Source organism: Carcharhinus amblyrhynchos, chromosome 5 (genome assembly GCF_965287045.1).
Source record: "Carcharhinus amblyrhynchos chromosome 5, sCarAmb.v2.hapA, whole genome shotgun sequence".
NCBI lineage: Eukaryota > Metazoa > Chordata > Chondrichthyes > Carcharhiniformes > Carcharhinidae > Carcharhinus > Carcharhinus amblyrhynchos.
The window spans coordinates 124,921,176-125,842,111 of record NC_137328.1 but is presented as its reverse complement, the minus strand read 5'-3'; the positions used below and the strand labels follow the sequence as shown (position 1 = coordinate 125,842,111).

The following is a 920,936-nucleotide window of genomic DNA, read 5'->3' as shown; positions in this document are numbered from 1 at the left end:
ATGTCAGAATACCAAAGTGCAAAGCACATTGGTGTGGGAGGAGGGAGAGGTACTTTGGATGTAAAACACATATGAGCGCATCTAAGTACATAGTCAACATTTAAGTTCTCAGTTTCAGATGCCTTCCCTAACTAGCACTGGTATGTCAAACTGTGTTGGACTTAATGAAAGGATTCACTGACAAGGCCAAATACTATTGTCACCATCATAGCTCATACTAATTAATGCAATAAATTGTTCAAAAGTCCTTCACAGGAGTATTACAAAAATTGAACTGAAACACTTAAGGACGTGATCTTTCTGGCCCGCTGTGCCAATCGACCAGCACAGTGGCTGGGAAGATAGCGCGGGAAGCTTCCACGCCGGTCTCATGCCAACAGCCATCTCCCGCGCTGGGTGTGTCTTCCCGGCGCCATCAGCTTTGTGACCAGAAAGGTGACTTAAATATTAAAGGATGCATCACACATGAGGACCATTCATGATGGTCTTGCTGGGGTGGGGGGTGTTCCAAACACTCTGCAGCCAACTTCATCAGCAAGCTTAGGCTCCCCCCAATACCCTCCCATGATTAGAGTCATAAAGTTTTACAGCACGGAAACAGCCCATCAGCCCCAGATGTCCATGCTGCCCTTTTCTTACCACTAAGCTAGTCCCAATTGCCCGCATTTGGCCCATATCCCTCGATACCCATCTTACCCACGTAGCTGTCTAAACGCTTTTTAAAAGATAAAATTGTACCCACATCTACTATTACCCTCTGGCAGCTTGTTCCAGACACTCACCACCCTCTGTGTTAAAGAAAAGTGTCCCTCTGGACCCTTTTGTATCAATCCCATCTCACCTTGAACCTATGCCCTCTAGTTTTAGACTCCCCTATCTTTGGGAAAAGATGTTGATTATCTATACCCCTCATTATTTTATGGATCTCGCTAAGATTACCCCTAAGTCTCCTACACTCTAGGGAAAATCCAGTCAATTCAGCCTCCCCGTATAACTCAAACTATCAAGTCCCAGGAGCATTCTAGTAAATCTTTTCTGCACTCTTTCTAGATTAATAACATCGTTTCTATCGTATGGTGACCAGAACTGTACACAGTATTCCAAGTGTGGCCTTACCAATGTCTTGTACAACTTTAACAAGACATCCCAACTCCTGTATTCAATGTTCTGACTAATGAAGCCAAGCATGCTGAATGGCTTCTTCACTACTCTGTCTACCTGTGGCTCCACTTTCAAGGAGCTATGAACATGTACCCCTAGATCTCTTTGTTCTACAGTTCTCCCTCGTGCCCTATCATTAACTGAGTAAGTCCTGTCCTAGTTCGATCTACCAAAATGCATCATCTCACATTTACCTAAATTAAACTCCATCTACCATTCGTCGGTCCACTGGCCCAATTGATCAAGATTCTGTTGCAATCCTAGACAACCTTCGTCACTGTCCACTATGCCATCAATCTTGGTATCATCTGCAAACTTGCTAACTACACCTCCTAAATTCTTATCCAAATCATTCATATAAATGACAAATAACAGTGGACCCAGCACTGATCCCTGAGGCACACCGCTGGTCACAGGCTTCCAGTTTGAAAAACAACCCTCTACAACCACCCTCTGCCTATATCATCAAGCCAATTTTGTGTCCATTTGGTTACCTCACCCAGGATCCCTTGAGATTTAACCTCATGCAACAACCTACCATGCAGTACCTTCTCAAAGGCCTTGCTAAAGTCCATGTAGACAACATCAACTGCATTGCCCTCATCTACCTTTTTGGTTATGCCTTTAAAAAACTCAGTCAAATTTGTGAGACATGATTTTGCACTCACAAAGCCATGCTGACTGTCCCTAATCAGTTTTTATGTCTCTAAATGCCTGAAGATCCTGTCTCTCAAAATACCTTCTAACAACTTACCCACTACAGATATTACGCTCACTGGCCTGTAGTTCCCAGGCTTTTCCCAAAGCTCTTCTTAATCAAAGGTTTGCCACCCTCCAATCTTCAGGCACTTCACCTGAGACTATCGAATTTTCAAATATCTCTGCTAGGGGACCCGCAATTTGCTCCCTAGCCTCCCACAATGTCCTGGGATACACTTCATCGGGTCCCAGGAATTTATCTACCTTGATGCACATTAAGACTTCCAGCACCTCCTTCTCTGTTATATGTATACTCTTCAAGAAATCACTATTTTCCCAAGTTCCCTAACATCTCTGCTTTTCTCAACAGTAAATACTGATGAGTAATGTTCATTTAGGATCTCACCCATCTCTTGTGGATCTGCACATAGATGACTTTGTTGATCCTTAAGAGGCCCTACTCTCTCCCTTTTGCCCTTTATGTATTTGTTGAAACTCTTTAGATTCTCCTTTGCCTTTTTTGTCAAAGCAATTGTGTGTCCCCATTTTGCGTTCCTGATTTCTCTTTTAACTCTACTCCTACACCCTCTATATTCTTCAAGGGATCCACTTGATCCCAACTGCCTATGCATGTCATGTGCCTCCTTCTTCTTGACCAGGGCCTCTATATCCTGAGTCATCCAGTGTGCCCTACTTCTACCAGCTTTGACCTTCATTCTGAAAGGAATGTGCTTTCTTTGTAAGATCACTAATCTTAAAGGAGGAAAGAGAAAAGAGCTGTCGGATGCCCCATCGTGACTTCCGATACACACTACTCCCCCTGCCCCCAACCAGGACCCCTGACACGCCCCTGCATCATGACCCCAACATGATCCACCTCTGCATGGCACCCTGCACAGCCCCCTTGTCATACATGGCCCTCCTGCATAGCACCTCCATCATAGCCTTCACCCAGGCCCTACCACTTTGGCACTGCCCAACTGGCAGTAGAGTGCCCAACTGGTACTACCAGGGTGCCTGATAGACATAAGCAGGTGGGCGCTGCCCGAACATTCTCCAGTCAGCCGAGTGCTTCCATAGCCCCCAGTGCAGCCATCATGCTATGTCTCCGTTATTGGAAACCAATGAGCAATTCGTGCTGATGTGACCTCCCACTGGAGAGGTGGGACCATTCCGGGAGTGGGGAAAGAACGTGCACCAAATTCACCAATGTAACTGCAAACCAGTTAATCTCATACAAATCGACCTCATGCCCTTTGGTGTGTGATCCAGTTTGCGCCATTGGAAAGGGATTGAGGCAATCACAAACTGTTTGGTGCTGATTTTGCAGCCCACACACTATTCTCTGAGATTGGCACGATCTTGCCAGGCACAGAGAGGTTGAAGAATTGCCCCCGGCTTAGCTCTTCCAAATATTTAAGTGGAGGAAATTTCTGCTCATTAGACAAGCATTTTGAAACAGTGTAGGGGTGAAGAGAATGGTGAGGTAGTGCTAGATATCATCAGTTTACATGTGGAAAGTGATGCTGCATTTTGTTATGTTGCCAAGGAGCAAATAGCTGTCTTGGGGTTTCTGTGGAGTTGGGAAAACTGGATGTAATTTCAATACTTCTCCTACAAGCTGGAAAATCTTAATTAACTTCAATTTCTACATTTACTCTCAATGAGTCATGACTTCCTTATACACTTAAAATGAAGCTCATTATTCCCATTATCAGCTACAATACTTTGCATTTTGGGTAGGCATCTTCCAAAGCCCTTTGAATTAAAAGCACACTTCTTCCTAGGTTTGGGAAGAGGTGCTAAACAGAGGAAATAAATAAAAATGTTTCAGTGTCAGGTACAGAGTAGCAGAAGATTACAAGATTGCTTATATGTCTCAGATAGGGAATCCCAAGTGGTACAGAACAGCTTTAAAATTAAGAGGGGAAAAACTACAACAAAATGCAGATCTAATACATTGCCTGCTTTCTTGACTTTAATTTCCTTAAAAATTTGAGTGTGCTTGACAATCAAATCCTGTAAAAGTTAGCACTAATTATCACCATAGCCATGTTTTACACTGGCATAACCTTAAAAGTAGAGATAGTACGTTCAGTGGTGATGTCAGGAACATTTTTCACACCATGAATGATGCAAATCTGGAAAACTCAGTGTAAAGATGGAGCTCAGATACAGATCAGTGTTGATTTAATGGTGAAGCAAGCTTGAGGGGCTGAATGACCTTCTCCTATCTCCTGTGACAGAACGTAAGATTGTTCCACAGCTAGGTTCCAGTTTTAAGAGTTAACAGATAAGCTAACTGTCCAAATTCTCTGGGAAGTTTCAGATTGAATATCAGGCTGTGCTCCAGTAAGGGGTGAGAACTGAGCAGCCCAGATGTAAGACAAGCTGGCTTGTTCCACCCCAAACCAGCACACATTTCAAACCTTTCAACAATAGGCTTGCTTATGTATAAACAATTGAAAACTGTAGAACCATATTCCTGCACTCTGTTACTTACAATGGTCACAGCTGACAGGTACTGCGAGTCAAGACCTTTGTAAAGAAATGTCCTATTGCAGACTCCCAACCTCGAAGGTACAGCAAAGGAGGTTTTCACGATTCAGAGGACAACTGTTCTATGGTAAGATCTTCTACATGTTTCTATTTTTACATGAGCATTTGTAGTTTCTTTTAGATATAGTACTCAAAGAGCAGGTCCAAATGCCCTTAAATGTCTTTATCTGTCCTTGTTTTGCAACACTGATATGAATGGGGTTGAAATCTTTTTATGTATCTAATAACAGCAACACGTTGCTATGATTGCATGGTCCTTCACACACTGATTATATATTTGTAAATGGTCATCTAATTATCCATCAAAGTTAGTTCAGTTAAATATTATTTACTTATATGGTAATTTCTAATGTTTACAGTTTAGGTCATTTCATTAGTCCTGAACTGTCAAAGGTATTAAATAGTCTTTATGTAAATTGTTTTATACTCCCTCCAATTCCTGTTGTTTTACATGAGAATATCGAAAAACAACCTGCTCCTGGACGTTTGACATCATTAAACAAACCACCACCACATGTATGGTGAGCCAACCCCAGCTTTACTTTCCCATGCATAGAATGCATACAACACTATACTCCTCCTCCTCTCTCTGGATTGGAATCACTGTGTGGCTGTGCTGTGCTGAATTCCACCTTATGCTTACTTACAAACATTGCTGGCAAAGGCTTTATCAATCAGATAATTCCCACCCCCAGCTTATTAACACTTGAGGACTAGGTCATGCTAAAGTACATAAGCACATCTTGCACCTGATCAGGTGTTTAAGCTATATGCCTGCTCCCATCCAAGTACTAACCAGACCCAAGTCTGTTTAGCTTCCAAGATCAGATGAGATTGGATGCTTTCAGACTGGTATGGCCATAGGCATAAAGAGAGCGCGACAGGACTCAAACATGGAATCTTGTCAGAGAATAATTTCAAAAATACCGAAATCAAACACCTTATCCATTAGTAAAGGTCACATGACTCAGGGGACCATTTGGGAAGCAGAGCAGGGGACCACCCTGGCAAGCTCAGTTTTCTGTTCCAGAACATTCTCAGGAGGTGACTGGTAGTCATGAGGCTGCAAGCTTCAATACTATAGGGCAAATTTTTACCAAAAAAATGGCAGTGTTGTTTCCAGTGAGAAAGCCAGTGTGTTTCTCTTCAGATCTTATGACATGCTGCCAAGGGGGTGGGGCCTGAACACGCCAGCAAAGCCTGGCTGCAATGAGATTATGCCACCATCTTCACAGGGTACCCCAATTAGACTAGCAATAAACCTTCTGCTCAGCTCACCACCAGGATGGGGGGTTCCCCCCCCCCCCACCTCTACTGGAGCCACATTCAACCCCAATCCCACAAGACAGAGGAGCAGAATTAGGCCACTTGGCCCATCAAGTCTGCTTCACCATTCAATCATGGCTGATATTTTTCTTATCTCCACTCTCCTGCCTTTTCCCCATAATCCCGATCCCCTTATTAATCAAGAACATATCTATCTCTGTCTTAAAGATGCTCAATGACCTGACCTCATACTAGATCCCTATCCCCAATCGTCAGCCCCTCCACCACCGACCCTCCCTTGCAATCATCGGCTCTTTGCCCAAATTCCCACTATCATCAAACCTCTTCAGCTGCCCCCCCCCTCCCCTCGTGATCGTTAGCCCCTTCCTCCAACCCCCCCCAACACAGCGATTATTAACCTATTTTTCCTGGCCCTCCCTGATCATCGATCAGTCCCTTCCGACCCCCTGTAATAATGTTTACTCACCTGATGAAGGAGCAGTGCTCCGAAAGCTTGTGCTACCAAATAAACCTGTTGGACTTTAACCTGGTGTTGTGAGACTACTTACTGAGATAATGTTGCAGTTGTTACTTACCTAACTGGTGAACCAGAATTATTACATTGGCAACAATGATAACATATTTAAAAATGTGGTCTAAGATTGTGACTATGAAGTCACACAGAAGTTCAGTTCAAGTTGAGAAACAGAAGAGTGTTGGAGATAGGTCCCTATTCAGGTGGATAGACTCTTTTGATGCCTCATTGGAGGATTGCCAAAGTGCCAGATGGCACCGTTAAGCCATGCCATGCTCTGACCACCTGGGGGGGTTTCAATGGCCTCTGATCCCCCTGATGCGACATCAGGCCTGGTCTCTGCTGTTGGAGACCAAGCAATGCTTCTCACCAGTGTGAGTTCACACGGGTGAGGTGGGAAGCATCCGGGAGGCCAGAAACAACTGACCCGGACACAGTAATAGGATTGAAATTAAATCAATCCTATGCAAAATCGGTGCCTAGGTCGATGCCAGGGGGTCCACTCGGTAGGCAGTGGTGCAAGGGGTGAAAAGCAAGCCCCAGAAGCTAAAGAACAGATAGATCTAGAAACAAGGGGATGAATGAGAAGTCCCAAGAAGAATGAAGTCAAAGAGACAAGGAATTGAATTCTGAGCAACTTGCTGTTCACTGGAATTAAAGTTTATTTTATTTATTAGTGTCACAAGTGGGACCTGGGTTCAATTCCCGGCTTGGGTGACAGTCTGTGTGGAGTCTGCATGTTCTGCCTGTGTCTCTTGTTTTACAACTACACGTCATATTATGTGCCCCAGGGATCTGTTCTAGGACCCTTGCTGTTTGTCATTTTCATAAATGACCTGGATGAGGAAGAGGAGGGATGGGTAAGTAAGTTTGCTGATGACACGAAGGTCGGTGGTGTTGTGGATGGTCTGGAAGGATGTCAAAAGTTGCAGCAGGACATAAATAGGATGCAGGACTGGGCGGAGAAGTGGCAGATGGACTTCAACGTGGATAAATGCGTAGTCGTCCATTTTGGCAGAACCACCGGGATGAACGAGTACACTATCAAGGGCAGGAGTCTTAGTAGTGTTGAAGAGCAGAAGGATCTTGGGGTCCAGGTCCACAGGACTCTTAAATCGGCCTCGCAGGTGGAAGAGGTGGTCAAGAAGGCGTATGGTGTACTGGCCTTCATTAATCGAGGGATTGAGTTTAGGAGTCGGGAGGTAATGCTGCAACTTTATAAGACCCTTGTCAGGCCTCATTTGGAGTACTGTGCGCAGTTCTGGTCGCCTCACTATAGGAAAGACGTAGAAGCTATTGAAAGGGTACAGAGGAGATTTACAAGGATGTTGCCTGGACTGGGAGGCATGCCTTATGAAGTTAGGTTGAGGGAGCTGGGTCTCTTTTCCCTGGAGAGACGAAGGTTGAGAGGCGACCTGATAGAAGTTTATAAAATGTTGAGAGGAATAGATAGGGTGGATTCTCAGAGGCTATTTCCCCGGGTTGAAATGGTCACTACGAGAGGACACAGATTTAAGGTGCGGGGAGGAAAGTACAGAAGTGATGTTAGGGGTAAGTTTTTCACTCAGAGGGTGGTGAGTGAATGGAATCGGCTGCCGTCGGTGGTGGTGGAGGCGAACTCGCTGGGGTCTTTTAAAAGACTTCTGGATGAGTATATGGGGTTTTATGGGATTGGGGGTTATAGATAGGTCTATAGATTGGTAGGTGTTGATGTGATCGGCGCAACTCGTGGGCCGAAGGGCCTGTTTGTGCTGTAGTGTTCTATGTTCTATGTTCTATTACAATGATTTAGCCAAAATAAAGGCATTAATGGCATTGTTGGATTCATGCCTTATGAAAGCACTTTTTCTTCTGCTTTCCAGTTTTTAACTCGGCAAAGAAAATTTCATTCAAATCTACAGTCCAATTGTCCCTTTCGTTAACTGTCGGCATAGCTCCATTCTCAAGCTCATTTTCTGAATACAGATATGGTAAAACGTTGTTTTGATTTATCAAGGTAAAAATGGCATCTTTGTGCATTAAGATCTAGTTTCTTTTCTTGTCAAACTCTTTTCAGCTGCTTCAAGGGCATTGTTCAGAATGCTTCTTACGTTCATTAAAACTGGTTTTGTATTCTTGCTTAGTTTGTTCTTTGTGATCTTGTTGTTGCTCCCAGTCCAATTTTAACTGAGTTCTTCTCAATTCTGTTTAAACAGTGTCAATCACTTCCTCCTTCTGGAGGTTTATAGTTTGTTCTGACCCTTTTTTGCACTGTTTATGAACTATCTCAGTCCGAACCTTAGCAGGTTTTGAATGATCTTTTGCAAACTATTTACATGCCTGTCTTCCAACTGCTTGTGTAGTATTACTGAAAGCACTTTTAAATCAGTGGCTTTGATCATTGACCTCGAAAGATCATTAGCAATTTCAGTGCTTCTTGTTGATAATTCTTAATTTCCAATTTTGCAAGTACTCCAGTTGTTTTACTATCGTCTGTTACTGATATACCAACCTGAGTAAGGTTACTTCGATCAGTTCTTTGTCCAACTGAATCACAATTCAACAATTAGTTTTTATTCACAGGAACAACTTTGGAATTGTGACATTCAAGACCCCTCATCTCTTTTTCTCCAGTTTGTTTCCAAGTCCAAGAATCTCATTGTTATTTGCATTACAAAGTTCCAACAGTTAGGTAGTTTTGGTTTTTAGTTATGCATTCATCCAATCATTCTGATTTGCCACCAATTCCTTTTCCTGTTCAAAACATTTTCCACGATACGTCACAGAAACTCCTAATGCTTTAAGTTCATCAAGATGAAGATCAACCTTTGTTAAATTTGCTTTTCCAAGTGTATAATTTGGACAGTTCAAGTCCTCAGTCAGGTGTTCCACTTTTCATGACTGATTCTCAATTGTTCTTTTTCAATTAGCAAACTCCTCTTTTCTGCGTGAAAGCTGTTAATCGGTTTTCCTTCAATTGCTTGTCTCATTTATAGCCACAGTAGTTTTCAAAAGTTGCTACGGTCAACAATATCAATGGTCAGTTGCAATATAGATGTCATCACGTTCCTAACCCCACAAGCCAAATCATTACCTAGAAGGGTGGCACGGTAGCACAGTGATTAGTACTGCTGTGTCACAGCTCCAGGGACCTCGGTTCGATTCACAGCTTGGGTCACTGTCTGTATGGAGTTGTACATTCTCCTCATGTCTGCATGGGTTTCCTCCAGGTGCTCCAGTTTCCTCCCACAGTCCAAAGATGTGTGAGTTAGGTTGATTGGCCATGCTAAAAATTGCCCCTTTATTTCGTGAGATGCATAGGTTAGAGGGATTAGCGGGTAAATATGTAGGGGTATGGGGGTAGGGCCTGTGTGGGATTGTGGTCGGTGCAGACTTGATGGGCCAAATGGCCTCCTTCTGCACTGTAGGGATTCTATGAAGAAACCCACCCCCTCATACATGATTTATAAATAATTCAAAGAACAACAACACAACAACACACACAACACAGCACAGGAAACAGGCCCTTCGGCCCAACAAGTCCGCACCGCCATTTTAACACTCGGTGAATGCCTCATCTACCTTCTTCCACCTATGACTTTTCTGTACGCCAGATTTGGGGAGGTCCAATTTAGGGACAATTTGTTAACACCAATCAGCCTAAAAGCACATTTTTGGGGTGTGGGAGGAAACCGGAGCACCGGGGGAAAACCCACACAATCACGGGGAAAATGTGCAAACTCCCACAGACACCGACCCAAGTCGGAGATCCGACCCAGGTCCATGTATCTGCACAGCAAACAGTGATAGTCACTGAGCTGTCGTGTTGCCATCAGTTGGTCCAGTAATTCCCACCGTAGTAACAATTCAATTTACAAAGTCACTTTCTAATTTAACATTACACAAAATCATTTATTAATAATTTTTTCCTTCATAAAACCTTCTGGAATAGAAATTGTATCATTAGCCACCAGCAATGATTGATCGGCCCAACATCTCTCAAAGTTTTAACTTGTTTACTTATTTTGTTGGATGAGTAAGGGAACACATGCCCTTTTGAAATAAAACCTCCAGAGCCTCTAGTAGCCTGGCTTCCTTCGCCAGTACTCAAAGAATTCTCTGAACTTTTGAGCTCCTTTTTCATGGTTTCTGAGGGAGCACATTTCACCCATACCATTGCTACAGTTTTAACAGTCACTTCCTTTTCTGGTGCTACCTTTCCTACTATTGCAATTGGCCTACCAGTTAGTTTTCAGCAAGGGGTGGCATGGTGGCACAATGGTTAGCTCTGCTGCCTCACGGTGCCAGGGACCTGCATTCAATTCCAGCCTTGCACATTCTCCCTATGTCTGCATGGCTTTCCTCCGAGTCCTCTGGTTTCCTCTCACAGTCCAAAGATGTGCATGTTAGGTTGTTTGGCCATGCTAAATTGTCCCTTAGTGTTCCAAGATTTGTAACTTAGGGAATTAGCAGAGTAAATATGTGGGGTTAAGGGGATAGGGGCTGGGTGGAATTATTGTTGGTGCACAATGGGCCGAATGGCCCCCTCTTTCATGGTAGGGATTCTATGATTCTATGAATCTGCCCTGTTATGTCCCACCTTGTTACAATGGAAACATTTATGCCTCCAAATGTCACTTCCATACTCAAGCACTTTTCTTTCTAATCTGAGGTGAAATTTCATGACCATTCCCAATTGTCCCTTCTTGTCCCTGACTACTTGATTTCTTTTCAACTTCTCACCTTCTATCCTTATCAGGTTTATAAGGATAAGAACATAAGAACATAAGAAATAGGAGCAGGAGTAGGTCATCTAGCCCTTCGAGCCTGCGCCGCCATTCAATAAGATCATGGCTGATCTGTCGTGGCTCAGTTCCACCTTCCCGCCCTCTTCCCATAACCCTTAATCCCCTTGCCTATCAAAAACCTATCAACCCGCGTCTTAAATATATTTAGCGAGGCAGCCTCCACCACTTCAACGGGCAGAGAATTCCAGAGATTCACCACCCTTTCAGTGAAGAAGTTCCTCCTCAACTCCGTTCTAAACCGCCCCCCCTTTATCTTGAGACTGTGCCCTCTAGTCCTACTGTCCTTTCTGAGCAGGAAGAGCCTCTCCACCTCTATCCTATCCATCCCATTCATCATCTTATATGTCTCAATGAGATCTCCCCTCATTCTTCTAAACTCTAACGTGTACAAGCCTAGTTTATTCAGCCTCTCCTCATAGTTCAACCCCCTCAACTCCGGTATCAGCCTAGTAAACCTCCTCTGCACTCCCTCCAACGCCAAAATATCCTTGCGTAAATGCGGCGACCAAAACTGCACACAGTACTCCAGCTGCAGCTTCACCAGTGCCCTGTACAGTTGCATGGATGATAAAAAACAAGTTTGATTCAATGGACCAGTTTTTAATCATCTGCTGCCTGCCTAGCAGTTTTAACTTTGCGTTCCTCCACACGAGTTCTTATCACTAAAGGTAATGAATATATAATTTCTTCCAAAAGAATCACTTCTCTAATGGCTTGGTATGTTGTTTTTACTTTCAATGGCCATTTCCAATGGTCAACATTACTTTGTTTTATCCTCTCAAATTCAATACAGGTCCATCCAGGTTATTTTGTGTTCTGAAATTTCTGCCTATATGCCTTAGGAACCAAATCATGTGCATTACAAATAGCTTTCTTTACTGCAACACTCTCTCTACAGATACCTCTTACCTCTTCTGACAAAGTTGCATACACCGCCTGAGCTCTACTTACCAACTTACTCTGTAATAGCAATGCCTAAATTTTCTTTGGCCATTTGCTTTGTTTCCTGAACTGCAAGCCCAGTAACTATGTCTCATACGACTCAGTCAGCTCTGACAGTAGAAGCACTGTTACTTTGACGGGCATTGAATTTTTGATTTGATTTGATTTGATTTATTTTTGTCACATGTATTAACATACAGTGAAAAGTATTGTTTCTTGTGCACTATATGGACAAAATACATCATTCATAGAGAAGGAAACAAAAGATTGAAGAATGTAGTGTTACAGTTATAGCTAGGGTGTAGAGAAAGATCAACTTAATGCAAGGTACGTCCATCAAAAGTCTGACAGCAGCAGGAAAGAAGCTGTTCTTGAGTTGGTTGGTACATGACCTCAGATTTTTGTATCATTTTCCCAATGGAAGAAGGTGGAAGAAAGAATGTCTGGGCTGCGTAGGGTCTTTAATTATGCTGGCTACATAATTAACCAAGGAAGAGGGAAGTGTAGACAGAGTCAACGGATGGGAGACTGTTTTGCATGATGGATTGGGTATATTCATGATCTTTTTAGTTCCTTGCAGTCTTGGGTAGAGCAGGAGCCATACCTAGCTGTGATACAACCAGAAAGAATGCTTTCTATGCTGCACCTGTAAACGTTGGCGAAAGTCGTAGCAGACATGTCAAATTTCCTTAGTCATCTGAGAAAGTAGAGGTGTTGGTGGGCTTTCTCATCCAACCACAGTATATTCTGTGCCCTTGTCGCCTTCTGTTATTTTCCAATTGATGTTCAACATGAGCCCAGCTGATCTCTACTTTGGCAGTAATTTCATATACCTCCTCGGTTACCTGACCCTTAGTACCCTTGTCTAGCAAAAAATAATCAGTCTCACTTTTTAAATTTGAATTGACTGCTACCTCTGCAGCTTGTGAGGAGGAATTCCAGATTTCCACAACTACTTGAGTAAAGTTTCCTGACAGTCCTCAGTCGTCTCATTCTATTTTAGAGTCATGCTCATTTCAAATGGACTGCCCCACCCAAAGGAAATGTAGTCTATCCACCCCTCCAATCCTCTTAAACACCTTGATTAGATCACTCTTTAAGCTTCGATATTCAAATAAAATAAGAGGATATCTTCAAGCTGCACATATTTGCATTACAAGCACAAGTAAGTAGCAAGAAGAGCAAAATGCTCTTTTAAATTCTGCATATTAAATGCAATTTTTCCTCTGTACTTTATATAAATGTAGTTTGCACTCTTCAGTTAGATTCTATTATTCAAACATTTACACAGAGTGGTGGATGCCTGGAACTCGTTGCCGGAGGTGGTAGTGGAAGCAGATATGGTAGTGACTTTTAAGGGGAATAAAGGGATATGATCCCCAGAAGGGTAGGGGGTTTTAGTTAAGTCGGGCATATGGTCAGTGCAGGCTTGGAGGGCCGAACAGCCTGTTCCTGTGCTGTAAATTTCTTTGTTCTTTGTTCAATTAAATGCATTTTTGCAATCTGGCAGATTCCTAAGATTCACAAATTAGTATTGTTTGTGTATCTTTAGATCTTAATCCTTTGATCTATCAAATAGCTGTACTTGCAGTTTCTGTTCCAAGCATTAAATGCTCAGAAATGTCTTTGTTACAGAATCACAGTTACATAACAATGTTTACACCAGAGGAGGGAAGAGAACATGGATGAATATGTTACATTTTGATTATCTTTAGGATTGAAAGAGTATTTTATATTAAATGGGTGGTCACGGTAAAACAAAAGCAGCAGTACAGGACAACGGTTTTGCGCCAAGGTCTCCACAACAGCCACCACCTTAGTTGTGATATCTCGTTGCATTGGAGTTTTGGCAAAATCACCTCAGCCATGAGGTGGACACACTCCGCCATGCAGCCTTTCAATCCAAGAAGTTTACCAGATATCCCTTCCTGGTTTTCCCTTCCTCGCCTTTGGAACTAAGACATGACTGAGGCTCATCATCTGATTGAGACTGATCAGATTCCTAGCCTCCAGTATCCTCTGAGTGCCAGCAGTCTGGGATATTCCTGCCCCTGCCTGATGTGGCTCCTAGAGTGTGATGGGCTCACTAGATTGTGAGCTACTGTAGGACTAGGCCCCACTGAGGTGTGTGCGTCTGCACTGGTGGAGGGTATGGGTTAGCACTGTGACAGTTCTTCTATTTATGAGTCCATGAATCCCTCCTTTGGGCTAGTATTGAGGTTGCAGTAGAGGACCAGACTGGTGGATTCTCACACTACTTCCCAGATGTGTCTGTGAAATAGAGGAGAGTGCATTAGTGCATGGCAGGGGGCTGAGAAACAAAAACCGTGATTCACAGCATTGTTGTCAGATGGATGTTGCAGTGCTGGATCCTCATTTTGCTTATCAGTCAACATCCTCACTAAGCAGCTGAATGATTCTGTCCTCAAAGTCTGTGAGGACCTTTAGTTGTGGAATCTTGCCACTATCCGTGACCTCTCTCTCTCTTGTGAGCCAACTTTTCCTGCATGAAAATAGATGGCGAGAGGGTAAGCAGGATACGTGTCAGGGCAGATGCAAAGGATGCCTGGCATGTGTGGATGGTGAGTGGAAGCAGTGGGATAATGAGGATACAACCCACAGAGAAGATGAGATATGTTTGGGAGAGCAAATTGTGGTGTCCCTTGAGCTGGCTGTACATGAGATCCCAATGGTTGGTGTGATGGGTGTGTGAGTTGAGAGTGAGGAGAAGAGTGACTTGCCCTGGAGGAATAGAGGAGATCATTCATCCTCTTAATAACTGTCTTTTCTGCAGGGCATTAGCACTGACTGCTATTGCCTCCCATGTTGGGTTCATCACATTGCTGGCTGGTTTTCTTCCTGGGTGTGGGTACAGGCCAGCACAACAGGCCTCTAAATATCAAGCACTATTTCCAAGGAGGCATTTGAAAACCTAGGGGTGGATTTCTTGGCAGCTATCACTTCTCAACAATCTGAAAGTTGTAGCAGCTATGCGATGATTGCAGTGATAAGCTGACCTGCCAGCATGAGACCCGTGCATGAACATATTTTTGACTGTTTCACACCACAGGTGTGGGAAAAGCTGCCATTGCTGTTGGTGGTCTCCATTCGCTTTCTCTGTCCACCATCGAACAGAAGGAATTCCAGTGCTTAGAGCTTAGGCAATTGAAGGCACTGCTACTGATGGTAAAGTGATTAATATCAGGATTTTCAAGAGGCCAGAATTAAATGACCACAAGTATACCAGGAATTGTGAGAAGGAAGCTATGTTTTAGTTGCAAGGATTCTATCTGGGGTACTGTGGTCAATTCTTGGCACCGCACTTCAGGAAGGATGTTCTCTGATGACCTTGAAGCACTGCATTCATCAAAATTATAATAGGGCTTAGAGGTTTAAATTATCAGGAAAGGTTGCCTAAATTTGGCTTCCCCGAGTACTGAAGATGATAGTAAAAATATTTGATAGCATGGATGCAGAGAAACTGCTTCCTCTACTGAGGGAATCAAGAATGAAGGAATATAATAAAATTTGAGTTAGGCCATTTAGAAACAAAATCAGAAAACACTCATACACAAAAAGTAGTAGAAACACTCACCCTTTACTGGAAGAAACCACAAAATGGTAACCCTCGTGACAAGAATCCATGAAACTATTAATCCTAATGGAGAAAAGCTTGATAGAAGCAGCACTGAAAGGGAAACTAATTAACACTAACAGAGAGGCATGGATCACAATTGTCTGAATTGAGCTGAGTCCCATTGTTGAAACTGTGACCATTAAAACCTATATGTCTCGAAAAGTTCTAAGACTGTATAATGGAAGAACTTTGTCATAAATAAATGGAACATGAATGAGGCTAAACAGCCAACTGGAAAACAGCCAAGTTCTGAACCTTTGGAATGAAGCAACATCAAAAGATTGTGCCCTAAGCTGAGGACACAACCAGAGAAAGGAAAAAAGACTCTACTTCCAATGCACTGGATCTGGAATGTACGCATGAAAGGATGGTGGAAGCAGATTCAGTCGTTACTTTCAAAAGTAAATTGGTTTCTCACTTAAAAAGAAAATAATTTGTGTCTATGGGAAAAGGTTGGGGCCATGGGATTAATTGGAAAGCACTTTCAAAGAGCCATTAAAGGACAATGTTAAAATGGCCACCTCCTGTGTTTTAAACTTCCATGATTTTATGAAAAGAGAAATTCTCCCAAGGAATGTGAGTATTGTTGGTAAGGCCAGCATTTATCATGCATCTCAAATTGCCTTTGATAGGGTGATAGTGAGCTGTCTTTTTTGACTTGCTGCAGTCAATTTGGTGTAGGTACATCCACAGTGAGGTATATTTTAACCACAAGAATTAAAATCACATTGCACATAAACATTTGACCAGAAAAAGATGAACAAACCTATACAGATGGCCACTAGAACAATATCAGCAGACGAGTCTGATGAAGAAGTATACATAATATAAAAGGTTGGTTCAGTCAAATCTATAGGCAACAGATGGTTTGTGGCTATTACCATATTGACCACAGAGGAAAAATACGAAGAGAAAATAAATGCCAAATAGGCACTGGTGCATCATGCAACATAATTATCTTCACAGATTTGTGCAAAGTGACACAACATGGCAATCTGTAAATGAAGTCCTTGAAAGTAATATTGAGTCTAAATGTTGGCACACACCAAGAAGACAAATTAGTCTCACATCCCAATGCAGTAGCAAGAAAGAGAATCCAGGTCAGAGATGGGATGCATTGCCACTCGTCTCAGCTGGAGGAAATCTGAAGCTTTGGCTTCTAATCCAGAATGTGCTAACAGAGAAAGGAGAACAAAACACCACAGGGAAAGAGCAGAAAAAGACTCCAGAGAGAGGGAAGCAAAATATTTCAGAACATCTCAGAGAGAGGGAGGCAAAATTCAAATAAACCATAAGATGACCATAAGACATCGGAGCAGAAGTAGGATCAATTGAACAATGAGGTCTGTAGAGACCGGGGATGAGCATGGGATCAAGACCATACCAGCTAAGAGAAAGAGCAGGCTGGGTCAGGCTGAACTCAATGGACCTGGAGGTCTGGAGTGCATCTGCTTCAACGCAGGAGTATAACAGGTCAGTCTCATGAACTTAGAGCTCTGATTCATGCGTGGAACTTGGATGTGGTTACGGTAATGGAGACTTGGTCAAAAGAGGGACAGGACTGGCAACTAAATATTCCAAGATACAAATGTTTTAGGCAAGACAGAGGGGAAGGTAAAAGAGCCACCTGGTGGCACAATGGTAAGCACTGCTGCCTCACAACATCAGAGACCATACAGATGCTATGACAATGGATGAATAGACACCGCTTGACAATCATGAGGCAGGAGTGTTCCCTTCCTGTCAGGGAACACTTCAGCAGTCATGGGCATTCAGCCTCTGATCTTCAGATAAGCATTCTCCAAGGCGGCCTTCACGATACACAACAATGCAGAATCGTAGAGCAGAAACTGATAGCCCAGTTTTGCACACACGAGGTCGGCCTCAACTGGGATCTTAGGTTCATGTCACACTATCTGTAACCCCCATGACTTGCATCTGTAAAGACTTGATTACCTGTAAAGACTCGCATTCCAACCATTATCTTATAAATTGAGTCTGTGCCTATATCTGCCCTGTTTGTGAACCCAACTCCCCATACACTTGATGAAGGGGCAGCACTCTGAAAGCTCGTGCTACCAAATAAACCTGTTGGACTTTAACCTGGTGTTGTGAGACTTCTTACTGGGTCTGTAATTGGTAGGCTTATCCTTACAACCTTTTTGAATGCGGCCCTAATGTTTCAAAATATCCCATTCTCTGGTACCTCCCCTGTGTTCTATGGAAGATTGAAGTTTATGGCCAGTTCCCCTGCAATTTCTACTCTCACTTCCTTCAATGTCTTTGGATGCATCTCAACTGGTCCCAATGCCTTGTAACTTTAATATGAACAGTTTATCTACTACCTTCTCCTTATCAATTTTGACCCTGCCATCTTCCACCTCTGCTGATTGTCTTCCTGTTCTGATGCCAATTGAGGACCTTAAGAGGGCAAATTAATGCCATCATCTTGTATTTGCTAGTATTCAACCAGTGTGTGAGTGGGCCAATCATCATGTAAGAAGACTGAAAAGCAAATCTATCAAGGAGAGGGCTTTAAACTTAATACAGGGGGCAAAGGATCAAATTTGGAAAGATGTGTTGCATCAAAAAGTAAAGAAAAGACAAGAGAAAAAGATACTAATATGGGAAATTATAAATACCATGACAAGAAGGGACAGAGAGAACAGGGACTGCAAATCTAACAGTAAATTGGCAGATAATGCTTTATTGAAATAATAAAATCCTGAGGGGTCAATATGGAGAGCATGTCTCATCTTGTGGGAGAATTTAGTTCTAGGAGTCACTGTTTTAAAATAAAAGTCACCCATTTAGGACAGAGAACAGGAGAATTGCTTTTCTCAGAGGGTTATGAGTCTTGGGAACACTCCCCCTCAATAGGCAGTGGAATCAGAATCTGAATATTTTTAAGGCAGAACTAGGTTGATTCCAAGGAAAAGTTATTGGGAGTCAGCAGGAATTTGGAGTTAAGTTTATAGATCAACTATAATCCCATTCAATGGTACAGGCTCGAAGGGCCAATTGGCCTACTCCTACTTCTAATTCATATGTTGGTGTGTAATCATCTTCCTTAGTGCTGGGTATGATTCCAACGAGCGGACAGTTTTTGGTTCTCATTGGGTGAAATAGAATAGAATAGAAACCCTATAGTGCAGAAGGAGGACATTTGACCCATCGAGTCTGCACCAACCACAATCCCACTCTATTCCAATAGCCTCATGTATTTACCCTGCTAGCCCCCCTGACATTAAGGGGCAACTTACCATGGCCAATCAACCTAACCTGCACATTTTTGGACTGTGGTTGGAAACTGGAGCACCCAGAGGAAACCCACGCAGACAGGGGGCGGGGGGCGGTGGGGGGGATGTGGGGTGGGATGTGCAAACTCCACACAGACAATTACCCAAGCTGGGAATCGAACTTGGGCCCTGGCGCTGTGAAGCAGCAGTGCTAACCACTGTGCCACTGTGCTGCCCAATCTTACCAAAAAGGCAGAGTGTTGGTTCCGGTGAGAAATCCAGCATGTTTCTCTAGAGGAAAAGGTCAGTTTTCTCTCCAGATCTTATGACGCTGTGCCAAAAAAAAATCAAGAATGTATGTTTCAGTCTCATGCAGGGGATAGAGCCTCAATATGTTGGCAAAGCTGGCTACACTGAGATCAGGATGCCGTGTTTAAAGGGTGTCCCAATCACAACAGCAATAAACCTCCCTCCCCTCCCCATCCACTACAAAATCTCAGGGATTTCCTCCCACACCAAGGCACCACCAACCACTGCCTTGCCAACTGCCATCGCTGGAGCATCTCTTGATCCGCTGTCTGCTCCAGCTCACCAGCACACACAAATGAATCCTCCCGCACCACCATGAGGCTCCCACCGGGATTCCTCCCTGGCATTTCACTTTGACACAGTTTGACACTGCTAGGTTGGTATGGACATGATGCCAAACTGTGCAATGAGGCATTGCCAGGCCACTCCCTGGTCATATCCCTCTCCCCTGGAGATTATACTCACCTTTTCATCCCGGGGATAATCCCCATGACAGGTTCATGTCCAGGTGAACCTATTGTAAACCATATATAACAGGGAGGTCAATATCTGGGGAGGGGGTGTGGTAATAATATTAAAATACATTTAAATGGAAGTAAATCAGGTTCATGCCTGTTGTGAGTCCCGATTTTGTCCAATGCCTCAAACACCGGAGCATTGGAATTCCCGTCAGCATCTGAGAAGGTCAGACAGTCGCCCTTAGAGCTCAAAATGTTAATCTGTTTCTCCATCCTGATTAAATAGTTTACTAATAACATAGCGGAAGGAAGACTTTACTTATTAAAATATTTATTTTAATATAAAGACAGATGATAAAAGTTTATACTGTGGTTGAAATTATTGATTTAATTTATCAAGGACACTACTTTGTGCTCCTCATTAAGAAAGCAAGCTGAATTGTGGAATGTGATCTTCATAAACTCCAGAATGAAAATCGAACATAGGCTACAACATTCCTTTGCAAATTACAAACATGGTCACTGATTTGCAATTTTCGCAGAAAAAAATGATCCCAACGCATTGGAAAAAATCCCAGAAAATCTCATAACAAAACGGAATTTGATTTATTCGGAAAGTAACAAACCTCCGGTAGTTCTAATTATAGATTGAACAGAACGTGGTTCCTGATGGAAATCTGGAATCCTAGGGCCAACTCCCAACGCTGTAAAGGTCAGAAGTGGGGGTGTTCGCTGATGATTGCACTATGTTCAACATCATTTGCAACTCCTCAGATACTGAAGCAGCCCATGTTCAAATCTGGACAGGCTTAGGCTAACAAGTGGCAAGTAACATTCGCACCACACAAATGCCAGGCAATGACTATCACCAATAAGAGACACTCTAACTACTGTCCCTTAACATTCAATGCTGTTACCATCACTGAATGCCCCACTGTCAACATCCTTGGGGTTACCATTGACTAGTAGCAGGTCAGAGGCTAGGAGTAATATGACAAGTAACTCACCTCCTGGCTCCCAAAGCCTATCCACCATCTACAAGGCATAAGTCAGGAGTGTGATGGAATATTCCTCACTTGCCTGGGTGGGTGCAGCTCCAACAACACTCAAGAAGCTTCACACTATCCAGGACAAAGCAGTTAGCTGGATTGGCATCACATCTACAAACAACCACTCCCTCCACCAACGACGCTCAGTAGCAGCAGTGCGTACTATCTACAAAGTGCGCTGCAGCTATAAGGTTCATGGTGAGAGATATAGGAGGGATGTCCGAGTTGGGTTATTTACTGAGTCGTTGGGGTGTGGAATGGACTACCTGCTGTGATAGTGGAGTTGGACACATTAGGAACATTCAAGCGATTATTGGATAGGCACATGGAGCACACCAGAATGATAGGGAGTGGGATAGCTTGATCCTCGTTTTGGACAAAGCTTAGCAGAACATCGTGGGCCAAAGGACCTGTACTGTGCTGTACTGTGCTGTACTGTTCTATGTTCTATGCAGCAATTCACAAAAGATCCTTAGAGAGCACCTTCCAAACCCATGACCACTTCCATCTAGAAGGACAAGGGCAGCAGATGCATGGGAACACCACCACCTGCAAGTTCCCCTCCAAGCCATTCACTGTTCTGACTTGGAACTATATCGCCATTCCTTTGCAGTCGTGGGGTCAAGATCCTGGAATTCCCTCCCTGACAGCATTATGGATCAACCCACAGCACATGGACCGCAGTGATTCAAGAAGGCAGTTTACCATCACCTTCTCAAGGGCAACTAGGGATGGGCAGCCAGTGAAGTCCATGTCCTGTGAATGAATATAAAAAAAATTAGAAAACAGACCTGCACAAAACCCAGAGAAATAAGCATAGGCCCAAATTCAACTCTCAATTCTGTGCAGCATAACATTTTTCAAATTTTTGAGGCTGTGCTACAAGTGCTTGCCGACTGAATTATCTCATGAAAATTATGTTAATAATTGCAATGGGTTCCATGACAAATTGATTTTGGTCTGCAGCTGAACAGCTTCTCACTCATTGAAAATGTTTTGGAACATTCAAAATGCCAAAATGTTTGACCGAAACTTATATGACAGTGCCTCCCAAACAGTTCTGCACTGTGGCCCATTTTAATGCTTGGAAGTTGGTCTGATTGTAAAATGAGAGTGGGCAGGGATGGTGGGGCATGGGGAGGTGGTGGAGGGTAGGAAAATAATGGGGAAAGCTGTTGAGTGGAGTGGGGGAGGGGGGGCAGTTTATGAGTGCAGAGGAGTTGGTGTTGAATGGAGATCCATCGTTTTGTCCACAATAGTTCTGAAGACGCAGAACTAAGAATCACATGTACACAGGAGTTTTGGTCCAATCATGGGACAGTTCTGACATCCATCTCAGCACATGTTCAAAGTAATAGCAATGCACTAGTGGTAATTTACTAAAATTCGCTGGACTCTGGGGCTGTTCCCACAGATTAGAAAACAGCAAATGTGACACCCCTGTTTAAAAAAGGAGGTAAACATAAGGTGGATGACTAAAGGCTGGTTAGCTTAACTTCTGTAGTAGGGAAAATCCTTGAATCATCAAGGAAGAAATAGTGAAACATCTGGATATAAATTGTCCCATTGGGAAAATGCAGCATGGGTTCATGAAGGGCAGGTCGTGTTTGACTAATTTGGTGGAATTCTTTGAAAACATTACATGCACAATGGACAATGGGGAACCTGTGGATGTGGTGTATCTGGATTTTCAGAAGGCATTTGACAAGGTGCAGTACCAAAGACTGCTGCATTAGATAAAGGTGCTATAGGTAATGTATTAGCATGGATAGAGGATGGTTAACTAACAGAAAGCAAAGAGTGGAGGTAAATGGGTGTTTTTCTGGTTGGCAATCAGTGACTCGTGGTGTGCCTCAGGGATCAGTGTTGGGACCACAATTGTTTACAATTTATATAGATGATTTGGAGTTGGGGACCAAGTGTAGAGTGTTAAAATTTGCAGATGACACTAAGATGAGTGGTAGAGCAAAATGTGCAGAGAACACTGAGGGCCGGATTCCCCCCAAAAAATTCTAAGTGTTGAACTGGTGGGAAAACTGGTGTAAATCACAATTGTTTCTTCAGTGGGAATTCTGACTTGAATCTCCTACACTCTGAGCAACGCAGGGGTCACAATCGTGAATATCATTAAAAATTCAGGGGGCTGAGCTTATTCATGCTGGAGTCTGACAGTTCCGGGCCTCTACATGAGCAGTGGCCCTGATCTGTCAATCTCCAATTTGCGATTGAGCTGGCCAGCCCGGGATCTTTGCAATGCTATCTCCCCAACCCACCCACAGCCTGATTACAGCCCACATGGCGGTCTTCCCGCCGGTTTCCGCGTGATTTTGATTGCGCCTGCTCTCCGGCGGTGGGAGATGCACATGTGTCAGGAACGCATGTGCAAATCCTGTGAAATGGCCAACGTGTGCTTCTTCCAACCTGACATGCCAAAAAACCAATAAATTTTTGAACAGTAAAGGAATTAAGGATTATGATGAACAGGCAAGTAAGTGCAGCTGAGTCCATGAAAAGATCAGTCATGATCTTAGTGAACAACGGGACAGGCTTGAGCGGCCGGATGGCCTACTCCTGCTCCTAGTTCTTATGTTCTTTTACATTCTTAAGTATCTCCTCCTTTATGAGCACATCCAAAGAAATCCTTAATTAGCCATCTGGAGGACTGATCAATCAGAGCACTGATACATTGATTGATCAGGGCAGCAAATTGCTGTTCCTTTGGTTAATCAACATAGAACACTACAGCACAAACAGGCTCTTCAGCCCACAAGTTGCATTTAGGGAAAATTTCATATCCTCGCCACAGTCTTGACTTGACAGTTGCCATTGGTGCCTCAGAACGCAGAACCTCAAGTGATCTAATGGGGCTATGATCCACAGTTTGGGAATCTTTGCTCTATAACATAAAGCTGTGTTGTCTGATTATTGAAATGTGCATTTTTCTGCTGTTATTGACTGAGCAGAAAAGTATGAAGCGATACATTTTGATAGGAAGAACAAGGAATGACAATGAACGGGCGGTAAGATTGCACCCGAGCATTCAAGAGGCATCACAACTTCAGAAAGTATCCAAACTCATGAATTGAACTGAGAGATACTGCTGCAGCAAGGTGAACTGATCGGATTCCCTGCTTCTGGGTCTTGTTTCTGTGCCTCCAAGTCCCTGACTTGGGTTATTGCTTCTACAGTCGTTGATCCCGGGTCACTGCTGCCAATGTTGAAACTTTGGCTCTATTCTCCCTCCATTGATGCTGTCAGACCTGCTGAGATTTTCCAACATTTTCTGTTTTTGTTTCAAATTCCATCATCTGCAGTATTTTGCTTTTATGTTAAACATCACTTCTGATGTCTGAACAGAACAAGTTGTATCCTGCTTTGCAGCTGAGAGCACATCCTTGGTCAATGTCATTCATCCTTTTGAATCTGTCCTGTCACTCAATTAGCTTATTGCTGGATCTGTCTCTCAACCACATCTACACCTCTTGATACCATTACCGAACAAAAATCATTCTTGAAAATTTCACCTTCTTTGAAGACTTTTATGCCAATTATTTTGGGAGAGCCTTCTTCCCGTGTAGGTTGTCTGGTTCCTCTGTGTACTTTTTCACAAACATTATGGGTGCTCTTCTTGTACAAACCAGACCTTATTACCTGAATTCAAGATGGATTCCATCACAAGCAAAAGTGTATTGAGCTGGAGAATGGGTTATACAAAATGCAATGCTTATAAGCGTGAAAAGAAATATTGGCCTCTGTCTGTGAGGTGTTTATCCCGTTAAGGGCAACGCAGCAGAGTAAGAGTCACCTGGCCTGAAGGATCAATCAGAGCTCAGGGTGTGAAATCACCACCCAATGGTGAGGGGGGCTCCTAGGCAGAGACATTTTTGGAGCTGTACTACTAATTATAAATGAATCACAAGGTATTGGAAGTGTTGGCAGCCTTAAAAGTAGAGAAATCTCCAGGTCTGGAGGGAGAAGTGATGGCCTAGTGATATTATTACCAGACTATTAATGCAGAAATTCAGCTAATGTTCTGGGGACCCAGGTTCGAATCCCACCACGACAGATGGTGGAATTTGAATTCAATTAAAATATCAGGAATTAAGAATCTACTGATGACTATAAAACCATTGCCGATTGTCGGAAAAATTCATCTGGTTCACTAATGTCCTTTAGGGAAGGAAATCTGTTGTCCTTACCTGGTCTGGCCCACGTGACACAATAAGAAGTCTCACAACACCATGTTGAAGTCCAACAAGTTTATTTGGTAGCAAAAGCCACTAGCTTTCGTAATGCTTCTCCTTTGTCAGGTAAGTGGGAGTTCTGTTCACAAACAGGCATATAAAGGCACAAACTCAATTTACAAAATAATGGTTGGAATGCGCTCTCAAGACCAACTGCAACGTTGTCATCAAACCAGCAGACAAAGGAAAGGTCATTGTCATACTGAACAGAACGGATTACAGCGAAGAAGTGTACGGACAACTGAACAATAAGGAACACTACAGACAGTTACCTGCAGATCTAACCAAAGAACACACCCGTCAACTCAAAAGACTGATCAAGACCTTTGATTTGGAACTTCAGAGCATCCTCCGTGCTCTCATCGCACGTGCTCTTTGCATTGAAGATCTCTACTGCCTCCCAAAAATACACAAAGCAAACACACCCTGCCATCCCATTGTATCGAGCAATGGGACCCTGTGTGAGAACCTCTCTGGCTATGTCAAGGGCATCCTGAAACCCATTGTACAAAGAACCCCCAGTTTTTGTTGCAACACTACAGTCTTTCTACAGAAACTCAGCACACGTGGAGCAGTTGAACCAGGAGCACTCCTCGTCACAATGGATGTCTCGGCATTCTACATCAGCATCCCCTACGATGATGGTATTGCTGCAATTGCCTCAGTACTCAACACCGACAACTGCCAATCTCCAGATGCAATTTTACAACTCATCCACTTCATCCTGAACCACAGTGTCTCCACCTTCAACAACCAGTTCTTCATCCAGACACACAGAACAGCCATGGGGACCAAATTCGCACATCAATATGCCAACATCTTCATGCACAGGTTCGAACAAGACCTTTTCACTGCACACTAAATACATCGATGACATTTTCTTCTTTTGGACTCATGGTGAACAACCATTGAAATGAAATATGATGACATCAACAAGTTTCATCCCACCATCAGACTCACCATGGACTACTCTCCAGAATCGGTTGCATTCTTGGACACACACATTCCATTAAGGACACTCAGTACTTCACTATACCACAAGCGCATGGATAACCTCACGAAGCTCCACTTCTCCAGCTTCCACTCTAAACATGTTAAAGAAGCCATCCCCTACAGACAAGCCCTCCTTATACACAGGATCTGCTAGATTAGGAGGATTGCAACAGACACCTTCAGACGCTGAAAGATGCCCTCATAAGAACAGGATATGGCGCTCAGCTCATTGATCAACAATTCCGATGCGCCACAGCGAAAAACCGCACCGACCTCCACAGAAGACAAATATGGGACACAGCGGACAGAGTACCCTTTATCGTCCAGTACTTCCCCAGAGCGGAGAAGCAACGATGTCTTCTCCGGAGCCTTCAACATGTCATTGATAAAGATGAACATCTCGCTAAGGCCATCCCCACACCCCCGCTTCTTGCCTTCAAACAACTGCAAAACTTCAGACTATTGTCCGCAGCAAACTACCCAGCCTTCAGGAGAACAGTGACTACAACACCACACAACCCTGCCACAGGAACCTCTGCAAGACGTGCCAGATCATCGACACAGATGCCATCATCTCATGTGAGGACACCATCCACCAGGTACACAGTACAAACTCTTGCAACTTGGCCAACATTGTCTACCTGATACACTGCAGGAAAGGGTGTCCTGAGGCATGGTACATGGGGACACCATGCAGAAGCTACGACAATGGATGAATGAACACCACTCAACAATCACCAGGCAAGAGTGTTCTCTTCCTGTTGGGGAACACTTCAGCGGTCACGGACATTCAGCCTCTGGTCTTCGGGTAAGTGTTCTCCAAGGCAGCCTTCACGACACACGACAATGCAAAGTCGCTGAGCAGAAACTGATAGCCAAGTTCTGCACACATAAGGACGGACTCAACCGGGATCTTGGGTTCATGTCACACTGTCAGTAACCCCCACGACTTGCCCGGGCTTGCAAAATCTCACTAACTGTCCCAGCTGTAGACAATACACATCTTTTTAACCTGTGCTTAACCCTCTCTTCATTCACATTGTCTGTACGTTTAAGACTTGATTATCTGTAAAGACTTGCATTCCAACCATTATTTTGTAAATTGAGTTTGTCTCTTTATATGCCCCGTTTGTGAACATAACTCCCACTTACCTGATGAAGAAGCAGCGCTCCGAAAGCTAGTGACTTTTACTACCAAATAAGCTCGTTGGACTTTAACCTGGTATTGTGAGACTTCTTAATATGTTTACCCAAGTCCAATGCTAGCATCTCCACATCATGACCACATGTGACTCCAGAGCCACAGCAATATAGTTGACTCACAACTGCCCTCTGAAATGGCCTAGCAAGCCACTCAGTTCAAGGGCAATTAGAGAGGGGCAATAATGCTGATGCCCATGTCCCACAAATGAATAAAAAATAGTGCCCTAAGTTGCTGTGGGAGGCAAAGGAGGAGATTGCAAGGGCTCTGACCCGAATTTTCAATTCCTCTCTGGCCACTGGGAGGTGCCAGATGACTGAAGAACAGCAAAAGTGGTTTTTTTATTCATTTGTGGGACATGGGCATCAGCATTTATTGCCCCTCTCTAATTGCCCTTGAACTGAGTGGCTTGCTAGGCCATTTCAGAGGGCAGTTGTGAGTCAACTATATTGAAGAACAGCAAAAGTCGTTCTGCCATTTAAGAAGGGTTGTAGGGATAAGCTAGGGAACTACAGACCAGAGAGTCTCACATCAGTGGTAGGGAAACTATTGGAGAAACTTCTGAAGGAGAGCATCCTTCTGTCTCCACTTGGAGGGGCAAAGCTTGATCAGGGATAGTCAGCATGGCTTCTGCAGAGTGCGGTCATGCCTAACAAATTTGATTGCATTTTTTTGAGGAGGTGACCAGGTGTGTAGATGAGGGTGATGCAGTCGATGTAGTTTATATGAATTTCAGCAAAGCCTCAGACAAGGTTGGATAAGGGAGACTTGTAAAGAAGGTAAATTCACATGGGATACAGGGTAATTTGATAAAATGGATTCAAAATTGGCTTATAGGAGACAGAGGGTGATGACAGAAGGCTGCTTTAGTGACTGGAAGCCAGTGTTCAGCGGCATACACCTGTGTTAGGTCCCTATTATTCATCATTTATATAAATGACATTGATGACTATATGGAGGGTAGGATTAGTAAGTTTGTGGACAACACAAAGATTGGCCAGGTGATTAACAGTGAGGCGAAGTGTCTTGGGCTACAAGAAGAAATAGATGGAATGGTCAAATGGGCAGATGGAATTCAACCTTGAAAATTGTGAAGTGATACACTTTGGAGGGAGTAATTTGACAAGGAAGTATTCAATGAATGGTAGGACACTAGGACATTCTGTGGAACAAAAGGTCATTAATGTGTTTGTCCATAGATCTCTGAAGACAGGGCATGTTAGTCAGGTGGTGAAAAAGGCATATGGGACATTTGCCTTTATCAAGAGGAATGGAGGTGATTTTACCATTGTATTGTGCCTGTTTTTGTGTGTGACACGGTGGTAAAGGGAGCTGTAAAGCGACAGTTTTCACAGTCGGCACCATTTTACAAGTGCTGGATATCTGGTGCGGTCAGCCCTCACCAGAAATGTGCAAGAGGCATGTTAATATATTTAAATTGATTAAAACGGGCATTTGCAACTGTTTACCAAGTTGCGCAGAATTGTCCAGACTCGGGCCCCCCTTTATGACCTCTCCAAGAAAGGTTTGTGCCGGCAAGAAATAGACATTCTCCCCATGAACAGGGAGCAGTCATCTTGGCCTCACTGGTGGAACCAGAGGTCAATGAGGCCCTCCAAGGAGGCCAAAGGCAATGGGGGGGTGTGAACCTTGCACAGTGCCAGACTGGTAGTGCCACCCTCACACCTAGGCAATTCCCATAGGAAATCTGGGTAATGCCCACTGGGTAGTGTGAGGGGGCAGGGCTATTGGGGACGAGTCAGTGGAGGTGGCCAGTGAGGGCAGGGTCATTGGGGGATGGAGTAATGGGGGAAGGGCTAATGGGGGAGGGAGCCTGTTGCCACTCTGCAGCAATTGGTGGGGGGAGGGGGAGAGAGAGAGAGAGAGTCCCATTGCCACTCTGCAGTCATCAGTGGGGGGAGGGCAGCAAGTCTGTGATCAGTGGGAGAGGGGAGGACCGCGATTGGTTTGGACGGTGGGGGGTGAGGGGAGCTGTTTTATGTAACTTGCAGGAGCCTGACAACTCTCTCTCTGTCTGTCAGGTCCCTGCTGTACTAATGTGCATCAGCAGCATCAGAGGCCTGCACATGTGCACTACCTCACTCTGTTGGGTGCATTAAACCTCGCCCACTGGCTTCTGCAGTGCAAAGCTGATACATTCAAAATTTCGTAGGCAGAGTGCGTATGGCCTAAAAGTCTGATCTGAAACTCTCCCAGTTTCAAGTCCACCCAGCACTTAGAAAAAAATGGTAAAATCGCCCCCAGAGATAACAAAAGCAGGGAAATCATGATGGAGTTGTATAGAACTTTGGTGAGGCCACTCAAGGATACTATGTGCAGTTCTGGTTGCCACATTATAGGAAGGATATGATTGCACTGGAGGGGGTGCATATGAGAGTCACCAGGATGCTGCCTGGGATGGAACATTTAGATTATGAAGAGAGGTTGGGTAGGCTTGGGTTATTTTCAATGGAGCGGGGAAGACTGAGGGATGACCTGATTGAGGTGTTCAAAATTATGAGGGGCATGGACAGAATGGATAGGGAGCAGCCATTCTCCTCAGTTGGAGGGTCAGTCACCAGGGAACATAGGTTCAAGGTGAGGGACAGGAGGTTTAAGAGGGCTGTGAGGAAACTCTTTTTTGCCTAGAGGGTGATGATGGTCTGGAATGCTCTGGGAGGGTGGTAGAGGCAGGTTGCCTCACATCCTTTAAAAAGTATCTGAATGAACACATGGCACATCATAACATTCAAGACTGTGGGTCAAGTGCTAGTAAATGGGACTGGGGGGGAGATTCAGATGTTTCTTGCATGTCAGTACAGACTCAATAGGCCAAAGGGCCTCTTTGCTCTGTATGATTCTATGAATAAATACCTTTTGTGTTTACTAATGAAGTCTGTGAACATGCATCTTTACATTTGGCAACAAAGATGAATTATCCTGACACTGCCACTGGCCCAATACCTGTGAGTATCCCATTTTAATCAAGGTATATCATTCTATATGTTCAAGGTAGAAGATGCTTCTGCTAAAATTGCTTCAGAGTACATCAGATTGGCATAGTAGCACAGTGGTTAGCACTGCTGCTTCACAGCTCAAGGGACCTGGGTTCGATTCCCGGCTTGGGTCACTGTGTGGAGTTTGCACATTTTCCTCGTGTCTGAGTGGGATTCCTCCAGGTGCTCCAGTTTCCTCCCACAGGCTAAAGATGTGTGGGTTAGGGTGATTGGCCATGCTAAAATTGCCCCTTAGTGTTCTGAGATGTGTAGGTTAGAGGGATTAGTGGGTAAATATGTAGGGATATGGGGGTAGGAAATTGGTGAGATTGTGGTCAGTGCAGACTCAATGGGCCAAATGGCCTCTTTCAGCACTGTAGGGATTCTGTGATTCAAACTACTTGCTGATGAGCTACATGGTAGTGGTAATTAAGAAAGCCCACGGTATTACAATGAAATTTTGATTGTCAATACTTGATAGTATGTGTGCAGACAAAAGCAATCCCCAGCACTGCATTCTATTTGCTGAAAGTGATGGAATTTCAGTGTGTTGTCCAAAAATTGTCGTTAATGGATGATGGTTTGTCAAATGTGTGAACTTACTTCCATATAAGAATTGGCAGAATCTCTTTGCTTCAAAGCTAATTCCAGAGGCTATTCTTTTGACCTGTATGTAGTTACTTTCAGTTTTCTCAGACTTCATCTTTTTGATTTGATTTATTATTGTCACATGCATTAACGTACAGTGAAAAGTATTGCTTCTTGCACACTATACAGACAAAACATACTGTTCATCGAGAAGGAAAGGAGAGAGTGCAGAATGTAGTGTTACAGTCATAGCTAGGGCGTAGAAAAAGATCAACTTAATGCAAGGTAAGTCTATTCAAAAGTCTGACAGCAGCAGGGAAGAAGCTGTTCTTTAGTGGGTTGGTACGTGACCTCAGACTTTTGTATCTTTTTCCTGACAGAAAAAGGTGGAAGAGAGAATGTCAGGGGTGCATGGGGTCTTTAATTATGCTGGCTGCTTTGTAGATAGAATAAGCGTAGACAGAGTTAGTGGATGGGAGGCTGGTTTGCATGAAGGATTGGGTTACATTCACAATGTTTTGTAGTTCCTTGTGATCTTAGACAGAGCAGGAGCCATACCAAGATGTGATACAACCAGAAAGAATGCTTTCTATGGTGCATCTATAAACTTGGTGAGATTCATAACTGACATGCCACATTTCCTTAGTCTTCTGAGAAAGTAGAAGTGTTCGTGGGCTTTCTTAACAATAGTGTCAGCATGGGGGGAGCAGGCAGGTTGTTGGTGATCTGGACACTTGAAAACTTGTAGCTCTCGACCCTTTCTACTTCGTCCCTATTGATGTAGATGGGGACATATCCTCCTGATGAAGGAGCAGTGCTCCTAAAGCTTGTGATTTCAAGTAAACTTGTTGGACTATAACCTGGTGTCATGTGAACTCTCATCTTGTCCACCCCAGTCCAAAACCAGTATCTTCACATAGTGTTGCTTGAGAATTTTTGTAAGGCCTGATTCTGCATTAGTCATCAGGTTGATTTAAGCCCAATTCAGTCAAAGCCTTTCTACCCATGTTCAACCCATCAATGCCAGATAATTTCCCTTTGCTATATGTAAAGACAAATTTGCTGTCTGTCCATTCAGTGGTATCCACTATATCAATGCGGCCTTTCAATGGAACAACTTCGCCAGTGTTTGGCTTCAACACTGCTTTTGAAGGTTTCAAAGGAATGTGTGAGTTTTTGATTGTATACACTCTCTAGCACCGCTGAGACTGCTACACTGGTGTTAAATTCATCTTTACTGGCTGTCCATCCAACAGTGGAGTGACCCACTATCTCTTTTTCACACCATCAATGACTAGCATATTCAGTGACAATTCACTCTCAGACTGTGAAACCTCTCATTTCTCTCGCCCCCTTGGAACAGCATGTATTCTTTTTACATGCTGCTTTGTTCTGCCCTTCTTATTTTTGTTCAAAGCTTGTTTTTTCTCGATGTGGCCTCTTTTTCCACAGTTTCTGCATAAATATCCTTTGAGAGGGAGAGCTGACTGGTGTTGATTTGACCTGAGGATCACCACACCTCAGGTGAGGGGAAAAGGTTGAAACCAACCTCAGCTAGTACAAGCAGTGAACACATGCTATTGGTGTCACTCTATATTTAAACCAGCTGCCCAGCCAACTGAGCTAACCAACAAACTATGATCCTTCTCTGTCTTCCCAACCAGTAGTCAGCCGCTACAAGACTCTTGGTGTTGCCTGCTTTTAGCATTGTGGGTGCACCTACACCTCACAGGGACTACCGTGGTTCAAGAAGGCAGCTTTCCAAGGGCAATTAGGTATGGGCAATAAAAGCTGGCTTAGCCAATGACATCCATATCCCATAAATTATTTTTTTTTACATGCATCAGCTCTTTTCTATCAGATTTGGATCCTCAAGTTAAATAATATTCCCTATGCAGAAAAGAAAAATGCAAAGAAACATTTAAATTATTTTAATAACTTAATTTCATAAAATTTGATGGGAATCATTCTGAAATACAAAATGCATGACATTGGGAAAATGAGCCCTCGCTTGTAACAAAAAGGTCATTTGAATTATTCATGTACAAATGTATGATGTATTACGAGCTTTGTGTTAGGGACAAAGTTGGGATAGAAAACACCGTTCCCCAGTCACCCAAAAACCAGTTAGCGCAGACCTCAGCTGACCGGTCACAAAATAGTTCTGGTGGAGGTCTTTAAACATAAGCAGTTAGAATGTCCAACGTCCTACATGGAGTAGTTGAGACAAATAGCATGGATGCATTAAGTGAAAGGCTCGAAAAAACACAAGGGAGGAATTCATAGAGAGTGACATGGTAATAGAGTGAAGTGAAATGAGTTGGGATGAGGCTTGTGTGGAGTAGAAACATCAACATAGCCCAGTGGATAGATGTTGTATATTCTCTATCATTCTATTTTGATGTTTGGATCACAAAGAGAACAAAGTACAAAGAACAAAGAACAACCCAACACGGGAAACAGGCCCTTTGGCCCAACGAGCCTGCGCCGCCATCTTAACAAAGCATTTTCCTACACTCGATTCTCTCAGTAGACAGAAAATGAGCACACTAGAGACTCGGCCAACCACCAGGGCAGTGGAAGTAGATCCATTAAGAAGAGAGCACCAGGTTTCTTGTCAGAGTGGGAGGGGAGAGTGCGGGAAATGAGTGTGGGCTGCTGGTAGAGTGCACACGAGGAGATCTCAATAGTCCTCTGACAGTACTGAACTATTGGCGACATGGTGGCACAGTAGTTAGCACTGCTGTCTCACAATGCCAGGAACCCAAGTTTGATTCCGTGCTTGGGCCACTGCTTGTGTGGATTTTGCACGTTCTCCCCATGTCTGCATGAGTTTCCTCCCATAGTCCGAAAGATGTGCTGGATGGGTGCATTGGTCATGCTAAACTCTCCTTCAGTGTACCCAAACAGGCACCAGAGTGTGGTGACTTGGGGATTTTCACAGGAACTTCATTGCAGAGTTAATGTAAGCCTTCTTGTGACTGATAAATAAACTTTCAAAATACATTTTTGTGCTCCAGAACAACTGAGCTATTTCAGTGCAGCTACAACACTGGCATTTACCCAATAATGTGCAGAATTACCCAGGGATATCTTGTTCACAAAAAGCAGGATGAATCCAACCACCTCATCAGTCTACTTTCAATCATTAGCAAAACGAATGTAGGCCCCTTACAGTCAGAAATGGGAGAATTCGTAACAGGGAATAAAGAAATGGCTGAGGAATTAAATTTGTACTTTGCTTCAGTTTTCACAAAGGAAGACATGAATAATGTGCCAGAAGTGCTGAGAGAAACATGTTTTAGTGGAGAGCTGAAGGAAATCAGCATTAGTAGAGAAATTGTTTTGGGGAAATTGATGGGATTGAAGGTGAATAAATCTCTAGGTCCTGATAATCTGCATCCAGAGTACTTAAGGAAGTGGCCCTGGAAATAGTAGATCTATTGGTGGTTATTTTCCAAAATTCTTTGGACTCTGGAAGAGTCACTACAGATTGGAAGGTAGCGAATTTAAGGTCTCTACTCACAAATGGAAGTCAAGAGAAAACAGGGAACTATAGGCCAGTGAGCCTAACACTGGTACTGGGGAAGTTGCGAGAGTCCATTATCAAGGATTTCATAATTCAGCATTTGGAAGGCAGTGGTAAATTCAGATAAAGTCAGCATGGATTTACAAAAGGGAAAGCATGCTTGATGAATCTACTGGAATTTCTTGAGGATGTAATTAGTAGAGTTGACTAAGGTGAACCAGTGAATGTGATTTATTTAGACTTTCAGAAGGCTTTCGATAAGGTCTCACATTGCAGAGTACTATATAAAGTCAAAGCACATTGAATTGCAGGTAATGTCTTGAGATGGATAGAAAGCTGGTAGGCAGATAGGAAGTAAAGAGTTTGCATAAATGGGTCTTTTTCTGGTTGGCAGTCAGTGACTAGTGGGTTTCCGCAGGGGTCTGTGCTCGGATCCCAACTATTCACATTATATATTAATGATTTGGAAGAGGGAATTGCATGTACTTTTCTCCAGATTTGCAAATGATACAAAGTTGGATGGGAGAGTGAGCTGTGAGGAGGATGCAGAGATGCTTCAGCCGTGATTTTGATTGGCTGAGTTTGTAGACGTCTGCATGGCACACGCACTATACTGTGGGTAAATATGAAGTTATCCACTTTGGTAGCAATAATAGGAGGCCAATTGTTACTTGAATGGTTGTAAATTGAGGGAGGTGGATACCCAATGAGACTTTGGAGTCCTCCTGCAGCAGTCGCCGAAAGTAAGTGTGCAGGTACAGCAGGCAGTGAAGTAGGCAAATAGTATTCTGGCCTTCTTAGTGAGAAGATTTGAGTATAGGGATAGGGATGTTTTGCTGCAATTGTATAGGCTGTTGGTGAGGCCACACCTGGAGTATTGTGTGCAATTTTGGTGTCCTTATCTGAGAAAGGATGTTCTTGCTATAGAGGGAGTACAGCTAAGGTTTACCAGGCTGAATCCTGGGATGGCACATCTGTCATATGAGGAGAGACTAAGTCGGTTAGGATTATATTCACTGGAGTTTAGAAGAGTGAGAAGGGATCTTATGGAAACCTGTAAAATTCTAACAGGGTTAAACAGGGTAGATTCAGAAAGAATGTTCCTGATAGTGGGGGAGTCCAGAACTAGGGGTCATAATTTGAGGGAAGGGATAAATCTTTTAGAACTGAGGTGAGAGGAAATTTCTTCACCCAGAGTCTGATGAATGTGTGGAATTCACACCACCGAATGTAGCTGAGGCCAAAACGTTGTCTGATTTCAAGAACAAATTAGATAAAACACTTGGGGCTAAAGGTATCAAGGGATATGGGAAGAAGGGGAGATCTGGATATTGAATTTGATGATCAGCCAAGATCAAGATGAATGGCAGAGCAGGCTTTCTTTTTGATGGAAAAGGTCATCAATAATACTATCAAGCAGAACTTACTCAGAAATAACCTGCTCACTGACACTCAGGGCCACTCGGTCCCTGATCGCATTACAGCCTTGATCCAAACGTAAACAAAAGAGCTAAACTCAAAAAGTGAGGTGAGAATGATTGACATTGACATCAAGGCTGCCTTTGACCAAGTGCGGCATTAGGAAGCCCTAGTAAAACTGGAGTCAATGGGAATCCGGAGAAAACTCTCCATGGATTAGAATCATACCTAGCACAAAGGATGATGGTCATGGTCGTTGAAGGTCAATCATCTCAGTTCCAGGACAAGAGTTCCTCACAGCAGTGTCCTAGGCCCGCCAGCATCTTCATCAATGATCTTTCTTCCACCATAAGATTAAAAGTAGATATTTGTAGATGGTTACAGTGTTTAGTCCCATTTTTATCTTCACGAATCATGAAGTACACCATGCCTGCAAGCAGCTTGACTTAGGCAATGTTCAGTCTGGGACTGATAAACAGCAAGTAACATTTGCACCATACAAATGCCTGGCAAAAAACATCTCCAGCAAGAAAGTATTTAAATAATAATAAAGACAGAAAATGCTGGAAATACCGAGCAGATGAGGCAGATTGATGGATAGAGAAACAGAATTAAGGGCAGGATTTGTGTTAAGACCCTACCCTGGGGTAAAATGGGGATCACAAATCTACACTGTGTGGGAAATGGTCAACAAGCAGCAATTTTCTCCATGTCAGCCAATTAGTGGTCAGCAGACATGTTTGCCATCCAATTAAAGATGGCAGGCAAGTTCTCATCCTGACTTGGAAGTGCATTGTCATCCCTTCACTGTCGCTGGGTCAAAAGTTTGGAACTTCCTTCCTAACAACACCATGGTGTACCTACGTGGACTGCAGCACCTTCTGCAGGGCAATTGGGAATGAGCATCAAATGCTGACCTTGCCAATAATACCCACATCCTGCAAAAAAGAAACTCAAACGGATTGAGGATTGCTATCATTGTGTAAATTTAAAGTTGAGATAGAGCGATTTTTGCTCTCTCAGGGAAATGCGGAGTGGAATTGAAGCCCAAGTTAATAATAATAAATTATAAATAATTAATTGTTGATTTTGTGAAGTGCCTACAGATATGTTGCCATATTAAAAGCCCTAGATAAAAGCAAGTTCTTGTTAATTGAGGACAGGCATATTGAGCTGAACCCCTATATGTACTGCCATCTTCAAAGATTTGTGTCTATGCTCCAGTAGTGTCTGTTCCTCCACCTCCTTTAAAATTGTATAATTTAATTCAGATTGCCAAAATGTATCATCCACATTTCTGAACTAAATTTCATTTGCCATGCGTACGCCCATTTTACCAGCTTAGATCCACTTGAATTCTTTTACCATTCTTCATGTTATTTTCCTATATTTGTATCATTTTCATATTGAGAAATTCTTTCCTCAATAATAGAGTTCAGGGCATTAATATATATTAAGAGCCGAGGTCCTAACACTGACACCTGGAAAGTACAATATTATGGGCAGGATTTTACAGCCTCGCTGGAGTGAGACTGGAAATTCCTGCCCAAGGTCAATGGAGATTTCCATTGTCGGACCCTCGCTTGCTCTGATTCCGTGGCGGGTGAGGTGGTAGAGCCTTTGTCTCTCCAATCTGAAAATCAACCTTTCACCACTTTGCTTCCCTAGCCAATACTGTATTCCTACTGCTACCTCTTTAATCCCATGGGATATAATTTATTAATTGGTCTGCTGTGTGGTACTTGTTAAAGCCCTTTTAAAAGTTCATCTGGACAACAATAACTGGATACCCTCATCAACTCTGCTTCAAAGAACACAATCATGTTAGTTAAACACAATTTGCCTTTAACAAATTCCTGCTGACTTTTATTTATTATGTTATGACTGGGATGGGAAGAGTGTGCAGTTTGACTAGTTCCACTACTCCACAGGTTGCAACATGGATTTAAAAGTTTGACTCAATTGCTAAAATGGCCAACAGTTTACCTTCTCTACTGCTACCCAGAATAAAAGAGACTTTAACCAGATTTCTTTCAATAAACAGCAAACTTATTAGTTTTTTTATGTATAATAACTTCAGGAGTTGGCTGTGAAGGAACCATACTTTTATTTCACAAATGACAATAAACTATAACCACAGTCTGTGATGAACACAATAGGTCCCAACCAGAACTAAAAAGATCATCAACTCATTCAGGGTCTTGCTTTGTACTGGGTTTGGTATATGAGCTCCACCTGATTGGCTAATTATGAATCCCCAGGGAGCACATATTCAACAAGCCCAACTGGGAGGTAAATTAGTGATTTCCCCATGCAGATCACAGGGTTATGAAATTATGAAACCAGTCTTATCAAATAGAAAGGGAGAATTGATTAACATACAGTATGAAATATTTATTTGTAGTAACTATTCTTTTGAGATAACTAAAATCCTACACAAAAAAAAAGGAAATAGAGGAATTCTGCCAAAGGTTACAGACAAGGGTTCCAGGGAAAAGGAAAGACGATGGAATCCTTCAAATGACATTGGGTTAAACGGTTGTTCTCTCAGCACTGATCCATAAAACAATGGCTCTAGCATTGCTTTTCAGGCATTCTCGAGCAAAACTTGCAGCTATTCTATTGCAGTGCGGAGAGCAACTTAGGAGAACTTATATTCACTTCCAGCTTTGGACTGACTCTGGGTTGCAGAAAGGTTGCTATCTTCTGTTCAAAAACAGTGGTCCTTCTACTCAAAGCAAAATCATGTGACCTACTTTGTACATTAGTCCACTATGGTCAAGAAGTTTCCAGCTTCTTCAAAGCTACTTAATTATCCTTTTGAGATTTCATTCCCAGTAATAGCAGTCAGAGTCCTGGCATTATCATTTAAAAGGCTAGTGCCTTTCAAAATCCAAATTCTTTCTTTAAACTTTATTTAAAACTTGAAGATGAACCATTTTCAAAGTGTTCATAAGATAGTCCATGCTTTTACAAGTGCCAATTAATACTGTTCCAGACTAGTGTCTTTAAATGTTTTACCATCTGAAACACCGATTTCCCGGTGTATTTTTATTGGAAATTAATGAGAAACGTTTGCGGAAACAGTGAAAACTCAAGACATCTTTAGTTAAACAACAAATAAAAGTATTTATTAAAGTAGAAGATAATAAATTAAGAACAATCTTAGACATTAGCAAATTAACAGTAAGACTTAGTCCTTCAAAGTCTGAAAAACCTAAAGTATCTTCTTTTCCCATAATCTTAAACCCTGCAGAAATCCCAAACAACAACCACAGCCAGCGATTATCACACCATAAGGATTATGTAACAAGGATTTGGGAATGATCTATGGTTCAGCAAAGAAAACAATCTTTTGCACAGACTGGCTTTTGCATTTAGCATTTCATCTGTAGCTGAGCTGTTTCCTGAGGATGGCTCTTCCCTGCTCTTCTGCTGCCTTCAGCCTGTAATCTCTCCAACACCTGATCTGTGTCTAAACTACTTCCTGGCTCACACCACTCTGACTACTAATTGTATCGATTGCAAAGACACCCTGCTCTCTACTCTTTCCTTTCTTTTAGTTGCTGCCCAGACATGGTTTACAAAATACATGGCAGTTTGGTTTTTGTATTTTTTTTATGTTCATTTTAATAGTATCCTACCATTTTGTGACATCACTGACAATAAGCTAACTGGCCTTCTTGGCCTTTTGGCTTCTCGGCCTCTTCAAGCGTAAGATCAAGCATAGTATCGAAAAGCTGCACTTGGTTGAAGTCATTAGGTTACATTTCAGCTTCATTTGAAGCAATTTTTTAAAGCGGCATTTCGGCCTTTTGGCTAAGATGCAAATGAGAGGAGGAGAAGCTATGCCTACTCCAGTCAGCTTGGATCATGGAGATCAAGCCCAAGACAGGAGAACAAAGAACAAAGAACAACCCAGCACGGGAAACAGGCCCTTTGGCCCAACGAGCCCGCGCCGCCGCATCACCCTACACCTATTCTACCCTGCATGTCTACGAATGGAACCCTACTCAGTCAGATTCAGGGAAGAAATAGTGTCAATTTGGTAAAAACCGATTAGCCTAAGAGCACATCTTTGGGGTGTGGGAGGAAACCGGAAATCATGAATAGGTCACTGAGACAGTGGGACGGCGGCGCGGGCTCGTTGGGCCGAAGGGCCTGTTTCCCGTGCTGTGTTGTTCTTTGTTCTTTGAAACCCACGCAACCACAGGGAGAATGCGCAAACTCCCACAGACACAGGCCCAAATCCATGTGTCTGCACAGCCAGCAGTGCTAGTCACTGAGCTGTTGCGGCGCCCGTCTACCGGTCCAGGATCAAGCACACACACCGACATGAAGTACTAGGCCACTCCTGGAACTTCCAAGAGCAGCCCACGCACGACCCGCCGTGTGCATGCCCCTCGTTTGACACGAGGTGGACCTCCACCTGTGGAATAAAGACAAAAATATTAATCTTACAGCCTGCCTTTCCGGTGTCTCCCGAGGTTTAGCCCTATTTAATAGCCCCTAACATATCCCTCCATTCTCGTTTCACTCATGTGCCTATCTAACTGCATCTTAAACGAGTCCAACGTTCCTGCCTCCACCACCCTACTCGGTAGCGCGTTCCAGACCCCCACAACTCTCTGCGTAAAGAACCTTCTTCTCGCATCCAAATTATACCTCTCCCCCCTCACCCTTAAATGATGACCTCTCGTGTTCGTACCCAGTCTAGGGAGCAGTCTCTCACTATTAACTCTATCTATTCCCTTCAGTATCTTATATACTTCTATCATGTCCCCTCTCAATCTCCGTCTTTCCAAGGAGAATAGTCCCAGTTTCTTCAGCCTCTCCTCGTAACCCAGTCCCCCCATGCCAGGCAACATCCTGGTAAACCTCCTCTGCACCCTTTCCAGAGACTCCACGTCCTTCCGGTAGTAAGGTGACCAGAACTGGACGCAGTACTCCAAATGCGGTCTAACCAATGTTCTGTACAACTGAAGCATTAGATGGCAGCTTTTATACTCTATGCCCCTTCCTATAAAGGCTAACATCCCATAAGCCTTCCTAACAACCTTCTCCACTTGTGACGCAACCTTCATGGATTTGTGAACCTGCACTCCCAGGTCCCTCTGTATGTCTATACTCCTAATCGGCCTACCTTTTATCACATAGCTCCTCTCTGCATTATTCCGTCCAAAATGCATCACCTCGCATTTGTCAGGATTAAATGCCATCTGCCACCTATCTGCCCACTGCACCAACCTATCTATATCCTGTTGTATCACCTGACAATCCAGTTCCGTACCCGCCAACCCTGCCATCTTGGTGTCATCAGCAAACTTGCTGATCACACCACCTACGCCCTCTTCCAAGTCATTTATGTAGACTACAAAGAGGAGAGGTCCCAGTACTGAGCCCTGCGGCACACCACTGGTCACTGGCCTCCAGCCTGACAAGGTCCCCTCCACAACTACCCTCTGTCTCCTATTTCCCAGCCAGTTCTCAATCCACCTAGCTACCTGGCCTCGTATCCCATGCGCCTTAACCTTTTCTACCAGCCTACCGTGAGGGACTTTGTCAAACGCCTTACTGAAATCCATATAGATGACATCAACGGCTCTCCCACCGTCAACCGTTTTTGTCACCTCCTCAAAGAATTCCACCAGATTCGTAAGGCAAGACCTCCCTCTAACAAAGCCATGTTGCGTATCCCTAACCAGATTGCAACGCTCCAAATGCTCATACATCCTACCCCTAAGTATTTTTTCCATTAACTTCCCTACCACCGACGTCAAACTCACCGGTCTATAATTCCCAGGGTTATCCCTACTACCTTTTTTGAACAACGGGACCACATTTGCTACCCTCCAGTCTTCTGGGACCTCACCTGTGTCCAAAGAAGAGGTGAGAGCCCTGTCTTGTCAGCTCGGATCGGGAATGTCCCAACTTGTTGAGACTCTGAATTGGACTTGATTGGATTGAATTGGAATAAAAACAAAACAAAAAAAAATCTGGCCTGTAGGTGCTGGGTTTAACCCTTGGTCCCCTTTCTTATTCAGCTGCCATCCTCCAATCCTTTGGCAGTAAGTCCATTTCCAAGGATTGGAAGATTGTTGGCAGAGCCTCCACAACTCCACATTTTCATCCTTACTTCCCTCAGATATATCCCATTCAGATTGAGTGACATTTTTGCTAAGGGGATGGCTAACCTTTGAAGTACCTCCACTTTATCCATTTTTATCCATATCCAATATTGTTACTGCCTTCTCTTTACTGCTATTTTGGCAGCATCCCCAGAGAAGGCAAATGCAAAGTACTCATTTGGCCATTGGGACTGGGTGGGGAGTGGGGGAGGGAGGAGGGAGGGTGTGGTTGCACTGCTGGGGGGGTTAAGGTTGCTGGTGGGGCGTGTGATTGGGATTGTGGGGGAGAGTTGTAGATCAGGACTGGCAAGGAGAAGGGGAGATTGAAGCAGGCAGGGAAGATTTGAGGATACATCCAGGAGAGGGGGCAGTGATTGGGCCATGGGGGGGGGACGGGGGGAGATGTTGGAGGGGTAGTGATCAAGGGTTGGTGTGCTGGTCAGCTATCAGGAGGCCAGCTATGCGCGCTACTACACATGCGCCAATCTTGGTGCTTAGGTCGGCACATGCACAGTAGCCCGCTCAGCACTATACTACTGGCCTCTCGAATGGGAATAGTCCCTGCCCAGATTTTTCCCAAGATTCACACTAGTACACTCTGCAGTGAACAGAGTGTGGGAGATTCATTTTGAAAATCCTGTGGAGAAAAAACAGCAGGATTTAATTCAGTTTTATGCAAATTTGACACTTAGAATTTTTTGGGGAGAATCGAACCCATGATTTCCCTTTCACAAAACCATGTTGTTCTGTTTGATTGCCTTGGATTTTCCCACGTGTTCTGCTATAACATCTTTAATAATAGCTTCCAATATTTTCCCTATTACAGATGTTAGGCAAACTGGCTTATAGTTTCCTGCTTTCTGTATCCCTCCTTTCTGAATAAATGAGTTGCATTTTCTATCTTCCGATCTGATGATCCTTCCCCGAATCTAGGGAATTTTGGAACATTAAAACCAACTATAACTATCTCATTAGCCACACCTTTCAAATTCTTAGGGTGAATCTATCTGGACTAGGAGTTTGTCAACCCACAGACTGAGGTCAGCAAAGGGATTGTGGAATCAACTAGTTATGAAAAGGAGGATCCTGTTGAATCACAAAACAGGCTGATGTACTAGCATGTTTTACTCCATCCTTAAAGTTACAAAGCAAATGCTCAGAATGGACCAGGCAAACCCAAATCCATTTTTTGCCTGTTCCATGTATCATATTCAAATTGAAACCAATTCAGGTTCCCAACAAGAGAGAGAAACAAGATCCAAGCTGCCAAGAACAGGCACTACACCCTATCTTGGGCTTGATCCACCGCTTGATTTGATTATTGTCACATGAATTAGCATACAGTGAAAAGTATTATTTTTTGCATGCTATAGAAAGTATGCCATACATAGAAAAGGAGAGAGTGCAGAATGTAGTGTTACAGTCAGAGCTAGGGTGTGGAGAAAGATCAGCTTAATGCAGAGTAGGGCCATTCAAAAGTCTGACAGCAGCAGGGAAGAAGCTGTTCTTGAGTTGGTTGCCACATGACCTCACACTGTTGTATCTTTTTCCCAACGGAAGAAGGTGGAAGAGAGAACGTACGGGGTGCGTGGGTTCTTAATTACGCTGGCTGCTTTGCGTAGGCAGTGGAAAGTATAGACAGTCAATAAGGCACTGCACCACCAGAGCAGTGTGGCCTCTCTGTGTTTGTACAACAGTAGTAAGAACTCTCACAATACCAGGTTGAAATCCAGCAGGTTTATTTGGTCGCAAACAACACTAGCTTTCGGAGCACGGGTGCTTCGTCAGGTTTCTGCAAGCGGGCAGTCAGTTGGCCGGTGCCCTCCGGCTGGCCCCACCTCCCTCCCACATGTGCCAGTTTGGCCCCGCCCCTGCTGGCTCCGCCCCCTCCCACGTGCCCGTCTGGCCCCGCCGCCTCCCATTGCGCCCGTCAGCCCAGGCCGCACCCCCACTCGCGAGAGCAGGCGGCGGTTCCGGTGCTGCGTGCGCCGCTGCTCTCTTCCCCCCCCCCTCCCGGGCCGGGATCGCGGGCAGCCAGAGAGGCGAGAGTCCGTGAACATGGCGGTCAGCAGCCGCGGCCGCTCCGTGAGGAGCCTCCGCATCCGAGGTGATGATAACACCCCTCAAAATTGACAAAAACAACCCGCGCTGAACATAAGCGAAGCTAAATCACCCCCCCCCTCCGCAACAACAACAGCGGCGCTCCGATCTTTCCCCGCAAATCTGTTGTTTGTTTATGGAAATAATGAGATGTATGTGGCTTACCCGCACTGACTGACCGTGTTGTTTTCTCTCTCTCTGTCTCTCTCTATGTGGACACATTCACGCAGGGCGGAATGACAGCGGGGAGGAGAACGTGCCGCTCGATCTGTCCCGAGGTAAGAGGCAGGCGGAGGGGAGGGGAGGGGAGCGGGGGGGCTGAAGCTAGCTGCCGGGCCGGGAGGGTGCAGTCATTAATCCCGGGGCAAAGTCATATCGCCCGGGCGGAGTGTGAGAAAAGGAAGGTATAAAGTTTGGAGTTGTTTGGAGAGGAGTTCGGTGGTGGGGGGCGTGGGCAGCAAGAGGAGGGCAGTCTCGCCCCCCCCCCCTTCCCCGATCTCGCTCTTCACTACTCTGCGGGAGGGAGGGCGCCGCGCGCTTGCTTTTCAAACACCAACGGCTCCCGAGCCGCGAGCTCCAGGGGAAGATACTATGGATTCCCGTCCCTGAAGCGGGGGAGGGGGGGAGTATACCATGAACTCCCATTCCGCGGGGGGGGGGGGGGACGACGGAGAGAGCATACCATGGATTCCCATTCTGGAGGGTGGGGGAAGTATACCATGGACTCCCATTCTTGGGGGGGCGGTGGGGGAGTGGAAGGGAGTATACCATGGACTCCCATTCTTGGGGGGAGTGGAAGGGAATGTACCATGGATTCCCATTCCGGGGGGGGGGGAGGTGGAGTATACCATGGATTCCCATTCGGCCGGTGGGGGGGGGAGAGTATACCATGGACTCCCATTCTGTGGGGGCTAATGGGGTTTACACCATGGACTCCTGTTCTTTGGGGGGCGGCGGGAGTTTATACCATGGACTCCCATTCTGCGGGGGTTGGTGGGGGTTTATACCATGGACTCTCATTCTTTGGGGGAGGGTGATGGGGTTTGTACCATGGACTCCCGTTCTTTGGGGGGCGGTGGGAGTTTATACCATGGACTCCCATTCTGCGGGGGTCGGTGGGGGTTTATACCATGGACTCCTACTCTGCGGGGGATGGTGGGAGTGTATACCATGGACTCCCATTCCGAAGGGGAGGCATATACCATAGACTCTCATTGAGAGGGGTATACCTTGGATTCCCATTTGGGGGCCGTATGCCATGGATTCCTGTTCAGGGGGGAGTATACCATGGACTCCCATTTCTGGGTGGAGGGGATACCATGGAAGGGTGGGAACATGGTGATGGGCAACAGGACTGGGGAGAGACAGCCAGCATCAGGGGAGATCGGATGGAGGAGTGGTTTGAGATTGAGAGTTCAAGAACACTAGAAATAGTAGCACATTTGGACATATGACCTTTCAACTCTGCTTTGCAATTCAATAAGACAGTTACGCTGGTAAGATGGGTATAGAGGGATATGGGCCAAACACCCTAGACAATTGAGACTAGCTGAGTGGTTAAAAAAAGGGGCTGCATGGACAAGTTGGGCCAAAGGGCCTTTTTCCATGTTGTAAACCTCTATGGCGTAACTCTATAATTAAATTGTAGCTGATGTTTGGATTCAACTCCATAGAAACAATAGTAGGCCATTTGTACCCTTGAGCCTGCTTTGCCTTTCAAAATAATCATGGATCATCTGACTGGTCTTAAATTCACTTTCCTTTTTGCCCCTTTACCCTTTGACTCCATTGTTGATCAAGAATCTGCCTAACTCGGTTTTGAGTGTATTCAATGTCTCCACTGGTCTGTGGGGAAAGGCATTCTAGTCATTAACAACCCTGAGAAAAATGTTCTAATCACCATCTTATTACTACTTGCACACTATACAGACAGCACTCCATTCAAAGGATATAGGAGAGGAGAGGGGGCAAAATATACTGTTGCAGTTACAGTAGGGTAAAGAGAAAGATCAGCTTAATACATGACAGATCCATTCAAAAGTCTGATGACAGCAGGGAAGAAGCTGTTCTTGAGTCGGTTGGCACGTGTTTTCAGACTCCTTTTTCCGGACAGTAGAAGGCTAGATCGTGTGCCCTAGTTCTCATCTCTCTGCAAAAGGAACTACTGTGCAGTGCGTTCTGGTCCCATTCGCTTATTTCCTCAGAGCAAAGTTCAGTCCATCCCAGCCTTAAATGTATTCAACAATAAAACATCTACAACCCTCTGGAGTAGTGAATTCCAAAGATTCACAACTCTTTGAAGCAATTTCTGCTCTTTTCAGTCTTAAGCGGGTATTTTGACCGTTTTGTGCCACTGATCGAGAGCCACTGCTCTGCTCCTCAATTGTTACCATCTGCAGCAGCATTTCGGGCAAGGGCTATCATTGCTCCACTGGTCTTCTCTTCGCGACCCTCTTTTTTTTTTGTAGTGTTATGTAAGAATATCAGAAATAGGAGCAGAAGTTGGTTCTTTGAGCCTGTGCTGCTATTCTTAAAAAACAAACCTGATCAATTTTGATTTCACCTTTGCGCACAAGAATCTCCATTTCAGTCTTGAGCATACTCATCGACTGAGCATCCACAGCTTTTTGGGTGGAAAACACCAAAGAATCTCAACCCTCTGAATGAAGAAATTTCTAGTTCTAAACATGCAGCCCATTATTCTGAGATGCAGCACCATGCTCTAGATTCTCTAATACCCTTATATCCCCTTCACTGTGTTGTCACATCTCGTGTGTGGTCCCTTCCATCCAGTGTACCCTAAGACCTGTTTTAATAGCCATTCAGAGCTAGAGCCATCCTATCCTTCACAGTTACCCCATTCTATGCAAACTGAGCGAGACCCTCTGTGTACCAAAATCATTTTTTATTTCCCATTAATGGTTATTTCAAACTGGACGAAATTTTCTAAATCACCTGCACTCAAATCATCCTCTGTCTACTTGTCAATTAATCTTCTCATGGTACTACTTTGCCAATAGACTTTGTTTCAGATCTGCTATGATGTCAGTGTGACATGCTGTCTAATGAAAGCCCATGCTAGCCAAGAAAAAAATTTGTGGAACTTCCATTGCCAAAGAGATACCTGTAGGGTGGGTCTCCCGGTGGCAGTGGGATGTTGCAGGGTGGGTCTCCCGGTGGCAGTGGGATGTTGCAGGGTGGGTCTCCCGGTGGCAGTGGCTACATACTCTGCCTCTATACTGGAGCCTGTTCTGTTTATTTGTTCTAAGGTGGAACCTTTGGCCTCTCGTATTAAGTGTCTATATGGACCCTGCTCCTACAACCAGTCACCAGTGCTTCCTTTAATTTTGCTCCATCTCTTGTTTCCCGGAGCCACCCCCGTACCTGCCAGCCTGCTTATGTAGCTTTCAGCGATTTGTTTATTTTTATGTGAAATGTACTTTCAGTTTTGAGGGAAGTGGATGCAGTTTCCATACTTGTCTTAATAAAGTTTATTGCCTTTTTCTCTATGGGTGGAGAGAGGAGGATGATGGGTGGATGTTTTTTTTAAGCGGCCACGTCCTGAGGGGAGGGACCGGCTTCAGTTCCAGCGGCCCCGCTTCTCAGTTGATTTATCTGGGCTGTGCCAGGGACGCGAGGCCGGGGCTCCCTACTCTGACTGTCGGCCTTGAATCAAAAGCGGGGAACCCAGTCCCTCTACCCTTTTTTGGTCATGAGGATGGTCAGTTCGTTGCGGTCTGTCATTTTCCGGCTCAGATGTTATTTTTGATGCTTCCTAGGTTGCAAGTAACAGCCGCTACTCAGTTCCTTCTTACCGCATAACAGGATTGCTATGTTTATGACCGTTTACGAACTGCTAGCAGGTCTGACTGAATGTCACCCATTTTGCAATAACCCCATCGTCCGACTGCTCATTGTTCGTATCTATAGTCACATATAAACGAAAGTTGAGGAAACGGGCTCCAGATCACTGTCATTTAGACATTTCTCCATTGCTATTTTCTGCAGTCTCTTAACTGTTAAACCATGTTTATAACACGGTGCTAGTTTTAAAATAAGGCAGAAGCAAGTATTTTGGAAATGCTGAAGAACATAGTTTTTGTTTACTACTGTACTACCTCTGCAGCAGGAGAATAACGAAAAAGTCGTCTTCCAATAGTTCTCATGCCATATACTGATTTCAGCATCAGGTGAAACAGCATCTGAAGTGCAAAGGCAGTTTCTTGTTTTATAAGAAATAAGAAATAGGAGCAGGAGTAGGCCATCTAGCCCCTCAAGAAACTGCTGGACCACGTAAAGCACTGGCCCTCTTGTTTCCATCTGATAAAACTGCTTATCAGCTTGCTTTTGCAGAAAAGGCAAAGGAGAATCCAAAGAGTTTCCACAAATACATTAAAAAGCAAAAGAGTAACTAGGGAGAGAGTAGGGTCTCTTAAGAGCAAACAAGGTAATCTTTGTGCAGATCCACAAGAGATGGGTGAGACCACAAATGAGTTTTCTCATCAGTATTGGAGCCAAGGAGCAGAACGTGGAATCGTTGTGGGTGGAGATTAGGAACAGCAAAGGGAGGAAGACGCTGGTGGGTGTCGTCTATAGGCCCCCGAATAATGATCTGGAGGTGGGGCGGGCTGTTAACGCGCAAATAAGTGCGGCTTGCAGGAATGGGACGGCCGTAGTTATGGGGGATTTCAATCTGCATGTTGATTGGTCAACCCATGTTGGACACGGTGGGCTCGAGGAGGAGTTCTTGGAATGCTGCCGGGATAATTTCCTTGAACAGTGTGTGTTGGAGCCGACGAGGGAGCGAGCTATCTTGGATCTGGTGCTCTGTAATGAGGCAGGTAGAATTAGGGACCTTGCGGTGAAGGATCCTCTTGGAGAGAGTGATCATTGTATGGTGGAGTTTCTGGTGCAGATGGAGGAGGAGAAAGTGGGTTCCCGGACACGCGTACTTTGTTTGAATAGAGGGGAGTACGGTAGGATGAGAGAAGAATTGGCGAATGTGGACTGGGGGAGTGCATTGGAGGGAGGGTCTGCTGAGGAGCAGTGGAGGATCTTTAAGGAGATCTTTCTTGGTGCTCAGCAGAAATTTATTCCGATGGTCAAAAATGACAGTAGGAGGAGAGGTAATAAGCCGTGGATAACGAAGGAGGTGAAGGAAAGTGTTAAATTAAAAGCGGAGGAATTTAGAGTAGCTAAGAGTAGTGGGCGAGAAGAGGATTGGGAGAGGTTTAAATGTCAACAAAGATTGACAAAGAAGCTGATAAAGGAGGGTAGGAGAAACTATGAAGCTGGGCTAGTGCTTAATATAAAAAAGGATAGCAAGAGTTTTTATAAATATATAAAAAGGAAGAGGCTGGCTAGGGTGAACGTTGGTCCCTTAGAGGATGAGAAGGGGGACCTAGTGGTAGGGGATGGGGATATGGCTAAGGTATTGAATAACTTTTTTGTTCCTGTCTTCACGGAGGAGGACGTGAATAATTTGCCGGGTGGTAGGACTGGAGGGTCTTAATGACATTACTGTTACTAGAGAGGCGGTGCTCGACAGACTGGAGGGGCTGATTGTGGACAAGTCCCCAGGACTGGATGGAATGCATCCGAGGGTTCTGAAAGAAATGGCGGAGGTTATAGTGGATGCATTGGTGGTTATTTTCCAGACGTCGCTGGATTCCGGGGAAGTGCCGGAGGATTGGAAAACGGCTAATGTTACGCCGTTGTTTAAGAAGGGTGCCAGGCAAAAGGCAGGGAATTATAGGCCGGTTAGTTTAACGTCTGTGGTAGGTAAAATGTTAGAATCTGTCATTAAGGAGGAAGTTGCGAGGCATCTTGAAGGGAATTGCTTGATAGAGCAGACGCAGCACGGTTTCATTAAAGGGAAGTCGTGTCTGACAAATTTACTGGAGTTCTATGAGGATGTGTCTAGGGCGGTGGATAGAGGAGAGCCGGTGGATGTGGTCTTTCTAGATTTTCAGAAGGCGTTTGACAAAGTACCTCATAAGAGGTTATTGCAGAAGGTCAGGGGACTTGGAGTTGGGGGTAGGGTGTTAGCGTGGATAGAGGATTGGTTGTCAAATAGGAGGCAGAGAGTGGGGGTCAACGGGTGCTATTCGGATTGGCGGATGGTGACTAGTGGAGTGCCCCAGGGGTCGGTGCTGGGGCCTCAGCTTTTTACCATTTATATAGATGATCTGGAGGAGGGAACCGAGTGTAGGGTGTCAAAATTTGCGGATGACACCAAGATTGGGGGAACGGCAAATTGTGCGGAGGGTGTGGAGAGTCTGCAGAAGGATCTAGATAGGCTGGGCGAATGGGCCAGGAAATGGCAAATGGAACTTAATGTTGGCAAGTGTGAGGTGGTCCACTTTGGTAGGAAGAATGGTAGGAAGGACTATTACTTACGGGGCGAAAAACTGCAGCAGGCGATGGTGCGGAGGGACCTCGGGGTCCTTGTGCATGAGTCGCAAAAACCCAGCTTGCAGGTGCAGCAGGTGGTCAGGAAGGCAAATGGGATGCTGGCCTTCATAGCGAGGGGGATTGAATATAAAAGTAGGGAGGTCTTGCTGCAGCTGTATAGGGCATTGGTGAGGCCGCAGCTGGAGTACTGTGTGCAGTTTTGGGCGCCGCACCTGCGCAAAGATATTTTGGCCTTGGAGGGAGTGCAGAAGAGGTTTACTAGGCTGATACCGGAGTTGAGGGGGTTGAGCTATGAGGAGAGGCTGAATAAACTAGGCTTGTACTCGTTGGAGTTTAGAAGAATGAGGGGAGATCTCATTGAGACGTATAAGATGATGAATGGGATGGATAGGATAGAGGTGGAGAGACTCTCCCCGCTCAGAAAAGACAGTAGGACTAGGGGGCACAGCCTCAAGATAAAGGGGGGGTGTTTTAGAACGGAGTTGAGGAGGAACTTCTTCACTCAAAGGGTGGTGAATCTCTGGAATTCTCTACCCGTTGAAGTGGTGGAGGCTGCCTCGCTAAATATTTTCAAGAAGCAGGTTGATGGGTTTTTGATAAGAGAGGGGATTAAGGGTTATGGGGAGAGGGCGGGAAAGTGGAACTGAGCCACGACAGATCAGCCATGATCTTATTGAATGGCGGGGCAGGCTCGAAGGGCTAGATGGCCTACTCCTGCTCCTATTTCTTATGTTCTTATTTATGTGCAATCCACTGGGATTGCAATGGGATCTTGATCAATTGGGCCAGTGGGCTGATGAATAACAGGTGGAATTTAACTTGGATAAATGCAAGGTGGTGCATTTTGGTAGATTGACTTACTAAGTTAATGGTTGGGCAGAGTTATAGAACAAAAATCTAGGGGGTACAGGTTCATAGCTGCTTGAAAGTGGAGTCACAGTTGGACAGGATAATGAAGAAGGCATACTTGGTTTCATTAGTCAGAACATTGGATACAGGACACCTTGTTGAAGTTGTACAAGACATAGGTAAGGCCACACTTGGAATACTGTGTACAATTCTGATCATCCTATTATAGAAAGGATATTATTAAACTAGAGAGTGCAGAAAAGATTTACTTCGATGCCACTGGGACTTGATGGTTTTGAGGTATGAGAGGAGACTGGACAACATCTCCATGATCGTCCTCAACACCGGTGCTCCACAAGGCTGTGTTCTCAGCCCCCATTTATACTCCCTACAAATCTGACTGTGATGCCAAATTTCCCTCCAATTCGATTTCAAGTTTGCTGACGATACCACTGTAGTAGGTCGGATCTCAAACATAGCACACGAATGAGATAAAGAATCTGGTGAACTGGTGCGGCAACAATAATCTTTCCCTCAATGTCAACAAAATGAAATAGATTGTTATCGACTTCAGGAAGTGTAAAGGAGAACATGCCCCTGTCTACGTCAACAGGGAAGAAATAGAAAAGGTCAAGTTTTTAGCCCACTCCTCTACTTTCTCAGAAGACTAAGAAAACTTGGCATGTCAGTTACTACTCTCCAACATTTACAGATGCACCATAGAAAGCATTCTTTCTTGTATCACAGCTTGGTATGGCTCTTGCTCTGCCCAAGACCGCGAGGAACTACAAAAGATTATGAATGTAACCCAATCCATTACGCAAACCAGCTTCCCATCCATTGACTTTGTGTACACTTGCCACAACTTGGCAAAACAGCCAGCATAATTAAGGATCCCATGCACCCAGGACATTCTCTCTTCCACTTTCTTCCTTTGGGGAAAAGGTACAAAAGTCTGAGGTTAGGTACCAACCGACTCAAGAACAGATTCTTCTCTGCTGCTGTCAGTCTTTTGAATGGATTTACCTTGCATTAAGTTGATCCTTTTCTACACTCTAGCTATGACTACATTTTGCACTCTCTCGTTTCCTTCTCTATGAATGGTATGTTTTGTCTGTATAACACATAAGAAACAATACTTTTCACTACATGCTAATACATGTGATAATAATAAATCAAAGCAGAATGGAACTTTTTTTCCTTAAACTGTAGGAGGCTTCGGGATGATGTTATAGAGATCTATAAAATAATGGGCATAGCTAAGGTAGATAGTCAACATTTTATCCAAGATAGGGAGTCTAAAACTAGAAGTCAGAGATTTGAGGTGAAAAGGAAGAGAAACATAAGAACATAAGAAATAGGAGCAGGAGTAGGCCATCTAGCCCTTCGAGCCTGCCCCGCCATTCAGTAAGATCATGGCTGATCTGTCGTGGCTCAGTTCCACATTCCCGCCCTCTCCCCATAAACCCTTAATCCCCTCTCTTATCAAAAACGCATCAACCCACGTCTTAAAAATATTTAGCGAGGCAGCCTCCACCACTTCAACAGGCAGAGAATTCCAGAGATTCACCACCCTTTGAGTGAAGAAGTTCCTCCTCAACTCCGTTCTAAACCGCCCCCCTTTATCTTGAGGCTGTGCCCCCTAGTCCTACTGTCTTTTTTGAGCGGGAAGAGTCTCTCCACCTCTATCCTATCCATCCCATTCATCATCTTATACGTCTCAGAGATCTCCCCTCATTCTTCTAAACTCCAACGAGTACAAGCCTAGTTTATTCAGCCTCTCCTCATAGCTCAACCCCCTCAACTCCGGTATCAGCCTAGTAAACCTCCTCTGCACTCCCTCCAAGGCCAAAATATCTTTGTGCAGGTGCAGCGCCCAAAACTGCACACAGTACTCCAGCTGCGGCCTCACCAATGCCCTATACAGCTGCAGCAAGACCTCCCTACTTTTATATTCAATCCCCCTCGCTATGAAGGCCAGCATCCCATTCGCCTTCCTGACCACCTGCTGCACCTGCAAGTTGGGTTTTTGTGACTCATGCACAAGGACCCCAAGGTCCCTCTGCACCGTCGCCTGCTGCAGTTTTTCGCCATGTAAGTAATAGTCCTTCCTACCATTCTTCCTACCAAAGTGGACCACCAAACAGAAGGTCCAGTGGGGCATTTTTTTCACCCAAAGGGCAGTAGTAGTGGCGGGTACAATTTTGTCTTTTAAAAAGCATTTAAACAGTTACCTGGGTAAGATGGGTGTGGAGGCATATGGATCAACCACGAGCAATTGGGACTAGCTTAGTGGTAAATAAAGGGTGGCATGAAGTTGGGCCGAAGGGCCTGTTTCCATGCTGTAAACCTCTGACATTTGGAAGGGTTTGTGGAGTTTAGCCTGATTTGAAAAAAATAATGTAATTGCATTTGAAGTAGTTCCATACTTATTCTATTTTAGAACAATGAAAGGTAATCTTCTTGAAAAGGACTGCACCTGCCGCACAGTCTTTTTTAACCCTTAAACGATGGACAAAGAATTGCGCATAGACTTCTTGTTAGTACAATAATATTTATTTATACACAATTATTAATAACCCACCCAATCAACAATAACTTCATCTTACAGAATATTAAAGTTCAAGTCCAAGAGTAGATCTGTTTCCATGCTGTAAACCTCTATGACTGTGACCTTGATTTAACTTTTGCAACTAAACAAGTACTCAGGCAGATATTGGCTTTTATCTATGTGCTGGTCTCTGTAGTCCTTTGGTCTGGTCTGATTCTCTGGCTCTGGCCTTCCTTCTTTCTTCGGTGGGGTGGCTCTTGTGCTGGTTGTTGCTGGCAATAGTCACCATTCATTGGGGAAGACAGAGCAGCACCCTTCATATTTCATAGATTTTCGGGCCATTGCCAATCAATCGATCAGGACTTGATCACCCTGATTGATAGGGTCCAATCAGCTGCTGCCTGATCTCTGAATGTGTACCAAATGGCCATGCCTATGGGTGCTGGAGGCACGTAGGTCACATACCTCCCTCCCAAATAAGGAGTTATGGTGCCCCTATGGTAAACAACCCAGTTTGACCAGAAAATGTCCTTTGTTCTGGAGATGGCCTATATTATGTGTATCCCAGCTTTTGCAGCTGCAGCCAGTTTTTCTCTGTCCAATTCCTTTTGAGGTTGCAGTCTGTCTGTTTCAGGGCTTGTCCAGTTATCCCAGCGTGCTCTTGCAAACCACCATCTTAGATGGCCCGTTAAGCCACAGTACTGAGGGGATTTGGCAAATACATGGAGAATGTTTACACTTATAGGAATGACTAGAACTAGGTGATAGTTTTAAGAATAAGTGGTTTACCATTTAAAACAATGATTAAGAAAATTTCTTTTCTCTGAGCATTGTTAGTATGTGGAATTCTGTTCCCCAGAAAGCAATGGAGATTGTGTCATTGAATTTAATTTAATTTTCACTGTATAGTAATGTGACAATAATAAATGAAAAGTATTGTTTCTTGTGCACTATACAGAGAAAGCATACCATACGTAGAGAAGGAGACGGTGCAGAATGTTGTGTTCCAGTCGTAGCTAGGGTGTAGAAAATGATCAACTTTATTTGACAAGGAGTTGAAGGTTATGGGGAGGGGGTGGAGGAAGTCGTAGACAGCAATGTGCAGGCCACATCTTTTGAATGGCACAGCAAGCTCGAGCAGCTGAATAACATACTCATATATATCCCTATGTAATGGTGGCACTGCTGTCTCACGTCTGTCCAACAGCACTAGGGGCCCAGGTTTGATACCCGTGTTCGATTCCTGGCTTGGGCCACTGTCTGTACAGAGTTTGCACGCTCTCCCTGTGTCTGTGTTCTTCCAGGTGCTCCGGTTCCTCCCACAGTCCGAAAGACGTGCTGGGTAGGTGAATTGGCCATTATAAATTCTCCCTCAGTGTACCTCAACAGGCATTGGAGTGTGGTGACGAGGGGATTTTCACAATAACTTCACTGCGGTGTTAATGTAAGCCTACTTGTGACTAAAATCTTCAAGATTTTAATTCAATTTTAAAGTTATTAATATCATTCTTGATTTCAAATGCTTCAAAACCTCTCTCTCTCTATTTCTACAATTTCCTTTGACGGTACGACTCTCCATTTCTTCAGTGCTTGTCCCTTAAACATCCATGATTAAATCACTCCACTTTAATTGTCAAGACCTTAAGTTCCGGAATTCTCTGCCCTCTCTCCCATTCCGATGAGCTGTGAGGAGGATGCACTGAGTTGATTTGGACAGACATATCCATGGCAGATGCAGTATAATGTGGATAAATGTGAGGTTGTCTACTTCTGTAGCAAAAATAAGCTGGCAAATTATTTGAATGGGTGTAAATTGAGGGAGGTGAATACTCAATGAGAACTTGCTGTCCTCATGCATCAGTTGCTGAAAGTAAGCGCACAGATACAGCAGGCAGGAAAGAAGGCAAATGTATGTTGGCCTTCATAGCGAGAGAATTTGAGTTTAAAGATAGGGATGTTTTACTGCAATGTTTAGGGCATTGGTGAGACCACACCTGGTATGCAATTTTTGTTGCCCTTATCTGAAGGAGGTTGCTCTTGCTGTAGAGGGAGTGCAGCAAAGATTTACCAGGCTGATTTCTGGGATGGCAGGACTGTCATAAGAGAGACTAAGTCAATTCAGATTACATTCATTGGAGATAGAAGACTGAGGGGGAATCTCATAGAAATTTATCACATTCTAACAGGATTAGACATGGTAGATTCAAAATAATGTTTCCGATGGTAGGAGAGTCCAGAACTAGGAGTCATAATTTGAGGATAAGGTGTAAAAGCATTTTAGAACTGAGGTAAGGAAAAATTTCTTCACCCATTGAGTGTGAACGTGTAGCATTCACTACCACGGAAAATAGTTGAGACCAAAATAGAACATAGAACATTACAGCGCAGAACAGGCCCTTCGGCCCACGAGGTTGCGCCGACCAATTAAGAGAAAAGCAATGACCCTCCAGCCTAAACCAATCCCTTTCCATCCATAAACCTATCCATGGACCTCTTAAACGCCCCCAAACTAGGCGCATCTACAACTGCAGCAGGCAGGGCATTCCATTCCCCCACCACCCTCTGGGTAAAGAACCTACCTCTGAACCGAGTGCAGACGGGCATAAGGTTGACAGGATTAAGGAAGTGAATGGGTGGCTCAGGGATTGGTGTGGGAGGAATGGGTTTGAATTTATGGGGCATTGGCACCAGTATTGGGGTAGGTGGGACCTGTTTGGGCGGGATGGGGTTGGTCTGAACCGTGCTGGGACCAGAGTGCTGGCGAATCGAGTAAAGAGGACTGTAGACAGGGCTTTAAACTAATTGGGGGGGGGGGGAGGGTGCGAGGGTAGGTGACGTTACGAGGTCTAAAGTTAAGGATAGGGTACAGGTAAGGGAAGAGGCCAAGGATGTCCCAATAATAGAGGGAGTAGGGGGCGTGAGTATGGTTGGTGGCATTACGGCAAATAGAGTCCAGGTGAAGGCTGGGATGAAAGCGCTTTATCTGAATGCACAAAGCTGTCGGAATAAAGTGGATGAGCTGGTGGCGCAGATCGACACAAATGGATACGATCTGGTGGCCATTACAGAGACGTGGCTGCAAGGTGACAGGGACTGGGAGCTGAATGTACAGGGCTATCAAGTGTTTAGGAAGGATAGGCAGGAGGGAAAAGGGGGGGGGCGTAGCTCTGATGATTAAGGATAGCATCAAGGCGGTAGCAAGGGATGATATTGGAGCCAAGGAGCAGAAAGTGGAATCATTGTGGGTGGAGATTAGGAACAGCAAAGGGAGGAAGACGCTGGTGGGTGTCGTCTATAGGCCCCCGAATAATGATCTGGAGGTGGGGCGGGCTGTTAACGCGCAAATAAGTGCGGCGTGCAGGAATGGGACGGCCGTAGTTATGGGGGATTTCAATCTGCATGTTGATTGGTCGACCCATGTTGGACGCGGTGGGCTCGAGGAGGAGTTCTTGGAATGCTGCTGGGATAGTTTCCTGGAACAGTGCGTGTTGGAGCCGACGAGGGAGAGAGCTATCTTGGATCTCGTGCTATGTAATGAGGCGGGTAGAATTAGGGACCTTGCGGTGAAGGATTCTCTTGGGGAGAGTGATCATTGTATGGTGGAGTTTCTGGTGCAGATGGAGGAGGAGAAAGTGGGTTCCCGGACACGCGTACTTTGTTTGAATAGAGGGGAGTACGGTAGGATGAGAGAAGAATTGGCGAATGTTGACTGGGGGAGCGCGTTGGAGGGAGGGTCTGCTGAGGAGCAGTGGAGGATCTTTAAGGAGATCTTTCTTGGTGCTCAGCAGAAATTTATTCCGATGGTCAAAAAGGACAGTAGGAGGAGAGGTAATAAGCCGTGGATAACGAAGGAGGTGAAGGAAAGTGTTAAATTAAAAGCGGAGGAATTTAGAGTAGCTAAGAGTAGTGGGCGAGAAGAGGATTGGGAGAGGTTTAAATGTCAACAAAGATTGACAAAGAAGTTGATAAAGAAGGGTAGGAGAAACTATGAAGCTGGGCTAGCGCTTAATATAAAAAAGGATAGCAAGAGTTTTTATAAATATATAAAAAGGAAGAGGCTGGCTAGGGTGAACGTTGGTCCTTTAGAGGATGAGAAAGGGGACCTAGTGGTAGGGGATGGGGATATGGCTAAGGTATTGAATAACTTTTTTGTTTCTGTCTTCACGGAGGAGGACGTGAATAATTTGCCGGGTGTTAGTGATGGAAAGGTGGTAGGACTGGAGGGTCTTAATGACATTACTGTTACTAGAGAGGCGGTGCTCGACAGACTGGAGGGGCTGATTGTGGACAAGTCCCCAGGACCGGATGGAATGCATCCGAGGGTTCTGAAAGAAATGGCGGAGGTGATAGTGGATGCATTGGTGGTTATTTTCCAGACGTCGCTGGATTCCAGGGAAGTGCCGGAAGATTGGAAAACGGCTAATGTTACGCCGTTGTTTAAGAAGGGTGCCAGGCAAAAGGCAGGGAATTATAGGCCGGTTAGTTTAACATCTGTGGTAGGTAAAATGTTAGAATCCGTCATTAAGGAGGAAATTGCGAGGCATCTTGAAGGCAATTGCTTGATAGAGCGGACGCAGCACGGTTTCATTAAAGGGAAGTCGTGTCTGACAAATTTACTGGAGTTCTATGAGGATGTGTCTAGGGCGGTGGATAGAGGAGAGCCGGTGGATGTGGTCTTTCTGGATTTTCAGAAGGTGTTTGACAAAGTACCTCACAAGAGGTTATTGCAGAAGGTCGAGGGACATGGAGTTGGGGGTAGGGTGTTAGCGTGGATAGAGGATTGGTTGTCAAATAGGAGGCAGAGAGTGGGGGTCAACGGGTGCTATTCGGATTGGCGGATGGTGACTAGTGGAGTGCCCCAGGGGTCGGTGCTGGGGCCTCAGCTTTTTACCATTTATATAGATGATCTGGAGGAGGGAACCGAGTGTAGGGTGTCGAAATTTGCGGATGACACCAAGATTGGGGGAACGGCAAATTGTGCGGAGGGTGTGGAGAGTCTGCAGAAGGATCTAGATAGGCTGGGCGAATGGGCCAGGAAATGGCAAATGGAATTTAATGTTGGCAAGTGTGAGGTGGTCCACTTTGGTAGGAAGAATGGTAGGAAGGACTATTACTTACGGGGCGAAAAACTGCAGCAGGCGATGGTGCAGAGGGACCTAGGGGTCCTTGTGCATGAGTCGCAAAAACCCAGCTTGCAGGTGCAGCAGGTGGTCAGGAAGGCGAATGGGATGCTGGCCTTCATAGCGAGGGGGATTGAATATAAAAGTAGGGAGGTCTTGCTGCAGCTGTATAGGGCATTGGTGAGGCCGCAGCTGGAGTAGTGTGTGCAGTTTTGGGCGCCGCACCTGCGCAAAGATATTTTGGCCTTGGAGGGAGTGCAGAGGAGGTTTACTAGGCTGATACCGGAGTTGAGGGGGTTGAGCTATGAGGAAAGGCTGAATAAACTGGGCTTGTACTCGGAGTTTAGAAGAATGAGGGGCGATCTCATTGAGACGTATAAGATGATGAATGGGATGGATAGGATAGAGGTGGAGAGACTCTTCCTGCTCAAAAAAGACAGTAGGACTAGGGGGCACAGCCTCAAGATAAAGGGGGGGCGGTTTAGAACGGAGTTGAGGAGGAACTTCTTCACTCAAAGGGTGGTGAATCTCTGGAATTCTCTGCCTGTTGAAGTGGTGGAGGCTGCCTCGCTAAATATTTTTAAGACGCGGGTTGATGGGTTTTTGATAAGAGAGGGGATTAAGGGTTATGGGGAGAGGGCGGGAAGGTGGAACTGAGCCACGACAGATCAGCCATGATCATATTGAATGGCGGGGCAGGCACGAAGGGCTAGATGGCCTACTCCTGCTCCTATTTCTTATGTTCTTATGTTCTCTGACATCCGTCCTATATCTACCACCCCTTAATTTAAAGCTATGTCCCCTCGTGCTAGCTTTCTCCATCCGAGGAAAAAGGCTATCACTGTCCACCCTATCTATACCTCTAATCATCTTGTATGTTTCAATAAGGTCTCCTCTTAGCCGCCTTCTTTCCAACAAAAACAACCTCGAATCCCTCAGTCTCTCCTCATAGGACCTTCCCTCCATACCAGGCAACATGCTGGTAAACCTCCTCTGCACCCTCTCCAATGCCTCCACATCCTTCCTATAATGTGGGGACCAGAACTGTACACAATACTCCAAGTGTGGCCGCACCGGAGTTTTGTACAGTTGCAACATGACATTGCGGCTCCTAAATTCAATCCCCCTACCAATAAACGCCAAGACACCGTATGCCTTCCTAACTACCTTACATAGAACATTACAGCGCAGAACAGGCCCTTCGGCCCACAATGTTGCGCCAACCAGTTAAAAAACAATGACCCACTAACCTAAACCAATCCCTTTTCGTCCATAAACCTATCCACGGATCTCTTAAACGCCCCCAAACTAGGCGCATTTACAACCGCAGCAGGCAGGGCATTCCAATCCCTCACCACCCTCTGGGTAAAGAACCTACCCCTGACATCCGTCCTATAACTACCCCCCCTTAATTTAAAGCCATGCCCCCTCGTGCTAGATTTCTCCATCCGAGGAAAAAGGCTATCACTGTCCACCCTATCTAAACCTCTAATCATCTTGATTTCCAACTTTCAGGGATCTATGCACGTATACACCTAGATCCCTCTGTTCGTCAACACTATTCAGAGTCCTACCGTTAGCCCTATACTCTACACATCTGTTATTCCTGCCAAAGTGAATTACCTCACACTTTTCCGCATTAAACTCCATCCGCCACCTCTCGGCCCAGCTCTGCAACTTGTCCAAGTCTCTCTGTAAACTATGATACCCCTCTTCACTATCTACCACTCCTCCGACTTTGTGTCATCAGCAAATTTACTAATCCATCCTTCTATACCCTCATCCAGATCATTTATAAAATTTACAAACAGCAGTGGCCCCAAAACAGATCCCTGAGGCACACCACTTGTAACCGAACTCCATGACGAATACTTCCCATCAACCACCACCCTCTGTCTTCTATCAGCTAGCCAATTCCTGATCCAATTAACTAAATCACCCTCAATCCCATACATCTGCATTTTCTGCAGAAGCCTTCCATGGTGAACCTTATCAAACGCCTTACTAAAGTCCATATATACCACGTCAACTGCCTTACCCCCATCCACCTCTTTGGTCACTTTTTCAAAAAACTCTAAGGCACGACCAACCTACCCTTCACAAAACCGTGCTGACTATCTCCAATCAATTCATTACTCTCTAAATAACTATAAATCCTATCCCTAATCATTTTTTCTAATACTTTGCCCACAACAGAAGTAAGACTCACTGGTCTATAATTCCTGGGGAAGTCTCTATGCCCCTTCTTAAACAATGGGACAACATTCGCTATCCTCCAGTCTTCTGGCACTATACCTGTGACCAACGATGACCTAAAGATCAGAGCCAGAGGCTCTGCAATCGCCTCTCTTGCCTCCCAGAGAATCCTAGGGTAAATCCCGTCCGGCCCAGGGGACTTATCTATTTTCAAACCCTCAAGAATATCTAGCACATCCTCCTTATCTACTGCAATACTATCCAGTTTACAACCCTGTAACCCAGTGTTCTCCACAACTACATTTACGTCTCCCTGCGTGAATACTGAAGGGAAATATTTGTTCAGTGCCTCTCCAATCTCTTCCGGTTCCACACATAACTTCCCACTGCTGTCTCTAACTGGCCCTAATCTTACCCTAACCAATCTTCTATTCTTAACATAATCTAAAGAAAGCCTTAGGATTCTCCTTAATCCTATCAGCCAGTCTTCTTGTGTCCTCTTTTAGCCCTTCTTAACTCCCTCTTTAACTCCCTTCTGGCTAATCTATAGCTTTCCAGTGCACTACCTGAGCCCTCAAGCCCCATCCTGACATAAGCCTCCTTTTTCCTTTTAACCAGCGAATCAACTTTTTTAGTGCACCATGGTTCCCTCGCTCGACCATTTCCTCCTTGCCTGACAGGGACATACTTATCAAGGACTCGCAGTAGCTGCTCCTTGAATAAACTCCACATTTCGGATGTTTCAAGCCCCTGTAGTTTCCTAGTCCAACCTATGCTCCCTAATTCTCTCCTAATAGCCTCATAATTACCCTTACCCCAGCTATAACTACTGCCCCGAGGTTCATGCCTATCCCTTTCCATCACTAAGGTGAACGTAACCGAATCGTGGTCACTATCACCAAAATGTTCACCAACTTCCAAGTCTAACACCTGGTCTGGCTCATTTCCCAGCACCAAATCCAATATAGCCTCACCTCTAGTTGGTCTATCTACATACTGAGTCAAAAAACCTTCCTGCACGCTTTGTGTAAAAACTGACCCCTCTAACGAGCTAGAGCTATAGCTATTCCAGTCAATATTAGTAATGTTATGTGATTTCAAGAAGGAATTAGATGTAGGTCTTGGGGCTCAAGGGTTATGGGGGGATGATGGGATCAGGTTATTGAATTTGAAGATCAGCTATGATAACAAATGGCAGAGCAGACTCGAAGGGTCAAATGGCCTACTCCTGCTTATGTTTCATATGTACGTTTCTATGTATGTTTTCATAAAACTCATTAAAACTGCCTTCATCTTTGGTTTCAAATTTTGTTAATGTTCTTATGAAGAACCTGAAGTATTTTACTATATTAGAAGGGTTTATGAATATATTGTTTTTGTAGTTTGTAATTGAAAAGTTAGCGAACTTGTTTATTAGAATCATCGAATGCCACAGTGCAGAAGGAGACCACTCGGCCCATTGAGTCTGCACCGATCACAGGCCCATCCCCAAACTCCTCACGTTTACCCTAGCTAGTCTTCCTGATACTAAGCGTTCATTTACCATGGCCAATCCACTTTTGTGGACTGTGGGAGGAAACCGGAGTGCCCGGAGGAAACCCATGCAGACGTAGGGAGAGCGTGCACACTCCACACAGTGACCCAAGCTGGGAATCAAACCCGTGTGCTGTGATGCAACAGTGTTAATCACTGTGCCACCATATTGCCCCTATTTCCAACATATTTTAACATGTTTTGATTTGGATTGCTGAGGTAAAGTAGGTTTGCAGTATAATAAACTGGACTTTTGCAGTAATTTGTTTCTGATATTTTATTAGAATGCTTTTTAGTGTTTAATTTTGTACAGAGTAACTAAATGAGACAAAGGATGGGAGGGTGTATTTATTATAGTGACTATAAACTTGCATTGAGTACACCCCAAATGCATATTGAACTGACGTCTGTGTGTAATAATCTGAATATCTTTCCAAACTTGTACCTGATATTTTATTAACTGTCACCTTTTTGGTTATGTTCTGATATTACTTTAACTTCTATGGATAGACGGAGGGTTTCAATCGTCAGTATTTATTGTTCCAGTTGAGTGTTATTTTTGTTCTTTCATAGATTATAAATGTTATTAGCAAGATCAACATTTATTGCCCTCAAAGGGTAGTGGTGAGCTGCCACCTTGAACTGCTATAATCTACCTGTTGCAGGTACTTTTAGAAAGGCATTTCTAGGATTTTGATTCAGTGACAGAGGAAACGTCCAGTCAGGACAATGTATGGCTTCGAGCGGAACTCTTGGATGCATTAGCTATGAGAAGAGGTTGGAGAATCTTGGTTTGTTCTCACTGGAGCCACGGATGTTGAGGGGAGATCTCATAGAAGTCTGCAAGATTTTGAGAGGCATGAACAGAGCGGATAGTCAGAAGCTTTTTCCCAGGGTGGAAAAGTCAGTTACCAGGGGCATAGGTTTAAGGTGCAAAGGGGCAAGATTTAAAGGAGATAGAACCCTACCGTGTAGGAAGAGGCCCTTCGGCCCATTGAGTCTGCACTGACCACAATCCCACCCTGGCCCTACCCCATTTCCCTAACATATTTTTACCAACTAACCCCTCTAACCTAAGCATTCTAGTACACTAAGGGGCAATTTTAACATGGTCAATCAACCTAACCCACATATCTTTGGACTGTGGGAGGAAACCGGAGGAAACACACAGACACGAGGAGAATGTGCAGACTCCACATAGATAGTGACCCGAGCCGTGCTACCGTGCCGCCCAAAAGATGTATGAGGCAGATTTTTTGCATTGAGAGTAGTGAGTGCCTGGAACTTGTTGCAGGGGAGGCAGTGGAAGCAGATACAGCAGTGGCGTTTAAAGGGCATCTTGACAAGTACGTGAATAGGAGGAGAATGGAGGGATATGGTCCCTGGAAGGGTAGGGGATTTTAGTTAAGTTGGGCAGCATGGTCGGTGCAGGCTTGTAGGACTGAAGGACCTGTTCCTATGCTGTAATTTTCTTTGTTCTTTGGTAATGTTAGCGAGTGTTCTAGATTATTTGAAATCTCTCCCTAACCAAAAATTATTGTTGTTGGGAATCAAAATGTAATGAGGTGCTTTGAAATGTAATGCTTTGAGGTTAATGCTGTTCGAACATTGAAAAAGCTGCACTTTAGCAGGTTTACAACTTACAAGTGACTATCTCCCCTTTTTTCTTTACCAATGTACTGATTGGGCCAGTTGGAAACAAGCTCCCATTTTGTATTATGTACAAAAGCCAATTTTAGCACATACAAGTTGGAGATGTGGAATTTGTCTTTGTATATTGTCCATCTTGGAAAATTATTTAGGAAGTGATGGAAAACTCTTGTTGTTACGCCAGGACCTCATTTACACAGCAGTATCAAGCTACATCCAACTGTGTTGCAAGTGCAATGATTTCTGAAGTGTCGAAATCATTGTTTGTATTCTTGCTACCGCTGAAAATGTGAGAAGACGGACAAAGCTGTTTCATAAGAACATAAGAAATAGGAGCAGGAGTAGGCCATCTAGTCCCTCGAGCCTGCCCCGCCATTCAATAAGATCGTGGCTGATCTGTCATGTCTCAGTTCCACATCCCCGCCCTCTCCCCATAACCCTTAATCCCCTTGCCTATCAAAAACCTATCAACCCGTGTCTTAAAAATATTTAGCGAGGCAGCCTCCACCACTTCAACGGGCAGAGAATTCCAGAGATTCACCACCCTTTCAGTGAAGAAGTTCCTCCTCAACTCCGTTCTAAACCACCCCCCCTTTATCTTGAGGCTGTGCCCTCTAGTCCTACTGTCCTTTCTGAGCGGGAAGAGCCTCTCCACCTCTATCCTATCCATCCCATTCAACATCTTATATGTCTCAATGAGATCCCCCCCTCATTCTTCTAAACTCTAACGAGTACAAGCCCAGTTTATTCAGCCTCTCCTCATAGTTCAACCCCCTCAACTCCGGTACCAGCCTAGTAAACCTCCTCTGCACTCCCTCCAAGGCCAAAATATCCTTGCGTAAGTGCGGTGACCAGAACTGCGCACAGTACTCCAGCTGCGGCCTCACCAATGCCCTATACAGCTGCAGCAAGACCTCCCTACTTTTATATTCAATCCCCCTCGCTATGAAGGCCAGCATCCCATTTGCCTTCCTGACCACCTGCTGCACCTGTAGGCTGGGTTTTTGCGACTCATGCACAAGGACCCCGAGGTCCCTCTGCACCGTCGCATGCTGCAGTTTTTCGCCATGTAAGTAATAGTCCTTCCTACCATTATTCCTACCAAAGTGGACAACCTCACATTTGCCAACATTAAATTCCATTTGCCATTTCCTGGCCCATTCGCCCAGCCTATCTAGATCCTTCTGCAGACTCTCCACACCCTCCGCACAATTTGCCGTTCCACCACTCTTGGTGTCATCAGCAAATTTCGACACCATACGCTCGGTTCCCGCCTCCAGATCATCTATATAAATGGTAAATAGCTGAGGCCCCAGCACCGATCCCTGGGGCACTCCACTAGTCACCAACCGCCAATCCGAATAGCACCCATTGACCCCCACTCTCTGCCTCCTATTTGACAGCCAATCCTCTATCCACGCTAACACCCTACCCCCAACTCCATGCCCCCTCACCTTCTGTAATAACGTCTTGTGAGGCACCTTATCAAACGCCTTCTGAAAATCAAGAAACACCACATCCACCGGCTCTCCTCTATCCACCGCCCTAGACACATCCTCGTAGAACTCCAGTAAATTCGTCAGACACGACTTTCCCTTAACGGAACCGTGCTGCGTCTGCTCTATCAAACAATTCCCCTCAAGATGCCTCGCTATTTTCTCCTTGATCACGGATTCTAACATTTTACCTACAACAGACGTTAAACTAACCGGCCTATAATTCCCCGCCTTTTGCCTGCCACCCTTCTTAAACAACGGCGTAACATTAGCCGTTTTCCAATCTTCCGGCACTTCCCCGGAATCCAGTGACGTTTGGAAAATAATCACCAAGGCATCCACTATCACCTCCGCCATTTCTTTCAGAACCCTTGGATGCATTCCATCTGGTCCTGGGGACTTGTCCACAATCAGTCCCTCCAGTCTGTCGAGCATTTCAGCCCAGGGAAATAGCCTCTGAGAATCCACCCTATCTATTCCTCTCAACATCTTATAAACCTCTATCAGGTCGCCTCTCAACCTTTGTCTCTCCAGGGAGAAGAGTCCCAGCTCCCTCAACCTATCTTAATAAGGCATGCCTCCCAATCCAGGCCACATCCTTGTAAATCTCCTCTGCACCCTTTCAATAGCTTCCACGTCCTTCCTATACTGAGGTGACCAGAACTGCGCACAGTACTCCAAGTGGGGTCTGACAAGGGTCTTATAACGTTGCAGCATTACCTCCCAACTCCTAAACCCAATCCCTTAATTAATGAAGGCCAGTACACCATATGCCTTCTTGACCACATCCTCCACCTGCGAGGCCGATGGTTTTGTCAAGGGCAGATCGTGCCTTACGAGCCTAGTTGAGTTCTTTGAGGATGTGACTGAACACATTGACAAAGGAAGAGCGGTAGACGTGGTTTACATGGACTTCAGCAAGGCGTTTGATAAGGTCTCCCGCGCAAGACTTCTTGAGAAGGTGAGAGGGCATGGGATCCAGGGGGCTTTGGCCTTGTGGATCCAGAACTGGCTTTGCCTGCAGAAGGCAGAGAGTGGTTGTGGGTGGGTCTTTTTCTGCATGGAGGTCGGTCACCAGTGGAGTGCCCCAGGGATCTGTTCTAGGACCCTTGCTGTTTGTCATTTTCATAAATGACCTGGATGAGGAAGTGGAGGGATGGGTTAGTAAGTTTGCAGACGATACGAAGGTTGGTGGTGTTGTGGATCATCTGGAGGGATGTCAGAAGTTGCAGCGGGACATAGATAGGATGCAAGACTGGGCGGAGAAGTGGCAGATGGACTTCAACGCAGATAAGTGTGTACTGGTCCATTTTGGCAGGACCAATGGGATGAAGGAATACAATATCAAGGGTAGGAGTCTTAGCTGTGTTGAAGAGCAGAAGGATCTTGGGGTCTGGGTCCATTGGACTCTTAAAATTCTGATTTGTTCCAAAGTATAGTCCTAGGTGAAATGAGAACCAGTCTTTTTCCCTTCCATACCAACTTGTGTACTTTAAGCATTTGTTGAATTCACTTTGCATTTCAGGAATAAATTAGAAGTTAAGACATCTGTCAAACCCCAGGAGAGTGAAAAAAATGAACAGCAAAAACTAACACGAGTTGGTGCTGCCTCATGCAAGCATATGAAATAGGAGCATGAGTAGGCCAATCAAACTTGCTTCACTATTCAGTAAGATTATGGTTGATCTGATTGTGGCCTTAACTGTCAAACTCAGCAGGACGTCATCCACATTCTAGTGTCATTAGTTTTCCTAGTATTTTTTCTGTAGCTTGATTAAATTACGTTCTCCCCGTTTCACGTGACTTTTCTACTATCCTTGGGATGCATTTTGTCTTCTACACTGAAGGCAGATACAAAATCTGTTGCAGCTTTTGTCCTGCTGGTTCACTTCCAAATCATTAATATATAACGCGAACAGTAAGGGTTCCAACACCCAACCCTGTGGAGCACCACTTGAAACAACTTTCCATTCACAAGGGCATCCATCTACCATTACCCTTTGTTTCCTGTTACTAAGCCAACTTTTTGTACAGTTTGTCACATTACCCAAATCCCGTAGGCTTTTACTTTTTTGACCAATCTACCATGTGGAACCTTGTCAAACATCTTTCTAAAATCCATGTCAACAACATCTACTGCACTACCTTTATCAACACTTCTTGTCACTTCCTCAAAGAATTCAATCAAATTTGTGAGTCGAGACCTTTAACAAATCCATGCTGACAATCCCTGACAAATCCAAGTTGGATATAAGCCAAAACAGCCTATAATTATTTAGCATTTCCTTCAATCCTGTTTTAAACAGTGGAACTATGGTTGCAGTTCTCCAGTCCTCTGGGACCTCCCTAGTGAAGATTGGAAAACCATCTTCAGTGCATCCGCTGTCTCCTCCCTGACCTTCAGCAGCTTCAGTACGTCTGCTGTCTCCTCCCTGACCACCTCCAGCAGCCTCGGAAACAGTCCAATTTCCTGGTGATTTATCAACTTTCAAGGATTCCATCCCTTTAAGTACTTCCTCTCTTTTTAATATTATCCCATCCAATGTCTGTGTTTCTCCTGGACTACTATATCTGCATCATTCCGTGCCTTTGTAAACATGGGGACAAAAGACCCATTTAAACCCTTCTCACTGCCTCTGCATCGACATACACGTTCCCTTTTTCATCTCTGGTGGGTTTTTTTTTCTTAATTAATTTAGAGTACAAAATCTTGTACTTTAACATTCAGGGTTAATGAGATAAATGTGAATTAACAAGTCAAATGCACTGCACTATAAAATAATTGGCTGATGGGACCAAGATAGAGTCCATGAATTTTTTAGCAACCCAACATTAATGCTGAGGTCTCTCACGAGACATTCCAGTCTTCACCATTGTAGAGCTTAGTGTGGAATTTTCTCCAAACTTGGAAGGCTTCAAGAACAACTCACCTTGCAGGGCTTTCAGCCTTGGCCTCCCAGATTCCTTTTCCTCGATTCCCACTTCAGGATGCGGCAGCACGGTGGCATAATGTTTAGCATTGTTGCCTCTCAGCGCCAGGGACCCAGGTTTGATTCCCGGCTTGGGTCACTGTCTGTGTGGAGTCTGCACGTTCTCCCTGGAACTGCATGGGTTTCCTCTGGGTGTTCCGGTTTCCTCCTACAGTCCAAAAGTCACACTGGTTAAGTGTATTAACCTTGCTAAATTCTCCCAGAGTGCACCCGAACAGGGGCCAGAGTGTGGTGACTAGGGAATTTTCACAGTAACTTCATTGCAGTGTTACTGTAAGCCTACTTGTGACACTAATAAATAGACTTTGAACTTATAAGAAATAAGAAATAGGAGCAGGAGTAGGCCATCTGGCCCTTCGAGCCTGCCCCGCCATTCAATAAGATCATGGCTGATCTGTCGTGGCTCAGTTCCACTTTCCCGCCCTCTCCCCATAACCCTTAATCCCCTCTCTTATCAAAAACCCATCAACCCGCTTCTTAAAAATATTTAGCGAGGCAGCCTCCACCACTTCAACGGGCAGAGAATTCCAGAGATTCACCACCCTTTGAGTGAAGAAGTTCCTCCTCAACTCCGTTCTGAACCGCCCCCCCTTTATCTTGAGGCTGTGCCCCCTAGTCCTACTGTCTTTTTTGAGCGGGAAGAGTCTTTCCACCTCTATCCTATCCATCCCATTCATCATCTTATACGTCCCAATGAGATCTCCCCTCATTCTTCTAAACTCTAACGAGTACAAGCCTAGTTTATTCAGCCTCTCCTCATAGCTCAACCCCCTCAACTCCGGTATCAGCCTAGTAAACCTCCTCTGCACTCCCTCCAAGGCCAAAATATCCTTGTGCAGGTGCGGCGCCCAAAACTGCACACAGTACTCCAGCTGCGGCCTCACCAATGCCCTATACAGCTGCAGCAAGACCTCCCTACTTTTATATTCAATCCCCCTTGCTATGAAGGCCAGCATCCCATTCGCCTTCCTGACCACCTGCTGCACCTGCAGGCTGGGTTTTTGCGACTCATGCACAAGGACCCCGAGGTCCCTCTGCACCGTCGCCTGCTGCAGTTTTTCGCCCCGTAAGTAATGGTCCTTCCTACCATTCTTCCTACCAAAGTGGACCACCTCACACTTGCCAACATTAAATTCCATTTGCCATTTCCTGGCCCATTCGCCCAGCCTATCTAGATCCTTCTGCAGACTCTCCACACCCTCCGCACAATTTGCCTTTCCCCCAATCTTGGTGTCATCAGCAAATTTCGACACCCTACACTCGGTTCCCTCCTCCAGATCATCTATATAAATGGTAAATAGCTGAGGCCCCAGCACCGACCCTTGGGGCACCCCACTAGTCACCAACCGCCAATCCGAATAGCACCCATTGACCCCCACTCTCTGCCTCCTATTTGACAACCAATCCTCTATCCACGCTAACACCCTACCCCCAACTCCATGTCCTCTGACCTTCTGCAGTAACCTCTTGTGAGGTACCTTATCAAACGCCTTCTGAAAATCCAGAAAGACCACATCCACCGGCTCTCCTCTATCCACCGCCCTAGACACATCCTCATAGAACTCCAGTAAATTTGTCAGACACGACTTCCCTTTAATGAAACCGTGTTGCGTCTGCCCTATCAAGCAATTCCCTTCAAGATGCCTCGCAATTTCCTCCTTAATGACGGATTCTAACATTTTACCTACCACAGACGTTAAACTAACCGGCCTGTAATTCCCCGCCTTTTGCCTGGCACCCTTCTTAAACAACGGCGTAACATTAGCCGTTTTCCAATCCTCCGGCACTTCCCCGGAATCCAGCGACGTCTGGAAAATAACCACCAAGGCATCCACTATCACCTCCACCATTTCTTTCAGAACCCTCGGATGCATTCCATCCGGTCCTGGGGACTTGTCCACAATCAGCCCCTCCAGTCTGTCGCGCACCACCTCTCTAGTAACAGTAATGTCATTAAGACCCTCCAGTCCTACCACCTTTCCATCGCTAACACCCGGCAAATTATTCACGTCCTCCTCCGTGAAGACAGAAACAAAAAAGTTATTCAAGACCTTAGCCATATCCCCATCCCCTACCACTAGGTCCCCTTTCTCATCCGCTAAGGGACCAACGTTCACCCTAGCCAGCCTCTTCCTTTTTATATATTTATAAAAACTCTTGCTATCCTTTTTTATATTAAGCGCTAGCCCAGCTTCATAGCTTCTTCTACCCTCCTTTATCAACTTTTTTGTCAATCTTTGTTGACATTTAAACCTTTCCCAATCCTCTTCTCGCCCACTGCTCTTAGCTACTCTAAATTCCTCCGCTTTTAATTTAACACTTTCCTTCACCTCCTTCGTTATCCACGGCTTATTACCTCTCTTCCTACTGTCCTTTTTAACCATCGGAATAAATTTCTGCTGAGCACTTCAGCACAAGCTATCAAGCATAATTACAGATCTTTGGCCATGCTGAGCAGAACAATACTGCTCCAAAGGGTTATCTTTTCTGCAATAGCATCGAATCACCAGCCCTGGTTGCCTTCTTGGAGAAGTCCTGTTCGATCACCAGAGCTTCCTTTGAGCTCTCTACACTTAGTCTGTTAGTTGCAGCTCTTTCCCTATTTGGAGACTTTTTTCTCTGCTTCCCTCTTTTTAACTGAATTGGGACCTCTTCCTGTTCCCTCTCTTGGACTATTGAGACCACTTATAAGAACATAAGAAATAGGAGCAGGAGTAGGCCAGCTGGCCCTTCGAGCCTGCCCCGCCATTCAATAAGATCATGGCTGATCTGTCGTGGCTCAGTTCCATATTCCCGCCCTCTCCCCATAACCCTTAACCCCCTCTCTTATCAAAAACCCATCAACCCGCTTCTTAAAAATATTTAGCGAGGTAGCCGCCACCACTTCAATGGTCAGAGAATTCCAGAGATTCACCACCCTTTGAGTGAAGAAGTTCTTCCTCAACTCTGTTCTAAACCACCACCGCCCCCCCCCCCCCCCCCTTTATCTTGAGGCTGTGCCCCCTAGTCCTACTGTCCTTTCTGAGCGGGAAGAGTCTCTCCACCTCTATCCTATCCATCCCATTCATCATCTTATACGTCTCAATGAGATCTCCCCTCATTCTTCTAAACTCTAATGAGTACAAGCCTAGTTTATTCAGCCTCTCCTCATAGCTCAACCCCCTCAACTCCGGCATCAGCCTCCTTGCGTAAGTACGGCACCCAAAACTGCACACAGTACTCCAGCTGCGGCCTCACCAATGCCCTATACAGCCGCAGCAAGACCTCCTCTTCCTATTCCCTCTTCCTTTGGGACCTCACCCTGACCATTGCCTGGGACTCCTCTTCTAGATGGCACTCTACTGGTCACCAGGCCTGAGTTTTTTTGCTTTTTTGATCCTATGTGTAGGCATGGTGTGTCCATAGAACATTAAAATGCTGATCTACGTATGCAGCCACCCACTGTGCGTGTGCTCAGAAGCTCGGAGGCCTGTTGGGAATTAAAGTTCCTGGCCTCTGCTCCCAGTGTAAGTTTGATTTTCATAATTGGCCAATGATACACTGAGAACTAGCACATTTGAGAGTTTCACAATTTTCTAACAGTATGTTAGCTCAAGATTGGATATGCAAGGTGAGTGGTAGTTCAAGGCAAGGGAAGTAAGGATCTCTTACTGTTGGTTGTTCAACAGAGACTGTTGTAGCACACAACTGCAGTAACTTTGGCCTGAAGTTGCTGGCATATTACTATTCCAGAGACATCAGTACAAGATTGTCAATGTTGTTTTTAATATTCTTCATTGGAATGTGACGGGTCAGTAGCAAGTTTAGCCTATCCTTAGCTGTTCCTGATGAGATGAATGTGGGCCACCTTGAACAACTGCAATCTGTGATGTTGGTTCTCCCACAAAACTAACATGTAGGGAGTTTCAGGGTTTTGACACTATAATGATGGAAGAAATAGACTCCCTAGAACCATAGAATTCCTACAGTGCAGAAGGAGGCTATTCGGCCCAACTGCATCAACTCTCTGGATTGGATTGCCATCAAGAACAAACTCGTCAATCAACTCTTGGAATTCCTTGTTGGCATCACTGAGCGCCTCATGATCCTCCGTCTACAACTTGCCAAGAACCACCAGGCAACGGACCTGAGCGCCTACATATAGTCAGAGATTTACCGCCTGGAAGCAGGCCCTTCAGCCAAACTTGTCCATGCCGCCCTTTTTTGTTTTTACCAGTAAACTAGTCTGAATTGCCCACATTTGGCCCATAGCCCTGTATACGCATCTTACCCATGTAACTGTCTAAATGCTTTTTAAAAGACAAAATTGTACCTGCATCTACTACTACCTCTGGCAGCTTGTTCCAGACACTCACCACCCTCTGTGTGAAAAGAAATGACCCTCTGAACTCTTTTTTTTTGTCTCGCCTTAAACCTAAGTCCTTTAGTTTTAGACTCCCCTACCTTTGGGAAAAGATGTCCACACATGAGGTGCCTGAAGATTGGAGGGTGGCAGATGTTGTGCCTTTGTTTGAGAAGGGTTTCAAGGAAAAGCCTGGACATTACAGGCTGGTGAGCCTAGCATTTGTAGTGGGTAAGTTGTTTGAAGGTATTCTGAGAGACTAGATCTACAGGCATTTAGAGAGGCAAAGAATGATTAGGGACAGTCAGCTTGGCTTTGTGAGTGGAAATTCATGTCTCAAATCTGATTGAGTTTTTTGAAGGAGTAACCAAGAAGGTAGATGAGGGCAGTGTGGGTGATGATGTCTACATGGACTTTAGCAAGGCCTTTGACAAGGTATCGCATGGTAGGTTGTTGCATAAAACTAAATCTCTCGGGATCCAGGGTGAAGTAGCCAATTGGATACAAAATTGACTTGATGACAGAAGACAGAGGGTGGTTGTAGAGGGTTGCTTTCCAGACTGGAGGCCTGTGACTAGCAGTGTGCCTCAGGGATTGGTGCTGGGTCCACTGTTATTTGTCATTTATATTAATGATTTGGATGAGAATTTAGGAGGCATGGTTAATCAATTTGCAAATGACACTAAAATTGGTGGCATAGTGGAGGGTGAAGAACGTTTTCAAGGATTGCAACTGGATCTTAATCAATTGGACCAATGGGCTGATGAATGTCAGATGGACTTTAATTTAAATAAATGTGAGGTGATGCATTTTGGTAGATCGAACCAGGACAAGACTTACTCAGCTAATCGTACGGCATTGAGGAGAATTACAGAACAAAAAGTCCTTGGGGTACAGTTTCATAGCTCCTTGAAAGTGCAATCACAGGTGGAGAGAGTGGTCAAGAAGGCATTCGGCATGCTTGGTTTCATTGGTCAGAACATTGAATACAAGAGTGGGACATCTTGTTGAAGTTGTACAAGACATTGGTAAGGCCACACTTGGAATACAGTATATAGTTCTGGTCACCCTATTATAGAAAGAATATTATTAAACTCGAAAGTGTGCAGAAAAGATTTACTAGGATGCTACCGAGACTTGATGATTTGAGTTATAAGGAGAGGTTTGATAGATTAGGACTTTTTTCCTGGGAGCATAGGAGGTTTAGAGGTAATCTTGTAGTGATCTATAAAATAATGAGGGCCATATATCAGCTAGATAGTCAATATTTTTTCCCAAAGGTGGGGGAGTCTAAAACTAAAGGGAATAGGTTTAAGGGGAAAGGTACAGAAGAGTCCAGAGAGGCAATTGTTCCACACACACGGTGATGAGTGTCTGGAACAAACTGTCAGAGGTAGTAGTGGAATCGGGTACAATATTGTCTTTTAAAAAGCATCTAGATAGTTACGTAGATAAGATGGGTGTAGAGAGATATGGGCTAAACGTGGGCAAATTGGGACTAGTTTAGTGATTAAAAAGAAGGGGGGGCATGGACAAATTAAGCTGAAGGCCTGTTTCCATGCTGTAAACCTCTGACTCTGTTGACTATCTACCTTATTTACGCCCCTTATTATCTTATAGACCTCTATAAGATTGCCCTTAAGCCTCCTAAACTCCAGGGAAAGAAGTCCCAGTCTATCTAGCCTCATTATAATGCAAACCATCAAGTCCCATTGGCATCCGAGTAAATCTTTTCTGCACTCCTAGTTTAATAATATCCTTTCAATAATAGGGTGACCAGGATTGTACAGTATTCTAAGTTTGGCCATACCAATGTCTTATACAACTTCAACGAGGCGTCCCAATCTCTGTCTTCAATGTTCTGACCAATGAAGGTATGCTAAATGTCACGTTCACCAGCTGTCCATTTCAAGGAGCTATGAACATGTACCCCTTGATCTCTTTGTTCTACAAGTCTCCCCAACATCTATCATTAACTGAGTAAGTCCTGCCCTACACCCCAACCCTTGATGCCACTGATGAGTCCAAAGAAGGCTTCTAGACCACCTTGGACTAGGGAAGATAAGATCATCCTCCTACGGAACACTCATGTTTAACGAATTCAGGTGATATGTGGACCTTGTCCATGGCAAGCAAGTCAATAGCTTTGCTAAGTTCCTCAACTGTGGGTTTAATATCCAGTTGTGGCATCATATCAGGTTTTCTATGGTATCCAGAACTTCCTTTGGTGTTCTCCCTAGAGTACAACTCAATGTAGTATTCCACCCATCTTTCCAACTGTTTATTGCAGTCAGTAATGACCTCTCCATCTTTATTTTGAATGGAGTTTTTTTTATTTGCCGGTGAATCTGTTGTCCTTTTGATCCCTTCATATACATGTGAAAGCACATTCTGGCAGAATTCTAACCAGTAGTAATTGGCACACTGCCTAGCACTCTGTTAGACTTTACTTTGAGTAACTTACTGCATCTCGCTTGGATCTCTTTTAACTAATAAGTGGACTATTTGGCTTCAATTACTACTCCGTCACAGTGATGTTAGCATTGAAACAGGCAACATATATCTGCTCTTGTTATCCCTAGATTGAGATTGTGGTATTGTAGATGGTGTCTTGAAATAAGGGTTTAGAACGGAGTTGAGGAGGAACTTCTTCACTCAAAGGGTGGTGAATCTCTGGAATTCTCTGCCTGTTGAAGTGGTGGAGGCTACCTCGCTAAATATTTTTAAGAAGAGGGTTGATGGGTTTTTGATAAGAGAGGGGATTAAGGGTTATGGGGAGAGGGCGGGAATGTGGAACTGAGCCACGACAGATCAGCCATGATCTTATTGAATGGCAGGGCAGGCGCGAAGGGCCAGATGGCCTACTCCTGCTCCTATTTCTTATGTTCTTATGTTCTTAAGTTCCATTTCACTCTCTCGTGGGAATTCCGTAGAGTGCCTGTTCAATGAGGTTGAAGAACTGTTGATTTTTATCTGGTTAGACGTTTTGGCTGATATTGATATGAGGATAGCATTTCTGCTTTCAATGAAAAAGTTTTAAGAGTTGCCTGTGCACCCTTTTTTCTGCATCAGAACTGTAGAAGCTACAGTTCAGAGAATCGCGCCTGGTGATCAAATCTGGCTGGTGCCGATAGCCTGATCTTGAATGTCCCCTGGATACCTTGCGACACGTTTTGCTCTGAAAGAGGTGTCAGTTGCACAAATCTAATAGGAGAAAATTCCCAGTAGGAGTCCTCTGTCCGTTGTAAGGAAATATCATCTGTGGTATACTGGTGGCCATCATGTGGAGATGCCAGTGTTGGACTGGGGTAACCACGATAAGAAGTCTCTCAGCACTAGGGCAAAATCCAACAGGTTTATTCGGCAGCACTAGCTTTTGGAGTCTCAGGCTTCTTCAGGTGAGTGAGGAGCTGTGTTCACAACAGGGCATATGCAGACACAAACTCAATTTACAAGATAATGGTTGGAATGTGAGTCTTTACAGGTAATCAAGTCTTTACAAGTGCAGGCAATGTGAGTGGAGAGAGGGTTAAGCACAGATTAAAGAGGTATGAATTGTCTCAAGCCAGGAGATTTTGCAAGCCCAGGAAAGTCGTGGGGGTTACAGATAGTGTGACACAGGTATTGAGTTAATAACTCTGAATCAAAAATTAAGTGATTGAGGGATGGAGATAATAATTCTATCTCCTTCACGATAGCATTGGAAAGAGATAGGATCAGGCAGGCTAGGAAGGTGTTTGTCTGGAGTAAGGGGAAATATGAAGACATCAGGCAGATAATTGGACGGATAAACTGGAAGGAGGTGCTCTTGGGGAACAGTACAGAAGGAAGGTGGCGGATATTCAAAGAATGTTTGGCGCTCTGCACGATAACGTTCCAATGAGACAAGGAGGTTTTGGTAGGGCACGGTAACCGTGGTGCACGAAGGTTGTGGTGAACCTAGTCAGGAAGAAAGGAAAGGTGTATAAAAGGTTCAGAGAGCTAGGAGATGTTAAGGATTTAGAGTATAAGGCTTGTAGAAAGGAGCTTAAAAAGGAAATTAGGAGAGCCAGAAGGGGTCATGAGAAGGCCTTGGCAGGTAAGATTAAGGAGAATCCCAAGGCCTTCTACAAATATGTAGAAAGTAAAAGGATGAGAAGAGAAGGGATAGGACCTATAAAAGGTGAAGGGGGAAAAGTTGTGTGGAACCGGAAGAAATGGCAGAGGTGCTTAAAGAGTACTTTGCCTCGGTATTCACGGTGGAAAGTGATCTGGGAGGTTGAACTACAGGTTTGCGGCAGTCTGAAAAGATTGAGTGTGTGGATGTTAAGGAAGAGGATGTGTTAGAACTTTTAAACTCTATCAAGATAGACAAGTCGCTGGGACCGGATGGGATGTACCCCAGGTTACTGTGGGAGGTGAGGGAAGTGATTGCAGAGCCCCTGGCGATGATCTTTGCGTCGTCGATGGAGACGGGAGAGGTTCCGGAGGATTGTGAATGTGGTTCCTATTTTCAAGAAAGGGAACAGGGATAGTCTGGGAAATTACCGACCGGTGAGTCTGACCTCAGTGGTTGGTAAGTTGATGGAGAGGCTTCTGAGGGACAAGATTTATGAGCATTTGGAGAAGTTTAGAGTGATCAGAAATAGTCAACATGGTTTTGTCAAGGGCAGGTCGTGCCTTACGAGCCTAATTGAGTTCTTTGAGAATGTGACTGAACACACTGACAAAGGAAGAGCGGTAGACGTGGTTTACATGGACTTCAGCAAGGCGTTTGATAAGGTCCCCCATGCAAGACTACTTGAGAAGGTGAGAGGGCATGGGATCCAGGGGGCTTTGGCCTTGTGGATCCAGAACTGGCTTGCCTGCAGAAGGCAGAGAGTGGTTGTGGGTGGGTCTTTTTCTGCATGGAGGTCGGTCACCAGTGGAGTGCCCCAGGGATCTGTTCTAGGACCCTTGCTGTTTGTCATTTTCATGAATGACCTGGATGAGGAAGTGGAGGGTTGGGTTAGTAAGTTCGCAGATATTACAAAGGTTGGTGGTGTTGTGGATCGTCTGGAGGGATGTCAGAAGTTGCATCGGGACATAAATAGGATGCAAGACTGGGCGGAGAAGTGGCAGATGGACTTCAACGCAGATAAATGTGTAGTGGTCCATTTTGGCAGGACCAATGGGATGGAGGTATACAATATCAAGAGTAGGAGTCTTGGCTGTGTTGAAGAGCAGAAGGATCTTGGGGTCTGGATCCATAGGACTCTCAAATCGGCCTCGCAGGTGGAGGATATGGTCAAGAAGGCGTATGGTGTACTGGACTTCATTAATCAAGGGATTGCGTTTAGGAGTTGGGAGGTAATGCTGCAACTTTATAAGACCCTTGTCAGACCCCACTTGGAGTACTGTGCACAGTTCTGGTCGCCTCACTATAGGAAGGACGTGGAAGCTATTGAAAGGGTGCAGAGGAAATTTACAAGGATGTTGCCTGGATTGGGAGGTATGCCTTATGAAGATAGGTTGAGGGAGCTGGGAGTCTTTTCCCTGGAGAGACGAAGGTTGAAAGGTGACCTGATAGAGGTTTATAAGATGTTGGGAGGAATAGATAGGGTGGATTCTCAGAGGCTATTTCCCCGGGCTGAAATGGTTGCTACGAGAGGACACAGATTTAAGGTGCAGGGAAGCAAGTACAGAGGAGATGTTGGGGGTAAGTTTTTCAGTCAGAGGGTGGTGAGTGAATGGAATCGGCTGCCGTTGGTGGTGGTGAAGGCGAACTTGCTGGGGTCTTTTAAAAGACTTCTGGATGAGTATATGGGAACTAATGGGATTGGGCGTTATAGATAGGTCTATGGCTTAGTAGGTATAGAAGTGATCGGCGCAACTTGTGGGCCGAAGGGCCTGTTTGTGCTGTAGTGTTCTACGTTCTATGAATATTTTTGTGGTAGAGGTAGATTAATTATTAGGCAAGGGAATCAACGATACTCGGGTGAATTTTAGCATGGCCAATCAACCTAACCTGCACATCTTTGGACTGGGAGGAAACCAGAGCAGACACGGAGAGAAAGTGCAAACTCCACACAGACCCAAACCGGGATTGAGGCAGCAGTGCTAAACACTGCCACTGTGCTGCCCCAGATGAGAATGTGGAATTAGAAACATAAGCAGTTCAGCCATGATTAGATGAATGGGATGGATAGGATAGAGGTGGAGAGACTCTTCCCGCTCAGAAAGGACAGTAGGACTAGGGGGCACAGCCTCAAGATAAAGGGGGGGCGGTTTAGAACGGAGTTGAGGAAGACCTTCATCACTCAAAGGGTGGTGAATCTCTGGAATTCTCTGCCCGTTGAAGTGGTGGAGGCTACCTCGCTAAATATTTTTAAGACGCGGGTTGATGGGTTTTTGATAAGAGAGGGGATTAAGGGTTATGGGGAGAGGGCGGGAAAGTGGAACTGAGCCACGACAGATCAGCCATGATCTTATTGAATGGCGGGGCAGTCTCGAAGGGCTAGATGGCCTACTCCTGTTTCTTATGTTCTTATTATGATCTTAATGAATGGCAGAGCAGGCTCATGGGGCTGAATGGCTTCCTCCTCCTAGTGTGTACTTTCAGACTGGGTCTTCCATGAGCAAAAGGAGGAGATATCTTTGCATCTGAAGGATTGTAGAAATTTAGAGTGCTCTCCCCTAAAGAGCTGTGGATGGAAAACAGTTGAAATCTTCAAGATAGATTGAGTTTTGTTAGGCTATTGTACAATGGTGAGCAAATGGAATTGTAATATAGATAATTAATGATCTAAGCAAATGGCAGAACTTAGAAATGCCTATAGTGCAGCAAGTGGCCATTCAGCCCATCAGGTCTGTACCGACTCTGACAGAATATCTTATCCAGGCCCTATCACTGTAACCTCACATTTTTTTACCCTGCTGATCACGGTAATCTATACAATTTGGACAATAAGGGGAAATTTACCAAGGCCAATACACCTTGGGAGTTACAGATAGTTCAATGGCTTGGTAGGTATGGATGTGATTGGTGCAACTTGTGGGCCGAAGGGCCTGTTTGTGCTGTAGTGTTCTATGTTCTAATCATATCTTTCGGACTGTGGGAAGAAACCAGAACACCTGGAGGAAACACAGGCAGACAGCGGGAGAACGTACAAACTCCACACACAGTCACCCAAGGCTGGAATCAAACCTGGGTCCCTGGCACTGAGGCAGCAGTGTCAGCCACTGTCCCACCATGCTGCCCAGGCCTGAACAGGCCCAAGAAAGGACCTTAAATTTAAAGGATAGAATGTTGGAGTCCAGCGTGGCAAGATTGGAAGGCACAAGGAAGGTTTCACTAGCAGATGAGTTAAGATCAGCGCAAAGTCAGGTCATGTTAAAAGGACAGAAATAGAGTCATAGAGGTTTACAGCATGGAAACAGGCCCTTCAGTTTAACTTGTCCATGCCGGCCCTTTTTTTAAACCCCAAAGCTAGTCCCAGTTGCCCCCATTTGGTCCATATCCCTCTATTCCCATCTTACCCATGTAACTATCTAAATGCTTTGTAAAAGACAAAATTGTACCTGCCTCTATTGCTACCTCTGGCAGCTCATTCCAGGCACTCACTACCCTCTGAAAAGATTGCCCCTCTGGACACATTTGTATCTCTTCCCTCTCACCTTAAACCTATGCTCTCTACTTTTCCCCCACCTTTGGGAAAATATATTAACTATCTAGCCGATTTATGCCCCTCATTATTTTATACACCTGTATAAGATCACCCCTCAGCCTCCTACGCTCCAGAGAAAAAAATCCCAATCTATCCAGCCTCTCCTTATATCTCAAACCATCAAGTCCCAGTGTCATTCTAGTAAATCTTTTCTGCACTTTCTAGTTTAATCTCCCTTCCCTTTCTATAATAGGGTGACCAGAACTGTACACGATATTCCAAGTGTGGCTGTACCAATGTCTTGTACAACTTCAACAAGACATTCCAACTCCTATATTCAGTGTTCTGCCCAATGAAACCAAGCATGCCAAATGCTGCATTCACCACTCTGTTCACCTGTGACTCCACTTTCAAGGAGCTATGAACATGTAACCTAGATCTCTTTGTTCTGTTACTCTCCCCACTGCCCTACCATTAAGTGAGTCAGTCCTGGCCTGGCTCAGTCTACCAAAAGGCATCACTTCGCACTTACCTAAATTAAATGCCATTCATCAGCCCTCTGGCCCAATTGATCAAGATCCCGTTGTAATCCTAGAAAACTTTCTTCACTGTCCACTATGCCACCAATCTTGGTGTCATCTGCAAACTTTCTAACCATGCCTTCATGTTCTCATCCAAATCATTAATATAAATAACAAATAACAGTGGAAATAGTCTAATGATGGATTGAATGTGAGGTTGGAATCTCATCTCATACTGGACTCCAGCTCAAGTCTTGAAAAAGCACATGAACCCATAACTTTCTAATTTAATTGAATGCTGTCAGACTGAGTAAAGCAGATAGTGTGTATTCATAACTACCATTGCATTTAAGTCTTGTGACAAGGATTTTAATAGAAATGGGCTGCAGCACTATTTACAAACCTAAATTTAGTGGTCATATCTAATTAGTGATTTTAGTTGCATCTAGTACAGCTTGAGGTTAGAGAAAACCCAAATGCAAAATTCTTTGCAGGAACTAAATTTTAATTCAGTCAACCAGATGAGGTTATTTATGTTGAAACACTACTGAAATCGTACAAACATACAAATTAGGAGCAGGTGTAGGCCACTCGGCCTCACAAGCCTTGTCCTCTGACCAGTAAAATCACAACTGATCTGCTTGTAAGTTCTACCCCTGCCTATTCCTGGTAACCTTTCAGCCCCTTGTTAATCAAGAATCTATCTACCTCTGCCTTAAAAATATTGAAGGATTCTGCTTCCAATACCTTTTAAGGAAGAATGTTCCAGAGACGTTCAGCTCTCTGAGGAAAAACATTCTCCTCATCTCCGTCTTAAATGAGCAACCCCTTATTTTTATCAGTGACCCCAGTTCTGGATTCTCCCACAACTTGAAACATCCTCTCCACATCCACCCTGTCAATACCCCTCAGAATCTTAAAGGTCTTGATAAAGTTACCTCTTACTCTTCTAAACTCCAGTGGATACAAATCCAGCCTTTCCTTGTAAGACATCCTGCCCACTCCTGGAATTAATCTAGTAAACCTTCTCTGAACTGCTAACTCATTTACTTGCATCTTTCCTGAAATAAGGAGACCAAACTGCCCTAAACAAATCCATTGGTAAATACCTAATCCACTGCCCTCTTTAAGATATATACAAATAAAGCTACCCAGTAAACCCACTTTTACCTGAAAAGGTTTGGAAATAATCAGTTTGTAATTTTTTTCATATCACTTCAATTATTTGCTGACCTGTATTTACTTTGTTTATTTTTACCTCGTTCATGAAAGTGTTTAGAAACGTAGAAACTAGAAGCAGAAGTACGCCATTCGGCCCTTTGAGCCTGCTCCGCCATATATTTTTATCATGGCTGATCTTCAAATTCAATATCCTGATCCCTCCTCTTTTCCCCTATATCCCTTGAGCCCTTTCGCTCCAAGAGCTACATCTAATTTCTTGAAATCAGACAACGCTTTGGCCTCAACTGCATTCCGTGATAGTGAATTCCACACATTCACCGCCCTCTGGTTGACAATGTTTTTCCTCCCCTCAGTTCTAAAAGGTTTACATGCATATCCGCAAACTATGACCCCTGATTCAGATTCCCCCATCATTGGGAACATTCACTGAATCTACCCTGTCTTACCCTATTAGCATTTTACTATTTTCTATGGTTTCATGGGCTTTATGTACCCTCTAATGCCTTGCCTGAGGAACAATTCAAGGATAGTTGGGGACAGAAAGAGTAAATTTTGGGTAAGGATGTGATGGCAGCAGGATTGAGCTTCAGAAAGATTCACTGGATAGTAATGAAGTGTAGGAGTACAAAACCCAACTGTAACCCTGACCCAGACAGTAACTCAGCACTGAGGGGGAATTAGATTGTTTATTATTATGATAATTTGCAAGTCTTTTTTATGTATGAATGTGGCTGGCATCGATGATTACTGTGAACAGTATTTTTCCCTCTTTAAATGCTAGTTTAAGTTTGTGGAGAGTTGACATGCTATTGTGGAACAATTCCTGCTGTCAGTTACTATATCGTATTTCTTTGTTTTTAATTAGGATTGTACTTTTTTAACAACATTGTTAAAGGTAAACATAATTTATCTTCAATAAACAGTAATTGTGACATCAGAAGCTGTCCAAACAACAACATCACTCTCTAAGTAAAGCTATGACTCCCCACAGTGCAAGAATATACTTGCAGCAATCAGGTGAACACTTGTGTGACATTCACATTGTGCACTTGTTTATTTTTGAAATGACATTTGCAATATAATTATATAATAGTCAAAGCAAAATAGATATTTTTAGATAGGAAAGGACCATTTACTTTAACAAACCTGTGTATTTGATTTCAACCCCACTTTCTCTCGATTTTTCAAATTGCTGCTTTGAATAATTCCCCGCCCCGCTGCTCCCCTTTGTTATTCCATATCTGAGTGAAATAGTTGCATTCTCCATCAGTTTGAGCAATTGGTCTACATGAGATTCATAAATCCTCTTCACAATTTTATAGATTCCATTCATTTTGAAGACATTTTTTCTAATGGTAACAAATCTAACATCCTTAAAGAGAAGGTAAATAATTAGCTTTATGTTAGGTTTTCATTGCACTCACAACAATGACTGATTTCACATTTCAGGACTTCTCAATCTACTGGACAGGCAAAGCATACCAAACCAGTAAAGGGAAGTGCATTTCACTCTGCCAATCTTGTGAAGGTGAAAAAAGTTGATTTGAATCTCGAATAAAAGCCCAATGGTAGTGCATTAACTGTCATAAGCTCATATGATATAGAAGCAGAGTTAGATTATTCAGTCCATTAAAGTCTGCTCTACCATTCAATCTTGACTGATGTGTTCTCACCCCCATTGTCCTGCCTTCTCCCCATAACCCTTCAACTCATTACCAATTAAAAATCTGTCTAACTCCTGAAATTTACTCAGTCACAGCAGTACTTTGGGGTCACGAATCCCACAGATTCACAACTCTTTGGGAGAAGTCTTCTCAACTCTGTTTTAAATTTGATCCCCTTATCCTAAGACTATGACCCCTTGTGTTAGGATGAACCCAGCAGGAAGCATCTGCTCCACGCCTACTTTATCCATACCTTATTATCATCTTGTATACCCCAATTTGATCTCCCCTCGTTCTTCCCAATTCCAGAGAGTATTGGCCTACACTGTTCAATCTCTTCAAACTAGTAAACCCAGATAATTCAAAAAAGACACAAAGCCAAAACATATTTCCTTTGTGTAGAACGGGTCCTTGTGCATGAATGTATGTCGCTTCCAGCAAACACAAATGAGCCATTTTTGTAGCTCAACTGACTGGTATTTTCCACTAGCAGGATTGCTATCAGTCCAAAAGATGTTCTGCCTACCACTCAATTCAAGACTAGTTGCTTGGTAGTTCATAACTTGAAAATTTAGCTCATGAATGATCTGATTTCAGTGTCAGTGTAATGTCACAATAGGCAGACTGTATTGAATTAGTCTGTGCATGCAAAACCCAAAACAAACCTTTTTTTTGATATAATTCCATGATTGGGCAGCACCCGCTGAAGAGCGCTAATATCGATACTAACAGTCAATTTAAGATAATCGATAGAGTTTGTAATGTGATTTATTTATGTTCAAACCTTTTTCAAATTGCCTAGAAATATAGCGTGCTTGTTTGGGATGTTTGCATTGCTGGCATTCCTAATTGTTGCCCATCCCTAATTTCCCTTAATCTCAGTGGCTTGCTAGGGCACATAAGAGTCAATTGTATCTGTGGGACGGGAGGCATATGTAGGCCAGACTAGGCAAGGATTTCATGATGAAAAAGCCAACGATGATGGTAATGGATATAATGAAACAAATTTTGTCCAAATGAAACATGAATGGCTACATAAAAACTAATTGTAACATGAAAGGATAAAGAGACAAGCAAATAAAAGAGGAAAAAAATGTTTCACTGGGACACTAGCAGGTCATGGATAGAATGATCAGTATGGGAGCAAGGTGGATAATTTAAAAGGGCAAGCAACCACAACCTCAGAGTTGTGTTTCACTCAAAATGAAGTTTAACTCAAGCGCAAGGAACTACACCTTATTTTTCAACTCTACACGCTACAGCCTTCTGGACTCAACATTGAGTTCAAAAACTTTAGATAATGTTTCTATCTTCTTTTGTAGCTACTCACGCTACATTTGGACACAACCTTTGTTTCTTTATTGCATGTACTAGATTGCACATCTGAGAACCTTGAGAGTGGAAGTGTTCTAGATTTGGGATTTTATGGATTTTGGGTCCTAGGCCTATCATGTACTTGTGCATAAAATATGAAAAATAAATAATAAAACTTTTATTCAGATTTATAACCAGGGTGCTCGGGCTTGAATGTAGAGGATTTTCAGGTTCGTCTGGATTTTGGGATGCCGAATAAGGGGTGCTTGTGTACCCATTATGACTAGCTTTGGCTGTTACATCTTGAAATCTTTTGTTTAGTCTCTCCTGCCCTCCACTCTATCTGCGACCCCCCCCACCGCCCTTCCACTTCCACACGCATAAAAACTTGCATTCCTTCAGTTATGATCAAAGACCATTAACCTGTTTTTCTCCCAATATACTGCATGGAGTCACTGTTTTTTTCCCAATACACTTCCCAACTTTTTTTATAATTTTAAATTTGAGGTATGGGAGCTGAGAATTCATGTGAATCAGCAACAACGGGATGGTGGATCAGTAGAACTTGGTAAAAGATACAGCAAGAAGAATTTTGAATGAGCGTAAATTCAGTGGGTGAAACTGCCAACCAGAAAGTATATGAAATAACACAGGCAAGAATGAGGTTTTTAGCATATAGGTGAACATGAACAGTTTATTGATTGAAATACTATGGGATCTGAAGCTCAGCTTGGGGTGAAATAGGTTGCTGGGATTGTGAACAATCTGCTTCAGCCTGAATTTGTGGCTAGAGAGTGGGCAACAATCAGTAGCAAGAGATTAGAGTTTGTAGTGGGGCTGAATACAGTGTTCTGTCTTTCTAAATTTTAAATAAACAAAGATGTGCCTCATCCAAGATTGAATATTAATCAAAACAGTCTGACAGCACAGAAGGTTCAAGAGAGTAGGTGGAGGTGGGAATGCTTCTGTTCAGAGGCGCAATCATAGGGATGAGATGCTAAACCATCAGTTGGAGTTTAGAGATTTCATGGCCGTGTTCAGAATGGAACAGGAGTTCTCCTGATATCCCGGTCAAAAATTACTTTAATATCAGCAACAGACTAACTGACCATTCACTCTTTCTCGGGATTGCTGTGTACAAAATGGCTCTAATATTTACATAAACCTAACATTGGGAGCGCATTGAGTTTGCTGCAAATTGATTCACTGTATGTCAAATACTTTGACATGTTTCTAAGAGCCATGAGTAAGGTGCTGTACAAATGAAAATCTGTCCATTCTACTATTTGCTATACAGTCCAAAAGTTTCCACTTCAATTTACATCTGTGCTGAGTTAGTGAATCAGAGCCAGGATAATATTTAAGTGCTGCACTTCTCCTTAACGAAGTGGATTCTGTTCTTGTTCACTATTGTGTAACCCACAATCTGCAAGGAAAATGTGGAGAGAGCTATATGGAAAGACTCCCAGGAAAGAGTGGATTGGGGATAGATACACAAAGGTGGGTAGAAAGATGGCGAAGAATTAAAAAAGAACTAGCAGTAATCCTTGGCTCCTTCTATGTGCAGATTATTACAGGTAAAAAGTTAAGAATGCATTGTCTATATTGGGTAAAATAGCTCAGATGTATTACATGCAATAGGTTCTCAACAATTGACAAACTACTTGAGCTTTCACTGTGTATTAGGTCAATTAATATTTTTGTCCCTTTTTTATTAAATCACATGGCAGATTGTGTATAATTCTGCATTCAAAATAACTCGATGTGTTATCAGCTTGTAAAAAGTTAGAGAGAGTTGAACCATAGAGTCCTACAGTGCAAAAAGAGGCCCATTGAGTCTGCACCGAACACAATCCCACCCAGGCCCTACCCCCATATCCCTAGATATTATACCCACTAATCCCTCTAACCTACACATCCGTGGACGCTAAGGGGCAGTTTCTTAGCATGGCCAATCAACCTAACCCGCACATCTTTGGACTGTGGGAGGAAACCGGAGTACCCGGAGAAGTATATTTTCCCCTCGGAAAATGTCAGTTAGGCATTTTCCACTCTTTCAACACTATCAGTGTAGCCAGGGCATCTCCAAACTTTTCTTGTTCCTTCTACACTTTAAATATGCTGTCTGACAAGCTCTTCCTCCTGTGTTAAATTTGTCTTTTTAACTCATGTTTTTCCAGGGCATTTATCTTTCCCTAGATGCTCAAAAGCGGAGATGGCTATCCTCAGCTTCCTGATTTATATAATCCCTCTTCAACCTGGCGGAGGAGTGTGGTCTTTAAAGAATATGATTGTTTTTGTGATGCATACATGAATTGACTGGAAAAATAGCTTAATGTGCAAAGCAAAACAGAATTTTAATGCTAAATTTAATTGGCCTTTGTTTATTGTAGTGGTGTGAATTACTACTTACCACAGCTTCACCCAACAAGAGACCAATGAAAACCACCGTCTGGTCATCTCAGTGGGAAGCTGTCTTCTTAACGAATCACTGCATTCCAGAGTAATTGGATGGTGCTTCACAATGTTAGCAATGTGATGTACTTTTGGCGGTAGCATGTCTCTGGCAGAGCTAAGCTATTTATTACTTTTGACTTGTCATATATTGCAGCTTTGATATTCAAGTCATTGTTTGGAGCTGTAGTGGATATTTTCTTCAGTACATTGATTCAGCCTGTTTCATAAAAATCACACTGAAAATATTATACCAATTATTGGGAGTTCTCATGTCAAGAACTGGGAGCTTCTACCAATCAGAGCAGAACTCAGATGGTATAGACTGAAAAAATTTATTGCGCAAGTTGTTTACCTTTATGACAGGTAGTAATTCTCTCTCTGACGTGCCTCTCCCCCGCGCGCGCCATCCCGTATTTACCTTGTTTGGCAGACCACTGCCTGCAATACAATGGACCCTGAGGGTGGGGAAGTTGTGCAACTAACCAAATTATGCTTTTATTTGTCTCTTTTTAACCCTCTGTCCCCATTTCTCACAGGGTTGCAATTACTTTAGGGGAAATCTGTAAGCTGTGTTGAATGGTGGGCGGGGTGGTGTGGCGTGGTAGTGGAGGTGAGAAGCCTGATTTAAAGCAGTCCTGCATTTAAATTTGGTTGTGGTTATTCAGTTGGTGAAGCACATTTTAAACATTGCCTCATTGCTTTTTTTTGAAAGAATGTGATGTCTTTAATATGCAGGGTATGATGTAGACCTGAATCTTGAAATGTTTTGGTATACTGCTTGATTATTTCCAGGAGTGAGAACTATATAATGTCCACCTAGGGCACAGTTAAAAGAGGGAAGGTTCCCAGTGCATTCCTTTTGGGGCATTCTGCTAGCAGTCACACTGCTGAAATTTTCTTTCCATGTTGCTCGGATACCTTCATTACACTACTCCCTACTCTTGCTGAGTTTAGCTATGAAAGTATATGCCCAGAAAAAAAAGCAGGCAGTAAAATCAAAGTAAGTTTACATTATTTTTATCTGTAAGGATCTTGAGTTTGAGCACATGTTCTGTGCTAACATTTGAGGATCACTGAGTACTGCATTGTCAAACTTGCAGTCTTTTAGTTGTAGCCTTTAAATGTCTATTTGTTCAGGTGGCTTTAGAAAATCCATGATCTGTATTTGAAGAAGAGCAGGCAGTTCTGCCTAAACAGTACTGCCTGTTATCTGGTTAAAATGATTGCCAATGAACTAGAGGTCATCAAGGTGTGAAAGGTGCTGCTTTATAAATGGAATTTCTTTATCACCATCAAGATAGATTGAATTATCATTCATCTTGGTTTGAGGAACTTGCTATGTGTAAACAATTCAGAGTAAAGATGGATGGGATTATAGTAGACCATTTATGTTAGTATTAAATTTCACGCTTCCAAGTGTGTGTGCTTCCCTGTCCCTGTACTGCATCTGTCTCCCAAGGATCTAACCTTGGCCTCTCGTATTAGGAACAGCAATGGGAGGAAGACGCTGGTGGGTGTCGTCAATAGGCCCCCAAATAATGATCTGGAGGTGGGGCGGGCTATTAACGCGCATATAAATGCTGCGTGCAGGAATGGAACAGCGATAATTGTGAGGGATTTCAATCTACATATTGATTGGTCGACCCATGTTGGACCCGGTGGGCTTGAGGAAGAGTTCTTGGAATGCTGCCGGGGTAGTTTCCTTGAACAGTGTGTGTTGGAGCCGACGAGGGAGCTCTGAGAATGTGTCGAGGGCAGTGGATAGAGGAGAGCCGGTGGATGTGGTCTTTCTTGATTTTCAGAAGGCGTTTGACAAGGTACCTCAAGAGGTTATTGCAGAAGGTCAGGGGGCATGGAGTTGGGGGTAGGGTGTTAGCGTGGATAGAGGACTGGTTGTCAAATAGGAGGCAGAGAGTGGGGGTCAATGGGTGCTATTCGGATTGGCGGATGGTGACTAGTGGAGTGCCCCAGGGGTCGGTGCTGGGGCCTCAGCTATTTACCATTTATATAGATGATCTGGAGGAGGGAACCGAGTGTAGGGTGTCGAAATTTGCTGATGACACCAAAATTGGTGGAAAGGCAAATTGTGCGGCGGGTGGTGAGAGTCGACAGAAGGATCTAGATAGGCTGGGCGAATGGGCCAGGAAATGGCAAATGGAATTTAATGTTGGCAAGTGCGAGGTGGTCCACTTTGGTAGGAATAATGGTAGGAAGGACTATTACTTACGTGGAGAAAGACTGCAGCAGGCGACGGTGCAGAGGGACCTCGGGGTCCTTGTGCATGAGTCGCAAAAACCCAGCTTGCAGGTGCAGCAGGTGGTCAGGAAGGTGAATGGGATGCTGGCCTTCATCGCGAGGGGGATTGAATATAAAAGTAGGGAGGTCTTGCAGCTGTATAGGGCATTGGTGAGGCCGCAGCTGGAGTACTGTGTGCAGTTTTGGGCGCCGTACTTGCGCAAGGATATTTTGGCCTTGGAGGGAGTGCAGAGGAGGTTTACTAGGCTGATGCTGGAGTTGAGGGGGTTGAGCTATGAGGAGAGGCTGAATAAATTAGGCTTGTACTCGTTAGAGTTTAGAAGAATGAGGGGAGATCTCATTGAGACGTATAAGATGATGAAGGGGATGGATAGGATAGAGGTGGAGAGATTCTTCCCGCTCAGAAAGGATAGTAGGACTAGGGGGCACAGCCTCAAGATAAAGGGGGGGGGGGGGGCGGTTTAGAACAGAGTTGAGGAGGAACTTCTTCACTCAAAGGGTGGTGAATCTCTGGAATTCTCTGCCCGTTGAAGTGGTGGAGGCTACCTCGCTAAATATTTTTAAGACGCGGGTTGATGGGTTTTTGATAAGAGAGGGGATTAAGGGTTATGGGGAGAGGGCGGGAATGTGGAACTGAGCCACGACAGATCAGCCATGATCTTATTGAATGGCGGGGCAGGCTCGAAGGGCTAGATGGCCTACTCCTGCTCCTATTTCTTATGTTCTTATGTTCTATCTTGGATCTGGTGTTATGTAATGAGGCAGGTAGAATTAGGGACCTTGTGGTGAAGGATCCTCTTGGGAAGAGTGATCATTGTATGGTGGAGTTTCTGAAGCAGATGGAGGAGGTGAAAGTGGGTTCCCGGACCTGTGTCCTTTGTTTGAACAGAGGGGAGTACGATAGGATGAGAGAAGAATTGGCGAATGTGGACTGGGGGAGCGCGTTGGAAGGTAGGTCTGCTGAGGAGCAGTGGAGGATCTTTAAGGAGATCTTTCTTGGTGCTCAGCAGAAATTTATTCCGATGGTCAAAAAGGACCGTAGGAGGAGAGGTAATAAGCCGTGGATAATGAAGGAGGTGAGAAGGGTAGGAGAAACTATGAAGCTGCGCTAGCGCTTAATATAAAAAAGGATAGCAAGAGTTTTTATAAATATATAAAAAGGAAGAGGCTGGCTAGGGTGAATGTTGGACCCTTAGAGGATGAGAAGGGGGACTTAGTGGTAGAGGATGGGGATATGGCTGAGGTCTTGAGTAACTTTTTTGTTTCGGTCTTCACGGAGGAGGACGTGAAAAATTTGCCGGGTGTTAGCGATGGAAAGGTGGTAGGACTGGAGGGTCTTAATGACATTACTGTTACTAGAGAGGTGGTGCTCGACAGACTGGAGGGGCTGATTGTGGACAAGTCCCCAGGACCGGATGGAATGCATCCGAGGGTTCTGAAAGAAATGGCGGAGGTTATAGTGGATGCCTTGGTGGTTATTTTCCAGACGTCGCTGGATTCCGGGGAAGTGCCGGAAGATTGGAAAACGGCTAATGTTACGCCGTTGTTTAAGAAGGGTGGCAGGCAAAAGGCAGGGAATTATAGGCCGGTTAGTTTAACGTCTGTTGTAGGTAAAATGTTAGAATCCGTCATCAAGGAGGAAATAGCGAGGCATCTTGAGGGGAGTTGCTTGATAGAGCAGACGCAGTACGGTTTCATTAAAGGGAAGTCGTGTCTGACAAATTTACTGGAGTTCTATGAGGATGTGTCTATGGCGGCGGATAGAGGAGAGCCGGTGGATGTGGTCTTATTTGATTTTCAGAAGGCGCTTGACAAGGTACCTCACATGAGGTTATTGCAGAAGGTCAGGGGACATGGAGTTGGGGGTAGGGTGTTAGCGTGGTTAGAGGATTGGTTGTCAAATAGGAGGCAGAGAGTGGGGGTCAATGGGTGCTATTTGGATTGGCGGTTGGTGACTAGTGGAGTGCCCCAGGGGTCGGTGCTGGGGCCTCAGCTATTTACCATTTATATAGATGATTTGGAGGAGGGAACCGAGTGTATGGTGTCAAAATTTGCTGATGACACCAAGATTGGTGGAACGGCAAATTGTGTGGAGGGTGTGGAGAGTCGACAGAAGGATCTAGATAGGCTGGGCGAATGGGCCAGGAAATGGCAAATGGAATTTAATGTTGGCAAGTGCGAGGTGGTCCACTTTGGTAGGAATAATGGTAGGAAGGATTATTACTTAGTGGCGAAAAACTGCAGTAGGCGACGGTGCAGAGGGACCTCGGGGTCCTTGTGCATGAGTCGCAAAAACCCAACTTGCAGGTGCAGCAGGTGGTCAGGAACGCGAATGGGATGCTGGCCTTCATAGCGAGGGGGATTGAATATAAAAGTAGGGAGGTCTTGCTGCGGCTATATAGGGCATTGGTGAGGCCGCAAAACTGTGTGCAGTTTTGGGCGCCGTACTTACACAAGGATATTTTGGCCTTGGAGGGAGTGCAGAGGAGGTTTACTAGGCTGATACCGGAGTTGAGGGGATTGAGCTATGAGGAGAGGCTGTATAAACTAGGCTTGTACTCGTTAGAACATAAGAACATAAGAAATAGGAGCAGGAGTAGGCCATCTAGCCCCTCGAGCCTGCCCCGCCATTCAATAAGATCATGGCTGATCTGTTGCGGCTCAGTTCCACTTTCCCACCCTCTCCCCATAACCCTTAATCCCCTCTCTTATCAAAAACCCATCAACCCGCTTCTTAAAAATATTTAGCGAGGCATCCTCCACCACTTCAACGGGCAGAGAATTCCAGAGATTCACCACCCTTTGAGTGAAGAAGTTCCTCCTCAACTCTGTTCTAAACCGCCTCCCCTTTATCTTGAGGCTGTGCCCCCTAGTCCTACTGTCTTTTTTGAGCAGGAAGAGTCTCTCCACCTCTATCCTATCCATCCCATTCATCATCATATACGTCTCAATGAGATCTCCCCTCATTCTTCTAAACTCTAGCGAGTACAAGCCTAGCTTATTCAGCCTCTCCTCATAGCTCAACCCCCTCAACTCCGGTATCAGCCTAGTAAACCTCCTCTGCACTCCCTCCAGGGCCAAAACATCCTTGCGCAGGTGCGGCGCCCAAAACTGCACACAGTACTCCAGCTGCGGCCTCACCAATGCCCTATACAGCTGCAGCAAGACCTCCCTACTTTTATATTCAATCCCCCTCGCTATGAAGGCCAGCATCCCATTCGCCTTCCTGACCACCTGCTGCACCTGCAAGCTGGGTTTTTGCGACTCATGCACAAGGACCCCGAGGTCCCTCTGCACCGTCGCCTGCTGCAGTTTTTCGCCACGTAAGTAATAGTCCTTCCTACCATTCTTCCTACCAAAGTGGACCACCTCACACTTGCCAACATTAAATTCCATTTGCCATTTCCTGGCCCATTCGCCCAGCCTATCTAGATCCTTCTGCAGACTCTCCACACCCTCTGCACAATTTGCCTTTCCCCCAATCTTGGTGTCATCAGCAAATTTCGACACCCTGCACTCGGTTCCCTCCTCCAGATCATCTATATAAATGGTAAATAGCTGAGGCCCCAGCACCGACCCCTGGGGCACCCCACTAGTCACCAACCGCCAATCCGAATAGCTCCCATTGACCCCCACTCTCTGCCTCCTATTTGACAACCAATCCTCTATCCACGCTAACACCCTACCCCCAACTCCATGTCCCCTGACCTTCTGCAATAACCTCTTGTGAGGTACCTTGTCAAACGCCTTCTGAAAATCCAGAAAGACCACATCCACCGGCTCTTCTCTATCCACTGCCCTAGACACATCCTCATAGAACTCCAGTAAATTTGTCAGACACGACTTCCCTTTAATGAAACCGTGTTGCGTCCGCCCTATCAAGCAATTCCCTTCAAGATGCCTCGCAATTTCCTCCTTAATGACGGATTCTAACATTTTACCTACCACAGACGTTAAACTAACCGGCCTATAATTCCCCGCCTTTTGCCTGGCACCCTTCTTAAACAACGGCGTAACATTAGCCGTTTTCCAATCTTCCGGCACTTCCCCGGAATCCAGCGACGTCTGGAAAATAACCACCAAGGCATCCACTATAACCTCCGCCATTTCTTTCAGAACCCTCGGATGCATTCCATCCGGTCCTGGGGACTTGTCCACAATCAGCCCCTCCAGTCTGTCGAGCACCACCTCTCTAGTAACAGTAATGTCATTAAGACCCTCCAGTCCTACCACCTTTCATCGCTAACACCCGGCAAATTATTCACGTCCTCCTCCGTGAAGACAGAAACAAAAAAGTTATTCAAGACCTTAGCCATATCCCCATCCCCTACCACTAGCTCCCCTTTCTCATCCTCTAAAGGACCAACGTTCACCCTAGCCAGCCTCTTCCTTTTTATATATTTATAAAAACTCTTGCTATCCTTTTTTATATTAAGTGCTAGCCCAGCCTCATAGCTTCTCCTACCCTCCTTTATCAACTTCTTTGTCAATCTTTGACATTTAAACCTTTCCCAATCCTCTTCTCGCCCACTGCTCTTAGCTACTCTAAATTCCTCCGCTTTTAATTTAACACTTTCCTTCACCTCCTTCGTTATCCACGGCTTATTACCTCTCTTCCTACTGTCCTTTTTAACCATCGGAATAAATTTCTGCTGAGTACCAAGAAAGATCTCCTTAAAGATCCTCCACTGCTCCTCAGCAGACCTACCTTCCAACGCACTCCCCCAGTCCACATTCGCCAATTCTTCTCTCATCCTACCATACTCCCCTCTATTCAAACAAAGGACGCGTGTCCGGGAACCCACTTTCTCCTCCTCCATCTGCACCAGAAACTCCACCATACAATGATCACTCTCTCCAAGAGGATCCTTCACCGCAAGGTCCCTAATTCTACCCGCCTCATTACATAGCACCAGATCCAAGATAGCTCGCTCCCTCGTCGGCTCCAACACACACTGTTCAAGGAAATTATCCCGGCAGCATTCCAAGAACTCCTCCTCGAGCCCACCTCGTCCAACATGGGTCGACCAATCAATATGCAGATTGAAATCTCCCATAACTACTGCCGTCCCATTCGTGCACGCCGCACTTATTTGCGTGTTAACAGCCCGCCCCACCTCCAGATCATTATTTGGGGGCCTTAGAGTTTAGAAGAATGAGGGGAGATCTCATTGAGATGTATAAGATGATGAATGGGATGGATAGGAGAGAGGTGGAGAGACTCTTCCTGCTCAGAAAGGACAGTAGGACTAGGGGGCACAGCCTCAAGATAAAGGGGGGGCGGTTTAGAACGGAGTTGAGGAAGAATTTCTTCACTCAAAGGGTGGTGAATCTCTGGAATTCTCTGCCCGTTGAAGTGCTGGCGGCTACCTCGCTAAATATGTTTAAGAAGCGGGTTGATGGATTTTTGATAAGAGAGGGGATTGAAGATTATGGGGAGAGGGCGGGAATGTGGAACTGAGCCACGACAGATCAGCCATGATCTTATTGAATGGCGGGGCAGGCTCGAAGGGCTAGATGGCCTACTCCTACTATTTCTTATGTTCTTATGTTCTGCATGTATTTTAACTCTCACTAAATTCTATTAACCCATCATCCAAATGCTTTATTCCTGATTAAACCACAATTTGATCTTAAAATTTTCACCCTGTTTTCAAATCCCTCTATGGCATTCACCCCTCCTTATGTCTAATCACTTCCAGCCCCAGAACCCTCCAAGACACTGGAACTGATCTAATCTTGAAAAACCCTGATTTTAATCACTCTGATGGTCCTGTCTTCAGTTGCCGAGGTCCTAAGTTCTGGAATTCCCTCAATACCTTTCTACGCCTTACTTTCCCTCTTTTTAACTAAGCTTTTGGTTATTCAACCTAATATTTCCTTATGTGGCTTAGTGTTATATTTTGTTTTGCATCATTTGGGGCATTGCATTTAAAGGAACTAGATAAATTATTTTTACCTTACGAGTTGATGCCGACCCTTTGTCTTTTTTCACATGTTGGTGACTTGTACAAAGATGTCCCTTACAAGAAAGCTATTTTAGGAAATTTGAGCACTGTGAGCAACAGATGCTGCAATACCTAGGAAAATTACTCCCATCTTTTTGTTTATACATGTATAGGGTGTGAGCATTGCTGGCTAGGCCAGAATTTATTGTCCATTCCTAATTTCACTTGAGAAATGAGCTGCCTTCTTGAACTGTTATGTTGTGGTACGCACCAACATTATCAAGAGATCTCGGACTTTGTTCAGAGCAGGAAGGTATTTATTAATAAACAGAAACTTGACACTGGGGTTTTCAGCCCTAGACTGCCTTTCAGTCATGATGTTAACCAACGGGACTTAGTCTCTGGAGGAGCAGGGAGAATGATAACCAACGGGGCTTAGTCTGTGGAGGAGCAGTCTTTATGATGTTAACTGCATGGCTGCTAGATGAGTCTGATCCACACAGGACTCCGCCCTCTGGGGTGATCATTCTCAGTTCCCATTGGTCCCTCAAGTCGGGTGACCCTCATCTGCTATGCTGCCTGAAAGAAAGACACAACTCACTACATTCTTCCTTTTTCAATACAATCTTTCGAATCAATTTACTCAAACCCACACTCTAATAACCATTTTTATTGGTAGGGGGATTGAATTTAGGAGCCGCAGCGTCATGTTGCAACTGTACAAGACTCTGGTGCGGCCGTACTTGGAGTATTGTGTACAGTTCTGGTCCCCACATTATAGGAAGGATGTGGAGGCTTTGGAGAGGGTGCAGAGGAGGTTTACCAGGATGTTGCCTGGAATGGAGGGGAGGTCCTATGAGGAGAGACTGAGGGATTTGAGGTTGTTTTCGTTAGAAAGAAAGCGGCTAAGAGGGGACCTTATTGAAACATATAAGATGATTAGAGGTTTAGATAGGGTGGACAGTGATAGCCTTTTTCCTCGGATGGAGAAAGCTAGCTCGAGGGGGCATAGCTTTAAATTAAGGGGTGGTAGTTATAGGACGGATGTCAGGGGTAGGTTCTTTACCCAGAGGGTGGTGAGGGATTGGAATGCCCTGCCTGCTGCAGTTGTAAATGCGCCTAGTTTGGGGGTGTTTAAGAGATCCGTGGATAGGTTTATGGATGGAAAGGGTTTGGTTTAGGTTAGAGGGTCATTGCTTTCTAACTGGTTGGCGCAACCTCGTGGGCTGAAGGGCCTGTTCTGCGCTGTTATGTTCCATGTTCTATTATGCACACAAGTTAAATATTTGTAAATCAAGGTAGCGATTATTCAATGATGAGCTCATGAAGCTTGCATTTAACATAACACTTCCATTAGTAAGCTATAACTATGCACAATTCCAAATATGGTCTTGCATGGGATTCTCCCATACAGGCTTGCTGCTTTCCAAATTCTGTCCTAGGCTCTGCACTGACAATGAAGTACGTACTTTATTCTGTGGGTGGTAACAAAGAACAACCCAGCACGGGAAACAGGCCCTTCGGCCCAACGAGCCCGCGCCGCCGCATCACCCTACACCTATTCTACCCTGCGTGTCTACGAGTGGAACCCCTAACTTAGCCAGATTCAGGGGAGAACAGTGTCGACGAATCACTCTCCAGTCCTCCTTCGAACCTTATCTGAAGCACCTTACTTTGCAATGAATGCATCTGCCATAATCACAATTGACAAAGGAGGGAAATTCAGGATAATTTGTGCAAAATGCAACAACGCATGCATTGGCACCCAGCAATGACGATGCACCATCGTTTGTGATTGAAACCAGTTTCTTGATTGGAATGTTTTCCTCATTTGCTAGCTTTGCTTTTAGCCACAGGTTTTGAAAAGAGTGATTATAGAGAGCAAGGTGCCAAGGACCCAGGTTCAATTCCCAGCATGGGTCAGTGCTTGTGTGGAGTCTGTACGTTCTCCTCGTGTCTGGGTGGGTTTCCTCCCACAGTCCGAAAGATGTGTTGATTCGGTGCATTGGCCGTGCTAAATTCTCCTTCATACTCAAACAGGTGCCAGAGTGTGGCGACTAGGGGATTTTGACAGTAACTTCATTGCATTGTAACTGTAAACTTGTGGCACTAATAAATAAACTTTAAACTTTGCAACATTCCCTTTAACCCCCCAACTTTCTTTGTCTGAATGGTGGTGTTTAAAGGGAAATTTTTTTTGAAATTTTTCCTGCATTGTCTTGTGATGCCATTCCAAATTACCGCTTTTACTCAAGGCCACACTCTTGACAAATGAGACAAATAATCTTGCCTTTGTTCATGAAAATAAATTCACTTTCCCATTCCTGGTGGACATGGTAGTTTTTTTTGTCCTCTTGTGGCTCCTCGCTCATCATTTTATCTTCACCCAGCTTAGTCCACATATAGGCACCTGCGATTAGGCAGTCAAATAAGCTGATTTGCTCGTCACAAGAAGCCAGAGTCTCGCACATTTTCAGCAGCGGTTCAGCAGCCAGTGACAATTGACTGAGTGTCCAGGCTCGACCTATTGATTGCGATTGACTATATGGAGACCATTGTTGTAGATTGTACATACTGTTGCCGCTGGTGGAGGGAGTTTGTGAATGGGGTGCCAACGCTTTTGTTGAGCTTGAGTGTTACTGGAGCTGCAGTTGTCTAGGTAAGTGGATAGTATTCTATCACACTTCTGATCTTGTGCCCTGTAGATGTTGGACTGTCATTGGGGAGTGAGGAGGTGAGTTACACACGGCAGGATTCCTGGTCTCTGATGAACTCTTGAAGCTGCAGTATTCATATGGCTAGTCCAGCTCAGCTTCTGGTTTCCCGCCATCCCCCAGGATTTCAAAGCTGTATGTCATGGTGACTTAGCTGGTAAATGCACCATTTTTTTGAGGTACCAAATGCTACAAATAGCATACTTTGAGTTTCATTCCCTGATTTGTGCGGATGGCATATTGAGCTTTAGGGAGAAATCAATTATGTTTACTGCTTCTGATCATCCTTTTGGCATTGATGTGCTAAACATGATTTGTGACCATACTGCTGTCCAAATGGGCGGACTGCCAGTGTCATAAATAAGTGTACTGTTTGTTTTTATTAGTTGCTGCCACTGTATATTAGATAGCTGCTATTGAAGGCCATATTTGCAAACGAATCTAAATGTTTTAAGTAATAGAGAAATTACTGCACCTGTTTTTTCATAGAATTCAATGAGATTTCTGAAAATTGTTTGTAGGGACCTAAAATATCTCCTAGTTTTAAATTCCATGATCTGTTTGAAGGTATATGTCATCATCTTCTATATGACTAGATACCCAAAGATCTTCTAAGATCAACTCGCCATTATTTCATGGTCTGATGGGTATCCATAGCTCTGATACAAGGATACCTGCAAGTGAGATATAAAGATGCTGACAACTGGAAGGTGGTCAGTATCAGCCATGATTTCTGGAGGCTGGCTGTTTGGAAGAGCATTGAGAGGAGAGCAGAAATGGAAGTCTCACTTAAGAGAGTAGAGGCTCCAGAGAAAACAGCTCAATGAATCTCAAACTACTGTACTCGTCTGCAACAAATGATGCAGAGCCTGTCATGCCATAATGGGGTTCCTGAGCCACACAGGGCCATCTTTAACACTGTTGACAATGTAAACCATCTTAAGATATGGATGACTTCCTTGAACTGTGCATGATTCATATGCTTTGTGGCATCGGGGCAGTTTTGATTTTTTAGAAGTTCTTCCAACTTTGTCATATTTGTTTACTTTTTGTAGAACATCAGTATTAGTCATTCTCAAACTAAAGGAGTAATATATTTGTGAGTCAGTGAAACTCTTACTTCCCTCATTTTTTGCATTCTCCATTGACCCTTAGCCTTTCAAAACCCAAACTTACTCTTATTTAATCAATACAAAAGCAAAGTATTGCAGATGCTGGAAATAAAAACAGAAAATGCAGTAAATATTCAGCAATCTGGCAGCATCTGAGGAGAGAGAAATGGTTAATGTTTCAGGTCAATGATCTTTACCAGGGGTCTGATAAGTCATTGAACTGAAATTTTAACTTTCTCTTTTTTTACAGGTGCTGTCACACCTAGAATCATAGAAAAACTACAGCACAAACAGGTCCTTCAGCCCACAAGTTGAGCCGATCATATCTCTACCTACTAGGCTTACCTATAACCCTCAATCCTATTAAGTCCCATGTACTCATCCAGAAGTCTCTTAAAAGACCCTATCGATTTTGCCAGCACCACCACCAACAGCAGCCGATTCCACTCACCCATCACCCTCTGAGTGAAAAACTTACCTCTGATATCTCCTCTGTACCTACTCCCCAGCACCTTTAAACCTGTGTCCTCTTGTGGCAGCCATTTCAGCCCTGGGAAAAAGCCTCAGAATCCACCTGATCAATACCTGTCAACATCTTATATATCTCTATCAGGTCCCCTCTCGTTCTTCGTCTCTCCAAAGAGAAAAGAGAGAGCTCTCTCAACCTATCCTCATAAGGCATGCCACCCAATCCACCTACCATCCTTGTAAAACTCCTCTGCACCCTTTCAGTGGCTTCCACATCCTTTCTGGGAAACCTGCTGAGTATTTCCAGCATTTTCTGTTTTCGTCATGAATTTACCTTGTCGACTTTACTATCGTTTTCCTCTTCATTGGTGTTTGTGCTACACTGGGGGCCTTGGTTTCTTTAGGTAGGAAAACAAATTCTGATTGTGTAGTCCCATTGGGAGCCTTGTCTACCTGGAGAATAATGTAAAAGCACTTCTTGTTTTTATCCGAGTGAACTTGCATCTAAGTAATGTGATAAATGTAATAAATGCCATTTGTTTACAAATCAGAAAATGTTTGAGAGATGCTTAATTTGTGCAGACAGTGTCCTTGAAACGTGTTCTCTTCTACTCATTCAATATCTCTTGAAAACTGAAGCACTCTATTGAATGTCCGTCTGCACACTGAAAATTGAAACTATTTTCCCTGAGATAGGAGCTGAGCCTACAGTGCAAGAGCTGTTACATCGCAATAGATAACAAAAGGGAGTGTCTGAGAGGAGTTATTGGATCCAACAGTTGAACACATTGGATTAGCATCAATTATGACACAGGCAGTAAAAATTTAGTTTTTGGAGTAAGCAAGGAGTGGATTTGGGTCTGTCCAGTTGATTCTGAGCATTGGCTTTGTAACTAGAAGAAGGGAGTAAAAAAACTAAAATATAGCTAACTGGAAAAAAAACTACCCTCTCAACGTGAGGGAGCGGGATCATTGTGCACAGTGGATATTCAGCAACTGATATTACACACATGGTCTAAAGTAATCTATCTAGAATACGTTTGGAAATGGAGCGTATGGAGGACAGCACAGTTGCACAGTAGTTAGCATCGCTGCCTCGCAGCTGCAAGGATCTGGGTTTGATTACCTGGCTTGGGTCACTTTCTGAGTGAAGTTTGCACATTCTCCCCTTGACTGCGTTGGTTTCCTCCCACAATCCAATGTGCAGGTTATGTGCATTGGCCGTGCTAAATTGCCCCTCAGTGTCCCAAGCTGTGTAGGTTAGTGGACTAGATATGTGGGGTTGTGGGAATAGGACCTGTGGTGGGATAGTTGTTGGTGCAGACTCGATGGGCAGAATGGCGGCCTCCTGCACAGTAAGATTTCTATGTATTCTAAATATTTCAACATTTGTGTGGGAATATATTCCAGAATCATTCCTACAAGTAGCACCAAATCTTCTCAGCGGTATTCTGAGTAATGAGGCAGAGCTGTCTGGAAACAGCGGAGCCTAATCCGATCCTGGATTTTAGGAGTTGTATCCGCTCACACCGCAGAGACAGATATCAGAAGAACTGGAGCTGAGACCAGGAATGAGCAGAGCATGAAAGATGCTCAAACTTGGATTGAATAGCAAGAGGGTGGTCGCTGCATGGCATTCTATTAGACTAGAATACCAGGCAGGGCAAGAAGGAGTGGTGGCCCAAGGAGACTGGGGGGTTGCATTCAGGTACAATCATTAAAATGCCATGAACAATTGCTAAAAAGTATCTTGGAATGATAGTCTTCATTTCTAGAGAAATAGAACATTACAGCACAGTACAGGCCCTTCGGCCCTCAATGTTGCGCCGACCAGCGGAATGAATCTAATGACCCTCTAACCTAAACTATTCCAATGTTATCCATATGCCTATCCAATGACCATTTGAACACCCTTAAAGTTGTTGAGTCCACAGATAGAATAGAAGGGGTTAGAAGATTTGCTACAGCTGTTCAAAGTTCATTTTAGATCATACCTTGGAGTACTGTAAGCAGTTATGTGCACCATTGCTTAGATAGGAAGAGTGTACTAGCATTGGAGGGAGTGCAACATTGATTTACCAGAGTGGTGATACCTGGATTCCAAGGGTTGACTCACAAGGCAAGATTACACAAATTAGTGTTGTATTTCTGGAATGTAAAAAGTTAAGGAGTGACTAGTTCAGTTTCTTAAGATATTAAGAGTAAAAGACAGGGTAGATAAAAGTGATTTATGTTGGAGTTTAGGCTTAAGGGGTATCGTCAGAAAATTCAAGCTGGATCTTTCAAAAGTGAAATTGGGAAACGTTTCTATGCATAAAAGGTACATAGAACTTTAAAAGCCTACTGCACAAGTGTCAATTGATTTTAGAAAAAATCTGAGATCGATAGATTTCCGTTGGTATTAAGGGATATGATTCAAAGAGGGTGCAGATGAGTCACAGCTCAGCTACGTTGGTATCAAGGAATATGATTCAAAGAGGGTGCAGGTGAGTCACAGCTCAGCTACGATCTCATTGAGCGATGGAATGTGCTCAAAATGCTAAACTGTCTACTCCTGTTCTTATGTTCCTAATTTGTACTATGGATGCACTAAAGTCACAAATGGGCTTGAGATTGCACAGATTAGTTTGGTGTCCAAACAGCTGAGATATTCCTTCCCTGAGGTTAGGTTGGGTTTGCGTCCACAGAGTAGTTACTTCCTACCCATTGGAACCCCCAAACTGTGAAAAATCTAATCATTGAATATACTTAGAATGCATAGAGCCTGTAATTCGTTGCAACATTTTTTTATTCAGGCTATTTTTTTTCCTTGTCCTGGAAAGCATAAGCGCTATAAAGACTTTATAGTGTGGTAACGAGCCTATCAGTGATATTAGTCCAGATGAAACTAAGGTAGCAACAAGCTAGCCAAAGGAAGAGCGAAATCATGCTGCAGTGGAAACTGGAGTTGTTATCTGCACAGGCACACCTTCAAAAGTCAAGGGTCAGCCCATTGAGGCTGAAACCAAAGTTACCTTTACTGCTGAAGCACCAACTAATGCATTGCAACGCTCTTAGAGGCCCAGGAGGTCACGGACTGATTTATAAAGAACAATACAGCACAGGAATAGGCCCTCCGAGCCTGCACCGCTCATGCGCCCAGCTAGACTATTCATTTGTATCCCTCTATTCCCAGTCTGTTCATGTGGCTATGTAGATAAGTCTGAAACGATCCCAGCGTGTCCGCCTCAACCACCTTGCTTGGCAGTGCATTCCAGGCTCCCACCACCCTCTGTGTAAAATACGTCCCCCTGACATCTGTGTTGAATCTTGCCCCCCTCAGCCTGTGACCCCTTTTGTTCATCACCTCCGACCTGGGAAAAATCTTCCCACTGTTCACCCTATCTATGCCCTTCATAATTTTATACACCTCTATTAAGTTGCCTCTCATCTTGTGCCTTTCCATGGAGAACAACCCCAGTTTACCCAACCTCTCCTCATAGCTAAGACCCTCCATACTAGGCAACATCCTGGTAAACCTTTTCTGTACTCTCTCCAAAGCCTCCATGTCCTTCTGGTAGTGTGGCGACCAGAACTGGATGCAGTATTCCAAATGTGGCCTAACCGATGTTCTATATAGCTGCAACATCATATGCCAACTTTTATACTCTATGCCCTGTCCAATAAAGGTAAGCATGCCATATGCCTTCTTTACCACCCTCTCCACCTGTGCTGCCACCTTTAAGGATCTGTGAACTTGCCCACCCAGGTCTCTGTGTGTCTATACTCCTGGTGGTTCTGCCATTTATTGGATAGGTCCCCCCTGCATTAGATCTACCAAAACGCATCACTTCGCATTTATCTGGATTAAATTCCACCTGCCATTTCTCCACCCACTTATCCAGCCTATCTATATCCTGCTGTATTCTCTGACAATGTTCATCACTATTCGCAACTCCAGCAATCTTTGCGTCGTCTGCAAACTTACTGATCACACCAGCTACATCTTCTTCCAAATCATTTATGTATATCACAAACATCAGAGGCCCCAGTACAGAGCCCTGCGGAACACCACTAGTCACAGACCTCCAACAGGAAAAAGACCCCTCCACTGCTACCCTCTGTCTTCTATGGCCAAGCCAGTTCTCCACCCATCTAGCTAGCTCACCTTTTATCCTGTGAGATTTTACCTTTTGCACCAGCCTGCAATGAGGGACCTTGTCAAACACTTTACTAAAATCCATATAGACAACATCCACGGCCCTTCCCTCATCAATCGTTTTTGTCACCTCCTCAAAAATGTCAACCAAATTTGTGAGGCATGACCTCCCTCGTACAAAACCATGCTGTCTATCACTAATGAGATTATTCAGTTCTAAATGTGCACATATCCTATCTCTAAGAATCTTCTCCAACAATTTCCCTACCGCAGATGTCAAGGTCACCGGACTATAATTACCTGGGTTATCCTTGCTACCCTTCTGAAATAACAGGACTACATTCGCTATCCTCCAATCCTCTGGGACCTCGCCTATGTCCAGTGAAGAGACAAAGATTTCTGTCAGAGGCCCAGCAATTTCATCTCTTGTTTCCCTGAGCAGTTTAGGATAGGTGCCATTAGGCCCTGGGGATTTATCAGTCTTAATGTTCCCTAAAAAACCTAACACTTCCTCCCTTGTAATGGAGATTTTTTTGAACGGGTCAACACATCCCTCTGAGACACCACCAGTCAACATGTCCCTCCTTTGTGAATACTGATGCAAAGTATTTGTTTAGGATCTCACCTACTTCCTTGGGTTGTAAGCATAATTCCCCTCCTTTTGTCCCTGAGAGGTCCGATTCTTTCCCTGGCAACCCTCTTGTTCCTAACGTATGTATAAAATGCCTTGGGATTCTCCTTAATCCTGTCTGCCAAGGACATTTTGTGACCCCTTTTTGCCCTTCATACGCCTCTTTTTTTTCTTTTTGATTAGACCCACAATTTCACTGGTTATCCACGGCTCTTAATCCTACCTTTCCTATCCTTCCTTTTTACAGGCATGTGCCTGTCCTGCAGCCCTATCAACTGCTCCTTAAAAGACTCCCACATGCCAGATGTGGATTTACCCTCGAATAGCCTCTCCCAATCAACAGCCACCAAATCCTGCCTAGTCCGGCTGTAGTTAGCCTTCCCCCAGTTCAGCACCTTACCCATAGGACAACACTCATCTGTTTCAATTACTATCCTAAAGTTTACAGAATTGTGGTCACTATTTGCCGCATGTTCCCCTACAGAAACTTTGATCTGACCGTGCTCATTCCCCAGTACTCGGTCCAGTATAGCCTCCTCTCCAGTTGGATTATCAAGATATTGTTCCAAAGAACCTTCCTGTCTGCATTTTATAAATTCCTCCCCGTCCAGACCCCCAGCCTTAAGCGCTTCCCAGTCTGTACAAGGGAAATTAAAGTCTCCCACTACAACAACCCATTATTCTATAAAATAATTATAGGACCTATAAAAGGTGAAGGGGGAAAAGTTTGTGCAGAACCAGTATAAATGGCAGAGGTGCTTAATGAATACTTTACCTCAGTATTCACGGTAGAAAATGATTAGGGTGGTTGTACTACAGGTTTGAGGCGGACTGTAAAGATAGAATTTGTGGACGTTAAAAAAGAGGATGTGTTAGAACTTTTGAATAGCATCAAGATAGATAAGTCGCCGGGACCGGATGGGATGTACCCCAGGTTACTGTGGGAGGTGAGGGAAGAGATTGCAGAGCCTCTGGCGATGATCTTTGCGTCGTCAGTGGAGACGGGAGAGGTTCCGGAGGATTGCAGATGTGGTCCCTATATTCAAGAAAGGGAAGAGGGATAGCCCAGGGAATTACTGAGTCTAACCTCAGTGGTTGGTAAGTTGACGGAGAGAATCCTGAGGGACAGGATTTATGAACATTTAGAGAAGTTTAATATGATCATAAGTAGTCAGCACGGCTTTGTCAAGGGCAGGTTGTGCCTTACGAGTCTGGTTGAGTTCTTTGAAAATGAGACTAAACACAATGATAAGAACATAAGAAATAGGAGCAGGAGTAGGCCATCTAGCTCTTCGAGCCTGCCCCGCCATTCAATAAGATCATGGCTGATCTGTCGTGGCTCAGTTCCACCTTCCCGCCCTCTCCCCATAACCCTTAATCCCCTCTCTCATCAAAAACCCATCAACCCGCGTCTTAAAAATATTGAGCGAGGCAGCCTCCACCACTTCAACGGGCAGAGAATTCCAGAGATTCACCACCGTTTGAGTGAAGAAGTTCCTCCTCAACTCCGGTCTAAACCGCCCCCCCTTTATCTTGAGGCTGTGCCCCCTAGTCCTACTGTCTTTTTTGAGCGGGAAGAGTCTCTCCACCTCTATCCTATCCATCCCATTCATCATCTTATACATCTTAATGAGATCTCCCCTCATTCTTCTAAACTCCAACGAGTACAAGCCTAGTTTATTCAGCCTCTCCTCATAGCTCAACCCCCTCAACTCCGGTATCAGCCTAGTAAACCTCCTCTGCACTCCCTCCAAGGCCAAAATATCTTTGCGCAGGTGCGGCGCCCAAAACTGCACACAGTACTCCAGCTGCGGCCTCACCAATGCCCTATACAGCTGCAGCAAGACCTCCCTACTTTTATATTCAATCCCCCTCGCTATGAAGGCCAGCATCCCATTCGCCTTCCTGACCATCTGCTGCACCTGCAAGCTGGGTTTTTGCGACTCATGCACAAGGACCCCAAGGTCCCTCTGCACCGTCGCCTGCTGCAGTTTTTCGCGACGTAAGTAATAGTCCTTCCTACCAAAGTGGACCACCTCACACTTGCCAACATTAAATTCCATTTGCCATTTCCTGGCCCACTCGCCCAGCCTATCTAGATCCTTCTGCAGACTCTCCACACCCTCCGCACAATTTGCCGTTCCCCCAATCTTGGTGTCATCAGCAAATTTCGACACCCTACACTCGGTTCCCTCCTCCAGATCATCTATATAAATGGTAAAAAGCTGAGGCCCCAGCACCGACCCCTGGGGCATTCCACTAGTCACCATCCGCCAATCTGATTAGCACCCGTTGTCCCCCACTCTCTGCCTCCTATTTGACAACCAATCCTCTATCCACGCTAACACCCTACCCCCAACTCCATGTCCCTCGACCTTCTGCAATAACCTCTTGTGAGGTACTTTGTCAAACGCCTTCTGAAAATCCAGAAAGACCACATCCACCGGCTCTCCTCTATCCACCGCCCTAGACACATCCTCATAGAACTCCAGTAAATTTGTCAGACACGACTTCCCTTTAATGAAACCATGCTGCGTCCGCTCTATCAAGCAATTCCCTTCAAGATGCCTCGCAATTTCCTCCTTAATGACGGATTCTAACATTTTACTTACCACAGACGTTAAACTAACCGGCCCATAATTCCCCGCCTTTTGCCTGGCACCCTTCTTAAACAACGGCGTAACATTAGCCGTTTTCCAATCTTCCGGCACTTCCCCGGAATCCAGCGACGTCTGGAAAATAACCACCAAGGCATCCACTATCACCTCCGCCATTTCTTTCAGAACCCTCGGATGCATTCCATCCGGTCCTGGGGACTTGTCCACAATCAGCCCCTCCAGTCTGTCGAGCACCACCTCTCTAGTAACAGTAATGTCATTAAGACCCTCCAGTCCTACCACCCAGCAAATTATTCACGTCCTCCTCCGTGAAGACAGTAACAAAAAAGTTATTCAATACCTTAGCCATATCCCCATCCCCTACCACTAGGTCCCCTTTCTCATCCTCTAAAGGACCAACGTTCACCCTAGCCAGCCTCTTCCTTTTTATATATTTATAAAAACTCTTGCTATCCTTTTTTATATTAAGCTATCCTTTTTTATATTATATGATGAAGGAAGAGCAGTGGATGTGGTTTATATGGACTTCAGCACGGCGTTTGATTAAGGTCCCCCATGCAAGACTTCTTGAGAAAGTGAGAGGGCGTAGGGTCTGAGGGGTTGTTGCCTTGTGGTTCCAGAACTGGCTTGCCTGCAGAAGGCAGAGAGTGGTTGTGGGTGGGTCTTTTTCTGCATCGAGGTCGGTCACCACTGGAGTGCCCCTTGCCGTTTATGATTTTCATAAATGACCTGGATGAGGAAGTGGAGGGATAGGTTGGTAAGTTTGTCGATGACACGAAAGGTTGGTAGTGTTGTGGATAGTCTGGAGGGATGTCAGAAGTTGTAGCGTGACATTGATAGGATGCAAGACTGGGCAGAGAAGTGGCAGATGGACTTCAACCTGGGTAAATGTGTAGTGGTCCATTTTGGCAGGTCAATGGGATGAAGGAGCATAATATCAAGAGTAAGAGTCTTAGCAGAGTAGAGGATCAGAAGGACATTGGAGTCCAGGTTCATAGGACTCTTAAATCGGCCTCGCAGGTAGAGGATGTGGTCAAGAAGGCGTATGGTGTACTAGCCTTCATCAGTTGAGGGATTGAGTTTAGGAGTTAGGAGATAATGCTGCAGCTTTATAAGACCCTTGTCAGACCCCACTTGGAGTACTGTGTGCAGTTCTGGTCGCCTCATTACAAGAAAGATGTGGAAGCTATTGAAAGGGTGCAGAGGAGATTTACAAGGATGTTGCCTGGATTGGGTGGCATGCCTTATGAGGATAGGTTGAGGGAGCTCGGTCTTTTCTCCCTGGAGAGACGAAGGATGAGAGGTGACCTGATAGAGGTTTATAAGATGTTGAGAGGTATAGATTGGGTGGATTCTCAGAGGCTATTTCCCAGGGCTGAAATGGTGGCTATGAGAGGACACAGTTTTAAGGTGTTGGGGGGTAGGTACAGAGGGGATGTCGGGGTAAGTTTCTTACTGAGGATGGTGGGTGAGTGGAATTGGCTGCTGTCGGTGGTGGAGGTGAACTCGTTGGGGTCTTTTAAGAGAATTCTGGATGAGTACTTGGGATTTAATGGGATTGTGGGTTATAGGTAAGCCTAGTAGCTATGGATATGATCAGCGCAACTTGTGGGCCGAAGGACGTGTTTGTGCTGTAGGTTTTCTATGTTCTATAGTGTGTTTGAGATCCTTCAGTGTATAATATTGTAAACAGTTTAATGGGGATGTGTTAATTAGGAATTTAAAGGGGGAGGAATGTGGTAGTGTGTCCCTTTAAGAGCTGAGTTCTTGGTGGATCACACGACCCGTTTGGCCATTCAGAGTCTGAGTGTGAGGGGGGATGTTGTGTGTCTCTCTCTCTCCTCAACCACCACCCCCCCCCCCCCCCCCCCCCACAAAAAATTTGGGAGTCTGAATTTGTGGAGTATGGTAAATAGGTTTTTCTAATAAATTGTTGTTGTTTAACTTATTGATTGTCACCTGTTTTTGAGGATACTGCAAATTGCACATCCTACAGCAAAGAGATGTTGACAGCTGGAAGACCTCACGCCTTTATCTTGAGGCTGTGCCCTCTAGTCCTACTGTCCTTTCTGAGCAGGAAGAGCCTCTCCACCTCTATCCTATCCATCCCATTCATCATCTTATATGTCTCAATGAGATCTCCCCTCGTTCTTCTATTATCATTCTTCATTATCACAGCAGGCAGTGTATTCCACACTCCAACCACTGAGTGAAGAATCTACCTCGGACATCCCTCCTATATCTTCCACCATGAACCTTATAATTATGCCCCCTAAAAACAGCTACATCCACCTGAGGAAATAGTCTCTGCATGTCCACTCTATCTATCCGCCTCATCATTTTATAAACCTCCACTAAGTTGCCTCTCATCCTCCTCCCCTCTAAAGCGAAAAGCCCCAGCTCCCTTAACCTTTCCTCATAAGACTTACCCTTCAAACCAGGCAGCATGCTGGTAAATCTCCCCTTCACTCTCTCCAATACTTCCACATTCTCCTCATAGATGTGTTGGAATGACAGTGGAGCCTTACAAGAATGAGAGAAGATGAAGGAAATGGGTAGAAAAGTCATGAGCTATTCTTTTGTCTAAGCTTTACTGAATAGACTCTCACTGCAGTATTACCAAGTGTGGCTCTTGCAGTGTTTTCTGTTGCCCCAGTACACTAACTAACCACTGCTGAACATGCTTTCCATTTTCCTTCTAGCATCAAGGAACCACCAGTATCCACTGTCCCTTGAGATGTAATCTTTGGCTCTGTGTTCTTCTGAGCTTTTGGATATATAATTTCAAATCACGTACTGTGGAGCCTCTCAGATGTAGATCAGCTTGGCTCATCTTGGCTGATTTGGTAATATCCTTGCTTCTGAGTTAGAAATGTAGAGGTTTAAGACATGTCTGGGATGTGAACAATTAATCTAGGTTGACATTTGAGTACAGTACTGAGGGAGTAGTTAATTGTCAGAGGTTCCATTCATCAGATGAGGAATTATATCAAAGCTCCATCTGTCTGCTGTCATGGTTCAGGAGGATGTTTGAAGTTCCATAGCTTTATTAGAAAAAGTGACTTTTCCTGGTATCCTAACCAACAAATCATCACTCAACTAACAGAAGATATTAATGGGACTTGTTGTATGGAAAATGGTGCTGTGTTTATTTAATCAGTGACTGCAGTTTAAATAAATCACCGAAAGTGAAACTCTGGTGTCAGAGATGTGATGGTTAGTTTATAATATCCAATCTACTCAGGTTTGATTCAACACCCCTTCATTTTTTGAATGTTGATAATACAGCAAATTTTCAGATTTTGTTTTGTATTTACGCAAGTAGGTATGGAGCTTAACAGCAGTAATAGTATCCAAATCAGCACATCGGCATTGGTTCTGTTGCACATATATACTTAAAAGTCATTTGGTGTTGCCAGTACTGTGAGACATACCTCTTATTCCAAACTGAAGCAAAAGCATGCATTTTGTCAGTTAGCCAGTGGTGACTTAAATGTGATCTGGAAGTCCAAATTACTTAATTCTTCATGGGAAATGAGCATCAGTGGCAAGGCCAACATGTGTTGCTCATCCCTAATTACCTTTGAGAAGGTGGTGAATTGCCACTGCCTTGAAATGCTATAAGCTATGCCTTGTAGCTACACGAGTGTTGTTTGGAAGGGAATTCCACATTTATGATCAATGACAGTAGAAAAACAACAATATACTTCCAAGTCAGGATAGTGTGTGAACTTGCAGATGGTAGTATTCCAGTGTACCCTTGTTCTTCCAGGTGGTAGAAGTTTATAAAGTACCTTCAAAACAGCTTTGATGAATTGGGAAGATTTTCCTCTGCACCCTTCTAGTTGGCAATTTTCATAGGAGGTGCATAATGAGTGCAGTCAGTGGGAGGTGGGGTAGAAAAATGAATTAGCAGGCAGCACGTAAGAGTGGATGTATTTGGAATTATTGGTTATGACCTCTTAACGCTTGGTCTCTTGGGCTTAATGTACGACTTAAAATTTTGAATGAACAATCACGTGATTCTTTGGTGGCTGCTTCTATAAACCGCTGGGCTTTGCTTTGGTTCTGGAGATTATCCCAGCCTAACGACATGACCCATGGAAGACAGTTAGTATCTCGAGTAATTTGTAACAAAACAAGCTGTCCAGTGTTGAACTTTTTTTCAAGGAGGGTAATGTTTTTAGCGGTAAGTAGGTTCCAATGGCTACACCATATCCCGTTGGTTCAACGAATGACAGGTACAGCATTTCTTTTACTACAGTTGAAGACTAATAGAAATTCTGTTTCACAAATTTGAGCATTTAGGATCCCTTAAAGACTGCATATTGTCTTTGTACGTTCCACTTTAAATGATTTTGCTTGCTGATTCCTAATTAAAGGCACCCTTTAGTAATTTCAAAGAGAGAAATTGTGCATCATGTAGTTGATTGCTGATGGACACTGAGTATTGCTGATTCACATGATTTGCATTTCTCTGTTGAATATCGTTCCCTGTAATTGCCCTATTTGACGTGATTGGTTAGATCTTCCTGAAGGTTAACATCTTCAGTAATGGCTCTGTAAACTAAGCAATCATTTACAAAAGAGTCTGATCTGGCTTGATTTTCCATCGTCTGATTTACAAAGAGGAGAAACAAATGTGGGCCCAGGGTAGTACCTTGGGGCACATCGCTTAAAGTTAGTTTCCAGGTTCACTATGACTCTTTGTTGTTTAGTAAAAAATGTTTCAGACTCCCTAATGTCTAGTTTGTCCAATAACTTTGCGTGTGGAATATGGGCAAAGCTGTGGGAAAATCAAATAACTAGATCTGGGATGATGAAATTGTCAAGGTTATAGGTTGGATCATGGATGGGAAGGATGAATTGTGATTCTGTTGACCTGGCTTCACAATGGCATGCTGTTCTTAGGATATTCTGCCCTTCATGGTGTCTCATTAGCTGACTACCACTGATACATTGTTGTAATTTACAGCAAACAGTAAGCAAAATAGTAGTTTGCTTGATCAGTGGTGGGTCCTTTCTAGAATGTTGGAGCAACGATAACTCTCAGCCTTTGATGGGTTAGTAATGTCATTAAGACCCTCCAGTCCTACCACCTTTCCATCGCTAACACCCGGCAAATTATTCACGTCCTCCTCCGTGAAGACAGTAACAAAAAAGTTATTCAATACCTTAGCCATATTCTCATCCCCTACCACTAGGTCCCCTTTCTCATCCTCTAAAGGACCAACATTCACCCTAGCCAGCCTCTTCCTTTTTATATATTTATAAAAACTCTTGCTATCCTTTTTTATATTAAGCGCTAGCCCAGCTTCATAGTTTCTCCTACCCTTCTTTATCAACTTCTTTGTCCATCTTTGTTGACATTTAAACCTCTCCCAATCCTCATCTCGCCCACTACTCTTAGCTACTCTAAATTCCTCAGCATTTAATTTAACACTTTCCTTCACCTCCTTCGTTATCCACGGCTTACAAGTCCCCAGGACCGGATGGAATGCATCCGAGGGTTCTGAAAGAAATGGCGGAGGTGATAGTGGATGCCTTGGTGGTTATTTTCCAGACGTCGCTGGATTCCGGGGAAGTGCCGGATGATTGGAAAACGGCTAATGTTACGCCGTTGTTTAAGAAGGGTGCCAGGCAAAAGGCGGGGAATTATAGGCCGGTTAGTTTAACGTCTGTGGTGGGTAAAATGTTAGAATCTGTCATTAAGGAGGAAATTGCGAGGCATCTTGAAGGGAATTGCTTGATAGAGCAGACGCAGCATGGTTTCATTAAAGGGAAGTCGTGTCTGACAAATTTGCTGGAGTTCTATGAGGATGTGTCTAGGGCGGTGGATAGAGGAGAGCCGGTGGATGTGGTCTTTCTAGATTTTCAGAAGGCGTTTGACAAAGTACCTCACAAGAGGTTATTGCAGAAGGTCGAGGGACATGGAGTTGGGGGTAGGGTGTTAGCGTGGATAGAGGATTGGTTGTCAAATAGGAGGCAGAGAGTGGGGGTCAATGGGTGCTATTCGGATTGGTGGATGGTGACTAGTGGAGTGCCCCAGGGGTCGGTGCTGGGGCCTCAGCTTTTTACCATTTATATAGATGATCTGGAGGAGGGAACCGAGTGCAGGGTGTCGAAATTTGCTGATGACACCAAGATAGGGGGAACGGCAAATTGTGCGGAGGGTGTGGAGAGTCTGCAGAAGGATCTAGATAGGCTGGGCGAATGGGCCAGGAAATGGCAAATGGAATTTAATGTTGGCAAGTGTGAGGTGGTCCACTTTGGTAGGAAGAATGGTAGGAAGGACTATTACTTACGGGGCAAAAAACTGCAGCAGGCGACGGTGCAGAGGGACCTCGGGGTCCTTGTGCATGAGTCGCAAAAACCCAGCTTGCAGGTGCAGCAGGTGGTCAGGAAGGCGAATGGGATGCTGGCCTTCATAGCGAGGGGGATTGAATATAAAAGTAGGGAGGTCTTGCTGCAGCTGTATAGGGCATTGGTGAGGCCGCAGCTGGAGTAGTGTGTGCAGTTTTGGGCACCGCACCTGCGCAAAGATATTTTGGCCTTGGAGGGAGTGCAGAGGAGGTTTACTAGGCTGATACCGGAGTTGAGGGGGTTGAGCTATGAGGAGAGGCTGAATAAACTGGGCTTGTACTCGTTAGAGTTTAGAAGAATGAGGGGAGATCTCATTGAGACGTATAAGATGATGAATGGGATGGATAGGATAGAGGTGGAGAGACTCTTCCTGCTCAAAAAAGACAATAGGACTAGGGGGCACAGCCTCAAGATAAAAGGGGGGCGGTTTAGAACGGAGTTGAGGAGGAACTTCTTCACTCAAAGGGTGGTGAATCTCTGGAATTCTCTGCCTGTTGAAGTGGCGGAGGCTGCCTCGCTAAATATTTTTAAGACGCGGGTTGATGGGTTTTTGATAAGAGAGGGGATTAAGGGTTATGGGGAGAAAGCGGGAAAGTGGAACTGAGCAGCGACAGATCAGCCATGATCTTATTGAATGGCGGGGCAGGCTCGAAGGGCTGGATGGCCTACTCCTCCTATTTCTTATGTTCTTATTGTGTGTTTATGGATTGTTGAAAGGTATATTGTAAAATTGGGGGAAGACTCACTTGCTGCAGTTTTAAATGCATGGTTTGGGAACTCATTAGAACAACATGATTTAGATGGTTCAGTGTTATGGAGGAATTTCTCACACCTTTTGTTGCAATGATGACATCAAGCATAATGTTATGGTCTATGGCTTAGTAGGTATACGAGTGATCGGCACAACTAGTGGGCCGAAGGGCCTGTTTGTGCTGTAGTGTTCTATGTTCTATGTAAGCATGTTTTTGTAAGGCTGTCCTTGTACTAAAGATGTGGAGATGCTGTCGTTGGACTGGGGTAAACACAGTAAGAAGTCTGACAACACCGGGTTTAAGTCCAACCGATTTGTTTGATAGTAAACTCTCAAGCTTTCGAGGTTTCCCTCTTCGTCAGGTGAATGGAGAGTTCTGGCCTTAGACAGTACATATAACAGCACAGACAGTTTACAGGTTACTGATTAGAATGTGAATCTTTACACCTAACCTGCTATTCAAGTCTTAAAGTGGCTAACAATGTGAGCGGAAGAAGCACTGAGCACAAGTTAAAGAGATGTGTATTGTCTCCAGACAGTACAGTAAGTGAGGTTTTGCAAACCCAGGCAAGTCATGGGGGTTACAGATAGTGCAACATGAACCCATTGTTAGCCCCTTTAAGACTTGAATGGCAGGTTAGGTGTAAAGATTTACATTCTAATCAGTAATCTGTAAACTGTCTGTGCTGTTATATGTACTGTCTGAGGCCAGAACTCTCCATTCACCTGACGAAGAGGGAAACCTCAAAAGCTTGTGAGTTTACTATCAAATAAATCGGTTGGACTTAAACCTGGTGTTGTCAGACTTGTACTAAAGATGCATATGTAAATACTGTGGTTCCTTCCTTGCTTTGAAGCTGAGAGTTTAAAACTTCAGGGTTTTCCTTGTTATTCAATAGTATTTACCCCTACATGCAGAATTGGTTTTCTAGTATTATTCTTTCTTCTTGATTTATTATACTTCCAAATTTCCTGTCCTGGCCAATTCAATTTCCTATTTTTACTTGGCATATCAAATCAGTGTCAACCACAGTTTGGTGCTGTTCAAACTTGATCCAAACTTTCCCCTTGAAGGATTGTTATTCCACAAGAATGCTTAGCACAGGTTTACAGTTTGTCCTTGCTGTAGTGTGTCTTGTAGGTGATACAACTGCAGTCACTGTGCACAGGTGGCGCTTTTCAGTGCATTGACAATTTTACTTGGAGCTGGTGTACTTGCTCACTGCCTTTGTCCTCTCCGATGTGGGTATGCCGGCGTTGGACTGGCGTAAACACAGTAAAAAGTCTGACAACACCAGGTTTTAGTCCAACCTATTTATTTGATAATATACTCACAAGCTTTCGAGGGGACTGCCTCTTCGTCAGGTGAATGGAGAGTTCTCCATTCACTCTCCATTCACCTGACGAAGAGGCAGTCCCCTCGAAAGCTTGTGAGTATATTATCAAATAAATAGGTTGGACTAAAACCTGGTGTTGTCAGACTTTTTACTTTGTCCTCTCCAACATGGCATGCTTGGCCAGTTTCCTGGGCAGCAAGTTGCATGGCAGTCTAGATCTCCCAAGGAGCTGATGATGCTGTGCCCGTTGTAACGGGCCACGCAGGAAGCCTCGCTCATGGTGTACTCAAATGTCATTGTCGAAGGAGTTCATTATCCTCATGGCTTTAGAGAAGATGCCAGGGTGAACTTGCTTCATCATTTTGTAGATGTAGGTGACATTGCACACTCTTCCTGCTGCTTTTTGTTTCAGGATTTCCTCAGCATCCTTCTTGGGTACAAGGACTTGCTTGTCGTCAGGCATGGTGAATGCAGACTGCAGACACGGAATTAGGGAGTGAATGTTTCAGATGATAGCTGTTAAACAAGTGAACTACTTCATTCTGAATGATGTTGTGCTTGCATGGTTGGAGCTGCACTCCTTGGGGCAGGTGGGCAGTATTCTATTACATCTTAATAGAATACCAGGGTAAACCCACACAGACATGGGGAGAGCATGCAGACTCTGCACAGACAATGACCCAAGCAGGAATTGAACCTGAGTCCTTGGCACTGAGGGAGCAGTGCTAGCCACCATGCTGCCCTTCTGGGCCTGGTGGACACTCTTCTGGTAGTTTCTCAACCAATGCATCAAAGAAAGGGAGTTGACTTAACTGCTCCATCTCGAAGGTTAATTTGAGTCTAAGACATGGAAGGAAATGTTACAGACTGGAGGGAGATCAAAAACTGCCTTGAATATTGCATATCTACACATCTGTAAACAGAATTTTTAAAACTGATTTCTTCCTCATAAATAGTGGCATATTTCTCCCAACCCTTAAATTTGGAAATGTTCCAATCGCTATTAATAACTTACACAACAAACACAAGGCAAAATGAAAATAAAAGGGTTGGTTTATTTTCATTTATGCATATGAGGGGGGTTTTGCAACATCTACCTCTTTTTGCACTTGTACAATAAATAGGGTAAGTAAAAAGGTTCAGACGTGACCACAAGAAAAATACAAATATTGGATTTACACGTGCCCAGGGTCCAGAATCATGGGTCAGTTGGAATCTCCTGCCAAGGGGAGGTGGGCTGATTGTAGAATGCCTCTGTCATTTGCAAAGCAGGGCTTGCATGACAGGAGTAGACTTGTAGAATGAGTCAATTGAGAGGAATGAGTTCCAAGTTCCAGCTGTTGGCAGTTTTGATGAGGGTCTGACTTCTTTCTGCTGCCAGCAGCTTCCATTTGTGTTTCATAAAGGGTGCACAAAAGCAGAGTCCACCCAGCCTTGCTCAGAATTTCACAAATCAGCAACCCTTCTGAACATTCAGATAATGCTGAGTTTACTTAGCCAACTTCCTAGCCTCTTTCTCACAATAATGAAATCCTGATTTGACTCACCTAGTTTACTTGTAGTCAGAAGACAAGAGAGACACTCACTCCATCAGCTGCAACTGAAATTTAGACCCAGATTGCAAAGCAGAAAGTCTAGTACCTAGCTTAATGCAGCACCCAATCTCTCTCCATTAACATAAATGTAACATTTCCTTTGGTACACTGAGGGAGAATTTAGCATGGCCTGACCATGTCTTCTGGACTGTGGGAGGAAATCTTTTAAAGGCAATGCCCTACCTCCCCCCCCCCCCCCCCAACCGTCCCCCCCACACACAGTAGAACCTTCCAGACTGTCAGCACCCTTTCAGTAAAAAGAGGTTTTCCTCAAATCCCCCCTAAACCTGCCAGTTGCACAGTGGTTAGCACTGCTGCCTCAGTGCCAGGGACCCGGGTTCAGTTCCCAGTTTGGGTCACTCTGTGGAGCCTGCATATTCTCTCCGTGTCAGTGTGGGTTTCCTCCAGGTGCTCTGGTTTCCTCCCATAGTCCAGAAGACATGCTGGTTAGGCCATGCTAAGTTCTCCCTGTGTACATGGACAAACATTGCAATGGGGCGACGAGGGGATTTTCACAGTAACTTCATTGCAGTGTTAATGTAAGCCTACTTATGACATTAATAAATAAACTTTAACTGTCCTTCACCTTGAACCTATATCCCTCATGACTAACCCTACAACTAAGGGGAGCAGCTGCTGCTTGTTGTGACCAGATGATTTGATGGGTTTAGCAATGACAGTTTTTGTTTGCAATTGGCAAAAGAATAATTTTGGTTGGACTGCACTTATTATTGTCGGAACAAAATTTTAAAAATAACGTTGGAGTTAAGCCTTGTGGAATTTCATAGGTTATTCTGAGTCATAGCCCGTGACAACCAAATGTAATTTTAAGCAACACTCAAAAAAAAATGTATGTTTATTGGCACTCTCAATGCTGCTGCATCTTTTCTGACCCATCACAATGAATTGGGAAGGAACTGGAATCAAGAGTTTTATTGTGTAATTGTGTGACTCATCCTCCTTCACTATTCCAGACTCAGGAATATTCCTACTGGTAATTCCCTTTGGCAATCTAGAGAAATCTTTTCCAATAAAGGAAGGCAGTATGTTTTTAGCAGTGGTGAACATTTTGTATTGAGTGCATTCTATAATCTTTGAGGAGGAGGAGCCGGCCTACATTTTTATACTTGTCTGGATCCTGAAAATGGACAATTATTTTAAATTCGCACAGTGGTGGGAAATGATAAACTGGTGAATATTCTTACAACTCTGTTGTCCATCTTAATGATTGATAATGTTCAGGGAGTATTGGATGTACCTTAAACATTTTGCAGCATCCTATCAAATACCTTTTGGAAGTCCTAATATACTACGTGTACAGAATCCTCATTAATCACTAGTCACATCTTCAATGAACTCCAGTAAATTAATCAAACATGATGTACTCTTCATGAAACCATGCATGGTGACACAGTGGTTAGCACTACTGCCTCACAGCACTAGGGACCCAGGTTCGACTCCCAGCTTGGGTCACTATCTGTGCAGAGTCTGCACGCTCTCCCCATGTCTGCATGGGTTTCCTCCGGGTGCTCTGGTTTCCTCCCACAGTCCAAAAGAAATACTGGTTAGGTGAATTGGCCATGCTAAATTCTCCCTCATAGTACCCGAACAAGGGCCGGAGTGTGGTGAATAGGGAATTTTAACAGTAACTTAATTGCAATGTTAATGTAAGCCTACTAGTGACACTAATAAGTAAACTTTAAATGCTGATGAATTACGTTTTGACTTTCCAAATGTCCTGTTATTACTTTGTCAATAATGGACTCTACCAATTTCGCAACAACAGATGTTAAACTAGCTGCTCTATAATTTCTACTTTCTGCCTTTTTGTTTTTTTTCCAATCAGTGAAACATTTCCCACATTGAGGGAATTTTGGAATAATATAATCAATAGTTACACTATCTCAGCTGCCATTTCCTTTAAGACCTTAGGAAGTAGGCCATCAGGCCGTGGGGACTTGCCTTCAATCCCAGCAGTTTGCTCAGTACATTTTCCAGAGTGATGATGCTTGTTCCAAGTTCCCTCCTCTCTGTTAACTTTTCATTATCTGTTACTATTGGGTGGTATTCGTGTCCTCCACTATGAAAACTGAGGCAAAATACTGATTAGTTGGGAGGAATTGACCATCTTAAACATCTGCCACAGCTCATCAACTGTCCTGTCTTTCTAGTCTTCCTGCCCAGTTCACTGGGACCAAATCTGTCCTCGCGTCTATATACTTACCTTTGTTTAGCTCCAGAATGACAACGTGGGATTCTAGTTTATCGCCCTCAATCTGAATTTGAAATTCTGACATGCTACAATCACTCTTCCCTAGAGGATCCTTAACTATGAGGTCATGTATTGATGCCTTCTCATTACACAAAATCAAATCCTAAATAGCTTGCTCCCTGGTTGGTTCCACAACATATTGCTCCAAAAAAAAATCCCTAATACATTTAGCTCTCCCTTGACGCTACCTTTGCCAATGTGATTAATAAGGTTAAATGCATATTAAAATCACCCATGCTTATTGCCATACCTTTTATGACAAGCTCCCCACCTCCATAAAGTCAGATTTACAGTCATTGTTACGCGATTTGCTAGGACTCTGGTCCCAGCATTATTCAGGTGGAGCCCGAACAGAACAGCTCCTCCTTTCTCCAGTGCTGGTGCCAATGTCCCATGAATTTGAACCAATTTCTTCAACATTGATCTTTGAACCATGCATGCATTTACTTCTTTCATCTTATTGACCTTGTGCCAATTAGCTAATGGCTCAGGTACTCATCCAGATCTTATTTCCATTTTGGTTCTGCTTTCTAATTTAGCCCCTAGCTGCTCATATTCTCTCAGTAGAACCTCCTTCCTTGATCCACCTAATATCATTGGTACCTACATGCACCATGACAACTGGATCTTCCCCCTCCCAGGTGAAATATCCTGAACCCTGGCACAAAGTAATTAACATAGCCTGTCTCTGACAACTGGCTGAATTTGTGCTAGTTAACCCAAGGGGTGTGACTGTCTCCTGAAACATAGGGTCCAGATAGTTCTCCCCGTCCCCGAAGTGCTGCAGTGTATGGAGCTCATACTTAAGTTCATAAGATATAGGAGCAGAATTAGGCCATTCGGCCCATCAAATTCATGCCGCCATTTGATCATGGCTGATATATTCCTCATTCCTGTTTTCCTGCCTTCTCCCCATTACCAATTAAAAATCTGTCCGACTCCTTAAATTTTCTCACTGTCCCAGCATTCACAACACTTTGGGGTAGCGAATTCGACAGATTCACAACCCCTTGGGAGAAGTAGTTTTTCCTCAACTCTGTTTCAAATTTGCTACCCCTTATCCTAAGACTATGACCTCTCATCGGAGAATGCCCCACCAGCGGAAGCATCCGCTCTACGTTTATTTTATCTATACTTACTATCATCTTGAATACCTCAATCTGATTTCCCCTCATTCTTCTAAATTCCAGAAGGTATAGGTCTAAACTGTTCAATCTGTCTTCATACGACAAACTCCTCATCTTTGGAATCAATCTAATGAGCCTCCTCTGAACTGCCTTCAATGCCTCTACATCTTTATCTACGTCTAGGGACCCGGATTCAATTCCCAGCTTGGGTCACTGTCTGTGTGGAATTTGCACATTCTCCCTGTGTCTGCATGGGTTTCCTCTGGATGCTCTGGTTTCCCCCCACAGTCCAAAGATGTGCAGGTTAGGTGAATTGGCCATACTAAATTCTCCCTCCGTGTACCTGAACAGACGCCAGAGTGTGGCAACTGGGGGATTTCTTCATTGCAGTGTGAATGTAAGCCTAATAAGACTAATAAATAAATTTTAAATCTTTCCTCAAATATGGAGGTCAAAACTGCACAATACTCCAGGTGTGGCCTCACCAATGCCTTGTATAGTCACAACAATACTTCGTTACCTTTATATTCTATTCATTTAGCTATAAAAGCCAACATTCCATTCACCTTTATTATCTGCTGTGTCTGCATGTTAATTTTCTGCAACTCATGAATAAGAATACCCAGATCCCTTTGCACCAGAGCACCCCAAAGTCTTTCCCTATTTAGATAAGTCGCCTTCCAATTTTTGCGCCCAAAATGCATGACCTCATGACCACATTAAACTCCATGTGCCACATTTTGGCCACTCTCCTAACCTAGCTATGTCCATTTGTAAGTTACTGTCCCACCTAGTTTTGTGTCATCTGCAAATTTGGCTGTAGAGCCTTCTATCCCTGTGTCTAAGTCATTAATGTAGATTATAAATAGCTGAGGCCCAAGGACCGAACACTGTGGCACCCCACTAATTACTACTTGCCATCCAGAAAAGAAACATTTATCCTGACCCTGTCTTCTGTCCATCAGCCAGTTACCTATCCAAGCTAATAAATTACCCCTAATGCCTTGTGAATTAACCTTCTGTGCAACACCATATCAAACGCCTTCCGGAAGTCCAGATATACTACATCTACTCTTATCTACCTCTATTACCCGGTTTGCTTGTTACATCCTCAAAGAACGCTAACAAATTAGTTAAACATGATTTGCTTTTCAAAAAACTATGCTGACTCTGATGGATAGCGTTTTGACTTTCCAAATGTCCTGATATTGCTTCCTTGGTAATTGATTCTAATATTTTCCCAACAACAGATGTTAAACTAACTGTTCTGTAATTTCCCACATTTTGCCTCCCTCCCTTTTTGAATAAGGATGTTACGTTAGCATTTTTCCAATCCATTGGAATCTTTTCTGTGTCCATGAGTTTTGGAATACTATAACCGATGAATCCACTAGCTCTGCCACCATTTCTTTTAATGCCCTAGAATGTAGCCCATCAGGCCTAGGGGACTTGACTGCCCTCAATCCCAGTAGTTTGAGTATCTTTTCCCTATTGATGTTGATTGTTCTAAGTTCCACCCTTTCTATTCCCTCTGACTTGCCCATTCCTATAGGAATGGTACTAGTGATTTAGCATCTCTGCCATTTCTGTGTTCCCTACTATTAACTCTCTGGTTTCATCTTCCAAGGGACCAACATTCACCCTAGCAACTTTCTTCCCCTTTATATACGTACAGAAGCTTTTACTATCCTTCTTGATATTTTGTGCTAGTTTTCTTTTGTAATTTACCTTAGCTCTTTTTATTACTTTTTTAGTATTCCTTTGTTTATGTTTGAAAGTTTTGAATTTTCCAGCTTGCCACTGGCCTTTGCAATGTGATGTACTTTCATTATTGTCTTTATGTTGTCCTTGACTTCCTTGTTTAGCCTTTTTACCCTCCATCATCTTTCTTCCTCACTAGGATATATTTTAGTTGTGAGGACTTGAGCATCTCCTTAAAACAACTGCACTGCTCACCCACTGTCCTATCTTTTAGTCTTCCTGCCTACTCTACTCAGGCCCCATCTGCCCTCATGCCTATGTAATTTCCTTTGCTTAATTCCAGAACATTAGTGTAGGACTCCACTTTCTCACCCCCAGACTGAATTTTGAATTCTGTCATACTGTGGTCACTGCTCCCTAGAGGACTCTTAACTATGAGGTCATCAATTAATTTCTCCTCACTACACAGTACCAAATCCAGAGTAGCCTGCTCCCTGGCTGGTTCCACAAAATACTGTTCCTAGAAACAATCTCTATTCAATAAACTCTGCGTGCAGGGTGCCCTTGCCAATTTGATTCTTCTGATCTATGTGCATATTAAAATCACGGACGATTATTGCTGTGCTTTTCTGGCAAGCCCCCCCATGGTATTTCTTCATTTATACTGTGCCCCACTGTGGAACTACTGCTTGGGGACCTACCAAGTACCAAGGACTCCTACCAAGTACTTCTTTCCTTTGCTATTTCTTCTTTCTACCCAGACTGATTCCACATCATGATTGTAGGTAAAATGTTAGAATCCGTCATCAAGGAGGAAATAGCGAGGCATCTTGAGAGGAATTGCTTGATAGAGCAGGCGCAGCACAGTTTCATTAAAGGGAAGCCGTGTCTGACAAATTTACTGGAGTTCTATGAGGATGTGTCTAGGGCGGTGGATAGAGGAGAGCTGGTGGATGTGGTCTGACTTGATTTTCAGAAGGCGTTTGACAAGGTACCTCACAAGAGGTTATTGCAGAAGGTCAGGGGACATGGAGTTGGGAGTTGGGGGTAGGGTGTTAGCGTGGATAGAGGATTGGTTGTCAAATAGGAGGCAGAGTGGGGGTCAATGGGTGCTATTCAGATTGGCGGATGGTGACTAGTGGAGTGCCCCAGGGGTCGGTGCTGGGGCCTCAGCTTTTTACCATTTATATAGAACATAGAACATTACAGCGCAGAACAGGCCCTTCGGCCCACGATGTTGCGCCGACCAGTTACAAAAACAATGACCCACTAGCCTATATCAATCCCTTTTCGTCCATAAACCTATCCACAGATCTCTTAAACACCCCCAAACTAGGCGCATTTACAACTGCAGCAGGCAGGGCATTCCAATCCCTCACCACCCGCTGGGTAAAGAACCTACCCCTGACATCCGTCCTGTAGCTACCCCCCCCTTAATTTAAAGCCATGCCCCCTCGTGCTAGCTTTCTCCATCCGAGGAAAAAGGCTATCACTATCCACCCTATCTAAACCTCTAATCATCTTATATGTTTCAATAAGATCCCCTCTTAGCCGCCTTCTTTCCAACGAAAACAACCCTAAATCCCTCAGTCTCTCCTCATAGGACCTCCCCACCATACCAGGCAACATCCTAGTAAACCTCCTCTGCACCCTCTCCAAAGCCTCCACATCCTTCTTGTAATGTGGGGACCAGAACTGCACACAGTACTCCAAGTGCGGCCGCACCAGAGTAGTGTACAGTTGCAACATAACGCTGCGACTCCTAAATTCAATCCCCCTACCAATAAACGCCAAGACACCGTACGCCTTCTTAACAACCTTATCTACTTGATTCCCAACTTTCAGGGATCTATGTACACATACACCTAGATCCCTCTGTTCATCCACACTATTCAAAGTCCTCCCGTTAGCCCTATACTCGACACATCTGTTGCTCCTACCAAAGTGAATTACCTCACACTTCTCTGCATTAAATTCCATCCGCCACCTCTCGGCCCAGCTCTGCAACCTATCTAAGTCTCCCTGCAGACTATGACACCCTTCCTCACAATCTACCACACCTCCGACTTTGGTGTCATCAGCAAATTTACTAATCCACCCAACTATACCCTCATCCAGATCATTAATAAAGATTACAAACAACAGTGGCCCCAAAACAGATCCCTGAGGCACACCACTCGTAACCGAACTCCATGATGAATATTTACCATCAACCACCACCCTCTGTCTCCTATCTGATAGCCAATTCCTGATCCAACTTCTTAGATTACCCACAATCCCATACATCTGCATTTTCTGCAGAAGCCTACCATGGTGAACCTTATCGAACGCCTTACTAAAATCCATATATAACACGTCAACTGCCTTGCCCCCATCCACCTCTTTGGTCACCTTCTCAAAAAACTCAATAAGGTTAGTAAGGCACGACCTACCCGCTACAAAACCATGCTGACTATTTCTAATCAATTCATTACACTCCAAATAACTATAAATCCTATCCCTAATAATTTTTTCTAAAACCTTGCCCACAACAGAAGTAAGACTCACCGGTCTATAATTCCCGGCAAAGTCTCTGTCCCCCTTCTTAAACAATGGGACAACATTCGCTATCCTCCAATCCTCCGGGACTACACCAGAGACCAATGATGACCTGAAGATCAGAGCCAGAGGCTCTGCAATCACCTCTCTAGCCTCCCAGAGAATCCTAGGGTAGATCCCATCCGGACCAGGGGACTTATCTATTTTCAGCCCCTCAAGAATATCCAGCACATCCCCCTTATCAACCGTAATACTGTCTATTTTACACGCCTGCAACCCAGTGTCCTCCTCAGCTATATTCATGTCCCCCTGCGTGAACACCGAAGAGAAATATTGGTTCAATGCTTCCCCAATCTCCTCCGGTTCCACACACAACTTCCCTCTGCTGTCTGTAACTGGCCCTAATCTTGCCCTGACCAACCTTCTGTTCCTGACATACCTATAGAATGCCTTAGGATTCTCCTTAATCCTATCAGCCAAGATCTTCTCATGTCCTCTTTTAGCCCTTCTTAACTCCCTCTTCAACTCCCTCCTAGCCAATCCAAAACTATAGATGATCTGGAGGAGGGAACCGAGTGTAGGGTGTCAAAATTTGCTGATGACACCAAGATTGGTGGAACGGCAAATAGTGTGGAGAGTCTACAGAAGGATCTAGATAGGCTGGGCGAATGGGCCAAGAAATGGCAAATGGAATTTAATGTTGGCAAGTGTGAGGTGGTCCACTTTGGTAGGAATAATGGTAGGAAGGATTATTACTTACGTGGCGAAAAACTGCAGCAGGCGATGGTACAGAGGGACCTTGGGGTCCTTGTGCATCAGTTGCAAAAACCCAGCTTGCAGGTGCAGCAGGTGGTCAGGAAGGCGAATGGGATGCTGGCCTTCATAGCGAGGGGGATTGAATATAAAAGTAGGGAGGTCTTGCTGCGGCTGTATAGAGCATTGGTGAGGCCGCAGCTGGAGTACTGTGTGCAGTTTTGGTCGCCGTACTTACGCAAGGATATTTTGGCCTTGGAGGGAGTGCAGAGGAGGTTTACTAGGCTGATACCGGAGTTGAGGGGGTTGAGCTATGAGGAGAGGCTGAATAAACTAGGCTTGTACTCGTTAGAGTTTAGAAGAATGAGGGGAGATCTCATTGAGACGTATAAGATGATGAATGGGATGGCTAGGATAGAGGTGGAGAGACTCTTCCCGCTCAGAAAGGATAGTAGGACTAGGGGGCACACCCTCAAGATAAAGGGGGGACGGTTTAGAATGGAGTTGAGGAGGAACTTCTTCACTCAAAGGGTGGTGAATCTCTGGAATTCTCTGCCTGTTGAAGTGGTGGAGGCTGCCTCGCTAAATATTTTTAAGACGCGGGTTGATGGGTTTTTGATGAGAGAGGGGATTAAGGGTTATGGGGAGAGGGCGGGAATGTGGAACTGAGCCACGACAGATCAGCCATGATCTTATTGAATGGCGGGGCAGGCTCGAAGGGCTAGATGGCCTACTCCTGCTCCTATTTCTTATGTTATGATCTCCTGTGCTTATGTCATTTCCCATTACAGCACTAGTCCCTTTCTTCTTTTTATTTATAGTTTTAAAGTCGCGAGATTCGGCGGTTTTTTTTTTAAATTAGTTAGAAACCGGAAATCGGCACTAGGACGCTTGCCAGGAGTTGTAGTTTTTTTCTTCTTGGGCCCCTAACCTAATTAGTGTAGAGAGGATACCCGATCCTCTACACTGGTAGAGAATCCCACCCTCCCACCTCCTCTAACCTAATTATAAGAGTGGGGGAAGTTTGTTGTTTGTTTTTTAATTTATTTTTCTGCTGGTAATTGCTTCAGGGATGGCAGTTCAGGCAGTAAGCTGCATCTCCTGTGGGATGTATGTGGTGAGGGAATCTAGTAGTGTTTCAGGGGAGTTTACTTGTAGGAAGTGTGTTAGATTGCAGCTTCTGGAGGAGCGTGTAAAGGAGCTGGAGGTGGAGTTAGAGGAACTCCGCATAATTCGGGAGGCAGAGGTGGAAATCGATAGGAGTTATAAGGAAATAGTCACTCCTAAAAATGAGTCTTGGGTCACTGCCAGGAAGAGGGGAAAGAAGCAATCGGGGGGACAATCCCCTGGGGCGGTTCCCCTCAAATAGGTTTTCGGTCCTGGAAGCTACAGTTGAGGAGGAAACAACTGGGGATAGTCAAAGGGACCAGGTCACTGGGGATGAGCCTAGTGTGAAAGCTCAGGTGGTTAGGGGCTGTAAACGATTGGGCCTTGTGATTGGGGACTCCACGGTTAAGGGGACAGATAGGAGGGTCGGAAGTAAAGGTAGGGACTCAGGGCTGGTGTGTTGCCTACCAGGGGCTGGGGTCCGGGATGTATCTGAAAAGGTATTCAGGACTCTTAGAGGAGAGGGAGATCAACCCCAAGTTATTGTTCATGTGGGGACACATGACATAGGGAGGTTAAGGGAAGGGGATATTAAGCAGAGATTTATGGAGTTGGGGTGGAAACTAAAGGCCAAGACTGATAGAGTGGTTATCTCCGGACTCTTGCCTGTGCCACGAGATAGTTTAGAGAGGAATAGAGAAAGGGAAAGTTTGAACTTGTGGCTGAGAGGATGGTGCAGGAGGGAGGGGTTCAGGTACTTAAGCAATTGGGGCTCGTTCTGGGGAAGGTGGGACCTCTATAAGAGGGATGGTCTACACCTGAATCAGAAGGGGACCAATATCCTGGGGGGGTAAGTTTGCTAGGGCTATGCAGGGAAGTTTAAACTGATTCGGAGGGGGGGAGGGATCCTGAGTAGAGGGGTTGAAAGTGAGGGGTGCATGGATGGGGACTGCAATGCATGGCATTGCAGGGGTGGGGTGGAGCAGGGTTTGAAATGTGTATACTTCAATGCGAGGAGTATTCGCAATAAAGTGGGTGAACTTGCAGCGTGGATCAGTACCTGGGACTTCGATGTTGTGGCCATTTCAGAGACATGGATAGAGCAGGGGCAGGAATGGATGCTGCAGGTCCCGGGGTTTAAATGTTTTAGTCAAAGTAGAGAAGGAGGTAGAAGGGGGGGAGGGGTAGCATTATTGGTCAGGGATTGTATCACAGTGTCAGAGAGGAGGTTTGATGAGGACTTGTCTGTTGAGGTAGTATGGGCAGAGATTAGAAATAGGAGAGGAGAGGTCACCCTGTTGGGAGTCTTTTATAGACCTCCTAAAAGTTCTAGAGAGGTTGAGGAAAGGATTGCGGAGACGATTCTGGTTAGGAGTGAAAGTAATAGGGTAATTGTTATGGGGGATTTTAACTTTACTAATATTGATTGGAATTGTTATAGCTCTAGCTCGTTAGAGGGGTCAGTTTTTGTGCAAAGTGTGCAGGAAGGTTTTTTGACTCAGTATGTAGATAGGCCAACTAGAGGTGAGGCTATATTGGATTTGGTGCTGGGAAATGAGCCAGATCAGGTGTTGGATTTGGAAGTTGGTGTGCATTTTGGTGATAGTGACCGCAATTCGGTTACGTTCACCTTAGTGATGGAAAGGGATAGGCATGAACCTCGGGCCAGTGGTTTTAGCTGGGGGAAGGGTAATTATGAGGCTATTAGGAGAGAATTAGGAAACATAGGTTGGACTAGGAGATTACAGGGATTGGGAACGTCCGAAATGTGGAGTTTTTTCAAGGAGCAGCTACTGCGAGTCTGTGATAGGTATGTCCCTGTCAGGCAAGGTGGAATTGGTAAGGCTAGGGAACCGTGGTGCACCAAAAAAGTTGATTCGTTGGTTAAAAAGAAAAAGGAGGCTTATGTTCGGATGAGACGTGAGCACTCGGATAGTGCACTAGAGAGCTTTAGATTGGCTAGGAGGGAGTTGAAGAGCGAGCTAAGAAGGGCTAAAAGAGGACATGAGAAGACTTTGGCTGATAGGGTTAAGGAGAATCCTAAGGCGTTCTATAGGTATGTCAAGAACAGAAGGTTGGTTAGGGCAAGGTTAGGGCCAGTTATAGACGGCAGAGGGAAGTTATGTGTGGAACCGGAGGAGATTGGTGAAGCATTGAACCAATATTTCTCTTCGGTGTTCACGCAGGGGGACATGGATATAGCTGAGGAGGACACTGGGTTGCAGGGGAGTAGAATTGACAGTGTTACAGTTGATAAGGAGGATGTGCTGGATATTCTGGAGGGTCTGAAAATAGATAAGTCCCCTGGTCCGGATGGGATTTACCCCAGGATTCTCTGGGAGGCAAGAGAAGTGATTGCAGAGCCTCTGGCTCTGATCTTCAGGTCGTCGTTGGCCTCTGGTATAGTACCAGATGATTGGAGGTTAGCGAATGTTGTCCCATTGTTTAAGAAGGGGAACAGAGACTTCCCCGGGAATTATAGACCGGTGAGTCTCACTTCTGTTGTGGGCAAGGTTTTGGAAAAAATTATTAGGGATAGGATTTATAGTTATTTGGAGAGTAATGAGTTGATTGGAGATAGTCAGCATGGTTTTGTGGCGGGTAGGTCGTGCCTTACTAACCTTATTGAGTTTTTTGAGAAAGTGACCAAAGAGGTGGATGGGGGTAAGGCAGTGGACGTGGTGTATATGGATTTTAGTAAGGCGTTTGATAAGGTTCACCATGGTAGGCTTCTGCACAAAATGCAGATGTATGGGATTGGGGGTGATCTAGGGAACTGGATTAGGAATTGGCTAGAGGATAGGAGACAGAGGGTAGTGGTTGACGGTAAATATTCATCATGGAGTTCGGTTACAAGTGGTGTGCCTCAGGGATCTGTGTTGGGGCCACTGCTGTTTGTGATTTTTATTAATGATCTGGATGAGGGTATAGTTGGGTGGATCAGTAAATTTGCTGATGACACCAAAGTCGGAGGTGTGGTAGATAGTGAGGAAGGGTGTCATAGTTTGCAGGAAGACTTAGACAGGTTGCAGAGCTGGGCCGAGAGGTGGCGAATGGAATTTAATGCAGAGAAATGTGTGGTAATTCACTTTGGTAGGAATAACAGATGTGTTGAGTATAGGGCTAACGGGAAGACTTTGAATAGTGTGGAGGAGCAGAGGCATCTAGGTGTATGTGTACATAGATCCCTGAAAGTTGGGAATCAAGTAGATAAGGTTGTTAAGAAGGCATACAGTGTCTTGGCGTTTATTGGTAGGGGGATTGAATTTAGGAGTCGTAGCGTTATGTTGCAACTGTACACAACTCTGGTGCGGCCGCACTTGGAGTACTGTGTGCAGTTCTGGTCCCCACATTACAGGAAGGATGTGGAGGCTTTGGAGAGGGTGCAGAGGAGGTTTACCAGGATGTTGCCTGGTATGGAGGGGAGATCCTATGAGGAGAGGCTGAGGGATTTGGGGTTGTTTTCGCTGGAAAGGCGGCAGCTAAGAGGGGATCTTATTGAAACATATAAGATGATTGGAGGTTTAGATAGGGTGGATAGTGATAGCCTTTTTCCTCTGATGGAAAAATCTAGCACGAGGGGGCATGGCTTTAAACTAAGGGGGGGTAGTTATAGGACAGATGTCAGGGGTAGGTTCTTTACCCAGAGGGTGGTGAGGGATTGGAATGCCCTGCCTGCTGCAGTTGTAAATGCGCCTAGTTTGGGGGCGTTTAAGAGGTCTGTGGACAGGTTTATGGACGAAAAGGGATTGGTTTAGGTTAGTGGGTCATTGTTTTTTTTTAACTGGTCGGCGCAACATCGTGGGCCGAAGGGCCTGTTCTGCGCTGTAATGTTCTATGTTCTATGTTCACTAGCAAAACTACACAACCTCCTTTTTCTTTCAATCTGTCTTTCTGAAATGCTGAGTACCCTTGGATATTCAGTTCCCAGATCTGGTCTCCTTGTAACCATGTCTCACTACTTGCCACCAAATCATACCCATCTGTTTCTACTTGCACTGTTGATTCATTAATTTTGCTTTGGATACTTCGTGTATTTAGATATAAAGCTTTTAAATTTGTTCTACTAGTAAATTTCCCTACTGTTTTATAATTCCTTGGTGCATAAAGACTTTCATCCATTCTGTCCCTCTCTTTTATTGTCTGGTAACCATCCGCCACATCGCTAACCTGCACTTTGACCGCCTCCTTCAATTTGGGTTTTCTAATTCCCCCTACAACTGCAGTTTAAAGCCCTATCTACAGCCCTTGTTAAGCGATTCGCTAGGACTCTGGTCCAAGCATGATTCAGATGAAGACCATCCCATTGGAACATGTCCCTTCAATTCATCAATTCCGAGCCAGAGTTCTTCAAGCAACCAATACTTGCTACAGACTTGTTCACTAGGAACTGCAATAGATTTCACCAGCTTCCACATCATGCAGGTACAACACATTGCTTGGCCTGCATCTCCATATTATTTACTTTGCCTTTAAATTGCCGACTGATCTTTTTCTAAGCTGGAAAATATTTTTCCTATTTATCTTTAGTCTGAAAACACCTTAGGCCTGTCAAAACCTCCAATACCTCATCATTCCATGTCACCAAAATCAGACATGAATGGAGGTAGCTACTGATCTATATGGAAAGCTGACTCTCTGAAACATGCATGCACATATCCCATCCTGGCCTGTCATTGTGTGAATGATCTGATCTGCCGCTATGAAGATGCAGGCCATAGTATTCTCCTTAGTCTGCTGCCTTATCTCCCTTCGGCATGGAGTGTAATTGTAAGCCTTGCATTTTTCTCCCAGTGCGATGCACTGTTTGCTGTTCAGGAGAACACAGACAGCCAGCCCCCTCTACCTACAGAGCCATTGATTCAAGATCACAATAAATCTCTATTAAACCCATTTGCCAGCACTTGATCCATGGCCTTGAATGTTATGACATTTCAAGTGCTCACCCATACACTTATAAATGTTGTGAGCCTCTACTACACTCCCATGCAGTGCATTTCAGATTCCCACCTCCTGAGTGAAAATTTTTTTCCTCAAATCCCCTCTAAACCTCATGCCCCTCACCTTAAAATTATACCGTCTTGTTATTGATATGTTCAAATAAGGGAAACTTAGCTGCTTCCTATCCACCCTGTCCTAACCCGTCATAATCTCATTTACCTCAATCAGATCCCACCTCAGCCTTTTCTGTCCCAAAGAAAACAACCCAAGCCTATCCAGCCTCACTTCATAGCTCAGATACTCCATCCAGGAAACATCCAGGTGAATCTCCTCTGCATCCTCTCCAATGCAATCATGTCCTTCCTATAGTGAGGCAACCAGAACTGCAAAAATACTCCAGCTTTGGCCTAACCAAAGTTTTGTACAGCTCCAAAATAACCTCCCTGCTCTCTTAATATATGCCAACACTGATGATGACAAGTGTGCTAGGTGCCACCTTAACTATCCTGCCACTCCTGGAATCTGTGGAAAAGCACCTCAAGACTCCTCTGTTCCTCTGAGTTGCCTTGTGTCTTGCCATTTATTGAGTATTCACTTGCTTGTTACTCCTCACCCTTTTCAGGGCTAAATTGAATGGGATGGATAGGATAGAGGTGGAGAGGCTCTTCCCACTCAGAAAGGACAGTAGGACTAGAGGGCACAGCCTCAGGATAAAGGGGGGGCGGTTTAGAACGGAGTTGAGGAGGAACTTCTTCACTCAAAGGGTGGTGAATCTCTGGAATTCTCTGCCCATTGAAGTGGTGGAGGCTGCCTCGCTCAATATTTTTAAGACGCGGGTTGATAGGTTTTTGATAGGCAAGGGGATTAAGGGTTATGGGGAGAGGGCGGGAATGTGGAACTGAGCCACGACAGATCAGCCATGATCTTATTGAATGGCGGGGCAGGCTCGAAGGGCTAGACTGCCTACTCCTGCTCCTATTTCTTATGTTCTTATTCCATTTGCCACTGATCTACCCATCTGACCAACCCGTCAAAATCTTCCTGCAACCTAAAGGCCTTCTTAACAAAACAGTGCAGCACAGGAGCAGGCCCTTCGGCCCTCCAAGCATGCGCCACTCATGCACCCAACTGGACCATTCGTTTGTATCCTCTATTTCAGCCTGTTCATGTGGCTATCTAGATAAGTCTTAAACAATCCCAGCGTGTCCGCCTCAATCACCATGCTTGGCAGTGCGTTCCAGGCCCCCACCACCCTCTGTAAAATATGTCCCCCTGACACCTGTGTTCTTCCTCACTTTTAACCGTCCTGCTAATCTTCTTGTCATCTGCAAACTTATTTATCACACCTGTCATCCCACACTCTCATCTATATCATTTATATATGTGTATATAGCATTGATCCTTCTGGTACACTACTGGATACTTGCCTCTAATCACAAAACAGCCTTTTACCACCACCCACTGTCTCCTATCATTAAATCAGTTTTGGATCCAACTTGCCCAATTACCCCGTGTCTCATGTGCTTTTTCCTTATTTATCAGTCTTCCATGTGGGACCTTGTCGAAGGCTTTACTGAAATCCATACAAACTACATCAACTGAACTACCCTCAACTATACATGAAAAATGTAGTCAAATCCCTCTGACAAAGTGATGCTGATTTTCCCTGATCCCTTGCCTCTCTGAATGGAGATTAATTCTCTCCTTCAGAATTTTCCCCAATAGTTTCTCTGTTACACACTCATCTGTAATTTCCTGGGCGGCACAGTGGTTAGCACTGCTGGGTTGAGTTCCTGGCTTGGAGGTTGCACATTTTCCCTGAGTCTGCGTGGGTTTCCTCCAGGTGCTCCGGTTTCCTCCCACAGTCCAAAGAAGTGCAGGTTAGGTTGATTGGCCATAATAAATTGGCCACAAGCTTTTGAAGCACTGCCCCTTCATCAGGTGAGTGGGAGTTGTGTTCACAAACAGCATATAAAGACACAAACTCAATTTACAAAATAATGGTTGGAATGTGAGTCTTTACAGATAATCAAATCTTAAAGGTACAGATGATGCGAGTGGCGAGAGGGTTAAGCACAGATTAAAGAGATGCGTCTTGTCTCCAGCCAGGACAGTTAGTGAGATTTTGCAAGCCCAGGCAAGTCGGTTACCCGCAGATCCGACCAAAGAACACACCTGTCAACTCAACAGACTGATCAAGATCTTTGATCCGGACCTTCAGAGCACCCTCCGTGCTCTCATCCCACGTACTCTCCGTGTTGGAGATCTCTACTGCTACCCAAAGATACACAAGGCCAACACACCCAGCCGTCCCATCATATCAGGTAATGGGACCGTGTGTGAGAACGTCTCCAGCTATATCGAGGGCATTCTGAAACCCATTGTACAAAGAACCCCCACCTTTCTCCGTGATACTATGGACTTCCCACAGAAACTCAGCACACATGGAGTAGTTGAACCAGATGCACTCATCGTCACAATGGATGTCTCAGCACACTACACCAGCATCCCCCACGACGATGGCATTGCTGCAATTGCCTCAGTACTCGATGCCGACAACTGCCAATCTCCAGATGCAATTTTACAACTCATCTGCTTCATCCTGGACCACAACGACTTCACCTTCAACAACCAGACACGGTCTGGAAGACACGGAACAGCCATGGGGACCAAATTCGCACCTCAATATGCCAACATCTTCATGCATTGGTTCAAACAAGACCTGTTCATCGCACAGGACCTTCACCAATGCTATACGCTGGATACATCAATGATATTTTCTTCCTTTTGGATTCATGCCAAACAATCACTGAATCAACTATATGATGACAACAAGTTCCATCCCGCCATCAGACTTAACACGGACTACTCTCCGGAATCAGTTACATTCTTGGATACATGCATCTCCATCAAGGAGGGTCAACTCAGTACTTTGCTGTACCGTAAGCCCACGGATAACCTCAAGATGCTCCACTTCTCCAGCTTCCACCCTGAACACTTTAAAGAAGCTATCCCTCCGAGCAAGCCCTCTGTATACACAAGATCTGCTCAGATGAGGAGGATCACAACAGACACCTACAGACGCTGAAAGATGCCCTCATATGAATAGGATATGGCACTCGACTCGCACCACCGCGAAAAACCACACCAACCTCCTCAGAAGATAAGCACGGGACACGGCGGACTGAGTTCCCTTTGTCGTCCAATACTTCCCTGGAACAGAAAATCTATGACATCATCTCTGGAGCCTTCAACGTGTCTTCAATGAAGACGAGCATCTTGTCAAGGCCATCCCCACACTCCCACTTCTTGCCTTCAAACAACCGCACAACCTCAAACAGACCATTGTCCACAGCAAACAACACAGCCTTCAGGCAATCAGTGACCACGACACTACACAACCCTGCCACAGCAACCTCTGCAAGACGTGCCGGATCATTGACACGGATGCTATCATCTCACGAGAACACCATCCACCAGGTACACGGTACATACTCTTGCAACTCGGCCAACGTTGTCTACCTGATATGCTGCAGGAAAGGATGTCCCAAGGCATGATACATTGGGGAGACCATGCAGACGCCACGACAACTGATAAATGAACATCGCTCGACAATCACCAGCCAGGAATATTCTTTTCCTGTTGGGAAAACTTCAGTCACGGACATTCAGCCTCTAATTTTCGGGTAAGCGTTCCCCAAGGTGGCCTTCACAGCACATGACAGCGCAGAATCGCTGAGCCGAAACTGATAACCAAGTTCCACACACACGAGGATGGCCTCAACCGGGATCTTGGGTTCATGACACACTATCTGTAACCCCCCACAACTTGCCTGGGCTTTCAAAATCTCACTAACTGTTCTGGCTGGAGACTACTCATCTTTTTAACTTGTGTTTAACCCCCTCTCCACTCACATTGTCTGTACCTTTTAAGACTTGATTACCTGTAAAAACTCACATTCCAACCATTATCTTGTAATTGAGTTTGTGTCTGTATGTGTCCTGTTTGTGAACACAACTCCCATTCACCAGATGAAGGGACAGTGCTCCGAAAGCTTGCGGCTTCTGCTACCAAATAAACTTGTTGGACTTTAATCTGGTGTTGTGAAACTTCTTACTGTCTTAACCCAGTCCAAAGCTGACATTTCCACATCATGATAAATTGCTGATAGTGTCCCAGGGTGTGCAGGTTAAAATTAAAGTAAAAATTTATTTATTAGTCACAAGTAGACTTACATTCACACTGCAATGAAAATCCCCTAAGTGCTACATTCAGGTGCCTGTTCTGGTACACTGAGGGAGAATTTAGCATGGCCAATTCACCTATTAGTGGGGTAAATGCATGTGGTTGTGGGGATGGGGTCTGGTGTGGGATCATTGTTGGTGCAGATATGATGGGCCAAATGGCCTCCTTTTGCACTGTAGGGTTTCTATCATTCTACCTCTATTGCCCTTTTTGAAAAGTGGAACCACATTATCTGTCCTGCAATCTTCTGGCACCTCCCCTATGATGTGGAGATGCTGCTGTTGGACTGGGGTAAACACAGTAAGATGTCTCTCAACACCAGGTTAAAGTCCAACAAGCTTGTGGCTGTCCTACCAAATAAACATGTTGGATTTTAATCTGGTGTTGTGAGACTTCTTACTGTGTGTACCTCCCCTTTGGCCAGAGAGTAATTAAAAAGTTTGGTCAGAGCCCCAATAATTTTCTCCCTTGTCTCCCATGGCAATCTAGGATACAACTCATCCAGATCTGAGTACTAAGCACTTTTAAGACTGCCAAAACCTTCAATACCACCTCACTCCGTATGTCAAACTGCTGAAAAACTTCTCTGTTCATCTCCCTGAATTCTGTACTTATATCCTCCTGAATGAAGATAGATGTGAAGTACTTGTTTAAAAACTTACTGCCCTTTGACTGCAAGCACAGATTACCCCCTTAGTCCCTCAGGAGCCTGCCTCTTTCCCAGGCGAATCTCTTCTCTTTAACAGCCATGTGGTGGAGATGCTGGCGTTGGATTGGGGCAGGCACGGTAACAAGTCCCACAGGTTTATTTGGAGTCACAAGCTTTTGGAGTGCTGCTGCTCCATCAGGTGATCATCATATATAACTGTTTGTTATATAATTGCACTGTTTGTTTCTAGGTCCTAGTTCTTCATGTACTTCAGTTCATATTTGTATTTTAATATGACTGCATAGTGATTATGTTACTGGACAAGCAATCCCACAAATTTGAATTCAGCGTAAAAGGAACTAATTAATTTGGAACAAAAATTGACAAATTTTCAATGCTATAAAAACCCATCTCGTTCACTAATGCCCTTCTTAGAGGGGGAAACCTGACGTCCTTACCCAGTTTGTCCTCTAGCTGCAGTTCCACGTTGATGAGATTGACTGCTCTGTAAAGTTACCTAGCAAGCCACTCCACTGTATCAAACTGTTACCAAAGAGCAATGTCAACAAAGATTCCAATACTCTCTCTGGCACAGATCAAGGAGTCTAGCGCAAAGGTCAGCATGCCTTATCCATGGTGTTTTCAATTTTTCCAGATAGCATTAGGAGTCTCTCAATTAGTAGGCTTGAATTTGCTGTGTAAGATGTGTATGTAGTATGGAACATTGTCATTCATTTCCTCAATGTAAACAGCTAATGATATTCTTTTATATTTTGTTATAGACCCTTCAGACAACCTTCGAGAGATCCTGCAGAACGTGGCTAAGCTTCAGGGAGTCTCTAACATGCGAAAGTTGGGTCACCTGAATAACTTTATCAAGGTAAGTGAAAGATGGTAGGAGGTAGCACTGGTACACGTTCACTGGCAGTTGAGGACAAATCAGAGTGGTTAATTCAATGGGTTCAAAGCAATGTTGACTGTTTCAAACAAAAACTGTTATCGCGCAGATAGAAAAGATGTTGCAAGCTGTGTAAAATCTCAAGGCTGATGTCTACTTGTTACACCTGGTAGCTTCAGTGTATAACAATAAATGTTAGATCCAGGCAGGTAGAAGAGTCCTGTCTTTCTACTCCCTCATTAATATATATTCAAGTTCCAGGTTACTGCAGAAAGCAGGTTCAGACAATGGACTGTACTGAAATTTGCAGGGTTAATTAGCAAATATGCCTACCGTGCAATCAATTCATTCATTCAAGTCATTCGTATAGATGGTAAATAGTTGAGGCCCGAGCATTCATCCCTGTAGGTCTCCACCAGTAACAGTTTGTCAATCTAAAAATGACTCATTTACCCCAACTTTGTTTCCTGTTAGTTAGTCAATCCTCTAACCATGCTAACATAGCAACTCCAACATATTGAGGTCTTGTGTTGTATAGTTACCTTTGATGCGGTGCTTGTGATGTCACAAGAGGCTGCATGCTGGAGAGGCAGTATTTTCAACACTCACCCCTCCATTTTCTGCATCATATCCATCCCAAATTCGATGTGGCTGCTGAATGCAGCCATGTTTACCAAGGTGACCACAGGAAGTCACATGACAGACTGATGACAAATCAGAGCAAGTAAGGAGCAGCTGTATCAGACTATATAATCCAAGTGCTGTGTCCTGCTAAAAGAGGGAGTTTTCGGGTGAAATCTGGGAAGCTGTAGGACCTCTGTGTGGGCTATTTGCTGTGTGCAAGTTCACTAGATATCTTGTGGACAACAAACCCGATTTGGAATTTGACTAAGAATTGGATGGGAACCCCTCAGCAACTAGAACCCCTTATGTTCTTGAACTTGGCTGCCTTCACATTGGTTAATTAATAAATTGTTTATTAGTTGGACTTGAACTTCTGGGTATCTACATTGTGTCTTGGAACCCACTTATATTGTTGTCCGACCCCATGCAACATCACACGCTTTATCGAATTCCTTCTGGAAATCTAAATCTGCCGATTTCCCCTTTTATCCACCCTACTTGTTACATCCTCAAAGAACTAATAAATTTGCCAAACACAATAGCCTTTTCACATAACCATGTTGACTCTGCTTGATAATATTATGATTTTCTACCTAGCAGTTTTCCAATGGTTGATGTTAGGCCAACTGGACTATAGTTTTTTGTTTAAGAAGGGGAACAGAGACTTTGCCGGGAATTATAGACCGGTGAGTCTTACTTCTGTTGTGGGCAAGGTTTTAGAAAAAATTATTAGGGATAGGATTTATAGTTATTTGGAGTGTAATGAATTGATTAGAAATAGTCAGCATGGTTTTGTAGCGGGTAGGTCGTGCCTTACTAACCTTATTGAGTTTTTTGAGAAGGTGACCAAAGAGGTGGATGGGGGCAAGGCAGTTGACGTGGTATACATGGATTTTAGTAAGGCGTTCGATAAGGTTCACCATGGTAGGCTTCTGCAGAAAATGCAGATGTATGGGATTGTGGGTAATCTAGGAAGTTGGATCAGGAATTGGCTATCAGATAGGAGACAGAGGGTGGTGGTGGATGGTAAATATTCATCATGGAGTACAGTTACGAGTGGTGTGCCTCAGGGATCTGTTTTGGGGCCACTGTTGTTTGTAATTTTTATTAATGATCTGGATGAGGGTATAGTTGGGTGGATTAGTAAATTTGCTGATGACACCAAAATTGGAGGTGTGGTAGATTGTGAGGAAGGGTGTCATAGTCTGCAGGGAGACTTAGATAGGTTGCAGAGCTGGGCCGAGAGGTGGCGGATGGAATTTAATGCGGAGAAGTGTGAGGTAATTCACTTTGGTAGGAGCAACAGATGTGTCGAGTATAGGGCTAACGGGAGGACTTTGAATAGTGTGGATGAACAGAGGGATCTAGGTGTGTGTGTACATAGATCCCTGAAAGTTGGGAATCAAGTAGATAAGGTTGTTAAGAAGGCGTACGGTGTCTTGGCGTTTATTGGTAGGGGGATTGAATTTAGGAGTCGCAGTGTAATGTTGCAACTGTACACTACTCTAGTGCGGCCGCACTTGGAGTACTGTGTGCAGTTCTGGTCCCCGCATTACAAGAAGGATGTGGAGGCGTTGGAGAGGGTGCAGAGGAGGTTTACTAGGATGTTGCCTGGTATGGTGGGGAGGTCCTATGAGGAGAGACTGAGGGATTTAGGGTTGTTTTCGTTGGAAAGAAGGCGGCTAAGAGGGGATCTTATTGAAACATATAAGATGATTAGAGGTTTAGATAGGGTGGATAGTGATAGCCTTTTTCCTCGGATGGAGAAAGCTAGCACGAGGGGGCATGGCTTTAAATTAAGGGGGGGTAGCTACAGGACGGATGTCAGGGGTAGGTTCTTTACCCAGCGGGTGGTGAGGGATTGGAATGCCCTGCCTGCTGCGGTTGTAAATGCATCTAGTTTGGGGGCGTTTAAGAGATCTCTGGATAGGTTTATGGACGAAAAGGGATTGGTATAGGCTAGTGGGTCATTGTTTTTGTAACTGGTCGGCGCAACATCGTGGGCCGAAGGGCCTGTTCTGCGCTGTAATGTTCTATGTTCTATAGTTTCCTGCTTTCTGTCGTCCTCCTTTCTTGAATACTGCTGTTACATTTGGGATTTTCCAATCTGTTGTGAGATTGCCAGAATCTAGGAAATTTTGGAAAATTACTAATGCAGCCACTGTCTTTACAGCCATTTCCTTTCAGACCATAGGATCCAGGCCATTAGGTCCAGGGGTTTTACCAGCCTTAGTGCCATTAGATTTCGTTGTAATTTTTCATTAATGATAGTGATTGCTGTAACTTCCTGTCTGCCTCGTGCTTTATTTACTGTTCTTGGAGATATGTTTTTTGTTTTCTACTCTGAACAAGCATTTTGTATGTCTTCAAACTCTCTGCCATTTCCTTGTTTCCCAATATTAATGCCCCAGTCTCAATTTCTCAGGGACCAATGCTCACTGTTCTAATTTTCAATTTCATATATTTGTGGAAGCTTTTACTGTATTTTTGTGTTGCCAGTTTTCTCTCATACACCAATGTCTCCCTCTTTATCATTTCAGTCAACTTTTGTAGTTTCCTAAAATTTTCCCACTCTTTGCTACTACTACTTTGTAGCATTCTATGCCTTTCAATTGATATCTTCCTTAACTTCCTTAGTTAGCCACAAATACTTAGAGTATTTCTTTGTGGAATATACTTTTGTTGAGATTTATGAAATATTTTCTTAAAATCTGCTGCTGCTTCTCTACTGTCTTGTCTGTTAACCTATTTTTCCAGTCCATTTTAGTTAACTCTATCGTCAAACCCTTGTAATTGCCTTTATTTATGTTTAAGATTCTAATTTCAGACCAAATTTCTTGCCCTCAAACTGAATGTGGAGTTCATCATGTTGCAATCACACTTATCTGGAGGGTAGTTTACTGAGGTAAATCTTTCCAGGTTACCAGGTTAAAATAGTCTTTTTCTGGTTAGTTCCAAAGCATATTTTACAAAGAAACTGGGCCAAGCACACTTCATGAATTTATTCTCCAGGTTGCTTTTGTCAACTTGATTTGTAAAATCTACATGAAAATTAAAATCTTGATTTATGCTTTGTTTGACCATGTATCTACTGTCAGGGGGCCTACAAATCATTCCAACTAGTGACTTATTTTCTGTATTATTTCCTTACCGCCATCCAAAACTGATTCTACTTTTTGATCCTTTGAACCAAAATTATTTTGTACTACTATACTCATCTTGTGCTTTATTAACAGGGCAAAGCAACCTCCTTTTCCTTTCTTCCCGTCCTTCCAAAACAAACAGGCCAATATAATGTCAAAATGCTGGAAATACTCAGGTCAGAAACCATCTATAGTGAGAGAGTTAACATTTCGGGTTATGATGTCTTTTCATCGGAACTAAGCCAGAATATTATGACCAGGATGGGAAGAATGTGCAGTTTGACTAGCTCCTCTACGCCACAGATTGCACCATTAGTTTAAAGATTCAATTCACTTGCCAAAATGGCCAGTTATTCATATTCACTACTGTTAAACAGAATAAAAGAAGTTTTGACTAAGCTTCTTGCACTAAACAATAACTGTAGCTTATTGTAAAACCATTCTTGTCAAATACAAAAGCAAAGCTTATTAGCATAGAGTATAAAATATGGAAGTTGTAATAGTGCAGCGGACAAGAGTTGAGAAAGCCAATGCCTCCCTTCACATGTTTCATTTTCTCCCAGCAAGAACTACTTGGCACGTCACGCACTACGTTTCCAAGAAGGCATCACACTAAAACAGGAAGTAGAGGTAGTTTAAAAGCAAGAGGGGCCTTGAACAAAGGGGAGTTGACTTTGAGTGCTTGCAGAAGAATACTAATTGAGGCTGTTTGAGAGAATGCAGAGGTGAACTGATGTAGTGTTTGACTACCTGGTGAGCAACCTGAGAGAACATAAGAACATAAGAAATAGGAGCAGGAGTAGGCCATCCAGCCCTTTGAGCCTGCCCCGCCATTCAATAAGATCATGGCTGATCTGTCGCTGCTCAGTTCCACTTTCCCGCTTTCTCCCCATAACCCTTAATCCCCTCTCTTATCAAAAACCCATCAGCCCGCGTCTTAAAAATATTTAGCGAGGCAGCCTCCACCACTTCAACGGGCAGAGAATTCCAGAGATTCACCACCCTTTGAGTGAAGAAGTTCCTCCTCAACTCCGTTCTAAACCGCCCCCCTTTTGTCTTGAGGCTGTGCCCCCTAGTCCTACTGTCTTTTTTGAGCGGGAAGAGTCTCTCCACCTCTATCCTATCCATCCCATTCATCATCTTATAAGTCTCAATGAGATCTCCCCTCATTCTTCTAAACTCTAACGAGTACAAGCCCAGTTTATTCAGCCTCTCCTCATAGCTCAACCCCCTCAACTCCGGTATCAGCCTAGTAAACCTCCTCTGCACTCCCTCCAAGGCCAAAATATCTTTGCGCAGGTGCGGTGCCCAGAACTGCACACAGTACTCCAGCTGCGGCCTCACCAATGCCCTATACAGCTGCAGCAAGACCTTCCTACTTTTATATTCAATCCCCCTCGCTATGAAGGCCAGCATCCCATTCGCCTTCCTGACCACCTGCTGCACCTGCAAGCTGGGTTTTTGCGACTCATGCACAAGGACCCCGAGGTCCCTCTGCACCGTCGCCTGCTGCAGTTTTTTGCCCCGTAAGTAATAGTCCTTCCTACCATTCTTCCTACCAAAGTGGACCACCTCACACTTGCCAACATTAAATTCCATTTGCCATTTCCTGGCCCATTCGCCCAGCCTATCTAGATCCTTCTGCAGACTCTCCACACCCTCCGCACAATTTGCCGTTCCCCCTATCTTGGTGTCATCAGCAAATTTCGACACCCTACACTCGGTGATTGTCCTTGGTAGGGCCTTAATGAGAGAGAATTTTTGTTTACCCAGCTTACCTGGTGCAACCTCAGATTGGCATATGAACTGGCTGAGAACCCAACCCTGGTAGGGCTTTAACTTTGCATGCAGTGTCTGAGATTTTGTGTTTTCATTTGACTACACTGATAAATAGCTAACCAATCAAATCATAGTATTCCTACAGTACAGAAGGAAGCCATTTGGCCCATCACGTCTGTACTGACAACAATCCCACTCAAGCGCTATTCCCATAACCCCATACATTGACCCTATTAATCTCACTGACGCTAGGGTCAATTTAGCATGGCCAGTAAACCTAACCCGCACGTCTTTGAACTGTGGGAGGAAACTGGAGCACTCGGAGGAAATCTACGCAGACACAGGGAGGAAGTGCAAACTCCATGTAGACAGTGACTCCAAGACGGAATAGGACCTGGGTCCTGGCATTGTGAAGCAGCAGCACTAACCACTGTGCTGCCCTAATATATATAGGGAAGATAAAATCCCAGCGTGTTGAGCAACTTGGATTCACTGTGGACTGGCTCAAACCTGCAAAAAGCTGTCATTGTCTTTTCACAAGCAGTTGGTCATCCTTCTACTCAAAGCAAAACCAACTTTTAAATAGTTTGTTTTTACAAACTTTTATTCCATCCAAAACACCAAAATTCAATTGAATTCAATTCAGGGTCCCCACGTGAGGGACAGACAAGATCCAAGCTAATCAGATGAGAGATTGCTGGGCTTGATTTGATGTTTCTTCTTAGCTAAAGGCCAAGATGGATTTGAAAGGAATTTCATTAGGTAAAGCCTTGGTTTGACCTCATTGGCTACCTTCTTCATAGAAACTAGAAGCAGGAGCTGGCCATTTGAGCCTGCTCTGCCATTTGTTTTGATCATAGCTGATCATCAAATTCAATATCTTGATTCCCCCATATGCCTTGATCCTTTTTAGCCCCAAGAGCTATATCTAATTTCTTCTTAAAATCTCACAAAGTTTTGGCCTCTTTTACCCTAACCTGGGCAAACAACAATCGCAATTGACAGCACACGCCCAAGTTGTTTTAGTGCACTCGTCAACCAGTGTCAGCTTTGAGAAATATTTCACTATGCCGTAGTTGTTAACTGTTATGTCAGAGATGTATATAAAAAAGACCAGTAACTAAGCAACAGGAACGCTCTTGGAGTAATGTTAACTTTCTCCAGATAGTTATAAAATTTTAAGTATGTTGCCTTATTGGTACAAGTGCGGTATCAATACTTTTTTTGTATGGCAGCTTAAGAGCAGCTGTTTCTCTATTCTGGTTTCCTTTGTCTGTGTAAACCCATATCCCTGACAGATGCAAGAATCTACATTTTCATTTTAAAAAATAGTGAACAAAGTAAAAGCTAGACCATGGTTTGATGTTTATAGTCTTATCAAGCCAGTCGTTAGTGCCCTTATTAGGATTAAGCAGTAAACAAGTTACTTGGAGTGATGGTCAGGATGAACTAGCTTAAAGCTAAAGGTACAGCTGCTAATTCTATCAGAACAGTTTCTAAATATTCATATTGTTACCTGCTGGCTACAGCTGAATATTTTGGTATAACATCTTTATCAATACCCATGTTTGGTTCTATCTACATTTTAAGGGCGTTTTGGAGGGGTGCAATGTCTCATCCTGTCAGCTTGAATCTTTGGACCCTGTCAGCTTGGATCTTGTTTGATCATGCCCAAAATGGGATGCAGAGTCTTGTCTTGACAGCTGGTATCTTGTTTGTCCCTCATGTGGTCCATAATTGGACTTAATTTGAATAGGCTTTTTTGATTAAAATAAAGTTCTGGAAAAAAAACCTGCTCTCTGTTCATATTGAATTGAAATGCTGTGGGAACTCAGCTCACAATCTCATTGCAGCCTTGGTCAAAACATTGACTAAAGAACTGAATTTTGGAAAGTGAGAGTAACTGCCAATTATATGAAGGCAGTATTTGACCAAGTCTGGCATCAATAAGCCCTCTAAAAATTGAAGTGAATAAGATGAAAACCACTACTGGCTGGAGTCAAACCTGGCATAAAGATTGTAGTTGTTCAAGGCCAATCATCTCAACCTCTAGATATTGTTGCAGAATTCCTCAGAGCTTCTGTTTCTTCAGTGACCTTTCTTCGATTATAAGGTCAGGAGTTTGTTGATGGTTGCAGCGTTCGGATTCATTTACAGCTCCTCAGATACTGAAGCAGCTTGTGCCAGTATGCAACAAGACCTGGACAAGTAACATTTGTGCCACTCATGTCCCAGGAAATTACTGTCTCCAACAAGACAACAGGCTATTTTAAATCTAATATTGTGCTATGAAAAAGAGCTAATTAATCTTGTTGTAAAGGAGCCTTTAGGAAAGTGTAATCATAATATGATAGGATTTTGCATTATATTTGAAAGTTATGTAGTTACAATCAGAAATAACGGTCTTAAATTTAAACAAGGTAAACTATGAAGATATACTTTGGGCTAAATTGGGTTTTGGCAGATGAGGAAGCTACATTAAAAATTATGGTAGTCAAGCGATGTCTAACATTTAAAGAACCAGTACATAGTTTACAGCAAAAATACATTCCTTTAATACATAAAAACTCAGCAAGAAAAGTGTTCCACCCATGACTAATGAAAGAAACCAACAAAATTGCCAAAAAAAAAGCCTGAGGATTGGGAGCATTTTAAAATTCTGAAAAGGAGAAAAAAAGATTAAGAAAGGGAAAATGGAATGAGAGTTAATGAGCAAAAGACATAACTGACTGTAAAAGGTTCCAAAGATGTATAAAAAGGAAAAGATTGGCAAAAACATTTCCATTACAAGCAGTCAGAAGGGTGAAGGGTCATCCAGACTCAAAACATTGGCTGTATTCTCTTTCCACAGATGCTGTCAGACCTGCAGTGTTGCTCCAACATTATCTATTTTTGTATCAGATTCCAGCATCCACAGTATTTTGCCTTTCTCAGGAGAGTTTATAGTGGCGGAAATAAGGAGCTGACCAAGAAACTCGACAAGTACTTTGTGTTGGTCTTCATTCAAAAATACTCAATCTCCCAGGAATAATGGAGAATTAAGGGACTAGTGGAACTGAGGATAATATTTGTTTAAAAAACTGCTAAAGAAACTACTATGACTTCAAAGTAGATAAATCCACTGGACCTGATTATCTACATTCCAGAATGTTGTAAGAGTTGGTTGCAGAGATCATCGATATATTGGTGATCTGTTTTCAAGACTCAATTACAGTCTGGAATGGTTCCTGCAGGTTGGAAAGTTACAAATGTAACCCCAGGGAATGAGAAAGTGGGGAACCACAGACATACTAGTTTGACATCGGTAATAGGGAAAATAATTAGAATTTGTAATAAAGAATGCGACAACAGGACACTTAAAAAAAAATCTAGGATAGGACAGAGTTAATGTGGATTTGCAAAAGGGACCTCATGTTTAACAAACCTGTTGGAATATTTTAGGATGTAACTAACAGAATAATTAAGGAAGAAATGTTGGATATTAGTACATTTAGATTTGGAAAGCTTTTGCTAAAATCCCACATGGAGTTAGTAAACATCAGATTGGGGAATATGCAGAAATAGATTGAGAACTGGTTAAAGGACAACAAAAAGTGTGGAAATAAGGGGGTCATTTTGAAGTCGGCAGGCTCTGACTAGAGGTCAGTGCTTTGGGCTCCAGCTATTCACAATATATATCAATGATTTAGATGTGGGAATTAAAGGTAATATTTCCAAGTTTGCAGATAACCCAAAACCAGATGGAAGTGTGTATTGTGAGGATGCAAAGATGCTGCAAGAGGTTTTGGATACCCAAGTGGGCAAGGATTTGGCAGATGGAATATAATGTGGAGAAATGTGAAGTTATACACTTGAAAAACAGACATGTAGACTAACTAGTGAGAGATTGAAGTGTTGAACTTCAAAGGATCTTAGGTGTAGGCATAGGAAATGGGAGCAGGAACAGCCATTCAACTCCTTGAGTTTGCCCTGCCATTCAATGAGATCATGGCTGATCAGCTACTTCAACAACATTTTTCCTCCAGTATTCCAGTCTCCCTTGATGTTTTTAAATGTTTTTAGCTTATCAATTTCAGTCTAGAGCATACTCAATGACTGAACCTTCACAGCCCTCTGGGGTAGAGAGTTTCAAAGATTCACCAAACTCTCTAAGTGAATAATTTCCTCCTCACTTCAGTTCTAAATGGCCTGAGACTGTGTCCCTTGATTCTAGACACGTTCCCCTGCTAAGGAAAATATCCTTCCTGCATCTACCCTGTTGAATATTAAGAATAATGTATGTTTCAGTAAAATCATTTCTTATGCGTCTAAATGCCAGAGAATAAAGGCCTAGTCTATTTAGTTATTTCTCATAAGACAATCCCTTATCCCAGGGTTTACTTTGGTGATTCTTTGTTACGTTCGCTATTTGGCAAGTATATATTTCCTTGGTAAGGAAACCAAAACTGTGCACGCTACTTCAGATGCAGTCCTCCCAAGATTCCATATAATTGCTGTAAGACATCTTTATTCTGAATACTCAAATCCTTGAAGGCCAACATACAGTTTGCCTTATTAATTACTTCCTATAGCTACGTGCTACCTTTCAGTGTTCACGAACAATAAGAACATAAGAAATAGGAGCAGGAGTAGGCCATCTAGCCCTTTGAGCCTGCCCTGCCATTCAGTAAGATCATGGCTGATCTGAAGTGGATCAGTTCCACTTTCCTGCTTTCTCCCCATAACCCTTAATTCCCTTGTTTATCAAAAACCTATCTACCCATGACTTGAACATATTTAGCGAGGTAGCCTCCACCACTTCAATGGGCAGAGAATTCCAGAGATTCACCACCCTTTGAGTGAAGAAGTTCCTCCTCAACTCTGATCTAAACTATTCCCCCCCTTATCTTGAGGCTGTGCCTTCTAGTCCTGCTATCCTTTCTAAGTGGGAAGAATCTCTGTACCTCTACCCTATCCATCCCTTTCATTATCTTATACATCTCTAAGATCCTCCCTCATCCTTCTAAACTCCGAGTACAGACCCAGTCTATTCAGCGTCTCTTCATAGTCCAACCCCCTCATCTCCGGTATCAGCCTAGTGAACCTTCTCTGCACTCCCTCCAAGGCCAATACATCCTTCCGCAAGTGCGGCGACCAAAATTGCACACAGTACTCCAGCTGCGGCCTCACCAGTGCTCTGTACGGTTGCAGCAAGACCTCCCTACTTTTATATTCTATCTCCCTCGCTATAAAGGCCAACATTCCATTCGCCTTCTTGATCACCTGTTGCACCTGAGAATGGGTTTTTGCGACTCGTGCACAAGGATCCCCAGGTCCCTCTGCACCGTAGCATGCTGCAGCTTTTTGCCCTTTAAATAATAATCCCTCCCACTATTATTCCTGCCAAAGTGGATAACCTCACACTTGCTAACATTATACTCCATCTGCCAGGTCCTCGCCCACTCGCTCAGCCTATCCAGATCTCTCTGCAGACTTTCCACACCCTCCACGCAATTTGCTTTTCCACTCATCTTTGTGTCATCAGCAAATTTCGTCACCCTACACTCAGCCCCCTCCTCCAGATCGTCTATATGAATGGTAAACAGCTGAGGCCCCAGCACCGATCCCTGCGGCACTCCAGTAGTCACCAACTGCCAACCAGAATAGCACCCATTGATACCAACTCTCTGCTTCCTATTAGACAGCCAATCCTCTATCCACGCTAACACCTTACCCCCAACTCCATGCACCCTAACCTTCTGCAGCAACCTTTTGTGAGGCACCTTTGAAATTTAACACTCCCCAGTCTTTCCCCATTTAAGAAATGCTCTATTTGTTTTTCCTACCAAAGTGGATAGCCTCTTATTTCTCCACATGATTATTCCATTAGCCAAATTTTTGCCCACTCACCTAGCTCTCTGTCTCCTTGAAGTGTCTAGCTCCTCCTCACAATTCACTTTCACTCAATTTTGTGAAATCTGGAAACTTGGAAATATTATCTTTAATCTCCACATTCAAATCATTGATTTGTATCATGAATAGCCAGGGCCCAAACAGTGATCCTTTTGGTACTTCACTAGCTCTTGTTCATAAGTCACTGAAAGCTAACGTGCAGGGACAGCAAGCATTTAAGATGGCAAATGTTAAGTTGATCTTCTACCCTGGGAGTGGTAACGTCTCAGCATTCTGCCTTCATGGTTTTTTTGCAGCCTTTGTTATACTCAAGTTAGAAAGTGGTAGATTCCTATTGCTCTGTTCCTCACAGTTAAAGATGAGCAAGCCAGACAGAGTCCCCGACCGAGCCTGTAATATAAAATTGAAGTACCTTGTTATACTACAGTTTAATCTTTTATCTCGACTTGCCCTGAGACAAAAGAATTACAACTTGGTAAGCATTAGAAAAGGTCCAAAATTTGTGACATTTGATGCATCGTATTGCGGCATGGTGCGCAGTGGTTAGCACTGCTGCCTCTCAGCACCAGAGGTCAGAGGGGTTTGATTCCCAGCTTGGGTCATTGTCTGTGTGGAGTCTGCACGTTTTCCCTACGTCTGCGCGGGTTTTCTCTGGGTGCTCCAGTTTCCTCCCATAGTCTGAAAGATGTGGAGATTAGGTGCAGTGACCATGCTAAATTCTCCCTTTGTACCCGAACAGGTGCCAAAGTGTGGTGACTAGGGGATTTTCACAGTAACTTTATTGCAGTGTTAATGTAAGCTTACTTGTAATAATTAATCTAATCTAATCTAATCCTGTTGTCAAAGGAATCAGCCTTTTGTGCCCAAGTGTGCTGCATGATTCTATCTAAATGTTATTTATTCCCCCCTCGTAAAGTAAGTATATAAATTGTAAATTAGACAGTTAGCATCAAGGTGTTTTGGTGTCTTCCAGTATTGCATTTGCTGAGATTATTGTGGATCAAATACACAAGTGGAAACTTGTTCACAGCAAATAGGTAACCTTGTTGATAACACACAAATTGAGGAAATACCTGAAACAGTTTATGCTAGTTATGAGGAATTACTGAAGGGATACTCTAAAATAGTTGGGACACTGGGTGTTTACATTTATTTTTGTTTTTCTTTCTCTGCAGTAGTCGAGTTTCCGCAGTTGGCATTCCATAGAAGTGTTTGTATATCCAATCCTCTCGGGCCAGTGAGTGAGGACAGTGTCTTTACTTCTTTCTCTCTTCCCCGCCCCCCCGCCAACCTCATCCCACACCCATCTCTCTCTCTTTTTCCCTCTCTCCCTCTTTTCTTTCTTTCTTTCTTTCTCTCTCTCTCTCTCTCTTTCTTTCTTTCTTTCTTTCTTTCTTTCTTTCTTTCTTTCCCCCTCTCTCTTTTTTCTCTCTTTTTCTTTCTCTCTTTATTTCTCTCTTTTTCTCTCTCTCTCTTTTTCTCTCTCTTTTTCTCTCTCTCTCTTTTTCTCTCTCTCTCTTTTTCTCTCTCTCTCTTTTTCTCTCTCTTTTTCTCTCTCTTTTTCTCTCTCTTTTTCTCTCTCTTTTTCTCTCTCTTTTTCTCTCTCTCTCTTTTTCTCTCTCTCTCTTTTTCTCTCTCTCTCTTTTTCTCTCTCTCTTTTTCTCTCTCTCTCTTTTTCTCTCTCTCTCTTTTTCTCTCTCTCTCTTTTTCTCTCTCGTTTTCTCTCTCGTTTTCTCTCTCGTTTTCTCTCTCGTTTTCTCTCTCGTTTTCTCTCTCGTTTTCTCTCTCTCTCGTTTTCTCTCTCTCTCGTTTTCTCTCTCTCTCGTTTTCTCTCTCTCTCGTTTTCTCTCTCGTTTTCTCTCTCTCTCGTTTTCTCTCTCTCTCGTTTTCTCTCTCTCTCGTTTTCTCTCTCTCTCGTTTTCTCTCTCTCTCGTTTTCTCTCTCTCTCGTTTTCTCTCTCTCTCTCGTTTTCTCTCTCGTTTTCTCTCTCGTTTTCTCTCTCTCTCGTTTTCTCTCTCTCTCGTTTTCTCTCTCTCTCGTTTTCTCTCTCTCTCGTTTTCTCTCTCTCTCGTTTTCTCTCTCTCTCGTTTTCTCTCTCTCTCGTTTTCTCTCTCTCTCGTTTTCTCTCTCTCTCGTTTTCTCTCTCTCTCGTTTTCTCTCTCTCTCGTTTTCTCTCTCTCTCGTTTTCTCTCTCTCTCGTTTTCTCTCTCTCTCGTTTTCTCTCTCTCTCGTTTTCTCTCTCTCTCGTTTTCTCTCTCTCTCGTTTTCTCTCTCTCTCGTTTTCTCTCTCTCTCGTTTTCTCTCTCTCTCGTTTTCTCTCTCTCTCGTTTTCTCTCTCTCTCGTTTTCTCTCTCTCTCGTTTTCTCTCTCTCTCGTTTTCTCTCTCTCTCTCTCGTTTTCTCTCTCTCTCTCTCGTTTTCTCTCTCGTTTTCTCTCTCGTTTTCTCTCTCGTTTTCTCTCTCGTTTTCTCTCTCGTTTTCTCTCTCGTTTTCTCTCTCGTTTTCTCTCTCGTTTTCTCTCTCTCTCGTTTTCTCTCTCTCTCTCTCTCGTTTTCTCTCTCTCTCTCTCTCGTTTTCTCTCTTTTTCTCTCTCTCTCGTTTTCTCTCTCTCTCGTTTTCTCTCTCTCTCGTTTTCTCTCTCTCTCTCTCTCTCTTTTTCTCTCTCTCTCTCTCTCTTTTTCTCTCTCTCTCTCTCTTTTTCTCTCTCTCTCTTTTTCTCTCTCTCTCGTTTTCTCTCTCTCTCCTTGACTCCTCTCTAAGATTCGTAGTGTGAGGGCAAGCAGGCCAGGCTGGTGATCTGATCTCTAAACCGTGTGAGTGTCATACACTGATATTTTCCTCCTGATGTCACTCTGGAGATAAATATTATGGCAGCTTCCTTCAGCAAAGAAGATGTTTGTAATTTCTCTTTCAGAGCACAGATAGTAGCTGTGCTGTGTTTCCACACGTGGTGAGCAGCTTCCAGTACTTTGCCACCCTGCCTAATACATTGTGTGTGAATTTGAGTAATCAGCCCTCCTGCATTATGCTGAGATCTTCAAGAATTAATCTCCTAGCCATTGCTGCAAACAACCAAAGAAAAACATGGAAGTGGAGTTGATTGGCAGTGTCAATCCCAGTGAATTGAAGCAGAATTTTAAAGGGCAGACAGAGGGGCCAAAGGGGTGGATTTCTGCTCAGAGTTTTGTCTCAGCTGGAGCCTTTGAGCCTTCTGTGGCAGTTAAATTCCTAATAATAATTGTTTATGTTCTGATTGCAGCATTTGTCATTGTCGGTGAGTATTTGTAGTAACTTTTCTATTCCAATTGGTTTCTTTGACCATTTGCCTTCCTCCACCCTTGCCCCTAACACTCCCCTCCCCAATCTTATCATGTTATAGCCCATTCAGTGAGGGAACTATTGGGGATTTTGGGAATGAGGTGCTATGAATGAATAAACAACTGCCAGGTTGTTCCCCCCTGCACAAATGTTTTCCCCTTCTTTCGTATTGAAGTGGATTTTAAAATGAGGTTAAATTCCCATCCTGTAACTCCCTACTTAACTGTGTATAAAATGGTAAAAGTGCAATACAACCTCTTGATGGTAATCCACCCTTTGCCCCGTTGGCCTTTTGTACCCATCCATCAAACTTCTGCTTCCCTCACTCGTGCTCAGGCACTGTCCATTGCACTCTGTCATTATTTTCCCTTCTGTATATGTGTGTGTGCAACCAGGGTTGTGAAGAGTGTGTGTATGTGCACACACACCTCAAGTTCTCTGTTTTATGCTCTCTAGCACATTCGCGCATCCTCTCTCGTCTTCTCTTGCGCGTTCTCTCTTGCGCACACATACGCTGTCACGCTTTCCTGCTAGCACGTGGACATAAATCTCTGCCACACCTCTCTTTCATGCTGGTAATCCCTGTTTTCCCTTGTCATGCTCTTACTCCCAATATCTTCATGATCCCTGGCGGCCTCCCTTAGAGCCTAGTTTGGGGAACCTTGGTATTAAGCATGACACTTAATTATAGCAGAACAGTCTACACTTGCTGCAAATTGTTTCAATTCGCCTACCTAACCAACAAAACAAAAACAGGAAATTAAAGAGGAAATGGTCTCTTTACACTGATCTTGTTGCTTCACACAGGAGATGTGTATTTTCACGTATTGAATTGCCTAATTTGTGATTTATATTTTAGAGGAGGCAGATAGGCGGGAAGAGCGAGCTGGCACTTAGCATGAGGACAGAATTCCAATTCAGAACTTGTTTAATCTGTTGATGCCAATTAATTTGAGGGAAAATAACCGATTTAAGTAACAGTGCCAGTATACATAGTCCTTAATGCTTTTTGATTATTCATGTATGTTATTTACTATCAGCACCAGTAGGCGACATATAAGCACTAGTACTTTATTCTACTGATATATAGCTTAAAATATTCACAAAGACGTGAGAGTTTATGGAAATCTCTGTGCTTTAGTATTTTCAACTTAGATGTAATAGGCTTTACTGAAATAATTAGCTTTAACACTGCCACCAGTAAGTTGAGGGAACCTGCTGTTGGGTAAAGTTGGTGGGAGTGAACCTGCTTTTGGATGATGCTGTGTTGATGGGTGGGAGTAGGCCTGTTGTTAGATGGTTAGGGTGGGTTGATTGGGTGTTAATGCAGAAGCAGGAAGACAACAGGGGAGTATTTATCATGCAACACCTGCTTCAAACCAATCTGTTGTTATAGGTTGGCTGTGGCTACGTAGCAAGCGACTTGTCTGTACCACCTGCAGAAACAGCCCAATAGATGACACATCTTTTTGAACTCCAGTAACATTTTTATTATGACAATTGTATTGAATGGGACCCTTCATACTGGAAATGTTCACTTATCTGACCCTGCTGGGTACTGATTGATCTGCTCTACTTTTAATAGCATTCTCTTTTTTACCGGACAAACTTTTAGTGAGCTATATTAAAAATGTCTCATTTCCTCAATTTGTTTTGAGTGATTTCACTGCATTTTAACATTTTAAACATTTAGATGAGCTTGATCTAAGCCCTGATGAAGAGTCATCCAGGCTTGAAAGATTAGCTCTGTTCTCTCTTCATAGATGCTGCCAGACCTGCTGAGATTTTCCAGCATTGTGTTTTTGTTGAATTAAACTTGGTTTTCTTGCAATTTCTCAACTTAGCACGTCAAATTTAAAACATTCAGAACTTCACTGAACATGTATCAATATTCGTTTACATTTACTGATTATTATAAGTATTAATAATTTGCTCACATCCGATGACAAGAGTCTGTAAACAATAGTTGGGTTGTCTGAAATCACTCATTTTTATATGACTTGTTTTTTAAAATATTCATTCGTAGGATGTGGGTATCGCTGACTGGGCCTACATTTATTGCTCAGTCCTAATTGCCCTCAAATTATTGGCTTACTAGGCTGTATCAGAGGACATTTAAGAGTCAACCACATTGCTGTGAGTCTGGAGTCACTTAGAAGCGCATGGATTGAGGAGGGGTAGTCAGCATGGTTTTGTTAGGGCAATATCTATCAACTTAATAGAATTTTCAGAGGGAGTAGCGAGGAGGATTAATGAGGGTAATGCAGCAACAATTGGACTGTATAAAACACTGGTTAGGCTACAGCTGGAGTTTCATGAGTTCTGGTCACAATGCAGGGAGGACATAATTGCTCTGGAGAGAGGTCAGAGGAGATTTACAAGAATGTTGCCAGAGTTTCAAAATTGCCAAACTTGCCAACCAGTCTTGGAGCAGTAGGTGACCCATAGTATCCAATTCAAAAGCATAACAGATCAGGAGCTCTGATCTGTTCACAGCTCAATTCCACACCCTTATGTTTGTTAAATTGGTCATTATCGTCACTGAAACAGGCTAATAATTTGTGAATCATATTCAAGCCCTAGCTTTGCTTTACCATTTAGACTTTTAGATTAGCGGTATATCTGAAGACAGCTTTGGGCATTCACTTTCCCATCTACTCCAGGTCTCTGTTCAAAGGCTGCCTTATTAAAATACTGCTAGAACTTAAATTTAATGTTGCTACGTCCTTTTTACATTCTAAGAAAATAAATGAGGCAGTATTATCCCAGGTTTCATAAAACAAGTGAAACTACTTCAGAATGAAAATGATTGGAAGATGTAGATGGGGAGAGACTAAGGACTTCAGATGCATAATTTCCTGAAAGTGTAAGTGCAGGTAGATAAAGCCATTAAAAGGCCTGTAGTGTTTTGGGATTCGTCATTGGGGCCGTTTGTACAATGCAGTTGTTAAAGTGAAGTTAATGAGTATGCAGTTTGACCACTCCATTATAAAAGCAATACTAAAACTGCCGTGAGCATACAGTGTAGATTCAGTTTAGGATTAAGCCAGGGATTGAAAACTATAATTAATCATGAGAGACTGAATATCAGTTCTATTTTCAAGAGATGGAGTTTTTTGAAAATGATGAGTTTTGATAGAGTGAATAGAGAAAAATTATTTCCTCTCATTGGGATTATCATTAATCATGGAGAAGAAGTCAAGAATTTTTTTACAGCAAGAATTTACTATAGAAGAGAATGTTTTGCCGTAACTTAGTTGAAACAGCCGGACATATTTGAGAAAATTTGATAAATATTGAAAGCATAGGAAAGCAGTGGTGTGGAGAGAAAATAGACAATGGGATTTGTTCAGCATTGCAACAACACTGCTGCATTAGGCGTTTTGGCTGCCTCATTGGTGTAAACTTCAATGATTCAGTTAAGTGAAATGGTTGTAATATTACTATAAGACCATTCTGTTTTTCTGTTTCTCTTCGTGCTATGTATTTGGCCTCTACTTGGCAATTGCCCAATGTAGCGTGACTGAAATCAGGAGCTCATTGTGGGAAGCCACAGTGTAGACTTGTCTCATTATTGCCATGTTGCAGTATTCATGTATTTGGCCCTGAAGCATTATTCTGTTTTGGACAGTAGAAACAAAGTTAGTAACACTGTTTAGACTTGATGTTTTAATTAAACGGCATTTTAAATGGTCTATCTCTGTTCCTCCACAGTTACTCTGTAATGTTGGCCACTGTGAAGAGAACCTAGGCTTTACTTATGAAGAAATTATTATATGGTAAGTTCAGTAAATGTATTATTTGCCATTGATATGTAAAAATACGTTTTGTCATTACTGAGGGCTTTTAGCATTGTCCAAGTTCAAAGGTTTCTTCTCCAGAGTGAAGTGGATCTTTCAACTTGAAGGACCTTTTAGAGTGAAGGGCAAGGCTTGTAGAAGTAGGGAACCCTGGGTGACTTGGGATGTTGAGACCCTGGTTAAGAAGAAGGAGGTGGCGGCATGCATAGGCCGCTGGGATCAAGTGGATCCCTTGAGTGTAGAGTGTAGGAGTAGAGTGAAGAGAGAAATCAGGAGGGTAAAAAGGGACACAAAATTACTTCGATAGCGAAGACGAAGGAGAATCCAAAGAGCTTCTACGAATACATAAAGAGCAAAAGAGTAACAAAGGAGAGAGTAGGGCCTCTTAAGGATCAACAAGGTCATCTATGTGTGCATCCACAAGAGATGGGTGAGATCCTAAATGAACATTTCTCATCAGTATTTATTGTTGAGAAAGGCACGGTTGTTAGGGGACTTGGGAAAATAAATAGTGGTGTCTTGAGGTGTGTACATATTAGAGGAGGAGGTGCTGGAATTCTTACTGCACATCAAGATAGATAAATCCCTGGGACCTGATGAAGTGTATCCCGTGACATTGTGAGAGGCTACGGAGGAAATTGCTGGGGCCCATTTTTTATTTGTCATTTATATTAATGATTTGGTGAGAATTTAGGAGGCATGGTTAGTAAATTTGCAGATGACACCAAGATTGGTAGCATAGTGGACAGTGAAGAAGGTTATGTTGGACTGCTAAGGGATCTTGATCATTTGGGTCAGTGGGCTGATGAATGGCAGATGGATTTTAATTTAGATAAATGCAAGTGATGCATTTTAGTAGATCCATGGCAGGACTTAGTTGATGGTAGAACGTTGGGGAGAGTTATAGAGAGTTATAAAGAGATCTAGAGGTACAGGTTCTTAGCTCCTTGAAGTCACAGATGAACAGAGTGGTGAAGAAAGCATTTGGCGTGCTTGGTTTCATTGGTCAGAACATTGAATACAGGAGTTGGGATGTCTTGTTGAAGTTGTACAAGACAGTAAGGCCACACTTGGAATACTAGGTACAGCTCTGGTCACCCTATTATATAGAAAGGATATTATTAAACTAGAAAGAGTGCAGAAAAGATTTACTAGCATGCTACCGGGACTTGGTTTACATTAAAAGGAGGGGCTGGATAGACTGAACATTTTTCCCTGCAGTGTCGGAGGCTTAATGGATGATCTTATAGAGGTCTATAAAATAATGAGTGGTACAGATTAGCTAGATAGTCAATATCATTTCCCAAAGATAGGGGAGTCTAAAACTAGAAGGCATAGGTTTAAGGTGAGAGGGGAGAGAAGCAAAAGGGTCCAGAGGGGCAATTTTTTTCACACACAGCGTGGTGAATGTCTGGAACAAGTTGCCAGAGGTAGCAGTAGAGGCGGGTACAATTTTGCCTTTTAAAAAATGTATGGACAGTTACATGGGTAAAATGGTTATAGAGGGATATGGCCCAAACATGGGCAATTGGGACAAGCTTAGGAGTTAAAAAAGAGCAGCATGGACAAGTTGGGCTGAAGAGCCTGTTTCCATGCTGTAAACCTCTGATTCTAAAATCTTTTGTCTTCTAAATAATGATCACTGCTAGCCAGCTAGTCATTGGGTTTAAACCCTGCTCCATGATTTAAACACAGTAAAAAGTCTGACAACACCAGGTTTAAGTCCAACCAATTTATTTGATAGTACACTCACTAGTACTATCAAATAAATCGGTTGGACTTAAACCTGGTGTTGTCAGACTTTTTACTGTGTTTACTCCAGTCCAACACCAGCACATCCACACCATGATTTAAATACGTAATGTAAATTGACATTTCACTGTGGTGCTGAGGCACCCTGAATTGCTTGGGTAAGATATTAAACTATGACCCTATCTATGTCTGAAGTGTATGTTTAAAGAGGACATGGGGCATTCTCTTCGTACTGCAACCAATATTCTTCAGTCACCACAGCCAAAACCATTAATAACAATTGCAACTTGTATAACATCTTTGACATAATAAAACATTTCAAGGCAGAATATTGGGTACCTGTTGGAATCGAGGTTACATCGTCACAGATAATGGTTTCAGCAGCAACTGAGCTGATATGGACAAAGTTAGGCAATGTTAGAGAGGTTGAACTAGATGGTGTTTGGTGATTGCGCTGATAGATGATCTGAAGCTCATCTTGGGTTCGCATGCAGCGGCCGAGGTTGCAAACAGTCTGATTTGGTCTCATATTTGTCAGTAAGAGGGATGGAGCTGGTTGCTAGGGAGCAGAGGTTGGAGTAGATAGCAAAGCTAATAGTTTCAGTCTATCTATTATTTAATTGGACAAACATCTCATCCAGTACTGGATGTCGGGCAAATTGTCTTATAATTTGGCAACAGTGGAGGGGTTGAGAGAAGTGGTGGTGAGGTAGAGCTGGGTGTCATGACCATATATGTGAAAACTAATGCTGTGCTTTTGGATGATGTTGCTGAGGGAGTGGGCAGAGAAGAATTAGGGGAGCAAGAATAGAAGATCCTTGAGGGCACTAGAGGAAATTGTCTGAGAGCAGCAAAGGCAGCACAATGGCACAGTGAATCGTCCTGCTGCCTCATACACCAGGGACATGGGTTCAATTCTAGAAACATAAAAAAATTACAGCATGAACAGGCCCTTCAGCCCACAAGTTGCGCCAAACATGTCCCTACCTACTAGGCTTACCTATAATCCTCTATCTTACTAAGTTCCATGTACTTATCCAAAAGTTTCTTAGAAGACCCTATGGAATCCACCTCCAGTTTCATTACCAGCAGCCGATTCCACGCACCCACCACCCTCTGAGTGAAAAACTTACCCCTGACATCTCCTCTGTACCTAATCCCCAGTACTCTAAACCTGTGTCTTCTTGTGGCAACCATTTCAGCCCTGGGAAAAAGCCTCTGAGAATCCACTCAATCAATATCTTACATCATCTTATACATCTCTATCAGGTCACCCCTCATCCTTCATCTCCAAGAAAAAACCGAGCTCGCTCAGCTTAGCCTCATTAGTCATGCCACCCAATCCAGGCAACATCCTTGTAAATCTCCTCTGCACACTTTCTATGGTTTCCACATCCTTTCTGTAATGAGGTGACCAGACCTGAGTACAGGACTCAAAATGGTGTCTGACCAGGGTCTTATACAGCTACAGCATTATCTTCCGACTCCTAAACTCAATTCCTTGATTGATGAATGCCAATACACCGTACGCCGCCTTAACCACAGCCTCTACCTGCGAAGCTGCTTTAAGCGTCCTATGAACCCGGACCCCAAGATCCTTCTGATTTTCCACACTTCCAAGAGTCTTACCCTTAATATTATATTCTGCCATCCTATTTGACCTGCCAAAATGAATCACCATACACTTACCTGGGTTGAAGTCCATCTGCCACTTCTCCGACCAGTCTTGCATCCTATTAATGTCTCGTTGCAACTTCTGACATCCTTCACAGTATCCACAACACCTCCAACCGTTGTGTCATCAGCAAACTTACCAACACATCCCTCCACTTCCTCATCCAGGTAATTTATAAAAATCACAGAGTACGGGTCCCAGAACAGACCCCTGGGGCACTCCACTGGTGACTGACCTCCATGCAGAAAAAGACCCATCTACAACGACTCTTTGCCTCCTGAGGGCAAGCCAGTTCTGGATCCACAAAGCGATGTCCCCTTGGATCCCATGTCCCCTCACTTTTTCAATAAGCCTTGCATGGGGCACCTTATCAAATGCCTTGCTGAAGTCCATATAAAATACATCTACTGCTCTTCCTTCATCAATGTGTTTAGACACATTCGCAAAAAATTCAATCAGGCTCGTAAGGCTTGATCTGCCTTTGACAAAGCCGTGCTGACTATTCTTGATCATACTATACCACTCCAAATGTTCATAAATCCTGCCTCTCAGGATCTTCTCCATCAACTTACTAACCACTGAGGTTAGACTCACTGATCTATAATTTCCTGGGCTACCTCTCCTCCCTTTCTTGAATAAAGGAGCCACATCCGCAATCCTCCAGAACCCCTCCTGTCTCCAGTGTTGACGCAAAGATCATCGCCAGAGGCTCTGCAATCTCTTCCCTCGCCTCCCACAGTAACCTGGAGTACACCCTATCCGGTCCCGGCAACTTATCTAACTTGATGCTTTCCAAAAGCTCCAACACATCCTCTTTCTTAATGTCTATGTGTTCAAGCTTTTCAGTCTGCTACAAGTCTGCACTACAACCACCAAGATCCTTTTCCACCATGAATACTGAAGTATTCATTGAATTCCTTTGCTACTTCTACCAGTTCCATACAAATTTTCCCACCGTCACACTTGATAGATCCTATTCCTTCACGTCTTATCCTCTTGCTCTTCACATACTTGTAGAATGCTTTGGGGTTTTCCTTAATGTTGTCTGCCAAGGCCTTCTCATGACCCCTTCTGGCTCTCCTAATTTCCTCTTTAAGTCCCTCCCTACTAGCCATATACTCTTCTAGATCTCTAACATTACCTAGCTCCCTGAACCTTTTGTAAGCTTTCCTTCTTGACTAAATTCATTACAGCTTTCATACAGCACAGTTCCATAATGTCCCTGTCTCATTGGAACGTTGCTGTGCAGAACTCCAGACAAATATTCCTTGAAAATTTGCCATATTTCCCTGAGAAAACCTCTTTCCAATTTATGCCTCTAATTTCCTGCCTGATAACCTCATAATTCCCTTTACTCCAATTAAACACTTTCCTAACCTGTCTGATCCTATCTCTCTCCAATGCTAATGTAGAGGAGATAGAGTTATGATCACTATCCCCAAAATGCTCTCCCACTAAGAGATCTGACACCTGTTCAGGTTCATTTCCCAATACCAAATCAAGTACAGCCTCTCCTCTTGTAAGCTTATCCACATACTGTGTCAGGAAACCCTCCTGGACACACCTAACAAACTCCTCCCCATCTAAACCCCGTACCCTAGGGAGATTCCAATTGATATTTGGGAAATTAAAATCTCCCATCATGACAACTATTATTATTACAGCTATCCAGGATCTGTTTCCCTATCTGCTGCTCAACATCCCTGTTTGTATTGGGCGGCCCAAGAAAAACACCCAGTAAAGTTAATGACCCCTTCCTGTTCCGAACCTCCACCCACAGAGACTCCGTAGACAATCCCTCCATGGTGTCCATCTTTTCTACAGCTGTGACACTATCTCTGATCAACAGTGCCACTCCCCCACCTCTTTTTTTCTCCCTCTCTGTCCCTTCTGAAACATTTGAAACCAGGCACTTGAAGTATCCAGTCCTGTCCTTCAGTCATCCAAGTCTCTGTAATGGCCACCACATCACATTTCTAAGTAGTGATCCACGCTCTAAGCTCATCCACTTTGTTCACAATACTCCTTGCGTTAAAATAGACATCTCTCAAACCTTCGGTCTGAGCACTCCCCTTCTCCATCACCTGCCTATCCTCCCCCTCACACTGTCGACGAGCTCTTCTATTTGTGAGCTGACCTCCTCTCTCCCAGTCACTTCATTTTGCTTCCCACCCTCCGACCATTCTAGTTTAAACTCTCCCAGGTAGCCTTAGCAAACCTCCCCGCCAGGATATTGATCCCCCTGGGATTCAAGTGCAACCTGTCCTTTTTGTACAGGTGACGTCTGCCCCTAAAGAGGTCCCAATGATCCAGGAACCTGAATCCCTGCCCCCTGCTCCAGTCGCTCAGTCACACATTTATCCTCCAGGCTCCCCCTGCAACAGTACTCAGATAGGAGTACTTATTGTTAAGGGGCATATCCACCGGGGTACACTCTAGCACCTGACCTTTCCCCTTCCTAACTGTGACCCACTTGCCTGCCTCCCGTAGCCCCCGTGTGACCACCTGCTTGTAACTCCTATCTATCATTTCCTCGTTCTCCCTGACCAGACGAAGTTCATCGAGCTACAGCTCGATGCAGCTAGCACAGATATGGACGCTTGGGAGGCCAGGAGACTCCAGGACTTCCCATATCTGACACTGAGAACAACAAACTGGCCTCACGCTCATAATTCCCCTTTTCTTCAAATTCCACAGGAAAAGAAACTAAGAATTAAACCTACCTTGCCTCGCCCTTTTTGCCCAAGCCTATTGAATCAAAGCCCTTTAGCTCTCACTGTGCTACCTGCTCATTCCGCTGCCTGCTGGATAGTGCGGCCTGCTTTTTAAACCTCGTGCGCTAACAAACCCTTTCCAGGTCACCCTGCAGCCTACTTCCGCTTTACCCTTAAGAAACTTGGGGGGGAAAAAAGAGAAACCCTGCCAAAAAACTAAGAAAAAGAGTCAATTGCTTACCCTTCACACTCCTGCCACAAGTCGCTCCTCTCTGCTTGCTCCGATGAACTATTCTGGCCTTGGGTAACTGTGTAGAGTTTGCATGTTCTCCCTGTGTCTGCATGGGTTTCCTCCAGATGCCCCGGTTTCCTTGCACAGTCCAAAGATGTTCAGGTTAGGTGGATTGGCCATGCTAACATGTCCTTTAATAGCCCAAGATGTGTAAGTTAGGGTGATTAGATAAATCCAAGGGCCTCGGCAGAGCCTGGGTGGGAGTGCTCTGGTGGAGAGTCTGTGCATACCTTCTGCACTGGAGAGATTCTATGATTCTTGAGTGCGAAAAACAACTGTTACAAGTGGCACTCTATCTACGATAGATAAAGATGGAACCACGCACGTGCAGACCCACAGAGTTGGAAAACTGCAGCAAAGTGGGAGAGGAGGATGGTGTGGTCAACTGTGTCAAAGACTGTAGACCAGTCTCAAAGAATGAAAATAGTTTGTCTTTTTTCAAAGCCACATAGGATAATTGCTGTTTCAGTACTGTGGCGGGTGCAGAAACCTAATTGGAGATCTGGTCAATTGTCCCATTTGCTGTTCATGCCAGCATGCTGTGCATTGTTTAATTACTGCATTACCCTTCAAAATAGTAGCGAACACATTCAAGAGAAATTTATTGATGGATGTGCTTTGAGATACGCTGAATGTACTGTATAGATGCTTATTCTTCCTTAATAAACATTTTGTCCTGTTACACAGTTTGCGATTAGCATTGTTAAATGAAGCTAAAGAGGTGCGTGCAGCTGGTCTCCGTGCCCTCCGATATCTCATCCGAGACTCCAGTATTCTGCAGAAGGTGCTGAGACTGCGTGTGGATTATTTAATAGCTAGGTTAGTATGTGCTCTTGGCTATGATTTGATCATTTCAGTTTGATTTGATTTATTATTGTCACATGTATTAGCTAACAGTGAAAAGTATTGTTTCTTGCACGGTATACAGACAAAACACACCATTCATAAAGAAGGAAACGAGAGTGGAAAATGCAGAGTTAGTCATAGCTAGGGTGTAGAGAAAGATCAACTTGAAGTAAGTCCATTCAAAAGTCTGACAGCAGCAGGGAAGAAGCTGTTATTGAGTTGGTTGGTATGTGTTTTTGATAAGAGAGGGGATTAAGGGTTATGGGGAGAGGGCGGGAACGTGGAACTGAGCCACGACAGATCAGCCATGATCTTACTGAATGGTGGGGCAGGTTCGAAGGGCCAGATGGCCTACTCCTGCTCCTATTTCTTATGTGATCTCAGACTTTTGTATTTTTTCCCCGACGGAAGAAGATGGAAGAGAGAATGTTTGGGGTCATGGGGCCCTTAATTATGCTGGCTGCTTTGCTGAGGCAGCGGGAAGTATAGACAGTCAATGGATGGGAGGCTGGTATGATGTTTCATTGAAAATTTGTAATAGATTGTCCAATTGCTACATGCACTGATGAGGTGGAATTGCGTAAACGTGTACAGTTTGTTGTGAATTTGAACCTCTAAGGACCTGGGCTAAGACTGTTGCAGACTCAATTCACTTGCACCTTTACTGCTGACAGTGAGATTTCCACCCTGTCATTCTAAAGTTGTTTCTCTAGTTTTTAAGTTTGTTTATTAGTGTCACAAGTAGGCTTACATTAACACTGCATTGAAGTTACTGTGAAAATCCCCTAGTCACCACACCCCGGTGCCTGTTCAGGTACACAGTAACTTATCATCCCCAATGTACCTAACCAGCATGTCTTTTCAAACTGGGAGGAAACCAGAGCAGCTGAAGGAAACCCATGCAGACACTGGGAAAACATGCAAACTCACACAGATAGTGACCAAAGCTGGGAATCGAACCCAGGACACTGGCGCTGTGAGGCAGCAGTACTAACCAGTGTACCACCACGCTGCACCATCTGAAAGGCTGGAAGATCTATTGATCTAGTGCAGCGCAAGTGTTCTGCTACAGAGGTTTCATTAATTTGGCTGGTATAAAATGATCAGAATGTCCAATACACGCATGGTTATACCCAGTTTCTCCACAAAACTCCATCAGGGCAATAAATTAAATATCAGATAATATGGAGGGTGTTCACTTTGAAAGGTCAGTGCAGCTGTAGTACACTATTACTTTAAAGTAATTTATGCACATGTGAAACCAATTTTGCTGTTTATTGATCTCCCAGCCTTTCAGGCTTGGCTGCAATGATTGTGGTCAATTCTTGAAAGAATCTGATTGTTTGATGTTGACATTGATAGGATACAACATGAGATAAATTGTGGACTTAATGGATGGACACTGTCGCCAGGCTTTTAATAAATATATTATTTGGGAGAAATTGATTTGCACAATGCCAGACTATGTCAGTTCCCCAGGAGCAGTGGGGTATTGACAGTGTAGCAGGACATTACTGAAAAAATCCTGTAGGCTGTACAGGTAATGTTATTGAGGAAACTTGCACCACTGCGTGTTCCCAGGGAATTGGCATATGTCAATGCAGTGTCACTTGAATAGGGGCTGCAGGGATATGTTTTTCCACCTATATGTAGATTTCCTCCTCCACCCCCAATGGTATTGGCAGAATTGGAAATCAGGTGTATTGTGGCAGTAAACTGCACTTGTTCCTCTGCAAGTGCTGCAGAAAATCATCAAATTAGAACGTTTATCGTTGCGCTATGATAGTTAATGGTGCTGAGCGCTCTCAGTAGAAGCACATAACACAAGGTCAGAGTGACTGTCCTTAACATCAGGGTAGCACTTGACCGAGTGTTGTATCAGGGAATCTGAGTTCAATGGGAATAAAGGGATAACTCCACTCTTTGGAGTCATACTGTGCACAAAGGAAAAATGTTGCAATTAGAGGCCAATCATTTCAATCCGAGGACATTGCTGCAGGAGTTCCTTTTGGTGGTATCCTAGGCCCAAGCATCTTCAAATACTTCATCAATGCAACACAGATGGTAATGTTTGCTCGCTATTTCACTGTGCTCAGTACCATTAATGAGTCCTCAGGTACAGGAGCAGTCTTTGTCCATAAGCAACAAGACCTAGACAACACCCGGGTTTGGGCTGATAAATGACAAGTAATATTCCAGCCACAGAAGTGTCTCCAACAAGAGAGAATCCAACCATCTCCCCATGACAATCCCTGTGCCATTGCCATTACTGAATCCCCCATTATCAACATCCTGGGGGTACAGTTGACTAGAAACTGAACAGAACGAGCCAAGTAAGTACTGTGGCTACAAGAGCAACTGGGCTGAGTAACTTGCCTCCTGTTTCCCCAAAGCCTGAGTATCAAGTCAGGTGTATGATTGCCTGGATGATTGCTGCTCCAAAAAGACTCAAAGCTCTACATCATCTAGGACAAAGTAGTCTGCTTGGTTTCTTCATCCACCACCTTTAAATACTGTTTCTCCATCACCAAAGCACAGTAGCAGCAGTGTGTGCCATTTGCAATATGCACTGCAGCAGCTCACCAAACTCCTTCAACAGCATCTTCCAATGGGTAGTAGAGTGGTTAGCACTGCTGCCTCAGCGCCAGAGACCCAGGTTCAATTCCCAGCTTGGGCTGGGTCACTCTGTAAGCAGCCTGCATGTTTTCCTACTCATGTGCATGTTGCCACTCCGGTGCTGTTATGCAGTGACAGTTTACTGTGCAAGTCACCACTCTAGTACAATAATGCAGTAACAATTTTCTGTGGGCTACTGCTCCAGTGCAATAATACCATCACAATTTTCTATGGTCCTATTGTTACTGATGCGGTATACAATTTCAGCAATGGAGTGAATGAGGCAGTATCTGAGAGAACTACTGATCATTACAGTTGATATGAACACAGTGGCCAAACTTAAGAAACGTTGATGCTAAAAATTCAGTTTTAGCTCTTGTGCTTTTGAGGCACCATCACAGTGCCATAAGAATGGCTTGGAAAATTAGACCTCGTGCATCTGAGCATTGAGCTTCTCATTGTCAGAAGGTTTTTTCGGTTTTAGAGAGGATGCAATGCAGACTTCCTTGGATGTTACTTCCGTTATAATCAGGTCAGAATCTCAAGTGTTTTGTAAAGTCTGCCTGGATCATAAGTTTTGCAGTTTGAATTTGGCTGGGGTCAGCATGAGATATTTCACTTCGGGTAAGATTCAAATGACCTACTGAGGAGCTTTAATCAATCAAAAGTATACAGTTCACATGTATACAAAAAATTAGCGATAACTTTTACCAATTGCAAACAAAAAAAAACTGATATTGTATAAATCTTAATGAATATAGGAAATATTGCAATCAAACAAATTCCGTTAATAAAACCTTTTCCACAGGGTTAGCACAGCAAAGACCAATGCTCACGTGATACTAAAATTTAGCCAGTTGGTTGAATGCTGCAGTTCTCTAGAGGCACACACAAATAAGTTTGGAGTCAGAACAACTTGCCAAAACACAAGGGAGACTCTAGTCAAGCTAACAACCAGCAGCAAGTTTTCTGCTTGAGGAAGGCTGGGAACTTTGTTTCTAGTTAATAGCAGAATTTCCCAAACCTGGGTTGGGGGGTGGTTGGTGCAGTGGTTGCTGAAACCAGAGCACCTGGAGGAAACCCTTGCAGATATGAGGAATGTGCAAATTCCACACACAGTGACCCAAGCTGGGAATCAAACCCAGTGTGAAGCAGCAGTGCTAACCACTGTGCTACTATGCCATCCATTGCTGACTGACTTGCCAATCAGTCTTCCTCCTCACAATGCAAGGTCACAAAGGTCCCAGAGAAAAAAATAAACAAAACTCCATTTAAACCATTGAAGTCGCAATAAAAGGACTTCTGGCAGACAGCCCGGCAATAGGGGGGAAAAAACTGAAAAGGTCTTCTCACGACTGCAGAGAACATGATTGGAAATAAACATTTCTTGAAAATGCACTAACATCACATCTAGAGTCATTGAGGTTTACAGCTTGGAAACAGGACCTTCAGTCCAACTTGTCCATGCTGCCCTTATTTTTTTTAAATGCCTAAGCTAATCCCAATTGCCTGCATTTGATCCATATCTCTGTATACCCATCATACCCTTGTACCTGTCTAAATGCTTTTCAAAAGACAAAATTGTACCCTCCTCTACTAATACCTTTAGCAGCTTGTTCTAGGCACTCACCACCCTCTGTGAAAAGATTGCCCCTCTGGATACTTTTGTATCTCTCCCCTCACTTTAAACCTATGCCCTCTAATTTTAGACTCCCCCTACCATTGGGAAAAGATATTGATTATCTACCTTGTCTATGCCCCTCATTATTTTATAGACCTCTATAAGGTCACCTTCAGCCTCCTATGCTCCAGAGAGAAAAGTCCCAGTCTATTCAGCCTCTCCTTATAACTCAATCCACCAAGTCCCGATAGCATCCTAGTAAATCTTTTCTGCACTCTTTCAAGTTTAATAATATCCTTTCTCTAGGGTGACCAGAATTGCGCACTGTATTCCAAGTGTGCCCTTACCAATATCTTGTACAACTTCAACGAGATGTCCTAACTCCTGTATTCAGTGTACTGACTGATGATACCAAGCATGCCAAGTGCAGCCTTCCCCACTCTGTCCGCCCTGAGACTCCACTTTCAAGGAGCTACGAACATGTACCTAATATATGTACCTATATGAATACCTAATATAAAGAAATACAAAATTGAAGCAATTGAGTCATTTTGGTTACAACAATACTGATTTTGGGTCAACGTTAGAAGTCTTTAAAAGTATGAAAAGTTGGAGCAGGATAGGTGGAAACAAACCATTTTCAGCAGTTGAGGGGTCGAGCGAGGGGCTATTCTTAGAAGAGAGTATGTAAACTATTATGAGGGAAGGTTGGACAGGTTGGGCCTGTGTATTTATTGCAGCTTAGAAGAATGTGAGGTGGTCTTATTGAAACATCAGATTCCAAGGGGACTTGACAGAGTGGATGTTGCTCCTTGTGGCACATGGGACACAAGTTGAAAATAAGGAGTATCCCATTTCAGATGGAGATGAAAAGAATATTTTTCTCTGCAGTCATTGGTCTGTGGAATTCTCTTCTCCAGAAAGCAGTACAGTTGGGTCATTGAATATTTGCAAGGTTGAGTTGGATCGATTCATTCTTGACAAAAGAATCAAATGGTGTGGAGGATAGATAGCAAAATAGAGTTGAGACCACAATCAGATCAGCCATGATCTTTCGAGGAGCCGAACAAGCTGCTCCAACTCCTAATTCTGATGTTCAGGAGAGTCACTTCTCCAGTGTAGTATACAGTGGCATGAATAAACACTATCTTTGCAATCTTCTTTTTCCAGATGTATAGACATACAACAGAGTAACGAGGTGGAGCGAACACAAGCTCTTCGATTAGTTCGAAAGGTAAAAACAAAATGTTATGATTCAATACAGGATTTGCAAATATCATATTCTTTGAAATCTCCTTATAGCAAACTGGATGGAGAGTTGTTTGAATGATAGACTATGCCGATATAAATACTACAGGCTGGGAATTTCATGTTTCCTTTTCCTCCATTGACCATGATACAGAAGAAACCAGCCACTTAGTAAGCAGAGAAGGTGCTTTTCCTCTGTGTTACCTTTCAGATTTGTTTTTGTTTAATCATTTTCCTCTGGTTAGATTCAGAATTAGATGCTATTGTGTAGAAGAACTTTTACTCTGTATCTAACCTGCATTGTACCTGTCTTGGGAATGTTTGGTGGGGCGGTGAAGAGGGTGTTCTATTTTGTAAACTGTGGTACACCTGCCTGGAGTTTGTTGGATGGGACAGTATAGAGGGATCTTCGCTCTGTATCTAACCTTGTGCTGTACCTGACCTAGGAGTCTTTGATGGGACAGTGTATAGCGAGCTTTACCTGTACCTAACTGCATGCTGTACCTGACCTGGGAATGTAGAGGGATGCTTTATTCTCTATCTGTGTATCTAAACCACATGCTCCTCCTGCATTGTGAATATTGATTTAATGGTGTAGAAGATTATTTACTCTGTATTTAACCTGCTATGTCTGATCAGATGGGGCCATGGAACAAAGTTTAAGAACATAACATAAGAACATAAGAAACAGGAGTAGGCCATTTAGCCCTTCAAGCCTGCCCTGCTATTCAATAAGATCATGGCTGATCTGAAATGGATCAGTTCCACTTTCCTGCTTTCTCCCTATAACCCTTAATCCCCTTGTCTATCAGAAATCTACCAACCATGACTTAAACATATTCAACGATTCAACGGGGTAGCCTCCACCACTTCAATGGGCAGAGAATTCCAGAGATTCACCATCCTCTAAGTGAAGAAGTTCCTAAGTTCCTCCTGAACTCTGTTTTGAACTGTGCCCTCTGGTTCTGGTTTCCTTTCTAAGTGGAAACAATCTCTCTACCCTATCTAGCCCCTTCATTATCTTGTAAGTCTCTATAAGATCCCCCCCCTCAGCCTTCTAAACTCCGAGTACAGGCCCAGTCTATTCAATCTCTCCTCATAAGTGAACTCCCTCATCTCTGGTATCAGCCTGGTGAACCTTCTCTGTACTCCCTCCAAGGCCAATATATTCTTTCGCAAATAAGGTGACCAAAACTGCACACAGTACTCCAGTTGTGGCCTCACCAGTGCCTTGTACAGTTATAGCAAGACCTCGCTGCTTTTATATTCTATCCCCCTCGCTATAAAGGCCAACATTCCGTTCGCCGCCTTGATCACCTGCAGACTGAATTTTTGCGATTCGTGCAAAAGGACCCCCCAGGTCCCTCTGCACAGTAGCATGCTGCAACTTTTCACCATTTAAATAATATTCCATCCTACTATTATTTCTTCCAAAGTGGATAACCTCACCTTTGCTAACGTTATACTCCATCTGCCAGGTCCTCGCCTACTCACTCAGCCTATCCAGATTTCTGTGCAGACTTTCCACCACCTGCACGCAATTCGCTTTTCCACTCATCTTCATGTTATCAGCTAATTTTGTTACCCTACGCTCAGCCCCCTCCTCCAGATCGTCTATGTATATGGTAAACAGTTGAGGCCCCAGCACCGATCCCTGCAGCACGCCACTAGTCACCAACTGCCAACCAGAAAAGCACCCATTTACTCCAACTTTCTGCTTCCTGTTAGATAACCAATCCTCAATCCACGCTAACACTTTACCCCCAACTCCATGTACCTTAACCTTCTGCAGCAACCTTTTGTGAGGCATTTTATCGAACGCCTTCTGGAAATCTAAAAGCACCACATCCACCAGTTCCCCTCTGACTACCACACTAGTCACATCTTCATAAAAATCCAGTAAATTCGTCAAACACGACTTCACCTTCATGAATCCATGCTGCGTCTGCTTGATCGAACCGTTCTTTTCTAGGTGTCCTGCTATTTCTTTTTTAATGATGGATTCTAGCTTTTTCCTAACTACGGACATTAAGCGAACGGGCCTGTAGTTACCCGCCTTTTGTCTGCTACCTTTCTTAAACAGCAGCATAACAGTAGTTGTTTTCCGATCCGCCAGCACTTCCCCAGAGTCCAGCGAATTTTGATAAATAATTACTAAGGCACCTGCTATTATTTCTGCCATTTCTTTGAGAACCCTGGGATGCATTCCGTCCGGTCCCGGGGACTTGTCTACCTTCAGTCCCATTAGTCTACCAAGCACTACCTCTCTGTACTCGCTGGAGTTTAGAAGGATGAGGGGGGATCTTATAGAGACGTATAAGATAATGAAAGGGATGGATAGGGTAGAGGTAGAGAGATTCTTCCCGCTTAGAAAGGACAGCAGGACTAGAGGGCACAGCTTCAAGATAAAGGGGGGGGGGGGCGCAGTTTAGAACGGGGTTGAGGAGGAACTTCTTCACTCAAAGGGTGGTGAATCTCTGGAATTCTGAAGTGGTGGAGGCTACCTCGCTAAATATATTTAAGTCACAGGTAGATAGGTTTTTGACAGATAAGGAAATTAAGGGTTGTGGGGAGAAAGCGGGAAAGTGGAACTGATCCACTTCAGATCAGCCATGATCTTATTGAATGGCGGGGCAGGCTCAAAGGGCTAGATGGCCTACTCCTGCTCCTATTTCTTATGTTCTTATAACTGTAATTGTATTTAGAATCTCATCTCCTACCAACCCTCTATCTTTAGTATTCGGTAAGCTATTTGTGTTCTCCTCCGTGAAAACTGACACAAAGAATTTAAAGTCTGAGCCATTTTGTCGTTAAACATGCACAAAAATATTAGAACAAAAGAACGAGTAAGAACAAGGGAAAAGGCACAGAGATAAACAAACCCAATCTTTTTATCTGATATCTGAAACCACTTACGAGCCTTTTCCCATCTCTGTTGCTTTATTCTCCAAAATACCTTTTATTGCATCTTTGATGTTTTGATACTGTTCATTTCATTGTTGTTCCCTGGTAACATATTGAACACTTGAATAACCTTTGGGTGGAAAACTCTCTTACTCTGAATTTCTGACATTTTTAACTTGTGTCCCAGGTGCCTCAGCCCTTCATGGCATTGAACAATTTTGTTTCAATTGTCAATTCCTGTCATCTCTTCGAAGTTTTCAAGAATATAAGTTTGTACTTCCTCAAATCTGAAATGTCTAATAATAGAAATAATTAAAGTCATTTTTGCTCAGTCTGTTTGGTAAGAAGCCAGTACGGCAACTCTGAGTTTGGAGACAGGAGATGAAAGAGGAAAAGAGTAGATTCATTCTGTTATTTTAGTCAAGTATGTGGGCAAGCAAATAATTTCCCCTTTCTGGTGAATTACTGATTTGTGAATGATTAAAATGCATGTATAGATATTGTAATTGTGGTATTCTCCCACAGTGCTTGCTGTATCTCTCACTTACACCACTTAAATTTCATCAACTGTCAGAGATTTGGAATATACATTTTTTTAAAGTGAGATGGGGCAGTTTGTAAGTAGTTCTGATCCACTCTTGTGTTGTGTTCTTTCTGTCCACTATTACTCTGGTTGGCATTTGGCCTGTACAATGATTCTGTCCAATCAGAATTTGGAATTTCATTGTATGCTGTTTCTGATCCTCATTTAAATTGAATAACATTTGAATGTTCCTTCCCTTCACCTCTCCTTGAGTGCGCATGTTGAGTGCTTATACATCCACCCAATAACGTTGCTATCAACATTGCAATCTTCAGGGATATTTCGCTCAACTGCCAGTGAATCACCATGTCCCCAGTTTCCCAAATTCTAAGCCCTGGATTTTGTCTCAATGCATCATTCTGCATAACTACCAGATGTAGGCTGGGCAGTTTCCCATTAAGTTCCAGACCAACTAAAAGGCTTTTGGTTCCTATAAAGCACCTTCGTTAACTTAATTGATTTGACAAAGCCTAGACACAGTCATCTGGACTGAAATGTCAGCTCTTTTCTCTCCTTACAGATACTGTCAGATCTGCTGAAATTTTCTCTTTTGGTTTCAGATTCCAGCATCTGCAGTAATTTGCTTTTAATTTAATTGATGTTTTACCAGCCCCATTTTACCCATGGCATTTTTTGGGCAAGAGAGATAAAGTTCTGTCAAAAAATCAGGTCAATATGATTCAGTGCACTTAAAACTCCATCTATTGTGCCTGGGATTCTGAATCGGATGTTTACAACAGTTACAAGAATTACAACAGTTCTTCGGATCTGTGTCAGGTCTTTACTGGGACATTTCAAAATTAATTCTTGTGCCCTCCTGTCTCTCCCTAATGCTGCTTCTTCCTCTGTTGTAAGCATTTATCTACTTTCAGAATATACAATGTTCTCTGATTTCATGCAGGTTCTCTAAACCTCTTCACCCAATAACCACCCTGTACAGCAGGAATCTAATGCAACATTTCTCCTACAAGCTTTTCTTATGCATTTCTTTGCCAAATGTGGAACTACTGGTGGATTGAGGTTAATCTATAAATCTGCATGCACTCAGTTGTTTTGAAGTTGGCTTAATGATGCTGTGTCGAGGCGGTGTACCTCCTCCAACTTGTATGTGATGAGGCAAGAAAAGGGAAACAAGTATTAATTTTCTAATTTTTACAACTTCACCCTCAATAAACACAAAAACAATAAAAATAGAAAATAGTACAACTACTCAGTAGGGTCATGTAACTGCAGTGTTAACTTTTCATACCACATGTGCTACAAGACCTGTTGAGTATTGCCAAAGTCCCAATGAGGAGGTGGTAGCCTAGTGTTTAAGTCACTGGACTACTCATCCAGGGGCCCAGGCTAATACTCTGGGGACACAACAGCTGGTGGAATTTAAATTCAGCTAATAAATCTGAAATTAAAAGACTAGTCTCAATAAGAGCGACCATGTTGATTATTGAAAGAAAGCATCTGGTTCACTTATGCCCTTCAGTGAAGAAAATCTGCCTTACCTGGCCTACATGTGACTCCACACTCACATCAATGTGGTTGACTCTTACCTTCGTTCTGAAACGCTGTAGCAAGCCACTTAGTTGAACCAAACTTCTACACGGTCTACAAGAAGGAAGTAAACCTAGGCACCAGAAAGGGAAATGGCAGACCCTTCAAGGGAAGGAAATCTGCCGTTCTTACCTGGTCTGGCCTACATGTGATTCTAGATCCTCAGAATTGTCAACCCTGCAAGTTAGAACATAGAACATAGAACATTACAGCGCAGAACAGGCCCTTCGGCCCACGATGTTGCGCCGACCAGTTACAAAAACAATGACCCACTAGCCTATACCAATCCCTTTTCGTCCATAAACCTATCCAGAGATCTCTTAAACGCCCCCAAACTAGACGCATCTACAACTGCAGCAGGCAGGGCATTCCAATCCCTCACCACCCGCTGGGTAAAGAACCTACCCCTGACATCCGTCCTGTAGCTACCCCCCCTTAATTTAAAGTCATGCCCCCTCGTGCTAGCTTTCTCCATCCGAGGAAAAAGGCTATCACTATCCACCCTATCTAAACCTCTAATCATCTTATATGTTTCAATAAGATCCCCTCTTAGCCGCCTTCTTCCCAACGAAAACAACCCTAGATCCCTCAGTCTCTCCTCATAGGACCTCCCCACCATACCAGGCAACATCCTAGTAAACCTCCTCTGCACCCTCTCCAACGCCTCCACATCCTTCTTGTAATGCGGGGACCAGAACTGCACACAGTACTCCAAGTGCGGCCGCACTAGAGTAGTGTACAGTTGCAACATTACACTGCGACTCCTAAATTCAATCCCCCTACCAATAAACGCCAAGACACCGTACGCCTTCTTGACAACCTTATCTACTTGATTCCCAACTTTCAGGGATCTATGTACACACACACCTAGATCCCTCTGTTCATCCACACTATTCAAAGTCCTCCCGTTAGCCCTATACTCGACACATCTGTTGCTCCTACCAAAGTGAATTACCTCACACTTCTCCGCATTAAATTCCATCCGCCACCTCTCGGCCCAGCTCTGCAACCTATCTAAGTCTCCCTGCAGACTATGACACCCTTCCTCACAATCCCCAATTAACAAACATAAGAACATAAGAAATAGGAGCAGGAGTAGGCCATCTAGCCCTTCGAGCCTGCCCCGCCATTCAATAAGATCATGGCTGCTCTGTCGTGGCTCAGTTCCACATTCCCACCCTCTCCCCATAACCCTTAATCCCCTTGCCTATCAAAAACCTATCAACCCGCGTCTTAAAAATATTGAGCGAGGCAGCCTCCACCACTTCAATGGGCAGAGAATTCGAGAGATTCAACACCCTTTGAGTGAAGAAGTTCCTCCTCAACTCCATTCTAAACCGCACCCCCCCCTCCCTTTATCCTGAGGCTGTGCCCTCTAGTCCTACTGTCCTTTCTGAGCGAGAAGAGCCTCTCCACCTCTATCCTATCCATCCCATTCAACATCTTATACGTCTCAAAGAGATCTCCCCTCATTCTTCTAAACTCTAACAATTACAAGCCTAGTTTATTCAGCCTCTCCTCATAGTTCAACCCCCTCAACTCCGGAATCAACCTAGTAAACCTCCTCTGCACTCCCTCCAAGGCCAAAATATCCTTGCGTAAGTGCGGCGACCAAAACTGCACACAGTACTCCAGCTGCGGCCTCATCAGTGCCCTATACAGCTGCAGCAAGACCTCCCTACTTTTATATTCAGTCCCCCTCGCTATGAAGGCCAGCATCCCATTCGCCTTCCTGACCACCTGCTGCACCTGCAGGCTGGGTTTTTGCGACTCAGTCTTTCTGGATTTTCAGAAGGCGTTTGACAAGGTACCTCACAGGAGGTTATTGCAGAAGGTCAGGGGACAGGGAGTTGGGGGTAGGGTGTTAGCATGGATAGAGGATTGGTTGTCAAATAGGAGGCAGAGAGTGGGGGTCAATGGGTGCTGTTCGGATTGGCGGATGGTGACTAGTGGAGTGCCTCAGGGGTCGGTGCTGGGGCCTCAGCTATTTACCATTTATATAGATGATCTGGAGGAGGGGACTGAGTGTAGGATGTCAAAATTTGCTGATGACACCAAGATCGGAGGAAAGGCAAATTGTGCGGAGGGTGTGGAGAGTCTACAGAAGGATCTAGATAGGCTGGGTGAATGGGCCAGGAAATGGCAAATGGAATTTAATGTTGGCAAGTGCGAGGTGGTCCACTTTGGTAGGAATAATGGTAGGAAGGATTATCACTTACGTGGCGAAAAACTGCAGCAGGCGACGGTGCAGAGGGACCTTGGGCTCCTTGTGCATGAGTCGCAAAAACCCAGCTTGCAGGTGCAGCAGGTGATCAGGAAGGCGAATGGGATGCTGGCCTTCATAGCGAGGGGGATTGAATATAAAAGTAGGGAGGTCTTGCTGCGGCTGTATAGAGCATTGGTGAGGCCGCAGCTGGAGTACTGTGTGCAGTTTTGGGCACCGTACTTACGCAAGGATATTTTGGCCTTGGAGGGAGTGCAGACGAGGTTTACTGGGCTGATACCGGAGTTGAGGGGGTTGAGCTATGAGGAGAGGCTGAATAAACTAGGCTTATACTCGTTAGAGTTTAGAAGAATAAGGGGAGATCTCATTGAGACATATAAGATGATGAATGGGATGGATAGGATAGAGGTGGAGAGACTTCCCGCTCAGAAAGGATAATAGGACTAGGGGGCACAGCCTCAAGATAAAGGGGGGGCGGTTTAGAACGGAGTTGAGGAGGAACTTCTTCACTCAAAGGGTGGTGAATCTCTGGAATTCTCTGCCTGTTGAAGTGTGGAGGCTACCTCGCTAAATATTTTTAAGACGCGGGTTGATGGGTTTTTGATAAGAGAGGGGATTAAGGGTTATGGGGAGAGGGCAGGAATGTGGAACTGAGCCACGACAGATCAGCCATGATCTTATTGAATGGCGGGGCAGGCTCGAAGGGCTAGATGGCCTACTCCTGCTCCTATTTCTTATGTTCTTAAGGACCCCGAGGTCCCTCTGCACCGTCGCATGCTGCAGTTTTTTGCCACGTAAGTAATAGTCCTTCCTACCATTATTCCTACCAAAGTGGACAACCTCACATTTGCCAACATTAAATTCCATTTGCCATTTCCTGGCCCATTCACCCAGCCTATCTAGATCCTTCTGCAGACTCTCCACACCCTCCGCACAATTTGCTGTTCCACCAATCTTGGTGTCATCAGCAAATTTCGACACCAAACACTCGGTTCCCTCCTCCAGATCATCTATATAAATGGTGAATAGCTGAGGCCGCAACACCGACCCCTGGGGCACTCCACTAGTCACCAACCGCCAATCCGAATAGCACCCATTGACCCCCACTCTCTGCCTCCTATTCGAGAGCTAATCCTCTATCCACGCTAACACCCTACCCCCAACTCCGTGCCCCCTGACCTTCTGCAATAACCTCTTGTGAGGCACCTTGTCAAACGCCTTCTGAAAATCAAGAAAGACCACATCCACCGGCTCTCCCCTATCCACCGCCCTAGACACATCCTCATAGAACTCCAATAAATTCGTCAGACACGACTTCCCCTTAACGAAACCGTGCTGCGTCTGCTCTACCAAACAATTCTCCTGAAGATGCCTCGCTATTTTCTCCAAACATCTGGGACTTGTGCCAAATTTGGAGAGCTGTCCCATAGACCGGTCAAGCAATAGCCTGACTAGTGGAATCGTACCTTGCTGATATTGTCCCAAATATCACTATCTCTGGTCTGTCTGTCCCACTGATAGGTATAACCAAGATGGGAAAAGTGCACTTCTCTAGTTACGCTACACATGTCTCAACATGTTTAAGTGATTTCTTCAGCTTGCTTTATGGCCAAATACGTCCTGGCTACTGTTTCTTCAATTAACTTTGTTGTTTATAGTTCATCATTAAACCAAACTTGCCAAATCGGGAAAAAAAAGCTTCTTTGCATGCAGTATGAAATATGAAAGTATAATTACTCTTTCCAAATACCCTAACACACACATGCGCTTATACACATCAAAATATAAATAAGCAAAATAGAGGAATTCTGCCAAAAAGTTAAAAGTCAATAGTTCATTGAAAGGGATAGCTGATGGAGTCCTTGAAATGGTGTCCAGGTTTTACAGTTGGGATCTTAGCACCCATCTGCAAATCGGTCGATAGTTCTTGCACTACCTTTCAGGCAGACTTTGTGGAAAACTTGCAGTCAGTTGATACAAAACTGTGGAGTGAATTTAGAGCAACTTCTATTTGCCTTTTTGCTTTCTAGTTGGTCTGAATCTAAATTATTGGGATATGGGTCTCGCTGGCAATGCTAGCATTTTTCGGGTCATCGTAATTACCTTTCAACTGAGTAGTTTGCTTGGCCATTTCAAAGGGCAGTTGAGTCTCAACTACATTCCTGAGGATCTGGAATCACATGCAGGCCAGACCAGGTAAGGATGGCAGATTTCCTTCCCTAAAGGACATTAATGAACCAGCTGGGTCTTTTAACAACAATCAACATCCATGGTCACCAGTGAGCTTTTTTCAATTCCAGATTTATTTACTGACTTCAAATTCCACCAGCTGTCCTGTGTCCCCATCCAGACCATTAATCTGAGTTCTTCTCTAGTCAAATTATCACTGCGCCAGTGACTGTCTGGGAGTGTTGCCTTTTATTACACAGGCAGTTAATCCTCCTTGTTTTCTCCCCAAAGCAAAACCTGCCTGCTAGATTTTCAACAGTTTTCCAGGCTTGTATTTTTTCAAAGCCGTGTACCACCAATTGAGCCTTTTATAAACAGTCAACTGGGGTCAAGAGGCTTCCAGCCCCCCTCTCTGAGATTTCTTAGTTACTTTTCTATAAAACGCTGTTTTTCCAGGAACAGTAGCAACCAGCTTCCTACCATTAATCCTTTCAGGGACAGTGTCTGTTCAAAAACACAAATTCTTCCAGCATCTTCTTAGTCTTTGAAGATGAGCCATTTTTTGTGATTGAAGCATTAATGGTTTGGGAAAGACCTACCAGAGGTTGCAGCGGCACAGTCTGTCAGGAAGAGTTGCCCTTGGAGCTCCCAGTATTCATTCTAGACCCCATGAAATCTCATGGCATCAGGTCAAAACAGGGCAAGGAAACCTCGTAGTCATCTGCTGCCCCTGCCGCTCATCTGAGGAATCTGTACTCTTCCACATTGAAAACCACTCAGAGGAAGCACTGGAGGAAGATGGGTAGGGCACACAATGTACTCTGGGTAGAAGCTCATCAAGAAGAGTGGCTCAGTGGCACCACTACTGACCAAGTTGACCGTGTCCTAATGAACAAGGCTGGGTTTGCAGCAGGCGATGAGGGAACCAACAAGAGAGAAAATCCCACTTGACCTCTACCTCACCAATTTACCTGTCTTAGATGCATCTGTCCGTGATAGTATTGGTAGTCCCTCTGGAGAAGTAGTCACATCTTCATAGGATATGCTGAATGATAGGGCCACCGTGCTGAATGGGATAGCATTCTAACAGACCTAGCAACTTAAAACTGGGCATACATAAGATGCTGTGAGCCATTAGCAGCAGAGGTACGTACAACCACAATTTCTCATCTCATGGCCAGGTGGAACTGAGCCACTTCAGATCAGCCATAATCTTATTGAATGGCGGGGCAGGCTCGAAGGGCTAGATGGCCTACTCCTGCTCCTACTTCTTATGTTCTTATGTTATGTATTCCCTACTCTACCAACACCATCAAATCAGAATATCAACCCTGATTCAGTAACAAGTGCAGGAGGGTATGCCAAGAGCAGCACTGAAAAATGGTGAATTTACAATGCAGGACTACTTGCATGCTGAATAGTGAAAGCAGCATGCGATAGGCAGGGCTAAGCAGTCCTATGTGTCAATCCTCGGTGATGGTGGATCTCCGCACATCTCCTGCGAAATATCAGCAGAGTGATGGAAAACATTGACAATCAATTCACTTAATATCCAGCGCACTGACTCTCAGTTTGGGTTCCTTGACCTCGTTTCAGTCTTCGTTCAAATGTGGACATACTTGAATCAAGGCAGCATTTGACCAAATGTGACATCAAGGAGCCCTAGCAAAACTGGAGTTAATGGGAATCGGGGGAAATCCCTACAGGTTGAAGTCATACCTAGCACACAGGAAAGTGGTTATGGTTGTGATCCAACTTCCGAGTTTCAGTATTTAACTGCATGAGTTCGTCAGGGTCGTGTCCTGGACCCAACCATCTTGGGTCCTTGAACAATGACCCAAGGTCAAAAGTGGGGAAGTTCAGCACCATTTACAAGTCAGATAATGAACAACCCCTGCCCGAATTTACAATACCTGCAGTGCTGAAGAGGGTCATTTGGCCTATTAAGCCTGCACCAATTCTCTGACAGAGCATATTACCCAGACCCACCACCCCAACATATCCCTGTAACCCCACACATTTACCATAGTTAATCCATTTAATCTACACATCTTGGGGAAAATAAAGGACAATTTACCATGGCCAATCCACCTAACCTGCACATCTTTGGACTGGAAGGCCTGGAAAACATTTGCGATTTGACCAATAAGTGACAAGTAACATTGTGCCATGCAAGTGCCCAGCAATGACCATCTCCAGAAAGAGAGAATCAAATCATATCTCCTTGACATTTAGTGACATTAGCATCACTGAACCTCCTATTATCCACATCCTCGGATTTGCCATTGGCAAAAAACTGAACTGGACCAGCTATTTAAATACTGTGGTTAGTGGCTGGGAACTTTGTAGAAAGTAACTTATAACTCATCTGACATGCACGTGCATGCACATACACACTACCCTCCAAAAGCTTGTCCATCATCTACACTGTGCAAGTCAGGAGTGGGATGAAATACTTTCCACTTGTCTGGATGGTGCAGCTTCAACAATGCTTGTGAAGTTGAGCGCAAAGCCAGCTTGATTCACATCTCATCGACCATCCACTCCTTGCACTGCCAACACACGCTAGCAGTATGTACCATCTACAAAATGTACTGCAGCAACTCAACAAGGCCCCTTCAACAGCACCTTCCAAGCCCATGGCAATCTAAGATGGCACCGAAACGAGGCAACCTCTTGTGAGCTGTGCCCCTCTAATTCTTTCTTTTACTCTTGTTCAATGCTTCTAAAACTGTATTCTATAAACTCTCTAACACTGTTTTATTACGATCTCTTCTATGACTGTAACACTATATTCTGCATCCTCTCTTTTCATAGAAACATAGAAATTAGAAGCAGGAGTAGGCCATTTGGTCCTTTGAACTTGCGCCGCCATTCATTTTGATCATGGCTGATCATATTCTATATCCTGATCCCAATTCCTCCATATCCATTGATTCCTTTAGCCCCAAGAGCTACATCTAATTTCTTCTTGAAATCGGACAACGTTTTGGCCTCAGCTATATTCTGTGGTAGTGAATTCCACACATTCACCATCCTGAGTGAAGAAATTTCTCCTCACCTCAGTTCTAAAAGGTTTACCCCTTATTCACAAACTATGACCCCTAGTTCTGGACTCCCACACCATTAGGAACATTCTGAATCTGCCCTGTCTAATTCTTGTTAGAATTTTATAAGTTTCTATGAAATCCCCTCTCACTCTTCTAAAATCCAGTGAATCTAATCCTAACCAACTCTGTCTCTCCTTGTATGACAGACCTGTCATCCCAGGAATCAACCTGATACGCCTTTGCTATACTCCCTCTATAGCAAGGACATGCTTCCCCAGGTAAGGACACCAAAACTACACACAATACTTTAGGTGTGGCCTCACCAACACCCTAAACAATTGCAGCAAATCATCCCTATCCCTACACTCAAATCCTCGCGCAATGAAGGTCAATGTACTATTTGCTTTGTTTGCTGCCTGTTGTGTCTGCATGCTTACTTTCAGTAACTGAAAGTACACAGACTCCAAGGTCTCATTGAGCATCCACGTCTTTCAATTTGCACCCATTCAAGTAATAATCGGTCTTCCTATTATTGCTACCAAAGTGGATAACCTCACATTTATCCACATTTCCTTCTCTATGTACGCTTTGTCTGCGTAGCGTGCTAGAAACACTTTTCACTGTATACTAATACGTGTGACAATAATAAATCAAATCCACCAGCTTAAAGGTTTAGGGCAGCAGATGTATGGGATAACCACCACCTGCAAGTTTTCCCCCAGCTGCACATCATTCTGCCTTGAAACTATATTGCCATTCCTTCACTGTAGCTAGGCTAAAACCTGGAATTTTCTCCCTAACAGCACTGTGGGTGAACCAAGTCCTAGACCACGTGACTGCAGCAGTTCAAGGTAGTGGGTCACCACCACCACCACCTCCAGGGCAATTTGGGATGGACATTGAAAATGATGGCCTACCCTGCAACATCCACATGACAGTTTTTTTTTAGTTCTCTTTCAAATTTAGTTAATTTCATTTTGTAAAATGTAATGGGAGAGATGTGTGCCTTGAGTTCAGCTATCCGAGCTGAACATACAATATGTGAACCTGCGTCATCAATCAGCTCTTGATTTTTTTTCCTGTTAATGAGTTGTTTATGTAACTGCATAATCTTTTGTTTGGAATGTCCAACAGGACCTGAGAAGGTTTTCTTTTAAAATCTTAACACTTCATTCCTCCTCAGTGAAAATGCTATGTATCTCCCCTTCACCATCCACGAATATATACAGCGCAGTATAATTAACCTTTTCAAGGCAGTTCCAAATTTTCAGTAGCATAATAGGTTTGAATTCTTCAGCCCATTTGCTCACATCTTGTTTGAATAATACTAATGTCCTTGTCTCAGCCAGATTTTTGGTAATCTGTTCAGGCTTCAATAGTTTCCCTACCACTGACGTGAAATTCATTGGTCTGTAGTTCCCCGGTTTATCTCTACAACCCTTCTTGAATAGCAGACCACATTAGTTGTTCTCCAGTCATCTGCCACCTCCCCGTGGCCAGAGAGGAATTGAAAATTTGGGTCAGAACTCCTGCAATCTCCTCCCTTGCCTCCCTCAGCAGCCTAGGGTGCAATTCATTTGGACTAGGAGATTTATCAATTTTTATGGCTGCCAACAGTACTTTTCCTTCACAGTGAAGGAAATCAAGAGTTGATTGAGAAGGCTCAAGAACCTCAGCGCCTCTCCCTGAATTCTATACCATTGTCCTCATTCTCTTGGTGTGAAGTATTCATTCAACACTCCATCAGGGTCCTCTGGCTTCACCCACAGCTTGTCCCCATGGTCCTTAATGGACCCTACTCTTTCCCTGATTATCCTCTTCCCATTGGGGAAATCCCAAGATATTCTATACCAACTTATACCAGCCAGAACTTCCTTGTATCCCCTTTTTGCTTTCCTGATTATTTTAAGCTGCACTCTGCACTTTCAATGCTTCACTAATGCCTCCACTGATTTGCTCCCCTTGTACTTTGTAAAGCCTTTCTTTTCCTTCCCATTGAATCCTGAATATTTCTGGTCATCTGGCTTGTTACTCCTTCCCATCACTCTGGAAGGAATATGTCAGGCTTGCACCCTCTCCATTGCTTTTTTGAATCCCCCCCCCCCCCGCTGTAGATTTCCCCATTAGTAGCTGTTCCCAGTCTACCTTGGCTAGATCCTGTCTTATTTTACAAAAATCTGCTCTTCCCCATCCAAAACTCTTTTTTTTCACAGCTTGTTTATATCCTTGTCCACAACGAGCTTCAATTGTGCCACCGCTACCACTAAAATGCTCCCCCAACCACCTCCACCTATCTGGCTCATTTGCTAGAATTTGGTCCAGCAGAGCTCCCTCCCTTGTTGGACCCTCTACATGTTGATCCTAAAAGTTCTGTATATATTTCAAGAAAACTACTCCATCCAAGCTGTTAACACCATGTATATCCCAGTTAATATTCAGAAAGTTGAAATCACCTAATATTATAATGCTGTTGTTATTGTTTTTACACATCTCCGCAAATTGTGCACATATTTTCTCCTCAATATTCCTTTGACTATCTGGGGGTCTATAATAAACAGCAAACGATGTGGCTGCCCCATTTTTTATTCCTAAGTTCTACCCACAAAGCTTCATTTGATGCCCCTTCCAAGATACTTTTTTTATTCATTCATGGGCCGTGGGCATTGCTGGCTGGCCTGCATTTATTGCCCATCCTTAGTTGCCCTTGAGAAAGTGGTGGTGAGTTGCCTTCTTCAATCCATGCAGCCCATGTCCTGTGGGTTGACCCACAATGCACTTAGAGAGGGAATTCCAGAATTTTGAGCCAGCGACTGCGACATCCCTCCTCACTGCAGTAACTGACTCCTTAACCAATAATGCAATGCCGCCTCCTCTTTTACCTCCTATTGATCATCCTTTGTGTCCAGAAATGCTTCCTGACATCTGAGGACAGTTTTACTCAGTGGTCATACTCCTGCTGTAAAAGGTGTGAATTCAAAGTCTATTCCTGAATTTTAATACTTAAGGGGGGGCTACTGAAAACAGTCTGCACTGTTTTAATGTCATCTTTGTCATGATGGTAAACTGAGGCCTTGCTTATCAGTGCAATAAGCAGTAAAGCTTCCTTGCCTCGACTGGAAGTAGTGCTGAGAGTTTTTCCAGAGTCCTCCCTCCAGCAGGGTAGTCTTTCAGTCATTTTAAAGTTTGGAAATCTTAAACTAAAGCAGAAAAAAACTGGAGACATTCAGCAACTGTGGAGAAAATGACCATGTTATTATTCCAAATCTAACTTTTATTTGCTTTTTGAGATCTTGTTATGCACAATTTGACTACCATGTTTGCTTGTTGGGCAGTGACCACACTTGAAAACTAATATATTGTGCTGTGGTTGCCTATCACAGTTTTGACCTTGTGCCCCCTTGTCCTTTTGTACTATATTAGGGTCAAATTAATCTTGATGCTTCTCCCTTCTGCCCCAATTTAGATTGCAGCACATAATGGTCTATTTTTAAATTGACTGAACTTGTTGATCAGTGCTGAAACTACTTTTGTTGGCAGCTTTATTTGTGAAGTCTTGAAATGTGGTGACCATAGAGGTTTGAGCCTTGCTTTTAGCAGAGTTCTAATCTACTCATACTTTATTGAGACAAAAAAAATGCAGGCTGCGGTTGGTGAGAGGATCTTGTTTTGTGTGAAGAGGGAGTCCTGATTTGACTGGACTTCCTGTTGTGTGGTTATCAGCTGAACAATGTGGCTGGGAACATCAGCAGACTTCTCGCAAGAATAGAGACCTCAAGGCGGGGTGGGTGGGGGGTGGTGTCAGGGACAAGAGTAGTAGGTGGAGTGTGTTAAAGCACACTGATGGTGAAATCCTGTTATTTGCATATCCCAGCTGGTAAACAGAACCAAGTGGGTGGTGATAACCCGATAGAGATGTTGCTGGGTGCACCAGGAATTTCCCTGCTTAGCTGAGCATGGGCTATGACTCAACTGGTATGTAAATTGTCTCAATAGGTTTTACAAGTGTGTGGGTGTGTTAAATCCTTATGCAGTGTTTATTGTGTTGACTGCTTTTGAGTAGTTATTTAAGCGTTTACCCTCAGTAGTAAACATTTCCAGTCAGTTGCAGCACTAGTTAGATGTAGAGTAAAACTGCCTCTATATTGCTCCATCAATACTTACAGCAGGTATAAAGAGAATTAACTGGAGAGTAAAGCAGGCTCTGCACTGTCCCACCAAAAACTCCGAGGGCAGGTTTCACTAGAGTTAAAGACAATAAAGTTTTCTCTACACTGTCCTGACATACTGTCCTTGCAAACTGCAAAGAAGGAAATAGAGCTTTAAACTAAATAGATGGGTGTATGCTTCTGGAGAGGAGGTCCTCATCACAAAATTACAAAAAGCTAGAATGCAAGCTTGGCATGTAATAGGGAAGACAAATGAAATATTGGCCTTAATTTCAAAGGGAATGGAGAATAAAATAGGGAAGTCTTGCTGAAACCACATCATTGCTGAAATTACGTAAGGCACTAGTTAGACCATACCTGGGATACTATAAACAATTTTCGTCCCCATATATAAGGAAAGATATACTGGCATTGGGGGCAGTCCAAAGTTCCGTAGGTTGATCCAGGGTATGGAGGGATTTTCCGCTGAGAAGCTGTTGAGTAGGTGGGTATTATAGTTCAGAAGAATGAGAGGTGACCTTATTGAGTCACATTGGATTCTCAGGGGATTTGACAGGAGAGGTGTTGAGAGGGTGTTTCCTCTTGTGGGAGAGGCTAGGACCAGAGGGCATAATTTCAGAGTAGGGTCTTCCATTTAAGACAGATTCCTAAAGGTTTACAACATGGAAACAGGCCCTTCAGCCCAACTTGTCCACGCCGCCCAGTTCTCAGAGATGAGAAATTTCTCCTCTTGGAGGGTAGTGAATCTGTGGAAATCTTAACTGCTAAGTAAGTATGTTCAAGGCTGAGATGGTCAGATTTTTAATCAGTAAGGGAATCAAAGGTTATGGGGATAATGGGGGAGAGTGGAATTGACGTCCTCTGGAAGAGGACGAGGCAGGTGAGGTTGGTGAGCAAACTGCACGCGGTACAGTGATGCAGCAGGACATAGGCAAAGAGAAGGGGGAAAAGGAACGTAGTAGTGATTGGGGATAGTGGGGTGAAGGGTATTGACACTGTCCTTTGTCGCAATGACAAAATGCACAGACGGGTGTGTTGTCTGCCTGGTGCTCAGGTCCGGGATGTCGCAGCTGGGCTGCAGAGGAACCTGGAGTGGGAGGGTGAGAATCCGGTCGTTGTGGTACATGTGGGTGCCGGCGACGTAAGCAAAATGCGGACTGAGGATCTGGGGAGGGAGTATGAAAAGCTGGGAATGGAATTAAAAAGTAGAACCGAAAAGGTGGTCATCTCTGGGCTACTGCCTGAACCGAGTGCAGACGGGCGTAAGGTTGACAGGATTAAGGAAGTGAATGGGTGGCTCAGGGATTGGTGTGGGAGGAATGGGTTTGAATTTATGGGGCATTGGCACCAGTATTGGGGTAGGTGGGACCTGGTCGGGCGGGATGGGGTTGGTCTGAACCGTGCTGGGACCAGAGTGCTGGCGAATCGAGTAAAGAGGACTGTAGACAGGGCTTTAAACTAATTAGAGGGGGGGAGGGTGTGAGGGTAGGTGACGTTACAAGGTCTAAAGTTAAGGATAGGGTACAGGTAAGGGAAGAGGCCGAGGATGTCCCAATAATAGAGGGAGTAGGGGGCATGAGTATGGTTGGTGGCGTTACGGCAAATAGGGTCCAGGTGAAGGCTGGGATGAAAGCGCTTTATCTGAATGCACAAAGCATTCGGAATAAAGTGGATGAGCTGGTGGCGCAGATCGACACAAATGGATACGATCTGGTGGCCATTACAGAGACGTGGCTGCAAGGTGACAGGGACTGGGAGCTGAATGTACAGGGCTATCAAGTGTTTAGGAAGGATAGGCAGGAGGCAAAAGGGGGGGGCGTGGCTCTGCTGATTGAGGATAGCATCAAGGTGGTAGCAAGGGATGATATTGGAGCCAAGGAGCAGAGGGTGGAATCGTTGTGGGTGGAGATTAGGAACAGCAAAGGGAGGAAGACGCTGGTGGGTGTCGTCTATAGGCCCCCGAATAATGATCTGGAGGTGGGGCAGGCTGTTAACGCGCAAATAAGTGTGGCGTGCAGGAATGGGACAGCCGTAGTTATGGGGGATTTCAATCTGCATATTGATTGGTCGACCCATGTTGGACGCGGTGGGCTCGAGGAGGAGTTCTTGGAATGCTGCCGGGATAGCTTCCTGGAACAGTGCGTGTTGGAGCCGACGAGGGAGAGAGCTATCTTGGATCTCGTGCTATGTAATGAGGCGGGTAGAATTAGGGACCTTGCGGTGAAGGATTCTCTTGGAGAGAGTGATCATTGTATGGTGGAGTTTCTGGTGCAGATGGAGGAGGAGAAAGTGGGTTCCCGGACACACGTACTTTGTTTGAATAGAGGGGAGTACGGTAGGATGAGAGAAGAATTGGCGAATGTTGACTGGGGGAGCGCGTTGGAGGGAGGGTCTGCTGAGGAGCAGTGGAGGATCTTTAAGGAGATCTTTCTTGGTGCTCAGCGGAAATTTATTCCGATGGTCAAAAAGGACAGTAGGAGGAGAGGTAATAAGCCGTGGATAACGAAGGAGGTGAAGGAAAGTGTTAAATTAAAAGCGGAGGAATTTAGAGTAGCTAAGAGTAGTGGGCGAGAAGAGGATTGGGAGAGGTTTAAATGTCAACAAAGATTGACAAAGAAGTTGATAAAGAAGGGTAGGAGAAACTATGAAGCTGGGCTAGCGCTTAATATAAAAAAGGATAGCAAGAGTTTTTATAAATATATAAAAAGGAAGAGGCTGGCTAGGGTGAACGTTGGTCCTTTAGAGGATGAGAAAGGGGACCTAGTGGTAGGGGATGGGGATATGGCTAAGGTATTGAATAACTTTTTTGTTACTGTCTTCACGGAGGAGGACGTGAATAATTTGCCGGGTGTTAGTGATGGAAAGGTGGTAGGACTGGAGGGTCTTAATGACATTACTGTTACTAGAGAGGCGGTGCTCGACAGACTGGAGGGGCTGATTGTGGACAAGTCCCCAGGACCGGATGGAATGCATCCGAGGGTTCTGAAAGAAATGGCGGAGGTGATAGTGGATGCCTTGGTGGTTATTTTCCAGACGTTGCTGGATTCCGGGGAAGTGCCGGAAGATTGGAAAACGGCTAATGTTACGCCGTTGTTTAAGAAGGGTGCCAGGCAAAAGGCAGGGAATTATAGGCCGGTTAGTTTAACGTCTGTGGTAGGTAAAATGTTAGAATCTGTCATTAAGGAGGAAGTTGCGAGGCATCTTGAAGGGAATTGCTTGATAGAGCAGACGCAGCACGGTTTCATTAAAGGGAAGTCGTGTCTGACAAATTTACTGGAGTTCTATGAGGATGTGTCTAGGGCGGTGGATAGAGGAGAGCCGGTGGATGTGGTCTTTCTAGATTTTCAGAAGGCGTTTGACAAAGTACCTCATAAGAGGTTATTGCAGAAGGTCAGGGGACTTGGAGTTGGGGGTAGGGTGTTAGCGTGGATAGAGGATTGGTTGTCAAATAGGAGGCAGAGAGTGGGGGTCAACAGGTGCTATTCGGATTGGCGGATGGTGACTAGTGGAGTGCCCCAGGGGTCGGTGCTGGGGCCTCAGCTTTTTACCATTTATATAGATGATCTGGAGGAGGGAACCGAGTGTAGGGTGTCGAAATTTGCTGATGACACCAAGATTGGGGGAACGGCAAATTGTGCGGAGGGTGTGGAGAGTCTGCAGAGGATCTAGATAGGCTGGGCGAATGGGCCAGGAAATGGCAAATGGAATTTACTGTTGGCAAGTGTGAGGTGGTCCACTTTGGTAGGAATAATGGTAGGAAGGACTATTACTTACGGGGCGAAAAACTGCAGCAGGCGACGGTGCAGAGGGACCTCGGGGTCCTTGTGCATGAGTCGCAAAAACCCAGCTTGCAGGTGCAGCAGGTGGTCAGGAAGGCGAATGGGATGCTGGCCTTCATAGCGAGGGGGATTGAATATAAAAGTAGGGAGGTCTTGCTGCAGCTGTATAGGGCATTGGTGAGGCCGCAGCTGGAGTAGTGTGTGCAGTTTTGGGCGCCGCACCTGCGCAAAGATATTTTGGCCTTGGAGGGAGTGCAGAGGAGGTTTACTGGGCTGTTGAGGGGGTTGAGCTATGAGGAGAGGCTGAATGAACTGGGCTTGTACTCGTTAGAGTTTAGAAGAATGAGGCGTATAAGATGATGAATGGGATGGATAGGATAGAGGTGGAGAGACTCTTCCCGCTCAAAAAGACAGTAGGACTAGGGGGCACAGCCTCAAGATAAAGGGGGGGGGCGGTTTAGAACGGAGTTGAGGAGGAACTTCTTCACTCAAAGGGTGGTGAATCTCTGGAATTCTCTGCCCGTTGAAGTGGTGGAGGCTACCTCGCTAAATATTTTTAAGACACGGGTTGATGGGTTTTTGATAAGCGAGGGGATTAAGGGTTATGGGGAGAGGGCGGGAATGTGGAACTGAGCCACGACAGATCAGCCACGATCTTATTGAATGGCGGCGCAGGCTCGAAGGGCTAGATGGCCTACTCCTGCTCCTATTTCTTATGTTCTTATGTATTATGTTCTTATTGAGACTTGTGGGGCTTACATGTTTTTCTCTTTTGTACAGATGATCACTGTGAATGCTGCACTGTTCCCAAGCTCAATCACCAATTCTCTGATTGCTGTTGGAAATGATGGACTCCAAGAGCGTGATCGAATGGTCCGAGCATGTCTTGCCATTCTCTGCGAACTAGGTATTTCTGCTTTCTGACGCTTAGTCAATATAAAAGTGCATGCATATGTCCTTGGAATTGGCCAGTTGTTTGCACTGTTGCTTTTGGGCTCAAAGTTTGTGGTTTAAAACCTTCTATAGATGAGTGCATTACCTTATCTCATGTTATAGCATGTGTTGAGGGAGTGCTGTTATTTAAGTGAAATGTTAGATCAAAGCTCCATTTCCATGTCCTAATGGGTATTAAAAATTTGATGACAGTTTAAGTGAAATTCAGGACACCTCAACCACTTAAAAAAAAGTGCATCTATTTATTCTGTTTCCCTGCATGTAAACGCACTGTCAGTTACTCAGTTGATTGCTCTTTGTTTAAAAAAAACCACTGTCCAGTGAAATGGATTAAGCATTTTTAATAAAACGCCTGAACTTGCTTTATTGTGCAATTTCAAGTTGAATTAACAATTCAAATTAATTGGAATAGATTATTATGCAATTAGTCTTTTTTTCATTAAAATACTTGGCCTAAAAATACATGATGACCCTAAATGCCCATCAGTCACTGAATTTAATATATCGTGTCTGCATGAACGCTTCCAAGGCAGTGTAATCTAACCAAAACAAGCCTAGCTGATTTTATTTTTAATGGGGGTCTTAGGATCCCTACAGAGCTGAAAGAAGCCATTTGGCCCATTGAGTCTGCACCAACTGTCTGACAAAACATCATACCCAGGCCCCACACCTCTATAACCCCATATATTTACCCTGATAATCCCCCTAATTTACACATCTTAGGACACTAAGGGGCAATTTATCATGGCCAATCCACCTAACCTGCACTTCTTTGGAGTGTGGGAGGAAACCAGAGCACCTGGAAGAAACCCACACAGACACAGAGAACATGCAAACTCCACACACAGTCACCCAAGGAATTGAACCTGGATCCTGGTGCTGTGAGGCAGAAGTGCTAACCTCTGTGCCAACTGATGTTTGATACTGCTTCATATTCAACACTTCCTGCTTCAATTTCAATATGATCGTGTGATCAAATACCTTCTGTTCTATGATACTCCCAACTAAAATATGCTATGTACATATACTATTCACAAACATGGAGAATGCTAAATTAGACCAGATGCAAGAAGATCCTCAATTTCTGTGAAACAGTAGCCCAGCACGAGTCACTGTCAAGTACGGAAGAAACTTACGTTGGGGAAATCTTCATTCTAGGTTTTGAGGGAGCTGGATTAACGTCAGTATAGTCATAGTCTCTAAAGGCACTGAGTGACAGTGTGAAGATTAACCAGTAGAGACACATGGCTTTAATACAAGGCATTAAGAAAGGCCTTACTCGGTGATTATTTAAGCAGTCTGGATTAACACCAGTAGAGTTGGTATTGAACGCAAGGAATTGAAAAAGAAGTCACTAAGTAATGAGAATCTTGATTATTATTAATCGAGATTCTATGCACAGGGTGTTTGAGCATGTTCCTTCCAGCATGTGGTTTCTATCCTATTGGTTTCAATCTCCACAATGCTTAGAATCTGGCTCTTTTTCCCCCCAACCTTTTGGTATCATCAGCACTACCTGTTTAAGAAATCGCAACAAGAACAAACTTGTATTTAGAAATGGTCTTTAACATCTATACATCTTAAACTGCTTCACAAGCAGTCAATTAACTTTGAAATCTACACAGTTGTTTTGTCAGCAAACACAGTACCCAATTTGTGCATGATGTCCCACAAACAGCCATGAAATAAGCGATCAGTTAATGGGGATAATTTTTGCTTTCTTGCATGAGTGGTTATAACTGATTGCCAGTTTATCATTCAAGGGCTGATTGTGAGAGTAGTGCCCAGTCTATTTTCTTGATGTTGAGTGATGAGGTGGATGATAGTTGAAATATCAGGAGATTTCCTGTGCTTTACAAAGTGCTGTTGGATCGTTTACATGGATAGGAAGATTAAGGCTTCAACTTAATATCCAATCCAGAAGATGATGCTTCTGACTGAGTTAATGTAGTGACTGTGTTAACTGAGGTTATACACTCAAATCCTTGACTCAGACTTGAACCCACAATTCAACTGAAAAGTCAAATGAATGTTAAATATTAATTTTGTCTGATTACAATTTCCTATTTATAGAGATCTCAGGCTTTCCCATTTCCTGTTATGTTAATATGGGATTTTCTTTTACTTTCTCAGCACTTCAGAATGCGGAGGTGGTTGCCCTCCGTGGAGGTCTTAGCACCATTCTGAAGAATGTAATTGATTGCCAACTGAATCGCATAAACGAGGCACTCATTACAACCATTCTGCACTTGCTAAATCACCCAAAGACGCGGAAATATGTAAGAGCTGATGTGGAGTTGGAGGTAGGCTACTTGTTGCTTTTGATTACAGTAGAAATGGCTAATTTACTATGTAACCTGTAATACAGTAATCTGGTTTATACAAATCCTGCCCTGGACGGTTCAACTAGTAAATGTATTGAAGAAATTGAAACAGTTCCCCTCAGCTGAACCAGCAACCAACTCAACAGCATAGTCAGCATAGATACCCAACAGTGAAGCACTGAGACCAGAAGGGCCAAGGTGTAGTTTGCAGACTCTGATGGTACACAATATTTACATGCTAGGGCAAGATGCTTGGATGCAAGCTTGGACAACAAAAGGTGAATAAAGCAAAGATATAAGGATAAATTCTGCATTTCCAGTATGGATTAGGGCTTTTGGGAAATGTGTGGTTAGATATTGCTGTGTAGCATGATAACCCACACTTCTCTCATTTTGAAGTGTGGGTTCAACCGTATTTTCATCTGGTTAGAGGTGTATATGTGAAGCAGTCAGCTCATTGGGACTGCTTTTATTTCGTTCCGCTTTTACCTTTGAAAGGCAGAACAAACATCTTCACCTTGGGAGTTCTGTTGTTGGGCAGATTCTATTTTCAGGTGTGCGATGGTGTGTTTGTGAGCTTTGCTGCTGTATAGGTTGGAATGGGATTGTAAATACTTTTGGTGGGTGTTGCATAAGGAGCATTTAACAATATGTATCTCGATTGTGAGTGAATTGATATTCTGAAAGATGAGCTGAAATTTTAGGAACTATGTTGTTTTCTTTGTTGCAGCAAATTTTAGCACCCTACACTGATTTTCACTACAGGCATAATCCAGACACTGCAGAGGGACAGCTCAAGTAAGTTCCATTTTTCATATTCTTTCAAATACAATAAGCTGTATTATCCTGAAGAGGTTTATTGTGAAGACCGCAGGCAGAATAATCAGTTTCAGAACCCACTGAGTAAAGGAAGCTTTTTCCTGAACGCTTAATAGATAAGGCTAGTCCTATTCTGAAGAAGAGTCATATTTGACTTGAAATGTTAACTCTGTTTCCTTCTCCGTCAGTGCTTCCAGACCTGCTGAATATTTCTAGCCTTTTCTGTTTTTATTTCAGATTTCCAGAATCTGCTGTATTTTGCTTTCATATTGTCATGGAATAATACTCATAACTGGTGTGGTGGGGGCCAGTTAGGCCCCAAGCTTTCACACTCAGTCTGTGTGCTGAATTAATTTACTTCTAGGAGCATCAAGGGAACTGGGAATGTTACAACTGGCTTTAATGCCCCTGACCTAGAGAGGAAATATAAGGCAGGATTTCTGCTCCTGCTCTTGGTTACAGTCTAGTCATTCACACTTGGCATGTACGGATTTTAGACAAGAACAGTTTAGTTTGTTTATTTATTAGTCACAAGTAAGGCTTACATTAACTCTGCAAAGAAGTGACTGTGAAATTTCCCTATTCGCTACATTCCGGCACCTGTTTGGGTCAATGCCCATCTTTCAGATTGTGCGAGGAAATTGGAGCACCTGGAGGAAACTCTCACAGACACGGGGAGAACATGCAAACTCCACACAGACAGTGACCCAAACCAGGAATCGAACCTGGGTCCCTGACGCTATGAGGTAGCTGTACCACTATGCCACCTACCAGGGTGCAGATGTGGAATCTACTGGCACTTTTTTCTGGTGCATATTAGAAATATAACAGCATGGTGCAGTGGCTGCTGATGGTGGATCCATACCACAGCAAGGAATATACCTTAAGGGGTGAAAAAGCTGAATGTTGCTGCTTTTAATGGTGTAACTTGTATATTTCTTGATCTCATGCAGAGAAGACAGAGAAGCACGATTATTAGCCAGCAAAATGGCAATAGTAGCAGCCTTCCGATCTTGGGCAGGTAAGACTCAGCAAGGTGCATAAGCCAAATTAACTGTTTTATCAATATTTGTTTTTAGGCGTGGCTACTGCTGGCAAGGCAGTATATATTACCCATCCTCAGTTATCCTGAAGGCATTGAATCCACAATGCGGTAAAGGACCGGAGCCAAAGCAGTAAAGTCACAAGTTAAATAAAAATAGTTTGATTAGTGATGACTATGAATGAACTGGCTCAGCTCACGGGAAATGGTAGCATAGTGGTAATAGCACTGCATTTGTAATCCAGAGGCCTGGGCTAATGTTCTATGGTCACAGGTTCAAACCCCATCACTGGTGGTGTTTAAATTCAGTTAACAAATCTAGAATTAAAAAGTTACCCTCAGTAATAGTGACCCAGAAGTAATTGTGAATTGTAACAAAAACCCATCTGGTTCACAAATGTCCTTAGACCATCAGGCATGGGAGCAGAAGTAGGCCAATTAGCCCATCAACTTTGCTCCACAATTCATTGAGATCATGACTGACCTGATATGATAATCCTCAATTATACTTTCTCGCTTTATTCCCATAGCCTTGAACTCTCCTACTGATTAAAAAGTATGCCCATCTCAGCTTTGAACACACATAACATCTCATGGCATCAGGTCAAATATGGACAAGCAAACTTACTTGCTGGCTGCCACCTACACTGCTCCACTGCCACTACCACCCCACCTCCCCTTCAACTGCACTTCCCCTTCAGCTGATGTAGCAATACTCCTCCATGTTGAACACCATTTGGAAGCAGCAGAGAGCGTGGGAAGGGCAGAGAATGTACTCTAATGATCTATCTTAGCCTCCTGCTGAGGTCTCCAGCATTGTCAATGCCAGTCTCCAGTTTAGTTTAGTTCAGTTTATATGATATCAGATAACGGCTGAAGATTCTGGATACTGCAAAGGCAATATTCTGACAATAGTACTGAAGGCAGGTGCACCAGAATTAGCCGCACCTGTAGTTATGCTGTTCCAGTACAGTTATGACACTGACCTGTACCCGACAATGTGTTATGTTGCCCAGTTATGCCCTGTACACAGAACAGGGCATATCTAATCTGGCCAGTTATCATCCAGTCTACTCGGAATCATCCCAACAGTGATGGAAGATGTCGCTGACAGTGCTAGCAAGCAATACTTAATGTGAAGTAATCTGCTTACCGACGTTCTGTTTGGGTTCCACCAAGGCCACTCAGTGCCTGACCTCGTTACAGCCTTGGTTCAAACATGGATAAAAGAGCTGGATGCAAGGGATGAGATGAGTGTGACTGTTCTTGGCATGAAGGCATCATTTATTGGAATGTAGCAAAACTGGAGTCGATGGGAATCGGGGTTGGGGGGGAATTTTCCACTCGTTGGAGTAATATCCAGCACAAAGGGAAATAGTTGTAATTGCTGAAGGTCAATTTTCTCTGTCCCAGGATATCAATGAAAGAGTTCTTCAAGGTCATACCCGAAGCCCAAACATCATCAGCTGCGTCATCAGTAACCTTCGCTGCTGATTGCATAATGTTCAAAACTATTCATGATTCCTCAGATACTGTAGCTATCCATCACCATATGCAGCAAGATCTGGACAATAAGTGGCAAGTAACACTCATAAGGCAGTGCCCATCTCCAACAGGAGACATTCAATGGCATTACCACTGCTAAATCGCCCATCATCAACATAGGAGTTACCATTGACCAGAAACTGAATTAAATTAGAACATAGAACACTACAGCACAAACAGGCCCTTCGGCCCACGAGTTGCGCCGATCACATCAACACCTATCTATAACCCCCAATCCCATAAAACCCCATATACTCATCCAGAAGTCTTTTAAAAGACCCCAGCGCGTTCGCCTCCACCACCACTGACGGCAGCCGATTCCATTCACTCACCACCCTCTGAGTGAAAAACTTACCCCTAACATCACTTCTGTACTTTCCTCCCCGCACCTTAAACCTGTGTCCTCTCGTAGCGACCATTTCAACCCGGGGAAATAGCCTCTGAGAATCCACCCTATCTATTCCTCTCAACATTTTATAAACCTCTATCAGGTCGCCTCTCAACCTACGTCTCTCCAGGGAAAAGAGACCCAGTTCCCTCAACCTAACTTCATAAGGCATGCCTCCCAGTCCAGGCAACATCCTTGTAAATCTCCTCTGTACCCTTTCAATAGCAATATACTGTGGCCACAACTCACCTGATGAAGGAGCAGCGCTCCAAAAGCTCGTGCTATCAAATAAACCTGTTGGACTTCAACCTGGTGTTGTGAGACTTTTATTGTACTTAACCGAGTCCAATGCCGGCATCTCCACATCATGGCTACAAGAGAGGGCCAGAAGCTGGAAATTCTGCATTGAGTAACTCTCTTTGTGACGACTTTAAACTGGTTCACCAACTTTTAGGCGCATGTCAGGGATTTGATGGAATACTCGCCAGTTGCTTGGATGAGTACAACTTCTATAGCACTGCCAGAGGTGGTAGTAGAGGCGGGTACAGTTTTGTCTTTTAAAAAGCATTTAGACAGTTACATCAATAAGATGGGTATAGAGGGATATGGGCTAAACATGGGTAACTGGGACTCGCTTAGGGGTCAAAAAAGGGGCAGCATGGACAAGTTAGGCCGAAGAGCCTGTTTTCTGATTCACTCATGAAGCTTGACGCTTTTCAGGACAAACTATCTTCCTTGATTAACGTTCCATCTATCACCTTAATCATTCACTCCCTCCACCACCAGCGCATACTGGCAGCAATGTGCGTCAGTTATAAGATGCGCTGCCACAACTCTCCAAATCTCCTGAGGCAGCACCTTCCAAGCCCACAGTCTCTACCATCTCAAGGGGCAAGGACAGTAGAACAGCACCATCTGCAAGTTCCCCTCAATATAACTCACCATTCTGACTTAGAATTATTTCCATTCCTTCACTGTTTCTGGGGCAAAATCCTGGCACTCCCTTCCTCATGACACTATTGGTGTACCTGCACCACATTGATTGTAATGGTTCAAGAAGACAGCTCACTACCAGCTGCCTTGAATTCAATTTGGAAGGGGGAGTAAATGCTGGCCTAGTTACGCCAGTCCAACGCCGGCATACCCACATCATGACTAGTCAACAATGCCCACAATTTGTGAGATAATAAATAAAAAGCTCCCAAAGAGGCTACCCAGTATCCGAAACCCCACATTCTAAAACTCCAACATACCCTGAGACATCAATGGAATAAAGTAAAACTTGTCACTTATGATTATGTGTAAGATTTATGAGGAGCTGTCAACATGATCTCCTCAGATTCTTTACTCCATGAATGCCAGTGATGTGAAAACCAGTGTGGTGTAATTTAAAACTCTTTCATATTAAGGAGATAACGTAGTCACCACTCAGTGCGACACTGTCTGAAAATATCAGTTTCTTTGATATGATCCTGACCTATAGATAGTGAATGGCAGACTAAAAATGGAGCATTTTGTGTGGTCGCTTTTGGCATAAGACCTCCAAGGCCACCGATATAGCAGTAGTTTCATACATTGTTTGGATATATATTTCTTGGAGAGCCTGCTCTGCAAATTTACCATAATCCATTTACCTTAATGGATAGAAACTAGAAACAGGAGGAGGCCATTCAGCCCTTTGAGCCTGCTCTGCCATTCATTTTGATCATGGCTGGTCATCGAATTCAATATCCTGATCTCCCCCCTACCGCGTTCCCCCCCCCCCCTGCAAATCCTCCCTCATCTCTTGATCTCTTTAGCCCCAAGAGCTATATCTAATTTCTCTTTAAATCAAGCAGCGTTTTGGCTTCAGCTACATTTTGTGGTAGTGAATTCCACATACTCACCACACTCGAAGAAATTTCTCGTCTAAAATGTTTTACCCGTTATCCTCAAACTATGGCCTCTAGTTCTGGACTCCCCCACCATGGGGAGCATTCTATGAGATCACCACTCACTCTTCTAAACTCCAGTGAATATAATCCTAACCAACTTAGTCTCTCCTCATATGATAGACATGCCATCTCAGGAATCTCCCTGGTAAACCTTCACTGCACGTCCTCTATAGCAAGGACATCCTTCCTCAGATAAGAACATAAGAAATAGGAGCAGGAGTAGGCCATCTAGCCCTTCGAGCCTGCCCCGCCATTCAATAAGATCATGGCTGATCTGTCGTGGCTCAGTTCCACTTTCCCGCCCTCTCCCCATAACCCTTAATCCCCTCTCTTATCAAAAACCCATCAACCGCGTCTTAAAAATATTTAGCGAGGCAGCCTCCACCACTTCAACGGGCAGAGAATTCCAGAGATTCACCACCCTTTGAGTGAAGAAGTTCCTCCTCAACTCCGTTCTAAAACGCCCCCCCCTTTATCTTGAGGCTGTGCCCCCTAGTCCTACTGTCTTTTTTGAGCGGGAAGAGTCTCTCCACCTCTATCCTATCCATCCCATTCATCATCTTATATGTCTCAATGAGATCTCCCCTCATCTAAACTCTAACGAGTACAAGCCTAGTTTATTCAGCCTCTGCTCATAGCTCAACCCCCTCAACTCTGGTATCAGCCTAGTAAACCTCCTCTGCACTCCCTCCAAGGCCAAATTATCTTTGCGCAGGTGCGGCACCCAAAACTGCACACACTACTCCAGCTGCGGCCTCACCAATGCCCTATACAGCTGCAGCAAGACCTCCCTACTTTTGTATTCAATCCCCCTCGCTATGAAGGCCATTCGTCTTCCTGACCACCTGCTGCACCTGCAGGTTGGGTTTTTGCGACTCATGCACAAGGACCCCGAGGTCCCTCTGCACCGTCGCCTGCTGCAGTTTTTCGCCACGTAAGTAATAGTCCTTCCTACCATTCTTCCTACCAAAGTGGACCACCTCACACTTGCCAACATTAAATTCCATTTGCCATTTCCTGGCCCATTCGCCCAGCCTATCTAGATCCTTCTGCAGACTCTCCACACCCTCCGCAGAATTTGCCATTCCCCCAATCTTGGTGTCATCAGCAAATTTCGACACCCTACACTCGGTTCCCTCCTCCAGATCATCTGTATAAGTGGTAAAAAGCTGAGGCCCCAGCACCGACCCCTGGGGCACTCCACTAGTCACCACCCGCCAATCCGAATAGCACCCGTTGACCCCCACTCTCTGCCTCCTATTTGACAACCAATCCTCTATCCACGCTAACACCCTACCCCCAACTCCATGTCCCTCGACCTTCTGCAATAACCTCTTGTGAGGTACTTTGTCAAACGCCTTCTGAAAATCCAGAAAGACCACATCCACCGGCTCTCCTCTATCCACCGCCCTAGACACATCCTCATAGAACTCCAGTAAATTTGTCAGACACGACTTCCCTTTAATGAAACCGTGCTGCGTCTGCTCTATCAAGCAATTCCCTTCAAGATGCCTCGCTATTTCCTCCTTAATGACGGATTCTAACATTTTACCTACCACAGACGTTAAACTAACCGGCCTATAATTCCCCGCCTTTTGCCTGGCACCCTTCTTAAACAACGGCGTAACATTAGCCGTTTTCCAATCCTCCAGCACTTCCCCGGAATCCAGCGACGTCTGGAAAATAACCACCAAGGCATCCACTATCACCTCCGCCATTTCTTTCAGAACCCTAGGATGCATTCCATCCGGTCCTGGGGACTTGTCCACAATCAGCCCCTCCAGTCTGTCGAGCACCGCCTCTCTAGTAACAGTAATGTCATTAAGACCCTCCAGTCCTACCATCTTTCCATCACTAACACCCGGCAAATTATTCACGTCCTCCTTCGTGAAGACAGTAACAAAAAAGTTATTCAATACCTTAGCCATATCCCCATCCCCTACCACTAGGTCCCCTTTCTCATCCTCTAAAGGACCAACGTTCACCCTAGCCAGCCTCTTCCTTTTTATATATTTATAAAAACTCTTGCAATCCATTTTTATATTAAGCGCTAGCCCAGCTTCATAGTTTCTCCTACCCTTCTTTATCAACTTCTTTGTCAATCTTTGTTGACATTTAAACCTCTCCCAATCCTCTTCTCGCCCACTACTCTTAGCTACTCTAAACTCCTCCGCTTTTAATTTAACACTTTCTTTCGCCTCCTTCGTTATCCACGGCTTATTACCTCTCCTCCTACTGTCATTTTTGACCATCGGAATAAATTTCCGCTGAGCACCAAGAAAGATCTCCTTAAAGATCCTCCACTGCTCCTCAGCAGACCCTCCCTCCAACGCACTCCCCCAGTCAACATTCGCCAATTCTTCTCTCATCCTACCGTACTCCCCTCTATTCAAACAAAGTACGCGTGTCTGGGAACCCACTTTCTCCTCCTCCATCTGCACCAGAAACTCCACCATACAATGATCACTCTCTCCAAGAGGATCCTTCACCGCAAGGTCCCTAATTCTACCCGCCTCATTACATAGCACGAGATCCAAGCTAGCTCTCTCCCTCGTCGGCTCCAACACGCACTGTTCCAGGAAACTATCCCGGCAGCATTCCAGGAACATCAAGGACATAAGAACCAAGGACCAAGAACATAAGGACATCAAAACTGCACACTACTCCAGGTGTGGCCTCACCAATGCCCTATACAATTTCAGCAAAATAGAAATGTGGAGGTGAGTCAGGACCTCATGAAGCCACAAACCCTTCAATTAAACCAGAGACCCAATAAGGCATCTCAGTGACCAAAAAGATCTAATGATATAAAGCCAAAAATTAAACTCTGTGCTATTGGTGAGTGCTTCATGTAGCAAAATTAATTTTGCCTACTACTATACATGGGTTAACACCACAGTTGAGATACCAGGTAGGATTACTTCATACAAATATGTTCAATGTTTGCACACTGTGCATATAGTATAATTTCTATATCTAAATATGTATTGTATATATAAAAATAAAAATATGTATATATCTCTCCAGTGAAATAATTAATGGAGAACAGATAACAGCCAAGTATAAACTATAGTCTAATTCAGGTGATTGAAACAAAATAATGGATATCTGAGACTGAGTTACATTCTGGAATCTAATAGAGGCTTGATGACTCATAGAATAACATATCCGCAGTGAATTTTTCTCTTGAAGCTATTTACATATTTTATAATATGTTGCAGAACTTGACTGTGCTCCTGGCTGAGTTAATCAGGATTGTTCAGGTCCTGTGCTCCTAGCTGTTCAGCCGATCTCCTTTCCCAGTATACTGAGGTTGCAGCATTGTATAAATTGGTGTTGTACAACTCTGTGCTAGATCTTGTCTTACCTGCCATTACAGTACAGAACTGGCCAGCTATTAACCTACTATTTTTTCCAGTCACTGGTGGAGCAATTTAAGCATGCCTGAAATTCAGGGTATTCAGTGCTATAGACTGACTAATTTAGCTAATCCAATTATATAGGGAACAACAAGTCTCGAAGCTTTTTCCTCCAAGCTAGTCAAATTAATTTTCAACCTGGAATACACTATGCTATTATGAGGCATCAAGCCTGTATTAGATTCCAGCCTATAACTTATTCTCAGGTATTCGTTATTTAATGCATGAATCAGCTGAATTAGACTATAGTTTATATTTTGCTGCTATCTGTTCTATATTAATTATTTCACTGTTTTATTTATTCATATATATATTTCATATTCAGATGTAGAGATTACACTGAATACACTGTAAATATTTAATATTTTTGTATGAAATAACTCCATCTGGTATCTCAACTGTAGTGTTAACCCATATATAGTAGTAGGCAGAAGAAATTAATTTTGCTACATGAAACATTCACCATTAGCACAGAGTTTAATTTTTGGCTTTCTTTTACTTGATGGTGACCATAATTTATGCTCATTAAAGTTAACTTAATACTGAGGAAGACTGCAGTTTAGCAAGGCCATAAAAAGCAAACTAAACACCAAACTTTACTTCTGGAAGGATGAATTAAAAAGTGGGGAAGTAATGCCTAACCTGTATCAAATCTTGGTTGGACCACTGTTCCGAACCCGGTTGATCTTCCAACTGGATGGTAAGATCCCGATTCATGGAGTGCTGGCTCAAAAGATCGTATCTTTTATTTTTTTCATCAAACATGGACTAACAGAGCCACAGGACCACTAATTAGTTTTTACAAGGCGAAGAAACATTATCTATTTAACATAGAAAAGTTGGATTAAAACATAATACTCCTCTAAACCCCTTAGTTTAACAAATGCACACAGGTTTTAAGATTAACATGGATAATACAGTACATTTCAAACTAGAGTGGTCTCATTAATACACAAGTTAATGTCTGTGGAATTCTCCTTATCGTCCCCTCCAAATGATTGCCTTGTGAAAGTTTACAAATTCTACTCCTAAAGTGCACTTCAAGATGTTAACAACTTTCCTTAATCTGGCGCACACATAATTCTCTAAATTTGCACTCCTTTGTTGTGGAGTCCAGGAGGCGTAGACAAAAGTCGTAGGTAGAAGAAGGATTGGAATGAGGCACTCACTGAGTGTTAAAATGGGCGGCATGGGCTTGTGGGGCCGAAGGGCCTGTTTCTTGCGCTGTGTTGTTCTTTGTTCTTTGAATCTCTTTCGCTTAGCAGTTTGCATTCTGGAATCTACTCCAGATTTTATAAATAGCACTTCTAAATAAAGCTTTTGCTCCACAATGAATCCATTCCAGGTTTTACAACAAAGCCTGTAGAATTTCTTTATCTTGACTCCTTTTACACATTTGAGGTCCAGTCACTGATTCCCAGATATTTTGATTCACATTTTGCAGGCTAGAGTAAAATCTCAAATCAGAAAGTAATTTCAGATATCTTTCTGGCAATTCAGCCTTTGAGTCCTGTCTGTCTTTACTGAACATTTCTCTTTTTTTTAACCTTTCCTCGGACAGCCTGGTTTCCTTAACTAGTTCCTTTTTAGATTACTATTACTTCATTGTATGGTTTTTCTTGTCGCAAAACTGAGAGAGCTGACCCCTCTCTAATTTTCTAAACCTAGTGCTTGTGGCAGAGCTGTGGGAAATGTTCCCCCTCCGTTCTCCTGTCTGCAACTCCCTAACTTCTAGCTTTAAGCTAAAGGACAAAGAAGAACCTTTTGTCTTAAGGGCCTCCAGTTGCCAAGCAGCTATATTTACTGTTCACATTGTGGCACAATAGAATCCTATTTGAAATTGAAACCAACCCCCAACACACAAACAACTTTTGTCGTGCATAAATCTAACTATAAGTCCCTCCAAACACAAACATTAAAATAAGCCCACCTAAAACTATACTTTTTTCAAATGTTTACCTATACCAATATAACTCCCTTAAAACTAGCTTCTGTTTTTCTAACACCACACTTGGAGTATTGTGTGCAGTTCTGGTTGCCATCTTATAAAAAAGATATAGAGGCACTGAACACAATGCAGGAGAGGCCTACGAGGATGATCCAGAAATATACATCAGGAAAGGATTGACAACTGGATCTCTTTTCTCTTGGACGAAAGAAAAGGCTGAGGGATAACATAATAAAAGTTTAAAATTTGATGGACTGGATATAGAGAATTCCCTCTAGCAGGAGAGTGTATAACTAGAGCCTATCATTATAAGATAGTCACCAAAAAATCCAATAGTAGATTCACAGAAACTTCACCCAGAGAGTGGTGAGAGTGTAGACTTCACTATCAGATGGAACAGTAGAAGTGAATATTATCAATTAATTTAAAGGGGAAGCTAGACAAGCATATAAGGGAGTAGGGAGTTACGATGATAAATTTAGATGAGGAACAGTGGAAAAAGCCTCGAATGGAACATAAACACCAGAATGGACTGGTTTGGCCAGATGGCCCCTGTTTCTGTGCTGTATATTTTTAGTCTTTTAAAAGCCCTATCTGAATCTGAAGCTATGGTATTTGAAGCTTAAGTTTGAATCTGTAATCTTATTTGACAATGTCTGCCTTGATTGTGTTTGGTTTCAGGAATTATAAATCTGTGCCGGCCTGGAAACTCCGGTATCCAGTCTTTAATAGGAATACTTTGTATACCAAATATGGAAGTACGGGTAGGTAGTACTTGCACATGTTCTGGCTGTCAAATATAGTGTTTGCTGCACATGATGTTTTATTTTAAATGGTTAATTGATGTTGACATTGTGAGAATATTGCGTATTCTGTTACTCCATAACTATAATTTCATGTCCCCACTCCGCCCTGTCTTTCTTGCTTTATTGGAAAAAATTCAGTTTATTTCAGATCATATTGTCTGTGATTGTGCCATATCAGGGGAGATTGTCTAATAATCCAGAAGATGAGGTTAGCACTTGGGAGACGCTTATTGAGTATATTTGTCTAGTTTGATTAGCCCTACACTTGCAGCTCAGGTAAAATCTGAGCTGTAATTAGCTAACTGAAAATGTTAAACTGACTGTGGAGCTTTGTGGAGACTACTCAATTGTTCATAAAACTCCCATGCAGCTTTGGCCTTGTCATGGCTTAATGGGTTACAGGGCAATTTGCACCAGCACCTCAAAATTGCTCAAACATTTAAAAGTAAATGGCTTTGATGGGGCAAATATTGTCATAGCTCATGGAATATTTGTCAATCTTTGCTAAATCATGGAGGCTGAGGGAAATAGGAGGTGAAAGACTGAGTTTTATGCCTCCACATTGCACTTAATGCAAGTGACTAATGGTACAGCACTTTTGGCTGGCAAAATGAGCGTGCTGCCAAAAGGCGAGTCACTTTCCTCCTCCCTCACCAATGACTAAAATTTCTTGGCTATCAGAAGGTGATGAATAAGCCACATTGACTTGCACACTATGTGGATACTCTAAAAAGCTTTCCAGCAGGAAATAGTTCTATAATCTGGAGAAAGAGCAGGGGGTGTGGCTAATTAGATAGCTCTTTCAAAGAGCTGGCATAGACACAATGGGCTAAATAGTCTCATTATGTGCTCAATCATGCTAAGATTCAAGTTGATGCAATCCTTTTCACAAGAAAGAAAATTTCCTGTTGCAAACAAATTCTTTGTAATTTGCTTGATGTGCCTATTGACAGCTGCTGATTCATGGCATAGGTTGCACGATTGAAAAAATTGTTAAAATTAATAAAATGGCTCTTGTGGGAGATCTTGGCTCATTGTTGGCATACTCATTTATGAGTCAGAATATTTTGGATTCAAGTCCCATTTGATCATATAATATGGTTAGCCATACAATATGACAGATTTACTGGAGTTCTATGAGGATGTGTCTCGGGCGGTGGATAGAGGAGAGCCGGTGGATGTGGTCTTGATTTTCAGAAGGCGTTTGACAAGGTACCTCACGAGGTTATTGCAGAAGGTCAGGGGACATGGAGTTGGGGGTAGGGTGTTAGCGTGGATAGAGGATTGGTTGTCAAATAGGAGGCAGAGAGTGGGGGTGAACGGGTGCTATTCGGATTGGCGGATGGTGACTAGTGGAGTGCCCCAGGGGTCGGTGCTGGGGCCTCAGCTTTTTACCATTTATATAGATGATCTGGAGGAAGGAACCGAGTGTAGGGTGTCGAAATTTGCTGATGACACCAAGATTGGTGGAACGGCAAATTCTGCGGAGGGTGTGGAGAGTCTGCAGAAGGATCTAGATAGGCTGGGCGAATGGGCCAGGAAATGGCAAATGGAATTTAATGTTGGCAAGTGTGAGGTGGTCCACTTTGGTAGGAATAATGGTAGGAAGGATTATTACTTACGTGGCGAAAAACTGCAGCAGGCGACGGTGCAGAGGGACCTTGGGGTCCTTGTGCATGAGTCGCAAAAACCCAGCTTGCAGGTGCAGCAGGTGGTCAGGAAGGCGAATGGGATGCTGGCCTTCATAACGAGGGGGATTGAATATAAAAGTAGGGAGGTCTTGCTGCAGCTGTATAGGGCATTGGTGAGGCCGCAGCTGGAGTACTGTGTGCAGTTTTGGGCGCCGTACTTACGCAAGGATATTTTGGCCTTGGAGGGAGTGCAGAGGAGGTTTACTAGGCTGATACCGGAGTTGAGGGGGTTGAGCTATGAGGAGAGGCTGAATAAACTAGGCTTGTACTCGTTAGAGTTTAGAAGAATGAGGGGAGATCTCATTGAGACGTATAAGATGATGAATGGGATGGATAGGATAGAGGTGGAGAGACTCTTCCCGCTCAGAAAGGATAGTAGGACTAGAGGGCACAGCCTCAAGATAAAGGGGGGAGCGGTTTAGAACAGAGTTGAGGAGGAACTTCTTCACTCAAAGGGTGGTGAATCTCTGGAATTCTCTGCCCGTTGAAGTGGTGGAGGCTACCTCACTAAATATTTTTAAGACGCGGGTTGATGGGTTTTTGATAAGAGAGGGGATTAAGGGTTATGGGGAGAGGGTGGGAATGTGGAACTGAGCCACGACAGATCAGCCATGATCTTATTGAATGGCAGGGCAGGCTCGAAGGGCTAGATGGCCTACTCCTATTTCTTATGTTCTTATGTTCAATACTTTCACTGCATGTTTTTTTACTGAGGGAGTAGTACACTTTTGAAGGTTCCATCGTTTAGGTTAAAGGTTCTGCCTTGTCAGGAGGAATGTATAAAATCCAATGGCACAACAGCAGCTAAGGTTTATAAGGCACCATTAGTGTAGTAATGGTGAAACAATTAAAATTGGGAATACTCAAAACCAGAATTAGAGGATTGCAGATATCTTGGAAGGTTATAGAACATAGAAAAACTACAGCACAAACAGGCCCTTCAGCCCACAAGTTGCGCCAAACATATCTCTACTTACTAGGCTTACCTCAATCCTACTAAGTCCCATGTACTCATCCAGAAGTCTCTTAAAAGACCCTATCGAATCTGCCATCACCACCACCACCACTGGCAGCCGATTCCACGTACCCACCACCCTCTGAGTGAAAAACTTACCCCTGACATCTCCGGTGTACCTACTCCCCAGCACCCTAAACCTGTGTCCTCTTGTGGTAGCCATTTCAGCCCTGGGAAAAAGCCTCTGAGAATCCATCCTATCAATACCTCTGAACATCTTATACACTTCTATCAGGTTACCGCTCATCCTTCTGTCTCCAAGGAGAAAAGACCAAGCTCTCTCAACCTATCCTCATAGGCATGCCATCCAGTCCAGGCAATATACTTGTAAATCTCCTCTGCACCCTTTCTATGGTTTCCACATCTTTCCTGTAATGAGGCGTCCAGAACTGAGCACAGTCCTCCAAGTGGGGTCTGACCAGAGTGTTACACAGCTGCAGCATTATCTCTCAACTCCTAAACTCAATTCCTCAAATTGATCTTTGGCTAAGATCAAGTGTAGTATTGACATGCTGTGCTTGGTTGAAGTCATTAGGTTACATTTTAGTTTCATTTGAAGCAATTTTTAAAAGTGGCATCTTAGCCTTTTAGCTAAGATGCAGATGAGATCGAGCCTTGGAAGAGGTGCAATGCCTAATCCAATCAGCTTGGATCATGTAGATCAAGCCCAAGACAGGAGGTGAGAGCCCTGTCTTGTCAGCTTGGATCGGGAATGTCTCAACTTGTTGAGACTCTGAATTGGACTTGATTTGATTGAATTGGAATAAAAAAAGGCCAAGAAGCGATTTTATTTTTAATCTGGGCGAACAGAAGCAGCAAAGCGTTCCCAGCCGAGGTGCAAGTTGCAACTCTTCTCCCTCACTTTCATTCACCCTTGGTTGGGTGAAAAAAAGAAATAGCACAGTGTCCCCAGGTTATCTGACAGTTGCAGTTTTTATGACACAGGAGTTCTCCCTTGGGCTGCCCCCTACCCTTGACTGAATGAAAAAATTACAAGATGGTTCCAGGCTGAACTGCAAGTCCCAACATGACCCTCAGAGTTCTAGCTGCAAAAAAAAGCAATCCAAAAATAGAAATAGCAGCTTGCAACTTGCTGTACAATCTCAGTGGCTCCTGCTTCCCACTTTAATTCAACCTTTCTTGGGTGAAAAAAAAACAATTTGCAGACATAGCTGAGATCCACAGCCCCTCCCCCCGACACAGTAAATTCCAACTGGCAGGAAGGAATCTAAAAAAATCTAAAATCTTTCCAGCTAGATTTTTGAAGTTTTTTCTTTGCAATTGTAGTCCAGGTATGTTTAAAGCTTGCTTGATGTACATTAATCCCTTTCCAGACCTCAACAAACAACCGAATTTCAAGAAGGATCTTGTCACTTGTGGATCATGCTTCCTCTCGCAACAACACCATTTTCAATTCCTAAAAAAGCATAATTTTTTTTAAGAACCAATATCTTTCATTGTTCAGATTGTGCATTCTTTATTTTTAAAATTTGAAATATATCTGCATTAGATATGGGTTTGATCCATCTCCCAAACATTTGCCCTCATTCCTTCCCTTCTCTCCCAGAATCATGATAGAATACCCTTCGAACTAGTTTTCACCCCTTAGCCTTCACAGTCAAAGGATCAGAGAACACTACAGCACAAACAGGCCCTTCGGCCCACAAGTTGCGCTGATCATATCCATACCTACTAGGCCTATCTATAACCCTCAATCCCATTAAATCCCACGTACTCATCCAGAAGTCTCTTAAAAGACCCCAACGAGTTCGCCTCCACCACCACCGAAGGCAGCCGATTCCACTCGCCCGCCATCCTCTGAGTGAAAAACTTACCCCTGACGTCTCCCCTATACCTACTCCCCAGCACCTTAAACCTGTGTCCTCTCGTAGTGACCATTTCAGCCCTGGGAAATAGCCTCTGAAAATCCGCCCAATCTATACCTCTCAACATTTTATAAACCTCTATCAGGTCACCTCTCATACCTCGTCTCTCCAGGGAGAAAAGACCAAGCTCCCTCAACCTATCCTCATAAGGCATGCCACTCAATCCAGGCAACATCCTTGTAAATGTCCTCTGCACCCTTTCAATAGCTTCCGCGTCTTTCTTGTAATGAGGTGACCAGAACTGCGCAGAGTACTCCAAGTAGGGTCTGACAAGGGTCTTATAAAGTTGTAGCATTACTTCCTGACTCCTAAACTCAGTCCCTCGATTAATGAAGGCCAGTACACCATACACCTTCTTGACCACCACCTCCACCTGCGAGGCCGATTTAAGACTCCTACAGATCCGGACCCCAAGGTCCTTCTGATCCTCTATACTGCTAAGAGTCTTTACCCTTGATATTATACTCCTTCACCCCATTGGACCTACCAAAATGGACCACTACACATTTATCCGGGTTGAAGTCCATCTGCCACTTCTCCGCCCAGTCTTGCATCCTATCTATGTCTTGCTGCAGCTTCTGACATCCCTCCAAACTACCCACAACACCACCAACCTTCGTGTCGTCAGCAAACTTACCAACCCATCCGTCCACTTCCTCATCCCGGTCATTTATGAAAATTACAAACAGCAGGGGTCCCAGAACAGATCCCTGGGGCACTCCGCTGGTGACCGACCTCCATGCAGAAAAAGACCCATCCACAACCACTCTCTGCCTTCTGCGGGCAAGCAGTTCTGGATCCACAAGGCAACAGCCTCTTGGATCCCATGCCCTGTCACTTTCTCAAGAAGTCTTGCGTGGGGGACTTTATCGAATGCCTTGCTGAAGTCCATATAAACCACATTCACTGCTCTTTCTTCATCAATGTGTTTAGTCACATTTTCAAAGAACTCAGCCAGGCTCGTAAGGCACGATCTGCCCTTGACAAAGGCATGCTGACTACTTTTGATCATAGTAAACTTCTCTAAACGTTCATAAATCCTGTCCCTCAGAATCCTCTCCATCAGCTTACCAACCACTGAGGTTAGACTCATCGGTCGGTAATGTCCTGGGCTGTCCCTGTTCCCTTTCTTGAATATAGGAACCTTTCTTGAATATAGGAATCATCCTCCACCATTTCTGCCAGCTCCAGCATGATGCTACCACAAATAGATCCTCCCACACCCTGGTCAGCATTCTGCAGGGATCGTTCCCTCAGTGATGGCCTGGTTGTCAATTCTATCACACCCAACTCCCCTTCTCACAGCATCTTCCCTTGCAATTGCTGACGTGCAGCACCTGTTCCTTTACCTCTGCAGTCCTCACTATTCAAGGCCTCAAACACTACTGTCAAATTCAGCAGTGTTTCATTCCCAATGAGTGACTGCTTTGCAAGGCACATCCACTCAGCCCACAAGCAAAATCCCAACTTTCCCGTCGGGTGCCATTTTAACTCAGCATCTTGGTGTCTGTCCGTGGCCTGCTGTGATGCTCCATTGAAGCCTGCCACCAACCGGAAGAGCAGCACTTCATCTTCCAGTTTAGCATATTGCAATCCTCGAAACTCAGCATAGAGTTTGGCAATTTTAGATTTTGACCTTTTCCTTCATCTTAAGCCCCCAATTTGAAAAAAAATTCCAAAATTGTATTGCCTCAATGCAAAACAACCCCTCCTCTTCTCACACCAGACCATTTGTCTTTTGGTCTTAAAGTTGCTACTTTTTATTGCAATTTCTATATTTTTCCCCTCAGTGCTGATGAAGAGTCTATGGATTCAAGATGTTAGCTGTTTCTCTCCTGATAAATGCTAGTTCATCTGCTGAGTTTTTCCAGCGTCCTCTGTTCTCATTTCAGATTCCAGCATCCACAGTATTTTGCTTAAGATCAATCTTGTATCCTGAGGAATGTATCTCCTTGTAACAAACATTTTACTTCATCAGCACCAACCAATCAGTGAGCTTGCTAGAGAGCAAACATTTTACAGTTGATAGGTTAAGTAAGTGAGAAAAGACTTGGCAGGTAGAATATAATGTTGAAAATATAAGGTTATCCATTATAATAAGAATAGAAAGTAAAATAATTAAATAGGAAGAGAGAGAATCCTGCAGTACAGAGGGATCTGGGTATCCTTGTATATTAATTACGAAAGAATAGGATGTAGGTACAGCAAATAATTAAGGCAAATGGAATTTAGGATAGACTATGAAAGGAGGGAAGTCTTGCTGGAACTGTATAATCATAAATATAAATACTATACACATACTAATGAAGATAGATACTCACTAAAACATTCAACAGAAATTATGTTGAGGTTGTCAATGAATTGACAACCTAATCCAGGCAGATTATTGGCTGGTGACAGGTTTATTTATAGGGGTCACATTAATTGGAAATAAAAGCCCAGGGTTGGAGGATCCAAGGTGGGGAAAATGTTTCACTCAGTGATGATCATTGTGGAATAAAGAAATTGGGTAAAGATATTAAAAAAGGCATTGTAAGTGGGTTCATGAGGTGATTATGTTTATGGAGTGAGAACATGGGTAGGTGATGATAAGATTTTGCTCTGTCAGAAAAAGGTAAGACTATTCGTTCTTTTCTTTCTTGTACTTTTTGGTAGACCTCAGGTTTGCCTGGCTACATTAAATTTATTTTTCAGTACCTCTATTGCTGGCATATGTTGCTAGGTGTTTCTCTTGACAATGAACCTATTGAAAATTGATAAGTTTCGTTCTCCTCTTTCTCACTTTAACAGCGTGGTCTGCTAGAGGTGTTGTACGATATCTTCCGACTCCCTATCCCTGTGACAACACAAGATTTTTCTGAAGCTCTGCTCAGCGTAGGTGGGTGAGCATTTTCATCGCCACGTTGTCATACCCGAAAGGAACATGAGGTGCTCAAGTCAGCTCTGAGCCCATTATTTAAACATTGAACATTCTTCTTTGCTGCTTTTATAATGTTTGTACAGAATGAAAACTTCTTCCAGCTGGAAATGGGCAAAATGTTTAAAGTTTATTAGTGTCTCAAGTAATCATGAGGAGGATAATTTGCATCTACATCCACAGAATGTGTTAAATACTCTTTTTTTCCCAACCACAATTGCACAGGTCCCTTTTGTTCCTCCCATGTATTGTTTCTAATTCTGGCAAGTAACATGCATCAAATCCCAAAAATATTTAATGCAAGGGAAAATACTTGAGAGAGAACATATAAGAAATGGGGACAAATCTGTTCCATTCCTGAATTCCTGCTATGCTGCTACCCTCTGCTGGATATGTGCATCAGCTGCACTCACTGCTGAAGACCTGAGCTTATATTGTCAAGCATGGATGAAAGGTCAAAACCCATTGTGTATGTTAGCATAATTGTCATGAATAGAAGGCAAGATAAATTGAGAATAACAGCTTGCTGGCCATGGGGAATCCTGTTTTAAAGCTTACAGATTATAAGTGGAAGAGAAATATGAGGGATCATAAAATGATCCAACACAGAAGGGGTCACTTGGCCTACCATGTCCGAATTGACTTTTTGGTGGAACTATCCAGTTAGTACCACTGCCTTGCATTTGAGTGGTTTTTCATAATTTTCTTGCTTTAGAGCATTTTTTATTCATTTGTGAGACATGGGCATTGCTGGCTGACCAGCATTTATTGCCCATCCCTAGTTGCCTGAGGGCAGTTGGGATTCAACCACATTGCTGGGGCTTGGAGTCACATGTAGGCCAGACAAGGTAAGGATGGCAGATTTCCTTCCCTAAAGGGCATTAGTGAACCAGATGGGTTTTTCTGATGATCAACAGTGGTTTCATGGCCATCCATAAGTTCTTAATTCCAATTTTTTTTATTGAATTCAAATTTGACTCAAACTCAGGTCCCCAGAACCTTAGCTTAGTTTCTGAATTTATAATCTAACAATAATGCCACTAGGCCATTGTCTCCCCTATATCTGTGCCTCTGTTAGTAAGGCAAAGCATCCTATATGCTTTTCAAACAACATTCTCAACTTGTTCTGTCACCTTCAAGCAGTTGTGTAACACCTAGTACCATTTAGTTTATGTTGCCTTTCTTCATGCCTCCCACCAGAATGTGTCACTTCATACTTCAGTTAAATTTCATTTGTCATGTATCTGTCCATTTCATTGCTCTGTCTCTCCTCCTGAAATTTGTTGCAGCCCTTGTTGGCTACTGCATCTGAGTTTCTTGTTACATGCTACCTTTGAAATTATGCCCTTGTACACCCAAGTGGAGTGTCCATAGATTTCGGAAGAAGCGTACTTGTTGAGCTGAATAGACCCTTTCTAACTACGTGATTTCTTACTTTGTATTTTGTTCTTTTTCTCCCCCTCCTCCTCGTTCTGACAGATCCCAGCCGATTTCAAGACGCCTGGCGTCTTTCAGATGGATTTGTAGCAGCTGAAGCTAAAACAATTCTCCCACATCGAGCAAGATCCAGGTACATGACTCCCTGATGAAAGGAGTTGTTTGGACGCACAAGTCAAGCAACTGCAGTCTACATACATGCAAAATGGTAGCCATGTTTACCCACTAAATGTCAACATACTTAAAAGCAATTCATTCTGTGTGAAACTCTGAGATTTTGGAGCTGTGTGATAAAGTAACAAATAAATACAAGTATTCTCTTTATAACTAATTTTTACTACTCTGCTTTAACAACTCTGTAACTGTAAGCAGCACAGCACAATCTTGTCTCTCCCCTTCCACTATTCAAATAAAATTCTTGTCATTTCAATTCTTTAATTTTGTAATTTAAGCTTTAACAATGTTTGAAATCACTGACCAATTCATGGTATTTTTTGAATAATGGAGCACAAGCAAATTATGAAGCACGTTTTGGTGTATTAAATGTTTTTTAAACATCTGTAAAATATAATTTTACAACCAAATCTGAGAGATTAGAAGACCACAAGTGCAATAGGATTGTGTCAATCTTAGCCAATTAAGCATTCCATAGCAAATACAGCTATTAAACCAGTAGTCCCACTAGTGTGGGAAGTGGGAAAATATAATTGTTGTGGTGTAGTTAGATGTGCTGTTTAAGACCAATTAGCAGGACTATTGCTCTACATGCAGCCCAGGACAGAATGGAGGGAGCTTTACTCTATGTCTAACCAGTGCTTTGCTTTGCTAGGAGTGTTTGATGGGACAGTGTAGAGGGAGTTGTCATTCACATGTGGAAACCCTGGGACCTGCTATGTGAAGGTGTGTAGGACCCACCGAAATATTGAGGACATGATGTGGAATGAGAGTCTCTAGGATTACACATATTTTTGGGAGTAAAAATACAGAGTGCATTCTGTATTGTTTGCTCCCAAGGAACTCCCAATAATATGTGTAATCCTAGAGATTCCCACGCTGTAATAGGTGTTTGTGGTCTGCTGAACCGTAGAAATGTTACAGTACAGAATGAGGCCATTCAACTTATTGCACCTGCACTGAGAAAAGCAAAACTAGCCATTCTCCCCATTTTCCAGCACCTGATCCGCAGCCTTGTAGCTGGAAGCACTTCAGATCCAGGCACCTTTTTAAATGAGTTGAGCATTTCAGCATCAATTTAGGCAGTAAATTCCACACACCCACCATCCTGAGTGAAAAAAAATTGCCCCTCTGGACCCTTTTGTATCTCTCCCCTTTTATCTTAAACCTATGCTCTTGAGTTTTAGACTCCCCTACCTTTGGAAAAGATATTGACTATCTAGCTGATCTATGGCCCTCATAATTTCATAGACCTTTATAAGATTACCCTAAGCCTCCTACATGCCACAGAAAAGAGACACAATCTATCCAACTTCTCCTTATAACTCAACCATCAAGTCCCAGTGGTACCCTAGTAAATCTTTTGTGTACTCTTTCTCGTTTAATAATATCCTTTCTATAATATGACCAGAATTGCACACAGTATCCCAAGTGCGGCTTCACCAATGTTTTATATAACTTCAACAAGACATCCCAACTCCTGTATTCAACGTTCTGACTAATGAAACCAAGCATGCCGCCTACATCAATCTGTCCATCTGTGACTCCACTTTCAAAGAGCTATGAACCTGTACCCCTAGATCTTCTATAATTCTCCCCAACACCTACTGTTAAGTGTGTAAGTCCTGCCCTGATTTGATCTACCAAAATGCATCACCTTGCATTTATCTAAATTAAACTCCATTTGCCATTCATCAGCCCAGTGGTCCAATTGATCCCATTGCAATCCTAGATAACTTTCTTCACTGTCTGCTATGCCACCTTTTATGTGTACCCAAACTTAGCCCCTCGTAATTTTATATCTCTTAACAGGTCACCCTAATCTTTCCTCAATTTTGTTTTCAAGCCCTGGCCACATTCTTGTGAGTCTCTTCTGCACTCTTTCCTGAGCAAGTGTGTCCTTCCTGATGGACAGAACTGTACACAATCCCTACTGTAGCCTAACAATGATTTCTGCAATTCCATCATCCCGTTTTTATATTCTCACCCCGATAAAGGAAAGCATTCCATATACCACCTTGATCACCTTGTCCGCCTGTCCTGCCACCTTAAGGACCTGTGGGGGGACACTCTGAGGTCTCTCACTTTCTCAACTCTGCTCAGTATTTTCCAATTTATTGAGTGTTCCCTTGCTTTGTTTGCCTTTCCCAAGTGTGTCACCTCACACTTTTCCAGATTTAATTCCATTTGCCACTGTTCCATCCACTCAACCAAATTATTGATATCATTCTGCAGTTGACAGTTATCTGCATATGAAGGCAGAGACAAAGTACTCTGCCTTCTCAATCTTGCCCCTTGCCTGAGGTGTGACGCTCCTTCGGTTAGCACTGTCCCTCAAAGGGGAGAGCAGCCTACGGTCATCTGGGACTATGGCGACTTCACACATTGAGACTCCTGCCCAGATCTTCTGAATCAATCCATGTATGTCTCTGATAGGCCCTATATTTTCCTTAATTATTCTGTTACTCTTAATATTATGCAAAAAAACTGAGGATCATCTTTGTTTTACCTGCCAGTATTTTTTCTTATCCTAATTTCTATCTGCAAATTTCCCATTCCTGCTTCCCAAATTTAAGTCTGAATCATTAATGAATACAACAAGCAGCAAACTCTGTGGAGCACTATTGGAAACCATTTCTATTCACAAAATCACCCATCAATCATATTATTTGTTTCCTGTCATTGAGTCAGTTCTGCAGCCAACCTGCTGAGAGCTCATTTTCCTGACCAGGCTGCCATGTGGGATCTTGCCATGTGCCTTACAGAAATCCATGTAGGTAACATTCATTGCACTACCTTCATCAATCCTCCTTGTTACTTCCTCAAAAAATATTAGTTTGGTAAGACACAATCTTCTAATAAAACCATGCTGACTGTCCCTGATTAGTCCGTGTCTTTTTAAATGAGAGTTTTTTCCTGTCTCTCAGAATTGTTTCCAGTAATTTGATCACCATCAAAGTCAGACTGACCAGCCTGTAATTTTCTGGCCTATCCTTTGCACCTTTCTTAAATAACAATACAACTTTTGCAGATCTCTGATCCTGTGGGACCTCGCCTGGAATTAGTGAGGATTAGAAAATGATCCTCAGAGCATCCATGATTTCCTCCCTGGCTTCTATCTATCCCTGGTGATTTATCCCACCCTAAAGGATACCAATCCTCCCAGTACTTCCTCTTATGTTTATTCCATCTAATATTTCATACACCTTTTTAACTCGAATGTCTGAATCATCCCTCTTCTTGGTGAAGACAAAGTACTCATTGAGATTCCTGCCCATATCTTCTCAATTAATCCACAAGTTACCATGTACGTCTGATAGGCCCTGCCTTTTCCTGATCTTTTCTGTGTTTCTTAATGCATTGCAAAGTATGTTAAGATTTTCTTTGATTTTTGCATGTCCAATATTTGTTTTATCCTCTTTGTTTTGCTCATTTCCATTTTTACTTCACCCTTGAACTTTCTGAACTCTCGGCTTTCTGCAGTATTAAGGCCTTTGTGACTAACATCTTTTTCTGCTTTATTTTGGCCTGTGGGGCTCTGGATAACCAGTATAATGCGAGTGAGGCATTCAGAGGGGGGGTGGGATCCTGAGTAGCAGGGATGAAAGTGAGGGGGGCATAGATGGGGACTGCAATGCACGGCATCGTGGGGGTGGAGCAGAGCATGATTTGAAATGCATATACTTTAATGCGAGGAGTATTCGCAATAAGGTGGATGAACTTGCAGCGTGGATCAGTACCTGGAACTTTGATGTTGTGGCCATTTCAGAGACATGGATAGAGCAGGGGCAGGAATGGTTGTTGCAGGTTTCGGGGTTCAAATGCTTCAGTCGGAGTAGAGAAGGAGGTAGAAGGGGGGGAGGGGTAGCATTATTAGTCAAGGATTGTATCACAGTGTCAGAGAAGAAGTTTGATGAGGACTTGTCTGTTGAGATAGTATGGGCTGAGATTAGAAATAGGAGTGGAGAGGTCACCCTGTTGGGAGTCTTTTGTAGACCTCCTAAAAGCTGTAGAGTGGTTGAGGAAAGGATTGCGGAGACAATCCTGGATAGAAGTGAAAGTAATAGGGTAATTGTTATGGGGGACTTTAACTTTACTAATATTGATTGGAATAGCTATAGCTCTAGCTCATTAGAGGGGTCAGTTTTTGCACAAAGCGTGCAGGAAGGTTTTTTGACTCAGTATGTAGATAGGCCAACTAGAGGTGAGGCTATATTGGATTTGGTGCTGGGAAATGAGCCAGACCAGGTGTTTAGACTTGGAAGTTGCTGTGCATTTTGGTGATAGTGACCACAATTCGGTTACGTTCACCTTAGTGATGGAAAGGGATAGGTATGAACCTCGGGTCAGTAGTTTTAGCTGGGGGAAGGGTAATTATGAGGCTATTAGGAGAGAATTAGGAAGCATAGGTTGGACTAGGAGACTACAGGGGCTGGGAACGTCCGAAATGTGGAGTTTTTTCAAGGAGCAGCTACTGCAAGTCCTTGATATGTATGTCCCTGTTAGGCAAGGAGGAAATGGTTGAGCAAGGGAACCATGGTGCACTAAAAAAGTTGTTTCGCTGGTTAAAAGGAGGCTTATGTCAGGATGAGACTTGAGGCCTCAGGTAGTGCACTGGAAAGCTATAGATTAGCCAGAAGGGAGTTAAAGAGGGAGTTAAGAAGGGCTAAAAGAGGACACGAGAAGACTTTGGCTGATAGGATTAAAGAGAATCCTAAGGCGTTCTGTAGATATGTTAAGAACAGAAGAGTGGTTAGGGCAAGATTAGGGCCAGTTAGAGACAGCAGTGGGAAGTTATGTGTGGAACCGGAAGAGATTGGAGAGGCATTGAACCAATATTTCTCTTCGGTATTCACGCAGGGAGACATAAATGTAGCTGTGGAGAACACTGGGTTACAGGGTTGTAAACTGGATAGTATTGCAGTAGATAAGGAGGATGTGCTAGATATTCTTGAGGGTTTGAAAATAGATAAGTCCCCTGGGCCGGTCGGGATTTACCCTAGGATTCTCTGGGAGGCAAGAGAGGCGATTGCAGAGCCTCTGGCTCTGATCTTTGGGTCGTCGTTGGTCACAGGTATAGTCATGATGTGGGTATGCCGGCGTTGGACTGGCGTAAACACAGTAAAAAGTCTGACAACACCAGGTTTTAGTCCAACCTATTTATTTGATAATATACTCACAAGCTTTCAAGGGACACCCTCTTCGTCAGGTGAATGGAGAGTTCTGGCCTCAGATAGAGCATATAAAGCACAGACAGTTTAGAGATTCCTGATTAGAATGCGAATCTTTACACCTAACCTGCTGTTCAAGACCTGAAGTGGCCGATAATGTGAGTGGAAGGAGCACTGATCACAGTTTAAAGAGATGTGTATTGTCTCCAGACAGTACAGTAAGTGAGGTTTTGCAAACCCAGGCAAGTCACAGGGGTTACAGAGTGCGACATGAACCCAAGATCCCTGTTGAGACCGTCCTCATGTGTGCGGAACTTGGCTATCAGTCTCTGTTCAGCGACTCTGCGCTGTCGTGTGTCATGAAGGCCGCCTTGGAGAATGCTTACCCGAAGGTCAGAGGCTGAATGCCCGTGACCACTGAAGTGTTCGCCAACAGGAAGGGAACAGTCTTGCCTGGTGACTGTCGAGCGATGTTCATTCATCCGTTGTCGTAGCGTCTGCATGGTCTCCCCAATGTACCATGCTTCGGGACATCCTTTCTTGCAACGTATCAGGTAGACAATGTTGGCCGAGTTGCAAGAGTATTTACCATGTACCTGGTGGACGGTATTCTCACGTGTGATGATGGTATCCATGTCGATGATCCGGCATGTCTTGCAGAGGTTGCTGTGGCAGGGTTGTGTGGTATTGTGGTCACTGTTCTCCTGAAGGCTGGGTAGTTTGCTGCGAACAATGGTCTGTTTGAGGTTGTGTGGTTGTCTGAAAGCAAGAAGTGGGGGTGTGGGGATAGCCCTGGCGAGATGTTCGTCTTCATCAATGATATGTTGAAGACTCCGGAGAAGATGTCGTAGCTTCTCCGCTCCGGGGAAGTACTGGACGACGAAGGGTACTCTGTCCACTGTGTCCTGTGTTTGCCTTCTGAGGAGATCGGTGCGGTTTTTCGCCGTGGCGCATCGGAACTGTCGATCTATGAGTCGAGCACCATATCCTGTTCTTATGAGGGCATCTTTCAGGGTCTGGAGGTGTCTGTCACGATCCTCCTCATCTGAGCAAATCCTGTGTATACGGAGGGCTTGTCCATAGGGAATAGCTTCTTTAACATGTTTAGGGTGGAAACTGGAGAAGTGGAGCATTGTGAGATTGTCTGTGGGCTTGTGGTACAGTGAGGTGCTGAGGTGACCGTCCTTAATGGAGATGCGTGTGTCCAAGAATGCAACTGATTCTGGGGAATAGTCCATGGTGAGTCTGATGGTGGGGTGGAATTTGTTGATATCATCATATAGTTGTTTCAGTGATTGTTCACCATGAGGCCAAAGGAAGAAAATGTCATCGATGTATCTAGTGTACAGCATCGGTTGAAGATTCTGTGCAGTGAAGAAGTCTTGTTCGAACCTGTGCATGAAGATGTTGGCATATTGAGGTGCAAATTTGGTCCCCATGGCTGTTCCATGTGTCTGGATGAAAAACTGGTTGTTGAAGGTGAAGACATTGTGGTCCAGGATAAAGCGGATGAGTTGTAAAATTGCATCTGGAAACTGGCAGTTGTCAGCATTGAGTACTGAGGCAGTCGCAGCAATGCCATCGTTGTGGGGGATGTTGGTGTAGAGCGCTGAGACATCCATTGTGACGAGGAGTGTCCCTGGTTCAACTGCTCCGTGTGTGCTGAGTTTCAGTAGGAAGTCCGTAGTGTCGCGACAAAAGCTGGGGGTTCTTTGTACAATGGATTTCAGGATGCCCTCGACGTAGCCGGAGAGGTTCTCACACAGAGTTCCATTGCCCGATATGATGGGACGGCCAGGTGTGTTTGCCTTGTGTATCTTTGGGAGGCAGTAGAGATCTCCAATGCGGGGAGTACGTGGAATGAGAGCACGGAGGGTGCTCTGAAGGTCCGGATCAAAGGTCTTGATCAGATTGTTGAGTTGACGAGTGTGTTCTTTGGTCGGATCTGTGGGTAATTGTCTGTAGTGTTCCTCATTGTTTAGTTGTCGGTACACTTCTTTACAGTAATCCGTTCTGTTCAGTATGACGATGGCCCCTCCTTTGTCTGCTGGTTTGATGACAATGTTGCGGTTTGTCTTGAGAGCGTGGATGGCGTTGCGTTGTGCTTGGGTGATGTTCGGGGCTGTCTTGTGAGTGCGGCTGATGAATCTGGTGTTAACGCACCTCCTGATGGTTTGGGCATACAAGTCCAGTCGAGGGCAGCGGCCTTCCGGAGGAGTCCAATTGGATTCCTTCCTCTTAAGCTGTTGCACTGCGGATCTCTCTGTCGGCTGTTCTGGTTCATCGACTGTCTCATTGTGTTCGTTGCTGGCCTCTTGGGGTTTGTGGAAAAACTCCCGAGGCCTCATTCGCCTGATGAATTCCTCTGTGTCCGCTGCGAGACTGATGGGGTCCATTTTGGTGGTGGGGCAGAAATTGAGCCCTCGGCTGAGAACTTCGATTTCATCTGGTTGAAGTGTGTAGTCCGACAAGTTGACAATAGACCTCCCTGCGGTAGTGCTGTTTTCTACTGTGGTGCCGGGGGAGGCTTGGTTGTTGCTGGCGGCGATGCCGAGTTTCTCAAGTTTCCTATTCTTGGTGTGCATGTAGGTGGTGTAGTTTCTCTGCCAAGCAGATGAGACAAAGAAACTACACCACCTACATGTATGTGTACATAGATCCCTGAAAGTTGGGAATCAAGTAGATAAGGTAGTTAGGAAGGCATATGGTGTCTTGGCGTTTATTGGTAGGGGGATTGAATTTAGGAGCCGCAACGTCATGTTGCAACTGTACAAAACTCTGGTGCATCCGCACTTGGAGTGTTGTGCGCAGTTCTGGCCCCCACATTACAGGAAGGATGCGGAGGCATTGGAGAGGGTGCAGAGGAGGTTTACCAGGATGTTGCCTGATATGGAGGGAAGGTCCTATGAGGAGAGACTGAGGGATTTGAGGTTGTTTTCGTTAGAAAGAAGGCGGCTAAGAGGGGACCTTATTGAAACATATAAGATGATTAGAGGTTTAGATAGGGTGGACAGTGATAGCCTTTTTCCTCGGATGGAGAAAGCTAGCACGAGGGGGCATAGCTTTAAATTAAGGGGTGGTAGATATAGGATGGATGTCAGAGGTAGGTTCTTTACCCATATGGTGGTGAGGGATTGGAATGCCCTGCCTTCTGCAGTTGTAGATGCGCCTAGTTTGGGGGCGTTTAAGAGATCCGTGGATAGGTTTATGGATGGAAAGGGATTGGTTTAGGTTAGAGGGTCATTGCTTTTTTAATTGGTCGGCGCAACATCGTGGGCCGAAGGGCCTGTTCTGCGCTGTAATGTCCTATGTTCTAATAGGATGTTATAGCATGCATCTCATTTTCTGGTGCTAAGGTTGGTATATGAGTAGTTATGGGTCAGTCTTGTTCACAGTTTTAATTCACATGAAGTGATGTGCCTCTGAATCCTCTTTTCCAGGACTGACCTGATGGATAATTATTTGGCACTTGTGCTGTCTGCATTCATCAACAATGGACTCTTGGAGGTAATGGTTTAATGTAGCCTAAAACCATAAACATTTATTTTTAATGTGGCTTATAGGACAGTAAGACCCCTACACATGACATAACTTCCATTGGCACATTATAACTATTACAGTCCTGTCAGAATTGCAGAGAATGATGAGAGTAATCATTTGATTAACAGATACAAATGGTTTATTCAGCATAATGACTATCTGGGACTGATTAAGAGGCTGGAACCTAATCCCAAAGGATGTTAATAGCTTATAGCATTGTAGATATTGGAGAGTGAGTTTCAGACTATATTCTAATAGAAGGGTTTGTGTGATTCATGTATAAAGAAAGATTTGCGTTTATATCATGCTTTCACAACCAATTTGAAGTGTAGTCATTGTTGTAGGTGGAATTTAACATGAGCAAATGTGAGGGGATGCAATTTGGAAAGTCTAGTGCAGAAGGAAAGTGTGTAGTAAATGGTAACGCCCTTAGAAATACTAAGATACAGAGGAATCTAGGCATGCGGATTCGCAGTTCTTTGAAGGTGGCAACTCAGACGGACAAAGTGGTCAAGAAGGTGCGTGACATACTGGCCTTCATCGGTCGGGGCATTGAATATAGGAATTAGAAAATCATGTTGCAACTGTATGAGACTTTGATTAGGCCGCATTTGGAGTATTGTGTACAGTTCTGGTCACCACACTACTGGAAGGATGTTGATGCATTGAAAAGGGAGTATGAGAGATTTACCAGGATGTTGTTTGGTTTTAAGGATATGATGTGGAGATGCTGGTGTTGGACTAGGGTGAACACAGTAAGACGTCTCTCAACACCAGGTTAAAGTCCAACAGGTTTATTTGTAGCACAAGCCACTAGTTTTCAGAGCACTGCTCCTTCATCAAGTGATGAATCCTAACCTGGCCTCCAACATCCAGCATCTTCACCTGATGAAGGAGCAGTGTTCTGAAAGCTAGTGGCTTGTACTACCAAATATACGTGTTGGACTTTAACCTGGTGTTGTAAGATTTCTTACTGTGTTTGGGGATATGGACAATGAAGAAAGGTTGAACAAACTTGGATTGTCTTCATTGGAGCATCGGGGGATGAGGGGGGACCTGATATGGGTTTACAAGTTTATGATAGAATGGATAGTCAGAGTCTTTTTCCCAGGATCGAAGGGCCAATTACTCAGGGGCATAGGTTGAGAGTGAGAGAGGGAAAGTTTAAAACAAACACAAGGGGCATGTTTTTCTCACATGGTGGTGAATGCCTGAAATGCGCTGCAGGGGGAGGTGGTTGAAGCAGATTCTAAATAATGTTTAAGAAGCATCTAGATAGATAAATGAAAAGGCAGGGAATGGAGGAATATGGACCAGATATAGGCAAGAAAATATTAGATTAGAAAGGCATCTGTGTTGCAGAGACTTGGTGGGCCAAAGGGTTTGTTCCTGAACTGTACTGTTTTTCGTTCTTTGTAAGGAATGCAATAGCCAATTTGTGCGCAGCAAGTTCTTCCATACAGCAAATTGATTATCACCAGATAATCGGCTTTAGTAATGTTGACTGAGTGTTAAATATTGACCAGGACACTGCTGTTCAAAGCAGTGACAGAAGTTCTTTTCCATCTACCTTTATTGAGATGATGGACCTCGGTTTATCATTTAGGGTGGCACCTCTGGTAATACACTCCCTTAGTATTGTACTCGAATGTCAGTCTAGATTCTTCTGCTCCTCCCTGAAGTGGTACTTGAACCATCTGACCGAGGGAATAGTGCTATCAACTGAGCCACAGCTGACTTCTGAATATTCTAGATTCTATATAGAATTACAAACCTGGGGGTGAGTTACAGGCCACAGTCTAACTAAGGGTCTTGAGTAGTTCATATAGAGAATAACCGATATCTATAAGTGAGTTCCAGGCTGGGAAATAATTAACAAACTGAGTTTGCCTCAAGAATGAGTAGCTTATTTGAAGCATTAAAATTGAGTTGGTATGCTTATAGTGTATCTGTAATTTTTGGACATACAATGGTTAACTCACTGTTAATTACCAGAGAAATTAGCACCAACACAGCCCAGTGTGCTGATGTTGACGAATTATCAACAGTATTGTGTTGATTTTGGATTACCGCTATTCTGTAAATAATGCATGTGTTCCAGGGACAAAGGAACATTTTACGATAGAGGGAGACTTTTTTTATTAAGGAGTAACTTTGCAAATGAGCTGATCATCTGAGCTGCGGTAAGGCAACTCCCACTTTGTTTCTGTTTTAATTTTTTATCCTATCTCTTTCCTTAGAGTCTGGTTGATGTGCTAACAAGCAGTGATGACAATGTGTCTGTGCGGGCCACCATCCTGCTCGGCGAACTGTTGCACATGGTAAGGTGACCTGTAATTAGTTTCAAGCTGCCACTATTCCTATCATTAACATCCTATAACCAGCCTGATACTGTTCCTTCTGGTTGTGTAATGTCTCCTGAATCCAGGTTGACATTGCCCCACTGAACACTAAAGACAGTAGCATCTGGTTGCCAAAGAAAGATTAAAAAAAAACTTAAGAATATGATAGAAACACCTGTATTTTTATGGATTCTAAATATCTTAGTAATGTGATGCTGTTCTTTATAGGTACGAATTATTGTGACGTGTCATTATTATAGTTGTATAGGTACAGGGAATAGTCATGAGATGAATGAGTTCTGATTGCTAAGTTTAGCTTCTTGCAGTTTATCTGTTTGTGATATTGGGAGAAAAATTTATGTTGGACAGGACACTTGGTAACCTTCCCTAATCTCCTCAGATAAAATTCTTTATGGATGTCTTCTACATGGATTTCAGTAAGGCATTTGACAAAGTCCCTCATGGTAGGTTGGTGGAAAAGGTTAAGGCTCATGGGATACAAGGACAGGTGTCCAGATGGATTTAGAACTGGCTTGGTAATAGGAGACAGAGTAGTAGTGGAAGGGTCCTTTTTTAGATGGAGGTCTGTAACTAGTGGTGTGCCACAGGGCTCAGTACTGGGACCTTTGTTATTTGTAATATACATAAATGACTTGGAAGAGGGAGTAAGTGGTGTGATCAGCAAGTTTGCAGATGATAAGAACATAAGAAATAGGAGCAGGACTAGGCCATCTAGCCCCTCGAGCCTGCCCCGCCATTCAATAAGATCATGGCTGATCTGTCATGGCTCAGTTCCACTTTCCCGCCCTCTCCGCATAACCCTTAATCCCCTCGCTTATCAAAAACCCATCAACCCGCGTCTTAAAAATATTTAGCGAGGCAGCCTCCACCACTTCAACGGGCAGAGAATTCCAGAGATTCACCACCCTTTCAGTGAAGAAGTTCCTCCTCAACTCCGTTCTAAACCGCCCCCCCTTTATCTTGAGGCTGTGCCCCCTAGTCCTACTGTCTTTTTTGAGCGGGAAGAGTCTCTCCACCTCTATCCTATCCAACCCATTCATCATCATATACGTCTCAATGAGATCTCCCCTCATTCTTCTAAACTCTAACGAGTACAAGCCTAGTTTATTCAGCCTCTCCTCATAGCTCAACCCCCTCAACTCCGATATCAGCCTAATAAACCTCCTCTGCACTCCCTCCAAGGCCAAAATATCTTTGCGCGGGTGCGGCGCCCAAAACTGCACACAGTACTCCAGCTGCGGCCTCACCAATGCCCTATACAGCTGCAGCAAGACCTCCCTACTTTTATATTCAATCCCCCTCGCTATGAAGGCCAGCAGCCCATTCGCCTTCCTGACCACCTGCTGCACCTGCAAGCTGGGTTTTTGCGACTCATGCACAAGGACCCCGAGGTCCCTCTGCACCGTCGCCTGCTGCAGTTTTTCGCCCCGTAAGTAATAGTCCTTCCTACCATTCTTCCTACCAAAGTGGACCACCTCACACTTGCCAACATTAAATTCCATTTGCCATTTCCTGGCCCATTCGCCCAGCCTATCTAGATCCTTCTGCAGACTCTCCACACCCTCCGCAGAATTTGCCGTTCCCCCAATCTTGGTGTCATCAGCAAATTTCGACACCCTACACTCGGTTCCCTCCTCCAGATCATCTATATAAATGGTAAAAAGCTGAGGCCCCAGCACCGACCCCTGGGGCACTCCACTAGTCACCATCCGCCAATCCGAATAGCACCCGTTGACCCCCACTCTCTGCCTCCTATTTGACGACCAATCCTCTATCCACGCTAACACCCTACCCCCAACTCCATGTCCCTCGACCTTCTGCAATAACCTCTTGTGAGGTACTTTGTCAAACGCCTTCTGAAAATCCAGAAAGACCACATCCACCGGCTCTCCTCTATCCACCGCCCTAGACACATCCTCATAGAACTCCAGTAAATTTGTCAGACACGACTTCCCTTTAATGAAACCATGCTGCGTCTGCTCTGTCAAGCAATTCCCTTCAAGATGCCTCGCAATTTCGTCCTTAATGACGGATTCTAACATTTTACCTACCACAGACATTAAACTAACTGGCCTATAATTCCCCGCCTTTTGCCTGGCACCCTTCTTAAACGACGGCGTAACATTAGCCGTTTTCCAATCTTCCGGCACTTCCCCGGAATCCAGCGACGTCTGGAAAATAACCACCAAGGCATCCACTATCACCTCTGCCATTTCTTTCAGCACCCTCGGATGCAATCCATCCGGTCCTGGGGACTTGTCCACAATCAGCCCCTCCAGTCTGTCGAGCACCGCCTCTCTAGTAACAGTAATGTCATTAAGACCCTCCAGTCCTACCACCTTTCCATCGCTAACACCCGGCAAATTATTCACGTCCTCCTCCGTGAAGACAGACACAAAAAAGTTATTCAATACCTTAGCAATATCCCCATCCCCTACCACTAGGTCCTCTTTCTCATCCTCTAAAGGACCAACGTTCACCCTAGTCAGCCTCTTCCTTTTTATATATTTATAAAAACTCTTGCTATCCTTTTTTATATTAAGCGCTAGCCCAGCTTCATAGTTTCTCCTACCCTTCTTTATCAACTTCTTTGTCAATCTTTGTTGACATTTAAACCTCTCCCAATCCTCTTCTCGCCCACTACTCTTAGCTACTCTAAATTCCTCTGCTTTTAATTTAACACTTTCCTTCGCCTCCTTCGTTATCCACGGCTTATTACCTCATGATACGAAGATGGCTGGACTTGCTGATAGTGAGGAGCAGTGTCAGGCAATACAGCGGGATATAGATAGGCTGGTATATTGGGCAGAGAAATGGCAGATGGAATTTAATCCAGATAAATGCGAGGTAATGTATTTTGGAAGAAATAATGGAGGGGGGAGTTACACGATAAATGGTAGGCCTATTAAGAGTATAAAAACGCAGAGGGACCTGGGGTGCAAGTACACAAGTCCTTGAAGGTGACAGTACAGGTGGAGAAGGTGACGAAGAAGGCCTATGGTATTCTTTCAATCCCCTCGCTATAAAGGCCAGCATCCCATTAGCCTTCCTGACCACCTGCTGCACCTGTAGGCTGGTGACTCATGCACAAGGACCCTGAGGTTCCTCTGCACCATCGCCTGCTGCAGTTTTTCGCCACGTAAGTAATAGTCCTTCCTACCATTATTCCTACCAAAGTGGACCACCTCGCACTTGCCAACACTAAATTCCATTTGCCAGTTCCTGGCCCATTCGCCCAGCCTATCTAGATCCTTCTGCAGACTCTCCACACCCTCCGCGCAATTTGCCGTTCCACCAATCTTGGTGTCATCAGCAAATTTCGACACCATACACTCGGTTCCCTCCTCCAGATCATCTATATAAATGGTAAATAGCTGAGGCCCCAGCACCGACCCCTGGGGCACTCCACTAGTCACCAACCGCCAATCCGAATAGCACCCATTAACCCCCACTCTCTGCTTCCTATTTGACAACCAATCCTCTATCCACGCTAACACCCTACCCCCAACTCCATGCCCCCTTACCTTCTGCAATAACCCCTTGTGAGGTACCTTGTCAAACACCTTCTGAAAATCAAGAAAGACCACATCCACCGGCTCTCCTCTATCCACCGCCCTAGACACATCTTCATAGAACTCCAATAAATTTGTCAGACACGATTTCCCCTTAACGAAACCAACTCCATTGCCTCAGCTTCATCATAGCGAGGGGGATTGAATATAAAAATAGGGAGGTCTTGCTGCGGCTATATAGGGCATTGGTGAGGCCGCAGCTGGAGTACTGTGTGCAGTTTTGGGCGCCGTACTTACGCAAGGATATTTTGGCCATGGAGGGAGTGCAGAGGAGGTTTACTAGGCTGATACCGGAGTTGAGGGGGTTGAGCTATGAGGAGAGGCTGAATAAACTAGGCTTGTACTCGTTAGAGTTTAGAAGAATGAGGGGAGATCTCATTGAGACATATAAGATGATGAATGGGATGGATAGGATAGAGGTGGAGAGGCTCTTCCCGCTCAGAAAGGACAGTAGGACTAGAGGGCCCAGCCTCAAGATAAAGGGGGGGCGTTTTAGAACGGAGTTGAGGAGGAACTTCTTCACTGAAAGGGTGGTGAATCTCTGGAATTCTCTGCCCGTTGAAGTGGTGGAGGCTGCCTCGCTAAATATTTTTAAGACGCGGGTTGATGGGTTTTTGATAAGTGAGGGGATTAAGGGTTATGGGGAGAGGGCGGGAATGTGGAACTGAGCCACAACAGATCAGCCATGATTTTATTGAATGGCGGGGCAGGCTCGAAGGGCTGGATGGCCAACTTCTCCTATTTCTTATGTTCTTATGCTTGCCTTTATAGGGAGGGGTATAGAGTATTAAAGCTGGAGTATAATGTTGCAGTTGTATAGAACATTGGTTCGCCTGCATTTGGAGTACTGCGTCCAGTTCTGGTCGCCTTACTACCGGAAGGACGTGGAGACCCTGGAGAGAGTGCAGAGGAGGTTTACCAGGATGTTGCCTGGTATGGAAGGACTGAGCTATGAGGAAAGATTGGGCAAATTGGGGCTGTTCTCCTTAGAAAGGCAGCGAATGAGGGGAGATCTAATAGAGGTGTATAAGATTATGAAGGGTATAGATAAAGTGAACAGTGGTAAGCTTTTTCCTAGGTTGGATACAATAATTACTAGGGGCCACGGGCTTCGGGTGAGGGGGGCGAGATATAACTCGGATGTTAGAGGGAGGTTTTTCGCACAGAGGGTGGTGGGGGCCTGGAGTGCACTGCCAAGTAGGGTGGTGGAGGCAGGCACGCTAGGGTTGTTTAAGGCTTACATAGACAGGCCCATGAGCGGACTAGAGATGGAGGGATACAGGAGACTTTTTAGAACGTCCCTGGGAATCAGTTGATTCCTATGGACCTTCCAACATGTTTCATGGTTCACTTGCTTTATTTCTGCGCTTCTGGGGATTCCATAAATGTCTGTCTAAGCTTTGCATGTTTATTGATGTCTTTTCTTTTACTTCACAGGTGATTCGGTCCGCCTTGTTGACCAACAAGGGGCATACACGTGGTGGGTCGTGCGAGGGCTGCTCTTGGATGTTGCTTCGAGAGTTGCCTAGTGCTTCACGTCGTTAGTGTACGCTTAAACTGGACCATCTGACGGGCAACATGACAGCCCAGTGACTATCACTGTTTGCTGTGCAGATACACGGATTTGGGCTGGTGTCTGCGGGAGTTTGCACATTCTCCCCGTGATTGCGTGGGGTTTCTCCGGGTGCTCCGGTTTCCTCCCACACCTCAAAAACGTGCTCTTAGGCTGACTGGTGTAACAAATTGTCTCTAAATTAGTCTTCCCTCAATCTTCCCCAATAGGTGTAAACAAAGGTCATGGGTAGAGGAGGGCACTCACAATGTTGAAATGGCAGCATGGGCTCATTGGGTCGAAGGGCCTGTTTCCCGTGCTGTGTTGTTCTTTGTTTAATATGATGACAAGGAAGGTGTGCCCTCATTTCAATATCTTGCCACTTTTTCAGCACTGCGCTGAAGTTTTACATAAGCTTATGATCTGATGTAGCTAGCCATAAACACCTGTTTCTCTTATCCAGGCAAATACTATCCTGCCGTATACCTACAGCCACCATTTACACTGTCTACCGACCCTCATGAACATGGCAGCTTCATTCGATATCTCTCAGGAAAAGCGGCTGTAAGTTCATTTCAGCATTCATGCCAAGCAATATGCAGGGTTCAAGGGAATTAATGTTAAAAAAAACTGGGACTGCAGTTACTATTTACTGACTGTGATCTGTAACCTTTAGGTCACTGTTGTTGTCTGCGTGAATTATAATTTTGCTCTGATACAGACGAGATAGAAGCTCTCAAGGGGAGTTATTTGTTAAACATACTACATATGCATTTTGGTACTGAGAAATGCAAACCAGGTTCCTGCTGTCCTGAGCATTCCTAAAGTTGAGGGACATAGTTGGAATAGTGGATGATGGATCTTCAGCCAAGATTTCTGTTCGTGGCTACTATCCAGTGACCCCACTGGAAGGTACACATGGATTTAATGAGGCCCTGTTCTAATGTCACCATTGTCCATAGCTGGTAAGGTTGTCTGTATTGCAGCTAATTTCAAATGATAGAGAATAGTCAAAGTGAGTGGGCTGTACCCCAGCAAGAATCAGTGTCTTCAACAGGGGAGGACAAAAAAAACAAACTAGAGTGTTTACTATACAGTAACAGTGTCATGGATACAGAAGGCTTTCATTGTCCACATGGGAGCTGTTTATACAACAGTTGTGTATATCTTTTATACCAGAAAGCAATACTATCCATTTCTCATCATTGTACATCATCTCCATTCTAGTACTGGTCTCTCTGTTGTGCTGGTGTAATTTGGAAGTGTCAAACAGTAACACACAGAAGGGAATCCTTCCCTTTTATGGCTCTGTACTGTACCTGTACAGGACCTGACTCTTGCACACATAGGTGGTACCAATACTATAGAATGATAAAGTGGTTAAATCAGAGAAGAGGACTGTTTGACCTGTCGGTCCCATGCTAGCTCACTAAGAGCAATTTTGTCTCCCGTTCCCTGCAGCCAAAAAGGTATTTTCCCTTCTGGTGCATATCCAAATCTCTTTCAAAAGCCACAAATGAATCTGCGTCAGTTACTTTTCCAAGTAGGATATTCCAAGTCATAACCACTTTATGCATTTTCAGTCTTAGATTCTTTTGCCAATCATTTTAAATCTGTCCCCTCTGAATCCTTGATCTTTCCACCAATGGTAGATGGGAATGAAACATTCTCTTTTACCCAGTTTTGTAGTCTACGTGAACAGGTCTGATATCGTGAAACCAGAAGCTATACAAGACCATACAGGAATGAATATTTCAAACAAAACAATTTCTGTACACTCTTTGAGCAAAATCTGACACCAACACACTGAATAAGAGTGAAGAACAGTGTGTTTGAAACTTGGGAGTAGGAGTAAAGGTCAGGAGGACAATGACCAGGATTGCTGGTTTATGATGACTACAGAAGTCAGATTCCATTTTGGTCATGTGATTTTGTTTTTATTCCTAATGTTTCATTTCAATTTGTAAAGCACATGGCACAGTGGTTAGCACTGCTGCCTCACAGCGCCAGGGACCCAGATTCGATTCCTGGCTTGGGTCACTGTCTCTGTGGGTTTCTTCCAGGTGCTCTGGTTTCCCCCTACAGTCCGAAAGATGTGCTGGTTAGGTGTATTGGTCATGCTAAATTCTCCTTCAGTGTACTTGAACAAGTGCCAGAGTGTGGCGAATAGGGGATTTTCACAGTAACTTCATTGCAGTGTTAATGGAAGCCTACTTGTGACACTAATAAATAAACTAACTAGGAGTGTCAATCAACAGGACAGTTGCTTATTTTACTCAATGATTTCATTTTATTGTTGGTTTCATAACAGGCGAGCCAGTGCAGCTGTGACCTGCCTGAAGCGCTTTCACGAAATGAAGAAACGTGGTCCGAAACCTTACAGCCTATACTTGGATCACATTACGCACAAAAGTGGCTCCATTACCCAAAAGCGGGATCACCACCTGCGTGTCCAGAAAGACATCTTCATCTTGAAGGTAAAATGGTGCAGCATTTTACAAACTTGTGGTAGTGGACACTTCTGAAATATGCAGGTAAACCACTGGCAATATGGTGGCACAGTGGCCAGCACTGCTACCTCACAGCACCAGGGACCCTAGTTCAATTCACTGTGCAGAGTTTGCACAGTCTCTCTGTGTCTGCGTGGGTTTCCTCCGGGTACTCTGGTTTCCACCCACAGCCTGAAAAACGTCTGGTTAGATGGATTGACCATGCTAAATTCTTCCTCACTGTATCCATCAGGTGCCAGAATGTGGCGACTAGGGGATTTTCACAGTATCGTCATTGCAGCGTTTTAATGTAAGGCTACTTGTGACACTAATAAATAAACTTGCTACAGGTTCAAGTAATTGTTTGAATTCAGCTTTGTGTTTTGACATAATACAGTTTCACGTGTTGCGCAAGCAAGCAAAAGTGGGGAGGAGACCATTTAATTATTAATCTTTGGTAGCTGGGGGTACAAATGTTTAGTATAGAATTAAGTCAATTTTCACATCTGACAATCAGTTGCAGAGCCCTTGGTAGCAGAGTTGCTCACCATTGTAATGCAAGTGCACATAATATTCTGCACCAATTCTGCAAGGTAAAATTCCTGATGACCTCAAATTGCTGCAAAATGAAATGAGAGTAAAGCTGAACATTTGGCATAGCCCTATGCATTGGAAGCATCAAAAGTACATCCTATCCAATCAACCCCACAAAATCCTCCTCGCTAATAACAGGGACCTGTGATGAAATTTGGTAAGCTGTCCCACAGACTACTCAAGCAGCACCCTCAGAGTTATATTCACTGAACCATACCTTACAATGAATGTGCCCCAGATTTCTACATCGTCGTTCTTGGGTTTATTTGACCCACCTGAGATGGGGTGATGATGGATAACCTCTTTCAGCCTCCCTTTGAGGTCCCTAGCATAACAGATGCAGTCTCTCTTTCACCAATCTGAGGTCCTTCTCTATTTCAAGAAGATGACCATCATCCCAGTATCAAAGAAAAGCCAGGCAGCGTTCCTTAAAGACTATCAGCCAATGGTTGTGATATTCAACATTATGAAATGTTGCAGGGATCAGTGCTGGGACCTCAACTGTTTACCATTTATATAGATGATCTGGAGGAGGGGACTGAGTGTAGGGTGACAAAATTTGCTGTTGACACAAAGATGAGTGGAAAAGCAAATTGCGTGGAGGGTGTGGAAAGTCTGCAGAGAGATCTGGATAGGTTGAGCGAGTGGGCGAGGACCTGGCAGATGGAGTATAATATTAGCAAGTGTGAGGTTATCCACTTTGGCAGAAATAATAGGAGGGATTATTATTTAAAAGGCAAAAAGCTGCAGCATGCTGCGGTGCAGAGGGACCTGGGGGTCCTTGTGCACGAGTCGCAAAAACCCAGTCTGCAGGTGCAGCAGGTGGTCAAGAAGGCGAATGGGATGTTGGCCTTTATAGCGAGGGGGATAGAATATAAAAGCAGGAAGGTCTTGCTGCAACTGTACAGGGTACTGGTGAGGCCACAGCTGGAGTACTGTGTGCAGCTTTGGTCGCCGCACTAGCGGAAGGATATATTGGCCTCGGAGGGAGTGCAGAGGAGGTTCACTAGGCTGATACCGGAGATGAGGGGGTTGGCCTATGAAGAGAGACTAAATGGACTGAGTCTGTACTCGTTGGAGTTTAGAAGGATGAGGGGGGACCTTATAGAGACGTATAAGATAATGAAGGGGATAGAGTAGAGGTAGAGAGATTCTTCCCACTTAGAAAGGATAGCAGGACTAGAGGGCACAGCCTCAAGATAAGGGGGGGGGTGGAGCAGTTTAGATCAGAGTTGAGGAGGAACTTCTTAAGAACATAAGAAATAGGAGCAGGAGTAGGCCATCTAGCCCTTCGAGCCTGCCCCGCCATTCAGTAAGATCATGGCTGATCTGTCGCTGCTCAGTTCCACTTTCCCGCCCTCTCCCCATAACCCTTAATCCCCTCTCTTATCAAAAACCCATCAACCGCGTCTTAAAAATATTTAGCAAGGCAGCCTCCACCACTTCAACGGGCAGAGAATTCCAGAGATTCACCACCCTTTGAGTGAAGAAGTTCCTCCTCAACTCCGTTCTAAACCGCCCCCCCTTTATCTTGAGGCTGTGCCCCCTAGTCCTACTGTCTTTTTTGAGCGGGAAGAGTCTCTCCACCTCTATCCTATCCATCCCATTCATCATCTTATACGTCTCAATGAGATCTCCCCTCATTCTTCTAAACTCTAACGAGTACAAGCCCAGTTTATTCAGCCTCTCCTCATAGCTCAACCCCCTCAACTCCGGTATCAGCCTAGTAAACCTCCTCTGCACTCCCTCCAAGGCCAAAATATAAGATGCCTCGCTATTTCCTCCTTGATGACGGATTCTAACATTTTACCTACAACAGATGTTAAACTAACCGGCCTATAATTCCCTGCCTTTTGCCTGGCACCCATCTTAAACAACGGTGTAACATTCGCCGTTTTCCAATCTTCTGGCACTTCCCCGGAATCCAGCGACGTCTGGAAAATAACCACCAAGGCATCCACTATCACCTCCGCCGTTTCTTTCAGGACCCTCGGATGCATTCCATCCGGTCCTGGGGACTTGTCCACAATCAGCCCCTCCAGTCTGTCGAGCACCGCCTCTCTAGTAACAGTAATGTCATCGAGACCCTCCAGTCCTACCACCTTTCCATCTCTAACATCCGGCAAATTATTCACGTCCTCCTCCGTGAAGACCGAAACAAAAAAGTTATTCGAGACCTCAGCCATATCCCCATCCCCTACCACTAAGTCCCCCTTCTCATCCTCTAAGGGACCAACGTTCACCCTAGCCAGCCTCTTCCTTTTTATATATTTATAAAAACTCTTGTTATCCTTTTTTATATTAAGCGCTAGCCCAGCTTCATAGTTTCTCCTACCCTTCTTTAGCAACTTCTTTGTCAATCTTTGTTGACATTTAAACCTCTCACAATCCTCTTCTCGCCCACTACTCTTAGCTACTCTAAACGCCTCCGCTTTTAACTTAACACTTTCCTTCACCTCCTTCGTTATCCATGGCTTATTACCTCTCCTCCTACTGTCCTTTTTGACCATCGGAATAAATTTCAGCTGAGCACCAAGAAAGATCTCCTTAAAGATCCTCCACTGCTCCTCAGCAGACCTACCTTCCAACGCGCTCCCCCAGTCCACATTCGCCAATTCTTCTCTCATCCTACCGTACTCCCCTCTGTTCAAACAAACGACGCGTGTCCGGGAACCCACTTTCTCCTCCTCCATCTGCACCAGAAACTCCACCATACAATGATCACTCTCCCCAAGAGGCTCCTTCACCGCAAGTTCCCTAATTCTACCCACCTCATTACATAGCACCAGATCCAAGATAGCTTGCTCCCTCGTCGGCTCCAACACACACTGTTCCAGGAAAGTATCCCGGCAGCATTCCAAGAATTCCTCCTCGAGCCCACCGCGTCCAACATGGGTTGACCAATCAATATGCAGATTGAAATCCCCCTTAACTACGGCCGTCCCATTCCTGCACGCCGCACTTATTTGCGCGTTAACAGCCCGCCCCACCTCCAGATCGTTATTCGGGGGCCTATAGACGACACCCACCAGCATCTTCCTCCCTTTGCTGTTCCTAATCTCTACCCACAACGATTCCACGTTCTGCTCCTTGGCTCCAATATCATCCCTTGCTACCACCCTGATGCTATCCTTAATCAGCAGAGCTACGCCCCCCCCCGCATTTCCTTCCTGCCTATCCTTCCTAAACACTTGATACCCCTGGACATTCAGCTCCCAGTCCCTGTCACCTTGCAGCTGCGCCTCTGTAATGGCCTCCAGTTTGAAAAACAAACCTCAGCAACTACCCTCTGTTTTCTATCACCAAGCCAATTTTGTATCCATTTGGCTACCTCAGCCTGGATCCTGTGAGATTTAACAACCTACCACGTGGTACCTTGTCAAAGGCTTTGCTAAAATCCATATAGACGACATCAACTGCACTGCCCTCATCTACCTTCTTGGTTACCCCTTCAAAAACATCAGTCAGAGTTATGAGACATGATTTTCCACTCAAAGCCATGCAGGGTGTCCCTAATCAGTCCTTGCGTCTCTAAATGCTGTAGATCCTGATTCTCAACAACTTACCACTGTGGATGTGAGGCTCACCAGCCTGTAGTTCCCAGGCTTTTCCCTACAGCTCTTTTTAAACAAAGGCACAACATTTGCCACCCTCCAATCTTCAGGCACCTCACCTGTAACTACCAATGATACAAATATCTCTGCTAAGGAACCAGCAGTTTCCTCCCTAGCCTCCTACATTGTCCTGGGATACACTTCATCAGGTCCCGGGAATTTATCTACTTTGATGCACTTTAAGACTTCCAGCACATCCTTTTCTCTTATATGTACACTCCTTATGTTACGATATCACTGTTTATTTCCCCAAGTTCCCTAACATCCATGCTTTTCTCAATGGTGAATACTAATTGTGAAATATTCATTTAGGATCTCACCCATCCCTTGTTGAACCTTAAGAGGCCCTACTCTCTCCCTAGTTATTCTTTTGCCCTTTATGCATTTTGTAGAAGCTCTTTGGATTCTCCTTTGCCTCATCTGCCAAAACAATCTCATGTCCCTGTTTTGCCCTCCTGATTTCTCTCCTAACTCTATTCCTACACCCTCTGTACTCTTCAAGGGTCCCACTTGATCCCAGCTGCCTGCTCATGTCATATGCCTCCTCCTTCTTGACCCAGGGCCTCAATATCCTAAGTCATCCAGAGTTTCCTACTTCTTCCAGCCTTGCCTTTCACTCTAAGAGGAATGTGCTTACCCTGAATCCTGGTTAACACACTTTGAAAACCTTCCACTTACCAGACATCCCTTTGCCTTCCCACAGACTCTCCCAATTCACTGTTGAAAGTTCCTGCCTGACATCATTTAAATCAGCCTTGTCCAAATTTAGAATTTTAACTTTTGGGCTCGACCTATCATTTTCCATAGCTATCTTAAAACTAATGGAAATATGGTCACTGGTCCCAAAGTGATCCCTCACTAACGATTCTGTTACCTGCCCTTCCTTATTTCCCAAGAGGAGGCCAAGTTTTGCCCCCTCTAGTCAGGCATCCACATTCTGAATGAGAAATTTCTCCTGAATACACTCAACAAATTTCTCTCCATCTGACCCTTTCATACTATGACTGCCCCAGTCAATGTTGGGAAAGCTAAAATCCCCTACGATTACCTTGGAGCTATCTATAACATATCATTCAGGAATATACTAAATTCTCAATATTCTGCTAGTTTCCTTAATCTAGCCATGGAATCAATGCTGGTCAGATTCTCCAGGGGCCATGCCTGTTGAATTAAATTTATATCTTGAAGAATGTGGAGGTTTTAGAAGACAGTGATTCTTGAGCAACTCCATGAGCCTGGTTAATGATTTTGAGTCAGGAGCCTCTGGGTAGGTCAAATTTCTTATCGTACTATACGTCGGAGTGCCACAAATTATAAGCAAGAAAATCCGTTGCTTCTCCTCCCCCTCTATACTGTTTGCTCTTAAGGAATAACGCATACATTCTAGGCATTGAACGCAGTCTCCTTCATTCACATTAAATGATTCTAGCTTATTTTAAAAAATGGCATATTGATACTATAAATTGAAATGGGCAAATGCTGCTTTTTTGTTTGGTGCAGTGGAGTGCCGGATTTTCCCCTTGTTGCCAGTGATGATTTCTGAGGTCACCGCAACACTAACCATTACCCCTTGTTGGTCAATGGCATTACCATTGCTGATACCCCCCTCATCAACTTCCTGGGAGTTACCATTGACCAGAAACTGAACTGGACTGGCTACCAGAGCAGGCCAAAGACTGCAGCGAGTAACTCATCCACTGCTTCCGCTAAGCCAGAAATATGATGGAGTGTTCTCCAATTGCCTGGATGACTGCAGCTCTGACAAAACCCAAAGAACTTGGCGCCATCCAGGACAGAGCAGCTCTTTTGATTGTTACCCTTCCAAAAACATTCACCCCCTCCACCACCGATGAGCAATGGCAACAATGTCCACAAAATGCAGTGCAAGATTTCTTGGACAGCATCTTCCAAACCCACAACAACTACCATCTAGGACAAGAGCAGCAGACATCTGGGAACACCACTACCCGAAGATTCCCCTCCAAATCACTTACCATCTTGACCTGGAAATAAATCACCGTTCCTTCACCGTCATTGGATCAAAATTCTGGAATTCCCTCACTAATAGCACTGTGGTGTACCTACACCTCAATGTCTCTAGCTTTTCAAGAAGGAGGTTCACCACTACCATCTAAAGGGTAACGAGGGATGGGTAAGAAATGCTGGCCTAGCCAATAAATGAATTAAACAAAAAAAGGTCAAATCCAATCCATTAGCCTTCCCTCAATCATGAACGTATTGATAGGTATCATCGACAGTGCTATCAAGCAACGTATACCCATCAGCAACCACCTCATTCATTGTCATTTTTGGTTTCATCAGGGACCCTTGATGTTATTGCAGCCTTGGTCTAAATATGGACAAAAGTGCTAAATTCCAGAGGTGAACTGACTGTCCTTGACACCACCACAGCATTTGACAGATTGTGATATCAACAAGCCTTTGCAAAATGACAGTCAGTGGAATCAGCGGGAAACTCTGAACTGGTTGGAAGCGTACCCAGCCCAAAGGAAAACTTTTGTGGTTGTTGGAGGCCACAGAATCTTTAGAAGAAGGCCATCTAGCTCAGTGACTCTGCAGTGTATCTCTGAAAGAGCATTCTTTCTAGGCCCACTCCCTGCCTCACCTTAGTAACCTTGCACATTGTTTCCTTTGAGATGGCAATCCAGTTCCCTTTTGAATGCCTCAATCATGCCACCACCACCACCATCATCCTCTCAGGAAGTTCTTGACCCCAATCACCTTCTAGATTAAAAACTATTTCCCCTCAATTTTTACTACTTTGGCCATTATTTTGAATCCATGCCCTCTACTTATAAAGTCATAGAGTCAGAGATTTACAGCATAGAAACAGGTCCTTTGACCCAATTTGTCCATGCCGCCCTTTTTTTTTTAAACCCCTAAAACTAATCCCAATTGCCTGCATTTGGCCCATATCCCTCTAAACACATCTTACCCCTGTAACTGCCTAAATGCTTTTTAAAAGACACTCAGTATTTTCTGTTTTTATTTTAGTTTTAAACATAAGAACATAAGAAATAGGAGCAGGAGTAGGCCATCCAGCCCTTCGAGCCTGCCCCGCCATTCAATAAGATCATGGCTGATCTGTCGCTGCTCAGTTCCACTTTCCCGCCCTCTCCCCATAACCCTTAATCCCCTCTCTTATCAAAAACCCATCAACCCGCGTCTTAAAAATATTTAGCAAGGCAGCCTCCACCACTTCAACGGGCAGAGAATTCCAGAGATTCACCACCCTTTGAGTGAAGAAGTTCCTCCTCAACTCCGTTCTAAACCGCCCCCCTTTTATCTTGAGGCTGTGCCCCCTAGTCCTACTGTCTTTTTTGAGCGGGGAGAGTCTCTCCACCTCTATCCTATCCATCCCATTCATCATCTTATACGTCTCAATGAGATCTCCCCTCATTCTTCTAAACTCTAACGAGTACAAGCCTAGTTTATTCAGCCTCTCCTCATAGCTCAACCCCCTCAACTCCGGTATCAACAATAAAACAGACAATTTTTCTATTTTGTCTCAGTTTAAGCTGATCAGTGTGTGCTGCCTGGCATACATTCATCTCTATATTGTTGCAATTGTTTTTTAGGACACAGAGGAGGCAATGATGCAGAACCTGCGAGACAGCGATGTACTGAATAACAAGGATAACCTTAGGTGGAATTGGAACTTAATCTCGACCATTCTTAAGGTAGAACCATGAAGAAATCACAACCATTTTCTATTAGTATTTAATTTTGTGCTAATAACAGTGAGAATGTTAGTAGGAGACCTTGACTGTACTGACTTTAGCAGTGTTTGATAGAACAGTTAAGAGAGATCTTTACTCTCTAACCCCATGTTGTACCTTTCCTGGGAGTGTTTGATGGGGACAATGTAGAGGGAGCTTTACTCTGTATCTAACCCCGTGCTGTACCTGAACTGGGACTGTTTGATGGGGACAGTGTAATGGTAATTTTACTCCATCTAACCCTGTGCTGTACCTGACCTGGGACTGTTTGATGGGGATAGTTTAGGGAGTGCTTTACTTGTATCCAATTCCGTGCTGTATCACAAGTTAGAAAATTGGACAGGTTGTTCAGACTGTGCCACTTAGCAATCAGTTAATTAGAAGTTGTACAACAAATAGATTGCTCAACAACAAGGGCTAATAGTTTTGAAAAAGAGGCAAATGATGAATCAAAATTAAATTTAGGTATCAGTCCAAATTCAGGACTGTTATTGCTGTTCAAGAGAACTGACAGATCCCAGAGATGATTATGATTTCAGAGCCAAAAATTCTCCTGTGTTCTAACGGTGTGTGTTTCAGGTGCCAGTGAGTATTGTTTCTTTGAGGTTAATATTGTGTCTGTGTCTGTTCTTTTGCAGTGGCCGAATGTAAACCTCCGGAATTACAAAGATGAACAGTTACACAGGTTAGTATAGATTGTGCTGGTGTCCCACATCGGATAGCTGGGTCAGTGGGCACTTCTATTCTTTAATTACCCTTTAAATGAAAAATGTTAGCAGACTTCCCTTCTTATTCAGAATTTATTTTAACTTATGTCCCTTGTTAGAAACTTTCATAAAGTAACAATTCCCTCGATCATCTTGATAACCTAAATCTTATCTGTTGACTTCAAATGAGGTGTATCTTCCCTCCTTTCTACCCAGTTGATTTTCACTTGCATTGATCACTCTTTTATCTTTCCTCCTTGTTTAGGTTTGTGCGGCGATTGCTATATTTTTACAAGCCCAGTGGTAAGCTGTATGCCAATATGGAGCTCGATCACGCTATGGGAAAGCAGCTGACTGTGGTGGGCTGCCAGTTTGCTGAGTTTCTACTCGAGTCTAACGAGGTGAGCCTGCCAGCTTCTTACTCTGCACAGGCAGCAAATAATTTTTACATAGGACAATCCAAAACTTTGACTTACTAATTCTGGAGGTGAACAGCATTGTGTTCACAAAATAGTTACAATGCAGGACAGTTTTTGCTAATTGAGAAACCCAGAGCCACATTTCAGATTGAAGAAAGTTGCAAAGATGGACTGGATTGAGATGAAATGCTTAGGAATTTGGCTTTTAAAAGTCTGTCGGTCATAGAACGCTCAAATAAAAGCAAATTATTGTTCATGCTGGAAATCTGAAATAAATATAGAAAATGCTGGACCAACTCTGCAGGTCTTGCAGTATCTGTAGAGAAAGAAATAGAGTTAACATTTCAAATTCATATGTCCCTTCTACAGGACTGAATGGGTGATTAAGGAAATTTGAGTTTGATCCCCTGAGAAAGAGAGATGAAGTGGGGGTGGGGGGATGTTATGACTTATTACAGTGATGATGCAGGAAGAGGAACAATGCGTAAGATCCTTTATTTAGAGAGTGTATTTGAAGGCAAAATAGTGTCCATGATATCAACAAAATTTAGCAACACTGAAATAGTGGGATGGAGAGTCTGAAGGCTAACAGAGAGAGGGATCACGCACGAAACAACTGTTTTTTAAATGCTGTTCTCCATAACAGTGAGCTTTCCCAGATAAGAGAGAATATTTTGCTCCCCTGTCAGCTTTAGTTTAAACATTCACTTTATACAGACATGTTGACTGTTACTGGTCCCTTTTACAGAACAAATCCTCATTTCTAAAACTCCAAATTAGAGTCAGGTGTGAGAGGATGATGGAATGAGCAAATGTTTCACCTCTGATTGACAGTGCAGCTTTCCAGATGTTACTATTCCCAAACAGACAGAGCTCATTTTCCTTTTCCATTTGTTCTATAATGTAACAGGATGGTCAGACATACCTGGAGGAGCTGGTGAAAGACATTGTGCAGTGGCTGTCCCCTTCCTCCAGTTTGAAACACGAACGAAGCCTACAGAACAATGGCTTGCTCAGCACCCTCAGCCAGCACTACTTCCTGATCATCGGTACCCTTTCCTCCCACCCCCATGGAGTCAAGATTTTGGAGAAATGCAGCATGTTTCAATGGTAAGTTGTGGTTGATGTCAGTCTGAGGTTTAAAAACAATAACTAAAACATAAACGCCTGAAATCTAACCCATATGGACAACTGAATGAGGAAGAGGTTACATCTGAAATGTAAAATTCAAAACTAAATGCAGGGTTAAACAAAAAACCCATCCGCAAATAGTCTCTTCTGATCTCACTTTATTGTTTTATTGTTGGAGGGTGACAGTTGTGCCAGTGGCAGATGAACAGGTGATTTTCTGTCAGTTTTCCCATCTCTGTGCAAAGGTGCATGGTGTTTGCCTCCTCTCCGCAGAAATATCTGATGTGGTTGACGAGCAAGCAACTGCTTTGCCATGCAGGGATCAAAATCCTGGAACTCCCTTCCTAAAAATGATGTGGAGTTGTCGGTGTTGGATTGGGGTAGGCACAGTAAGTAGTCTCACAACAACAGGTTAAAGTCCAGGTAGTACGAGCTTTCGAAGTGTTGCCCCTTTGTCAGGTAACTGCCACCTCATGAAAGCATTCATCTGATGAAGGAGCAGCGCTCCGAAAGCTCATGCTACCAAATAAACCTGTCGGACTTTAACCTGGTGTTCTGAGACTACTTACTGTCCCTTCCTAACAGCACTGTGGATGTACCTACATCACATGGACTGCAGCAGTTCAAAAACACAGCTAACCACCACCTTCTCGAAGGCAACTAGGGATGGGCCGTAAATACTGGCCTAGCCAGTGAGCCCACATCCTGTGAATTTTTTTTAAACAGTACGGTGATGTGGAAAGACAGGTTACTTTCTGAATGGCCATAAGTTAGAAGAGGGGAATGTGTAATAAGACCAAGAAGTAGCTCTTACACCAGCCACTTGAGGTAAGCGTGCGGATGCAGCAGGCAGTAAAAAAAAAAGGCAGTTGGTATGTTGGCTGCCTTAGTGAGAGGATTGAAGTACAGAAACAAAGATGCCTCGGTGAGGCCTCGTCTGGAATACTGTGCACAATTTTGGTGTCCTTATTTAAAAAAAGTTCTTGTTTTGGTGGGAGTACAGAGAAAATTTAGCAGACTGATTCCTGGGATGGTAGGACTGACATATGAGGAGAGATTGAGTCAGTTAGGATTGTATTTGCTGGAGTTCAGAAGAATGAGGGGGTAATTTCATTGAAATCTATAAAATTCTATCAGGGCTGGACAGGGTAAACGCAAGAAGGATGTTCCTGATGGTGGGGGTGTCCAGAGCCATGGGTCACAGTCTGATGATACAGGATAGACTGTTTAGGACAGAAATGAGGAGAAATTTCTTGACGTACAGAGTGATCAGCCTATGGAATTGGCTACCGCAGAAAGTAGTTGAGGGCAAAATATTGAATGTTTTCAAGAATCAGAGAGATATAGCACTTGAGGCTGAGAGGATGAAAGGATGTGAAGGGAAGACAGAATCAAACTATTGAGTTGTATGATCAGTCATGATCATAATGAATGATGGAGCAGGCTCGAAGGGCAAAATGGCCTACTCCTGCTCCTGTTTTCTAATCTTCTATTCATATTTAACTATTTTTCCCCATTTTTCTTTGCTTAATTCTTCAATAGTCCACCTATTTCATAGAATGGTTGCCATTTGACTCATTGTGTTAATGCTGGCTGTCTACAAGGGCAGTTCACCTAATACCACTTTGTACTTTTTGCTTATTTTTTCTTTTCAGATAATGATCCAGTTCCCTTTGAATCCCTCATTTAAACTTACCTCCACCACAATTTTGCTGAAATCAATACAGAGAAGTGTGAAGTAATTCATTTTGGTAGGAAGAACGTTGTAAAATAACGGGTGAAATTCTAAAGGCAGCGCAAGGAGTGGGATTACATGGCTGTATATGTGCATAACTCATTAAAGATGGCAGTACAGGATGAGGAACTGGCTAATAAAGCATACAGTATGCTGGGCTTTACTACTAGAGACATAAAGCACAAAAGCAAGGAAGTTATTATAAACTTGTATGGAACACTGGTTTGACCTCAACTGGAGTATTGTGTTCAATTCTGGGTGCCACACTAAGAAAGATATTGAAGGCATTAGCATGTAGAAAAGATTCATGATAAGTACAGGGAGGAGGAATTTCAGTTACATAGGTGGATTGTGGAAGTTGGGACTATTTTCCTGAGCGAAGGGATGGTTGAGAGAGAGTTTGATAAGAAATATTCTAAATCATGAGGGGTCTGAAAAGTTAAGGAAAAACTGTTGTATTGGTGGAAGGCAGATATTTGGCAAAAGAAGTGATGGAGACAAAAGAAATTGATTCAAGGAATGAGTGGTTGGAAACTGGAACGCACTGCCCGAGAGTATTGAGGGCAGGTTCAATTGAGGCATTTGAGTGGGAATTGACTTATTGAATAGGAAGAATGTACAGGGAGAAGGTGAGTGGGTGGGTGGCACTGCATAACTTGCTCCTTGGAAAGCTGGGGCAGACAAAACAGGCTGAATTGGGGCAAGGTATAATTCAGATGTTAGAGAGAGGTTTTTCACACAGGGTTGTGGGGGCCTGGAATGCACTGTCAAGTAGGGTGGTGGAGGTAGGCACGCTAGAGTTGTTTAAGGCTTACCTAGATAGGCACATGAGCAGACTAGAGATGGAGGGATACAAAAGAATGTTCCAGTTAAGGATCAAGAGCCTCAGGACGTTCCTGGGAATCAATAAGATTCTTATGGGCCGTCCAACATATTTTATGGCTCACCTGTCTCTTACGTTTGAGCTTCTGGGGATCTTCTGTGAATGTCTGTATAGGCTGTGTATGTTTATTGATGTCTTTTTTTTACATCCACAGGTGATTCGGTCCACTTTGTTGGTCAACAAGTGGCATACACGCGGTGGGTTGTGCAAGGGCTGCTCTTCGATGTTGCTTCGAGAGTTACCTAGTGCTTCACGTCATTGGTGTACGCTTAAACTGGACCAACTGACGGGCAGCATGACAGCTCAGTGACTATCACTTTGCTGTGCAGATACAAGGACCCGGGTCGGACCTCTGACTTGGGTTGGTGTCTGTGGGAGTTTGCACATTCTCCCCGTGTTTGTGTGGGTTTTCTTCAGGTGCTCCGGTTTCCTCCCCGACCCCAAAATCGTGCTTTTAGGCTGATTGGTGTTAACAAATTGCCCCTAAATTAGACCTCCCTTAACCTGGCGCACATATAATTCTCTAAATTTGCATCCCTTTGTTGTGGAGTCCAGGAGGCGTAGACAAAAGTCGTAGGTAGAAGAAGAATTGGAATGAGGCACTCATTGAGTGTGAAAATGGGCAGTGTGGGGCCGAAGAGCTGTTTCCTGTGCTGTGTTGTTCTTTGTTCTTTGAATTGGCTCTTTCTCTGCTGTGATAATTAATTAAATATGTAACTTCATAAAAGACAGGTATTCCATTAATATAAAGAACAACCCAGCATGGGAAACAGGCCCTTTGGCCCAACGAGCCCATGCCGCCATTTCAACAAAGCATTTTCCTACACCTACCCTGCCCCGTGTGTATGTGAATGGTACCCCTAATGTAGCCAGATTCAGGGGAGAATAGTGTAGGGTCGATTTGGTACACCAAGCAGCCTAAGAGCACATCTTTGGGGTGTGGGAGGAAACCGGAGCACCCGGAGGAAACCCACGCAACCACAGGGAGAATGCGCAAACTCCCACAGACACAGGCCCAAATCCATGTATCTGCACAGCTAGCAGTGATAGTCACTGAGCTGTTGTGCCCGTCTGCTGGTCCAGGATTAAGCACACACAACGACACGAAGTACTAGGCCACTCTCAAAACCTCCAAGAGCAGCCCACGCACGACCCACCATGTGCATGCCCCTCATTTGACAACAAGGTGGACTGACACCTGTGGATTAAAAGAGACAAAACATTAACAAGTAATATTACATTTCCAGTATCGTCCTGAGGCTCTGACCCTTTTTAATGCTGTCTACTATAACCCTCCATCCCTGTTTCGCTCATGTGTTTATCTAAGTAAACCTTAAACAAGTCCAACGTGCCTGCCTCCACCACCTTACTTGGTAGCGTGTTCCATACCCCCACGACCCTCTGCATGAAAAACCTTCCTCTAGTATCCAAATTATACTTCTCCCCCCTCACCCTTAGATCGTGACCTCTCGTAATAGTTGTCCCCAATCTAGGGAAAAGCCTACCACTGTTGACTCTATCTATTCCCTTCATTATTTTATACACCTCGATCAGATCCCCCCTTAATCTCCGTCTTTCTAAGGCGAAGAGCCCCAGTTTTTCCAACCTTTCCTCGTAACTCAGTCCTTCCATGCCAGGCAACATCCTGGTAAACCTCCTCTGCACCCTCTCCAGGGTCTCCATGTCCTTCCGGTAGTAAGGTGACCAGAACTGGACGCAGTACTCCAAATGCAGTCTAACCAACGTTCTGTACAACTGAAGCATTAGACGACAGCTCTTATACGCTATACCCCTTCCTATAAAGGCTAGCATTCCGTAAGCTTTCTTCACAACCTCCTCTAGCTGTGTTGACACCTTCAGAGACTTGTGCACCTGCACTCCCAGGTCCCTCTGCATTTCTGTACTCTTAATCGGTCTACCTTTTATCATGTTATATTAATAGCCCCTCAAACTGTCAATCAGAATGTGGAATCAGACCTTCTGCCAAGTTATGTGGCTCTGGAGCTTTTGAAACTTTGCCAAGCATTCATAATGGGCTCGGCCTTAATAGGAGCCCTTGGGAAATGTCCACAGGAAGTCTATTGAACCGCAGAAACTATGATCCTGGTTTTTTTCAGCTACCGTAGATGCTACATCGATCAATGCACTGTAGCAGATACTTGTGTTCTTAACTCTTGACAGTTGGAATCTGTTTTTTTCCATGTTTAAATGGTTGTAGATTTAAAGAACTTCAGCCCATGTACTTAATGGACTTATCTGTCCTTCAAGAAGAGCATTTACATCTCATCCATTTAAGAAAGGAAGCAGTAATAATCCAGGAAATTATAGGCCAGTGAGCCTGATGTCAGTGCTGGGGAAGCTTTTGGAGAAGATACTGAGGGACAAGATACATGCACATTTTGGAAAAAAATTAACTAATTAGTGACAGGCAGCATAGTTTTATATCATGTCTCAGCAACTTGATTGAGTTTTTTGAAGAGGTGATAAAGATAATTGATGAGGGAAAAGCTGTGGATGTAGTTTATATGGACTTTCGTAAGGCGCTTGACGAGGTCCCACATGGCAGACTGGTACAAAAACTAAAATCACATGGGATTCGAGGTGGGCTGGCTGGATGGATACAGAACTTGCTTGGTTATAGAAGACAGAGTAGCAGTGGAAGGATGTTTTTCAGAATGGAGATCTGTAGCTAGTGGAGTTCTGCAGGGATCAGTGCAGGGACCTCTTGGTGGTATATATAAATGATCTGGAAGAAAATGTAGGGGGTCTGATTAATAAGCTTGTGGATGACATGAAGATTGGTGAAGTTGCTGATAGTGCCAGGGATTGTCAACTTATTTGCCAGGATATAGATTGGAGACTTGGGCACAGAAATGGCAGATAGAGTTTAATCCAGACAAATGAGAAATGATGCATTTTGGAAGATCAAATTTAGGTGTGAATTATATTGTTAATGGCAGAACCCTTAGGAACACTAATATACAGAGAGATATCTGGGTTTGCAGGTCCACAGTTCCTTAAAAGTGGCAATACGGGTGGCCAAGGTAATTAAGGTGGCACATGACATGCTTATCTTTATCAACTGGGGCATTGAGTACAAGAGTTGGGAAATCATGTTGCAGATATATAAAACCTTGGTTAGGCTGCATTTAGAGTCTTGCATGCAGTTCAGGTCACCACACTACCAGAATGACATGGATGTTTTGGAGAGAGTGCAAAGAAAGTTCACCAGGATGTTGCATGGTCTCAAGGATGTTGGCTATGAGGAGAGGTTGAATAAACTAGGATTGTTTTCACTGGAAAGACGGAGGCTGAGGGGAGACCTGATGGAGCTCTACAAAATTGAGAGGCGTAGACAAAATGGATATTCAGGCTTTTTCCTAGGGTGGAAATGTCAAATACAAGCGGGCAAAGGTTCAAGATGAGAGGGGGAGAGCTTAAGGGACTTCTGCGGGAGGAGTTTTTCACACGGAGAGTGGTGGGTGTCTGGAACACGCTGCCAGAGGAGATGGTGGAAGCAGGCACCTTAGCAACATTTAAGAGACATCTTGATGAGTACATGAATAGGGAGGGAATAGAGGGATACAGACTGAGTCAGGGCAAAAAGTTATTTTTTAGTTTAATTAGGGCATCATAATTGGCTCAGGTTTGGAAGCCAAAGGATCTGTTCATGCGCTATACTTTACTTTGTTCTCCCTGCTGGCAAAAGTGGGATCAAGAACAAAGAACAGGGTCCTTTCTGCCATTTTTAAAGGCTTTAACAAAATCTGACCTTTATACACAATTTACCACTTTTCCTGATACAGCAAAAGAGTCTGCCTCTGCTGGGTGATGTAACAGCAGCCTTGGGTAGAAGTAAAATACATGATTAGAACATAAGAAATAGGAGCAGGAGTAGGCCATCTGGCCCTTCGAGCCTGCCCCGCCATTCAATAAGATCATGGCTGATCTGTCGTGGCTCAGAAAGGGGACCTAGTGGTAGGGGATGGGGATATGGCTAAGGTATTGAATAACTTTTTTGTTACTGTCTTCACGGAGGAGGACGTGAATAATTTGCCGGGTGTTAGCGATGGAAAGGTGGTAGGACTGGAGGGTCTTAATGACATTACTGTTACTAGAGAGGCGGTGCTCGACAGACTGGAGGGGCTGATTGTGGACAAGTCCCCAGGACCGGATGGAATGCATCCGAGGGTTCTGAAGGAAATGGCGGAGGTGATAGTGGATGCCTTGGTGGTTATTTTCCAGACGTCGCTGGATTCCGGGGAAGTGCCGGAAGATTGGAAAACGGCTAATGTTACGCCGTTGTTTAAGAAGGGTGCCAGGCAAAAGGCAGGGAATTATAGGCCGGTTAGTTTAACGTCTGTGGTAGGTAAAATGTTAGGATCCGTCATTAAGGAGGAAATTGCGAGGCATCTTGAAGGGAATTGCTTGATAGAGCAGACGCAGCACGGTTTCATTAAAGGGAAGTCGTGTCTGACAAATTTACTGGAGTTCTATGAGGATGTGTCTAGGGCGGTGGATAGAGGAGAGCCGGTGGATGTGGTCTTTCTGGATTTTCAGAAGGCGTTTGACAAAGTACCTCATAAGAGGTTATTGCAGAAGGTCAGGGGACTTGGAGTTGGGGGTAGGGTGTTAGCGTGGATAGAGGATTGGTTGTCAAATAGGAGGCAGAGAGTGGGGGTCAACGGGTGCTATTCGGATTGGCGGATGGTGACTAGTGGAGTGCCCCAGGGGTCGGTGCTGGGGCCTCAGCTTTTTACCATTTATATAGGTGATCTGGAGGAGGGAACCGAGTGTAGGGTGTCAAAATTTGCGGATGACACCAAGATTGGGGGAACGGCAAATTGTGCGGAGGGTGTGGAGAGTCTGCAGAAGGATCTAGATAGGTTGGGCAAATGGGCCAGGAAATGGCAAATGGAATTTAATGTTGGCAAGTGTGAGGTGGTCCACTTTGGTAGGAAGAATGGTGGGAAGGACTATTACTTACGGGGCGAAAAACTGCAGCAGGCGACGGTGCAGAGGGACCTCGGGGTCCTTGTGCATGAGTCGCAAAAACCCAGCTTGCAGGTGCAGCAGGTGGTCAGGAAGGCGAATGGGATGCTGGCCTTCATAGCGAAGGGGATTGAATATAAAAGTAGGGAGGTCTTGCTGCAGCTGTATAGGGCATTGGTGAGGCCGCAGCTGGAGTACTGTGTGCAGTTTTGGGCGCCGCACCTGCGCAAAGATATTTTGGCCTTGGAGGGAGTGCAGAGGAGGTTTACTAGGCTGATACCGGAGTTGAGGGGGTTGAGCTATGAGGAGAGGCTGAATAAACTAGGCTTGTACTCGTTGGAGTTTAGAAGAATGAGGGGAGATCTCATTGAGACATATAAGATGATGAATGGGATGGATAGGATAGAGGTGGAGAGACTCTTCCCGCTCAAAAAAGACAGTAGAACTAGGGGGCACAGCCTCAAGATAAAGGGGGGGGCATTTTAGAACGGAGTTGAGGAGGAACTTCTTCACTCAAAGGGTGGTGAATCTCTGGAATTCTCTACCCGTTGAAGTGGTGGAGGCTGCCTCGCTAAATATTTTCAAGAAGCTGGTTGATGGGTTTTTGATAAGAGAGGGGATTAAGGGTTATGGGGAGAGGGCCGGAAAGTGGAACTGAGCCAACTGGAGTTTCTCATTAATTCTGTTCAGTTGTGTGGGAAATGTGAAATGTTATGCCTCCTTAGGCTTTTGAAGGTGATTTTGTTTAATTTCTCCCTTCTCTCTTCATAGTTTACTCACCCTCTGCTCTCTGAAGAACTATGATCATGTGCTCAAGCTAACTGTCTCCACTTTAGACTATAGCCGCGATGGCCTGTCCAGGGTTATCTTGTCCAAAATTCTTACGTCAGGTACCGATGTAAGTATGATTGGAATTGATAAGTTGTCTTGTATAGGTTGTACACCTTCTGTTTAACAATTTACATTCACTTGACCTTTGTAATTCCGTGTCCCAGATTTTGCATGTATGCTGATACAGAGAGGATACTGGATGGGTGGCACATGCATGCATGTAATTGTAGGTTCCAGTTTATTCATTGTCAATAAAGTTTGCATTGTGTAATCCTGAGATTGATTTCCCCCCTCTAACACCCTGCATGCCGCCCTTAATTATGGATGTCTGGAAAGTCATTTTGTCACTGCTACTCCCAATCATTGCCGGGAGGAGGCTGAATCACGCTGTCAAGTGAGATGCAGAAAAATTCTTCACCATGACAAGCAAGATAGCAACCCCAAATTCCTTATTTGGCCTGGCCTTATGTGACTTCAGTCCCATGGGAATGTGGTTGACTCTCAACTGCCCTCTGAAATGGTCAAGCCAGTCAGCATAGGTGTATCAAATTGCTACATCCAGTGTTTAAGTAAGTAGCCCACACCATCATCTCAGAAATACCAGTGATGGACAATGAATACCAGTGATTCCTACATCCTAAGAAGTTGTGAAATATGAATCCATTTTTTATTACATGTCTCTGGTATAGACCATAGAAATAATGTACAGAAGAAGGCCATTCAGTTCATCGTATCTGCGCTGGTTGCCATGAAATGTCTGCTCTCTAGGGAACCACATTGCAGTGAAATCAACAGGTCTCAGCCATTGGCCAATATTTTCTTGAATTGTATTGTTTCTCAGTGGAGTCAACTAGATTAGATCAGCGACACTTCCTGTTGCTCACCACAGTGTTGGTTGACTGTTGTGTTTGTGTAGAACTGCAGATTGTACGCAACAAAACACTTGCGGGTTTTACTACGGGCCAATGTGGAGTTCTTCAGCAACTGGGGCATAGAATTACTCGTGACACAGCTGCATGATAAAAATAAAACCATCTCTTCAGAAGCACTTGAAATCCTGGATGAAGCTTGCGAGGACAAGGTGAGCTGTGTGCTTAACTATAGAATGAATGTATATAAAAAGATTAGAAATGTGTCATTGTTTTCATCCTACTCATCAGTTTTGGGAACATATTAATTCTATGATTCTATGAATTTTCTCTAGTTGTTCTATAAACTGGTCAAATGTTCTAACATCAAATTACTTCCCACCCTGATGTAGATAGTTTAGTTTATTATTTAGTGTCACAAGTAGGCTTGCATTAACACTGCAGAGAAGTTAATGTGAAAATCCCCTCGTTGCCACACTCCAATGTCTGTACGGGTACATTGAGGGAGAATTTTAGCATGGCCAGTGCACTTAACCAGCACGTCTTTCAGTCTGTGGGAGGAGACCAAAGCACCTAGAGGAAACCCACACAGACACGGAGAACGCGCAAACTCCGCACAGACACTGACCCAAGTCGGGCATTGAACCCAGGTCCCTGGTGCTGTGAGGCAGCAGTGCTACCCATTGTGCCACTGTGCTGCCCTTATCTCAGCTGAGATGAGATACCCTCCTCTGAGATAATGCTAGGAATTATAATTGCCTTTGAACTGATGGGAAGGATGAATAAGTATCAGGATTCTTCTGATCAGTGTCATTACCAATAGAGCAATGGGTTTGTTTGATATCTACTTAAATATTAAGACAAATGTGTAAATAGATGACTGCCAATATTAAGGGCATTGAAATGGTCATTGGATAAACATATGGCTGAAATTGGAATAATGTAAGTTAGATGGGCATTAGATTGGTTTCACAGTTTGGCGCAACATCAAGGACCGAAGGGCCTGTTCTCCGCTATAATGTTCTATGTTTGTGGGAGGGGGCTGTGGGGGAGAGGCCAAACTACTTTCTCTGATAATGGGGATAGTTAAAAATACACATTGTTCTTGGATTCAATAGTGGTAGTCAGCTTCTTGAAGTCCGATGAGCTAACAGTATGTGGCACTCTATTTACCAAGCAGGAAGAGTAACTATCAGTAACCTGCAACTGTGCTCACTCACTTTTCAAAGAACAAAAAAGTCTGATGCTCTGTTGACTGAGCTTTCCATGGTCATCTTGCGTAGAATATGGGCATAGTGCTTAAAGTTGATGACTTAATTTGCCACCGAGGGAGGAGAAAGCAAAAAATGTGTATTTTTAACTATCCCCATTATCTGCACGTATTTCGACAGCTCCATGTCAGCTTCATGTTTGGATCTTCAGCTGCTTGGATCTCTCAACTCAGGAAGCATACATCGAGCACCCCTCCAGATTATAATCCAGATGATACTTCAGTGCAGCATGAGGGAGTGCCGCATTATCAGATTCTTTCTGTGTGGGATGTTTAACCCAGCTTCTGTTTATATGTTCCACTGTATTTAAAATAGTATGGCACAATTTGAAGAGCAGAGAATTGTTGCAGTGACTGGAACAATATTGTCCTTTCAATTTTTAACATTCACTTGAAGTACCAGATCAGGCATACAAGGGCCTGGTTTAACATCTCAAAACACATTTAGAGCTTCACTGAGTGCCAACCTAAATTATTTGCTCACATCCTGCGAAGCTGGGGGTTTGTCTGATCTCCCCACTGGGGATCTCCCATCCAACTGGCTGCAAAGCTGGATTACAAGTCTGTTTTTTTTCTGTGCTGTTGTTTTGATCCATTTGTAATTTTGCAGGCTAATCTGCATGCACTGATCCAGATGAAACCAGCATTAGCCCATCTTGGAGACAAAGGCTTGCTGCTGCTCCTTCGGTGAGTATTTTTCTTCAGTAGTCCGGGGCCTCATCCACAGCTTCTGCTAGCAAAGAAATCTTACATTCCGTCAAGACACAAAACTGAGGCCTGCCTGACCCAAACTGTTAATGAAAAGTAATATTGTCTCATTAAATGCACCACCTGTTACACTAATACTTAGATTTCTCTGCTTTTTCCCCTCTCTCTCCTCTTTTTTCATTCCTTCCTGCCCTTTCCCACTGATCTGTGCTCAGCTCTGATGCCTTTTCCCCTGGTCTGGTTAGCTGCTCCATTGCAGGAAGAGAAAAGCAAATGGAGAGTTTCCTCCTGCCCTGCCCTTTTATTTCAGTGCCACCTTGCTGACTAGCTCACATGGTTCTCATCAGCTACTAAGAACAAAAACAGCCCGGGGAAACAAGCCCTTTGGCCCAATGAGCCCGCGCCGCCATTTTAACATTACCAGTCCCCCCTCCACCCATGACCCTTATCTATGCTTATGGCATTCCACATTGAGGGAAACTAATTTAGGGACAATTTATTACCGCCAATCAGCCTAACAGCACATCTTTGGGGTGTGGGAGGAAACCAGACCACCCGGAGAAAACCCACACAAGCACAGGGAGAATGTGCAAACTCCCACAGACACTGGCCCAAATCCATGTGTCTGCACAACAAACAGTGATAGTCACTGAGCTGTCGTGTTGCCCAGTATCTGCTCCAGTTTAAGCACACACTAACGACATGAAGCACTAGGCTATTCTCGAACATCCAAGAGCAGCCCTAGTACGACCCATCGCGTGTGTGCCCCTCGTTGGACAACAAGGCGGACCGACTTAAAACCTGTGAATTAAAAGAGAAAAACATTAGTATCATTCCACATCCTTTTACATTACCAGGGACGTCCCAATGCTAATGAACCTTATTTAAAACAATCTCCTATATCCTTCCATCTCCAACCCACTCATGTGCCTGTCTAAGTAACTCTTAAACAACTCCAGCATGCCTGCCTCCATCACCTTACTTGGCAGAGCATTTCATACCCCCACTATCCTCTGTGTGAAAAATCTCCCTCTAATATCCGTGTTATACCTCTTCCCCCCCCTCACCCTAAGCCCGTGGCTCCTCGTACCCTGGATTCAGGGTTGTACTGGCTGAGAATCCATATGAGAAATGAAATAGCTTAAAAAGATGGGTAAAAACAGAATACTGCAGATGCTGAAATTTAAAACAGAAAGCACTGGAAATTCTTAACAGATCTGGCGAAGGGTCATTCAGACTCAATGTTGGCTGTATTCTCTCTGCAAAGATGCTGTCAGGCGCGCTGAGATTTTCCAGCATTTTCTGTTTCTGTTTAAAGAAAAGATGGAACTTGGGTCAAATCGCCAGCACAGTATCACAGATTGAAGGAGACATGTAGGAGAAGGGATAACCAGCCGTTGTTATTCGAAGGAAATAAAGGAGAGTACTAAATTAAGAGCTGATGCGTTCAGAGTGGCTAAAAGCAGTGGGCGATTAGAAGATTGGGAAAGGTTTAAAAATCAACAAAGAATGACTAAGAAGTTGATAAAGAAAGGAAGGATGAAGGACTATGAAGCTAAACTAGCACTAAATATAAAAAAGGACAGTAAGAGTTTTTACAAATATATAAAAAAAGAGGCTGGCTAGAGTGAATGTTGGACCCTTAGAGGATGAGAGGGGATTTAGTGGTGGGAGATGAGGAAATGGCTGAGGCCTTAAATAAGTTTTTTGCCTCGGTCTCCACAGAGGAGGACGCGAATAGTTTGCCAGATATTAAAGTTAGAAGGATGGTAGGAGTTGAGGGCCTGAATGCGATTACTGTCACTAGAGAGGTAGTGCTTGATAGACTAACAGGACTGATGGTGGACAAGTCCCCAGGACCGGATGGAATGCATCCCAGGGTTCTGAAGGAAATGGCAGAGGTGATAGTGGATGCCTTAGTGATTATTTACCAAAATTCGCTGGATTCCGGGGAAGTGCCGGAAGATTGGAAAACGGCTAATGTTACGCCGCTGTTTTAAAAAGGTAGCAGACAAAAGGCAGTTAATTATAGGCCGGTTAGTTTAACATCTGTAGTTGGAAAAATGCTTGAATCCATCATCAAAGAAGAAATAACGAGGCACCTGGAAAGGAATGGTTTGATAGAGCAGACGCAGCACGGATTCGTTAAGGGGAAGTCGTGTTTGACAAATTTATTGGATTTCTATGAGGATGTGACTAGTGCAGTAGACAGAGGGGAACCCGGTGGATGTGGTGTTTCTAGATTTTCAAAAGGCGTTTGATAAAAGGTTGCATCAGAAGGTTAGGGTGCATGGAGTTGGGGGTAAGGTGTTAGCATGGATAGAGGATTGGTTGTCTAGTAGGAAGCAGAGAGTTGGTATCAATGGGTGCTATTCTGATTGGCGGTTGGTGACTAGTGGAGTGCCGCAGGGATCGGTGCTGGGGCCTCAGCTATTTACCATTTATATAGATGATCTGGAGGAGGGGGCTGAGTGTAGGGTGACGAAATTTGCTGATGACGCAGATGAGTGGAAAAGCAAATTGCACGGAGGGTGTGGAAAGTCTGCAGAGGGACCTGGATAGGCTGAGCGAGTGGGCGAGGACCTGGCAGATGGAGTACAATGTTAGCAAGTGTAAGGTTATCCACTTTGGCAGAAATAATAGTTGGAGGGATTACTATTTAAAGGGTGAAAAGCTGCAGCATGCTACGGTGCAGAGGGACCTGGGGATCCTTGTGCATGAGTTGCAAAAACCCAGTCTGCAGGTGCAGCAGGTGATCAAGAAGGCGAATGGGATGCTGGCCTTTATAGCGAGGGGGATAAAATATAAAAGCAGGGAGGTCTTGCTGCAACTGTACAGGGCACTGGTGAGGCCGCAGCTGGAGCACTGTGTGCAGTTTTGGTTGCCGCACTTGCGCAAGGATATTTTGGCCTTGGAGGGAGTGCAGAGGAGGTTCACTAGGCTGATACCGGAGATGAGGGGATTGGACTATGAAGAGAGACTAAATGGACTGGATCTGCACTCGTTGGAGTTTAGAAGGATGAGGGGGGATCTTATAGAGACATAAGATAATGAAAGGGATGGATAGGGTAGAGGTAGAGAGATTCTTCCCGCTTAGAAAGGATAGCAGGACTAGAGGGCACAGCCTCAAGATAAGGGGGGGGGGTGTAGTTTAGATCGGAGTTGAGGAGGAACTTCTTCACTCAAAGGGTGGTGAATCTCTGGAATTCTCTACCCATTGAAGTGGTGGAGGCTCCCTCGCTAAATATATTTAAATCACAGGTAGATAGGTTTTCGACAGACAAGGGAATTAAGGGTTATAAAAGCAGGGAGGTCTTGCTGCAACTGTACAGGGCACTGGTGAGGCCGCAGCTGGAGTACTGTGTGCAGTTTTGGCCGCCGCACTTGCGCAAGGATATTTTGGTCTAGGAAGGAGTGCAGAGGAGGTTCACTAGGCTGATACTGGAGATGAGGGGGTTGAACTATGAAGAGGCTGAATAGATTGGGTTTGTACTGGTTGGAGTTTAGAAGGATGAGGGGGGATCTTATAGAGACGTATAAGATAATGAAGGAGATGGATAGGGTAGAGGTAGAGAGATTCTTCCCGCTTAGAAAGGACAGCAGGACTAGAGGGCACAGCCTCAAGATAAGGGGGGGGGAGCAGTTTAGATCAAAGTTGAGGAGGAACTTCTTTACTCAAAGGGTGGTGAATCTCTGGAATTCTCTGCCCGTTGAAGTGGTGGAGGCTACCTCGCTAAATATATTTAAGAAACGGGTAGGTAGGTTTTTGGTAGGCAAGGGAATTAAGGGTTATGGGGAGAAAGCGGGAAAGTGGAACTGAGCCACTTCAGATCAGCTATGATCTTACTGAATGGTGGGGCAGGCTCGAAGGGCTAGATGGCCTACTCCTGCTCCTATTTCTTATGTTCTTATGAAAGGGATATGAGTCCCAGCATAGTCATTGTTCACATTGCTTTCAATAAAGTCTCCAAGCAATGGAAGAAATTAGACAGTCAGCTGCCTTAGTTTTGATAAAACGAAAAAAAGGCCAGCAGTGTTTCTAGATAGGTGAGGCTTTAATTCCCTTGTTGTACCAATCTTGGGGTTTACCCTATGTTTTGCCAAGTTGTTGATTGGATTTCTGATCATTTTCTGGGTTTGTTTCAGCTTTTTGTCCATTCCAAAGGGCTTCTCCTATCTGAATGAGAGGGGTTATGTTACCAAGCAGTTGGAGAAATGGCAGAAGGTGAGTGCGATAATAACACGGTGACCAAAATTTTTTTAAGCTTTGAAAGTTTTCTAATGAAACCTATTGTCATATAAATGTACCAATAGAGAATAATTTGCAGGAACATAACAACATAAGAAATAGGAGCAGGAGCAGGCCATCTAGCCCTTCAAGCCTGCCCCGCCATTTAATAAGATCGTGGCTGATCTGAAGTGTATCAGTTCCACTTCCTGCTTTCTGCCCATGACCCTTAATTCCCTTGTCTATCAGAAATCTATCTACCCGTGACTTAAATATATTCAACGAGGCAGCCTCCACCACTTCAATGGGCAGATAATTCCAGAGATTCACCACCCTTCGAGTGAAGAAGTTCCTCCTCAACTCTGTTCTAAACTGCAACCCCCCCCCCCCCCCCCCCCCCCCACCTTTTTTTGAGGCTGTGCCCTCTAGTTCTGTTTTCCTTTCTAAGCGGAAAGAATCTCTCTACCTCTACCCTATCTAGCCCCTTCATTATCTTGTAAGTCTTTATAAGATCCCCCCTCAGCCTTCTAAACTCTAACGAGTACAAGCCCAGTCTATTCAATCTCTCTTCATAAGCTAACCCCCTCATCTCCGGTATCAGCCTGGTGAACCTTCTCTGTACTCCCTCCAAGGCCAATATATCCTTCCACAAATAAAGGGACCAAAACTGCACACAGTACTCCAGTTGCAGCCTCACCAGTGCCCTGTACAGTTGCAGCAAGACCTCCCTGCTTTTATATTCTATCCCCCTCACTATAAAGGCCAACATCCCATTCGCCTGCTTGATCACCTGCTGTACCTGCAGATTGGGTTTTTGCGATTCGTGCACAAGGACCCCCATGTCCCTCTGCACAGTAGCATGCTGCAGCTTTTCACACTTTAAATAATATTTCCTCCTACTATTACTTCTACCAAAGTGGATAACCTCACATTTGCTAACATTATACTCCATCTGCCAGGTCCTCGCCCCCTCACTCAGCCTATCCAGATCGCTCTGCAGACTTTCTGCGCCCTCCACGCAATTTTGTTTGATATTGTGTAACTGATGTTTGTCCCTGTATTAGCTCCTGCATATATAAAATAAATACAGGATTGTTCATACTTACCTTGATAGCTCCTTTACAGGCCAAGTATCCTGCAGGTAAAAGCAATTATTCAAAATTTTCTGGTACTGTATGGCCTCATTGTAAGTTCCTTTACGTGCACAATGGGTAAACAATTCACTCATGGTTTGTGTGCACGTAGGGCAAAGCCGCTCAGGAATCCATTCCTTACGTTCGCTTTGAGTAAAACAAACTTTTGTAAATTATGAAAACCTTCCCTTTTCCAGGTCTGAGGCCATGTCCTCTCGTTGTGCACTGTGTGCCAATCTCAAGAAAATTATCAGTGCTCAATTTATTCCTTGGAAGATCTTGAATCCTTGAATAATCTCTCCTTTAGAGTTTCTCTCCTCCCCTGTAACAGTCCCAAGCTCCTCACAGTTTTTCAAAGAACAAAAACAGCCTGGGAAACAGGCCCTTCGGCTCAACGAGCCCACGCCGCCATTTTAACATTACCAGTCCCCCCTCCACCCATGACCCTTATCTATGCTTATGGCATTCCACATTGAGGGAAACTAATTTAGGGACAATTTATTACCTCCAATCAGCCTAATAGCACATCTTTGAGGTGTGGGAGGAAACCGGAGCACCCGGAGTTCAACTCAGTTGGCAGGTCAGCTGATTAGTGATGCAGAGTGATGCCAACAGCATGGGTTCAATTCTCGTATCGGCTGAGGTTATTCATGAAGGCTTGCCTTCTCAACCCTGGAGTCTGTGCTGCATTCTTCTGGCAATACAGCCCAAGATCTTGAAAGCTTTTCTCACCACTCCTCCATTGTCTACCAGCCAATGGTATCAAGTCCCTCGCCTGTATTTTGCTTTTACTATATCAATAAACTATTTGGTTTATGTTCTATTGTTTGCTTCCCTGCCATTGTTTCATTACCTTTTGCCCAGTAGTATACTGTCCTTTCATCAGCCTACAGTTCCATTGTATCCAGATTCCTTTATATTTGGTTCACATGCGCTGTTTTATTTGGAGGCCACACTAACCACCAGCTCAGTGGTAGCATTCTGTTCCGTAAAGTTATGGGTTAAGTTCCATGATGTGGATATGCCGGCGTTGGACTGGGGTAAACACAGTGAAAAGTCTGACAACACCAGGTTTTAGTCCAACTGATTTATTTGATAGTAAACTCACTAGCTTTTGAGGGGTTTCCCTCTTCTTCAGGTGAATGGAGAGTTCTGGCCTCAGACAGAGCATATAAAGCACAGACAGTTTACAGATTACTGATTAGAATGCAAATCTTTACACCTAACCTGCTGTTCAAGTCCTAAAGTGGCTGACAATGTGTGTGGAAGGAGCACTGATCACAGGTTGAGGAGATGTGTATTGTCTCCAGACAGTACAGTAAGTGAGGCTTTGCAAACCCAGGCAAGTCACGGGGGTTACAGATAGTGCGACATGAACCCAAGATCCCTGTTGAGACCGTCCTCATGTGTGCGGAACTTGGCTATCAGTCTCTGCTCAGCGACTCTGCGCTGTTGTGTCTTGTGAAGGCTGCCTTGGAGAACGCTTACCAGAAGGTCAGAGGCTGAATGCCCGTGACCACTGAAGTGCTCGCCAACAGGAAGGGAACAGTCTTGCCTGGTGATTGTTGAGCGATGTTCATTCATCCATTGTCGTAGCATCTGCATGGTATCCCCAGTGTACCATGCTTCGGGACATCCTTTCTTGCAACGTATCAGGTAGACAATGTTGGCCAAGTTGCAAGAGTATTTACCGTGTACCTGGTGGATGGTATTCTCATGTGATGATGGTATCCATGTCGATGATCCGGTATGTCTTGCAAAGGTTGCTGTGGCAAGGTTGTGTGGTATTGTGGTCACTGAAGGCTGGGTAGTTTGCTGCGAACTGTTTGAGGTTGCGTGGTTGTCTGAAGGCAAGAAGTGGGGGTGTGGGGATGGCCCTGGCGAGATGTTCGTCTTCACCAACGATACGTTGAAGATTCCGGAGAAGATGTCGTAGCTTCTCCGCTCCGGGGAAGTACTGGACGACGAAGGGTACTCTGTCCACTGTGTCCCGTGTTTGTCTTCTGAGGAGATAGGTGCGGTTTTTCGCTGTGGCGCATGGGAACTGTCGATCTATGAGTCGAGCGCCATATCCTGTTCTTACGAGGGCATCTTTCAGCGTCTGGAGGTGTCTGTCACGATCCTCCTCATCTGAGCAAATCCTGCGTATTCGGAGGGCTTGTTCATAGGGGATGGCTTCTTTAACATGTTTAGGGTGGAAGCTGGAGAAGTGGAGCATTGTGAGATTGTCTGTGGGCTTGTGGTACAGTGAGGTGCTGAGGTGACCATCCTTGATGGAGATGCGTGTGTCCAAGAATGCTACTGATTCTGGGGAATAGTCCATGGTGAGTCTGATGGTGGGGTGGAATTTGTTGATATCATCATATAGTTGTTTCAGTGATTGTTCACCATGAGGCCAAAGGAAGAAAACGTCATCGATGTATCTAGTGTATAGCATCGGTTGAAGATTCTGTGCAGTGAAGAAGTCTTGTTCAAACCACTTCTCCAGCTTCCACCCTAAACATGTTAAAGAAGCCATCCCCTAGGGACAAGCCCTCCGTGTACACGGGATTTGCTCAGATGAGGAGGATCGTGACAGACACCTCCAGGCGCTGAAAGATGCCCTCTTAAGAACAGGATATGGCGCTCGACTCATAGATCGACAGTTCCGATGCGCCACAGCAAAAAACCACACCTATCTCCTCAGAAGACAAACACGGGACACAGTGGACAGAGTACCCTTTGTCGTCCAGTACTTCCCCGGAGCGGAGAAGTTACGACATCTTCTCCGGTCAACATATCAATGATGAAGACGAACATCTCGCCAGGGCCATCCGCACACCCCCACTTCTTGCCTTCAGATAACCACGCAACCTCAAACAGACCATTGTTCGCAGCAAACTACCCAGCCTTCAGGAGAAAGGTGACTACAATACCACACAACCTTGCCACAGCAACCTCTGCAAGACATGCCAGATCATCGACATGGATACCATCATCACATGTGAGAATACCATCCACCAGGTACACGGTAAATACTCTTGCAACTCGGCCAACATTGTCTACCTGATATGTTGCAAGAAAGGATGTCCCGAAGCATGGCACATTGGGGAGACCATGCAGACGCTACGACAATGGATGAATGAACATCGCTCGACAATCACCAGGCAAGACTGTTCCCTTCCTGTTGGCGAGCACTTCAGTGGTCACGGGCATTCAGCCTCTGACCTTCTGGTAAGCATTCTCCAAGGCAGCCTTCACGAGACACAACAGCGCAGAGTCGCTGAGCAGAGACTGATCGCCAAGTTCCGCACACATGAGGACGGTCTCAACAGGGATTTTGGGTTCATGTCGCACTATCTGTAACCCCCGTGACTTGCCTGGGTTTGCAAAACCTCACTTACTGTACTGTCTGGAGACAGTACACATCTCCATAACCTGTGATCAGTGCTCCTTCCACACACATTGTCAGCCACTTTAGGACTTGAACAGCAGGTTAGGTGTAAAGATTTGCATTCTAATCAGTAATCTGTAAACTGTCTGTGCTTTATATGCTCTGTCTGAGGCCAGAACTCTCCATTCACCTGAAGAAGAGGGAAACCCCTCGAAAGCTAGTGAGTTTACTATCAAATAAATCGGTTGGACTAAAACCTGGTGTTGTCAGACTTTTTACTGTCTTTTTAAGTTCCATTCCAGAGTCCACAATATAGGCTGACAGATCAGTGTAATATTGAAAGAATGATGTCAAACGTGCTGTCTTTTAGATATGGCAATAAACCGAGGCCTGTTCTTCCCCCTCAGCTGTATGAAAAGATGCAATGCCATGATTTTAAGAAGAGCAGTGTGTTCTTTCTCACTGCTAGCCAATATTTATCCTTGAACAATATCTAAAAGCAGATTACCTAATTATAAAAGAAAAAAATAAGATTCGTATAGCACCTTGTACAACCACAGGATGTCCCAAAGCTTCTCCTACCTAATGAAAATCTTCTAAAATGTATTCACTGTTGTAATGGAGGAAATGCAATGAACAGTTTGCACACAGCAGGTTCACAATAGAAATGTCATAATGGTCAGATAATCTTGTTTTTGTGATGTCAGCTCAGCGTAAATATCAACCAGGACACTGGGAGAAACTGCTCTGCTCTTGAAAATAAAGCTATGATTTCTTGTAAATCTGAGGGGGCATTCCGGACCTCTGTTTAATGTATCATCCAAAAGACAGCAAGCACCTCTGACTGTGCAGCACTCCCTTGTACTGCCCTGATATGTTAACCCAGATTTTAATACTCAATTCAATGAACCATTAACCCTATGACTCAGAGGCAAGAATGCAGCCCCTGAGCAATGACTGACATAATTATTCCATGGCTTTTTTTTTTGGAGCTTGCAGTATGCAGAATTTCCAATATTACAAGAATGTTGACACTTCAGAAGCATTTAATCAGCTGTAAAGCAGTTTGAAATTCAGGCAAGGTGCAGTATAAATGCAAGCTCTTACTTTCATTGTGCAGCTTTAACCAATGTGTGAACATACAAGAGCTGACACTAAGATGAATCTTATGAACAAAAGAAATTAGGAGCAGGAGTAGGCAATATTACCCATCGAGCCTTATCTTCTGCCTCCACTCCGCTCCTCCTTTGATTTCCTTAGTGTCCAAAAACTATCAATCTTCATCTTGAATATACTCAACAGTTGAGTATCTACAGCCCCCAAAGAGAGGATTCCAAAGACAAAGTTTCCTCTAATCTCAGCCCCAAATGGCTGACCCCTTATCCTGAGATTCTGATTTTAGTCCTACACACTCCAACCAGAGGAATCTACCTCTCAACCATCAAGCTTTCTTATATAATTCAGTGAGATCACCTCTGATTCTTCTAAATTCCAAAGAATCTAGATACATTTTATAAAATGTTAGCTGCTTCTCCTCTCATCAAGGGTTGCTCAACAGCTGGGCAATGCAATGCAAGTATGAAAATTCTGGAATTGATTAACAATGTTTGTAGTGAAGTTCCTTGCTTTCATTGCAACGGTTTAGGGTGTCACATTGGAAATTACACACTAACGATGTTGAGCTTAGGCCTATGTCCAGTCATATCATGGTGCAGTGCTCTGCAGCATTCATAAGAACATAAGAAATAGGAGCAAGAGTAGGCCATCTACCCCTTCGAGCCTGCCCCGCCATTCAATAACATCATGGCTGATCTGTCATGGCTCAGTTCCACTTTCCCACCCTCTACCCATAACCCTTAATCCCCTTGCCTCTCAACCCGCGTCTTAAATATATTTAGCGAGGCAGCTTCCACCACTTCAACGGGCAGAGAATTCCAGAGATTCAACACCCTTTGAGTGAAGAAGTTCCTCCTCAACTCCGTTCTAAACCGCCACCGCCCCCCCCCCCCCCCCCCGCCCTTTATCTTGAGGCGGTGCCCTCTAGTCCTGCTGTCCTTTCTGAGTGGGAAGAGCCTCTCCACCTCTATCCTATCCATCCCATTCATCATCTTATACGTCTCATAGAACACTACAGCACAAACAGGCCCTTCGGCCCACAAGTTGTGCCGATCACATCAACACCTATCTATAACCCCCAATCTCGTAAAACCCCATATACTCATCCAGAAGTCTTTTAAAAGACCCCAGCGAGTTCGCCTCCACCACCACTGATGGCAGCCGATTCCACTCACTCACCACCCTCTGAGTGAAAAACTTACCCCTAACATCACTTCTGTACTTTCCTCCCCGCACCTTAAATCTGTGTCCTCTCGTAGCGACCATTTCAACCTGGGGAAATAGCCTCTGAGAATCCACCCTATCCATTCCTCTCAACATTTTATAAACCTCTATCAGCTCGCCTCTCAACCTTCGTCTCTCCAGGGAAAAGAGACCCAGCTCCCTCAACCTAACTTCATAAGGCATGCCTCCCAGTCCAGGCAACATCCTTGTAAATCTCCTCTGTACCCTTTCAATAGCTTCTACGTCTTTCCTATAGTGGGGCGACCAGAACTGCGCACAATACTCCAAATGAGGCCTGACAAGGGTCTTATAAAGTTGCAGCATTACCTCCTGACTCCTAAACTCAATCCCTCGATTAATGAAGGCCAGTACACCATACGCCTTCTTGACCACCTCTTCCACCTGCGAGGCCGATTTAAGAGTCCTGTGGACCCGGACCCCAAGATTCTTCTGCTCTTCAACACTACTAAGACTCCTGCCCTTGATAGTGTACTCGTTCATCCTGTTGGTTCTGCCAAAATGGACGACTACGCATTTATCCGCGTTGAAGTCCATCTGCCACTTCTCCGCCCAGTCCTACATCCCATTTATGTCCTGCTGCAACTTTTGACATCCTTCCAGACCATCCACAACAGCACCGACCTTCGTGTCATCAGCGAACTTACTTACCCATCCCTCCACTTCCTCATCCAGGTCATTTATGAAAATGACAAACAGCAAGGGTCCTAGAACAGATCCCTGAGGCACTCCACTGGTGACTGACCTCCATTGAGAAAAAGACCCATCCACAACCACTCTCTGCCTTCTGCAGGCAAGCCAGTTCTGGATCCACAAGGCCAAAGGCCCTTGGATCCCATGCCCTCTCACCTTCTTGCATGGGGGACCTTATCAAACGCCTTGCTGAAGTCCATGTACACCACGTCCACTGCACTTCCTTCGTCAATGTGTTCAGTCACATTATCGAAGAACTCAACTAGGCTTGTAAGGCACGACCTGCCCTTGACAAATCCGTGCTGACTATTCCTGATCATGTCAAACCTCTCCAAATGCTCGTAAATCTTGTCCCTCAGAAGCCTCTCCATCAGCTTACCAACCACTGAGGTCAGACTCACCGGTCGGTAATTTCCCGGGCTATCTCTGTTCCCTTTCTTGAAAATAGGGACTACATCCGCAATCTTCCGGAACCTCTCCCATCTCCATTGACGACACAAAGATCATCGCCAGGGGCTCTGCAATCACTTCCCTCGCCTCCCACAGTATCCTGGGGTATATCCCATCTGGTCCCGGCGACTTATCTATCTTGATAGAATTCAAAAGTTCTAACACATCCTCCACCTTAATATCCACAAACTCAATCTTTTCCATCTGCTGCAAATCCGTAGCAAAATCTCCCAGATCAGTTTCCACCGTGAATACTGAGGCAAAGTACTCATTAAGCACCTCTGCCATTTCTTCTGGTTCCACACAGACCTTACCCCCTTCACCTTTTATAGGTCCTATCCCTTCTCTTCTCATCCTTTTACCTTTCACATATTTATAGAAGGCCTTGGGATTCTCCTTAATCTTACGCGCCAAGGTCTTCTCATGACCCCTTCTGACTCTCCTAATTTCCTTTTTAAGCTCCTTTCTACAGTCCTTATACTCCTCAAGATCCTTAACCTCTCCTAGTTCCTGAACCTTCTGTACACCTTCCCTTTCCTCCTGACTAGGTTCAACACAGCCTTCGTGCACCACGGTTCCCGCGACCTACCAAAACCCCCTTGTCTCATCGGAACGTTGTCATGCATAGCTCCAGACAAACATTCCTTGAATATCCGCCACCTTCCTTCGGTACTTTTCCCTAAGAACGCCTCCTTCCAGTTTATTTGTCCAAGTAACTTCCTGACTTCTTCGTATCTCCCCTTACTCCAGACAAACACCTTCCTAGCCTGCCTGATCCTATCTCGTTCCAATGCAATTGTGAAGGAGATAGAATTATGGTCACCATTCCCAAGATGCTCTCCTACCGAGAGATCCATCACCTGCCCTGGTTCATTCGCCAGTACCAGGTCAAGTACAGCCTCTCCCCTCGTAGGCTTATCCACATACTGTGTCAGGAAACCTTCCTGAACACACCTAACAAACTCGTCCCCATCCAAACCCCTTACCCTAGGGATATTCCAGTCGATGTTTGGGAAATTGAAGTCTCCCATCATGACAACTCTGTTATTAATACACCTCTCCAGAATCTGTTTCCCTATCTGCACTTCAACTTCCCTGTCACTATTGGGCGGCCTATAGAATACACCCAGCAAAGTTTTCGACCCTTTGCTGTTCGTAACTTCCACCCACAGAGACTCTGTAGATAGTCCCTCCACGGCATCCTCTTTCTCTGCAGCCATGACACTGTCCCTGATCAACAGTGCCACTCCACCACCTCTTCTGCCATCCTCCCTGTCCTTCCTGAAGCATCTGAAACCTGGCACCTGAAGTACCCAGTCCTGTCCCTGAGACATCCAAGTCTCCGTAATGGCCACCACATCACAATCCCAAGCATCAATCCACGCCCTAAGCTCATCTACCTTATTCACGACACTCCTTGCATTAAAATATATACACTTCAGCCCCTCAGTCTGGGCATTTCCCTTTTCCACCCCCTGTCTAACCTCCCTCCCATACTGCCTGCGGTCCTCCCCTACCTGGGAGCTAACCTCCTCCGTCCCAGTTTCCCCATCGCAATTCCCTCGGGTAAGCGTTCTCCAAGGCAGCCTTTATGACACACAATAGCGCAGAGTCGCTGAGCAGAGGCTGATAGCCAAGTTCCGCAATTCTCAGTGAGATCTCCCCTCATTCTTCTAAACTCTAATGAGTACAAGCCTAGTTTATTCGGCCTCTCCTCATAGTTCAACCCCCTCAACTCTGGTATCAGCCTAGTAAACCTCCTCTGCACTCCCTCCAAGGCCAAAATATCCTTGCGTAAGTGCGGCGACCAAAACTGCACACAGTACTCCAGCTGCGGCCTCACCAGTGCCCTGTACAGTTGCAGCAAGACCTCCCTACTTTTATATTCAATCCCCCTCGCTATGAAGGCCAGCATCCCATTAGCCTTCCTGACCACCTGCAGGCTGGGTTTTTGCGACTCATGCACAAGGACCCGGAGGTCCCTCTGCACCGTTGCATGCTGCAGTTTTTCGCCATCTCAGTAATAGTCCTTCCTACCATTATTCCCACCAAAGTGGACAACTTCACACTTGCCAACATTAAATTCCATTTGCCAGTTCCTGGCCCATTCGCCCAGCCTATCTAGATCCTTCTGCAGACTTTCCACGCCCTCCGCACAATTTGCCGTTCCACCAATCTTGGTGTCATCAGCAAATTTCGACACCATGCACTCAGTTCCCTCCTCCAGATCATCTGTATAAATGGTAAATAGCTGAGGCCCCAGCACTGACCCCTGGGGCACTCCACTAGTCTCCAACCGCCAATCCAAATAGCACCCATTGACCCCCACTCTCTGCCTCCTATTTGACAGCCAATCCCTATCCACGCTAACACCCTACCCCCAACTCCATGCCCTCTAACCTTCTTTAATAACCTCTTGTGCGGCACCTTATCAAACGCCTTCTGAAAATCAAGAAACATATTCCTGATATAAGATGAATTCTGTAAATATACAAAAGATCAATGGATTAGGGAGCGATGTGTCAATATTGTCTGTGCTTTCAGGAATACAACTTGAAATATGTTGATCTGATCGAAGAGCAGTTGAACGAAGCACTCACTACATACCGCAAACCAGCTGATGGCGAGAACTATGTTCGTCGTAGTAACCAGAGGTGAGACTGGGAAACTTGACATTACCTTAATTTAATAGTCAGATTATGGATCCAATTCCAATGTTGAGATGCTTTAATCCCCTTTGAAAGATTAGAATTTTGCGTTGTAGCATTCATACATTAGCACTTTTATGATGAGGGACCCTGAAAAGTAAAGTTGCACTTCAATTGAAAATGAGGAATGTACTTGGAGGACCAGGGCCCATGTTGAAGGTATTACCCACTTTGAACAGAATAGAACAGGATAGAAGGGACATAAAGAAGTCATGATTGAGATAAAAACTGAAAATGCTAGAGAAACTCAACATTTGTGTAGTGAGAAAGTTAAAGTTTTGAGTCCGTATAAGAGCTTACGGTATACAAAATCTCACGGACTCGAAATGTTAGCTTTGTTTCTCTTGCAAAATCCTGGCAGACCTGCTGAATTTTTCCAGCATTTTCTGTTTCTATTTCAGATTTCCAAAATTCATAGTATTTTGATTTTATTTGGGGTCAAGACAGAGTAGTACTAAGCTTGGACTTTGTAGATTGTTGGCGGAAGAGAGGTCTGCAGAAGAAGAAGGATTTTACAGTTTGTGTTGGATCAAAAATATCAAGCCATCATGCTGAATATATAACCATGAAATGGCCTGGGCACCAGTGAACTGATAACGGATACTTGTTACCTGTTAACAGATTTCACAGAGTAAGGTGAATGTAATCATTAATGAGGAGAGAGTATTTTCTTTTATTTATTTTATACAGAGGGATCTGGGTGTGCAGGTCCACAGCTCCCTAAAAATGACAACATTGGTGGCCAAGATGATAAAGAAGGCATATGGCACGCATGTCTTTGTCAGCTGGGGCATTGAGTACAAGAGTTGGAAATCATGTTGCAGCTATATAAAACCTTGGTTCGGCCACATTTGGAGTATTGCGTGCAGTTCTGGTCACCACGCTACCAGATGGATGTGGAAGCTTTAGAGAGAGCAATTGTAGAATCCTACAGTGTAGAAAGAGGCCCTTCGGCTCGTCAAGTCTGCACCAACCACAATCCCACCCAGGCTGTACCCCCATATCCCTACACATTTACCCACTAATCCCTCTAACCTACACATCCTAGGACACTAAGGGGCAATTTTAGCATGGCCAATCAACCTAACCTGCACATCTTTGGATTGTGGGCAGAAACCGGAGCACCCAGAGGAAACCCACACAGACATGAGAATGTGCAAACTCCACACAGACAGTGACCCGAGCCAGGAATCAAACCCAGGTTCCTGGAGCTGTGAAGCATCAGTGCTAATCACTGTGCTACTGTGCCCCCCCCCCCCCCCCCCCCCCCCCGCCCCCCCAAAAGAAGGTTTAGCAGGATGTTTCCTGATCTTGAGAGTGTTGGCTCTAAGGCGAGGTTAAATGAACTAGGATAGTTTTCACTGGAAAGGCAGAGGCTGAGGGGAGACCTGTTAGAGGTTGACAAAATTATGAGAGGCATAGACAGGGTGGATAGTCAGACGTTTTTTCCAAGGGTGGAGTGTCAATTACAAAGAGGCACAGATTCAAGGTGAGAGGGGGAAAGTTTAAGGGAGATGTGCGGGGGATGTTTTTCATGCAGAGTGGTGGAAGTCTGGAACGTGCTGCCAGAGGAAGTGGTGGAAGCAGACACATTAGCACCATTTAAGAGGCATTTGGATGGGTATATGAACAGGGCTGGAATAGAGAGATACTGTTCGAGTAAGGGCAGAAGGTGTTTTTTGATTTAGTTAGGGCATCATGATTGGCACCAGCTTGGAGGACTGAAGGACCTGTTCCAGTGCTATACTACTTTGTTCTTTGGCTTCCTTTGGGAGGCTAGACTAGCAGTTATTGCCCATCCATAGTTGTTGCCCTTCATTACATGGACTGTCTGCAATTACAATCCAGTGGTTTTTGGATTGATTGTTGTGCTGCGATCTGTGAAATTGTATGCCACTGTTAGTTTGAAATCTGGGAATGTTAGTAAATAATGGAATTTAGAACATAGAACATTACAGCGCGGAACAGGCCCTTCGGCCCACAATGTTGCGCCGACCAGTCTTATTTTTAAAAAAAACATTGACCCACTAATCTAAACCAATCCCTTTTCGTCCATAAACCTATCCACCAATCTCTTAAACGCCCCCAAACTAGGCGCATTTACAACTGCAGCAGGCAGGGCATTCCAGTCCCTCACCACCCTCTGGGTAAAGAACCTGCCCCTGACATCCGTCCTATAACTACCCCCCCTTAATTTAAAGCCATGCCCCCTCATGCTAGATTTCTCCATCCGAGGAAACAGGCTATCACCATCCACCCTATCTAAACCTCTAATCATCTTATATGTTTCTATAAGATCCCCTCTTAGCCGCCTTCTTTCCAGTGAAAACAACCCCAAATCCCTCAGTCTCTCCTCATAGGACCTCCCCTGCATACCAGGCAACATCCTGGTAAACCTCCTCTGCACCCTCTCCAAAGCCTCCACATCCTTCCTGTAATGTGGGGACCAGAACTGCACACAGTACTCCAAGTGCGGCCGCACCAGAGTTGTGTACAGTTGCAACATGACGCTGCGACTCCTAAATTCAATCCCCCTACCAATAAACGCCAAGACACCGTACGCCTTCTTAACAACCTTATCTACTTGATTCCCAACTTTCAGGGATCTATGTACACATACACCTAGATCCCTCTGCTCCTCCACTCTATTCAAAGTCCTCCCGTTAGCCCTATACTCAACACATCTGTTATTCCTACCGAAATGGATTACCTCACACTTCTCCGCATTAAACTCCATCCGCCACCTCGCGGCCCAGCTCTGCAACCTGTCCAAGTCACCCTGCAAACTTCGACACCCTTCCTCACAATCTACCACACCTCCGACTTTGGTGTCATCAGCAAACTTACTAATCCACCCAACTATACCCTCATCCAGATCATTAATAAAGATTACAAACAGCAGTGGCCCCAAAACAGATCCCTGAGGCACACCACTTGTAACCGCACTCCATGATGAATAATTACCATCAACCACCACCCTCTGTCTCCTATCTGCTAACCAATTCCTGATCCAAGTACCTAAATTACCACCAATCCCATACATCTGCATTTTCTGCAGAAGCATACCATGGTGAACCTTATCAAACGCCTTACTAAAATCCATATATACCACATCTACTGCCTTACCCCTATCCACCTCTTTGGTCACCTTCTCAAAGAACTCAATAAGGTTAGTAAGGCACGACCTTCCCGCTACAAAACCATGCTGACTATCTCTAATCAATTCATTACTCTCCAAATAACTATAAATCCTATCCCTAATAATTCTTTCTAAAACCTTGCCCACTACAGAAGTAAGACTCACTGGTCTGTAATTCCCAGGGAAGTCTCTGCTCCCCTTCTTAAACAATGGGACAACATTCGCTGTCCTCCAATCTTCCGGTACTATACCAGAGACCAACGACGACCTGAAGATCAGAGCCAGTGGCTCTGCAATCACCTCTCTTGCCTCCCATAGAATCCTAGGGTAAATCCCGTCCGGACCAGGGGACTTATCTATTTTCAACCCATCTAGAATATCCAAAACATCCTCTGTATCAACTACAATACTTTCTATTTTACACCCCTTCACCCCAGTGACCTCCTCAGCTACATTCATATCGTCCTGCGTGAACACCGAAGAGAAATAATGGTTCAATGCCTCTCCAATCTCTTCCGGTTCCACACACAACTTCCCCCTACTGTCTGTAACTGGCATCTGCATTGCCTACATGTTTCTCTGCACTGCCTCTGTGCCTCACAATAGAACAGTGCAGGCATTGAAAATTTGGACCAGATTAATTTTTGTAGCTCAAATGCTGTCTGTTCACAGGTCAGATTAGGTAGCTTGGCAGCAAGATAAAAAGTGGAAATTGGCAGTGTCACTCGTTAGCCACTAGGTGTCAGGAGCATGTTCAGTATTCATCTTATAGCCAGCTGTGATAAAAAAAAATTGGGACTGAATATAATTAGTACATCAGCCTTAACTAATGATTTCTCTCATTACTGTGCAGAAAATAGTCACCTAAATAGTTCAGTGACTGCTCTCAAAGTAATTTGTTACATGCAGAGAGCTCTGGAACATCCTGAAATGTGATATCGGGTTATATAAAGGCAAGTTCTTCTGGTGTTGGCCTTTGAAAACTAGGCAGAAGACTGAAAGTATGATTGAGAATCTAGATTTAGCCTTGGCTGCAGGAAATTTAGTTATGACTGCAAGTTTATTATTTATATATTTGATTTTCTGTTTTTGTTTCTAGGTTACAAAGGCCCTATGTTTACTTGCCAATTCACTTATATGGGCAGTTGGTGCATCATAAAACTGGCTGTCATTTGCTGGAAGCCCAGGTGAGGATGCTATTGCATCTGCTAAGTCAATGCGCTGTTTCACATAATTAATAACAACATATTCACATGACTGAAACTGAAGTGGTAAAAACAGAAATTGCTGCAGGCACCCGAAGCTCATTGATCTGAAACGTGAGCCCTCTTTATCCACAGATGCTGTCTCACCTACTGAATGATTCCAGAATTTTCTGTTGTAATTTCAGCTTTGCAGTCTTTGCTTCTTTTGTTCTAGGGCTGTTCATTTTAATAATCAATGTTTCTAGAAGTAGGTCCGCATTATAGAATCAGGATTAACATGTCAGAATGTGAGAGATTTAGAACAAAGAACAATACAGCACAGAAAACAGGCCCTTCGGTCCTCCAAGTCTGCACCGCTCATTGGTGCAATGGTCCAACTAGACCATTCGTTTGTATCCCTCCATTCCCAATCTGTTCATGTGGCTATCCAGATAAGTCTTAAACGATCCCAGCATGTCCGCCTCCACCACCCTGCTTGGCAGTGCATTCCAGGCCCCCACCACCCTCTGGAAAATATGTCCCACAGATACCTGAGTTAAATCTCGCCCCCTTCACCTTGAACCTGTGATCCCTCGTGATGGTCACCTCCAACTTGGGAAAAAGCTTCCCACTGTTTGCCCTATCTATGCCCTTCATAATTTTATACACCTCTATTAGATCTCCCCTCATTCTCCATCTTTCCAGGGAGAACAACCCCGGTTTACCCAATCTCTCCTCATAGCTAAGACCCTCCATACCAGGCAACATCCTGGTAAACCTTTTCTGTATTCTCCCCAAAGCCTCCACGTCCTTCTGGTAGTGTGGCGACCAGAACTGGACGCAGTACTCCAAATGTGGCCTAACCAACGTTCTATACAGCTGTAACATCTGACGCCAATTTTTATACTCTATACCCCGTCCTATAAAGGCAAGCATGCCATGTGCCGCCTTCACTACCTTCTCCACCTGTGATGCCAACTTCAAGGATCTGTGGACTTGCAAATCCAGATCCCTCTGTGTGTCTGTAGTCATGATGGTTCTGCCATTTATTGTATAGCTTCCCCCTACATTAGTTCTACCAAAATGCATCACTTTGCATTTATCTGGATTAAATTCCATCTGCCATTTCTCCACCCAACTTTCCAGCCTATCTATATCCTGTTGTATTCTCTGACAATGTTCATTGCTATCTGCAAGTCCAGCCATCTTTGTGCCGTCCACAAACTTACTGATCACACCAGTTACGCCTTCCAAATCATTTATCTATCTCTAAGAATCCTCTCCAACAATTTCCTACCTCGGACGTCAAGCTCACCGGCCATAATTACCCAGGCTATCGTTGCTACCCTTCTTAAATAACGGTACCACATTCACTATCCTCCAATCCTCTGGGACCTCACTTGTGTCCAATGAAGAGACAAAGATTTCTGTCAGAGGCCCAGCAATTTCATCTCTTGTCTCCCTGAGCAGTCTAGGATAGATGCCATCAGGCCCTGGGGATTTATCAGTCTTAATGTTCCCTAAAAAACCTAACACTTCCTCCCTTGTAATGGAGATTTTCTCTAACACGTCAGCACTTCCTTCTGAGACACTTCCAGTCAACATGTCCCTCTCCCTTGTGAATACTGATGCAAAGTATTCATTTAGGATCTCCCTTACTTCCTTGGGCTCTAAGCATAATTCCCCTCCTTTGTCCCTGAGAGGTCTGTTTTTTTTTCCCTGACAACTCTTTTGTTCCTAATGTACGAATAAAATGCCTTGGGATTCTCCTTAATCCTGTCTGCCAAGGACATTTCATGACCCCTTTTTGCCCTTCTAACTCCCCATTTGAGTTCTTTCCTGCTTTCCCTGTATTCCTCCAGTGCGCCATCTGTTTTTAGCTGCCTGGACCTAATATGCGCCTCTTTTCTTTTTGATCAGACCCTCAATTTCCCTGGTTATCCACGATTCTCAAATCCTACCTTACCTATCCTTCCTTTTTACAGGCATGTGCCTGTCCTGCAGCCCCATCAACAGCACCTTAACAGACTTCCACATGCCAGATGTGGATTTACCCTTGAACAGCCTCTCCCAATCAATGGCCACCAATTCCTGCCTAATCCGGCTATAGTTAGCCTCCCCCCCCCCCCCCAAATTCAACACCCTATCCATAGGACAACACTCATCTTTTTCCATTACTATCCTAAAGTTTACAGAATTTAGAGAGAGTTTTATTATATCTAACTCCACGCTGTACCAAACCTGGGAGTGTTTGATGGGCACATTGTAGAGGGAGGTTTACTCTGTATCCAACCCTGTGCTGTACCTGTCCTGGGAGTGTTTGATGGGCACATTGTAGAGGGAGGTTTACTCTGTATCCAACCCTGTGCTGTACCTGTCCTGGGAGTGTTTGCTGGGATAAGAGATAATGTTTGAGAATAATGGTTTTTATTTACAGAGCATCGTTCCAGACCTGAGCTACACTGTGCGTTCGCCAGCATTGGAGAAGTGGGATGGAATAAAGCAGCTGAAAGCAGCACTCTGGGCCTTGGTAACATTGTTTTGTTTTCAAAGTTCTCCCTTCTCTGTAGGTCTTGTGTTTTTACTAGCTATTATGTTACGCCTGAAAGCCCCAGAAATCTTCACCTCGTTGACCTTATATGAATGTCCTCACTTGAAACTGCATCACAGCATAATGGTGATCCTGATTGATAAAAGTTAATCATAACATATCTACCAGCGCATAAGCTGAACACAAGTAACTCTCTAATGAATGCAGTCAAAACTGGATCCTTTTTGGTTTGCCTGGGTCATTAAATAATGTTGTTTACGCAAAGTGTATTTGCTTCAACTCCCTGCCATGATAGAGCTATGATCGAAAGTGGATAAGCATTTTGTGATGACTTGCATGTTTCCTGACTTGCTCTTACTTTGCTTTTAGAGGCTCCATCTTTGTGGACAGCTTTGGACTCTTGGTAACAAGTAACACAATGTAAATAGCAGAATTATGCTGCGGCGTATGGATTAGAAACTAGAACCAGGAGTCGACCATTTGGCCCTTTGAGCACGTTCCATTATTCATTTTGATCATGGCCCAGACTGCACTTTTTTGTCCATTACTAGAACATAGGATTAAGTTGTTGTAGTGCTCTCCTGTGCCCAAGTAGCCAGTCATCAGTGAATGGCTAAGCTGACATGAAAATTAATGATTTGTGAGGTACAAGTGTATCATAAAATTTTGCTTCATTGCCTTCAGAGCAATAATAAGGGAAGAAATTGGGTGGCAGACAAATGTCAGTCAGCTGTCTCTATCTGACTGGAACATGTTTGTATGGCTTGTTTTAGTAGAGGCTGACTTTGTACCCACTGTTACTTTTTGTGCTGTTCTGCTTATCCTTCTACTTCCTGTTACCTAATCCTTACACAAACTATAAGTTTTCTAAGAGTTGAGAGACTTTGAAATTCTCTTCTTCAGAAGGTGGTTGATATGGTTTTTAAGGCAGAAGTAGATAGATTCTTGTAAGCCCCAGGAGCACCAGGTTTGAGCGGAGGCCAAAGCTGGTACTACAGCCAGTGCCTGAGAAGTGGAGGTAATGGAGGACAGAAATTAAGTCTGGGTATCGGTGAAACCTGGCCCACCAAGGGAGTATGATGGGCTGTGTTTGAGAGACCAGAGGGGCAGAGCAAAGGGGCTTATGACCTGCAGGGGTTGCCTCCGATGGCAGAGGGGAGCCCCAGATGAGGTGTTTCCCAATATATCCTTTGCCTGACAACAGCCAATCCAATGATAAGTACCAAGCTACTCACTTGGCATGGTGTGGGGAAAATAGCGACATGATTGGGTTGAGGCTACAAGAGGGCCTCAATAAGCCCAAAGGCAAGCAAGTTGCCCATCTACTCCACAATCTGCCTGTAGAATGGGAAACAGCAGATGGGCAAGTGGTGGGGGGGGGGGGAGGGGGGGGTGGTGCGGGGGGACACTCACTACATTTCACAAGTCTTCTCCTACTTTGAACACTGGAGGGGAGCGTAAAATCCAATCCTGTATCTGTTTTCTTCAAACACCTCTTCCAAGCCTCAGTTCGATGGTGCTTTTGATTCCCTTGCCTCTTGTTTCTTGAGTGTCAGCGTCCTTTCTATTTAAATGATGCTAGATAGTAGTTTGCACGGGGCTACTGACTCAAATGTGATGTGGATTTCAGGGAAACATTGGCTCGTCCAACTGGGGATTGAACCTGCTTCAAGAGGAGAATGTGATCCCAGATGTTATAGCTCTGGCCCATACTTGTGAAATACTTTCTGTCAGAGGGTAAGTAACAGTACTCATGGAAATAGATCCAAAAGAGAAATGACTGCCTAGTAATAATTCTCAGAACCTGGAGACCTCAGCAACTGACTTTTCACTCACCTGAATTTGCTGCAGTTTTTGTTTTCAATTCATTCATAGGATGTATATCTTGCTGGCTAGGCCAGCGTTTATTGCCCATCCCTAATTGCCTTGGAGAAGTTGGCGGTGAGCTGTTGTCTTGAACTGCAGCCTCTGTCATGTAGGTAATGTGGTTTGCTCAGTACTCAAATGTACAAACTGTATATTGTTGACATTTTGTCAATCTTAAAAGTTAAGAATTTTCCCTTATAATTTAGTCCCAGGTACCTGTTGCCTGTCTAATCAATTCCAGCTTTTAACTTGCTGCTGAGTATCCATTATTCCTTATATAAACCACCAGAATCCTTGATAAGATTTCAGATTGATTCATAAGAACATAAGAAATAGGAGCAGGAGTAGGCCTTCGAGCCTGCCCCGCCATTCAATAAGATCATGGCTGATCTGTCGTGGCTCAGTTCCACATTCCCGCCCTCTCCCCATAACCCTTAATCCCCTTGCCTATCAAAAACCCATCAACCCGTGTCTTAAAAATATTGAGCGAGGCAGCCTCCACCACTTCAACGGGCAGAGAATTCCGGAGATTCACCACCCTTTGAGTGAAGAAGTTCCTCCTCAACTCCGTTCTAAACCGCCCCCCCTTTATCTTGAGGCTGTGCCCCCTAGTCCTACTGTCCTTTCTGAGCGGGAAGAGCCTCTCCACCTCTATCCTATCCATCCCATTCATCATCTGATACGTCTCAATGAGATCTCCCCTCATTCTTCTAAACTTTAACGAGTACAAGCCTAGTTTATTCAGCCTCTCCTCATAGCTCAACCCCCTCAACTCCGGTATCAGCCTAGTAAACCTCCTCTGCACTCCCTCCAAGGCCAAAATATCCTTGCGTAAGTGCGGCGACCAAAACTGCACACAGTACTCCAGCTGCGGCCTCACCAATGCCCTATACAGCCGCAGCAAGACCTCCCTACTTTTATATTCAATCCCCCTCGCTATGAAGGCCAGCATCCCATTAGCCTTCCTGACCACCTGCTGCACCTGCAGGCTGGGTTTTTGCGACTCATGCACAAGGACCCTGAGGTCCCTCTGTACCGTTGCATGCTGCAGTTTTTCGCCACGTAAGAAATAGTCCTTCTTACCATTATTCCTACCAAAGTGGACCACCTCGCACTTGCCAACATTAAATTCCATTTGCCATTTCCTGGCCCATTCGCCCAGCCTATCTAGATCCTTCTGCAGACTCTCCACACCCTCCGCGCAATTTGTCATTCCCCCAATCTTGGTGTCATCAGCAAATTTCGACACCATACACTCGGTTCCCTCCTCCTCCAGATCATCTATATAAATGGTAAATAGCTGAGGCTCCAGCACTGACCCCTGGGGCACTCCACTAGTCACCAACCGCCAATCCTAATAGCACCCATTAACCCCCACTCTCTGCCTCCTATTTGACAACCAATCCTCTATCCACGCTAACACCCTACCCCCAACTCCATGCCCCCTTACCTTCTGCAATAACCTCTTGATTCGACTCCAGGTAACACTCTCTCGATTTTAATCTAATTTTCTTACTGTTGCCAGGAAATGTCATAGAAACCATTTAATTCAAAACAGTATCCTTTATTGGGAGAATCTGTGTCCAATATCAGGCAGGATTTTCTATTCAACTAGAACCCCGGTTTTGTCAAAGGGATGGATATTGTGCCCAGTCAAGCTGCCTACTTAACCATGCCAGTTTTAAGTTGAATCTATTTAGCAAATCATTGGGAAGGGTAGAAGACTGCACGAGCCCTCCAATACGTATTATGTAATGCGAATCACAGCCTCCAATGCCTGCAGTAGTATAGCATGGGCACGGCCTCCACTATCTGATATCACAAAAGCATAGAATTGCTTTGGTGCAAGAGAGGCCATTTAGCCCACCATGTCTGCATCAGCAGTCTGAATAAACAACTCATGCCATTCCTTTACCTTCTCCCCATAACCATGCATATTCTTCCTTTTTGGATGACAGTCTAACTGCTTTTTGAATGTTTCAGTTGAACTTACCTCTATTATACTCATACGCAGTGCATTTCACCACCTGCTATGTGAAAAGTTTTCTTGATTTCGCGCCTTTCATTCTCGATTCTTTAATGAGTGGGAACAGTTTCTCCCTATCTGCTCTCTCTGCATCCCTCATAGTTTTGGCAAATGTCCTCTTTGTCTTTCGCTAAGGAGAATAATCCCAGCTTCTCCATATTATCTTCAAAATTGAAGTTCCTTATCCCTGGAACCATCCTCATTAATCTTTTCTGCACCCTCTCTATTGCCTTCACATCCTTCCAAAGTGTGGCATCCCAGATAGGGATGTGATATTCCAGCTAAGGCTGAACTAGTGACTTACACAAATTCAACATGCTTCCTTGCTCTTGTACTCTGCCCCTATTAATAAAGCCCAGGAGTTTGCTCTCTTAACCTGTTCTGACTGCACCTTTTGATGACTTGTGCATAATTATATCCAAGTCTCTCTGCCACTGCATCATCTTTAGAGTTGTGTCCTTTATTCCCACCGAAATGAATCATTTAATTTTGCTCTGCATTGAACTTCATCTGCTATCCATCTGCCCACTCCAACTAGCCTATTTTCTTTTGAAGTTCTACACAATCTTCCTTGCAGTTCACAATTTTGTATTATCCCCAGGCTTTGAAATTGTACCCCATACATCAAAGTCTAGGTCAATAGGATCCCAACACCGAGCCTTACCCAAAAGACGACCCCCCGAGCCTTGGTGTTGGTATCCATCAACCACTAATTCTTCATAGAAGAATTATAGAATACCTACAGAGCAGAAGAGCCCATTTGGCCCTTTGAGTTTACACTTACTCTGACATATTTCCCAGGACTTTTGCCCTGCCCTATCCCTGTAACCATACACATTTACTATGGCTGACCTACACATCTTTGGACACTAAGGGGCAATTTAGCATGGCTAACCCATCTAACCTGCACACCTTTGGACTAGGGGAGAAAACTGGAGCACCCTGAAGAAATTCATGCAAGCACAGGGAAAACATGCAAATTTCACACACTCACCCAAGGCCAGCATTGCACCCGGGGTCCTTGGAGTTGAGCTTTTTTGTTTCCTGTTATTCACCCAACTCCCTGGAGATGATTCTCCCAAAAAAGTTCTAAATGCTAAATTCGCGGGAAAACTAGTGTAAATCACAATTGTTTTTTCAGTGGGAGTTCAGACTCAAATCTTTCATGCTCTGTGCAATGCAGGGGTCACAATCACCACGAATCTCATTAAAAGCTCGGGTGGGGGTGGGGGGTGCAGTCACACTGGAGGCTGACCTTTCTGGGCCTCTGCACATGCGCAGTGGCCCCAAACTGTCAACCTGTGCTTTGCTGGCGAGTTCCATCGTTGGCCAGCCTGGGATCCTCAGCTCCTTCTGACACCCGCATGGTCTGATAATGGCCCCCACGCCTGTTCCTGAAACCCCATCCCATCCCAGAGCACTCCAATCTCCAACCGCCCCCTCCCCCCAACTGTGGAAGGCTTTTCATCCTGCGCAAGTGTTCCACAAGCAAGACCTGTTTTACTAGTGCTCCCGTTTTTCTAGTTACTGTTCTGTTTAGTTGTTAAACTTTTGCTATATATCGATATAAAGAAGATCATTCTTTAAACAACACGTTGGCCTCCTTCTGCACTGTAGGGATTTTATGATTCTATGACTATGTTATTTGTGGTCTTAGGTTACCACAGTCAGAAGGATTTTGTGATAGGTCATAGCATGTCAGCATATTTTGACAATCAATGAATTGATGGATGGAAGAGGATCAGTGAAGATTGCATACATGGATTTGAAGGAAGCGTTTGATGAGTTCTACTGAGTCCTTCTGAATGCTATTCTCCAATAGGACCACAAATAACCATTCTGAATCTTCTCCAGTAATAACCCTAATATAGTGATCGTTTGACCTCCTTTGGGATTGTTCCTTCAAGAAATGACCTAAGGTATGGCCTGTTGTTTCCACTGACTTTCTTTATTTGCTCTGTTCCCATAGGACCTGTCTGTATGCACTGGGCCTCTTGGCGAAAACAAAGCAGGGATGTGATATCCTGAAACTGCATGGCTGGGATTCGGTCAGGCATGGCCGCTTGCAACCCTGGCCTGTGGCCCCTGATGATATAGAACAACTATACAATGAGCTGTCTTCGGTCCCCAGTACACTGAGCCTCAACTCAGAATCTACTAGCTCCAGACATAACAGTGAGAGTGAGTCAATGCCTCAGAGTGAGTATCTTATGGTTTGGAGCTTGCCCATGCTCCCTCAGTATAATGAAATCATCTTGCTTCCAGCATGAATTACCAAGTGAAATGTACAGTATTTGCTGGCTGGTTAGCTATTTCCTAATCATGCATAAATATCTCTGTTCCTCTCCTGAGAATGTTAATTTCTGTTGGGATATGGATACATGTTAGCTCTCGGGTGTATCGCTCAACTGACCAGTCTTCACATCTGGGTCCTGGCGGTTAGTGTCAGCAGTCCAAGTTCAACTCAGCTCTCTCCCAGAGGCGACACATCCATTTTTCAGCACTAGTCATTTATTGCCAAGGAGCCTGGTTGATTTTTCTTCCTTAATCCTCAATTGGCATGCCTTCAATAGCTATCCAGGCTAGGATAATTACATAAGAAATAGGAGTAGAAGTTGACTATTCAGCCCATTGAGCCTGCTCTGCCATTCAATAAGATCACTTATGATCTGATTGTGGCCTTAACTCCACTTTCCCATCTGCCCTCTTGCCCCGGAGCTCGCCACACACATAACCCTTGACTCACTTGTTGATGAAAAACAGCAATAGCACTGAAGATTTGTGCTCCAGAACTTGTCACACCCTTTAATCAAGCTGTTTCAGTACAGTTACAACACTAGACTCCACCCAGCAATGTGGAAAATTGCCCAGTTATGGCCTGCACACAAGAATCAAGACAAACCCAACCCGGCCAATCATTGTCCCTACTAGTGGTACTTACTCAGCAATAACCTGTTCACTGAAGCCCCGTTTGGGTTCCACTCCGCTCCTGACCTTGTTTTAGCAGTGGTTCAAACATGGACAAAATCGCTTAATGCCTGAGTTGATGTGAGAGTGACTGTCCTTGACACCAGTGTTTGACCAGTGTATGGCATCACAGAGCCCTAGCAAAACTGGAGGGGAAATCTCTCTGCTGACTGGAGTCATACCTGGCACGAAGGAAGATGGTTGTTGTGGTTAGAGGTTGATAGTCTCAGTCTCAGATCAGGATATCACTGCACGAGTCCCTTGGTAGTGTTCTCGGCCCAATCATCTTCAGCTGCTTCACCAATAACCTTCCTCTCATCATAAGATCAGAAGTGGGGATGTGAAATCATCAGTGAACAATGTTCTGCTCTATTCATAACTCCTCAAATACTAGAGCAGTCCATGTCCAAATGCAGCAAGACTTGGACAATATCCAAGCTTGGGCTGACAAGTGGCAAGTAACATTCATGCCACACAAGTGCCAGGCACTGACCATCTCTTACTATTCATTGCATTTCGATATTCAATGGCATTACCATTGCTGAATCTCCCTCTATCAACTTTCTGGGGGTTACCAATGACCAGAAACTGAACTGGATTAGCCATATAAATACTGAGACTAACAGGGCAGATCAAAGGCAGGGAATCCTGCTGTAACTCCCCAAAGCCTGTCCACCATTTACAAAGCACGAGTCAAGAATGTGATGGTATACTCTCTATTTGGCTGGATGAGTGCAGCTCCAATGACTGTTGTTGCAATGGTATCAAAGCTTGACACCAACCAGGACAAAGCAGGCCATTGATTGCTACCCCCATCCATACACATGCAATCCTTCCACCATTGATGAATAGTAGAAGCCATGTGCACCATCTACAAGATGCACTGCAGGAACTCGCCAAAGCTCCTTAGACATATCTTCCAAACTCAGGATCTCTACTGTTTAGGAGGACAAGAACAGCAAATACCTGGTAACACTACCACCTGGAGATTCCCCTCCAGGTCACTCACCATTGCACTGTCACTGGCTCAATATTCTGGAATTCCCTCCCCTAATAGAACCCTTGTGTACTTATACCACAGGTACAACAGTGGTTTGAGAAGGCAGCTCACCACCACCACCTGATGGGCAATTAGTGATGGGTAATAAATGCTGGCCTAGCCAGCTACACCCACATCCTATAAATAAAAACAAAAACGTCAAACTCAGCCTTGAATATAATCCACTGCTCTCTGGGGAGAAGTCCAGAGACAGTGCCTGCTGAGAGAAGAAATTCCTCCTAATTCACACACAGCCAATCACACTTAAAGAAAAAAATTAGTATTTTCCACAAACCATCAGAAATGGAACTGGTGCCTGTGGCCAAATGAGATGCCAACAGCGGCAGGAGGAGAAGAGACAACATGTCATCAAACAATATAAAGCAGCCCAGGAGTTTCTCTGAATACAGTAAGCCTTTTCTATTTGTGCTGCCAATCCTGGAACAGTGAGGTGAAACACACCAGCTTTCTTGCCCTGTGATATAAAATTGTCATTTACCATGTCTGAATTGGATGTCTTTTTGCTAATTTGTTCGCATCAAGATACGAGTAAGGGAAATAGACCATCTCTCCAACCCTCATGGGCTGAAGTGCCTCTTCTGCACTGTATGATTCTAGTTTCAGCAGCCAGCACTCCGCGATCAGATACAGTACAGGTTCAATATATCGTAAAACTTCCCCTACCCCATCAAACACTGACAGGTACAACATTGAGTTAGTTACAGTGCTCCCTCGGGCTCGCTTCTCATGAAGAAAAGCTTCTTTCCTTCCACCAACCAACCTTGTGCTCCCCATTAATAACGTGATCAATTCTGTGTCATGGAATGGTGCCAACAGGGAAAGGATTTGTTTAATTAAAACTGCCAAATCCAGACTATTGCAGATGGCAGAGAGCAAGCTCTTCCTTCCATGGTCATGACAAAGTTAGTTTAGAGCCTAAGTCTTAATATTAAAGGGTAGCACAGTGGTTAGCACCACTGTCTCAGCACCAGAGACCCATGTTCCCATTCCAGCCTCAGGCCTGTATGAAGTTTGCACATTCTAAGAACATAAGAAATAGGAGCAGGAGTAGGCCATCTAGCCCTTTGAGTCTGTCCTGCCATTCAGTAAGATCATGGCTGATCTGAAGTGGATCAGTTCCACTTTCCCGCTTTCTCCCCATAACCCTTAATTCCCCTGTCTATCAAAAACCTATCTACCTGTGACTTAAATATATTTAGCGAGGTAGCCTCCACCACTTCAACGGGCAGAGAATTCCAGAGATTCACCACCCTTTGAGTGAAGAAGTTCCTCCTCGACTCTGATCTAAACTGCTCCCCCCCCACCTTATCTTGAGGCTGTGTCCTCTAGTCCTGCTGTCCTTTCTGAGCGGGAAGAATCTCTGTACCTCTACCCTATCCATCCCCTTCATTATCTTATACGTCTCTATAAGATCCCCCCTCATCCTTCTAAACCCCAACGAGTACCGTCTCTCTTCATAGGCCAATCCCCTCATCTCCGGTATCAGCCTAGTGAACCTCCTCTGCACTCCCTCCAAGGCCAATATATCCTTGCACAAGTGCGGCGACCAAAACTGCACATTCTCCCTGCATGGGTTTCCCCCAGGTGCTCCAGTTTCCTCCCACAGTCCAGGTTAGGTTTGACCATGCTAAATTTCCCCTTAGTGACAGGGGGATTAGCAGGATGGGGTTATGGGGATAGGGGCTGAGTAGGATTGTTGTCAGTGGAGGCTGAATGGCCTCTTCCTGCACTGTAGTGATTCTATGGGTCAGTTCTCAAATTGGCTGCATCAGTCAATTCTCCCAAAAGGTGGCAGGTCTGCAGTTTGGTCTATTTCAGTCCTGTCCTCTGAATTGAACAAGATTCCATAGTGTTGATTGCATGATGAATACAAGTTAATGGATGTGCTGTGTTTACAGGCATGTTTATTATGGAAGATGATCGCTACGGGAGTAGCACAACCAGCACCTTTTTCCTAGATATCACTGAGGAGGGAGATCCGTCTCTGCTAGACAGACCCAAATCAGTTAAGGAGAAGGAACGAAGCCCCCTTAGCATCCTCAGCTCTTCCAGATTTGTCCCTCGACGCTTTTTCAACAATCTGACTTCACTGCCAAGCAAGAAACTGCGCAGTAGCAGCGATTCCAAATCTGCCAAGGTGGCAGATAGGAAACAAGTCCAGCGACGAATTAGAGCAGTCACTGAGCCAGCCAACAGCACTGAGTACTTGCACAGTGAAGTGTTTACCAGTATCTTCAATGGCAACCGACTGCACAAGAGCCACACGTTGAGCTTGGAAACATCATTTGTCGGGAGCCGGGATCATGGCAACAGAGGAAGCTCACAGAGTATCTCTGAGTCTGAACTAAAACACCCAAAAACTATTTTGGGGGATAATCACCAGGAACCAATCATCAAGGACCGGTCGATGGGGGATGGCACAACTGGCACACAGTTTAAAAGCCGTAGTCAGAGTTTTAACACGGATACAACAACAAGCGGCATTAGCTCCATGAGTTCTGTCAGCTCCAGTCCATCTGGGGAAACGGTCCGTCTGGACCCTGCCAATGCTGACACAGACTGCGGCAGTCTGAACACAATTGTCAGTGCACAAACAGTGAAAACCAGTATATCCCTCACTCCCCAATCCAACCATCTACCTCTGTCCAAGTCAAACTCTGTCTCACTTGTCCCCCTGGGGTCTTCGCACACGCTCCCCCGAAGGGCACAGTCACTCAAAGCACCTTCAGTCACTACCATAAAAAGCCTGACCGATTACAACTTTAGCTATACGAGCCCACGTGACGCTTTCGGATATGCCACTCTGAAGCGACTGCAGCAGCAGAGGATGCATTCATCGCTGTCACATTCTGAAGCTTTGGCATCCCCAGCAAAGGATGTGCTGTTTACAGACACAATTACCATGAAGACAGGCAGCCTGGATTCAAGGTTGACACCAAGAAGGTAAGTATAGTTATCTTGTAATTAAATAAAATGATGTGGAAAATGCCTGCACCTTTAGAAAGGAGGTGCTTTAAGGTGGTGGGAAATAACATCTTTGCTCTGTGTCTGCCTCACTTTATCCATGTAGCTCTTTTTGAGAGTTCTGAGAAACTGCATGTTGAGTTTACATCTGAAAAGGTTGTAAAAGCAATAACTTGTACAGCACTTTTAACATTGTAAAATGTCCCACAGTGAACAAAGAACAAAAACAGCCCGGGAAACAGGCCCTTCGGCCCAACGAGCCTACGCCACCATTTTAACATTACCAGTCCACCCCGTCCACCCATGATATGGCAATCCACATTGAGGGAAACTAATTTAGGGACAATTTATTTCTTCCAATCAGCCTAATAACACATCTTTGGGGTGTGGGAGGAAACCGGAGCACCCGGAGAAAACCCATGCACGCACGGGGAGAATGCGCAAACTCTCACAGACACTGGCCCAAATCCATGTGTCTGCACAGCAAACAGTGATAGTCACTGGGCAGTTGTGTTGCCCAGCATCTGGTCCAGCTTAAGCACACACTAACGACATGAAGCACTAGGCCACTCTCGAACATTCAAGAGCAGCCCAAGTACGACCCATCGCATGTATGTCGTTCGTTGGACAACAAGGCGGACTGACTTAAAACCTGTGAATTAAAAGAGAAAAAACATTATTGTCATACCACATCCTTTTACATTACCAGGGACGTCCCAATGCTAATGAACCTTATTTAAAACAATCTCCTATATCCTCCCATCTCCAACCCACTCATGTGCCTGTCTCTTAAACAACTCCAGCGTGCCTGTCTCCACCACCTTACTTGGCAGAGCATTCCATACCCCCACTACCCTCTGTGTGAAAAACCTCCCTCTAACATCTGTTGCACCTCTCCCCCCGTCACCTTAAGCCCATGGCCCCTCATACTGTGCATCTCTAACATAGGAAATAGCTTACCTCTGTTTACTCTATCTATACCCTTCATAATCTTATATACCTCTATTAGATACCCCCTCAGTCGCCATCTTTCAAGGGAAAACAGCCCCAATTTGCTCAATCTTTCCTCATAACCCAGTCCTTCCATACCAGGCAACATCCTGGTAAACCTCTTCAGCACTCTCTCCAGAATCTCCACGTCCTTCCGGTAGTAAGGCGACCAGAACTAGACGCAGTACTCTAAATGCGGCCTAACCAACGTTGTATACAACTGCAACATTAGACTCTAGCTCTTATATTCTATACCCCTTCCTATTTTTTTCAAGGAACAGCTACTGCGGGTCTGCAATAGGTATGTCCCTGTCAGGCAAGGAGGATTTGGTAGGGCTAGGGAACCGTGGTGTACTAAAAAAGTTGATTCGTTGGTTAGGAAGAAAAAGGAGGCTTATGTTCGGATGAGGCTTGAGGGCTCAGGTAGTGCATTAGAAAGCTTTAGATTGGCTAGGAGGGAGTTGAAGAGGGAGTTAAGAAGGGCTAAAAGAGGACATGAGATGACTTTGGCTGATAGGATTAAGGAGAATCCTAAGGCGTTCTATAGGTATGTCAAGAACAGAAGGTTGGTTAGGGCAAGATTAGGGCCAGTTATAGACAGTAGAGGGAAGTTGTGTGTGGAACCGGAAGAGATTGGAGAGGCATTGAACCAATATTTCTCTTCGGTGTTCACGCAGGGGGACATGAATGTAGCTGTGGAGGACACTGGGGTGCAGGGGTGTAAAATAGAAAGTATTGCAGTTGAAACCGGGGATGTGCTGGATATTCTAGAGGGATTGAAAATAGATAAGTCCCCTGGTCCGGATGGGATTTACCCCAGGATTCTCTGGGAGGCTAGAGAGGTGATTGCAGAGCCTCTGGCTCTGATCTTCAGGTCATCGTTGGTCTCTGGTATAGTACCAGAAGATTGGAGGACAGCGAATGTTGTCCCATTGGTTAAGAAGGGGAACAGAGACTTCCCTGGGAATTATAGACCGGTGAGTCTTACTTCTGCTGTGGGCAAGGTTTTAGAAAGAATTATTAGGGATAGGATTTATAGTTATCTGGAGAGTAATGAATTGATTAGAGACAGTCAGCATGGTTTTGTAGCAGGTAGGTCGTGCCTTACTAACCTTATTGAGTTCTTTGAGAAAGTGACCAAAGAGGTGGATGGGGGTAAGGCAGTTGACGTGGTATATATGGATTTTAGTAAGGCGTTTGATAAGGTTCACCATGGTGGGCTTCTGCAGAAAATGCAGATGTATGGGATTGGGGGTAATCTAGGTACTTGGATCAGGAATTGGCTGGCAGATAGGAGACAGAGGGTGGTGGTTGATGGTGAATATTCGTCATGGAGTTCGGTTACGAGCGGTGTGCCTCAGGGATCTGTTTTGGGGCCACTGCTGTTTGTAATTTTTATTAATGATCTGGATGAGGGTATAGTTGGGTGGATTAGTAAGTTTGCTGATGACACCAAAGTCGGTGGTGTGGTAGATTGTGAGGAAGGGTGTCATAGTTTGCAGGGTGACTTAGACAGGTTGCAGAGCTGGGCCGCGAGGTGGCGGATGGAGTTTAATGTGGAGAAGTGTGAGGTAATTCATTTCGGTAGGAGTAACAGATGTGTTGAGTATAGGGCTAACGGGAGGACTTTGAATAGTGTGGAGGAGCAGAGGGATCTAGGTGTATGTGTACATAGATCCCTGAAGGTTGGGAATCAAGTAGATAAGGTTGTTAAGAAGGCATACGGTGTCTTGGCGTTTATTGGTAGGGGGATTGAATTTGGGAGTCGCAGCGTCATGTTGCAACTGTACACAACTCTGGTGCGGCCGCACTTGGAGTACTGTGTGCAGTTCTGGTCCCCACATTACAGGAAGGACGTTGAGGCTTTGGAGAGGGTGCAGAGGAGGTTTACCAGGATGTTGCCTGGTATGGAGGGGAGGTCATATGAGGAGAGACTGAGGGATTTGGGGTTGTTTTCGCTGGAAAGAAGGAGGCTAAGAGGGGATCTTATTGAAACATATAAGATGATTAGAGGTTTAGATAGGGTGGATAGTGATAGCCTTTTTCCTCGGATGGAGAATGCTAGCACGGGGGGGCATGGCTTTAAATTAAGGGGTGGTAGTTATAGGACGGATGTCAGGGGTAGGTTCTTTACCCAGAGGGTGGTGAGGGATTGGAATGCCCTGCCTGCTGCGGTTGTAAATGCGCCTAGTTTGGGGGCGTTTAAGAGATCTATGGATAGGTTTATGGACGAAAAGGGATTGGTTTAGATTAGTGGGTCAGTGTTTTTTTTTTAAAAACTGGTCGGCGCAACATCGTGGGCCGAAGGGCCTGTTCTGCGCTGTAATGTTCTATGTTCTATAAAGGCTAACATACCATAGGCTTTCTTCACAACCTTCTCCACTTGTATTGGAGTACTGTGTGCAGTTTTGGGCGCCATACTTACGCAGGGATATTTTGGCCTTGGAGGAAGTGCAGAGGAGGTTTACTAGGCTGATGCCAGAGTTGACAGGGTTGAGCTATGAGGAGAGGCTGAATAAACTAGGCTTGTACTCATTAGAGTTTAGAAGAATGAGGGGAGATCTCATTGAGACGTATAAGATGATGAATGGGATGGATAGGATAGAGGTGGAGAGACTCTTCCCGCTGAGAAAGGACAGTAGGACTAGGGGGCACAGCCTCAAGATAAAGGGGGCGCGGTTTAGAACGGAGTTGAGAAAGAACTTCTTCACTCAAAGGGTGGTGAATCTCTGGAATTCTCTGCCCGTTGAAGTGGTGGAGGCTGCCTCGCTAAATATTTTTAAGACGCGGGTTGATGGGTTTTTGATAAGAGAGGGGATTAAGGGTTATGGGGAGAGGGCGGGAATGTGGAACTGAGCCACGACAGATCAGCCATGATCTTATTGAATGGCGGGGCAGGCTCGAAGGGCCAGATGGCCTACTCCTGCTCCTATTTCTTATGTTCTTATGTATTGCCACCTTCAAAGGCTTGTGCATTTGCACCCCCAGGTCTCGCTGCGTTTCTGTACTCTTTATGGGCTTACCCTTTATCATATAACTCTCCCCTACATTGTTCCGGTCAAAATGCATCACCTCACATTTATCCGGATTAAACTCCATTTGCCATATATCTGCCCAATATACCAGCCTGTCAATATCCTGTTGTATTGCCAGACACTGCTCCTCACTGCCCGCCAATCCAGCCATCTTGGTGTCATCAGCAAATTTGCTGATCACGCCACTTACTCCCTCTTCCAAGTCATTTATATATACTACAAAAAGAAGAGGTCCCAGTACTGAGCCCTGCGGCACACCACTAGTGACAGACCTCCAGCTAGAAAAGGACCCCTCCACTACTACTCTCTGTCTCCTCTTAGCAAGCCAGTTCTCAACCCATCTAGATACCTGGTCTTGTATCCCATGAGCCTTAATCGTTTCCACCAACCCACCATGAGGGACTTTGTCAAACGCCTTACTGAAATCCATGTAGACGACATCAATGGCTCGTCCTTCGTCGACCATTTTTGTCACTTCCTCAAAAAATTCTACCAGATTCATAAGGCAAGACTTCCCCTTTGCAAAGCCACGCTGCATATCCTTAATCAGATCGCAATGCTCTAAGTGCTCATACTTCCTATCCCTAAGAATCCTCTCCATCAACTTGCCTACCACTGATGTCAAACTCACTGGCCTACAGTTACCTGGGTTATCCCTCCTACCCTTTTTAAACAACGGTACCACGTTCGCTATCCTCCAGTCCTCTGGGACCTCACCTGCGTCCAAAGAAGAGACAAAGATTTGCGTCAGAGGCCCAGCAATCTCATCTCTTGCCTCCCTAAGCAGCCTAGGATAAATGCCTTCTGGCATCGGAGATTTATCAGTTTTAATGCTACCTAAAGCCCTAACACTTCTTCCCTCGTAATCAATAGTTTCTTCAATTGGTCTACAGCTCCCTCGATGACCATACCAGACATCAAGCCCCTCTCCTTCGTGAATACCGACACAAAGTATTCATTCAGGATCTCCCCCATTCCCTCAGACTCTAAGCACAATTCCCCTCGTCTGTCCCTGGGGGGACCGATTTTTCCCCTAGCCACCCTTTTGCTCCTAACATAGGAGTAAAATGCCTTTGGATTTTCCTTAATCCTACCTGCCAAAGCCATTTCATGCCCCCTTTTTGCCCTCTTAACTCCCTTTTTGAGATCCCTCCTACTCTCTCTGTACTCCTCCAATGCTCTCGCCATTCCCAGTTGCTAATACCTGACATACGTCTCTCGTTTCTTCCTGACCAGGTCCTCAATATCTCTAGTAATCCATGGCTCTCTAATCCTACCTTTTCCATCCTGGCCCCCAACTCCCTGAACTGCCTATGTATATCCCCCCTGCTCTTCCTTCCTACGTCCTCCTCTCCTACGTGTATAATTACAGCAGCCTGGGTCCCTTGGCCCTTCAAGATTCCCTCTACCCTGTCTGACACATCCTGTACCCCTGCTCCAGGGAGGCAGACTACTATGCTGGAGTCCCGCTTTTGCCCACAGAACTGCCTATCAATTCCTTTAACCCTCCCATCCCCCACCACTATCTCACATCCAGCCCCCTTCCTTCCCTCGGAGACATTCTGGTCTTCTCCTCTTGCCCTTTCCACCCCAGTTGTCGCCTTACCCCAGATATCTTGGGAGACTACCTCTGGGGTAGCCTTTGGACCATTACTCCTCTTCTTTTTCCCCTTCCTAACTGTAACCCACCCATCCCCCCCTTAGGCTCTGGGATCTCCACGTAACTGTGGTTTCTATTCATTATTGCCTCATTCTCCCTGACTAAAAATAAATCCTCCAGCCTCAGCTCCAATTGCCTAACCCGGGCCCTCAAACACTGCAACTCCAGACATTTGGTGCAGATGTGGACTTTCAGGGGACGCGGTGTCTCCAGGAACTCCCACATATTGCAGCTGATGCGTCTCCCCAAGGACCCTGCCATTTATTTGACCACCCTTAGAATTATGGGCACAGTTGGAAAAATTGGACCAGTAACTCACCTTGCCTAAGCCCTGTGAGCCAAAGCCCTTGCAGCACTCACTCTGCACCCACCTCACTCCGCTGCCCACTCCCGACGCTGCCCGCTGTCTATTGCAGCCTTTTTGTACTCCCGCGCTCCCTTCCCGACTGCCCCCGCGCCTAGGTCCCGCTACGGAAAGCAAAAACAAACAAAAACCCTGCGAACCGGCAATACACTGAAGAAATAAAGTAAATCGCAAGTTCAAGACTTACCAGTCACCAGTACACTGTTCCGAAGAACAGTGCTTTCCATTATAAAACAAAATATGACACTGAGCCACATAAAGAGCTATTAGGTCAAATAATCAAAAGCTTGTTCAAACAGTTAAGTTTTTAGAAATGTCACAAAGGAGCAAAGTGGGGTAGAGGTGATGAGGTTAAAATGTTGATGCTGGAGACGCTGGAATTAAAGGTGCACAGATATCTCGGAGGATTGTGAGCTGCTGGAGATTAGAGATAGGGAGGGAACATTCTTTGGAGGAATTTAACAACAAGGATTTTAAAAAATCCAAATCAAGATATTGGTTGACAAGCAGCCAGTGTCAGTGAATAAACACAAGGTGTTGGGAATGGGAATCGGTGCAAGTTTTGGATGACTTGACGTTTACGGAGAGCTGAATCTGGGAGACCAGCCAAGAGAGCATGAGATAGTCATTTTAAAAATGCATCTTATTTCAGAACTGAAACTTTGTGATGTTAGGCCTAAATGTTGGCACAAGAAATGATGCTCAACAAAAGCAGCAACTTCACAAAAATCACAAAAACTATAAATACATATTTAATGAGATAACTAACTTTTAAACAGAGAGCTAGATTGTGTTTTTGGGAAGGAAGGGTTGGGTCTATGACATTCTTAAAACACAAGTGGCACTTTGGAGTGGAGGGATGAGAACCACTGGTGTGAGGTACCAGTTGGCCGGTAGAGTGTGTTCTGATATCTGTTCATTCAATGTTCTTATTCAGATTTATCAAAGCCTTGAGTTTCGCCTCACTGGACAAAGAAGATTTATTAAGTCCAATAAATCATACAACACTTCAGCGCTCTTCCTCTGTACGTTCCATGGTCTCCACTGCCACCTATGGCAGCACAGATGATTACATAGGCCTCGCATTGCCTAGTGATGTCAATGAGCTGTTCCAGGTAGGACTCACAGAGGGATCATCTGTCAGATTGCTATCTGTAATACCTAGGGCCAGGGTTAGAAGCTCTGTAATTCTGTCTTTACTTGTGGGCAGGGAGTTATCTCAGTGTGTAGGATAGATATCTCCATGAAGATGGTCAGATGTGTAACTAAATGTTTGTTGAACAACATACCTGCTTGTTAAAAATAATTGGCTTGAGTAGCTAGAAAGCAATCATTTAAAATCATCTGTGGCTGTTTTATTGTCATTTTAAATGGGCAAATCTTAAGAATCACATGATCTAATGTGCTTAGGAGAGATTTTTTTAATTTCATTTTTGTGGTGTATCTTCAAAATGGTGTGTCTTGTGATTCATTTCCACCAGGTCAGTAATTACTCTCTAGGTGACTGGAAAAGATGCAAGACAGCAACCTCATTAGCTAATGTTGACCACTTAGTAATGTATTGAGCGTCCCCACTTAGAAGACATTTTTGTTGTTTTTCATACTCTGAGAAACTGTAAAGATCTCGGTCCCTGTGAAGTACCTGTTAATTTATCTATTTGTTACTGAAAAGACAGACGTGTTGCTGAAGTTTTTTATCATGCACTCATCAGGAGAAATGCGAGAATGCCATGTTTCAAACAATCATAATATATGCTATAGGAGAAAAGGGTGCTGAGTGATTGACAAGTTGACTTAGGCTGGGAGTAGGAAATCCTATAGGGAGCTATAGGCTCTCCAAACTCCCAGGTAATTCAAAAGATTGCAAAGCTTCAAGACATTCCTTTTGTATTCAGAGAACAAGTCTTTGCATATGAATATATGTCACTTAACAAAGGTTAATTAGCCATATTATGCTCTTCGATTATCTTAAATTGGTTGTTAGTGTAGCTATTAGTGCACTGAAGCACAAGTGCAAATTCAGCAAGTGCTGCATAATCACATCTCACAGTAGACACTTTAGTTTGAATTTTGCAAGGGTGGGCAAGTTGAGTATGTTCTGTATTACAAACAGCGAAAGCAACATGTTGTTTTGAGCTGAGCAGCCAGTCGTTGGGACGTATGGCCTATGTACCTGGCATCACAATGACAATAAGATTCATACATGATGTTGCTAGGAAAAGTTTCAGCGGCATGTCTCTCTTCGAGCAATATTCCAGTTCCTCATCACCAAGGGATTGTATTGGTTTCTTCAGTAAATCAGCAAGTAGTTTGCTGCCTTCCCAATAGTCTGATCATGTGGAATCTTCACATAAAGCTGTACAGTTAACTGTTCCATCTTGCACTTCTCCCCAGGTGAAAGAGATCCCATACTTTCAGCAGAAATGTACCCTGCCTAAAGAGGACCATTCGTTCCAAGACTACGAGTCAGATGAAGGAGGTGAGGGCAGATACTGTGCCTGTCGTACTAACCTCTCCAGTCACTGTTATTAGAAGGTGAAAACCCGTGGCTGTCAGCTGAGGATAAGATTGAACGCTGCTGTACTGACATTTTGATCTGTAAAGCATGACCACTTGCAGGAAACATGCTTACCATCTGAAGAAGCATAAGTAACTTCAGCACTGCCCATTGTGATGCTTCGTCACTCACCCTTAACATTGAGGCATCATTTGACTAAATGTGGAGTTAAGAAACCATACAACTCTAGCAAAGATGAAGTCAGTGGAAATTGGGGGGAGACTCTCCACTTGTTGGAGTCAGCGAAGATGGCTGTAGTTGTTGGCAGTCAGTTGTCTCAGTCCCAAAACTTTGCTGCAGAAGCTCCTCATAGTGCCTCAGGTCCGACCATCTTCAGCCATTTCATGGATAATTTTCTCTCCCATCGTAAGGTCAAAGTGAGAATGTTCATTACCATTCTTGTGGTATTCTGCTAACCTCAACCTGCCAGCTTGAGAGTGACCTGTTTATACCTACACTGTGTTTTCTGTCTCTTGATCAATTCTCAATCCATACCAGTATATTTCCCCCAAACTCATATGCTCTAATTTTACTTGCAAATCCCCTGCGCAGAACTTTATGAAAAGCCTTCTGAAAATCCAATTACACCAGAACCACTGGTGCCTCCTAATCTATTTTGCTAGTTTCATCCTCAAAAAACTGCATACGGTTGTCAAGTCTGATTTCTCACTCAGAAATCCAGTTTGATTCTGTCCAGTCTTACCATTCAAGTGAAAGTTTATTAGACACAAGTAGGTTTACATTAATAATGAAGTTACTGTGAAAATCCCCTAGTTGCCACACTCCAGCACTGTTTGGGTATGCTGAGGGAGAAGTCAGCATGGTCAATGCACCTAACCAGCATGCCTTTCAGACAATGGGAACTATTTTTTTTAAGTGTCCACTTACATCCTCTTAGAGATGGGTAATAGATACTGGCCCTATCAACATAGCCTAAAATATAATAATTAAAAAACAGTAAGCACTGCAAGGCTACATTGGACATTGGCCCACCCTGGGGGTGAGGTGAGGGCGTGGCCCATCTGGGGGAGGGGTGAGGGTCAGAAATTAATCTGAAATTTCAGGGATGACCCTTCATCAGAACACAGGCAGTTACTAATGTGTTTTTTTTTCTATTACATCCAGCATCGTCTCCTTGTTCTCGGAGCCCCTACCAAGAACTTCGGCCCCAGATCAGTTTCACAGAGGCAATGCTGAAAGCATCAGAAAATGCTCCTTCTGTTGACGCTATAGAAGAGACAGGCTTACAGGAGCACACAGATGATAACTGCCTTTACTGTGTGTGCCTGCAGATTGCTGGCTGCCTGCCCTACAGTCAATGTGCTTCCACTTTAAACCGTGCAGGTGAGTAAGAGCTAGTGTGCACTCGCCCTGTCTTTGTGACTCGATGGGCCAAATGGCCGACTTCAGTCCTATATTCCACCTTTTCAAGTTTGTTTCCCTCCCCATTATAACCTTGTTTGACTCAATTTTATCAATTCTCTGCTGTCCCTCTTGTTTTGCACATTCTGCCCCCATTCTACCTATCCTGCCTCCTTGCTTGTTGAAATCAAGACTCGTTACACTTACCACACCTCATCACACGTTCATCGGATAGTAAAACTGTGACTTCTCACCACCCTCTTCTCTTCTTCAGGCAGTATATCTATTGTCAGTACACCTCAATTGCTGGAGGTGCTATCTTCATGTGAACTCGACTAGAAACCCTTCTGATTCCAAATATTTCCTTGAATTGTTGCTGGATGGAGCAGGCATTTTGTCTGAATCAGACCTGCATTCCAGAAGAGCCGTGTTTTTTTTTCAGATTTTTGTGAGCAGAATTAACTTTATCATGGCTCCCAAAGACCCAACTGATATGAAGAGTTCGAACAAAATGGGGGGGAGCTGTTCTCGCTGATGTTTGGGTCAGGTCAGAGGGGACAGGTTGAAAGTAATTGTCAAAAGCAGAAGAAGGAAATGAGAATTTTTTTGAGCTTCAAATTATGATTTGGAATACACAGCCTGAAAGGAGAACGGAAACAGATTAATTAGCAATTTTTAAGAGATTCTGTAATTGAAAAAAATTACACCATTATTGGGGAAAAAACAGGTGAGTGTGGCAAACTGGAAACTCTTTCAAAGAGCCATGGTGGGTCCAATAGTTGTCTGCATACACATTCTATGAAATGCCTGCTGGGCCTAAATAGGAAAAAAACACAGATTGAGACAGCAAGGGAAACACAAGAACGGGCAAAAGTAGACCGTGTGGCCCCTTAATATGATCATATGATCTTGGGCTTTTTTTTCTTTTGTTCCATCTGTCATCTTGTTGCCCACTTACATAACCTGTCTATATCTCTTTGCAGCCTCTATACCCTTCCCATAGCCTTACTTTTCACTTAGCTTTGTTTTATTAGCAAACTGGGAAACATTCTTTGTCTCCATTTAAGTAATTAATAAAGATGATAAATACTTTCGATGCTAATATTTGTTTCAGATTTCCCAGACATTCCATGCTCTGACTGCTGTGTGTCCATCATCCCAATCCACATCCACCTGGAAGTCACACCTCGCTCCTCAAAGGTTTCTGGGATCTCTGGGTGCAGTGATGCTGTTTCACAAGGGTCAGCGAGTAGCACTAAGAGTGTGGATATAGTAATAGGTGAGTGTGTGTGGCAGAGATGGTTCTGTAGCTGACTCAAAATCTTGTCTTCAATACATCAAAAAGGATGAGCGACATGATGTTTACTCACTGTGTTGGGTTTCCACTCTGTGGGTGAAGTTTGGTGAAGACAGGAGCCAGGATCCTCCTGGGGGAAGAGACCATAGTTTGTTTATGGAGAAGTTGAGAGTTGTGGTTATTATAGTCTGGCTTGTAAGGGGGTTTATTGGTGTTGGTTAAATCAGTGAGTGGCAGGGACAGGGTAATTTAAATTGGGGTTTACGATAAGGGAGGTGAATGAGAGGATTGGCCCAAGAGCTGTCGTGCGGCAAATCACTACAAGTAAAAAGTGTACCCAAGTACATTGTATAGCTTAATGAAAGTTAAATTACTCTCCTCCATTACCTTGACCCATGTTGTCTCCTACAGGAGGAAAGCCCGTCATAGACGACACGCCTGCCTGCCGAGTGCTGTTGAGGAAGGAAGTCTTACGATTGGTCATTAATCTGAGCAGCTCAGTGGGGACAAAAGGCCATGAGACTGGGCTCTTGACGTAAGAACTAATTTAACTAAATCACCACCAGGGCAATCTTTTTACACTCAACAACAACTTGTATTAAAGGTGCAGTGTAAATTTAATATACATTTCTACAGGAATATTATGAAACAAAGTATGACACCAAGTCACATGGTCAGATGACTGAAAGCTTGGTCAAAGAAATGGGTTTTAAGGAGCCTCTTAAAAGAGGAAAGCAATGTGGAAGGTGTAGTGAATGAATTGCAGTGATTGAAGGCCTAGACAACTGAAGGCACAACCATCAGTGACTACTCATCAATGGCAATCATTGTTTTAATCTTGATCATCAATAAAGTGATGGAAGGGATCACCAGCAGTGCTATTAAACAGCATCTGCTCAGCAATAACCTGATTGCTGACACTCAATTTAGGTTCTGCCAGTGTTACTCAGCCCATGACCTCATTACAACTTTCAAACATGTCAGTGGAGCCCAGCTTCAGAAGGGAGATTTGAGTGACTACTCCTGACATCAAGGCAGCATTTGACTGAGTGTAGCATCAAGTCCGAATAAGACAGGACCCAATGGACACTGGGGGAAAACGCTGTACTGATGTGAGACAAATCTGGCACATAAGATGATTGTGGTTATTGGGGAGGTCAAATCATCACAGTTCCAGGACATCACTGCAGGAGTTCCTCAGAGTAAATTCCTAGGCACAGCCATCTTCAGCTGCTTCATCAATTACCCATGGTCAGAAGTGGGGATATTTGCTGAAAATTGCATGATGTTCAGAACCATTCACAACTCTTCAAACACTGAAACAAATCCAACAAGACCTGTACAATATCCAGGCTTGGGCTGACAAGTGACAAGTAACATTCTTGGTGTGCAAGTGCCATGCAATGACCGTCTCCCACAAGAGAGGACCTAATTTTTGCCCTTTGACATTTAATGGCATTACTATGCTCAGTCCACCACTATCAACATCCTGGGGTTATCTTTGACCAGAAACTGAACAGGGCTAGCTACAAAAACCAACCAGAGGCTCGGAATCCTACAATGTGTAATTTACCTCCTAACTCTCAAGTGTGTCAATAGAAGCTAGAAACAGGAGTAGACCATTTGGCCCTTCCAGCCTGCTCTTGAGCACAGCTGATCATTGAATTCAATGTCCTGGTGTTACAAAGAACAACGCAGCACGGGAAACAGGCCCTTCGGCCCAACGAGCCCGTGCCGCCGCATCCTCCTACACCTACCCTGCCCTGTGTGTATGTGAGTGGAACCCCTAATTTAGCCAGATTCAGGGGAGAATAGTGTCAATTTGGTAAACCAATCAGCCTAAGAGCACATCTTTGGGGTGTGGGAGGAAACCAGAGCGCCCGGAGGAAACCCACGCAACCACGGAGAATGCGCAAACTCCCACAGACACAGGCCCAAATCCATGTATCTGTACAGCTAGCAGTGATGGTCACTGAGCTGTTGCGGCACCCGTCTACACGTCCAGGATTAAGCACACACACCGACACGAAGTACTAGGCCACTCCCGGAACCTCCAAGAGCAGCCCACGCACGACCCACTGTGTGCATGCCCCTCATTTGACAACAAGGTGGACCGACACCTGCGGAATAAAAAGACAAAAACATTAACATGTAATTCTACATTTCCGGTGTCATCCTGAGGCTCTGACCCTATTTAATACCCTCTACTATAACCCTCCATCCTTGTTTCGCTCATGTGTCTATCTAAGTAAACCTTAAACAAGTCCAACGTGCCTGCCTCCACCACCCTACTCGGTAGCGCGTTCCATACCCCCACAACCCTCTGCGTGAAGTACCTTCCTCTCACATCCAAATTATACTTCTCCCCCCTCACCCTTAGATCGTGACCTCTCGTAATTGTCCCCAATCTAGGGAACAGCCTACCACTATTGACTCTATCTATTCCCTTCAGTATCTTATATACCTCTATCACGTCCCCCCCTTAATCTCCGTCTTTCCAAGGAGAAGAGTCCCAGTTTCTCCAACCTTTCCTCGTAACTCAGTCCTTCCATGCCAGGCAACATCCTGGTAAACCACCTCTGCACCCTCTCCAGAGTCTCCACGTCCTTCCGATAGTAAGGTGACCAGAACTGGACGCAGTACTCCAAATGTGGTCTAACCAACGTTCTGTACAACTGAAGCATTAGACGGCAGCTCCTATACTCTATGCCCCTTCCTATAAAGGCTAGCATTCCATAAGCTTTCCTCACAACCTTCTCTACTTGTGTCGCCACCTTCAGAGACTTGTGAACCTGCACTCCCAGGTCCCTCTGTATTTCTATACTCCTAATCGGTCTACCTTTTATCACGTACCTCCTCTCTGCATTATTCCTTCCAAACTGCATCACCTCGCATTTGTCAGGATTAAATTCCATCTGCCATCTATCTGCCCAATATACCAACCTATCTATATCCTGCTGTGTCACCTGACATTCCTCCTCGGTATCCGCCAATCCTGCCATCTTGGTGTCATCCGCAAATCACGTGCTGATCACACCACGTACGCCCTCTTCCAAGTCGTTTATATATACTACAAAGAGGAGAGGTCCCAGTACTGAGCCCTGCGGCACACCACTGGTGACTGGCCTCCAGCCCGAAAAGGTCCCCTTGACAACTACTCTGTCTCCTATTGCCCAGCCAGTTTTCAATCCACCTAGCTACCTGTCCTTGTATCCCATGTGCCTTAACCTTTTCTACCAGCCTACCATGAGGGACTTTGTCAAATGCCTTACTGAAATCCATATAGATGACGTCAACGGCTCGCCCATCGTCAACCATTTTTGTCACCTCCTCAAAGAATTCTACCAGATTCGTAAGGCAAGACCTCCCCCTAACAAAGCCATGTTGCGTATCCCTAATCAGATCGCAACGCTCTAAATGCTCATACATCCTACCCCTAAGAATTTTTTCCAATAATTTTCCTACCACCCATGTCAAACTCACTGGTCTATACTTACCAGGGTTTTCCCTACTACCTTTTTTAAACAGTGGTACAACATTAGCTACCCTCCAGTCTTCTGGAACCTCACCTGTGTCCAAAGAAGAGACACAGATTTGCGTCAGAGGCCCAGCAATTTCATCTTTCACCTCCCTAAGCAGCCTGGGATAAATACCATCAGGCCCCGGAGCTTTATCCGTTTTTATGCTACCTAAAAACCTTAGCACTTCCTCCCTCGTAATGGATATTTCCTTCCACTGATATACAGCTCCCTCCAAGACACTACATGACACCGAACCCCTCTCCTTCGTGAATACCGACGCAAAGTATTCATTCAGGATCTCCCCCATTCCCCCAGACTCGATACATAGCTCCCTTCCTTTGTCCCTAACAGGACCAATTTTCCCTCTAACCACTCTCTTGCTCCTAATATAAGAGTAAAATGCTTTTGGATTTTCCTTAATCCTATCAGCCAAAGCCATTTCATGCCCTCTCTTCGCCCTTCTAACTCCCCTTTTTAGCTCCCTCCTACTCTCTCTATATTCCTCCAGCGCACTCTCCGTACCCAGTTGTTTTGACCTAACATATGCCTCCCTCTTCTTCCTGACCAAGTCTTTGATACCTCCTGTAATCCATGGCTCTCTAATCCTACCTTTCCCATCCTTCCGCTTAACCGGCACATGCCTTTCCTGCAACATTTTCAGTTTGCCCTTAAAAGCCTCCCACTTGCCAACCGTGGACTTGCCAGCTAACAGGCCCTCCCAATCAGTGTCCTTCAGCTCCCTCCTAATCCGGCCATAGCTCACCTTCCCCCCAGTTCAGCACCCTCTCCTTCGGACGGCACTCATCCCTTTCCATTTTTATCCTAAAGTAGATGGACTTGTGGTCACTGTTAGCCACATGTTCGCCTACCTCAACCACCTGCCCCGGCTCATTTCCCAACACTAAATCCAGTATAGCCCCCTCCCTAGTCGGGCTAATTACGTACTGCCCTAGGGACCCTTCCAACACACATTTTACAAACTCCTCTCCCTCCGTACCCCCAGCTCTAGGCCCCTTCCAATCCACTCCAGGAAGATTAAAGTCACCCACTACAACCACCTTATTCTTTCTGCACCTATCCAAAATGCCTCTGCAAATACCTTCCTCCACTGACCTCGGGCTGTTGGGTGGCCTATAGTATACCCCTAGCATCGTAATCTCTCCCTTTTTGTTCCTCAACTCCACCCACAGCGACTCAATCCCTAACTCCTCCATATTGTCCTCCCTCTGCACTGCTGTGATATGCTCCTTTACTAACAGTGCCACCCCTCCACCTCTCTTCAACCCTCCTCTGTCACACCTAAAACACTTATACCCAGGAACATTCAGCTGCCAGTCCTGACCTTCACGTAACCACGTCTCCGTTACTGCCACCACATCTAACTTCCTCACAAACATCAAGGCCCTAAGCTCATCCGTTTTTCCTGTCACACCCCTCACATTGAAACAGACACAGTCCACCCCACCAGTGTCACTCGCAACCTCCTTCTCCCTGATAATTTTCCTTTCACCCAACTCACTCCCGGCCCCAGTGTCTAATGAGCTATCAGTCACATCCCCACCCCCCCTCCCTATTAGTTTAAACCATTCCTAAACATACCAGCTAACCTCCCTGCTAAGACACTTGTCCCTGTCCCATTCAAATTTTCCCTGTCCCTCCTGTACAGTTGCCCTTCTCTCATAAATACCTCCCAGTGGTCTACAAAAGTAAAGCCCTCTACCCTGCACCAATCCCTCAATCATGCATTCAGCTGCATGATCTCGTTATTCCTAGCCCTGCTGGTACTAGACAGCAGCCCAGAGAATGCCACCCTGGAGGTCCTGCTCTTCAGTTTGGACCCCAACTCCCTAAATTGCCTACGTACATCTACCCTATTCCTCCTTCCTACGTCCCTCTCCCCTACGTGTATTATTACCTCTGCCTGGGTCCCCTCCCCTTTCAAAATTCCCTCTACCCTTTCTGTTATGCCCTGTACCCCTGCTCCAGGGAGGCAGACCACCATCGTGGAGTCACGCCTCTGCCCACAGAACCTCCTGTCAATGCCTTGGACCCTCCCATCCCCTACCACTATCACATTGCCAGCCCCTTTCTGTCCCTCTAAGTCATTCTGGCCCTCCTGCCTATCCTTTTGTGCCCCTGTCGATGAATCTTGGGGGGGGCCACTGGGGAGGTCTGAGGACCATGACTATTCTTCTTCTTCCTCTTTTTCCTCCTAACAATCGTCCACCCATCCTGCTCTTCAGCCCCTGGGACCCCTTCTTGCTCATGGTTCCTAGCCATTATCTCCTCGTTTTCCCTGACCAGAAACACATCCTCTAAACGCCCCTCTAGTTGTCTGACCCAGGCTCTCAAGCGCTGCAACTCTAAACATTTAACACAGATGTGGACCTTCGGGAGACGTGATGCCCCCAAGAACTCCCACCTAACATAGCTTATGTTCCTCCCCATAGCCCCTGCCATGTCCCAACCTCCCTTGGGTTTGTATGTGTCAAAAGTTGAAAACTGCAACTCACCTTCTCTAAGCCTGCTCTCGCCTAAGCCCAGCGAGCCAAAGCCCTTATAACTCTCACTCAGCTCCCACTCACTCCGCTGCCCGCTCCCGACGCTGCCCACTGTATGCCGCTACCTTCTTTTTATACCCCCCGCTCCCCCTTCCCGACAATCCCCTCGCCTAACTTCCGGTACGGAAGTAAAATACACACACAAACCCCGCGAACCGGAAGTGCAGTCAGAAAGTGATTCAGAGTTCCCCCATCCCCTCCCCCTTAATCCCTATAGCCCCAAGAATTTCTTCTTGAAATCAGACAATGTTTTGTCCTCAGCTACGTTCTGCTGTAGTGAATTTCACACATTCATCTCACTCTGGATAAAGAAATTTCTTCTCACCTCAGTTCTAAAAGATTTACTCCTTATCCTCAATCTATGACCCCCCACTAGTTCTGTACTCATTGAGAACATTCTTTCTGAATCTACCCTGTTTAACCCTGTTAGAATTTTATAACTTTCTATGAGGTTGCCTCTCACTCTTCTAAATTCCAGTGAATGTAATCCTAACCAACTTAGTCGCTTCTCGTATGATAGACCTGTCATCCCAGGAATCAACCTGGTACACCTTTGCTGTACTCCCTCTATAGCAAGGACATCCTTCCTCGGATAAGGGCATCAAAACCCGACACAGTCCTCCAGGTGTGGCCTCACCAATGTGCTGTACAATTGCAGCAAAACATACCCAGCCCTATATTCAAATCCAGTCACTACGAAGGCTAACAAACCATTTGCCTTCTTTACTGCCTGCTGTAGCTGCGCGCTTACTTTCAGTGACTAATGCACAAGGACTCCAAGGTCTCATTGAGTATCCATCTCTCAATTTACACCCATTCAAGTAATAATCTGTCTTCCTATTATTGCTACCAAAGTGGATAACCTCACATTTATCCACATTATGCCCACACTCTCAGCCTGTCCAAATCATGCTGAAGCATCTCTGCATCCTCCCAGCCAACTTTGTATATCTATAACTTTGGAGATAATACATTTAGTTCCCTCTTCCATTAATATATACTATGAACAGTTGGGGGCCTCGCACCCTGCAGAACCCTACTAGTCACTGCCAATCAGAAAAATTTATGGCAACCCTTTGCTTCCTATCTGTTAACCAGCTTTCTATCCAACTCGAGACACTACCTGCAATCCCATGTGCTTTGACTTTACACAGTAGTCTGTTATGTAAGACCTTGTCGAAAGCCTTCTCAAAGTCTAAATAAACCACATCCACTGATTCTCCTTGATCAACTCTACTAGCTACATCCTCAAAATTCCAATAGATTTGTCAAGCATGATTTCCCTTTTGAAAATCCATGCTAACTTTGTTTAATTATGCCAATGCCTTCCAAATGCCGAGTTATGAAATCTTTCATAATAGACTCTAGCAACTTCCACCATGTGCAAATCACAAGTCAGGAGTGTAATGGAATACTCTCCATTTGTCTGGGTGAATGCAGCTTCAACAACCATCCACGACATAGCTGGATTGGCACACATTCTACCACCAAGGCATAGTGGCAGCAGTATGCACCACCTACAAGATGAAGTGCAGGAACTCAGCAAGGTTCCTTAAATAGCACCTTCCAAACTAACTACCATCTAGAAGGACAAACGTAGCAGATGCCTGGGAACACTATCACCTGGAGATTCCCCAAAAGTCATTACCAGCCTTGGAAATGTATTGCTGTTCCTTCACTGCCACTGGTACAAAGTCTTGGAACTTCCTTCCTAACAGCATTGTGGGTATACCTGCACTACAGCAATTCAAGAAGGCAGCTCACCACCACCTTCTGAAAGGCAGTTTGGAACAGGCAATAAATGCTGACCTAGCCAGCGGCATCTACATCCCATGAATGAATTAAAACAGGATCAAGTCTGCCTGCCAATTAATCAGAATCCTTTTCACATGCAGTATAAATTACTACTTCCTTTCAGATTTAATGATCTCGTGATTCTGTCCTGATGAGTGCAAGACAAAAATCTTCACCAGCATGCTCTTTTCAACCATACGTACAAATGACTTAAACTGTATCCTGTATACAATGATCTAAAAATTTACAGATACTACAAAGTTTGTAAATATGAAGAAAAGTGAGGAGAATAGAATCAAACTTCAGAAAACAGACAAGTTGGTGGAATGGACAGACAAATTGAAATGACCTTTATTGTAGAGAACTGTGCATTGATTCCTTTTGGTGGGAAGAATTTGGAGACACAATATAAAATAAGTTCTAAATGGGTGTAGGAACAGAGGATTGTGTGTAGTGGTAAAAGTCAATTTGCAAAAACCCACGTCATATTCTTCAGCAATACAATTGGACATGGACAGGTGCCCCCGTTAAATGTGGAAACGAAAGTTACTGGGGAGTACCCAATATCATCAAGGAAAAGTGTTGAGATTCCTGGGCATGATTTGATTTATTATTGTCATATGTATTAATATACAGTGAAAAGTATTGTTTCTTGCCTGCTATACAGACAATGCCGTACATAGAGAAGGAAAGGAGAGAGTGCAGAATGTAGGGTTGTAGTCATAGCAAGGGTGCAGAGAAAGATCAACTGAATCTGAGGTATGTCCATTCAAATGTCCAATGGCAGCAGGGAAGGAGCTGTTCTTGAACTTTTGTATCTTTTTCCCAACGGAACAAGGTGGAAGAGAGAATGTCTGTGTTGCATGGGATCATTAATTATGCTGGCTGCTTTGCCAAGGCAGCAGGAAGTATAGGCAGAGTCGATGGATGGGAGGCTGGTTTGTGTGATGGACTGGGCTTCTCTCACGACCCTTTGTCTTACGGTCTTGGACAGAGCAGGAGCCATGCCAAGCTGTGATGCAACCAAAAGGATGCTTTCTGTGGTATATCTGTAAAAGTTGGCGAAATACAGTAAGAAGTCTAACAACACCAGGTTTAAGTCCAACCGATTTATTTGATAGTAAACTCCGTATCTCCACATCAAAATTGGTGAGAGTCATAGCTGACATGCCAAATTTCCTTAGCCTCCTGAAAAAGTAGAGGTGTTGGTGGGCTTTCTTAACTATAGTGTCGGCATGGAGGGGCCAGGACAGGTGGTTGGTGATCCGCACACCTAGAAACTTGAAGTTTTCAACCCTTTCTGCTTCATCCCCATCAAGGATATTTTGGCCTTGGAGGGAGTGCAGAGGAGGTTTGCCACGACAGATCAGCCATGATCTTATTGAATGGCGGGGCAGGCTCGAAGGGCTAGATGGCCTACTCCTGCTCCTATTTCTTATGTTCTTATGTTCTTACTAGGCTGATGCCGGAATTGAGGGGGTTGAGCTATGAGGAGAGGCTGAATAAACTAGGCTTGTACTCATTAGAGTTTAAACATAAGAACATAAGAACATAAGAAATAGGAGCAGGAGTAGGCCATCTGGCCCCTCGAGCCTGCCCCGCCATTCAATAAGATCATGGCTGATCTGTCGTGGCTCAGTTCCACTTTCCCGCCCTCTCCCCATAACCCTTAATCCCCTCTCTTATCAAAAACCCATCAACCCGCTTCTTAAAAATATTTAGCGAGGCAGCCTCCACCACTTCAACGGGCAGAGAATTCCAGAGATTCACCACCCTTTGAGTGAAGAAGTTCCTCCTCAACTCCGTTCTGAACCGCCCCCCCTTTATCTTGAGGCTGTGCCCCCTAGTCCTACTGTCTTTTTTGAGCGGGAAGAGTCTTTCCACCTCTATCCTATCCATCCCATTCATCATCTTATACGTCTCAATGAGAGAGGGGAGATCTCATTGAGACGTATAAGATGATGAATGGGATGGATAGGATAGAGGTGGAGAGACTCTTCCCGCTCAGAAAGGACAGTAGGACTAGGGGGCACAGCCTCAAGATAAAGGGGGAGGCGGTTTAGAACAGAGTTGAGGAAGAACTTCTTCACTCAAAGGGTGGTGAATCTCTGGAATTCTCTGCCCGTTGAAGTGGTGGAGGCTGCCTCGCTAAATATTTTTAAGAAGCGGGTTGATGGGTTTTTGATAAGAGGGGATTAAGGGTTATGGGGAGAGGGCGGGAATGTGGAACTGAGCCACGACAGATCAGCCATGATCTTATTGAATGGCAGGGCAGGCTCGAAGGGCTAGATGGCCTACTCCTGCTCCTATTTCTTATGTTCTTATTATGTAGTCAGGGACATATTTTCTGCTAAGCTTCCTGAAGTCGATGACCATCTCCATTGTTTTGCTGACATTAAGGGAGAGATTATTGTTGTCGCACCAGTTCAACAGATTCTCTATTTCATTCCCATACACTGTCTTGTCATTTTTTGAGATCTAATCCACTATTGTGACATCACTGTTAAACTTGAAAATCAAGTTGGAGGGGAATTTGGTGACAGTCATAGGATATAAGGAGGCTGAGAAAACAGCCTTGTGGGGCACCGGTGTTGAGGATGATCATGGAAGAGGTGTTACTTCTACAGGAAGTTCATGCCACATTTTAGCTGTGTGGTTGCTGCATTCACTGAACTGCTAAGAAACCCAGACATTTCAGTGCATGTCTGAATGTCAGGAGGCATTTGACAATCTGAAAACACTTAACCACCGCACCAGTTTTGATGACACCAGATTATGCAAAGCAATTCAAAATGGCCATTGATGTGATTGGTATGGGCTTTGGTGCTGTACTGTTGGAAGAAGACAACTAAAGGATTGAAAGGCCTATTAGTTAATTCCCAGAAAATTAAATATTCATCAAAAATATCAACCATCAACAAGGAGACAATGAGTTTGGTGTTGGCATTGCAACATTTATGTTGCCAGCAATTCGTTAGAAACAATTGTATACACTGACCATAATCCATTAAAATTTCTAGAGAAGTTTAAAGATAAAAATGGCAGACTATTTAGATGGAGCTTATTATCACAGCCATTTTACTTGAAGGTTCTACATGTGGCAGGAAGAGGGAATGTGATAGCAGATGCTTTATCATCTCTTTGGTGTAAGGAAAAGAGGGAAAGTTCAAGGATGGAAAAGAAAGACTGAACTGCACGATACTACTGTTAATTTTTATGCTTTGATAAAAGATGTATACCTTAATGCACTACTGTGGAAAAATTAGAGGCTTTAGAAAAATGAAGCCATCTTTTCATATTGGGATTCTTTTTAAGGGACAAGGTGTGATACTGATATATATTATGTTTAGGGAGAAAAAATTAAACTTCAGTTTTCTACAGATAGTTAATATGTCTACATGGTGGGAATGCAGCTCAGATACTGGAAGAGCAGGATAATTACTCATTGTAAGCATGTAATGTTTACTTAGGAGAGAGCTAATGGATGTTGTTATAGATGAAGATTTCCCCTGGGGTTTTTTCAAATTGATTGACAGGGTCATGTGATAATGTGGTTAATGGGAGCAGATAGTATATATAGCAGAGTAAAGCAACTTTTAGTTTGCTTGGGTTTGTTTTGAAGACGATGGTTACTACAAGCTGCTGTCTCCATAAAATCTCTCCAAGCTTCAAGGTTGCTTACAGTCATTATAGCAAATGTATTTATGGTTGCTAACTGTTTATAGTGGCTTTCAAGTCTGTAAGAAGAATGTTGCTTATTTGGAACTGGAACAGTGATAAGTCAGAACTTTGAGCTGGTTTTTTTCCATTGTATAATGGGTAGTAGTTCATTGTTAGTTACAGTTAAACTGTAGTAATAAATGAAGTTCACTTTACTATAAAAGATCCCCAGTTTGTCAATGGAAATATACCTGGAGTGAAGCATCCTTCCTCACATTAATGACAAAATGGAAAAATTGTTGGGTTCTACTCTGGCTTCCTAAATGTAATTTGGAATCCTGATCCAGTATCCTAACAGTATAATGTGCATAAGCCATTAAAGGTGGTAGGACAGGTGATTAACAAAGGAATTGATTATTAAGGGCACAGAGTGTCACAATTTAGGAAGGATATGAAGGCATCAAGAGAGTGCATAGAGTAAAAAGGCAAGAAATTGTGTTAAGCTTGTATAAAATTGTGGTTCAGCCTTGACTGGGATATTAATTCTGATGTTAGAGAGAGTGCAGAAATGATTTGGTTCCAGCGATGACCTTCAGTTACATACATTAGATTGGAGACGTTGGGATTGTTTTCCTTGAAGACGTGATAGTTGAGAGGAGAATGATACAGTGATTCAGTATAATGATTGGTCTGGATAAAGTAGATAGAGGGTAATTTTTCCCATTGGTGGAAGGATAGAGAACCAGAGGGCTCAAATTTAAGTTAATTGACAAAAGAAGCAACAGTGACATGGAAAATCTTTTCCATACAGCAGGTGGCCAGAGTCTGGAATACACTGCCTTAGAGGCATGCTGGAGGCAGGGTCAACTGAAGCTTTCAAAAGGGATTATCACCTGAAAAGAAAGATGGTCAGAGTTACCAGGATAGAGGAGTGGCACTAGGTGAATTGCTCTTACAGCAAATCAGCACAGACAGAAGGAATAAATGGCCTCATTCTGTGCTTTAACCATTCCGTGATTCATTCACACATTGTGGCTAGTATAGTGGTTGGGAGTTCAAATCCCAGTACAGCCATTTGCTGCAGTTGTCTGGTTCAGTAGACATGAGCCATGAGCATTGCTGGGCTCTGATCAATGTCCAACTGTTCCTCGGAGACTGCTTAGAGTTTGGTCACTCCAGCTTGTGACACCTGTTCGAACCTTCATTCTTCATGGCGTTGGGAATGGGTGATAAATGAAGCTTTGCCGGTCACCAAGAATAAAATCACTTACCTAGCCCTCCAGAGGAGCATGCAAGAATCCCAGTGAGCAACCCACTCCGTCACTGCAGATTCACCACCTCCTCGCAAGCATCAGTTATCACTCATTGCCACCATGGTATTACTGCAGGAAACAGTGGTTAGCACAGCTGCCTTATAACACTCGGGACCCAGGTTTGATTCCTGGCTTGGGTCACTGTCTGTATGGAGTTTGCATGTTCTCCCCGTGTCTGTGTGGTTTTCCTCCGGGTGCTCTGGTTTCCTCCCACAGTCTGAAAGACATGCTAGTTGGGTGCATTGGTCATGCTAAATTCTCCTTCAGTGTACCCGGACATGCGCCAGAGTGTGACGACTGGGGGATTTTCATAGTAACTTCATTGCAGTGTTAATGTAAGCCTACTTGTGACACTAATTAATAAACTTTATTTCTGCTGATGTACCACAGCTTAGAGATGAGAGAGAGAATAGGGCAAACTTCCTCACATGTGGATTGCAAACTCCATCCTGGTGGGGCAGAGCTTCCCTTGGTCCTCTTCAGGTGCTGTGGATGACCCTTGGCTGCTGATTTAAAAGATGTTACTGAGTTTTACTCTATTGTGACTCAGATTCCTGTTCTGTTCTTCTTCCACAGCATAAAGGAGAAGTTTCCTCATGCTTTCGATGATATTTGTCTTTATTCTGAGGTTTCCCACTTGTTGGCAAACTGCACCTTCAGGCTCCCCTCCCGCAGATTTATCCAAGAACTTTTCCAGGATGTTCAGTTCCAACCAGTAAGTTCCTGAATCGGGGAGTTCTGCCTCGTGTTGCTCCTTACCGCTCGGTTCGTCTAAAATCACCTCACAGGCTACGAATGGTGTTGTATCTGAGGGTGTCTTGACAGAAGTGCATCATTTTTCCCTGGGGGGACCCTTTGTTCTCTGAATCTAGTGGGAATCCCTGACTGTCTCTGTTATGGGCATGGGTCTTGGAAGGTTCCCTCCCAACTGAATCTAGGTGGAGACATTCCTGGGTCTGCAGGGGTAATCTCGTCTGTAGCCGGAGATTTTTTGTGAAGAATCTTTGTTTTTCTCTGTCACTGACTGGGAACGCTCTCTCCTGGGGAAATTAGTCTGGTCTGGTGCAAGGAATCCACCATCTCACTATCTGTGAATCTATCACTTTCAGTCTCTCTGCCCCTCAGTGTCTGTCTCTCCCCATCTGCCCCTCCCCGCCCCGAAAGCTGTCCTGTCCCCGCCCCTCCCTCTCGCTCAACCCCCGCCCCTCCCCCCTTCATGCCAGCAGGAGGTCTTGGATCTCTTGTTGCTTTGGTGTCTCTCACTCGTCACTCTCTGAGTGGGGATAAGGGGTATCTTTCCGTGCTCGGAGTGGGGATAAGGGGTGTTTCTCCTGCTTTGACCATTTTTCTTCTCTCGGCAGCTCTACGAGGAAGCGGACACTATTCTTCTATCACCCAAACAGCCAGAAGCTGAGCTAACTCTCGCTTCCTGACCAAACTCGTACCCAAGCATTGCTGCATTGCCAAACCTACAACCTACTTCACCCAGGATCCACTGGTACCAACATCTGACCACCGCTACTGGCAGGAAAGAGCAGGAGTGTGAACTTGGTATTCAAATCCTGTCCCATGCTTACGGAACCTTGTTAAATGTCTGGCTTGTTCTTATTTATTTCCCTTCCCTCTGTCCTGGGTGTGAAGGTATCCTTAACACTACTGGAGCAGTGATGTAGATTGGGACTTGGTATCAGGCACTGCAGGGGATTGTATGTGACACCTGACTGTTTGGATCTTCCATTGCACAGATGAACATGCTAATCCCAAACCTGGCCAGTCTCACTCCAGCAACACTGCCCCTTGTTTACTTCAAACTCTGTGCCAGATACATTCAGTCCCTGCTTACTCAGCACACAGGCATCTTTTTATTTTTAAATTTGTGCAGCTTGTACAAAGGGCCATCCTATAATCTGTTTAAATTATATTGACTGTATGAGCTCAGGTGGAATAGAATAAGGCTCCTGTGTCCTTAGCATACAGTCCAGGAGAGCTGGAACTCATTGCAGAAAAAATATTCAGCGACATGGTGCTCTGGGGTTCAGCAAGCAAGTGGATTTACCTCTTACTGGCAGAATCATGACAGCGGTAACTGAAGGACTGTCCTTACATTGTGAGTGCATTGGAATTGTAGCTGCTTGTACCCAGGAACAATAGAAGCTTCCACTGCTCCATAACTAGTGCAGTAGAACAATAGGAAACAGGAGTATGAGGATCCCTGTCCCTGCTCCTAGACTACAAGCTATGGGGGGAACTGCACCTCCTCCCCTATTCCTTGACCCAAAGCTACATAGGAAACTCTCCCATCCCCTGCTGCTAGATCCCAGGGTATCTAGGATTCTCCACTTTCTACACTTCCTGGATTCTGTACATGGAAAATATCCATTTTCTAACTGGAATGTTACGATGCATTGAGGGAAAAATTCAATCATGTTGGGACTTCAGTAAAAATGATGTAAAGCCTCCACTGGCCACTAACCAAGGCTGCAGCATCAGCTGCCTTTCATCAGTGGGGCTGTAGTCACAAACAATGTATGGGTTAGGTTTTCACATGACGAGGGTACATACTCCATGTGCATCAATGAACCACGGCCTTGGTCTTTCAGCAGTCACTCGGGAGTCTGAATGCACGCTTGGAGACCTGTGGTTCCCTTATGGTGTATGTTCGATGCTCATAGCACTTGCAATTCAGCCCTGAGAGCCCCAGTATCAGCAAGTAGCAATGTGATATCCCAACACTACAGTATAAGGCAAAGCTTTTACTGCAGAATATCAGGCAGGAGAGTATGAGGGACAGAATCAGATAGTGAGCTTTACGTAGATACTACAGTCATTCATTATCAGACTCAATCGCTCCAGTAGTTTCCTGGAGAGTCTTGACTCATCCATAGCTGTGGTTGTAAGTCAAATGCAAATAGTTTGTGTGTCATATTACATTGAATGCAGATTGACATGGTGAAGAATATCTTGCCATTTCAATGGTCACAACGAGCTACATTATGTAGTGGAACTTTGAGATGTTTTTGTACACATTACCATAAGCACCAGTGTCTGGGGAGAGAAAGATGATGTCTGAATACTTGATTACCCCACCCACTACTCTTCTTCCTGCACTGCCTTGACTGGGGCTGAGGCAGGGCCTTTGTGGCTTCTTGAATGGGAGGGGGTTGGTGGAGTGGGAGTGCTCCAGTAGGATGTTTGTCAGAGGCACCTGACAGCTGGGCCAGCGCTTTCTTCTTGCTCTAAATAATAACTAAGGCTCCTTGCATTGGATCATTTGTCTGTACTCAGATGAAAGGATTGAGGGGTGGCCATAATTCCTGGGTAGAATTGTTGGTTCCTGGGTGAGTGGTAGATTCTATGGGTCGGAGGAATTCTTCGTGGCTGGAGTACCACTGCTGAATGTTTTCACTCCCAGAGTAGATGGTGACTGCCAGTAGGCAATAGTGGTAAGGTGAAAGGGGAAGATGGAGAGATGGATCCAGAATAAGGTGCTACTACAATACACAGATCCATCTCTCCGGGAGCTGACGACTTGGAAGAAAGGAATCGAATCCATGTGGTGGAGGGGGTTTGCTGTGACCTGAGCATCTTGCAGGCACTCTGTCTTCCAACTGGTTGTCCCAACTCTGGTTGTATCTTCCAAGCATCATGTGTAGATCATTGCAGCAGCTCTGCCTGGCAGCTCTCGCCCATCAAACAGGACAGGAAGATCACCCCTCTCTCCTCCTGCAGTTCACTGAAAAGAACACTAATTTGCAAGTTGACCAGTTAAATTGGCCAGCAGCAGTGAACATCTGCTCAAAGCCAACTGATTTTGAAGATTCTAATGGATAGGTCAACAATTCACTATGTGATGGTCATTTGCCATTTTGGATCTTTTTTGTCCCCACGGCTGCCTGGTAAATGCTTGTCAGGATTATGCAGATGTCTCAAGAATCTTTGTGTCTTGTCATTCCTGTGGTTTGTGTATGTCTGTCCTTCCTATCAGTCTCTGAATCATGTGGTTTATCTGTTTCTCGTGGTCAGTCAGTCATTCTCCATCTTTGATCTCTCCCACTTGCATGTGTCCAAAGCTCATAAGAGCTTTAGGAATGAAGTGGTTGCAGAGAATCTACAGACTCTAGTCATACGAGTGGCTGAGATCCAGCAATCATGCATTTGGTATTTTGTATGTGTGTATTTGAAGATAGAGTAAACAGAGAAGACAGGCATGATTGCAAGAGCATCGAAGGTGGACACTGCAGCCATCATTGTGGATGTGTTTGATTTTGTTTTTTTGTGAGAAGCTGCTACATTATTGGGATGTTCTGGTGTTCATAGGTCACTGAACATGAAACCTGATTTATATTGTATACCTGTAACATAGTCTGATTAAAAATGAGAGAAGAAATTATTTATATATTTTCCATAAGAGAATATTTCATGGAGCTGTGTATAATTTAAATAAAATAAAGCAGAGAAGTGTGGCTGTTGAGAGTAATGTTTTCATGTTGCCACCTTGTGGTTTCTTTGTATAGTGTGTACAGTCTATGTTTCTGGGCATTTACCTCCTGAACATAACTTTTCAAAGGGATGCATTGTTAACTAACAATAAAAACAAAAGTATCCAAAATGTACTCTGAATGGTGTCCTGTCAATTGTCAACACCAACAACTTGCATTTAACTGTCAGCTTTACCACAATATTTGCTATTAGACAAATTGCACTCTGAATTCAGGATTACAACATGGAAAAGGTGCAGACTGCTGGCAACACACATGTAAGGAAAACAGCTGGTCGTTAAAATTTTTTGTAATATGATCTCACTTATATGAGACCATTCAGCCCCATCAAGTCTGTGGCTGATTTCCACAGAACATTCTAGCCAGTCTTGTATTATTCCTGTCGCCCTGCAAATTTATTCCCTTCTAGTGCCCTTCAGAAAATCAGTGGTCACCTAGTTCCACCATCCCCTTGGGCAGAGAATTCCAGGTCATTAACATTTGGATACATTATAGATGAAGGGGTTAGCTTATGAGAAGAGATTGAATAGACTGGGCCTGTACTCGCTGGAGTTTAGAAGGCTGAGGGGGGGATCTTATAGAGACATGTAAGATAATGAAGGGGCTAGATAGGGTAGAGGTAGAGAGATTCTTTCCATTTAGAAAGGAAACAAAAACTACAGGGCACAGCCTCAAAATAAGGGAGGTGGGGGGATCAGTTTAGAACAGAGTTGAGGAACTTCTCTGAGGGTAGTGATCTTTGGAATTCTCTGCCCACTGAAGTGGTGGAGGCCATCTTGTTAAATGTGTTTAAGTCACAGACAGATTTCTGATCATTAAGGGTTATGGGGAGCAGGTCAATAAGTGGAACTGATCCACGTCAGATCAGCCATGATCTTATTGAATGGCAGGGCAGGCTCGAGGGGCTAGATGGCCTACTCCTGTTCCTAGTTCTTCTTCGCATCCCCCAAATGAATTTTACCAAACCCTTGCTCCCTCCCTAGGTGCACCTACACATGGATGTGGTGATTCAAGAATGTGTCACAATCATCTTAAGGGTAATTAAAGGTGGGCGATAAGTGCTGGCTGGGCCAACCTGCAAAATTTAAAACCTGCTCCTTGTACCATCAGGTAAGTGGAAGTTTTTTCCTGGTCTAAATGTTAACTGTTTCTTCCTCCACAGATGCTGCCAGATTTGCTGAGTGTTTCCAGCTTTTTTTCTGTTTATTAATCTTCACTGTATCCCTCTAAGGCAGGTGTAATCCTAGGTAGGTTAATTAAAATTACAATGTGCTACTGATTTCACTATATTTGCAGCAAGACCCCATTGTTACACTTCAACAAGATGTTTTATCTGGATATAATCAATCTTATATACTCAGGTGTGCACTCTGGCATAGGGCCAGTGAATAGCTGCACTAGAATATCATTTCTAGTTAGTTTTATTTCCAAAACAGAATCAATGCAGACAACAGAAACAAGTGTTGAACAGATATATTTTAATATATACCTAAGATGACAATAATTAAATTCTTTCTTTATACAGTCAATACAGAGGCATAGGATTAAGGATGATTTAGCAGTTTGGATCATAAATTGGCTAGCTGTAAGAAGACAGGATGGTGGTTGATGGGAAACATTCATCCTGGAGTCCAGTTACTACTGGTGTATCACAAGGACCTGTTCTGGGACCACTGCTGTTTGTCATTTTTAGAAATGTAAATGTGCGGATGACAGTAAAGTCAGTGGTGTTGTGGACAGTGCAGAAGGATGTTGCAGGTTACAGAGGGACATAGATAAGCTGCAGAGCTGGGCTGAGAGATAGCAACTGGAGGTTAATGCAGAAAAGTGTGAAGTGATTCACTTTGTATTCCTGTTACTCCTTCCATGGTAATGGTATGATACTTGGTAGTGTGGATGAGTAGAGATCTGATTGTCCATGTGCATAGATCCCTGAAAGTTGGCACCCAGATTGATAGGGTTGATAAGAAAGCAAATGGTGTGTTTTTATTGGTAGAGGGATTGAGTTTTGGAGCCACAAGGTCATGTTGCAGCTGTGCAAAACTCTGGTGTGGCTGCATTTGGAGTATTGCATACAGTTCTAGTCACTGCATTATTAGGAAGGCTATTGAAGCATTGGAAATGCTATTTATTAGTCACAAGTAGGTTTACATTCACAGTGACTTCATTGTAGTGTTAAAGTCCCCTTTTGCAGCAATGAAAAAATCTGAGGGGTGACCTAATTGAAGTGTACAGAATTATGCCACCTGTTTCACCCCTGAGGGGGTCAACTACCGGGGGCACTGATTTTAATGTGATTTATAGAAGGATTAGAGGGGACACGAGATAGGGGTGGTGGGTGTCTGGAATTCACTGCCTAAGTTGGTGGCAGAGGCTGAAACACACCTCATTTAAAAAGTACCTGGATCTGTGAATAAAATGGAACCTGTGAGGCTACAGGCCAAGTGCTGAAAAATGGAATTAAGAGGAGCAGCCAGTTTAGTTTCTTCCCTTTGTTAGTTGGGCAGAATGGCCTCTTTCTGCACTGTAACTTTTGTGAGTTCTATGAGGATGTGTCTAGGGCGGTGGATAGAGGAGAGCCGGTGGATGTGGTCTTTCTTGATTTTCAGAAGGCGTTTGACAAGGTACCTCACAAGAGGCTATTGCAGAAGGTCAGGGGACATGGAGTTGGGGGTAGGGTGTTAGCATGGATAGAGGACTGGTTGTCAAATAGGAGGCAGAGAGTGGGGGTCAATGGGTGCTATTCGGATTGGCAGTTGGTGACTGTCTGGTTTAAGATATTAATGGATAAAGATGAAGCCTGTCCTAAGGGGAGGGTGTTAAACTGGGGGAGGGCTAGATACAACCGGATTAGGCAGGATCTTAAAGATACGGACTGGGGTAAGCTGCTTGATGGCAGGTCGACGCTGGGTATGTGGGAGTCTCTCAAGGGAAAACTAAAATCTTTGCAGGAAAGGCACGTGCCGGTCAAGAGGAAGGATGGGAAGGGTAGGATTAGAGAGCCGTGGGTAACTAGGGATATTGAGGACCTGGTCAGGAGGAAGAGAGAGGCGTACATTAGATCTAGGCATTTGAGGACAGAGATAGCGTTAGAAGAATACAGAGAATGTAGGAGAGAACTTAAAAGGGGCATCAGAAAGGCAAAAAGGGGCCATGAAATGGCTTTGGCGGGTAGGATTAAAGAAAATCCTAAGGCATTTTACTCCTATGTTAGAAATAAAAGGATGGTTAGAGGGAAGATTGGTCCTCTCAGGGACAGAGGAGGGGAACTATGCTTGGAGCCTGGGGGAATGGGGGAGATCCTGAATGAATACTTTGCGTCGGTATTCACGCAGGAGAGGGGCCTGATGTCTGGTGCTGTGCTTGAGGAGTTTGAGGATCCGTTGAGGGATATAGTCATCACGAGGGAAGAGGTGTTGGGACTTTTAGACAGTATAAAGACGGATAAATCTCCGGGGCCTGATGGCATCTATCCCAGGCTGTTAAGGGAGGTGAGGGATGAAATTGCTGGGCCTCTGACGCAAATCTTTGTCTCTTCTTTGGACACAGGTGAGGTCCCAGAGGATTGGCGCATTGCAAATGTAGTACCGTTGTTTAAGAAGGGTCAGAGGGATAACCCAGGGAATTATAGGCCGGTGAGCTTGACTTCAGTTATAGGCAAGCTAATGGAGAGGATCCTCAAGGATAGGATGTATGAACATCTGGAGCGCTGCAATCTGATCAGGGATACGCAGCATGGCTTCGTTACAGGGAGGTCGTGCCTTACGAATCTAGTGGAATTTTTTGAAGAGGTGACAAAAACGGTTGACGAAGGACAAGCCGTTGATGTTGTCTATATGGATTTCAGTAAGGCGTTTGACAAGGTCCCTCATGGTAGGCTGATAGAAAAGGTGAAGGCTCATGGGATACAAGGCCAGGTATGTAGATGGGTGGAGAACTGGCTTGGGAGGAGGAGACAGCGAGTAGTAGTGGAAGGCTCCTTTTCCAATTGGAGGCCTGTCACCAGTGGTGTGCTGCAGGGCTCGGTACTTGGACCTCTTCTATTTGTGGTATATATTAATGACTTGGAAGAGGGGGTAGGTGGTGTGATCAGCAAATTTGCTGATGACACCAAGATGGTTGGATTGGCGGGTACTGAGGAGCAGTGCCTGGCAATGCAACAGGACATAGACAGGCTGGTAGATTGGGCAGATAGATGGCAAATGGAATTTAATCCGGAGAAATGCGAGGTGATGCACTTTGGCCGGAATAATGTGGAGGGGAGTTATACGATAAAAGGTAGAACTATCCGGAGTATAGATACGCAGAGAGACCTGGGGGTGCAAGTGCACAAGTCCCTGAAGGTGTCGGTACAGGTGCAGAATGTGATGAGGAAAGCGTATGGTATGTTAGCCTTCATAGGAAGAGGTATAGAATATAAGAGTAGGAGTCTGATGTTGCAGTTGTATAGAACGTTGGTTAGGCCTCACTTGGAGTACTGCGTCCAGTTCTGGTCGCCGTACTACCGGAAGGATGTAGAGATCCTGGAGAGAGTGCAGAGGAGATTTACCAGGATGTTGCCTGGTATGGAAGGGCTGTCTTACGAGGAAAGATTGAATGAACTTGGGCTGTTTTCCCTTGAGAGACGTCGGCTGAGGGGGGATCTAATAGAGGTTTATAAGATTATGAAGGGGATAGATAGAGTAAATGGTGGTAAGCTTTTTCCGCTACAAGAAATGGATAGAACGAGGGGTCACGGGCTTAGGGTGAGGGGGGCTAGGTATAAGACAAATATTAGAGGGCAGTTTTTCACGCAAAGGGTAGTGGGGGTGTGGAATGCACTGCCGAGTAAGGTGGTGGAAGCAGGCACGCTAGGGTTGTTTGAGTCACTTAGACAGCCATATGAGCGGGCTACATATAGGGAGATATAGTAGGCCTTACTGAACATTGTAGGCTTGGGAATACGTTTTGCCTCAGGAATGTTAGTCTTTGCCTGTTTAATAAGGAATTTTTTTGTCTCCACAGGCATTTAAGTCCAGCAAGGGGCATGCAGGCGACAGGTTGTAGTGGGCTGCTCTTGGATGTTGCTTTGGGAGTTGCCTATTGCTTCATGTCGTTAGTGTGCTTAAACTGGACCATCTCGAGGGCAACATGACAGCTCAGAGACTATCTCTGTTGCTGTGCGGACACATGGATTTGGGCCTGTGTCTGTGGGAGTTTGCACGTTCTCCCCGTGGTTGCGTGGGTTTCCTCCGGGTGCTCCGGTTTCCTCCCACATCCCCCAAAGATGTGCTTTTAGGCTGATTGATTGGGTACTAAAATTGTCCCTAAATTGGACCTCCCTGATCCTCGCACGTTAGGCGTAGACTAAAATCATGAATAGGTCACTGAGATAGTAGGACGGCGGCGCGGGCTCGTTGGGCCGAAGGGCCTGTTTCCCGTGCTGTGTTGTTCTTTGTTCTTAGTGGAGGGCCCCAGGGGTTGGTGCTGGGGCCTCAGCTATTTACCATTTATATAGATGATCTGGAGGAGGGAACCGAGTGTATGGTGTCGAAATTTGCTGATGACACCAAGATTGGGGGAACGGCAAATTGCGCGGAGGGTGTGGAGAGTCTGCAGAAGGATCTAGATAGGCTGGGTGAATGGGCCAGGAACTGGCAAATGGAATTTAATGTTGGCAAGTGTGATGTCAGGAGTAGGTTCTTTACCCAGAGGATGGTGAGGGATTGGAATGCCCTGCCTGCTGCAGTTGTAAATGCGCCTAGTTTGGGGGTGTTTAAGAGATCCGTGGATAGATTTATGGATGAAAAGGGATTGGTTTAGGTTAGAGGGTCATTGTTTTTTAACTGGTCGGCGCAACATCGTGGGCCGAAGGGCCTGTTCTGCGCTGTAATGTTCTATGAGGTGGTCCACTTTGGTAGGAATAATGGTAGGAAGGATTATTACTTACATGGAGAAAAACTGCAGCAGGCGATGGTGCAGAGGGACCTCGCAGTCCTTGTGCAGGAGTCGCAAAAACCCAGCCTGCAGGTGCAGCAGGTGGTCAGGAAGGCTAATGGGATACTGGCCTTCATAGTGAGGGGGATTGAATATAAAAGTAGGGAGGTCTTGCTGCGGCTGTATAGGGCATTGGTGAGGCTGCAGCTAGAGTACTGTGTGCATTTTTGGGCACCGGACTTACGCAAGGATATTTTGGCCTTGGAGGGAGTGCAGAGGAGGTTTACTAGGCTGATGCTGGAATTGAGGGGGTTGAGCTATGAGGAGAGGCTGAATAAACTAGGCTTGTACTCATTAGAGTTTAGAAGAATGAGGGGAGATCTCATTGAGACGTATAAGATGATGAATGGGATGGATAGGATAGAGGTGGAGAGACTCTTCCCGCTCAGAAAGGACAGTAGGACTAGGGGGCACAGCCTCAAGATAAAGGGGGCGTGGTTTAGAACGGAGTTGAGGAAGAACTTCTTCACTCAAAGGGTGGTGAATCTCTGGAATTCTCTGCCCGTTGAAGTGGTGGAGGCTACCTCACTAAATATTTTTAAGACGCGGGTTGATGGGTTTTTGATGAGAGAGGGGATTCAGGGTTATGAGGAGAGGGCGGGAATGTGGAACTGAGCCACGACAGATCAGCCATGATCTTATTGAATGGCGAGGCAGGCTCGAAGGGCCAGATGGCCTACTCCTGCTCCTATTTCTTATGTATGATTCTAGTTTCCTTCAAAGGCATTTGTGAATGCAAAATGGAAACCAGGAACTGTGTGTTGAAAGGTTGCAGCTGGAAGATGACATTCCAGCAGCTGGGAAAGGGGTCAAAGAAAGTTGATTGGAGAAACACAACATAGCACAAAATAGCTAGGCAGCCAAAAGACTGCTAATATCCTTATTCTTGGCTGAGTTCTTCCTATCACTCCAACTGGTACACATTCAAATGCGAGGGGGAGAGAAAGCAGAAGAGATTCCTGTACCATGCACAGTCTTGGGAGAAGCTTCCACGACTATATGGAATTTTGGGGTGGCTAGATTTCCTTTGTTGCAGGGGAAGGCATTTAATACAGAACCTAAAAGATGGCAGAGGGGGAGTAATAACAGACCTTACACAGGATCAGTTTCTTGTCCACACTCTGGGATTCTATTCCACCAATTTAATGATTATTAAGATTCTCCTAACATGATTCAAACAGCATTTATAACACACACACACACCAACAAAAAAAAATCTCGTAATGACAGTGATATTAGCATATAATATTCTGTTATGATAAATGGGTTAACATGCACAAAGAGCTAAATACACACCTGTTCATTGATAGGAGTGCAAAGACTTTGAGGACAATGAACTTCACACATTTTGGAGCTACAGATCAGAATATTTACACTGAAATGGCTCAGTCTTTTTACTCAGAGGGATGTATATATCATAGAATCATAGATATATCCATGTACACAGCTGTCTATGCACCTATAGTGACATACATGCATGCTTGATCTTTACAGTGAAACAGTAAGCTTTCTCCACATCCAGTGCAGGGTAGCAGGAAGGCCCTCACTACAATCTGCCTTTCCTCCCTCCATCTGGCTGGAGAAAGGGGTAAATACATTGCAGAATGTTCTTGATTTGAGATTTAGGATATAGATAGATGCTAGCCATATACCAGGCTAGTTGATTAAACAAGCTGACAGTCAAATACACTTCTAATCTGACTGAATGAGTACAGTAAGGATCAAATGTCATAAATCACAACAGTAATATCCTTTTTCTACAACTACTGCCGTTTCTCACAATACATGTAGATTGTTGAAAGACTCCCTGGTGTGGCAGTACCAAAGGTTCCTGACACACACAGTGTAATCACATTACCAAGTCAGTATGTTAATGCAATGTTTCTATTAGCTGCTATCCCACAATCAACAATTGAGGTTTCCAGTTTGATATCTCCACTTCCCCCTCAAACAATCAACTCTTTAAAGATTTCCCCCCCCAACTCTCTCAGAAAAGCAGCGGATGAAGACCAAGGTTTGTTCCTCAGACAGGAGAGCTGAATGAACAGTTCTGTACAGCAGGCTGGAGTATCCGATTGCAGCCTGTCCTCAGCACACGCCACACAATTCACCCACCGGCCTGTTTGTGGTTGTTCATCAGGCTTAGAGAATATTTAAACAGAACCCGACACACAATCCTCACAACTAACTCATGTTAAGTTTTACCACATTAAACAATCACAATTCTTCAAACAGTCCATGGTCAGTACAGCATTTCATTTTAATAAAGCACAACACAGGTAGAGTTTAGGTAATTGCACCTTCCCATGTTCTGGCTCATTCAGCAAGGTGTTCAAATTCTTGCCCACTCAGTTTAAAGCAGTGGGTTAGTTTGCAGACCACATCATGATATGGGTGTGTTTCTCCCCTCCATACAAAGGCTGTGTCCACATGCATGTGTGTGTGTTACAATCTCCCTGGCTGGAGGCTTTATTTAAACCACGTATCGGCTGCCTGCGAGAAGTTGGCAGGAGGGGGGGTGGCAGCAGGGGATAAAAGCAAAATACTGGAAATCTGAAATAAAAATGCGATGAAAAACTCAGCAGGTCTGGCAGCACTTGTGCAGAGAGAAAGAGTTGATTTTTCGAGCCCGGTACGACTCTTCTTTGGGGTAAGAGAGTCAGCCGCCTGAGGAAGGGTTAGACTGCCCAGGAATAGAAAGCTATGAGGTAGTGAGCTACAAGGAGAGTGGCACGGCAGCACAGTGGTGAGCACTGCTGCCTCACAGTGCCAGGGACCCGATTCTGGACTCAGGTGACTGTGGAATTGGCACATTCTCCCTGCGTCTGCATGGGTTTCCTCCCACAGTCCAAAGATGTGCGGGTTAAGTTAATTGAATGTATTAAATTGCCCCTTAGTGTCAGGGGGACGAGCTAGGGTAAATACATGGGGTTACGGGGTTAGTGGATGGGATTGTAGTCAGTGCAGGCTCCATAGGCTGAAAGGCCTTGTTCTGCACTGCAGGGATTCTATAAGCTCAGCCCAATTCTTATCACTACTTCTGGACACACTAAATCAACTCTGAACCAAAAGGTAATTAAGGCAGACCTGATAGTAAAGATTTGTATGGTGACCAGAGCAGTAACAGGGTGAAGATTTGTGCATCATATTCACTGTTATCATAGAATCAAAGACACCCTACAGTGCAGAAAGGGGCCATTTGGCCCATCGACTCTGCCACAATTCCACCCAAGCCCTACCCCCATATCTATACATATTTACCCACTAATCCCTCTAACCTACGCACCTCAGGGCATTAAGGGGCAATTATCATGGCCAATCAACCTAACCCACACATCTTTGGACCATGTGTCACAGACATTTCCCTATCAGCCTCATTCCCAACAGACTCCATCCAATCTCATTAATCTCCCACCAGATGTAAAACAGAAGATTCTGTGAAGCCTTGGATGAAAATCCTTTATGGCACCAGCGAATAGTTATTGAGCTTCAAGTAGCTGATTCCATGTGGAACCACAGTACATCCCACCATCAATTCAACCCAAGATCTCAGAAAGCTCAATATTTTAATAAGAAAATAGTGTTGTCAGTGGCACCGGCTGTCCCTTGATTTTCTTTAGCTGTTAATTAGTGTAACTGGAGTGCAAGATAACAGACCAGCAAGGCCATTCAGCCCCTCGAGCCAGTTCTGGCAATAGCATACACTGAGAGGCAGTAGTGATCAGAGCGCATCCTCCTCAGGGCTGTGACAGCATCAGCTTACTGGAGCAAAAACACTCTCCTAATTCAAAGCTGCCTTCAGCCCCTGAACTTTAAGGAGAGGTTAATATAGTGTGGACAAAACAAGCTGTTCTCCCTTCCAAAAATTTGAATCTAGCAGGCCGTCCCTTTCGGTATTAGTGTTCTTGGTGGCGGGGATTCTCACTGGGCAAACAGTTTTCACCCAGCTCCCTCCATATCCAAACCTATCCTTTCCCCTGCTCCCCTTGTCTTGTCCTTAGGAATCCGAGGACATTCTGGAATTCTGGAAGAAGGGGAGGGACCACAACTTGACACTGGGTCTGAAGTCATGTTCCTCTCCCAACATCCTCTCCGGAATCAGGAATGCTTGGGAATTTATGGAAGTTGGGCTGCCAATGGATTCAGTCTCAGGCGGTGGGAAATCGCCAGAATCTAGGGTCCAGGATTGGCGGTGGGCCTGGGGCTGATAGCCGCTGGCATGAGGCATTAGCTCTTGTACCTCGGTCTGCTCCCTGCTTGATGCAGCATTGGTGGCCCCATGAATCTGTGGTTGATAGCCTGATTTGACAATCACCTCCATCGTGTCCTCAACTGAACCGTTTCCTGGTGCCTCTTTCTGGTGATATCCAGGATCTCGTATACTTGTATAGGTCACTTCACTGGCATACACAGATGGCATGGCCACTGCCTCAAACGCTGGGTTAGTCTTCCCTGAAGACTCGGTAGATGTGCAGCGAGGACTGTACGATAAGACACCTTGATTCTGGTTCTCGGCATCAGAGGAATCCTCAGGAACATCCTCACCCTCATCATCCCCCTCGAGCTCCTTTTTGGTCTCCATTGCGACTGGTTGTTCTTCAACAACCTGGACCTCATTGGGTGTACAATCCTTTGGCTCCAGAGTTTTGCACAAGTTGGCTCCCTAAAAAGGTGAAGAAAATTGAAAAGACAGTTCTAGTTTGAGATATTTATATCGAACGTACAGGATTTGAAAGTGCTTCCCACCATCCCCATCATGCATCAAATCCAATTGCACATACAACTGTAGAGTCGGAGTTACTCTGTAGCTCAGTTTGGAGCAAGATGCTGTCTTTCTCTCTTGCAGGGAATAATCCTACTTCTGGGTCTAGACATCACGGCACAGGCTGGCAGAGCCAAAACTCAGAAACCCCAACAAAGCTCGGCACTGGGATAGAGGCAAGACACAACGTGCTAGTGCCCAGCAGTGTTGAGCTTCCAGCCCAAGTTTGCCCAACCTGGCCCACTCTACCCATCTGAGATTCAATTTTGAGGCAGGTGATAACACGTCACAGCCCTATCCCCAACAATGGGCTGGTCTGAGCTGAGAAGGACAGACTTGCTTGGTTCAATCTCAGGTTGACCCCAAGCAAGGGGTATTCAGCTTCCTGCCCCAACGCAATGGCTGGGGATGAGTCACCTGTTAGTGTAACAGAGAAGGTATCCTACCCATGCTGATTTGTTTAACTTTGGTAAATCATGAGAAACAATTCTGAGGCACAGCACAAATTTTCTTTTAGAAAGGCACTGACTAATCAGGGCAAGTCAGCAGGAGTTGCTTAAGGGAAGGTTATGTTTGACTAACTGATTGACAGCGAGGAATGAAGTTTCAGGCTGCAATGCGTTAAAAATAGGCTGGTTGATCAGACAGAAAAGGTGTAAAATGGAATTTAATCCAGAGAAGTATAGGGTAATGATTTTGGGAGGTGTAACTTAGCAAGGAAATACAGAGCAAATGGGAATGTACCGAGTAGCATGGGAAAATAGAGGGCCCTTGAAAATATGTCCACAACTTCTGAAAGATTCGAGGATCTTCCACGATTTTGAGCCAACGATGGTGAAGAAACAGTGACACATTTCCAAGAATGATGAGTGACTTGAAGCAGAACTTGCAGGTGGTGGTGTTCCCATGTGTCTGATGTCCCTATCCTTCTAAGTGATAAAGGTCATGGGTCTGGAAGGTGCCCAAGGTTGAAGGAACCTTGAGGGGAGGGGGGTGCCGCAGTGCATCCTGTAGATGGTACGTACAGCTGCCACTGTGTCAGTGATGGAGGGAGTGAATGTTTGAGGTTTTGAATGTGATGCCAATAAAGCAGGCATCTTTCTGCTGGATGGTGTTGAGCATCTAAGGGCTGGTGGAATTGAACTAATCTGCAAGGTAAAGGTAAAGTTGCCATGGACCCAGATAGCCGTAAGCTACTTTCCCCTTTGAGGGGGAGTGTTGACTAGTGGTGATTTAACCTGAGGATCACCACACTTCAGGCAAGGGGAAAAGTTAAGAAGGCAAGACCATGAATAATCTCAGCCAGTACGGGAATTGAACTCATGCTGTTGGCATCACAAACCAGCCTTCCAACCAACTGAGCTAAACCGATCCTAACTCATCCAGACAAGTGGAGAATATTCCATCACACTCCTGATTTGTGCCACATAGATGGTGGACAAGCTTTGGGAAATCAGGACGTGAATTACTCGCTGCAGAATTCTCAGTCTCTGACCTGCTCTAGTAGCCACACAATATGCAGTTCGTGGTTTGCTGCTATCAGATGTATACAGTTACTGAAGATTAAGGTTATAAACCTGATGTGTACCCACATAAATAGACAAGCGAAACACACCGTGACATAGAACATCAAACAGTACAGCACAGTAACAGGCCTTTCCGCCCACAATGCTGTACCGAACACAACACCAAATTAAACTAATTCCTTCTGCCTGCCCTTGGTCCATATTCTCTGTTTATGTGAAAGCCCCTTAAACGCCCCTATCGTATCTGTCTCCACCACCCCTAGCAGCACGTTCCAAGCACCTGCCACTCTGTGTAAGGAACCTGCCCCTCTCAATGAAATATTAAAGAGTTAATATCCACTGTAGAGTCTCAGATGAACTATTGGGTTTGCAAGAATAACAGAAAAACATGAGAGCAAACTGACAAAGGAGACAACCACAGACTCCAGCTTCCAGAGCATAGCCAGGGTGTTTTTTTTAAAAAATGTTCTTTTTCATGCAGCTATTCTTATTACTACCTGTTTTTGCATAGGACAGCTGAGGTGCTGTTTTTGCTAGGAACAGAATGGTCTTTCTTGTGCTTGTCCTTAATTGTATCACTTGATGTGTGCTTTGCTGGAATTGTTAATTGTACAAAAGTCTTTTTGCTCGGTGCACTTTTGCTAACTGACTCCCAGCACTGAGTGGAAGTTATGTAGCAAAGGTTTGCCAGCTTGCATATGTAAGAAGAATAAAGAACTTTTGAATCAGACAACAGTTGGTGTTTGCCTTTGTATCAGGGACAGAAGAGTCCATGTTAATCTAAAAGCCCCTTATATGCCCATATTGTATCTGTCTCTACCACCACCCCTGGCAGATTGTTACAGTCACCTAACACTTTCTGTGTAAGGAACCTGCCCCTCTCACCATAAGTGCATGCCCTTTTTCAAAGAGCATAGCTGCACACATTTACAGATATATGTACATTCCTATAAATACACAGATATTCCCAGCGTTTAGTTGAAAATACCTGAAGGAAGTTTCCGTTGTGAAGGACTTTACTGTTATTTGGATTAGGAATATCGGGATAAAATGTCTCTTTAATCCTGGAAAGAACAGGAAGAAGTAAACAGTCAGTAACTCAATGTTCACCACCCTCCCTGTGACTGCTCCCAGCCAGGCCAAGAATTGGCAAAATATATTGCAAAAATTGCTGGTTCCATTGAAATGAAAGTTAAAGTTTATTTATTAGTGTCACAAGTAAGATTTACATTAATACTGCAATGAAGTTACTGTGAAACTCCCCTAGTCACCACACTCCAAGCGCCTGTTTGGATACACTGACGGAGAATTTACCACAGCCAATGCACCTCACCAGCACTGAGAGGTGAAAAGACAAGGTTTAGATTTTATGGTCCAGGACATGGAAAGGAAACTCACCATTCTTGTTTTCGGTAACAGAAGATGCTGAGAATGATTCCCAGTGTTATAATTCCCACTAGGGGCAGGGTAACCCCAAGGATCACTGCAATAGCTGATTGGGAGGAAAAGAACAAACATTAGAAAACTAACAGACGGATTATTCACAAGGGGGTGCAGGGAGAGAAAGAACTGTGTCTTAATGTGAGATCAATAGGTGGGATGTGAGAGGTAATGTTTATGGCTATAAGGAAAGAGGATAATCTGTCCTGAAGCACCCATCTCCTTTTCACACAGAATTCCAATGCCAGCTTTGCTCAGTCTATCTCTTTAACAAATATTCTGTTACTAACAAACGTAACATTCATAAAAATCGCTTACCATCAATCTTCAATTAATCATAGAATCCCTACAGTGCAGAAGGCCATTCAGCCCATTGAGTCTGCACTGACTCTCCAACAGAGCATCTTACCCAGCCTAATCCCCAACCCAATCCCGTAACCCCACATATTTACCCCACTAATCCCCCTAACCTGCACATCTTGGGACACCAAGGGTCAATTTAGCATGGCCAATCCACCAAATCTGCACATCTTTGGACTATGGCAGGAAACTGGAGCATCCGGAGGAAATGCACGCAGACACAGGGAGAACGTGCGAACTCCACACAGTCTTCCCAGGCCGGAATCAAACCCCAGTCTCTGGTGCTGAGAGGCAGCGGTGCTAACCACTGTGCCACCCTTTAAATATTAAAGCATATTTCATATTTTTCTCTATTATAACCTGGGGGGAGAGGGAAGGAGAGACAGTGACATAAAGGGCTGGGAACCCAGAGGCCCAGGCACTGGGGACATGGGCTCAACTCCCGCCACGGAAGAGGAGGAAATGTTCATTCAATTAATAAAATGCGATTAGTTCATTAATCTGGAATTGAAAGCCAGCCTCAGCAAAGTGAATATAAATTGAGGGAGAGAAATCTGTTGTCCTTCCTTGGCCAACAGCAATGTGGTCAACCCTCAACTACCCTGAAACAGCCAAGCAAGCCACTCAGTTCAAGCACAATTACGGATGGGCAACAAATAGTTGCTTTGTCAGCAGCAGGCACCCACATCCCATCAAAGAATAAAAACCAAGCACAGAACAGACAGGGAATGTTATTCGGACAAATGGTAATAAAAGCTGATTGCACAATTCAGAGAGATGTGACACAGTGGAACTGCAAATCTCTCTTTCAGTGAGCTGGGTTATTTTAATGGTTAACTGAACATGATGGCTGGAGGGCATTCAAACACTCAAATGGAACTCTCTCAGGACAACACCTCACAGACATAAATCCCACTCCCCATGATAATGAGCACAAATCACTTCCCATCTGAGGTAACTCCTAACCCTTTCAGATGACAGGCAGCCGAGGGTATTTGGCGCAGATGGACTTACGGCTATTTGGTGTAGTTACGGTAAGGGTTCTGCTGGGACTCTCTCCTCCTGCTGTATAGGCACTCAGTGCCACGTGGTACGTTGTCCCAGGCTCCAGGCCCTTGATCTCAAATGTCCTCGAGTTGGGGCTGTTTATGATCTTTGGTGGTGAATCAGCTATTGCAAATGGAGAAAGCAGAAAATCAGGGGCACAACACAGGATACAATACAGCACAGGAAGCCATTCAGCCCATCCTATTTCCACCGGCTGGTTGAAAGAGCTATCCCATCAGTTCCACTGCCTGATCATTTCTCAATCCGATTCCCCTTTGCACGTTGTGATTGAAATTTATTCCGATGGTCAAAAAGGATAGTAGGAAGAGAGGTAATAAGCCGTGGATAACGAAGGAGGTGAAGGAAAGTGTTAAATTAAAAGCGGATGCGTTTAGAGTAGCTAAGAGTAGTGGGCGAGAAGAGGATTGGGAGAGGTTTAAATGTCAACAAAGATTGACAAAGAAGTTGATAAAGAAGGGTAGGAGAAACTATGAAGCTGGGCTAGCGCTTAATATAAAAAAGGATAGCAAGAGTTTTTATAAATATATAAAAAGGAAGAGGCTGGCTAGGGTGAATGTTGGTCCTTTAGAGGATGAGAAAGGGGACCTAGTGGTAGGGGATGAGGATATGGCTAAGGTATTGAATAACTTTTTTGTTTCTGTCTTCACGGAGGAGGACGTGAATAATTTGCTGGGTGTTAGAGATGGAAAGGTGGTAGGACTGGAGGGTCTTAATGACATTACTGTTACTAGAGAGGCGGTGCTCGACAGACTGGAGGGACTGATTGTGGACAAGTCCCCAGGACCGGATGGAATGCATCCGAGGGTTCTGAAAGAAATGGCGGAGGTGATAGTGGATGCCTTGGTGGTTATTTTCCAGACGTCGCTGGATTCCGGGGAAGTGCCGGATGATTGGAAAACGGCTAATGTTACGCTGTTGTTTAAGAAGGGTGCCAGGCAAAAGGCGGGGAATTATAGGCCGGTTAGTTTAACGTCTGTGGTAGGTAAAATGTTAGAATCTGTCATTAAGGAGGAAATTGTGAGGCATCTTGAAGGGAATTGCTTGATAGAGCAGACGCAGCACAGTTTCATTAAAGGGAAGTCGTGTCTGACAAATTTACTGGAGTTCTATGAGAATGTGTCTAGGGCGGTGGATAGAGGAGAGCCGGTGGATGTGGTCTTTCTAGATTTTCAGAAGGCGTTTGACAAAGTACCTCACAAGAGGTTATTGCAGAAGGTCGCGGGACATGGAGTTGGGGGTAGGGTGTTAGCGTGGATAGAGGATTGGTTGTCAAATAGGAGGCAGAGAGTGGGGGTCAACGGGTGCTATTCGGATTGGCGGATGGTGACTAGTGGAGTGCCCCAGGGGTCGGTGCTGGGGCCTCAGCTTTTTACCATTTATATAGATGATCTGGAGGAGGGAACCGAGTGTAGGGTGTCGAAATTTGCTGATGACACCAAGATTGGGGGAACGGCAAATTGTGCGGAGGGTGTGGAGAGTCTGCAGAAGGATCTAGATAGGCTGGGCGAATGGGCCAGGAAATGGCAAATGGAATTTAATGTTGGCAAGTGTGAGGTGGTCCACTTTGGTAGGAAGAATGGTAGGAAGGACTATTACTTACGGGGCGAAAAACTGCAGCAGGCGACGGTGCAGAGGGACCTCGGGGTCCTTGTGCACGAGTCGCAAAAACCCAGCCTGCAGGTGCAGCAGGTGGTCAGGAAGGCAAATGGGATGCTGGCCTTCATAGCGAGGGGGATTGAATTTAAAAGTAGGGAGGTCTTGCTGCAGCTGTATAGGGCATTGGTGAGGCCGCAGCTGGAGTACTGTGTGCAGTTTTGGGCGCCGCACCTGCGCAAAGATATTTTGGCCTTGGAGGGAGTGCAGAGGAGGTTTACTAGGTTGATACCGGAGTTGAGGGGGTTGAGCTATGAGGAGAGGCTGAATAAACTGGGCTTGTACTCGTTAGAGTTTAGAAGAATGAGGGGAGATCTCATTGAGACGTATAAGATGATGAATGGGATGGATAGGATAGAGGTGGAGAGACTCTTCCCGCTCAAAAAAGACAGTAGGACTAGGGGGCACAGCCTCAAGATAAAAGGGGGGGCGGTTTAGAACGGAGTTGAGGAGGAACTTCTTCACTCAAAGGGTGGTGAATCTCTGGAATTCTCTGCCCGTTGAAGTGGTGGAGGCTGCCTCGCTAAATATTTTTAAGACGCGGGTTGATGGGTTTTTGATAAGAGAGGGGATTAAGGGTTATGGGGAGAAAGCGGGAAAGTGGAACTGAGCAGCGACAGATCAGCCATGATCTTACTGAATGGCGGGGCAGGCTCGAAGGGCTAGATGGCCTACTCCTGCTCCTATTTCTTATGTTCTCATGTTCTTAATCTGCTTCCACCACCCTGTCATGACTCAGGCAGTGAATTCTGGATCACAATAACTCGCTGCATTAAAAAAAGTATCCTCAGCTCCTCTCCCACATACCTCCCAAGAGAACTATAGGCTTCCCAGGCAAGCTTTTTACACAGAGTGGTGGGTGCCTGGAACTCGCTGCTGCGGGAGGTAGTGGAAGCGGATACGATAGTGAGTTTTAAGGGGCGCCTGGAAAAATACATGAATAGGATGGGGTTAGAGGGATATGATCGATTCCTGGAAGGGTAGGGGGTTTTAGTTCGGTCGGGCAACATGGACGGCACAGGCTTGAAGGGCCAAAAGGCCTGTTCCTGTGCTGTAACTTTCATTGCTCACGTTCCCAGTTAATTCCAAAAAGAGACAGAGCTTGAACAGGTTCCTTCTGTTTGCAGAGAACAGACCTCTGTGTATGAATGTAAGTCACTTTTAGCGAGTGTAACTGAGCTTCTAGGAACTAAAAGGTCGAATTAATAAACATTGCTCCATTTGGGAAGCCACATCCAACAGGATTTGATTTGATTTATTATTGTCACATGTATTAACATACAGGGAAAAGTATTGCTTTTGTGCTCTATACAGGAAGTATACCATTCACAGAGAAGGAAAAGAGAGAGTACAGAATGTAGTGTTACAGTCATAGCTTGGGTGTAGAGAAAGATCAACTTAATGCAAGGTAGACGCATTCAGAAGTCTGACAGCAGCAGGGAAGAATATGTTCTTAAAATCGATTGGTACGTGACCTCAGAATACATGTCAAAAGATCAACCTTTGCATATTTACCCAAATTCTGTCTCTGTCCGCTGCCATCCAAGGGTTTGAATGCTGCTGAATAATTGTAGAGTTTAGTGTAATAAACCTTGAACCCCTGAATAAATCCTTGCCGTTTGATCACAGGGATGTCACTCCAATCGATCTGTACTGTATTTCCGCTGGTTTCGTTGATATTTAGTTTCGGAGCTTCAGATGGGGCTAGGAAGTGTGATCAAAGACAGTGATTATATTAAGACCTCAATCTGAACTGTGGTCAATATCACATATTGCACGCTTCACAGCGTACTCTTCACCAAACCATCAGAAAATGGTGCCACCAGGACTTTTCACTGTCTCATTTCAATAAACTAAGCCATCAGTGCAGAGTAAAAATTCATTTCAGAGAGGGTTTGTGGCTCTGTTCTGCGTCCTGTATTATTTAATCCCCCTTTGTCCTATGGGCCTCAAAACTTGGGAATCATGAAATCAGTTAGCGTCTCATTATCGCATTCCCATTTGCAGGAGTTTTGTGAGAATTGACTGCTGTGTTTTCCACTGTACAATACTGATTAAACTTCAAAAGATAGTTCCATTGACTGAAGCATCTTGGAACATCCTGGAGTCACAAAAGGTGCCACGTAAATGCAGGCCGCTCTTTCCTGTCTACACACAGACCTGAGTCCTGCAAGCATACCATGCTAGAGCACAGGCCATTCGGCCCATTGGGCCTTTATACAGCTTCTCTGAAGACAGTTTCCTAATTAACTCATCACCGTGTGGTTTCCCGATAGCCTGGAGGATTTTCCTTTCTGGGTGTTTATCCAATTTCCTTTTTGAGAGTTATCCCTGAATCAGCTTTTAACATCCAAGTGGACAACACATTCCTGAGCAACTTCCTGTGCAAAATGGGAGATTTGCTTTGGCATTCTCACATTTTGAAATCAGTATCTTTGGGTTATTCAGTTAATGCTGAAGCTGATTAAAATACTGAACAATCTTATAAGCCGTGGATAACGAAGGAGGTGAAGGAAAGTGTTAAATTAAAAGCGGAGGCGTTTAGAGTAGCTAAGAGTAGTGGGCGAGAAGAGGATTGGGAGAGGTTTAAATGTCAACAAAGATTGACAAAGAAGTTGATAAAGAAGGGTAGGAGAAACTATGAAGCTGGGCTAGCGCTTAATATAAAAAAGGATAGCAAGAGTTTTTATAAATATATAAAAAGGAAGAGGCTGGCTAGGGTGAACGTTGGTCCCTTAAGAGGATGAGAAGGGGGACTTAGTGGTAGGGGATGGGGATATGGCTGAGGTCTTGAATAACTTTTTTGTTTCGGTCTTCTCGGAGGAGGACGTGAATAATTTGCTGGGTGTTAGAGATGGAAAGGTGGTAGGACTGGAGGGTCTCGATGACATTACTGTTACTAGAGAGGTGGTGCTCGACAGACTGGAGGGGCTGATTGTGGACAAGTCCCCAGGACCGGATGGAATGCATCCGAGGGTTCTGAAAAACTGGCAGAGGTGATAGTGGATGCCTTGGTGGTTATTTTCCAGACGTCGCTGGATTCCGGGGAAGAGCCGGAAGATTGAAGAACAGCTAATGTTACGCCGTTGTTTAAGAAGGGTGGCAGGCAAAAGGCAGGGAATTATAGGCCGGTTAGTTTAACGTCTGTTGTAGGTAAAATGTTAGAATCCGTCATCAAGGAGGAAATAGCGAGGCATCTTGAGGGGAACTGCTTGATAGAGCAGACGCAGCACGGTTTCATTAAAGGGAAGTCGTGTCTGACAAATTTACTGGAGTTCTATGAGGATGTGTCTAGGGCGGTGGATAGAGGAGAGCCGGTGGATGTGGTCTTTCTTGATTTTCAGAAGGCGTTTGACAAGGTACCTCACAAGAGGTTATTGCAGAAGGTCAGGGGGCATGGAGTTGGGGGTAGGGTGTTAGCGTGGATAGAGGATTGGTTGTCAAATAGGAGGCAGAGAGTGGGGGTCAACGGGTGCTATTCGGATTGGCGGATGGTGACTAGTGGAGTGCCCCAGGGGTCGGTGCTGGGGCCTCAGCTATTTGCCATTTATATAGATGATCTGGAGGAGGGAACCGAGTGTAGGGTGTCGAAATTTGCGGATGACACCAAAATTGGTGGAAAGGCAAATTGTGCGGAGGGTGGGGAGAGTCTACAGAAGGATCTAGATAGGCTGGGCGAATGGGCCAGGAAATGGCAAATGGAATTTAATGTTGGCAAGTGCGAGGTGGTCCACTTGGTAGGAATATTGGTAGGAAGGATTATTACTTACGTGGAGAAAAACTGCAGCAGGCGACGGTGCAGAGGGACCTCGGGGTCCTTGTGCACGAGTCGCAAAAACCCAGCTTGCAGGTGCAGCAGGTGGTCAGGAAGGCGAATGGGATGCTGGCCTTCATAGCGAGGGGGATTGAATATAAAAGTAGGGAGGTCTTGCTGCGACTGTATAGGGCATTGGTGAGGCCGCAGCTGGAGTACTGTGTGCAGTTTTGGGCGCCGTACTTACGCAAGGATATTTTGGCCTTGGAGGGAGTGCAGAGGAGGTTTACTAGGCTGATGCCAGAGTTGAGGGGGTTGAGCTATGAGGAGAGGCTGAATAAATTAGGCTTGTACTCGTTAGAGTTTAGAAGAATGAGGGGAGATCTCATTGAGATGTATATGATGATGAATGGGATGGATAGGATAGAGGTGGAGAGACTCTTCCCGCTCAGAAAGGACAGTAGGACTAGGGGGCACAGCCTCAAGATAAAGGGGGGGCGGTTTAGAACAGAGTTGAGGAGGAACTTCTTCACTCAAAGGGTGGTGAATCTCTGGAATTCTCTGCCCGTTGAAGTGGTGGAGGCTGCCTCGCTAAATATTTTTAAGACGCGAGTTGATGGGTTTTTGATAAGAGAGGGGATTAAGGGTTATGGGGAGAGGGCGGGAAGGTGGAACTGAGCCACGACAGATCAGCCATGATCTTATTGAATGGTGGGGCAGGCTCGAAGGGCTAGTTGGCCTACTCCTGCTCCTATTTCTTATGTTCTTATGTTCTTAATTAGCTTTGACAGAATTAGACATAAACAATTGCAAAATATTGCGATTATAAGTGGTTTTTCTGAGCTTTCCCAGTCTCCCCCCCGATCACGTGGGATAATTTCACTCTTGGGATTCTCATTTTGTTTATGAGTTGGCAGCAATTTATTTACCATCATCGGTTTCATTAACTGGCAGTATCAAATGCCTTTGATGAAACAGGACTAGTCAAGGCCACATGGAATTTAACAATACTTTGCAACGTGACACGGCTACATTCACAGGCAGAACAGGGTAAGATTGTTCACGAGGCAACAAAGATCAGGGGACACAGAAAAATACAAAATCTCTACTAAGGTCTGGACAGAGTGGACACACGGAAGATGTTTCAATTAGTAGAGGAGACCAGAATCCGAAGGCACAGCCTCAGAATAAAGGAACAATCCTTTAAAACAGAGATGAAGAATTTCTACAGCCACAGGGTGGTGAATCTGTGGAATTTATTACCACAGAAGGCCGTGGAGGCCAGATCATTGAGTATCTTTAAGACAGAAATAGGCAGGGTCTTGAATAGTAAGGGGATCAAATGTTAGGGAGAAAAGGCAGGAGAATGGGATTAAGGCAGGAGAATGGTGCTGAGAAACTATCAGCCATGACTGAATGGCAGAGCATGCTCGATGGGCGAGTGGCCTAATTCTACTTCTATATCTTATGGTCAAAGTCGTCAGAGTGAGGTGGATTTATTTTTGACAGTCTGGGATCTGTGGCACCACTGCACACATTCAGACCTTATTTTGTTTCGGTTCTGTGGTTGTCTCCCTTACCGAGTTCACGTGTGTACCCAACCAGCTTCTTCGTTAAATAATCTCCATTATTCCTGCACTCGTGCACTTCAAGGTTGTACCGTACTCCAGCATGAAAGGTATCTGAGAGAGACAATGCAGCTCCTTATCAAAACAGTTCAAAACTAATCACATACTTTAAAACTTGTACCTTCCAGCAAAGTGGCTTTCTAAAATTAGCACGGGGCAGTCTCACTGTGGGTAGATCAATTTGACATGGGCATAAAATCAACTATTTTTCAGTTGGAGACACCAAAGAATAGTTGATACAGAAAATGTAAAAGTATTACTATAATGTAGATGGGGAGAGAGTGTTTAGAAGAATAAGACCTGGCCTCAGTGAAACTTACAAAATTCTTACATGATCAAGGCTGATCGGTCATCTATCTTTAGTCCATAAGAACGTAAGAAATAGGAGCAGGAGTAGGCCATCTAGCCCTTCGAGCCTGCCCCGCCGTTCAATAAGATCATGGCTGACCTGAAGTGGATCAGTTCCACTTTCACACTTTCTCCCCATAACCCTTAATCCCCTGTCTATCAGAAGTCTATCTACCCGTGACTTAAATATATTCAGCAAGGTAGCCTCCACCACTTCAACGGGCAGAGAATTCCAGAGATTCACCATCCTTTGAGTGAAGAAGTTCCTCCTCAACTCCGATCTAAACTGCCGCTCCCCCCCACCCCCCACCTTATTTTGAGGCTGTGCCGTCTACTTCTGGTTTCCTTTCTAAGCGGGAAGAATCTCTCTACCTCGACCCTATCTATCCCCTTCATTATCTTATACGTCTCTATAAGATCCCCCCTCAGCCTTCTAAACTCCAAAGAGTACAGACCCAGTCTATGCAATCTCTCCTCATAGTCCAACCCCCTCATCTCCAGTATCAGCCTAGTGAACCTCCTCGGCACTCCCTCCAAGGCCAATATATCCTTCCTTAAGTGCGGTGACCAAAGCTGCACACAGTGCTCCAGCTGCAGCCTCACCAGCGCCCTGCACAGTTGCAGCAAGACCTCCCTTCTTTTATATTCTAACCCCCTCACTACAAAGACCAACATTCCATTCGCCGGCTTCGATTCCTGGCTTAAGTCACTGTCTGTGCAGAGTCTGCACATTCTCCCCACGTCTGCATGGGTTTCCTCCGGGTGCCTCCCACAATCTAAAATATGTGCTGGTTAGGGTGCATTGGCCATGCTAAATTCTCTCTCAATATATCCAAACAGGCACCAAAGTGTGGTGACTAGGGGATTTTCACAGTAACTTCATTGCGGTGTTAATGTTAGCCCACTTGTGTCGCTAATAAATAAACTTTACTTTAACAGTGCATGGCAGGTTTGATGCAGGAAGAATGTTTCCCCTGACTGAGCAGGTGATCTAGAAGCAGAGGACACAACCTCACAACAAGGGGAGGCCATCCAAGAGTGAGATAAGGAGGGATTTCTTCACTCAGAGGGTGGTGGACCTGTGAAATTCTCGACCCAGGTGGGCTCTGGAGGGCGGAATCATTCAGCGTCTTCAAGACAGAAATCGATAGATTTCTAGATATAAAACGAATTGAGGGAGAGGGTGAATAGTGTGGAAAATGGTGGTGAGATAATCACCCATGATCTAGATGAATGCCAGAACACATCAATGGGCTGCATGGCCTGCACCTGCTCCTATTTCCCATCTTCTTATCACCCTACAACCTCAGAGAGATTTTTAATCTGAGGTCCTTCAGCCTTAATGTGACAAAGAGGAGGAAGCGTTAATGGTTTCGATGAGGTACAACGAGGAATAGAAAGAGTTAATCCAAAACACTTCTCCAAGTTAAATCACAGACTGCAGGGTGATTGGATCAAATTGGGAAAGATACGAGAGTGACATCAAGAAGCAACTTGCTTCAGCATTTAGAATGGAGGGTACAATAAAAATACAAGGCAGTCCATTTAGGACTGAGATGAGCAGAAACATCTTCACCCAGGGTGTAGAATTCGGTACCACCAGAAACCGTGGAGTCCAAGTCACTGAATATGGTTCAGAAGGAAACTCTGATAGCTTTAACTGTAAAGGATGTCAGAGGACCAGCCTTGATCCTGATCAATGATGGAATGGGCCAAATAACCAACTCCGCTCCCATTTACTGTGTTTCTATGATGGAGAGAGAGCACAGGCACGCACGGGGGAAAACGAGAGAGAGAGAAAGAAAGAAAGAAGGAAAGAGGGAGAGAGAAAGAGAGCGAGCAAGCAAGCGCGCGCGGGGGAAAACGAGAGAGAGAGTGCGCACGCAAGCGAGCGCGGGGAGAGGGGCAAAGAGAGTGGGGAGAGAGCGAGCAAGCACGTGAGCTGGTGGGGAGAGAGAGAGAGAGAGAAGAGCAGAGTTGGAGAGGGAGGAAGGGGGTTGGGGTCAGGGGAAGAGGGGGACAGAGCGAGCGCGAGAGAGCAAGCAGTGGGGTGCATAAGGAGGGGGGTGCAGTCCCTGCCAGCAAAAAAGAGAGAAACAGAAAGGAAGAGGGAGATGGATGTCCAGAGTGCACAAAATGAAGGGGAAGTGATTTGGGTGGCCGGACAGAATCCTATAGTAAAACATTTTCTGATTAAAATACTTCACCTGATTTCAGTGCAACACTGGTAATGTTTGAAGGGAATTTTTGCCAGTTTATGTTGCACAGAGAGTCACCCAGGACTGGACACCACTGTACAGTATATCCACAGCTCTCAGCCGGACTCCTCTCCCAGGTCAGGTTGAATCCGTCTCCTACACCACGGACTTTTACAACGTCCAAATTTTCATCTAGAAAGAAAAAAGGTTGTTAGAGATTGGGCACCTGAAAGGGAATCTAACCAATAGGACCTCATGGGACTGTATGGTTAAGATCACCCAGCTACACTGTGGAGCTCTCTGCACGTGCCAATGTCCAGAGATTAAAATAAGCATTTACAGAGCATCTTACACATGAATTATCACTGAAAAGCATTCACAGCTAATGTAGCAAGTAGCTGCCTGACACTGTTAGCTCATCAACCTGATACATTTAACTCCTTGGTCATTCCCAACCATTCCATGGCATTCTTTGCCTTTACTCCTCACCCAGGCTCAGTTTTAAATTTGGCTTCCATCTTTCACTCTCTCCAACCCTAGCAACAGCCCTGTATATAAGGGGGTGCATTGGGTGGAGGGAGAGGATTTGCCCTCCAGTTTTTTTTTGCTTGGTAGCAGAACAGGACCAGGTGGTCATGGAAACACTCACCCGTAAACCTGTCTTAGGGGCGCTACTTGACTGACACAACCTCTTGTATATGTCAATCTAAACAATGGAGTTGGCAACTCACTTCCACAACGGTTTATGAACATAATGACTTACTACAATAACACATTTCAGCTGAGATTAATGGAACCATGGCCGATTTCTTTCTGCTTAACAGACTAACAAAAACCAATGACATAACAGCCAGGAATCCAACATGGAACCTATGGCTTTTTTATTGTTACTATTCATTCATGGGACATGGGCGTTACTGGCTGGCCAGCATTTATTGCCCATCTCTAGTTGCCCAGAGAACTGTTGAGAGTGAACCATATTGCTGTGGCTTTGGAGTCACATGCAGGACAGACCAGGTACGGAAGGCAGATTTCCTTCCCTAAAGGACATTAGTGACCCAGATCAGTTTTTCCGACTGGCGGGCAGTGACTAGTGGGGTCCCGCAGGGATCTGTCCAGGTGTTACACTGTTCACATTATCAATTAAATGATTTGGAGGAGGGCAGAAGGCTTTTTTTTAAGTTTAGTTCGGGCATCATGATCGGCACAGGCTTGGAGGGCCAAAGGCCCTGTTCCCATGCTGTAATTTCTTTCTTTTTCTAGGGAATTTGCAGATGATGTAAAGTTGGGTGGGAGTGTGAGCTGTGAGGATGGTGCAGTGATGCTTCAGCATGATTTGGACAGGCTGAGTGTATGGGCATTTGCTTGGCAGATGCAGTATAATGTGGATAAATAGGAAAGCCGATCATCATCTGAATGGGTGTAAGTTGAGAGAGATGGATACTCAGCGAGACCCTGGTGTCCTCGTGCATCAGTCACTGAAGGTAAGTCAGCAGGTACAGCAGGCAGTCAAGAAGGCAAATGCTACATTGGTCTTCATAGCAAGAAGATTTGAGTATAGGATAGATAAGTTTTACTACAATTGTATAGGGTATTGGTCAGGCTACACATGGAGTATTATGTACAGTTTTAGTGTCCTTATCTGAGGAAGGACGTCCTTGCTATAAAGAGCGAACAGTGAAGGTTTACCAGGCTGATTCCTGAGATGGCAGGACTGTCGTATGAGGAGTGAATAAGTCAGTTAGGATTATATTCATTGGAGTTTGCAAGAGTGAGAGGGGATCTGATAGGAACGTATAAGATTCTAACAGGGTTAAAGGGGGTAGATTCAGAAAGAATGTTCCCGATGGTGGGGGGAGTCCAGAACTAGGGGTCTTAGTTTGAGGATAACGGGTAAACCTTTTAGAACTGAGGTGAGGAGAAATTTCTTCACTAGAGGGTGGTGAATGTGTGGAATTCACTCCCACAGAATGGAGTTGAAGCCAAAAGTTGTGTGAAGTCAAGAAGAAATCTTTGATTTTTTTAGCTAGAGGGACTAAAAAGATCAGAGTATATGGGGGTGGGTGGGGGAGGCTAGGGGGATCAAGGTATTGAATTTAATTATCAAAATGAACGGCATTGCAGGCTCAAAGGACCGAATGGCCTCCTCCCACTTCTATTTTCCATGTATGGATGTTCTATAACCTTCACCAGTTTTACAATTCCTGTCAAATCGGAACTCATGTCCACTGGATTGTTAGTCCAGGTCTCTCAGTCCAGTAGCATCATTACAAAATGAATAGAATTACAGGCCACAAGAATTTATATGGTTGTTATGCTGCTTCAGGCTCCCCCCTCCAAAGACACCTGGTAATGTAATTGGATATGGTATGATAGTAATGTTTTTTCTCTTTTCATTCACAGGTTTTAAGTTGGTCTGCCTCATGTCCGAGGGGCATACACACGATGGGTCGTACTGGGGCTGCTCTTGGTTGTTCGGGATTGGCCTAGTGCTTCATGTCGTTAGGGTGTGCCTAAACTGGACCTGATACTGGGCAAGACGACAGCTCAGTGACTATCGCTGATTGCTGTGCAAACACATGGATTTGGGCCAGTGTCTGTGGGAGTTTGTACATTCTCCCCGTGCTTGCATGGGTTTCCTCCGGGTGCTCCGGTTTCCTCCCACACCCCAAAGATGTGCTGTTAGGCTGATTAGCAGGAATAAATTGTCCCTAAATCAGTTTCCCTCAATCTGGATGGCCATAAAACATTAGACAAGGGTCGTGGGTGGAGAGGGGGACTGGTGGTGTTGAGATGGCGGCGCGGGCTTGTTGGGCCGAAGGGCCTGTTTCCCAGGCTGATTTTGTTCTTTTTTCTTTGTAGAAACACCTAGTTGTCTTGTCTCAGTAATTGATAAACACAAGTGTGCAGCAAATTTGGGGTTGAGGGCTCTCATTGAATCAGTAAAGTGTGAAATGTTGGAGAAACATAGAGGCAGGAGTAAGCCACTTAGCACTCACCAGACGTGGCTGGGAGGATCCTAATCACAGAGGGAGGTGACGTCCCAGCACTGTTTTCCGCTCTGACAGTAATTACATAGCCAGCTTGATCGAGCTGTATCTCCATATTGGACTTTGCCGTCTTGACAGAATGTGATGAATTGCTTCCCACCTTCCTCCAGGTTGCAGAATAGGATACAACTGGACCATTCGAATCAGCAGCTGAAAGTGGCTGCAAGAAAGACACAGATTGAAGCAGCTTATTTAACCACCCAAATTCTTTTGATCCATGGGCAGGTGCAAGCAAACCTTTCTCTCCATCAGAAATTTCCTGGTTCCCATTTTATTGATTTTGCTGTTAATTAATGATATTAGTCAAAGATGTCATGCCATTTACTAACCTACGCAGCTGCTCCCTAGTTAACCCAAATCTTTCCAAGAATCTGATTCTGCATTCCACTATTGATAATAAATTGATTGGCCTGTAGTTGCTTGGACTGCCCTTTTTTGAGTAAAGGTGTCACATTTTACCACTCTCTAATCCTCCTCCTTCTTTACTGCTGGCTGTACCTGTGTGCTTACTTTCAGCCACTAATGCACAAGGACTCCAAGGTCTCATTAAGTATTCCCCTCTCTCAATTTACACCCATTCAAGTAATAATCTGTCTTTCCATTATTGCTACCAAAATGGATAACCTCACATTTATCCACATTTCCTTCTGCGCAAGAAACACTTTTCATTGTATACTAATACAGCACCATGGTAAACATTGCTGCTTCACGGTACCACGGACCCAGGTTCAAGTCTTGCTTCGGGTCAGTGTCTGTGTGAAGTTTGCACGTTCTGTGTGGGTTTCCTCTGGGTTCTCCGGTTCTCTCACACAGTCCAAAGATGTGTGGCTTAGGTTGATTAGCCATGCTAAATTGACCCTACCGTCAGGGAATTAGCAGGCTAAATACGTAGGGTTGCGGGAGTGGGGCCTGGATTGGATTGTGGTCGCTGCAGACTCGATGGGCCAAATGGCCTCCTTCTGCACTGTAGGGATTCTATGATTCTGTGGAATCTATGATTCTACACGGCAATAATAAATCAAATAAAAATTGAAACAAAATCTGGCATCTCCCCCATATTGAGAAAAGATTATGACAAGCCCTTCCACTATCTTCATTGCCACTTGCTTCAGCACTCCCTACAAGCCATCCAGACCAGGTAACTAATCACTCTAAGCAAAGGCCTTTCCAGTGTCTCCTTTTAGATTGCCTGAATTATCTCCACCTCTACCAACTGGATATTAGAATCCACTTCTTTAGTAAACATCAGGTTTTTTATTTCAGAATTCCAGGATTGGAACATTTTGCTTTTGTGTTAAGGTTAAGTAGAGATTTAATATGATTGTAGGAACATAGGAATTAGGAGCTTAAGTAGGCAAGCCTGCTCCTCCAATCAGACCATGGCTGGTCTGTTGATGGTTGCTAAAATGACAACGGGATTGAGCAGGAATTAGGAGAAACCATTTCTACTGGCAGGAGATCCTCTCATTCTGCTAAACTCCAAAGGATACAAGGCCAATTTGTTCAACCTTTCTTCACAAAGGCAACTTCCCTCGTCCCAGGAATTAGTCAAGTGAACCAACAATTATACCCTTTTTGAAAGGAGGAGGCCAAAATCGTACACTGTACTCCAGATGCGTCTAACTCAAGGTCCTGTATTGCTGCAGCAAAATCTCCCGACCATATACTCAACTGCCCTTGTAATGGACAAGTATATTACTGAGTCTAATAAGGCTATTGACTTTAACACTCTTGTTCTCAACAGACGCTGCCTGACATGCCGAGTATTTCCAGCATTTTCTGTTTTTACTCCACTTCTCTGATCGGAGAACAAACTGAGCCACTTCACTGAAATCCCCCATCACTGGCACCATGCTGGAATACCTTGACATCCATCCTGAAGTATAGTATTTTTTCTCCTCCTCAATTGTTGGTTGTATCATAGCTTGGCATGGCTCCTGCTCTGCCCAACACCGCAAAAAATTACAAAAGATCATGTACATAGCCCAATCCATCACAAAAACCAGCCTCCCATCCACTGACTCTGTCTACACTTCCCGTTGCTTCAGCAAAGCAGCCAGTATGATTAAGGACCCCATGCACCCCAGACATTTTCTCTTCCATCTCCTTCCTTTGGAAAAAAGATACAAAAGTCTGGGGTCACGGACCAACTGACTCAAGAACAACTTACTGACAGACTTTTGAATGGACTTGCATCAAGGTGATCTTTCTCTACACTTTAGCTATAACTGTAACAATGCATTACGCACCCTCTCCTTTCCTTCTCTATTAATGGTAAGCTTTGTCTGTGTAGCATGCAAGAAACAATACTTTTCACAGTGTAAGAACATAAGAACATAAGAAATAGGAGCAGGAGTAGGCCATCTAGCCCTTCGAGCCTGCCCCGCCATTCAATAAGATCATGGCTGATCTGTTGTGGCTCAGTTCCACTTTCCCGCCCTCTCCCCATTAACCCTTAATCCCCTCTCTTATCAAAAACCCATCAACCCGCTTCTTAAAAATATTTAGCGAGGCAGCCTCCACCACTTCAACGGGCAGAGAATTCCAGAGATTCACCACCCTTTGAATGAAGAAGTTCCTCCTCAACTCCGTTCTAAACCGCCTCCCCTTTATCTTGAGGCTGTGCCCCCTAGTCCTACTGTCTTTTTTGAGCGGGAAGAGTCTCTCCACCTCTATCCTATCCATCCCATTCATCATCTTATACGTCTCAATGAGATCTCCCCTCATTCTTCTAAACTCTAACGAGTACAAGCCTAGTTTATTCAGCCTCTCCTCATAGCTCAATCCCCTCAACTCCGGTATCAGCCTAGTAAACCTCCTCTGCACTCCCTCCAGGGCCAAAATATCCTTGCGCAGGTGCGGCGCCCAAAACTGCACACAGTACTCCAGCTGCGGCCTCACCAATGCCCTATACAGCTGCAGCAAGACCTCCCTACTTTTATATTCAATCCCCCTCGCTATGAAGGCCAGCATCCCATTCGCCTTCCTGACCACCTGCTGCACCTGCAAGCTGGGTTTTTGCGACTCATGCACAAGGACCCCGAGGTCCCTCTGCACCGTCGCCTGCTGCAGTTTTTCGCCACGTAAGTAATAGTCCTTCCTACCATTCTTCCTACCAAAGTGGACCACCTCACACTTGCCAACATTAAATTCCATTTGCCATTTCCTGGCCCATTCGCCCAGCCTATCTAGATCCTTCTGCAGACTCTCCACACCCTCCGCACAATTTGCCTTTCCCCCAATCTTGGTGTCATCAGCAAATTTCGACACCCTGCACTCGGTTCCCTCCTCCAGATCATCTATATAAATGGTAAATAGCTGAGGCCCCAGCACCGACCCCTGGGGCACCCCACTAGTCACCAACCGCCAATCCGAATAGCACCCATTGACCCCCACTCTCTGCCTCCTATTTGACAACCAATCCTCTATCCACGCTAACACCCTACCCCCAACTCCATGTCCCCTGACCTTCTGCAATAACCTCTTGTGAGGTACCTTGTCAAACGCCTTCTGAAAATCCAGAAAGACCACATCCACCGGCTCTCCTCTATCCACTGCCCTAGACACATCCTCATAGAACTCCAGTAAATTTGTCAGACACGACTTCCCTTTAATGAAACCGTGTTGCGTCCGCCCTATCAAGCAATTCCCTTCAAGATGTCTCGCAATTTCCTGCTTAATGACGGATTCTAACATTTTACCTACCACAGACGTTAAACTAACCGGCCTATAATTCCCCGCCTTTTGCCTGGCACCCTTCTTAAACAACGGCGTAACATTAGCCGTTTTCCAATCTTCCGGCACTTCCCCGGAATCCAGCGACGTCTGGAAAATAACCACCAAGGCATCCACTGTCACCTCCGCCATTTCTTTCAGAACCCTCGGATGCATTCCATCCGGTCCTGGGGACTTGTCCACAATCAGCCCCTCCAGTCTGTCGAGCACCACCTCTCTAGTAACAGTAATGTCATTAAGACCCTCCATTCCTACCACCCGGCAAATTATTCACGTCCTCCTCCGTGAAGACAGAAACAAAAAAGTTATTCAAGACCTTAGCCATATCCCCATCCCCTACCACTAGCTCCCCTTTCTCATCCTCTAAAGGACCAACGTTCACCCTAGCCAGCCTCTTCCTTTTTATATATTTATAAAAACTCTTGCTATCCTTTTTTATATTAAGTGCTAGCCCAGCCTCATAGCTTCTCCTACCCTCCTTTATCAACTTCTTTGTCAATCTTTGTTGACATTTAAACCTTTCCCAATCCTCTTCTCGCCCACTACTCTTAGCTACTCTAAATTCCTCCGCTTTTAATTTAACACTTTCCTTCACCTCCTTCGTTATCCACGGCTTATTACCTCTCTTCCTACTGTCCTTTTTAACCATCGGAATAAATTTCTGCTGAGCACCCAGAAAGATCTCCTTAAAGATCCTCCACTGCTCCTCAGCAGACCTACCTTCCAACGCACTCCCCCAGTCCACATTTGCCAATTCTTCTCTCATCCTACCATACTCCCCTCTATTCAAACAAAGGACGCGTGTCCGGGAACCCACTTTCTCCTCCTCCATCTGCACCAGAAACTCCACCATACAATGATCACTCTCTCCAAGAGGATCCTTCACCGCAAGGTCCCTAATTCTACCCGCCTCATTACATAGCACCAGATCCAAGATAGCTCGCTCCCTCGTCGGCTCCAACACACACTGTTCAAGGAAATTATCCCGGCAGCATTCCAGGAACTCCTCCTCGAGCCCACCTCGTCCAACATTGGTCGACCAATCAATATGCAGATTGAAATCTCCCATAACTACTGTTGTCCCATTCCTGCACGCCGCACTTATTTGCGCGTCAACAGCCCGCCCCACCTCCAGATCATTATTCGGGGGCCTATAGACGACACCCACCAGCGTCTTCCTCCCTTTGCTGTTCCTAATCTCCACCCACAATGATTCCACGTTCTGCTCTTTGACTCCGATATCATCCCTTGCTACCACCTTGATACTATCCTTAATCAGCAGAGCTACACCACCCCCTCTTTCCTCCTGCCTATCCTTCCTAAACACTTGATAGCCCTGTACATTCATCTCCCAGTCCCTGTCACCTTGCAGCCACGTCTCTGTAATGGCCACCAGATCGTATCCATTTGTGTCGATCTGCGCCACCAGCTCATCCACTTTATTCCGAATGCTTCGTGCATTCAGATAAAGTGCTTTCATCCCAGCCTTCACCTGGACCCTATTTGCCGTAACGCCACCAATTGGGACATCCTCGGCCTCTTCCCTTACCTGTACCCTATCCTTAACTTTAGACCTCGTAGCGTCACCTACCCTCGCACCCTCCCCCCCCCCTAATTAGTTTAAAGCCCTGTCTACAGTCCTCTTTACTCGATTCGCCAACACTCTGGTCCCAGCACGATTCAGACCAACCCCATCCCGCCCGAACAAGTCCCACCTACCCCAATACTGGTGCCAATGCCCCATAAATTCGAACCCATTCCTCCCACACCAATCCCTGAGCCACCCATTCACTTCCTTTATCCTGTCAATCCTACGCCCGTCTGCACTCAGTTCAGGCAGTAGCCCAGAGACGACCACCTTGTCGGTTCTACTTTTTAATTCCATTCCCAGCTTCTCATACTCCCTCCCCAGATCCTCAGTCCGCACTTTGCCTACGTCGCCGGCACCCACATGTACTACAACGACCGGGTTCTCACCCTCCCACTCCAGGTTCCTCTGCAGCCCAGCTGCGACATCCTGTACCCGAGCACCAGGCAGACAACACACCCTCCTGTGCACTTTGTCATTGTGACAAAGGACAGTGTCAATACTCTTCACCCCACTATCTCCAATCACTACTACGTTCCTTTTCCCCTTCTCTTTGCCTATGTCCTGCTGCATCACTGTACCGTGTGCAGTTTGCTCACCAACCTCACCTGCCTCGTCCTCTTCCAGAGTGGAAGCAAGAACCTCAAACCTGTTATGCAGATTAAGAGGCTGAGGCCTCCGCTCCTCACCCCCCTTCCTCCTCCTCCCAGCAGTCCCCTTTTGTCCCTGACCCTTAGATTTAGCCAGTCTAGGGGCACCCTCTCTCCCCTTGATGAGCCTCAGTGTCTGTAGCTCAGAGGCCAGCTCATCCACCTTGAGCTGGAGCTCCTCCAGCAACCTGCACTTACTGCAGACATGGTCACTGGGAAGGACCCTGGGGTCCGCCAGTTCCCACATCATACAGAAACCACACATCACATGCCCCTCCATTATTCACTGTAATTTTTTATGGGGAAAAAATTTTTTTCCTTGTTTCTTGCTGTAGTAGTTTTGAAAAAATTTTTTTCCTTGTTTTTTTTCAAACAAACTCACCTGGCCTTTTTTCCTTCCAGCCCTTTTTGATATTAAGCCCTATTAACTCACTCTGCTTCCCCCTCACTCCGCTGCCCGCTCAGACGCTGCCCGCTGTCTACACCAGGCCTCCTTTTAAACCTGGCGCTGATTTAAAGCAGGCTGGTCCACAAATGCCTTTTCACCACACCCTCAGAATTCTTAAAGCAGTAAATACAATAAATAAATGCTTTAAACAGTTCTACAAAGAGTAAAGTGCTTTAAACTTATTTTAAACAGGTTTTTAACAGGTAAAATCTTAGCTCTCTCTCAGCTCCAGCAAACAATGGAAGGCTTCACCGTGTGGCCCCTTGATAATTCAGTGTACTAATACATGTGACAACAATATATCAAATCAAAATCTTGGTGACTCAACCTAGTATACTAAAAATGTGATTTTTGGTCTTTACCTTCCAGTAAAGAGTCACAGTTCTGTTTGGCTGAATTCTCCTCCAAACATTCAGGCTGGCAGATGGCGCTGCAATTAGAAGCATTTGTGAAGTAAAAGAGGCATAGGAACAATAAAAGGTTTTTATAGATGATTAACTTTCCAATATGGAATTGCCTTGTCCATTATATACACAGAAACAAGGGTAGACTCAAATTACTCCTTCCTTTCACTCAGATTGGGGTTTCAGCCAGAATTCACAATACACAGGCTGAAAACATAAACTTCAAACTACAGTACCATTAGCAGCAAAAAAAAGTAAAAACAGAAAGCAGTCCGGTTCCATAATGGACCTTAGGGTTTCTTAATCATTAACAGTTGAACAATATTTAAAAATGAAAGGAAACCAACTTTTATTTCTAACTTTTCACTATTTCAGTTCCAAAAAAAGCAACTTTTTTTTTACAGACTTAACATTGCACTTTAAATATAATTAGCAATATACTTGGGATAAGGAGTACAGACAATCTGGAAGGCTTCAGTGAGGTTTTGAGTTTCAGAGAAGCTTGCAAAACTCTTGTCTTTAAATGGATCCCAGTCAGAGCTAAAAGTTGGTTTCTCTCTGCTACGAACCTAGCTCCTCCCATTAACCACATTAACTCATGACCCTATCAATCAACTTAATCAAAAGTCCCAGGGGAAATCTTCATCCATAAGTAAAAATCCATTAGCCCTCTCCCAAGTAAAACTACACAGCTAAAATGAGCAATTACCCTACCCTCCCAGCATCTGAGCTGCATTCCAGCAGTCACCTTGATTACATATTCTCCTCGTTTGTACATTCTCCTCGTGTCTGTGTGGGTTTCCTCCAGGTACTCCAGTTTCCTCCCACAGTCCAAAGATGTGCAGGTTAGGTTGATTGGCCATGCTAAGAAATTGCCCCTTAGTGTCTAGGGATGCGTAGGTTAGAGGGATTAGGGGGTATAATATGCAAGAATATGGGGATAGGGCCTGGGTGGGATTGTGTTCAGTGCAGACTCGATGGGCTGAAGGGCCTCTTTTTGTACTGTAGGGTTCTATGATTACTCACCAGCTTGCTCAGTTGTGATATCCAAAACATTACTCCATTTACTCCACTTCCAGAAATGCCATGAAGAATAGCGAGCTCTAATGGAATATCTTGTATAGGGTTTTAAATTGTTCAATATTACTGTGTGCCGTGCATTCTTTGGTCCTCCAGTCACAGAGTAGTTACGCTGTAATACAAAAATATATGTACGTTAGACTAGATGCCTTTCATTCAGCGATGACTCTCAGACGAAAGGTCTGCACTGCCATTCTGTGGAGTAAGTGGCCTTCTTTTGGGAACGGGGGGCTACATTTTTGGTTGCTGAAAACACTCAAATCTTTGGTCTGAAATCCACAATTTCACATCAGGAGAACTGAAATGTACAGCAAGAACCAAACTCTTCTTCCTCCTGACATCTTGTCCACATTCAGCAGCCAGTCCCTCCACTGATACGATTAGAACTCTTATCCATGCCTCACTCACCTGAAGGTCATCTTCTGTAGTATGGAATCTGCCCTCCAGCTTTATATTACACTAATTACCTCATTCCAGAGGTTATCTACCTAATGCGCTGCAGGAAAAGATGTCCTGAGGCATGGTACATTGGAGAGACTATGCAGACGCTATGACAATGGAGAAATGGACACCACGCAACCATCAGCAATCAAGTACATTCAGCCTCCAATCTTCGGGTAAGCATTCTCCAAGGCGGCCTTCAAGACACACAATGCAAAATCGCCAAGCAGATGATAGCCAAGTTCGCAGGCATGAGGACAGCCTCAACCGGGACCTTGGGTTCATGTCACACAATATGTAACCCCCACCATTTGGCCTGGATGTGCAAAATCTCACTAACTGTCCCGGCTTGAGATAATTCTTTAACCTGTGATTATCTCTTTAACTTGTGATTATCTCCCTCTCCACTCGCACTGTCTGTACCTGTAAAGATTTGATTACTTGTAAAGACTCGCATTCCAACCATTATCTTGGAATTATGTCTCTGTCTATATATGACTTGTTTGTGAAACCTACCTCTTCACTCAAATAATCAGCAAGGAATTGAGGAGCAAATACATAAGGAGATTACAGATACCTCCAAGGGAATAGGGTGGTAATAGTCGGGGATTTTAACTTCCAACATTGACTGGGACAGCCATAGTATTAGAGGGTTGGATAGAGGACATAGAACATTCCAGCGCAGTACAGGCCCTTCGGCCCTCAATGTTGCACCGACCAGTGGAACCAATCTAATGACCCTCTAACCTAAACTATTCCAATGTTATCCATATGTCTATCCACTGACCGTTTGAGCACCCTTAAAGTTGGCGAGTCCACAACTGCTGCAGGCAGGGCATTCCACACCCTTACTATCCTCTGAGTAAAGAGTGAAATGGGATGGAGGATGGAGAGAAACTTGTTGAACATATTCGGGAGGAATTTCTCATTCAGTTTGTGGATGGCCCAACTAGACAGGGGGCAAAACTTGATCTCCTCTTGGGAAATAAGGAATAGCAGAAGTGCCACTTTGGGATCAGTGACCATAATTCCATTAGTTTTAAAGGTAGCTGTGGAGGATGATAGGTCTGGCCTCAAAGTTAAAATTCTAAATTCGGGCAAGGCCAATTTTGATGATAGTCAGGAATTTTCAAAAGTTTATGGCCAGCATGGTAGCACAGTGGTTAGCACTGCTGCCTTACAGCACAAGGGACCGGAGTTCAATTTCCAGCTTGGGTCACTGTCTGTGTGGAGTTTGCATGTTCTCCCCATGTCTGCATGGGTTTCCTCCAGGTGCTCCGGTTTTCTCCTACAGTCTGAAAGACGTGTTGATTCGGTGGAATGACCATGCCAAATTTTCCCTAAGTGTACCCAAAGAGGCACTGGAGTGTGACGACTAGGGGAATTTCACAGTAACTTCATTGCAGTGTCAATATTACATCAGTTATCTCATTCCAGAGCTTATCTACCTCATACACTGCAGAAAAAGTTGTCCCGAGGCTTACTTGTGTTGCTAATTAAAAAAAAACTTTAAGTCAAGGGCCTCTTTCTGCACTGTAAATTTACTACACTGTAAACTTTCTAAACTTTAAGTGGGCAGCATGGTTACACAGTGGTTAGCACTGCTGCTTCACAGCTCCAGGGTCTTGGGTTCAATTTCCGGCTCGGGTCACTGTCTGTGTGGAGTTTGCACATTCTCCTCATGTCTGCGTGGGTTTCCTCCGGGTGCTCCAGTTTCCGCCCACAGTCCAAAATTGTGCGGGTTAGGTTGATTGGCCATGCTAAGAAATTGCCCCTTAGAGTCCAGGATTGCGTAGGTTAGAGGGATTAGTGGATATAGTAAGTAGGGATATGGGGGTAGGGCCTGGGTGGGATTGTGTTTGGTGCAGACTCAATGGGCCTCTTTCTGCACTGTAGGATTCTATGATTCTTAACTGGGGGAGTCTTTTAGCAGGCAAAGGGCTGATAAGTGGGAGGCTTTCAAATGTATGTTAACCGGGGTTCTGAATAAGCACATCCCTCTTAGAGTGAAAAGCAAGGCTGTCTGTGTAGAGACTCGGGATATTGAGCCCTGGTCAAGGAGGAGGATGAGGAGGCACATGACATGCAGAGACAGCTGAGATCAAGTGAATCCCTTAAAGAGTATAGAGGGTGTAGGAGTAGAGTCAAGAGAGAAGTCAGCAGGGCAAAAAGGGATCACAAAATTGTTTTGTCAGTTAAGGTAAAGGAAAATCCAAAGAGCTTCTACAAATACATAAAGGGCAAAAGAGTAACTACGGAGAGAGTATGGCTTCTTAAGGATCAACAAGATCATCTATGTGTGGATCCATGGGCAAGATCCAAAATGAATATTTCTCATCAGTATTTATTGTTGAGAAAAGCATGGATGTCAGGGAACTCGGGGAAATAAATAGTGATGTCTTGAGGAGTGTACATATTACAGAGGTGGTCGTGCTGGAAGTCTTAAAGCGCATCAAAGTAGTTAAATCTGTGGGACCTGATGAAGTGTATCCCAGGATGTTTGGGAGGTTAGAGAGGAAATTGCAGGTCCCCTAGCAGAGATATTTAAACCATCGACAGCCACAGGTGAGGTGCCTGAAGATTAGGGGGTGGCAAATGTTGTGCTTTTATTTAGAGGGCTGCAAAAAATGCCTGGAAAGGTTAGGACTTTATTCCCTCACATCTGTTGTGGTTAAGTTGTTGGAAGGTATTCTGAGAGACAGGATCTATAGGCATTTGGAGACGCAAGGACTGATTAGGGGCAGTCAGCATGGCTTTGAGAGTGGAAAACAACGTCTCATAAATTTGATCAAGTTTTTTGAAAGGGTAACCAAGAAGGTAGATCAGAGCAGTGTGGTTGATGTTGTCTACATGGACTTTAGCAAGACTTTTGACAAGGTACCACATGGTAGGTTGTCGCATAAGATTAAATCTCAGGGATCCAGGGTGAGGCAGACAAATCGATACAAAATTGGTTTCGTAACAGAAGATGGTTGTAGAAGATTGTATTTCAAACTGGAAGCCTGTGACCAGCGGTGTGCCTCAGGGATCAGTGCTGGGTTCACTGTTATTTGTCATTTATATTAATGATTTGTTTAACCAATCTATTACAGCTTTTCAAGGAAGTTACCAGGAAAGTGGATGAAGGGAAGGCAGTGGATGTTGTCTACATGGACTTCAGTAAGGCCTTTGACAAGGTCCCGCATGGGAGGTTAGTTAGGAAGGTTCAATCGCTAGGTATACATGGGGAGGTAGTAAATTGGATCAGACATTGGCTCGATGGAAGAAGGCAGCGGGTGGTAGTGGAAGATTGCTTCTCCGAGTGAAGGCCTGTGACTATTGGTGTGCCACAAGGATCAGTGCTGAGTCCATTATTGTTTGTCATCTATATCAATGATCTGGATGATAATGTGGTAAATTGGATCAGCAAATTTGCTGATGATACAAAGATTGGAGCTGTAGTGCACAGTAGGGAAGGTTTTCAAAGCTTGCAGAGGGATTTGAACCAATTAGAAAAATGGGCTGAAAAATGGCAGATAGAGTTTAATGCAGACAAGTGTGAGGTATTGTACTTTGGAAGGACAAGCCAAGGTAGAAAATACATGGTAAATGGTAGGACACTGAAGAGTGTAGTAGAACAGAGGGATTTGGGAATACAGATACATAATTCCCTAAAAATGGCATCACAGGTAGATAGGGTCGTAAAGAGTGCTTTTGGAACATTGGCCTTTATAAGTCAAAGTATTGAGGATATGGGGTGTTATGGTGAGGTTGCATAAGAACATAAGAACATAAGAAATAGGAGCAGGAGTAGGCCATCCAGCCCCTCGAGCCTGCTCCGCCATTTAATAAGATCATGGCTGATCTGTCGTGGCTCAGTTCCACATTCCCGCCCTCTCCCCATAACCCCTAATCCCCTCGCCTATCAAAAACCCATCAACCCGCGTCTAAAAATATTTAGCGAGGCAGCCTCCACCACCTCAACGGGCAGAGAATTCCAGAGATTCACCACCCTTTGAGTGAAGAAGTTCCTCCTCAACTCTGTTCTAAACCGCCCCCCCTTTATCTTGAGGTTGTGCCCCCTAGTCCTACTGTCCGTTCTGAGCGGGAAGTAAGACATTGGTGAGGCCAAATTTAGAGTATTGTGTGCAGTTGTAGTCACCTAATTACAGGAAGGATATTAATAAGTTTGAAAGAGTACAGAGAAGGTTTACAAGGATGTTGCCGGGACTTGAGAAACTGAGGTACAGAGAAACGTTGAATAGGTTAGGACTTTATTTCCTGGAGCGCTGAAGAATGAGGGGAGATTTGATAGAGGTGTGTAAAATTATGATGGGTATGGATAGAGTGAATGCAAGCAGGCTTTTTCAACTGAGGCTAGAGGAGAAAAAAATTAGAAGACATGGGTTAAGGGTGAAGGAGGAAAAGTTTGAAGGGAATATTAGAGAAGGGGGGCTTCGTCACGCAGAGGGTGGTGTGAGTATGGAATGAGCTGCCAGATGAAGTGGTGAAAGCGGGCTCACTTTTAACATTTAAGAAAAACTTGGACAGGTACATGGATGAGAGGGGTGTGGAGGGATATGGTCCAGGTGCAGGTCAGTGGGACTAGGCAGAAAAATGGTTCGGCACAGCCAAAAAGGGCCAAAGGGCTTGTTTCTGCACTGAAGTGTTCTATGGTTCTGTGATTTGGATGAGAATTAGGAGGCGTGGTTAGCAAGTTTGTAGATGATATCAAGATTTGTGGCACAGTAGACAGTGAAGAAGGTTATCTGGGATTGCAACGGAATCTTGATCAATTGGGCCAGTAAATTGTACAAGACGTTGGTAAGGCCACACTTGGAATACTGTGTACAATGCCCTATTATGAAAGGATATTATTAAATTAGAAAGTGTGCAGAACAGATTTACTAGGATGCTACAGGACTTGATGGTCTGAGTTACATTGAGAGGCTGAACAGACTGGGGCGTTTTTCTCTGGAATTCTGAGGCTTAGGGGTGATCTTATAGAGGTCTAGAAAATAATCATGATCAGCTAGACAGCCACTATCTTTTCCCAAAGGTAGGGGAGTCTAAAACTCGAGGGTATAGGTTTGAAGTGAGAGGGGAGAGATACAAAAGAGTCCAGAGGAGCAATTTTTTTCACACAGAACAAAGAAGAAAATTACAGCACAGGAACAGGCCCTTTGGCCCTCCAATCTTGCACCGAACATGTTGCCCAACTGAACCACAGCCCCCTACCCTTCCGGAGACCATATCCTATTCCCACCCTATTCATGTATTTGTCAAGATGCCCCTTAAAAGTCACTATCGTATCTGCTTCCACTACCTCCCTCGGCAGCGAGTTTTCCAGACTCTCACCACTCTCTGTGTAAAAAATTGCTTCATACATCTCCTTTAAACCTTGTCCCTTGCATCATAAACACATGCCCCCTAGTAATTGACTCTCACTCTGGGAGAAAGCTTCTGATTATCCACTCTGTCCATGCCCCTCATAATCTTGTACACTTCTATCAGATTGCCCCTCAATCTCCATCGTTCCAATGAGAACAAATCAAGTTTCTCCAACCTCTCCTCATAGCTAATGCCCTCCATGCCAGGAAACAGCCTGGTAAATCTTTTCTGTACCTTCTCCAAAGCCTCCACATCGTTCTAGTAGTGTGGTGACCAGAATTGAACATTACATTCCAAGTGCAACCTAACTAAGGTTCTATAAAGCTGCAACATGACCTACCAATTTTTAAACTCAGTGCCCCGGTCGATGAAGTCAAGTATGCTATATGCCTTCTTGACTACCTTCTCCACCTGAGTTGCCACTTTCAGGACCTGTGTACCTATAACACTCAGATCCTTCTGCCTATCAATACTCTTAAGGGTTCTGCCTCTTACTGTATATTTCCCCATTTGTATTAGACCTTCCAAAATGCATTGCCTCACATTTGTGCAGATTAAACTCCATCTATTTCTTCACCCAAGTCTCCAACCGATCTATATCTTGCTGCATCCTCTGATGGTTGCTATCTGCAAATTCACCAACCTTTGTGTCATCCACAAACTTACAAATCAAACCAGTTACACTTTCCTCCAAATCATTTATATGTATTACAAACAGCAAAAGATCCCAGATTGAACCCTGAGGAATGTCACTTGTCACAGCCCTCTATTCAGAAACGCACCCTTCCACTGCTACCCTCTGTCTTCTATGATCGAGCCAATTCTGCATCCACCTTGCCAGCTCGCTTCTGATCTCACGCAACTTCACCTTCTGCACCAGTCTGCCACAAGGGACCTTGTCAAAGGCCTTACCGAAGTCCATGTAGACAACATCCACTGCCCTACCCTCAATCATCTTCATCACTTCCTCGAAAAACTCGATCAAGTTAGTGAGACGTGACCTCCCCTTCACAAAACGATGTTGTCTCTCAGTTATACTTTTATAAGGAGGATGTGGAAGCATTGGAGAGGGTGCAGAGGAGATTTACCAGCATGCTGCCTGGTTTGGAGGGTAGATCTTATGAGGAAAGGTTGGGGGAGCTGGGGCTTTTCTCTTTACAGTGGAGGAAGATGAAAGGCGACTTAATAGAGGATTATAAGATGATGAGGAGGATAGATAGAGTGGAAGTGCAGAGACTATTTCCTTGGGTGTTACTAGGGGGCATAACTATAAGGTTCATGGTGGGAGATATAGGAGGGATGTCCAAGGTGGATCCTTCACTCAGAGTGGTTGAGGTGTGGAAACATTGCCTGCTGTGATAGTGGAGTGGGACACTTTAGGAACTCTCAAGCTGTTATTGGATAGGCACACAGAACACACCATAACGATAGGGAGTGGGATAGCTTGATCTTGGGTTTGGACATAGTTTGGCACAACATTGAGGGCCTAAGGGCCTGTACTGATCTATGTTCTAATACATCCACTTAAGTGGGAGTAAATCCTGTGTCGAAGAATCCTCTCCAATGATTTCCTTACTACTGATGTAAGGCTCACTGGCCTGTAATTACCTAGATTATTCTTGCTACCCTTCTTAAAGAAGAAGGTGTAAGATGGCGATGAGTGTATGGAACAAGCTACCAAAGGTAGTAGAAGCAGGTACAATTTTGTCTTTTAAAAAGCATTTAGACAGTTACATGGGTAAGTTGGGTATAGAGGGATCTGGGCCAAACGTGGAAAGTTGGGAGCAGCTTACTAGTTTAAAACAAGAGGCAGCATGGACAGGTTGGGCCAAAGAGCCTGTTTTCATGCTGTAAATCTCTATGACTCACTCATCTGACGAAGGAGCAGCGCTCCAAAAGTTCGTGATTCCAAATAAACCTGTTGGAATTTAACCTGGTGTTGAGAGATTTCTTAATGTGCTCACCCCAGTCCAATGCCGACATCCCCACATCCTGTCTAACACAGCTTTAAATTCATTCAACAAAGGAGCATCCTCAACTCGTTGGGCTACAGAATTCCAAAGATTCTCAACCCTTTGAGTGAAGTAATTTCTCCTCATTTCAGTCCTAATTTAGCTGACTGAGTTTAATCGGGTCCGTGCTGTTTACACTCACAGAGGGGACACGTTCACTTGGTAAAGGTTAGCAAGTCAGTTCCAGAAGAGTTTGTAACTTCAGCAAAGAGTTAAAGAAGTTTCAAACAAATGTAATGTTTTGGCATGTTTACTTACTGATATATTTCTCCCCAAATCATCTCCGATCACCATCTCACAAAGCAGCCCCGTGTCCGTATAGTCTGCCTGATCTGACCAGTACACAGTGATACTGTTTGATGTTTTGGTCTCTTGCTGCAGCTGGTAAGGGGCAAAAGGGTGAACTGGAAAGAAGATTTAAAATCATCAACTTAACCGTTAAATACTTTATCAAAACCTGTGGCAAAAAAAAACGCTAATGGCTCAGACCAGAACACTCAGACAAAACAGAAAGCTGCAAAAAGACTAACCCAGTTCAGTTAAAAAGCTTTGAGAACCACTGGAGTTTAATGGAAAGCTCAGTAATAATAATGATATAAGATAAAAATGTTGGACTGTCTACATTCTTTGTGGCACGAATGTAGAAACTATAACCCTGACCATCAGAAGAATTAAAGAAAGGCACCCTCCATACATGCTAAGCTATACTTTATGAACTTGTTTGAAAAGTCTGCTGATTATACCTGGTTTAACATGTGAAGGATTGACACTTCAATGAGTTATGGGAATGTAACTGGCATGTTGAGGCAAATTTACACATTCCAAAAGATATCACCTTTAGTAGAAGCAGAAGGAAGACCAAAGGGATTATACAGCCTTTATTTCAGTGCCCGTTGAAGTGGTGGAGGCTGCCTCGCTAAATATTTTTAAGACGCGGGTTGATGGGTTTTTGATAAGAGAGGGGATTAAGGGTTATGGGGAGAGGGCGGGAATGTGGAACTGAGCCACGACAGATCAGCCATGATCTTATTGAATGGCGGGGCAGGCTCGAAGGGCTAGATGGCCTACTCCTGCTCCTATTTCTTATGTTCTTATATACTTACACACACGGGCCACATCCACCAGTATATGGGACTCTGTTTCTCCCAAAGGGTTTTTAGCATGTATCGAAATATTGTGTATACCACTGCGAGTTGAAACAGGAAATTGACACCAATAATCAGGATAGACCTTTGAAGCTTCGTCACATGAAAGACGCTCCTGTGAAGACCTAAAGAATAACAGCATGGGAAACTGCACAGTCAGTCAGTGCTGCTTTGCACTTTGTTTGACAATACCCTCTATTAACAAATATAGACTTTCAAACTGCACAAGCAAGGGGATTAAAGTTACAACTTGTCAAAATAATTTCATGTATATAGAAAGGACAAACTGAAGAGAGGTAGAACACACTTGGAGTGGGGTGGGGTGGGGTGGAGGATGTGGAGCAAAATAGAAGGTCAGGGGTAGGTCAAAGCCAAGGGGAGGTTGACAAACGTGTGATGGACACAGGACAAAGGGAGTGTTAATGGGAACATTTAAGGACAAAAAAAGGTGCTAATAGTGGCATAAAGGTGAGATAGCAGAATGTGTTAATAGGAGGAGAATAGGAGAATGTGTTAATAGGAGACTACAGATGGCCCTATGGTGGTGGGGTTTGCATTGGAACAAACAAAGAAAACAAAAAAGAGTCAAGATGGAGGGGCAAGTTCACAGGCTGAAGATTTTGAACTGAATGTTGAGTCTGGAAGGCCGTCATGTGCCATGTGGAAGATGAGGTGCTGCTCCTCCAGTTTGTGTCGGGCTTCACTGGAACATTGCAGCAGGCTGAAGGTGGACATGACAGCAAGACGGTGAACTGCAATGGCAATGGAAGGGGTCATGCTTGCAAAGATGGTGCACAAAGCAATCACCCAGTCTGTGTTTAGTCTTCCCAATGTCGCGGCTACAAGACCTGCTGAGTTTACCCAGCATTTTATTTCAAATTTCCAGCACCCACAGTATTTTGCTCTGATTGACCTGTTTTGAATGTGACTGGTCAAGGAGAACTGGAGGCCTCAACACTGGGAGAGTATCACAGCTCTCTTAAGAGCTGGGTTATGTGATTAGTCGCATCTACTTGAGAGCAAGCATAAAGGTTGACCTAAAACACATCATCTCATACTTTGCATTGGAATTTCTGCAGTCCGAGTGAACAGTAAAGCCACAGCACCACGGCAGGTACTCCAGAAAAATTAGTCATCTTGGCATACTACGCTCCAGCCCATGGCTGATATTTGGGAGCAGTTTTCTAGTCCAAAGGATAAACATTTAGGGAAGTGGACCAAAGAAAACACAGCTGACAAAAAAAAGGTCCAAAGTAGCTGACTGTTCATCTGTAAGATCAATATCCAAATCAACGAGATGAACATTCATCTGTCTATCAATTCCATAGAATGAGTCCAGATAGTTCCAAATTGATCCCCATTGGGTCTGGGAAATGCCCCGAATTCAACACTGATTCAACAGCAGTTGCAGGTAGTGAAAACACAAGACTGGTAAAGACCACACCAAAATCTTAGTGGTTACTGTCCCGAGGTCCGACCTCCCACCTTGAACACAAATTTCAAAGATACCATGGAAGGAACTTACCTGTCAATGAGGCTATATTTAGTCCCACGCTTTGAAAATAATGCAGTCAATCTTCCTGGCTGCCAAGTACAGTTTAGTCCTTGTAAGTCACGTGTTTCACAGCTGAGATTTTTTGGTGTATCAGGTGGATCTAAATTAGAACACACATTTGGAAGCATTCATCGTCACTCTGCTTTTTAAAATAATCAATGTCTCTGATGGTGCTGCAATGTACTGAGCTGTTAAGAGTAAATGTACACAAATACAATAGAATCCAGATGTAGGTGATCAGCTGTTTGGTGCTGAGAATATCAGTCCGAATTTAAAAATGAAATTAAGTCAATTGGAGGAAAGGAATTTGACTACATTACAGGGTGAAAGCTACTGATTAGTCAAAAAGGACCAGCAGAACTGAGCAGCCATATGAATCTTTCCACAGTTCCAGGAACAACATGATCAGCAAAACTGAAGTAAAGTCTACAGGTTTGTTCCTACAATTGCAATTCAATTCTGATACTCATGTCATCACTCGACATGTTACAAGCAGAATGGGTTTTGATTTGATTTATTGTCATGTTGGGCTACAGTGAAAAGTATTGTCTCTTGCACGCTATACAGACAAAGCATATCATTTATAGAGAAGGAATGGACAGAGTGTAGAATTTGGTGTTACAGTCATAGCTAGGGTGTAGAGAAAGATCAACTTAGTACAAGGTAGGTCCACTGAAAAGTCGGACAGAGGCAGGGAAGAAGCTGTCCTTGAGTCGGTTGGCACATGACCTCAGACTTTTGTATCTTCTTTCCAATGGAAGAAGGTGGAAGAGAGAATGTCCAGGGTGTGTGGGGTTCTTGATTATGCTGGCTGCTTTTCCGAGGCAATGGGAGGTGTAGATGGAGTGAATGGACGGGAGGCTGGTTTATGTGATGGGCTCGGCTACGCTACGTTCATAACTTTTCGTATTTTCTTTCAGTCTTGGACAGAGCAGAGGCCGTACCAAGCTCTGATGCTTTCTATGGTGCATCTATAAAAGTTAGAGTCGTGGTGGACCAAATTTCCTTCGCCTCCACAGAAAGTACAGCACTGGTGGGTTTTCTTAACATGTGGATCCTGAGAATACAGGTTGCTTTTGGGGTGAAAGTAAATATCTTCTGGTTTGGCCATCCATTTGAAGTTGTGAAGTCTGTAGTGTATTATTGATAAGCATAGTTCTGTTTTCCTTTTATTAGTTTAACTGTTCAGTGTATTGTCATTTTATATTCGATAAACTATGGTACTATTTGCTAATTCAATGTCTGAGTCATTGTCTAAATTAAGTCAAGTCTAAAATGATCAAAACACCCTTTTTTTAGAAAACGTACAATAGGATGCTGCCCTGAAACACCTGCAGTAATGTCCTGGGACTGAGATGATAAACACCCAGAAATCGTCCTTTGTGCTCTCCAACCAGCAGAAAGTTTTCCCTTGGACTGACTCCAGTTTTGTTAGTATTTCTTGATGCCACACTCAGTCAAATGCTGCCTTAATAGCAAGTGCAGGACAAGATGCAGTACACTTGTATGTGCAATATACTGACACGACACAGGATATGCACTCGGTGTTAATAGCACCGATACGCTATCTCTGAACCACATCAATGTGCAACATTGATCATCATCTTCAGTATCAGTACAAATACAGAAACAAAACTGACCAATGTTAATCCCCATTCGTTTCTTCATAATACTTACAGCCGACATATATGACTGCTCCAAAGTAGTCACCGGAGTTTAGACTGCAAAAAACGTTTGTTCCAGATTCGATCGATGCAGGAATATTCTGTACGCTAATGGCAATGCTCCGGCTACTTAATGTAGTAGTTGATGTGTTCAAGTCGCCAAAAGATAATTCTTCAACTTCTTTTCCTTCACCAGCTATGCAACAAAATTTCAGGCTGGTTCCCACTTTCAGAACAGTACCATCCAAAGGATAGACCTCACCCTTGGTTTGGTTAGATGAGTCCAGTCCTTAAAAATAAATATAGTGGCATACTAAATTACAAAGAAAACAGAAAATGCAAGAGGAGTTCAGCAGTTCTGGCAGCATTTGCAGGAGAAAAACAGAGTTGACGTTTCAGGAGAACTTATCACAACAGAGGCTTCTGTGGTATCTTTCACCTAACAAAATAATTGAAAAGGCTTTGACAAGCTTGGATGCAAAAAGGTTGAAGGGAGGCAAGAATAAGACAGGCACACAAAGTAAATGGCAACAATGACATTCACTGCAGACTGTATGAAGTGTAATCTTCCCTTCGCCTCGTGGCAGAGTCGGCAGAGAGGCCAGCTGACATGGCCATGTCCCCTTTTAAAGTCATGAGCTAAAGACACGCCCCAAGATCTGTGTAATGTTTCATATTTAGTGGTAGCAATGTAGATATTGTACATATATGCAAGTACAGGTCCTACCTGCAACCTCCCCCACACCACATCACCCTGGCTCACCAATGCCCTGCACTTAGCAGTGAGAAGAAATGGAGAATAAGAACATAAGAAATAGGAGCAGGAGTAGGCCATCTAGCCCTTTGAGCCTGCCCCGCCATTCAATAAGATCATGGCTGATCTGTTGTGGCTCAGTTCCACATTCCCGCCTTCTCCCCATAACTCTTAATCCCCTCTCTTATCAAAAACCCATCAACTCGCGTCTTAAAAATATTTAGCGAGGTAGCCTCCACCACTTCAACGGGCAGAGAATTCCAGAGATTCACCACCCTTTGAGTGAAGAAGTTCCTCCTCAACTCTGTTCTAAACCGCCCCCCCTTTATCTTCAGGCTGTGCCCCCTAGTCCTACTGTCCTTTCTGAGCGGGAAGAGTCTCTCCACCTCTATCCTATCCATCCCATTCATCATCTTATACGTCTCAATGAGATCTCCCCTCATTCTTCTAAACTCTAACGAGTACAAGCCTAATTTATTCAGCCTCTCCTCATAGCTCAACCCCCTCAACTCTGGCATCAGCCTAGTAAACCTCCTCTGCACTCCCTCCAAGGCCAAAATATCCTTGCGTAAGTACGGCGCCCAAAACTGCACACAGTACTCCAGCTGCGGCCTCACCAATGCCCTATACAGCCGCAGCAAGACCTCCCTACTTTTATATTCAATCCCCCTCGCTATGAAGGCCAGCATCCCATTCGCCTTCCTGACCACCTGCAAGCTGGGTTTTTGTGACTCATGCACAAGGACCCCAAGGTCCCTCTGCACCATCGCCTGCTGCAGTTTTTCGCCACTTAAGTAATCACCCTTCCTACCATTATTCCTACCAAAGTGGACCACCTCGCACTTGCCAACATTAAATTCCATTTGCCATTTCCTGCCCATTCGCCCAGCCTATCTAGATCCTTCTGCAGACTCTCCACACCCTCCGCACAATTTGCCGTTCCACCAATCTTGGTGTCATCAGCAAATTTCGACACCATACACTCGATTCCCTCCTCCAGATCACCTATATAAATGGTAAATAGCTGAGGCCCCAGCACCGACCCCTGGGGCACTCCACTAGTCACCATCCGCCAATCCGAATAGCACCCGTTGACCCCCACTCTCTGCCTCCTATTTGACAACCAATCCTCTATCCACGCTAACACCCTACCCCCAACTCCATGTCCCTCAACCTTCTGCAATAACCTCTTGTGAGGCACCTTGTCAAACGCCTTCTGAAAATCTAGAAAGACCACATCCACCGGCTCTCCGCTATCCACCGCCCTAGACACATCCTCATGGAACTCCAGTAAATTTGTCAGACACGACTTCCCTTTAACGAAACCGTGCTGCGTCTGCTCTATCAAGCAGTTCCCCTCAAGATGCCTCGCTATTTCCTCCTTGATGACGGATTCTAACATTTTACCTACAACAGACGTTAAACTAACCGGCCTATAATTCCCTGCCTTTTGCCTGCCACCCTTCTTAAACAACGGCGTAACATTAGCTGTTTTCCAATCTTCCGGCACTTCCCCGGAATCCAGCGACGTCTGGAAAATAACCACCAAGGCATCCACTGTCACCTCTGCCATTTCTTTCAGAACCCTCGGATGCATTCCATCCGGTCCTGGCGACTTGTCCACAATCAGTCCCTCCAGTCTGTCGAGCACCGCCTCTCTAGTAACAGTAATGTCATTAAGACCCTCCAGTCCTACCACCTTTCCATCTCTAACACCTGGCAAATTATTCACGTCCTCCTCCGTGAAGACAGAAACAAAAAAGTTATTCAAGACCTCAGCCATATCCCCATCCCCTACCACTAAGTCCCCCTTCTCATCCTCTAAGGGACCAACGTTCACCCTAGCCAGCCTCTTCCTTTTTATATATTTATAAAAACTCTTGCTATCCTTTCCTATATTAAGCGCTAGCCCAGCTTCATAGTTTCTCCTACCCTTCTTTATCAACTTCTTTGTCAATCTTTGTTGACATTTAAACCTCTCCCAATCCTCTTCTCGCCCACTACTCTGAGCTACTCTAAACACCTCCGCTTTTAATTTAACACTTTCCTTCACCTCCTTCGTTATCCACGGCTTATTACCTCTCCTCCTACGGTCCTTTTTAACCATCGGAATAAATTTCTGCTGAGCACCAAGAAAGGTCTCCTTAAAGATCCTCCACTGCTCCTCAGCAGACCTACCTTCCAACGCGCTCCCCCAGTCAACATTCGCCAATTCTTCTCTCATTCTACCGTACTCCCCTCTGTTCAAACAAAAGGACACGCGTCCGGGAACCCACTTTCTCCTCCTCCATCTGCACCAGAAACTCCACCATACAATGATCGCTCTCCCCAAGAGGATCCTTCACCGCAAGGTCCCTAATTCTACCCGCCTCATTACATAACACCAGATCCAAGATAGCTCGCTCCCTCGTCGGCTCCAATACACACTGTTCCAGGAAACTATCCCGGCAGCATTCCAAGAACTCCTCCTCGAGCCCACCGCGTCCAACATGGGTCGACCAATCTATATGTAGATTGAAATCCCCCATAACTACGGCCGTCCCATTCCTGCACGCCGCACTTATTTGCGCGTTAACAGCCCGCCCCACCTCCAGATCATTATTCAGGGGCCTATAGACGACACCCACCAGCGTCTTCCTCCCTTTGCTGTTCCTAATCTCTACCCACAACGATTCCACTTTCTGCTCCTTGAATCCAATATCATCCCTTGCTACCACCCTGATGCTGTCCTTAATCAGCAGAGCTACGCCCCCCTCCTTTTTCCTCCCGCCTATCCTTCCTAAACACTTGATACCTAAATACTTGAATGTAGCTAAGGAAATGGGGATTGTGTGTGTGTGTGTGCGCGCGTACACGCATGGTGCTGTATGCAAGTGCGTGTGCGCACGTGCGGTGCTGTGTGTACATGTGCGTGCATGGAAACATGCAGAATCCAACTCATGAGAGTACTATAATCCCAGGACCTCCTTTTCTTTTTGGTGCGTGCTCAGTCTTGCTGTCTCTGCTGGTCGCCTTATTCATCCCCGAGCACAGTGGCCTCCCCCTGCGCTCTGGCAGCTGGAAGAAACACAATAATGGGTCACAGGGCCACCCGCACAGTCCCCAGAGCGTGAGCCCCGATGGCAAGGAGCCTCTATTACAAGACAGTTGTGTATGATGGTCAAGAGCTGCCCACTCTTGGGTAGCTGGAAGTGGAGTTAGACATCAGAAGCATGGCTGCAAAGCCAAGGTTTTCATTTCAGGAATACTAACATTAGTATTTTTCTTTCTGGATTTTTGGAAGTTGAAAGGTTTGTCTCATCTTTTTTAAAACGTTTAATGTGTGTGTGCGTGGAGGAGGAGGAGGAGGAGGAGAAAAGACGCAAGTGTTTAGTTTACACTTATGTTAGAGATGCACAGTACGAGGGGCCACGGGCTTAGGGTGAGGGGAGAGAGGTATAACACAGATATTAGAGGGAGGTTTTTCACACAGAGGGGGTATGGAATGCTCTGCCAAGTAAGGTGGTGGAGGCAGACACGCTGGAGTTGTTTAAGAGTTACTTAGACAGGCACGAGTGGGCTGGAGATGGAAGGATATAGGAGATTGTTTTAAATAAGGTTCATTAGCATCGGGACGTCCCTGGTAATGTAAAAGGATGTGGAATGATACTAATGTTTTTCTCTTTTAATTCACAGGTTTTAAGTCGGTCCGCCTTGTTGTCCAACGAGGGGCATACACGCGATGGGTCGTACAAGGGCTGCTCTTGGATGTTCGAGAATGGCCTAGTGCTTCATGTTGTTAGTGTGTGCTTAAACTGGACCAGATGCTGGGCAACATGACAGCTCAGTGACTATCACTGTTTGCTGTGCAGACACATGGATTTGGGCCAGTGTCTGTGTGAGTGTGCACATTCTCCCCGTGCTTGCTTGGGTTTTCTCCAGGTGCTCCGGTTTCCTCCCACACCCCCCAAAGATGTGCTATTAGGCTGATTGGAGGTAATAGATTGTCCCTAAATTAGTTTCCCTCAATGTGGAATGCCATAAGCATAGATAAGGGTCATGGGTGGAGGGGGGACTGGTAATGTTAAAATGGTGGTGCGGGCTCGTTGGGCCAAAGGGCCTGTTTCCTGGGCTTTTTTTTTGTTCTTTGATAACATCTACATCATCACACAGATTCACACAAAATAACCTGCCTTTTTCACACAAGAAGCGATACTGTTTCAATAGCCATTTGTGGAACACAAAGAGCAACTTACCATCAAGTGTTAATACCCGGCTCCAGTCACTCCAAGCTTTGACACCAGGAAATATGATAGCACTATCATTGCTAATGGAACGAATTCTCACTGAATGTGCTGTGCATTGGAGGGGCATATCTGATGTCCAATTTAACTGCAGCATCCTGTCCTGGGTAAAGTCAGCAGTACTACTGTAATTCCCCTGCAAAAATAAATTTAAAAAAAACTTGATAGGTTAACCAATCCACCAAATTCAGTTTCTCTAAGACTAAGGAATGTAAGACTATAATGTCTGGCTATCACTTTTAAAGTAAAAATAAAGTTTATTTATTGGTCACAAGTAGGCTTACAGTAACAACATAAATGAAGTTACTGTTGAAATCCCCGAGTCGTCACACTCCAACACCTGTTCGGGTACACCGAGGGAGAATTTAGCGTGGCAAATGCATCTAACCTGCATATCTTTGTAATGTGGGAGGAAACCGGAACACCTGAAGAAAACCCACACAGATACGGGGAGAATGGTGGTTATTTTCCAAACGTCGCTGGATTCCGGGGAAGTGCCGGATGATTGGAAAACGGCTAATGTTACGCCGTTGTTTAAGAAGGGTGCCAGGCAAAAGGCGGGGAATTATAGGCCGGTTAGTTTAACGTCTGTGGTAGGTAAAATGTTAGAATCTGTCATTAAGGAGGAAATTGCGAGGCATCTTGAAGGGAATTGCTTGATAGAGCAGACGCAGCACGGTTTCATTAAAGGGAAGTCGTGTCTGACAAATTTACTGGAGTTCTATGAGGATGTGTCTAGGGCGGTGGATAGAGGAGAGCCGGTGGATGTGGTCTTTCTAGATTTTCAGAAGGCGTTTGACAAAGTGCCTCACAAGAGGTTATTGCAGAAGGTCGAGGGACATGGAGTTGGGGGTAGGGTGTTAGCGTGGATAGAGGATTGGTTGTCAAATAGGAGGCAGAGAGTGAGGGTCAACGGGTGCTATTCGGATTGGCGGATGGTGACTAGTGGAGTGCCCCAGGGGTTGGTGCTGGGGCCTCAGCTTTTTACCATTTATATAGATGATCTGGAGGAGGGAACCGAGTGTAGAGTGTCGAAATTTGCTGATGACACCAAGATTGGGGGAACGGCAAATTGTGCGGAGGGTGTGGAGAGTCTGCAGAAGGATCTAGATAGGCTGGGCGAATGGGCCAGGAAATGGCAAATGGAATTTAATGTTGGCAAGTGTGAGGTGGTCCACTTTGGTAGGAAGAATGGTAGGAAGGACTATTACTTACGGGGCAAAAAACTGCAGCAGGCGACGGTGCAGAGGGACCTCGGGGTCCTTGTGCATGAGTCACAAAAACCCAGCTTGCAGGTGCAGCAGGTGGTCAGGAAGGCGAATGGGATGCTGGCCTTCATAGCGAGGGGGATTGAATATAAAAGTAGGGAGGTCTTGCTGCAGCTGTATAGGGCATTGGTGAGGCCGCAACTGGAGTACTGTGTGCATTTTTGGGCGCCGCACCTGCACAAAGATATTTTGGCCTTGGAGGGAGTGCAGAGGAGGTTTACTAGGCTGATACCGGAGTTGAGGGGGTTGAGCTATGAGGAGAGGCTGAATAAACTGGGCTTGTACTCGTTAGAGTTTAGAAGAATGAGAGGAGATCTCATTGAGACGTATAAGATGATGAATGGGATGGATAGGATAGAGGTGGAAAGACTCTTCCCGCTCAAAAAAGACAATAGGACTAGGGGGCACAGCCTCAAGATAAAAGGGGGGCGGTTTAGAACGGAGTTGAGGAGGAACTTCTTCACTCAAAGGGTGGTGAATCTCTGGAATTCTCTGCCCGTTGAAGTGGTGGAGGCTACCTCGCTAAATATTTTTAAGACGCGGGTTGATGGGTTTTTGATAGGAGAGGGGATTAAGGGTTATGGGGAGAGGACGGGAAAGTGGAACTGAGCAGCGACAGATCAGCCATGATCTTATTGAATGGCGGGGCAGGCTCGAAGGGCTGGGTGGCCTACTCCTGCTCCTATTTCTTATGAATGCGCAGACTCTGCACAGACAGTGACCCAGGTCGGGAATTGAACCTGGATCCCAGGCACTGTGAGGCAGCAGTGCTAACCACATTTCCTACACTCGATAGAAGACATCATTGGCTTTAAAATACCTCACGTGATCCTGTTGTCATGAAAATCATTACGCGAAAGCATACAATGGTCACAGCACGGAAGCAAGCTACTTGACCCATCAACCATGTCTCTGCCAGTCTCCCATACCCAGTGGTTAGGCACTGTTACCTCATAGCGCCAGGGATCTGGGTTCAATTCCCAGCTTGGGTCACTGCACAGAATCAGCACATTCTCCCCACATCTACGTTTCCTCTGGGCTCCAGTTTCCTCCCACAGTTTGAAAGACGTGCTGGTTAAGTGCATTGGCCATACTCAATTCTCCCATAACATACCCGAACAGGCGCTGGACTGTGGCGACTGGACGATTTTCACAGCAACTTCATTTAAGCCTACTTGTGACACAAAAGCCACATGAACAAAAGACTGGATCTTTATCCCAAAAGCTACCAACAGGAGTTACTAGAACAAAAGAATCCACCTCTCATCCTTACTGAATCTCACACTCAATTATAAATACATTATAATCACAAAACCAGAGGATTCACATATCAAAACTTGTTTTGCCTACAGAGCTGTTTCAGGACCACTGCCACACCTAGGATTGTCCAGGTCTGTTTCAAAATTTCCACTTGATAAGCTTATCCCACTAGCAGAGTCAGAGAATCCGCCTAGGCAATGGCATCCTGACACAGGAACCTCAATATAGATGACGATTCTTTCAAAAGCTAATGGCTGGAATGTCATCAGTCCTGAAATCAAAGCCAATTCAAGAGTGGACAACATGCCTTTTGAAGCCTTTGTGGAGAAAGGAGGTCACATGACCCAAGTGACCATTCTGAGATCTCTACATGCCTTTGAGAACTGAGAAATGCTCAGGTTACCGTTTAACAGCCACTGGTGAACACCAAGTAGTTGGGCTCCAGCTTGAACAGCAGCCTGCTCCTCAAAGCTGTCTCTGCTGGAAGATTTCCTGCAAAGCTAATCCAGTCTGTGAATATCAACTTCATTTTACTGAATCAGCACCAAGTGTAAAGAAAATTCTACAACTACACTCTTCAGCCACCTGAAGCCCCACTCCGACATTGAAGAGCTCCTCAGTGGACGCGGATTCTCGACTCTGATAACCACATAAACTTATTTATTACTTTGGGTGCTTCAATTTGTTTTGTATTTCAAACCAGAAGCAAGAAAAGGACTCCAGTTTCTCATCCCTGCTAGTTCCTGCAATTTGCATATGTGCAGATTTCAATATCGGTTGGGATACTTGCCCATGGTTAAATAGTCTCAGGGTGCCGACAGTTCAGATTCATTTACTGAGAATGTACTCTATCACCAGCCATCTCTTACAAAGGAGGAAGGGAGAGAACTGAAAACCCAGGATTCGCAGGTCAGGATCAGAACAAGCCCTTCACCAAGGTTTCCCAAATAATTGTACAATAATGGTATTAATTCTCCCTTAGAGTCTTATCATTTCACTTACCCTCCAGACCTCTTGCATCGTGTACGTAAGGAAGACCTGGACTTGGAAGATGAACTTTAAATCCACACCATATTTCTGACCACCTTCCTTCCACTCCACTGTCAAGTGGAAGTCAGATGGTCCTTTAAACACTCTGAGGAGTTCTGGTATGTAAGGCTGAAACACTGAAATACAAAATGATCAACATTAAAGTCCAGAATGTGTCCCCTACATTGAGATAAGATAGTGTCAAGCTTTTTATATTAATTCACTGGATGAGAGCTTCACTGGCCAGAATTTATTTCCCATCTCTAATTGACCTTGAGTAGCCAATGGCACCACCTTACAGTGCTACACTACACTACACTGTAGGTACACCCACAGCATTGTAAGGGAGGGCTTTCCAAAATGTCAACTTAGCAACAAAGGAAGAATGGTGATATATTTCCATGTCAGGATGGTGCATGACTTTGGGAGAGGAACTTGAAAGTTGTGGTGTTCCATGCATCTGCTGCCCTCGTTCTTCTGATGTTACAGGTCACTGGTTTGGAAGGTGCTGTTGAAACCGCCCTGGCAAATTGCTGCAGTGCATCTTCTGTACGGTCAACTTTGCTGCCACTGATGGTGAAGGGAGACAGTGTTGAAGGTTGGCGGATAGGATGTCAATCAAGCAGGCTGTTTTGCCCCATTTAGTGCTGAGCTTCTTGATTGTTGTTGGAGCTGTACTCACACAGGCAAGAGGAGAGTATTCTACCACACTTTGACAAAGGGTCATCTGGTCTTGAAACGTCAGCTCTTTCCTCTCCTTACAGGTGCTGCCAGACCTGCTGAGATTTCCCAGCAGTTTTCTCTTTTGGTATTTTATTACACTCCTGACTTGTGTCCTGTATATAATGAACAGTATCTGGACAGCAAAAATGCTGATGATGGTAGCTAGCATTGTACTTTCTGGGACATTAGCTGTAAAGTATAATTCAGTAAGTACAATAGCATCAAGGTGCTGTTTGATTGTTCTGAGAGGCAGCTTAATCAAGCTTAGCCCAAATTGCCAGAAACTCTGAGGATTACTTTGCAAGGTCAACTAGACAGAATGTGCCTTTTTTCATTTCTGGTGCCCAGGTCAATGCCAGGTGGTCAGTCTTTACTACAAGTGAAAGCCTTGCTATACAAATTCAGTATATAGTTAGGAATCCAGCACATTGCCAGAATCAGATGTAGGCCAACCAGATAAAGACTGCAGATTTCTATCCCTGAAGGACATTACTGAACCAGATGGCTTTTTACGTAGTAGTTTTGTGATCAAGAATGAAACTAGCATTTTACTCTAGTTCATTCTTGTCCTTGGCTACAGTGATGTTTGATGGGACAATCAGTTTCTAACCAATATTGCTCCTAGTTGCAGTGTGTTTGATGGGAGAGAATGGTGAGCGGTTTACCTCGTCAAACTTTATCCATGCCAATATGTTATTCCCTACACAATGAGCTTTTATTTAGCAGGTGCAACAGGTAATTAAGAAGGCAAATGGAATTTTGTCCTTAATTGCTAGAGGGCTGGAGTTTAAAAACAACGAGGTTATGTTGCAGCTGTACAAGGTGCTGGTGAGGCTGCATCTGGAGTACTATATACAGTTTTGGTCTCCTTACTTGACAAAGGATATACTGGCACTAGAAAGGTACAAAGATTCACTAGGTTGATTCTGGAGTTGAGAGGGTTGGCTTATGAGAGATTGAGTAGACTGGGGCTATACTCATTGGAATTCAGAAGAATAAGGGGAGATCTTATAGAAACATAAAAGATTATGAAGGGAATAGACAAAATAGAAGTAGGGAAGTTGTTTCCACTGGCAAGTGAAACCAGAACCAGAGGGCATGGTCTCAAAATAAGGGGGAGCAGGTTTAGGACTGAGTTGAGGAGGAACTTCTTCACACAAAGGGTTGTGAATCTGTGGAATTCCCAGCCCAGTAAAACAGTTGAGACAACCTCATCGAATATTTTTAAAGGCAAGGATAGTTAAATTTTTGAACAGCAAAGGGATTAAGGTTTATGGTGAGCGGGCAGGTAAGTAGAGCTGAGTACATGAAAAGATCAACCATGATCTTATTGAAAGGCTCTAGGGGCCAGATGGCCTACTCCTGCTCCTAGTTCTTATGTTCTTATTTCATGCAATAACCTTTGATGTGGTACCTTATCAAATAACTTCTGGAAATCCAGGTACAGTACATCCACCAGTTCACCTTTATCCACAGCACGGGTGACTCCTTCAACAAATTCCAATAAATCGAATAAAGGAGTTACATTTGCTATTTTTCAAACTAATTGAACTTCCTTGAACCAAGGGAATTTTGGAAAACTAAACCAATTGCATCAACTATCTCATTAGCCACACAGGGTGAAATCCATTTGGACCTGGGGATCTGACAGCTCACAGACCCACCTTTTTGCTCAACACCACTTCCCTGGTGACACTGATTTCCCTGAGTTCCTCTCTCCCTTCCATTTCTTGATTTGCAGCTATTTCTGGGATGTGACCTGTGCACGCTATAGTGACTGGCACAGGTGTGATGGCCAAAGGGCCTTTTTCTGTGTCGTATATCTCTATGACAGACATAAAATATCTGTTTAATTCGTCCACCGTAGTCCTACTTTTATTAATTCCCCAGATGTATTTGCACGTTGAAAGCAAATCCATTGCAAGAATGCATACAAGTAGTACTGCCATTATTCTTATCTTTGTACCCATTCAATATGCTGTGACTAAATGCACTGGGAGCCATGCCCATGGAAAAAAAAACAACAAACAAATTATACTTTGGAACTACATTCACCTACATTGCCCATAGTGAAGGCAGCGTATTGCATCTTTGCAAAAAAAACTGAAGTTAGTAGCGTTGATAATTACCAAAGTCTCTGTCTGTCCTTCGAAATATTTCTGATGTCCGTGTACCCAGATCATTAGCAGCAGTTATCTGTAATACTAAATCTTCAAATATGAAAAGGTCACGTTTGACAAAGTTATTAGTTCCCACTTCAATGCAGTCATTTACATTCCTAAGAAAAAGGAAGAAATTGTTCAACTGTAAGTTTATAAAACAAACTTCTGGCTATAATCCTCTTTGTTCTCTGATCCAGGTTCAATCAATAAAGAAGGTTAAAGTAAAATAAAGTTTATTTATTAATCACAAGTAAGGTTTACATTAACACTGCAATGAAGTTACTATGAAATTCCTTTAATCGTCACAGTCTGGCACCTGTTCAGGTCAACGTATGCCAGCCAGAACATGTCTTTCAGATTGTGGGAGGAAACTGGAGCATCCGGAGGAAACCCACGCAGACACGGGGAGAATGTGCAAACTCCACACAGTGACCCAAGGCGGGAATCAAACCCAATTCCCCGACGCTGAGAGGCAGCAGTGCTAACCACTGTGCCACTGCACCATGCTGTGGAATCAAGATTCCACAGGAAACTAGAGCCTTGCTGGAGCAGCATCCAAGTCATTCTGAAGCCCAAATGGGACTAATATCAAACCAAAAGTGCTACATTCTATGGTCTGATAATCTGCTGACTAACAGCAATCTCACTTGATTTTCTTTTAAAGTTATGACACCACAGCAATAATCTGATTCCATGTAAAGTGATGAGAACTCACCTAGTACAGGCTTTGTAGGTAGTTTCTATGTTTGTGTCTCTTCCTGGCTTCCACATACAGATGAGATTCACAAAGTTTTGGGTTACACACTCCAAATCTCGAGGAACATCTGGAGGATCTAAAGGAAGATGCCTTAGTAGTATTATCGCTTGACTATTAATCCAGAAACTCAGTTAGAGGTCTGAGGACCAGGGTTCAAATCCTACATGCAACTCCAGAGCCACAATAATGTCGCTGACTCTCACCTGCCCCCTGAACAAGGGCAATGAGGGATGGGCAATAAATGCTGACCAGCAACATCCATATCCCATGAATGAATAAAAGAGGGATAAAAGAACTCCAGTTTCTACAGGATAGATAAAGCATCCAGATGGCTGGTTGATGGCAAAATACATAACCCAAGTTGCCCGTCTTATCTATTCAATTCAAAAACTGGCTTGAAATCAAGTTACTCATTATACATAAGAACATAAGAAATAGGAGCAGGAGTAGGCCATCTGGCCCTTCGAGCCTGCCCCGCCATTCAATAAGATCATGGCTGATCTGTCGTGGCTCAGTTCCACATTCCCGCCCTCTCCCCATAACCCTTAATCCCCTCGCTTATCAAAAACCCATCAACCTGCGTCTTAAAAATATTTAGCGAGGCAGCCTCCACCACTTCAACGGGCAGAGAATTCCAGAGATTCACCACCCTTTGAGTGAAGAAGTTCCTCCTCAACTCCGTTCTAAACCTCCCCCTCCTTTACCTTGAGGCTGCGCCCCCTAGTCCTACTGTCCTTTCTGAGCGGGAAGAGTCTCTCCACCTCTATCCTATCCATCCCATTCATCTTATATGTCTCAATGAGATCTCCCCTCATTCTTCTAAACTCTAACAAGTACAAGCCTAGTTTATTCAGCCTCTCCTCATAGCTCAACCCCCTCAACTCCGGTATCAGCCTAGTAAACCTCCTCTGCACTCCCTCCAAGGCCAAAATATCCTTGCGTAAGTGCGGCGACCAAAACTGCACACAGTACTCCAGCTGCGGCCTCACCAATGCCCTATACAGCTGCAGCAAGACCTCCCTACTTTTATATTCAATCCCCCTCGCTATGAAGGCCAGCATCCCATTCGCCTTCCTGACCACCTGCTGCACCTGCAGGCTGGGTTTTTGCGACTCATGCACAAGGTCCCCGAGGTCCCTCTGCACCATCGCCTGCTGCAGTTTTTCGCCACGTAAGTAATACTCCTTCCTCCCATTATTCCTACCAAAGTGGACCACCTCGCACTTGCCAACATTAAATTCCATTTGCCAGTTCCTGGCCCATTCGCCCAGCCTATCTAGATCCTTCTGCAGACTCTCCACACCCTCCGCGCAAATTGCCGTTCCACCAATCTTGGTGTCATCAGCAAATTTCGACACCATACACTCGGTTCCCTCCTCCAGATCATCTATATAAATGGTAAATAGCTGAGGCCCCAGCACCGACCCCTGGGGCACTCCACTTGTCACCAACCGCCAATCCGAATAGCACCCATTAACCCCCACTCTCTGCCTCCTATTTGACAACCAATCCTCTATCCACGCTAACACCCTACCCCCACTCCATGCCCCCTTACCTTCTGCAATAACGTCTTGTGAGGTACCTTGTCAAACGCCTTCTGAAAATCAAGAAACACCACATCCACCGGCTCTCCTCTATCCATCGCCCTAGACACATCCTCATAGAACTCCAATAAATTCGTCAGACATGACTTCCCCTTAATGAAACCGTGCTGCATCTGCTCTATCAAGCAATTCCCCTCAAGATGCCTCGCTATTTCCTCCTTGATGACGGATTCTAACATTTTACCTACCACAGACGTTAAACTAACCGGCCTATAATTCCCTGCCTTTTGCCTGCCACTCTTCTTAAACAACGGCGTAACATTAGCCGTTTTCCAGTCTTCCGGCACTTCCCGGAATCCAGCGACGTTTGGAAAATAATCACCAAGGCATCCACTATCACCTCCGCCATTTCTTTCAGAACCCTCGGATGCATTCCATCCGGTCCTGGGGACTTGTCCACAATCAGTCCCTCCAGTCTGTCGAGCACCGCCTCTCTAGTAACAATAATGTCATTGAGACCCTCCAGTCCTACCACCTTTCCATTGCTAACACCCGGCAAATTATTCACGTCCTCCTCCATGAAGACAGAAACAAAAAAGTTATTCAAGGCCTCAGCCATTTCCCCATCCCCTACCACTAAGTCCCCCCTCTCATCCTCTAAGGGTCCAACGTTCACCCTAGCCAGCCTCTTCCTTTTTATATATTTATAAAAACTCTTGCTATCCTTTTTTATATTAAGCGCCAGCCCAGCTTCATAGTTTCTCCTACCCTTCTTTATCAACTTCTTTGTCAATCTTTGTTGACATTTAAACCTCTCCCAATCCTCTTCTCGCCCACTACTCTTAGCTACTCTAAACGCCTCGGCTTTTAATTTAACACTTTCCTTCGCCTCCTTCGTTATCCATAGCTTATTACGTCTCCTCCTATGGTCCTTTTTAACCATCGGAATAAATTTCTGCTGAGCACCAAGAAAGATCTCCTTAAAGATCCTCCACTGCTCCTCAGCAGACCTACCTTCCAACGCGCTCCCCCAGTCAACATTCGCCAATTCTTCTCTCATCCTACCGTACTCCCCTCTGTTCAAACAAAGGACGCGTGTCCGGGAACCCACTTTCTCCTCCTCCATCTGCACCAGAAACTCCACCATACAATGATCACTCTCCCCAAGAGGATCCTTCACCGCAAGGTCCCTAATTCTACCCGCCTCATTACATAACACCAAGATAGCTCGCTCCCTCGTCGGCTCCAACACACACTGTTCAAGGAAACTATCCCGGCAGCATTCCAAGAACTCCTCCTCGAGTCCACCACATCCAACATGGGTCGACCAGTCAATATGTAGATTGAAATCCCCCATAATTATCGCCGTTCCATTCCTGCACGCCGCACATATTTGCGCGTTAACAGCCCGCCCCACCTTAAATCCTTTAATTAAGGAGGGTGTTTTTTCATACCTAGTATCACAATACTAGATTTAATCTAAGCAGGAACAGAACACAGGGCAGGAGGTGGGGGGGGTATTGGTAATTAGATGTTGAAAAATTGAAAAGTAATTGCCTCATTTCTTTGAGCTGAAGTTGGTGCAAGTAAGGTTTGTGTCTATTACTCATGCACAGACAACTGATGTACTCCTGTTCTTACAGCAAACAGGGACAGGGTCAAGCAGTGTACTCCTACTCTTCGTACAGGCACGCTGAAGGGTCAAAAAGTGTACGTCTACACCTCATACAGACACAATGAAAGGTCAAACAGTGTACTACTATTCCTCATACAGACACACTAAAGGGACAAACAGTGTATTCCTGCTTCTTTTCTGATGTTCTTAGGCCATAAAACATAGGAGCAGAAGTAGGCCACTTGGCCCATCAAGCCTGCTCCGCCATTCAATCATGGCTGATACTTTTCTCATAACCCCAATCCCCTTATTAATCAAAAGCTATCTATCTTTGCCTTAAAGACACTCAATGACCTGGCCTCCACAGCCTTCTGCGGCAAAGAGTTTGGCAGATTCACAACCATCTAGCTGAAGAAATTCCTCCTCATCTCTGTTTTAAAGGATCGCCCCTTCAGCCTGATGTTGTGCCGTTTGGTTCTAGTTTTCCCTACTAGTAGAAATATCCCTCCAAGGCCAAGCTATCCAGGCCTTGCAGTATTGTGTAAGGTTCAATAAGATCCCCCCCTCATCCTTCTAAACTCCAACGAGGGATTAGTGGGTAAATATGTAGGGAAAGGAGGGTAGGGCCTGGGTGGGATTGTGGTTGGTGCAGACTCATTGGGCCGAATGGCCTACTTCTGCACTGTAGGGTTTCTATGATTCTATGAGTACAGACCCAGAGTCCTCAACCGTTCAGAGGGACCTGGGGGTCCTTGTGCATGAATTTCAAAAACTCAGTTTGCAGGTGCAGCAGGTGATCAAGGAGGCAAATGGAATGTTGGCCTTTATCACGAGGGGAATGGATATAAAAGCAGGGAGGTCTTGCTGCAATTGTACAAGGTACTGGTGAGGCTGCAACTGGAGTACTGTGTGTAATTTTGATTCCCTTATTTGCGAAAGGATATATTGGCCTTGGAGGGAGTGCAGAGAAGGTTCACTAGGTTGATACCAGGGATGAGGGGGTTAGCTTATGAGGAGAGATTGAGTAGATTGGGCCTGTACTCGTTGGAGTTCAGAAGGCTGAGGGGAGATCTTATAGAGACATATAAGATAATGAAGCAACTAGACAGGCTAGAGGCAGAGAGATTATTTCCACTTAGAAAGGAAACAAGAACTAGACGACACAGCCTCAAAATAAGGGGTAGTCAATTTAGAACAGAGTTGAGGAGGAACTTCTTCACTCAGAGGGTAGTGAATCTTTGGAATTCTCTGTCCATTGAAGAATGGAGGCTACCTTGTTAAATACGTTTAAGTCACAGGTAGATAGATTTCTGATCGATGAGGGAATTAAGGGTTACGGGGAGCAGGCGGGTAAGTGGAACTGAACCGCTATCAGATCAGCCATGATCTTATTGAATGGCGGGCAGGCTCAACGGGGCTAGACGGCCTACTCCTGCTCCTAGTTCTTATGTTCCTCGTACGACAAGCTCTTCATTCCGGGGATCATTCTTGTGAACCTCCTTCTTAATGAAAACACCATTTAGTACTAGTGTTTATGTACTTTACAAGACTCCTTCCATCCTCCTCTATCTCATCCTTGTAGCATACGGTCTCAGTTTCTCCCTCATATAAGTATCCAATTTCTCCTTAAATGTAATTCAGAGTTATAGAGGTGTACAGCATGGAAACAGGCCCTTCAGCCCAACTTGTCCATGTCACCCTTATTTTTTTAAAACCCCTAAACTAATCTCAGTTGCCCACATTTGGCCCATATCCCTCTATACCCTTTGTACTCATGTAATTATTTAAATGCTTTTAAAAAGATAAAATTTTACCCACCTCTACCAGCTTGTTCCAGACACTCACCACCCTTTGTGAAAAAAATTGCCCCTCTGGACACTTTTGTATCTCTCCCCTCTCACTTTAAACCCATGCCCTCTAGTTTTAGACTCCCCTACCTTTGGGAAAAGATATTGACTATCTACCTTGTCTATGCCCCTCATTATTTTATAGACCTCTGTAAGGTCATCCCTCAGCCTCCTAGGCTCCAGAGAAAAAAGTCCCAGTCTATTCAGTCTCTCCTTATACTCAATCCATCAAGTCCCGGTAGCATCCTAGTAAATCTTTTCTGCACTCTTTCTAGTTTAATAATATTCTTTCTATAATAGAGTGACCAGAATTGCACACAGTATTCCAAGTGTGGCCTCACCAATGTCTTGTACAACTTCAACAAGACGTCCCAGCTCCTGTATTCAGTGTTCTGACCAATGAAACCAAGCATGCTGAATGCCTTCTTCACCACTCTGTCCACCTGTGACTCCACTTTCAAGGAGCTATGAACATGTACCCCTAGGTCTCTTTTGTTCTGTAACTCTCAATTAAATCAAATAGCGTCTAGGCTATTTGCCTCAACTACTCCTAGATTCCTAGAGGTTTTATCAAAAATCCTTATTCAATTATCTTATATTGATGACACCTAATTTTGGACTTGAATAAAAATGGAAACATTGTCACTAAGTCAAGCCTACTGAAACCCTTCATAACTTTGAAGACTTCAATCAAATTCATCTTTCAGTGAAGACCTCTACAGAAAAGATTTCCAGCCTATAAACATTTCCCTTTGCACCTTAATCCCCATTACACTCAAATTCCTTTAGCTATAGCAAATACACCAATGCAACTTACAATAATTTGAATAACACTGTGGCTATATCCCTCAATGACAAGATACTCACATCCAGTCTTGACTGTAGTGGTGTATGACTCTGCTTCAGACGTACATGTCAGATTTTCTCCCATTCTGCTGGTTAGATCCAGGTTATACAGAGACACCATACTAGCAGTGGAGTTGACCTGAGTGTATTGGCTGCTAGGGAGTAGTTTTCCAGCATATTCCCATCGTACCTCATTAGCAGCACCAGTTCTGCAGAAGTTGCAGGATACATTATAGTTGGAGCCAACGTTGGCGACTACTTTGTTCGGCGAAATGGAGCCGCACTGACCTAAAGGAGGAAGAAAATAACTTTTAATTCCTTCTCAAACCACTGCAGTCCATGAGGTGTAGCTACACCCACAGTGCTGTTAGGAAAGGAGTTCCAGGATCTTGACCCAGTGACAGCGAAAGAATGGCAATATATTTCCAAGTCAGGATGGTGAATGACTTAGAGGGGAACTTCCAAGTTGTGGTGTTCCCAGGAATCTGCTGCTCTTATCCTTCCAGATGGCAGCAATCCGAACTTTGCAAGGTGCCTTACCGGGTTCCTGCAGTGCATCTTATAGATACAAAGAACAAAGAACAAAAACAGCCCGGGAAACAGGCCCTTCGGCCCAACGAGCCCTCGCCACCATTTTAACATTACCAGTCCCCCCTCCACCCATGACCCTCATCTATGATTATGGCATTCCACATTGAGGGAAACTAACTCAGGGACAATTTATTACCTCCAATCAGCCTAACAGCACATCTTTGGGGTGTGGGAGGAAACCAGAGCACCTGGAGAAAACCCACACAAGCACAGGGAGAATGCGCAAACTCCCACAGACACTGGCCCAAATCCATGTGTCTGCACAGCAAACAGTGATAGTCACTGAGCTGTTGTGTTGGCCAGCATCTGGTCCAGTTTAAGCGCACACCAACGACATGAAGCACTAGGCTACTCTCGAACATCCAAGAGCAGCCCTAGTACGACCCATCGTGTGTATGCCCCTCGTTGGACAAGGTGGACCGACTTAAAACCTGTGAATTAAAAGAGAAAAACATTAGTATCATTCCACATCCTTTTACATTACCAGGGATGTCCCAATGCTAATGAACCTTAGTTAAAGCAATCTCCTATATCCTCCCATCTCCAACCCACTCATGTGCCTGTCTAAGTAACTCTTAACTCCAGCGTGCCTGCCTCCACCACCTTGCTTGGCAGGGCATTCCATACCCCCACTACCCTCTGTGTGAAAAACCTCCCTCTAATATCTGTGTTATATCTCTCCCCCCTCACCCTAAGCCCATGACCCCTCGTACTGTGTGTCTCTAACATAGGAAATAGCTTACCACTGTTTACTCTATCTATACCCTTCATAATCTTATATACCTCTATTAGATCCCCCCTCAGTCGCCATCTTTCAAGGGAAAACAGCCCCAATTTGCTCAATCTTTCCTCATAACCCAATCCTTCCATACCAGGCAACATCCTGGTAAACCTCCTCTGCACTCTCTCCAGAGTCTCCACGTCCTTCCGGTAGTAAGGCGACCAGAACTGGACGCAGTACTCCAACTGCAGCCTAACCAACGTTCTATACAACTGCAACATTAGACTCCAGCTCTAATACTCTATACCCCTTCCTATAAAGGCTAACATACCATAAGCTTTCTTCACAACCTTTTCCACTTGTACTGCCACCTTCAAAGATTTGTGCACTTGCACCCCCAGGTCCTGCTGCGTTTCTATACTCTTTATAGGCTTACCCTTATCATATAACTCCCCCCTACGTTATTCCGGCCAAAATGCATCACCTCACATTTATCAGGATTAAACTCCATTTGCCATATATCTGCCCAATATACCAGCCTATCTATATCCCATTGTATTGCCAGACACTGCTCCTCACTGCCCACCAATCCAGCCATCTTGGTGTCATCAGCAAATCCAAGTCATTTATATATACTACAAAAAGAAGAGGTCCCAGTACTGAGCCCTGCGGCAACTCTCCATTCACCTGACGAAGGGGGTAACCCCGAAAGCTAGTGAGTATATTATCAAATAAATAGGTTGGACTAAAACCTGGTGTTGTCAGACTTTTTACTGTGTTTACGCCAGTCCTACGCCGGCATACCCACATCATGCACACCACTAGTGACAGACCTCCAGCTAGAAAAGGACCCTTCCACTCCTACTCTCTGTCTCCTCTTACCAAGCCAATTGTCAACCCATCTAGATACCTGGCCTTGAATCTTATGAGCCTTAATCTTTGCAACCAACCTACCATGAGGGACTTTGTCAAACGCCTTACTGAAATCCATATAGACGACATCAACGGCTCGTCCTTCGTCGACCGTTTTTGTCACCTCCTCAAAAAATTCTACCAGATTCATAAGGCAAGACTTCCCCTTAACAAAGCCATGCTGCGTATCCCCAATCAGATCGCAACGCTCTAGGTGCTCATACATCCAATCCCTAAGAATCCTCTCCATCAATTGGCCTACCACTGATGTCAAACTCACTGGCCTATAGTTACTAGGGTTATCCCTCCTACCCTTTTTAAACAACGGTACCACGTTTGCTATCCTCCAGTCCTCTGGGACTTCACCTGTGTCGAAAGAAGAGACAAAGATTTGCGTCAGAGGCCCAGCAATTTCATCTCTCACCTTCCTAAGCAGCCTAGGATAAATGCCTTCTGGCACCGGAGATTTAATGCTACCTAAAAGCCCTAACACTTTTTCCCTCGTAATGGATAGTTCCTTCAATTGGTCTACCGCTCCCTCAATGACCGTACCAGACATCAAGCCCCTCTCCTTCGTGAATACCGACGCAAAGTATTCATTCAGGATCTCCCCCATTCCCTTGGACTCTAAGCACAATTCCCCTCCTCTGTCCCTGAGGGGACCGATTTTTCCCCTAGCCACCCTTTTGCTCCTAACATAGGAGTAAAATGCCTTTGGATTTTCCTTAATCCTACCTGCCAAAGCCATTTCATGCCCCCTTTTTGCCCTCCTAACTCCCCTTTTGAGATCCCTCCTACTCTCTCTGTATTCCTCCAGCGCTCTCTCCGTTCCCAGTTGCTTAGACCTAACATATGCCTCTCGTTTCTTCCTGACCAAGTCCTCAATATCTCTAGTAATCCACGGCTCTCTGATCCTACCTTTCCCATCCTTCCTCCTAACCAGCACATGCCTTTCCTGCACCCATTTCAGTTTTCCCTTGAAAGACTCCCACATGCCTAACATGGACTTGCCCTCCAACAGCCTATCCCAGTCTGTATCCCTAAGCTCCTGCCTAATCCAGCTGTATCTAGCCTTCCCCCAATTTAGCACCCTCCCCTTAGGACAGCACTCATCTTTTTCCATTCGTATCCTAAAGTAGACAGAGTTGTAGTCACTATTAGCCACATGTTCACCTACTGTAACCTCAACCACCTGACCTGGCTCATAGCCCGACTAGACAGGGGGCCATGCTGGATTTAGTTCTGGACAATCTACATACTGCTCCAAGGACCCTTCCAATACACACCTAACGAATTTCTCCTCCCCGTCCAAACCCCCGGCTCTAGGCACCTTCCAATCCACCCCAGGGAGATTAAAATCTCCCACTACAACAACCCTGTTCTTCCTACACTTATCCAAAATGTCTCTACATATACCTTCTTCCACTGCCCGCGGGCGGTCTGTAGTACACCCCAAGCAGAGTAATCGCTCCCTTCCTATTCCTCAACTCCACCCACAGAGACTCAATTCCTAACCCCTCTATATTATCCTCCCTCTGCACCACTGTGATGCTCTAACAGCACCACTCCCCCTCCTCTTTTCGACCCTCCCCTGTCATGCTTAAAACACTTATGCCCAGGAATATTTAGCTGCCAGTCCTGCCCTTCCTTTAACCACATCTCTGTCACTGCCACCATATCTAAATTCCTCGTGAACATTAAGGCCTTAAGTTCATCCGTTTTACCCATCAAACTCCTCGCATTGAAACAGATGCACTGAAGACCCACAGGCCCACTCGGATCCTCCTTCTCCTAGGAGATTTTCCTATCATCTAGACTTACCCTGTCACCCAACTCGCTCCCAATCCCAGTGCCTACTGAGCTGTCTCCTCCCCACCACCCCCTCCATATTAGTTTAAACCCTGCCGAAACACTCCAGCTAACCTCCCAGCTAAAATATGTGTGCCCTTCCCATTTAAATGTTCCCCATCCCACTTGTACAGGTGCCCTTCCCTAACAAAGACTTTCCAATGGTCGACAAAAGTAAAATCCTCTGTCCTGCACCAATCCTTCAGCCACGCATTCAGCTGTAGGATCTCATTATTTTTAGCCCTGCTATTACTGGGCCCTGGCAGCAGCCCAGAGAATGCCACCCTGGAGGCCCTGCACTTCAGCCTGGCCCCCAACTCCCTGAACTGCCTTTGTATATCCCCCCTGCTCTTCCTTCCTACGTCCTTCTCTCCTATGTGTATAATTACAGCAGCCTGGGTCACTTGGCCCTTCAAGATTCCCTCTACCCTCTCCGACACATCCTGTACCCCTGTTCCAGGGAGGCAGGCTACCATCCTGGAATCCCGCTTTTGCCCACAGAACCGCCTATCAATTCCTTTAACCCTCCCATCCCCCACCACTATCTCACATCTAGCCCCCTTCCCACCCTCTGAGGCATTCTGGTCTTCCTCTCTTGCCCTTTCTACCCTTCAGTCATGGAGGGAGTGAATATTTGTGCAAGGGGTGCCAAGCAAGTGGACTGCTTTGTATTAGACGTTGTTAAGCTTCAAGTGTTGGAGCTGCACTCATCCAGGCAAGTGGAGAGTATTCCATCACACTCCTGACTAGTGCCTTGTAGATGGTGGACAGGCTTTGGAGTCAGAAGAAGATAATGATGACACAAATCAACAAGGTTAGCAGCTAAATATGACAACATGTGCCAAAGTATTTCATAAAATAGAAAACACATTAAACAAAGAGTGCTGGGAGTGGTAATGAACAGCACCAAAGAGGTACGTTGAAAGATGTTTTTGCAGGAAAGAGCAGTAACAAAGCTGAGGTGTTTAGGGAAAAAACAACATAGAAATACATTTGGTGTGTCCACAACTGAAGGTGAGGTGAAGAGGTCAAGGATATACATCAATTGAGGCATAGGTTACAAAAGTAGGGAAGTCATATTGGAGTTGTATAGAATTCTGGTGAGACCATAGCTGGAGTACTGTGTGCAGTTATAGTGCACATTATAGGAAGGGTGTGATTGCACTGGAGGAACTGGTACGCAAGAACACGATTGTTACCATAAAGCCAGCCTCATAGTAAACAGAGCCATGAAACTTCAAAATGTTCTCTCTCATGCAATCTTTCTGATCATTGTTCCTCTGAACTTTCTGGCCATCCTCCCAAACACCAAATAATCTATACTGCGTCTGCTTCCTGCTACACTCAGACTGCTTTACCTCAAGGATTTTTTCTGACCACTGACAAGCTTTCAACACTCATGCTGGTGTTCAGGTACTGCCTCCTCTTATATCCTGTCCCTTCCATCTGACTTTGGTAATATTCTCCACTCTCAGCCTTGTCCCTTGAAAGAAAAAAAGTTTAATTTTCTCACTTGTCTCAACTATGTTGCAATGATTCTGAGAAATGGGAACATTGAGAATAAATCATTCCCTTCACTGTCAAACAGTAAAAATCCTTTGTCTTGACTTGAAAAAATATTCAGGCACTTTTAACCAGAAAAAATTATTATGTTAATTCCCCTCGTTTTTCACAAATGATTTCTGTTTTCTGCGTCTCACTTTCCTTCCTTTAGCTAACTTCCTTCCCCCACTATAATACCAGGGAGCAGATTCTGCGTCTTAAATGACATCTTTAAGATTAGTCATTCATATCATAAGCTGGCTCCAACAACAGGGAAATTATATCATGCAGTAATGTTATTCAATGAGTAATCCAGAAGCCGGCATTAATTTTCCAGAGACAAGAGTTAAAATCTCACTCCAACTGCTGATGTGGTGGAAGTTAAATTTAATGAGCCAAGACTGGGAAGTTGTCCCACAGACTAATCAAACAACATCCTAGCATAGTCATTACTCACCAATCAAATCAGATAAAAAATGTCCCCGGCCTTTTTTTTTTCCATATTTGTTCTTCAGGTTGGAATGTCACTGACACGGCCAGCTTTTAGTGCTCGGCAGTTCAAACACAAAGAAAACCGCTCCTGATTATCACCTACCATCTCCCTCTCCTAATCAATCAAAGTTCCTCCCTGTGGAATGTGATTTAGAAGAATTATTCAGGGTGGCAAGGCCTCCCTGTATGAAACTTCAACACCCATCACCAAGACTGGTCGACAGTACCACTACTGATCAAGCTGCGGCAGGACCAAGTAGAGGGAAAAACACACTTAACCTCATGCTCAGTAATTTACCAGATGCAGATGCATTTTTTCATGACAGTCTGTTCACAACTATCACTTCTGTATGGAAACAAAATCCATACTGAGGGTAATCTCCTTTATGTTTTATGGCTCTATCAGCATGTTAAATGGGATACATTCAGAACACAAGCAGTAGCTCAAAACCACGTACCCATGAGGCGCTGTGGGACATCCGCAGCAGCAGAATTGTACTCAACCATAATCTGCAACCACAGGGCCTGGCATATCCCCAAGCCAAAGAGTCAACCTGGTTCAACTTGCAGTGTCAAGAAAGCATGCCAGGAACACCACTGGACATACTTAAAATTGAGATTTTCAAACAGAGGTAGACATGACCACATATTTAAGAACTTTGGAAAGGAAAAGGAGGTTGGGGATGGAGTGGTAACCTGCAAAGACAGACAGCCCAAGTATGGATTTCTTGAGGAAAGGGTTGATGACACGCACTTTCAACGACAGAACAGCATTTGAGAAGAGGGAGCAAGCTACAATTTCAGCTAATTTGAGGGCAGGGAGAGAAGTCGGATGGTTAACAAGTTCTGTGGGAATGGGGTAGAGAGAGCAGATGGATCTCATGGTCAAAATAGACAGAAAGCTTAAAGCAGCTCAAGAAAAAGAAACGTAGGATTGGGTTTTAGATGGGCAAGGGGAAAGGGAAGAAAGAAGATAATCCTGGAATATCAAACCAGGAAAAATAGGATCAATTTTAATTGGTGAAAAGTAAATGTAAAACAGAAATAGGATGAACTAGTCCACTCAAAGTGACATACTTCCAAGAATCTGCTAGCCTAGATAACAGAGATACCAATTTAAGGATAATTTGAGGTTAATGTTTTAACAGGACAATCAGCGCACAAGACATGCCAATTTTAATGTCTAATGGCTTTTATGAGATGATGGATTTAATAAATTGGCACTCAATGTACAACTTTGTAAATTGGAATGGGCTATTAGGAATGTGTGTGCGTCACACCACAGAACATCCTGTCCATTCATTTTAATGGCTGGAAATCCCTCACAGATTGCTCTCTTGGTTTAAAATTCCAGCATGTGTTCCTTGCGCATGAAGCTCCACGCTGGGAATACCGATCTATAATTTTAGCCGTACACTTTCATAAATCCACAAATCTCCTTCAGCAATCCTGATATGCTGAAAATACAGTACATATGCTTCTCAGTTGAGGAGTGGTTCTCCCAGCTTTCAAAAGCAGCAATATCTGTATTTCTACTCGGTAGGCTAACTAAATAAAAACTAAACTTGCTTCAACATTTCTGAAAGCAGAAAACTGAGATCCACTGTTTCTTTTCAATTCTATTTACTTTTCCACTCCTGACCACATACATACTTTGCCCCCAGACTGTGCAATGATAAACTACAGCAATGAAAACAATTTACATTTACATAGAATGTACAGCACAGAAAACATGCCATCCTGTCCACTGGACGATGCTGGTGTTTTGATTTGATTTATTATTGCTACGTGTATTAGTATGCAGTGAAAAGTATTGTTTCTTGCAGGCTCTACAGAAGGTTGGGGGCATGGAGTTGGGCGTAGGGTGTTAGTGTGGATAGGGGATTGGCTGTCAAATAGGAGGCAGAGAGTGGGGGTCAATGGGTGCTATTCGGATTGGCGGTTGGTGACTAGTGGAGTGCCCCAGGGATCGGTGCTGGGGCCTCAGCTATTTGCCATTTACATAGATGATCTGGAGGAGGGAACCGAGCGTATGGTGTCGAAATTTGCTGATGACACAAAGATTGGTGGAAAAGCAAATTGTGCGGAGGGTGTGGAAAGTTTGCAGAGGGATCTAGGTAGGCTGGGCGAATGGGCGAGGAACTGGCAAATGGAATTTAATGTTGGCAAGTGTGAGGTTGTCCACTTTGGTAGGAATAATGGTAGGAAGGACTACTACTTACATGGCGAAAGGCTGCAGCATGCTACGGTGCAGAGGGACCTCGGGGGTCCTTGTGCATGAGTTGCAAAAACCCAGCCTGCAGGTGCAGCGGGTGGTCAAGAAGGCGAATGGGATGCTGGCCTTCATAGCGAGGGGGATTGAATATAAAAGTAGGGAGATCTTGCTGCAACTGTACAGGGTACTGGTGAGGCCGCAGCTGGAGTATTGCGTGCAGTTTTGGTCGCCGCACTTACGCAAGGATATTTTGGCCTTGGAAGGAGTGCAGAGGAGGTTCACTAGGCTGATACCGGAGTTGAGGGGGTTGAGCTATGAGGAGAGGCTGAATAAACTAGGCTTGTTGGAGTTTAGAAGGATGAGGGGAGATCTCATTGAGACGTACAAGATGATGAATGGGATGGATAGGCTCTTCCCACTCAGAAAGGACAGTGGGACTAGAGGGCACAGCCTCAGGATAAGGGGGGAGGGGGGTGCAGTTTAGAACGGCGTTGAGGAGGAACTTCTTCAGTCAAAGGGTGGTGAATCTCTGGAATTCTCTGCCCGTTGAAGTGGTGGAGGCTGCCTCGCTAAATATATTTAAGACGTGGGTAGATAGGTTTTTGATAGGCAAGGGGATTAAGGGTTATGGGGAGAAGGCGAGAAAGTGGAACTGAGCCACTTCAGATCAGCCATGATCTTATTGAATGGCGGGGCAGGCTCGAAGGGCTAGATGGCCTATTCCTGCTCCTATTTCTTATGTTCTTATTACAGACAAAGCATACCGTTCATACAGAAGGAGAGAGTGCAAAATGTAGTGTTACAGTCATAGCTAGAGTGAAGAGAAAGATCAACTTAATGCAAGGTAGGTTCATTCAAAAGTCAGATGGCAACAGGGAAGAAGCTGTTCGAGTCGGCTATATCTCAGACTTTTTCCCGATGGAAGAAGGTGGAAGAGAGAACGTCCAGGGTGCGCAGGGTCCTTAATTATGCTGGCTGTTTTGACCATCCTGCTATGGTGGTGTCGTAAGTAAACTTGAAAATCAAGTTGGAGAGGAATTTAGCCATATTTCCTCTTGTAGGTGAATCCAGGATTACAGGCACAACTTAAAAATAAGGGGCCTCCCATTTAAAATGGAGACGAGGAGGGTTGCTAATTTTTGAAATTTGCTACCCTGGAGTGCAGTAGGGGCTGGATCATTGAATATATTTAAAATTGAATTTGACAGATTTTTGATATGCAAAGGTGACAACCGTTATGTGGAACAGACTAGAAAGTGGAGTTGAGACAGAATCAAATCAGCCTTGATCTTATTGAACGGTGGGCAAGGCTCAAAGGGACCAATGTGCTATTCCTTCTCTTAATTATAGGTTAGGTTCTAATAGATTGTCATAAAAGTAAGGGAAAAACCGCAAATACTAGTAATACAAATCAGTTCACTCAGAACCTGCCTTTCGTAGGCTAAGTACTTGAAACATTAGTTTCTCTTTTCCCTGTGTAGAAGTTGTCAGAATGTTTGCAGAAGCTTTGACTTCCAAAAACAAAATTGCTGTTTGCTATTGTCACAGCTGCCTTGGAGATGCACAATCACACCAATTTCTTATTTCTAAATCAAAAAACCAACTAAAGGCAATGACCCAAAAATGCTAGGAGCATTTCAGATCCAAACTGAAAGAGTAGAGAGATGAGATAAATCAGAATAAAATTTAGCGATAGTAAGTTTAGGTTTCAAAAAATTGAACTTTACAAGAGAATAAGGGTGAGAGGTGAGAAAATTTATATTGAGTTCTTGGAGTAGGACTAAACTAGATTGGGAAGATTAAAATGTCAAAAGATACAATTGAATAAATAGAACATAACCACAGAATCCCTACAGTGCAGAAGGCGGCCATTTGACCCATCAAGTCTGCACCAACTCTCTGACCAGAGTTATCTTACCCAGGCCCTATCCCCCATCCTATCCCCATAACCCCCACACATGTACCATGGCTAATCCATCCCACCCAAATCCATCACTTTCCAAAGACAACTGAGGGACTGCTTTGTACTCTGTTTCATAAGAAATAGGAGCAGGAGTAGGCCATCTAGCCCTTCGAGCCTGCCCCGCCATTCAATAAGATCATGGCTGATCTGTTGTGGCTCAGTTCCACTTTCCCGCCCTCTCCCCATAACCCTTAATCCCCTCTCTTATCAAAAACCCAGAGTCACGGCTCACTCCTGATTCACCGGACTGCACCCTACAACCAGAGGATTTCTCAATCCATCGAATGGACTGTGCAGCGGCCTCAGACAAGGCTAGGAGGTGAGGTCTGCTTCCTAATCAACACCGTGTAGTGCCTAGATATAGCAACACTGGCAAGTTTCTGCTCCACGGACCTAGAATACCTGACGCTAAAATGCTTCCCCTACTACCTTCCACGGGGGTTCACCTCCATTATCTTCATGGCAGTTTACATCCCAAACCCATGCGAACATGAAGATCGTGCTGTACAAAATATACATAACAACGAATAACCTGAGACAAAACATTCCGAGGCCTTGTTCATCGTGGCTGGAGACTTCAATCAGGCCAAGCTTAAGAGCATACTATTAAGATACACCAACACGTCTCTGTTCCACCAGAGGCCCAAACATCCTAGACCACTGCTGCACAAATATCAAACATGCCTACCGCTCTATCACCCGCCCATACCTTGGCAAATCAGACCACAAGTCTGCGCTCCTGCTCACAGCTTACAAGCAAAAACTGAAGAGGGAGAATCCATCAAAGAGAGCCATGCAATGGTGGTTGGAGGAATTAGATAAGCTCCTACGGGGCTGCTTGGAGTCAGTGGACTGGTCAGTATTTAAAAACTCTGCGACCAGCCTAAACGAGTACACCACTATAGTAACTGACTTCATTAGTAAGCGTGTAGAAGATTCTGCCAAAGAAGCAAATCTGCGTGTTTCCCAACCGGAAACCTTGGATGAACTGGGATATCCACTACTTTCTGAAGTCTGAGGCATTCAAGCCAGACGACACTGACCTAGACAAGAAAGCCAGATGTCCATCAAAGATGCAAAAGACAGTACCAGACCAAGCTAGAGTATCAGGTTAGCCACACCGACCCCCGCCGACTATGGCAAGGTTTGCAAGACATAACAGGCTACAGGATGAAGACATGTAAAACCGCCGGCTCCAACGCACCCCTCCCTGATGAGCTCAATGCATTCTATGCCCATTTTGAGCAAGAGCTCAGAGAGAGCATGCCCTCCACCCTGGAAGAACCTGTATCTGGGGTCACCGCTGCAGATGTCAGAGCAGCTTTCTCAAAGGTCAACCCACGGAAAGCGACTGGCCCAGATGGGGTACCCGTCGAGCATTCTGATCCTGCGTAGATCAGCTGGTGGGGCTATTCGCAGACATCTTCAACCTCTCTTTACAACAATCTGAGGTCCCTGTCTGCTTCAAGAAGACCATCACCCCGGTACCTAAGAAAAACCAGGCAGCGTGCCTTAATGACTATTGTCCAGTGGCTCTGACATCCATCATTATGAAGTGCTTTGAAAGGCTAGTCATGGCACAAATCAATTCCAGCCTCCTGGACTACTTGGATCCACTACAGTTTGCCTGAAACAGGTCCACAGCAGACACCATTTCCCTGGCCCTGCACTCAACCCTGGACACCTCTGTCAGACTCCTATTTATTGATTACAGCTCAGCCCTCAACACTATTATTCCCACAAAACTCATCTCCAAACTCTGTGGCCTGGACCTCGGCTCCTCTTTCTGCAACCAGATCCTGAACTTCCCAACTCACAGCCCACAATCAGTAAGGATAGGCAACACCACCTCCTCCACGGTCATCCTCAACACCGGTGGCCCACAAGGCTGTGTTCTCAGCCCCCTGCTATACTCCTTATACACCTATGACCGTGCGGCCAATTACCCTCCAATTCAATTTTCACATTTTCTGGCGACACCACTGCAGTGGGTCAGATCTCAAACAATGATGAGACAGAGTACAGGAATTAGACAGAGAATCTGGTGAACTGGTGCGGTGACAATAATCGCTCCCTCAATGTCAACAAAACAAAGAAGATTGTCATCGACTTCAGGAAGTGTAGAGGAGAACATGCCTTGTCCACATCAACGGGGACAAAGTAGAAAGAGTCGAGAGTTCATGTTTTTAGGTATCCAGATCACCAACAACCTGTTCTGGTCCACCACCCCACCATGCCGATAGCATAGTTAAGAAAGTCCACCCTATGCCTCTACTTTTTCATGTCAGCTATGACTCTCACCAATTTTTACAGATGCATCATAGAAAGCATTCCCTCTAGTTGCATCAGCTTGGTATGGCTCCTGCTCTACCCAAGGCTGCAAGAAACTACAAAAGCCCAATCCATCACTCAAACCAGCCTCCCATCCATTGATTCTGTCTATACTTCCTGCTGCCCCAGAAAAGCAGCCAGCATAATTAAGGACCCCACGCACCTTGGACATTCTCTCTTCCACCTTCTTCCATCGGGAAAAAGATACAAAACTCTGAGGTCATGTACCAACCGACTCAAGAACATCTTCTTTCCTGTTGCTATCAGACTTTTGAATGGATCTACCTTGCATTGAGTTAATCTTTCTCCACATCCTAGCTATGACTGTAACACTACATTCTTCACTCTCTCCTTTCCTTCTCTATGAATGGTATGCTTTGTCTGCAGAAGGCAGAGAGTGGTTGTGGATGGGTCTTTTTCTGCATGGAGGTCGGTCACCAGTAGAGTGCCCCAGGGAACTGTTCTAGGACCCTTGCTGTTTGTCATTTTCATAAATGACCTGGATGAGGAAGTGGAGGGATGGGTTAGTAAGTTCACCGACGATACGAAGGTTGGTGGTGTTGTGGATCGTCTGGAGGGATGTCAGAAGTTGCAGCGTGACATAGATAGGATGCAAGACTGGGCGGAGAAGTGGCAGATGGACTTCAACGCAGATAAATGTGTAGTGGTCCATTTTGCAGGACCAACAGGATGCAGGAGTACAATATCAAGGGTAGGAGTCTTAGCTGTGTTGAAGAGCAGAAGGATCTTGGGGTCCGGGTCCATAGGACTCTTAAATCGGCCTCACAGGTGGAGGATGTGGTCAAGAAGGCCTTCATTAATTGAGGGATTGAGTTTAGGAGTCGGGAGGTAATGCTGCAACTTTATAAAACCCTTGTCAGACCCCACTTGGAGTACTCTGCGCAGTTCTGGTCGCCTCACTACAGGGAGGATGTGGAAGCTATTGAGAGGGTGCAGAGGAGATTTACAAGGATGTTGCCTGGATTGGGAGGCATGCCTTATGAAGATAGGTTGAGGGAGCTCGGTCTCTTCTCCCTGGAGAGACGGAGGTTGAGAGGTGACCTGATAGAGGTTTATAAAATGTTGACAGGAATAGATAGGGTGGATTCTCGGAGGCTATTTCCCAGGGCTGAAATGGTCGCTACGAGAGGACACAGGTTTAAGGTGCTGGGAAGCAAGTACAGAGGAGATGTTAGGGGTAAGTTTTTCACTGAGGGTGGTAAGTGAATGGAATCGGCTGCCGTCGGTGGTGGTAGAGGCGAACTCGCTGGGGTCTTTTGAAAGACTTCTGGATGAGTATATGGGATCGAATGGCATTGGGAGTTACAGATAGTTCTATGGCTTGGTAGGTATTGATGTGATCGGCGCAACTTGTGGGCCGAAGGGATTGTTTGTGCTGTAATGTTCTATGTATAGCACACAAGAAACAATACTTTTCACTGTATGTTAATACTTGTGACAATAATAAATGAAATCAAATCACCTACACATCTTGGGACATGAAGGGACTTTTTTTTTTTACTTTGGCCAATCCACCTAGTCTGCACACCTTTGGAGAAACAACAGATGAAGGGCAAATTGGTACGAGGGAAATTCAAGAGGAGTTAGAACAAAGTTCAAGGCTGAAATGAGTGAAGGACTGTCTATTATCAATTTTCAAAGTTTACCTTGTCTAGCAGAGAGGGAGACTGGGTGGAGGGGCCCCAGAAATTGGAGGAAGACTTGCCTCTTGAATGGACGAAACTTTGTGAAGGGAAACAATACTTGGTACAGAAGAGGAAGTACTCTTCTGGTACAGGAGAGGAAAGGACATCTTTCATTTTATAACACCCATCCACTGGATATTCCAAAGCATTATACTGCCATGAACTAGTGTTGTCATTAGTGTAATGTGGACAGTCAGTTACAACACGCTACTACAAACAGCAATGCGGATATGACTAAAATAATGTCTTTATTTGTTGTTTTCAGGATACTGGAGAGAATATCTATAATCTTCTTCAAAATAGTACCATGGGGAACTAAAAGGTACTGTAAGGGCATACAGTACCTTGGTCTAATGATGAGAGGAGAGGCAGCGGACTAGTAATCCGGAGAACCAGGGTATGTTCTGGTCGCCTTGCTACCAGAAAGACATGGAAACCCTGGAGAGAGTGCAGAGGAGGTTTACCAGGATGTTGCCTGGTATGGAAGGACTGGGTTATGAGGAAAGATTGAGCAAACTGGGGCTGTTTTCCCTTGAAAGACGGCGACTGAGGGGAGATCTAATAGAGGTATATAAGATTATGAAGGGTATAGATAGAGTAAACAGTGGTAAGCTTTCTCCTATGTTAGGAACGCACAATACGAGGGGCCATGGGCTTAGGGTGAGGGGGGAGAGGTATAACACGGATGTTAGAGGGAGGTTTTTCACACAGAGGGTAGTGATGGTATGGAATGCTCTGCCAAGCAAGGTGGTGGAGGCAGGTACGTTGGAATTGTTTAAGAGTTACTTAGACAGGCACATGAGTGGGTTGGAGATGGAGGGATATAGGAGATTGTTTTAAGTAAGGTTCAGTAGCATTGGGACGTCCCTGGTAACGTATAAGGATGTGGAATGATACTAATGTTTTTCTCTTTTAATTCACAGGTTTTAAGTCGGTCCGCCTTGTTGTCCAACGAGGGGCATACACGTGATGGGTCGTTCAAGGGCTGCTCTTGGATGTTCGAGAATAGCCTAGTCGTTAGTGTACGCTCAAACTGGACCAGATGCTGGGCAACACAACAGCTCAGTGACTATCACTATTTGCTGTGAAGACACATGGATTTGGGCCAGTGTCTGTGGGAGTTTGCGCATTCTCCCCATGTTTGCGTGGGTCTTCTCCGGGTGCTCTGGTTTCCTCCCACACCCCAAAGATGTGCTATTAGGCTGACTGGTGGTAATAAATTGTCCCTAAATTAGTTTTCCCTCAATGTGGAACGCCATAAGCGTAGATAAGGGTCATGAGTGGAGGGGGAACTGGTAATGTTAAAATGGCGGTGCGGGCTCGTTGGGCCGAAGGGCCTGTTTCCCGGGCTGTTTTTGTTCTTTGTTCTGGGGACCTGGGTTCAAATGCTGCCATGGTGAAATTCAAATCTAATAAAAGTATGGAATTAAAAGTCTAATGGTGATCATTAAGTCATTGTCGTTTGTTGTAAAAGCCCAACTGGTTTGCTACCTTCCTTTAGGGAAGGAAATCTGCCACCTTACATGGCCTGGTGTACATGTGATTCCAGGCGTAAAGCAATGTGGTTGACTCTCAAATACCTTCTCTAATGTAGGATAGTTAGGGATGGGCAACAAATGCTGGCCCAGCCAGTGACACCCACACCCCGCAAATCAATGAAAATCTCATCCAAAAGAAGGCATTGCTGAGTGGCACACCCTCAGTGCTGGGATGGACTGTCAACACAGATTAGGTACTCTGCAGAGTGAGCCATGGACCCTCAATCTTCTGATTCAGAGCCAAGAGTATTAAGGCACCGAGCCTAAGCTCAGGCAAGCACCCTGAAACAACTTGACAGATGTGGAAATTTCACTTGAGACCAAAGATCACCAGCAAGCAAGGATAAAGCAACACTGGGGAATTTCACAGCAACTTCACTGCAGTGTTAACGTTAGCCTTACTTGTGACTAAAAATTAAACTTTGCCAAACAAGAAATGGTGTCTTTGAAAATACAAAGAAAACAAAATAAAGCAGTTTAACGGGTGGAGGTAAAAACCTCCTTCAGTAATAATAAACCTCTCCTGAATTGACTATAGTAGCTGTTGGAAACATTTGTTAATGGCTGATCACAGCTTTACAAATTATAGTATACTCTCTCAGATTCTGTATTTACAATCATGAGGAACACAACAGCCATCGAGCTGATTACCTAGCTAAATACAGACATAAGCTTCTAGATAATCCACTGTAAACACACAGTGAAGTGACCTGTCCAACCACAGCAAAACAAAATAAACTGGCTAGTTAATCAGCGCAAATAACTGTTTTGACTCACTGAAAGATTGTTCCTATGCATCTGTCCCTGGCTGTTCCATCTGGGAATGATAATGGTAAGACTTAATCATTTCCGCAACCCTGAGCAGAGGGACAACATGACTTACAAAACTGCTTAAGGAACTTGTATATCAAGTACGGATGACATCAGATAGTTTTCATAGCTATGCAGACACAAACAAGCAGATTTATCTTTATGACTCACAGCCGGACAGAGGTGCAGCTTCTTAATTTCATTTTCATTCTAATCCTTTTACAGCTAATTTGCTCTCCTTTTATTATTGACTATATGTTGTGTACAATTTGATAGACACAAGGTGCCTTATATATCATCTTGGGCAAATGTCCATTCGTCACGCGTTAACCCACGCAGCAAATTTTAGCTGCTTGTTCAGACAGAGAGCAGGGATGGACACCACATTGAAACTTATACTGAACAACACCCAACATTTAAACATGTCCTTCTGGCACTGCTCTTATAGAATGATTGGAAGCTAAATCTTGGGCTTATTTGCCCATCCACAGCCAAAGGCCACAACTGCCTGCAGCCTAGGGGGTAAAGTTTTTGACCTCCTGGTGAATAGGCACCACCTGAGCAATCAGATGAGCTGGGAACATCCATCTTGGCTGTAAATCAGAGATACGAAGCAGAATCAAGAATTTACAAAGGCCTTGAGTTACTGTACCTCCAGTTTATCTACAAACTACTCCTGTGGACAAGAGGTTAAACTAATTTGGCAGGTAGAGAGATGGTAGCGCCAGGAAAGACGAAAGAAACAAGGTGCGCAGAGGCAATAGACAAATAAGCACTCGAGTAATGAATAGTTTAGAAATAGAAAGGACGAGAAAAGGGGCAAATGCCAAGCAGTCCAAGAGGAATTTGGACTGCACATGCACTAACTGTGCGCAACATGGTACATAAAGTTGAAGAGCTGAAGGCACAGACTGTCATCTGGGACTATGATGTATTTACAATAGTAAAAGCCTGATTCAAAGCAGGAAAGAATTAGAAATTTAATATTCCTTCTTTGAGGGATTCAGGAAAGATACGGAAGAAAAGAAGCATTGATGAAATAAACAATTATAGCACTGGAAAGGGATGACGCCTAGGGAGCCAAGGACAGAGTCAATTTAGTGCAAATTGAAGAATAGAGAACATAAGAACATAAGAAATAGGAGCAGGAGTAGGCCAACTAGCCCTTCAAGCCTGCCCCGCCATTCAATAAGATCATGGCTGATCTGTCGTGGCTCAGTTCCACATTCCCGCCCTCTCCCCATAACCCTCAATCCCCTCGCTTATCAAAAACCCATCAACCCGCGTCTTAAAAATATTTAGCGAGGTAGCCTCCACCACTTCAACGGGCAGAGAATTCCAGATTTTCACCACCCTTTGAGTGAAGAAGTTCCTCCTCAACTCCGTTCTAAACCGCCCCCCCTTTTATCTTGAGGCTGTGCCCCCTAGTCCTACTGTCCTTTCTGAGCGGGAAGAGTCTTTCCACCTCTATCCTATCCATCCCATTCATCATCTTATACGTCTCAATGAGATCTCCCCTCATTCTTCTAAACTCTAATGAGTACAAGCCTAGTTTATTCAGCCTCTCCTCATAGCTCAACCCCCTCAACTCCGGAATCAGCCTAGTAAACCTCCTCTGCACTCCCTCCAAGGCCAAAATATCCTTGCGTAAGTACGGCGCCCAAAACTGCACACAGTACTCCAGCTGCGGCCTCACCAATGCCCTATACAGCCGCAGCAAGACCTCCCTACTTTTATATTCAATCCCCCTCGCTATGAAGGCCAGCATCCCATTCGCCTTCCTGACCACCTGTTGCACCTGCAAGCTGGGTTTTTGCAACTCATGCACAAGGACCCCAAGGTCCCTCTGCACCGTCGCCTGCTGCTGTTTTTCGCCACGTAAGTAATAGTCCTTCCTACCATTATTCCTACCAAAGTGGACCACCTCACACTTGCCAACATTAAATTCCATTTGCCAGTTCCTGGCCTAATTGCCCAGCCTATCTAGATCCTTCTGTAGACTCTCCACACCCTCCGCGCAATTTGCCATTCCACCAATCTTGGTGTCATCAGCAAATTTCGACACCATACACTCGGTTCATAAGAACATAAGAACATAAGAAATAGGAGCAGGAGTAGGCCATCTAGCCCCTCGAGCCTGCCCCGCCATTCAATAAGATCATGGCTGATCTGTTGTGGCTCAGTTCCACTTTCCCGCCCTCTCCCCATAACCCTTAATCCCCTCTCTTATCAAGAACCCATCAACCCGCTTCTTAAAAATATTTAGCGAGGCAGCCTCCACCACTTCAACGGGCAGAGAATTCCAGAGATTCACCACCCTTTGAGTGAAGAAGTTCCTCCTCAACTCCGTTCTAAACCGCCTCCCCTTTATCTTGAGGCTGTGCCCCCTAGTCCTACTGTCCTTTCTGAGCGGGAAGAGTCTCTCCACCTCTATCCTATCCATCCCATTCATCATCTTATACGTCTCAATGAGATCTCCCCTCATTCTTCTAAACTCTAACGAGTACAAGCCTAGTTTATTCAGCCTCTCCTCACAGCTCAATCCCCTCAACTCCGGTATCAGCCTAGTAAACCTCCTCTGCACTCCCTCCTCCAGATCATCTATATAAATGGTAAATAGCTGAGGCCCCAGCACCGACCCCTGAGGCACTCCACTAGTCACCAACCGCCAATCCAAATAGCACCCACTGACCTCCACTCTCTGCCTCCTATTTGACAACCAATCCTCTATCCACGCTAACACCCTACCCCCAACTCCATGTCCCCTGACCTTCTGCAATAACCTCTTGTGAGGCACCTTGTCAAACGCCTTCTGAAAATCAAGGAAGACCACATCCACCGGCTCTCCTCTATCCACCGCCCTAGACACATCCTCATAGAACTCCAGTAAATTTGTCAGACACGACTTCCCCTTAACGAAACCGTGCTGCGTCTGCTCTATCAAGCAATTCCCCTCAAGATGCCTCGCTATTTCCTCCTTGTTGACGGATTCTAACATTTTACCTACAACAGACGTTAAACTAACCGGCCTGTAATTCCCTGCCTTTTGTCTGCCACCCTTCTTAAACAACGGCATAACATTAGCCGCTTTCCAATCTTCCGGCACTTCCCCGGAATCCAGCGATGTCTGGAAAATAACCACCAAGGCATCCACTATCACCTCCGCCATTTCTTTCAGAACCCTCAGATGCATTCCATCCGGTCCTGGCGACTTGTCCACAATCAGCCCCTCCAGTCTGTCGAGCACCTCCTCTCTAGTAACAGTAATGTCATTAAGACCCTCCAGTCCTACCACCTTTCCATCTCTAACACCTGGCAAATTATTCACGTCCTCCTCCGTGAAGACCGAAACAAAAAAGTTATTCAAGACCTCAGCCATATCCCCATCCCCTACCACTAAGTCCCCCTTCTCATCCTCTAAGGGACCAACGTTCACCCTAGCCAGCCTCTTCCTTTTTATGTATTTATAAAAACACTTGCTATCCTTTTTTATATTAAGCGCTAGCCCAGCTTCATAGTTTCTCCTACCCTTCTTTATCAGCTTCTTTGTCAATCTTTGTTGACATTTAAACCTCTCCCAATCCTCTTCTCGCCCACTACTCTTAGCTACTCTAAACGCCTCCGCTTTTAATTTAACACTTTCCTTCACCTCCTTCGTTATCCACGGCTTATTACCTCTCCTCCTACGGTCCTTTTTGACCATCGGAATAAATTTCTGCTGAGCACCAAGAAAGATCTCCTTAAAGATCGTCCACTGCTCCTCAGCAGACCTACCTTCCAACGCGCTCCCCCAGTCCACATTCGCCAATTCTTCTCTCATCTTACCATACTCCCCTCTGTTCAAACAAAGGACGCGTGTCCGGGAACCCACTTTCTCCTCCTCCATCTGCACCAGAAACTCCACCATACAATGATCACTCTCCCCAAGAGGATCCTTCACCGCAAGGTCCCTAATTCTACCCGCCTCATTACATAACACCAGATCCAAGATAGATGTTTTGTGTAGATGGCCAATGCAGGCAGCTAGTAATGTAAACAATGTGAATAATCACCAGGTGTGTGCTTTGAAATGACCATGAAAAGTTGGCGTTTTCAGAATACATAACCCATTACAGGAAAGGATAATGGTACAGTGATTAGAACTGCTGCCTTACAAGCGCCAGGGACTTGAGTTCGATTCCCGCTTGGGTCTGTCTATGAAGAGTCTGTATGTTCTCCCTGTGTCTGCATGGGTTTCCTCCAGGTGCCCCAGTTTCCTCCCACACTCCGCAAGATGTGCTGGTTAGGTGCACTGACTATGCTAAATTCTCTTTCAGTGTACCCAAACAGGTGACTAGAGGATATTCATAGTAACTTCATTGTGGTGTTAATGTAAGCCTACTTGTGGCAATAAATAAACTTTAAAACTAATATCTTTTAAGATTTGTAAAAAAAGTGTAAACGATTGTTAGGTGTTATTTCAATTTAAGATTGTACTTGCAAGAATGGGGGTGTTAAGAACAAGAATTTGAAATTTGACCATGCATTTTGAGTTAAAGACCCAAGATGTGGATTTATCTCAACTGAAATATTAAAAATTGCAATGGAGAATCAAGCCTAGAAACTGCTTTTGTGGGTAGACTCTATCTTATCCCGTACAGTTTAACCAGCAAGCAGCAATTGGCCCTTACTTCTGGTTGCCAAATTACATTGTTAGACTAGCTTCAAGAGAGAGAAACTGGGCTTCTTTTGAGTTTCCGGCACACCAATTTGCTGAGTCACAACTGACTGGAAAAAACACCAACTGTATGAACAGGTCCCCTGTCCCCTAATTAAAATAATGTTCACAATCGCCTATAACTTCTGACTTTTTTCTTGATGTGGCCGTCACTGATTTATTGCCCATTCCAAATTGGTGACAAACATGCTCAAGTAAAACTAATTGACTGCTGGACCACTTCAAAGGGTTGAAAGAGTTAACAATGCTGCTGGCTCTGAAGTCACATATAAAGTACACTGGGTAAGGACAAGATGTTTCCTTTCCTAAAGGATAATGGTGAACTGGTTGGATTTTTCCAGCACGCTGGCAGCTTCATTGTTAGCATTACTGATACTAGATTTTTATTCTAGATTTATTTAACTGGATTAAAGTTTCCCATGTGAACACATGTGTCCAGATCATTAGAACATAGAACATAGAACACTACAGCACAAACAGGCCCTTCGGCCCACAAGTTGCGCCGATCACATCAACACCTACCAATCTATAGATCTATCTATAACCCCCAATCCCATTAAAGCCCATATACTCATCCAGAAGTCTTTTAAAAGACCCCAGCGAGTTCACCTCCACCACCACTGATGGCAGCCGATTCCATTCACTCACCACCCTCTGAGTGAAAAACTTACCCCTAACATCACTTCTGTACTTTCCTCCCCGCACCTTAAATCTGTGTCCTCTCGTAGCGACCATTTCAACCCGGGGAAATAGCCTCTGAGAATCCACCCTATCTATTCCTCTCAACATTTTATAAACTTCTATCAGGTCGCCTCTCAACCTTCGTCTCTCCAGGGAAAAGAGTTCCAGCTCCCTCAACCTAACTTCATAAGGCATGCCTCCCAGTCCAGGCAACATCCTTGTAAATCTCCTCTGTACCCTTTCAATAGCTTCTACGTCTTTCCTATAGTGAGGCGACCAGAACTGCACACAGTACTCCAAATGAGGCCTGACGAGAGTCTTATAAAGTTGCAGCATTACCTCCCGATTCCTAAACTCAATCCCTCGATTAATGAAGGCCAGTACACCATACGCCTTCTTGACCACATCCTCCACCTGCGAGGCCGAGTTAAGAGTCCTGTGAACCCGGACCCCAAGATCCTTCTGCTCTTCAACACTACTAAGACTCCTGCCCTTGATAGTGTACTCGTTCCTCCCGTTGGTTCTGCCAAAATGGACGACTACACATTTATCTGCATTGAAGTCCATCTGCCATTTCTCCGCCCAGTCCTGCATCCTATTTATGTCCTGCTGCAACTTTTGACATCCTTCCAGACCATTCACAACACCACCGACCTTCGTGTCATCAGCGAACTTACTTACCCATCCCTCCACTTCCTCATCTAGGTCATTTATGAAAATGACAAACAGCAAGGGTCCTAGAACAGATCCCTGGGGCACTCCACTGGTGACTGACCTCCATGCCGAAAAAGACCCACCCACAACCACTCTCTGCCTTCTGCAGGCAAGCCAGTTCTGGATCCACAAGGCCAAAGGCCCTTGGATCCCATGCCCTCTCACCTTCTCAAGAAGTCTTGCATGGGGGACCTTATCAAACGCCTTGCTGAAGTCCTGTCCTCTGGAACCACTAGCTGCCACACCCCATAGCTTTAACAGCCTGAGATGCAAGTTCATTTGGATAGTCCGTGAGATTAATAAACAATGGCAAGTTGAACGCTAATAAATATTCCTTAGTGATTGATAGCATTTAAAAGTCCCTTAACAAAATTCGTCAAGGATATCTTGAAAGCAGTGATGCTGTTGCTGTGTTTTCAGCAATGAAATATGTCCAAGCTTAGCAATGGCTGCAAAAACTAAAGTAATAAGTCAATACCCGTTAGCTCTAACCTTATCTCTGGTCAAAGCCTGCAAGCTTATCTGGCTTTTTAAAATTATTTCATGGTATGTTAGCATCACGGGGAAAGCCAGCATTTGTTGCTCATCAAATTGTCCTTGGGTGCAATACTTTTTTTAAGGAAAGGTCATGAAAATGAGAAGTGGTATTATTAGGGATCTGGGGAATATGCAAGCTGATATCTTTTAGGAATAGTGTGACAGAACTTTAGAATTTTCAATTTTTCTGCATAGATCCTCAGAATGTGATGGATGTTTTCCACAGGAATGCCTGAGTGAAGATGGTAAAGTCTTATTCCAAAACACACTAATGCAATAATGGAAGATGCAGCAAAAAATATGAACAATGTTTAATAAGAACTCCCTGTGACACAAACACATGAAGGTTAATGAAATGGTTTGTGATTAATTAATTATCAATTTTTCCTTCTATATCTTTCATCTGAATTGTGTAATATACATATTATTCAGTCTTATCATGCAGTACATGGAGAAATTGTACACTTTAGCTGAGCACAATTTGGGGCAGTAAGTAGATAACCTCAGAAACATGAAACACTGCATCAGCATTACAGGTACTACTTAAAGGAATGGGACATGTGAAATCATAACAATGAGAATTCCTGATTTTATATGTTTACATAAAAGCAGAAATATTAAAATAAGAACAATAAGATTATTGAGAATAATTGATTTGAAAGGATTTCGTGTGGAGTTATCACTGAATTTCACCTTGCTCTCTCACAATACTTTTCTGCTAACCGCCTTTGGGGAGCTAGCTTCCCATTCCCTTGCCTCTTTAAATCCTCATGCCCTTCCAGCTCCCTTCCCCAACCCAAACCGAGTTTCTCTTTGTTGAATTTGCCTCTGTCCTAGAATCAATCCTCACCTTCAGAAGGCTTTCACAGCCTTCAACTGCAAAGCTATCCAGTGCTAGAATCTTATCAGTAAACGCTCTAATGTAAAAGCAGCAGAAAGAAGGTGTACTTCAACAATATCATGGTAATTGGATGAAGTATATTTTCACATCATAAATTACTAACTAGATGAAAATCTCCGGCAAGACAAGTCATTCTTATAAATATGAGAAACTAAGAAATAGAAGGAATAGGCTAACAGCCCCGCAAGCCTGCTACATCAGTTAATAGAATCATGGCTGATCTCATTGCCACTTTCACACACTATTTTCGTAAATCTTGGACTCCAAAAATCTATCAACTCATCCAAAGATTCAGAACCTACTGACTGAAGATATTTCTCCTCACCTCAATCCCAAATTACCAACCCCTTATCCTGAGTATATGCTGAGTTCTAGATTCTCAAGCTATAGAAAGCAGCCTCTTGGCTTCTAGCCTGTCAAACAGTTAGAACCATTCATCAATAAGATCACCTCTCATTCTTCTATGCTCCAGAGGGTGACAGCTTACTCTACTAAAACTCTGCTTCTTATTGCAGGGATTAATTTGCCATTGAAGCCTTCTAAGGCAAGTGCAAGTTCCTTAGGCAAAGAGATAAAAATTGTACTCAATATTCCAGATATGATCTCATGAAGGTGCTGTAGAGTTGCCACAAGAAGCCTCTCGCACTCTAACCCCCTTGCAATAAAGGCTAACATACCATTTGCCTTCCTAATTGCTTACAACGGTGAATGATGGGGAAGGAGACACAGAAAAGTTGACTCAATGTCCTAATTAGCAAAAGTGCAAAACTGAGGTAGCCAAAATCCAAAAATGAATAAGGAAATTTGTCACATTTTATTAAACAGGAGTCAGGAAAAAGACAGTTAAAACTCTAGGAGCACTAATGGGTGTTTAGCAAGATGGAGTGTCAGAACTGGGTGTGGACTCACCTGTATTCTGGGCAGTAGCCAGGTAATAACCAGATGGTAAAAGGGCTAAAAACACGAACTCAAATAATATCCACAGCTTCATTCCAGCAATTTTGTTTCGAACGAAAGAACAGGAGCAATGTTATCCACCAAAGCATTCAGCTTCCCTGCAACAAGAGCAATGCCTCAGTTAAATTCAATGAGAGATGAAAATCCAGAGCACTCAAGTATGAATTTTGCCTTTTTGTACTATTTCAGTACATCCTGCAAGAACTGGTAGAAGTCATGCCAGATACCTCGTATCAGCAGACTGTAAACAGTGCTGTTAGAAACTGATAACACTTTACTCTGGCTAATGCCTCATCCTGTGCACAACATATATTGCAACATCAACAGCTTTGTGCTCTGAAAATTGTGAAGATCCATTTATCATTGAGAAGTCTCCTGACAGCTTTGAGTTTTGAGGCACAGTTTCAGTACGTCACACCTCAACAGCTACTAATCATGTCTGAACCCATACTGAGCCCATACCCCAAAGAGGAACGGGATCAATCATATAGGTAATCCCAGGTGAAGCAGATTTCTTTTCTCCCCTAACATCTGCACATGCACAGGTCATTTAATGTCAAATAGGAACAGTAAACCTGGTCAAACACTCATTCACTTCCTCCGGGGTGTTGAGGAAACCATTGCACAGTCTAAGGTCAGGTAAGATGAATCCTTACCGAGGGTCCCCGATTTCATCATCAACTGAAAATATTTAACAGTAATTCAATGTTATTTCAGCAGTAACTTAAAAAAAACAAAGCAAAGGCTCAGTGCAAGACTGGAATAAAACAGAAAATTGAATTTCTCTACATGAATCCACGCCTAAACAAATGGGCATTGAATAATGCACCAGAACAGCTTTGGAGTCTGCACTTCACAGCTCAATCCAGAATAAATGAGTATTAGTGATCCACTGGGATCAGAGGCCGAGATTTCCAAATCTATTTATCGTAAATGTGATGATTGATTGACCTGTGAATCACTGCTTTAGATGGAGCCTTCAAATAATACTACACAAACTACAACAGCATGGAGCTATGTTACTGCCAATTCAATTAGACTCTGGCCAATTTCCGTTTATGGCTTAACTGCATTGCATCAAATTTTGTCTCAGAAGGGAGAAGATAACATTTTATTCTGGCTAATGCTTGGGGATGGCACGATGGCGCACGGTTAGCACTGCTGCCTCACAGCACCAGGAATCCAGTTTCAATTCCAGCCTCGAGTGACTGTCTGTGTGGAGTTTGCACATTCTCCCTGTGTCTGCATGGGTTTCCTCCGTGTGCTCCGGTATCCTCACATAGTCCGAAGACGTGCAGGTTAGATTGATTGGCTATGCTAAATTGACCCTAGTGTCAGAGGGATTAGCAGGGTAAATGAGGGTTGCAGTAATAGGCCCAGAGTGGGTTTGCATTCGATACAGACTCGACGGGCTGAATGGCCTCCTTCTGTACTGAAGGGTTCTAAGATATTGAGCTGATCAGAAGGGGAGACTATCAGTACTGCAGAAAAAATCCTTAGCCTCAAGTAAAATATTCACAATCAGTTTTTCTCATCTTTATTTTGGGATAATTTCGTCCTCTCCTCCTGTTGAGGTAAAGTCCCAGCTGCTGGGACAAAAACTGCAACTTAAGACAGCAGCTGAGATGGAGTGTTGACAGGCTATTGAAGTAGAGTCGCCATCGCAGCAGAGCCCTGGTGACATATGACACTGACAATGTACGCTCAGGCTCTACAACAGTGTTTCAAAATAAGGGGTCACCCTCTTAAAACAGAGAGGAGGCAAGATTCTTTCTCAAAGGGTCATGAGCCGTTGGGACTCTCTTCCTAAAAAGGTAATGGAAGCAGAATCTGTGTCTGTTTTTAAGGCAGAGGTGGATAAATTCTTGGTGAGCAAAGGGGTGATAGGTTGTCAGAGGTAGTGGTGCAGATTTGACCTTACGATCAGATCAGCCACGAAGGAGCAGGATCAAGTGGCTGAATGGCCTGTTCCTGCTCCTTGCTTGTATGTAACTTGTGTTTATATGATGTCGTTAATGTGATAAAGTCTCATAGGAATATGATCAAATTGAGTCAATAGAGATATCAGCACAGGGTCCTAACAGGTAGGTCTTCAGAAGAAAGAGAAAAATAAAATGTTTAGAGGTCAGGAGCAGAATTCTTGTCAATTTTCCCTTCCAGCTCAGGGACAACAGCGGCCTCTACCTCCCCAAGTGAGGTCAGCTCATAGGTGGGGAATGAAGCTAGAGCTTTTTCACTTGAATGGCTGAATAGTTCACTGTCTTAGCCAGGTGAACTACTGTAGGCAGCCTCCTGTTGGTACATTCATATATACTACTGGATCGCTCCTGTCATTGATCTCAGAAGATCAAAATAAAGCAAATGCTCCTCACGGGGCAATTATCATGCAGTAAGTTTAGATGCAGAGATCAGCATGTTCTGGAACACAGAAAACGTTATCTCAGGCAGGAAGTATGCAGCTACAAAAAAAAGTCTACCACACAATGACAATGCTCAAATTAGCACATGACATACATAAATTTAATATATTACAGGCAAGCTTTAAGTAGATCACGCTTGACAAATGTTGCACTTTGATATTTCAAAGTGGTTCTCAATATTGTTATTGTTCAAGTAGTTAGATTCTAACTTCTTACAAATCAGTTAGAAACTGACTGTAATACTGTATTCTGCACCCTCTCCTTCCCCCCACATACTCTATGAACAGTATGCTTTGTCAGTATAGTGTGCAAGAAACAATATTCTTCATTGTATCCCAATGCGTGACAATAATAAATCAAATCAAAGAAAATAATTCTTCACTCACTGTTAGAAATATCACAACGTCAATACCACATCTGCGTCAAGTGTTTAGAGCTGCAGCGTTTGACGGCCCGGGTCAGGCAACTAGAGGTGCGTCTAGAGGATGCATTTCTGGTTAGGGAGAATGAGGAGTTAATGGCTATGAACCATGAACAAGTGGAGGTCCCGGGGCTGAGGAACAGGATGGGTGGATAACTGTTAAGAGGAAGAAGAGGAAGAAGAAGAATAGTCCTGGTCCAAAGGCCACCCCAGTGGCCCCCCAAAAGGCATCGACAGGGGTACAAAAGGAAAGACAGGAGGGCCAGAATGACTCAGAGGGAAGGAAGAGGGCTGGCAATGAGATAGTGGTGGGGGGTGGGAGGGTCAAAGGAATTGACAGGAGGTTCTGTGGGCAAAAGCGTGACTCCAGGATGGTAGTCTGCCTCCCTGGAGCAGGGGTACAGGACATATCGGAGAGGATAGAGGGAATTTTGAAAGGGGAGGGGAACCAGGCAGAAGTAATAATACACATAGAGAAAGGGACGTAGGAAGGCAGAGTAGGGCAAATGTACGCAGGCAATTTAGGGAGTTGGGGTCCAAACTGAAGAGCAGGACCTCCAGGGTGGCATTCTCTGGGCTGCTGCCTAGTACCAGCAGGGCTAGGAATAATGAGGTCATGCAGCTGAATGCATGGTTTAGGGATTGGTGCAAGGTGCTTTACTTTTGTAGATCACTGGGAAGTATTTGGGAGAGAAGGGCACCTGTACAGGAGGGACGGGGAAAATTTGAATGGGAGGGGGACAAATGTCTTAGCAGGAAGGTTAGCTGGAGTGTTTAGGCAGGGTTTAAACTAATAGGGAGGTGGGATGGGGATGAGACTGATAGCTCATTAGACACTGGGGTCAGGAATGAGTTGGCTGATAGGGTAGGTTTGGGTGAAAGAAAAATTATCAGGGGGAAGGAGGTTCTGAGTGGGCCTGGAGGGTTGGACTGCATCTGTTTCAATGCGAGGAGTGTGACGGGTAAAACGGATGAGCTTAGGGCCTTGATGTTTGTGAGGAAGTTAGATGTGGTGGCAGTGACGGAGACGTGGTTAAAGGAAGGGCAGGACTGGCAGCTGAATGTTCCTGGGTATAAGTGTTTTAGGTGTGACAGAGGAGGGTTGAAGAGAGGTGGTGGGGTGGCATTGTTAGTAAAGGAGCACATCACAGCAGTGCAGAGGGAGGATAATATGGAGGAGTTAGGGATCGAGTCGCTGTGGGTGAAGTTGAGGAATAAAAAGGGAGAGATTACGATGCTAGGGGTCTACTATAGGCCACCCAACAGCCCGAGGTCAGTGGAGGAAGGTATTTGCAGAGGCATTTTAGATAGGTGCAGAAAGAATAAGGTGGTTGTAGTGGGTGACTTTAATCTTCCTGGAGCGGATTGGAAGGTGCCTAGAGCTGGAGGTACGGATAGGGAGGAGTTTGTAAAATGCGTGTTGGAAGGGTCCTTGGAGCAGTACGTAACTAGCCCGACTAGGGAAGGGGCTATACTGGATTTAGTGTTGGGTAACAAGCCAGGGCAGGTGGTTGAGGTTGTGGTAGGCGAACACGTGGCTAACAGTGACCACAAGTCTGTCTACTTTAGGGTAAAAATGGAAAGGGATGAGTGCCGTCCGAAGGGGAGGGTGCTGAACTGGGGGAAGGCGAGCTACAGCCGGATTAGGAGGGAGCTGAAGGACACTGATTGGGAGGGGTTGTTAGCGGGCAAGTCCATGGTTGGTAAGTGGGAGGCTTTCAAGGGCAAACTGATAATGTTGCAGGAAAGGCATGTGCCGGCAAAGAGGAAGGATGGGAAAGGCAGGATTAAAGAGCCGCGGATTACAGGGGGTATTGAAGACTTGGTCAGGAAGAAGAGAGAGGCGTATGTTAGGTCGAAACAACTGGGAACGGAGAGAGCGCTGGAGGAATATAGAGAGAATAGGAGGGAGCTTAAAACGGGAGTTAGAAGGGCAAAAGGAGGGCATGAAATGGCTTTGGCTGATAGGATTAAGGAAAATCCAAAGGCATTTTACTCTTATATTAGGAACAAGAGAGTGGTTAGAGGGAAAATTGGTCCTCTTAGGGACAAAGGAGGGGAGCTATGCATCAAGTCTGAGGGAAAGGGGGAGATCCTGAATGAATACTTTGTGTCGGTATTCACGAAGCAGAGGGGTTTGGTGTCGTGTAATGTCTTGGAGGGAGCTGTAGATCATTCGAAGGAAATGTCCATTACGAGGGAGGCAGTGCTAGGGTTTTTAGGTAGCATAAAAATGGATGAAGCTCCGGGGCCTGATGGTATTTATCCCAGGCTGCTTAGGGAGGCGAAAGATGAAAATGCTGGGCCTCTGACACAAATCTTTGTCTCTTCTTTGGACACAGGTGAGGTCCCAGAGGACTGGAGGGTAGCTTATGTGGTACCGCTGTTTAAAAAGGGCAGTAGGGATAACCCTGGTAATTATAGACCAGTGAGTTTGACATCGGTGGTAGGAAAATTATTGGAAAAAATTCTTAGGGATAGGATGTATAAGCATTTGGAGCGTTGCGATCTGATTAGGGATACGCAGCATGGCTTTGTTCAGGGGAGGTCTTGCCTTACGAATCTGGTAGAATTTTTTGAGGAGGTGACAAAAATGGTTGACGATGGACGAGCCGTTGATGTCATCTATATGGATTTCAGTAAGGCGTTTGACAAAGTCCCTCACGGTAGGCTGGTAGAAAAGGTTAAGGCACATGGGATACAAGGACAGCTAGCTAGACGGATTGAAAACTGGCTGGGCAACAGGAGACAGAGAGTAGTAGTGGAAGGGTCCTTTTCTGGCTGGAGGTCAGCCACCAGTGGTGTGCCACAGGGCTCAGTACTGGGACCTCTCCTCTTTGTAATATATATAAACGACTTGGAAGAGAGAGTACATGGTGTGATCAGCAAGTTTGCAGATGACACCAAGATGGCAGGTTTGGCAGATACTGAGGCGGATTGTCAGGTGACACAGCAAGATATAGATAGGTTAGTATACTGGGCAGACAGATGGCAGATGGAATTTAATCCTGACAAATGCTAGGTGATGCATTTTGGAAGGAATAATGCAGGGAGAAGTTACATGATAAAAGGTAGACCGATTAAGAGTATAGAAATACAGAGGGACCTGGGAGTGCAGGTGCATAAGTCTCTGAAGGTGTCAACACAGGTAGAGAAGGTTGTGAAGAAAGCTTATGGAATGCTAACCTTTATAGGAAGGGGTATGGAGTATAAGAGCTGTTGTCTAATGCTTCAGTTGTACAGAACGTTGGTTCGACTGCATTTGGAGTACTGCGTCCAGTTCTGGTCACCTTACTACCGGAAGGACGTGGAGACCCTGGAGAAAGTGCAGAGGAGGTTTACCAGGATGCTGCCTGATATGGAAGGACTGAGTTACAAGGAAAGATTGGAAAAACTGGGGCTCTTCTCCTCAGAAAGACGGAGATTAAGGGGGGATCTGATAGAGGTGTATAAAATAATGAAGGGAATAGATAGAGTCAAGTGACAGGCTTTTCCCTAGATTGGGGACAACTATTACAAGAGGTCACGATCTAAGGGTGAGGGGGGAGAAGTATAATTTGGATACTAGAGGAAGGTTTTTCACGCAGACGGTCGTGGGGGTATGGAACGCGCTACCAAGTAAGGTGGTGGAGGCAGGCACGTTGGACTTGTTTAAGGTTTACTTAGACACGAGTGGAACAGGGATGGAGGGTTACAGAAGACGGTATTAAAAAGGGTCTTGGAACGACACTGGAAATGTAATACTACATGTTAATGTTTTGTCTCTTAATCCACAGGTGTCAGTCCACCTTGTTGTCAAACGAGGGGCATGCACACGGTGGGTCGTGCGTGGGCTGCTCTTGGAGGTTTCGAGAGTGGCCTAGTACTTCGTGTCGTTGTGTGTGCTTAATCCTGGACCAGCAGACGGGCACCAACAGCTCAGTGACTATCACTGCTAGCTGTGCAGATACATGGGTTGGGCCGGTGTCTGTGGGAGTTTGCGCGGGTTTCCTCCGGGTGCTCCGGTTTCCTCCCACACCCCAAAGATGTGCTCTTAGGCTGCTTGGTGTACCAAATTGACCCTACACTATTCTCCCCTGAATCTGGCTACATTAGGGGTACCATTCACATACACGCGGGGCAGGGTAGATGTAGGAAAATGCTTTGTTGAAATGGCAGCGTGGGCTCATTGGGCCGAAGGGCCTGTTTCCCATGCTGGGTTGTTCTTTGTTCTTTGTCAAAGTTTCAAAAATCTTCCCCTATAGTTCTGTTATCTCCAGAGTTTGTTGATTAAACAGCAGCCAATTCAGTTCAAGATTAAAGCTTGCCTGGATAACAACATTCATTGCACTTCGAACATAATTGAACAGATGAACTGCTTTGCTGCACTGTGTCCGAAATAAGGTGTGATGAGGGACTGAAGACATGCAGGGGCGAATTTTCCTATTCCACCCATCACTGAAATCGTTGTGGGTGAGGGCGGACCATGGAGAGGTTTGATGATCTCAGGGCGGATTTTCCAATTTCAGGGAAAGCGGGGCCGGAAGATCCTGCCCACAGTCTTACTGGGGTGCAGCTCAATAGACATCAAAATCTAATACTACATCCAAGTAGCTATGCTTTACATCACACTGGGTGAGGCATTTAACAAAAAGATAGTATATCCAAGTGGCTAGACAGTATTTCTTGGCAAAGTATTCAACCATGAAACCCATATGTTTGGAAATTACCTCATTCTCACCAACATAAGCACACAGAACTCCACCTGGTACTGAGTGCTCAGAGCAGGAACAAAGGCTGAATGTTTCTGCCCTTCCATAGCCAAAAGTACTAAAACCTTTTTGGGAGGGGAGGAGGTTCACTGCTGTAACCTCTCCCTAGGCACCTCTCCAAGATAAGACAAAAAAAGTGTTGATTGTGAAAAGCCCACTGCTGCTATTCCTTACAACTTTCATTGTCAGGCTTCCTTCACAGCTCCTTTCTGTTTCCCAAGGATGAGGTAAATTTGAGTACACGGCAATTCAATATTTAATTCCAGAAACAGTTTGTTCTGAAAAAATGCTCCAGCTTTTTAAAATATTGAACTAAAATGCATAACCCAGAAGCCTATGAGTATGCATTTACTGGAGCTGGATGAGGCGGACTGAGGTTTTCTCATATCATGAACACATTTAAATAGATATACAACCATAGAAAAGTCACAGTACAGAATGTGGCCATTTGGTCCATCCTGTTCATGCCAGCCCAAGGTCACCCAGGTGCCCTTTCAAATTCTACTTTCCTGCACTCGGCCCTTAGCTCTTAGCTTCCAGCACGTAAGATGCAGATCCAGATACTTTTTAAAACAGTTCAGGATCTCTGCCTCCACCATCAACTCCGGCAGTGAATTCCTGACACCCACTACTCTCTGCGTAAAACATTCTTCCTTAACAGCTGCTGCCACTTATCTTGGATCCATGTTCTTATGTTATCCATGTCCCCTGGTTCTAGAATTCTCCACAAATGGAAATAATTTTATTCTGTCCATTTCATCTCTTCACCTCATACTTTTGTACGTCTCTACCAAGTCACCCATCAGTCTTTTTTGTTCCAAAGAAAATAACCCCAACTGGTCAAATCTGTACTCATAGCTACACTGGCAGCATTCGTGTAAACTTGCTTGGCACTCTCTCTAGGGCAATTACACGCTTCTTATAAAGTGGTGAATAGAACTGCACACAATGCTCCAGTTGAGCCTCACCAATGTTTTACACAATTAAATATTTAAATGCAATTATGAACATAAAGAACACTATAATTTATATTTGTGTAGTGCTCAAGTGCAGAAGTTGTCTCAAACCACTTTACATTATGCTGATTAAAAAAAAATCACCAGTGACATCTGCAAAAACAGCTTACGAGGAAATCAAAAGTAAATTAGTTGAATATTGTCCATTTGCCTACATAAATGCAGCTTCAACAACATTCATGAAGCTTGCTAGCATCCAGGACATAGCACCCTGCTTCATCATCATCACCCCACCCACCCAGCACCATTTACTCCTTGATGAACAATGGCAGCCGTGTATCATCTACAACATACACTGCAGCAACTCATCAAGATTCCTCCAACAGCACTTTCCAAACACTCAACCTCAAGTATCTAGAAGAACAAGAGTATCAGCCAAATGGGAACATAATTCCCAAGCTGCATAGCATCCTGACTTGGAACCATTCACTGTTGCACGGTCAAAAGCCACACGGGCTGCAGCTATTCAAGAACTCGGCTCACCATTACCTTCTCAAGGCCAAATAAGGAAAGTGAATAACTGTTGGGCTGGCCACTGGTACCCATGTATGATTTTAAAAACTCCGTACTGAACCTTTGCATTTTCAAAAAGAACACTTATTAACTAATAACTGCACTGGTTAAAATTCAAAACAAACAACATTTAATTGAAAGCATCTTCGAGGAAAATTACCTCCCATCAAATGCTGGACATGAACACGCACACTAATGGTGGTGTTCCATCACTGACCATCAACATTTGCAGTGCTACAAAAACACTAAATGGTTGGCAAGTGGACAGATATTGCATTATCCCAAAAATAAATAAGGCTAAAAGGAGAAAATTATAGCCATTCAAATAAGAACATAAGAAATAGGAGCAGGAATAGGCCATCCAGCCCTTCGAGCCTGCCCCGCCATTCAATAAGATCATGGGTGATCTGAAGTGGATCAGTTCCACTTTCCCGCCCTCTCCCCATAATCCTTAATCCCCTCTCTTATCAAAAACCCATCAATCCGCGTCTTAAAAATATTTAGCGAGGCAGCCTCCACCACTTCAACGGGCAGAGAATTCCAGAGATTCACCACCCTTTGAGTGAAGAAGTTCCTCCTCAACATTAAATTCCATTTGCCAGTTCCTGGCCCATTCGCCCAGCCTATCTAGATCCTTCTGCAGACTCTCCACACCCTCCGCACAATTTGCCGTTCCCCCAATCTTGGTGTCATCAGCAAATTTCGACACCCTACACTCAGTTCCCTCCTCCAGATCATCTACATAAATGGTAAAAAGCTGAGGCCCCAGCACCGACCCCTGGGGCACTCCAGTAGTCACCATCCGCCAATCCGAATAGCACCCGTTGACCCCCACTCTCTGCCTCCTATTTGACAACCAATCCTCTATCCACGCTAACACCCTGCCCCCAACTCCATGTCCCTCGACCTTCTGCAATAACCTCTTGTGAGGTACTTTGTCAAACGCCTTCTGAAAATCTAGAAAGACCACATCCACCGGCTCTACTCTATCCACCGCCCTAGACACATCCTCATAGAACTCCAGCAAATTTGTCAGACATGACTTCCCTTTAATGAAACCGTGCTGCGTCTGCTCAATCAAGCAATTCCCTTCAAGATGCCTCGCAATTTCCTCCTTAATGACAGATTCTAAAATTTTACCTACCACAGACGTTAAACTAACCGGCCTATAATTCCCCGCCTTTTGCCTGCCACCCTTCTTAAACAACGGCATAACATTAGCTGTTTTCCAATCATCCGGCACTTCCCCGGAATCCAGCGACGTCTGGAAAATAACCACCAAGGCATCCACTATCACCTCCGCCATTTCTTTCAGAACCCTCGGATGCATTCCATCCGGTCCTGGCGACTTGTCCACAATCAGCCCCTCTAGTCTGTCGAGCACCGCCTCTCTAGTAACAGTAATGTCATTGAGACCCTCCAGTCCTACCACCTTTCCATCGCTAACACCCGGCAAATTATTCACATCCTCCTCCATGAAGACTGAAACAAAAAAAGTTATTCAATACCTTAGCCATATCCCCATCCCCTACCACTAGCTCCCCTTTCTCATCCTCTAAAGGACCAACGTTCACCCTAGCCAGCCTCTTCCTTTTTATATATTTATAAAAACTCTTGCTATCCTTTTTTATATTAAGCGCTAGCCCAGCTTCATAGTTTCTCCTACCCTTCTTCATCAACTTCTTTGTCAATCTTTGTTGACATTTAAACCTCTCCCAATCCTCTTCTCGCCCACTGCTCTTAGCTACTCTAAATTCCTCCGCTTTTAATTTAACACTTTCCTTCACCTCCTTCGTTATCCACGGCTTATTACCTCTCTTCCTACTATCCTTTTTGACCATCGGAATAAATTTCCGCTGAGCACCAAGAAAGATCTCCTTAAAGATCCTCCACTGCTCCTCAATAGACCCTCCCTCCAACGCGCTCCCCCAGTCCACATTCGCCAATTCTTCTCTCATCCTACCGTACTCCCCTCTATTCAAATAAAGGACGCGTGTCCGGGAACCCACTTTCTCCTCCTCCATCTGCACCAGAAACTCCACCACACAATGATCACTCTCCCCAAGAGGATCCTTCACCACAAGGTCCCTAATTCTACCTGCCTCATTACATAGCACCAGATCCAAGATAGCTCGCTCCCTCGTTGGCTCCAACACACACTGTTCGAGGAAACTATCCCGGCAGCATTCCAAGAACTCTTCCTCGAGCCCCCCGCGTCCAACATGGGTCGACCAATCAATATGCAGATTGAAATCCCCCATAACTACGGCCGTCCCATTCCTGCACGCCGCACTTATTTGTGCGTTAACAGCCCGCCCCACCTCCAGATCAGTATTCGGGGGCCTATAGACGACACCCACCAGCGTCTTCCTCCCTTTGCTGTTCCTAATCTCCACCCACAACGATTCCACCCTCTGCTCCTTGGCTCCAATATCATCCCTTGCTACCACCGTGATGCTATCCTTAATCAACAGAGCTACACCCCCCCCTTTTCCCTCCCGCCTATGCTTCCTAAACACTTGATAGCCCTGTACATTCAGCTCCCAGTCCCTGTCACCCTGCAGCCACGTCTCTGTAATGGCCACCAGATCGCATCCATTTGTGTCGATGTGCACCACCAGCTCATCCACTTTATTCCGAATGCTTTGTGCATTCAGATAAAGCGCTTTCATCCCAGCCTTCACCTGGACCCTATTTGCCGTAACGCCACCAACCATACTCACGCCCCCTACTCCCTCTATTATTGGGACATCCTCGGCCTCTTCCCTTACCTGTACCCTCTCCTTAACTTTAGACCTCGTAACATCACCTACCCTCGCACCCTCCCCCCCCCATGGGCTGCTGGCAACAGCCAAGTGGCATAAAATCTCTCCCATCAGAGAATGTCTTGGACATGAGGCCATTCCAGAGCATGAACCACAATCCAGTGGTCCAGGGAATAATAGCAGCATCTCCCTCAGCCACTCCGTGATTTATAAATTCAGGAATTGAACCTGAAACTTTCTGATCAGTACAAAGCTATCAGAGGAGTTGCTGGAACCTAAGTATTTGAATTCAATGTATCATATTCCACTGCTAGTCATAATTACCTTTCTTGCAAAATTCTCTTACAGTACACTGAGGGATTTATATATCTATCATTTAACAACAATAATCAACAGAAATAATCCTAGTCACACAGATACCTTTGCAGGAACCTCCAGACACACAGCCAAGGCCTGTGATTTTCTCAAATACAGGAAACTTAAATACAGGAAACTAACATCCACAAACTTTGCCACTGTAAATGACAGTACTTCCCATGCTTAGTGAGAATGGTCTCTAAATTTATAAAACCGCTGGCAATGTTGATGGAGTATGCTTTTATTGGCACAGCCCTGCAAGGAGTTTGATCCCAGATGAACAATTTGAAACAGAATGACTATTTGCATTTACGTAAGTGTGTGAAAGGACATCTTATCAGTCAAGCCATATTGAAATGATGCTCTCACTGCAGTCACTATCTCACAAAAGCTTGTTTTACTTCAGTATATTCACAATGAATTGTATAACCCCAGATCGAATTATAAATTGATATAATCCAGACGATCTTGCAAATAAATTCTCACCATGTCAAAATTTACTTAAAGGTGCTGAGTAAGGTCACCTCTGAAATATTTTTCATTGTGTGTAGAAGAGGCCTTTCAGTCCCATTGAGTCTGCACCGATGCATGCCCTGACCTGCCCACCTAATCCCATTTGACAGCACTTGACCCACAGCCTTGAATGTTATGGCGTGCCAAGTATTCATCCAGGCATCCTGCCTCACTACCCTGTCAAGCAGTGCATTTCAGACCGTCACCACCAACTGGGTAAAAAAGTTTTTCCTCAAATCCCCCCCAAAACCTCCCACCCCTCACTTTTAGTTTGTGTCCCCTTATAACTGACACTTCAATTCAGAGGAATAGCTGCTCCCTATCTTCCCTGTCCATGCCCCTCAATTTTGAGCACCTCAATCAGGTTGCCCCTCAGTCTTCCCTGCTCCAACAAAAACAACCCTGATTACCCAACCTCTCTTCATAACTTAAATGTTCTATCCCAGGTGAATCTCCTCCGCACCCATCTGTGTTCACATCCTTCCTATAATGTGGCAACCAGAACCGCACACAGTACACCAGCTGTGGCCTCACCAAAGTTCTATGCAACTCCATCATGACCTCCCTGCTTATGTAAGCTATACCGTGATTGATCAAGTGTGCCACTTGCCTTTTTCACCATCCTATTTACCTGCCTTTCCACCTTCAGAGATCTATGGACAAACACACCAAAGTCCCTTTGTTCTTTTGAACTTCCCAGTGCCAGACCTTTCATAGCATACTTCCTTGTCAAATTATTCCTTCCAAAGTGCATTACCTCTCACAATTCAGGTTAAATTCCATCTGCCGCTTACCCACCCATTTCATCTATATTTTCCTGTAACCTAAGACACTGAACTTCACGGTTAACCACCCAGCCAATCTTTGTGTCATTGGCAAACTTACTGATCCTACCCCCACATAACTCATCTATGTCATTTATAGAAATGATGAACAATAGGGATCCCTGTGGTATCCACTGGTCAAGTCACTAAAGCAGCTGTCTGTTACCACCTTCTGTCTCCTACCACTAAGCCAACTATGAATCCACCTTGTCAGATCACCCTGGATCCCATGTGCATTAGCTTTCTTAAGTTCAGGGAACCTTTCCATTTCTTTGTCTGCTCACAGGGCAACTTAAATAAGCCTGTGCAGTACCTTCAGTGTTACTGAGAGTGGCTACATATGCAACTTACAGGGAACATTGCTGCTGACAGACTGGATTACACCTGCATGAGCCGCAGTCACCATGACCATTTTTCAGTGTGCTCAGGCAGCAAGTGTAGGTGAATTCAAAAGAGAAAATGCTGGAAAATCTTAGCAGGTCTAACAGCATCCATAAGAAAAGAGCTGACGTTTTGAATCCAGACGACCCTTTGTCAAAGCTTTCATCAAGCATAGGCAAATTATTTGACAGTGCGCGCGCATGCGCGTGTGTTAGGGGGCGTGGGATATCACAGTGGAACTCAACATTGTCCATTCCAATATTCACTTGCATGCAATATGTACCTCTTGGTAGAATTTTCCACCCAATTTGAAATCAATTCTCTGTTCAGGAGAATAGGGAAACAGAAAACTAGAAGCAAGCTATTACATAAGAGCCATCAAATTAACTAGATGTCCCAGTTCGTCATTTTTTTGAGAAGTACAATGAAAGTCAGAGAACTGGCATGGACTGAATGAGCAAAGTGGCCTCTTACTCTGCTGTAATAACTCCATGACTTAGTCTTATTGATTAAGAATTGCCCAATGACAATTTTATCAAAAGGCATCTCAGTAGACCATATGAAGCTGGTTGGTGCCATTTCCCCCAACATGAACTTTAACGGATGGATCACCCAGGTGGTAAAGGCAACTTCTTAAATGATTATGCTGATCTCACCTGTGCTAAGAGTAGAAACAGCAAAATCGGGACCAACAAAGGATGGAGACAAAAAAAAAAGCAACCAGAATCAGAACCTCCCCAGTAAAAGAGAAGAGAACATTGGAAGGGGTAGTGGGGTGAAAATCTACTTCATTCCAGATATGGGCAAACACCACCAAGTTCCTATCCAAGCCACACATCTTCCTGACTTGGAACTATATCACCACTCCTTCACTGTTGCTGGTTCAACTTCCTGAAACTTTCTCCTGATAAGCCAATGGGTGTACCTAACCACAGGGACTGCAGTGGTTCACAGCAGTGGCTCACCACCTCTTATTCAGGTATAATTTGGGAAGGGTAATAAATGCTGGCATTTCCAGCAACACTCGCTTCTCACGAACGAGTTAATAATCAACTACACAATTTTCACCAACGTTCTCCACTTCATTAATACTGCTTCGACCACTACCACCACACTCTATTTCAAAAAAAAATTCAAACATGATTTGCCTTTAAAAAAATCTCTGAAGGCTTTCATTTATAGCACATTCTTTCAAAATGTGAATCAATTTTATACCTGATTATAGTCTCAGCATTCCCCAATCAACATTAGGCTAAAGGCAAAATACCATGGATGCTGGAAATCTAAAAAAACCAACCTGAAAGAAAACATATACATCGATATTATCTTGGCTACTTTTATATATTTTTTAATACAATGAACAAAGCCTTTACAAAGCCATGATAGGCTCCATCTCATGCAAAACGGAATTGCCAGCCAGCAGAAAACCACAGCAACCTTCTTATCTCAGAGTCAAAGTTTATTTATTAGTCACAAGTAGGCTTACATTAACAATTCAACGAAGTCACTGTGAAATTCCCCTAGTCGCCACACTCCGGCACCTGTTCAGGTCAATGCACCTAACCAGCACGTCTTTCAGACCGTGGGAGGAAACTGGAGCTCCCGGAGGAAACCCACGCAGACATGGGGAGAATGTGCAGATTCCACACAAACAGTGACCCAAGCCGGGATTTGAACCCAGGTCCCTGGCGCCATGAGGCAGCAATGCTAACCACTGTGCCAGCATGTCACCCTCATGTTTTTCCGAACAATGTGAATAACTTCACACTTAGGGGACAAAGTGGCACAGTGGCTAGCACTGCCACCTCACAACGCTGGCCTTGGGTAACCGTGAGAGTGGAGTTCGCCCGTTGTCCCCACGTCTGCATGGGTTTCATAGAGTATAGAACAATACAGCACAGTACAGGACCTTCAGCCTTCGATGTTGTGCCAAGCTATGTCTGAACCTCTGGGTGCTCCAGTTTCCTCCCACAGTCGAAAGCTGTGTGGATTAAGTTGATTGGCCATGCTAAATTGTCTCTTAGCATCAGGGTAAATACGTGGGGTTTTGGGGATAGGGCCTAGGATGGATTGCTGTCAGTGCAGGCTCAATGGGCCAAATGGTCTCCTTCAGCACTGTAGGATTCTATGATTATTCACATTATATTCCACCTGCTATATTCTTACCCATTCACCTGGCTAAATCCCTTTGAAACCACCATCTTGCCACTCTCATTCCCACCCAATTCTGTCTCATCAGCTAACCCAGAAATATTATATTTGGTTCCCGCATTCCAATCACTGGTATGGAATGTGACTAGCTGGGGTCCAAGGACTGATCTCTGTGGTAACCCACGAGTTACAGTCTCTAACCTGAGAATGACCAGTTTATCCCTACTGTCTTCTGTATGTTAATCAATTCTCAATCGATATCAGTATATTCCACCCTCACCCCACATTTTTGTTCAATAACCTCTAAAACCCTTCGGCAAATCCACATACACCACATCTACTGGCTCCTCCTTACCTATTCTGCTAGCTGCATCCTCAGAAAACTGCCAACAGCTGTGTCAAGTGTGATTTCCCTTTCATAAATCCATGTTGACTCTGCCTAATATGCCCATTGTTTTCTAAGTGTTCAGTTATCACATTCTTTACAATAGATACGAGTCTTTTCCCATTACTGATATCAAGTCTGTAGTTCCCCGTTTTCTCTCTCCTTGTTAAAGAATTTGGTTACATATTGTGTCTTGCACTTGCAGACCTGGGTGTCCTGGTACAAGTTAGTATGCAGGTACAGTAAATGATTAAGGCGGCAAGTGGAATGTTTATTACATGGGGAATGGAGTATAAAAGTAGGAATGTTTTGCTGCCTTGGCGAGACCACATCCAGAATACAGTGTGCCGTTTTGGTCTACTTATTCGAAAAATAATATAATTACATTAGAAACAATTCAGGCTCACGCCACTCATTCCTGGGATAAAGGGTTTATCTTACAGAGATAAGACGTTTAGACGGCACAGTGGTCAGCACTGCTGCTTCACAGCTGCAGGGACCTGGGTTCAATTCCTGGCTCGGGTCACTGTCTGTGTGGAGTTTGCACATTCTCGTGTTTGCGCGGGTTTCTTCCGGGTGCTCCAGTTTCCTCCCACAGTCCAAAGATGTGTGGGTTAGGTTGATTGGCCATTGGTAAAATTGCCCCTTCATATCCTGGGATGCGTGGGTTAGAGGGATTAATGGGTAAAATGTGTAGGGATATGGGGGTGGGGCCTGGATGGGATTGTGCTCGGTGCAGACTCAATGGACCGAAGGGTCTCTTTCTGCACTATATGATTCTATGAATTCTATGAATAGGCTGATACTCGTTAGTGTTCGACTGTGACATGATCATATTGAAAGATTTAAGATTCTGAGGGGACTTGATAAAGCACATACTGAGAGAATGTTTCCTCTTGGGGAGGATAAACCCAGAGAACAGCGTGAAAATAAAAGCTCTCTCCTGTAAAACAGAGATGAAGAGAATTTTATTTCTCTCAGAATCATAGAATCTACAGTGCAGAAGGAGGCCATTTGGCCCATCAAGCTTGCATTGACAACAATCCCACACAGGTCCTATTCCCATAACCCCAGATATTGATCCTCCTAGTCCCTCTGGCATCAAGAGCCAATTTAGCATGGTCAATCAACCTAACCCCCACATCTTTGGAATAGGGGAGGAAACCGGAGCACCCAGAGGAAACCCACGTAGACACGGGGAGCATGTGCAAACTCCATATAGATAGTAACCCAAGGCCACAATCGAACCTGGTTCACTGGCATTATGATGAAGCAGTGCTAACCACTTTGTCACAGTGCTGCCTATGGTTGCTAGTCTGTGGAATTTTCTTCCCCTGAAAGCAATGGAGGCTGAGACATTTAATTTATTAAAGGATAAGTTAGATTTTTGACAGACAAGGCAGTCAAGAGTTATGGGAGACAGACAGGTGGAGTTGAGGCTACAACTATCTCAGCCTTGATCTTAATTGAATATCAAAGCAGGCTTGAATGGTCTACTCCTGCTCCTAAGCCTTAAGTTCTTATGTTATCATCTATTTTTATTCTGTCCATTATCTTCCTTGCCTTCTCCTTCACACTGGCAGCAGCCAATTCCCTAGTGAAGATATAAAAAGTACTGAGTTCATACCTTAGACGTATCCTCTCCCTGCAAAAGAATTTCTCCCCAGTCGACTCCAGCCATTCTTTGAATACCCTTTTACTATTTATATCTTGATAAAAAGTTATGGTGTTTCCTTTGATATTAGCCACTAATCTACTCTTATAACCTGTCTCTATGCCAGTTATGTCCTTTTGAAGTTCTGAGTTTCTATATTATCAACCTCTTCTTCTATTTCATTTTAATTTCTCTCTTTACTCATCCAGGGAATGCTACATTTGGAAGTCCTTTCTTTCCCCTTCATGAGATTAATGTTTAATCTGTATGAGAACCAATTGCCCCTTGAAGGTCTCCCAATGTTTTGTTGAAGAATTTTTGATTTTAATAAATCTTTTTGCCTTACTGACATTATCTCTTTGTTTCTACCTTTGATTGTAGCTAGTCATTTTCCATAACTATTCTAAACCTGATGATATGATCACTATTTCCCAAATGCTTCCTCACAGAAACTTGTTCCATTGCCTCACTTCATTCCTCAAACTCAATCCAGCACTGCTTCCTTTCTCATTGGACACTGATCAATCTTTTGTACACATTTCAGGAAATCTTCCCCCTCTCTCTTGGCCCTTTATATTATTACTACTACAATATATTGGGATAATTGAAGTTTCCACACCATCACTCTGCAGTTATTAAGTCTTTCAGTAAATTTGCCTGGAAATGTGCTCCTTTCCACTCCCTTCCCACAATTTACTGGCCAATATTATTGATACAGCAATTCTGTTGCTCGTAACTCCAACACACTAGATTTTGTCTTCACCCACTCAGCAACATCAGCCCTTTTAATGCTGTAATAGTTTATTTGATCACCCACCTCCTTGTAACCCCTCCTAATCTTTCCTGAATACATTCCAGTTATGAATATTAAGTTCCTAATACTCCTCTCCTTGAGCAGGTCTCTATTATTGCTATATATTGTCATTCCATGTGGTTACTTCAGCCTGCGACTCACCAACTTTATTCATTGTGCTCTGCATGTTTGCATTCCATCTTGGACAGCCTTGCATTGACCCAGACTTATCTCTATTTCTGAACTATTTCTTATTCTAGTGTTAATAGCCTCTCCCAGTCTTCCATTCACTTTTTTCCTCCATGTCATCATGATGCCAATTCTCTGCCATATTAACAAGAACAGTAACTCCTAACACAGGATCTCAGTACTACTTACTTCCTATGTCATTAGTTCCCACCTGGCTATGACTTCTGGCTGTTTCTCCTCTCAAAATGTTCTGCACTTAGTGACTTTCCTTATCGAGACACCAGGGATGAAATGTACAATACAGGCCTCATACTAGCAGTTACAGGAATAGTTGTCTATTAAGTCCACTATTTTCCCTGACTTGATTCTGCTCACTGTACCCCACCGCCGTTCCTTTCCCCACAGTGCCAGTGATGCACGTCCAAAGTGTTATCATCTTACTGGTATTCAGCACTGAAAATTGATTTGAAAATGCCGCAATCTAACAGAACGTCTGCCTTCTCCTACACGCCAGATGGCCACTCATTATCTATCCTCCTAAAGACTCTGACTGCAGGAACGTGTATGCCAAGAAATTCTCAGCCTCAGTCCTGTAGTGACTCCAGACATTCCTAAAGCTCAGGAGCCCCGAGTTTTAGCTTGAACAGCTAGAACCGTGTTGTCCAAACAAATTGACAATTTGCCACTTGTTATGGTGGTGCACACTAATTTTAGTCAAATGCTTTACATCCCTCAAATGGTACAGATAAATGTACTTCATATGTGTAAATATACTTACACATTTACAACCACAATAGCCAAATAAAATACCCACTATTTCAAGAAATGCACAGAAGAGTTCACGCGAGTTTGAGAACACACACACAGCCCCAAAATGCCGATCGCTAATTTTTGATGTACTAATCAGAACTGCAATGAGCCACAGCTGGGTTCCTCATTAACCACACAAGGCTAGTTGCTGACATATCAGACAGCATGGAATTAGACACACTTCCAGCATTAGCAGTGTCCCCCAGTTCCCACAAGGTACATAAAGTGCAGACAATAAGTCTCAGGCATTCCATCATTTTACTTTGAAAAATTAACTACTTATGGTATATAGTATATACACATGCACCATGCATTTCAGTTTAGCAATTCCTTACTCCCATTTATTTTTCAATTATTTATGTATACTTTTTAATTTACTACAATTTATATTAATTAATACTATCCAATTTTATGCCGCTGTCTACATCAACAGGGATGAAGTAGAAAAGGTCGAGAGCTTCAAGTTTCGAGGTGTCCAGATCACCAACAACCTGTACGGGTCCCCCCATGCCAACACTATAGTAAAGGAAGTCCACCAACACTCTACTTTCTCAGAAGATGAAGGAAATTTGGCACATCAGCTACGACTCTCACCAACTTTTACAGATGCACCGTAGAAAGCATTCTTTCTGATTGCATCACAGCTTGGTATGGCTCCTGCTCTGCCCAACACTGCAAGGAACTACAAAAGGTCGTGAATGTAACCCAATTCATCACGCAAACCAACCTCCCATCCATCAATTCTGTCTACACTTCCCACTGCCTCCAAAAAGCAGCCAGCATAATTAAGGACTCCCTGCACCCTGGATATTCTCTCTTCCATCCTCTTCCTTTGGGTAAAAGATACAAAGGTCTAAGGTCACCTACCAACCGACTCAAGAACAGTTTCTTCCCTGCTTCCGTCAGGCTTTTGAATGGACTTACCTTGCATGAAGTTAATTCTTTCTCTACACCCTAGCTATGACTGTTACACTACATTCTGCACTGTCTTGTTTCCTTCTCTATGAACGGTATGCTTTGTTTGTATATTTACCATTTATTTAGATGATCTGGAGGAGGGGGCTGAGTGTAGGGTGTCGAAATTTGCTGATGACACAAAGATGAGTGGAAAAGCAAATTGTGCGGAGGGTGTGGAAAGTCTGCAGAGGGATCTAGATAAGCTGAGCGAGTGGGCGAGGACCTGGCAGATGGAGTACAATGTTAGCAAGTGTGAGGTTATCCACTTTGGCAGGAATAATAGTAGGAGGGATTACTATTTAAAGGGCGAAAAGCTGCAGCATGCTACGGTGCAGAGGGACCTGGGGGTCCTTGTGCATGAGTCGCAAAAACCCAGTCTGCAGATGATCAAGAAGGCGAATGGGATGCTGGCCTTTATAGGGAGGGGGATAGAATATAAAAGCAGGGAAGTCTTGTTGCAACTGTACAGGGCACTGGTGAGGCCGCAGCTGGAGTACTGTGTGCAGTTTTGGTCGCCGCACTTGTGAAAGGATATATTGGCCTTGGAGGGAGCGCAGAGGAGGTTCACTAGGCTGATGCCGGATATGAGGGGGTTGGACTATGAAGAGAGACTAAATAGACTGGGTCTGTACTCGTTGGAGTTTAGAAGGATGAGGGGGGGGATCTTATAGAGATGTGTAAGATAATGAAGGGGATGGATAGGGTAGAGGTAGAGAGATTCTTCCCGCTTAGAAAGGACAGCTGGACTAGAGGGCACAGCCTCAAGATAAGGGGGGGGCAGTTTAGAACAGAGTTGAGGAGGAACTTCTTCACTCAAAGGGTGGTGAATCTCTGGAATTCTCTGCCCGTTGAAGTGGTGGAGGCTGCCTCACTAAATATATTTAAGTCACGGGTAGATAGGTTTTTGGTAGGCAAGGGAATTAAGGGTTATGGAGAGAAAGCGGGAAAGTGGAACTGAGCCACTTCAGATCAGCCATGATCTTACTGAATGGCGGGGCAGGCTCGAAGGGCTAGATGGCCTACTCCTGCTTCTTATGTTCTTATAGCGCGCAAGAAACAATACTTTTCACTGTATGTTAATACATGACAATATATTAAATCAAATCTCTTAAAGTCGGCCTTCCCTATTGCATTAAAGTTATCCCCTATCCCCTTAAATTATTACACATTATTTAAGTTATGGAGTAATAAAAGTCCATCAGGTCTTTGTCAGCGTAGTGAAGGACATGCTCCTGTCTACATTAACGAGGATGAAATGGAAATGGTTGAGAGCTTCAAATTTCTAGGGGTCCAGATCACCAACAACCTGTTCTGGTCCCCCCATGCTGACACTATAGTTAAAAAAGCCCCCAATGCTCTACTTCCTAAGACTAAGGAAATTTGGCATGTCAGCTATGACTCTCACCAACTTTTACAGATGTACCATTGAAAGTATTCTTTCTGGTTGTATCATAGCTTGACTCTTGCTCTGCCCAAGACTGCAAGAAACTACTAAGGGTCATGAACGAAGCCCAGTCCATCACGCAAACCGCCTCCAACCATTGACTCTACCTACACTTGTCACTGCCTTGGAAAAGCAGCCAGCATAATCAAGGACTCCACTCACACTGGACATTCTCTCTTACCGACTCAAGAAGTTTTTTCTCTGCTGCCTTCAGACTTCTGAATCGGCCTACCTTTCTCTACACCCTAGCTATGACTCTAACACTACATTCTGCCCCCTCTCCTTTCCTAAGTACAGTACCCTTTGTATGTATCACACGCAAGAAAATATTTTTCACTGTATACCAATACATGTGACAATAATACATCAAATCAAGTCAGCCCTTTCCAAAGGCAATTCGGTTAGTCCCACCATGCCCTACTCTTTCTCCATATTGCTGAAATGTTCTCTCCACCATTTCTCCAAAGTTACAATTGAAGCTGTATCTATCATCCTACCAGGAGGTACATTCCAAATTCTAACCATTTACTGCCTTAAAGTTTTTCCACCTGTTACCCCCTAGCTCTTTTGCCAATTATCTTAAGAACATAAGAAATGGGAGCAGGAGTAGGCCATCTAGCCCTTCGAGCCTGCCCTGCCATTCAATAAGATCATGGCTGATCTGTCGTGGCTCAGTTCCACATTCCCGCTTTCACCCCACAACCCTTAATCCCCTCGCTTATCAAAAACCCATCAACCCGCGTCTTAAAAATATTTAGCGAGGCAGCCTCCACCACTTCAACGGGCAGAGAATTCCAGAGGTTCACCACCCTTTGAGTGAAGAAGTTCCTCAACTCCGTTCTAAACCACCCCCCCTTTATCTTGAGGCTGTGCCCCCTAGTCCTACTGTCCTTTCTGAGCGGGAAGAGTCTCTCCACCTCTATCCTATCCATCCCATTCATCATCTTATACGTCTCAATGAGATCTCCCCTCATTCTTCTAAACTCTAACGAATACAAGCCTAGTTTATTCAGCCTCTCCTCATAGCTCAACCCCCTCAACTCCGGTATCAGCCTAGTAAACCTCCTCTGCACTCCCAAGGCCAAAATATCCTTACGTAAGTGCGGCGACCAAAACTGCACATAGTACTCCAGCTGCGGCCTCACCAATGCCCTATACAGCTGCAGCAAGACCTCCCTACTTTTATATTCAATCCCCCTCGCTATGAAGGCCAGCATCCCATTCGCCTTACTGACCACCTGCTGCACCTGCAGGCTGGGTTTTTGCGACTCATGCACAAGGACCCCAAGGTCCCTCTGCACCGTCGCCTGCTTCAGTTTTTCGCCACGTAAGTAATAGTCCTTCCTACCATATTCCTACCAAAGTGGACCACCTCGCACTTGCCAACATTAAATTCCATTTGCCAGTTCCTGGCCCATTCGCCCTGCCTATCTAGATCCTTCTGCAGACTCTCCACACCCTCCGCGCAATTTGCCGTTCCACCAATCTTGGTGTCATCAACAAATTTCGACACCATACACTCGGTTCCCTCCTCCAGATCATCTATATAAATGGCAAATAGCTGAGGCCCCAGCACCGACCCCTGGGGCACTCCACTAGTCACCAACCGCCAATCCGAATAGCACCCATTAACCCCCACTCTCTGCCTCCTATTTGACAACCAATCCTCTATACATGCTAACACTCTACCCCCAACTCCATGCCCCCTTACCTTCTGCAATAACCTCTTGAGGTACCTTGTCAAACGCCTTCTGAAAATCAAGAAACACCACATCCACCGGCTCTCCTCTATCCACCACCCTAGACACATCCTCATAGAACTCCAGTAAATTTGCCAGACACGACTTCCCCTTAACGAAACCATGCTGCGTCTGCTCTATCAAGCAGTTCCCCTCAAGATGCCTCGCTATTTCCTCCTTGATGACAGATTATAACATTTTACCTACAACAGACGTTAAACTAACCGGCCTATAATTCCCTGCCTTTTGCCTGCCACCCTTCTTAACGGCGTAACATTAGCCGCTTTCCAATCTTCCGGCACTTCCCCGGAATCCAGCGACGTTTGGAAAATAACCACCAAGGCATCCACTATCACCTCCGCCATTTCTTTCAGAACCCTCGGATGCATTCCATCCGGTCCTGGGGACTTGTCCACAATCAGTCCCTCCAGTCTGCCGAGCACCGCCTCTCTAGTAACAGTAATGTCATTAAGACCCTCCAGTCCTACCACCTTTCCATCGCTAACACCCGGCAAATTATTCACGTCCTCCTCCGTGAAGACAGAAACAAAAAAAAGTTATTTAAGGCCTCAGCCATTTCCCCATCCCCTACCACTAAGTCCCCCCTCTCATCCTCTAAGGGTCCAACGTTCACCCTAGCCAGCCTCTTCCTTTTTATATATTTATAAAAACTCTTGCTATCCTTTTTTATATTAAGCGCTAGCCCAGCTTCATAGTTTCTCCTACCCTTCTTTATCAACTTCTTTGTCAATCTTTGTTGACATTTAAACCTCTCCCAATCCTCTTCTCACCCACTACTCTTAGCTACTCTAAATTCCTCCGCTTTTAATTTAACACTTTCCTTCACCTCCTTCGTTATCCACGGCTTATTACCTCTCCTCCTACGGTCCTTTTTAACCATCGGAATAAATTTCTGCTGAGCACCAAGAAAGATCTCCTTAAAGATCCTCCACTGCTCCTCAGCAGACCTACCTTCCAATGCGCTCCCCCAGTCAACATTTGCCAATTCTTCTCTCATCCTACCGTACTCCCCTCTGTTCAAACAAAGGACGCGTGTCCGGGAACCCACTTTCTCCTCCTCCATGAGTGAACAATACATTTACTGTTGCACCTTGGATTAAATTATACAGCATCTCCTATCCCTTCACACGGAATTCCTGAAATTTACCAGGTTGACACGAAATACAATATTTTGAATAGACGCTTAAATATTTATAAGTAGTATATCAAACCCAAAAGTGACCCAAGTTCATAAACAAACAACTCCAACTGTATACACACCAACATGCCACTTCTGCTAACACCTTTCTCCTTCTCTCTACCCTCACCCTCAAATAATAAATAAGGACTGGAACAACCTCCCACAAATCTTGATCTCCATGCTCTCCAAGGATCAAATATTTACTGAACTTGTCTCGATCAATGCGACAACTGACGCCGCTATGTACCTCCTGCGAAAATTCCTTAAATCCTTATCCAAGAACCAAATGCCTGTCGCCAAAGTTGAGTAAATTCTCCTGTGTGTGCACAGCTTTCTGAGCAGACTACAGTCTCCAAGTACTACAAACAACCCTTTAAATCAGGATAAATCATAACCAGAACTCTTTTGTTTTACATGTTTATATAACGCTATTCCTCCCCACAGGCAACAAATCTTAAAATATTAAACACGAAATTGCAATTCAAAACAGTCCCACAACCTCTTTAGGAAGTTTTGTTTTTAAATGAATCCTAACAGCCAGTTTATTTTGGCCATAAAGGCACAATTGTTAATCGTTCTACACTTGCTGTAACATGTTCAGTAGACACATTGAGAAATAACTTCGAGGTTAGTAATGGAACAGCACTGTTGCCACGGAACATGGTGAAATTACAATGTTACAGCGGCCCCGGCACTGGCTACCTTTCACTTCGAAAACAAACGCCGTACAAATTGCGCAGAAAATAACATAACCACAGAGCAGGGGAGTGGTGCAAAACTTGCGGTTAATGGGGGGGAGGGCGGCGGGGGGCGGGGGTACCAAGGGGACAGGACGCCTCGATAATCCAGTCACATCTGAATTCTGCCCAGATATACACACACAGGTTTAAGTACAAACCTTCATTCCCTCTCTGCTTCCAGCCGTCTGTTCCTCCACAATCTAAAGTCCGGGGTTTTAAGAACTGATTCCTGGGTTGGTATTGAAAGAGAGACTTCAGCTACGACACTATCCCCACTCAAAACTCAGAAACAGCCAAGTCATGGGATGGATTTCGAAGTTTCCCTTCCCCCAGCTGCCGCCCCGCCCGGAACGACAAGCAGATGGGAATTGGAAGCAAGAAGTTGCCAGATCTTTTCAGTATTGCTGGGAAAAGAGAGAGGATTGCGAGGCAAAATCCTTCCACAGCGCGTCTCCTTTTCAGTACTGCCAAACAGCCAAATCAAAACAGGATTGCAGCAGTACACATACCCGTTTCATTCCTAATAAACCGCGCTCTATGCTCTGAAAGTTTCCAGGAAACTCGAGGAGGCGAAAGATCCACGAACATTGGAAAGGAAAAGGAGGATAATTTAAAACATTTTATTTCCGCACATTTTAAAACATCTAAATATATCCATTTGCTTGCTGCAAAATGCTGATAGTTGTTTTAACCACATACGCTACACAACAGTAACAGATCTACAATCCTGTGGAAACAGTGGCGGGGGGATAACACGTGCCTAATATATAACTCAGGATACCTTCCGGCCCATCGTGCCTTTGCTAGCTCTTTGAAAGAGCTTCACAACTTTTTCCCACCCTCTATCCATTTCCCTGCAAATATTCCTGTTTCGCGTGCTTTATATGTGAAGGCAGTGGAGAGAGTTGCAGAAACGATTCACCGGAATGGTTCCAGGGATCAGGAATTTCTGTTACGCCAAAGTTGGGATTTTGCTCTGCCCAAGACTGCAAGAAACTACAAAAGGTCGGGAACGTAACCCAGTCCTCACTGACACTGACTACACTTCCGGCTGCCACAGCAAAGCAGCCAGCATAATTAAGAATCCCATGCACCCGGGACATTCTCTCTTCCACCTTCGAGGGGTCACATAAGAACATAAGAAATAGGAGCAGGAGTAGGCCATCTAGCCCTTTGAGCCTGCCCCGCCATTCAATAAGATCATGGCTGATCTGTCGTGGCTCAGTTCCACTTTCCCGCTTTCTCCCCATAACCCTTAATCCCCTTGCCTATCAAAAACCTATCAACCCGTGTCTTAAATATATTTAGCGAGGCAGCCTCCACCACTTCAACGGGCAGAGAATTCCAGAGATTCACCACCCTTTGACTGAAGAAGTTCCTCCTCAACTCCATTCTAAACCACACCCCCCCCCCTTTATCTTGAGGCTGTGCCCTCTAGTCCTACTGTCCTTTCTGAGTGGGAAGAGCCTCTCCACCTCTATCCTATCCATCCCATTCATCTTATATGTCTCAATGAGATCTCCCCTCATTCTTCTAAACTCTAACGAGTACAACCCTAGTTTATTCAGCCTCTCATAGCTCAACCCCCTCAACTCCAGTATCAGCCTAAACCTCCTCTGCACTCCCTCCAAGGCCAAATAAGTGCGGCAACCAAAACTGCACACAATACTCCAGCTGCGGCCTCACCAGTGCCCTGTACAGTTGCAGCAAGACCTCCCTACTTTTATATTCAATCCCCCTCGCTATGAAGGCCAGCATCCCATTCGCCTTCCTGACCACCTGCTACACCTGCAGGCTGGGTTTTTGTGACTCAGGAACAAGGACCCCGAGGTCCCTCTGCACTGTCGCATGCTGCAGTTTTTCGCCATGTAATTAATAGTCCTTCCTACCATTATTCCTACCAAAGTGGATAACTTCACACTTGCCAACATTAAATTCCATTTGCCAGTTCCTGGCCCATTCGCCCAGCCTATCTAGATCCTTCTGCAGACTTTCCACACCCTCCACGCAATTTGCCGTTCCACCAATCTTGGTGTCATCAGCAAATTTCAACACCATACACTCAGTTCCCTCCTCCAGATCATCTATATAAATGGTAAATAGCTGAGGCCCCAGCACCGACCCCTGGGGCACTCCACTAGTCACCAACCGCCAATCCAAATAGCACCCATTGACCCCCACTCTCTGCCTCCTATTTGACAGCCAATCCCCTATCCACGCTAACACCCTACCCCCAACTCCATGCCCCCTAACCTTCTATAACAACCTCTTGTGCGGCACCTTATCAAACGCCTTCTGAAAATCAAGGAAGACCACATCCACCGGCTCTCCTCTATCCACTGCCCTAGACACATCCTCATAGAACGCCAATAAATTCATCAGACACGACTTCCCCTTAACGAAACCATGCTGCGTCTGCTCTATCAAACAATTCTCCTCAAGATGCCTCGCTATTTTCTCCTCGATCACGGATTCGAACATTTTACCCACAACAGACGTTAAACTAACCAGCCTATAATTCCCTGCCTTTTGCCTGCCACCCTTCTTAAACAACGGCGTAACATTAGCCGTTTTCCAATCTTCCGGCACTTCCCCGGAATCCAGCGATGTTTGGAAAATAATCATCAAGGCAATTGATCCAACTCATTGATCCGCTCATTGATCCAACTAGATAGGGTCACAGGCTCAAGGTGAGAGGGGTGAGGTATAACTCCGATATCAGAGGGACATTTTTTACTCAGAGGGTGGTAGGGGCCTGAAATGCACTGCCAAGTAGGGTGGTGGAGGCAGACACACTGGCATCATTTAAAAATTACCTGGATAGTCACGAGTAGCCTGGGAACAGAGGGATACAAACGAATGGTCTAGTTGGATCAATGAGCGGCACAGGCCTGGAGGGCCAAAGGGCCTGTTTCCTGTGCTGTACTGTTCTTTGTTCTTCCGTTGGGAAAAAGATACAAGGGTGTGGAGAGTCTGCAGAAGGATCTAGATAGGCTGGGCGAATGGGCCAGGAAATGGCAAATGGAATTTAATGTTGGCAAGTGTGAGGTGGTCCACTTTGGTAGGAATAATGGTAGGAAGGACTATTACTTACGTGGCGAAAAACTGCAGCAGGCGACGGTGCAGAGGGACCTCGGGGTCCTTGTGCATGAGTCGCAAAAACCCAGCCTGCAAGTGCAGCAGGTGGTCAGGAAGGCGAATGGGATGCTGGCCTTCATAGCGAGGGGGATTGAATATAAAAGTAGGGAGGTCTTGCTGCAGCTGTATAGGGCATTGGTGAGGCCGCAGCTGGAGTACTGTGTGCAGTTTTGGGCGCCGCACCTGCGCAAGGATATTTTGGCCCTGGAGGGAGTGCAGAGGAGGTTTACTAGGCTGATACCGGAGTTGAGGGGGTTGAGCTATGAGGAGAGGCTGAATAAACTAGGCTTGTACTCGTTAGAGTTTAGAAGAATGAGGGGAGATCTCATTGAGACGTATAAGATGATGAATGGGATGGATAGGATAGAGGTGGAAAGACTCTTCCCGCTCAAAAAAGACAGTAGGACTAGGGGGCACAGCCTCAAGATAAAGGGGGGGCGGTTCAGAACGGAGTTGAGGAGGAACTTCTTCACTCAAAGGGTGGTGAATCTCTGGAATTCTCTGCCCGTTGAAGTGGTGGAGGCTGCCTCGCTAAATATTTTTAAGAAGCGGGTTGATGGGTTTTTGATAAGAGAGGGGATTAAGGGTTATGGGGAGAGGGCGGGAAAGTGGAACTGAGCCACGACAGATCAGCCATGATCTTATTGAATGGCGGGGCAGGCTCGAAGGGCCAGATGGCCTACTCCTGCTCCTATTTCTTATGTTCTTATGTTCTTATGTCTGAGGTCACCTACCAACTGAAACAAGAACAGGTTTATAAGATGATGAGGCGGATTGATAGAGTGGACGTGCAGAGACTATTTCCTCGGGTGGATGTAACTGTTACTAGGGGGCATAACTATAAGGTTCATGGTGGGAGATATAGAAGGGATGTCCGAGGTAGATTCTTCACTCAGAGTGGTTGGGGTGTGGAATGCGCTGCCTGCTGTGATAGTGTAGTCAGACACTTCAGGAATTTTCAAGCAGTTATTGGATAGGCACATGGAGCACACCAGAATTATATGAAGTGGGATAGCTTGATCTTGGGTTTGGATGTAGCTCGGCACAACATTGAGGGCCAAATGGCCTGTGCTGTGCTGTACTGTTCAATGTTTCTATGTATGTTAATACACGTGACAATAAATCAAATCAAATCAAATCAAAATTTTGGAGAAGGTTACGAGGGGATTTGATAGAGTCATAGAGCTTTACAGCATAGAAACGGGCCCTTCGGCCCAACTTGTCCATGCTGCCCTTTTTTGTTAACGAATAAGCTAGTTTCAATTGCCTGCGGTTGGCCCATATGCCTCGAAAGCCATCTTGTGCATGTAACTGTCTAACTCTTTTTAAAAGACAAAATTGTACCTGCCTCGACTACTACTTCTGGCAGTTTGTTCCAATCACTCACCACGCTCTGTGAAAAAATTGCCCCTCTGGATACTTTTGTATCTCTCCCCTCTCACCTTAAACCTATGCCTCTAGTTTTAGACTCCTCTACCTTTGGGAAAAGATGTTGACTATCTATCTAATCTCTGCCCCTCATTATTTCATAGACGTTTATAAGGTCACCCCTCAGCCTCCTCGCTCCAGAGAAAAAAGTCCCAGTCTATCCATCCTCTCTTACAACTCAAGCCATCAAGTTCTGGTAGCATCTAGTAAATCTTTTCTGAACTCTTTCTAGTTTAATAACATCTTTTCTATAATAGGGTGACCAGAACTGTACACAGTATTCCAAGTGTGGCCTTACCAATGTCTTGTGCAACTTGATTTGATTTGATTTATTATTTGATTTGATTTATTATTGTCACATGTATTAATATACAGTAAAAAAGTATTATTTCTTGCATGCTGTACAAAATATTCATCGAGAAGGAAACGAGAGAGTGTCGAATGTAGTATTACAGTCGTAGCTAGGGTGTAGAGAAGGAGCAGCAAGGTAAGTCTATTCAAAGGTTTGACAGCAGCAGAGAAGATGCTACTCTTCAGTCAGTTGGTACGAGACCTCAGACTTTTGGATCTTTTTTCTGAAGGAAGAAGGTGAAAGAGAATATCTGGAGTGCGTGGGGTCCTTAATGATGCTGCATTGCTGAGGCAATGGGAAGTGTAGACAGAGTCAATGGATGGGAGGCTGGTTTGCGTGATGGAATTGTTAAGTTTGTTTTTCGCGAGACTCTTCCGTCCTTGATACAAAAGCAAACACCAACCACTGTCCGATTCAAAACTTCTTTATTCTTCTTACATATGCAAGCTGGCAAACCTTTGCTACGTAACTTCCACTCAGTGCTGGGAGTCAGGTAGTAAAAGTGCGCTGAATAATGGGACAGTCCCCCTTTATATAGCTTTTACAATCCTTATGATCACATGCGGTCTGATATAATATAGCTAATCACAAGACATCCTTTGTTCTAGTCAGGTTAACCATATTTAAGGTCATAATATTGTTATGTTGAAAGAAAGAGAACTGTTAAAGGGTAAATTTGTTAATCACAGATGTCTTAAGCTTGTCATTTTGAAATCAACTCAGAAGTTCTTAGTTGCATGTGAAGTTAATCTCTTAATATCTTATTCACTCCTTTTATCATTTCATGATAACTTTAACCTTTAAAGAGGAGATTGGGTTCTGTTATAGGCCAGGCATCGACAAACACATTGTAGCAAGAACAGTAATAAGCAAACCACCAGAATAATGATTCCCAAATGCATTAACATTTCTCCCCAGTCCCCAAAGAGGCTACCAAAGGCCACCAGCCAGGGGGATTGTAGTCCTTAAAGTTCTGCCCCTCGGTTCTAATTTTGTCTGCTGTCTTTTTAATATGCTCAGCTAAATCAGTGATATTGTTGGAAGAGTCTGGAATGTATGTACAGCACTCAGTGCCTATTAGGGGGCAGATGCCTCCGGTAGCCGCCAACAAATAATCTAAAGCCATTCAATTTTGGAGTGCCACTGTCCGTATAGCTCAGACTTCAGCTGAAACTTCGGAGATGGCGGTGCTCACATCCTTTAATCCATACACAGTATCATTAGCTATTTTCTCAAGAGCTGATGCCATATTGATCAGCTCTCAAGCCACCCTTGCTGTCCCATGGGCAGGAAAGACTGTCATCCAAAACCGTTGAGCTTCGGTCATGGACAGTTTAATCTTAACAGGTGTATCTTGGGGTGGAGATGCAGAGAGTCATAATGTCGGACATAGGGGACCACATACGCTAGATAGCAAAATCCAGACCAGTCCCAGGGAAGCTAAGGAAGGCGTCATCTCCACAGACAAAATAGGTGCCATTGTATGCTACCATATCGTTTAATAGAATTGGGTTAAGACCGAAGGGAGCTCCCACAGTAGTCCAAAATGGTTTGGCTGTAGGGCAACGGATTTTAAGCCTTAGCTTTATCATACTACTTCTGGGACTGGTGCCATTAAACTGCTGAATGCAGTAGCTATGGCCAATGGATTTGGTTCCATTTCTTATTGGACAGATGCGATGTTAACCACTTAACATCTCAGATTGGGCTACATTCACGACCTTTTGCAGTTCCTCACGGTTTTGAGCAGAGCAGGAGCCACACCAAGCTGTGATACAACCAGAAAGAATGCTTTCTATAGCGCATCTGTAAAATTTGTGAGAGTCATAGCTGACATGTCAAATTTCCTTAGTCTTCTGAGAACGTAGAGGCGTTGGTGAGCTTTCTTAACTATAGTGTCAGCATGGGGGGACCAGGACAGGTTGTTGGTGATCTGGACATTTAAAAACCGGAAGCTTCGACCCTTTCTACTTCGTCCCCATTGATGTAGACAGGGGCATGTTTTCCTTTACGCTTCCTGAAGTCAGTGACAATCTTCTTCGTTTTGTTGACATTGAGGGAGAGATGATTGTTGTTGCACCAGTTCACCAGATTTTCTATCTCATTCCTGTACTCTGCCTCATTGTTGTTTGAGATCTGACCCACTACAGTAGTGTCAGCAAACTTGAAAATCGAATTGAAGAGGAATTTGGCCCACAGTTATCGGTGTATAAGGAATATAGCAGGGGGCTGAGAACACAGCCTTGTGGGGCACTTGTGTTGAGGATGATCGTGGAGGAGGTGTTGTTGCCTATCCTTATTGATTGCAGTTTGTGAGTTAGGAAGTTCAGGATCCAGTCGCAGAGGGAGGTGCTGAGGCCCAGACCATGGAGTTTGGAGATGAGTTTCGTGGGAATAATAGTGTTGAAGGCTGAGCTGTAGTCAATAAATAGGAGTCTGATATAGGTGTCCTTATTATCTAGATGTTCCAGGGTTGAGTGCAGGGCCAGGGAAATGACATTTGCTGCAGACCTGTTGCGGCGATAGGCAAACTGTACTGAATCCAGGTAGACCAGGAGGCTGGAACTGATTCATGCCGTGACTAACTTTTGGAAGCACTTCATAATGATGGATGTCAGATTTAATCTTATGCAACAACCTACCATGCGATACCTTGTCAAAGGCCTTGCTGAAGTCCATGTAGACAACATCAACTACACTGCCCTCATCTACCTTCTTGGTTACCCTTCAAAAAACTCAATCAGCCCTTTTTAAACAAAGGCACGACATTTGCCATCCTCCAATCTTCAGGCACCTCACCTGTGGCTGTCGATGATTCAAATATCACTGCTCGGGAATCCTCAATGTCCTCTCTCGCCTCCCACAACATCCTGAGATATATTTCATCAGATCCCGGGGATTTATCTATCTTGATGCGCTTTAAGACTTCCAGCATCTCCTTCCCTGTTATGTGTACACTCCTCAAGACATCACTATTTATTTCCCCAAGTTCCCTAACATCCATGCTTTTCTCAACAGTAAATACTGATGAGAAGTATTCATTTGGGATCTCATCCATCTCTTGTGGATCTGCACATAGATGACCTTGTTGATCCTTAAGAGGCCCTACTCTCTCCCTAGTTACTCTTTTGTCCTTTATGTATTTGTAGATGGTCTTTGGATTCTCTGTTGCCTTATCTGCTAAAGCACTCTCGTGTCCCCTTTTTGCCCTCCTGATTTCTCCCTTAATTCTACTTCTACACCCTCTGTACTCTTCAAGGGATCCACTTGATCCCAGCTGCATCTGCATGTCATGTGCCTCCTTCTTCTTGACCAGGGCTTCAATATCCCGAGTCATCCAGGGTTCCCGACTTCTGCCAGCCTTGCCCTTAACTCTAAGAGGAATGTGCTTACCCTGGACCCTGGTTAACACACGTTTGAAAGTCTCCCATCTACCTGACATCTCTTTGCCTGCCGCCTGCCAACAGACTTCCCTAATTAACTTTTAAGAGTGTTCCTATCTGTTACTATCAAAAATTGGCCTTGCCTCAATTTAGAATTTTAACTTTTGGGCCAGACCTAACATTCTCCATAGCTATCTTAAAAGTAATGGAATTACAGTCATTGGTCCCAAAGTGATATCTCACTAGCACTTCTGTCACCTGCCCTTCCTTATTTCCCAAGAGGAGATCAAGTTTTGCCCCCTGTCGAGTTGGACAATCCACATACTGAATGAAAAATTCCTCCTCAATACATTCAACAAATTTCTCTCCATCCAAGCCTTTAATACTATGGCTGTCCCGCTCAATGTTGAGAAAGTTAAAATCCCCTACTATTACCACCCTATTTTTCTTGGTATTCAAATCATGAGGGGCCTCGACAGAGTAGAACAGAGGAGAGACTGTTCCCATTGTGGAAGGATCAGGAACCAGAGGGAGCAATTAAGGGATCTGGAAAAAGATGCATGAGAAAACTCTCATGCAGCAAGTTTTCTGAAATGAGCTGCTTGAGGGTGTATGGTGCAGGCAGTTTCAATCGAGGGAATTGGATTATCTGAAAAAGGAAGAATGTACAGGATTACGAGGAGGAGGCGGAGATATGGCACTGGGTGAATTGCTCCTTTGTAATGCCAGCATTTCTCACAATGGGCCAACTGGCAATCTTACATTCTGAAGCCATTGTTATCCAATTCCCTGTTGAATCTTTCTATTGAATTTGCTTCCATCATCCCTTCAGGCAGCGTGTTCCAGACAATAACAACTCACTGTCTAAGATAAATTAAGAACATAAGTAGTAGGAGCAGGAGTAGGCCATCTAGCCCTTTGAGCCTGCCCCACCATTCAATAAGATCATGGCTGATCTGAAGTGGCTCAGTTCCACTTTCCCGCTTTCTCCCCATAACCCTTAATTCCCTTGCCTGCCAAAAACCTATCTACCCGTGACTTAAATATATTTAGCGAGGCAGCCTCCACCACTTCAACGGGCAGAGAATTCCAGAGATTCACCACCCTTTGAGTGAAGAAGTTCCTCCTCAACTCTGTTCTAAACTGCGCCCCCCTTATCTTGAGGCTGTGCCCTCTAGTCCTGCTGTTCTTTGAGCGGGAAGAATCTCTCTACCTCTACCCTATCCATCCCCTTCATTATCTCATACGTCTCTATAAGATCTCCCCTGATCCTCCTAAACTCCAATGAGTACAGACCCAGTCTACTTAGTTGCAGGTGCAGCAGGTGGTCAGGAAGGCGAATGGGATGCTGGCCTTCATAGCGAGGGGGATTGAATATAAAAGTAGGGAGGTCTTGCTGCGGCTATATAGGGCATTGGTGAGGCCGCAGTTGGAGTACTGTGTGCAGTTTTGGGCACCGTACTTATGCAAGGATATTTTGGCCTTGGAGGGAGTGCAGAGGAGGTTTACTAGGCTGATGCCAGAGTTGAGGGGGTTGAGCTATGAGGAGAGGCTGAATAAACTAGGCTTGTACTCGTTAGAGTTTAGAAGAATGAGGGGAGATCTCATTGAGATGTATAAGATGATGAATGGGATGGATAGGATAGAGGTGGAGAGACTCTTCCCGCTCAGAAAGGACAGTAGGACTAGGGGGCACAGCCTCAAGATAAAGGGGGGGCGGTTTAGAACGGAGTTGAGGAAGAACTTCTTCACTCAAAGGGTGGTGAATCTCTGGAATTCTCTGCCTGTTGAAGTGGTGGAGGCTACCTCGCTAAATATTTTTAAGACGCGGGTTGGTGGGTTTTTGATAAGAGAGGGGATTAAGGGTTATGGGGAGAGGGCGGGAATGTGGAACTGAGCCACGACAGATCAGCCATGATCTTATTGAATGGCGGGGCAGGCTCGAAGGGCCAGATGGCCTACTCCTGCTCCTATTTCTTATGTTCTTATGTTCATAGTCCAACCCCCTCATCTCTAGTATCAGCCTAGTGAACCTCCTCTGCACTCCCTCCAAGGCCAAAATATCCTTGCGCAAGTGCGGCGACCAAAACTGCACACAGTACTCCAGCTGCGACCTCACCAGTGCCCTGTAGAGTTGCAGCAAGACCTCCCTGCTTTTATGTTCTTTTTAAATTCTTAAAAGCCCCTCTGGTTCGTAGAGGCACAGAAGCTACAGCACAACAATAGGACTACCGGTGAAATTTTTCTTGGTCACACAGGCCATCTTCCGCCCCTCTTCGACGAGCCCTGCCAACTTAATTGTTCCTTTCTTCCATTGCTGAGGGTCTGGAATCAAATGTAGGCCAGAACAGGTTAAGGATGACAGATTTCCTTCCCTAAAGGGCACTACTTGATTTGATTTATGATTGTCACATGTATTAGTATACAGTGAAAAATTGTTTAATGCATGCTATACAGACAAAGCATACCGTTCATAGAGAGGGAAAGGAGAAAGTACAGAATGTAGTGTTACACTCATAGGGTGTACAGAAAGATCAACTTAATACAAGGTAGGCCCATTCAAAAATCTGACAGCAGCAGGGAAGTCACAGCAGACTGAATGACAGCAGTCATTTGGTACGTGTCCTCAGACTTTTGTATCTTTATCCTGATGGAAGAAGGTGTAAGTGACTATGTCCAGGGTGAGTGGGATCCTTGATTCTGCTGGCTGCTTTTCCGAGGCAGTGGAAAATGCAGACAGAGTCAATGGATGGAGACGGGTTTGCGTGATAAACTGAGCTTCATTCATGACTCTTAGTAGTTTCTTGCAGTCTTGGGCAGAGCAGGAGCTATACCAAGCTGTGATACAACCAGAAAGAATGCTTTCTATGGTGCATATGTAAACATTGGTGAGAGTTGTAGCAGATGTGCCTAATTTCCTCAGCCTCCTGAGAAAGTAGAAGCGTTGGTGGGCTTTCTTAACTATTAGCGTCGGCATGGGGAACCAGGACAGGTTGTTGGTGACCTTGACACCTAGAAACGTGAAGCTCTCAACTATTTCCACTTCGTTCCCGTTGATGTAGACAGGGGCATGTCCTCTACTATGTTTCCTGAAGACTAGCAAACCAAGTGGGATTTTACAACAACTGATGACAGCTGTCATCATTGCTGAGACTTGCTTTCAATTCCAGAGCATCAAATGAATTTAAATTCTGTCGATAGGATTAATAGGCATAATAGGATTTGAAACCATGTTCCCAGACCAGGCCAGGGCTTCTGCATTCCTCATCCAGTGAAATTAACATGATGCCAATATCTCCCCTCATCTCTGTTATTCACCATGTTTTAAAAAATCTTTCTCCTGAATACCCTTTGGATGGATCACTGACAATCTTATATATAAAACATCCTGTCTTGGTTTTGCTCACAAGTGGAAGCATCTTCTCTATTTGGCAATTAGCATCCTCCAATTGCCCACAATCCTGCCAGTGGAAATTTTACTCTCCATTCACCTTTTCAAACACCCTTAGAAATATGAAAACCTTTATTAAATCTCTCTAGAACCCTCTCTTTTCAAAGATCAACTTCAGCTTCTCGTGTCTAGCAGGAAGAGGTGAAAACTGGGTTCCAATAAGGATTTTCAGCAACGCTTTGAAAGTAAAAAACTGCTGACATGCTTAACTCAGGCACTGAGATAGTGGAGAAAGAATGGTTAATGATAGTGAGCATAAGAACTAGGAGCAGGAGTAGGCCATCTGGCCCCTCAAGCCTGCTCCGCCATTCAATAAGATAATGGCTGATCTTTTTGTGGACTCAGCTCCACTTACTCACCCGCTTATCATAACCCTTAATTCCTTTACTGTTCAAAAATTTCTCTGTCCTTGCCTTAAAAACATTCAATGAGATAGCCTCAACTGCTTCACTGGGCAGGAATTCCACAGATTCACAAACCTTTGTGTGAAGGAGTTCCTCCTCAACTCAGACCTAAATCTGCTTCCCCTTATTTTGAGACTATGCCCCCTAGTTCTAGTCTTACCTGCCAGTGGAAACAACTTCCCTGCTTCTATCTTATCTATTTCCTTCATAATCTTATACGTTTCTATAAGAACTCCTCTCATTCTTCTGAATTCCAATGAGTATAGCCCCAGTCTACTCAGTCTCTCCTCATAAGCCAATCCTCTCAAGAAGCCGAGATCGAATGAGAGAATGGAAAATAGGCCAGTCAGATGGTGCTTGCGGCAATATGTGAGCTGGAGATGTAGTGAGAATATTAAGGGGTCTGAAAGTGAGAATAAAATCAACACTGGTTTCTTAGCCTTTCAATTGACCTGGATGAGAACTGGTGAAATATGTACAAGGTCCCTCATGGTAGGCTGATAGAAAAGGTGAAGGCTCATGGGATACAAGGCCAGGTATGTAGATGGGTGGAGAACTGGCTTGGGAGGAGGAGACAGCGAGTAGTAGTGGAAGGCTCCTTTTCCAATTGGAGGTCTGTCACCAGTGGTGTGCCGCAGGGCTCGGTACTAGGACCTCTTCTATTTGTGGTACATATTAATGACTTGGAAGAGGGGGTAGGTGGTGTGATCAGCAAATTTGCTGATGACACTAAGATGGTTGGATTGGCTGGTACTGAGGAGCAGTGCCTGGCAATGCAACAGGACATAGACAGGCTGGTAGATTGGGCAGATAGATGGCAAATGGAATTTAATCCGGAGAAATGCGAGGTGATGCACTTTGGCCGGAATAATGTGGAGGGGAGTTATACGATAAAAGGTAGAACTATCCGGAGTATAGATACGCAGAGAGACCTGGGGGTGCAAGTGCACAAGTCCCTGAAGGTGTCGGTGCAGGTGCAGAATGTGATGAGGAAAGCGTATGGTATGTTAGCCTTCATAGGAAGAGGTATAGAATATAAGAGTAGGAGTCTGATGTTGCAGTTGTATAGAACGTTGGTTAGGCCTCACTTGGAGTACTGCGTCCAGTTCTGGTTGCCGTACTACCGGAAGGATGTAGAGATCCTGGAGAGAGTGCAGAGGAGATTTACCAGGATGCTGCCTGGTATGGAAGGGCTGTCTTACGAGGAAAGATTGAATGAACTTGGGCTGTTTTCCCTTGAGAGACGTCGGCTGAGGGGGGATCTAATAGAGGTTTATAAGATTATGAAGGGGATAGATAGAGTAAATGGTGGTAAGCTTTTTCCGCTATTAGAAATGGATAGAACGAGGGGTCACGGGCTTAGGGTGAGGGGGGCTAGGTATAAGACAAATATTAGAGGGCAGTTTTTCACGCAAAGGGTAGTGGGGGTGTGGAATGCACTGCCGAGTAAGGTGGTGGAAGTAGGCACGCTAGGGTTGTTTAAGAGTCACTTAGACAGCCACATGAGCGGGCTACATATAGGGGGATATAGTAGGCCTTACTAAACATTGTAGGCTTGGGAATACGTTTTGCCTCAGGATGTTACAGTCTTTGCCTGTTTAATAATGAATTTTTTTGTCTCCACAGGCATTTAAGTCCAGCAAGGGGCATGCATGCGGCAGGTTGTAGTGGGCTGCTCTTGGACGTTGCTTCGGGAGTTGCCTATTGCTTCATGTCGTTAGTGTGCTTAAACTGGACCATCTCGAGGGCAACATGACAGCTCAGAGACTATCTCTGTTGCTGTGCGGACACATGGATTTGGGCCTGTGTCTGTGGGAGTTTGCACGTTCTCCCCGTGGTTGCGTGGGTTTCCTCCGGGTGCTCCGGTTTCCTCCCACATCCCCAAAGATGTGGGATTGGGGACTAAATTGTCCCTAAATTGGACCTCCCTGATCCTCGCACATTAGGCGTAGACTAAAATCACGAATAGGACACTGAGACAGTGGGACGGCAGCACGGGCTCGTTGGGCCGAAGGGCCTGTTTCCCGTGCTGTGTTGTTCTTTGTACACGGGCCACTTACTGCTGATGAGTACAAGAATCATATACATAGGATAGTTAATATTGAAAATAAAATAAATTATCCCCATTCAATATGATAGGCTTGGGTTGTTTTCTCTGGACTAAGGGATGACCTGGTTGAGGTGTTCAAGATTGTGAGGGACATGGACAGGGTGGATAGGGAGCAGCTGTTCCCCTTAGTTGAAGGGTCAGTTACGAGGGGGACACAAGTTAAAAGTGAGCAGTGGGAGTTTTAAGGGGGATTTGAGGAAAAACCTCTTCACCCAGAGGGTGATGATGGTCTGGAATGCACTGCCTGGGAGGGCGGTGATGCCTCACATCATTTAAAAAGTACCTGGATGAGTACTTGGCACGGCATAACATTCAAGGCTATGGGCCAAATGCTGGCAAGTGAGATTAGTGGGCAGGTCAGAGCCTTTCAATGCATCAGGTGCAGACTCGATGGACCGAAGGGCCAATTCTGCACTGTAGTATTCTGTGAATAATATATTTTTACCACAAATTTTGAAACATAAGCTGCACTATTCCCACTACCCCTCAATTTTCTCCCCACTGCTGAAGATGCTGACTTTTCACTGGGGTTACGGCACGAGAGGATAGGCAATCCTAATGTACCCCTTCCCAAGCTTCCACTCCTGTGAGCTTAAACACCAAGCAGGCAAATCAATAGTGGACAGCACAACAGTTGACCATAATCCTGTCCCTTACTCAGCATAAACTACAAGCATTTTCCAGGTGACGCCTTTGGGCCATAATTAGGAACAAGAATACTGATTGATTTCTCTTTCAATAGAAGCATTTTGGAAATTTGACCTGAGACAGTCTTTTCGCTCTGATCTATGGTATACAATAAACCATTGGGAGCAAATGAATTTTTTAACAAATACAGGTTGAACCACTTCCATTGTTACAGAACAAGACATTCACATTATGTCAATCTATTTTCATACAAACAAATTAATCTCCTGTGGTAATGCACAGTCAAGATCAAGTGTAGTCATTGAGTGAAACTGGGTTAGAAAGCAGACAGTTGAACTAGCATAGCATGAATACAACTTAATCTTCAATTTAAAGCATACATTTTGTCCTTATTTGTATATTTCCATCATAACTTTCTACATCTACATTTATAAAGAGAAAAGTTAGCAGGAAGATGTTTAATATCTTACAGGTCAGTATAAAGTCGAAGTAAATTGCACCACAAGGTAAAATGATTTGTTGGGGGTCATTGCAATCAAGAGGGAGAGACAAGAGCACAGCAGGAATAAAATAAGTGGCAGAGAACAAGAATCACTGCGAGATCAGCAGAAAAGGCGTGAACACAGCAAGGATAAAATGGGTGACACTGAGCGAGAGTCACTGCAAGGCTAACTAATATTAATGGCAAATTATCAGAGCAGGAAGGAAAAACGATAAAAGCAAATTACTGTGGATGCTGGAATCTGAAACCAAAAGAGAAAATGCTGGAAAATCTCAGCAGCTCTGGTGGCATCTAACAAAGCTTTGACAAAGGGTTGTCTGGACTTGATATGTCAGCTCTTTTCTCTCCTTACAGATGCTGCCAGACCTGCTGAGATTTTCCAGCATTTTGTCTTTTGGTTTCAGAGTAGGGAGAATGTGCAGTTACAGGGAGAATGGTACTAGGTATACTGAGAGACAACAGGCTGAATGGCCTCCTTCTGTACTGTAACAATTCTGTAATTTTGTGGTTATAGACACTTGGTAACGATTGGATTGCAAGATTCTTCACACAAAGGCTGGGGGTCAGCTGAAAATTTCAAAACTGAGATAATCTGATCATCGTTGGTAAGGATACTAAAGGACATGGAACCAAGGCAGGTAGAAAGTGTTAAAGCAGCTTAAGTATCATCTAATTTGAATAGTGGTAGAGCGCTGAATGATTTACTCATGTTGCTTATGTTTCTAAAATGTACCTTAAGCTTTTAGACATAGGACAGTACTTGTCCCATCATATCAGTATTCACTTACCTTTCATATTAGATGCCATATGTCCTGTATACTGATTGCATTCATAGAAAAGATACACCAAAATTTATAGAACTGTTATTTTATCAGCTCCTCCTTTACAAGCTGCTACATCCTGCAGCAACAAAATCAAAACCACTAATCTGTCTGCATTATGGTCTTAATGGATTAATGACAAGGAGATAGCTGTCAGCTTTCACACATACAGCACTATACCAAAGGCAGCCCAGAAGAGTCTTTTTTTTTAATTGATGAAGTGCATATGTGGCAGAAATCCAAATCAACATTCATCCAGCAGGTACTCAGCCTCACTTCTGTGGCTTATTACTCCATTTAACACTAAAGGCACCACTCAGACACCAGTGCCACTTGCTGCATCTGAAGTTTGCTTGAGAGTTTGACTCAGTTTCTTGCTGGTAACTCCAGCAGCAGCTTGCAGTCCAACTACCTGCACAGACCAGCAATGTACTTTCATACCAGTGAAGATCAGCAATGTCTTTGCACCAATTGCACATGCCATTTTTTTCTGAAGAGCTATCTATAAATATACCTCTGATATTATCAGGAGGTTCAGCCCAGGGAAATTTAAACTATATGACATACTGCCTCCGGAATCACCTTCCCTTGCCCTTGTTAGGTTATGTCTGCCGCAATCACTCACAGGCATATTTTCTGCTCAATTGTACATTATATTTTCTGGTGTAAACAGTCACATAAAAATCAGGTGGAAGACAAAAGTAAACAAACACAAATGCAGAATATAAGCAGGTGAACAGTAGATACAAGCTTAGTCTCTCTAACCTTTTCTCATAAGACAACCCATTCATTCCAGGTATTCATCTGGTAAACCTTCTCCAAATGCTTCCAATGGATTCACATCTTTCCTTAAAATAGAACATAGAACATTACAGCGCAGAACAGGCCCTTCGGCCCACGATGTTGCGCCGACCAGTTAAAAAACAATGACCCACTAATCTAAACCAATCCCTTTTCGTCCATAAACCTATCCACGGATCTCTTAAATGCCCCCAAACTAGGCGCATTTACAACTGCAGCAGGCAGGGCATTCCATTCCCCCACCACCCTCTGGGTAAAGAACCTACCTCTGACATCCGTCCTATAACTACCACCCCTTAATTTAAAGCCATGCCCCCTCGTGCTAGCTTTCTCCATCCGAGGAAAAAGGCTATCACTCTCCACCCTATCTAAACCTCTAATCATCTTATATGTTTCAATAAGATCCCCTCTTAGCCGCTTTCTTTCTAATGAAAACAACCCCAAATCCCTCAGTCTCTCCTCATAGGACCTCCCCTCCATACCAGGCAACATCCTGGTAAACCTCCTCTGCACCCTCTCCAAAGCCTCCACATCCTTCCTGTAATGTGGGGACCAGAACTGCACACAATACTCCAAGTGCGGCTGCACCAGAGTTGTGTACAGTTGCAACATGACGCTGCAACTCCTAAATTCAATCCCCCTACCAATAAACGCCAAGACACCGTATGCCTTCTTAACAACCTTATCTACTTGATTCCCAACTTTCAGGGATCTATGTACACATACACCTAGATCCCTCTGTTCATCCACACTATTCAAAGTCCTCCCGTTAGCCCTATACTCAACACATCTGTTATTCCTACCAAAGTGAATTACCTCACACTTCTCCGCATTAAACTCCATCCGCCACCTCTCGGCCCAGCTCTGCAACCTGTTTAAGTCTCCCTGCAAACTATGACACCTTTCCTCACAATCTACCACACCTCCGACTTTGGTGTCATCAGCAAACTTACTAATCCACCCAACTATACCCTCATCCAGATCATTAATAAAAATTACAAACAGCAGTGGCCCCAAAACAGATCCCTGAGGCACACCGCTCGTAACCAAACTCTATGACGACTATTTACCATCAACCACCACCCTCTGTCTCCTATCCGCTAGCCAATTCCTGATCCAATTTCCTAGACTACCCTCAATCCCATACATCTGCATTTTCTGCAGAAGCCTACCATGGTGAACCTTATCAAACGCCTTACTAAAATCCATATATACCACGTCAACTGCCTTACCCCCATCCACCTCTTTGGTCACTTTCTCAAAAAACTCAATAAGGTTAGTAAGGCACGACCTACCTGCTACAAAACCATGCTGACTATCTCCAATCAATTAATTACTCTCCAAATAACTATAAATCCTATCCCTAATAATTTTTTCTAAAATCTTGCCCACAACAGAAGTAAGACTCACCGGTCTATAATTCCCGGGGAAGTCTCTGTTCCCCTTCTTAAACAATGGGACAACATTCGCTATCCTCCAATCTTCCGGTACTATACCAGAGACCAACGACGACCTGAAGATCAGAGCCAGAGGCTCTGCAATCACCTCTCTTGCCTCCCAGAGAATCCTAGGGTAACTCCCATCCGGACCAGGGGACTTATCTATTTTCAAACCCTCTAGAATATCCAGCACATCCCCCTTATCAACTGCAATACTGTCTATTTTACACCCCTGCAACCCAGTGTCCTCCTCAGCTATATTCATGTCCCCCTGCGTGAACACCGAAGAGAAATATTGGTTCAATGCCTCTCCAATCTCTTCCGGTTCCACACACAACTTCCCTCTACTGTCTGTAACTGGCCCTAATCTTGCCCTAACCAACCTTCTGTTCTTGACATACCTATAGAACGCCTTAGGATTCTCCTTAATCCTATCAGCCAAAGTCTTCTCATGTCCTCTTTTAGCCCTTCTTAACTCACTCTTCAACTCCCTCCTAGCCAATCTAAAGCTTTCTAATGCACTACCTGAGCCCTCAAGCCTCATCCGAACATAAGCCTCCTTTTTCTTTTTAACCAACGAATCAACTTTTTTAGTGCACCACGGTTCCCTAGCCCTACCAAATCCTCCTTGCCTGACAGGGACATACCTATCACGGACTCGCAGTAGCTGCTCCTTGAAAAAACTCCACATTTCGGACATACCCAGTCCCTGTAATCTCCTAGTCCAACCTATGCTTCCTAATTCTCTCCTAATAGCCTCATAATTACCCTTCCCCCAGCTAAAACTACTGACCCGAGGTTCATGCCTATCCCTTTCCATCACTAAGGTGAACGTAACCGAATTGTGGTCACTATCACCAAAATGCACACCAACTTCCAAGTCGCACCTGGTCTGGCTCATTTCCCAGCACCAAATCCAATATAGCCTCACCTCTAGTTGGCCTATCTACATACTGAGTCAAAAAACCTTCCTGCACGCTTTGTACAAAAACTGACCCCTCTAACGAGCTAGAGCTATAGCAATTCCAATCAATATTAGTAAAGTTAAAGTCCCCCATAACAATTACCCTATTACTTTCACTCCTAACCAGGATCGTCTCCGCAATCCTTTCCTCAACCTCTCTAGAACTTTTAGGAGGTCTGTAAAAGACTCCCAACAGGGTGACCTCTCCTCTCCTATTTCTAATCTCCGCCCATACTACCTCAACAGACAAGTCCTCATCAAACTTCCTCTCTGACACTGTGATACAGTCCTTGACCAATAATGCTACCCCTCCCCCCCTTCTACCTCCTTCTCTACTCCGACTGAAGCATTTGAACCCCGGGACCTGCAACAACCATTCCTGACCCTGCTCTATCCATGTCTCTGAAATGGCCACAACATCAAAGTCCCAATAATGTACACAGATCTCCAAATTTTCTCTCATTGGCACCTTGTACAACTGAATCATAACCTTCCCCCAACCTCCCCCCAACTTTTGTATTCTATTTCTCTTGCAATGAATTCTAATATTCTACCAGCTTTCTTCATGACTTGCTTTACCTGCAAAAGTAGCCTTGTGTGATTCATGCAGTAGGGCACCCAGATCCTGTTGCACCTCAGAGCTCTGCAATCTCTCACCATTTAGATAATATGCTTTTTAATTTTCCTGCCAAAATGAAAAAGATCACATTTTCCCACATTATACTCCATTTGCCAGATCTTTGCCTGCTCACTTAATCTATCCAATATATTTTTGTAGCCTCCATGTTGTCGGAGACAGTTAAAGTAGTTTATATTAGAAATAAGATATACATTTAAGCTTAATTTGTATTTCCATATTTGTGTTTTAAGGGTTAACGTTAACTTCATATTAAACCAAGGTGCCAGCAAGTCTAAGTTTAAACTTTGCCTGCATTGTAATTAAGAGTTTATAACATAAAAATAATTACAAGGGTTAAAAAGCATTAAGCTGTTGCTCAGCAACCAGGGGCTCACACTAAAAATCAAAAGTAGTTTGTCAGTCTAGAACCACGTAAGCTAAAAGCAAGAAGCTTTCCACAGAAGCTACCAGTACTGGCAGGAGAATAAAGGGGCAGAAAGCAAGTCTCAAGAGCTAAAGAAAAGATAATTCCAGATACGAGGGAACGAAAAGAGGAAAATCACAGGAAGACTGAAGTCAAGGGACCAAAAGGATCAGAATCTGAATAAGGCTCTTTTCACTGAAGTTAAAGAGGCAGTATGTGGCTTTCAGTTAAAGACAGGGCTGCAAGGTGCAGAGTTTCAGGATTTTATCCCAACAATAGCAAAAGAGTGGTTATATATCTCCAAGTGAGAATGGTATGTGGCATGATGGAGAACTTGCAGTTGGTGGTGTTCCCATTATTCTGTTGCTTTTCTTCTTGGTACAGATACAGATTTGGAAGGCAAACTCTAAGAAGATTTGGCAAATTTTTGCAGTGTATCTTGTAAATGGCGCACACATCTGCCACTGCATAGTAGTGGTAGAGGAAGTGAACAATGAAAGTGGTGGGTGAGCTGCCAGTCAAGTGGGTTGCTTTGTCAGCAAAGTATAGTATGCAGGATAATGCAGATATAATCAGCAGGATGGTGAGGGCAAGGAGAGTGTGAAGACAGATAATAATCACGAGTAGCAACTCCTTAGTGATGTCACACTTCGCATCCCAAAGACAATACAAACACTGCCACCCGAGTTGAGATCAATGTGCAATTCCAGCCTCCGGGTGACTGTCTTCAAGATTAGGAATACTGCGGCGAGTAACTCACTCCCTGATTCCCCAAAGCCTAATCACCATCTACAAGGCCTAAGTCAGGAGTGTGATGGAATACTCCCCATGTGCCTGGATGGGTGCAACTCCAACAATACTCAAGAAGCTTGACACTATCCAGAACAAAGCAGCTCAACTGATTGGCACCACATCTACAAATATTTAATTCCTCCACCATCGATGCTTAGTAGCAGCAGTGTGTACTATCTACAAGATGCACTGCAGCAACTCATCAAAGATGCTTAGATAGCACCTTCCAAACCCAGAACCACCTTCATCTAGAAGGAATAGAACAGCAGATAGACGGAAACACCACCACTTGCAAGTTCCCCTCCAAACCACTCACCATCCTGACGTGAAAATATATTGGCCATTCCTTCATAGTCGCTGGGTCAAAGTCCTGGAATTTCCTTCCTAAAGGCATTGTGGGTCAACCCACTGAACATGGACTGCAGCAATTCAAGAAGGCCACCTTGAATCACTGCAATCCACCCACCACCACTTTTTCAAAGGCAACTAGGGATGGGCAATAAATGCTGGCCAACCAGTGACACTCATGTCCCATGAACGAATTTTAAAAAATGTGGAGTTTGCACATTCTCCCTGTGTCTACGTGGCTTTCCTCCGCCTGCTGCAGTTTCCTCCCACACACCAAAGATGTGCAGGTTCGGTGGACTGGCCATGCTACATTGCCCTTTAGTGTCCAAAGATGTGTAGGTTAGGAGGTTTGGCAGCTTGAATGTGTGGGGTTACAGAGAAAGGGCAGGGGTGGGCCTGGGTAGGATGCTCTGTCGCAGAGTTGGTGAAGACTCAATGGGCCAAATGGCCTCTTTCTGCATTGTAGACATTCTCTGATTTTGAACTGGTTGTATCGACACTTCAAGCAGCGCATGGATTTACTTCTTCAAACTGTAGAGTAATTCTGTCGTCAGTAAAATTCATTGCTTTAAAATTGTGGTAATACACACAAACCCATGTTTGAAGAAACCTGGCATAGGGACACAAACATAACTACTTCTGGAATGCTTACTCTAACATTCTCTCAGTTGCATCTTGATTCAGACTATATGAGTTAAAAATTCCTGTACGAGGCAAATATTTCATTAGTATACATTAAAATTAACCATAACATATTGATTCGTAAACTGCATCTGGATATAAATTCTTGCACCATTTTTGTCGTAGTTTTTAAACTTTTTTTAAAAAGCTGTTTCATTGTAGCAGTCATATTCAATTTGAGGGATTTTCACCCAACGACAACTGGGATAAAATAACAGATTTAGGATAGAGAGCAGGAAATTTTTTGGAAACAGAGATTTTTGAGTCTATTCAGTGCACTAGGCTCAATGATTGAAGAAATCTACTGCAGATGGACTGCTGCGATTCAAGAAAATGGCTCATCATCACCTTCTTCAGGTTAATTAGGGATAAGCAATAAATGCTGGCCTAGCCAGTGATGCCCACATCACAAGGGCAAAGAAAAATAAATTAAAATAGGAAAGGCAATGAAGGGACAAGAGATCAAGGTAGGTACATGGAATCAAGCTTGTGCAGAGGATAAAGTTTATTTATTTATTAGTCACAAGTAAGGCTTACATTAACACTGCAATGAAGTTGCTGTGAAATTCCCCTAGTCACCACAGTCTGGCACCTGTTCAGGTCAATGCACCTAACCAGCAAGTCTTTCAGAATGTGGGAGGAAACCGGAGCAATTCCACACAGAACATGCAGACTCCACACAAACAGTGACCCAAGCCTGGAATCGAACCCGGATCCCTGGCGCTATGAAGCAGCAGTGCTAACCACCGTGCCGCAGAACACCAAGTGGCTGAGCTACATATTTCAATTCTGGGTTGTAATTGCTACATAATTCAATGAAAGTTTTCTTCATGGCCAGTTTGGGGCCGCTAAACCTTTTGGCCCTCTCAGAGGGTGGTGGGAGCCGGAAACCCTCACAACCTTTCAAAAATATTTGGATGAGCATTTGAAACATCATAACATTCAAGGATATGGGACAAGTGCAGGAAAATGGAATTATCCTTTAGTGGTAATGATTGTCAGTGCAGACTCGATGAGCCGAAATGCCTTTTCTGCACTGTATGACAATGACACTAAGAGATAATTCATTAATCTGTACCTTTCATAATTGTCGAGCTTCCAGGCCAGCCCCGAGCAATCATTACCACTTTATCACTTCCTTTTCAATATTAAGTTAGTGTAAATAATAAATCATAAGTTGACAAAATAGGTCAGGTCCAGGACACTTAGACACCTTAAGATATTTTTTAATGTACTGTGTGAACAGGTACCGAGCATATGAAATTTTGGCAACATCATCACCAGTGTTAAACATTACTCTTTTCTTTAAGAGAAAATCTTCCCAATTCTTCAACCATCAATATAATTGGTTAAACATTACCAACAATAGTAAGTGAAGGGGAAATTGCAGCAGAGTTAATTCATCCATGGAACTAGTTTGAAATGCTACCAGGCCTCTGAGAAGCTACTTTTTTCATCATCGTCTGTAACAAATTATCTTAAAACATCTTCCTCTCCCCCTCCCATTAGCACTCCAACCTCCAACACCCCAATCCTCTGTCAGCACCTTCCCATGCAATCGCAGGAAGTATAACACCCACTCCCCTTACCTCCTCCCTCCTCGCTGTCGAAAATCACAAACATTCCTTCCCAGTGAAGCAGCGATTTCCTTGTATTTCTTTCAATTTAGTCTATTGCATTCACTGCTCACAATGTGCTTGCCTCTACTTGGAGAGACAGGAACATATTTGTTCAGCCCACAAGCATAACCCTGACCTTCCTGTCACTTGTCATTTCATCATCTTGCTCTCACGCTCACACTTATGTCCTCAGCCTGCTGCTGTGTTCCAGTGAAGCCCAATACAAGCTGAAGGAACAATACCTCATCTTCCGATTAGGCACACAGCAGCCTTCCGGAATCAAAATCGAGTTCAACAACTTAGACCATGAACTCTATCCTCCAGTTTGATTGCCGTCTTCCCACCCCCCATCCCTCCCCTGCCCCACCCCCGGCACGTGGCAATTTGAATCTTGCTTTTGCTATCAGAGCTGACCTTTATTCTTCTATTCCCACTTCACTGAACCAATGCTTTGTATCTTTCCCACTATCATCACCACTCCCATTGCCTTTGCTCTATGTCATCTTTGTAATTTAACCTCCGCATCCCTTTAATCCCTTGATCTTCCCTTTTGCTTCACGTACCTTTTTCTTCAACAGCATAAACATAAGAACATAAGAAATAGGAGCAGGAGTAGGCCATCTAGCCCTTCGAGCCTGCCCCGCCATTCAATAAGATCATGGCTGATCTGTCGCTGCTCAGTTCCACTTTCCCGCTTTCTCCCCATAACCCTTAATCCCCTCTCTTATCAAAAACCCATCAACCCGCGTCTTAAAAATATTTAGCGAGGCAGTCTCCACCACTTCAACGGGCAGAGAATTCCAGAGATTCACCACCCTTTGAGTGAAGAAGTTCCTCCTCAACTCCGTTCTAAACCGCCACCCTTTTATCTTGAGGCTGTGCCCCCTAGTCCTACTGTCTTTTTTGAGTGGCAAGAGTCTCTCCACCTCTATCCTGTCCATCCCATTCATCATCTTATACGTCTCAATGAGATCTCCCCTCATTCTTCTAAACTCTAACGAGTACAAGCCCAGTTTATTCAGCCTCTCCTCATAGCTCAACCCCCTCAACTCCGGTATCAGCCTAGTAAACCTCCTCTGCACTCCCTCCAAGGCCAAAATATCTTTGCGCAGGTGCGGCGCCCAAAACTGCACACAGTACTCCAGCTGCGGCCTCACCAATGCCCTATACAGCTGCAGCAAGACCTCCCTACTTTTATATTCAATCCCATCATATTTCTATCTTGTAGAATCATTGAATCCCTACAGTGTAGGAGGAGGCCATTCGGCCCATTGAGCCTGCACCCACAACAATCTCAGCCAGGCCCTAACCCTAACCCTGTAATCCCATTATTTACCCTACTAATTCCCCTGACATTAAAGGGCAATTGAGCATGGCCAATCAACCTAACTCGCACACCTTTGGAGTGTGGGAGGAAACCGGAGCACCTGAAGGGAATCCACGCAGACACAGGGGGAACGTGCAGACTCCACACAGTCAGTGGCCTAAGCTAGGAATCGAACCCTGATTCGTGGCACTGTGAAGCAGCAGCGCTAACCACTGTGTCACCGTGCCGCCCTTCAGTTCCAAAGAAGAGTCAAATCAGACTTCAAATATTAACTCTGTTTCTCTCTCCACAGGTGCTGCCAGGTGTGCTGAGTTTATCCAGCACTTTGCTTTCATTTCAGAGCTCCAGTACCTGCAATTATTTTGCTTTTACATTTTATACAGAGCTTTAAAATAGAAAAATCCCAAGGTGCTTCACAATTCCTATCAAACAAAAATGGACTTCAAGTAAATGGATAAATAATAATAGCAACTAAAACCTTGGTGCAAGAAACAGGGTTTAAGGAGTCTAAGAAACAGAGAGCAAGACTGGAAATAGCAAAACTAATGAACTTCAGGGCTTTGTACTGATCTTGTTTATCTATCGGCTGTGTGATAGCACTCTTGCTTTTTGAGTCAGAAGGTTATGAATTTAAAGCCCAGTTCCTGCCTTAAGAAACCTAACACTGTGTTATGTGGTTTCCCTCACTACACTTACTACTGAAGTACAGTGGGAGTAATACTGGGAGGAATTTTCCCCCATGTACAGTATAGCAAAATCACGAACTAATTGATAATGAGTGGCTCTATGGCTTTGCTTTATTCTGTTTTAGTCAGATAAGAAGATAAGAACATAAGACCAGAACATAAGAAATAGGAGCAGGAGTAGGCCATCTAGCCCTTCGATCCTGCCCCGCCATTCAATAAGATCATGGCTGGTCTGAAGTGGCTCAGTTCCACTTTCCCGCTTTCTCCCCATAACCCTTAATTCCCTTGCCTACCAAAAACCTATCTACCCGCGTCTTAAATATATTTAGTGAGGTAGCCTCCACCACTTCAACGGGCAGAGAATTCCAGAGATTCACCACCCTTTGAGTGAAAAAGTTCCTCCTCAACTCTGTTCTAAGCTGCACGCCACCACCCCCCCCACCTTATCTTGAGGCTGTGCCCTCTAGTTCTAGATATTTGTCACAACACTTTCTTTAATTTCACACTGTGGGAGTTTTATTGCATCCTTCATAAACCTACAAACAACGACTTGGTTTTGGATCTCAGTGCAGTATTCATGAACTGCTACACTGTTGGAAGAAATGTCTTTCAGGAGCAAAGGCCACCTGCCCCCTCCACAGAACCACAGATTCCCTGCAGTGCACCAATCCACCTAACCCACACATCTTTAGACACTCGGGGGCAATTTAGCCTGGCTAATCCCTCTAATCCACACAATCGGCAGTTGCATTTCCCTATATTACAGCTGTGACCACTCTGATCCTGAAGCACTTTGGAGCAAGTCCAGGTGTGAAAGAGCTTCATATAAATATAAGTTAATTATACATAACTACTGCAAAGAAAACATACTTGGTTCGGGCTGCAATCCAGCTCCAGAGACTGATACTTAACTATAAGTCTGACTGGAAGCAGCGTATTTGACTACAACAAATGGATTTGTAGTCAGGCTCAAAATCCCCACAGCCTTATAAAGTAGAAAAGCTAATCTTCTGCCAAACATATAAAATTATTTGTAAATATGATTATATGTAAGATTCCACAGTCATCTCATTTTAGAGAAGCATTCTCCTCATTGCCATTGTTTAGAATATAAGAACAACACAGATAGTGTTAACAGTATAAAAGTAACACTGACAAAGTGAAATCACACACTCTGCCCACATTGCTACATCTCGTGAGAAAAGCTGTAGCTCATGGAATAAAAAGTAGCAGCATGGTTACGAAATTGGCTAAATTACAGGAAACAGAGTAGTGATTTATGGATGTTTCCCAGGATTGACGAAGGCTTACAGTGGAGTTCCCCAAACGTTAGTGCCGGAGCCCGTGGTTTTCCTGATGTTTATTAATGGCCTAGATCTTGCAGTAAGAAGTCTCACAACACCAGATTCAAGTCTAACCAGTTTATTTGATAGTAATCCCACAAGGAACCTTCCACACACCTGACGAAGGAACACTGTTTCTGAAAGCTTGTGAGATTACTGTCAAATAAAGTGGTTGGACTTAAACCTGGTGTTGTGAGACTCCTTACTGTGTTTACCCCAATCCAATGCTGGCATCTCTACATCTAGATCTTGGCGTACAGGGGACAATTTTGAAACTTGTGGATCATACAAAACTCAGAAGTTTTGTGAACTTTGAGGTGGTGGTAGCAGATGAAGTGACAAAATGTCAAGTTATTTTGTTACAAAGAACATGGTACGGTATTATAAAATAAAGGGTACAATGTGTAGGAGCAGTGGGACTCTGACGCATATGCGCATTAGTCAGTGAAGGTAAGTCGCTGTTCCCCTTTACCCTATCCTCAACCACCAAAGCCATACAGAGTCCGCCCTTGGCGCTTTAGCACGTACACCACATCCATGGTGGTCACCGTTCTGCACTGGGCATGTTCAGTGTAGGTTATCGAGTCCCTGATCACATTCTCCAAAAACACCTTCAACACCCCGTGGACCTCCTCATAGATCAAGCCGGAGATACGCTTGACTCCTCCGCGGCGAGCCAGACGTGATGGCAGGCTTGGTAATACCTTGAATATTGTCGCGGAGCACCTTGCGGTGCCGCTTGGCTTCACCTTTACCAAGCCCTTCATCACCTTTCCCTCTTCCTGACATAATAGCATCCTAGGCTTTATTAATCGGGGCGTTGTGTACAGGAGCAAGGAGGTTATATTGAACTTGGATAAGAAACTAATTCGGTCTCAGCTGGACTAATGAATCCAGTTTTAGGCTCTGCCCTTTAGGAAGGATGGGAAGGCACTGGTGAGAGTGCAGAAAAGATTCAAGGGAATGGTTCCAGGGATGAGGAACTTCAGTTATGAAGACAGAGTGGAGAAGCTGGGACTGTTTTACTGAGATAAGAGAAGGCTGAGAGCAGATTTAATTGAGGTATTCAAAATCATGAGGGATCTGGGCAGTGTTGGTATGGAGCAATTACTCCCATTTATAAAAGGGTCGAGAATGAGAGGGCACAGATTAAAATAATTTGCAAAAGAAGCAAAAGCTGTATTAATTTCAAGGAGGTATATGAGGTTGACCTCTTGGATATGAGCTTCCTGATGGAGGTCATAATTGCCTGTACCCTGCTCCTGGGCCTGGCAAAGCTTGCCACAAACAGGTCCAGGCAGTGGGTGACCAAGATGTCATCCAACCTGACTGTCTGCCCCTCTACAGCAGCTAGACTCGCAGCCAGGTGTTGCTGGAGAGGGGGAATGCAGTGTCCAAGGGCACCATTGATGCCTTCCATGCCTGCTGGGCACTGCAGTGACTGGGGTGCACTATTGACCCATTTACTCTCTCTTAAATTGATGTTTTAAGTTTCCTTTCCATTTTGTCTTTTGTTTCAGGGAGCTGTCCCTTTTAATTTGCCCCCTCGTGAGCTTGAGTTAGTTTATTTGGTTGGCCAATAAAATTGGTCATAACTGCCTGTTCCAATCAGGGAATCTCATTAGTATATAAAATTGGGAGTGTCAGGCATTCTGATACTCCGGATTCTGACTGTATACCAGAAGCATGCTGAGTGGAATAGAGTTTACAAATAAAGGCAATCTGGTGAAGGACACTGGCCTCTGAGAAGTTATTTCAAAAGTGATATAAGGAAACACTTTTTCATGCATGAAGTGGTTAAAGTTTGGAACGTACTGCCTGAGAATGTGGTGGAACATAGAACATTACAGCGCAGAACAGGCCCTTCGGCCCACGATGTTGCGCCGACCAGTTAAGAAACAATGACCCTCTAACCTAAACCAAATCCTTTCCATCCATAAACCTATCCACGGATCTCTTAAACGCCCCCAAACTAGGCGCATTTACAACTGCAGCAGGCAGGGCATTCCAATCCCTCACCACCCTCTGGGTAAAGAACCTACCTCTGACATCCGTCCTATAACTACCACCCCTTAATTTAAAGCTATGCCCCCTCATGCTAGCTTTCTCCATCCGAGGAAAAAGGCTATCACTGTCCACCCTATCTAAACCTCTAATCATCTTATATGTTTCAAGAAGGTCCCCTCGTAGCCGCCTTCTTTCTAACGAAAACAACCTCAAATCCCTCAGTCTCTCCTCATAGGACCTCCCCACCATACCAGGCAACATCCTGGTAAACCTCCTCTGCACCCTCTCCAAAGCCTCCACATCCTTCCTATACTGTGGGGACCAGAACTGCACACAATACTCCAAGTGCGGCCGCACCAGAGTTTTGTACAGTTGCAACATGATGCTGCGGCTCCTAAATTCAATCCCCCTAACAATAAACGCCAAGACACCATATGCCTTCCTAACAACCCTATCTACTTGATTCCCAACTTTCAGGGATCTATGTACACATACACCTAGATCCCTCTGTTCATCCACACTATTCAGAGTCCTACCGTTAGCCCTATACTCTACACATCCGTTATTCCTGCCAAAGTGAATTACCTCACACTGGAGGCAGCTTCATTCAGAGCATTCACACACTATTGGACTGTTATTTGAAGAAGAAGGTGCAGAGTTACGGAGGAAGGCAGTGGCTCAATTGGAGGTAGTAAGTGGCTCAATTGGAGAGTCAATGGTAACAGGGTAGGCCAAATGGCCGCCTTCTGTACGGTAACAATTCAGAAGAGCAGGATAAAGTTAGCCTGCACAAAGTTAGCAGAAAAAACAGTGATTGCCAGCGTGAGGGGAAGTAATTTTCTGGTCTCAAACTAGTAGCCGAGGTAAACATGCTCCCATTTTCCTCACAGTCATATTACAAATCATTTATCATAAATTTTGTTAGCTCTTCACTACATGCTCAATGGAGCACTACAAGCAGTTACAGGCATCACATTCTGGCCACAGTTCACTTATTTTCCCAAATACAAAGCCATGTATTTATCTTAGCACTGCAATCTTTCTTGGTGCTGTGGCCATGTGTTTGCTTTGTAGCCAAAGAACGCACCAAGAATAAACAGCAAACGCAAAGAATCATTCGGGCTAGGAGCAGGAGTAGGCAATTTAGCTCCTCGAGCCTACTCCACCGTTTAAAATGACCATGACTGACTTAATCTCAGATTCAATTCCACTTACCTGCCCATTCACTATAGCTCTTCAAACCCTTTCTAACTAAAGATCTGTCCACCTCTTCACTAAATTTACTCACTGTCCCAGCATCCAACGCACTCTGGGGTAGTGAATTTCAGACTCACAACCCTTTCAGAGAAGTAATTTCTCATTTCTGTTTTAAATCTGCCACCCCTTATCCTAAAACTATGACCTCCTGTTCTAGATTGCCCTACAAGAGGAAGCATCCTCTCCACCTCTACTTTGTCAATCCCGTTATCACCTTTTATCAATTAGATCTCCCCTCATTCTTCTAAACTCCAGGGAATTTTGGCCTAAATTGCCCAATCTCTCTTCATTAGACAAACACCTCATCTCTAGAATCAATCCAGGGAACTTCCTCTGAACTGCCTCCAATGCTACTACATCCAGCAAACAGAGTCAAGGAGAATCCCAAGGCTTTTTATGCATATATTAGGAGCAAGAGGGTAGCAAGAGAACGAGTAGGCCCACTCAAAGACAATGGAGAGAAGTTACGCATGGAGCCACAGGAAGTGGGAGAGATCCTTAATGAGTACTGTGTGTTAGATGCTGAGGTCAGGGAAAGGATTGTGAATGCTCTAGAGAATGTCAATATATCAAAGGAGGAAATGTTGAGTATCTTAAATTGCATTACGATAGACAAGTCTCTAGGGCCGGATGGGATCTGTCCCAGGTTATTGCGGGAAGCCTGGAGAGAAATAGCTGGGGTCTTAACAGTTTTCTTCACATCCTCTTTGACCACAGGTGAGGTCCAGAGAACTGGAGAATAGCCAATGTTATTCCCTTGTTTAAGAAAGGAAGCAGGGATAATCCAGGAAATTATAGGGCGGTGAGCCTGACATTAGCGGTGGGGAAGCTTTTGGAGAAGATACTGAGACACAGTATCCAGGCAAATGCGAGATGATGCATTTCGGAGGATCAAATTTAGGTATGAATTATACTCCGAATGGCAGAACCCATAGAAACATTAACATAGAGGGAATTGGGTGTGTAGGTCCACAGTTCCTTAAAAGTGGCAACGTAGGTGGCCAAGCTGATAAAGAAGGCACATGGCATGTTTGCCTTCATCAGCTGGGGCATTAAGTACAAAAGTTGGGAAATCATGTTGCAACTATATAAAACCTTGGTTAGGTTGCATTTAGAGTACTGCGTGTAGTTCTGATCACCACATTATCAGAAGGACCACAGAAGCAGGCTTTTTGGCCCTTCTCTGCTGTGCCGAACCATTTTTCTGCCTAATCCCACTGACCTGCACCATATCCCTCCACACCGCTCTCATCCATGTACCTGTCCAAGTTTTTCTTAAATGTTAAAAATGAGCCTGCATTTACCACTCCATCTGGCAGCTCATTCCACACTCCCACCACTCTCTGTGTGAAGAAGCCCCCACCCCACCCCACAATATTCCCTTTAAACTTTTCCTCCTTCACCCTTAACCCATGTCCTCTAGTTTTTTTCTCCCTTAGCCTCAGTGGAAAAAAGCCTGCTTGCATTCACTCTATCGAAACCCATCATAGTTTTGTACATCTCTATTAAATCTCCCCTCATTCTTCTATGCCCCAGGGAATAAATTCCTAACCTATTCAATCTTTCTCTGTAACTCAGTTTCTCAAGTCCCGGCAACATCCTTGTAAACCTTCTCTGCACTCTTTCAACCTTATTAATATTCTTCCTGTAATTAGATGACCAAAACTGCACACCATACTTTAATTTCGGCCTCACCAATGTCTTATACAACCTCACCATAACATTCCAACTCTTATACTCAATACTTTAATTTGTAAAGGCCAATGTTCCAAAAGAACGCTTTACGACTCTATCTGGATGTGGAAGCTTTGGAGAGAGTGCAGAGAAGGTTCACCAGGATGTTGCCTGGTCTTGAGGATATCAAAGTTTAAAGTTAAAGTTTATTTATTAGTCACAAGTAAAGCTTACATTAGCACTGCAATTAAGTTACTGTGAAATTCCCCTAGTTGCCACAGTCAGGCACCTGTTCCAATCAAGGCACCTATCATCATAGAAATCATAGAATCCCTACAGTACAGAAAGAGGCCATTCGGTCCATCCAGTCTGCACCGACCACGATCCCACCCAGGCCCTACTCCCATGTCCCTACATATTTTACCCGCTAATCCTTCTAACCTGTGCATCTCAGGATACTAAGGGGCAATTTTAACATGGTCAGTCAACCTAACCCACACATCTTTGGACTGTGGGAGGAAACCAGAGCACCTGGAGGAAACCTATGAAGGTACGAGGAGAACGTGCAAACTCCACACAGACAGTGACCCAAGCCAGGAATCAAACCCAAGTCACCAGTTCTGTGAGGCAGCAGTGTGGACCGCTGTGCCACAGTGCCAGTATTGGCTATGAGGAGAGATTGAATAAGTTAGGATTGTTTTCACTGGAAAGACGGAGGCTGAGGGAAACCCAGGATGATCTGAGGGCTCTCTACTTCTCCTTGGATGGAGGCCTACCCCAGACTTAATCCACTACCATTCTCCTTCACCTGGCCAAACCTGTTCTCATATTGAACAACTCTCCTTACTTCCACTCACTTCCTCCAAATAGAAGTTGTTGCTGTGAGTGTCTGCATGTGTCCTAACTATGCCTGCCTTCGTGCAGAACATGTGTAGCATTTACTTTCCTGTTATCAATCCCTTTGGCCTTGTACTACCACCCTTCGGTATTTAATTTCCCTACCTCCACCATAACACAGATCTGCTTCCTTTGTTTGTTTTACCACCTTCTTTCCCCACCCATCACTCCTTTCACTTGTTAAAATTTATTACATTTCTATCCTCCTCCAGTTCTGATGGAAGGTTAGCTAATTGGGATATTCACTGTTTCTCCCTCTCCAAGTACTAAATATTTGCAGCACCTGCTGCATTTTTGATCTTGGAAAAAATAGATCAGAGATGTTGATTGATCATAGGATCCAACCTCTAATCAGCATTGATACATAGGCCAACTTGTCTGCAGCTATTCTCTGACTCTATCTTTCCTCCTCCAGAACCAGTAGGTGAAGGGGAAGGACCAGCACCATAGTCTTTGTCTAGGCTGAGATCTGTTACAGTTTCCTTAACTAATACTCACAGGTGCTCCTACAAGTTTATAAAAAAAGAGTTGTGACAGTGAGTACTGGTCCCTTGGGATGAGACTGGGCAATTAACATTGGGAAACAAGGAAATGGCAGTGTCTTTGAATGAGACGGGTGTTTAAGGGGCTTTTAGATAAGCACATGTTAATGCAAGGAATAAAGGGATAAGGACCAAAGGCAGGCAGAAGAGATTAGTTTAATTTGGCGTCATGTTCAGCACAACATAGTGGGCCAAAGGGCCTGTGCTGTCCTGGTCTATGTTCTAATGTTTTTTTGGAGTTTTTCAGTCTTCACAGCAAAAGTTACAAATAAACATCTCCAAGAATAAAAGAAAACCAGGGGGCAAAAGGAAGTTAAAATCAGCATGCTATTCGGATTGGCGGTTGGTGACTAGTGGGGTGCCCCAGGGGTCGGTGCTGGGGCCTCAGCTATTTACCATTTATATAGATGATCTGGAGGAGGGAACCGAGTGCAGGGTGTCGAAATTTGCTGATGACACCAAGATTGGGGGAAAGGCAAATTGTGCGGAGGGTGTGGAGAGTCTGCAGAAGGATCTAGATAGGCTGGGCGAATGGGCCAGGAAATGGCAAACGGAATTTAATGTTGGCAAGTGTGAGGTGGTCCACTTTGGTAGGAAGAATGGTAGGAAGGACTATTACTTACGTGGCGAAAAACTGCAGCAGGCGACGGTGCAGAGGGACCTCGGGGTCCTTGTGCATGAGTCGCAAAAACCCAGCTTGCAGGTGCAGCAGGTGGTCAGGAAGGCGAATGGGATGCTGGCCTTCATAGCGAGGGGGATTGAATATAAAAGTAGGGAGGTCTTGCTGCAGCTGTATAGGGCATTGGTGAGGCCGCAGCTGGAGTACTGTGTGCAGTTTTGGGCGCCGCACCTGCGCAAGGATATTTTGGCCCTGGAGGGAGTGCAGAGGAGGTTTACTAGGCTGATACCGGAGTTGAGGGGATTGAGCTAAGAGGAGAGGCTGAATAAACTAGGCTTGTACTCGTTAGAGTTTAGAAGAATGAGGGGAGATCTCATTGAGACGTATAAGATGATGAATGGGATGGATAGGATAGAGGTGGAGAGACTCTTCCCGCTCAAAAAAGACAGTAGGACTAGGGGGCACAGCCTCAAGATAAAGGGGAGGCGGTTTAGAACGGAGTTGAGGAGGAACTTCTTCACTCAAAGGGTGGTGAATCTCTGGAATTCTCTGCCCGTTGAAGTGGTGGAGGCTGCCTCGCTAAATATTTTTAAGAAGCGGGTTGATGGGTTCTTGATAAGAGAGGGGATTAAGGGTTATGGGGAGAGGGCGGGAAAGTGGAACTGAGCCACGACAGATCAGCCATGATCTTATTGAATGGCGGGGCAGGCTCGAAGGGCTAGATGGCCTACTCCTGCTCCTATTTCTTATGTTCTTATGTTCTTATGATCACCAAGAGAAAAAGCACTAGAAAAACTAATGGGACTAACAGCTGACAATCCCCTGAATCTGATGGCCTGACTCTAGGGTCTTAAAAGAAAATGGCAGCAAAGACAGTGGTTGCATTGGTTGTGACCTACTGAAATTCCTTAGATTCTGAAGAAATCAAGTGAATTGAAAAACCCCAAAAATAACACCAGAAAGCAGGAAACTATAGGCCATTTAGCCTAACATTTATCATTGGGGAAAATGCTAGAATCCGTTATTAAGTATGGTTCTGTGCTGGGGTCTGAACTATTTATGATCTACACTAATGATTTGGATCAAGGGATTGATTGTATTGTAGCCAAGTTAAAATTTTCACCCTTGCTTTCAAATTTCAACATGCCATGCCCCCCTCTCTGTCTCTGTAACTTCCTCCAACCTGACAATGATGCGGCACGGTGGCCTCACAGTGCCAAGAACTCAGATTCGATTCCAACCTTGTCTGTGTGGAGTTCATGCACTCCCTCCTCTGCATGGGTTTCCTCTGGGTGCTCCAGTTTCCTAACGCAGTCCAAAGCACGGGTTAGGTGGATTGACCATGATAAATTGCCCCATAGTGTCAGGGGGACTTACAGGGTAAATACATGGTGTTAAGTGGATAGGCCCTGGCTGGGATTGTTGTCGGTGCAGACTCAATGAGCCAAATGGCTTCCTTCAGCACTATAGAGATTCTATGATTTTATAATTCTATGATCTCTTTTACCCTCCAGTTTGAACATCTTGCACATCTCTGATTTTCTACACTCCACCACTGACCGCTTTCAGCGATTTTCTTCCCAAATCTTTCCACGCTCTTGCCTTTAAGATGCCCAAGTTTCATTCACCTGTCCCAACATGTGCCCAATATGTGCCTCAGTATCACATTTTGTTTGATAATCATTCCTGCGAAGCGTCATAGGCCATTTTCTATGTTGATATGTTTTTACTTTGTTCAGCGGATGTTGGCATCACTGACTAAGCCAACATTTATTACCCATCCCTATCTGTCCGTGAACTGAATGTCTCACTCGGCCACCTTAGAATGTCTGGATGTGATCTTGAGAGTCTCGTTGGCCAAAGGAAGGATGGCAGATTTCCTTCCCTAAAGGACATTAGTTACAACAATCAACAGTAGTTTCATGGTCATCATTAGACTTTTAATTCCAGACTTTTTTTTAATTCAAATTCCACCATCTGCTATGGTGGGATCTGAGACGCTACAACAATGGATGAATGAACACCGCTCGACAATCACCAGGCAAGACTGCTGTCTTCCTGTTGGGGAACATTTCAGTGGTCACGGGCATTTGGCCTCTGATCTTCGGATAAGCGTTCTCCAAGGGGGCCTTCATGACACATGACAGCGCACAGTCACTGAGAAGAGACTGATAGTCAAGTTCCACACACATGAGCACGGCCTCAACCAGAATCTTGGGTTCACGCCGCACTATCTGTAACCCCCATGACTTGCCTGGGCTTGTAGAATCTCACTTACTGTCCTGTCTGGAGACAATACATATCTCTTTAACCTGTGCTTAATGCTCTCGCCACTTACATTGTCTGTACCTTTAAGAGTTGATTAGCAATAAAGACTCATTTCAATCATTATTCTGTAAATTGAGTTTGTGTCTTTACATGCCCTGTTTGTGATCAGAACTCTCACTCACCTGATGAAGGAGCAGTTCTCCAAAAGCTAGTTGCTTGTGCTACCAAATAAACCTGTTGGACTTTAACCTGGTGTTGTGAGACTTCTTACTGTGTTTACCCCAGTCCAACGCTGGCATCACCACATCACTACCAGAGTCTGTGGATTACTAGCCTACTGACAATACTGCTACACGGTCACCACCTCCTCTGACAATATACAAGTGGAATAAAAATTGAAAATGCTGGATAAACTCAGCAGGTCTGGAAGCAACTGTGGTGAGAAACAGAGATGTTTCAGATCTAAATTACCCTTCCTCAGAATTGTCAGTTAGATGGTATTTTGGTCGTTTAGATCCACAGTATTTTGCTTTTAATATACAAGTGGAAACTGTTATCTTTCATTTACATATCTGTGGTTGAATCATACAGCGCAGAAGGTGGCCATTTAACCTATCCATGTTGGGCTTGCCTTTTATTGTTAATTTACAACACTAAATGGTTTTATCTTGGACTTTCTACTGTTTGTGAAATCTCTTCTGGATGTCCCTGGGGTATTTAGCCCCAAGTTCATCTGAATTGTTGCCTGCTACCAATGCTGATCACTTCACCTTGTAATTACTTCTCTCTGTATCTAACAGCACCCACATATCAGTCAGTAAATTTCTTGCTGAGAACTCAAGAAACTAATGAAAAGCAACAAAAATTTGTTTCATAGAATTTAGTTAAGCTGTCATTTGTGGATTCAGCCACTTGTGTTCATTCAATTTCTGATGTACTGACCTGAAAAGTCAGTTTTTATGCAAAGGGAAATTTCATAGTAACTTCATTGCAGTGTTAATGTAGGCCTTGCTTGTGACTAATAAATAAATAAACTTATAAACTGTTTATAAAATTATAAACAAACTCTTCAACAGCAGAGCTAATCACTACAAAAGCCAGCAATTTACATGGAATCAGTGGATTCAACCCCTTACCTTGTCTAAACTTTCAATTACACCAACTCTGGGTGAATTTAATCAAATGGAAGAAAACTTGGTTCATTCACCTAGAAAATAACATACTCCCAAACTGTTGCCAGATACAACATTCCTCTCCTGCTCCTGACCTCCAATCTCTAAATGTGGCTTTCTTAGTCATATCTGGCTCCAGCAGCACATTGCAACCTTCAACAAAAACAAAAACTGATCCAAGTTTCCTTGCAAATGTTGCTAGCATATTTTTCTGCACTAAATTCAGCGGTAATTTATTTAGTGTGTTATCAGACATTTTCCATCATAATTTTTACCATCTGTCAAAAACTGATCAGCGTTCCTTTGAACTGCATTCTTCTGTCCTCTGAATATGGTGTGCCCTCCTACATGCTAGCTCTCCTCCTTTTCTCAGTAAGAAAAGAAAAAATTATGACAGAGCACTCTTGTGTTGATCCACTAAAAAACAGTCTTCAATTAGATCAGCCAGGTAGGTTAAAGGGAACACTTCGTAACCAGGTCCCAGAATGCTATACTGCGGATCATATTGTGACTTCTGTTTTTTGCCCCCATAATGTTTTGTAATAAGTGAAGCATTTTGGAAGGAAAAATTAGAATAGGAATACAAAGCAAATGGTATCATTTTAAAGGTGGTGCAGGAACAGAGAGGGGAGGGGAGGACACCATCTCGACAAATCTTTGAAGGTGGTGGGAGAAGTTAGTGAAGCTGTTAAAAAAGGAAATGACACTGATCTGATAAATAGAGACAGAGTTCAAAAACAAGGAAGCTATGCCAAACCTTTATAAATCATTAAAGTCTGGGCATTTATAAGACCCTCGTCAGACCCCACTTGGAGTACTGTGCGCAGTTCTGGTCACCTCACTACAGGAAGGATGTGGAAGCTATTGAGGGGGTGCAGTGGAGATTCACAAGGACATTGCCTGGATTGGGAGGCATGCCTTATAAAGATAGGTTGAGGGAGCTAGGCCGCTTCACCCTGGAGAGACGAAGGTTGAGAGGTGACCTGACAGAGGTTGATAAAATGTTGAGAAGTATAGATAGGGTGGATTCTCGGAGGCTATTTCCCAAGGCTGAAATGGTCGCTACAAGAGGACACAGGTTTAAGGTGCTGGGGAGCAGGTACAGAGGAGATGTCAGGGGTAAGTATTTCACTCACAGGGTGGTGAGTGAGTGGAATCGGCTGCCGTCGGTGGTGGTAGAGGCGAACTCGCTGGGGTCTTTTAAAAGACTTCTGGATGAGTACATGGGATATAATGGGATTGGGAGTTATAGATAGTTCTATGGCCTGGTAGGTATGGATATGATCAGCGCAACTTGTGGGCCAAAGGGCCTGCTTGTGCTGTAGTGTCCTATGTTCTATCACAATTTAAACAGGATGTCAAGGCCTCAGAGAGGGTGCAGTGGCGACCTTTGATTTTGATCTGATTTATTATTGTCACATGTTTTAACATAAGTGAGAAGTATTGTTTCTTGTGCACCATACAGACAAGCATACCGTTCATAGAGAAGGAAAAGAGAGAATGCAGAATGTAATGTTACAGTCATAGCTAGGGTGTAGAGAAAGATCAATTTAATGCGAGGTAGGTCCACGCAAAAATCTGATGGCAGCAGGGAAGAAACTGATCTTGAGTCAGTTGGTATGTTTCCTCAGACTTTCATATTCTTTTTCCGACAGAAGAAGGTGAAATAGTGTACGTCCGGGGTATGTGGGGTCCTCGATTATGCTGGCTGCAGGAAGTGTAGACAGAGTCATAGAGGTTTACAGCATGGAAACAGGCCCTTCAGCTCAACTTGTCCATGCTGCCCTTTCTTTTTTAAAACCCCTAAGCTAATCACAATTGCTCCATATCCCTCTATTCCCAAGATACCCATGTAATTATCTAAATGCTTTTCAAAAGACAAAATTGTAACCGCCTCTACTACTATCTCTGGCAGCTTATTCCAGACACTCAATCACCCTCTGTTGAAAAAACTGCCCCTTTGAACACTTTTCTATCTCTCCCCTCTCGCCTTAAACCTATGCCCTTTAGTTTTAGACTTCCCTACCTTTGGGATAAGATATTGACTATCTAGCTGATCTGTGCCCCTCATTATTTAATAGACTTCTATAAGATCACCCCTCAGCCTCCTAAGCGCCAGAGAAAAGAGTCCCAGTCTATCCAGTCTCTCCTTATAACTCAATCTATTAAGTCCCGGTAGCATCTTAGTAAATCTTTTCTGCAGTCTTTCTAGTTTAATAATATCCTTATTAAAGGGTGGGAGGCTGGCTTGAGTGATAGATGGGGCTTCGTTCACAACACTTTGTATTTTTTTTGCGGTCTGGGGCAGAGCATGAGCCAAACCACCTTGTGATACAACCAGAAAGAATGCTTTCTGTAGTGCATCTGTAAAAGTTGGCCAACCAGAATGGTACCAGAATTCAGTTATGTGGAGGGACTGAGAAGCAGGGATGGCTCTCCTTAGATTAAAGGTTAAGAGGAGATTTAATAAAAATGCTCAAAATTATTAAGTATTTTAATTGAGTAATTATAAACATTTGCATTAATAGGAGGGTCAGTAATCCGAAGATACTAGATTTTATGATCATTGGCAAAAAAAGAAAGTGCAAATGTTAGGGCATAATGTTGAAATTTTATAAAACGCTGGTGAGGCCACAACTGGAGTATGGTGTGCAGTTCAGGTCACCATATTACAGGAAGGATGTAATTGCTCTGGAGAGAGTGCAGAGGAGGTTTACAAGAGTAGAAAAGTGTAGCTCTGAGACAGATTGGATAGGTTCGGGTTATTTTCCTTGGAACAAAGAAGGCTGAGGGGTGACTCAATAGAGGTGTACAAAATAAAGAACAAAGAGAAGTACAGCACAGGAACAGGTTCTTCAGCCCGCCAAGCCATGCTGATCATGATGCCCTAATCAAACTAAAAAAAAACCTTTTGCCCTTACTCGGACTGTATCCCTTTATTCCCCTCTATTCATGTACCCATCCAGATGCCTCATAAATGTTGCTAATGTAGCTGCTTCCACCACCTCCTCTGGTAGCACACACATCGGGCATCCACTACTCTCTATGTGAAAAACTTCCCCCACATCTCCCTTAAACTTTACCTCTCCCACCTTGAAGCTGTGCCCCTTGTAATTGACACAAAAGAACAAGGGGAAGAGATGGAGTGAACAGGATAAAATTGTTTCCCTTGGTGGATAACTCTAGAACCAGGGGACACAGATTCAAAATAAGTGGCAGTAAGTGTAAAAGGGTCATGAGGAAGATCTTTTTTATACAAAGGGTCGTGGGTGTCTGGAATTTGCCAACCGAGTTGATAGTGGAGGCAGAGACCCTAAATTATTTTTAAAAATACCTGAATTTGCACCTTAAGTGACCCTACAGGGCTATGGGCCGGGTATAAGAAGGTGGGTTTAGAATAAGCATCTGGGCGCTGGCATGGATAAGATGGACCAAATAGCCTCCTACTGAGCTGTAGCTTTTCTATGGTTCTAAATGAGAATGTGTTTCTCAGTCAGCAAATTATGATGATTTGGAAGGCATGGGCTGAAAGAGTGTAGAAGCAGATTCAACAGTGAATTTCAGAAGGGAATTGGATATATATTTAAAAGAGAAAAGTCTGAAAGAGTAGTTCAATTAGTTCAACTAATGCAGCCAGCGTTCCTGCTTGGGAATACCATTCAGTCATTCTTCCTGGTAAAGTGTACGTTTGACACAGGGTTTGGCTCCAATTCCCTCTGCAGTCAAACTGCTGCCTAGGCTCAGACGAGTATCCACTTGGACAAATTATTAGTAGACTGCTTACATTCACATAACCATACCCCATTGAGAAAATGAGCAGAAAGAGAACTGGCACAGTCTAGTTGTGCAACATTCTCCGTTGACAAAAACTGCTAAATGTGATCTCTGGCGCTTCACACAATGAGAGCTTATAGTCTAGTTCTAAATGCTTTACATGTATTTCTGTGTTTACTGATCACATGCTAACTACTTGTTAAATGCAGTAGGAATTCCCACAATACAAATTCTGACTATCCAAATATTCAGAGTCAGAATGCACAAAGTACTTGGGTGGTTAGCCTTTATAGGAAGGGGTATAGAATATAAGAGCTGGAGTCTAATGTTGCAGTTATACAGAACGTTGGTTAGGCCGCATTTAGAGTACTGCGTCCAGTTCTGGTCGCCTTACTACCGGAAGGACGTGGAGACTCTGGAGAGAGTGCAGAGGAGGTTTACCAGGATGTTGCCTGGTATGGAAGGACTGAGCTACGAGGAAAGATTGGGCAAATTGGGGCTGTTCTCCTTAGAATGAGGGGAGATCTAATCGAGGTATATAAGATTATGAAGGGTATAGATAGAGTAAACAGAGGTAAGCTATTTCCTATGATAGAGACACATAGGACAAGGGGCCATGGACTTAAGGTGAGGGAGGAGAGGTACAACACAGATATTAGAGGGAGGTTTTTCACACAGAGGGTAGTGGGGGTATGGAATGCTTTGCCAAGTAAGGTGGTGGAGGCAAACATGCTAGAGTCATTTAAGAGTAACTTAGACAGGCACATGAGTGGGTTGGAGATGGGTGGATATAGGAGATTGTTTTAAATAAAGGTCATTAGCATTGGGGCGTCCCTGGTAAGGTAAATGGATATGGTACAATAATAATGTTTTTTTTTCCTTTTCATACACAGGTTTTAAGTCGGTCCGTCTTGTGTCCAACGAGGGGCATACACGCGATGGGTCGTACTGGGGCTGCTCTTGGTTGTTCGAGATTGGCCTAGTGCTTCATGTCGTTAGTGTGTGCCTAAACTGGACCAGATACTGGGCAAGATGACAGCTCAGTGACTATCGCTGATTGCTGTGCAGACACATGGATTTGGGCCAGTGTCTGTGGGAGTTTGCACATTCTCCCCATGCTTGCGTGGGTTTTCTCCAGGTGCTCCGGTTTCCTCCCACACCCCAAAGATGTGCTGTTAGGCTGATTGGCAGTAATAAATTGTCCCTAAATCAGTTTCCCTCAATCTGGATGGCCATAAAACATTAGACAAGGGTCGTGGGTGGAGAGGGGGACTAGTGGTGTTGAGATGGCGGCGCGGGCTCGTTGGGCCGAAGGGCCTGTTTCCCGGGGTGTTTTTGTTCTTTGGTTACAACCGGTGTGCTTACTGAAACCAAGAGTGCCATGAGGTAAGATTCAAAACTCATGTAAATAAGTTAAAACTAACCTTCATCTTCAACTCCATGGTTAGCACACACAAATCCCCACGAGCGTTCAGATATTTTTTTACAGTGTCCAAGCATGAATTTGGCTGTGACCCTAAACCTCTGCCTAAGCCAAAGGTGCTTTGAAACTGGCTGCTAGGATTGTGCAAGTGGATTCAGTTCACTATTTTGTCATTTATTTTTTGTATTATTAATTCCTGGCATGCAGGTAACATGGACAAAGCCAGCAGGTATTGCCCACCAGTTCTTGCCACAAGAATGGGGCAGTGGGCCATTTTAAATCACTGCAGCTCTCATGGTATGAGGCTCAAATTCTTGACACTTTCACTCCCCACGAGGACTCCAATGATATTTGGAACAACATTCTGTAATTCCACAACTCTGTAACTCAACAATGCTGAGATTTGCAATTTTTTTCAGATTTTCACAATTTGTCTGTACTTTTGATTCAGAAAACAAGAGAGTAACGGGATGCACAAGTCAAAGAAAGTATTTCTAATAATGCTGGAAAAGCTCAGTAGGTCAAGCAACAGTTGTGGAGAGAAACAGTGTTAGCGTTTCAGGGCAGCGGAGTGAGAGGGAAGCTGAGTGAGCTACAAGGGCTTAGGATCAAAGGGCTTTGGAGAAAAGGGCCAGGTAAGTTTGACTGGTAAACTGTTTAGTAATTACTAAGGGGCAATAATGGAGGGGCATGTGATGTGCTGTTTCTGTATGATGTGGGAGCTGGTGGACCCCAGGGTCCCTCCCAGTGACCATGTCTGCAGTAAGTGCTGGTTGCAGGAGGAGCTCCAGCTCAAAGTAGATGAACTGGCCTCTGGGCTTCAGTCACTGAGGCTCATGGGGGGGGGGGGAGGAGGAGGAGGAGGAGGAGGAGGACATTGACAATGGGGTGCAAGAGACATCCACACCCCCTGGACTGGCTCACTTTAAGGGTCAGGAACAAGAGGGGGCTGCTGAGAGGAGGAAGGAGGGTGGGGAGAGGAGGAAGGAGGGTGGGGAGAGGAGGAAGGAGGGTGGGGACCAAATGCCTCAGCCTCTCAACCAGCATAACAGGTTTGAGGTTCTTGCTCCCAGTGTGGACAAGAACGGGGGCTGTGAGGTTGGTGAGCAAACTGCACATGGTACAGTGATGTAGACACAGGACATAGACAAAGAGAAGGTAAAAAGGAATGTAGTGGTAATTGGGGATAATGTGGTTAACAGTACTGACACTGTCTTTCGTCACAATGATAAAGAGCACAGAAGGGTGTGTTGTCTGCCTAGTGCTCGGGTCCAGGATGTCGCATCTGGGCTGCAGAGGAACCTGGAGTGGGAGGGTGAGAATCTGGTCGTTGTGGTACATGTGGGTGCCAACGACATAGGCAAAATCCGAACTGAGGATCTGGAGAGGGAATATGAAAAGCTGGGAATGGAATTAAAAAGCAGAACCGACAAGGTGGTTATCTCTGGATTACTACCTGAACCGCATGCAGATGGGTGTAGGGTAGATAGGATTAAAGAGGTGAATGGGCGGCTCAGGGATTGGTGTGGGAGGAATGGTTTTGAATTTATGGGGCACTGGCACCAGTATTGGGGCAGGTGGGATCTGTTCAGGTGGGATGGTGTTGGTCTGAACCGTGCTGGGACCAGAGTCCGGTAACAGGGACTGGGAGCTGAATGTCCAGGGGTACCAAGTGTTTAGGAAGGATAGACCGACCTGGAGGTGGGGCGGGCTATAAATGCGCAAATAAATGCGGCGTGCAGGAATGGTACGGCGATAATTATGGGGGATTTCAATCTACATATTGATTGGTCGACCCATGTTGGACGTGGTGGGCTTGAGGAAGAGCTCTTGGAATGCTGCCGGGATAGTTTCCTTGAACAGTGTGTGTTGGAGCCGACGAGGGAGCGAGCTATCTTAGATCTGGTGTTATGTAATGAGGCAGGTAGAATTAGGGACCTTGTGGTGAAGGATCCTCTTGGGAAGAGTGATCATTGTATGGAGGAGTTTCTGATGCAGATGGAGGAGGAGAAAGTAGGATCCCAGACCTGTGTCCTTTGTTTGAACAGAGGGGAGTACGATAAGATGACAGGAATTGGCGAATGTAGATTGGGGGTGCAGATTCGGAGGTAGGTCTGCTGAGGAACAGTGGAGGATCTTTAAGGAGATCTTTCTGTACAGGGCACTGGTGAGGCCGCAGCTGGAGTATTGTGTGCAATTTTGGTCGCCGCACTTACGCAAGGATATTTTGGCCTTGGAGGGAGTGCAGAGGAGGTTTACTAGGCTGATACCGGAGTTGAGGGTTTGAACTAAGAGGAGAGGCTGAATAAACTAGGCTTGTACTCATTAGAGTTTAGAAGAATGAGGGGAGATCTCATTGAGACATATAAGATGATGAATGGGATGGATAGGATAGAGGTGGAGAGGATCTTCCCGCTCAGAAAGGACAGCAGGACTAGAGGGCACAGCCTCAGGATAAGGGGGGGGCAGTTTAGAACGGAGTTGAGGAGGAACTTCTTCACTCAAAGGGTGGTGAATCTCTGGAATTCTCTGCCCGTTGAAGTGGTGGAGGCTGCCTCGCTAAATATATTTAAGACGCGGGTAGGTAGGTTTTTGATAGGCAGGGGATTAAGGGTTATGGGGAGAGGGTGGGAAAGTGGAACTGAGCCATGACAGATCAGCCATGATCTTATTGAATGGCGGGACAGGCTTGAAGGGCTAGATGGCCTACTCCTGCTCCTATTTCTTATGTTCTTACGTTCTTGGTGCTCAGCAAAAATTTATTCCGATGGTAAAAAAGGATCATAGCATAGATAATCAGCCGTGGATAACGAAGGAGATAAAGGAGAGTATTAAATTAAAAGCTGATGCGTTTAGAGTGGCTAAGAGTAGTGGGCGAGAAGAGGATTGGGAGAGGTTTAAATATCAACAAAGAATGACAAAGAAGTTGATAAAGAAAGGAAGGATAAACTATGAAGCTAGGCTAGCACTAAATATAAAAAAGGATAGTAAGAGTTTTTATAAATATATAAAAAGGAGAACATAGAACATAGAACATTACAGCGCAGAACAGGCCCTTTGGCCCACGATGTTGCGCCGACCAGTTACAAAACAATGACCCACTAACCTAAACCAATCCCTTTTCGTCCATAAAGGAGAAGGCTGGCTAGGGTGAATGTTGGACCCTTAGAGGATGAGAGGGGGGATTTAATGGTGGGGGATGAGGAAGTGGCTGAGGCCTTAAATAACTTTTTTGCTTCGGGCTTCACGGAGGAGGACGCGAATAGTTTGCCGGGTGTTAACGATGGGAAGATGGTAGGAGTGGAAGGCCTGAATGAGATCATTGTTACTAGAGAGGCAGTGCTCGACAGACTAGAGGGACTGATGGTGGACAAGTCCCCAGGACCGGATGGAATGCATCCAAGGATTCTGAAGGAAATGGCAGAGGTGATAGTGGATGCCTTGATGATTATTTTCCAAACCTCGCTGGATTCCGGGGAAGTGCCGAAAGATTAGAAAACAGCTAATGTTACGCCACTGTTTAAAAAGGTTAGCAGGCAAAAGGCAGGGAATTATAGGCCGGTTAGTTTAACGTCTGTTGTAGGAAAAATGCTTGAATCCGTAATCAAGGAGAAAATAGTGAGGCATCTTGAGAAGAATTGTTTGATAGAGCAGACGCAGCATGGTTTCATTAAGGGGAAGTCGTGTCTGACAAATTTATTGGAATTCTATGAGGATGTGTCTAGTGCGGTGGATAGAGGGGAACCGGTGGATGTGGTGTTTCTCAATTTTCAGAAGGCGTTTGATAAGGTGCCGCACAAAAGGTTGCTACAGAAGGTTAGGGGGCATGGAGTTGGGGGTAGGGTGTTAGCGTGGATAGGGGATTGGCTGTCAAATAGAAGGCAGAGAGTGGGTGTCAATGGGTGCTATTCGGATTGGCGGTTGGTGACTAGTGGAGTGCCCCAGGGGTCGGTGCTGGGGCCTCAGCTATTTGCCATTTATATAGATGATCTGGAGGAGGGAGCCAAGTGTAAGGTGTCGAAATTTGCTGATGACACATATATTTAAGACGCGGGTAGATAGGTTTTTGGTAGGCAAGGGGATTAAGGGTTATGGGGAGAAAGCGGGAAAGTGGAACTGAACCACTTCAGATCAGCCATGATCTTGTTGAATGGCGGGGCAGGCTCGAAGGGCTAGATGGCCTACTCCTGCTCCTATTTCTTATGTTCTTATGTTCTTATGTCATTGACCATTCATCAGAACGTTCTTTGGTGAAATGTCATCAACCTGAAATATTCACGCTTTCTCTTCACAGATGCTGCCAGACCTGAGCTTTTTCAGCATTCTTTGTTCTTATTTCAGATTTCCAGCATTTGCAGTATTTTGCCTTTGTTGAGGAACTATATAAAAAGATACACTTTGCATACGCTACACTTTTTAAGGCACTTTGTCAACAATCCAGGACAATTGGGTAATGACTGAGAGTGCTGGTGGTGGTCAGGGATGTCCAAATAACGTTTGCTTGTTGAGCAGGAGGAAGTACCCCTTCTCTAGGCCAAGCAGCGGTGCTGGAAAGGCACACCACTCTTCCACTCAGCAGTCGTCACTTTCAATCAGCTACTGGGTTTCCCAAGTCCTGGGAAACCTATTCAGCCAGGATTAAGTCCAAAGACAAAGAAAAGGTGAAGCACGCAGCCTCAGTATAACACTTAAATGACCAACCTGCTCTTGTGAGTCTGAGCCTGACAAACCTCTGTGAAAACTGAAAGTGGGCAGGTTCAAAGCAGGTTAGGTTTGGGTTTGAAAATATTAAAATTTTCACAGCCTACTAGACTAAAGCCCACCCATTCTGGGACTAAAAATCACCTCTACACAATGTAACATCCAATGCATGACTTGGCATGACTGTGGGGCAGCACAGTGCTTAGCACTGCTGCCTCACTGCGTTAGAGACCTGGGTTCAATTCCCGGCTTGGGTCACTGTCTGTGCAGAGTCTGCAAGTTCTCCCCGTGTCTGCGTGAGTTTCCTCCGAGTGTTGTGATTTCCTCCCACAGTCTTAAAGGTGTGCTGGTTAGGTGCATTGGCACCTGTTCAGGCACACTGAGGGAGAATTTAGCATGGCCAGAGTGTGGCGATTAGGGGATTTTCACAGTAACTTCATTACAGTGCTATGTAAGCCTACTTGTGACTTATAAATAAACTTTAAATGTTTACTTTTGGCAACCGAGTGTTACATTTTTCCCAAAATGCTTCAAATTGTGAGTAATCTTGAAATCACAACAATTTTCCGTCAAGCAACTGATGCTTAGATTCTGGAAAACTGACTAAGAAGTTGACATTGCCTAATAAAATGTTAAAACTAATGGAAATAATTTATGGCAAAAGGAAGCCATCCAGAAACTCAGAGTCTTCATCTGTTCCAGAAATTTTCGTTTCATTGATGTTGATGGAAAAACACAAAGGGCTATATTTAAGCACTATATTTGTTTAAACCATCTCTGCTTGTTTATTTGTTTTCAGTCAGAAATACACAAGGTTATGAAAAGAATAGCTTTGTCTACTGGGTAATCGAGTCATAAAGCCGAGGAGCCCTTCAGTCTTTATTGAATTTGTTGATCTCAGTCAGTGTGGTAACATGTTAAAAGATGCAAAACTCTGCTGGTGTTCCTGCCCTGATCACTATTTTCATATGGCAACATCTATATGTGGGCACTGGGCAAGGACAGGAACTGACTCAGACGTCATATCCAGAATCATCAAATAGCTACTGTGTAGAAAGAGGTAATTCAGCCCATCAAGCCTGCACCAAGATTCCACCCAGGCCCGATCGCCACATCCCCACATATTTACTATCCTAATCCCCTTGACACTAGCATGGTCAATCCACCTAACCTGCACATCTTTGGAATGTCGGAAGAAACCAGAGCAACTGGAGGAAACCCTGCAGACAATTACAAGGGTAAGACGGATGTAGAGGGGTATGGGCCAAATGCGGCAATTGGGACTAGCTTAGTGATTTAAAAAAGACGGCATGGACAAGTTGGGTCGAAGGGCCTGTTTCCATGCTGTAAACCTCTATGACTCTATGACATAGGAAGAACATGCAAACTCCCCACATTCAGTGACCCAAGCCAGAAATTAAACCTGGGTCCCTGGTGCTGTGAGGCATTAGTGTTAACAACTGTGGCAGCGTGCTGCCCACATATGATATTATATGATCTCTTTGTTCCTTTCATGATATTTGAGTCATGATCCCTCCCTCCCTATCCCAGTAGAGACCTTTTTTCATAAGTATAAGCTCTCATAACCAATCTTATTCGACTGAATTTTTCCATGTCTGAAATATCATTCTGATAATATGGTGGCCAGAAATACAGGTAATACTCCTAATCAATATCTTCAGATTAACAGGTTCAACATCACTGCCTCGCTTCAATATTCAACAATCCTATTTTTAAAACATTCAGAACTAATTTGACTTTGGGCGACACAGTGGCATGGTGGTTAGCACTGCTGCCTCACAGCACCAGGAATCTAAGTTCAATTCCTGGGCTTGGGTCACTGCCTGTGTTGAGTTTGCACATTCTCCCCATGTCTGCGTGGGTTTCCGCCAGGTGCTGCAGTTTCCTCCCATAGTCGAAAGATGTATGGGTTAGGTTGATTGGCCATATTAAATTGCACCTTAATGCCAGGGAGATTAGTAGGGTGAACACGTGGGGTTATGGGGATAGGGCCTGTGTGGGATTGTTGTCGGTACAGGCTCGATAGGCCAAATGGACTCTTCTGCACTGTAGGGATTCTAAGATTCTATGACTTAGCTACCTGGATTTGCACTGTTAACCATCAACATAATTGCAAAAAAGATTTTCATTTCAAGGTCTCAAGCATCACAAAACGCTTAACCTTCCCCTTAATGAAGCATTTTTGAATTGCAGTTATTTTTGTAACCTGACAGCCAAATTGCTCACAGCACATTCCCATAAACCGCAATGCAAAAATGGTTCAACTATAAGTTTTTAGTGATGTTGGTAGAGGGGTAAATATTGACCAGAACACCATGGAGGACTCTTCCATTTTTCTTCAAAAGCCTGCAACACCATGGGACTGGTTTAACACCGATCAGAATGACAACATCTCGGACAGTGCAGCATTTGCAGAACGGAACAACAGTGTTAACCTCACTTTTGTGCTGAAGTCTCTGGAGTGAGAATTGAATGCACAATCTTCTGTACCAAGGAAAGAGTGCTGACAAGTGAGCCACAACTGACATAGCTCTTTCTAAAAGATTTTTATTTTCTTTTATTTATTTCTTAAAATTACAAATATGCAGAGTGGACAGAGGCAGCCCTTAATCCATCTCCTTGCTTGCTCCAAAAAGCAATTCAAATTCAAATTGAATCCAATTCATGGTCCTGACAAGAGAGACGTACAAGGTACAGCTGACAAAACAAAGCATTGGACCCCATCTTGGACTTGATCTGGCAATTGATCTGAGCCAAAAGGACATGGCTCTCTCTGTTAATGATCTAATCCTTCATGAAAAGTTACCATCCAATTTTTTTTTTGCCTCCAACCAGTACTGTGCCACACCACTGATCTATGTCCAACTGTAAACTTCTAACAGTTACACCTTTTTAAAAATTCCTGACTACTTACTGTAATGTCCTATGACAGTGGTTGTGGGTTTTAAACAAAAGAAAAAAGATATGGTTTTCACACATAGATTCAAACTAACAAGGTTTATTATAGGAGTACAAACTGTAAATTAAACAGCAGCCTGTGCAGCACCCTAATGACATCACCATCAAATCATGGGATCAGCTCTTAAAGCAACCATTTAAATATACAACTATTACCATGCCCCTAATTTTGAATTTTAATTTTAATTTGGAAGATACAGCAGGATATAGATTGGTTGGAGACTTGGATGGAGAGATGGCAGATGGAGTTTAATCTGGAGAAATGTGTGGTAATGCATTTTGGAAGATCTAATACATAGGAAATAAACAGTAAATGGCAGAACCCTTAAGAGTATTGATAGACAAAGGGATCTGGATGTACAGGTACACAGGTCACTGAAAGTGGCAATGCAGGTAGAGAAGATAGGCAAGAAGGCAGGCAAGAAGGCATATGGCATGCTTGCCTTCATCAGCTGGGGCATCGAGTTTAAAATTGGCAAGTCATGTTGCAGCTTTATAGAACCTAGTTAGGCTGCACTTAGAATATAGTGTTCAATTCTGGTCACCACACTACCAGAAGGATGTGGAGGTTTTGGAGAGGGTACAGAAAAGATTTACCAGGATGTTGCCTGGTATGGAGGGCATTAGCTATGAGGAGAGGTTGGAGAAACTTGGTTTCTTCTCACTGGAACGACAGAGGTTGAGGGGCGACCTGATAGAAGTCTACAAGATTATGAGGGGTATGAACGGAGTGGATAGTCAGAAGTTTCTTCCCAGGGTGGAAGAGTCAGTTTCTAGGGGCACAGGTTTAAGGTACAAGGGGCAAGATTTAAAGCAGATGTACGAGGCAGATTTTTTTTTTTTACAGAGAGTCGGAGGTGCCTGGAACTCCTTGCCAGGCGAGGTAGTGAAAGCAAATATGGTAGTAACTTTTAAGGGGCGTTTTGACAAATACATGAATACGATGGGGATAGAGGGATATGGTCCCCAGAAGGGTAGGGGGTTTTAGTTCAGTCGGGCAACATGGTCAGTGCAGGCTTGGAGTGCCAAAGGGACTGTTCCTGTGCTGTAATTTTCTTTGTTCTTTGTGCCAAGTCAGCTTCAACTAAAATGCTGATAAGCAATGCTTCCAGGGTCAAATGGCTTCCAGTCAATCACAATAGGGCCTCTGCCTTCCACTATTTTATATAAAACTAATTAATCAAAATCAAACAAACTGAGGGTCAAAATAAAAGGGCCCATGCCTTAAACAAAAACAATTCACAAATTAAACTTAAAACATCATACGGAAATGTGATTAGTAGGTTTGGTAAGGCAGCAGTAACCAAGCCAGGTTGTTTGACTCGACTGTGTCCCTCTTACATTCATGGCTGGATGTCCCTGGAGAAGGACCACGCAGTGCCCACCTGGCATAGAGAGGCCTGGATGGTGCCAATGGACACTACGTGTTCAATCTCCAGCTGTAACTCTAGCCTTGGTAGAGGGACGGACAGTTGGAACAGACAATCCCATTGGTCATCACTGCTTGGACCTATTGATGGCCAGTTTTGCCAAGGCCAGGAGCAGATTCACAGGAGCTGCTACCTCTTCCACCCCCTCCATAGATCAGGAGTGTGGGAACATTGTGACAAAAAGGTTTTTAAATAACTGGAAAGGCAGTGCAGCCTCAACAACGTATATGCAGGGATCACTGACTCGTCAAGGCCCAAAAAGGTGAACCAACATCCTCCTTGATGTTAAGGGAGGACTCCTCGGTAGAGGGACCTCTACTGGGGATTTCCACTGCTGGAGAGCAACAATGCATGCCAAGGCATGTCTGGTCGACAGACAAGGGCAAGGAAGTGAAGGGTGTGCAGCAGCAGTTCATACAGTGTGCAGTGTGAAAGGGCAGGATGGTTTTTTCTTGCGAGGCAGCTCAGGCTGGGTAACTCCAGCTCCCAAAGAGAAGTTGGGGGGGGGGGCACACCTGCACCTCCTCAAGACCATGGGTCCAAGTACGACCATTTAGATCGCAGATGGCAAGTTTCCTTGAAAGCAATCCCTGATGTGCCTATAATTTCTATCAAGTAAACAGTTTTGTGATGTTGAGAAACATCCTTTACACTAGTTAATGGATCTTTCAGCGTGGTCACAAATTTGCACAGCCTTGGGTCTGGAACTTTTAAGAAAAACATACATGTCATACTTCGGAAACCGGAATTCCTGCAGGATGCAGACAAAGTAGTCTGAGGCTGGGTCTTGCCTGCGTCAGACTTAGAATTAGGCATATACGTGGGTGAAAAATGAATTCTGGAAAAAGTCCTATCAGCATTTTCAGTAAATAATAAACATACTAATTAGAGCTATTGAACTCTGTGGCCTGCCTAACTTAAGGCGTTTTTCAAAGTCCTGAAACAACTTCGATAAACACTGTTGGTGATTGAAGAGGCATATGTTCTAATGAATATTGAAATTATTTCCAGGAGCTTGCAGCGCATCCAAAAACACCAGAGAAAACAACCTGGAGTTCCATTTTCTTTTGGCGAACAATGCTCAATGCAATTGCTTGACATTTCTTAAGCTATGTCAAAGTGGCACAAAATTGAACTTTATGGAATTCTATTAACAATGTGCTATCTAACAAATACAAGCCTGAATTTAGATAATTTTACAGATCACACAAAAATACTGAAGGGGTGTGTGTAATTTTTATATACACACATACACAGACATATACGGATGTACACAATATAGAGAGAGAGGGAACAAAAGAAATTTGGCAAGATAAGTTAGTCCATACAGATTGGTAGTGAAGCACTCAAACTAACTAAATCTGATCTCACATCAACAAATTCTGTTAAGCGTAGAAACAAATAGTCAGGAGTAAAATATGCAAATCAAATTGAGAGGACAGACAAAGGAATATTTTACAGGGGCAATTTTGTGCCCGTGTTCGCAGTCAGCAAGAATGGCAACATGGGCACAACAGTCGGGAACAAGACTCTCGCTGGCAAGATCTCATTTCCCAATTTTCCCTGCAGTGGTGATGTAGCGAGGTTACCGCGCTTTAATGGATTTACATATTATTATTACACGCTCCATGATTCCCTCCCTTACTGAATATTCAAATTTCACCACCGTTAATTCACGTTGGGAAGGTTCACAACAGTTTTAGGAAGATGGGAAAGTGTCAAGGGATTCTTACCAGGGGTGACATGGTCATCAAATCCCCAGAGGACTGGAGGAAAAGGGGCATGGCTGGGCACTGCACCTGACACAGGTTGGCACTGCCAGTCGATGCATTTAAGGTGGAGGGAGACTTGAAGTAAAAGGGAAGTGGCCACTGAAGGGAGCACTGAGCACTGATGGGGGCATGGTGATGAGACTGCTGTGGTGGTTGTTGGAAGAGCCCCCAATAATAGTGTGGTTGGTCTATAGCCTCCAATACCTTTATGTTTGGGGATAGTTTGAGGTCAGTTCTTATCAGGCACATTAAAGATGGCAGTCGATCTCTGTGGAGCCAACCTTGCTGGCTCTGAGGCCCTGCCCCAACAGACTGACAGCATAAATCATGCCCTCTCACCCTGATTTTTTTTTGTCAGAGTGATTGGTCTGAAAACCCAGCTTACATCTGAAGAAAAATGTGCCTGTTTTCAGTCAGAGCTTGACACACTGACAAATTATGGGAAAATTCCACTCTCCACCTTTGACCTTGTCACCCCATGGTCTCAGCTGTGAGGATTTCTGGTAACTTGCTGTAAAATCAGAGCTGCCGGACCCAATACTATCTACTTCCGCAATATTGAGCACTTAAATGATGAGATTTGGTAGGGTAGGTACAGAAAAGCTATTTTTCCTCTAGGGGAATTACAAATAAGGGGGCGCAATCTTAAAAATTGGAGCAAAGCATTTTGGAGTGAAATCAAGAAGCTCTTTTTTCATACAGGGGTATGTAAAAATCTGGAATTCTCTCCCTCAGAAAGACTAGATACTGGGGTCACATGGAGCTCTCATGACTGAGATTGATATATTTTTGTTAGGTGAGGGTCTGGAGTAAAGACAGATAAATAAAGCTGAGGTAAAGACCATTTCCAATCTCATCCAATCAAACAGCAGTCTCCTCTTATCCCTATGTTCCAAAGTCATTTAGTTTTTCCCTTTGACAGATTTGTTAAATAACAGCTTTAAAACCTTTAACGCAGTTTCGGTATTCAAGGATGTTTGAAAATTGTGTTCAGGCCCTCTCCAGCTTCCCCCTAAAAGCCAGCCTATATGGCATCAGGGTGTGTGCCTTTTTCACCAAGCCTGACAACATTATTCCATATTATTTATTAATACATTTTGCAAATACATCATCTTCTCCGGCATCTTTACCTTTCCTCACTTACTCTGTAGAAACTGAGGCAAAGAATTCACTTAGTATTTCCAAAATACCTTCATTTTTCAGGAGGCATTTTCCTTTTTTCTTACATGCCTGTTTCCCTTCATGCCCTGAACAAACAGATTTACTTTTCTTACATGCCTGTTTCCCTTCATGCCCTGAACAAACAGATTTACACAATGGGCCGAAGGGCCTCTTTCTGTGTTATAAAACTCTTCTGAAATTTTAGTTTTGTAGACTACTTAAGCTCCTTGAGGATAGCCAGCCAAACTTGCCAATTCCCTAATGGAAATCGAAGTACAATACATCCACCAATTCTCCTTTATCCACAGTATGTGATTTTTTTTCAAAGAACTCCAATAAATTGGTTAAACCTAATTTCCCTTTCACAAAACCATGTTGACTCTGCCTCAAATTTTTACAAGTGCCCCAAATAACATCTTTAATCATAGCTTCCAATATTTTCTCTAACAAGCTTATAGTTTCCTGTTTTATTCTTTTTGACATTTGCTGTCTTCTAATCTAATGGAACCTTCCCCAAATCTAAGGAATTTTAGAAAATTAAGACCAATGTGTCACTATCTCACCAGCCATTTCTTTCAAGACTTTAGTTTAAGTTTATTTATTAATGTCACAAGTAGGATTACATTAACATTGCAATGAAGTTACAGTCCATCCAAAACTTCCCTTAAAACCAATCTCCGAGTACGCATTTTTGGAACCTAGCGTTTTGGAACATCCCTTAGTTGACTCCTGTAAAATTCTTTGGGTCACAATTGTTCCTGACTGCTGCTTCAGACTGCTATTCACTGACCTCTGTTGGAAAATGTGTGGACCTCAGTCGAGGACATAATCAGGCTTCACTCTGATGGATTCTAGTCTGTTAGTCATGTCTCAGTTCTTATGTGAATCATAGGTACTGAGATGGTGGATGTACTATTTCCAAATTTGCTAACAGGCAACCAGGTGGAAATGTCAGGAGGACATAAGGAGATTTCAAGAAGACTTGGACACACTAAGTGAATGGGCAATAACACAGTAGATGGAATATAACGTAAATAAATGTGAAGTTATCCACTTTGGTAGGAAAGAAAGCAGAAAGGCACAGTATTTCTTACATGATGAGCAGTTGGGAAGTGTTAATGTCCAAATAGATCTGGGTAGCCTTGTTCATGAGTCACTAAAAACTAGCATGCAGCTGCAGTGCGCAATTAGGATGACCAACCACCATTATAAGGGGATTTTAGTATAGGTGCCTTTCTGAAATTGTATACAGCCTTGGTGAGACTACATCTGGAGTACTGTGTACAATTTTGGTCTCCTTATCTCAGAAAGGATGTACTTAACACAGAAGAAGTGCAACAGAGGTCCACCAGGAGGTGCCTCTACTTTCTCAGAAGACTAAGGAAATTTGGCACGTCAGCTATGACTCTCACCAACTTTTACAGATGCACCATAGAAAGCATTTTTTCTGGTTGTATCACAGCTTGGTATGGCTCCTGCTCTGCCCATGACCGCTAGGAACGATAAAAGATCATGAATCCATCATGCAAATCATACTCCCATCCATTGATTCTGTCTACACTTCCCACTGCCTCGGCAAAGCAGCCAACATAATTAAGGTCATTCTCTCTTCCACCGAGAAAAAATACAGAAGTCTGAGGTTATGTACCAACTGACTCCAGAAAATTTCTTCCCTGTTGCTGTCAGACTTTTAAATAAACTTACCTTGCTTTAAGTTGATCTCTCTCTACACCCTAGCTATGACTGTAACACTACATTCTGCACTCTCTCCTTTCCTTCTCTATGAACGGTATGCTTTGTCTCTATAGCACGCAAGGAACAATACAAGTGTATTGTGTACTGTGTACTGTATGTTAATACATGTGACAATAATAAATCAAATCAAAATCTTCTGGGAGATTGAGGAAACCAGGCCTGTATTCGTTATAAAGAATGAGAGGTGATCTCATTGAAACTTACAAAATTCTAACAGTTGATGTAGATAGGATGTTTCCCCTGGTTTGAGAGTCTAGAACACAGTTTCAGAATAAGAAGCAGGCCATTTAGAACTGAGTTGAGGAGAAATTCCTTCAGTCAAGAGGTGGGGAATCCTTGGAATTCTCTATGCCAGTAGTGTGTGAAAGCTCAGTCATTGAGTATGTTCTAGACAGAAATCAATAGATTTATAGATACGAATAGCATCAAGGGAACAGTGAGAAAATGGCATAATGGGTAGACAGTCAGCCATGACTTAGACCCCTCTGTCTCTCTTCTGATGCTGTATAAAACTTGCCTCTTTAATGAAGCTTTTGCTGATCTGCCCTAATATCTCTTTATGTAGTTTGGTTCAAATTTGGTTTGATAATGCTGCAGTAAAGTGCCTTGAGATATTTTAATATGTGAAAGGTGCTATACAAATGCACATTCTTGTTTGTTCAGTTTAGATTTGAAAGATCCAACAGCTGTATTCAAGGAGGAGAAAAGTTCTCCTTGTCTTGGTGAGAGGTGGACTGGTTATTGGGGCTGAATTTGAAGGGCTGCAGTCTTCTGCCTTGGTCACTCTAATGACATGCATTTTTACAGTATTTGACCTGTCCCAGCTGGAGAGCTGCATCCTCTCTGCTGCTGAAGGACAGAGTCTCCTGACCCCTCACAGATATTGTTTGCTGACAGCGTTTTCTTTTCCAGAAGCCATCTACCAAAGAGCAATACAAAAGGGATCCTCTTAGAATCGTTGAATGATACACCATAAAAGAACATCATTCAGCCCATCGTGTTTGCACCACTTGTTTAAAAGAGCCATTCAATTATTTTAATTCTCCCCTCAATTGTATATCACATTTCCTTTTGAATGTTACAATGAATTTGCTTTCACCACACTTTCAAACAATGTATTCTGGTTCATAACTCACTGCATAAAACATTTCTTCTTCTCTTCCCTCTGGTTCGCTTGCCATGGATCTAAAACATAAGAACGTAAGAAATAGGAGCAGGAGTAGGCCATCTAGCCCTTCGAGCCTTCCCCGCCATTTAATAAGATCATGGCTGATCTGAAGTGGATCAGTTCCACTTTCCTGCTTTCTCCCCATAACCCTTAATTCCCTTGTCTATCAGAAATCTATCCATCCGTGACTTAAATATATTCAGCGAGGTAGCCTCCACCACTTCAATGGGCAGATAATTCCAGAGATTCACCCCCCTTTGAGTGAAGAAGTTCCTCCTCAACTCCGTTCTAATATAAGAACATAAGAACATAAGAACATAAGAAATAGGAGCAGGAGTAGGCCATCTGGCCCTTCGAGCCTGCCCCGCCATTCAATAAGATCATGGCTGATCTGTCGTGGCTCAGTTCCACTTTCCCGCCCTCTCCCCATAACCCTTAATCCCCTCTCTTATCAAAAACCCATCAACCCGCTTCTTAAAAATATTTAGCGAGGCAGCCTCCACCACTTCAACGGGCAGAGAATTCCAGAGATTCACCACCCTTTGAGTGAAGAAGTTCCTCCTCAACTCCGTTCTGAACCGCCCCCCCTTTATCTTGAGGCTGTGCCCCCTAGTCCTACTGTCTTTTTTGAGCAGGAAGAGTCTTTCCACCTCTATCCTATCCATCCCATTCATCATCTTATACGTCTCAATGAGATCTCCCCTCATTCTTCTAAACTCTAACGAGTACAAGCCTAGTTTATTCAGCCTCTCCTCATAGCTCAACCCCCTCAACTCCGGTATCAGCCTAGTAAACCTCCTCTGCACTCCCTCCAAGGCCAAAATATCCTTGCGCAGGTGCGGCGCCCAAAACTGCACACAGTACTCCAGCTGCGGCCTCACCAATGCCCTATACAGCTGCAGCAAGACCTCCCTACTTTTAGATAGGGGTCATGGGTAGAGAGGTGGTGTTGAGATGGCGGCGTGGGCTCGTTGGGCCGAAGGGCCTGTTTCCCAGGCTGATTTTGTTCTTTGTTAAACTGCACCCCCCCACCCCCGCTTATTTTGAGGCCGTGCCCTAGTTCTGTTTTCCTTTCTAAGCGGAAAGAATCTGTCTACCGCTACCCTATCTAGCCCCTTCATTATCTTGTAAGTCTCTTTAACATCCACCCTCGGCCTTCTAAACTCCAACGAGTACAGGCCCAGTCTATCTAATCTCTCCTCAGAAGCTAACCCCCTCATCTCCAGTATCAGCCTGGTGAATCTCCTACCTCTTAATTTCCACAGATCCAACATTCCCAGGGGTCAATGTTGAGATTATGTTACTAACCTAGACCTTAATGTATAGGGTACAAATTCAAAATTTGCAGGTGACATGAAACTTGGAAGTATTGTGAACTTTTAGTAAGATAGCGTAGAACTTTTAAAGGACAAGTTGGTGGATAGGTGGCAGATGAAGTTCAATGCAGAAAAATATGAAGTGATTTTACTGGTAGGGAGGACATGGAGAGACAATATAAGATAAAGGAAAGGGATGCAGGAGCAGAGGGACCCAGGTTTGCATGTGCATTAGTTGTGAATACGGCAGGACAGTTTTAGAGAACACGTACAGTAGATTAGGCCTATTAATAGTACAAGGGCAAGGAGGTAATGCTGAACTTATATAAGACACTGCTTCAGCCTCAGCTAGAGTATTGCCTTTAGTCCTGGGCACCACGTTTTGAAGCGTAGAAAAGATTCGCGATGATTCTCGGTAGACGGAACTTCAGTCACAAAGATAGATTGGAGAAGCTGGCACTGTTTTCTTTGGAGAAAGCTAAGCAGTGCTTTTGTTAGAGATAAATGGGAGTGGGATGGCTTGATCTTGGTGTTTCGGACAAAACTCGGCACAACATCGAGGGCCGAAGGACGTGTACTGTGCTATACTGTTCTACGTTCTATATTCTATGGTCTGTTTGAATGGTGGAACAGGCTTGATGGGCCAAATGGCCTGCCTTGTTTCCTATGTTCCTACACTGGTTAAAAAAGACCAACTGAACAACACTTTTTCTCTTTAAAAATATTAGTAAGTTACATATCAAAAAGAGTATTCACATTTTACACAATTCTGTTCAGTGAGTGAGCACTCGAATGCGTCTGGGCGCTATAATGAAGCTTTCATCAAAAAGCCAATGCAGATTCCTTGGGTGTTATTGCATATTTTTTCAATATTATTTTAAGTAGCAAATCTTCCGTTGCAAGTAAAAAAATATATGGCCTCCACGTTTCAAAATATTATCTGTGGCATAAATGTGTGAATATGGAAGACTTCACATTGAATTAACATTGCAGCTCAGAAACCAACAGAAATAACATTTCCCTGAATGAAAACACATGCTACCACAACAGCCCAGATTGTTTTACCAAAATTTAAGAAAATATTTTTGAGTGTATTCTGGTTAGCTTTCCTATGGTAAACATGAAACTATAGCGCACAGATTAGAAGATCTCAAATTCAATATCAAATCTGTGTTGAAGTATGTGATTGCAGTTTGTGTTGCAGTTACCTCTCAATTGGAGAATCAGCAGAGGTTGTTGATAGTGCTCGTTCATTGTCTATTGACATAATCTCAGCCACGATTGAGTGGCAGAGCAGACTCGGGGGTGGGGGGGGGTGTGTGTGTGTGTGTGCGCAAGTGGCTTAATTCTGCTCCCATGTCTTATGGTCTTATAATGGAGTGCGCATGTTTGGGGATTATAGTCCAAATATGTAATTTGCACTTTTAAAGTTATTTATTAGTCACAAATAGGCTTATATTAACACTTCAATGGAGTTACTGTGAAAATACCATTGTCATCACACTCCAGCTGCGCCTGTTCGGGTACACTGAGGTTACCATGGCCAACCCACTTAACCAGCATGTCTTTCAAAGTGTGGGAGGAAACCGGAGCACCCAGAGAAACCCATGAAGACAGGGGGAGACTGTGCAAACTTCAGACAAACTTGACCCAAGCTGGAAATTGAACCCAATTCCTGGCACTGTGAAGCTGCAATGCCAACCATTATGCCACCATGCTGCCCCTCTACTGACAGGAAAGGAAACTCCATTCAGGTTTAACATTTTTTACTTTTCACTCATTCTTGATAAATTGTGGGAAGCAGTAGTGCAATGGTATTATTTCTGCACATCTGTCCCAGAGGACTGGGCTGGTGCTCTGGAGACACAAGTTAAAATCCCACCAAAATGACAGGGGGGCGGGGAATTAACTTAAATTAATTAATTGCCCTTTAGTGTCCAAAGATGTGTGGAATAGGTGGATTAGCCATGGTAAATGCACAGGGTTACGGCGATAGGGCAGAGGGGAGGGCCAGGGTGGGATGATCAGTGCAGACTTAATGGGGTGGATGGCCTCTTTCTGCAATGTAGAGATTCTATGATTCTATAACACATGACTCCAGATTTTTAGTAATGTGCTTGACTCTTTAACTGTCCTCTGAAATAGCATAGCATGTTGTATTATTTAAATTGAACCACTATAGAAAAGTCAAATATGTATAAAACCCAAACGGAATAGTCAGCATCAACGGAAGCATTGAAAATAACAATGGCACACCCTGCTCAGTCAACCCGACAAACTCCTCCCCACTAACATCTGGGGACTTCAGTCAAAATTGGGAGTGCTGTTCCACAGTTCAGTCAAACAACAACAACCTGACATAGTCATACTCAGGGAATCATATCTCTCCATCAACTTTTTCATCATAATTTTCATTATAATCACTGGGAATGTCCTGTCCTACTGGCAGAAAAACCCACCAAAGACGGCAGCATAGAGATATGCAGTTGGGGAGGAATCGCTCTGGGAGTTCACAACTCTGGTGGATGGGGTGCCAATGAAGTGGGCTACTTTGTCCTGAATGGTGTCAGCATTTTTTGCCCATCCCTAATTGCCCTTGAACTGAGTGACTTAACCAGCTATTTCAGAGGATGGTTAAGAGTCAACGACATTGCTGTGGGTTTGGTGCTGCAGTTAGACCAGACCAGGTCACCAACAGAGCATTTTACGCAGGCCTATTCCCTGCTAATCCCCCTAATCTGCACATCTTGAGACACTAAAGGACAATCAACCTAAACTGTACATCTTGGGTCACTAAAGGGCAATTTAGCATGGCCAATCCACCTAACTTGCACATCTTTCACCTGTGGGAGGAAACCGGAGCAACCAAAGGAAACCCACGCAGACACAGGGAGAATGTGCAAATTCCACATAGACAGTGACTCAAGGCCAGAATTAAACCTGGGTCCTTGGCCCTGTGAGGCAGCTGTGCTAACCACTGTCATCGTGTTTCCCACTTGCCTCTTATTAGCCCAAGCCTAAACCTCGTTCAAGCCTGAGTCTTGTTCAGGTCTTGCTGCATATGGACATGGATTGCTTCAGTATCTGAGGAGAAATGACACTGCAATTCTGGACACTGCAATCATCAGCAGATGTCCTTACTTCTAAACTCAACTATCAGCATCAAGCTGGGGCAGGCTATCAGCTCTGGTTTGATGGGAAGTGTAATAGAGCATGCCAGAATTAGCAATGTGGAATCCCTACAGTGCAGAAAGCAGCCATTCAGCCCTTTGAGTCTGTACCAACTCTCCAAAAGAGCATCCTACCCAAGCCCTCCCCTCCGCCATATCCCCATAACCCAGTGGGCACATAGAAAAATGAGGTGTCAACCAAGTAAAGCTGCACAGCATAATATGTACATTAAACAGGAAAAGTATGTGCTTGACAGAGCTAAGTAATCCCACGACCAGCAGATCAGATCAAAACTCTTGTCCTGCCACATCCAGCTGACTTTGGTGTAAAATTAAACAAACCATAAAATCCCCCTCCTCAATGATGGGGAGCTCATTACATCATTTGCAGTGAATCATTTGCAGCCATTTTCAGGCAGAAAAGGCAGATGACCTACCTCAGCCTTCTCCCAAGTCCCAGCATCACAGATGTCAGTCTTCAGCCAATTTGATTCACTCTGTACAATATCAAGAAACAGCTGAATACATCGGATAGAGGCCCAGTCTATCCAGCCTCACCTTATAACTCAAACCATCAAGTCCTGGTTTCTGCACTCTTTCTAATTTAATAATATCCTTTCCATTATAGGGTGACCAGAACTGTACACAGTATTCCAAATGTGGCCCCACTAATGTTTTGTACAACTTTAATAAGACATCCCAACTCCTGTATTCAATGTTCTGACCAATGAAACCACTCATACCAAATGCCTTCTTCATCACCGCGTCCAGCTATGACCCCACTTTCAAGGAGATATGAACCTGTCCCCCTTGATCTCCTTGTCCTATAACTCTCCCCAAAGCCCTGCCATTAACTGAGAAAGTCCTGCCCTGGTTCGCTCTACCAAAATGCATCACCTCACATTTATCAACGGCCCAACTGATCAAGATCCTATTGCAATCCTAGATAACCTTCTTCACTGTCCACTATGCCACCAATCTTGGTGTCATCTTCAAATGTACTAATCATGCCTCCTAAATTCTCATCCAAATCATTAGTATAAATGACAAATAATAGTAGACCCTGCACCGATCCGAGGCACACTACTAGTCACAGGCCTCCAGTTTAAAAAGCACCCTCTACAACCACCTTCTGTCGTCAAGCCAATTTTGTATCCAATTGGCTACCTTAGCCTGGATCCCCTGTGAGATTTAACCTTTTGCAACAATTTACCATGTGGTGCCTTGCTAAAGCCCATGCAGACAACATTGACTGCACGTCCTATTCACAAAAAAAAGGACAAATTCAATCCAAGCAATTACTGCCCCATCGGTCTAATTCCAATTAGCAAAGTGATGGAAAGTATCATCAATAGTATTATCTAGCGGCACTTACTCAACAACAATGCTCACTTTGCATTCCACAAACCTTGATCAGCTCCAGACCTCATTACAATCTTGGTCCAAACATGAACAAAAGAACTGAATTCCATTACCACGTGAGGGTGACAGCCTTTGACATCGAGGCAGCATTTGACTGAGTGTGGCATCAAGGAGACCTAGCAAAATTGAAGTAAGGAGAAAGCAAGTGGGAAACCCTCTACTGGTTGGAATAATTTCCAGGTCAGAAGTGGGGACATTCGCTGATGATTGCGCAGTTTTCAGCACCATTCGTAAGTCCTCAGATAATGAAGCAGTCAATGCCCGTTGTCAAGAAATTGTAATGAAATGGGCAGCACAGTGGTTAGCACTGCTGCTTCACAGCTTCAGGAGCCTGGGTTCGTTTCCTGGCTTGGGTCACTGTCTGTGTGGAGTTTGTATATTCTCCTCATGTCTGCGTGAGTTTCCTCCAGTCTCCTCCCACAGTCCAAAGATGTGCAGGTTAGGTTGATTGGCCATGCTAAAATTGCCCCTTAGTGTCCTGAGATGCGTAGATAATAGGGATCAGTGGGTAAAATGTGTCAGGATATGGGGGTAGGGCCTGGTGGGATTGTGGTCGGTGCAGATTCGATGGGCAAATGGCCTTTTTTTGCACTGTAGGGTTTCTATGATTCTATGAAGTGGAGATTAAAGAATTTGATAAAAGGTTAATGAGTCACTAGTACTGCAGTTTCCCTTCAGCAATTTGGAGTACCCAAGCATCATACAATCCTGTCCAACAGCTACAAGACACAAGACAGGAGTGTGATGGAATACTTTACAATTGCCAGGGTGACCACAACTCTAACAATGCTTAGAAACCTTGATACTATCCAGAACAAAGCAGCACGCTTGATTTGACCTCTGTCCACCACTAATGCACAATGGCAACAGTTTGCACCACATACAAAGTGCATTGCAGCAAACCTGTGACCACTATCATCCAAAGGATACGGGCAACCGATGCCTGGGAACACCACCGGCTGCAAATCCTCTCCAAGCCCCAACTATGTTGAGTTGAAACTGTAACACTATTCCTTCACTGTTGCTGGGTCATAAACCTCCCTCACCTCACTTTGGGAATATCTACACCAGATGGGCTGCAGCAGTTGAAGGCGGCAGCTCATCGCTATCTTTTCAGGGGCAATTAAGAATGGGAAATAAGTGTTACCCTTGCCAGCGACATTCACATCCCATGAACAAATGAAAAATTACTTTGGACTGGCTGCTACATCTACCAAAGTTGGTAACAATGTCTATAAATATACTTGTTTACACAATGAAAAGGCATTTGATAGACTAACATCAGAAAATAATGGTGTGCATAAACAAACTTGAAATTAACAAATGATAAAAGGGTAGAGTCTATTCTGAAATCAATCAGCAGTGCTGAGACTTAATAGCACCTTGCCTGACAGCTTCATCATCAAAAGGGGGGTGCATCAGAGGTGTGCCATGTCCCCAAACCTGTTCAACCTGTACACTGAAGCTACCTTCAAAGATACAGAAGACTGCCAGGACATAACATTGGACAGGGTGGAGATATGTAGATGACATTGTTCTGATTGCAGAGTCTGAAAAGACACTGCAGGAAATAAAAGCAAGGAGCGAGGAACATGGATTAAGAATTAATGCAAACACAATGATTATATGCAAAGACCAAAGCCCCAAAGTGAAAACTGAAGTAAACAAACAAATCCTGCAACAAATGATAGGGTTCATCTAAGATAAAAGCAAAATAATGTAAATGCTGGAATCTGAAACAAAAACAGAAAATGCTGGAAAACGTACCAGCATTTTCTGTTTTGGTTGTGATAGGGTTCACATATCTTGAGCAAATTATCAGCTTAGAGATATGATAGTGAGACCCAAAGGGGAATGGAGGTATCTAAGACAAGCTATCTCAGAATGAAGCACATACTAACATCAAAGAAAAAGAATCTGATTCTGAGCTGGGAAGAGACAGGTTTTTGATATCTCAGGGATTCAAGGAATGGGGCATGGGCAGAAAATTGGAGTTGAAGCCCAAGATTAGCCATGGTCAAATTGAATGATATGACAGGGTTGATGGACCATATCGTTTGTTCTTTTTTTTAATTCATTCGTGGGATGTGGGCATTGCTGGCTAGGCCAGCATTTATTGCCCTTCCTTAATTTGAGGTGGTGTGTTGCTTTCTTGAGCCACTGCAGTCCATGTGGTGCAGGAACATTCAAAAGCCTGGGTTTTGATCCAGCAACAGTGAAGGAACAGCAATATAATTCCAAATCAGGATGGTGTGTTACTTGAACGGGAACTTACAGATTGTGGTGTTCCCATGTACTTGCTAACCTTGTACTTCTAGATGGTAGAGCTCATGGGTTTGGAAGGTGCTATCAAAGGAGCCGTGGTGATTTGCTGTAGTGCATCTTGTAAATAGTACATACTGCTGCCACTATGTGTTGGAGGTGATGAATGGGGTGTCAATTAAGCAGGCTACTTTGTCCAGGATGATGTCAAGGTTCAAGTGTTGTTGGAGCTACACCCATTCGGCAAAGTGGAGAGCATTCATCGCACTCTTGAATTGTGGCCTTGTGGATGTTCATATTTCTTGCATTCTTGTGAATCTTAGGAAAAGAATGCTGAGCTGCTACATTTTGCTATTTATGTTATATGGCTCAAAGACATGGACAACAAACAGAAACACTATTGATAAACTTTCAATATGTGGACAAATGTAGGTTGTTCTGCATATCCCACAGAGATAGAAAGATTAATGAGATAATGCTGGAAATGGCTGGAGGAGTGTGTAAATTTAGTGCATAAGTTTAGAGAGTAAGATACAACAATTTAGTCGCATCATTTTGAGAGACGATAGACAGAGGCAATTATTGGAATAGAACAAAGAACAAAGATTACAGCACAGGAACAGGCCCTTCGGCCCTCCAAGCCTGTACCGATCATGCTGTCCAAATAAAAGGTTGATGGAAAATGTCAGCAAGGGAAGGCAAGAAGGAAATGGATGACTGCTTTAGTGGACTGGGTGTTGACTATGTGGAATGTGTAAGGGCAACAGCACAATCAGAGGTGGAGATACATGGTAATCAACCTTATGGGGCAATGACACCAAAAAACAGACAAACAAATCAAATTTATCTAGTTGGGTGAAATAATCATTTAATGGCTTCAGTTATTTTGAGTACATTTCTAATACATTGTCAACATGAATTGCATCTCTACAGCCAACCAGCCAGATTAAATGGCAAGAAACCAGCAATGCAATGACTGTTCACCCCAACACCCACTGTAAAATACCCATGTTTACAGAAATTGGTTGCTTCCAATTTCTACCTCACTTCACAAATATGACCACAGGTGAACAAGTTCACACAAATTTTAAATTTTTGTGTCTCTATCATTGTAATACAATAAGAAGCACAGCTGCACTCAAGTATATTTACAATGTTAAAACCTCTGGCTTGAACCAGTTTCAAGTGACACCTAACTGTGCAGTACAAGCAACATTCCAAGTTAATACAACAGTAAATGGCTAATAGAAACTTGTCTATTTCACAAATGAACCTTTGCCTTGCAAACTCATTTATTTTCCATATCCCCCAATATTTAATTTTAGCTTTGGAGTCAGATGTTTAGAAAGGGATGATTTAAAGAGAATGAGAAAAACAGAGAAACCATAGTTGAAGAAAATGCCCTTCAAGCAGTCTTGGGCAACCCTAGATGGTCAGGAAGGCGAATGGGATGCTGGCCTTCATAGCGAGGGGGATTGAATATAAAAGTAGGGAGGTCTTGCTGCAGCTGTATAGGGCATTGGTGAGGCCGCAGCTGGAGTACTGTGTGCAGTTTTGGGCGCCGCACCTGCGCAAGGATATTTTGGCCCTGGAGGGAGTGCAGAGGAGGTTTACTAGGCTGATACCGGAGTTGAGGGGATTGAGCTATGAGGAGAGGCTGAATAAACTAGGCTTGTACTCGTTAGAGTTTAGAAGAATGAGGGGAGATCTCATTGAGACGTATAAGATGATGAATGGGATGGATAGGATAGAGGTGGAGAGACTCTTCCCGCTCAAAAAAGACAGTAGGACTAGGGGGCACAGCCTCAAGATAAAGGGGAGGCGGTTTAGAACGGAGTTGAGGAGGAACTTCTTCACTCAAAGGGTGGTGAATCTCTGGAATTCTCTGCCCGTTGAAGTGGTGGAGGCTGCCTCGCTAAATATTTTTAAGAAGCGGGTTGATGGGTTCTTGATAAGAGAGGGGATTAAGGGTTATGGGGAGAGGGCGGGAAAGTGGAACTGAGCCACAACAGATCAGCCATGATCTTATTGAATGGCGGGGCAGGCTCGAAGGGCTAGATGGCCTACTCCTGCTCCTATTTCTTATGTTCTTATGTTCTTATGTTCTTATGAGTGAGTGAGTGTCATATGGAGCTCTCCTTCATCTCAGTGAGCCACAAGATTGAAATCGTGCTTGTTCACGAACCATAACCCCATGAATAAGATTAAATATATTTAATACAGGCCGAATATTTCAAAATGAGTTGTAGAAAATGCTTAATCATTTATATCAAATGGTTAAAATAATATTTACATTTGGACACAGAGGGAGTGCATGGCTCTCACAGTCAATGTTGTGTGAAATCAGCACACACGTCACTTCACTTGCCTTTGCTTTATGTGCAAATCACTTCAGTCATACCACAGTAGGGAAAAAACTACACAAATGGAAATCAGCGGAATGTGGCAACTGTGTGCATGGGCAACAGTCAAAGTGTCTTGTGGGCTGCATTCAGAACCGAGATGGGCCGCATGTAGTCCCCAGGCAGCAGGTTACCCATCACTGCCTTAAAGGCTTAATTTTGCATGCTATCAACCTGCTTGCATGATTACAACAAATCCTGTCACATGCTATTTGAATGCAATTCACCACATTCTGCTAAATATTTAAATATTGTACAAATGTATTCATAAGGGTAGTAAGAGAAACACCTGTGTTTTATGTTACATTGTACAAAGCCCTTTTTCAATTCTTTATCAATATGAAATAGAGTTTAGAAATGTTCCTCATAATGGCATTAATGTTTAAATTCAGACCTGAAAAATAGGGTCTGCAAACGGTTACCATAAGTAGATTTGCATCTTTCAAATGTTGCCTTTTTAGAAACAATGGGATGATTTCACGTTTAATATTGGATGATTTGGGATGTTAAGGATAATGTAAGGACTCATTCCCTCTTAATGTTCTTGAAAATTCTGCTTTTGACATTAAATAACATCAGAAATAGAGGCTTATTTCAAGAAGCAGAGGAACATAATTGCACATCACTAAATAATGTGCAAAAATATTGATTGAATTACTTTTAATTTAATGATTTTCTACATGAGTGCATGGAATCAAGTGCCGACCAAACATTCTCAAGTCATTTAAGTTTCGCCTCTTGGATTTGTGCACTTTAGACTCGTTCAAGTTAACTAAGATGATCAGGATCAACTCTTCCAGGAGTTGTGGCCTCATCAAGAGTGAAATTTCTCCTCACCAAACAAGTCTTGGCCAACCATAAATGTAAACTAAACAAGTATAAACATGTGAAGCAGTCTGAAAATGAAGAGATGTCATCTGCCATTTCCCTTTTTTTTAAAACAATGCACCACCTAACCCTCAGGGGAGTAGACAGACAAAGTGTAATCTCATTTACTGGTAGAAATATGATTTACTGTAATCAACCACTGTCAATCGCATTCTTCCTCATTCATCTGCCCACACAGCTTTCAGTAAAAAAAAATTGGAAGAGAGAATTTGACAGAAAAAAAAACTTGGCTCCCAACAGATTTCAATATGGAAATCATTAACTTTTAACAGATAAAGAAGAAAGAAAATTACAGCACAGGAACAGACCCTTCAGGCCTCCAAGCCTACACCGAACATGTCACCCAACTGAACTTAAAGCCCCTGCCCTTCCAGGGACATATCCCTCTATTTCCATCCTATTCAAGAAGCCCCTTAAAAGTCACCACCGTATCCGCTTCCACTACCTCTTTCGGCAATGCATTCCAGCACCCACTACTCGTTGTGTAAAAAATATGCCTTGTACATCTCCTTAAAGCTTTTCCCCTCGCACCTTAAACCTATACCCCCTAGTAATTAACTCTTCCACTCTGGGAAAAAGCTTCTGACTATCCACTCTGTCCATGCATCTCATAATCTCGTAAACTTCACTCAGTTCTCCCCTCAACCTCCATCACTCCAGTGAGAACAAACCAAGTTTCTCCAACCTCTCCTCGTAGCTAATGCCCTCCATACCAGGAAATAACCTGGTAAATCTTTTCTGTACCCTCTCCAAAGTCTCCACATCCTTCTGGTAGTGTGGCAACCAGAATTAACACTATATTCCAAATGCGGCCTAACTAAGGTTCTATAAAGCTACAACATGACTTGCCAATTTTTAAACTCAATACTCCGGCCAATAAAGGCAAGCATGCCATATGCCTTCTTGACTACCTTCTCTACCTGCATTGCCACTTTCAGTAATCTGTGTAGTTGTACACCCAGATCCCTTTGCCTATCAATACTCCTAAGGGTTCTGCAATTTACTGTATATTTCCTATCTGTATTAGATCTTCCAAAATGCATTACCTCACATTTGTCCGGATTAAACTCCATCTGCCATCTCTCCGCCCAAGTCTCCAACGAATCTATATCCTGCTGTATCCTCTGATGGTCCTCAGCACTATCCGCAAATCCACTAATCTTTGTGTCGTCTGCAAACTTACTAATCAATCCAGTTGCATTTTCCTCCAAAGCATTTATATATTACAAACAGCAAAGGTCCCAGCTTTGATCCCTGAGGAACACCACTTGTCACAGCCTTCCATTCAGAAACACACCTTTTCTTTGACCAAGCCAGTTTTGTATCCACCTTGCCAGCTCACCTCTGATCCCATGCAACTTCACCTTCTGCACTACTCTGCCATGAGGGACCTTGATGTGGAGATGCTGGCGTTGGACTGGGGTAAACACAGTAAGAAGTCTGACAACACCAGGTTTAAGTCCAACCGATTTATTTGATAGTAGACTCACAAGCTTTCGAGGTTTCCCTCTTTGTCAGGTGAATGAACAGTTCTGGCCTCAGACAGAGCGTATAACAGCTCAGACAGTTTACAGATTACTGATTAGAATGCGAATGCATTCTAATTCTGGTTGCGAATGCATTCTAATCAGTAATCTGTAAACTGTAAACTATCTGTGCTGTTGTGTGCTCTGTCTGAGGCCAGACTCTTCATTCACCTGACGAACAGGGAAACCTCGAAAGCTTCTGAGTTTACTATCAAATAAATCGGTTGGATTTAAACCTGGTGTTGTCAGACTTCTTAATGAGGGACCTTGTCAAAGGCCTTATTGAAGTCCATGTAGACAACATCCACTGCCCTACCCTCATCAATCATCTTCATCACTTCCTTGAAAAATTCAATCAAGTTCGTGAGACACTACCTCCTCTTTACAAAACCATGTTGCCTCTCACTAATACATCCACTTATTTCCAAGTCGGGATAAATCCTGTCTTGAAGAATCCTCTCCAATAATTTCCCTATCCCTGATATAACACTCACCGACGTGTAACTACCCTGTAGCTAGTGAAAATACAAAGATTTCTCTCAAGGCTCCCGCAATTTCCTCCCTTGCCTCTCTCAGTATTCCTGGGTAGATGTTATCTATTTTTATCAGATTTTATCAGAAGTTCATAATCTTAATTTCAAATATATGCAAGCAGATGGATATGTTGTGTGTGAAGACTTTCCTATGTAGTTGATTCATTAGTGAGTGGTTTAATAGTTAGAATTACTGGGCTAGCATATATTTATATATTTTGGGAAGCACGGTGGCATAGTGGTTCCCATTACCACCTCATGGTGCCAGGGAAACAGGTTCGATTCCAGCCTTGGGTGACTGTCTGCATGGAGCCAACATGTTCTCCCCATGTCTGTGTGCATTTCCTTCGGGTGCTCCGGTTTCCTCCCACAGTCCAAAGGTGGAGTCATTCAGCACAGAAACAGGCCCTGCAGTCCACCATATCTATACTGACCATCGAATGTCAATCTATACTAATCCTATTTATCAGCATGTGGTCCATAATTTACTATGCCTTGGCGATTTAGGTGCTCATCCAGATGCTTCTTAAATGTTGTGCACCCGCCTCCACCACCCTCTCAGGCAGCACATTCTACATTTCCACCACCCTCTGGGTGAATTTCTTTTCTGATTCCCACTAAACCACTTACTCCTCACCTTAAATCTATGCCCTCTGGTCTTAGACACCAAGGGAAAACATTCTTACAATCTACCCTATCTATACCTGTCATAATTTTGTATACCTCTATCAGATCCCACCCCAGCCTCCACTGCTCCAGGGAAAACAAACCCATCTTATCCAGTCTTTCCTCATAGCTGAAACGTCCAATCCCAGGCAACATCCTGGCGACTCTCCCCTGCACCTCTCCAGTGCAATCACGTTCTTCCGATACAATTTTCCATCTGTGGCCGAACCAATGTTTTATAAATTTGTAACAAGACCACCCTGCTCCTATATTCTCTGCCCCGGCTAATGAAGGTAAGCATTCCGCATGCCTTTTTCATCATCCTATCTACCTGTGCTGCCAACTTCAGGAATCTATGGATTGGTACGCCAAGGTCCCTTTGTTCCTCAATACTCTCTAGGGATTTGTCATTCATTATATATATCCTACCTTTATTAGGGTCTCCAAAATCATCACCTCTCACTTATTAGGATTAAATTCTATCTGCTACTGCTCTGCCCAATTTACCAGCTGATCAACCTCATTTTTAACAACACCATCAATTTCATGTCATCTGCAAACTTACTCATTATATCTTCCACATTCACATCCAGGTTGTTAATGTATATAAAAATAAGCAAGGGTCCCAGCATCGATTCCAGCTGGTCACAGGCTTCCAATCACAAAAGCACCCCTCCACCATCACACTTTGCTTCCTATTAACAAGCCAACTTTGGACCCAATTTGCCAACTTGTCTTGGATTCCATGGGCTCGAACCATTTAGACCAGCCTTCCACCTGTGGCCTTGTCAAAGGCCTTACCGAAGTCCATGTAAACCACATCAACTGTGCTACCCTCATTAATGTATTTAGTTACCTTTTCAATAAACTTAATTAGATCAGTTAGACAGGATTTCCCACTAGCAAATCTGTGACTATCCCTGATCAATCCCTGCCTTTCCAAATGTTGATTAATCCTGTCCCTCAAAATTTCTTCCAATAATTTCCCAACCACTGACGTTAGATGAACTGGCCTGTAATTATCTGGCTTATCCCTGCTGCCCTTCTTGAATAAAGGTACCACATTAACTATCCTCTAATCATCTGGCACTTCACCTGTGGCCAGCAAAGATTTAAGAATCTGCATCAGGGTCTCCCCAATCTCCTCTCTTGGCAGCCAGAGATGCATCTCATCAGGCCCTGGAGATTTGTGCACCTTTATGCTGTCAGGGTACCCGATCGGAAACCAAGATATATTATGAAGCCAGACTACACCCCAACAATTTTCTATTTTGGCATTCGTGTGAGAATATGGTGTTTCACTCCAGGTGTGATTCTACTGACACAGGGAAACCTTTATTAAAACAAATTTTATTTGAAACTACAGTTTAATTATAACAAATGAATTAGTTTAATCTTTAACAATTCTTAGCTGCTAAGCTATCATTATGAGTTCTAATTCATAGAGTCATAGAGGTTTACATACCAAGCAATATTCTTCCTATAGACTTAAATCCTCTCTTTAAAATTAATTAGTTAGCAAAACCCAGGCATACCAGTTGTCTAAGATTAACATTCCTAGAGCTTTCAGAACAGTTTTGAAGAGAGAGAAAGAAAGAGCGAGAGAGAGAGAAAGAGGAAAAGAGAAACAGAGAGACACCTATTTCTTCAGGTAACCCAGGCAACAATTGCTTGTATTTTAAAATTAAACTGAATCCCTTTCTTTCCTACAAGCTTATCCCCTCCCATTAATCAGAACACTCTGCCGCTGTCAATTATCCTAATCAGGGATGAGGGGATGATGAGCCTGGGTAAAATGCTCTTTCGGAGTGTCGGTGCAGACTCGATGGGCTAGATAGCTTCCTTCTGCACTGAGGGATTCTTTTTATAAGCAATAGTGATATACAATTCATAAATGAATTTCAGACCATTTCTACATGAATCCTTAAAAGATTCATGCCAATTTCCTCTCTCCATCATTTCAAAAATTTGTTCTTGGAACATGAGCATCCCTGACAAAGTTGGCATTTATTGCCCATTGCTTATTGTCCTCGAGAAGATGGTGGTTAGCTGCCTTCCTAAACCATGTAGGTCTATATGGTGTAAGTATACCCACAGTGCTGTTAGGAAGGGAGCTCCAGACTTTTGGCCCAGTGACAGTGAAGGAACGATGATTTAGTTCCAAGACAGGATGGTGTGCGACTTGGACGGGAACTTGCAGGTGATGGTTTTCCCATCCATTTGTTCACTTTGTCCTTCTGGGTAGTAAAGATCATGGGCTTAGAAGGTTCTGCAGAAGGAACCTCAGCGAGTTGCTGCAGTGCATCTTGTAGATGGTGCACACTGTAGCCACTTTGCATCAGTGGTACAAGGTACGCTAATCAAATAGACTGCTTTGTCCTGGATGTTGTAGAGCATGAGTTTTGTTGGAGCTGCACTCATCCAGGCAATGCGGTGTATTCCATTGTGCACCTGACTTGTGTTTTGCAGATGATGGATGACTTTGGGGAGAAAGGTACTGAGTTACTCACCGCAGAAGTCCCTACCTCTGATTTGCTGCTGTAACCATGGTATTGATGTGGCTGGTCTAGTTAAGTTTCTGGTCAATGGTAATCCCAGGATATTAATGATGGATGAATTCAGTGATGGTAATGCTGTTGAATGTTATGGGAAGATGGTCAGATTCTCCCTTACTGCAGGTGCTAACGTATAGGTAGCATTCAGAGGAATCAAGTACAACCATATTAAACATTTCTATTAAAAAAAATTCTAATTTCCATCCTATAATAGCCTAGAAGTAATTCTCAAAAGAATAAAGGAAACAATAATGGGAGTTTGTCAGAAGGGTACAGTGATAAAAAAAATGGGGTTGTTAATCTACAAATAAGCTGAAAAATATCACACAGACAAAGGGAGCATTGATCAGGTGTTCACAGCACATTTTGGAGCCAAAGTGCAGGCTATACTAGATCTGGTATTATGCAATGAGGTAAGATTAATTAGTACTGGTGTGACTAAAGGGAGAAGAGTGGGTCCAGGACTAACATTCTAAACTTAAATAAGGGAAAGTTATGGAGACACGGAAGCAGATTTAGCTAAAAGGACACTGGCAATTTAAGTTAAGTGATAGGTGAATTTAGATGCAGAGGCAGACATTTAAAGGGATATTTCAAAATGGATATATTCCAATGAGGAAGTAAAGTTCCAAAGAGAGTATCCACCATCTGTAATTAACTAACAAAGTTAAAGACATTATCAAACTTGAAAAAAAACATCCAAAGTTAGAGTATCAGACAAAGCTAACTAGAAATATAACAACAGACAATAAGAATTTATATAGATATTTAAATATGAAAATAGCTAACAAAGTGAGCCTTGGTCAGATAGAAAGTGAGTCTGGGAATTAATAATCAAAAACAAGGAGATGGTAGATGAATTACACAGATATTTGCATCTGTCTTCACTATACAAATAACATCCCAGAGACTGTTCTACATCAGGAAACGGAAGAACGGAAGGAACTCAAGACTTTAATCTACCTGGAGTGAATTGGAGGGGGCCTAGAGCTGGGGGTACGGAGGGAGAGGAGTTTGTGAAACGTGTTTTGGAAGGGTCTCTAGAGCAGTATGTAACAAGCCCGACTAGGGGAGGGGCTATACTGGATTTAGTGTTGGGTAATGAGCCAGGGCAGGTGGTTGAGGTAGAGGTAGGCGAACATGTGGCTAACAGTGACCACAAGTCCGTCTACTTTAGGATAAAAACGGAAAGGGATGAGTGCCAGCCGAACGGGAGTGTGCTGAACTGGGGAAAGGCGAGCTATAGCAGGATTAGGAGGGAGCTGAAGGACACTGATTGGGAGGGACTGTTAGCTGGAAAGTCCACGGTTGGCAAGTGGGAGGCTTTTAAGGGCAAAATGAAATGGTTGCAAGGGAGGTATGTTCCGGTTAAGCGGAAGGATGGGAAAGGTAAGATTAGAGAGCCGTGGATTACAGGGGGTATCGAAGACTTGGTCAGGAAGAAGAGGGAGGCGTATGTTAGGTCGAAACAACTGGGTATGGAGAGTGCACTGGAGGAATATAGAGAGAGTAGGAGGGAGCTAAAAAGGGGAGTTAGAAGGGCGGAGAGAGGGCATGAAATGGCTTTGGCTGATAGGATTAAGGAAAATCCAAAGGCATTTTATTCCTATATTAGGAGCAAGAGAGTGGTTAGAGGGAAAATTGGTCCTCTTAGGGACAAAAGTGGGGAGTTATGTATTGAGTCGGAGGGAATGGGGGAGCTCCTGAATGAATACTTTGCGTCGGTATTCACGAGGGAGAGGGGGTCGGAATCGTGCGGTCTCTTGGAGGGAGCTGAGGATCAGTTGCAGGAAATAGCTATTACGAGGGAGGAAGTGCTAGGGCTTTTAGGTAGCGTAAGGACGGATAAAGCTCCGGGGCCTGATGGTATTTATCCCAGGCTGCTTAGGGATGTGAAAGATGAAATTGCTGGGCCTCTGGCGCAAATCTTTGTCTCTTCTTTGGACACAGGTGAGGTCCCAGAAGACTGGAGGGTAGCTAATGTGGTACCGCTGTTTAAAAAAGGTAGTAGGGATAACCCTGGAAATTATAGACCGGTGAGTTTGACATAGGTGGTAGGGAAGTTAATGGAAAAAATACTTAGGGGTAGGATGTATGAGCATTTGGAGCATTGCGATCTGATTAGGGACACGCAATATGGCTTTGTTAGAGGGAGGTCTTGCCTTACAAATCTGGTGGAATTCTTTGAGGAGGTGACAAAAACGGTTGACGATGGGAGAGCCGTTGATGTCATCTATATGGATTTCAGTAAGGCGTCTGACAAAGTCCCTCATGGTAGGCTGGTAGAAAAGGTTAAGGCGCATGGGATACAAGGTCAGGTAGCTAGGTGGATTGAGAACTGGCTGGGCAATAGGAGACAGAGGGTAGTTGTGGAGGGGGCCTTTTCGGGCTGGAGGCCAGTGACCAGTGGTGTGCCGCAGGGCTCAGTACTGGGACCTCTCCTCTTTGTAGTATACATAAATGACTTGGAAGAGAGCGTAGGTGGTGTGATCAGCAAGTTTGCAGACGACACCAAGATGGCAGGGTTGGCGGGTACTGAAGTGGAATGTCAGGTGATACAACAGGATATAGATAGGTTGGTGCATTGGGCAGATAGGTGGCAGATGGAATTTAATCCTGACAAATGCGAGGTGATGCATTTTGGAAGGAATAATGCAGAGAGGAGCTATGTGATAAAAGGTAGATCGATTAGGAGTATAGAGATACAGAGGGACCTGGGAGTGCAGGTTCACAAATCCATGAAGGTTGTGACACAAGTGGAGAAGGTTGTTAGGAAGGCTTATGGAATGCTAGCCTTTATAGGAAGGGGTATAGAGTATAAAAGCTGCCGTCTAATGCTTCAGTTGTATAGAACGTTGGTTAGACCTCATTTGGAGTACTGTGTCCAGTTCTGGTCACCTTACTACCGGAAGGACGTGGAGGCTCTGGAAAGGGTGCAGAGGAGGTTTACCAGGATGTTGCCTGGTATGGAGGGGCTGGGTTACAAGGAAAGGTTGGAGAAACTGGGACTTTTCTCCTTGGAAAGACGGAGGTTGAGGGGGGGTATGATAGAGGTATATAAGATATTGAAGGGAATAGATAGAGTCAATAGTGAGAGACTGCTCCCTAGACTGGGTACAAATATGAGAGGTCATGATTTAAGGGTGAGGGGGGAGAGGTATAACTTGGATGTGAGAGGAAGGTTCTTTACGCAGAGAGTTGTGGGGGTACGGGACGCGCTACCGAGTAGGGTGGTGGAGGCAGGAACGTTGGACGCGTTTAAGGTTCAGTTAGACAGACACATGAGTGAAACGAGGATGGAGGGTTATAGTAGGGGCTATTAAATAAGGTCAGAACCTCGGGAGACACCGGAAATGCAGACTTGTAAGTTAACGTTTTTGTCTTTTTATTCCGCAGGTGGAGGTCCACATCATTGTCAAACGAGGGGCATGCACACGGTGGGTCATGCGTGGGCTGCTCTTGGAGGTTCCGGGAGTGGCCTAGTACTTCGTGTCGGTGTGTGTGCTTGATCCTGGACCGGTAGACGGGCGCCGCAACAGCTCAGTGACTAGCACTGCTACCTGTGCAGATACATGGATTTGGGCCTGTGTCTGTGGGAGTTTGTGCATTCTCCCTGTGGTTGCGTGGGTTTCCTCCGGGCACTCCGGTTTCCTCCCACACCCCAAAGATGTGCTCTTAGGCTGATTGGTTTACCAAATTGACACTATTCTCCCCTGAATCTGGCTAAGTTAGGGGTTCCATTCGTAGACACGCAGGGTAGAATAGGTGTAGGGTGATGCGGCGGCGCAGGCTCGTTGGGCCGAGGGGCCTGTTTCCCATGCTGGGTTGTTCTTTGTTCTTTGTTTGTAAAACTACATCACTGGGCAGTGGAGCTGTGGGCTGTCAGATCTCTGGATCTTGATGGACTTCATCCTCATGTCCTACAAGAAGTAGCTGGTGAGATAGTTGATGGGGAGTAGGCTCTGGGTTCAGAGCTCTAGAAGCTGTTGCAGGAAATGACTGCTAACAAAGTTATAGATGACAAACTCAGTGTTTTGATACAGAACATTAATGCTGACTTGGAAGAACTGCAGAATGCCTGCAAGAGGCTCAGTGAGGCAGAAGATAGAATCCTTAAAGCACCACTTCTCCGGAGGAGGTTCGGTTGCAAACTCTAGCCACTCAGCTGTATATGTTGGATATTCTGATGGATCCGGAGGACTAGGTCAGGAGGAGGAGTGTCCGCATGGTCAGTTTTTCAGAGGGAGCTGACAATGATTAGGAATGACAAACAAGTTCTGTGTTAACCCTAGACTGTACCCAACATGATTATTTCCTCACGTTGATCCTGTGCTATGCTTTTCATATTGGCAGAGTCAATCCTGTGACTGAGCCATTAGACAAATTTTGGTAATTACCTTATTTAGAGTCATATTATACAGGTTATCATTATTAAACCTTCAATATACTCCCTGGAATGGCATCTCTTAATTGGTCCTGTGAGTTATCATATTGATAGAGGAAATCTTGTGAGATCCTAATATCCTGAGGTGAATTTCGCCAACCATCTTGTTTTCCTAGTTTGCACTTGTTTGTCAATTCTTGTTAGTCACTGAATGTGTCCTCTGTAATTCCAACTCTTAATTGATCCTGCTACGTGATTTGTCACATTGATGGGGTCAATCTTATAGAATCATAGAATGCCTACAGTACAGAAGGAGGCCATTTGTCCCATCAAGCCTGCACCGACAACAATCCTACCCAGACCCAATCCTGTAACCCCACGTATTTACCCTGCTCGTCACCCTTACACTAAGGGACAATTTAGCATGGCCAATTAACCTAGCCCACACATCTTTGGAGTATGGGAGAAAACCAGACATACACGGGGAGAATGTGCAAACTTCACACAGTCACCCAAGACCAGAATTGAACCCAGGTCACTGTTGCTGTGAGACAGCAGTGCTAACCACTGTGCCACCCTGTACATGAATGTTATTGTGATATCCTAATATACCCAGGAGCATTTATTTATCCTTAATGGAATGCATCTCACAATGTACCACTTGCTGTTAAGGATTGTGCAGTGTATGTTGTATGGTATTAGAGCAGTGCAATTTTCATCCATTTTCATATCTTATAATCTGTGTTTATATAGCAGTGGACATTTTCACCAGATATTCTTTATTACAATTATGACGAAAATGAGCAGCACCATTTGCTTTATGGTGGGTAAGGCCAAGCAAGTCCTCACAACAGGTGAGGAAAACCCTAACCTGGAAAGAGACATCATACTGTATCAGATGGGGAAGAGCGAAATCTTCTTTGATGCGTGCCTAGGTGTACTGCACAAATCCATGGCAGTTTGGCTGCCACTTCCTTGATTTTGCACCACTGGAATCCAGTTATCCTGATAGCGGCTATCTTTTGATGTATACTTTTATTGTTTGTGTAATGGGAAGCACAGGATATAGTGAATAATCCAAATCAACTGTGTTGCTCATTCTTTTTTTTCTTTCTTTCTACTTGTATTTGTTTGAAAATGATCCTGCTGTACTGTATCATTGAAAATTCATTGTGTTTAGCTGTATAAAATGGAAAAATCTTCAATAAAATATAATTTTTAAGTAAGTATCCGAAACAACATTTGCCATTGATACCAAAATGGTGCACATTTTACTTCTACCAACTGTATGCAATCTACAATAATCCCACTCTTAAACATGGATATTCTGAGCATATTAGATCTTGCATAAGTTCCAAGATGGAGCAAATCCAGCTGCAATACTGAGAAATGGGTGTAATTGCACTTATCGGTATGCTTACATTCAGGAATGAATTTCTTTGTGATTTGTCAGATTAAATCCTTTTATGTCATTCTCTATCTCCTGTCCCTCTGACCATCAAGCCTAGCAAGTGCCTTTAATTTCACAATAATCAAGATTTTGGACTAAAAACATTTCTTATCCTCAAGCAAGAAGTTTATGGGTTTAGTTGAACACACAATTCATGATCTAATTGCACTCTTCTCCAACTCATGTCTCTCCACTAGAATCATAGGACCAAAGAATTACCCCTGGAACTTTGGTTAATGTTACAGTACAGTGCAGTGGCTCATCCCCATCTGATACAATATGATGTCTCTTCCCAGTGATGCGTTCAGAGTGGCTAAAAGTAGTGGGCAATTAGAAGATTGGGAAAGATATAAAAATCAACAAAGAATGACTAAGAAGGTAATAAAGAAAGGAAAGGTAGATTATGAAGCTGAACCAGCACGAAATATAAAAAAGGACAGTAAAAGTTTTTACAAATATATAAAGAGGAGGAGGCTGGCTAGAGTGAATGTTGGACCCTTAGAGGATGAGAGGGGGGATTTAGCGGTGGGAGATGAGGAAATGGCTGAGGCTTTAAATAATTTTTTTGCCTCGGTCTTCACGGAGGAGGACACAAATAGTTTGCCGGATCTTAAGGATAGTAGGATGATAGGAGTTGAGGGCCTGAATGCGATTACTGTCACTAGAGAGGTAGTGCTTGATAGACTCATGGGACTGAAGGTGGACAAGTCCCCAGGACCGGATGGAATGCATCCCAGGGTTCTGAAAGAAATGGCAGAGGTGATAGTGGATGCCTTAGTAATTATTTACCAAAATTCTCTGGATTCCGGGGAAGTGCTGGAAGATTGGAAAATGGCTAAAGTCACGCCGCTGTTTAAAAAAGGTAGCAGACAAAAGGCAGGAAATTATAGGCCGGTTAGTTTAACGTCTGTGGCTGGAAAAATGCTTGAATCCATCATCAAATAGCGAGGCACCTAGAAAAGAATGGTTTGATAGAGCAGACGCAGCACAGATTCGTTAAGGGGAAGTCGTGTTTGACAAATTTATTGGATTTCCACGAGGATGTGACTCGTGCGGTAGACAGATGGGAACCGGTGGGTGTGGTGTTTTTAGATTTCCAAAAGGCGTTTGATAAGGTAAAAAGGTTGCTACAGAAGGTTAGGGTGCATGGAGTTGGGGGTAAGGTGTTAGCGTGGATAGAGGATTGGCTGTCTAATAGGAAGCAGAGAGTTGGTATCAATGGGTGCTATTCTGATTGGCGGTGGTGACTAGTGGAGTGCCGCACGAATCGGTGCTGGGGCCTCAGCTATTTACCATTATACAGATGAGCAGGAGGAGGGGGCTGAGTGTAGGGTGACGAAATTTGCTGATGACACGAAGATGAGTGGAAAAGCAAATTGCATGGAGGGTGTGGAAAGTCTGCCGAGGGATCTAGATAGGCTGAGCGAGTGGGCGAGGACCTGGCAGATGGAGTATAATGTTGGCAAGTGTGAGGTTATCCACTTTGGCAGAAATAATCGTAGGAGGGATTATTATTTAAAAGGCAAAAAGCTGCAGCATGCTATGGTGCAGAGGGACCTGGGGGTCCTTGTGCATGAGTCGCAAAAACCCAGTCTGCAGGTGCAGCAGGTGATCAAGAAGGCGAATGGTATGCTGGCCTTTATAGCGAGGGGGATAGAATATAAAAGAAGGGAGGTCTTGCTGCAACTGTACAGGATACTGGTGAGGCCGCAGCTGGAGTACTGTGTGCAGTTTTGGTCACCGCACTTAAGGAAGGATATATTGGCCTTGGAGGGAGTGCAGAGGAGGTTCACGAGGCTGATACCGGAGATGAGGGGGTCGGACTATGAAGAGAGACTAAATAGACTGGGTCTGTACTCGGAGTTTAGAAGGATGAGGGGGGACGTTATAGAGACGTATAAGATAACGAAGGGGATGGGGAGGGTAGAGGTAGGGAGATTCTTCCTGCTTAGAAAGGATAGCAGAACTAGAGGGCACAGCCTCAAGATAAGGTGGGGGGCAGTTTAGATCAGAGTTGAGGAGGAACTTCTTCACTCAAAGGGTGGTGAATCTCTGGAATTCTCTGCCCGTTGAAGTGGTGGAGGCTACCTCGCTAAATATATTTAAGTCACGGGTAGATAGGTTTTTGATAGACAAGGGAATTAAGGGTTATGGGGAGAGAGCCGGTAAGTGGAACTGATCCACTTCAGATCAGCCATGATCTTATTGAATGGCGGGGCAGGCTCGAAGGGCTAGTTGGCCTACTCCTGCTCCTATTTCTTATGTTCTTATGAGTGCTGCATTTTCAAAGATGCCTCCCTCTGGATGAAGCATGATAATTCTCCAGCTCTTAAAATTGGAATTCTTGGAATGTGGACTAGTGACAAATTCAACTGTCAAAATATTTAATTGACCATTTGTCATTAATAGTGAGAATATGGTGATGACAAAGCTATTGAAAACTATTACCACCACCCAATTTCCCAGAATTAACATTCTGGGGGTTACGATTGATGAGAAACTGAAACGGCCCAGCCAAATAAATACTGTGGCTACAAGACCAGGTCAGAGGCTGGGAATTCTGCAGAGAGTAATCCACCTCCTGACTCCCCAATGCCTGTCTTCCATCTATAAAGCACAAGTCTGGAATGTAACGGAATATATTTACCCAAGTTGCCCTGAAAAGGTGCAAAGAAGCACCTTTTTCAGAGCGGCACAGTGGTTAGCACTGCAGCCTCACAGCACCAGGGACCCAGGTTCAATTCCAGCCTCAGGTCACTATCTGCATGAAGTTTGCACATTTTCCCTGTGTCTGCATGGGTTTCCTCCGGGTGTTCTGGTTTTCTCCCACAATCCAAAGATGTGCAGGTTAGGTTGATTGGCTATGCTAAATTGACCCTAGTGATAGAGGGGATTAGCGGGGTAAGTAAGTGGGGTTTCGGGAATGGGGCCTGTGTGGGATTGAGGTCGGTGCAGACTCGATGGGCTGAATAGCCTCCTTCTGCACTGTAGCGATTATATGATTCTACGATGAAGTCTTCTAATTGAGCAATGTGGTCTACTTCTGTGATATATATAGGAATTATTCTAAGTTAATTGAGTAACTAAATTAAGTTACTTAAATAACATCAAAAACAATGGCAGGCTGTTAGGTTACAACTATGAAATGTGGGAGTTTTTGGACAACAAGGTGATCCATGACAAATACGTCTGCAGAAAGTGCAAGAAGTTAAAGGAATTCTAGATCAGGATTAATGGTCTGGAAGCTGAACTGCAGATGTTGCACAACATAAGGGAGAGGGAGAAAGAGGACAGTCACACCTCTTAGAACAGGATTGTCTGTTTTGGTGAGCGATGAGAGACAGGGGGATGTGACCATGAGTGAGGCAGGTAACGAGACTGAACAGATGGCAGTGAAGCAGTCTCAGAATTTGCATTTATCAGATAGGTTTGAGATGCTCCCAACCCGTATGGACGAAAGTGAGTGAGGTCTGTAAGGTGCCCATGGTACCATAGTACAAGAAATCATTCAAGCTGGGGCAACACACAGGAATGTAGTGACAGTAGGGGACAGTATAGTCAGGGAGATTGACCCTGCAGTAAAAGGGCAAGAGTGTAGGTGACGGTGCTGCCAGCCCAGTGCCAGGGTTGAGACACCTGCTCAGGGTTGGACAGCAAGTTGCAGTGGGACAGGAGGAAACCAGCTGTTGTAATCCATGTAAGTATGAATGACATAGGCAAGACAAGAGGTTCTGCTTGGTCAGAATGAGGAGATAAGAATCAAATTAAGAAGCAGAACCTCAAACATAATAATCTCTGGATTATTACCTGAGCCACATGTAATTTGGCATAAAGCAAATCGGATTACAGAGATGACTGCATGGCTCAATAACTGGTGTGGGAGAAAAGGGTTGTGATTCCTGGGGCATTGATATCAGTATTGGAGAAAGTGGGGGCTATATCACTGGGATCATGAGTTCCAGCAAACCGCATAACTGGAGAAGCACAGAAGGCATTGGATGTAGCAAATCAAGGCATAGATCAAGGCAGGGAAACAAAATAGCAATATAGAAAATGAGGATCAGAGAATGGAAGGGACAGAGAGAAAAAAAAATACACCAAAAAGAGAACAGAAAGACGAACTAAAGGCTCTATACCTGAATGTATTTGGCATACATTAAATGAATTGATAGCGCACATTGAAGCCAATAAGTATGATCCAATAGCCACTACAGAGACATGGCCGCAGGGTAATAAGGTTTGGGTCCTGCACATTGAGGTATATTTGACATTCAACAACAATAGGAAGCTAGGTAAAGCTGGAAGGATAGCACAGTTAATCAATGATGGCATTGGCGCAAGAGTTAAAGATGACCTTGAATTAGGCGGTAAGGATTTAGAATCGGTTTGGGTGAAGATGAAGAATAGTAGAGGAAAGAAGTCTCTAGTGGGAGTGGTATAGAGTCCAAAGAACAATACGGAATCATAGAATCATACAGTGCAGAAGAGGCCCTTCGGCCCATCGAGTCCATACCGGCACATTAGAAATACCTCAACTCCTACCTAATCCCATCTGCTAGCTCTTGAGCCATAGTCCTGAAAGTTATGATGTGCTAAGTGCTCATCCAGGTACTTTTTAAATGATGTGAAGCGACCTGCCTCCACCACCCTCCCTGGCAGCACACCGCAGACTGTCACCATCCCCTGGGTAGAAACATTTTTGTTCACATCTCCCCTAAACCTCCTGCCCCTCACCTTGAACTTGTGTCCCCTCATGATGGACCCCTCAACTCGAGGAATAGCTGTTCCTTATCCACTCTGCCCATGGCTGTCATCATATTGTACACCTCAAACAGGTCACCGCTTCTCTGCTCCAACGAAATCAATCCAAACCAATCCAACCTCTCTTCATAACGCAAATGTAACCACAACATAGCACGAAGTATACAAGTAGTAATATTGGGTGCATCTGATAAAGGGACCGCAATAATCATGAGTGATTTTGCTCTACATATAAACTGGAAAACTCACATTGGCAATAGTAGCTTGGATGAGGAATTCATCGAATTCTTTTGAAATAGTTTCTTACAGCAACATGTCATGAAACCAACCAGACAGCAGGTTAAATTAGCCTTAATATTGTGTAATGTGACAGGATTAATTAATGAGCTCAGAGTTAAAGGCACCACTAGAGAGCAACAGCCACAGTATTATTGAGTTTACATCCAGTTCGAAAGGGAGAAGACTCTATTTTAAATTTAAATGAGAGATGAAAGCTGAGTTAAAGTGAACTGGGATTCTAGGCTAGAGGACAGATCAATAAAGAAGCTTTCGCAGACATTTAAGAACATGGGAACACAAGAACTAGGAGCAGGAGTACACCATCTGGCCCCTCAAGCCTGCTCCACCATTCAAAAAGATCATTGCTGATTTTTTTCGTGGACTCCGCTCCACTTAGCTGCCCTCACCATAACCCTTAATTCCTTTACTGTTCAAAAAAATTATCTATTCTTGTCTTAAAAACATTCAATGAGGTTAACATAGAACATAGAACACTACAGGACAAACAGGCCCTTCGGCCCACGAGTTGCGCCGATCACATCAACACCTCCCAATCTATAAGAACATAAGAACATAAGAAATAGGAGCAGGAGTAGGCCATCTAGCCCTTCGAGCCTGCCCCGCCATTCAATAAGATCATGGCTGATCTGTCGTGGCTCAGTTCCACTTTCCCGCCCTCTCCCCATAACCCTTAATCCCCTCTCTTATCAAGAACCCATCAACCCGCTTCTTAAAAATATTTAGCGAGGCAGCCTCCACCACTTCAACGGGCAGAGAATTCCAGAGATTCACCATCCTTTGAGTGAAGAAGTTCCTCCTCAACTCTGTTCTAAACCGCCTCCCCTTTATCTTGAGGCTGTGCCCCCTAGTCCTACTGTCTTTTTTGAGCGGGAAGAGTCTCTCCACCTCTATCCTATCCATCCCATTCATCATCTTATACGTCTCAATGAGATCTCCCCTCATTCTTCTAAACTCTAACGAGTACAAGCCTAGTTTATTCAGCCTCTCCTCATAGCTCAATCCCCTCAACTCTATAACCCCCAATCCCATAAAACCCCATATACTCATCCAGAAGTCTTTTAAAAGACCCCAGCGAGTTCGCCTCCACCACCACTGACGGCAGCCGATTCCATTCACTCACCACCCTCTGAGTGAAAAACTTACCCCTAACATCACTTCTGTACTTTCCTCCCCGCACCTTAAATCTGTGTCCTCTCGTAGCGACCATTTCAACCCAGGGAAATAGCCTCTGAGAATCCACCCTATCTATCCCTCTCAACATTTTATAAACTTCTATCAGGTCGCCTCTCAACCTTTGTCTCTCCAGGGAAAAGAGACCCAACTCCCTCAACCTAACTTCATAAGGCATGCCTCCCAGTCCAGGCAACATCCTTGTAAATCTCCTCTGTACCCTTTCAATAGCTTCTACGTCTTTCCTATAGTGAGGCGACCAGAACTGCACACAGTACTCCAAATGAGGCCTGACAAGGGTCTTATAAAGTTGCAGCATTACCTCCCGACTCCTAAACTCAATCCCTCGATTAATGAAGGCCAGTACACCATACGCCTTCTTGACCACCTCTTCCACCTGCGAGGCCGATTTAAGAGTCCTGTGGACCCGGACCCCAAGATCCTTCTGCTCTTCAACACTACTAAGACTCCTGCCCTTGATAGTGTACTCGTTCATCCCGTTGGTTCTGCCAAAATGGACGACTACGCATTTATCCGCGTTGAAGTCCATCTGCCACTTCTCCGCCCAGTGCTGCATCCTATTTATGTCCTGCTGCAACTTTTGACATCCTTCCAGACCATCCACAACACCACCGACCTTCGTGTCATCAGCAAACTTACTTACCCATCCTTCCACTTCCTCATCCAGGTCATTTATGAAAATGACAAACAGCAAGGGTCCTAGAACAGATCCCTGGGGCACTCCACTGGTGACTGACCTCCATTCAGAAAAAGACCCATCCACAACCACTCTCTGCCTTCTGCAGGCAAGCCAGTTCTGGATCCACAAGGCCAAAGGCCCTTGAATTCCATGCCCTCTCACCTTCTCAAGAAGTCTTGCATGGGGGACCTTATCAAACGCCTTGCTGAAGTCCATGTACACCACGTCCACGGCACTTCCTTCGTCAATGTGTTCAGTCACATTATTGAAGAACTCAACTAGGCTCGTAAGGCACGACCTGCCCTTGACAAATCCATGCTGACTATTCCTGATCATGTCAAACCTCTCCAAATGCTCGTAAATCTTGTCCCTCAGAAGCCTCTCCATCAGCTTACCAACCACTGAGGTCAGACTCACCGGTCGGTAATTTCCCGGGCTATCTCTGTTCCCTTTCTTGAAAATAGGGACTACATCCCTGTCTCATCTTCTTCACTAGGCAGGGAATTCCACAGATTCACAACCCTTTGTGTTAAGAAGTTCCTCCTCAACTCAGTCCTAAATTGTTTAAAAAGGGTAGGAGGGATAACCCAGGTAACTATAGGCCGGTGAGTTTGACGTCAGTGGTAGGCAAGTTGATGGAGAGGATTCTTAGGGATAGGATGTATGAGCACTTAGAGCGTCGCGATCCGATTAAGGATACGCAGCATGGCTTTGTAAAGGGGAAGTCTTGCCTTACGAATCTGGTAGAATTTTTTGAGGAGGTGACAAAAACGGTCGACGAAGGACAAGCCGTTGATGTCGTCTATATGGATTTCAGTAAGGTGTTTGACAAAGTCCCTCATTGTGGGTTGGTAGAAAAGATTAAGGCTCATGGGATACAAGGCCAGGTATCCAGATGGGTTGGCAACTGGCTTGCTAAGTAGAGGCAGAGTAGTCGTAGTGGAGGGGTCCTTATCTAGCTGGAGGTCTGTCACTAGTGGTGTGCCGCAGGGGCTCAGTACTGGGACCTCTTCTCTTTGTAGTATATATAAATGACTTGGCAGAGGGAGTAAGTGGTGTGATCAGCAAATTTGCAGATGACACTAAGATGGCTGGATTGGCGGGCAGTGAGGAGCAGTGTCTGGCAATACAATGGGATATAGATAGGCTGGTATGTTGGGCAGATATACGGCAAATGGAGTTTAATCCTGATAAACGCGAGGTGATGCATTTTGGCCGGAATAACGTAGGGGAGAGTTATATGATAAAGGGTAAGCCTATAAAGAGTATAGAAATGCAGCGGGACCTGGGGGTGCAAGTGCACAAGTCTTTGAAGGTGGCAGTACAAGTGGAGAAGGTTGTGAAGAAAGCCTACGGTATGTTAGCCTTTATAGGAAGGGGTATAGAATATAAGAGCTGGAGTCTAATGTTGCAGTTGTATAGAACATTGGTTAGGCCGCATTTGGAGCGCTGCGTCCAGTTCTGGTCGCCTTACTACTGGAAGGACGTGGAGACTCTGGAGAGAGTGCAGAGGAGGTTTACCAGGATGTTGCCTGGTATGGAAGGACTGGGTTATGAGGAAAGATTGAGCAAATTGAGGCTGTTTTCCCTTGAAAGACGGCGACTGAGGGGGGATCTAATAGAGGTATATAAGATTATGAAGGGTATAGATAGAGTAAACAGAGGTAAGCTATTTCCTATGTTAGAGACACACAGTACGAGGAGCCACGGGCTTAGGGTGAGGGGGGAGAGGTATAACACAGATATTAGAGGGAGGTTTTTCACACAGAGGGTAGCGGGGGTATGAAATGCTCTGCCAAGTAAGGTGGTGGAGGCAGGCACACTGGAGTTGTTTAACAGTAACTTAGAAAGGCACATGGGTTGGAGATGGGAGGATATAGGAGATTGTTTTAAATAAGGTTCATTAGCATTGGGACGTCCCTGGTAATGTAAAAGGATGTGGTATGATACTAATGTTTTTCTCTTTTAATTCACAGGTTTTAAGTCGGTCCGCCTTGTTGTCCAACGAGGGGCATACACGCGATAGGTCGTATTTGGGCTGCTCTTGAATGTTCGAGAGTAGCCTAGTGCTTCATGTTGTTAGTGTGTGCTTAAACTGGACCAGATTCTGGGCAACATGACAGCTCAGTGACTATCACTGTTTGCTGTGCAGACACATGGATTTAGGCCAGTGTCTGTGGGAGTTTGTGTATTGTGCTTGCATGGGTTTTCTCCGGGTGCTCCGGTTTCCTCCCACACCCCAAAGATGTGCTAGTAGGCTGACTGGAGGTAATAAATTGTCCCTAAATTAGTTTCCCTCAATGTGGAATGCCATAAACAATAGATAAGGGTCATGGGTGGAGGGGGGGGGGCTGGTAATCTTAAAATGGTGGCACAGGCTCGTTGGGCCAAAGGGCCTGTTTTTGTTCTTTGTAAATCCACTTCCCCTTACTTTGAGGCCATGCCTCTCCTGCCCCCCCAATTCTAGTTTCACCTCAGTGAAAACAACTTCCCTGCTTCTATCTTATCTATTCCCTTCATAATCGTATATGTTTCTATAAGAACTCCCCTCATTCTTCTGAATTCCAATGAGTATAGCCCCAGTCTACTCAGTCTCCCCTCATAAGCCAACCTTCTCAACTCCAGAATCAACCTACTGCATCTCCTCTGCACCCCCTCCAGTGACAGTACATCCTTTCTCAAGTAAGGAGACCAAAACTGTACACAGTACTGCAGGTGTGGCCTCACCAGCACCTTATACAGCTGCAACATAACCTCCTGTTTTTAAACTCCATCCCTCTAGCAATGAAGGACAAACTTCCATTTGCCTTCTTAATTACCTGCACCTGCAAACCAACTTTTTGTGATTTATACACAAGGACACCCAGGTCCCTCTGCACACAGCATGCTGCAATATTTTACCATTCAAATAATAGTCCGTTTTGCTGTAATTCCTACCAAAATGGATGACTTCCCATTTACCAACATTATACTCCATCTGCCAGACCCTCGCCTACTCTATGTCCCTTTGCAGACTTTCAGCGTCCTCTGCACATAAGAACATAAGAAATAGGAGCAGGAGTAGGCCATCTAGCCCTTCGAGCCTGCCCCGCCATTCAATAAGATCATGGCTGATCTGTCGCTGCTCAGTTCCACTTTCCCGCTTTCTCCCCATAACCCTTAATCCCCTCTCTTATCAAAAACCCATCAACCCGCGTCTTAAAAATATTTAGCGAGGCAGCCTCCACCACTTCAACGGGCAGAGAATTCCAGAGATTCACCACCCTTTGAGTGAAGAAGTTCCTCCTCAACTCCGTTCTAAACCGCCCCCCTTTTATCTTGAGGCTGTGCCCCCTAGTCCTACTGTCTTTTTTGAGCGGGAAGAGTCTCTCCACCTCTATCCTATCCATCCCATTCATCATCTTATACGTCTCATAAGAACATAAGAAATAGGAGCAGGAGTAGGCCATCTGGCCCTTCGAGCCTGCCCCACCATTCAATAAGATCATGGCTGATCTGTCGTGGCTCAGTTCCACTTTCCCGCCCTCTCCCCATAACCCTTAATCCCCTCTCTTATCAAAAACCCATCAACCCGCTTCTTAAAAATATTTAGCGAGGCAGCCTCCACCACTTCAACGGGCAGAGAATTCCAGAGATTCACCACCCTTTGAGTGAAGAAGTTCCTCCTCAACTCCGTTCTAAACCGCCCCCCCTTTATCTTGAGGCTGTGCCCCCTAGTCCTACTGTCTTTTTTGAGCGGGAAGAGTCTCTCCACCTCTATCCTATCCATCCCATTCATCATCTTATACGTCTCAATGAGATCTCCCCTCATTCTTCTAAACTCTAACGAGTACAAGCCTAGTTTATTCAGCCTCTCCTCATAGCTCAACCCCCTCAACTCCGGTATCAGCCTAGTAAACCTCCTCTGCACTCCCTCCAAGGCCAAAATATCTTTGCGCAGGTGCGGCGCACACTTTGCTCTGCCACTCATCTTCGTATCATCTGCAAATTTTGACACTACACTTGGTCCCCAACTCCAAGTCATCTATGTAAGTTGTAAAAATTGCAGTCCCAGCACCGATCCTTGAGGCACACCACTAGTCACTGATTGCCAACCAGAAAAACACCCATTTACCCCCACTCTTTGCTTTCAGTTAGTTAATCAATCCTCTATCCATGCTAATACATTACCCGTAACACTCTGCACCTTTATTTTACACAGCAGCCTTTTGTGCGGCACCTTGTCAAGTGCCTTCTGGAAATCCAGGTGCACCACATCCACAGATTCCCCATTGTCCACTGAACATGTAACATTCTCAAAGAATTCCATCAAATTAGTCAAACATGACCTGCCCTTCATGAACCCATGCTATGTCTTTCCGATGGTACAATTTACATCCAGATGTCTCACCATTTCTTCCTTGATGATAGATTTTCCCTACTACAGAAGTTACGCTAACCAGCTTATAGTTACCTGCTTTTTGTCTACCTTCTTTTTCAAACAATGGCGTCACATTTACTTTTTCCCAATCTGCAGGAACCACCCCAGAGTCCAGCGAATTTTGGTAAATTACCACGAGTGCATTTGCTATTTCCCCTGCCAGCTCTTGGTGTATCTTGGGATGCATTCCATCAGGGAATCAAGGGAATAGTTCAGAATTCTCAGAATAAGTATACTTCTAAAATAAAGAAAAATTCTAAGGGAGAACTCATCATCCAAGATTTAAAATAGTTTATTTTTTAGTCACAAGTCGGCTTACATTAACACTCCAATGAAGTTACTGTGAAATTCCCCTAGTCACCATATGCCAGCGTCTGTTCGGGTCAATGCATCCAATAAGCACATCTTTCAGACTGTGGGAGGAAACCAGAGTGCCTGGAGGAAACACACACAGACATGGAGAGAACGTGCAAACTCCACACTGACAGTGACCCATGCTGGGAATCAAACCCAAGTCCCTGGCACTGTGAGGCAGCAGTGCTAACCACTGCACCACCCATTAAACTAAGCTACTAATCTGGGATGGCAAGGTAGCACAGTGGTTAGCACTGCTGCCTCACAGTGCCAGGGGCCGGGGTTCAATTTTGGTCTCGAGTCACTGTCTGAGAGAAGTTTGCACATTCGCTCTGTGTCTGCATGGGTTTCCTCTGGGTGTGCTGGTTTCCTCCCACAGTCCAAAGATGTGCAGGTTAGATTGATTGGCCATACTTAATTGAACCAAGTGTCAGAGGATTAGCAGAGGAAAATATGTGGGGTTATGGGAATAGAGATTGGGTGGGATTGGTGCAGACTCGATGGGCCGAATGGCCTCCTTCCGCACTGTGGGGATTCTATGATTCCAAATTAAGGAAAAAGCATATAACTGTGCAAAGATGCCAGCAGTTCAAATGATTGGCCAGAATATAACAAACAGCAGAGAATGACTAAGGTTAATCAGGCAGAAGATATTATGAGTACGAGAGGAAACTAGCTAAAAATATGAAAACAAACAGCGAGAATGGGGACTTAATGGTAGATAATTAAGAAATGGCAGATGAAATGATCAAACATTTTGCCTCTGAGTTCACTACAGAGGGTACAAAAAAAATTCCAGTAATATCTGTAAATCAGGACGTAGAAGGGAGAGAGGAATTTGGTGAAATTACAATCACTATGGAAGTGGGTCTGAGCAAACTGATGGAGCTGTGGGCTGACAAGTCTCCAGATCTTGATGGACTTCATCCTAGAGTCTTAAAAGTGGTAGCTAATGAGATAGTAGATGCATTGGATTCTGAAAATCCATCAGACTGGAAATTCGTAAACATAACTCCTCTATTGAAGAAGGGGTGGAGGCAGAAAACAGGAAACTATAGGCCAGTTAGTTTGAAGCCTACCGTGGGGAAGGTGTTAGAATCAATCGTTAAGGAGTAAGAGTTGGGCACTTAGAAAACCTCAAGTTCATTGGGAAGAGTCAGCACGTTTAAACAATTTACTGACGTTGGAACATGCATTGGATAAAGGAGAGCCTGCAGAATTGCTATACTTGGAATTTCAGAAGTCATTTGATAAGATCAAAGATTATTGCAGAAAATAAAAGAGAGTAGCATGGATAGAAGATTGGTTGGCTGACAGAGAGTATGCATAAATGTGATTTTTTCTGAATGGCAAGATGCGCTGAATGGCGTACTGCAAGGATTTGTGCTGGGGCCTCAACTTTTCACAATTTATATTACTGACTTAGATGAGTGGAGAGAAAACAAGGACGACAGAAAGCTAGGCAGGAAAGTATGTTGTGAGGACATAAGGAGGTTCCAGACAAATATAAGAACATAAGAAAAAGGAGCAGGAGTGGGCCATCTCGCCCTTCGAGCCTGCCCTGCCATTCAGTAAGATCATGGCTCAGTTCCACTTTCCCGCCTTCTCCCCATAACCCTTAATCCCCTTGCCTATCAAAAACCTATCTACCCGCGTCTTAAATATATTTAGCGAGGCAGCCTCCACCACTTCAACGGGCAGAGAATTCCAGAGATTCACCACCCTTTCAGTGAAGAAGTTCCTCCTCAACTCCGTTCTTAACTGCCCCCCCCTTATCTTGAGGCTGTGCCCTCTAGTCCTACTGTCCTTTCTGAGCGGGAAGAACCTCTCCACTTCTACCCTATCCATCCCATTCATCATCTTATACGTCTCAATGAGATCTCCCCTCATCCTCCTAAACTCCAACGAGTACAAGCCTAGTTTATTCAGCCTCACCTCATAGTTCAACCCCCTCAACTCCGGTATCAGCCTAGTGAACCTCCTCCGCACTCCCTCCAAGGCTAAAATATCCTTGCGCAAGTACGGCGACCAAAACTGCACACAGTACTCCAGCTGCGGCCTCACCAGTGCCCTGTACAGTTGCAGCAAGACCTCCCTACTTATATATTCAATCCCCCTCGCTATGAAGGCCAGCATCCCATTCGCCTTCCTGATCACCTGCTGCACCTGCAGGCTGGGTTTTTGCGACTCATGCACAAGGACCCCCAGGTCCCTCTGCACCGTAGCATGCTGCAGCTTTTCGCCATGTAATTAATAGTCCTTCCTACCATTATTCCTACCAAAGTGGACAACTTCACACTTGCCAACATTATATTCCACCTGCCAGTTCCTCGCCCATTCGCTCAGCCTATCTAGATCCCTCTGCAGACTTTCCATACCCTCCGCACAATTTGCCGTTCCACCAATCTTTGTGTCATCAGCAAATTTCGACACCTTACACTCGGTTCCCTCCTCCAGATCATCTATATAAATGGTAAATAGCTGAGGCCCCAGCACCGATCCCTGGGGCACTCCACTAGTCACCAACTGCCAATCCGAATAGCACCCATTGACACCCACTCTCTGCCTCCTATTTGACAGCCAGTCCCCTATCCACGCTAACACCCTACCCCCAACTCCATGCCCCCTAACCTTCTGTAACAATCTCTTGTGCGGCACCTTATCAAACGCCTTCTGAAAATCAAGAAACACCACATCCACCGGTTCCCCTCTATCCACCGCGCTAGACACATCCTCATAGAATTCCAATAAATTCGTCAGACACAACTTCCCCTTAACAAAGTCGTGACTTCGTGAAGTCGTGATATAGATAGGTTGAGTGGGCAAACATCTGGCAGAAGGAGTACAAAGTGGGAAAATGTGACATTGTTCATTTTGAAAGAAAAAATAAAAAAGCAGACTTTTACTTAACAGAGACTTAAACCACAGAATCCCAAGATGCAGAGGGATCCAGTTATTTCAGTGCACGAGTCACAAATGCAGCTACGGCAAGTAATTCAGAATAATGGAATGCTACCCTTTATTACAAGTGGAATTGGCCACAAAATTAAGGATATTATGCTTCAGTTATATAGGACATTAGACAGACCACTCAAGGAGACTGGAAATTCCTGCCCAAGGTCAACGGAGATTTCCATTGTCAGACCCTTGATCACTCCGATTCTGTGGCGGGCAGGGGTGGGAGAGTTCTGATGTATATCTCAAGTATTGTACACAGTTTTGGTCTCCTTTTCTTATTTAAGGCAAGATATAAATGCATTACAGGTGGTTCAGAATCGTAGAGTCATAGAGATTTACAGCATGGAAACAGGCCCTTCAGCCCAACTTGTCCATGCTGCCTTTTTTTTAAAAATCCCTTAGCTCATTCCAATTGCCCACATTTGGCCCATATCCCCCCATACCCATATAACTGTCTAAACGCTTTTTAAAACACAAAATTGTATCTGCCTTTACGACTACCTCTGGCAGCTTGTTCCAGATACTCACTACCCTCTGTGTGAACAAATTGCTCTTCTGGACACTTTTGTACGTCTCCCCTCTCACCTTAAACCTATGCCCTCTAGTTTTAGACTCCACTACCTTTGGGAAAAGATATTGACTATCTAGCTGATCTATGCCCCTCATTATGTTATAGACTTGTATAAGATCACCCCTCAGCCTTCAACGTTCCAGAGAAAAATGTCCCAGACTATCAAGCCTCTTCTAATAACTCAAACCATCAAGTCCCAGTAGCATCCTAGTAAATCTCTTGTGCACTCTTTCTAGTTTAATAATACCCTTTCTATAATGGGGTGACCAGAACTGTACACAGTATTCCAAGTATGGCCTTACCAATGTCTTGTACAACTTCAACAAGATGTCCCAACTCCTATATTCAATGTTCTGACCAACGAAACCAAGCATGCTGAATGCTTTTTTCACCACTCTGTCCACCTGTGGCTCCACTTTCAAGGAGCTATGAACCTATCCCCGTAGATCTCTTTGCTCTGTAACTCTCCCCAACGCCCTACCATTAACTGAGTAAGTCCTGCCCTGGTTCAATCTACCAAAATGCATCGCCTTGCATTTGTCTAAATTAAACCCCAACTGCCATTCGTCAGCCCACTGGCCCAATTGATCAAGATCCCGTTGCAATCAGAGATAACCTTCTTCACTGTCCACTATGCCATCAATCTTGCTGTCATTTGCAAACATGCCTCCTATATTCCCATCCAAATCATTAATATAAGTGAACAAATAACAGTGGATGCAGCACTGATCACTGAAGCACACCACTGGTCACAGGTCTCCAGTTTGAGGGAATTGACTAGATTGATACCTGGACCAAATCTTATGAGGAAAGGCTGGACAGACTGGACATGTCCTCACTGGGATTCAGAAGAACAAGGGTGACAGAAGTAGACAAGGTCCTGAATGGTCTAGACAAGGTGCATGTGGAAAAGATGCGGACAAGTCCAGAACTGAGAGTACTGTTTTAAAATTAGGGGTCACCCTTATGCAACAGAGATGAGTTTCTCTGACAGGATTGTGCAACATTGGAACTCTGCCTCAGAAGGTGGTGGAGGCGGGGTCTTTGAATATTTCTAAGGTGGAACTAGATTAGATTCTTGTTAGGCAAGGGAATCAATGTTATTGGAGGTTGATGTAAACTTGGAATTTGAAATACAAATGTAACAGCCATGATCTTATTGAATGGCAGAGCAAGCTCGAGGGGCCAAATAGTCTACTTCTGTTCATATTTTGTAAGCAAGGCTGGTCAGAGAGATGTTGGAGCAGTTACGCTTGGAGATGGTAAAGTCACAATGAGGTTTTAATGGAGGCGGAAAATAAAATAATGGTAAAATACTGAATTAAAATGAAGACCCATTCTCCACCACATATATATATTCATCACATTACTGAACATAATTAATGGTTAAAAATATATTTAAATAAATCCATTGCTCAGCACATGTAAATAGTTAAATTCTCAGATTCTATGAGAATGTCTGAGAAATGATTCAAATTTGCAAATATGACAGTTAATAGTGAATGCAATTTCAATTAAAATCTTATGTAAACATTTTCCAGTATTATTTTCAATGCAATCCACAGAAAAGCTGTCAAAAGCCAATACGGTCATTAATTCCCAATGGGTTTCAAGAATTTCAAGAATAAGCCATCCATACAAAAGCTTACAGCTATGTTCAGAATGTTACAAATACAGAAATGGGTCCAAACACCCACACACACAAAGGAGAGTACATTCTGTAATGGAGTGCTACATTATCTAAACCACAAACCACATGTGTATAGCCACTTCCTCAATTGGATTCTCAATATCATTCATAACTTCAGAGACATTATCACAATTTCTCCATCAGAGTTTGTTGAATTCTTATTACTAACCTCGCTTTCAAACACCAAATCATGGTACCAAATCATTTTCATCATGGCTGATTATTGAATTCAATATCCTGATTCCCTCCCTTCCCCCCATATCCCTTGATCCCTTTAGCCACAAGAGCTACATCTAAATTTCTTCTTGAACTCAGGCAACATTTTCGCCTCAACTACTTTCCATAGTAGTGAATACCACACATTCGCCACCCTCTGGGTGAAGAAATTTCTCCTCCCCTCAGTTCTAAAAGGTTTACCTTTGTGTTCAAACTATGACCCCTCGTTCTGGACTCCCCAACCATTGGGAACATTCTTTCTGAATCTATCCTGTCTAATCCTGTTAGAATTTTATAAGTTTCTACAAGATCCCCTCTCATTCCTCTAAACTCCAGTTAGTGTAATCCGACTCAACTTAGTCTCTCTCGTGACAGAAGTGTCATCCCAGGAATCAGCCTGGTAAGCTTTCGCTATACTCCCTCAAAAGCAAGGCCATTCTTCCTCAAATAAGGACACCGAAACTGCACACAATACTCCAAGCGTGGCGTCACCAACGTCCTAGACAATTGAAGCAAAATATCCCTTTCCCTATACTGAAATCCTTTTGCTATGAAGACCAACATACCATTTGCCTTCTTTACTGCCTGTTGTATTGAGGATATAAAGGGGTTTTTTTTTTTAAGTGTTGCGAATGCGTGCTTCGGGGTGCTTTGTAGTATTGTATATTGTAGGCATAAGCAGATAATTGCAAGCTTTGTAGAACAAAGAATAATGGCTACTGATCATTTTACTGAATGCAGTCACAGACTGCCATGTGGGAAGAAGCTATGTGCAGCAGGGAGTGATTGGTTAAATACGAGATAAGTATGAATGGAGCACACATACCCTATCTGGAAAAATGTGTGTTAGAAACGAATGATAGGCTGTTCCCTTTGTGCGTGCTTCAGCGGGAAAGGAGTGCAAGTCCTCTGTATAATCATAGTAAGTTGTTAGTCCTTCTGCAGTGGAGTGGGTATTACTTACCCACCTCACGTTAGGTAGAGGACTGACCCAACGTCGTAAATCACATTTAATAAACACGTTTAAAAGACAACTGGAGTTGAATCGATTATTGTCGAACCGAGCCTGACGAGGTATGGAGTTTTAAATTGTCAGTATCTGTGGGCTTACTTTCACCGACTGATGCATGAGGACTCCAAGGTCTCGCTGAGAATCCACCTCTCTCAATTTAGACCCATTCAAATAATAATTTCTTCCTATTATTGCTACTAAAGTGGATAATCTCACATTTATCCACATTACACTGCATCTGCCATCCATATGCCCACACACTCAGCCTGTCCAAATCATGCCAAAGCATCTCTGCATTCTTCTCACAGCTCACCCTTGCATCCAACTTTGTATCATCTGCAACTTTGGAGATAATACATTCAGTTCCCTCTTCCAAATCATTAATAGAACATAGAACACTACAGCACAAACAGGCCCTTCGGCCCACAAGTTGCGCCAACCACATCACCTACCAACCTACAGACCTATCTATAACCCTCAATCTCATTAAACCCCATATATATTAATATATGTGAACAGTTGGGGTCCTATCACAGATCCCTGCGGAAGCCTACTAGTCACTAACTGCTAATCAAAAAAAGACCCATTTATGCCAACTCTTTGCTTCCTATCTGCTAACCAGCTTTCTATCCATCTCAAGACATTACCTGCAATCCCATCTGCTTTAACTTTACTCTACTGGTTACACCCTCAAAAAATTCTAATAGATTTGTCAAGCATGCATTCCCTTTTGGAAATCCATGCTGTCTTTATCTGATTATACCACTGAAATCCTTCATAATAGACTCCAGCAACTTTCCCATTACCGATATTAGGCTCACTGGTCTATAGTTCCCTGTTTTCTCTCTACCTCCTTTTTTCAATTGCTTACATGAGGTACCCTCCAATCTGTAGGAACTACTCCAGAGTCCAAAGAATTTTGAAAATAACCACCAATGGATCCACTATTTCCAGGGCCACTTCCTTCAGTACTCTGGGATGAAGATCATCAGAACCTGCAGATTTATCCCCCTTCAATCCCATCAATTTCCCCAAAACCATTTCTCTACTAATGCTGATTTCCTTCAGCTCCTCACTAAACGTGTTTCTCTCAGCACTTCTGACACATTATTCATGTCTTCCTTTGTGAAGACTGAAGCAAAGTACAAATTTAATTCCTCAGCCATTTCTTTATTCTATTATAAATTCTCCGTTTCTGACTGTAAGGGGCCTATATTTGATTTTGTCAATCTTTTCCTCTTCACATATCTGTCAGACTTTTACAGTCAGTTTTTATGTTCCCTGCTAGCTTACTTTCATACGCTATTTTTCCCTTCTTAATCAATCCTTTGCTGAATTTTAAACTGCTCCCAATCATCAGGCCTATTGTTTTTTCTTGCCAATTTGTTTGCTTCTTCCTTGAATCTGATACTATCTCTAATTTCCCTTGTAAGCCATGGTTTGCCACAATTCCCTTACCATTCTTGCGCCAAACAGGAATAAACTACTTCTCGTGTTCACCTAATCTTTAAATGCTCGCCATAGCCCGTCCACTGTCTTTCCTTTCAATAATGTTTTCCATCATGGCCAATTCATGCCTCATAGCATCATGTTAAGATTCAGGACCCTGGTCTCAGTATCAACTATAAAACTACCCACCATGGTCAAAGAATTCTACCATATTATGGTCTCGTTTCTTTTCTCACATGCAGCACAATTGCAGCCAAAAAAACAAGCTGGCATATCCCCAAGCTTTTATCAGTACTGTTCTGAAACTGGATATGTTTTGGGCTTCATTATGCAATCCTGTGGGGATCATCATAGTGCAAGCTCTACTGGGGGCACTGGGCTAGAATTTCAGATATCATTCAAAATAGTAATGAGCCAGGGATGTCTGGGGAATAGAGTTGGGGAGGTTGGAGATGCAGAAGAGAATTTAAACTCCCCCACCCAACTTCAGCTCCAAAGATGTACAGATCTTTTAAGTTGCATTGTGATTGAGGATTCTAATTTAAATTGTTCTGAAGACTGAGCGTTGCTGCTTTTATATATCACAGAGTCACTCTTATAACCCAGAAAAGAAAAGGGGAGTGCCCCGACATTTGCTTTTGCATATATTAAAGAGTTAACTTCAAATCAGTAAATCTGAAATACTGTTCAGTTTGTTTCTATGGTCATGCATGGCAGAATCAAATGTACAGCAGATGTTGAACAAAAAAAATGAGAAAGAAAAGCACTGACGTGGCATTGAGTCACTTTCTGTGACAAAGATCATTTGTACTGCCAAAGAACCAACTCTGAGGCATGCGGAGGCAAAACAAAATCTACCATTGCTTACATTCATTGTAGCTGTAGTTTCTAACAGTTCATGAGTCAGAGTACAATCAGTATCCTGTCATAGATTGTGCTGAAGCACAAGGGATTAGATTCAGTTAATGAATGGCCTGTTCCTCAGAATAAGATAGAAACAGCTTTTTTTGTTTTAATTCATTCATTGGATTTGGCCATTGCTGGCTAGACCAGCATTTATTGCCCATTTATATTGTCCTTTGAAAAAGTAGTGGCAAGCTGCCTTTTTGAACCATAGCAATCCATGTGGCGTAGATACGCCCACAGTGCTGATAGGGAGGGAGTTCCAGGATTTTGACCCAGTGACAGTGAAGGAATGACAATATGCTTCAAGTCAGAATGATGTGCAGCATTGAGGGGAACTTGGAGGTGATATCCCCAAGTACCTGACGCCCTTGTCCTTTTCAGTGAGTTTGGGGTTCAAAGATGCTGGCTCAGGAGCTTTGGTGAGTTCTTGCAGTACACCATTTAGATGGTGCACAGGGCTGCCATGGTTTGTCAGTGCTGGAGGGATTGAATGTTTGTGGAAGGGGTGCCAATCAAGCAGGTGCTTTGTCCTGGATGGTTGTTGAGCTTCTTGAATTTTATTGGACCTGCACTCATCCAGGGAAGTGGAGATAACGTTTTATTCATTTACGAGATGTGGGCATCACTGGCTAGGCCAGAATTTATTGCCCATCCCTACTTGCCCTTGTCCTTCTAGATGGTAGTCATTGACTTAGAAGGTGCTACCTAAGGAACCTTTGTATGTTTCTGCAGTGCATCTTGTAAATAGTACACACGGCTGTCACAGTTCGTCAGTGGTAAAGGAAGTGAATGATTGCAGAAGGGGTAGAAATCAGGCAGGCTGCTTTGGCCTAGATGATATCAAGCTTCTTGACTGTTGTTGGAGCTGCACTCATCCAGGCAAGTGGACAGTATTCCATCACACTCATAACTTGTGCCTCGTAGATGATGGGTAGGCCTTGCGGGGTCAGGAGGAGAGTTACTTGCTGCAGGATTCCTGGCCTCTTACTGCTCTTGTAGCTACAATATTTACATTGCTAGTCCAGTTCAGTTCTGTTTGTTCATGGGCTATAGCTGCCTTAAGCCAATACAGCAACATGAGGTACTCTGACAGGCTTCAATGATCCTAGATCTAGTTGAATTTCACACATTTCTGCTGGACATTGAATTAGGTCAGGACAGGATTCAGATGTGACGTCCTGTCTCGGACAAAAAAAGACAGCCAGATATCCTCAGGTAATGTTCCAGAAAGCCCCCAGATGAGTGAACCACATTCTGACAGAAGCCTTTAGGAAAAGGCTTAAGGAGGGCAAGGGAAAATCAAAATTTAGGCACATTGAATAAAATGTTATGTTGAAAAGTAGTTTCAGATGAACAAAATACAAGATATGGCAGGGGAAGTCTACTTGCTACTGCCTACAGCAGCAATCAATTACTTACTGGTCGTGTTATAGCAAGCAAAATAATTCAATGGGTGGATAACCAATGAAACAAAAGCAACAAGTCCAGCACATGAAATCATTCACTCTGTAATCAATTATAGCTTAAATATCATAAATTCAAATCAGCTCACAGTACATTGACAGCTTGAAGGTTTCCACACTTACATTCCCCTAATCAAGTATAAATATCATTTTGCAAAACTCTATTTAGCACATAGGACCAGCAGATTACTGGCCCCAGTAGTAGAACATGGAATTAAACTCTCAATATCCCATGAATGGTCAGAATCTACATTGTGGGAATTCATAGAGCATTTAACAAGTCAGAGAATCCCTAAGGTGCAGAAAGAGGTCATTAGGCCCATCGAGCTTGCACTGACAACAATTCCATCCAGGCCCTATCCCCGTAACCCCATGTATTTACCCTGCTAATCTCCCTGAGCATGGTCAATCAACCTAACCCGCACATCTCTGAACTGTGGGAGGAAACCAGAATACCTGGAGGAAACCTACACAGACACAGGGGGAATGTGCAATCTCCGCACAGGCAGTTATGGCTTGTCAGTCAGTTTGTAATAAGTACTCAGAGATACACAGTTCCATCCCACACCCCATGTAAAGCATTGGAACTTGACTATTAGCTCTAATTTATGAGCGGTAGTGCAGTGCTATTGTCGCTGGATTAGTATGCCAGTGATTCAGAATAATGCTCTGGGAAAACGGTTCGAATTCCTTCACAACAGATGGTGATTTCAATTCAATTAAAAAAATCCAGAATTAAAAGTTTAAATTACAATGTAACTATCATGGATTGATATAGAAAAAGCTGGTTCACTGATCCCCTTAAGGAAAATCTGTAGTCCTTATCTGACCTACATGTGACTCCAGACCCACAGCAACATGGTTGACCCTTAGCTGCCTCTGAAATGGCTGAGCAAGCCTCTCAGTTCAACAGCAATTAAGGATGAGTAACAAATACTGGCCTCATCAATAAGACTCAAAACCTATGAAAAAAATTAATAGAAACAAAACAGAGGTTAAAGCAACTTACTCTGAACTATTAAACGCTCTATAGAAGTCTGTTTCAAAAGTGACTGACTTGTCAGGCAAGGACTAGTTTCTGGAAAAGAAAGGTCCACAAGCTTATTTTGTTTTCAAATTAAGTATTTGATACTTTTTCAATTGCTCAGGGCATTTCATTGTTAATTTTTAGGTGTTTTTAGATTTCCAAAAGGCATTTGATAAGGTGCCTCATAAAAGGTTCCTACAGAAGGTTAGGGTGCACGGAGTTGGGGGTAAGGTGTTAGTGCGGATAGAGGATTGGCTGTCTAATAGGAAGTAGAGTGTTGGTATCAATGGGTGCTATTCTGATTGGCGGTTGGTGACTAGTGGAGTGCCACAGGGATCGGTGCTGGGGCCTCAACTGTTTACCATTCACATAGACGATCTGGAGGAGGGGGCTGAGTGTAGGGTGACGAAATTTGCTGATGACACAAAGATGAGTGGAAAAGCAAATTGCGTGGAGGGTGTGGAAAGTCTGCAGAGGGATCTGGATAGGCTAAGCGAGTGGGCGAGGACCTGGCAGATAGAGTATAATGTTAGCAAGTGTGAGGTTATCCACTTTGGCAGAAATAATAGTAGGAGGGATTATTATTTAAAGGCAAAAAACTGCAGCATGCTACGGTGCAGAGGGACCTGGGGGTCCTTGTGCACGAGTCGCAAAAACCCAGTCTGCAGGTGCAGCAGGTGATCAAGAAGGCGAATGGAATGTTGGCCTTTATAGCAAGGGGGATTGAATATAAAAGTAGGGAAGTCTTGCTGCAACTGTACAGGGTACTGGCGAGGCCGCAGCTGGAGTACTGTGTGCAGTTTTGGTCGCCGCACTTGCGAAAGGATATATTGGCCTTGGAGGGAGTGCAGACTAGGCTGATATCGGAGATGAGGGGGTTGGACTATGAAGGGAGGCTAAATAGACTGGGTCTGTACTTGTTGGAGTTTAGAAGGATGAGGGGGGAACCTATAGAAGCGTATAAGATAATGAAGGGGATGGATAGGGTAGAGGTAGAGAGATTCTTCCCGCTTAGAAAGGATAGCAGGACTCGAGGGCACAGCCTCAAGATTGGGGGGGGGGGGGCAGTTTAGATTGGTGTTGAGGAGGAACTTCTTCACTCAAAGGGTGGTGAATCTCTGGAATTCTCTGCCCGTTGAAGTGGTGGAGGCTACCTCGCTAAATATATTGAAGTCACGGGTAGATAGGTTTTTGATAGACAGGGGAATTAAGGGTTATGGGGAGAGAGCAGGAAAATGGAACTGATCCACTTCAGATCAGCCATGATCTTACTAATGGTGGGGCAGGCTCGAGGGGCTAGATGGCCTATTCCTGCTCCTATTTCTTATGTTATGTTCTATTTATGCACATGGCACTTCAATATACAGGTTTAAAATTGGAGAGATTTATATCACAAAAGAAGATGTTTGACCCATTGTACTCATTACATTTTTAAAGTTTTATTCATTCATGGGACATGGGCGTCACTGGCTGGCCAGCATTTATTACCCATCTATGCTTGCCCTTGGAAGGCAGTTGAGAGTCAACCACATTGCTGTGGCTCTGGAGTCACACGTAGGCCAGACCAGGTAAGGGCGGCAGATTTCCTTCCCTAAAGTATGTTAGTAAACCAGTGGGTTTTTCCAACAATCAACAATGGTTTTGTGGTCATCAGTAGATTCCTAATTCTAGATATTTTTATTGAATTTAAATTCTACCATCTGCCATGGCAGGATTCGAATCCAGGTCCCCAGAACATTCACTGAGTTTCTGGATTAAAAGTCCAGTGATAATACCACTAGGCCATTGCCTCCCCTCCAATGCAGCCAGGGTGTTCAGCTCATCTTTTCTGTGCTGTGTTCTAACCTACAAACGTAACGGTTCCAATCCCATACATGTTAATGTCATGGGGTACGAAAGTTTATCCTCAGTTCATTTTAGGTACCGGTATCAAATGATATAGAGTAAAAGACAACTAAACGGAGCTGAGGTACAGGTTAATTGAATGACCAGGTAGTCTCAAAGGGCTGAATGGTCTTTTCCTGTTCCTATCAATCCTCTGTATCATATCTTTATTCATTTCTTAAAAGCTGTTTGAGATTCCACTTCCGGTTGAGAATTCTATGTCCTAACACTCCTCTGCGCAACGTGTTTCCCTAGCCACATTCTTCATTTTGATGATCTTAATTTTTGCCTTTTAGTTACCAACTTCACTGCTTAGCAATGTTACAAATGTTGTCCAAACCTTTCTTCCGACACGTCTCTCCCTCCTTCTTCTATTTTTGATATGAAACCTCCCCTTTCATGAGTAAGTTATTTTAGAACTATGCATTTCCTGAATCATTACTGGAAGAAATACTGATTTTAAACTCCTGAAAAAAAACAAAATTCTAACTATTTAAACGTCCACCCACTCGTAGCAGTATGGCTAGAACTGCAAACAGATGTACAAAGTGTAAATAACTGAGGAGAAATACTGCTCCACTAGAATTCTATCACTTTCAGAGTAGAAAGACTTAACAGAAGTTGAATTGCAAAAGTTCCTAAAACTGAGTGTTTACATGTTTTGAATGATTCCAGAAATGAAAGGTTATACCTTTCAGGAAAGACTTAACAGCCTTTAGAAAAAGGAAGGCTGAGGTTTAACTTGCAGAAAGTCTTTCAAATTATTTTCAGCATTATAAATTTTAGTTACTTTTGCAGGGAAAAAAAAGCACTGTAAGTAAACTGCTCCATGAGGACTGGGTTAATTGAAGGAAGTGACTCAGCCTCACATTCTCAAAGACAATTAAGGGATGGCCAAGGGACAACCGAAAGAACAAGGATGGTGAATTAAGGGATGGGCGCCACGGTGGCACAGTGATTAGCACTGCTGCCTCACAACACCAGAGACCCGGGTTCAATTCCAACCTCGGGTCACTGTCTGTGTGGAGTTTGCATGTTCTCACCGTGTCTGCGTGGGTTTCCTCAGGGTGCTCCGGTTTCCTCCCACAGTCCATAGATGTGCAGGTTAGGTTGACTGGTCATGCTAAATTGACCTGAGTGTCAGGGGATTAGCAGGGCAAATATGTGGGGCTGCAGGAATAGGGCCTGGGTGGATTGTGGTGCAGACTCACTGGACTGACCAGCCTCCATCTGCACTGTAGAGACTCTATGACAATACATGCTGGTTTTGCCAGCAACGCTCAGATCCCAAGAATTAATTTATTAAAACTTCAGAAATGTTGCAAGAACAAAGAAAATTACAGCACAGGAACAGGCCCTTCAGCCCTCCAAGCACCGAACATGCGGCACAACTGCACTAAAACCCTCTACCCTTCCGGGGACTGTATCACTCCATTCCCATCCTATTCATGTATTTGTCCGGATGCTCCTTCAAACTCACTATCATATCTGCTTCCACTACCTCCTCCAGCAGTGAGTTCCAGGCACCCACCACCCTCTGTGTTAAAAAAAATCTGCCTCATACATCTCCTTTAAACCTTGCCCCTCGTACCTTAAACCTATGCCCTCTAGTAATTGACTTTTCCACTGGGAAAAAGCTTCTGACTATCCACTCTGCCCATGCCCCTCATAATCTTGTAGACTTCACTCAGGTCTTCCCTCAACCTCCATAACTCCAATCAGAACAAACCAAGTTTCTCCAACCTCTCCTCATAGGTAATGCCCTCCATACCAGGCAACAACCTGGTAAATCGTTTCTGTACTCTCTCCAAAGCCTCCACATCCTTCTGGTAGTGTAACGACCAGAATTGAATACTATATTCCAAGTGTGGCCTAACTAAGGTTCTATAAAGCTACAAACATGACTTGCCAATTGTTAAACTCAATACCCTGGTTGATGAAGGCAAGAGCGCTGTATGCTTTCTTGACCACCTTCTCCACCTGCAGTGCCACTTTCGGCGACCTGTGTACCTATACACCCAGATCCCTTTGCGTATCAATACTCCTGAGGGTTCTGCCATTTACTATATATTTCCTATCTGTATTAGACCTTCCAAAATGCATTACCTCACATTTGTCCGGTTTAAACTCCATCTGCTATCTCTCCAGCCAAGTTTCCAACTGATCTGAAGTGTTTTAGGTGTGACAGAGGAGGGTTGAAGAGAGGTGGAGGGGTGGCACTGTTAGTAAAACAAAACATCACAGTAGTGCAGAGGGAGGACAATATGGAAGAGTTAGGGATTGAGTCGCTGTGGGTGGAGTTGAGGAATAAAAAGGGAGAGATTACGATGCTAGGGGTATACTATAGGCCACCCAACAGCCCGAGGTCGGTGGAGGAAGGCACTTGCAGGGGCATTTTGGATAGGTGCAGGAAGAATAGGGTGGTTGTAGTGGGTGACTTTAATCTTCCTGGAGTGGATTGGAGGGGGCCTAGAGCTGGGGGTATGGAGGGAGATGAGTTTGTAAAATGTGTTTTGGAAGGGTCCCTAGAGCAGTATGTAACTAGCCCGACTAGGGAAGGGGCTATACTGGATTTAGTGTTAGGTAATGAGCCGGGGCAGGTGGTTGAGGTTGAGGTAGGCGAACATGTGGCTAGCGGTGACCACAAGTCCGTCTACTTTAGGATAAAAATGGAAAGGGATGAGTGCCGGCCAAACAGGAGGGTGCTGAACTGGGGGAAGGCGAGCTGTAGCCAGATTAGGAGGGAGCTGAAGGACACTGATTGGGAGGGACTGTTAGCTGGCAAGTCCACGGTTGGCAAGTGGGAGGCTTTTAAGGGCAAACTGAAAATGTTGCAGGAAAGGCATGTTCTGGTTAAGCGGAAGAATGGGAAAGGTAGGATTAGAGAGCCGTGGATTACAGGGGGTATCGAAGACTTGGTAAGGAAGAAGAGGGAGGCGTATGTTAGGTCGAAACAACTGGGTACGGAGAGTGCACTGGAGGAATATAGAGAGAGTAGGAGGGAGCTAAAAAGGGGAGTTAGAAGGGCGGAGAGAGGGCATGAAATGGCTTTGGCTGATAGGATTAAGGAAAATCCAAAGGCATTTTATTCCTATATTAGGAGCAAGAGAGTGGTTAGAGGGAAAATTGGTCCTCTCAGGGACAAAAGTGGGGAGTTATGTATTGAGTCGGAGGGAATGGGGGAGCTCCTGAATGAATACTTTGCGTCGGTATTCATGAAGGAGAGGGGTTCGGTGTCGTGCAGTGTCTTGGAGGGAGCTGTGGATCAGTGGCAGGAAATATCTATTATGAGGGAGGAAGTGCTAGGGCTTTTAGGTAGCGTAAGGACGGATAAAGCTCCGGGGCCTGATGGTATTTATCCCAGGCTGCTTAGGGACGTGAAAGATGAAATTGCTGAGCCTCTGGCGCAAATCTTTGTCTCTTCTTTGGACACAGGTGAGGTCCCAGAAGACTGGAGGGTAGCTAATGTGGTACCGCTGTTTAAAAAAGGTAGTAGGGATAACCCTGGAAATTATTGACCGGTGAGTTTGACATCGGTGGTAGGGAAATTAATGGAAAAAATACTTAGGGGTAGGATGTATGAGTATTTGGAGCGTTGCGATCTGATTAGGGATACGCAACATGGCTTTGTTAGAGGGAGGTCTTGCCTTACAAATCTGGTAGAATTCTTTGAGGACGTGACAAAAATGGTTGACGATGGGAGAGCCATTGATGTCATCTATATGGATTTCAGTAAGGCGTCTGACAAAGTCCCTCATGGTAGGCTGGTAGAAAAGGTTAAGGCGCATGGCATACAAGGACAGGTAGCTAGGTGGATTGAGAACTGGCTGGCAATAGGAGACAGAGGGTAGTTGTTGAGGGGACCTTTTCGGGCTGGAGGCCAGTGACCAGTGGTGTGCCGCAGGGCTCAGTACTGGGACCTCTCCTCTTTGTAGTATACATAAACGACTTGGAAGAGAGCGTACATGGTGTGATCAGCAAGTTTGCGGATGACACCAAGATGGCAGGGTTGGCGGATACTGAGGTGGAATGTCAGGTGATACAGCAGGATATAGATAGGTTGGTACATTGGGCAGATAGGTGGCAGATGGAATTTAATCCTGACAAATGCGAGGTGATGCATTTTGAAAGGAATAATGCAGAGAGGAGCTACGTGATAAAAGGTAGACCGATTAGGAGTATAGAAATACAGAGGGACCTGGGAGTGCAGGTTCACAAGTTTATGAAGGTTGCGACACAAGTGGAGAAGGTTGTTAGGAAAGCTTATGGAATGCTAGCCTTTATAGGAAGGGGTATAGAGTACAGGAGCTGCCGTCTAATGCTTCAGTTGTACAGAACGTTGGTTAGACCTCATTTGGAGTACTGCGTCCAGTTCTGGTCACCTTACTACTGGAAGGACGTGGAGACTCTGGAAAGGGTGCAGAGGAGGTTTACCAGGATGTTGCCTGGCATGGAAGGACTGAGTTACAAGGAAAGGTTGGAGAAACTGGGACTTTTCTCTTTGGAAAGACGGAGATTGAGGGGAGACATGATAGAGTCAATAGCGAGAGGCTGCTCCCTAGACTGGGTACAATTACGAGAGGTCATGATCTAAGGGTGAGGGGGGAGAAGTATAATTTGGATGTGAGAGGAAGGTTCTTCACACAGAGGGTCGTGGGGGTATGGAACGCGCTACCGAGTAGGGTGGTGGAGGCAGGAACGTTGGACTCGTTTAAGGTTTACTTAGATAGACACATGAGCAAAACAAGGATGGAGGGTTATAGTAGGGGGTATTAAATAGGGTCAGAGCCTTGGGAGACACCGGAAATGCAGACTTGTATGTTAACGTTTTTGTCTTTTTATTCCGCAGGTGGAGGTCCACCTTGTTGTCAAACAAGGAGCATGCACACGGTGGGTCGTGCGTGGGCTGCTCTTGGAGGTTCCGGGAGTGGCCTAGTACTTCGTGTCGGTGTGTGTGCTTGATCCTGGACCGGTAGACGGGCGCCGCAACAGCTCAGTGACTAGCACTGCTAGCTGTGCGGATACATGGATTTGGGCCTGTGTCTGTGGGAGTTTGCGCGTTCTCCCTGTGGTTGCGTGGGTTTCCTCCGGGCGCTCCGGTTTCCTCCCACACCCCAAAGATGTGCTCTTAGGCTGATTAGTTTACCAAATTGACACTATTCTCCCCTGAATCTGGCTAAGTTAGGGGTTCCACTCGCAGACACGCAGGGCAGGGCAGGTGTAGGAGGATGCGGCAGCGCGGGCTCGTTGGGCCGAAGGGCCTGTTTCCCATGCTGGGTTGTTCTTTGTTCTTTGATCTATATGCTGCTGTATCCTCTGATGGTCCTTATCACTATCCACAAATCCACCAACCTTTGCGTCGACCGCAAACTTACTAATCAATCCAGTTACATTTTCTTCCAAATCATTTATATATATTACAAACAACAAAGGTCCCGGCACTGATCCCTGAGGAACAGCACTTATCACAAGCTCCATTCACAATCGCACCCTTCCACTGTTACCCTCTGTCTTCTTTGACCGAGCCAGTTTTGTATCCACCTTGCCAGCTCACCTCTGACCCCATGCAACTTCATCTTCTGCACAAGTTTGCCATGAGGGACCTTGTCAAAGGCCTTACTGAAGTCCATGTAGACAACATCCACCGCCCTAACCTCATCAATCATCTTTGTCACTTCCTTGAAAAACTTGATCAAGTTTGTGAGACACAACCTCCCCTTCACAAAACCTGACCATATTCTGACTTTTTGTGAGTCCATGTTATTCCCTGTCTGCACCCTGCAGTCTCACTCTTAACTTCACTTAATCAGACTTTCTCCAGATCACTGTTCTTTTCCTTTGACTGAAAGGTCTTCTTAGGACTGTTTTCAGAACCTCTCCCTGGTTTGGGGATCCTCTTCTTCTTCAGTTTGGAACCAGCTTTGTGTAGTTCCCTCCATGCCTGTTCCAGCAGCTTCTGTAGAACGCTCCCTACTGGGTCACCTTCTTTCAACAATTCCTTTTGCTGTCTCTGTGGGCCCCTGGTTGCTCTGCAACAGCATAGTTTCCCCTTATTTTGTAGTTATAAGCCTCATTAAAATGCAGGCACCTTTTACAGTGAAGCCAAAACTCAAGTTTGCTTAACCGCAAAAAAACAAATTAAGCTTAAACTTTAAGCTTTAGCTTATGCCCAACACACAGACAAATATATATGCAATTAATTATGAGAGGCATGGATAGAATAGATGGTTGCATTCTTTTTCCCAGGATAGAACTGTCAATTACTAATGGACTCAGGTTTAAGGTAAAAGGGGGAAGTTTAAAGGAGATGTAAGAGGGTGGTAAGTGTCTGGAATGTGCTGCCAGAGGAGGTGGAGAAGCAAATACAATAGCAACGTTTAGCAGGTATCTTGACGGATACACAAATAGGCCGGGAATAAAGAGCTACAACCAGGGAAAGAGTCCTGAGGGATAGGATTTATGACCATTTGGAAAGATGCAGCTTAATCCGGGATAGTCAGCACAGTTTTGTGAGGGGAAGTCCTGCCTCACAACTTTGACTGAATTCTTTGAGGAGGTAGATGAAGGTAGAGCAGTTGATGTTGTATACATGGATTTTAGTAAGGCATTTGATAAGGTTCCCCATGGTAGGCTCATGAAGAAAGTAAGGAGGTGTGGGATGGAAGGAAATTTGGCTGATTGAATAAGTAACTGGCTGTCTCATAGAAGACAGAGAGCGGTGGTGGAGGGAAAATTTTCAGACTGCAGGCCAGTTACCAGCGGTGTACCACAGGGATCAGTGCTGGGTCCTCTGCTATTTGTGATTTTTATCAATGACTTGGAAGAAGGGGCTCAAGGGTGGGTTAGTAAATTTGCTGATGACATCAAGATTGGTGGAGTTGTGGATGAGGTGGAGGGCTCTTGTAGGCTGCAAAGAGACATTGACAGGATGCAGAAAAGTGGCAGATGGCGTTTAACCCTGATAAGTGCGAGGTGATTCATTTTGGTAGGACAAACGTGAATGCAGATTACAGGGTCAATGGCAGGGTTCTGAGGAATGTGGAGGGACAGAGAGATCTTGGGGTTCATATCCACAGATCTCTGACGGTTGCCACTCAGGTGGATAAGCCGTGAAGAAAGCTTATAGTGTGTTAGTGTTTATTAACGGGGGTTTGACTTTAAGAGTCATGGGGTTATGCTGCTACTATACAGGACCTTGGTGAGACCACATTTGGAACATTATGTGCAGTTCTGGTCACCTCACTATAAGAAGGATGTGAAAGCATTAGAGTGCAGAGGAGATTTACCAGGATGCTGCCTGGTAAGAGTAGGTCTTATGAGGAAAGGTTGAGGGAGCTGGGGCTATTCTCTTTAGAGCGGAGGAGAATGAGAGGTGACTTAATAGAGGGTTATAAGATGATGAGGGGGATAGATAGAATGGACATGCAGAGACTATTTCCTCGGGTGGGTGTAGCTGTTACTAGGGGGCATAACTTTAAGGTTCATGGTGGGAGATATAGGAGGGATGTCCAAGGTAGATTCTTTACTCAGAGTGGTTCGGGTGTGGAATGCACTGCCTGCTGTGATATTGGAGTCAGACACTTTAGGAACTTTCAAGCGGTTATTAGATAGGCACATGGAACACACCAGAATGATAGGGAGTGGGATAGCTTGATCTTGGGTTCGGACATAGCTCGGCACAACATCAAGGGCCAAAGGGCCTGCAGTATGCTGTACTGTTCTATGTTCTAAGTAACCACATAGAGGCAAAATGTCTTTAGAAAGGTGACATATGTCAGCACAGGATTGGTGGGCCAAAGGGCTTGCTCCTGTGCTTGACTGTTCTTTGTCCTTTGATCCAACTGCCAAAAACTGTATTTATTTCCAAGAATGATTCCTTGAAATGTCACGAGAAGAACAATGCTATAAAAACGCAAGCTCCTTCTGTCCTGTAGCCAAGTAAAAATAAGCAAAAGTAGGGCATTTGGCTCCTCTAGCCATCATTTGATAACATCTGATTGTGGTCGCAACTGTACTTTCCTATCTACCTCTATAAGATTTGACTCCCAATCTAATTCAGCCTTAAAAGCATTCAGGGGGAAGGGGGGGGAAGGGGGGGGGAAGGGGGGGGAAGGGGGGGGAAGGGGGGGGAAAGGGGGGGAAGGGGGGGAAGGGGGGGGATTTCCACAAACTAACGATCCTCAGATAACAAAATGAATCAGACTCACACCTGCAAGAAACCCTTGATCCCCTCTTCACCATCAGCAGCGGCATTTAAGAGGTACTGAATTATTTTCTGTACTATGAAAATTTAAGACAATAAAACTTACCTCGAATAATTGAACAAAAATGATTGATATTTTGTGAGGATTTAACAGCCACATGTAACATTTCCAACCAAGGGGGTTCTTTGTTTCAGCCCCAGTTACTTACTGAGTTAACTAATCCCAGACAAGGTAGCAGCTGAATTAACAATTTGCCTTCGGAGGTACTGAATTATGGAGGTGGGATGGGGAGAAAAGATTCCACCCTGGCTTGTGATTCTTATTGCAGTCCAGTGATCCCTGCCAGAAATGACAAATTGGAAGGAAATTGGAAGTGAAAAATATTAATTCCTCTCCAACAGAAGCTTTAAAGTCCCTTGAAAATATATGATTTGCCAGTAATTTTGTTTTAAAACTGCAAGCTGATATCTCAATTATAACTGGACTGAATCATGTAACAGCACACTTATAAGATATTAATCCAATCTCAATAATTCTTTCAACTTTTTCTATTTTATTGGCATGTCAATATGAATAATTTAATACAATTTACTAATATGGTGCACAAGTAGTAAATGGCCGTAATTTAATTGAGATTCACATAATGTCCATGAACCACTCTAGCTTTGTATTTAGAGTTTCAAATGTGATGTGAACTGTATCCCATCTTTGTGATCAGGGAAGGGTGATTGGAAGCTCCAATTAATCATTCACTGACATCATCTAAGCCTCTCAATACTTTGAAAGTGCTCCTATTGTTCAGTCCAATTGTTCAGTCCTTAAAACAAGTGGATTCCTCAGATAATTAGTATTTCAGAAATGTGGATGTGCATCAGAAAACTGACAATACCAACAAGGCTACAATATTGGAAGTGGCGTTCGAGTCTCACCACGACAAATTCTGAAAGTGGATTCAATGCATGCATGGAGGGATAGCACCAGAAAAAATAACATCTGCACGGACCCAACTGATTTACTAATGACCTCCAGGAACCAATCAATCGCCCCTGCCTTTACTCTTTCAGTTTGTGATGGTGCATGGGATCATTGGCAAGGTCAGCATTTGTCACCCATCCCTTAAACTGAGTGGCTTCCCAGGGATATTTCAGAGGGGAATTAAGAGGCAACCATATTGCTGTGGGTCTGGAGTCACATATAGGCCAAAACAGGTAATGAAGGCAGATTTAGTGAACCAGAGGGATTTTTACCACAATCAAGGACAGCATCATAGTCACCATTATTGAGACTAGCTTTCAATTCCCGATTCTAAGGAAATTTGGCATGTCAGCCACAATTCTCACCAACTTTTACAGACGCCGCCACAGAAAGCTTTCTTTCTGGTTGTATCAGAGCTTGGTACGGCTCCTGCTCTGCCCAAGACCATAAGGAACTACAAAAGATCGTGAATGTAGCCCAATCCATCACGCAAACCAACCTCCCATCCACTGACTCTGTCTACACTTCCCACTGCCTCAGCAAAGCAGCCAGCATAATTAAGGACTCCATGCAACCCAGAAATTCTCTCTTCCACTTTCTTCCATTGGGAAAAAGACCTTGCATTAAAGTTGATCTTTCTCTATACCCTAGCTATGACTGTAACACTACATTCTACACTCTCTTGTTTCCTTCTCTATGAACGGTATGTTTTGTCTGTATAGTGCGCAAGAAACAATACTTTCCATTGCAGGTTATTACACGTAATAACAATAAATCAAATCATTAACTGAGCTTAACTTCCACCAACTGCCTTCGTAGGATTTAAACCTGTCCCTGCCCACCCAAGCCTCAGCACTATCAGTCCAGTGTTATTACCACTACGCCACAATCTCTCCCATATACTTGTCCTACGTATGGCACCAGTTCTCTTAAAATGACCTCAGGAATGAACAATACTGCTTTGTCATCCTAAAAGTGCATTTTTAAAGTTGGTAATGGCCACACAGCATGTTAGCCAAAACAGAGTTGATTGATTGCAATGTCTGGAGCAAAGCTCAATGTTCTGGCTACATGTCAACACCATCTAATCCAGTACCATCACACTCTGATGAAAACAATGGGTTCATTATCAGTACATTAATATAGGGCTCAATGCAGCATCGGGGCCCTTCCTGGTTCATACAGTTTATTATATCACAGCTCGCAGTATATCAAGTAACTGAACCATGTTGCATATGTGATATTTTTAAACATTGAAGGCAAAGTGTCAATACAATGAAAAAGTTCAGATAAATCTATTGCATAGCTTTCATAAATCCCTATACACAACAGCAGTTTTACCCTGATGAAGTAAATATTTATGCAATAGGACATACATTATATAGAACTTTGTGGAATCTAAAAGACAGAAACAGACCATTTTCCATGAGGAAAAACATTTCTCCTGAACTTCTGATTAGATTTATTGGTGAAAATCTTATACTCATGGAGGAATTATGAACCCAAGCTTTGGACACCCACAGGTAGAAGACTTCTACACCTTCAAGGTCAATACTTTCCATAATTTAAAGAATACCAAATCTGCAAAAAGTGTGCAAAAGTAAGAACATCTGACTTTTTAAAGATGCTGATTAAACAGAGGAACAAATGTCTGCAAAGAGAGGCAATGCTTTTTTCTCAAGTTTCATCCTAAGTAGCTGTTGAGCTCTATGGGCTGTTCCCAAGGGCACACAACAAGACAAAGATCAGCTATTGCTGGAAAATCATTATTTCAGTGAAAGACATTCTTTGGTCTGCCCAAAATCTTGTGGTCTTCCTGGACAAGAGGCTGTCTATGGCCAAGTACTTTACTAATAGGAGCATAGAGAACAAAAGCAAGGAAATTGGGCAATGGGCCACATGGTGGCACAGTGATTAGCACTGCTGCCTCGCAGTGCCAGGGACCAGGGTTCAATTCTAGCTTTGGGTCACCATGTAGAGCCTGCACATTCTCCCTATGTCTGCGCGGGCTTCCTGCGGGTGTTCTGGTTTCTTCCCACAGTCCAAAGAGGTGCGAGTTAGGTGATTGACGATGCTAAATTGACCCTACTGTCAGGAGGATTAGCAGGGTAAATGTATGGGGTTGTGGAAATGGGGTCTGGGTGAGATTGCGGTCAGTACAGACCCGATGAGCTGAATGATCTCCTTTTGTACTGTAGGGATTCTAAGTTATGTTAAATTTTATATAATTGGCTTGGCTTCAACTGAAATATTGCATCCAGTTCTGGGCGTTGCACGTTAGGAAAGATGTGAAGGCATCAGTGGTCATGCAAAAAAGATTCACAAGAATTGTTCCAGGGATGAGAAGCTTCAGTAACAGATGAAATAAGAACATAAGAACATAAGAAATAGGAGCAGGAGTAGGCCATCTAGCCCTTCGAGCCTGCCCCGCCATTCAATAAGATCATGGCTGATCTGTCGTGGCTCAGTTCCATATTCCCGCCCTCTCCCCATAACCCTTAATCCCCTCTCTTATCAAAAACCCATCAACCCGCGTCTTAAAAATATTTAGCGAGGTAGCCTCCACCACTTCAACGGGCAGAGAATTCCAGAGATTCACCACCCTTTGAGTGAAGAAGTTCCTCCTCAACTCTGTTCTAAACCGCCCCCCCCTTTATCTTGAGGCTGTGCCCCCTAGTCCTACTATCCTTTCTGAGCGAGAAGAGTCTCTCCACCTCTATCCTATCCATCCCATTCATCATCTTATACGTCTCAATGAGATCTCCCCTCATTCTTCTAAACTCTAATGAGTACAAGCCTAGTTTATTCAGCCTCTCCTCATAGCTCAATCCCCTCAACTCCGGTATCAGCCTAGTAAACCTCCTCTGCACTCCCTCCAAGGCCAAAATATCCTTGCGTAAGTACGGCGCCCAAAACTGCACACAGTACTCCAGCTGCGGCCTCACCAATGCCCTATACAGCCGCAGCAAGACCTCCCTACTTTTATATTCAATCCCCCTCACGATGAAGGCCAGCATCCCATTCGCCTTCCTGACCACCTGCTGCACCTGCAAGCTGGGTTTTTGCGACTCATGCACAAGGACCCCGAGGTCCCTCTGCACCGTCGCCTGCTGCAGTTTTTCGCCACGTAGCTGGGACTGTTTACCTTGGAAAAGAGGTTGAAAGAGATTTCGTAGAGAGATTCAAGATCATGAAAAATCTGTACAGAGTGGATGGGAGAAACTATTCCCATTGGTGGAAGGATCAAGAACCAGGAGACACAGGGAAGCAATGGCGACACGAGGAATAGGGTTTTACATTGCGAGAGATTAGAATCTAGAATGCACTGCCTGACAGTGTGATGGGTGCCAGTTCAATTGAGGCATTCAAGAAGGAATTGGATTATCTGAAAAGAAAAAATTAGCAGGATTAGAAGAAGGCAAAGGAATGGCACAAGGTGAATTGCTCCTTCAGAGTCAGCAGAGAACTGATGAGCCAAACAGCCTTCTTTTATGCTTGAACCATTCTATGACTGCAGGCGAGCACATTCCAAGATCCAGAACAAAGTGTTTTAGGATGTACTAAAGCTTAGGGTAACCACCACATTGGCTTTAGAACATAGAACACCACAGCACAAACAGGCCCTTCGGCCCACAAGTTGCACTGATCACATCTATACCTACCAAGCCATAGAACTATCTGTAACTTCCAATGCCATTAGATCCCATATACTCACCCAGAAGTCTTTTCAAAGACCCCAGCGAGTTCGCCTCTACCACCACCGACGGCAGCCAATTCCACTCAGTCACCACCCACTGAGTGAAAAACTTACCCCTAACATCTCCTCTGTACTTGCTTCCCAGCACCTTAAACCTGTGTCCTCTCGTAGTGACCATTTCAGCCCTGGGAAATAGCCTCCGAGAATCCACCCTATCTATTCCTCTCAACATCTTATAAACCTCTATCAGGTCGCCTCTCAACCTTCGTCTCTCCAGGGAGAAGAGACCTAGCTCCCTCAACCTATCTTCATAAGGCATGCCTCCCAATCCAGGCAACGTCCTTGTAAATCTCCTCTGCACCCTCTCAATAGCTTCCACATCCTTCCTGTAGTGAGGCGACCAGAACTGCACACAGTACTCCAAGTGGGGTCTGACAAGGGTCTTATAAAGTTGCAGCATTACCTCCCAACTCCTAAACTCAATCCCTCAATTAATGAAGGCCAGTACACCATCCACCACCTGTGAGGCCGATTTAAGAGTCCTATGGATCCGGACCCAAGATCCTTCTGCTCTTCAACACAGCTAAGACTCCTACCCTTGATATTGTACTCCTGCATCCCAATGGACCTGCCAAAATGGACCACTACACATTTATCTGCTTTGAAGTCCATCTGCCACTTCTCCGCCCAGTGCAGGTTCACAAGTCTATGAAGGTTGTAACACAAGTGGAGAAGGTTGTGAGGAAAGCTTATGGAATGCTAGCCTTTATAGGAAGGGGTATAGAGTATAGGAGCTGCCGTCTAATGCTTCAGTTGTACAGAACGTTGGTTAGACCGCATTTGGAGTACTGCGTCCAGTTCTGGTCACTGTACTACAGGAAGGACGTGGAGACTCTGGAAAGGGTGCAGAGGAGGTTTACCAGGATGTTGCCTGGCATGGAGGGACTGAGTTACGAGGAAAGGTTGGAGAAACTGGGACTGTTCTCTTTGGAAAGACGGAGATTGAGGGGAGACATGATAGAGGCATATAAGATACTGAAGGGAATAGATAGAGTCAATAGTGAGAGACTGCTCCCTAGACTGGGTACAATTACGAGAGGTCATGATCTAAGGGTGAGGGGGGAGAAGTATAATTTGGATGTGAGAGGAAGGTTCTTCACGCAGAGGGTCGTGGGGGTATGGAACGCGCTACCGAGTAGGGTGGTGGAGGCAGGAACGTTGGACTCGTTTAAGGTTTACTTAGATAGACACATGAGCAAAACGAGGATGGAGGGTTATAGTAGGGGGTATTAAATAGGGTCAGAGCCTCGGGAGACACCGGAAATGCAGACTTGTATGTTAACTTTTTTGTCTTTTTATTCCGCAGGTGGAGGTCCACCTTGTTGTCAAACAAGGGGCACGCACACGGTGGGTCGTGCGTGGGCTGCTCTTGGAGGTTCCGGGAGTGGCCTAGTACTTCGTGTCGGTGTGTGTGCTTGATCCTGGACCGGTAGATGGGCGCCGCAACAGCTCAGTGACTAGCACTGCTAGCTGTGCGGATACATGGATTTGGGCCTGTGTCTGTGGGAGTTTGCGCGTTCTCCCTGTGGTTGCGTGGGTTTCCTCCGGGCGCTCCGGTTTCCTCCCACACCCCAAAGATGTGCTCTTAGGCTGATTGGTTTACCAAATTGACACTATTCTCCCCTGAATCTGGCTAAGTTAGGCGTTCCACTCACAGACACGCAGGGTAGAGTAGGTGTAGGAGGATACGGCGGCGCGGGCTCGTTGGGCCGAAGGGCCTGTTTCCCGTGCTGGGTTGTTCTTTGTTCTTCTGTTCTTGCATCCTGTCTATGTCACGCTACAACTTCTGCCATCCCTCCAGATGATCCACAACACCACCAACCTTCGTATCGTCGGCGAACTTACTAACCCATCCCTCCACTTCCTCATCTAGGTCATTTACGTTCAAAGGAAATCAACCAAATACTGTCTAATCTTTCCTTCCTCGCAGCAGCTATTCCTGGTCATAGCTCTGTAAATCATCTTTGTGCCCACTCTAGTCCAAACATCCTTCCTGTTAGGTGTTGGCCTTGACTATGCATCATGTTTTAGGTGCTGTCTTACTTGTGATTTAGACCAGCTTTACCGTAACTTGCCTGCTGTTATTTATGTGTTTCACCTGTTACCAATCTGTAAAGGGCTTCTTCTGGTAATACTAAATTTATCTTTTACCTGTTTTAACATGTCCTACATTTTTTCTGCTGGAAATGGGTGTTGCTGGTAATTCCACACTTAAGCTCTTTCAATCTCATTTACAATAATATCACTATTCAACCTTTTTGTTTACATTTTTTAATCACAACAGCAATGACAAACAGCAAGGGTCCTGGAACAGTTCCCTGGGACACTCCACTGGTGACTGACCTCCATGCAGAAAAAGACCCATCCACAACCACTCTCTGCCTTCTGCAGGCAAGCTAGTTCTGGATCCACAAGGCCAAAGCCCCTTGGATCCCATGCCCTCTCACCTTCTCACGAAGTCTTGCATGGGGCACCTGATCAAACGCCTTGCTGAAGTCCATGTAAACCACGTCCACCACTCTTCCTTTGTCAATGTGTTCAGTCACATTTTCAAAGAACTCAACTAGGCTCGTAAGGCATGACCTGCCCTTGACAAAGCCGTGCTGACTATTCCTGATCATTCTAAACTTCTCTAAACGCTCATAAATCTTGTCCCTCAGGATCCTCTCCATAAACTTACCAACCACTCAGGTCAGACTCACCGGTCGGTAATTTCCCGGGCTATCCCGGGCTATTTCCCGGGCTATCCTTTCTTGAAAATAGGAACCACATCCGCAATCCTCCGGAATCTCTCCTGTCTCCATCGACAATGCAAAGATCATCGCCAGGGGCTCTGCAATCATTTCCCTCACCTCCCACAATAACCTGGGGTACATCCCATCCGGTCCCAGCGTCTTATCTATCTTGATAGAATTTAAAAGTTCCAACACATCCTCTCCCTTAATATCCACATACTCAATCTTTTCAGTCTGCCGCAAACCTGTAGTACAACCTCCCAGATCACTTTCCACCGTGAATACCGAGGCAAAGTACTCATTAAGCACCTCTGCCATGTCTTCCAGTTTCACACAGACTTTTCCCCTTTCACCTTTTATAGGTCCTATCCCTTCTTTTCTCATCCTTCTACTCTTCACATATTTGTAGGCAAAGTTTACAGTTTAAAATCTTCGTGACACAGTATACTGAGGGACTCAAGCTAGTTACAACATCTTGGGTTGCATGTTTGATATGAAATGAATATTATAAATATAGTTTTTATTTATTAGTCACAAGCAGGCTGACAGTGAGGTACTGAAAGGAACCAAATTGCACTGCACTTTCATGTCAAGTAAAATTGAACCACACAGAACGTACTTTCAAAAATTGTGAATAATGCATATTTTTGGGGAAAAAAAATCTGCATGTTCCGTCAGCCAATCTAGAGGCTTTCTTGGAAACAGCATGACCTAATGGCATCATTAGGGATTGTGGGGGGGTGGGGGGGTGGTGCTGTTTGCCAGAAACAGGTTAATGGAATATCCCCTTCCAAATCTCCAGTATCTCTCGGCAACATCTGTGACAATACATGGTCACAACAGATATTACATCTGCAGATGGACAAATATTACCAATGAATATTCAGCCCACTCCATTTGATTGGTTCTCCGAAATAATTGCTAGGTTTTCACCGTGACCGGAAGGTATGTGTTTCACCTGTTACCAATCTGTAAAGGGCTTCTTCTGGTAATACTAAATTTATTTTTTACCTGTTTTAACATGTCCTACATTTTTTCTGCTGGAAATGGGTGTTGCTGGTAATTCCACACTTAAGCTCTTTCAATCTCATTTACAATAATATCGCTATTCAACCTTTTTGTTTACATTTTTTAATCACAACATAATAACCCTCACTGAGATCATCCCATTTCCAGGATGAAAAGCCCAATTTCTCTATTCCTTCAATACACAACAGGACAATTGGAATGATGGAGAGAACAGAGGATTGAATTGTAAGGAATTATTATGTAAATTAAATATTACCTGGGGAAATAATTGCCTAGTGGTACTGGGGAGGTGATGGTATTACTTTTGAACTAGAATAATAGTCTAAACAGTAATACCAAGTGATATTACTGTTAGATATTATTCCAGAAATTCAGCTAATGTTCTGGGGACCCGGTTCGAATCCCACAATGGCAGATAGCGGAATTAGAATTCCATAAGTAATATCTGAAATTAAGAATCTGCTGATGACTGTGAAACCATTGTCAACTGTCAGAAAAATCCAACTGATTCAAAATATCCTTCAGGGAAGGAAATCTGCCATCCTTAACTGGTCTGGCCTACATGTGACTCCAGAGCCTCAGCAATGTGTTGACTCTTAATTCCCCTCTGAAATGGCCAAGCAAGCCATTCAGTTCAAGGGCAACCAGGGATGGGCAATAAATGCTGGCCAGCCAGCAACGCCCACATCTCATAAATGGCTAATGCTCCGGGGACATGGGTTCAAATCCTATCATGGCACGTTGAGAATTTAAATCAAATTAGTAAATCTGGAATATAAAGCTCGTCTCAGTAACGGTGACCATTAAAATTTCAATTGTCATAAAAAGCCATTTGATTCACTAATGTCCTTTAGGGAAGTTAAAGCTGCCGCCCTTACCTGGTCTGGCCTATACGTGACTCCAGATCCACAGCAATGTTGTTGACTCTTAACTGCTCTCAGAAATGGCCCAGCAGGCCACTCAGTTTAACGACATTAGGGATGGGGTAAAAAAAAAGCCTTACCAATGACACCTTCATCCTATGAAAGAATTTTAAAAGCTTGTCTCTGTCCTCTTAAAGTTCTACATTATTCTTCTCACAGGTCACAGTGGGTAATGTCTCTGTCTGAGCCAGGTTTGATCCCTCCCAGGACTTGATGGCCAATGGGTTCAGTATCAATGTACAAAATTTGTCCTACATGCCAATGGCAGGCAGAAAAAGAAACAGAGACTTCTAGTCAGCAACGTTGATGTGGAATGACACCCCTCAAGCTATAATCCTCTGGCAATATGTTAGCAACCTGTTCCAGGAATAACTACATGATAAGAACAGATAGGAACAGGAAGGGCTTGGTGAGGCCATACCTAAAGTATAGTGTGCAGTTTAGTCTCCTTTTCTCAAGGATGTTCTTGCTCTTGAGGGAGTGTAGCGAAGGTTTACCAGGCTGATTCCAGGTATATTTCCGTGGGACCGATACGTGAGAAGAGATTGGCTGGGTTAGGATTGTTTTCGCTGGAGTTGAGACAAATGAGGAGCGATGAAATAGAGAGCTATAAAATTCTAACAGGACTAGACAGGGTAGATGCAGGGAAGATATTCCCGATGGTGGGGGAGTCTGAGGATTCAGGGTAGACCATCTAGGACTGAGGTGAGGAGACATTTCTTCACCCAAAGAGTGGTGAGCCTGTGGAATTCATTACCACAGGAAGTAGTTGATGCCAAAACATTAAACGTATTCAAGAGGCGGCTGGATATAGCACTTGGGGCAAATGGGATCAAAGGTTATGGGGGGGGAAAGCAGGATTAGGCTATAGAGTTGGATGATCAGCCATGATCGTAGTAACTGCAGGGCAGGTTCAAAGGGCCAAATGACCTCCTCCTGCTCCCATCTTCTATGTTTCTCTGTTTTTATATGTCTGCCTTGTGCACTACTAGTTGTATGAAAAGAAACAACAACAATCCTCCGCACAGTTCACAATGTTTCCAAGTTTTGCAGAATCAGAAAGTTTTGAAATTGTATCCTATATACCAAGATTTGGGTTATTATCATACATCAGGAAGAGCAAAAGGTCCCAAACTGACCCCCAGGGTACTCCACTATAAACACAATCACTGGGTAGTACAGAACTTGAGTCTTGCTGAATCATTGTTAACCTTGCTACATTCTCCATATCAACGTCTCTATCAATTCAGAATCTGATGTGGAGTTGCCTGCTTTGGACTTGAGTAAGCACAGTAAGTAATCTTACAACACCAGGTTAAAGTCCAACAGGTTTATTTGGTAGCATGAGCTTTTGGGGCACCGCTTCTTCATCAGGTGAGTGCAGGATTTGTTTCCCAAACAGGGCATATATAGACACAAACTCAGTTACAAGATAATGATTGGAATGTGAGTCTTAACAGGTAAACAACTCTTTACAGGTGCAGACCTCTTAACCTGTTTAACCTGTGGTTAACCCTCTCTCTCTCCAATCACATTGTCTGCTCCTGTAAAGACTTGATTAACTGTTAAGACTCACATTCCAACCATAATCTTGTAATTGAGTTTGTGTCTTTTTATGCCCTGTTTGTGAAACAAATCCTGCACTCATCTGATGAAGGAGTGGCACTCTGAAAGCTTGTGCTACCAAATAAACCTACTAAATTCAGAATCCGTCAGAGCAGAGATGAATCAACTTAAAACTAACGGGCAGGCCACATTGACAGGAGTCTGACTCATATTGCACACCTGGCCTCATCTACACTGCCTCTACTGGAAATTCTAGCATATCGGCTACAATTGATTCATCTTTGCACGTCTAGCTCATTGTGTAAAGTCAACATCACCAGAACAGTTAATTCTACAACACTGGTGTTCAGCCCAAACTCCGTGAAGAATACCTCATTGGACTGTTGATTCTGGACTCTGGGACTTGTGAACCAACAATTTTCTCTGTGGTGTCTGGAGTATAAAACCTTATTTTCTCCATCTCTCTCTTTACCAGCACACTGCATAGACTGCATTATTCTTCAGCCAGTATGTTTGATTGTAATTTATTTATTAGTGTCACAAGTCAGCTTACATTAACACTGCAATAAAGTTACTGTGAAAATCCCCTAGTCACCACACTCCGGCGTCTGTTCGGCCACACTGAGGGAGAATTTAGCATGGCCAATGCACCTAACTAGCACATCTTTTGGACTGTGGGAGGAAAACAGAGCACCTGGAGGAAACCAATGCAGACACGGGGAGAACGTGCAAACTCCACACAGACAGTGACCCAAGTGGGAATCAAACCTGGGACCCCGCCGCTGTGAGTGCAAACCTCTTGTTATATGATATGATTCATGTGCATACCGTTACAATCCAGTTAGGGACCAGGCAAATTAACAAAGTTTGAAATTCCACTTCAAGAATAAAACCCAAGATTCCACGATTTTAAACAGATAAAATAAACTTTATTGTAAAAAAATCAGCAAAGTAAGTTTGACTTGACACATTGTGACAGGCATGCATCGGTGAATCAATTGGCGACAATATGCAAGAACTTCCAGAGACAACCTACAATTTCTATCTTGTACCCCAACCATGATGTAAATATGAACTAACAGGCAAATTAAGGCTGAACACATCCCACAGCATATGAAATGACAGATGCAACCAAGAAAGGTCTCACAGATTTCTTAGAAGCCCACTTAGTGACAACCATAAGTACAAATTCTTGTTAAAACTATCTCCCTCATGAAGAATTTCAACTCCTCACTTTCAAACATCTTGCCTCTGAATTCCTCAGAGATTGCTCTGATTTGAGTTCCCTAACGAACATTCACTCCTGTAGTTCAGTCTCCTCTCCTGAGACTGTGTTCCACAGGAATCACAAAACTACTCTAATTACCATGAATTAACCAAGGAGATTAGTGCTCTAATTACCATTAGTTAGCTTGGAGGAGGCTAATTAGCACAATTGGGTCTCTCCAAATTTCAGTCTCTCCTCTGAATTCAGCTACATATGGCTTTTCTGAGCCCTAACTCTCTCTGGCATGGAACCAGCAACCTTCTGCTGCCTTCTTATCTCCCCAGAACCTTGAGTGTTAACTACACAGAACAGCTGAAAACCACACAAGGCCCAAACCGCAACTCTCAGCTATACTGAACTGAACTCCCAGGTCTTCCCTGAGTCTTAACTGCCTGCAACCCGCTAATACCCATGCCTTTTCAGTATTGGACCAGAGAACATTCTTAACCTCCACCAGCTCCATGATAACAGAGCCCAACGTTGTTTTGATATCTAGGGCAGTCACTCTCACCTCTCGTTTGGAATTCAGCTCTTTAGTCCACGTTTGGACCAAAAGCTGAATGGTCCTAATCCTTTGGAAACTCAGTCAATTTCTGGTACAGAGCCTCATGTTTACATCCTGATTACCTACTCTCTTAGAACGAGCAAGCCAATAAATAATTTTTCAAATGAAATGTGACTAAATTTGTTGTGGACTGGGAACTGTCGATGGATGTTATTTATATGAACTTCCAGAAAGCATTTAATAACATCCCTGCTAAGGGACTGCGAACTAAAATCTGAGCCCATAAAATTTGAAGACAACTTATGAGTATGATCAGAAAATTAGCAAAGTGGAAGGAGAGAGGTGGTAGAAATAAAGAGCAGTTATGCTAATTGACAAGATGTGGCTAGTAACGTGCCGCAATAATGGTTTTGGGACACAACTATTCACTACTTATTAACAAGTTGGATTATGGGATAGGAAACTGCATATCCAAAAATGTGAACGACACAAAGATAAGTATCATTGTACGCAGTGTAGATAGAAGCATGAAATTACAAAGTAATATTGATCGTTTAAATCAATTGGCAAAACTGTGTAAATTGATTTCAGTAATGGCGAATGTGAGGTCAACCACACTGGACCTAAAAGGGATAAAGCCAAATGGTGAAAAACCAGAAATAATGGGGAGGCTTAAGAAGTTTGCAAGTGCTGGCACACAGAAAGGTAGACAAATAAAATGTCATGAACATCCCAAAGTTCTGCTTATTATCTCATCTCTTAGAAAGCACAACAGTGTCTCCAATAAACATGCAGTGAAAATTCATTATGGAGCTTTGTCACATTTTGTTAATAGGAACAGGGGTAGGTCACTTCTAAATGTTGATAATCTTGGTTTAATCAACGTATTTAAAAATTAAGAAAACAACATTGCAGTGTTTTCAGAATGAGCAGAATTAGAGATCTTCAACATTATGAAGAGGATTCTAAAGATTGTGGTCATATTTGTAAGTTAGCCACTAATATGGAAGGAGACCCAGACAAAATTTAAACCAATAAGTGGTAACATTTGTGCCACACACTTGACAGGCAACGGCCAGCTCCAACAAGAGAAGATCCAACTATCTCCCCTTGACATTCAATGGGATTATCAATATTCTGGGGGTTTACCATTGTCAAGAATTTAACTGGACCAAACATATAAGTACTGTGATCAGAGGCTAGGAATTCTGCAAGGATTAATTCACTTCCTAACTCCCAAAGCCTATCCACTATCTCCAAGGCACAAGTTGGGAGTGTGATGGAATACTCTCCACTCGCCTGGATGAGCGCAACACCATCAGAACAAAGCAGCCCACTTGATTGGCATCCTATCCACCACCTTCAACATCCACTCCCTCCACAACTGATGCACAGTGGCAAACTCACCAAGACTCTTTCCTGAAACCCATGATGTTGACCATCTAGAGTGATAAGGGCCGCTGACACATGGGAACACTACCTGCAAATTCCCCTCCAATCACACACCATCCTGACACACAATAATATCGTCATTCCTTCACTCTCAATGGATCAAAATCCTGGAACTCCCTCTCTAACAGCTCTGTGGGTTTACCTACACTATATGGTCTTCAGCAGCTCATCACCACCTTCGCAAAGACAATTAGGGATGGCAACAAATGTTGACCTAGCCAGCGACACCCACATCCCATGAATATATTTTTAAATCCAATAAGGACCTGAGCAGAAATTTCTTTACCCAGAGTGATGAGAATGTGAGACTCACTACCACAAAAAGTTGCTGAGGCAAATAGTGTAGATGGACTTAAGGGAATCTAGTGAAGCTTAAGTGAGAAAATGACAGAAGGCATACTGATAGGGTTAAAATTGAATGGAAGGAGACTCCTGCGGAGCATAAACGCCAGAACAGGCCAAACATTTCTCTGCTGTAAATTTTATGTAAAATCAAATAAAAGGAACTACATTGAACTGAAGTGTTATGTGGGTAAATGTGATTATCACACACAGCTAGATCCTGAAAACAGTAAATCAGACTTGTATTTTGGCAGGGATTCGGAGTTTAGGGCAACTCTTCGTTTGTTTTTTTCAAAACAAGGGCAATGTCATGGTGATAACTCTAGCTTAACAACATAGAAACATGTGGGCAGCACAGCGGTTAGCATTGCTGCCAGGGACCCAGGTTCAATTCCTGACTTGGGTCAGTGTGTGTGGAGTCTGCACATTCTCCTTGTGTCTGTGTGGGTTTTCTCCAGGTGCAACAGTTTCCTTCCACAGTCCAAAAGACGTGCTGGTTAGGTGCATTGACGATGCTAAATTCTCCCTCAGTGTACCCCAACAGGTGCCAAAGTGTGGCAACATAGAACATAGAAAAACCACAGCATAAACAGGCCCTTCGGTCCAAAAGTTGCGCCAAATATGTCCCTACCTACTAGGCTTACCTATAATCCTCTATCTTAATAAGTTACATGTACTTATCCAAAAGTCTCTTAAAAAACCCTCCACCACCACTGCCGGCAGCCGATTCCACGCATCCACCGCCCTCTGAGTGAAAAACTTAACCCTGACATCTGCTCTGAACCTACTCCCCAGCACCCTAAACTTGCGCCCTCTTGTGGCAGCCATTTCAGCCCTGGGAAAAAGCCTCTGAGAATCCACTCCATCAATACCTCTCAACATCTTATACACCTCTATCAGGCAACTCGGAGATTTTCACAGTAACTTCATTGCAATGTTAATGTAAGCCTACTTGTGACACTGATAAATAAACTTTAAACATAGAAACTAGAAGCACAAGTAATAATCTGTCTTCCTATTATTGCTACCCAAGTGGATAACCTCACATCTATCCACATTATCCTGCAACTGCCATGCACATGCCCACACACTCAGTCTGTCCAAATCACACTGAAACATCTCTGCATCCTCCTCACAGCTAATCCTCTCACCCAACTTTGTATCATCTGCACATTTACACAATACATTCAGTTCCCTCTTCCAAATCATTAATATGTAATGTGAACAGTTGGGGTCCTCACACAGATCATAAGAACATAAGAAATAGGAGCAGAAGTAGGCCATCTAGCCCTTCGAGCCTGCCCCGCCATTCAATAAGATCATGGCTGATAGTATAGTCAGTAGTTTAGTGGATGACTTGGTGGATGGTTTAGCGGATGGTTTAGTGAATGGTTTAACGGATAGTATAATCAGTAGTTTAGTGGATAGTTTGGTGGATGGTTTTGTCTGTAATTAGTGGATGGTTTAGTATGTAGTTTAGTCGGTGGTTTAGCAAATGGTTTAGCGGCTGGTTTAGTAAGTAGTTCAGCAGATAGGTTGGGGGATGGTTTAGTCTGTAATTGGTGGTTGGTTTAGCGGCTGGTTTAGTCAGTGGTTTAGCGGCTGGTTTAGTCAGTGGTTTAGCGGATGGGTTAGTGAATGGTTTAGCAGATAGTTTAGTCAGTAGTTTAGTGGGTACTTTAGTGGATGCTTTAGCAGATAGTTTAGTGGGTAGTTTAACAGATGATTTAGCCGGTGGTTTAACAGACGGTTTAGCCGGTAGTTTAGCAGATGGTTCAGCCGGTAGTTCAGCGGATGGTTTAGCCGGTAGTTTAAGTGATGGTTTAGTCGGTAGTTGAAGGGATGGTTTAGTCGGTAGTTGAAGGGATGGTTTAGCCGGTAGTTGAAGGGATGGTTTAGCCGGTAGTTGAAGGGATGGTTTAGCCGGTAGTTGAAGGGATGGTTTAGCCGGTAGTTGAAGGGATGGTTTAGCCGGTAGTTGAAAGGATGGTTTAGCCGGTAGTTGAAGGGATGGTTTAGCCGGTAGTTTAGCGGATGGTTTAGCCGGTAGTTGAAGGGATGGTTTAGCCGGTAGTTGAAGGGATGGTTTAGCCGGTAGTTGAAGGGATGGTTTAGTCACACAGACACTGTTGCACTCAGACATTCAGTAAGCAGTTGGCATTACCCAGAGTCTGGGAGCTCACTCACGTTGTAAAGCCCAGAGGGCCCGCTTCCAGCTGGGGGTGTCCACCGACTCAGAGAGCGCCCGCCCTGCCCGGTACCGGTGCCACTCCGGTGGAGGTCCGCCCGCTCCCGCCGCCCCCGCTCTGACTGGAAAAGCCGCCGGGCCCTGGGAGCGACGGAGGGGAGCGGGAGCGCGCGCGGCCGCGGGCACCCGAGCCTTCAGCGCGCGCGTACCACCCTCCAGCGCGCTCAGAGCGAACGTTAGAGCCGCGCGAGGCTTGGATTCAAATAGAACGAGATCCTCGTGGAGTGACCCTCAGAGCGAGACCCTCGGAGTGAGATCCTCGTGGAGTGACCCTCAGAGCGAGACCCTCGGAGTGAGATCCTCGTGGAGTCACCCTCAGAGCGAGACCCTCGGAGTGAGATCCTCGTGGAGTCACCCTCAGAGCGAGACCCTCGGAGTGAGATCCTCATGGAGTGACCCTCAGAGCGAGACCCTCGGAGTGAGATCCTCGTGGAGTCACCCTCAGAGCGAGACCCTCGGAGTGAGATCCTCGTGGAGTCACCCTCAGAGCGAGACCCTCGGAGTGAGATCCTCGTGGAGTCACCCTCAGAGCGAGACCCTCGGAGTGAGATCCTCATGGAGTGACCCTCGGAGTGAGATCCTCATGGAGTGACCCTCAGAGCGAGACCCTCGGAGTGAGATCCTCATGGAGTCACCCTCAGAGCGAGACCCTCGGAGTGAGATCCTCATGGAGTCACCCTCAGAGCGAGACCCTCGGAGTGAGATCCTCATGGAGTGACCCTCGGAGTGAGATCCTCATGGAGTGACCCTCAGAGCGAGACCCTCGGAGTGAGATCCTCATGGAGTGACCCTCAGAGCGAGACCCTCGGAGTGAGATCCTCATGGAGTGACCCTCAGAGCGAGACCCTCGGAGTGAGATCCTCATGGAGTGACCCTCAGAGCGAGACCCTCGGAGTGAGATCCTCATGGAGTCACCCTCAGAGTGAGACCCTCGGAGTGAGATCCTCATGGAGTGACCCTCAGAGCGAGACCCTCAGAGTGAGATCCTCATGGAGTCACCCTCAGAGCGAGACCCTCGGAGTGAGATCCTCATGGAGTGACCCTCAGAGTGAGACCCTCGGAGTGAGATCCTCATGGAGTGACCCTCAGAGCGAGACCCTCGGAGTGAGATCCTCGTGGAGTGACCCTCAGAGCGAGACCCTCGGAGTGAGATCCTCATGGAGTGACCCTCGGAGTGAGATCCTCATGGAGTGACCCTCAGAGCGAGACCCTCGGAGTGAGATCCTCATGGAGTGACCCTCAGAGCGAGACCCTCGGAGTGAGATCCTCATGGAGTGACCCTCAGAGCGAGACCCTCGGAGTGAGATCCTCATGGAGTCACCCTCAGAGCGAGACCCTCGGAGTGAGATCCTCATGGAGTGACCCTCAGAGCGAGACCCTCGGAGTGAGATCCTCATGGAGTGACCCTCAGAGCGAGACCCTCGGAGTGAGATCCTCATGGAGTGACCCTCAGAGCGAGACCCTCGGAGTGAGATCCTCATGGAGTCACCCTCAGAGCGAGACCCTCGGAGTGAGATCCTCATGGTGACCCTCAGAGCGAGACCCTCGGAGCGAGATTCTCATGGAGTGACCCTCAGAGCGAGAACCTCGGAGTGAGATTCTCATGGAGTGACCCTCAGAGCGAGATCCTCATGAAGTGACCTTCAGAGCGAGATCCTCGGAGCGAGACCCTCGAAGCGGGTCCCTCATGGAATGACCCTCAGAGCGAGACCCTCAGAGCGAGATCCTCATGGAGTGACCCTCAGAGCGAGATCCTCATGGAGTGACCTTCAGAGCGAGATCCTCATGGAGTGACCTTCAGAGCGAGATCCTCATGGAGTGACCCTCAGAGCGAGATCCTCATGGAGTGACCTTCAGAGCGAGATCCTCAGAGCAAGACCCTCAAAGGGGGTCCATCATGGGAGTGACCCTCAGAGCGAGACCCTCGGAGTGAGATTCTCATGGAGTGACCCTCAGAGCGAGACCCTCACCTCAGGGGAGACCCTCAGAGCAAGACCCTCGGGGCAAATACCTCACCTCAGGGGCGACCCTCAAATCCTCAGAGTGAGTTTCTCATGGAATGACGCTCAAACCTCCTGAGTGTGAGCCTCAAGGAACAATCCTCAGAGTGAATCCCAAAGGAAGAGTCCTTCAAAACCTTCTGATTGTGTCCCTCAGGGAGAGGCCCTCAGAGTGGGTTCGGGGAAGACACTCAGAGTCTCCCTCAAACCCTCAGAGAGTGATCCTCAGGGTCAGACTGAGGGTTCCTTAACCCCTCAGAGAGAGACACCCTCACTGAGAGTCCACCATAACCTTTGAGAGAGATACTGACATACTGAGAGTGTCCCTCAGAGTAACACCCTCAAACCTGCAGACTGAGACCCCAGAGAGAGACCTTCAAACCCTCAGAGTGACCCTAAAGCCTCAGAGAGACACCCTCATGAGAGTCAGCCACTACCTCTGAAAGAGAGAATCCCTCAATACCTCAGAAAGAGACACTTAAGGAAAGTCCTTGAGAGTTTTCCCTCAGACAGAGTCCCTCAGGGAAAGACCCTAAAACCTTCAAAGAGGCATCCTTAAATTCTCAGAGCAGAGAGACCCTCAGAAAAGACTGTCAGGGAGAGACCTGAATCCCTCAAAGATAGACCCTCAATGAGAGTCACCCAGTACCTCAGAAAGAATCCTTCAAAACCTGGGAGACCGTCAAACACTCGGAGAGAATGCCTCAGAGAGTTCTCTCACGGAGAGACCCTCAAACCCACAGAATGAATCCCTCAAGGAGAGACCTCGGTTCTTCAGAGAGACACCCTGAGAGTGAGACCCTCAGTGAGAGTTCTCAAACCTTCTGGAGAGACCCTTGAGTCCTCCACAAAGACCCTCGGTCCCTCTGAGGAGACCTTAGTGAGAGTCCCTCAATCCCTCAGGAAAGTCTCTCTGTCCCTTAGTGGGGGACCCTCAGTTAGAGGCTCTTAGAGATTGCTTGGTAGGGTGGTGGAGGCAGGATGTCTCACATACTATAAAAAGTACCTGGATGAGTACTTGGCACACCATAACATTCACAGCTATGGGCTAAGTACTGGCAAGTGGGATTAGGTGGGCAGGTCAGGGCTTTCATGCGTCGGTGCAGATTTGATGGGTCGAAGTGCCTCTTCTGCACTGTAGTATTCTGTGACCCTCAATAGAGTGGATGATGACACTCTTCTTATCATTCATTCTGACAAGTGGATTTTTGAACTTTCAGATCCCTAACTAAATGTCAACGAAATAGCAACTGAACGGCCTTAACGAGCCTCTGAGTCAATGGAGCAAAATTAAAAATCAAAGCAATCACAACAATCCCTCTCAAGGCCAAGCATTCTGAAGATCAAACCCTGGAACATGGGCCTGCCAATTGAATGTTGAAGGTCTCTCGTTGGCCAAATATGACTACCTGGAAAAGATACTGAGAACAAAAAAAATTGGTATCCTTACATTACAAGAAACATGTCGCTAATGATGAGCAAGATCTATGGACCCTCAAACCCTCAGTGAGAGACCCTCAAACTCCTATTCATAGATCCCAACCTGTCAGAGACCCCAGTCTTTCAGTGACAGTGACCTCAGTCAGAGGCCCTCATACTCTCAGAGATCCCTGTCAGAGAGCCTCAAATCATTAATGCAAACCCTCTGACCCTCAGTAAGTGACTGTCAGACTCTTAGTGGGAAATTCTCAATGATTGACCCCACATCTCAATGACAGTCCCTCAGACTCACGCTCAGAGGGCCTCAGGACCAACCTTCAGTGACACAACCTAAGATTATTAATTATTGAGACAAGTATTTATTCCAGATAAATTAACTAATTGAGTTATTTCCTCCAGTTTCCATGGTGAGAGTTGAATTAATGTCTCCTGAGCATTAATCAGCCTCTGCAATACTAATTCAGTCATATTACAACTATGCACCAAAGCTCTCATTGACAAACCCACAATAAGAAACAGTTAATGAGAAACTCTCACAGAACGACTGTCAGTGAGAAACCTTCATAGACAAATCATCGTATGGACTTTATAAAGACTGTATAAATTAAATTGGCAAAAGATGTCTGGAGGATGAGTTGGTAGGATTCTTTCTCAATCACATTCTAGGACCACATCCGTGGAATAAACTAGAGATAAGTCAGACAGAAAGTGCTGAAAATTCTCAGCAGTTCTGACAATCTGTGAAGAGAGAAACAGAGTTAATGTTTTGAGTCAAATATGATATAGAACCATAGAGGTTTACAGCATGGAAACAAGTCTTTCAGCCCAACTTGTCCATGCCACCCCTTTTTTAACCCCTAAGCTAGTCCCAATTGCCCGCGTTTAGCCCATATCCCTCTTTACCTATCTTACCCATGTAACTGTCTAACACTTTATAAAGAACAAAACTGTACCCGCCTTTACTGCTACCCCTGGCAGCTTGTTCCAGACACTCACCACGCACTGTGTGGAAAAAATTGCCCCTCTGCACCCTTTTGTATCTCTCCCCTCTCACCTTAAATCTATGCCCCCTCGTTTTAGACTCCCTGTCCTTTGGGAAAAGATGTTGACTATCTAGCTGATCTATGCCCCTCATTATTTTATAGACCTCTATAAGATCACCACGAAGCCTTCTATGCTCCAGAAAAAAAAGTTCCAGTCCATCCAGCCTTTCCTTTTAACTCAAACCTTCAGAACTAGGGATAAAGCTGTTCATGGTCTTGTATAATAAGGCAGGATTGATATGCAATAATAAAAGATGCTCTGGGGAAAGGTGATTAGTTCTAAATGTATAAGGTGATGGAAGGGTGCCAATCAAACAGGATGCTTTGTCCTGGACGATGTTGAGCTTCCTGAGCGTTGTTGAAGCTGCACTCATCCAGCTAAGTAGATTATTCCATCGCACTCCTCCTGACTTATGCCTTGTAGATGATAGACAGGCTTTGGAGAGTCAGGAGGTGAGTTACTCTCCACAGAATTTCTATCCATCGAACCGCTCTTGTAGCCACAGTGTTGAAATGGCTATTCAGTTGTGCTTCTGGTCAGTGGTGACCCCATTGATGTTGATAGTGGGGAGTCAGTAATGGTAATGCCATTGAATGTTAAGGGGAAATGATTAGATTCAGTCTTGCTGAAAATAGTTATTGGCACTTGCGGGGCATGGATGATATTTGGCATTTATCGGCCCAAGTCTGGAAATTGTCCACTTCTTGCTGCATATGGCATGGAAAGACTCAGTAACTGAGAACACTACCTTAAGAAACATCCACAGCATTGTTCTAGGACTGAGATGATTGACTTTCAACAATAACAACCATACTTCTTTGTGCCAGCTATGGCTCCAACCAGTGGAGAGTTTTCTCCCTGATTCCCATCAACTCCAGTTTGATGCTATATTCGATCTAATGCAACATCGATGCTAAGGGCACACACTATCAACTCACTTCTGGAATTCAGTGCTTTTGTCAATGTTTAGACCAAAACTAGGAGCTGAGTGGCCCTAGCCAAACAGAACCCAAACTTGGATAAATGAACCAAAGGTATGGTTGCTAAGTTTGCTGATGACACCAAAATAATAGGAAAGTAAGTTGTGAAGGGGACATGAGGAGGCTACAATTGAGGTTAGATAGGTTTAAGTCAGTAGGCAAAAAATGGCAAATGGACTCAAATGTGGGAAAATGTAAAAGTGTCCATTTTGACAGGAAAAATAAAGAATCTAAATGATTAGAGGGTGCAAAACTCTGAGATCAGTGGGATCTGGGTATCTGAGTGTACAGATCACAAAAGGCTAGAATGCAGTTACAGCAAGTAATTAGGAAACCTGTAGAACATTATCATTTATTACAAGAGGAATTGAATACAGAAGTACAGAAGGTATGCTTCAGTTATGCAGGGCATTGGTGAGAGCACATATTTTTAAAAATTCATTCTTGGAACACGGATGTTGCAAGCTGGGCCAGCATTTATTGCCCATTCCTAATTGCCCTTGAACTTAGTAGCTTCTTTAGAGGACAGTTAAGAGTCAACCACATTGCTGTGGCTCTGGAGTCACATGTCAGCCAGACCATGTAAGGATGACAGATATCCTTCCCGAAAGGACATTATTGAACCAGATGGGCTTTTACGACAATCAACAATAGTTTCAGCTTTTAATTCCAAATTATTTTATTGAATACAAACTTCAATATCTGCCATGATAGGATTCAAATGTGGGTCCCAAAGCATTACTCTGGGTCTCTGGATTACTAGTTAAGTGATAATGCTGCTACGCCTTGTTTCCCCTTTATTGCATTGTGTACACTATTGATCTCTTTATTTAAAGATGGATATAAATGCTTTGGAAGCAGTCAGAGAAGGTTTACTAAACTTTGGTAGACAGAGGGGAACTGGTGGATGTGGTGATAGATTTCCAAAAGGCGTTTGATAAGGTGCCTCACAAAAAGTTGCTACAGAAGGTTAGGGTGCACGGAGTTGGGGGTAAGGTGTTAGTGTGGATAGAGGATTGGCTGTCTAATAGGAAGCAAAGAGTTGGTATCAATGAGTGGTATTCTGGTTGGCAGTTGGTGACTAGTGGAGTGCCACAGGGATCGGTGCTGGGGCCTCAACTGTTTACCATTTATATACATGATCTGGAGGAGGCGGCTGAGTGTAGGGTGACGAAATTTGCTGATGACACAAAGATGGGTGGAAAAGCAAATTGCGTGGAGGGTGTGGAAAGTCTGCAGAGAGATCTGGATAGGCTGAGCGAGTGGGCGAGGACCTGGCAGATGGAGTATAATGTTAGCAAGTGTGAGATGATCCACTTTGGCAGAAATAATAGTAGGAGGGATTATTATTTAAAAGGCAAAAAGCTGCAGCATGCTACGGTGCAGAGGGACCTGGGGTCCTTGTGCACAAGTCGCAAAAACCCAGTCTGCAGGTGCAGCAGGTGATCAAGAAGGCGAATGGGATGTTGGTCTTTATAGCGAGGGGGATAGAATATAAAAGTAGGGAAGTCTTGCTGCAACTGTACAGGATACTGGTGAGGCCGCAGCTGGAGTACTGTGTGCAGTTTTGGTCACCGCACTTGCAGAAGGATATATTGGCCTTGGAGGGAGCGCAGAGGAGGTTCACTAGGCTGATACTGGAGATGAGGGGGTTGGCCTATGAAGAGAGACTGAATAGACTGGGTCTGTACTCGTTGGAGTTTAGAAGGCTGAGGGGGGATCTTATAGAGACGTATAAGATAATGAAGGGGATTGATAGGGTAGAGGTTGGGAGATTCTTCCTGCTTAGAAAGGATAGCAGGACTAGAGGACACAGCCTCAAGATAAAGTGGGGGGGGGGCGGGGCAGTTTAGATCAGGGTTTAGGAGGAATTTCTTCACTCAAAGGGTGGTGAATCTCTGGAATTCTCTGCCGGTTGAAGCAGTGGAGGCTACCTCGCTAAATATATTTAAGTCACGGGTAGATAGGTTTCTGATAGACAGGGGGATTAAGGGTTTTGGGGAGAAAGCGAGAAAGTGGAACTGACCCACTTCAGATCAGCCATGATCTTATTGAATGGCGGGGCAGGCTCGAAGGGCTCAATGGCCTACTCCTGCTCCTATTTCTTATGTTCTCATACACCAGCTCTACAGCAGAAGCCGCAACCTGGAAACCAAGATTCCACATTCTCAACTTGCGCTCAAGACTCAGACCAATTGCAAAACACTGACAAGTAGACAAGACAACAGAACTACACCATTGACATGCACACTAAGAACAGGAAACTTGAGAAACTCGGCACTATCACCAGCAGCAACCAAGCCTCTCCCATAGTAGAAAACAATACCATTGCAGGGAAGTCCAATGTCAACTTGTTGAACTACACACTTCAACCAGACGAAACCGAAGTTCTCAGCTGAGGGCTCAATTTTTGCCCCACCACCAAAATGGACCCCATCAGTCTCACAGTGGACACAGAGGAATTCGTCAGGCAGATGAGGCTCCAAGAGTTTTTCCACAAACCCCAAGAGACCAACAGAGAACCTGATGAGACAGCCAAAGAACTAGAACAGCTGACAGAGAAATCCGCAGTGCAGCAACCAAGGAGGACAGAGTCAAATTGGACTTCTCCTGAATGCCACTGCCGTTGACTTGACATGTACGCCCAAGCTGTCAGGAGGTGCGTCAATACCAGATTCATCAACCACACTCAAAAGACAGCCCTGAATGTCACACAATCACACGCAATGCCATCTGCCCACTCACGACCAACCGCAGCATTGTCATCAAACCAGCAGACAAAGGAGGAGCCACTGTCATCCTGAACAGAATGGATTACTGCAAAGAAATTTACCGACAACTGAACAACGAGGAACACTTCACACAGTTACCCGCAGATCTGACCAAAGAACACATGCGTCAACTCAACTGACTGATCAAGACCTTTGATCCGGACCTTCAAAGTACGTTCTGTGCTCGCATCCCATGTACTCCTTGCGTTAGAGATCTCTACTGCCTCCCAAAAATACACAATGCCGACACACCTGGCCATCCCATCACATCAGGCAATGGGACCCTGTATGTGAACCTCTCTCCCTACTTCGCAGGAATCCTGAAACAGGCACTCACCTGATGAAGGAGCAGTGCTCTGAAAGGTTGTGCTACCAAATAAACCTGTTGGACTTTAACCTGGTGTTGTAAGACTACATAGAGAAAAGCGAAGGTAATAATCTCAGGATTGCTGCCTGTGCCACGGGAGAATGAGGGAAGAAATGAAATGAGGTGGAGGCTGAATGCGTGGCTGAGGGACTGGTGTAGAGGGCAGGGATTTCGGTTCCTAGATCACTGGGACCTCTTTAGGGGTAGGTGGGACCTGTACAGTAAGGATGGGTGGCACTTAAATCCCAGGGGGACTAATATCTTGGCGGGAAGACTGGCTAAGGCTACCGGGGGGACTTTAAACTAGAAAGGATGTGGGGAGGGAATTGCAATGGGGAAACTGGGACGGAGGAGGTTAGCTCCCAGGTAGGGGAGGACCGCAGGCAGTATGGGAGGGAGGTTAGACAGGGGGTGGAGAAGGGAAATGCCCAGACTGAGGGGCTGAAGTGTATATATTTTAATGCAAGGAGTGTAGTGAATAAGGTAGATGAGCTTAGGGCGTGGATTGCTGCTTGGGATTGTGATGTGGTGGCCATTACGGAGACTTGGATGTCTCAGGGACAGGAGTGGGTACTTCAGGTGCCCGGTTTCAGATGCTTCAGGAAGGACAGGGAGGATGGCAGAAGAGGTGGTGGAGTGGCACTGTTGATCAGGGACAGTGTCATGGCTGCAGAGAAAGAGGATGCCGTGGAGGGACTATCTACAGAGTCTCTGTGGGTGGAAGTTAAGAACAGCAAAGGGTCGAAAACTTTGCTGGGTGTATTCTATAGGCCGCCCAATAGTGACAGGGAAGTTGAAGTGCAGATAGGGAAACAGATTCTGGAGAGATGTATTAATAACAGAGTTGTCGTGATGGGAGACTTCAATTTCCCAAACATCGACTGGAATATCCCTAGGGTAAGCGGTTTGGATGGGGAGGAGTTTGTTAGGTGTGTTCAGGAAGGTTGCCTGACACAGTATGTGGATAAGCCTACAAGGGGAGAGGCTGTACTTGACCTGGTACTGGCAAATGAACCAGGGCAGGTGATGGATCTCTCGGTAGGAGAGCATCTTGGGAATGGTGACCATAATTCTATCTCCTTCACAATTGCATTGGAACGAGATAGGATCAGGCAGGCTAGGAAGGTGTTTGTCTGGAGTAAGGGGAGATACGAAGAAGTCAGGAAGTTACTTGGACAAATAAACTGGAAGGAGGCGTTCTTAGGGAAAAGTACCGAAGGAAGGTGGCGGATATTCAAGGAATGTTTGTCTGGAGCTATGCATGACAACGTTCCGATGAGACAAGGGGGTTTTGGTAGGTCGCGGGAACCGTGGTGCACGAAGGCTGTGTTGAACCTAGTCAGGAGGAAAGGGAAGGTGTACAAAAGGTTCAGGGAACTAGGAGAGGTTAAGGATCTTGAGGAGTATAAGGACTGTAGAAAGGAGCTTAAAAGGGAAATTAGGGGAGCCAGAAGGGGTCATGAGAAGACCTTGGCGGGTAAGATTAAGGAGAATCCCAAGGCCTTCTATAAATATGTGAAAGGTAAAAGGATGAGAAGAGAAGGGATAGGACCTATAAAAGGTGAAGGGGGAAAGGTCTGTGTGGAACCAGAAGAAATGGCAGAGGTGCTTAATGAGTACTTTGCCTCAGTATTCACGGTGGAAGCTGATCTGGGAGATTTTGCTACGGATTTGCAGCAGATGGAAAAGATTGAGTTTGTGGATATTAAGGTGGAGGATGTGTTAGAACTTTTGAATTCTATCAAGATAGATAAGTCGCCGGGACCAGATGGGATATACCCCAGGATGCTGTGGGAGGCGAGGGAAGTGATTGCAGAGCCCCTGGCGATGATCTTTGCGTCGTCAATGGAGATGGGAGAGGTTCCGGAAGATTGGAGGATTGCGGATGTAGTCCCTATTTTCAAGAAAGGGAACAGAGATAGCCCGGGAAATTACCGACCGGTGAGTCTGACCTCAGTGGTTGGTAAGCTGATGGAGAGGCTTCTGAGGGACAAGATTTACGAGCATTTGGAGAGGTTTGACATGATCAGGAATAGTCAGCATGGATTTGTCAAGGGCAGGTCGTGCCTTACAAGCCTAGTTGAGTTCTTCGATAACGTGACTGAACACATTGACGAAGGAAGTGCCGTGGACGTGGTGTACATGGACTTCAGCAAGGCGTTTTATAAGGTCCCCCATGCAAGACTTCTTGAGAAGGTGAGAGGGCGTGGGATCCAAGGGCCTTTGGCCTTGTGGATCCAGAACTGGCTTGCATGCAGAAGGCAGAGAGTGGTTGTGGATGGGTCTTTTTCTGAATGGAGGTCAGTCACCAGTGGAGTGCCCCAGGGATCTGTTCTAGGACCCTTGCTGTTTGTCATTTTCATAAATGACCTGGATGAGGAAGTGGAGGGATGGGTAAGTAAGTTTGCTGATGACACGAAGTTCGGTGGTGTTGTGGATGGTCTGGAAGGATGTCAAAAGTTGCAGCAGGACATAAATAGGATGCAGGACTGGGCGGAGAAGTGGCAGATGGACTTCAACGTGGATAAATGCGTAGTCGTCCATTTTGGCAGAACCAACGGGATGAACGAGTACACTATCAAGGGCAGGAGTCTTAGTAGTGTTGAAGAGCAGAAGGATCTTGGGGTCCGGGTCCACAGGACTCTTAAATCGGCCTCGCAGGTGGAAGAGGTGGTCAAGAAGGCGTATGGTGTACTGGCCTTCATTAATCGAGGGATTGAGTTTAGGAGTCAGGAGGTAATGCTGCAACTTTATAAGACCCTTGTCAGGCCTCATTTGGAGTACTGTGCGCAGTTCTGGTCGCCTCACTATAGGAAAGACGTAGAAGCTATTGAAAGGGTACAGAGGAGATTTACAAGGATGTTGCCTGGACTGGGAGGCATGCCTTATGAAGTTAGGTTGAGGGAGCTGGGTCTCTTTTCCCCGGAGAGACGAAGATTGAGAGGCGACCTGATAGAGGTTTACAAAATGTTGAGAGGAATGGATAGGGTGGATTCTCAGAGGCTATTTCCCCGGGTTGAAATGGTCGCTACAAGAGGACACAGATTTAAGGTGTGGGGAGGAAAGTACAGAAGTGATGTTAGGGGTAAGTTTTTCACTCAGAGGGTGGTGAGTGAGTGGAATCGGCTGCCGTCAGTGGTGGTGTAGGCGAACTCGCTGGGGTCTTTTAAAAGACTTCTGGATGAGTATATGGGGTTTTATGGGATTGGGGGTTATAGATAGGTGTTGATGTGATCGGCGCAACTCGTGGGCCGAAGGGCCTGTTTGTGCTGTAATGTTCTATGTTCTACTGTGCCTACCCCATTCCAATGCCAGCAACTCCACATCCTATATTCAATGTTCTGACCAATGAATCCAAGCATGCCACATGCCGCCTTCACCATTCTATCCACTTGTGACTCCACTTTCAAGGAGCTACGAACCTGCACCCCTAGGTTTCTTTGTTGTATAACTGTCCCCAGTGCTCTACCATTAACTAGTAAGTCCTGCCCTGGTTCAGTTGACCAAAATGCATCATCTTGCATTCAGAACATAGAAAAACTACAGAACAAACAAGCCCTTCAGCCCACAAGTTGTGCCGATCATATCGCTACCTGCTAGGCTTAGCTATAACCCTCAATCCTATTAAGTCCCATGTACTCATCCTGAAGTCTCGTAAAAGACCCTATCGAATTTGCCTCCACCACCACCGATGGCAGCCAATTCCACTCACCCACCACCCTCTGAGTAAAAGACTTATGATATGGATGTGCCGGCGTTGGACTGGGGTAAACACAGTAAAAAGTCTGACAACACCAGGTTTTAGTCCAACCAATTTATTTGATAGTAAACTCACGAGCTTTCGAGGTTTCCCTCTTCGCATTCTAATCAGTAATCTCTAAACTGTCTGTGCTTTGTATGCTCTGTCCGAGGCCAGAACTCTCCATTCACCTGACGAAGAGGGAAACCTCGAAAGCTTGTGAGTTTACTATCAAATAAATCGGTTGGACTAAAACCTGGTGTTGTCAGACTTTTTACTGTAAAAAACTTATCCCTGACATCTCCTCTGTACCTACTCCCCAGCACCTTAAACCTGTGTCCTCTCGTAGCAACCATTTCAGCCCTGGGATAAGGCCTCTGAGAACCCACCCAATCAATACCTCTCAACATCTTATAAACCTCTGTCAGGTCACCTCTCATCCTTCGTCTCTCTGAGGAGAAAAGACCGAGCTCCCTCAACCTATCCTCATAAGGCATGCCATCCAATCCAGGCAACATCCTTGTAAATCTCTGCACTCTTTCAATAGCTTCCACATCCCTCCTGTAATAAGGCAACCAGAACTGAGTACTCCAAGTGGGGTCTGACTAGGGTCTTATAAAGCTGCAGCATTATCTCCCAACTCCTGTCTAAATTAAAGTCCACTGCCATTTGTCAGCCCACTGGCCCAATTGATCAAGATCACATTGCAATCCTAGATAACATTTGCTGTCCACTATGCCACCAATCTGCAAACTTAATAACCATGCTACTAAATTCTCATCCAAATCATTAAAATAAATGGGAGGAGCCATGCCTAACTGGAATTTGAAAACAAAAATGAGAACTATAAAGTTGAGGTGTTGATGGACCAACATTTATCATTGAGTGTCTTTGTGATGTCGCAGAGGTGTTGTCAGAAGTTCATCTAGGGATTAAATGATACCAAGGTTCTGAACGTATTAGTTTAGTATCAGACTTGTACTGCCTCCATCTGTTGGCTCCGTGTGAGCAAGTTGTCTTCCCCTTAATTTTGGAAGTGATCAGAGTTGGAGGATAAAGTTCTAGTGTAATCCCTGGAAATGCCACCTGTAATCCAGAACACCATCTGCACTGATTTGGAGACCCTTAAATGAAATGATGATTTTCCCTTTACATCACACCAAAAATTAGTATCATTTTGTGTGTGTCCTGAAGCAAGGAAGATGCTGTGTAATTTCAAGATGTCTGTCACTTAGAGAAAGGCTTTGGTTAAAAAAACATTGCTTCTGCAACATTCCTTCCCTTTTTAAGTTAGTTTGCTGCAGTGAAGTGAGTCCTTGCAAAGACTCTATGGGCACATGTTTCCCGAAATTGAAACACAACCCTGGTGCACTCTCACTGTTCCAGTTATTATTCACATTCTTTCCAATATTCTTAACCTTTGATTGATTGCTCGATATCCCGTAAGTACAGTATAAAAAAAGGATCCAGCCTTCACCGAGCATGACTGCTGCAGCATTTAATGGACTGTTGAGTGGAAATTCCCAGTCTCATGCCAGCAGACTGATTTACAAAACAATGCTGTGGCCATTAACTGACTGTGAGAGTATCTGCGGTTTCATGTGGGTGGCTCATTAAGAAACAAAGAATTGAGGCACAGTTGCGTTGGGATTTGAACACTCACAGGCTTCAGCATGGAAGCAAATTTAAAATCACAATTAGATATATAAAATGTAAATGAGAAAGGGGTGCTGGTTAGCTTAGTTAGCAAGCAATGATTCAAAATAAAGACAACAGCGAGGATTTGAATCCTATTCTAGCTGAAGTAGACTTGAAACCTGCCTTTTCATCCTAAGAATGGAAGGCAATAGCAAACCACCACTGACAAAAACTGCCAAGGGAAACAGCAGAGGTAAAGCAACAGCAAGGAACAAGCCAAGGAAATACCTTTGGGTATGGGAGGCCCTCATACCCAAAACAAACTACATAAAGAAAAAACTTCCTTGGTTCCCTGCTATTTCTCATCTGCATGCTGCCTCAGTGACATTATCTGAAAACCTGGCATTAATTTTCACATCACAAAACTATACAATGCAATGCAGGACAGCACAATGGTTAGTAGTGCTACCTCACAGCACCTCGGACCTGGGTTCAATTCCAGCCTTGGGTGACTGCGTGGAATCTGCACCTTCTCCCCATGTCTGTGTGGGTTTCCTCTGGGTGCTCAGGCTCCCTTCCACACTCCAAAGATATGCAGATTAGGTTGATTGGCCATGCTCAATTGCCCCTTAGTGTCAGGAAAATTGGCAGGATAAATATGTGGATTACAGCAGTAGGACCTGGGTAGGATTATTGTCAGTTCAGGCTTGATGAGGTGAATGGCCTCTTTCTGCACTGTAGGGATTCTATGATTCTAATTCAACTTAACTTGCCACGGTCAACAGGATTAGTGGGCTATGCTGGATTTCCACCAACAGACACTAGAGATGGGGGTGCTGGCTGCCATGAGAGTTGCCATGGAATGGCAAACCTGGAGGATAAGATCACATCGACATCTCTGGTCTGGGCTCTGCTGATCAATGCTTTTCAACATTTAATAATGACATCAAGACTTAATGGCTAAGGCAGTAAACCCAGCACAAAATATGGAGTAGAGTCCGATTAGCCAGTTTGTATTTCCTTCAATTTAACAGCTTCCAGCAGCCCCTGCAACCAATTAGACCTCTCTGGATACCAGCCTCTGCGGTCAAGGAGGGTACAGATATGAAGCAAGTCTGCACCTCCAAAAACCATGCCAAGACTATGCAGCAAACAAAGAAAGACTTGAAAGCTGGAGTGTGAGGACTATGTGCCTGGCCATGAACAATGACCCACATTCCACAGCAAATGTATGCAAGATTGACTATGAGCCATGCAAACTTGGTGTTGATATCATTACTCTACAAGAGCACAGATTAGAAAACACAGGATCTATTTGAGCGCCTAATTACACATTCAACTGGCGTGGAAAAAGCACTGATGAGTGCGAAGCATGGTGTATGCAGTGAGCAATTGGCTGACAGTCAATTGTATCACCCTGAGCGGTCTTGGAACACCTCATCACTTATGAGTTACTATCTGATACAGATGCTGTCAACATCATATGCACCTACTCCAGCATCTCAGATAAAGTGCGTTTCTTCCACTTCCTGGGTGATGTCCTGAGAAACATCCTAACGACGAGAGTCTATTCGTCCTGGGTGATTTCAATGCAACTGTTCGGCCATGTGTCACTGTCTGGCCCATGTGCCTTGTTCCTGATGGAGTGGGCAAGATTAATGATTACGAATTAAGTCTTCTTGAACTTTGTGCTCTAAATGAACTATGTGACATTAATGCCATCTTTCAGAGCAGACATCGCCACAAGGTGTCATGGCAAGACCTAAGACCCAGTTATCATGGGAGGGTACAATCTACCCAGTGTTCTCTGCGTCCACACTTATCACAGTGCAGATTGTGATGCAGCAAAATGAAGATTCACCCCTGAAACAAGATGGCCATCACGATCAACATACCTTGCGTAAGTAATGATGCCAAATGCCAACACTTCACACTGTAACCAGAATGATCACTACCTACCAAATGTTTAGCAGGAAGCACCGATGCTGATATTGGTGAAGCTTGGAAGTCACAATGCTCAATCGTCTATGAAGCAGCCGAAGCATCATTTGATAAAAGACTAGTTTGAGGGTGTTGGACTAGAGTTAAGAGAGAAATCAGGAGGGCAAAAAGGGGACACAAGATTACTTTGGTAGCTAAGGCAAAGGAGAATCCAAAGAGCTTCTACAAATACATACAGAGCAAAAAAGTAGTAGGGCCTCTTAAGAATGAACAAGGTCATGTACGTGCAGATCCACAAGAGATTGGTGAGGTCCTAAATGAGTACTTCTCATCAGTATTAACTATAGAGAAAGGCATGGATGTTAGGGAATTTGGGGAAAACTGTGTACAGTTCTGCTCACCTATTGTAGAAAGGATATTATTAAACTAGAAAGAGTGCAGTAAAGATTGATGTGCATGCTACCGGGCTTGATGGTTTGAGTTATAAGGAGAGGTTGGGTAGACGGGACTTCTTTCCCTGGAGCGTAGGAGGCTCAGGGGCGATCTTATAGAGGTCTTTAAAATAATGAGGGGCATAAATAAGGTGGATAGTCAACATCTTTTCCTGAAAGTAGGGATGTCTAAAACTAGAGGACACAGGTTTAAGATGAGAGGAGAGAGATGCATAACATACACAACAATCCAGACATTATACAACCAGAGATACATGTGATAGTCAAAGAATACTGCATCAACTGACATAAAGTAATCCAAATTCCTTGTGAGCTTTGTGCGAAGGGGTCAGGAGGGTGTATGGCCCAACCATGACCAAAGTTGTCCCGCTGAAATAGGCAGATGGTGAACAAGTCAATGACAGAAGTGAAGAGATTTTCCCAGGCTAAACACTATTGTGAGTTATACTCTTGTGAGACGGACATCTCATGATCCCTGATTGGCAGTTTTCCACAGCTTCCTATCACAGGTGTGTTAAATGAAGAACCTTCATCACTTGAGAAGGCCATAGACCACGCAAACAGAAGGGCACCCAACCAGGATTGAATTTCTAGCAAACTGCTCCAATATGGAAAGTCCCATCTATTTTCAAACCTTCACAACCATCTCCCTCTCTGTTGGAGGATAGACTCTGTTCCACAGGAGATATGAGATGCAAAAATCATCACACTACATAAAGACAAAGGTGACAGAAGAGACTGTAACAACAAAGGGATGTTTCCTTAAAATTATGGCAAGGACCTTCGCCAGTGCGAAACATAACAGACTCCATCATACTTACAGAGCAAGTGTCCCCAGAAGCATATGATGGTGGGTATATTGAGGACTTGAACTCCTCCAAACCCTGGCTACAAGTCAAATGAATGAAACAGCATTAATGATCTGTTAATTGTCACACACCCAAAAACTTTTGCATGATGAGGTAGCTGTGGCCAGATAATAAGTAGGATGCCCAAAGTTCCATTTCAAAGATGCTTCTAAGTGGACATGAAGGCCCTAAACATCGACTATTGCACCTGGGACTCTAGCTGGTGACAGAGGACAATTGCAACACCTCTTATGAGTGACACGCACCACCACAATAAGTGGCAACAGAATCTGAAAGAACAACTTACATTTCACATGTGACACAGTAGAACCTGCCTTTCAACAATAGGACTATTTAGCTGTCAGCAAAGGTGGTGCCATGTGAAAACTTGTAATATGTGCAATAAACTTGTTTTCCACATGTCCATCTGTACTAAATGGTGAATCTTTCTCCCTTTGCTCACCAAGGTCCCAGATGCCTCGTTATCCTGCCTATAAAGTTACAACATCGTATCGCCAGCAAACCTGCGCGACAAAAGTTTCATGAGCTTGAAGTTGAGGATAGGAATGTGAGATCTGGGCCAATGTTTTGATAGATCTCTCACTCATTGAACTATGCAAGTTAGCTCAATCTCAATTTAATTACATGTGCTTACAATGCTTTGCCCTGTGGCTCTGGTGACGGAATTTACATCCTGGTCTGCCTCCAATAAGCACTTGAAGCAAAAACAATCTATGTCTGTCTGCAGTGATAATATTTTTATTACTGGCTTTTTATATAAATATCTTGCTGGCCTGTAGTTCATGTCGAAGAGGAAGGAGTTTAACATGTTGTCCAATCCTGTACTTTATTGAAATTCTATGGATTGTTAGAGGGAGGAGAAACAGAGAGATCAAGGGATTCCACAGTTTGGAGGTCTTGGGACAGAGTGAAGAAAGATGGAAAATGATATGAGGTTTCAATGCAGTGAGGAAGATGGGTGTTGGACCAGGTAGTTGTAACTTACACAGAACTGGTTAGTAATATTCAGAGGTACTGAGGTTAACCACTGAACAGATGAAAGAGATTGTGATAGACAGAGAAAAGCTTCCTCCTCAGTTTGCAGTCGACATCTAACTCTTCTTAAAGCAGCCCATTGTCCAGCAGTCAGTTTTATGTTACCAATACTGGAATAGTATCAAGTGGCATGATCACAATGATGGCAGTGTGTCATACTACTCACTGTGTACTTTTGTCCCTTCCTGAGTTGAATTATTTATGCTTATACCAGTTCATCTGGTTAATTCTTTGCATTTCTAGCTGCAGTTTTACTGGCCCACTTCCTGCCTGACGGTGACAGCCTTTCACCAGATTTTATTCTATCTCTTCTCTCATTAAAACTAGCAACAGAGGCTTAATGGGAATTGACAGTGTTTAATATAGTTCAGGAAGTATAACGATCAACGAGTACGGGTCTATGACCCACCTTGAGCACTGCGTCCACTTCTGACAATTATTTTTTATCTTTTCGTGTGATGTGGGTGTCACTGGCCAGGTCAGCATTGATGCCCATCCTTAATTGCCCTTGGGAAGATGATGGTGAGCTGCCTTCTTGAACTGCTGCAGTCCACATGGTATAAGGACACCCAAAGTGCTGTTAGGGAGGGAGTTCCAAGATTTTGACCCAGCGACAGTGAAGGTGTGATATATTCCAAAGTCAGCTTGGTGAGTGACTTGGAGGAGTATGTGCGGGGGGCAATGTTCCCATGGCCAGAGTTTTACCACTTCACCCGCCCCACAATCAGGGTGGGCAAGCCTTGCAGAGCCTCAGGCGGGATCTTACGAGCTTCGGGCGGGTGAGGCAGTAACATTCTGGCACATGTGTCTGCTGCACTTGTCCTTGTTGGGAGGTGCTCTTGAAGGAGTCTTGGTGAATTGCTGCAGTCCATCTTGTAGATGGTACACACTGCTGCCACTGTGCATTGGTGGTGGAGAGATGAAACATAGACACTAGAAGCAGGAGTAGGCCATTCGGCCCTTCAAGCCTGCTCTGCCATTCATTTTGATCATGTCTGATCATCGAATTCAATATCTTGATCCCACCTTCCAAAGTGGGCTCCAAAGTAAAGGTGAATTAACTGAAGGGGAACCAGAGAGTAGGGACAGTAAAACTCAGAGAAACAGCAGGCCAGGTGGGGTTGCTAATCGAAGAGGGTCTGGTGGACTGAAGTGCATTTATTTCAATGCGAGAAGTGTAACAGATAAGGCAAATGACTTAGAGCTTGGATTAGTACGAGGAACTATGATGCTATTGCCATTACAGAGACTTGTTTATGGGTAGGACAGGATTGGCGGCTTAACATTACAGGATACAAATGTTTCAGGCAGGATAGAGGGGGATGTAAAAGGAGTGGGGAAGTTGTACTACTGGTTAAGGAGAATATCACAGCTGTACTGTGGGAGGACACCTCGGAGGGCTCATACAGCAAGGCAGTATGGATAGAGCCCAGGAATAAGAAGGGTGTAGTCACAATGTTGGGGGTTTACTATAGGCCACCCAACTGCCAGCAGGAGATAGAGGAACAGATATGTAGGCAGATTTTGGCAAGGTGTAAAACTAAATGAGGGTTGTTGTGGGAGATTTTAACTTCCCCTATATTGACTGGGACTCACTTAATGCTTGAGGCATGGATGGGGCAGAGTTTGTAAGGAGCATCCAGGAGGGCTTCTTGAAACAGTGTGTAGATAGTCCAACCAGGGAAAGGGCCATATTGGACCTGGTATTGGGGAACAAGCCTGGCCAGATGGTCGATGTTTCAGCAGGGGAGCAGTGCGGGAACAGTGATCACAATTCAGTAAAGCTTTAAGGTACTGATGAATAAAGATAAGTGTTGTCCTCAAGTTAAGGTGCTAAATTGGAAGAAGGTTAATTACAACAATATTAGTCAGGAATTGAAGAATGTAGATTGGGGGAGATCTGGCATGTGGGAGGCTTTCAAGTGTAAGTTGATAGGGATTCAGGACTGGCACATTCCTGTAAGGATGAAGGATAAGGCTGGCAAGTTTTGGGAACCTTGGATAACGAGAGATATTGTGAGCCTAGTCAAAGAGAACAAGGAAGCATTCATCAAAGCTAGGAGGCTGGGAACACACGAAGCAAGTGTGGAATATAAAGAAAGTAGAAAGAAACTTAAGCAAGGAGTAAGGAGGGCTAAAAGAGGTCAATACTGGGACATTTGCTGTTTGTAACATATAAATGATTTGGAAGAAAATGGAACTGGTTCGATTAGTAAGTTTGCGGATAACACAGATGTTGGTGGATTTGCGGATAGCAATGAGGACCATCAGAGGTTACAGCAGGATATAGATTGGTTGGAGACTTGGGCGGAGAGTTGGCAGATGGAGTTTAATCTGGACAAATGTGACGTAATGCATTTTGGAAGGTCTAATACAGATAGGAAATGTACAGTAAATGGTAGAACCCTTAAGAGTATTGATAGACAAAGGGATCTGGGTGTACAGATACATCTCCAATGCAGGTGGAGAAGGTAGTCAAGAAGTCATGAATAAAAAATAGTTACATTCCAGTTAACAGAATTAGGATCAATGGGGGTTGCTTGAATTGGATATGGTCTGGAAGTGATGATGTATCCTAGAGATCAAACTCAAACAGGATCGAAGACAGATATAGGTCAGAAACAATAGAAAGGCTGGTGGAAGATGAAATTTAACCCGATTAAGTATGAGGCAATATATTTAGGGAGACAAAGCATGGAATGAGAATATAGAGTAAAGAAAAAGAATGAAGGGTGTTTTTAAACAAGAGATCGAAAACACGAGTAAAATTGGTCTTCATTTGTGTCACAAAACAAGCCCATAACTTGACCCGCAAAGTGGAGGAGATTAAAACAGAGATTAGGATTTGTGATCTCTTGATAAACTTTACCCTTCCTAGCTTTGTAAATTCCTTCAGTTCTACAACCCGTCCTTCCAGCATCCAACTCTCTTCCTTTGCTCTATTAGAAACAGTTGTATCTTCAGCTGCCCAGGCCCTATTACTCACATTCACACTCTTGGTAAAGCTAAAGCTAAGACACAACTGCTTTCTTTACAGGAGAGAATTTATTGGCTTAGTCCACAGTCAACACTACTTCAACCCACCCCAGTGTCACTCTTTTCAAACAAATCAATACATTTTTAGACAGAAGGTGGTGAATGTCTGGAACGTACTGCCCAGGGAAGTGGTGGGAGCAGATACGATAGCGGAATTTAAGAGGCATTCTAGATGAATAGGATGGGAATGGAAGGATACGGACTGTGTAAGAGCGCACGGTTTTAGTTTAGGCAGGCTTCACAATCAGTTCAGGCTTGGGGGGGACGCTGAAGGGCCTGTACCTGTGCTGTACTGTTCTTTGTTCTAAAGTACTTTAACAAAAGGATAAAGATTGAAAAGAAACTTAATAAACTAAATCAAAATGTCATTCTGGAGCTACAAATGCAACCTATGCTCTGAAGTGTGTTACCACCAGCCCCAGGTGAGGTTCCCCAAAATTGTTGATCTGGGTGCGACCCTTCAATTTGTCACTGCCCTGCCTGGCTTGGATACCCTCCAAAATTGTTACAAACCGGGTGAGGAGGAATGATTGGCTTCATATCTTTAGTCAACTTACCTTCTGCTGGTAACAATAAAGATTTAATCTAACAAAGTTCCTTTCCCTTGAATACCTTTTTCAGACCCAATAATTAGGTTTAAAAATGGAGCCAATTTAACTGGGCTTTCTTGAGTTAAGAAAGATTTGGTTTATTAATGAATAAAAGGTAATGAGAAATGATAAAATGCATCTACATTCATACCATTTGAGTCCAATAGTAAGTAAATACAAATGAAAGTAACATGGAACAGTCCTTGTGTTGCAAGGAGTAGACGATGGCACATTGTGTTCCGATGCAGGTTGATTCCAATAGTTGACTTCTGGTGACAAATAGTTGATTCTCCAAGGTTTAGATATTCTGTAGTTCAATCGAGGGACTCCAGTTCTGTTTCTAGTTGCAATCATTCTGCTGGCTGATCAACTTTCACAGTCAGAGAGAGAGCTTTAGAAATTTCTGCAAAAAGCTAGCTCTTATTGCAGGGGCCCTGCCTTGATTTCTGTATGCATTTCAGTGTGGCAAACTTCTCATAGCGCGCACACACACACAGGCAGACACTAGGCAGCATTCTCAGCTAGGTGTTAACTCCTGTCTTTGTGTATTTGAACTGGAGTCCACTAGTCTGCCTAGGCTATTATATCCAGGATCTTTGAGGTGAGATAGCCAATATGAACCTTTATCTTTACTGGAGATGGTGAATTCTTTTGATTATTTTAGAATTACCTTGCCACAGGGAGGAGTTCCATTGTTCGTCAGATAAACACGCTACAGCCATTTCTGTCAGTGTCTTTCCATATATTCACTGTGTGTCCTTTAAAAATATAAAACTTAGGTCTTAGTCAAATATTTGTGTGTATAATTCCAGGGTGTTTTCTCCATCATCATAACAGGTGCCCACCAGTCACAGAAGGCCTCAAGGGTACCAGCAGACACCACATGCTCCCAATCCAGGGACACCAAACTACAAGCATAGCCGTGGAAGAGGTGCAGACAGTTGGGTCAGATGGCCGTCTCAGCTCAACCACCCACTGCATGGACCTCCAAACCCAGTGTCCCAGCTATCCCCAGTAATACTGTTTAGCACAAAACAAACTACCCATCAGCTGTTTAACCAAGTAATTACCATTAAACCCAAACAATGTAATTAATAAGGCATTGACAAACCCCACACTCTAAGATTCCACACTCTTCACTTCTCCATCTCCTCCTTTAAAACCACCTTAAAGTTCAGGCTTTCTGTAACCTCTTAAACATTTTCTTCGTCCAGTGACCTAGTGGTTAGCACTGCTGCCTCACAGCGAGCACCAGGGATCCAGCTTCTATACCAGCCTTGGGTCACTGTCTGTGTGGACTCTGCACGTTCCCCCCGTATCTGCATGGGTTTTCTGCAGGTGTGCTCCAGTTTCCTCCCACAGTCCAAAGGTGTGCAGGCTAGTTGAATTGGCCATGATAAATTGCTCCTTAGTGTCCAAAGATTAGGTTAGGTGGATTAGCCATGGTAAATGTGTAGAGTTACAGGGATGGGGTGGGCCTGGGCTTGGGTAAGATGCTGTTTTGGAGAGGCAGTGCAGATTCAAGGGCCAAATGGCCTCCTTGTGCTCCACAGGGATTCTGTGGTTCCACTATCTGTTCACTTGTTTCCTCAGTGAAATGCCTTGGGATGTTTGTACACAGTACATGAGTTATATAAATGCAATTGGTTGTTGTAAGAGCCAAGAATTGATGTCCCAAAAATATGTCAATGTTTTAGCAATGCAAATTCACTTGGTGCTGCAGTTAGCTTTTATTGGTAAGTAGCAGTCTACTGGAACACTAGCAGGGATCGTGGAATATATACACTGTCAGGTACTTAAGTCATTCAGGCATCTGTTTGCATGTTTGTACGTGTCTGAGATATCAGCTGCAGACCTGTAACTATAGTAAAGAGTGTAATCTAGCAAACAAAAGTCAGGTTTACCAGGATGTTGCCTGGTATGGAGGGGAGGTCCTATGAGGAGAGACTGAGGGATTTGGGGTTGTTTTCGCTGGAAAGAAGGCGGCTAAGAGGGGATCTTATTGAAACATATAAGATGATTAGAGGTTTAGATAGGGTGGATAGTGATAGCCTTTTTCCTCGGATGGAGAAAGCTAGCACGAGGGGGCATGGCTTTAAATTAAGGGGGGGTAGTTATAGGACAGATGTCAGGGGTAGGTTCTTTACCCAGAGGGTGGTGAGGGATTGGAATGCCCTGCCTGCTGCAGTTGTAAATGCGCCTAGTTTGGGGGCGTTTAAGGGATCCGTGGATAGGTTTATGGATGAAAAGGGATTGGTTTAGGTTAGAGGGTCATTGTTTTTTAACTGGTCGGTGCAACATCGTGGGCCGAAGGGCCTGTTCTGCGCTGTAATGTTCTATGTTCTATGTTCTAAATCTCACCACCACTCACCATGCTGACTATCCCTAATCAGTCCTTGCATCTCTAAATGCCTGTAGATCCTGTCTCTCAAAAAAGCTTCCAACAACTTACCCACCACAGATGCGAGGCTCACTGGCTTTCTCCTGCATCTCTTTTTAAACAAAGGCACAACGTTTGCCACCCTCCAATCTTCAGGCATCTCAGCCGTGACTATCGATGACTCAAATATTTCTGTTAGGAGACCTGCAATTTCCTCCCTAGCTTCCCATGATGTCCTGGGATACACTTCATTAGGTCCCAGGGATTTATCTATCTTGATGCACTTTAAGACTTCCAGCACCCCCTTCTCTGTAATATGTACAGTCCTCAAAACATCACTATTTATTTCCTCAAGTTCCCTAACATACATGCTTTTCTTGACAGTAAATACTGATGAGAAATATTCATTTAGGATCTCACCTCTCTCTTATGGATCCACACATAGATAATCTTTTTGATCCTTAAGAGGCCCTACTCTCTCCCTTGTTACTCTTTTGCCCTTTATGTATTTGTAGAAGCTCTTTGGATTCTCCTTTGCCTTATCTGCCAAAACAATCTCATGTCCCCTTTTTGCCCTTCTGATTTCTCTCTTAACTCTACTCCTACACCCCCTATACTCTTCAAGGTATTCACTTGATCCCAGCTGCCTCTGCATGTCATGTGCCTCTTTCTTCTTCTTGACCAGGGCCTCAATGTCCCAAGTCATCCAGGGTTCCTGACTTCTGCCAGCCTTGCCTTTTACTCTAAGAGGAATGTGTTCACCCTGAACCCTGGTTAACACACATTTGAAAGCCTCCCATTTGCCAGACATCCCTTTGCCTTCCTCAGTTAACTTTTGAAAGTTCCTGCCTGATACCATCAAAATTGGCCTTGTCCCAATTTAGAATTTTAACTTTTGGGCCAGACCTATCATTCTCCATAGCTATCTTAAAACTAATAGAATTATGGTCATTGGTCCCAAAGTGATCCCTCACTAATACTTCTGTCACCTGTCCTTCCTTATTTCCCAACAGGAGGTCAAGTTTTGCCCCCTCTCTAGTTGGGCCATCCACATACTGAATGAGAAATTCTTCCTGAACACACTCAACAAATTTCTCTCCATCCAACCCTCTAATACTATGGCTGTCCCAGTCAATATTGGGAAAGTTAAAATCCCTGACCATTACCATCCTATTTTTCTTGAAGCTATCTGTAATCTCAAGAACAAACAAAGAACAAAGAAAATTACAGCACAGGAACAGGCCCTTCAGCCCTCTAAGCCTGCACCGACTGAACTAAAACCCTATACCCTTCCACGGACCATATCCCTCTATTCCCATCCTATTCATGTATTTGTCAAGATGCCCCTTAAAAGTCACTATCGTATCTGCTCCCACTACCTCCCCGACAACAAGTTCCAGGCACCCACCACGCTCTGTGTAAAAAATCTGCCTCGTACATCTCCTTTAAACCTTGCCCCTCGCACCTTAAATCTGTGCCCCCTAGTAATTGACTCCTTCACTCTGGGTAAAAGTTTCTGACTATCCATTCTGTCCATGCCTCTCATAATCTTGCAGACTTCTATCAGGTCTCCCCTCAAACTGTTGTTTCAGTGAGAACAAACCAAGTTTCTCCAACCTCTCCTCATAGCTAATGCCCTCCATAACAGGCAACATCCTGGTAAATCTTTTCTGTACCCTCTCCAAAGCCCCCACATCCTTCTGGTAGTGCGGCGACCAGAATTGAACACTATGTTCCAAGTGTGGCCTAACTAAGGTTCTATAAAGATGCAGCAACTTCCCAAATTTTAAATTCAATGCCTGGCTGATGAAGGCAAGCATGCCACATGCCTTCTTAATGACCTTCTCCACCTGCATTGCCACTTTAAATGACCTGTGTACCTGTACACCCAGATCCTTTTGCCTGTCAATACTCTTAAGGTCCTGCCATTCACTGTGTATTTCATATCTGTATTACCCTTCCCAAATGCATTACCTCACATTTGTCTGGATTAAACTCCATCTGCCATTTCTCCGCCCATGTCTCCAACTGATCTATATCCTGCTGTATCCTCTAATGGTCCTCATTGCTATCCGCGAATCTACCAACCTTTGTGTCTTCCTCAAACTTATTAATCAAACCAGTTACATTTTCTTCCAAATCATCTCCATTCAGAAATGCACCCTTCCACTGCTTCTTTCTGTCTTCTTTGACCGAGCCAATTTTGTATCCACCTTGCCAGCTCACCTCTGATCCGATGCAACTTCACCTTCTGCATCAGTCTGCCATGAGGGACCTTATCAAAGGCCTTACTGAAATCCACATAGACAACATTCACTGACCCACCCTCATCAACCATCTTCATCACTTCCTCGAAGAACTTGATCAAGTTCGTGAGACATGACCTCCCCTTCACAAAACCATGTTGCCTCTCACTAATATATCCACTTATTTCCAAGTGGGAATAAATCCTGTCTCGAAGAATCCTCTCTAATAATTTCCCAACCACTGATGTAAGGCTCATTGGCCTATAATTACCTGGATTATTCTTGCTACCCTTCTTAAACAAACAAACAACATTAGCTATTCTCCAATCCTCTGGGACTTCTCCTGCCTCACATTGTCTGTACGTTTAACACTTGATTACCTGTAAAGACTCACATTCCAACCATTATTTTGTAAATTGAGTTTGTGTCTTTATTTGCCCTGTTTGTGAATAGAACTCCCACTTACCTGATGAAGGAGCAGCGTTCCCAAAACTAGTGGCTTTTGCTACCAAATAAATCTGTTGGACTTTAACCTGGTGCTGCGAGACTTCTCACTGTGTTTACCTCTCTTGTAGCCAGTGAGGATACAAAAATTTCTCTCAAGGCCCCAGCAATTTCCTCCCTTGCTTCCCTAAGTATTCTGGGGACTTGTCTACCTTAATGTTTCTCAAGAACCCCAATACCTCCTCCTCTTTGATGTCAACATGACTCAAACTATCTACACATCCTTTCCCAGACTCATCATCTACCAAATCCTTCTCAATGGTGAATACTGACGCAAAGTACTCATTTAATACCTCGCCCATTTCCTATGGCTCCACGCATAGATTCCCTCCCTCATCCTTGAGTGGGCCAACCCTCTCTCTGGCTACCCTCTTGCTCTTTATATATGTATAAAAACCTTGGGATTTTCCTTAATTCTGCTGGCCAATGCTTTTTTATGACCCCTTTTAACCCTCCTTATTCCTAGCTTAAGTTTTCTTTCTACTTTCCTGGTATTCCACACTTTGTGTGTTCCCAGCCTCCTTACATATTTGCTCCTCAATTTCCCGCGGATTGTTTGGGGACCTATAGTACAACCCTATCAAAGTGATTTCCCTCTTCTTATTTCTCAGTTCTACCCATATAAACTCAGTGGCCGAACCTCGGATATATCCCCTCTCAGTACTGCCATGAGGTTTTCCCTAATCAAAACTGGAAATTCCCCCTCCTCTCTTACCTCCTGTTCTATCTTTCCTATAGCATCTGTACCCTGGAAGATGGTTCTGTCTCTCCCTTAGCCATGTTTCAGTAATTAGTATTGTGAAAACAAGGTTCAGTTGGGTCGCTTGAGGGTTACAAGATAGCTAGGAATGAGCTAAAAAAGGGCTTAGGAGAGCTAGGAGGGGGCATGAGAAGTCCTTGGTGGGTTGGATAAAGGAAAACCTCAAGGCTTATTACTCTTATGTGAGAAATAAAAGAATGACCAGATGAGGTTAGGGCTGGTCAAGGATAGTAGTGGGAACTTGTGCATGGGGTCAGAAGAGATAGAAGAGGTGATGAATAAATACTTTTCTTCAGTGTTTACCATGTTTTTGAGGATGAGAGTGTGAGACAGGCTGATAGACTGGAGGAGGTAGATGTTCTGAGGGAAGATGCATTCACAATTTTGAAAACGCTGAGAGTCGATAAGTCCCCTGGGCCAGATGGGATATATGATGTGGAGCTGCCGGCGTTGGACTGGGATAAACACAGTAAGAAGTCTGACAACATCAGGTTTAAGTCCAACCAATTTATTTGATAGTAAACTCACAAGTTTTCACGAAGGGGCAAACCCCGAAAGCTTGTGAGTTTACTATCAAATAAATTGGGTGGACTTAACCTGGTGTTGTCAGACTTCTTCCAGATGGGATATATCCTAGGACTCTTTTTGGGAGGCAAGGGATGAGATTGCAGAGCCTTTGGCTTTGATCTTTAGGTCCTCACTGTCCACGGGGATAGTACCAGAGGACTGGAGAATGCGTATAGAATCATAGAACCCTACAGTGCAGAAAGGGGCCCTTTGGCCCATCAAGTCTATACCAAACACAATCCCACCCCAGGCCCTAGCCCCATATCCCTACATATTATACCCACTAATCCCTCTAACCTACACATCCCTGGACACTAAGGGGCAATTTCTTAGCACGGCCAATCAACCTAACCTGCACATCTTTGGACTGTGGGAGGAAACCAGAGTACCCAGAGGAAACCCACACAGACACGAGGAGAATGTGCAAACTCCACACGGACAGTGACCCGAGCTGGTAATTGAACCCAGGATTCTGGAGCTGTGAAGCAGCAGTGCTAACCACTGTGCTACCGTGCCACCCCTCTTCAAGAAAGGAAATAGGAATGACCCTGGTAATTATAGGCCAGTTAGTCTTACTTTGGTGGCCAGTAAGTTAATGGAAAAGGTCCTGAGGGACAGGATTTATCACCATTTGGAAAGATGCAGCTTAATCTGGAAGAGTCAGCACAGTTTTGTGAGGGGTAAGTCCTGCCTCACAAATTTGATTGAATTCTTTGAGGAGGTAACTAAGTGTGTAGATGAAGGTAGAGCAGTTGATGTCATATACATGGATTTTAATATGGCGTTTGATAAGGTTCCCCACGGTAGGCTCATGAAAAAAGGAAGGAAGTGTGGGGTAGAGGGAAATTTGACCGATTGGATAAGTAACTGGCTGTCTCAGAAGACAGAGGGTGGTGGTGGAGGGAAAATTTTCAGACTGGAGGCCGGTTGCCAGCAGTGTATCACAGGGATCAGTGCTGGGTCCTCTGCTATTTGTGATTTTTCTCAATGACTTGGAAGAGGGGGCTAAAGGGTGGGTTAGTAAATTTGCTGATGACACCAAGATTGGTAGAATAGTGGATGAGACGGAGGACTGTTGTAGGCTGCAAAGAGACATTGATTGGATGCAGAGCTGGGCCAAAAAGTGGCAAATGGAGTTTAACCCTGATAAGTGCAAGGTGATTCATTTTGGTAGGACGAATTTGAATGTGGATTACAGGGTCAACACCAGGATTCTGAGGAACATGGAGGGACAGAGAGATCTTGGGGTTCATATCCACAGATCTCTGAAAGTTGCCACTCAAGTGGATAGAGCCATGAAGAAAGCGTATAGTGTGTTCGCATTTAAAAACGGGGGTTTGAGTTTAAGAGCCGTGGGGTTAAGCTGCAACTAAGGACCTTGGTGAGACCACATTTGGAATATTGTGTGTAGTTCTGGTTACCTCACTAAAAGAAGGATGTGGAAGCATTAGAGAGAGTGCAGACGAGATTCACCAGGATGCTGCCCGGTTTGGAGGGTAGGTCTTATGAGGAAAGGTTGAGGGAACTGGGGCTTTTCTCTTTGGAGCAGAGGAGGATGAGAGGTGACTTAATAGAAGTTTGTAAGATGATGAGAGGAATAGGTAGAGTGGACGTTCAGAGTCTGTTTCCCTGGGTGGATGTAGCTGTTACTAAGGGGCATAACTATAAGGCTCGTGGTGGGAGATGTAAGAAGTATGTCTGACATAGGTTCTTTAATCAGAGAGTGGTTGGGGTGTGGAATAAACTGCCTGCTGTGATTGCGGAGTCGGAAACTTTAGGAACTTTCAAGTGATTACTGGATAAGCAGATGGAGCACACCAGAATGATAGGGAGTGGGATAGCTTGATCTTGGGTTTGGACATAGCTCGGCGCAACATCAAGGGCCAAAGGGCCTATACTGTTCAATGTTCTATCCCAGTTCCATGTACCCATCCATGCCCTGAGTTCATCTGCCTTGCCCGTCAGGCCTCTTGCAATGAAACAGATGCAGTCTAATCTGGACTTTCCTTGCTCTCTGTATTGCTTTTGCCTGATTTGTCTGGTTCCAAATTACTGACACTGCTTTTACTATTTAATGTGCTCTCTTTAACTTCTGTGCTCTCCTCAACCTGAGTACTGAGGGAGTGCTGCATTGTCAGTGGATCAGTACTGAGCGAGTGCCGCACTGTCAGAGGGTCAGTGCTGAGGGAGTACCGCACTGTCAGAGGGTCAGTGCTGAGTACCGCACTGTCAGAGGGTCAGTACTGAGGGAGTGCTGCTCCGTCAGAGGGTCAGTACTGAGGGAGTGCCGCACTGTCAGAGGGTCAGTGCTGAGGGAGTGCCGCACTGTCAGAGGGTCGGTACTGAGGGAGTACCGCACTGTCAGAGGGTCAGTACTGAGGGAGTGCCGCACTGTCAGAGGGTCAGTGCTGAGGGAGTGCCGCACTGTCAGAGGGTCAGTGCTGAGGGAGTGCTGCACTGTCAGAGGATCAGTACTGAGGGAGTGCCGCACCACCAGAGGGTCAGTTCTGAAGGAGTGCCGCACCGTCAGAGGGTCAGTACCGAGGGAGTGCCGCACCGTCAGAGGGTCAGTACCGAGGGAGTGCCGCACCGTCAGAGGGTCAGTACCGAGGGAGTGCCGCACCATCAGAGGGTCAGTACCGAGGGAGTGCCGCACCGTCAGAGGGTCAGTGCTGAGGGAGTGCCGCACTGTCAGAGGGTCACTACTGAGGGAGTGCCACACTCTGTCAGAGGTGCGGCTTTCCAAATGAGGTATTCACCTTTATTGCAGAGGGGCACAAAGAGCTCTCCATACCATCTTGGCTGGTTATTTATCACTGAACCAACAACCAGGATGCTACCTGGTTTGGAGGGTAGGTCTTATGAGGAAAGGTTGAGAGAGCTGGGGCTTTTCTCTTTAGAGTGGAAGAGGATGAGAGGCGACTTAATAGAGTTTATAAGATGATGAGGGGGATTGATAGAGTGGACGTGCAGAGACTACTTCCTCAGGTGGATGTAGCTGTTACTAGGGGGCATAACTATAAGGTTCATGGTGGGAGATATAGGCGGGATGTCCGAGGTAGATTCAGAGAGTGGCTGGGGTGTGGCATGTACTGCCTGCTGTGATAGTGGAGGTAGGATTTTTTCATATATTTGGGGGGAATGAACAAGTTGCTGCAGTGAGGTTTGGGAAGACTGGGAGGACCGAGGCGCTCTGGGAGGACCCGGCGCTCGGGGAGGTTTCGGAAGTCTGGGAGGACCTGAGGTGTTCGCTCCTTGGCGCCGGCCGCCGGGATTGTGGCGCACTTCCGGTTGTTTTGTTTTGATCCGGATGCAGCCAGGGGGGTCTCGGGGCGCGAGCCACTTCCGCCGGAAGTGGAGGCGCTGAACGGTAACGGACGATGGAGGGCGGCAAACCCGCCGCTTTCGACCGGGCGCCGGGAGCGGGTCGCGGCCGAGGCCGGGGATTCGGCGTTGCCCCCACCCCGCAGGCTCCGGGCCCCGGCGGCCGCGCCCAGGGACACGGGGACGGAGCGCAGGAGAACGGGTTGTGCGCCGGCCCAGGGCCTGGGCCTGGGCTGGGGCTGGCGGCTGGAGCCGCCAGCACCGCCAACGGGGCGGCCATCGTGCAGGGCAACGGGGTCCACGTGAAGAGCGGCATCCAGCAGCAGGAACCGCTGAGGCAGCCTCGGAGCAGCCCGCCCGCTGCCGAGTACTCAGGTAAAGGCCTATAGATGTATGTACAGCCAGGTAACGTATAGAATCTATAGGAGGAGGCGGGTACATCTCTACAGTGTCTATAGGAGGAGGCGGGTACATCTCTACAGTGTCTATAGGAGGAGGCAGGTACATCTCTACAGAGTCTGTGGGAGGAGGCAGGTACATCTCTACAGAGTCTGTGGGAGGAGGCAGGTACATCTCTACAGAGTCTGTGGGAGGAGGCAGGTACATCTCTACAGAGTCTGTGGGAGGAGGCAGGTACATCTCTACAGAGTCTGTGGGAGGAGGCAGGTACATCTCTACAGAGTCTGTGGGAGGAGGCAGGTACATCTCTACAGAGTCTGTGGGAGGAGGCAGGTACATCTCTACAGAGTCTGTGGGAGGAGGCAGGTACATCTCTACAGAGTCTGTGGGAGGAGGCAGGTACATCTCTACAGAGTCTGTGGGAGGAGGCAGGTACATCTCTACAGAGTCTGTGGGAGGAGGCAGGTACATCTCTACAGAGTCTGTGGGAGGAGGCAGGTACATCTCTACAGAGTCTGTGGGAGGAGGCAGGTACATCTCTACAGAGTCTGTGGGAGGAGGCAGGTACATCTCTACAGAGTCTGTGGGAGGAGGCAGGTACATCTCTACAGAGTCTGTGGGAGGAGGCAGGTACATCTCTACAGAGTCTGTGGGAGGAGGCAGGTACATCTCTACAGAGTCTGTGGGAGGAGGCAGGTACATCTCTACAGAGTCTGTGGGAGGAGGCAGGTACATCTCTACAGAGTCTGTGGGAGGAGGCAGGTACATCTCTACAGAGTCTGTGGGAGGAGGCAGGTACATCTCTACAGAGTCTGTGGGAGGAGGCAGGTACATCTCTACAGAGTCTGTGGGAGGAGGCAGGTACATCTCTACAGAGTCTGTGGGAGGAGGCAGGTACATCTCTACAGAGTCTGTGGGAGGAGGCAGGTACATCTCTACAGAGTCTGTGGGAGGAGGCAGGTACATCTCTACAGAGTCTGTGGGAGGAGGCAGGTACATCTCTACAGAGTCTGTGGGAGGAGGCAGGTACATCTCTACAGAGTCTGTGGGAGGAGGCAGGTACATCTCTACAGAGTCTGTGGGAGGAGGCAGGTACATCTCTACAGAGTCTGTGGGAGGAGGCAGGTACATCTCTACAGAGTCTGTGGGAGGAGGCAGGTACATCTCTACAGAGTCTGTGGGAGGAGGCAGGTACATCTCTACAGAGTCTGTGGGAGGAGGCAGGTACATCTCTACAGAGTCTGTGGGAGGAGGCAGGTACATCTCTACAGAGTCTGTGGGAGGAGGCAGGTACATCTCTACAGAGTCTGTGGGAGGAGGCAGGTACATCTCTACAGAGTCTGTGGGAGGAGGCAGGTACATCTCTACAGAGTCTGTGGGAGGAGGCAGGTACATCTCTACAGAGTCTGTGGGAGGAGGCAGGTACATCTCTACAGAGTCTGTGGGAGGAGGCAGGTACATCTCTACAGAGTCTGTGGGAGGAGGCAGGTACATCTCTACAGAGTCTGTGGGAGGAGGCAGGTACATCTCTACAGAGTCTGTGGGAGGAGGCAAGTACATCTCTACAGAGTCTGTGGGAGGAGGCAGGTACATCTCTACAGAGTCTATGGGAGGAGGCAGGTACATCTCTACAGAGTCTATAGGGAGTTCTTCAAATCCAGGAAATGTACAGCATCTCCAGAGGCTGTAAAACAAATGACCGCGGGTGCTGGAATCTTGAACAACAACAAAAAATGCTGTAAAACCTCAGGGCAGGCAGCATCCGTGGAGAGAGATTAGAAGCAATGCTTTGAGTCAGGGTGACCCTCCATCAGAACTGATTATAAGTTGCATTGATCTCTGGTTAATGTACAGAATCTGCAGAGATTCCATGTTGTTCAGGTGCATTTATATCCATGGAAATTAGAATCTTGAGAGACTGTAAGGGATTTAGGTATGTTAATGTGTGTATATATAAAAATTACAACTAAAACTCTTACAGCAGATGTACATGTGTGTATATATAAAATATATGCTGTAAGAGTTTTAGTTGTAATAATATCCAGGTGACGGTTAGAATCAAGAACGTTTATATCTGGAGAATCTAATCAGGTACATTCATATTTGGGGGATGTTTTGAGGGCTCAAGTGCCTTGAATTTTATGGGGAGGCGATAACCTAGTGATTATTAGAATCATAGAATCCTTACAATGCTGAAGGAGGCCATTCGGCCCATCGAGCCTGCACTGGCAACAATCCTACCCAGGCACTATCCCCATAGTCCCATGTATTTACCATGCCAATCTCCCTGACAGTAAGGGGCAACTTCCCATGGTCAATCCACCTAACCTGCATATTTTTGGACTGCGGGAGGAAACCGAAGCACCCGGAGGAAACTCGTGCAGAGACGGGGACAACGTGCAAATTCCACACAGTGACCCGGTGTTGGAATTGAACCCAGTTCTGTCACTGTAAGGCAGCAGTGCTATCTACTGTTCCGCCCATGGATATTGCTGGACTATTAATCCAGAAACTCAGCTAATGTTCTGGGGACCCCAGTTGAAATCCTGCCACAGCAGATGGTGGAATTGTGATTTTTTTTAAAATCTGGAATTATGAATCTACTCATGATAATGAAACCCTGGTCAGTTGTCAGAAAATCCCATCTGGTTCACTAAAGGAAGGAAATTTGTTGTCCTTGCCTGGTCTGGTCTACATGTGCCTCCAGAGCCACAGCAATGTGGTTAACCCTTGACTGCCCTTGGGCAATTAGGGATTGGGCAATAAATGCTGGCCACCAAATGACACCCATGTCCCATAAAGTATTTTTAAAAATTCCAACTTGTCCATGTCATCGAGTATGTTACTAGCCTCTCTGTTTACTTGCTGGCTTGCTAGGCTGTTAATTTATATTAAAAAGATTAGTCCTAATCCAATTGTGGGGGCACACCATTGCATACTTCCATCCAGTCTGAAGAACAATCCTTCACCAATGCGCGTTCCTCTCTGTTTCTTGGCTAATTTAAATCCACACTGAACAAAGAACAGTACAGCACAGCACAGGAAACAGGCTCTTCGGCCCTCCAAGCCTGTGCCACTCATTGGTCCAACTAGACCATTTGTTTGTATCCCTCCGTTCCCAGTCTGCTCATGTGACTATCCAGGTATCTTAAACGATCCCAGCGTATCCGCCTCCACCACCCTCTTAAAAAAAAAAGTCCCTCTGATATGAGTTAAACCTTGCCCCTCTCACCTTGAGCCTGTGACCCCTCGTGATCGTCACCTCCGATTTGAGAAAAAGCTTCCCACTGTTCACCCTATCTATACCCTTCATAATTTTATACATCTCTATTAGGTTGCCCATCATTCTGTCTTTCTAGGGAAAACAGCCCCAGTTTACTCAATCTCTCCTCTTAGCTAATTCAGTGCACTCTAATTTTTCTGACAACTGTGATATCGTACTTTATCAAAGGCTTTCCAAATCTACACACGTCAATATACTCCCCATCCACTCTTCTATTGCTTCATTGAATAACTCAATCAAGTTAGCCAGACAGTTTACCTTTAATAAATGCATGTTTGTTGTCATATATTGACCAGTGTTTTCCTGCATCTTTGTGTCTCAAAAGTTCTCCCACTACTGACATTAAGATGACTATATTATCCTGGGTTTATCGTTAGATATTCAGCTGCATGATTAAATATCCGCAGGTAATTAATTCCAATAAGCTACTCATTGTTGAGTATTTGGGTAAATTAACATGAATGTACACCAGTATATACAATAGTGTTATATAGCTCAAACATCTCGTCAACTGTCACTGAAATAATATTTCATGAATGAATCTCAAATGCACTCTGCAGTTTATAAAAACATAAGTTTGTTGCTCAAATAATTTTGCTTAAAACACTTATTAAACTTGACCTTAATAAAGAACATCCCAAGTGCTTTGCATCTGGTGAAGCATCATTTGAATTTGTTCACAGTGAGCCTCACAAACAGCAGCGCTTGGGGAAGAACCCTTCTCACATCGGGCCATGGGAACTTTTTCATCCACCTAAGAGGGCAGTGTGGGCTTTGGCTTAATGACTCCTGAAATATGTGAGAATGTCAGCCTAGATTTTGTGCTTTAGATTAGGAACCCATGGTCTTCTGAATTAGAAGGAATGATGGCACTCATTGAACCATGGTTGGCACCATTAGCTGTGGTTATAGAAGAGCAATTGCAGACTGGGAGACATTTGGACTGGGGAATATGTCCATTCAGTCTGATGTTTGCATTACATTAACTGCTGTGACGACATTTACAGTCTATATGTAAACTTGTCGTACAATGTTAACTGCACAATCCTGCCGCTGGGAACTCTGCATCTTCTGGGTGCAGTTGCGTGGGAACAGTCGTCATTTGCAGTTTTCATTATAAATGTGAAAACAAACTCAGGATGGAACAAAGTGACAGGAATTACTTGGACCCAAAGCTCTTTACCTGTTGTACAGCACTCAATTGCACTTCACTTTGTCATATCTAACATCAGTGTCAATGTTTGAAATAAGATCTCCTATGTAAAAGTTTGTTAGTATTAATGTGACGTGGACATGTGCTAATAGTTTGAAGTAAACAAGTTTCTCCGAAAACCTTTTGGCTAAAATATTTGCCTTGTCGTTGTTGCTCATTTTTGAAATTTCTAATGTCCAAAATAAAATATATTTCACAAAGTGAATAAATTTACGCATTCTCTTGTGTCTTTTAATGCTTTAATTGAATTGTTTATTTCGAGGTCTCAGAAGCTTTGATTTAGCTGTTGCTTGTTTCGTCCCCTGTTGGGTAGAACTTTTTAAATTTATCGGAGAATTTGCATGAGATCCCAGCCTGTAGTCAATGCACTCACTGGACTTTAATAGTGGCTGTGAAAAAGAATTGGGTGGTTGATTTCTCAATGCTTTCTTGAATTATGGAACCTCTTTAGATTTTAGGAGAGCTGAATGAAGGCTTGGTCAAAGAGTTGGGTTTTAAGGAAGGTCTAAAAAAGAGTTGAATGGAGAGGCATAATGGTTGAGAGAGAGAATTCCAGAGCTTGATCTAGACAGCTGAAGGCTCAAATGATAATGGGACATGGTGGAAAAAATGCGCAAGAGTCCATAGCTGGGCAATATGGAGTGTTTGGGAGATTTAGTGCAGGTTATAAAAATGTGACATTTAAATTGGAAGTCTTGTGTCAGTGAGGATGAGGGTAATGGATGGTATATAGTGTGGGTTAGAATGCAGACAGAAGAGGTTTACAGAGTGGTGGAAGGTCCCAAGAACTTTAGAGCAACTGAATCTAGAAAGTTTCCATGGAAAATACATTGTTTGATAAAGTACCACACAACAGGCTTGTCAGCAAGTTAAAACCCATGGAATAAAAGGGACAGTGGCAGCAGGGTTACAGTGTTGGCTGAGTGACAGGAAACTGAGTTGTGGTGAATGGCTGTTTTTCAGATTGGAAGAAGGGATCTGTATGAGGAGCGTTGCTTTTCTTGATGTATATCAATGACCTAGATTTAAGTGTGCAGGGCACAATTTCAAAACTTGAAGATAGCTCAAAATTTGGAAGTCTTGTGGAATACTGATCAATTTAAAGAATGCAGAATGGCGGAATGGATGGGCACTCGGCAAATGTAATTCGATGCAGAGAAATGTGAAGTGAAACATTTTGGTAGGAAGAATGAGGAAACAAAAGACACATTTCTAAAGCGAATGCAGGAACAGAGGGACTGTGCACAATTCATTGAAGGTGACAAGGCTGCTTGAGAAAGTGACTCTTCCATCTTTCTAAGTAGAGTCACAGATTACAAAAGCCAGAAAGTTACAGTGAGACTTTACAAAACTAGTTTGGAATCAACTAGCATATTGGATCTAATTCTGAGCACTAAACCTTAGAAGGATTGCAGCAAAGATTTACCAGAATGATTCCAGGGATGAGAAACTTCTGAAAGCAGGGGAGATTTGTGAAATTCGGGCAGGTATCTTCAAAGGCATTTTGAGAGGCTTCATAGAGATGTTCAAGATCGCTTGGGGCTTGGACAGAGAAAATAGAGATAAATTGCTCCTGTTAGTGGAAGGGTGAATAATTAGTATCAATTTTAAAATTGATCCAAGAATGAGAGAGACAGAATTTTTTTTAAATGCAGCTAGTGGTTAGGATTGGGAATGGACTGCTTATGCATCTTCGGGAGAGGTAGATTCAATTAGGAAAAGGATTTTGCAGGGCTGTAGAGAGAAGAGTGAGACTAGCTGAGTTACCCTTGCAGAGAGTCAGAATTAACACCATGGCCCGAATAGTCTTTTCTGATCTGTAAGGGTTCTATGATTCCACACTAAAGCAGAAGTCCGTGATATTACACTTGTGCTGTTTCTGCTCGGGACATAATCACAACTGAGTCAATTAGCATACCACAGTTACACAAAATCTACTTAAACCTGAAGCAGTTGCTGTGAGAACAGTTTGTGTCATGGTGTGGAACGGTGGTGCGATTTCTTCATTCTTCCCACTATTTAGCAGAAGAGTGGAATGTCAGACAAGCAATCTGACTGCATTGAATAGAGGAGCGCAGAGAGATTACAAGGTGGAGCTGGGTAGTGTACGGATACCTGTCGGTAATGACAGGTAACAGTGGAATGTAGATCAAGAGAAGGAGTAGGAGAGATATTGCTCAAGGATGTTGGGGGAGAGATGGGAGGATCATCGAGGTGCAACCTTGGGAGCTAATGATGGTTAGATTATTTTGAAGTTTTTTTTGTTCACGACAGCTTTCTCACTGGTGAGCTGGCAAACTGACTCATGGTGGACTGAAAGAGTAAATTTGCAAACTGTATGCCCCAGAAGCAGATAATGTTGAGTAAGGGGCAATCTAAAGCAGAACTTCTAAATGGGAAAAGGGCCAAGTTCAATGGGACGAGAGAGAGCAAGGTAAAATTGAGTCACAGCAAAAACTGATGAAAAATGGGTGATCCTTAAGGAGTGTGAGTGTGTCAGGTAAGGCTCAGTACATTCCCACAAGGGGAAAAGGTAAGAAAATCAAAGCCAGGGTTCCTTAGGTAACAAGGGGGATAAAGAACATAATGAAACAGAGTGTTAGGTGAAATAGTGAAGTGAAAACTTGGTAAAATGCAGTAAGTTGGGGGCAGGGGGAGCTGAAGACGAAAGTAAAATTGGCAAAAAGAGAATTTGAGAATGGAATGATGACATAAAAAGAAATTTGAAATTCTTCCACAGGCGTGTAAATAGGTGGGTGGGGTTCATTCGGGACAAAGGCACAGGGCAAGGCTGGAATGCTTAATGAGCACTTTGTTTATCAGATGTTTACTGAGGAAGAGATCCTGACAAACTATTGATCGAGATGGAGAAGATGGGTGAGATAATGAATGGGGTGATAGTTGAGGCAGAATGTACTGAAAAAGACTGCCTTCTCTATAGAGTGAAGGTGGTGAGTGTTGGCTGACAGCACAGCAATGACACCTTTCATCACTTTGATCAAGAGAAAGCTGATGGGGTGGTGATTGGATGGGATTTGTCCTTTTTTTAGAGCATTGCTGGGCAATTTTCTAATTATCTGGTGGATGCCAGTGTTGCAGCTATACTGGAACAGCTTGGCTTGCGGAGCACAGGTAGTCGGCACTAATGCCAGAATGTTGTCCGTAGCCTTTATAGTACCCATTCTTTTCAATCACTTGTTCATATCACGTGGAGTGAATCAAATTGGCTCAAGATTAGCACCCTGAATACTTAGAACCTTTGGAGGAGGCCAAGATGGATCAACCACTTAGCACTTCTGGCTAAAAATTGTACAAATGCTTCAGCCTTGTCTTTTGCACTGATATGCTGGCCTCTCCCATCTTTGAGGATGGGATAATTGTGGAACCACAACCTCGTGTTGTTTGTCCACAACCATTCACGACTGGTTATGGCAGGATTGCAGGGCTTAGATCTGAGCCCAGTCTAACAGCTATGCCCTTCATGGCTCTACCGTCTTGGCCAGTCGTGATACTGAGCCACTCTTTGGTGGTGGACGTTGAAATCCCCAGTGCAGCGTACCTTCTGTCCTCTTGCCACCCTCACTGCTTCCTCTAGGTGATGCTGAACATGGAGGAGTGCTGCTTCATCAGTGGAGGGAGGTGGTAATCAGCAGATGTCCTTGCTTGTTTTGACCTGTTGCCATAAGATGCCATGTTGAGCATTCTTGGGGCATCTCCCTTCCAACTGTATACCACTTTGCTGCCAACTCATCTGGCCCTTTCCCACTGACAGGAAAGGAGTACCCAGGAATGCTGGTATTGATGTCTGGCACATTGGTTATAAGGTCTGATTCTGAGAGTATGATTGTGTTTGGCTATTGATTGATTAATCAAGGGGAGGCAGTGGCATAGTGGTATCTTCACTAGGCTAGTAATCCAGAGATGCTGGCTAATGTCATGGGGACTTGGGTTCGAATCCCATCAAGGCAGATGGTGGAAGACACATTTTAAAAATCTGGAATTAAAAGTCTAATGATAATCATGAAGTGGTTGTCATAAAAATCTATACGATTCACTTCTGTCCTTTAGGGAAGGAAATCTGTTGTCCTTATCTGGTCTGGCTGACATGTGATTCCTGAACAATGTGTTTAAATTTTAATTCATCTCAGGAATGAGCAATAAATGCTGATCCAAGCAGCATTGCCCACAACCATGAACAAATAAACTAAAAAAAAATCTTTGGGATGTTCTGAAGAAAGGTCATTGACCTGGAAAGTTTGTTCTGTTTCTCCTCCACTTGACTTGCTGAGTATTTGCACCTTTTATTTATTATTACAATGTTATTGCTTCTTCCTTTGGCGAATCTCTGCAAAGCTCCATCGGGATATCAGATGCTTTGTACGATGACTGAGTTCTGAGTTTAAGGAGCTCCCGAGTTGGAAACCAGGCACTTTCCCAATAGATGAAGGAGGATTGCCACTAAATGTTAAATGCAGTTCCCTTCATCCCACCTCAACCACTAAAGTAACACATTGGGCTACGTTCACAGAGATGATGACAGCCCAATTCAACATCAGAAGTATATGGTTCAGGGTCTTTGAAAGGAACATAAAAGAAGCAAAGAAGTTCTGAGCAAAACAAACTTAAATGAGGACCTGAAGGAAATCAGCATCAGTAGAGAAATGGTTTTGGGGGGATTGAAGGTGGATAAATCTCCAGGTCCTGATGATGATCTCAGGGTGCTTAAGGAAGTGGCCCCGAAAATAGTAAATCCATTGGTGATTATTTTCCAAAATTGTTTGGACTCTGGAATAGTTCCTACAGATAGAAGGGTAGCAAATAAAGCCCACTATTCAAAAATAGAGGTAGAGAGAAAACGGAACTATAAACCACTGAGTCTAACGTCGGTATTGGGGAAGTTGCTGGAGTCTATTATCAAAGATTTCATCACTCAGCATTTAGAAGGCAGTGATATAATCAGACAGTCAGCACAGATTTACAAAAGGGAATTTGTGCTTTCTATTGGAATTGAAATCTATTGGAATTTTTTAAGGATGTAACTAGTAGAGTTGTCCGAGGTAAACCAGTGAATGTGATTTATTTAGATTTTCAGAAGGCTTTTGACAGGGCCTCACATAAGAGATTACCATGTAAAGTTAAAAGTACATGGTAATGTCTTGAGATGGATAGAAAGCTGATTAGCAAAGAGTTGGCAATAAACGGGTCTTTTTCTGATTGGCAGGCAATGACTAGTGGGGTTCCGCAGGGATCTGCGCTAGGATCCCAACTGTTGACATTATATATTAATGATTTGTAAGAGGGAACTGAGTGTATTATTTCCAAATTTGCAGATGATTCAAAGTTGGTAGGAGAATGAGCTGTGAGGAGGATGCAGAGATGCTTCAGCATGATTTGGACAGGCTGTCTGGGCATCTGCATGGTAAATGCAATATAACATGGATAAATGTGAGGTTGCCCACTTTGGTAGCAGTAAGAGGAAGACAGATTATTACTTGGGTATAAATGGAGAGGTGGATGCTCAGAACTTGGAGTCCTCATTAATCACTTGGTGAAAGTAAGCGCGCAGGTACAGCAGGCTATACCTGCAAATTGGCCTTCATAGCGAGAGCATTTGAGTATAGGGATGTTTTGCTGCAATTGTGTACGGTGTTGGTTTTGATTTGATTTATTATTGTTACATGTATTATCATACAGTGAAAGTATTTTTCTTGCACGCTATACAGACAAAGCATACCATTCATAGAAGGAAATGAGAGAGTGCAGAATGTAGTATTACAGTCATAGCTAGGGTGTAGAGAAGGATCAACTTAATGCAAGGTAATTCCATTCAAAAGTCCGACAGCAGCAGGAAAGAAGCTGTCCTTGAGTCAGTTGGTACATCTTCTCAGACTTGTATCTTTTTCCTGAAGGAAGAAGGTAGAAGAGAGAATGTCCAGGATGTGTGTCACTCTTAATTATGCTGCCTGCTTTGCCAAGGCAGTGGAAAGTGTTGACAGAGTCAGTGGATGGGAGGCTGGTTTGCGTGATAGATTGGGCTACATTCACGACCTTTTGTAGTTTCTTGCGGTCTTGGGCAGAGCAAGATACCAAGCTGTGACACAATGAGAAGGAGTGCTTTCTATGGCATCTGTAAAAGTTGGCATGGGGGGACCAGGACAGGTTACTCGATGTCTAACCTGTGCTGGGAGTGCTTGATGGGAACAGTGTGGAGGGAGGTTTACTCTGTATCTAGTCCCATGCTGTACCTGTCCTGGGAGTGTTTGGTGGGAGATGGTATAGAGGGAGCTTTACTTTAAATCTAACCCGGTGCAGTACCTGTCTTGCAGGAGTTTGACGAAGACTGTGCAGAGGGAGCTTAATCTGTATCTAATAAGAGAATAACATAAGAAATAGGAGCAGGAGTAGGCCATCTTGCCCTTCGAGCCTGCCCTGCCATTCAATAAGATTATGGCTGATCTGAAGTGGATCAGTTCCACTTTATCCGCTTGCTCCCCATAACCCTTAATTCCCTTGTCTATCAGAAATCTATCTACCCATGACATAAACATGTTCAACAAGGTAGCCTCCACCACTTCAATGGGCAGAGAATTCCAGAGATTCACCACCCTCTGAGATAAGAAGTTCCTCCTCAACTCTGTTCTAAACTGCACCCAACCCCCGCCCCCCTACTTATTTTGAGGCTGTGCCCTCTAGTTCTGGTTTCCTTTCTAAGTGGAAAGAATCGCTCTCACTCTACCCTATCTAGCCCCTTCGTTATCTTGTAAGTCTCTATAAGATCCCTCCTCAGCCTTCTAAACTCTGAGTACAGGCCCAGTCTATTTAATCTCTCCTCATAAGCTAACCCCCTCATCTCCGGTATCAGCCTGGTGAACCTTCTCTGTATTCCCTCCAAGGCCAATATATTTTGCAAATAAGAAGACCAAAACTGCACACAGTACTCCAGTTGTGGCCTCGTCAGTGCCTTGTACAGTTGCAGCAAGACCTCTCTGTTTTTATATTCTATCCCCCTCGCAATAAAGACCAACATCCCATTTGCCTCCTTGATCACCTGCTGCACCTGCAGACTGAGTTTTTGCGATTCGTGCACAAGGACCCCCAGATCCCTCTGCACAGTCGCATGCTACAACTTTTCACCCTTTAAATAATATCCCTCCTACTAAGTGGATAACCTCACATTTGCTAATGTTATGCTTCATCTGCCAGGTCCTCGCCCACTCACTCAGCCTATCCAGACCTCTCTGCAGACTTTCCGCATCCTCACGTAATTCGCTTTTCCACTTATCTTCATGTCATCAGCAAATTTTGTTACCCTACACTCAGCCCCCTCCTCCAGATTGTCTGTATATGGTAAACAGTTGAGGCCCCAGCACTGATCCCTATGGCACGCCACTAGTCACCAACTGCCAACCAGAAAAGCACCTAACCCATGCTATAGTGTCCTGGGAATGCTTGATGGGATCAGTGTGGAGGAAGGTTTACTCTGTATCTAGGTCCATGCTGCATCTGTCCTGGGAGTGTTTGATTTGGACAGTGTATGAATCTGTGTTGAATTATGTTCAGTCTGATGGTCCATTGTGAAATAAGTTCTGAAAGTTGTACTGCATCTACCTCTGTGCTGTAACTGTCTTGGGAGTGTTTGATGGGGGGGACAGTGTAGAGGGAGCTTTACGCTGTATCTAACCCCATGCTGTACCTGCCCTGAGTGTTTGACAGGGAACAGTGTACAAAGAACAAAGGAAAATACGACACAGGAACTGGCCCTCCGGCCCTCCAAGCCTGCAGCGACCATGCTGCCCGACTGAAGTAAAACCACCTACCCTACTGGGGACCATATCCCTCTATTCACATCCTATCCATGCACTTGTCAAGACCCCCCTTAGAAGTCACTACCGTATCCACTTCCACTACCTCCCCCGGCAACGAGTTACACTCTGTGTAAAAAAAAACTAGCTTGTACATCTCTTTTAAACCTTGCACCTTAAATCCTGTCTCGAATAATCCTCTCTAATAATTTACCTACCACTGATGTAGGGCTCACCGACCTTAATTACCTGCATTATTCTTGCTACCCTTCTTAAACAAAGGAACAACATGGCTATTCTCCAATCCTCTGGGACCTCCTCTATAGCTGTGAGGATACATAGATTTCTCTCACGGCTCCAGCAATTTCCTTCCTTGAGTAGAGAGAGCTTTACTCTGTATCTAACCCCACACTGTACCTGTCCTGGGAGTGTCTGATGGGGACAGTGTAGAGGGAGCTTTACTCTGTATCTATACCTGTGTTCTTTGTGTGGAACTGGGAAATTTGGTGTATGTTTATTAGGGGTGCTGGAGCTGGCAGGAGGAGTAGAAAAATATTCAAGGCTATTTTTTCCTTTTGTAATTTTCCAGATAGCAGCAGCCGAGGGCAAACGGCATTGGGACCTCATGACCAGTATCTGTCACACAGCACAAACACTGCCATGGTTAAACCACAGAGGTTTGAAGTATTCACCATCCAATCAAAACTGTCAGCCAGTGCACCAGAGTTCTACCCACCAGGCTTTATGGCAACATCATCGGTGAGTATGCAGATAGGATATAGTTTAGTAGTGTGTTCTTCTGGTAAAAGCACAGCAAGAATTAAATATTGTTCTAATGTTTCTAATCATTCCTGGTTGCTCTTTGGCTGGTGTGAAGATTAAATTCACATATTGTGGCCAGCCAATGTGTCCTCCTCGATTCAGCCAACAGGGTCATAGGATCATGTAGCACAGCTGGAGGCTAATTTGGCTCATTGTCCTGTTCTTGCTCACCTTTCTTATTCATCAGGTTTGTTTTACTGATACATCAGAAGTGAAGGACTTGCCCAGGCCTTGGTTCTCCTGTCAGCTTGATTTGATTTGTTATTGTCATGTATTAACAGGCAGTGAAAAGTATTGTTTCTTGCGGTATACAGACAAAGCATACTGTCCATAAAGAAGGAAACGAGAGAATGCAGAATGTAGTGTCAGTTATAGCTAGGGCGTAGAGAAAGATCAACTTAATGCAAGGTAGGTCCATTCAAAAGTCTGACAGCAGCAAGATAGAAGCATAATCTCAGACTTTTGTATCTTTCCCCAACGGAAGAAGGTAGAAGAGAGAATGTCTGGTATGCGTGGGGTCCTTAATTATGCTGGCCGCTTTGCTGAGGCAGCGGGAAGTGTAGATAGTCAACGGATAGGAGGCTGGTTTGCATGATGGATTGGGCTACATTCATGACCTTTTGTAGTTCCTTGTGGTCTTGGGCAGAGTGGGAGCCATACCAAACTTTGATACATTCATGCTCTCCACCCTGGAAGCCCTGGATGAACCTATATCTGGGGTCACTGTTGCAGATATCAGAGCAGATTTCTCAAGGGTCACCCCACAGAAAGCGACTGGCCTGGATGGGGTATCCAGATGAGTACTCGGATCCTGTGTGGATCAGCTAGCAGGAGTATTCGCAGACATCTTCAACCTCTCTTCGCAACAATCTGAGGTCCCTGTCTGCTTCAAGAAGACAACCATCATCCTAGTACTTAAGAAAAACCAAGCAACGTGCCTTAATGACTATCAGCTTGTGGCTCTGACATCCATCATTAGGAAATGCTTCGAAAGGCTGGTCATGGCACAAATCAATTGTGATTCATCTGTCATCTATGTTGAATTATGTCCAGTCCAACTGTCCGTTGTGAAATAAGTTCTGAAATTTATACAGCATCTACCTTTGTGCTGTACCTGTCCTGATAGTGTGTGATAGGGGACAGTGTAGAGGGAGCTTTACTCTGTATCTAACCCTGTCTGTACCTGTCCTGGGAGTGTTTGATGGAGGACAGTGTAGAGGGAGTTTTATTCTGTATCTAACCCCATGCTGTACCTGTCCTGGGAGTGTTTGATGGGGACAGTGTAGAGGGAACTTTATTCTATCTAACCCCGTGCTGGACCAGTCCTGGGAGTGTTTGTTGCAGACAAGGTACACCTGAATCTGCTCTCAAGTGATGAAGGGGCAATGCTCCAAATGCGCGTGCTACCAGATTAAACCCATTGGATTTTAACCTGGTGTTGTGAAACTACTTACTGTGTTTACACTTAGGAGAACCTTCACAGCCAATTGCTTTCACTGACTAAAGGAAATCTAAACAGAAGGAATCTCTATAGTCTTATGCTTCTGACTTCCCCAGAAAGCAGGGTCCCATATGACTCAGCCTATTGCCTTCTAACCTTCCTCTCAGTCTGCCTTGTCTGATATGTGCTCTCTGCCCTGGATCTCTCAACAGAAAGCACCAGATGAGGGACTTGCGGAATTTGATATACCCTCTGACCTCACACTTGCTGATTATCTCCACGATTTTCTGAGTCTCCTGACTTCTCACCCTGGTAGCTTCGAGCTGGAGATTGTGCAGTTTACGGAGATGATGAACGGTTGGGTCAACACTGATGAAGCACTGCAGGAAGTGGTGGAAATAATCTATCAGCAGGTGAGATATTTGGAGGGGGGTAATTGGAGGATAGGGGAAGAAGATACATGTATGAACTATTGTGAATGTTACAGTGAGTACATATGTCAATTCTCTCTGCATAAGTGGCATTACAAGGCTATATTTGTGAAGTTTCTAGGGTTTTTCACTGGCCTGTAGGAAGACTGTTGTATTGGAGCCCAATCATCACAGTCTCAGGGTATAACTGCAGGGATTCGTTAGGGCAGCATGTTCACCCTAGCTATCATCAGTGACTTACTGAATATCCTGTAAGGTCAGCAGTGATACTTCCAGTGTCCAGCTCCATTTACAACTTTCCCTTGTCGATACCCCGAGATAAATAACAAACTACTATTGGTCCAGATACAGTTCCCATCACTTACGCCATCCATGCAACCATTTACATTGAGTGAATAACTCTAACTGTTTGGCATTATAATTGTAATCATAGAGTCATTGAATGCATTGCATTGAAAAGGCCCATTCAGATCATGCTGTTTGAAAGAGTGATTAAAACAAAGTATCACAAGACAGGAGGAGGTGGTGCAGATGGTGTAACCAGTCCTACCCATCAGCTCCTTCTGAGATTAAATTACCTTCACTCCAGCTGCTTTTGTCCTGTGAATCCCACTTTCTGTCTAATTCATTGCACAAAAGCAGGTCATTCAACCCATCACTTTGCTTTCCTCTTAACTACCTTTAATGTAACCCTATCAGCATTGCTGAATTCTTCTGCCTCTTGCATTAATCTAGCTTCCCCTTAAATTAACCTATGTTATTCGCTTCAACTGCTCCCTTTTCTGACCACACTCGGGGTAAAGACATGCCTTTCTCCTTTTCATGGGATATGGATGTTGCCGGCTAGGCTAACCTCCTTTCACAGGATATGGTCGTTGCTGGCTAGGCTAACCTTTGCTATCCACCACTAATTGACCTTGAGAAGTTAATGGTAGGCTGCCTTCTTGAACCAAGTTTGTCTGGTGCAGAGAACACTTTTTTTACAGAGGGACTGCAAGGATTTTAAACCAGCAACAGTGAAGGAACGCAATGTAGTTGCAAGTCATGGTGACATATTCCATCACGTTCCTAACTTGAGCCTTGCAGATGGTGGGCAGAATTCAACAAGTCAAGAGGTGAATTACTCGCCACAGAATATTTCCTGTCTTCCACCCTTTTCATAGACATTCCCTTTTACCTCCCTATCTTTCCTGGCCTCTATGCTTGTTTAAATCCTTGCATCTCTTCCCTTTTCCCAGTTGTATACAAGTAGGAGGCCATTTGGTCCATCAGGTCTGCACCGACTCTCATACAACATCCCACCCATATCCATTCTTCTGCACTATCCCCATAATCCCACGCATTTATCATGGTCAGTCCACCTAACCTGCACATCTTTATGAACTGTGGGAGGAAACCGGCGCACCTGGACGACACCCCTGCAGACATGGGGAGAACTTGCATACTTCACACAGTCACCTGAGGCCAGAATTGAACCTGGGATCCTGTGAGGCAGCAGTACTATAAACTGTGCCATCCAGATGACAAGTCACAGACTTGAAACAGTGGCATAATGGTTAGCACCTCACAACTCTAGGAACCCAGGTCCGTAAGATGTGCAGATTGAGCGCATTGGCTATGCTAAATTCTCCTAGGGGATTTTCACAGTAACTTCACTGTAGTGCTAATGTAAGCCTACTTTGTGATACTAATAAATAAACTTTAAACATTAGCTGTTTCTCCCTTCACGTGCTGACTGACCAGCTATTTCCTGAATTTTCTGGTTTTATATTGAATGTATCTACATCAATCACAGTCCCCATGTTTCCTAAGGATGCCTCTTCTGTAAGGAACCTCGTTCAGTCCATCTTGTTTTTCATCCTCTAGGCGACCACAGTGGCCAACTTCACATATACGGGTGCTCGACTGTGTAATTACCTGTCCCAGAACCTAACTATCAACCCCAAAAGCAGCAACTTCCGGCAGCTGTTGCTACAAAGGTAGGTGCTGCGTTATGCATTTGCCTTGAAGTTAATTTGTCATCTGTGTTGCGCCCTATATTCTGTTCTCTTTTGCCTTCAGAGTCTATTACATTTCTCATTCAACAGAGCAGGGAACTTTGAAGAAAGTTGTACAAGACAGTGAGTTAGTGTGCAGCTGGAAAAAAGATCTGTGTTTACACAACGCCTTTCAGAACATCTCAATTTGGACACAACAAGCTCCCATAAACGGCAATGTGATAACTAGCTTTTTAAAAATATGTTGAAGCTGGGGTAAATATGAGGTATAGCTGCTGGTGTTGGACTGGTGAGCACAGTAAATAGTCTCAGCACCAGATTAAATTTGTTTATTTGGAAGCACGAGCTTTTGGAGCACTGCCCCTGTTGTGAGACTACTTATGGAGTAAATATAGCTAAGGATACTGAGGAGAACTGTCCCTTTTTGAAATGTTTTGAGATATTTTGTGTCCACTTACAGGAGCCAACAAGGCCTCCGTTTAATGACTAATCTGAAAGCTGGATCTCCAGCAGTGCAGCACTCCCTCAGTCCTGCACTGAAGTGTCAGGATACGTTATGTGCTCAAGTCTTCGGAGTGGGGCTTGAACCCACAACCTTCTGATCCCGAGGTGAATGTGCTGCCCACTGAGCTGCAGCTGCCATTGTGGGTTTGACGCTCTGGCTTCAAAATGCAGGCAGCTACACTTGCATCTACGAATGCTACTGCTCTGTCCTTTTCCCCTAGGTGTCAGACGGAATATGTGAAGAGAGACGAGGCGGTGAAAGGAGATGAGAAAACCAGGAAGAAGTTCCACTCATTTGTGCTGTTCCTGGGCGAGCTATACCTCAACCTGGAGGTGAGGGGTCAGGACCAGTGTGCTTAATTGTTTTAAATGGGCCTTTTCCCCACTCTCATTTGTCATTTGTTCAATTCTTGTGTAAAACTGACTGGGAAGTAATTCAGAGGAAAAAAGATCATCGCTCCCGCTCACTTCTAGTCTAACTTGTAGCAGAAATCACAAGCCACTTGTGTCAACAAATTCAGCCGCACCAATTTTCTTTTTGGTGGAATTGGGAAATTTGTTTGAATTTTTTTCTTTTGAGGTCCAGTGAACCATTGATTTTTTTCTGGCCCTAGAAAAGTCAGTCTGGCATTTAGATATTTTCCTCAGCATGACCTAAGAAGGTGCCAGACCTACTCCAAGTGCATGAGAAGTGCAAGACCACTAGCCCATGGTCACTGGAGTCGTTAAGAAAGACCCTTTCTCTTAGGTGTTTCAAAACTTCTGCCAGCCAGTGGATTATTTTTGAAGAGTAGACAGTGATGCTTTGTAGGAAACTGGCAGCCAATTTTTATAGCAAGAGATCTCAATACTATGAATGGTTAGGTAGCCTATTTTCATGGTGGTGTTGGCTGAGAGATGAATGTTGGCTGGAGGAATTCACTTCATATGGTGACAAGGTCAACAAGCTTTCAGTTTCATGTCAGTGATTTAGTCTTGACTTTCAAAAGGGAATTGGATATATTCTTGAAGGACAAGGCTTGTAGGACTGTGGAGAAAGACCAAGGGTGAATGCGACCAATTGGGTAGCTCCTTCAGAAAGCTAGTACAGGCATGGCCAAATGGCCTCCCCCATGCTCTACGATTCTTCAGATTTGTCGTCTGAACTGTAAAACCATTGAACCCTTTGAGTAGAACATGCAAAATCCACACACAGTCACCCAAGATCAGAATTGAACCCAGGTTCCTGGTGCTGTGAGGCAGCATGGCCAATCGACATAAACTGCACACCTTTGGTACTTACAACAATTCAGTGCACAAGTCTCTCATGTGGGCCTTGAACCCACACTTGTGGCTCTGTGACACAAGTGCTATTTGGAACTAAACCGACAAGTGCTGAGATCCAGCTGTTAGTTTTTTTTTAGCTATCTGGAGATGTGAGACTGTACATTAATTTTGGTTGCATAACACAAACTATATAAGGAGCATGGAATAAAACAAAGTGTTGGGAAAACTCAGCAGGCCTGGCAGCATCTGTGGAGAGAGAAGACTGTTTACCTTTCAAATCCAATATAACCCTCCTTTGGAATCATATGGCTTAGTCATAGAAGTTTACAGCATGGAAACAGGCCCTTCAGCTCAACTTGTCCTTGCTGCCCTTTTTTTAAACGCTTAAGCTAGTTCTAATTGCCCGCTTTGGCCTGTATCCCTCTGTACCCAGCTTACCCTTGTAACTGTCTAAATGCTTTTTAAAAGACAAAATTGTACCAGCCTTTACTACTATCTCTGGCAGCTTGTTCCAGACACCACCCTGTGTGTGAAAAAATTGTTCCTCTGGACCCTTTTGTATCTCTCCCCTCTCACCTTAAACCTATGCCCTCCAGTTTTAGACTCCCCTACCTTTGAGAAAAGGTATTGGCTATCTAGCTGATCTATGTCCCTCATTATTTTATAGACCTCTAAGATTGCTCCTCGGTCTTCTACGCTGCTGTGGAAAAAGGTCCCAGTCTATCCAACCTCCCTTTATAACTCAAGCCATCAAGTCCCAGTAATATCCTAATATCTTTTCTGTGCTTTTTCTAGTTTAATAATACCCTTTGTATAATAGGGTGACCGGAACTGCACACAATATTCCAATGTGGCCATATCAATTTGCAATTGAAACATTCACTTTCTTTCTGTCTCCATGGATACTGTCAGTTTCAGAGTATTTTCCCAGCATTTTTGGTTTTTATTTAAGATTTCAAACATTCGCAATATTTTTCTTTGGTATTAGAAGCAAATTTGATTGTGGCAGAACCAATTAATTTATTACTTAAAGGGATTTTTGAAGGTATAATTTTATTTCTGCTGTGGGTTGGCAGGTTAAGGGTCCAAATGGAGCACCGACACGAGCTGAGATTTTGCAGACAGGACTTCGTGAATTACTGAATTCACTGTTCTCTCAACCCGTGGATGATAACCTCATCTGTGCTGTCAAATTACTGAAGGTACGGACTGAGCCATGCTTTTAATTTTCCTATTTTGCCTTGTGCGTTTCCTGTTTTCCTTCCTGCCTCGTTTACACCATTCTCCTGTGTGTTCTGTATGGAGAATGAAGGATGCCCTAACTGCGTTCAGTATTGTGTGGAAATGACGTATGAATGGGCAGTATGATCGATGCACCCAAAACTTTATGCCTTTAGCTATCAGGCTTGCTCTCTGTCGAACATGCATACTGTCTCTCTAATCTTTCTTCTTCCTTTGTAGCTGACGGGATCAGTGTTAGAAGATGCCTGGAAGGGGCAAGGGAAGTCAGATATGGCTGAAATAATTCAGCGAATTGAAAATGTTCTTCTAGATTCTAACTGTAGCAGGTGAGTATTTGTGTGATGGTGAAGCATGCCTGTAATCTAAAGCATTGCTTTAACAGAGTGTTGAAGGTGACCTTGTGTGTCAATAAATTAACAGGATACTGTACTTGAGATTGTTCTGAAGTTTTCTGCCTGAAAAGCTACATGGTTGAATTAGCTTGGTGAATGCTCCATGGCAGGTTTCCTCCTTTGGTCTACATTTTCTTCCCAATAGGACAAGGGAAAGAACATACTCATAAGAACAGAGAACTGGGATAGCAATGGGGACTGGCCCACACTCAGCGGAAGATTCTACCACCACAGAGCGGGAACAACTTCATTTGAAATATCCAGAGTAAATCATAGAATCCCTACAGTGCAAAAAGGCCATTTGGCCCATTGAATCTGCACTGACCACAATCACAATTACATTCAGGCCCTATTCTCATAACCTCACATTTACCCTGCTAATCCCCTGACACTAGGATTGATTTAGCATGGCCAATCAACCTAACCCACACATCTTTGAACTGTGGGAGGAAACTGCAGCACCTGAAGGAAACCCATGCAGACATGGGGAGAACATGCAAACTCCACGCAGTGATTCGATGCCAAAATTGAACCCGTGTCCCTGGTGCTGGGAGGCAGCAGTGCTAACCACTGTGCTACCCACTCACTAATTTCACAGTGTCTCTGTGATTCATCTCCAGTTTTACAAATCTGTGTCCGCACTTGTGTAATATTTTATATTTCAATTGAATCAAATGCAGATGCCTAGGATATCTAAGAGGACGTCTGTCTCTAGAAACCGGTGAAGTCGTTATATGAACTTTGGCCACTCATTGCTTTTTTATCTTAATTATTCTCAGGGATGTAAAGCAGATGTTGCTGAAATTGGTCCAGCTACAGTCAAGTAACTGGGGTCGTGTTCACACAGCAGCAACGTATAATGAAGCTACACCTGAAAATGATCCCAACTATTATATGGTAAGATTGTATTTATTAAACACGTGTGTGCACACTCGCATTGATCCATGCAGCACAAATCAATTTCCAGATCAGTTTCATAACCTGAGGTCATCTCAAAGTGCTCTGCAGCCAATAAAGTACTTTTGAAATTTAGTCACTGTTGTAATTTAGGAAATTTGACATACGTTTTGTACGCAGGAAGCTCTCTCAGACACCAAAGCTCTAATGACTAGACAATCCTTTAGTGATATTGATAAAATGATTAATATTGGCCAAGATGGTGGGGAGATTTCTTCTGCTGTTCAGAGTAATGCTATGGGACCTTTACGTCCTGAGGGGGCAGTTGGGACCTCGGTTCAGCATGTCACCTGACAGATTATGCCTCTGACGGTGTGGCACACACCCAGTGCTGTTTCTGAAGTGGAATTGAACCCTCAACTTCCAACTTTGAGCCAAGAGTGGTTCCTGACGAGCCATGGTTGACATGATACATTAAAGAATCCACAACAATTGTCTCCTGTTCTTGGGATCGAAAGCAGTAAGAGTCTTAGAGACGTTTATGGCACAGAAGGTGGCCGTTGACCCATGGAGTCCAAGTTGGTTCCCTGTGGAGCATTTCAGTCAGTTCCATTCCCCGACTCGATCCCTACAGTTTATTTCCTTTAAATTCCCACCCAATTTCTATTTGAAATCATTGTTTCTGCTTTTACCACTTCCATAGATAGTTCCAGGTCATCACTACTCACTGCATAAAAAAAATTCTTTTCTCACCTCCACTCCACTACATCTGTCACCCAAGACTTTCAATGTCCCCCATTCCAAATGCCATCAGGTAACTGGAAGATTTTCCATCTTGTCTAATCTGTTTTTAGCCTCAGCTGAGTGGGCAGCATTCTCACCTCTGAATCAGGTGACAGTAGGTTGAAACCTCACTCCATAGACTTGAGCACATAACCTAGGCTGCCAGTCCAGTGAGGATTGTTGAAGGTGCCAGCTTTTGGATAATTTGTTAAACAGTTATAATGTGCATCCCTGTCAATCTCCCCATATGTATTTTTGCTCCAAGGAAAACTCCAATCTTTCCAATCTAACTTTGTAACTAAAAACCCACATCCCTGCAACCATTCAAGGTACTTCACATCTTTTCGAGAGTGTGGGGAACTGGACTGGACTACTTGGGGCTTAACCAGAGCTTTATAAAGATTCAGCATAATTTCCCTACTTCTGTACTCAATGCTTCCATTTATGAAGCCCAAAGTCCCAAATGCTTTGCTAACCACTCTCTTAATATGTTCTGTCACTTTCAAAGGTCAATGCACATGCACCTCCAGGTCCCTCTGTTCCTGCACACTTTTTAAAATTGTGATACTAAGTCTATACTGCTTTTCCCCATCCCTTTCTGCATCACCTCACTCCTCTATTATGTCCCATCTGCGATCTGTTGGCCCATTCTGTTAATCTACCTTCCCTCATTCCCTTAACTCTTAAAATCTCATGTATACTAGTCCTTGTACAATCATGTCTGCCTTTCCTAAGCAGGCAATTTACATCATCCTGACTATTTGCCACTCTTCCCAGTTTGGTAAAGTTTTGAAATTTTACTCTGTTCCAAGATCCAAGTTATTTACACACATCAAACAAGCAGTGATCCTAACACTGACCCTTGGGATACACCACTGTCATCCATCTGCCTGTCTGAGAAACAAACTTTTAGCACGACTCGCTGCTTTCTCTCATTCAATCAATATTTTTTCCAGTTGTTCCCAAGCTGTCCTATTGCATAAGCTTCTATTTTGTTCACCAGTTTTTATGTTTTACTTTGTCAGATGCTTCCTTGAAATCCATATAGACAATATCATTTGCATTCCTTTCAGCAACCTTCTCTCAATTACAATTAGCCAAGCATGCTTTGGCATGTCAGCTCTTATTCATTAACTCAAATCTCTCCATGTACCTGTTAATATTTTTCCCTGGTTATGGTTTCCAAAATTTTACCCACCTCTGATGTTAAACTAACTGGCTTATAGTTACTGGGACTGCTCTTGTTTATCTTGACACATTTGCTGCTCTTGAATTCTCTGACAACTTGTCGATGTCTAGCAAAACTTGGAAAATTAAGGTAATCCCTTCCCAGAAGTTCCATATCAGATTGTTCTTGCTCTTTTCCATTGCTGATCTAAGCCTTATGATATCAGGATCACTCTGATCCAAACGTTCCTTCACAGACACTTGGTCCACTTGACCCACCTCATTGCCAGACCAGATCTAGCAGTCTTATTTCTGTGTGCTGGTGCCCATTTCCATACCAATTTAGTTTAACCCCTCCCTAACAACACTAATGAATCTCAACGCAAGGACAGTGGTCCCAATGCAATATAGTGCTGTGTTGCTGATATCATTAAGTCCCAGTTGAGCAAAGCTGCAGATTTGAGACTGGAGTACTGGTACTTGGTGAGTTACCTATTCAGGCTGGGAGAATCTGTGGAGGTTTGCTTGGGCTCAGTGATAGCTTGAGGACACAAGGTGTCTGTCTTAGTCTAAGATGTGGCATATGATAAATGGGTGAAAAAAAACCCCAGTGAGATAAATAGCTTTCTCTCATCTTTCCAAATATTCCACTTGAGCTCATGTCACTGTTAGTGCATAAAAAGAAAGAACAGTATAAAGAGTGAGAGAGTGGACAGTCTGCACTAGGTCTCTACTGGGACTTCAATCCATGAGCTTTGTCATATTGGATAGGCTCCTTTACTTCACCTCCCACTTGGGCGGCACATTGGTTAGCACTGCTGCCTCACAGCTCCAGGGACATGGGTTCAATTCCCGGCTTGGCTCACTGTCTGTGTGGAGTTTGTATGTTCGCCCGTGTCTGTGTGGGTTTCCTCTGGGTACTCCGGTTTCCTCCCACAGTCCAAAAGATGTGTTTCTTAGATGCATTGACCACACGCATTTCTCCCTCAGTGTACCCGAACAGGTGCCAGAGTGTGGCGATGAGAAGATTTTCACAGCTTCATTGCAGTGTCGATGCAAGCCTACTTATGACACTAATAAAGTAAAGAAATAATAAGTGGAGTAAGCTACACTTTGCTCGGAGATTTCATTTCCTTTGGGAAATTCTCCTAGGATCATGCTCGATGCCTTCACTGGCCTTGTGTATCTATTCTTCAAATTAGAAGACTCTGCAATTGTCTTCAGGCATTAACTTGCAGGGATGTAACAGTATATGGTACCACAGTGCAAGAGATCACCAAGAGGTGCACCAAGAATTAAAAGTTTGTGCACAAAATACTTTGGTCATAAATGGTGGGTTATTGAGAGAGGGAAGATTTCCTAATCTGCAAACTTCAAAACAAGAGTTGCAGCGCTAATTTTGTAAACCCCAGCAAGGCAGTGTTGCTCAGTAGGTAAATATGTCACCTTTTCACTGACTTGGATGAAAGTTTCCTCTCACTGCCTCTTGGTGTGTATCAGGGCAATATTAATAGTCCACCTTCTTGACTTGTAATGTTTCTAGCTCAATGGGGTGGTTAATATTGAGTGTATCTTCTATTGGCCGCACCCCTCCAATATAAAAGTGTAAACTTAGCGTAGCTACCGAGACTTGTCCCATTGTATGCAGAAGTTTTAAGTGCAATCATAGTTAACATTTTACTGATTGAGGAGTTGCTTGATTACACGTGTATTAATGACCAAACACTACCTTTGTAAAGCATTTGCCCCCGATCTAAAGGTTAACCGCAAGAAGCAGAGCAAAGTATTCAATGAAAATGATACCACTAAATTAACCTGCTGAAATAATTAATGTTGAATTCGTGTGAATCGTGTGTACTACAGGAGTAATGTGTAACATTTTACTATGTTTTAATTTTCAGAATGAGCCTGTATTTTATTCAGCAGAGGGTATCCCTCTCACTCCAGCAGACCCAGGTTAGTCCTTTAGGGTCAGAATAAGACTGTTATTTTTCACGTACGGACCTCTTCCCTTTTCTTTACATGACACAGTGGAATGGGACTTGAGCAGGGATTTCCCTATTTCCTGGGCCAGACCAGACAATCCAGCTGGGTACCAGAGAGCTGTTACTGGGTCCTCCGGAACTCTTGATTTGCATAGAAGTTGTGGCAGCAATTCGAATCAATGAAACAAATTAATGGATAGACTAATATTGGACCTTTCCTCTGGTAGGGAAAACCTAAATAAGGGAAGATAATCCTGCTAGTTAAGAACCAATCTAGAAAAGTCGTCTTCTGCAAAGGATTCTGAAAATATATGCAATTATTGAGCAAGTTAGAAGGGAGCTTGATAGTTTCCAGGGATGCAAGGGCACCAAAGACACTTGGGAAAAGACAAGGAATTAGGATTTAACACAGGAATAAGAAGAGGCTACTAAACAACAACTCCTCCTCCTCCTCCTCCTCCTGTGTGCATCTACCCACCTAGACTCCATATCCTTCCATATTCTTGTCTAACAAAAATCTGTGGATCTCCGATTTAAAGTTATTAATTGATCTAGCACTTTTTTTTTTGCAGGAATGTCCACACTCTACTATTATTTATGTGAAGAATCATTTCCTAACTTCTCTAGCCTGGCTTTGATTTTATGGTTATGTCCTCTTTTACTGGACTCTCCACCAGTGAAGAAATGTTTGTCTTTATCATCACCATCTCCAGCACCATGCCTAAAGGCTGATTCTTTGTGATTATTTGCTAAACTGCAGCAAAATGCTATGGGTAGGGTGAAGAGACAGACCCAAGTCTACTTCAGCAGGAATGGGAATTGAACCCCATGCTGTGGGCACTAATCAGATCCACACACTAACTAACTAACTGGCTCCTCCATCTTTTTAATTTCTTTTTCTTTATATTATGTACTTTGGTTGACAGATTGTGCAGGTTTTGATTAGTTGAACAATTCGCATTGTTGGGTGATTTGATGGAGAATTCCTACAACCCACCTCTTCAGTTCTGTTCTTTGCATTGTTTATGCCTCAATGCTGTTGTGTATTCATGTTAATTCTAGTGTTTCTTCACCAGCAGCTTTGCAGTGGAGCAGAGGCAGGTTAAGAGACTGATCATGTGACATAATATCATTGTGCAAATGGGCAGTCTATCTTAGCAGCCAGGAGTGTTAACTTCTTTTCGATAAAGCTCTTCATTTGTTTAAACCTCTTAAGACCTGCAGCCTATCTTTTAAAACCACCACATAGAAAACTGGCGACAAGGTGGATGGACCACACTTGCAGTCACTTCGAAAGGAAAAAGAGTGGAAAAAGTCCGATATGTCGTAGGCACCCGATGGAAGAATAATAATTGAAATTGGGAAAAAGGACTCTAGTCACAGCCCAAAGAGGAACTGTTATAGAATGTACTGGCTATTGGTGATATAGCAAACCGATATTACATCATTCCTTTACTGGACAGACAGCCCGTGAAAATGGAGGTGGACACTGGAGTTGAAGTTTCTGGTACCAACAAAACTATCAAAAATAGCGTTTGAAGTATCGCCTTGAAACCCTCGATAGTATTAAAAGTCTATAGTGGAGAAGTGGTTCCACTGAGGGACTGAACCAATGTAACCGTGTCGTTGAACGGACAGTCTATAGGTTTGTCCTTGCGTATTGGAATTGCATATTAGTTTAAAGGAAACTATCTAGCGCTGATGGGAAGAATCTGGCTAGAAAAGATCAAGGTGAATCTCACGACAGATTCTGAAGCAGGTCTACTGCAGATCGTGAAGAGACATGCCATTGACTTTAATGGTGAGCTGGGAAGCATGAAGGATATCTCAAATTAAAGAATGTCAGGCAAGATGCTTAAAGGCTAGGTTAGTGCCATGTGCAATCAGACCTACGGTAGTGGTAGAATGAGGGTGGCTGGTCAGAACAGGAGTCCTCAAACCCATTAATGAGAGTAATTGGGCCACACTGATTGTATCTGTGATGAAGAAAGATTTTAAAGTCACTATCAATCCTATATCAGAAATGATCAAATACTGTCAGAAGTCATGACATGATGCTTCGTGGCAAGACATCAGGCGCAAACCCTAAAATAAAGCCATGTTCAACCCAAAGACTTGAACTATCCGTACGGGCAGGTTGTCTCCTCTGGGAAATGAGAAACATCATGATGAAGGAAACATGTATTAAGCCATTTGCTCAAAAGCTAGTGTGGTATGGTAAGGATGAAGGAGCTAGCCAGCAGCTATTTTTGAAGGCTGGGGCTCAGTACTGGAATCAGAGAAGATGGAATGTGTTCATCCTGTGCAACAGTGCAGAACTTGCCACTATTGGCCTGACAAGGCCATGGCAAAGAGTACATATAGATATTGCTGGAATGCTCAAAGGGTGTACATTTCTTATTCTGTTCGACACCCACTCAAAATAGCCTGAAGTTGTCATTATGAAGACACAGGAGAGAACAGTTGAAAGACTGGGTGAAACCTTCAACAGATTTGGTTACCCTGAACAACTCGTGAGTGACAATGGGCCACGGCTCATTTCCCAAGAATTCACAAACTATTTAAAGGAGGCCAGGATTCAGCACATCCGGTCTGTTCCATACTGTCCTGCTACAAATGGGCTGGTAGAATGGTTTGTTCAGATGATGAAACATTTGGTGAAGATAATTTAAGAAACAAGGTTCATTGTCTACATGATTGAGCCAATTCCTGATGTACAAATAAATAGTGCATGTTCAACAACCCAGTTATCTCCTGCATTGCTCATGGTTAAACATCAACTACACACTGATTTGCTTAGACCATCCAAAACAAGAGAAATTGTTAAGAAAGGACAGTGAGATCAGATTATATGACAAGAGAACGAGGAAACCTTTCTTTTGGTCAGGGTCAGGAAATCCTGACGAGGAACTGTATCACAAGTGAAAAGTGCATACCCATCATCATCATAGCACGGACGCTAATTTTGATATCGTTATGCCGTTCAAGCATGAAATCATGTAGTATGGAGAAGGCATGTGGATCAATTTGTGCCAAGAGAAGAGCTGGACGTTCCTGAGAACGTAACACCATCCAAGCCAACTGGGGAAGACAGTACCTCTGCTGAGAGCACCTCAGAACACTCTGTTGACTCCAGTAAGACAACAGCGGATGATGTCCAAAGTAAAGACACCTGGGTTGCAATAAACACTGAAAAGCAGATGCCTGAGGTTCACCAACAGCCACACAGAATGACGGCCTCCAAAACCTCTCATCTACGGACTGGTGTTTAACTGTTCATGTTGCTAATTTTGATATTGTTATTCTGTTATTGTTTAAAGTTTATTGTGTCACAAGTAGGTTTACATTAACACTGCAATGAAGTTACTGCAAAAATCCTGTTAACACCTCTGAAGATACTGTTGGGGTCCGGAGAGGGTGGGGGGGGAAGGGTGGTTGGTGGTGGGAAATGTGCTAGAAATCTCTGATTTAAAGGGGGAGGGAAGTATATTGATGTTATTTCCAGTGTTTTCTAAGCAGCAGTTTTGGGGCACTTGAGACCGATCACTGACATCATTGGCCATTTGTGCGGGCAAACGGGCAGTCTGTCTTTGCAGCCTGCAGTGTTAACATCCTTTCAATAATGCTGTCCATGTGTTTCAACCTTTGAGGCCTGCAGCCTATCTCAAAGCCACCACAAATGCCTACATCAGGAATTATCTGCACCAATACTTACAAGATAATTGCCTGGGTCAGGCTGATGCTGTTGGCCAGTCCCAGTTGTGTTGGCAGCATGGTATGACAGTTGTGTAAGGAAGGATGGTTAGAAATTGTCCAGGGTCCTTGATCCTTACCAGTCTCGTGGTGCAGGTGCTCTAGTGTGGAAATTAGGTGATGATGGATATTGGATCATGAGGTTAGCTGTGATGCCCAGCATACTTGTATGTGATAGAAAAAGTGGCCAATCCCTGTGCGAGTGAACGCAAGCATGAACCACTCGCCAAGGCAGGAAGGTACGGGGAGGATGAGAGAAGTTCTTCCAAACAATAAGGTGTTCTTTTCTGCTTTGTTACTCATTCACAGGGCGTGGGAGTCACTGCCCCAGTCAATACTTATTGCTCATTCCTATTTGCCCATGAGATGGTGAGCTGCCAACCGAGTAGATCATTTCAGTTGAACCCAATATTATGGGTCTGCAGCTGAACATAGGCCAGTCGTTGAGAGCAGACTCTCTTCTCTTAAGGGTATTAATGAACTAGACAGGCTTTTACAGCAATTTGATAGTTTCATTATGCACACAAGTTGTTATATTCTTGATTAAACTTCTATTCCACAGCTGTCATGGTAGATTTTGAACTCATGTCTCTAAATTATTGACCCAGGCCTGTCACTGAAAGCAAGCAGACAGACCCAGCGAGCTGTGAGGGAGGCAAATGGGATGTTGCCCCTCATTGCAAGAGGATTTGAGTATATTAGCAAGAATATCTTACTACAGCTGTACAGGGCCTTGGTGAGACCACACCTGGAGTATTTTGATCTCCTTATCCAAGAAAGTCTATACTTGCCTTGGAGGGAGTGCAGCAAGGTTCACCAGACTGATTTCTGGGATGGCAGGATTGTCAGTTGTCATGTGAGGAGAGATTGGGTTGACTGAGCCTTTATTCACTGGAATTGAAAAGAATGAAGGGATCTAACACTTGGAATTCTGGCAGGGCTAGACACGGGATGCAGGGATGTTGCCTCTGGCTGTTTGTGTGTGCTTGCATGTGCATATTTTAGAACAAGGGGATCACAGTGTCAGAATGCAGGGTAGGTCATTTAGGACTGATGAGAATAAACTATTCCACTTAGGGTGGTGAAACCAGTGGCAGTCTCTACCCCAGAATGCTGTGGAGGGCAAGTCATTGAATATATTTAAGGGGGACGCATGGGGTATGGGCAGAGAATGAAGTACGACGTTGAGATAGAGGATCAGCCATGATCGTCGTTGAACAGAAGCAATTCACCAAAGATCCTTGGACAGTACCTTCCAAATCCACAACCACTTCCATCCAGAAGAACAAGGGCAGCAGATACATGGGAACACCACCACCTCCAAGCCACTCACCGTCCTGACTTGGAAATGTATGCTGGTTCCTTTGCAGTTGCTGGATCAGAATCCTGGAACTCCCTCCCTAACGGCATTGTGGGTCAACCTGCAGCATGTAGACTGCAGCGAATCAAGAAGGCAGCTCAGTACCACCACCTCAAAGGCACCCTGGGATGAGCAGTAAATACTGGCCAGCCATGCCCATGTCCCACGAATGAATAAAAAAATGCTGGCTCAAAGGACCAAAAGGCCCACTGCTATGTTCTGTGTTTCTTTGCCTTTGGATCCAGTCATAACATAATTACAGCATCAAGAATTAGAGGACACAGATTCAAAATAATTGGCAAAAGAAGTAAAATGGTGGGAGGAAAAACATTTTCACCCAGAGAGGGTGGTTCGAGTCTGGAGCAAACTTCCTGAGAGGATGATGGAGACAGGGTTGATTGAGATATTCAAAAAAGAATTGAATTGCTATCTGAAAATAGAATGTGCAAGGCTATGAGGATAAGGCGAGGGGAGTGGGATAAATTGCATGGTCTTTCACAGAGCCAGATTGAATCTGTACAGATTCTGTAAAACCTTCATCCACTCAGCTGCTATATCTCTTGCCCTGTTTAACTTTGATCTCTGTAAATTTGAGGGTATGTGTATGGGAAGTGATAGACAGTGACAGCAAAATTTGCAAGTTAAGCATTGTTTTGTAACATTTCTGTAGAGAGCCAAAGGTATTGCAAGGCCTATGCATATCTACTTTTAAAACACCTCAGACATTAACCAATTATTGTTCCAATTATTAGCTTCTTCATCTCTCCTACTCTCATATCTTATTCTAACCCCTCACTTGCCTTTCTTGTCCTTTTGATCTGCATCAACTCTAACTGAAAGGCTGCAAGGAAATTCATGTTTCTGTTTACTGCATCGTTTGATCACTGAATTCAAAGTGTCTGATTAAACCTCTCTTGACCTTTCCCAACCTGATGCTTTAACAGTCTTTAGGAGTGATGAAAGATGCTACACTCAAAATTGAGAGGAGGGAAATGGTGGTGTTTGATTCTGTCAATAAATTCTAACTAAAATTTCTAATTAAATATGTATCCATGTGAGCTTTTGATAGTTCCAAGCATTGCATTTGACCATTTAATTTAGTGATGATGAGATTAGTTTTGTTTGGTGAATTTGAAAGTATGTGTGCTACGAGCACAGAGTATAAAATGTATTAAGTTTGCTGCTGTTACACGTGTGTTGTAGAAATTCTTAGACCTATCATCCTGATAGTCAAGTGATTGACTAATCACAGCAATCAGTTCTATTAATAAGTCTACAACAGGCCCAGACCTGAAGTGAGGAAAGCTGCCATTAGTGGTGAAGTTTAGGAATTACATCTGAAATTTACTTGCCTCTTACAAGCACACTACACCATCACAAGCGTTATCTCAAATTCTTCATGTACTGTACCTGCATGGTGGGAACTTTTCAAATACCCAGCCTGTTAAAACACCTTCACTGTAGTTATTGCAAAACTATTTATTAAACACAAAGTAGAGAGCACATGTTTCTGAGTTTGCCAATGATATTTTCTGTTTGGATTTCAGATTACCTGGAAAAGTACCAGGAAATGATTGATCGTGAAGAGCTGTTTCAGGGTTATTCTGATGAAGACGGAGATGCGTAAGTTTGATTTATTTTTTCCCCCCTCTATCTTTGCACTTCTCTGAGCCTTTGGTAGATTTTTCTGACGTTGTGGCATCAAGGAATACAGAGCAAAAGCTGGGAGATTCAGTTGAGGTACAGATCAACCCGTGATTTGAATGGGGCCAAAGCAGTGTCAAGGGGTTGAATGATGTTAACAATTGTGTCAAATTTCTCCAATGATGGGAGAGATCAGTGCACGTCCTTTGTTTGAACAGAGGGGAGTACGGTAGGATGAGAGAAGAATTGGCGAATGTGGACTGGGGGAGCGCGTTGGAAGGTAGGTCTGCTGAGGAGCAGTGGAGGATCTTTAAGGAGATCTTTCTTGGTGCTCAGCTGAAATTTATTCTGGTGGTCAAAAAGGACCGTAGGAGGAGAGGTAATAAACCATGGATAACGAAGGAGGTGAAGGAAAGTGTTAAATTAAAAGCGGAGGCGTTTAGAGTAGCTAAGAGTAGTGGGCGAGAAGAGGATTGGGAGAGATTTAAATGTCAACAAAGATTGACAAAGAAGTTGATAAAGAAGGGTAGGAGAAACTATGAAGCTGGGCTAGTGCTTAATATAAAAAAGGATAGCAAGAGTTTTTATAAATATATAAAAAGGAAGAGGCTGGCTAGGGTGAACGTTGGTCCCTTAGAGGATGAGAAGGGGGACTTATTGGTAGGGGATGGGGATATGGCTGAGGTCTTGAATAACTTTTTTGTTTCTGTCTTCACGGAGGAGGATGTGAATAATTTGCCAGGTGTTAGAGATGGAAAGGTGGTAGGACTGGAGGGTCTCAATGACATTATTGTTACTAGAGAGGCGGTGCTCGACAGACTGGAGGGGCTGATTGTGGACAAGTCGCCAGGACCGGATGGAATGCATCCGAGGGTTCTGAAAGAAATGGCGGAGGTGATAGTGGATGCCTTGGTGGTTATTTTCCAGACGTCGCTGGAATCCGGGGAAGTGCCCGAAGATTGGAAAACGGCTAATGTTACGCCATTGTTTAAGAAGGGTGCCAGGCAAAAGGCGGGGAATTATAGGCCGGTTAGTTTAACGTCTGTTGTAGGTAAAATGTTAGAATCCGTCATCAAGGAGGAAATAGCGAGGCATCTTGAGAGAAAGTGCTTGATAGAGCAGACGCAGCACGGTTTCGTTAAAGGGAAGTCGTGTCTGACAAATTTACTGGAGTTCTATGAGGATGTGTCTAGGGCGGTGGATAGAGGAGAGCCGGTGGATGTGGTCTTTCTTGATTTTCAGAAGGCGTTTGACAAGGTACCTCACGAGGTTATTGCAGAAGGTCAGGGGACATGGAGTTGGGGGTAGGGTGTTAGCGTGGTTAGAGGATTGGTTGTCAAATAGGAGGCAGAGAGTGGGGGTCAACGGGTGCTATTCGGATTGGCGGATGGTGACTAGTGGAGTGCCCCAGGGGTCGGTGCTGGGGCCTCAGCTATTTACCATTTATGTAGATGATCTGGAGGAGGGAACCGAGTGTATGGTGTTGAAATTTGCTGATGACACCAAGATTGGTGGAACGGCAAATTGTGCGGAGGGTGTGGAGAGTCTGCAGAAGGATCTAGATAGGCTGGGCGAATGGGCCAGGAAATGGCAAATGGATTTTAATGTTGGCAAGTGCGAGGTGGTCCGCTTTGGTAGGAATAATGGTAGGAAGGATTATTACTTACGTGGCGAAAAACTGCAGCAGGCGATGGTGCAGAGGGACCTCGGGGTCCTTGTGCATGAGTCGCAAAAACCCAGCTTGCAGGTGCAGCAGGTGGTCAGGAAGGCGAATGGGATGCTGGCCTTCATAGCGAGGGGGATTGAATGTAAAAGTAGGGAGGTCTTGCTGCGGCTGTATAGGGCATTGGTGAGGCCACAGCTGGAGTACTGTGTGCAGTTTTGGGCGCCGTACTTACGCAGGGATATTTTGGCCTTGGAGGGAGCGCAGAGGAGGTTTACTAGGCTGATGCCGGAGTTGAGGGGGTTGAGCTATGAGGAGAGGCTGAATAAATTAGGCTTGTACTCGTTAGAGTTTAGAAGAATGAGGGGAGATCTCATTGAGACGTATAAGATGATGAATGGGATGGATAGGATAGAGGTGGAGAGACTCTTCCCGCTCAGAAAGGATAGTAGGACTAGGGGGCACAGCCTCAAGATAAAGGGGGGGCGGTATAGAACAGAGTTGAGGAGGAACTTCTTCACTCAAAGGGTGGTGAATCTCTGGAATTCTCTGCCTGTTGAAGTGGTGGAGGCTGCCTCGCTAAATATTTTTAAGACGCAGGTTGATGGGTTTTTGATAAGAGAGGGGATTAAGGGTTATGGGGAGAGGGCGGGAATGTGGAACTGAGCCACGACAGATCAGCCATGATCTTATTGAATGGCGGGGCAGGCTCGAACGGCTAGATGGCCTACTCCTGCTCCTATTTCTTATGTTCTTATGAAACATTGCAACCATCTTCAGCCAGAAATGCCGAGTGGATGAGATGCACCTCCGTCTCTTCCAAAGGCCCTCAGCATCACTGCCAGTATTCAGCTGCTATCAAGTGGCACTAATTCAGCTGTAATCTACTCATTGACACTCAGTTGAGTTCTGTCAGGGTCACTTATCTGCCAACATTATAACCTTCATACAAATATGGATGAAAGAGCTGAAATGGTGAGGTAAGAGAACTGCCTTTGACATCAAGGTAGCATTTGACCGAGTGTGACATCAAGGAGCCCCAGCAAAATTGAGATCGATGAGAATCAGGGTGAAAACTCTTCACTAATTGGAGTTATATTTGGCGCAATGGATGAAGGTTGGGGTGGTTTGAGGTCAATCATCTCAGTTCCAGGACATCACTGCATGAATCCCTCAGGGTTGTATCCTCGGCCCAACCATCTTCAGCTGCTTCACGAATGACCTTTCCTCCATCATGAGGTCAGAATTGGGGGTGTTCACAAATGATTATACAATGTTGACCATTGATGACACATCAGATACTGAAGCAGTTCATGTCCAAATGCAGCAAGACCTGGACAGTCAGACATGGGCTGATCAGTGGGAAGTAACGTGTGCCACATGTGTACCAAGCAATGACCATCTCCAACAAGAGAGAATCTAACCATCTCCCCATGCTTTTCAATGGCATTGCATCATTGAATTTCTAACGTCCTGGGTGAGTTACCATTTACCAGAAGTTGAACTGAGGTTGCAAGAGCAGGTCAGGGCCTGCGAATTCTGAAGCAAGTAACTTGCATCTTAACTCGACCAAAACCTGTCCAACGTCTACATGGCTCAAGTCAGGAGTGTGATGAAATATTTTCAATTTATCTTGATGTGTACTGTTCCAACAATATTTGGATAGCTCAACACCATACCAGGACAAAACAGCCTGCTTAATAGTCCATCAAACATGTTCAGGGTTCACTCCCTCCACCAGCAAAGCACAGCCACAGCAATCTGTACTACATACAAGCTACACTGCAGGAACTCTCCAAAACTCCTCTGACAGCACCTTCCAAACCTGCAATCTCTACCACCTAGAAGGACAAGTGCCCCAGGTGCATGAGGAACACTATGACCACCTGCAAGTTCCCCTCAAAATCACTTACTGTCCTGACTTGGAGCTATGTTGCTATTCCTTCTGTCGTTGGGTCTAAATCCTGGAACTCTTGAAATAGCACTGTGGGTGTACCTACACCAAATAGACTGCCGGAGGTTCAGGAAAGCAGCTCATCACCTCCTTCTAGAGGGCAATGGGGGATGCACAATTAATTATGGCTGAACTATCAACACCCACAACTGGAAACAATATTTTTTAACATTCTGATTCTTATAGAAATTTGATTTAGAATATGGTTCTGTTGGTTGTGTAAATTTTAAACATTTTTGGTGGAGTTAAGCGTGTTAAAGTTACACTTGGCTTTGTGAAATAATAATTTGACTAACTCGCTTTTACCATATTTCATTGTTGAGGAAGGAGTACTCCAAGTCCTAAAGTTAAGAGTGTTCAGAATCCCGCTGATTTTAGATGTAAGGATCCAGAGTGAAGGTGGAGGGAGTGAACCCTGAATATGTTTGGACTATTAAGCAGGCAGCTTTGTTTTGGATGGTGTTGAGCTATTCAAATATTGTTGGAACAGCACACATCCGGATAAGTTGAGAATATTTCATTACGCTCCTGACTTAAGCCATGTAGACGTTAGACAGGTTTTGGTCAAATCAGGATGCAAGTTACTTGGAATGTCAATTTAGTATAATGTGATGACAGATATGCAGACCACTGAGGAAAAGTCTTGTTGTAATCACTCAAATAAAAGGTTTAGTAATAAGTAAAACACACTAAAGAGAGACCACAATACAAAACACTTAACTACAATAATGGCTACAATATTCTAGACTTAACCTTGTTCCATCTACCTATACCCCTGAACTCTGAGAAATCAGAGTTCCTTTGGCCCAAACCAGTGATTCCATACAGAACACCATGAGCTAAATCCAGCACATGGTTACCACCGCACATGATCTTTAGATTTAGGAAACTTTCTTCGGTTCGCTGTAGTTTGTCTCTGAGGTTTTCAAACAGCAGCTTCTTCCAGCCTAGAATTCTGCTTTCTAGGAGAGTTCTGCTTTCCATCTGGATATTGCTGTAATTGTTTTTCCAGCTGCTTCTCTTTTTCCCTCCTTTCCACCTCTCCTGTCAGTACAGAACTTCCAGTTACTGATTTATCACATTTCCCTTTTGATCTCCTATCCAAACAATTTGCTTTAGAAGCTAGCCTTGTAGCACACGTGTAAACTATAACCTCACCTCTCCACTTTGAACTCATCACTTATGCAGTTTTAACACCTAAAATTCTACACTTCTATTGTTCCCCTTCACTTAAGTACATATGTATTTACCTTGTCCCTCAGCTAAAACCCCTTTAGCCATCTGACTCTTTATCAATTTCTCTTCCATCCCATTCTTCAAACTTCATCTAAACTTTGTATCCAATTGTTAAATCTTTATTCAAGCTATTGACAGGGGACACTCCCAATGTACTTTCCTGTACAAAGGATGATCAATTGCTGGGATAGTGGCAAAGACCAAGGTTTCTTGAGGAAAGACAGGGTGTTTGATTGGATGAGAAGTCAGTCTTTTGCAAAAATGAGACCAAATGGACCAAAAGGCCTTTTCGTCCAAACTTGCATCATAATAATTAACTTCTGTTCAGGATTCCGGGTTTATGAAGTCATGAGATTCTACAATTCGTACTGTGAACTCCCAAATCATTTCTGGTGATAGGTTACAGAGGATCAAGGTTTGAGACTTGGTTGTTTGGGGAAAGAGGGAATTCTAACTTAATGCTTAATTAAATAAATAATTTGGAGGATTTGGGGAAGGGGCATGGAAACTGGGAGTAGGTAGCTGTGGTATTGAACTAGTATGAGCACTGACCAGATGGGATACTTGGCCACCATCTGTGCTGAAAGCTGGAGTTAGTTCCATGCTATATGTAATTTAACTTTAATATAATTAAAACTATATCTAGTACAGAACTATGTGACACAGAATGGATAAGCTATAATTCCCAAAGCAACAGTCTTGTTGCTCCTAATCTGTTGAAGAGATAGAGGGACTTGAAGCCAGGGCATTGGGAGTGGAAGAGTGAATCACTGCCAGGGCAAGGTAGAGGAAATGAACGGCATTATATAAAAAAAATTGACACCAAGCCATTTTTTAAAATTCATTCGTGGGACATGGGTGTCCCTGGCTGGCCAGCATTTATTGCCCATCCCTAGTTGTCCATGAGAAGGTGAAGAGCAGGTGACCACGGGCTTGGTCACAGAGATGGAGTTTCAGGAGCCTCTTGAAGGAGGGAATTCCAGAGTTTGAGGACAAAGCAACAGATTGCACAATGACTAATGGTGAAGTGATTAAAATGGGGGATGCTCAAGGCCAGAATTAGAAGAGCACAGATATGTGGAGTTATTGAACTGGGGAAAATTAGATATTGGGAGGAACAAGGAACAAATCCAGCTACTGGCTGCAAGTTTCCTGTGTTTGCTTGGCCAAATTGCACTTCGGCATAGAATCCCTTCAGCACAGAAGATGGCCATTTGGCCTGTTGAGTCTGTACCGATCACAATCCCACCCTCGTCCTATACTCTCAACCCCACACATTTACCTGCTAATTTCCCTGACACTCGCGTCAATTTAGCACAGCCAATCAGTTTAACTTGCACATCTTTGGACTGTGGAAGGAAACCGGAGCACCTGGAAGAAACCCACGCAGCTACGGGCAGAGCGTGCAAACTCCACTAAGATAGTGGCTCGAGATCGGAATTGAACTAGGGGGCCCCTGGCAATGAAGCAGCAGTGCAAACCAACTGTGCTGCCCAGCATTCACTGTTGGAAATTATTGCATATCCCTAATTGCCCTCAAAGGTGGTGCTGAACTGCCGCCTTGAATTGCTGCAGTCCATCTGAACAAAAGAGAACAAAGAAAATTACAGCACAGGAACAGGCCCTTCAGCCCTCCAAGCCTGCACCAAAAATGCTGCCCGACTGAACTAAAACCCCCTACCTTGCGGGGATCATATCTCTCTATTCCCATCCTATTCATGTATTTGTCAAGACACCCCTTAAATGTCAGTATTGTATCTGGTTCCATTACCTCTCCTGTCAGCGAGTTCCAGGCACCCACCACCCTCTGGGGGAAAAAAAAAACTTACCTCATACATCTCCTTTAAACTTTGCACCTTAAACCTGTGCCCCCTAGTAATTGACTCTTTCACCCTGGGAAAAAGCTTCTGACTATCCACTCTATGCCTCTCATAATCTTGAAGACTTCTATCAACCTCTCGCCCCTCAACCTCTATCGTTCCAGTGAGAACAAACCAAGTTTCTCCAACCTCCCCTTATAGCTAATGCCCACCGTACCAGGCAACATTCTGGTAAATCTTTTCTGTACCCTCACTAAAGTCTTCACATCCTTCTGGTAGTGTGGCGACCGGAATTGAACACTGTATCCCGAGTGCAGCCTAACTGAGGTTCTATAAAGCTGATGCGGGTATGCCCCACAGTGCGATTAAGGAGGGGGCTCTTGGAGTTTAACCTAACGACGATGATAGTTCCAAATCAGGGTGATTTGAAGAGATTTCCATTTTGTTTCATTTTGTACAGTTATTCATGTCCCCAACATTCTCTCAACAGATATCTGGATGACTCGGAAAACGAAATGGATCCAGAGATGGAGGAAGCGTTTGAAAAATTTTGCGCCGAAACAGAAAAAAAGAGGAAATAGTGCAAAGGCGAGCAAGAGATTCGTTAGAAATCAAAAAAAGACAAAAAAAATTTGCGTTTTTGAGTGTTTATTTGAAGAAAAAGAACAAAAAAAACTTGAATTTCAAAAGATGTGCAAGTAATTTAAAGACAAACCGAAGAAACATTTTCATTTTTCTTGTGCCATTGAGAAAGCATTGCAGGAAAAGTTCTGTTGGAGTACACCTAAAACTGTTGATGGCAAATGCATCGCAAAAAAAAATCCCAAGCAGAATCTGCCGATTAATACGTGCTGTACTTTTAATGAGACTCTTTTGTAATATAGTTTGTTATAGTTTTATTTTTATGTAAAAGTTGCAAGTTCAAAACTAAAATAAAACAAATTCTTTGTAATGGGCTGCATTGCTTCGTGAAGCACACTAAATATTTCTACTTGCCTAACTAATATACGTAACTTGGAGAAAAGAGACTCAGAGCGAGTTATATGTTAACAGAGGGAAGAGATGCATGCCCCACACACATACAAGCTGGTTAGGGTGGAGAGGTGTACACATGTACACAAAAGTGGTAGTTACAAGAGAGACAATGAGAATTACAGCACATTGATGTGGGATGGAGGGTGGTGGGGAGGGAGAAATGTTTGCGTTCACACACAATTGACAAAGGACAAGTACACAGATTGGCAATTTGCCTCAAAATAAGTTGCACTTTAATGACCCATGCTACATTTCTAATTGATTAGGAACTAGTCAGCAATTGAATATGTAATGTGCTTAAATTTATTTGTATAATATACTATTTTAGTTGCTTCTTTTATGTATTACCTGAAAATCCCTTCGCTCCAAAACCGGCTTATTAGTTACTTACCACCTTGCACTGCCTGATGCCTGTTGTGTTCATGACTCTTGCTCCCGATTACAAAGTGCACCATTCTTCAGGTGGGAATGGCAGGCAGGGAGGGAGGTGAAGACCACCAAAAGGGAAGTGGAGACCATCAAATCCTTACTTAACTAATCATACTGTACCTAACTAGTCAGTTCATCGGACTGTTGTGCTGCCAATTTTAATTTGAGTTGTTGGGGAGGAAGAAAGTGCGAATATGGCTTGTTGTATGTATTATGTGGAGTAACAGATTTCTAAGAGATGCATCCAGTGCAGTGAGGATTCAAGGCCATTTTGGGACTGGTTGGTAGGTAGGTAGACTCTTAAATCCAGGTTGGGTGCACAGGAATTTTCAATAGCCCCTCTGCCTCAGTCGTGTCTCTGTTTCTCAGGAATTTGTTTATCAAGTGTCTGGCTGCTGTATGTGTGTACTTCCTGTTTTGATTGGAGCAAAACTTGGCTGTAAATAAAAAAATGTTTTAATTTATCTCAAACCGGCTCTTCCAGCGAGAGAAGAGTAGTAAGGCTTCTTATGGTTTAAAGTCGGTGGTAATGAACTGATCCCTACTGTCTTGCACGTCTCCCCTCCCACCAAGTACAAGACAGCCGTGATTGCAGTCTCCCCACGAATCCCCACTCCCGCTCAGCAAGGAGTCTCTGAACTGCACTAGCCACCAGTAACTTCCTGCCTGGGGGAAAATCGGTAGTTTCAGTACAGACGGAGGCGAGCCTCCAAAGCGTAATCCCTGCGTGTAGTCGGAGTTACTGTAATATCAAAAGCCCAGAGCACAAACCGCATTTGAACTCGGCAGGAGTTCCAAGCTGGGTTGCACCCTCCAGTACGGTAAAAGCGCAGCCTCCAAGCGGCAGTCCCAGCATCTGAGCAGTGCCTTTGTTTTTCAGTCTTTACTTGAATTGTAGATGTTTACACTGTTCCTAAATTGTATATAACAATGCATGAGAGAATCTTGTGGGTTTTTTTTCCCTCCCCCCCCCATTGCTGGTAAATAAATTTTGATGTGTTTGTAATCCTTGGTTTGTGTTTTTTTATGCTATATTGATATTTTAAAACTATCACTGTGGCAACACTCCTGCCTCTGAACCGGAAGACCCAGGTTCAACTCCGACGCGGGGGATTTCTTCGGCACAAGGAACGTTCATGCGACTCAAATGCAAGCTGTTCATCAGCCTGTGAAACCTGAGCAAGTCATGATGTGTCATGAGCTAGTGAGTTTACTGTCAAATAAATCGGTTGGACTTAAACCTGGTGTTGTCCGACTTTTTACTGTGTTAAACCTGAGCAACACTGCACACCATTCTCCAAGGGAGAAAAGAGTCTGGGCACAGGAAAACAGGTGTGGCTGAAAGGAAATATGGTTCTAATGAATTTAAAATATATTTGCACATCTGTGATGTTGATCACAGCACTCAATTGCACTTCAACTTTGTCATTGTGTGGTGCACAAATACAGTGAAAAGTGAGCTTGCAGGCTCTCAAGATACAAATAAAAAAGCAACTGCAAGAGGTCATTATAAAATAGTGCAATGGCCATCACCTGGGAATATATCAAAGGACAGAGTTCAGCTGTGTACAGCTCTGGGGGAAGAGCTGTTCCTGAGCCTGGTCTTACGGGCTTGAATGCATCTGTAGCACCTCCCAGCTAAAAGTCTCACAACACCAGGTTAAAATCCAACAGGTTTATTTGGTAGTAAACGCCACCAGCTTTCGGAATGCTGTTCCTTCCACTCACCTGACGAAGGAACAGCGTTCCTAAAGCTAGTGGCATTTACTACCAAATAAACCTGTTGGACTTTAACCTGGTGTGGTGAGACTTCTTACTGTGTTTACCCCAGTCCAACGCCGGCTTCTCCACACCACACCCCCCCCAGATAGCAGAGAGCAAACGGTCTGTGGCTGGGATCTCTTGTAATGCTGGGGGATGGGCGGCATGGTGGCACAATGGTTAGCACTGCTGCCTCACAGCAAGAAGTCTCACAACACCAGGTTAAAGTCAAACAGGACTTTAGTCGCACGAGCTTTCGGAGCACTGCTGTTGCATCAGGTGAGTCTAACACCTCCATATCATGGCCTCACAGGCCCCACCAGGGACCTAGGCTCAATTCTGGCTTTGGGTCACTGTCTGTTTGGAGTTTGCATTTTCTCCCCATGCCTGCATGGGTTTCCTCCCACAGTCCAAAGATGTGCAGGTTAGGTTGATTGGTCATGCTAAATTGACTATTAGTGTCAGGGAGATTAGCAAGATAAATATGTGGGGTGACGGGGATAGGGCCTGGGTGAGATTGTGGTTCAGTACATAGTTGATGGGCCAAATGACTTCCTTCTGTACTGTAGGGAGTCTTTGCTCTCTGCAGACAGCATTGTGATAAATGTACTGGATGGCTGGTCGCTAGGTGTCAATGATGTATTGGGCAGTCAAAACTGTCCACTACATCATCAACACCTAGTGACCTAGCTGCAGAGTTTTCTGGTCAGAAATGGGGCAACTGCCGTACCACACTGTAATGCAGTTCGACAAGATGCTCTCTATTGTGTACTGGTAGAAGTTTGAGAGAAGCTGCAGGGACAGGTTAGCTCTCTTTAGCCTCCTCAGGACGTATAGGCGCTGCTGAGTCTTCTTCACTAAGGAGGAGGAGTTGAGGGACCATGAGAGGTCCCTCGTGATGTAGACGCCCAAGAATGAGATAAGTTTCTGTTTTGGGTGGTTGGTCTGGAAAGCGTTGGGAACAGGAAGGAGATAGGTGACATGTCAGAAAGGATGCAGCTTTGGTAATGGAGAGAGCATGCTATTGGAAGCTAAGCCTGGGATCAAATACCATGCTGATGCCAAAGCAGTTAGTGCCAACCTGAGATGGTGGCCAGTGAAGGGGGAATAGAACCGCGGTGAAATGCTGAGTGACGAGGATAGAAGACAAGTCTTCAACTTTTCCAATATTTATCTGGGTCATCAGTTTCAAAAACAGATTTAGAAATGTGTTCTGTTGACAGAGTAGTTATACATGAAATGCATTTCAGGAATAATTTAAGAAATAATTAAAATGCTAATAAAAAAGGAGATGTGCTGCTGAGGCTTTTTGTCTTGCACTCATCAGGACAGTTCAAATAATAGCAATTGTAAAGGCAACAACAATTCATATACTACATGTTCACTTTACAATTGGCAGTCTTATAGCAGCCCTGATGAATGCATGATGAAAAGCTTTGATAGCATGTCTCTTTTTTTCAGGTGATACGGTGAGGCATTGCTGCCTCACAGCGCCAGGGACTAGGGTTCAATTCTGGCCTCGGGTCACTGTCTGTTTGGAGTCTGCACATTCTCCCCATGTATGCATGGGTTTCCTCTGAGTGCTCTTGTTTCCTCCCACACTCCAAAGATGTGCAGTTTGGATTGATTGGCCATGCTAAATTGAACCTTAGTGTCAGGGGGACTAGCTGGGATAAACGCATGGGGTTATGGGAATAGAACCTGGATGGTATTGTTGTCGGTGCAGGCTCAATGGGCCAAATGGCCTCCTACTGCACTGTAGGGATGCTATATTTCTATGACAATTAGATGCAACAGTGAGGAAGGTGTGGGGTGGGCTGAGGAGGGGTGGGATGGGGTGGGTGGCAGTATGGGATCGGTTCAGATAGATGAATTAAGACAGGCTGAATGGCTTTTCTCAGTTCATAGAAATTGAAGCATGCAGTTGGGGACCACATGGACTGCACAGGTTGAGAAAATCCAGCTCACCACCACTTTCTCAAGGGTAATTAACGAAGGGCAATAAATGCTGGTCAGCTAGTGACAACCCACATCCCGTGAATGAATAATAAGGGGGCAGCCGTTTGGTTTGTCATGCCCACTGGCTCTTTGAAAGCTATGGAATTTGTCCATTTCCATATTCCCCAGAGCCCTGCAAAATTATCCCTTTCAAATATTTCTCCAATTCTCTTTTGAAAATTACACTTGAATCTGCTTCCACTGCCCTTCAAAGGTATCCTTGTTACATGTCCTTTTGCCACGGAACACAAATCTCAGAATGTGTATCCCTGGTAAATTTATTATCAGGGATACAACTTTCATTGTAGATCCCTAACATCCACATGCAGCACGATAGAATCACAGAATCTCTACAGTGCAGAAGGAGGCCATTCGACCCATTGAGCCTGCACCAACAACAATCCCACCAAGGCCCCATTCCTGCAGCCCCCCTGTTATTTACTCTTCTAATCCCCTGACACTAAGGGACAACTTAGCATAGCCAATACACCTAAACGCGTATCTTTGGATTGTGGGAGGAAACCAGAGCACATGGAGGAAACCCATGCAGACATGAGGAGAATGTGCAAACTCCACACACAAGATCTGGGCTACATTTAGGCTTGAACTGAAAAGTGGTAAGTAACATTCATTCCACACAGGTGCCAGGCAACGAAAATCTAACCATCTCGCCTTTGACATTCAATGGCATTACTATCACTGAATCCATAACCATCAACATCCTGAGGGTTGACCAGAAGCTGAACTGGACCAGCCACATAAATACTCTAACTGTAAGAACAGGTCAAAGGCTAGGAATTTTGCAAAGAGTAACTCTTCTCCTGACTCCAGCAAGAAGCTCAGACAATCAAGTAAAAAGCAGCCTGCTTGATTGGCACCACAGCCACCAATTTAAGTGTTCAGTCCCTTTGCCACTGCCACCCAGTGAAAGCTGTGTGTACCATCTACAAGATGCGCTCTGACAAATTTGACAGCATCTTCCAAATCTGCAACCTCTACCACGTGGAAGAACAAAGGCAACAGATGCATGGGTACACCACTATTTGCAAGTTCCCTTCCAAGCCACACACACAGTCAGTGTGGGGCAGCACAGTGGCATAGTGGTGAGCACTGCTGCCTCACAACGACGGGGACCCGTGTTCAATTCCAGCCTCGGGTGACTGCATGGAGTCTGCACGTTCTCTCCATGTCTGTGTTTCCTCCAGGTGGTCTGGTTTCCTCCCACAGTCCAAAGATGTGCAGGTTAGGTGGGTTGGCCAAACTAAATAGCCCGTAGGAGAGGCTGAATAAACTAGGCTTGTACTCGTTGGAGTTTAGAAGAATGAGGGGAGATCTCATTGAGACGTATAAGATGATGAATGGGATGGATAGGATAGAGGTGGAGAGACTCTTCCCGCTCAAAAAAGACAGTAGGACTAGGGGGCACAGCCTCAAGGTAAAGGGGGCGCGTTTTAGAACGGAGTTGAGGAGGAACTTCTTCACTCAAAGGGTGGTGAATCTCTGGAATTCTCTGCCCGTTGAAGTGGTGGAGGCTGCCTCGCTAAATATTTTTAAGACGCGGGTTGATGGGTTTTTGATAAGAGAGGGGATTAAGGGTTATGGGGAGGGGGCGGGAAAGTGGAACTGAGCCACGACAGATCAGCCATGATCTTATTGAATGGCGGGGCAGGCTCGAAGGGCTAGATGGCCTACTCCTGCTCCTATTTCTTATGTTCTTATGTAGTGTCAGGGGATTAAAGGGTAAATATGTGAGGTTACGGAGATAGGCCTTGTTGGGATTGTAGTTGGTGCCCACGCTTCTGCACTGTCGGGATTCTATGAAAAACAAATTCCCCTAATGAAGGTGTTGGGTTGCTTTCTTGAATGAGAATCTTGTTACCATTGGAAGGATGCCGAGCTATAGAATTAGAAGAGGTGAAAGCACTGTGGGAAAAGGCACTGCAAGTGGGACTCCCTTGGTTTAGTATCAGACTGCTGATATATTTCAATGCTTGAATGCCTGCCTTGTGTTTACACAACCAGAATCCAATGGAGTATCCAAGATGTGGGCTGAGAAGAACACCAGCAGTTTATGCAATACCCTTTCTGCTTGGTGTCCTTCTATTTTGGCTGTCTAGTTAACTTCTGTTTGTGTTGTTGATTGCAGCTGTGCAATGACTATTCTCAGAAGCCGAGATCTCTTTCAACTTCATCCTTATCTAATCCAGCTTCATTGACAACACTATATATAGCAGCTAGTTTACATATTAGAAACTTCTGGATCAGCTTAAATCTCCAACAAAAAATATTGTCCTGTTACTTAGCATTTACTGCCAGTAGTCTGAACTTGGACAGAATAGGAAGGGTGCAGGTGTTTGTATTCCCTCACGAGTTTCCATGTTTACTTTCTGCAGAAGACAATTAATTGCAACCTTCAGAAAAGTCACTTCCAGAGGGAGTCTTGCTGCAAGTTTATTTAAAACATTTTTAGAAACATCAATTTTACAGCCAACATGTAGGGTCACGCACTCTCAGTGCTAAATTGGTCTGGTGTTAGAAACAAAAGAAGTAGAAGTAAGAGTTAGCCAATTGGCCCCTCGAGCCTGCTTCACCGTTTAATAAGAACATGACTAGTCTGATGTTGCCTTAACTTCACATTCCTGTCTGTCCCCATAACCCTTGACTCCTTTGTCAATGAAAACACCACCAAATCTCTTGAATATGTTCAATGATCTGGCCTCCACTCCTCTGTATGGAACAGCATTCCAAAGACTAACGACCCTCTAAGAGAAGAAATTCCTCCTCGTCTCTGTCTTAAATGGGAGACCTCTTATTTTTATGCTGTGCCCCGAGTTTGAGATTCCCCCACGAAGGGATATTCTCTCAGCATCTAGCCTGTCAAACCCCCTGAGAACCTTATAAGTTTGAATAAGGTCATCTTTCATTCTTCTAATCTCCAGTGAGTATACAGTCAACTTTTCTTTATAAGAAAACGCCTTCATCCCAGGAATCAGCCAAGTGAACCTTTCTCTGACCTGCTTCCAGTGCAAATACGTCTCTTAAGTAGATGACCAAAACTTCACACAGTACTCTATATGTGGTTTCACCAATGTCCTGTATGATTTTAGTAAGATTTTCCTACTTTTAAACTTCATCCCCTTTGCAATAACGGCCAACATATGTTTTGCCTTCTTAAATACTAAACTGATCCCTACAGCACTCCAATAGTTAGTTCGTCAACCTGAAATTGGTCCAGTTATCCTGTATCTCCGTTTCCTGTTAGTTCGGCAGTTCTCTATCTGTATAAATATATCACTCTTAACGCCATGAGCTCTTCCCAAGTAACCTTTTATATGGTACTTTATTGAATGCCTTTTGGAAATCCAAACACGCTACATTTACTGGTTTCCTTTATCCATCCTGTTTGTTACACCTTTGAAAAACTAATGATTTGATTTATTATTGTCACATGTATTAATATATATGAAAAGTATTGTTTCTTGCATATTATACAAAGCATACCATACATAGGGAAGGAAAGGAGAGGGTGCAGAATGTAGTGTTACAGTTATAGCTAGGGTGTAGAGAAAGATCAACTTAATATAGAATCATAGAGGTTTACAGCATGGAAACAGGCCCTTCAGCACAACTTGTCCATGCCACCCTTTTTTAACCACTAAGTTAGTCCCAATTGCCTGCGTTTAGCCCATATCCCTCTATTCCCACCTTACCCATTTAACTGTCTAAACGCTTTTTAAAAGTCAAAATTGTACTCGCCTCTACTACTGGCAGCTTGTTCCAGACACTAACCACTCTCTGTGTGAGAAAATTGCCCCTCTGGACCCTCTTGTATGTCTCCCCTCTCACCTTAAACTTATGCTCTCTAGTTTTAGGCTCCCTTATCTTTGGGAAAAGAATTCTCTGTCTAGCTGACCTATGCCCCTCATTATTTTATAGACCTCTATCAGATCACCCCTCAGCCTCCTACACTCCAGTGAAAAAAGTCCCAGTCTATCCAGCCTCCTCTCATAACTCAAACCACTATGAGGTAAGTCCATTCAAAAGTCTGACAGCAGCAGGGAAGAAGCTGTTCTTGAGTCATTTAGTACATGACTTTAGACTTTTGTATCTTTTTCCTGACAGAAGAAGATGGAAGAGAGAATGTCTGCGGCATGAGGTACTTAATTATGCTGGCTGCTTTTCCGAGGTGGCGGGAAGTGTAGACAGAGTCAATGGATGGGAGGCTGGTTTGACTGATGAACTGGGCTTCATTCACGACCCTCTGTGGTTTGTAATAATGAATTTATAATTTCCCTTTCACAGAACCCTCTTGATTCTGCCTGATTGTATTCTGATTTAATAATGGATTTTAGTGTTTTCCCAATGTCAGATGTTAAGCAGAATGGCCTATAGTTTGAAACTTTGTGTCTCCCCCATTTCTTACATGCAGCATATTACATTTGTCATTTTCCAATCGCTAGAATCTAAGAGTCCAGGGAAAGTTGGAAGATTACAATCAGTGCACCCAATATCTCTACAGCCACTTGATCTGGAGGAGGGAACCGAGTGCAGGGTGTCGAAATTTGCTGATGACACCAAGATTGGGGGAACAGCAAATTGTGCGGAGGGTGTGGAGAGTCTGCAGAAGGATCTAGATAGGCTGGGCGAATGGGCCAGGAAATGGCAAATGGAATTTAATGTTGGCAAGTGTGAGGTGGTCCACTTTGGTAGGAAGAATGGTAGGAAGGACTATTACTTACGGGGCGAAAAACTGCAGCAGGCGACGGTGCAGAGGGACCTCGGGGTCCTTGTGCATGAGTCGCAAAAACCCAGCTTGCAGGTGCAGCAGGTGGTCAGGAAGGCGAATGGGATGCTGGCCTTCATAGCGAGGGGGATTGAATATAAAAGTAGGGAGGTCTTGCTGCAGCTGTATAGGGCATTGGTGAGGCCGCAGCTGGAGTACTGTGTGCAGTTTTGGGCACCGCACCTGCGCAAAGATATTTTGGCCTTGGAGGGAGTGCAGAGGAGGTTTTACTAAGCTGATACCGGAATGAGGGGGTTGAGCTATGAGGAGAGGCTGAATAAACTGGGCTTGTACTCGTTAGAGTTTAGAAGAATGAGGGGAGATCTCATTGAGACGTATAAGATGATGAATGGGATGGATAGGATAGAGGTGGAGAGACTCTTCCCGCTCAAAAAAGACAGTAGGACTAGGGGGCACAGCCTCAAGATAAAAGGGGGGCGGTTTAGAACAGAGTTGAGGAGGAACTTCTTCACTCAAAGGGTGGTGAATCTCTGGAATTCTCTGCCCGTTGAAGTGGTGGAGGCTGCCTCGCTAAATATTTTTAAGACACGGGTTGATGGGTTTTTGATAAGAGAAGGGATTAAGGGTTATGGGGAGAGGGCGGGAAAGTGGAACTGAGCCACGACAGATCAGCCATGATCTTATTGAATGGTGGGCCAGGCTCGAAGGGCTAGATGGCCTACAACTGCTCCTATTTCTTATGTTCTTAGGCCATCAGGTCCAGGAGATTTGTCAGCCTTAAGTTCCTTTAGAATCCCCTTTTTTTTTCTATAATGATAGTGATTGCTCAAAGTTCCTCCTTCCCTTTTGCCTCTTGATTTCTCAACACACACATCGAGGAAAGGGACTGTGTTAGACTGCTCTATCTCAAATGTAGATTTGAGCATGGAATGGGACATGTTAAAGGAAATCCTTCCACGTTGCTGTAGATTCAAAAATCACGTATCATCCACGTATTGTAAATATTCATGGGGTAGTAGATAGGGCAGAACATCTGCTGTGAGATGCGATTTATTGAATGGGCAGCATTTGCTGAACAATCCTGAGTATGTTAATACTGATACCCAATTTAAGATAATCATTCACATTTACACTTACAGACATGACAGCAGGTGGTCAGGAAGGCTAATGGGGTGCTGGCCTTCATAGCGAGGGGGATTGAATATAAAAGTAGGGAGGTCTTGCTGCAACTGTATAGGGCACTGGTGAGGCTGCAGCTGGAGTACTGTGTGCAGTTTTGGTCGCCATACTTACGCAAGGATATTTTGGCCTTGGAGGGAGTGCAGAGGAGGTTTACTAGGCTGATACCGGAGTTGAGGGGGTTGAGCTATGAGGAGAAGCTGAATAAACTAGGCTTGTACTCGTTAGAGTTTAGAAGAATGAGGGGAGATCTCATTGAGACGTATAAGATGATGAATGGGATGGATAGGACAGAGGTGGAGAGGCTCTTCCCGCTCAGAAAGGATAATAGGACTAGGGGGCACAGCCTCAAGATAAAGGGGGGCGGTTTAGAACGGAGTTGAGGAGGAACTTCTTCACTCAAAGGGTGGTGAATCTCTGGAATTCTCTGCCCGTTGAAGTGGTGGAGGCTGCCTCGCTAAATATTTTTAAGAAGCGGGTTGATGGGTTTTTGATGAGAGAGGGGATTAAGGATTATGGGGAGAGGGCGGGAAAGTGGAACTGAGCAGCGACAGATCAGCCATGATCTTATTGAATGGCGGGGCAGGCTCGAAGGGCTAGATGGCCTACTCCTGCTCCTATTTCTTATGTTCTTATGTAATCTCACTAATGGGTAAATGGGTTTTCTTTCTCTCCTGTTTAATTTACAGAGCAGTTAGCTCTGCTCCGCTCTCGGGGAGAGGCTCAGGCTGTCTCTGAGGGAGGGTGAGGGTTCCCCCGGGGACTGGCTGGGGACTGCCGCGGGGCTGGGGTTTGGGGTTCCCGGGGGTTTCGGGCTGGGTGTGAGGGGTCCGGGGAGGGGGGGGGGAGGGCCCCCGCACTGAGACCCTCAGGCTGCGTCTGAGGGAGATTCGGGACCAGGCCGCGAACTGTCGCCCCGGCAACCGATCGTCAAAGGGGCGGGGCCGGCGCGCAGCCAATGGCGAGCGATGTTAATCAGGGGTCCCGGGAACGGCGGCCAATGGCAACGCGGCTTCCGGGAGCCGGAGCGGCGGTAAATTTAATTCAGGCCCGGGAGAACAGCTGACAGTGAATTAGTGCGTGTGTGTAATCTGTATATAAACCTGTGTGTGTGTGTAATCTGTATATAAACCTGTGTGAGAGTGTGTGTAATCTGTATATAAACCCGTGTGTGTGTGTAATCTGTATATAAACCTGTGTGAGAGTGTGTGTAATCTGTATATAAACCCGTGTGTGCGTGTAATCTGTATATAAACCTGTGTGAGAGTGTGTGTAATCTGTATATAAACCTGTGTGTGTGTAATCTGTATATAAACCTGTGTGTGTGTAATCTGTATATAAACCTGTGTGTGTGTAATCTGTATATAAACCTGTGTGAGAGTGTGTGTAATCTGTATATAAACCTGTGTGTGTGTGTAATCTGTATATAAACCTGTGTGTGTGTGTAATCTGTATATAAACCTGTTAGAGTGTGTGTGTAATCTGTATATAAACCCGTGTGTGTGTAATCTGTATATAAACCTGTGTGTGTGTGTGTAATCTGTATATAAACCTGTTAGAGTGTGTGTGTAATCTGTATATAAACCTGTGTGTGTGTGTGTAATCTGTATATAAACCTGTTAGAGTGTGTGTGTAATCTGTATATAAACCTGTGTGTGTGTGTGTAATCTGTATATAAACCTGTTAGAGTGTGTGTGTAATCTGTATATAAACCCGTGTGTGTGTGTGTGTGTAATCTGTATATAAACCTGTGTGTGTGTGTGTGATCTGTATATAAACCCGTGTGAGAGTGTGTGTGTGTGATCTGTATATAAACCCGTGTGAGAGTGTGTGTGTGTGATCTGTATATAAACCCGTGTGAGAGTGTGTGTGTGTAATCTGTATATAAACCTGTGTGTGTGTGTGTAATCTGTATATAAACCCGTGTGTGTGTGTGTAATCTGTATATAAACCCGTGTGTGTGTGTGTAATCTGTATATAAACCCGTGTGTGTGTAATCTGTATATAAACCTGTGTGTGTGTGTGTAATCTGTATATAAACCCGTGTGTGTGTGTGATCTGTATATAAACCCGTGTGTGTGTGTGTGATCTGTATATAAACCTGTGTGTGTGTGTGTAATCTGTATATAAACCCGTGTGTGTGTGTGTGTGTGTGTAATCTGTATATAAACCTGTGTGTGTGTGTAATCTGTATATAAACCTGTGTGTGTGTGTAATCTGTATATAAACCTGTGTGTGTGTGTAATCTGTATATAAACCCGTGTGTGTGTGTGTGTGTAATCTGTATATAAACCCGTGTGTGTGTAATCTGTATATAAACCCGTGTGTGTGTAATCTGTATATAAACCCGTGTGTGTGTAATCTGTATATAAACCCGTGTGTGTGTAATCTGTATATAAACCCGTGTGTGTGTAATCTGTATATAAACCCGTGTGTGTGTAATCTGTATATAAACCCGTGTGTGTGTAATCTGTATATAAACCCGTGTGTGTGTAATCTGTATATAAACCCGTGTGTGTGTAATCTATATAAACCCGTGTGTGTGTAATCTGTATATAAACCCGTGTGTGTGTAATCTGTATATAAACCCGTGTGTGTGTAATCTGTATATAAACCCGTGTGTGTGTAATCTGTATATAAACCCGTGTGTGTGTAATCTGTATATAAACCCGTGTGTGTGTAATCTGTATATAAACCCGTGTGTGTGTATAATCTGTATATAAACCCGTGTGTGTGTGTAATCTGTATATAAACCCGTGTGTGTGTGTGTGTGTGTAATCTGTATATAAACCCGTGTGTGTGTAATCTGTATATAAACCTGTGTGAGTGTGTGTGTAATCTGTATATAAACCTGTGTGTGTGTGTGTAATCTGTAATCTGTATATAAACCTGTGTGTGTGTGTGTGTAATCTGTATATAAACGTGTGTGTGTGTAATCTGTATATAAACCTGTGTGTGTGTAATCTGTATATAAACCTGTGTGTGTGTAATCTGTATATAAACCTGTGTGTGTGTGTAATCTGTATATAAACCTGTGTGTGTGTGTGTAATCTGTATATAAACCTGTGTGTGTGTGTAATCTGTATATAAACCTGTGTGTGTGTGTGTGTAATCTGTATATAAACCTGTGTGTGTGTGTGTAATCTGTATATAAACCTGTGTGTGTGTGTAATCTGTATATAAACCTGTGTGTGTGTGTGTAATCTGTATATAAACCTGTGTGTGTGTGTGTAATCTGTATATAAACCTGTGTGTGTGTGTGTGTGTGTAATCTGTATATAAACCTGTGTGTGTGTGTGTGTAATCTGTATATAAACCTGTGTGTGTGTGTGTGTAATCTGTATATAAACCTGTGTGTGTGTGTGTGTAATCTGTATATAAACCTGTGTGTGTGTGTGTGTGTAATCTGTATATAAACCTGTGTGTGTGTGTGTGTGTGTGTGTGTAATCTGTATATAAACCTGTGTGTGTGTGTGTAATCTGTATATAAACCTGTGTGTGTGTAATCTGTATATAAACCTGTGTGTGTGTGTGTAATCTGTATATAAACCTGTGTGTGTGCGTGTAATCTGTATATAAACCTGTGTGTGTGCGTGTAATCTGTATATAAACCTGTGTGTGTGCGTGTAATCTGTATATAAACCTGTGTGTGTGCGTGTAATCTGTATATAAACCTGTGTGTGTGCGTGTAATCTGTATATAAACCTGTGTGTGTGCGTGTAATCTGTATATAAACCTGTGTGTGTGCGTGTAATCTGTATATAAACCTGTGTGTGTGTGTGCGTGTAATCTGTATATAAACCTGTGTGTGTGTGTGTGTGTGTGTGTGTAATCTGTATATAAACCCGTGTGTGTGTGTAATCTGTATATAAACCCGTGTGTGTGTGTGTAATCTGTATATAAACCTGTGTGTGTGTGTGTGTGTGTAATCTGTATATAAACCCGTGTGTGTGTAATCTGTATATAAACCTGTGAGTGTGTGTGTAATCTGTATATAAACCTGTGTGTGTGTGTGTAATCTGTAATCTGTATATAAACCTGTGTGTGTGTGTGTGTAATCTGTATATAAACGTGTGTGTGTGTAATCTGTATATAAACCTGTGTGTGTGTAATCTGTATATAAACCTGTGTGTGTGTAATCTGTATATAAACCTGTGTGTGTGTGTAATCTGTATATAAACCTGTGTGTGTGTGTGTAATCTGTATATAAACCTGTGTGTGTGTGTAATCTGTATATAAACCTGTGTGTGTGTGTGTGTAATCTGTATATAAACCTGTGTGTGTGTGTAATCTGTATATAAACCTGTGTGTGTGTGTGTAATCTGTATATAAACCTGTGTGTGTGTGTAATCTGTATATAAACCTGTGTGTGTGTGTGTAATCTGTATATAAACCTGTGTGTGTGTGTGTGTAATCTGTATATAAACCTGTGTGTGTGTGTGTGTGTAATCTGTATATAAACCTGTGTGTGTGTGTGTGTAATCTGTATATAAACCTGTGTGTGTGTGTGTAATCTGTATATAAACCTGTGTGTGTGTGTGTAATCTGTATATAAACCTGTGTGTGTGTGTAATCTGTATATAAACCTGTGTGTGTGTGTAATCTGTATATAAACCTGTGTGTGTGTGTGTGTGTGTGTGTAATCTGTATATAAACCTGTGTGTGTGTGTAATCTGTATATAAACCTGTGTGTGTGTGTGTAATCTGTATATAAACCTGTGTGTGTGTGTGTAATCTGTATATAAACCTGTGTGTGTGCGTGTAATCTGTATATAAACCTGTGTGTGTGCGTGTAATCTGTATATAAACCTGTGTGTGTGCGTGTAATCTGTATATAAACCTGTGTGTGTGCGTGTAATCTGTATATAAACCTGTGTGTGTGCGTGTAATCTGTATATAAACCTGTGTGTGTGCGTGTAATCTGTATATAAACCTGTGTGTGTGCGTGTAATCTGTATATAAACCTGTGTGTGTGTGTGCGTGTAATCTGTATATAAACCTGTGTGTGTGTGTGTGTGTGTGTGTGTGTGTGTGTAATCTGTATATAAACCTGTGTGTGTGTGTGTAATCTGTATATAAACCTGTGTGTGTGTGTGTAATCTGTATATAAACCTGTGTGTGTGCGTGTAATCTGTATATAAACCTGTGTGTGTGCGTGTAATCTGTATATAAACCTGTGTGTGTGCGTGTAATCTGTATATAAACCTGTGTGTGTGCGTGTAATCTGTATATAAACCTGTGTGTGTGCGTGTAATCTGTATATAAACCTGTGTGTGTGCGTGTAATCTGTATATAAACCTGTGTGTGCGTGTAATCTGTATATAAACCTGTGTGTGTGTGTGCGTGTAATCTGTATATAAACCTGTGTGTGTGTGTGTGTAATCTGTATATAAACCTGTGTGCGTGTAATCTGTATATAAACCTGTGTGTGTGCGTGTAATTTGTATATAAACCTGTGTGTGTGCGTGTAATCTGTATATAAACCTGTGTGTGTGCGTGTAATCTGTATATAAACCTGTGTGTGTGCGTGTAATCTGTATATAAACCTGTGTGTGTGTGTGCGTGTAATCTGTATATAAACCTGTGTGTGTGTGTGTGTGTGTGTAATCTGTATATAAACCTGTGTGTGTGCGTGTAATCTGTATATAAACCTGTGTGTGTGTAATCTGTATATAAACCTGTGTGTGTGTGTAATCTGTATATAAACCTGTGTGTGTGCGTGTAATCTGTATATAAACCTGTGTGTGTGTGTGTAATCTGTATATAAACCTGTGTGTGTGCGTGTAATCTGTATATAAACCTGTGTGTGTGCGTGTAATCTGTATATAAACCTGTGTGTGTGTGTGTGTGTGTGTAATCTGTATATAAACCTGTGTGTGTGCGTGTAATCTGTATATAAACCTGTGTGTGTGTAATCTGTATATAAACCTGTGTGTGTGCGTGTAATCTGTATATAAACCTGTGTGTGTGTGTGCGTGTAATCTGTATATAAACCTGTGTGTGTGTGTGTGTGCGTGTAATCTGTATATAAACCTGTGTGTGTGCGTGTAATCTGTATATAAACCTGTGTGTGTGCGTGTAATCTGTATATAAACCTGTGTGTGTGTGTGCGTGTAATCTGTATATAAACCTGTGTGTGTGTGTGTGTGTGTGTGTAATCTGTATATAAACCTGTGTGTGTGCGTGTAATCTGTATATAAACCTGTGTGTGTGTAATCTGTATATAAACCTGTGTGTGTGTGTGTAATCTGTATATAAACCTGTGTGTGTGCGTGTAATCTGTATATAAACCTGTGTGTGTGTGTGTAATCTGTATATAAACCTGTGTGTGTGCGTGTAATCTGTATATAAACCTGTGTGTGTGCGTGTAATCTGTATATAAACCTGTGTGTGTGTGTGCGTGTAATCTGTATATAAACCTGTGTGTGTGTGTGTGTGTAATCTGTATATAAACCTGTGTGTGTGTGTGTAATCTGTATATAAACCTGTGTGTGTGTAATCTGTATATAAACCTGTGTGTGTGTGTGTAATCTGTATATAAACCTGTGTGTGTGCGTGTAATCTGTATATAAACCTGTGTGTGTGCGTGTAATCTGTATATAAACCTGTGTGTGTGCGTGTAATCTGTATATAAACCTGTGTGTGTGCGTGTAATCTGTATATAAACCTGTGTGTGTGCGTGTAATCTGTATATAAACCTGTGTGTGTGCGTGTAATCTGTATATAAACCTGTGTGTGTGTGTGCGTGTAATCTGTATATAAACCTGTGTGTGTGTGTGTGTGTGTGTGTGTGTAATCTGTATATAAACCTGTGTGTGTGTGTAATCTGTATATAAACCTGTGTGTGTGTAATCTGTATATAAACCTGTGTGTGTGTGTGTGTGTGTGTAATCTGTATATAAACCTGTGTGTGTGTGTGTGTGTGTGTAATCTGTATATAAACCTGTGTGTGTGTGTGTGTGTGTGTGTGTAATCTGTATATAAACGTGTGTGTGTGTGTGTGTGTAATCTGTATATAAACGTGTGTGTGTGTGTGTAATCTGTATATAAACGTGTGTGTGTGTGTGTAATCTGTATATAAACGTGTGTGTGTGTGTGTGTAATCTGTATATAAACGTGTCTGTGTGTGTGTGTAATCTGTATATAAACGTGTGTGTGTGTGTGTGTAATCTGTATATAAACGTGTGTGTGTGTGTGTGTGTAATCTGTATATAAACGTGTGTGTGTGTGTATGTGTAATCTGTATATAAACGTGTGTGTATGTGTAATCTGTATATAAACCTGTGTGTGTGTGTAATCTGTATATAAACCTGTGTGTGTGTGTAATCTGTATATAAACCTGTGTGTGTGTGTAATCTGTATATAAACCTGTGTGTGTGTGTAATCTGTATATAAACCTGTGTGTGTGTGTAATCTGTATATAAACCTGTGTGTGTGTGTAATCTGTATATAAACCTGTGTGTGTGTGTAATCTGTATATAAACCTGTGTGTGTGTGTAATCTGTATATAAACCTGTGTGTGTGTAATCTGTATATAAACCTGTGTGTGTGTGTGTGTGTGTAATCTGTATATAAACCTGTGTGTGTGTGTGTGTGTGTGTAATCTGTATATAAACCTGTGTGTGTGTGTAATCTGTATATAAACGTGTGTGTGTGTGTGTAATCTGTATATAAACGTGTGTGTGTGTGTGTAATCTGTATATAAACGTGTGTGTGTGTGTGTAATCTGTATATAAACGTGTCTGTGTGTGTGTGTAATCTGTATATAAACGTGTGTGTGTGTGTGTGTGTAATCTGTATATAAACGTGTGTGTGTGTGTGTGTAATCTGTATATAAACGTGTGTGTGTGTGTGTATGTGTAATCTGTATATAAACGTGTGTGTGTGTGTGTATGTGTAATCTGTATATAAACGTGTGTGTATGTGTAATCTGTATATAAACGTGTGTGTATGTGTAATCTGTATATAAACCTGTGTGTGTGTATAATCTGTATATAAACCTGTGTGTGTGTGTAATCTGTATATAAACCTGTTAGAGAGTGTGTGTGTAATCTGTATATAAACCTGTTAGAGAGTGTGTGTGTGTAATCTCTATCGTGTGGAACGTCTGTTACTGAGCAAGAAATGATGTGGTGATGCCGGTGTTGGACTGGTTGTGAGACTTACTGAGCACGAAAGACAGTTATTTTTCTGGCAGGATACAGTGCAAGACTGAAGGAGTATTTCCCTATCAGAGGTTAAAGTAGAGGATCTGTCTACCCTTTTCAGGTGAATGTTAAAGATCATAGAATCCCTGCACTGCAGAAAAAGGCCCTTCAGCCTATACTGATCACAATCCCACCCAGCCCCTATCCCCATAACCCCATGCATTTACCCTGGCTAGTTCCCCTTACATTAAGAGGCAATTTAGCACAGTCTGTCAACGTAATCTGTATATCTCTGGACTGTGGGAGGAAACCCATGCAGTCACTGGGAAAATGTACAGACTTCACACAGACGGTGACCCAAGCTGAGAATCGAACCTGGGTCCCTGGCACTGTGAGGCAGCAGTGCTAACTACTGTGCCATGGTGTCACCTAATCCCCAGACAATTGTGCAAAGAAGAGTAAGGGACCATTGCAATTAAACTAAGTTGTCTGTTCATTACCTGATTGTTGTTTGTGACCAAGCTCTGTGCATTAGGACTGTGCAAACACTTCAAACATATCTTATTATTTGTGAAGCTCTTTAAAATGGCTTGAGATTTAAAGGTGTTGTAAATGCAGATGATTGTTTTTTTTTACAAGTCACATTAATAGACTTAATTAAAGCTCTGATGAACATAAGAACATAAGAAATAGGAGCAGGAGTAGGCCATCTGGCCCTTCGAGCCTGCCCCGCCATTCAATAAGATCATGGCTGATCTGTCGTGGCTCAGTTCCACTTTCCCGCCCTCTCCCCATAACCCTTAATCCCCTCTCTTATCAAAAACCCATCAACCCGCTTCTTAAAAATATTTAGCGAGGCAGCCTCCACCACTTCAACGGGCAGAGAATTCCAGAGATTCACCACCCTTTGAGTGAAGAAGTTCCTCCTCAACTCCGTTCTGAACCGCCCCCCCTTTATCTTGAGGCTGTGCCCCCTAGTCCTACTGTCTTTTTTGAGCGGGAAGAGTCTTTCCACCTCTATCCTATCCATCCCATTCATCATCTTATACGTCTCAATGAGATCTCCCCTCATTCTTCTAAACTCTAACGAGTACAAGCCTAGTTTATTCAGCCTCTCCTCATAGCTCAACCCCCTCAACTCCGGTATCAGCCTAGTAAACCTCCTCTGCACTAGGATCATCCAGGCTCGAAACATTGGCTCTATTCTCTCTCCGCAGATGCTGTCAGTCCTGCTGAGACTTTCCAGCATTTTCTGCCTTTTGTTTCAGATTCCAGCATCTGCAGTATTTTGTCTTTGTCTAACTAAGGCAGTGTTGGTTTACTTTTATTTTGGGGTCTGGTTTGTAGAAGTATATCTGACCTTGTGTATAATTCTTCAACAGGCTTCCCTTGTTGCTGTGCATTTGCTGGAATTGGTTGCCATGGCCTTGGTGAGCCTGATGGTCCAGTATGAGGATGATTCAGTGGAAATACAATTTACAGATGGCTCCAGTCTCCAGCTCTCCCCTTGCGGATCAGAATTCTTGTTTGAGAAGGCCCCTGTGCTGTCCATGCACCCCTTACAGAGTTCCTGCCGAGTCCGTCAGCGTACACCGTTTGTCATCAGCACCTACAAGGTGGGAAAGCCCAACTTGCAGAGTGGACTGCTTGTACAAATGTTTTTGAGATGTTGTGACATAGGAAATGTGGCAGCCAGTTTTCACACAGCAAAGGCCCACAAACAGTATTAATGACTCAATAACCTGTTTTAGATTCTGGCTGAAGGATGGGACACTGAGGGGAAAATTCTGCATTTTGTCAAGTAATGTCTTGGGACCTTTGACTTCCACCTGAGAGAGCAGATGAGGCCTTCGTTTAACATCTCATGTGAAAGGTGGCGGCTCCCATCAGTACAGCACTCCCTCAGTACTGTACTTGACTGGCTGTCATCCTTCCATCTATGAAAAATGATGGAAATGCAGCAAATAAATGAATTTTTGATGGTTGTCAGTGCTTGGTGCTGATGACCAAAGCAGTCAATGCTTGAGAGATGTGTTCTGCTATAAGTGCCGAATGTGAAGCTACCGAGTGTTGATGACTTGCCAAGTCACTTGGGTGTCAGTCTGGATTTTGTATTCAACTTTCTGGAATGTCACTTCAATTTTCTTAGTGAGAGGATGAAGTGATGCCCACTGAATCTCAGCTAACATCCATTAACCTTCCTTCACACTGTTCCTCCAGAAGTCTACATAGCTGCCTCTGTGTTTATCCACTCCACATCTCTTTTTATTTGTGCTTTCACTGGCAGCAGTTTTGTTTAAAGTTTATTAGTGTCACAAGTAGGCTTACGTTAACATTGCAATGAAGTTACAGTGAAAATCCCCTAGTTACCACACTCCAGCACCTGTTCAGGTACACTGAGGGAGAACTTAGCATAGCCAATGCACCTAACCAGCACGTCTTTCGGGACTGTGGGAGGAAGCCGGAGGAAACCCACTGGCAGAACATGCAGACTCCACACAGACAGTGACAGACAATTTCAAATTAATAATGTTGCTTGTCTTCCAATTTAATAACTTTGCTAAGAAAGATTCAGTGATCAACAGCTAGACAAGGCCAGCAGCAGTCACATAAGAACATAAGAAATAGGAGCAGGAGTAGGCCATCTAGCCCTTCGAGCCTGCCCCGCCATTCAATAAGATCATGGCTGATCTGTCGTGGCTCAGTTCCACTTTCCTGCCCTCTCCCCATAGCCCTTAATCCCCTCTCTTATCAAAAACCCATCAACCCGCGTCTTAAAATATTTAGCGAGGTAGCCTCCACCACTTCAACGGGCAGAGAATTCCAGAGATTCACCACCCTTTGAGTGAAGAAGTTCCTCCTCAACTCCGTTCTAAACCGCCCCCCCCTTTATCTTGAGGCTGTGCCCCCTAGTCCTACTGTCTTTTTTGAGCGGGAAGAGTCTTTCCACCTCTATCCTATCCATCCCATTCATCATCTTATACATCTCAATGAGATCTCCCCATATTCTTCTAAACTCTAACGAGTACAAGCCTAGTTTATTCAGCCTCTCCTCATAGCTCAACCCCCTCAACTCTGGTATCAGCCTAGTAAACCTCCTCTGCACTCCCTCCAAGGCCAAAATATCTTTGCGCAGGTGCAGCGCCCAAAACTGCACACAGTACTCCAGCTGCGGCCTCACCAATGCCCTATACAGCTGCAGCAAGACCTCCCTACTTTTATATTCAATCCCCCTCGCTATGAAGGCCAGCATCCCATTTGCCTTCCTGACCACCTGCTGCACGTGCAAGCTGGGTTTTTGCGACTCATGCACAAGGACCCCGAGGTCCCTCTGCACTGTCGCCTGCTGCAGTTTTTCTCCACGTAAGTAATAGTCCTTCCTACCATTATTCCTACCAAAGTGGACCACCTCACACTTGCCAACATTAAATTCCGTTTGCCATTTCCTGGCCCATTCGCCCAGCCTACCTAGATCCTTCTGCAGACTCTCCACACCCTCCGCACAATTTGCCGTTCCCCCAACCTTGGTGTCATCAGCAAATTTCGACACCCTACACTCGGTTCCCTCCTCCAGATCATCTATATAAATGGTAAAAAGCTGAGGCCCCAGCACCGACCCCTGGGGCACTCCACTAGTCACCATCCGCCAATCCGAATAGCACCCGTTGACCCCCACTCTCTGCCTCCTATTTGACAACCAATCCTCTATCCACGCTAACACCCTACCCCCAACTCCATGTCCCTCGACCTTCTGCAATAACCTCTTGTGAGGTACTTTGTCAAACGCCTTCTGAAAATCCAGAAAGACCACATCCACCGGCTCTCCTCTATCCACCGCCCTAGACACATCCTCATAGAACTCCAGTAAATTTGTCAGAATGAAGTGTGGTAGTATCCAGATAGTACACCAAATGTTGAGTTAAATTATAAAACCCGCTACATTATTTTGAAGGAGAGCAGGAGAGTTCTCTCTAGTGTCTGTGATAATCTTTAGTCAATGTCACAGAAACAGATTATCTGATTATTATCATCTTGCTGTTTTGTGGGAGTTTGCTGTGTACACACTGATAGTTGTGTTTCCTATATTACTGCAGTGCCTATACTTCAGAAGAACTTGATTGGCTGTAAAGTGCTTTGGAGCACTGTTCATGAAAAGCACTATATAAATGCAAGTCTTTTTCTAAGCTGCCTAAGGGCGCTCCTTCTTCATTTCTCCACTTCACAATCTTGTTTTCTTCTTTGATTGCTCATAGGAGCCTCCTGTTTTCTAACATCATCATTCTCTTTCTCCTTCCAAAAGAGAAAATGCTGGAAAATCTCAGCCGGTCTGACAGCATCTGTAAGGTGAGAAAAGAACTGAGTCCAGATGACCTTTTGTCAAAGTTAAAAGGTAGAGAAGTGGGACATTTTTATACTGCAGGGTGAGGGAACGAAAGATGAGTCAGAGCCACAAAACCAAGGGGAAAGGCTCCTAATGGCAGCCCATCAAGAGAATAAAGGATGTGAATGGCTCATTCCCTAACCCTACTGTATAAATATCTCCTGCTTTCTATGCCTTTTTAGCTTTAACAATAGGTCATCTGGACTCAATGTCAGCTGGTTTCTCTCCTTACAGATGCTGCCAGACCTACTGAGATTTTCAGCATTTTTCTTTTGGATTCAGATTCCAGCATCTGCAGTAATTTGCTTTTCTCTTTCTCTTTGCTCTCCCTGTCTCTAATCTTCAGTCAGCTCCTTCAACAAGTTCTCATGCTTAAGGATGTGGCCAATCCAGCCTTGTTACCTTATATAATGAGTAACAAAAATTAAGACTGTGATTTGTAGAGTTTGTAAGAAAATATTTTGCAGGCTGTAGGAAAGAGTGTAGAGGAATGGATCGTTCTTTCAGAGTCGGCACAAGGATCATAGACCGAATAGAGACCTTTCAATGCTGTGATTCTAATGCAGAAACATGACCAATGTACTACCGAGTCCTGTTTCCATGTCTTGGGTAATTGTGTAAGGTGTACTGAAGTGTCTTGTTACGTGTGATCATTCTGTATTGTTTGAATTTCTCCTACAGGAGCAGTTACTGCAAGCTTTGGAGTTCAGAAACCGGTTTGCCTCTCGGCCCTATCTCGCTGCAGATCTGATTGCTGCAGACAAGCTATCGGTGAGTGCTAACTCACAGCATCCTTCATTAACATCACTATCCTTCCCACTCCTATCCAATTAGCTACTGCTTACAAACAGCCTCTAATCAGCATTCAGTAAGTTAATGATTGGATTCTGTTTTGCCCCATATCCTTGACTCCCCTATAGTTGAAAAATTTTGTGAAGAGTGACAGCATAGATGGACCAATGCAGTTAAGATTCAAATTAACCATGGTCTAATTGAATGAGATCTGATCTAGCTTAGGGGTGGATAGCTGATGTGGCTTGGGACAGAATGGCCTGCCTCTAGCAAGCTAACTGTAAGAGAGATGAATTAAAATGTACATTGTTAACCCTTTCACTCTGAGGCAGTCAGAATCAACTGTCTGAAGGATTTCCTCGTTGTGTGGCCTTTAGGGTGTGTGCTTCCCATACCTCTGTTAATGCTGCTTTTCACCCAGTACCAGTGATAGTGGCACAGCAGTGTTTCCTCGCTATTGTTACCTATGGGGAAGTGAATACCAGCTGTCTGCTCTCAAGGAGTAGGGAACTTGGCAAAGGAATGTGGAGCACATCAAGCTTGCAACTCGTATGGTATTCCCAACTACATTGCTGCCTTGGTTTCTTACCTAGAAAACAGATGTGAGGTTCAAGACCCAATCCAAAGACTTTATAGACCTGATGGAAGTTTATGACATTGAGGGGTATTGATAGGGTGAACAGTTGGAAGCTTTTTCCCAGGGCAGAAATGACAATTACAAGGGGGCACAAGTTCAAGGTAAGGGGGGAAAGGTTCAGTGGAGATGTGTGGGGGAGGTTTTTTACACAGAGGTTGGTAGAGGCCTGGAATGCACTGCGCAGTGAGGTGGTTTGATGCAGACACATCAAATAAGCCTTAAATGTTGCTGGATAGACACATGAACAGATGGGGAATAGAGGGATACAGGCGGTTGGTCCAGATAAGACAAGTGATCAGTGCAGGCTTGGAGGGCCGAAGGCCCTGTTCCTGTGCTGTGCTGTTCTGTTCTTTTGTTCTTTGAATCTGGGATGTGGCTCCCGGTGCAGTACTGAGAGGCCTGCACTGTCAGAGACGTTGTATTTCAGATTAGATGTTAAACTGGCCCAATCCACCCCCTCGGGTAGACATAAGAATCCTATAGCCACTGTTTTGAAGAAGATCTGTATCCCTGTGTCCATAGTAAAAAGTCTCACAACACCAGGTTAAAGTCCAACCAGTTTATTTGATAGTAAACCCACAGGTTTTCCGGAATGCTGTTCCTTCATCAGGTGTCCTGACCAATGTTTATCCCTCAACTCGTGCCCCAATATATAGATGATTTATTCATTATCACATTGTTGTTTGCGCTAACTTGTGTGCAAATTGACAGTCACATTTCCTACAAAATTACAGTGACGACACTTCATTGGTTTTAATGTACTGAGGTAAAAGCCAGTGCATAAATACAAACCTTTTTCTTGAAGAATTACCTAGTATGTCTGTTTAAATACGTGCCTCTTTTCCTTTACCCCTCTAGAACATGTCCCTTGATATCTCCGAAGTGAAATGGCCTGAAGCTGACACAGAAGGTGCAGTGAAGATTGCTGACAGTGGAAGGGTAACGGTCTCCTCTCTGGAAGGTCATGCCTTCCTCTACCTGGCTCCATCTGGACTGGAGTTCACAGTGGAGTTCCTGGCACGCGTCAGCCAGTCTGCTGCTAGCAAACACCTCGTTAAAATGAGCAGAGGGAAGGACAGTGGGCCCCAACAACCACTCTGCCACAACCTGAACAAGGTTAAACCTGTAGAACTCAGTACAGGCAAGAGCACCTTTGGAAGAAAAGTCCAGAATTGTCGGAGCAAATCAAATAGAGCTTCAAATCGCCTAACGATGGAACTGAGGGATGGAGGCTCAACTGAAATCCGCAGCAAATACATATACCAGTACACCTGGGTGGTCCAGCACCACACGGTGTCCTCGTGTCCACCAGAGTGGCAGCGTCCTCTGAAACTCGCTCTTCACAATAAGTGCAAGCAGGAGAAATCACAACTCGATGGGGCAGATGACCGCCTACGGAGTGCTGACCAACCTGTGGCACCAGGAGTTGCTGCAGTGCAAGGAACAACCAGTGCTGTTCCCAAAGTGCTGCCACTGAACTGCTCAGCCCCACACTTTCACAGGTAGAAATTAATCATTTCTAACACATTAAACCAAGTGTAACTATTGCTGGGGCATTTATTACACCCTGTCTGAAAAGTGATTCAGTGGAACAAAGACTATATTGTGACCATTGAAATGGGACACAGTGCATTGCATCCAGTGTTATGGGATACATCACGCCCAGTGTAGCGGCGCCTTGTGCATCATAGTGACTGTTCATATCTGCTCTGTTATTATACAACCAGATTATAATTTGATAAAAGCTTTATTAATTCAGTAAAATGTTTCTTGTATAATTTTTCTGGCTTTTTTCAGCATTTTTATACTCTCCCACTTGGTTATTTTGTACTGATGCAGCTTGTTGATCAGATGGGCCCTAGTTCACATAAGATGTTTAGTGCTAACTTTGGAGTTATCCACCACTGACTGTGATATCTGTATTCAGGTGGCGACACAGAGATGTGTTGGGTCAGGGGAAGCTGGACCTGGAGACCTGTCTGCAAGCACAGCAGGTGAAAATAGTCTGGTGCCAAGGTGTCCTGTACAGGTAAGCGCTTCTGGGTACTTTGACTCTCTGGAGCACTAACTTTATCTTATCTTTTAAATCTTGTTCTCACAACTTTGTTTCTGAAGCTTCAACATCTGTTTAACCAGAGCCCTCTACTTTATAAATGGTACAGCCTTTTTGCTGGCGTGGGGAATGCAGAAAGTGTGTCAAGCGTAGGGAAAGGGGAGGGGTGTTTTTTCTTTCAGGATGGGGATGAAATGGCTGTGGGGATGGTAAATTCTATTTCTGATGATGGGTTTACAGTTGAAGCATTAACCTCCTAGCTTCTATATCAAGTGCTGAAGGTTTAGATTCAGGAACGATAGAAATTGTAGCACTAAAGGAACCAACCATCACCTCCACAGTATGTACTCCAAATCCTACGCAGCAATATCTGGTCAATATCCAGGGTTGGGCTGATAAGTAGAAAGTAACATTCGTGTCACAAGTGCCAGACAATGACAACCTCCAATAAAAGATGATCTAACCATCATCCCTTGACATTCAATGGCATTACCAAAGCTGAATCCTCCACGATTAATATCCTGGGGGTTACCGTGGACCAGTAACTGAACTGGATGAGCCACATCAATATTATGGCCCCTCAGAGCAAGTCAAAGGCTAGGAATCCTGGAGCAAGTAACTTGCCTCCTGAGCGACTTGGAATGCCATCATTTGGAGACTCCCCTCCAAGCCATTCACCATCCTGACCTGGAAATGAATCGCCATTCTTCCACTGTCACTCGGTCAAACTCCTGGAACTCCATCCCTAACAGCACTGCTGCAACTCAAGACCGTGGTTAATCCCCACCTCAAGGACAATTAAAGATGGGCAATAAAGTCTGATCTAGCCAGTGACTCCCAGATTTAATGTCCAAATAATAAAAAAGGTCACTGATGAGACTTAATGATTTTTTTTTATTCATGGGACATGGGCGTTGCTGGCTGGCCAACATTTATTGCCTATCCCTACTTTACTGAGGGCAGTTGAGAGTCAACACATTGTGGCTCTGGAGTCACATGTAGGCCAAGCCAGGCAAGGATGGCAGATTTCCTTCCCTAAAGGACATTAGTGAACCAGATGGGTTTTTCTGACAATCGACAATGGTTTCATGGTCATCAGTAGATAATTAATTCCAGGGTTTTTTTATTAGATTCAAATTCCACCATCTGCCATGGTGGGATTCAAACCCGGATCCCCAGAACATTCGCTGAGGTTCTGGATTAAGGTGAAAACCTGACATTTGTGAGGAAGAGGCTACCGAGGATGTTAAAAATGTCTCTGGAACGTCTTAACACCAAAACAAAATTGACACACACCAAAGAGACTTTCTATTAATTCTACATATGTAGATAATATTTGGTAATGTAACGAAGTTTATTTTATTAGTGTCACAAGTAGGCTTACATTAACACTGTAATGAAGTTACTGTGAAAATCCCCTAGTGGACACATTCCGGTGCCTGTTAGGTTAAACTGAGGAAGAATTTATCAGACTGTGGGAGGAAACCGGAGCACCTGGAGGAAACCCACACAGACACGGAGAGAGTGTGCAGATTCCACACACAGTGACCTGACGCTGGAATTGAACCCAGGTCTCTGGTGCTGTGAGGCAGCAGTGCTAACCAATGTGCCACTGTGCTTCCCATTAATGGATAAATCATTAATGTTTAAAAGTTTATTGTACTTCTAAATTAAAGGGGGAGGGATGTTATGTATTGCAAAGCAATGCGTCTGTGTAATTAGTCACATGGCGTGCTGTGACTTCGCCAGAGGCATTCGTGGGTTTTTATCACTTCCATTTTAGACTTCAATCTGGTAACAGCTCTTAAATAAATCTCCATTGAGTTGGTTCAAAACCCACAATGTGGCACCTTATTGTCTTTGTCTTGTCAGTACTACCCCAGTCAAAATCTTTAATATAGGGAGGAGGGGGCGGTCACTGAACCAGAGTTCATCCAGAGACTCGGGGTAATGCTCCAGTGACCTGGGTTCAAATCCCCCCCATGGCAAGTGGTGAAATTTGAATTCAGTAAAAATCTGGAATTAAGAATCTACTGATGATCGTGAAATCAAGGTTGATTGTCATTAAAAACCCACCTGGTTCACTAATGTCCTTTACCTGGTCTAGCTTATATATGACTCCAGATCCATAGCAATGTAGTTGACTCTTAATGGCTGCAGAAATGGGCAATAATTGTTGGCGTAGCCGGTGACGCCCACATCTCATGAATGAATGAAAAAAATGTATAACAGGAAGCCTTGCTCTACTGCATCTTCCTTCAATCAAAACTTGCTGATATAACTGTTCTTAGTCTCTTTGAAGAACAGGCTTTATTAAATATCATTTTTCTATTCTACAGTTAATGCTTTCTTCTGCCAATGTTCATTACCATGCTCCTTGAGGTGGACTTTGATTACTCATGGCTGATATCATAGCTGTCAGTTATTTCCTTCGATGCACATTTTTCATATTAGATGCCAAGCTAAGCTTCCCTTTTAATGATACTTCAAAGCCATCCTGTTTATCTTGGAAAGCCTGTTTCTCCAAGATAAAACTGTAATCCCTAAACTCTACGATAGCTGCTATAAGTGTGTACTAACTTTCCTGACAATCACAGAACCATAGAAATGATACATTTGGCCCATCTTGTCCATGCCAACCCAAAGACATCCAGGTGGCCTCTCTAATCCCATCTTCCTGCACAAGGACTGTAGCCCTTCAACTTACAGCACTTCAGGTGCTGTTCCAGATACTTCTTAAATGAGTTTAGGATCTCTGCCTTTACCTTCCCTCAAAACTGAGAGCCCATGAGAGATCAAAGCCATGTATGTATGCTTCCTGTTACTAGTATTGTGCTTTTTTATTCTTGAGCCCAGATTGCTCCTATTAAATGGGTGTGGTGGGGGAAGTGAGGGATGCCGGATAAAGGTTGGTCATTCACATTACAAACTTGTGTGTGATTCCTGCTTTGCACCCAAGCTAACCTAGTAATTTGGGCAACAAGGGCAGTTCTCCGTTCCAGTCCTTGTTTTGCTCATTATCCTTGAGGGTTTGTACATTCCAGGTTCTGAAATTGAGTTGAACTTTGATTTGCTGACTGCAAGTAGATGAGCCCTCTAGATGTGGTTTTCCAGGTTGCAGACTGAACAGACTATTTTTCAAGCTTTTTTTTCTAGCCCTTTTCCCATGCAGAGTGAACAGTGTAGAGCTTGAAGAGGGCTGTTCAGTTGTAAAGAAAGTTGCCGCAACATTCTCCTGTCCCAATTCCGAGAGCGAGACAACTGAATCAAGCTCCACCGCCTATGTGCTGGTCAAAGCTAGGGACTTCCACATCTCATGGTCCTTTCCTGACATTTCTGGCCAATCACTGCAGGCTTGTCTGTGTAGGAAGTGTACAGTTTCCTCTAGATAGAGGCCTGATGTGGGACATCTTTTAGGCTGGGTATGCCATTGCACATCAGACACGAGGTCCTTGTCAGAGGATAAGTCCAGTTCCGGTGGCAAGGGAGTTTCGATGGCTGGGTATCTGCCTACTACTGCAGACTTCATCCACCATCGTAGTCGTTGATATTATGCGAGTGTTAAAGAAAAATTATTTATTGTCACAAGTAGGCTAACATTAACAGTGCAATGAAGTTACTGTGAAAATCCCCAAGTCACCATACTCCGGCGCCTGTTCGGCTACACTGAGGGAGAATTTAGCATGGCCAATACACCTAACCAGCATGTCTTTCAGACTGTGCGAGGAAATTGGAGCACCAAGAGGAAACCCACGCAGACATGGGGAGAACATGCAAACTCCACACAGACAGTGACCCGAGCTGGGAATCAAACCTGGGCTCCTGGCACTGTGAGGCAGCAGTGCTAACCACTGTGCCACCATGCCTTCCATCTGATCTGCCATCAAGGACATGTTTTGGATTGCGCTGTGTCTGGTTCCTCCTCTCTGAACTTACTGCTGGGAGTTTAAGCCTCCCAGTGGCATCGCGTTTGGGATCAGTGGAATATTCAAGCCTCTCCAACACAGTAAGGTGGTAATGCAAGGAAAGGTCAACATTTATACTCAAACATCACTGTAGATTACAAACTCAATACGGATATTGTAAATCTGGGATAAAAACAGAGAATACTGGAAATACTCAGCAGGTCAGGCAGTATCTTGTGGAGAGAGAAACAGGATTAATATTTCAGGTCAAGGTAAGCTTTCTTCTCTCCACAGATGCTGCTGAGCATTATTATGGATTATCTGGTCATGTGTGGGAGACCACACTGTGCAAAATGCCTGTTAAAATTCCAGATTGCAACAGTGTTTCTGCTGCAACAGCACTTTATTGACTTTGGTGTGCTTTGGATCATGAAGGGTGCTATATCAATGAAAGTATTTTAAAAGGTTCTCCATGGAACCCATCAACACTGGTTAAATGCTGCAACAGCCACTGTCCGAACATGAAGGGTGAATATTCCCACCTGTGGTGATGGCAGTGTAAATGGGGGAGAGAGACAGGGACATGGAGTCATGGAGTGTTTCCTGTTGCCAGTGGGAAAACATGCCAAATTTTCTGGCCCTGACCTAATGAATTATGCAACTCATGGCGGGGTAGGCATTATGGCACACTCTTGAAGAAAAAATGTAGATCTCCTGAAAATGAGGAAGGATCCCTGGGAGCACTCTGAGGCTGGAAGCTGGGAGAGTAGGTGGATCTCCATGAACATTCTGAGGCTGGGAGATCGATCCCCTCCATGACACTGAATCTGGAAGCTCCAGCTGCAGACAATTCCCTGCCCTACTTCTGTGGTGTTCGATTCCCTGCTTAGGTCACTGTCTGTGTGGAGTTTGTACATTCCCCCCGTGTCTGCGTGGGTTTCTTCTGGGTGCTCCGGTATCCTCCCACAGTCAAAGATGTGCTAGTTAGGGTGCATTGACCCGAATAGGTGCTGGAGTGTGGCGACTAGGGGCATTTCACAGTAACTTCATTACAGAGTTAATGTGAACCTTACTTGTGACTAATAAATAAACTTTACTTTAAAATACAGCTTTCACGCAGTTAGTATGACCCAGTTGTTGCAGTGTAAACACATCTCTATCAATGTTTAATTTACCTGTACTGTGATGGTACGTGATGAATGTTTTCTTCTTCAGTACAAAACTTATCAATTTTATATGAATTGAAGAATCCTATCCTTGACTATACATTCTGTAGCTGGGTGGACGGGTAGCTCTGTGCCAGCTCTATTCTCATTCAGTCACCAGGTGGTGCACAAGGGCAGCCTATCGCTACCTCAAAGCAGGTCAGGAACGAGAGGAGAGGGAATCACAAACATACCACATAAGAGCAGAAATGGGTCATTCAGCCTCTTGAGCCTGCTCCACCATCCAATAAGATCATGGCTGATCACAACTATATCTTTTCTGTCAATCTTTCTCTCTCTCAAACACCCCTCACCACCCTCTGATTTAAAAAAAGCTATGATGTGGAGTTGCTGGCATTGGACTGGAGTGGGCACAGTAAGAAGTCTCTCAACACCAGGTTAAAGTCCAACAGGTTATTTTGAATCATGAGCTTTCGGAGCGCTGCCCCTTCATTGGATGTGACTCAACAAATTCCATCCCACCATCAGACTCACCATGGACAACTCTCTGGAATCGGTTGCATTCTTAGACATACGAATCTCCTTCAAGGATGATCACCTCAGCACATTGCACCGCAAGCCCACGCAACACTCCACTTTTCCAATTTCGACCCTAAACACGTTAAAGAAGCCATCCCCTATGGACAACCTCTCCATATACATAGGATCTACTCAGATGAGGAGGATCGCAACTGACACCTATAAACGTTGAAAGACACCCTCACAAGAACAGGATATGGCGCTTGACTCATCGATCAACAGTTCCAACGCACCACAGCAAAAGACCGCACTGACCTCCTCAGAAGAAAAACACGGGGCACAGTGTCCAGTACTTCCCGGAGTGGAGAATCTACGGCATTTTCTCCAGAGCCTTCAACATGTCATTGATGAAGACGAACATCTCACCAAGGCCATTTCCCACACCCCCCACTTCTTGCCTTCAAACAACCGCACAATCTCAAACAGACCATTGTCCACAGCAAACTATCCAGCCTTCAGAAGAACAGTGACCATGAGACCACACAACCCTGCCACAGGAACATCTGCAAGACGTGCTGGATTATTGACACGGATGCCATCATCTCACGTAAGAACACCATCCACCAGATACACGGTACATACTCTTGCAACTTGGCCAATGTTGTCTACCTGATACACATGATGTGGAGATGCTGGCGTTGGACTATTAAATAAACTTGTTGGACTTTAACCTGGTGTTGTGAGACTTCTTACCTGATATGCTGCAGGGAAGGATGTCCTGAGGCATGGTACAAAGAAGAAGAACAAAACAGCCCGGGAAACAGGCCCTTCGGCCCAATGAGCCCGTGCTGCCATTTTAACATTACGAGTCCCCCCTCCACCCATGACTGTTGTCAATGGTTATGGCATTGACGGAAGACTAATTTAGGGACAATTTGTTACACCAGTCAGCCTAATAGCACATCTTTGGGGTGTGGGAGGAAACCGGAGCACCCGGAGAAAACCCACGCAAGCATGGGGAGAATGCGCAAACTCCTGCAGACACTGGCCCAAATCCATGTATCTGCACAGCAAACAGTGATAGTCACTGAGCTGTCATGTTGCCCAGTATCTGGTCCAGTTTAAGCATACACTAACCACGTGAAGCACTAGGCTATTCTCGAACATTCAAGAGCAGCCCTTGTACGACCCATCGCGTGTATGCCCCTTGTTGGAAAACAAGGCGGACCGAAGCACCTGTAGATTAAAAGAGAAAAACATCAGTATCATCCACATCCTTATACACACATTCAAGGGAATCCCCAAGTGAAACAAGTGAGCCAGAAAATATGTTGGAAGGTCCCTGGAATCAGTTGATTCCCAGGGACATCCCAAGGCTCCTGAACCTTATTTAGAACAGTCTCCTATATCCCTCCATCTCCATCCCGCTCATGTGCCTGTCTAAGTAACTCTTAAACAACTCCAGCGTGCCTGCCTTCACCACCGTGCTTGGCAGAGCATTCCATACCCTCACTACCCTCTGTGTGAAAAACCTCCCTCTAAGATCTGAATTATACCTCGCCCCCCTCACCCTAAGCCCATAGCCCCTCGTAATGTGCGTTTCCAACCTAGGAAAAAGCTTACCACTGTTGACTCTATCTATACCCTTCATAATCTTATATACCTCTATTAGATCCCCCTTCAGTCGCCGTCTTTCAAGGGAAAACAGCCTCAATTTGCTCAATCTTTCCTCATAACCCAGTCCTTCCATACCAGGCAACATCCTGGTAAACCTCCTCTGCACTCTCTCCAGAGTCTCCACGTCCTTCCGGTAGTAAGGCGACCAGAACTGGATGCAGTACTCCAAATGCGGCCTAACCAACGTTCTGTACAACTGCAACATTAGACTCCAGCTCTTATACTCTATACCCCTTCCTATAAAGGCTAACATACCATAAGCTTTCTTCACAACCTTCTCCACTTGTACTGCCACCTTCAAAGACTTGTGCACTTGCACCCCCAGGTCCCTCTTTATAGGTTCTACCCTTTATCATATAACTCCCCCTCTACATTATTTCTGCCAAAATGCATCACCTCACATTTATCAGGATTAAATTCCATTTGCCATTTATCTGCCCAATATACCAGCCTACCTATATCCCGTTGTATTGCTAGACACTGCTCCTCACTGTCCGCCAATCTAGCCATCTTGGTGTCATCTACAAATTTGCTGATCACACCACTTACTCCCTCTTCCAAGTCATTTATGTATATTACAAATAGAAGAGGTCCCAGTACTGAGCCCTGCGGCACACCACTAATGGCAGACCTCCAGCTAGAAAAGGACCCCTCCACTACTATTCTCTGTCTCCTCTTACCAAGCCAGTTATCAATCCATCTAGGTACCTGGCCTTGTATCGCATGAGCCTTAACCTTTTCAACCAACCTACCACAAGGAACTTTGTCAAACGCCTTACTGAAATCCATATAGACAACATCAATGGCTTGTCCTTCGTTGACCGTTTTTGTCACCTCTTCAAAAAAATTCTACCAGATTCGTGAGGCAAGACTTTTCCTTTAACAAAGCCATGCTGTGTATCCCTAATTAGATCGCAACGCTCTAAATACACATACATCCTATCCCTAAGAATCCTCTCCATCAACTTGTCTACCACTGACGTCAAACTCACCAGCCTATTGTTACCAGGGTTATCCCTCCTACCCTTTTTAAACAACGGTACCACATTCGCTATCCTGTCCTCTGGGACCTCACCTGTGTCCAAAGAGGACACAAAGATTTGCGTCAGAGGCCCAGCAATTTCATCTCTCGCCTCCCTAAGCAGCCTAGGATAAATGCCATCAGGCCCCGGAGATTTATCAGTTTTAATGCTACCTAAAAGCCCTAACACTTCCTCCCTCGTAATGGATAATTCCTTCAACTGGTCTACAGCTCCCTCCAAGACCATACCAGACATCAAGCCCCTCTCCTTCGTGAATACCGAAGCAAAGTATTCATTCAGGATCTCCCTCATTCCCTCGGACTCTAAGCACAGTTTCCCTCCTCTGTCCCTGAGAGGACCGATTTTTTTTTTCCTCTAACCACCCTTTTGTTCCTGACATAGGAGTAAAATGCCTTTGGGTTTTCCTTAATTCTGTCTGCCAAAGCCATTTCATGCTCCATTTTGACCTTCTAACTCCCCGTTTGAGCTCCCTCCTACTCTCTCTGTATTCCTGCAATGTTCTCTCCGTTCCCAGTTGCTTAGACCTAACGTACATTGGGGAGACCATGCAGACGCTACGACAATGGACGAACGAACACCACTCGACAGTCACCAGGCAGGAGTGTTCTCTCCCTGTCAGGAAACACTTCAGTCATGGGCATTCAGCCTCTGATCTTCGGGTAAGCGTTCTCCAAGGCAGCCTTCATGACACGTGACAACGCAGAATCGCTGAGTAGAAACTGATAGCCACGTTCCTCACACATGACGGCCTCAACCGGGATCTTGGTTCATGTCACACTATCTGTAATCCCCATGACTTGCCTAGGCTTGCAAAAAGATAGATGGTGGTTGTAGAGGGTTGTTTTTCAACTGGGGGACTGTGACCAGCGGTGTGCCTTAGGGATCATGCTGGGTCCACTGTTATTTGTTGTTTACATGAATGATTTGGATGAGAATATAGGAGGCATGGTTAGTAAGTTTGCAAATGACACCAAGATTGGTGGCATAGTGGACAGTGAAGAAGGTTATCTCAGATTGCAACGGGATCTTGATCAGTTGGGCCAATGGGCTGACAAATGGCAGATGGAGTTTAATTTAGATAAATGCGAGGTGATGCATTTTGTTAGATTGAACCAGAGCAGGACTTACTCAGTTAATGGTAGGGCGTTGGGGAGAGTTACAGAACAAAGAGACCTAGGGTACATGTTCACAGCTCCTTGAAAGTAAAATCACAGGTGGACAGAGTGGTGAAGAAGGCGTTAGGCACGCTTGGTTTCATTGGTCAGAACATTGAAAACGGGAGTTGGAGACGTCTTGTTGAAGTTGTACAAGACATTGGTACGGCTACACTTGGAATACTGTGTACAGTTCTGGTCACCCTATTGTAGAAAGGACATTGTTAAACTAGAAAGAGTGCAGATATACTAGGATGCTACCGCGACTTGATGGTTTGAGTTATAAGGAGAGGCTGGATAGACTGGGACTTTTTTCTTTGGAGCGTAGGAGGCTGAGGCGTGATCATATAGAGGCCTATAAAATAATTAAGGCCACAGATCAGCTAGATAGTCAATACTTTTTCCCAAAAGTAGGGGAGTCTAAAATTAGCGGGCAAAGCTTTAAGGTGAGAGGGGAGGGATACAAAAGGCTCCAGAGGGGAAATTTTTTCACACAGGGTGGTGAGTGTCTGGAACAAGCTGCCAGAGGTAGTAGTAGAGGCAGGTTCAATTTTGTCTTTTAAGAAGTATTTAGACAGTTACATGGGTATGATGGGTATAGAGAGATATGGGCCAAATGTGGGCAATTGGGATTAGCTTAGAGGTTTTAAAAAAAAAGGGTGGCATGGACAAGTTGGGCCAAAGGGCCTGTTTCCGTGCTGTAAACCTTTATGGCTCTTTGACTCTAAGTGTTGTTGGAGCTGCACCATCCAGGCAAGCGGGGAGTGTTCCATCACACTACTGACTTGTACATTGTACGTTGTGAATGGAATCGGCTGCCGTCAGTAGTGGTGGAGGCGAACTCGCTGGGGTCTTTTAAAAGACTTCTGGATGAGTATATGGGGTTTAATGGGATTGGGGGTTATAGATAGGTCTATAGATTGGTAGGTGTTGATGTGATCGGCGCAACTCGTGGGCCGAAGGGCCTGTTTGTGCTGTAGTGTTCTATGTTCTATGACAGGCTTTGGGGCGTCAGGAGGTGAGTTACTCACAACAGGATTCCCAATCTCTAACCTGTGCAACTTGGAGAAAACATTGTCCTTGACAATTGTAAGAAGTCCGAATGAGTGCTGGGGTAGGGAGTGTTGGTTGAGGAGTGAAATGTGAGGCTTGTTTAGATACTGATGGGTCTGGCATGTTTAGTTTTTGAGAGTGCTTAGTTGTTTAATTTTTTCTTGTTTCTTCTTAGGGTAATCCCTAATCCTGTGAACTCTGTGGAAGTTTACCCAGGAGATGGTTCTGTTCTCAAACCCTATCATGCTAGCAGCAACTACTTCACTCATTATCTGATGGATCAGAGTGACGGGCAGGTAACTGTTTAAAAAACACTTCAGTTGTGCTTTAAGCATGGATGCTGAGCAGTGTAAATGCAAAATCTGGTTTGGTACTGGGTCATACATGTCACAAAGCCCTCAGATCTGATTCACGGACTGTGCTGAGTTAGCAGATTCAGGAACAGTCCAGGGAGATTTGACATCAGTCAGGAATCAGAGATCTGATGGTTTAACTGTGCCTTCTGTTGGAAAGTCTGCTGGAATGCATTTTGCATAAGGAATTGATGTGTTCCAGCGCAGTGAACCACCAAACCCCCACCCTCCACCTTTCCACCTCCATCTCTCCTTCCCCCGACGCCACTTTACATATGGAAAATTATATTGGAGAATGGTGGAGCCACATCCCAACATGTAGTGCCATAGTGGGTGAAAAAGGTGTGGAAGGATATCTTGAGTTTGGGTCAGAGGCTGAATGCCTGAACAGTATTGAGAATTTAAATAAAGGAAGGTAAATTAGATAATCAGCAGAGACTGAGTCTCAATTGCCCTGTGTTCCACACTGCTCTAACAGCACCTGATGTGTTTGAGTGTTCTTAATGTATTATTATCACTCTGGCAAAACAATTGATTGCTCATCCACATTGCTGTAAGTCCATCTTACACATCCGCCCAGTTATACTGTTGCATACATGTTTAGCTATATATTCACATACCTCGTTCCCCCCCAACATGCCTTTCTTCCCCCTTATTGTCCATTTTGGCCCAACGCACAAACCCTCTGAACTATCTTGATATCCATGCATGTATATGACTGAACACTGGTATAAAGAAACCAAGGGCAGCACAGTGGTTAGCAATGCTGCTTCACAGCACCAGGAACCTGGGTTCGATTCCAGTTTCAGGTAACCCTGTGGAGTTTGCACGTTCTCCCGGTGTCTGCACATTCTCCCCGTTTTGCATGGTGTTCCTCCGGGTGCTCCGGTTTCCTCCCACTGTCCAAAGATGTGCGGGTTTGGTAGATTGGCCATGCTAAATTGCCTGTTAGTGTCCCAAGATGTGTAGCTTAGGTGGATTAAGTTAGGGAAATATGTGGCATTATGGGGGATAGGGTGGGGGAGAAGGTCTAGGTAAAATACTCTGCCAGAGATGGGCCAAATGGCCTCTTCTGCACAGTAGTGATTCTATGGTGATTCATTGTTTCCTTTGATATATTTGTTTAAATTTAGAGAGAAGAGAGAATGTACATGGTGCACAGCCTGCCTCCTGACACACCCAATGCCAAATACTCCATTTGTTCCATGGTCACACAGGCAGTCAGGTACTTTACACCAAATACTTTCAATCAGTGCCAGTACTTGCTGGTTTTGTTATCAGTAAATGGTTAGCTTGAAATTATTATTGAGAAATGCAGCGGTTTGTGATTATAGAGAATACTCTGTTTGAGTAGGAAGGCACTCCCAATAAAGTTAGAAATTTCCCTATGAAATGTCAGTATGGCTCAGCAGGTAGCACTCAAATCTTTGAGTACATGATCCAGTTGGGCAGTACCGAGAGAATGCTGCACTGTCAGAGGTGTCATCCTTTAGATGAGATGTTGATCTAAGATTATCTGTCCCCTCAGGTGGATACAAAAGATTCCCTAACATTATTCAAAGAATTGAGAAGAGTTATCTTTGATGGCATAGACAGTGTGTATTCCTCCACTAGCATCACTAAGGACCTTGAAGTCACTCACCTTAATTATAAGGTGTCATCCAAACTGTAACTTTTGGTATTTTTTTGATTATAGTGTACAGCCTGGCTGGAGTTAGTAAAGATTTTTCATTCTGCAAAGAGGGCCTGTTCTTCCTCAGCCATGATCACACTAAGATTACTGGAATTCATTACCCTGTATATGGTTGCGTTTCATTATTTGTCCTTGGCTACGTGTGTAACCTTCTGAGTTGATATTTTGCAGAATCCTGCAGTGCTGTAACCAGTTAAAGCTATCGCTGAAAGTGCCCGATGTGTGCTGTTGGAAAACGGTGAGAGTCTTTACTGCTGGGCATAAAGTGGGCACAAGCTGCAGCCTGTTGGTCTTCAGGTCCCTTTCCTTTTAAGGGGAGGCTGTTTCGGAATGGTGGGCCATTCCCAATGAAGCTGTGAATAATGGGCTTGAATGGTGGTGAATCCTGTACTGGAGCCTCTAGCACGTATCTCATGACCCTGAATACTTATGGCCTGCTGTGACTTCTGAGGTACTAATTGTATGTTTGGCCTTATGGGTACTGCTCAGTTATTCTGGGGGCAAGTTGAATTACTACTAATTGTAAATTCATGTATTTAACCATAATTGTAAACTTCAGACTGACTAGTAGGCCTATATAGACATTGTTTTGCATCTGTAACAAGCACGCTGATGTTTGACGTTAGATGTCTGAAGTTGGATGGACAGATTTAAGGAAATACTTTCAATGGATGATGCCTCCTCAGTCCTTCTATCGGTTTTGGAATCTTAGTTTGATATCCTTCAACTACTGCTTGTTAACTTCCTAATCTCCCCCATTTTTATTCCTCTCCCATTATTCCCCTTCCCTGAGGTACAGTTCTTCAGGTGCCTGTTGCTAAGTTATCATAGACAATGGAAAATTATATCGAATATATAGCAGACTTACAGCCATTCGGCCCAACCAACCTGTGTGGGTGTTTATCCTCCTCCCAAGACTCTATCCATCGCAGCTCCCTCATCCAAGCCTTTCAGGGTATCTTTCTGTTCTCCTTTTGCTCATGTACTTGCCTCATTTTCTTTTGAACGTACCTAAGCAATTTACTTCATTTCCTGGGATAGCAAGTTTCATATTCTAGCCAATACTTAGCAAATAAATTTCTCTTTATTTCCCACTTGGATTTATTCATAACAATCTCACCTTTATGGTTTAGGGATCTCCCACAGGCGGAAACACATTTTCTCCACGTCTATCATTCATATTTTAAGATCGCTCTCCCGCCAAAATCAGGTCACCTCTATGTCTTCTCAGGAAGAAATTGTTCAATTTTTCTTGAAGGTTGGAATTTCTGGTAAGGCCCAGAGAGGATGTCTCTGAGTAGATAAATTAAGATGAGCATAGCCTGTTTTATTCTTATTTAAAAAACAATAGTTGAAGATTGAATCAGCAATGAATTGTTTAATAACAATTCCTATTCATGAGGAATATATTTATGGTTTGATTATGGATGCAGTAGGCTTCAGGAAGAATCGAGGATTCCTCAGTGAGCCATCTGTTCTGTGTCTATTCTGTTCTCTGTAAAGGAACTGTCCCAGCCAGGAACTCCCAGCCAGCTTCCAGTTCTTCTGGATGAGCAGGTGGTACGGAACGTTGGAAGATTTTCAGCATTTTCTGATGGGCAGGTCCACATCAATTTCTGTGATGGCGTGAGACTGAACACATCCTGGGACTTTGGATCTCAACACAGGGAAGAGGCGAGGACCTCATTACAGGTCAGTTGGTCAGGATGTGCAGCATGTAGAATTCCTCGACACAGCCGTACAACGTCTGTGGTCCATAGAATCATAGAATCCTACAGTGCAGAACGAGGCCATTCGGTCCATTGAGTCTGCACTGATCACAATCCCACCCAGGCTCCATCCCCATATCCCCATGCATTTACCCTAGCTATACGCCCTGACATAAGGGACAATTTAGCATAGCCAATCCACCTAACGTGTGCATCTTTGGAGTGTGAGAGGAAACCAGAGCACCTGGAGGAAACCCTCGCAGACAAAGGGAGAATGTGCAGAGTCCGCACACAGTGACCCAAGCTGGGAATTGAACCCAGGTCCCTGGTGCTGTGAGGCAGCAGTGCTAACCATTGTGCCGCCCACAATTGTGAATTGTGAATTTGGGTGGGGAGAGAAAAGAACAATGTTGTCCTCTAACCTTGTGTGACACTTTGTGTTATTTATAAATATGTATGCAGTATGTTTTATAATTATAGGCATCTGGATTTAAGAATCAACAGTCAATAGTGAGAAAAGACCATTTGGCCCATTGAGCTCACACTTCTAGTTTTTATTTATTAATTCATGTGCCATGGGCATTGCTGGCTGGCCAGCATTTATTGATAGTAGTCATGATGTGGGTATGCTGGCATTGGACTGGCGTAAACACAGTAAAAAGTCTGACAACACCAGGTTTTAGTCCAACCGATTTATTTGATAATAGACTCACAAGTTTTCGGGTTAGTCCCTTCGTCAGCTGACGAAGGGACTAACCCGAAAACTTGTGAGTCTATTATCAAATAAATCGATTGGACTAAAACCTGGTGTTATCAGACTTTTTACAGCATTTATTGCCCATCCCTCGTTGCCCTTGTTCAGAGGGCAGTTGAGAATCAACCACATTGCTGGGCTCTGAAGTTATATGTGACCAGACCAGGTAAGGATGGCAAATTTCCTTACCTAAAGGGCATTAGTGAACCAGGTGGGTTTTTTTGACAATCAGCAATGGTTTCATGGTCATCAGAAGATTTTTAATTCCAGATATTTTTTATTGAATTCAAATTCCACCATTTGCCATGGCGGGATTCAAAGCCGGGTACTGAGAACATTAGCTGAATTTTTGGATTAATAGTCTAGCAGTAATACCACTAGGCATGTACCTGCACAGGCGCCAGAGTGTGGTGATTAGGGAATTTTCACAGTAACTTAATTGCAGTGTTAATGTAAGCTTACTTGTGACACTAATAAATAAACTAAAACTAAACCTAAAACGTATCCTCCTCCCCTGATGCTCTAATTTCCTTTATTTTTCATAGAACATAGAACACTACAGCACAAACAGGCCCTTCGGCCCACGAGTTGCGCCGATCACATCAACACCTACCAACCTACAGACCTATCTATAACCCTCAATCTCATTAAACCCCATATACTCATCCAGAAGTCTTTTAAAAGACCCCAGCGAGTTTGCCTCCACCACCACTGACGGCAGCCGATTCCATTCACTCACCACCCTCTGAGTGAAAAACTTACCCCTAACATCACTTCTGAACTTCCCTCCTTGCACCTTAAATCTGTGTCCTCTCGTAGCAACCATTTCAACCCAGGGAAATAGCCTCTGAGAGTCCACCCTATCTATTCCTCTCAACATTTTGTAAACTTCTATCAGGTCAACCTTCGTCTCTTCAGGGAAAAGAGTCCCAGCTCCCTCAACCTAACTTCATAAGGCATGCCTCCCAGTCCAGGCAACATCCTTGTAAATCTCCTCTGTACCCTCTCAATAGCTTCTACATCTTTCCTATAGTGAGGCGACCAGAACTGCGCACAATACTCTAAATGAGGCCTGACAAGGGTCTTATAAAGTTGCAGCATTACCTCCCGACTCCTAAACTCAAACCCTCGATTAATGAAGGCCAGTACACCATACGCCTTCTTGACCACCTCCTCCACCTGCGAGGCCGATTTAAGAGTCCTGTCGACCTGGACCCCTAGATCCTTCTGCTCTTCAACACTACACAGACTTCTGCCCTTGATAGTGTACTTGTTCATCCCGTTGGTTCTGCCAAAATGGACGACTACACATTTATCCGCGTTGAAGTCCATCTGCCACTTCTCCGCCCAGTCCTGCATCCTATCTATGTCCTGCTGCAACTTTTGCCATCCTTCCAGACCATCCACAACACCACCGACCTTAGTGTCATCAGCGAACTTACTTACCCATCCCTCCACTTCCTCATCCAGGTCATTTATGAAAATGACAAACAACAAGGGTCCCAGAACAGATCCTTGAGGCACTCTGCTGGTGACTGACCTCCATTCAGAAAAAGCCCCATCCACAACCCCTCTCTGCCTTCTGCAGGCAAGCCAATTCTGGATCCACAAGGCCAAAGGCCCTTGGATCCCATGCCCTCTCACCTTCTCAAGAAGTCTTGCATGGGGGGACCTTATCAAACGCCTTGCTGAAGTCCATGTACACTACGTCCACGGCACTTCCTTCGTCAATGTGTTCAGTCACATTATCGAAGAACTCAACTAGGCTTGTAAGGCACGACCTGCCCTTGACAAATCCATGCTGACTATTCCTGATCATGTCAAACCTCTCCAAATGTTCGTAAATCTTGTCCCTCAGAAGCCTCTCCATCAGCTTACCAACTACTGAGGTCAGACTCACCGGTCGGTAATTTCCCGGGCTATCTCTGTTCCCTTTCTTGAAAATAGGAACTACATCCGCAATCCTCCAATCCTCCGGAACCTCTCCCGTCTCCATTGACGACGCAAAGATCATCGCCAGGGGCTCTGCAATCTCTTCCCTTGCCTCCCACAGTATCCTGGGGTACATCCCATCTGGTCCAGGCAACTTATCTACCTTGATAGAATTCAAAAATTCCAACACATCCTCCTCCTTAATATTCACGTACTCAATCTTTTCCATCTGCTGCAAATCCTTAACAAAATCTCCCAGATCAGCTTCCACTGTGAATACTGAGGCGAAGTACTCGTTAAGCACCTCTGCCATTTCTTCTGGTTCCACACAAACCTTTCCCCCCTCACCTTTTATAGGTCCTATCCCTTCTCTTCTTATCCTTTTACCTTTCACATATTTATAGAAGGCCTTGGGATTCTCCTTAATCTTATCCGCCAAGGTCTTCTCATGACCCCTTCTGGCTCTCCTAATTTCCCTTTTAAGTTCCTTCCTACAGTCCTTATACTCAAGATCTTTAACCTCTCCTAATTCCCTGAACCTCTTATACACCTTCCCTTTCCTCCTGACTAGGTTCAACACAGCCTTTGTGCACCACGGTTCCCGCGACCTACCAAAACCCCCTTGTCTCATCGGAACGTTGTCATTCAGAGCTCCAGACACACATTCCTTGAATATCTGCCACCTTCCTTCGGTACTTTTCCCTAAGAACGCCTCCTTCCAGTTTATTTGTCCAAGTACCTTCCTGACTTCTTCGTATCTCCCCTTACCCCAGACAAACACCTTCCTAGCCTGCCTGATCCTATCTCGTTCCAATGCAATTGTGAAGGAGATAGAATTATGGTCACCATTTCCAAGATGCTCTCCTACTGAAAGATCCATCACCTGCCCTGGTTCATTCGCCAGTACCAGGTCAAGTACAGCCTCTCCCCTCGTAGGCTTATCCACATACTGTGTCAGGAAACCTTCCTGAACACACCTAACAAACTCAAATTCACTTGGACTAATTCCTGTTGCCCATCTTTCCAATGAATCTATTAAATTGATTCAGTTGAGAACTCACCTCTACCAGTTCTGTCCTCTTCCTCCCCACATACCTGCCAGCTTTTGGTTTTTAACCTCCACCTCATCAGGCAGATAGGGACCTCCTTTTAACACCTCATCTCAAAGCTGGCACCTCTGATGCCACACTATTTCTGTCCACACCACAGTATTAGTTTGGAATATATTTTAAATTCTGATATGAGGCCAAAAGCCACAACTTGTGTGAAAGCACTTCCTCAAATTGCTACTACTCTCACAGCTGAGAAAAGAGGATGTGGGTTGAAGACCCACTCCAGAGACTTAAGCAAAGAATCCCAATTGACACTTCAGTGCGTTATTGAGAGAATGCTGCACTATCAAAGATACTGCCTTTCAGATGAGATATTGCATTCACTTCCCCCTCAGATGTGTGTAAAGATTCCACTGTCTTGAAGAAGAGCAGGGAGTTCTACCTGGTGACCTGATCAATATCCTGACCAATATCAGTAAAAAAAAAATTATCTGTTTATTTTTCATAAAAGCAAATTACTGCAGATGTTGGAATCTGAAACAAAAATGAAAATGCTGGAAAATCTCAGCAGGTTTGACAACATCTGTGGAGAGAGAAAAGAACCAACATTTCGAGTTTGGATGACTCTTTGTCAGAGTTAAAGACAATCGAAAACAGGATGAGATTTTATACCATCGTGGTGAAAGCGTTTGGGGGGGCAGGGGGTCGGTGGAGGAGGTAGGTGGGCATTGGCTGTGGGGAATGGATAGAGATGGAGCAAGAGAGATATTTTCAAAGGTGTCATGGACAAAAAGACAAAGGGAATGCAAATGATGGCTAATGGTCATGGTCATGGCTAAGAAGGATGCCGATAGTGGCGCATTAAGAGATCAGAATGTGAAAACAGCAGGACAGACATCAGCAATATGTCAAAAATGACCTATAACAGGTAACAAACGGGCCCCAGTGGGATGGGGGGAAGGGCGACAGTGGTAAGGGAAAAAGGATGGAAAGCGGGATTTAAAAAAGTAGAGGAATTGGAAAATGAATCAATGGAAGAAATGAAAATACATTTTAAATAATAAATTACAATTTAAAAAGGAATAATTGATGGAAATGAGGTGGAGGAGAGAGTTCAGGCTCTGAAGTTGAACTCAATGTTCAGTCTGAACAAAGAACAAAATCAGCCCGGGAAACAGGCCCTTCGGCCCAAAGAGCCCGCACCGCCATTTTAACACCACCTCTCCACCCACGACCCCTGTCTAATGTTTTATGGCCATCCAAATTGAGGGAAACTGATTTAGGGACAATTTATTCCTGCTAATCAGCCTAACAGCACATCTTTGGGGTGTGGGAGGAAACCGGAGCACCCGGAGAAAACCCATGCAAGCATGGGGAGAATGCGCAAACTCCCACAGACACCGGCCCAAATCCATGTGTCTGCACAGCAATCAGCGATAGTCACTGAGCTGTTGTCTTGCCCAGTATCTGGTCCAGTTTAGGCACACACTAACGACATGAAGCACTAGGCCAATCTCGAACAACCAAGAGCAGCCCCAGTACGACCCATCGCGTGTATGCCCCTCGTTGGACATGAGGTGGACCGACTTAAAACCTGTGAATGAAAAGAGAAAACGTTATTATCATACCATACCCATTTACATTACCAGGGACGCCCCAATGCTAATGACCCTTATTTAAAACAATCTCCTATATCCACCCATCTCCAACCCAGTCATGTGCCTGTCTAAGTTACTCTTAAATGACTCTAGCGTGTTTGCCTCCACCACCTTACTTGGCAGAGCACTTCATACCCCCACTACCCTCTGTGTGAAAAACCTCCCTCTAATATCTGTGTTGTACCTCTCCCCCCTCACCTTAAGTTCATGGCCCCTTGTCCTACGTGTCTCTATCATAGGAAATAGCTTACCTATGTTTACTCTATCTATACCCTTCATAATCTTATATACCTCTATTAGATCCCCCCTCGGTCGGCGTCTTTCAAGGGAAAAGAGCCCCAATTTCTTCAATCTTTCCTCATACCCCAGTCCTTCCATACCAGGCAACATCCTGGTAAACCTCCTCTGCACTCTCTCCAGAGTCTCCACGTCCTTCCGGTAGTAAGGCGACCAGAACTGGACGCAGTACTCCAAATGCGGCCTAACCAACGTCCTGTACAACTGCAACATTAGACTCCAGCTCTTATATGCTGGAGTACTGTGTGCAATTTTGGGCGCCGCACCTGCGCAAAGATATTTTGGCCTTGGAGGGAGTGCAGAGGAGGTTTACTAGGCTGATACCAGAGTTGAGGGGGTTGAGCTATGAGGAGAGGCTGAATAAACTGGGCTTGTACTCGTTAGAGTTTAGAAGAATGAGGGGAGATCTCATTGAGACGTATAAGATGATGAATGGGATGGATAGGATAGAGGTGGAGAGACTCTTCCCGCTCAAAAAAGACAGTAGGACTAGGGGGCGCAGCCTCAAGATAAAAGGGGGGTGGTTTAGAATGGAGTTGAGGAGGAACTTCTTCACTCAAAGGGTGGTGAATCTCTGGAATTCTCTGCCCGTTGAAGTGGTGGAGGCTGCCTCGATAAATATTTTTAAGACGCGGGTTGATGGGTTTTTGATAAGAGAGGGGATTAAGGGTTATGGGGAGAAAGCGGGAAAGTAGAACTGAGCAGCGACAGATCAGCCATGATCTTATTGAATGGCGGGGCAGGCTCGAAGGGCTAGATGGCCTACTCCTGCTCCTATTTCTTATGTTCTTATGTTCTATACCCTTTCCTATAAAGGCTAACATACCATAGGCTTTCTTCACCACACTCTCCACTTGCACTGCCACCTTCAAAGACTTGTGCACTTGCACCCCCAGGTCTCGCTGCGATTCTATACTCCTTACGGGTTTACCCTTTACCATATAACTCCCCCCTACATTATTCCGGCCAAAATGCATCACCTCACATTTATCCGGATTAAACTCCATTTGCCATGTATCTGCCCAATCAACCAGCCTATCAATATCCCGCTGTATTGCCAGACACTGCTCCTCACTGCCCGCCAATCCAGCCATCTTGGTGTCATCAGCAAATTTGCTGATCACACCACCTACTCCCTCTTCCAAATCATTTATATACACTACAAAGAGAAGAGGTCCCAGTACTGAGCCCTGCAGCACACCACTAGTGACAGACCTCCAGCTAGAAAAAGACCCCTCCACTACTACTCTCTGACTCCTCTTTGCAAGCCAGTTCTCTACCCATCTAGATACCTGACCACATATCCCATGAGCTTTAATCTTCTGTACCAACCTACCATGAGGGACTTTGTCAAATGCCTTACTGAAATCCATATAGACGACGTCAACGGCTTGTCCTTCGTCGACCGTTTTTGTCACCTCCTCAAAGAATTCTACCAGATTCGTAATGCAAGACTTCCCCTTGACAAAGCCATGCTGCGTATCCTTAATCAGATCGCAACGCTCTAAGTGCTCATACATCCTATCCCTAAGAATCCTCTCCATCAACTTACCTACCACTGACGTCTGGAAGGCTGTGAAATTCCCATTCGGAAGATGAGGTGCTGTTCCTCCAGTTTGAGTTGAGTTTCACTGGAATATTGCAACAGCACAAGGATGGACACGTGGACAGGAGAGCAGGGGGGTGTGTTGAAGTGGCAAGCGACAGGAAGGTCTGGGTCCTACTTGCAGACAGACCAAAGGTGTTCAGCAAAGCGGTCACCCAGTCTGTGTTTGGTCTCTCCGGTGTAGAGTAGACTGCATTGGGAGCAGCGAATACAATAGACCAGATTGAAGGAGGTGAATGTGAAGCACTGCTTCACCCTTGGATGGAGAGCGGGATCAGGTAAAGGGGTAGATATTGCACTTATTATGATTGCATGGGATGGAAGTGAGGGTACCCTGGAGGGAAAGGTCCCAACGTTATCTCTGTTCTCTCCACAGTTGCTGTTGAGATTTTCCAGCATTTTTTTTTTCATTTTTGTGTGTGGAAACTTGCTGTGAAAAATGCTTCACTGGTTGTAAAGTACCTCAGAGCACTCTGACTTTGTGAAGTCAGGTGCTCTAGGCCATCCCTGCAATATTTGTAATGGTCCATCAAATTCTTACCCAAAATACTGCGTCAAATATTTAAAAGAATCAATATTTTAAAGTGGTTTGTGTTGAATGGGCCAGTTTCCACTGGGGTATTTCAGGAGTAGGGGACTGTGGCCCTAGGTCAGGGAAGGGGAAATTTGTCCAGTTCCTGATGCTATCCAAGGCTTCCCCTTCTCAATTAGCTGCTGGACATTGACACATTTGGGCCTGGGCAAGGTTCCTTAATGGCAGTATAGCTCCTCTCAGCTGCACATAATCCTATTTGACTTCTCACAGGAGTTGTTACTTGGCATTCTGGCCCATCACTCAAACCAACCTCTCATCCTTGGACTCTGTCTACACTTCCCAGTGCCTTGGAAAAGCAGCCAGCATAATCAAGAACCCCATGCATCCCGGGCATTCTCTCTTCTACCTCCTTCCATCAGGAAAAAGATACAAAAGTCTAAGATCACGTACCAACTGACTCAAAAACAGATTCTTCCCTGCTGCTGTCAGACTTTAGAATGGACCTACCTTGCACTAAATTGATCTTTCTCTACACCTTAGCTCTCACTGTAACATTACATTCTACACTCTCTCCTTTCCTTCTCTATGAATGGTATGCTTTGTCTGTATAGCGCACAAGAAACAATACTTCTCACTGTATGCTAATACATGTGACAATAAATCAAATCAAATTTAGGACATTGTCTAGTTTATGTTTTTCATTAATTTGGAGATACCGAGGTCAGTAATTACTTCTCTTATTCCTACCCTGGTGGAAATCAGTTGACCTATGATAGTGCAGAATATTAAACAGTGCAGACAGATGGTGGTTCGTGAGGCAATGTAATAATGCAATTTTCCATAATCACATCTCCCTTTTTCTCTTTGAGCAGTGGAAACCTGTGCGTGCTCCTATGGTACTCAGTGAGACACAAACAAATGTGATGCCTGGTTGCTGTCAGTTACTGTTCCCAGATGGATCTTCCAAGTTGATATCAATGCATTCTGCTGGAGTATATGAGGGGTAAGAGTCACTACATTTTGAATATTTGACACTGTCTTGAGCAAGTATTTGATGGACCATTACAAATATCACAGGGATGACCTAGCACACCAGAAAGCACCCTATGCTGTTAGGAGACTGGATTGTCTGGATTCACGGCTCTGACACCCCATCCCCTACAAATTCTCTCCAGTCACTGTGGTGCTGATTTAGGAGCGTTCCAGACATAACCTCAACATGCTGCCATGGAAGAGATGGATGATCACTCCAATGTCCCTCCTCAATTGCTTGTACAGGAATGTTGGCAGATGTTTGGAAGATCTGTTTTCCAAGATCAGGATGCTAAGTGGTGTCAGATTCCTGTTTCAGAACATTCATTGTGCATTCAATAAAACAACTTGAGTATTGCTGAAAAGAAAAACATGTTGCTGACATGTTTTCATCTCGCACTCATCAGGACAAATACAAGAACGCCAAATTGCAGACAGTGTCAACAATTTGTACAACAGGGGAAAAGGGTCCTGATTGACTGGCAACTCAGCTCTGATTGGCTGAGTTGTTGCGATGGACAAAGCAATGAAAATCTACAGGCTCCCCAAACTTTCAATTAATTCAAAAAGTCGCAAGGCTAGAATGTATTCCTTTTGTTTGCAGAAAATGGATCTCTTTTTGTGAACATGTGTCACTTTTAGCAAATGGCTATGTTATGTGCTCGACTGATTATCTTGAAAAGGTTGTTAGTAGTTCTTAGCATACTCAGGATTATTCAGCAAGTACTGACCAATTTCAGACACACATCTAACAGTTGACGTTTTGTTTTGAGTTGTACCAGCATGAGCTGGTTGAGTATGGATTGTGTTTTGTTATGGACAATTGAAGGAACATATTGTTTGATTTGTTCAGGTGATTGCTAGGATGTATGGTGTACATATCTGGCATTGTACAGGCAGTTAACTTGCATTAATCTAGCACATTCACCATAGGAAAATGTCCCACAGGCGCTTTGCACAAGTGTGTTCAGAAGAAGGGATATGAGGAGGGAGTGAACAAAATTTGGGTTTTAAAGAGATTTAGTTTTTTAAGTTAAAAGTTTATTTATTAGTGATACAAATAGGTTTATGTTAACACTGCAATGAAGTTACTGTGAAAATCCCCTAGTTGCTACACTCCGGTGCCTGTTTGGGTACACTGAGGGAAAATTTAGCACCTAACCAGCACATCTTTTGGAAGAGGAGTACAGAATGGTGGACAGGTTTAAGGAATAAATTCCAGGGCTTTGGGTCTCAATGCTTCAATTCCAGATCATAAGAAACCTGCAGCTAGTTTTGGAGTTTTGGTTTTCTGATTCAGAATGGGCATACTATCCCTTTCGGAACACTTTCCATTTACTGAAATCCAGAGAGCCTGGGTGCTGGTTGTAGGCGCCAGGGGTTGTGATGCTACAAGAGCATGGAGGGTGATCATGAAGTATAATCTGCTGAAGCTGTATAGTGTACCAGAACAGGCTGCAGAACTGGCTCAGAGCCTTGGGGTGTTAGCCTGCACCTAAGTGAGGAGTCCCAGACTGTGCTCCGTCCTTTCATTCTCTCCCCCACGCGAGTGAACCTGGTTCTCACAGAACCAACAAGGAGCCAACACCTTAATGAGAGGAGGACCAGAAAAGCAGCACGTAGCTGATTGGGCATAACTATAAGGTTCATGGTGGGAGATGTAGGAGGGATGTCTAAGGTAGATTCTTCACTCAGTGGTTGGGGTGTGGAATACACTGCCTGCTGTGATAGTGGAGTTGGACACTTTAGGAACTTTCATGTGGTTATTGGATAGGCACATGGAGCACGCCAGAATTATAGGGAGTGGGATAGCTTGATCTTGGGTTTGGACATAACTTGGCACAACATTGAGGGCTGAAGGGCCTGTACTGTGCTGTAATGTTGTATGTTCTATGGGCTGGACCTGTACCGCTGATGGGAGTGAGCATATGATTTGTTTGATCTGCATTGCATTCATTTGCATTTACACCTCCACGAATAGCCTTGAGACGAAATATCCCGAGGCCAAGGACTTCAATCAGGCCAAACTCAAGCACGTACTACCAAGTTACCACCAACACGTCTCCTGTCCCACCAGAAGCCCAAACACGCAGACCACTGGTACACAAATATCAAACATACTTACTGCTCTATCACCCGCCCACACTTTGTTCCTGCTCTTGCTGACAAGCAAAAATCGAAGCAGGAAAATTCGTCAGACAGTTGTGCAATGTTGGTCCGAGGAATCGGATAATCTGCTACGGGGCTGGAGTCAGTGGACTGATCAGTATTTTAAAACTCTGTGACCAGCCTGAACGAGTACCACTGTAGTAACTGACTTCATTAGTAAGCGTGTAGAAGACTGTGTTAAAGAAGCAAATCTGTGTGTTCCCCAACCGGAAACCATGGACGAACTGGGATATCCAGTGCTTGCTGAAATCCAGGTCTGAGGCGTTCAAGTCAGACGATACTGACCTATACAAGAATGATATATGGAGATCCATCAAAGGTGCCAAAAGACGATACTGGACCAAACTAGAGTCCCAGACTAGCCACACGGATCCCCACCGACTATGGCAAGGTCTGCAAGATACAATAGGCTACAAGGTGAAGGCATGTAAAATCGCCAGCTGCAACGTGCCCCTCCCAAATCAGCTCAATGCATTCTACCCCTGTTTTGAGCAAGAGGTCAGCGAGACATCCATCGTTATGAAATGCTTTGAATCTGTTCCAGTCTCCCGGATTGCCTGGATCCAGTTCGCCTATTGCCATAACAGGTCCACAGCAGATGCCATCTCCCTGGCCCTGCACTCAACCCTGGAACACCTGCACAACAAAGGCACAAATGTCAGACTCCTATTTATTGACTACAGCTCAGCCTTCAACACAATTGGTCCTACGAGACTCATCTCCAAACTCCGTGTCCTGGGCCTCGGCTCCTCCCTCTGTGACTGGATCCTGAACTTCCTAACTCACAGACCACAATCAGTAAGGATAGGCAAGAACACCTCCTCCATGATCATCCTCAACACCAGCGCCTCTCAGGGCTGTGTTCTCAGCCCCCTACTATACTCCTTATACACCTATCACTGTGTGGCCAAATTCCCCATTAACCTGATTTTCAAGTTTGCCGATGACACCACCATAGTGGGTCAGATCTCAAACAATGACGAGACGGAGCACAGGAAAGAGAGAATCTGGTGAACTGGTGCAGTGACAATAATCTCTCCCTCAGTGTCAACAAAATAAAGGAGATTGTCATCAACTTCAGAAAGCATGGTGGTGAACAAGCGCCTGTCTTCATCAACGGGAATGAAGTATAAATGGACGAGAGCTTCAAGTTTTTAGGTGTCCACGTTACCAACAACTTGTTCTGGTTTCCCCATGCTGACATTTTCGTTAAGAAAGCCCACCAACACTTCTACTTTCTCATAAGACTAAGGAAATTTGGCATGTCAGCTATGACTCTCACCAACTTTCACAAATGCAGTATAGAAAGCATTCTTTCTGGTTTTATCGCAACTTGGTATGGGCTCCTGCTCTGCCCAAGACCACAAGAAACTACAAAAGGTTGTGAATGTAGCCCAGTCCATCACGTAAACCAGCCTCCTGTCCATTGACTCTGTCTACACTTCCCGCTGCCTCAGAAAAGCAGCCAGTATAATTAAGGACTCCAGGCACCCCGGACATTCTCTCTTCCACCTTCTTCCGTTGAAAAAAAGATACAAAAGTCTGAGGTTGCATAGCAACTGACTCAAGAACAGCTTCTTCCCTGCTGCCATCAGACGTTTGAATGGACCTATCTTATATTAAGTTTCTTTCTCTACACCCTAGCTATGACTGTAACACTACATTCTGCACTCTCGTTTCCTTCTCTACGAATGGTATGCTTTGCCTGTATAACATGCAAGAAACTATACTTTTTATTGTATACTAATACATGCAACAATAATAAATCAAATCAATTTTCTCTGATTTCTGTAGGTATACTACTACAGCAATAGACTGGTGTCAGTGGGTGAGTGAAGGCAGTTGCAGGAAAACATTAGTGGACTACCCCAATCCACGGGTAAATACGCAGAATGAGAACAGGTGAGGAGCTTGTTCTTATCTGCATTCAAATTTAAAGTTTTAATTACTTTCTGACCACACAGAAACCCTTCAGATTTCTCAAGTCTCCAAAATGAGCTACTGTCAAACTGACACAGGCAGACTTTCTGTATTCCTGATCCAAAATCCACACACTCTCCCTATGGAGGAACATCCCATCCACCCAAATCCCAGTGTAAATGTCAAGTTAGAGTCATTTCTCTGAGCTACTAAATCTTCAAGATTTGCTGTTCAGTTAATTAATATCCATCTTGTCTTCTTTCAGTTTGCAGTCATTTGAAAAATGCTACCCTGGTGATGTCCTCCTTAACATGAATGCTATACCAAGGGCAAGGTGGTTGGATTTGGGAGCTCAATCTTTGTTCTGGTTTTAAGTTTTACAGGATGGAGTCTTGTTCTCTTTTTTTGACGACTCATTTTCTTAAGGGTTTCTTCTTTTCCCTTCTGATTTATTCATCTGTCCTTATTGAACCTGTCCTAATCCTAATCTCTCCCATCTATCCCTTCACCGTTACAGAGTCTTGTAAGTTCTCCATTGACAAGGCAATTTCCAAAAGCTCTCTTGTTTCCTTTAATACCCGCATCTTCCGGGTTATAGCTGAATCCTGGAGAAAAATTTGAAACCTTCTTTCCCAGCACTTCCTCAGGCCCTCAGCCTGTCACAATGGCATTGTCCCCATCAACTTACTTGGCCATGCTTAAGCTATGAAGACCATGACCTGACTAGAACTTCTTCCTTTGGTACAGTACCCAACTTTCATCTCTTTTATCCCAAATCCCAGAGTCACTGTCTTGAATGTAAATGTTCACTCGTGTCCTTCAGGGAGGGGAGCCTGCCATCCTTACTCTCCATGTGACCTCAATCCCACACTAAACTCATTACCACTCTTTTAAAAAAAAGCACTCCACTGAATGCTGAACACTGAAATAAATTTATTAAATTAAGTTATTCACTTCCCCCAGAATAGCCCTTTCTGATGCTAAGCTCTGCTTCTGGAGGCTTTGATCCTGACTGGGGTGTGTCCACAGGTGGCCATTGAGCACAGTGTCCAGAGTGAGCCTGGACACTGCATACTCCACCAGGTCACTGCACCTCAGCCCATCTTTTCCTCAGCTGATGATTGTGGGTAATGGAGATGCTGATATAGTGGGAATGTCACTGAGCCAGAGATTCAGGCTAATGCTCTGTGGACGTATCTGAATCCCATGACGGCTGGTGGAATTTAAATTCAAGTAATAAATCTGGAATAAAAAACTAGCCTCAGTAGTGGTGACCAAAACAATTTGTGTTATTGTAAAAACCCATCTGGTTCACTCATGTCCTTTAGGGAAGGAAATCTGCCATCCTTACCTTGTCTGGCCTACATGTGACCATGATGTGGATATGCCGGCATTGGACTGGGGTAAACACAGTAAAAAGTCTGACAACACCAGGTTTTAGTCCAAACGATTTATTTGATAGTAAACTCACAAGCTTTCGGGTTAGCCTCTTCATCAGGAAGAGGCTAACCCGAAAGCTTGTGAGTTTACTATCAAATAAATCGGTTGGACTAAAACCTGGTGTTGTCAGACTTTTTACTACATGTGACCCACAGCAATGTAATTGACTCTTCACAGCCCTCTGAAAGGCCCAGTAAGCCACTTAGTTCATTGGCAACTAGGAATGGGTAACAAATGTTGACCTTGCCAGTGACACTCGCGTCCCATGGAAGAATAAATTTATAAAAGCTAAATAATAGATTTGAGCGTGAAAGCAAGTCAACTGCATCCATATCCCAAAGGGACTGAAGCCAGTAGTAGCATTCCATCAGCTAAATTGTCACATACCAGGAATTGAACCCAAGATCTTTCTAGTCAGTGTGGCTCATGGAATGTACTATCAGGAACACCTCCACTAAGTGTAGGCCAGTAGTTATCCTCTTCTCAAGTGTGTCACACTCTGTACCTACCCACTGAGAATTACCTCAATTATCTAAGGTACATTATTAGATGCAGTTCAACTAGTCTGTCTACCTCAATACGGAGGATAGTCTCCCACTCTTCCTACTGCTGAGGTGGTGAGCGAGATTCCTGTTCAGAGCACAAACGCTACTTACAGCTTTGAAAAGACAATGATCTTGGGTCACCCAGGCTGCATTAATATTCAGTGTATGTTCCACACTGTTCTTGGGTGAAATGCTTCACAAACCTCTATGTCTTTTCCAGGTCTGTAATTGCGGAACTTCAAAAAATCCGAAGGTTTAACTGTATCCTTTTGATATGTTGAGTCTAGTGCACTATTGGTGATTTCTGCATCCGAAATAGTAAGATTTAATTTAGCTTGTGAGGAAAATTGTCTCTCTTGTTTGATTTTACTTTATTAAAATACTGATTACAATTCAGAAATATTTCATTGGACGTAAATAGCTTTGGGATGTCATGAAGGGTGCTACGTAAGTACAAGTTTATTCTTCTCTGTTTTTCTTCATGTCTTCCCTCTAATGACTTTGGCCTTCCTCATACTGTCTTTCTGTTTAGTTTCTAATATCTCTCCTAATAATGGAACTTTTCAGTGAGCATCTGGAGAGTGTTGGTAGTTCATATCTGGGCAGGGAGGGATTCTGAGGTATCGATTGATTTTGGGCACTAATGATGGTGGTGCTGGGATGCCCATGCTGTAAGATGCTGCTTCGTCACTAATATCATAGAATCCTTTAGTGCAGAAGGAGGCCATTTGGCCCATCGAGCCTGCACTGACAACAATCCCACCCAGGCCCTATTCCTGTAACCCCATGTATTTACCCTTCTAATCCCCCTGACACTAAGAGGCAATTTAATATGGCAATCAACTTAACCCACACATCTTTGGAGCGTGGGAGGAAATCGGAGCACCTGGAGGAAACTCAGGTAGACGCAGCAAAATTCCACATAAACAGTCACCCAGGGCTGGAATTGAACCCAGGTCCCTGGTGCTGTGAGGCAGCACTGCCACCATGCTGCCCCCACCAGGAGTGGAGGAGTGATCAGATCCTTGAGTGGAGCTGGATGAGAGTGAGATGGATGGTGGAGTGAGGGAATGGTGTTGTTGCTCAGCCTTGATTGTGGGGTTTTGAAGGAATATAGGCTGAGGCAGTAAAGGGGGAAGGAACCAGAGCATGAAGGGAAACTGTGTACAGGACCCAGATTGATATGATTATTATATAATCAACACATTGTGAGCAAGGACAAATCCTATATGACTATCATCAATCAGCATGAGATTCATCTATTACAAACTAACCAAATGTTCCAAACTGAACGACCACTGCGAAGCTTGAGAAAATCTTCTACCCTGGTACGGAATGGCGAGATTGTCTAGTAGTCCATTTCTATACCGTAGTATAGGACAATGAATGGCCCACTTCCATAAACCCTGACACAATACCTCAAAGAAGATGTTACCTTGAAAAGGATGCAGCAAAGCTTCACCATAGAAACACAGAAGATAGGAGGAGGCCATTTGGCCCTTCGAGCCTGCTCCGGCATTCATTATAAACATGCCTGCTCGTCCAACTCAATAGCCTAATCCTGCTTTCTCCCCATAATCTTTGATCCCATTTGCCTAAGTGTTATATCCAGCACCTCAATGTTTTAGCATCAACTATTTCCTGTGGTAATGAATTCCACAGATGCATCATTCTTTGGGTGAAGAAATGTCCCCTCACCTCTGACCTAAATGGTCTAACTTGAATCCTCAGACTGTGACCCCTGGTTCTGGACTCCCCGACAATTGGAAATATCCTCCCTGCATCTACCCTGTCTAGTCCTGATACAATTTTATAAGTCTCTCTGAGATTCTCCCTTATTTGTCTAAACTCTAGCGAAAACAATCCTAACCTGGTCAATCTCTCCTCATACATCAGTCCCTCCATCCCCGGAATCAGCCTGGTAAACCTTTGTTGCACTCCCTCGAGAGCAAGAACATCCTGCCTCAGAAAAGGAGACCAAAACTGCTCATAATACTCTAGGTGTGGCCTCACCAAGGCCCTGTATAATTGCAGCAGTGATGTGGAGATGCCGGCATTGGACTGAGGTAAAACACAAAGAAATCCTACAACACCAGTTTAAAGTCCAAACAGGTTTATTTGTAGCAAATGCCGCAAGCTTTTGGGAAGCCTGTCCCTTCGTCAGGTGGCTGGGAGAACCTGACGAAGGGACAGGCTGTCCCGAAAGCTTGCGGCGTTTGCTACAAATAAACCTGTTTGGACTTTAAACTGGTGTTGTGGGATTTCTTTGTAATTGCAGCAACACATCCCTGCTCCTGTATTCCAAACCTCTCGCAATGAAGGCCAACATACCATTTACCTTCTTTACTGCCTGCTGTACCTGCATGCTTACCTTCAGTGACTGGTGCACAAGGACACCCAGATCCTGCTGCACACTCCCCTCTCCCAATTTACAGAATGGGATCACCAGGATGATACTGGGACTAAAGGGGTTAAATTAGGAAGACTGGTTGCATAGACTAGCTGGCTTGTATTTTCTCTAGTATATAAATTAAGGGTCCAGTTGGAAGTGTTTAAGCTGATCAAAGGAACACTCTGCCCTGGCTGAGTTCAGGGTCAGTTCAAAATTCCACGGCTGAGATTGATTATTTGTTTTGCTAGGTTAGGGTATTAAGGGATACAGAGCCAAGGCAGGTCGGTGGAGTCAAGATAACAAATCATCTATGATCTAATTGAATGGAGGGATGGGGCTTGATAGGCTGAATGGCCTCCTGTTCTCGTGTTGCAGTTTTTAGTTGTTACTTGACAGTAGAATGTATAACCTGTATTCTGACAAACAGTTTAATTCACGTAACGGTGTTTACAGGAAAGATTCCTAGCAAGGAGTACAATACATCACAAGGCAGACGACAGTGACTGCCCCTTAGCCATCAATTCTATACCTGTAATGTATCTGACCCCAGTTTTGGTAGGATTAGTGAGAGTGATGAGGAGCTTTCTGGTGAGCGTGTGAACCGACCTTCCTCTTTGTTTCATTCTGAAGGGGAATGAGGAAAACATGTTCTAATAAATAGATTTTAAAAAGCAAATGTCCCTCGAACTGTTCATTTGGACGTAGGAAAAAAATGGTCATCTGGTCTAATTGTCCTCTGTATTTTTGAATGGTTTTTATCTTTGTCTGGTTTAGTCTTTCATCATTGTTAAAAGCCTCTTATCCTTGCCATCCTCTTCCTGAATCACTTCTCCACCCTCTCCATAACCTTGACATTCTTCCTGAGGTAAGGAACTCAAACCTGAGCACACAAATCTGGCTTGGTGACCAACCAGCAGTTGGTAAGTTGTCTACTCTGCATGGGAGTATTCCTAGAGATTACATTAGCCACTGTCTCTCATCCCAAGTTTCTGCCCCCACACTCTGCCACCCGAAACTTCCACCCTTACACTGCCCAACCTACCCATGGCCAATTGGGAAGCCCAGTAAGAAGTCTCACAATACCAGGTCAAAGTCCAACAGGTTTATTTGGTAGCACAAGCCACTAGCTATCGAAGCGTTGCTCCTTCATCAGGTGAGTGGGATTTCAGTTCACAAACAAGGCATATAAAGACACAAACTCAATTTACAAAATAATGGTTGGAATGTGAGTCTTTACCAGGTAATCAAGTCTTAATGGTACAGACGATGTGAGTGGAGAAAGGGTTAAGCACAGGTTAAAGAGATGTGTATTGTCTCCAGCCAGGACAGTTAGTGAGATTTTGCAAGCTCAGGCAAGTCATGGGGGTTACAGATAGTGTGACATGACCCCAAGATCCTGGTTGAAGCTGTTCTCATGTGTGTGGAACATGGCTATCAGTCTCTGCTCAGCGACTCTGCATTGTCGTGTGTCGTGAAGGCCACCTTGGAGAACCCTTACTTGGTACATATCACACTATCTGTGACCCCCACGACTTGCCTGGGCTTGCAAAATCTCACTAACTGTCCTGGCTGGAGACAATACAATCTCTTTAACTTGTGCTTAACCCTCCCTCCACTCACATTGTGTGTACCTTTAAGACTTGATTATCTGTAAAGAATTGCATTACAATCGTTGTTTTGTAAATTGAGTTTGTGTCTTTATATGCCCTGTTGTGAACTGAAATCCCATCACCTGATGAAGGAGCAGTGCTCCGAAAGCTAGTGGCTTGTGCCACCAAATAAACCTGTTGGACTTTAACCTGGTGTTGTGAGACTTCTTACTGTGTTTACCCCAGTCCAACGCCGGCAGCTCTGCATCATTGATGAGCCAACAGACTTTGTTAGCCAATTCTTCTTGACTTTCAGCCAAGCCGCCATTTCCCCACACAACCCTCATTGTCAATATTTTTATAGCTAATAAACAGGACGCAAAGGAAATAAAAAGAAAATTTTTTTTTGAATGTCGCTTATTATCTCCTGGTGTTGTTCACAAGAGTGTCCTGGAGATGAAGCTTCATTTTGTGGGGAATTCAGGCAGTCCTGAAGAATTGACAACCCTAATTATTCTGATGGGTTTGGTGTTACCTCTTTGTATAGTTTATGTCTTTGTTGCGACCAGCTAAGGACAGGTGTAAGGACTCCCCTTTGCCACTGCTCATTTATCACAACAGAGTTTTTAGGTATTTGTAAGGATGAATGTGCCAGTTCAGATATGTACCTGAGTGCTGATTCCAAAACATTCAGTCTGACTGGCTTTCTTAGCTTAAACAAGTCAGGATTAATCTTTACTGTGCTATAAGCCCATCCAGGTAAAGATATTAAACTATTAGAAAAGATAAACACACATCCCAACTGTTGCAACATGTATGCACATCTTTCTGAAAATATGTTTTTATTGCCTTCAGATGATCCTTTTGTAGACAGCTTCAAAGAAAACAAGGTTTTATCATAAAGACTTCCAAAAATCAAAGAGTTTAGTCCTGTGATTGGCCATTGAATGGAAAACAATTGGTAATTTATTCATGCTGATGGAATTCCGTGGTCAAAGTCATTGACATACAATAGAGGCAGTACTACTTCTTTTGTACATCATCAGTTTTGTGAGCTCTCTGGTGGCCTGGAGACAAAAAGTGACACTTTATCATCCTCGCTGTTTTGGATAAGTCTTAAAAAGAGGAGGTGCAACATTCCACAAGGATGTGGTCTATGCACGGTCGTCGTAATCCATTTGCAGAAGCTTGGCCAGCTTGCATCCCCAAATGTCAGGTGACCTGTGGCAGGCATCTGAAGTCTGTGTTTTTGTTATAACAGTTGAAATTGCCTTTTTTTTAAAAAAAGTTTCATACGAGTTCAGCAGAATAAATTGAAATATAATATTTGATGTCAACAGACCACTAACATCATCCAGGATCTCTCACTTCTCTCGTTCTAATAAATTGATCAACTTGAGTTTTCTTTAATGTGATTGCCTGCAGTTCTCCTGGAGAACTCCAACCATCAGAAGCAGGGCCCCCCATCGCACGCCAGTCCTGACCTTCACCAACCTACTGAGACCCCTAGCCTCTGCCGCGGAGTGACGAATCAGAGTGTAGAAATGGCACTGAGGCAGACAGGCCAAACGATCCAAGACATCGACCTATTCCTGGAGGTGAACAAGAGGAGTGTGAATGAAATGAGAGGGGCAAAGCATTTGGGGGTCATGGGAGAACAATGGGATGGGGTTGGAAATATCCCACTGGGGCAGCAAGGACTGCGTCTCTGATTGAGGCTTATTGTTGCTTCGCAGTGGGAAACACTCTAACTATCATGCACTTTAGGATTGTGAATTTGGCATTGATCTTGAGTTTCTACCAACTTGATTCCAGGTCTTTATTTCATTAAGCACTTAAAAAAAAACCTGCCAGATCCCAAGGCAGTAACAGTCTCCGTCCACCGCATTCAGAAGCTTCATCACCAGTTGAGATAGTAGTGGGCGATTGTGCCGGGACCTTTCATCTCACGGTGGGTCTGTGGCTCAATGGGTAGCACTCTCGCCCCTAAAGCCCAAAGGTCGTGGGTTCAAGTCCCAGAGACTTGAGCACAGAATCCAGTTTAAAACTCACTGAGGGGTCCTTGTGCTGTTGAAGGTGCTGTCTTTTTTTCAGTAAGAGATTGCACCCCCCACCCACCCCCCTCCCTCACTGATCTTCCCTCTAGAATGGATGTAAAGAATCTGATGGCTGCTATTTTGAAAAAGAGCAGCAAAGTTCTTCTCAGTATCCTGATAGTGCATTTCAATAAAGATCATTGTCATGTTAGTGTCGGGGGACCAGCTAGGATAAATGTATGGGGTTGTGGGAATAGGGCCTGGATAGGATTGTGTTTGGTGCAAACTCAATGGGCCAAATGGCCTCCTGCACTGTTAGAATCTATATATTGCTATTTGTGGGAGCTTACTGTCTACAAACTTGTGTTTCCTGCAATACAGCAGTGACTGCAATTCAGAAGTGCATTAATGACTGTAAGGCACTTTTGGACATGATGAGGTTGTGACTAGATGCTATACAAATGCTAGTAACATTTTAGCAGCCTATGTGTTATAGTATTTGTGTGATTATTGGGAATAATTGTTCACAGACGACAAAGTTGTTTAGAAGTGTGTTAAAACTAGATAAAAATATTGTGGAGTTCCTTTGGTCGTGCATTGTTTAAGATGAGGGAGGCTGCTGGGGGATGGGGATGAGTCACAAAATCAGACCTGCTGAATTCTAACCCTCTGAGTCACAGTCCCAGCTGGAATCAACAAATTGCACTGGACGTACGAAATAAAATACACTCCCAAAAAACATACAAAAGAACTTCAGGCAAGTTACTTTCTCTAGGTCAAAGCCAATAGCTGTCCATAGCAAGATCCCACAAATAGTAACGCAATGAGTGTGTTGATAATCGATCTTTTTAGTGGTGCTGGCTGAGGGAGGAATATTGGCCTGAGGACTCTGAGAATCTTTAATTAGTGCTTGAAGATCTCTTAATGTTTCAGTGAAACAGGCTGATGAGGCTGTTGTTCCACATCTCATTGGAAGAATAGTGAACAACACCCCGAACTATATTGAGCAGTGAGTATATGTACTATTCTACTCTACTTTATTCAGTCCATCTACCTGATCAATTTGCTTTAGATCCATTATTGCAATACATAAGAGAAACTAAAATCAATACATGAGGAATGCACTTGTGTGCACCAGTCTTGAAACAGATACCCTTGAATTCACATGAACCCTGCAGTTGGTGTCACAGATCACATGTGCAAACCATTCTAAAGCTAAAATGGTCCAACAGTTTGTTCCAAAGCGATTGGCGAGAAGTTATCTGCAGTAAATCCCAGCTGGGTGGGGAGGCGGGAGGCTTTTACATCCAGTCTGAAGCAGACTGCCGGCAACATAACCTAGGAAGTAGGAGCTGCAGTAAACGAACCAACTTCTCGAGTCTGCTTCACCGTATGACAAGATCATGGCTGATCTTTGACCTAAACTGCCCCCTTAATGTCTCCTGATTCCCTTAAGAATCCAATGGCTTCATCCAGCCGTTTGACGGTAAAGCTTTCCAGATGTCGGAAGGGAAATGGGTTTCCCCTCAAGGGAAGGGCCTGAGGAAATGCAAGTTCCAAAGAAGAGCTTTCAATATGTGACCTGGAAATACTGCCTACGTAACCAGGAACACCACTTAAAAATCACACTCTATATGGGAAGTTTTGTGGAGTGGAATTGGTCGCTATAGAAATGCAAGTTATTCTTTCAATCACTCTTATCTCCCTCAGAGTGTATGGAGTTTAGACTGTACTGGCACATGGATTGGAGCTAATAAACCTGTACTTTAAATCACTACGTCATCTTGCATTCAATTGATTAGTGTTCTAATGAGATTTTTTTGTTATTTAATTTTGTGACATTCAATAAAATGTACAAGTTGTTTATTTTAAATCCCTTTTATGGATTGGTGTGATGCAGAATTCTGCTGGAAATCCCTGTTTTGTGTTCAGCTGCATACATACCCACCATATGAGATATTGCCTTTGATTTTGATTTGATTTATTATTGTCACATCTTTCAGATTCAGTGAAAAGTATTGTTTCTTGTGCGCTATACGGCCAAGCAATACCATTCACAGAGAAGGAAAGTAGAGAATGTAGAATGTAGTGTTACAGTTATAGCTACGATGTAGAGAAAGATCAGCTTAGTGCGAGGTAGGTCCATTCAAAAGTCTGATGTCAGCAGGAAGAAGCTATTCTGACTGGGGGAGAGGGAATGTTGTTGAACGCTGTTGGGGGTATGTGTCTTTTCACTGTGATCTGATTTACTGCTATAGAACTTGCAGCACAAAAACATTCCTGTTTATGTTCCACTCCACTACTTCTCACTTCATCAGTATATTGCCTTCTCCCTCAAGTACTTATCCAGCTTCCCCTGAAATGCACCCATGCTGCATGTCTCAACCATTCTCGTGGTAACGAGTTCCAAATTCTAGCCACACTGGGTCACAAGTAAAGGAGCAGGAATAAACCCATGGCCCTCGGAGCCTGCTCTACCGTTCAATATAATCATTCTGATATTGGGTTTCAGCACTATTTTCCCACCCATTCCCCATATCCTTTAATTCCCTGAGAGAGCAAAAATCTCCATCCCACCCTTAAATATACTCAACAGTGCAGCATTCATACCCCTCTGGGGTGAAAAATTCTAAAGATATACTAGGCTTTGAGTTAAGTAATCTCCTCACCTCAGTTTGAAATGACTGGCTGCTTACCCTGAGACTGTGCCCCTGTATTTTAGATTCTAGTCTCTAGGTCAATTCTATTAAGCAACTTAAAAATCTTGGATGTGCCAATGAGGCTACTCACGAAACATGTATCTAGGAATTCCAAGAAACAGTAATATTTTCTATTGATTATATTCAAGTCATATTTTAAACTGTCAGGAAGATAACTAAGAGACAGAATGATTGTGTCAGTCTGAACTGTGCATTTGATATGTTAATGAGCCTAGCAAGATTGTGAAATATTTACCTGAGGAAATTTAGTAAGAATGGGAACAGAACAAGAATAGATCGAACGGGGGAAACATAAAGGTTTCTGTGGGTATGTGAAGAAATGAAGATCGGTGAAGACAAATATAGATCCCCTACACCAGAAATGGGAATTTTGATTTGATTTATTTTGTCACGTATATACAGTGAGAAGTATTATTCCTTGCATGCTATGCAGACAAAACATATCGTTAGTGGAGAAGGAAAGGAGAGAGTGCAGAGTGTGGTGTTACAGTCATAGCTAGGGTGTAGAGAAAGATCAATTTAATGTGAGGTAAGTCCATTCAAAAGTCTGACAGCAGCAGGGAAGAAGCTGTCCTTGAGTTGATTGGTAGGTGACCTCAGACTTTTGTATCTTTTTCCTGACGGAAGAAGGTGGAAGAGAGAATGTCCGGGGTGCGTGGGGTCCTTAATTATGCTGGCTGCTTTGCCAAGGCAGTGGGAAGTATAGACAGAGTCAATGGATGGGAGGCTGGTTTGCGTGATGGATTGGGCTATGTTCGCAACCTTTTGTAGTTCCTTGCAGAATTTGTTCCCATTATAAATTCAGAAATTATTTTATAATTTATTTGTGATGGGGAACAAAAATGGTTGACCAACTAAAGACACACTTGGGTTCTGCCTTCACAAAAGAGGACACAAATAAAATGCCAGAAATGTTAGGGAACACAGGATTAAATTAGAGGGAGAAAGGAGATCAGTATTAGTTGTGTTATGGTTCAGGTCAGAAACTCCAAAGTGTTTTATGAAGCCACCTGAATCATAAGTTTTGCATCTTGAATTTGGTGAGGTTAAGAATGAGATGTTTCACTTCAGCTATCATTCAAGTGACCACTGGGGAGCTTTTATCAAAGTTTATTTAAGAATATAGTCAACATGCGTAGCAAGAACTTTCATCAATTATAAACAATAAACAAAACAACCACTATAATATATAAATCTTAATGAAATTGCTAATGTGTTCCAATTAAAACCCATAGACAACAAAAAACCCTTTTCACAGGTTTAACACAGCGCAGATTAGTGCTCACTTGATAATCGAAACCATTAGTTGAATTCTGTAGTTCAATGCTCATGAGACTCGGAATAGTCTGAAGACAAGACAGCTTTCCAAACCACCAGAGAGATTCTTAGCCCAATACCCAACAACAGATTTTCTATTTCAGGAAGCCTTTCAGCAGAATTTCCCAAAATCAGGGAGAGACAGAGACGCTGCTTTCAGTCTGATGTCCATTCCCTTCTAAACTAAAACTCTCACCTGCAGCTCAGAACTGAAGATGGAAAAAAAAGACCCAAAGTAAAAACAAACAACCCCATTGCAGTAGTGATAAAAGAGCCAAGTTAGCAACAATGACATCACTGAAGTGGAGGGCTTCTTAAAGGGACACTAACATCACAGTGGAGAAATGGGGATTGAAGGTCTAATGATCCATATCCCGGAGTACTTGAGGAAGTGACCCGAGAAATAGTGGATGCGTAGGTGGCGATCTTCCAAGATTCTATAGATTTGTTTCCAGTGTTGCAGTATTTCAAAAAGGATATCCTGTATTCAGAGAAGATGCTGTAGAAATCCAAGGTTATTCATTCTTTTTAGACATTTGCAGTGGAGTCCTCCCAAAAGCCAGGGTGGAATAGAGTTGAGTGTGGGGCTCCGAGAAGCCCCTGTCAAGTTAGAAAATTTTCCTTTACCTTCTGGGACCATAGCACTGACTGTTCTTATGCAGTCAAAGGGTATGGTCCATGTGTAGGCGTTAGAAAGGGCATCTGGGTGTCTTTGAGTTGGTATGGACACTATGGGCCGAATAGCCCCTTCTAAGATGTATAATTTCTATGATTCTATGGCATACTTTCATCACATGTATGAGGTACCTCTGTACCTCCATTAACTATGAAATGCAGAACATCTAGGACCTAATAAGTGGCCCTGGCATTCAGCAGTGAATGCGGTAAAACAGACATTACATTTGCACAGGGGCAGCAGTCATGTCACATCTGTAAAGCTTATTGGAAGATGGACACTACCTATAAAAAGCAGTATGGAAAATGGACCTGTACTAGACACAGTAGACTCCAGAGAGATCAGTGACCTTTTTGGTTTCTATGCAGACAGGGACTAATTTCATGTCCGGATGTATGTTACAAAACCCTGCTGATGTTACGTGTGAAAGTTTTCCAACCTGAAATACTGGTTTCCTGTGGTGTATCTATTTTTGGATATATGCGAGAAATGTTTGCGGAAACCGTGAAAACTCAGACCGCTCTTTAGCTGAACAACAAATAAAGAGTATTTATTAAAATGGAAGGATAATAAAACACTACAAAGGACAATTTTTTACCTCCGCAAATTATATGAAGCACTCAGTCTGTCAAAGATAGAAAACCCAAAAGTATATTTTTCCCCTGTAATCCTAACCCCTGTTTCCAACAACAACCACACTCTACAGATTATATGACCAGGATTTGGGAATGGTCTATGGTTCAGTAAAGAAAACAATCTTTTGCGCAGACTGGCTTTTGCATTCAGCATTTGATTTCTAGCTGAGCTGTTTCCTGACGATGGCTATCCTTCTCTATTTGCTGCTGCTTCTTCAACACCTCATCTGTGTCTAACTTGCTCCATGGTCACAGCACTCTGACTATTAATTGTAATCACAGAATCTCTACAGTGCAGAAGCAAGCTATTTGGTCCATTGAATCTGCACTGACTTTGACAGAGCATCCTACTGAGACCCTATCCCCGTAACCCTACATATTTATCCTGCTACTCCCCTAACCTGCACATCTTGGGACACCAAGGGGCAATTTAAGCATAGCCAATCCACCTAAACTGCGCATCTTTGGATTGTGGGATGAAACCAGAGCACCCGGAGGAAACCCACGGGGAGACCTCGCTAACTCCACACAGTCACCCGAGGCTGGAATTGAAGCCAGGTCTGTGGTGCTGTGAGGCAGCAGTGTTAATTACTCTGAGTCGCCCAATTGCAAAGAACACCCTGTTCCCTATTCTTTCCTTTTCCTTCCTTTCTCTCAGGTGCTGCACAGACACGGATTACAAAAATACATGGCAGTTTGATTTTACTTGTGCAAAAGGCTACAAATTCATTTTATTAGCATCCTAACATTTTTGTGACACAAGGAAAGTCATTAATATGTAAAAGACCTTCTCATTGAGAATCACCCTCACTGTTTCAATTGAAGAAACTTAAAGTAATGATGGCTGTTAGACTCGCTAGCCCAATGGAGACAGGATTTCAGGTGAAAAGCATTCAGGAGACTCCTCATGGCTGGAATATTGTTGGGTTTTCACTTATTCTCCAATTGCCATTTGCCATTTTGTGTACATCAATACTGTTGTCACATGACTGGCTGGAGAGAACCAGTATCCTATTAATCCACGTGGGCAGTGCTGTGGGTTAGTTTGGGATATAGAGAATAGAGCAAATCCATTTCTTACCCCCCCCCCCCACCCACAAGTTTGGACACTGCCTCAGGCAATGAAGTGGGCTTTTTCGTTCACAATTTAGACTGATGCAAGTCAGAAACTTTCCACTTCCACTTAATGAAATCAGAAGAGAATCAAATATATGAACAAGAATCCCTCAGGCCTACAATCTTTCAGCCACCATCTTGAGGATTGTTAAAAGAAATCACCTGTTTCCTTAACCCTTTAAGTGATTTCATGTTACATTATTTTGTATCCAGCATGTGTTGGAGTGAGTATTGAGATTAGATTCTGGGTGTTGTAAGAAATAAATGTTTAACTTTTGGTTTAAACTTATGAGATAACCCTGTTTTGAGTCTGTTCTGTAAAGTTACAGCACTCAAGATTAAACACTCTTCAAAAATAGGTCTTGTTGCAGTCAGCTGTGAGGTAAGATGAGGGGCAAACAATCCCTCTCTCTTTCTCCCCATTCATTACACAGGGCAGTGGAAACCCGGAACTCCAGCCTCCAAAAGACTGGCTTGCTAAGATCAAATGGAACTTCCACAATAATTGATTTCAATTAAGTAAGGATTGAAGGGAATTGGATCAACCATGAGTAAATGCTGACATTCAGAACTAGAGGGCACAGCCTCAAGATAAGGGGGGGGGGCAGTTTAGAACGGAGTTGAGGAGGAACTTCTTCAATCAAAGGGTGGTGAATCTCTGGAATTCTCTGCCCGTTGAAGTGGTGGAGGCTACCTTGCTAAGTATATTTAAGTCACGGGTAGATAGATTTCTGATAGACAGGGGAATTAAGGGTTATGGGGAGAAAGCGGGAAAGTGGAACTGATCCACTTCAGATCAGCCATGATCTTATTGAATGGCGGGGCAGGCTTGCAGGGCTAGATGGCCTACTCCTGCTCCTATTTCTTATGTTCTTCAATGAAGTTGAGCTATTGATCACACGTCATATAATATTTTTTTCTTTTTTTTCAGAAGGAAGCCATTCGGCCCATTGAGTCTGCACCGACCCTCCGAAAGCGCCTCATCCAGCCGCCCCCCCACCCCCCAAATTCCCATAACCTTGTGCATTTACTATGGCTAATCCATCTAACCTACACATCTTTAGACACAAAGGGGCAATTTAGCATGGCCAATCCACCCAACCTAATAATCGCTCGGGTTTCTATGTTCCTCTATTCATAATAAGTTTTCCATCAATGTATTACACTGAGATTGGAAGGTGCCGAAATTAAAGGAGCATAAAGCCATTCAAGTAGAAGGAAGAGGGGATCAAAGGACATAATGAGGGAGGCTTGAAGGGAAACGGACAGGAGGGATTCAAGGATGTAGTGAGGAGTAAGAAGTGATTTGGCACGAGGAACAGGATGAGAAATGATTGAAGCATATAGCATAGAAAAACTGAGGGTTATAATAGAGGACAGTGATATAAGGAAGGGCTGAGGGTATAAACAGGAGGAACAGTGATGTGACTAGCCGATGAGACAGTAATATTGAGGACAAAGGATTGAGGCATAGAGGTTTACAGCATAGAGGGTTACAACATGGAAACAGGCCCTTGGGCCCAACTTGTTCATGCCGTTCTTTTTTGTTATAAATCGAGCATATTCAAAGAGACAGGAAAAGAAATTGAAGATAGCGAGTGATGGGGCTGAAATCAATGAAAAAGGGAATGTCTTTCCTTCTAATTACCATTTTACAGCTTCTTAAGAAGATGGTGTTTCAGTTCTAATTTGGGACATGAGAATATTCTCTGCAGTTGACAGTATTTTTTTTCGGTAGATGAGCTGTATTGGCCTGGGTTCTTTACTCTGGCTGTGTACTCTGCTTTCTGGCTGTGTTCTCTGTGTTCTGGCTCTAAGCCCTGCTTTCCCTGTCTTGGGGCGTGTTCCTTGGCTTGTTTCACAACACATGTTTCTATCAGAACACTCTGAAACAAATGGATTGGCTCATTTAACAGCTCTGTATAGCTGCTTACTGCGCACATTGCTTTTAGTGCGACCATCAGTTTTCTTTTGTGTTTTTTCCAAAGAAAGGATTTGGGAAAAAAATAGTTAAGTTTTATGGTGAGAGTTTAAAAGTGCAGTGTCTTTAGGCTAGTTTTTACAATAAAAACAGGATGAGGAGTGAGGGTACTCACCCTGATGTTGTCCAATGAATGGTAAATAATGAACTATTTGTTAGCTCGTACGAGTGATTGAAAAATAATTCACCCCAATTGTATTGGAAATTCTTATCATTCTCTTTCCTGGCTAGAAACAGCAAAAGATTTTCATAAAGCAAAGACGTTCAAAACAGTTTATTTTTATTCTTTCATACAGTGTGGGCGTCACCGACAAGGTCAGCATTTGTTGCCCATCCCTAATTGCCTTGAACTGAATGGCTCACTGGGGCATTTCAGAGGGCAGCTGAGAGTTATCCACATTACTAGAGTCAAATGTAGACCAGACTGGGTAAGGACGGCAGATTTCCTTCTCTAAAGGACATTAGTGAACCAGGTAGGTTTTCACAACGGTCAATGATAGTTTTGTGGGCACCTTTACTGAGACTAATTTATAATTCCAGTTTTATTCATTGAATTTAGCTGCTGAGGTGGGTTTTTTGAACCCATGTTTCCCCCAGTAAATTAGTTTGAGCCTCTAGATTGCTATTAGTAGCTAGAAACATAGGGATTGGGAGCAGAAGTGGACAATTCAGCCCTTTGAGATGCTCCGTCATTTAATCAGATCATAGTTGACCTCTCCCTGGTCTCAAATCCACCTCCCCATCTGTTCCCCATATCCCTTTAACTTGTTTTTTTAATCAGAAATATGTAAGAACATAAGAAATAGGAGCAGGAGTAGGCCATCTAGCCCTTCGAGCCTGCCCCGCCATTCAATAAGATCATGACTGATCTGAAGTGGATCAGTTCCACTTTCCCGCTTTCTCCCCATAACCCTTAATTCCCTTGTCTATCAGAAACCTATCTACCCGTGACTTAAATATCTATACCATTTATGTTGTCGGTGCCAAATTGATGGGCCGAATGGTCTTCTTCTGCACTGTAGGGATTCTATCTATAGCTACCATTACCATGATGACAACACCATTATGGCACCATTGCCCACTGCATCCTGCAATATGATCAAAGTATAAAAAAGGATGAAATGCAGAAGGATGATTTAAAGCACTTAGTTTTAATCAAGCAAAATGAGCCACTGGTGGTGAGTAACAAAGCATGATTATTTTATATTTTAATGTGAAGACAAGTTGTATTGTTGAACAGTAAACCTGATTAGTTCTAATTATCGTAGAACTATTGCTTTGCCTGCTCCGCCATCGATGTGATCAAGATTGATCTCCCTCAATTCCACTTATCCACCAGTTCCCCATATCCCTTAATCTCCCGAGGGACCAAAAATCTTTTTATCTCAACCTTAAACATTTATGAGGACCACCATCTTAATCATCCACTCATTGCTCACATATTATGACTGAAGTGTGTGCTACCTAAAGGATGCAGCAAGACTTCCTGACACCATCTCCCAAATCTGTGACTTCTACCACCTGGGAAAAGAACAACAGCAGGTACGTGGAACATTGCATGTTCCCCTTCAAGTTACTCACAATCCTGACTTGAAATTATATCAGCGTTCCTTCACTACTTTCTTAGGTCGCTTGACATTGATACGACCACCTGGGAAATGCTGGCACAAAACCGCCCTACCTGGCACTGCTTCATCCACAAAGGCTGTCAAGCTCACAAAGCAAGGTGTATTGCTGAAGCACAACTTAAGCCCGAGCTGCACAAGTCCAGAGCCTCCAGCACAACAACTACAGTGTCTACACAAGTCTGTCCAATATGTACCAGGACATTCTGTGCCCGAATTGGCCCTGATCAGTCATCTTCAGACACACCGCAACCAGCCTCAAAATGACTAATGGTGTCGAGGTCCTCATCAATGACGATGGACGAACAACAGGATGCTAAGGAAACTTGGCATGTTTGCTACAACTCTCACCAAATTCTACAGATGCACCATAGAAAGCACTCTTTCTGGTTGTATCACAGCTTGATATGGCTCCTGCTCCGTCCAAGACAGCAAGAAACTACAAAGGACCATGAATGAAGCCCAGTCTTTCACGCAAACCAGCCTCCCATCCATTGACACTAGCTACGTTTCCCACTGCCTCGGAAAAGCAGCCAGCATAATCAAAGATCGCGCCATCCTGTGCATTCTCTCTTCCACCTTCTTCTATTGGGAAAAACATACAAACGTTTGAGATCATGTCCCAACTGACTTGTAAACAGCTTTTTTCCTGCTGCTGTCAGAGTTTTGAATGGACCTATGCTGCATTAAGTTGAGCTTCCTCGACACCCTAGCTATGACTGTAACATTAATTCTGCACTCTCTCCTTTCCTTCTCTATGAATGGTATGCTTTGCCTGTATAGCACATAATAATACTTTTCGCTATATATTAATACATGTGACAATAATAAATCAAATCAAAACTTGCTGGGCTAAACTGCTGGATTACCCTCTCCTAACGGATGACACCAAGGAATGTTTGCGGATGACACCAAGATGGCAGGGTTGGCGGATACTGAGGTGGAATGTCAGGTGATACAGCAGGATATAGATAGGTTGGTACATTGGGCAGATAGGTGGCAGATGGAATTTAATCCTGACAAATGCGAGGTGATGCATTTTGGAAGGAATAATGCAGAGAGGAGCTACGTGATAAAAGGTAGACCGATTAGGAGTATAGAAATACAGAGGGACCTGGGAGTGCAGATTCACAAGTCTATGAAGGTAGCAACACAAGTGGAGAAGGTTGTGAGGAAAGCTTATGGAATGCTAGCCTTTGTAGGAAGGGGTATAGAGTATAGGAGCTGCCGTTTAATGCTTCAGTTGTACAGAACGTTGGTTAGACCGCATTTGGAGTACTGCGTCCAGTTCTGGTCGCCTTACTATCAGAAGGACGTGGAGACTCTGGAAAGGGTGCAGAGGAGGTTTACCAGGATGTTGCCTGGCATGGAAGGACTGAGTTACGAGGAAAGGTTGGAGAAACTGGGACTTTTCTCCTTGGAAAGACGGAGATTGAGGGGAGACATGATAGAGGTATATAAGATACTGAAGGGAATAGATAGAGTCAATAGTGAGAGGCTGCTCCCTAGACTGGGTACAATTACGAGAGGTCATGATCTAAGGGTGAGGGGGGAGAAGTATAATTTGGATGTGAGAGGAAGGTTCTTCACGCAGAGGGTCGTGGGGGTATGGAACGTGCTACCGAGTAGGGTGGTGGAGGCAGGAACGTTGGACTCGTTTAAGGTTTACTTAGATAGACACATGAGCGAGACAAGGATGGAGGGTTATAGTAGGGGGTATTAAATAAGGTCAGAGCCTCGGGACAACACCAGAAATGCAGACTTGTATGTTAACGTTTTTATCTTTTTATTCCGCAGGTGTCGGTCCACCTTGTTGTCAAACAAGGGGCATGCACACGGTGGGTCGTGCGTGGGCTGCTCTTGGAGGTTCCGGGAGTGGCCTAGTACTTCGTGTTGGTGTGTGTGCTTGATCCTGGGCGCCGCAACAGCTCAGTGACTAGCACTGTTAGCTGTGCAGATACATGGATTTGGGCCTGTGTCTGTGGGAGTTTGCGCATTCTCCCTGTGGTTGCGTGGGTTTCCTCCGGGCGCTCCGGTTTCCTCCCGCACCCCAAAGATGTGCTCTTAGGCTGATTGGTATATCAAATTGACCCTGAATCTGGCTAAGTTAGGGGTCCCACTCGCAGACACGCAGGGCAGTGTAGGTGTAGGAGGATGCGGCGGCGCGGGCTCGTTGGGCCGAAGGGCCTGTTTCCCGTGCTGGGTTGTTCTTTGTTCTTTGTTCTTTAACAGCAGTATGGATATGCCTACATCATGATTCTAAGGAGGTGGCTCACTATCACCTTCTCCAGAGCAATTAGGGATGGGCAATAGATGCTGACCTCGTCAATGACACACGCCCTGTGAATAAACAAAAATTGAGTAGTTCTTTCAAAGAGCTGGCACTTGCAGTGTGCTGTAAAATTTCTGTGCTGTAAGAATTGATGAGTTTCGTGAGAGTAAATAGTGATAAATCATTTCCAGCAGTTGGGAGGGAGGCAGCCTGACTCAGAATTGGCACTGGAAGAGCAATCAGAGAAATCTCATGCAAATGTTCGTTCGACCGTGCAATGCTTTACCCACAAATGGCAAATGAGGCAGAAAACTAGGACACTTTCAAAAGGAACGGGCTAGTTACTTGAACAGGAACACTAGGAAGGGCTAGTGGACTCAGCTGAGATGATGTATAGCCTCTGTTAAGGAGATAGCGCTGACACACAGAATAGATAAGGAAGTAGCACTGGTACATACAGAATGGACAAGGAAATGTCTTAGCTATGAGGAGAGATTGGATAGACTGGGATTGTTCTCCCTGGAAAGATGGATAATGAGGGGAGACCTAATAGAGGTGTATAAAATTATGAAGGGTACGGATAGGGTGAACAGTGGGAAACTTTTTCCCAGGTCGGAGGTGACGATCACGAGGGGTCACAGGCTCAAGGTGAGAGGGGCGTTTTTTACGCAGAGGGTGGTGGGGGCCGGGAATGCACTGCCAAGTAGGGTGGTGGAGGCAGACACGCTGGCATTGTTTAAGACTTATCTGGATAGTCACATGAACAGACTGGAAATGGAGGAATACAAACGAATGGTTTAGTTGGACCAATAAGCAGCACAGGCTTGGAGGGCCAAAGGGCCTGTTTCCTGTGCTGTACTGTTCTTTGTTCTTTTGAAATAGCATTGGTGCATGCAGAATAGATGAGGAAATAGCACTGGTACACAGGATAGACAATGAGATAGAACTGGTACACAGACTAGCCAAGTGAATAGCACTGGTATACGGAATAGACAAGGCGATAGCACTGATATACACAGAATAGACAAGGAAATAGCACTGGTACACACAATAGATGAGGAAATAGCAATGGTACACACAATAGATGAGGAAATAGCAATGGTACACAGGATAGACAATGAGATAGAACTGGTACACAGAATAGACAAGCAGATAGCACTGGTACACACAGGATAAACAAGGGGGTAGCACTGGTTCCATTCTTTGCAGTAACTTTTATCTTAAGGATAGAACTTTAATGTGTCATTCTCTCATTATTGCGCTGGAGAATCAGCTGAGATGATGTAACATCCTGAAATGGGACTTGAATTCACAAGCTTCTGCTCTTGAGGCAAGAATGCTGCTGAAAAAGGAGCCAAGTAGACAATGTCCAGTATGAGAATTACATATCAACTTTGTATCTGTGAGAACACTCTCACTTCTAAGAACATAAGAACATAAGAAATAGGAGCAGGAGTAGGCCATCCAGCCCTTCGAGCCTGCCCCGCCATTCAATAAGATCATGGCTGATCTGTCGTGGCTCAGTTCCACTTTCCCACTTTCCTGACTCTGGTGAGATCACATCTGGAGTATTGTGTACAGTATTGGCCTCCTTGTTTAATGAAAGATGCAAATAAGTTAGAAACAATTCAGAGAAGGTCTTGATTAATAAGGGGTTATGGGAAAAAGGCAGGAGAATGGGAATGAGAAAAATATCAGTCATAATTGAATGGTGGAGCAGACTCAATGGGCTGAGTGGCCTAATTCTGTCCTATGTCTTATGGTCTGCTGGACTGCTTTCAGGAATTGGCAGCTTGTCGTATGAGGTAAGCTTGGACAGGTTAGGATTGATTCCATTGGAGTTTGGAAGAGTAGGAAGTGGTTTGATTGAAACCTTTAAGATCCTGAGCAGTATTAGAGTCACAGAGGCATGAAGACTGGTCCTTCAGCCCAACTTGTCCACGCCACCCTTTCTTTTTAAACCCCTAAGCTAATCTCAATTTGCCTGCATTTATATATCCATCTTACCCATACAACTGTCTAAATGCTTTTTAAAGGACAAAATTGTACCCACCTCTACTACTACCTCTGGCAGCTTGTTCCAGACACTCAATATCCTCTGTGTGAAAAAATTGCCCCTCTGGACACCTTTGTATCTCTCCCCTCTAGTTTAAGACTCCCCTACTTTTGGGAAAAGATATTGACTATTTAGCTGATCTGTGCCCCTCATTATTTTATAGACCTCTATATGATCACCCCTCAGCCTCCTACGCTCCAGAGAAAAAGTCTCAGTCTATCCAGCCTCTCCTTATAACTCAAACCATCAACTCCCAGAAGCATCCTAATAAATCTTTTCTGCACTCTTTCTAGTTTAATAATATCCTTTCTATAATAAGATGACCAGAACTGTACGCAGTATTCCAAGCGTGGCCTTACCAATGTCTTGTACAACTTTAACTAGACATCCCAACTCCTGTAGTCAATGTTCTGACCAATGAAACCAAGCATGCTGAATGCCTTCTTCACCACTCTGTCCACCTGTGACTCCACTTTCAAGGAGCTATGAACCTGTACCCCTCGATCTCTTTGTTCTGTAACTCTCCCTAATGCCCTACCATTAACTGAGTAAGTCCTGCCCTAGTTCAATCTACCAAAATGTATTGGACAGGCTGGATGTGGAGAGGATGTTTCCCTTGTGAGAAAACCTAGAACTAGGGGTCACTGTTTAAAAATAAGGGGTCGCTCATTTAAGACAAACGAGAAGGAATGTTTTCTCAGAGGGTGGTGAGTGTCTGGAATATTTTTCTTCAAAAGGTAATCAAAGCAGAGACTTCGAATATTCTTAAGGTAGACCGAGATAGATTCTTGATTAACAAGGGACTGAAAGGTAGACAGGAATGTGACGTTGAATTTAAAATCAGATCAGCCACGATATTATTGAATGATGGAGCAGGCTTGAGAGGCTGAGTGGCTTACTCCTGCTCCTAGTCATATGTCTGAGTGACTCAGTAGGTTGGAGGTTTACTGGCAGCACAGTGGTTAGCACTGCTGCCTCAGTGCCCTGGGCCTGCATTCGATTCCCAGCCTCGGGTCATTGTCTGTGTGGAGTTTGCACATTCTCCCTGAGCCTGCATGGGTTTCCTCCGAATGCTCTGGTTTCCTCCCACAATCCAAAGATAAGCCGGTTAGGTGGATTGGCCATGCTAAATTCTCCCTTAGTGTCAGGGAAACTAGCTGAGGTAAATGCCTGTAGTTATAGGGGTAGAATCTGAGTGGGATTATGGTCGATGCAGAGTCGATGGGCCAAATGGCCTCCTTCTGCACGATACAATTCTATGATTCTATGAAGTTGCAACCCAGAGAATTGAGTACATTAATCCAGGCTGATGTTTCAGTGCAGTACTGACTGGCTGTCTTGCTGCATTGTCAGATCCATATCTTAAGGATAAGATGTTAAATGAGCTTCCTCTGCCTGCTCAGGTTAGATCCCATGGTGCTGCTGAAAGTAAGAAGTCTCACAACACCAGGTTAAAGTCCAACAAGTTTATTTGGTAGCACAAGCCACAAGCTTTCAGGGTGCTGCTCTTTCATCAGGCAAGTGTGGGTTCTGTTCAAAACAGAGCGTATAAAGACACAAACTCAATTTACAAAATAACGGTTGGAATGCGAGCCTTGGAGAACACTTACCTGAAGATCAGAGGCTGAATGCCTGTGACTGCTGAAGTGTTCCCCACAGGAAGAGAACACTCTTGCCTGGTGATCATTGAGCGATGTTCATATATGACACACAGCAATGCAGAATTGCTGAGCAGAAACTGATAGCCAAGTTCTGCACACAGGACGGCCTCAACCGAGACCTTGGGTTCACGTCACACTATCTGTGACCCCCATGATTTGCCTGGGCTTGCAAAATCTCACTAACTGTCCTGGCTGGAGACAATACACATCTCTTTAACCTGTGCTTAACCCTCTCTCCACTCATGTTGTCTGTACCATTAAGACTTGATTACCTGTAAAGACTTGCATTCCAACCATTATTTTGTAAATTGAATTTGTGTCTATATATGCCCTGTTTGTGAACACGACTCTCACTTACCTGATGAAGGAGCAGCGCTCTGAAAGTTTGTGGCTTGTGCTACCAAATAAACCTTTTGGACTTTAACCTGGTGTTGTGAGATTTCTTATAGTGCTTACCCCAGTCCAGTGCTGGCATCTCTACATCATGACTGCTGAAAGAACAGGGGAGTACTCCTTGGTGTCCCCGACATATATCCAAACGTCCACCAACATCATCTGGAGAATGTATCAATTGCTGTTTGTGGGACCTTGCTGCAAAGTAGCTGCTGTGTTTGAATATTACATCAGTGACTACACTTTCAGAACTGTAAACTGCTTTGGGATACTGTGAGGTCAGGAAAGATGAGATGTAAACTGTTCCCTCAGAGTCTCTGGAGAAACAAAGAAGTTTGAAAGAGTCATCAGTAGGAATAATTTCCTTTGGACGGACTCCGAAAGAAACGAGAGGGTTTTTATTTGGCAGGCATTACAAAAAGGACATGGTTACAATTTCAACAGGAGAGTGCAAGTGGCTGTGTTCATTATCTGAACCCTGGCATTGGCAAGGAGCCCAGTCTAGATTCTTCCAGAAACATCTGGCATTTATAATCTGTGGCAGTGAGAGGAATGGTCTTTTTCATGTGAAATGGGCGGTTTGTTTTCCTTTGGTAGCAGCCAACTCCTCTTGAGGTTAAAAGTAGTGCAGGATGATGTGAAACTTCACTGAAGTCTGAGATCTGTGAACCCAGGAGTTAATATTTCCGACGCAGTAGTTTTCATGCCGCATTGTTCATTTGAGTTGCAAATTAAAAATAAATTCACTGTGGTGTTTAATTTCATCCAGGCAGGGTGTCCTCGTACGTTTCCACAGGGTGGAAGAGCCGAGTACAAGAGGGCGCAGGTTTAAGGTGCGAGGGGGTAAGTTTAGGGGAGACTTGCGGAGGAAGGTTTTTCACACAGAGGGTGGTGGGTGCCTGGAACGCGTCGCCAGTGGAGGTGGTGGAAGCAGGCACATTGGCAGCGTTCAAGGTGTATCTTCTTAGACACTCGAACGGGAGTCGAACAAAGGGATAGCAACTGTGTATTGGTGCTGGCTGGATGGGCTGAAGAGCCTGTTCCTGTCCTGTATTGTTCTCTGTTATTCCTTTGGGTGCCATTTTACCACAGATGTCAACTAGATAATATTAAACGGGTTTGTGATAAAGTGGCGCACCAAGGAAATTTGAAAGTTTTAAAGGTTCGTTTGTTAGTCACAAGTATGGCTTACATTAACACTGCAATGAAGTTACTGTGAAATTCCTCTAGTCACCACAACTTGGCGTCTGTTCAGGTAATGCACCTAACCAGTACGTCTTTCAGACTGTGGGAGGAAACTGGAGCACCCAGGGGAAACCCACGCAGACACGGGGAGAATGTGCAAACTCCACACAGACAGTAACTCAAGCTGCAAATCAAACCTGCGTCCCTGGTGCTGTGAAGCAGCAGTGCTAATCACTGTGCCACACGACAACATGAAAGAACACACAAATTAGCAGCAGGAGAAAGGCCATTCAGCCCCTCGAGCCTGCTGCATTGTTTCATATGATCATGGCTGATCCTATTGTGGCTTCAAATTCACTTTCCTGTCTACTCCCCAAAGATTCAGCAGTCAATCCTGTTCACTAACAAATATCCCAAAGCTACCACCTGTCCTGAAGATGGTGGGGTTGAGAACAGGAGGATATACATCACAGAATGACACAACACAGGAGGCCATTTGTCCCATCGATTCTGTGCTGGTTTCTTTAAAGAACCCAAATGGTGAGAGCTATTTCATAAAATCCTACAGTGCAGTAGGAGGCCATTCGGCCTCTGCACTGACCGCAATCCCACCAAGACCCTATCCCCATGCATTAACCCTAGCTACTCCCCCGACACTACGGGGCAATTTAACATGGCCAATCTGCCTAACCCACACATCTTTGGAGTGTGGGAGGAAAACGGAGCACCCGGAGGAAACCCATGCAGACATGGGGAGAATGTGCAGACTCCTCATAGACAATGACCCAAGCAGGGAACTAAACCCGGATCCCTGGCACTGTGAAGCAGCCGTGCTAACCACTGTGCTGCCCATAAACCTCTTCATAACTCTGAACTACATCCTGTATGTTGTAACATTGCAACTGGAGTACTGTGTGCAGTTTTGGTCACCGCATTTGCGAAAGGATATATTGGCCTTGGAGGGAGTGCAGAGAAGGTTCACCAGGCTGATACCGGAGATGAGAGGGTTAGCTTATGAAGAGAGATTGAATAGACTGGGTCTGTACTCGTTGGAGTTTAGAAGGATGAGGGGGGATCTTATAGAGACGTATAAGATAATGAAAGGGATGGATAGGGTAGAGGTAGAGAGATTCTTCCTGCTTAGAAAGGATAGCAGGACTAGAGGGCACAGCCTCAAGATAAGGGGGGGGGCAGGTTTTGATTGGAGTTGAGGAGGAATTTCTTCACTCAAAGGGTGGTGAATCTCTGGAATTATCTGCCCGTTGAAGTGGTGGAGGCTGCCTCGCTGAATATATTTAAGTCACGGGTAGATAGGTTTCTGATAGACAAGGGAATTAAGGGTTATGGGGAGAAAGCGGGAAAGTGGAACTGAGACGCGGCAGATCAGCCATGATCTTATTGAATGGCGGGGCAGGCTCGAAGGGCTGGATGGCCTACTCCTGCTCCTATTTCTTATGTTCTTATGCTATGAAATGTCCCCTTAATCTTCACTCTTCTAAGGAGAACACTCCCAGTCTCTGCACTCAGAACAGATATATGGTGAAATGCAAGTAAGGCGGCTGATTTTTAAATAGCCCAGCAAGTCACTTGAGGGCATTTGGGGATGGGCAATAAATGCCAGCCAAGCCAGTGAAGCCCACGTCCCATGAAAGAATTTAAGAAGGTGAAAATTTAGTTGTGAGACTGTAGTACCTGATTTATTGACTGAACCAAACGCCAATAAACATTTAAGAATTGGGTCAATACATGGTTGGAGGGAAGGAGGACAAAGGAAAGGGGAATAAGATTGGGCATGGGATTAAGATATTGCTCATATGGAGGATAAATATTAACATTGAGCGGCTGGGCTTCCTCTTACACAGTAACATGGGCACAGTACTAAAAAAAGGGAGTAATTCTGATAAGGTTTACTGATCATGGCAGCAGGATTGCAATGATGAAACAGAAAAGATTCACGAGAATGGTTCCAGTGATGAGGAACTCCAGATATGAAGTTCTTTTGCCTTGGGGAAGGGAAGGCTGAGAGGAAACTTTATAGAGATATTCAAACTGATGAAAAGTCTAGACAGAGTAAATTGGAAGAAATAATTTCTGTTTGTGAAAGGATTGAGAACCAGAGGGAACAGATTAAAAGTAAGGATTTTGTGTGATGCAAATAAAACAAGGGTGGCACAGTAGCACCGTGGTTAGCACTGCTGCTTCACAGCTCCAGGGTCCTGGGTTCGATTTCTGGCTTGGGTCACTGTTTGTGTGGAGTTTGCACATTCTCCTTGTTTCTATGTGGGTTTCCTCTGGGTACTCCAGTTTCCTCCCACAGTCCAAAGATGTGTGGGTTAGGTTGATTGGCCATGCTAAGAAATTGCCCCTTAGTGTCCAGGGATGCATAGGTTAGAGGGATTAGTGGGTATAATGTGTAGGGGCGTGGGTGGGATTGTAGTCGGTGCAGACTCGATGGGCTGAAGGGCCTCTTTCTGCACTGTAGGGTTCTGTGATTCTAAGTAATTATAGTGTGAAAGGATCTCACTATTACGAACAATTCAATAAGGGGCAAAGTGCAGCTCTCATTAATTAGCAGAACAAAAGTGACAAAGTCTCCAGCTGAAGTTTTGTATTATAGGTTATAGGTTGTCAAGTTGAGTTCATTAAATTCTCAAACATGACCAGTTTCATAAATTAAGGAGTGGGCAGTCTCACAGTCTAATTTGCACTATGCAATTGAAGCCTAGCTAGTGTCTTCTAGATGAGGGGATGGGGCAGAGAGTGGATGGGGGCATTAAATTTTGATTTGATTATTATTGTCACATGTATTGGGGTACAGTGAAAAGTATTGTTTCTCCCATTCTACACAGACAAAGCAATACTGCTCATGGAGTACATAAGGGAGAAGGAAAGGAGAGGGTGCAGAATATACTGTTACAGTCATAACTAGGGTGAGTTTAAAAGAGTTAGAGTTAAATTTCAAGAGCATAGAATGAGAGTAAAAGATAGAATTAGAGGGTATGCTGGGAACAGCTCGCAAGAAGTCGCCACACTCTGGTGCTACCTTGAACCACACTTATCCCACTGTCTCTGCATTGTCCATGCTGCACTGGGTGACAATAGAACCATATTAGGGAAGGTGTTTTTAGGTTCTCATGTAGTCAGCATTCATGCCCTGTGAGTTAGAAGTTTGTGAAATCCAATCCCACTCCAAAGATTTCATAGAATTTCATAGAATTGTTTACAATTTACATGGGTGATTGTTTATGATTTATGTAGATGATTTGGAGTTGGGGACCAAGTGGTGACAAAATTTGCAGATGACACCAAGATGGGTGGCAGAGCAAAGTGTACAGAGGACGCTGAAAGTCTGCAAAGGGATATAGATAGTCTAAGTGAGTGGACGAAGGTCTGGCAGCTGGAGTACAATGTTGGTAAATGTGAGGTCATCCATTTTTATAGGAATAACAGCAAAATGGGCTATTATTTAAATGGTAAAAAATTGCAGCATGCTGCTGCGCAGAGGGATCTGGGTGTCCTTGTGCAGGAATCACAAGGAGTTGCTTTGCAGGTGCAGCAGGGAATTAAGAAGGCAAATGGAATTTTGTCCATCGCTAGAGGGATGGAGTTTAACAACAGGGAGGTTATATTGCAGCTGTATAAGGTGCTGGTGAAGCCACACCTGGAGTACTGTGTACAGTTTTGGTCTCCTTACTTGAGAAAGGATATACTGGCACTGGAGGGGGTGCAGAGGAGATTCACTAGGTTGATTCTGGAGTTGAGAGGGTTGGCTTATGAGGAGAGACTGAGGAGACTGGGGCTATACTCATTGGAATTCAGAAGAATGAGGGGAGATCTTATAGAAACATATAAGATTATAAAGGGAATAGATAGGATAGAAGCAGGGAAGTTTCTATGGTGGATGAAACTAGAACTAGGGGGCAAAGCCTCAAAATAAGAGCAGATTTAGGACTGAGTTGAGAAGGAACTTCTTCACAGAAAGGGTTGTGAATCTGTGGAATTCCCTGCCCAGTGAAGCAGTTGAGGCTACCTCATTGAATGTTTTTAAAGCAAGGATAGATAAATTTTTGAATAGTAAAGGAATTAAAGATAAGTGGAGCAGAGTCCACTTCAGATCAGCCATGATCTTATTGAATGGCAGAGCAGGCCTACTCCTGCTCCTAGTTCTTATGTTCTTATGTAATCCCTACAGTGCAGAAGGAGGCATTTGGCCCATCAAGTTTGTACCAACAACAATCACACCCAGCCCCTATCCCCGTAACCCCATGTATTTACCTTGCTAAATGGAAGGTAACACTAGAGTCAATTTTAGCATGGCCAATCAACCTAACTACACATTTTTGGACTGTGGGAGGAAACTGGAGCACCCGGAGAAAACCCATGCAGACATATGGAAAATTTGCAGACAGTGACCCAAGCTGGGAATCGAACCCGGGTCCCAGGCGCTATGAGGTAGCAGGGCTAACCACTGTGCTACATAATAAGCACATAATCTAGGCTGACACTGTCATACAGGGTGCTGAATTGTAAGCCTTCCATTAAATCAAGTCCCAGTCAGTCCCCTGGCTGTAGTAAAGATCCAATGTCATTGTTCTGCAAGGGAGCAGGGGAGTTGGTTGGTCCAATGTTCTGATCAAAAGTTACCCCACACCAACATCAAAAATAGATTGGAAAAACACTCATCTAAAATGAAGGAAAAGTCACTTTGGAACCAAAATGTTGGCTGGAATTTTACCATCCCACCTGCTACAGCAATCAGAGAGTGAGGGGCGGACAGAAATGTCTGTCGACCTCGGACGGGATTTTACAGGGATGAGCGACGCCGTAAAATCCTGCCCACTTTCACTCTTATTCTCCCTCTACAGGTGCTGCTAGGACCTGCTGAGCTTTTCCAGCACTTTCTGTTTCTATTGGCTGGGTGATTAACAACGAGGGTGAGTGTCTTGGGTTACAGGAAGATATAGATGAGATGGTCAAATGGGCGGATAAGTGGCAGATGGAATTTAACCCTGAAAAGTGTGAGGTGAAGCACTTTGGAAGGAGTAATCAGACAAGGGAGTATTCTATGAAAGGTCTGACACTGGGAAGTCCCGAAGAACAAAGGGACCTTGGTGTGTTTTTCCATAGATCTCCGGTGGAAAGGCAGGTTAATAGGATGGTGAAAAAGGCACATGGCACACTCGCCTTTATCGATCGGGGTATAGATTACAAAAGCAGAGATGGAGTTGTGTAGAATTTTGGTGAGGCCACAGCTGGAGTACTCTGTGCAGTCTGGTCACCACATTATCGGAAGGATGTGATTGTCCTGGAGGGGGTGCAGAGGAGATTCACCGGGATGCTGCCTGGGGTGGAATATTTGCATTATGAAGAGAAGTTGGATAGGCTTGGGTTGTTTTCATTGGAGCAGAGAAGACAGAGGGGTGACCTGATTGAGATGTTCAAGATTATGAGGGGCATGGACAAGGTGGATAGGGAGCAGCTGTTCCCCTTAGTTGACGAGTCAGTTACAAGGTGACATAAGTTAAAAGCGAGGGTTGGGAGGTATAGAGGGAATTTGAGGAAAAACCTTTTCACTCAGAGGGTGGTGAGGGACTGGAATGCGCTGCCTGGGGGGGGTGGGGGGGCGGTGGTAGAAGCAGGATGCCTCACATACTTTAAAAAGTACCTGGATGAGTACTTGGCACGTCATAACATTCAGACTATGGGCCAAGTGCTGGCAAGTGGGATTAGATGGGCAGTTCAGGGCTTTCATACGTCGATGCAGACTTGATGGACTGAAGGGCCTCTTCTGCACTATAGTTATGAAAGCCCCACCAATGCCTCTACTTTCTCAGAAGACTAAGGAAATTTGGCATGTCAGCTACAACTCTCACCAACTTTTACAGATGCACCATAGAAATCATAGAATCATAGAACCCCACAGTGCAGAAAGAGACCCTTCGGCCCATCGAGTCTGCACAGAACACAATCCCACCCAGGCCCTACCCCCATATCCCTACATATTATACCCACTAATCCCTCTAACCTACGCATACCTGAGCACTGGGGGGCAATTTCTTAGCACGGCCAATAAACCTAACCCGCACATCTTTGGACTGTGAGAGGAAACCGGAGCACCCGGAGGAAACCCATGCAGACATGAGAAGAATGTGCAAACTCCACACAGACAGTGACCCGAGCCGGGAATCAAACCCAAGACCCTGGAGCTGTGAAACAGCAGTGCTAACCAGTGTGCTACCGTGCCGCCCACAATAGAAAGTGTCCTTTCTGGTTGTATCATAGCTTGATATGGCTCCTGCTCTGCCCAAGACCGCAAGGAACTACAAAGGGTCGTAAATGTAGCCCAATCCATTACGCAAACCAGCCTCCCATCCATTGATTCTATCTACACTTCCCACTGCCTCGGCAAAGCAACCAGCGTAATTAAGGATCCCACGCACTCCGGACATTCTCTCTTCCACCTTCTCCCATCGGAAAAAAGATACAAAAAAGGTACCAGCCAATCCAAGAACAGCTTCTTCCCCGCTGCCATCAGACTTTTGAATGGACCTACCTTGCATTAAGTTGATCTTTCTCTACACCCTCGCTATGACTATAACACCACATTCTGCACTCTCTCCTTTCTTTCTCTACGAATGGTATGTTTTGTCTGTATCGCGTGCAAGAGACAATATTTTTCACTGTATGTTAATACATGTGACAATAATAAATCAAATCAAATCAAAAGTATTCTGTGATTTCAGATCCACATAATTCTGTTTTACTAGAATAGCTTGCAGTCTCTGATCATTGTTACACTGCTGTTTACAGCAACGGTCACACTTCATCAAGTAGTGGGTTGTTTGTCTTGGGATTGGGATATAAATGTTAAATTTTCTCCTTGCCTGCCCTCTCTGTCTGTGTCAACTGTGCGTCAGATTAGTCTAGCCCTCTGACCGCCTCTGGGGGATATTGCTCAGGAATTCCATTATTCATATGTGAAGAGAAACCCCTCTCTTAGTTTCATTTGTCACATACCCTCCACCACCCCACCCCCTGCCACCCCCCGCGTGTAGCTGTTCGGAACATGAAAAGCCCTGAGTTTTTTTAAATAACAATCTAAAACATGTCCTCCCCCCGGCCCCGCCATCTAATTTTTAAAAGCGGAATAACAGACAAGAAACACGAAGACAGACATCCCCACTTAGACTAACTTCTTGCAGTAGCAAGCTCTCTTTTCTTGCCTCTGGAGGGGTTACACATTGCAGCTGTTGTGCACACGTGGCTGCTCTGGGAGAATCTCTGATTCTTGTGCCTGGGGCTGTTTGGTGGGGTGTGTGTGTGTCTGTGCCGTCTTTCTGAATATCATCTCTCTGTCACACCTGGATGCCAGCTGCTCTGTCTCACTGTCTTCCAGTGCCCACACAAACAAGACACGAGACACACATTAAACAAAAGATTGGTTACAAATCAAAACTCCCACAGATTCGGGAGAATTAGTGACAAACCTGGAACCTCGCTGAGTTCTCTTTCTCTCTCTTTCTGTGTGGGCGGGGATGGGGGGGCTGCAGGGATTTGGGCAGTGGGCTGGCTGGGATTGATTTGATTTATTATTGTCACATGTATTAGCATACAGTGAAAAATATTGTTTCTTGCATGCGAGACGGACAAAACATACTGTATACAGAGAAGGAAATGAGAGTTTGTACTGTTTGGGGAGGATTTGGGGCAGTGTGGCCTGGGATTTAGGGAAGTATGTTCTGCGATTTGGGGGTGAGCTGGGATTTTGGGGTGAGCTGGGATTTGGGGGATTGTGAGGTGGGATTTTGGGGTGAGCTGGGATTTGGGGGATTGTGAGCTGGGATTTTGGAGTGAGCAGGGATTTGGGGGATTGTGAGCTGGGATTTGGGCAGGGATTGGATTGGGATTTGGGGGAGTGTGTGCTGGGATTTAGGGATGGGCTGGGATTTGGGGGTGCGCTGGAATTTGGCAGAGTGTGATTTGGGTGTGTGTGTACTGGGATTTAAAGTTTATTTATTAGTGTCACAACTGGCATACATTAACACTGTAATGAAGTTATTGTTAAAATCCCCGCGTCGTCACACTCCGGAGCCTGTTTGGGCACACTGAGGCCAATGCACCCTAACCAGCACGTCTTTTGGACAGTGGGAGGAAACCGGAGCACCGGGAAGAAACCCACACGGACACGGGGAGAAAGTGCAGACTCTGCACAGACAGTGACCCAAGTTTGAGGGAGTGTGCTGGGATTTGGGGGAATGTGTGCCGGGATTTGGGAGTGTGGGCTGGGATTTGAGTGTGGGCAAGGATTGGGGGATTGGATTTGGGGGTGTGCTAGTATTTGGGGGAGTGTGTGCTGGGATTTGGGAGCATGGGCTGGGATTTGGGAGCGTGGGCTGGGATTTGGGAGCGTGTGCTGGGATTTAGGAGTGTGTGTTGGGATTTGGGGAGGGATTGGGGCTGGGATTAGTGGGTGTGTGCTGGGATTTGGGGAGTGTGGGCTGGGATTTGGGAGTGTGCACTGGGATTTGGGGATGTGTGCTGGGATTTGGGTGTGTGTGTGATGGGATTTGGGGAGGGATTGGGGCTGGGATTTGAGAGTAAATGTTTGGATTTGGGGGTGTGTGCTGGGATTTGGGGGAGGGATTGAGGCTGGGATTTGGGGGTGTGTGTTGGGATTTGGGGGTGTGTGCTGGGATTTGGGGAGAGATTGGGGCTGGGATTTGGGGGTGTGTGTTGGGATTTGGGGGTGTGTGCTGGGATTTGGGGGAGGGATTGAGGCTGGGATTTGGGGGTGTGTGTTGGGATTTGGGGGTGTGTGCTGGGATTTGGGGAGGGATTGGGGCTGGGATTTGGGAGTGTGTGCTGGGATTTGGGCAGGGATTGAGGGGCTGGGATTTGGGAAGGCGGGCTGGGATTCCTCGCCTTGCTCGGGATGATTTTGCAGTCAGTGCTGTGCTCTGGGTGGAGAGGAGAGGCGGAATGAGCGCCCTCACTCTGTGCCTCTTGCTGCTCTTGTCGCTGGGAGCCAGAGCCGCTGTCCCGCCCGCCGGCCCCGGCAATGCCCAGGAAGGTTTTCCGGCTCCGCCAGCCTCCGGGGCAGCGGCTCGGAAGGCGCCGGCTGGCCGGAGGAGCGGCCAGTCCCCCCCGGCAGAGCTGGGACCCCTGGCCAGTTACTTCGGCAGGTATCGGCTGCTGGTGCTGGCGGCTCCGGATCCCTCGGATAACTCGTACCGGCTGATGGAGCAGCAGCTGGACACCAAGAACCGGGAGCTGCGGTGCCAACTGGCCAGCAGGGACCTCCTGCTCCTGCTCCTGCTCCAGGGCTCCCGGGGTAAGGTGGTGAATATCTCGCTGGAAGGGAAGGTGTCCGAGGAGAAGCTGGAAGCCCAGGAGGTGGCTCACATCATGAGACTGCTGTCCCTGAAGGAGGGTCAGTTCAACATGGTGCTGCTCAGGAAGTCCATGCAGCTGTATGAGAGATTCCCCTACGCCGTGAGGATAGAAGCCGTCCTGGAGACAGTGGATCAGATGCCCCTCAGGAAGATAGAGAGTGTCACCAGGAGGGGCCAACATCTGAGGTGCAAGGCTGGTGGGGGCAAGAGACCAGGCTCAGGGCAACTGCAAGCCAACAGAAACCTACTCCACAGGGGAATGGGCAACAGAGGAATGGGCAACAGGGGAACGGTCAACAGGGGAATGGCCAACAGGGGAATGGCCAACAGGACATTGGGCAACAGGGGAATGGTCAACAGGACATTGGGCAACAGGACATTGGGCAACAGGGGAATGGTCAACAGGACACTGGGCAACAGGGGAATGGTCAACAGGGGAATGGTCAACAGGACACAGGGCAACAGAGGAATGGGCAACAGGGCATTGGGCAGCAGGGCACTGGTCAACAGCAGGTGGAGACCAACCTCTCCCCATTCTCAGAAGCCCACCAGATCTCAGAGAGTTGGGTCCTCGGGGAAGCCAGGGCCGTTGGCTGCCGGTAGGAGGGCACTGGGCAAACAGAAGGATTCAGACTTAACCCCAAACTCGGTTGGCAAGAGGAGAGCTGAGAGCCTCAGGAGTGCGGCTAAACGCAGGGAGTCTCCCTCCATCCCGGTGCCACCAGGACAAGAAACAGTGGAAAGCTTGATGCTCCAGATCAAAGAGAAAGTGCAGCTGATGTTAACGGGCAAACACAGGGAGGGAGTACGACGGGCAGGATCTCATGTCCAATCCAAGGACTCAGCCTCAGAAATCTCTACAAGAGCTCCTCCAAACCAAACACCTTTCCAAACTCTGGACATCATTGCCACAGATCCTACAGCCCTGGCACATCAGCATTCCAAGTCAGGACACTGGGATGAAGACTCAACCAACACACCAGCCACTCTTCCTGGACTCTCAAACCCCTCTGACCCTCTCACTGAGACCAGGGATTCTGTCACTGTGCAGCCCACTGGAATGTGGACCCTCACCGAGGCAGGGGGAGGTTTAACCCAGGCTGGGACCAACCTGTCTCCAGTAACAGAGCAGAGGGCAGGGGGTCGGAGGCAGGAGGTCCAGCCCAGCAGTGAGAAAGTGGACAGCAAGCACGGAGACAACTCCAATAAACAAAACAGAAGAAAAAATCGGAAAAACAGAAAAAACCGTAAGAACAAAAAGAATGGCTCCAGAAAGTCAAAGAGCAACAATCAGGAATTGATGGGGTTTTTAGATCATTTCCGGAACAAGCGGAGATTAATGGTGAGTCACATTTCAAACCTGGATGGGCAGGGGGTAGAGGGAGGAGGGACATGTATCCAGGATAGGCCAGGCCTGATATGTACTTGGTCCAGTTGGAGGGACTTCCAGCCTATGTCCAGCACGGCACAATGGAGCAGAGTAAATAGCAACTTTACATTTTCAAATGTCCAACACTAAACATCCATTAAAACCTGATAGGCCCCTCCTCAGGAGTCCATATGTCTGTCTGTCAATCCAATCCATCCAGTCTATCCGTCCAATCCAATCCTGTAATCCAGTCTTCTGTATGTCAAAGTATACTTGGTATCAGTAAAGTGTGACCATGAAACTGTCAAATCGCTGTTCACCCAATGGGTGTCACGGTAGCACTGTTGCCTCACAGCGCCAGGGACTTGGGTTAATTTTTGGCCTTGGTCACTGTCTGTGTGGAGTCTGCACCTTCTCCCTGTATCAGCATGGGTTTCCTCTGGGTGCTCTGGTATCCTCTCACAGTCCGAAAGACGTGGAAGTCATTATTGAGTCTAGTTTCATTACTTTTTGAGACAGTGCATTCCAGAACATTATAGACATCATTCCAGAGCTATGCTGAATTTGCACGTTCTCCCCATATCTGTGTGGGTTTCCTCCCACACTCCAAAGTTGTGCAGGTTAGATAGATTGGCTATGCTAAATTGCCCCTTAGTATCCCAAGATGTGTAGGTTAGGTGGATTAGCCACGGGAAATGAATGGGGTTGCAGGGATGAGGAGGGCCTGTGTGATGCTCTTTCAGAGAGTTGGTACAGATTTGATGGGCTGGATGGCCTCCTTCTGCACTGTGTGAATTCTATGTTACGGTAAACGATCTTTTAGGGAATCTTACTCAATCCGGCCTTTATGTGATTCCAGGCTCACAATGATCATGTTTAATTCCAAACCTCGCTCTGAAGTGAGTTAGCAGCTCACAATGATGCAACAAACTGGACTTCAGTTGTTCATAGTGTCATAGAGTCATACAGCGCAGAAAAGGCCCTTTGGCCCATCGGCTCTGCACCAACAATATCTAACACTAAAGGCTTGCTAGTCCCATTTTCCTGCACTTGTCCCATATCCTTGAATGTTCTGATGCTTCAAGTGCTCATCCAAATATTTTTTAAAGGTTGTAAGGGTTCTGGCCTCCACTACCTTTCCAGGCAGTGCATTCCAGATTCCCACCATCCTCTGAGTGAAAAAGTGTTTTCTCAAATCCCCTCTGAATCTCCTGCCCCTTTACCCTTTGACTCTTTGACAGACCCCTCAGCCAAGGGGAACGGCTGCTCCCTACTCACCCTATCCATAACCTTTATAATCTTCTACACCTCAGTCATATCCCCCCTTGACCTTCTCTGCTCTAGAGAAAACAATCCAAACCTATCCAGTCTCTCCTTATAGCTCAAATCCCAGGCAACATCCCGGTGAATCTCTTCTGCACCCTTTCCAGTGCGATCATATCCTTCCTATAATGAGGTGACTAGAATTGCACTCACTACTTTAGCTGTTGCCTAACCAACGCTTGTACAGCTCCAACAATACCTCCCCGTTCTTTTACTCAATAGCATGAGTGTCCCATATGCTTTCTTAACTATTCTAATCACCTGCTCTGCTGCCTTCAGGGATCTTTGAATAAGTACCCCAAGATCCATCTGTTCCTCAGATTTTCCTAGTGTCCTGCCATTCATTAAATACTCCCTTGTCAAAATGAATCACCTCTCACTTATTAGGGTTATACATCATCTGCCATTGCTCTGCCCATCTGACCAACCCTGTTATCTTCCTGTTGTCATCACTATTAACTACCCTACCAATCTTGGTGTCATCTGTAAACTTGCTTATTCCCCCTGCTGCCGCCACATTCTCATCTATATCATCTATGTATATAACAAACAATAAGGGTCCCGATGCTGATCCTTGTGGTACATTGCTGGACACCCGTCTCCAGTCACTCAAATAGCCTCTACCACCACACTTTGTGTCCTATTACTGAGCCAGTTTCAGATCCATCTCACCAAGTTTCCCTGAATTCTGTTCTCAATCAGTCTCCCATGTGGGACCTAGTCAAAGGCTTTGCTAAAACCCAGATAAACTACATCATCTGATCTTCCCTTATCCACAGATTCAGTCACACTTCTGAAAAATGTTCAAGATCTGTTCTCAAAGGGCTACAAAAGTAGCGCTTGTCAGTGATGCCTTGGTCACTGTGATGAATAATAATATTTCAAGTGTTTAATGAGTGCACAGTTTGCTTTGGGAATGGGCTGTGAGTGCCTCATCAGGCCGTCGGCTCAGCCACTGTGTGTTTCTGTGATGTATCTTGTCGCGTTTTGACAGCTGATCACCGCGCCCAGGAAAGACAGCAAGCTCTACGTACACCAGAGGGACGAATTCCTGGAACACGTATGCCAACTAGCTGTCAGGAGAGTCAGTATGATTGCTATCCTGGGCTCACAGTCTAACAGCACCATGAAGGTGGAACACTATCAAAATGGTGAGTGGCAGCTCACAAAATATATGCCTTGTTTCTCCTCACTCCACATCCGCCCCCTGCCCCATTCCAGTCCTTCTGTTATATTGTCCCCTTCTTCATTTGCCCCACCAATCCAACACTCCCATCTCTCCACTCTCTGCTACTCCCTGCATTTCAACTTCTGTTCACCTGCAGGGTACAACACAGAAGGGATGGTTTTTGACTTGTATTCCTTTGAGTGTAGCAGAATGAAACTAATCAAAATGAGAAACTTTTGATGATATTAAGTTGATCTTTCTCTAGACCCTAGCTATGACTGTTACACTACATCCTGCACTCTCTCCTGTGCTTCTCTATGAACGGTATGCTTTGCCTATATAGCATGCAACAAACAATACTTTTCACTGTATATTAGTACATGTGACAATAATAAATCAAATCAAATCAAACTGTTTCCTTGGTAGAGGAATCCAGAACAATATGACATTATCTTAAAGTTAGAGCTCGCCACTCAGAAGTTCAATCAGGAAGCAGAGTTTTACAGCACAATAAGAGGCCATTTGGCCCATTGTGATGTTTTCACACAAAGGGCGGTGGGAATCTGGTACTCTCCTCCCACAATGTTCTGTTGGTGTTGGGGGGTCAATTGGAGCATTGAAGATTCTGTTATACATTTGTTGTGAGGGTGTTATGGAATATGGAATGAACAAAGAACAGAGAACAGCACAGGAACAGGCCATTCGGCCCACCAAGCCTGCATCAATCACATTGTCCTATCTACACCAACTGCCTGCATCCCTCTACACCCCCCTGTCCATGTGTCTATCCAGATAAGTCTTAAATGTTGCTAATGTCTGCCTCAACTACCTCACTTGCCAGTGCATTCCAAGCCCCCTCTGTGTAAAAAACTTCCCCTGCACATCTCCACTGAACCTTTCCCCCCCTTATCTTCAACTTGTGCCCCCTTGTAATTGTCATTTCTGCCCTGGGAAAAAACTTCCAACTGTTCACCCTTTCCATACCCCTCATAATTTTATAAACTTCTATCAGGTCGCCCCTCAGCCTCCATCTTTCCAGAGAGGACAATCCCAGTTTATTCACTCTCTCCTCATAGCTACTACTCTCCATAGCAGGCAACATCCTGGTAAATCTTTTCTCTACTCCCCCAAAGCCTCAACATTCTTTTGGTAGTGTGGCGAGCAGAATTGGACACAGGATTCCAAATCAGCCGAACCAACGTTTTATATAATTCTAACATAATTTGTCAATTTTTATACTCAGTTCTCCGGCTGATGAAGGTAAGCCTGCCTTATACTTTCTTCACCACCTTTTCCAATTGTGCTGCCACTTTTAAGGATCTGTGGACCTGTACTCCCAGATCTCTCTGTGTCTGTGCTCCTGATGGTTCTGCCATTTATTTTGTAGCTTCCACCAGTTTTGGGCGCCGCACCTGCGCAAGGATATTTTGGCCCTGGAGGGAGTGCAGAGGAGGTTTACTAGGCTGATACCGGAGTTGAGGGGATTGAGCTATGAGGAGAGGCTGAATAAACTAGGCTTGTACTCGTTAGAGTTTAGAAGAATGAGGGGAGATCTCATTGAGACATATAAGATGATGAATGGGATGGATAGGATAGAGGTGGAGAGACTCTTCCCGCTCAAAAAAGACAGTAGGACTAGGGGGCACAGCCTCAAGATAAAGGGGAGGCGGTTTAGAACGGAGTTGAGGAGGAACTTCTTCACTCAAAGGGTGGTGAATCTCTGGAATTCTCTGCCCGTTGAAGTGGTGGAGGCTGCCTCGCTAAATATTTTTAAGAAGCGGGTTGATGGGTTTTTGATAAGAGAAGGGATTAAGGGTTATGGGGAGAAAGCGGGAAAGTGGAACTGAGCCACGACAGATCAGCCATGATCTTATTGAATGGCGGGGCAGGCTCGAAGGGCTAGATGGCCTACTCCTGCTCCTATTTCTTATGTTCTTATGTTCTTATGTTCCACCTGGATCAGGTCTTCCAAAATGCATCACCTTGCATTTGTCCAGATTAAATTCCACCTGCCATTTCTCTGCCCAATTTTCCAGTCTATCCTTATCCTGCTGTATTCTCTGACAATGTTCATCACTATCTGCAACTGCAGCAATCTTAATATCATCCACAAACTAGCTAACCAGACCAGCTACAGTTTCTTCCAGGTCATTTATACACATTACAAACAGCAGAGGTCCCAGCACTGATCCCTGCGGAGCACCCTGCGGTTAACCCCAAAAGCTTGTGAGTTTACTAGCAAATAAATTGGTTGGACTTAAACCTGGTGGTGTCAGACTTCTTACTGTGTTTACCCCAGTCCAACACCGGCATCGCCACACCATGAACACCACTAGTTACAGACCTCCATTCAGAAAAATGAAGATGGGTAGTTGGAGTTATAGAGTCATGGAATTATTACAGAACATGGAGCCATTCAGCCCATCATTTCTGTCCCAGCTCTCTGCAGGAGCAACTCAACGAGTCCTACTGCCCTGCTGCCACTTTATAAATTGAAGCACAGGTCGGCCACAATCTAACTGTTGGAATAGGTCTGAGGGGCTGAATAGTCTCCGACCATTCCTGATGTTGTTATCAGGCAGCAGGTTTAATCTTGTTTCCTGCCCCTGGTTTAGATGAGCTTCTCCTAGAGATGGGGACATCAAGATGGGATTGGCTTGGGGAAAGTTAACTGCAGAGGAGAAAGACTTCAAATAAAAGAGGAAGATGTGGCTTTCAGAGGCACTGCACACTTGCTTACTATATCTTTTCACTTCCATATTTTAGAGAACGAGTTAACACTTGAAAATCCAGTGCCTGAATCTGACAGTGTGGAGCTGATTGCACAGCTACGGCGAGACTTTGGACTGACGTTTGATGAGTTCTTTATGGTTCTGGTTGATTATGATATGAAAGTTAAGGTGAGAACTGACATTTTAATATTAATGTCAAAGCAATTTATCTCTGGCTAGCTGAGAAAAAGGAAACTTGCTTTTATACAGTTCCTTAGGTTTAGCTGTCAGAGCTGTCCTAAAGTATTTTACACAATGCTACATTTAAACTGAATTGGAACACTTACATAAATACTGTGGTTGGAAGACTCCTTACAAGACTTATACTCTCCACTTGCCTGGATGGGCGCAACTCCAACAACACTCAAGAAATTCATCATCCTTCCTTTCTCCATTCATGGGATATGTGTATCACCAGCAAAACCAGCATTTATTGCCCAATCCACAGGTAATACAGTGGTTAGCAGTGCTGCCTCACAGCACCAGGGACACAGGTTCAATTACCAGCTTGGGTCACTGTCTACGTGGAGTCTGCATATTCTCCCCATGTCTGCGTGGGTTTCCTCTGGGTGCTCTGGTTTCCTCCCACAGTCCAAAAGATGTGCAGGTTAGGTGCATTGGCCATGCTAAATTCTCCCTCAGTGTACCTGAACAGGTGCTGCAGTGTAGCGACTACAGGATTTTCACAGTAACTTCATTGTAGTGTTAATGTAAGCCCTACTTATGACACTAATAAATAGACTTTAATCTGACTGAGGGGTATCTATTGACCAGGACATGGGGAAAAGTATCCATCTCTTTGTTAGAAAGCAGACTGGGCCTTAGTTTACCAGTGTGTCCCAGAGTATTGCTCTGGCGTATCTGCTTACTTCCACTTGGAAATGAGAGCACTACCCATTGAGCCACAATTAACAACAGAGCTGACAGAAGGAACAATTGCTCTGATGGAGAATCAGGGTCAAGAGGACATAATCTGAAAGTTACAGCAAGACTGTTAAGGAGGCTGTGTTTGACAAGGAAGGGAAAGTTTGTATTTTCAAATACAAAGAAAATTTGGTATTTTCTCTCTCCCAGGGGACTGTTGATGGGGAACAATTGGAAGTTACAAAAAGGAGATCAATATTTGTTAGGTATGGAGCAAGGCTCTAATGGAGTGAAGGTATAGATCCACCATGGTCTAATGAATGTTGGAGTAAGTATGAAGGGCTGAATGGCCTCTTCTTATCCACAATATTCCTAATAGCTGGAAACTGTGGAGTTTGTTGTGTAAGCCGCTGTAGTGACCTATATAAAGCAGTGGTGGGGAACCTTTTTATCGGGGCAAGTCGCAGACAGACAAAATCAGTCACACAGACACACACAGAAAAACCAACTTAATTTATTTTTCTCAAAGAATGCAGAAACGTTCAACTCACCCAATATTTTAATGAAATGTCTGACTTTGCTTTTCTTTAATGAGCCTTGTTATGTCTGCTGGCACTGATGATGTTGCTTGCAATTGGTTTTCCAATTCCACATCTGTTAATCTGGCACGTTACAGTTCTTTGCAAGAAAACCTTCTGAAAGAAACTGCTCACAGTGGTATATAATTCCAAACAGTGATGCAACATCTCCTCAAGTTTGCCAGTATGGATATGGAGTCTGTAGAATTCCAGCAGAGGCAGGTCCTAGAAGCACAGACTCCTACAGCACAGAAGAAACTCTTCGACCCAGCGAGTCCGCACCGACCCATTAGAAACATCTGAACTCCCACCTAATCCCACCTGCCAGCACTTGGCCCATAGCCCTGAATGTTATGATGTGCCAAGTGCTCATCCAGATACTTCTAAAAGATTGTGTGACATCCCGCCTCCACCACCCTCCCAGGCAGTGCATGCCAGACTGTCTCTTCTTCAGAAGTTTCTCCAATAGTTTCCCTACCACTGACGTGAAACTCACTGGTCTGTAGTTCCCTGGTTTATCTCTACAACCCTTCTTAAATAGCAGAACCACATTAGCTGTTCTCCATTCATCTGACACCTCCCCCGAGGCCAGAGAGGAATTGAAAATCTGGGTCAGAGCCCCTGCAACCTCCTCCCGTGCCTCCCACAGGAGCCTAGGGCACAATTCATCTGGACCTGGAGATTTATCCGCTTTTAAAGCTGTCAACACCTCCATTACCTTGTCCTTCCCTATGTCAATTTGCTCAAGAATCTCAGTTTCTCTCCCTAAATTCCATACCATCATCCTCATTCTCTTGGGTTAAGGTTATTTAGCCTTAAGTTCAATGTTGCTCTGCAGTTTTATAACTTCTTGTTGAAAGATTTCAGGTAAATCGATTGCTTCAATATTGAACGGAGAGGCAAAAATGTTTAACTCCACTTCCTTCACTTTGAGGTCCTGAAATCGCTCAGAAGTTTTCTGTAGTAAATGTCCACACTCCCTGGCGCACTGCACTGTTCTTTCTGTTTCTGAAGGATGGGAAAATGCATCAGTTGCATTTTCCACAGATTTAATTTGTCTTCAAATTAGTTCACATTTGGAAAAAGGGAAGTAAGGAGCTGGTTAGGCCCTTGTAATTTACCAGAGGTCCAGTGGCACAGTGGGTAGTATCCCTCTGCCTCTGAGCTGGAAGCTCTGGGTTTGAGTCACACACCAAGACTTAATAGCCAAGGAATGGGTGTTCATAACACAGCCAAACAGGTTGAGTGTCAACCTGCAGAATCCTTCCAAACATGCCAATGGCTGGTGGTAAGAATAGGAGAGACAGATTCTCCTGATGAATGACATATAAACAACTCATTTGGATCAAGATCGAGGAGATTCATTTCTTTCTTGATTAAAGCAATGAATCCCTTTTGAGATTCAACTATAGCTGGAATGCCATCCTAGTAAAACCACTTAGTAAGATCACGATGGACCAAAGGGCCTCTTTCTGTGCTGTAAAACTCTGTGACTCATTTTTCAAATGATAACTGAAGTCAGTGCATGCTGATGTAACCTTCTCAGACATACCTTCACTTTTGGTGGTATCGTATCATAGGAATCCTACAGTGCAGAAAGAGGCCATTTGGCCCGTCGAGTCTGCACCAACCACAATCCCACCCAGGTCCTATCCCCACACATTTACCTGCTAATTCCTCTAACCCACACATCTCAGGACACTAAGGGGCAATTTTAGCCAATGAACCTAACCCGCACATCTTTGGACTGTGGGAGGAAACCGGAGCACCCGGAGGAAACCCACACAGACACAGGGAGAACGTGCGAACTCCACATAGACAGTGACCTGAGCCGGGAATCGAACCCAGTCCCTGGAGCAGTGCTAACCACTGTGCTACCGCGCTGCCTCAAGCAACACACTTGCCTGGTGTGTTACTACTACACCAAGCAAGCCCCCTTAAATCTCCAAATCCACTGTGATGCCACACAGAACCATCATCAGTTAGCCTGTAGCTGTCTCACCAATAGTCAGAGAGTAAAACTCCAAATCATTTCCAGAATCTTTCAGAGACTTTTCAATGTCTTGAGCCATTATCATTCTGACTGTTTGAGATAAAGAATCTTTTGAGATAAGATCACATTCTCAAATAATTAGATTTTGTCTGGAGCCAGTAAAGCTCACAAACTCTCCTCCTGAATCAGGAATTGCTTTTTTGAGATAAATTCACTCACTGCAAAGTTGCCTTGTGTAACACTGTCCATCTCGCAAAATCACAGAATCCCGACAGTGCAGGGGGAGGACATTCAGCCCATCGAGTTTGTACCTATCACAATCCCACCCAGGCTCTGTTCCTGTAACCATACACATTTACCCTGCTAATCTCCCTGACACCAAGGGGCAATTTAGCATGGCCAATCCACCTAACCTGTACATCTTTGGATTGTGGGAGGAAACCGGAGTACCCGGAGGAAACCCATGCAGACACGGGGAGAATGTGCAAACTCCACACAGACAGTGATCTGAGAATTGAACCCAGGTCCCTGGCGCTGTGAGGCAGCAGTGCTAACCACTGTGCCACTGTCCTTTCTTTGCCTTGCGATAAATGTTTGCGGCATGCTCACATTATTTTTAAGTGCTTTAATTTTGTCCACTTGCTCTTGTCCTTGTCAGATTTGACGTGCTTCATGGTGCAGCGTCTTTCTGGGTTGGCCTTCTCCAATACAGAAATTGCTTCTCCACAAACCAGACACATGGCTTTGCAATTCAGCCCCATGATAAAATAATAGTTTGTTCATTTTTCATTAAAACACGACATTCCCTGTTCCCCATCACAGCTTTCCTCCTTTATTTGGAATGGCCGTTTTTTATTACGAGCAGTAAATTTTGCTGTGGGATAAGCCCATTTTGCATAATAGCATTGTTACTGGGTTAGTAAACCAGGGTAATGCTCCGGGGACCCGGGTTCGAATCCCACCTCATCTGAACCCCACCAACATGAATTCAATAAAAAAAATGGAATTAGAAGTCTGACTAAACCATCTTTATAAAAACCCACCTGGTCCTCCAGGGAAGGAAATCTGCTGTCTTTACCTGGTCTGGCCTACATGTGACTCCAGAGCCCCAGTAATGTGACTCTTACTCAATGCCACATGGTTCAGTCCTTAGGCCCCAACTATTTACAATCTATATTAATGGCTTGGATGCAGAGATAGAAAATATTATAGTCAAATTTCCAGATCCCAGTGAAATAATAATTTGCAATGAGGAAGTAAGAAATTTACAAATGGATATAGAATGATTAAGTGAGTGGGCTAAAATTTGGCAGATAGAATTTAACGTGCTAAGTCTGTGGTGGCACAGTGATTAGATTGCTGCCACACAGGGCCAATGACCCGGGTTTGATTCCGGCCTTATGTGATTGTCTATGTGTTTTTCCTATGCCCGCATGGGTTTCCTCCAGGTGCTCCTGTTTCCTGCCACACTCCAAAGATGTGCAGGTATGTGGCCATGCTAAATTGCCCCTTAGTATCCACAGATGTGTAGGTTAAGTGGATTAGCCGTGGTAAATGTGCAGGGTTATATGAATAGGATGGGATGTGGACTTGAATAAGATGTTCTTTCGGAATCACAATGGGCCAAATGGCCTCCTTCTGCACTGTTGGGATTCCGTGGTTATCCATTTTGGTCAGAGGAATAAAAAGACAACTTATTATCTAAATGAACAGAAGCTTCAGAGTGTTTCAGTGCAGAGGGATCTGGGTGTCCTAATGCACGAATCTCAGAAAGTTAGTATGCAGGTGCAGCAGGTAATAAGGAAGGCAAATGGAATTTTGGCATTAATTGCGAATAGAATGAGTATAAAAGTCGGGAAGTGCTGTTTCAGGTTTATGGGGCATTGGTGAGACTATATCTGATTTGATTTATTATTGTCACATATGTTTGTATACAGTGAAAAGTATAGCTTCTTGCATGCTATACAAAGCATACCATTCATAGAGAAAGAAAAGAGAGAGCGCAGAATGTAGTGTTACAGTCATAGCTAGGGCGTAGAGAAAGATCAACTTAATGCAAGGTAAGACCATTCAGAAGTCTGACAGCAGCAGGAACAGCAGGTATGTGACCCCGGACTTTGTATCTTTTTCCAGACAGAATTAAGTGGAAGAGAGAATGTCCGGGGTGCATGGGGTCCTTAATTATGCTGGCTGCTTTTCCGAGGCAGGATGGGAGGCTGGTTTGCGTGATGGACTGGGCTTCATTCACGACCCTTTGTAGTTTCTTGCGATCTTAGACAGAGCAGGATCCCTACCAAGCTGTGATACAACCAGAAAGTGTACTTGGAATACTGCGCACAATCTTGGTCCCCTGACCTGAGGAGGATGTAAATGCATAAGAGATGGTTCAGAGAAGATTCACTAGGTTGATTCCGGGGATGATGGATTTGTTTTATGAAGAGATATTGAACAGTTTAGGTCTATATTCACTGGAGTTCAGAAGAATGAGAGTGGATCTAATTGAGGTGATATAGGGATTGACAAGGTGACAGATTTAAAACAGAGATGAGGAGGAATTACTTCACGCAAAGGAGTGTGAATCTTTGGAATTCTCTATCCTAGAGTTCAGTGGACACTAGACCATTAAACCGATTTAAGGAGGAAATAGACAGATCTTTCATTAGTAACAGGCTGAAGGGTTATGAGGAGTGGGCAAAAGGTGGAGATAAGGCCAAAATTCACTGCCAAGTGAGGTGGCTGAGACAGATACGTTAGTGATATTTAGGATTTATCTGAATATACACATGAACAGGTGGAGCACAGAAGGATACAGGCGATTGGTCTAGGTAGGACAGCGTGAGCGACGCAGGCTTGGAGGACCGAGGGGCCTGTTCCTGTGCTGTACTGTTCTTTGAGATGATGTGGGTATGCCAGCGTTGGACTGGGGTAAACACAGTAAAAAGTCTGACAACACCAGGTTTAAGTCCAACCGATTTATTTGATAGTAAACTCACTAGCTTTCGAGGGGTTTCCCTCTTCTTCAGGTGAAGAGGGAAACCCCTCGAAAGCTAGTGAGTTTACTATCAAATAAATCGGTTGGACTTAAACCTGGAGTTGTCAGACTTTTTACTCTGTTCTTTGAGATCAGCCATTATCACACTGAATGATGGAAAAGGCTTGAGGGGCTGAATGATCTACTCTTGCTCCTAGTTCTTATGTTGTTATTGTGAAAACAGAAAGTGCAACAGTTCTGGGCACCACACTACCAGAAGGGCATGGAAGCTTTGGAGAGAGAGCAAAGAAGGTTCACCAGGATGTTGCCTGGTCTCAAGGGTGTTGGCTATGAGGAGAGGTTGAATAAACTAGGATTGTTTTCACTGGAAAGATGGAGGCTGAGGGGAGACCTAATGGAGGTGTATAAACTTTTGAGGGGCAGAGACAGGGTGGATAGTCAGAGGCTTTTACCCAGAGTGGAAGTGTCAGTTACAATGGGGCACAGGTTCAAGGTGAGAGGGGGAAAGTTTAAGGGAGATGTGAGGGGGGATGTTTTTCACACAGAGAGTGGTGGGTGCCTGGAACACACTGCCAGAGGAAATAGTGGAAGAGGCACATTAGCAACATTTAAGAGGCATCTGGATGGGTTCATGAATAGAGAGGAAATAGAGGAATATGGACCGAGTAAGGGCAGAAGGTTTTGTTTAGTTCAGTTAGGGCATCATGATTGGCACAGGCTTGGAGGGCCAAATGGCCTGTTTCTGTGCTGTATTTTGCTTTGTTCTTTCTTTGTTTTAAACCCCAAGCATGTATATTGTGATGGAACAGAGAATTCTTGACAAAATACCAGAATAAAAAAGCTGGAAGCAAGCAGTAGGACATGTAAGGAATTCCACTTAATAAATTACCTTCTGTAATGAGGGTTGCTGAATATTTTCTAAGGGGGGAATACAGCAAGTTGCCTGCCTTCACAATTATTAGAAAGCACCCATCCACCATCAATACCTTCTCCTATTCTGATTGTGGTGTTTGAGAGAAGTGAGGGTGGGCAGTGCAGCTGGTAAATGAACACTGTGTCCCCGAGGTTGAGCTTCGCTGTGCTGGATGAGCAGGAGCTGTTTCTAAAATGCTGTGTGCGGAACAGAGAAAGTCCTCACCGACTGGGACTCGTTGCTGTGTTACCTTCAGAATGATCTGGACAGGTTGGGTGAGTGGGCTAGTCAGTGCCAGACGTAGTATAATTTGGATAAATGTGAGGTTATTCACTTTGGAAGCAGAAACAAGAAGGCAGATTACTGCCTGAATGGCTGTGAATTGGGAGAGGGGAGTGTGCAGAGGGACCTGGGTGTCCTTGTGCACCAGTCACTGAACGTAAGCATGCAGGTGCAGCAGGCAGTAAAGAAGGTAAATGGTCTGTTGGCCTTCATTGTGAGAGGTTTCGAGTATAGGAGCTGGGATGTGTTGCTGCGATTATACAGGGCCTTGGTGAGGCCACACCTGGAGTATTGTGTACAGTTCTGGTCTCCTTTTCTGAGGAAGGATGTTCTTGCTCTTGAGGGAGGGAGAGGATGTTCCCCGTGGTGGGGGAGTTCGGAACCAGGGGTCACAGTCTGAGAATACAGGGTAGACCATTTAGGAGGGAGGTGAGGAGACATTTCTTCACCCGGTGAGCCTGTGGAATTCATTCCCACAGGAAGTAGTTGATGCCAAAACATTGGATGTATTCAGGCGGCAGCTGGATATAGCACTTGGGGTGAATGGGATCAAAGGTTATGGGGAGAAAGCAGGATTGAGTTGGTTGATCAGCCATGATTGTAATGAATGGCAGAGTTGGCTCAAAGGGCCGAATGGCCTCCTTGTGCTATCTTCTATGTAACTCCCTCAAGGGCTGAAGTTCAAGCACCGTAAGCACATTCCGGCTTTGTGCTCGGTAATATAACTGGGCCGAATTTCAACCAGGAGATAGACTGCGAGATTTAAAATGGTAGAGACATTTACGACATGTGCACATGTTTTTTTAAAAAGTCTCACCGTGGGCTGCACCCGGCCCCTGGGCTGGGGTAAAGATGTTGTTGGTCTATTGCGTAGAGTATTAATCATACACTAACTGCTTCCCTTTTATGTTCCTGTGTCTCCCCCTCCCCCTGCAGCAATATTTTGATGTCCCCATACCTATGAGGGTTCTGGTGAATTATATGGACACACTTCCCTCTCGGAGGCTAGAGATACAGGAAGAAAAGAAAAATGGTGTCACTTGCATCAAACGCAGACAGTTCAACATCAACAAATTTCTTTCCAGGTATGTGTGAGGGGATATGATCAGTGTTTTCATTGATTAGGATATTAAATGCATGTGGACAATACTGCGCTTCCTTTACTGAGGGAATATTGTTTCCACAGTGCCACCCCACCCCCTCCCTCCCATTTCCATCTGTTACAAACAGGAGGGGGTTAATTTAAACAGGAGGGAGTTAGTTTTTCCCCTCATTACTTGTCCATGAACAGAAAGGTGTTTTGATTTGCTTCCCTCTTTATAAGCAGTGGCATATTTTCCAACCCCTCTGTTTTGGTGTGATCCAATTTTCTGTGAATAACCCCACAGCAAACTTGAGATGGGATGAACTCGAAGGGTTAGTTTACTCATTCTCCGGGAAGGGGGGGGGTCACAAAGTTTAAAGTTTATTTATTACTGTCACAACTAAGCTTATATTAACATTGTAATGAAGTTACTGTGAAAATCCCCTAGTCACCACACTCTGACGCCTGTTCAGGTACACTGAGGGAGAATTTAGCACGGCCAGTGCACCTAACCAGCACTGAAAGAGGAAACCAGAGCACCCAGAGGAAAGCCACGCAGATAAGGGGAGAACGTGCAGAGTCTGCACAGACAGTGACCCAAGCTGGGAATCAAACCCGGATCCCTGGCACTGTGAGGCAGCAGTGCTAACCCACTGTGTCATCGTGCCACCCACAATGTTGCCCTCTGCAATCGCACATTAAAAAAAGGGAGAAAGGAGAAATTAGCAGCGCATAGAGAAGAGAAATGGTGGGCCCAATTCTCCCAACAACATTCTAAGTGCTGAATTGGTGAGAAAACTGATGTAAATCACGATTGTTTTTCAGTGGGAGTTCAGACTTGTATCTCCCACACTCTGTGCAATGCAGAGCTCACAACTGTGAATATTATTAAAAGCTCGGGGGTGGGGGGGTGGGGGAGAGTGGGGACAGGGACTATGCACACCAGAGTGTGACAGTTCCGAGATTCTGCGCATGCGCAGTGGCTGTAGTTTGCTAGCCAGCGATTGATCTGGCCAGCCCACAGCCCCCACAAAGCAGCCCCTCCACCTTCCCCCGTGAACTGATCCTGGCCTGCACAGCATTCCTCTCCAATCCCAGGAGCAGCCTCCACTGCTCTCCTCTCCCCCTTCCCCCCGCCGGGAGACCAACTATCCCACCCCCAGCCAGCCCCAATCGCTGGCACTGCTGCCTCACAGCGCCAGGGACCCGGGTTCTCTGGAAACCAGAGAACCCGGAGGAAACTCACGCAGACACGGGGAGAGCGTGTAGACTCTGGGCAGACAGTGACCCAAGCCGGGCATTGAACTCGGGTCCCTGGCGCTGTGAGGCAGCAGTGCCACTGTGCTGCCCCACAGGAGAGATGCTGGAGTTGTAGTAACGTTACTGGACTATTAATCTCGAGGCTCCATTAACGCTCTGGGATGTGGGTTCAAATCCCACTACGCCAGCTGATAGAATTTTAATAAAATCTGGAAGTCAAAGCTGGTCTCGGTGATAGTGACCATTGATTGTAATTGAAAACCCATCTGATTCACTCATGTGCTTTAGGGAAGGAAATCTGCTGTCCTTATCCAGTCTGGCCGACATGTGACTCCAGAGCCACAACAATGGGGTTGATTCTTAGCAGCTCTCTGAAACGGCCCAGCGAGACACTCAGTTCAAGGGGCAATTGGGGAGGGGCAATAAATGCCTGTGATGCCCACATGAAAGAATAAATAAAACAAAACAAATCTGCTCCGATGTGTCTATGGATCATGCTGGGGCACAGTGTAGATGTTGAAGAACAGGAGGAGATCCTGAAGTGGTGGTGTGGAGGGTGAGCAGAGGAGCCATTGTTAGAGATTTCATGGCCATGGCCAGATAGATCGGTGAGAGAGACACTGAGAAAGGGCAGTCACTTCAAGTTGGGTGTCAAGGGAGATGTCTTGAAGGAGGAGGTTGAAATGATCGCCTATCAATGGCTGGAGCAAGATTGAGGAAGACAATCAGGAAGAACGCATCAAGGTTACAGTCACAGAGGATGGTGACTTTGATTTGAGCCATTTTGGTTCAGTGGAAAGATGAAACGCTGACTGAAATTTCAAATTGAGAATGAGCATTGGGATGGGACAATGGAAATATTTTAGCAGTTTGGGAATTGCGAGAAAAAAAGTCCATTGATGGGTGTATATGAAATTCATATTTGCACTGTTATTCAAAGGTTACAGTGGAAACGAAGACTGTTGATAATTTCATCTCCTTCTGAAGAGGAATGGGCTTTCCAACAGCAGATCACAGCCCTACAGGGCCAGAGTTGCAATCTGGGTAAGTTCTTGGGCTTTCACATCTGTGCCTACTGGCAAACAAAGAACCCATTTCTTCCAGTATTTTACACCAACAGATCCTGCGTCAACTGTTGGAGGCATGGGGAGATTTCAACTCTTCACAGCCACAGATGCAAGTTCTGCTTGGCATACTAACCCAGTATTCAGAGGCAGGAGGTTTAGGCTGGTATATACATACAAATCATGCTAAATACATTCAACTCGCTTTGAAGCATTGTGGTGGAAAATAGAATCCATTTTACACAGAAAAAGATCCACAAGAATCACTGGCACAAACTTATGCTTATTCTGTCAGTGGTAGTTGAGGGTGATCAGGACACAGGAAAGAGTCCATCTTTTTCAAAATCCATACTGGGAGCTTTAATAGTCACTGGAACTGGCAGGTAGAACTGGGCAAATGGCAGAGTTCAGACTTGAACAAGCAACAAGCTCAGCTGCCTGACTGGCCTCCTCCTGTTCCTACGTGACCTCAACTTAACCTTTCATCTGAAAGATGGCATCTCCAACAGTGTCGCACTTCCTCAGTGCTGGACAGGGCTCAGAACAAATTAACCCCTGGGATATGAGCTTCCCTGGCTGAGCCAGTATTTATTCCCCATCCCTAGTTACCCTGAAAATGGCCTATTAAACCCTGATGTGGGTTTAATAGGCCATTTCAGAGGGCGATTAAGAGTCAACTTCTTTGATGTGGGACTGGAATCACATATAGATCACGCTGACTAAGGGCATCAATTAACCAATTGTGGATTCTATAGTTAAACAATTTCATGGTCGCAATATTTCTGATTTGGTTTTTTATAAACTGAATTCAAAATATTAAAACTGCCATGGTAGGATTTGAACTCTCACCTCTTGGATCATGACCAGTCGCATAACCGTGACACAAGCATATACTAATTGTGCTAAAATCCTTGCCCAACCTCACAACCTTTGATTCAAGGTGAGGATGCTGCAAACTAAGCCACACTGTCATTTCAGGGACATTTGATGGTTCACTCAGGTAGTCCAACTTGCTGTGACAATTTGTAGTTTGGAGCTCTGGATAGTGGGTTAGAAGCTTTCCATCACGAGGCTTACCAGGAGTCTCTCCCACTCTTACTGCCGGCCAATGGCACGTTGGAAGGATTTTCAGGCTGACAGGCTGTTTGACAGGTGTTATGTACCTTGGCCATTGGGTTCTGGAGTGGGACTCAAACCTGGAACTTCTGGCTCAGAGGCACACACTGCAAAACCGCCACACAAGGGCATTTCTGGCAGTGTTATATCATAACTGCAAATATGTTGTAGTGCATGCTTTTTAAATAAGAGAAACAAACATTATTTGTGTTCTGTATTTGATCAGGAATTCGCCATTTTACCCTGCTGAAGTTGATAGGTTCAGGGGAAGACACTTCAGGATCTCTGGAATTATTTCCATTGAATGGTAAGAACAGTTCTTGGGTCACACATTAATTTGGACACTAAGTTCTGAGTGATGGTTACATGCTCAGTTTAACAACTCAACCAGAAAGCGGTACCTCCAACAATGTAGCTCTGCCCCAGTGCTACACAGGAGTGTGTGTCTAGGTCATGAGCTCATGTGCTGATGTGGGCTTTGAACCTATAGCCTCCTAACCTTGAAGTATGGGCATTGCCAACCACACGTGGTTGATGAGGAGAAACTACCTCTCCCAAAGGAGAAATAGTCGGGCAGCACAGTAGCACAGTGGTGAACACTGCTGCTTCACAGCTCCAGGGACCTGGGTTCAATTCCTGGCTCAGGTCTGTGTGGAGTTTGCACATTCTCTCCATGTCTGTGTGGGTTCCCTCCGGGTGCTCTGGTGTCCTCCCACAGTCCAAAGATGTGTGAGTTAGTTTGATTGGCTATGCTAAATTGCCCCTTACTGTCCTGGAATATGTAAATTTGAGGGATTAGTGGGGTGGATGTGTAGGGTAAGGGGATAGGGTCTGGGTGGGATTGTTGTCAGTGCAGACTCGATAGGCCAAATGGCCTCCTTCTGCACTATAGGGGTTTTCTATCAGCCATGATTGAATGGTGCAGCAGACTGGATGGGCTGAATGGCCTAATTCTGCTCCTGTAACTCATGAACTCTTGAGGCTTAGCACAAATCAGATTTGTATGTTGAAATTTGTTTGTTGCGGAGAAGTGTGAGGTAATTCACTTTGGTAGGAATAACAGATGTGTCGAGTATAGGGCTAACGGGAGGACTTTGAATAGTGTGGATGAGCAGAGGGATCTAGGTGTATGTAAGAACATAAGAACATAAGAAATAGGAGCAGAAGTAGGCCATCTGGCCCTTCGAGCCTGCCCCGCCATTCAATAAGATCATGGCTGATCTGTCGTGGCTCAGTTCCACTTTCCCGCCCTCTCCCCATAACCCTTAATCCCTTCTCTTATCAAAAACCCATCAACCCGCTTCTTAAAAATATTTAGCGAGGCAGCCTCCACCACTTCAACGGGCAGAGAATTCCAGAGATTCACCACCCTTTGAGTGAAGAAGTTCCTCCTCAACTCCGTTCTGAACCGCCCCCCCTTTATCTTGAGGCTGTGCCCCCTAGTCCTACTGTCTTTTTTGAGCGGGAAGAGTCTTTCCACCTCTATCCTATCCATCCCATTCATCATCTTATACGTCTCAATGAGATCTCCCCTCATTCTTCTAAACTCTAACGAGTACAAGCCTAGTTTATTCAGCCTCTCCTCATAGCTCAACCCCCTCAACTCCGGTATCAGCCTAGTAAACCTCCTCTGCACTCCCTCCAAGGCCAAAATATCCTTGCGCAGGTATGTGTATGTGTACATAGATGTACATAGGTATGTGTACATAGATCCCTGAAAGTTGGGAGTCAAGTAGATAAGGTTGTTAAGAAGGCATACGGTGTCTTGGCGTTTATTGGTAGGGGGATTGAATTTAGGAGTCGCAGCATCATGTTGCAACTGTACACAACTCTGGTGCGGCCGCACTTGGAGTACTGTGTGCAGTTCTGGTCCCCACATTATAGGAAGGATGTGGAGGCTTTGGAGAGGGTGCAGAGGAGGTTTACCAGGATGTTGCCTGGTATGGAGGGGAGGTCCTATGAGGAGAGGCTGAGGGATTTGGGGTTGTTTTCGCTGGAAAGAAGGCGGCTAAGAGGGGATCTTATTGAAACATATAAGATGATTAGAGGTTTAGATAGGGTGGATAGTGATAGCCTTTTTCCTCTGATGGAGAAATCTAGCACGAGGGGGCATGGCTTTAAATTAAGGGGTGGTAGTTATAGGACGGATGTCAAGGGTAGGTTCTTTACCCAGAGGGTGGTGAGGGATTGGAATGCCCTGCCTGCTGCAGTTGTAAATGCACCTAGTTTGGGGGCGTTTAAGAGATCCGTGGATAGGTTTATGGATGGAAAGGGTTTGGTTTAGGTTAGAGGGTCATTGTTTTTTAACTGGTCGGCACAACATCGTGGGCCGAAGGGCCTGTTCTGCGCTGTTATGTTCTATGTTCTATGTTCTATGAAATGTTTGCCTTAATTTGCTGAATGTAGGGAGGTTCGAGGTGGAGACTGAGGAACTTTCCTCAATGGCAGTCAGAGGTCTTCGTGAACACTTCCAGATCAGTGACGAGCACTTTATGATGCTGCTAATTGGTAAAGACGGCACCATCATCTCCTGGTACTTATCTCCCATGTGGTCGCTGGCGACTATTTATGAACTGGTGGACTCCATGCAGCCTCGGCAAGAGGAGATGAAGCTTCAAAAGACATTGGGAATTTCCTGTCGTGAAGATGATTCCTCCCCTCATTATCGTGGATATCCTGAACATGCGTAGCAGCACAGAAGTGAGAGATAATTATTACCTGAGACTTTGATCACATTTTCAAAGCATCAGTGTTATGAACTTCATGTGATTAAATATATAGTCAATTTATATCAGCAAATATGCATTGGTCAGTTTACAATATCAATGTTATTCCTGCACTTTGTACTTGTTAGGGTGGTGCCTGTTCAGTGGTAACCAATACAGTAGCTCCCCTAATGAGCTAAGCTGTCTTCTTGATGCTAAATATTTTTCTTTCATCAACCTACAAAGACACAAGACATGAAACCAGCTCCCATAGAGTCATAGAGGTTTACAGCATGGAAATAGGTCCTTCGGCCCAACTTGTCCATGCCGCCCTTTTTTCTAAAACCCCTAAGCTAGTCCCAATTGCCCACATTTGGCCCATATCCCTCTATACCCATTGTACCCATATAACTGTCTAAATGCTTTTTAAGAGATAAAATTGTACCTGCCTCTACTACTGCCTCTGGCAGCTTGTTCCAGACACTCACCACCCTCTGTGTGAAAAAATTGCCCCCTCTGAATACCTTTGTATCTCTCCCCTCTCACCTTAAACCTATGCCCTTTAGTTTTAGACTCCCCTATCATTGGGAAAAGATATTGACTATCTAGCTGATCTGTGCCTCTCATTATTTTATAGACCTCTATAAGATCACGCCTCAGCGCCCCACACTCCAGAAAAAAAAGTCCCAGTCTATCCAGCCTCTCCTTATAACTCAAACCATCAAGTCCCGATAGCATCCTAGTAAATCTTTTCTGCACTCTTTCTAATTTAATAATATCCTTTCTATAATAGGGTGACCAGAATTGCACACAGTATTCCAAGTGTGGCCTTACCAGTGTCTTGTACAACTCCAACAAGATGTCCCAACTCCTGTATTCAATGTTCTGACCAATGAAACCAAGCATGCTGAATGCCTTCTTCACCACTCTGTCCACCTGTGACTCCACTTTCAAGGAGCTATGAACATGTACCCCTAGGTCTCTTTCCTCTGTAACTCTCCCCAATGTCCTACCATTAACTGAGTAAGTCCTGCCCTGGTTCAATCTACCAAAATGCATCACCTCACATTTATCTAAATTAAACTCCATCTGCCATTCATCAGCCCACTGGCCCAAATGATCAAGATCTCGTTGCAATTGGAGATAACTTTCTTCACTGTCCACTATGCCACCAATCTGAGTGTCATCTGCAAACTTACTAACCATGCCTTCTATATTCTCATCCAAATCATTAATATAAATGACTAATAACAGTGGACCCAGCACTGATTCCTGAGGCACACCACTGGTCACAGGCCTCCAGTTTTGAAAAATAATTCTCTACAACCATTCTCTGGCTTCTGTCAAAAAGCCAATTTTGTATCCATTTAGATACCTCACACTGGATCCCATGAGATTTAACCTTATGTAACAACCTGTGGTGCCTTATCAAAGGCCTTGCTAAAGTCCATGTAGATAACATCAACTGCACTGCCCTCATCTACCTTCAATCCAATTTTTGAGACATGATTTTCCACTCACAAAGCCATGCTGACTGCCCCTAATCAGTCCTAGCCTCTCTAAATGCCTGTAAATCCTGTCTCTAAAAATACCTTCCAACAATTTACCCACCACAGATGTGAGGCTCACTGGCCTGTAGCACCCAGGCTTTTCCCCGCAGCCCTTCTTAAACGAAGGCACAATGTTTGCCACTCTCAAATCTTCAGGCATCTTGCCCGTGACTATCGATGATTTAAATATCTTGGCTAGGGGACCCGCAATTTCCTCTCTCGCCTCCCACTGGGATACACTTCATCAGATCCTGGCGATTTATCTACCTTGATGTGCTTAAAGACTTCCAGCATCTCCTCCTCTGTAATATGTACAATCCTCAAGACATCACTATTTCTATGTTCTATTTATTTGCCCAAGTTCCCTAACATCCAGGCTTTTCTCAACAATAAATACTGATGAGAAATATTCATTTAGGATCTCACCCATCTCTTGTGGATCTGCACATAGATGACCTTGTTGATCCATTAGGGGCCCTACTCTCTCCCTTGTTACTCTTTTGCTCTTTATGTATTTGTAGAAGCAAATTTACAGAAATCCCTGCAATATTCCTGCCAGGCTAGCCCAAGCACAGGTAAAGGCTGGACAAGTTTATAAGTGATTATCCTCACCTCAACTGCCAACATTGACTCAAGAACAGCTTCTTCCTTGCTGCCTTCAGACTTTTGAATGGACCTACCTCGTATTAAGTTGATCTTTCTCTACACTCTAGCTGTGACTGTAGCACTACATTCTGCACTCTATCCTTTCCTTCTTTATGAACAGTATGCTTTGTCTGTATAGTGCGCAAGAAACAACACTTTTCACTGTTTGCTAATAATGTGACAATAATAAATCAAAATCTTTCTTGGTTCTATGTACCCAATCTGCATATCCTACCCCCCTTCCTTTATTCTCCCAAATTGGAAGGAAGATTTTTCAGGACTGGAAAATCAGTATTTCTTTACGTAGGAATGGGAGGAGACCATTCAGCCTCTTGGGTTTTATCTACCATTTAATTGGGTCATGGCTGGTTAATATCTCAACTGCTGTCCCTTAATCCCCTTACCCAATAAAAATCTATCAATCTTAATTCCCTAAAGTTCAATTGACACTCAACATTCCCCGTTTTGGGAAGAGAATTTCAGAATTCCACCACTTCCTTTGTGAAAATTGCCTCCTGATTGGAAGCAATGGTCTAGATGGTGCATCAGAGGGAATAGCTTTTCTGTACCTATCCTATTGATTCTCATATCTAACTTTCTGAATGGAGGGCTTTATTATAAAATTTTTGGAACTCAAACATCTTGGTGTAATTATATAGGACTTTGGTGAGACCTGGAGTACTGTGTCTTTGTACTGTAGAAATGATATACTTGCCTTCGAAGGAATATCATGAAGGTTTACTAGGCTGATTCTTGAGATCAGGGGGTTGTCCTTTGAATATTGAGTCTTACTCAAATTAAGTGACATGAACCTATGCTGTCTGGAGTTTAGAAGAATGAAGTGATCTCACCATGACGCAAGAGAAATCTGAGAGGGCTTGACACTGTAGATGCTGAGAAGCTGTTTCCCTGGCTAGAGTCTAGAATGAGCCAGTGTAATCTTGGAAAAAGGGGTCAGACATATACACCTAAAATACTTAGCGGGTTGTGAATCTTTGGAATTCTTTACCTCAGGTAGCTGTAGATGCTTGGTCATTGAGTTAACAGATTTTTGGATTTTATGGAAATATGAGGATCTACAGGAAAGTAGAGTTGAAGTCAAAGAGCAGCCATGGGCTTATTAAGTGGCAGAGCAGGCTTGAGGTGCCTTATGTTCTAGTCTTGAACAAGCCTGCACCAACTACGCTGCCCGACTGAACTAAAACCCCCCAACCCTTTGTATCCCTCTATTCTCATTCTATTCATTTATCTGCCAAGACAACCCTTAAAAGTCACTACTTACTACCTCGTCTAGCAGCGCGTTTCAGGCACCTACCACCCTCTAAGTAAGAAACTTGCCTTAAACACCTCCTTTAAAACTTGCCCCTTGCACCTTGAACCTGTGCTCCCTAGTAATTGACTCTTCCACCCTGGGAAAAAGCTTCTGACTATCCATGTTGTGCATTCCCTTCATAATCTTGTAGACTTCTGTCAGATCACCCCTCAACATCTGTCGTTCCAGTGAGAACAAACCAAGTTTGTCCAACCTCTCCTCTTATTTCTTATGTTCTTAATTCAAAGGAATGTAAGTCATATTCTTGCAACCTAGCCTTACAATTTTGTTATTGTTGATGCCGATTCCCCAAATGAATTAAGAACAGAATTTGAGAGATTACTGAAAAGAAGGAATGTTGAAGAAAATGGGGTGAGACATCCAATCAGGTTAGATGGTCCATGTGGAAAGAAGCTCTACCCTCAATTTGATTGGCCTGTTTCTATTCCATAGCAGTCCAGGAGTCCGTGATGAATTAGAAACTTGCCTCTCACACAAATGCAGTAATGATTGCCAAATGTCCAGGAGTGCCCTGGAGTGTGCAGAAATTTTTGATTTATTATCAAGGATACTGTGAAAAGTATTGTTTCTTGCGCACTGTACAAATTATACCGTTCATAGAGAAGGAAAGGAGAGCGGGCAGAATGTAACGTTACAGTCATAGCTAGGGTGGCGAGAAAGATCAACTTAGTATAAGACAGGTCTATTCAAAAGTCTGACAGCAGCAGGGAAGAAGCTGTTCTTGAGTCAGTTGGTATGTGACCTCAGCCTCTTGTATCTTTTCCCAACGGCAGAAGGTAGAAGAGAGAATGTCTGGGGTGCGTTTCTATGTCTGGACAAAGTCCTACTTGAGGTGTGACCATTCAGTGCGGTGCTAATGAGGTACTATTCACACAAAAAGAGGAAGGCAGAGTCACATTGTTCTATCAGCTAATACCACCAAAAATTAACTGGTCATCCATGTCCCTGTTAGTGGAATTTAATTAATGGCTAACCTATCCCTAAAAGTATCTGCACTTCATAGAGATTCATTCACACTGAAGTGATGCAGGATGTTTGAGCTGGGACTTGAGATTTGAGCGTAAAGTCTAGGCTGACGGTGCAGTGTTGTACTGAGAAGGCAACGTGGTTAGGAGAAGCTGTTAAAACATGGCCCCGTGTCTCCTCCCAAACGAATGTTAATGATCTCATTGTATTATTGAAGGAGGTACAGGGAGTTCTTCCCAGCATGCTGCCTAACATTTATCCTCCAACCTAGTAAACTGCTGTCCCGTGATGAGAGGCTGAATAAATTCAGCCTTTATTCTCTGGAATCACTCTGTTTTCTCAGAAACTGGAACGTCCCATTTCCTTTTTCTGTTTCCCTTTCCTGTTTCCATTTTAAGGTTCTGTTTTCAGTTAGGCCATGCATTGTTGGAAGTTTCACCGCCTCTTTTACAACTCGAGCTCTCCTATGTTGACCTTTTAGGTGTAATGACCTTCCAGCTTGTTAATGCTGCATTTTCCCTCCTTTTTCTACAGTTGGAACCTGAATTCTTCAAACTATATTCTATAAGGTATATTCTAAAATACTTGAACAAAGAGGGCGTCAAGGAGAGGCAGTGATACTGTCACTGGAATAGTGGTCTAAAGGCCCAGGGTAATGCTCTGGGGACCCAGGCTCAAATCCCACTGTGGCAGATGGTGAGATTTGAATTCATTAAAAATCTGGAGTTAAAAGTTGAATGATTATCATAGTTTATTTATTAAGGTTACAAATAGGCTTACATTAATACTGCAATGAAGTTACTGTGAAAATCTCTTAGTCGCCACAATCTGGCACCTGTTCGGATACATTGAGGGAGAATTTAGCATGGCCAATGTACCTAACCAGCAAGTTTTCAGACTGGGAGGAAGCTGGAGCACCTGGAGGAAACCCACACAGACATGGAGAGAACGTGCAAACTCCACACACTGACCCAAGCACAGGAATAGAACTGGGTTTCTGATGCTGTGAGACAGCAGCACTAATCACTGTGCCACCCATTAAACCATTGTCAATTGTTTTAAAAGCCCATCTGAATCACTAATGTCTTTTAGGGAAGGAAATCTGCCATCCTTACCTGGTCTGGCCTACATGTGACTCCAGAGCCACAGCAATGTGGTTGACTCTTAAATGCCCTCTGAAATGTGCTGGGGATGGGAAATAAATGGTGCATGTCCACATCTCATGAATTAAAAAAATCTAGCTATTCACAACATTCTTGAGAGATTTGAGGCTGAGAGGCTGCTTATCCTGCGTTAGAGAATATAGACCACAGGAGCACAGCCTCGGGATACCGAACCAATCATTTCGTGCAGAGATGAAGAGTAATTGCTCCACCCACAGAGCCATGAGGGAGTTCCAGGATTTTGACCCAGCAACAGTGAAGGAATGGCGATATATTTCCTAGTCTGTGTAGCTTGGAGGGGAACCTCCAGGTGCTGATGGTCCCATGTCTTTTACAATGGTAGAGGTCACAGGTTTGGAAAGTGTTGTCCATGGAGTTCTGGTGAGTTGCTGCAATGCATCTTGTAAATAGTACACATGGCTGTCACTGTGTGACGGTGATGTAGGCAGTGAATGTATGAGATGGTAGATTGGGTGCCAGTCAAATGGGCTGCTTTGTCCTGAATGGTGTCAAATTTCTTATGTTGTTGGAGCTGCACCCATCCAGGTAAGTGGAGAATATTCCATCATACTCCTGACTTGTGCCTTGTGCAGTTGCATAGTGGTCTTGTCACTGGACTGGTAACCCATATCCCGTAAATGAACAAAAAAAGATGGCGGACAGTATTTGGGGAGTCAGGAGGTGAGTTAACCACTACAGCAATCCCAGCCTCTGACCTATTCCTGTAGCCACAGTCTTTATATGGCTGGTTCAGTTAAATTTCTGATCAGTGGTAACTTGTAAAATGTTGATTGTGGGGAATTCATTAATGGCAACACCGTTGAAGTCAAGGGATGATGTTTAGACTCTCCCTTGTTCGATATGGTCATTATTTAATACTTTTTCTGCATGGAGGTCATTCACCAGTTGAGTGCCCCAGGGATCTGTTCTAGGATCCTTGCTGTTTGTCATTTTCATAAATGACCTAGATGAGGAAGTGGAGGGATGGGTTAGTAAGTTCACCGACGATACGAAGGTTGGTGGTGTTGTGGATAGTTTGGAGGGATGTCAGAAGTTGCAGCGTGACACAGATAGGATGCAAGACTGGGCAGAGAAGTGGCAGATGGACTTCAACGCGGATAAATGTGTAGTGGTCCATTTTGGCAGGTCCAATGGGATGAAGGAGTACAATATCAAGGGTAGCAGTCTTAGCAGTGTTATGGAGCAGAAGGACCCTGGGGTCCGGGTCCATAGGACTCTTAAATCGGCCGCGCAGGTGGAGGATGTGGTCAAGAAGGCGTATGGTGTACTGGCCTTCATTAATCGAGGGATTGAGTTTAGGAATCAGGAGGTAATGCTGCAACTTTATAAGACCCTTGTCAGACCCCACTTGGAGTACTGTGTGCAGTTCTGGTCGCCTCACTACAAGAAGGATGTGGAAGCTATTGAGAGGGTGCAGAGGAGATTTACAAGGATGTTGCCTGGATTGGGAGGCATACCTTATGAAGATAGGCTGAGGGAGCTGGGTCTCTTCTCCCTGGAGAGACGAAGGATGAGAGGTGACCTGATAGAGGTTTATAAAATGTTGAGAGGTATAGATAGGGTGGGTTCTCGGAGGCTATTTCCCAGGGCTGAAATGGTTGCTATGAGAGGACACAGGTTTAAGGTGCCAGGGAGCAGGTACAGAGGAGATGTCAGGGGTAAGTTTTTCACTGAGGGTGGTGATTGAGTGGAATCGGCTGCCGTCAGTGATGGTAGAGGCGAACTCGCTGGGGGTCTTTTAAGAGACTTCTGGATGAGTATATGGGATTTAATGGGATTGAGAATTATAGACAGGCCTGGTAGATACGGATATGATCGGCGCAACTTGTGGGCCGAAGGGCCTGTAGTGTTCTATGTTATGTGGCACGTATGAGCAGACATGATCTCGTTGAATGTTAGAGCAGGTTTGAGGGGCTGAATTGCCTACTGCTGCTCCTCATTATATGCATGTTTTGTCACTTATTCTAAAATGTTGCCCAGCTCTTGCTGTAGGCAGGCACAGACAGTTCTGGTACCTGAGGAGTTGTGAATGGTACTGAACACTGCGAATAGCAGCAAACATCCCCATTTTGGTGGAGGGAAGGTTTTTGATGAATCTGCTGAAGGTGTTTGGGTCAAGGACACTACAACATGTTTACTAAAATGGATTAGCTAGTCATGGTCGCATTTCTGTTTCAGGGAACACACTGCGTACAAATTGGCTGCCGTGTTTCCTAATTACATCAGTACTTCGTTGGTGTAAAGTGCTTTGAGATGTTCTGAGGTTATAAAGACTCTATAGAAATGCAAGATGTTTCTTGTAGGATGAGTTTATATCCATGAATTTTATTCCCAATATATTCAAAGATGTTGTTCCAAACCATACAGTCTCAGTTTGTGGTTAACAGAAAATAAAGCTGAGATTTCAGTCGAGTAATGAACAAAGACATAAACAATACATGGCAAGAATGGTCATGACTTCATCGCTTCTTCAATTCAATTCAATGGCCCTCAATAGCAGCAGTGCTTCCAGCATGAGGAAAAACCTTTCTCACTCTCAGGAGTTTAAGAATCTTTTCTCTTATTTCCTTTGCTGATAGAATGTAAATAATCGGACTCAGTAAAGGACTTAAGACCACATACACAACGGCGGAAGTAACATGAATTAATGGGAAGCTGTACCCAAAATAGAACAATGCAAAGTAAAGGACCAAGGAGGGGAAGTAGAAACTAAGAACCAGAATGTGTCCGATACAGGTATATAAAAGTTTTTTCTGTTCCGAAGAGTGAATTCGTAATGATTTACACATTTTGATGTAAAACCAGGCAAGAGAAGCAAAACTTGAAAATATTATTAACACATTTAAAACTACATTGAGAAATATGACAGAGATTGCATCTGTGCAAATCAGACTTGTGACTGACAGCAGCTCACAAAAGGCACTGTACACTTCATGTGATCCACAAAAAGGAAAGATAGAAATTAAAACTACTGGAGGCAAGAAGCTAGCCAGGCCCAGCATCCAGGTAAAACCAGCCAGTTTGATAAAATAAGCATCTCTTGTGAGGGATAGATAATATTGGGGGGTGCATATTGCAACTGAACGATCATAAGCCATCACAGCCAGTAGCAATATCTTTGCCGCTGACATACTGTGGAACAGATACATTTGGATAAAGCAGTTACTCCACAGAATAAATCTGATGTCTAATATTAACCTCACCAACACTGCGGGGATGACTGAACTTGTCAACACCACATCCACTGCTGCCAGATTAGCCACAAGAAAGTACATGGGTGCATGCAAGCGTTTGTCTGTCATAATCATGTACACAATGGAAACATTTCCAAGAACTATTAATATATACACAATCAAAAACAAGGGCCAAAGGTATGTCTCTAAGTCTTGATGTCCTGAAAATCCAACAAGCGTGAATCCTGCGACTGGGGACGGTCTCTGATCTGACTCGGCCATTAACTTTTCCCCCTATTGAATTAATAATTATGAATCAGAAAGGGGGCACAGCGACCTCATTGCATCCATCAGAAACTAGCAGAGACAACATCTGTGGTCAAATTAGTAGCTATACTGCCACAGTACTTCCTCCAATACAACATTTCATGTTATCCGTTTACCAAAGACATTAACAGAATCAAAGTTTTTCACTCTGATAAAGTTCTTCATGTGCAAAAACAGGTGCCAGAGTATGGTGACTAGGAGATTATATTCACTGAAGTTTAAAAGAATGAGAGGGGATCTCAAACTTAAAATCCTAACAGTTTTTGACAGGATAGATTCAGAAAGAATGTTAGGTGGATTGGATTGCAGGTTTGATGATTAGTCATGCTAACCTGCCAGGTTAGTGTCAGGGAGATTAGCAGGATGAATATGTGGTATTACGAACATTAGGCCTGGGTGGGATTGTTGTCTGAAAGAGCATCTTACCCAGAACCACCCTCCCTACCCCGCATTTATCATGGCCAATCCACTAACCTGCACATCTTTGGACTTTGGGAGGAAACTGGAGCACCCAGGGGAAACCCACCCAGTCACAGGGAGAATGTACAAACTCCAACATGCAGTCATAAGAACATAAGAAATAGGAGCAGGAGTAGGCCATCTGGCCCTTCGAGCCTGCCCCGCCATTCAATAAGATCATGGCTGATCTGTCGTGGCTCAGTTCCACTTTCCCGCCCTCTCCCCATAACCCTTAATCCCCTCTCTTATCAAAAACCCATCAACCCGCGTCTTAAAAATATTTAGCGAGGCAGCCTCCACCACTTCAACGGGCAGAGAATTCCAGAGATTCACCACCCTTTGAGTGAAGAAGTTCCTCCTCAACTCTGTTCTGAACCGCCCCCCCTTTATCTTGAGGCTGTGCCCCCTAGTCCTACTGTCTTTTTTGAGCGGGAAGAGTCTTTCCACCTCTATCCTATCCATTCCATTCATCATCTTATACGTCTCAATGAGATCTCCCCTCATTCTTCTAAACTCTAACGAGTACAAGCCTAGTTTATTCAGCCTCTCCTCATAGCTCAACCCCCTCAACTCCGGTATCAGCCTAGTAAACCTCCTCTGCACTCCCTCCAAGGCCAAAATATCCTTGCGCAGGTGCGGCGCCCAAAACTGCACACAGTACTCCAGCTGCGGCCTCACCAATGCCCTATACAGCTGCAGCAAGACCTCCCTACTTTTATATTCAATCCCCCTCGCTATGAAGGCCAGCATCCCATTCGCCTTCCTGACCACCTGCTGCACCTGCAGGCTGGGTTTTTGCGACTCATGCACAAGGACCCCGAGGTCCCTCTGCACCGTCGCCTGCTCAATCGAACCCGGGTCCCTGGCGCTGTGAGGCAGCAGTGCTAACCGACTGTGTCACTGACCTAATCTGATCATTGTTCACCGTATATTGTGCAAGCTCATGACTGGGCCTATATCAGCCAATGCTGTTGTAGTAGCAACATGAATGGAGTTCTCCACTAACAGGATGCTGCTGTCAACCCAAACAGACATTCTTAGCAGACATCAGCCTACGCCTGCAAAACTCCAAGCAGTGTCTGACATTAGATGCGAAAGGAAATTGGTTAAGTAATCTTGATTACAGTGTGCTAAGAATTACATAGACAAAGAATCAGTTGGGCTCGCAGTGTGACTCATTTGCATATGCTAGATGCTACATATATTAACACACGGGGTCCAGTTCTTTGCAGACAGAAAGAACATTGCATCTTTTTCAACTAAATAAAATGGGCAACAGCCATTCACTGGCTTATTCCCCAGGGCAATGCCTTGTCAAATCAGACTCAACCTATCTGGTTTGAATTTAAATGAAGCTTGGCAGTTAACTGTCAATTACTGGTGCATTCTCCATGGCAACACCTGTACCATTTGAGTTCACAATCAATCAGCAGTCTCTCTTTCTCATGCAGTATAAACTATTGTACACTTTACAATCTGGAATGCTTCTGAATTGCCCTGATGAGTGCAAGATGAAAAGCTTTGACAGTGTGCCTCTTTTTCAGCAATACTCAAGTCCTGTGCTACCAAATGAGCTTTCAGATGTATACTGTTACTCTTAGCCATTTCTGAGTTCTTGTCTGTGGCAAAGCCCCACATATGTATCCAAAATAACTGATTCAGTGATATGCTGTTTATTTCAGTTTCATATTTCCAAGCAGAAAGCTTGGAAATTGCATTTTGCAGATTGGATTGAGATGGACCATCTTAACTACCCGAGATCATAATCACCTGAGATCTTGCTTGATGCACTAACGGACAATAATGATGCACAGGAGCTTATAAATCCTGCCTTCTGATCCAATATATTACATCATCTTCCAAAGAGCTTGATTAATCACCTAAATGCAGAAGTTAATTTCATTAATGTGATTGGGCACAGAACAGACTCCTGAAAAATACAAAACATTTTGAAATCATGCAAGGTGTAACTATGCAAATTATCAATGGAAATGAGAATATGTTATATTATTCACTGCTTTGTTGCTGACCATCCAAAGGACTTACATTTACACGACATAAAGGTGTCTAAACTTGCTGTACAGTCAATTGTACACTTCAGTATTGTAATGTAGGAAATGCAGAATGTAAGAAGCTTGATACCATCCAGGATAAAGCAACCCATTTAATTGACACCCCAACCAGCACCTTAAACATCTACTCCCTTCACTACCGACACACAGTAGCAGCAATTTGCACCATTTACAAGATGCACTGCAGGAACTCATCAAGGCTCCTTAAGCAGCACCTTCTAAACCCACAACCATCTAGAAGGACAACAGCAGAAGATACCTGGGAACACCACCACCTGAAAGTTCCCCTTCAAGCCACTCACCATCCTGATCTGGAAATATATCACCTTCACTTTGTTGGTCAAGATCCTGGATCTCCCTTACTAACAGCAAAGTGGTTGTACCTATACCACATGGACTGCAGCAGTTCAAGTAAGTGGCTCACTACCACTCTCTCAAGAGCAATTAGCCATGACAATACATGCTGGCTTAGTCAGTGATGTCCACGTCATGGAATCTTTTAAAAGTACAGCAGGCAATTTGTGCACAATATTCTCCCAAAAACAGCAATGTCACAATTAGATCTTCTCTTTTAGATGTCGGTTATGGGTTAAAACTTGGTAAAACTAGCTGAGGAACTGAATGGTCTATTCATATTCTTGTGAACTGATAATTATTGGTGGAAGGTAGAAGCAAAAGCCCCAGAGAAACTAAATTAGATGCTACGATGGATGTAGGGGATTATGGATTAACGAAATCATGCAAATAAAACTGACATTCTGAACTATTAACCTTACAATAGTTCAAGCACAAAATGTGTGCTATATGGTCTGGTATTTGTATTATTAATGCACACCTTACTGAAGTTGAGAAATACTACAGAACGTAGGAGTTAGATGTAGGAATCGGCCATCTCCACCCTTTGAGCTTGCTCTGATATTCAATGAGATCATGTCTGATCTGGCTGAGGGCTCAATTCCATTTTCCCTTTTCCTGCCCACACCCCCCCCAACCTCAAATAACCCTCGACTCCCTTACGAACAAGAATCTAACTCTGCCCTGAATTACATGAACTCCACAGACAACCCTCAGAAAACAGTTCTACTCATCTCCCTTTTAAAAGAGAGTCCTCTTATTCTTAACACTCATGACCATCTAAGAAGAAATTTGTTCTCATTTCTGTCTTAAATAAGAGACCACTTGTTCTGAAACTGTGTCTAGACACCCCCACGAGGGGAAACATTCTCTTAGCATCCACAATGTCAAGCCCTTCCAGAATCTAACATATTTCCATAACAGAACTTCTCATTCTTCTAATCTCCAAAAAGTACAGACCCAACCATTAAAATAACCCCTTTAACCCAGCAATCAGTCTAGTGAACCTTCTCTGAACTGCTTCCAATGCAAATATATCATGGTCTGTGTGGAGTTTCTACGTTCTCTCCGTTTCTACATGGTTTCCTCTGGGTGCTCCAGTTTCCTCCCAGAGTTCAAAAGATGTGCAGGTTAGGTTGATTGTCCATGCTCAATTGCCCCTTAGTGTCAGGGAGACTAGCAGGGTAAATACACAGGGTTGCAAGGATAGGGGCAGGGTAGCATTATTGTCAGTGCAGGTCCGATGGGCCAAGTGGCCTCTTTCTGTGCTGTCGGGATTCTACTCAAGTAAGGAGACCAAAACTGTACACAGTACTCTACGTGCATTCTCATCAATGTCCTGTAGAGTTGTAGCAAGGTTTTCCTGCTTTCATACTCCACCCCCCTGGCAATAAATACCAACAATAATTCATACAGAAAGACAGTCAGATCCCTTTCTAACACAGCATTCTGCTGTCTCTTCTTTTAACTAATATTTTGCTTTTGTATTCATCCTTTCAACTGGACAACTTCATATTTTCCCACATAATACTCCATCTGGCAACTTACTTATCTATATTATTTGTCAAACACTTTGTACCTTGTTCTCCTCTCTAGCTTTGTATCACCAAATTTGGCTACAATGCACTTGATCCCTTCACCAAGTCACAGATTGTAAATAGTTGAGGTCCTGGCACTGCTCCCTAAGATACTCCATCACTTATAATTTACCAACCTGAAAATGACCCATTTCTGCTAATTCTGTTTCCTGTTAGTCAATTCTCTATCCGTGCTAACATGTCACCCTCAACACTGTGAGCTCTGATCTTGTGCAGTGACCTTTTATGTGGCACCTTGTCAAATTCCTTTTGGAAATCCAAATACACAACATTTACTGGACCCTTGTATCAATCTGCTTGTTACATCCTCAAGACCTCCAATAAATTAGCCACACATGATTTCATAGAGTCATGGAGGTTTACAGCATGGAAACAGGCCCTTCAGCTCAACTTGTCTGTGCCGCCCCTTTTTTTAACCCGTAAGCTAGTCCCAATTGCCCGCATTTGGCCCTCATCCTCTGTACCCATCTTACCCATGTAACTGTCTAAATGCTTTTTAAAAGACAAAATTGTACCTGCCTCTACTACTACCTCTGGCAGTTCGTTCCAGACACTCACCACCCTCTGTGTGAAAAAACTGCCCCTCTGGACCCTTATGTATCTCTCCCCTCGCACCTTAAACCTATGCCTCTAGTTTTAGACTCCCCTACCTTTGGGAAAAGATAGCTGATCTACGTCCCTCATTATTTTATAGACCGCTGTAGGATCACCCCTAAGCCTTCAACGCTCCAGAGAAAAAAGTCCCAGTTTATTCAGCTTCTCCAAATAACTCAAACCATCAAGTCCTTGTAGCAGCCTAGTAAATCTCTTCTGCACTCTTTCGATTTTAATAATATTCTTTCTATAATAGAGTGACCAGAACTGCACACAGTATTCCAAGTGTGGCCTCACCAATGTCTTGTACAGCAGCAACAGGCCACCCCAATTCCTGCTTTCATTGTTCTGACCAATGAAACCAAGCATGCTGAATGCCTTCTTCATCACTCTGTCCACCTGTGACTCCATTTTCAAGGATCTATGAACATGTACCCCTAGATCTCTTTGTTCTGTAACTCTCCCCAATGCCCTAACATTAACTGAGTAAGTCCTGTCCTGATTCGATCAACCAAAATGCATCACCTCGCATTTATCTAAATTAAACTCAATCTGCCATTTGTCAGCCCACTGGCCCAATTGATCAAGATCCCGTTGCAATCCGAGATAACATTCTTCGCTGTCCACTATGCCACCAATCTTGGTGTCAACTGTAAACTTACTGACCATGCTTACTAAATTCTCATCCAAATCATTAATAAAAATGACAAATAACAATTTCCTACGTTGATAATGAGTGATGTGTTTTTTTCTAACTGTCCAACTTCTGCCTCCCTAATAATGGATCCTAGCAATTTCCCAATGACAGGTGTTAGGTTAAATAGCTCTCTGTCTCCCTTTTTTCTTGAACAGTGGTGCTTTGCTATTTTCCAGTTTGCTGGAACCGTTCCAGAAACTAGGGAATTTGGAAGATTACATCTCTCTCTCTGCAGTGTCTTCCTTTGTTATCCAAGGGTGCAGCCCATCAGGCCCAGGGAAATTGTCAGCCTTTAGTTCTATTAGTTTTCTTAGACATAAATAGAAACATATCTGGAAAATAGAAGCAGGAGGAGGCCATTCGACCCTTCAAGCTCCACCATTCATTACAATCATGACCGATCATCGAATTCAATATCCTGATCCCTCCTTCCCCCATATCCTTTGATCCCTTTAGCCCCAAGAGCTCTTTTTAATTCCTTATTGAAATCAATGTTTTGGCCTCAACTACGTTCCGTCGGCATGGATTCCACACATTCACCCTCTGGTGAAGAAATTTCTCCTCACCTCAGTTCTAAAAGGTTTACCCCCATATCCTCAAATTATGCCCCTAGTTCTGGACTCCCCCTCACCATTGGGAACATTCTTTCTGAATCTACCCTGTCAAACCCTGTTAGAATTTTAAGCTTGACATCCGCTCTCACTCTTCTAAACTCCAGTGAGTATAATCCTAACCGACTTAGTCTCTCCTGATATGACAGACGTGTCATCCCAGGAATCAGCCTAGTAAACCTTTGCTATTCTCCCTCTGCAGCATGGACAACCTCCCTTAAATAAGTACACCAAAACTGCACACAATACTCCAGGCGTGGCCTCACCAGTGCCCTGTACAATTGCAATAAAGCATTCTTATTCCAATAGATCCTCTTATTATGAAGGCCAAAATATCATTTGCCTTCTTTACTGCCTACTGTACCTGTCCACTTACTTTCAGTGACTGATGCATGAGGACCCCAAGGTCTTGCTGAGTATCCATCTCTCTCAATTTACACCCATTCAAGTAATAATCTGTCTTTCTTTCTATTATTGCTACCAAAGTGGATAATCTCACACTTATCCATGTATACTACACCTGCCATGCACATGCTCACACAGTCAGCTTGTCCAAATCGTTTCTCTGCATCCTACTCACAGTTCACCCTCACACCCAATTTTGAATCATCTGTAAACTTGGAGATAATACATTCAGTTCACTCTTCCCTGGGGTCCTATCACAGATCCCCGTGGAACCCCACTAGTCACTGACTGCCCATCAGAAAAAGACCCATTTATGCCAACTCTTTGCTTCCTACCTGATAACCAGCTTTCTATCCATCTCAAGACATTACTTGCAATCCAATGTGCTGTAACTTACACACTGTTATGTGAGACCTTGTCAAAAGCCTTCTGAAAGTCAAAATAAATCACATCCACTGGTTCACCTCAGTCAACTCTCCTAGTTACATCCTCAGTACATAATCACTACCCCTCCCCCGCGTCCCGCATCTCCCCTCACTGTCCCATTTCCCATCACTACCCCTACCCCTCTCCTCGTCGCCCCTCCTCCCCTCTCCTCACTGCCCCTCCCCCTCCCCTCACTGCCCCGCCCCCTCCCCTCACTGCCCCTCCCCTCACTGCCCCTCCCCTCACGGCCCCTCCCCCCTCCCACTGCCCCTCCCCCTCCCCTCACTGCCCCGCCCCCCTCCTCACTGCCCCTCCCCCTCTCCTCACTGCCCCCTCCTCACTGCCCCTCCCCCTCCCGTCACTGCCCCGCCCCCTCCCCTCACTGCCCCTCCCCCTCCTCACTGCCCCGCCCCCCTCCTCACTGCCCCTCCCCCCTCCTCTGCCCCGCCCCCTCTCTCTCTCTGGGGGAATCTGATCTGATTCTGGAAGGAGCGGGTGATAAAAGGCGGGAAAGTCGAGCTGAGGGGAGAAACGGTTAAAAGCTGTCGGGAAAGAGTGGAGGAAGTTAAAGAAATGAACGAAACAATGAGATAGGCAGCTCCTGTGTTACGAGCGCGATCCAGGTACGAAAATCCGCGAGAAATATTTTGATAATCTACTTTTAATAAAAATGATCACCTGGGGCAAAATGGCCGTCAGCCTCCCAGTGCGCAGGCGCACTCTGTCCCTGCGGCCGGCAGTCCTCGGTGCGCAGCCGCACTCTGTGCTTGAGGGCCTGCAGTTGGTCGGCGCGCAGGCGCACTCTGTGCTTGGGGGGGGGGGGTTCCTCGCAGGGCGCAGGCGCATTCTCTCCCGGCGGCCGGCAGCCTCTCAGTGCGCAGGTGCACTCTCACCTGATTGAGACCTCAGTTGAGGTGTTGTCTCACCTGTGAACCTCACTGCCTTCATTATTTTGTAAATTTGTGTCCTCTTTCAAGGTCAAACCAAATAGACAAACTCAAATTAAATTAGGACAAAGTAAAAGGGGCAGCTCACCAAAAGGAAGGAGAACAGCCCGAACAAAAACAAAAGTACAAAGGAAACTTAAGACACATCAAATCAAAATGTGATTGTCGGGGTCTATAAACATACTGCAGCCCCTGCGGTGCCCAGTGGGCAGGGAAGGCGTCAACCATAAGAACATAAGAAGTAGGAGCAGGAGTAGGCCATCCAGCCCTTCGAGCCTGCCCCATTCAATAAGATCATGGCTGATCTGAAGTGGCTCAGTTCCACTTTCCTGCTTTCTCTCCATAACCCTTAATTCCCTTGCCTACCAAAAACCTATCTACCCATGTCTTAAATATATTTAGCAAGGCAGCCTCCACCACTTCAACAGGCAGAGAATTCCAGAGATTCACCACCCTTTGAGTGAAGAAGTTCCTCCTCAACTCTGTTCTAAACTGCTCCCCCCTTATCTTGAGGCTGTGGCCTCTAGTCCTGCTGCCCTTTCTGAGTGGGAAGAATCTCTCTACCTCTACCCTATCCATCTCCTTCATTATCTTATACATCTCTATAAGATCCCCCCTCATCCTTCTAAACTCCAATGAGTACAGACCCAGTCTATTTAATCTCTCTTCATAGGCCAACCCCCTCATCTCCGGTATCAGCCTAGTGAACCTCCTCTGCACTCCCTCCAAGGCCAAAATATCCTGCGCAAGTGCAGCGACCAAAACTGCACACAGTACTCCAGCTGTGGCATCACCAGTGCCCTATACAGCCGCAGCAAGACCTCCCTGCTTTTATATTCTATCCCCCTCGCTATGAAGGCCAGCATCCCATTCACCTTCTTGATCACCTGCTGCACTTACAGACTGGGTTTTTGCGACTCATGCACAAGGACCCCCAGGTCCCTCTGCACTGTAGCATGCTGCAGCTTTTTGCCCTTTAAATAGTAATCCCTCCTATTATTCCTGCCAAAGTGGATAACCTCACACTTGCTAACATTATAACCTCACATGCTGTAAACCTCTATGACAAGTAGACTTACATTAACACTGCAATGAAGTTATTGTGAGAATTCCCTGGTCGCCACACTCTGGCAGCTGTTCGGGTACACTGAGGGAGAATTTAGCATGGCCAATCTACCTCACCAGCATGTCTTTCAGACTGTGGGAGGAAACCAGAGGAAATCCAGATAGACACTGGGTGCGTGTAAACTCCACATAGACAGTGACCTAAGCTAGGAATCGAACCTAGGTCCCTGATGCTGTGAGCAGTGCTGACCACTGTGCCACTTGGTCCACGGCCCTGAATTTTATGATGTGCCAAGTGTTCAATCAGATACTTTTTAAAGGATGTATGGCATCCTGCCTCCACCACCCTCCCGGGCAGCAAATTCCAGAACTTTACCTCTGGGTAAAAGATTTTTCCTCACATCCCCCTAAACCTCCTACCCCTCACTTGAATTTATGTTCTCTCGTGACTGACCCTTCAACTAAGGGGAACATCTTCTCCTAATCCACTCCGTCCACGTCTCTCATAATCTTGTACACCTCGGTCAGGTCACCCCTCAGTCTTCTCTGCTCCAACGAAAACAACCCACACCTACACATCCTCTCTTCATAACTTAAGTGCTCCATCCCAGGCAGCATCTTGGTGAATCTCCTCTGCACCCCCTCCAGTGCAATCACATCCTTCCTATAATGTGGTGACCAGAACTCTACTCACTATCCCTCCCTTTCTCCTCTGTGTCCCTCCCCTCACTGCGGGTGGGTGGCATGATTGCAGTGGGTAGCATTGCTGTTTCACAGCGCCAGGGACCTGGGTTTGATACCTGGCTTGGGTCACTGTCTGTGTGGAGTTTGCACATTCTCCTCAAGTGTGTGTGGGATTCCTTTCACAATCTAAGATGTGCTGGTTAGGTGAATTGACCTGAACAGGTGCCGGACTGTGGCGACTAGGGGAATTTCACAGTAACGACATTGCAGTGTTAATTTAAGCCTTATTTGTGACAATTAATAAATAAATAAAAGAACTGCAGACAGTACTGCAGCTGTGGCCTCATCAAAGTTCTATACAACTCCATCGTGACCTCTCTACTTTTGTAATCTATACCCCGACTGATAAAGGCAATCCGCCCATTTGACCGTTCCGACTGTAGCTTCATGTAGGCCAAGACACTCCGCCCCACTGTTAACCACACTCCAATCTTTGTGTCATCTGCAAACTTACTAATCCTACCCCCTAAACAGTCATCAATGTCATTTTATATAAATGACAAATAATTGGGGACCCAATAGAGTGATACGCCACTGAACACTGGCTTCCAGTCACTAAAGCAACCTCCTGTAATCACACTCTGTCTCCTGCAACAGGCCTGTCTTGTAGTATGTGCAACTATATGAACTCCAAAATGTATATTGACCAGTGAAGATAGGTTCATTTGGCCCATCGAGTCTGCTCCGCCATTTGATCATGGCTGATATACTCTCATCCCCATTTTCCTGCCTTCTCCCCACAACCCTTCAACCCATGACCAATTAAAAATCTGCCTAATTCCACCTTAAATTTACTCACTGTCCCAGCATTCACTGCACTTTGGGATAACGAATTCCACAGATTCACAACCCTTTGGGAAAGTGGTTTCTCATCAACTCTGTTTTAAATTTGCTATCTCTTATCCTAAGACCTCTCATCCTAGAACGCCCCACCAGTGGAAGCATCCGCTCCACGTCTAGTTTATCCATACCTTTTATCATCTTGTATATTGCAATTTGATCTCCCATCATTCTTCTAAGTTCCAGAGAGTATAGGCCTAAATTGTTCAATCTCTCTTCATATGACAAACCCCTCTTCTCTGGAATCAATCTAATGAACCTTCTCTGAACTGCTTCCAATGCCACTATATCTTTCCTCAAAAAATACATGTGACATGTTCACTTTAGGAACTTTCAAGCGATTATTGGATAGGCACATGGAGCACACCAGAATGATAGGGAGTGGGATAGCTTGATCTTGGGTTTGGACATAGCTCGGCACAACATTGAGGGCCAAAGGGCCTGTACTGTGCTGTACTGTTCTATGTTTCTATGTAAGGGGACCAAAACTCTGCACAATACTCCAGGTACAGCGTCACCAGTACCTTGTACAGTTGCAACAATACTTCCTTACCTTTATATTCTATTCCTTTGGTCATAAAAGGTAAGATTCCATTCGCTTTCTTTATTGGCAGTAGTGGAGAATCCACTAGCAAATTTCTCAACTGGCACATTGAGGAAAGGGCAGGTGTTGGATTTCTCCATCTGAGAAGTGAATTTGATCACAGCTTGGAGTGTATTAAAGAGCATAAGGAAATCCTTACAATCAGCTGTGGATTCAAAGATTGTGAAGATATCATCTACATGTCAGAAATAAACAGGAGATTAGAACTCATTCCAGCAACAGGCATGTTTCTCATGGAAACTGACAAAAAAATGTTAGCGAGCAATTGACCTGGAGGTAATCAATGGCTACACCATCTATTTCGAAAAACACAGTATCATTAAAATAAATGGTGTACCTCAGGGATCAGTGTTGTGACCACAATTGTTCACTATTTATATAGATAATTTGGAATTGAGAAACAAGTGTAGTGTGTCAAAATTCGCAGATGACTCTAAGATGAGTGGCAGAACAAAGTGTACAGAGGAAGCTGAAAGTCTGCAGAGGGATATAGACAGTCTAAGTGAGTGGGTGAGGGGCTGGCAGATGGAGTACAATGTTAGCAAATGTGAGGTCATCCATTTTGGTCGGAATAACAGCAAAATGGACCATTATTTAAATGGTAAAAAAATTGCAGCATGCAGAGGGATCTGGGTGTCCTTGTGCAGGAATCACAAGGAGTTGGTTTGCAGGTGCAGCAGGGAATTAAGAAGGCAAATGGAATTTTGTCCTTCATCGCTAGAGAGATGGAGTTTAAAAACAGTGAGGTTATGCTGCAGCTGTATAAGGTGCTGGTGAGGCCACACCTGGAGTACTGTGTACAGTTTTGGTCTCCTTACTTGAGAAAGGATATACTGGCACTGGAGGCGGTGCAGAGGAGATTCACTAGGTTGATTCCAGAGTTGAGAGGGTTGCCTTATGAGGAGAGACTGTGTAGACTGGGGCTATACTCATTGGAATTCAGAAGAATGAGGGGAGATCTAATAGAAACATATAAGATTATGAAGGGAATAGATAAGATAGAAGCAGGGAAGTTATTTCCACTGGCGGGTGAAACTAGAACTAGGGGGCATAGCCTCAAAATAAGGGGAAGCAGATTTAGGACTGAGTTGAGGAGGAACTTCTTCACACAAAAGGATGTGAATCTGTGGAATTCGCTGCCCAGTGAAGCAGTTGAGGCTACCTCATTGAATGCTTTTAAGGCAAGGATAGATAAATTTTTGAACAGTAAAGGAATTAAGGGTTTGGTTTTATTTTATTTGACTTATCATTGTCGCATGTATTAAGGTACAGTGAAAAGTATTTTTTTCTTGTATGCTATACAGACAAAACATACCATTCATAGAGAAGGAAAGGAGAGAGAGCAGACTGTAATGTTACAATTATAGCTGGGGCATAGAGAAAGATCAACTTGATGCAAGGTATGTCCATTCAAAAGTCTGACAGCAGCAGGGCTATGGTGAGCGGACAGGTAGGTGGAGCTGAGTCCACGAGAAGATCAGACGTGATCTTATTGAATGGCAGAGCAGGCTCGAGGGGCCAGATGGCCTACTCCTGCTCCTCGTTCCATCCAAGTTGCTAAATTCATAAGTTCAGTCAATACAGGTTCACAAAATGCTTTCGCAAAGTGACACAAATATTGATAGCTTTGTTTTTGTAAATAAGTTTGCAATGTCAAATGAACACATAAACGAGGCATTGCTATCAATATGTAGGTCACACAAAGTCCAGGCGTAAATGAAGTATTTTGTCACTGTGCGTGTGGAAAGCTCATTAAGAACTGGCTGTAATTATTCACTTCACCACTTGGCCCATTTAAGCTGTGAAGAAGCGGCTGGCCATTGAAACAATGGGACATAAATTACTTTGTGGACATAATGAACCATGAGGAAAAATCCTCACAAATACATTACAAGCCTGCTTGGTATCCAACATTATTGTAGTGTGTGTTTGAGTAAGGCTGGGGAGTCATTCTTGAAGGCAGGTCCAATAGATATGAATTTGGTACCATCATTAAGAAGAGCATGCAATTTGTCATCATAATCACACTTGTATACGATGACTACTCTGGTCCCTTTGTCTGGCTTGCAAATGTGCGAGTCTAGGTTGGCACTGAGATCTTGCAGTACCACTGGATATTCACTCTGCATGTGAAAGTTAGACAAGTAGGGATATGATCGGCGCAACTTGTGGGCCGAAGAGCCAGTTTGTGCTGTACTGTCCTATGTTCTAAGTCTTGAGGTGTTCCAGAAACTGTGTGTGTTAGATTAATATGGTAGGGGTGGTGGTGGAGGCAGATACGACAGGGGCATTTAAGGGCTTTTAAATAAACACATGAAAATGCAAAGAATAGAGGGATATGAACCAAGGACCTAGGGTAAGTGGGGGGATTAGTTCAATTTGGGGTCATGTGTGCTGAAGGCCCTGTTCCTGTGCTTTACTGTTCAATGTAATATCTCCTTTTACAGCACTTACAGAGGTCTTGTGATACAGTGAGTATTGTCCCAGCCTATTGAGCCAGAAGCTCTGAGTTGAAGCCCAGATCTGATTTTTTAGGAAGGTGCAATCACAATGCAGCCAGGCAGATTGGATGTCAATTTGCGAATCTTACCCAATAGATGATGATAAGAGTGGACAGATTTGAGGAAAGCTCTTTCTGTGCTGTAACCTTTTTAAGCTGAGCACCTAGAATCATAGAATCCCTATTCTACAGAAGGGGGGGCCATTCGGCCCATTGAGTCTGTACCAACCACATCCCACCCAGGCCCTATTCCCCTAACCCATTTAATCCTTCTGACGCTCGGGTCAATTTAGCATGGCCAATCAATCCGCACATCTTCGCACTATGGGAACAAACTGCAGCACCCAGAGGAAACCCACACAGATATGGGGAGAAAGTGCAAACTCCACACAGACAGTGACCCAAGCCGGGAATTGAACCCAGGTCCCTAGTGCTGAGAGCCAGCAGCACTAACCACTGTGCCACCATACCATTACAACACCAGGTTAAAGTCCAACAGGTTTACCTGGTGGCACAAGCGTTCCGAGCACTGCTCCTTCATCAGGTGAGTGCAGGATTTGGTTCACAAACAGACAAAGACTCAATTACAAGATAATGGTTGGAACGTGAGTCTTAACAGATGCAGACAATGTGAGTGGAGAAAGGGTTAAGCACAGTTTAAAGATGTGTGAATTGTCACAAGCCAGGACAGTTAGTGAGATTTTGCAAGCCCAGGCAAGAGGTGGAGAGACTCTTCCCACTCAGAAAGGACAGTAGGACTAGGGGGCACAGCCTCAAGATAAAGCGGGGGGCGGTTTAGAACAGAGTTGAGGAAGAACTTCTTCACTCAAAGGATGGTGAATCTCTGGAATTCTCTGCCCGTTGAAGTGGTGGAGGCTACCTTGCTAAATATTTTTAAGACGCGGGTTGATGGGTTTTTGATAAGAGAGGGGATTAAGGGTTATGGGGAGAGGGCGGGAATGTGGAACTGAGCCACGACAGATCAGCCATGATCTTATTGAATGGCGGGGCAGGCTGGAAGGGCTAGATGGCCTACTCCTGCTCCTATTTCTTATGTTCTTATGTTCTAAATCATGGGGGTTACAGATGGTGCGACATGAACCCCAGATCCCGGTTGAAGCCGTTTTCATGTGTGCAGAACTTGGCTATCAGTCTCTGCTCGGTGATTCTGAGTTGTGTGTGGTGAAGGCTGCCTTGGAGAACGCTTACCCAAAGATCAGAGGCTGAATGCCCGTGACTGCTGAAGTGTTCCCCAACAGCAAGACAGGACTGAAGTGTTCCTCTCCTGTTGGGGAACACTTCAGCAGCCAAGGGCATTCAGCCTCTGATCTTCGGGTAAGTGTTCTCCAAGGCCCAACTTCTCCAATCTATCGTCAGAATTTCAGAATTATTAGGGCAAGAAGGAGGCCATTTGGTCCATTGTGTCTGTACCTGCACTCCAAACGAACATCATGCCTTAGTGCCATTCTCTTAGTGCACTTGGAAAGCGTGGTTGGTGCAGCTTGGAGGGCCATAGGGTCTGTTCCTGTACTGTAATTTTCTTTGTTTTTTTTGTTCCTGTCTTTAACCCCATATCGACTGAGCTATCCAGGCTCTGCAGAAAGCAATCCTATAAACATTCTGCCTGGTTTCTATACTAAAGGGGGTGCCTTTCAACACGGAGCCTCTCATATCTCTGCCATTACTCCTGGCCCCAACATGGCCCCAGGCAAGTGGGGTGAAAAGTCTCATCCCCTGGAACTCAGAGTGCAGCCAACAATATAAAGGGCAAATTGTTATTGCTTTTAAAAAAATGCATTTCTGTTCCTTTTACAGGGGTGCCAAAGACTTTTACAGCTGGAACATCACCAGCAACTTTCATTTATACAGTGTCCTTAACATAATCAAACTTTCCAAAGAGCTTTATCAAACAAACCTCGACAAGTGTTTTTGCAATGAAGCACAAGGAGCCAAAAACATGCATTTACAAGTGCTTCACAGTCCATGAAGTACTTTTGCAGTGTGATGTGGGAGTAAGAGTGCATCATGTCCTTGTCAGCTGAGTGTTTCAGAGCTGGATGTGTTTGTTTGTGTATAGCACAGAGAGAGAGGCAACTAAAAGCGGTGTTTACATTGTAGGAGTTTGCAAAGGAAGGTTAGGGAAGCAGGCGCCGAATTCCGAAAGAGACGAATGGGATGTGTGAATGGGAGTGAAATCCTCTGCCTCCCAGTGCCTGAGCTCTCCCTTTTCGCAGGGCTTTCGGAATGGGTTGTCTCGAGATATTCCAGTGGGAGGTTTATCATACCCACCATCCCAATCCCCGGGAATTTCGCAGGGGGTCAGGAGTCTTTACAGGGATCACAGATGTGATGAGTTTGAGGACTTGCCCGAGCCTCCAGCGCCGGGGATTCCCTCCGCTGTCAGTGTTGCAAAGCAGGGGGAAATCCCCTTGCGCAGTGACGTCACGGCGTCGCAATGTATCGTTTCTCGGGTCCTCCAGTCACAGGAGGTTCCAGTGTATCTTTCTGCAGGGCCCGGATAGCTCAGTCGGTAGAGCATCAGACTTTTAATCTGAGGGTCCAGGGTTCAAGTCCCTGTTCGGGCGTTGCATTTTTTTTGCTTTTTAAATTTGGCCCCTTCAATTTCAATCAAGCATCTCTCACGAATCGTGCTTGTAAGTTTAAGATAACTGGCAGAAAATAATTCACAGGAGGGCAAGATGTGGAGATCTGCCATCCTATGGAGTTTAGCTGGGCAGTGCAACCAGATTTAATATTAACTCTGGTAAATACATATATACGTACTTTAATTGGAAACATCGCAGGGTTAAGGGGCAGGGGTCGGAAATGGGACCGTTCAAAGATAAGAATATAAGAAATAGGAGCAGGAGTAGGCCATCTAGCCCTTCGAGCCTGCCCCGCCATTCAATAAGATCGTGGCTGATCTGAAGTGGATCAGTTCCACTTTCCCGCTTTCTCCCCATAACCCTTAATTCCCTTGTCTATCAGAAATCTATCTACCCGCGTCTTAAATATATTTAGCGAGGTAGCCTCCACCACTTCAACAGGCAGAGAATTCCAGAGAGTCACCACCCTTTGAGTGAAGAAGTTCCTCCTCAACTCCGTTCTAAACCGTCCCCCCTTATTTTGAGGCTGTGCCCTCTAGTTCTGCTAAGCTTTCTAAGTGGGAAGAATCTCTCTACCTCCACCCTCTCCATCCCCTTCATTATCTTGTAAATCTCTATAAGATCCCCCCTCACCTTCTAAACTCTAACGAGTACAGACCCAGTCTATTCAATCTCTCTTCATAAGCTAACCCCCTCATCTCCAGTATCAGCCTGGTGAACCCAGATCCAGTACAGGATCTTGCAGAATGGCCAGCTTCTGTGCTTTAATGTTTAAAACACAGGTGTGGCAACTTCTTGTGAGCTGTGCCCAGCATACCCCCTAATTCTGTCTTTTACTCTCATCCTATGCTTTTAAAACTCTACTCTAACTCTTTCGAACTCTGTAACAATTCGTTAATTCAATTTCTTACAGATTGATCTAATAGAGGTCTATAAAATAATGAGGGACATAGACCAGGTCGATAGTCAACATCTTTTCCCAAAGGTAGGGCAGTCTAAAACTAGAGGGCATAGGTTTAAGGTGAGAGGGGAGAAGTACAAAAGGATTTAGAGGGACACTTTTTTTCACACAGAGGGTGGTGAGTGTCTGGAACAAGCTGCCAGAGGTAGTAGTAGAGGTGGGTACAATTTTGTCTTTTAAAAAGCATTTAGACAGTTACATGGGTAAGATGTGTATAGAGAGAAATGGGCCAAATGCGGGCAATTGGGATGAGCTACATAGTAAAAAAAGGGCGGCATGGACAAGTTGGGCCGAATGGTCTGTTTCCATGCTGTAAACCTCTATGACTCTATTTGTTGACCTACTTATATTAAGTTGATCTTTCTCTGCTTTGACTGTAACACTACATTCTGCACTCTCTCGTTTCCTCCTCTGTGAACAGTATGCTTTGTCTCTATAGCGTGCAAGAAACAATGCTTTTCACTGTATACTAATACATGTGACAATAATGAATCAAATCAAATATATATTCATTCATGGATGGGAGGGGTGTGGAGGGATATGGTCCAAGTGCAGGTCAGTGGGACTAGGCAAAAAATGGTTCTGCACAGACAAGAAGGGCCAAAAGGCCTATTTCTGAGCTGTAATTTTCTATGGTTCTATGGATGTGGGCATCACTGGCTGGGTCAGTATTCATTTCCCGTCAAAGATAGGGGGCAAGCGTTGGAAGATGGGATTAGCGCGAATTTAGTATTGGTTATTGTTGGTGTGGATTTGATAGGCTGAAGGGCCTGCTCTGTGGTGTGTGACCCCGACTGCCCTTGAGAAGGTGGTGGTGAGTTGCCTTCTTAAATCACGGCAGTCCACGTGGTGTAGGTACACCCACAGTGCTGTTAGGGAGGGCGTTCCAGGATTCTGACCAGCGACAAGTGAAGGAACTTTGATATATTTCCAAGTCAGGACGGTGAGTGACTCGGAGGGGAATCTCCAGGTGGTGGTGTCCCAGGCATCTGCTGCCCATTTTGCTCTTGTTGATGGAGGCTGTGGAAAATAGGAGCAGGAGGAGGCCATTCGGCCTTTTGAGCCTGCTCTGCCCTTCATTTTGATCATCAAACTTAATAGCCTCTTCGCTCTTTCCCCCCCATATCTCTTGACCCCCTTCACCTCAAGAGCTATATCTAATTTCTTCTTGAAAACATATGTTGGATTGGACTTAACTAAATTCCACAGGCTTACCACTTGCTGGATGATGAAACAATGTGAAGAGAAATACATTTCAGGGCCTTGGGGAAAATTGCTATGATGGTTATAAAATGTACTGTATAAATGCAAGTCTTTCCTTTTGATAGTAAACTCCAATGATTAACGGTGGAGGACTCATCAATGGCCAGGTGCTGAATGTCAAAGGTTCTCTCTTGTTGGGGATGGCCATTGCCTGGGACTTGAGTGTGTGAATGTCACTCGCCACTTGTCAGCCCAAACCGGGATATTGTCCAGATCTTGCTGCATTTGAACACGAACTGCTTCAGTATCTGAGGAGTTGTGAATGGTGCTGAACATTATGCATTCATCAGCGAACACCCCCACTTCTGACTTTATGACGGAGGGGAGATCAGTGATGAAATATCAGAGAATCGTAGAATCCCTACATTACAGAAGGAGGCCATTCAGCCCATCAAGTCTGCACCGACCATCATCCCACTCAGGCCCTATCCCCATAACCCCATGCATTTACCCTAGTTAGTCCACCTGACACTAAGGGGCAATTTAGCTTGGCCAATCAACCTACCCTGCACACCTTTGGAGTGTGGGAGGAAATTTCCTGCCAAGTTAGATCTCCCTGAGCAAGAGAGATAGGCTGGTAGCGCAGGAATGTCCTGTGGCCACTCCCCTGCAAAACAGAGATCCCACTTTGGATACTGTTGAGGGGAATGGCCTCTCTAGATAAAGCAGCAGCAGCCAAACTCATTGCACGACGGTTGGTTCTGCTGCAGAGGGGAGGAAGAAAATGTGTGCTAGCGCAATAATTATAGGGGATTCAATTATAAGGGGAATAGACAGGCGTTTCTGTGGCCGTAAATGGGATTCCAGGATGGTATGTTGCCTCCCTGGTGCTAGAGCCAAAGATGTCCAGGATTCTGACTTGGGAATATATCAAAATTCCTTCACTGTCACTGGGTCAGAATCCTGGATATCCTAGACAAGGATGTCAATGTGGCACGGTGACACGTAAGAACATAACATAAGAAATAGGAGCAGGAGTAGGCCATCTGGCCCTTCCAGCCTGCCCCGCCATTCAATAAGATCATGGCTGATCTGTCTTGGCTCAGTTCCACATTCCCGCCCTCTCCCCATAACCCTTAATCCCCTCTCTCATCAAAAACCCATCAACCCGCGTCTTAAATATATTTAGCGAGGCAGCCTCCACCACTTCAATGGGCAGAGAATTCCAGAGATTCACCACCCTTTGAGTGAAGGAGTTCCTCCTCAACTCCGTTCTAAACCGCACCCCCCCCTTTATCTTGAGGCTGTGCCCCCTAGTCCTACTGTCCTTTCTGAGCGGGAAGAGTCTCTCCACCTCTATCCTATCCATCCCATTCATCATCTTATACGTCTCAATGAGATCTCCCCTCATTCTTCTAAACGCTAACGAGTACAAGCCTAGTTTATTCAGCCTCTCCTCATAGCTCAACCCCCTCAACTCCGGCATCAGCCTAGTAAACCTCCTCTGCACTCCCTCCAAGGCTAAAATATCCTTGCGTAAGTACGGCGCCCAAAACTGCACACAGTGGTTAGCCCTGCTGCCTCACAACTCCAAGGACCTGGATTCAATTTTGGCCTTGGGTTACTGTCTGTGTGGAGTTGCACGTTCTCCACGTGTCTGTGTGGGTTTCCTCCGGGTGCTCTGGTTTCCTCCCACAGTCCAAAGATGTGCGGGTTAGGTTGATTGGCCATGCTAAATTGCTTCTTAGTATCCCGGACTGCTTAGTTTAGAGGGAATAGCAGGGTAAATATGTGGGGTAACTGGGATAGGGCCTGGGTAGGATTGTTGTTGGTGCAGACTTGATGGGCCAAATGGCCTCCTTCTGCACTGTAGGGATTCTGTGATGTCTCAGAGTGGGTACAGGACATTCTGGAGGGGGAGGGTGAACAGCCAGTGGTCGTGGTACACATTGGTATAAACGACATAGGTTTAAAAAAAAGGATGAGGTTCTAAAAGCAGAATACTGGGAGCTAGGAAGAAAATGGACCTCAAAGGTAGATAGCTCAGGATTATTACCGGTGCCACATGCTTGTGAGAGTAGAAATGACAGGACATATTGGATAAATACGTGGCTGAAGAGATGGTGTTGGGGGGAGGATTTCAGATTCCTGAGGCATTGGGACTGGGTTCTGGGGGAGGTGAGACCTGTACAAATTGGACAGGTTACACCTGAGCAAGACTGGGACTGATGTCCTAGGGGCAGTGTTTGCTAGAGCGGTTGGGGAGGAATTTAATATAAGGGAAACTAATTAATTTACCAGGAGGATGGGAACCTATGTAAGGAGTCAGAGAAGGAGGGAGCAAGGACAAAAACAAAAGGTAGAAAAAGGAATGATAGGCGGAGAAACCAAAGTTCAAACAGGGCTCTAGAGAAAAATACAGGGATCAAGACAAACAATGTTAAAAAGATACTTATTTAAAGGCTCTGTGCCTTAATGTGTGGAGCATTTGCAATAAAGTGAATGAACTAATCGCACAGATAGATATAAACAGGTACAATATAATTGGGATTATGGAGACGTGGCTGCAGGGTGACCAGGGTGGGAATTGAATGTCCCAGGGTATTCAGTATTTAGGAAGGACAGGCATAAAGGAAAAGGTGGTGGAGTGGCACTGCTGGGTAAAGAGGAAATTAGTACAATAGTGAGAAAGGCTCTGACAATGTGGACTCTGTATGGATAGAGTTGGGAAATACCAAGAGGCAAAAGACTTTAGTGGGTGTCATATATAGACCCCAAACAGCAGTGGTGATGATGGGAATGGCATTAAACACAAAATTAGAGATGCATGTGATAAGGGCATTTTGATTTGATTTATTATTGTCACATGTATTAACATACAGTGAAAAGTACTGTTTCTTGAGCGCTATATAGACAAAGCATGCCATTCATAGAGAGTGAAAGGAGAGAGTGCAGAGTGTAGTGTTACAGTCATAGCTAGAGTGTAGAGAAAGATCAACTTAATACAAGGTAGGTCCATTCAGAAGTCTGACAGCAGCAGGGAAGAAGCTGTTCTTGAGTTGATTGGTATGTGACGTCAGACTTTTGTATCTTTTCCCCAATGGAAGAAGGTGGAAGAGAGAATGTCCGGGGTGCGTGGGGTCCTTAATTATGCTGGCTGCTTTGCCGAGGCAGCTGGAAGTGTAGACAGAGTCAATGGATGGGAGGCTGGTTTGCATGATGGATTGGGCTACATTCACAACCTTTTGTAGTTGTAGTTTTGTAGAATATCAGTGATCATGGGTGATTTTAATCTGATGTGGAGGTGCTGGCATTGGACTGGGGTAAACACAGTAAGAATTCTCACAACACCAGGTTAAAGTCCAACAGGTTTATTTGGTAGCAAACACTACTAGCTTTCGGGATTATTGCGTTTTCTACCAAATAAACCTGTTGGACTTTAACCTGGTATTGTGAGACTTCTTACTGATTTTAACCTGCACGTAGATTGGGCAAATAAAATTAGATACAATGCCATAAAGGAGGAATTCCTGGAGTATATACGGCTTGGAGGTATATGTGGAAGAACCAACTAGAGAGCAGGCCATCTTAGACTGGTTACTGTGTACTGAAAAGGGAATCATTGACAATCTAGCTGTATGAGACCCCTTGGGGATGAGCGACCATAACATGATAGAATTTTTTATCAAGATGGAGAATGAATAGTTGTTTCAGAGATTAGGGTGCTGAATTTTAATAAAGGAAACTATGAGGATAAGAGGTGTGAGTTGGCCTTGATAGATTGGGGGAGAGTTACTTAAAGGGATGGCAGTGGATAGGCAATGGCAAACATTCAAGGAATGCATGGGGGAACTGCAGCAACTGTTTGTTCCTGCCTGGCACAAAAGCAAAATGGGTAAGAGGGCCAATCCATGGCTTACAAAGGAAATTAGAGAGAGTATCCGATCTAAGGAAGAAGCATACAGATTGGCCAAGAAAAATAATAGGTCTGAGGATTGGGAGCAGTTTAGAATTCATCAGAGAAGGACTAAGGGATTGATTAAGAAGGCGAAAATACAGTACAAAAGTAAACTTACAGGGAACATCAAGACTGACATTAGAGTTTCTATAAATACTTGAAAAGGAAGAGGTTGGTGAAGACAAATGCAGGTCCCCTACAGACAGAAACGGGGGAATGTATAATAGGGGACAAAGAAATGGCCGAGCAACTGAATACATACTCTGGTTCTGCCTTCACAAAAGAGAACACAAATCAGATGCCAGAAATGTTGGAGAATGCAAGATTTAGTGAGAGGAAAGAACTGAGAGAGATCAATATTAGTAGAGAAATGGTACTGGGAAAATTGTTGGGATTGAAGGTGGAGAAACCCACAGGGCCGGATAACCTACATCCCAGAGTAGTTAAGGAAGTGGCTCTGGAAATAATGGGGTGCCACAGGGATCAGTGCTGGGACCCCAGTTATTCACAATATATATTGATGATTTGGATGAGGAAGCAAAATGTAACATCTCAAAGTTTGCAGATGATAACCAAGTTGGGTGGGAGGGTGAACTGTGATGAGGGTGCAGAGATCCTTCAGAATGATCTGGATAGGTTGGGTGAGTGGATTAATCAATGGTAGATGCAATATAATTTGGATAAATGTGAGGTTATTCACTTTGGAAGCAGAAACAAGGCGGCAGATTACTGCCTGAATGGTTGTGAATTGGGAGAGGGGAGTGTGCAGAGGGACCTGGGTGTCCTTGTGCACCAGGTAAGCGTGCAGGTGCAGCAGGCGGTAAAGAAGGCAAATGGTATGTTGGCCTTCATTGTGAGAGGTTTGCAGTACAGGAACAGGGATGTGTTGCTGCGATTATACAGGGGCCTTAGTGAGGCCACACCTAGAGTATTGTGTGCAGTTTTGATCTCCTTTTCTGAGGAAGGATGTTCTTGCTCTCGAGGGAGTGCAGCGAAGGTTTACCAGGCTGATTCCAGGGATGGCAGGACTGAGGTACGAGGAGAGATTGACCAGGTTAGGATTGTTTTCACTGGAGTTCAGATGAATGAGGGAGAATCTCATAGAGATTTATAAAATTCTACCAGGACTAGACAGGGTAGATGCAGGGAGGATGTTCCCGATGGTGGGGGGAGTCCAGAACCAGGGGTCACAGTCTGAGGATTCAGGGTAGACCATTTAGGATGGAGGTGAGGAGACATTTTTTCAGCCAAAGAGTGGTGAGCCTGTGGAATTCATTCCCACAGGAAGTAGTTGATGCCAAAACATTGAATGGATTCAAGAGGTGGCTGGATATAGCACTTGTGGTGAATGGGATCAAAGGAGGACTGGGCTGTTGAGTTGGATGATCAGCCATAATCGTGATGAATGGTGGAGCAGGCTCGAAGGGCCAAATGGCCTCCTCCTGCTCCTATCTTCTATGTTTCTATGTTGGTGTAAACCCTCCCAATTGAGCAAATCGTCCTACAAAGACATTAGTCCTGGCTCTGTTTAGGTGTGACCATCCCTCTGCCACTGCTCCCACCTCCCTCAGAACTGGTGCCCTTTTTAATGTAAAGCTCTCCCGCTGCATCATCTCCTCAGTCACACACTCTGGCATTCTGTTTCTACATTTAGCACTGAGTGGGCAACGCACACCAAGGGTGGGATTCTACAGCACCCTAGCGGTTACGATAGGGCTGTAAAACAGGGCGACCCGATCAAGGGTCCACTGACTTCGGTAGGACTGTAAAACCTTGAGAGTGTAAAACTCACCCCCGACGGATAGTCCCTCAATTATTAAAACCAAATCCTTGATGTTTAAACCCCACAGGTTCTGAATTGCAATTCAGTAAATCCAGCTATTGATGGGTTGGTAATTTAAAGTTTGTTTATTATTGTCACAAGTTAGCTTACATTAACACTGCAATTAAGTTACTGTGAAAATCCCCTGGTCACCACACTCCATCGCCCGTTCGGGTACACTGAGGGAGAATTTAGCATGGCCAAAATACCCTAACCGTGAAGTTATACGAATGAAGAAGTGGCATGATGGGAAAATTGGTCAAGTATTTGGTACAAGATAAGGAAAACTGACTCCGCATAACCTAAGACATGAATAAAACCGGAGAGGGTCAGACCTGATAAGGCTGACTCCGCATAACCTAGGGCTGTATGAGTGAGACAAGATAAGGTCGGGGTGAGGGAGTCACCGACCTTCCTCTGTTCTATCAAAGGACAAGATAAAGGTATGACTGATGAGACAAAGAGTTCTAGGAGGTCGGCAAGTTGTACCATGATTTATGACATTGTTTATGATGCTACTACTGATTGAAAGCTCTGGTAACGCAAACTGATATGATTATGCAAAAATACTTAACTGATTCTTTATGTAAGTGCGAACTTGAGAAGGAATTAGCAAATCGTAACAATAGCTCTCCGAACCCAAGTTACTGCCACTACTGCATGTAGCCTTTCGTAAATAAAGACTAATTATTTTGTCATAGAAACATAGAAGAACTACAGCACAATACAGGCCCTTTGGCCCACAAAGTTGTGCTGAACATGTCCCTACTTTAGAGATTACTAGGCTTACCTATAACCCACTATCTTACTAAGTTCCATGTACTTACCTAAAAGTCTCTTAAAAGATTCTGTCGAATCCACTTCCACCACCACCACCACCGGCAGTCGATTCCACTCACCCACCACTTTCTGAGTGAAAAACTTACCCCTGACATCTCCTCTGTACCTACTCCACAGCACCTTAAACCTGTGTCCTCTTGTGGCAACCATTTCAGCCCTGGGAAAAAGCCTCTGACTATCCACTCGATCAATACCTCTCAACATCAACAGGGTGGTGAATCTCTGGAATAGGGTGGTGAATTTCTGGAATTCTCTGCCCGTTGAATTGGTGGAGGCTACCTTGCTAAATATATTTAAGTCACGGGTAGATAGGTTTTTGACAGACAAGGGAATTAAGGGTTATGGGGAGAAAGCGGGAAAGTGGAACTGATCCACTTCAGATCAGCCATGAACTTATTGAATGGCGATTGATGAAGGCCAGTACACCGTACACCTTCTTAACCACAACTTCAACCTGCGCAGCTGCTTTGAGCGTCCTATGAACTCAAACCCCAAGATCCTTCTGATCTTCCACGCTGCCAAGAGTTCTACCATTAGTATTATATTCTGCCATCCCATTTGACCTGCCAAATTGAACCACTTCACATGTATCCGGGTTGAACTCCATCTGCCACTTCTCCGTCCAGTCTTGCATCCTATCAATGTCTCACTGCAACTTCTGACATCCCTCCACACTATCCACAACACCTCCAACCTTTGTGTCATCAGTAAACTTGTCAACCCATCCCTCCACTTCCTCATCCAGGTCATTTATAAAAATCACAAAGAGCAAGGGTCCCAGAACAGATCCCTGGGCACTCCACTGGTGACCGACCTCCATGCAGATTATGACCCATCTATAACTTTGCCTTCTGTGGGCAAGCCAGTTCTGGATCCACAAAGCAATGTCCCCTTGGATCCCGTGCCCCTTCACTTTCTCAATAAGCCTTGCATGGGGCACCTTAACAAATGCCTTGCTGAAGTCCATATAAACCACATCTACTGCTCTTCCTTCGTCAATTGTGTTTAGACACATTCTCAAAAAATTCAATCAGGCTCGTAAGGCATGATCTGCCTTTGACAAAGCCGTGCTGACTATTCTTGATCGTACTATAACACTCCAAATGTTTATAAATCCTGCCTCTCAGGATCTTCTCCATCAACTGACTAACCACTGAGGTTAGACTCACTGATCTATAATTTCCTGGGCTATCTCTCCTCCCTTTCTTAAATAAAGGAACCACATCCGCAATCCTCCAGAACTTCTCCCGTCTCCATTGATGACGCAAAGATCATCACCAGAGGCTCAGCAATCTCCTCCCTCGCCTCCCATCCGGTCCCGGCGACTTATCTAACTTGATGCTTTTCAAAAGCTCCAACACATCCTCTTTCTTAATGTCTGCATGCTCAAGCTTTTCAGTCTGCTGCAAGTCTGCACTACAACCACCAAGATCCTTTTCCACTGTGAATACTGAAGTATTCATTAAGTACAAAGAACAATACAGCTCAGGAAACAGGCCCTTCAACCCTTCAAGCCTGCGCCGCTCATCGGTCCAACTAGACCATTCATTTGTATCTCTCCATTCCCAGTCTGCTCATGTGACTATCCAGGTAAGTCTTAAACGATCCCAGCGTGTCTGCCTCCACCACTCTACTTGGCAGTGCATTCCAGGCCCCCACCACCCTCTGTGTAAAATACGTCTCTCTGATATCTGAGTTAAACCTCGCCCCCTTCACCTTGAGCCTTTGACCCCTCGTGTTCGTCATCTCCGACCTGGGAAAAAGCTTCCCACTGTTCACCCTATCCGTACCCTTCATAATTTTATACACCTCTATTAGGTCTCCCCTCATTCTCCAGGGAGAACAACCCCAGTTTACCCAATCTCTCATACCTAATAAGAACATAAGAACATAAGAAATAGGAGCAGGAGTAGGTCATCTGGCCCCTTGAGCCTGCCCCACCATTCAATAAGATCACGGCTGATCTGTCGTGGCTCAGTTCCACATTCCCGCTTTCTCCCCATAACCCTTAATCCCCTCTCTTATCAAAAACCCACCAACCTCATTGTTCCTGTGGAGCAGAGTCGAGAGGCAGCGATTTTTGGGCGTGCGAGGAGACAAAAACAAGGTATATTTTTCTGTTTATTCCGTTTAACTTTTTATTTTTAGTGCTAAGTCGCGAGTTTCGGCGGTTTTTTTAAATTAGTTAGAAACCGGAAGTCGTCACTAGGACGCTTACCGGTAGTTGTAGTTTTTTTTTTCGGGTTTAAAAGCACCTACCTCCGTGTCTCGGCCTCATTGTTCCTGTGGAGCAGAGTCGAGAGGCAGCGATTTTTGGGCGTGCGAGGAGGCAAAAACAAGGTATATTTTTCTGTTTATTCCGTTTAACTTTTTATTTTTAGTGCTAAGTCGCGAGTTTCGGCGGTTTTTTTAAATTAGTTAGAAACCGGAAGTCGTCACTAGGACGCTTACCGGTAGTTGTAGTTTTTTTTTTCTCGTGCCCCTAACACTATAAATTAGTGCAGAGAGGATTCCCGATTCTCTACACTGGTAGAGAATCCCACCCTTCCACCTCCTCTAACCTAATTATAAGTGTGAGGGAAGTTTTTTTTTATATTTTTACTTTTCTGCTGGTAATTGATTCAGGGATGGCAGTTCAGGCTGTAAGCTGCATCTCCTGTGGGATGTATGTAGTGAGGGACTCCCACAGTGTTTCAGGTGATTTTACTTGTGGGAAGTGTGTTAGATTGCAGTTTCTGGAGGAGCGTGTAAAGGAGTTGGAAGGGGAATTAGAGGAGCTCCGTATAATTCGGGAAGTGGAGCAGGACATAGAAAGGAGTTATAAGGAGATAGTCACTCCTAGGAATAAGTCTTGGGTCACTGCCAGGAAGAGGGGCAAAAAGCAGTTGGGGGGACAATCCCCTGGGGCTGTTCCCCTCCAAAATAGGTTTTCGGTCCTGGAGGCTACAGTTGAGGAGAAATCAACTGGGGATAGCCAAAGGGAGCAGGTCTCTGGGGGTGAGCCTATTGGCAAGCCTCAGGTGGTTAGGGGTAAGAGATTGGGCCTCGTGATTGGGGACTCCACAGTTATGGGGACGGATAGGAGAGTTGGAGGTAAGGGTAGGGACTCTGGGCTGGTGTGTTGCCTACCAGGGGCTGGGGTCCAGGATGTATCGGACAGAGTATTCAGGACTCTTAGGGGAGAGGGAGATCAACCCCAAGTTATAGTTCATGTGGGGACACATGACATAGGGAGATTAAGGGAAGGGGATATTAAGCAAAGATTTATGGAGTTGGGGTGGAAACTAAAGGCGAAGTCAGAAAGAGTAGTTATATCTGGACTCTTGCCTGTGCCACGGGATAGTTTAGAGAGGAATAGGGAGAGGGAAAGTTTGAACTCGTGGCTGAGGGGATGGTGCAAGAGGGAGGGGTTCAGGTACTTGAGCAATTGGGGCTCATTCTGGGGAAGGTGGGACCTCTATAAGAGGGATGGTCTACACCTGAACCAGAGGGGAATCAATATCCTGGGGGGTAAATTTGCAAAAGCGATGCAGGAAGGTTTAAACTGATTCGGAGGGGGGGAGGGATAGTGAGGAAAGGGGGTGAAAGTGAGGGGGGCATAGTTGGGGAATGCAAGGCACGGCATAGTGGGGGTGGGGCGGAGCAGGGTTTGAAATGCGTGTACTTTAATGCGAGGAGTATTCGCAATAAAGTGGATGAACTTGCAGCGTGGATCAGTACCTGGGACTTTGATGTTGTGGCCATTTCTGAGACATGGATAGAGCAGGGTCAGGAATGGATGTTGCAGGTTCCGGGGTACAAATGCTTTAGTCGGAGTAGAGAAGAAGGTAGAAGGGGGGGTGGGGTAGCATTGCTAGTCAAGGACTGTATCACAGTGTCGGAGAGAAAGTTTGATGAGGACTTGTCAGTTGAGGTAGTATGGGCGGAGATTAGAAATAGGAGAGGAGAGGTCACCCTGTTGGGAGTCTTTTATAGACCTCCTAAAAGTTCTAGAGAGGTTGAGGAAAGGATTGCGGAGACAATCCTGGTTAGGAGTGAAAGTAATAGGGTAATTGTTATGGGGGACTTTAACTTTACGAATATTGATTGGAGTTGCTATAGTTCTAGCTCGCTAGAGGGGTCAGTGTTTGTACAAAGCGTGCAGGAAGGTTTTTTGTCTCAGTATGTAGACAGGCCAACTAGAGGTGAGGCTATATTGGATTTGGTGCTGGGAAATGAGCCAGACCAGGTGCTAGACTTGGAAGTTGGTGTGCATTTTGGTGATAGTGACCACAATTCGGTTACGTTCACCTTAGTGATGGGAAGAGATAGGCATGAACCTCGGGTCAGCAATTTTAGCTGGGGTAAGGGCGATTATGAGGCTATCAGGAGTGAATTAGGAAGCATGGATTGGATTAGGGGATTACAGGGACTGGGAACGTCTGAAATGTGGAGTTTTTTCAAGGAGCAGCTACTGCGAGTCCTTGATAGGTATGTCCCTGTCAGGCATGGTGGATTTGGTAGATCTAGGGAACCGTGGTGCACTAAAAGAGTTGAGTCGATGGTTAAAAAGAAGAAGGAGGCTTATGTTCGGATGAGATTGGAGGGCTCAGATAGTGCACTAGAAAGCTTTAGATTGGCTAGGAGGGAGTTGAAGAGTGAGTTGAGAAGGGCTAAAAGAGGACATGAGAAGAATTTGGCTGATAGGATTAAGGAGAATCCTAAGGCGTTCTATAGGTATGTCAAGAACAGAAGGTTGGTCAGGGCAAGATTAGGGCCAGTTACAGACAGCAGGGGGAAGTTGTGTGTGGAACCGGAGGAGATTGGAGAAGTATTGAACCAATATTTCTCTTCGGTGTTCACGCAGGGGGACATGAATATAGCTGAGGAGGACATTGGGTTGCAGGGGTGTAAAATAGACAGTATTACGGTTGATAAAGGGGATGTGCTGGAAATTCTTGAGGGGCTGAAAATAGATAAGTCCCCTGGTCCGGATGGGATCTACCCTAGGATTCTCTGGGAGGCTAGAGAGGTGATTGCAGAGCCTCTGGCTCAGATCTTCAGGTCGTCATTGGTCTCTGGTGTAGTCCCGGAGGATTGGAGGATAGCGAATGTTGTCCCATTGTTTAAGAAGGGGAACAGAGACTTTGCCGGGAATTATAGACCGGTGAGTCTTACTTCTGTTGTGGGCAAGGTTTTAGAAAAAATTATTAGGGATAGGATTTATAGTTATTTGGAGTGTAATGAATTGATTAGAAATAGTCAGCATGGTTTTGTAGCGGGTAGGTCGTGCCTTACTAACCTTATTGAGTTTTTTGAGAAGGTGACCAAAGAGGTGGATGGGGGCAAGGCAGTTGACGTGGTATACATGGATTTTAGTAAGGCGTTCGATAAGGTTCACCATGGTAGGCTTCTGCAGAAAATGCAGATGTATGGGATTGTGGGTAATCTAGGAAGTTGGATCAGGAATTGGCTATCAGATAGGAGACAGAGGGTGGTGGTGGATGGTAAATATTCATCATGGAGTACAGTTACGAGTGGTGTGCCTCAGGGATCTGTTTTGGGGCCACTGTTGTTTGTAATTTTTATTAATGATCTGGATGAGGGTATAGTTGGGTGGATTAGTAAATTTGCTGATGACACCAAAGTTGGAGGTGTGGTAGATTGTGAGGAAGGGTGTCATAGTCTGCAGGGAGACTTAGATAGGTTGCAGAGCTGGGCCGAGAGGTGGCGGATGGAATTTAATGCGGAGAAGTGTGAGGTAATTCACTTTGGTAGGAGCAACAGATGTGTCGAGTATAGGGCTAACGGGAGGACTTTGAATAGTGTGGATGAACAGAGGGATCTAGGTGTGTGTGTACATAGATCCCTGAAAGTTGGGAATCAAGTAGATAAGGTTGTTAAGAAGGCGTACGGTGTCTTGGCGTTTATTGGTAGGGGGATTGAATTTAGGAGTCGCAGTGTAATGTTGCAACTGTACACTACTCTAGTGCGGCCGCACTTGGAGTACTGTGTGCAGTTCTGGTCCCCGCATTACAAGAAGGATGTGGAGGCGTTGGAGAGGGTGCAGAGGAGGTTTACTAGGATGTTGCCTGGTATGGTGGGGAGGTCCTATGAGGAGAGACTGAGGGATTTAGGGTTGTTTTCGTTGGAAAGAAGGCGGCTAAGAGGGGATCTTATTGAAACATATAAGATGATTAGAGGTTTAGATAGGGTGGATAGTGATAGCCTTTTTCCTCGGATGGAGAAAGCTAGCACGAGGGGGCATGGCTTTAAATTAAGGGGGGGTAGCTACAGGACGGATGTCAGGGGTAGGTTCTTTACCCAGCGGGTGGTGAGGGATTGGAATGCCCTGCCTGCTGCAGTTGTAAATGCGTCTAGTTTGGGGGCGTTTAAGAGATCTCTGGATAGGTTTATGGACGAAAAGGGATTGGTATAGGCTAGTGGGTCATTGTTTTTGTAACTGGTCGGCGCAACATCGTGGGCCGAAGGGTCTGTTCTGCGCTGTAATGTTCTATGTTCTATGTTCTATGTTAACCCGCGTCTTAAAAATATTTAGCGAGGTAGCCTCCACCACTTCAACGGGCAGAGAATTCCAGAGATTCACCACCCTTTGAGTGAAGAAGTTCTTCCTCAACTGTTCTAAACCGCCCCCCCTTTATCTTGAGGCTGTGCCCCCTAGTCCTACTGTCCTTTCTGAGCGGGAAGAGTCTCTCCACCTCTATCCTATCCATCCCATTCATCATCTTATACGTCTCAATGAGATCTCCCCTCATTCTTCTAAACTCTAACGAGTACAAGCCTAGTTTATTCAGCCTCTCCTCATAGCTCAACCCCCTCAACTCCGGCATCAGCCTAGTAAACCTCCTCTGCACTCCCTCCAAGGCCAAAATATCCTTGCGTAAGTACGGCGCCCAAAACTGCACACAGTACTCCAGCTGCGGCCTCACCAATGCCCTATACAGCCGCAGCAAGACCTCCCTACTTTTATATTCAATCCCCTTTGCTATGAAGGCCAGCATCCCATTCTCCAGACTACCTGTAACCCCCGTGACTTGCCTGGGTTTGCAAAACCTCACTTACTGTACTGTCTGGAGACAATACACATCTCTTTAAACTGTGATCAGTGCTCCTTCCACTCACATTATCAGCCACTTCAGGTCTTGAACAGCAGGTTAGGTGTAAGGATTCGCATTCTAATCAGTAATCTCTGAACTGTCTGTGCTTTATATGCTCTGTCTGAGGCCAGAACTCTCCATTCACCTGACGAAGGGGCTAACCCCGAAAGCTTGTGAATATATTATCAAATAAATAGGTTGGACTAAAACCTGGTGTTGTCAGACTTTTTACTGTGTTTACGCCAGTCCAACGCCGGCATACCCACATCCTATTTGACAACCAGTCCTCTATCCACGCTAATACCCTACCCCCAACTCCATGTCCCCTGACCTTCTGCAATAACCTCTTGTGAGGTACCTTGTCAAACGCCTTCTGAAAATCAAGAAACACCACATCCACCGGCTCTCCTCTATCCACCGCCCTAGACACATCCTCATAGAACTCCAGTAAATTTGTCAGACACGACTTCCCCTTAACGAAACCGTGCTGCGTCTGCTCTATCAAGCAATTCCCCTCAAGATGCATCGCTATTTCCTCCTTGATGACGGATTCTAACATTTTACCTACAACAGACGTTAAACTAACCGGCCTATAATTCCCCGCCTTTTGCCTGCCACCCTTCTTAAACAATGACGTAACATTAGCCGCTTTCCAATCTTCCGGCACTTCCCCGGAATCCAGCGACGTCTGGAAAATAACCACCAAGGCATCCACTATCACCTCCGCCATCTCTTTCAGAACCCTCGGATGCATTCCATCTGGTCCTGGGGACTTGTCCACAATCAGCCCCTCCAGTCTGTCGAGCACCGCCTCTCTAGTAACAGTAATGTCATTGAGACCCTCCAGTCCTGCCACCTTTCCATCTCTAACACCCGGCAAATTATTCACGTCCTCCTCCGTGAAGACCGAAACAAAAAAGTTATTCAAGACCTCAGCCATTTCCCCATCCCCTACCACTAAGTCCCCCTTCTCATCCTCTAAGCGTCCAACGTTCACCCTAGCCAGCCTCTTCCTTTTTATATACTTATAAAACTCTTGCTATCCTTTTTTATATTAAGCGCTAGCCCAGCTTCATAGTTTCTCCTACCCTTCTTTATCAACTTCTTTGTCAATCTTTGTTGACATTTAAACCTCTCCCAATCCTCTTCTCGCCCACTACTCTTAGCTACTCTAAACGCCTCCGCTTTTAATTTAACACTTTCAATACTCCGCTATTTCTTCCGGTTCCATACAAACTTTCCCACCGTCACACTTGATAGGTCCTATTCTTTCACGTCTTATCCTCTTGATCATCACATACTTGTAGAATGCCTTAGGGTTTTCCTTAATCCTGCCTGCCAAGGCCTTCTCATGACCCCTTCTGGCTCTCCTAATTTCCTTCTTAAGATCCTTCCTACTAGCCGTATACTCCTCTAGATCTCTAACATTACCTAGCTCCCTGAACCTTTCGTAAACTTTTCTTTTCTTCTTGACTAGATTTATTACAGCCTTTGTACACCACAGTTCCTGTAACCTACCATAACGTCTCTGTCTCATTGGAACATTGCTATGCAGAACTCCAGACAAATATTCCCTGAAAATTTGCCACATTTCTTCCGTACATTTCCCTGAGAAAACATCTTTCCAATTTAAGTCTCCAATTTCCTGCCTGATAGCCTCATAATTCCCCTTATTCCAAATAAACACTTTGCCTAACTTGTCTGATCCTGTCTGTCTCCAATGCTGTTGTAAATGAGATAGAATTATATTGTTGGAAGTAGTTTTGTTGAGTCTCTCTATCGCAGTCAAGAAGCAGAAAAACTTCCACTTCAACATAACCAGCACGTCTTTCATAGAATCATAGAATCCCTACAGTGCAGAAGGAGGCCATTCAGCCCATCAAGTCTGCACCAACCACAATCCCACCTAGGCCCTATCCCTGTAACCCCTCACATTTACCCTGATAATCCCCTGACACTAGCATCAAGTTAGCATGGCCAATCAACCTAACCCACACATCTTTGGAGTGTGGGAGGAAACCAGTGCATACATAGGAAACCCATGCAGACACAGGGAAAATGTGCAAACTCCACACAGACAGCGACCCGAGCCAGGAATTGAACCGGGTCCCTGGCTCTGTGAGGCAGCAGTGCTAACCACTGCGCCACCGTGCCACCAATCCCCAGCTGGTGGATTGTCTGACCACTGCAGGTCCATTGGGATGAAGGCAGGTCCAACGGGACGAAGGAGTACAATACCAAGGGTAGGAGTCTTAGCAGTGTTGAGGATCAGAAGGACCTTGGGGTCCGAGTCCATAGGACTCTTAAATCAGCCTTGCAGGTGGAGGATGTGGTCAAGAAGGTGTATGGTGTACTGGCCTTCGTTAATCGAGGGATTGAGTTTAGGAGTCGGGAGGTAATGCTGCAACTTTATAAGACCCTTGTCAGACCCCACTTGGAGTACTGTGTGCAGTTCTGGTCGCCTCACTACAGGAAGGATGTGGAAGCTATTGAGAGGGTGCAGAGGAGATTTACAAGGATGTTGCTGGGATTGGGAGGTATGCCTTATGAAGATAGGTTGAGGGAGCTCGGTCTCTTCTCCCTGGAGGGACAAAGGTTGAGAGGCGACCTGATAGAGGTTTATAAAATGTTGAGAGGTATAGATAGGGTGGGTTCTCGGAGACTATTTCCCAGGGCTGAGAGGACACAGGTTTAAGGTGCTGGGGAGCAGGTACAGAGGAGATGTCAGGGGTAAGTTTTTCACTCAGAGGGTGGTGAGTGAGTGGAATCGGCTGCTGTCGGTGGTGGTAGAGGTGAACTCGCTGGGGTCTTTTAAAAGACTTCTGGATGAGTATATGGGATTTAATGGGATTGAGAGTTATAGATAAACTTGGTAGGTAGGGATATGATCGGCACAACTTGTGGGCCGAAGGGGCCTGTTTGTGCTGTAGTGTTCTATGTTCTATGTTCTACCAGCCCTGGGGAAGGGAACCTCTTTCCATTTGAGTTACATGTCCCACTCAATTGGTTGTGGTTCCCAATGTCAGCTCCTATAGGATACAGGAGAACGTGTGAGTCGGATCTGAAATTGATCTCACTGACAGGAAACAGAGGGTAATGTTCAATGGAATTGTTTGTGAATAGAAGACCGTTTGCAGTGGGGTCCCACAGGGCACAGTGTTGCACCCCTGCTGTTTGTTGTATATATTAGTGATGTAGATTTAAATGTAGGAGGGATAATTAAGGAATTTGCAATGGCAGAGATTGGCTGCATAGTTGGTAGTGAAGAGGATAGCCTTCAACTCCAGAATAAAATGCACATTTACACACAGTAACACACACATACATTTACACACAGTAACCACGTACATATTTCTACACAGTAACGCACACACATTCACACACAGTAACACACGCATATATTTTCACACACGGTAACTAACACGCGTACGTTTCCACACGGTAACTAACACGCGTACGTTTCCACACGGTAACTAACACGCGTACGTTTCCACACGGTAACTAACACGCGTACGTTTCCACACGGTAACTAACACGCGTACGTTTCCACACGGTAACTAACACGCGTACGTTTCCACACGGTAACTAACACGCGTACGTTTCCACACGGTAACTAACACGCGTACGTTTCCACACGGTAACTAACACACATCCTGGACTTTTTCCTCATAGTCATTGGGATGAGCAAACAGACGGGGGAGTAACTTTGAATAAACTGAATGCATGTTCCCCTGTCCTACAGCAGTCTCTGCTGGATATGAGTTTAATTGCTTTAAATATTTCTCCAATTATTCTGAACTCAACCTTAACTGTTAAAACCACACAGCATCTCTGTGCAACTAAATCTTTGTGCTACTATGCTAATATATTAAAATGAGCTTCCTGTGGTCCCAAGACATTTTTCACACCACCCCCCCCCAGCGAGAGGTTGGGAAACAGAACTGGCTCGGTCATAGAAGACAAACGGTAGCAGTGGAAGGGTGCACTTCTGTGACAAGTGGCATTCCTCAGGGATCAGAGCCGGGACCTTTGCTGTTTGTAATATATAAAAATGATTTGGAGGAAAATGTAACTGGATTGATTAGTAAGTTTGCGGACGACACAAAGATTGGTGAATTTGCGGATAGCGATGAGGACCATCAGAAAGATATAGATCAGTTGGAGGCTTGGGTGGAGAGTTGGCAGATAGAGTTTAATCCGGACAAATGTGAGGTAATGCATTTTGGAAGGTCTAATACAGATAGGAAATATACAGTAAATGGCAGAACCCTCAGGAGTATTGATAGGCAAAGGGATCTGAGTGTACAGATACACAGGTCACTGAAAGCGGCAATGCAGGTGGAGAAGGTAGTCAAGAAGGCATACAGCATGCTTGCCTTCATCGGCTGGGGCATTGAGTTTAAAAATTGGCAAGTCACGTTGCAGTTTTACAGAATCTTAGTTAGGCTGCATTTGGAATATAATGTTCAATTCTGGTCACCACACTACTGTTAGCCTTTATAGGAAGGGGTATAGAGTATAAAAGCTGCCGTCTAATGCTTCAGTTGTACAGAACATTGGTTAGACTGCATTTGGAGTACTGTGTCCAGTTCTGGTCACCTTACTACCGGAAGGACGTGGAGTCTCTGGAAAGGGTGCAGAGGAGGTTTACCAGGATGTTGCCTGGCATGGAGGGGCTGGGTTACGAGGAAAGGTTGGAGAAACTGGGACTTTTCTCCTTGGAAAGACGGAGATTGAGGGGGGACATGATAGAGGTATGTAAGATACTGAAGGGAATAGATAGAGTTAATAGTGAGAGACTGCTCCCTAGACTGGGTACAAACATGAGAGGTCATGATTTAAGGGTGAGGGGGGGAGAGATATAATTTGGAAGTGAGAGGAAGGTTCTTTACGCAGAGAGTTGTGGGGGTATGGAACGCGCTACCGAGTAGGGTGGTGGAGGCAGGAACGTTGGACTCGTTTAAGGTTCAGTTAGATTGACACATGAGTGAAACGAGGATGGAGGGTTATGGTAGGGGCTATTAAATAAGGTTAGAACCTCGGGAGACACCGGAAAAGCAGGCTTGTAAGATTAACGTTTTTGTCTTTTTATTCCGCAGGTGGAGGTCCACCTCGTGTCAAACGAGGGGCATGCACACGGTGGGTCGTGCGTGGGCTGCTCTTGGAGGTTCCGGGAGTGGCCTAGTACTTCGTGTCGGTGTGTGTGCTTGATCCTGGACCGGTAGACGGGCGCCGCAACAGCTCGGTGACTAGCACTGCTAGCTGTGCAGATACATGGATTTGGGCCTGTGTCTGTGGGAGTTTGCGCATTCTCCCTGTGGTTGCGTGGGTTTCCTCCGGGCGCTCCGGTTTCCTCCCACACCCCAAAGATGTGCTCTTAGGCTGATTGGTTTACCAAATTGACACTATTCTCCCCTGAATCTGGCTAAGTTAGGGGTTCCATTCGTAGACACGCAGGGTAGAATAGGTGTAGGGTGATGTGGCGGCGTGGGCTCGTTGGGCTGAAGGGCCTGTTTCCCGTGCTGGGTTGTTCTTTGTTCTTGTTCTTTGTACCAGAAGGACGTGGAGGCTTTGGAGAGGGTACAAAAAAGATTTACCAGGTTGTTGCCTGGTATGGAGGGTATTAGCTATGAGGAGAGGTTGGAGAAACTTGGTTGCTCTCACTGGAACGACAGAGGTTGAGTGTAAGAGTGTGTTACTGTGTGTAAGTGTGTGTGTGTGTGTTACTCTGCGTAAATGTGTGTGTGTGTTACTGTGTGTAAAGGTGTGTTATTGTGTGAAATGTGTGTGTTACTAAATGTAAATGTGTGTGTGACTGTGTGTAAATTTGTGTGTACATTACTGTGTGTAAATGTATGTGTGTGTTACTGTGTATAAATGTGTGTGTATGTTACTGTGTTACGGTGCAGGTGTTACCGTGTGTAAATGTTTGTGTGTGTGTATTACTGTGTGTAAATGTATATGTGTTACTGTGTGTGAGTTTATTGTGGGTAAACGTGTGTTTGTGTGTTCCTCTGTGTAAATATATGTGTGTGTGTGTGTGTGTGTGTGTGTGTGTTACTGCATGTGTCTGTATTATAGTGCACAATTTTGTTTAGAAAACTCTTTAATGTGATATGGGTGTCACTGGCTCGGCCAGGATTAATTACCCACCCCTAGCTGCCCTTGGGAAGGTGGTGGTGAGCTGCCTTCTTGAATCGCTGCAGTCCATATGATGTAGGTACACCCACAGTGCTGTTAGGGAGGGAGTTCCAGGATTTTGACTCTGCGACAGTGAAGGAACGGCGATATGTTTCCAAGTCAGGATGTTGAGTGACTTGGAGGGGAACCTCCAGGTGGTGGTGTTCCCAGGTATCTGCGGCTCCTGTCCTTCTAAGTGGTAGGGGTATTGGGTTTGGAAGGTGCTGCTGGGTTTGGGGGTTGTGCATGTTGTAGATGGTGCACACGGCTGTGTCATTGGACCCAATTTTACCATCACATTGCGTTCATTTTTGAGCACGAGAATTTGGTGAAGTTGGGCGTGAGGTGAGTAGCGTGATCTGTGCCTGCCTCTGTGCTCGTTCCCCCTTTAGCAATGGCTGATCAGGATCGAATCGGGCGTGACAGCAATTTAAATGGATTTGAATTGAATTAATAGGTTGGATGCCTGATGTTAGCAGCACTTCCCCCTTTACCCCCACGTTTGCCCATCGGGAATCGGCGTGAGTCAGACGTGCTGAATAAAAGACCGATTTGGGCGCGCCATCAGTGGGGGTTAATGAAGAGGTAAGTGCCTCGAGTCCGATGGCTCTCTGCCAAGTGACCTGTTGCTGTGGCCAGTTTCTCTCTCGGGTCAGTGGCGGCCTTTGTTTTTATTTACCCGTGGGACGTGGGTGTCACTGGCTGGGCCAGCATTTATCGCCCATCCCTAGTTGCGCTTGGAGGGCAGTTGAGAGTCACCCACATTTCCGTGGCTCTGGAGTCCCATGTAGGCCAGACCGGGTAAGGATTTCCTTCCCTAAAGGACATTAGTGAACCAGCTGGGTTTTTCTGACAATCGACAATGGTTTCATGGTCATCAGTAGATTCTTAATTGCAGATTTTTTTAATTTATTGAATTCAAACTCCACCCTCTGCTGTGGTGGGATTCGAACCTGGGTCCCCAGGACGTTAGTTGAGTTTCTGGATCAATAGCCTAGTGATAATACCACTGGGCCATGCAATACCTGTGCAACCTATTGCAGGGCTTGGCACCTGGAGGTGTGGGGGGGGTTCGGGGGGAATCCTCTCTTGGTGGCTGTCAAATTGAAGGCTGCTCTAAACCTCTACGCTACTGGCTCTTTCCAGATGCCAAGCGGAGGTATCTCCCAATCTGCTGGGTGAGGCAGGTCACAGAAACCCTGTGTGCCCGGGCTGGCCAGTTCATCAACTTCAACCTGGAGCAGTTGAAGTTGGTCCAACAGCGAGTAACGTGCCGAGGACGATCGACTGCACACATGTCGCCCTCAAAGCCCCCTACAGAATTAGTGGAGATCTGTAAATGGGAAGGGGTTCCACTCCCTGAGTGACTATCATGTACTTCTACGCCGGACACCCAGGCAGCGAGCAGGACAGCTTCATTGTCAGGAGCTCGGACATCCCGGAGCCATTTGAGGAGGAGCCCAGGCTGCGGGGGGTGGCTCCTGGGTGATCTGGGTTACCCACATGGCTGATGACGTCTGTGTGGAGGCCTGTGTCTGAGGCGGAGGCTCGCTATAATGAGGTCCACGTAGTCACCCGTGTGATAGTGGAGCGGGGCATTGGGCTCCTCAGGATGCGATTCTGGTGCCTGGTCCTATCTGGGGGGGCCCAGGGATCCCTCCCCGCGCTGTGTGCTGTGCCTTGCTCAATCTGGCTCTACGGAGAGCTGACCTATTGGAGGAGGAGGAGGAGGAGGATGTGGAGGCTGAGCAGCCGAGTGTCACTGGGACCAGCCGGAGGAGGAGGAAATTGAGGAAGAGCACGCCCAGGAACACCAACCAGGATCTCAAAGGCTGGCAGCCCAAATGAGGCACACGAGGGCGCCAAGGGATTCCCTGATCGCCAGGCAGTTCACTGGCTAGGGTTTTGTGTCTGTGGGTTCCATCCTCCCTCACCCCCCAAATCCCTTCTATCTCCTGCAACAGTGTCACACCAGAGTGGTGGGCCTGGGAACTCTGTGTTAGTTTATTGATAGGCTGGAGGGTGGGTGACGACTTGCTAAGCACCATTATGATGATGCCCTGATGCAAACTAGCCTGACTCCTACCTGAGCTGCGCATGCACCTGGACCCATGTCTGTGTAGTGGGGAAAGGATCTGAAACTCCCATACAGGGCCCTGGGTGGGTGGGGTGGGGTGGGGGACAGGAGGGAATCGCCTGTGGGGTCTGGGGAATCAATGGCTTCCTTTCCTCAGTGACGCAGCGTTGAGGGACCTCCCCAACTGACATCAACATGGAGCATCGTTCCGGCGATCATCAACGGAACAGGATTTACAATTGAGTCAAATTAGTCACAGGCAGGTGGTGAAAAAACATTTATTTACAATAAAGGTATTTAAATAAGACATTCTAATGTAAAAACTTGTGAACAGAAAACATTGAGGTGCTTTAATTAAATTGAAGGAGTGGCATGGTAGCAAAGTGGGTTAGCACTGCTGCTTCACAGCTCCAGGGTCCTGGGTTCGATTCCAGGCTCGGCTCACTGTCTGTGTGGAGTTGGCACATTCTCCTCATGTCTGCGTGGGTTTGCTCCGGGTGCTCCGGTTTCCTCCCACAGTCCAAAGATGTGCGGGTTAGGTTGATTGGCCATGCTAAGAAATTGTCCCTTAGAGTCGTGAGATGAGTAGGTTGGAGGGATTAGTGGGCATAATATGTAGGGATATGGGGCTAGGGCCTGGGTGGGATTGTGTTCGGTGCGGACTCGATGGGCCTGAAGGGCCTCTTTCTGCACTGTAGGGTTCTATGATTCTTAAATATCTTTCTGATCAGTGCAGCCCTTCACCCGGAGGAAACCCATGCAGACACGGGGAGAATGTGCCAACTCCACACAGGCAGTGACCCGAGCCGAGAATCGAACCCAGGTCCCTGGAGCTGTGAAGCAGCAGTGCTAACCACTGTGCTACCGTGCCACACCTTTAATTTAAGCACCTTAATGTTTTCTGTTCACAAGTTTTTACATTAGAATGTCTTATTTAAACAGCTTTATTGTAAATAAATGCTTTTATGACCATCATCTCAGTGCACCTACATCTTCCTAACCTTGCATGGCCTACCACTATGTCTCAGTGATTTCCCAGAATGTACATTGTTGGGGGGGGGGCCAGCTGCCTACCTCACCCTGTGGCCTGTGATGCATGTGGCGGACATTCTGTGGAGGCCCGGACATTGAGGACCCTGGCCTGCTTCCTGATGTCTACGATGATTTCATGACACCCTCTTCATCCCACTGCCTCTGAGATGCCCCGGTGTCAGGAAGGGGGAGTCAGAAGGTGTTGCCACAGTTTCCTAGCTGGAAGGCCCCGGCGTGGCCTCGAGCCCTTCCTCCTCCCTTGGGGTTCATGTGGGCCCCGGGGTCACTCCAAAGAAAGACTGTGCCTCTACGGTGAGCTCCAGAAGCTCTGGCATCACCTGGCAATGCCAGTCCTGGAGGACCACCTGCCTCCTACTCATGGTAGTCAAGCCCTCTGCAATGACCACTTGAGTGGGGGGGGCCACCGCATAATGGCCACAGGAAATGCCTTCTGAGACTGGGCCACATTCTCTAGGGCTGCTGCCGTAACCTGCTGTGTCTCAGCGCTGTCCGGCTGGGTCTCCTGCAAGCTCTCGAGCCTCTCAACCGGGGGCCGCAGAATCTCAAGAAGCCTCCATTGTGGCCTGCTGTGACTTAGCCGTGGCCCTCTGGGATTCCGCTATGGCCTGCTGTAACTCGGCCATCCCTTGGAGCCTGCCACTCATGATGAGGATCTCCTGTTTGAGTTCTTCGAAAATGTGACTGAACACATTGACGAAGGAAGTGCAGTGGACGTGGTGTACATGGACTTCAGCAAGGCGTTTGATAAGGTCCCCCATGCAAGACTTCTTGAGAAGGTGAGAGGGCATGGGATCCAAGGGCCTTTGGCCTTGTGGATCCAGAACTGGCTTGCCTGCAGAAGGCAGAGAGTGGTTGTGGATGGGTCTTTTTCGGCATGGAGGTCAGTCACCAGTGGAGTGCCCCAGGGATCTGTTCTAGGACCCTTGCTGTTTGTCATTTTCATAAATGACCTGGATGAGAAAGTGGAGGGATGGGTTAGTAAGTTCGCTGATGACACGAAGGTCGGTGGTGTTGTGGATGGTCTGGAAGGATGTCAAAAGTTGCAGCAGGACATAAATAGGATGCAGGAGTGGGCGGAGAAGTGGCAGATGGACTTCAATGCGGATAAATGTGTAGTCTTCCATTTTGGCAGAACCAATGCGATGAACGAGTACACTATCAAGGGCAGGAGTTCTTAGTAGTGTTGAAGAGCAGAAGGATCTTGGGGTCCGGGTCCACAGGGCTCTTAAATCGGCCTCGCAGGTGGAGGATGTGGTCAAGAAGGCGTATGGTGTACTGGCCTTCATTAATCGAGGGATTGAGTTTAGGAATCGGGAGGTAATGCTGAACTTTATAAGACCCTTGTCAGGCCTCATTTGGAGTACTGTGCGCAGTTCTGGTCGCCTCACTATAGGAAAGACGTAGAAGCTATTGAAAGGGTACAGAGGAGATTTACAAGGATGTTGCCTGGACTGGGAGGCATGCCTTATGAAGTTAGGTTGAGGGAGCTGGGACTCTTTTCCCTGGAGAGATGAAGGTTGAGAGGCGACCTGATAGAAGTTTATAAAATGTTGAGAGGAATAGATAGGGTGGACTCTCAGAGGCTATTTCCCCGGGTTGAAATGGTCGCTACGAGAGGACACAGATTTAAGGTGCGGGGAGGAAAGTACAGAAGTGATGTTAGGGGTAAGTTTTTCACTCAGAGGGTGGTGAGTGAATGAAATCGGCTGCCGTCAGTGGTGGTGGAGGCGAACTCGCTGGGGTCTTTTAAAAGACTTCTGGATGAGTATATGGGGTTTTATGGGATTGGGGGTTATAGATAGGTGTATAGATTGGTAGGTGTTGATGTGATTGGCGCAACTCGTGGGCTGAAGGGCCTGTTTGTGCTGTAGTGTTCTATGTTCTATGTTCTCCTGGTAAGGTGGCACGGTAGCACAGTGGGCTAGCACTGTTGCTTCACAGCTCTAGGGTCCTGGGTTCGATTCCCGGCTCAGGTCACTGTCTGTGTGGAGTTGGCACATTCTCCTCGTGTCTGTGTGGGTTTCCTCCGGGTGCTCCAGTTTCCTCCCACAGTCCAAAGATGTGTGGGTTTGGTTGATTGGCCATGCTAAGAAATTGCCCCTTAGTGTCCAGGGATGTGTAGGTTAGAGGGATTAGTGGGTATAATATGTAGGGATATGGGGGTAGGGCCTGGGTGGGATTGTGTTCAGTGTAGACTCAATGGGCCGAAGGGCCTCTTTCTGCACTGTAGGGTTCTATGTTCTATGTCCTACCCCAGGCTTTCCACTGCAGATGCCACCCTTGCAGTATTGACCTGGGAAGCACACAAAACAGGCAATTACTGGCCCACCTGAAAGTTTTGGGAGTCCTCTCAGTTGGTCCAGTTTGGCTGTCAGCCCCTCCTGCATTCCCCGCTGCATCTCTGGGGGAGGAGTGATCTCAGAGGCCCAGCGTGTAGCCCGGGGCCAGCTGAGTCCTCACCTCCAGCAGGCCCCCACGTGGCAGAGGCCTCAGACATTCCCTCCTCCGCCCGATGTAGATCAGCAGACGTGCCGTGCTGACCAGAGAGTGACCCAGAAGCCTCAACACTAACTGGACCCACCCATGTGTCGGTACCTGGGACGGTGAGCTGTGAGTGGAAGCCGACCACAAAACGGTTCCATCCTCGGAGGTCCCTTCGCCCAGAGGACACGTCCGTGCTGCCTGGACCAGGAGGGGGGGGCGGGAGCTGCAGTACGGGCCTGGAGTCCAGAAAGCCCCGGGGTGCCCAGATGTACCCCTGCAACACAGGGCGCAAGGGAGGGAGAGGAATCCAGGATGATTCACGTTTCTCCACTGAACATAGAGCAAAGAGCCAATAACATTACATCACGGAAACAAGCCCTTCGGCCCACCAAGCCTGTACTGGCCAGGCTGCCCATCTGATTTGTAACCCCCTACCTTTCCGGGGACCATATCCTTCTATTCCCATCCCATTCACATAGCTGTGAACATAAGAACATAAGAAATAGGAGCAGAAGTAGCCATCCATCCCTTCGGGCCTGCCCCGCCAGGCTCCTTAAAGACACCCCTTAAAGGTCACTACTGTAACTGCATCCACGACCTCCCCCAGCAGCGAGTTCCAGGCACACACTACCATCTTTGTGCAAATAAACATGCCCCGTACATCTCCTTTTTAAACCTTGCCCCTCGCACCCGAAACCCGTGCCCCCGAGAAGTTGCCTCAAAGTGATTGAAGGAATGATAGGTGCTCACATCTTGGAAGCAAACAGGGAAGTGAAGGGACAGCGCTCCGAAATCTCATGCTAGAGATAAACCTGTTGGAATATGTGTGTGTGTGTTATTCTCGAGGGATTAAGGTGCTGCCGTGTGTGTGTTATTCTCGAGGGATTAAGGTGCTGCCGTGTGTGTGTTATTCTCAGGGGGATTAAGATGCTGCTGTGTGTGTGTTATTCCCGGGGGATTAAGATGCTGCTGTGTGTGTGTTATTCCCGGGGGATTAAGATGCCGCTGTGTGTGTGTTATTCTCAGGAGGATTAAGATGCCGCTGTGTGTGTGTTATTCCCGGGGGATTAAGATGCTGCTGTGTGTGTGTTATTCCCGGGGGATTAAGATGCTGCTGTGTGTGTGTTATTCTCAGGAGGATTAAGATGCTGCTGTGTGTGTGTTATTCCCGGGGGATTAAGATGCTGCTGTGTGTGTGTTATTCCCGGGGGATTAAGATGCCGCTGTGTGTGTGTTATTCCCAGGGGGATTAAGATGCTGCTGTGTGTGTGTTATTCCCAGGGGGATTAAGATGCTGCTGTGTGTGTGTTATTCCCGGGGGATTAAGATGCTGCTGTGTGTGTGTTATTCCCGGGGGATTAAGATGCTGCTGTGTGTGTGTTATTCTCGAGGGATTAAGGTGCTGCTGTGTGTGTGTTATTCCCGGGGGATTAAGATGCCGCTGTGTGTGTGTTATTCCCGGGGGATTAAGATGCTGCTGTGTGTGTGTTATTCCCGGGGGATTAAGATGCTGCCGTGTGTGTGTTATTCCCGGGGGATTAAGATGCTGCTGTGTGTGTGTTATTCTCGAGGGATTAAGATGCTGCTGTGTGTGTGTTATTCCCGGGGGATTAAGATGCTGCTGTGTGTGTGTTATTCCCGGGGGATTAAGATGCTGCTGTATGTGTGTTATTCCCGGGGGATTAAGATGCCGCTGTGTGTGTGTTATTCCCAGGGGGATTAAGATGCTGCTGTGTGTGTGTTATTCTCGTGGGAATGTGTGTGTTATTATTGGGGGATTCGGAGATAGTGAATATGAAACAGATTTGAGGAACATTTCACTGTTTGTGGAGTGTTGGGTAATTAGGGGAATGCCGAAGCCTCCACTCAGATATTTCCCACACGTTCTGTTCCAGTTAAGAATGCAAATCAGGAATGCAGTTTTCAGTAAGTTGCGCATGTGCTAAACATTCCTAGCGGAGCCACGGTTCCTGCTGGCAAAGTTCAGGCACTCTGCACTCCTGGGAAAATCCGCAGCGCTGAGGGAGTGCCGCACTGTCAGTGGGTCAGCGCTGAGGGAGTGCCGCACTGTCAGTGGGTCAGCACTGAGGGTGTGCTGCCCTGTCAGAGGGTCAGCGCTGAGGGAGTGCCGCGCTGTCAGAGGGTCAGCGCTGAGGGAGTGCCGCGCTGTCAGAGGGTCAGCGCTGAGGGAGTGCCGCGCTGTCAGAGGGTCAGCGCTGAGGGAGTGCCGCACTGTCAGAGGCATCCCCTGTTACCCTCCCTAGTTACCCTCAGTGGATGTTTCTTGTCTTGGAGGAGGTTCTTAGTGGTGGTCCCCTGTGGGCCAGTGTTCCCTGAAATATATTAACCACCAATACCTTGCTAAACAGAGTACAATTTCAAAGATTGGGGAAACTCAGAAGCTTTGTAAACTGCAAGGAGGATGGCGTAGAAGTTCAGAAGGTTACAGACAGGTTAGTTTACTGGGCAGAGGGGTGGGAGACGGAGTGGAGAAATGTGAAGTGAAGATGGGGAGATAATATTCTAAAGTGGGAGCAGAGGCGCCTGGCTGTATCGAATCATCAAATCCCTATAATTCAGTGGGAGGCCAATTGGCCCCTCCAGTCTGTACTGACAACAGTCCCACCCAGGCCCTACCCTCTAACCTCACAAATTTATCCTACTAAACCCCCTGACACTAAGCGGCAGCTGAGCATGGCCAATCCACCTAACCCGCACATCTTTGTACTGTGGGAGGAAACCGGAGCGCCCGGAGGAAACCCGTACAGACGCGGGGAGAACGTGCAGTGACCCGAGCCAGGAATCGAACCCGGGTCCCTGGCGCTGTGAGGCAGCAGCACTAACCACTGTGCCACTGTGGCTTCCGTGCTTAGATCATTGAAGGTAGCAAGGCAGGTAGAGAGAGCAGTTAATAAAATATATAGTATCCTGGGCTTTAGTAATAGGGACGCAGAGTACAAGAGGAAGGAGGTTACGCTCAACTTGCGTATGCCACTAGTTAGACCTCAGCTGGAATACTGTGTATGGTTCCAGGTGCCACCCTACAGGAAGGGTGTGGACACATTGGAGAGAAATGATCCACAAGAATGATTCCGGGCATGAGGAACTTCGGTTTGAATTTAAGAGCCGCAGCGTCATGTTGCAACTGTACAAAACTCTGGTGCGGCTGCACTTGGAGTACTGTGTGCAGTTCTGGTCCCCACATTATAGGAAGGATGTGGAGGCTTTGGAGAGGGTGCAGAGGAGGTTTACCAGGATGTTGCCTGGTATGGAGGGAAGGTCCTATGAGGAGAGACTGAGGGATTTGAGGTTGTTTTCGTTAGAAAAAAGGAGGCTAAGAGGGGACCTTATTGAAACATATAAGATGATTAGAGGTTTAGATAGGGTGGACAGTGATAGCCTTTTTCCTCGGATGGAGAAAGCTAGCATGAGGGGGCATAACTTTAAATTAAGGGGGGGTAGTTATAGGACGGATGTCAGGGGTAGGTTCTTTACCCAGAGGATGGTGAGGGATTGGAATGCCCTGCCTGCTGCAGTTGTAAATGCGCCTAGTTTGGGGGCGTTTAAGAGATCAGTGGATAGGTTTATGGATGGAAAGGGATTGGTTTAGATTAGAGGGTCATTGCTTTTTAACTGGTCGGCGCAGCATGGTGGGCCGAAGGGCCTGTTCTGCGCTGTTATGTTCTATGTTATGAAGACAGAGTGGAGACAGTGGGACTGTTTTCCCTGGAGAAGGGAAAGTTGAGAGCATGTTTGATGGAAATCATGAGGGGCCTGGACGGAGAGTCGAGAGTGGTGCGACTTTGGAACTCTTCCTCAAAAGACAGTGGAAGCAATATTTTGAATATTTTGAAGGAAGATCGAGATAGATTCTAACAAGTGGGTGAGAGGTTATTGGAGCGGGGGTGAGGCGGTTACAATCAGGTCAGATATGAACTTACTGAATGGTGGAGTGAGTGGCATCCTCCTGTTCCTCATTCATATGTTCGTATGGAAACTGATCCCACTTGTGAAGCGGTCCTGTAGATATAAAGGCCAGAAATGCATTGACGTTTTGGATTATTTACATTTAATGATCTATGTCCGTGCACCCTCCCCCCTCTGCTGCCCTCCCTCCCCATGCGGACACTATAGTTAAGAAAGCCCCGCCAACGCCTCTACTCTCTCAGACGACTAAGGAAATTTGGCATGTCAGCTACGACTCTCACTAACTTTTACTGATGCACCGTAGAAAGCATTCTTTCTGGATGTATCACAGTTTGGTATGGGCTCCTGCTCTGTCCAAGACCGCAAGGAACTACAAAAGGTCATGAATGTAGCCCAATCCATCACACAAACCAGCCTCTCATCCATTGGCTCTGTCTACACTTCCTGCTGCCTCGGGTAAGGATCCCACACACCCTGGACATTCTCTCTTCCACCGGGAAAAATATACAAAAGTCTGAGGTCACATACCAACCGACTCAAGAGCAGCTTCTTCCCTGCTGCTTTTGAATGGACCTACCTCGCGTTAAGTTGATCTTTCTCTACAGCAAGGTGGCGCCAGAGAATGTCAACCTCTTGCAAGCTGTGCCCGGCATACCTTCTCATTCTATCTTTAACCCGTTCTGTGTTTCTAAAACTCCATTCTAACTCTCTTAAACTCTCTGACAAAGCTTTAACCCTCTACACCCTAGCTATGACTGTAACACTACGTTCTGCACTCTCTCCTTCTCTATGAGCGGTATGCTTTGTCTATATAGTGCGCAAGAAACAATACTTTTCACTGCATGTTCATACATGTGACAATAATAAATCAGATCAAATCAATTGACCATTTCACCAGCTTATTCTCCGCTGGTGTGCAGGCGGACAGCTAAACTTGGGACAGCCAGACGAATAACAGCAGGAACGTCTTATTATTTGACAGATTTGACAGAAACATCTTGTTAATAAATTATTTATACGACCATGGACTCATGTAATCCTCCAGTGTTTATGTTTCTGCAGAATAATTTTGTTTGGCACTCATTTGCTCTTGTGTGATTGCATTTGGTTGTAAATAAATCTGGCAGGTATTGGCCCTGAATCATCTGAGTCATCCCCCCCCCCACTCCATCCCCCACCGCTCAACCCCAACACCGAGCCCCCTCTCACACCCCCCCCACCTCCCCCAGCACCCCAACCCCCTGCCACCATCCCCCCACCCAACCCCAGCACTAAGCCCCCTCTCACACCCCAGCACCCCAACCCCCCCACCACCACCTCCCTGCCCAACCCCAACACCGAGCCCCCTCTCACACCCCCCCCATCCCCAGCACCCCAACTCCCCACCACCACCCCCCTGCCCAACCCCAACACTGAGCCCCCTCTCACACCCCAGCACCCCAACCCCCCACCCAACCCCAACACTGAGCCCCCTCTCACACCCCCCCCCGCCCCCAGCACCCCAACCCCCCACCACTACCCCCCTGCCCAACCCCAACACTGAGCCCCCTCTCACACCCCCCCACCCCCAGCACCCCTCTCACATCTCCACCCCCAGCACCCCAACCCCCCACCACCGTCCCCCCACCCAACCCCAACACTGAGCACCCCTCTCACACCCCAGCACCCCAACCCCCCCACCACCACCCCCCCCACCCAACCCCAACACTGAGCACCCCTCTCGCACCCCAACCCCCCCCCCACCACCCCCCCCACCCAACCCCAACACCAAGCCTCGTCTCACATCCCCGCCAACACCCCAGCCCCCACCACCCCCCCCTGCCCAATCCCAACACTAAGCCCCTTCCCACACCCCCACCCCCAGCACCCCAACCCCCATCACCAGCCCCCCCAAGCCCAACCCCAACAATGAGTGAAGTCACATCATTGTGCTGGAAGACTCGTAACTGTTTCACTGCAAGGAAAGTTTGTGTTTGTATGTGGTGTAGACACGCTTCTAGCATGTGTTCATATACACAGACACATACCCACACTAACACATTCACCCACGTGTATTAATACACGTGCATCCACAGATACTCATACATGTACACTCACTCACTAACACTTACTCACACACAGCCACACCCACATTCATTCACACACTCTCACTAACATTCACATGCATTCACAAACTCTTGACAGACACATTTTACAGATCTACACATAGAAAGATGCACTCGCGCGCACACACACACAGTCTCACACACATACACGCACACACACACACACTCAGAGGACTGAATATTTTCCCTGTGATAGTTGTCAGATTAGCTGGCCTGTAGTGGGGTAAATGTGTGGGGTTACGGGGATAGGGCCTGGGTGGGATTGTTGTTGGTGCAGGATCGATGGGCTGAATGGCCTCATTCTGCACTGTAGGGGGTTCTATGATTCTGTGACCTGTGCACAGACATTGTTTTGACTGTGTCGAGCTATATGGGTGGGAGAATCTGGCATTGCTGATGGTGGGCTCAGTCTGAACTTAAATAGGGGTGACTGTGTGGGAATGAAAGCAGAGTTAGCTAAAGTAAACTGGCAGATTACATTTCAGGGATTGGTCAATAGGGATGCAAACACTTAAGGGGATATTTCAGAATACACACAACGGATACAATTTAACAAGAAATAAAATTCCCCAGCAAAGGACACATCATCCAGAGTAAACGAAGAAGACCAAAGAAAACAACAAACTCTTTAAAAAAAAAGCAGAGATTGTGCAAAGACATGTGTCAGGACAGAAGATTGGGCAAGATTGAAACCACAAAGGATGAGTTAAAAGAATTATAATGAGGGGAACATTAGATTACAAGAGAACGCTGCCAAAAATATAAGCACTGATAGTAAGAGCTTCTATAAATATTTAAGTAAGAAAATAATTAACAAAGTGAGCCCTGATCTGATAGAAAGTGAGTCTGGGAATTAATAATCAACAAGGTGATAGTAGATGAATTGAACAGGTATTTGCATCAATCTTCACTATACAAGTAACATCTTAGGAACTGGGTGCCGCAGTGATGAGCACTGCTGCTTCACAGTGTCAGGGACCTGGGCTCAATTCCCAACTTGGATCACTGTTGAGTGTCTGTCACATTGCAAAGATGTGTGGGATAGAGTCATAGAGGTTTACAGCATGGAAACAGGACCTCTGGCCCAACTTGTCCATGCCGCCTCTTTTTTTAACCCCAAAGCTAATCCCAATTGCCACCATTTGGCCCATACCCCTCTATACCCACCGTACCCCTGTAACTGTCTGAATGCTTTTTAAAAGACAAAATTGTACCCGCCTCTATTCTACCGCTGGCAGCTCGTTCCAGACACTCACTACTCTCCGAGTGAAAAAGTTGTACCTCTGGACACTTTTGTATCTCTCCCCTCTCACCTTAAATCTAGGTTGGTTGGCCGCGCTAAATTGTCCCTTAGTGTCAGAGGGATTAGTAGGGTAAATATGTGGATTATGAGGATAGGGCTTGGATGGGATTGTTGTTGGTGCAGACTCAATGGGCCAAATGGTCTCCTTTTACACTGTAGGGATTCTATGATTCTATCATCAGGAAATGGGACAGAGGGAGAAACCCAAAAAAAGTACGATCGTCAGAAAAGTGACACTGAGCAAATTGTTGGCAGTCAAATCCCTGGATCATAGACTCATAGAGGTTTACAGCATGGAAACAGGCCCTTCGGCCCAACTTGTCCATGCCACCCTTTTTTTCTTGAAACCCCTAAGCTATCCCAATTGTCCGCATTTGGCCCACTTCTCCGTGGTACCCATCTTACCCATGTAACTGTCTAAATGCTTTTTAAAAGACAAAATTATACCCGCCTCTACTACTATCTCTGGCAGCTTGTTCCAGACACTCACCACCCTCTGTGTGAAAAAATTACCCCTCTGGACCCTTTTGTATCTCTCCCCTCTCACCTTAAACCTATGCCCTCTGGTTTTAGACTCCCCTCCTTTGGGAAAAGATATTGACTATCTATCTGATCTGTGCCCCTCATTATTTTATAGACCTCTATATGATCACCCCTCAGCTTCCTACGCTGCAGAGAAAGAAGTCCCAGTCTATCCAGCCTCTCCTTATAACTCAATCCATCAAGTCCCGGTAGCATCCTAGTAAATCTTTTCTGCACTCTTTCTAGTTTAATAATATCCTTTCTATAATAGGGTGACCAGAATTGCGCACAGTATTCCAAGTGTGGCCTTACCAATGTCTTGTACAATTTCAACAAGACGTCCCAACTCCTGTATTCAATGTTCTAACCGATGAAACCAAGCATGCTGAATGCCTTCTTCACCACTCTGTCCACCTGTGACTCCACTTTCGTGGAGCTATGAACATGTACCCCTAGATCTCTTTGTTCTGTAACTCTCCCCAACGTCCTATCATTAACTGAGTAAGTCCTGCCCAGGTTCAATCTACCAAAATGCATCACCTCACATTTATCTAAATTAAACTCCATCTGCCATTCGTCAGCCCACTGGCCCAATTGATCAAGATCCCGTTGCAATTGGAGATAACTTTCTTCACTGTCCACTATGCCCCCAATCTTAGTGTCATCTGCAAACTTACTAACCATGCCTCCTATATTCTCATCCAAATCACTAATATAAATGACTAATAACAGTGGACCCAGCACTGATCCCTGAGGCACACCACTGGTCACAGGCCTCCAGTTTGAAAAACAACTCTTTACAACCACCCTCTGGCTTCTGTCAAGAAGCCAATTTTGTATCCATTTAGATACCTCACCCTGGATCCCGTGAGATTTAACCTTATGCAACAACCTGCCATGCGGTACCTTGTCGAATCCCGATGGATGTCATCCTTGTGTCTTATAAGAAGTGGCTGGTACGATAGCTGACACATTGCTAATAATTTTCCAAAACTGCCTAGGTTCTGGGAAGGTTACATTAGATAGCAAGTGTAAAGGATTATCAAAATTGGAACTCTGCTGGCCAGTTAATCCAACATCTCTCGCAGGGAAAATTGCCCGTCCATTACAAAAGAAATTCTAGCAGGGCACTTGAATAAGCTATTAGTATTCAGGCAGGGTCAACATGTTTTTTTGGAAGGGATATCATTAACCAACCTGCTGGAATTCTTTGAGGAGTTAACCTGTGCTGTGGATAAAGGAGAGCCTGTAGATGTAGTGTACTTGGATTTCCAGAAGGCATTTTCTAAGGTGCCACATCAAAGGTTATTGTGTAAAATAGAAACTCATGGCGTAGGGAGTAACATATTGGCATGGATTGAAGTTCGGCTGGCTAACAGGAAGCAGAGTAGGCGTAAATGGGTCTTTTTCAGATTGGCAAGCTGTAACAAGCGGCTGTGCCACAGGGATTAGTGCTGGGACCTCAACTGTTTACACCTTATATAGATTACTGAATGATGGGATGGTTGCCAAATGATGACTCAAAGGTCAATGGGAAGATAAGTTGTGAAGGAAGGTACAAAAAGATTCTTGCTCACTCTTTACAGGAGTGGTGACAGCGGCTCAGGATTTGGCGAAGCTCTGCAAGCTGCGTATCCCATCAGTGAGATCATGACTTCCGATTCTCACTGGCCCTCGCTGGAGACATAATAAGGTACATTTCTGATTTAAATACATTTTAATGGGGTGGCACAGTGGTTAGCACTGCTGCATCACAGCGCCAGGGACCCAAGTTCGATCCCTGGCTTGGATCACTGTCTGTGCTGAGTCTGCTCATTCACCCCATGTTTGTATGGGTTTCCTCCGGGTGCTCCGGTTTCCTCCCACAGTCCAAAGATGTGCAGGTTAGGTGCATTAGCCATGCTAAAATTGCCCCTTATTGTCAGGGAGACTAGCTAGGGTAAATGCATGGGGCATAGGGCTTGTGTGGGATTGTGGTCAGTACTGACTTGATGGGCCAAATGGCCTCCTAATGCACTGTAGGGTTCTATGATTCCATTAATCCCCACCTCCCCCCAACTAAATATTGACCCCCAGCCATATTGGATTGAAAACTGGCTAGGTAACAGGAGACAGAGACTAGTAGTAGAAGGGTCCTTTTCTAGCTGGAGGTCTGTCACCAGTAGTGTGCTGCAGGGCTCAGTACTGGGACCTCTCCTCTTTGTAATATATATAAATGACTTGGAAGAGGGAGTACGTGGTGTGATCAGCAAGTTTGCAGATGACACCAAGATGGCAGGATTGGCAGATAGCGAGGAGGATTGTCAGGTGACACAGCAGGATATAGATAGGTTGGTATACTGGGCAGATAGATGGCAGATGGAATTTAATCCTGATAAATGCGAGGTGATGCATTTTGGAAGGAATAATGCAGGGAGAAGTTACATGATAAAGGGTAGACCAATTAAGAGTATAGAAATACAGAGGGACCTGGGAGTGCAAGTGCACAAGTCTCTGAAGGTGGCAACCCAGGTGGAGAAGGTTGCGAAGAAAGCTTACGGAATGCTAGCCTTTATAGGAAGGGGTATAGAGCATAAGAGCTGGCATCTAATGCTACAGTTGTACAGAATGTTGGTTAGACCGCATTTGGAGTACTGCGTCCAGTTCTGGTCACCTTACTACCAGAAGGACATGGAGACCCTGGAGAGAGTGCAGAGGAGGTTTACCAGGGTGCTGCCTGGTATGGAAGGACTGAGTTATGAGGAAAGATTGGGTAAACTGGGGCTCTTTTCCTTAGAAAGACGGAGATTAAGGAGGGATCTGATAGAGGTGTATAAAATAATGAAGGGTATAGATAGAGTCAACAGTGGCAGGCTTTTTCCTAGATTGGAGACAAATATCACGAGCTAAGGGTGAGGGGGGAGAAGTATAATTTGGATACCAGTGAATCCCAGTGTGTGTGTCGAACTGTATCCCAGTGAATCCCAGTGAACACCAGCACCTTTTCCTGCCTCTCCAACTCTCTAACATTCCAATTTTCTCAAATATTCCAGTCGCAGAGGGAGGAGTCTCGGCTCCAAACTCATCTCCAACTTCCGTGGCCTGGACCTCGGCTCCTCCCTCTGTGACTGGATCCTGAACTTCCTAACTCACAGACCACAATCAGTAAGGATAGGCAACAACAGCTCCTCCACGGTCACCCTCAACACCGGTGCCCCACAAGGCTGTGTTCTCAGCCCCCTGCTATATTCCTTATACACCGATAACTGTGGGCCAAATTCCTCTTCAATTCGACTTTCAAGTTTGTTGATGACACCACCAGAGTGGGTCAGATCTCAAACAATGAGACGAAGTACAGGGATGAAATAGAGAATTTGGTGAACTGGTGCGGTGAAAATAATCTCTCCCTCAATATCAACAAAACTAAGGAGATAATCACTGACTTCAGGAAGTGTAGAGGAGAACATGCCCTTGTCCCCATCAACGGGGATGAAGTAGAAAGGGTCGAGAGCTTCAGGCTTTTAGGTGTCTAGATCACCAAAAACCTGTGTTGGTGCCCCCATGCTGACACTATAGTTAAGAAAGCCCACCAACACCTCTACTTTCTCAGAAGACTAAGGAAATTTGGCATGTCAGCTACGACTCTCACCAACTTTTACAGATGCCACCACAGAAAGCATTCTTTCTGGTTGTATCACAGCTTGGTATAGCTCCTGCTCTGTCCAAGACCACACCAAAAGATTGTGAATGTAGCCCAATCCATCACGCAAAGCAACCTCCCATCCATTGACTCTGTCTACACTTCCTGCTGCCTCGGCAAAGCAGCCAGCATAATTAGGGACTCCACGCACCCCGGACATTCTCCCTTCCACCTTCTTCCATTGGGAAAAAGATACAAAATTCTGAGGTGACGTACCAACCGACTCAAGAACAGCTTCTTCCCTGCTGCTGTCAGACTTTTGAATGTCCCTACCTTGCATTAAGTTGATCTTTCTCTGCACCCTAGCTATGACTGTAACACGACATTCTGCACTCTCTCCTCTCCTTCTCTATGAACGGTATGCTTTGTCTGTATAGTGTGCAAGAAACAATACTTTTCATTGTATACTAATAATGACAATAATAAATCAAATCAAATTTGACATCGATCAGCACTAACTGTGCACATTTAAAAGAAAAATGACAAAATCATCAAAACTATAAACAACTTCCCCATAAAGCTTTCAGAACATTTTGTTCAGTCGGCCCCGTGCAGCTGTGCTTATTTTTTTGCATTTATGAAATGAAATCTCCTTGTTTGGTTGTGTAGTTAAAGGTTAAGATGAGGAGCAGAAGTTCCTCCACTGCTGGAGTTTCCCAGATCTATTAAAGTGAAATCAGAAACAGACACAGATTCTTGGATGCTCAGAAAGACCACAGACTCAGATGGTGGCCCCTACTCCCCATGCTGGCTCAGTGAAAGAACTCTCCAATTAGCCCTACTCCCTGCCCTTCCCGTATATCCTTGTGGGAAATTCCATGTTTCCAATTTCTTTCCAACCTTCCTTTGCAAGTTAGCGTTGAATCTGCTTCTACTGCCATCTGTGGAAGAAAGCTCCTTCAGTTACTGACCTGTTTCCACTGGACACAGCTTCTCCCTGTCTGTCCTTATCTGAGGAAGGGTGTCCTTGCTATAGAGGGAGTACAGTGAAGGTTTACCAGGCAGATTCCTGGGATGGCAGGTCTGTCACATGAGGAGATACTAAGTCAGTTAGGATTATATTCACTGGAGTTTAGAAGCATGAGAGGGGATCTCATTGAAACTTATAAAATTCTAACAGGGTTAGACAGGGTAGATTCAGAAAGAATGTTCCCGATGGTGGGGGGAGTCCAGAACGAGGGGTCATAGTTTGAGGATAAGGGGTAAACCTTTTAGAACTGAGGTGAGGGGAAATTTCTTCACCCAGAGGGTGGTGAATGTGCGGAATTCACTGTCACAGGATGTTGTTGAGATCAAAATATTAATTACAGCCCTTGGGGTTACAGGGATCAAGGGATATGATTTGATTTGATTTGAATAAATTAGGCTTGTACACGTTAGAGTTTAGAAGAATGAGGGGAGATCTCATTGAGACGTATAAGATGATGAATGGGATGGATAGGATAGAGGTGGAGAGACTCTTCCCGCTCAGAAAGGATAGCAGGACTAGAGGGCACAGCCTCAAGATAAAGGGGGGGCGGTTTAGAACAGAGTTGAGGAGGAACGTCTTCACTCAAAGGGTGGTGAATCTCTGGAATTCTCTGCCCATTGAAGTGGTGGAGGCTGCCTCGCTAAATATTTTTAAGACGCAGGTTGATGGGTTTTTGATAAGAGAGGGGATTAAGGGTTATGGGGAGAGGGCGGGAATGTGGAACTGAGCCACGACAGATCAGCCATGATCTTATTGAATGGCGGGGCAGGCTCGAAGGGCTAGTTGGCCTACTCCTGCTCCTATTTCTTATGTTCTTATGTTCTTATGTATTAGTACACAATGAAAAGTATTGTTCCTTGCGCGCTATACAGACAGCACATACTGTTCATAGAGAAGGAAAGGAGAGAGTGCAGAATGTAGTGTTACAGTCATAGCCGGGATGTAGAGAAAGATCAACTTAATGCAAGGTAGGTTGATTCAGAAGGCTGATGGCAGCGGGGAAGAAGCTGTTCCTGAGTCAGTTGGTAATTGTCCTCAGACTTTTGTATCTTTTTCCCAGGGAAGAAGGTGGAAGAGAGAATGTCCGGGGTACGTGGGGTCCTTAATTATGCTGGCTGCTTTGCCAAGGTGGCGGGAAGTGTAGGCAGAGTCAGTGGATGGGAGGCTGGTTTGCGTGATGGATTGGGCTACATTCACGACCTTTTGTAGTTCCTTGCAGTCTTGGGCAGAGCAGGAGCCCATACCAAGCTGTGATACAACCAGAAATAATGCTTTCTATGTTGCATCTGTAAAAGTTGGTGAGAGTCGTGGCGGACATGCTGAATTTCCTTACTTATCTGAGAAAGTAGAGGTGTTGGGGGAAGGGAAATCAGGAAATTAAATTCAATGATCAGCTATGGTCAAAATGACTGGTAGAGCAGGCTCGAAGGGCCAAAAGGCCTACTCCTGCTTCTAGTTTCTATGAGAGACATGACAAAGGTTACTGTATGGTAGGAAAGTGAACTGATTCTGATGCTGGAATCTGAAACCAAAAGAAAAAACGCTGGAAAATCTCAGAGGTCTGGCAGCATCTGTAAGAGAGAAAAGAGCTGACGTTTCGAGTCCAGATGACCCTTTGTTGAGATTTGACAAAGGGCCATCTGGATTTGAAACGTCAGCTCTTTTTTCTCCTTACAGATGCTGCCAGACCTGCTGAGATTTCCCAGCATTTTCTCTGATTCTATCACTACCTGAAATTGTTTTTGAACACCTCTATTAGATTACCCTTTAACCTTCTCTACCCGAAGGTGTAATCCCCAATTTGTTTGACTCTGTGTCAGATGATGTGCTCCATCGCTCGTCCCATTGTGTTATATCTCCTCCGCATCCTCTCCGAGGCCTTGACATCCCTTCAAAAGCATGGAGCTCTTGATTGGCCTCAGTACTTAGTTGAGGATTAACCAGTAATTGACAAGTGATTCATACAACCTCTATTTCCGGAGTCTATGCTCCTGTGCATTTATTAACTGGACTTAGCGCCTTTAAGACACGTGAGGATTTTCTCTCTAATTCCAGGCGAGGTCCCAGGGAAATCGAGATCTGTAAAAGCTGCATCATTACTTAAGAAAAGTGCTAAGGGTAGGCCAGAAAATTATCGGCTGGTCAAATTACTGGAAACAATTCTGAGAGATAAGAAGAAGCTGCCATTTAAAAAGACACGTGTTAATCAGGGACAGTCAGCATGGTTTTATTAGAAGAAGATTGTGTCTTACCAAACTAATATTTTTTGAGGAAGTAACAAGGAGGATTGATGAAGGTAGTGCAATTAATGTTACCTACGTGGATTTCTGTAAGGCACATGGCAAGATCCCACATGGTCAGGAAAATGAGCTCTCAGGGGAAGTGAGATCTCAGGGGAAGTGAGGGGAGGGTGGTGTTTCTTTGGAAGGAACTTGTCAAATGCAGGCAATAAAAATACAACAAAACTTACTGCAACTTATAAATCAAAGAAAGGGCTTCATTTAGAAACCTCATTACTCCAAACTTGGGGCCTCGCCTCGGGCCACCAAGCTCCACGCAATTCCAAACAGGTTCTTATTTATAGTTATTCAGTTGGTCAGCTGACCATCACATCATTCTGTAATTGGTTCCATGGTTTACTGGGTCAGCTGACTCTTACAGCTGGTTACCATTGGTCATATTATATCCAATACAACGTTGTCATCGGTTGCACTGTAACAGGGGTGGTGGTTGGGGTGGGGGGCAGGTGTTGTGGGGAGGAGGATTAGAGAATGGATGGCTTCCTCAGCAGCCTGCCCCTGGGCATGGCCAATATGGTCCTTAATGGGTCCAGGTAGTGGGTAGTCGAGGGAGTTGTTCAGCCCAAGGGTCTGTCCCTCTTCCGAGGCAACTTTTACCCCTGGATATCCCTGGAGAGGGAGCATGTGGTGTCCACGGTTACACTCGAGGCCTTCCGTGACCTGTGGGCATGGTGGCGTCTGGAGTATAACACCTCCATTCACAATGAGGTTTTAATTTCATTTATTAAGTTTCCACTGAGTTTTTTTTCACTCCTTGAGGGGGTTAGTCATCAGTTAATTAGTTACTGCTGTTGATTTAGTTCTAAAAGAAAGGAGTGTATAGGAGCAAACTGAAAGTGTGAATGTTGGATTTGGAAGGGTATGTTTACGATGTGTCACTCCATCAATAAAAGGAAATAAAGTGTATGGAGATAAAGGGCCAGTCTATCCTTCACTATCTGGCTCTCTACATAATACAGCATTGGAGTATGGGGAGAGACCATCATTGATAGAGAAACTGAGGCCTCGTCTATCCAGGAGTGGGCATAAAAAATCCCATGGTTACCATTTTGAAAGAGAACGGTGGGGGGAGCTTTAGTCATTGAGCTGCCTAATCATTATCCATTAACCAACAACATTAACCAAGATGATCTAGTCATTGATGGAGTCGATACTTGTGGGATCTTGCTGTGTACAAATTGGCTCCTGTATTTGCCACATTACACCAGCCAGTGCTGTAAAATTACTTGATTGGCAGTAGAGTGCACTGGGACATCCCCAGGATTTGAAAGGCGTTGATGCACCTCCTTTCTCCTTAAAAAATTGGCAAGTCAACGTTACAGCTTTATAGAACCTTAGTGAGGCCGCACTTGGAATATAGTGTTCAGTTCTGGTCGCCACACTACCAGAAGGATGTGGAGGCTTTGGGGAGGGTAGAGAAAAGATTTATCAGGATGTTGCCTGGTATGGACGGCATTAGCTATGAGGAGAGGTTGGAGAAACTTGGTTTGTTCTCACTGGAGCGACGGAGGTTCAGGGGAGACCTGGTAGAAATCTACAAGATTATGAGAGGCAAGGACAGAGTGGATAGTCAGAAGCTTTTTCCCAGGGTGGAAGAGTCAATTACCAGGGGGGCACAGGTTGAAGGTGCGAGGGGCAAGATTTAAAGGAGATGTACGAGGCAAGTTTTTTGTATAGAGGGTAGTGGGTGCCTGGAACCTGTTGCCGGGGGGGTTAGTGGAAGCAGATACAATAGTGAGTTTTAAGGGGCATCTTGACAAGTACATGAATAGGATGGGAATAGAGGGATATGGTCCCTGGAAGGGTAGGGGGCTTTAGTTCAGTCGGGCAGCATGGTTGGTGCAGGCTTGGAGGGGCCGAAGGGCCTGTTCCTGTGCTGGAATTTTCTTTGGTCACCGTGCTGCCTTCGAATTAGATTGACGTCTATAGATCCCAGTGAGATTCCCGTGTCCAGCAAAATTCCCATACCTTTCCAGGTAGCCACTGATAACAGCCTGTTGGACAAGTCATCCATTCCTAATCTCTGATCTTAAGCGACTTCAGATAAGAAAGGTCCGCCAATTCAGAATGCAGACAAGTAGACAAGTTTCCTTTGTGCAATAGAAAGAAAGAGAGAAAGAGACTCGATTCATTAGGATGCCTCAGTGAAGATAAGGAGCTGTATGTTTACCCTGAGAAAGATCACAGACTGGCAACAGAGAGAAGCTGAGATCATGGGAAGGAAAGTTCTTCATCCACGTCAATGAATTATTCCCTTACCCATTGGCTGTATTAACGCACCTTCCAATTTAGTGAGGTGATTACTGACCTTATAGGGATATTTAAATTACTTACCTGTTGCACAGCCAGGTATAAAAAGTGGCAATTTGTCTCACAACTTCAGATTGTGGCTGGGAGTTTGAGCTCAAAGCTTTGAACGTTTGCTAGGCCTCGGTTTCTGGAATCAGACGTTCTCAATGCTGTCAGTGAGCTCATTCGGAGCCTGAACTTTCTGACTGAGCGAAGCTCGGCTTGCGTCAGGGTCAAAGCTTCTGCAGTTAGCTCGCTGGCTAACGCTGGGTTCAAACGGGGCAAAGCAGGAAGGAGAAATGGACTGGACGGAGCCCCATGGCCCAGATGGCAAAACCTTCAGGACCAGTTAATGATTGGGTGCCTCAGTCAACAATTCATTCTCCAACCGCTAATCCTTTTACCTGGCTGGATTTCTATCCAGTTCTGGTACTCTGTAACATGCTGGCTGGAAGGATGGTGGAGGTAGGATCCAACAGTAACTTCACAAAGGTATACTCAAACAGCAGAGTGATTGGCAGGACTATGGGAAGAGAGTGGGTGAGTGGGACTAAATGGAGCACTCTTTCAATGAGATGGCAGAGGCGTAATGGGCTGAATGGCCTCCTTCTGCATTAGATTTGATGATTCCGAGTTTGTTTTTGTAAGTGTTGGTCATCTCAGTTTCAAGACCTTGTTGTCCAACAAGGGACATACACGCGGTGGGTCGTGCAAGGGCTGCTCTTGGATGTTGCTTTGAGAGTTGCCTAGTGCTTCACGTCGATAGTGTACGCTTAAACTGGACCATCTGACGGGCAACACGACAGCTCAGTGACTATCACTGTTTGCTGTGCAGATACATGGATTTGGGCTGGTGTCTGTGGGAGTTTGCACATTCTCCCCGTGCTTGTGTGGGTTTTCTCCGGGTGCTCTGGTTTCCTCTCTCATCCCAAAAACGTGCTCTTAGGCTGATTGGTGTAACAAATTGTCCCTAAATTAGTCTCCCCTCAATCTTTCCCCATTGGTGTAGACAAAGGTCATGGGTAGAGGAGGGCACTCACAATGTTAAAATGGCGGCGCGGGCTCGTTGGGCCGAAGGGCCTGTTTCCCGGGCTGGGTTGTTCTTTGTTTTTATGAGGGCCACAAAATTCTTGATGGGCCTGAGATGTGAAGATTGAAGTAAAATGCCTAGAGGATCTTCATAATTCTGTAAAGTAACCCAGTGTTCTGGATTTATTGCTGAATTAGTTCTGACACTTCACAGTTGCTGTTGTTGGCCTTTTGCCAGCTGAATGCGATTTAGGGATTTTCCTAGCATTGTTTGCAGACTAATTGTTGGGTGTGCTTTATTCACAACTCCAGAGAACGTAGGGAGAAATATTTTGAAGCACTCTATGGATTGCAGGGTGCAGAATGGAGGGTGCAGTTGATGCATTGTCCTTCCATCTCTGCCACCTCGGGTCAAAATTATTCCTGGCCCATTGGATCAAAAGAACCTGGTTGATACTGAAATGTACCTGCAAAAAGGGCAACCCCAAATTACCCATTCTTGTGCAATGAGCTGGGAGCTGTTGATTCTGTCTCTTCCCACGCCAATTTCTCAGAGTATGCTGGTGCCAAGAACCACAGATGGCTGAGTGCCATGCCTTCCATTCTCACTGGCAGTGATAGCGGGGCGTGCGAGATTGGAGAATCCCGAGCATTATCTCTTTGAAAACATTCCAATTGAAAAGTCCCAATTCACTAACACCCTTCTAACTCATTGCATGATACAGAATCCCAATGGATCAAACCTTTACCCATTCACTCCCATTGCACACAATCCCAATGAACCCAAACACCTTCCTGCTTACTCCCGCTGTCCATGATCCGAGTGGTCCCAATCCCCTTCCTGTTCACTCCCACTGTACGCAATCCCAATGGACTCAAACCCTTTCCCATTCACTCCAACACACTCAATCCCAATGGACCCAACCCCTTCCCGTCCACTGCAATTGTACACAACCCAAATGGACCCAAATCTCTTCCCGTTCACTCCCATTGCATACAGTCCCAATGGACCCAAAACCCTTTGCCTTCACTCCAATTTTACACAATCTCAAAAGGATCCAAACCTCTTTCCATTCACTCCCACTGTACACAGTCCCAATGGATCCAAAACCCTTCCCATGCACTCTCATTGTACACAATCCTAATGGACCCAAACCCTTTCCCATTCACTCCCACTGTACACAACCCCAATGGACACAATCCACTTCCCATTCACTCTCATTGTACACAATCCCAATGGTTCCAATCACTTTCCCACTCACCTTCCACTGTACACAATCCCAATGGAACCAATTCCCTTCCCATTCACCCCTATCGTACACAATCCAAATGGACCAAACCCCTTCCCATTCACTCCCACAGCACGCAATCCCAATGATCCCAATCCCTTTCCCATTCATGCCTATTGTACACAATCCCAACGGACCATTGTATGGATGAAACCATTTTCCATGCATTCGCATTGTATAAGGACTCAAATGACCAACTCCAGTCCCTGTTTAACTGGAGTTCTGATTCCCCTGCAGATATTTTCATAAGAACATAAGAAATAGGAGCAGGAGTAGGCCATCTAGCCCTTCGAGCCTGCCCCGCCATTCAATAAGATCATGGCTGATCTGTCGCTGCTCAGTTCCACTTTCCCGCCCTCTCCCCATAACCCTTAATCCCCTCTCTTATCAAAAACCCATCAACCCGCGTCTTAAAAATATTTATCGAGGCAGCCTCCACCACTTCAACGGGCAGAGAATTCCAGAGATTCACCACCCTTTGAGTGAAGAAGTTCCTCCTCAACTCCGTTCTAAACCGCCCCCCTTTTATCTTGAGGCTGTGCCCCCTAGTCCTACTGTCTTTTTTGAGCGGGAAGAGTCTCTCCACCTCTATCCTATCCATCCCATTCATCATCTTATACGTCTCAATGAGATCTCCCCTCATTCTTCTAAACTCTAACGAGTACAAGCCCAGTTTATTCAGCCTCTCCTCATAGCTCAACCCCCTCAACTCCAGTATCAGCTTAGTAAACCTCCTCTGCACTCCCTCCAAGGCCAAAATATCTTTGCGCAGGTGCGGCGCCCAAAACTGCACACAGTACTCCAGCTGCGGCCTCACCAATGCCCTATACAGCTGCAGCAAGACCTCCCTACTTTTATATTCAATCCCCCTCGCTATGAAGGCCAGCATCCCATTTGCCTTCCTGACCACCTGCTGCACCTGCAAGCTGGGTTTTTGCGACTCATGCACAAGGACCCCGAGGTCCCTCTGCACCGTCGCCTGCTGCAGTTTTTCGCCCCGTAAGTAATAGTCCTTCCTACCATTCTTCCTACCAAAGTGGACCACCTCACACTTGCCAACATTAAATTCCATTTGCCATTTCCTGGCCCATTCGCCCAGCCTATCTAGATCCTTCTGCAGACTCTCCACACCCTCTGCACAATTTGCCGTTCCCCCAACCTTGGTGTCATCAGCAAATTTCGACACCCTACACTCGGTTCCCTCCTCCAGATCATCTATATAAATGGTAAAAAGCTGAGGCCCCAGCACCGACCCCTGGGGCACTCCACTAGTCACCATCCGCCAATCCGAATAGCACCCGTTGACCCCCACTCTCTGCCTCCTATTTGACAACCAATCCTCTATCCACCCTAACACCCTACCCCCAACTCCATGTCCCTCGACCTTCTGCAATAACCTCTTGTGAGGTACTTTGTCAAACGCCTTCTGAAAATCCAGAAAGACCACATCCACCGGCTCTCCTCTATCCACCGCCCTAGACACATCCTCATAGAACTCCAGTAAATTTGTCAGACATGACTTCCCTTTAATGAAACCGTGCTGCGTCTGCTCTATCAAGCAATTCCCTTCAAGATGCCTCGCAATTTCCTCCTTAATGACAGATTCTAACATTTTACCTACCACAGACGTTAAACTAACCGGCCTATAATTCCCTGCCTTTTGCCTGGCACCCTTCTTAAACAACGGCGTAACATTAGCCGTTTTCCAATCATCCGGCACTTCCCCGGAATCCAGCGACGTCTGGAAAATAACCACCAAGGCATCCACTATCACCTCCGCCATTTCTTTCAGAACCCTCGGATGCATTCCATCCGGTCCTGGGGACTTGTCCACAATCAGCCCCTCCAGTCTGTCGAGCACCGCCTCTCTAGTAACGGTAATGTCATTAAGACCCTCCAGTCCTATTCTAAAATCACTATTCTAAAATCTAAGAGATAGCAAGAGTTTTTATAAATATATAAAAAAGAAGAGGCTGGCTAGAGTGAACGTTGGACCCTTAGAGGATGAGAGGGGGGACTTAGTGGTAGGGGATGGGGAAATGGCTGAGGCCTTGAATAACTTTTTTGTTTCGGTCTTCACGGAGGAGGACGTGAATAATTTGCCGGGTGTTAGCGATGGAAAGATGGTAGGAGTGGAGGGCCTGAATGAAATTATTGTTACTAGAGAGGCAGTGCTCGAAAGACTGGAGGGACTGATTGTGGACAAGTCCCCAGGACCGGATGGAATGCATCCAAGGGTTCTGAAAGAAATGGCGGAGGTGATAGTGGATGCCTTGGTGGTTATTTTCCAAACGTCGCTGGATTCTGGGGAAGTGCTGGAAGATTGGAAAACGGCTAATGTTACGCCGTTGTTTAAGAAGGGTGGCAGGCAAAAGGCAGGGAATTATAGGCCGGTTAGTTTAACGTCTGTTGTAGGTAAAATGTTAGAATCCGTGATCAAGGAGAAAATAGCGAGGCATCTTGAGGAGAATTGTTTGATAGAGCAGACGCAGCACGGTTTTGTTAAGGAGAAGTCGTGTCTGACGAATTTATTGGAGTTCTATGAGGATGTGTCTAGGGCGGTGGATAGAGGAGATCCGGTGGATGTGGTGTTTCTTGATTTTCAGAAGGCGTTTGACAAGGTGCCTCACAAGAGGTTATTACAGAAATTGGGGGTAGGGTGTTAGCGTGGATAGAGGATTGGCTGTCAAGTAGAGGCAGAGAGTGGGGGTCAGTGGGTGCTATGTGGATTGGCGGCTGGTGACTAGTGGAGTGCCCCAGGGGTCGGTGCTGGGGCCTCAGCTATTTACCATTTATATAGGTGATCTGGAGGAGGGAACCAAGTGTATGGTGTCGAAATTTGCTGATGACACCAAGATTGGTGGAACGGCAAATTGTGTGGAGAGTCTGCAGAAGGATCTAGGTAGGCTGGGTGAATGGGCCAGGAACTGGCAAATGGAACTTAATGTTGGCAAGTGTGAGGTTGTCCGCTTTGGTAGGAATAATGGTAGGAAGGACTATTACTTACATGGTGAAAAGCTGCAGCAGGCGACGGTGCAGAGGGACCTCGGGGTCCTTGTGCATGAGTCGCAAAAACCCAGCCTGCAGGTGCAGCAGGTGGTCAGGAAGGCGAATGGGATGCTGGCCTTCATAGCGAGGGGGATTGAATATAAAAGTAGGGAGGTCTTGCTGCAGCTGTATAGGGCACTGGTGAGGCCACAGCTGGAGTACTGTGTGCAGTTTTGGTCGCCGCACTTATGCAAGGATATTTTGGCCTTGGAGGGAGTGCAGAGGAGGTTTACTAGGCTGATACCGGAGTTGAGGGTGTTGAACTATGAGGAGAGGCTGAATAAACTAGGCTTGTACTCGTTAGAGTTTAGAAGAATGAGGGGAGATCTCATTGAGACGTATAAGATGATGAATGGGATGGATAGGATAGAGGTGGAGAGGCTCTTCCCGCTCAGAAAGGACAGTAGGACTAGAGGGCACAGCTTCAAGATAAAGGGGGGGAGGTTTAGAACGGAGTTGAGGAGGAACTTCTTCACTCAAAGCGTGGTGAATCTCTGGAATTCTCTGCCCGTTGAAGTGGTGGAGGCTACCTCACTAAATATTTTTAAGATGTGGGTAGATAGGTTTTTGATAGGCAAGGGGATTAAGGGTTATGGGGAGAAGGCGGGAATGTGGAACTAAGACACGACAGATCAGCCATGATCTTATTGAATGGCGGGGCAGGCTCATGGGGCTAGATGGCCTACTCCTGCTCCTATTTCTTATGTTCTTATGTTCTTATCATCTAATCGTATTGCAACTGAGTGAAGAAGTTTCTCCTCATCTCAGTCCCAAATGATCAGCCCCTTATCCTGACACTGTGCCCTGTGTTTTAGATTCCCCAACCAGCAGAAGCAATCTCTCAGTTAGATTTGTCTGATCATTCTATCATGTTCTAGATTCGATCACTGATGTCAGTCTAACTGACCTGTAAATTCCCTGTTTTCTCCCTCTCTCCTTTCTTGAATACTAGTGTTGCGTTCACTAACTTCTAATTCGCTGGGAACGTTCTAGAATCTCCACCGTCACCATCCCTGGATATGTCCTGTCCCACCAGCAGAATAAACCAGCAGAGTGACGGCACAGTGGGATACAGTCAGGAGGAAGTTGCCCTGGGAGTCCTTAGCATTGACCCCAGAACCCATGAAGTCTGATGGCATCAGGTCAAACATGGGGCAAGCAAATCTTCACTGATTTCCACGTACCAACTACTGGCTCGATGGATTCAGAACTGGCTTGGCCATAGAAGACAGAGGCTAACGGTGGAAGGGTGTTTTTCTGAATGGAGGGCTGTAAGTAGTAGTGTTCTGCAGGGATCAGTGCTGTTTGTAATAGAATAATAGAACCCTACAGTGCAGAAAGAGGCCCTTCGGCCCATCGAGTCTGCACCGAACACAATCCCACCCAGTCCCTACCCCCATATCCCTACATATTATGCCCACTAATCCCTCTAACCTACACATCCCTGGACACTAAGGGGCAATTTCTTAGCATGGCCAATCAACCTAACCCGCACATCTTTGGACTGTGGGAGGAAACCGGAGTACCCAGAGGAAACCCACACAGACACGAGGAGAATGTGCAAACTCCACACATATAATATATATAAATGACTTGGAAGAAACTGTAGCTGGTCTGATTAGCAAGTTTGTGGCTGATACTAAGTTTGCTGGAGTTGCAGAGAGTGATGAAGATTGTCAGAGAATACAGCAGGATATAGATAGGCTGGACAATTGGGCGGAGAAATGGCAGACAGAATTTAATCCGGACAAATGCAATGTGATGCATTTTGGTAGATCCAATTCAGGTGGGAGCTAGAAAAGAAATGGGAGAACCATCAGGAGCACAGACACACAGAGAGATCTGGGAGTACAGGGCAACAGATCCTTAAAAGTGGCAGCACAGGTGGGAAAGGTGGTGAAGAAAGCATATGGCACACTTGCCTTCATCGGGTGGGACATAGAGTATAAAAGTTGGTAAATTATGTTAGTTATATAAAACGTTGGTTAGGCCACATATGGAATCCTGTTCCAATTCTGGTCACCACACTGCCAGAAGGATGTGGAGTCTTTGGAGAGAGTACAGGAAGGGTTTACCAGGATGTTGCCTGGTATTAGCTATGTGGAGAGAGTGAATAAATTGGGATTGTTCTCCCCGGAAGGACGGAGGCTGAGGGGCGAGCTGATAGAAGTTTATAAAATTGTGAGAGGTACAGATAGGGTGAACAGCTTTTTCCCAGGGCAATTACAAGGGGGCACAAGTTCAAGGTAAGGGGGGAAAAGGTTCAGTGGAGATGTGCGGGGGAATATTATTTACACAGAGGGTGGTGGAGGTCTGGAATGCACTGCCCAGTGAGGCGGCTGAGGAGGACACGTTAGCGACATTTAAGACTTATCTGGATAGACACACGGACGGATGGGGAATAGATGGATACAGGTGGTTGGTCAAGATAGGACAATGTGATCAGTGCAGGTTGGAGTGCCGAAGGGCCTGTTCCTGTACTATTTTGTCCTTTGTTCTTCTCTGTACTGTCCTCCTTCGCTGATGAATCAGCATTTCTTCATGTTGAGCACCAGTTGGCGGCGGAAGCACTGAGGGTGGTAAGGGTGCAGAACGTACTCTGGGTGAGGGGGGGGAGGATTTCAATGTCCATCACTAAGAGTGGCTCGGCAGCAGCACTACTGATCGAGCTGGCCGGCTCCCACAGCATACAACTGCTAGATTGGGTCTGCGGCGGGTGGTGGAGGAACCAACAAGAGAAAATAACACGCTTGATCTCATCCTTACCAATCTGCCGGCTGCAGATGATTCCGCCCATGACAGTATCGGTAAGAGTGACCGCCGCACAGTCCTTGTCGAGGCAAAGTCCTGTCCTCACGTTGAAAATAACCTCCAATAGCACTATCACCGTGCTAAATGAAACAGACTGCTAACAGATCCAGCAACTCAAGACTGTGGGCCATCAGCAGCAGTGGAACTGTACCCCAGCACAATCTGTAACCTCATGGCCCGGCATATCCCCCGCTCAACCATTACCATCAAGCCAGAGGATCAACCCCTGGTTCAATGGAGAGTGCAGGAGGGCATGGCAGGAGCAGCACCAGGCATACCTAAAAATGAGGTGTCAACCTGCTGAAGCTACAACACAGGACAACTTGTGTGGCAAACAGCGTAAACAGCAAGTGATAGACAGAGCTAAGCCATCTCACGTCCACCCGATCAAATAAAAGCAAAATACTCCAGAGGCTGGAATCTGATGAAGGGTCGTCTAGACTCAAAACATTGGCTCTATTCTCTCCCCACAGATGCTGTCAGACCCGCTGAGGTTTTCCAGCATTTTTCTGTTTTTGCAATGGATCAGTCCTAAGCTCTGCAGTCTCTCCACACCCAGCCATGACTCCCAGGACAGGTACAGCAGGGGGTTAGATACAGAGTAAAGCTCCCTCTACACTGTCCCCATCAAACACTCCCAGGACAGGTACAGCACGGGGTTAGATACAGAGTAAAGCTCCCCCTACACTGTCTCCCATCAAACACTCCCAGGACAGGTACAGCACGGGGTTAGATACAGAGTAAAGCTCCCCCTACACTGTCTCCCATCAAACACTCCCAGGACAGGTACAGCATGAGGTTAGATACAGAGTAAAGCTCCCTCTACACTGTCCCCATCAAACACTCCCAGGACAGGTACAGCACGGGGTTAGATACAGAGTAAAGCTCCCTCTACACTGTCCTCATCAAACACTCCCAGGACAGGTACAGCACAGGGTTAGATACAAAGTAAAGCTCCCTAACCATTGCCTCAATGTTGGCATTGCCACCTTGTACCTGTGCCCTGCCAGGAGCGATGGGGCAGAGGAGAGATTGGATTTTGGAAAGCGGTGAGGAAATGTTTGGAGATTTATTCTGATGTGAATAAAGGATGATTTGATGTTCCTGAATGCAGTGCTTCACCCTGGGGGAACGGTGGGGGTCGGGGTGGGGGGGGGGGGGGGGGGGGTGGCCGTTGGTGTTGATTTGGCAGGGTCATCTTTTTCTCTAATGTTGACTATTTACTGCAATTTTCTGATTGTTGGAATGTCAAAAGGAGGAAATTGGAACTGGAGAGCTCTCAGTTTTGCTGCAGCCTGTCTGTCACTGGCTGAGCGTTCGGGTAAAGTTTTGTTTTCCCGTGCGCCAGGTGCCTTAGGAAGTGCATTCACCGCAGGACATCCAATCGGGGGATGGCCAAAGGGTGTGTGAGGGCTTGTTTGATGTTTGGTAGAACAGTGAAGTATCAGAGCAAAGGGGCAAAGTGCCAACCCACACCTGCACACTAAACAATTAGCTCCATTATGCAACCTGCAAACCTCAAGAAATTTCCAGAAAGTTTGATAAAAAGAGCAACTTATTAACATGTTCCTGACAAATCTCTGCAGAACGTGGTTAGGTGATTTTTCCTGGGTGTTGTACCAATTAGAACCTCTCCCTTTTCAACAGTAAAACATAAGAACATAAGAAATAGGAGCAGGAGTAGGCCATCTAGCCCTTCGAGCCTGCCCCGCCATTCAATAAGATCATGGCTGATCTGTCGTGGCTCAGTTCCACTTTCCCGCCCTCTCCCCATAACCCTTAATCCCCTCTCCTATCAAAAACCCATCAACCCGTGTCTTAAGAATACTTAGCGAGGCAGCCTCCACCACTTCAATGGGCAGAGAATTCCAGAGATTCACCACCCTTTGAGTGAAGAAGTTCCTCCTCAACTCCGTTCTAAACCGCCCCCCCTTTATCTTGAGGCTGTGCCCCCTAGTCCTACTGTCCTTTCTGAGCGGGAAGAGCCTCTCCACCTCTATCCTATCCATCCCATTCATCATCTTATACGTCTCAATGAGATCTCCCCTCATTCTTCTAAACTCTAACGAGTACGAGCCTAGTTTATTCAGCCTCTCCTCATAGCTCAACCCCCTCAACTCCGGCATCAGCCTAGTAAACCTCCTCTGCACTCCCTCCAAGGCCAAAATATCCTTGCGTAAGTACGGCGCCCAAAACTGCACACAGTACTCCAGCTGCGGCCTCACCAATGCCCTATATAGCCACAACAAGACCTCCCTACTTTTATATTCAATCCCCCTCGCTATGAAGGCCAGCATCCCATTCACCTTCCTGACCACCTGCTGCACCTGCAGGCTGGGTTTTTGCGACTCATGCACAAGGACCCCGAGGTCCCTCTGCAAAGTCAAAATCTAGTCAGTAAACTTGGCCAAAGAGGTCAGTTTTGGTGTGGTGTTGCCGACGATGGACTGGGGTGGGTACAGCAGGTACAGGTTAAAGTCCAAGAGGTTTAACTGGCAGCACGAGCTTTCGGAGCGCTGCCCCTTCATCGGGTGAGTGAACCTGAGTCAGTTTTAAGGAGCGTCTCCAGCGAGGAAGGGGAGGGAGAGAGGCCGGAGAGGTTTAGTGAGGAAACTCCGGGGGGAGTGGAAGGTGTAACGGACACTCAAGAGACCGGAACTGGAGGGAGACCGAGGTCTTGGAGGGAGGTAGAATCATAGAATCCCAACAGTGCAGAAGGAGGCCATTCTGTACTGACAACTATCCCACCCAGGCCCTATTCCTGTAACATTCATTTACCCTGCTAATCCCTTGACATTAAGGGGCAATTTAAGAGGCCAATCCACCTCACCCACACATCTTTTGACTGTGAGAGGAAACCGGAGCACCCGGAGGAAACCCACGCAGATACGGGGAGAATGTGCAGGCTCTGCACAGACAGTGACCCAAGGCCAGAATTGGACCTGGGTCCCTGGCGCTGTGAGGCAGCAGTGCCAGTCACTGTGCTACCCCATCCAGTAAGGAGTCTGGCAACACCAACCAATTTATTTGACAGGAAACTCACAAGCTTTTGGGGTTTGCCCCTTCGTCAGGTGAATGGAGAGTTCTGGCCTCAGACTGTGCGTTTAAACTGTCTGAGCAGTTATGTGCTCTGTCTGAGGCCTGAACTCTCCATTCGCCTGACGAAGAGGGAAACCTCGAAAGCTTGTGAGTTTACTATCAAATAAATCGGTTGGACTTAAACCTGGTGTTGTCAGACTTCTCACTGTGTTTACCCCAGTCCAACGCCGGCATCTCCACATCATGAACACCACCCCATCCAAGCAGATTGTGAAGATAATTGATTCACCTGCAATTAATGGACTTGGGTTTACCTCACGCTTTGTGATATCGGAATACCTCAGCGTAAGACTCACGATCAACCTCCTTCAGGATGCCAGATTTAATCAGACAGTCACTCTGCGCACCTGGAGCCCTCCGATAATAAAGGTCCAAACATTCCCTCTCCCATCCTGAGTATCTTTAGGATCCCCAGAAGAGGAAGAGTGGTGGTTTCAGTTTCCCCATCGCCTCTGACAATGCTGCTACCCCGCCCCCCAGCGCTGCCTCAATTGCAGCCGTTACCGTCATCTCAGATACCATAGAACCCTACAGTGCAGAAAGAGGCCCTTCGGCCCATCGAGTCTGCACTGAACACAATCCCACCCAGGCCCTACCCCCATGTCCCTACAAATTATACCCACTAATCCCTCTAACCTACGCATCCCTGGACACTAAGGGACAATTTCTTAGCACGGCCAATCAACCTAACTTGCACATCTTTGGACCGTGGGAGGAAACCGGAGCACCCGGAGGAAACCCACGCAGACACGAGGAGAATGTGCAGACAGTGACCCGAGCTGAGAATCGAACCCAGGACCCTGGAGCTGTGAAGCAGCAGTGCTAACCCACTGTGCTACTGTGTGCCATATTTTGCTATTTATTTATGGGTTGTGGGAGTCAGTGGCTGGGACAGCATTTATTGCCCATCCTTAATTACCCTTGAACTGAGTGAGTCGCTCGGCCATTTCAGAGGGGAGTTGAGACTCAGCCACATTGCTGTGGCTCTGGAGTCACATGGAGGCCAGACCGGGTAAGGACGGCAGATTTCCTTCCCTAAAGGGGACCCAGATGGGTTTTTCCGACCATCGACAATGGTTTCACGGTCATCGGTAGATTCTTAATTCCAGATTTGTTTTTCAATTGTGTTCACATTTCACCATCTGCCACGGTGGGATTTAAATGAGAACGTTACCCTGGGCCTCTGGATCACTGGCCCAGTAACAACACCACAATGAGAGCACAGCCACCCTGACACAAAGAGAGTAGGCAGCTTGGGAGACAACTGATCTCTTGTGCACTGTCTGTGCTGCGCTAATCTTGCTGGGTGATTTGAGCTCACACTAAAGTTCCTTATCATCTGAGTAAACACTCATGGCTAAGGCCAATATCCTCTTAATTTATCTCTCATAATGATAACAAAACAATATCACCCCTCACCTCTCACAATCTCTCCCTTTTCACGACAACACTCCTTATCTCTTTCTCTCTCTCCCGTAGCGCCCATCCTTTGAATATCCTCTTGTTTCTCCAGAACTGCAGAGCGAGAACTTGCATTTCTATAGCGCCTTCCGCAGCCTCACATGCCCCCAGAACACCTCCCGGCCAAGGAAATCCTTTCAAAGTTCAGCCACTGCACTAGTGCGGGGAATGCAGCACAGCAAGATCCCACAGCCAGCCGTGAGCTAAATGACCCGATCACCTATCCACCCATGGAAAAGCCAGTCAGGGCTAGGCAGGGTAGATGCAGGGAGGGATGTTCCCGATGGTGGGGGTGTCCAGAACCAGGGGTCACAGTCTGAGGATTCAGGATGGGAGGTGAGGAGACATTTCTTCACCCAGAGAGTGGTGAGCCTGTGGAATTCATTACCACAGGAAGTAGTTGATGCCAAAACATTGAATGTATTCAAGAGGCAGCTGGATATAGCACTTGGGGCAAATGGGATCAAAGGTTATGGGGGGAAAGTAGGATTAGGCTATTGAGTTGGATGATCAGCCATGATCAGGATGAATAGCAAAGCAGGCTCGAGGGGCTGAATGGCCTCCTCCTATTCCTATCTTCTCTGCTTCTATGCTTCTATCGATGACGTGGTTGAGGGATATATTTCAATCCAGCTACGGGGGGAGCACCCCTCACCCACTCCACCTCCCCCGCCCTCCGTCCCCTTACCCTCTCCAACCCCCCACCCTCCACACCCTCCCAGCCTCCACAATGCTACACACTCTGCAACCCCCGCCCCCCGCATCCCCCACCCTCCGCACCCCCTCATCCTCCGCAACCCGCCCCCCCCCCCAGCCTCCACAACTCCTCCACCTTCCGTTCCTCCCTGCCCTCCGCATCCCCCACCCTCCGCACCCCCTCATCCTCCGCAACCCGCCCCCCCCCCCAGCCTCCACAACTCCTCCACCTTCCGTTCCTCCCTGCCCTCCGCATCCCCCACCCTCCGCACCCCCTCATCCTCCGCAACCCGCCCCCCACCCCCAGCCTCCACAACTCCTCCACCTTCCGTTCCTCCCTGCCCTCCGCATCCTCCCACTCTCCACAGCCCCACCCCCGGCAACTGATGAACTTGAACTAAATGGATGGGTGATTAGTCAGGCCTCCGCCCCCTTGCTGTTTGTGGGATCTTACTGTGGAAACATTGACTGCTCCGTTTACACGGGAGTGGCAGCAGTGTCTGGAATTCACTCGAGTTAACTGCGAGGTGTTCTGGATTTCCTTGTGGGTGTGTATGGTGCTCCATAGCTGCAGCATCCTGTGGCGAGGGTTGATGGGAATATGATGTCCCTTTGCCCTTTCCAATGCGCTGGCTTTTCAGATGGAGACTTGCTGCCATTTTCCCAGAGGCCATATTGACCAAGCCAAGCGAAGGAGTCATGTTAACACCTCGACCCAGCACCCTCCACCTTCCAAAACCTCCTCAGCAAGCTGGGATTGAAATGGACAATCTTCCCCAAGCGTAAACCCTGATCACATTGAACCCACGGTTCATTGCTGCTCCATCACCTTTTATTCATTCATGGGATCTGGGTGTTGCTATCCTGTAAGTTTCAATAAGATCCCCCTCATCCTTCTAAACTCCATAGAGTACAGACCCAGAGTTCCTCATACGACAAGCCCTTTGTTCCAGGGATTATTCCTGTGAACTTCCTCTGGACCCTTTCCAAGGTCAGCACATCCTTCCTTAGGTATAGGGTCCAAAAACTGCTCACAATGCTCCAAATGGAGAACTATACCACTCCATAAGAGAGCTCCAAAAGAGCTGTATCTAATTTCCTGTTGAAATCACACAATGGTTTGGCCTTAGCTACTTTCTATGGGAGTGAATTCCACACACCCACCACCCTCTGGGTGACGAGATTTGTCTTCATCCTGATCAATATTCACCCCTCAACATGAAGCGTGTCCCTAACTGCCCTGGAACCGGGTGCCTTCTTCAGTAGTTCAGGGGAATTTTTGAGAGTAAACCACATTGCTGTGGCTCACACGTAGGCAAGACAAAGTCGACAGGCCCCCTTTCCTGAGGGACTTTATTGAATAGAACCCCTACAGTGCAGAAGGAGGCCGTTCGGCCCATCGCTTCTGCACCAGCCACAAGCCTACCCAACCCCTGTCCCTGTAGCCCCAGGTATTTATCCTTCTAAGCCCTGTGACACTAGGATCAATTTAGCATGGCCAGTCAACGTAACCCGCACATCTTTGGACTGTGGGAGGAAACTGGAGTACCCAAAGGAAACCCACGTAGACACAGGGGGAATGTGCAAACTCTGCGCAGACAGTGACCCAAGCTGGGAATCGAACCTGGGTCCCTGGCACTGTGAGGCAGCAGTGCCACTCTTGGGGCTAAAAGGATCAAGAAATCATAAGAACATAAGAAATAGGAGCAGGAGTAGGCCATCATCAGGCAGGTTTTTACAGCAAATAGTTTTATAGTCATCCTTTGACTTTAGTTCAAGCTTTTTACTGAATTCAATTTGTAACTGTATAACCATCGTGAGTTTTGAACCCAGGACCCCAGAGCATAACCCTGGGTCTCTGGATTATTGACCCAGTGACAAACTAGTATGCCACCGCCTTGCTTCCTGGGACCTCTGAATATTGGAGTCTCAGACTTCTCTCTCTAGCGTATTCCATCGTCCCTAAAAGCCTACCCTACCCTGACTTTCTCATTGCAGGCTGTGGGATCTGCCTGTGCAGCCAATGGCTGCTACCACAGTGGCCTATACCACAGCAACCTCCCCACTGCCCCCAACCCCCCTCCCAACCGGGTAATTGATGAGAAATGAGGGAGTTCTCGCAATGAATGAGGGGGGTTTGACAAAAGGTCACCTGGACTCGAAACGTCAGCTCTCTCTTCTCTCCTTACAGATGCTGCCAGGCCTGCTGAGATTTTCCAGCGTTTTCTCTTTTGGTTTCAGATTCCAGCATCTGCAGTAACTTGCTTTTATCCGGAGATGTCACCCTTGCTTTGCATGATCTAGAGATTGAGCTTTTGATGTCCTTAGGTTGTGGCCAGGTTCTTTGTAAAAAGTGGAGATTTGTTTTTGAAGTGTGGCCACTCTTGTGATATAGAGAAAGTGTCACACCAAAGATAGCTCTGTGTTAACGGTCAGATTATTTGCTTCATATTGAGGGGTGAATATTGATCAGGATGAAGAGAAATCTCGTCACCCAGAGGGTGGTGGGTGTGTGGAATTCACTCCCACAGAAAGTAGTTGAGGCCAAAGCATTCTGTGGTTTCAACAAGAAATTAGGTATAGCTCTTTTGGAGCTGTCTTATGGAGTGGTATAGTTCTCCATTTGGAGCATTGTGAGCAGTTTTTGGACTCTATACCTAAGGAAGGATGTGCTGGCCTTGGAAAGAGTCCAGAGGAAATTCACAGGAATAATCCCTGGAACAAAGAGTTTGTTGTATGAGGAACTCTGGGTCTGTACTCGTTGGAGTTTAGAAGGATGATGGGGGATCTTATTGAAACTTACAGGATACTGCGAGGCCTGAATAGAGTGGATGTGGACAGGATGTTTCCACTAGTAGGAAAAACTAGAACCAGAGGGTACAACCTCAGGCTAAAGGGGCAATCCTGTAAAGATTCGCATTCAAAATATCAGCCATGATTGAATGGCAGAGCAGACCCAATGGGCCGAGTGGCCTAATTCTGCTCATATGTCTTATCGTCTTGATGCTAAAGGGACTGAGGGATATGGGGGGAGCGGGGAACAGGATACTAAATTTGATGATCAGTCATAATCAAGATGAATGGTGGATCAGGCTCGAAGGGCTGAATGGCCTACTCTTATTTCTAGCCAGAGAGAACTCCCCTACCCTCTTCCCAGAAATGGTATTGAACCTTTTTTGCTCATTTATGAGAATAAATGGAGCCTTGGTTTGAGAGCTGGTAGCGCCTCTGACAGTGCAGCACTCACTCATTCACTCAGCAACCATCCCAGGAGCTTTGACCTGGACTTTCAGCTCAGCTTCTCGCAGTGAGTCTCCCCACTCTTGCTAAATGTCACTGCAGACACTTGAAGCTTGGGGCTGAGGAAGGGGATAACCGGGTAAACCTGAAGCTCTCTCAATCTCTCCCTGAGGTTCCCCAGCCTGGGATCCTCACTGTCGCCCCTCAGTGAGGAACACCTCTGGTCTTTGCCAAATGTGCAGATGATCCAACGATACGTAGAGGGACAGGTAGTATTGAGGAAGGAGGGGGGCTGCAGAAGGACCTGGACGGGTTAGGAGAGTGGGCAAAGAAGTGGCCGATGGGAAACTGGGGAAAGTGTGAGGTTATGGCGCTTTGGAAGGAAGTATAGAGGCATAGACTGTTCTCTAAACAGGGAAAGACTTTGAAAATCTGAAACACAAAGGGACTTGGAAGCCTTGGTTCAGGACTCTCTGAAGATTAACGTGCTGGTTCAGTCAGCAGTTGGGAAGTCAAATGCAATGTTAGCATTCATTTCTGGAGGATTAGAATACAAGAGCAGGGATGTACTTCTGAGGCTGTATAAGGCTCTGGTCAGACCCCATTTGGAGTATTGTGAGCAGTTTTGGGCCCCATATCTCAGGAAGGATGTGCTGGCCTTAGAGGGGGGGGCAGAGGAGGTTCACAAGAATGATCCCTGGAGTGAAGAGTTTGTCATTTGAGGAGTGGTTGAGGAGCCTGTGTCTGTACTCGATGGAGTTTAGAAGGATGAGGGGGGATCTTATTGAAACTTACAGAATACTGAGAGGCCCTGGATAGAGTGGACATGGACAGGATGTTCCCACTGTGGGAGCAACTTGAACTCGAGGGCACAACCTCAAGGTAAAGGAAACAGGGATGAGGAGGAATTTCTTCAGCCAGAGAGTGGTGAATCTGTGGGACTCTCTGCCGCAGAAGGCTGTGGAGGCCGGGTCATTGAGTGTCTTTAAGACAGAGATAGATAGGTTCTTGATTAATAAGGGGATGAGGGGTTATGGGGAAAAGGCAGGAGAATGGGGATGAGAAAAATATCAGCCATGATTGACTGGCAGAGCAGACCCGATGGGCCGAATGGCCGAATTCTGCTCCTATGTCTTCTGGTCTTTCAATAAGACAATACCACAACAGCTTAGAAAAAGTTGCAACTATTGGTATTGAGAAATTGCAGATTTTATTTAATTAGCACAATGCTTATAGATAATTGAGTGGGACAACATGCATCACTTGATAAATATTGCATCTTAATAAATGAAAAAGATGAGAACATGATAATTCCACTCAGCTATTCTGGCTATCACACTCAACAATTTATACTCAACCCTTCCATCAACTCCCGCTCTTCTTAACTTAACCCCGAGATGGCTGATATTGCCGGCAGGGCGATGTTTGTCATCCAGCTCTAGTTACCCCTGGGAAGGAGCTGGTTTACCTACTCAACAAACAGCTGCAGTCCAAACTACTCCTTATGAAACCCCAACCCCCCCCCCCCCCCCAGCAAAAGCTGAACTAGGATTTGAACCCAGGACCCTCTGGTCTGATGCTTTACCAACTGAGCTATAGGTCCAACACTGCACTCCATCCCACCTCAGATGCTGCCTCCCTCAGGCCCTGATAGAAAACTCTTTACTTTGCCATCAAGCCATGTCTACTCAAGCCTCGCTGATCCCCTCAGCACGGAATCCCCTACCCTCAGGAACACATTGTACTCTGGGGACCATTTCTGCGTCTCCATAAAATCCAATTCCATTCCCAACCGGACACTTATTCAATTCATTTTGGAAGAAGCTTCACTGGTTTAGTGAGCTACACACAGAACGAAAGGAGCAGAAGTAGACCATTCGGCCTCTCCAACCCACATTCAATAAGATCATGTTTGATCTCTTTGTGTTTCATGCACTACATTCCCATCCACCCCCAATGATCTTTGATTCCCTTTTCTAACAAGAATCATATCAGCCATGATTGAAAAGCAGAGCAGACTCGATGGGCTGAATGGCCTAATTCCGCTCCTATATTTTATGGTCTAAGAATCTATCCAGCCCTGCCTTAAAAGTATTCACGGACCCTGCCTCCATTATCTAACCTGGGGATGAGTCCATCTTAACTGAATAGCAGGGGTTATGAGTGACAGATGGAAATTGTTAACATCAGGAGAATGCCAACACAGAGTAAAGGGGGTGGCACGGTGGCACAGTGGTTAGCATTGATGCCTCAGAGCACCAGGGACCCGAGTTCGATTCCCGGCTTGGGTCACTGTCTGTGTGGAGTTTGCACGTTCTCCCTGTGTCTGCATGGGTCCCCTCCGGGTGCTCCGGTTTCCTCCCACAGTCCAAAGTTTCCACCCACAGTCCAAAGATGTGCGGGTTAGGTGAATTGGCCATGCTAAATTGCCCCTTAGTGTCAGGGGGACTAGCTAGGGTAAATGCATGGTGTTATGCAGATAAGGCCTGGGTTGAATTTGGTTGGTACATAGTTGATGGGCCAAAGAGCCTCCTTCTGTGCTGTAGGATTGTATGATTTCCCTCTACGTTACACTGCTATCTGAGAATAATGTAAGATTTCCACTCTCCACATCAGTCACCGTCTGTGACCTCCCATGGGTTCAAAGCAGTTCATTGAGATGCAATAATGATGAAGTGATGCTTACCCTCTCACAATTGGACTGAGTTTACATTTTATAAAAAGATTGAAGCTACATTTATCACCCCTGAAAACAGGTTCACATTACTGAGGGATTATCTGATAGAGTTTGTCATAAAAGTAAGGCAGTTCCGCTGATAGATGCTGCAGACTACACAAGATCCAGGAGGGAGTTGTGATACTTCCACAGTCTCTCACGTCTTCCTTGATTGGCATTGCTTTGGAATATTACGATCTGGAGAAAGATGCAAAGGGAAAGGCTTAGGATCAAGAATATTTTCATTTGACTTCATCGAAACATCACACAGTTCGAGAGCTAATTCTATTACTTACAACTAGTTAGAGTTGAATAGTTAGATGTTATGGATTGGATCTCTAATGAGTTCAAAATCCACAGAGACAAATTATGCAAACCATTGGTTAAGTACAGTCTAAGGCTCCCTCTACACTGTCCCCATCAAACACTCCCAGGACAGGTACAGCACGGGGTTAGATACAGAGTAAAGCTCCCTCTACACTGTCCCCCATCAAACACTCCCAGGACAGGTACAGCACGGGGTTAGATACAGAGTAAAGCTCCCTCTACACTGTCCCCATCAAACACTCCCAGGACAGGTACAGCACGGGGTTAGATACAGAGTAAAGCTCCCTCTACACTGTCCCCCATCAAACACTCCCAGGACAGGTACAGCACGGGGTTAGATACAGAGTAAAGCTCCCTCTACACTGTCCCCCATCAAACACTCCCAGGACAGGTACTGCACGGGGTTAGATACAGAGTTAAAGGTCTGCCTGCAAACACTTGTTAAACTATAACCTGAAGCTTCGAGGCGAGAGGCAGCATTATGGAAAAAACATAAGACCCCTTAACAGGAGTCATACATTTTGGAGTTGGTGTGATTAGAAGCTCGGAATGTTCTACTTACTGCTGCAACAGGCTGAGTTTGGAACATCTCCTCCATAATCTCTTCACCCATTTAGCGTCTGGTGGAGCGCACAGTTTCCTGTTCTTTTTTGTGATGAATCTATAAAACAAGGTTGAGTTTAACATTAGAAATTACCCAGTGAGTGACCCGCACCGTGTCATCTAGTCAGTGACCTGCGCCGTGTCACCCAGCGAGTGACCCGCACTGTGTCACCTCCTAGGGGACCTCACTCTGTTCAATGAGGACTCTGAAAATTCCCACTGAGTAGCTACTCTCCGTGGGGGGGTGTGATGGGGGGGGGGGTAGGTTCCGAGCAGGATTTTCACCCTCAGTCACCCCTCCTTCGCCCCAGTTGATATGTAACGTGCGACCCGTGTGCTTTGTGGGAGTTTGGATTGGAGTCTACAAGATTATGAGAGGCATGGACAGAGTGGATAGTCAGAAGCTTTTTCCCAGGGTGGAAGAATCAATTACTATGGAGGCACAGGCTTAAGGTGCGAGGGGCAAGGTTTAAAGGAGATGTACGAGGCAAGTTTTTTGTATAGAGGGTAGTGGGTGCCTGGAACCTGTTGCCGGGGGAGGGAGTGGAAGCGGATACAATAGTGAGTTTTAAGGGGCGTCTGGACAAATCCACGAATAGGATGGGAATAGAGGGATATGGTCCCCGGAAGGATAGGGGGTTTTAGTTCAGTTGGGCAGCATGGTCAGTGCAGGCTCGGAGGGGCCGAAGGGCCTGTTCCTGTGCTGTAATTTTCCTTGTCCTTTGTGGAATCTTATTCTCACACTCCCCCTCCCCACCCCTGCTCTGTCCCTGCTCTGTCCCTGCCCACCCATATCCAGACCCCGAGACACGTTCTTCACTGATAGCTGAGCCGGTGATATTCGCGACGGGACGTGGACCGTCCTGGTTTGTATCTGGGGAAAGGTGACGAGGGCTCTGGGCAGAATCCCCGCAACGGGGTTGAGCATCAGTCGGAATTGGGGCGGGGTGGGGGGGGGGGTGGGGGGGGTGATCTCTAAGTGTCCTTGAGTCATTCTAGTGGGGCAGTGCAGAGAGAGGGGGCCAGGCTGTGGGCTGGGGGGAATGGGAGGGAGGAGGGGAGGGGGTTCAGTCTGTGTGCTGGGGTCTGGGGGGGGGGCGGTGTGGTGGGGGGGTGGCGTGGGGGGTGTTGGATGGGGTGGAGAGGGACTGGACCAGGCTGCGGACTAGGGGAACGGGGAGGGTAGCGTCTGGCTGTGACTGGGGTGGGGTGGGGTTGGTGGTGGTGGGGGGTAGTCTGGCTGTGGCTGGGGAGCGGTGGGTGCGGTGGGGGGGGGGGTGCGGTTCAGGCTGTGGCTGGGGAGGGTGGGTTGCGGTGGGGGGGGGGGCTGCGGTTCAGGCTGTGGGGTCTGGGCTGTGGAAGGTGGGCTGGGTAGAGCACAGAGTGTTTGTACTCACACGACGGCAGGAATCCGACAGCCCATGGCCGTGTCCTGGCTCTTGCAAGCTGCCACGATGCGCCGGGGAATCACTTTGTGGCTGACATCCAGGCAGCAGTCCACGGCACTGTTGTCACCGCGGTTACCTGCAGAGGGGGAGAGAAAGGGTATCATCGCCGCTGCCAGACTCAGAACCAGAGGAACACCCTGGCCGGGTGTAGAGGGAGAGGCCATTCAGCCCATTGCGTCTGTGCCAGCCAAACAAGTAAAATAAGCCACCCGTTCTAATCTGCCTTCCCGGTTACAGAACCCCCCGGGTCAGTGCCAGGTGCACAGTAAGGTGTGGGTGCGGGATGGTAAGTACGAGATCCCCGATGACCCGGTCGATCACAGGATTGATCTCTGCTTCTGGATCCCTGCCTCTCTCACCCCCCCCCAGCCCAGCTGCAACAGTGCCACAGTGCCATTATTTTGGATCGAACCGCAGAATCCCAACAGTGCAGAAGGAGGCCATTCGGGCCATCGAGTCAGCACTGACCCGCTGAAAGAACGTCTTACCCAGGTGCCCACTCCCTGGGGAGGGGTGTGGGGGAGTTGGGGAGGAGAGGGGGGGGTGGTTGGAGAGGTGCGGGGTGGAGTGGAGAGGGAGTGGGGTGGGGGTTAGGGCGAGGTGGGGTGATGGTGGGGAGGGTGTGGGACAGGAGGGTGGGGAACGATGGATGGGTGGGGAGGGGTGGGGGGTGTTGGAGGGGTGGCGAGGAGAGGGTAGAGGGGGTGGGGTGGAGTGGAGAGGGGGTGGGATGGGAGGTGTGGGGAGTGGGGAGGGGAGGGGAGGGGGGTCAGGGCGAGGCGGGTCGGGGAGGGTGTGGGACCGGGTGGGGTGGGGAGGTGGATAGGGGCGGGGGTGTGGGAAGGGGAGGGGAGAGAGATGGGGTGAAGTGGAGAGGGGGGTAGGGTGGGGGGTGTGGGGGTGGGGAGGGGAGGGGGGTTGGGGTGGGCTGGGGAGGGTGTGGGACAGGGGGGTTGGGGAGCGATGGATGGGGTGGGGAAGGGTGGGGAGGGGAGGGGAGGGGGAGAGGTGGGGGGGGCTGCAAGTAGCCTCAGCGCCAAGATGCTGGGGAGCTGCCAGGCTTTGAACTCCCGGCCCGGTGAGCTGGTGCGAAGTCTAGACGCTGGCTGGGTATGATGCCATCACAGTTGAATAGCCACATGGTCACTGGGTGCGTGCGTGGGGAGCTGAATAATGAGTGGACCCTGTTTTGGGGAACTGTAGCCCAGGTGGGGATATTGAGCTGAGGTGAGGGGAGGGGATGGATTTTTAATTTACCTCCAGGGTGCGGGATTGACGGTCAGTTCTAAAACGCCGCACGATAAACTCACACCGTCCGACCCACGGACAGTAGATATAAACCATTAGATTATCAGTGATGTGCCTGTGAGATTCGAACCTCCCCTCCCCGCTCCGCTGAGGGCTGGTGTGTCCTCCTGACCCTGCGACAGCAGCTTACCTCGGACACTGTGAACGGCGCTGGGGTGGGGGGGGGGGCTGTTGGAGAGGGGTGCGAGCCTGGGAAAAGGGACTCACCCCCGTTATTCTACCCTCTCCGTCAGTGGCCTTTAAGCGAGAAAGTTGGGAGCCCAGGCGCACCAGCGCACAATGCAGATTTACTGTCCAGTGCGGTACTGAGGGAGTGCAGCACTGTCAGCGACACTGTCGTTTCACACGAGGCTGGTATCCCAGGGGGACACCAATGGGCAAACTGCACTCCGTACATCAACTTCATAACTGTGGGTGACCTGGTGGCTATCACGTCGCAGTTTCTGGGAGCTTTGTACGCACAGTTTGGCCGCTGTGTTCGCGACGTTACAACGGCGGCAACATTCCCGAAATGTAATCGGATGGTGGGCTGGTTCTTTCGGAAATCTGGAGGGCGTGGAAGGTGGCTGCGGAAAGCAAGACCCCCCCCCCCCCCCCCCCCCGCCCCCATTTTACAGAACGTGCTCACCTGGGACTACCTCCGATCACGCGATAGAATCGTCAGCCCTGATTCCCGCAGGAGACGGAAAACCTCCCCAGGGCTGGTTCGAGGACAGAAACTTCGGGCAAGGAAACACGTTGCCTCTTACCCGTGCCCCTGCCCCACCAGCCCCTTGGCTGAGGCACTAAACGGATTTGTCTTGGGGGGGGTGGGGTGGGGGGGCCCTTAAGAATTCCCATGTCAGCGATCGCCTTACCTCGGCAAGAGTGACAAGCCATGGCGCAGAGCAGGAGAGCGAGGTGGAGGCGAAGGTTCATGATGGCCGTCTTTGGGTCACGAGAGACCAGCACAGTGAGTGCCCGGTGGAGAGGAATCAAACCCTAGATCTAGCAGACTCCCTTCAAAGGGGTGGGTGACTCTCTGCCTGCTGCACATGTCACTGCCTCTATATATGCTTGCTTAGTTTCATTATTATTAACTGTTTATTGACTGAATTTCCTCGTATTGCTTCATAATTCTTTCAATGTGATGTGGCTGTTGCTGGTTGGGCCAGCATCTGTTGCCAAATCCTAAATTGCCCCCTTAGTGTCAGGGGGATTAGCTAGGGTAAATGTGTGGGATTACGGGGATAGGGGCTGGGTGGGATTGAGGTCGGTGCAGTCTGGATGGGCCGGGTGGCCTCCTTCTGGACTGTGTGATTTTACGATGGACATTAGTGAACCAGACGGGTTTTTACAACAGTAGTTTCATGGTTGCTGTGACCGAGACCAGATACCAATTCCAGATTTGCTTCTGGAATGTGAACTGCACCGGCTGCCGCGGTGGGATTTGAACCTGTGTCCACCAGTGGGCAGCAGTGAGCGATCAGAAACAGGATTACATAGAAACACAGAAGACAGGAGCAGGAGGAGGCCATTCAGCCCCTCGAGCCATTCATCCCGATCATGGCTGGTCATCCAACTTAATAGCTTAATCCTGCTCTCTCCCCATAACCTTTGAAAATTGTCAGTGGATTCTTCCTCTACCTGTCCAGCAAGATATTGCGGATGGGGGGGGGGGGGGGGGGGGGAGGGGGGTGGGGGGGGGGTGGAGACGGTGAGGTGCGTTGTTGGGGGGGGGGGGGGGTGGGGGGAGACGGTGAGGCATGGTGGGGGGAGGGGGGAAAGGGGGGAGAAGGTGAGGTGGGGAGAAGGGGAATGAGGGAGTGGGTGGGGTGGGGTGGGGGGGGCAGGGGTTGGGGGCCTGGTGAGGAGGGTAGTGGCGTGGTGGGGGGGGGGGGGGGGGGAGGTGGGTGCAGTTTCTGCACATCTTTAACAAGTCCTGGCTGACAGCAGGCAATACAGCAGGGCCAGGACTGCGTGAGGCAGCGCTGCTTAAACTCACCGATCAAAGAATGGCACCCCCCCCCGCCACCGCACTAAACAATCTGCTCCTCGCCGTGAGGTGAAGCCACACCCGACCCCCGTGATTCTCAGAGCGTTGAGCACTAAACATAAGAACATAAGAAATAGGAGCAGGAGTCGGCCATCTGGCCCTTCGAGCCTGCCCCGCCATTCAAAAAGATCATGGCTGATCTGTCGCTGCTCAGTTCCACTTTCCCACCCTCTCCCCATAACCCTTAATCCCCTCTCTTATCAAAAACCCATCAACCCGCGTCTTAAAAATATTTAGCGAGGTAGCCTCCACCACTTCAACGGGCAGAGAATTCCAGAGATTCACCACCCATTGAGTGAAGAAGTTCCTCCTCAAATCCGTTCTAAACCACCCCCCCTTTATCTTGAGGCTGTGCCCTCTAGTCCTGCTATCCTTTCTGAGCGGGAAGAGTCTCTCCACCTCTATCCTATCAATCCCATTCATTATCTTATACGTCTCTATAAGATCTCCCCTCATCCTTCTAAACTCCAACGAGTACAGACCCAGTCTATTCAGTCTCTCTTCATAGGCCAACCCCCTCATCTCCGGTATCAGCCTAGTGAACCTCCTCTGCACTCCCTCCAAGGCCAAAATATCCTTGCGCAAGTGCGGCGGCCAAAACTGATCCCTTTGTGGGATCGTGCTGTACAATAAACATCCACCACGTGCTTGCCGCACCAACCGCACACTTCAGCTGCCAGCTCTGCTGACTGTGCACTGAGACATTCAATGTGATTAAAAGCCTAGCTGGAAAGAAATGCGTGGCTGTCAGCCACAGACCAGAGACAGGAGGATAAAAACATCGGAGTGTCCACCGAGAGGTTCTACCCGTTAACCCATAGCTGCCGGTGTCCAGACAGGAGTAAGGTGCAGAGAGCAGGGGGGGTGGTCACTCAGTATTCAGAACAGGGTTACTCTTTATACCTGGAGCTCGACTCGGATGTAGAAACATAGAATCCCTACGGTGCAGAAGGAGGCCATTCGAGTCTGCACTGACCACAATCCCACCCCCACAAATCCCTCTAAAGGGCACATCCCAGGACTCACAGGGGAAATTTAGCACGGCCAATGCACCCAAACAGCACATCTTTCAGACTCTGGGAGGAAACTGCAGGAAGCCTACACAGACATGGGGAGAACATGCAGACTCCACACTGTGACCCGAGCCGGGAATTGAATCCGGGTCCCTGGCGCTGTGAGGCAGTAGTGCTAACCCGCTGTGCCACCGTGTGAACCATACAGAGCATAAACTGGCGGATGGCATGAAACTTGGGAGCATGGAAAGGAGAGTTCAGAGGTGATGAACAGAATTGGTGGACAAGTGGCGCATTGAAATTTAATACGGTAAAGTGAAAAGTGATGTTAGGAAGAGCAAGGAAAGACAATATAAACCAAGGAGTAGAATTCTAATGGGAGTGCAGGAGCAGAGGAACCTTGGTATATATGTACAGAAGTCATTGAGAGTGGTAGGACAGGTGGTGAGAGCAGTTAGTGAAGCTTATAGTATTCTGGAGTTTATTAATAGAAACACAGAGTACAGGAGCATGGAGGTTATGTTGAATTTGTATAGAACACTGGTTCATCCTGAGCCGGGGTGTTTTGGTCACACCAAAAAGATGTTTGATAGAGTGCAGAAAGATCATAAGACCATGAAACATAGGAGCAGAATTAGGCCACTCGGCCCATCAAGTCCGCTCCACCGTGAATCCTGGCTGATATTTTTCTCATCCCCATTCTCCTGTCTTTTCCCCGATTCCCCTATTAATCAAGAACTTTTCTATCTCTGTCTTAAAGACACTCAGTGACCTGGCCTCCACAGCCTCCCGCAGTCTTTGGTTGAACAAATTCTTCCTCATCTCTGTTTTAAACGATTGTCCCTTTAGCCTGAGGTTGTGCCCTCTGGTTCTAGTTTTTCCTACTAGTGGAAACATCCTCTCCACGTCCACTCTATCCAGGCTTTGCAGTATCCTGTAAGTTTCAATAAGATCCCCCCTCATCCTTCTAAACTCCATTGAATACAGATCCAGGGTCCTCAACCATTCCTCATATGACAAGCCCTTCATTCCACAGATCATTCTTGTAAACCTCCTCTGGACCCTTCCTAAGGCCAGCCCATCCTTCCTGAGATATGGGGCCTAAAACTACTCACAATATTCCAAATGGGGTCTGACCTGAACCTTATACAGCCTCAGAAGTACATCCCTGCTCTTGTATTCTAGCCCCCTCGGCATGAATGCTAACATTGTATTTTCTTTCCTAACTTGACTGAACCTGCACATTAGAACCATACAGTGCAGAAAGAGGCCATTCGGCCCATCAAGTCTGCACCGACAACAATCCCACCCAGGGCCTATCCCCGTATCCCTACATATTTACCTGCTAATCTCTCTAACCTATGTATCCCGGGACACGGAGGGGCAATTTAGCTTGACCAATCCACCTAACCTGCACATCTTTGGACGTTAACCTTAAGAGAATATAGAACATAGAACATAGAAAAACTACAGCACAAACAGGCCCTTCGGCCCACAAGTTGCACCAATCACATCTATACCTACCAAGCCATAGAACTATCTGTAACTCCCAATCCCATTAAATCCCATATACTCATCCAGAAGTCTTTTAATAGACCCCAGCGAGTTCGCCTCCACCACCACCGACGGCAGCCGATTCCACTCACTCACCACCCTCTGAGTGAAAAACTTACCCCTAACATCTCCTCTGTACTTGCCTCCCCAGCACCTTAAACCTGTGTCCTCTCGTAGCGACCATTTCAGCCCTGGGAAATAGCCTCCGAGAATCCACCCTATCTATTCCTCTCAACATTTTATAAACTTTTAGAATCTTGGATAATGACTCCTAAGTCCCTTTGTGCTTCTGATTTCCGATGCATTCCCCCATTTAGAAAATAGTCTGTGCCTCCATTCCTCCTTCCAAAGTGCATAACCTCACATGTTTCCACATTGTATTCCATCTGCCACTTCTTTGCCCGCTCTTCTAACCTGTCCCAGTCCTTCTGCAGCCCCCACTGCTTCCTCAATACTACCTGTCTCTCCACATATCTTTGTATCATCTGCAAACTTAGCAACAGTGCTTTCAGTTCCTTCTTCCAAATCGTTAATGTACATTGTGGAAAGCTGTGGTCCCAGCACCGACCCCTGAGGCACACTAGTCACCGACTGCCATCCTGAGAAAGACCCCTTTACCCCCACTCTCTGCCTTCCGTCAGCCAATCCTCTGTCAATGCCAGAAAGATTCAGGAGAATGATTCCAGGGATGAGGAACTTCAGTGAGATAGATTGGGAAGTATAGGCCGGTTAGTTTAATGTCTGTTGTAGGTAAAATGTTAGAATCTGTGATCAAGGAGAAAATAGCGAGGCATCTTGAGGGGAATTGCTTGTTAGAGCAGACGCAGCACGGTTTCGTTAAGGGGAAGTCGTGTCTGACGAATTTATTGGAGTTCTATGAGGATGTGTCTTGGGCGGTGGATAAAGGGGAACCGGTGGATGTGGTGTTTCTTGATTTTCAGAAGGCGTTTGATAAGGTGCCGCACAAGAGGTTATTACAGAAGGTTAGGGGGCATGGAGTTGGGGGTAGGGTGTTAGCGTGGATAGGGGATTGGTTGTCAAATAGGAGGCAGAGAGTGGGGGTCAATGGGTGCTATTCGGATTGGCGGTTGATGACTAGTGGAGAGCCCCAGGGGTCGGTGCTGGGGCCTCAGCTATTTACCGTTTATATAGATGATCTGGAGGAGGGAACCAAGTGTATGGTGTCGAAATTTGCTGATGACACCAAGATTGGTGGAATGGCAAATTGTGCAGAGGGTGTGGAAAGTCTGCAGAAGGATCTAGATAGGCTGGGCGAATGGGCCAGGAAATGGCAAATGGAATTTAATGTTGGCAAGTGTGAAGTTGTCCACTTTGGTAGGAATAATGGTAGGAAGGACTATTACTTACATGGTGAAAAACTGCAGCGTGCGACGGTGCAGAGGGACCTCGGGGTCCTTGTGCATGAGTCACAAAAACCCAGCCTACAGGTGCAGCAGGTGGTCAGGAAGGTGAATGGGATGCTGGCCTTCATAGCGAAGGGGATTGAATATAAAAGTAGGAAGGTCTTGCTGCAACTGTACAGGGCGCTGGTGAGGCCGCAGCTGGAGTACTGTGTGCAGTTTTGGTCGCCGTACTTACGCAAGGATATTTTGGCCTTGGAGGGAGTGCAGAGGAGGTTTACTAGGCTGATACCGGAGTTGAGGGGGTTAAGCTATGAGGAGAGGCTGAATAAACTAGGCTTGTACTCGTTAGAGTTTAGAAGAATGAGGGGAGATCTCATTGAGACATATAAGATGATGAATGGGATGGATAGGATAGAGGTGGAGAGGCTCTTCCCGCTCAGAAAGGACAGTAGGACTAGAAGGCACAGCCTCAAGATAAAGGGGGGGGCGGTTTAGAAGGGAGTTGAGGAGGAACTTCTTCACTCAAAGGGTGGTGAATCTCTGGAATTCTCTGCCCGTTGAAGTGGTGGAGGCTGCCTCGCTAAATATATTTAAGACACGGGTTGATAGGTTTTTGATAGGCAAGGGGATTAAGGGTTATGGGGAGAGGGCGGGAAAGTGGAACTGAGCCACGATAGATCAGCCATGATCTTATTGAATGGCGGGGCAGGCTCGAAGGGCTAGATGGCCTACTCCTGCTCCTATTTCTTATGTTTCTTATGTAAGTAGGAAAGGAAGGTTCAGAGGAGTTTTGATTAAGGTGTTCAAAATAATGAGGGACTTGAACAGAGTCAACAGGGAGAAACTGTTCCCATTGTTTGGAGGATCGAGAAGCAGAGAACACAGATTGAATGTCTGAGAGTGTGGTGGAGACAGATTCACACAGCGAGCGGTTAGGATCTGGAATATACTGTCTGAGAGTGTGGTGGAGACAGATTCACACAGTGAGTGGTTAGGATCTGGAATATACTGTCTGAGAGTGTGGTGGAGACAGATTCACACAGCGAGTGGTTAGGATCTGGAATATACTGTCTGAGAGTGTGGTGGAGACAGATTCACACAGCGAGTGGTTAGGATCTGGAATATACTGTCTGAGAGTGTGGTGGAGACAGATTCACACAGCGAGTGGTTAGGATCAACCCCCACCCCAAAACCCACCCAAACCCCCACCCAAACCCCTACACCAATCCACAGCCTGCCCCATTCTCCACCTAAATCCCCACCCCAACCCCCACCCCAACCCGATCGACTCCTGCTGTTGAGGAAAGTGCTGCTCCTTTAAGGCACAGGGCTCCTTCCCGTTGCTATTTTGGCTGAGTCGAAGGGGATTTCTTCCTTAAAGAGAACACTGCTGATCTCTGCTGAGTCTGCAGCTCGGTCTGGGCCGACACTCAAGAGCATGGTTCTGCTCTCCATTCACCAAAGCACCTTCTCCGGCGATTGCCCATTGCAGTTTGTGGGATCTTGCTGTGCAGATTAGTTGCTGCGATTCCGGCCAACGCTCGGCACAAGCTCCGCACGGGCGACGTTCGCCCCGGAACCAGGGCGAAACTTAAAACTCCCCGCCTATACCTCACCCCCACCTCCGCCGCCCCCCCACTCCCACACCCCCACCCAAACAACGCTCCCCCCCTCAGACCTGTGTGTTGTGACCTTCACTGAGAGGTGACACCGGCTGTGTGCCAAAAAAGGATTTTGTTGCAGCGTCAATTCCCAGAGATTTCGACACAATTATCTAACACTTAACCATCAATCATTAACAGGGGAAAGAGGCCCCCTTCCACAACGAGGGCTGATTGTTTTCTGATGTGCAGAGTTGCTGCACTCAGATTCCTTTTAACTTGTTCAGTTAACTTTCTGTTGGTATGAATGAACCCGCGGTGAGGATTGTGAATGTGTCCAGCTAAAGAGGAGAGGGTGTGGGGGTGTCGGGGGGCGGGGAGCGTGCTATCCGGCAGAATGAACCCTCCCTGTTCCTCAACAGCCCCACTGTAAAATCATCAGCCCAGACCCACCACGGGGCGGGACGGTGGCACAGCGGGTCAGCACTGCTGCCTCCCGGCGCCAGGGACCCGGGTTCGATTCCCGGCTCGGGTCACTGTCTGCGTGGAGCCTGCGCGCTCTCCGCGCGGGTTTCCTCCGGGTGCTCCGGTTTCCTCCCACAGTCCGAAAGGCGCGCTGGTTCGGGTGCATTGGCCGTGCTAAATTCTCCCTCAGCGTGACCCGAGCAGGCCCCGGAGTGTGGCAACTCGGGGACTTTCACGGTAACTTCATTGCAGTGTGAATGTAAGCCGACTTGTGACACTAATAAATAAACTTTAAAAAAAAGGCTTAATTCCTCCCTAATTCTGGGACCTCTGCACCCTTCTTCCTCTCTTCAATATCTTTGATTATTCCGGCATGGTGGCACAGTGGTTAGCACTGCTGTCTTACAGCCTCTCTTACCTTATTTACCTCATCTCTTACCTTGCTCTGTGTGTTAATAATACATCTCTGGATTCTACTTGCCAATACCTTATCATGTCCTTTGTTAGATTAGATGTACAGGTTAGGTGGATTGGCCGTGCTAAATTGCCCCTCAGTGTCAGGGGTACTAGCTAGGGTAAATGCGTGGGGTTAGGGGGATAGGGCCTGGATGGGATTGTGGCCGGTGCAGACTTGATGGGCCGAATGCACTGTAGGGATTCTATGATCTTAACTGCTTCACTCCATGCCCTCTTCTCCTCCCCCCGCCCCACCTCTTGCGGAACTGGTACCCTGGTTATATTGCAATGAACCGGTTCCTTATCCACACAGGAACGATTAGAATTCCCTCTACGCTCAAAAATCAGAGCGTTTACTCTTCCGAGGATTTAATAACCAATTTTACAGTGCTCTGGGCAGACTGCACTTCAACACAACACCTCGTTCAGAAGGGTAGGCACGGTACACTGCAGGAAATGCAGAACCCAGTTGATGCACAGCAAGTTCCCATAAATAGCATCATGATGATGAACAGATCATTTGCTCTTTGTGATGCCCACTGAGGGATAACTACATGGGGGGGGGCGGGGGTAACTCTGGGATCCCTGCACCCTTTTCCCTGTCTTCAATATCCCTGAATATTCTGGCATGGTGGCACAGTGGTTAGCACTGCTGTCTCACAGCATCAGGGACCTGGGTTCGACTCCCGGTTTGGATCACTGCCTGTACATTCTCCCCGTGTCTGCGGGGGTTTCCTCCAGGTGCTCTGGTTTCCTCCCGCAGCCCAAAGATCATAGAATCCCTGCAGTGCAGAAGAAGGCCATTCAGCCCGTTGAGTCGGCACTGACCACAATCCCAGCCGGGCCTGGTTTCATTACCCTTCAATTCATGGGACAAGACTGGCTTTCACCTCCTCTAGCAGTGTAGCACTCCCTCAGTACTACACTGGGAGTGTCTGTTTACGTGCTCTAGTTGGTGGGCAGGGAGTTTAACCTTTGACCTGCAGGTGAGAATAGGTGCAATATTCACATGTTTAAGTGAGTTACTGAGTAATGAGATACAGCAAATCACAGGCTGCCCAGAATTCACCAAGGGACACCAGCTACAAACATTCCCCACTCTCTGGCTGAAGAAATTCCTCCTCATCTCTGTTTTACAGGATGGTCCCTTTAGCCTGAGGTTGTGCCCTCTGGTTCTAGTTTTTCCTACTAGTGGAAACATCCTCTCCACGTCCCGTCTGTCCAGGCCTCGCAGCATCCTGGAAGTTTCGGTAAGATCCCCAACTCATCCTTCTAAACTCCAACGAATACAGACCCAGAGCCGTCAACCGTTCCATTCCATCTCTGCACCACCTCCATTGGCCCCCAGCGTTCCAGCCAATCAGGAAATGCATACAAAGCCTAAAAAGCAAAGTCTGAGTGTCCTGCCCGCTCCCTCAAAACAACCCTTGTCATTTGTTTCCAAAGAAGAGTTCCCCACTGAATAATAATTATTCCTCAACCAATAGCCCAAAAACAGAGTAAGCTGCTCAATATCCAGTGGCTGTTTGGTGGAGCTTGCTGTGCACAATTTGTATTTCTGGTGGTGACTGCATTATGTCCCATTGAGGGGGTAGCCGTTGATGGCCATTCTGCCTCTCGAGTTTGCATTAACCCTCCAAAAGAACATCTTACCCAGCCCAAGCACTCAGTCTGCATATTCACCCTGGCCAATCTCCCTGTATATCGTAGGAAACAACAGGTGATGGAATTCACATTAAGGGCTGTAAATTAATAAAGAGCTTCAGTTATCAATTGTAAATCAATCCTATGGTTCTTCATGGATTAGGAATTCCTTTAATTATATTACAGCCTCAGTGTTTCATATTTCAGCTCCCAGGACAGGTACAGCACGGGGTTAGATACAGAGTAAAGCTCCCTCCACAATGTCCCCCCATCAAACACTCCCAGGACAGGTACAGCACGGGGTTAGATACAGAGTAAAGCTCCCTCTACACTGTCCCCCATCAAACACTCCCAGGACAGGTACAGCACGGGGTTAGATACAGAGTAAAGCTCCCTCTACACTGTCCCCATCAAACACTCCCAGGACAGGTACAGCACGGGGTTGGATACAGAGTAAAGCTCCCTCTATACTGTCTCCCATCAAACACTCCCAGGACAGGTACAGCACAGGGTTAGATACAGAGTAAAGCTCCCTCTACACTGTCCCCATCAAACACTCCCAGGACAGGTACAGCGCGGGGTTAGATACAGAGTAAAGCTCCCTCTACACTGTCCCCCATCAAACACTCCCAGGACAGGTACAGCACGGGGTTAGATACAGAGTAAAGCTCCCTCTACACTGTCCCCATCAAACACTCCCAGGACAGGTACAGCACAGGGTTAGATACAGAGTAAAGCTCCCTCTACACTGTCCCATCAAACACTCCCAGGACAGGTATAGCACGGGGTTAGATACAGAGTAAAGCTCCCTCTACACTGTCTCCCATCAAACACTCCCAGGACAGGTGCAGCACGGGGTTAGATACAGAGTAAAGCTCCCTCTACACTGTCCCCATCAAACACTCCCAGGACAGGTACAGCACGGGGTTAGATACAGAGTAAAGCTCCCTCTACACTGTCCCATCAAACACTCCCAGGACAGGTATAGCACGGGGTTAGATACAGAGTAAAGCTCCCTCTACACTGTCTCCCATCAAACACTCCCAGGACAGGTACAGCACGGGGTTAGATACAGAGTAAAGCTCCCTCTACACTGTCCCCCCATCAAACACTCCCAGGACAGGTACAGCACGGGGTTAGATACAGAGTAAAGCTCCCTCTACACTGTCCCCATCAAACACTCCCAGGACAGGTACAGCACGGGGTTAGATACAGACTAAAGCTCCCTCTACACTGTCTCCCATCAAACACTCCCAGGACAGGTACAGCACGGGGTTAGATACAGAGTAAAGCTCCTTCTACACTGTCCCCATCATTTGGGCTGTTTTGACCTGGTTGGCGTTGAGCTTGCAGAGCATTGTTGGAGCTGCACTCATCCAGACTAGTGGAGAGTATTCCATACTCTGCTGACCTGCTGCCATGTAGGTGGTGGACAGGCCTTATGGAGTCAGGAGGTTTACACAGTGCAGGCTTCCCAGCCTTTGACCTGCTCTGATAGCTACAGTATTTATATTGTTAGTCCAGTTCACTTTCTGGTCAATGATTTGATTTATTATTGTCACATGTATTAGTACGCAGTGAAAAGTATTGTTTCTTGCCAGCTATACAGACAAAGCTTACCGTTCATAGAGAAGGAAAGAATAGTGCAGAACGTAATGTTACAGTCACAGCTCGGATGCAGAGAAGGATCGACTTCATACGAGGTAGGTCCATTCAGCAGAGTGGGACATTGATCGATTGCAATGCCATTGAATGTCCTGGAGTGATGGTTAGATCCTCTCTGGTTGCAGATGGTCATTTGCTTGTATTTGTGTGAAGAACAGTACAGCACAGGAACAGGCCCTTCAGCCCTCCAAGCCTGTGCCGATCACATTGCCCTATCTAGACTAACCGCCTTGTATCCTCTATTCCCTGTCTGTTCATGTGTCTATCCAGACAAGTCTTAAATGTGCGAATGTCCCTGCCTCGAACCACCTCACTTGGCAGTGCATTCCAGACCCCCACCACCCTCTGAGTAAAAAACTTCCCGTGCAATCAACCTCTCCCCCCCTTACCCTGAACTCATGCCCTCTTAAAATGATCGTTTCTGCCCTGTGAAAAAGCTTCCAACTGTTCACCTTATCCATGGTCCTCATCATTTTATAAACTTCTATCAGGTTTCAGCCTCCATCTTTCCCAGGGGGAACAATCCCACTTTGTTCAATTTGTACTCGATGCCCCGGCTGATGAAGGCAAGCGTGCCACGTACTTTCTTCACCACCTTCCCCACCTGTGCTGCCACTTTTAAGGATCTGTTGCCCTGTAGTCCCAGATCTCTGTGTGTCTGTGCTCCTGATGGTTCTCCCATTTCTTCTCTAGATCCCACCTGAATTGGATCTACCAAAATGCATCACCTTGCGTTTGTCCGGATTAAATTCCGTCTGCCATTTCTCTGCCCAATTTTCCAGCCTATCCTTATCCTGCTGTATTCTCCGACAATCTTCATCACTCTCCGCAACTCCAGAAATCGTAGTATCGTCCGCAAACTCGTTAATCAGCTACATAAGAACATAAGAACATAAGAAATAGGAGCAGGAGTAGGCCATCTAGCCCTTCGAGCCTGCCCCGCCATTCAATAAGATCATGGCTGATCTGTCGTGGCTCAGTTCCACTTTCCCGCCCTCTCCCCATAACCCTTAATCCCCTCTCTTATCAAAAACCCATCAACCCGCTTCTTAAAAATATTTAGCGAGGCAGCCTCCACCACTTCAACGGGCAGAGAATTCCAGAGATTCACCACCCTTTGAGTGAAGAAGTTTCTTCCAGTTTCTTCCAGGTCATTTATATACTTTACGAACAGCAGAGGTCCCAGCACTGATCCCTGCGGAACACCACTAGTTACAGACTTCCATTCAGAAAAACACCCTTCCATTGCTATCCTCTTGTCTTCTGTGGTGGTATGAATGAATATTTGTCATCTGTGAGCCTAAATCTCAGTCTTATCCGAGTATTATTGCATTTGGACATGGACTAGTTTCATAATATAAATGTGACTCCAAATCCTATTTTTTCAATGATGTTTTGATGAGGAACACAAGATAACAAATTTAGGACCAAATGTTTTGCACACAAAAGGTAGTCCATGGAATGGAGTCTGGCTTGGACTCAAGGAGATGAGAACCCTTGACTCTTCGCAAAGCCTTGCTGGAACTTCCAATGCAGTACTGAGGGAGTGCCGCACTGTCAGAGGGTCAGTACCGAGGGAGTGCCGCACTGTCAGAGGGTCAGTACTGAGGGAGTGCCGCACTGTCAGAGGGTCAGTGCTGAGGGAGTGCCGCACTGTCAGAGGGTCAGTACGGAGGGAGTGCCGCACTGTCAGAGGGTCAGTGCTGAGGGAGTGCCATATTGTCAGGGGGGCAGTACTGAGGGAGTGCCGCACTGTCAGAGGGTCAGTACTGAGGGAGTGCCGCACTGTCAGAGGGTCAGTACTGAGGGAGTGCCGCACTGTCAGAGGGTCAGTGCTGAGTGAGTGCCGTACTGTCAGGGGGGCAGTACTGAGGGAGTGCCGCACTGTCAGAGGGTCAGTACTGAGGGAGTGCCGTACTGTCAGAGGGTCAGTGCTGAGGGAGTGCCGCACTGTCAGAGGGTCAGTGCTGAGGGAGTGCCGCACTGTCAGAGGGTCAGTACTGAGGGAGTGCCGCACTGTCAGAGGGTCAGTGCTGAGGGAGTGCCGCACTGTCAGAGGATCAGTGCTGAGGGAGTGCCGTACTGTCAGGGGGGCAGTACTGAGGGAGTGCCGCACTGTCAGAGGGTCAGTACTGAGGGAGTGCCGCACTGTCAGAGGGTCAGTACTGAGGGAGTGCCGCACTGTCAGAGGGTCAGTGCTGAGGGAGTGCCGCACTGTCAGAGGGTCAGTACTGAGGGAGTGCCGCACTGTCAGAGGGTCAGTGCTGAGGGAGTGCCGTACTGTCAGGGGAGCAGTACTGAGGGAGTGCCGCACTGTCAGAGGGTCAGTACTGAGGGAGTGCCGTACTGTCAGAGGGTCAGTGCTGAGGGAGTGCCGCACCGTCAGGGGGTCAGTGCTGAGGGAGTGCCGCACTGTCAGAGGGTCAGTGCTGAGGGAGTGCCGCACTGTCAGAGGGTCAGTGCTGAGGGAGTGCCGCACTGTCAGAGGGTCAGTCTGAGGGAGTGGCAAAAGAAAGGAAATAGGAATGACCCTGGTAATTATAGGCCAGTTGGTCTTACGTTGGTGGTCGGTAAGTTAATGGAAAGGGTCCTGAGAGATAGGATTTATCACCATTTGGAAAGATTCAGTTTAATCTGGGATAGTTGTGAGGAAGTCCTGCCTCACAGATTTGACTGAATTCTTTGAGGAGGTAACTAAGTGTGTAGACGAAGGTAGAGCAGTTGATGTCGTATACATGGATTTTAGTAAGGCATTTGATAAGGTTCCCCATGGTAGGCTCATGAAGAAAGTAAGGAGGTGTGGGATGGAAGGAAATTTGGCCGATTGTATAAGTAACTGGCTGTCTCATAGAAGACAGGGTGGTGGCGGAGGGAAAATTTTCAGACTGGAGGCCAGTTACCAGCGGTGTACCACAGGGATCAGTGCTGGGTCCTCTGCTATGGGGGCTGAAGGGTGGGTTAGTAAATTTGCTGACGACACCAAGATTGGTGGAGCAGTGGATGAGGTGGAGGGCTCTTGTAGGCTGCAAAGAGACATTGATTGGATGCAGAGCTGGGCCAAAAAGTGGCAGATGGAGTTTAACCCTGATAAGTGCGAGGTGATTCATTTTGGTAGGACAAACATGAATGCAGATTACAGGGTCAACGGCAGGGACCTAAGGAATGTGGAGGAACAGAGAGATCTTGGGATTCATATCCACAGATCTCTGAAGGTTGCCACTCAGGTGGATAAGCCGTGAAGAAGGCTTATAGTGTGTTAGTGTTTATTAACGGGGGTTTGAGTTTAAGAGTCATGGGGTTATGCTGCAACAATACAGGACCTTGGTGAGACCACATTTGGAATATTGTGTGCAGTTCTGGTCACCTCACTATAAGAAGGATGTGAAAGCATTAGAGTGCAGAGGAGATTTACCAGGATGCTGCCTGGTTTGGAGAGTCGGTCTTATGAGGAAAGGTTGAGGGAGCTGGGGCTTTTCTCTTTGGAGCAGAGGAGGATGAGAGGTGACTTAACGGAGGTTTATAAGATGACGAGGGGGATAGATAGAGTGGAAGTGCAGAGACTATTTCCTCGGGTGGATGTAGCTGTTACTTGGGGGCATAATTATAAGGTTCATGGCGGGAGATATAGAAGGGATGTCCGAGGTAGATTCTTCTCTCAGAGGGGTGTGGAATAGACTGCCTGCTGTGATAGTGGAGTTGGACACTGTAGGAACATTCAAACGGTTATTGGATAGGCAGATGGAGCACACCAGAATTATAGGGAGTGCGATAGCTTGATCTTGGGATTGGACATAGCTCAGCACAACATTGAGGGCCGAAGGGCCTGTACTGTGCTGTAATAGAACATAGAACATAGAACATTACAGCGCAGAACAGGCCCTTCGGCCCACGATGTTGCGCCGACCAGCTTTTTAAAAAACAACACTAACCCACTAATCTAAACCAATCCCATTTCGTCCATAAACCTATCCACAGATCTCTTAAACGCCCCCAAACTAGGCGCATTTACAACTGCAGCTGGCAGGGCATTCCAGTCCCTCACCACCCTCTGGGTAAAGAACCTACCCCTGACATCAGTCCTATAACTACCCCCCCTTAATTTAAAGCCGTGTCCCCTCGTGCTAGCTTTCTCCATCCTAGGAAAAAGGCTATCACTATCCACCCTGTCTAAACCTCTAATCATCTTATATGTTTCAATAAGGTCCCCTCTTAGCTGCCTTCTTTCCAGCGAAAACAACCCCAAATCTCTCAGTCTCTCCTCATAGGATCTCCCCTCCATACCAGGCAACATCCTGGTAAACCTCCTCTGCACCCTCTCCAAAGCCTCTACATCCTTCCTGTAATGTGGGGACCAGAACTGCACACAATACTCCAAGTGCGGCCGCACCAGAGTTGTGTACAGTTGCATCATGACGCTGCGACTCCTAAATTCAATCCCCCTACCAATAAACGCCAAGACACCGTATGCCTTCTTAACAACCTTATCTACTTGATTCCCAACTTTCAGGGATCTATGTACACATACACCTAGATCCCTCTGCTCCTCCACACTATTCAAAGTCCTCCCGTTAGCCCTATACTCAACACATCTGTTATTCCTACCGAAATGAATTACCTCACACTTCTCCACATTAAACTCCATCCGCCACCTCGCGGCCCAGCTCTGCAACCTTTCTAAGTCACCCTGCAAACTATGACACCCTTCCTCACAATCTACCACACCTCCGACTTTGGTGTCATCAGCAAACTTACTAATCCACCCAACTATACCCTCATCCAGATCATTAATAAAAATTACAAACAGCAGTGGCCCCAAAACAGATCCCTGAGGCACACCACTCGTAACCGAACTCCATGTCGAATATTTACCATCAACCACCACCCTCTGTCTCCTATCTGCTAGCCAATTCCTGATCCAATTACCTAGATCACCCCCAATCCCATACATCTGCATTTTCTGCAGAAGCCTACCATGGTGAACCTTATCAAACGCCTTACTAAAATCCATATACACACGTCAACTGCCTTACCCCTATCCACCTCTTTGGTCACTTTCTCAAAGAACTCGATAAGGTTAGTGAGGCACCACCTACCCGCTACAAAACCATGCTGACAGTCTCTAATCAATTCATTACTCTCCAAATAACTATAAATCCTGTCTCTAATAATCCTTTCCAAAACCTTACCCACCACAGAAGTAAGACTCACCGGTCTATAATTCCCAGGGAAGTCTCTGCTCCCCTTCTTAAACAATGGGACAACGTTTGCTGTCCTCCAATCTTCCGGTACTATACCAGAGACCAACGACGACCTGAAGATCAGAGCCAGAGGCTCCGCAATCACCTCTCTTGCCTCCCAGAGAATCCTAGGGTAAATCCCATCCGGACCAGGGGACTTATCTATTTTCAAACCCTCTAAAATATCCAGCACATCCCCCGTATCAACTGCAATACTATCTATTTTACACCCCTGCACCCCAGTGTCCTCCTCAGCTACATTCATGTCCCCTTAATGTTCTATGTTTCTACATTAACACTGCAATCAAGTTGCTGTGAAATTCCTCTAGTCGCCACACTCCAGCACCTCTTCGTTTCAATGCACCCGTACCAGCACATCTTTCAGACTGTGGGAGGAAACCGGAGCTCCCGGAGGAAACCCATGCAGACACGGGCGAATGTGCAAACTCCACACAGAGAGTGACCCAGGCTGGGAATTAAACCCAGGCGGTTGGGGTGGGGTGGTGGACAGTTTAAAAATAATGGGGTCCCATTTAAGAGGGTGACGAGGAGAGCTCTTTTTTCCCTCAGAGGGTCATTAGTCTTGGGAACTCTTCCCCAGAGAGCGATGGAGGCTGGGCCATTGACTATTTTTCAGGCAGAGTTGGATAGACATTTGACTAAGGGAGCCAAAGGTTATCGGGGGGGGGTGAGTGGGAAAGTGGAGTTGAGATCACAATCTAGTCAGCCATGATTTTACCAAATGGGGTAGCAGGCCCGAGAGGCTGAATGGCCTCCACCTTGTTAGTTTGTTTATACTGCTGCAATGTGGGTCTGCTCGGAGGGTAATTGCAAGCAGGAGGGCCTCACGGACCTGTTCATCTGCGTGTGTTCGAAGATTCATAGAATCATAGAACCCTACAGTGAAGAAAGAGGCCCTTCGGCCCATCGAGTCTACGCCGAACACAATCCCACCCAGGCCCTACCCCCATATCCCTACACATTATACCCACTAATCCCTCTAACCTACACATCTCACGACTCTAAGGGACAATTTCTTAGCACGGCCAATCAACCTAACCCGCACATCTTTGGACTGTGGGAGGAAACCGGAGCACCCGGAGGAAACCCATGCAGACACGAGGAGAACGTGCAAACTCCACACAGACAGTGACCCGAGCCGGGAATTTATTGCCCATCCCGAGTTGTTGGTGTGATCTGAATCATACGGTGGCACAGCCATTAGCGCAGCTGCCTCACAATGCCAGGGGCCCGGGTTTAATTCTGGCTTTGGGTGACTCTCTGTGTGGGGTCTGCGCTTTCTCCCAGTGGGTTTCCTCCGGGTGCTCCGGTTTCCTCCCACACTGAGGGGGGTAGGTGGATTGGCCATGCTAAGTTGCCCCTAGTGTCAGGAGGATTAGCAGGGTAAATATGTGGGGTTGATGGAATAGGGTCTGGGTAGTCAGTGCAGACTTGATGGGCTGAATGTCCTCTTTCTGCACTGTAGAGATTCTATTGAGACTGAGTAAAGTTTCGTTTCTGTTGTGTGAGAGCGGTGGGTAAAGCATTTTGAAGAAAAGTCCCTGTTTCACAATCACTGCTCTGAAATTGGAAATCGTCTCCAACAGATCACTGACATCTGGAATGCACAGACTGATAAAGTGCTGGATCCAGACTAACTGGCAGCATTAAAAGGGAACTGGGAGGATGGGCATACCAGAATTGTCACTTAACTGTCCCAGGGTAATTCCCCAGGATTCTGGGTTCAAATCCCACCATGGAGGTGATGGCCTAGGGTCATTATTGCTAGACTATTCATCCAGAAACTCAGCTAATGCTCCGGGGACCCGGGTTCGAATCCCGCCACGGTAGATGGTGGAATTTGAATTCAATAAAAAAAGTCTGAAATTAAGAAACTACTGATGACACTCTCGATTGTCGGAGAAAACCCATCTGGTTCAGTCCTGTCCTTTAGGGGAGGAAATCTGCTGTCCTCACCCGGTCTGGCCTACATGTGACTCCAGAGTCACCGCAACCCGGTTGACTCTTAACTGCCCTCCAAGGGCAACTCGGGATGGGCAATAAATGCTGGCCCAGCCAGTGACACCATGGCCCACCGATGAATTAATTAAAAAATAGCAGATGGTGAAATTTGAATTCAATAAAAAATCTGGAATTAAAAGTCAAATGCTGACCATGAAACCATTGTTGATTGTTGGAAAAGACCCATCTGGTTCACTGATGTGCTTTAGGGAAGGAAATCTGCCGTCCTTACCCGGTCTGGCCTACTGTAATTCCAGAGCCACAGCAATGCGGTTGAGTCTAACTGTCCTGTGAAATGGCTGAGCGAGACACTCAGTTTTATCCAACCTCTAAAATATCTCAAAGGAATGAAAGCAGATGGACCACAGAGCATTGATCAGGGCACCGGGAACACCAACGGCAAACCCAGGCCTGTCGACCCCGTGCAGTCCCCCCCATTGTGTTATGTAGCACTATTGCCCCACTAAATGGGACAATCTTCGAACTGACCCAACAACTCAAGACTGGGCATCCACGAGGCGCTTTGGGCCATCAACAGCAGTGGAATTGTACCCCAGAACCATCTGCAACCTCATTGCCCGGCACATCCCCCACTCAACCATTACCATCAAGCCAGAGGATCAACCCCTGGTTCAATTCAGAGTTCAGTAAGCACCAGGCATCCTTAAAAATGAGGTGTCAGCCTGGTGAAGCTATCAAACAGGATTATTTGCATGCCAAACACCATAAACAGCAAGTGATAGACAGGGATAAGCGATCCCACAACCAACAGATCAGTCCTAAGCTCTGCAATCCTGTCACATCCATCGTGAATGGTGGTGGACAATTAAACAACTGAGGAGGCTCTGCAAATATCCCCACCCTCAATGATGGAGGAACCCAGCACATTGGTGCAAAAGATGAGGCTGAAGTATTCACAGCAATCTTCAACCAGAAGTATTGTGTACAGTTTTGGTCACCTAGTTACAGGAAGGATGTAAATAAGGTTGAAAGAGTGCAGAGAAGGTTCACAAGGATGTTGCCGGGACTTGAGAAGCTGAGTTACAGAGAGAGATTGAATAGGTTAGGACTTTATTCCCCGGGGTGTAGAAGAATGAGGGGAGATTTGATAGAGGTGTATAAGATTTTGATGGGTATCGATAGAGTGAATGCAAGCAGGGTTTTTCCACTGAGGCTAGAGGAGAAAAAAACCAGAGGGCATGGGTTAAGGGTGAAGGGGGAAAAGTTTAAAGGGAATATTGGGGGGGGGGAATTCTTCACACAGAGAGTGGTGGGAGTGTGGAATGAGCTGCTGGATAAAGTGGTAAATGCGGGGTCACTTTTAACATTTAAGAAAATCTTGGACGGGTTCATGGATGAGAGGGGTGTGGAGGGATATGGTCCAAGTGCAGGTCAGTGGGACTAGGCAGAAAAATGGTTCGGCACAGACAAGAAGGGCCAAAAGGCCTGTTTCTGAGCTGTAATTTTCTATGGTTCTAAGTGATGATCCATCTCGAAGTCCTCCAGCTGTCCGTAGAATTAGATGCCAGTCTCCGAACAACTGGATTCAGTCCAAGTGATGTCAAGAAACGGTTGGAGGTGCTGGATACTGCAAAGGCAATGGGCCCTGATAATATTCCGGCAATAAGAACATAAGAACTAGGAGCCTGCTCCGAATAGCACTCAAGTCTTGTGCTCCAGAACTTGCTGTTCCCCTAGCCAAGCTCGTACAACTCCGGCATCTACCCAACAATGTGGAAAATTGCCCAGGAATGTCCTGTATACAAAAAGCAGACAAATCAAATCCAGCCAATTACCACTGCTGCACAAATATCAAACATGCCTACCGCTCTATCACCTGCCCATACCTTGGCAAATCAGACCACAAGTCTGCGCTCCTGCTCACAGCTTACAAGCAAAAACTGAAGAGGGAGAATCCATCAAAGAGAGCCGTGCAATGGTGGTTGGAGGAATTAGATAATCTCCTACGGGGCTGCTTGGAGTCAGTGGACTGGTCAGTATTTAAAAACTCTGCGACCAGCCTAAACGAGTACACCACTATAGTAACTGACTTCATTAGTAAGCGTGTAGAAGATTCTGCCAAAGAAGCAAATCTGCGTGTTTCCCAACCGGAAACCTTGGATGAACTGGGATATCCACTACTTTCTGAAGTCTGAGGCATTCAAGCCAGACGACACTGACCTAGACAAGAAAGCCAGATGTCCATCAAAGATGCAAAAGACAGTACCGGACCAAGCTAGAGTATCAGGTTAGCCACACCGACCCCCGCCGACTATGGCAAGGTCTACAAGACATAACAGGCTACAGGATGAAGGCATGTAAAACCGCCGGCTCCAACGCACCCCTCCCTGATGAGCTCAATGCATTCTATGCCCATTTTGAGCAAGAACTCAGAGAGAGCATGCCCTCCACCCTGGAAGAACCTGTATCTGGGGTCACCACTGCAGATGTCAGAGCAGCTTTCTCAAAGGTCAACCCACAGAAAGTGACTGGCCCAGATGGGGTACCCGTCGAGCATTCTGATCCTGCGTAGATCAGCTGGTGGGACTATTCGCAGACATCTTCAACCTCTCTTTACAACAATATGAGGTCCCTGTCTGCTTCAAGAAGACCATCACCCCGGTACCTAAGAAAAACCCAGTCAGTCTACTCTCGATCATCAGTAAAGTGATGGAAGGGGTCATCGACAGAGCTATCAAGCAGCACCTGCTCAGCAATAACCTGCTCAGTGACGCCCAGTTTGGGTTTCACCAGGGTCACTCAGCTCCTGACCTCATTACAGCCTTGGTTCAAACATGGACAAAAGAGCTGAACTCCAGAGGTAAGGTGAGAGTGACAGCCCTTAACATCAAGGTTGCATTCGACCGAGTGTAGCATCAAGAAGGCCTAACAAATCTGGAGTCAATGGGAATCAGGGGAACGCACTCCTGATTAGAGTCATACCTGACACGAAGGAAGATGGTTGTGATGGCTGGAGGTTGATCATCTCAGCTCCAGGACATCGCTGCAGGAGGTCCTCAGGGTGGACTTCTCGGCCCGATCACCTTCAGCTGCTTCATCATTGACCTTCCTCCCTTCATAAAGTATTCTTTTCCGATGATTACACAATGTTCAGCACCATTCACAACTCCTCAGATACTGAAGCAGTCCATGTTCAAATATAGCAAATCCCCATATCCAGGCTTGGGCTGACAAGTGGCAAGTAACATTCGTGCCACACAAATGCCAGGCAACGACCATTTCCAACAGGAGACAATCTAACCATCGTCCCTTGGCATTCAATTACTATCACTGAATCCCCCAATACTAACATCTTGTGGGGGGTGCTGTCATTGACCAGAAACTGAACGGGACTAGCCATACAAAAATAGAGGTTACCAGAGCAGGTCAGAGGCTGGGAATCCTGACATGAGGAACTCACCTCCTGACTCCCCAAAGCCTGTCCACCATCTACAAGGCACAAGTCAGGAGTGTGAGGGAATACTCCCCACTTGCCTGGATGGGTGCAGCTCCCAATAACACTCAAGAAACTCAACACCATCCAGGACAAAGCAGCCCCGCTTGATTGGCACCACACCCACAAACGTCCACTCCACTCCACCGCTGATGTACAGTAGCAGCTGTGCGCACTATCTACAAGATGCACTGCAGCAACTCTTCAAGGTTCCTTAGGCAGCACCTTCCAAACCCATCACCATCTAGAAGGACAAGAGCAGCAGATACCTGGGAACACCACCACCTGGATGTTCCTCTCCAAGTCACTCACCATTCTGACTGTGAAATATATCGCAGTTCCTTCTTAAATTGGAGAACAGTAATCTTTGAAGTGTTTCCCCAATTATAGGATTGTGACAGCTGATCAGGTCTTTCCCGGCTAGCTGCCAATTCAGCTAATCCCACTAATAGAGTCATAGAGGTTTACAGCACGGAGACTCAAAGAACAAAGAACAGTCCAGCACAGGAAAACAGGCCCTTCGGCCCTCCAAGCCTGTGCCGTTCATGCTTCCAACTAGACCATTCGTTTGTATCCCTCCATTCCCAGTCTGACTATCCAGGTAAGTCTTAAACGATCCCAGCGTGTCTGCCTCCACCACCCTGTTAGCAGTGCATTCCAGGCCCCCACCACCCTCTGTGTAAAATACATCCCTCTGATACCTGAGTTAAACCTCGCCCCCTTCACCTTGAACCTGTGACCCCTCGTGATGGTCACCTCCGACCTGGGAAAAAGTTTCCCACTGTTCACCCTATCTATGCCCTTCATAATTTTATACACCTCTATTAGGTCTCCCCTCATTCTCCGTCTTTCCAGGGAGAACAACCCCAGTTTACCCAATCTCTCCTCATAGCTAAGACCCTCCACACCAGGCAACATCCTGGTAAACCTTCTCTGTACTCTCTCCAAAGCCTCCATGTCCTTCCGGTAATGCCCTGAAAATCTTCCCTCTTCGAACAATGATCCAATTCCCTTTTGAATGTAGGTGAGGGTGAGTGGAGTTGGGGGATGGATACCATTCCCTGCTGAAGAGAGGATGTTGTCTGCCCAATTCCAGAGTTAAGGATTTTCCCTGGGGGGTGCAGTAGGAGCGGGAGAATTCAGTTATTCTGGTCCATGCGGGCATCAATGTCATTGTTTGGCCTGGGAAAGAGATTCCACTGGGGGAGTATAAACATCATGTAGCGATGCCGGCTGGGGTAAACACAGTAAGAAGTCTGACACCACCAGCTTAAAGTCCAACAGGTTTATTAGACCTGTTGGACTTTAACCTGTTGCTGTGAGACTTCTTACCGAGTATAAACAGCCAGGAACTCAGTTAAAAAGCCGAACCAGTTCTGGCCAGAACTCTCCATTCACCTGACGAAGAGGCAGTCCCCTTGAAAGCTTGTGAGTTTACTATCAAATAAATCTGTTGGACTAAAACCTGGTGTTGTCAGACTTTTTATTGTGTTTACCCCAGTCCAATGCCGGCACATCCACATTCTGTCAGTCAGCCAATCCTCCATTCAGTCTAGTACTCTAATCGCCAATCCCCAAAGTATTGTTTCTTGCACGCTATACAGACAAAACATACTGTTTACACAGAAGGAAATGCAAGAGTGCAGAATGTAGTGTAACAGTCATAGCTAGGGTGTAGAGAAAGGTCAACTTAATGCAAGGTAAGTCCATTCAAAAGTCTGACGGCAGCAGGGAAGAAGCTGTTCTTCAGTTGGTTGGTGCGTGACCTCAGATTTTTGTATCTTTTTCCCGACGGAAGAAGGTGGAAGAGAGAATTTCCGGGGATGCATGGAGTCCTTAATTATACCGGCTGCCATTCCCTGAGGCAGCGGGAAGTGTAGACAGAGTCAATGGACGGGAGGCTGGTTTGCGTGATGGATTGGGCTACATTTGCGACCTTTTGTAGTTCCATGTGGTCTTGGGCAGAGCAGGAGCCCATACCAAGCTGTGATACAACCAGAAAGAATGCTTTCTATGGTGGCATCTGTAAAAGTTGGTGAGAGTCAGACCTGCTCAGACTTTTTTCCAGGATTTTCTGTTCTTGCTTCAGATTACAATATACGCAGTGTTTTGATTTTGTCACAGAATAGTTTTGGTGCAGAATGAGACCATTCAGCCCATCAAGCATATACTGGCTCTCCCAATGAGAAAATCACTGAGAACCATCGGGATCGCTACCACTCACAACTTACATGATTACCAACAGGTTTATTTGGAATCGCGAGCTTTCGGACTGCTGCTCCTAAAGGAGCAGCGCTCCGAAAGCTCGTGATTCCAAGTAAACCTGTTGGACTTTAACCTGGTGTTGTGGGACTTCTTACTGTGCCCACCCCAGTCCAACACCGGCATCTCCACATCAAATTTAGAAGACTGATTTGGGCTCTTGGATCCAGATAATAACTTCTAAGCCTCCGTTCTCATTATTCCCAATTCCCATTCTCCACATTGCCCCCCTGTCATATTCGTGACCTCTCTGTCTGTTATCTATGTGACACATGTGGGACCGCACTCCAGGATACCAGTTGACAGCTCACTCTGACTGTAATCTTCTCCTGGAATCTAGGATAGTCCTCGAGTAACTGGAAACAAACAATTACAGCTGACAGAAATCAAAAACAAGAAGAGAAACTTTTCCAAAGACTGCGAGGTCAGCCAACAAGTTGGAGTGAGCCAGAATATGCTGTTTGACTGTTCTCAACAAAAGCAACAAAAAAAAAATGTTAACTTTTGATTTTCCAAATCAGGAAAGGGCTGGGATGGGATCTTCTTTCGCAGAGTCCGCCCAGACTGGAGGGGCTGAATGGCCTCTTTCTGCGCTGCGGAGATTCCACGGGTCAGTGGAACCGAAAGAACGCTGATTGGTTTGATAAGTAGTACAGAACGGAACGAAGGTTGAGTAAACCAGAGAACACAGATTTAAGACAATGGCAAGTGGTATTACCGCTAGCCTATTAATCCAGGAATGTTCTGGGGATCCGGGTTCGAATCCTGCCAGATGGTGGACTTTGAATTCAACAAAAAATAGCTGGTATTAAGAATCTACTGATTTTAAATCAGTAGACTCGCTGGGGTCTTTTAGGAGACTTCTGGATGAGTGCATGGGATTTGATGGGATTGAGGGTTATAGGTCGGCCTGGTAGGTAGGGATACGATCGGCGCAACTTGTGGGCCGAAGGGCCTGTTTGTGCTGTAGTGTTCTATGTTCTAAATTCCCATAACTGTCATTATTTATCACCATGAAACCATTGTCAATTGTCGGAAAAACCCATCTGGGTCACTAATGTCCTTTAGGGCAGGCAATCTGCCGTCCTTACTGGGTCTGGCGTACATGTGACTCCAGAGCAGTGGAAAAGTTTACATAAGAACGTAAGAACATAAGAAATAGGAGCAGGAGTAGGCCATCTAGCCCTTCGAGCCTGCCCCGCCATTCAATAAGATCATGGCTGATCTGAAGTGGATCAGTTCCACTTTCCCGCTTTCACCCCATAACCCTTAATTCCCCTGTCTATCAGAAACCTATCTACCCGTGACTTAAATATATTTAGCGAGGCAGCCTCCACCACTTCAACGGGCAGAGAATTCCAGAGATTCACCACCCTTTGAGTGAAGAAGTTCCTCCTCAACTCTGATCTAAACTGTACCCCCCCTTATCTTGAGGCTGTGCCGTCTAGACCTGCTATCCTTTCTAAGCGGGAAGAATCTCTTTACCTCTACCCTATCCATCCCCTTCATCATCTCTATAAGATCCCCCCTCATCCTTCTAAACTCCAACGAGTACAGACCCAGTCTATTTAGCCTCTCTTCATAGTCCAACCCCCTCATCTCCGGTATCAGCCGAGTGAACCTCCTCTGCACTCCCTCTAAGGGCAATATATCCTTGCGTAAGTGCGGCGACCAATACTGCACACAGTACTCCAGCTGCGGCCTCACCAGTGCCCTGTACAGTTGCAGCAAGACCTCTCTGCTTTTATATTCTATCCCCCTCGCTATAAAGGCCAGCGTTCCATTCGCCTTCTTGATCACCTGCAGACTGGGTTTTTGCGACTCATGCACAAGGACCCCCAGGTCCCTCTGCACCGTAGCATGCTGCAGCTTTTCACCCTTTAAATAGTAATCCCTCCTACTATTATTTCTGCCAAAGTGGATAACCTCACACTTACTAACATTATACTCCATCTCCATCCATACATTTGCACTTGTTGTGAGCTGCAACACACTGTTTGAAAGGCTGATGGCAGTGGGCAGGGTGTGAGAGTGGTAGAATGCTCCTGTCACTGGGCTAGTAATCCAGAGTCTCCATCTCTGGTGAGTGTGGGTTCAAATCCCACCGTTCCCCCAGGAGGGGGTTTGAATTCATTTAGTAATTCTGGAATGTAGAAACTCTACACGATCATCGATTGTTGCAAGAACAGAGAAAGAAATCTTTACCCTGTGCTCAGAGTAGAAATACGCCAATCAAAAGCAAGTTGGCGAGACCACAAAAACAGCAAACCAAGCACGAGACCTTACCACTTGAGGAAAATTGAATTGAGAAATGGGGAATTTGTGCTAAATCTTGGTTAGACCACACAGAGTGTCACATGCAGTTTTGTGCAAGCACTTTCTCCTTGTGTCTGCGTGGCATTCCTCTGGGTTCCTCCCACACTCCAACGATGTGTAGGTTAAGTGGATTGGCCATGCTAAGTGCGCGTGGGGTGGGCCTGGGTACGATTCTCTTTCAGAGAGTTAGTGCAGAACTGATGGACCGAATGGCCTCCTCCTGCATTGTAGGGATTCTGTGATTCTGTGATGAATGGTACCCCATCCATTTCCGTGGGTTGACGCTTGAGAAAGCTGCTCTGACATCTGCAGTGGTGACCCCAGATACAGGTTCATCCAGGGTGGAGGGCATGCTCTCTCTGAGCTCTTGCTCAAAATGGGCATAGAATGCTTTGAGGGATAACATAGTAAGAGTTTAAAATTTGATGGAATGGATATAGAGAATTCCGTCTTGCAGGGAAGAGTCTAACTAGAGCCTATCATTATAAGATAGTCACCAAAAAATCTAATAGGAGACTCACAGGAACATCACCCAGAGAGTGGTGAGAAGGTAGACTTCACTATCAGATGGAACAGTGGAAGCGAATATTAAGCAATTAATTATGACCATTAAAATGGAGATGCAGAAGTAAGCCATTCAGCCCGTCGAGTCTGCTCCACCATTCAATGAGCTCATGACTGATCCGATGTGATAATCTTCAATTCCACTTTCCCACCTTATCCCCATAAGCCTCGGTTCCCTGACAGATTCGAAACCTCTCTATCTCAGTCTTGAACATACTTGGTCAGTACCGGACCAAGTATCAGGTTAGCCACACCGACTATGGCAAGGTTTACAAGACATAACAGGCTACAGGATGAAGACATGTAAAACCGCCAGCTCCAACGCACCCGTCCCTGATGAGCTCAATGCATTCTATGCCCATTTTGAGCAAGAGCTCAGAGAGAGCATGCCCTCCACCCTGGAAGAACCTGTATCTGGGGTCACCGCTGCAGATGTCAGAGCAGCTTTCTCAAAGATCAACCCACGGAAAGCGACTGGCCCAGATGGGGTATCCGTCGAGCATTCTGATCCTGCGTAGATCAGCTGGTGGGGCTATTCGCAGACATCTTCAACCTCTCTTTACAACAATCTGAGGTCCCTGTCTGCTTCAAGAAGACCATCACCCCGGTACCTAAGAAAAACCAGGCAGCGTGCCTTAATGATTATTGTCCAGTGGCTCTGACATCCATCATTATGAAGTGCTTTGAAAGGCTAGTCATGGCACAAATCAATTCCAGCCTCCTGGACTACCTGGATCCACTACAGTTTGCCTGAAACAGGTCCACAGCAGACACCATTTCCCTGGCCCTGCACTCAACCCTGGACACCTCTGTCAGACTCCTATTTATTGATTACAGCTCAGCCCTCAACACTATTATTCCCACAAAACTCATCTCCAAACTCTGTGGCCTGGACCTCGGCTCCTCTCTCTGTGACCGGATCCCGAACTTCCTAACTCACAGCCCACAATCAGTAAGGATAGGCAACACCACCTCCTCCACGGTCATCCTCAACACCGGTGCCCCACAAGGCTGTGTTCTCAGCCCCCTACTATACTCCTTATACACCTATGACCGTGTGGCCAATTCCACTCCTATTCGATTTTTAAGTTTGCTGACGACATCACTGCAGTGGGTCGGATCTCCAATAATGACGAGACAGAGTACAGGGATGTGATAGAGAATCTGGTGCAGCAACAATAATCTCTCCCTCAATGTCAACAAAACGAAGGAGATTGTCATCGACTTCAGGAAGTGTAAAGGAGAACATGCCCCCGCCTACATCAACGGGGATGAAGTAGAAAGGGTTGAGAGCTTCAAGTTTTTAGGTGTCCAGATCATCTGTCCTGATTGCCCCATGCCAACACTGTAGTTAAGAAAGCTTACCAACGCCTCTACGTTCTCAGAAGACTAAGGAAATTTGGCATCTCCGCTATGACTGTCATCAACTTCTACAAATGCACCATAGAAAGCATTCTTTCTGGTTATATCACAGCTTGGTACGGGCTCCTCCTCTGCCAAAAACCACAAGACACTACAAAGGGTCATGAATGTAGCCCAGTCCATCACGCAAATCAGCCTCCCATCCATTGACTCTGTCTACACTTCCCGCTGCCTCGGTAAAGCAGCCAGTATAATTAAGGACCCCCATGCACCCCGGACATTCTCTCTTCCACCTTCTTCCTTCAGGAAAATGATACACAAGTCTGAGGTCACGCACCAATCAACTCAAGAACAGCTTCTTCCCTGCTGCCATCAGACTTTTGGGTGGAATTACCTTGCATTAAGTTTATCTTTCTCTACACCCTAGCTATGACTGTAACACTACATTCTGCACTCTTTCCTTTCCTTCTCTATGAACGGTATGTGTTATCTGTATAGTGTGCAAGAAACAATACTTTTCACTGTATGTTAATACATGTGACAATAATAAATCAAATCAAATCAAATCAAATTAACGACCCAGCCTCTACAGCGCTCTGTGGGAAAGAGCTCCACAGATTCACTCCTCTCTGAGAGAAGAAATCCCTCCTCATCTCTGTCTAATATGGGTCACCCCTTACTCTGAGATTATTGCCTTCTGGTCCCAGACTCCTCCACAAGGGAAACAACCTCTCAGCACCGACCCTGTCAACCTCCTGAGAACATAAGAAATAGGAGCAGGAGTAGGCCATCTAGCCCTTCGAGCCTGCCCCGCCATTCAATAAGATCATGGCTGATCTGTCGTGGCTCAGTTCCACTTTCCCGCTTTCTCCCCATAACCCTTAATTCCCTTGCCTATCAAAAACCTATCTACCCGTGACTTAAATATATTTAGTGAGGTAGCCTCCACCACTTCAACGGGCAGAGAATTCCAGAGATTCACCACCCTTTGAGTGAAGGAGTTCCTCCTCAACTCCAATCTAAACTGCACCCCCCCTTATCTTGAGGCTGTGCCCTCTAGTCCTACTGTCCTTTCTGAGCTCAATAACTGAGATTCCACAATTATCTGTGTTAGAGAATTCCAAAGATTCTCCACCCTCTGAGAGAAATTCCTCCTCATCTCAATCCGAAATGGCCTGCCCCGTATGCCACCTCAGCGCATCTTTGGATTGTGGGAGGAAACTGGAGTGTCCGGAGGAAACCCACGCAGACACGGGGAGAACATGCAGACTCCACACAGATCGTGATCCGAGGCCGGAATGGAACCCAGGACTTTGGCGCTGTGATCCAGCAGTGCTAACCACTGTGCCACCGTGCTGCCCTGTTAGCCTTCCATTTAAGGGGACAAACAGGGAGAAGGGAATGGGGGTTCAATTTAGATGAACGAAGATGGAAAGTGGCTTTAGTGGGGCATAGATACCAGCACAGAGTGATTGGGCCAAGTGGCCTGTTCCTGATTCCTGTGTAATGCAAAATCCCTTTAGGAAGTGATGGCTAGCATTAATTGGTGCTATAATGGTGGACTGAGTTAATATTTTAAGTCAAATATGACTCATCCTCAGAATTGGAAGGTTACATATATGGAACGCAGTATGGTGGCACAGAGATTAGCACTGATGCCTCACAGTGCCAGGGACATAGAACATAGAACAGCACAGCCCTCAATGTTGAGCCGACCTATGTCCGAACCCAAGATCAAGCTACCCCACTCCCTATCATTCTGGTGTGCTCCATGTGCCTATCCAATAACCGCTTGGAAGTTCCTAAAGTGTCCGACTCCACTATCACAGCAGGCAGTGCATTCCACACCCCAACCACTCTCTGAGTCAAGGAAAGTTTACCCGGACCTGGGTTCGACTCCTGGCTCGGGTCACTGTCTGTGTGGAGTAAATCATCGTGTTGTCAGGAGCCAGGGTGACCAATTTATGCACAGCAAGATCCCACAAATCAGGACAATCTGATTTTTGTTGACTGAGGAATAATGAGATAAAGAATCTTAAACAAAGGGATGGGAGGAGGGGTGGTAGGGGGGATGTTGGCTAAGGGAGACTGGGAGAAAAACATTATGGTGGGACAATTGAGGAACAGTGGAGGACTTTCATAGCGATCTTTCACAGTGCTCAGAAAAAGTATACACCAGTGATAAGGAAGGACTGTAGAAAGAGGGATAATCTCCATGGATATCTAAGGAAATAAAGGAGCGTATTAAATTGAAAGAAAATGCATACAAAGTGGCAAAGATTGATGGGAACCCAGAGGATTGGGAAATCTTTAAAGGTCAACAGAAAGCCATGAAAAAAGCTATAAAGAAAAGTAAGATGGATTATGAGAATAACTAGCTCAGAACATAAAAACAAATAGCAAAAGTTTCTACAAATATATAAAATGAAAAAGTTTGGCTAAAGTAAACATTGGTCCTTTAGAGGATGAGAAGGGGGATGTAATAACTGGAAATGAGGAAATGGCTGAGGCATTGAACAGATATTTTGTGTCGGTCTTCACAGAAGACATAAATAACATGCCAAAAATTGATGACAGGAAGGCTATGGCAGTGAGAACCTCAAAACGATCATTATCACAAAAGTGTTTGGCAAGTTAATGGGGCTAAAGATAGACAAGTCTCCTGGTCCTGATGGAATGTCCATCCCAGGGCACTAAAAGAAATGGAGGCGGAAATAACAAATGCACTAGTGGTAATTTACCAGAATTCGCTGGACTCTGGGATGGTTCCCGCAGATTGGAAAACAGCAAATGTGATGCCACTGTTTAAAAAAGGAGGTAGACAAAAGGCAGATAACTATAGGCCGGTTAGCTTAACTTCTGTAGTAAGGAAAATGCTTGAATCCATCATCAAGGAAGAAATAGCAAGACATCTGGATATAAATTGTCCCATTGGGAAGACACAGCATGGGTTCATAAAGGGAAGGTCATGTTTAACTAATTTGGTGGAACTCTTTGAGAACATTACATGCACAGTGGACAATGGGGAACCTGAGATGTGGTGTATCTGAATTTCCAGAAGGCATTTGACAAGGTGCCGCGCCAAAGACTGCTACATAAGAAAAAGGTACACGGTGTTACGGGTAATGTATTAGCATGAATAGAGGATTAGTTAACTAACAGAAAGCAAAGAGTGGGGGTAAATGGATGTTTTTTCTGGTTGGTGATCAGTGACTAGTGGTGTGCCTCAGGGATCAGTGCTGGGACCACAATTGTTTTTGATTTACGAAGAGGATTTGATTTGGGAACTGTGTAGTGTGTCAAAATTTGCAGATGACTGTAAGGTGAGTGGTAGAGCAAAGTGTGCAGAGGACGCTGAAAGACTGCAAAGGGATATAGGTAGTCTAAGCGAGTGGGCGAGAGCTTGGCAGATGGAGTACAATGTTTGTACACGTGAGGTCATCCATTTTGGTCAGAATAACAGCAAAATGGACTATTATTTAAATGGTAAAAAATTGCAGCATGCTGCTGTGTGGAGGGACCTGGGTGTCCTTGTGCAGGAATCTCAAGGAGTTGGTTTGCAGGTACAGCAGGTAATTAAGAAGGCAAATGGAATTTTGTCCTTCATCGCTAGAGGGATGGAGTTTAAAAACAGCGAAGTTATGCTGCAGCTGTATAAGGTACTGGTGAAGCCACACCTGGAGTACTGTGTACAGTTTTGGTCTCTTTATTTGAGAAAGGATATACTGGCACTGGAGGGGGTGCAGAGGAGATTCACTAGGTTGATTCTGGAGTTGAGAGGGTTGGCTTATGAGGAGAGACTGAGTAGACTGGGGCTATACTCATTGGAATTCAGAAGAATGAGGGGAGTTCTTACAGAAACATATAAGATTATGAAGGGAATAGATAAGATAGAAGCAGGGAAGTTGTTTCCACTGGCGGGTGAAACTGGAACCGGGGGCATGGCCTCAAAATAAGATTTAGGACTGAGTTGAGGAGAAACTTCTTCACACAAAGGGTTGTGAACCTGTGGAATTCCCTGCTCAGTGAAACAGTTGATGCTATGTCAACTGTTTTTAAGGCAAGGATAGAAAAATTTTTGAACAGTAAAGGAATTAAGGATTATGGTGTGTGGGCGGGTAAGTGGAGCTGAGTCCACAAAAAGATCATCCATGATCTTACTGAATGGCGGAGCAGGCTCGAGAGGCTAAATCGCCTACTTCTGCTCTGAGTTCTTATGTTCTTATCTGGTGAACTGGTGTAGCAACAATAATCTCTCCCTCAACAAAACAAAGGAGATTGTCATCAACTTCAGGAAGCATAAAGAAGAAAATGCCCCTGCCTGCATCAACGGGGATGAAGTAGAAAGGGTCGAGAGCTTCAAGTTTTTAGGTGTCCAGATCACCAGTAATCTGCCCTGGTCCCCCCATGCTGACACTATAGTTAAGAAAGCTCACCAGCACCTCTACTTCCTCAGAAGACTAAGGAAATTTGGTATCTCCTCTCTGACTCTCACCTACTTTTACAGATGCCCCATGGAAAGCATTCTTTCTGGTTGTATCACAGCTTGGTATGGGCTCTGCTCTGCCCAAGACCACAAGAAACTACAAAAGGGTCGTGAATGTAGCCCAATCCATCCACAAACCAGCCTCCCATCCATTGACTCTGTCTACACTTCCCGCTGCCTCGGTAAAGCAGCCAGCATAATTAAGGACCCCACGCACCCCGGACATTCTCTCTTCCACCTTCTTCCGTCAGGAAAAAGATACAAAAGTTCTGAGGTCATGTACCAACCGACTCAAGAACAGCTTCTTCCCTGCTGCCAACAGACTTTTGAATGGACTTACCTTGCATTAAGTTGATCTTTCTCTGCATGCTAGCTGTGACTGCAACACTACATTCTGCACTCTCTCCTTTCCTTCTCTATGAATGGTGTGCTTTGTCTGTACAGTCACATGCAAAACAATACTCTTCACTGTATACTAATAGAAGTGACAATAATTAGACCAATTCCTTGGTGTCTCTGACAGTGCAGCACTCCATCCTGTACTGCACTGGGTATTTTCTTCTCGATATTTTGTGTCCAGGCCTCTGGTGTCAGACTTGAACCCCCGATCTGTGGACGTGGAACATGTGTTCATGTCAGAGTTTTAAGGACCTGTCACAGAGACGTTCCAAATTGACCGTGTGATTGGTTGTGTCCGGAGCACCGTCACCAATGTCACGTGGTTAGGCATTGCAGCCAATTTTGTGCATGGAAAGATCCCGCAAGCACAGCATTGACCATTTGACCAAGTGGCTGAAGTGTGGGGGCGGGGGGACAGTGTGCCAAGGGGGCTGATTTCAGTCTCAGTGTGTCATAGAGTCATAGAGGTTTACAGCATGGAAACAGGCCCTTCAGCCCAACTTGTCCATGCTGCCCTTTTATGAACCAGTAAGCTACTGGTTCATAAAAGACCCTCAGTCAGCTGCGCTTGACCCATATCCCTCTATACCCATTGTACCCATGTAACTCTAAATGCTTTTTAAAAGACAAAATTGTACCTGCCATCTACTACTACCCTCTATGCATCTTTGTTTTTGACACTCAGTGTGGACAATAACCCCTCTGGACCCTTTTGTATCTCTTCCCTCTCACCTTAAACCCATGCCCTCTAGTTTCAGACTCCCTACCTTTTGGGAAAGATATTGACTATCTATCTGATCTGTGCCCCTCATTATTTTATAGACCTCTATAAGATCACCCTCAGCCTCCTACACTCCAGAGAAAAAAGTCCCAGTCTATCCAGCCTCTCCTTATAACACCAAGTCCTTGTAGCATCCTAGTAAATCTTGTCTGCACTCTTTCTAGTTTAATAATATCCTTTCTATAATAGGGTGACTAGAAACTGTACACAGTATTCCAAGTGTGGCCTTTACTAATGTCTTGTACAACTTCAACAAGACGTCCCAACTCCTATATTCAATGTTCTGACCAATGAAACAAGCATGCTGAATGCCTTCTTCACCACTCTGTCCACCTGTGACTTCACTTTCAAGGAGCTATGAACATGTACCCCTAGATCTCTTTGTTCTGTAACTCTCACCCCAACACCCTACCATTAACTGAGTAAGTCCTGTCCTGATTTGGCATTTATCTAAAGTAAATTCCCGTCTGCCATTCGTCAGCCCACGGGCCCAATTGATCAAGATCCCGTTGCATTTGGAGATAACTTTCTTCACTGTCCACTATGCCACCAATCTTGGTGTCATCTGCAAATTTTACTAACCATACCTCCTTATTCTCATCCAAATCAATAATATAAATGACAATAACAGTGGACCCAGCACTGATCTCACTGTCCCTCTCCCCTCCCTGAACCCTCAGAATAAGTCCTACTGTCCCACTCCCCTCCCCGGAACCTCAGTATAGATCCCACTGTCCCACTCCCCTCCCCGGACCCTCAGTATAGATCCCACTGTCCCACTCCCCTCCTTGGACCCTCAGTATAGATCCCACTGTCCCACTCCCCTCCCTGGACCCCCAGTATAGATCCCACTGTCCCACTCCCTCCCTGAACCCTCAGTATAGATCCCACTGTCCACTCCCCTCCCTGAACCCTCAGAATAAGTTCCTACTGTCCCACACCCCTCCCCGGACCCTCAGTATAGATCCCGCTGTCCCACTCCCCTCCCTGAACCCTCAGTATAGATCCCACTGTCCCACTCCCCTCCCCAGAACCTCAGTATAGATCCCACTGTCCCACTCCCCTCCCTGGACCCTCAGTATAGATACCCACTGTCCCACTCCCTCCCTGGACCCTCAGTATAGATCCCACTGTCCCACTCCCCTCCTTGGACCTCAGTATAGATCCCACTGTCCCACTCCCCTCCTTGGACCCTCAGTATAGATCCCACTGTCCCACTCCCTCCCTGGATCCTCAGTATAGATCCCACTGTCCCCATCCCCTCCCCAGAACCTCAGTTATAGATCCACTGTCCACTCCCCTCCCTGGACCCTCAGTATAGATCCCACTGTCCCACTCCCCCCCCGGACCCTCAGTATAGATCTCACTGTCCCACTCCCCTCCCCGGACCCTCAGTATAGATCCCACTGTCCCACTCCCCTCCCTGGACCCTCAGTATAGATCCCACTCTCCCACTCCCCTCCCTGGACCCTCAGTATAGATCCCACTGTCCCACTCCCCTCCCCAGAACCTCAGTATAGATCCCACTGTCCCACTCCCCTCCCCGGGCCCTCAGTATAGATCCCACTCTCCCACTCCCCTCCCTGGACCCTCAGTATAGATCCCACTCTCCCACTCCCCTCCCTGGACCCTTGTTATAGGTTCTGATTGAAGGTTGACAGATTGTTTTATTGAGATTTGAGCTTTATAGGTTAATGGAAACCATTGGGTTACGGATCAGCCAGGATAAAACTGGAACGGGCTGGAGGGGCCAAACGGCCCCCACTTAGTCCCATGACCCAGGTGGCCAGTGAGGATTTGTGATGGGAGGAAGCGGGTACGACTGGATATCCCGGGGAGAGTGAATGGGAGAGAAATTACTGCAAAGAGACGAGACCTTCGTATCAAACCACCTTTATTCATTTTCACAGTATTACAAAACAGTCATCTGAAAATTGAACAGAGTTCAGCTACACTGAAGGATGCAGTTCATTGAGCTTATCACAGTTTGGAATGGAATATTTACAAGGGACAATGTCAATATACAGAGAAAGATCCCACAGCCAAGCTCCAGAACAGCGAGAGGCTAAAACAAGCGGGGAGTGGGGAACAGATAGGCCGGGAGACACTGTCCCCGCGTGTGAGGGTAGACGAGAGAATCCAGGCCGTTTAACTGCATGTTACTCACAGTATTCACATTATTCTGGGATCCAGCTTTCTCTCTCTCTCTCTCTCTCTCACTCTCTCTCTCACGGAATGGACCATTCGATTCCACTTGGTTTGGTCTCAGTAACCACGTTGACAAGGATAGGGATGCTGTCATTGCCAGGGAAATGGTATTGTTTCAACTTGGCCGCTGGCACAGTGCCCTGGGCGACACGCGCACACAGATAAAGAGACAGCTCATTCAGCCACTTTGGGGAAATGATTTCTGCTTTCAGGACTAAGTTAATCTCAATTCGGTGTGGCTTCTGGACAGGAAGTCTCCTTTCTTGGGACGACATTAAGGCCATTCATCCTCAACTTGGATACTAGCTCTGGGAGGGGAGAGGAGAGAGAGAGAGAGAGAGAGCGCGCGAGAGGTGGTCAGTCAGTGGTGGATGTTGCGACCGAATATATCCCTCACTCTGACCTCAAGTAACGTTCACAACTTTGGGATTTGCTCAGTATTCTTCCTATTGGTGTAGACGGGAAGCTTTGGTGACCATCCAATCTCCTCATGGCAGCTTCTTCCTGCAAACAGGAAAATCAATCTCTGTGACTGAATCGGAAACCAGCCCCCTGGGTGGGGGAGATGGAGGGCGGAGGGGAAGGGGAGAGGGTTGGGCTGGGAGTGGGGGAGGGGGGTGGGGGGGCAGTGTGGAGGGGGAGGGAGGGAGAGTGAGGGAGGGGGGTTGGGGAGGGGATAGTGAGGGAGTGTGGAGGGGGTTGGGGAGGGAGCTGGGGAGAGGGTAGTGAGGGAGGGGATGCTGAGGGAGGAGCTGGGGGAGGGGAGCGTGGATGGGAAGGGGAGAGAGTTGGGGAAGGGGCAGTGAGGGAGGGGTGGAGGAGTGGGTTGGGGAGGGAGGGGGTGGAGAAGGGGAGTGAGGGTGTCTGGGAAGCTGAGCGCTGCAGCGCCATTGGGAGTTGGGGAGGGGGCGGTAGTGGGAGCTGGGGGGGTGGGGGAGGGATAGTAAGGGAGGGGGGGTTGGGGAGGGATAGTGAGGGAGAGGGTTGAGGAGGGATAGTGAAGGAAGGGGTTGGGGAGGAGGTAGTGAGGGAGAGGGTGTTTGGGAAGTTGAGACTTCCACTGCCATTGGGAGTTGGGGAGGGGTTGGGGGTGGGAGTGTGGAGGGGGAGTCTGGAGGGGTTGGGGATGGATAGTGAGGGAGGGGTTGGGGAGGGGGATGAGGGTGAGGGTATTTGGGAAGCTGAGAGTTGTGGATGAAATAGAAGAATCTCTCACTTTTTAATCGTGCGCCTATTGCTCTTGGGTGACTTCTTCCGCCTATCGACCCTCTTCATCAGCGCCTTCACCCACTTTGCCTCTGGGGGGCTGCACAGATGCCTTTTTTTGGTCAGGAATCTGTTACACGGATGAAGGTTCAATGTCAGAGTGTCACTCACCACCTTCCAACAGCCAGCTGAAACAAGCTTTAGAAATGATAAACAGCCTGCTCCCCCCAACGCCCCCCCCGCCCCGCCCCCGCCCACACACCCCCAACACCCCGCCCCTGGCAATGCACGCACCCCTCCCCCCTCCCTTCCTCCCCCCCCCCGGCAACACATCCCCACCCCACCCTCTGCCATCTGGCAACACACCCCCACACCCTCCCCCCACTTCCCACTGCGCACCCCCTCCCCCCCCCACCCTGGCAACATACACCCACACCACCCCCCCCCCCACACACCCCACCACCCCCCCAACTCCACCCCCCCCCCCCCCCCCCCACCCTGGCAACACACCCCCACACCCCCCTTACCCCAACCCCCCTGCCATCCGGCAACACACCCCCACACGTGCCCCCCCCCCCCCCCCCCCCCCCCACCCCATCCCTCCCACCCCACCCACACACCCTGGGATGTTCTCCTCGGAGCAGCGGAGATCGAGGGGAGACTCGATCGAGGTTTGCGACAGGTTGAGATAAGGTGCTCCCATTGGCTGATGGTACAGTTACAAGGCCCCAGAGGGGGCGGGGGGTGTTGGGGTCAGATTTGGGAGATTGTGGGAAGAGATGCCGGGGCGGAGGGGGGGCGGGGGGGGGGGAGTTGAGGGGGAGAGGGGGTTGGGGGCTGCATGGGTGGAGACGGAGACGCTGAACGGTTCCAGGGGGAGATTGGATGGGCACTTTGGAGGAAATAAACCGGCCAGGGTACTGGGTCCGAGGGGAGAATGGCTCCGACGGGATTGCTGTACGCAGAGCTAGCATGGACCCAAGGGACCGAGTGGGCCTTTGTGTGCCCTGAATGACTCTGTAGCTCCGAAAGGTGGGAGAAGTTGCCACAGAAAATCCCGAGCCAGTACTCACATGACAGCAGGGATCTTGCACCCATTTTCGGGCGTTTGGATCTTGTAGCTTTTCACGATGCTCAGTGGGATTTTCTTATCCCCGGTGGAGAGGCAGCAATCCTCTGAATTGTTGCTGGTGTCACTGGCTGGAGGCAGAAATAAACAGAGTTAACGTTCGTTCGATAATCAGGGGGGAGGCTTCTTGCCCTATACCCGCATCTATCCACGCTGGACCTTCGCTAGCCTTAGAGTGCTCGTATCTTACAGAGTGGCACGGTGGCACAGCGCTTAGCACCGCTGCCAGGGTCCCGGGTTCAGTTCCCGGCTCCGCTCACTGTCCGTGTGGTGTTTGCACGTTCTCCCCGTGTCTGCGTGGGTTTCCTCCGGGTGCTCCGGTTTCCTCCTACAACCCAAAGATGTGCGGGTTAGGTTGATTGGTTTGGGGTAAATTGTCCCCTTAGTGCCGGGGACATTGATTGGGTAAATATGTGGAGTTACGAGGATAGGGCCCGAGTGGGATTGTTGCAGACTCGATGGGCTGAATGGCCTCCTTCTGCACTGTCGGGGTTCTACCTTGCAGGAATACTGTACCCCAGGCCGTTGGAGGAGTGGCCAGGGGAGGGCGAGTGAGGAGCTGGGCTGGCTGGAGCTGTGGGATTTGTACTGGAGTTCTCCTGAGGATTGCCGCTGTGCCTGTTCCCTCAGCCGCCTCCCTGCTCATCGCTGGGTGATTCTCACCATCAGTTTTTGCAACAGCCAGCCCAGCTGTTCTTATCAGACTTGGAAAGCCAATAAAGGATTAGATAGCTACAGTGGCGGAAAGGTTGGAAACGTGGAAAGATACAGAAGTGGAGGCCGTTCGGCCCACTCCGCTGCTACTTGCCCTTTGGGAGAGCTAGCCCGGTTCTTACACTCTCTCCTCATTGTCCAACAAATGTCTGTCCCCCAGATTTTTTATCAGGTGTGAAGAATGGAGTGGCTCCTGGAGTCCTTACAGCTATTGCATTCCAGAACAAAACATCAGGATTAAAAAATTCTCCCCCACCTCCTTCCAATTTTTTTTTCAAATGATCTTAAACCCGCGTCCTCGGCTATTTAACATCCCTGCCACTGAAAACAGATCGTTCCCTCATTACTCGTAGAATCTCTACAGTGCAGAAGGAGGCCATTTGGCCCATCGAGTCTGCACCGACAACAATCCCACCCAGTCCCTATCCCCGTAACTCCGCATATTTACCTGCTAATCCCCCTGGCGCTTAAGGGGCAATTTTAGCACCTAACCCGCACATCTTTGGACTGCGGGAGGAAATCGGAGCACCCAGAAGAAACCTACATAGACACGGGGAGAACATGCAGACTCCACACAGGCAAGAAATTAGGTCTAGCTCTTGGTGCTAAAGGGATCAAGGGATACAGGGGAGAAGTTGGGGGGGCTTGCGGGGGGAGCTGGAATCAGGATATTAAACTCGATGATCAGCTGTGATCAAAATGAATGGCGGAGCAGGATCAAAGGACCGGATGGCCTCCTCCTGCTCTCTATGACCCGGGACCAGAATCGAACCCGGGTCCCTAAGCGCTGTGAGGCCACAGTGCTAACCCACTGTGCCACCTGGCTTGGTACTGAGTAAGTCCCTCTGACTCGGAGGGTGCTACTGACCTTGTGAGGAGCTCCACAGGATGGTGGGGATGATGATCAGAAGAGCAGCAGTGGAGAACATTGAGCTCTTCATTATGAGATGCCGGCAGACGACCTCTGGGCAGCTTTCTCTCTCTCTCTCTCTCTGAGCTGCTTCTTGCTCTGATCTGTCTTTAGCCTGGCTTTTTATACTTTTCAGGGGCTCGAGTTTCTTATTGACTCACCACTATTTCCTAACCGCAGCACTCATCTGCCAATTCCTTCACAGCTCCTAATTATTTATCTTGGCATGGGTTTAATGCTTGATTTAAATTGCTGTCACTCAGCCATCAATGTTTCCCTTGTTTGATCCCTGGAATCTGAGCCAACTCCACTCCACACGCCCTCCGTCCCTCCCGCCACCTATATCCCACTCAAATTCCTGCAAGCTCAGATTATTGTAACGCTTTCAGAATCTGTTGACTGGGGATTAAATGCTAGCTCGTTCATTATGAGGGCAGAATGCGTGCACATTCCGATTTTCCATTATTTTAGTCCCGATTTCGCAGTGAATTTCAGGAGTTCAGACATTCCCGATCTTACAGAGTTATAGAAAAACTACAGCACCAACAGGCCCTTCGGCCCACAAGTTGCGCTGATCATATCCCTACCTACTAGGCTTACCTATAACCCTCAATCCCATTAAATCCCATGTACTCATCCAGAAGTCTCTTAAAAGACCCTATCGAATTTGCCTCCACCACCACCGACGGCAGCCGATTCCATTCACTCACCACCCTCTGAGTGAAAAACTTACCCCTGACATCTCCTCTGTACCTGCTCCCCAGCACCTTAAACCTGTGTCCTCTCGTAGCGACCATTTCAGTCCTGGGAAATAGCCTCCGAGAATCCACCCTATCTATTCCTCTCAACATCTTATAAACCTCTATCAGGTCGCCTCTCAACCTTCGTCTCTCCAGGGAGAAGAGTCCCAGCTCCCTCAACCTATCTTCATAAGGCATGCCTCCCAATCCAGGCAACATCCTTGCAAATCTTTTTTTTTCACAATGAGGTCTATTCCCCAGCTGAGTGACTTTTATAGTAAGTTAAAAGACTCAAACTCTCAGACTACCTCGTGGCCCACTTTTGGTTTCCCAGTTCAAAAGAAAACTTTTGAAAGGAGAAAAGCCCGCGAGAAAACTTAATGAATAAATAAATAAATAAGCAAACACTAGCTGCCTTACCCTCAGCATGAATCTCTCCCTCTCAAACTTGCTCTGGTCTCACAATCATGGTGTTCTTGGGGTGGCAAGAAACTACAAAAGGTGGCGAATGTAGCCCAATCCATCACGCAAACCAGCCTCCCATCCATTGACTCTGTCTACACTTCCTGCTGCCTCGGGAAAGCAGCCAGTATAATTAAGGACCCCCCCCACACCCCGGACATTCTCTCTTCCACCTTCTCCCACTGGGACATCGTATGGTAGTACGGTAGCCCAGTGGTTAGCACTGTTGCCTCACAGTGCCAGCAACCCACGTTCAATTCCCGATGGGGTCACTGTCTGTGCGGAGTTTGCACATTCTCCCCATGTCTGCATGGGTTTCCTCCTCTGAAAGATGTGCTGGTTAGGGTGCATCGGCCGTGTTAAATTCCCCCACAGCGTAACCCAAACAGGTGCTGGAGTGTGGGTGACTAGGGGATTTTCACAGTAACTTCATTGCAGTGTTAATGTAAGCTGACTTGTGACCTTAATAAATAAACCTGAAACCATCTCAAAGCCCTTTCCAGCCAATAAGCTGCTCTGTGCACTGATCCCTGCTGCTGCTGGTGACTGTGGGGCTCAGTGTGTGACCCACAGGCTCTGTCACGGTGCCCGGGGAGGTGGGATGTGCAGGGGCTGGTGTCCCAGGTGGGTAGGGTGCCTGGGGGAAGTGGGGGGGTTGTCCTGGTGAGGTGCTGGGAGGGGGGGCGGTGTGGAGTGCCTGGGAAGGGTGGGGTGTCCCATGTAGGTGGGGTCCCGGGGCTTGAAATGTGCAGGGGGTGAGGCCCCACGGGGGTGGGGTGTGAGGGGTGGGTGGGGTTTGGGGGGGTGGGTGGGGTGTCCCGGAGAGGATGGGGTGCCTGGGAGGATGGGGTGTCCCAGGGGGTGGTATCCTGAGTGGGTGGGGTCCCGGGTTGTGGGATGTCGGGGTGGAGTGGGGTGCTTGGGGAGGGTGGGGTATCCTGTGCAGAATTGGGTGGGTGGGGTGGGATTCCTCGGGGAGGATGGGGAGCCCGGAGTGTGGGATGTCGGAGGGGGGGGTGGGATGAAGTGCCCAGGGAGAGTGGGGTGTCCCGGGGTGGGGGGGGAGGGTGGCATCCCGGGTGGATGGGGTCCCTGGGCGTGGGATGTCGGGGGGGGGGGGTGGGGAGGGTGGGGTGTCCCGGTGGGGTGGGGTCCCTGGGTGTGGGATGTCGGGGGGATGGGATGGGATGCCCGGGGGGGGTGGGGTCCCTGGGCGTGGGATGTCGGGGGGGTGGGATGGGATGCCCGGGGGGGTGGGGTCCCTGGGTGTGGGATGTTGGAGGGGGGGTTGGGATGGAGTGCCCGGGGAGGGTGGAGTGTCCTGGGGGGGCGGGGGGTGGTGGTGGTGGGGTCCCGGTTGGGCGTCGTGTCCGGGTTGCTTTCAGCGCTGCCACTCGCGGTGTTCCGCTCCTTCCCGGATACTCTTCCTCCGCATTGGACGGTCACGGGCCAGGGATTCCAAGGACTCGGTGGGAAGTTTTCCATGGAGACTTTGAAGGTATCCTTGAAGTGCTTCCTCTGCTGTCCTGGGCTCGCTTGTCGTGTCGAAGATCTGAGTAGGACACTGGGCAAGTCATGTTGCAGCTTTATAGAACCATAGTGAGGCTGCACTTGGAATATAGTGTTAATTCTGGTCACCGCACTACCAGAAGGATGTGGAGGTTTTGGAGAGGGTACAGAAAAGATTTACCAGGATGTTGCCTGGTATGGAGGGCATTAGCTATGAGGAGAGGTTGGAGAAACTTGGTTTGTTCTGATTGGAGTGACGGAGGTTGAGGGGAGACCTGAGTGAAGTCTACAAGATTATGAGGGGCATGGACAGAGTGGATAGTCAGAAGCTTTTTCCCAGGGTGGAAAAGTCTATTACTAGGGGGACACAGGTTTAAGGTGAGAGGGGCAAGGTTTAAAGGAGATGTGTGAGGCAAGTTTTTTTACACAGAGTGTAAATGGTGGAAATGGCTGTGGTGCAAAGCAGCCTGAGAGTGGCCACCACAGTGCCCGGTAGGATAGGTCAGTGCCCGGTAGGATAGCTCAGTGCCCGGTAGGATAGCTCAGTGCCCGGTACGATAGGTCCAGCATTGAGGGCTGAAGGAGATCACTCCCAAGAGTGTGTGAACATTACTTAGCAGGCTGGTAAAGATTTAAGCACCACTTCCTGATCCTGAGACTTTAGCTTTAGCTCCCTGTATCCATCCTAATACATCTCATTCAACTCCTGTAATCTTCCATCCTTCAGGTTTATTCCAGCCAGTTTGGTTGTATTTTCATAGAATCATAAAATCCTCCAGTGCAGGAGAAGGCCATTCAGCCCATTGAGTCTGCATTGACCACAAGCCCACCTATCCCCATAAATCCATGCATTTACCCCAGCTAGTCCCCCTGACACTAAGGGGCAATTTTTAGCACGGCCAATCCACCTAACCCGTACATCTTTGGGCTGTGGGAGGAAACCGGAACACATTGTCGATGCGTGCTTCAAGTGTAACAAGAAAAGCCACTTAAAGTGGATTACTAGAGATATTGAGGACCTGGTCAGGAAGAAACGAGAGGCATATGTTAGGTCTAAGCAACTGGGAATGGAGAGAGCATTGGAGGAGTACAGAGAGAGTAGGAGGGATCTCAGAAAGGGAGTTAGGAGGGCAAAAAGGGGACATGAAATGGCTTTGGCAGGTAGGATTAAGGAAAATCCAAAAGGCATTTTACTCCTATGTTAGGAGCAAAAGGGTGGCTAGGGGAAAAATCGGTCCCCTCAGGGACAGACGAGGGGAATTGTGCTTAGAGTCCAAGGGAATGGGGGAGATCCTGAATGAATACTTTGCGTCGGTATTCACGAAGGAAAGGGGCTTGATGTCTGGTACGGTCATTGAGGGAGCTGTAGACCAATTGAAGAAACTATCGATTATGAGGGAAGAAGTGTTAGGGCTTTTAGGTAGTATTAAAACTGATAAATCTCCCCGGTGCCAGAAGGCATTTATCCTAGGCTGCTTAGGAAGGTGAGAGATGAGATTGCTGGGCCTCTGATGCAAATCTTTGTCTCTTCTTTGGACACAGGTGAAGTCCCAGAGGACTGGAGGATAGCGAATGTGGTACCGTTGTTTAAAAAGGGTAGGAGGGATAAACCGGGTAACCATAGGCCGGTGAGTTTGACATCAGTGGTGGGCAAGTTGATGGAGAGAATTCTTAGGGATTGGATGTATGAGCACTTAGAGCATTGCGATCTGATTAAGGATACACAGCATGGCTTTGTAAAGGGGAAGTCTTGCCTTATGAATCTGGTAGAATTTTTTGAGGAGGTGACAAAAACGGTCAACGAAGGACGAGCCGTTGATGTCGTCAACATGGATTTCAGTAAGGCATTTGACAAAGTCCTTCATGGTAGGTTGGTTGCAAAGATTAAGGCTCATGGGATACAAGGCCAGGTATCTAGATGGGTAGAGAACTGGCTTGCTAAGAGGAGACAGAGAATAGTAGTGGAGGGGTCCTTTTCTAGCTGGAGGTCTGTCACTAGTGGTGTGCCGCAGGGCTCAGTACTGGGACCTCTTCTCTTTGTAGTATATATAAATGACTTGGAAGAGGGAGTAAGTGGTGTGATCAGCAAATTTGCTGATGACACCAAGATGGCTGGATTGGCGGGCAGTGAGGAGCAGTGTCTAGCAATACAACAGGATATTGACAGGCTGGTATATTGGGCAGATACGTGGCAAATGGAGTTTAATCCGGATAAATGTGAGGTGATGCATTTTGGCCGGAATAATGTAGGGGGGAGTTATATGATAAAGGGTAAGCCTATAAAGAGTATAGAAACGCAGCAGGACCTGGGGGTGCAAGTGCACAAGTCTTTGAAGGTGGCAACACAAGTGGAGAAGGTTGTGAAGAAAGCCTATGGTATGTTAGCCTTTATAGGAAGGGGTATAGAGTATTAGAGCTGGAGTCTAATGTTGCAGTTGTATAGAACGTTGGTTAGGCCGCATTTGGAGCACTGCGTCCAGTTCTGGTCGCCTTACTACCGGAAGGATGTGGAGACTCTGGAGAGAGTGCAGAGGAGGTTTACCAGGATGTTGCCTGGTATGGAAGGACTGGGTTATGAGGAAAGACTGAGCAAACTGGGGCTGTTTTCCCTTGAAAGACGGTGACTGAGGGGGGATCTAATAGAGGTATATAAGATTATGAAGGGTATAGATAGAGTAAACAGTGGTAAGCTATTTCCTATGTTAGAGACACACAGTACGAGGGGCTATGGGCTTAGGGTGAGCGGGGAGAGGTATAATTCAGATCTTAGAGGGAGGTTTTTCACACAGAGGGTAGTGGGGGTATGGAATGCTCTGCCAAGCAAGGTGGTGGAGGCAGGTACGCTGGAGTTGTTTAAGAGTTACTTAGACAGGCACATGAGTGGGTTGGAGATGGGAGGATATAGGAGATTGCTTTAACTAAGGTTCATTAGCATTGGGACGTCCCTGGTGATGTAAAATGATGTGGTATGATAATAATGTTTTTCTCTTTTAATTCACAGGTTTTAAGTCGGTCCACCTTGTTGTCCAACGAGGGGCATACACACGATGGGTCGTACTGGGGCTGCTCTTGGATGTTCGAGATTGGCCTAGTGCTTCATGTCGTTAGTGTGTGCTTAAACTGGACCAGATGCTGGGCAACACGACAGCTCAGTGACTATCACTGATTGCTGTGCAGACACATGGATTTGGGCCGGTGTCTGTGGGAGTTTGCACATTCTCCCCGTGCTTGCGTGGGTTTTCTCCGGACGCTCCGGTTTCCTCCCACACCCCAAAGATGTGCTATTAGGCTGATTGGAGGTAATAAATTGTCCCTAAATTAGTTTCCCTCAATGTGGAATGCCATAAACAATAGATAAGGGTCATGGGTGGAGGGGGGACTGGTAATGTTAAAATGGCGGCGCGGGCTCGTTGGGCCGAAGGGCCTGTTTCCCAGGCTGTTTTTGTTCTTTGTTCTTTGGTGGTGCAGAGTGAAGTATCCAGGACAGTCAGTGGGAAAAAAAAGATAGTGACTTTTAACTTAACTCCTGTAAACCATCTGGAGGAGGAACCCGGCAAGGGATCCGACTCATTCACCAGAGACCAGGCCCAGCTAAGCAAAGTGACCCGTATAGTGATAACCTTGCTGGTTAATTGGAAACCACTTGGACACAGGGGTGGTAGCCACGGTCAAAGGGAAACTGGCACCTTGTTAGCTTCAAAACGAGCTCCAACCATTAAGATTAAGGTTATTGATGTTTTTCTCTTTTAATCCACAGGTGCTTCGATCCGCCTTGTTGTCCAACGAGGGGCATACACACGATGGGTCGTACTGGGGCTGCTCTTGGATGTTCGAGAATGGCCGAGTGCTTCACGTCGTTAGTGTGCGCCTGAACTGGACCAGATGCTGGGCAACACGACAGCCCAGTGACTATCACTGTTTGCTGTGCAGACACATGGATTTGGGCCGGTGTCTGTGGGAGTTTGTGTATTGTGCTTGCATGGGTTTTCTCCGGGTGCTCCGGTTTCCTCCCACACCCCAAAGATGTGCTCTTAGGCTGATTGGTGTAACAAATTGTCCCTAAGTTAGTCTCCCCTCAATCTGGTTTCCAATGTGGAGTGTCATAAGCGTAGACAAGGGTCATGGGTGGAAGAGGGGACTCAATGTTAAAATGGTGGCACGGGCTTGTTGGGCTGAATGGCCTGTTTCCCGTGCTGTGTTGTTCTTTGTTCTTTGAATGACCCTGACAATATGGTCGCCTCGGGAATAATTGGCCAGGTTTCTCAGTAGTAGAGTTCTGAAGCCAGATCTGTGGTTGTACCTGTTTGAGGTTAGTATTTTTCTGCCAGCAGAGTTGCTGGAACGTGTGAGCTGATGGCAGCGCAGAGGAAATAGTTGGGGCTGTGCTAAACAAAAAAAGAGAACAGTCTCCCTCAATAAACCTCAAAGCTCACAGATTCCGAAAGAAACAGTCAGTAAACTTGAGTCAGGAAGAGAGTTGGTGAGGAGGATTAGCTTCAGAAATAGAGAAGAGATTGAGAAAAAAGTAAGGAAAAAAATAACTTTACACTTTGACATCTCCAGCAACAGTTTCCACTAATAGGGAAGACTAGAAGTACAGGGCACTGTTTAGAATTACTGACTCCCTACAGTGCAGAAGGAGGCTATTCGGCCCATCGAGTCTGCACCAACCACAATCCCACTCAAGCCTTATTCCCGTAACCTCATATATTTACCCTGCTAATCCACCTGACACTCAGGGCAATTTATCATGGCCAATCAACCTAACCCGCACATCTTTGGACTGTGGGAGGAAATCGAAGCACCCGGAGGAAACCCACGCAGACACGGGGAGAGTGTGCAAACTCCACACACACTAAAAATAACCTTTTAAGTTTATTGGTGTCACAAGTCGGCTTACGTTAACACAGCAATGAAGTTACTGTGAAAATCCCCCACTTGCTGCACTCTGGCGCCTGCTCAGGTACACTGAGGGAGAATTTACCACGGCCAATGCGCCCTAAGCAGCACGCCTTTTGGACTATGGGAGGAAACCGGAGCACCCGGGAGGGATCACACGCAGAGAACACACAGTATCCGCAGAGTGACCCAAGCCGGGAATCGAACCTGGGTCCATGACGCTGTGAAGCAGCAGTGCTAACCACTGTGCCGCCCATGGGATCTTCTGTCAAAGACTGAGGTGAGGAGATTTTTTTCTCTCTCAGAGGGTTGTTCATCTTTGGAATTGTGTCAGCGAGCAGTGGAAGCTGGATCATTGAACATGTTCGAGGCTGAACTTAACCAAATCCCAGAATTGTTATGACACAGAAAGAGGATTTTTGGCTCACTGTGTCTGCAGCTCTACACTGTCCACATCACAGTTTACAATATTCCAGTGTTCCTATCTATTCCCTTTCTGGGCTAAGAGATTTATTGGCCAGCATTAAAAGTTATCCATTGGAAAGGTTCTTATGTTGGTAATTAGCAGTTTCACAATTCCTATTGAAACCAATGACCTTTAAAAAGAGGTGGTTTCCCCAGTGACTGAAGGAAAAACTGAAGGAGGGGATGTCATGTTTTAAGACCTTTACTGTAAAAAAAATAGAATCAACATCAGTCGAACATTACTTGGCAGGCAAGTAAAGATTTAAGCATCGCTTCCTGATCCTGAGACTTTAGCTTTAGCTCCCTGTATCCATCCTAATACATCTAATTCAACTCCTGTAATCTTCCATCCTTCAGGTTTATTCCAGCCAGTTTGGCTGTATTTTCATAGAATCATAAAATCCTCCAGTGCAGGAGAAGGCCATTCAGCCCATTGAGTCTGCATTGACCACAAGCCCACCTATCCCCATAACGCCATGCATTTACCCCAGCTAGTCCCCCTGACACTAAGGGGCAATTTTTAACGCGGCCAATCCACCTAACCCGTACATCTTTGGGCTGTGGGAGGAAGCCAGAGCACCCAGAGGAAACCCACGCAGACACTGGGAGAATGTGCAAACTCCACACAGACAGTTGACCCAAGCCGGGAATCGAAGCCAGGCCCCCGGCGCTGTGAGGGGGCAGTGCTGACCCACTGTGCCACCGTGCCTTTAACCAATCATGGCCCATTAAACAAGGCCTGTGACCCTTGATTACCAAGAGAGGCAGTTTCACTCTCTGGTTCTGATTTTCACTGTTACTGTTGCTGCACCTAAAGTCTGCACTATCTGGTATATGTGGACAAAGTGGCACCTGACTCATTTAATAAACAAAGAACAAGACAGCACGGGAAACAGGCCCTTCGGCCCAACAAGCCCGCGCCGCCATCTTAACATTGTGAGTCCCCTCTCCACCCGTGACCCTTGTCTATGCTTACGGCACTCCGCATTGGAAACCAGATTGAGGGGAGTCTAATTAATCAATAACATGCATTCAGTCAGTGAGTGAGTGAAAATCTGGCAGAGTGAGCAGGCAGTTAGCTACATGCTTGGCTGAAAAAAATTCCGAAAGAGTTTATTGGAAGTGGGTGATAGCATTGCAGTGGGGCGGGGCACTTTACTGTAACAAGGTAAAGCTTCAGGTGGGGACTTGCCAAGCGCTGGGGGTGTGGGGCAGGTAAGTAACCTCAATTAAATTAACCATTTGGATATATTTTCATTCAACAAGAATACGGAGTGAGGTTTCTCGTACAAAGAAGGACCCAGTCACTTCAAGATAAAAGGACACTGTCTGAGAAACAAGAGGATGCAAAATATTTAATCGCACTTCCTTTTGATATACTTTCGTGGGGTGTGCGTAGCCCTGGAAAGGCCAGCATCTGTTCTCCATTCCTGCTTGCTCGTGAACCAAATGGTTTACCCGGCCATTGCAGAGTCATAGAATCATAGAACCCTACAGTGCAGAAAGAGGCCCTTCGGCCCATTAAGTCTGCACCGACCACAATCCCACCCAAATCCCGACATCCCTACATAATTTACCCACTGAGCCCTCCAACCTACACATCCCAGGACACTGAGGGCCAATCAACCTAACCCACACATCTTTGGACTGTGGGAGGAAACTGCAGTACCGGAGGAAACCCACGCAGACACGAGGAGAATGTGCAAACTTCATGCAGACATGGGGGCAATCTTAGCGAAAAATGTTCTAAGTGCCGAATGCGCGTGAAAATGGGAGAGAATTGCAGTGTTTTATTGGACGAGGTAAAAAACGCACCTTCGCAACATCACTTTCCTGCCAGTAGGGGGAAGGCCTAAGCTTGCTGAAAGCCGGCAGGTTGCACCAGAGAGCACAATTGCGCATGTGCAGATCTCTGTGCTCTGTACACCCTGCACAGGTCGATGGGCACCTCCACCACCCCCCACCCCGTGCACGGACTGACTGATTGTCGGTTGCAGAATGCATAGGTTCCTCCCAAATTGGCCCATCCCTTCAGGCTCTGACCCCTCCCAGTTAGCCCTGTCCCCTCAGCCATCACCTCCTTAGCACTGCTTGGTGAGCATTGCAGGATGCCAGGTTAGCAGTGCCAGGGTGCCAAGCTGGCAGAACCAGGGTCGCTTTGCCCAAGGGGCACCCCCCCATTCTGCCCTCTAACCTCCTGGGAGAGGGGCCCTCAACTGCCTCTGGTGAAGATCATGTATGGACCTATCAATGGAGACCAGGCATGATGGCATCGCTTGTGACGATCTTCACCAGCGAGGCCACAGAGAGAAGTGAGCTCGGACGATAATGTTCCGCGTTCTCTTTACTATTTACATTCTAATTTAAATAGAATTTAAATATTACAATCAGCCTTGCACCCATTCCGGGCGGATATCCAGTGCTGGTGAGACTGTGAGAGGTGAGGAATTGGGCGCAACCCTGATTTCTCGGCTCTCTCTATCTCACTGACTCACCCCGTCCATTGGCCAGTGGGGTGAGAAAGTAAAATCACCCCTACAGAGATGTACAGCCCACAAATTGCCCTTCGGCCCATTGAGCCTGTACTGGCCATAACTGCGACTGAGGTCGCTCTGATCCCAATTTCCAGCACTTCATTCATGTCCTTTAGGGATCAGAATCTACACATCATTCAAAGATCCAGGGTAATAGTTTCCCGCAATCCCATCATTGACGAGGGGCCACAGCTTTAGGGGCAGGAGATTCCGAAAGGATTCTTGAATGATATTCCAAGTGCTCATCCAAATATTTTTTTAAAGGTTGTGAGGTTTCTGGCCTCCACTACCTTCCCAGGCAGCACATTCCAGATTTCTACCACCCTCTGAGTGAAAAACATTTCCAAATCCTCTCGGAATCTCCTGCCTCTAAAACTATGGCCCCTCATCATAGAACAAAGAACACTGCAGCGCAAACAGGCCCTTCGGCCCACAAGTTGCGCTGATCATATCCATACCTACCAGGCCTATCTATAACCCTCAATCCCATTAAATCCCATGTACTCATCCAGAAGTCTCTTAAAAGACCCCAGCGAGTTCGCCTCCACCACCACTGACGGCAGCCGATTCCACTCACTCACCACCCTCTGAGTGAAAAACTTACCCCTGACATCTCCTCTGTACCTGCTCCCCAGCACCTTAAATCTGTGTCCTCTCGTAGCGACCATTTCAGCCCTGGGAAATAGTCTCCGAGAATCCACCCTATCTATACCTCTCAACATTTTATAAATCTCTATCAGGTCGCCTCTCAACCTTCGTCTCTCCAGGGAGAAGAGTCCCAGCTCCCTCAACCTATCCTCATAAGGCATGCCTCCCAATCCAGGCAACATCCTTGTAAATCTCCTCTGCATCATTGATGGGATTGCGGGAAATTATTGTTCTGGATCTTGATTGATGTGTAGATTCTGATCCCTGAAGGACATTAATGAACCAAATGAGTTTCCTATCAATTTAAGTTTCATGGACACCAGTCCCAATACTAACGTCCCATGCTGGATTTTTTAAATGATTGTTAATTAACCTGCCCTTAAGCTCCACCAGCAGTTGTGGTGGGTACTCGAATCCGTGCCCTCAGTTATTAGTCTGGAATTTCTGCGTTACTGACAACAGAACTACACCAAGGTCTTCCACTCACTGACTCCTCCTTGTCACAAGGTGGTGAATCTGTGGAACTCAGGAGGCTGTGGAGGCCAGATCGTTGAATTAAGACAGAGATAGATAGGTTCTTGAGCAGGGGAGAGACAGCAACCTCATCATCGTGTCCGGGCCCCAAGCCTAAGAAAGGATGTGCTGGCCTTGGAGGGGGTCCAGAGGAGGTTCACAAGTATGACCCCAGGAATGAAGGATTTGTCAGATGTGGAGTGGTCAAGGACTTGGGGTCTACACTCAATGGAGTTTGGAAGGATGAGGAGGGGAATCTAATTGAAACTTACAGAATACTGAGAGCCACAGATGAAGTAATGGACCAGTAGTGGACTCCCCAACTTTAAGGGTGTTCAAATGGTCAGTGGATAGGCATATGGATAACATTGGAATAGTTTAGGTTAGAGGGTCATCAGATTGGTTCCACTGGTTGGCGCAACACCGAGGGCCGGAGGGCCTGTACTGCGCTGTAATGTTCTATGTTCTAAGTGGTCATGGAGAGGATGTTTCCACTAGTGGGAGAGACTAGAACCAGAGGGCACAACCTCAGAGTGAAGGGACGCTCCTTTAAAAAAGAGATGAGGAGAAATGTCTTCGCCAGAGGATAGTGAATCTGTGGAGCCCGTTGTCACAGAGGGCTGTGGAGGCCAGGTCATTGAGTAAAGACAGAAATAGATAGGTTCTTGATCTATAAGGGGGTCAAGGGTTACGGGGAAAAGGCAGGAGAATGGGGTTGAGAATCATATCAGATGATTGAATGGCAGAGCAGACTTGATGGGCCCAATGGCCTAATTCTGCTCCTATGTCTTATGGGTTCCCGAGAACGTGAGCAAGGGGGAGGCAGTGGCAGAGTGGTATTGTCATTGACTTAGTTAACCAGAGACCCGGGGTGATGCTCTGGGGACTGAGATTCGAATCTCACCATAACAGATGGTGAAATTTGTATTCAACAAAAATCTGGGCTTAAAAGTCTAATGATGACCATGAAACCATTGTCAATTGTTGTAAAAACCCATCTGGCTCACAGATATTCTTTAGGGAAAGAAATCTGCCTGGCCTATATGTGACACCACATGGCCATGGAATGATAATTAGGGGTGAGCAACAAGTGCTAACCCAGCCAGCAATGCCCACATCCTGTAAAAATCAATTTAATAAATCAGTGTTCGGTTTCTCAACTCACTGTCAAAAGTTCCAATTTCAGCTGCCTTTAAACACTCAGGGAAATGACAGTTTATTTATTTATTAGCATCACAGGTAGGCTTACATTAACAAAGCGATGAAGTTACTGTAAAAATCCCCTAGTTGACACACTCCGGTGCCTGTTTGGGTACACTGAGGGAGAATTTACCATGGCCAATGCACCCTAACCAGCACGTCTTTCAGACTGTGGGAGGAAACCAGAGCACCCGCAGGAAACCCATGCAGATACAGAGAGAATGTGCAAACTCCACACAGACTGTAACCCAAGCCAGGAATCAAACCCGGGTCCCTGGCACTGTGAGGCAGCAGCGCCGACCACTGTGCTACCTTGTTGCTCAGTAAGGGAAGACGAGGACCTTTTTCGCTGGAGCGTAGGAGTGATCTTATAGAGGTCTATAAAATAATGAGGGGCATGTATCAGCTAGATAGTCAATATCTTTTCCCAAAGGTAGGGGAGTCTAAAACTAGAGGGCATCGGTTTAAGGTGAGAGGGGAGAGATACAAAAGAGTCCTGAGGGGCAATTTTTTCACACAGAGAGCGGTGAGTGTCTGGAACGAGCTGCCAGAGGTAGTAGTAGAGGCAGGTACAATTTTGTCTTTTAAAAAGCATTTAGACAGTGACATGGGTAAGATGGGTATAGAGGGATATGGGCCAAATGCAGGCAGTTGGGATTAGCCTAGTGGTAAAAATGGACAGCATGGACAAGTAGGCCAAAAAACCTGTTTCTATGCTATAAAGCTCCATGACACTAGGAGGAAACCCACACAGACACGGGGAGAATGTACAAACTCCACACAGACAGTGACCCAAGTTGGGGATTGAACCCGGGTCCCTGGTGCTGTGAGGCTGCAGTGCTAACCCACTGTGCCACCCTAGAAATGGAAATGGGGAAGCAATGGCTGAAGATGGGAGACTTTGCATTCTGACAGCACCCTTTATCACTTCGGAATGTCCCAAGGGGAGCTGGTGGTGTAGTGGCAATGTCACTGGGTTAGTATTACCCAGGACCCAGGTTAATGCAGCGGGGACAGGGGATACGAAGAAGTCAGGAAGTTACTTGGACAAATAAACTGGAAGGAGGCGTTCTTAGGGAAAAGTACCGAAGGAAGGTGGCGGATATTCAAGGAATGTTTGTCTGGAGCTCCGCATGACAACGTTCCGATGAGACAAGGGGGTTTTGGTAGGTCGCGGGAACCGTGGTGCACGAAGGCTGTGTTGAACCTAGTCAGGAGGAAAAGGAAGGTGTACAAGAGGTTCAGGGAATTAGGAGAGGTTAAGGATCTTGAGGAGTATAAGGACTGTAGAAAGGAGCTTAAAAGGGAAATTAGGAGAGCCAGAAGGGGTCATGAGAAGACCTTGGCGGGTAAGATTAAGGAGAATCCCAAGGCCTTCTATAAATATGTGAAAGGTAAAAGGATGAGAAGAGAAGGGATAGGACCTATAAAAGGTGAAGGGGGAAAGGTCTGTGTGGAACCAGAAGAAATGGCAGAGGTGCTTAATGAGTACTTTGCCTCAGTATTCACGGTGGAAGCTGATCTGGGAGATTTTGCTACGAATTTGCAGCAGATGGAAAAGATTGAGTATGTGGATATTAAGGAGGAGGATGTGTTAGAACTTTTGAATTCTATCAAGATAGATAAGTCGCTGGGACCAGATGGGATGTACCCCAGGATACTGTGGGAGGCGAGGGAAGTGATTGCAGAGCCCCTGGCGATGATCTTTGCGTCGTCAATGGAGACGGGAGAGGTTCCGGAAGATCGGAGGATTGCGGATGTAGTTCCTATTTTCAAGAAAGGGAACAGAGATAGCCCGGGAAATTACCGACCGGTGAGTCTGACCTCAGTGGTTGGTAAGCTGATGGAGAGGCTTCTGAGGGACAAGATTTACGAGCATTTGGAGAGGTTTGACATGATCAGAAACAGTCAGCATGGATTTGTCAAGGGCAGGTCGTGCCTTACGAGCCTAGTTGAGTTCTTCGATAATGTGACTGAACACATTGACGAAGGAAGTGCAGTGGACGTGGTGTACATGGACTTCAGCAAGGCGTTTGATAAGGTCCCCCATGCAAGACTTCTTGAGAAGGTGAGAGGGCATGGGATCCAAGGGCCTTTGGCCTTGTGGATCCAGAACTGGCTTGCCTGCAGAAGGCAGAGAGTGGTTGTGGATGGGTCTTTTTCGGCATGGAGGTCAGTCACCAGTGGAGTGCCCCAGGGATCTGTTCTAGGACCCTTGCTGTTTGTCATTTTCATAAATGACCTGGATGAGGAAGTGGAAGGATGGGTAAGTAAGTTCGCTGATGACACGAAGGTCGGTGGTGTTGTGGATGGTCTGGAAGGATGTCAAAAGTTGCAGCAGGACATAAATAGGATGCAGGACTGGGCGGAGAAGTGGCAGATGGACTTCAACGCGGATAAATGTGTAGTCGTCCATTTTGGCAGGACCAACGGGATGAACGAGTACACTATCAAGGGCAGGAGTCTTAGCTGTGTTGAAGAGCAGAAGGATCTTGGGGTCCGGGTCCACAGGACTCTTAAATCGGCCTCGCAGGTGGAGGATGTGGTCAAGAAGGCATATGGTGTACTGGCCTTCATTAATCGAGGGATTGAGTTTAGGAATCGGGAGGTAATGCTGCAACTTTATAAGACCCTTGTCAGGCCTCATTTGGAGTACTGTGCGCAGTTCTGGTCACCTCACTATAGGAAAGATGTAGAAGCTATTGAGAGGGTGCAGAGGAGATTTACAAGGATGTTGCCTGGACTGGGAGGCATGCCTTATGAAGTTAGGTTGAGGGAGCTGGGACTCTTCTCCCTGGAGAGACGAAGGTTGAGAGGCGACCTGATAGAAGTTTATAAAATGTTGAGAGGAATAGATAGGGTGGATTCTCAGAGGCTATTTCCCCGGGTTGAAATGGTCGCTACGAGAGGACACAGATTTAAGGTGCGGGGAGGCAAGTACAGAAGTGATGTTAGGGGTAAGTTTTTCACTCAGAGGGTGGTGAGTGAATGGAATCGGCTGCCGTCAGTGGTGGTGGAGGCGAACTCGCTGGGGTCTTTTAAAAGACTTCTGGATGAGTATATGGAGTTTAATGGGATTGGGGGTTATAGATAGGTCTATAGATTGGTAGGTGTTGATGTGATCGGCGCAACTTGTGGGCCGAAGGGCCTGTTTGTGCTGTAGTGTTCTATGTTCTATGTTCTATGTTCAAATCCCACCACTGCAGCTGGAGGAATTTCAATTCAATTAATTTATGAAGCTGGAATTGAAAGCTAGTCCCCGTAACAGTGACAGTGAAACTATCATTGATTGTTGAAAGGGTTGGCTTATGAGGATAGACTGGGGCTATACTCATTGGAATTCAGAAGAATGAGGGGAGATCTTATAGAAACATATAAGATTATGAAGGGAATAGATAAGATAGAAACAGGGAAGTTATTTCCACTGGCGGGTGAAACTAGAACTAGGGGGCATGGCCTCAAAATAAGGGGAAGCAGATTTAGGACTGAGTTGAGGAGGAACTTCTTCACACAAAGGGTTGTGAATCTGTTAAAGTTTATTTATTAGTCACAACTAAGGCTTACATTAACACGGCAATGAAATTATCATGGAATTCCCCTAGTTGCCACACTCTGCCATCTGTTCGGGTCAACGCACCCTAACCAGCAACACTTTCAGACTGTGGGAGGAAACCGGAGCATCCGGAGGAAACCCACGCAGACACGGGGAGAACGTGCAGACTCCACACAGGCAGTGACCCGAGCCGGGAACTGAACCTGGGTCCCTGGTGCCGTGAGGAAGCAGTGCTAACCACTGTGCCGCCGTGCCACTCCACAGAATCTGTGGAATTCTCTGCCCAGTGAAGCAGTTGAGGCTCCCTCGTTGAATGTTTTTAAGGCAAGGACAGAGAAATTTTTGAACAGTAAAGGAATTAAGGGTTATGGTGAGCGGGTGGGTAAGTGGAGCTGAGTCCACAAAAAGATCAGCCATGGGAATGGAGGGATACAAACGAATGGTCTAGTTGGACTAATGAGTGGCACAGGCTTGGAGGGCCGAAGGGCCTGTTTCCTGTGCTGTACTGTTCTTTGTTCTTTGATCTTATCGAATAGCGTGACAGGCCAGAGGGGCCAGGTGGCCAACTCCTGCTCCTAGTTCTTATGTTCTTATGTAAAACCCATCTGGGTCACTAATGTTCTTTAGGGAAGGAAATCTGCCGTCCTTGCCTGGTGGGGCCTACATGTGACTCCAGAGCCACAGCAACTCCCCTCTCAAATGGCCTCCGACACTAAGCTCAAGGGGCAATTAGGGATGGGCAGATGCCTACATCCCAGGAAAGAAACAGTTTGATATAGTATTGAGGTAAGGGGGATCAAAGGATACCGGAAGAACGCAGGATCAGACTATTGAATGGTGGAACAAGCTTGAAGGACCAAATGATTTGATTTGATTTATTATTGCCCCATGTATTAACATACAGTGAAAAGTATTGTTTTTTGTGCTATACAGACAAAGCATACTATTCATAGAGAAGGAAACAGTGCAGAATGTAGTGTTACAGTCGTAGCTAGGGTGTAGAGACTTAATGGAAGTTGGGTCCATTCAAAAGTCTGACAGCAGCAGGGAAGAAGCTGTTCTTGAGTCGGTTGGTAAGTGACCTCAGACTTTTGTATCTTTTTCCAGATGGAAGAAGGTGGAAGAGAGAATGTCCGGGGTGCGTGGGGTCCTTGATTATGCCGGCTGCTTTTTCTGAGGCAGCGGGAAGTGTAGACAGGGTCAATGGATGGGAGGCTGGTTTGCGTGATGGACTGGGCTACATTCACCACCTTTTGTAGTTCCTTGTGGTCTTGGGCAGAGCAGGAGCCCAGACCGAGCTGTGATCCAACCAGAAAGAATGCTTTCTGTGGTACTCTCTCCTGCTCCTACTTTTCATGTTTCTGTGAAAGATCAACTGAGCCTTTCTGAAATGAATGATTCTGCACTGGCCGAAGGCTCTGAGGGTCAGTGGGTCAGTGGAACGGTTTCTCACTTCCAAATACTCTTCACTCTTGATGCAAATGCAAGTTTACGGATAACATTCTGGACTGACCAATATTCCTGGATTTCAGGAACATTTGTTTGTCAGGGGTAAGTTTTTCACTCAGAGGGTGGTGAGTGAGTGGAATCGGCTGCTGTCGGTGGTGGTGGAGGCGAACTCGTTGGGGTCTTTTAAAAGACTTCTGGATGAGTACATGGGATTTAATGGGATTGAGGGTTATAGATAGGCCTGGTAGGTATGGATATGATCAGCACAACTTGTGGGCTGAAGGGCCTGTTTGTGCTGTAGTGTTCGATGTTCTACTTCAGCTGTGCCTTGACAGTCATCTCCTGTCAGAGTGAAGATAGAGGACCTGCAGGGTTTGTTTCCAGTGTCCATGGAGATGGCAGGAAAGAGAATGCAGAACTTATCCCAGCATTCTCCCCCTGCACCTACTCCTCTGTTCAATTATGGGTCCATTTACAAAGCAAGAAAGGTTTGCATTTCGAAGCACTAACCATTTCCCAAAGTGCTTCACACTGAATAAAGGGTGGCACAGTGGCTTAGCACTGCTGCCTTACAGTGCCAGAGACCTGGGTTCGATTCCTGGCTCGGGTCACTGTCTGCGCTGAGTTTGCACGTTCTCCCCGTGTCTGCGCGGGTTTCCTCCAGGTGCTCCAGTTTCCTCCCACACTCCAAAGATATGCGGGTTAGGTTGATTGAGCATGCTAAATTGCCACTTAGTGTCCAAAGATTAGAGGGATTCATGGGAAAAACATGTGGGGTTTTGGGGTAAGTCTGGGATCAGAGTCAGTGCGAACTAGATGGGTTGAATGGCCTCCTTCTGTGATATAGGGATTCTATACAATTCACCAAAGATTCTTAGGCAGCACCTTCCAAAACCCACAACCACTTTCATCTAGAACACAGAAGGAGGGAGTGCAGAGGAGGTTTACTAGGCTGATACCGGAGTTGAGGGGGTTGAGCTATGAGGAGAGGCTGAATAAACTAGGCTTGTACTCGTTAGAGTTTAGAAGAATGAGGGGAGATATCATTGAGACGTATAAGATGATGAATGGGATGGACAGGATAGAGGTGGAGAGACTCTTCCCGCTCAGAAAGGATAGTAGGACTAGGGGGCACAGCCTCAAGATAAAGGGGGGGCGGTTTAGAACGGAGTTGAGGAGGAACTTCTTCACTCAAAGGGTGGTGAATCTCTGGAATTCTCTGCCTGTTGAAGTGGTGGAGGCTGCCTCGCTAAATATTTTTAAGACGCGGGTCGATGGGTTTTTGATAAGAGAGGGGATTAAGGGTTATGGGGAGAGGGCGGGAAAGTGGAACTGAGCAGCGACAGATCAGCCATGATCTTATTGAATGGCAGGGCAGGCTCGAAGGGCTAGATGGCCTACTCCTGCTCCTATTTCTTATGTTCTTATGTTCTTATTACAGTGCAGTACAGGCCCTTCGGCCCTCGATGTTGTGCCGACCAGTGGAACCAATCTAATGACCCTCTAACCTAAACTATTCCAATATTATCCATATGCCGATCCACTGACCATTTGAACGCCCTTAAAGTTGGCGAGTCCACTACTGCTGCAGGCAGGGCATTCCGCACCCTTACTACCCTCTGAGTAAAGAACCTACCTCTGACATCCATCCTATAATTACCACCCCTTAATTTAAAGCTGTGTCCCCTCGTGTTAGCCATCACCATCCGAGGAAAAAGGCTCTCACTGTCCACCCTATCTAACCCTCTGATCATCCTGTATGCCTCAATTAGGTCACCTCGTAACCTTCTTCTCTCCAATGAAAATAACCTCAAGTCCTTCTCTCCTCATAAGACCTTCCCACCATACCAGGCAACATCCTGGTAAACCTCCTCTGCACCCTTTCCAATGCCTCCACATCTTTCTTATAATGCGGCGACCAGAACTGTACGCAATACTCCAAGTGCGGCCGCACCAGAGGAGATGGTGGAAGCAGGCACACTCGCAACATTTAGGAGGCATTTGGACGGGTGGGGGGTGGAACGTGACCTCACGGCTCCAAAATTCAAACTAGAAGGACAAGGGCAGGAGGTACCTGGGAACACCCCCACTTGCTTTGTTACCCCCTAATATCCAGGTCAATATTTACCCCTAAACCAACAGCACAACGGCAGATATTCTGGTGGTTACTGCATTGCTGTTTGTGGGATCTTGCTGTGCGCGGATTGGCTGCTGCAATTCCTACAATGCGATACTGCTCTCCTTCAAAAGGTACCTCACGGAATCCCTACAGCGCAGAAGGTGGGCCATTCAGCCCATCAGGGAACAAAGAACAATGAAAAATGCAGCACAGGAACAGGCACTCCAAGACTGCACCGACCATGCTGCCCTAACTAAACTAAAACAAAAACCTTCCGCCTTTGCTCAGTCCGTATCCCTCTATTCCACCCCCCACCCGTCCAAATGCCTCCTAAATGTTGCGAGTGTGCCTGCTTCCACCATCTCCTCTGACAGCGCCTTCCAGGCACCCACCACTCTCTGCGTGAAAAACTTCCCCCGCGCCATCTAGACTGCACCAATCACACTCCCACCCAGGCCCTATCCCTGTAACCCCCTCAGATTTACCCTATTAACCGCCCCCCCCGACACTCGGGCCAATTTAGTATGGACAGTCAACCTAATCCGCACCTCACTGATGGTAAAGATCTCTGGGACATTGGTGTTTGGTCAAAGGTGCGCCAGAAGTACAAGTCTTTCCTGATTTTTAATCTCAGGGTATTGATTTGTTTCTGATTATCTACGAGGACTTTCTCAGATCTGAGCACAGGGTTTATGGTTATGGTTGACAAGGAAATTCCTGTATCAGATAGGTACAATGTTCAGCGATTAAAGCCATAATGGGTTTTTAATCTGAATAACAATAAAACTGTGTGCTTACTTAACACTTTTAACACAGTCCCAGGGCTTTTATAGCCAGAACCTTGACACCTCGACACGTTAATGTTGACAACCTGTCCAACGAATCGATATAAAAATATAGTCAGTGCAGCCGATGGGCAGCATGGTCGGTGCAGGCTTGGAGGGGCCGAAGGGCCTTTTCCCGTGCTGTAATTTGCTTTGTTCCTTTGTTGTTTGCAGGAAACGCGACAGCCAATTTGTGCACAGCAAGCTCCCAGCACTTAGGAGAGTGGAATGGAAGTTTGACTGAAGAAGTGGGTCCCCGTTCTGGTAGGAATAACAGCAAAATGGATTATTATTTAAGTGGTAATAAATGGGGTGGCACGGCGGCACAGCGGTTAGCACTGCTGCCCCACAGCTCCAGAGACCCGGGTTCGATTCCCGGCTCGGGTCACTGTCTGTGTGGAGTCTGCACGTTCTCCCCGGGTTAAGGGTGAAAGGGGGAAAAGTTTAAAGGGAATATTGGTGGCGGGGGGGGGAATTCTTCACGCAGAGAGTGGTGGGAGTGTGGAATGAGCTGCCGGATAAAGTGGTAAATGCTTTTGACGTTTAGGAAAATCTTGGACGGGTTCATGGATGAGAGGGGTGTGGAGGGATATGGTTCAGTGGGACTAGGCAAAAAATGGTTCAGCACAGACAAGAAGGGCCAAAAGGCCTGTTTCTGTGCTGTAATGTTCTATGGTTCTATGGTGTCTGCGTGGGTTTCCTCCGGGTGCTCCAGTTTCCTCCCACAGTCCAAAGATGTGCGGGTTAGGATGATTGGCCATGCTAAATTGACGCTCGTGTCAGGGGATTCGAAGAATTACGAGAATAGGTTCTGGGTGGGATTGTGGTCGGTGCAGACTTGATCATCCAAATGGCCCCCTTCTGCACTCTCCAATTCTATGAAATTGCAGCCTGCTGCATGCATGTAGAGGGATCTGGGTGTCCTTGTGCAGGAATCACAAGGAGTTGGTTTGCAGGTGCAGCAGGGAATTAAGAAGGCAAATGGAATTTTGTCCTTCATCGCTAGAGGGATGGAGTTTAACAACAGGGAGATTATATTGCAGCTGTATAAGGTGCTGGTGAAGCCACACCTGGAGTACGGTATACAGTTTTGGTCTCCTTACTTGAGAAAGGATATCCTGGCGCTGGAGGGGGTGCAGAGGAGATTCACTAGGTTGATTCCGGAATTGAGAGGGTTGGCTTATGAGGAGAGACTGAGTAGACTGGGGCTATACTCATTGGAGTTCAGAAGAATGAGGGGAGATCTTATAGAAACATATAAGATTATGAAGGGAATAGATAAGATAGAAGCAGGGAAGTTGTTTCCACTGGCGGGTGAAACTAGAACGAGGGGGCATAGCCTCAAAATAAGGGGGAGCAGATTTAGGACTGAGTTGAGGAGGAACTTCTTCACACAAAGGGTTGTGAATCTGTGGAATTCTCTGCCCAGTGAAGCAGTTGAGCCTCATTGAATGTTTTTAAGGCAAGGATAGATAAAGTTTTGAACAGTAAAGGCATTAAGGATTATGATGAGCGGGCGGGTAAGTGGAGCTGAGTCCACAAAAAGATCAGCCATGATCTTACTGAATGGTGGAGCAGGCTCGAGGGGTCAGATGGCCGACTCCTGCTCCTAGTTCTTATGTTCAAGATTCAAGAACAGAATGTGAGAATTACTGAAAAAAAGACTCATGCGGTCAAAACTTTTCATCTTGCACCCAAGAGGACAAATTCACAAAATAGTAAAGGGAAAAATGATTTATACTGCAGGAGAAGGAGAGTGCTGATTGGCTGACATCTGGGACCAGCTTTGATATCAGTGTTCGTGTGTTTGAAAGGAGAGAGATGGAGAGATCCAGGAAGGGAACACCAGAGCTCGGAGCCCAGGCAGCTGAACCCACAGCTCCTGGCAGTGGGGAGATTACAATTGGAAAGTCCAGTTTGAGGAGTGCAGCTATGGCTGGTGATGAATCTCTTGGAAATCTGGCATGCGGGAGCGGGATTATCCGGCCCTTCCAGCTGGCGGGGGGGGAGATATTCCAGACCTGCTGGAGTCGATCCCCACTGCGGGTTCCCCTGCGGCGGGATGGCGAGCTGTGCAAACTGCCATTGACTTTGGCGGGACTGGAAAATCCTGTAAGCGGCCAATGGGAAAACCTGCAGCGGGGCTGGGGGAGGGAGGGGGGTGGGTTTTGGGGGTTCTGGAAATGTTCTGCCCGAGTTGTTTGGTAGCCTCCGAGTGATCTTCAGCTGTACCACGAGACATTTCCATTCCATAAAGGGGAAATGTGGATCTCCAAAGGGTGAATACAAGCATGCAGGTACAGGAAGCAATAGGAAGGTAAATGATATGGTGGCCTGCACCTTTACTGGAGCTGTATAGGGCCTTGGTGAGACCACACCTGGAGTAATGTGTGCAGTTTGAGCCTCCTCACCTAGAAAGGATACACTTGCCATAGAGACAGCACAGTGAAGGTTCACCAGACTAATTCCTGGGATAGCAGGAAACAGGCCCTTCGGCCCTCCAAACCTGTGCCGATCATGATGTCCTAACCCTTTCTGTCTTTACTCAATCTGTATCCGTCTATTCCCTTCCTATTCATGTACCCAAATTGCCGTAATGAGGAGAGATTAGATCGACTGGGCCTGTATTCACCGGAATTGAGAGGGGATCTTTTGAACCGTATAAAACTCTGACAGGGCTGTTCAGACTGGACACAGGGATGTTGTTCCCCTCTGGCTGGCTGGGTGAGGGGAGGGAGAATCTAGAACAAGGGGTCACCACTTCAGGATATGGTGAAGGCCATTTAACATTGAGATGAGGAGAAACATCCTCACTCAGAGGGTTGAGGAGCTGTGGAGGCCAAATCATTGAATAGATTTAAGAAGAAAATTGAGAGATTTCTAGACTCTAAAACTCATTGGTTATGGGGAGAGAGTGCAGGGGTATGGCATTGAGATAGAGGATCAGTCATGATCATAGAACATAGAACATAGAACACTACAGCACAAACAGGCCCTTTGGCCCACAAGTTGCACCAATCACATCTATACCTACCAAGCCATAGAACTATCTGTAACTTCCAATGCCATTAGATCCCATATACTCATCCAGAAGTCTTTTAAAAGACCCCAGCGAGTTCGCCTCCACCACCATCGACGGCAGCCGATTCCATTCACTCACCACTCTCTGAGTGAAATACTTACCCCTGACATCTCCTCTGTACCTGCTCCCCAGCACCTTAAACCTGTGTCCTCTCATAGCGACCATTTCAGCCCTGGGAAATAGCCTCCGAGAATCCATCCTATCTATTCCTCTCAATATTTTATAAACCTCTATCAGGTCGCCTCTCAACCTTCATCTCTCCAGGGAGAAGAGTCCCAGCTCCCTCAACCTATCTTCATAAGGCATGCCTCCCAATCCAGGCAACGTCCTTGTAAATCTCCTCTGCACCCTCTCAATAGCTTCCACATCCTTCCTGTAGTGAGGTGACCAGAACTGCACACAGTACTGCAAATGAGGCCTGACAAGGGTCTTATAAAGTTGCAGCATTACCTCCCAACTCCTAAACTCAATCCCTCGATTAATGAAGGCCAGTACACCATACGCCTTCTTGACCACATCCTCCACCTGTGAGGCTGATTTAAGAATCCTATGGACCTGGACCCAAGATCCTTCTGCTCTTCAACACAGCTAAGACCCCTACCCTTGATATTGTATTCCTTCATCCCATTGGACCTGCCAAAATGGACCACTACACATTTATCTGCGTTGAAGTCCATCTGCCACTTCTCCGCCCAGTCTTGCATCCTATCTATGTCCCGCTGCAACTTCTGACATCCCTCCAGGCCATCCACAGCACCACCAACCTTCATATCGTCTGTGAACTTACTAACCCATCCCTCCACTTCCTCATCCAGGTCATTTATGAAAATGACAAACAGCAAGGGTCCTAGAACAGATCCCTGGGGCACTGCACTGGTGACCAACCTCCATGCAGAAAAAGACCCACCCACAACCACTCTCTGCCTTCTGCAGACAAGCCAGTTCTGGATCCACAAGGCCAAAGCCCCCTGGATCCCATGCCCTCTCACCTTCTCAAGAAGTCTTGCATGGGGGACCTTATCAAACGCCTTGCTGAAGTCCATGTAAACCACATCCACTGCTCTTCCTTTGTCAATGTGTTCAGTCACATTCTCAAAGAACTCAACTAGGCTCGTAAGGCACGACCTGCCCTTGACAAAACCATGTTGACTATTTCTGATCATTCTAAACTTCTCCAAATGCTCATAAATCTTGTCCCTCAGAAGCCTCTCCATCAACTTACCAACCACTGAGGTCAGACTCACCGGTCGGTAATTTCCCGGGCTATCTCTGTTCCCTTTCTTGAAAATAGGAACCACATCCGCAATCCTCCAATCCTCCGGAATCTCTTCCGTCTCCATCGACGACGCAAAGATCATCACCAGGGGCTCTGCAATCACTTCCCTCACCTCCCACAGTAACCTGGGGTACGTCCCATCTGGTCCCGGCGACTTGTCTATCTTGATAGAGTTTAAAAGTTCTAACACATCCTCTTCCTTAACACCCACATACTCAATCTTTTCAGACTGCCGCAAACCTGTAGTACAACCTCCCAGATCAGTTTCCACCGTGAATACCGAGGCAAAGTACTCTTTAAGCACCTCTGCCATTTCTTCCGGTTCCACACAGACTTTTCCCCCGTCACCTTTTATAGGTCCTATCCCTTCTCTTCTCATCCTTTTACTTTCTACATATTTGTAGAAGGCCTTGGGATTCTCCTTAATCTTACCCGCCAAGGCCTTCTCATGACCCCTTCTGGCTCTCCTAATTTCCCTTTTAAGCTCCTTTCTACAAGCCTTATACTCTAGATCCTTAACATCTCCTAGCTCTCTGAACCTTTTGTACACCTTCCTTTTCTTCCTGACTAGGTTCACCACAGCCTTCGTGCACCACAGTTCCCGCGACCTACCAAAACCTCCTTGTCTCATCGGAACGTTGTCGTGCAGAGCTCCAGACAAACATTCCTTGAATATCTGCCACCTTCCTTCTGTACTTTTCCCCAAGAACACCTCCTTCCAGTTTATTCGCCCAATTATCTGCCTGATGTCTTCATATTTCCCCTTACTCCAGACAAACACCTTCCTAGCCTGCCTGATCCTATCTCGTTCCAATGCAATTGTGAAGGAGATAGAATTATGATCACCATTCCCAAGATGCTCTCCTACCGAGAGATCCGACACCTGTCCTGGTTCATTCGCCAGTACCAGGTCAAGTACAGCCTCTCCTCTCGTAGGCTTATCCACGTACTGTGTCAGGAAACCTTCCTGAATACACCTAACAAACTCCTCCCCATCCAAACCCCTTACCCTTGGAATATAAAAGTAGGGAGGTCTTGCTGCAGCTGTATAGGGCATTGGTGAGGCTGCAGCTGGAGTACTGTGTGCAGTTTTGGGCGCCGCACCTGCGCAAGGATATTTTGGCCCTGGAGGGAGTGCAGAGGAGGTTTACTAGGCTGATACCGGAGTTGAGGGGATTGAGCTATGAGGAGAGGCTGAATAAACTAGGCTTGTACTCGTTAGAGTTTAGAAGAATGAGGGGAGATCTCATTGAGACGTATAAGATGATGAATGGGATGGATAGGATAGAGGTGGAGAGACTCTTCCCGCTCAAAAAAGACAGTAGGACTAGGGGGCACAGCCTCAAGATAAAGGGGAGGCGGTTTAGAACGGAGTTGAGGAGGAACTTCTTCACTCAAAGGGTGGTGAATCTCTGGAATTCTCTGCCCGTTGAAGTGGTGGAGGCTGCCTCGCTAAATATTTTTAAGAAGCGGGTTGACGGGTTTTTGATAAGAGAGGGGATTAAGGGTTATGGGGAGAGGGCGGGAAAGTGGAACTGAGCCACAACAGATCAGCCATGATCTTATTGAATGGCGGGGCAGGCTCGAAGGGCTAGATGGCCTACTCCTGCTCCTATTTCTTATGTTCTTATATTCCAATCGATGTTTGGGAAATTGAAGTCTCCCATCACGACAACTCTGTTATTAATACATCTCTCCAGAATCTGTTTCCCTATCTGCACTTCAACTTCCCTGTCATTATTGGGCGGCCTATAGAATACACCCAGCAAAGTTATCGACCCTTTGCTGTTCCTAACTTCCACCCACAGAGACTCCGTAGACAGTCCCTCCACGGCATCCTCCTCCTCTGCAGCCATGACACTGTCCCTGATCAACAGTGCCACTCTGCCACCTCTTTTGCCATCCTCCCTGTCCTTCCTGAAGCATCTGAAACCTGGCACCTGAAGTACCCAGTCCTGTCCCTGAGACATCCAAGTCTCTGTAATGGCCACCACATCACATTCCCAAGCAGCAATCCACGCCTAAGCTCATCTACCTTATTTACTACACTCCTGGCGTTAAAATAGATACACTTCACGCCCTCAGTCTGGACATTTCCCTTCTCCACCACCTGTCTAACCTCCCTGTCATATTGCCTGCAGTCCTTCCCTATCTGGGAGCTAACCTCCTCGGTCTCAGTCTCCTCATCTCTGTTCCCTCCCCCCAACCTTTCTAGTTGTGAAGTCCCCCCAGTCACCCTAGCCAGTCTTCCCGCCAAGATATTGGTTCCCCTGGGATTTGAGTGCCACCCATCCTTACTGTACAGGTCCCACCTACCCCTAAAGAGGTCCCAATGATCTAGGAACCGAAATCCCTGCCCTCTGCTCCAGTCCCTCAGCCATGCATTCAGCTTCCACCTCATTCCATTCCTGCCCTCATTCTCCCGCGGCGCAGGCAGCAATCCTGAGATTACTACCTTCGCATTCCTCTTTCTCAGCTGCCTACCCAGTTCCCTGTAATCCCTTTTCATGACTGCTTCCCTCTTCCTGCCTATGTCAGCAGTACCTATATGAACCACAACCTGCGGTTCCTCACCCTCCCCTTTCAGGATGTCTGGGACACGCCCAGAGACATCCCGGATCCCAGCTCCAGGGAGACAAACCACCATCTGCGACTCCCGTCTGCGTCCGCATAAACGCCTGTCTGATCCCCTCACTATGGAGTCCCCTAGCCTTGCTGCTCTCCTTTTTAGTTTTTTGAAGTACTGGCTCAGCTCCAGAGACTTGGCCACCGCTTCCTCCTCCAGATGAGCTGTTCCCCCCAGTAGTACTCAGGCAGGAGTACTTATTTTGAAGGGGGACATTCACCGGCGTGCTCTCCATCACCTGAGGTTTCCCCTTCCTAATAGTTACCCATGTGCCTTCTTCCCGTTGCTCTGGTGTGACCACTTGCCGGTAGCTCCTATCAATTATCTGCTCGCTCTCTCTAATGAGACAAATGTCCTCAAGCTGCATTTCCAGTTCCTTTACCAGGTCCCGTAGGGTCTGCAGCTCCACACACCCAGCACAGGTGTGGATGTCTGGGAGACCAGGAGCCTCCAAGACCTCCCACATATTGCATTGGCAACAACGTACTGGCCTCACACTCATACTTGCCCTTTATAGAAACCCAGAGGGAAAAAAAAGTAATAAAAACTTATAAACTTACCTTGTCTCACCCTCTTCACTTTGGCCCTGTGAGCCAAAGCCCTTATAGCTCACACAAAAACAAACTGACCTGCTCCCACTCAGAGCCCTTCTCTCTCTCTCTTTTAGGTTAGAGGAGGAGGGAGGGGTGGGATACTCTACCTGTGTAGAGTATCGGGATTCCTCACCGCTCCAATTTATAGTAAGGTTAAAAAAAGACTCTGCCTGAGTGTCTTTGCGACATCTCCCGGTTTCCTGGTACAAAATTTAAAAACAAAACTGGTAAAGTTAGTTTTAAAAATCACTCCACTCACCCACAAGCTCTCCTCTCGCAGATCGCTGCCTCTCTTCAGTGCTCCCAAGGATCATATTGAACGGTAGAGTGTGGGCTGGAAGGACTGAATGGCCTTCTTCTGCTCCCAGTTTCTTCATTTCCTCCTCATATTCACCCTGCATCTCCTGCCCAATCCAAAAACCCATCCCCTAATCCTCGTAGCATCAACCAATGGGAACATTAGCTATTTACCATTTATATAGATGATCTGGAGGAGGGAGCCGAGTGTTGGGTGTTGAAATTTGCTGATGACACAAAGATAAGTGGAACAGAAAATTGCGTGGAGGGTGTGGAAAGTCTGCAGAGGGATCTGGATAGGCTGGGCGAATGGGCGAGGACCTGGCAGATGGAATACAATGTTGGCAAGTGTGAGGTTGTCCACTTTGGTAGGAAGAATGGTAGGAAGGACTATTACTTACGGGGCGAAAAACTGCAGCAGGCGACGGTGCAGAGGGACCTCGGGGTCCTTGTGCATGAGTTGCAAAAACCCAGCTTGCAGGTGCAGCAGGTGGTCAGGAAGGCGAATGGGATGCTGGCCTTCATAGCGAGGGGGATTGAATATAAAAGTAGGGAGGTCTTGCTGCGGCTGTATAGGGCATTGGTGAGGCCGCAGCTGGAGTACTGTGTGCAGTTTTGGTCGCCGCACTTACGCAAGGATATTTTGGCCTTGGAGGGAGTGCAGAGGAGGTTTACTAGGCTGATACCGGAGTTGAGGGGGTTGAGCTATGAGGAGAGGCTGAATAAACTAGGCTTGTACTCGTTAGAGTTTAGAAGAATGAGGGGAGATCTCATTGAGACGTATAAGATGATGAATGGGATGGATAGGATAGAGGTGGAGAGGCTCTTCCCGCTCAAAAAAGACAGTAGGACTAGGGGGCACAGCCTCAAGATAAAGGGGGGGGCAGTTTAGATCGGAGTTGAGGAGGAACTTCTTCACTCAAAGGGTGGTGAATCTCTGGAATTCTCTGCCCGTTGAAGTGGTGGAGGCTACCTCGCTAAATATATTTAAGACACGGGTAGATAGGTTTTTGGTAGGCAAGGGAATTAAGGGTTCTGGGGAGAAAGCGGGAAAGTGGAACTGATCCACTTCAGATCAGCCATGATCTTATTGAATGGCGGGGCAGGCTCGAAGGGCCAGATGGCCTACTCCTGCTCCTATTTCTTATGTTCTTATAACAGCTTTTCTTTGTGACTGAGTTAGGAATCCAGAGACCCAGACTAACGCTCCGGTGGACACGGGTTCAAATCCCACCCTGGCAACTGTCGGAATTTAAATTCAAAGAATAAATTTGGGATTGAAATCTACTCACAGATACGGTGACTGAAACTCCCGTTGATTCTCCTTAAAACCCATCTGGATCATTAATGTCCTTTAGGGAAGGCTGTGCAGAGGCCTTCGTCACGGAACTGGACAGGAGGAGAGAGAAGCCATGTTTTCCCAGGAGCAGGGAGGTTATCATGACTGAAGGGAGTGGGCGACAGGAAAGAATGTACATGGAGAACCTGGCTGTATTACCACACAAAGTCCAATGGGGGTAGCACGGTGGCACGGTGGTTAGCACTGCTGCCTTACAGCGCCAGGGATCCGGGTTCAATTCCTGGCTTGGGTCATTGTCTGTGTGGTGTCTGGGTGGGTTTCCTCCGGATGCTCCAGTTCCCAACAAGGGGCATACACGCGGTGGGTTGTGCGAGGGCTGCTCTTGGATGTTGCTTCGAGAGTTGCCTAGTGCTTCACATCGTTAGTGTACGCTTAAACTGGACCATCTGACGGGCAACACGACAGCTCAGTGACTATCACTGTTTGCTGTGCAGACACACGGATTTGGGCCGGTGTCTGTGGGAGTTTGCGCATTCTCCCCGTGCTTGCGTGGGTTTCCTCCGGGTGCTCCGGTTTCCTCCCACACCCCAAAGATGTGCTGTTAGGCTGATTGGAGGTAATAAATTGTCCCTAAATTAGTCTCCCCTCAATCTGGTTTCCAATGTGGAGCGCCATAAGCATAGACAAGGGTCACGGGTGGAAGAGGGGACTCACAATGTTGAAATGGTGGCACGGGCTCGTTGGGCCGAATGGCCTGTCTCCCGTGCTGTGTTCTTCTTTGTTCTTAGTTCCTCCCACAGTCCGAAAGACACGATGGTTAGGGAGGATTGGCCGTGCTAAATTCTCCCTCAGTGTACCTGAACAGGCACTGGAGTGCGGTGACTCGGGGATTTTCACAGTAGCTTCATTGCAATGTTAATGTAAGCTTACTTGTGACACTAACAAAGAAACTTTAAACCCTCAGGTCGAGAATTCCAAGGGTTCACAATCCCCTGAGTGAAGAAATGTCTCCTCAATAAATGGCACATTCTCTTCTCCCAGGTCCCTCAGGCTGGACACAATATCATTGAACGTATTTAGTCAGCCCAGCACTGGTGTGGGCTCCCAGCCTCACCCTGTTTTACGCTGCTCCCCATTATTTCACAACTCTGTATCACATAACCAGCAAGCTGTGTTCCTGGGCCTTTAGCTATTTTGCCTGGCCGGTCTCTATCACAGCCGGACGAACGTTCTACCGGTGAGTGACAAGTGACAATGTGAGGGGGACCCGTGGGCTCTCTGTTTGTAAACAGTGCGCCGGAACAGCTGTTTACTGTCACAATCTGGCCTCTTGGGAAGTTTCGAATGGAAGTACTCACGCCAACACTCCTCGCAGTGTGACGCAAGCTTGTCCCAACCTCTCCAAGTTCATCACATTGATTCAGGCTGGTAACTCGCCCCCACCTGCCTCAGACCAGGGGATAGGGTGTAAAGGATCCAAAATCACTCCCGTTTCCAGCTGAGGCTGTCTGGGCAGACCCAGGCTGGTGCTCTGATTTGATTTATTATTGTCACAAAGAAAATTCCAGCACAGGAACAGACCCTTCGGCCCCTCCAAGCCTGCACCGACCATGCTGCCCGACTGAACTAAAACCCCTTACCCTTCCGGGGACCATATCCCTCTATTCCCATTGTATTCGTGTATTTGTCCAGATGCTCCTTAAAACTCACTACTGTATCCGCTTCCACTCCCGCCCCCGGCAGTGAGTTCCAGGCACCCACCACCCACTGTGTAAAAAACTGCCTCGTACATCTCCCTTAAACCTTGCCCCTCGCACCTTACATCTATATTATGTTACACGTATTAGAATACAGTGAAAAGTATTGTTTCTCGTGTGCTATACAGACAAAGCATACCGCTCATAGAGAAGGAAAGGAGAGAGTGCAGAATGTGGTGTTACAGTCATAGCGAGGGTGTAGAGAAAGATCAACTTAATGCGAGGTAGGTCCATTCAAAAGTCTGACAGCAGCAGGGAAGAAGCTGTTCTTGAGTTGGTTGGTACGTGACCTCAGACATTTGTATCTTTTTCCTGACGGAAGAAGGTGGAAGAGAGAATGTCCGGGGTGCGTGGGGTCCTTAATTATACTGGCTGCTTTGCCGAGGCAGCAGAAAGTGTAGACAGAGTCAATGGATGGGAGGCTGGTTTGTGGATGGATTGGGCTACATTCACAACCCTTTGTAGTTTCTTGCGGTCTTGGGCAGAGCAGGAGCCCAGACCAAGCTGTGATACAACCAGAAAGGATGCTTTCCATGGTACATCTGTAAAAGTTGGTGAGAGTCTGAGCTGACATTCCAAATTTCCTTAGTCTTCTGAGAACATAGAGACATTGGCGAGCTTGCTTAACTATAGTGTTGGCATGGGGGGGAACCAGGACAGGTCGTTGGTGATCTGGACACCTAGGAATGTGAAGCTCTCAACCCTTTCTACTTCATCCCTGCTGATGTCCATTACGCTTCCTGAAGTCAATGACAATCTCCTTCGCCTTGCTGACGTTGAGGGAGAGACAGTTATCTCACCAGTTCACCAGATTCTCTATCTCACTCCTGTACTCTGTCTCGTCTTTGTTTGAGATCCGACCCACTACGCTGGTGTCGTCAGCAAGCTTGAAAATCAAGTTGGAGGGGAATTTGGCCGCACAGTCTGTGGTGTATAAGGAGCGTGGTAGGGGCCGAGAATACAGCTTTGTGGGGCACTGGTGTTGAGGTCTTGTTGGTGCCTGTGTATGTTGGAGTAGGTTCACCATCAGTAGGATTTAGAATGACAATGTACTGAACTCGCTGTCGGAAACGGTGACCTTCTGCACAACATAACCTTGTCTCTCTGTGCTGATGGGATTGTCTCTTTGCCCGGAATCATTGCTGATGTTGCAGAGGTGTTCCACTTTCTCATGTTACGCAATACAGGGTGAAAAGATTTATTAGTGTTGGGACAGATTACAGATGCACAAAGAGCAGGCAGCTTTGATTGATTTGATGTTGAACCAGGTTGTTGGATTGCTACACGTTTGTCTTTGCCCACTCACCCCTCGGGCTCTTGTCAGCGTTCTTGTTGCTGTCTGATAGAACAGACTCATTGTTAAACTGTCAACCAGAGGAAATCTCTCTCATTGGCACTCACCCAAACCTCCTGACTCAAAGCTACATTGTCACGGTGCGGCTTGAGTAGACAAGGGAAGGAATTGCATTTCTATAGCGCCTTTCGTAACCTCAGCATGTCCTCTGTTGTGCAGTCGCTGTTGTAATGGGAAGAAATGCAGCCGCCAGTTTGCACACAGCAAGATCTCACACATAATCCAATGCTGGGGGAGGCAGTGGCTTAGTGCTGTTGTCACTGGACTAGTAATCCAGAGATCTAGGGTAATGTTCTGGGGACCTGGGTTCAAATCCCACCATGGCAGATGGTGCAATTTAAATTCAATAAAAATTATAAATTAAAAGTCTATCGATGACCGTGAAACCACAAAGGTTGGTGGATTTGCGGATAGCGATGAGGACTATCAGAGGATACAGCAGGTTATAGATCGCTTGGAGACTTGGGTGGAGAGATGGCAGATGGAGTTTAAAGTGGATAAATGTGAGGTGATGCATTTTGGAAGGTCTAATACAGATAGGAAATATACACTAAATGGCAGAACCCTTAGGAGTATTGATAGGCAGAGGGATCTGGGTGTCCAGATACACAGATTACTGAAAGTGCCAATGCAGGTGGAGAAGGTAGTCAAGAAGGCATATGGCATGCTTGCCTTTATTGGTTGGGGTACTGAGTTTAAAAATTGGCAAGTCATGTTGCAGCTTTATAGAACCTTAGTTAGGCCACACTTGGAATATAGTGTTCAATTCTGGTCACCACACTACCAGAAGGATGTGGAGGTTTTGGAGAGGGTACAGAAAAGATTTACCAGGATGTTGCCTGGTATGGAGGGCATTAGCTATGAGGAGAGGTTGGAGAAACTTGGTTTGTTCTCACTGGAGCGATGGAGGTTGAGGGGAGACCTGATAGAAATCTATAAGATTATGAGGGGCATGGACAGAGTGGATAGTCAGAAGCTTTTTCCCAGGGAGGAAGAGTCAATTACTAGGGAGGCACAGGTTTAAGGTGCGAGGGGCAAGATTTAAAGGAGATGTACGAGGCAGATTTTTTACACAGAGCGTGGTGGGTGTCTGGAACTCACTGCCGGGGGAGAGAGTGGAAGCGGACACAATAGTGAGTTTTAAGGGGCATCTGGACAAATACATGACTAGGATGGGAATAGAGGGATATGGTCCCCGGAAGGATAGGGGGTTTTAGTTCAGTCGGGCAGCATGGTCGGTGCAGGCTTGGAGGGCCGAAGGGACTGTTCCTGTGCTAGAGTCATTGAGTCATAGAGGTTTACAGCATGGAAACAGGCACTTCAACCCAACTTGTCCATGCTGCCCTTTTTTTGAAACCCCTAAGCTAATCCCAGTTGCCCGTGTTTGGCCCATATCCCTCTATACCCAACTTACCCATGCAACTATCTAAATTCTTTTTAAAAGACAAAATTGTACCCACCTCTACTACTACCTCTGGCAGCTTATTCCAGACACTCACCACCCTCTGTGTGAAAAAATTGCCCCTCTGGGCACTTTTGTATCTCTCCCCTCTCACCTTAAACCTATGCCCTCTAGTTTTCGACTCCCCTACCTTTGGGAAAAGATATTGACTATCTAGCTGATCTGTGCCCCTCATTATTTTATAGACCTCTATAAGATCACCCCTCAGCCCCCTACGCTCCAGAGAAAAAAGTCCCAGTCTATCCAGCCTCTCCTTATAACTCAAACCATTAAGTTCCATAGTGTCCTAGTAAATCGACCAAAATGCACCACCTCGCATTTATCTAAATTAAACTCCATCTGCCATTCGTCAGCCCACTGGCCCAGTTAATCAAGATCCTGTTACAATCACAGATAACTTTCTTCACTGCCCACCAAGCCACCAATCTTGGTATGATTTACAAACTTACTAACCATGCCTCCTATATTCTCATCCAAATCATTAATATAAATGATAAATAACAGTGGACCCAGCACTGATCCCTGAGATGCACCGCTGGTCACAGGCCTCCAGTTTGAAAAACAACTCTCTACATTTGGTGGAGGCAGGCACGCTGGACTTGTTTAAGGTTTACTTAGATAGACACATGAGTGAAATAGGGATGGAGGGTTATAGGAGACTGTTTTAAATAAGGATCAGAGACTCGGGACGTTCCTGGAAATCTAATGCTACATGTGTTGATGTTTTGTCTCCTTTACTCCGCAGGTGTGTTGGCCACCTTGTTGTCTAACGAGGGGCGTACACACGGTGGGTCGTGCGTGGGCTGCTCTTGGATGTTTCGAGAGTGGCCTAGTACTTCGCGTCGTTAGTGTATACTTAAACTGGACCAGCAGATGGGCACCACGACAGCTCAGTGACTATCACTGTTTGCTGTACAGATACATGGATTTGGGCTGGTGTCTGTGGGAGTTTGCGCATTCTCCCCGTGCTTGCGTGGGTTTTCTCCGAGTGCTCCGGTTTCCTCCCACACCCCAAAGATGTGCTCTTAGGCTGATTGCTATGACAAATTGTCCCTAAATTATTCTCCCCTCAATCTGGTTTCCAATGGGGGTACCATAAGCGTAGACACGGGTCAAGGGTGGAGGAGAAAAAACACATTGTTAAGATGGCGGCGTGGGCTCGTTGGGCCGAAGGGCCTGTTTCCTGTGCTGGGTTGTTCTTTGTTCTTTGTTCAACCACTCTGGTTTCTGGCAAGAAGCCACAAGAGGACACTGGTTTAAGATGCTGGGGAGTAGGTACAGAGGAGATGTCAGGGGTAAGTTTTTCACTCAGAGGATGGTGGGTGCGTAGAATGGGCTGCCAGCGGTGGTGGTGGAGGCGGATTCGATAGGGTCTTTTAAGAGATTTCAGGATGAGTACATGGGACTTAGTAAGATAGCGGGTTATAGGTAAGCCTTGTAGGTAGGGATGTTTGGTGCAACTTGTAGGCCGAAGGGCCTGTTTGTGCTGTAGTTTTTCTACGTTCTAAGCCAATTTTGTATCCATTTAGATACATCACCCTGGATCCCATGAGATTTAACTTATGCAACAACCTACCATGTGGTACCTTGTCAAATGTCTTGCTAGAGTCCATGTAGACAACATCAACTGCGCTGCCCTCATCTACCTTCTTGGTTACCCCTTCAAACAACTCAGTTAAATTTGTGAGACATGATTTTCCACTGACTGTCCCTAATCAGTCTTTGCATCTCTAAATGCCTGTAGATCCTGTCTCTCAAAATACCTTCCAACAATTTACCCACCACAGATGTGAGGCTCACTGGCCTGTAGTTCCCAGGCTTTTCCCTTTTTAAACAAAGGCACAACATTTGCCACTCTCCAATCTTCAGGCACCTCACCCGTGACTATCGATGAATCGAATATCTCTGCTAGGGGACCCGCAATTTCCTCCCTAGCCTCCCACAATGTCCTGGGATACACTTGTTCTTTATTAATGCAGAACATAAACAACCATTTGGGGTGGCATTGTGGCACAGTGCTTTGCACTGCTGCCTCACAGTGCTAGGGATCCGGGTTCGATTCCTGACTTGGGTCACTGTCTGTGTGAAGTTTGCATGTTCTCCACGTGTCTGCTTGGGTTTCCTCCGGGTGCTCCAATTTCCTCGCACAGTCTGAAGGACATGCTGGTTAGGGTGCATTGACTCGAACAAGCGCTGGAATGTGGCAACAAGGGAAATTTCACAGTAACTTCATTGCAGTGTTAATGTAAGCCTTACTTGTGACTAACAAATAAACTTTACTTTGCCTTGTCTGTGCGGAGTCTGCACGTTCTCCCCGTGCCTGTGTGGGTTTCCTCCGGGTGCTCCGGTTTCCTCCCACACTCCAAAGATGTGCGTGATAGGTGGATTGGCCATGCTAAATTTCCCCTTAGGGGTCAGGGGGACTAGGCAGGGTAAATGTTTAAGGTTATGGGGATAATACCTTGGTGGGATTCTGGTCAATTGCAGATTTGATGGACGTGACAGATCAGCCATGATCTTATTGAATGGCGGGGCAGGCTCGAAGGGCTAGATGGCCTACTCCTGCTCCTATTTCTTATGTTCTTATGTTCTGAATGGCCTGTTCTGCATTATCGGGTTGTATGATTCTAAGTGAACTGCACCTTCCAATCTTCTTGCCATCCAGTAAGCACAAATATTTAGCCGATGTCTAGACAGGATCCTGCTATTAAATATTAATCCCACCAATCTCTTTACCATCCTGCTCTGCAATACCCCCCCACCTCCCCCCCCCCTCAAATGCTGCCACTTCTTCCCTCTCTCCCCACACACATAACTAACCTTTGTGGGGGTGAGGTATCTCCTGAGGCATTGCCCTGTGGCCATCATCTCACTGCTGGCCTGGAACATAAGAACATAAGAAATAGGAGCAGGAGTAGGCCATCTAGCCCTTCGAGCCTGCCCCGCCATTCAATAAGATCATGGCTGATCTGTCGTGGCTCAGTTCCACTTTCCCGCTTTCTCCCCATAACCCATAATCCCCTGTCTGTCAAAAACCCATCAACCCGTAACTTAAAAATATTTAGCGAGGCAGCCTCCACCACTTCAACGGGCAGAGAATTCCAGAGATTCACCACCCTTTGAGTGAAGAAGTTCCTCCTCAACTCTGATCTAAACTGCGCCCCCCCCCCCTTGTCTTGAGGCTGCGCCCTCTAGTCCTGCTATCCTGAGACCTTGACGGGCTGTTGGACTGCAGAAGGCGTCGCAGTGGAACATTAGTTCCACAACAGTCGCGTTCCGGTGCACAAAATCCTGATGACTTTCCCAATGCAGAGAAAGACCAACATGCAAAAGGAGGCCACTCGGCCCCTTCAGCCTGTACCGTGCCTGATCTGATTGGAAACCCAGCCCAGTGGGCGCTGGGATTAACAGGGGCAAAGCCCTCCTCCCCCCTGTGTGAGTGAGACCCTTCCCCTCAGGCTATTGCAGGGTGGGGAGGGGGGAGTGGGCCTAGACCCAGTTAACGATGCTACGATCACTGAGTCACAGGCATTTCATCCTTCAGAAAAGTCCCTTTCCCTGGTTCAGTTGTTTGATTTTGTGCCAATGGATTTGGTTGTGTAATAGAGCAGTAAAAACCCTAACAATTGTGTAACTATTCAGTGCAAAATCCCAGAAAGCTCAAAATATCGGATTAATACACACACACGCACGCTCACTCGCACGCTCACTCACACACACGCACGCTCACTCGCACGCACGCTCACTCACACGCACGCTCACTCGCACGCACGCTCACTCACACGCACGTTCACTCGCACGCTCACTCACACGCACGCACGCTCACTCGCACGCACGCTCACTCACACGCACACACGCTCACTCGCACGCACGCTCACTCGCACGCACGCTCACTCGCACGCACGCTCACTCGCACGCACGCTCACTCACACGCTCACTCACACGCACGCAGGCTCACTCGCACGCTCACTCACACGCACGCACGCTCACTCACACGCACGCTCACTCACACGCACGCTCACTCACACGCACGCACGCTCACTCACACGCACGCTCACTCACACGCACGCACGCTCACTCACACGCACGCTCACTCACACGCACGCACGCTCACTCACACGCACGCTCACTCACACGCACGCACGCTCACTCACACGCACGCTCACTCACATGCACGCTCACTCGCACGCTCACTCACACGCACGCACGCTCACTCACACGCACGCTCACTCACACGCACGCTCACTCGCACGCTCACTCACACGCACGCACGCTCACTCACTCGCACGCTCACTCACACGCACGCACGCTCACTCACACGCACGCTCACTCACACGCACGCTCACTCACACGCACGCACGCTCACTCACACGCACGCTCACTCACACGCACGCTCACTCACACGCACGCACGCTCACTCACACGCACGCTCACTCACACGCACGCTCACTCACACGCACGCACGCTCACTCACACGCACGCTCACTCACACGCACGCTCACTCACACGCACGCACGCTCACTCACACGCACGCTCACTCGCACGCACGCTCACTCACACGCACGCACGCTCACTCACACGCACGCTCACTCACACGCACGCTCACTCACACGCACGCTCACTCGCACGCACGCTCACACGCACGCTCACTCGCTCACACAGATTCACACGCACACACACACATACACTCACACACACATTCACACGCATACATTCATACGCACACACAGACTCACACATACACATACACACACACACACATATACACACACACACACACTCACATACACACACACATACACTCACACATTCACACACATACACACACACACACTCACATACATACACATACACAGTCTCATACACACACACACTCACACACACACATATGCACATACACTCACACACACATTCACACTCACACATACACACACACTCACATACACACAGACATACACACACATACATACTCGCACACATATACAGACACACACACTCACATATACACACACACATACGCACACACACACACTCACACACATATACACACACATATACACACACACTCACACACATATACACACACATATACACACACACACACACACGCATTCACACACATTCACACACACACATTCACACATACAAAGAGGCCAAAGAACAAAGAAAGTTACAGCACAGTTAATAGTTAATTTAGTAGTTAATTTAATTTAGATAAATGCGAGGTGATGCATTTTGGTAGATTGAACCAGGGCAGGACTTACTCAGTTAATGGTAGGGCATTGGGGAGAGTTACAGAACAAAGAGATCTAGGGGTACAGGTTCATAGCTCCTTGAAAGTGGAGTCACAGGTAGACAGAGTAGTGAAGAAGGCATTCAGCATGCTTGGTTTCATCGGTCAGTACATTGAATACAGGAGTTGGGACGTCTTGTTGAAGTTGTACAAGACATTGGTAAGGCCACACTTGGAATACTGTGTACAGTTCTGATCACCCTATTATAGAAAGGATATTATTAAACTAGAAAGAGTGCAGAAAAGATTTACTAGGATGCTACAGGGCTTGATGGATTGAGTTATAAGGAGAGGCTGGATAGACTGGGACTTTTTTCTCTGGAGCGTAGGAGGCTAAGGGGTGATCTTATAGAGGTCCATAAAATATTGAGGGGCACAGATCAGCTAGATGGTCAATATCTTTTCCCAAAGGTAGGTGAGTCGAAAACTAGAGGGCATAGGTTTAAGGTGAGAGGGGAGAGATACAAAAGTGCCCAGAGGGGCAATTTTTTCACACAGAGGGTGGTGAGTGTCTGGAATAAGCTGCCAGAGGTAGTAGTAGAGGTGGGTACAATTTTGTCTTTTAAAAAGAATTTAGATAGTTGCATGGGTAAGTTGGGTATAGAGGGATATGGGCCAAACACGGGCAACTGGGATTAGCTTAGGGGTTTCAAAAAAAGGGCAGCATGGACAAGTTGGGTTGAAGTGCCTGTTTCCATGCTGTAAACCTCTATGACTCAATGACTCTAGCACAGGAACAGTCCCTTCGGCCCTCCAAGCCTGCACCGACCATGCTGCCCGACTGAACTAAAACCCCCTATCCTTCCGGGGACCATATCCCTCTATTCCCATCCTAGTCATGTATTTGTCCAGATGCCCCTTAAAACTCACTATTGTGTCCGCTTCCACTCCCTCCCCCGGCAGTGAGTTCCAGGCACCCACCACCCTCTGTGTAAAAAATCTGCCTCGTACATCTCCTTTAAATCTTGCCCCTCGCACCTTAAACCTGCCCCCCTAATAATTGACTGTTCCACCCTGGGAAAAAGCTTCTGACTATCCACTCTGTCCATGCCCCTCATAATCTTACAAAACAAAGAACAAAGAACAACACAGCACGGGAAACAGGCCCTTCGGCCCCACGAGCCCGCGCCGCCGTCCCATTGTCTCAGTGACCTATTCATGATTTTAGTCTACGCCTAATGTGCGAGGATCAGGGAGGTCCAATATAGGGACAATTTGTTACCCAATCAATCAGCCTAAAAGCGCATCTTTGGAATGTGGGAGGAAACCGGAGCACCCGGAGGAAACCCACGCAACCACGGGGAGAACGCGCAAACTCCCACAGACACAGGCCCAAATCCATGTGTCCGCACAGCAACAGAGATAGTCTCTGAGCTGTCATGTTGCCCTCGAGATGGTCCAGTTTAAGCACACTAACGACATGAAGCAATAGGCAACTCCCGAAGCAACATCCAAGAGCAGCCCACTACAACCTGCCGCATGCATGCCCCTTGCTGGTCAACAAGGTGGACTTAAATGCCTGTGGAGACAAAAAATTCATTATTAAACAGGCAAAGACTGTAACATCCCTGAGGCAAAAACGGAATCCCAAGCCTACAATGTTTAGTAAGGCCTGCTATATCCCCCTGTATGTAGACCGCTCATGTGGCTGTCTAAGTGACTCTTAAACAACCCTAGCGTGCCTGCTTCCACCACCTTACTCGGCAGTGCATTCCACACCCCCACTACCCTTTGCGTGAAAAACTGCCCTCTAATATTTGTCTTATACCTAGCCCCCCTCACCCTAAGCCCGTGACCCCTCGTTCTATCCATTTCTAATAGCGGAAAAAGCTTACCACCATTTACTCTATCTATCCCCTTCATAATCTTATAAACCTCTATTAGATCCCCCCTCAGCCGACGTCTCTCAAGGGAAAACAGCCCAAGTTCGTTCAATCTTTCCTCGTAAGACAGCCCTTCCATACCAGGCAGCATCCTGGTAAATCTCCTCTGCACTCTCTCCAGGATCTCTACATCCTTCCGGTAGTACGGCGACC

The 920,936-nt window shown here is 45.1% G+C and overlaps 9 protein-coding genes and 1 non-coding gene across 20 annotated transcripts; 5 read left to right on the top strand and 5 right to left on the bottom strand.

Annotated features, from left to right (window-relative positions):
* The first annotated feature begins 43,765 nt into the window (after positions 1 to 43,765).
* Positions 43,766 to 315,606, top strand: rictora (RPTOR independent companion of MTOR, complex 2 a). Of its 2 annotated transcripts, XM_080189548.1 has the most exons (38): positions 43,766 to 43,846; positions 44,070 to 44,117; positions 137,791 to 137,888; positions 156,376 to 156,440; positions 163,582 to 163,713; positions 169,148 to 169,211; positions 190,429 to 190,555; positions 192,736 to 192,905; positions 193,657 to 193,724; positions 194,699 to 194,766; positions 204,703 to 204,785; positions 212,210 to 212,297; positions 213,816 to 213,906; positions 222,559 to 222,625; positions 224,899 to 224,979; positions 230,609 to 230,709; positions 232,457 to 232,622; positions 240,442 to 240,543; positions 241,221 to 241,267; positions 241,555 to 241,690; positions 242,619 to 242,818; positions 251,221 to 251,347; positions 252,197 to 252,361; positions 254,030 to 254,106; positions 258,274 to 258,352; positions 268,907 to 269,016; positions 273,309 to 273,396; positions 275,831 to 275,923; positions 277,575 to 277,681; positions 281,806 to 282,035; positions 285,762 to 286,806; positions 293,814 to 293,991; positions 295,271 to 295,355; positions 296,559 to 296,777; positions 297,910 to 298,074; positions 298,504 to 298,627; positions 311,518 to 311,656; positions 312,303 to 315,606. In XM_080189548.1, exons 1-38 carry the CDS (start codon positions 43,798 to 43,800, stop codon positions 312,372 to 312,374), a joined length of 5,154 nt encoding a protein of 1,717 aa, XP_080045674.1. In that variant the 5' UTR covers positions 43,766 to 43,797; the 3' UTR covers positions 312,375 to 315,606. The 2 variants fall into 2 exon arrangements, with proteins under 2 accessions (XP_080045674.1, XP_080045675.1); XM_080189549.1 differs by lacking the exons at positions 43,766 to 43,846; positions 44,070 to 44,117; positions 137,791 to 137,888; ... (1 more) ...; positions 163,582 to 163,713; positions 169,148 to 169,211 and adding an exon at positions 181,918 to 181,981.
* A 9,575-nt stretch (positions 315,607 to 325,181) lies between these two features.
* lifra (LIF receptor subunit alpha a) lies at positions 325,182 to 562,962 on the bottom strand. Of its 10 annotated transcripts, XM_080189541.1 has the most exons (22): positions 562,860 to 562,962; positions 452,611 to 452,709; positions 406,512 to 406,663; positions 381,405 to 381,671; positions 375,490 to 375,607; positions 374,742 to 374,890; positions 371,863 to 372,026; positions 368,285 to 368,468; positions 363,309 to 363,584; positions 361,602 to 361,731; positions 360,035 to 360,201; positions 359,190 to 359,335; positions 351,055 to 351,220; positions 349,987 to 350,054; positions 343,153 to 343,363; positions 340,163 to 340,345; positions 337,560 to 337,661; positions 333,741 to 333,929; positions 330,519 to 330,674; positions 329,103 to 329,196; positions 328,693 to 328,768; positions 325,182 to 326,079 (listed from the first exon to the last, which is right to left on the bottom strand). In XM_080189541.1, exons 3-22 carry the CDS (start codon positions 406,591 to 406,593, stop codon positions 325,414 to 325,416), a joined length of 3,594 nt encoding a protein of 1,197 aa, XP_080045667.1. In that variant the 5' UTR covers positions 406,594 to 406,663; positions 452,611 to 452,709; positions 562,860 to 562,962; the 3' UTR covers positions 325,182 to 325,413. The 10 variants fall into 10 exon arrangements, with proteins under 10 accessions (XP_080045667.1, XP_080045666.1, XP_080045670.1 ...); XM_080189540.1 differs by lacking the exon at positions 452,611 to 452,709 and having other exon boundaries at positions 406,512 to 406,657; XM_080189544.1 differs by lacking the exons at positions 452,611 to 452,709; positions 562,860 to 562,962 and adding an exon at positions 507,173 to 507,253 and having other exon boundaries at positions 406,512 to 406,657.
* On the bottom strand, positions 460,343 to 460,652 carry LOC145343523 (histone H4-like). The gene is given in 2 exon segments (XM_080189774.1): positions 460,343 to 460,547; positions 460,549 to 460,652. Coding segments are annotated over 2 exon segments (309 nt in total).
* Positions 562,963 to 594,605: 31,643 nt separating the features above from the next.
* paip1 (poly(A) binding protein interacting protein 1) lies at positions 594,606 to 634,613 on the top strand. Its single transcript, XM_080189536.1, has 11 exons — positions 594,606 to 594,978; positions 607,890 to 608,059; positions 609,776 to 609,976; positions 611,861 to 611,973; positions 612,717 to 612,828; positions 614,838 to 614,963; positions 615,223 to 615,329; positions 616,175 to 616,292; positions 620,144 to 620,198; positions 626,888 to 626,963; positions 634,148 to 634,613. Exons 1-11 carry the CDS (start codon positions 594,660 to 594,662, stop codon positions 634,236 to 634,238), a joined length of 1,488 nt encoding a protein of 495 aa, XP_080045662.1. The 5' UTR covers positions 594,606 to 594,659; the 3' UTR covers positions 634,239 to 634,613.
* A 19,758-nt stretch (positions 634,614 to 654,371) lies between these two features.
* c5h5orf34 (chromosome 5 C5orf34 homolog) lies at positions 654,372 to 695,840 on the top strand. The gene is made up of 12 exons (XM_080189772.1): positions 654,372 to 654,566; positions 658,013 to 658,102; positions 659,619 to 660,262; positions 660,688 to 660,789; positions 671,506 to 671,626; positions 672,817 to 672,908; positions 673,548 to 673,614; positions 674,880 to 675,068; positions 683,789 to 683,922; positions 687,915 to 688,022; positions 690,246 to 690,286; positions 695,432 to 695,840. Exons 1-12 carry the CDS (start codon positions 654,372 to 654,374, stop codon positions 695,716 to 695,718), a joined length of 2,070 nt encoding a protein of 689 aa, XP_080045898.1. The 3' UTR covers positions 695,719 to 695,840.
* A 26,811-nt stretch (positions 695,841 to 722,651) lies between these two features.
* Positions 722,652 to 744,824, top strand: LOC145343520 (coiled-coil domain-containing protein 80-like). The gene is made up of 7 exons (XM_080189771.1): positions 722,652 to 724,413; positions 726,758 to 726,914; positions 729,698 to 729,831; positions 738,261 to 738,409; positions 740,609 to 740,712; positions 742,075 to 742,155; positions 744,255 to 744,824. The coding sequence occupies exons 1-7, from the start codon at positions 722,659 to 722,661 to the stop codon at positions 744,536 to 744,538; spliced, it is 2,664 nt and encodes an 887-aa protein (XP_080045897.1). The 5' UTR covers positions 722,652 to 722,658; the 3' UTR covers positions 744,539 to 744,824.
* Positions 744,825 to 752,524: 7,700 nt separating this feature from the next.
* LOC145343519 (olfactory receptor 6N1-like) lies at positions 752,525 to 756,046 on the bottom strand. Its single transcript, XM_080189770.1, has 2 exons — positions 755,961 to 756,046; positions 752,525 to 753,698 (listed from the first exon to the last, which is right to left on the bottom strand). Exon 2 carries the CDS (start codon positions 753,684 to 753,686, stop codon positions 752,712 to 752,714), a length of 975 nt encoding a protein of 324 aa, XP_080045896.1. The 5' UTR covers positions 753,687 to 753,698; positions 755,961 to 756,046; the 3' UTR covers positions 752,525 to 752,711.
* A 14,113-nt stretch (positions 756,047 to 770,159) lies between these two features.
* On the top strand, positions 770,160 to 770,232 carry trnak-uuu (transfer RNA lysine (anticodon UUU)). Its single transcript has one exon. It is a non-coding gene; the product is annotated as a tRNA-Lys (tRNA).
* Positions 770,233 to 833,216: 62,984 nt separating this feature from the next.
* LOC145343517 (C-C motif chemokine 19-like) lies at positions 833,217 to 839,101 on the bottom strand. Its single transcript, XM_080189769.1, has 4 exons — positions 838,956 to 839,101; positions 836,740 to 836,866; positions 835,302 to 835,400; positions 833,217 to 834,610 (listed from the first exon to the last, which is right to left on the bottom strand). The coding sequence occupies exons 1-4, from the start codon at positions 839,014 to 839,016 to the stop codon at positions 834,604 to 834,606; spliced, it is 294 nt and encodes a 97-aa protein (XP_080045895.1). The 5' UTR covers positions 839,017 to 839,101; the 3' UTR covers positions 833,217 to 834,603.
* A 35,554-nt stretch (positions 839,102 to 874,655) lies between these two features.
* Positions 874,656 to 879,023, bottom strand: LOC145343516 (C-C motif chemokine 21-like). The gene is made up of 4 exons (XM_080189768.1): positions 878,904 to 879,023; positions 877,266 to 877,392; positions 876,203 to 876,322; positions 874,656 to 875,490 (listed from the first exon to the last, which is right to left on the bottom strand). Exons 1-4 carry the CDS (start codon positions 878,974 to 878,976, stop codon positions 875,475 to 875,477), a joined length of 336 nt encoding a protein of 111 aa, XP_080045894.1. The 5' UTR covers positions 878,977 to 879,023; the 3' UTR covers positions 874,656 to 875,474.
* Between the last annotated feature and the right edge of the window lie 41,913 nt (positions 879,024 to 920,936).

What these genes read in the sequence shown, in the direction of transcription:
- rictora (XM_080189548.1), top strand. Translation starts at nt 43,798, where the DNA reads ATGGCGGTCAGCAGCCGCGGCCGCTCCGTGAGGAGCCTCCGCATCCGA. An exon ending in TACCAAATATGGAAGTACGG is followed by an intron (nt 204,786 to 212,209) that starts GTAGGTAGTACT and finishes TCACTTTAACAG; the next exon opens with CGTGGTCTGCTAGAGGTGTT. An exon ending in GTCATTTGCTGGAAGCCCAG is followed by an intron (nt 273,397 to 275,830) that starts GTGAGGATGCTA and finishes TTTTATTTACAG; the next exon opens with AGCATCGTTCCAGACCTGAG.
- lifra (XM_080189541.1), bottom strand. Translation starts at nt 406,593, where the DNA reads ATGAAGCTGTGGATATTATTTGAGTTCGTGTTTTTAGCCCTTTTACCA. An exon ending in GGTGGATGTGGCCCGTGTGT is followed by an intron (nt 359,336 to 360,034) that starts GTAAGTATATAA and finishes TCTTCTTTCCAG; the next exon opens with TTCACCCTTTTGCCCCTTAC. An exon ending in TATCACAACTGAGCAAGCTG is followed by an intron (nt 350,055 to 351,054) that starts GTGAGTAATCAT and finishes TTCTAATTGCAG; the next exon opens with CGCCATCTGCCAGCCTGAAT.
- paip1 (XM_080189536.1), top strand. Translation starts at nt 594,660, where the DNA reads ATGGAGGGCGGCAAACCCGCCGCTTTCGACCGGGCGCCGGGAGCGGGT. An exon ending in GTGCTGTCAAATTACTGAAG is followed by an intron (nt 614,964 to 615,222) that starts GTACGGACTGAG and finishes CTTCCTTTGTAG; the next exon opens with CTGACGGGATCAGTGTTAGA. An exon ending in TCTGATGAAGACGGAGATGC is followed by an intron (nt 626,964 to 634,147) that starts GTAAGTTTGATT and finishes TTCTCTCAACAG; the next exon opens with ATATCTGGATGACTCGGAAA.
- c5h5orf34 (XM_080189772.1), top strand. Translation starts at nt 654,372, where the DNA reads ATGGCCTTGGTGAGCCTGATGGTCCAGTATGAGGATGATTCAGTGGAA. An exon ending in TCAGCCCCACACTTTCACAG is followed by an intron (nt 660,263 to 660,687) that starts GTAGAAATTAAT and finishes ATCTGTATTCAG; the next exon opens with GTGGCGACACAGAGATGTGT. An exon ending in ATGTGTGCTGTTGGAAAACG is followed by an intron (nt 673,615 to 674,879) that starts GTGAGAGTCTTT and finishes TTCTCTGTAAAG; the next exon opens with GAACTGTCCCAGCCAGGAAC.
- LOC145343520 (XM_080189771.1), top strand. Translation starts at nt 722,659, where the DNA reads ATGAGCGCCCTCACTCTGTGCCTCTTGCTGCTCTTGTCGCTGGGAGCC. An exon ending in ATTATGATATGAAAGTTAAG is followed by an intron (nt 729,832 to 738,260) that starts GTGAGAACTGAC and finishes CTCCCCCTGCAG; the next exon opens with CAATATTTTGATGTCCCCAT. An exon ending in ATCAACAAATTTCTTTCCAG is followed by an intron (nt 738,410 to 740,608) that starts GTATGTGTGAGG and finishes TGTTATTCAAAG; the next exon opens with GTTACAGTGGAAACGAAGAC.
- LOC145343519 (XM_080189770.1), bottom strand. Translation starts at nt 753,686, where the DNA reads ATGGCCGAGTCAGATCAGAGACCGTCCCCAGTCGCAGGATTCACGCTT.
- LOC145343517 (XM_080189769.1), bottom strand. Translation starts at nt 839,016, where the DNA reads ATGAACCTTCGCCTCCACCTCGCTCTCCTGCTCTGCGCCATGGCTTGT. An exon ending in GGCTTGTCACTCTTGCCGAG is followed by an intron (nt 836,867 to 838,955) that starts GTAAGGCGATCG and finishes CCCCCTCTGCAG; the next exon opens with GTAACCGCGGTGACAACAGT. An exon ending in TGTCGGATTCCTGCCGTCGT is followed by an intron (nt 835,401 to 836,739) that starts GTGAGTACAAAC and finishes CTTGTTTTATAG; the next exon opens with ATTCATCACAAAAAAGAACA.
- LOC145343516 (XM_080189768.1), bottom strand. Translation starts at nt 878,976, where the DNA reads ATGAAGAGCTCAATGTTCTCCACTGCTGCTCTTCTGATCATCATCCCC. An exon ending in CCTGTGGAGCTCCTCACAAG is followed by an intron (nt 877,393 to 878,903) that starts GTCAGTAGCACC and finishes TTCTGCCTCCAG; the next exon opens with CCAGTGACACCAGCAACAAT. An exon ending in TGCAAGATCCCTGCTGTCAT is followed by an intron (nt 876,323 to 877,265) that starts GTGAGTACTGGC and finishes TCCGTGTAACAG; the next exon opens with ATTCCTGACCAAAAAAAGGC.